Below are 972,844 nucleotides of genomic sequence, written 5' to 3'. Positions count from 1 at the left end.
TTGCATTTCTTTAAAGCTATTTTTAGCAGTACTACCTTTTAATGTATATGGAATTTGTTTGCATAAGTAATTTGGGAATATTTTTTGCTTTTGCATTAAATATTTGTACCCGAAAAACCCCACACACTGTTGGATGCCGCTTTACTTTTTAGATTCAAAGACCATGTTTTGTTTTCTTTGTAGACCTCATAATAAAACTGATGCGGGTGCTCACCGGCATCTTTTTTTGCACCTGGCATGGCTCTGCCCAGGCACACATTTGTTCTGGTCACAGGTTTTTGACACAGTTGGGGGAATAGCCAGGGAGGTGGTGCTGCCCTCGCCCATCGTGGCTTTGTTGGGTTACACAAACGAACTGCCGAAGAATGTTAGATGACAACTGGACAGTTGCATGTGAAGAGGAAGGTTGTCCATGGAATGGGGGCAGGGGTGGCCCCTGACTACAAGCAATGGAAAACTGATGTCTTATATTGTCATGATATAGAGTCGCTATGTACCCGGCGTTAAGGCCGAAGGACATCTGGGGACCTTATGTGGCCTATGCTATCAACCAGGGGTGTTGCCTCCAAAAGATCTAGTCCTCTGTCTGAAGCATAACCGTGGACAATACTGTTACCTTTCTTTGTCTTTTAATGAGCATCAACATTGTACTATGGGGGGGTGGGGAATGTGTTGCCGTTTATTTTCATTTGCTGAATTTGTGTTGCTTACAGAATATCAATAGAGTTTTTAAAAAAAGACCTCATAATAAAACTGGAACAATACCCGGGTTAACAATTTTAGTGGTTTCAAGGTCTTTGACTTTGTTTTTTTTCTGCTTCTTTCCTTACAAATCATGCCAAGAAGTCGGCTGTTCCTGCTGTTACACATGACATATTTTAGGACATACTCTAATGAAGAGTTGTACTTAATTAACTTTGTGATCTTAGTTACGCGCTCAGAACCTTTTCAATGTCATCCAATGGAAGGCACTTTCAGCACCCCAATGGGGTCGGCTTACTCCACTTCTTGTTCACCCTCTACAGGGAAACTTTAGCAGATCTAGTTGCAAGACACGCATGCATCAGTACATTGATGAGCATCATCTTTCCATCAAAGTAATGTGGAAGTGAGAAGAGCATCACTATATTTTCATCCTCTTCAAAGTGGCAGCTGAAGCATTTGTATACACTGGAGGGAGGCAAACTACAAAAGTAGCTTCTAGATGCCATTTGACTTGACTACTCTACTTCCTGTGAGAAATCAGAAGGTGTCTCTCCCACTAGTCCTCTGGGATCTTTCATCCAGGTGGCCAGGACACAGCAATCGCTTTTGGATCCAGTTCCTGGGGGTGGACAACACCGGGAGGATCTCCTGGGTGAGGGGTCTTTGGGGAGTGGGACACCGGATGGTGAAACGCGGTATCATCTTCCATGTTACATCTTTACCCCATCCTACCCGGTAGGATAGTCAGGAGCCCTCCCACCCCCCTTTTACACCACAAACACTTTCTCACTGACAGCTCGCTCTAAGGGAAAACGGAGCCATGTACCTGAAATGTCCCAATACTATGGTCAGGAGAGGTCAGCCAATTATTGACAATCACTCACACCTGGCTTCCATTACACTTCCCCACATGGCTAAAAGGCGGCGCACGAGAGCACACTCTGAGCGAGGCAAAGCACACGGGGGAACACCAGTTCCAAGATGGCAGTTTAACGAGAAGAGAATGATGGCGAAACAGAAGGGGTCGCAAGGAGGGAAGTTCCCTTGACCTTTTCGACAAGGAACCGTTACTTCCATGAAACACCAAGAGAAAGTGTAAGACCAGTAAACCAGTGTACTCAGCACTCTCCCGAGTCTGTAATCAAGGCAGGGAGAATCTCCAGCCACCGTGGTATTGTCCCTGGCTCCAAGAACAAAGCAGTTTCAGTGAAAGCAACACAGCCGGTGAGTTGGAGAGACCGATACGAGACCGGTCTGTGTTGAAGCCAAGGTTGAAAGCAGCAACATTGTATGGCGAGTGCTTGAACAAACATTGTTAAAATGCGTGTGATAAGAGACGCGAATGAAGTTAAACTGCTGATGAGTGATTGAACTCTAAAGCAAGCAACAATACCTTTGACAGAGTGGTCCGGCACCGCATGGGTGCTTAATTGAAGGTCTCTGTAAGGTACCCAGCTGAGAAGTGATAAAAGTAGATAAAGTTGGTCCGAGCCCGGCGGAGAGAGATCAATTGAATAAATGTAAATCAAAGTGGTCCTGCGACAGGTCAAGTCAAATACTGCGCACAATCGAAAGTCTTCGATTTTGATTAAGTAGAGAACATTTGGAAAAGTACATGAAATTGGTCCGAGCCTGACTGATGGAGATCAATTGAAAGCTTTGCGTTAAAGTGGGTCTGAGCCCGGCAGAGGGGGTACCGGGGTGAATCGAAAATCACCCAAGAAGTTGTACATGAGAATCCTAAGGCGAAAGAACCTTTTGACTGTTTGTCGCATCAGGCACTCTGAAGTAAGAGACTTTGAATGGCAAAGAGACTTTGACAAGGAAGGCCCTGATACATTGATTTGAACTGCATCCTTGTGCTAGAGAAGCCAGAGACGGTGCCAAGCTCGAGTGTACTGCTTTATCCCGTGCTGAAAACGTGGGGAAGGGAGGCCAACAATGCTTTCTCTGTCTCTGCAGCTGCCTTGTGGAATAGTCTTCCGCTTTTCAGCCAAAAAATTCCTAATTATTTGGAGTTTAGAAAGAAGGTGAAAACATATTTGTTTTGATTGTGCTATGCATGTGTTCTTGCTCTCCCTAGCGCCATGATGCCTTCGGGCAACCGTGCGTAACGTAACATAACGGCTTGAATATCCTGAGATATCATTTCTTGAACACCTTTCTTTTGCATAACTTTATTTCCCACACTATTTGTATTTAGAAATAAGGATTGGAAATATGTTTATTATAGGCCCTTTTATTTTGACAATACACCATTAGGACTGCGTTATTATTATTTGATGGTCGTAGCTTGCTCCTATCTTTAGATTTGGGATTACATAGGCGTTCTTCAAACCCAGTTGAAGTTAAATAAACACCCTTGCACTGTGGTCACTTGTGTCTGTTTTACTGTTTGGATACCATGCCTTCCTTACATTCCCTAATTTGAAATGCTGACAAAGGGTCCCAAGACTTCACAACATACAGTGTGGTGCAGAGGTTGCCAGAGCAAGCAACTGACAGATAACTCCTGCAAGGTTGTGCTCGGACATGAAAAAAGTATCTGCAGCATGAATATATACCAGCAGTGGTATTGGGGCACAATGCTTAAAGGCAAAGTCCACCTATGTGTTTAATTCAACCAATCATGACGACATCCACCCACACCATAAAGCGGTTTATTACAAAAAAAATTCACAGAGCTTTACGTACGTTTCGAAGGATTCATAGCTGTGAAACACCTTTTGCTATCCACCATCTTGTAATGTAATCCCAACCGGGAACTAGCTACAGTCATATGCCCCGGCTGCAATAAATCATAGCAACCGCCCCTCCACATGACCTATGTTGCAGCAGTATGTGCTGACAACAGAGATAACATTACTCTCTACGCATTTGTGCAATCGTGTTTCTCCTATGTCAGGAGTCAGAAATGTAAGCCGTTCACAAAGTTGTCATGTTTTTGGTTAAAGACTTTTATTAAACTGAAAATGGGTGGGTAAAATGGCGTTCTGAGCCTATTCTAAAGAGGGGTCTCTCTACCTTAAAATTAATAACTAAGGATCGTTTTGTGTCAGGATGTCCGAAACTTAAAAGCTGTCCTTGTGTCCAAAACGTCCTATCCTGACCCTCACACTACAAACAAAATAACAAAGTGAAAAGGGAAATGTCTTCAACGTGGTATTGGGAAAAAGTGTTTGAAAATAAAAAATAGAATGGCTACAACGTAAATGTTCTCCAAGGTGAAACGACCTTGGCTCCAGAGGGTGGTTCCCTTGCCCTGGATTCTTAAATGGGATGGCAATGTCTCTTTATTAACTGTTCTTTTTTGTCTCTCCTTGCTTCACAATACTCCTGTTAGGTAACAAGTTCTGTAGCACTCTCTCTTTAACACAGGTTTCGTGTTTGTCTAACAAACACAGTCATTCCTCAACATTTCTTATAAGTTTGCAAATTGCTGGTATACTCCCCTGCCAGGACTCTTTGTGCACTTTAAACTGCCTTGTGTGTTCTCCTACTAGGACTTTTCTTGTATTTCCAACTCTGTGGTATACTCCCCTGCCAGGACTTCTTATGGAGCTTCAACTGCTTGGTATCCTTCTCTTGCCAAGACTTCTTATGTGTTTTACAGTTCCTTTGTATCACCAAAACTGCATGTACCGTTTTTGGCTCTCATATACCGTTCTTGGCTCGGTATATCTGTCTGTTTCAATGTTTGTTGCATTTCATGCATTTATATGTTATTGGGGTTTGGATCTGTACTTTGCCTTTTCTGCTTTCAAACAATCTTCTTGTTTCCGTATGAGCAATCTCATAACATTCAAATTGCTGTTGGCACGGTCGCTGAAATGCCCCGAGGTCCCCACTTGCTTTGGGCTGACTCAGCGAATCTCAGTAGTGTCTTCGGTCTTGTTCACGCCTCCGTGTCGTGGCTCTGCCACTCGCTTCCCATGCTAGGTTGATCAGACATCCTTCTGGCTTCCTTTGCATCCCCGCTCTCACACGCTTGCTTCCCTTCATGCCCCGGTAAGGAGAATACTGCCTTTTCGAGCTGCTGAGTGCCCTCACGCGGCTTCTGGCGTCTCCACAGCCTGTCCTGCTCGCACATTTCATTGTCTCTTCTTATTTGCTGGTGAACTCCACTGCTCTGCCACACCGGCTTGTGTCTCCAGTGTTCTCAAGCATCTGCAGAAGATTCAACGTCTTCTCCTGAACCACCACACATCATAGTGCGGTTGCCATCTTTAAATTTCCCACACAGGTGGTTTCATTAAATAACTAGCATGTACATTCTGCTTGAGTCTCATGTTACTATGTACCAACTCCTTCATACTCCTCGTCATAGTACTTGGGTGGTTGTGGGAGTTGGAGTCCATCGAAGTCATTAGACCATTAGACATGCAGTATTTGGAAAGTCTCTCACAATGGTTTCCCATGAAAGAACAGCCTCACATAGAGGTGAACCAGAAGCGAAAAGATTTTTATTGGAGCTTTATTCTTCAGGTCATAGGTGGGGGTTTGGCATAGAGAATATTGGGAAGAGGTATCTTTACTTCCTCTTCTGGGGAAGCAAACAAATGGCAATGGGCCATTAGGGTAATAGGCCATTAGGGTCTTGGGTATTAGGTGTCGTCCTCATGGGTAAAGGGGGATAATGCGCCTTATCCAATGAAGCCAAGACACCTCCACGGTAGTTGTTTCCTCCCATGTTCTCCTGCCTCTTATAGCCACCCTCACGGTCAGGATCCGGTAGCGGCTACTGTCCCCTGGCCATATGGGAAGAGGTCACTGCCGCAGAATCCGTGATGACTCCATTGGATTCATCAAACCATGCAAATGTGAAGACTCAAGCAATTCATAACATTAATTTCCTTCACAACAAAATGTGTTTTCATTGATACTGTTTCAGGAATTGATTGAAGCAGTTGAGGTGGTAATATAACTCTATTGTTTGTATTGAAATTTCAATAGAGAAATACATTTTGGGTAATAAAATGGCATATGGACAGCACAATACTAAATTTCACACCATTCATCGTAACTTTGCTTTAGATACCAATGCAACATAGCTACAAATACAGAAGTCCAATTACAGAATCATTTTACTTTTTGTGCGCAAATGTTGACGTTTCTGCTTCACGCTCAGAATAGTTCACCATGATTCTTACTGCCCAAAAGTAGGCTGAATTTCCAGATGTTATCCCAAACCGAAGAGCAAGTCAAAATAATCCCTTTAGTGTATTTAGATCTGCAGCAATTGACTTGATGATCTCATATTTTCTTACAATTGAGATGCCCAAAGCCAAAACTTCATTTCATATATGTTGAATCGGTGCGTTATTTTTGATATTGGCGTAAACAAATGGGCATACCTGGACTGCAGTATCTTGACATATAACTGTAACCATTTGACCATTAGGAAGGGACAGCATCACCTGTCGGCCTTAGATCCCATTAGGCTGAATATTTGTACTGTAGTACGGACAAGTTTGACTTATGGTGCTGTTGGAGAAAGATGTGATGATTCACAGGATCTCATCACTTCTCCCCAGAGAGGAGCCCTTCCTTCAAAGGCTAGGGAGGTGAGCCTGCTATATAACAATCCCAAAGGGGTGGCTGAATGCGGCACCTCCCAGGCAGAGACTCCCTTCATGGGGACAAGGACTCCTGTTACATGATAGAACTTGCTAAACTCCTTAACTTTGAGACCATGCAATCCTTGAGGTACTCCAATTACCAACCTGAGAAGACTACTGTCTGTTATTGTAATATTCACTCCTTTTCTTATGTAAAACATACTACCAAGATGGAGATGAACACAGAGTGATAATAAGTCATCTCCCAAAAGTACTGAGAAAAGGAAGATTGAAGGAGTGATGCAAACTACTCCTTTTCCAAGTATAGACAGGACTGAGAAGAGGTGGCCTCAAGGAAGCATGAGGAATACTTCATCAATACAAAAAAGGACTCTGGCACTCTGCTGGGGAGGAGCCAGCTACAGGACATAAAAAGCAAGAAGCGACTCAATGAGAGGAGAACCCAACGTCAAACCTGTCAACCCTGGAAGATAGTGACCTTGGAATGAGGAAGTAAGCAGGATAAGTGAGTCCTCTGTCCTGAGGACGTTGTGGAAGGCTTGGAAGAACTCTCTGTTGTGAGCAGCACTATGCCCCCTGTCAAAATTATTTTAGCTATCAAGATGAGGAATCTGTGGGAGAAAAATCCATAGAAAGAACATTAATGGTAAGTCATTTCTTCTTCTATAATTGTTCCCTGGAGGGTATGTTTTCGGCAGCAGCGAAATGATATAGTGTGTTTGACTGATGATAGGGATTAACTTGGCCATGGGCAGCCAATCGGTGGCTAATCAAACAAAAAAGAAAATGACTGTGTGCCCTTCCTCACATCCGTCTACCTTATATCTCTATTGCATTGCAATATTTTTGGCTTACACCTAATAGCAAAAAATAAGGCAAGGAAGGATGTAAAGCTTTTCAATCAGTCATAAACACTGGCATTTCTCAGGTCACTCTTCCATACCACTGTTTTCAAGTAAGCCTTTCTCAGAGTGTTGTATCCATCTCTTTTTATGAATTCACTGCACTATCCCCAATTTAAATTACATTTTCCTGGTAACAACCTGATTCTCTGTTAAACATGCAGAATATATACTTTGACTGTAGTTTGCCAGGCCCTGAGTCAGTTGATGCACCTGACGCAGATAGATTTCTGCAAGCTCAAAGTCATGCCTTTGAATATTTGATTAGCAGGAAGAAATGTCCTCATACTGATATGAATAATATTGAGATTGTGCACACCCTCCTGTCATAGAGGTGGGAGAAGCAAACAAGGCTGCTAGTTGCCTTGATCCTTTCGGGAATGTTGCATGTTGTTGTATCTGCAAGGGCCACCATGTGCCCTCGATGTTGTAAGAGTGGAGAGAGGCAGGTGATAAGCATCCTGTGTGAGCCATACAGTGTTTGCTACCACCATTCCACACATAAAATCTGTATAATTTGTAAATCACAACGCCAAGCGATGGGCAAGTAAGTGCAATAACGCAACAGATGGGTTACCCATTCCTCGCTGACAGAAGGGAACAACAAGTAATATATAAATAGGGATCGTCTCAGCGGAATACAACAATGCTAAATCAATCAGGACATTACTGACAAAAGATGTGGCCTACATTAGCCTGAATGCTGTAATCTCTCCTTGACTAATTGGACACTTGGGGATTGGCGACCTTTTAGGTCCCCCGCTTTGCACATGTTGGAGCTTGCTCTTGGCTAAGTTTTTCATGGTCACAGATTTTATATGTTTACCCTTGCTTTCTTTATAGATCTAATTCATTGTGATCCACTTCTGGCATGGCCCATATATATTCTCCTGGATTAATTTACAGGGCTCTGGGACCAGCCTTTGGGTAGAGATATCGGTAATCACCATTTCTCCCTATTTATGCCTCATGACTTATTTGAACTCTGAGATTGAGAGAAGTTCCCCCAGTTTTTACCCACAGATCGCTAAGTTTTTAACTTGTTATTGATTGTGTCTGTTTCTTTTTGTCTTCTTTCTTTCCCTTGTTGCATTTGTTGTAGGAGTTGCTTTTATAATATGCAAGCCTGGATGGCTAGTTTTAATATTCCTGCAACAAAAGACACAGATGAAATGTCAAGGGACCATGATCTTTAAGGGAATGCTTCGGACGCACGGCATCCCATGATTAGCTTTTGTGTGTTTTTGATTTTTGTGTGATTGGTTTTTCTGTTTCCACCAAATACTTCGCAGGTAACTGTCGGTTCCCTTTTGAGTAATCTCCTTCACTCACTCGGGGCTCCTGCCATTGTACCTGTGAATTAGCAATTTGGATTAACTAGATGGTTTTCCACTTTTGCTTTTTCTTCAAACAAGCACTTTATGATTATGCACTTTATCTTTGTTACAGTAGGTTTATATTTAATTTGCGCTCATGACAGTTTATGTATTTTAATATTGATAAATTTAATAGTTTTTTATAAATTAATTTTTGTCTTATGTAGGGTTGATCTGCGGTTTGGACCTGGAGGTTCTTCTCATCTTCTTTTGTCAGTAATGTCCTGATTGATTGAGCATTGTTGTATTCCGCTGACACGATCCCTATTTATATAGGGCAAGTAAGTGCAACCATGCTGTTGTTCCTAACACAGATGATATTCCCCATGCAAGCCCTTGCCTAAGAAACATTGTGGGACTATATATGAGTTCCACACTATTATTTTATTCCTATTTGGAATAAAATAATAGTGACAATATGGACAGCTCCTGGAGCTGTCCATATCGTCACGTGTTTGCATACCTCTTCCACTATCATTTTGCAGTGATTGTCACTTAGTTGCTTCCTTAGATATTTCCACCCAATGCAGAGAGCTCCTCGGCTCTGCCCACAGTGGTTCTGCTCTCCGATGAACCTTTGTAGCACATCTGCATTGCTACACCAGATAAGATTTGATTTGATTATTGATTTATAGAGCGCTTTACACCAAGGCGCTGTGCAGTGGAACAACATAATACATAACAACATCAACAATGTAATAGATGAAGCAAAATTACATCATGAATCATTCGATAAACCAGTGAAAAGAGCAATTAACTGAAGGGGAGGGGTATTAGGTGGGTGGGGGAGGGGTGGTGGAGAGTTGGAAGAGGGAATAGAAGGGAGAGAGAGGAGGGTAGGAGAGGGGAGAGAGAAAATCAAGGGGAGTAATGAGGGGGGAGGGGAAGCAGAGAGGGTAGAGGGGGAGGTTTCAAGGAGGAGAGTGGAGAAGGAGGGATTTAAGGGAAGTGCGGAAAGAGGGGAAGGTCGTGGTGGAGCGGGTTGTGAGAGGGAGTGAGTTCCAGTGTAGGGTTGCAAGGAGTTGGAAGGAGCGGAAACGGGAGGAAGCACAGGGGGATGGAGGTACAGTGAGAAGGAAGTGGTCAGTGGAACGAAGGGAACGGGAGGGGGAGTAGAAGGAGAGAAGGGAGGAGAGATAAGGAGGAGCAAGACCATACAGGGATTTGAAGACAAGGCAGAGAAAGTACAATTTTAGCTGTGAGTGAAATGGTAGCCAGCCAAGGTAAGAGAGCGAGGTAGAGATGGAGTCACGGGAGGTGGGGAGACAAAGGGTACGAACAGCAGAGTGGTAGATGGATTTAAGGAGGGCAAGATGAGATGCTGGTAGTCCAAAGAGTAGAGAGGAGCAATAGAAGAGGCGAGAAAAAATGAGAGAGGAGATTAGGAGTTTGGTAGCGTGGAAAGTGAGGGAGGGATGGATTTTGCGAATATTGTATAGGTGGTATCGGCAAGTGCGAGAGGTGAGTGAAATGTGCTGGGAGAAGGAGAGAGAGAGGAGTCAAAGAGAACGCCTAAGTTACGAGCTTGGGGAGAGATGGGGAGATTGGAGGGAGGAAAATGAATGAAAGGGGGAGGAGGGGGAGGAGGAAGAGAGTTGGAGGGAAAGAAAAGGACTTCAGTGTTATCGGTGTTAAGAGAGAGAAAGCGGGAGGACATCCAGTTCTTAATGGCAGTAAGGCAGGAAGAGAGTTTTAGGTGAAGGTCAGTTGAGAAGGAGGAGAAAGAGAGAAAGAGTTGAGTGTCGTCGGCATAGAAATGGTGGGAGATGCCAAATGAGGAGATAACGGGGGCAATGAGGGAGGTGTAAAGAGAGAAGAGGAAAGGACCAAGTACAGAACCTTGGGGAACACCATATTCAAGAGGAAAGGAATGAGAGGTCCGGCCACCCCATGATACAGCAAAGGAACGGGAAGAGAGATAAGAGGATAGCCATTTGAGAACAGGGCCTTGAAACCCAAAGGAGGAAAGAGTGTGGAGAAGGAGAGGATGATCAACAGTGTCAAAGGCTGCCGAGAGATCAAGGAGAATAAGGATAGAGGATTGCTTGGCATGGCGAGCAGATAGGAGGGAGTTAAGGATAGAGGTAAGAGCTGTTTCTGTGGAATGTTTGGGACGGAAGCCAGCTTGGAAGGGACATAGGAGAGAGGAAGTATTGACAAAGGATGAGAGTTGAGAGTAGGCAAGGCGCTCGAGAAGCATGGAGAGGAATGGTAGAAGAGAGGTAGGTCTAAAGTTAGCAGTGAGAAGTGGATCAGCAGAGGGTTTCTTCAGAATAGGAATAATCGTAGCATGCTTGAACGCAGAGGGAAATGTTGATGAGGAGAGGCAGATGTTGAAGAAAGAGGCAAGGTAGGGGATAAGAAGAGGGTAGATTTTAGGGATAAGAATGTGGAATTGGATGAGGGATCAGGAGTGGGAGGACAGAGAAGATGAGTTTGGAAGATACGACGAGGGTGGGAGGCTTGAGAATGGAGAAGATTAGAGTAGTAGGAAGATTTGGCCGAGGCAAGGTAGGAATTATTTAGTGCGTGGTGAGAGGTTTGATTAGAAAGTGAGGGCGTTTTGAGCCAGAGTCTCTCCAGGCGTCGGAGAAGGCGCCGCATGGAGCGGAGATGGAGAGTAAGCCATGGTTAAGAGGGCTTCCGGGTTGGACGAAGAGAGACGGGGGGTAAAGTTGAACAAGGATAGATGGGGAAAGGGAGGATAGAGCATCATTCGCAGAGAGTAAGGCAAAGTCTTGGAGAGATGGAAGAGAAGAAAAGCAAGTATCGAAAAAGGGTAGCATCGAAGTTACGAAAGTTATGTCGAGAGTAGATTGGAGGGGAGAGATTAGCAGTAGAGGAGTGGGAGAGACGGGAAAGGGAGAATGAGAGTAAGGCATGATCAGAGAGATAAACAGGAAGAGAGGAGACAGGGGATGATGGATAGGAAGAATTGAAGATGAGGTCAAGGGTGGAGCCAGAGGAGTGAGTGGGGGAGGAAGGAAGGGGGGAGAGGAGGTAGGAGTCAAGGATGGAGAAGAGGGGAGAAGATTGAGGAGGAGAAGGAAGATGAATATTAAAGTCACCTAGTACTGATAGAGGAGAGGAGGAGGGAGAGATAAGTGAGAGGAGGTGGTTAAGGTCTTCATAGAAGGAAGAGAGAGGGCCAGAGGGATGATAGATGATCAGGAAGGAAGTAGGGTGGGGAGAGGAGAAAGACTTGTAGAGGAATTCAAAGGAAGGGAAAGAAGGGAGAGTTGGAGAGGAGGAGCAGGAGATGTATTTGGGATGGTAGAGGAGTCCAACGCCTACACCGCGGCCGGAGGGGCAGGGGGTGTGAAAGAAGGAGGAAGAGGAGGTCGTTAAAGAAGCAGGGACAGAGGTGTTATGAGGGGAAATCCATGTTTCAGTTAGGCAGAGAAAGCGAAGGTTAAGGCGAAAGAATAAGTCAAGAACGGCTGTGGTTTTATTACAGATGGATCTGGTGTTCCAGAGAGCCATGTTCATGAGGGTGGAGTGGCTTGCGGTAGGGGGGTACAGAAGATTAGGGCAGTGAGAGAAGGTAGGAGTGTGACTGGAGGAGTGGGGGCGAGCATAGTGGAGAGGAGTGGGCATTAGTAGGAAAAAGGAGAGTAGGAGGGAAAGGAGAAGGTGGAAGGGTGGAGAGAGGGTGGTGGAAAGGAGTTTTGGAAGATCACATAACAGAGGTATCAGATAAAGGACAAGTAGAGAAGGGCCGTAGCTGAAGGCGTTGGAGGTGGCGGGGACAGGACCAGTATGATAGTTACGAGAAGGGGAGTGTGCAACGGACAGACCTAAGTGAGGGATGGGGAGAGGATAGTAACAAGATAGGAGTAATGTGGGGAGGCGCCAGTCAGAGGGAGTAGGCACTCGAAACTGGAGTCGGAGGTGATCAGGTGGTTGAGACAGGAAGAATGAGGTACCAATTCTGGGCTGCTGCACCTGGTTTTGAGTAGGGGGGAGCTGCAGGTATTAGTACTTAGAAGGAATCACAGGGGTATGTGACCCGGGTGAGGGAAGTAGGAGCTGGTGACGGGCTGCTGGGCTGCAGCCCTTATTCTTGGACGGATAGGGCCAGAGTAACCATGCCCAGAAAAAGGGAGAGGGTCAGTGTGGGTGGGAGTGTCATGATGCCTACCCCCGGGGAACCAGACCAGGACCAGCAACCCCGGAAGCAGGCATCAAGTTATTTTGAGCAAGCCCAAAAACCCCTGCTAGGGGCTGTTTGGGTGCAGTCCTGGCGCCTATGGCACCAGGCTCATAGGAAGAGTCAGCCCTGGCGCCATAGGCGCCAGGCTCATAGAATAGAACTTACCTGATGCAGACCATGCTGCAAGCTTACCTGATGCAGACCATGCTTCAGAGCTCCAAGCCAAATGAAGCTTGGAAGGGACTATTTTACCTAGGGACTATTTTTTTACTCGGGTGGGGCTGGAGAGGAATACTTACCTGGGACTACTTTGGAGGCTATTTAAACCACGCCCGAAGAGCAGCACACGCTTCGCGTTATTCTGCATCCAGCAGCGTAACGCTCACCGTGTCTGCAAGCCTGCATCCAATCTTCTGCCACGCCCGCCTCGAGTCTGCAGCTCCTAGAAAAAGGGAGGAACAGAAGGAGAAAGGTTAGAATAAGAGCAAACCTTCGATCCTTACCTGAATTCCGGATCCACCGCGGCTTCGAGCTGGAAGAAAGAAGCATTTTACACGCGCTGCCTCACCTGCTGCAGTGCCGCGCTGAACTCGCCGGCCTTCGCAGCATCCTCACGATCCACTGCATCCTTCTGCACGTTCCCGCCGCACTCTGGCACCTAAGGGGAACACAAGAACAGCAAAGGTGAGCCAAGGGAATAAACAGAGGCATCTACCCCCATAGACTTACCTGATTACCGCCGAAGGTACTATTCCTCTTCACGGGTCGGTGCAGTCTCCGTTGCATCCTCGCCGTACCCCGGCCCCTAAGGCGAACAAAAGGACAACAAGATGAGACAAAGGGACAAACAAGGGGAACTCTTCTCACCACAATAGACTTACCTAATTTTACCGCCGGAGGCATTATTCCCCGAACTTCATATTTTCTCTCCACACCTGAATAAGGGAGCAAGCAACAGGTTACATTCTGGCCTTATTTTATTGTACTGTGTAGGATAAGCCAAATCCTTCCCTGAACTTCGTCAGCTACCACGAGGAACTCTTCGCTGGGGTCAAGCTGCAATCTGCAAGGAATCGGACAAGAGTGAAAGTCAGACATGTGAACTCTTACGAACTACATACCTTTCGGAGTCAATATTGTTCTGGAACTCACCAATTCCTTCGAGCCAGTGAAGCAACTGGTTATCAACACGCCACCGCGCTCAATGCAGGATGGAGAGCTCATCTTTTCAAACCATCAGGTGAGACTATAAGAGGGGACATCAAAGGTGATCTGTGGGGAGAACAGGGGGTGTGGGGGGATTTACGCTCAACTCCACAGGTGGTTCATTCCCTTTCTCCATTTGCAGAAGAATATTCCTACGGGCCAAGCAAACGAAGCTAGGTGGGCCAGTCCAGTCCGTCAACTCGGCCCTACGCGTCACATTGGTGGAGACCGCAGCTGTCCAGTTCAGATCGACGCCTCTGTGGGAGCCAGGTGAGCGTAACAGGGATTATTACAACAAAATAAGGAGGCTCAAGAGAACCGGTTAATTGGGGCGTGGCCAACTGCGAGATGCGGTAGACGTGTGCATTCGGAGCTCCCGCTGCCTCGGCTGATATCCTGAACCAAACGCCTGTTTACCGGCACCTGCCGACCCCCAAAGCACACCCTCCGGTGCGTGACGTCTTGGGGCACATCCATGTCTAAAATTAGCCCGTAACGCGCCGGGGTTGAGGGACTTGGAGCAGGTGAAGGCGGCGCCGACACCAGTCAAAAGGCAACCAGGATGGCCACCGGCGCAACGGGCGCGCTCTGAGTGAAGATCGGGGCTGCCACAAATCTAGCAGCCGGCATCCCACTAAAGTGGAACTGAAGTATTGGAGGCGGTCGGCGCCCCAGGAGCGAAGACCGACATGGCGGACGCCAGCCCACGCCAGTGGCAGAGATCCAGGTAGCAGGGACCGGAGGACTGGCAGAGGGAAGGAGCGGAGGTGGAGGCCTGCAAGATCCCAGACCGGTGGAATCGGAGACCCGGACCACCCATGCGGGTGCAGGGAGGCAGGAGGGGCCCAACCAAGAACCACCGCGGTGACCAGTTGGCGGCGGAGGCTGCCCCGCCGATGAGTGCCTGCGCCAGAGACCCCCGTGCAAAGCTTCCCCATCCGGGAGGCACCTCACGCAGAGCTGGGCTTCCCCGCTCCAGTGCGCACAGCGGAGAGAGGGAGACTCGGGGACCCAGCCTGGTTCCAACCCTGTGGATTCATCACGTTGGGAACACAACTCTCCCGAGGGAACAGCGACCTCCTGGTGGGCCAGCCGGGGCTCCCAGCCGCCAAAGGAAAAATGGGCACATTACGCATACTGGAGGCCACAGCAGTATCAAGGCCCCCTTCCCCCCACTTAAGATAACTTCGACAATGCTGGGAGAACACTGAAGAATAACAAGGACGCAACTGAGCATATAACCCACGGACGGACTAACACCCTCCTGATATAACAAATACTGCCTCCAACGGCCGTGACGGCCAAGGGACTGGTTTCACTCCGCCGCAGTAAGTAGGAAACATTAGGGTGACCCACCGCCGTTCAAAGGCTGGCTACTGGGGGCAGAATTCTTCATAACCCCCCGCCTCATTAAAACGGACACCCGGCTTCCAAAAGGAAAACGGAGTTGAAAATTAGCGCACAAGACCCCATTGAGAGCACAGACCCCCCGTACGACCAATCAACGTCTGCAGCGCGGGGCGGATAGCCCACCACAGAGCAAACACGAGTTTAACTCCAGGGTCTACCACCGCCTGGCGCCCTGCAATAAGGGAGGCGCCGCTTTGCACCTCCCCCCACCTCGGAACGAGGCGGCTCCTTAACCTGGAGGTAGTGCTATCGACCTGTGCAATAAGCCTGTGCAAGTAGCCCTTCGAACGGCCAGACAAGGTTCTGGACACAAGAGCACGCCCGCAGGGTCCAGCAGGACGTATGGGGAAGGACAAAACTAAGGGGTCCACTATGCAAAACAGGATTGACTTGTACACGATTCCCCCATCGCAACCCTTCGAACCTCAACCGCTGCCTTCTGAAGATACAGACTCTGTGCCTGTGCTCTCCCTAAGAGATGTCATTGCAGCTATAGCGGACTCCCGCTCATCAATGGAGCAGAAGATGGACGGAATAAGTCTGGATGTATCCCTCCTCCGACACAACTTACAAAAGCTGTTAGCACGAACTGGAGAGGCAGATCAGCGTATTTCTGTCACGACCCTCGCCCAAAACCCCCTCTGGCAAACCCATTAGCCAGGTGGAGTCAGGACTCGGGCCTCTAGAGCCTGGCATCCTCTTCAAAAGCCCTCATGGGGCCAGTCCTGGCGCCTATGGCGCCAGGCTCATACACCATGAAAAACAATGTGCTTGGGAACTACTTTATTGTATTGTCAGTCAACATGGAGGCATCCACATAGCTTGGTTCCTGAGAACCAAGCTATGCGGTCTAGTGTTTTGGGTGTGGTAGCCTGGGACTACTTTGCCTGGACTATTTTGTTGGGGCTATTTAAACCACACCCGAGCAAGACAACACGCTTCGCGTTACTTTGCAGCTTGCAACATGACGCTCACCGTGTCCAGCTATTCCCTCGAACCTCGGAGAAGCACAACCTGCAAGGAAACAAAAGGAACATCATTAGCAGGAGCATCTTACCTGCAGTCTTCATCTTTGAACACTTGCAGCTACTGAGAACAGCTTCCTCGAATCTGCACGCCTCCCGGACAGAACGACCTGAAAGAGGAAGATAGAGGCAACATTAAAGACAGCAGTAGAGACATTTATAAATTACGAACTGCTCAAAAGGCTTACCTGGCTGGGCGCCTCTTGGCTGGCACCACTCCGGACATTCCACTCATGCTGAAGAACACTGCGACCCACAAGGAAGGAAAACACAGGTTGGAAAAGGCAAGACTTTGCAGCACAGAGCATAGCACTTACCGCATCATAGCGCTCTTAAATGCGCCATCATTTACCAGCGGGGCTCAACCAAGCCAGTTTGCCGCGCTGAAGCTCTGCATACTTAAGGGGAAAAAAAGGGGAAAAAGAGACATTTTAAACAAAGAAAGGCATGCCGGATAACAACAAAACTAAAGAACAGCAATAAGACCTACCTGAACAATATCAAAAGGGCCGGCGTCAGTGAAGTAACTGGACCGCACTCGCCCATGAAAGACAACGCACCCCTGCAAAGAAGGCAGGACGGAGAGCACGCCTGATTCTACCACAAGGCAGAACCTTCCCCGCAGACCACATCGGGGCAAAGCTGAGAAGCATACCAGCGAGTAACCCGGCTGGGTGGCGTGCCTGTGGATACCAGGTGAGCGTAACCATTTCTAAAGCGGAAGACGGGCTGCATAATGTGCAACAACAACTCCAAGGAGTCTCAACCGAGCTCAAGATCGAAGAGTGTTACGCTCACCTGGTTCCCACAGGGGCGTAGATCGAACCCGGACAGCTGCGGCCTCCACCAGCGTGAAGCGTAGGCCAAAGATGACCGTCTGGACGAACCCCCTCAGTCTTGTAAGCTTGACTCGTGGAAATATTCTCCTGTACATGGAGAAAGGTATTTAGCCCCGTGGGTGTGAATGCAGACCCCCCTCCCTGCTCCCGATCTCCCCACTTGCCACCTCCGATATTCCCGGTCAGTGTCCTCACCTTATGTTTTTGATTGGTGAGCTCTCCATCCTGCGTGGCATGCAGGGGCGCGTAGATACCAGTTACTTCACTGGTTTTAGGTGTTGGGGATCTGGACGATTATTGAGTCCGGAGTTAGCCAAGTTTTTAAAGAGTTCAAAATGTCCAAAGTTCACTCTTACACTCCCCTGTTGATTTGCGGTGGCAAACTCTGTCTGGAGGTTGCTGGCGGCGTTCAGGTAAGAGTCTGTATTACCCAAACTATCCTGTAAAGATGCGTGAGATTAGCTCACTGTCTTTTTCCTTTTTTCCAGGATGCGGCATATTGAAGAATAAAGCCTCCGGTGATAATCAGTTAAGTCTTGTAATATAAGTGATTGTCTTTTTAGTCTCTTTAGGCTCAACTTGCTTTTTCTTGTCTTTTCCCCAGGTGTTGAAAATCACTGAAAAAGTGACAGAGGCAGCGCTGAGTCGGAGATGCTGTGGGCTGGTGAAAATGGAGCGGCGCTGCAGCTGGGATGCCAAGCGTGCCGGAAGAATGTCCCTTCAGGCTCGGAGTGATGCAGGATCCGAAATCAGGTGAGGAATCAGATTAAAGTCTATAATCTAACCTCTTCTTCTATTTTCCTTTCTCTCCTAGGGGCTCCGTGTACGAGGCGGGCGTGGCAGAAGGCTGGATGCAGGTTTGCAGACACGGTGAGCGTTATGCTGCTAAATGCAGAATAACGCAAAACGTGTGTTGATGATCGCGCGTGGTTTAAATAGCTTTGAAAGTAGTCCCAGGTAAGAAGCCCCTAGAACCACACCCGAGTGAAAAGTAGTCCTTGTGGAAAAATAGTCCCTCCAGGTCTCACGTTGGCCTGGATGCATGTGCAGCATGGTCTGCCTGAGGTAAGTGATGACTATGAGCCTGGCGCCTTAGGCGCCAGGACTGAACCCAGATGGCCCCTAGCTAGGGCTTCTGAGGTTTAAACAGATGTCCGGATGCCGGCTTCCGGGCCGGATGGACTTGGTCCAGCTGACCGGGGGTAGGCATCATGACAAAGAGGGAGAGGGAAGATCCAGGCGCAATAACATTTGAATTCTTGGCATTACCGAGAAAGCCGAAGGACCATGTATGGAACTTTTCTATAGAGAGGGCACATTGAATGCCCACAGGTAAATCTGTGCTTGGCGCTCCCCCACGAACGGTGATAGCAAAGCTGTTAAATTATCATGATCGCGACGCACTCTTACACTTAGCACGAACCAAAGGCATGATCACCTTCAATGGCTCTTGGATAGCTTTCTTCCCAGACTACACGAGGGAGATGCAGAAGGCGAGGCAATCCTTTGAACAGCTTAAAAGATAACTTCAAGCGCTAGGAGTCAAATATGGCCTGCTTTTTCCTGCCCAGTTGAAAATTTACAATAAAGGCACAACGATCCACTTTAATGATCCTAACGAAGCCTGGCGATAGGCAGAGAAGCACATTGAAGGGGACTGGTCGACACGTCGAGCTAACAGTGGCAGAAACCCCAGATCACCAGCGGACCAACGTCCGGTGCCGGATCAGCCAACCTTACCGGACCGACCAGCGGACGATGGGGGACTGACCCCTGGTTTGACCCCCAATGAAGAATCCGATCCTACCGGCAGGTGTGAAACTGAACTAAGGACGGTGCAGAGCTATGTCACAGTAACTCACATAAGGCGTTCACACTTTCATAATGCGGCCAGCGGAGGTGTACCGCCCTCGCACTTGGGGGAATATTTAAACCACCCCCCCCCCCAACTTCTTTAGTTTAATTCAATCAGACACTGTTAAGCTGACACTCTACCTCTTTTGAGTGTCAGCGATTTTGGGGCGACAGGTACTTCATGTTGGGGTGGAGTATGGGGAGGGGGAGGGAAGGGATAGTTGTGAAGAGTTCTTTTTGCCCCAGGAGCAACGCACCCTCGCAGGCTCCAGGGGTGGTTATGGTTCTTGGCTAAACGAGGCTGCAGCATGTCCAGACAGCAACACAATCACCACTTGAGGCACGTACTACAGCACATCACCATACACAGGGATCTTCCCCCCGCAAGACACCCATCCAACCCTCTAACAAGATTGATAGATGACACCCGTACAATCCCAATCGACACCGACTGAACGCCTCAAGTCCCTGAGGGTGCTCACCTGGAACGTAAACGGGATGGGCTCCTCTATTAAAAGACGCCTGGTCAAGCAGGTACTCAGTAGACACTCCCCTGACGTGGCTCTGCTATCTGAATCACACCTAGTGGGAACGCATTGCTCCCTCTTCCAGCGTACCAATTACAGGGCCGCCTTTCATGCGGGTTACACAAGGGGATCCAGGTGCACTCTCATTCTCATACATAAACGCATCCCTTTTGCCCTCCAGTATTTAGAACAAGACCCTCAGGGTTGCTACGTGCTAATCCTGGGAACGCTATGGAATGAGAAAGTTGCTTTTGCCTCAATATACTCCCCGCCTGGACTGGGGCAGGAACTACTCAATGAATTGACTCCCCTCATAGGCAAACATCAGCCTGATAAGTGGTTTCTTGGGGGAGACTTTAATGATGTTATGTGCAACACCACAGCCGCACCCATCTTAGACAGCGTAACCCAGATATCCCCACAAGGCTGTTTAACTTTGCATCTGCCTTGGGTTTCTGTGACGTGTGGCGAGAGTTACACCCGGATACGAGAGGGTACTCATTCCACTCCGTAGCCCATGGCTCTCTCTCCAGGCTTGACTATCTCTTTCTCCCTCATATAGACCTCTTCAGGGTAACGTCAGCAGATTTACTCCCCCGGGGCGTCTCAGACCACTCACCCCTGCTGGTGGAAATGCGGATATAGGGTGCATCCCCCTCTAGAAGGTGGAGACTGAATAATTACTACCTGGATTTCCCCGAGTTTATTGACCATCTTGCTGAAGTCTCCACCGAGTACTTTGAGCTTAACGACACTGAGGAACACGACCCAGTAGTGGTATGGGAGGCCTATAAGGCCGTGCTGCGAGGTGCACTGATCTCCTGGGTAGTGAACAAACGGAAAGAGAGACTCCAGAACATAGCGGAGGCGGAAGGGGAAGTGACCCAATGGGAGAACGAACACATTCTTGACCCATCCCCTCACACCCAAGTGTCCCTCAAACGAGCCATCGAGCACCTACGAAATTTATTGGTAGACAATGCCAAACAAGCCTGTTGGGACTCCAAAGCAAGAATTTTTCAGCATGGGGACAAAGCCGGCAAAATGTTAGCTTGGCTAGAGAGGCGGGATGAGGGACAACGCTGTGTCCGGGAGATCGTCACCCCACAGAGTGAGAGGTGCCAGTCGGACACTGAGATAGCAGATGCCTTTGCCCAATTCTATGCGGCACTATACCAGGCCCCAACCTCGTCGTTGGACCCAACCCTCCTAAATGGCATAACACCCCCAACTCTGTCAGCACAACAGAGGGCGGCTCTAGATGGGGACCTCTCAGAGGTCGAAGTAGCTGAAGCACTAGCACAATTGCAGACAGGGAAAAACCGGGCCCCAATGGGTTCCTGGTCGAAACTTGGCAGAAGCTGGGCGGGGACAACATAACGGCCTCCCTCCATAAAATGCTACTTAGCGTCCGTGAACAAGGCACCCTCCCACCGGACCTGTGTAAGGCTACTATCGTGGTTATCCCTAAACCTGACAAACCCCAAGAAAAATGTGCCTCTTACAGGCCAATCTTGTTAATCAATGTTGAAGCCAATGTCCTGGCTAAGCTCTTAGCCAACAGGCTGCAACCGGTTGCTGACACACTGATATACCCGGACCAATGTGGCTTTATGCCACACAAGTCAACCCGAATGAACTTGCGCTGGCTCCACCTGGCATTAGAATGGGCTCCCATCATTGAGAGTCCACTTGCCCTTCTGGCAATCGATTTTGAAAAGGCCTTCGATTCGGGCCGATGGGATAGCCTTTGGGAGATCATGAAACGCATGGGGTTTGGAGATGGGTGAAGCTGTTATACACAAATATCCAGGCGGAAGTCCGGGTGAATGGATGGACCTCTCGATCCTTTTACTTGGGCAGGGGCACGCAACAGGGATGCACCCTCTCCCCCCTTCTCTTCACCCTCGCGATTGAACCTCTCGCCCTATGGCTCCGCCAGAGTGCATCCTGGATGGGATTTAGATGGCCAGAAGGACGCAAGGACCGATTCTCCCTGTATGCGGATGACCTCCTGGTATATCTGGGAGAACCTGCCTGGACTTGCCCTATAGTAACTCAGATACTCGTTCGCTTCAGGGAATTTAGTGGACTGATAAACTAGAAGACATCCATTTTCTTCCCGGTGAAGGGAGGAGGACAGACTAGCCCACGGGAATGCCAGTACCGTACGGAACAGCATGGCTTCCGGTACCTTGGAATCTGGATAACAACAGACCTTACCAGCTATGCAGCGCAAATCTCCAACCAATCATTGACCGGTTCTCCAATGACGTCCACCAATGTAAGCTTCTCCCCCTGACCCTCATGGGTAGAGCCGCACTTTTTAAAATGATGGCCCTTCCGCGATTCCTCTACATCCTTCAGAATTTCCCACTGCACGTCCCAAACTCCGAATTCAACCGGGTGGAGGCCCTTCTCAGGGAACTTCTATGGGGTGGCGGCCCAGCACGTATGGCACTGACTACACTTCAGAGGTCGGTCTGGGAGGGTGGAATAGGAGTGCCCTGTCAGATCTATTACTGGGCCTCAGAACTCCGAGTGGTCAACGACCTGCTTCACAGGTACCGGGATCTACCCCATATTCGGGCCGATATGGGGGCCATGCAGGACACTGATTCATTACACTTACTATACTAGCTCCCCCAGAGACCCTCTCCACCAACAACGAGGGCACATATCACCACCATTTGGAGAGGCGCACACGTGTTTGTGGGGTGGAAAAATAAAATAACGGCGGCTCAACCCCTATGGCAAAACGGCAATCTGAGGGAAATTGAGAAACTAGAACCATGGCCACGCTGGGTGAGGGCAGGGATTCTGAAAGTGGAGGACATCTTGAAAGACGGGACCCTAGCCCCATTCACGGACATGCAACTCAAATTCCAACTTCCAGACACCGAGAGGTACCACTACATGCAAATGACCCACGCCCTGAGAACCCACATACCGGCAGAGGACAACATCCCAGAATATACACCAATAGAACGCAACATACTACCTGAGTACATCCCCACCAAATGCACATTCATCCTCTACAACGCCATCACATCCTTCGCTACTCCTGAATTGACCAGCTTAAAAGCCAAATGGGAAAGAGATGTAGGGGAAATCGACCTTGAGGACTGGATCCAGGTACTAATGCACCGACGGGAGGTGGCCATCTCCTCTAGGCTTAGGCTGGTGCAACTCAAAATATTACACAGAGTGTATTACCCTAGAACTGCATTGTATGGCTGGTAGAGGGAAGCAATCCCGAACTGTCTCCGATGTGGGGAGGAGGAGGGAACCTTCTTCCATATACTGTGGTCATGTCCCCGCATCCGAGACTTCTGGGATGCCTGCTGCTGGGAACTGGCCAGGGTACTCTCTAGCACGATAGAACTGGATCCTAAGGTCCTAATCTTGATTAAGCAGCCCTGATGAAGCGCAACATCGCACAAAAATGGGGCGTGCCAGAGTCCCCGACGTTGGAGCAGTGGGCACTGGACCTGGACACATGTGCTATGATCGAACGCCGGATATACAATGCGAGAGGCTGCCCCACCAAAGCTTCTAAAATATGGGGGGCGTGGGAGGAGGGAGGGCTCTGAAGGGCATGTATATTGGTGATGCAACTCGGAACACATATAAAGTGGGTCACGGATGTGATATAGGTAATTGGTGATACAAGTACTAATGCTAATGTAAGATTGGACAAGCTGGCCTCGATTGCTGTTGCTGTAGTTTACTTTTGTTTTTGGTTGTGTTGTCTGTTATATTAATTAATAAAAAATGTTTTATTAAAAAGCAAGAGAACCGGGTAATTAAGGAGGGAGGGCGGAAATAGCAAGCAAGAGCTGTTTTATCAGATCCTGGGAGGGAAGGGTCGTGGGCGGTGGTTTCGGGACGGACTGGAGGCACCAGGAAGAAGTGAGGGCGTAGGCAGCAGCAATAGGGTGCAGTATGGAGGGGTCAGCGGATGGGATCAATCAGTCAGGTGAATGGTGAAAAGCAGGGAACGTAGGCAGCTGCAACCACAATTGAACGGAGAAGGCAGTGGCACAAGGCGCAATGTGGAGGCGCCAGGGGAGGAAAACACACAGCCAGGGTATGAGGAAGAGTAGAGGGATCCTAGAAAGCTGCGGTCATGCTTGAACAAGGGGGGACGGCAGAAAATAGTTACGGGATCAGTGTAGTGGCGCCAGGAAAAATAAGATAGTCAAGTTGGAGGGCCAATGCGGTGAAGTTCTGTGACTTAGCTCACCCCTGGGTGGGGGGATTGCTGGCAGCCGTAGAAAATTGTGTGGAGGCACCGGCAGGAGGACACAAAGCAGCAGGGGTCAGAAGGCTGTAGTGGGGATCCTGGCCAGCCACGTTGGTCAAAGGCAGGGAGGCCGCGAGCAATGCGCCAGGTGGCAAGAGGAAACAAAACGCCGCTGTCACGGCCAATATGGACTTCAGGCAGGACACCTTGCAGCAAGGACAGTCAGGTAGTGGTGAGGATCCCGAACAGTCACACAAGGCAAAGGCAAGGAGTGTTGCAAGGAGTGCGCCAAGAAGATAGGCCAGAGGGCAGAAAGAATGCAGGAGGAGCCAAGCTAGAGAAGGCGTTCCTGGATGTCAGCTCTTGTTCGCAGGCGGGCACGATCGCTGTAGGGACTACAAGTGCAGCAAGGGGATGGGGCGGCCCAGAGACCACAAGGAGGCGCCCCGCAGAGCAACAATCCACCTGGACCACAACCAGCCACGTCCAACCTCGGGAGAATGCAGAGCGAGGGCAAAGGCACGTCCGAGGCCAAGAGGACGAAGAGTGGGGTCGGGACACCAGACCCAGCGCCGAGCAATCCGAGGAGACAGGAAGAGCAGTCCGCTGCCTCAATTGGTCCCAAACCGGAGGAGCAACTCAGGAGCAGGGCTGGAGCCGGTGGGTGTGCAAGGCTGGACCCGCCGCTGAGCGAAGAGGACTGCAGGAGGCAGGCTAAAGACAAGGTGGCGGATCCCAGGACCGCTGCGATCCCGCCAGGACACCAAGAGCCGATGTGGAGGCGGAGTGCACTGGAGTCAGCATGGAGGCACGCTGAGCCCCCACGTCCCCGCCGGGATACAGGATGGGTGAGAGCCGAGGGGAGGCTCCAGGAGCTGCAGCAGGTGAGTCAAAATGTTGGCTCCCCGGACCGTCGCGAATCCGCCAGGACACAAGGAGCCGGTGAGGAGGCAGAGTGCTCCGAAGGCAGTGTGGAGGCACGCAGAGCTGTCTCGTCCCCGTCGGGACCCAGGATGGGTGAGGACTGAAGCGAGGTCCCAAGATCAGCAGTAGACGATGGGCAACTCACAGAATGGGGGAAGGACTGCTGCTCTGGCCGTATTGCTGAGCGGGAAGGACACCGCCGGGGCCGGCCTGATGACACAGCAGGCGTAGGCCGCCCCAATGCTCGATCCGAAAACAATACAAGGCAGATCCGACTCCGGTTGAGAACGCTGTCAGAGGATCCCCAGCAGATGAGCAATAGGAAGGGAGTAAGGTGAGAAGCAGAATTGCAATTAAATCTGCTTTATTTCTGAATGATTCAGGCTGGGTGAAGGAGGTACCGGTTCAGGCTGCCGAGCTTCTGCGCCCCCTGATGCCCTAGCTGTTTCAAATGCCAAGATGCTTCAAATATCCATTGTTTCATCATCTGACTTCCCCACCCTCTAACATGCTCCAGTTCCCACTCCAAGCCATGCAGAACTGTCAGCGTTAAGCACCCCCACATATGTGTGGACACAACTTCTGTTCCACATTTTCACCAACCAGTGTGCAGGAGTTCGAACTACCTAAAATACTGTAAATGGAACTTTACAATCTGTATGGTCATGTCAGAAATTACTCTGATGAGACGCAAAAGTCTATAATCCAAGCATTATATTGCCACCCCCTTTGATGGCAGCGATTTAAAATAAAAAATAGTGACTGCTAAAAATTGAACTTTTTTAATATACGTACATTGAAAGCCTGTGATATGTGAACAGATCACAATTGTTGATTATGGGCACAAATAAGTTTATTAGATAGATTTTACTAAAGTGGCAATGAATTTTATAAAACGGCACTATGTACAAGAATTAACAAAGACCAATCCACTCTTTTATTTAAATTTGCTGGTTAGTTTGACGACAGTGGAAGACTTATGTGGACATTCCAGTGGTGCAATGTTTTTGGCAATTTTTCCTGCGTGTGAAAGAAAAACAGTTCTAAGACCACGTATTTCCATCGCAATTGTCAGTGAGATCTCTCATGAACTCAAATTCTTTTCTTTCGAAGATAGGGTTGGTGACCCAATCTTTTTTCTTTTTGTGAATGCCAACCCGTAACGCAGTTCGTCCGCAACACAAGCAGTTCTAGCCTGTTGCCTACTCATTGTGAGCATGCAGTGTTCGTGCTTCCATGTCGTTGATGCTTAAATGCCACCTTTTGGAACAGTATTTGTTGAACATGTTGTGGAAGACCTCCAAATCCAAAGTGTGGCAAATTCTGTGAGGCCCTTCATACCCATAGTCTGTTCTTTGTCACACACTATCTTCACATGGGCTGTATGATGAGGCAACCCATGCTCCAGACACTTTTTCCTCCTCTTCTTTTCCCCGCTCAGAGGAAAATGTGCGCAGGCATGATAGTGTGTTTGCCCCTCATGATTGTTCTCAGCATGGTAAAGTGATTGCCACTTTTCCAGCAGAATGTCTACTGAACTTTCACATTTTCCAGAATTCCACCATATATGATTACTTATGGACTGTGACCATTTCAGTAGTTCTTTGTAGCTTTTCTTTTCCTGCAATGTATATTTCTTGGTAAAATACTTTGACACATGGCAAATGTCGAATTGATGTCTGACCTTGTCACACTCACCTGTGTCTCTGCAGGAGCGATGGATGAGCCTCCCTTGACCCTGAGTCTTCACTTCCCCAGTTTCACCCGGAGGAATACCTGTCAAATACAAGGTGTACACTCAGACCTGAATTCACCCGATTCCCCTGGGCCCTTCCCTTCTCTCTACTGTGTGCTGTGATGACCCCTATGGGCTTACCTTGATCTTTAGTAGGGTGTGCACTCCATCCTGCATTTGCAGGGGCGCGATTCACTCATGTGATTGGTGCCAAAGTCTGTAGGCTGAGTTCAGATGCCAAACACTTTTTTATGCCTTCACAGCGAGGCCGAGAGTTCAAGGAGCCAGTTTCTTCACTGGCTAGAAAGTCCTTCCCACAAGTGAACGTTGCGCAGAGAATGTTGAGTGTCCACAATTGTCCGTATTGTCTTTGTTTGCCGGTATTTTTGTGGGTGAGTAGCGCTGCGTGTAGAAGCTAGCTGCTGGTAGGTTTGCGCAGCGCCTTCAGTTTGAGAGCGCCTGGTAATGTCTCTCCCTTTCCCTTGCAGGAGAAATTATGTGGTATTAGCGCCTCGAGTCCGGGATCAGCGCTGCTGGAGTCCTGGTGGTTAGGTAAGTTTGCACGGAGGCTTTTGGTAAGTATGCACCGCGTAGAGAGAGAGAGAGCGCAGTGAAAGAAGTGTCCGCGTCATTGGAGCGAGCGCAATGAATGTCTCTTCTTTCTTACAGGGGTTTGTGCGCTCGTGCAACTAACCTGGATTCCAGCGTCGCAGGAAGATTTGGTGAGTATGCGCAGCGTTACTGATGTGCGCGTGTTAATGCTGTTCTTCTTTGTTCTTACAGGTGCCGGTGTAGAAGCTGAATGATCCGGAGCGGGTAAGCAGAAGTAGGATGATCCGGAGCAGGTAAGCAGAAGCAGGATGATCCGGAGCAGGTAAGCAGAAGCAGGATGATCCGGAGCAGGTAAGCAGAAGCAGGATGATCCGGAGCAGGTAAGCAGAAACAGGATGATCCGGAGCAGGTAAGCAGAAGCAGGATGATCCGGAGCAGGTAAGCAGAAACAGGATGATCCAGAGCACGGCAAGTGTGTTGCTGATACAGCTCACAGTGAGCAACACAAAGCACTGGAAGAATCTTGGGTGTGGCTTATATAGCCAGTCACACCCAAACACTAGAGAGCTCATGAGTTATCATGCACTTCCTGTTTGGCAACAGGAAGTGGGAACCAGGAGGTTACTACAAACACTAGGAAGGAATGAAAGGAGGGATTTTTTATGGGTTCTTTGTGTGCCTATGCCAAGCCCGCCAAACCTCCACCCGGCTTGCCCCAACTACCTGCCTGATACCCATGACAGACCTGTAGGAACCTCTCCCGCATGACTTTGGCAATGCCCACATGTCTGTCAGGGGCTATTAGTTCAGTTTTTTACCCTATGGATTGAAGAAATTCTGTGGTTTTCACAAAACTCTTCTGAATGGGAACGGAGGATGTACATTTAGTCACTTGAATGTACACACACGGAGCTTACCATTTGTTTTGTTGTGTCCTAGTCCTGAAGGTGATGAGAGCAGTAGATCATGCTAGATCCAGGACTATCAAACTTTCCATCACATGCAAGCCATAGTCTTTTGCCAGATCGTGCATAGTCCAGTGATATCCATTCTATGGATCATTGATTGTAGGGAATAAGTAATGTTGCTGGTATTTCTAGTAGGAAGTATTCAAAATTAATTTCTATCCAAAAAATGTGTAGAAGCTGAAGATTTGTATGAATGTGAAGTCACTATATAAACGTGTTCAAGAACTTAGCAAATTGCCTACTGGAACATTCCCAAGAATTGGTTGAGGGGATCACCAAAGGCTGCTCTGTTCATCCTTGCAGCTTCCTTGAATGGACAGGTTTGTTCCAACTACATTTCAAATGTATCAAAGGCTTGCCACAATTGTTACCCTCGGTCAATGTGTGGCATTTCAGCATCTTTAAAATGTCAAGTAGGCAACAGCCAATGTACTAGTTCGGATATTCACTTTCTTTGGTTTCAGATGTGGTGGTGCTTTCCTCCATTGCAGTCTGGGTGTTTGTGCTTGTTTTCAGTTATTTCTGAGGTTACTTCCATGACCAATAGGGATAAGTTGGGGGCGGAGGCGGGACTCACTATCTTGCACAAAGCCCTTTATGGTGTTGTGTCACTTATTCTAAATGGAATGTCATTGCCTCATCTGTTGATATTACCAGGTGAGGGCGACATGTTGTGGAGTAACAATGATCTTTCATTCTTAAATTCTTACCCTTGTTTTTTTTTTAAGCGGTGAGTACTGAACCTGCACCTGTGTCAGTCTCATGCTATGAAATTATGATAATGCGTAATTAGACACGTTTCATTAGGATATAGCATGCTCTGTACATTGTCAACATATAGATACAACAGAATGAAAAGTTTGTTCTTGTTCACACTTGTATTCCTTTCTTTTTTAGAGAAAATATTTAGAGTTTAGAGTTTTGTAAACTGAAAACAGCAGCAAACAAAATAAAAGCAGCATTTCATACCTTTGCTTTGTATGTGGTGTTGTGTGGTCAGGGTTCACTACTCTCCATCATGGTCTACTCCTGCTGGAAAAGACATGAAAAGGCACCTTAATAAATGGTCCAATATCGAAACAAGTACAAGACATGACTTCATACATTATTTATTTATTTTGCATTTTTAAAGCGCTCACACAGCCCGCGGGCATCAAGACGCTGTTACAGGAATTGTTCGTATTTTCAGTTGTGTATTTTTTTTTTTTCTTAGTTGCATATTTATAACGTGCTTAAAACCCAGAGGTTTCTAAGCGCGGACCCGGGGATCGAACCTGTGTTGCTTAGTGTCGTCTTGCTTCCAAGGCGCACATGTTGCCGTTAAGCTATCCTGCCAGGACAATTAGAATTGGCATGCACAGAGAGCACAGACTTACAAGACTAGCCTTGGATAAATGAATGCCTGAAAAACAAAATCAATACACCTGGCATACCTGTTCTTATTCGGATGTGTCATATGGTGCTGACATAAGTTGACCAAATGTTAGCCTTCTTCAGGACAAGAAAAGAACAAATAATTGAACTAAAGGCACAATATTAATGTAATAAATAAATAAAATAAATATTAGCACAAGGAAAAGGCATGTTGATATTCATTCAAATAGGCCTATCGAGCATGAATGTATCCTAGTGACATGCTTTTTTCCACCCAGCCTGCAACACCTATTCCTGGATAGTCACCCCTCAATGAGTGCCCGCGTACCTGCTTTCCTTGGGATTCCACATCACAGTATCCTCCTTCCAGGCAAGATATGAACAGAGAAGTGAACAAAGGGCAAAATAAAAACACAGTAAAAAGGCTTTGTGCTATGCATTCCAACTAGAAGCGTAGAGAAATAACGGACGTAGTCTAGTGACAGGGTTGCCTCCACTAATCACCTTGGACACCTTGCCTCATTTAAGCAATAATAAAGAAAATCAGAAACCTACTCCCCTTTTGTGGTAATATTTTCCGGTCCTAAAAGTTAGCACAATGGTCTCCTCATCTTACAAAAAAAGAACACAGAGATGATGCAGAGAACAAGTATTTACAGACGGTATGGGCATGGTGATATACGTGAAACAATGTCAAGAGACTTTAAGGACGTACATTTGTGACATGCATAATGGTGCAATTAACCGAAAGTAAAACCCACATATAGCAAAATGCATACTCAATTGGCATTCCTGTGCCGCATAGGTCATGTCTGATGAACTAGATAATAGAGCAGATGTCACATTATCTTCCTTTTGAAATGAAGTGAAAATGGACAAGACCAGGTTAGAGATGCATTACACAAGCAAATATGATTGGCCTACATAATATGATGACAATACAGTCTTGCCTCTGGTGCACTTTGGGGCGTGACGAACAATTGCACCAACCAATGTAACAGTGATTGTGATGCAAATGTCTTTTGACAGGTGTCAGAGCTAAAAGGAAATATAGAACAAGTCGATTTCTGCAGGACATAGAATGAAATGAAAAGTTTGTCAAAGTATATTGAATAAAGCTATCAAAAGGCATGTGCAAATGCAATAAACTTTGTCCCTAAACATTAAAGACAGATATTGATGACATTGTAGCTCCCGATAATATATGCATAAATATCAATACTTGATTATCCAATGCAGGGTGCTATATCTCTGCATCCTGAGTATTTTGCGAGTATGCTTTGAAAGACAGACTTACCACTCATCTTCTGTATCATAGACGTTATACCGGACAAAAGAAAAATACACATTATTCAAATAAGCGAATTCAAGGGTGGAATACTTTTTTTCAACTGGTCACACACTCAGAAGTGAGGTTTTCGTCAATTGACACCACTCTTTTGTAATGAACAATGTAAATGTACATAGTCAGCCAACCTTGTCACTCATATATATGTAAATGGGGAAATTATTCTGGGCGTGGCTAGACAATGATGACTGTTTTCTTGGATTATAAATGGAAACAAATAAGATCAACCATGCGTGCAAGCTAATGTTAGCAGAACACCAAACCGAATACAGATGCACATTGTATAAGACACTTAGAATGCAATGATTGATAATAGAAGGAATAGGATTGATCATCTAATTGTAAGATGGCCTGCCTGACCGCAAACAAAGTGTTGGTCGATTCAGTGAAGTACTAGAACTCTGTTTGACCCTGGGACAATATACACAATGGGTCGAGAGGTAGAGTGATTGATAGTACCCCAGCATTTTTTAACACAAAGTTATCCTACAGTATAGCCACCACAAGGACAATGAAAAATGACATGCGTGTTGTCATTTGAGTGAACTTCCAACCGCAGACACTGAGCAAAATTCAAGAGGCAGTGCAGTAAACGTGAGGACCAAGAGAAGTGTCAGTTTCCATGATAGTACTTGAAAGTACTTTAAAACTCTCGCATTTGCTGTGTTTGACATGAAAGGACCCAACAAAGAAATGCACAGTTATGACAAGTACACATTTGATAGGTACTGTCATTGGTTGCCTGACCGACATCCAGCTGAATAATAGGATTTCATTTATAGAACATGATAACTGACACTGTAACTGACACTTTTTTTCAATCTTTCAGAATGAAGATGCAAAGGGATTGGTGGATAGATCTTGTGCATTGTTCAAGAAATAAAAATGTATTGAAAACAAGGCAGAATTTGAAACATAAAATGTTTAAAATGAAGGACTCATTGTGGATTGACGACATTGATCTACTTGATTTTTGGCAATGTGTATTCAGAAAGTTGCAATTAACCTCGGCCTCTTTCCGGGGCAGCCCTGCTTTGTAAATTGAGAAAACGTGTACATCTCAGCAGAAAAATGCATTACTGCAGATGCACTAGATTACCTCTATACCTGCCAAGATATCATTGGCATGGCTATCAACTTCAAACTGTATAAATCCACTGAGCAACCATTTTCAAATCAATGACACGTCCTTTGGGAAAATATGGAGCACCGTCCTGTGTCTCTTCACATCAGCAATGTTGGGACATTCCATCACAATGTGAGAAGGCATATTTTTTAAAAAAGGAAGTTCCGAAAAAAGTTCTTATAATGCCATAGAAGATCATATAAAGAAAATTCAACCATTTTGAAGAATATTGAAAAAATAAAGTTGTGACATACCTTATTAAAAATTATATTTGAGGAACGATTGAAAATAATGTTTTGGATCTAAAATTAATCAAGGGAAGGAATGTTTGACAGTAGGACTATCAACCAAAAAAGAATGAAAGACAGTAAAGCTTTGTATTGCAATGATGCTAAATTGAACTGACCTGCACACACAATACTACAAAGATTATAGTTTTTGATCTTGAAATCGACATTAGAGACAACAGATTTGTCACTAAGACCCATCGAAGAATTACAGTGGACAGAACTGTAGTGTTATTACGAATATTCCCAAAGGGGAGATGTCGGGCAAAATGCAACTTTGGGAACGCAGAAGATTTTGAAAAAGAGGTCTCGCTTATCAGCTAAAGATTTTAAAAAAACGGGGGGTTATATAGAAAAATATATTTCAGCAGCTACTCAGTAGGTAAGAGGATCTGACAGGCAGGAACAAACTTCTGACACCTGAAACTAAATCAAGGACACAAGAGAAAGATGTCAATTAATTACCAAATTGTCAGCACACAGCAATGGGGTATACAAGATGTTTAACAAACACTGGAATGTTCTACTACCAGGCAGGTACATAAAGAATTACATAAATGAAAAACCTGATGTAGTTTTGACTAAAGTATCAGCAATAGGACAAAGTGACAGCCCTAGCTTTTTGCCTACCGCACACACAGAGCTACATGACAACATGTAGGTTTCTACAAATGTGGCACTTGTAGCATGTGTAACCATGCATTGAACAGGATTACTCAATACACAGCCTACATTAACAGATTGTTCAGCATCCGAAGTTTTTTTAATTGTAAATCAACATTCGGAATTTATTTTATCATCTGTTTGTGTAGAAAATTTGATATAGGCAGCACAAAAAGAGAATTACGACTGAGGATCCGTGAACACCTGTATGCAATCCGAAAGGGGAATACACAATACCCGTTAGCGCAACATTGGTCTCTGGAGCACTCACGGTATGGCATCAAAGAAATACTATTTTTTGGATTCAAGAAATGTTCTCGAGAACCAAAATTTGACAACGGGACATTGAAAGGTCAGACTTATCTTTTAACTCAAAGCGATCAGAGACTGTGTGAATATGGACAGTGAACTCAATGTCTTCATCAATTAAACCTTTAATGCCATACATAAGAATAGTGTTCTATCTGAACGCTGGTATCTATCCATTATACAGTACACATATGACTGCCTAGCATTAAGCTTAACTGCAAATACGTGATTTTCATTAGTCCCTGTTTCCTCATTTTAATTGGCTATTTAATGTATGAGTCTAATTTAGGCTTCATGCTGTGATGCCAAACTGCCTCGGCTGGTTTTGGAGCCATAACTCTGAGCATAACAATAGAGACGGATCCAATCCATGACTGCTTTATTTTTTAAAACATCTTTTTAGTCAACATTTTCATATTATTTTACCTTTTCACATACATATAATCACAAAATCATAATTGAAGTTTCGACGATAACAGTATAAGATCATTGGTCTAAACCAGGGTCTCCAACCAGTAGATCGTGAGCTACTGGTAGCTCTCCTGGGGCTTCCCAGTAGCTCTTTGCATCAGACACCAAAATGAGCACTGTGAGTTAATTTTGGTGTCTGAAGTTCCTGGGCCTCTTCCCCTGCCGCCTCGATCTCCACTCGTTGCAAAGCAAACAGTTAAAAGCTGTATGCACGGTGAGAAGAGGGGCTGCATCAGGGCTTGAAGGGCTTGGGCAGTGTCACAATAAGGGGTTACATATCAATAACAAAAGCAAATAGGAAATGTGTGTTGTGGCCATTGTCACTAAGAGTTGCAAATGATGGGCGATTACAAAGGGAAGAGGTGCATAAATCTGCATGCCATGTGAAACAAAGCTGCTGCTGTGATAGTTTCAGTCTCACTGTGTTTCTTTAGATTTATTTCGGTTAGCATTACTTTGCATGCTAGTATTTGCAGACTTTCAATCAGAATGGGGAAAATAAAGCGACAGGTGTAATAGTTGTTTGGCGAGTGTGGATATGTGTGTGCACTTGTATGTAGAAAAAAGACAATCCGTGCCCAAGCTTGCAAGAAAAAAGGTACATCTAGCAGTAAGTGTTGATGTTTATGGTGAAACTGCGCATTCTTTTTTTTATTGAAGATACTGAAAGGCAGTAGTACCCCAACTGTATTAAAGGTTAAGATGGAATTTGCTGTGATATGGAGGAGCCCACCTCTATGCTTGTCCCAATATAGGAATTCAACCGCTAACAGCAATTTTACACTTATGTAAATGTGGAAAACTACTTGCGGACTGCATTCTGGTGCTTGCCACTACATTTATAGAAACTAAACAGGAATTTATAGTCACATGTGCCATTAATGGCCTGGACTCTCTGGTTCCAGTACACATCCTGGGTACCAGAGAGTCTGGTGTGCTGTGAATGCCTGGAACCACCGTGGTCCATGATTGGTCCACGTATGGTATGCCTGTATGTGAGCAGATTTCCCATTGGGTCCTCTTTGTTTTGCCGCGAAGGAGATTTTGGATAAGAGAAGGATCCAAACACCCATACCATGTCGATCTCTGGAGTTCTCACGCTGAGTCAAGGAACCACTGGCGACCAGCTGGAAGGTTTGGCACCCTGAGCCTGCTGTCGTCCCGCTGGACACCTCTGCATCTGATCGTCCTAGAAGTTCTGTGAAGGCGCTTCGACTCATTAGAATAGTGGGACCAACTATTCTCGGCACCTTCATCAAACCCTGCAAGTAAGCCTTCTTGGAAGTGTCCCTGGGCCAACCAGTGGGCTGACCAGCTTGCACAGGACCTTTGCTCTGATACCGCCGCAGTTTCGAGAAGGTGTAACGCTTACCTGGACTCCTCGGGAGCGTAATGCTTTCTCAGCCTGTGGACCTGTACTTGGGCACTTTTATTTTTTATTCCCTTTTTGTATAAACAATAATAACAACAATAGAACTGCTATAACATCTATTTACTGAGAAGGTACTGCATTAAATGTATACTTTTATAATCCTCCCTTCTCACCTGTGTTTATTTTTTGTGGAGCTCTCCATCCTGCCTTCTACAGGGGCGCATTGAGATGAAGATACAAATGGAGTTCGGATGCTGAGATACTCTATAGTTTCTTGCCTTGACAATGTCTATACTTTTCCAAAATTAGTCTTTAGGTTAAGTATCCTGGAGAAAATACCTTATTCTTTTATGTCTTGTAATATTTTTTTTTATTATTTGTATATAATCTTAAAGATTTTTGAAAGTAGAAACACTGAAAAAGTTGAGTAAAAAAGCTGAGTTTAAAGTTCCACATTTCTCGCCGAGTAGTAGGTTTCGTCTTCAAATCTGAAGGGTAAGCGCATGTTTATCAACCAGCAGTTTGCCTGCTAAATCGATGTGGTGCAATATTTTATAAGTAACTAACGGCCACTTCGTATTGTCACCGCCAATCAGTTTTGCCCAGTATGTTGGTTCGTCCATTCAAGCGAAGGTCGACAAAATCGGCTCCAGATATCGGGCTCTAATCTGTTGGTTACTTGGGAAGTGCAGCAAAAGAGGACGAATGGTACAAAATCGACAGCTGTTAGTGCTTGAAAGTCCTTTAACTGCCAAGATTTCATTAGTGGGAAGCAAGTTTAGGCGGGCTCTTAGTAAAAAGTCTCTTCCCTGTCTGCACGGAAATTTTTTGATGTATGGCTGTAGTTCATTTTGGTTTTTTGTGTTTGTTGGCAAGTGGATAGTCAGTTTATTTGCTGCTGCCTCTAATGTCTCTATCCGGTCTAACTGTTTCAGTTTATTTTGGATTCTCACTGGATTGTTTAAGAGCGTATCTTCATCACATTCAATAGACTCGAGAGACTTGATGTTGTTAGTTTTCCATAGGCAAAGTGACTTAATGTTGGAATTCTCCAGTTCTTGATTTATCAAGTTGTAAACCGAGGGGACTCCTGCCATCCTGCACTTTCTGTAGAGCATAAGTGTTGCGTATCTAACTGAGCCCTGGAGTGAAAATAGGCTGAGTTTGCGACGGATTGAAGCAGCCAGCGTTGAGTTCGGCAATGACAAAACCTTCCTCCAAAATGATGCTTTGAGTTTTGGCCAGGTGTTCAATGGGATGTTTGGGCATCCTAATAATTCCTACGTTGGAGAGATCTCTCTTTCTAATAATGGACTTTTTCTTGTAGGTTCTCGGAATTCGGAAAAGATTTATGGTTGCGGATGACTGCGATGTTACTTGGGATGAGGAATCATTAAACAATGTAAGTTCGTCTATATGGAGTAACAGCAGCCTTCAGGAAGATGAACAGAAACAACTGTGAGGTGATAACTTGAGGAAACCTCAGGTACGTAAAACTTATTTAAAACTTCTTCTGTTGTTTTCTATGCAGTTTGTTCGCTAATTAAATATCTTTGTTTGCAGGTCTTCGGAAAGCTGAGGAAAATACCATCAGAAGATGCTTAAGGATGCAGACGAAACTTCTGACTGAAGATACTGCGGCTATGAGCGAAAACTGCTGCTGCAAGATGCTGCGGCTGTGAGAGAAACTTCTGCGGTAATGAGTGACATGCTGACGGAAGATAATGCTGCAGAGATAACTTAAGTTCGGTAAGTATTTAATATACCTATTGTATTCTGTTGTCTTTTTCTGTAAAGCTAATGTCTTCATATTTTCTTCTTTGACAGGTTCTGTGAGGAGATATGCTGGTAGCGTTACCCGCTGTCAGCTGAGCAGACGCGAAGCGAGCGTTCCAGCGGAGGCAGGGCTTAAGTAGCTCCCTCTGCAATATGAATGAAATGTGCTGCAAGGTACAAATGGATCTTGCGGCGGCCATGTTTAGAGTATGAGACCAATGTTAACACTAGGAGAGTCTATGGAAACATGCTGTGAATGGAGTAAGTGCCATTTATGCCAGGCTAACACCCACCTTTGACCCGCTGACTGATGTAATGTTCCTTGCCTATCTGGAATGCCTGAATGGGAACTGTGCTCACCGACTGGGAACATGACAGCCCCCCCCACCCCATAAGACCCCTCCCAAGAATGGACCCTCATGGCCCTGACATAGTAGGGTGGTTGAGCTGAAACTTCTGAAATAATTTGGGGGCATGAATATTTGAGCTAGTTCCCAAGTCCTGTCCTGTGGACCAAACCCTTTCCAATCCACAAGCTAGGATCATTTGCTTCTGAAATTCTTGGAATCTAAGATTTCTTTCACTAAGAATTCTGGTTCACCTTCTTTGAGTAGTGGTTGTGGCGATGGTTGTAGTCTGGTCCCCGGATTCACTGGTTTTAACAAAGAAACATGGAATACAGGATGAATTTGCATGTGAGATGGCAGGTTCAATCTTACTGCTACAGGGTTGACAATGGTTTCCACAGAGAATGGGCCCAGAAACCTATGCTGGAATTTATGTGGACCTTTAAGTGCAATGTGTTCAGAAGACAACCAAACCTTGTCTCCCACTTTATACTCTGGAGATTGTCTTCGATGTTTATCTGCAAATTTCTTTTGGCTTTCCTTTGCTATAGTCAAATGTTTCAGGACCTCTTTCTGTACTTGGGTAATGTTCTCATGAAGGTCTGTACTGCTGGCATCTCTAAGGCTTCTATTGGATCGAAGGTAGAGGTCTGAGGATGTGAACCGTTAAGTATGTAGAAAGGGGTATAACCTGTGGAAGTGTTTTCGGAGTTATTATAAGCATACTCTGCTACACAAAGGACATCCACCCAAGAGTAATCTATCTGGTGTAGAAGACATTGCAATTATAGTTCTAGAGTTTGTTTGGTTCTTTCTGTTTGACTGTCAGTTTGTGGGTGGTGACTTGTAGATAAACGTACTTCGACTTTACCCAACGCACAACTTTTCCTCCAGACCAGAATTGGTAGACAAATTGACTCCCTCTATCAGAGATCAATGCAGATGGAATTCCATGGAGATGTACAATTTGTTCTAAGAGCACCTTTGCTAGGATTGATGAAGTAGGAAGCCCCTTGAGGGCAATGAAATGCACCATTTTGGAAAACATGTCCACCACTACAAGGATCGTATTATAACCCGAACAAGGGGGTAACTCAGTAATAAAGTCCATAGAAATGGTCTGCCATGGCACTGGTGGCACAGGTAATGGTTGAAGCAGTCCTATGGGTCTCTGATTTGAGCTTTTGTTTTGAGCACAAATACCACAAGTTTGAATGTATCTGATATCCTTGCCCCCTGTTGGCCACCAGAAATGTCTTTGGACCTTGGCCGTGGTCTTAGCAATTCCAGTGTGGCCTTCCAATGTGGCTCCATGGTAATCTGCTATAACCTTCTTTTGTAGCTACTGATTTGGTAGGAAAAGGCGACTCTGGATTTCCAAGCCTCTAACTCTGAAGTAGTCATGCTAAGGTGAATTTGTGCCTTTAGGTCTTCTTCTGAAGATCAAGTGACTCCCAGCACCTTCTCTTCTGGAATTATATTTACAGGATCTGATGTACTTTGGATCTCTTCTTTCTCTCCAATCCAAGACAAGGCATCCGCTTTACCACTACGTACTCCTGGGTGGTAAGTGATAAAATCGTATTCCACGAAGAACAACGCCTAACTGAGTTGTCGGGATGATTGAGCCTTTGCATTGCGTAAATATTGCAGGTTTCGGTCGTCTGTGAAGACTGTGACGGTATGCCGGGCCCCTAACAGATGGTGTCTCCATTCTTTGAAAGCGTGTTTTATTGCCAGCAATTCCTTATCTGTAATGCTGTAATTTAATTCTGCTGTTGAAAATGTCTTGGACCAGAAGGCCAATGGATGCAGTTGTCCGGTTTCAGTATCTTTCTGGGATAATACTGTTCCCATTGCAGCACTGGACGCGTCGGTTTCTACTACAAATGCTAGTTCCGGTTGTGGGTGTCTCAAAATGGGAGCAGTGGTAAATCTTTCTTTTAAGGTCTGGAAGGCCTCTTCTGCTTCCTTGGTCCAGGAGAATGTCTTGTGCTTTCACAGTAACAAAGTTATTGGATGGACTAGTTGGGAAAATCCTGCTACAAAGCGTCTGTAAAAATTTGCAAATCCTAAAAAACTTTGGACTCCTTTCACTGACATAGGGGAAGGCCAATTCAGAACTGCGTAAACTTTTCGGTTATCCATTTGAATCCCGATTGGTGACAGGATGAATCCCAGAAACTCCACTGAGGCCGCATGAAAGGAGCATTTATCTAGCTTGACAAATAGTTTGTGTTGCCGTAATTCTGTAAGTACTGCTCTTACATGGGTTATGTGCTCCTGAACCAAGCTGGAATAAATTAGGATATCATCAAGGTACACTATGATACAGACATCTAGCAATATACATAAGACATCATTCATAAAGTTCTGGAAAGCTGTGGGGGCGTTGCATAGGCCAAAGGGCATGACTTGGTATTCGTATAAACCGTATTTTGTGTGGAAGGCAGTTTTCCATTCATCTCCTTCTTTCATTCTCACTAACTGTCAGTCACTGGATGGGTTCCATAATCTTTTAAACGGACATAGAATGATCTAGGCTCTGATCTGGCCCGATCAGAGCGCTGTTTCTGCAGTTGATGATCCAGCTGTATAGTTCGGTCTATAAATTTGGCACAGCCTGTAGGAGGATACACTACTTGTGCTAATATGTCTGAGTTCTCCTCGTAATCCTCTATAAAAGAGTGTTGTTCTCTTCTCCTCAGGCAAACTAGTCTCTGCTACTAATTGATTAAAGGAAGCTATGTAAGCTAACAATTCTTGGTTACCTTGGCATAAAGAGAGCAGCTCATTATCCAAGGCCTGTCCCGGGCAGGATGGGCGAAGAGTTTCTCTAACTCCTGCTGAAAACCAGGGAAATTTCTTAATAATGGGTCATCTTGATTGACTGAGGTTATAGACCAGTCAGCAGCATGTACACCCAGATATGATAACACAAATGCCACCTTGGCCTGATCTGAAGGAAAGGCCCCATGCCTACACAGAAAATGTAAATTACATTGGTTCATAAAAACTACAAAACGCCTTGCATCCCCCGTAAATCTCTCTGGTGCTGTTAGTGGAATGTTCCTGGATAAAACTACCTGTAGAGGAGGACTGGGAGCGGAAATTGGACCCTGTAGGACCCCACTAGAAAGTGGTGCTTGTCCTGTTTGGGACTGTAGTAATTGGCGACCCAATTCATCGATACGTTCTCTGTTAACCACCAACTCTCTCCTGAGAGAATTGATTTCTGACCTAGCTGCGTGGACTTCTGCCCTTAACTCTCCTAAAATCTGAGATAAATTGTCACTTCTTGTGTCCTCCATTACGCTCAGGTGGAGAATTTTAAGTATGGCTTTGCGTTCTGTTACGCTTACCTGGACTCTTCGGGAGCGTAATGCCTTCTCAGCCTCTGGACCTGTACTTGGGCACTTTTTGGATTCCCTTTCTGTATAAACAATAATAACAATAGAACTGCTATAACATCTATTTACTGAGAAGGTACTGCATTAAATGTATACTTTTATAATCCTCCCTTCTCACCTGTGTTTATTTTTTGTGAAGCTCTCCATCCTGCATTCTACAGGGGCGCATTGAGATGAAGATACAAATGGAGTTCTGAATGTTGAGGTACTCTATAGTTAATTGCCTTGACAATGTCTATGCTTTTCCAAAATGGGTCTTTTGGTTAAGCATCCTGGATAAAATACCCTATTCTTGTATGTCTTGTAATAATTCCTACATTGGAGAGATCTCTCCTTCTAATAATGGGCTTTTTCTTGGAGGTTCTCAGAATTCGGAAAAGATTTATGGTTGCGGATGACTGCGATGTTACTCAGGATAAGGAAACATTAAACAATGTAAGTTCGTCTATACGGAGTAATGGCAGCCTTCAGGAAGAGCTCGAAAACAACTTTCAGGTGATAACTTGAGGAAAGTTCAGGTATGTAAAACTTATTTAAAACTTCTTCTGTTACTTTCTATTCAGTTCTTTCGCTAATTTAATACCTTTGTTCTTTTGCAGGTCTTCGGAAAGCTGAGGAAAATACCATTGGAAGATGCTGAGGCTGCGGAAGAAACTTTGACTAAAGATAATGCAGCTATGAGTGAAAACTGCTGCTGGAAGATGCTGCGGCTGTGAGAAAACTGCTGCTGGAAGATGCGGCTGTGACAGAAACATTTGACAGGATCTGCTGCGGTAACGAGTGACCACTGCTGACAGAAGATACTGCTGAAGAGATAGCTTCGGTTCGATAAGTATTTTCTATAACTATTGTATTTTGTTGTCTTTTTCTGTAAAGCTAATGCCCCTCATTATGAGTATGGCGGTCTGGGAAGTATGGTTCCAGTAAGCATGCTGGTACCGTACTTCCCAGACCGCCATACTACGGGCTCTGCTCGCAGGAACCGTTTCACCTGCCAGGTTTTTCCTGGGACGTGTAACAGCACCCGCGAGCAGAGCATGTCAGATGCTCCGGCACAACTCTGAATATGCCGGTGCATCCGAAGTCACTATCCCCATTCAGCCCTTTGGGGCAGGATGGGGATGAGGAGGCCCTCGATTCCGGCACCCGAAAATAGGCAATTACTGGGTCCGCCTAACTCGGCATGACCCGGTTCTTGCCCATTCACGGGTGCCGGAAAAAAATGCAACTCTGCCGGTAGCCGCGCTGTTTTAAACGGCACGGCTACCGCCAGAGTTGTAATGAGGGCCAATGTCTTTATATTTTCTTCTTTGACAGGTTCTGTAAGAAACGCTGGTAGCGTTACCCGATGTCAGCGGAGCAGACGCAAAGCGAGCCTTCCAGTGGAGACAGGGCTTAAGTAGCTCCCTCTGCAATATGAATGGAATGTGCTGTAAGGTACAAATGGATTTTGTGGCGGCCATCTTTAGAGTATGAGACATATGTTAACACTATGAGAGTCTATGGAAACATATGCTGTGAATGGTGTAAGTGCCATTTATGCCAGGCTAACACCCACCTTTGATGCAACTGGGAGGTTCACTGTATGGGGAAACGGGGAACAAACTGGGGCACAGCAATAACCTTTTAAATCAAATTCATTCAAACTTTAAAGTTTGAATGAATTTGATTTAAAAGGTTTGCAAAAATTATATATTTTTTTTTGCTTATTAATGTGCCCCATATTTTTCCCTGTTTCCCCATACGGTGAACCTCCCAGTTGCATCATTAGTCCAGTAAAGGTAGCACTTTACGAACTGGGAGCACCTTGAATCGAATTGACAGCAGATTAGAATTATATGATTACATCACTAGAATTGATTGACTCTAATCAGAGTGCACCTCCACAACCAGCTCTCCCTGTAACACCCACCTTTGACCCGCTGACTGATGTAATGTTCCTTGCCTATCTTGAATGTCTGAATGGGAACTGTGCTCACTGACTGGGAGCATGACAGGAGTTGGTGTTCCCAGGTCTGGAGTAAAAATCTCCAAGTGCATTGCAGCTGTGACCCTCTGTGCCCTGAAGCCTGCTACAGTGAAACTGGGCTGATCCATCCACCAGGAGCTGAGAAATGGCCACTGCCCCATTTGGGAATCAATGCTGTAACCTTGTCGCTGAAAGCCGCAGAGCCGAGAGGTTGCCGCATTTGAACCTGCAACCGAAGTGAACTCGACTGCCGAAGTTTGGTCCGGAGTGTGCCAGGGGTCGGTGAGTAATTGTAACGCTTACCAGTGGCCCTTAGTGCATACATCCAATTTTATGCATGAGTGGCCCCTGAGGGCCCTTCTCCTTTCCACAGCTAGTGCAAACCATTCCCAACTCTGCTGTTCTGCCCTTATGGGGAGACCCTCCACGAATAGTGGGTACCTATTTTGCATCACCTCACCCACCTTCCGGAGCTGCTACAGCCCCCTACAAAAGACCCTGTTTTGCCCATCTGCCCTACCGCGTGCACCAGCATTGCAAGTACATTTGAGCACTTGGCTCCTCTCATCGTAGGGACTGGACTGCCTTTCAGTTAGGATTGCAATTACTGCAGAACTGCCTAAAGACTCTTTGCACTACCTGCTTCCTTCCCTTTTCTAGGTTGTGGACCCATTTCGTGCATTAACCCGTTAGGCCCCTTGGTTTTGTATTTTAATAGGATTGTGTTGGTTTAAAAGTCTTACTGTTAATAACTATTGTGTTGAAACTCAAGGCCTTGAATGCATGGGAGTGATTTGTAAGTGTCCTTTACTCTGTGCGCTTTGATGTCCTTCAGTCACCCTCACCCATCCTGAGACCTAGTCTTTACCACCGCCAATGCTACCTTGATTGGTCTGGCTTGTCCAGAAGGTTACCCTGTTCGAAGAAAATAGGTTGGCCTTCTGAACCTCTGCCCACCAGCTCAGGGTTCAGAAATCCATTTTAACAAATTGGTGTACAGCAGTGGGATAGGACTGAAGGTATAGTGAAGGCATTTCAGATTACCCCCAACCAGGACATATAGTGGCCTAGTAGTAATAACTGTAAAGGCCATAGACCTATCTAATATAATGGAAACACGTACCTTTATGACCTTAAATGATTTTAGATCAGAAACATTGACAAAGATGTGTACTGAGAAGGTTTTACTTGCTCAAGGTACAAAACCTGAGGGCATAACCTCCTGATGAGAGTGAAGGAGGAGGAGCTGCTTCCACTGGCAGAACTGACAGTTCTGTTGCTGCCCTCATCAATGGTGCCCACGAGGACAGGGAGGATGCAATGTCCAATGTTTCCTCTGCAAGCTCTGATGCTGAGGCCATGCTGGAATTCAAGAAGCAAGAGCTTCTGTTTAAGCAGAAGGAGCTTGAATTTCACATGGCTAAGCTGAAGATAGAGCAGGCAGAAAACCAGAAGAACAGGGATCACCAGTTGGAACTGGCAAAGCTTCAAGTTTGAAATTGATCCAAGGGATCTGGACATGGGTCTGGGTCCTCCTTTCATCCAAGATTTCCTAAAGATCTGCTCAGTGTGTATTGATGACATTATGGACTGGCTGAATGCATTTGAGTATGCATGTGAAGTTCAAGAGGTTGTGAATGTTGATAAGATTGCATGGTTGCTCCAAATACTATCCCATTCTGGCTGCAGTCCTATTATGGAAATGTCAAAAGCTGAAAGAGTAGATTTTGCAATGTTGACGCAAACTCTCATCTTAAAGTTTGGGAAGACTCCTGCCCAATACTTGAAGAGGTTTAGAGAGTACAAAAAGATAGAAGGAAGTACTTGGGTGTCATATGTGACTGATTCTTTAAAAAACTTGACTGGCTGGGTTGAAGGCTATAAGGTCTCCACCTCTGAGGGTATGATATGTCTTGTCATGCTTGAACATATTTTTGCATCTTGTTCCCCTGAGATTAAGCAGCATTTGGCAGATTCAAAGGAGTTAGATCCTAAGAAGCTGGCCATAGCAGCAGATTTGTGGGTGTCACATAGTGTCCCATAAGAACAAGACTCATCCTGGTAAGCAGGAGGAGGGGGGAAAGTCCAACAATAAGGAGGGTGGGGATCTGATAAAACTCCCTCGCAAAAGAGCCACAAAAAGAAATGTGAGGGTAAGTCACAAGAGAACACACAGGGTAGTGGAGGTTATCCTCCAAAACACAACTCTGGTAAGCCTCCCTATGTCCCAAGACCCAGTGGATCTTGTGTGGCAAGTGACCATGTGAAGGGGGATCCCAGATGTAAGGTCAAAACCTTGGGGGTCCACTCTGCTAATCTGGCCTTCTCCTCCTATGAGTAAGAAGAGATTACAGGGGCATCCTTCTCCTCAGGCTCCTTCCCCAGTGGGATAGATTCTGAGGTAATTTTAGTGTTCCTGGGAGCCTAAAGTCTCAAAACCTTATGCTAGGATTCCTGATAATACCAAGCACTACTTTAAGGACAGTGCACTGATTAATGGAGTAGATACTCCTGCCCGTAGGGATAGTGGGTGCAGCAGAACTGTAGTGGATTCTACCTTGGTAGACCCAGAGGAAGTTGCCAGAGCCCCTGTGGTGCCTGCTAAGTTGGCAGATGGCCCACCTCTCAAGTTTCCAGTTATGCCTGTGAATCTTACTATACATGGTACAGTGATCAGGATTCCAGTGAACATTCAGAGAAATGTCCCAGGAAAGGTCTTGCTGTGGAATGATCTCAGAGCTTTAGGGCATGTGAGAGACACAGCAGAGAGACCCTGCACAAGGTCACAAACCAGGGCTGAACTGGCCAAGTCCAATGCCAAGCCGAAGCCAAAGGGGAAACCCAAGGCTAGAGGAGTCAAGAAAGAGAGAAGAGGGAATGAAAATATTCTGCCTAACTCACATACCACTGAGGTGGAGGTAGTTGGTCAAACACCTGAACCCGATGAGGAAGAGGTGTTACCTGAAGTATTTGATCCCAATGACCATCCTGAACTACACGGTTAGTAGAAGATGGTCCTGATAGGATTGAATTCAGTAAGGGCCAACGTGAGTGCCCATCTCTGGAAGGCCTAAGGAGACAGGCCTGCTTCCAGCTTGAGGTTGAACCTCCTGGGAAGCATAGGATTTATTGCGAAGGTGGGCTCCTCTACAGTGAGCCTACAGAATCTACAGAAAGAGACCATAGGAGTTTGGTTGTTCCCCTTGCTGTAAGACCCTTCCTCTTGCAGTTGGCACATGGAGTGCCTCTTGCTGGTCACCTTGGCATTAAGAGAACCAAGCAAAGGTTATCCATGCATTTCTCCTGGCCCAAGATGGGGGTGCAAGTAGAAAGTCACTGCAGGAGTTGTGCCACCTGCGGTGTATCTGGAAAAAGTGGCACAACAATCCAAGCTCTATTGGTACCACTCCCAGTTGTGGGTGTACCATTTGAGAGGGTAAGGATCAACATTGTTGGTCCCCTTATCCCCTAAACATCCTCAGTCAATAGGTTTGTGCTGGTTGACCATGCCACCAGGTATCCTGAGGCCATCACATTGAAGACTGACTGCCAAGTCAGTTGCAAAAGCTTTACTTGGCATATTTACTAGGTTTCTTCCCTAAAGAAGTTGTGTCTGATAGGGGAAGCAACTTTATGTCAAAGTATATGCAGGCCATGTGGAAGGAATGTGGTTTCATCTATAAGTTCTCATCCGCATACCACCAACAAACCAATGATTTTGTGGAAAGGTTTAACAGAACCTTAAAAAGCATGATTGGGGCTCTGGAAGAGCCCAAAAGAAGGAAATGGGATCTTCTATTACCATGCTTACTGTTTGCCTAAAGAGAGATACCTCAGGAGGGTGTTGGCGTCAGCCCCTTCAAACTTCTGTTTGGTCACCCTGTGAGGGGACCCTTAGCAATAGTCAAGGTGGGATGGGAGGAGCCCACTCCCCCTATCACTACCAACGTAGTAGACTATGTGCTAGGGCTCAGAAAGAGGATGGTACTCCTTTTTTATTTGCTTTTATCAAATCAATGATTTTACAAAATTGCAAATTCAATTGCAGATCCGTCTTTTGCTTTTTTGTTTTTGTTCTTGGATCCCGTTTCTAATTTCATCTTTCACTGCAGACTTGTTTTATTCTTTCCTGTGTTGTTCACTTCTCCTAGTTCCTGTTGACTTATTACTTCCTTGCATGATAGTTAGGCGAGATTAATTTAGTACATTCATCTAGAGCTGCTTTCAGAATTTTCGCTGTGGCTAAAGACCAAGAAGTTTTAACGTTGCTCAATAGGCAGCACCACCAAGCTTCTTCTCCTTCACATAGGGCACTTGATTCTAGTTGCGGCTCCGCGGCTTAAGGCAGTATTTATGGGTCCACCCACAAACAGGAACAGTAGAAAGACTCAGGAGCTCAAGCGGAGTGGACTGCGACACACTACGCTACCTTGGATTTTGTGGACCTTGGAAGGGCTGGGCAAACTCCAAAAGTGTTCCATGTGAATAGGCTTAAGGCTTTAATCCCAAGTGTTGAAGTCGCTGCACTGCTGCTGGCTTCAGATGTTGAGGAGGAGGAGTCCGAACCTCTCCCTGACCTGTTCAAGGGCAGTCTTTCAGATAGCTCCATTGAGGGTGTCAAAGTGGCCCCTTACCTGACTTCTGATCAACAAGCTGAGGTGAAAAGTTTGCTGAGTCAATTTTCCCCATTGTTCCCACAAAATCCATGTTTGACACCTTGGTGCAAACATGACATTGACACAGGAGATAGTGTACCTACTAAAAGTAGGGGATCCAGGATGTCAGACAAAGTAAGGTCTTACATTAAGACAGAGGTCAACAAAATGTTGGATCTTGGGGTGATTGAGCCCTCTAGTAGTCTTTGGTCCAGCCCTTTGGTTTTGGTTCCAAAGGCAGGCACCTCTGAGTTGAGGTTCTGTGTGGATTACAGGGCTCTGAATGCTGTCACCAAGACAGATGCACACCCCTTGCCTAGACAAATGAGCTGGTGGATACTTTGGGTGCCTCCAAATACCTCTGCACCTCACTGCAGGCTATTGGCAAATGGCTCTTGCAGAACATGCCAAGGAGAAGACCGCTTTCTCAACACCAGAGGGTCTTTACCAGTTCAGGGTAATGCCTTTTGAGTTGAGGAATGCCCCTGACACTTTCCAGAGGCTTGTGAATCATGTCCTTAATGGGTTGGATGAATTCTGTCCAGCATATCTAAATTATATAGCAGTTTTCAGTGCCACCTGGGAGTATCATGTGAAACACCTTAGGATTGTGTGGCAGGCTCTTTACAAGGCCCACTTGACCATAAAGGCCAGTAAGTGCCAGATTGGACAAGGTTCAGTGGTCTACCTTGGACATGAAGTAGGTGGAGGGAGGATACAGCCTCTACCCAGTAAAGTACAAGCAGTACAAGACTGGCCTACCTCCACTACTCAAACCCAAGTGAGAGCCTTTTTAGGACTCATTGGGTACTACAGGAATTTCATGGCAGACTACGGCAACATAACTGCCCCTCTGACTGCTCTCACAACTCCTAAGTAATCCAAGAAGGTAACTTGGTCTGAAGAGTGTGGGAAGGCCCTCAATGGCTTAAAGGACTCCTTGTGCCAGGCCCCTGTTCTCAGGGCCCCTGATTATCAAATACCTTTTATTGTGCAGACAGATGCCTCTGACACTGTGATAGGAGTTGTACTAGCACAAGTAGATGAGGAGGGTAAAGAACACCCTTATTGGCTTTATTAGTCGCCAGTTTAAGGACAGAGAGCTCAGATGGTCCACAGTAGAGAAATAATGTTTCTCTGTTGTGTGGGCCCTAAGGAAGCTGAGGCCCTACCTTTATGGGGTTCCACTTCACTGTGCAGACTGACCATAATCCCTTAAAGTGGCTAATGAACATAAAGGGAGAGAATCCAAAGTTGCTCAGGTGGTCCATTGACTTAACTATTGAGCATAGGCCAGGTGTCCAACATAGCAATGCTGATGGGTTGTCCAGAATGTTGAACCGACCTGAACTTGACTCACCCAGGGCTGGATTAATTCCCCCTGTCCTTGGTCTGGGTGGGGTGAGTGTTATGAAAGATTTCCATTTCATGTGTAATGTTCCCTCCATTTGTGTACCCCCCCAACTTTTTGCTGATGTTAAACACCATAGTTTGACTTTGCCAGATAAGCACAGCCTTCTGCTGCACTCCCCTTGGCTTTTCGCTCACTTTATTATGGGGAAACTGACATGCCCTTTAAGAAAGTCAGTACTGGGAGACTTTTGCTTCCCTTAGTCCTTGTCAATGTTGCAACTTTTCTGAAACATGTTGCAAGTGCACAATGTACCTTACAGTATAGTGCACTTAGTTCTTCCTGTCATTTCTAAAGGCCCTAGATACTCTCAAAGGATTGTTTAGGAGAAGTGCAACCCTTTCTTGCCAGGTAAACCGCGTTTGGCACGATTAGGTGGCCTGACTCCAAAATGACCATGCCACGAGGTTCTTTGTCCTGTCCTTTGGCCATCTTGCCCCTTCACCTTCCCCAGGTCGAGCTGACCAGGTGAGTCCTTATTTGGGCATGCATTCTCCCGCGAAACGCCAAGCTTTCGCAGGCTCTGCATGCCTTGTGTGTGTGCTTTCTGGATGTGGGCTGGACTGTCTAGTTCCAATACACATCCTGGGTGCCAGAGAGTCTGGTGTGCTGTGAATGCCTGGGACCACTGTGGTCCATGACTGGTCCCTCCCCTTCTCAGCTATAGGATCTGTTATCTAGGCTCTTCATCTGTGAAAACAACAATAATAACAAAAGAACTACTGTAATTTCTATTTGCTGGGAAAAAATTGTATTGCAGTGTGCCTGTGATAAATCCCTCCCTTCTCACCTGTGCTTATGTTTTGTGGAGCTCTCCATCCTGTATTCTATAGGGGCATGTTGGTTTGAAAGCTTTTAACTTGATGGGCTGCAGTGTTCAAAAGATTCTTCCAGAATAATGCCCTTGCCTTTTTATCTTGGGTGAGTTTTTGGTGAATAAGATATTGTTCGTCAAGTTCTGAGCAGTCCCTATGTTGGAGAGATTTGTCTTTCGCTCTCTTTCTAAAATGTTTCCTTTCATTTTGCAGGTTTTTGGTTCTCAGAAAAAGTTAGATGCCGCGGTATGGCTGCGGCTATAATCGGTTTGAGGAAATGTTTAATAAGCGTGAGTTCATTTTAACTGAGTAATTGCAGCCTTCAGAGACGAGCGCGGTAACAACTAAGTGAAGAAAAACTTGCTGGGACTTCAGGTAAGCAACATATGAAAAAAAGTTTTCTTTCTTATTTTACAAGTTCATTCATTAACGAAAATACCTTTGTTGTGCAGGTTTTCGGAAAGCTGTGGGTGAAATACCTTTAGGCGATGCAGAGACTGCTGAGGAAAATCTCTGAATGAAGGCACTGCGATCGCGAACGAAGACTGCTCTGAGGAAGATGCTGCGGCTGCAACGGAACTTCTGACAGAAGATGCAGAGACTTCGAAATAAACAGCTGACTGAAGAAACGCTTCGGAAATACTTCGGTTCGGTAAGTCTTTTCAACTAAAACAATGAAATTCTGTTGATTTTCAATGATAACTAATATCTCTTAACTTCGTTTTTTCTTTGACGGGTTCTGTCAGGAGATCGCTGGTAGTGTGACCCGCTGTCAGCCGAGAAGACGCAAAGTGAGCACTTCAACGGAAGCGGAGCTTAAGTAGCTCCCTCTGCAATAGGCATAGTATGTTCTGTAGGTTAACAGTGGATTTGGCGGCAGCCATGTTGAGTGTAGGAAAAACCAATGTAAGAGCTATGTGAGTCTATCGGCGCAATGCTATGAATGAGACAAATGCCATTTGTGCCAGGCTTGAAGCCACTGTTGACCCACTGATTGATATGAAGTTCCTTGCTTCCGTGGTTATTCTGAATGGGAACTGTGCTCCTTTGCTTGGATCATGACAGTCCCACCCCCCAAGACCCCTCTCAAGGATAAACCCTCTGGTCCTGGCTTAGTAGGGTGGATTTGATGAAACCTTTGAAGGAATCTGGAGGTGTGAATGTTTGAGCTAGGTTCCCAAGTCCTATCCTGTGGACCAAACCCTTCCCAATCTACGAGGTAGAACAATTTACCTTTGACAATCTTGGAATCAAAGATTTCCCTTACTATGAATTCTGGTTCACCTTCTATGATTAGGGGTTTTGGTGGTGGCTGTAATCTAGTCCCTGGACTCAGTGGTTTGATCAAAGGATCGTGAAATACTGGATGGATTTGCATGTGGATGGCAACTTTAGTCTTACTGCTGCGGGATTGACATTTGTCTCCACTGGAAATGGGCCCAGAAACCTAGGTTGGAATTTATGTGGGCCTTTGAGTGCAATGTATTTAGAAGACAACCAAACCCTCTCCCCCACCTTATACTCTGGAGATTTTCTTCGAAGTCTACCTGAAAATTTCTTTTGGTCCTCTTTTGCTGTAGCCAAATGTCATAGAATCTCTTCCTGTATTCTGGTAATGTTATCATGAAGACTCTGTACTGCTGGCATCTTTAAAAATTCTCTGGGATCAAAGGTGGAGGTCCGAGGATGTAAGCCGTTCAGTATGTAGAAGGGTGTATAGCCTGTGGAAGTATGTTCGGAGTTATTATAAGCATACTCTGCGATCCAAAGGACATCCACCAAAGAACAATCTATCTGGTGGAGCAGGCATCCAAGGTATTGTTCAAGAGTCTGATTGGATCTTTTCTGTTTGCCCGTCAGTCTGTGGGTGGTGACTGGTAGATAGACGCACCTCAATCTTAGCCAACTCACATTTTCTCCAGAATTGGGATACCCCCCTGTCAGAGATCACAGTAGATGGAAATCCATGAAGATGTACAATTTGTTCCAGGAATACCTTTGCTAAGACTGAGGAAGTAGGAAGTCCCTTAAGGGCAATGAAATGTGCCATGTTGGAAAATAGGTCCACCATGACAAGAATGGTGTTATAACCCAGACAAGGAGGTAGCTCTGTAATAAAGCTCAAAGAAATGGTATGCCATGGCGCTGGTGGGACGGGTAACGGTTGGAGCAGTCCTGCTCGTTTCTGCTTTAAGCTTTTATTCTGAGCACAAATACCATAAGTTTGAATGTAATCTATGATGTCATTGCGCCATGTTGGCCACCAGAAATGCCTCTTGATTTTCACCGCGGTTTTAGAGATTCCAGGGTGGCCTTCCAATGTGGCTCCATGGTAATCTGCCAAAACATTCTTTTGTAACTCCTGATGGGGTAGGTAAAGTTGACAAAAAACTTAGGCCCTCTTGACTCCCAAGCCTCTAATTCTGAAGTGGTCATGTTCAGTAGAAGTTGTGCCGTCAAGTCTTCTTCGGAGGATCCAGTGACTCCCAGCACCTTCTCTTCTGGAATTATGTGTACAGGTTCTGTTGTGCCTTGAATCTCTTCTCTTTCTCCAATCCTTGACAGGGCATCAATCCTTGCCATTACGTACCCCTGGGCGATAAATGATGACAAAATCGTATTCTACAAAAATATCACCCAAAGGAGTTGTCGGGATGACTGAGCTTTGGCGTTGCGCAAATATTGTAGGTTTCGGTGATCTGTAAAAACGGTAACCGTTTGCTGTGTCCCTAACAAGTGGTGTCTCCATATTCCGGAATGTTGGTCCAAGCAGCAGCAGCTTAAGCTTGTGGCTCCTGGCCTCCTCCCCTGAAAGGAATTATATATTTGATCATGAACTCGAAGAAGAAATCACAGGAGTCTGTTAATCCGATTCCCAAAAAGCAGTAACCACTTCCAGAATTAGAGGATGAAGAGGAAGAAGATCCTAGCCCTCAAACTATCTACAAGCTGCTCAGACAAGTTGCTCGAGATATGAAGGAAGTAAAGGCAACTATGGCAGATCTTAGTGTCACTGTTTCCCATTTGGATGTCTGAGTGACTTCCTTGGAGAAGACTTCTTCAGACATGGGATCAGAGATTGCTGGAAGAAAGAGATATGTACAGAAAAGGAAAGGGGCTTGGAGTTGGATTTGAAGCTAAGAGAGAAAAACATAAGGATTGTTGGAGTGGAGGAGAATGCTGACTCAGTGGGGGAAAAACTACCCATGTCAATTTTACAGATTTTAAAGGACTGCAATGGTGTGGAATCGGTCACTGAATCCAATATGGACAATGTCTATCATGTTGGCAGGCGTGGGCCTAGACTTAGACATATTCTTGCTACCTTCACCATGTCTAAAATAAAGGAGTCTGTGATGCAAACTGCCAGATCCAAAGGTCCTACTAATTTCAAGGGAAAGCCTATTTTTATTTACCCAGATTTCCCAAAAAGGAACACTTGGAGATTAGGAAATCATTCAGAGCAGTTAAAGCATTGGCAAAGGATCTTAGCATAAAAGTATTTCTCAACAAATTCAATTCTATGACATTGTGCATCCCAACAGGAGAAAGAATTACTAATGACCCAAAAGAACCGCTTTCTTGGTTGGAGAAACATCGTGATGGTGCTCGTACTGCTCCTATTGAATCATTATTTCATTTGGCTGAGCATGTTTTGAAAATATTTTTTATTTAATTTTACTTTATTTCTTTTCATTGTTGACCTTGTTTAAAATGGTGCTGTCCTAGCGCTACTGTTAACTGTTTGTTTTTTGATAAAATACTTGTTGATGCGGCGAGGGAACGTAGATGGGTTTGTGCCGATGGAGGAGCATTGAAGAAAGGACCTTTACTTTTCCAGCGATCAGCTGACATTGAACACGTTACGTGCGTTCCTCTGTGACGCTACGTTATGCTTAATGATGATACTGAAAGACGCACATTTGTTGATGTGTCGCATAGCAGGGGAACTCATTTTCGGATTTGCGGATTAATTGTTCGCTTGGATTGGTTTGTGGACACACGGCCAGGCTGTGGTAAGGAGCAAAACCTACTATGATGACCAAATCGGGGCAGATGGAATCCCTTGATTGGTATCTGAGTGCAGGTTATGACTTGCTGTAAGTTAAGGCATGTACAGGGAGTTAGAGGCGCTCAGCTGGAGCAATTTGTTTAGTTGTGGATCATCCCATCTAAGCTGTTTTCTTTAGTTTTCCCATGATTGTAGTACGCAGTGACAGCAACCCGACATGAAATCATTAGGGACACATAGGGTTAAAGTGGTAAAGTGGAAATTACTTGTGAAAGACCTCAAGTGTAGATGAGCTGATAAAGACTCTAGAAGGCCTTGGCATAGCTTTCTTCTTTTTTGGGTTGAAAAGAGTCGCTATTCTCCTTCATATGCCTATTTATGTTTCTTTAGAAATATTTTGTGGTAATACATATAACCTCTGGACAGGATGATGTTTAGTAATATGTTTGCAGTTTACTACCTGTTAAAATATAGTTACTTTTACTACATGCAGCTCTATGACATGTCTCTAACCATCTATAGTTTTTTGGCATAGGCGCACTGTGCAATCCATAGTTGTAGTTTTAATTTATTTACTATGGATTCATATATGAAGATATCTTTTAGTGTGCATATTTTGGTAATTGACTTACATGGGTACATGGAGTATTTACACTGGAGTGGGGGGATCTCAGGCAGTATGGACAGAAGAAGCAAACTCATTTGTCAGAGATTGACAGTGGTGGATAGGAAAAAGGGTAGAAGTATGTACGTATTTTGTTTACTTCAAACTTACGATGTTCTTCTAATGGAGCCGTCTTGAGAAACATTTTGTGAAGCATTAGAATCGTACATAAAATGTTTAGTGCTTTACAAAATGTCAACAAGAAAATTGAACCGAGCCTAAATAACAGAGCAGTGTAAAGTGATTTGTTGCTGTGCCAAATGTGTGTGAGTTTACGCAATAGGGTTGGGAGTCTGGTTGTAGGGTGGTGGTTGGAAGTTGCTATGGGTTGTCACTGCTTGTGAAAAGGTCATTAATATTGATATATTGTTATAGACCTGGGTGTAGTGTAAGGAATATAATTCTGTTTATGTTTGTTATTTATTTGAGGGGAGTTGTTGGGATGTAGTATCTTGAGTTCTTTTGAAATTGGGGGGGTGCTGGGAGATCTGGGCTTTCATATACTGTAGTGTTGGCTATCAGCATTCTGTCAAAACGGGTGGGTGGGGTTGTATATATTTTAGTAGTCTGTTTTTTGTTATTTTGTTTAGATTTTATGCATCTAGTATCTCCTTGATTGTGTTGAAAGAAATGTCTCCAATGAAGCAAGATCTGAAGGTGATGTCATGGAATGTTAATGGTTTGAATAACTTGAACAAACGACAGAAAATCTACAATTGTGTGTGTGAGAAGCAGTGTGACATATATTTTGTGCAAGAAACGCATTTGCTGAGTGATGAAATCCAGAGATTACAGAAGCAATGGGTTGGTGGTGCGTATGGTTCGTGCTATTCTTCCAGATCTAGAGGTATGGCGATATTGGTTCATAAAAATGCACTGATTAAAATTCTGAATTCTGAAAAAATAGACAAGGAAGGAAGGATTGTGCTCTTGTTGATTGAACTTCAAGGTTGCAAGGTGACTATGTGTAATGTTTATGCACTGTCCATTGATGACGGTTCCTTTTTTAATAAGGTTTCACAACTCATACAGGATTTTGATACACCAAATGTAATTGTAGGTGGAGACTTCAACTTGGTAATGGATCCTAAATTAGATCGAGGGGGGGTGGCTGAAAGAAGAGATCCTCATTTTAGGTCTTTTCAGTCACTTATGGCGGAGAATGATCTAAAGGACTGTTGACGCCTAACGCATTCGCAGATAAAAGAATACAGTTTTTATTCGAATTATCATTGTACCTATTCCCGCATTGATATGTTTCTCATGAGTGGCAAAATTACTGAACATATTATTTAGGGGGAAATTGGGAGTATTGTTGTGACGGATCATGCCCCTGTTTTTTAAAGATAAAACTTGATTTTGGAGTACATAGATCCTTCACTTGGCGGATGTATACCTCGATTTAACAGGATGAAGTGTTAGTTGATAAGATTAGAGAAGAAGCAGCTCATTTTGTGAGAGAAAATAGGACAGAGGGTATGAGAGTGAAAACTATATGGGAGGCATTTAAATGCACGATGAGGGGCCTAGTCTTGGGTCTGTCAAGTAGGAAGAGGAAATGTATGGAAACATTGAGCTTAGATTTGGAGAGGCGAATCAAGGAAGTGACTAATGTTTTGGTGAGCGATCCAGACAATCCAGGAAAAAGAAAGGAGTTGAGCGCTTTGAAGAATGAGATGAATGGTATGATAAATGTTAGAGCCGAGTGGCAGTTATTTCGTCTGAAGTGCTCTTATTTTGAATGTGGGGAGAAGAATGATAGTTGGCTGGCCTATCGGCTTCGTCAGCGAAATTGTGAAGGGGCCATTACATCAATTTGTGACTTGAATGGTGATATCACTTTTGATCCAATGAAAATAAATGCAGTCTTTAAGGAGTCCTATGAACAATTGTATAATGATGAGCCAGATATTACTGGGCGTGGTGAGTAATTTTTTGAGTCCCTGCAAATCCCGCAAGTGTCTGGGGAGGTTCGTGAATAACTGGAAAAATCTATAACTTTGGATGAGGTGAAAATGGCAATTCATAACTTAAATGTGGCAAAGGCCTCGCGGCCGGACGGGCTTCCGGTGGAATTTTCCAAAATTCTGCCAGAATCTGCACTGAGCTTGCTGCAAGATACTTACATTTTATCCCGCGTTGAAGGTCTTTTGCCGTCCTCTACTGTTCATGCAACAGTTTGTCTTTTCGAAGAAAGGTAAGGATGCTAATCTCCCGGCGAATTATCACCCAATAAGTTTAATTAACATTAATAATAAGATTCTGGCAAAAATATTGGCATCAAGAATTGAAGAATTGCTCCTTTGATGGGTGCTCTGATTCATGATTACCAGTCTGGTTTCATTCAGGGCCGAAGAACATCGAGTGATATACGGCAATTGTTGTTAACAATGTATAATGCTCACTCTTCTGAAGAAGACGTGGTTGCCTTTTCGCTTGATGCCGAGAAGGCATTTGACAAGATTAATTGGAGATATCTTTTCACGGTTCTTACCAGAATGAATTTCGGGGAGAGTTTTATATCCTGGATACGCCTTTTGTATACTCTTCCAACTGTTGATATTAGGACTAATGGTTTGCAATCTAATCCATTTCTTTTGCAGAGGGGTACTAGACATGGCTGCCCCTTGTCTCCGTTACTTTTTGTTTTTGCTATCGAACTTTTGGATATTGCCTTGAGACAAAGTTTAGATATTAAGGGCATTGGCTTTCAAGGGACAGGACAAAAAATGTTTTTTTGTACATGATTTGCTGTTGATTATCAGAGATTTGAATGTTTCATTATCCGGCTTATTGGGGATACTGGACCAATTTTATAAAGTGGCGGGTTACAAGATTAATCACTCTAAATCGGAAGTGATGCCGTTAACGCCTATTTGTGACAAGTCTTTTATTACAACATTAGGCTTTCAATGGTGTGAGAAGAGAATTAAGTATCTTGGTGTATGGCTCACTCCGTTAGTAGAGAACATGGTTGAGGAAAATATGAATGAGGTATGTAGAGAGTTTAAGGCAAGTTTGGAGAGGTGGTCTTTGTTAAGGCTTTCACTGTGGGGAAAAGCAAATGCTTTGAAGATGACTGCTATACCTAATTAATTACATACTGGGATGTTACAGTTGGAAATTAATTCCTCAATTTGGAGGGAACTTCACTATTTGGTTCAGTCGTTCATATGGGATAAGAAACCCCCAAGGTTACAGCTGTGGAAGCTTCAACTCCCTTTAGAAAAGGGGGGTCTGGGTTTGCCAAACTTTCGTGCTTATCATTTAGCCTATACATGTCAATTTGTTTCGTTTCTTGAGGTGGAACCGAATCATTGAACGATTGCAGAGACGGGGTTGGCAGGTCCACTGTTACCAAGGGCGGATCTGACTACGACTAGTATAGTGAGCAGGAGGACTCCCATAACTGAGTTTTTGAGGTGGAGTTGGAAACGGCTGTATGAGTTTGTAGGTTCTGATGCTCTACGCTCGCCGAATGCTTCAATATGGTTGAATTCGGCTGTTAAAGAGAAAGGAAAGATGTTGTTCTGGGTGGGATGGTTTTTGGCTGGTGTGTACTGGATTGGGGATATATGGCAGAATGGAAAGTGGCTATCAGGAAAAGAGATATGTGAGAGATGGAACATTGAACATTTTTCGGAGTATGATTATAGGTGCTTGAAAAGAAGCATTGGTAAGATGAGGTGGGAGGAGGATCTGGACATGGAATTGTTGACAGCTACGAGAAGACCAGGTGAAGGAGGAATTGCAAGCAGGGTGTATAAGCATATTGTTTCTAAATATAAAGAGAATGTGAATTTGAGGGAGGAATGGAGTCGACGGCTGGTATGTGATATTACAGAAGTGGAGTGGATGGCGATGTGTGGTAATGTGAGACTGTGAGCCTCATTACATGGAAGGCGGTAAGGGTTAACGGTCACCGGTAATGGTACCGGTGACCGTTAACCCTTACCGCCTTACTACGAGGTCCCTTTGCGGGTTGGTACTTTAACGCCTGCTTTTTAGCAGGTGTTAAAAACCAACCCGCAAATGGACCAGGGTGCTAATTACGGTGCTGCAATTTGCGGTACCGTAATTAGCACCTTCCCCATTCCCATTATGCCCTATGGGGCAAAAATGGGAATGGGGAAGGGCAATGGGGGAAGGGGGGAATTACCGCCCCGCCAACCTTGCAATAGGGCGGTAATTCCCCTTTCCTCCAAGGTGGTGCCGGTATTTTACCGGCATGGACCAAGGTGCTAATAGCACCTTGGTCCACCGCCTACCGTGTAATGAGGCCCTGTGTTCACTGAATTTAGGTGAAAGATCTAGACAGATCAAAATATTGAACAGCGTTTACTGGAGCCCGGAGAGAATGATGAGACGAGGTACGTCGGAGTCTGATGATTGTTGGAAGTGTTTAAGTGATGTTGGTACATTGGAGCACATGTTATGGCACTGCTCTAGAATTTGTGGATGATTTTGGTCTGATGTCTGTAGGATGTGCCTGTCTGTGTTAGGGACTGACATTGATCTAGATTTCAAAACATTGATTTTAGAAGGTAAGTTTGTTGAATGATCTCACACAGTCACAAAAAAAATTCTTATTCAGGGGGCATTGATTGGTAAAAAAAAAATGGTTGCTTCGCGTATGGAAATCAAAAACATTGCCGTTGTCATCTGATTGGATCTCTGAGATGCATTCTCTGGCGAATATTGAGATGGTAATCTTTTGGAGACAAAATAATCTGAAAATGTTCCAAAAAATGTGGAGGACATTTCTAGATGAATACTAGGTCTTGTGTTGTACATTATTTGTATTTCATGTGGAAATTTGTTTCATGTAATGTATTTTAGTTGACATTGTAATAATTATTGACTTTTTTTGTAAAAAGTTATGATTTGTGTATAGGTATTTTGTTTGCTGCTGAATAAAGAAATAATTCAACAAAAAAAACAAGTGGTGTCTCCATTCTTTGAACGCGTGGTTGATTGCTAGTAATTCCTTGTCTGTGTTGCTGTAGTTTAATTCGTCTGTTGAGAACTTCTTGGACCAGAAGGCCACTGGATGCAGTTGTCCCGTTTTGGTTTCTTTCTGGGATAGTACTGCTCCCATTGCAGCACTGGATGCATTGGTTTCCACTACAAATGGTAGCTCGGGTTGTGGGTGCCTCAAAACAGAGCAGTGGTATATCTTTTCTTTAATGCCTGGAAAGCTTCTTCTGCTTCTTGGGTCCAGGAGAAGGTCTTGTGCTTTCGCAGCAACAAAGTTATTGGGTGGACGGTTACCAGTCAATTGGTCGAAAACATTTGGTCGACGGGACAACTGGTCGACACCATTTGGTCGAATGCCAAATGGTCGAATCTTTATTTTTTTTTTAACCCCTTTTTTGTTTTTTTTGGGGGGGGGTCCCCCCCCAATCCCCTTTTTTTCTTTTTTTTTTCCCCACACGAAAACCCACAAAACACATATATAAATAAAAAAAAAAAAATTCGACCATTTGGCATTCGACCAAATGGTGTCGACCAGTTGTCCCGTCGACCAAATGGTGTCGACCAATTGACCGGACACCGGGTGGACTAGTTGTGAAAATCCTGCAATAAAACGTCTGTAGAAATGTGCAAATCCTAAAAAAACTTTAGACTCCTTTCACTGATGTAGGTGAAGGCCAGTTTAGAACTGTGTTGATCTTTCGGTTATCCATTTGGATTCTCATAGGCGACAATATGAATCCCAGAAACTCCACTGATGTCGTATGAAAGGAGCATTTTTCTAGTTTAACAAAGAGCTTGTGTTGTAGTTTTGAGAGTACTGCTCTTACATGGGTTGTGTGTTCTTGGACTGAGTTTGAGTAAATAAGAATGTCATCAAGGTACACTACGGTGCAGACATCAAGCAATTCACATAAAACATTGTTCATAAAATTCTGGAAGGCTGCTGGGGCGGTTACATAAGCCAAAGGGCATGACTTGATATTCGTACAATCCGTACTTCGTGCGGAAAGCAGTCTTCCATTCATCTCCTTCTTTGATTCTCACTAAGTGGTAAGCTCCTCTAAGGTCTAGCTTAGTAAAAACATTGGCATCCTTAACTTGATCCATTAACACTGGAATGATTGGAAGGGGGTACCGGTTCTTGACTGTGATCTGGTTGAGGGCACAGTAGTAGTAGTGGATGCAGGTACGAAGGTCCCCTTCTTTCTTGGGTACGAAAAACAGAGGAGATGCCATGGGGGACTTAGAGGGCCAAATGAACCCATTGGCCAGGTAATTATCTAAATAGGTCTTTAAATGACTATTTTCTTGTTCAGTTAGGGCGTAAATTCTGCTGCATGGGGTTTATGAGCCAGGGATCAAATCTATTTGGCAATCATATGGCCGATGAGGTGGCAGCACGTTCGCCTGTTCTTCTTCGAATACTTCTTGACAGTCTCGATACTCTGGTGGAATGGTTCCTATCAACCCTAAGGTGGGTTTTTTACATGAAATCTCTGGAAACTTTCTTTAGGGATCCGCCTTGATCATAGCAGGAAGTCCTGCATTCATCAGTAAAAATTATGGTGTTGGCATGCCAATAAATCTGTGGATTGTGTTTTTCTATTCACGGAATTCCTAAAATCACTTTAAACTTTGGAGCACTAATTAGGTCAAACAATATCTTCTCCCAATGTCCTTTTTGGCAAAGCAGGGTGCAAACTTCAGTACACTTCGTCACTGATCCGGATATTAGTTGAGTTCCATCTACCGTGGTGACATTTTCTACCACATCCTTTGGATGTATACAAATACCCATCTTTCCTGCTAGTTCGTAATCCATGTAGTTTCCAATCGCACCACTATCCACATATGCTTCCAGAGCATACATCTTGGAAGGTTGAAGGTCGCTACTTAGGATGATTGGAACAATGTCATGATGCATACCCCCGGGCATCCAGACCACATCCATCAGCCCCGGGAGCAGGCATCATGTTGCCTTGAGAAAACCCAGCAACTCCTGTTGGGGGCTGTCTGGGTTCAGTCTTGGTGCCTATGGCGCCAGGCTCATAGGTGCACACTTACCTGATGCAGACCATGCTGCAAGAAGATCCACACCCATGTGAGGCCTAGAAGGGACTACTTTACCTTAGGGACTATTTTGTTACTCTGGTGTGGTCGGGGAGGAATACCTACCTGGGACTACTTTGGAGGCTATTTAAACCACGCCCGAAGAGCAGCACACGCTTCGCATTATTCTGCATCCAGCAGCGTAACATTCACCGTGCCAGCAGCAGCATCCAGCCTTCTGCCATACCCGCCTCGAACCTGGAGCACCTAGAAAGAAGGAAAGAAGCAAAGGTTAGAACAAGAGTATTACCTGATTTCTTACCTGATTCCGGATTATCGCATCTTCAAAACCAGAGGAAAGACTTTGTTTTAAACGCGTCGCAGCAGCAGCGCCGCGCCATACTCACCGTTCCACGCAGCATTTCTTCGATCCGGCCCTGTCTCCATCTTTACATCGCCGAATCCCGGCACCTAAGGGGGACAAGAAACAACAAGGTGAGCAGAGAGAACAGACAGAGACAATCTCTTTAGCCGCCATATGCTTACCTGATTTTACCGCCAGAGGTATTATTCTTCAGCACGCCACATCTTCTTATGCCGCACCTGTAACAAAAGGAGAAAGCAGCAAGTTTAACCCTTGGCATTATTTACCGGACAGTGTTGGGTAACACAGACTTTTACCGGAGCGCTTTCAGCAGTCAATCTTCTTATTAGGTCAAAGTTGCAAGATAAAAGAGGAATTGGGTAGGAGTGAATTCCAGACATTTTGAACTCTTACGAACTATATACTTACGGCTCTTCGCCAGGACCTTTTGGAGTCAGGATTCGTCTACAACTCTTACAATATCTTCAGGCCAGTGAAGTAACTGGTCATCAACGTGCCCCTGCGTGCTTTCTCAGGATGGAGGGCTCATCCTTCAAAAATATAAGGTGAGATTGCTGAGAGGGCACAGAGGGGATTAGTGGGGAGGACAGTGGGGGAGCTATCACATGAATCCACAAGTGGCTAAATCCATCTCTCCACTTGTAGGAGAATATTTCTACGGGTCAAGCAGACAAGATTAGGAGGGCAGATCCAGTCAGTCATCGCTGCACTAAGCATCACGTGGGTGGAGGACGCAGCAGTCCGACGCCCCTGTGGGAGCCAGGTGAGCGTAACAAACAACTTAATGAGAGATCTGAATTTCCTTCTTTTGGCTCGAAAAGTCAACCTCTACACTTGTCGGGCGTTGGAGTTTTTCAGCTGTTCATTTTCTGTGATTTTTCTGTCCACCTTGTCTACTGCTCCAACTGGTTTCCATGGTGGTTTCACTGGACAGTTTCGTAATTGATGACCCGCCGAACCGCAATAGAGACATACGTTCTGCTGTCTTCTCTTGTCTTGTTCTTCTTTAGAGATGGGACCTCAAACAACACCCAACTGCATGGGCTCAGGGTGATTTTCAGTCATTGGACGAGTCCCGGAGTCTTTTGCATGGACATAAAATTATTTGGCCTCTGATCTGGCCCGATCAGAGCGCCGGTTCTGCAATCAGTGATCCAGCTGTATGGTCAGGTCTATGAATTTGGCACAACCCGTGGGAGGATTCACAACTTGCCCTAAAATATCCTTGAGTTCTCCTTTCAATCCTCTATGAAATAGTGTGGTTCTCTTCTCCTCAGACCAATTTGTTTCTGCTACTAATTGATTGAAAGAGGCTATTATAAGCCAATAATTCTTGGTTACCTTGGCATAAAGAGAGCAGCTCGTTGTCTAAAGACTGACTCTGAGCAGGATGAGCAAAAGATTTCTTTAACTCCTGCCGAAAACCAGGAAAATTCCTCAGTAATGGATCATCTCTGTTCACTAAGGGTTTGGACCAGTCCGCAGCATGTCCTCCCCCAAATATGACAACACAAATTACATTGGTTTATAAAAACTGCAAAACGCTGTGTGTCCCTTGTAAATCTCTCTGGGGCTGCTAGGGGAATTTTGCCAGGTAAAACTACTTGTAGAGGATGACTGGGAGTGGAAATCTGACCCTGTGAAACGCCACTAGGAAGTGGTGGTACTTGTCCTGTTTGGGACTGTAGCAATTGGTGACCCAATTCCTCAGTGCGCTCTCTCTTAACCACCAACTCTCTCCTAAAACAGTTGGTTTCCGACCCTGCTGCATGGACCTCTGCGCTTAATTCTCCCAAAAGCTGTGATAAATGATCTATTCCTGTGTCCTCCATTACATTCAGGTGGAGTAGTTTAAGTACGGCTTTGCATCCTTACCTGGGAATCCGCGGGAGCGTAATGCCTTCTCAGCAAGAGGATTTGTTATCTAGGCTCTTAGTCTGTGAAAACAACAACAATAACAACAATAGAACTACTTTAATTTCTATTTGCTGGGAAAAAACTGTACTGCAGTGTGCCTGTGATAAATCCCTCCCTTATCACCTGTGTTTATGTTTTGTGGAGCTCTCCATCCTGTATTCTACAGGGGCGCGTTGGTTTGAAAACTTTTAACTTGAGGGGCTGCGGTGTTCAAAAGATTCTTGTCAGAATAATGTTGTTGCCTTTTTTATATTGGGTGAGTTTTTGGTGAAAAAGATATCGTTCATAAAATTCTGAGCAGTCCCTACTTTGGAGAGAACTCTTTCTAAAATGTTCGCTTTTATTTTGCAGGTTCTTTGTTCTCAGAAAAGGTTAGATGCTGCTGTATGGCTGCGACTATACTCGGTTTGAGGAAACGTCTAATAAACGTGAGTTTGTCTGAACGGAGTAATTGCAGCCTTCAGAGACGAGCGCGGTAACATGTAAGCAAAGAAAAACTTGCTGGGACTTCAGGTAAGCAACATATGTAAAAACTTCTTATTTCTTATTTCACAAGTTCATTAATTAACGATAATACCTTTGTTTTGCAGGTTTTCGGAAAGCTATGGGTGAAATACCATCGGGAAATGCAGAGACTGCTGAGGAAAACGTCTGAATGAAGGCACTGCGACCGGGAACGAAGACTGCTGCGGGGAAGATGCTGTGGTTGCGACAGAACTTCTGACAGAAGATCCAGAGACTTTGAAATAAACAGCTGACTGAAGAAACATTTCGGAAATACTTTGGTTCGGTAAGTCTTTTCAACTAAAACAATGGATTTCTGTTGATTTTCTGTGGTAAGTAATATCTCTTAACTTCGTTTTTTCTTTGACAAGTTCTGTCAGGAGATCACTGGTAGCGTGACCCGCTGTCAGCAGAGAAGATGCGAAGCGAGTGCTCCAGCAGAGGCGGGGCTTATGTAGCTCCCTCTGCAATAAGTGTAGTATGTGCTGTAGGTTAACAGTGGACTTGTAGGCAGCCATGATGAGTGTAGGAAAAACCAATGTAAGTGCTATGTCAGTCTATGGGCGCAATGCTATGAACGAGACAAATCCCATTTGTGCCAGGCTTGAAGCCACCGTTGACCCACTGATTGATCTGAAGTTCCTTGCTTCCCTGGTTTTTCTGAATGGGAACTGTGCTCCTTTGCTGGGATCATGACAGTATGGTATGCCTGTATGTCAGCAGATCTCCCATTGGGTCGTCTTCGTTTTGGCACAAAGGAGATTTTGGATGAAAAGGCTTCAAACCCCCATACCATGGCGATCTCTGGAGTTCTCACTGAACGAAGGAAAGGATCCAAGTATCCTGAAACTAAGAAGCGGAGTCGAGGAACCGCTGGTTACCAGCTGGAAGTTTTGGCACCCTGAGCCTGCTGTTATCCTCCTGGAGCCCTCTGCATCTGATCGCCCTAGAAGGTCTGCGAAGGTGCTTTGACCCATTGGAATAGTGGGACCAACTATTCTCGGCACCTTCATCAAACCCTGCAAGTAAGCATTCTCATAAGTGTCCCTGGGCCAACCAATGGGCTGACCAGCTTGCGCAGGACCTTTGCTCTGATACCAAAGCCGTTTCGAGGAGGCCCTTGAAACTTGGTACATTACAAGCTCTGTGTTCATGGAACTCACACACCAAATTTCGTACACTTGGCTTTCCCAGGTCTGGAGTTAATAGAGAGCGCCCGACCCGGAGTACACACGGTTACCGTGTCGCCCAGCCGTGGTGACGAACAAGTGCATTGCAGCTGTGACCCTCTGTGCCGTAAAGCCTGCTACGTTGAAACTGGCCTGATCCATCCACCAGGAGCGGAGAAATAGTCACTGTCCCGTTTGGGAATCAACGATGTAACTTTGTCACTATAAGCCGCATTTGAACCTGCAACTGAATTGGACTCGACTGCCGAAGTTTGGTCCGCAGTGCGCCGGGAGTCGGTGAGTAATTGCAACCCTTACTGGTGGCCCCTAGCGCATCCATTTAATTTTACACACAAGTGGCCCCTGAGGGCCCCTCTCCTTTCCACAGCTAGTGCAAACTAGCAAACTATTCCCAACTCTTGGAACCTGTTCTGCCCTCACGGGGAGACCCTCCACAAATAGTGGGAACCTATTCTGCATCACCTCACCCACCTTCCTGAGCTGGTACAGCCCCTACAAAAGACCCTGTTTTGCCCATCTGCCCTACTTCGTGTGCCAGCATTGCAAGTACATTTGAGCACTAGGCTCCTCTCATCGTAGGGACTAGACTGCCTTTCAGTTAGGAGTGTGATTACTGCAGAACTGCCTAAAGACTCGTTGCACTACCTGCTTCCTTCCCTTTTCTAGGTTGTGGACCCATTTTGTGCATTAACCCGTTAAGCCCTTTGGTTTTGCATATATGTATTTTAGTGGTATTGTGTTGGTTTAAAGGTTTTACTGTTAATAACTATTGTGTTGAAACTCAAATACATGTATTTGTATTTTGAATATATATACACCTGACTGGGAGTGATTTGTAAGTGTCCTTTACTCTGTGTGCTCATTGAGGTCTTTCAGTCACCCTCACCTCTCCTGAGACCTAGTCTTGACCGCCGGCAATGCTACCTTGATTGGTCTGGCTTGTCCAGAAGGTTACCCTGTTCCAAGAAACTAGGCTGGCCTTCTGAACCTCTGCCCACCAGGTCAGAGTTCAGGAATCAATGTGCTGACACTTTAAAGAACCCCAAAATGTATGCCCCTTTTTGAAGAGCAACTATTGGATCCTATTGCTCGTATCTCTAAATCCAAAAGTCCACTTATAATTGGGAGACTTCAATTTCTGGGCAAACAACTCACTCGACAAGCAAGGTTCCACATTGTTAGACTCTCTCACATCCACTGGACTTAAACAATGGATTACAACACCTACTCAAAAGAGCGGTCACACTCTGGACTGGCTCCTCTTGCAGAATCTTGACATTTCTCAATTGACAGTGGTCCCATGTGTATGGTGTGATCATGCTCTCATTCAAGCTAGAATGACGTTAGCCGATCCACCACTTAGATTAAGTGCTTTGCCTCGCATTCGTAAATTTACTACGAATCTCAAGGATATCACTGCTGCTAATTTCTCTGCGCTGTTGTCCTCTAATCTGCGGCCTCTTGACAGTTTTTCTGATCCTTCCTCTTTGGTAGAACATCTAACCACTTCTATTAAGGAAGCCATCGATGACCTTGCCCCTATGAAAGTGAAACTGATGAAACCCGAAACTAACCAGAACACCTGGTTTTCGGAAGATGATATGGCCGCCAGACAAGCCAAAAGGGCACTAATCTGGCACAAGAATCCTAATGAATCCAGTCTGTTAGCATACAAGCAGTCTGGGTTGAAATGTATGGCGCTTATTATATCAGCTAAAGCTACCAACTATAATAAAAGAATAATCGATGCCAAGTCAAATGTAGGAAAACTTTTCAAAATTCTAGCTGAATTCCAAGACTCCCCAGCCACTAACAGTGATCTTATTAAAAGCTCAGCCTGGGGTCAAGAAGTCCACAATGGCTTCATGTCCAAAATTGCAGCCCATAAAGAAAATTTCAAAAACACTCCACTCTCGTGATTCTGTTTCATCGGAACACACATCCAACATCTCCACTAATGTTAATAACATTTCATCTTTCTCCTTTAGTCATTATACAGAAGAACAAGTGTGTAAGGTTGTTCAGGACCTTAAATCCATTAAATGCCCAGGAGAGGATTGTCCCACTAACATCTTTAAAGACTCTCATGATTTACTTGTTCCCTGGCTTACCAAGTTAATCAACCTATCTTTTGATGAGGGCATTGTTCCATCTTCCTTAAAAGCTGCTTAGGTTACACCATTGCTGAAAAAAGACAATCTGAACCCATTGATTACAGATAACTATGGGCCTATCACTAATGTGCCTTTCATTCTCAAATTCCTAGATAAATTGGCTTATATTCAACTCCAGGCACATGTTGAGGAATATAACATCTTAGGCACACAACTGTCCGGCTATCGAGCACAGCACAGCACGGTACAGAAACTGCCAGGCTTGACCTTAAATCCACTCTGGCTGGCATGGCAGATAAAGGTCATTCTGCACTGCTGATGCTCTTAGACCTCTACTCAGCCTTTGACCTTGTCGATCATGCACTATTATTGACTAGGCTCGGAGAGGTCGCCAACTGTTCTATTTTAGCATCCAACTGGATTGCATCTTTTTTGGGACCTCGCACTGTACATGTTTGTGTAGGGAATGACCACTCTTCCCCTATTACACAAACCTGTGGTGTCCCTCAAGGTTCCTGTTTATCCCCGCTCCTGTTAAATATCTACATCCGGCCTTTACTTGACTGGGAGTCCAATATACCAACTACGCTGATGATATCCCAGGTTGTTCTTCAGCTCAGCGGGCCTTACAAGCAGGACCTCTGTGCCCTCAACACCATCTACAACGCCATACAGCATTGGATGGCCTGTAACTCCCTTGCCCTCAATTGTAAGACCAAACTCATGATCGTTGCCACCAAAAATGGTTGGTGCAAGTTAACATCTGATTATTCAAGTTTTTAAATAGCGGATCATATTATTCCGGTCTCTAAGAAGGTGAAAGCCTTAGGAGTAGTCTTGGATGATGAACTGTCCATGAAGCCTCATGTATCTCACATTCGGTCTACATGCTGTTTTATCAACCAGCGCATACAATATATTCGCCCCTTTAGCACCACTGAAAATTGCGCTCTGCTTTCCACTGTTTTAATCAATTCCAGGCTTGACTATTGCAATAGCCTGTTGGCTGGTACCACTGCTCTTAAACATTTGTGTCTTTTAGGTTACGCAGAATAATGCAGTATGCACAACCTTTGCGCTCTCTCGCTGTACACATGTTTCCACATTTAGGAAAGCCCTATATTGGCTTACCATGAAACAAAGCATCTCACACAAAGTTCTTACATTGGCTCACAAGTGCTTGTCCCTTTCATGTCCTGCATACCTATCTGATCGTACAAGAGTAAGATATCCACCAGAAATCTTCGGTCATCTGCAGCACCCACACTTATCCAACCAAGATTTAAACTGGTGCATTTTGGCGCCACAAGTTTTGATGCTCAAGCTCCCCTTCTCTGGAACTCTTTTCCTGTCTCCATACGCCTTATTAACGATTATTCTTCATTTAAAGGACCCATTAAGACTCACCTTTTTAACCTTAATCCTGACTAATGCGCCACTTATTTTCTTCTGCTCATCCCTGGTCTGACTTCTTTGCTCGTTGTTTGTCTTGTTTTTTGTGCCCCCTGAGTTCTGCGGGCATGAGGCACGCTACAAAAATTCAAATAAGTAAATGATTGATTAATGGAAATGGCAATATAAACTCTTACAAGCTCTGCATTATGTTCAACCACTTAGGTAGAAAAAACAATCTGTGGGACCTCGAGGGATGAGGAATTTTGGGTACACTACATGTCACATTAGGGATTGCGTTACAGTCACGCACATGTTGACGTCCCTTTTTGAACTTTGAGAAAAAGTGCAATACTCCGCGATTACCACTAGATATCTAACTATATTCACAGCATGTGATTCAAAGCAGATTCACAAGCATCAGAAATCTTTTTACTTTCTTTGTCAGGTGGTGCCTCAGTGGAAGCTAGGGATGTGCCTGCTCACTTCCTGGTTGTGGTGGCAACTAGGGAGTAGGGTTTTAATTGACCTCTGATATACAGTGGGTCAGTTGGGGCTCACCTGAACACCTTTTCAGTGCAGGGATTGACCGCTCTAGTGAGGTTTGGTGTTAGTAGGGAAGGCTAAATACGTCTCTGTACCGACTAAAGGAGGGGAATGAATTGTGTAGCAGACTTCTTGTCTCCCAGAATGTCCTCCACAAAATCTTTGTCCTGTTGGGCCTCCTGAGTATCGATTTTAAAGTGTTGGGCGGCCTTCAGGGGCTGCCTGTTATAGTGGTGCTGATTATCTATGGGTGAGTCAGCCTCTGGCTGATCCTGATTGTCTGGGGACTGGATGACATAGATATTGATGTATTGGTCCTGGTCCAGACTACACTGGTCGCACTGGTTCTTGAGAATCTAAGGGGTCCAAATTTACAAATCCTGTGACGGATATTGGAACTGTGAGGTAACATTAATTTGGGTGGAGGTGCTGGACTAGGAAGTGTCTGTTCGTAGCACCTTAGCTGGTGGTTTACCCCCTGGCCTCCCTTTGCCCCTGTGCAGAGCCCTGAGGACTTGTTAACTGTTCTGGGTGACTGTCCATAAAGTCCACGAAACAGGATATCCTCATCACCTTGTCAAATCTTTCAGTGTCCACTCAGTGGACCTAGGAAAGACTGGAGGAGCATGAGTGTTTTGAAGGGTTGTATGTTCTTTGTTACTTAGAGCCCCGGATAGGGTGTCTTTAGAAGGAGTATAGCCACTATCCTGTGAGGGAAGGGTCTGAGATGGTATAAATGTAAATGGTTAAGTTGCTAATCCCGTAGCAAGAGCACTTTTTGGGCGGCTTATAACTTTGCTCCCCTTGGACGAATCCTCACCAAACTTTGCAAAAAAAGTATATGGCCCACTCTGAATTTTTAGCAAATTTTGGTAAGGTTTGGTCCAGGGGGGCAAAGTTATAGAGGGGGTCCCAAAACTTCTGTTTTTCCATAGACATAATGGGGAAAAAACTTTGCTCACGCCTACAGCCCAAACCGCTGGATGGATTTTCACCAAATTTGCGGCAGGAGCGGCGGCTTGGTACCGAAAGCGTGCTTTTGTTAATTTTGTCCAGTAGTTTTTTAAAAACGACCAAAACGTAAGGCAAACAAATTAGGGATATCTATGTCCGCTCCGCGGACACACTTCCCTATTCGCTCCACGGACACACTTCCCTATTCGCTCCGCGGACAAATCACGGATTGGACAAGCAGCTTGCGTCATTTCCGCGGACATGCGACGTGCTCTCTGATTGGCTGGGGTGAAGCATGAAGAGCGTCAGATTTTTGGAAACCCCCGCCATCTTGGATTCGCGTCCGGTGTCCGCTGGCATCGCGGTAAAACATATAAAAAAAACACAACATGCACTTGTCAAACTTATCAAATAATCTTTGGGGAGGTGAGGGGTGATGAGGATGGGATGGAATATGGCTGCAAGAAGCAAAAAAACGTTTTAACTAAAAAACATCCGAACATGAAGGAATCACGTAGCGGTGTAGACCACGCTCATACGTAGAAGAGTTCATGTGGTAAAGCGCATGCGCGCAACTACTTCACCCACTCTTGACGCATACCGTGCCAGTCAAAACGCACCAACACTTTCTTTTCAAACTCGCACGCGCGCTCTTAGCAGATGAATCCGAGCTCACACGCACCTCATCCGAACACGGACACACCTTGAAGAAAACACGCAGAAATGATGAGCGCGCACAGGCGTTAACGGAAAACACGTAGCAGTGAAGACCGCACACACGCGCTGTAGATAACACATAGCTGCGAAGACCACGCACACGCGTTGTAGAAAACACATAGCTGCGAAGACCGCACACACGCGCGCTAGATAACACCTAGCTGAGAAGATCGCGCACATGCATTCAAGGAAGCACGTGGTGGTGTATCTTTTTCAAACTCGCATGTGCGCTCTTAACAGATGAATCCTTGCTCACGCGCGCCTTATCCACACACGCGTTGAAGAAAAACATGCAGAAATGAGATGAAGCCGAGCTAACACGCGCCTCATCCTAACACACACATGCGCTGTAGAAAACACGTACCTGTGAAGACCGCACACACACACTGTAGATAACATGTAGCTTCAAAGACCACGCACACGTATTGTAGAAAACACATAGCTGCGAAGACCACGCACAGGCGTTGTAGAAAACACATAGCTGCGAAGACCACGCACACGTATTGTAGAAAACACATAGCTTCAAAGACCACGCACACACATTGTAGAAAACACAAAGCTGCGAAGACCGCACACACGCGCTGTAGATAACACGTTGCTGCGAAGACCACGCACATGCATTATAGAAAACATGTAGCTGCGAAGACCGCACACATGCGCTGTAGATAACACCTAGCTGCGAAAACCACACACACACGTTGTAGAAACACGTAGCTGCGAAGACCGCCCACACGCACTGTTGATAACACGTAGCTGTGAAGACCACGCACTGCAGATAACACGTAGCTGAGAAGACCGCACACACGCATTGAAGGAACCACGTGTATCTTTTTCAAACTCGCATGCGCGCTCTTAACAGATGAATCTGAGTTTGCACGCGCCTCATCCGAACACGCACACGCGTTGAAGAAAAACATGCAGAAATGATGACTGTGCACAGGCATTAACGGAAAACACATAGCAGTGAAAACCACGCACACGCGCTGTGGAAAACACATAGCTGCGAAGACCGCGCACATATGCTGTAGAAAACACATAGCTGTGAAGGACTGCATGCACATGCTGTGGAAAACACGTAGCTGTGAAGACCGTGTGCACGTGCTGTTGATAACACATAGCTGCGAAGACCACGCACACGTGTTGTGGAAAACACGTAGCTGCAAAGACCGCGCACACGTATTGAAGGAAGCACGTAGTGGTGTAGACCACGCTCACGCATAGAGTTCACGTAGCAAAGCACCCGCGCATTGAAGATTTCACGGAGCAGAGAAGTCTGTGCACACGCATTGGAGGAAACGCGTATCAGTGAAGACCGCAGCAGAGTTAGTGACACGAGCAAATGAAAACCGCGCACGCACGCAACTACTTCACTCGCTCTTGGCAAAGTTTGGTGGGATTCTGTCAAGAGGGGGAAAAACTAGAGGGGGGCAAAATTATGTAAAAGCTTATAAATGATGTGTCATTTGACGAATCTACACTTAATTTGGGAAACTGGTAATATATATAGATATAAATGATTTTGGAAGTTTGGTAGGATTTTGTCAAGAGGGGCAGAATTAGAGGGAGGCTCCCAAAATATTGTAAAGGCTTATAAATGTGTTGCCATTTGACAAATCTACACAAAGGTTTGCGAAGAAATTATAGATCCTAGGTATAAATGTTTTCGTAAAGTCTGAATGGATTTTGTCAAGTGGGGGCTAGGTTATATGACGATTGTTTGTGCATATATTTGACACTTTTGAAAAAATAAAACGTGGGTGGATTTCCAACAAACTTGTGTAAGGAGCATTGAGAAGGACCTGAAAGCATGGTTTTGCAAATGTGCCCGTGTCTTATTTTTTGACCAGTGTCATAATGTAGGTACAAAAAATAGTGATATACCTTTGGTTACTGAGGTGTAGCCTGTGGCCATGGGCAGTGGCCACATTGTCCGAGTCATGAAATAAGGTAATGATCTGGACAATTTGGCTACTGGCCATGATCATGAGGGACAAAACATGGGGTTAAAGTGGCCATGTCCTCCTGGGACTGGCTTTGTGGTAAAGTTATTCGAAATTGGGATAAATTTCAAAAGGAAGAAAAATTTGCTTGTGGTAATATGGTAATAGAGTTCTCTTTTTGCCTTCTGTAGGCTGCCATGGAAAGCGAAGAGGGGCCCTTTATGGAAACCTGCCTTCCCTTTCCATGGTGGGCATCTTGGTAAAGGATTTTCCTTCCTAAACCGGGACGCTGCAGGCGTCCCGGTATGGGAAGAAAAATCCTTTTTTTTTTTTTTTTTTTTTAGCACCCTGGGTTCCCGCTTTGGGAAGCTAGGGTGCTAATGGCCTTCATCCCTTGTTACAGGGACTGGAATGGGGTGGTAATGGTCCAGAGACCTCATTATCCACCCTCGCTTCGCTTGGGCTGGTAACTTGGTCGGAGGATGAACGCCACAATATTGCCGCTAGCATAACACAAAACACAAATGTAAATGTTGGAAAATCTTATTGAGTCTATGTACTTTACTGAGAAATATAAAGTAGATGAAGTCTAAGTTTTTTTTTTTTGTTCTATTTTTTAACTGTGTAATGTGGTTCTTAAAGGAACATTACTTTTGTTGTTTTTGGATGTTTTTTTTTTTTTTGGCAGGAGAGCCAAGAACAAAAGGTGGGGAGGGAAATGAGGGAAGAGGCACCAAACACTAATATGGAGGGGTAGGTGGACAGGGGAAAATATTGTGCGTATTATTTCTAAGGTAGGGGGCAGTGTTTCTCATGCTCCTTGATTGCAGCAGTGGTGGTGGCTCTTGGGGAGGAGGGATGGCATTAGCTGATATCATTTTAAGATAAATAGCAGTTTTGCTAAAAGTATGTACTGTGTACTAGATGGTTAATGGATAATGAGTAGGAATAGGTGTTGGAGCTGTGCAATGGAAATTTTGAAGTTGAAAGTTCTTAGATCAGTAGAAAATGCAATACCGAAATTGTCAGCGAAGCACGGATCTTATCGTGAAGTGTGGACGGGTTCTCGGACACGTCATCATGCTGCGCGCCAGCCTATGGTCATGTGGCACTGTCTGGAAGATCCGCAATGAAGTCAGATGTTCGTAGACATCTACGAATGCAAAACTAGTTGAAATAGTTGCAAAAAGTGTATAGAAGTGTTAAAAATGATTCTAGAAGGTGGGAAATGGCAGAGTTTTAAGGTGACCTGAACTTTGTAAATTGGACACCAATGTTGCTATATTGGGTACGTATATTAGTAAGTTGTAGGAAAATAGCATGCACTGGTAAAAACCCATGAAATTCACTGAAATACTGAATTTCATAGGTTTTTAGTAGTGCAACTTAACCATAACGTCCCTTTAACAAAGTTTTTTTTTCATTGAATTTCATAGGTTTTTATTAGTGCAACTAAACCATAATGTCTATGAACATCTGACTTCATTGCAGACCTTCCGGAGAGTGCCACATGACCATATGCTGGCGCGCGGCATGATGACGTGTCCGAGAACCCGTACACACTTCACGATAACATCTGTGCTTCGTGGACAGTTCGGAACTGCATTTTCTACTGATCTAGGAACTTTCAACTTCAAAATGTCCCTTGCACAGCTCCAAAACCTATTCCTACTCATCCATTAACAATCTAGTACACCGTACATACTTTTTGCAAAACTGCTATTTATCTTAAAATAGAATCAGCTAATGCCATCCCTCCTAACCAAGAGACACCACCACTGCTGGTAATCAAGGAGCATGAGAAACACTGCCCCCTACCTTAGAAATAACACACGCGCAACATTTTCCCCTGTCCATCTGCCCCTCCATGTTAGTGTTTGGTGCCTCTTCCCTCATTTCCCTCCCCACCTTTCATTCCAAGCTCTCCTGCCAAAAGAAATGCATCCAAAAACAAAATAAATGTTCCTTTAGGAACCACCTTTCACAGTTAAAAAATAGAACTAAAAAAAACGTATAGACTCCATCTACTTCATAGTTCTCAGTAAAGTACATAGACTCAATAAGATTTTCCAACATTTCCATTTGCATTTTGTGTTATGCTAATGGGAATATTGTGGCGTTCATCCTCCGTTCCAGGCACTGGAACGGTGGATACCAGCCCAGCAGCCCAAGTTATCAGCCCAAGCGAAGCAAGGGTGGATAACGAGGTCTCTGGACCATTATGCCCCCATTCCAGCCCCTGAAATGGGGATGAAGGCCATTAGCAACCTAGGTTCCCAAAACGGAAACCCGAGGTGCTAAAAAAGAGGATTTTGGTTCCTACACCGGGACGACAATGGCGTCCCGGTGTAGGAAGGAAAATCTTTTTCCAACATGGCCACCATGGAAAGAGAAGGCGAAGGTTCCATACAGGGCCCTCTTCGCTTTCCATGGCAGCCTGCAGAAGGGAAAAAGAGAACCCTATGACCATATTACCACGAAAACATTTTTCTTCCCTTTCAGATCTATCCTAATTTCAAATAACTTCACCACAAAGCCAGTCCCAAGTGGACATGACCACTTTCATCCTAGGTTTTGTCCCTTGTGGTCATGGCCAGTAGCCAGATTGTCCAGATCATGACCTTATTCCACGAACCGACAATCTGGCCACTGCCCATGGCCACAAGCTACCCCTCAGTCACTAAAGCTATACCGCTATTTTTTGTAACTACATTATGACACTTGTCAAATAATAAAACACTGGCACATATGCAAAACCATACCCGTAGATCGTTGCCAATGCGCCTTATGCAAGTTTGCTGGAAATCCACCAACGTTTTTTTTTCCCAAAAGTGTCAAATGAATGCACATACAATCGTCATATAACCTAGCCCCCACTTCACAAAATCCATTCAGACTTTACCAAAACATTTATATCTAGATCTATAATCTTTTTGCAAACCTTTGTGTAGATTTGTCAAATGGCACCACATTTATAAGCCTTTACATTATTTTGGCACCCCCGTCTAATTTTGCCCCCTCTTGACAGAATCCCACCAAACTTTGTAAACTCATTCGAAATCAGGTCAGAAATATCCCATCCCATCCTAATCACCCCTCACCTCCCCAGAGATTATTTGATAAGTTTGACAAGTGCAATGCTCAGAAAATATTATTGTCCCGAGGGTTTGGGCATGTATTTTTATACATACGTTGATCCATTGCACAAACATTTCCAATGCACCTTACCTTAGTTTTCCTCTTTTGTAAACATGCGAAATCTGGCAGCAGGGCGCGGCCATCTTGTGCTAATCTTATCCATTGCTGCATCAGCCTAAGGTAAACTGCCCTGACGTCACTAAATCATATGCCCTGCCCCTGAGCCTCACATCAGCAAACCTAGTGATATTCTCCACCTTTCTCGGTGACGTTCCTCGTCAGCGTAGCCAAACGCACCCATAATCACCTATGTGACGTGATGCAGAACCCGAAAATCAACACACATCGACTCACAACACAGCACGTCACAATTCGGAATATTAAATCGTACTTTAAAAGAAAATAACAACACTGTACAATTTGTGAAGTACTTTTATTTCACAATAAACACTCCGAGAACATCCGACTATTTCCATATTCAATCAAATTGCAAATTTGTTTCTTCTCTCGCGATCCAAAATGTTTATCGTGAGTCACACGTTGTTCTTTTTGTGTACACAAGGTGTTCGTTTTCGGTAAAAGAAGCGCTTGGGTCGCACAGTGAATTCCAGGGCTTCTGCATCAACTTGGGGCTAGACCACCGTAAAGGATGTTATGGTACTCCTAATCGCTAGTACAGCGTAAGGGCATATGGGCCCTTGGCGATCGTCCCAAAAAAGAGTCACTGTGATCCAGTTGTTCACAACTATATGCAGCTGCCAATTAAAAAAAACATCAGTTGGCATCTGGAATCTATGACAATCACAGAATGGCAGGATGTACCTGTTTCGAAAACATAACAGAAATGTGTCTCACTAGGCAATCTTTATTACAATTTATCTATTGACTTATTAATTCGGCATAGATTTTAAACTAATGATTACCACAGACTTGAAACAATCTCAACAGACAGAAAACAACGTGGAAAGTGGTACATAATTCGAGATGGTCATGCATGACATTTTAATGAAATATTAGCGTTGAACCTGGGGGAACCGATTGGTGGTATACATGCACCTTGATGCTGGACTCCCCATGTGCACGTTAGAAAGACCACTACACACAAAGGTTGTACTTGCGTTTCCTTTCAATATGCCACACAGAACAAACGAGTACAATGTAACCCACAAATAATGGTCAGATAATAATAAGTTGATGGTCATTCGAGTATAAAATCGTCGAAAATCAAACTTACATTATATTCACCATTTCCATTCTCTTCGTGTAATTCAGACCGTAACGCACACTCCGTTCGCACCAACGATTCTTCATAAACTGAATTTACATGTTCCTTAGCCCAGTTTCGGAATGCATAACCTCATCATATCTTACATTATTACAAACCTCCTTTCATTCAATTCCTTTCAGAATGGTCCCTTTCTCTAAAGGTCAAAAAACAATTGAACCTTATACTGTGTTTCCGATGCATGGGCTTCCTTAGCTCGCAAGCAAAAATTCAAAGCTGGTGACCTCCACTCAGAATCAACATACATTCTTAGTTTGCAACAACTTGCCTCACTGCATCCATGAGAACTGTTATTCTGAAACACGTGCAGGGCCGGTCTTTGCATCAGGCACTGCAGGTGGCTGCCTGAGGTGCCATGCTCTAGGGGGCGCCAGTCTGACTCCATTATTATTTTAATTACATTTTAACACAGACATCATTAGCCCTTTATTTGCCGCGCTCTGGGTGTAGCACCAGCACATCAATTTATAAACATCAAGCGTTTTAATTAAGAGTGTAAAATAACCTGAAATTGCTTCTATTTAATATGAATAAATATTGGGCAACCAATATAAACAATAGAGGAATGGGCATTTGGAATGTAGTATTACTCTGTAATACCACAAGGTAAGGTTTGGGTTGCAGACTGCAGAAGCAACAATCTATGTTTACAAGTCCACAATTCTATGATTATACATCTCCATCCCTTGAATGCCAAAATGCAATCTCTTTGGCCTGTACTTTAGGCACATATTCTGGAACACCTCCAAATCTACTGTGTGACTTTCGCGACAAAAAAACACCAGTTATTTTGTTTTATTTGATAAGTTTGACAAGTGCAATGTTGTGTTTTTTAATATGTTTTTACCGCGATATCCGCGGACACCAAACACGGATCCAAGATGGCGGGCGCATCGAAACAATCAGACGCACCTCACGCTTCATTCCAGCCAATCAGTGAACACGTTGCATGTCCGCGGACATGACACAAGCCGATTAGTCAATCGTTTAGTCAGCGGAGCGAACAGGTAAGTGTGTCAGCGGAGCGGACATAGATATCACTAATTTTTTGTGACCTACTTGTTGGTCGTTTTAAAAAATACTACTGGATGGATTTTCACCAAATTTACAAAAGCATGCTTTCGGGACCAAGCCACTGCTCCTGCCGAAAATTTTGTGACAATCCGTCCAGCGGTTTGGGCTCTAGGCGTGAGCAAAGTTTTTTCCCCATTCTATGGGAGAAAAGAATTTGGGACCCCCCTATAACTTTGCCCCCCCTGTACCAAACCTCACCAAACCTTGCAAAAAAATTCAGAGTGGGCCATCTACTTTTTTTGCAAAGTTTGGTGAGGATTCGTCCAGAGGGATCGAAGTTATACGCCGCCCAAAAAGTGCTCTCTTCCTATGGGATTAGCAACTTAACCATAACTACACAGCCACTACATATATATATATATATCAAATCAATAAATAGACACATCTTGTCCATTATTTTCTGAAACTGCTCTTTTGTCCATGTGGTGGAAGGAGAATCTCCTACTCAGAAACAAGAGGAGCACCCGTCTTTAATTCATCGGACAGTTTTTACCTTTGTGCGGCTAGACTTGCAGTCTGTACCAAAACAATTTCAGTGCTTGGAATGCTTTGCATGACACTCATCCTGGGAGTTTCATTTCAGATTTATGTTTCAGCATGGGCACTGAAACGGACGTGGAGTGTTTGTGTGGGCCACTATGTGGAGCTACTCAGAGTAAATAAATGTTGCATCCACCCCAACAACCCCTCTAGTGGGTGCTTTATGTGTTTAGCCCTTTTGTCACAAGAGGTAGCCTTGATAGCTGCACTTGACACTTAGCTTTCAGAGCTAGGGACTGGCTTGTGGGAATTCATAGATTCCCCAATGGTGGTTTCCTCGGTTTCGTTTTCAAAACAGACTGTCCTGATCAGTCTTGATCGGTTCTGCATAGGCCACCCAGAGCTTCAACAGTCTATCTTTGAGAATCATTGTTTTAAAGCGCTTGCAAGCTCAACACCTCTCCCTGTGGTGATCCAGAGGGAGACCGTAATTACACATTAGCTCTCAAGGGGAATTTTCTTATATAGGAGGTGCAAAACTGTAATGGAGTATTGTCAAAGTGGGAGGACCGGGAGTTTAGTGGGATATTATATGGAGACCTTCTACAATATGTTAATGCTTTATACAGCTGCTATTTGCATTGAATAGGTCTTATGTGATTAAACAGAAAACTCATCAACCAGTCCAAGATTTTAACATTTGCCAGAGTTCTTTGCAAAAGTTTTATGCCACTGGAAAATCACTTGTGTACTACAAAACACAAATATTGCTTGTTGTTAACGGATGTGGCCATCAAGAAATTCATACAGAATACAACATTTGCAGATGGATTAATGGCAGTTAAAAGCAATGTGTCAAACATGCTGATAGGAGTTCAAGTGCCACTTTAATGAAGTAATTCAAGGGCCAGGAGAACATGCTTCTAATAATTTGTGTAAGGATGATAATTGCATCAGAATAACTGCACCTCAGAATATGATGAGTAAATATTCCTGTGCCTTTGCTTACTATCTACATTATGTAGTCCTTTGGGTGGTGATAATACCAGCCTTACAGCTAAGAGACATATACACCATCCATTTTTACTCGCTAAAAATGAAAATGTGCCCAACAAAAACGATAAACAATGAACATTTTTTTGCTTCAACCCACAAAGCTCCACTGATATTGTTTCAAATTAGTGACCAGCAGAGCAGCAGCATAGGAAGGAACTCTAATAATATTAAAGCCTGATCTCAAAAGGTTTTTTAAGGGGAAGAACATCTTTTAATACGCAGAAAGTATCCTAGTGGCAAAGCTAATTACTTTTTTACTCCCAGAAAAAACATTTTACTCAAGTAGGGAGCAAAATCTGATTAGTGCCTTGCTTGTAATCCTGACATAGAAAGTGAAATGACAGGGAACATAATGTAGTCTATAGTTTTGCCCACCCTTCTGCAGCAGAGCCTAGACAAATTAAACAAGAGCTTTGAGGTTTATTATGGATCCCTGTGTAAGAAAATCGCATATATATGCCTTTTAAGTTAATTGCATCAAATCTCAAGAGATACAACAGATTGAGCCCCTTGTTCTGTAACTATGGATCCCTCTTCTGTAATTCTTTTATGAGTTAAATAAGATGCAGGGAGATGCTAGAGATGATACAGAGCACATGGTTACATTGAAAAGCCATCAGCAGCTGAGCATAGAAAGAAAAAGAAGGTGCTGTTGTCTACACAGGTACTAGAATGTCCTATCCTTTAGCAAACAAGCAACACATTTCCTTCAGTATACTGCCAAAATGCCTGACTTGGTTTTTGAAATGTGCTGCTTTGTTCATCACCAGCAAGGGGTGAAGACATGTGCTCTTCCACCCATACCCTTCCTCGGCCCCTATGCTAGCCTCCAATACTAGTTGATAGAGCACTGTAAAAAGTGAGGGATTGTAGCAGTAAACCCTCACTGGGATATTTGCAGACACACAATACTTTGCAAGCAAGGCATATTTATTGCTCAACATATGTGCATTTTCAGAATGTAATGACTCTGCATGTACGCAATTCTTTTGCAGTGCATACAAGATTGTTTGCAACATACCCCACCCTTATATCATGTTTAGGATTACACAGTGCGCATAGCAGCAAGTTACCATATAATGTCTGACGTCTATGCACAAAGGACCTCTGAACACTTGGAAACGAAGCAGATTGTGTGAAAAGCCTTTCCCTGTCTGAATATCCGGTGTCCTGATACTATGGACGAGTAATCCCAGGCATAGTCCATACCCATTATCCCTTGTAGACAAAGTAAATGCTATTGCAATGTTGCTCTCCACTTATAGGGTAATGTTAGTAATGCTAAAGTTGGAGATACTGAGCATCACATTTGTCTTCCCAAAATCCTTACAGGGCGAATTAATATTTGAGTTTTATAATGCGTTAACTTGCAAGGGGACTGCTTCAAAGCACTTGCGTGACATATGTACTAAGAGGAGGAAGTATGGGATAAGGTTACACATCTAGGTAGCCTGCTTACTTACAGTCAGTATCTGCTATTTTAGCTGGTAGTTCGATTGTATTGTGTGGGTGACGCTTTTGGTAAGGCACAATGAGTAACAGAAATTCTGGCACGTGTGCATTATTCATATTACAACAAACATAAAACAAGTGGATGTAGATACACGTCTGCTAACCTTTCGCAGAGCTAAGAGAGGAGTCGTCATGGTTGTCCGGTACGATCTTAATGTGTCCTGGGGCAGAAGTTAGTCATATGGTCAAAGTGTGGTAGAATCAAGCTTTGGAGTCATGGGTGGGGAGGGAATATTATTTGGTTAATGTGTGCAGGCATATCTTGGTTAGATTCTTCTGTTCATGGATCCAGTTTTTCATATTTGTTTTTGACCTCTTATGTGTGTATTTTGCTGTTAGGGATTTTAGGGTTTACGGTCACCCTTGCATAGAAGTGTAATGCAAATTAGCAGAATATCAAGACTAGTTGCTTATTTAAGGAGAAAGCCAATATTTGAATAGGTGAGAATTGTCTGTGTGCGCTGTTAACAATATTCTCAGCAGCACCCAGAAGGAAGCTTAGAGGGGAACACTGCTGCTGAGTGGGATTGGAGGAAAAGCGTAAGCCAATATCCCTGACCAATTTATCCAGTGTGTGTTCTCCAGGGACCACTTCTGTGGGCACCGGGATGCCTAATTTAGGCATTTTGTGTTTTCTTTTGTGGCGAACAGATCCACATCAGGCTGTCCCCACTGACCAAACACCTCTTTTTGGATGTTTGAATGTATTTGTTATGCTCGCCTGGCTCCCACAGGGACGTCGATCTGAACTGGACAGCTGCGGTCTCACCAATGTGACGCGTAGTGCCGAGATGACAGACTGGACTGGCCCACCTAGCTTTGTTTGCTTGGCCCGTAGGAGTATCCTTCTGCAAATGGAGAAAGGGAATTAACCACCCGTGGAGTTGAGTGTTAACCTCCACCCCCGCTGTTCTCCCCACTGATCACCTGTAATGTCCCCTCTTTTAGTCTCACCTGATGGTTTGGAAAGATGAGCTCTCCATCCTGCATTGAGCGCAGGGGCGCGTAGATAACCAGTTGCTTCACTGGTTCGAAGGAATTGGTGAGTTCCAGAACAATATTGACTCTGAGATGTCCGGCGAGACGCCGTAAGTATATAGTTCGTAAGAGTTCAAATGTCTGACTTTCACTTTTGTCCGATTCCTTGCAGGTTGCAGCTTGACCCTAGCGAAGAGTTCCTCGTGGCAATCGGTAACATTCAGGTAAGGATTTGTATTATCCAACACAGTTCGATAAAATAATGTCAGTATGAAACCTGTTGCTTTCTCCCTTATTCAGGTGCTGAGAGAAATTATGATGTTTCGGGGAATAATGCCTCTGGCGGTAAAATTAGGTAAGTCTATTGTGGTGAGAAGGATTCCCCTTGTTTGTCCCTTTGTTTCACCTTGCTGTCCTTTTGTTCCCCCTAGGGGCCGGGGTGCGGCGAAGCTGCGGTGGAGGCTGCGCCGACCTGTGAAGAGGAATAGTACCCCGGGCGGTAAAATCAGGTAAGTCTATGGGGGTAACTAATATTGCCTCTGTTTATGACCTTGGCTTACCTTGCTGTTCTTGTGTTCCCCTTAGGTGCCGGAGTGCGGCGGGAACATGCAGAAGGATGCGGTGGATAGTGAAGATGCTGCGAAGGCCGGTGAATTCAGTGCGGCGGTGCAGCAAGCGAGGCGACGCGCATAAAATAACTTCTTTCTTCCAGCTCGAAGGCGTGGTGGATCGGGAATTCAGGTAAGGATCAAAGGTATTGCTCTTGTTCTAATCTTTTCTCCTTCTTTCTCCATTTTTCTAGGAGCTCCAGACTCGAGGCGGGCGTGGCAGAAGACTGGATGCAGACTTGCAGGCACGTTGAGCGTTACGCTGCTGGATGCAGAATAATGCGAAGCGTGTGCTGCTCTTCGGGCGTGGTTTAAATAGCCACCAAAGTAGTACCAGGTAAGTATTCCTCCCCAACCCCACCCGAGTAGAAAATAGTCCCTAGATAAAGTAGTCCCTTCCAAGCCTCTTTTGGCTTGGAGCTCTTGCAGCATGGTCTGCATCAGGTAAGTTTTAATCTATGAGCCTGGCGCCTATGGCGCTAGGACTGACTCTCCATATGAGCCTGGCGCCATAGACCCCAGGACTGCACCCAAATAGCCCCTATCAGGGGTTTTTGGGCTTGCTTGGAATAACTTGATGCCTGCTTCTGGGGTTGCTGGACTTGGTCTGGATCCCCGGGGGTAGGCATCATGACAATATTTCCCATTTGTGCAGTAGGAGGCTGATTTCTACTTTGCTTCTCCCCTAGCCTATTGTCTTAGAATTGGAATATGTTGGGGGTGAAGGAAAATCCCCTCTGGAGACATTTCCAAATTGTCTGTGCTGTTTAGACAGTTTTGGTGCATATGTGCCTCGTCTTGTTTATGTAAAACATGGCTGTTGTGTTTCAATTAGCACATTATTTTGCCTCATCTTTGAAATGCTTGGAGTGCTCTGCAAATTGTTCCAGAATGTTTGTGTTGAGTTAATTGGTGAAGAGACCATGTACCTGATGCTGTGAGACCCCGACACTAAGCCCTCCACCCTGCCAGTGACACGTCTTGTGATAGAGATGGGTGTTGCCGGGCTGACCAACAGTTTGCATGTTCAGATTTGTCCACCACTTTATAGGGCCAGCAGCACAATTTGCAAATCTACCACTAGATCATCCCAATTGTCTTTTACCTGCGACCAGTGTTGTCGCTAACCATTCTTGTTTGGGGAGCATATTTAGCCTCGCCTTTAGCACGAAGAAGATGCAATCTATCCTAGAAGTCTCATCTCCTTTGACAGTTATCTGGCGCCCCGTCTTGTAACAAGGTGCATGTTCTAGCAGGTACTCTACCCTCTGGTAAGAGAGATCGATTAGAGTTTAGTCTGGATCCATTACTGCCCTAAGAAATTGCTTCCTTTGACTGGGGATTAGGCTAGACCTTTTAGTTTATAGAAAAGTGCAGATGGAGACGACAGATTGTATTTTGCGTATTCTTGTAACACTGCTCTGCCATGCCCCCATTATAGGCAGTCATCCAGATAAGGGTACATTGGGATGGAGTCTGCAAAAATGGGTTGCTACCTCAGCAAGTGCCTTTGTAGACACTCATGGGGTTGACTCTGAATGGTAATGCTGTGCTCCCCAACTGAAATCTTGGGTACTTTCGATGTGGGGGCAACATTTGAAATATGAAAGTATGCATCTTTCTTGTCTACCATAGCCAAAAACTCCCCCTTTTTGAGTAGAGGAATGACTTCTTGCAACATTGTCATTCTGAGGTTTTGTGGTTTGACATGTGTTTGCCAGCCTTAGATTGAGAAGCATTCTTTGTTTCGTCTTTCTTTGGCACAAGGAATTACACAGAATAAATTCCCTTGTTTGCCTGTGATCATGGAACTTCTTCTATGGTTCCCTTTTGTAGAAGAGTTTATATTTCCACCCGTAGTATTTCGAGATAAGCCGAGGGCATCTTTTGCTGTTTTGGTGGTCGATTGCGCCGTCCCCCTATGAACTCTATGCAATATCCCTTTTTTGACAGTGTCTAACACCCACTTGTCCGATGTAATTCCTTCCAATGCGTGGGCGGATAGAGGGAACCTGAAACATGCTCTTTCTTTGGAGGGTCTAACGGAACCTCTTGCGGTTCGGCCTCACCTCATCCAAATTGTCTTATGGAAGAGGACTCTGGTAGATAATTTTCCTATGATTACCAAACCATGAAGCGGAGCCTGCATCCCGGGAGAAAGTTTGTGCTGCAGACCTTGAATAACATTGGCCACGGAAACTACGGCAGTTTGACTGCATTTCCTCTTGGATGAAAGGCACAGTTTGTGATTTTCTTTAATGTTTTGAGCTTTTTGCTGTCCTTTTTCGTAGTCTAGTGCCTCATCATCTGCTTTACCAAACAGAGAACTAGGTACTATCAGCATATTTAGTAATGTTGCTTTAGTCTTCACTCTAAAGCCAGAGTTTGAGACAATCATGCCTTTTTATTATGGTTCCCTCAGCAATGCTCCTACCAGCCTACCAGCTCTATCCTCCATGAAAAGTTTTTTTTTTTTAACTGCATTTGCAATTTGTTTGCCCTCAGGGTTTTGAGCATTTCAGTTCAGGGGTTCTTGGACATATGTAAGCTCTTTCAGGTTGCCCCATTGGGATCTACTGAAACTAGCCATTACAGCTGTATTATTGTCGATACGCATTTGTTATGCTGCAGACGTTGCCACCTTTTACCAAGAGCATAGATGTTTGTATATTCTCAGGAGCTTCTGATGTTCCCAACGGAATTCCCACCTTCTTACGTGTTGTAGTAATGACTAGAGAGTCTGGCTTGAAATGTCCCTTGATAAACAGAAGGTCTGTAGAGGCTGGTTTTAACCTTTTTTCAACTCATGGGTTAACCACCGTTGTTAACACTGGGGTAGATCGATAGGTGTCTTGCCATCTTTCAACAGATTTAAGTAATTAAGTATTAACCAACCTGCATTTTTCATTGAGGATGTCGTGCACAACATCTGTGTCCTCAGACGCAAGAGTGTCAATTTTAAGATAATTGGCAGCTTTTTAAAACAGGTCATTGTAAAGGATGTTGTAATCTATTGGTGGTGATGAAATGGGTCATTATGTCTGCTGAGGGCACAGGAAGGTCTGCCAGGTCAGTGCCTGAATCTTCCTCCACAAAGACCCCCTCTTCATCAGTATAAAGTTCTACTTCCACTGGGTGCTCGTAAGGGATAGTGGGTTCTATCCTCAGTTTTCTTTTTTAAAAAGGTACTTTATCCCCCTGTAAGACGCAATTATGTTCTTATGGATGTATGTCCATAAACTACATGAAGGCGGCTGTAAGGGAGAATTCTCAGAAATGTGCTAATTCCCTTCTACCTTAGAGACCCCCAGCACTTTTGCTGGACTTTAGGACTTTTAATTTCTAACCTGGAGAGAGCAAGCCCTTTTTCCCCCACTCATGTATTTTTTCAGTGATTTGAACACTTTCTTTTGACTTTGGAGTCTGACAAACTCCATATGCATCTTTTTACATTGTGTTACACAGCACCTTCAGTGCAGTGACACAGGGAAGTCTTGCAGATTTCCCAAAGGTGTGCATACCTTCTCTTGGTTAAACTACTGTTTCCAAGAGCAGTGAAGTGAAATTGACGTTACTTACATTGTAACTTTCTAGACCCAGCACACACTATCTTACAATAAGGTGCTGGAGGGGTTACTTAGTATCCCTTTTGTCTATATTTGCATGTAAAAAAAAGTTACCCTTTCTACAATTAATGGCTGGTGGCAGTGGTTTACTTTTTCCTACCATTGCGTGTTTCTACCGCAGGCTGCAATTGCAGCCACAGTAAAGCACCCATGGGTCCCCATTTTGTCAAAATGGCCCTAGTCTTTTTTTGTCATTTCTTCTTGGAAAGGTCCTTCTTGAGATTTACTCTGCGCGGCAAACTAGGTTTGGTCCCTTTGTTAGTTTTGTCTTTGGCAGGTTTCACTGCTGAAGCCTACCTCTGGCTCCAGCGTGTCTGGCAGGGCAGGAAGTGAGGGATGTGCCTGAAACTCCCTGTGCTTAATCCCCTTGGTTACAGGGATGCACCCAAAGGTGATTGGCCAGCTGGCTGTCATTGACGGACAGCCACCCTGCTGTGTGACAGCTAGGCTGTGGATGAATGGGTGAAACCTGCATAAAAGGCGAGGCTTTTGTATTGGAAGGCAGAGTCGACCACTGGACAAAGGAATCCGAAGAAGAGATGATTGCTGCATCTCCTGGACCACTGGTTTGCCCGGTGAAGCCCTGCTGCATTGCTCAATCTCCGAATTCGCCTAGACTAGAGAAGCCCTGCAACGGATGACTTCTCCCCTTGGGTTTGTGGGACCAATCAAACCCAAAAGCAAACTCATATGGACATCCTCTCGGACCTGGCTTTACTTACATTGCTGATGCAGGTACCCATTGCCAGAGAGAGGAACAGCAGATAGAGTATTGTTTTTAAGTCGGATCCGAGCTCCAGGAACATCCTCTGGACTCCCATGAAGCAGGACCGACCAAGCCTGAGCTACCTCAGAGTGCTGGGCCCCAGATGCGAGGAAAGTCCATAAGATATCCGAGAAACATGGTGGTGCTGTTTGCGAGAGCCGCGAGAAGCTGAAACCGCGAAGTGCCGCTGATCTAAAGTTTGCCCATTGCTGCTGCCAACCTTCAATTCGTAGTGCAGGAGTCCCCAGGCATCCACCCTCTTGTCCCCATGACTGAGGCTCAGGAACATAGGATCTGCTGACCTACAACTGGAACAGAAGCCATCTGGAACAATTTCCTCAGACCAAAAGTACTGTAAAACTAAGGGGTTGCTTACCTCTTGTTGCGTAGCCTTGCTAGCTCTCAGTTGAGACTTGACTTGGTTCTCTTTCCAGAGTTGCTTGCAGCTTTGCCCCTCACAAGCCTCCCAGCTTGTGGCCCTACAGTGATTTCATTTTCTACAAAGATTTCTAAAATATTTTGCAAGACCTTTGACCCACCTGCAAGAAGTGCTTCAGCTCACCTAGACTTTTGTTCAACTAACATTGGTTGTCCTGGCTCCCTGAAAGACTCTTCTTACCCCTCACTTTGTGCCTTAACCATCCCTCAACAAATGTCACGCATTAGATAACTTGTGTAGCTGGGAAAGGGTTAATTTACTTTGCATTGGAGGGTTCCAAAAGTACTTACCTGCTGAAGAATATGTGTTAACCATTGTTTGATTCCCTCATCTTTTCCCGTTGACACTAATCTCAGTATTGCTCTACATGTGCCAGTGATATATCAATGTCCACAGTGTGTTAGTTATTTGTCACCTCAGGGTGTAGGACGTGCCTGTGTGCCATCCCAAATGGGTATCTGATTTATTGAAACGGATATTATTGTGTTACATATTTTGCTCCCTTCTAAAGAAGGCTTATTCAACTGACTGTTAAATTAACAAATAATTGTTTAAATTAAGAAACCTTGAGAGTGCTTATTTGGATAGTTGTCACTGTGAATCGCTGTGTGATAACCCTACAGCTCACATTGACCCCTCTTGAGGTATGACTGGCTGCTCAGTCACTCTACCAATTTGTGTAGTACATGCTTATACCAAAGGTTGGGTTAACTATTGCCAAGAGGACAAAGCTGGTGCAGTCTCCCACAGGGTACTGCATACAATCTTGCCTAACGGTGGCCATCTTGTTTATTGCGAGTTTGAATCTTTGTTTTGTCTATTCCCGATATACCTAGGTATGTACCGTGGGGGGAAAAATAGCCCCCTCTAAACCTCCGGTATCAGGTAATATCCCCACCAAAAGTATCGCCGTATATGGTCATCTGGAACGGCCATAGGCGATATTTTTAGTGGGGATAATATTTGGGGTTTTTGGGAGCAGGGGTTGCGGGGGTGTCCCCAGCTCCCTTTAAAATAATATAGGGGTTGCGGGGGTGTCCCCTGCATGCTCCATGCCTGAATATCACTGCAAAAATATGGCGATATTTTTGTATGGCTATATCTTTGCGGGGATATTAACAAATGGAACCAAACCTCCCTGTTCTTCTGTGTTTGTTTTTTCTTCTAAAGCACATCTGTTTTTGCGGAACTACTCTCTGTGTGTGGACTTTTGTTAATGCTAATGGGTCATTGTACCACACACTGTCACCACCAGAGTGGTCCCCAGGCGCTCTGGCAGATCTGAAAGGAAGGTGTGAAAATAGGGGTGTCTGGGTTTAGTAGGGTATAGTGGAAATAGAAAAGTAAAAGTTTTGGTGAACTGTAGGCAGCTTCAGTTTGTTTTTCACCATTCACAGAGCATAAGAGCGATTTCCTAGTTTGTGCTGTTGTGGCGGCTTGTGTTGTTGCAGTGTGGTGAAGTATGTGCGGATTGCTTTGCAGAGGTTGTTGTGCGAGTTTCTGTATGAGACGTGTATGTGGAAAATTGAGGTTTTAGAGTTGGGTTAGCAGGTTTCTTCTTACCTCTTTGCTTTGGGGCCCTGCGCTCAACATCTATGACCATACTCTTTTTTTAAAAAAATGTTTTATCTTGTTGGCATGCCCTTTGTGGAGTGCTATTTTCCTCTGTAGAATTCTAGTGGTATGTGAAGATGGGTGGTGGAGGAGTGTTCTCACCCTGGGGTCAGATGGTTAGGTTGGGAGATTATTACGGTCCTACTCAGGCCATTCTTTACCTACCATGGTTTCCTTCTATAAACTAATGTTGTGTGGACATGAGTGGGCTGGATCTCCTCCCCTATCCCTCCTGTTAGAGATGAATAATTTAGGGATTATGGGTTCCTCCCTGTGCTTCCTGTTTCCAGCTGGGACTGTTTCCTAGTAGTTTCCTTCTGGTTCGGGGTTCAAGAGCCATGTTTTGAGTACTTTTCTGAATTTCATGTGATCTGTGTGTTGCGTATGTTTTTTGGAAGGTTATTCTAGGTTTTTGGTGGTAGGTGAGAGAAAGATCATCCATCAAATGTAATTTTATAGTATGGTTTTGTTTCTATGGGAATGTCGTTCCTTGATCCGAGCGGTCTTGCCGGGCGGTAGATTATTTTCTCATCGCGTGGGAACCACTAAGGTGGCAATGGCGCAAAGTACAAATACCATTAACATTTAGGAACTCTGCGCCTTGCCCATGGATTTCTCTTTGCGTTATGCACATCATTTTGAACCTTATTCGCCGGTGTAGTATTTTCAGCGCTGGGGTAATGTGTTCTCTTCGTGGTCGTTTGAGCAGAAGACTGGCCGCCGTGTTACGCTGAAGTTTCTTTAATTGGCAGTCCAGCATTCATAGGTATAGGCTGTTGGCGTAGTCTACTCTGGACATGAGTGAGATAATGGTGAGTGTTTTGTGGGTGAAGGAGAGGAATGTAGTATCCTTTTTATTGTGTGCAGGAGGAAGAAACATTTATTGATTATAGCGTGTACTTGAGGCTCAAGTGTTAGTCCGTTGTCCATCAGAACCCCAACATTCTTCACAATCGGTGATGTGTCAGTGCTTATCCTAGTTCTGTCAGCTATGAAATGTAGTGGCTGTTTTGCCTGTTTTTGGATAGGACCATTATTTTGGTTTTGCCCAGGGTGAGTTTGAGGCGGTGTGTTTTCATCCAGTCGTAGAGTTCTTGTAGGCAGCCTTCCAGCGTTGTGTTTTCTTCCTGTGTGTATTGTACTTTGTAGATCTGTGTGTCGTCAGTTTAGTTGTAGCATGTAAGGCTTTGTCTTTTGATGAGCTGCATAAGCAGAGTTGGGTATGTGATGAAAAACAGTGGGGGTAAGGAGGATCGTTGTGGTACTGCACAGGTGGATTCCCTTTGAGTGGATTTGAAAGGTTTGATTCAGACAGTTTCTGTTCTATTTGTTAGGAAAGATTTAATCCAGAGTAGGGCTAGGTCAGTGATTCCTATTTCCAATCTCCGGAGGATGTCATGGTTGACTGTGTGAAATGCTCCTGCAGATCCAGGAGTATAAGCGCTGCGTTTGTGTCAGTCTGCATTGGTCTTTAGATCGCCCCAGATTGAGATCAGTGCTGTTTCCGTTCCTCTCATTGGTCTGAAGCCTACTTGTACCAGCAGTAGGTGTTCTATGTATACATGTGTTATTCTATAGGTGTAGGGGATGTTTGAGATGGGGCTGTAGTTGGAGGTTTTCCACGTTGCCTGCTGTGTCCTTGAGGAACAGCTTGATGTATGTTGATTTGAATGAACTCAGTACTTTCCCTGTTAAAAAGCGATTGGTTGAAGAGGTTTCTGTAGTATTCCACAGGTGTTCCTTATGTGAGGATTGATTTGTATGTCTGGAAGGCAGGGGTACATGGGGGAGCTAGCTTTGTTGCTGTATACCAGCTTGACGAATGTCTCTGCTGATATTTGGGGGAAGCTTCACAGTTTGTTCTGACGATCATCGGCTGGCAGGGCAGGTTCTGTGTTGTGGTTGATTGGTCTGTTCTGTATGATTTGGTGGATGGTGTTGATTGTTTTTGAAGTGTTCTGCGAGGTCATTGCATAGTTTGTGAGGGAGCCAGCATGTTGTGGGCCGGAGGGGGAGGGGGTTCCTCATTTATTTTATGTTAAACAATTGATTTTGAGTGTTGGCAGCTTTGATGATTTGGTTGTCATATTTCTTTTTGGCCTTATGGATTTCCTTATTGTACCAACAGATTAGGTTTTTGGCTGTTGTCATGGGCAGCATGATCACGAAAGGGATGATGAGGTGGTCGCTCCAAAGGATCTGTATTGGTGGCGTCATGGTGATGAGGTTTTTGTTGGCAAAGATTGGGTCTAGCGGATGTCCCGCCGTGGGACTTGCCCCTTTGACTAGCTGATGTAGTTGTTTGGCTAATGATTTTTGGGAGTTAGCGGTTTCTTCATCAAACCTGATCTTGAAGTGTCCCAAGATTATCAGGTGTTCCTGCTCGATGGCTAGGCTGGTGATGGCTTCAGTGAAGGAGTCAATGAAGGTTGCATTGTATGTTGATGGTCTGTATACCAGAACAAATCTCAGGTTTGTTATTGGGTTTGCTGTTAGCTGAAGGGTTAGGGATATGCAGTTTGATGTTTAGTGGTTCATACGTTTTGATGTTCCGGTGTTCCTTGTATGCTACTGCCAGTTGATCCTGTTGTTTTTCCTGTTTGCTTGTGAGCACTTGAAGTTGTCATGGATGCAGTTATGCAGTGTGATTTTGAAGTTGTCATCTAGCCATGTTTCAATTATGAATAAGATTTTGATACCCCCATCATAATGGGGGACCTTAAAGTTATTACGTGGAATGTCAGAGGGCTCAATAGCTACCTGAAGAGGAATAAGGTTATGATGTATTTGCACAGACAAAAAATAGACATAGCCTTGATACAAGAGACTCACCTCACGCAAGAAAGGTTAGAACTGATCTGTAAAAAATGGAAAGGGACTGTTGTAGGCGCTACATATTCAGCTTATGCTAGAGGAGCAATTACCTGTGTTGCACCGCATGTCCCGTTCCAGCTACTACAATCCATAGTGGAAGCTGATGGGAGGATGGTTATGATAAGAGGGCTGGTGGACAACACAGAAGTAAGCATTATTAATACATATGCCCCGAACAAAGACACAGCGGCATACTTTAGGACCCTCTACAGTAAACTTGACAGGTGCTTTGGGGGGTGGGGGAGAGACAGGGACTTCAACTGTGCGCTAAATCTGAAAATTGACAGATCAGATAGCAAAATAGACAGGCCCACTCCTGCGGCTAGAGCGTTGCAGACACTACTGACTGACTTCGGGTTCGAGGATGCATGGAGGGAGCACCACCGGCAGGAGAGACAATACTCACATTACTCTGCCCCACAAAAATTGTATACTAGGCTGGATTATATGTTTGTCACACAAGAGCTGATGGCGGAGATAGCACAAATGGAATACAAAGCGAGGGTCCTAGCAGACCACTCACCGCTGGTTCTGGAATGGCAATACCGACCCCCAAGAGCAAAGATAGCAACTTAGCGCCTCAGAGCGGAGGCGTTGTAAGATACAATTTTTAGGGAGGATTTGAGAGACAAAATAATAAGTTACTTCGAGATTAACACTGGTAGTGTTAAGACAGCTGGTATGCTATGGGAAGCCTTTAAAGTAGTGGTAAGTGTAACGCTCACCTGGTATCCACGGGGACATCACTCAGCCTGTTCTGACCTCTTACAACCGCAAACCCTTCCCTGGAGTCTACTCGATTGGAGACTGGGCCTTGTTTTCTTGGAAAATTTGCTCTCCGTCCTGCTTTCAGCGCAGGGGCACGTTGATTGATGCATGCTTGTTGCTGCCTAGAAACTTCACTGGCAAGAGTCTGACAGGTAAGTATAATTAGTCTTTTGAGCAGTTCTCTAACTTCGTTCCATTCCTTCCATAGATGATGGCCGGCGTCTGGGATGGCGACGTGCTGCTGAGATGAGTAGCGCTGAAGGTGAGTGAGAGCACGATGCGACCTTTCGTATTTGTATTGAACTGAGTTCTTTTTCTGTGTCTTTTAGGTGCTGCGACGTTTTCAGCGTGGATGCTGGTTATGAAGAAGAAATGCGGTGAGTAAGCGCGGTATGCGGCGCCTCTATATGTTTCCACGCTAACCTGGAGTGTCTTTTCCCTCTTGCAGATGGATGAGAAGTTCCAGAGACAGAGTTCCCCCAGAGCAGCTGGGATTCAGGTAAGCGTTTGTAGCTCGTCCAGTCTTTAAAAATAAGCAAAGATTTGCTGAATGCTTACTAATGTCTTTTTTCTGTTCTTTTCCCTTTTCCTTAGGAAGCGGCGTGCCGGGATGGGAATGACACCACCGAAGATGCCCGCAGAACAGAAGGAGCGATGAATGATGGGCAGAAGTGCTGCAAGGTAAGGCTGTTCCTAACAGTGTTCTTGCAGGAGCTGAGCGCAGAAGAAAGATGCAGGCCTACTGGAGAACGATCTGAACACGGTGAGTGTCACGCTGCAAGTGCAGAAAACACAAAGCATGTTTCTCAGCCTGGGCGTGGCTTAATTAGTCTCTGGGTAGCCCAGGTGTCTCTGGGCTGAACCACACCCAAAAGACTAGACTGCACATGCAGTTCTGGGAACCCGAAATATGTGGGGGCATCCATCTTGTCCCCATCAATGCACCACAAGTACAATCCCCAATGTTATCCTATGGGAGTGAAGGAGTCTGGTGCCACAAGCGCCAAGTGGGTCTTTGGAGGGATGCAGAGGGCCATGTAGGTGATCGTGGCCTGGCTCCAGCCTGACATCTTGCAGGGCTGGGGACATGAGGGGCAGGTATCATGCCAGTAAGGGGGATAGCCATAGCAAAGTCCAGGGGACTGCAAGGAGGGATAATGATTGAACTACAGGGAGCAGAAAAAGAATTAGAATCAGCGTTAAGAAGGGGAGGCACCACCAAGGAAGAGAATGAAACGATACTCAGGTTGCAACAAAAATGTGTTGGATGCTGGGAGAGATTGTGTAATCTAAACTATATAGAGACAGCATGCTGGAGGTGAAAAGCCCAGAAGAACTTTGGCATGGCTATATAAGAGCGAGACTCCCAGACTCACAATCAGAACAATAACGAAAGAAGACAGGTGCATAGTGGACACCCAAGAAAGCGTCAATTGAGAATTGAGAGTTCGTAGATTATTACCAAATCCTGTATGGAGATAAAGAGGGAAGCGATTGCAGGAAAATAAATGAAACACTGGTAGACTTAGGCTTTCCGCAAATTAGTGTGGAAGAGCGAGAGGAGCTAGATGCCCCGATTACCCTAGAAGAACTAGGAGGTAATAGTGCAACTACCCACCAGCAAGACCCCAGGGGCTGACGGCCTCCTGAGCGAATTTTATGAAATTTATAGAAACAAGGTGCTTCCCCCCACTTTTAGCGATGCTAAATGAAGCTTACAAAATAGGAAGGCTACCAGAGACTCTAAGAGGCGATAATCATACCGCTCCCGAAACCCAATAAGCCTGGCAAGGATTGCGGGTCATTTAGACCACTGTCAATGCTAAATCAGGATAGCAAAATACTTACAGCAGTCCTAGCGAACAGGATGAGGAAAGTCATTACCAAATTAATACACCACGACCAGACCGGGGATGTCCCTAATAGGAACATAACCAATAATAACAGACGGCTCCACCGAGTTATTGAACATGCGAATGGGGAGGCTGGCGAAATGGCAATTGTATCATTACACGCAATAAAGGCCTTTGACTTAGTCAAATGGCCTTGGCTGATTGCAGCCCTGACTAATTACGGCATAGGGCCTGGGTATCTTAAATGGGGACCAACTATTATATAGCGTACCTCTGGCTAGGGTTAAAACAGGAGCAATAATATCAGAGAGATGGCAACTTAGTAGGGGAACCAGACAGGGACGCCCGTGCACCCCAATGCTGTACATCTTAGCCCTAGAGCCCCTGGCGATCTACCCAAGGCAGCAGTACAACGTAATAGGAATCACCATAAAAGGGTATCCGCATTTAATCTCCCTGTATGCCGACGATATGCTGTTGTATTTACGTTACCCCGAGGAAAACCTCCAATATGTGCTAGAGGTGATGGAGCAATTTGCATTACTGTGCAGTATAGAAGTGAATCCCAAAAAATCATGTATATTCCTGCTGGGTAGATACAAAGGGATCCCGCTAGAACAATTACCTGTTTTACAAATACCATGGGAGGTCAACCCGTTTAGATATCTTGGGATAAATATTTACCATACAGTGGAGGCAGAGCACCTGCATAATACTGAGAAAGCGATCAAGAGCATTGAAAATAGCATGACGTTCTGGGTAAAGTTTCCCTTGGCAATGATGGGGAGAGGGGCAATGCTGAAAATGGTGGTCCGCCAAGACTACTGCACTATTTTTGCAACATACTATACCTGATACGAACGTGATTCTTTGCTTGATTACATAGCATAGGTAGGGATGTCATATGGTGTGGGACGAGAAAAGAAATCGCCCTCTGGAAGCTACAAATTCACATGATAAACGAAGCAGTAGACATTGTTTGAGTGATATAAATTGGAAATTATATATGTACTGCAAGTTTGGTTTGTGTTTGTTGGAAAATCAAAAATTGTTTTAAAAAAATGATGTTGATACCCCCGTCGCATAGTAGGTCAAAAAATCTCTGGCATATTTGGACATTGTTCTGGCATTGATTAGGTTGCAATGGATCTTTTTGACGTGGTTAGGTATGCATTTTATAACTTTTGTCTGGCAGTTTCTCCTCTTGTGGTGTTTGTTCTGTAGGTTGCAGTGTTTTTAGGGGGGTGTTGTGTTTGTGGCAATTTCTGCTGGAAGAGGGCATGTGTCCATTCGGTTTGTTCCTTGTTCCATTTGTTTTTGGCGGCATCCGTCTCGGTGTCTGAGCATCATGGGGTCTTTGGTGATAGAACAGTTTGGGGTACAGGGGCTGCAGCCCGCATGTAGGACCTTGCATGGTTTGGATGGTGTTAAGTGGTATCCTTTTGCGCTGTGATCAGTGTGTGCTTGCGTCTTTGTACATTGATGACCCAGAGCTGGTGCTATTGAGGGCTGCTGTTGTAGGTTGGCTGGGGTGTCTACGCAAGAATGAGTTGCAGATGTTGGAGGAGTTTCCAGGCTTGGGTTGTTCTAGCATGCTCATAGTTAGCTCAGGGCATCAGGGAGGTTGGCCAGGTATATAGGCTTAGGGTTCTGGTGGTCTTCCTTCCATGGGTAGGGGGTCCAACCATGGTGGTGTTGGTATACTGGGTGTTGGAGGAAGGGTATCACAGTTGGTATGATTGTAGGTTTCCAGACTAAGATGACAGGTTCGTATTTAACTGGGGCAGTGACCTAGCTGTGGGCAATTGCTTACAGCGGTTAACTGTGTGTTCCTGGATAGTGGGAGAGGCTTGGGTTTCACAAAATGGCACACCTAGATTTGAGACTCCTGTACAGTGGGAGAGCAGGGCTGGGTGTCCCAAAATGGCACACATCAGAGAAACCCACCTAGATTTGAGATTCCTGTATAGTGGGAGAAAGGCCTAGGTTTCACAGAAGGATATGAGAAGGCACACCTAGATTTGGGACTCCTGTACAGTGGAAGAGAAGGGGTAGGTGTCAAAAAATGGCCCACATCAGAGGACACAGGCAGATCTGAGAGAGCACACCTAGAATTGAGATTCCTGTAAAGTGGGAGAAAAGGGCTGGGTTTCACAATACAATCGCCATTTAAGTCAGTTTGTATTCACAGTGGATTTCCTAGAGAGTGTCACAGATGTGTGTGGTTGGTGTAATTATTACAAGTGCTGGTGGATTAGGTGAATATTAATACAGCTTTTGGCATGGGTGGACACTGTTGGGGGCTGCTTCCAGTGGTTGAATTATGCCATGTCAACAACCTAGATGAGTATAGGTGGAAGCAAGGAACATGTTGGTTACTGCTTGAGGAATAGGTAGAGTTTGCCTCTGCAATTGCGGTGCTAAATCAGTACGCTGCTCTCCTGTTCCTTGGGCTTAGAGAGTAGACCAGGCAGTGGAGCACAACAGGTTGATTTGGGTTACATATACATATATATAGATGCGACTGAGGGGCTAGGTGGTAGTTCTGGCTGGGTGTGTTAGTGGGTGGCTGCTTGGTTCCCCTGCAGAAACCTCCTGGGCTGCCTCTTTGCTGTCATGCTGCCTGGGCAAAAGGGCTGCTTCGTGTGTGACCTAAGAGGGGCACCTGGGCCAATTAGAGGTGATGGGCAGGAGTCGGAACAGCTGGGTCAAGGCAGCACAGGATGGCAAAAACAAAGTGCCTTGCAACACTAATTTAGCAACAATTTGGGCACTACAAGCACTTACCTCAAGGGCGGTGAACTAAGTGGCTATGGAGCAACACGGGTTAGACCTGCGCTGTTATTGGTGATTCCTATGGGTCGGGGGGAGAAGCAGGAGGGTGTCGAGGAAGGTGCAGAAATGACTGCTGGGTTAAGGAAGCACCAGATAGCAAAAAGGTGTCTTACAACTGATTTTCTATATGCATCAAAAAGGGGCGTCCTCGGTGCATGCAATTTGGCTTGCATTATCCTTCAATGGAGACAGTCGGCATTTACTCTGTGCGAGGTACTCGGAGCAGAGGTCCTTTTTTTCTACCGACCAGCTAGGCACCGATACTTGTTCCACTGAAGATTTAGGATATTTTGACAAAATGTTGAAAATGTCTAGGGGCAAAATGTGTATTTGGAAGCAACGTGCTTCCATTTGTTCCACGTCCCTATAAAATGTGCTGAAACAGTTCTGTGTACAGGTTTACAATGTTTAGTCCTGTCACCAGAGGAAGCCTATACAGCAGCGAGACACTTCCCATTTAGCGTAGGGGACAGGCATTCGGGAACCTTGTTTCCCCTGTCCAAAATCACTTGCTTCAGAGCCAGGGCTGCCCTGTCTCCGATTCCTCTGCATTGGTGTGGTATTTTATGGATATTCTAGCCTGCTACGTGAAGGTCTGTGTTTCAACCACTGATCTTTTAGCAGATTTAGCTTGAAGAGCTTGCACGACCGGCATTTATCTTCCTGGTTGTCTCCAGAAAGACAATTACACATCTTGTGCATGTCTTTCCATGGAACCTTGTTACACATGGGACAGAACTTGAATGGGGTATTTTCCATGGTGAAAGCTGGAGGACCGCGATAGTTAAATTATTAGTAGGACAATTTATGGAGACACCAACTATAAAAGTGCTTCTCCCCCCTCCACTCTCTGTACTGTGTAGGCAGTCTAACGCTAATCTCTGAAGCTGCTGCGTGCGATGACAGTTCTTGCAGTCATGCTCTGTGGTGAGATATTGGCAAGGACAGTCAAGTAGACTGTAAAAGAAAGCAGCAATATTGCGCTGGATCACAATCAAGAGTACTGTCATCGAATTCTGAAAAGTGCAACCAACCCCATGGCAGTTCAAAAACAACCTCATTGCATGATAGATGATGGGTACTGTACATGTCCCAACCGGGATAGTATTACAGCAAAGCCTCATCAACGTCCTATCTTCACAATCAAATTCAATACACTGCTACCACTAGATGTTGGCCTATGCGAAGCATGCTTTGCACAGGGTGACATCTAGTAGTTGGTGCAGAGCCTTACAGAACTCTTGATTTTGAAAAGGGACATTAAAAGGGCGTGTATGTAATGCTATCCCTACTGTAATGTGTACAGTACCCATGAGTCTTCACGTGCCAAGGCCCTCAGGTTGTTTCGTTTGAACTGATGGTGCATGCTTGTAGTGTATATTGAATAATATGATTGGGGGGCCAGGGGGAGCATGTGAATCCAAGCATCAGAAAGACTATTACAGGTATGTAATGTTTGTCTTCTGAGGCTTATGGATCGGCTTAGAATCACATGCGTTGCAACTACTGTATTCTAGAAAGCCCTGCATCACCTTCATAACATAGCTTACCAAGGTTTGCTAGCTAGTAATAGTCCTATAACTGCTGCACCACAACCGTAAAGTACAATTTCACTAACCAAGTCCCCATTTTAGGCAGTTATCAAATCTAGGTGTTACTGCATTCACAGTCGTACCCCTATTTTAGGCATTTCTCTATTCTGGTATCCCAAATCTAGGTGTTACTGCAATTACTGTTGTGCTGCCATTGTAGGCGTTTCTCCCTCTATCCAAATCTAGGCGTTACTGCATTCACCATGTGATCTCTGAATTAAGGCTGCACCATTCCTCCCCACAACATTGACAGCATCCCACACTGCCCAAATCAGAGCTGCACGCTGGCGCACCATTATGCTCAGTACCCACCAGCACACCCAACCCTCTCCAATGCACAGCCCGAACTCCTAACCCTACACCTCATCTTCCAGTGCCCAAACTCAATGCTATACACCCCATCTCCACCCTTGCTCAAACCCCCCCCATCCCCGCTCCTCCACACACATCTTGCTCCACACAAGCAAGAGCAGCACAATGGAGTGAGAGTTGAACACTGACCCCCTGAGCATACTGCACCCCCCAGTCAAGCCAACCCTACTACTCCATCCTTGCCCCCACCTCTCCTGAGCAACATAGCAACCCCCACCCAACTCGTGCTTCCCTTCTCTTAGTGCAGCCATGGCCTAAACCCCGACCTTGCAGTGATCAGGCCCCACACCCAGGTGGTACACGGCCAACCTCAAATCGCTAAAAACCCTCACGCATTGTCTGGAACATGCCAGGAGTACCAACCTAACCGCCCAGAACAAAACTGCCCTAGCAATACAAACAAGGGCCTACAGATTGGAAATCATAAAAACCCAGAAAGCATTCTATGGGAACAGAATCTTGAACTCTTACAACCCAAGCAAGGAACTGTAAAGAAACATTTCTGAAATCAAGTCTCTGGGCTGCTCTACTTCCTCCATCGCCTCAGCCCAACTCCCAATCCTTATGCAATGCCTTATCAGAAGACTTCCACAAAATCGCTATCCCCACACTGCCATTATCTTTAAATTAGAAAATGTCGCTGTCCATTACCCACCCACGGCCCATTCCCTGTCCAAACCCACCCCAGATATAAACCTTTGCTGCTTTCTCTCCGCTCTCAAAGCAGGAGTTCCTCTTGCTCGTAGCACAAAGCTGCCCATCAGGTGACCCTGAAACACCCTTGCCCGCCCACCCATCCTCCTCAAAAACATCCTAGCCTCAAACTGCAGAGTCAGTATCGCACGCTCAATAATTAACCACTCTAATATCGTGAACCTTTCTGGAAGCCCTAAAAACCTACACTTGACCTACCAGCCCATTTCCAACAGCAGCTTCATGGCTAAACTCATGGGCCGCACAGCATACAAGCATCTAGACCATGTCACTGACTACCCAATCTGGCTTCAGACCGCTTCAAGGAACAGAGCTCTGCCTGGTGTCCGTTTGGGACGACCTAAAAAGAACAGCCAACTCGGATGCACAGTCCCCATTCTCCTCAACCTCTCTGCCACCTTCGATACCATTGACCATACCATTCTCCTAAACAGGCTAGTCTTTAGGAATCCAAAACGCTGCCTTCACTTGAATAGCCTCTTTCATCTCCAATCGCTCGCAAATCATGCTCCTCCAACCTTTCCCCTCTACATGCCGACCAATACCAAAAGGCATCCTACAGTGACCATCCCTGTACCCCTGCTCTTCAACATCTATCTGAACCCACTCCATGCACTTATCTGCTCCCACAATCTCACCTGCTACAACTACGGAGACAATACTCAGATCATCCTTAAAATCAAAAAATCGCCAGGCTCCAACCATCCAGATCTGGCATGCCTCTTGGATATAGACTACTGGATGACGACCAACCAACTCATTGTCTGTGGGAAACCATCACTCTTTCCCCAACCTATTCCCTGCTCATACTCCCTACACACCCCAGGCAACCACCTCATTGAAAAACCTTGGATGCACAATGGACACGGCTCTATCCTCTCTCAACACATCAACTAACAAAAAGCAGCCCACCTGCTCCTTAGAACCCCCCCCGTTATCCCCCCTACGGGCCGGGGACCTCAGTCCTACACCAAGTCCTCCATTGGCTCCCTTACTGGTCAACAAACCACCTTTAAAGCCATATGCATCAACTCACCATCCCCTACACAACACCGCCCGTAAATTCCTCCAAGACAAAGCCACTACCACCCCTCAAGGATACTCTGATCTGGCACAGCAGCTCTCCTAGGTGTCCCACATTACAACCATACCAGACTGGTGGATCCTCTTTCTCTGTCCAAGCACCAACCATCTGGAACTCCCTGCACATCTGCAACATTGACAATCACTTGGCATTTAGAAAGGCCCTCAAAATCTGGCTCTTCCCTGCCTCCTCTTGAAACCTTCTCACACTACTGTCAATACACGCACAGAAACACTAGCCCACACCACACCTATTCACCCAAAACTCAATGGATGCCGCCAGCGGTACACTGTGACAAAGTAACAACACCCCACCCCCAGATTATTGTACATCACCCCAGTCTCTCCAGGCCCCCAACCTAGGGAGACCACAACTGGCAAGACCAGCCAATCACATTGGACCTAGAAAAATAACATTGAAGATTAATTCCATCTGAGTTTAAGGTATGTATACTTTGCACCACATCTGTGGAAAGGCCACAGGCAGGGTCACCCATCCATGCACTTTAGCATGCAGCGGTGGCTATGCAATTCCAGGCTAGCAGCTCAAATCGCTGTCCACACAAACCCCCCCCCCCCCCCCCACATACCTCAACACCTCTCCCATTAGTATACAACAACAACCTATGAAAAATGTTGGTCTAGCTGGGCACACAATCTCTGGCACGAGCACTCCATCCTAACCCAAAAACAGCACCAGCCCATGTGCCTGACCCCCTGGCTGCTTAATGCCAGTCCACTCAAGACCTAACCTGGAAAAAATACACAAACCTCTTGTAAATTATCTTTCAGAATCTCTGACACATGGACTACGGTCCCAGAGGGCGTTCCAACCACAAAGCACATGGAGGCCATACAAATGGGGAAAGGTCACTATATAAATGACTAAAAGAAAATTGCAAGCAGTACCAGGTGAATGGTTAGTCGAAGGCATATATTGAAATGCTTTAATACGGGTTGTCCCTCCTTACACTCAACATTACTGTGAAAGAGGTAAGTGGGCACTGAACACCATGTGGCTGCTCTACAGATAACCTTCATTGCTAACGTACCTATGGAGGCTAATGTAGCGCCTGTACTACATGTGGAGTGTGCTGTAGGTGTAAACCACAACTCCTTGTTGGAGAAAGTGCAGCACTGTTGCATGCCTCCTACTATCCACCTACCAATGGTAGCCTTGGAGAAAGGATCCCCTTTCCTCCCAGCTACTAGAGAAACAAAGAAGTGGTCTGTTTTTCTGATAGGTTTTGTTGAGGTAGTACATGACTGCCATCTGAACATCAATTGTATAGAGTGCCCGTTCACCAGAGTTCAGAGGGTGCTGGAAGAACGCTGGTAATTCAATTGATTGATGCAGAACCTGGAAATACATTTTTGGGAGAAACGTGTGTCCATTTTTTAAGTCTTTTGCGTCTGTATTGTGACAAAACATTTGGTCACAAACAAAGCCTGAAGCTCACTTACTCTTCTGATAGAAGTGATGGCTATAAGGAAAGCAACCTTCTAAGGGAAATCCCATGAGCTTACTCAAGACGCAGGGGGGTGGATTTGCAATTGAAGGAAAAAGCCTTTGAACACCCTCCATGAAGGCTTTTGACTACTGGAATCTTACACCAAGAAACCTTGCTTTGTGATGTTGTAGATGCAGACAGTGCAGCTTTATGGACTTTGTATTAAAACCTAATAAAACTGAATTAAAAAAAACAGGTAACACAAAGGGAGAAAAAAGTAAGCATTTGATTACAAGACAGAGTTGAAGATTTTACAGTTGAGAATCAAACTTCAACATAAACTTGGTATCGTTTCCAACTTCAGTCTGCAAGTCTTTAGAGTGACCGTTCCCCTCACTGTTTCCTCTACCGTCCCCCACACTCCCTAGGACTAGGCATTCATTATACAAGAAATGTGAGGTCTTACTTTTATGTGGTCACGTTCCAGGTTTTGGGGACTGCCCTGTTGGGGAACACTTCTTTGCATTTCTTTATCACATTGTGGATCATATATTAGACGGTGTCAAACAGCGGGAGGATATTACATGACAAGCCAGGTAGCAGATTCAGCTTTCAATCATATTTCTACACATTACTGTATTATTCCTGGCATGTATTTGTTCAAAATGTCCATCCACAAAGTATCACATTGCATGGACCTTCCATGTAGTGATGTTATTGTTTCCATGGTGCATATGTTTTTTGCTACATTGACCCATGCTCCCTCGGATTGTTGTGGATTTCCACTTCATAGCTAGCAGGGCCCAAGCAGCTAGCAACAGCTGTGCGACCAGACCTATAATTCTTCTCCATTCATCCTCCTCAAAACCAAACAAAATGAAGTAGGGGTCTGCCGTTCTTTGGACCCCGTCTAAGTCTCTGATCCAACCCAGGACTTCGTCCCAGTACACCATGATTCGGGGACATCCACCACCACATGTGCCAATAGTCCACAACTTCACCACATTCACGCCAACATTGTGGGCTGGCTGGCTGATACATTTTGGAGAGTCTGTGGATCATACTGCCACCAGTGTAATAGTTTGATAGCGTGTAGTTTATATTGACATGATATATTCAGGGCACCGCTAAGCACATTTTCCCCCCACATATCTGGATCAATATGATCCCCCCATGTCCTTCCGAGTTCTTTCTGAGAGGCTCCGTAGTTCCCCTACCTGCCTCGATCAATGTTTTGTACATAGCTGATATCAGACCATTCATCTGTGTCCTGGAGTTCAATAGCGTCTCAAAAGGGGGTAAGTTCTCTCCTCAGTTTATCTTTCCACTCAAATCTTGTTAGGATGCCCTTAATCTGCAGGAATTGGAATGTGGACAGTACCCCTATTCCCAAGGTCTTCACTAGCTCTGGGAGTGTGATGAAGGAATCATTTTTCAGAAGTTGGCCAACTCGCTCCAGTCCTGCTTCGTACCAAGTTTGAAATCTCTCTACATTGGGAAAATGTAAATCCAAATGGAAAGGTTACAGCAATCACTTCCCACATTCTAATGGAGATTCCATCATTTCCAAATCACTTGGTAAGAGACACCTTGCACCGTAATTTGGAATATACTGTTTCAATAGCCCCAATGAAGCGAACAATATAGAGTCTGGCAGCATCCAAAAAAGGTAGCTATGCCTAAATACTTTGGAAAATATATTGTGGGTAGCCAGCACAATCCATCATTCTCTTCACAATGAATCAAGTTCAAATCACTCATGCTTGGAAGAAAATGCATTATGTATAAGGAACAAGTTACTTACCTGTAACTGTTGTTCTCCAGCATGGGTCTGGCATGGATTCACATGCTCATGAATATTCCCCGTCGTCAGGCTGGGAATCCTCGGTAAAGAAAAAAACCAGTATCAGTTTCGTTTCTGATCTGTCTTTCTTAGTAATAACCAATCACTGGTCTCTGCGTCATACTGACCACAGCCAATGACTGCCCTCTACCTAAGCACCGCCTCTGGCAGCCATCTTCAGATTTGGAAGCACGTGAAGTGGCAGTATGACCAAGTGAAGAGCCGCAGAGGGGTAGGCGGGAGGGTTCGCATTTGAATCCATGCCAGACCCATGCTGGAGAACAACAGTTACAGGTAAGTAACTTGTTCCTTCTCCAGCATGGGGTCTGGCATGGATTCACATGCTCATGAATAAAGAATACATAGCAGTACACACATGCACAACCACGGGAGGTGGCAAAGGCTCAACATTAAGCATTACATCAAACTCAACATTAAGCATCTTACCTCCTCACCAGGCTCACCTCAGGCGAACAGGTTGCGCAGCACTGCTTGGCCGACCCTGGACTCCTCCCTGGAATCACGGTCGACGCAGTAGAATTTCGTGAAGGTGTGCGTCGACCTCCACGTAGCAGCCCTGCATATGTCCAGCAGGGGCACACCAGATAGGAACGCCGTGGTAGCTGCGATCGCTCTGGTGGAATGGGCTCTCGGACGGCCAGGCAGCGGTCGGTTTGCCAACCGGTGACAGTACATGATACAGCCTGAGAGCCATCTGGAAATGGAAGCCTTCGAGAGAGCCTTCCCCTGATTGACAGGTCCAAAGTTCACAAAGAGTTGCGACGTCTTCCGAAAACACTTCGTGCGGTCTACGTAGAACTTCAGCGCTCTAGCCACATCCAGCGAGTGCAAAGTCCTCTCAGCCGGCGACGAAGGCGACGGGAAAAACACAGGCAACACCAAGGGTTCGTTGAGATGGAAGTCCGACAGTACCTTGGGCATGAAGGAGGGGTGCGTCCTGAGCACTACCCTCGTGTCGTGAAAAGTCAAGTACGGGGCCTTGCAGGAAAGGGCCTGGATCTCTCCCACTCGTCGTGCGGAGGTGATGGCCACAAGAAACGCTGTTTTCCACGACAGAAATTTCAACGGAGCCGAGTGCAGAGGCTCGAACGGAGGTCCCATGAGCTTGGTCAGCACCACGTTGAGCTCCCACGCCGGGGCCGGAGCCTTCACCGGCGGGAACGATCTGAACAGTCCCTTCATGAACTCTTTCACCAGACGATGAGACCACAAGGACGTCCGCCCCGTGGTTCTGGTGTATCGGGAGATCGCAGCAAGATGAATCTTGATGGATGCGTGTGCCGGTCCAGCTTTGGCCAGCATCAGCAGGTACGGCAGTACTTGGGGAGCCGTAATCCGTAGAGGGTTAATCTTCTGTGCGTGGCACCAGACAGAGAACCTCTTCCATTTGTGTCCGTAGCATTTAAGAGTCGAGGACGCCCTGGCCTTTGCAAGAACCTCTCTGCAGTCGGCCAGTATGTCCTATCCTCCAAACTCTAGCGCTGTAGGAGCCAGGCCTGCAAGTTCAGCGATTTCGGGTCGTGGTGGAGGATGGCGCCTCCTTCCCTGGAGAGTAGATCCGCGTCCACCAGCAGCTTGATTGGCGGGGACGCTGACAAGTCCAGAAGGTCCGGGAACCATATCTGCCTCGGCCACGCAGGTGCGACAAGGATCATCCTGCACCGTGACCTCTTGAGCTGGTTGACGAGCCGGATTAGCAGTGGCAAAGGAGGGAACGCGTAGAGGAACAGGCCCTCCCAGGGGAACGAGAAAGCATCGCCCATGCTCCTCGCCTGGGGAAACCTGCTGGCGAACCTCAGGCACTTGGAGTTCGTCGCCGTCGCGAACAGGTCGATCTGGGGTGTGCCCCACCGTCAGAAGAGGCGTTCCACTAGATCCTGCCATAGCTCCCACTCGTGGCACGAGCGCAGCTCCCTGCTGAGCGAGTCGGCGATGGTGTTTTTTTATCCCTGCCAGATGAAACGGCACCAGAAATATCCTTTGGGCGACTGCCCAATGCCACAGGTCCTGCGCCTCCTTGGACAGTGCTGGGGACCTGGTTCCGCCCTGTTTACTGATGTAAAACATGGTGGTGTTGTCGGTGAAGATCCTCACCACCTTGCCCTTGAGGGACGGAAGGAAGGACCTGAGGGCCCAAAACACTGCACGGAGCTCCAGGACGTTGATATGTAGGGATTTCTCCGTCGGGAGCCAAAGGCCTCTTGCGTGCAGATTTTCGGTGTGCGCTCCCCACCCTTCCAAGGAGGCATCCATGGTCACTGTCTCCTGGTGGGCTGGGGTCTGGAAGTCCATGCCCGCCGTCAGATGCGCGCGGGTGCCCCACCACCGGATCGCTCGTCGGAAACTCTCGTCGAGTGTGATCCTTTCCTCGAAGCTGCCCGTCGTTTGGATCCAGCGCGTGTCCAGGAACTCCTGCAACGGGCGCATCCGGAGCCTGCACATGGGAATGAGGTAGATGCAGGAAGACATCATTCCGAGGAGGGACTTGATGGACCTCACCTTGGCCGCGTCGGCCACCAACATCCGCTGCACCTTGCCCAGGATGGTCCTGGTCCTCTCCTCCGACGGGGAGGCCAGAAGGGACACTGTGTTGAGCCTCGCTCCCAGAAACAGAGCGTCTTGCGCGGGTACCAGGTGGGATTTGGCGTAGTTCACGGAGAATCCCAAGTCCGTGAGAAGTTGGACGGTCCTTGCCGTGTGAACTACGGCGAGCTCCCTCGTCTTGGCTCGGATGAGCCAGTCGTCCAGGTAGGGGTAGACATGGATCCCTTCGCGGCGCAACTGTGCCGCCACCGGTGCAAGGCACTTGGTGAACACCCTGGGTGCCGACCGTAGTCCGAAGGGGAGGGCTTTGAACTGGTAATGATGCCCTTGGACCACAAACCTGAGCAGGTCCAGGATGGGGCGCCATCCCCCCCGTCTTCTTCCTCACGAGGAAGTATCTCGAGTAAACTCCGGAGCCCCGAAGCCTCTTTGGGACGAGTTCGATGGCGCCCTTCCTGAGCATAGCCTTTACCTCCAGGAGAAGTTGAGGGACGTGAAGTTCTTTCCTGGCCACGGGGTGGACGCGCGGACACCTTCTTTGAAACACAAGCGCGTGGCCCCGGGACAAGGCGTCCAGCGGTCGGTGGAGATGGACTCCCACACGCTGACGAAGCTCGCCAGCCGGCCTCCCACCGGGGTGCTTCGGTGGGGGCCCGACCCCACGGCCGGTTCAATCCTGCTTCGACGAGGCTTTGCCGCCTTGACCTCCTTGGCGACGACCGCCAGACTTGCCTCGTCCTCTGTAGGCCTCCTGAGACGACGAGCGGGCCGCTTGACGGTAGGTGGAGAAACCGCCGCAACCTTTGGAGGCGCCCTTGCCTCCGCTGCTCCGAAAGGGCGTCCGTCGTTGCAGAACTCCAAGGGCCCGGGCCGTCTCGGTGTCCGCTTTAATGGCCTGAAGGGAATCGTCCACTGTTTTCCCAAACAGGTTGTTCCCATCGAAGGGCATGTCCAGGACTCTGGTCTGAACGTCTTGACGGAAGTCCGTAGCCTTGAGCCATCCACGCCGCCTAAGGCAAACGCCGTTGCCCAACTGGCGGAACCCAGTGTCGGCGATGTCCGTCGCAACGGTAATGGCGTGGTCCGAAGCCACCTCGCCTTCCTGCAGGATCTCCAGGGCCTCTGCCCTCTTGTCGTCCGGCAAGAAGTCCAGTAGGGGAGCCAGTTTGTACCAGAGCTCCCTGTCGTAGCGGGCCACGATAGCCAAGGCGTTGGCCGCTTTAATCGTCGTCGCTGCAGACGAGATGACTCTGCGTCCCATAGCGTCCAATTTCTTTCCCTCGCCGTCCGGTGGGGAAGTCGATGTGGAGGCCGCACCCCCCCCCGCTTTTTTCCTGGCCGCCGCGGAGACGACGGAGTCCGGGGTAGGCTGCGCCCGGAGGCACAGGGGGGCCGTGTCCGGGACCCGGTACTTTTTCTCGTACCGGTCTCTTCTAGCTGGCGTCGTGGAAGGGTTCTTGAGGAGGGTGAGGCCCTCATCCCAAATGTCGTCCAGTAGAGGCACTGCGAGGACCGTCTTCCTCTTGGCCTCGCGCCGCTGATAAAGGAAAACTTCCTTCTTCTTCTCCTCGGGGCAGAGTTGGAAAAGCTCGGATGCCCTGGTGATCATGGAGTGGAACGATCCAATCTCGTCGGGCGGAGAAGCCCTGGTGGGAGGCGACGACGGTACATCCTCGTCGTATACCTCGTCGTCCGTACCCGTCGCTGCCGTGTCGGTCCCCGTATCATCCCCTCGGGTGGACGGGGAGGAGGGCTGGAAGGGGCGCGACGGCTGAAAAGGAGGCGGAGGGTGGATCCTTCTTTTCTTGGTAGGGGCAACACCAGAAGGTCCCGGTTCTGGGTCCCCCGACGGGAGAGGTTCCGTCGGCAACGGTAGTCTCGTCCTTATCTCTGAGCATAAGGACTGTATAGCCAACAAAATGGCCGCCGAGTTGTCTCGCGGCGCTGGCAGAGGGGAATCCGACGGGCGATCAGGGGCCCCGTCGGTACCCTCGACGATGTCGTCGTCACCTGCGTCGGGATCCATCCCGACGGGCCGGTCTTCTTCCACGCCGAGGCCGTGGCTTAAGACCTCGACCAGCTCCTCCTCCGAGGTTGAGGCCGAATCTACGACGACGCCCTGCCCCCCCTTTCTTCCCCACGGGGGATCTCACGGGGGTCCTATCGATGGGCACAAAAGAGGACTCCCTCCGAGGTGGCAGGGAGACTCTAAGCCCCGAGGTCGCCACCACTGGTGTAGCCTCCACAGGCTGAGCCAGGGCCGCCGCGACAGTTTCGATAGAGGGCTTGGCCGGATGGATTAAGGCCTTCACCACCTTAGGTGCGCTCACTGCCTTATCCTGGGGGGGGGGGGGGGGGGGGGGGGACACTGCCTCGCTCCCCCTCCGCCTTCGAGCTCAACCGGGGCCTCTCCAGGAGCCTCGCCAGGTGCTCGGCCTTCCGCTTACCCGACCCAGAGCGTTGGCTCGTGGTTGATGGTGCCGGGGAGGGTGCGCCCAGCCTGGCACCTGTAGAGCCCGACCGTTCGGCGCTCCCGGTGCCAGTGGACTCGCGGTGCTTGGCCTTATGTTGGACCCCCCGTCGCCGGGGTGTCCTCAAAGGTCTTAGAAGACCGCTCGGATTTCTTCCTCTTCTTCTCGCCGGACGGGCTCTTCCCTTCCAGCCAGTTGGCGAGACGTTGATGGCAGTCCTTCATGGTCCGCTCCGACATGTTGCCGCAAAACGCACAGTCCTTCTCCACGTGCGTCTTGTCCTCATGTAGGCAGTAAAGACAAAAAGTGTTCGTCCTCCTTGAAGACGCTCTGCAGCTGGCATCCAGGGCAGACCCTGAACAGCTTTCCGGGCGTCGAGCTTCCCTTCTCCTGGGCCATGACCGGGCCTGAGAAACTTCTGGAGTCCTCCAAAAGTGTAGCTCGACGAAATCTTCACCCTTGAGGGGCGCAGACGAATCCGACACGGGTCCCCGTTGATCGGATGGAGAGTCGGTGGAGCTTGAGGCTCTTTTGACCGAAAAAACAAAGTTTTTGAGAAAAAACGTGAAGAAAATAGCACTAACGCTCGAGAGCAATAGCACGAGGATCCCAACACATGAACGTGCGGTAAAAATCTGAAGATGGCTGCCAGAGGCGGGGCTTAGGTAGAGGGCAGTCATTGGCTGTGGTCAGTATGACGCAGAGACCAGTGATTGGTTATTACTACGAAAGACAGATCAGAAACGAAACTGATACTGGTTTTTTCTTTACAGAGGATTCCCAGCCTGACGACGGGTAATATTCATGAGCATGTGAATCCATGCCAGACCCCATGCTGGAGAACTGACATGGATCTTGATCCAAAACGCATGTGAGAGTCATACCCATGCAAGGGCAGGTACTGATGTGCTACTAATCATCAATGTTCCAATCACTGGCAGCACAAACATAAGACAAAGACCTGACAAAGTACATGCTAACACTATCCCTTGCGTGCATAATGCAGAAGCAGACAAGTGAAGACTCTACTCTTGCTGCATTGAGTTGTGTTGTTACTTCTCTTGTAAATGTGTTTGAATCTCTCAAGAGGTTCACACGTGTGTATATAGGCATCTTGATGGAGCTATCAAAACAAGCGGGCAGCTGTGAAACCTCTGAAGTCTGTTTGAATGCCGTACTAACAAAGACATGGCAGGCCTTTTAACAAACAAAAGCACATACAGATAGCCTAAAAGCTCTAAAAACAGATTTCTTCTCATTTAAAGAAACAAATGAAGTAATGTGGAATGATATCAAAGGTCTGCTGGTGGACAGCACAAAATTAAACTGAACCCTGAATTCTAAACCCATTTTCAGGTTGTGATGAAATCTACGAAGAGGATACCACTCTCTCAACATCCATCCTTGAAGAATTCATGAGACTAGCTGAAATAGTCGGAGAATGAGCTCAATAAGGGCCCACAACAAGAGAACACAGAAATCGCCAAGAATCCACCAGAAATCATTGCAGATTTACCATCTGTTGCAGAAAAAAAAACATGTTAAAGGAGACTCCCCCATTAAACAACCAAGATAGAGTAGATGCAACCCTTCCACAAAACAAATTACAGGGAAAATAAAACCACCTCCCAACCCTAGAGAAAATCCTGGAAAGTCAAATAAGACAGGAGATGAGCCCAAACTTGGGACAGAAGAAAGCAGGAAAAAGGAATTTTTTTCAAAGCTTTAAACAAGGTTACAGAATACAATCTCTGAAATTTAAAGACCAAAGCAAAGATCTCAGCTGCTGCATTTGCTCAAAAAACAAAAAAAGAACAGTGCTGATGAACGACCAGTCTGATCAAACCGACGAGGAAGAACAAGTTACTTTCTTATCTGGTAACGTTCTTTCAATGGGATGGTCCGGCGACGTATTCCATATCTATGACGGGTAATGTCCACAGCTGTGCTGCTTCGGAAAATCTTTGGCATCTGCGTCCTGCGTCGATGCGCCGTCCCCGAGGACCTCCTCTGAAGTCACCCGATATGATAAGTAGGACGCACGACGCCCATAGCCTCAGTTATAGTTTTTTCCCAGAACGTCTGCCAGTCAGACACACAAGGCCTTGCGGAACGCAAGCTGCAATCGCAAAAGAAATTCTGCAGCGGGGAAGGTAGGGAGGGAGCGATATGGAATACGTCGTCGGACCATCCCATCGAAAGAACGTTACCAGGTAAGAAAGTAACTTGTTCGAGGGGATTGGGTCCAGACGTATTCCATATCTATGACAGACTCCCAAAGCACTACCAAGCAAGGAGGTGGGAAAAAATTTAGAACACAAATTTAGCATGCCCAATCAAATTGCGGAATAGAGGACTGCCTTGCCAAAGGCTAGATCCTCCCTGATGGAATCGAGGGAGTAGTGACGTACAAAAGTATGTACTGAAGCCCAGGTGGCTGCATCACAGATGTGATGAATAGGAACGCCCCTCTGCAGGGCAGTAGACGCAGCCACTCCCCTGGTAGAATGGGCCCGCAAGCCAGCTGGAGGGTCCTTACCCGCCAAGCGGTAACACTCGGAGATAGCTAAAATAATCCAACGAGACAAAGTCTGTTTCGTCACAGCGTGTCCCAAACGCTTTCCAGCGTAACCAATGAAAAGTTGAATGTCCACTCTGACCCGGGACATGCGTGAAATAAAATAAAAGCTCAAAGCTCTCCTAGGACCAAGGCTATGGAGCCTCTCTTCTTCCTTACCAGGATGTGGAGGAGGAAAGAACGCCAGAAGAACAACCTTCTGGCTCAAATTAAATTCCAAAACCACCTTCGGAAGAAAAGAAGGACGAACTCTAAGGACAACCCTGTCCTTTTGAAGCACAGTGAAGGGTGGCTTAACTGAAAGTGCCTGTAACTCACTCACTCTGCGAACGGCAGTAACCGCAACTAAAAACAGTTTTAATAGTTAGCAGTCTCAAAGGGCAAGAATGTAAAGGCTCAAACGGAGCACAATAAGAAACTTAACAAGGTTCAAATCCCAACCAGGCAACAGAAAAGGTGACGGAGGGATCACATTAGTAAGTCCTTTCAAAAACTGAGAAATTAAAGGAATCTTAAAATAGGAACATTCTTCAGACGAGCGCTTAAAGATGGATAGCGCCGCCAGGTAACCTTTAATGGTCCCCACTTGCAAGCACCTGCGGGCCAAAGAAAGCAAAAAAGACAGAACCATGGGAATGTCACATTCAAAAGGATCCACATTCTTAACTCTGCACCAGTCGCAGAACTTTCTCCAACGGCAACAGTACAGAGACTTTGTTGCCGGCCGCCTGGCCGAGAGCAACACCTCCATCACGTCTTCTGGGAGGTCCCAATCCTTATACCTCAACCTTTCAGAAGCCAAGCGTGAAGGTTGAGGGATCTGACCTCTGGATGGAGGTCTGAATCCCCCTTTCCCGAGATGCGCTGCCACCACCACCATCATCATCATGAGCTTGGTGAAAACCCTCGGGGCGGAGGTCAATCCGAACGGCAGGACCCGAAACTGAAAGTGCGAGTCGCCAACTGCGAACCTCAGGTACTTCTTGTGCTTGGGATGGATTGGCACATGGAAGTAGGCATCCTTGAGGTCGAGAGACACCAACCAGTCCTGAAGTTGAAGGGCCTGGAGGACTTGAGTGAGAGTAACCATCTTGAACTTGTCCTTCCTGAGGAGTTTGTTCAAACCGCGCAAGTCCATGATGGGTCTCAATCCCCCATCTTTCTTCGAAATCAAAAAAATAAGGGGAATACCATCCCTTGTTCCTCTCCGCTACAGGCACCAGTTCTATGGCGCCTTTCTCCAGCAGTGCCTGAATTTCCTGCGCAAGGAGCGGATCCGGACTCTTCAAAGAGAGGTTCTCAGGTGGATTGTCGTGAGGCCTCTGCCGAAAAGGAAGACAGTAGCCGTGGGTTATGATCTCCAGAACCCACACATCTGAAGTAATGGCTTGCCACTCTACAACATGCTGCGCCAGCCTTCCCCCAACCAGCGAACCATGGGACCTGGCCTCATGACTGCCCTCAGGCCGCGGCCGCAACCACTCAAAGAGGCAACTGCCCGAGCGGCCTTGGCACCTCGAGTACCCTTGTTGCCACCTCTGGCACTCTTACAGTGGCCTCTTTGACTGCTAGCTCCTCTCGCTCTACTGAAGGACGAGTAATAGCGAAAGGAACCTCCCCTCCATTGCTGTCCCCTAGGACGAAAAGGCAGAGGTTGGCGAACTGCAGCGCCCAACGACTTTGCTGCAGCTTTGGAGGTCTGCAACCTCTCAAGGCTCTCGTCAGCCTTGCTGCCAAAAAGGCGTTCACCGTCAAAGGGCATGTTGAGGAGCCGGGACTGAGCGAACCCAGACTTCTGCAACCAAGCAAACCTGCATATTACAGTGCTCGCCGCCATGGACCGGCTGACACAATCTGCCATGTCCACACCGGACTGAACTGCCTCATACATGGCATCCTTGCCATCCTAAACCATAGCAAGGAAACCATCCCGTTCGTCCCCTTCCGGAATACGTTCAGCCGCTAATGCAACACAGTTCCACAGAGTGTGTGTGTGTGAAACGAGACAAGGCACATATCTGCCATGTCCACACCGGACTGAACTGCCTCATACATGGCATCCTTGCCATCCTAAACCACAGCAAGGAAACCATCCCGTTCGTCCCCTTCCGGAATACGTTCAGCCGCTAATGCAACACAGTTCCACAGAGTGTGTGTGTGTGTGTGAAACGAGACAAGGCACATATGGAGTTGGCCGCCTGAAGCGCCATACCCCCTGAAGAAAACAATTTCTTCGCCCAGCCGTCAAAACGTTTGTCTTTCCAATCCGGAGGGATGGTAGGATAGGACGCCTTCTTTGCCAGGGCCGTAGCTGCCTGCACCACAAACTCTCCGGAGTCGGGTGCCTGGACAAGTAGCAGGGGTCGCTACTGGCTGGACGGTATTTTCGCGACAAAGACTTGCCCACTGCCAGGAGACTCTCCGGAGCAGTCCAAGCCGCCACCACCCTTCTCTGCAGAGCCATATGACACGGCAAAACCGGGTCAGTGGGGGGGGGGGGGGGGGGGAACCAAGATCAAGGATGTCCATGAGATCAAGTGACCCCGAGACATAAGGCGCCGATATGAAGAATCGGTATGAGTGCCAGGCTCCGGCCTACAAAACTCCACCTCCGGAGAGGTGTCCAGTCCACCGGCATCATGCAGCGACTGCCTCAGGTCATCAAACTGGCTATGGCCCGAGATAAGCTCATCTGGTACCATAACCGGAACCAAGCCGTCAGAGCCTTCATCTCCCTCTGAAATGTTCTCCAGGCGGGGACGGGACGACAACTGGGGACCAAGGCAGTGCCTGACCTTAGCCAGAGCCTTTCTAGGGGCTAACCTCGTGCCACGGGGCCCCTCCAACACCACCGCCTCGAAAGGCGTCGAGGGCGCAGAATGACTCGGCACCGACAGAAACGGTGTCGAGCAAATCAGCGTCGACGTCAGCTACAGCGCCGTCAGCATCGTCCGCATCGTCCGGAGCTCCGAGCGCGTCTCGACAACCTAGGCGCCGACGGCGTCGACGACCCCCTCGGAGGCGGAGCCTCGAGAGAAATCGTCGACGACCTCGGCGCCACAGGCATCGACGTCTTCTTCAAAGACGGCACAGGCTCACGCGGTCTCAAGCGCGTCGAGGACCGGGACCTGGAACGGACATGGCAAGAACGGCTACCCTTGTCCGAGCGGGATCTCTCCCGCGAGCCGTGCCGACCACCCGAACCCGAAGGTGTACGAGCGGTGTCTCTCGACCGGTGCCGACCGACCCCACTCGGAGGCGTGGCCAGACCGGTGCCCTGCGATTCAAGAATCGCTAGCATCTGCTTCTCGAAGGAAGCCCATTCCTCCAGTGTCGCTTGCATGGAGGGACAACCGACCCGCCGACGGCGGAGTCCTCGGAAGAGGACAGGGAATGCGACCGATGCCGGCGCTTCCGGGTATGCCTCGAAGAGGCGGAGGAGTGGCGAGACCGACTCCTGGAAGGAGACCCACTGGACTTCCGAAAATGACGTAGAGAGTCGCCCCTAGAGTCATCCGTCGAAAGCCCCGCAGACCTCAACTTCCAGGGCTTAGACACCGGACCTACCGACAGCTTCTTGAGTTCCCGCAAGGCCTTTGCCGTGAGCGACTGGCAGTCGACACAGTCGTCCGTATCGTGGGCCTCCCCGAGGCACCAGAGACAGGCGTTGTGCGAGTCTGACCGACATCTTGGACCCACAGTCCCCGCATTTCTTGAAGCCCGGACGCGTGGTTGAAGACGAAGTAGACATCGCCACGAACAGGTCTTTCACAAAAAACCAAACAGGTTCAACGAACCGAGAATTGAAAACCGCAAACTCCAAAGAGTCGAGGCGTACTGAGATTCACGAAGCAAACACGTTCGCGGAAAAAACGGAACTCAGGCTATGGGCGTCGTGCGTCCTACTTATCACATCGGGTGACGTCGGCCATCAGAGGTCGTCCTCGGGGACGGCGCATCGACACAGGAGCCAAAGATTTTCTGAAGCTGCACAGCTGTGGACATTACCTGTCATAGATATGGAATACGTCGGAGGAACCAATCCCCTCGAAATAGTTGTTCTAGATCCAATCACTCCCAAAAACAAAAACTAGTATTGGGTCACAAACGGTAGAAACAATGAACAAAATAATCGTTCCACCTAAAGCTGGCTCCCATTTTCTGTAAAAAAAAAAAAGTATGTTGAAAAATTATGAAAGGAACATGTTACTTACCTGCAAGTATTGTTCTCCAGCATGGATTCACATGCTCATGAATATTCCCAGTCAGGCCAGGAATCCTCAGTAAAAGAAAAACAGTTTCACTTTCATGGTCCTGCTCCTATAAACTGAGCTCTGGGTCATACTGCCCCAGCCAATGACAGCCCTCTCCCTAAGCCCCTCTGGCAGCCATCTTCATATTTGGTAGCACGTAAGGAACAAGTTACTTACCTGTAACTGTTGTTCTCCAGCATGGGTCTGGCATGGATTCACATGCTCATGAATATTCCCCGTCAGGCTGGGAATCCTCGGTAAAGAAAAAACCAGTATCAGTTTCGTTTCTGATCTGTCTTTCTTAGTAATAACCAATCACTGGTCTCTGCATCATACTGACCACAGCCAATGACTGCCCTCTACCTAAGCACCGCCTCTGGCAGCCATCTTCAGATTTGGAAGCACGTGAAGTGGCAGTATGACCAAGTGAAGAGCCGCAGAGGGGTAGGCGGGAGGGTTCGCATGTGAATCCATGCCAGACCCATGCTGGAGAACAACAGTTACAGGTAAGTAACTTGTTCCTTCTCCAGCATGGGGTCTGGCATGGATTCACATGCTCATGAATAAAGAATACATAGCAGTACACACATGCACAACCACGGGAGGTGGCAAAGGCTCAACATTAAGCATTACATCAAATTCAACAATAAGCATCTTACCTCCTCACCAGGCTCACCTCAGGCGAACAGGTTGCGCAGCACTGCTTGGCCGACCCTGGACTCCTCCCTGGAATCCCGATCGACGCAGTAGAATTTCGTGAAGGTGTGCGTCGACCTCCACGTAGCAGCCCTGCATATGTCCAGCAGGGGCACACCAGAAAGGAACGCCGTGGTAGCTGCGATCGCTCTGGTGGAATGGGCTCTCGGACGGCCAGGCAGCGGTCGGTTTGCCAACCGATGACAGTACATGATACAGCCGGAGAGCCATCTGGAAATGGAAGCCTTCGAGAGAGCCTTCCCCTGATTGACAGGTCCAAAGTTCACAAAGAGTTGTGACGTCTTCCGAAAACACTTCGTGCGGTCCACGTAGAACTTCAGCGCTCTAGCCACATCCAGCGAGTGCAAAGTCCTCTCAGCCGGCGACGGGAAGAACACAGGCAACACCAAGGGTTCGTTGAGATGGAAGTCCGACGGTACCTTGGGCATGAAGGAGGGGTGCGTCCTGAGCACTACCCTCGTGTCGTGAAAAGTCAAGTACGGGGCCTTGCAGGAAAGGGCCTGGATCTCTCCCACCCGTCGTGCGGAGGTGATGGCCACAAGAAACGCTGTTTTCCACGACAGAAACTTCAACGGGGCCGAGTGCAGAGGCTCGAACGGAGGTCCCATGAGCTTGGTCAGCACCACGTTGAGCTCCCACGCCGGGGCCGGCGCCTTCACCGGTGGGAACGATCTGAACAGTCCCTTCATGAACTCTTTCACCAGACGATGAGACCACAGGGACGACCGGCCCGTGGTTCTGGTGTATCAGGAGATCGCAGCAAGATGAATCTTGATGGACGCGTGTGCCAGTCCAGCTTTGGCCAGCATCAGCAGGTACGGCAGTAGCTGGGGAGCCGTAATCCGTAGAGGGTTAATCTGTGCGTGGCACCAGACAGAAAACCTCTTCCATTTGTGTCCGTAGCATTTAAGAGTCGAGGACGCCCTGGCCTTTGCAAGAATCTCTCTGCAGTCGGCCAGTATGTCGTATCCTCCAAACTCTAGCGCTGCAGGAGCCAGGCCTGCAAGTTCAGCGATTTCGGGTCGTGGTGGAGGATGGCGCCTCCTTCCCTGGAGAGCAGATCCGCGTCCACCGGCAGCTTGATTGGCGGGGACGTTGACAAGTCCAGAAGGTCCGGGAACCATATCTGCCTCGGCCACGCAGGTGCGACGAGGATCATCCTGCATCGTGACCTCTTGAGCTGGTTGACGAGCCGGATTAGCAGTGGCAAAGGAGGGAACGCGTAGAGGAACAGGCCCTCCCAGGGGAACGAGAAAGCATCGCCCATGCTCCTCGCCTGGGGAAACCTGCTGGCGAACCTCCGGCACTTGGAGTTCGTCGCGAACAGGTCGATCTGGGGTGTGCCCCACCGTCGGAAGAGGCGATCCACTAGATCCTGCCGTAGCTCCCACTCGTGGCACGAGCGCAGCTCCCTGCTGAGCGAGTCGGCGATGGTGTTTTTTATCCCTGCCAGATGAAACGGCACCAGAAATATCCTTTGGGCGACGGCCCAATGCCACAGGTCCTGCGCCTCCTTGGACAGTGCTGGGGACCTGGTTCCGCCCGGTTTCCTGATGTAAAACATGGTGGTGGTGTTGTCGGTGAAGATCCTCACCACCTTGCCCTTGAGGGACGGAAGGAAGGACCTGAGGGCCCAAAACACTGCGCGGAGCTCCAGGACGTTGATATGTAGGGATTTCTCCGTCGGGAGCCAAAGGCCTCTTGCGTGCAGATTTTCGGTGTGCGCTCCCCACCCTTCCAGGGAGGCATCCGTGGTCACTGTCTCCTGGTGGGCTGGGGTCTGGAAGTCCATGCCCGCCGTCAGATGCGCACGGGTGCCCCACCACCGGATCGCTCGTCGGAAACTCTCGTCGAGTGTGATCCTTTCCTCGAAGCTGCCCGTCGTTTGGATCCAGCGCGCGTCCAGGAACTCCTGCAACGGGCGCATCCGGAGCCTGCATATGGGAATGAGGTAGATGCAGGAAGACATCATTCTGAGGAGGGACTTGATGGACCTCACCTTGGCCGCGTCGGCCACCAACATCCGCTGCACCTTGCCCAGGATTGTCCTGGTCCTCTCCTCCGACGGGGAGGCCAGAAGGGACACTGTTGAGCCTCGCTCCCAGAAACAGAGCGTCTTGCGCGGGTACCAGGAGGGATTTGGCGTAGTTCACGGAGAATCCCAAGTCCGTGAGAAGTTGGACGGTCCTTGCCGTGTGAACCACGGCGAGCTCCCTCGTCTTGGCTTGGATGAGCCAGTCGTCCAGGTAGGGGTAGACGTGGATCCCTTCGTGGCGCAGCTGCGCCGCCACCGGTGCGAGGCACTTGGTGAACACCCTGGGTGCCGACCGTAGTCCGAAGGGGAGGGCTTTGAAGACGTGCTGGAGGGTGACCATCCGGAACTTTTGCGCCTTGATGAACTTGTTCAGACGTCGCAGGTCCAGGATGGGGCGCCATCCCCCCGTCTTCTTCTTCACGAGGAAGTATCTCGAGTAAACTCCGGAGCCCCGAAGCCTCTTTGGGACGAGTTCGATGGCGCCCTTCCTGAGCATCACCTTTACCTCCAGGAGAAGTTGAGGGACGTGAAGCTCTTTCCTGGCCACTGGGGGGACGCGCGGACACCTTCTTTGGAACTCGAGCGCGTGGCCCCGGGCCAAGGCGTCCAGCACCCAACGGTCGGTGGAGATGGACTCCCACAAGCTGACGAAGCTCGCCAGCCGGCCTCCCACCGGGGTGCTTCGGTGGGGGCCCGACCCCACGGCCGGTTCAATCCTGCTTCGACGAGGCTTTGCTGCCTTGACCTCCTTGGCGACGACGGCGGGGTCCGCCAGACTTGCCTCGTCCTCTGTAGGCCTCCTGAGACGACGAGCGGGCCGCTTGACGGTAGGTGGAGAAACCGCCGCCGGAACCTTTGGAGGCGCCCTTGCCTCCGCTGCTCCGAAAGGGCGTCCGTCGTTGCAGAACTCCAAGGGCCCGGGCCGTCTCGGTGTCCGCTTTAATGGCCTGAAGGGAATCGTCCACTGTTTTCCCAAACAGGTTGTTCCCATCGAAGGGCATGTCCAGGACTCTGGTCTGAACGTCTTGACGGAACCTTGAGCCATCCACGCCGCCTAAGGCAAACGCCGTTGCCCAACTGGCGGAACCCAGTGTCGGCGATGTCCGTCGCAACGGTAATGGCGTGGTCCGAAGCCACCTCGCCTTCCTGCAGGATCTCCAGGGCCTCTGCCCTCTTGTCGTCTGGCAAGAAGTCCAGCAGGGGAGCCAGTTTGTACCAGAGCTCCCTGTCGTAGCGGGCCACGATAGCCAAGGCATTGGCCGCTTTAATCGTCGTCGCTGCAGACGAGATGACTGCGTCCCATAGCGTCCAATTTCTTTCCCTCGCCGTCCGGTGGGGAAGTCGATGTGGAGGCCGCACCCCCCCCTGCTTTTTTCCTGGCCGCCGCGGAGACGACGGAGTCCGGGGTAGGCTGCGCCCAGAGGCACAGGGGGGCCGTGTCCGGGACCCGGTACTTTTTCTCGTACCGGTCTCTTCTAGCTGACGTCGTGGAAGGGTTCTTGAGGAGGGTGAGGCCCTCATCCCAAATGTCGTCCAATAGAGGCACTGCGAGGACCGTTTTCCTCTTGGCCTCGCGCCGCTGATGAAGGAAACCTTCCTTCTTCTCCTCAGGGCAGAGTTGGAAAAGCTCGGATGCCCTGGTGATCATGGAGTGGAACGATCCAATCTCGTCGGGCGGAGAAGCCCTGGTGGGAGGCGACGACGGTACATCTTCGTCGTATACCTCGTCGTCCGTACCCGTCGCTGCCGTGTCAGTCCCCGTATCATCCCCTCGGGTGGACGGGGAGGAGGGCTGGAAGGGGCGCGACGGCTGAAAAGGAGGCGGAGGGTGGATCCTTCTTTTCTTGGTAGGGGGAACTCCAGAAGGTCCCGGTTCTGGGTCCCCCGACGGGAGAGGTTCCGTCGGCAACGGTAGTCTCGTCCTTATCTCCGAGCATAAGGACTGTATAGCCAACAAAATGGCCGCCGAGTTGTCTCGCGGCGCTGGCAGAGGGGAATCTGACGGGCGATCAGGGGCCCCGTCGGTACCCTCGACGATGTCGTCACCTGCGTCGGGATGCATCCCGACGGGCCGGTCGTCTTCCACGCCGAGGCCGTGGCTTAAGACCTCGACCAGCTCCTCCTCCGAGGTTGAGGCCGAATCTACGACGACGCCCTGCCCCCCCTTTTTCTTCCCCACGGGGGATTTCACGGGGGTCCTATCGATGGGCACAAAAGAGGACTCCCTCCGAGGTGGCAGGGAGACTGAGCCCCGAGGTCGCCACCACTGGTGTAGCCTCCACAGGCTGAGCCAGGGCCGCCGCGACAGTTTCGATAGAGGGCTTGGCCGGATGGATTAAGGCCTTCACTACCTTAGGTGCGCTCACCGCCTTATCCTTGAGGGGGGTGGACACTGCCTCGCTCCCCCTCCGCCTTCGAGCTCGACCGGGGCCTCTCCAGGAGCCTCGCCGGGTGCTCGGCCTTCCTCTTACCCGACCCAGAGCGTTGGCTCGTGGTTGATTGTGCCGAGGGGGGTGCACCCAGCCTGGCGCCCGTAGAGCCCGACCGTTCGGCGCTCCTGGTGCCAGCGGACTCGCGGTGCTTGGCCTTATGTTGGACCCCCGTCGCCGGGGCGTCCTCAAAGGTCTTAGAAGACCGCTCGGATTTCTTCCTCTTCTTCTCGCCGGACGGGCTCTTCCCTTCCAGCCAGTTGGCGAGACGTTGATGGCGGTCCTTCATGGTCCGCTCCGACATGTTGCCGCAAAACGCACAGTCCTTCTCCACGTGCGTCTTGTCCTCATGTAGGCAGTAAAGACAAAAAGGGTGTTCGTCCTCCTTGAAGACGTTCTGCAGCTGGCATCCAGGGCAGACCCTGAACAGCTTTCCGGGCGTCGAGCTTCCCTTCTCCTGGGCCATGACCGGGCCTGAGAAACTTCTGGAGTCCTCCAAAAGCGTAGCTCGATGAAATCTTCACCCTTGAGGGGCGCAGACGAATCCGACACGGGTCCCCGTTGATCGGATGGAGAGTCGGTGGAGCTTGAGGCTCTTTTGACCGAAAAAACGAAGTTTTTGAGAAAAAAAGTGAAAAAAATAGCACTAACGCTCGAGAGCAATAGCACGAAGATCCCAACACATGAACGTGCGGTAAAAATCTGAAGATGGCTGCCAGAGGCGGTGCTTAGGTAGAGGGCAGTCATTGGCTGTGGTCAGTATGACGCAGAGACCAGTGATTGGTTATTACTACGAAAGAGATCAGAAACGAAACTGATACTGGTTTTTTCTTTACCGAGGATTCCCAGCCTGACGACGGGGAATATTCATGAGCATGTGAATCCATGCCAGACCCCATGCTGGAGAAAGTGGCAGTATGACCAAGAAGAGCCACCGAGGGGCAGGGGCGGGAGGGTTCACATGTGAATCCATGCCAGACCCATGCTGGGGAACAATAGTTAGAGATAAGTAACTTGTTCCTTCTCCGGCATGGGGTCTGACATGGATTCACATACTCCTGAATACTAAATAGCAGTACAACATTACAAAACCACAGCAGGTGGCAAGGCTCAACAGAAGCAATCACTCTTACCGACAGAACAGGCTCACCTTCAAGCAAACAGGTTGCGCAGCACTGCTTGGCCGACCCTGGAATCCCTGTCAACGCAGTAGAATCTTGTGAAGGTGTGCATTGACCTCTGCAGCAGCCATGCAGATGTCCAGCAGGGGCACACCAGACAGGAACGCCGTGATTGCTCTGGTGGAATGGGCTCTTGGACGGCCAGGCAGCGGTCAGTTGCCAACCAGTGACAGAGCATGATACAGCCAGAGAGCCACCTGGAAATGAAAGCCTTGGACAAATATTTCCCAGGATCAACAGGACCAAAGTTGGCAAAAAGTTGAGATTTCTTCCGGAAACTTTGTGCGTGCCACATAGAACTTCAAGGCACGCGCCACATCCAGCGTGTGCTAAGTACGTTCAACCAGCAATGAAGTATTCAGAAAACACACAGGCAACACCAAAGGTTTGTTGATGTTGAATTCCTACGGAACCTTTGGCATGAAGGAGGGGTGCATCCGCAGCACCACAATAGTCTCCTGGAAAGAGATACAAGGCCACTTGCATGACAGGGCCTGGATCTCACCTATCCTGCTGACAGAGGTGATGGCAACGGGAAAAGCAGTCCTCCGCGAAAGTAACTTAAGAGGGGCTTGATGCATAGGCTTGAAGGGAGCCCCCATGAACCTCAGCACCACGTTGAGTTCCCACACCCAGGCAGGGGCCTTCACCGGCAGGAACTATCGAAACAGTCCTTTGAGTAACTCCTTGACTAGATGGTGAGACCAAGGAGAAGCCCGTCCTGGAGACTTGGTGTAGCTGGAGATAGCCGCCAGATGCATTTTGATAGACGCACGCGCCAGCCCCGCCTTGACCAAGGACAAAAAGTACAGAAGAATCTGCAGGGCCAAGACCCTCAGAGGGTTGTGATTCTGTGTCCAGCACCACATTACAAAATGTTTCCACTTGTACCCGTAGCACTGGGAAGTCGACAACGCTCTGGCAAGGACCTCCCTGCCATGTGCTGGTAGCTTGGACCTCCCTGCCATGCACTGGTAGCTCGGAGCTCCCTGCCATGCACCGGCAGCTCGTACCATGCTAACTCTAAGGCAGCAGGAGCCAAGTCTTCAGGTTCAGCAATCCTAGGTCGTGATGTAGGATTGCACCTTCTCTGGCAAGGCGATCAGAGACCTCTGGCAGTTTGACCGGGGGCGACACTGACATTCTGAGAAGATCCAGGTACCAAATCTGCCTCGGCAACAAGAATCATCCTGCATCGGCACGGAGTTGATTGATGACTCACAGCAGGAGAGGGAACGCGTAAAGGAACAGGCCTTCCCACGGGAAGGAAAACTCTTCCCCCACCCCCACATGCTCCTCGGCTGGTGGAACCTGCTGGCGAATCTAGCATTTGGAATTGGTCACTGCAAACAGATCTATCTGGGGTCTGCCACATTTGAGGAAGAGGCTGTCCACTTGCTCCGGTCGCAGTTCCCACTCGTGGCAAGAGCGCAGCTCCCTGCTGAGGGAGTGGGAGATGGTGTGCGCAGTTCCCCGCTGAGGGAGTCGGAGATGGTGTTCTTGACTCCCACCAGGTGAAAAGGAATGAGTAACATCTTCTGGGCGACGGCCCAGTGCCACAAGTCCTGCACCTCTGGAGAGCGCTGGGGATCTGGTACCCCTTTGCCACCATGACATTCTACATCTGGAAGCATTGCCCATGAGGACCCTCACCACTTTGCCCTTGAGGGACAGAAGGAACAACCTGAGGGCCCAGAACACTGCCCGCAGCACCAGGACATTGATGTTGAGATCCCTCTCCTTCGGTAGCCACAGGCTCTGTCGTGGAGATGTCCAGTGTGGGCTCCTCAGCCCTCCATTGAATCGTCCATGTGACTGCCTCCTGGTATGGGGGCTCTGGAAATCCGTGTCACCGGCTATGTTGGAGCACACGTCCCACCACCTTATCGCTCGACAGAACTCGTCGAGAACAATCTTGTCTGCCAAGCTTCCAGACACCTGGATGCACCAAGCTTTCAGGAATTCCTGAAGGGTCGCATCCGCAACCCACAGAGTCGGATCAGGTAAAAGTAAGACATGCCAAGCAGCGACTTGATGGTCCGCACTGTGGCGATCTTCAGTGCCATCAGCTGTTGCACCTTGCCCAGCATGGCCACTATCCTTTCTTCCAAGGGGGCTGCCAGGCAGGAGACTTGAGCCTGGCACCCAGGAAAAGCACATTCTCTGATGGTATCAAGCAGGATTTTGGATAGTTGACGGAGAACCCCAGATCCGTCAGCAGCTGGACGGGCCTCAATATTCGACGGCTACTTCTCTGGACTTGGCACGGATGAGCCAGTCGAGTTACAGGTACACATGTATATTGATATTTAATTTGTATCGCGCTCGTACACAAGTGTTTCAGTGCGCAACCAGGCAAGGGAGGGGAACAGTTTTGAACAAAAACAACGATCTTACTAGGCCCAGTGACATGGTTTGTTTATTTGTAATGCGCACCAGACCCAGGGGTAACCGGGCGCAGTGAGGAGAATATGCAAAGCTTACAATGTTACATAGAATTACAAGGTTACAAATTTACAGTGGTAGAGGGATAGGTATGTACAGACTTAGCAGGAGGCATATCTGATCAGGAGATTGGGGAATTGCTATACAGCGAGGCAATCTGTTATATACAGTGTTACTATAATTTACATTTGTGGTATATCTCTAATAATACATTCAGATGAAGTAGCTTAACACAGGTGTCTAGCAGTACATTACATATTTTTGTCATTGAGGTGTTTAATAAGATTCGATCTAAAGTGTGAGAAAGAAGGTTGGTCTGTTCTCAGATTGTGTGGCAGGGCATTCCACCATTTAGCAGCTAGTACGGGGAAACTGGTGCCGCCTATTTTACAAAGTTTAAATCTAGGGGTTACCAAGCAGTTGGGGGTTCTTGTAGGCCTACTAGAGATTTTTATTTTGTCCATCAGATAGCTGGGAGCAGCATTATTAAGGGCTTTGTACGTCAAGGAGATCATTTTTGGATGGATTTTATTGTCGGTGGAGAGCCATTTGTATTGGTGTCTGAAAGAGGAAATATGTTCCCTTTTATTTATGCCTAGAGCAGCTCTTAAGGCATTATTTTGTAAGATTTGTAGCCTTTTGGTGATAGTTTTGTTGGCACCACTATAAAGGGCATTACAGTAATCAAGTCGGGATAATATTAAGGCTCTCGCTAGGATCATGCAACTATCGTTAGATAAGGGTTTACCTGCTCTTATTAATTTACAGGTATAGGCTGTAGTGGAAGCTAAGGAGTTAACTTGTTTGGTGAAAGACCTAGTGGAACCAAGATAGAAACCTAGTGTTTTTACCTCGAGACCTTAATGCTATTGCCATCTATGTTGAACATAGAGTAGTCCTTACCTAACTTGTTGCTATTGGCCTGCGTACCCACGATGATCAGTTCAGTCTTATCACTCAGGCAGAGGCCATGGGAAGCCATCCATGCCTGAATAATGAGGTACACCCTATTCACCAACTCCCTATTTTTGCTGTGATCCCCAGAAAGCAGGAGGAGAATCTGCGTATCTGCATAATTATTGTAGGCGATACCTAGAAGGTCCAGATCATCGAAGAGGGGTTTAGTGAATATGTTGTATAAGGTTGGTGAAACAAGCGCCTTGAGGGACTCCGCATGTGATTGGTGAAGGGTCAGCTGCTGCCGAGGGGGAGAAGACTCATTGTTCTCTCGCTCAAAAAGGATTCGATCCATTTAGTGGCATGGGTGGAGAAGTGTGCAGCAATGTCTAAGTGTTTGCAAAGGACCTTGTGGTCCACTAGATCGAAAGCAGTTGAGAGATCAAGTAGAAGGAGGAGGAGTGCTGTCTTGCCTTGATCTCTCAGTTTGTCTATTTGGGTCTTTAAATCAATGAGGGCAGTTTCAGTTCCATGGAGTGGACGGAAACCAGATTGTCTAGCTCCCAATAAATTCTGTAATTCAAGGTGTCTTTGAATTTGTGTGTAGGCAACCTTGTCTAGTATTTTCAGTAAGAAATGTACCGTAGTAACAGGCCAATAGTTGGTGGGAATAAGGGGGTCTAGAGTCTGCTTCTTGAGAAGCGGTAGCACCCAAGATTGTTTTAGATTAGCCGGGATGAGAACGCGCAAGGGAAAGGGGAAAAGTGCATGGAAGGGGGAAAGTGGAAAGTGCGGAGCAGAGGAGAAAAGATAAATAAAAATAGATAATAGAGGCTACATGCATCCCTTGTAGACGCAGATGGGCCGCCACTGGCGCCAGGCACTTCGTGAACACAGTGGGCGCCGACTTCAGTCCAAAGTGAAGGGCCTTGAACTGGTAGTGCCGTCCCTGAACCACGAAGCATAGGAACTGACAACGCTTCTCATGAATGGGGACGTGGAAGTATGCATCCTCCAGATCGGACGACAAGAAGTCTCCTTCCTCCAGTTAGGCAAGCACATACTGCAGCGTGACCACCCTGAATTTTTGGAACTTGAGGTATTTGTTGAGGGCCTGCATCTCTAGACTGGGAATCTAGTCGTCTTCTTTACCAAGAAGTATCTGGAGTAGCTCTATCGTCCCTTCTTTTTATCATGGCCCGTACTTCAGTCAGGAACCGAGGGATGTGCTGCTCCTGCCGGGCCACCGGTGGTATTCGCGGGCACTTCTGCTGGACGAGAGTCCGACACCCATACATCAGATCTTTTCCCACTCGCTCACGAAGCCCGCCAGCTGACTTCCCACCAGGGTGCATGGCCAGTTAAATCTTGCTTCGGGGCCTGCGTGCCGCCTTGGGAGCGACACGGACCTCCACCGTAAGCCTTGGCGCAGCCTCTGTAGGCCTCTTGGGTCAAGGACCGGGAAGGTTGCCGAGAACACTCCACTGAACCATTGACTACCTGCCTGATTTTTTATGCCGGAGGCACAAAAGTATGGACAGTTCTGCTGAAGAGTGCCCAGGCCGTGGCCTGCAACGATTCTTCAGCGGCTTTCCCAAAGAGGTGGTCCCTATCGAAGGTCTGGACCTCTTGCTGGAAGATGGTGGCCTTCAACTAGCCACAATGACAGAGGCATTGTTCCCCATTTGTCGGAACCTGTGTATGCGATGCCCAGGGCCACAGTGATGGCATGGTCCATTGCCACCTCACCCTCCTGGAGGATCTGAAGCGCCTCGACCAGTTTGTAGTCGGGGATAAATTCCAGCCACAGGGCCATCTTACACCACAGCTGCCTGTTGTATCTGGCCAGGATCGCAAGCGCATTTGTGGTCTTGACTGCCGCCGCCGAGTAGATCACTTTCCTATCCGTGGGGTCCAACTTCTTCCCCTCGCTGCCCTGGGGCAGGAGGCCAAAGATGAGCGATTGGAAGACTTCTTCCTCGCAGCTGCCGAGACCACAGAGTCTGGGGAGGGCTGCGACAGTAGGTACGGACTCCAGCACCTAGTACTTCTATTCAAGCTTATCCCTCTTCGCTGGGGCAGAGGCTGGGTTTCTCATTAGCTCCAGGCCCTCATCCCAAACATCGGCCAGGTGTGGCACCCCCAGAATTGTCCTCTTGGCATCATCTCGTTGGTAAACAAAACCTTCCTTCTTGGTCTCTTCTGGACTCAGCTGAAAGAGCTCAGACACGCGGGCGTCCATGGTGTGGAAGGACCCCCACATCATCCAGGGAGAAGCCCTCGGCAGCAAAGCAACGCTGTCAGTCGTCGCCGTAACCCTAAGGGGGACAGGCATGTGTGGCGGTTGAGGTGGCGTAGGGTGCCGCTTCGTCTTCTTCGCCAGCAGTGGGCCCGGTGGTGCCGTCAGTATCCTCTTCTGGATATTCAAAACCAGTGTGGAGAGTTGAAAGGATGTCCAGCGATACGTCTCTGGGAGGTGAGCGGATAGGCTTTCCCAGCCCAGCACTGCCATCCATCATCCTCCCCCTCAGCATTTCCACCATCGTACTACCCCCCCACCCCCCACTGGGGAAGGTATGCTCCCTCCACCACTGTATGATTTCAGACCCTTTGGCCCCCACTCCTCACCTTGTGGTAGAATTAGGTGTGCTCTCCGTCCTGCCTTCTTTGCAGGGGCGCGTTGTCTTTCATGGGTGAGTGCGGTCCAGTTACTTCACTGACGCCGGCACGTTTGATATTGTTCAGGTAGGTCTTATTGCTGTTCTTTAGTTTTGTTGCTATCCTGCATGCCTTTCTTTGTTTAAAATGTCTCTTTTCTCCCTTAGGTATGCAGATCTTCAGCGCCGCGAACTGGCTTGGTTGAGCCCCGCTGGTAAACGTTGGAGCATTAAGAGCGCTATGATGCGGTAAGCGCTATGCGCAGCGCTGCAAAGTCTTGCCTTTGCTAACCTAGGTTTTCCTTTCTTGTAGGTCACGGTGTTCTTCAGCGCGAGTGGAATGTCCGGAGTGGTGCCAGCCGAGAAGCAACCAGCCAGGTAAGCCTTTTGAGCATTTCGTAATTTGTAAATGTATCTACTGCTTTATTTAATGTTGCCTCCATCTTCCTCTTTCAGGTCGTTCTGTTCGGGAGGCGTGCGGATTCGAGGAAGCTGTTCTCAGTAGCTGCGAGTGTTTAAAGATGAAGACTGCAGGTGTGATGATGCTGATGCGAATGATGTTCCTTTTGTCTCCATGCAGGTTCTGCTTCTCCGAAGTTCGAGGGAATAGCTGGACACGGTAAGCGTCACATGGCAAGCTGCAAAGTAATGCGAAGTGTGTTGTCTTGCTCGGGTGTGGCTTAAATAGCCCCAATAGTCCAGGAAAAGTAGTCCCTAGGCTACCACACCCAAAACACTAGACCGCATAGCTTGGTTCTTAGGAACCAAGCTATGTGGATGCCTCCATGTTGGCTGACAATAAAGTAGTTCCCAAGCACATTCTTTATTCCTGGTGTATGAGCCTGGCGCCATAGGCGCCAGGACTGGCCCCATGTGGGCTTTTGAAGAGGATGCCAGGCTCTAGAGGCCAGGGTCCTGACTCCACCTGACCAATGGGTTTGCCAGAGGGGGTTTTGAGCGAGGGTCGTGACATTGGCCTTATCTTGGGGCCCGATGGATGGGGTGCCCTCAAATGACTTAGAAGCCTGTTCCTCGAACCAGCCAGTCCTGGGTGAGGCATGCCCCTGCTTGCCGCATGGGGTAGAGTCTTTGGTGTTGAGCCATGCCGCCAGAATACTGACAATCCTTGACAGTGCGCTTGGAGAACCCCAGGCAGATTTCACAATCTGCTTCCCTGTGGTCCGGACAGCGACAATAGAGGCACTGGGAGGGTTTGTACTCCATAAAAACGTTCCTCAGTCTGCAGCTAGTGCAGAGCTTTAAGATGGATCTGCCACCCTCCAACATGGGACAGCATGCTGTGTAGACTTGATGGCCTTTTGGAATCTTCATTTATTTTTATTTAAAATGATAGTTTTTACATAAACTTTTCATTTGGGTTTCATAGACATGTTTCTCGTAGTTAAAATAAAGAGAAGCAAGGAAAAGAAAAAACACAAAGGAGATAAGGATTCAATACATCATCTATGGGTTTGATTCTTTAGTATAGTCCAAAATGTTCACAAGAAATTGAACTGTATATCAGTTTCTTGTCTTGGCCTCTTAATATCTTTAACCATCTAAAGTCACCTTGTTGGTCAGATATCTTGAATAGATCTCCAAAGGGGACTCTGTCAGTCAGAGCAGGCCATATCATGATGTTTGTGTTTCGGGTGTTTCTTTGTCCATGCAAAATTGGCAGAACTGTTGCGTCTTTGGTATTTGTCGAATATTGGCTAGTCTTTGTCTAGTCGGAAAAGTGTTTAGACGTATTTTCATAAAAGCAGTACGGATAATTGGATCTCAGAAAAGTGCCAAATAGTGCAGAAGTTTGTTCATTGCTCGAATGTCAATAGGGCATTGCAGATTCATGGAGTATCTTTCTTCTATTGTTTTGGTCCAATCATTTTGCTGCATCTTTACCTTGGCACGTTGGGGACAGTTGATTAGCATTTCTACAGTAATGTCTTCATTTGCCATTTGTTGGAATAGGGTTGCTTTCCATGTTTTCAGGAGGGTGCTATTCATGGTATGCGTGGTTACTCGTAGGATTTGAATTGCCGGTGTTATATCTTTGTTTATCAGCTTGCGCAAGAGATCCATCTGCTTGCAGAGCACAATGGAGGTGAGAGATTGTAGTGCCACTTCTAACCGTATTCTGGTTATGGGGTAATTTTTTGGCAGAATACTGAATCTCCCAAAAGGCAGCTTCCAGGATGTGCCAGTTTACCTTGGTAGAAGCAATCATAGCATCGGCCACCTAAGTAATAATGGGGATGACCTTTTGGCGCTAGTATGCCAGGATTGATTGTAAGGAGAATTTGCCATATCGCCTGGGTAGCATCACTCCTTGTCTGGCCAACATTAGGATTTTGCTTTCCAGGGAGGTCACCAAGCTGTTTCTGCTAGTTTATTAGTACACCAAGATATTTAAAAGGTGGTAACTACCTCCAGAGGTTTGTCTAAGATGAAATTTGTGAGCCTATGGCAGTTGCTTGTAGTTTGATGTTTGGTTAAGGACATTATTTGTTTTTTGACATTGATCTGGAGTTCGTTATCATTCATGTATGTCTGTCATACACAAGTTCTCTTGCAGACCTGAGGGGGTTTTATCCAACAGTACAATGTCATCAGCATACATAAGGTATGCAATCGGAAGGGAATTAATTTTCAGTGGATTGAGTATATCAGATTTGATATAGATGAGGTATTCGGCAGCATATAAATTACAGTGTTGGAACGGCCTAAAACAGGGATGTCCCCTCGTTGCAAGTTCTTATTGCGTCTGTGGTAATTCGGTCTTTTGTTAATCTGATTGTAACTTAAGTGTTGGGATATAGCAGCTTGATGGGTTCGCTGATATCCAGAGGGCATTTCCATGTTGCGAGTTTTCCAAAGTTTTTTTTATGGCGTCAAAGGCCATATGCAAGTCTATGAAAGCGGCATACACTTCGGAGTGGTTTCTTAGGGCTTTGTGTTTTATTAGGTTTAGAATCAAAAGATTCACGTTTGTACCCACATTTGGAGTAAAGCCTGTTTGTCCGCTATCAAAGTGGTTTCTTTGGCCCAAGCAGTCAGTTTTTGAAGAAGGTATGTCAAACAATTTTCCCAAGGGATCTATGACAGCAATAGGTCTAAAGTAGACGGGTCATCATCTTGTTTGTAGATCGCGATCAGTACTGCTCTAGTCCAAGTAACAGGTATCAATTTTAATTTATTGATTAAAGTTAGAATGAGGTCCATTAGATTTGGCCATGTCTCCGGTGCCTGTTTCAAGGTGCGTTGGACAGTCCATCAGGACCAGGAGCTCGTTAGGCGTTGAGATTTTTGATGAGCTCTAGGAATTGTTGTTTATCCCAACTAATGATCCATTGATTTGAAATTGGTGTTTCCGAATAATTTTTTTTCTGGAATCCGAGATTTGTAAAGGTTGGAGAAATCTGAGATCCATTTCTGTTCTGAAATGTTGGAGACCATCAGTTGTTTATGTTGGAAGTTATTTAGCAGATTCCATACATTTCTCAAGTTCTTATTTTTGAGCCTTGATAGCATGGCTTCTGCATCTGTCTGTTGGAGGGTCATTGCATACTTTTTTCCAGTTACTATAGGCTTGTTTTGCTTTTTTCCATCTTTTCAGATTTTCAGGGATGGGGTTCTTTCTCCATTTTCGAAGGTTTTACCTTAGAGATTGTTTTATTTGCTAGCTCTGGATTATAGTGGTGCAGATGGACGGGTTTCTCTTCTATGATGCCTTTTGTTTGGAAAGGGATCAATGAAACTCGACGATTCTCACCCTTGCGGGGCATTTAAAGACAACGAAAAACTGATCCCTGCTTGCCAGTCAAAGGAACGAAGAGCACACAGTTTAATTTAAAAAGCACAAACACAAAAGCCCAGAGCGAAACACGAGGACTCAACACTTGGACGTGCAGTAAAAATCTGAAAATGGCTGCCAGAGAAACGGCTTCGGGAGAGGGCAGGCATTGCTTGGGGCAGTAGGACACAGCTCAGTGATTGGTTTATAGGAGAAAGACAGTTCGAGTATTCCTGACCTGACTGGGAATATTCATGAGCATGTGAATCCATGCCAGACCCTATGCTGGAGAATAACTACTTCAGGTGAAACATCCACAGAGAATGCAGTAGCACTTTAAAGTAGTAATTATCCACAATCTACTCATGCCCAGAAAAACATTGCAACCCATGAGCCTCACTTTAGACCAGCCCAATCTATATAAATAGATTGCAGCGCCAATAGTGTGGTTCCGTCGAGTAATTGAGAAAAAAGGACCGAAAAGCTCTGAATCGAAGGCCTACACAAAAATGATCCCTGATCTTTATCTGTTTTCCAGTCACGACATCCATTGTCTTTCTTTCACCTATGAAAAATGTACTCCCATAGTGGAACACATCTTAAAAAATGCTGAATGTGTGAAAGCACTATGTGTAAGTGCTAGTGCGCAGAATAAAATAGGTGTAGAGGTTTACCACCAAGCCTCCCCTTCTAACGATCTGGATAACGGAAGGCCTTTTGCAATTGATAATACACAGAAAATACCTACACAAGTACATCTTTTGTTAAACAAAAGCTCCTGTTGCCCTAAGTTCGAACTGTGAAAAGGCAACCAAAGATCTAAATTATGGACTCTGCTCCCTGACATTGTAACCGAGGTATTCCAGAGATTAAACGTTGCAGAGGACCTGCTACAGGGAAAATAAGATCTAAATGTAATAAATTGGAACACAAGAGGGCTGTCATCATTCAGGGACATAGTTACTAACTGTGCTACTTTTAAAGACCATGATTTAATCTTCCTTCAAGGAAGAGCTGCACATTGATGGGCTCACTACATTTTCCTAACTTGCAGCTGTATCAACGGGGAGGATGGGGGCTTCTGACTGCCATTAAAAACATATAGTTGAAATATTGAATGTTCAAACCATGATATAGCAGGCATTCTTGATATTTGAGGCATCAAAGTGGGTCAACATAAGAGGCTTACTTTTGATTAACAGCTACTGGAACCCTGCAAGTAGAGCGCTATTGTCTTTTCTTGAAGAGCTCTCTCTCCCATCATTCTGACAGAAATTAATATTCGATTTCCTAATGATTTAATTCTAATAGGTGATGATTTTAATGCATACTGTTCATCCTTAGTTAGAAATTCCTCAAATGTAGGGTTAAATAAATGTAATGGTTAAGTCTGGGACAGATTGTTCCATGATTAGAACCTAACCATTATTAATGGGAATGTAAACACTGATTCTCTTCCTGCACCTACCTGGACGAATGGCAAAGTAACATCCACAATTGATTATATAGTTGTGTCTATGGAACTATTCCAGTGCTGTCAAAAGTGTAATGTTATTTCTTAGATCCCTACAAGCCAGATTTCATGTGGAACATTTTAAAACATTCCATATACCCCAACACTCCATGTCAACCCGCAAGGAAACCGAATTGTCCGTTTTGGCAAACGGGGTTTGAAGCTAAACTCCAACTTAGAGTCTATTATGAACATGATCTTGAAGTAGAAATGAAAATGTTATGCTTGCCTGGAAATTTTGTATAATTTTTATAGGCTCTTCATTCCCCGAATCCAAAAAGGGTACAAGGATAAAGAATCACCAGCATACCTTAGACAAGGAAACACATGCAGAAACAAAAGTGTCTTAATAAAATTACGTGACCTAAATAGTGTTGGTTTATCTGCACAAATGTTAGCATTGGAAAAAGAAAAAGAATTATAGACATTGGTTATGCGAACAGCGCATTCTGCGTAATATACATTGACATATGCTTCAGGCCCTCTTACCAACTCAAGCTCGAAATATTTGGTTGCTAATTAACCATAATGCACAATCTCAGGGACCACAACAATGCACTACAATATCAAATGTTATCTGGATAAAGAACTTCACTGAAACATTGGTAAAGCTACCCTTGTCGCAAGTTAAGAAAAGTTAATTGGACACTCCATACTGAAAAGTAAGAGATCGGTTTCATTAAAAAAAAAAAGTCTAAATCAGGTGTGGCTGGCCCGAATGGCCTAAAAATGTGATATTAAAACTTGATCCAATAACCTGGTGTTATTTTATTTGAGCTCTTCAAAAATATAAGAACCCAATCACTTCCAGAATCTTGGAGAATAGATATAATTCCAATATACAAAAAGGGCGAAAGAACCAATCCAACCTATCGCCCGATAACGCTCTTACGATTGTGACAGTAACATTTGCTTGCATAGTCCTCAAAGATCAATTTTATCAAAATTCCAGGCTGGTTTTAGGAAAGGCGTATCGACCTTACTGAACGTGCTAACTCTAAACATAAAAGATCAAAGCCTGCAAAAAACAGAAAAAAAAATCACCAACTTACATAGCTCTTATTGACCAGTCAAAAGCTTTTGACTTTGTCAATAGAGGAAAGCTATGGATTAAGCTAAAGAAATGCAACATCCCAGAAGATATCCTACAGATAATCATGGTCTTAGACTAACAAACACTAATCCAGATAAGACTAAATATGATGATTTAACATCAACTATATACATAAACTGGTGTAACACATGGCTGCATTCTTGCAGCAATTTTGTTTAATCTCTACCTTGCTGATTTGGCCGATTAACTAGCCCATTCCTTAGTGAGTCCATCTGTTGGCAAAAGCAGACTCCATTTCTTGGCTTACACTGATCTTGGACTAATTGATTGCACCCCAGTAGGGTTACAACATCTGATTTAAGGAATGGAATTGTATGCTCATGAAAATGACCAGGTTATTAATCAAAAATCACACATTCGGAAAGTAACCACACAAAAAACAAAATTGCACTGGATGAACCAATGTAGCTTGCCGATTGTAAACCAGGTTTAGCCGTGGAGCAAAGGCCTGGAGGAAAGGCCGAGCTCCCTCTCTGCAGCTCCGCTGCGAGGTGAGGATCAGCTGTTAACCCCATCAGCTGTGAAGGAGTGCGCAACACTGGAGTGTTGCAAGAAGCCTGCCCCGATCCATAAAACCCACGAGGAACGAATGAAGCCTAAAATGGCCGCCGCCGTGGTTGCCCCGGTGACCAGTGATCAACATAGCCCTCCCCTCCTGCTTTAAATGGAGTGGAAGTGCGCCGGCAGGCGAAGCTGTGGAGCGAAGGCATGGAGTAAAGGCTGAGCTCCCTCTCTGCTGTTCAGAGCTGCTGGATGCAGTACGCCAAACCGATTCTGAAAGTAAGGGTGTCAATGCTTCAACCCCAGTGCACACAGACACAGCGTTTCCCACCGGAATATATACCTATGTCTGCGCACCAAGAATCTAGTCCCCTGCACATATCGGCCTAGCATCTCCGTTCAGAACGCCCGCATCGGCACAAGGTAAGCGCCACGCCACACTGCACACAGACGCCCCAGCCTGCATGGGGGCAGGAGCACATCTTGCTTACTCCCAGCCACTGGATGCAACCCCGTTGCCTTCCAAGGGGGCCGCCCCCATCAGAATAGCCCTGCTTCTCTAGATGCTTTGCTGCACCATGATCCTATAACCTTACCGTCAACTTCACTAGAGCGCTTTCGTAAGCCCTGCACAAGTCTTCCCATCTATGTTATTGCGCCTCAAGGCCGCAGGGCAGAGTGACAAATGTCCAGACTGATGAAACTGCGCTACAGTACACAAACTACCCGTGTGCACCTACCCACAGACACTCAAGGTTCCACATGCCACTGCTGATGCCCCTACTGTCATGCTGGGCCTTGATGCCCCTGATGTGATGAGCCTTGCCCCTGATGCGATGATGGGCCTTTGTTTTGCTAATAGCTCATACCCCTGATGCTAGGCCACGCCTTGACACCCATGATGTTTTGCTAATAGCTCATACCCCTGATGCTATGCCAGGCCTTGACACCCCTGATGCCTTGCTAATCTCTGATGCCCCTGATGATATGCCAGGCCTTGATGCCCCTGTTGTGATGTTGGGCCCCGACAACCCTACTATTATGCCACCTTCTGACATTATGCTGGTCCCGGGTGCCCCTGACACTAATGATACCACACTGCCCTCCAGCCTCTTAGACACTCGTTAACTGCGCCTTTGTGAAAGCCTGCTCTATCCCAGCGCACACTCTTGATGTACATGACCTTATCACTAGGGTTAAGCTTGACCTGCTCTCTCTGAGATTCCTGGCTACAAGACACCCCTGGACCTGCCCTCTCACTGGCCGTCCCGGATGGCTATACCGTCTTCAGAAAGAATCGGGTAGGCGGAGGTGTGGCCATTATAGCCAAGGACACTCAACATCAGAAGAACTCAGGCTGAAATAGGACACAACTCAAAATAGCTACCCATTAAACTCAAAATCTCACCTACCTCTACCATTGCATTCCATCTTGTGTATCGCCCACCAGGCCCTCCTATTGACTCCCAAGAAGCCCTCATCCACTCTCTATCAGACAACCTGAAAAAACCACCAAAGTAGTATTACTGGGTGACCTCAACTTGGGGCTCAATGACACCAACCATGCCAACGCCTACTCCCTACAAAAGGCGCTAGCCACACTAGGGTTTGCCCAAGCTATCACCAAGCCCACACACATTAAAGGACGTACCTTAGATTCGGTAACATTTATTTATTACATTTGTAGAGCGCACTGCAGCCCATAGACATTTAAACTGCCCCATTTTCCTCCCTACCATCTCTCATATCCCTTGGTCAGACCATTTCTGTATTAACTTTCATATCGACACCTCCACAGTACCGGCCGAACCCACCATCCTTCTCCCTGCCGGACTCTAGGAGCTTCAAAAAGCTGCCCAAAGATACTCTCTCCTACCTCACATGCTTATCCCAGCTATGCAACCACCATTCCCCAATCATCCTGTCCTCTTAGCCAACACTTTTAGCCAAGTCATAACTACAACAGTAGATGCCATCACCCCCCTCACCGCCAAAAGCAAAGAAAATTAAGCACTCCAAGGTTTGGTTCTCCCAAGAACTCTTGGATCTTCGCTCAAAAAAAGGAGGGCATCACTTGCCACATGGAAAAAGAACCCTACCGATTCCAACAAAATGGCCTTTAAGTCCATCGATATAGAATATAAAACAGCTATCACACATGCTAAGGCTGAATCTTACAACAGTAGGATTAACAACACCAACTCCGGTCCTAAGGAAATCTTTGCTATATTCAGGGAACTGCAGTTGCCTTCAGCTCCTCCATCCACCCTCACCAAGGACGAGACTTGGTGCAACCAAATTCAAGCAGTCATGCTTCACAAACTCAATTCCCTACTTAATCTTAGCTCACCAAAAAGCTCTTTCTACTCTACTAGCTTGCCCTGCGGCACCACCAACCTGTGACACCAAGCCAGGTACCTACATTTGAATTCTCTGATGTGAGTGAATCTGAAGTCATTGCCCTCATAAAATCTATTAAGCCCTCCAATTGTAAGGGTGACGTCTGCCCGGCTCACATCAAAGACTGCACAAGCCTTCCCCCCCCCCCCCCATCACTGCCTTCATCAACTCGTCCTTCCAATCGTCACATGTTCCAACTTCCCTAAAAGCAGCCAGGGTCCGACCACTCCTAAAAAAAACCTCTTGACCCCTCGATCCCAGGGAACTACAGACCTATCACAACAGTCCCTTTCCTGCTAAAGATTTTGGACAAAGCAGTTTACCTTCAGGTTCAAACATTTGATAACCACCACCTTCTTGGACTACGCCAGTCCGGCTTTCGCCCTCGTCATGGTACTGAGACGGCACTACTGGACCTAAAAAAAATAATCAAATAGATGACCTAAGGACATAGGCAAACCGGCACTCCTGCTCCTAGACCTTTCTGCAGCCTTTGATTTGGTAGAGCATAAAACACTATGCCACCATCTCTCCGCCTCAGCCAACTTTTCCCCTAAGGCATGTGATTGGATAACCTCGTTCCTGCAGGAGAGTGTAATGAAGATAACTTTTCGGACTCCGCTAGTGCCATACCTAGCCATATCAAATGTGGGGTCCCACAGGGCTCATGCATAGCCTCTACATTATATAACCTCTTCACGAGACCTGTTCAGAATCCTTGACACTAGGCATCTCATACCAACTATGCAGATGATACCCGGGTACTCGTCCCTCTCTGGGGACTATCCTGCTGATATGAACACCCTGAACTGTATTTACTCCACCATTCAATCTTGGAGCAAGACAATTGGCTCAGTCTAAATAGTGGAAAAAAAAAAAACTTGCTGGTCGGGTCTCCCTCGACACTAGGCAAACTCGACAAGAAGTACCACTCTTTCACCATTGACACCCCCATCACAGTCTCTCAAACGAACAAGACACTGGGAGTGTACCTCAAACCTAGCCTTACCATGGACAGGGAGGTCAATGCTATTGCCTCCTCTGCAGCATATCACTCCGAACTGATCAATGCGGTTAGGCCTTTCTTATCCCAACAGAATTGCATCGCCAGAGCCATCATCGGACCCAGATTGGACTACTGCAATGCCCTCTTCATCAGAACCTCTCAAAAAACCTGGCCAAACTCCAGATTGCCCAGAATAATGCCTTAAGGGCTGTTACAGGCATCTCACGTAGGCAGCACATCTCTGGGGTCAGGAGGCAGGTACACTGGCTTCCCATCAAGGAAAGGGTTATCTTTAAAACTTTAGCCCTAACACAAATGTTTTCACGATCAGGCACCTAAGTACCTAGCGTAAGGATCAAACAAACAGCTTCCAGACCTTTGAGGTTGGCCTATGCCAACCGTATCACGGTTCCTCACACGCGCAGAGTGCGTGCAGGAGGCGGTAGCTTCCCAACAAGGGCAGCAACCCTATGGAACAACCTCCCTGCACTGATCAGATCCATCGACTCTCACAACCTTCTGCAAGGCCTTAAAAACCAGGCTCTTTGTTTAATGAGCTCATCCATACAAGCTCTGAACTGCATATGCTATGTATAAGAATCCTACCTGTATTGAATATGTTTCTATGTATAAGAATCCTGTGAACAACTGCAACGTAACAAACTGTATTTAAGCATTATTCTTGGGCCGCTTATTGTAACTCTCAAGCAAGCCTCCTTAAGTGTCCTTTAAGCGCCTCGATGCCTGTGGGCTGTAGTGCTCTCTACAAATCCAAAATAAAGGTTAAATATCTAGGTTTTCACTTGAATTCCACTCAATCATTGAAAAATGTAACCGAACAATTGGAGAAAAAATACTCCAATATACAAGTCAAATGCAAAAATTGTTGAACACTTTGCAGATTGTCACTTTTACCTCTCCTAAAGTTCTATACAATTAAAGTGGTACCAGCCATGTTGTATTGCCTGGAAATCAATCCCAGTGCTCGCTCTGTCAACTGGGTGCGCCTGGAAGGCCATTAGTGGAAAAAAAAAAACACTAGGTTTACCAATGTTTCTGCCTATTTCTCGGTTGCGTTACGAACTTGGTCTGCATTCATTACCATCTCACTTTAACTAGTTCTTGCGTTATACATATTAATTCTTGACTCACGCAAGAACTCTTTACGGAGACATGGAGAATCAGTGTTGCAAGAGTAATTATCTGTCAAATCTACAAGCTGAAGCCTAAAACATCTTGCAAACATGTTTATCAACTAATGCAACACTAGTGGCAAATCCCAATAAAGTGAAATTAGCACTAATGAGAGCTGATTGAATTACAACTCAAGCATCTTTGACTAAAATGAAAAATATCAGAAATGTTTGTGACTGCGAAAAATCCAGCAACTGTGAACCCCCATTTAAGAAAACATCTGAACCCAATTTGTCGTCATGAATTCATAGGTTTTCATTTAAAGCTAGTGAAACTAACAAAACGATAAGGATTTGGCAAGACCTAGATCATGCAGCAGGAGAATGGAACATGTGTGGTGAGGGTCATCTCCAAGATGTGAGACATCTTCTTACTTGTACATCCACACAAGTATTAAGAGAATCATTTCTGCAAAATGTTTACATGACATTGCATGGCTCAGTACTCAGGAATTCTCCAACGAGCTCTATGGCTCCCGTTTATAGAAGTGATTCAATTTTTATTTTTTAAGGAAGTTGAAGAACCAGCTTCATAAATCTTTTCACATTGCAGTTCTTGACCATGGGTCACTGATGCATGGCTAGAGGGCACCGGGGAGTAAGCCAGGGTTCACAGTTACTACCCTTGGTTACCCCCAAATAACAGATTTGAACGTGGACAAAGTAAAACATTAATAAATTACATAGGTGGAAAAGGAGCCTTATTTCTTAATTTATTTTCATTGGTTACATCGAGAAAGCAGAAATGCAGAGAAATCCAAATCACAAACAAAAAGCTCCCCATTTAACATGTACAACATAGGCTGGAATTTGGGCAATATTACATTAACCTATTATCTACCAAAGGCATTTTTGTACAGTGATAAGCTCAAGCAGACAGACTATGTAGGTCATGTTTTTAACACGGACAGTAGTAGCAAAGACATGACACTGACATTTTTCCACTAATTAGTCTTACAGAAAATTACAAAAATGGGGATCAATTAACAGCCTAAAAGCCTGATCCCATTAGAGTGAAGTACTACATTATGAAGCAAACAGCAAGTACATGGATAAAATATTTTGCAAACTATAGTTGGGTGTTTGCCACAAACAGAAGTGGAGCATAACTTAAATCTAAAACGAGACATTGACTTTAAAAACCTTTATTTATCAACACATCACAAGAATGCATTTATAGCCTCTTGTATTCAATATTGAAATTGCAAACATTTATGTATAAAACTAAAAGATGTGGATTTACCACAAGAAGAAAAAAACGTGCAACTGATAAAATGGCAGTACATTCATTCATTCATAATTGTCTTGCGACATCTTCCACTTTGCTTTGCCATTTCACTGTTGAATACTGCAAGATTAGTCTTCAGGCTTCCAATTAAAAAAAGGGGGCAAACCACCCCATCCCACAAACACCAATTCCTTTATTTACACATACAGAATGAATCTTAAAAGAAAAATAGGTACAAAAATATTAACACCTAAGGGTTAGTCCAACCAACCTGAAACAAATTCTCACTGAGAAAATGCCAGAATATAGGTGAACAGCCCTAGAATTTACTTCAGAAAATGCATGGCATGCACACTGAATATTGAGCGTGTAGGATAAGAAAAGTAGCATGTTGCTTCTCTTCAAAACTGGTGTGGTACATGCACAATTCACCAAATGACAAATACTGCAATACTCAATACATCTGGCAACATGTTAAACGTTCATCCTGCATTCATTAAAAATAATAATACAGAACTGGTCTAATAGTGGACAGTAAAATGTATTAAACCTTGAAAGAGGAGACTACAGCGACAGAAAAATACACAAATTCAAAGAAATCTGAGTAAACGACCATGCAAAAATCAAATGTGCAGATTACTAAAATATGCTACTTAAAAAAAGGGTTCATAAAGCAATATACAATACGCACATGCCAAAAAATATTGTCAAACTCAAATCTGCTTAAAATACAATGCTGTACCACTAGTGGTAAAACGAATGAATATACATCTGTTGCTGGTGTTGTATCTTCAGAGCTTGGGATTTCACTGGAGGTGTTACTCTGTGTTTTCAACATGAGCTCCATCACGAAATTAACTGTAAAGACAAAGCAGCATTACAATCTTGGTCTGGCACATACTATCGCATCAGTGCACAGTATGCCACAACTACCCAATAAATTAAACCCAGCAACTGTAAAAGGTTACTCTCCATCCAAGCCAACCTGCAATAAAGCAATTTTCAGAATGTGTTCGTGTTTCTGCAAAATGTACGCATCACACCATATGCTTCAGTAGGTTTTCCCTGGGCAAGTTCTACTCTGGCCTGTTTTGCCGTCATTAGATCTCGTCAGTTACTTTTGTCTTGTCTTACACCAGGTGGGCTTGGCTAGTACTTTAACAATCGAAAAGTTGTGATATTGTCTGCCATATTTCAGCTGTGTAGTGTTTTACTAATTCAAAGTCTAAAGATGTTCTCAGAATACAAGTATCTAAGCGTGCAAAAGAGGGCGACTACTGGTGTGATATGAATCACTCGAGAAGCTGGTTGCCAAACATTTGACTTTACCCAAAATCCTTCTCCTACTTTGGCACATTTTGTGCATTTCCCTTATGCTGCCTGTCATTAGAATTGCACTTCGGTCATTTACCCTTTTGTTTCGGCACTTTAAATCTCAGAATTGATTTAGGTTTTACATTTCTAATTACAAGACAGGCCCTGCTAAAAACAAGCATTTCTACTAATGTTCAGCTATGTAAAGTTACCGCCCACATGGTCTAAACTTTTCTGAGGATTGGGAACACTAAAAATGACTGACCCACTGGCATATGTGACCTTGTTCATGGAAAGCCATCAAACCCGATGAGCAAGCCATCTGGCCACATCCAAAACATTCATGCTGTATCTGGCAAGTTTCATAAGTATTTTAATGTCGAAAAAGGTTACAAAAAAGATCTTGCGTCCTTGTCTGCTTCCATGTTCGGGATTTTTGTATACACTTAGAACCCTTACTTTGAAGCTCTGTAAACCACAAAACCAATGGGAAAAACATCATGCCAAGCAAGATCTTTTAAGTACAAAAAAGAATCAAAGCGTTATCTTTACATGCAGAATATGTCAGGAGGAAAATATGCATGAATAAAACACCAATTTGTCCCTCAAACCCTGAATGTCCAGCACCTACCTGAAGCTCAACCTGGCAAATAATTTGCCTATGAAACCCTGCCACGAATGTCCAGCATTGGATGACTGACTTGAAGCTAGACGATTTGTGCCTCATCCATTACCCAGTGCAAAATCTCCCTGCTTCACTATTGACTGGCCAATCATTCTAAACAGAGCTAAAACCAGCCAATCAGCACAGTATCAGCTTCAGTTCTTCTGCAAAGTTAACTTTCATCCCAGCCTCAAGACTACAGAACAGTTTTCCAAGTCCTGGTCATCTCCCACCAGGATGGTCACAACACTACTCAGTGCCAGAGGCTACCATGGGCCATCTGAAAAGCAGCCTGGCATGCTGTAGTACACCAAACACAAGACAATTGGGCCACATCACCCCCATCCTCAAAGAGCTGGACTAGCTACCCCTTCGTGCATGCATCATGGGTAAGAAAACTTGTTACCTTACAAACAAAACTGCAGTATTATGGGATAGAGGGATAAAAGGGAAACAGGCCTTTTCCTGCTAGGCACCCAGTCTCTGGAACAAGATCACCCCTAAACCCCCATCATCCTACACTTCAGGAAGTTCATAAATACTACTCTTCAGAACATTTTGAAGATTGCTCCACAAAACCATCTCTTTCTATGGAGTTCCACCACCCCTGCCTCCAAACCCTACTTTTAACCATGTGGTTTGCACAAATGTGCCATGCTCTATAATGTAACACTAATCATAGGCCATTCGTGAGGTTGGGGAGATAGGGGAAAAAAGTCTTGATGGAATGACCATTAAATATCACTTCATGAGCATTGTAAGATACATTTTCAGAATCGTCCCTGGGGACAGATTTGAGAGGCCACCCTACTCTTAACAATAAGGACAAACACTAAGGTCTAGCCAAACTATCCGAGTGGGGAGACTGACCAGCACAGCTTGGACTTAAGAGGGCACGAGAGTGGTGAAGGGTTCAGTTCCGCACACAGCACTCTTAATGCAAGTTAAGCAGAAATTAAAGTTACTCACTGTAGTGACTAGAGTACCACTAGTCCTTAGTCCCCTTTCATCTGTCGTTGTGGGAGTCTCACAACATTGGGACGGTACCGGAACCTTTGGCAGCAGAAATAATGGAGCCTCCCCTTTAAATTTAGATTAGTGTGCGCAACTCTGGGAGCGCCCTGCCCTCAAAGCCCCACCCTATGTCCCCTTTTCAACAATTTGGATGCTTTAATACCGGCTATACTGTATGTTTGCCCCTGGCATAGAGGTGGGGGAAGGTGGGTGGGACGTATGGAGTAAAAGGGGACTGAGTACTCTAGTCACTACACTGACTAACTTTACTCATACGTCCCGTCCCCTTTACTTCATCCTTGTGAGTGATTCCAGCGAACAAGACCATAGGGTGGGGCTGTGACAACCTGCCTAATTTCTAGGACGAAGCAAAAAGGTTCTTCAGAACCACCTGACCAAACTCTGCATCTCACCTGGACCTGGTCGAATAGTACTTACAGAACACTGCAGTGGCCCAAGTAGCTGCCCTGCTGAGGACATCCCAAGAGGCATGTCTCTGAAATGAGAGCCGTGGCCTTTGCTCTGAGCGCATGGGCTTGAATCCCTTCAGGAAATGGTTTGCCCCATGGGGATACATGCCATTGAAGGGGCGATGGAAGCTTTGGAAGCCTGGGTGCCAGGAGACGTGCCCCCCCCCCCCCAAACATGATGAACAATGCCTCAGACTTCCTAAAGGAGTTTGTCAGATAAAACGAGGACTCTTGAGGTCTAAGGAATGGAAAGCCCTTTCGGCATCAGACTGCGGGTTCGGAAAGAACACCGGCAGGCAGATTTCCTGATTCAAATGTAATGAGTGACCACCTTGGGCAAAAAGTTAGAAGGAACAAGTTACTAACATGTAACTGTTCTTTAGCATGGGTCTGTCATGGATTCACATGCTCATGAAGATTCCCAGTCAGACTATGCATCCTCCGTAAAAAGAAGTCGCTTTAAGAAAAGCAAGAAACTGTCTAGCAATAACAAATCACTGTTGGCTGGGTCATACTGCTCCGATCCAATGACTAGCGCCTCCCTAAGCTCCTCCCATGGCACCCATCTTCAGTTTCAAAGCACGCAAGATGCAGTATGAACCCAAAAGTGCCACAGAAGGTGATGACGGTCACATGTGACTCCATGCCAGAAAACAGTTACAGGTAAGTAACTTGCTCCTTCTGCAGGATGTGGTCTGGCATGGATTCACATGCGCATGAATATGATTACACATCAGTACATATACACAACCACGGGAGGTGGCAAGGTTCAACAGAAGCAACACACGAACCCCTGGAACAGACTCACCTCAAGCAAACAGGTTCTCGTGAAGGTGTGTCGACCTCCACGTAGAAGCCCTGCAAATGTCCAGCAGAGGGACCCCAGAGAGAAATGCTTTTGTCGCAGCAATGTCTCTGGTGGAGTGGGCTCTAGGCCAGCCTGAAAAGGGTCTGTTGGCAAGACAGAGTGCATGATGCAACCGAAGAGCTGCCAGGATATGGAGGCTTTCGATAGAGACTTCATGATTCATAGGACCAGAATTAGCAAAACGTTGAGATGTCTTCCAGAAAGCCTTTGTGCGTTCCACAGAGCAACTTCCAGCATTTGCAGTGGCCTTTCAGCAGGCGAGGAAGGATTCGTAAAGACTGGAAGTGCCTGTCAGGGATTATTCTCATTCAATGGCTAATTTCCCTTACCTAGTGAGTCCCCCAGCAGCTTTGCTGGATCTCTGGAGTTTATTTTTTCAAATTGGTAAGAGTGTACCTCCTTTTTCCACTCTTACCTGTGTTTTGTCATGTGAATTTCATCTGTGTTTGTGGACTCTGGAGTACACCACTTCAGTAGCCCCCTTTTGTGTGTTACACAGCACCTTCAGTGCAGTGACACCGGGTTGTCTTAAGACTTCCCACCAACTCCATTTCTGAGGCCGACTACTGTCCCCCAGAAAAGGGTAAAGTTGCCATTAACTTTAGTCATTTAACCACAGATCCAGTACACCCCATCTCTCATGGAGTACTGGAAAGGGTTAAGCCTTAGCCCTTTTTATCTGTACCTCCTAGAGCATTGTTTCGCTCTTAACATTTAGACGTGGCAGTGGTATCTACCCTAACTTTTCTACTGTGATTATATTATATAAACGTGGTATTGTTTTAGGCTATTATATTGCCTCAAACTTAAACCCGCTTGACCAAATACTTTTTCTTTTGGCTCCGGTCGGGTTTATTTGCCATATCTTTTTGTTAAAGTCCTTCTTGTGTTTTACTTTGTGCAGCAAACCAGGTTTGCCTCCTTTGTTCACGGTCTTTCGGCGGGCTTCTACCAAGAAGCCCTCCTCTAGGCACCTGAGTGTCTAGGTGGGCTGAATGTGAGGGAGGGGTATAGTCACCCCCTGCACAGGGTATCCTAGGAAACCCAAGTCGCACTTTGCCATGATTGGCTGAGGTGGTTGTCTGGGCCGGACAACCCCCCCTGCTGCGTGATTGACAGCCAGGCAGTGTGCATGGGGGATTTTCGCATAAAAGGCAGGACTCTTGGACTGGAAGTCAGAGTCGCCACTGGAACTACAAGGAACCGAAAAGAAGCAGAGAAGACGTCGACTGCTGCAACTATCCTGTCCTGGTGAAGCCCTGCTGCAATCCTGAGCCATCTACCCTTCGACGACCAGAGAAGATCCAGTTCGGAGTCTTCTTCCCTTGAGCCTGGTGGGGATAAGGAACAAGTTACTTACCTGTAACTGTTCTCCAGCATGGGTCTGGCATGGATTCACATGCTCATGAATATTCCCCGTCAGGCTGGGAATCCTCGGTAAAGAAAAAATCAGTATCAGTTTCGTATCTGATCGGTCTTTCGTAGTAGTAACCAATCACTGATCTCTGCGTCATACTGACCACAGCCAATGACTGCCCTCTACCTAAGCCCCGCCTCTGGCAGCCATCTTCAGATTTGGTAGCACGTGAAGTGGCAGTATGACCAAGTGAAGAGCCGCAAAGGGGTAGGCGGGAGGGGGTCGCATGTGAATCCATGCCAGACCCATGCTGGAGAACAACAGTTACAGGTAAGTAACTAATTCCTTCTCCAGCATGGGGTCTGGCATGGATTCACATGCTCATGAATACATAGCAGTACACACATGCACAACCACGGGAGGTGGCAAAGGCTCAACATTAAGCATTACATCAAACTCAACATTAAGCAATTCTTACCTCCTCACCAGGCGCACCTTAGGCGAACAGGTTGCGCAGCACTGCTTGGCCGACCCTGGACTCCTCCCTGGAATCCCGATCGACGCAGTAGAATTTCGTGAAGGTGTGCGTCGACCTCCACGTAGCAGCCCTGCAGATGTCCAGCAAGGGCACACCAGATAGGAACGCCGTGGTAGCTGCGATCGCTCTGGTGGAATGGGCTGTCGGACAGCCAGGCAGCGGTCGGTTTGCCAACCGATGACAGTACATGATACAGCCGGAGAGCCATCTGGAAATGGAGGCCTTTGAGAGAGCCTTCCCCTGATTGACGGGTCCAAAGTTCACAAAAAGTTGTGACATCTTCCGAAGACACTTTGTGCGGTCCACGTAGAACTTCAGCGCTCTAGCCACATCCAGCGAGTGCAAAGTCCTTTCGGCCGGCGACGGGAAGAAAACAGGCAACACCAAGGGTTCCTTGAGGTGGAAGTCCGACGGCACCTTGGGCATGAAGGAGGGGTGCGTCCTGAGCACTACCCTCGTGTCATGAAAAGTCAAGTACGGGGGCTTGCAGGAAAGGGCCTGGATCTCTCCCACTCTTCGTGCGGAGGTGATGGCCACAAGAAACGCTGTTTTCCATGACAAGAACTTCAACGGAGCCGAGTGCAGAGGCTCGAACGGAGGTCCCATGAGCTTGGTCAGCACCATGTTGAGCTCCCACGCCGGGGCCGGAGCCTTCACCGGCGGGAACGATCAGAACAGTCCCTTCATGAATTCTTTCACCAGACGATGAGACCACAAAGACGTCCGCCCAGTGGTTCTGGTGTATCGGGAGATTGCAGCAAGATGAATCTTGATGGACGCGTGCGCCAGTCCAGCCTTGGCCAGCGTCAGAAGGTACGGCAGTACCTGGGGAGCCGTAATCCGTAGAGGGTTAATCATCTGTGCGTGGCACCAGACAGAGAACCTCTTCCATTTGTGTCCATAGCATTTAAGAGTTGAGGACGCCCTGGCCTTTGCAAGAACCTCTCTGCAGTCGGCCGGTATGTCGTATCCTCTAAACTCTAACGCTGCAGGAGCCAGGCCTGCAAGTTCAGCGACTTCGGTTCGTGATGGAGGATGGCGCCTCCTTCCCTGGAGAGAACATCCGCGTCCACTGGCAGCTTGATTGACGGGGACGCTGACAAGTCCAGAAGGTCCGGGAACCATATCTGCCTCGGCCACGCAGGTGCGACGAGGATCATCCTGCACCGTGACCTCTTGAGCTGGTTCATGAGCCGGATCAGCAATGGCAATGGAGGGAACGCGTATAGAAACAGGCCCTCCCAGAGGAACGAGAAAGCATCGCCCATGCTCCTCTGCTGGGGAAACCTGCTGGCGAACCTCCGGCACTTGGAGTTAGTCACCGTCGCGAACAGATCGATCTGGGGAGTGCCCCACCGTCGGAAGAGGCGGTCCACTAGATCCTGTCGTAGTTCCCACTCGTGGCACGAGCGCAGCTCTCTGCTGAGCGAGTCAGCGATGGTGTTTTTTTATCCCTGCCAGATGAAACGGCACCAGAAACATCCTTTGGGCGACGGCCCAATGCCACAGATCCTGCGCCTCCTTGGACAGGGCTGGGGATCTGGTACCGCCCTGCTTCCTGATGTAGAACATGGTGGTGTTGTCGGTGAAGATCCTCACCACCTTGCCCTTGAGGGACGGATGAAAGGACCTGTGGGCCCAAAACACTGCACGGAGCTCCAGGACGTTGATATGGAGGGACTTTTCCGTCGGAAGCCAAAGGCCTCTCGCGTGCAGATTTTCGGTGTGCGCTCCCCACCCTTCCAGGGAGGCATCTGTGGTCACGGTCTCCTGGTGGCCGGGGGTCTGGAAGTCCATGCCCGCCGTCGGATGCGCACGGGTGCCCCACCACCGGATCGCTCGTCGGAAACTCTCGTCGAGTGTGATCCTCTCCTCGAAGCTGCCCGTCGTCTGGATCCAACGCGCATCTAGGAACTCCTGCAACAGGCGCATCCGGAGCCTGCAGGCGGATGAGAAATGCAAGAAGACATCATTCCTAGGAGGGACTTGATGGACCTCACCCTGACCGCGTCCGCAGCCAGCATCCGCTGCACCTTCCCCAAGATGGCCCTCGTCCTTTCCTCCGGAGAGGCCAGAAGCGACACTGTCGAGCTTCGCTCCCAGAAACAGTGCGTCTTGCGTGGGCACCAGGTGGGACTTGGCGTAGTTTATGGAGAATACCAGGTCCGTGAGTAGTTGGACGGTCCTTGCCGTGTGCTCCATGGCGAGCTCCTTCGTCTTTGCTCGGATGAGCCAGTCGTCCAGGTAGGGATAGACGTGGATCCCCTCTCGGCGCAGCTGCGCCGCCACCGGTGCGAGGCACTTGGTGAACACCCTGGGTGACTACCTCAATCCGAAGGCAAGGGCTTTGAACTGGTAGTGACACCCTTGGACCACGAACCTGAGAAACTTTCGGTGTCCCTTTAGGATGGGAATATGGAAGTAGGCATCCTCCAAATCCAACAACGACAGGAAATCGCCCTCCTCCAGTTGACCCAGGACGTGTTGGAGGGTGACCATCCGGAACTTCTGTGCCTTGATGAATTTGTTCAGTCGTCGTAGGTCCAGGATGGGACGCCATCCTCCCGTCTTCTTCACGAGGAAGTATCTTGAGTCACCCTGTAGCCCCGAAGCCTCTTTGGGACGAGCTCGATGGCGCCCTTCTTGAGCATCGCCTTTACCTCCAAGAGAAGTTGAGGGACGTGATGTTCTTTCCTGGCCACAGGGGGGACGCGCGAGCACCTCTTTAGAAACTAGAGCGCGTGACCCTGAGCTAGGGCGTCCAGCACCCAACGGTCGGTGGAGATGGACTCCCACACGCTGACGAAGCTCGCCAGCCGGCCTCCTACTGGGCTGCTTCGGTGGGGGCCCGGCCCCACGGCCGGTTCAGTCCTGCTTCGACGAGGCTTTGCCGCCTTGTCGACGACGGCGGGGTCCGCCTGACTTGCCTCGTCCCCTGTAAGCTTCCTGTGACGGCGAACGGGCCGCTTGACGGTAGGTGGAAAATCCGCCGCTGGAACCTTTGGAGGCTCCCCGTTTGCCTCCGCCGCTCCGAAATGGCGGCCGCCGTTGCCGGAGAACCCCAAGAGCCCGGGCCGTCTCTGTGTCCGCCTTGATGGCTTGTTCCCAAGCAGGTTGTTTCTGTCGAACGGCATGTCTGGTCTGCACGTCCTGACGGAAGTCAGTAGCCTTGAGCCATCCACGCCGCCTAAGGCACACGCCGTTGCCCAACTGGCGAAATCCCATGTCAGCGATGTCCGTCGCAATCGTAATGGCGTGGTCCGACGCCACCTCTCCTTCCTGCAAGATCTGTAGGGCTTCCGCCCTCTTGTCGTCTGGCAGCAGGGGGGCAAGTTTGTACCACAGCTCCCTGTCGTAGCGGGCTACGATAGCCAAGGCGTTGGCCGCCTTAATCGTCGTCGCTGCCGACGAGATGAGACTGCCTCCCATCGTGTCTAATATCTTTCCCTCGCCGTCCGGCGGGGAGGTCGATGTAGAGGCCGCCCCCCCCCCCCGCTTTCTTCCTGGCCGCCGCGGAGACGACCGAGTCTGGGGTCGGCTGTGCCCGAAGGCACAAGGGGGCCGCATCCGGGACCCGGTACTTCTTCTCGTACCGATCCCTTCTAGCCGGCGTCGTGGATGGGTTCTTGAGGAGGGCGAGGCCCTCATCCCAAATATCGTCCAGTAGAGGTACAGCGAGGACTGTCTTCCTCTTGGCCTCGCGCCGTTGATAAAGGAAACCTTCCTTCTCTTCCGGGCAGAGCTGGAAAAGCTCGGATGCCCTGGCGATCAAGGAGTGAAACGATCCAATCTCGTCGGGCGGGGAAGCCCGGGTGGGAGGTGACGATGGGAGATCCTCGTCGTAAACCTCGTCGTCTATACCCGTCGCGGCCGTGTCAGTCCCCGTATCAGCCCCACGTGTCGTGGACGGGGAGGAGGGCTGAACAGGGCGCGATGGCTGAAAAGGAGGTGGAGGATGAATCCTTCTCTTAGGGGGAGGGCTCCCTTAAGGGCCTGGCTCCGGGTCCCCCGTCGGGAGCGGTTCCTCCGTTGGTGGTAACAGCAGTCTCGTCCTTATCTCCGAGCATAAGGACTGTATAGCCAACAAAATGGCCGCCGAGTTGTCTTGCGGCACTGGTTGAGGGGAGTCCGACGGGCGGTCAGGAGCCCCATCGACACCCTCGACGTTCTCGTCGTCTCCTACATCGGGGTCCCTCCCGGCGGGCTGGTCTTCTTCCACGCCAACGCCGTGGCTTAAGACTTCGATCAGCTCCGAGGTTGAGGCTGAATCCACGACGACCTCCTGCCCCCCTTTTTCTTCTCCGGAGGTTTCACGGGGGTCCTGTCGATGGGCATGAAAGAGGACTCCCTCCGCGGTGGCAGGGAGACTCTGGGCCCCGAGGTCGCCACCAGTGGTGTAGCCTCCACAGGCTGAGCCAGGGCCGCCGCGACTGTCTCGATAGAGGCCTTGGTCGGGTGGATTAAGGCTTTCACCACCTTAGGTGCGCTCACCGCCTTCTCCTTGGGGGGAGGGTCACCGCCTCGCTCCCCCTCCGATGGGGCCTTCGAGCTCGACCGGGGTCTCCAGGAGCTTCGCCGGGTGCTCGGCCTTCCTCTTACCCGAGCCAGAGCGTTGGCTCGTGGTTGATGGCGCTGGGGAGGATGTGCCCTGCCTGGCGCCCGTAGAGCCCGACCGTTCGGCGCTCCCGGAGCCAGCGGACTCGCGGTGCTTGGCCTTCTGTTGGACCCCCGTCGCCGGGGCGCCCTCAAAGGTCTTAGAAGACCGCTTGGACTTCTTCTCGCCTGACGGGCTCTTCCCTTCCAGCCAGTTGGTGAGACGATGGCGGACCTTCATGGTCCGCTCCGACATATTGCCGCAAAACGCACAGTCCTTCTCCACGTGCGTCTTGTCCTCATGTAGGCAGTAACGGCAAAGGGAGTGTTCGTCCTCCTTAAAGACATTCTGAAGCTGCCATCCAGGGCAGACCCTGAACAGCTTTCCGGCCGTCGAGCTTCCCTTCTCCTGGGCCATGTCTGAGATGGGCCTGAGAAACTTCTGGAGTCCTCCAAAAGCGTGGCCCGACGAAATCTTCACCCTTGAGGGGCATAGACAAATCCGACACGGGTCCCCGTTAATCGGATGAAGAAACGGTGGTGCTTGAGGCTCTTTTGACCGAAAAAAAGAGCAATTTTTCTGAGAAAAAACGTGCTCCCGGCTTCAGCCCTGTGTAGTGCAGACCCCTCCTGACGTCCTCCTTTGGATCGAAGCTCCAGGAACCGAGGGTCTGCAGGAAACTACCAGGAACTGCCGTGGCACCAGCTTCACTGAATAAGGTACTGTGTTCTGCTCGAGGAATTTGGGTGAATCCCTTCTCTTCGCCTTCAAGGCTTGCCCTCGTCTTCCCTCCCCCTTATAACTTTTGCTTCCTCTGTTGACAATATCTAAGTACTCCTGGCTACGTTGAATCGTGAACTATCCGACTGTGTGATCCTCGACAACAGGAACCCGGTTCCACTTGACAATGGCTCCGGCCTAATTGACTTGAATTTCTGTTTAAGTGTTCTCAGGTTCTGTCTGCCTTGACGAAAGTATTGCCTATAATTTTTGCCCACAACTCTCTGGGTATCTCAGGTGCCAAGTGTGTTTTTGCCCTGGTAACATTTCTTGCTGCGGATACGCTTTTCTTTAGTAAAACCAAACTATCATTACTGTCAAAAAGTGATCGCAAGTTTATTCCCGGTAACGTAGTTTGTTTCATAATACCGGTCCGCTCAAACAGAGGGTACTTACCTTGAAGTTATACCGTACAAAGTGAATTGGTTAGTTTTAGTATATTTTACATGTGGTTTTGAATTAATAGAATTGTCAGGTTTATAACAAATGGTTTAAAAATAAATGTACTTATATTTTTTTTACCTGAAACATTGAGTGTTTGCTTGAATCACAGTAATTGTGGTCCCTTTGTGTAATTTCTACTACTGCTCATATACTCTTGAGAAGCCTGGCTGCTCCGCCACTGCTACCACCAACATAGTAGCACAGGCTTGTACCAAAGGTAAAACTTGTATTGCCACCTGTAGTCTTAATCGTGTGCAGTGGTCCCTAAGGGCACTGCACAGGATTCTGCCTAACAGTGCCAAAGGTCAGTTAAAGTGGAATTCAGAAGGGACCTTTGGGATGAAGGATGGATGTGTTCTCAGCACCACCTTTGTAGCATGGAAGAATAGGTATGTATGTTCACACGATAAGGCCTGGATCTCCTCGACCCGCCTGGCCTATGTGATGCGACCAGGAAAGCTGTCCTCCATGAGAAACTTGAGAAGTTTGGGAAAGAGGACCCAAGAGCCTTGTAAGCACCAAGTTGAGTTCACAAGCCAGGGCAGGAGCCGTGACAGGTGGAAATGTTCAGAAGAGGCCCTTAAGGAAATCCTAGACTAGCCTGTGCGACCACAACAACGCTCTGCCTGGCAACCGCATGTATCCGGAAATGGCAGCCAAATGTACCTTGATGGATGCATGAGCCAGACCAGACTTGGCCAGCGATAGGCGGTATGGCAGAAGTTGTGGAGCTGTAACCTGGAGAGGAACGATCCTTTGAGCTCTGCACCATATTGTGAAGCCCTTATATTTGTGGCTGTAACACTAGAGTGCAAAAGGCGCCCTAGCCTTTGCCAGGAACTTCCAGCAGGATGTCAGTGTCCAAATTCTAAAGCTGCAGGAGCCAAGCTGTGAGGTTCAGCGACATCCGGTCATGATGCAAGATTGATAGCCCTTCTCTGTACAGGAGGTCTGGAAGAGGAGGCAACCTGACCGATGGAGCCATTGCCCTGCAGCGCAGTTCTGTGTACCAGATTTGCCACGGCCACACCAGAGCAAGGAGTATCATCCTGCTGCGGCAGCGGTTCGATCACATGTGACCGCAGTGGTAATGGGGGGGAACATGTATAGGAAGAGGCCTTCCCACGTGAACGAACGGTACTCGGCTGGGGAAACCTGCTGGCGAATTTATGGCATTTCGTATTCACTGCTGTCGCAAACATGTCGATCTGGGGTATGCCCCACATGCTGAAAAGACATGTCTGAGCTTGCTGTATTTCCATTCGTGGCAGGATCCTAGCTCCCTGTTGAGCGAGTCAGCAATTGTGTTCTTGATGCCAGCCAGGTGGAAAGGTACAAGACTCATGCCCTAAAGAATGGCCCAATGCCACAGGGCTTATGCTTCTATGGAGGGAGCAAGAGCAGGTTCCACCCTGCTTCTGGATGTAGAACATTGTGGTCGTATTGTCTGAAAATCCTCACCACTTGCCCCTGAATCGGCGTCAGGAAGGATTTTAGAGCCCAGAACACGGCCCGTAGTTCTAGGATGTGTGTGCAGATTCTTCTCTGGACACCACAGGCTCCTGGTCAGACTGGCCCGTGATCAGTCCAGGGAGGCGTCCGTGGCGACTGTCGCTTTAAACAGAGCCCCTTGGGCAGGGTGCTTGCGCACCGTGCACAACTAATGGATTGTTGGAATTCCTTGATGAGAGCAATCCTGTCTGTCCACTTGACGGACCTGGAGCCACCTGGCATCCAGGAGTACTTTTATCAGCCTCATTTGGAGCCTGCAGAACGGAATCAGGGGAAGCAGACTACATCCCTAAAAGCAACTGGATGCTACGGACTCCTGCGACCTTTGTCGCAGTCAGCCGCCAGACCATGCCCAGAATGGAGGCTACTCTCTTCCGAGGGGGAACACCAGAGATGCCACTGTGCCGAGCACACACAAGGAACAAGTTACTTACCTGTAACTGTTCTCAAGCATGCGTCTGGCATGGATTCACATGCTCATGAATATTCCCATCGTCAGGCTGGGAATCCTCTGTAAAAGAAAAATCAGTTTAATTTCTAAACTGACTGTCTCCCAACAACCAATCACTGAGCTCTGGGTCATACTGCCCCCAGCCAATGACTGCCCTCTACCTTAGCCCCTCCCCTGGCAGCAATCTTCAGATTTGGTAGCACGTAAAGAGGCAGTAGAACCAAGAGAAGAGCCGCGTAGGCGGGAGGGTTTGCATGTAAATCCATGCCCATGAATAACAAATACATAGCAGTACACATGCACAACCACGGAGGTGGCAAAGGCTCAACAGAAGCAATCTCTTACCTCCTCACCAGGCTCACCTTCAAGCAAACGGGTTGTGCAACACTGCTTGGCCGTCTTTGGACTCCTCCCTGGCATCCCTGTCGATGCAGTAGAATTTTGTGAAGGTGTGCGTCGACCTCCATGTAGCAGCCCTGCAGATGTCTAGCAGGGGCACACCAGACAGGAATGCAATAGTAGCGATTGCCCTAGTGGAATGGGCTCTCGGATTGTCAGACATCGGTTGGTTGGCCAATCGGCGACCATAAATAATACAGCACGAGAGCCAACTGGAAATGGAAGCCTTAGACAGGACCAAAGTTCACAAAAAGCTGAGCAGTCTTTTGAAAACTATGTGCAGGCTACGTAACTTGAGCACTCGAGCCACATCCAGCGAGTGCAAAGTCCTTTCAGCCGGCGACGAAAAAAACACAGGCAACACAAAGGGTTCGTTGAGGTGGAACTCCGACGGAACCTTGGGCATGAAGGAGGGGTGCGTCCACAGCACCACCCTCGTCTCGAAAAGTCAAGTAAGGCTCTTGCATGACAGGGCCTGGATCTCACCTACATGTCTTGCAGTGGTGATGGCCATGAGGAAAGCAGTCTTCCACGACAAACTTGAGCTGAGTCCATAGGTACGAATGGAGCCTCCATGACCCTAGTCAGCACCACATTTAGATGCCACACCAGGGCGGTCAACGGTGGGAACGAGCGTAACAGTCCTTTGATGAACTCCTTCACTAGATGACGGACCACAGATAAGACCGCCCCGGAGATCTGGTGTAACAGGAAATAGCCGCCACCTTAATGGAGCATGAGCCCGTCCCAATTTAGCCAACTACAGTAAATACAGAGGTACTTGAGGGGCCGTGACCCGCAGAGGGTTGATCTTCTGATAACAGCACCAAATAGTAAAACGCTTCCATTTGTGTCCGTAGCATTTTAAAGCAGAGGACGCCCTGGCCTTGGTGAGAATCTGTTTGCACTCTGCTGGAAGATAGTAGGGACCAAACTCTAATTCTGCAGGAGCCAGGCCTTCAGGTTCAGAGACCCTGGGTTGTGGTGAAAAATGGCACCTTCTCAGACAAGATCCACAACCACGGCAGCTTGACTGGTGGCGACACTGACATGCTGAGAAGGTCCGGGTACCAGATCTGCCACGGCCACGCTGGTGCAACAAGGATCATCCTGCACCGGTACCGTCTAGAGTTGATTGATGACTCGAAGCAACGGAGGGAACGCATTCAGAAACAGGACTTGCCAAGGGAATGAGAATGCATCCCCCATGGTCCCCGGCTGGAGGAACCTGCTGGCGAACCTCTGGCATTTGGGGTTTGTCGACGTCGCAAAAGGGTCAATCTGGGGGTTGCCCCATTTGAGGAAAAGGTGATCCACTTGATCCTGTCGACGCTCCCACTTGTAGCAAGAGCGAAGCTCCCTGCTGAGGGTGTCCGCTACTGTGTTCTTTACTCCTGCCAGGTGAAAAGGAACATCCCTGGGCGATGGCCCAGTGCCACAAGTCCTGCATCTATCTGGATTGCGCAGCGTATCTGGTGCACCCCGTTTCCAGGTGTAAAACGTGGTGTTCTTGTCCGTGAAGACCCTCACCACTTGGCCCTTGAGGTACAACAGAAATGACTTGAGGGCCCAAAATACCACCCGTAGTTCGAGGATGTTCATGCGCAACATCTCTGGTAACCACAGGCCTCTGGTGACAAGGCGGCCAGTGTGGAACTCCCCAAACCTTCAAGGGAAGCGTCCGTCGTGACAGTCTCCTGGTACAGGGGAGTCTGGAAATCCCCACCACCTGATGGCTCGACGTAACTCATCTAGCGCGATCCTGCCCTAGAAGTTTCCAGAAACCTGGACCCAACAGGCGTATAGGAACTCCTGCAGCGTCAAATGAGGTAAATGCATGACGACATGCCGAGAAGCGACATGATGGCCCGCACTGACGACCTACAGTGCGAACAGCTTTTGCACCTTGCCCAGGATGGCTGTAATCCTTCCCTCCGACCGTGATGCTAGGCACGACACTATATCGAGCCCGGATCCCAGGAACAGAGCATCCTGCGATGGAGTCAAGGAGGACTTTGCATACTTCACCGAGAACCCCAGAACGGTCAGCAGATGGTCCTCGCTGTGTGGTCGACAACAATGTCTCTTGATCTGGCCCAGATGAGCCAGTTGTCCAAGTAAGGGTAGACGTGGATCCCTTGCAGTCGTAGATGGGCCGGCGCCAGGCACTTAGTGAAGACACTGGGCGCAGACTTCAGCCCGAATGGAAGGGCCTTGAACTGATAATGCTTCTCCTGAACGACTAAGCAAAGAAACTTAGTGTCCTTTGTGAATGGTGATGTGGAGGTACACATCCTCCAGGTCCAACGACAGAAAGTCCCCCTCTTCCAGCTGTCCGATAACATGTTGAAGAGTGACCATTCTTAACTTCTGGGACTATGTATTTGTTCAGTCTTATGTCGAGAATGGGCCTTCAGTCCCCGGTAGTACCTGGAGTAAACTCAGGAGCCGCTTTGGAAACTATCGCCCCTTTCTTAAACATGGCCTGGGATAGGGGGTGGGGGGAGAAGGGGGGGTGTAGTTTTCCTGTCGGGCCACTGGTGGTATTCAGGGACAGTTTCGTTGGAACTCTCGTGTGTGTCTGTGGGCGAGAGCATACAGCACCCAACGGTCGGTGGAGATGGTCTTCCACACGCTAAGTTTGCCAGCCAGTCGCAGTCCCAGAGGGGTGGATGAAGCAGAAGATGTGGAGCCCGATTTCTTCCTGGCTGCTGCCGAGACAGAGTCTGCACCAAGTGCTTGCAGTCTCAATAGTTACCAGAGTCAGGCACCCTGTACTTCTCCAGCCAGTCTCTTCGCTGGGGGCTGCATCTCGTCCAGAGGAGAGGTTCTGGGCGGAGGCAACGGGAGGTCCCCCCCATCCTACCATCCTCATCCATGTCAGATTCAGTCTCCCTTAAAAGGGGGTGGTGGAGAGGGTGGCATGAGGCATGCGTCACCTCTTAGCCAGCGGTTCCCTGGTGTCAACAGGGCAATCGGCACTGGTGCTGCAGGAGGGGCAGATGGCGGGATCGCTGGTATCCTCTAACTTGGACACCAGCGAGTTGAGGGCCGAGATGATGCCCAATGAAAAGTCTTTAGGTGGCATCTGGGGCATAAGGGTAGGGCCAGGACCCCTGTTGTCCTGGGACCCATAGTCCTCACCCTAGTCGTGGGGAGAGTCCCCGGCCTCCCCGTCGTAGTCATCGCCCTCATGGACGGAACATCTCATCTGCCGAAGAAATGTCCGTTCCCTGAAGGCCTTCAATGTGCACCTCCCCATACCCCACCCACTTTGGGTCCAGAGGGGTCGGTCTTGGGCTGAGGTCTGGCATCCTCTTCTCAGGAGTGTTTTCAGCGGGCATGTTTGAAGCCTCCCTCCTGGGAGGAAGGGTCACTCTTGCTGCCTGGGCACCCTGCGGGTCCGCCCCTACAACCTTTGAAAGCAGCAACGCCACCACGCCAAGGGGGGGTGAAGGTTTCACTTGTTGTACCTGGGACTTCACGGCGAGGCCGGGCCCCCATTTCTTGCTTGGCCTTACCCTTCCCGATCCAGATGTCTTGTCCTGCTTAGCCCTCTCCTTCATGGCCGGATCTGACCTTTTGTCTCATTTGGCCTTCTGTCGCAGGTAGGTCAGACACTGCACCCTGCTTGGCCTTCTCTTCTCTGGGTTCTCCCTTAACCTGGGTTATCCGACTTTTTGGAGAAGGGACCAGAGAGTTGACTGGAGATCGATGCAGATGGGGATGATGGCCGGGCCCCGACTGTCGCTGGACCCGCAGCAGCGGCGGCCACGACGGAAGCAGACTCAGTGCTTGGTCTTGTGTTGGGCCCCCACGGGAATGATGCCCTCAAAGGACCTAGAAGCCCGCTCAGCTTTTCCAGATCTGCGAGAGACATGCCCCTGGGTACAACCTGGTGCAGAAGCCTTGGCCTGCAGCCACACTTCCAACTGTTGATGGTCCCTCAACGTGTGCTTCGACAAGCCATGACAAAACAATCTTCCTCCTTGTGTGTCGGGTGCAAGCAATACAGACATGGAATGCTTGTCATCCATGTACACATTCTGCAAACCGCAGGTCGGATCACAGCTTGACGAGGGGAGAGTTGCCCTTTTCGTCTGACATTAGCCACGCAGTGTAGGACTGAAGAATCTTCTGGAAGCGTCCAAGAACACACTTGATAACAGCCCTTGAGGGGCGTTTAAAAATCCGAAAAACTGGTCCCTGTTATTCGGAAGGATCGATGGAGCACACAGGTTCGATTGAACAAAAAATAGAGTATCTCTCAAAAAGCAAAAAACACAGCAAAGAGCTAGATGAGCAAAGCATGAGGACTACCGGCACTTGAACGTGTGGTAAAAATCTGAAGATGGCTGCCAGAGGAGGGGCTTAGGTAGAGTGCGTAGGCTATAACTGAGGACCCATGAGCCTAATAAGCACCACATTGAGCTCCCACGCGGAAGCCTTCACCGGTGGAAACAAGCAAGATAGTCCTTTGACGAACTCCTTGACCAATTGATGCAACCACAGGGATTATCGTCCAGGAGATCTGGTATAGCGGCAGATAGCTGCCAGATGAACTTTGATGGAAGCATGGGCCAGTCCAGCCTTGGCCAAGGACAGCAAATATGGCAGTACCTGCAGAGCTGGGACTCGGGCTCGATCTTTTGTGCATGGCACCAAATGTCGAACCTTTTCCATTTATGTCCGTAGCATTTAAGAGTAGACTATGCTCTGGCCTTGGCAAGCACTTCCTTGCAGTTAGCTGGGAGATCTTAGCCCCCAGGCCTGCAGGTTCAGCGATCCTGGGTCGTGGTGCAGAATTGCGCCTCCATCCCTGGCGAGAAGATCTTTGACCACCGGAAGTTTGACTGGAGGGGCCTCTGACATGTCGAGAAGGTCTGGGTACCATACCCGTTTTGGCCACGCATTTACGAAGAGGATCATCCAGCACCAGGACCGGCTAAGTTGGACTAGTCGCAGAAGCAATGGAGGGAACGCATACAGAAACAGGCTGTCCCATGAGAATGTGTCCCCTGTGCTCCCCGGCTGGGGAAACCTGCTGGTGAATCTCCGGCACTTGGTGTTCGTTGCTGTTGCAAATAGATCGATCTGGGGATTGCCCCATCTGCGGAACCAGTGACCCACTTGGTCCTGCAGAAGCTCCCACTCGTGGCGAGAGTGCAGCTTCCTGCTGAGGGAGTCAGCGACCGATCTTCACTCAAGCCAGGTGAAATGGGATGAGCAAAATCCACTGGGCGACTGCCCAGTGCCACATTTCCTGTGCTTCTTTGGAGAGCACCGGGGACTTTGTTCATCAGGAAGAAGGGGGGAACCATGTGGTGGTGTCCATGAAGACTCGCACCACCTTGCCCAGACCAAAACACTGCCTGTAGCTCTAACACGTTGACGTGCAACGCCTTCTCCTCTGGCACCCACATGCCTCTTGTGTGAAGGCTTCTTGTGTGGGCTCACCATCCTTCCAGGGAGGAGTCTGTCGTACCAGTCTCCTGGTAAGGTGGGGTCTGGAAATCTGCACTGCTGGACAGATGTGTGCAAACTGCCCACCACCGTATCGTTCCACGGAAACTCTTGTCTAGTGTGATCTTGTCCTCGAAGCTTGCCGACACTTCTATCCAACGGGCGTCAAGGAACTCCTGTAGTGGACGCATCCGCAGCCTGCACAATCGAATGCGGTATATGCATGACAACATCATGCCAAGCAGAGACTTGATGGACCTCACCCTCGCAATCTTCAGGGCCAATAGACGAACCTTGCCTAAGATGGCCGCGATTCTCTCCGACGGAGACGCCATGCACGACACTGTTGAGTCGGGCTCCCAGAAACAGAGCATCCTGCGATGGAGTCAAGCAGGACTTTGCATAGTTAATCGAGAACTTCAGATCAATCAGGAGCCAGACGGTCCTCGCCGTGTGGTCGACAGCAATGTCCTTTGAGCTTGCCCGGATTAGCCAGTCATCCGGATAAGGGTATACGTGGATCCCTCAGATGCAGCTGTGCCGCCACCAGGAACTTGGTGAAAACCCTTCGCGCCAACTTCAATCCGAAGGGAAGGGCCTTGAACTGGTAATGTTGCCCTTGAACCATGAAGCGAAGAAACTTGCAGTGCCCCTTGTGGATGGGGGATGTGAAAGTAAGCATCCTCCAGGTCCAGCAACAACAGGAAATCCCCTCTTCTAGCTGTCTCAGAACGTGTTGAAGAGTCACCATCTGGAACTTTTGGGACCTGATGTACTTGTTCAGATGACTGAGGTCTAGGATGGGCCTCCATCCGCCAGTCTTTTTTTAAACCTTTATTTTTTTTATAGGCAGACAGTAGCAGTTACACAATAAGCTTGGCACGAGCAATCACATGAATACATTACATTATAAATTAGTGGACAGTTCATGTAGTCAGAATACCCAATACGGGCCAGTTATGTGGCACGTGGGCTCAGGTTAAGCTTGCAGCACCGGAAATGCGGGTAGGTCAGGTTCTTCTTCGGCCCGTTTGTTGAGGTAGCTTCAGAAGGCAGACCATACATTTTTGGGGCGTGAGTGCGCCGAGAGAGAATTGATATATTCCTCTTTGCAGGGTTGTGTCCCGGTGAGTGCTTTTAGCCACATTATAAAAAGGTGGGAGGAGAGGGGCGTTTCCAACATTGCAAAATACAGTTCTTGGCAACCATAATGCTAACCTTCACAAACTTAGCCACTCATTTCATCACACTTCCACACCCCGAACAAAACACCAATCGGGTCTGGGTCCATGTCAGTCCCGACGATCTCAGAAAGAGCACAGAGGATCTTCCCCCAAAATTTTTGTGCAGTACAGGACCAGAACATATGCATATGATCTGCGCTCTCATAGCAGCATCTGGGGCAGGTGTATACCCGATTCCGATTGAACATGGTCAGTTTATGTGGGGTGTAGTATACTCTGTTTAATAGTTTATATTGCATACAACGGAATCTGAAATTTAATGACACTTTGTGGATGTGCAGGCCCATTCTCTTCCACAAGCCATCTGTAATCTCTAGGCCAAGTTTCTCAGCCCACGCGTTAAGTGCATTAGGGTGTTGGTCCTGAGACTCCGCCATATTCGGTATAATGATGAAACACCTCCCCTATCCCCCCCACCCCCGACTATTACTAGAGTTGGCTATGTAGTGTAGCTCGGGTGTATCTGGAGGTTCGTTCGGGTACAATGACCACTTAGCACAGATTGCGGTTTCGGAGCCTATAATACTGCAGCTTCCCCAATGTCAATCCGGAATGACCCAGGTGCCATGTCTGTGGGGTAATAAACTTCCTGTCAGGGAATAGGTCAATCGGAGCTTGGTACCCTTGTTCGAGCCAGTGCTGATCATGCGTAGGTTCAAGCCCGGGAAACTTCCAGATGGGGAGCCATTTGTAATAGGGGTACGGTTCGGATGAGAAATCTAGAAGACAGTGCCAGTCCATAAATGTGGACGCTATAGGATCAGCTGGGGCATCAATCTCATTTGCGCTAGAGGACCAGGGTCATGGCGTTTACCTCAGCTGTGGCAAGTTTTTCAAGTTGGACATGGGGTGGAGCGGTAGGGTTCTTGTACCAGTATGTGGCAAACTGGGCTTGTGCTGCGACCCAGTACAAGAACAGGTCAGGCGCCGTAAAGCCCACTCCCATAAGGTAGTCATGTGCTCACATGTTTTATGGACCGCACTGGCGTGCCGTAGAAATTGGGCACCCATCTTGTGCAGACTATCGAAGTAATGTTTCCTCGGCCAGATTGGTACATTGACAAAGACGTATAGAAGTTTAGGGACCAGGATCATCTTGACCAAGGAGTTTCCCAGCTAGCGAGAGCAGGAGGGATCACCATCTCATTTTCGACTCAAAGTACTGTGCTGCCGAGGTATATTTATCAGCTAACAAGGCCGTTCTGGATAGTGTTATTCGGACTCCCAGATATCTAATGCCACCTGGAGACCAGCGGAGAGGGTATTCGCACACCGGTTGCCGAGTTGTGCTAGTGAGGGGAGTATATCAGATTTCGAATAATTCACAGTAAAGCCAGAGAAGGTACCTATCTTAGTTACATCCTGTATGATGGGGTCAAGGTGAGTGGACGGGTCCCTAACAAAGCAGCACATCGTCTGCATATAGTGATATTATCTCGGGGGAATCCTTGAGACATGTGTGCCTTTATGGGAATGGTGTGCCCCGACATGATCCACCATTTGTTCAATGACCGGAGCAAAGAGAATGGGAGAGAACAGGCAACCTTGTTGGGTGCCCGTGCGCAATGCAAAGGGCGATGAGGCCAAGGAGTTGACCAGGACTCTGGCTGTAGGGCAGGTGTACAAACGCTTGATGTATTGGATCATGCATGGACCTACGACCATTTTCCCCAGGACCACCCACATGTATTGCCATGAGACCATGTCAAAGGCCTTTTGGGCGTCTAATGTGACCGCCACCGCCTCTGCACCCTGATCTATCCTGGACATGACATTGAAAAGCAAGCCTTCTGATTTTGAGGGCAGTCGACCGCCCTGGCACAAAAGCGCTCTGGTCCTCGTGGACGAGGTGTGGCATGATTGGGAGAAATTTGTCCGCTATTACCTTGGCGAATATCTTAGTATCTACGTTCATGAGAGAAAGGGGTCCATAGGAGCCACATTAGTCACTGGGCTTGTTGGGTTTAAGGACGACAGTTATAATTGCTTCACGCATAGAGGGGGGAGGATGGATACGCGAAGTGACTCAGACCAGACCTCCAGCAACCCATGCACCAATAGTGCTGCAAGCTCCTGGTAAAATTCTGATGCGAGTCCATCTGGCCTGGGGGCCTTCCCTCTAGGGAGGTCAGTAATGGCTTTCACTATTTCTTCCAGTGTGAGTGGGGGCGTCAAGCTGTTCCCTGGTGGCCTGGGATATACATGTCATGAATTTGGTCAAGTAGTATGTGGGTGTCCTGTACACTGTTCATGTAGAGGCGTATACAGGTTGGTATAAAATTGTGAGTATTTGTTGGTCTGATTATTCTACCAGCATTATCGCCGCATCGAAGTTACTCTTAAGGAGGCAGCCAGACACTGTCCTCCCCTCGGCTACCACTTGTGCTAACTGGGTCTTTAAAGGATATGGTGCAGAGGAGAGTAAAGCAGAAACTTTGTCCCACTTGTGGCCAATTATAACTCACCAAAAGGGTTGCACTGTTGGCTATCCTAGCTTGATAAGCCGCAGAGGAGGCGACTTTCCTACCTAGGCCATTGCTTTCTTTATCCCGGAGTGTCTGAGGACACAAGTGGGGTGCCTGCTCTCTTCCTAGTGGCGGTGACAACTAAGGAATCTGGTCTTAGTTGTCCCCCAATATATAAAGGGACAGAGGGAGCGGCACAAAATAACTTCTCAGCACGCGGATTTACTGCATGTGAGGTTAGGGGTTTGTATAGATGGCTGAAACCTGCGCTGAATTGATTTTCGTAGCGGGATGGACAGATTTACTGCCTTCTTGTCCCCCAGGATTTGCTCTGCAAAATCCTGGTCTTCCGGAACTTCCAGCATATCGATTTGGAAGTGTTCAGCAGCAACCCCTCCTTAACAAGATGTTGGCCATCGACTGAAGAATCATTTACAGGAGGGTCCTTAGGAATTGGGGAGTCTAAGGTGTAAACATCAGCTCATCTTCAGCCCCCTGTTCCTCTTCCCCATAATAAGGGTCTGCATTCAGGTCCTTAGCGAATTGAGGGTCAGGGTCTTCATGGTAAAAAACTGGGTCATAAGGCTCCACAACAAAGGGGTCCATGACTAAGCCCTGAAAGGGAGTCTCAGTGCGAGACCTCTTAGGAGGGGGGTTCAGGAGACAGGTGTGGCTTTGGAACCAGATGGAGCTGAGCTGGGAGGGGTGTTCCTATAAAACTTTGAAAATAATTTGGATCTTTCATAAAAGTTGGCCATAAAGGTCATCCTCTTCATTACTCTGTCAATATCTTCAGAGCTACGTTCCTTGGAGCTTGGTATAGTAACAGCTTGAGGGGTGAGGCCCATGTGCACATCTGTGGGAAGTGTAATCTTGCTTTTTGGGGCAGGCGGAGGCTCTTTAAGTTTTCTTGTAGCCTTGTCATCCCCATGCTTCTTTAAAGGATTTTTATGGTGTTTACCATCTCCCCATGGCCAGAAGTGGTCTTTTTGGGGCCTTCCGCCTGGTCCGACGCGGCGGGTCTATTTTCGGAGGCTGGACCCGACGCAGAGTGTCGAATTTCAGATGTGGGATTAGACGCAGAGAGTCTAGTCTCAGAAGTGGGTTGGGACACAGCATAGTCAGACGATTGTCTCAACGTTAGTTTTATGGGCAACACCTTTTCCGTCCGAGGACAGCTGTGCTCTGTCGTGAGGCGAGTGTTAACGCCCAGAGGACATGGATCCGGTGGACTGGATATCTAACAGCAAAATTGAATGTTTAGACTAACAAGACTTTCGTCAAAAAATGCAAAAATTGAAGTTTTGCACGTAGAGCAACTATAGAGGACTCCCAGCACCGAAGCATGCAATAAAAATCTGAAGATGGTTGCCAAGGGAGGGGTTTAGGGAGACAATCGTCATAGGACAGGTGCGGTATGATCCAGCCTACAGCGATTGGTTATTGCTAAAAAGGCAGTTTTGAGTTTTCCTTAAAGCAAAACCTTTTACCGAGGAGTCCCAGTCTGATAACGGGGCATATTCATGAGTATGTGAATCCAGGACAGCCCCATGCTGGAGAATGAGTGTGCAAAGTGGCCTTGCCGTTGTGAAACGTGGTGAAAGGCATGCATGGAGAGCCTGCAGCTCGGGGACCCTACACGCTGAAGTGAGAGCCACCAACTACACTGTCTTCAGTGTCACCAGCTGTCGACTGAAGCCATCGGCTCAAAGGAATTGCACTGCAAGGCCGCAAGACCCACGTTGAGGTCCCATAACGAATGAGGCCTCTGCACCAGAGGCAAAAAGAATAGACAAACCCTTGATGTGGGCCTTAACCAATGGGTTGGCCATGAAAATATGCTCTGGGGAATTCTTGTAGGCCCAATGGCTGGCAGATAGGTATGTCGGGTATCGACCAGAACGTCAGACCGAGCCAGATTTGTGGAAAAGGCCAGCATGTCGTCCAGAGAGCAGGTAAGGGGGAATCAAGCACCTTGTCACAAGCGCAGTGGCAAAATCTCATCCACTTGCTCTTGTACTGGGCCCTTGTAGACGGCCTCCTGAATGATGACCCAGTTGTAGTCAGAGAACTGAGCATGGAGTGTCAGCTGGTCAGGAACCAGGCCGCAGAGGCCAGCCTGGCCAGATCTGGGTGCTGCATCGCCTTGCCCTACTGTGTCAGAAGCCCACTGGTGGGGATCGGAAGGCGGATCACTCCCTGGGAGCACAACTGCAGTAGATCAGAGAGCCAAACAATCGACGGCCAGTGTGGGGCAATCAAAATGAGGGAAATTGCAGAGTCCCCCAGAGCAATGGTGGAGGTGGAAATGCATAACACCAGCGGCCAAGCCAGCAGAGCAAACCAGGGGCACTTGGAATTCAGAAGAGATGCAAATAAGTTCACATCCAGAAACCCCCATCTATGGAACAGGGGCAACAAGGAGTTGATGTGCAACTCCCACTCGTAGGTGTTGAACCCCAAGCGGCTGAGCTGGTCCGCTTCCATATTGCTGTCTCCTGGGAGGTGGGGCAAGGAAATCAAATCCCTGATCGCTACCACCTCCAGGCACAGGAGGGGGTAGGGTAAACAGGTGCCACCCTGCTTGTTCAGGTAAAACCGTGTCATGGAATTGTCGGTCTTGATAACAGCTGTGTCCCTGATGAGGCAGAAAAGCCTTTAGCGCCAGGCCCATCACTCTGAGTTCAAGCAGATTGATATGTAAGAGGGACTCTGCCCTGGCACATGCGCCATGAATGCAGTAATCCTCCAAAGGGGCCCACCAGCACAAAAGCAAGAAGTAGTCACCACCAAAGTTGGCTTTGGCCAGGTAAAGTGGGCTCCCTCTGCCAAATTGCTGTCTGTCTATCAACCACCAGCAATGGTCCAGGAGGAGTGCAGCTATTGGGCTCCGGTCCCAATTGGCCGCTAGGGGGAGCTGGAGGCGTCTCATCTTGAGGCAGGCGTGCTGAACCGTGAGCATGCAGGATGCCATCAACCACAGAAGGTGCTGGAACCACCATGCCGAGGTGGTAGAGTTGGCCAGAAAGTGCCCCATCGCTTTGGGGAAGGAAAGGAGCCTCTTGTGCCATGTCCCAGCGCACTCAAAGGAAATCCAGAACCTGGGCGGGAGTCAGCAGCAACTTCTGCTGATTGAGGGAAAGCCCAGCTGGTGAAGAACATCTGCTAGCCTTTGGTAGAGTGCACCGCCCTCCTCAGGCGAGGTGGCCCTGAGCAGCCAGCCATCCAGATAAAGATATGTGGTGGCCCTCCAGTTGGAGACGACCAGCCACTGCATTCCTCAGCTTTGTGAACACACAAGCCGAACTGAGGCTGAAAGGCAGCACCTTGAAGTGGTACAACAGGATCGTGATACAGACATTTCCGATGCAGCTGGTGGATCGGGAAGGTACAAATCCTTGCGGTCTAGGGAAAACATCCTGCCAGACCTCCTGTCTGACTGAGGAACCGGCTCCATCACCTGCATCTCTAAAAGAGAAAGGATATTCTGTAAAAGGGCCAGGGACCCCATTTGACGTTAAGTAGGAGAGGATGGAAGAGGAAGACTGAAGGCCATGGAGACTGAGTTAGTCACTGTAGAGACTAACTTACTCCTAAGTCCCTAGTCCCCTTTCTTCCATACTGCATGGGTGCACTTCGCTAGGGATGGAACTGGAACTATTTCACCAGAAAAATGTCCATACCCCTTTAAATGTATGCACACAGGGGCATGGCCCCAGGAGCATGTGCTCCCTTGACTCCGCCATCCAGCACCACACCTCAGTCCCCTTTGACGCATCAGCCAGATTAACCTGCCCAACTATGTATCTTATTAATGGGGGAGGATGAAGGGATGCAAGGAGGAAAGGGGACTATGGACTAGGAATACATTAGTCACTATACGGTGAGCAACTCAATTACTCCTATGTCCCTGTCCCCTTTCCGCCATACTGCATTCTGATGCTTTGGATCCTATACTTCAGACCGCTTGCCTAAATGCTGGGTCATATCCTGCACTGCCATCCAGACAATACTTGCAGAAGGCCAGTTGAGTGATCCCCCCCGCCACCCTCCTGTAGCTGCTCTGCTAATGGTTTGCCATGGCACATGCCCCCTGGAAGGCGACCGCCGTCGCTTTGGACCCAAAGTTGACTAACCACGCATCTGACTTGCAAAATCCTTTGGTCCTATATGCCGAGACAGTGTAACTCTCTGCTTCGTCCTTTAGGTTAGGAAAAAAAGAAAGTTGGCAATACGACTTCATTTAAGTGGAACGAGGATACCACCTTTGGAAGAAATGCTGGATGGGTGTGAAGCACCACCTTATCTCAATGGAACATGGTATATGGTTCTGTGGCCATCGGGGCGTGAATTTCACTCACTCTTCTCACCGAGGTATTTTGAGCTTGAACAGCTTTAGGTCTACCGATGCCAAGGGCTCAAAGGGCCTATGCGCCAGTGCTGCGAGCACCAGAGGTCCCACACCTCATGCATTATTTTGGTACGAGGATTTAGCCTCGTCTGATGTCGACTACCTGGTTGGAGGAAGAGAATTACTCTTGTCAGAATTTCTGTAAGCACCTATGGCGGCCAGGTAGGTCTGCCATGTCTCCAACCTGCACCACTGTCTAGGTTGTGTTGTAACAGACGGAGATGCTGCATGGTTACTTGCTCAGGAATCACCCTGCTGTGAGAGGAGCCTTTGATCGTGAAGCGGTAGGTTCACAGAACCCGGCACTGCTAGCCGTATGAGGTCTGAGAACCAGGGCCGTGCTGGCCACCTCTGGGCAATTAGAATCAGGATCATGTTGGAGGACTGACTTTGTTGAGCACTTTGAAGCCTTGGACACACTGACATCTCCGGTTCTGCTCTGTGGCAAACCAGTCTACATGGGGTCGGCCCCATCTCCTAAAGATGTCCGCTAGGACTTGTTCCTCTAGCTGCCACTCGTCCACCCAGAGTGTGCAGAGCCTGTCCGCCTCCAGGTCGATTCCTCTGGCAGATGACTCGCCGACAGCCATATGTGGTGTGCCGTGGCCCACTCCCATATCACTATGGTGAGCCTGCACAGGCTGGGAAATCTGGATTCCCCCGCTTGTTGATGCAGACATGCACGTGGAGCTGGCAAAGTTTGTATGCAGTACTCTCTGGGAACACTACAAACAACTGACTACAGGTATAGGCAACCCAACCTTTGGTATAAGCTTGTAATACACTGTTCTAGGCTTGAAGGGCAGTTTCCCCCTTAAACGAGAGAAACAGTGTGATGCATTTGACAATCTACCTTGAGGTAGCTGATTTAGAGACAGGATCCCCGTCACCAGCTGCACCCAAACGAAAAATTGGTTTGTTTTTCTCAGTGGTTACGTTCTTTCCACATAGAACATGACTGCCCTGCGCACAACTAATGTGTGTAGGCTTTTCGGCCATGCTAGTGGGATTGTGGAAAAAAAGGAAGGTAGTTTGATCGATTCACATGGAACTCTAGATGAATTTAGGCGCAAACCTGGGATGAGTGCGCAGAACTACCTTATCCCTGTTGTGGACTGTAACAAAAGGGTCTAGAACAGAAAGGGCCTGTAGTTGACTAACCCTTCTAATAGAAATGATAGCCACCAGGATGGCCGTCTTGCAGGTAAGGTCTTTTAGACTTGCTTTATGCATTGGCCCAAAGGGGGATCCCATGAGTCTGGTTAAAACCACATTTAGATCCCAACTAGGAGCTGGGTGTGTGAATCCTCTTGATCCCTTCCATGAAAGCTTTAATCACCAGTACTTTCCACCACAACACCTGTGTGACGTGGTGTAGGCTGAGAGAGCAGCAAGATGAACTTTTAGGGAATTGAAGACCAACCCAGAGTCTAACAAATGGGTTAGGTACAGCACAATGTGTGTGCGTGAGCAATCAATGGGATTGATGCCCTTGGCATTACACCAGGTGACAAACCGTTCCATTTGCAAGAGTGGGTTTTAGGTTTCCTAGCTTCCCTGAGAATGTCCATGCATCTGAGGGAGCTGAAAGTGACCAAACTATGACCTCAGGAACCAGGCTGCTAAGTTCAGAGTTTGAGGCATGGGCGTAGCCCCCCCCCCCCCCCCCCCACCATCCTGAGACATGTTGTACGGGCAGGGTAGTTTTACTGATGGGGAGAGGGACATTTCCATTAGATGAGCGAACCAAGGTTGACGGGCCCACATGGGGGCTACCAATATCATGGTGACTGGGGAGTCAGTGGGGAGGAAGCGTAAACAAATTTCCCTGACAATGTTATCCAGAGACCGTTCCCCTTGGAGCGGTTCTGGGGGTAGCTGGAGGCGTAGTCTTGGCATTGGGCATTCTGAGTGGCGAACGTGGTCGATCTCTGGGAAGCCCCATTCTGCGAAGACGTTGGACACGAGGTCTTCGTGCAGATGCCATTCGTATTCTATGGGCACTTGGAAATCTCTGCTGAGCACGTCTGCCAGAAGATGGGAGTTCTCCTAGAATGTGTTGGGACAACAAACATCTTGTGTTTGAGAGCCCACATCCAAATGTTTTGGGACAGCTTGGATAGCCCTGGAGCGTGTGAGCCCCCCTTGTTTGTTCAGGTAATACATGGCTGTGGTGCTGTCAGAACCAGCACCATCTTCCCATGTAGTTGCGTTTGAAAGGCTTTCAATGCCTTGAACACTGCCAATAGCTCCAGTAGATTTATATGGTTGGATGCTACTTGTGGGGACCACCCTGCATGCGCTGCCTGCTGAAGGTGGTGAGTCCCCCCCCCCAATCACCCCCCCACCCTGTGAGAGATGAGTGGCTTCCACTGCAGGGGCGGTGAAGGTTTTCCACTCAACCACCACTGCAGAGAGAACAAAGGCTGGCGAGACAACTACCAGATCTTCCCATTGTCCGCTAGCCTGACACCACTGGCTGTTGAGCCACTCTTGCATGGGATGCAGTCACGCGTGGGGAACCAAGTATATGCAGGACGCCATCATAGCTTGCAAGCACATGGCTTTGCATACCATCACCTCCTGACTGGCTACAAATTGAGGGATCTGAAAAAGCATGTTCTGAACACTCGTTCGAGGGGAAGATGAGGCAGTCCTTCATCCGAATTAGAGCCCTCACAAATTGTTTTACTTGCCTGGGGACTAGATTTTCTCTCGATGGAGAATCCCAGACTGAACAGGTGGTCTACGGTCTTCTGGGTGTTCAAAAAGCATGTGTCCCAAGAGTCCCCTGTTATGAGCCAGTAATCAAGGTAAGGGTAAACCGGGACGGACAGTCTGCGCAGATGTGCTGCCGCTACTGCCAGGACCTTTGTAAAAAAACCCTTGGCGCTGAGGCGATGCCAAAGGGGAGCACTTTGAATTGGTAATGCCTGTCCTCTATCATGAACCTTCAATATTTCCTGTGCACTGGCAACATTGAAATATGAAAGTATTCATCTTTTATGTCCAATGTTGCCATGTGGTCCCCCTGTTTCAGCAGTGGGATCACCTCCTGTAGTGTTACCATACTAAACATTTGAGGTTTTATAAATTTGCTCACTGGGCCCAGGTCTAGAACTGTGTGCATGGCAAGGTCCTTTTTGTGTACAAGGAAGTACACTGAATAAATACCCGTGTTTACCTGAAGAATGGGGACAGCTTCTATGGCGTCCTTTCCCAGCAGCGCTTCCATCTCTTGGTTCAGGATCTGCAGATGGTCCGGTGAGTGGCATGGTGGTCGGGCGAATTCCACGCAGTACCATGGCCGACTGTCGTTATGACCCACTGGCCTGAGGTTATCCCCTCCCATGGCGTGAGGAACGAGGTTAACTGCCCCTCGACTGGGGTGACATGGGAGGGGACCTGGATCTGATGGTCATTTCTGACCAGAGGCTGTGGCTCCTATGGGATTGGGGCCTCTGCCGTTGCAGCGTTGCTCACCCCTAGGTGGGTAGTAGGCAGGGCTTCCTGATTTTTGTCCAGGATTATAGTTTCCGGTGCTGTAGTTCCGACTTGCACGGGACTGCCCTCAAAAGGACCGATGAGAACCACCTCCCCTTTGCGGGGAAGGTTTCTGTTTTATTTGTTGCAAGGACTTCAGAGTCATACTCTTTCTTGGCCGTATCCAAAGCATCGTCGACCGCTTTCCTGAAGAGATTGGTCTCTATGGCTTGTACCCTGAGTTACGAAGTCAAGCGTGATGCTTCAGTAGAGTGCCCTGGGCCAGAGACCGGACTGTCTCAGCAGCGTCCAGAGTGTTGATTATATTCTGATTCACCTGCCTGCCCTCAGCCAAGATGGTGAGAAGCCTGGACCCAACGGGTTCAGGAACCTCCTAGAGACCTTGTACAAGGTTCCATTGTGCATCTGCCGAGGTAACACGCTTACCTAGGGCGTACAACTTCGTGGATTCCTTATCCGGAGGTGCCTCCCCGTAGCAAGGGGTACTCCTGCCAGTTTCCGGGTGGTAGTGACTACCAAGGAGTCGGGGGTGGCATGGGCTTTAATATATTGACGGTCTGAGGGAGCTAGCCGAAATAGTATTTTTCAACTCTTGGGCTCACTGCCCCGGGTCCGAGCTGATGTGTCCAGGGAGGGGGAGCCAATTTTTTAACAGAATTTAGGAGGGGGTTTCTCCTTGAGAATTTCCTCCAAAGTCTTGTTCGGGTACCGCCTCCCGAGTAGTGATCGGAAAGTGATCTGCTGCTTTACTTAAGATGGCATTGAAGGCCATTTGTAGTCTACAGGCGAGGCTTGGTGTGCCAGGGCGGATGGAGGAGAATCCAGGCATAGCATATCAGTGTCCTGATCTAGCGTGGTGAGCGTCATTGCTCCATTTCCACTTGCTGGGTTTCCATCCAGTTGTCCATGGCATTCGCCTGGTCCTCAGTGTAGTCCTGCAGGAAGGAAGGGTCTTCTTCGCTGTAGATGTCTTAGTAAGTGTCCATCTGGACCAAATCTTCATGGTGGAAAGAAGCTGAGGGTTGAGAGTACAGATTTTCTTGGAAACGTGAAGCTGATCTTAAAGGGTCTTCACGAGATCTCTTACGGGAAGGATGCTCAGAAAGCGAGAATCCTTTCAAGACGATCCATGGACCTTTCAAATTTCTCCCTTGTCCACTTAGAGGAACTATAAGGGCCTAAAGGTGGAAAAAGTGCTCTGCTCTTTGGCATCGAAATTTGTCTCCCAGGGTGTTGGACAGAGGCTCCCGACTATCCTCTTAGGTTTCGCGAGAATCGGTGCACCATGGCGTGTCTTTCGACTTGTCCGCGGCCTGCCCCATTCATTTCGACAGTGCCGGTACCAGCCCAACTGCCAAAGTAATTCTCGCAATACTGTCTTCAATCTCTGCCGAATCAGCGCGAGTTAATGAGTTTGAAGGCCTACCAGTAGAATTACCGCTTACCTTGGCGTTAGAGGGCCTAGCGGTTGACTTTTCGCCTGGAGGCCTAGTTGTTTTAGGCTTTGGGCCTACTGGACCGTTAGGGACCGGAGTGTTCAAAGACCGAGCATCGACATGTAAAACCGATTTAGGGCCCTTGTTTTTGGAGTGCCCAGTCGCAAGATGCTGCTGCGGATGCAGGGAAGGCTGCTGATCTACCAGATCAGAGGAATCGGCTGTAATTTGACAGCCGTGTTGGCGCTGTCACCTTTATTGATGGAACCGTCAAAATCGGTGGTGAGGTTGTGAGTATAGTGTGTTGTGGTTTTTGTACGCTCCTGTCGCTGGGTGTTGTCCCTGAAGCGAGACTTGCCTCAGGCCTTGAGGGGTCAGGGAAGGGCGTAGCGGACCTAGAAGTGTCTGCCTTCAGGTCTATAACATCAGATCCGGATGTTGTCATCGGAGGTGCCCCGGTCACTTTCAGCGGGTGTGGCGGTGGGGGAGAAGAGGGTTCAGCCCGCAACATACCGTATGCAGCCCACCGCTTTACACGGCGCACCTTAAGGGTCTTAAGACAAAGTTTACAAGCCACACACTGCTTCTTGTCATGATCTAAGTGGAGACAAGAATTAAACGTTCCGTCTCATTTTCCACGGGTATCTGACCCTACACTTTGGGCAGAACCTAAATGGAGTTTCCATAGTGAAAGGTATAAACAAAGATGACTAGACCTAGAAGGCAAAGAGGGGGCAAGAGGAAAGACATAACGAAAGATATGGCCACCCCGACCACACTCTCCCTACTGTGTAGGCCGGCCAGAGGGCCCGGCCACATGGATGCCTCAGCTGCCGGATCTTAGGAGCCGAAATCCACAGACGTAGAAACTTTGCGCAGTCTTCGCCAAAGTACTTAATCGCCGAAGTGACTTAAGGGGAAATAACCGACAGTCGGTGTAAAGATAAACAATGTCTTATGTAAGAGCTCCGCTACAGGGCGACCAGTTATCTGGGTGGAAAAAACCAATCTGAGGGACCTCAGCGTGTGAGGGATTTTGGGTACACGTCACGATAGGGATAGTTACAGACACGCTTATGCCGACGCCCCCTTTCGGTCCCCGAAAGGCAAGATGCAATACTCTGCGGCTACCACTGGATGTCAGATCATATGCACAGCATGTGATTCTAAGCAGTTTAGCAAGCATCAGAAACTTCAATACTGTACACTGAGTTTCTGAATCAGACAAGGCCCTTTTGGGATGGCCCACAGACAACCTACAACCACAGTTTACTTCAGTAACATGGGTGCTGGGGGACATTAATACCTTACTGTTGGCATTCAGAATACTCTTTAAAAAGTTAATAAAAGGCAGAGGTTATTTAGAACACAAGAATTTACAAATATTCATCAGCAGGGCAAATACTTTCAGATAGCACTTAGAAGAGTCATTCAATAGGCTAAGCCAAAGTTACAAGGCAAAAGTCTTTGTATAGGATGCAGCACTTCAGGTAAGTAAATGGAAAAGTATTTGCACAAGTTCTTAGGAGTCTTTGATGCTCTTCGCGGTACAGCAAATCGCAGTAAGCGTGATTCCTGGCTGTCAAGGTGGACTTTCCTCACATCCGAGGTCCTGCACTCGACTGAGGGGGGACAGGCTTGATCAGTCCTGCTTCGTGGGAGTCTGGAGAATCTTCCAAAAGCTTTAGGCCAGCTTACAAGCAACGCACACAATCTGGTGTCCCTCTCCCTGGATCTACATTTCCTGCAGCTGCTCGAGGAAATTCAAACAGCTCAGAGATGGGTGTCCAGGTGGCTTATTTGGGCGATGATTGGTCCCACCAACTTAAAGGGAGAAGTCGTCCTTGCAGGGCTTCTCTGTCAAAGCAAACTTGGCGATTCGGACCTGCAGCAGGACTTCACTGGCCAAACCAACGGTCCAGGAGTTGCAGCAGCCACCCTCTTCAAGCTCTTTTTCGGTTCCTTTGTCCAGTGGTCGACTGCCTTCCAAGCCAAGAGAATAGTCTTTTATTCAGTTCTCTCCCATTCATTCCAGCCTAGCCTAACTGCCACTCAGGGGGGCTGTCCTTGCCGGACAATCAGCCAGCCAACCGGCACAGAGTGCATTTGGGGCTCCTAGGAGACTAAGCACAGGGAGTTTCGGGCACCTCACTTCCTGCCTTTCCCAGACACTCTGGCGACAGAGGCTGGTTTCACTCCTGAAGCCTGCCAAAGGCGAATGAACAAAGACCAAAACTCTAGGAGGACCTTTCCACAAAGACCTGGCAAAAAAGACTGGGCACCATTTTAACAACGCTGGCTAGATGCCATTTTGAAAACGATGGGTCTCACGGTTAACGTTACCGGGTCCACCAACGGTAGCGCTAAATGCATACCTAGGTAGTTCCAAACGAAACCACTGCCACCAGCCAGTCAATTGAGTAAAGGGTAACATGTTACCTGAGCATTTAGACACGGAATACGAAGTAACCCCGCCAACACTCCATTTTAAAATCAGGTGTGCTGTTCTAGCAAGTACAATGCCAAGGAGTCAATTTCACTCTACCGCTCTGGGAAACAGTAGTTGATCCCAGAGAATGTAAACCTTGGGAAATCTAAAAGACTTCCCTGTGGCACTGCACTGAAGGTGCTGTGTGACAATTGAAAAAGATAATGCCTATGGAGTTTATTAGACTCCATGACCAAAAAGACAGGTAAAATTCACACAAAAATATATGAGTAGGAAAAAGGCTCACACTCTCCAGGTTAAAAAATCAAGTCCTCAAAATCCAGCAAAGTTGCTGGGGGTCTCTAAGGTGGAGGGAATTAGCACATTGAGAATTCTCCATAACACCATAACTATTCCCGGTCTTGTGCTCGGGTCCTCCAGTCGTTCCGGTTTGTTGAGGAGGCAAGATTGTGTGCAGTACTGTTTGGGTGCACTACAGCAACCGCGACTTGGCAATAGAAACCCAACCTTTGGTATACGTCTGTACAACACAGGTTGGTCGTGTGGCTGAGGAGCCAGGCTTGTCCCAAGAGGGGTCAATGTGAGCCGTAGGGTTGTAACAGTTTCACAGTGACAGTTATTCAAATAAAACACAAGGTTTCATGATTAAACAATTATTTTAACAGTCAGTTATATAAGCCTTCTCCAGCGTAACAATTCTAATACACTTCAAAACACTTAATTTCTCTAAGTCAGATGATACCCATTGGAGATGTCACACACTTCCTACACCCTCAGGTGACAAATAGCTAGAACACTAGACATCGATTCATCACTGGTACATTTAGAGTGATACGGAGTTGGATGCAAAAGTTAGATATGGGACTAAAACGAAGGTTAACACCACATTCATAAACTGGTAAGTACTTTTAAAACCCTCCAATGCAAAGTAAATTTACCCTTTCCTGGGGAAAGGCAAAGCACGTTGGCAGAGGTAGAAGAGTCCCTCAGAGAGCTAGGACAGCCAATGTTAGTTGAACAAAGTCTAGGGGAGCTGAAGATCTCTGCAGGCAAGTATAAGTCTTGCACAATCTATAGAAAGGTTTGTAGAAATAAGATTCACTTGAAGGGCCACAAGCTCGGAGGCATGTGAGGGGCAAAGCTGTAAGCAACTCTGCAAAGGCACACAGTTCTCAACTGAGAGCAAGTAAGGCTACACAACAAGAGGTAAGTTTAGACTTTACAGTACCTTTGGTTAGAAGAAATGGTTCCAGCTGGCTTCTGTTCCTGTAAAGCTCTGCAGATCCTGGTGTTCCTGAGCCTCCATCGTGTGGACAAAAGGGAGGACATCTGGGGACTCCTGTACTGCAATGGTAAGGTCAGTGGCAGCAATTTGCAAACTTCAATTCAGTGGCACTTGTTTCAGCTCCTTGCGTCTGACAGAAAATCACAACAGCGCAGTTCCCAAATACCACTTCAGACTTTCCTCGCATCTGGGGTCCAGCACCCTATTCAGGTGCTCAGGTTTGGTCAGTCCTGCTTCATGGAAGTTCGGGGGATCTTCCTGGCGCGCCGGTCCGACTTAAAAGCGATCCATTTGATTTGGTGTTCCTCTCACTGGCATTTTGGTTCCGCCGGCAGCAGCATCATCATCATAAGTACAGCCAGCTCCGAGAGGATGTCCAAACGAGTTCACTTTGGAGTGGATTGGTCCTTGCACGGCTTCTCTAGTCGAAACGAATTTGGAGCTTCAGCACAGAAGCAGGGCTTCACCGAGCAAACCGACGGTCCAGGAGTTGCAGCAAGCGTCTTAGGATTCCTTCGTCCAGTGGTCGACTGCCTTTCAAGCCAAAAGCCTTGCCTTTTATGCAGGTTTCTCCCATTCATTACAGCCTAGCTGTCAATTACAGCAGGGTGGCTTGTCCTTGCCAGACAACCAGCCGGCCAATCACCTTTGGGTGCATTCCTGTAACCAAGGGGATTAATTATGGAGTTTCAGGCACCTCCCTCACTTCCTGCCCCTGCCACACATACTGGAGCCAAAGGCGGGCTTCACTCGTAAATCATCCCAAAGACAAAAAACAAAGAAATGGACCAAACCTGGTTTGGCGCACAGTAAATCTCAAAGACCACTCTGACAAAAAAAAAAAGACTGAGGCCATTTTGACAAAATGGGCACCCAGGGGTGCCTTCCTGCAGCTGCGAACGCAGCCCGCAGTAAAAACACACAATGATAGTAAAAAGTAAACCACTGTCACCAGCCATTAATTGTAGAAAGGGTAAGAAAGAAATGTTAAATGAGAAACTAGACAAAGGGGGATACTAAGTAACCTCTCCAACACCCTATGTAAGAGTGTGCAGAGGCTAGAAAGTTACAAAATGTAAGTCAAGTCAATTTCACTTCACTGCTATTGGAAACAGTTTCACCAAGAGGTTATTTAAATCTTTGGGAAACCCAAGAGACCTCAGTGCCACTTCACTGAAGGTGCTGTGTGTCGATGCAAAGTGATGCCTGTGGAGTTTGTCAGACTCCAAAGTCAAAAGAAAGCAAGTCCATATGACAGAAAAAAATACAAGAGAGTGGGAAAAAAGTATCTCTCTCCAGGTTAGAAATGAAAAGTCCTAAAGTTCGGCAAAAGAGCTGGGGGTCTCTAAGGTATAGAGGATTTAGCACATTTCTGAGAATTCTCCCCAATAGTGGGGTCCTCAAAGGGATCATCTATCTACAAAAAGGGGTCCAGAGGAACCTCTTCCTGATCCGTCTGTTTCGGGAGAATTCTCTTTAAAGGCTAATTTCCCTTATCTATAGATTCCCCCAGCAGCTTTGCTGGATTTGAAGTTGTTTTTTCTCCTGTTAAGAGAGAGACTTTTTCCCACTCGGACATATTGCTGATGTGCGTTTTAGGCTATTTTTTGTGCTTACGGTCTATGGGGTTTCTCACCCTCATACGCATCTTATTTCTATGTGTTACACGGCACCCTAAGTGCAGTAACACAGGGGTGTTAGTGACCCCAAAACATATGGTCCATACCCTGGGACTGACTGTCTCCCAGGGCATGTAAAATTACCACTGACTTTACTAATCAAATCTATTGAACAGAAACAGTACAAACCATCTTATATGGAAGTACTGGAGGGGTGTTAATAATGTTTCCCCTGTGTCTGTTTTGTAGGGGACAATGTCTCGTCCCCCTTTTATCGGAGTATGGCTGGTGGCAGTGGTTCTACCACTTTGTTTTACCGTGAATAGTTTCCTATGGTATTTTCCCATTGTTCGATGCTATTTTTTTTTAAATAGTAGCCTCAAACATACCGCTGGTTTATTTAATTATTTATTCTCCGGTTTGAGTATTTTTGCCATATCTGTTAAAACTTTTCTCGCGTCTTCCTCTGTAATCCTAACCCAGGGCGGGGATTCTTTGTTCGTCCTTTTGGCGGGCTTCTACACGGAAGCCCTCCTTTTGGCGCCACTGAGTATGGGGTAGACAGGATGTGTGTGGGAGGGGGAAATAGGCACCCTGGACAGGGTTGCCTAAGCAATCCAAGTTGGGGGGGGAGGAGGGGGGGTTAATCCAGCCAGGATAACCACCCTGCGACAGCTAGGCGGGTTTATAGTCATTTTCGAAATCAATAAATCAATAATTTCAAATGCATCATTGTCGAATCAATAATGTTGAAAAAAAATTCAAATTTTTTTTAATTCTTATGGTGGGTTCCCACCCCAACCCTGTTTTTTTAATAACCCTTATTTTACCATCTAAACCACAAAAAAAATCTAAGAAAAAATAAATGACATTTTTTCCCGAATTTAATGCATTCGAAATTGATTCGACATTTTGACTGCACACCTAGCTAGGCTATATGAATGGAGGTTTTTCTGCATAAAAGCAGGGTTCTGAGGACTTGAGGACAAGATGTCGTAACTGGACCTGAGAAACCGGAAGAGGAGAGAAGCTGAAGACATCTGCAACGACTGAACCACCGGTGAAGCCCTGCTGCAGATCCTCACCACTTTTCTCCAACGACCCGAGAAAATCTTCACCTGCCAGAGTCGTCTTCCCTTGAGCTGGTAGGGCCAACCAGTTCACCAATCGCCTTCCAGGACCTGCCTTGGTCGAATCGCCAGTGCCAAGCACTTGGAGACCGGATAGCCAGGCACCCGTCCACCATGACCGCGATTTAAAAGGGAGTACCTTTTATTCCGTTTTGGCAGCACCGCGGCTGGCTTCATCCCTGGGCAGTGCAGTAATTCGAGAACCTTCCTCCACGACGAGCATCTCTTCCTCTGCTGGATTTCCCGAACTGCAGGAACTACCGCCACCGCAGGAGCCTCTTCCACTTTTAAGGAACATTGGTCCGCCAGGCCTCACGTTTCGTTGGGTACTGCTAAAGGTGTTTTAAATCCTTTACTTACCTTCTGGGCTGGCCGTCCCTGTCGTCTAACATTTTTACCTTCTGCAACCGCCTTTTCAATCGATCGTTAAACAAAGACTTGACTGCAGCTACTAGAACCGTTTGATACTGGGCACTTTGCCTTGTACCACTGACTGGCACAGTCTTATTGACTTTAGCTAAATCAGTTACAACTGCCTCGTCTAGATTGCTTTTCATCAAGAAATGTGTTGGTGCACCTAAACTCTTATAAACACCTTTTACTTCCCCTTTAAATATTGTTTAGTACCATGTTGCTCGGTTTTCACCCAAGTATTGCTTATGCTAAAGTACTGCCTTGCCTAACTTGTTCACAATCCAATTGGGAAGTGTTGCTGGTTGTTTAGGAGTCTAACCCTGTATAACTTGACCTTTCCCCCTTTCTGAAGAAATTGAGTGCCATTTCTGCTTGGTTTCACACTGCCGTTTTGCTACTCTTGCTCAAATACAAGTACAATTTGAATAGGGAGTTGTGTATACTTTTCTTGACTGTTTTAACTTACTTTAATAGTGGTGTGTTGAGTAAAATAAATATATTCTTTTTGATACAAAGCTTTGGTCAGGGTTTCCTTGTACCATAGTACTGTAGTCCTATTGTGTAAACCCTGAATACTGCTCAGCCACCGCTACCAACTCATTCTTTGTGATACGGACTGATACCAAAAGGAGATTTGGAACAAGTTACTTACCTGTAACTGTTGTTCTCCAGCATGGGTCTGGCATGGATTCACATGCTCATGAATATTCCCCGTCGTCAGGCTGGGAATCCTCGGTAAAGAAAAAACCAGTATCAGTTTTGTTTCTGATCTGTCTTTCGTAGTAACAACCAATCACTGGTTTCTGCGTCATACTGACCACAGCCAATGACTGCCCTCTACCTAAGCACCGCCTCTGGCAGCCATCTTCAGATTTGGAAGCACGTGAAGTGGCAGTATGACCAAATGAAGAGCCGCAGAGGGGTAGGCGGGAGGGTTCGCATGTGAATCCATGCCAGACCCATGCTGGAGAACAACAGTTACAGGTAAGTAACTTGTTCCTTCTCCAGCATGGGGTCTGGCATGGAATGGATTCACATGCTCATGAATAAAGAATACATAGCAGTACACACATGCACAACCACGGGAGGTGGCAAAGGCTCAACATTAAGCATTACATCAAACTCAACATTAAGCATCTTACCTCCTCACCAGGCTCACCTCAGGCGAACAGGTTGCGCAGCACTGCTTGGCCGACCCTGGACTCCTCCCTGGAATCCCGGTCGACGCAGTAGAATTTCGTGAAGGTGTGCGTCGACCTCCACGTAGCAGCCCTGCATATGTCCAGCAGGGGCACACCAGATAGCAACGCCGTGGTAGCTGTGATCGCTCTGGTGGAATGGGCTCTCGGACGGCCAGGCAGCGGTCGGTTTGCCAACCGATGACAGTACATGATACAGCCGGAGAGCCATCTGGAAATGGAAGCCTTCGAGAGAGCCTTCCCCTGATTGACAGGTCCAAAGTTCACAAAGAGTTGTGACGTCTTCCGAAAACACTTCGTGCGGTCTACGTAGAACTTCAGCGCTCTAGCCACATCCAGCGAGTGCAAAGTCCTCTCAGCCGGCGACGAAGGCGACTGGAAAAACACAGGCAACACCAAGGGTTCGTTGAGATGGAAGTCCGACGGTACCTTGGGCATGAAGGAGGGGTGCGTCCTGAGCACCACCCTCGTGTCGTGAAAAGTCAAGTACGGGGCCTTGCAGGAAAGGGCCTGGATCTCTCCCACTCGTCGTGCGGAGGTGATGGCCACAAGAAACGCTGTTTTCCACGACAGAGATTGCAACGGAGACGAGTGCAGAGGCTCGAACGGAGGTCCCATGAGCTTGGTCAGCACCACGTTGAGCTCCCACGCCGGGGCCAGAGCCTTCACCGGCGGGAACGATCTGAACAGTCCCTTCATGAACTCTTTCACCAGACGATGAGACCACAAGGACGTCCGCCCCGTGGTTCTGGTGTATCGGGAGATTGCAGCAAGATGAATCTTGATGGACGCGTGTGCCAGTCCAGCTTTGGCCAGCGTCAGCAGTTACGGCAGTACTTGGGGAGCTGTAATCCGTAGAGGGTTAATCTTCTGTGCGTGGCACCAGACAGAGAACCTCTTCCATTTGTGTCCGTAGCATTTAAGAGTCGAGGACGCCCTGGCCTTTGCAAGAACCTCTCTGCAGTCGGCCGGTATGTCGTATCCTCCAAACTCTAGCGCTGCAGGAGCCAGGCCTGCAAGTTCAGCGATTTCGGGTCGTGGTGGAGGATGGCGCCTCCTTCCCTGGAGAGTAGATCCGCGTCCACCGGCAGCTTGATTGGCGGGGACGCTGACAAGTCCAGAAGGTCCGGGAACCAGATCTGCCTCGGCCAGGCAGGTGCGACGAGGATCATCCTGCACCGTGACCTCTTGAGCTGGTTGACGAGCCGGATTAGCAGTGGCAAAGGAGGGAACGCGTAGAGGAACAGGCCCTCCCAGGGGAACGAGAAAGCATCACCCATGCTCCTCGCCTGGGGAAACCTGCTGGCGAACCTCAGGCACTTGGAGTTCGTCGCCGTCGCGAACAGGTCGATCTGGGGTGTGCCCCACCGTCGGAAGAGGCGATCCACTAGATCCTGCCGTAGCTCCCACTCGTGGCACGAGCGCAGCTCCCTGCTGAGCGAGATGGTGTTTTTTATCCCTGCCAGATGAAACGGCACCAGAAATATCCTTTGGGCGACGGCCCAATGCCACAGGTCCTGCGCCTCCTTGGACAGTGCTGGGGACCTGGTTCCGCCCTGTTTCCTGATGTAAAACATGGTGGTGGTGGTGTTGTCGGTGAAGATCCTCACCACCTTGCCCTTGAGGGACGGAAGGAAGGACCTGAGGGCCCGAAACACTGCACGGAGCTCCAGGACGTTGATATGTAGGGATTTCTCCGTCGGGAGCCAAAGGCCTCTTGCGTGCAGATTTTCGGTGTGCGCTCCCCACCCTTCCAGGGAGGCATCCGTGGTCACTGTCTCCTGGTGGGCTGGGGTCTGGAAGTCCATGCCCGCCGTCAGATGCGCGCGGGTGCCCCACCACCGGATCGCTCATCGGAAACTCTCGTCAAGTGTGATCCTTTCCTCGAAGCTGCCCGTCGTTTGGATCCAGCGCATGTCCAGGAACTCCTGCAACGGGCGCATCCGGAGCCTGCACATGGGAATGAGGTAGATGCAGGAAGACATCATTCCGAAGAGGGACTTGATGGACCTCACCTTGGCCGCGTCGGCCACCAACATCCGCTGCACCTTGCCCAGGATGGTCCTGGTCCTCTCCTCCGACGGGGAGGCCAGAAGGGACACTGTGTTGAGCCTCGCTCCCAGAAACAGAGCGTCTTGCGCGGGTACCAGGTGGGATTTGGCGTAGTTCACGGAGAATCCCAAGTCCGTGAGAAGTTGGACGGTCCTTGCCGTGTGAACCACGGCGAGCTCCCTCGTCTTGGCTCGGATGAGCCAGTCGTCCAGGTAGGGGTAGACGTGGATCCCATCGCGGGGCAGCTGCGCCGCCACCGGTGCAAGGCACTTGGTGAACACCCTGGGTGCCGACCGTAGTCCGAAGGGGAGGGCTTTGAACTGGTAATGACGCCCTTGGACCACAAACCTGAGGAATTTTCGGTGCCCCTTTAGGATGGGAATATGGAAGTAGGCATCCTCCAAATCCAACGACGACAGGAAGTCTCCTTCCTCCAGCTGACCCAGGACGTGCTGGAGGGTGACCATCCGGAACTTTTGCGCCTTGATGATCCTTCTTCTCCTCAGGGCAGAGTTGGAAAAGCTCGGATGCCCTGGTGATCATGGAGTGGAACGATCCAATCTCGTCGGGCGGAGAAGCCCTGGTGGGAGGCGACAACGGTACATCCTCGTCGTATACCTCATCGTCCGTACCCGTCGCTGCCATGTCAGTCCCCGTATCATCCCCTCGGGTGGACGGGGAGGAGGGCTGGAAGGGGCGCGACGGCTGAAAAGGAGGCGGAGGGTGGATCCTTCTTTTCTTGGTAGGGGGAACACCAGAAGGTCCCGGTTCTGGGTCCCCCGACGGGAGAGGTTCCGTCGGCAACGGTAGTCTCGTCCTTCTCTCTGAGCATAAGGACTGTATAGCCAACAAAATGGCCGCCGAGTTGTCTCGCGGCGCTGGCAGAGGGGAATCCGACGGGCGATCAGGAGCCCCGTCGGTACCCTCGACGATGTCGTCGTCACCTGCGTCGGGATCCATCCCGACGGGCCGGTCTTCTTCCACGCCGAGGCCGTGGCTTAAGACCTCGACCAGCTCCTCCGAGGTTGAGGCCGAATCTACGATGACGCCCTGCCCCCCCTTTTTCTTCCCCACGGGGGTCCTATCGATGGGCACAAAAGAGGACTCCCTCCGAGGTGGCAGGGAGACTCTAAGCCCCGAGGTCGCCACCACTGGTGTAGCCTCCACAGGCTGAGCCAGGGCCGCCGCGACAGTTTCGATAGAGGGCTTGGCCGGATGGATTAAGGCCTTCACCACCTTAGGTGCGCTCACCGCCTTATCCTTGAGGGGGGGGGGGACACTGCCTCGCTCCCCCTCCGCGCTCGACCGGGGCCTCTCCAGGAGCCTCGCCGGGTGCTCGGCCTTCCTCTTACCCGACCCAGAGCGTTGGCTCGTGGTTGATGGTGCCGGGGAGGGTGCGCCCAGCCTGGCGCCCGTAGAGCCCGACCGTTCGGCGCTCCCGGTGCCAGCGGACTCGCGGTGCTTGGCCTTATGTTGGACCCCCGTCGCCGGGGCGTCCTCAAAGGTCTTAGAAGACCGCTCGGATTTCTTCCTCTTCTTCTCGCCGGACGGGCTCTTCCCTTCCAGCCAGTTGGCGAGACGTTGATGGCGGTCCTTCATGGTCCGCTCCGACATGTTGCCGCAAAACGCACAGTCCTTCTCAACGTGCGTCTTGTCCTCATGTAGGCAGTAAAGACAAAAAGAGTGTTCATCCTCCTTGAAGACGTTCTGCAGCTGGCATCCAGGGCAGACCCTGAACAGCTTTCCGGGCGTCGAGCTTCCCTTCTCCTGGGCCATGACCGGGCCTGAGAAACTTCTGGAGTCCTCCAAAAGCGTAGCTCGACGAAATCTTCACCCTTGAGGGGCGCAGACGAATCCGACACGGGTCCCCGTTGATCGGATGGAGAGTCGGTGGAGCTTGAGGCTCTTTTGATCGAAAAAACGTGAAAAAATAGCACTAACGCTCGAGAGCAATAGCACGAGGATCCCAACACATGAACGTGCGGTAAAAATCTGAAGATGGCTGCCAGAGGCGGTGCTTAGGTAGAGGGCAGTCATTGGCTGTGGTCAGTATGACGCAGAGACCAGTGATTGGTTATTACTACGAAAGACAGATCAGAAACGACACTGATACTGGTTTTTTCTTTACCGAGGATTCCCAGCCTGACGACGGGGAATATTCATGAGCATGTGAATCCATGCCAGACCCCATGCTGGAGAAATTGCGTATACCTGTAGTCTTAATCTTCTGTAGTGCTCCTTAAGGGAACTGCATAGGATTCTGCCTAACAGTCCAATTAAACACCACTTCTGAAGTTTTGACAGTGGGGTAAAGGTCTTCCCCACAAGGCCTTTTAGGTGTAGAAAACCTTTAAAAGGCTACACATTTTGCAAGCCTATTCATACACCCCTCAAACCTCTCTGGTCCATAAGGAGGAGCCAGGGGTCTAGAGGGAGGGGAGGGGGGGTGGTCCTCCTGGGGATCTAGCTGCTTAGACAGTCCAGATTTATCTGAGAGGGTCTTAGACAGGGACTGGGGGCCCTCAGTCTCCCTGCCTTTCTCGACCTGTCTTTGGGCTTATTGGCTGCCGAAACAATCTGTGAGACTCTCGTGGATGTTCAGCGTCTCTGGGAGGGGGTTCGGCTGTTCTAGTGCTTCCCCGTAGCTTTCGACATTGCCAAACTTTGCGTCAGCGTGCTCTTAAGAGGCATCTCGACAGCCTACTGAATTTCGGTGCCGACGCCTTGGTCAGTGGAATGCCCAGGCGCATGCCGCTCATGCAGTTGTGTGGAGGGCTGTTGGCCCCATGGATAGGCGGGTTCCGTCGAAGAAATCTGCGTACCCGCTGGAATCTTGAGACCGTCCCGATGAATCTGCCAAGGCAGTAATGGGGCCGATGGCTACGGCTCAGTGTGCTAGGTCGATGGCATCTATATTGGAGCCACAGCCGTTGCTCAACTCCTAGTCACTCTCTGTGGCAGGGGAGCTACCCTTGCAGCATGCATCATGGTATAGTCTGCTCACCGTTTAACTCTATGCTCTTTAATCGTCCTAGGACACAAGAGCTGACAAGACCGGCAGGACACCTCGTGGTGATTGAGAGGGAGACACTTATTGCACCTCCGGTGTGTGTACTTCCAAGGGTACTTGCCTTTACAAGAAGGGCAACATTTAAAAAAGGCACCATGTCCATAGCTCAGGTTTATGGAGACAGCAAAACCAGAAGGCCAAAGAGAGGGGAGAAGGAAATACATTCTTGTAAAGAAATAGAAACCCCCGGAACCCACTCTCCCTACTGTACAGGCCGGCCAGAAGGCCCAGCCACACTGTCAACAGCATGAACCGGAGCACCAGCAGTCGAAGTCTGGGGTGGTCTTCCACGGTGACAGGAAAGCAGTCGATGAAGGGAACAAATATATGGTATACATTACTCACCGTAATCGTATTTCTGATGCTTGTATCTGCTTAGATTCACATGCTGTGCATAGGCCGACATCTAGTGGAAGCTGTGGAGTATTAGTTCGTTTTTCGAAACTCAAAAATGGGTGTCGACAGAGGGCGTGCCAGTAATACTATCCCTAGTGTGACGTCCACTGTACCCATGATCCCTCACGCATGTAGGACCCTCAGATTGTATTTTTTCTGACATGAGGTAGCATGAGGAGTAGCGCGAGTACAGATTATCCAAGCAGATAGATAAGACTACAAGCATCCATGCGCCTTCTCTCAGGGGAGGAAGGGCGGGCGCATGTGAATCTAAGCAGCTACAAACATCAGAAATACGATTACGGTGAGTAATGTATCCCTTCTGAGGCTTGTGGAATCTGCTTAGATCACATGCAGTGCATAGATTAGCGAGCAGTGTTAGAAGGAGGTGGGATGTGAGAAGGGCCCTGAGCAAACAGGTGTCTTCGAACCGCTTGTCCGACTCTAGTATCTGTCTTGGAATGAGTGTCAATGCAGTAGTGCAGAGTAAAAGTGTGAATAGAGCTCCAAGTAGCTGCTTTGCAAATGGTGTCAAGGGATACATTTGCAATGAAAGACAGAGTGTCCCCAGTGCCTCTTGTAGAGTGGGCTCTTGGCGTAAAAGGCAGAGTTCTTTCAGAAAGGGAGTAACATAGCTGGATACAATTGACTATCCACTTCGAGATGGCACCTTTAGAGACGCGATCTCCCTCTCTGCCTGTAGCTACAGAGACAGCAGTTGGTCTGTTTTTCTTAGCAGCCTGCTCTTGTCTAGATGTGCGAAGAGCAGTCCTCTACTATGGGGAGTGTAGTTTCACCTCACCAGAGCTTTTGGGTTCTTGGAAGAAGGCCGGAAGCTCAATGGACTGGTTAACGTGGAACTTAGAAATGGACTTAGGTGAGAACCTAGGGTGTTTGTAGAACCAGTTTATCCTTATGACCAGTAAAGAAAGGATCCTGCACTGACAGAGCCTGAATTTCACTGACCCTTCTTATGGATGTAATGGCTACTAAGAAGGCAGTTTTATAGGTCAGGTGTTGGCGACTGGCTTTATGCATGGCTTCAAAGGGTGGGCCCATGTGTTTAGCAAGCACCACATTAAGGTCCCATCCTGGAGGTGGGTTAGAAATTGGAGGGTGGAATCTCTTTACCCCTTCAATGAAGACTTTAACCACTGGTCCTTTCCACCATGGAATCTTGTTATGGGAGGTGGTGTAGGCTGATAGCGCCGCCAGGTGTACCTTAAGTGAGTTAAATACCAACCCTGCATCCAGCAGGTGGAGCATGTAGGTGACAATATTGGAAGGAGTGCAATCAACCGGGTTAATTTGCTTATTCTGGCACCAGATAACAAATCTCTTCCATTTATCAAAATAACAGTGCCTCGTGTTTGGTTTCCTAGATTCCTTTAGGATATCCATGCACCTCTGTGGTAAGTTGAGATGCCCAAACTCTGACTTCAGGAGCCATGCTGCCAAGTTCATTGAGCTGGGTTGAGGATGCACTGTTTGACCTTGGTGCTGGGATAGTAGGTTGTGCCAGCACAGGAGTCTGATGGGTCCGCACACTGCTAGTCTGCATAGGTGTGGGAACCACGGTTGCCTCACCCACATGGGAGCAACTAGGACGAGCATCATTGATTCCCTGTGCATCTTGTTGACCACCTTCCTCATGAGAGGGGTTGGTGGAAAAGCGTAGGCAAACATCCCTGACCAGTTCATCAACAGGGCGTTCCCTTTGGAGTCTGGCTGAGGGAACCTGGATGCGAATCCTGGACACTGCCCGTTTCAGCTTGTGGCGAATAGGTCTATAGTGGGGAAACCCCACTGTGAGATGACGTCTTCTACCACTTCTCTGTGTAGACACCATTCGTGTTCTTTTGGGAGGGGATCTCTGCTTAAAGCGTCTGCTAGTGAATTGAGATCCCCTGGAACATGTCTGGGTGCCCATGTCCAAATTTTCTGGGCAAGCCTAGACAGATTTGGCGAACGGGTCCCTCCCTGTTTGTTTATGTAAAACATTGCTGTCGTACTGTGTTAGGATCTGTACTGACAGCTTCAACAGGTGGTGTTCGAACGCTCGAAGCGCTCTGAAGACCGCCAGGAGTTCTAGCAGATTGATATGATTCTTGGCCACTGTGCGAGACCAGAGACCCTGAGCTGTGTGCTGGTGGTGTGCTCCCCACCCCGACAGGGACGCGTCTGTAGTGACTACAGCTTGTACCTCCGGATCGTAAAAGGGTTTCCCCTTTGACATGTTCTCTTGTTCACCAGTGAAGACTTTGTCCAAGTGTTGGCGAAACGACCACTAGATCATTCCACTGACCACTTGCCCGAGACCACTGTTTCACCAACCATTCTTGCATGGGTCGCATGCGCAGTTGGAACCAGGTAAATACATGACGCCATCTTGCCTAGCAAACGCATCGCTTTGCGCACCCTTATCTGGCGACCGGGCTGATAGAGGAATTTGCCGTAGTAGATTCCAAATGCTTTCCTCTGATGGAGGCTAACCCCTCTGAGTGTTTAGTACAGCTCCTAGGAACTGCTTGGCACCAGGCTTGATTTTTTTCTCGTTGATAGAGAAACCCAATTCGAAGGGGAGGTTGATCGTTCTTTGGATGTTTGATCTGCAAATTACTGGGGTCTCCCCCGTAATGAGCCAGTCCAGATAAGGGTACACCGGGATTGCCTCCCTGCGTAGGTGTGCTGCCGCCACTGCCAGTACCCTTGGTGAATACCCTTGAAGCCGAGGCTATACCGAAGGGCAGCCCCTTGAACTGGTAGTGCTGACTGTCCACCTTGAAGCGCAAGAATCTTCTGTGCGCTGGGAACATGGAAATATGAAAATAGGCATCTTTCATGTCCAATGTTGCCATGCAATCCCCCTTTTTAGGAGGGGGATTAGTTCTTGGAGTAGTCATGCGAAATTTTTGGGGCTTGACATACTTGTTTGCAGGGCGCAAGTCCAATACTGGGCGCATTTTTAAATCTTTTATTGGCACAAGGAAGTTGAATAAATACCCTTGTTTACCTGGTTGCCCAGGACGAGTTCTATTGCGTCCTTTGCGAGACGATCGACGATTTCCTCGAGGAGGATCTTCTGATGGTCCAGTGAATGTATCTTGACTTGGGGGTGGTTGCGGGGGCACTCTAGCAGTTCGATGCAGTATCCTGCGGACACTGGACAGCACCCATCTGTCCGAAGTGATCCCTTCCCATGCTAGGTTGAAGTTGGAAATGCATGGGAAGGGACCCTGAGCGGAACGTCACTGCTTTGCGAGAGGCGTACCGCTGCCTCTGCCGGGGCTGCCTCTACCACAGGCCCTCTTGTTACCTCTGCCGTAACTTTGGGTAGTCTGCTGGTTGCCACCCCATGATGTACCCTGTCCCTGTGAATAATTGGAGCCCCTCTGGGAATTTTGTCTGTGTGAGCGGCGAAAATTACTATTCCCTCTTTGATTAGTGGGCTTATTAGTCAACTGTCCTAGGGACTTTAAAAACTGCCAAAGACGAGTATGATACTCTAGTGCGTCCTCTACCGCTTTGTCAAACGAGACATTCGGTTCCACCAGCATGTCAATAAGTGTTGCCTGGGTCTTGGGTTTAAACCCCGACTGTCTTAGCCAAGCGTGCCTTTTAATGACAGTGCTCTCTGCTATGAGCCGGCCTGCATTATCTGCGGCATCAAAGGTTGTCTTCAGAATGCAGCCGGACACGGCTCTACACTCAAGACGCGATCTGGGCCAACTGACCCTTTAGTGGTTCCGGTGCAGAGTAAATGAGAGCAGCTACCTGCTCCCTCTGGTGGCAATTATAGCTTGCCAGCAGAGCGGTGGTGTTGGCGATCCTTCCCTGGTAAGCAGAAGTGGAGGCTCCTTTTCTTCCGAAACCGTAGATTCCTTTGCTCTCCTTTGTCTGGGGGAGCCTCCGATGATGGTGTCCCCGCTCTCTTTCTGGAGTTAGTGATTACCAAGGAGTCGTGCTTGAGTTGACCCCCTTATGTAAAGAGGGTCTGCCTGGGCGGCCCTGAACATCTCAATTCTCGGGTTCACAGCCTTAGTGAGATTAGGATTGAGAAGGGATTGATTAATTCTACGTTGGATTGAGTTGAGAATATGAATGACTTGAGCAATGGGTCTTTTGTCCCCCATTAGCTCCTCTGCAAAGTCCCTCTCTTGCTGTGTATCTATGTGGAAGTACTCTGCAGCTTTAGCCAAGACCTGATTTAGAAGGGGCTGGTTATCTATAGGTGAGCCAGAAACCTGTGGTTCCTAGTTAACCGTGGAGTCCATATTATAGACCTACGACTCGTCTTTCTCCTCATCCTGGCCCTCGTCATCTCCATAATACTTGACCCCAGTTTGGTCGTCCAGCACCAAAACGTCTGTCGTCCCCATACTGTTGGTAGGGCTGAATATGGTAAGGGTATGAAGACAGTCCCTGAGCTGGAGTATCAAGCCGAGATCTCTTATTAGGAGGCTGGGGGTTCTTGGATCTTGGAGTAGCATTGTCAGGGGTATAGCTAAGAAAATGCTGTGGATTTTTTTTCATAAAATTTAGCTAAGGAAGACATTCTCCTCATGACCCTGGCTATGTCCTCAGTGCTCCATTCTCTGGAGCTGGGGACGACCACCTCCTGTTGAGGTTCATCTTCCAATCCCATATTGTAAGGAGTGGGAGGGGTGAGCCTGGGTGTAGTGACAGGCGTCTTAGATCTGTCTTTATCTGACGACCTGTGTTTGTCCTTGTGGAACTGGGGTGCAGAAGTAGATTGTGTAGACTTTTTCTGCTGTTTGTCCCCTTTCCCGTGAGTGGAAGTGCGTTTCCCTGACGGTTTGGCCTTATCAGAATCTTTTGATGCCTGGCGTCAAGATTCGGGGGTACTCTCTCTTGAGTGCGCATGTCGGGACTCGGAGGCAGACACCGAACGGGCTGCCGGAGCAGACTTTGGGTGTGCGGCTTGGGGATGGAGGTCGGATTAGTCTTCTGACGAACGTGCCCCTGTTACTTTAGGGAGCAAGGCACTCTTGCAACTGTGGACGGTTGCTGTGTGTCGTGTGGCGATTTCGACCTGGCACGCCCAGAGGACACCGATTCGGTGGACCGCTCTCTTTGTGCCCCTTTCTTCCGTGAACTCGACACGTGTGTCGAGTCTCGGTTGGCCTTAATGTTCTTAGATGTAGAAGATTGGGTAGCGCTCGGGTCGCTGGGTGTGTTCTCCATAACTGCCCTGCCGGACAATCCTCCAAGGTCAGTGACTAGTGCTTGGGTGTCTTTCGAACCCCTGTACCCTCGCCGTCCGAATGGGCGGCGTCGCTGCCATCACTGAAGGCACCCACCGCTTCCATGGCCTCGAGCTGCCAGGCGTGGTGGGCCCAATGTTTAGTGGAGCGGTCCCTTGAGTGTTTTAGCTTTAAAAAGCCGACACGCTCTGCAGTTAGCTTCGGGGTGGTCCCTTGGCAAGCAGAGATTACAGGTGGTGTTCGTCAACCCAAGGGTACTTGCGGTTGCACTTGGGGCAAAATTTAAAGCTCTCAATGGTTGTTCTTCGGACCGGTGTCGATCTTCGATGTCTCCACGAGGGAGTCTAAGAACTGGGAAATCAATATCGATTTTTTGGCAAAATGGCTTAAAGAAGGGGAACTCCACGAAATGCTTCCGACAAGTATGGCGGAAAAAAACAATTTGAGGGTCCTACACGCGTGAGGGATCATGGGTACAGTGAACATCACACTAGGGATAGTATTACTGGCACGCCCATTTTCGAAAAAACAAACTAATACTCCGCAGCTTCCACTAGATGTCAGCCTATGTACAGCATGTGATCATATATATAAAGTGAAAAAACTTTGTCAAAGGGACGTTATGGTTCCAAGTAAAACCGAAAAACCCTTGAAATTCGCCAGTTATGGTAAGCTAAGCAACCATAACTCGCGCCACCACCGTGCACTGCTAAGACTAACACCCAGGACATCAAAGATGACATCACTGATTACATCACATGTGTATGTACTTTTCATGAAATATGTGTACAAGGGATTATTATTCTAATGTTGCGAAACAAGTGTCAAGGATCATTGCAATAAATATACCCTAATTAGTGCATTGAACGATGCATTGATATAAATAGCATTCTATTATGGGGTTCTATCTAGTATACTAAGCTACTCATACAGAAACATAACATTGTGTGCAGCGTACAAGATGAAGGTATAATGTTAATATGTTAAATAATGAAATGATAATTGTTTTTAGATGTGTACTGTGAAATATGTAATAAGTAGCTAATAAAACATGTATTACATAATTGCATTACTATAGACAAAACACAAAGACACAAGAACACATACCAATATGGGTATATACAGGGAAAGTGAAGTTAACAAAAAAGCACAAGTAGTAGCAGAAACAATTCATAAGATTATTTTCATGCAAATAAATGATTGCTCTGTTTCAAAGCTGCCATTTACCCTAGTTATATGCATCACTTGATGTGATTGGACCCTAAGGAAAGTAGTGAGTACAATGTATACAAATATGACCATATACAGGGAAAGTACAGCCATAAAAAAACAGATCAGAAAGTGCTCATAAGTCTATTGATTATCTTTATGCACAAAAAGAATTGCTGTCCTTCAAGCTTGTGTCTTCCCGTATGTATGTTTCATATGATGTGACTGGACTAAGTGAATTACTGTAAGAACCTACTTGAAGGACAAGTCTACAAATAAAATGTTTAGTTTGACTGTTACTGAAGAAAACCATGTGGCCTAGATATGTCAGCAAAAGAAAAAAAGTGAGCCAGACATGTGATGTCATCAGTGATGTCGTCAATGACATTTGTGATGTCATCTTTGATGTCCTGGGTGTTAGTCTTAGCAGTGCACGGTGGTGGCGCGAGTTATCGTTGCTTAGCTTACCATAACTGGCGAATTTCAAGGGGTTTTCGGTTTTACTTGGAACCATAACGTCCCTTTGACAAAGTTTTCACTGAATTTCATAGGTTTTTAGTAGCGTAACTTAACCATAACGTCCCTGTAACAAAGTTTTTTTCATTGAATTTTATAGGTTTTTTTAGTGCAACGTCACCATAACATCCTTTTCAATAGAAGACCAGGGAACAGGGGAGACATGGGCATGAGCGGGGGTGAGAGGGAACAGGGGAGACACGTGGGCATGAGCGGGGGTGAGAGGGAACAGGGTACAAACGGGGCATGAATAGGGGTGGGGAAAAGGAAGGAAACACGGGGCATGAGCAGGGGTGGGGGGAAGGGGAGAGACATGGGGCATGAGCGGGGGTGGGGGGAAGGGGAGAGACACGGGGCATGAGCGGTGGGGAGGGGAGAGACACGGGGCATGAGCGGGGGTGGGAACAGTAGGGAGACACTGCATGAGTGGGGGTGATTGGAAGGAGTTAGGCATGGGACATGAGCGGGGGGGAACGGGAAAAACAGCATGAGCAGGGGGTGGGAGGAACACACGGAGAATCAGCGAGGGGGGGACATGGGAGACACGGGCCATGAGCAGGGGTGGGGGGGGGGGGACAAGAGAGACGAGGGCCTGTGCCACCGCCTTTTCGTGGCAAACGCAGCCCACATCTACACTGTGCAGGCAGCAGATCCCCTCCGATAAACAAAGATGGCGGGCATCTCTGAAAATAGACGCACTGCACGCTTTACGGCAGCCAATAGAAAAGCACGTCAGATGTCCGCGGACATCACGCAAGCTGCTTGCCCAATCACCGTCCTGTCTGCGAAGCGAACACAAATATCACTAATTCTTTCTAACCTACTATTTGGTCATTTAAAAAAAAATAAATACTGGACGGATTTTCACCAAATTTGCAAAAGCACGCTTTCGGGACCAAGCCGCTGCTCCTGGTCCAAATTTGGTGAAAACCCGTCCAGCGGTTTGGGCTGTAGGGGCGAGCAATTTTTTTCCCCATTCAGTCTATGGGGGAAAAAAAAGTTTTGGGGACCCCCCCCCCCCCTATAACTTTTCCGCCCCCTGGGCGAATCCTCACCAAACTTTGCAAAAAATATCCAGAGTGGGCCATATACTTTTTTTGCAAAGTTTGGTGAGGATTCGTCCAGGTGGAGCGAAGTTATAAGCCGCCCAAAAAGTGCTCTTCCTATGGAAACACCAACTTAACCATAACTACATGGCCACTACCGTGGCCATGTAATATATATAGATATATAGAGATACCTATCTATAGAGATATAGAGTTACATACATTACATACATACACACACACACACACACACACACAGGTCGTGGCCAAAGGTTTTAACTTGCAATTGAGCTCTGCATAACAGGACCATGTAGCTGGGCGGAAAAAAGCAATCTGAGGAAGCTTGACGCACAAGGGTACACTACACGTCACGTTAGGGATAGTGTTAAAGGCATGCCCATGTCGAAGTCCCCTTACGATCCTCGAACGACAAGATGCAATACTCAGCGATTACCACTAGATGTCGGACTATATGCACAGCATGTGATTCTAAGCCTATTGACAAGCATCAGAAATAGTAAAATATTCTGAGGGTGTGGAAAAAAGGTCCCCACTCTGAGGTATTAAGGAAAAATATTCCTCTAGTAAAGCAGAAAGTTCTGGGGTTGACCCAGGACAGGAAGATTTACAATTTATGAAAGTCTTACCAATCACCCCCCCCCCTTTTTCCGAGGAGTCCGGATCGGCTCGGGAACGGCATCCGATTCTCCTGTATCCTCTCTGATGCCTCCCCTCTTGCGGCAGGGATACTCTGGGCTCTGCCAGGGCTACCTTGACTGTCAGCCCCCTCTTGCATTCAAGAGGGTGCCAGCCACCAACTATCGTAGACCACGACTTCACCTGGGTCTTCTGGGGCAGGTCTGCCATCTTTTCCTGCAGCTTTGCTGGGTTAGCCGATTTCCTCTGCGAGGAGGCGCTGGAGCGATGGCTGGAGATGGAGGCATGTGGCGAAGATTAGCGAGCCCAGTGTGTCGCGGTACCTGCTTGCGCGGCACCCCCAGCAGAAACAGACTTGCGTGCTTGGCCTAGTCTTGGGACCCCATGGCTGGAGTGCCCTCAAAGGACTACAAACCCACTCTTCGGACCGGCCGGTCCTGGGTTAGGCATGCCCCTGCTTGCTTCAAGGGGCAGAGGCCTTGGCGCTGAGCCACGCCGCCAGTCCATTGTGGCGATCCTTCATGGTTCATTTGGAGAACCAGAGGCAGATTTCGCAATCTGCTGCCCTGTGATCCGGATTGAGAGAGGCACTGGAGGAGTTTGTCCTTTACAAAAACATTCTGCAGTCGTCAGCAGGAGCAGAGCTTGAAAAGGGAGTTGCCCTCCTCAGAGTAGTCCCGATGGCCTTCTGAAAACTTTGGCGATTCTTGCCCTTAACGGGCGTTGAAATTCACAGACAAAAATGATCCCTGCTTGTCAGTCGATGTAGAGCGCACACAGGCTCCATTTGTCAAAAATCTTACTATTTACCAGAAGAGCAAACAACGAGGACTCCCAACACTTGAACGTGCGGTAAAAAATCTGAAGATCGCGGTCAGAGGGGCTTAGGGAGAGACCAGTCATTGGCTGGGGCAGTATGATCCAGAGCTCAGTGATTGTTTTAGAGGAGAAATACAGTTTGTAAGTGAAAGTGGAACTTTCTTTTACAGGCAGTTCCCGGCCTAAGACGCAATATTCAAGAGCATGTGAATCCATGCCAGACCCCATGCTGGAGAACAGTTGGATGCAGTTGACAATCCATTTAGAAATCGCTGCTTTAGATAGGGGCCCCCCCCTCTTCCAGCGATTACAGATACAAAGAATCCGTTTTTTCTGATTGACTGTCTTCTGAAGTTAGACCATGGCAGCTATAGGTACATCTAGTGTATGTAGACTGTTTGTTCGGTTCTGTAAAAACACAGGAAGCACTGTAGTTTGACATGAAATTTTGATATGAACTTGGGTGAGAAGCAAGGGTGTGTGCATAGACCCACCTTGTCTTTCTGTACAACTATGAAGGGGTCTTGTACCAACAGCTTATAGTTGGCAAATCCTTCCAATAGAGGTCACGGCTACGAGGAATGCCGTCTTGTGCGTTAGATGTTTAACACCTGTGCATAGGCTTTAAGTGGAACCCCCCCCCCCCAATGAGCCTTACAAGTACGACATTTGATGCCCCAGCTGGGAGGCGGATTAAGATGGGAGGGAACAGCTTTGCAACACACCCTCCATGAATGCCATAACTATGGGCACTTGCCACAATGTGTTATTTTGAGATGTGGTGTAAGCAGGGAAAGCCGCCAGGTGTACTTTGAGTGAGTTAAAGACAACCCCTGAGTCAAGTAGGTAAAGCAGGCACTTGACTATATTGGTCAGTGAACAGTTAGTTGGATAGAGCCTGTCCGTGCACCATAAGTGTTTCCATTTGTTAAAATAGCAGTGCCTTGTGTTAGGCCTGCGTGCTTCCTTGAGCAATTATAAGTTACTCACCGTAGTGACTAACATACTCTTAGTCCACAGTTCCCTTTCCTCAATACTGCATGGGCGTCCCTCCTAGGGATGGCAGACAACCTTTTTCACCAGGAAAAAAAATTCTTCCCCTTTACATTTAGGGGGTGCGGGACAGGGAGCATGCTCACCGACAGATTTCCCAAAGGTTTAACTACCTTCTCTGGGATAAACTACTGTTTCCCAGAGCAGTAAAGTGAAATGGACTTTGCTTACCATTGTAATTTTCTAGACCCAGCACACACTATCTTACAATAGAGTGCTGGAGGGGTTACCCAGTATCCCCTTTGTCTAGCTTCTCATGTAAACATTTTTATGTTACCCTTTTCTCACTGAATGGCTGGTGGCAGTGGTTTCGTTTGAACTACCATGGTGTGTAGTTACTGCAGGCTGCGTTTGCAGCTACAGTAAAGCACTCACGGGAGCCATCTTTGTGAAAATGGCCCCCAGTCTTTTTCGTCATTGCTTTGTGGAAAGGTCCTTACTTGAGATTTACTCTGTGCGCCAAACCAGGTTTGGTCCTTGTTCATTTTGCCTTTTGCGGGATTCACGAGTTAAGCCCGCCTCTGGCTCCAGAGTGTCTGCTGTAGGCAGGAAATGAGGGGAAGTGCCCAAAACTGTCTGCTTAGTCTCCTAGGAGACCCAAATGCACTCTGGCGTGATTGGCCGGCTGACTGTCCGGAAAGGAAAGCCACCCTGCAGGGTGACCGACAGCTGGGCTGGAATGATGGGAGAGAACTGAATAAAACGAGTCTTTTGGCTTGGAAGGCAGAGTCGACTACTGGATGAAGGAACCAAAGAAGAACTTTAAGAGGATGCCTGCTTCAACTCCTGGACTGTTGGTTTGACTGGTGAAGCCCTGCTGCAGTGCCGAAATGCCAAGTTTGCATCGACTGAAGCCCCTGCACGGATGACTTCTCCCCTTGAGTTGGTGGGACCAACCTGGACATCCATCTCGGAGCTGGTTCAATTTCCAGAGTTGCTGCGGGAAACTGTATAGCCAGGGAGAGTAACACCAGATTGTGGGTGTTGCTTTTAAGCTGGCCTAGAGCTTTGGAAGATTCTCTCGACTCCCAGGAAGCAGGACTGACCGAGCCTGAGCCCCAACAGAGTGTGTGTGTGACCCAAGAAGCAAGGAAAGTCCACCTCGACAGACAGGAACCGCAGTGTTGCTATTTGCGGTACACGCGAGGAGCTGAAACACTGAACAGCCACTGAAAGTGAAGTTTGCCGGTTGTGGGTTTTGACCGTCCCAGTGCATTGCAGGAGTCCCAACATCCTCCCTCTTGTCCCCACGACTGAGGATCAGGAACAGCGAGATATGCAGAGCTGCACAGGAGCAGAAGTCCGCTACATCTTTTTCTTCATTATTAAGGTACTGTAAAACGCCTGAGAACTTACCTCTTACTGTAGAGTGCTTACAACTCACAAGTAATCAGCTTGTGGCCCTACATTTGATTCTTCTTTTCATCAAAGACTCCTAAGAACTTGTGCAAAGACTTTTCCATTTACTTACCAGAAGTGCTTCATCCTATACAAGACTTTGGCCCATTGACTTTGGCTTAGCCTATTAAATTGTAGGACTCTTCTTGGAGGATGCAAAAGTATTTGCCTGCTTAAGAATATTTGTGGTCTCTTGTTCTAATAACCTTTTCCCTTTGCCAACTTCTAAGAGTATTCTAAATGCCGACAGTAAGATACTAATGTCCCCAGCACCCTAGTTATTGAAGTCACCTGTGGGTGTAGGTTTTGCCTGTGGGCCATCCCAAAAGAGTCTTTACTGATTAGAAAATGTATAGTATTGAAGTGCATTTGTGTTTTATTATATTGCTCCCTTATGAAGGCTTATTCTAACTGACAGATAAATTAATAATTGTGCAAGAAACCTTGAGTGTAAGTTTATTTGAATATCTGTAAATTTGTAATTCCACTGACCCCTCATGAGATAAGCCTGGCTGCTCAACACGCTACCAAAACTGTAGTACATGCTTATACCAAAGGTTGGGTTTCCTATACCTGTAGTCAGAGTTGTGTATAGTGGTCCCAGAGGATACTACATACAAACCTTGCCTATCAGCTGGCATACAAACAGTAGTGCTTGCAAAAGGCAGAGGGCGTGGCCCACATGGCCGCCCTGACGACGACCTGCCACGGGATAAGTCTCGGTAATGTGACCACTGTGGCCTTGGCCCCGATAGTGTGGGCATGCATATTTGCCGGAAGTGGCATGTGCTTGCGGCCCCCCCCCCATAGGCCTACTTCATGGCGGCATCCATCTTGCTATGGAGTCCTTGGAAGCCTGGACTTGACCCACCGAAGGTGATAGAGCCTTTGATATGCAAAAGCTCTTGGTTCTGTCCTTGTAGGCCGAACATCTAAACAGTGCATGACCCTCCAAGCATCGTCCTTGGGGTCTACAAAGAAAGTAAGGGGTACCATCTACTCCTTTAGGTGAATTGCTGAGACTACCTTAGATAAGACCGGGATGCGTTGAGGACCACTTTGTCCCTATGAAAGTTAGTGTATGGCTCAGAAGCCATTGGATCTTGCTGACAAAGTGCAGAGGTAAGACCCCACCAAAAGAGCAGTCTATGGTGACTAGTCCGAGGTCTGTGGATGCCATTGGCTCAAAGGGTTTATACGCTAAGGCACCTTACACTATGTTGAGGTCCCACACTGGGTGTGGCCTCTTGATTGGCAGGTAGAGCCTATTGGAGGCCTGTCCGATGTCTTAACCACCGGATTGGCAGACGAGAATATTCTGCCTCAGAAGGCTTTGATGGCCGCCAGATAAGTGCGGCATGCGTTTCTGCACTCGAATGTGCGAGGTGTGCTGAGAATGAAAGTACGCCGTCCAGGGCGTAAGCGAGAGGGTCGATGTTAGAATCGGCCCAGTGACAAAACCTTATCCCACTTGTTTTTGTACTGGTTTCTAGTAGCATCACTCCTAGCACCCTGAATGATCTCGAGGTTAGCCTGGGAGAGGCGCCGATGCTTGTGTGACCTGCTCAGGAACCACGCTGCAAGGGCTAACTTCTATGGGGCAGGGTGGATCACTGTGCCCCTCTGCTGCGACAGGAGATGAGCTGGGCCCTGTGGAAGGTGCACCGGGGGCTTGTCCGACAGAGTAGCAACATTCAGAATGATGCTGAGGTGTCAGGACTCCCTTATCATGCAGATCACCCTGTGTACCAGTGGAGTGGGAGGGAAGGCATAGGCGTTCATGCCTTTCCACTGTACCTGAAGTTCATCACCCAGAGAGCCTAGACCCTGACCTTGCCAGGAGGCGAATTGGGAGGCATTCCCTGATGCACCAGGTGGCAAAGAGGTCCACTGAGGATGACCCGATCTGTTGATCTCCTGAAGGAACCGATCATTCAATTGCCATTCGTAATTGTCTGCCCACAGCCTGCTGAGCCTGTCCGCCTCCAGGTTCGACTCCCCCAGGAGGGGATTGCGGTCAGGTGAATTTTGTTCGCCAGGGCCCATTCCTAGATGTTGACCGCCAGGGTGCATAGAGGGGACCTGGTGCCACCCTGCTTGTTGAGGTAGCACATGCTGGTCGAGTTGACTGAATGAGGGTCATTTTACCACTGATGAGTGGTAGGAATAACTTGAGCCAGCCAGATAGCCTTCACCTCTAGCCAATTTATATGGGCCTCCTGTTCCTGAAGGGACCAAACTCTGGACGCTGTGGTAGTCTAGGATAGCTCCCCAGCCCTCCAAGGATGAATCCGTGGTGATGGTAACCTGCGGTGCTGGTTGTCAGATTGGCCTGCCAATCCTCAGGTTGCAGTCTGCTCCACCAGACTAGGTCTGGAAGGGAGGAATGCTGACTAGTTCGTACTGCAATTCCGCGATCCCACAATGCTGAGAAGTGCAGCTGTAATATTTTGATTCTTGTGTAAGGTATTGCCAGAAGCCATGTTGCAATGATACCCAAGAGGTGCTAGTACCACCATGCTGATTTCACCCCCTCTGCTGAGAGAAATGACATGTGACCCTTCTGATGGCAGCGATCTTGTCCTCCGAGGGGATAACTCTTGGATCCCGTATCCCAGATGAGGCCCAGGAAAGTTAGGCTCTGCGTTGTTTCCAGCTGAGATTTCTGGAGATTGGAGAATTCAAAGTTGTGTAGCGTGTTCACGAGGGCGTAGGCGGTATGATGAACCACCTTCGGGTATCTTGCCCTGGAGTGTAACGCTCACTTGGTATCCACGGGGACGTCACTCAGCCTGTTCTGACCCCTTACGACCTCAAACCCTTCCCTGGAGTCTACTCGACTGGAGACTGGGCCTGAAACACAGGATTGGTAGAGTTTAACTCCCTATTGTCTGTGTGCTTGAACCCCTTCTTCCCCGTGGTCCAACCCTTCCCTTTGATCCACAGCACACCTTGTTTCCTTGGAAAGTGAGCTCTCCGTCCTGCTTTCAGCGCAGGGGCGCATTGATTGATCCGGGCTTGTTGCTGCCTAGTTACTTCACTGCCAAGAGTCCGACAGGTAAGAATGAGTCTTTTGAACAGTTCTCCAACTTGGTTCCTTTCCTTCGATGGTGGCCGGCGTCTGGGGGTGGCGACGTGCTGCTGAGATGAGTAGTGCTGAAGGTGAGTGAGATCGCGATGCAACCCTTTCGTATTGGTATTGAACAGAGTTCTTTTTCTGTGTCTTTTAGGTGCTGCGATGTTTTCAGCGTGCATGCCGGTTATGAAGAAGAAATGCGGTGAGTAAGCGCGGTATGCGGTGCCTCTATGTTTCCACGCTAACCTGGAGTGTCTTTTCCCTCTTGCAGATGGATGAGAAGGTCCGGAGACAGAGTTCCTCCAGAGCGGCTGGGATTCAGGTAAGCATTTGAAGCTCATACAGTCTTTAAAAATAAGCGAAGATTTTCTGAATGCTTACTAATGCCTTTTCTGTTCTTTTCCCTAGGAAGCAGCGTGCCGGGATGGGAATGACACCGCCGAAGATGCCCGCAGAACAGAAGTAGCGATGAATGATGGGCAGAAGCACCGCAAGTTAAGGCTGTTCCTAACAGTGTTCTTGCAGGAGCCGAGCGCAGAAGAAAGATGCAGGCCTACTGGAGACCGATCCGAACACGGAGAGTGTCACACCGCAGGTGCAGAAAACAAAGCATGTTTCTCAGCCTGTGCGTGGCTTAAATAGTCTCTGGGTATTCCAGGTGTCTCTGGGCTAAACCACACCCAAAAGACTAGACTGCACATGCAGTTCTGGGAACCGAAATATGTGGGGGTATCCATCTTGTCCCCATCAATGCACTACAAGTCCAATCCCCAATGTTATACTATGGGAGTGAGTGAGTCTGGTGCCACAAGCACCAAGTCTGACTCCAAGTGGGTCTTTGGAGGGATGGAGAGGCCGTTGAGGGCCATGTAGGTGATCGTGGCCTGGCTCCAGCCTGACATCTTGGAGGGCGGGGACATGAGGTGCAGGAGTCATGACCATGAGCCAGCCGTCTAGGTATGGATATACATGGTGACCTTGGGCCCTGAGAAAGGCTGCCATTGCATTAATAAGCGTGGTAAAGACACTGTGCTTAAATGAGGCCAAAGGGTAGAACCTTGTATTGGAAATTGAAGCCCATGATCCTGAACCACAGGAAGGATCAATGGGGCTGCCAAATCGGGACGTGTAGGTAAGTGTCCTTCCAGTCTCCCCTGCACAGTGTCTCCGCAATAAGCGCAGGGGTAAACATCCTGAACTTTTGAAGCGGGAGGGAAAGGTTCAGGGTGGAACTCTCAAGCCAGCCTTGTGGTTCTTGTGTATGGCAAAAATCCTGGAGTAGAAGCCCATACCCCACTGGTAATTCCACTGTCTGGTTCTCTACGAGCAAAATAATTTCAGCCAACAGAGTTGCTGTGCCAATCTGTGGGAGGGGAGGAGCGGGAGGAACTGTTAGGCGGTACCCCGTGGACACTACCGATGGGCTCAAGGGAACCGCAAACTTTGCACGCCAATTGTGTGTGTGGAAGGCAAGCCTGCCCCCTCCCCCCCAACGGAGACATGTGGACCCGGAGGGTAGTGTCATGCCATTTCTCCCCATGAGGCTGAGGGGGACTGAAAAAAGCCCTTCTTCCCTGCCGTTTGTGGCGGTGTTGACGCGTATAGCAGTCCGGCTGCCTGGACCGACGTTCTTGAAAGCCCCGACCCATATCGTAACGCTGGTGCATTGGACTGTAGATCTTTGGCGTGTACTTTGAGGATGGATAAGGATTTCGGAGTTTGGGAACTGTTCTTATCAAGCTCCTCATTGGTGGTGAAAGGAGAGGTCACTACTCTCGAATGGAAGGTCCACTATGGGTTCCTGGACGCGCAGGTTGAACTTGGTGGCCCGGAGCCAAGAAGTTCTTATGTCCGTGGCGAGGCAGATGGCCCGGCCTCCGGTGTCAATATGCACCACTGGACTCCATTATGTCTTGTGCCACCATCTTTGCTTCTACAAGCCCCGCCTTGAAGCGTGCCCGACTCTGCACCGGAAGTTCTGGAAGGACGTTGCCAATTTCCCACTAAAACACCTCTGGTTAACGGCCCGAGCAAGGCATCTGCATTAGACTGACTAAGGTGCAGCGAGTCTTTGGAATAGACCTTTCGATACGCCTCCAGGATCTTCTCCTTGCCTAGCAGAGCTGAGGACTAGGTGGCCAATGAAGACTGAGGCTTCGAGTATATGAAGCCGCAGCAATCACTGAGGATCGTGGTATAGGGTGCCGCCAACAAGAGTATCCCCTTCCAACTGCCTGTACTTGGCGTTGAGGCGCCCGTTGGTGGACTGTGGCGAATGGGGTTTCAGGCATCCTTTTTGGCCAAGGCGACAACTACCTTCTGCATCGGAATCCCTGTTCTAGTCGCAGGGCATAGAGTGAAGACTTCGGCCAGGACCCTCACCTCAGGTTGTTCAACCTTGAGTTGTGGAAGACCCAAGTATTCAGCCAATCCTGCAAGTTCTGGGAGCTGTGGGCTGCAGTGAAACTGCCTGAACTGTAGGAGGCAAGGGAGCCAGAATCGAAGGACCCGGTGTGGGCCGCTAGGGCTGCACAGGGGCCTGAGGCACTGGAATAGGAGGAATGACTGGGTGCTGGCGGAGGGACTGGAGGCAGCATGTCCCTGATCACATCCCAAAGGAAGGAGCCCATCTGGGTAGACCCCATTAGCATGAGGAACTGCTCAAAAACCTGTCTTCACAGGCTGGTGGGGTGGCAGGTGGTATTGACGGAGTAGCGGGCGGCTGCTGGGGCCGGAGCATACTCTGCCTTGCTAATTGCAGGGGGTATGCGGCCTGCAACACAGAAGGATCAGCGGTAGGTCACGTACCTGAGGAATGCCAGTCCCACCTGGACACTTTTCTACATGCTTCCCCCAACAGAGTCAGTGTTGGACGAGCAGCCATCTTGTTGGGACCTGTCTCCTTCTGGACTTGGCAGTGGAGCTCAAGGCCAACCCTGCACCTCAGGATGAGACCTGGCAGGCATAGTCCCCTCAGCTGAATCGCAGATAGTGCTGCATAAATGCACCCCCCTCAGACTTGTCCGGTAGTAGAGCATAGTCTATCGGGTGGACACCCAGTAAAAGAACCTTGCGGTCCCTCAGCGCTGTCCCCGGAAGGATCTAGCGGCCGGTAGCTGGATGAGCCTTGGTATCTGCTTTGGTTTGAGAGCCTTAACAGTTCCTCCCGCTTGGACTTTTCCTAGGGAAGGAGTCACCTTTGCAGGGAGCGATGAAGAGCGACCCCCGTCTTGGGCCTTGACCTGTGCTTGATGAAGTTCCTAAAGTCCTCTGGAGGCGACCCCTCGAAGAGCTCCCTCTTGCTAACCTGTTCTTCAAAGCTCACAGTAAGCGTGGCGCATGCTGTACAGCCTGCCATGGTCTGGGCCAAGGCAGTGGAGGCACAGGGCGTGGGGAAGAGCCCCTCGCAGGCTGGACATCCGCTGAAGCCCAAGGGCGTCGACATGCGCTGGGGAAGAGCGTGGCAGCAGAGGACCGAGTACCTGTTTAAAGATTAAAAGAAAGACAGTATCTGGGGAAGAGTGTGTGGAATTACAAGGCCAAAGCCAAACCCAGGAGTGTTGGTGAAAGCAGTCGGTTCCCGTCGATTCGGAAAAGAGGCCTGGTGCGAGTGGGCAGAGTCGGAGAAGCGCATGCTCTCAGGGCCGCGTGCCTCTAAATTTAAAAGGGAAGAAGATATTTTCTGGGGAAAAGGTCCAGTCTCCCGTCCCTAGGAGGAACGCCCACGCAGTATGGAGGAAAGGGGATGGGACGCAAGTATTTCCATGCACCTTTGGTTCTACAAACTCAGAGTAGCCAAGTTCAGCTTCTGAGGGCATGGGTGTAGAGTTGTTCCCTGATCCTGGGTCAACATGTCTGTGCAGGGTAATTTCATGGGAGGACAGAATTTGGTTCCATGTGTTAACCTCACAAAAATATCGCCATACAAGAATGGTGCCATATTTTTGCGGCGATATTAACCCATTAAGCCTGCGCGAGACACCCCTGCAACCCATGCTCCCATTTACCCCCAAAACTATCCCCACTAATATAGCCTATGGCCGTTCCAGGTCTGGCGTGCCCACATTGAGCCATTAGAATCAGTGTTACTTGTTCCAGGTATAGCGTGGACTATTTTGAGAAGAGGTGTTGGGGCATATGCAAAATTCCCTGACCAGTTCATCAAAAGTGCATTCCCCTTGGACCCTTTATGGGGAAACCTGGATGTGTAATCTTGGTATTGCACATTGTCCAGGGTTGTGAAAAGGTCTTTCTGGGTACCCCCAGTTTGAGGTGACATTTAGCCCATTTGTTTATTTGCGATTCATGCTCAGAGGGTAGCACTGTACTTCAGGCTATACACCAGAGTTGCCCTGAACAGTTTGTGCTACTGGTTAGGCAAGTTTGTATGCAGTACCCTTAGGGTGCACTACAGCCCCCATGACCTCCTGGCAGTAGTAACCCAACCTTTGGTATATGTCTGTACTACACAGGTTGGTAGTGTGGACGAGTAGCCAGGCTCATCTCAAGGGGTCAATGTGAGCTGTAGGGGAGTTAGAGGTTCACAGTGACAAGTATTCAAGCAGATACACATAGGGTTTCTTGATAAAACAATTTATTTACCCTCCAGTTTATACATGCCTTCTTCAGAAGGGAGCACTGTAAAACACCACACAAACATACTTCAAAATTATACACTCTTCAGTTCGGAATCAGTAAATAGCGCTTTGGGATGGCATACAGCAGAGACCTACACCCAAAGGGTCTTCAATTGCTAGGGTGCTGTTGACATCAATGTATTACTGTTGGCATTCAGATTTAGTTAAGAGCAAGCAAAAAAGGAAAAGATTAGCGCAAACAAGAAACCACAAATATTTAAGCAGGCAAATACGTTCAGATCCCCCCAATAAGAGTCATTCAGTTAAAACAGGCTAAGCCAAAGTCAATAGGTAAAAGTCTAGATGGGCTGACGCACTTTGTAGTTAAGTAGAAGAGTCTTTGCACAATGTTTCAGAAGTCTTTCAAGAAAAAGATAAATCAATGTAGGGCCACAAGCCGTTAGACTTGTGAGTAGTAGAAGATCCAAGCAATTCTACAGCAAGAGGTAAGTTCTATTATACTTAGTACAGTACCTTTAAAAAGAAGAAAAGATGCAGCAGATGACTCCTGTTCCTGTGCAGCTCTGCAGTTTTCACTGTTCCTGGGCCTCAGTAGTGGGGACAAAAGGGAAGATGTTGGGGGACTCCTGCCCTGCACTGGGACGGTCAAAACTTGCAACCGGCAAACTTCACTTTCAGTGGCTGTTCAGTGTTTCAGCTCCTCGTATCAACGGCAAATGGCAACGATGCGGTTCCTGGCTGTCGAGATGGACTTTCCTTGCTTCTAGGGTCCTGCACTCTGTTGAGGAGGCTCAGGCATGGTCAGTCCTGGTTCCAGGGAGTGCGGAGGATCTTCCTGGAGCTTTTGGCCAACTTAAAAGCAATGCAAACTGGTGTTACTCTCCCTGGCTCTATGGTTTCCAGCAGTAACTCTGGAAATTCAACCAGCTCCGAGATGGATGGCCAGGTGGCTTACTTTGGAGTGGATTGGTCCCACCAACTCAAGGGGAGAAGTTGTCCTTGCAGGGCCTTCTTTCGATGCGATCTTGGCAGGGCTTCACCAGGCAAACCAACCGTCCAGGAGTTTCTACAGGCGTCCTCTTCAAGTTCTTCGGTTCCTTCGTCCAGTGGTAGAATGCCTTCCAAGCCAAAAGACTCCTTTTATACAGTTCTTTCACATCATTCCAGCCTAGCTGTCACTCACCGAGCAGTGTGGCTCTCCTTGACGGACAGCCAGCCAATCACAACTGAGTGCATTTGGGTCTCCTGGGAGACCAAGCACAGGGAGTTCCTGTCTTCCCCAGACACCCTGGAGCCAGAGACGGGCTTCACTCACGAATCCTGCCAAATGGAAAACGTACAAAGGGACCATACCTGGTTTGGCGCGCAGCTAAATCTCAAGGACCTTTCCACAAAGAAATGGTGAAAAAAAGACTAATCCATTTTGACAAAAATGGCACCCTTGGGTGATTTACTGCAGTTGTGAACGCAGCCTGCAGTAAATGCACACGATAGAAAACAAAACCACTGCCACCAGCCAGTGAGGCAAGGCTAACAAAAATGTTACATGAGAAGTTGAACAAAACAGGATTCTAGGTAACCCCTCCAGCATCCTATTGTAAGATAGTGTGTGCTGGGTCAAGAAAGTTAAAAATGTCAGTAAAGGCAATTTCACTTTACTGCTGTGGGTAACAGTTTATCCCAGAGAAGGTATTCAAACCATGGGGAAATCTAAGACTTCCCTGTGGCACTGTGCTGTGTGCCACAATGTAAAAGATGTCGCATATGGAGTTTGTCAGACTCCACAACCAAAAGCAACCGTGTTCTGACATTACATTAAAATACATGAGAAAGGGGGGGGGGGGGGAAGGGTCTCGCTCTCTCCAGGTTAAAAAAAATCAAGTCCTCAAAATCCAGCAAAGTTGCTGGGGGTCTCCAAGGTAGAGGGAATTCGCACATTTGAGAATTCTCCCCAACAGTACTAGGAACATATTGTGATCCAGTGCCAACCACCAGATGTTCTGGGCTTGATTGGACAGTCCTGAAAATGTGTACCCCGGTTTACATAAAAAAAAAATGAGCAGTGTGATGCACAAAGTGAGCGTCCCACCCAGTCATAGATGAGTGTCGTGAGTGGCTTCCATCACTGGTGTTGAAAGGCAGTCCCTTTAACAGAGGGTCGGGTCCACCACTGTAAGGATTGAACCAGAATTTGCGAGCCAACAACTAGACCGTCACACAACCCACTTGCTTGTAACCACTGTTTCGCTAGCCACTCACGCATTGAATTAATGCGTAGCCTGGCGTGAGGCGCTAGGTAGATGCAGGAAGCCATCATCCCCAGCAGGCGCATTGCCTTTCGTACTGCCACCTGACTGGCTACATACAAGTGTTTGGAAATTATAAGTTTCTCACCCTAGTGACCAACTTACTCCTAGTCCATAATCCCCTTTCCTCCATACTGTATGGGCACCCCTTGCTAGGGTCCGGAGACAAACTTTCACCAGAAGAATCTTCCCCTTTAAATTTAGATATGCGCAGGGGCGTGGCCATGGGAGCATGCGCTCCCCTGACTCCGCCCACTGGCACCACTCAGTCCTCTTTTGTGTTGACGGGAACAGACTGCTTTCACCAGCGCTCCTGGGTTAGGCCTCCGGCCTTATAATTCCACGCGCTCTTCCCTACAGAAGTAGGATTGTCTTTTACTTTCCAATACTATGTACTACTCTGTCCTCTGGCGCCATGCTCCCCCCCGGCGCATGCCTGCGGGCTTCAGCAGGTATCCAGCCTGCGAGGGTCCCTTCCCAACGTCCAACCCCCACGCCCTCTGCCTTGGCCCAGACCGCAGCTGGGGCAGCTGTAACGTGAGACGCCCTGACTCCGAGCACGCTCAAAAACAAAACAGACTAGCCAGGTGGCAGGAGCTCTTCGGAAGATCGCCTCCAGAGGACCTTAAAGCATTTGTCAAACGTAAGAGCAGGCCCAAGGTAGGTGCCCTGTTCTCCTCCGCACCCGGCAAAGGTGAATACTTCCCAAGTACGCGCCCAAAGGGGAGGGATCTTGCAGGTCCTAAGACCAGCAAGAACACTGAGGCTGCTCCAGCTACCAGCCCCCAGGCAGAGGGGTCGAAAGATTCTACCGATGCTACCGCTGAGGGGCCAGGATTCAACTTGAGGTACAGGGAAGGCCACAACCACCACCGCTCAGCCTACTGGTGGAAGCCAGTCCCAGCTCAGCAAGTTCCAAGACGCAGGCACGTGGCAAAACAAAGCAGCTGCAGGGCCAGACGAAATGGCAGCTCAAACGCCTTTTCCCTTCGGAGACCAGACAGGTGAGCGAGCTTCCAGGTGGGATTGTTCAACTCCTGTCACTTGGTCCATATCCTAACCACCCACTCGCAGGGCAGATCCACTTCACCCTATGCAGTGAGACGAAGCATGCCCAGGACAAGGCAGCCACAGGGCCCTATGCCTATACCATCAGGCACTCCTCTGGCCAGTGCGGACAGGCACTTCGAGAAGTTCCTTGCCCTCATGAGATCACCACAGATGGGTCCAATCCTCAGGGACGCAATAAATAACATGCTCCTCCTGTACAGCCGCAAGCACCCACGGCCATACCACCCCTGGGTCCAGCGCAGCCCACGGCTCCCAGGCCTGTACCAGTCACAGCAACCCACACCCCCCTCAGCAGCCTCTGGCACTGATAATCAACATGCTACAGCTGCCTGAGCCCAGTACTCTTACGGCTCCCCCGTATCCGCAGGACACAGGAGGAAGTCCCAGACACCCTGTCGTCAGCCAAAGCTTTTCATGAGTGACTGGCAGGCCTGGCTGAATACCAAGGAATCAACCGAAGGCGGGGGTACTGGCTGAAGTTCTCACGCTACGTTGTCCTACTAGAACTGGAATTCCACTTCAAAGGGAGGTTGTATTACTTGCCAAGAAAGGTTGGGTCAAACCACACTCCACCCCACCTACCAATAGGCGTCTCAGCACCAAGTACAGGCAAACTGAAGGGGACCACCCTCCTGTTGTCAGCGCAACCCCCCTGCAAGCACTCCCCGGTGATGGCAGCAGCACCACTCCACTCAAGGCACAATCCTCAGCGGCTTCTAACTCTGCACTCCTGGGCAAGGAGCAAAAGCTTTAGGAGGCATTAGGGAAGAAAATGTATTCAAACACCACACTCCAACTGTGACAAGCCGACACCATGTTGGTGGCTGTCAACCAGAAGCTGTGGAGGCAAATTGCCGATTTCCTCTTGGAGCTCCCCACACAGCCAGGCTCGCTTCAAGGCTGGGCTGGCGAAGGCCAAAATCGTGGCATAAGACATTATGGATTCATTCAAGACCTGATGTGAAGTGGTCACAGCGCACAGGAGCTCCCTAGAAGACTATAGAAACCAGAGTAAAGGAAACACTAGCACAAGTAAAGACATCTGAAAATGCCAGAGACTTAATTCAGATAAGTGACTGTAAAAGAAAACTTGGCCTTAAAACCAAGTGAAAATTGAATTTGCTGAGGATATCTGTTAAACAGAAGTTTTTGAAGAATATTTGTATCTGTTGAACATTCATAATTTTATACACTGGAAGAACAAGTTACTTCTTACCTTGTAACGTTCTTTCGACGGGAATGTTCCTACGACGTATTCCTTATCTTTGATAATACGTTTCCAGCTTGCTGGCCTCGGAATTTTTTTCTATAGCGGGCGCTGCGTGCGGACGTCCGCCGAGTCGATGTCCCTCGATGGCCACCGTATTGGCGCTGACGTCACCATGCCCATAAAAAGCCACACACGGTGTCCGTTGCTCAGTTCCATTTTGTAGCATAATAAAAGTCATGCCTGAATTGGTTATTGAGCTTGAAGGAGCGTAAGCTGCAACCACAAGGGAAGTATTACTGCGGGGATGGATGGAGGGGCGATAAGGAATACGTCTGAGGAACATCCAGTCGAAAGAACGTTACAAGGTAAGAAGTAACTTGTTCTTCGAAGGGATTGTGTCCCTCATCTTTGATAGATTCCCATAGCAGTGGCATGTAATTGGAGGTGGGAGTAAGAATGTCATGTATCCCTTTAGGGATGGACCGAATGCAATAGCTTTGCCAAAATTCGGTCTCTTTACTAGTGGAGTAATCCAGGTTGTAAAATTTTGTGAATGTATGTGCGGACGACCATGTGGCAGCCGCACATATGTCTCTGACCGGTACCCCTCTTTGGAGAGCCCAAGAGGCTGTGATACCCCTGGTTGAATGAGCCCTAAGATTTTGGGGTGGCTCTTTCCCTGCCAGTTTGCAACATTCCAGAATGGCCAAAATAATCCACCTGGAAATGGTTGGTTTTGTTATGGGTAATCCCAACTTGTGACCCGAGTAGCCTACAAACAGTTGGTCTGCTTGCCTGATCCTAGCCATTCTGCTGATGTAAAGGCTTCGAGCTCGCCTTGGGTCCAGCCTATGTAGCCTTTCTTCCTCTTTGCCCGGATGGGGAGGAGGGAAGAACAAAGGCAAGGTAATTGAGTAATATGAAATTCAGAAACCACCTTTGGGAGGAAATTAGGCTTCACCTGTAGGACAACTTTGTCCTTGTGGAACATTGTATGTGAGGGTTTACAGGAGAGCTTGTAGCTCTTTCACCCTCCTAGCAGACGTTAGTGCTACCAATAGGACAGTTTTAAGCGTGAGAAATCCCAGCAAACAAGAGTGAAGTGTTTCGAATGGAGTGCCCATTAGGAAGTTTAAGACTAAATTTAAGTCCCATAAGGGAACTTGGAATGGTTTTGGAGGATAAACATTAGTTAATCCTTTGAGAAATTGTATCACTAGAGGTAGTTTGAAATACGATGGTTCCTCCGCAGTGCGCTTGAAGATTGAAAGTGCTGCAAGATAGCCTTTTACAGTGCCAACTTGAAGGCCTGAGTTTGCCAAGTAGAGTAGAAACGATAACCCCGTTGGTGTACCACATGAAAAAGGGTCGATATTCCCTTCTCTAGACCAGCTGCAAAATTTGTTCCAACGGCAGCGGTATAAAGACTTTGTTGCTGGCCTTCTGGCCAAAAGCAACAACTCCATGACGTCATCAGGGAGATCCCAATCCTTGTACCTTACCCTTTCAGAAGCCAAGCGTGAAGGTTGAGGGTTCTGATGTCTGGATGGAGAACCTGACCTCCCTTCTGCGAGAGAAGATTCTCTGAGTGGAAGACGGATTGGAGGGCAGATGGACATATCTAGAAGGTCCAGGTACCACGTTCTCCTGGCCCAGTCCGGGGCAATTAGGATCATGGTTTTCCGGAATCTTCTCAACCTCCTGATCATTTGAGGAATAACAGGGACTGGTGGAAACGTGTAAAGGAGTGGAAACTCCCAGTCCACTACAAACGCGTCTCCTAGAGCTCCTCTCGGGGGAAATTACCTTGAACAGAACAGATCGCACTTCCTGTTGGTGCTCTCAGCTCCAATAGGTTGATGTGTAGTCTGGACTCCGATGGAGACCAACAACCGCTGATGGTCAAGTCGTTGGCATGGGCTCCCCACCCCGTGAGTGAGGCGTCCGACTACTGTTATCTCCGGCCTTGGTTGCCAAAACAGTTCTCCTTTCAAGATGTTCTCTGGATAGGCCCACCATTGAAGGTCGCGGGCTACCTTGTCCAGAATCCAGAGGAGATCTGTCATTCTCCCTGAGAATTGCGACCACCGAGTTCAGTGCCCACTGAAGAGATCTCATTCTCAGGCGAGCCTCTGGCACAAGAAGGATGCAGGATGCCATGAGGCCTAGCAACCTCAAAAAGTCAAAGGCTGGGAGACGTTGGGCATTTTGAAACTTGTTGACCATCTGCAGAATATCTTGAGCCCTCACCTCTGCTGGCGGGGCTTTTCCCAGGGAAGTGTCCAGGACCGCTCCAATGAACTGGAGTCTCTGATGGCATCATCTGTGACTTCTGTAAATTGAGGGAGAAGCCCAGTTTGTGAAGGAAGTGGCAGACATAATCTAGCTGGGTCTGAGCTTGTTCCGAAGACAGCTCTGATCAGCCAATCGTCCAGGTAGGGGTAGACGTGGATCCCTTCCCTCCTTAGACTCACAGCCACTACCGACATTAGCTTGGTGAAGACCCTCGGCTGGAGGTCAGCCCAAATAGCAGAACTCGAAATTGAAAAGGAGAGCCGCCAATTGCGAACCTCAGGTATTTCCTGTGTTTGAGATGGATTGGCACATGGAAATAAGAATCCTGGATGTCCAGAGATACCAGCCAGTCCTGGAGCATCTGAGAGAGAGTTATCATCTTGAACTTGTCCTTCCTGAGGAACTTGTTCCATTCTCGTAAGTCCAGGATGGGTCTCAGTCCTCCGTCTTTCTTTGGTATGAGAAAGTAGGGGGAGGTAGTACCAGCCCTTGTTCCTCTCCGCTACAGGTACTGGTTCTATGGCACCTTTCTCTAGCAGGTCTACAATTTCCTGCAAGAGGAGCGGATCTGGAACTTTCAGAGAGCTGTTCCCCGGTGGATGACTGAGGGATGCGTAGAAAAGGCAGGCAGTAACCTTGGGCCCAAGCATCTGACGTAATAGCCTGCCATTCCGTCAGATGTTGAGTTAACCTGCCCCCTACTGGTGTTTTGTGAAGAGAGTCCTCAGAGCAGTTTGGAGGCGGCTGATGCAGATGCCGAGGGTAAAGAGGCACCTGCTGCTGCGGCTTGTGTTTTTACCCCGTCCACCTCGGGTGAATTTCTTCTGACCCCTTTGAACCGGCTGTCCTCTGCCCTTTCCGAATGCGGAATAGAAGCGAAAAGACTTACCTCTCCAAGAGGTTCCTGAGGGGCGATATGGTGTCCGACGGATTGCAGCTCCTACGGATTTTGCTGCTGCCTTTGATGTTTGTAGTTTTTCTAAACTGCCATCCGCCTTCTTACCAAACAAGGAAGAGCCGTCAAAGGGCATATTCAAGAGTCTGCTTTGCATATCTGGAGCAAAACCAGACTTTCGCAACCAAGCAAATCTCTGGGATGTTGTACTTGCCGCCATGGCCCTTCTGATGCGGTCAGCAGAATCGATGCCAGTTTGAAGGGATTCGCACATAGCGTCTTTACCATCCTTGATGTTTAGGAACGCTTCGCTTTCTTCTCCCTCCGGGAGGCAGTCAGCCGCTGATGAAGCACACTCCCAAAGTGTGAAACTGAACCTTGCAAGCGTACAAGTAGCATTGATGGATTTCAACGCCATGCTATATGCGGAAAAGACTATTTTGGCCATAGAGTCATATCTCTTATCATCCCTGTCCTGTGGAACAGTAGGGTAAGCCGATTTACCACCTGCTGAAGTAGCTGCCTCAACCAGACTCTCCGGAGTTGGTTGTTTGGATAAATATTCAGGGTCAGCAGAAGACAACCTATATTTAGCTGATAATTTTGTTAACCGCCGGGATTACCTCAGGTGTTTCCCAGTTTGCCAAAATTCTCCTTTGTAATGCCGCATGAAATGGCACCACAGGATCCTCCTTTGGACCTTTGACCAAGATATCTGTGAGGTAGTCTTGCTAAAAAGCAGGCGAGGGTGTAGACCATCCCATAAACTCTTATCCTTGCCATCAAGGTTCCATAAGGGGTTTCAGCATGTTCCCCTGGGTCTGGTGTGGCAAATTCCACTTCTGGGGAAGTGTCCAACCCACTTGCTTCCTGTAGGGATTCAGGGAGGTCTTTCAATCTAGCTTCCTCAGAGGTAAATTCCTCTGGTGCAGGAGTTGCAGATCCCTGCAACTCAAAAAGGTCCTTCTTGATCCGAATCCTCCTTCATAAAAAGAAGATAAGACTCTGGAGTGATCAGGACTTGAAAATGGTAGAAAACCCATTTCCAGAGCAGAAGGAGCCAAATTAGTCACGATTGGCTGAGAAAACGTTGACGTCAAAGGCTTCAAAGCCATCAAAAAAGGCGTCGAGAAAGGTGGTAGAGGCCTTGATGAACTCTAGTGTATCGGGATTCTACTCGAGGTTGTCGACAACCTTTGTGCTCGAGGCTCTGGGTATGCCACTGGCTGTGAGGTGACCGTAGGCTTATCCTTTCTCGGCGTTGACTTGACTGACTTGTGCGAAGAACCCTTTGACAACGGCGTCGACAACGCTGATCTATGTGTCGAAGGGATCTTCGACGACGAAGACGCAACTTTGCCTTTACTCGAGGGTTTGTGACGCTCTCGAATGTCTTCTTGCGCCAGGTGCTGTGAATCGCGGCTTTTTGATTTTTCGGGTCTTTCACCCAGGGTATCACCCTCAGCAGTCTTCGAGGGGGTCGAGGCCGCTTTCTCGAAGACGCTTAGCATCTTTTTCCTGAATTCCTCCCACTCAGCCTAAGAGCTATGTTTTGTGGGGCAGGAGACCCTTTTTGGGGAAACGGAAGACGAAGATGAGGAAGCGGATCTTCGACGTCTTTTTGAATGTTTAGATCTCGAAGAGTAATGGGACCTGCTTCGAGACCTAGAACGAGAATGACTTTTGCGATGGCGAGGAGACGAATGTCTCGACTCCGCTGAGGAAACTTTCGAAGAAGGTTTAACTGCCTTAGCTCTCTCGAGCTTCCCCTTCCGCTCCTTCAAGGCTTTCGCCGTCATGGACATGCAGTCCTCGCACTCCGAACAATGATGCTCGATTCCCAGGCACCATAAACAGATCCTGTTAGGATCTGTCAACAACATTCTTTCCACAGTCTCGACATTTTCTGAAGCCGGACCGTGGAGTTGTCGGTTCGGGTGAGGAAGCAATCGAGTAAGAGTCGGTATTCACGAGGAATAATGATATATTTGACTTAAGAACTGAGCAACGATATTCCGAGGTCCCACGAAGCGCGGAAAAACAGAACTGAACGGACGCTGCGCGAGTCTATTTATACACGTGATGACGTCGGCGCTGATACAGAGGCCGTCGAGGGACATCGGCTCGAGGGAAGTCGACGTGCAGCACCCTCTACTGAAAAAATAATTCCGAGGCCAACAAGCTGGGAGATCTATCAAAGATAAGGAATACGTCAGAGGACACAATCCCTTCAAACAACAAGTACTCTCTTACTTGGTAACGTTCTTTCGATGGGATGGTCCGACGACGTATTCCATATCTATGACAGTAATCGCCACAGCTGGCCGACGTCAATGGATGTTCTAAGTAGGACGCACGACGCACGTAGCCTCAGTTGTAGTTTTTTCCCAGAACCTGTGGCACCAGCCTTCTGCCAGTCTGACCACACAAAGCCTTGCAGAAACGAAAGCTGCAATTGCATAAGAAATTCTGTAGCAGGGAAGGCAGGGAGGGAGCGATATGGAATAAGTCAGACCATCCCATCGAAAGAACGTTACCAGGTAAGAGAGTAACTTGTTCTTGGAGGGTATTGGGTCCTCCGACGTATTCCATATCTATGACAGACTCCGAAAGCAGTACCAACGTAAGGAGGTGGGAAAAAGAATTTAGAAAATAGAAATTCAGACTGCCCAATCAAAGTGCAGAGTAAAGGACTGCCTTGCCAAAGGCCAGATCCTGCCCATGGATACAATCGAGGGAGTAGTGACTTACAAAAGTATGGACCGAAAGCCCAGGTGGCTGCATCACAGATGTTACGAATAGGAACACCAGTCTGCAGGGCAGTAGAGGCAACCATACCCCTGGTAGAATGGTTCCGCAAGCCTATCGGAGGGTCCTTACCCGCCAAGCGGTAACATTCAGAAATTGCCAGCATAATCCATCCATCGAGACAGTCTGCTTAGTAACAGCTTGTCCCAAACGCCTTCCAGCGAAACCAATAAAGAGTTGATCGTCCACTCTGACCCAGGACATGCGTGAAATATAAAAGCTCAAAGCTCTCCTAGGATCCAGCCTATGGAGCCTCTCCTCTTACTTACCAGGATGCGGAGGAGGACAAAATGCCGGAAGAATAACCTGGCTTAAATGAAATTCCGACACCACCTTCGGAAGAAAGGAAGGACGAACTCTAAGGACAACCATGTCCTTGTGAAACACAGTGAAGGGTGGCTCAACTGAAAGTGCCTGTAACTAACTCACTCTGCGAGCGGAAGTGACCGCCACTAAAAATACAGTTTTAAGAGTTAACAGTCTCAAAGGGCAGGAATGCAAAGGCTCAAAGGGAGCACCCATTAGAAACTTCAGAACAAGGTTCAAATCCCAACCGGGCGCCTGGAAAGGTGACGGAGGGAACACATTAGTAAGCCCTTTTAGAAACTGAGAAATTAAAGGAATTTTAGAATAGGAACACCCTTCAGACGAGCGCTTAAATATGGACAGTGCCGCCAGGCAACCATTAACGGTACCCACTTGCAAGCCCTTGTGGGCCAAAGAGCAAAAAGGGCAGAACCACAGGAATGTCACATGAAAAAGGATCCACATTTTTAACCCTGCACCAGTCGCAGAAATTTCTCCAACGGCACAGGGACTTTGTTGCCGGCCGTCTGGCTGAAAGCAACACCTCCATCACGTGTTTAGGGAGGTTCCAATCCTTATACCCGTTACGCTCACCTGGCTCCCACAGGGGCGTCGATCAGACCCGGACAGCTGCGGACTCCACCAACGTGATGCGTAGTGCAGAGATGACAGACTGGACGGGTCCTCCAAATCTCGTCTGCTTGATCCATAGAAGTATTCTCCTGCAAGTGGAGAGAGGAGTCTAGCCACTCGTGGATTCTAGTGATGGCACCCCGCTGTTCTCCCCACCAATCACTTCCAAAATTCCCTTTCAGTAATCTCACCTTATATTCTTGAAAGGAGCTCTCCATCCTGCGTGTATTGCAGGGGCACGTCGATACCAATTACTTCACTGGTTCGAAGGGGTTTGGAGAGTTCCGGATGAGTTGACTCTCAGGTTCCTGGCAAGGACCAGTAAGTATACAGTTCATAGAGTTCAATATGTCCGATGTTCACTCTTGTCCCATTCCCATCTTATCTTGCAGCAGAGTACGAGAGAAGTTGGTCTCATTGCAGCTGATAGCGTGCAGCTAAGAGTTTTTATTAACTGACGCTGTCCGGTAAAATGATGCATGTATTTGACGTGTTTTCTCTCAGTTTACAGGTGCGGCGTACGAGGATGTGGAGAGTTAAAGAATAATGCCTCCGGTGGTAAATCAGATAAGTCTACGGTGGCAAAAGAGATTGTATTTGTTGGCTCTCTCGGCTCACCTGGTTTATTTTATCCCCTAGGTGCTGGAGTTCGGCGAAGAAATGATGGAGGCAGCGCTGAATCGAAAGATGCTGTGAGGACTGGTGAGTATGGCGCTGCAGCTGGCGATGCTACGCGTGCAGAAATAACTTCCTTTCCAGGTTCAGAGACGTGATGGATTCGGAATCAGGTGAGGAACTGAATAATGTTCGTTTTCTAACCTTGCCTCCTCTTTCCTCTTCTTCTAGGAGCTCCGGATTCAAGACGGGCGTGGCTGGATGCTGACTTGCAGGCATGGTGAGCGCTACGCTGCTGAGTGCAAAATAACGTTAAGCGTGTGCTGCTGTTCGGGCGTGGTTTAAATAGCCTCCAAAGTAGTCCCAGGTAAGAAGTTCCCCAGAACCACACCAGAGTAAAAAATAGTCCCTGTAGTAAAACAGTCCCATCCAGGCCTCACGTTGGCTTGGATTCATTTGCAGCATGGTCTGCATGAGGTAAGTAATGTCCATGAGCCTGGCGCCTAAGGCGCCAGGCCTGAACCCAGACAGCCCCCAGCCGGGGCTGCTGGGGTTTTAATAAATATCTGGATGCCTGCTCCCAGGGATGATGGGCTTGATCCGGATGCCCGGGGGTAGGCATGACAATACCTCAACCTTTCAGAAGCCAAGCATCAAGGTTGAGGGATCTGACCTCTGGATGGAGAACCTGACCCCCCTCCCGTAAGAGTAGATCGTCTCGGTAGGGAAGACAACGTGGAGGGCAGATGAACAAGTCGAGAAGGTCTGGGTATCATGTCCTCCTGGCCCATGCCGGAGCAATGAGGATCATCCGGGAACCGAACCTCCGTAGCACTGGAGGAAATATGTACAGCAGTGGGAATGACCACTCCACCACGAACGCGTCTCGTAAGGCTCCTCTTGGAGGAAATTCCTGCGAGTAGAACCTCTCGCACTTCTGGTTGACACTGGAGGCGAAGAGATCCACTTGAGGGGTCCCCCAAAGGGCGAAGATCTCCAGGAGAATCTCCTGAGCAAATTCCCACTCGTGAGAGATCGCGCTCTGCCTGCTTAGAGCGTCCGTCGTCTCGTTTTCTTCTCCGGCCAGATGAACTGCCGAGACCGACATTTCCTGCTGGATTGCCCAGACCAGAGCTGCATCGCCTCCCTGCACAGAGGAAGTGACCCTGCCCCCCCCACCCATTTTCGCTGGGGTAGTGCATGGCCACTGTGTTGTCTGTCAGAATCAGGACATTCTTTCCTCGCACCGTCGGCAGAAAAGCCCTCAGGGCAAGCCCGACGGCCCTCAGCTCCAACAGACTGATATGAGTCTGGACTCCGACGGAGACCAACGACTGCTGACTCAACTCGTTGGCATGAGCTCCCCATCCTGTGAGGGATGCGTCCTTGACGATCGTTACCTCCGGCCAGGGTATCCAAAATGGAGCCCCCTTCGTCAGATTGCCTTTGACGGCCCACCACAGAAGGTCCTGGGCGACCAAGGGCGGTACCTGAACGCGGTCCGACATCCTGCCGGAGGACTCAGACCACTGGAGCTTGAATGCCCATTGCAAAGATCTCATCCGCAACCTGTCCTCTGGCACCAGAAGAATGCAGGATGATATGAGGCCGAGCAATCTCAAGAACTCAAACGCAGGGAGACTCTGGGCATGTTGGAACTTTTGCACCATCTGCTGAATGTGATGAGCCCTCACCTTGGGAGGAAAACACTGCCCCAGGGACGTGTCGAGCACTGCTCCGATGTACTGGAGCCTCCGAGTTGGCGTCAAGTGGGACTTCTTTAAGTTGAGGGAGAAGCCCAGATTGTGGAGTGAGTGGCAGACGCACGACTTGCTCGGGAGAGCGCGCCTTGATCAACCAATCGTCCAGGTAGGGGTAGACGTGAATCCCCTTTCCTGAGATGCGCTGCCACCACTACCATGACCTTGAAGACCCTCAGGGCGGAGGTCAATCCGAACCGCACAACCCGAAAAAGAAAGTGCGAGTCGCCAACCGCGAACCTCAGGTACTTGTTGTGCTTTGGATGGATCGGCACATGAAAATAAGCGTCCTTGAGGTCGAGCGACACCAACCAGTCCTGAAGTTGAAGGGCCTGGAGGACTTGAGAAAGAGTAACCATCTTGAACTTGTCCTTCCTGAGGAGTTTGTTCAAACTGCACAAGTCCATGATGGGTCTCAATCCCCAGTCTTTCTTTGAAATCAAAAAATAAGGGGAATACCATCCCTTGTTCCTCTCCGCTACAGGCACCAGTTCTAGGATGCCTTTCTCCAGCAGGGATTGAATTTCCTGCGCAAGGAGCGGATCCGGACTCTTCAAAAAGGTTCCCTGGTGGACTGTCGTGAGGCCTCTGCCGGAAAGGAAGACAGTAGCCGTGGGCTATGATCTCCAGAACCCACACATCTGAAGTAATGGCACGCCATTCGACAAGATGCTGCGCCAGCCTTCCCCCAACCGGCGGACCATGGGACACGGCCTCATGACTGAGCTGAAGCGGTGGTGCCTGAGGGCAAAGCAGCAACAGCCCAAGCGGCCTTGGCACTTCGAGTGCCTTGTTTTCCACCTCTGCCACTCCTACGGTGGCCCCTTTGACTAGCAGCTCCTTTCGCTTTACCAAAGGATGAGCAATAACGAAAGGAACCTCCCCTCCATTGCTGTCCCCTAGGACGAAAAGGCGGAGGTTGGCGAACTGCAGCGCCCAACGACTTCGCTGCAGCTTTTGAGGTCTGCAATCTCAAGGCTCTCGTCAGCCTTGCTGCCAAAAAGATGGACACCATCAAAGGGCATGTCTAAGAGCCGGGCTTGCACATGAGGAGCAAATCCCGACTTCTGCAACCACGCAAACCTGCGTATTATGGTGCTCGCCGCCATGGACCGGCTGAGGCAATCTGCCATGTCCAAACCCGACTGAACGGCCTCACAGAAAAATATGAAATATAATATGAACGTCCCGCAGTTTCTGCCGCATCCAGAGAGCTCTTTACAATACTCTGGTTGACCTGGGTTCCTTCGCCAATAGTTGTAAGCAGGCGTGTACGTAATGGTTCCGGCGCTTCTTCGGCGTCTTTGCGCAGTTTGGCCCACTGCGCGTCCGCATAGCTAGCGAGCAAAGAATTGTTGTTGGCAATTCTTGCCGAAAAGGCGGCCGAGGAGGTAACTCTTTTTGCAAGGGCATATAACCGCTTGCCCTCCTTGTCAGGTGGTGCCTCACTGGTGGAAAGTGGTACCCCTGCCCTCTTTGTGTTGGTTACTACCAGGGAATCCGGAATGGAATGTCCCCTGATGTACAGCGGGTCTGAGGGTGTAGGAGTGAAAAGTTTTTCAATTCTAGGATTGACCCCTCTGATTAGTGCGGGTGTGGACAGCGAAGGGATGATTCTTCTCTTCACCGAAGCGAGGAGGGGAATTGTCTGACTGATCGGGGGTTTCTCCTTAATTACCCTTTCTACAAAGTCTAATTCAGGGGAGAGCTCTCCAGTGTCCAGTTCGAAGTGTGCTGCTGCTCTGCGCAACAGGGCATTAAATGTGGGTTGATCGTCAATGGGAGACGTGTTTCTAACAGGCGAATTGTCAGGAGGATTTAGGTTCAGGACATCAGTGTCGGAATATATTGATGGGGATTGCCAGGGGTGAGAAGGTCCTTCTGGATTTTCTCCGAAGCCTTCTCCTACCAAGTCTGGGCTGTCTTCCAGACCTTCCTCCTGGTTCCGTCCCTCTTCCTCGTCCATAAAATCATCCTCTTCCTCAAAATAATGTTCTTCCCCAGTGAGGTCCTACACACTATGGAAGTCTGAGGCTGTGTCCTGGTGGGGATTGACTAGTCTTGGAATTTTGCCCCTGGGGTCCTCCTGAGGCCCTTCTCTTATTCTCTTTGGAGTGGGAGGGTTCTGGGTATTCATAAAACTCTCCATTCTTTCCATGCAGAGATGGAGCCTTTCCATGGTTTCATGGGGTACCCCTGAGCGGTCTAGCGGGGGAAAATTGGTGTCTTGTAGCTGAAAACGGCTCGACCTCTCCCACAACGTCGAGGAAAGTGTCCCGTCGCCCTCCGAAAAGCCTTCAGGTGTGCTGGGAATCCCTTCGACTGAAGGAGATCGTCCCTGTCTTTTCGGCGTGTCTTTCGACCTTTGCGTAGTGCTCGACGAGTCTTTCGGCGTACGCTTGCGGGTGTCGGCTACCACGATCCTCGCCAAGCTCTCAGCGACTCGTTTGTCAGCGGAGGGCTGTGGTTTCGACGTTATGGGTGTCGATCGCTCTACGGCGGCATGCACTTTCTGCTGATGCGCGCCGGCCGATGATTTGGGGCGGCGCCCTTATTTGCCGAAAGCCCAGTCGCTGGTCGCGGCTGCGAGAGGGGCTTCGAACCCGAACGGTCCGAGGAGGCCGCCGGTGAAACCTGCGTCTCCTTGGGCGCTGATGCTCTCTTCGCCTTCGACAAAGAAGAGCCATGGGTTGTGTGCTTATGTGTGGTCTTGTGTGCGTCAATGTCGCCGGGGTGTTCATCCCCATATGCAGGGCGTGAGCCGAGCCCGTCGGGGCCGGGGACAGACGACGAAGCGCGTGTGCGCTCTCTAGGGTGGTTTTCGACTTCCGTAGTGGAGGTCGTGGTATCACGTTCCTCGTCACTGTCAGAGGTAGCGACGGTGGGTGGAGCGTCGGCCTTCGACATAGCGTAGGCCGCCCACCTCTTGACCCTACGGTCTTTTAGAGTCTTCGGCTTAAGAAGCCGACAAGCCGTGCAACCTTCCTCTTTGTGATCGAGGGGCAAGCAGCGGTTACACCGTGAATGCTTGTCCTTCCAAGTAAACTTGCCCTTGCAAAGCGGGCAAAACCTAAAGGGTGTCCTCTCCATAGCCGAGGCAATAAAACGTGATAACCACCCCAAGGGAAAGGAAGGGGAAAAGGAAAGGCATTCTCAGAAAAGAACTAGAGATGTCCCACGACCCCCACTCTCCCTACTGTATTTGGCCTGCGAGGCCAGGCCACGTGTTCGGCAACGCCGAAGGATCTACTCCACTCGTCCCCTCCGTCGAAGATCTTGCTTGGCGGAGACAGCTTCACAACAGCGTCGAGGGGGGGATCGATATGTTCTATATTAATATAGGAAAACGACCAAAGGTCGAGGAGATGAAATCTGCAATGTCTCTCGAGGAGCTCCGCGTAAAGGCGACCAGTAGCTGGGCGGAAAAAAACAATCTGTGGGACCTCGACGCGTGAGGGATTGTGGGTACAACACACGTCACTATAGGGATAGTGTTACAGACACGCCTTGTCGACGTCCCCTTTTCGACTACGAAAAACAAAATGCAATACTCCGCAGTGACCACTGGATGTCGGACCTATGCACAGCATGTGATTCTAAGCAGATTAACAAACATCAGAAAGTTTCTTACCTGTAACTCCATTTGTCCAGCATTGGTATCTTTCATGGATTCACATGCTTAGAATATTCCCCGTCGTCAGACTGGGACCCTCGGTACACATATAGCCTTTTCCTAAAGGAAAAACTTCTGACACTTGTGTCCTATCTATGTCCTTTTAGGACCTGCCTACGCATGCTCCGTAGGCCGTCCCAGTATAAGAAGCCCGCCCCCGCGGCTCCTTCAGATTTCGGCCCCTCCAAAGTAGGAAGGGTTAAACTTATCACGCCAATACATTGCATTCCGGGGAGGTTGGCGGGCGCATGTGAATCCATGAAAGATACCAATGCTGGAGAAATGGAGTTACAGGTAAGAAACTATTCCCTTCTCCAGCATTGAATCTTTCATGGATTCACATACTTAGAATAGATTGTATAGCAGTAACACCTGAAACGGCGGTGAGAATGTAATGTAATATACCCTCACCATAATACACAATGCATATGTACAGCAGGAATACGTTTACTCATAACCTTACCCACAAAGCATACTGTCATCAAAAGGTAGAAAACAGATTCTCCACAGCGTGGAGCTTACCATACTGAAACAGATGGCGCAGGACAGCTCTTCCCATCTGCAACTCGTCCGCATGCTGCCTGGCAAAGCAATAGTGGCGGGTAAACGTGTGGGGCACTGACCATGCCACAGCCTGGCATATATCCGTTAGCAGAATTCCTGCCCATAATGCTGCTCAGGAGGACGTTGATCTTGTAGAATGGGCTCTAGGATGCCCTTGCAGCGGTCTTCCGGCCTTGGAGTGGCAAAACGCAATTGTCGATGAGACCCATCGAGCCAATCCTTGTTTAGAGATCGCTTTTCCCCTCGTCGACGGACCATATGCGATTAACAGTTGTCGAGTAGACCCGAGTTCCTGTGTACGATGTAGGTAAAATTTCAGAGCCCTCTTAACGTCCAAGGTATGAAGAGCTTTTTCTGCTGCCGATGATGGGGTCGCAAAGAAAGTAGGTAGAACGATGGACAAGTGTTTGTGATACACTGTCAGAACTTTTGGGACGAACGTAGGATTAGTTGCCAGGACCACCTTGTCCTTAAAGAATCTTAAGTATGGCGGGTCTACGACCAGCGCTTGCAGTTCCGAGATTCTCCTAGCTGATGTGATAGCAATTCAGAATGCCAACTTCCACGATATGAATTTCATGTCAGACGTGGCCATAGGCTCAAAGGGCGGTTTCATTAAGCCTGCCAACACTGTGTTGAGACTCCAAGTTGGAGGAAAACGTTTTACCGGGGGGAAAAGTTCGAAATAAACCCCTCATGAAGTGTTTCACAAGTCTGTCGCTGAATAGAGGAGATGACTGGCTCTTCCTCGTTAACCTCGAGATGGTCGCCAGGTGCACCTTTATCGATGTGAAGGATAAACCCCTCTCCGCCAAGAGAAGCAGGTAAGGTAGAACTTGTTCGGCGTCACCGTCAACGGTTGTAGGCCTTGCTATCCTCGACACCATTCACAGAACCTCCGCCACTTATAGGTGTAAGATTTGTTGGTAGAAGGGGCTCGAGCCGCCTGCAGAATTTTTTGACAATCCTCCGAAACGTCTAACTCACCAAACTCCGAAAAGTCAGGAGCCAGACTGCAAGGTTGAGACTGTCCGGGTCGTGATGCCAAACCGTGCCTTTGTCCCGGGATAGTAGGTTTGGGACTCTCGAAAATGCTATTGGATGTTCCAGCGACAGGTGAAGCAGGTCGGAGAACCACGGTTGCCGCGGCCAGTACGGTGCCACTAGAATTACCCGGCACCTGTATCTGCGTATCCACTGTACTGTCCTCCGTATGACGGGGAACGGAGGAAAAGCATAAAGGAACATGTCCGTCCATGGGAAGGAGAATGCCTCCCCCATGGAACCCTCCTGAGGCCATCTGCTTGCGAATTGCTCGCATTTCTTGTTGTCCTTGGTTGCGAAAGCGTCCAGAGGGGGGTGACCCCATTTCTCGAACACTCATCAGCTGAACTGTGTCCATTTCCCATTCGGGCCATGCTTCGCTGAGGGAATCTGCTTGCGAATTCCTCACTCCCGAGAGATGGTGAGCCACGATGGAAATCTTGTGCTTTAATGCTCAATGCCATGTTTTCTGGGCCTCCATGGAAAGAGTTCTTGATCGCGTCCCTCCTTGTTTTCTCAAGTAAAACATGGCCGTCGTATTGTCGGTCAGTACTCGTACTCGCGATCCCTTGATGTGTGGTAGGAATGCCTTCAAGGCCCATCGTACTGCTGAGCTCTAACACGTTTATGTGTAGGAGTGACTCAGTTGGAGACCAGCAACCTTGCGTTTGAAGAGCATCCATGTGAGCTCCCCACCCGGTCAGGGACGCATCCGTGACTATGGTTCGCTGAAACTCCTGTTCAGATTGTGGAAACTGCCACCACTGAAGGGTCCGAAGCAGTTTGCCGTCGTTGATGGTTATCTTGTCTGACCACGATCCTTGGGCCTGCGTCCATCGGTCCGCGAGGAATTCCTGGACTGGCCTCATGAATAGGCGACAGTTTGCCACTAGATGGATGCAGGATGCCATGGCCCCTAGGACCGAAACGTATTTCCTCACTGAGAGCCTGTTGGTTTGTCGTAATCGGCTCGCCAGCTGATTGAGTTTTGAGGTTCTGTCGAGAGAAGGCTTCACTAGCCCTAACTGGGTCTCGAACTGTGCCCCCAGGAACACCAATGTTCTCGATGGCCGCAGAGGATTTTTCGAAGTTTATGGCAAATCCCAGCTGTTGTAGAAGCTGCATGGTGGCTTGCAAACTTGTGTTGGTCGACGCTGGGGAGGATCCCCTTACCAGCCAGTCGTCGAGGTATGGGTATACGTGGTGGCCTTGCTTCCTTAGCCAGGCCGCTACTGGGGCCAGGCATTTTGTGAACGTTCTGGGGAGGTCTTGAGCCCAAAGGGAAGAACCGTGAACTGGTAGGGAGTCCGCCCTATTACAAATCTCAGGAATTTCCTGTGTTTCCGACACATTGGAATATAGAAGTACGCGTCCTGTACATCCAGGGACGCTAGAAAATCCCCTTCTTGAACGGCGCAGCTCACTTCCTGCAGCGTGAGCATTTTGAATTTTAGGCTCTTTAAAGACTTGAGATCACGTAAGTCTAAAATGGGACACCATTTGCCGTATGGCTTTTTTACGACGAAGTATCTTGAGTAGACTCCTTGACCTCTCTGATGTTGGAACTAATTCTATCACACCCTTTGCTAACATGAGTTCCCTCTTGTTGCAGTATCCTCAGATGGGAATGATCGGTGAACGCAGGTGGAATGTGCTGAGGGCTGTGCTTGAATTGTAGAGAGTGCCCGTTCCTTATAGTGTCCAGCACCCATGGATCCGTCGTTATTCGTTCCCATTCGTCGACATATGCTGACACTCTTCCCCCCAGAACGGTGTGTTGTCTGTCACTGCTGATCTTTATTTTGCTTGTCTCTCGACGACGGATAGGATGGTCTCTTCCTGGACGTCTGGAAGTTCCGGCGTCGGTTTGCCGTTTGAGAAGCACGCCTGTATCCCTGGGAGGGGTAAGCCGACCTGCCAAAGGATCGGTCTCCAGACGCAGAGAATCTGGAATTACCTGAAGCCCCTCTGAAGGGACGAAAAGACTTGTAGCTTCGGCCACTCTGGAGGGCACCCAATGAACGTGCCGTGTCCGAGTCCTCTTTCATTCCCTTTAGGGCCTCGCCCACCTTCTCTCCGAATAGAAGGTCTCCCTCAAAAGGCATATCTAAAACTTTGTATTGTACCTCTGGTCTGAAGTAGCTACACTTAAGCCATGACTGTCGTAATACGACCCAATTATTGACTTGCTTGAAGCCTGACTCAGCGAGGTCCACCGCGATGTTTATTGCGTGATTGGAGGCTTCCTCACCCTCTTGGACAAGTAACATCTCTGCCTTCCTATGCTCTTCCGGAAGATGATCCAGCAACGGCGCTAGCCTGTGCCACATCTCTGTCGTATCTGGCTATAATAGCCAGAGAGTTTGCGGCCTTTACTGTGGTTGCTCCCACGGAGAGCACTTTTTTGCCAAAGGCATCCTGGCGTCTTGCTTCGTTTTCAGGCGGAGTCGTGCACTTGTGCTGGGCGTTCGCCTTCCTCGCCGCTGCCGCCGACACCAACGATTGCGGCGTTGGTTGGGAGGATAAACACTTGGGGGTAGACTCTGGAGCCTTAAACATTTTCTCGAGGCGTCCTTTCACTGCCGGCTCCGAAAAGGGGTGACGCATTGTCTGCAACCCCTCCTTCCACACGTGGTCTAGTATTGGTATTGAGAACACAGACCTTCTCTTACCCATGTGGTCAAACAAAAAAGTCCTTTTTCTGTTCTTCCTGGGACAAACCAAATTCCTTACACGCCTTCTCCATCATAGAATGGAATGATGCAATGTCGTCCGGAGGGGGATGGGTGAGCTGGGCTTCTTGGGGTTTCTAACTCCACTTCTGACTCCCAGGTTGGATCCCTGGAGGGGGATGATGAGATATCCGACATGGCTCCCCTGTCAGACTCCGAATCTGGCAGCTCACCTTCCTCTTGGGGTGCCAATGCTGAGATTGGCGTGCGTAAGTGCGTCGGACGGGACGGGCCCGGCTCGTCGACGGGTGACTGTGGCAGGTTTGCCTGAGGTAGTCTCTGGTCCAACGACTGTACCAAAGACTGAAGCGTGGACAGAATTTCCAACGACAAAACAGATTGAGAAGAGGGGCAGATACCGGTATACCGGATCCCCTCGTCGACGACTTGTCAACCACTCGTAGCCCTAGGTCTGCCGGGCCAGCTATTCTCCCGCTCTCGTCCTCCCCGGAGGACAGCAACAGAGCCTGTTCTTGCAGTAAAGTATCCGGGGGGATCGGATCAAAAACTTCAGGCCTCCAGGCTTCCTGTAGAACCCCCATTGACAAGGCCACCGTCGCAGTCGTTGACGGTGGATACCACATGCGTCAGTGGCAGGGTGGCCGATGACTGGACCGCCGTCGACGACAGTGACTTAGCAGGTGGTTTAGGCGGTCCCGCCTTTTCCACACTTGGCCTGCCTTTACTCGACTGGAAGTCGATCTATGGTGATCGCCCGAGGAGGATTTCGGCCTTTCCTGGTCATACTTTTTTGATGAAGATGACTATTTTTTCGACGAGGACTCTAGCTGAATGACTCCGAGATGACACTTTTTCCGTCGGTCGAGATTTCTTCGCCGGTGGTTCCGACGAGGCAGCGCGGTGTGATGTTTTCGCCGATTGTGTGGAGCCTACCTCCGAAGGGGGGGTATGCCCCCGCTCCATCATTCAGCCATGCCACCAGCCGACGATTTCGGTCTTTGAGGGTCTTTTGAGAAAACCCTTTGCATATGTCGCAGTTATCAGCCGAATGAGGAGGGTGGAGGCCGTATATACAATCCATATGTCCGTCCCCCTCGTAAACTTTTTCAATCCGCGCATGGACGGAACAGCGCTTTTCCTGCCATGGAGGAAAAATTCCCTCGAACTCCAACTCCAGGTACACAACCTTGTACAAAATAGTAAGACGACGTGAGGAGATCCCACTACTTTGGAGACGGTTGAAATCTGAAGGGGAGCCGCGGGGGTGGGCCTCTTATACTGGGACAGCCTACGGAGCATGCGTAGGCGGGTCCTAAAAGGACGTAGATGGGACACAAAAGTGTCGGAAGTTTTTCCTATAGGAAAAGGCTATGTGTACCGAGGGTCCCAGTCTGACGGGGAATATTCTAAGCATGTGAATCCATGAAAGATCCAATGCTGGAGAAGTATGCGTCCTCCAGATCCAGCGACGACAAGAAGTATCCTTCCTCCAGTTGGCCGAGCATGTGTTGCAACGCGACCATCCTGAATTTGAGATTGGTTGAGGTGCCGCCAGGCCTCCAGATAAGGTGCGTACCTGGCCTTTTTACGCATTAAAATGTTGTAAATACGACAGCTTTATTATTTTCCTGTGTACATTTACACACAGGTTTAGAGCAAGGGCAGTGCAAAGGTCAGGTAACTTGACAGAAACCAGAAGGCTTCTTTTGATTTTTATCTACATAGATGTAATTGCAAGCCATCTCTGAAACCGAATGTGTTTCTGAAGCCTTTCAAAAATAGAAACTGCACACTGTGATAAAATGAATGGTTTCATTCCATTCAGCTTCAATACTGTGCATATTTTCCTAGAATCTTAGGATTGTATTGTTAATAAGATGGAAAACTAAGTTGCAATTTAGAATTAATATTTTGTAACAAATTATGGGTTTTTTTCTTCCCCAGTGAAAACAAACCATTATTGCACAACTGTTTTTCAGAGCTCTGGTGCTGGGTGCATAATCATGGGGAGGCAGATCATTTTTATACTTATAATTTAATTTACACTCTTATTATAAAAACAGTGTGTAAAGTGCATAATCTAGTTTACATCCATTCAACCTTGCTGTCAATGGGGTACATTACTAAAAATGGTCAGTGGCAGCAGAGTTTTAGTTCAAGGGTGAGTGATTGTCATTAGACCAGTCAGAGGTGTTCTAACCTCCCAATCTTCAAGACTACAATTAAAACATCCAAAACCTGACTCTCCAGGAAGTGCAAGCGCTGTTCAAAAACAAACAAAAGAAAGTTACATTGGTACCTTAAATAGAAACTCAGCAAAACCTGTCCTTGTGATAATCGAGATAGGTATTTAACTTTATGTAGCGCTTCATGAATGGTTTGTCCAACATATTGCTAATGTGATTATTATACCTGAGTCGATACTCAGTTAACTGACCTCTGAAGGATGTTAGCCAATAAGATAGCTCAGCCGGTTGAGCACTCGTTGTTGCAAACTGTGCGTGATCTGTAGGTTGCAGGTTTGAATCCCGGCAAGTCCAACTCAGCATTTCATCCTTTCAAGGTCGATAAAGCAGTACCAGCTTTGGTTTGGTGATAATTTTGATAAATATGTTCTATGTACAGCGCTTTGCCAAAAGCGCTATATAAATAACCATTTGACCATTAGATTAGATATGAATTCAGCATGGATTCCTTGCCTCTCTGCACTGTTGTATCATAACATTGGCATATCATTTGGTAGTAATGGTTCCAGGGAATTAGAACTTTCATTAAACATCAAAAGACAATTCTGCTATCGAACCTCAAAACACACAAAACAATTCATGTTTGCTTTGCCATGTAATTGGCTAGGTTTTTGTGATATCAACATTTATCTACAGGAGAGATCAAATGGCCAGACCTTAGAGAAATAATGAAAGTTGTATTCTGTCACAACGCAGAAAGCTGCCGCATACTAATGATTTCCAGAGGTTTTGTACACGTCGGGCTGAATGTCACAAACATTTTACTCTTGCAAAGGAGAAAAGTCATTTTTACTTTTAAAAATCACATTTACTCTCAAAGTTTAAAAATAGGGAGTAAAATACACCCACCTCAAAATCTTATCTGGAGCACTGGGTGCCGCAGGTCTAGAATGGGCCTCCAGCTCCTGGTCTTTACCAAGAAGTATCTGGAGTAGACTCTGGAGCTGCTTTGCAACCAGCTCTATTGCCCACTTTTAGCATGGCACATACTTTCTGTAGGAGCTGAGGGATGTGTGCTGCTCCTGCGGGGCCACCGGTGTTATCCGGACACTTCTGCTGGAACTCGTGTCCATGGGCGAGTGTGTCAAGCCCCCATAGGTCGGTGGAGATCTTTTCCCACTCGCTGCCTAATCCCGCCAGCTGGTAGGCACCCCCTGTCCCCCGTCTCCTGGCCAGTTCAATCTTGCTTCAGGGCCTGCATGCCACCTTGGGAGCAATGACAGCCACCTCCACCGAAAGCCTTGGTGCACATGCTGTAGGCCTCTTGGGACATGGACAGGGAGGGTTGACTGAGGAGGACCCTCCACCGAACCCCTTTAACGATCTGCCCGATTTTCTGCCGGAGCCCCATAAGGATGGACAATGCTGCTGAGGTGTGCCCAGGGCGCGGACCGTCAGTCTTAATGGCCTGCAACAATTTGTACAAGGCTTTCCCTGAAGCGCATGTCCAGCCCCCTAGGACTCTCGTCTAACTCTTAATGGAAGTTGGTGGCCTCCAACCTGCCACGACGACAGAGGCAGATAGTTCCCCACCTGTCGGAACCCAGTGTCTGCAATGTCCAGGGCCACAGTGATGGCATGTTCCGATGCCACCTCACCTTCCTGGAGGATCTCAAGCGCCTCGATTCGCTTGTCTGGTAGCAATTCCAGCAACGGGGGCCATTTTATACCACAGCTCTGGCTAGGATCACAAGTGCATTCACTGGCTTGACTGTCGTTGCTGCCGAGTAGATCACTTTCCTACCCCTGGCGTCCAACTTTTTCCCCTTGCTGACCGGGGGAACGGAGGCTGAAGGAGGGATTAGAAGACTTCTTCCTTGCTGCTGCAGAGACCACAGAGTCCAGGGAGGGCTACGACCGTAGGCACTTGCGTGTAGACTCTGGCACCTGTTACGACTCCAGCCTATCCCTCTTAGCCGGGGCATCTCATCAGCACCAGGCCCCCACCCCAAACGTCATCCAGGAGAGGTACCATCAGAATGGTCATCCTTTTGCCCTCACGTCGTTGGTAAAGGAAACCTTGCTTCTTGGTCTCTTCTGGTGTCAGCTGAAGGGGGACGCTCGGGCGACCATGATGTGGAATGACCCCACTTTGTCTGGGGGAGAAGCCCTCGGCGGTAGAGAAACGCCTTCTGGAATCTTCAATGAAACTGACGATTCTTGCCCTTGAGGGGCACTGAAATTCACTGACAAATGGATCCCTGCTTGTCGGCCGATGGAGAGAAAAAGCACACGGGCTCTGTTCGACAAATATTGGTATTTTTTAGCGAAAAAGCACAAAAAACGTAATAGCTCATGGAACAAAACGCGAGTACTACCAACAACTGAACGTGCAGTAAAAATCTGAAGATGGCTGCCAGCTGAGTGGCTTAGGTAGAGGGCAGTCATTGGCTGGGGTCAGTAGGACCCAAAATACAGGTATTGGTTTAGAGGAGAACTAGTTTAAGTGAAAGTGAAACTTTTCTTTTACAGAGGATTCCCGGCCTGACAGGGAATATTCATGAGCATGTTAATCCATGCCAGACCCCATGATGGAGAAAAGGTAAGTAAGAAATGGGTCCTCTTACTATTCTTGGGAACAGTAGTTCACACAAGAAAATGTAGTTCTACATTAAGAGAAATTCAAGGGATTTCTCAGTGGAAGTGCACAAAGGGTGCTGTGTGTCAACGCAAAAAGCAGATGCCCATGGAGTTTACCAGACCAACAGTAAGAAAAAAGTTCCACTCATGCAGGAGTTAAAATTAAAGAGGCCCAAGTCCAGCAAAAGAGCTAGGGGTCTGCAAGGTTAAAGTGAATGAGCAGAGAAATGAAAATCCTCGCCAACAAAGTTGCAACCACTCGGTGTGGACATTTTGGAAAGGGGGGAAATTTTTTAAAAAAACATTGTGAAATTAAAACCAAGGGACTGGGAGCATTCAGCCACAAGCTTACACAGAACTGAAAAGAGAAAGGTTCTGGGAAAACTAAAGCTGTTTGTGCTTGGAGAAGGAAACATTATCTAAGTAGTCAGATTAAAATAAACTGATTGAAATAAATGTAGCTTTGAGCAGTTGTTCCCTTCCTCTGCACCTCATTCAAGATTCACTCAAGCCTTACATGGCAAACCCAACGCAAATTACCTCCTTTACTGCTGCTTTGATGAAGTCTTTCCTGGAAGTTAAGTCATCGTTTGGATAGCTTTCATTGACCTGAAATCATATTGCAACAAGAAATAATATGTAAAGCTTTTTTTTTTACAACTAGTTGTCAACCACAGTAACAACTGACATTTTCAATGATTTATGGCAACGTAATTGAGAAACAGCCTTACGAAACCAACAAGGCAAAAGAAATATGTCAAACAGCATACATGTAGAATATGATCACGTATCCATGTCACCTACAAACTAAGTTTATGAATGAGCTTCACAAGTGACGCACTTAATATTAAGAAACCCATACCTAGGATACCCTAACTAAGCCAATTAGGGGGATTTTACACTCCGTTAGGTGCTGCTTGTATTAGGTAAAACTAGTCGCTGGGTTTTCATTCTCCAAATGCATCAGGCAAAGAAAAATGGTCCTATGCATATCCTGTAAGGGTGGTTTAGAAGTTAAACAAAAGTAAGGTTGGCAAGAAAGAAAATACACCTTTGTGACTGAGACCCATTTTCACCATACTTTTGCTATGTCTGGCAGGACCACAAAAGCATTGAAAATAAAAATCAGAATGTGGTGTATGCACAGATGCACTGCCTGCTCAGGGCATCCTCCATGCATGCTTCATTACCCTCAGTTTTTCAAGAGGTCATTGAAGACAAACACCATATTAGCATACATTAGGGAGCCTAACACAAGTTGCCGTCTGTAACAGAACTTGGAAAACCCCACCTTATACCAACAGGGTTACACTTCTTTGTTCAGACCTGAACCACACAAAGGTTTGGTAGAATGGCGAGCAGCCAGGCTTATTTTAAGGAGGACTGCAGTGAGGTACAGGGAACTTAATATATACACTTGGTTCAAGAAAACAGGAACACAATTAGGAGTTATATAAAACAATAGACCTACACTAAGCGAGAGGTGATAATTCACAAGTCAAGTACTTTAAAACAGTAATTATAATAGCACTTTAATATTCGGTGGATAATACACCAGTTGTAGTAACTCTAGAATATCATTGGTAGCAACAAATCACTTAGTAAAACTGTCAAAAAATATATGCAAACTGATAAAAACGTGTTAAAACTTTATTCCAACCAGCCTTAATGTGCCCAACCGTATCTAATGTGAGTTAGTGTTCAGCTGGGTCTCTGGACCACCAGTGGCCAAGCAGCAAAGGCAGGGTTAAAAAGGTTCTGTATGGCAAAGTCTCCTCTTCCCTTATTGCAGGTAAGGGAAGTTAGTTTCTCAGGCAAGGGAATCAGGAAGTTCCCTTGTAGGATTGCCCCAAGGACCTGTGTTCTAAGGCACGATTTGAGTACAATGGATGGTGCACCCAAATGTAATTATGGGATACCTGAGAGGTGCAAGATACAGCTATCTGCAGCGCCCAGGGTCAAGCAAACAAAACCACAGATAAGCTGTACCAGGGATAGGACGGTACGTTTAGTTGAATAAATGGTTGGTGCAGGACGGTTCCAGCAGTGAGGAGACAGCCGACCCGGTCAATGGTTTTTTTGGTCTTGGCGACAGAAGAAAGGGACTTAAGTGGATCTGACAACAGCTCTTGGCCAGACAGATTGCCAGCAAGGAACAAATTACTTTCCTGTAACTGTTCTCCAGCATGGATTCACATGCTCATGAATATTCCCGTCAGACTGGGAAAGTGGTAATAGAAAAAAAAACCTCAATTTTGTTTCCAAACTGTCTCACTGAGCTCTGGGTCATTCTGCCCCCACCAATGACTGCACTCTACCCAAGCCTCTCCTCTGGCAGCCATCTTCGATTTGGTAGCACCTAAAGGGGCACTAAGACCAAGAGAAGAGCCGCAGAGAGTCAGGCAGGAAGGTTCACATGTGAATTCATGCCAGACCCATGCTGGAGAACAGTTACAGGTAAGGAACAAGTTACTTGTAACTGTTGTTCTCCAGCATGGGTCTGGCATGGATTCACATGCTCATGAATATTCCCAGTCAGGCCGGGAATCCTCGGTATAGAAAAAAATTAGTATCAGTTTCGTTTCTGATCTGTCTTTCTTAGTAGTAACCAATCACTGGTCTCTGGGTCATACTGCCCCCAGCCAAGGACTGCCCTCTCCCTAAGCCCTGCCTCCGGCAGCCATCCTCAGATTTGGTAGCACGTAAAGTGGCAGTATGACCAAGTGAAGAGCTGCAAAGGGGTAGGCAGGAGGGTTCGCATGTGAATCCATGCCAGACCCATGCTGGAGAACAGTTACAGGTAAGTAACTTGTTCCTTCTCCAGCATGGGGTCTGGCATGTATTCACATGCTCATGAATAAGAATACATAGCAGTACACATGCACAACCACGGGAGGTGGCAACAGGCTCAACATTAAGCAATACAACTCAACATTAAGCAACTCTTACCTCCTCGCCAGGCTCACCTTAGGCCAACAGGTTGCGCAGCACTGATTGGCCGACCCTGGACTCCTCCCTGGAGTCCCGATCGATGCACTAGAATCTTGTGAAGGTGTGCGATGACCTCCACGTCGCAGCCCCGCAGATGTCCAGCAGGGGTACACCAGGCAGGAACGCCGTGGTAGCAGCGATCGCTCTGGTCGAATGGGCTCTCGGACGGCCGGGCAGCTGTCGGTTTGCCAACCGGTGACAGTGCATGATGCAGCCGGAGAGCCATCTGGAAATGGAAGTCTTCGAGAGAGCCTTCCCTCGATTCACAGTCCCAAAGTTCACAAACAGCTGTGACGTCTTCCGAAAACTCTTTGTGCGGTCCATGTAGAACTTCAGCGCTCTAGCTACATCGAGCAAGTGCAAAGTCCTCTCGGCCAGCGACGAAGGCGACGGGAAAAAAACTGGCAACACCAAGGGCTCGTTGAGGTGGAAGTCCGACGGCACCTTGGGCATAAAGGATGGGTGTGTCCTCAGCACCACCCTCGTGTCATGAAAAGTCAAGTATGGAGGCTTGCAAGATAGGGCCTGGATCTCTCCCACTCGTCGTGCGCAGGTGATGGCCACGAGGAAGGCGGTCTTCCATGACAGGAACTTCGAAGGCACCGAATGCATAGGCTTGAATGGGGCCCCCCCCATGAGCTTGTTCAGCACCACATTAAGCTCCCACGCCGGGGCATGAGCCTTCACCGGCGGGAGTGATCGGAATAGTCCCTTCATGAATTCTTTCACCAGGCGATGAGACCACAAGGAGGCCCGTCCCATCGTCCTGGTATATCGGGAGATTGCAGCCAGATGTATTTTGATGGAGGCGTGAGCCAGTCCAGCTTTGGCCAGCGACAGTAGGTACGGCAGTACTTGAGGGGCCGTAATCCACAGAGGGTTAATCTTCTGTGCACGGCACCGGACAGAGAACCTCTTCCATTTATGTCCGTAGCGCTTGCGAGTTGAGGACGCCCTGGCCTTTGCAAGAACCTCTTTGCAGTCAGCCGGGATGTCGTACCCTCCAAACTCTAGTGCTGCAGGAGCCAGGCCTGCAAGTTCAGCGACTCCGGGTTGTGGTGAAGAATGGCACCTACTTCTCTGGAGAGAAGGTCTGCGTCCGTCGGCAGCTTGACTGGTGGGGACATTGACAAGTCCAGAAGGTCCGGGAACCAGACCTGTCTCGGCCACGCCAGTGCGACGAGGATCATCCTGCACCGGGACCTCTTGAGCTGGTTGATGAGCCGGAGCAGCAACGGCAGCGGAGGGAACGCATAAAGAAATAGGCCGTCCCAGGGGAACGAGAAAGCATCGCCCATGCTCCTCGGCTGGGGGAACCTGCTGGCGAACCTCTGGCACTTGGAATTCGTCACCGTTGCGAAGAGATTGATTTGGGGTTCGCCCCATCGTCGGAAGAGTCGATCCACTTGATCCTGGCGCAGTTCCCACTCGTGGCACGAGCGCAGCTCCCTGCTGAGTGAGTCGGCGATCGTGTTTTTTTATTCCTGCCAGATGAAGAGGCACCAGAAACATCCCCTGGGCGACAGCCCAATGCCACAGATCTTGGGCTTCCTTGGATGGGGCCGGGGACCTGGTTCCGCCCTGCTTCCGGATGTAGAACATCGTGGTGGTGTTGTCGGTGAAGATCCTCACCACCTTGCCCTTGAGGGATGGAAGAAAAGAACTGAGGGCCAGAACACCGCGCGGAGCTCCAAGATGTTGATGTGGAGAGACTTCTCCGGGAGACAAAGGCCTCTCACGTGAAGATCTCCGGAGTGTGCTCCCCAATCTTCCAGGGAGGCGTCCGTCGTCACTGTCACCTGGTGAGCTGGGGTCTGGAAGTCCGTGCCCGCCGACAGATGGGAGCGGTACCCCACCACCGAATCGCTTGACAGAACTTCTCGTTGAGGGATCCTGTCCTCGAAGCTGCCTGTCGACTGGATCCAGCGGACGTCGAGGAACTCCTGTAAGGGTCTCATCCGAAGCCTGCAAAGGCGCATCAGATAAATGCAGGAGGACATCATCCCGAGGAGGGACTTGATAGATCTTACCCTGGCCATGTCCGTGGCCAGCAGACGCTGCACCTTGCCCAGAATGGTCCTGGTCCTTTCCTCCAACGGCGAGGCCAGCCGCGCCACTGTGTTGAGCTTGGCTCCCAGAAACAGGGCGACTTGCGACGGAACCAGGTGGGATTTTGGAAAGTTGGAGAATCCCAGGTCCGCGAGCAGCTGGACGGTCTTCGCAGTGTGCTCCACGGCGAGCTCCCTTGTCCTTGCCCGGATGAGCCAGTCGTCCAGGTAGGGGTAGACGTGGCTCCCCTGTAGGCGCAGACGCGCCGCCACCGGTGCGAGGCACTTGAACACCCTGGGTGCAGACTTCAATCCGAACGGGAGGGCCTTGAACCGGTAGTGCTGCTCTTGGACCACGAACCTGAGGAGCTTTCGGTGTCTTTTTAGAATGGGGATGTGGAAGTAGGCATCCTCCAAGTCCAACGATGACAGGAAATCGCCATCCTCCAGCTGTCCCAGCACATGCTGGAGGGTGACCATACGGAACTTCTGTGGCTTGATGTACTTGTTCAGTCGTCGTAGGTCCAGGATGGGGCGCCATCCTCCTGTCTTTTTTACGAGGAAGTACCTTGAGCAAACTCCAGAGCCCCGAAGCCTCTTTGGGACGAGCTCGATGGCACCCTTCTTGAGCATCGCCCTCATTTCCCACAGTAATTGAAGGACGTGATTTTCCTTCCTGGCCACGGGTGGAACGCGAGGGCACGCCCTTGGGCCAGGGCGTCCAGCACCCAACGGTCGGTGGAGATGGACTCCCACACGCTGACGAATCTTGCCAGCCGGCCTCCCACCGGGGTGCTTCGGCGGGGCCCGACCCCACGGTCGGTTCAATCTTGTTTGGAGGCCGCCTTGCCTCCTTGACATCGTCGATGACGACGGGCACCACCTGACCTGCCGCGCTCCCTGTAGTCTTCCGGGGATGAAGATCTTGCCGCTTGGCGTTAAGTGGAGGAGCCCCTGCCGGATCCCTTGGAGGCACCTTGTCTGCCTCCGGAGCTCCGAAAGGACGGCCGTCGTCATTGGAGCACTCCCAGTGCCCGGGCAGTCTGTGTCTGTCTTGATGGCCTGAAGGGACCCATCAACCGCCTTCCCAAACAGGTTGTTCCCGTCAAAGGGCATGTCCAAAACCTTGGTTTGTACGTCGTGGCGGAAATCCGTGGCCTTGAGCCATCCTCGCCGTCTCAAGCAAACGCTGTTGCCCAACTGACGGAAACTGGTGTCGGTGAGGTCCGTTGCCACCATGGTGGCGTGGTCCGAAGCAATCTCCCCCTCCTGTAGGATTTAAAGGGCCTCAGCCCTTTTGGCGTTCGGAAGGAAGTCTAACAGAGGGGCGATTTTGACCCACAACTCTGTCGTAGCGGGCTACGATAGCCAGGGCGTTGGCCGCCTTAATAGTCGTTGCTGCGGATGAGATGATCCGTCGTCCCATCGTGTCCAACTTTCTGCCCTCGCCGTCTGGCGGGGAAGTTGCTTTCAAGGCCGATGTCCCCCAGCTTTCTTCTTTGCCGCCGGCGAGACGACCGAATCCGGGTAGGTTGTGCCTGAAGGCACAAGGGGGCAGCGTCGGGGACCCGGTACTTCTCCTCGTACCGGTCCCTCTTTGCCGGCGCTGTGGCAGGGTTCTTGAGGAGGGCGAGCCCCTCATCCCAGATGTCATCAAGAAGCGGTACGGAGAGGACCGTCTTCCTTTTAGCCTCGCACTGTTGGTAAAGGAACCATTCTTCTTTTCTTCTGGGCAGAGCTGAAAAAGCTCGGATGCCCTGGAAATCATGGCATGAAAGGATGCAATCTCGTCAGGCGGGGATGCGGTAAAAATCTGAGGATGGCTGCCGGAGGCGGGGCTTAGGGAGAGGGCAGTCATTGGCTGGGGGTAGTATGACCCAGAGACCAGTGATTGGTTACTACTAAGCAAGACAGATCAGAAACGAAACTGATTTTTTTCTATACCGAGGATTCCCAGCCTGACGACGGGGAATATTCATGAGCATGTGAATCCATGCCAGACCCCATGCTGGAGAAGTAACTTGTCCAGCATGGGGTCTGACATAGATGCACATGAATAAAGAATACATGGCAGTAAACATGCACAACCCTGGGAGGTTGCAAAGCTCAACAGAAGAAATCTCTTACCTCCTCACCACGTTCACCTTTAAGCGAACAGGTTGAGCAGCACTGCCTGGCCAACTCTAAACTCCTCCCTGGAATCCCCGTCGATGCAGTAGAATCTTGTGAAGTTGTGCGTCAACCCCCACGTAGCAGCCGTGCAGCTGTCCAGCAGGGGCACACCAGACAGGAACAGCCTAGTAGCAGCTCTGGTAAATGGTCTCTCGGGCAACCAATGACAGTGAGTGATACAGCCAGAGAGCCACCTGAAAATGGAAGCCTTGGACAGGGCCTTCCCATGGTTCACAGGACAAGAGTTCACAAACAGCTGAGAAGTCTTCCGGAAACTCTGCAGGCCACTCAGCGCTCTAGCCATATCCAGCAAGTGCAAAGTCCTTTCAGCCAGCGACAAAGGAGTCGGAAAAACCACAGATAACACCAAGTGCTTGTTCAGATGAAAGTCTGATGGCACCTTGGGCATGAATGAGGGGTGCAGCCGCAGCACCACCACCTTTGTCTCGTGGAAAGTCAAGTAAGGTGGTTTACAGGATAGGGCCTGGCTCTCGCTCACTCGTCATGCAGAGGTGATGGCCACGAGAAAAGCGGTCTTCCACAACAGAAACTTGAATGGGACAGCATGCATTTGCTTGAACGGTGCTCCCATGAGCCTAGTAAGTACCACATTGATCTCCCACACCAGGACCCTTGATCAATTCCTTGACTAACTGGTGCGATAACAAGGAGGGTCGTCCTGGGCATCTGGTGTAGCAGGACATAGCTGCCAGATGAACGATGGAGGCATGAACCACCCCAGATTTAGCCAATAGCAAATATGGAATTATCAGAGGGGCCGTGACCCTCAGAGGGTCAATCCTCTGGGAACAGCACCAAATTGCAAATCTTACATTTGATTCCATAGAGGACGGTCTGGCCTTGGCAAGTACCTCATTGCAGTCCACTGGAAGATCGCAATCCCTGAATTCTGATGCTGCAGGAGCCAGGCCTTCAGGGGTCCCGGGTGCAGAATTGCACCTCCTTCCCAGACGAGAAGATCCACGACCACTGGCAACTTCACTGGAGGGGACGCAGACATGCTGAGAAGGTCCTGGTAGCAGATCGGCCTTGGCCATGCTGGTGCGACGAGGATCATCCTGCACCGGCAAAGCAACGGAGGGAACGCACACAGAAACAGGTCGTTCCAGGGGATTGAGAATGCTCCCCAGCTGGGGAAACCTGTGGCACTTTGTGTTCGTCGACGTCGCAAACCGATTGATCTGGGAATTGCCCCGTTTGTCAAACAGGTTGTCCACTTGGTCCTGCCAAAGCTCCCACTCGTGGCAAGAGCGTCGCTCCCTGCTGAGTCAGCGACCGTACTTTACTCCTGCCAGGTGAAATGGAATGAGGAACATCCTGTGGGCGACGGCCCAGTGCCACAAGTCCTGGAGAGCGCTGGGGGTGTGGTGCCCCCTGCTTCCGGATGTAAAACATTGTGGTGGTATTGTCCGTGAAGACAGTCACCAGTTTGCCCTTGAGGGACGGCAGAAACGACTTGAGGGTCCAAAACACTGCCCGTACTTCCAGTAAGTTTATGTATAGCGTCTTCTCTTCCAGTAGCCACAAGTCTCTGGCGTGACGATGTCCGGCGTGGGCTCCCCATCCTTCCAGAGACGCATCTGTCGTGACATTCTCCTTTGGGGCTCTGGAAATCTGTGCCTCCGGCGATATCAACAAAGTTACTCACCTTAGTGACCAATTTACTCCTAATCCACAGTACCCTTTCCTCCATACTTGTGGGACTCAGTCATGAAGTGACAGCAGCACTTACAAAAAAAAAACAGGGTACCACACGTGGCCGTAACCCCGCCCTTCTGAGCTCAGCACATCCCCTTCAGTCCTTTTCTATCGCCAGGAGCTCCCTCTACTACCAGCTGCTGGAGCAGCTCCATGCAGCCACACGCACTGTCTGAACAAAGGTAAGCCTGGAGGCTCCACCTTTTGTAATTAGGCATTGCCCTTTCATTATCCAGAAAATCGCCAGTTGCATTTCCTAATTAAGGCCCTCTCTTTGTGCTGCCTTAAAAATCATCCCAGCCCTTTGCGCTTCCCGGAATCCAAAAACGAAGCCCACTGCATCTAGATTTGAAAATGCAAAAACACAAGGTTTTTGCCACTTAAAGTTGGCCGCCGCCGCTTTTTCATACTAATTTTGCACTGTTGCAAAGCCGCAGAAGCCTGCTGCCCTGTGATTGGTTGCCTGTACCTTCTTAGCCAATTGGGGGTGCACCGGCAGGCGAAAGCCGGCCCCCGACGAAGGCAACCGAAAAAGGCTCCTTCCGACTGAGCCTGACCGAGCTTTGACTGTGCTCCAGTGTTGGAGTAACCTAGGTGAGACTCCCGTGACCACTCCCAGTCACCTGCTAATTTTGCTTACTTTTCCCTTCTCCTGTAAGCCACTACACAGTGTGCGCCATTTGTGGTCCTCCCGCCACCCCCATCAGCTAAGTGCTGCCTGCACTCGATTACGTTGACCAGCCACCCGACTCCTGCCTATTGTAAACATTCAATTTTCAGCAGCACGCAAGCCCGCTATAACACGGCTCCGGCTTGTAGTCGCTGCTATGGTGCATCATCCAACCACGAACATTCTTACTCATTGGTCCAAATGTAACATGAAACTCTTTCTTCCTTAGCGTTATCTACCACTGCTCCGGCAAACAAATGTATCCCCATGCCAACTTGCACTGCATCTAACGGCATCCTGTACATTGTACGTGTTAGCTTGCTCAATGCATGCCGCGCAAGTATCTTATGATTGTATTGTATGCCTCAACTATGCACATATAGCCTGTGCTTACATAGCCATAACTGCCTGTAATTACCCATGTTATACCTATGTTTTAGTGCTCAGGTAGTATGTGCCTAATGTCTGTCATACTGGCTGACTCCCTTATTGCCTGACTCCCTTTAACTTAGGCGCTAGCTCGCCTACACGACCAGTGGGAGGCCGGCTCCCCTAAATGTTAATGTAACTGCATTTCTCATCTGAACACCTGGATAAGCCACTGCTTCCCCATGCCCGATTGCATCATTCCTTATGCTAACTTATAATTGCCTGTATTTAAACTGCTTGATGTTCACCTGTCATTACTGCATATGTATATGTGGCCAACGTCCCTTGTGCCCTCCCTGCACAGGCTTTAATAGATGACGTGAGCCTTCACTGTTCACTATTGTGTCATGCTGGTATAACATTGCTAACGTGTGCCTAGGACCTCCATATGTCTGCCCGCCCTATTTTTATTGCTCGTGTAGGAGCACCACGCTGTTAGGGTATTGTGATTGTACGCCTATTCCTTTACATATTTAAATGAGGCTAGTGCCTCCCCTTGCTTGACTGACTTGTTCCGCTACGCTGTCTGCCTCGCTATTGCCTGGGTCTAATTTGTTTGCTGCTTAATTGCCTGATGCTCAACTGCCAGCACTGTACACTACTATGCGGCCTGCGCCCCTCTGTGCCACACCTCACCTCCAAGGATCTGCCTTGACCCAGTCTGCCCTGGGAGAGCCCAATCCCGTATCAGCCTAGGCCCCTGATTACCTATCCCAAGTGATAGGCTAACCATCTAGACATCTAAGACACACTTGCCACAACTACTTCGTATGTTCCCCTTGGTCACTAGCCAGTTCGGCTGCCACTTGCTCTTTATAAGCAGCATCTCGCTGTTCAGCATGTCACCGCACTCACCTACCACCATGTACTCATCTATACCCCCACAACAAGTCATCTAGTAGATCACTTCTAGCTATAAATGACTCACAACCAACGCCACCTTCCTATAACCCTTGCCTTACTCAAGACAGGAATTTAAGACTCAGAGCTAGATTAGCTAAAATCCATGAGCCTCCCGCCCACTCTATGCCTACTATACATAAACTAAGAACCACGACAACCTGGCCTCGCCAAACTACTCTAAAATCTAACCCACCTCAGCATTCCGACCCCAGACATCCGCATAGCCCCCCTAATCAGAGCAAACCTGAAATAACTAGCCCACAGCCCCATCACAACCACCACAAGTCCCCAGATCAAGGGAGCACTAATCAACGCCAGATCGTTAGTAGCTCACGCAACAGAAACTGCAGACTTCATCCTTAAAGACGACCTCGACCTCCTTGCCCCATCACTGAGACTTGGCTACATCTGGCAGCAGGCCCTATGCTCATGCTAGCAGCCCCAGGTAATTACTCCATCTTGAGACAAGACAGACCTAATTCCAGAGGAGGGGGTGTTGCCATTATCCACAAATGTAGTCTCACCATGAGATTAGCTCCCCTATTAAGGTCATCTCATGCGAATTACTCTGTTAAAGTTCCACTTACTAATGCCCAAACCCTCAACATCCACTTGATCTACCGTCCTCCAGGCCCAATAGGCACATCTGATGAGGACATTAATATTTTGTCCAGTAACCTCAAAAACTCCACACGAGAGTCTTCTCCACCACTGCGGCAGCAGACTCCATCCCCATCACATGTGGAGTGCCCCAGGGATCCTGTGTTTCGCCTACACTCTACAACATCTTCACTAAGCCCCTTTTCGATAATCTGGACCTTCTTGGCATCACCTACACTAATTATGCAGATGATGCCCAGATTCTCCTACCACTTACCAGTGATTACAACAAGGATTTGGCCTTGGTGAACAGAGTATCTCATCATCCAGGCATGGATGGCCACACACGGTCTATGCCTGCATGATGACAAAACTGAAATCATCATCCTGAGTACACCCTCCACCCTCAAAAAACTGGGCCCCAACTACTCCTTTAATATCGACAACAACCAAATCACAACTGCCCACGCGGTTACAACCCTGGGTTTCTACCTGGATTCCACCCTTTCTTTGAACAAGCAGGTCAATGCGATGGCTTCAACAACCGCCTACACCTGCAAATTGTTAAGAGCAGGCAAACCCTTCCTATCAAACGATAGCTGCATCACACTTGCGAGAGCGCTCGTGCTATCAAAACTGGACTACTGCAACTCACTCTACATTGGGGCTAACAAGGAAGTCATCAAAAGAATCCAAATTCTGCAGAACAACGCGCTCAGAGCAGCACTTCGCATTCCTAGGAGAGCCCACATCACCGCACTCAGACGAGCTAACTGGCTCTCTACGCAGGAGAAAATACAACTAAAAGTTGCCTCTTTGGTCCACAAATGCCTTAACGCCACACCGCAGTACCTATCTGCCAGATTCACCAAACTAAAACCAACAAGACTTACTAGATATGCTAACTCCAATAACCTTTCCATACCTAGAGTCAAACTGACTAAAGTCGGTGGCAGCAGCTTTCAGGTTAAGGCAGCTCAACTCTGGAACGCCCTACCATCCACCTTAAAGTCTGACCAACCCTACCCCACCTTCAGACACAACCTTATAACGTGGATCAAAAACGCAGACACACCTTAGATCTTCTACTGCCTGGACCTACCCAAGCCTAGGAACTCCTGTTTAGGACTGTAACTACATGCTTCTACATTCTTTACATGCTGTATATTTTTGCGTATATTTCTGTATATTTTGCATATATTCCTGTATTTTTTGTTGTATATTATTCTTGCTGCTCTATTTGACCATGTAATCCTGTAACAAAGCTTTGAGCTGTCTTATAAAATGCGTCCGGTTACCCTTTGGTCTGGTGCGCAATATAAATAATAAAAACAAACAAAACAAAGACTCACTCTTGGGGACCGTAATATGGGCTTCAATGACCCGTCAGACCAGCTTGCCAATACCACACTAAATACCCTCTCTGAATTAGGATTTACCCAAATAAGTACTGAACCCACACATACCAAAGGCAGAATACTCGATTGGGTGGCCGACTACAATTGTCTATCTAATATCACCGCCATCTCACCTCTAGCTTGGACTGACCAACTGGTATCGTTCATGCTTTCCACTATCCGACCCCCACCCCTGCCAGTCACCAGGGTATCACTGTGGCAAGACTTATCCCGAACGTACTCCCCACACTCACTGACAACTCTGATCCAGAGACTTTGGTCGAAGAATACAATAAAATGTCCCCCTCGCTGGACCTAATCGCCCACCCTCAAACTCAGATCAAGTAAGCCCAAAACGCACCTGAATAAATGGTTTACACCATTCCTTAAAAACCTAAGGCAGCAAAAAAGAAACTGAGGCCACCTGGAAAAAACTCCCTTCAGCAGCCAATAAACTCAAATAGACTGAACTCTCAGCCCTCTACAAAAAAGAAATTTGCCTAGCAAAACGAACTTCCTTCGACACCCGCATATCCCAAGCTAAATCAAATATAAAGGAATTATTCTCCATCCTCAAAGAAATAGAGACCCCTTTAGCACCACTTGACACGTGTATCAAAGATAAAAATTGGTGCTCAGAGATCCAAAATGCTCCAACAAGATTGCTACCCTACAAAACAAAATTTCCTGTAAAAGAGCCTCCTAGAATGCCCCCCTCCCATCCAAACCTACTGAGAACCAGACTATTATTGAACCCACCCGCTTTAACTTCTCCAAAGTCACCATACTTGAAGTAGAAAGAATCATTTTGTCACTGAAACCCTCCAACTGTCAGGGTGATCTGTGCCCCGCACAGCTCATTAAGGATGCTGCCCGAGACCTCTCCCCTTTCATCACGAAGTTAATCAATGCTTCCTTCTCCTCTGGCTCTATCCCTACCAATCTAAAACAATCTTGGGTACTTCAACTACTAAAGAACGCACACTTGACCAAGCCACGCCCACAAATTAGAGACCTATCACGACTACCATTTTATCCTAAAAATCGTCGACAAGGTTGCCTACGTACAAATACAGAAATACTTGGAAGCACACCACCTACTAGGAGCGAGACAATCAGGCTTCCGTCCCCAACATGGGACCGCGACTGCTCTCATTGACCTTAAGACACAGGTTGATGAGCTTAGCGACAACAGCCAAGCCACCCTACTACTCCTCCTAGACCTGTCATTTTACCTGGTCGACCATTCTGTCCCATGTACCCACCTCAACACATCGGCTCACTTCTCCGCTGAGGCCATCACTTGATGGTACAATATATTTACCAAGCCCCTTTTCGATGATCTGGATCATCTCGGTATCACCTACACCAACTACGCAGATGATCCCCAGATCCTCCTCTCGCTTTCTGGGGATTATGGAAAGGATTTGGCCTTGGTGAATAGAGTGTACACCATCCAGGCATGGATGGTCACACATGGACTATGCCTGAATGATGAAAAAAAACTGAACTTCTCATCCTGGGCACTACCTCTAGCCTAAAGAAATAAGGCCCAGTCTATTCCTCTTTCATAATTGATGGCAATAGTATCAAAGTAGGACAAGAGTTCAAAACGTTGGGCTTTTACATGGACTCAAACTTCTCTTTTAACAGACATGTGAACTCCTTAGCATCCTCCACAGCTTACACGTGTAAACTGATCCGTGCAGCGAAAACCTTTCTCTCCGAAACTAGCTGCATGACTCTTGCCAGAGCCCTTATATTGTCCCACATGGACTATTGTAATGCTCTTTATCTAGGGTCTTCCAAAGCCACCACCAGTAAAATACAAACTCTTCAAAATAATGTTCTTAGAGCGGCATTAGGCATCTCCAGAAGAGACCACATCACATCATTTAGCCAACAGAATAACTGGCTCTCTATCAAAAATAAAATTCTCCTAAAAACCGTGTCACTTACTCATAAATCTCTCAACAACGCTGCTCCTACTTATTTGGTTGACTGATTCCACAGACATACCTCCGTGAGACCCACAAGAACAGTTTACAAAGATTGCCTTTCTGTCCCTAACTTTAAACGTTCCACCATAAGGGGCAACAGCTTCCCAGTGAAAGCAGCGAACTGTGGAATTCCCTACCTCCAACTCTCAGAATGGACCTGCCTTATCAAAACTTCCATTCCAAGGTTGGATTATGGTTGAAAACGTAGGCCTTAAATGCAATCTGGTGTTAAGTCTTTCGTACTCCACCCCTCTACATATATTGTACCCACATGTGTATATTTGTATATAAGCCTGCCATTACTGTGTGTATGTATATATTCTTGTTGTAACCAAGCTTTGCATATAAATGTAACTGCTGTGCCCTGTTACCTGAGGGTATGATCGTGCATTATAAATAATAAAACAAACAGGTCGGAGACGAGACCATTTAAGCAATAATAGAGGATACAGAGGGGATGAGGGCGGCCGTATGGAGGAAGGAACAAGTTACTTACCTGTAACTATTCTCCAGCATGGGTCTGGCATGGACTCACATGCTCATGAATATTCTGTCGTCAGGCTGGGAATCCTCGGTAAAGAAAAAAATCAGTATCAGTTTCGTTTCTGATCTGTCTTTCTTAGTAGTAACCAATCACTGGTCTCTGGGTCATACTGCCCCCAGCCAATGACTGCCCTCTCCCCAAGCCCCTCCCCTGGCAGCCATCCTCAGATTTGGTAGCACGTAAAGTGGCAGTATGACCAAGTGAAGAGTCGCAGAGGGAGGGTTTGCATGTGAATCCATGCCAGACCTATGCTGGAGAACAACAGTTACAGGTAAGCAACTTGTTCCTTCTCCAGCATGGGGTCTGGCATGGATTCACATGCTCATGAATAGAAGAATACATAGCAGTACACACATGCACAACCACGGGAGGTGGCAAGGCTCAAAATTAAGCATTACATAAACTCAACATTAAGCAACTCTTACCTCCTCACCAGGCCCACCTTCAAGCGAACAGGTTGCGCAGCACTGCCTGGCCGACCCTGGACTCCTCCCTGGAATCCCGGTCGACTCAGTAGAATCTCGTAAAGATGTTCGTCAACCTCCACGTAGCAGTCCTGCAGATGTCCAGAAAGGGCACACCAGACAGTAACGCTGTAGTTTCAGTGATCGCTCTGGTCGAATAGGCTCTCGGACGGCCAGACAACGGTCGGTTTGCCAACCGGTGATGCAGCCCGAGAGCAATCTGGAAATGGAAGCCTTGGAGAGGGCCTTCCCTTGGTTCCCAGGGCCAAAGTTCACAAACAGTTGCAATGTCTTCCGAAAAACCTTTGTTCGGTCCACGTAGAACTTCAGCGCTCTAGCCACATCCAGCAAGTGCAAAGACCTCTCAGCAGGTGGCGAAGGGAAGAAAACAGGTAACACCAAGGGCTCGTTAAGATGAAAGTCCAACGGCACCTTGGACATGGAGGGGTGCGTCCCCCAGCACAACCCTCGTTTCAAGTACGGAGGCTTACAATAGAGCGCCTGGATCTCCCACTCATCGTGTCGAGGTGATGGCCACAGAGGCGCCGAATGCAGAGGCTCGAATGGTGGACCCATGAGCCTAGTCAGCACCACACAGCTCTCATGCCGGGGCGGAGCCTTCAACAGCGGGAATGAGCGGAAAAGTCCCTTCATGAACTCCTTAACCAGGTGGTGCAATCACCACCCCAGAGTTCTGGTGTTTTTGATCGAAGCATGCGCCAGCCCCGCTTTGGCCAGCAACATCAAGTATGGCAGCACTTGAGGGGCCGTAATCCGTAGAGGGTCCATCTTCTGTGCACGGCAGACTGTGAACCTCTTCCATTTATGTCCATAGCACTTAAGAGTCGAAGAAGCACTAGCCTTGGCAAATACCTTCTTGCAGTCCGCTGGGATCTCGTATCCTCCGAACTCAACACTGCAGGAGCCAGGCCTGCAGGTTCAGCGACCCGGGTCATGGACCAGAATCGTGCCCCTTCCCTGGCGAGATCTGCGTCCACTGGAAGCTTGACTGGAGGTGACACTGACATGTCCAGAAGGCCCAGGAACCATATCTGCCTCGACCACGCTGGTGCGACGAAGATCATCCTGCACCAGGACCATCTGAGTTGACTGATGAGTCGTAGGAGCAACGGTGGGAACGTATAGAGAAACAGGCCGTCCCAGGGGAAAGGGAATGCATCCCCCATGCTCCCCAGCAAGGGAAACCTGCTGGCGAACCTCCGGCACTTCGTGTTCGTCGCCACAAACAGATCGATCTGGGATCTGGGAAACAGTAGGTCCACCTTGTCCTGCCGAAGCTCCCACTCGTGGCAAGAGCGCAGGTCCCTGCTGAGTGAGTCGGCGACAGTGTTCTTCACTGCTGCCAGATGAAAGGGTAACAGGAACATCCCTTGGGCGATGCCCCAGTGCCATAGGTCCTGCGCTTTCTTGGAGAGAGCTGGGATCTGGTGTCCCCCTGCTTCTTACTGTAGAACATCATGGTGCTGTTGTCGGTGAAGACCTGCACTACCTTGCCCTTGAGGGATGAAAGGAAGGACCCAAACCATGGCCTGGAGCTACAGGACGTTTATGTGCAACGACTTCTCATCTGGGAGTCAAAGGCCTCTTGCATGGAGATTTCAGGTGTGTGCCACCCATCCCTCCAGGGAGGTGTCAGTCGGCACCCTCTCCTGATGTGCTGGGGTCTGAGCCTGCCACCAGATGTGCGCAGGCTCCCCAACATCAAATTTTGTGACGGAATGTCTCGTTGAGGGCGATCTTATTCTCGAAGCTTCCCGACACTCGTTTCCAAAGGGCATTGAGGAACTCCTGCAGCTGCACATGCACAACCTGCACAGCCAAACAAGGTAGATGCATGACATCATGCCAAGCAGGGACTTGATGGACCTCACCCTGGCAACTTCCATGGTCAACAGCCATTGTACCTTGCCCAGGATGGATTTTATCCTGTCCTGCGATGGTGAATCCAGGCACGCGTGCCACCGCGTTGAGCCTGGCTCCCAGGAACAGAGCGTCCTGCCATGGCACCAAGCAGGACTTTGCATAGTTTATCGAGAACCCCAGTCCCGCGAGCATGTGGACGGTCCTCGCTGTGCGTTCGACAGAGTTCCCTTGACTTCGCTCGGATGAGCCAATCGTCCCGATAGGGATAGACGTGGACCCCCTGCAGGTGCAGCTGCACCGCCACTGGTGCCAGGCACTTGAAGCCCCTTGAGCCGACTTCAAGCCCAAGGGAAGGGCCTTGAATTGATAGTGCTTTTCTTGGACCACGAAGCGCAGAAACCTTCGATGCCCCTTGTGTATGGGGATGTGGAAGTAAGTATCCACCAAGTCCAGCGACGACAGGAAGTCTCCTTCCGCCAGCTGGCCCAGCTCATGCTGAAGGGTGACCATCCGGAACTTCCGGGACTCGATTCTGTTGGTGGCAAATCTCTAGAATGGGTCGCCAACCGCCAGTCTTCTTTCAGACGAGGAAATACCACAAGTATACTCAAGAGCCCCGGAGCCTCTTCGGGATGAGTTCTATTGTGCCCTTTTCCAGCATCGCTCGTACCTCTAGAAGCAGTTGTAGAACATGGTCTTTCCTGGCCACAGGTGGAAACCAGGGACACTTCCTTTCGAAACTCCAGGGTGTGTCCCTGGGCCAGGGCATCCAACACCCAACGGTCGGTGGAGATGGACTTCCACACGCCGAAGTTCTCCAGTCAGCCTCCCACCGGGTTGCTTGTGTGGGTGCCAGACGTCCAGGCCAGTTCAGTCCTGCTTTGCCGAGGCCATACAACCTTGGGCCCCTTGGCGACCACCATTTCCTCCAGCCTTGCTGCGGCCTCCAGGGACAAAGAACGGGGCGCTTGACGGTACGATGAAAAGCCACCATGAACCCTTTGGAGGCACCCTGTGACTTGCCTCCGGAGGTCCAAAAGGACGGCCGTCGTTGCTGGAGTGTGCCCAAGGAACGGGCCACCTCGGTCCCCGAAAGGCATGTCCAATACCCTCGTCTGGACATCCTGACAGAAGTTTGTGGCCTTGAGCCAACCACACAGGCGAAGGCAAACGCTGTTGCCCTTCTGGCAGCAACTGGTGTTCGCTATGTCCGTGACCACCGTGATGGAATGGTCCGAAGCCACCCTGCCTTCTTGTAAGATTTCAAGGGCTTCCGCCCTCTTGTCTGGGAGGAAGTCCAGAAGAGGGGTTATTTTAAACCACAGCTCCCTGTCGAACGCCATCTAGCCTCTTTCCCTCGCCATCCGGTGGGGAAGTGGAAGTCGATGCCACCGACAGCAGATTTCTTTCTGGCCCCCGCAGAGACCAGAGTCTGGGCACGGATGCGCTCTGAGGCACTTTGGTACAGAGTCTGGAACCCAGTATTTCCACTGAACCCCCCCCAAACCCCCTTCTCAGCCAGGGGTGTTAGGCAGAAACCTGTGCAGTTCCCTTAAGGAACACTGCAAAAGATTTAAGACTACAGGTGTTGGCAGTAAACCCACTTGGTAGCAGTCTGTACCACCCAGATTTACCTGGTAGCTGTGGCTGAGCAGTCAGACTTCCCTCAAGAGAGTTAGGCAGTATGCAAAGTATACTCAATAGGCACTCAGATACAATAATACAAGCAAACACTGACCAGAGCTTTGGTATCAAAGTATATAATTATTTATTTAAAAACACGCGGTTTGAAACACTCCAGCACTCTTGTTGTAAAATATTCTAAACAGTTACTATTGTAATATGTACACCCCTTATCAGATAAGTCACAGTAAAACACCACTTATTTTCATACAGAGGTGTGCGCTTAACTAGATGGCACTCCAATAAGTTTATGAGAAAGGGAAGGAAAAAAAAAGACAGAATATGGAAAGGTACACCACTCTAAGGTTCAGGAACACTTAGCAAGGCAGAAGAGCAAAAGTCACTGGTGAACCAAAGTCCAAAGGCTGGGCCCACTCTTAGAGAGAGCAGAGCACAAATGCGCCCAAGATCACACAGTTACTCTAGGCTTAGTAAGTCTTGCAGAGAGTTCAAAAAGAGTTGAGGCTTAGGAAAGTTTAGCCAGGGTGTCCCAGGCTAACCAAGGTTCGAAACCCGGGGGCTAAATCTACCCCGTACAGTCGGTAGCAAGGGAAGCCGGGCAGGACACGGTACCTTAAGTGGGAAGGATCCTCCAGCGGTGGCAGTTGTTCCTGGCAGTGGGTGCAAGTCGTGTCGTCGTCCAAGGGAAGAGAAGATCTCGACTTGGAGGAAAGATGAAGGTTGTTGCACTACCAGGGAAGAAACCAGCCGTGGATTTTTCCGGTTAAAGGTGGTACCTTTGTTTTGCGGTAAAACGTGGTATCCCGGTTGCCGGGGTGCTTGGCACAGGCAAGGCGGCCACGAGGTACGTCGGGAAGGCGAAAGACGGTGAAACTGGTTATCCCCACCAGTCAAAGGAAGAAGACTCTCCGGCGGGAGATCTCCTCTGTCGTTGGGAAAAGTGGTGAGATGGTCCAGCAGGGCTCCACCGGTGGTGGTGTCGTGCCAGGTCGGCTCAGCTTCTCCCTCGTCGGATTCTTAGGTCCTGTGGCGACTTCTGAGGTTCCAGTCCCCAAAGCCCCGCTTTTATGCAGAAAACCCCCATTCACTCAGCCTAGCTGTCACTCAAACATTCTAAGTGGTGAGCCGGCCGGCTCACCACTTGGGCCAATCAGGACGGAGTGCGACTTGAGTTGCCTAGGCAACTCAGTCCAGGGTGCCTAAATTAAGTACCCCAGACAGAGTGGCACCACTTTGGAGGGCTTCTGTGGAGAAGCCCGCCAAAAAGTGGAACAAAGGGCTCGACTTGGGTTGAAGTCACAGAAGAGAACACAAACGCCATTTTAGAATCAAGTTTTGGCAAAATTTTTGGAGAATTAATATTAATTAAATAAACCGGTGGTACGTTCGAGGCTACCGTAAATAATTAAATAGAACAATGGGAAATCCCATAGGAAAATATTTGCGGTTGAATATAAAAAGTAGTATCCACTGCCACCAGCCAAAACTCGATCAGGGGGGACGGAGTCGTGCCCCCTCGACTAAGACCATGGGGCAATTGAATTGCCCCAGCCAGTACGTCCACAATATGATGGTTTGTACTGGTTCTGTTCAGAATTTAAGACTAGTAAAGTCAATGGTGACTTTACATGCCCTGGGAGACAGTAGTCAATCCCAGGGTAAGGAGTCTATACTGGGGGGTCACTATGACACCCCTGCGTCACTGCACTGAGGGTGCTGTGTAGCACACATCACAAAAACACATGAAGCCCTATGGAGTAAAAGACCCCATAGCCCATTAAACACCTCTAGATTCAAAGAAACACTCAAATCATGCCCAAGAGTGAGGGTAAAAGCTGCTGGGGGACTCACTAGGTTAGGAAATTCAGCCTAAACAGAGAATTCTCCCTAACACTGGGCAACAGTCTCGGGGAGATGATCAGCATCTTCACAGGAGTCTTGTCAATGGGCACGAATGACTATTCCCTCTAGGCGGGCAGGGAAACTCGTCTTGGTGGTGGTCTCCTGGGAACCTGCATCAGCGGCCTTCGCCAGGGACGCCACTCCCTCAATGGGTGCGGTGTGAGAGGGGGGGGGGGGGAATTGGGGTCAGCGTCTCACTCCCCCTTGGCTCTCTCGGTCAGAGTCGATCAGGCCTTCTCCCGAAGCTTACCCAGGTGCTCAGACCTTTTTCTTCGCCGGGCCGGAACATTGGCTCGTGTTGATGGCGTTGGCGATGCTGTGCCCAGGCTAGCTGCCGCGTAGCTTGTACCAACGGCACTCCCGGTGCCTGCGGACTCGCGGTGCTTTGCCTTCTGTTGGGCCATCGTCACCAGAGCGCCCTCAAATGTCTTGGAAGACCGCTCAGACTTCCTCTTGTGAGAAGTATGTTGCCAGGGCTCACCTGCCGCCGGGTTCTTTGTCTCCAGCCACCCAGCAAGCCGCTTGCGATGGTCCTTCATGGTGCAGGCAGACATGTCCTTGCAGAACGCACAGGCCTCCCCACGTGCAATTTGTCTGAGTGTAAGCAGTAAAGGCACCAGGAGTGCCCATCCTCCAGGAAAACGTTCCATAGTCCACATCCTGGCCAGATCCTGAACAGAGGCGTCGAGTCTCCCTCATCTTCGGCCATGTCCACGTGGGGTAGGCCAACAAGAATCTTCTGGAATCCTCCAAGAAGTGAAGTTTGATGAAAAATCACCTGTGAGGGGTCGTAGAAGCTTCAGAAAACAGGTCCCTGTTAATTGTATGATGAATCTGGAGCTGGAGGCTCAATTTGAAAAAAAAAAATAGAGAAAACTCTGGAAAAATGCAATACGCAGTAAAAGCTCAAGAGCTATAGCACGAGGACTCCAACGCTTGAACGTGCGGTTAAAATCTGAAGATGGCTGCCAGAGGAGGGGCTTAGGTAGAGGGCAGTCATTGGCTGGGGGCAGTATGACCCAGAGACCAGCGATTGTTAGTAGAAAGAGTTCAAAAACGAAACAAACTTATTTTTTCTTTACCAAGGATTCCCAGCCCAACGACTGGGAATATTCATGAGCATGTGAATCCATGCCAGACCCCATGCTGGAGGAACAGATTGATTGGTTCAAATGAAAATCGGTAACCACCTTCGGCAGGAAGGATGAGCGCTAAGTACAACCGTATCCCTGTGGAAAGTGAGGAACGGATGTTACACGGAAAGAGCTTGGAGCTCCCTCGCAGATGTTATTGGGGTCAGGAAAGCAACCTTCAAGAAAGGTACTTCAGATCAGCAGTGATCATGGATTCAAATTGCATAATGCTGCGAGGACCACAGTCAAATCCCATTTGGAATGAGGGGTGCGCACCAGTGGTAAGAGATGAAGACCCTCAAAATGTCTTTTGACGACTATTAGTCAATGAAAGGAACAGCAGTCGACAGGTAGGCCACAATAGCAGGCAAGTAAGTTCTGCATGACAGAACATGCCAGAGGCAGCAAGATGAGACAAGATCGAACTGTCGACCAAAGCTTGCCTGGGATCGAGCAGTTCAGCTAAACACCAATGGCAAAACCAGACCATTTGCTCCTGTACTGAGCACTTGTAGAAGGCTTCAGTGCCACTTGGATAATGCGCATAGTAGCTTCGGACAAATCAAACAGTCAACTATCTGAAATCCAGCACCAGGCCTTCAAGCTAAACTATTGTTGAGGAGGCGTGCCCCATCTGGTAAATGCTCTGGTGAAGCAGGTCGGGAATCTGCTGCAATCTGATCAGGGGGAGGGGGGCGGGTTACCGGCACATGCTGTAGTTCGAAAAACCATAATCTGGCTGGAGCCATGAACAGGAGAGTGCAATTCGATGAGCTTCCGAGCTTGCAGAGCAACCGATGGATCAGAGGCAATGGGGAAAAGCATAAGCTTTCATGTTCTCCCACGAGATCGCAAAGGCGTCCCGCAGGGGGGGGACACTCCGAGCCTGTTCTGGGACGCATAAATGACGTTTTCTTGTTTGAAAAAGTTGCAAAGAGGTCCACCTCTGGAGTGCCCCATTGTTGGGCAGAATCCTGTGCAGTGCCCTTAGGGACCACTACGCACAATTAAGTCTACAAGTGGTAATACAAGGTCACCTTTGGTACAAGTCTGCACTACACTGTTAAAGTGTTAGCAGTAGCGGAGCAGGCAGACATCTCAAGAGCAAATGAGCAGTAGTAGAGATTACACAAAGGACTACAATTACTGTGACTCAAGCAAACACGGACTCAAGGTTTTTGGTTAAAAAGTAAAAGTACATTTATTTCGACCATCTGTTCACAAAGCACTTCACTTCTATTAATTTAAAACCACATGTAAAATACACTACACAAAACCAATTCACTTTCTGCAGCACGATTCAAGGTAAGTACCTTTGATTTGACAGACCGGTGTTGTGAAACAACATTACCGGGGGTACAGATGCAACACTGACAGTTATGACAGTTCGGTCTTACTAAAGATACGCGTACGTACGGGAAGAAATGTTACCGGAGTTAAAAATGTACTAAAGAAATAGTGAATCAAATCCATGCTAGTAAGGTTAGCCAACCGAATACAATCAGTAACATTAAAGCTCAAGGTATTCCCAACAGCGATCCAGACACTGTTGGCTACTGGCAATGGCTCCCAATAGAGTTCAAATCCACACTGGAACAATGTTTCTGATGACACTAGCATGATGATCTCATGGAACACCAGAGGGAATCTGCACTATGAGAAAAAAGCTGGACTCCTCAATAATTAAATCTATTCCGTCTGGTCACATTGCAAGAGACATGGTTATGTGACATGTGAAATAGACGGGTGGTGTTCCTTTCAAAGTCTGGCATCCAAAGGTCCGAAAGGACGCCCAAAATGTGGACTTTTAACAGCTATCAAACACCCATGATCTGTGTCAAATCTAGCTGGTCCAATCATATGATCCCAGGAGTGACTGTTAAAACCAATAGTATCTGTCTCCCCAATTTTCTGCTTATAAATATTTACAACCCTCTGAATGGAATTAAGAATAAAGAGAACGTTGAGATGCTAACAAAAATCTTGTCAGAACATAATGCTGTGCTTCCTATCATTGCAGGAGATTTTAATGCCAAGATATTTTTACCAGTGGACCTCATGCTTGATAAGACCTCTGGCCCCATTGGAATGGAATTTTGCAATAGGTGTGGCGATGCCTGGTGTAAGCCGATTAGCCAACAGCTTACCATGCTAAATGGTCACACTAAAGGTGATGCTACCCGTGGGACAACAAGAGTAGGCTGGGGGTAGTCTATCCACAATCGACCACATCTTTGTTAATGAAAAGGCCAATAGTTTTATTATCGATATGGTAATAGGCAGCCATGAACAAAGTGACCACTTTCCACTTATTGTAATGCTGGAATACCCTAAAGAGAAGGCAGAATAACATGGCTGGGAATATAAAAATTAATGGTGCTAACCGGATTTCTTGGAATCCTACTAAACTAGAAAAAGGTACTGTTGTAGCCGTTAAAGAGCTCCTAGAACGGTGGGAGATGAGACTTTGGGCAAACTGCTACCGACAATGAACTTATTGTCACATATGAAGTAGCCATAAGTAAGATCAAAGTAGCCGGCCTCCAAAAAACGTGAGTATTCCAGCAACGGTGAGAAATGGAATCTTATTCAAGGCAAACTCCTCCTATGATCCGGCAATAAAGCAAGAAACGCCTTGAGGACAGCTATCAAACAAATTACTGAAACCAAGAGTGTTGATGCTACTACACAGATAAAATGGCTAAAAAAACATAAGTGGATGCGTTACCATAAAAAAAAAATAAGGCATGTGATATGGTTAAAGATTGCGGACCAAGCAAGAAGTAATAATCAGCAAGGGATGTGGAGAGTAATTAATTATGCAAAACAACGTAACCTCCCCATTAACAGCGTGGGAGAAAATGAGTGGCTCATGCACGCAATACATACTTTGGGCTCTGAAGTGATCATTAAAAACGTTCCATTGCCAAGACGAGCAATCTGGGTAGGCAATTTCGCCGAATCCTTTGGTCAACACGATAGTGAAATTGCATACATCTAGAGCCACTGGCCCTGACGGGACATGTAATGCACTCTTACGTTCAGCACCAGAAGTATGGGCAAAAGCTTTATACCTGCAGTTTAGATGGATCGGTATGAACGGGGCGATTCCAAAAACATGGCAAGAAAGTGTTATTCTGCCGATATACAAAAAGGGAGAATGGAAAGACCCTTGTAACTACTGCACGTTAGCGATGCTGGACATTCCGGCAAAATTATTTGCAAAAGTTTTACTCGACCTAGATATATGATAGAGAGGAATAAGATCTTGCCGATCTACCAAGGTGTTTCTAGCAAAATCTTCCACCACTCACAATATAATTAACTTAGTATCAGCAGTTGAGTATTCGTGGTATGTTCGCAAGCTACCAGTATATGTAGTGTTCATAGATTTTACTGCAGCATTTGATACTGTGATAAGAGATAAACTTTGGAACAAACTGTGGGGGATTCCAGAAGGGCTTCTGTTCATGATACAGCTACTCTATTCTGATACCTCAGTTAGGGTACGCCTAGATGGTGAAGGACGGCTCTCCCAATTAATTCCCACAACTTGTGGTGTAAAACAAGGCTGCAGCCTAGCAGCAACATTGTTTAATCTTGGCTGCAGCCTAGCAGCAACATTGTTTAATCTTTACCTAGCCGATTGTATGAACGAGGTAGACAAAAATAGTTAACCCAGTGAAGATGGGTACAATAGAGCTACCATGGCTAGGCTACGCCGATGATCTGGTCCTACTACACTATACGCCGGCAGGACTCCAACCAAGATTAAACTGTTTGCTGCATTTTTCTGAAAACAATGGGTTAAAGATTAACATTGCAAAAACAAAAGTAATGGCCTTTCTGGGCACCACGAAACAAACCTGGTCCAACAACTTTAAGTGGATGTTGAACTCAGAAAGACTTGAAAAAGTTGAATGTTATCGCTACCTATAAGCTGCTATGGAAACCCCACTGGGAAGCAACTAAACTTCTATGTTTAAATAACACTGGTGCAATTAGTAAATTCATAGGAAAGCAAGGAGGTATCTCAGTAAATACAATTTTGTTACTATACGCAAGTAAGATAAGATCCTTCTTATTATATGGTGCTGAGATTTGGGGAGGTAAATACGCTAATGAAGTGTATATTAGAAGGAAAAAATGTAAAATCATTGTTTAGGTTACCAAGTGCATCATCATGTGAATACATTTTATTAGAATGTAACTTTAGATTTGCAAAAGATATTTTGAAATACAAATCAACAATGTTATACGCAAAATTAAGTATGCTATCTACCAGTACTTTTGTGGATGAACTGATGAAAATATTCATTAAGGAGGGTCACAAAAAACAGTTCATCTTTAAGTAGATTACATGCTGTATATGAGAAATGGGCGACAGTTAATACGAAGAGTTGGCTACTCCTAAAGCAAACTAAGATTAAAAAACTATTACAAGGAGTAATATACAGCTATGCAAAGGAGCGTGACATGATTACCCTGTCCACAAAATCCACAAGTGGTTTATTTTTAGAACACTGGTCGTTAACATCTGCGAAACCCAAATATCAATATGCCTTTCCTAACGCAGCAACTGTAAGACAGTACTTTTTGTTCAAGTTTAACCGTTGTGATACGATGGAAATCCTTGGAGCTAAATTGAGACTCGAGAGAAGGAACAAGTTACTTACCTGTAACTGTTCTCCGGCATGGGTCTGGCATGGATTCACATGCTCATGAATATTCCCCGTCATCAGGCTGGGAATCCTCGGTAAAGAAAAAACCAGTATCAGTTTTGTTTCTGATCTGTCTTTCGTAGTAATAACCAATCACTGATCTCTGCGTCATACTGACCACAGCCAATGACTGCCCTCTACCTAAGCCCCGCCTCTGGCAGCCATCTTCAGATTTGGAAGCACGTGAAGTGGAAGTATGACCAAGTGAAGAGCCGCAGAGGGGTAGGCGGGAGGGTTCGCATGTGAATCCATGCCAGACCCATGCCGGAGAACAACAGTTACAGGTAAGTAACTTGTTCCTTCTCCAGCATGGGGTCTGGCATGGATTCACATGCTCATGAATAAAGAATACATAGTAGTACACATGCACAACCACGGGAGGTGGCAACGGCTCAATATTAAGCATCACATCAAACTCAACATTAAGCATCTTACCTCCTCACCAGGCTCACCTCAGGCGAACAGGTTGCGCAGCACTGCTTGGCCGACCCTGGACTCCTCCCTGGAATCCCGGTCGACGCAGTAGAATTTCGTGAAGGTGTGCGTCGACCTCCACGTAGCAGCCCTGCATATGTCCAGCAGGGGCACACCAGATAGGAACGCCGTGGTAGCTGCGATCGCTCTGGTGGAATGGGCTCTCGGACGGCCAGGCAGCGGTCGGTTTGCCAACCGGTGACAGTACATGATACAGCCGGAGAGCCATCTGGAAATGGAAGCCTTCGAGAGAGCCTTCCCCTGATTGACAGGTCCAAAGTTCACAAAGAGTTGTGACGTCTTCCGAAAACACGTCGTGCGGTCCACGTAGAACTTCAGCGCTCTGGCCACATCCAGCGAGTGCAAAGTCCTCTCAGCCGGCGACGAAGGCGACAGGAAGAACACAGGCAACACCAAGGGTTTGTTGAGATGGAAGTCCGACGGTACCTTGGGCATGAAGGAGGGGTGCGTCCTGAGCACTACCCTCGTGTCGTGAAAAGTCAAGTACGGGGTCTTGCAGGAAAGGGCCTGGATCTCTCCCACTCGTCGTGCGGAGGTGATGGCCACAAGAAACGCTGTTTTCCACGACAGGAATTTCAACGGAGCTGAGTGCAGAGGCTCGAACGGAGGTCCCATGAGCTTGGTCAGCACCACGTTGAGCTCCCACGCCGGGGCCGGAGCCTTCACCGGCGGGAACGATCTGAACAGTCCCTTCATGAACTCTTTCACCAGACGATGAGACCACAAGGATGTCCGCCCCGTGGTTCTGGTGTATCGGGAGATCGGAGCAAGATGGATCTTGATGGACACGTGTGCCAGTCCAGCTTTGGCCAGCGTCAGCAGGTACGGCAGTACTTGGGGGGCCGTAATCCGTAGAGGGTTAATCTTCTGTGCGTGGCACCAGACAGAGAACCTCTTCGATTTGTGTCCGTAGCATTTAAGAGTCGAGGACGCCATGGCCTTTGCAAGAACCTCTCTGCAGTCGGCCGGTATGTCGTATCCTCCAAACTCTAGCGCTGCAGGAGCCAGGCCTGCAGGTTCAGCGATTTCGGGTCGTGGTGGAGGATGGCGCCTCCTTCTCTGGAGAGTAGATCCGCGTCCACCGGCAGCTTGATTGGCGGGGACGCCTACAAGTCCAGAAGGTCCGGGAACCATATCTGCCTCGGCCACGCAGGAGCGACGAGGATCATCCTGCACCGTGACCTCTTGAGCTGGTTGACGAGCCGAATTAGCAGTGGCAAAGGAGGGAACGCGTAGAGGAACAGGCCCTCCCAGGGGAACGAGAAAGCATCGCCCATGCTCCTCGCCTGGGGAAACCTGCTGGCGAACCTCCGGCACTTGGAGTTCGTCGACGTCGCGAACAGGTCGATCTGGGGTGTGCCCCACCGTCGGAAGAGGCGATCCACTAGATCCTGCCGTAGCTCCCACTCGTGGCACGAGCGCAGCTCCCTGCTGAGTGAGTCGGCGATGGTGTTTTTTTATCCCTGCCAGATGAAACGGCACCAGAAATATCCTTTGGGCGATGGCCCAATGCCACAGGTCCTGCGCCTCCTTGGACAGTGCTGGGGACCTGGTTCCGCCCTGTTTCCTGATGTTAAACATGGTGGTGGTGTTGTCGGTGAAGATCCTCACCACCTTGCCCTTGAGGGACGGAAGGAAGAACCTGAGGGCCCAAAACACTGCACAAAGCTCCAGGACGTTGATATGTAGGGATTTCTCCGTCGGGAGCCAAAGGCCTCTTGCGTGCAGATTTTCGGTGTGCGCTCCCCACCCTTCCAGGGAGGCATCCGTGGTCACCGTCTCCTGGTGGGCTGGGGTCTGAAAGTCCATGCCCGCCGTCAGATGCGCGCGGGTGCCCCACCACCGGATCGCTCGTCGGAAACTCTCGTCGAGTGTGATCCTTTCCTCGAAGCTGCCCGTCGTTTGGATCCAGCGCGCGTCCAGGAACTCCTGCAATGGGCGCATCCGAAGCCTGCACATGGGGATGAGGTAGATGCAGGAAGACATCATTCCGAGGAGGGACTTGATGGACCTCACCTTGGCCGCGTCGGCCACCAACATCCGCTGCACCTTGCCCAGGATGGTCCTGGTCCTCTCCTCCGACGGGGAGGCCAGAAGGGACACTGTTGAGCCTCGCTCCCAAAAACAGAGCGTCTTGCGCGGGTACCAGGTGGGATTTTGCGTAGTTCATGGAGAATCCCAGGTCCGTGAGAAGTTGGACGGTCCTTGCCGTGTGGACCACGGCGAGTTCCCTCGTCCTGGCTCGGAGGAGCCAGCCGTCTAGGTAGGGGTAGACGTGGACCCCCTCGCGGCGCAGCTGCGCTGCCACCGGTGCGAGGCACTTGGTGAATACCCTGGGTGCCGACCGTAGTCCGAAGGGGAGGGCTTTGAACTGGTAATGACGCCCTTGGACCACAAACCTGAGGAATTTTCGGTGCCCCTTTAGGATGGGAATGTGGAAGTAGGCATCCTCCAAATCCAACGACGACAGGAAGTCTCCTTCCTCCAGCTGACCCAGGACGTGCTGGAGGGTGACCATCCGGAACTTCTGCGCCTTGATGAAGTTGAGACGTCGCAGGTCCAGGATGGGGCGCCATCCCCCCCCCCGTCTTCTTCACGAGGAAATATCTCGAGTAAACCCCGGAGCCCCGAAGCCTCTTTGGGACGAGTTCGATGGCGCCCTTCCTGAGCATCGCCTTTACCTCTAGGAGAAGTTGAGGGACGTGAAGTTCTTTCCTGGCCACGGGGGGGACGCGCGGACACCTTCTTTGAAACTCGAGCGCGTGGCCCCGGGCCAAGGCGTCCAGCACCCAACGGTCGGTGGAGATGGACTCCCACACGCTGACTAAGCTCGCCAGCCGGCCTCCCACTGGGGTGCTTCGGTGGGGGCCCGACCCCACGGCCGGTTCAATCCTGCTTCGACGAGGCTTTGCCGCCTTGACCTCCTTGGCGACGACGGCGGGGTCCGGTAGACTTGCCTCGTCCTCTGTAGGCCTCCTGAGACGACGAGCGGGCCGCTTGACGGTAGGTGGAGAAGCCGCCGCCGGAAACTTTTGGAGTCGCCCCTGCCTCCGCTGCTCCGAAAGGGCGTCCGTCGTTGCATAACTCCAAGGGCCCGGGCCGTCTCAGTGTCCGCTTTAATGGCCTGAAGGGAATCGTCCACTGTTTTCCCAAACAGGTTGTTCCCATCGAAGGGCATGTCCAGGACTCTGGTCTGAACGTCTTGACGGAAGTCCGTAGCCTTGAGCCATCCACGCCGCCTAAGGCAAACGCCGTTGCCCAACTGGCGGAACCCAGTGTCGGCGATGTCCGTCGCAACGGTAATGGCGTGGTCCGAAGCCATCTCACCTTCCTGCAGGATCTCCAGGGCCTCTGCCCTCTTGTCGTCCGGCAGGAAGTCTAATAGGGGAGCCATTTTGTACCAGAGCTCCCTGTCGTAGCGGGCCACGATAGCCAAGGCGTTGGCCGCTTTAATCGTCGTCGCTGTAGACGAGATGACTCTGCGTCCCATAGCGTCCAATTTCTTTCCCTCGCCGTCCGGTGGGGAAGTCGATGTGGAGGCCGCACCCCCCCCCGCTTTCTTCCTGGCCGCCGCGGAGACGACGGAGTCCGGGGTAGGCTGCACCCGGAGGCACAGGGGGGCCGTGTCCGGGACCCGGTGGTACTTCTCGTACCGGTCTCTTCTAGCTGGCGTCGTGGAAGGGTTCTTGAGGAGGGTGGGGCCCTCATCCCAAATTTCGTCCAATAGAGGCACTGAGAGGACCGTCTTCCTCTTGGCCTCGCGCCGTTGATAAAGGAATCCTTCCTTTTTCTTCTCCTCAGGGCAGAGTTGGAAAAGCTCGGATGCCCTGGCGATCATGGAGTGGAACGATCCAATCTCGTCGGGCGGAGAAGCCCTGGTGGGAGGTGGCGACGGCAGATCCTCGTCGTATACCTAGTCGTCCGTACCCTTCGCTGCCGTGTCAGTCCCCGTATCATCCCCTTGGGTGGACGGGGAGGAGGGCTGGACGGGGCGCGACGGCTGAAAAGGAGGTGGAGGGTGGCTCCTTCTTTTCTTGGTAGGGGGAACACCAGAAGGTCCCGGTTCTGGGTCCCCCGACGGGAGAGGTTCCTCCGTCGGCAACGGTAGTCTCGTCCTCATCTCTGAGCATAAGGACTGTATAGCCAACAAAATGGCCGCCGAGTTGTCTTGCGGCGCTGGCAGAGGGGAATCCGACGGGCGAACAGGGCCATCCCGACGGGCCGGTCTTCTTCCACGCCAAGGCCGTGGCTTAAGACCTCCACCAGCTCCTCCTCCGAGGTTGAGGCTGACTCTACGATGACGCCCTGCCCCCCCTTTTTCTTCCCCACGGGGGATTTCACGGGGGTCCTATCGATGGGCACGAAAGAAGACTCCCTCCGAGGTGGCAGGGAGGTTGAGCCCTGAAGTCGCCCCCACTGGTGTAGCCTCCACAGGCTGAGCCAGGCCGCCGCGACTGTTTCGATAGAGGGCTTGGCCGGATGGATTAAGGCCTTCACCACCTTAGGTGCGCTCACCGCCTTATCCTTGAGGGGGGGGGGGGTGGGGGGGGGAACACTGCCTCGCTCCCCCCTCCGCCTTCGAGCTCGACCGGGGCCTCTCCAGGAGCTTCGCCGGGTGCTCGGCCTTCCTCTTACCCGACCCAGAGCGTTGGCTCGTGGTTGATGGTACCGGGGAGGGAGCGCCCTGCCTGGAGACCGTAGAGCCCGACCGTTCGGCGCTCCCGGTGCCAGCGGACTCGCGGTGCTTGGCCTTATGTTGGACCCCCGTCGCCGGGGCGTCCTCAAAGGTCTTAGAAGACCGCTCGGATTTCTTCCTCTTCTTCTCGCCGGACGGGCTCTTCCCTTCTAGCCAGTTGGCGAGACGTTGATGGCGGTCCTTCATGGTCCGCTCCGACATGTTGCCGCAAAACGCACAGTCCTTCTCCACGTGCGTCTTGTCCTCATGTAGGCAGTAGAGACAAAAAGAGTGTTCGTCCTCCTTGAAGACGTTCTGCAGCTGGCATCCAGGGCAGACCCTGAACAGCTTTCCGGGCGTCGAGCTTCCCTTCTCTTGGGCCATGACCGGGCCTGAGAAACTTCTGGAATCCTCCAACAGCGTAGCTCGACGAAATCTTCACCCTTGAGGGGCGCAGACAAATCCGACACGGGTCCCCGTTGATCGGATGGAGAGTCGGTGGAGCTTGAGGCTCTTTTTGACCGAAAAAAAGAAGTTTTTGAGAAAAAACGTGAAAAAATAGCACTAACGAACGAGAGCAATAGCACGAGGATCCCAACACATGAACGTGCAGTAAAAATCTGAAGATGGCTGCCAGAGGCGGGGCTTAGGTAGAGGGCAGTCATTGGCTATGGTCAGTATGACGCAGAGATCAGTGATTGGTTATTACTACGAAAGACAGATCAGAAACGAAACTGATACTGGTTTTTTATTTACCGAGGATTCCCAGCTTGACGACGGGGAATATTCATGAGCATGTGAATCCATGCCAGACCCCATGCTGGAGAAATACAAGGCTTTGTAGATTATGTGGAATGTCTGAAATTGAAAATGCCAACACTTAATATGTTACTGTGAGAGTCTTGCATTTATCCGCAAAAAATACCTTCTACGTTACAAAAACTCCAGTATAACTGAGAATGTTGAAATCATTTGGAAAAAACTGTCGGAAGGAAATGATATTAACTTAATATATCACATGATGAAATTTTATGAACTAGTTTTAACAATTTTAAAGGATCTATCAGAGGGCATTTTTGTATGAAAACCTTTTAACATATGGATTGTGTGAATTTGTGCTTTAAACTGTTGTATGTAAATTGCTTGTATATGTAAAGCCATTTTTGGCTATGAGCATATTATAAATAAATAAAACACACTTAGCACATAAATCAACACAAGAGAGTTGGGGATAAAAATCATAGGTAATACTTTTGTCAAGGCAGATAGAATCAGAGGACACTTTCCTACAAGTGAATAAAAGTCAATAGGCCTGCGCCAGTGTCAAGTGGAACAGGGTTCCTGTTGCCGAGGATCACACAGTTAGTACAGTTCACGTTTCGAGATTGGCAGGAGTACTTGGATATTATCAAAAGAGGAAGCAAAAGTTATAAGGAAGAAAGAGAAGGACAAGCCTTTGAGAAAGGGGTTCACCCCAATTCCTCGAGGTTGGACACACTACTTTATTCAAAGTGAAGAGCTGGTGCTATGGCAGTTCCTGGTAGTTCTTGCAGACTCATGGTTCCTGTGGCTTCAGTCATGGGGACAAGGACGACATCTGGAGCGATCTGCACTACCCAGGGATGAAGCCAGCACCAGCAAAAGCAACAGTGAATAAAAAGGTGCACTCCTTTAAAACACGAGAGGCTCTTCAGGTGGCTATCCGGACCACTACAGCTGTGTGCAGCGATTTCGACCAAGAAGAGGATCCTCTGCATGTTGAAGATGAGCTGGTTGATCCTACCAGGCTCAAGGGAAAAAGACTCCAGACTAGATCTCTTGTCGTTGAAGGGTAGGCCGTTCAGGACTGCAGCAGGGCTTCACCGGGACTCGGTAGTTGCAGCAGCAGTCTTCGTCGCTTCTCTTCGGTTCCTTGCAGTTCCAGTGGCAACTGACTTCCAGCCCAAGAGTCCTGCTTTTTATGCAAAAATCCCCCATTCACACAGCCTGGCTGTCAATCACAGCAGGGGTTTGTCCAGCCCGGACAACCACGACAAAGTGCGACTTGGGTTTCCAAGGATACCCTGTGCAGGGGGTGACTACACCCCCTCCCTCACATTCAGTCCACCTAGACACCCAGACGCCAAACGAGGGCTTCTTTGGGGAAGCCTGCCAAAAGACTGAACAAAGAAGGCAATCCTGGTTTGCCGCGCAAAGTAAAACATAAGTACTTTAACAAAAAGAAATGGCGAATAAACCCGACTGGAGCCAAAGAAAGTATTTGGTCAAGCGGGTTTGTTAGAGGCTAATATAATAGCCTAAAAAAACAGTACCACGTTTATATAGTATAATCGTGGTAGAAAGGTTAGGGTAGATACCACTGCCATCAGCCAAGTGTAAATGTTAAAAGAGCAAAACAAAGCTCAGAGGCACAGACAACAAAGGGATAGGAATTACACTTTCCAGTACTCCATGTAAGATGGGGTGTACTGGGTCTGTAGTTTTTAAATGACTACATAAAGTAAATGGAAACTTTACCCGTTTCTGGGGGACAGTTGTCGGCCACAGAAGTCTCAAAGACAACTCTGTCACTGCACTGAAGGTGCTGTGCAACACATAAAAAGTGGGGCTCATGGAGTGGTGTACTCCAGAGCCCAAGATCACACAAACAGTAGAAATACACATGGCAGAACACATGTACGAGTGGGGAAAAAGGCTCACACTCTTACCAAGTGGAAAAAATTAACTCAAGAAATCCAGCAAAGCTGCAGGGGGAGTCACTAGGTGAGGGAAATTAGCCATAGAAGGGAATAGTTTCTTACCTTAACCCCATTTCTCCAGCATTGGTATCTTTCATGGATTCACATGCTTAGAATATTCCCCGTCGTCAGGCTGGGAATCCCCGGTACATTATATAGACCCTTTTCCGTAGGAAAACTTTTGACGCTTATGCGTCCTATCCACCTCGTTTTGTATCATGCGTGCCCGCGCCGTCAGGACGCCATGATATAAATACAGGACCCACCCCCGCGCTCCCTCAGATTTCGGCCCCCAAAGTAGTGGGGGAACCAGTTTGCATGGCCAGGGGAGGCAGGCGGGCACATGTGAATCCATGAAAGATACCAATGCTGGAGAAATGGAGTTAAGGTAAGAAACTATTCCCTTCTCCAGCATTGGATCTTTCATGGATTCACATGCTTAGAATAGATTACATAGCAGTACCATCCCGAAAAGAGGAGGCGTGCATGCAAACTCACATACTTTCCTCACAATGCCCGTTCCCTATGGTCGTGTACCCATCAGCAATTGTTAACATAGAAAACGAACAATATTCAATCATAATTGCAACAAGATCTAACCCCTCAACCGGGGCTTACCTTATTGGAATAGGTGTCGAAGCACCGCCTGTCCCATCCGAGCATCTTCGGCATGTAGTTGTGACAGGCAGTAATGGCGGGTAAAAGTGTGTGTGTGTGTAGCCGCCCAGGTAGCCACCATGCAGATGTCCCCCAGAGGGACTCCAGACCACAGCGCCATCGACAATGCCGCCGCTCTAGTTGAATGAGCTCTTGGGCGTCGCAGAAGAGGCTTCCCAGCCTTGGAATGGCAGTACGAAATGGTAGACGATACCCATCTTGACAGTCCTTGCTTTGAAATGGCTTTGCCTTTAGCACCCAGACCATAGGCCACGAACAATTGCCTCGTTTTCCTGAAAGGTTGCGTGCGATGAAGATAAAACTTGAGAGCCCTCTTCACGTCTAATTTGTGTAACGTGCGCTCCGCTCCCGAGCATGGCTCTGGAAAAAACGTAGGTAAGACAATAGAGGAATGTTTATGGAACACTGAAGGAGCTTTCGGTATGAACTGTGGGTTAGTGGCAAGGACCACCTTGTTCTTAAAAAATCTTAAGTATGGTGGGTCTACCATTAGAGCTTGGATTTCCGAAATACGTCGGGCTGAAGTGATGGCCACCAGGAAGGCCAATTTCCAGGACAAAAACTTTAGAGACGACGATGACATTGGTTCAAAAGGAGGTTTCATAAGAGACGCTAACACCAGATTGAGGCTCCACACCGGAGGAAATCTCTTCTCGGGAGGGAAACTCCTGAACAACCCTTTAAGGAAGTGCTTAATCAGGCGGTCGCTGAATAACGGTGCGGAATGTCGTTGACGTGTAAACCTGGAGATGGCGGCCAGGTGTACTTTTATCGACGACACCGATAAGACCTTTTGAGCTAAGAAAAGCAAGTATGGAAGGAGCTGTTCCGGCGTAATCGACTGCGGAACCAAACCTGGTTGATCCCCACACCACTGACAGAAACTCCTCCATTTGTACGAGTATGAAGTGTTTGTGGAAGGTGCTCTTGCCGCTTGCAGAATACGACGACACTCCTCCGGAATCGTTAGCTGGCCAAATTCGGCGAGGTCAGGAGCCAGGCCGTCAACTTGAGGCTGTCCGGGTCGTGATGCCAGACGATACCCTCCTGTCGAGACAGAAGGTTGGGGATATTCCTGAACCTCATTGGCTCCGCCGCCGCTAAGTGCAGCAGGTCTGAGAACCACACCTGTCTGGCCCAATACGGGGCCACCAGAATCACCCGACATGGGTACTTGAGGATCCATTGCAACGTCCTCCGGATAAGAGGAAAATGAGGGAATGCGTACAGGAATTTGTTCGTCCATGGGAAGGAGAACGCATCCCCCAGTGAGCCCTGCTGAGGCCATCTGCTTGCATACTGCGGGCATTTCGTGTTGTCCTTCGTCGCGAACAGATCGATGGATGTCCCCACTTCTTGAATACATGTTGTAGTTGCTGGTCGTTCAGCACCCATTCGTGAACTTTGTTCATTTCCCTGCTGAGGGCATCTGCCTCCACATTTCTCACACCTGGCAGGCGGAACGCCAAGATTAGCATGTTGTGTTGCAGGGCCCAATGCCAGATTTTCTGTGCCTCCGTCGACAGGGACCTGGAACGTGTTCCTCCTTGTTTCCTTAAGTAAAACATTGTAGTCATGTTGTCCGTCATGACACGCACCACAGAGTCTCTCAGTTGAGGAAGAAAAGATTTTAGAGCCCACCGCACTGCTCTCAGTTCTTGCAGGTTGATATGCAGGGAGGACTCTTGTAACGACCACCGGCCTTGTACCTGTAACGTATCCAGATGAGCTCCTCATCCACTCAGCGATGCAGCCGTCACCACCGTCTTCTGGAACTCTGGTTCGACCAGAGGCATTCCTTTCGTTAGATGAGTAGAAGCTCTTCACCAACAGAGTGCTTGTACCAGTTGTTCGTCGATGACCAGTCTGTCGGACCAGCGACCTTGGCTCTGCGCCCAACGATCCGCTAGAAATTCCTGGCAAGGCCTCATAAACAGACGGCAGTTTATCAACGGAATGCAGGATGACATGGTCCCTAGCAGGGACATGTATTTGCGCACCGACACCCTGGTACCGCATCTCCATTCCGACGCCTTGCTTTGTAGCTTCTGTATTCTTTCGCTGGATGGTCTTACAAGGCTTGTGTGCGTACGAAACTCCGCTCCTAGAAAGACCAGGGTCCTCGAAGGCTCTACGGAGGACTTGCTGAAGTTTATCGCGAAGCCCAGTTCCTGTAAGAGGGACATCGTGGCCCCCAGAATGTTTCGTGTTTGTTCCTTGGACGAGCCTCTGACCAGCCAGTCGTCTAGATAGGGATAGACATGGTGACCGTCCTTCCTTAAATGGGCCGCTATGGGGGCCAAGCACTTGGTGAACGTCCTGGGGGAGGACTTGAGACCGAACGGGAGGACCTTGAACTGAAAATGCTTTCGCCCGACGACAAACCTTAAATATCTCCTGTGTCGTGGACGTATTGGGATATGAAAATATGCGTCCTGAAGGTCTAGCGACGACAGATAATCCATGGGTTGCACTGACCTGATAACCTCCTGGAGCTTTAGCATTTTGAATTTGAGCTCTTTAGCCATTTGTTGAGTACCCTCAGGTCGAGAATGGGCCTCCATTTTCCATTTGGCTTCTTGACGACGAAGAACCGGGAATAAACCCCTTGTCCTTCCTGTGCCACAGGAACCCGTTCTACCGCTCCTTTTTGTAGCATAAACGCCACCTCTTGTCTTAGAACTCGAAGGTGGGGCTGGGCCGAAAACACTGGCGGAAGACTTGGAGGCTTGTTTTTGAATTGCAGCGCATGACCCATGCGAATCGTGTCCAGAACCCATCGATCTGTGGTGATGCATTTCCATTGGTCGATATGATGAGACTCGACCCCCCCAGGACGTTCCGAAGGCCGTCATTGGTTGCTGGTTTGCTTGTCCTTCGTCGACGAGGGACCCAAGCCTCGTTGTCTGGAGGCTTCATAATCTCTGCCTCTACGTGCCGCCTGGGATGCCCGTCTGTAACCTTGTGAGGAGTATGAGGGCCTGTTAAATCCACGGTCCCTAGAGGCTCCAAAGCGGGAGTTCCTGGAGGCACCCCTGAAGGGGCGAAAAGAGCGAAAACTTCTACCTGTCTGGAGGGCGCCAAGAGACCTAGCGGTATCCGTGTCTTCCTTCATCCCCTTCAAGGCTTCATCTACCTTGTCTCCAAACAGATGTTCTCCTTCACATGGCATGTCTAGAACTTTGTACTGGACTTCAGGTCTAAAAGTAGTACATTTGAGCCACGCTTGTCGACGAAGTACTACGCCATGATTGATTTGTTTGAACCCAGACTCTGCTAGGTCCACCGCAATATTAATTGCATGGTTCGAGGCCTCCTCGCCATCCCGTACTAGCAACATGGCTGCTTTGCGATGTTCTTCCGGCAGATGTTCTAGGATAGGGGCTATTTTATGCCACATCTCCCTATCGTAACGTGATACAATCGCCAAGGAGTTGGCTGCTCTTACCGTCGTGGCGCCGACTGAGAGCACCTTTTTCCCGAAGGGGTCCTGTCTCCTTGCCTCGCTTTCTGGTGGGGTTGAACATTTTTGCTGTACTCTGGCCTTCCTAGCCGCTGCCGCCGATACCACAGAGTCTGACAGTGGCTGTGATGTTAGACATTTTGGAGTGGACGCCGGAGCTTTAAACTTTCTCAATACGCCCCTTAATAGCCGGTTCCGAGAACGGATGACGCATCGTCTTGAGGCCTTCTTGCCATACGTGGTCCAGGATTGGGATGGCAAATACCGATTTCCTCCTTTGACCCATGTGATCAAAAAGAAAGCAATCTTTCTTTTGCTCCTCAGGAATTAAGCCGAACTCGGAACACGCTTTTCCCATCATTGCATGGAAGGCTCCCACATCATCCGGAGGAGATGGTTGTGCCTGGCTCCTCGTAGACTCTACATCCGAATTCCATGTTGGGTCTCTCGACGGTGACAGGGAGATGTCCGACCCCGAGTCACCTCGTATAGAATCGGACTCCGATAGCTCACCCTCCTCCTGCGCTCGAGGACGATCCTTCACCACCTGGGAGGCCGACGGGCTTTTGGTCGTCGAGCGAGCTGCTTGAGCTTGTTCGTCGACGGAAGGTGCAGAAAATATCGACGAAGTGCCAGGCTGAGGGATCTGCGTATCCAGACGCTGCAGGAGCTTCTGAAGTGTATTAAGCACATCCAGAGACAAAACCGTCTGGGGGGTCAGCATCGTCGAGGATAGAGGGACCACACCCCCACTCGCACTCGTCGACGTATTGGAAGGCCGTAGGCCCAAGTCCGACGGCTGCATAACCATGCCACATTCTCCTTCCACCGACGACCCCGGCAAGGCCGTGTCTTGCAGCAGGACCTCAGGGGGGCCGGGTCACAAACCTCTGGCTGCCAGGCCATAGATTGAGTCACCGAAGGAATCCCCACCGCTGCTGCCTGAATAGTAATAGGCATAGTCAGCGACACCGGGGTCGACGAGCAAGTAGCCGGCACCGAGCCTTTAGACTTCGTAGCTGATTTAGTTGCCGACTTCCCTGCTGAAGCGTCTCGACTCACGGAAGACCTAGGACGGTCCCCTGAGGAGGATTTTGATGCCGCTTGCCTCTCCGTCTTAGAGGATGAGCAGGAGGAGGACTTTGTGTGATGAGGAAGACCCAGCATGCTTCCCCGTATGCTTGTCCGCAGGGCATTTTTCGACAGGCCGCACCTTCTTCGAGGGAGGTTCCGACTTGCTCCTGGAGGCCGTGGAGCCAACTTCTGATGCCGGATAGGCACCCGCTCCGTCGTTAAGCCAGTCGACCAACCTTCTTTTCCGGTCTTCAAGGGTTTTTTGGGAGAAACCCTGGCATATCTCGCATGTATCCGCCGTGTGGTGCGGGTGGAGACAGTAGATACAATCCATGTGGGCATCACCTTCATAGACTTTTTTGAGTCCACATTTCACACAAGGACGAAATAAAGCTTTTCCGGACATTTTCTTCAGAAAATAACGTCGCCGAAGCGAAAAACCTGATTTCAATTAGCAGTAACCACGAGGATCCCACTACTTTGAAAGACGGTTGAAATCTGAGGGAGCGCGGGGGCGGGTCCTGTATTTATATCATGGCGTCCTGACGGCGCGGGCACGCATGATACAAAACGAGGTGGATAGGACGCATAAGCGTCGAAAAAGTTTTCCTACGGGAAAGGGTCTATATAATGTACCGGGGATTCCTAGCCGGACGACGGGGAATATTCTAAGCATGTGAATCTATGAAAGATCCAATGCTGGAGAATGAGAATTCTCCAGCACACCCATTAATGGAAAATGTTAAAGGACTTTGCTGTTCATCTCCCAGTCTGAACTGCTGCCGAGTGAGTGTAACTGCAGCCACATTGATGTGACCCGGAATGTGTACAGCCTCGAGCTAAACATTCTGCTGGATAGCCCAGTCTCAAATTTGTATGGCAAGATTCACAAGGAGGGGAACTTGGTGCCGCCCTGTTTGCTGATGTAAAACATGGCCCCCGAATTGTGCGTGCAAACACCAACTACAATGCTGCTGCAAGGGAGGTATTCAAAATGGCTGCCATGGTCCACGGAGGCTGGGCCGCCCTTTTGTCAACGCCTGAGGCGAACTGCATCACAGGAGCAAGTGAAGCAATAGTTTCCTCAGGGAAGTCAGGGGCCTCGTGTGCCATCTTAGCCTTGAAACAAGGAACCTCGGCAGAGCCGGTACATAGAGATTTAGGGTGTTCACTCAACACCTTAGGGACTTCCCCAGAATTAGCCTCTAGTGGAGGCTCCTCGGCAGAGCTGGTACTGCAAGGCCTGTGGTGTGTGACTGCCTTCTTTGCCCCCCCTCAACCGAACTGGTACTACCAGAGCCGTGCGCGTGGGAAGGTGTTAGGATTCTTCCTGTGCAGTTCCCTTAGGGAGCACTACAGAAGATTAAGACTACAGGTATGAGCAATAAATCCCCTTTGGTATCAGCCTGTACCACAAAGATTTAGTTGGTAGCTGTGGCTAAGCAGTCAGACTTATCTCAAGAGGGAAATGAGCAGTATTCAGGGTTTAAACAATAGGACTACAATATTTGGGTACAAGGAAAGACTGGCCTAAGCTTTGTATTAAAAAGAATATGACAATGCATTACTTACCATAAAAGCATTTCTGATGGTTGTATCTGCTTAGATTCACATGCTGTGCATAGGTCCGACATCCAGTGGTCACTGCGGAGTATTGCATTTTGTTTTTCGTAGTCGAAAAGGGGACGTCGACAAGGCGTGTCTAACACTATCCCTATAGTGACGTGCGTTGTACCCATAATCCCTCACGCGTCAAGGTCCCTCAGTTTGTATTTTTCTGCCCCGAGGGAGCCTTCTAGACGTGAGCGAGTACAGAAAAGAGATATAGAAAAGGATGTCTATGTTCCTTCCATCCGAGCAGGGAGGAAGGGTGGGCGCATGTGAATCTAAGCAGATACAACCATCAGAAATGCTTTTACGGTAAGTAATGCATTGTCTTCTGATGTTTGTTAATCTGCTTAGAATCACATGCTGTGCATAGACTAGCGAGCAGTACCCGGAGTTGGAGGTGGGTTGTGAGAAGGAACAGTAGAGAAAAGATGTCTTAATACTGCTTGTCCCACCTGGGAATCAGATCTAGAGTGGGCATCTAGACAGTGTTTTGTAAAGGTGTGTACAGAACTCCAGGTTGCCGCTTTGCAGATGGACTCAAGGTGAACATTTGCAATGAATGCTATGGATGCCCCAGTGCCTCGAGTAGAGTGTGCTCTTGGCTTGAAGGGTAGTTCTCTCTTAACAAGAGTAACAGAGTGATGCATTGTACAATCCATCTAGATATAGTGTATTTTGAAACTGCATCTCCTCTTCCTGCTGCCACCGAGACAAAGAACTGATTAGTCTCTCAGTGGACTAGTTCTTTCCATGTAAAACATGACAGCTCTGCGCACGTCAAGTGTATGCAGGCTTCTTTCTCCTAGATTTGAAGGATTTTGAAAGAACGTTGGTAGTTCTATAGACTGGTTGACATGAAATTTGGAGATGAATTTCGGTGCGAACCTTGGGTGTGTGCGTAGAACCACTTTATCCTTGTGAACTGTTACAAAGGGGTCTAAAACCGAAAGGGCCTGTAGTTCACTTACTCTCCTAATGGAGGTAATAGCAATTAGGAAAGCAGTCTTAAGAGTGCGATCTTTAAGAGTTGCCTTGTGCATGGGTTCAAAGGGTGACCCCATGAGCCTGGTGAGTACAACATTTAGATCCCAGCCAGGAGCTGGGTTTGCTATTGGAGGGTGTATTCTCTTTACCCCTTCCATGAAGGCTTTGATTACTGGGATCTTCCACCACGATACTTTGAGTTGTGAAGTGGTGTAAGCCGAAAGCGCTGCCAGGTGTACTTTAATAGAATTGAATACTAGACCCGAGTCCAGTAAATGGGTCAGGTACAGAATAATTTGTGTGGGAGAGCAGTCAACGGGGTTGATACTCTTCCTTCTACACCAGATGACAAATATTTTCCATTTGCTAGAATAGCAGTGACGAGTGTTAGGCTTTCTGGCCTCTCTGAGGATGTCCATGCACCTCGGTGGAAGTTGTAAATGTCCAAATTCTATGACCTCAGGAGCCAGGCTGCTAAGTTCAAGGTCTGAGGGCATGGGTGCAGTGTCCTGCCCCTGTCTTGTGACAGCATGTTGTACAGGCAGGGCAGTCTCACTGGAGGAGATAGAGACATCTTCAACAAGTGAGCGAACCATGGCTGTCGGGCCCACATAGGGGCCACCAGTATCATGGTAACTTGTTCCTGGTGCATCTTGTGCACTATCTTGTTGAGAAGGGGAGTCGGGGGAAAAGCGTAAACAAACTTCCCTGACCATGGAATCGATAGACCGTTCCCCTTGGACTGGTTCTGGAGGTACCTGGAGCCGTAATCTTGGCATTGAGAGTTTTCCAGAGTTGCGAACAAGTCTATTTCTGGGAAACCCCACTGTGTGAAGACGATGTCTTCTTGTAACCGCCATTCGTACTCTACGGGCAGGGGGAAGTCTCTGCTGAGTTTGTCTGCTAGCCGATTGAGTTCCCCTGGTACATGTTGTGATAGTAGGAACATGTGTTTGAGAGCCCACTTCCAGATGTTCTGGGACAGCTTGGACAGTCCTGAGAGTGAGTGCCCCCTTGCTTGTTGAGGTAGTACATGGCTGTGGTGCTGTCTGAGGACCATCACTGTCTTTCCTTGTAGGTGTTCCTGAAAGGCTTTCAGTGCTTTGAACACCGCTAGTAGTTCCAGCAGGTTTATATGCTTGGATGCTAAGCTCGGAGTCCACGCTCCGTGAGCAGTCTGATGGGATAGGTGAGCCCCCCCCATCCTGTAAGGGATGCGTCTGTGGTTAGAGTGGCTTCCACTGCGGGTGTGGCAAAAGTTTTCCCTAATAACAGGTTTTCTTTTGTCCACCACTGTAGCGAGAGAACCAAGGCCTGCGAGACCACCACTAGATCGTCCCATTGTCCGCTGGCCTGACACCACTGGCTGTTGAGCCACTCTTGCATTGGGCGCAGGCGCGCGCGAGGTACCAAATAAATACATGACGCCATCATCCCTAGCAAGCGCATTGCTTTGCGTACCGTCACCTCTCGACCTGCCACATAATGGGGGATCTGAAACAGCATGTTTTGGACCCTCTCGTTGGAGGGGAAGATGAGGCCGTCCTTTGTTTGAATTAGAGCCCCTAGGAATTGTTTGATTTGGCTGGGGTCTAAATTGGACTTCTTTTCGATGGAGAAGCCCAGTTGGAACAAAAGGTCTACAGTCTTTTGGGTATTGGAGAAGCATGTTTCGTAAGAATCCCCTGTTATGAGCCAGTCGTCAAGGTAAGGGTATACCGGGATGGATAACCTGCGCAGGTGGGCCGCTGCCACTGCCAGTACTTTCGTGAATACCCTTGGTGCAGATGCTATCCCGAAGGGTAGTACTCTGAACTGGTAGTGTTTGTTCTCCATCTTGAACCTGAGGTATTTTCTGTGCGCTGGCAACATTAAAATATGAAAGCATGCATCTTTCATGTCTAGTGTTGTCATGTAATCCCCTTGTGATAACAGTGGGATTACTTCCTGCAAGGTCACCATACGAAACTTTTGGGGTTTGACAAACTTGTTCGCTGGGCGCAGATCTAATACAGGGCGCATGGTTAAGTCCTTTTTGGGTACAAGGAAGTACACTGAATAAATACCTTCTGTTACCTGAGATAGGGGGACAGCCTCTATAGCTTCTTTTTTCAGTAGCTCTTCTACTTCTTGAAGAAGAATGGTGAGGTGTTCCGGTGTCATGCGTCGGTTCCGTGGGGGTCTACTTCGGGGAACCGTTGAATTCGATGCAGTATCCGTGGGCTATGGTGGATAACCAGCGGTCTGACGATATTCCCTCCCATGCTGAAAGGAACGATGTTAGCCGGCCCCCGACCGGTGATGTGATGGAGGGGACCCGAATCTTCGGGTCATTTGTTGGTATTGGGCGTGGAACCTTTGGGGCTGGAGCCGCGACCTCTTCCTCTGCCACGGCGTTGGCCTCTTTGACTGAACTGGGTGTTGTTACCCTGGTTAGAGGGCCAGTTGGTAACAGAGTAAAATTGCTGTTGGTTTTGCTGCTGGCGTTGGCCACGAAATGAGCGTCTATTGCCATAGCCGCGTCTGTTAGGGGGCCTAGAAATTTGGTCAAGAGTCTTGATGGTATCAAACTCCTTCGCATGTTCTAGGGCCTCATCAACTGCTTTCCCAAACAGATATTTTTGTTCTATGGGCTTATTTATCAGGGAAACCTGGGTTTCCGGCTTAAATCCCGAATTGCGCAGCCCGACATGGCGTTTGAGAAGTATTCCCTGAACCAGGGAACGGCCAGCCGTCTCTGCGGCATCTAAGGAGTTCTTTACGATGCCTTGGAGGGAACAAGAGTTCCCTCTGAGATTGTAGCTAACAGGCGTGAACGCAGGGGTTCTGTTCTGGTGCGTCCTCTGCTTCGCTGCGCAGCTTGCTACACTGCATCTGCGTAGCTAGCTAGTAGGGGATTGTCATTTACAATCCTAGTTGAAAAGGCAGCGGACGTCGTGATTCCCTTCCCAAGTGCATAGAGCTTTTTGCCCTATTTGTCAGGTGGTGCCTCACTAGTGGATAGTGGTACCCCTGCTCTTTTCCTTGTATTAGTAACTACGAGGGAGTCCGGAATAGAATGGCCTCTGATGTACAAAGGGTCAGAGGACGAAGGGCTGAAGAGCTTTTCTATCCGAGGGTTGACCCCTCGGACTAAGGCAGAATTGGAAAGGGAAGGAGTTATTCTTCTCTTTATAGAAGCCAGGAGCAGAATAGACTGACTAACAGGGGCTTTTTCTTTAATAACTTTCTCTACAAAGTCTATGTCAGGAAGAGTCTCCCCTGTGTCTGTTTCAAAATGCGCTGCTGCCTTGCGCAATAGTGCATTAAGTGAAAGTTGGTCATCTATGGGAGAGGTGTTTCCAATAGGTGAATCCTTGGGCGGAGAAGGGTGAAAGACATCAGGGTCTGAGTGCACTGATGGGGATTGCCAAGGCTGCACTGATGGGGATTGCCAGGGCTGCGAGGTAGCTGTATCTTCTTCAAAAGCTCCTGCACTAGTGTAAGGATCTTCTTCAAACCCCTCTTCCTCATGTTCTTCCTCTCCACCCAAACTCCTCATCTTCCTGGAGGTATTGCTCCTCTTCAGTGAGGTCATATACGTCTGTAGAAGGGGGAAACAGCCTAGGAATCTTGACCCTAGGGTCATCCTGGGGCCATTCTCTTGGTCCTTTGGGTGTGGGTGGGTTTTGGTTTCCCAAAAACCTTTCCATTTTCTCCATACAAGAATGGAGTCTTTCAAGGGTCTCATGGGGGACCCCTGAATAGTCTAGAGGGGGGAAATCAGTGTTTTCACCTTCAAAACGCTTAGAACGCTCCCACAATGTCGAAGAAAGGTTTTTGTCGCCCTCTGAAAAGCCCTCCGGTAGTTCAGAAGTGCCCTTAGATGAAGGGGGCAGTTCCTGGCTACTCTTGCTTTTTCGGCGTTTCCATAGCTTTTTGTGCGGTATTCGACGTTTGTTTCGTCGTCCGCTTACTTTTGTCTTCAGAAACAATTCTCGCCAGGCTCTCGACAACAAGTTGGTCAGTAGAGGACTCTGGTGTCGACGTTGCCTGCGTTACGCGTTGTTCCTCGACGGCCGCTCTATGGAGCGTTAAGTCGGATGATTTTGGGGTAGCTCCCGTGTTTGATGAAAGCCCAATCGCTGGTCGCGGCTGCGTTTGCGGGTGGGGCTTGAGACCCTTACGGTCTGAGGTAGACGCCGGAGTGCCCTGCGTCCCCTTCGGCGCCGATGGATCCTTCGTCTTCGACGAAGAGCCGTGGGTTGTGTGCTTAGGCCTATGGGGTCTGTGTGCGTCCTTGTCGCCGGGGTGTTCATCCCCATAAGCAGGGCGTGAGCCGAGCCCGTCGGGGACGGACGTCGAGGAGCGCGAGCGCTCCCTTCTGGGGGTTAATGACTTCCGTAACGGACGTCGAGTTATCACCCTCCTCGTCACTTTCTGTAACAGCGGCGGGTGAGGAAACTGACTTCGACATAGCGTAGTCCACCCACCTCTTAACTTTGCGTTCTTTAAGAGTTCTTGGTTTCAAGAGCTTACAGGCCGCGCAGCTGTCCTCCTTATGATTGAGGGGCAAGCAATGATTACAGAGCTTGTGTTTGTCCTTCCAAGTGTATTTGCCCCTACAGCGTGGGCAAAACTTAAAAGGTGTCCTCTCCATAGCTGAGGCAATAAAAACTGGTGATAACAACCCCAAGGGAAAGATAGGGGAGAAAGAAAGACATTCTCAAAGAGAAGATAAAAGTTCGAACCCCCACTCTCCCTACTGTATGTTGGCCGGCGAGGCCAGGCCACGTGTTCGGCAGCGCCGAAGGATTTCCTCCGTCTCTTCCCCTCCGTCGAAAACTTGCTCGGCGGAGAAACAGCTTCACAGCTAACGTCGAGGGGAGGGATCTTTAACAATATAATAAGTATAATTAAGGACCGAGGTCCGTAGTAAGTATTTGCAATGTCTCTAGGAGCTCCGCGTAAGGCGACCAGAAGCTGGGTGGAAAAAAACAATCTGAGGGACCTCGACGCGTGAGGGATTATGGGTACAACGCACGTCACTATAGGGATAGTGTTACAGACACGCCTTGTCGACGTCCCCTTTTAGACTACGAAAAACAAAATGCAATACTCCGCAGTGACCACTGGATGTCGGACCTATGCACAGCATGTGAATCTAAGCAGATTAACAAACATCAGAAATATATGTATTCTACACACTTCTAGTTCAACACATTAATCACAGTTATTAAAGCAAGTTAAACACAGCTCCCTAGTTAAATTGTAGACAAGCTTGAGCAAGAGTGAAAACTGAGCAAAACGGCACGGTGAAAACCCAACACAATGGCACTCTAGCATTTTCTCACAAGGGAGGGAAAACACATGTTATACAGGAATATCTTCTTACACCCCCTAGCAACACTTACCATAAGTTTGTGAACAAGTTTAGGCAAGGCAGTACTTTAGCATGTAAAGTACTTAAATGAAAACTGAGCAAAATGGCACTTCACAAGTTTTAAAAATGGGAAGAAAAAGGTGGTTATAAGAAGTAGGTGCACCAACACAGTTCTAGTTGAGAAGCAATCTAGAGAAGGCAGTTCTAACAAATTTAGCCAGAGTCAATAGGCCTGTGCCAGAGTCAGTGGTACAGCGCAAAGGGCCCAGGAGCAAAATGTTCTTGTAGCTGCAGTCAAATCTTTGGTTAACGATTCGAAAAGGTGGATGCAGAAGGTGAAAGACAATGTTGGAGGATAGGGGCAGCCAACCCAACAGGTAGGTAAAGGATTTAAAACACCTTTAGCACTACTACGCGGAAAGGGCCGCCTGGCGGAACAATGTACCTTGAAAGGGAATAGTTTCTTACCTGTAACTCCATTTCTCCAGCATTGGTATCTTTCATGGATTCACATGCTTAGAATATTCCCCGTCGTCAGACTGGGACCCCTCGGTACACATATATAGCCTTTTCCTATAGGAAAACTTCCGACACTTTTGTGTCCTATCCTCGTACTTTTAGGACACGCCTACGCATGCTCCGCAGGCCGTCCCAGTATAAGAGGCCCGCCCCCGCGGTTCCCCTTCAGATTTCGGCCCCTCCAAAGTAGGAAGGGTTAAACTTATCCATCACATACATTGCAGTCCCGGGGAGGCTTGGCGGGCGCATGTGAATCCATGAAAGATACCAATGCTGGAGAAATGGAGTTACAGGTAAGAAACTATTCCCTTCTCCAGCATTGGATCTTTCATGGATTCACATGCTTAGAATAGATTGTATAGCAGTAACACTTGAGACGGTGGTGAGAATGCAATGTAATGCACCCTCACCCTACTACTCAACACGTATGCGCAGCAGTAATAAGTTTACTCTTATAACCTTTCCCACCGAAAGGTGAATCACCCGGCAATTATATCTGCGTATCCACTGTATTGTTTTCCGTATGAGGGGAAACGGGGGGAAAAGCATAGAGGAACATGTCAGTCCATGGGAAGGAGAACGCCTCCCCCACCGAACCCTCTTGGGGCCACCTGCTTGCAAATTTCTCGCATTTCTTGTTTTCTTTGGTCGCGAAGGCGTCCAGAGGGGGGTGGCCCCATTTCTCGAACACTTTCTTCAAGTGACCCGTGTCCATTTCCCACTCGTGTATCTGGGCCATGTTTCTGCTGAGGGAGTCGGCCTGGCAGTTCCTCACTCCTGGAAGGTGATGAGCCACGAGGGAGATATCGTGCTTCGATGCCCAATGCCATGTTTCCTGGGCTTCTATGGAGAGAGTCCTTGATCGTGTCCCTCCTTGTTTCCTCAGATAAAACATGGCTGTTGTATTGTCGGTCAGTATCCGCACCCGCGACCTCTATGTGTGGTAGGAACGCCTTCAAGGCCCATCGTACCGCTGAGTTCCAGTACGTTTATGTGTAGGAGTGACTCCGTTGGCGACCAGCGACCTTGCGTTTGGAGAGCACCCATGCGCGCTCCCCATCCGGTTAGGGACGCATCCGTAACTATGGTGCTCTGGAACTCCGGCTCCTGTAGGGGTACATCTTTGTTCAGATTGTGGGAGCTCTGCCACCACTGAAGTGTCCGAAGTAGCTTGTCGTCGACGGTTATCCTGTCCGACCACGATCCCTGAGCCTGTGTCCATCGGTCTGCGAGGAATTCTTGGACTGGCCTCATGAAAAGTCGACAGTTTCTCACCAGATGGATGCAGGATGCCATGGCCCCTAGGACTGAAACATACTTTCTCACTGAGATCCTGGTGTTTCGCTGTAGCCGGGCCGCCTGTTGAATGAGTAGAGGTCCTGTTGAGAGAAGGTTTCACCAGCCCTAGCTGAGTCTCGAACTGTGCCCCCAAGAATACCAGCGTTCGATGGCCGCAGAGAGGATTTCTCGAAGTTTATGGCGAATCCTAGCCGTTGTAGAAGCTGCATGGTGGCTTGCAGACTTGTGTTGGTCAACGCTGGGGAGGATCCCCTTACCAGCCAGTCGTCGAGGTATGGGTATATATGTTGGCTTTGCTTCCTTAGCCAGGCCGCCACTGGAGCCAGGCATTTTGTGAAATTTCTGGGGGAGGTTTTGAGCTCGAAAGAACCGTGAATTGGTAGTGGGTTCGCCCTATTACAAAACGTAGGAATTTCCTGTGTTTCCGACACATTGGAATATGGAAATACGCGTCCTGTAAATCCAGGGACGCCAGGAAATCTCCCTTTTGAACTGCGCGGATCACTTCCTGCCGAGTGAGCATCTTGAATTTCAGGCTCTTTAAAGACTTGTTGAGCTTGCGTAAGTCCAGAATGGGACGCCATTTGCCGTTCGGCTTTTTTACGACGAAGTATCTTGAGTAGACTCCTTGGCCTCTCTGTGATGTTGGAACTAATTCTATCACTCCCTTCGCTAACATGAGTGTAACCTCTTGTTGCAGTGCCTTCATATGGGACTGAGCGGTGAACGCAGGTGGAATTTGCAGAGGGCTGTTTGAATTGAAGAGAGTGTCCGTGTCTTATAGTGTCTAACACCCATTGGTCTGTCGTTATCCTTTCCCATTCATCGACATACGCTGAAACTCTTGCCCCCAGAACGGGTTGTGGAACGTCACTGCTGATCTTTAGTTTGCTTGTCTCTCGCCGACGATGGGTATGATGGTCGTTTTCTGGAAGACTGGAAGTTTCGTCGACGGTTAGCCGATTGTGAGGCACGTCGGTATCCCTGGGAGGGGTAAGCCGATCTGGCAAAGGATCTGTCTCCAGAAGAGAATCTTGAATTACCTGACGCCCCTCTAAAGGGGCGAAAAGACTTGTAGCTTCTGCCACTCTGGAGGGCACCCAAAGAACGTGCCGTGTCCGAATCTTCTTTCATCCCTTTTAGGGCCTCGTCCACCTTCTCACCGAAAAGAAGGTCTCCCTCAAAGGGCATATCTAAGACCTTGTATTGTACTTCTGGTCTGAAGTAGGTACACTTCAGCCATGACTGTCGACGTAATACGACCCCATTATTGACTTGCTTGAAGCCAGACTCAGCAAGATCCACCGCGATGTTTATTGCGTGATTTGAGGCTTCCTCGCCCTCTCGGACCAGTAGCATCGCCGCCTTCCTCTGTTCCGGAAGATGGTCAAGCAGCGGAGCCAACCTGTGCCACATCTCCCTATCGTATCTGGCTACAATTGCCAGAGAGTTTGCTGCCTTTACTGTGGTCGCTCCCACGGAGAGCACTTTCTTGCCAAAGGCATCTCGCTTCATTCTCGGGTGGAGTCGTGCACTTGTGCTGTGCCTTTGTCGCTGCCGCCGCCGACACCACCGAGTCTGGTGTTGGTTGAGAGGATAGACACTTGGGTGTAGACTCTGGAGCCTTAAACTTTTTTTCTAGGCGTCCTTTCACTGCTGGTTCTGAGAATGGGTGTCTCATTGTCTGCAACCCCTCTTTCCATACATGGTCAAGTATCGGTATCGAGAACACCGACCTTCTCTTGCCCATGTGGTCGAACAAAAAAAACAGTCCTTTTTCTGTTCTTCCTGGGACAGACCAAATTCTTTGCATGCCTTCTCCATCATCGAATGGAATGACGCAATGTCGTCCGAAGGGGACGGGTGAGCTGGGCTTCTGGGGTTTTCTAACTCCGCCTCTGACTCCCAGGTAGGATCCCTGGAGGGGGATAAAGAGACCTCTGACATGGCTCCCCTGTCCGACTCCGAATCTGGCAGCTCACCTTCCTCCTGTGCCAGTGTTGAGATTGGCGTGCGTGGGTGCGGCGGTTGACGGGACGGGCCCGGCTCGTCGACGGGTGACTGTGGCAGGCTGGCCTGGGGAAGTCGCTGGTCCAACGACCGTAGCAAGGACTGAAGCGAGGACAGAATATCCAACGACAAAACCGATTGAGGAGAGGGGCAGATACCAGTGTAACGGATGCCCTCGTCGACGACTTGGCAGCCGCTCGTAGCCCTAGGTCTGCTGGGCCAGCCACTCTCTCGCTCTCCTCCTCCGAGGACAGCAACATAGCTTGCTCTTGTAGCAAAGCCTCGGGGGGGGGGGGGGGGGTAGGGTTGAAGACTTCAGGCCTCCAGGCCTCCTGTAGGACCCCCGTCGACGAGGCTCTCGTCGACGCCATTGTCGACGGACGGAGGATGCCCCTTGCGCTAGTGGCGGGGAGGCGGCCGGTGACTGGATCGCCGACGCAGGCTTCGCAGGTGGTTTTGGCGGTCCCGCCTTCTCCACAGTGCCCGCTTTTACTCGACTCTTGACTCGTGGTCGATCTGCGATGATCGCCAGAGGAGGATTTCCTTTCCTTCTCATGCTTTTTTGATGAGGATGATTTCTTTGACGAGGAGTCTGTAGTGGAGTGAGTTCCAGACGACTCTTTTTCCGACGGTCTAGATTTCTTCGCCGGTGGTTCCGACGAGGCCGCGTGGCGTGATGTTTTCGCCGACTGTGTGGAGCCTACCTCCGAGGGGGGGTATGCCCCCGCACCCTCATTCAGCCATGCCACCAGGCATCGGTTCCGGTCTTTGAGGGTTTTTTGAGAAAAACCCTTGCATATGTCGCAGGCATCCGCCGAATGGTGAGGGTGGAGGCAATATATACAATCCATATGTCCGTCCCCCTCGTAAACCTTTTTCAAGCCGCACGTCGCGCATGGACGGAACAGCGCTTTTCCTGATAGAGGACATATCGTACTCGAAATCCAATAAGGCAACCTAGTACAAAATAGTAAGACAACACGAGGAGATCCAGTACTTTGGAGACGGTTGAAATCTGAAGGGGAACCGTGGGGGCGGGCCTCTTATACTGGGACGGCCTGCGGAGCATGCGTAGGCGGGTCCTAAAAGGACGAGGATAGGACACAAAAGTGTCGGAAGTTTTCCTGTAGGAAAAGGCTATATATGTGTACCGAGGGGTCCCAGTCTGACGGGGAATATTCTAAGCATGTGAATCCATGAAAGATCCAATGCTGGAGAATGTAGAAGACGCTCCTGCGCTGGCGGCGGTTCTTGGCAGTTCCTGCAGTTCGGGAGATCCAGTAGAGGAAGAGAGATTCTTCGTGGAGGAAGGTTCGAGTTACTGCACTGCCCAGGGATGAAACCAGCCGCAGTGCTGCCCAACAAATAAAAGGTATGCTCCTTTAAATCGCGGTCCGGGTGGACAGGTGCCTGGCTATTCGACCAGGGCAGGTCCAGGAAGGCGATTGGCAAACTGGTTGGCCCAACCAGCGCAAGGGTAAGAAGTCTTACAGATGAAGATGTTCTCTCGTCGTGTGGAGAAAAGTGGTCAGACGCTGCAGCAGGGCTTCACCGGTGGTTCAGTCATTGCTGGCATCTTTGGCTTCTGAGTTCCAGTGGCGACGTCTTGCTCTTCCAGTCCTCAGGACCCTGCTTTTATGCAAAAAGATCCCCATTCATACAGCCTAGCTGTCACTCACACAGTGGAGTGGTCATCCTGGCGGGAGACCCTCCAGCCTATCAGGGCAGAGTGCGACATGGGTTGCTGAGGCAACCCTGTCCAGGGGTCCTAACCCCCTCCTCCACAATGGATCCACCCCAGACTGTGGCGCCGAAAGGAAGGCTTCTTCGCAGAAGCCCGCCAAAAGGACGAACAAAGGATCCACGACCTGGGTTAGGAGTTTAGAGAAAGACAAGAAAGACAAGAAAGAATTTATATCAAAGTTCTGGCAAATAAAACCTACCGGAGTAAAGTTAATATAAAAATAAACCAGCGGTATGTTAGAGGCTGTCAGTAAAGGTGGTAGCCTTCAACAATGGGAAAATCCCATAGAGAAATATTTGCGGTCGAATATTTTTGGTAGTAACCACTGCCACCAGCCAGACATTTTTTGAGAGTGACTGTACGGTACCCTCTCGAAAATGAACATAAGGGAAAAACTATTAACCCTTGCCAGTACCCCCATAAGTCAATGGGGACTTTACATGCCGTGGGAGACAGCATTCAGTCCCAGGGTATGGAGTCTATGTTTGAGGGTCGCTACGACACTCCTGTGTCACTGCACAGAGGGTGCTGTGTAACACATGTGGATAAGATGGTTCCTATGGGGGTGAGATAAACCCCATAGACAAACAAAAAATAGCCTAGAACAGACATAGCAAATATGCCTAAGATTGGGGAAAAAGTCACACTCTTAGCAGGAGAAAAAAAAACAAACCCTTCAAATCCAGCAGAGCTGTTGGGGGACTCTATGGTTAAGGGAAATTAGGCATAGAATGAGAATTCTCCCTAACAGAAGGCTGAGCGATATACATTACAGCCAAGACCCTCAATGAGGGACCCTTAATTCTGTTGGTGTCCGATTTCACCCCAAGAAGGGGATCCTCAAGTTTAACCCCGGTATGTATAGCCACCTCAAGAAGGGCCTCAAGCCGAGACTCAGTGCAGTTAGCTCCAGATGCGGAAGCCTCAGGGCAAACCCTGGTATCCAGAGCCAGAGAAGAACTGGGCCCATCCTTCGCCCCCAAACAGGGAACTCGAAAGATCCAGTTTCCGTAGACCCGCTGCAGGAGCCCTCAGGAGTCTGTTGCGCCACACCGAGCTGAGACCAAACTGGAGCATACAGAACTGGAAGTGTTACTCACAGGGCAAACCGCAGATATTTCTCATGCAGACTCCTTATCAGGATGTACATGTATGCGTCCTCAAGGTCAACTACACTGAGCCAGTCGCCCTTCCGCAGAGGACTTTGTTTGGCAAGGCGTCATCTTGAATTTCTCTTGGGGAAGAGAACGACTGAACTCGCAAACAAGGATAGTGCACAGGCCAGCCTGGTTGGGCACTGAACAGACAGGAGTAGAAGCCCTCCCCTTGCTCCCTGAGAGGAACAGTTTCCACCGCTCTGAGGTCCAGCAGTTTCTGAACCTCACCTCTGAGGGAGAGCGACACGATCTGCTGGAAGGGAGGGTTGAAAGGTAGGGTGGGGCAAGCAGAAAGCCTGCCCAAGCGATTGACAAAACCCACCGATCTTCGGGAATGGTCTGCCATGCCTCCAGATAAGACGAGATTCGTCCTCCCACAGAGTCTCGTGCAACGGACAATATCATTTGGAAGATTTGTCAGCAGGGAAACAACATGTCCCTGGAGAGGAGGCTGATGGCTGAGAGAAAAGCCAACCAAATTACCGTTGCTTTCGTGAGGTCCGGCAACCAGAGCTTCAGTTCGGCACACAGCAATCTTTTGAGAAGTTTGTCGCATGGAGCCACACTTGGTGGGAGATTTCGCCCAGACCATAAGGCCTTGAGCGGCTCGTGTGCCACAGCTTCCAGTAATCCTGTGCCAACACTTTGGCATCGGACAGACTGGCTTTAAAATCGTCTAACCTATCCGCAGGAATACATTCCTGGAAATTGGCTAGTTCCTTCCACAGCCTGATTGCCTGCTGCCATAATGAGCTCCGTTAGTCTGACGAAGTTGGAGGGCCGAATTGGAAAAGACTTACTTGCCAATGGCGTCAAAAAGTTTTTCTTGGAGGATTTGGGCCGTTGCAGTGGAGGATGCAGATGCCGGCTTGGACCGGAGGGTGGCTGCTGCCACCACCGTTGACAAAGGGAGTTAACAACCTGACAAGGCTCTCTTCCGAGGCATGAAGCTTGCATCAAGCGTCAATCCTCTTGTGGAGATGCAGCTGGTATGAGGTTTATCCCAGACCTTACAGGCCTCAGCCAACATCCTTCTGCAGGTACAGGCCGGTGCACTGAGGTGAAGTAAAGGCTCCAGAAAGCACCCCTTCCTGAGGAGTGGGGCCCTCGGGTACTAGAACATGAAGCAGGGCCATCATATCCAGGACCCGGTCATGTAATGCTCCAACAGAGCGGGCTGTTCATCGCGGTCGTGATCCGCTTGAGGCTCATCCAGCGAGGCAGGGACAGAAGACTAAATGCTGAGGTTCTACGCGCAGTGGAACTAAGTGTTATCCTACGCCGATGGTGTCTTCTCTATGGGAGAAAGCAGAGGCGGAAGTGATGAGGTCCAGCATGAAGAGGTGGAGGAGATAGCGCCTTCTGTCCCAGCTGTTCCTAACAGAGGTTCAGGGCACATTTCCCTGAAGACTTAAAATACGCCCTCATGGGATCAGAGTGTATGAGCATCTGAAACATCACAAAAACGTGTCCTCACGAGGATGGTCTAGGTGCCTCTCGTAAGGGGGCATACTCCCATGAACGCAATGAGGATGGTTGCCAGGAGGGCCCATCACCGGTTGGATCCACATAGATCAGTGGCGCAGAACCAGGAGGGAGTGAGCCTGTATGAGGAAACTGTGCCCGAGCATGGTTTTTGTTGTTCACATAGCATGCAAAAGGCTGCCTAGCCCCAAAAGAAATTCTCCAGCACAAGATGTCGTAAATGTTGGTGTAAGAGGTATTCAAAATGCCGCCATGGACCAAGGCGGTTGGGCTGCCATTTTGTCAACATCCGAAGAGAACTGAGTCACAGGAGAAAGTGAGGCAACTGTCTACCCAGGGAATCAGGGGACTTGAAACAAGGACCCTCGGCCGAGCGAGTGCTGGCAGATCTAGGATGTTTACTGGACATCTTAGGAACTGTTGCAGAATTAGCCTCCAGTGGCAGCACCTCGGGAGAGCCGGTACAGGAAGGCCTTTGGTGCTTGACTGCCTTCTTTGCCCCCTCGACAGGATCGGTACCACCACAACCCTGAGCGTGGGACGGTTGAGGAATGTACTGTACCGACAGGACCCTCAAAGAGTATCCCTCAACTATCGGTACTGGATTTAGCCCCAAGAGAACCTCTGATTTTAACCAGTGATGTATAGCTCCCTCAAGAGGGGCCTTGAGCCGTGACCAAGTGTGGAAAGCTCCAGAAATGGAGACCTCAGGGCGAACCAAGGTATCCAGAGCCACAGAACAACTGGCCTGAACTTTAGCACCAAACAGTGAACCTCGGAACAGTGTCCGGTTTTGGCAGGTCCAGTGTGTTAGGGAGAATTCTCATTCAATGGCTAATTTCCCTTACCTAGTGAGTCCCTCAGAAGCTTTGCTTGATTTCTGGAGTGATTTCTTTCACTTGGTAAGAGTGTGAGCTCCCCCCCCCTTACCCATGTTTTGCCATGTGCATTTCATCTGTTTTTGTGGGCTCTGGTGTACACCACTTCAGTAGCCCCCTTTTGTGTGTTACACAGCACCTTCAGTGCAGCGACACAGGGTTGTCTTTTAGACTTCCCACAGACTCCATTTCTGGGGCTGACTACTGAACCCAAGAAAAGGGTAAAGTTGCCATTAACTTTACATAGTCCTTTAACCACAGATCCAGTACACCCCCATCTTACGTGGAGTATTGGAAAGGGTTACTTCTTAGCCCTTTTTTATCTGTACCTCCTAGAGCATAGTTTTGCTCTTAACATTTAGACTTGGCTGGTGGCAGTGACATCTACCCTAACTTTTCTACCGCATTTATACTATATAAACGTGGTATTGTTTTAGGCTATTATATTAGCCTCGAACATAAACCCGCTTGACCAAATACTTTCTTTTGGCTCCGGTCGGGTTTATTCGCCATTTCTTTTTGTTAAAGTCCTTCTTGTGTTTTACTTTGCACGGCAAACTAGGTTTGCCTTCTTTGTTCACGGTCCTTTGGTAGGCTTCTGCCAAGAAGTCCTCCTCTAGGCGACTGGGTGTCTAGTTGGGCTGAAAGTGAGGGGTGCAGTTACCCCCTGCACAGGGTATCCTAGGAAACCCAAGTCGCACTTTGCCATGATTGGCTGAGGTGGTTGTCCGGGCTGGACAACCCCCCCTGTTGCGTGATTGACAGCCAGGCTGTGTAAAAGGCAGGACTCTTGGGCTGGAAGTCAGTCGCCACTGGAACTACAAGGAACCGAAAAGCAGCAGAGAAGACGGCTGCTGCAACTATCCCGTCCCGGTGAATCCCTGCTGCAGTCCTGAGCTATCTACCCTTCGATGACCAGAGAAGATCCAGTCCGGAGTCTTCTTCCCTTGAGCCAGGTCAACCAGCTCATCTTCCACAGCCAGAGGATCCTCTTTGTGGTCGAAATCGCTGCACACTGCTGTACTGGTCCGGATAGCCATCTGAAGAGCCTCTCCTGTTTTAAAGGAGCGCACCTTTTATTCACCGTCACTGCTGCCGGCTTCATCCCTGTGTGGTGCAGACCCCTCCAGACGCCCTCCTTGCCGAAGCTCCAGGAACCATGGGTCTGCAGGAAACTACCAGGAACAACTGCCTTGGCACCAGCTTCCTCCTTGAATAAGGTACTGCCTTCTGCTTCGAGGAGCTGGGGTGAATCCCTTTTCTCCTCCTCCAAGGCTTGCCCTCATCTTCCCTCCTTATAACTTTTGCTTCCTCTGTTGACAATATCCAAGTACTCCTGGCTACGTTGAATTGTTAACTGTCCGACTGATCGACAACAGGAACCCGGTTCCACTTGATACTGGCTCCGGCCTATTGACTCTTGAATTTCCCTCTATGAGTGTTCTCTGGTTCGGTCTGCCTTCACAAAATTATTGCCTAGGATTTTTGCCCCCAACTCTCTCTGGGTATCTCCGGTGCTAAGTGTGTTTTTGCCCTGGTAATATTTCTTGCCGCGCATACGTGCATCTTTTGTAAGACCGACCAAACTACAAGCCAGGACCCCTCCACCTCTGGTCGAATTCGCTATACAGAGCTACAGTGGGCCAGATACCCAGGAAGGTCGGACCCTGCTTGGGTTTTAAGGAGCGCACCTTTTATTCGTTTTGCTCTGCTGCTGGTTTCTTCCCTGGTTGGTTCAGGACCATCCAGTCTTCCTATTCGTATCAGTCCGACAGTCGCTTCAGGAACTGTGAGCCTGCAGGAACCAACAGGAATGTCCGCCTCAGCTACAACTCCCTCTCCGTTTCAAGGTACTGTGCAAATCGTTCAACTGCGGTGAAAGTATGAAATCTTTTTCAAATCCGAGGGCTTGTCCTTCTCTTCTCTTCGAACTAACTTTTCTACCAACCAACCTCGTGTGGAATCTGTGCCGCGAACTACACTGAACAGTATTATCTTGAGCAAAAGGCTTTTGAACCATTGACTTTGGCCCCAAGCCTTTTCTATTGGATTTTAACCTTGTAGTCTCTTGTTCAATTGCCCTGATTACTTACCTGATAGTGTTGCCTAATTTCTTCCTTTTAAATTGCTGGAGTGCCATTTTGCTCAGACTTCATTTTGTGAGCTTAACTTGTCTGGAATTTAAGGGAAGTGGTGTGGTGTATTTATGTATGCGATTTTTAAACTTGCTTATAATAGTGAAATGTTATACAACTGTAGAGTAAATATAAATTCTTTTACTTAGAAACCTTGAGTCAGTGTTTCCCTGAATCATAGTAATGTCTGTCCTTTGTGTAACTATTTGTACTGCTCACTTACTCTTGAAATAAGTCTGGCTGCTCCGCTACTGCTACCACTATAACCATCGTGATCAGGTGGGAGCCTGACGCCACGGCCGGTTCAATCTTGTTCCGTCGCGGCCTCGCAGACGGGATTCCCCCTATCTTGCCGCGTCCTCTGTAGGCCGCCTGCGAGGAGGAGCGGGCCACTTGGCGGTATGACGAGGAACCGCCGCCGAATCCTTTGGAGGCCCCTTGCTTGCCTCCGGAGTTGCGAAAAGACGGCTGTCGTTGAACAACCAAGTCCCGAGCTGTCTGTGTCCGCCTCGATGGCCTGTAGTGACTTGTCCACTGCCTTGCCGAACAGGTTGTTCCGTCGAAGGGCATGTCAAGAACCCTGGTCTGCACGTCCTGGTGGAAGTCGGTGGCCTTGAGCCAACTGCGCCAGCGAAGGCAAACGCTGTTGCGCATCTGGCGAAAGCCGGTGTCGGCGATGTCCGTGGCCACTGTAACGGCGTGGTCCGATGCCACTTAGTCTTCCTATGGGATTTCCAGGGCCTCAGCCCTCTTATCGTCCAGAAATCCAGCAAGGGAGCCATCTTGAACAACAGCTCCCTGTTGTAGCGTGCCACGATAGAGGGCGCTGGCCACTTTAATCGTCGTTGCCGCCGACTAGATGACTCGTCGTCCCATGGCGCCCAGCTTCTTCCCCTCATCGTCCGGTGGGGAAGTTGAAGCCATCTTTCCCACCGCTTTCTTCTTGGCCGCAGCGGAGACCACTGAATCCGGGGACAGCTGTGCCCAGAGGAACATTAGGGGCAGAGTCCGGGACTTCTCGTACCGGTCTCTTATCTTAACAGGAGCCGCGGACGGGTTCTTCAGGAGCGCCAGCCCCTCGTCCCAGATGTCGTCCAGTAACGGGACTGAGAGGACAGTCTTCCTCTTGGCCCCCCGCCGATGGAGGAAACCTTCCTTCTGTTCTTCGGGGCAGAGCTGGAAGAGCTCAAATGCCCTGGCGTGAAAGGAAGCCAATTTCCTCAGGGGCGTGGAGGTTGTGAGGGGAGGTCCATTTGTCACCACCATCGCATCCGGCCCCGTAGTTGGTCTGTTCCCATCTCATCCCTCGGAGGAGGGGATGGGGTGAAGGCTGGAAGGGGGACGAGGATGGTCTTGTCTCCGCTTGTTAGGCAGGCTCCCAGGCAGACCAGGCCCTGCTGGGTCGTCGGTAGGGGTAAGGGCGTCCTTGTCCTCATCTCTGCGAACAGGGTCTGTATAGCCATCAAGATAGCTCCTGAATGGTCCTGTGGTATGGGCACCGGCTGCAATGGACTGGCGGTTGGGGCGTGGGGTCTTCCATAGCCCTATGGTCGGCCACCCCGTTGCTCTCCTCGTCGGCCTTGTTGGGATCCTTCAAACTTCTTATCCAGGATCCTTTGGACGCTCACCAACATCCTCAGAGGTGGTATCTGTGTCCGTTATGGCTACCGCGCCTCCCCTCTTTCTCCTGCTGGGATTTCACAGGGGTCTTCTCAATAGGCAGAAAAGATTATTCCCTCCGGGGTGGCAGGGAAACCCCTGAAGTCGCCCCCACCTGTGAAGCCTCTGTAGGTTTTGCCAGGGCCGCCACGACTTCCTCAATCGAGGCCTTAGCCGGGTGAATCAGGGCCATCACGACCTTGGGCATGTCCGAGGCCTTCACCTTGGGGGGGCTCTGCTGTCTCCGTCTGGATCAACCGGGGCTTACCCGGGTTCTCTTCACCGAGCCAGAGCGTTGGCTCGTGGTTGATGGTGATAATGCGCTCTGACTGGCAGCAGAGGAGCCCGACCGATCAGCGCTCCCGGTGCCCACAGACATGCAGTGCTTTGCCTTTTGTTGGGCCCCTGTCGCCGGAGCACCCTGAAAAGGTCTTAGAAGACTGCTCAGATTTCTTCTTCTCGCCCGCTGCTGGGTTCTTCCCCTCCAGCCAGTTGGTGAGACTAAAACGACGATACTTCATTGTCCGTTTGGCCATGTTCTTACAAAACCCACAGTCGTTCTCCACGTGCGATTTGTCGTTGTGAAGGCAGTAGAGGCACCGAGAGTGCTCATCCTCCAAGACGAGCTGAAGTCTGCATTCAGGGCAGCTCCTGAACAGCTAGGACTCAACAGGCTTCATGCTTACTTTGTCCTGGGCCATGTTCATGCAGGGTAGGCCTCAGATCTTCTGGAATCCTCTGAGAAGTGGAAAACACGAAGATGCCCTTGAGGGGCGTAGAAAATTCCAAAAACTTGGTCCTATTGATCGAAAGTAGTCGGTGGAGCTTGAAAAACTTTGAAAAAACGCAAAAACAGTAAAAGCTCGAGAGCTACAGCACGAGGACTCCCAACACTTTAATGTGCAGTAAAAATCTGAAGATGGCTGCCAGAGGAGGGGCTTAGGTGGAAGGCAGTCATTGGCTAGGGGCATTATGACCCAGAAACCAGTGATTGGTTACTAGTAGAAAGACAGTTCAGAAACTGATTTTTTCTTTACCGAGGATTCCCAGCCTGACTGGGAATATTCATGAGCATGTGAATCCATGCCAGACCCCATGCTGGAGAAGCTTGCCAACCGTGGTCTGTGCCAAGGTGATGTAGGTAGACGGCGTGGGGGTCTGAAGTTGGGAAGAGCATGTTGCAGAAAAGGCGAAAAATGTAGACTGGGGCCATTTTGACAAAAATGGCACCCATGGATGCTTTACCATGGCTGCGAACGCCGCCCGTGGTAAAATCCCATAATGGTAGTAAAAAGTAAACTACTGCCACCAGCCATTCATTCATCGAGGAAAGCGTAACAAAATGGTTACATGAGAAGCTAGACAAGGAGATACTAAGTAACCCCTCCAGCACCCTATTATAAGATGGTGTGTGCTGGGTCTAGAAAGTTACATATCCACTCCATAACCAGAAGAAGCAGTTAAAAATCATTAATATACGAGAGTGCGTGGAAAGAGGGTCCCACTCTCTCCAGGTTAAAGATTCAAGTCCTCAAAATCCAGCAAAGTTGCTGGGGGTCTCCAAGGTAGAGGGAATTGGCATATTTCTGAGAGTTCTCCCTAACAGGGACCAAACCTGGTTTGGCGTGCAGAGTAACTCTTCAGGACCTTTGCAGCAAAAAAAAAAAAAATAAGCGAAAAGACGACCAGGGCCATTTTGACAAAATGGGCACCCATGGGCGCTTTACTGCAGCTACGAACGCAGCCTGTGGTAAAAAACACAATGGAAGCAAAAAGTAAACCACTGATACCAGCCATTAATTGTAGAAATGGTAAATTACATGAGAAACTAGACAAAGGTAATAAGTACCCCTCCAGCACCCTATGGTAAGTGTGTGCTGGATCTAGAAAGTTACAAATCTAAGTAAAGTCAATTTCACTTTACTGCTCTTAGAAACAGTTTATCCAAGAGAAGGTATTTAAACATTTGGTAAATCTAAGATTTCCCTGTGCCACTGCACTGAAGGTGCTGTGCGTCAATGCAAAGATGATGCTTATGGAGTGTCAGATTCCAAAACCAAAAAGAAAGTGTTTAAATCCCAGTAAAATACGAGAGGGAGTGGAAAAAAGGTTGCACTCTCCCCAGGATGAAAACTAAAAAGTCCTATAGTCCAGCAAAAGTGCTGGGGGTGTAAGGTAGAGAGGAATTAGCACATTTCTGAGAATTCTCCCTAACAGGTGGTCACTTTGTTCTAGTGTCAAACAGGCAATGTCAGGATAGGTTCTTAAGAAGCAAAGGTCAGAGTTCCTTCGGAAGACTGGGCAAACAGGTGAGTATTTCACTTTGAGTTAGGAGTATCAAGGGGCTTTGCAGAAGACACCCAAGCAGGATTCTAGATGTGGGACTGGGTGCACTGGATGAGAGGTCTCCCCATGACAGTTAACACCCCACAGCTGCACAGAAATCCTATGAGACTTACGGTAAGTACATACCCAAGTCAACACAGTACCTCAGCATTGAAGATTTTGCAGCAGGACTTCAGGATCTGCTGCCAAATTTGCATTCGGCTGCAAGGAAAATCTTGCCTAAAGCCTTCTCCATTGATCCCTGGTGCAAAGTTCCTTCTGAGGTCTTTTCAGTCACCACGACAAGGAATTCACTGACCAGGTAGTTACCTGGTCAGTGAATTCCTTGTCGTGGTGACTGAAAAGACCTCAGAAGGAACTTTGCACCAGGGATCAATGGAGAAGGCTTTAGGCAAGATTTTCCTTGCAGCCGAATGCAAATTTGGCACTTTTCAAGGAGCACAGAAGAGAGAAAATGACAGTTGAATGCTTGTTACAAAGGTCAAGCATTCTGAGGGGACATTTTGGACTTGTTTGTGTCGCACTGGGATTTGTCCCCATACAGACGAGGAAGACAAAGCTGTGGAGTTTGACTCCTCCCTCGCTTCCTGCCTTCACAGGCACTAGGGCGGGGAGCACAGAGGACTCCCACCGAAGATAAAAATCAGTCATTTCCCAGCCTGGATGTCGGGGGAAGGAACACGAAATAACAAGCAACACTAAAATGGCGTAAAAAGAAGCCGGGGGGCCATTTTGGTAAAATGAGCACCCTTGGGTGCCTTAACTGCAGCTGTGCACACAGCCCGTGGTAAAGGTGCACCAAATGAAGTTATCACTGCCACGAGCCATTGAAGGTAGGCTTGTACTGTAACAATTCTGTTACAGTTTTAGTGTGAAAGGGGCTATATTGCATCTCCCCAGCACTCCACATAAGGCAGAGTGTGCTGGTTTCACCTAACAAAATGTACAAAAGTATCCAACGATCCCTTCTACCAATGGGCACTGTAGTTCTCTCAAGGTTAGCCATAGAAAGCTTAAAAGGGGAGGCCCAAGGGCAACAGCAACAATAGGCAACTATTGCTAAAAAGTTGTTAAAGAGCATAACTTTAAAAAGACAATATGAAGAGTCAAAAAAATGACCCATAAAAATAGGAAAAGATTGTGTGGAAAAAAAAAGGTTCCCACAGAGGTATTAAGGAAAAATATCCCACTAGTAAAGCAAAAGGTTCTGGGGTTGACCCAGGTCAGGAAGATTTACCTGGTCACCAAAGGGGATGTGTTGGGCAAGCCGCCATTTTGGCTCGCCCGGTGCCCATTTTGGCGGGCTGTGTGCCACGTGCCTGCATCAGCGTAGTCACTGGTAGGATCTCGCAACCCCTCGGCCTGGGGGCCAGAAGCTGAAGCAGCCACGGTGCCTGCAAAAGGTACTATGACCCAATAGGTCCCTCCCGGTCATGCACTTCCTGGGGAAGGAGTTGCCCTTGCGGGGTGTGAATGAAAACAGTGCCCCTATCTTGGGCCTGGTCTTGTGCTTCAAATTCCTTGAAGTCCTCTGGAGGCAACCTTCTGAAAAGCTCCCGTTATAGAGAATTCTCAAAATGTGCCAATTCCTCCCACCTTTGAGCCCTCCAGCTCTTTTGCTAAACTGTGGGACTTTGAAGTTTTTAATTCTGTTTGTTTTCTGTGTTTATTTCTTTTGTTATGGAGTTTTAGACAACTCCATCCATAGGCATCTTTTCATGTGTCACACAGCACCCTCAGTGCAGTGGCACACAAACCTTGTTAGGCTTTCCCCAAGGTTTAAATACCTTCTCTGGGATAGACTACTGTTTCCCAGAGTAAGTAAAGTGAAATTGACTTTATTGTAAAATAGGGTGTGCTGGGTCTAGGAATTTAAAGACTAGTAGAGTGCTGGAGGGGTTACTTCATATCCCGTGTGTAGATACTCATGTTGCAGTCAAATGTGACCCTTTTCTCGCGAAATGGCTGGTGGCAGGGCTTTTACAACGAACTACGATGATTTTTCCCGACCGGAAACACCGGTAGCGTTAAATCGCGGAAGCCATGTTTTTCAAGATGGGGTCTGAGCCCCTCTGTAAAAACATGTCCCGCTCTTTTTTTCGCCGTTTTTGTTGAAGGTCCTTCTAGAGTTTTGCTCTGCACACCAAACCAGGTTTGATTCCTTTGTTCATTCGCCTTTGGCGGGCTTCAGGAGTGAAGACAGCCTCTGGCGCCCGAGTGTCTGGGATGGGCAGGAAGTGAGGGAGAAGCCCGAAACTCCCTGTGCATAGTCTCCTAGGAGACCCAAATGCACTCTGGAACGATTGGCTGGCTGGCCAGCCAGGACAGCCACCCTGCTGGGTGAGTGACAGCTAGGCTGGAATGAAAGGGAGAACTGAATAAAAGGCGAGTCTCTTGGCTTGGAAGGCAGAGTCGACCACTGGAACGAAAGGACCGAAGACGAGCTTGAAGAGGATGGTGCTGCAACTCCGGGACCGTTGGTTTGGCTGGCGAAGGCCTGCTGCAGGTCCAAATCGCAAAATTCATCTTGACAGAGAAGTCCTGCTAAAACGAGTTGGTGGGACCAATCAACTCGACATTAAGCCACCTGGATACCATTCTCGGAGCTGGTTGTATTTTCCTAAGAGTGCTGCAAGAAACCAAATAACCACAGAGGGAGACGCCAGCTTGTGTGCTTTACTACAGCTACCAGAATTGAAGATTTGCCAGCGCCCGCTTTTTGACCAGTCCCAGTGCAGGAGTCCTGACGTCCGCCCTCTTGTCCCCACAACTGATGCCAATGAACAGCAAGATTGGCAGGAACTGCCAGGAACAGAAGTCTTCAGCTGCATCTTTTTCTTCATTTGTAAAGTACTGTGAAATAAGACAGAGTACTTACCTTTCGCAGTGAAAGTGCTTGAAATTTTTCCAACTCGCAGGCCTAATCAGCTTGTGACCCAACATATGATTCTTCTTACTACAAACTATTCCTAAGAAGTTTTGCAGAAACTTTTACGGTTATATACCAAAACTGCTTTGTCCGATCCAAGACTTTAGCCCATTGACTTTGGCCTAGCCTATTGCATTAACTCTTCTGGTGAACTCAAAATATCTGCACTGCCTAAGAAATAATTGTATTCTTTCTATGTTCTGATAACCTATGCCTTTTTGCTCCTCCTTTAAAGAAATCTGAATGCCTCAGAAACGTACTGAAGTATATTTGTGTGCGATTATATTGCTTCCTTATGTTTTATAACTGAAAGTTAAATTAATATGTATTTAACAAAGAAACATTGAGTGCAAGTTTATTTTAACACCTGTGATTGTAGACCTCTGTGTAACATTACAGCTCACATTCCGTCTTGAGATAAGCCTGGCTGCTCAGCTACCAAAAACTGTAGTACAGACTTATACCAAAAGGTTGGTTTTGCTTACACCCGTAGTCATAGTTCTGTAGTGGTCCCAAAGGGTACTGCATACAAACTCTGCTTAACAGCTCCCTCAACCTGGTGTGGCATTATTGGTGATCCTTGTGGAGTAGGACGCAGAGGCAGTGACCCGTTTACCCAGGGCATAAAGATTTTTCGTCTTTGTCCAGATGGGCTTCCACCAAAGACAGTGGAACCCAACCCCCCCCCGCCCTCTTCGAAGTGGTAGGAATCTTGTTTAGCATGACCCCTTATTTAGAGCGGGTCGGATGGTGGAATAGTTTTTCAACCTGGGGGTTGACCGCCCGTGTGAGAGACCGGGACAGCAAGGAAGGGGCCAGGTGCCTCTTTATAGAGTTCAGTAGGGGGGGGTGACTTGACTAGTCGGAGCCTTCTCTGAGGATATTGTGATGCTGGAAATGCATCAGAGGGACAGGGCCTCTGAATCCTTGTCCTTTACTGCCTTTTATCGTGTGTTCTGTCATGTTTTCTGCCCAGGTGTCCATGTGGGACTCCTGGCAGTGCAGCTCTCTTTTGGTTTGGTGAACAGATCCATGGGATACCCTTATGGCACCCATGGGTAGGGGTACAACCCTGTGCCCCTAGTGTATGTTTTGGGCACCTGTGGGTGGCACCAGAGCAGGGTATGGGCTGGTGGCAGCTACATGCTGAATTTTACAGGTGCTCTGGGTGTCCTCCATTTTGGGATACCCAGGCCCTGCCATTGGGATCAGTTGATTCCTGATAGGAAACAAGATGGCCCCTGTGGCCTCTTGCTTTCTATTGCCTGTTATCTTGTTTTCCCAAAGTCCTGGGAAGCCCTGACTCTGTCCCTTCTCCCTGACTGGCTGTTGGGTGGAAGTTCCATATATGGTGTTGTTGTGAAGGCCCAGCTAGACTGACTGGAGCCTTCCCAGTGACTGTATGTTGTGGGTACCTCCTGTGGGTGGGACCTGGGTGAATGGAGTGTGTGACCAATATACACTCCTTGTTGTGGTTGTCTGGTTTCTGGCATGTGAGACAAAGACTGAGACAGCCCTGCCCGAAACTGGCCTGAATGCAGTGTGTAGTGTTGAATGGCTGGGTACTTGTCCCAATCCACATTCCTTGTTGTGAGTGTCTGAAAGGGAGGAGTGTGGCCTGAATGCACTGTGTGCCTGATTGGCTGACTGACTGCATGAATGCCCTTCTGTATGATTGGCTGCTGAGTGTGTGCCAGCAGTGTGGATGAGAGGCAGGATAGTATATCTGGGGACCTATCACCACTGGTACTGGGTTCAGAAGCAGCCAGAGGTTCAGGAACGTTCAGAAGCATCCTGGAGCTGAGTCTCCACTCTAAGAGTAACTGGAACTGCTGATCCTCGACGTCCAGCTGGAAGAAGAAGACTTGCTGTGGCATTTGCTTCGACCGATCCGAAGGCTGTCGAAATCGTCTAAGGCTGACCCGAGAGAGGACCTGGTAAGGCGCCCTCTTCCCGTGCTCCGAGGGACCATCGAGCACCGCTCCATCGTCGCCGAAGCACCCTGGAAGACAGCCCCTCGAAAGGCTGTCAACCCGAGATGGGACCGCCGAGGAGATCGAAGTGAAGCACCCGGACATCGCCGCCGTCGAAGTCCGACATCGCCGCCGTCGAAGTCCATTGCCGTCGACCAGGGTTCGCAGGTTTGTGTAACCGCTGGAGGCCCGTCGAAGTTGTGTTGCCCAGCCGTGGGAACCACTTGACGCCGTGCCGCCGACGACCGTAGCCGTCCGCTCCTTTGCCTAAGAACATTCGAATCGAAGGACTCCCTCGTTCGCACCGTCGATCGCTTTATCCGGCCGGAGAAAGTCGAGGACGACCAACGCGCCGAGGAGAAACCTGCCGGTGGGTTTCCCGCCACCCGAAGATCACAAAGACTCGAACGACTCGACGCCCTTACTGGGCCTCCGTCTCCACAATCTTTGCGGTCCAGAACTATTGTCACCGAGGTGCCCCGCACGCCTCTGCCTTGCAGGACGCCGATGCTCAGACGCCGACGAGCACCGCTCGGACAAAGCTGCCGCCTCATCGACGCCGTTCTACCCTGCTTGTCGACGGACGTTCGACGCCCCGTGCCTCCCGCTTGAAAGGGAAGGCATTCAAGAAGGGCCGTCGATTCCCCGTCGCCGAACGCCGAGTTTCTCGACGTCTCTCGACGATCCGTGACTCCCGCTTGAAAGGGGGTCGCTCAAGAAGGATCTGTCGACGCCTCTTCGAGGAACTCGACTCCACCAGGTCCATTGGGGGGTAAAAACATTATAGGAGGGAATAAGACTTGCAGTAAGCCGGTCAAGTGGCACAGCGAGTAGAGCGCCCGCTTTGACACCCGTGCAGAGCCTGTTAACGCAGGTTCGAATCCCGGCGGGGCCAAACTCAGCCTTTCATCCTTCCGAGGTCGATAAATGAGCACCACACACCGTGGGTAATAATAAGCAGCGCTCAGATACCTGAGGGTTTGTAGCGCTATATAAAAGCCTAATTATTATTTTATTATTTATATGGACTGGGCTTGTGCTATATTTTATTCTACAGGTTGCCCAGGTGGGGGGGGATCTCCACACAGAACTGTGTCTAGTGGTAGGGGCCAGCATTCTGCCTATTGCTCAACCAACCATCTTATTTTCTCTCCTCTCTCCATTGCTGGTTTCACTCTATTGATCTGTGTGACATTGTTACAGTATTGTTCATGCACTTTTAACGAGATCTAATACAAAGGGTGGTACCACTTTAGAATTGTATATATTTGCTATTGTTAAACTTCCTGAGTGCAAAGTGAGTTATCATGATAAGTGTACATAACCTTGAATATTGATTATATAAAGACTGTTCTAACCAATACAGTGTGTGGACATTCCTTTGTGGGGGCTTGGGGACACTGTACTTAAGAACCAGCCTGCATCACCTTCTGAGAAGCTAGGCCTTGATTTGCTCGACCATTGCTACCGTAATAGAGAATCTTGGCTGGGGTCTTCTGTGCTTCTCCTCTTCCATATAGAGAGCAGAAGTACAGACACCCCCCACCGGTCGGTTTTTCCCCTCTCTACAGATATCCTCCACGAAGTGCGAGTCTTGAGCTGCCTCATGTGTTGCAATTTGGAAATGATCGGCTGCTCTTATTAGAATAGCATTAAACATCTGGTTGTCAACCGGTGACAAATCCCTCAGAAGGAGAAGGGGGATCTAGGCAGATGACATCTGGTCAGGGGCATGCGTTGGTGTTATCCAAGGGCCCTGATCCGCCTTGTCTTGTGCAAAAGGATTAATATCTTAAGTATCCTCTTGTGTTGGGCCCTTTGGGACATCAAGCTATCTTGCTTGTGTCCCTGTGCAGAGATGGGCAATTTCGGCAGTTTGAAAGAAATGGGGCAGGAGTCCTCTTCACTGTCTTTTTGGTGTAAAGTACCTGTCCGAAAAGTCAATAAACTGGGCCATCTAGTCCATTTATAGCTCAAACCTCTCTATAGTCCATAGGGAAGAGGCAGAAAGATCTGGAGGTAGAAAAGGTTGCCCAGGAGGGGGAAGGTTTTCCCCAATAAGGCCTGGAGGCTGGGGGGGATTCAAAATACTGCTCTAGACTAGAGGGGGTGCCTTTGTGCTCTGTGGCTGCCAAAAGGATAGCCTTAAGGCATTCGCTAATTTTCGGCAGTTGTATTGGAGGTTGTCGCGCCTGACGGTGCAGTCGCTGTTGGTGACTCCACCAAGGCCTTAGGTGCTTGGTTTCCCCATTGGATGGTGTGTCGATGACAGTATGGTTTTTTTGGAGGTGAATGCCCGTTCCAGAGGGATGCCCAGTCACATGCTGCAAAAGCGGTTGCGTGGAGTGTGCTGAACAGCAAGGTGCCGTTGAAACTTTGTTGTTCTGTGCTTCGACGATTCCTTCAAAGAGGTCTTGGGGGTTGTGTGTTTTTCAATCCATGGTGCATGGGTGCCCTTACCCCATAACAGAGCCAGTGGCCTGTCCGGAATGGGCATTTGGGAGCCTGCACGGTCTGCCGAAAGATCGATAGCTTCCAATTCGGAGCCATGGCTGCTGACCGATTCCTCGTCCGAAGCGACAGCTCCAACGGGGGGAAAAAAGCTTTCAGCCTGCATAGCATAGTCCGCCCACTATTTAGCCTGCATACCCTTAAACGTTTTCGGTCGTAAGAGCTTCCAGGCCTTGCAAGAGCGCTCGCTGCGGTCTCGAGGAAGACACTGATTGCATCAGCGATGGGTGTCCTTCCAAGGAAACTTGCGGTTACACGACAGGCAACATTTAAAGGGAATCCTCTCCTTAGCAGAGGGTAGAGGCAGCCAGACCAAGAAGAGAAAGAGAGGTAAAGGAAATACATTCTTGGAGATGAATAAACCCAGGGCCCCACTCTCCCTACTGTAAGGGCCTGGCCAAGCAGTTGTTGGCGGCAGGAACCCATGAGGCAGTCGAGAAGATTAGTCAGAAGACGAGACGACCGTAGGGACCAAATTGCCAATATAAAACTTGTGCGAGCGCCGCATAGGTTACCAACTAGGTTGGCTGAAAAAACAATCTGAGAATCTCGACGCGAGCGAGATTTTGGGTACACTACACGCCACGTTAGGGAAAGTGTTAGTCACACCCATGTTGACGTCCCCTTTCGATCTTCGAAGGAAATAAGCAATACTCTGCTATTTCCACTGGATGTCGGACAATATGCACAGCATGCATGTTTCTAGACAGATTCACAAGCATCAGAATAGATAATTTTAAACTGCAAAGTGACTCCCATTTTAGCAATTGGTTGTGAGTGTTTGCCTGTCTCATATTAGCTATTGGCTGTAGGTGTTGCATTAAAGAATCGCACATTAGATTGCATAAGGACTATTAGATTTGAGGTTGAGACTATTTTCATGGGTTTTGCATGTTCTAGTTGTAATGATGCACTTTTACATGTCCAATAAAAAAAAATTTCTGTGGGGCACTATAAAACGGAGATGTGTGTCAATGGTGATGTTGGCATTTTGAGTTGGAGTAGGGTGGTCTGTGGGAGAACAAATACTTCCTTTAGCTTCACTTAATAGTGCAACCACTGGTACTGTGAAACATAATTACACCCTATCAAAATATTGTAGAGTCTGGGAAACCAGTTAACGCAAGATCAAGAATTGCTAATTATGAAGGCCTAAACAAAGTTGAAGTACACTGAAAACCCAAAGTGTTTTATATGGAAAAAACTGGATGACATCAAAAGACTTCAAAGAATTAAAGCTCGCAAGTACTTCACATCAGATGCAGTGGAGTACAACTTGTTTGCAAAATTAAGCTCACCTTCTTGCAAATCTGTTTCATTGTGACTTCTTCTAAATTTGCGCTGGCCAACAATTTTTTTACAGTTTCTTTCAATTCATCATCTGTTGGTGGCTTCTTCACCTTCTTTATAAGAGGTTCGTCATCTGAACTGTCAGTTTCACTTTCAGACTCTGGGACTTCTTCTGTAATCGGGGTAAAAAAAGCAGTTCATTTTTTGCCGCAGTCCCTTCTAGGGCTAGTAGGCTGACAGCAACTATTCCACACAAATCTAGACAATCCACCACACTAATCTAGTGAAAAATATGTACTTTAATAAAGCCATACTAGAGTACATATTTGAACGATAGCTATAATGCTAAAGTTTAAAAATACACCAAATCCATTTAAAACCGTAATGCCTATACAAGGACTCCAAGCTAAGGTCTCGCCACGGGCAAGCACCCATAATAAAAATAGGTTGGGTAATAAAAAACCAGGACACCATACAACCGAATAACCAAGCAAATACCTTGTAGCCTGCAAAACTAAGTGCATTGCTCTGAAGACGCATCTAACATGGCAGGGTTGTGGGATTAAGAGGGGAAACTATCTCCACCCAAGGAAATCATTTATAATTCCCAAGGCCTAAAACATTTCCCCACAAAGTTGGACCGCCTAACGCCTTTTAACATTAATTCCCAGTTGAACCAGAATACCACTTACAGCTACAAAGAAGGTGGGTGAAACCATAGTGGCCAAAAGCATAATCTTTCACAGCTCAAGCATTTCAAAAGCATTTACCTTCCTGGTGCACATTTTATGGAAAAAATACGACCTGCATTACTTACCGTGATGCATTTGATGATTGTATCTACTTAGATTCACATGCTGTGCATATGGTCCGACATCCAGTGGTAACCGCAGAATATTGCATGTGGTCTTTCTGGGGACCGAACAGGGACGTCGGCATAGTCGTGTGGAACAAGTTACTTACTTGTAACTGTTGTTCTCCAGCATGGGTCTGGCATGGATTCACATGCTCATGAATATTCCCCGTCGTCAGGCTGGGAATCCTCGGTAAAGAAAAAACCAGTATCAGTTTCGTTTCTGATCTGTCTTTCGTAGTAATAACCAATCACTGGTCTCTGCGTCATACTGACCACAGCCAATGACTGCCCTCTACCTAAGCACCGCCTCTGGCAGCCATCTTCAGATTTGGAAGCACGTGAAGTGGCAGTATGACCAAGTGAAGAGCCGCAGAGGGGTAGGCGGGAGGGTTCGCATGTGAATCCATGCCAGACCCATGCTGGAGAACAACAGTTACAGGTAAGTAACTGGTTCCTTCTCCAGCATGGGGTCTGGCATGGATTCACATGCTCATGAATAAAGAATACATAGCAGTACACACATGCACAACCACGGGAGGTGGCAAACGCTCAACATTAAGCATCACATAAACTCAACATTAAGCATCTTACCTCCTCACCAGGCTCACCTCAGGCGAACAGGTTGCGCAGCACTGCTTGGCCGACCCTGGACTCCTCCCTGGAATCCCGGTCGACGCAGTAGAATTTCGTGAAGGTGTGCGTCGACCTCCACGTAGCAGCCCTGCATATGTCCAGCAGGGGCACACCAGATAGGAACGCCGTGGTAGCTGCGATCGCTCTGGTGGAATGGGCTCTCGGACGGCCAGGCAGCGGTCGGTTTGCCAACCGGTGACAGCACATGATACAGCCGGAGAGCCATCTGGAGATGGAAGCCTTCGAGAGAGCCTTCCCCTGATTGACAGGTCCAAAGTTCACAAAGAGTTGTGACGTCTTCCGAAAACCCTTCGTGCGGTCCACGTAGAACTTCAGCGCTCTAGCTACATCCAGCGAGTGCAAAGTCCTCTCAGCCGGCGACGAAGGCGACGGGAAAAACACAGGTAACACCAAGGGTTCGTTGAGATGGAAGTCCGACGGTACCTTGGGCATGAAGGAGGGGTGCGTCCTGAGCACTACCCTCGTGTCGTGGAAAGTCAAGTACGGGGCCTTGCAGGAAAGGGCCTGGATCTCTCCCACTCGTCGTGCGGAGGTGATGGCCACAAGAAAAGCTGTTTTCCACGATAGAAACTTCAACGGGGCCGAATGCAGAGGCTCGAACGGAGGTCCCATGAGCTTGGTCAGCACCACGTTGAGCTCCCACGCCGGGGCCGGAGCCTTCACCGGCGGGAACGATCTGAACAGTCCCTTCATGAACTCTTTCACCAGACGATGAGACCACAAGGACGTCCGGCCCGTGGTTCTGGTGTATCGGGAGATCGCAGCAAGATGAATCTTGATGGACGCGTGTGCCAGACCAGCTTTGGCCAGCGTCAGCAGGTACGGCAGTACTTGGGGAGCCGTAATCCGTAGAGGGTTAATCTTCTGTGCGTGGCACCAGACAGAGAACCTCTTCCATTTGTGTCCGTAGCATTTAAGAGTCGAGGACGCCCTGGCCTTTGCAAGAACCTCTCTGCAATCGGCCGGTATGTCGTATCCTCCAAACTCTAGCGCTGCAGGAGCCAGGCCTGCAAGTTCAGCGACTTCGGGTCGTGGTGGAGGATGGCGCCTCCTTCCCTGGAGAGTAGATCCGCGTCCGCCGGCAGCTTGATCGGCGGGGACGCTGACAAGTCCAGAAGGTCCGGGAACCATATCTGCCTCGGCCACGCAGGTGCGATGAGGATCATCCTGCACCGTGACCTCTTGAGCTGGTTGATGAGCCGGATTAGCAGAGGCAAGGGAGGGAACGCGTAGAGGAACAGGCCCTCCCAGGGGAACGAGAAAGCATCGCCCATGCTCCTCGTCTGGGGAAACCTGCTGGCGAACCTCCGGCACTTGGTGTTCGTCGCCGTCGCGAACAGGTCGATCTGGGGTGTGCCCCACCGTCGGAAGAGGCGATCCACCAGATCCTGCCGTAGCTCCCACTGCTGAGTGAGTCGGCGATGGTGTTTATCATCCCTGCCAGATGAAACGGCACCAGAAAAATCCCTTGGGCGACGGCCCAATGCCACAGGTCCTGCGCCTCCTTGGACAGCGCCGGGGACCTGGTTCCGCCCTGTTTCCTGATGTAAAACATGGTGGTGGTGTTGTCGGTGAAGATCCTCACCACCTTGCCCTTGAGGGACGGAAGGAAGGACCTGAGGGCCCAAAACACTGCACGGAGCTCCAGGACGTTGATATGTAGGGACTTCTCCGTCGGGAGCCAGAGTCCCCTTGCGTGCAGATTTTCGGTGTGCGCTCCCCACCCTTCCAGGGAGGCATCCGTGGTCACAGTCTCCTGGTGGGCTGGGGTCTGCAAGTCCATGCCCGCCGTCAGATGCGCGCGGGTGCCCCACCACCGTATCGCTCGTCGGAAACTCTCGTCGAGCTTGATCCTTTCCTCGAAGCTGCCCGTCGTCTGGATCCAGCGCGCATCCAGGAATTCTTGCAACGGGCGCATCCGGAGCCTGCACATGGGAATGAGGTAGATGCAGGAAGACATCATCCCGAGGAGGGACTTGATGGACCTCACTTTGGCCGCGTCGGCCACCAACATCCGTTGCACCTTGCCCAAGATGGTCCTGGTCCTCTCCTCCGACGGGGAGGCCAGAAGGGACACTGTGTCGAGCCTCGCTCCCAGAAACAGTGCGACTTGCGCGGGCACCAGGTGGGATTTGGCGTAGTTCACGGAGAATCCCAGGTCCGTGAGGAGTTGGACGGTCCTTGCCGTGTGGACCACGGCGAGCTCCCTCGTCTTGGCGCGGATGAGCCAGTCGTCCAGGTAGGGGTAGACGTGAATCCCCTCGCGGCGCAGCTGCGCCGCCACCGGTGCAAGGCACTTGGTGAATACCCTGGGTGCCGACCGTAGTCCGAAGGGAAGGGCTTTGAACTGGTAATGACGCCCTTGGACCACGAATCTGAGGAATTTGCGGTGCCCCTTTAGGATGGGAATGTGGAAGTAGGCATCCTCCAAATCCAACGACGATAGGAAGTCTCCTTCCTCCAGCTGACCCAGGACGTGCTGGAGGGTGACCATCCGGAACTTCTGCGCCTTGATGAACTTGTTCAGACGTCGCAGGTCTAGGATGGGGCGCCATCCTCCCGTCTTCTTCTTCACGAGGAAGTATCTCGAGTAGACTCCGGAGCCCCGAAGCCTCTTTGGGACGAGTTCGATGGCGCCCTTTCTGAGCATCGCCTTTACCTCCAGGAGAAGTTGAGGGACGTGAAGTTCTTTCCTGGCCACGGGGGGGGACGCGCGGGCACCTTCTTTGAAACTCGAGCGCGTGGCCCCGGGCCAGGGCGTCCAGCACCCAACGGTCGGTGGAGATGGACTCCCACACGCTGACGAAGCCCGCCAGCCGGCCTCCCACCGGGGTGCTTCGGTGGGGGCCCGACCCCACGGCCGGTTCAATCCTGCTTGGACGCGGCCTTGCCGCCATGACCTCCTTGGCGACGACGGCGGGGTCCGCTAGACTTGCCTCGTCCTCTGTAGGCCTCTTGCGACGACGAGCGGGCCGCTTGACGGTAGGAAGCGAAACCGCCGCCGGAACCTTTGGAGGTGCCCTTGCCTCCGCCGCTCCGAAAGGGCGTCCGTCGTTGCAGGACTCCAAGGGCCCGGGCCGTCTCCGTATCCGCCTTGATGGCCTGAAGGGAATCGTCCACTGTCTTCCCAAACAGGTTGTTCCCGTCGAAGGGCATGTCCAGGACTCTGGTCTGGACGTCCTGCCGGAAGTCCTGCCGGAAGTCCGTAGCTTTGAGCCATCCACGACGTCGAAGGCAAACGCCGTTGCCCAGCTGGCGGAACCCAGTGTCGGCGATGTCCGTCGCCACGGTGATGGCGCGGTCCGAGGCCACCTCACCTTCCTGCAGGATCTCAAGGGCCTCCGCCCTCTTGTCGTCCGGCAGAAAATCCAGCAGGGGAGCCATCTTGTACCAGAGCTCCCTGTCGTAGCGGGCCACGATAGCCAAGGCGTTGGCCGCTTTAATCGTCGTCGCTGCCGACGAGATGACTCTACGCCCCATAGTATTCAATTTCTTTCCCTCGCCGTCCGGCGGGGAAGTCGATGTGGAGGCCGCACCCCCCCCCCCCCGCTTTCTTCCTGGCTGCCGCGGAGACGACGGAGTCCGGGGTAGGCTGCGCCCGGAGGCATAGGGGGGCCGTGTCCGGGACCCGGTACTTTTTCTCGTACCGGTCTCTTCTAGCTGGCGTCGTGGAAGGGTTCTTGAGGAGGGAAAGGCCCTCATCCCAAATGTCGTCCAACAGAGGCACTGCGAGGACCGTCTTCCTCTTGGCCTCGCGCCGCTGATAAAGGAAGCCTTCCTTTTTCTTCTCCTCAGGGCAGAGTTGGAAAAGCTCGGAAGCCCTGGAGATCATGGAGTGGAAAGATCCGATCTCGTCGGGCGGAGAGGCCCTGGTGGGAGGCGACGACGGAAAATCCTCGTCGTATGCCTCGTCGTCCGTACCCGTCGCTGCCGTGTCAGTCCCCGTATCATCCCCTCGGGTGGACGGGGAGGAGGGCTGGAAGGGGCGCGACGGTTGAAAAGGAGGTGGTGGATGGATCCTTCTTTTCTTGGTAGGGGGAACACCAGAAGGTCCCGGTTCTGGATCCCCCGACGGGAGAGGTTCCTCCGTCGGTAACGGTAGCCTCGTCCTTATCTCGGAGCATAAGGACTGTATGGCCAACAAAATGGCCGCCGAGTTGTCTTGCGGCGCTGGCAGAGGGGAATCCGACGGGCGAGCAGGGGCCCCGTCGGTATCCTCGACGATGTCGTCGTCGTCACCTGCGTCGGGGTCCATTCCGACGGGCTGGCCTTCTTCCACGCCTAGGCCGTGGCTTAAGACCTCGATCAGCTCCTCTTCTGAGGTTAAGGCCGACTCTACGACGACGCCCTGCCCCCCCTCCTTCTTCCCCACGGGGGGTTTCACGGGGGTCCTATCGATGGGCACAAAGGAAGACTCCCTCCGAGGAGGCAGGGAGATTCTGGGCCCTGAGGTCGCCACCACTGGTGCAGCCACCACAGGCTGAGCCAGGGCCGCCGCGACCGTTTCGATAGAGGGCTTGGTCGGATGGATCAAGGCCTTCACCACCTTAGGTGCGCTCACCGCCTTATCCTTGAGGGAGGGGGCACTGCCACGCTCCTCCTCTGCCTTAGAGCTCGACCGGGGCCTCTCCAGGAGCTTCGCCGGGTGCTCGGCCTTCCTCTTACCCGACCCAGAGCGTTGGCTCGTGGTTGATGGTGCCGGGGAGGGTGCGCCCTGCCTGGCGCCCGTAGAGCCCGACCGTTCGGCGCTCCCGGTGCCAGCGGACTCGCGGTGCTTGGCCTTATGTTGGGCCCCCGTCGCCGGGGCGCCCTCAAAGGTCTTAGAAGACCGCTCGGATTTCTTCTTCTTCTCGCCAGACGGGCTCTTACCCTCCAGCCAGTTGGCGAGACGTTGATGGCGGTCCTTCATGGTCCGTTCCGACATGTTGCCGCAAAACGCACAGTCCTTCTCCACGTGCGTCTTGTCCTCATGAAGGCAGTAAAGGCAGAAAGAGTGTTCGTCCTCCTTGAAGACGTTCTGCAGCTGGCATCCAGGGCAGACCCTGAACAGCTTTCCGGGTGTCGAGCTTCCCTTCTCCTGGGCCATCTCCGAGACCGGGCCTGAGAAGCTTTTGGAGTCCTCCGAAGTGTAGCTCGACGAAATCTTCACCCTTGAGGGGCACAGATGAATCCGACACGGGTCCCCGTTGATCGGATGTAGAATCGGTGGAGCTTGAGGCTCTTTTGACCGAAAGAATCGAAGTTTTTTGTAAAAAGCGCAAAAAAAAATAGCACTAACGCTCAAGAGCAATAGCACGAGGATCCCAACACATGAACGTGCGGTAAAAATCTGAAGATGGCTGCCAGAGGCGGTGCTTAGGTAGAGGGCAGTCATTGGCTGTGGTCAGTATGACGCAGAGACCAGTGATTGGTTATTACTACGAAAGACAGATCAGAAACGAAACTGATACTGGTTTTTTCTTTACCGAGGATTCCCAGCCTGACGACGGGGAATATTCATGAGCATGTGAATCCATGCCAGACCCCATGCTGGAGAACTAACACCATCCCTATCGCGACATGTAGTGTACCCAAAATCCCTCACGCGCCAAGGTCCCTCCGATTGTATTTATTTTGCCATGAGGGAGCACAAGGCTATTGTGAGTGAGTACATGAAGAGAGAAGTAGTAAGACGTCTATGTTCCTTCCACCCCGAGCCGTGAGGTAGGGAGGGCGCAAGTGAATCTAAGTAGGCAATCATCAGAAACGCTAGTACGGTAAGTAATGCATGTCTCCTGATGCTTGTTAATCTGCTTAGAATCACATGCTATGCATAGACTAGCGAGCAGTGTTGGGGAAAATTCTCATTTTATGGCTAATTTCCCTTCCCTGGACTCTGTGTAGTCGCCATTTGTACTCGAAGGGCAGCGGGAAGTCTCTGCTGAGTTCGTCAGCCAGAAGATGGAGTTGCCCTGGAACGTGTTGGGACAACAGGAACATCTTGTGTCAGAGCCCATTTCAAAATGTTCTGGGACTGTTTGGATAGCCCTGGAGAGCGAGGGCCCCTTTGCCTGTTCAGGTAGTACATGGCTGTGGTGCTGTGTGAGGATAAGGACAGTCTTCCCCTGCAACTGTGTTTGAAAGGGTTTCAGTGATTTGTATACGGCCAAGAGCTCCAACAGATTTATATGGTTGGTTGTTACCTCTGGTGACCAAAGCCTGTGCGCGGTCTGCTGAAATGGGTGAGCTGAGCCCCCACCCTATGAGCGATGCGTCTGGTGAGAGGCCTCTACTGCGGGGTGAAGGTTTTCCCCTTCAAGAGGTTCTCCCTCTACCACCACTGCAGAGGTAACAAGGGCTGCCGAGACAACCACTAGATCATCTCATTGTCCGTTGGTTGACCACTGGCTGCTGAGCCACTCTTGCATGGGATGCATGCGCAGATGCGCGAGGCACCACGTAAATGCAGGACGCCATCATACCTAGCAGTCGCATGGCCTTGCGTACCACCATAACCTCGACTGGCTACATACGGAAGGATCAGACAGCATATTGTGAACCCTCTCGGAGTGGAAGACTTAGGGAGAATTCTCATTTTATGGCTAATTTCCCTTACCTATAGTCTGCCAGCAGCTTTGCTGGATTTCAAGGGTTTGTTTTTTTCTCCTGCTAAGAGTGAGACTTTTTTTCCCCCACTCTTAGGCATTCTTGCTATGTGTGTTCTAGGCTATTTTTGTGTTTAATGTCTACAGGGTTTTTCTCACCCTCATAGGAACCATCTTTATACACGTATTACACAGCACCCTCAGTGCAGTGACACAGGGGTGTCAGCGACCCCCAAACAAACTCCATACCATGGGACTGACAACATGCCCTGGGAGACAGTAAAGTTGAGATAAGTGACTGCTTAGCCACAGCTACCAACTAAATCTTTGTGGTACAGACTGATACCAAAGGGGATTTATTGCTCATACCTGTAGTCTTAATCTTCTGTAGTGCTCCCTAAGGGAACTGCCCAACAAGCAGTACCCGGAGTTGGAGGTGGGCTGTGAGAAGAACCACTAGAGAAAAGATGTCTTACTACTGCTCATCCCACCTGAGAATCAGACCTAGAATGAGTGTCTCGGCAATAGTGTTTTGTAAAGTTGTGTACAGAACTCCAGGTTGCCGCTTTGCAAATGGACTCTAGGGGAACGTTTGCAATGAATGCTATGGAAGACCCAGTGCCTAGAGTAGCTTAACAGTGTGATGCATTTGACAATCCACCTTGAGAGAGCCGATTTAGAGACAGGATCCCCTTCTCTGCCAGCTGCCACTGAAACAAAAAAGTGGTTCGTTTTCCTCCGTGGTTTCTTTCCATGTAGAACATGACTGCCCTGTGCACATCTAGTGTGTGTAGGCTCCTTTCGGCCATGCTAGTGGGTTTCTGGAAAAAAGTAGGGAGTTCAATCGATTGGTTCACATGGAACTTCGAGATGAATTTAGGATGCATGCGCAGAACTACGTTATCCCTGTGGATTGTAACAAAAGGGTCTAGAACAGAAAGGGCCTCTAGTTTACTAACCCTTCTGATAGAAGTGATAGCCACTAGGAAGGCTGTCTTATAAGTAAAGTCTTTTAGACGTACTTTATGCGTTGGCTCAAAGGTAGACCCCAGGAGCCTGGTTAAAACCACATTTAGATCCCATCCAGGAGCTGTGTGAGAAATAGGAGGATACATTCGTTTAACCCCTTCCATAAAGCCCTCAATCACCGGTATCTTCCACCACCCCACCTTTTGTTGTGACGTAGTGTAGGCTGAAAGAGCAGCCAGGTGAACCTTCAGGGAATGGAAGACCAACCCTGTGTCCAACAAATGTGCCAGGTAAAGTACAATGTGAGTGGGTGAGCAATTGATGGGATTGACGCCCTTGGTATTACACTAGATAGCAAGACGTTTCCATTTGCTGCCATAGCAATAACAGATGTTAGGTTTCCTAGCTTCCCCGAGAATGTCCATGCACCTCTGAGGAAGCTGCATGTGTCCAAACTCTAGGACCTCAGGAGCCAGGCTGCTAAGTTCAGAGTTTGTGGGCATGGGTGTAGGGTCTCTCCCCCTGTCCTGTAACATGTTGGAAGGGTAGTTTTACTTGTGGTGAGAGGGACATTTCCATCAGATGAGCGAACCAGGGTTGGCGGGCCCACATGGGGGCCACCAGTATCATGGTAACTGGTTCCTGGTGCACTATTTTGTTGAGTAGGGGAGTCGTCGGGAGGGTCTGGGAGCGTAGACAAATTTCCCTGACCATGTTATCTAGAGACCGTTCCCCTTGGAGTGGTTCTGGGGGTACCTAGAGGCATAGTCTTGGCACTGGGCGTTCTCCTGAGTTGCGAACAGATCAATCTCTGGGAAGCCCCATTCTGCGAAGACGTTGGATACAATGTCTTCGTACAGATGCCATTCGTATTCTATGGGCAGAGGGAAATCTCTGTGGAGCACTTCTGCCAGAAGATGGAGTTCCCCTGGAACATGTTGGGACAACAGAAACATCTTGTGTTTGAGAGCCTATATCCAAATATTTTGGGACAGCTTGGATATCCCTGGAGAGTGAGCCCCCCCTCCCCTGCACCCCCACCTGTTTTTCAGGTAATACATGGCTGTAGTGCTGTCTGTTAGAATCAGCACTGTCTTCCCTTGTAGTTGCATCTGAAAAGCCTTTAATGCCTTGAACACCGCTAATCGCTCCTGTAAGTTTATATGGTTGGACGCTACTTGTGGGTGTGATGCTGAAAATGCATCGGAGGGACCGGGCCTCCGTATACTTGTCCTTTACTGCTTTTTATCGTGTGTTCTATTGTGTTTTCCGCGTAGGAGTTCATGTGGACTCCTGGCGGTGCAACTCTTCTGGTTTGGTGTACAGACCCATGGGATACCCTTACGGCACCCAGGGGTGGGGCTGCAACCTTGTGCCCCTAGTGTATGTTTTTGGGCACCTGTGTGTGACCCACAGAGCAGGGTATGGGCTGGTGGCTACTCTGAGCTGAATTGACTCGTGCTCTGAATATCCCCCATTTTGGGATGCCCAGTCCCAGTCATTGGAATCGGTAGATTCCTGATGGACAAGATGTCCCCAGTGGCCTCTTGCTTGCCATCGCCCGTTACCTAGATCTTCCTGAAGTCCCGGGAAGCCTTCACTCTCTCCCTTCCCCCTGACTGGATGTTGGGTGGAAGTTCCATATATAATAGTGTGGGGAAGTGCCGACTAGACCGGCTGGAGCCTTACCAACGACCGTATGTTGTGGGTTGGACCTGGGTGAATGGAGTGACGAATATGCACTTCATGTTGTGGATATCTGGTTTCTAGTGTTTGACACAATGACAGACAACCTTGCCCGAAACTGGTATGAATGTAGTGTGTAGTGTTGAATGGCGTGGTACTTGTCCAAATCCACATTCTGTGGTGAGTGTCTGGACGGAGAAGAATAGCCTGAATGCACCGTGCCCCTGATTGGCTGACAGATTGCTGAATGCCCTTCGTAGTGATTGGATGCTCGAATGTGACCCAGCGGAATGAATGGGAGCTCAACAGTATATCTCGGGACCTCTCACTGCCAGGAATCGTGTTTAGAGTTGAAGTCCAAACTACGAAGAGTAACTGGAGTGAAACTGACGCTTGTCCTTGAAGCCCTGCTGGAAGAGAAGAATTGCTGTTGCTCTTCGTCAATATGGAAGCGGATGTGTCTCCAAGGACCGACCCAGAGAGTACCTGGTAAGGGGCCCTCTTCCCGAGCTACGAGAGACCATCGTGCACCAGCCGATTTTTGCCAAAGCTCCCTGGTAGACAGACCTACAACCGGAGACTAGGACTGCCGCGGAATCCCGCATAGAAGCGCACGGACTGTTGTCCGCCACTGTCAACGACCGCTGTCGCCGACCGGAGCTGCGTGCTCCCGTTGCCTTAGAACTTTTGATCCAAGGAAGTTCTTGTCTGCATCATCGCCCATCTGATCCCGCTGGAGACGGCCAGGCCATCAACGCCCTTGCTGGGCCACAGTTCTTCAAACTCTCTGCAGTCCAGAACTATCGACATCGAGGTGCCCTGCACGCCTCTTACCGGCAGGACGTTTATGATTCGCAGTCGGCGAGCACTGCTAGGAAAGGTGCTGCCACTTCACCGTCGTAGTTCACCTTCCTCTTGCCGGACGTTCGACGACCCGTGGTTCCTGCCTTAAAGGGAGGGCACTCAAGAAGGGCAGTCGATTCCCCGACGAGGAACGCTACAACGCCAAGTACTTTGGGGTGGCAGAACTATTGGAAAGTCTCGTGTGAATATATGGACTGGGCTTGTGATACATCTTTATTCTACAGGTTGCCCAGGTTTTGGGGGAGTGAGGGAGATCTCCACACAACTGTGTCTGGGTAGTAGGGCCAGTATTCTGCCAATTGTTCTAACCAACTGCTTTCCTCTTATATCTATGGTTGGCTTCCTTTACAAACTGATTGGTGTGACATTTAACCATTCAGTTGATGCACTTTAATGAGATCTAATAGTAATAATAGTACCACGTAGAACTGTATATTTGCCATTATAGATAACAGTACAAACTGAGTTATCGTGATATTGTAGATAACATTATTTAAAGACTGTTTTAACAGTGTGCGGACCTTCCTTTGTGGGTGCTTGGGGACTACACTGTACTTAAGAACCAGCCCGCATCACCTGAGAAGCTAGGCCTTGATTGCTCGACCACGTACCAATAATAGAGAATCATGGCTGGGGTCCTCTGCGCCTCTCCTCTACCATATAGAGAGCAGAAGTAGACACCCCCCAGTGTTTACAGTGGGGACCACACTCCATGCACTGTCTGCTGAAGCAGGTGACCCCCCCAGCCTGTGAGATGTCTGTCGTAAGAGTGGCTTCCACTGCAGGGGTGGCGAGACAACTACCAGATCTTCCCATTGTCTGCTGGCCTGACACCACTGGCTGTTGAGCCACTCTTGCATGGAACGTATGCGCAGCGGCGCGTGGGGAACCAAGTATATGCATGAGGCCATCATCCCTAGCAAACGCATGGCTACGCGCACCGTCACCTCCCGACTGGCTACATATTGAGGGATCTGAAAAAGCATGTTCTGAACCCTCTTGCTGGAAGGGGAAGACTAGGCAGTCTTTCGTCCAGATTACAGCCCCCAGAGATTGTTTTACTTGGCTGGGGACTAGACTGGATTTTTTTTCATTAATGAGAATCCCTGACTAAACAGAAGGTCTACGGTCCTTTGGGTGTTAAAAAAACATGTGTTGTACAAGTCCCCTGTTAGGAGCCAGTCGTCGAGGTAATGGTAAACCGGGACAGAGCCTCCACAGGTGTGCTCGTGCTACTGCCAGTACCTTGGTAAACACCCATGGCGCAGAGGCGATGCTGAAGGGGAGCACTTTGAATTGGTAATGCCTGTCCTCTATCATGAAGGAACAAGTTACTTACCTGTAACTGTTCAACATGGGTCTGGCATGGATTCACATGCTCATGAATAGTCCCCGTCGTCAGGCTGGGAATCCTCGGTAAAGAAAAAATCAGTTTCGTTTCTGATCTGTCTTTCAGAGTAGTAACCAATCACTGATCTCTGGTAATACTGCCCCCAGCCAATGACTGCCCTCTCCCTAAGCCCCGCCTCTGGCAGCCATCCTCAGATTTGGTAGCACGCCAAGTGGCAGTATGACCAAGTGAAGAGCCGCAGAGGGGTAGGTGGGAGGGTTCGCATGTGAATCCATGCCAGACCCATGCTGGAGAACAGTTACAGGTAAGTAACTTGTTCCTTCTCCAGCATGGGGTCTGGCATGCATTCACATGCTCATGAATGACAATGCTTTACTTACCGTAAAAGCATTTCTGATGGTTGTATCTGCTTAGATTCACATGCTGTGCATAGGTCCGACATCCAGTGGTCACTGCAGAGTATTGCATTTTGTTTTTCGTAGTCGAAAAGGGGACGTTGACAAGGCGTGTCTTTAACACTATCCCTATAGTGACGTGCGTTGTACCCACAATCCCTCACGCGTCGAGGTCCTCTGTTTGTATTTTTTCTGCCCTGAGGGAACCTTCTATACGTGAGTGAGTACAGAAAAGAGAGAGATGTAGAAAGGTGTCTATGTTCCTTCCATCCGAGCAGGGAAGGGTGGGCGCATGTGAATCTAAGATACAACCATCAGAAATGCTTTATGGTAAGTAATGCATTGTCTTCTGATGTTTGTTAATCTGCTTAGAATCACATGCTGTGCATAGACTAGCAAGCAGTACCCGGAGTTGGCGGTGGGTTATGAGAAGGAACAGTAGAGAAAAGATGTCTTAATACTGCCTGTTCCACCTGGGAGTCAGATCTAGAGTGTGCATCTAGACAGTAGTGTTTTGTAAAGGTGTGCACAGAACTCCAGGTAGCCGCTTTGCAGATGGACTCAAGGGGAATATTTGCAATGAACGCTATGGAAGCCCCAGTGCCTCGAGTAGAATGTGCTCTTGGCTTGAAGGGTAGTTCTCTCTTAGCAAGAGTGTAACAGAGTGATGCATTGAACAATCCATCTAGATATAGTGGACTTTGAGACTGCATCTTCTCTTCCTGCTGCCACCGAGACAAAGAACTGATTAGTCTTTCTTAGTGGCCTGGTTCTTTCCATGTAGAACATGACAGCTCTGCGTACATCTAGTGTATGCAGACTTTTTTCTCCCAAGTTGGAAGGCTTTTGAAAGAACGTTGGTAGTTCTATTGACTGGTTTACATCGAATTTCGAGATGAATTTTGGTGCAAACCTTGGGTGTGTGCGTAGAACCACCTTATCCTTGTGAACTGTTACGAAGGGGTCTAGAACAGAAAGAGCCTGTAGTTCAATTACTCTCCTAATGGAGGTGATAGCTATTAGGAAAGCAGTCTCAAGAGAGGTCTTTAAGAGTTGCCTTGTGCATGGGTTCAAAAGGCGAGCCCCCCATGAGTCTAGAAAGTACCACATTTAAGTCCCATCCGGGAGCTGGGTTAGCTATCGGAGGGTGTATTCTCTTTACCCCCTCCATGAAGGCCTTGATAACTGGTATCTTCCACCACGACACTAAGTTGGGAAGTGGTGTATGCAGAAAGTGCCGCCAGGTGGACTTTAATGGAATTGAGCACTAGACGTGAATCCAGTAAATGGGTCAAGTACAGAACAATGTGTGTGGGAGAGCAGTCAAACGGGTTGATGCTCTTACCTCTACACCAGATGACAAATCTTTTCCACTTGCTAAAATACCAGTGGCGAGTATTAGGTTTTCTGACTTCCCTGAGGATGTCCATACATCTCTGCGGGAGTTGTAGATGTCAAAATTCTATGATCTCAGGAGCCAGGCTGCTAAGTTCATGGTCTGAGGGCATGGATGCAGTGTCCTGCCCTTGTCCTATGACAGCATGTTGTACGGGCAGGGAAGTTTCACTGGGGGAGATAGGGACATCTCCATCAAGTGAGCGAACCATGGCTGCCGGGCCACATTGGGGCCACTAGTATCATGGTAACTTGCTCCTGGTGCATCTTGTGCACAACTTTGTTGAGAAGGGGAGTCGGGGGAAAGGCGTAAACAAATTTCCCTGACCATTGAATCGACAGACTGTTACCCTTGGACTGGTTCTGGGGGTACCTGGAGGCGTAACTTTGGCATTATGAGTTCTCCAGAGTTGCGAACAGGTCTATTTCCGGGAATCCCCATTGCGTGAAGACGTCTGAGACGATGTCTTCGTGCAATTGCCATTCGTACTCTTCGGGCAGGGGAAAGTCTCTGCTGAGTTCGTCTGCTAGCAGATTGAGTTCCCCTGGTACATGTTGTGACAGTAGGAACATGTGTTTGAGAGCCCACTTCCATTTATTCTGGGACAGCTTGGACAGTCCTGGAGAATGGGTGCCCCCTGCGTATTGATGTAGTACATGGCTGTGGTGCTGTCTGTAAGGCCCATCACTGTCTTCCCTTGTAGGTGTTCCTGGAAGGCTTTTAGTGCTTTGAACACCGCCAGTAGCTCCAGTAGGTTTATGTGCTTGGATGCTACATTCGGAGTCCACACTCCGTGAGCAGTCTGATGGGATAGGTGAGCCCCCCATCCTGTGAGGGATGCGTCCGTGGTTAGAGTGGCCTCCATCGCGGGCAAAGGGTTTTCCTATTATCAGGTTTTCCTTTGTCCACCGTAGCGAGAGAACCAAGGCCTGTGAGACCACCACTAGTTCGTCCCATTGTCCGCTGGCCTGACACCACTGGCTGTTGAGCCACTCTTGCATTGGGCGCAGGCGCGCGCGTGAGGTACCAAATAAATACACAACGCCATCATTCCTAGCAAGAGCATCGCTTTGCGCACCGTCACCTCTCGACCTGCCATATATTGGGGGATCTGAAACAGCATGTTTTGGACCCTCTCGTTGGAGGGGGAAGACTAGGCCGTCCTTTGTTCGAATTAGAGCCCCTAGGAATTGTTTGTCTTGGCTAAGGGTCTAAGCTGGACTTCTTCTCGTTGATGGAGCCCAGTTGGAACAAAAGGTCTACCGTCTTTTGGGTGTTTGAGAAGCATGTCTCGTAAGAATCCCCTGTTATGAGCTAGTCGTCGAGGTAAGGTTATACTGGGATGGATAACCTGCGCAGGTGGGCCGCTGCCACTGCCAGTACTTTCGTGAATACCTTTGGTGCAGATGCTATGCCGAATGGTAGCACTCTGAACTGGTAGTGTTTGCCCTCTATCATGAACCTGAGGTATTTTCTGTGCGCTGGCAACATTAAAATATGAAAGTATGCATCTTTCATGTCCAGTGTTGTCATGTAATCTCCCTGTGATAGCAGTGGGATCACTTCCTGTAAGGTCACCATACGAATCTTTTGGGGTTTGACAAACTTGTTCGCTGGGCACAGATCTAATACAGGGCGCATGGTTAGATCCTTTTTGGGTACAAGGAAGTACACTGAATAAATACCTTCCATTACCCGAGATAGAGGCACGACCTCTATGGCTCCTTTTTCCAGCAGTTGGTCCACTTCTTGGAGAAGGATGGCGAGGTGTTCTGGCGTCATGCGGCGTCCCCTCGGGGGTCTGTATGTTGGGGAACTGTTGAACTCTATACAGTAGCCGCGGGCTACGGTGGAAAGTACCCAGCGGTCTGATGTTATTCCCTCGCATGCTCGAAGAAAGGATGTTAACCGGCCCCCGACCGGTGTTGCATGGGACGGGACGCGAATCTTCACGCCACTTGGTGGTGTTGTTGGCTTGGGAGCCTCTGGGGGTGGAACCCCGGCCTCTTCCCTTGCCACAGCATTGACCCCTCTGATTGTACTGGCCGCAATTACCCTGGTAGTTGCTGGCAGAATACTGTTGGTTTTGTTGCTGGCGTTTTCCACGAAAAAAAACGCTTATTACCAAATCCCCGCCTGTTAAGGGGTTTTGAAATTTGGTCCAAGGTCTTTATTGTATCAAATTCTTTCTTCGCGTTCTCCAGCGCGTCATCCACTGCTCTCCCAAAGAGGTTGGACTCCTCTATGGGTTTATTAATAAGGGACGCTTGTGTTTCCGCCTTAAATCCGGAATTGCGAAGCCAGACGTGACGCTTCAGTAAAATTCCTTGTACCAAAGTGCGGCCAGCCGTCTCTGCTGCATCGAGGGTATTTTTGACGATGCTTTGATTGACCAGAGAGCCCTCGTTAACTGTAGCCAGTAAACGAGTCCTTAGGGGTTCGGAAACTTCCTCGATGTCCTGTTTGAGCTTAGCCCATTGAGCATCGGCATAGCTTGCCAATAGGGTATTATTATTGGCGATTCTGGTAGAGAATGCTGCAGAGGTGGTGATTCTCTTGGCTAGGGCATACAGCTTCTTCCCCTCTTTATCTGGGGGTGCCTCGCTGGTAGATAGTGGGACTCCTGCCATTTTTCTAGTGTTGGTCACGACCAGGGAGTCTGGGATAGAGTGACCCTTAATATATAATGGGTCGGAATTAGAGGGAGAGAACAGTTTCTCAATCCTCGGATTGACCCCTCTCACCAATGCAGGAGTGGAAAGAAGGTGTAATATGTCTCTTAACTGAGGCGAGGATGGGTACAATCTGGCTAGTGTGGGGGGGGGGGGGGGTTTCTTTGATAGTCCTCTCCACAAAATCGGGGTCTGGGGTGACCTCCCACCGCAGTGCATTGAAGGTGGGTTCGACAGGCGAAGGGTTCCTGACTGGTGTATTTTCAGTAGACCTGATGACTATACTGCTACTGCCTGTGTCAGTCGACCTAGCCGGTGACTGCCAGGGATTTGGGTCTCCCTTGCCTGTGTCTTCCTGGAATCCCTCCTCACATAGGTTAGTTTCCTCGTGAAAACCTTCCTCTTCTTGTTGGTCTTCAACATAGGTGAACTCATCTTCCTCCTGGAAGAAGGTGTCTTCCTCAGTGGGATTGTAAGAGTATATGTCCTCCTGTATGGGATTATAAAACCTCTGGTATTTAGCCCTTGGACTCTCCAGGGGTTCCTCCCTTGGTCTCTTGGGTGCCCTGTCTTCTGGGATGGACAAGAACCCGTCTAGTTTGTCCATACAGGTCTGGAACCTTTCAAAGGTCCACTGAGGTCGGCCAGGACGGTCTGGGAAAGAAGAGTTTCTTCCTCCTGTAATTGTCTAGTTCTGTCCCATAACGTTGAAGAAAGTGAGCCTTTGCCTTCTGAGTAGCCTTCTTGCTGGCTAGGGCCTTCTGTCAGTGTCGGGAACTGGCCTGATCTGTTTTCCGGCGCTTTCGGCATATCTTTGGCCTTATGCGCGGTTTTCGGCGTCTCACTCGCCGTACGTCTCTGGCCGTCCTTAGATGCTATGCGCGCAAGGCTTTCGGCGATCATTCTCTCTTCCAAGGGATCGGTCGCCGTCGCGCTATGTAACGTCGAGCCTTTGCTTGTCGAGTCCTTGGTCGTCGAGTCCTTGGTGGCAACGTGAGCGCTCTTGCGATGCGCGTCACCGGAGGTTTTGGTGTTAGCGCACTTATTTTTAGAATGCCCAGTCGCCTGTCATGGAAGCGGTGGCGGGGAGGGCTGAGACCCTTACGGTCGGCGGAAGACGCCGGTGGGCCCGGCGTCCCCGTTGGCGCTATGGCTGCCTTCGTCTTTGACGAAAGCGTGCCGGGGGTATGTGCTTTGGTGTTTTTCCGTGTGCGTCCTTGTCGCCGGGGTGTTCATCCCCATAAGATGGGCGTGAGCCAGGCTTGTCGGGGCCGGACGACGAGCATGAACGCTCCTTTGAGAGGTCTATAGCCTCTGTTACGGGGGCCGTGTAGTCACTGTCCTCGTCACACTCGGCGGCGGGCGAGGAGTCAGGCCTAGACATGGCGTAGGCCGCCCACCTTTTGACCCTGCGGTCTTTTAGAGTTATGGGCTTTAGTAATTTACAGGCCGCACAGCTGGCCTGGTGATCGAGGGGTAAGCAACGGTTGCAGTTTGTGCTCATCCTTCCAGGAACATTTACCCTTGCAAAGCTGGCAAATCCTAAATGGCGTCCTCTCCATAGCTGAGGGTAATAAGTGTGACTACGACCTCGAAAGAGCGGGAGGGGAAAGAAAGGCATTCTTAAAAAGGAAGAAAGAAAGACCACAAAACCCCACTCTCCCTACTGTGTATGGCCGGCGAGGCCAGGCCACGTGTTCGGCAGCGCCGAAGGATCCCCTCCGCTCATCCTTCCGTCGAAGATCTTGCTCGGCAGAGAAACAGCTCTGCGTCGAGGGAGGGATCTACGTTATTGATATTAATAACCAACGACCAAAGGTCGAAGAAACTATTTGGCAATGTCTCTCGAGGAGCTCTGCATAAAGGCGACCAGTAGCTGGGAAAAACAATCTGAGGGACCTCGACGCGTGAGGGATTGTGGGTACAACGCACGTCACTATAGGGATAGTGTTAAAGATACGCCTTGCCAACGTCCCCTTTTCGACTACGAAAAACAAAATGCAATACTCAGCAGTGACCACTGGATGTCGGACCCATGCACAGCATGTGATTTTAAGCAGATTAACAAACATCAGAAAAAAGAATACATAGCAGTATACACATGCACAACCACGGGAGGTGGCAACAGGCTCAACATTAAGCATCTCTTACCTCCTCACCAGGCTCACCTTAAGCAAACAGGTTGCACACCACTGTTTGGCCGACCCTGGACTCGTCCCTGGAGTCCCGATAAACGCAGTAGAATCTTGTGAAGGTGTGCGTCGACCTCCACGTAGCCGCCCTGCAGATGTCCAGCAGGGGCACACCAGACAGGAACGCCATGGTAGCAGCGATCGCTCTGGTCGAATGGGCTCTCGGACGGCCGGGCAGCGGTCGGTTTGCCAACCGGTGACAATGCATGATGCAGCCAGAGAGCCATCTGTAGTTGGAAGTCTTCGAGAGAGCCTTCCCTTGATTCACAGACCCAAAGTTCAAACAGTTGTGACGTCTTCCGAAAACTTTGTGCGGTCCACGTAGAACTTCAGTGCTCTAGCTACATCCAGTGAGTGCAAAGTCCTCTCGGCCGGCGTCGAAGCCGACGGAAAGAAAACTGGCAACACCAAGGGCTCATTGAGGTGGAAGTCCGACGGCACCTTGGACATGGAGGGGTGCGTCCTCAGCACCACCCTCGTGTCATGAAAAGTCAAGTATGGAGGCTTGCAAGATAGGGCCTGAATCTCTCCCACTCGTCGTGCAGAGGTGATGGCCACGACGAACGCTGTCTTCCATGACAGGAACTTCAAAGACGCCGAATGCATAGGCTCGAATGCCCCCCCCCCTCCCCCATGTGCCTGGTCAGCACCACATTAAGCTCCCACGCCGGGGCAGGAGCCTTCACCGGCGGGAATGATTGGAATAGTCCATTCATAAATTCCTTCACCAGGCGATGGGACCACAAGGACGCCCGTCCAGTCGTCCTGGTATATCGGGAGATGGCAGCCAGATGTATTTTTATGCAGGCGTGAGCCAGTCCAGCCTTGGCCAGCGACAGCAGGTACGGCAGAACTTGAGGGGCCGTAATTTGCAGACAGTTAATCTTCTGTGCACGGCACCAGACAGAGAACCTCTTCCATTTATGACCGTAACAGAGTTCAGGACGCCCTGGCCTTTGCAAGAATCTCTCTGCAATCAGCCGGGATATTGTACCCTCCAAACTCGGAGCCAGGCCCGCAAGTTCAGCGACTGTGGGTCGTGGTGGAGAATGGCGCCTCCTTCTCTGGAGAGAAGATCCGCGTCCGCCGGCAGCCTGACTGGCGGGGACGTTGACAAGTCCAGAAGTTCCGGGAACCAGACCCGCCTCGGCCACGCCGGTGCGATGAGGATCATCCCGCACCTGGACTTCTTGAGCTGGTTGATGAGGCGGAGCAGCTACTGCAATGGAGGGAACGCATATAGAAACAGGCCGTCCCAAGGGAACGAGAAAGCATCGCCCATGCTCCTCAGCTGTGGGAACCTGCTGGCGAACCTCTGGCACTTCGTCGCCGTCGCGAACAGGTCGATCTGGGGTTTGCCCCATCGTTGGGAGAGTCGATCCGCTTGATCCTGGCACAATTCCCACTTGTGGCACGAGCGCAGCTCCCTGCTGAGTGAGTCGGCGATGGTGTTTTTTATTCCTGCCAGGTGGAAGGGAACCAGAAACATCCCCTGGGCGACGGCCCAGTGCCACAGATCCTGGGCCTCCTTCGATAGGGCTGGGGATCTGGTACCCCCCCTTCTTCCGTATGTAGAACATCGTGGTGGTGTTGTCGGTGAACATCCTCACCACTTTGTCCTTGAGGGACGGGAGGGACGACTTGAGCGCCAGAACACTGCTCGGAGCTCCAAGATGTTGATGTGAAGAGACCTCTCCTCCGGGAGCCAAAGGCCTCTTGCGTGGAGATCCAGTGTGTGCCCCCGAACCCTCCAGAGAGGCGTCCGTAGTCTCCTGAAACGCCCGGGTTTGAAAGTCCGTGCCCGTCGTGAGGTGAGCCCGGGTGCCCCACCATAGGATCGCCCGACGGAACTACTCGTCGAGGGGGATCCTGTCCTCGAAGCAGCCCCTCGCCTGAAACCAGCGGGTGTCGAGGAACTCCTGTAGCGGACGAATCCGAAGGCTGCAAAGGGGCACAAGGTAGATGCATGAGGACATCATCCCGAGAAGGGACTTGATGGACCTCACCCTGGCCACGTCCGTGGCTAACAGGCGCCGCACCTTGTCCAGGATGGTCTTGGTCCTCTCCTCTGAAGGGGAGGCCAATTGCTCCACTGTATCTAGCTTCGCCCCCAAAAACAGTGCTACTTGCAATGGAACCAGGTGGGATTTGGGGTAGTTGATGGCGAACCCCAGCTCCGTGAACAACAGACGGTCCTCGCCGTATGATCGACAGCGAGTTCCCTTGACCTTGCCCGGATTAGCCAGTCGTCCACGTAGGGGTAGACGTGGATCACCTGCAGGCGCAGCCGCACCGCCACTGGTGCCAGGCACTTGGTGAAAACCCTGGGTGCCGACTTTAATCCGAACAGTAGGGCTCTGAATTGGTAGTGGCGTCCCTGAACCACAAACCTGAGGAACTTCCTGTGCCTTTTTAGAATGGGGCTGTGAAAGTAAGCATCCTCCAGCTGTCCCCAGCACGTGCTGGAGGGTGACGATTCTGAATTTCTGCACCTTTATGTATTGGTTTAACCGACGCAGGTCCAGGATGGGGCGCCAACCGCCTGTCTTCTTTCTGACGAGGAAGTACCTTGAGTACACTTGAGCACCCCGGAGCCTCCTGGGGACAAGCTCGATGGCACCTTTGAGCATCGCCTTTACTTCCAACAGCAGTTGAGGGACGCGATTCTCCTTCCTGGCCATGGGAGGAATGCGAGGGCACTTCTTTATGAATTCCAGCGAGTGCCTGTTGGCCAGGGTGTCCAACACCCAACGATCGGTGGAGATGGACTCCCACACTGATGAACTTCGTCAGCCGGCCTCCCACCGGGGTGCTTCGGTGGGGGCCCAACAACCCGGCCGGGTCAGTCTTGCTTGGAAGCGGCCTTGCCGCCAACGGCGGGAACCCCCTTGCTTGCCGCGACCTCTGTAGGCCTCCTGGGAAGAGGAGCGGGCCGCCTGGCGGTAAGTGGAGGAGCCACCACTGGATCCTTTGGAGGCACCCTGTCTGCCTCCGGGGCTCCGAAAGGGCCATCGCTGCTGAAGCACCCCAAGGGCCCAGGCCGTCGCTGAGTCAGTCTTGATGGCCTGTAGAGACTCATCCACAGAATTATCAAAGAGGTTGTTGCCGTAGAACGGCATGTCCAACACTGTGGTCTGGAAGTCCTGGCGAAAGTCTGTCGCCTTGAGCCATCCTCATTGGAGGCAAACTCAGTTGCCCAGTTGGCGAAATCCGATATCGGCAATGTCAGTCGCCGCCGTTATGGTGTGATCCAACACCACCTCGCCCTCCTGCAGAATTTCTAGGGTCTCCGCCCTTTTGTCATCAGGCAGGAAATCTAGCAGGGGAGCTATCTTGAACCAGAGCTCCCTGTCGTAGCGGGCCACGATCGCTAAGGCATTGGCTGCCTTAATCGTCGTCGCCGCCGAGGTGACTCATCGTCCCATAGAGTCCAACTTCTTGCCCTCGCTGTCCGGGGGGGAAGTGGAAGTTAAACCGCCGCGCCCGCTGCCTTCTTAGCCGCTGCCGAGACCGAGTCCGGCGTGGGCTGGGCCCTGAGGCACAAGGGGCGGCATCGGGGACTAGGTACTTCTCGTACCTGTCCCTCTTGGCGGGTGTCGTGGCAGGGTTCTTGAGGACAGCAAGCACCTTGTCCCAGATGTCGAGTACAGGCACCGCAAGGACAGTCTTCCTCTTAGCCTCTCTTAATTGGTACAGAAACCCCTCCTTTTTCTGTTCTTCAGGGCAGAGCTGGAAGAGTTTGGATGCCCTGGTTGTGGCGTTGAAAGAGCCAACCTCGTCGGCTGTGGCTCCCCGGGGGGGGGGGGGTGGGGGGTGCGGTAAGGCCGGATTGTCTGCCATGTCGTCGCCTCCGTCCCCATATCCTCTCCCGGCTAGGGGGGGGGGGGGGGGTGAGGGGTCCACCGGCCTCGCAGGCACGAAGGGCGGAGAGGGGTGGACTCTCCACTTGTTCGGAGGGTTTCCCCGACGGGCCTGGTTCTGGATCCTCCGTCGGGGTCCATGGTAATCTCGGCCTTCTCAGTACATAAGGATTGGATTGCCAACAAAATGGCCGTCGAGCTATCCTGGGGCTCGGGCAATGGCTGCAACGGAATGGATGGCTGCTCCACTGGGCCCTGTTAGTCGTCCTCGTCGCTATCTTCGATCACATCAGCAGGGACCGTCCCCTGGGATCGAACCTCTCATTGAGGCCTATGTACCTTTCGTTAAGGCTCCTCTCGGTCTCCACCAGTTCCTCCTCAGTGGCTGATTCCGTGTCTGTAACGCCCACCGCCCCCCCCCCCTCTTTTTAAGCCGGGGGCTCCGCGGGGGTCTTATCGGTGGGCTGGAAAGAGGATTCCCCGCGGCGGCAGAGATACTCTGGGCCCAAAGGCCGTTTCCATTGGCGTAGTCTCAGCCGGCTCCGCCAGGGTCGCAGAGACCACTTCGGTAGAGTCCTTAGCCTCATTGGATCAAGGCCCTCACCACCTTAGGTGCGTCCTGGGCCTTCGCCTTGCGGGGTGGGTCAACGCCTCGCTCCCCCTTCGAGATCGACCGGGTCCGCTCCAGTGGCCTACCCGGGTTCTCGGACTTCCTCTTCCCTGAACCAGAGCGCTGGCTCGTTGTCTAACGTGCCAAGGAAGTAGCGCCCTGCTTGGCAACCAAAGAGCCCGACCTTTCGGCGCTCCCGGAGCCCGCGGTGCTTGGCCTTCTGTTGGGCCCCCGTCGCCAGGGCGCCCTCAAAGGACTAAGAAGCCCGCTCAGACTTCTTTGCCTTCTCACTTGCTGTGCCCTTCTCCGGCCAGGTGGCGAGGCGGGAACGACAATCTGGTTTGGTCCGTTCCAAAAGGTTCTTGCAGAACGCACAGTCCTTCTCCACGTGCGTCTTGTCCCCATGGAGGCAGTAGAGACATCGCAAATGCTCGTCCTCCTTGGAAACGTTATATAATCCGCATCCAGGGCAGTTCCTTAACAGCTTGGATCCGGGTGTCAAGCTCCCTTTGTCCTGGGTCATGTCCGTTGAGGTAGGCCGCAGATCTTCTGGAATCCTCCAAGAAGTGTAAACTCGACGAAAACTTCCCCCTTGAGGGGCGTAGAAGAATTCCGAAACGGGTGCCGGTTATCGGAAGTAGAAACAGTGGAGCTTGAGGCTCGATTAAACCGAAAAATGAGAAAATCTCCTGAAAAAGCATGAAAACGCAGTAAAAAACTCGAGAGCTAAACACGAGGACTCCCAACACTTGAGCGTGCGGTAAAAATCTGAGGATGGATGCCAGAGGCGGGGCTTAGGGAGAGGGCAGTCATTGGCTGGGGGCAGTATGACCCAGAGATCAGAGATTAGTTACTACTAAGAAAGACAGAAACGAAACTGATACTGATTTTTTCTTTACCGAGGATTCCCAGCCTGTCTGGGAATATTCATGAGCATGTGAATCCATGCCAGACCCCATGCTGGAGAACCCGCTTACCTAAAACATATAACCTCCTGGATTCTCTAACTGGAGGCGCCTCCCCTGTAGCAAGGGGTACTCCTGCCCGTTTCCGGGTGGTAGTCACTACCAGGGAATCGGGGGTGTCATGCCCTTTAATGTATGGAGGGTCTGAAGGAGCTGGCCGAAATAACTTCGGTTCACTGCCCGGTTTTGAGATGGTGACACCAAGGAGAGGGCCAATCTTCTATGAATAGCATTACAGAGGGGAATGGCCTGGCTACAGGGTGGTTTCTCCTTAAGATCTTCTACAAATTCCTTCTCAGGCACCGCCTGAGTAGTGATTTGAAAGTGATCTGCTGCCTTCCTTAACATGGCATTTAAGGCCATTTGGTAGTCTACAGGTGAGGCCTGGCAAACCAAGGTGAACAAAGGAGAATCCAGACAGGGGGGAGCATCCATGGGTCCGTTCCCACTTGGTGCGTTTCTTCCTAATTGTCCGTGGCATCCACCTGGTCCTCATTGTAGCCCTGAAGGAAGGAAGGTTCTTCATCTTCACTGTAAATGATTAGGCTCTCCGCAAGCTCTTTTCGGGGAAGGATCCCGCAGCATGCCCCATGTTTTTCGACAGAATAGGTATAAGCCCAACTGCCGAAGTAATTCTAGCGATACGTGTTCGATTTCTGCCAACTCGACATGAGATAGTGGTTCCGAAGGTCTATCGGTAGTTTTACCGCCTTGAGGCCTAGTCCTATTTGATCCCAACAGGCCTTAAGGGACAGTCGAAATTCCACGCTTTGACGTGTAAACTTGATTTAGGGGTAGCAGCCTTGGCATGCCCAGTCAAACGCTGTTGCGGATGCGGGGAAGGCATTGGATCTGAACAATCCGAGGAATCAGCCGAAATTTTGGACGCTCCTGCTGGCGCTTTCACCTTTTTCGACGTACCTGTCGAAATAGGTAGAGGTGTTGTGTGTTTAGTTTTATGTCTTTGTACGCCCCTGTCGCCGGGTGTTGCCTCTGAAGCAAGACCAGTCAGGCCTTGAAGGGATAGGAACGGGCGTGGCGGACCTAAAAGTGTCCACTTCGAAGTCCATCACATCCGCAAAGGATGTTTGGTCATCTGAGGTGCCCCAGTCACTTTCAGCGGTGGAGGAGAGGGTTCCACCCGCGACATACCGTACACGGCCCATCGCTTTACATGGCGCTCTTTAAGGGTTTTAGGCCGAAGGAGTTAAGCTTCACACCACTTGTCGTGATCCAAGGGGAGACAGTTGCAAGTCCTGTGCTAGTCCTTCCACGGGTATCCGACCCTACACTTCGGGCAGAACCTAAAAGGAGTAATTTCCATAGCAAAAGCGAAAGATGACCAGACCTATAGGGTAAAGAGAAGGCAAGAGGAAAGACATAACGGAAATATGGCCACCACGACCCCACTCCTTACTATAAAGGCCGGCCAGAGGGCCCAGCCATGTGGATGCTTCAAGCGCCGGATCTTAGATGCCGAAATCCACCGTCGTAGACAAGTCCGCTGTAGTCTTCGTCGAAGTTGTTCTTGCCGTCTAAATGACTCGAGGGGGAATAACTGACAAGTCGTTTTAGGATAAACAATGTCTCTTATGTAAGAGCTCTGCTACAGGGCGACCAGTTATCTTGGCGGGAAAAAACAATCTGAGGGACCTGAGCGCGTGAGGGATTTTGGGTACACTACACGTCATGATAGGGATAGTGTTACAGACATGCCTATCCCGACAGCCCCTTTCGGTCCCCGAAAGACAAGATGCAATACTCTGCGGTTAACACTGATGTCGGACCATATGCACAGCATGTGATTCTAAGCAGATTAAAAAGCATCAGAAACATGATTACTAGTTACTGTTGCACATAAATGTAAGGAAGGAGTTTAAAAATGGATAGAAAAATCACAGGTAAAGTCATGAATGGCGAATCTTAATCCAGAGATCACTGAACCCCTGCGCGATTCAGGAAAAAATATTCAGGGGAAGTTAAGTAACCCAGAGTCACTTTAAGGATAGCTCCAGTGGGGCAGTTCACAATTCTGTATGGTATGGGCAAAGTTAATGGCTCATTCATACTGAAAGTAAAGGTCAACCCCATCAGGTGTGGATGCTGCAACAATTAACCCCAGCAAAAGACCACAGAAGACCTCAAAGAATAGTTTAAGCTGGAATATGGACACCAGACTAAGAAGTTGCAGAACAGGAGAACCCGCAACGAGAGTCAATGGGGAAATGTGGTTAGTGTTAGGACAGCTTTTCTGAGTTACAACTAAGGGCTTGGTAAAACCATTCAACCGAGGCAGTACAAGACTCCACTCTTAGTATAAGGAGTTCAGGGCAGCGTATACAGAGCAGCGAGGCTTTTCTTAGGAGGGAGAGGGCTCGTTAGGGAGAACTCAAATGTGCTAATTCCCCTTCAACCTTAGAGAACCCCAGCTCTTTTGCTGGACTTTAGGAATGGATTCCTAACCTGGAGAGAGAGTGAGGCCCTCCCCCCTCCCCCTCCCCCACACTTTTTTTTTTTAGAGTTGGACTCAGTTTCTTTTGACTTTGGAGTCTGACAAACTCCATAGGCATCTTACCATTGTGACAGCACCTTCAGTGCAGTGGCACAGAAGTCTTTTAGATTTCCCAAAGGTTTAAATGACTTATCTTGGTGAAACAACTGTTTCCAAGAGAGGTGAAGTGAAATTGACTTACAATGTATAACTGTCTAGACACAGCTCACACAATCTTACCATAGGGTGCTGGAGGGGTTAGTTTCTCATGTAACAGTGTTACCCTTTCTACAATTAATGGCTGGTGGCAGTGGTTTACTTTTTACCACCATAGTGTGTTTTTACCATGGGCTGCGTTCGCACCTGCAGTAAGGCACCCATGGGTGCTCATTTTGTCAAAATGGCTCTGGTCTTTCTTCGCCATTTCTTGTTGGTAAGGTCCTTCTTGAGATTTATTCTGCGTGCCAAACCAGGTTTGGTTCCTTTGTTTTGTCTTTGGTGGGATTCATGAGTGAAGCCTGCCTCTGGCTCCAGTATGTCTGCCGGACGCCAGGAAGTGAGGGAGGTGCCCGAAACTCACTGTGCTTAATCCCCTTGGTTGCAGGAATTTACCCAAAGGTGATTGACCGGATGGCTGCCCTTGGAGGACAGCCACCCTGCTGTGTGACTGACAGCTAGGCTGGAATGAATGGGAGAAACCTGCATAAAAAAGGCAAGGCTTTTTGGCTTGGAAGGCAGAGTCGACTACTCGAGGAAGGAATCCGAAGAACTTGGAAGAGACGCCTGCTGCAACTTCGGGCCAGTTGGTTTGCACGGTGAAGCCCTGCTGCTGTGGTGAAACTCAGAATTCGTTTAGGCTAGAGCAGCACTGCAAGGCCACAATTCCTCCCGTTGGGTTGGTGGGACCAATTAACACGAAAGAACAGGTTACTTACCAACTGGTAACGTTCTTTCGACTGATGTTCCAACGTATTCCACATCTTTGACATGTAATGTCCATAGCTGTGCCCTTTGGAAGCCTTTTCAGCAGAGGGCGTCCTGCGTCGAGTCAATGTCCCTCAAAGGCCTCCATCGAGAGCGACATTGGGTGTTATCAGTAGGACGCACGGTGCCCATAGCCTCAGTTTAAGTTTTTTTCCCTCAGAACGTGTGGCACCAGTCTCATGCCTGCTTGACTGTATTTAGCCTTGCGGACACGGAAGCTGCAATCGCATAGGAAATTCTCCTGAGGGGCAGGTTGGGAGGGCCACGTGGAATACATTTAAGGAACATCGTCGAAAGAACGTTACCAGTTGGTAAGTAACGTTCTTCGAATGGATTGTGTCCTCCAACATATCCCACATCTTTGACAGAGTCCAAAAGCAGTACCAGTAAATGGAAGAACCGCCTTCCCAAAGGCCATATCCTGACCATGGATTGTATCCAGGGAATAATGTTTAACAAAAGGTGTGGATTGAAGTCCATCTAGCGCCATCACAAATATTCCTGATAGGAACACCCCACTGGAGGGCGGTGGAAGTAGCCACGCCCCTAGTGGAATGAGCTCGCAACCTTTCAGGAGGGTCCTTAACCACCAATCGGTAACACTCCGTAATGGTGAGGATAATCCACCTGGACAAGGTCGGTTTGGTAACAGCCTGGCCCAGTCGGGGTCCAGCATATCCCACAAAGAGTTGATCATCCACTCTGACCCTGGACATCCTAGAAAGGTAAAAGCTCAGCTCTCCTAGGATTCAACCAATGGAGTTGCTCCTCTTCCTTACCAGGATGAGGAGGGTAGAAATATGGAAGAACTACCTTTTCACTCAAATGATATTCACATACTACCTTAGGTAGAAAAGAGGGACGTACTCAGTACAACGCTGTCCTTGTGAAACACAGTAAAGGGTGGCTTAGATGAAAGTGCCTGCAATTCACACACTGCGAGGGAAAGTAACCTCAACCAAGAACAGTCTTGAAGGACTAATCTCAAATGACAAGAGTGTAAAGGTTCAAACGGAGCACCCATGAGAAATTTCAAAACCAAATTCAAATCCCAAACCGGCAACTGGAAAGGGGACGGCAGGAATGCATTAGTCAGTCCTTTAAGAAACGGAGAAATCAAAAGGAATCTTAAAGTAAAAACATTCTTCGGACGAGCGCTTAAAGATAGACAGCACTGCCATGTAAACTTTAATGGTGCTCACTGGAAGTCCCTCGTGGGCCAAAGAAAGTAAGAAAGACAAAACCATAGGAATAGAGCACTGAAAAGGATCAACATTGGGATCTCTGCACCAGTCGCAGAAATTACGCCAACCGTACAGGGATTTTGTTGCAGGCTGCCTGGCCAAAAGCAACACCTCCATCACGTAATCCGGGAGGTCCCAATCCTTATACCTCAACCTTTCAGATACCAAGCGTGAAGGTTGAGAGTCTTGACCTCTGGATGGAGAACCTGCCACAAACCAGCCCACCACCACCCCTCATGCGTGAGAGATGGAGTGCGCAGATCCTCTGTAGGGAGGACGGCGTGGAGGGCAGATGGACAGTTCTATAAGGTCCGGATACCACGCTCTCCTGGCCCAATTTGGAGCAATGACGATCATGTGGGAACCGAACCTCCGCAACACTTGAGTGACAGGGACTGGAGGAAACACGTACAACAGTGGGAATGACTAATCCACCACGAACGCGTCTATTCTCGGAGGAAATTCCCTTGAGCAGAATCTCGCGCACTTCAGGTTGACACTGGTAGCAAAGAGATCCACTTGCGGGGGTTCCCCAAAGGGCAAAGATCTACTGAATGACTTCCTGAGCCAACTCCCTCTCGTGAGAGACGTGCACTGCCGCATTTTCGTCTCCAGCCAGATGAACTGAAGAGATCGAAATTTCCTGCTGATGGCCTAGAACTGCATTGCCTCTGCACAAGCGGAGTGACCACCCCCTCTTTAAGGAAATGCATGGCCACTGTTGTCCGTCATGATCAGGACACTCTTCCCCAATACACAAGGCAGAAAAGCCTTCAGGGCTAGCCTGAAGGCCCTCCACTCTAACAGAGTTATGTGGAGTTTGGACTCCGACAAGACCAACAACTGCTGGCGGTCAATTCGTTGGCATGAGCACCGCATCCTGTGAGTTAAGCATCCGTCACTACAGTCACCTCCGGCCACGATTGCCAAAACTGTTCCATCGCCCCCCTTAATCAGGTTCCCTTTGTTGGCCCACCACCGAAGATCCTGGGAGACAGAGTGGAATCTGAACGGGATCAGACATCTTGCCAGAGAACTGACCACTGCATCTTGAAGACCCACTGCAGGGATCTCATCCGCAGCCTGGCCTCTGGCACCAGAAAAATGCAGGATGCCATGAGGCCGAGCAACCTTAAGAATCGAAAGCCGGGAGACTCTGGGCATGTTGAAACGTGTCCACCATCTGCACAATGTGATGATCCTTTACCTTGGGAGGCAAACACTGCCAAGGAAGTGTTCAAAACAGCCCCGATGTACTGGAGCAGTTGCAAAGGTGTCAGATGCGACTTTGAAATTCAGGGAGAATCCTAGCCTGTGGAGTGTGCGGCAGGTGAGACTGAGATGATCCAACGCTTGCACAGGAGAGCACGCCCGGATCAGCCAGTCGTCCAGGTAGGGGGTAGACGTGAGTCCCCCCACTCCCTCTTTGCCCGAGGTACACTGCCACCATCACCAGCTTGGTGAAGACCCTCAGGCGCAGGTCAATCCGAACGGCAGGACCCAAAGTACGAGTCGCCTGTCGCAAACCTCAGGCTTTCTGCACGGGATGGATCATCACATGAAAATAAGCATCCTTGAGGGCCAGAGAGACCAACCATCCTGAAGTTGAAGGGCCTGGAGGACTCGAGAAAGTGTGACCATCTTGAACTTGTCCTTCCGGACAAAGTTTGTTCAACCAACGCAAGTCCATTATGGGTCTCAATCCCCAGTCTTTCTTTGGGATCCGCTTCAGGCAGTTTTATAGCGCCTTTCTCCAGCAGGGGAAAGATTTCCTGCGCAAGGAGCGGATTCGGAAGCTTCAAAGCGTTTCCCCAGTGTATTGTCATGAGGCTGAAGGAAGGGAAGGCAGTAGCTGTGGGCTATGGATCCAGCACCCACGCATCTGAAGTAATGGCTCGCCACTCTGAGATGCTGAGACAGTCTGCCCCCAACTGGCGAACCATGGGACACGGCCTCACGACTGCTTGGAAGCGGCTGCGGCAGTGCCTGAAGGCAAAGAGGCAGCTGCCTGAGCAGCTTTTGCATGACTATTTCCCCGACCACCATGGGTACTCTTTCGCTGGCCCCTTTGACTGGCAGCCCCTCTTGTTCTACCAAAGGAGGAGTAGTAACGAAAAGAACCTACCCTCCATTACTGTCCCCTAGGACGAAAAGGCTGAGGTTGACGCACCGCAGTGCTTAAAGAATTTGCTGCAGCTTTTGAGGTCTGCAACCTCTCAAGGCTCTCGTCAGCCTTGCTGCCAAACAAATGTGCGCCATCAATGGGCATGTGCAGAAGACGGGCCTGCACATCCGGAGCAAACCCAGATTCCCGCAACCACGCAAATCTGCGCATAACGGTGCTCGCAGCCATGGATCTGCCAACACTGTCAGCCGTATCCAAGGCCGACTGAAGGGATTCGCACATGGCATCCTTGCCGTTCTGCATGTGAAAACGGAACCATCCCTTTCTTTCCCCTCGGGAATATGCTCAGCCACCAAAGAAAAACAATTCCACAGTGTGTGAAAACCTTGCCAAGGCACACGTGGAGTTGGCCGATTTCAAGGTCATGTTCCCAGTAGAAAATACCTTCCGGGCCCAACCGTCGAAGCGCTTGTCCCTATCCGGAGGGATGGTCGGGTAGGCCGCCTGCCTCGAGGTGGCCATAGCTGCCTGAACCACCAAACTCTCGGGAGTGGGGTGAGCAGATATAGCTGGGGTCGTTAAAGGAATGAGTCACTTACCTGTAACTGTTGTTCTCCAGCATGGGTCTAGCATGGATTCACATGCTCATGAATATTCCCAGTCAGGCTGGGAAGCCTCGGTAAAGAAAAAAAATCAGTCGTTTCTGAACCGTCTTTCTACTAGTAACCGATCACTGGTCTCTAGGTCATACTGCCCCCAGCCAATGACTGCCCTATACCTAAGATCCTCCTCTGGCAGCCATCTTCAGATTTGGTAGCACGTAAAGTGGCAGTAAGAGAATCCAAGAGAAGAGCCGCAGAGGGGTAGGGTTTGCATGTGAATCCATGCCAGACCCATGCTGGAGAGCAACAGTTACAGTTCAGTAACGTGTTCCTTCTCAGGCATGGGATCTGGCATGGATTCACATGCTCATGAATACAAGAATACATAGCAGTACACACGCACAACCACAGGAGGTGGCAAGGCTTAACGTTATGCATTTACATCAACTCAACATTAAGCATCTCTTACCCTTACCAGGCCCACCTTCAGGCGAACAGGTTGTGCAGCACTGCCTGGCCGACTCTGGACTGCTCCCTGGAATACCGGTCGACGCAGTAGAATCTCGTGAAGGTGTGAGTCGACCTCCACGTAGCAGCCCTGCAGATGTCCAGCAAGGGCACACCAGACAGGAACGCTGTGGTAGCAGCGATCGCTCTGGTTGAATGGGCTCTGGGACAGCCGGGCAGCGGTCGGTTTGCCAACCGGTGAAAGTGCATGATGCAGCCGGAGAGCAATCTGGAAATGGAAGCCTTCGAGAGGGCCTTCCCTTGGTTCACAGTCCCAAAGTTCACAAACAGCTATGTCTTGCGAAAACTCTGGTCCACGTAGAACTTGAGCGCTCTAGCCACATCCAGCGAGTGCAAAGTACGCTCAGCCAGCGACGGGAAGAAAGCTGGTAACACCAAGGGCTCGTTGAAATGGAAGTCTGACGGCACCTTGGGCATGAAGGAGTGGTGCGTCCTCAGCACCACCCTCGTCTCGTGGAATGTCAGGTAGGGTGGTTTGCAGGAGAGGGTCTGGATCTCTCCCACTCGTCATGCGGAGGTGATAGCCACACGAAACGCTGTCTCCTACAATAGGAACTTTAACAGTGCCGAATGCAGAGGCTCGAATGAGCCTGCCCAGCACCACATTGAGCTCCCACGCTGGGGCCGGAGCCTTCACCGGCGGGAATGATCGGAACAGTCCCTTCATAAACTTCACCAGGCGATGAGACCAGAGATGATCGCCCCAGAGTCCTGGTGTAGTGGGAAATCGCTGCCAGATGTATCATGCCTCCTTCTCTGGCGATGAGGTCCGCGTTCGTCGGCACTTTTTTTGTGGGGGGAGAGGGGGGGGGGGGGGGACGCTGACATGTCCAGAAGGTCCAGGAACCAGATTTGCCTCGGCCACGCCGGTGTGACGAGGATCATCCTGTACTGGGACCGTCTGAGTTGGTTGATTAGTTGCAGCAGCAATGGTGGGACCGCATCCAGGAACAGGCCGTCCCAGGGGAATGAGAATGCGTTGCCCATGCTCCTCGGCTGGGGAAACCTGCTGGCGAACCTCTGGCACTTTAAATTCGTCACGAATAGGTCTATCTGGGGATTGCCCCATTGTTGGAAAAGTAGATCCACTGGATCCGGACGCAGTTCCCACTCGTGGCACGAGCGCAGCTCCCTGTTGAGCGAGTCGTCCATGGTGTTCTTCATTCCTGCCAGATGGAAGGGTACCAGAAACATCCCCTCGGCGACTGCCCAGTGCCACAGATCCTCGGTTTCCTTGGAAGGGGTTGGGGGATCTGGTGCCTCCCTGCTTCCGGATGTAGAACATCGTGGTGGTGGTGTCGGTGAAGATCCTCACCACCTTGCCCTTGAGGGACGGGAGGATCAACCTGAGGGCCCAGAACACGGCCCGGAGCTCCAGGACATTGATGTGCTGCGACCTATCCTTCAGGAGCCAAAGGCCTCTTGCGTGGAGATCTCTGGTGTGCGCTCCCCATCCCTCCAGGGAGGCGTCCGTCACAGTCTCCTGATATGCAGGGGTCTGGAAGACCATACCCGCCACCAGATCCGCGCGGATGCCCCACCACCGATTGCTTGAAGGAAGGTCTCGTTGAGCGAGATCCTGTCTTCGAAGCTGCCCGCCGCCTGCATTCAACGGGCGCCGAGGAACTCTTGCAGCGGACGCATCCGCAACCTGCAGTCGCACGAGGTAGATGCACGAGGACATCATGCCGAGCAGGCGAGCAGGGACTTGGACCTCACCCTGGCTTTCGCACCTTGCCCAGGATGGCCTTCGTCCTTTCCTCCAATGGAGAAGCCAATCCCGCCACTGTATTGAGCCTGGTTCCCAGGAACCGGGCGACTTGCGACGGCACCAAGTGGGATTTCACGAAGTTGATCGAGAAGCCCAGATCCGTGAGCAGTTGGACAGTCTTCGATGTGTGCACGACGGAGAGTTCTCTCGTCTTTGCTCGGATGAGCCAATCGTCCATGTAGGGGTAGACGTGGATCCCTTGCAGGCACAGCCATGCTGCTACTGGTGCTAGGCACTTTGTGAATACCCTGGGCGCAGACTTCAATCCGAGGGGAAGGGCCTTGAACTGATAGTGTCGCCCTTGGACTACGAATCTCAGGAACTTCGATGTCCTTTTAGAATGGGGATATGAAACTAGGCATCCTCCAAGTCCAGCGACGATGTTAAGTCACCTTCCTCCAGCTGTTCCAGCATGTGCTGGAGGGTGACCATCCGGAACTTCAGGGACTTGATGAACTTGTTTAGATGAAGGTCCAGGAAGGGTCGCCAGCCGCCGGTCTTTCTTACGAAGAAGTATTGTGAGTACACACCAGATACCCGGAGCCTCTTGGGATGAGCCTGATGGCTCCTTTCTTCAGCATAGCCCTTACTTCCAGCAGCAGTTGAGGGACTTGATTTTCCTTCCTGGCCACGGGTGGAATGCAGGGGCACTTCCTTAGAAACTCGAGGGTGTGCCCGTGGGCCAGGGCATCCAGAACCCATCAGTCGGTGGAGATGGACTCCCACACGCTGACTAACTTCACCAGCTGGCCTCCCACCGGGGTGCTCAGGTGGGGGCCCGACGCTACGGCCGGTTCAGTCCTGCTTGGCTGCGGCCTTGGCCTCCATTGCGACGAAGACTAGATCCTCCCGACTTGCCACGTCCTCTGTAGGCCTCCTGCGACGAGGAGCGGGCCGCTTGGCGGTACGCCAAGGAGCCGCTGAATCCTTTGGAGGCCCCTTGCTTGTATCCGGAGCTCCGAAAGGGCGGCCGTCGTCGTTGCAGAACACCAAAGACCCGAGCCGTCTCAGTGTCAGCCTTGATGGCATGCAGCGACTCGTCCACTGTCTTGCCAAACAGATTGTTCCCGTTGAAGGGCATGTCCAGAACCCTGGTCTGCAAATCTTGGCGGAAATCTGTTGCCTTGAGCCAACCATGCCGGCAAAGGCAAACGATGTTGCCCATCTGGCAAAAAATGGTGTCAGCAATGTCCGTGGCCACCGTTATGGCCCGACGGCACCTCGCCCCCTCCTGTAGGATCTCCAGGGCCTCAGCCCTCTTGGCGTCCGGGAGGAAGTCCAGCAGGGGAGCGATCTTAAACCACAGCTCCCTGTCGTAGCGGGCTACAACAGTGAGGGCGTTGGCCGCTTTAATCGTCGTCGCCGACAAGATGACCAGTCGTCCCATGGCATCCAGTTTGTTCCCCTTGCCGTCTGGCGGGGAGGTCGAGGTTGAAGCCGTCGCCCCTGCCGCTTTCTTCTTGGCCACCGTGGAGACGACCAAAACCGGGGTCGGCTGCGCCCTAAGGCACATGGGGCGGAATCTGGGACCCGGTACTACTCGTACTGGTCCCCCCAGGCAGGAGTCGTGGACTGGTTATTCAGCCCCTCGTCCCAGATGTCAAGGGAATCGAGAGGACCGTCTTCCTCTTGGCCTCACGCTGTTGATAGAGGAAACCTTCCTCTTCCTGTTCCTCGGGGCAGAGATGGAAGAGCTCAGATGCCCTGGCGATCATGGCGTGGAAGGAGCCAATTTCGTCGGGCGGGGAGGCCCGAGGAGATGGTGATGGAAGGTCCATCCCGCCGTCACCACCGTCCTCCTCGTCATCCGTCCCGGCCGTGGCCGTCTCCGTTCCTGGATCATCCATTGGTGGTAAGGGCAATTTTGTCCTTATCTCCATACACAAGGCCTGGATCGCCATCAAGATTCCTCCCGAGTGGTCCCCCACAGCTGTCAGGAACGACCAGGGCTTCTCCCGAAGCTTACCTGGGTTCCCCAATTTCCTCTTTCCCGAGCCAGAGCGTTGGCTCATGGTTGATGGCGTCAGTAAAAGTGCGCCCTGCCTTGCAGCCGAGGAGCCCGACCGATCGGCACTCCTGATGCCCGCGGACTCGCAGTGCTTTGCCTTTTGTTGGGCCCCCCGTCCCTGGAGCGCCCTCAAAGGTCTTCGAGAATCGCTCGGACCTCCTTCTCACCTACCGCTGGGCTCTTCCCTTCCAGCCAGTTGGTGAGCCGGACACGCCGATCCTTCATAGTCCGTTCCGACATGTTCTTGCAAAACGCACAGTCCTTCTCCACGTGAGTTTTGTCTTCGTGAAGGCAATAGAGACATCTGGAATGTTCATCCTCGAAGACCTTCTGCAATCCGCATCCAGGGCAGCTCCTGAACAGCTTGGATCCGGGCGTCGTGTTTCCTTTGCCCTGGGGCCATCTCCACGCGGGGTAGGCCTCAAAGATCTTCTGGAATCCTCCAAGAAGTGAAACTAACGAAAACTTTTCTCCTTGAGGGGCATAGAAAATTCCGAAAACGGGTCCCCGTTGATCAGAAGTAGAAACGGTGGAGCTTGAGGCTCGATTGACCTTTAAAAAAAAAAAAATCATCGCAAAACGCAGTAAAAGCTCAAGAGCTATAGCACAAGGACTTCCAACACTTGAACGTGTGGTAAAAATTTGAAGATGGCTGTCAGAGGAGGGGCTTAAGTAGAGGACAGTCATTGGCTGGGGGCAGTATGACCAGAGACCAGTGAATGTTGACTAGTAAAGAGTTCAGAAACGAAACTGATTTTTTCTGTACCGAGGATTCCCAGCCTAACAGGGAATATTCATGAGCATGTGAATCCATGCCAGTCCCCATGCTGGAAAAAAACACATTACAGAAAAACACTATGCTTTAATGTAGATGGACTAAAGAATATAACCCAATTTGGAACACCCAACAGGAGTTCTAAGTCAAAATTATAAGTTACTCACCGTAGTGACTAATGTACTCCTAAGTCCATAGTCCTTTCCTCCAAACTGTATGGGCGTCCCTCGCTAGGGACGGGAGAGAACCTTTCACCAGAAAGAAATCTTCACCTTTAAATTTTGCACTCCACAACTGCCCACCGGCGCCACTCAATCCCCACTGACGAGTCAACAATATTACCATTGCCTAATGACACCAGTTTTGTTAGGGGGCGATGGTGTGACGCATGGAGGAAAGCGAACTATGGACTACTACGTTAGTCACTATGGTGAGTAACATCCAATTATTCCTACATACAGTCCCATTTCCTCCATACTGTATGGGAGATTAGAACAGAATGTAGCCCCAGGGTGGAGAGGTGACCCTCCTTATGAAATGAAAACAAGTTCCTAAATACTGCCTACCCAATTGCCGTGTCTGACCTGGAGGTGGCATCCAAACAGCTGTGCTTGCAGAAGGCCGAAGGGATGGCCCACGTGGTCCTGTTGACCTGCCACAGGTGGTGTCTTTGGAATGAGATTACCATTGCCTAGGCTCTGATAGTGTGTGCATGCATATTTTTAACGCTCACCTGATTCCCACGGAGGCGCCGGTCTTGGCAGGATGGGGTCTGTGACTCGAAAAGTGAAGTGCAGGACTCGATTGGCTTCCGGGGCTGAGCCTCTTCGCACTGTGTGTCTAACTCGAAGAGTGAGATATCTGCAGGTGAAAGAAGATGGGGTTAATGATCTGGGGTTGTCGGGTATCTCTCTCCCTTTCCCTTCCTCGCTTTTCCGTGGAGCCCCAAGGTCAACGTGCTCACCTTAGATAGGTGAATGCTGGACTCTCCATCTGCGTCTGGTGCAGGGTGCCGTTGCCAGTTCCTTCACTGGGTGAAACGTAGGCCTCTTGACATCAGAGGATTGCTACCATCGTTAACTGCACGAACAGTGAGTTTCCGGACACCTTTTAAGTCCTTACAGTCTTTAGGTGCGTGGGCACGTTAATGTGGAACAGGGCTCTGTATAATGCTTTTTCTATTTGTCTTGCAGGGCTCTTGAGGTAGAAGATGGTGTGAAGAAAGCCGAAGTTCGAGCCAGAGTCTTGGAATGACGCACTTGGAAATGCGTAAGTGACTGCCGGTTGCCTGCTTTTCAAAAGCTCTGTCTCTTTTCCCTTGCAGTTGTGAGTTCGGGTGTTGAAGAGACGCTGGAAACGCCAGAGTGTTTGCAGGCGCCCTATTGTGGCGGGCGCGATGGCGCGCAAGTAAAATACCTGTCTAATGTCTCTTTTGTCTTTCAGGTGCAGGATTGCAGCGTTGAAGAAAACCGGAATTCCCGGAGTGCCGGTAAGTAATTCCAAACAGGAATAACTATGCTTTTGTCTTCACAGGCGGAGGAGCAGCGTGAAGAGATGGTAGCTGCCGATGGATCAGGTGAGGAAAGCGCTGCGCGTGAAGGTTGCCGTGCTAGCCTGTTTCTTGTCTTTGCAGGTGCTACTGAAGGCTGGATACAGGAATGGTAAGCGTTTGTTCTTGCAGGTTCAGGATCGGAAAGAAGAAAACTGGAACAGACACGGTGAGCGTTCTGCTGCAGATGCAGAATAACGCGAAGCACGTTTCATCAATCGGGTGTGGTTTAAATAGCCTTGGAGTGATGAGGCGTCTTCCTCCACGGCCTCGCCTAGGTAAGAAAAGAGTTCCTGTTCCAGAAGAGTTCCAGTGTTGTATCCAGGGAGTGGAGCTTGCCCCACCCAGGTAAGAAAGTAGTCCCGGCTCACAGAGGATTCCTATGTGGCTGGTAAGTAAGCAGCATGGTCTGCTGCAGGTAAGTCCACCCAAGTATCTTCATTCAAATTATGAGCCCGGTGCAACCGGCGCCAGGACAAGGTCCAAAAGGTCCCAGTGGGGACCGGCTGGTGCCTAGGATGAAGGTTAGGGGCCTGCTTCCAAGGACGTTGGGCTGGTCCTAGCTCCTTGGAAGCAGTGATCATGACAGCTTTGCCGGAAACAGTTTGTGCTGCCCCTCATAGGCCTCCTTAATGGCTGAAACCATACACCTTGCTATGGAAGCCTCAGAAGCCAGATATCCCCAGTCTTGACCCAACAAAGGTGACAAAGAGCCCCAGATTTGCAGAAGCTCTTGCTTTGTCCAGGTAGACTGTTAGAGCACACCCAGCATTTAGATAGTGCTGCACCCATTTCTTGTCAGCAATGTCCTTCTTGAGATTTACTCTGCTTGCCAAATCAGGTTTGGCCCCTTTGTTTTGTCTTTGGCGGGATATACAAGTGAAGCACGCCTTTGGCTCCAGTATGTAAGGCAGGGGCCCAAAACTCCCTGTGCTTAACCCCCTTGGTTACAGGAATGCACTCAAAAGGTGACGTGCCGGCTGGCTGTCCGGCAAGGACAGCCACCCTACTGTGATTGACCGCTAGGCTGCGACTGAATGTGAGAAACCTGCATAAAGTGCAAGACTCTTTGCTTGGAAGACAGTCTACCACTGGATGAAGGAATCCTAAGAAAAACTCAGAAGAAACGCTTGCTGGAACTCCGGACCTCTGGTTTGCCCGGTGAAGCCCTGCTGCATTGCTGAAGGTCCGAATTTGGCTTTACTAGAGAAGCCCTGCAACGGACTACTTCTCCCCTTGGGTTGGTGGGACCAATCAACCCCAAAGTGCGCTTGTCTGGACATACTCTCTAAGCTAGCTGTACATCCATTGCTGCTGCAGGAACCAAAGTGCCAGGGAGAGGGACACCAGATCTGAGTGCATCACTTAAGTCAGACCCCGAGCTCCAGGAAGATCCTCCGGAGTCCCATGAAGCAGGACTTACCAAGCCTGAGCCACCTCAGAGTGCTGGACCCCAGATGCAAGGAAAGCACATTAAGGCATACGAGAACTGCACTGGGACTGTTCGCGAGATACTCGAGGAGCTGAAACCGTGCAGTGCTGCCGATCTGAAGTTTGCCCATTGCTGCCACTGATCTTTCATTCATAGTGCAGGAGTCTCCAGACGTCCTCCCTCTTGTCCCTACAACTGAGGCCCAAAAACACATGATCTGCAGACCTACACAAGAACAGAAGCCAGCTGGAAGCAGTTCTAACCAAAGGTACTGTAAAACAACGAGGACTTGCCTCTTGTGTAGACTTGCTAGCTCTCAATTGAGTCTTCTCACAAATGAGAAACATTTCTAAAACATTGTGCAAGGAACAAGTTACTTACCTGTAACTGTTGTTCTCCAGCATGGATTCACATGCTCATGAATATTCCCCGTCGTCAGGCTGGGAATCCTCGGTAAAGAAAAAAACCAGTATCAGTTTCGTTTCTGATCTGTCTTTCGTAGTAATAACCAATCACTGGTCTCTGCGTCATACTGACCACAGCCAATGACTGCCCTCTACCTAAGCACCGCCTCTGGCAGCCATTTCAGATTTGGAAGCACGTGAAGTGGCAGTATGACCAAGTGAAGAGCCGCAGAGGGGTAGGCGGGAGGGTTCGCATGTGAATCCATGCCAGACCCATGCTGGAGAACAACAGTTACAGGTAAGTAACTTGTTCCTTCTCCAGCATGGGGTCTGGCATGGATTCACATGCTCATGAATAAAGAATACCTAGCAGTACACACATGCACAACCACGGGAGGTGGCAAAGGCTCAACATTAAGCATTACATCAAACTCAACATCAAGCAATCTTACCTCCTCACCAGGCTCACCTCAGGCGAACAGGTTGCGCAGCACTGCTTGGCCGACCCTGGACTCCTCCCTGGAATCCCGATCGACGCAGTAGAATTTCGTGAAGGTGTGCGTCGACCTCCACGTAGCAGCCCTGCAGATGTCCAGCAGGGGCACACCAGAAAGGAATGCCGTGGTAGCTGCGATCGCTCTGGTGGAATGGGCTCTCGGACGGCCAGGCAGCGGTCGGTTTGCCAACCGATGACAGTACAGGATACAGCCGGAGAGCCATCTGGAAATGGAAGCCTTCGAGAGAGCCTTCCCCTGATTGACAGGTCCAAAGTTCACAAAGAGTTGTGACGTCTTCCGAAAACACTTTGTGCGGTCCACGTAGAACTTCAGCGCTCTAGCCACATCCAGCGAGTGCAAAGTCCTCTCAGCCGGCGACGAAGGCGACGGGAAGAACACAGGCAACACCAAGGGTTCGTTGAGATGGAAGTCCGACGGTACCTTGGGCATGAAGGAGGGGTGCGTCCTGAGCACTACCCTCGTGTCGTGAAAAGTCAAGTACGGGGCCTTGCAGGAAAGGGCCTGGATCTCTCCCACCCGTCGTGCGGAGGTGATGGCCACAAGAAACGCTGTTTTCCACGACAGAAACTTCAACGGGGCCGAGTGCAGAGGCTCGAACGGAGGTCCCATGAGCTTGGTCAGCACCACGTTGAGCTCCCACGCTGGGGCCTTCACCGGCGGGAACGATCTGAACAGTCCCTTCATGAACTCTTTCACCAGACGATGAGACCACAAGGACGTCCGGCCCGTGGTTCTGGTGTATCGGGAGATCGCAGCAAGATGAATCTTGATGGACGCGTGTGCCAGTCCAGCTTTGGCCAGCGTCAGTAGGTACGGCAGTACCTGGGGAGCCGTAATCCGTAGAGGGTTAATCTTCTGTGCGTGGCACCAGACAGAGAACCTCTCCCATTTGTGTCCGTAGCATTTAAGAGTCGAGGACGCCCTGGCCTTTGCAAGAACCTCTCTGCAGTCGACCGGTATGTCGTATCCTCCAAACTCTAGCGCTGCAGGAGCCAGGCCTGCAAGTTCAGCGATTTCGGGTCGTGGTGGAGGGTGGCGCCTCCTTCCCTGGAGAGTAGATCCGCGTCCACCGGCAGCTTGATTGGCGGGGACGCTGACAAGTCCAGAAGGTCCGGGAACCATATCTGCCTCCGCCACGCAGGTGCGACGAGGATCATCCTGCACCGTGACCTCTTGAGCTGGTTGACGAGCCGGATTAGCAGTGGCAAAGGAGGGAACGCGTAGAGGAACAGGCCCTCCCAGGGAAACGAGAAGGCATCGCCCATGCTCCTCGCCTGGGGAAACCTGCTGGCGAACCTCCGGCACTTGGAGTTTGTCGCCGTCGCGAACAGGTCGATCTGGGGTGTGCCCCACCGTCGGAAGAGGCGATCCACTAGATCCTGCCGTAGTTCCCACTCGTGGCACGAGCGCAGCTCCCTGCTGAGTGAGTCGGCGATGGTTTTTATCCCTGCCAGATGAAACGGCACCAGAAACATCCTTTGGGCGACGGCCCAATGCCACAGGTCCTGCGCCTCCTTGGACAGCGCTGGAGACCTGGTTCCGCCCTGTTTCCGGATGTAAAACATGGTGGTGGTGTTGTCGGTGAAGATCCTCACCACCTTGCCCTTGAGGGACGGAAGGAAGGACCTGAGGGCCCAGAACACTGCAAGGAGCTCCAGGACGTTGATATGGAGGCACTTCTCCGTCGGGAGCCAAAGGCCTCTCGCGTGCAGTTTTTCGGTGTGCGCTCCCCACCCTTCCAGGGAGGCATCCGTGGTCACTGTCTCGTGGTGGTCTGGGGTCTGGAAGTCCATGCCCGCCGTCAGATGCGCGCGGTTGCCCCACCACCGGACCGCTCGGCGGAAACGCTCGTCGAGTGTGATCCTCTCCTCGAAGCCGCCTGTCGTTTGGATCCAGCGCGCGTCCAGGAACTCCTGCAATGGGCGCATCCGGAGCCTGCACATGGGAATGAGGTAGATGCAAGAAGACATTCCGAGGAGGGACTTGATGGACCTCACCTTGGCCGCGTCGGAAACCAACATCCGCTGTACCTTGCCCAGGATGGACCTGGTCCTTTCCTCCGACGGGGAGGCCAGAAGGGACACTGTCGAGCTTCGCTCCCAGAAACAGTGCGTTTTGCGCGGGTACCAGGTGGGACTTGGCGTAGTTCACAGAGAATCCCAGGTCCGAGAGAAGTTGGACGGTCCTTGCCGTGTGCTCCACGGCGAGCTCCCTCGTCTTGGCTCGGATGAGCCAGTCGTCCAGGTAGGGGTAGACGTGGATCCCCTCGCGGCGCAGCTGCGCCGCCACCGGTGCAAGGCACTTGGTGAATACCCTGGGTGCCGACCGTAGTCCGAAGGGGAGGGCTTTGAACTGGTAGTGACGCCCTTGGACCACAAACCTGAGGAATTTTCGGTGCCCCTTTAGGATGGGAATATGGAAGTAGGCATCCTCAAAATCCAACGACGACAGGAAGTCTCCTTCCTCCAGCTGACCCAGGACGTGCTGGAGGGTGACCATCCGGAACTTCTGCGCCTTGATGAACTTGTTCAGCCGTCGCAGATCTAGGATGGGGCGCCATCCTCCTGTCTTCTTCACGAGGAAGTATCTCGAGTAAACTCCGGAGCCCCGAAGCCTCTTTGGGACGAGTTCGATGACGCCCTTCCTGAGCATCGCCTTTACCTCCAGGAGAAGCTGAGGGACGTGAAGCTCTTTCCTGGCCACGGGGGGGGGGGGGGGGGGGGGGGGGGACGGGGACGCGCGGGCACCTTCTTTGAAACTCGAGCGCGTGGCCCCGGGCTAAGGCGTCCAGCACCCAACGGTCGGTGGAGATGGACTCCCACACGCTGACGAAGCTCGCCAGCCGGCCTCCCACCGGGGTGCTTCGGTGGGGGCCCGACCCCACGGCTGGTTCAATCCTGTTTCAACGAGGCTTTGCCGCCTTGACCTCCTTGGCGACGACGGCGGGGTCTGCCAGACTTGCCTCGTCCTCTGTAGGCCTCCTGAGACGACGAGCGGGCCGCTTGACGGTAGGTGGAGAAACCGCTGCCGGAACCTTTGGAGGCGCCCTTGCCTCCGCTGCTCCGAAAGGGCGTCCGTCGTTGCAGAACCCCAAGGGCCCAGGCCGTCTAAGTGTCCGCTTTAATGGCCTGGAGGGAATCGTCCACTGTTTGTTCCCATCGAACGGCATGTCCAGGACTCTGGTCTGTACGTCTTGACGGAAGTCCGTAGCCTTGAGCCATCCACGCCGCCTAAGGCACACGCCGTTGCCCAACTGGCGAAACCCAGTGTCGGCGATGTCCGTCGCAATAGTGATGGCGTGGTCCGACGCCACCTCTCCTTCCTGCAAGATCTCTAGGGCATCCACCCTCTTGTCGTCCGGTAGGAAGTCCAGCAGGGGGGCCAGTTTGTACCACAGCTCCCTGTCGTAGCGGGCTACGATAGCCAAGGCGTTGGCCGCCTTAATCGTCGTCGCTGCAGACGAGATGACCCTGCGTCCCATCGTATCCAATTTCTTTCCCTCGCCGTCCGGCGGGGAAGCCGACGTCGAGGCCGCACTCCCTGCTTTCTTCCTGGCCGCCGCGGAGACGACGGAGTCCAGGGTCGGCTGTGCCCGGAGGCACAAGGGGGCCGCATCCGGGACCTGGTACTTCTCATACCGATCCCTTCTAGCCGGCGCCGTGGATGGGTTCTTGAGGAGGGCGAGGCCCTCATCCCAAATATCGTCCAGTAGAGGCACAGAGAGGACAGTCTTCCTCTTGGCCTCGCGCCGTTGATAAAGCAAACCTTCCTTCTTCTCTTCCGGGCAGAGCTGGAAGAGCTCGGATGCCCTGGCGATCATGGAGTGAAACGATCCAATCTCGTCGGGCGGGGAAGCCCGGGTGGGAGGTGACGACGGCAGATCGTCGTAAACCTCTTCGTCCGTACCCGTCGCGGCCGTGTCAGTCCCCGTATCATCCCCACGAGTCGTGGACGGGGAGGAGGGCTGAACAGGGCGCTATGGCTGAAAACGAGGTGGAGGATGAATCCTTCTCTTAGGGGGAGGGCTCCCAGAAGGGCCTGGCTCCGGGTCCCCCGTCGGGAGCGGTTCCTCCGCTGGTGGTAACGGCAGTCTCGTCCTTATCTCCGAGCATAAGGACTGTATAGCCAACAAAATGGCCGCCGAGTTGTCTTGCAGCGCTGGTTGAGGGGAGTCCGACGGGCGGTCAGGGGCCCCGTCGGCACCCTCGACGTTATTGTCGTCTCTATGTCGGGATCCCTCCCGATGGGCTAGTCTTCCACGCCAACGCCGTGGCTTAAGACCTCGATCAGCTCTTCCTCAGAGGTTGAGGCCAAATCCACGACGACCTCCTGCCCCCCCCCCCCCCCCCCTTTTCTTCTCCGGAGGTTTCACGGGGGTCCTGTCGATGGCCATAAAAAGAGGACTCCCTCCAGGGTGGCAGGGAGACTGAGCCCCGAGGTCGCCACCACTGGTGTAGCCTCCACAGGCTGAGACAGGGCCGCCGCGACACTCTCGATAGAGGCCTTGGCCGGATGGATTAAGGCTTTCACCACCTTAGGTGCGCTCACCGCCTTCTCCTTGGGGGGAGGGACACTGCCTCGCTCTCCCTCCGATTGGGCCTTCGAGCTCGACCGGGGCCTCTCCAGGAGCTTCGCCGGGTGCTCGGCCTTCCTCTTACCCGAACCAGAGCGTTGGCTCGTGGTTGATGGTGCCGGGGAGGATGCGCCCTGCCTGGCGCCCGTAGAGCCCAACCGTTCGGCGCTCCCGGTGCCAGCGGACTCGCAGTGCTTGGCCTTGTGTTGGACCCCCGTCGCCGGGGCATCCTCAAAGGTCTTAGAAGACCGCTCGGATTTCTTCTTCTCGCCTGACGGGCTCTTCCCTTCCAGCCAGTTGGCGAGACATTGATGGCGGTCCTTCATGGTCCGCTCCGACATATTGCCGCAAAACGCACAGTCCTTCTACACGTGCATCTTGTCCTCATGTAGGCAGTAAAGACAAAAGGAGTGTTCGTCCTCCTTAAAGACATTCTGAAGCTGGCATCCAGGGCAGACCCTGAACAGCTTTCCGGGCGTCAAGCTTCTTTTCTCCTGGGCCATGTCCGAGATGGGCCTGAGAAACTTCTGGAGACCTCCAAAAGCGTGGCTCGACGAAATCTTCACCCTTGAGGGGCGTAGACGAATCCGACACGGGTCCCCGTTGACCGATGAACGGAGCTTGAGGCTCTTTTTGACCGAAAAATCGAAGTTTTTGAGAAAAAACGTGAAAAAAATAGCACTAACGCTCGAGAGCAATAGCACGAGGATCCCAACACTTGAACGTGCAGTAAAAATCTGAAGATGGCTGCCAGAGGCGGGGCTTAGGTAGAGGGCAGTCATTGGCTGTGGTCAGTATGACGCAGAGATCAGTGATTGGTTACTACTACGAAAGACAGATCAGAAACGAAACTGATACTGGTTTTTTCTTTACCGAGGATTCCCAGCCTGACGTCGGGGAATATTCATGAGCATGTGAATCCATGCCAGACCCCATGCTGGAGAAGTCTTCCAGCAGGAATGCTGGCGAGAAGATTCCGGATGCAGGTAAGAAGGTTGAATAAGTTCTTGGTTTTCACCCTTCTCTTCTCTCCTTAAAGGTGTTCCAGGTTCGAGGCGGGCGTGGCTGGAGTCCAGGTGCAGGAGCAGACACGGTGAGCGTTCAGCTGCTGGGATGCAGAACAACGCAAAGCACGTGTGGCTGTCCGGGCGTGGCTTAAATAGCCTTGGAAGAAGTTCCAGGTGAGTATTCTTCCACAGCCCCACTCAAGTAACAAAATAGTTCCTTCAGAAAAATAGTCCCTCCTAAGCCTCATTTGGCTTGGTTCTTCATGCAGCATGGTCTGCATCAGGTGAGTGTCCAGCATGGTCTGCTTCAGGTAAGTGCACCAAACACTTCCCCTTATGAGCCTGGCGCCAACGGCGTCAGGACAGTCCAAAGAGCCCCTATAAAGGGCTGCTGGGCTTTTACCCGGGGGCGTGCTGCCTGCTCCCGGGGGTGCTGGGCCTGGCCTGGTGCCTCGGGGGTAGGCATGACAGCGGGTGCATGGGTGGGGGCCTGACGTCCTGGCCGGCTCAATCTTGCTTTGGTCACTACATGCCGCCTCGGGAGCGACATCGGCCGACTCCACTGAAAGCCTTGGAACGGCCTCTATTGGCCTCCTGTGTCGTGCATCGGTAAAGTTGATGGTATGAAGAGGACCCGCCGCTGAAACCCTTCGCTGCTCTGCCAGATTTTTCACCAGAGGAACGAAAGGACAGGCGGTGTTGAAGAGTGCCCAAGGCACGTGCCATCTCAGTGTCAGTCTTAATGGCCTGCAATGACTAGTCGACGGCCTTCCCAAAAAGGTTGTCCCTGAAGGGCATGTCCAGAATCTTAGTCTGTACTTCTGGATGAATGTTGGTGGCTTTCATCCTGCCGCAACGATGGAGGCAGACAGCGTACCCCAACTGTCAGAAACCTGTGTGCGCGATGTCCAGGGCCACCGTGATAGCATGGTCCATTGTCACCTCCCCTCTGGAGGATGGAAAGTGATTTGACCGCTCGTCGGGTCAGCATTCCAGCCGTGGGGCCATCTTATATCAGAGCTCCCAGTAATATCTGGCCAGGATAGCAAGGTCGCTGGCCGCCTTGACTGACACTGCAGAGTAGACTACTTTCCTCCCCATAGCATCCAACTTCTTCCCTTTGCTATCCAGAGGAACGGATGATGAAGACTAGGGGTTAGACTACTACTTCCTAGTGGCCGCCGAGACAACCGAGTCCGGGGAAGGCTGTGAGCATAGGCACTTGGGTTGGGTGTGGATTCATGCATCCACTAGTTCTCCAGCTGATCCTCGAGGCCGGGGCCGTGTTACTCAACAAAGCCAGGCCTTCCTCCAGAACGTTGTCTAGGAGAGGCACCGCCAAGATGGTCTTCCTCTTGGCCTCCCGTCTGATGTACAAACCCTTCCTTCCTGGTCTCGTCCAGTGTCAGTTGGAAGAGTTCCGATGCCCTGGCGACCATAGCATGGAAAATCACCTCACCTGGGAAGGGGGGCGAGCCCTCTGCTGCATCAAAACTCCTGCATTGCTCATGTCATCATCCGTGTCAGTCGTGTGCGTCCCCATGTCTATGGGAACGGGGGGGGGGGGGACGACATGAGGTGATGCAGCGGCGTATGGGGCTTCTTACTCTTTGCTGGAGGTTGGTTCGGGGCCATCAGTGTCGTCGGGGCCATCAGTGTCGTCGGGGCCATCAGTGTCGTCGGCATCAGATTCTGACACCAGGGTGTGCAGGGTGGAAAGGATGTTCAGCAATACATCCCTCTGGGGTCAGGCGGTTGGCCTACTGGGCCCTGCGCAGTTGGAAGGTCTACCGTTACAATGATCCCCATCGGGATTTTCACAGTCCTCATCTCGCACGTCCTCCAGGATCGTTTTGACGGATGCCTGGTGCTCCTTGTCCGAGGAAGAAATATTGTCGGAAGAAATATCCGTGCCCGGGAGTACGGTTGAGGGCCCCCTTTGTCATCCCAGGGAGTCTGGTTCAGGGATGGCATCCTCATCTCTGTTGTCCTCTCCACCGGCTTTGTTGATACCACCCGTCTCGGGGGCAAGGATACTCTGGGCACTACTGGGGTTACCGTGGCTGGGTCAGCCCCCTTGGCCTTCGAGGAGGTGGTCTGCCACCAACTCCTTTGTCAACTTCACCCGAGCCAGGTCGCTAGTCTGCTTCTTCGCCTTCTCTGGCTTTTCCGGGTTAGCAGATTCTCTTCAAAGATGAGCTGAAGCGATGGCTGGCGATGAAAGCAGATGGTAAAATGAGCGCGCTCCGCCCATCGCAGGACCCGCTTGAGAGGCACCCCCGACTGACTCATGGGGCTTGGTGTTGTCTTAGGACCCCACCAATAGAGCGCCCTCAAAGGACTAAGAAACCCACTCTGGGAACCGGCCAATCCAGGGTGAGTCATGCCCCTGCTTCCCTGACGGGATAGAGGCCCTGGCGCTGAACCTTGCCACCAGCCTACTGTGACGATCCATCACGTTTTGCTTGGAGAACCGAGGCAGATTTAGCAATTCGCTTCCTTGTGATCCGGATAGAGAGGCGTTGAAGGCGTTTGTCCTCCACAAACACGTTCCGCAGTCCGCAGCTGGAGCAGATCTTGAAAAGGGAACTTCGCTCGATCTCCTGGTCAGGAGTGAAGGGTAGCCCTGATGACCTTCTGGAATCTTCGATGAAACTGACGATTCTGTCCTTGAGAGGCGTTGAAATTCAGCAACAAACCGATCCCCGCTTTTCGGCCGATGTAGAGAAAGAATACACAGGCTCTGGCTAGACAAAACCAACTTTACCAAAGAAGCACGAAAAATGTAGATCAGCTCAGAGCAAAACACGAGGACTCCCATCACTTCAACGTGCAGTAAAAATCTGAATAGCGCTGCCAGAGGGGCTTAGCGAGAGGGCAGTCATTGGCTCGGGGCAGAATGACCCCTGAGATCAGTGATTGGTTTTGAGGAGAAAAACAGTTTGTAAGTGAAAGTTCTTTTACATAGGATTCCCAGCCCAACTATGGGTAGCATTCATGAGCATGTGAGTCCATGCCAGACCCCATGCTGGGGAGAATGCCTCAGAGAAATGAAGCAGATTATGGGCCTTCTTGGCAAGATCAGTGAAGCGAGGGGATTAAAAAGTAACAAGTTGGATGCAATTTAGGGGTAGGGCCTCCAAGATTCAAACACTATTTTAAAGCGGCAGCACAATGTGTTTGAAAATACACAGGACAGCTAACCAGGTTGGGAGAGGGGGGGGTGGGGGGACAATAAATTGGACAATGAGTAGATTGCTTCATAAACATTGGAAAAGACATGCAAACTAGTTTCTTATAAACAAACAAGTTACCTTTTTTTGAATTGGCCTGCTGATTCTTTTTTGTTGTACTGCTATCTGCTTTCTTCACATGAGCAGATTTCACATTCTTTTTGCCCTTTGGAGTTTTGGGTGTACTTTTTCGCTTTGGTTTCTCCTTCCTTGCTTTCTTTTTAGGTGGCTATTTGAAGAAACAAGAGGTTTTTGACAACAACACTTAAGCAAAAGGAATCACCTGCAGTACTCCAAAACCAGTAACTTTTTTGACAACGGCTTTGCTACAATCAGCCACAAAAAAACAAGTTCAGTAAGAAGCCCATAACAGCCCTCAACCCACTTTGAGTTGTTAGCTAGCGCCCCATAAACCCCAACCTGAGCAACATTTCATGCAGAAGGTTATTTTCCTAATCAGCCCAAAAACAAACTTACAAAATCTTAGTTTTATCATACGCCATCGATTGCCTTTCTAAAGGCATTGATCACAGGGGTGTGACTGCACAAAAACCCATGGAGTGCCCTTAGAAAGCAAGTTCGACAAGATGTGTGGGTGTAGTTTTGACTTGCCCAAGAAGGAAAATTAACATCTCTGATGCAATCAATTTTTCGTGCTACGCAGTTCCTACCCCCAGAATAGCTAAGGGAGGCACATTACTTGCCCTGGAAATAGTTCAATATACTGGTGGTAATCTGTTAGGGAGACTTCTCAAAAATGTGCTAATTCCCTTCTACCTTAGAGACCCCCAGCGCTTTTGTTTGACTTCAGGATGAAATTTCTAACCTTGAGAGAGTGAGCCTTTTACTCATGTATTTTTATTGTGATTTTGACCATGTGTTTCTTTTTAACTTTGCAGTCTGAAACTCAGGCATCTTTATATTGTGACAGCACCTTCAGTGCAGTGGCACAGGGCTATCTTAGATTTCCCAAAGGTTTAAATAACTCAGAGAAACTACGGTTTCCAAAAGCTGTGAAGTGAAATTGACTTTACTTATGTTTTGTAACTTTCTAGACCCAGCACCCACTCTTACAATAGGGTGCTGGAGGGGTTACTTGGTATCCCTGGTATAGTTTCTCATGTAACATTTTTATGTTACCCTTTCTACAATGAATGGCTGGTAGCAGTGGTTTACGTTTTACTATAATTGTGTGTTTTTACCATGGGCTGCGTTTGCAGATGCAGTAAAGCACACATGGGTACCCATTTTGTCAAAATGGCCTGGTCTTTTTTTGCAATTTCTTGTTGTAAAGGTCCTCGAGATTCTCTGCGCGCCAAACCAGGTTTGGTCCCTTTGTTCGTTTTGTCTTTGGCAGGGTGAACTGGTGAAGCCCGCCTCTGGCTCCAAAATGTCCGACAGGGGCAGGAAGTGAGGGAGGTGCCGGAAACTACCTGTGCTTAATCCCCTTGGTTACAGGAATGCACCCAAAAGGTGATTGGCCGGCTGGCCGGCCAGGACAGTCACCCTGCTGCCTGGTGTCCAGTCATTTTTTGGAATACAAAAGTTTCGAAATGCAAACGTTTGAATTTCTTTTGTCGAAAAGCCATTCTTTCGAATGACAATTTTTTTGAAAAAAAATTTTAAGTTTACCTTTCGAAACTTGGGTTATGGTTAGGCTTGGAGCGGGAGGGTGGCTGGGGGGGGGGGGGGGGGGAACCCCCTACCCCCAATATACACTAAAACCTTAAAACTTATAATGGAGCTGTCCAGTGCTGAAATTACAGCACTGGACAGCTCCATCTAACGTTTCAACGTTACCAAAAAAAAAGCATTGAAATGTTACTTTTAACATGTAAAAGTGCATTTCAATTGAAACCAATCCATGACTATTGACGGATTGGTTTTGAAAGAAATGCACTATGCATGTTAAACATAGCATGTCACAGCTTTGGTTTTCGAATCTTTTGATTTGAAACTATGACTATAAACCCTGGTGTGTGATTGACAGCTAGGCTGGCATGAATGTGAGAAACCTGCATAAAAGGCGAGGCTTTTTGGCTTTGAAGGCAGAGTCAACCACTGGACAAAGGAATCCGAAGAAGAACTTGGAAGAGACGCCTGCTGCAACTCCCGGACCGTTGGTTTGCCTGGTAAACCCCTGCTGCTGTGAAGCTCTGAATTCACCTTGATTAGAGAAGCCCTGCAAGGACGACTTCTCCCTTTGGGTTGGTGTGACCAATCAACTCCAAAGAAAGCCCGTCTGGACAGCCTCTGAGATGGCTGTACTTCCACTGCTGCTGCTGTTGGAACCGAAGTGCCAGGGAGAGAACACCAGATTGTGCGTGTTGCTTTTAAGTCGGACCCGAGCACCAGGAAGATCCTACGACTTCCCTGAAACAGGACTGACCAAGCCTGAGCCACCACAGAGTGCTGGACCCCAGATGCAAGGAAAGTCCAGAGTGGTATCCGAGAACCGCAGTGTTGCTATAAGCTGTCAAATGCAAGGAGCTGAAACACTGAAGAACCTCTGAATTGAAGTTTTTCCATTGCAGCCGCTGACCTTCCCATTGCACAGCAGGAGTCCCCAGACGTCCTGCCTCTTGTCCCCACGGCTGAGGCTCGGGATCTGCAGAGCTGTACAGGAACAGAAGCGAGCTGGAACCATTTCTTCTAACCAGAGGTACTGTGAAGTCGAAGAGAACTTACCTCTTGTTGTGCATTCTTGCTTGCTCTCAGTTGAGACCTGTCTTGGTTACCTTGCAGAGTTGCTTAAGCTTTGCCCCTCACAAGCTTCCCAGCTCGTGGCCCTTCAAGTGTTCTATTTTCTACAACCAATTCTAAAAACATTGTGCAAGACTACCTACCTGCAAATAAGATCTTCAGCTCCCCTAGACATTGTGCAATTAACAATGGCTGTCCTGGCTCCCTGAGAGACTCTTTACCTCTGACTTGGTGCTTTGGCCTCTCCCCCAGAAAAGGGTTATTACTCTTCATTGGAAGGTTTTAAAAAGTACTTTCCGGTTTGACAATAATTTGTTAACCTTTGTTTTATTCCTCTCCCATCTTTTACACTAAACTCAATATTGCTCTAAATGTCCACAGTGTCCTAGCTATTGTCACTTGAGGGTGTAGGAAGTGTTTGTGTGCCATCCCCAGTGGATATTATCTGATTTAGAGAAACTAATTGCGTTTTGAAGCATATTTTAATTGTTACATATATTGCTCCCTTCTGAAGAACGCTTATATAACTGAAATATATTGTTTTATGAAGAAACCGAGTGTTTATTTGACTAACTGCTACTGTGAAACACTCACCACATTACTGCTCACATTGACCCCTCTTGAGATAAGCCTGGCTGCACAGCCACACTAGAACCTGTGTAGTTTAGACTACCGAAGGTTGTGTCCCTATTGCCAGGAGGTCAAGGTTATTGTAGTGCACCCAACGGGTACTGAATAAAAGATCTTGCCTAACCATCTGTGTTACATCTATCAGTATCTAGGGGGGGTGCAAGAGGTAATCTACACAGTGTTAAATAAGATGGTGGTAATGAATGTGGAGAAGTAGTGGCCACGTTTTAATTATGCACAGCAATGGCAGCGTTCACCACCTGTGCCACCTTAACTTAGTTGTTGCATAATGGTGCTCAGACAGTCCGTGGCTGAACTGGGACAAACAAGGATGGGAGCTACCAAGAAGAGCAGTTTGTCGCCTCTGGCCAGCAAAGGCTGCCCAGTGGTTCTCTGATAAGAGGACAGCTTTCCCAAACAAAGCACCAATCCTGGGAAGGAGAGGCGGTAAGAAATGGGAGGAGGGTTTTCGGAGAGGGAAACGGGTATGGGACGGGTGGGGAATGAAAAAGAAAAAAGGGGAAGTAATAAACAAATGGAGGTGGGGCAGTGAAGGGGCTCTTACCTCACCGGCCAGGACAACTGGACAGGACCGGCTCTGATGGGCATGCAGATGTTAAAGCCAGTCCTGGTCTCAGTACAGAAAGCTGGTTTGGTTTTGTAGACAATTTCAGCCAATGACGGGAAGGGGAGGGAGGCAGGGAGGGAGGAAGAGGGCTGGGGAGGGTTCAGAGAGGGAAATGGGCACAGGAGCGGACGGGGAGTGAAAGAAAATATCCAACAGTACAGCAAAATGTGCTGGGGACTCAGCAGGTGAGGAAAATATCACAAGATGGAAATTCAACCCAACGCTCATTTGAAATACATCTGCACTGCTTACTGGTTTCACTTGGTTAGTTAATGTAACTGCTACCACCTCCTGCAATAAGTTTGATGCTTCACAAAGTTCTTAAGATCCACTGGAGGCGACCTCTGGAAGAGCTCCCTCCACCTTGCTTACTCTGTTCTTCAGCGCCTTTGAGGACAGTGCGTCACAGGCCGAACATGATTGCCAACCGTGGGCTGAGCTAAGGCAACATAAGCAGAGGGAACGGTGTCTGAAGTTGGGAAGAGCCTGTTGCTGAACCCTGTGGAAGTCGACATGCGCCAGAGAGGAGCGTGACGCCCGAGTACAGAGTACCTAAATGATAGAGAAAACAGAGAAAAGCGAGGAATTATCTGCGCATGGAATTACATGGCCGAAGCCAAACCCAGGAGCGTTGGTGAATTCGGCCTGCTCCTGGCACTGGAGGGCAGAGTCAGGGCAGCGCATGCTCCCTGTGCCGCGCCCCCACACGCCTCTAAATTTAAAGGGGGAAGAAGGTTTTTTTCTGGTGAAAAAGGTTCCGTCTCCCGTCCCTTGGGAGGGACACCCATACAGTATGGAGGAAAGGGGACGGGACGCAAGAGTACTTACATTGAAGTATCCATTGTGTGATGAAATCTAGGCCTTTTCTGCCACCAACTAGGAATCTCAAATCTAGGTGTATTTTCCATCACTGCCTTCCATTTTGTGAAACCTAGGTCTTTTCTCCCACTATCTAGGAATCCAAAATCCAAGCGTATTATCTTATTATCAACCACTCTGAAACCTATGCATTCTCCCCCCACTACCAAGTTCTCTAATATAGGTGTATTCTATCTTTGTCTGCAGTCATTCAATCCTAGGTCCTGCCGTTAACCAGTGTTAGGGAGAATTCTCAAAATGTGCCAATTCCTCCCACCTTAGAGCCCTCCAACTCTTTTGCTAAACCTTCGGACTTGGAACTTTTTAATTCTGTTTTGTGTTTATTTCTTTGATTATGAGTTTAAACAACTCCATAGGCATCTTTTCATTTGTGTCACACAGCACCCTCAATGCAGTGGAGCAGGGAAGCCTTTCAGGCTTTCCCAAGGTTTAAATACCTTCTTTGGGATAAACCACTGTTTCCCAGAGTAAGTAAAGTGAAATTGACTTTACTAGGCTTATCAAATTCCTAGACCCAGCACACCTTTTCTTACAATGGAGTGCTGGAGGGGTTACCCAGTATCCCCATGTCTGGAAACTCATGTAGTAGTCAAATGCTAACCTTTCCTCTCGAAATGGCTGGTGCAAGTGGTTTTACAACAAACTACCATGATTTTCCCGACCGTACACCGGTAGCGTTAAATCGCGAGCGCTATGGTTTTCAAGATGGCGTCTGAGCCCCCTTCGTTTAAACAGTTCCTGGTCTTTTTTTTTCTTTTTGGAAAGGTCCTTCTAGAGTTGGTCTCTGCGTGCCAAACCAGTTTTGGCACTTTGCCTTTGGTAGGCTTCAGGACTGAAGACCACCTCTGGTGCTCGAGTGTCTGGGGTGGGCAGGAAGTGAAGCAGGTGCCCGAACTCCCTGTACTTAGTCTCCTAGGAGACCAAAATGCACTCTGGCGTGATTGGCTGGCTGACGGTCCAGCAAGGACAGCCACCATGCTGGGTGAGTGACAGCTAGGCTGGCATGAATGGGAGAGAACTGAATAAAAGGCTAGTCTCTTGGCTTGGAAGGCAGAATTGACCACTGGAACGATAGAACCAAAGAATAGCTTGAAGAGGACGGCTGCTGCAACTCCTGGACTGTTGGTTTGCCGGTGAAGCCCTGCTTCAGGTCCGAATCGCTAAGTTCACCTCGATTGAGAAGCCCTGCAAGGACGCCTTCTCCCTTTGAGTTGGTAGGACCAATCAACTCGCCACTAAGCCATCATTCTCAGAGCTGGTTGCATTTCCCTTCAGAGTGCTGCAGGAAACCGAATATCCAGGGACAGGGACACCAGTTTGTGTGCTGGACTACAGCTACCAGAATCGAAGATTTGCCAGTCGCCAGCTTTGCGACCAGTCCCAGTGCAGGAGTCCTGACATCCACCCCCTTGTCCCCATTACGGAGGCTCAGGAACAGCGAGATCTGCAAAAACTGCCTGGAACAGAAGTCTTCAGCTGCACCTTATTCTTCATTTGTAAGGTACTGTGAAACCAGAGTACTTACCTCTCGCAGTGAAAGTGCTTGAAACTTACCCAACTTGCAGGCCGAATCAGCTTGTGACCCAACATATGATTCTCTCTTTCATGAACTACTTCTGAGAACTTTGGCAAAGACTTTTCCATTTAACTACCAGAACTGCTTTATCCTATACAAGACTCTAGCCCATTGACTTTGGCCTGACCTACTGCATTGAATTAACTCCTCTGGTGAACTAAAGTATTTGCACTAAGAGTAACTAATATTTTTTATTAAACTATGCCTTTTTGCTCCTACTTCAAAGTACTCTCAATGCCATTTTGCTCCAAGTAGTTTAAATGCCTCTACTGAAGTATATTTGTGTGTAATATAGATTGCCTCCTTCTAGTGAATGTTTTATAATCGACTATGAAATAAATGAATACGTGTTTTACCAAGAAACCTTGAGCGTACAAGTTCATTCGAATACGTGATTGTAGTAACATCATTACAGCTCACATTCCCCTCTTTAGATAAGCCTGGCTGCTCAGCACTGTACCAAAACTGTAGTACAGACTTGTACCAACGGTTGGTTTGCTTACACCTGTAGCCCTAGTTGTGTGTAGTGGCATACAAACTCTGCCTAACCTTCAGGAATATCCAGCAATCACCGAAAGCTAGGAACTAGCCAGGTCACTGCCCAAGTTAAACAGAAACCCACAGTCAACCTCCCATACTGAACTCAGCTACCCCTTACAATGCGTAGTAGCCCACATAGACAGTCCACCCATAGGTCGTTATGTTATCCTAACCCACTAAGTCGACAGCCATCCTTGAAGGGCATCCAGCTATCACAACGCAAGAGGATAAAATTCAAAATTATCCAAACACAAGGCCCTACAGGTGGGCTACTGCCCCTGTAACCTCAATACCCAAACCATCCTACTACAAAGGACAACAAAATGTGGAGACGCCAAAGAAAATAGGAACAAGGATCAATCCTAACGGATCCACAAATGCACCCCAACAAACACTACAACCAACAGAAAAAATTTTTTTTAAAAAAATCACTATACCTTGCATCCGCAGAACCTCAACACTTCAACGCCACCGACATGTCCAGACACGCGGAGCAACTATGGGAACCCCAGAGGAAGAAAAAAAAAAAGACAAGAAATGAATAGTTACTCACCGAGGTGACTAACGTACTCTTAGTCCAGAATCCTTTCCTCCATACTGCATGGGCGTCCCTCGCTAGGGACAAACCCTTTACCAGAAAAAAAAAAACTTCCCCTTTAAATTTAGAGGTGCAGGGGTGCAGCCCTGTACGCATGCACTCCACTGACGCTGTCCACCAGCGCCACTCAGTCCCCATTGACGCGTCAATATTAACATTTTCTAATGACACCTGTATTAGATTAAGGGGGAGGATGATGGGACATATGGAGTAAAGGGGACTATGAACTACAGTCACTACAGTGACTAACTTAATTACTTGCACATCCCATTTCCTCCATACTGCATGGGAGATTACAACTGAATGTAGCCCCAGTGTGGAGACCACCCTCAAGAAAAAGTTCCTTAGAACCGCCTGTCCGAAAGCCGTGTCGATCTAGAACCGGTGTCCAAACAATGCCTAAACAGAGCCAAAGGGGTGGTCCAGGTGGCTGCACAGCTGATGACCTGCACCGGAACCTGCCGCTGTAAGGCGACGGCTGTGACAGCGTGGGCGCGATTGTTAGCTGGAAGTGGATTGTGCTGCCCCTCATAGACCTCTATGAGGGGCAGCACAATCTGATTTGCCGTACCATAAACCTTGCTATAGATGCCTGATAACCGGGCCTTGACCTGCCGAATGTGACAGTGTCCCACTTGCAGACTATCCTGTCCAGATAGAATTTCAGGGCGCGCCAGACATACAGGCAGTGCAAGGTCCTTTGCTCATCGTCCTTCGGATTAGCAAAGAATGAAGGTAAGACTATCTCCTCATTTAGATGGAAAGCAGAGGCTACTTTGGGTAGGAACGTGGGGTGCTTTCTCAGGACCACCTTATCCATGTGGACGATAGTGTAGGGCTCTGAGGCTACCAGTGCCTGTATCTCGCTGACTCTGCGTGCAGAGGCTAGACCCCCACACAGAGCTGTTTTAATGGTGATCAGAAATGTACGCGGACGCTATTGGCTCGAGTGTTTGTGAGCTAGTGTGCCCAACACTATATTGAAATCCCACACTGGGTGTGGCTTCTTGCTGGGCTGGTAGAGCCTGGTGAGGCCCACCAGATGCCATTTGACCAACGGGTTGGCGACAAAGTCTCCCTTTCCCGAATTCCTGTAGGCCCGAATGGCTGGCAAGTAGCCGCGGCATGTGTCCACCGGCACGCCCAAGTAAGGTGCGTAGAAAAGGTGAGCGCGTCTAGTTTGCAATTTAAAGGGGGGGGGGCGATCTCCTTAGAGTCCGCCCAATGACAGAACCCAGTCCATTTACTCTTGTACCGGGTCCTAGTAGTCTCGCTCCTAGCATTCTGAATGATTTTCAGGTTAGCCTGAGACAGGCTCAGGTGCTTTAGTTTGAGCTGCTCAGGGACCATGCAGCAAGCACTCATTTCTGTGGAGCGCTCTGCCCCCCTGTTTTGAGAGTATGGGAGCTGTGCCCGGTGGTAGGTCTATGGGAGGTCCGTCCGAGAGGCCACGGAGCTCCGAGAACCATGGCTTGGCCAGCCACTAACAGAGCTATCAGAATGATGCAGAGGTGACATTATGTGGATCCAGTGGTGTTGGTGGGAATGCTATTTGATTGTATTTGGAGTGCGTCGCCGAGAGAACCAGGGCCCAGTCCCTGGCAGGAGGCCAACTACTGGCACTTCCTGTTGGCCCAGGAGAAGATAGCCACCCAAGCATGCACCCCCCCACCCCCCCCCCCCCATCTGCTGAGGATCCCGAGCAGAACCTGACCGTTCAATTGCCATTCGTAATTGTCTGCTCCCAGTCTGCCGAGTTTGTCCGCTTCCAGATTGCACTCCCCCGGGAGGTGGATGGCAATCGGGTAGATGCTCTCCAGGGCTGCACAGTGGAGGTGACCTGGTGCCACCCAGATTCTTGACATAATACATGCTGGTGGAGTTGTCCGTCTGGAAGAGGATGGCTGCCCCCTATGAGCGGGAGGAACGCTTTGGGAGCTAGCCACATCGCCTTCAGCTCCAGTCAATTGATGACTCCTGCTGGGAGCAGACACCATGGACAGTGGCTGTCCAGGGCTCACCTCCCCCCGCCCCCACACCCCATCCATCTTTCCAGGGATGAATCTGTGGGGATGGTGACCCGAGGGGCCAGTTGCCGAAAGGACTTGCCAGTCCTCAGGTTGCACTCTCTGGACCACCAATTGAGGTCCAGATGGAGAGAGGGAGGAATGCCGACAAGCTCCTCTTGGGAGCCCTGCTTGTTACAGAGAATTTTCCTAGGGCTAATTTCCCTTACCTTGTGAGTCCCCCAGCAGCTAGTTTATTTTTTCCACCTGGTAAGAGTGCATCCTTTCTCCACTCTTACATGTGTTTTTACTCATTGTGTGATCTTGGGCACTGGAGCACACCACTCCAGGTGCCCCTGTTCTTGTATGGGTTACACAGTACCCATAGTGTAGCAACCCAGGGTTTTCTGTAAGACTTCCCTCTGACTCAATTTCGCTGGGGCCGACTACTGTCCCACCATACCCCCCCCAGAGAAAGGTAAAGTTGCCATTTACTTTAGTCATTTTTTACCACAGACCCAGTACACCCCATCTTACATGGAGTACTGGAAAACGCTAATCTGTACCCCTTTTCTGTCTGTACCTCCTTGAGCACTGTTTCGCTCTTTTAACATTTAGACTTTGCTGGTGGCAGTGGCATCTACACTAACTTTTCTACCGCGATTATATTAGATAAACATGGTACTGTTCATGGCTATTATATTAGCCTCGAACATAAACCTGCTTGACCAAATACTTTCTTTTGGCTCCGGTTGGGTTTATTCGCCATTTCTTTTTGTTAAAGTCCTTCTTGCGTTTTTACTTTGCACGGCAAACTAGGTTCGCCTTCTTTTTTCACCATCTTGGCAGGCTTCTGCAGAGAAGCCCTCCTCTTGGCGCCAGTCTAGATAGACTGAATGTGGGGAAGGGGTGTAGTCACCCCCAGCACAGGGTATCCTAGGAAACCCAAGTCGCACTTTGCCATGATTGGCCGAGGTGGTTGTCCCGGATGGACAAACCCCCCTGCTGCGTGATTGACAGCCAGGCTGTGTGAATAGGGGTTTTGCGCATAAAAGGCAGGTCTCTTGGGCTAGAAGTCAGAGTCGCCTCTGGAACTACAAGGAACCGAAGAGAGGCAATGAGAATGACGGCTGCTGCAACTACCCCGTCCCTGTGAAGCCCTGCTGCAGTCCTGAGCTATCTTCCCTTCAACGACTAAGAGGAGATCCAGTCCAGAGACTTCTTCCCTTGAGCCTGGTGGGGATAACCAGCTCATCTTCAGCCAGAGATCTCCACCATAGTCAAAATCGCTGCACACTGCTGTAGTGGTCCGGATAGCCACCTGCTGAGCCTCTCCTGTTTTTAAGGAGCACACCTTTTTCATTGTCACTGCTGCCGGCTTCATCCCTGTGTGGTGCAGACCCCCTTCAGACGTCCTTCACAACGAAGCTCCAGGAATCGTGAGTCTGCGGGAAACCAACAGGAACAACTGCCAGGGCACAAGCTGCATCGTTGGAATAAGGTACTGTGCTTTACTCGAGGAAGCTGGGTGAATCCCTTTTCTTCATCCTCAAGGCTCGTCCTCCCTCCTTATAACTTTTGCTTCCGAACATTAACAATATCTAAGTACTTTTGGGCTACGCTGAATCGTGAACTGTCTAACCGTGTGATCTTCGGCAACAGGTCTCCGGTGTCACTTAAACCTTGCTCCGACCCTTTGACTTTTGAACTCCTGTTTGAGTGTTTCCCGATACTGTCTGCCTAACCCAAATATTGCCTGTGATTTTTGCCTCCAACTCCCTCTGGGTATCTCGGGTGCTAAGTGTGCTTTTGCCCTGGTAGCATTTCATGTCACGGATGCGCGTTTGAGTAGACCGAACTGTCAAAAAGTGATCAACCGTATCTGCGGTATTGTGTTTTGTTCATAACACCAGTTCATTCAAACACAGGGTACTTACCTTGAGACATACTGTACGAAGTGGTTAGTTGTAGTATATTTAACGTGTGGTTTTGTTTAAAGTTTAATAGAGGTGTTGTGTTTATAACTGATGGTTTAAAAATAAATGTACTTCTATTTTTTTACCTGAAACCTTGTCTCAGCGTTTGCTCGAGTCACAGTAATTGTGGTCCCTTTGTGTAATCTCTGCTACTGCTCATATACTCGAGATAGGCTTGGCTGCTCTGCTACTGCTACCACTATAACTTAGTAGTACGGGCTTGTACCGAAGGTAAACTTTTATTGCCACCTGTGGTCTTAATTGTGTGTAGTGGTCCCTAAGGGCACTGCACAGGAATCTGCCTAACACCGCTCCCATGAGGCTGTGAAGTGCAGCTGTAATCTCATCCAGAGTCTCGTGTGCAGAATGACCAGCAGAACTGACGCCATGATGCCCAAGAGATGCTGGTACTACCAGGCCGAGGTCACCTCTCGGCTGAGTAAGTGATTTGCGGCCTCCGTGATGGCCTTGATCATCTCCTCCGAGGGAAAAACTCGGAGCTCATGTCCCAGATGATGCCCAGAAAGGCTCCGAGTAGGCTGCAGCTGCAATTTCTTGTGGCTGATAGAAAATCCCAGCTCGTGAAGATTGGCCATAAGCACGGAGGAGGAATGGTGAACTTCCTTCGGAGACATTGTCCAGGTACGTGTAGACGTGGTGGTGGCCCTGGGGCCTGAGGAGGGCCTCCACTGCATTCAGTCAGGTAAATACGCTGGGGGCTGAATTGAGGTCAAAGGGTAGAACCTTGAATTGGAAATGGCAGCCCATGATCCTGAACCTCAGAAAGGCACAATGAAGCTGCCAAATAGGGACTTGTAGATAAGAGTCCTTCAAATCCAGGGAACACATCCAGTCTCCCCTGCACAGTGTCTCCGCTACGAGTGCTGGTGTAACCATCTTGAATTTTTGAAGAGGGAGGGATAGGTTGAGGGTGGAGAGGTCCAACACAACTCAGGCCAGCCTGGTTTTTTTTTGATTGGCGAAAATGTCTGGACTAGAAGCCTAAGCCTATGGGAGGTTGGGACTTCTTACACTGCCTGGCTCACGACGAGTGACTGAATTTCCGCCAACAGAGTTGCTGTCGCAATCTGTGGGAGAGGAGGGAGGAGGCAGAGGCATCGGTAGACTGTACCCTGTGGAAACCATCGAGGATCCAGGGGTCCATGAACCTCTGGACGCCAAAATTGCACATGAAGTGCAGGCCTACCTCCCCAACCCCCCCCCAGAGACCCGTGGACCCAAAGGGGCGCACCTCTGTTAGGGAGAATTCTCAGAAATGTGCCAATTCCCTCCACTTTAGAGACCCCCAGCAACTTTGCTGGATTTTGAGGACTTTCCTTTAATCTGGAGAGAGCGAGACTTTTTCCCCACCCTCATGTATTTTAATGTGATTTTAACACGGTTTCTTTTTGTTATGGAGTCTGAAACTCCATAGGCATCATCTTACATGGTGTCACAGCACCTTCAGTGCAGTGACACAGGTATTTCCCAAAGGTTTGAATACCTTTTCTTGATTAAACTACTGTTTCCAAGAGCAGTAAAGCGAAATTGACTTTACTTACATTTGTAACTGTCTAGACCCAGCACACACTACCTTACAATAGGGTGCTGGAGGGGTTACCTAGTAACCTAGTATCCCCTTTGTCTAACGTCTCATGTTACCCTTTCCTCACTGAATGGCTGCTGGCAGTGGTTTTGTGCCTTTACAGCAGGCTGCGTTCGCAGCTGCAGTAAAGCACCCAAGGTGCAATTTTTGATAAACCAGCCCTGTCTTTTTTCACAATTTCTTTGTGGAAAGGTCCTTCTTGAGATTTACTCTGCACCCCAAACCAGGTTTGGTCCCATTGTTCACTTTCCCTTTGGCTGGATTCACAAGTGAAGCCCGTCTCTGGCTCCAGAGTGTCTGGGGTAGGCAGGAAGTGAGGGAGGTGCCCGAAACTCCCTGTGCTTAGTCTTCTAGGAAACTCAAATGCACTCTGGCGTGATTAGGCGGCTGACTGTCTGGAAAGGACAGCCACCCTGCTGGGTGACTGACAGCTAAGCTGGAATGAATGGGAGAGAACTGAATAAAAGGCAAGGCTTTTGGCTTGGAAGGCAGAGTCGACCACCGGATGAAGGAACCTAAGAAGCACTTGAAGAGGACACCTGCTGCAACTCCTGGACCGTTTGTTTGCCTGGTGAAGCCCAGCTGCTATGCTGAAACTCCAAATTCGTTCATATCGACAGAAGTCCCTGCATGAACGGCTTCTACCCTTGATTTGGTGGGACCAATCAACTCCAAAGTTAGCCACCTGGACATCCATCTCGGAGCTTGTTGAATTTTCCACAGAGTTGCTGCTGGAAACCATATAGCCAGGGAGAGGAACATCAGATTGTGTGTTGCTTTTAAGCTGGCCTAGAGCTCCAGGAAGATCCTCCGGACTCCCAGGAAGCAAGATTGACTGAGCCCAAACCGAGTGTGGGACCCCAGAAGCAAGGAAAGTCCATCTCGACAGCCAGGAACCACGGTGTTACCATTTGTGGTAGACGCGAGGAGCTGAAACGCTGAACAGCCAATGAAAATTAGCCGGTTGCGAGTTTTGACCGTCCCAATGAAGTGCTCGAGTCCCCACGTCCTCACTCTTCTGCCCACGACTGAGGCCCAGGAACAGTGAGATCTGCACAGGAACAGGAGTCATCTGCTGCATCTTTTCTTCATTTTTAAAAAAGGTACTGTACAAAGTTTAAGAACGTAACTCTTGCTGTAGAATTGTTTGCAATTTCTACTATTCGCAAATCTAATCAGCTTGTGGCCCTACATTTGATGATTTTCTCCAAAGACAAACATTGTGCAAAGACTTTTCCAGTTACCTACCAGAAATGCTTCATCCTATAGAAGACTTCTGCCCATTGACGTTAGCCTCACCTATTGTACTGAATGACTTCTTGGGGGATCCAAAGGTATTTGCCTGCTTAAGAATATTTGTTGTCTCTTGTATGTTCAAAATAACCTTGTCCTTTGACTTCTATATGATCCTAAGTGCAACTGTGATATATTAATGTCCCCAGCACCCTAGCAATTTGAAGTCACCCGAGGGTGTAGGTAGTGTGTGGGCCATCCCAAAAGGGCATCTACTGATTTAGAGATATTAAGAATGTATATTTCATGAAGTGTATTTCAGTTATTATATTGCTCTCTTCTGAAGGCTTATTCCAACTGACTGATAAATTATTAATTGTTTATGCAAGAAACCTTGAGTGCAAGAGTTGATTTGAATACTTGCAACTATAAATCTCTGTACCTACACTACAGCTCACATTGATCCCTCTTCGAGATAAGCCTGGCTGCTCAACACGCTACCAAAAAAGTAGCCCAAGCTTATACCAAAGGTTGGGTTTCCTATACCTTTAGTCAGTTTTTTTGTAGTGTTCCCAGAGGGTACTGCATGCAAACTTTGCCTAACACTGGTGGCAGGCGGTGAGGATATATTGTCGAGTTGTTACACTAAGAATTTGCTTTACTTTTGTTCACTAAAAACCTTCACAAGGCTAAGCTCCACTAGAAAAAGAATTGTAACATGCCAGATCTGTATAACATCTGGCAGCAAGCCCTAATCATTTTAACAGTGGATCAACTGAAAGAAATGTGTAAGGTCAGGAATCTCCCTGTTGGAGGAAAGAAATATGAACAAATTGCAAGATTGTTGAATAATCCAAGTCCTGGACGTTGGCCTGTCACACCTATCCCAGGAAATGTGGGAAATGATAATTCAGAGTCTAATATTGTTGAAGAGTCAGGAGTCTCGGGAAGAGAGCCCCTCTTTACCTCAACAGGCCCTTTTGCCTCAACCTTTGGCCACAGGGACTCCCATAAGGTCCATCACTGAGTCCAGAATGTGTGTCTCTTGAAAAAAATGAGACTGGTGTTAGAGTTCAAAAAATTACAGATCCAAGCTGAAACCAAACATCAGGACATCAAACAAAGGGAAATGGAAATGTAACATGCCCTTAAAATAAATGGTCTCTTGAAAATATTTCTATCCGAGTCTTCTAGGTCTTCCAGTCCAAAGGAACCTTGCATGCCTAAAGAAGCAGTGAGTATGTATGATGTGAAACTTGATCTTTTGGGATTGGTTGGGTGCTTCTGAATAGAACTATGGGATTCAGGGTTTCACAGGGAATCAGTTGATTCCGTTGCTTTGGTCTAGGCTCCACCAAGTTGCAACTGATGCTGTAATGGAGGTGGGGAACTTGAGAGATTGGAGTATGAAAATGTGAAGCTAGCTTTGATAGCTAGATTTAGGAAAACTCCTTCCCGGTACCTTAAAAAAGGTGTAGGACCCTCAAAAAGAGGGTACCCTTTGGACTACCTGTGTGTGCGACTGTTTGAAAAACTTAGATGGTTGGGTTAAGGGTTACAGAATTAACTCTTGAAGGAATGAGAAATCTGTTTTTGTTGGAATCTATTTTTGATGCCTTCTCTCCTGAGCTGAAACAGCACGTGGCTGACTCAAAAGAGATTGATCCCAAGAAGCTAGCAAACGCTGCTGACTTATGGGTTGCCAACAGGGCTACTCACATGGATTCTGGGCCACTCATAAAACTGATGAGGTGAAGCAGCAAAAGAAAGACAAATAGAATTCTAAAACCTCCCATCCAAAAGAGGGCCACAAACATAAGGGTAAGCCACATGGGAAACCAGGTCAGCCTAATGAAACCTCTGGTGCCAAACCAGAGGGAGGTTAGCAGAAGCCCTCATTTTTTAAAAGATTTGGAAAATGTTATGCTTTCGGGACAGCCGACCATGTGAAAGGGGATCCCAGATGTAAGGGTAAACCTTCATGGGTCCACACCGCCTCAGCCTTCATCCCTGAGAGAGAAGTACATATGGCAAGTGCAAACTTTCTTGGAGCCTGCCAGAGCTTTAGTGTCTGGGGAACATTTGCAATGAATGCTATGAAAGCCCCAGTGCCTAGAGTAGAATCTGCTCTAGGCTTGAAGAGCAGTTCTCTTAGCAAGAGACAGTGATGCATTTGACAATCCACCTAAAGCTAGTGGATTTGGAGACCAGTTCTCCTCTATCTGCTGCCACTGAAACAAAAAACTGATTTGTCTTGACCATTTTATCCAGAGTCTGTTCCCCTTGAAACGGTTCTGGGGGTAGCTGGAGGCGTAAGATTGGCATTGAGCATTCGCCAGAGTTGCTAACAAGTCGATATCTGGAAGCCCCATTCTGCAAAAAAAGGGAGAAGATGTCTTCGTGTAATCGCTATTCGTACTCCATAGTGGGAAATCTCTGCTGAGTACGTCTGTCGGAAGATGGAGTTCCCCTGGAACATGCGACAACAGGAACATGTGTTCGAGAAACCACTTCCAAATGTTCTGGGACAGTTTGGACAGCCCTGGAGAAAGGGAGTGCCCCTTTGTTCAGATAGTACATGGCTGTGGTGCTGTCTGCTTATTAGGACCGTCTTTCCCTGCAGTTGTGTCTGGAAAGCTTTTAGAGCTTGAACAATGCTAATAGTTCCTACAGGTTTAATTGGTTGGATGCTATATCTGACGACCAAACTCTGTGCGCTGTTTGTTGAAGCAGGTGAGCGCCCCACCCTGTGAGAGAGGAGTCTGAAGTTAGAGTGGTCTCCACTGCGGGGGTGGTGAAGGATTTCCCCTCCAGGAGGTTGTCCCTCGACCACCACTGCAGTGAATAAACGAGGACTGGTGAGACAACCTCTAGATCGTCCCATCGTCCGCTGGCCTGACACCATTGGCTGTTAAGCCACTACTGCATGGACGCGTGATGAGCCAAGTAAATACATGACGCCATCATTCATAACAGTCCGATAGCCTTGCATACCAGGACCTCTCGACTGGCTAAATATGACAATCAGAAATGCTATTACGGTGAGTAATGCGTATCTGCTTAGATGCACATGCTGTGCATATGGTCCAATATCCAGTGGTAACCGCAGAGTATTGCATCTCGTCTTTCAGGGACCGAAAGGGGACGTCGACATAGGCGTGTCTAACACTATACCCATCGTGACGTGTACCCAAAATGCCTCACGCGTCGAGGTCCTTCCAATTGTATTTTTTCTGCCATGAGGGAGCCCAAGGCTATTGTGAGTAAGTACAAAAAGAGAAAGTAGTAAGGCGTCCATGTTTCTTCCACCCGAGCAGGGAGACAGGGTGGGCGCATGTGAATCTAAGCAGATACAATCATCAGAAATGCTATTATGGTGAGTAACGAACAAGTTACTTACCTGTAATTGTTCTCCAGCATGGGTCTGGCATGGATTCACATGCTCATGAATATTCCGTCGTCAGGTTGGGAATCCTCGGTAAAGAAAAAAAAAATCAGTTTCGTTTCTGATCCGTCTTTCTTAGTAGTAACCAATCACTGGTCTCTGGGTCATACTGCCCCCAGCCAATGACTGCCCTCTCCCTAAGCGCCGCACCTGGCAGCAACCCTGAGATTTGGTAGCACGTTAAGTGACATTATGACCACGTGAAGAGCCGCAGAGGGGTGGGAGGGTTCGCATGTGAATCCATGCCAGACCCATGCTGGAGAACAACAGTTAAAGGAAAGTAACTTGTTCCTTCTCCAGCATGGGATCTGGCATGGATTCACATGCTCATGAATAGAATAGATTGCAGTACACACATGCACAACCACGGGAGGTGGCAAAGGCTCAATATTAAGTATCACAAATTCAACATTAAGCAACTCTTACCTCCTCACCAGGCCCACCTTCAGGCAAACAGGTTGCGCAGCACTGCTTGGCCGACTCTGGACTCTTCCCTGGAATCCCGGTGGACGCAATAGAATCTCGTGAAGGTGTGCGTTGACAGCCCTGCAGATCTCCAGCAGGGGCGCACCAGACAAGAACGCCGTGGTAGCAGCGATCGCTCTGGTCAAATGGGCTCTCGGACGGCCAACGGTCGGTTTGCCAACCGGTGACAGTGCATGATGCAGCCGGAGAGCCAACTGGAAATGGAAGCCTTCGAGAGGGCCTTCCCTTGGTTCACAGGTCCAAAGTTCAAACAGCTGTGACGTCTTCCGAAAACTGTGCGGTCCACGTAGAACTTCAGCGCTCTAGCTACATCCAGCGAGTGCAAAGTCCTCTCGGCCGGCGACGAAGGCGATGGGAAGAAAACTGGCAACACCAAGGGCTCGTTGAGGTGGAAGTCCGACGGCACCTTGGGCATAAAGGATGGGTGTGTCCTCAGCACCACCCTCGTGTCATCAAAAGTCAAGTATGGAGGCTTGCAAGATAGGGCCTGGATCTCTCCCACTCGTTGTGCAGAGGTGATGGCCACGAGGAAAGCTGTCTTCCACGACAGGAACTTCAACAGTGCCGAATGCAGAGGCTCGAATGGCGGCCCCATGAGCCTGGTCAGCACCACTTCGAGCTCCCAGGTTGGGGCCGGAGCCTTCACCGGCGGGAACGAACGGAACAGTCCTTTCATAAATTCCTTCACCAGGCGATGAGCCCACATGGATGGCCGTCCTGTAGTTCTGGTGTATCGGGAAATCGCTGCCAGGTGTATCTTGATGGAAGCATGTGCTAGTCCCGTCTTGGCTAGCGACAGTATGTACGCTAGCACCTGAAGGGCCGTAACCCGTAAAGGGTTAATCTTCTGTGCATGGCACCAGACAGAGAACCTCTTCCACTTGTGTCCGTAGCACGAGAGTTGAGGATGCCCTGGCCTTTGCAGGAACCTCCTTGCAGTCCGCCGGGATATCGTACCCTCCAAACTCTAGTGCTGCAGGAGCCAGGCCTGCAAGTTCAGCGACTCCGGGTCGTGATGAAGGATGGCGCCTCCCTCTCTGGAGAGAAGATCTGCATCCGTCGACAGTTTGACTGATGGGGATGCCGACAAGTCCAGAAGGTCCAGGAACCAGATCGGTCTTGGCCACGGCGGTGCGACGAGGATCATCCTGCACCGGGACATCTTGAGTTGGTTGACGAGTCGGAGCAGCAACGGAGGGAACGCATACAGTAACAGGCCGTCCCAGGGGAACAAGAAAGCATCGCCCATGCTCCTCGGCTGGAGAAACCTGCTGGCACTTGGAGTTCGTCGCCATCGCGAACAGGTTGATCTGGGGTTTGCCCCATCGCTGGAAGAGTGGAAGAGTAGATCCATTTGATCCTGGCGTAGTTCCCACTCGTAGCACGAGCCAGCTCCCTGCTGAGTGAGTCGGTGATGGTGTTTATCCCTGCTAGTTGAAAGGGCACCAGAAACATCCCGTCTGCAACAGCCTAATGCCACAGATCCTGGGCTTCCCTGGATAGGCCTGGGGATCTGGTTCCTCCCCGCTTCCGGATGTAGAACATCGTGGTGGTGTTGGTGAAGATCCTCACCACCTTCTCCTTGAGGGACAGGAGGAACGACCTGAGGGCCTAGAACACTGTTCGGAGCTCCAGTATGTTGATGCGGAGCGGCCTCTCCTCTGGGAGCTAAAGGCCTCTCGCGTGAAGATCTCCGGTGTGCACTCCCCACCCCTCCAGGGAGGCATCCATCACCTGGTGTGCCGTGCCCACTGCGAGATGCGCGTGTGCCCCACCACCGGATTGCTTGGCAGAAAACTTCGTTGAGCAAGATCCTGTCCTCAAAACTTCCCGCCGCTTGCATCCAACGGGCATCGAGGAACTCCTGTAGGGAACACATCCGAAGCCTGCAAAGGCGCACCAGATCGATGCACAAGGCCATCATTCCGAGAAGGGACTTGATGGACCTCACCCTCGCCATGTCCGTGGCCAGCAGGCGCTGCACCTTGCCCAGGATGGCCTTCGTCCATTCCTCCGACGGCGAGGCCAATCGCGCTACTGTGTCAAGCTTGGCTCCCAGAAACAATGCGACCTACGACAGGACCAGGTGGGATTTGGGGAAGTTGGAGAATCCCAGGTCCGTGAGCAGCCGGACAGTCTTCTTGCTCTGATGAGTCAATCGTCCAGGTAGGGGTAGACGTGGATCCCCTGCAGGCGCAGCCGCCACCAGCGCTAGGCACGTGAATACCCTGGGTGCAGACTTCAATCCGAATGGGAGGTCTTTCAACTGGTAGTGCCCTTCCTTGGGACTACGAACCTGAGAAACTTTCGGTGTCCTTTTAGAATGGGGATGTGAAAGTACACATCCTCCAAATCCTTCCTCCAGATGGCCCAGCACGCGCTGGAGGGTGACCATCCGGAACTTCTATGCCTTGATGTATTTGTTTAGTCGACGCAGGTCCAGGATGACGAGGAAGTATCTAGAGTATACTCCGGAGCCCCGGAGCCTCCTTGGGACGAGCTCGATGGCTCCTTTCTTGGGCATCACTTACCTCTAAAAGCAGTTGAGGGACGTGGTTTTCCTTCCTGGCAACGGGAGGAATGCAGGGACACTTGCTTAAAAATTTGTGGGCCAGGGCATCCAGCACCCAACGGTTGGTGGAGATGGACTCCCACATGCTGACGAACTTAGTCAGCCGGCCTCCCACCGGGGTGCTCCGGTGGGGGCCTGACGCAACGACCGGTTTAATCTTGCTTGGCAGCGGCCTTGCTGCCTTGGCCTCCCCGACATGCCTCGTCCCCTGTAGACTTCCTGCGATGAGGAGAAGGCCACGTGACGGTATGTCGAGGAGCCGCCGCCGAATCCGTTGGAGGCACCCTGCTTGCCTCCAGAGTTCCGAAAGGGCAGCAGTCGTTGCTGCAGAACTCCCAAAGCCCGAGCCATTTCCGTGTTGGTCTTGATGGCCTTCAGTGACTTATCCACTGTCTTTCCAAACAGATTGTTCCCGTCGAAGGGCATGTCCAAAACCTTGGCTTGCACGTCTTGGCGGTAATCCCTCCCCTTGACCCTCCTCCCCTGCCCCCCCCGTCGAAGGCAAACACCGTTGCTCAACTGGCCGAAACTGGTATCGGCAATGTCTGTGGCTAAAGTTATGGCGTGGTCCGACACCACCTCACCTTCCTGTAGGATCGCCAGGGCCTCTGCCCTCTTGTCAGCCGGAAGTCCAACAGGGGGGCGATCTTGTACCACAACTCACTGTCGTAGCGGGCCACAATAGCTAGGGCCTTAATCGTCGTCGGCGAGGAGATGACTCGTCCCATGGCGTCCAGTTTCTTTCCCTCCTCGTCTGGTGGGGAAGTAGAAGCCGACTCCCGACCTGCTTTCTTCTTGGCTGCCGCCAAGACGACCGAATCCGGTTGTGCCCTAAAGCACAAGGGGGCGGCCTCAGGGACCCGGTGCTTCTTGTACCGGTCCCTCTTGGCAGGTCTTGTGGACGGGTTCTTCAGAAGAAGTCGTCCCTCGTCCCAGATGTCATCCAGCAACGGCACCACGAGGACCGTCTTCCTTTTGTTCTTCAGAGCAGAGCTGGAAAAGCTCGGATGCCCTGGCAATCATGGCATGGAAAGAGCCAATTTCGTCGGGCAGGGAGGCCCGAGGAGGTGGGGAATAGTTTTACCTGTAACTCCATTTCTCCAGCATTGGTATCTTTCATGGATTCACATGCTTAGAATATTCCCCGTCAGGCTGGGAATCCCCGGTACATTATATAGACCCTTTCCCGTAGGAAAACTTTTTCAACGCTTATGCGTCCTATCCACCTCGTTTTGTATCATGCGTGCCCGCGCCGTCAGGACGCCATGATATAAATACAGGACCCGCCCCCTCAGATTTCGGCCCCCAAAGTAGTGGGGGAACCAGTTTGCATGGCCAGGGGAGGCAGGCGGGCGCATGTGAATCCATGAAAGATACCAATGCTGGAGAAATGGAGTTACAGGTAAGAAACTATTCCCTTCTCCAGCATTGGATCTTTCATGGATTCACATGCTTAGAATAGATTACATAGCAGTACCATCCCGAAAGAGGAGGCGTGCATGCAAACTCACATACTTTCCTCACAATGCCCGTTCCCTATGGTCGTGTACCCATCAGCAATTGTCAACATAGAAAACGAACAATATTCAATCATAATTGCAACAAGATCTAACCCCTCAACCGGGGCTTACCTTATTGGAATAGGTGTCGAAGCACCTCCTGTCCCATCCGAGTAACTTCGGCATGTTGTTGTGACAGGCAGTAATGGCGGGTAAAAGTGTGTGTAGCCGCCCAGGTAGCCGCCATGCAGATGTCCCCCAGAGGGATTCCAGACCACACCGCTGTCGACGATGCCGCCGCTCTAGTTGAATGAGCTCTTGGGCGTCGCAGAAGAGGCTTTCCAGCCTTGGAATGGCAGTACGAAATGGTAGACGATACCCATCTTGACAGTCCTTGCTTTGAAATGGCTTTGCCTTTAGCACCCAGACCATAGGCCACGAACAATTGCCTCGTTTTCCTGAAAGGTTGCGTGCGATGAAGATAAAACTTGAGAGCCCTCTTCACGTCTAATGTGTGTAACGTGCGCTCCGCTCCCGAGCATGGCTCTGGAAAAAACGTAGGTAAAACAGAGGAAGGAACAAGTTACTTACCTGTAACTGTTGTTCTCCAGCATGGGTCTGGCATGGATTCACATGCTCATGAATATTCCCCGTCGTCAGGCTGGGAATCCTCGGTAAAGAAAAAACCAGTATCAGTTTCGTTTCTGATCTGTCTTTCGTAGTAATAACCAATCACTGGTCTCTGCGTCATACTGACCACAGCCAATGACTGCCCTCTACCTAAGCACCGCCTCTGGCAGCCATCTTCAGATTTGGAAGCACGTGAAGTGGCAGTATGACCAAGTGAAGAGCCGCAGAGGGGTAGGCGGGAGGGTTCGCATGTGAATCCATGCCAGACCCATGCTGGAGAACAACAGTTACAGGTAAGTAACTTGTTCCTTCTCCAGCATGGGGTCTGGCATGGATTCACATGCTCATGAATAAAGAATACATAGCAGTACACACATGCACAACCACGGGAGGTGGCAAAGGCTCAACATTAAGCATCACATCAACTCAACATTAAGCATCTTACCTCCTCACCAGGCTCACCTTAGGCGAACAGGTTGCGCAGCACTGCTTGGCCGACCCTGGACTCCTCCCTGGAATCCCGGTCGACGCAGTAGAATTTCGTGAAGGTGTGCGTCGACCTCCACGTAGCAGCCCTGCATATGTCCAGCAGGGGCACACCAGATAGGAACGCCGTGGTAGCTGCGATCGCTCTGGTGGAATGGGCTCTCGGACGGCCAGGCAGCGGTCGGTTTGCCAACCGGTGACAGCACATGATACAGCCGGAGAGCCATCTGGAGATGGAAGCCTTCGAGAGAGCCTTCCCCTGATTGACAGGTCCAAAGTTCACAAAGAGTTGTGACGTCTTCCGAAAACCCTTCGTGCGGTCCACGTAGAACTTCAGCGCTCTAGCTACATCCAGCGAGTGCAAAGTCCTCTCAGCCGGCGACGAAGGCGACGGGAAAAACACAGGTAACACCAAGGGTTCGTTGAGATGGAAGTCCGACGGTACCTTGGGCATGAAGGAGGGGTGCGTCCTGAGCACTACCCTCGTGTCGTGGAAAGTCAAGTACGGGGCCTTGCAGGAAAGGGCCTGGATCTCTCCCACTCGTCGTGCGGAGGTGATGGCCACAAGAAAAGCTGTTTTCCACGATAGAAACTTCAACGGGGCCGAGTGCAGAGGCTCGAACGGAGGTCCCATGAGCTTGGTCAGCACCACGTTGAGCTCCCACGCCGGGGCCGGAGCCTTCACCGGCGGGAACGATCTGAACAGTCCCTTCATGAACTCTTTCACCAGACGATGAGACCACAAGGACGTCCGGCCCGTGGTTCTGGTGTATCGGGAGATCGCAGCAAGATGAATCTTGATGGACGCGTGTGCCAGACCAGCTTTGGCCAGCGTCAGCAGGTACGGCAGTACTTGGGGAGCCGTAATCCGTAGAGGGTTAATCTTCTGTGCGTGGCACCAGACAGAGAACCTCTTCCATTTGTGTCCGTAGCATTTAAGAGTCGAGGACGCCCTGGCCTTTGCAAGAACCTCTCTGCAATCGGCCGGTATGTCGTATCCTCCAAACTCTAGCGCTGCAGGAGCCAGGCCTGCAAGTTCAGCGACTTCGGGTCGTGGTGGAGGATGGCGCCTCCTTCCCTGGAGAGTAGATCCGCGTCCGCCGGCAGCTTGATCGGCGGGGACGCTGACAAGTCCAGAAGGTCCGGGAACCATATCTGCCTCGGCCACGCAGGTGCGACGAGGATCATCCTGCACCGTGACCTCTTGAGCTGGTTGATGAGCCGGATTAGCAGAGGCAAGGGAGGGAACGCGTAGATGAACAGGCCCTCCCAGGGGAACGAGAAAGCATCGCCCATGCTCCTCGTCTGGGGAAACCTGCTGGCGAACCTCCGGCACTTGGTGTTCGTCGCCGTCGCGAACAGGTCGATCTGGGGTGTGCCCCACCGTCGGAAGAGGCGATCCACCAGATCCTGCCGTAGCTCCCACTCGTGGCACGAGCGCAGCTCCCTGCTGAGTGAGTCGGCGATGGTGTTTATCCCTGCCAGATGAAACGGCACCAGAAAAATCCCTTGGGCGACGGCCCAATGCCACAGGTCCTGCGCCTCCTTGGACAGCGCTGGGGACCTGGTTCCGCCCTGTTTCCTGATGTAAAACATGGTGGTGGTGTTGTCGGTGAAGATCCTCACCACCTTGCCCTTGAGGGACGGAAGGAAGGACCTGAGGGCCCAAAACACTGCACGGAGCTCCAGGACGTTGATATGTAGGGACTTCTCCGTCGGGAGCCAGAGTCCCCTTGCGTGCAGATTTTCGGTGTGCGCTCCCCACCCTTCCAGGGAGGCATCCGTGGTCACAGTCTCCTGGTGGGCTGGGGTCTGGAAGTCCATGCCCGCCGTCAGATGCGCGCGGGTGCCTCACCACTGTATCGCTCGTCGGAAACTCTCGTCGAGCTTGATCCTTTCCTCGAAGCTGCCCGTCGTCTGGATCCAGCGCGCATCCAGGAATTCTTGCAACGGGCGCATCCGGAGCCTGCACATGGGAATGAGGTAGATGCAGGAAGACATCATCCCGAGGAGGGACTTGATGGACCTCACTTTGGCCGCGTCGGCCACCAACATCCGTTGCACCTTGCCCAAGATGGTCCTGGTCCTCTCCTCCGACGGGGAGGCCAGAAGGGACACTGTCGAGCCTCGCTCCCAGAAACAGTGCGACTTGCGCGGGCACCAGGTGGGATTTGGCGTAGTTCACGGAGAATCCCAGGTCCGTGAGGAGTTGGACGGTCCTTGCCGTGTGGACCACGGCGAGCTCCCTCGTCTTGGCGCGGATGAGCCAGTCGTCCAGGTAGGGGTAGACGTGAATCCCCTCGCGGCGCAGCTGCGCCGCCACCGGTGCAAGGCACTTGGTGAATACCCTGGGTGCCGACCGTAGTCCGAAGGGAAGGGCTTTGAACTGGTAATGATGCCCTTGGACCACGAATCTGAGGAATTTGCGGTGCCCCTTTAGGATGGGAATGTGGAAGTAGGCATCCTCCAAATCCAACGACGATAGGAAGTCTCCTTCCTCCAGCTGACCCAGGACGTGCTGGAGGGTGACCATCCGGAACTTCTGCGCCTTGATGAACTTGTTCAGACGTCGCAGGTCTAGGATGGGGCGCCATCCTCCCGTCTTCTTCTTCACGAGGAAGTATCTCGAGTAGACTCCGGAGCCCCGAAGCCTCTTTGGGACGAGTTCGATGGCGCCCTTTCTGAGCATCGCCTTTACCTCCAGGAGAAGTTGAGGGACGTGAAGTTCTTTCCTGGCCACGGGGGGGACGCGCGGGCACCTTCTTTGAAACTCGAGCGCGTGGCCCCGGGCCAGGGCGTCCAGCACCCAACGGTCGGTGGAGATGGACTCCCACACGCTGACGAAGCCCGCCAGCCGGCCTCCCACCGGGTTGCTTCGGTGGGGGCCCGACCCCACGGCCGGTTCAATCCTGCTTGGACGCGGCCTTGCCGCCTTGACCTCCTTGGTGACGACGGCGGGGTCCGCTAGACTTGCCTCGTCCTCTGTAGGCCTCTTGCGACGACGAGCGGGCCGCTTGACGGTAGGAAGCGAAACCGCCGCCGGAACCTTTGGAGGCGCCCTTGCCTCCGCCGCTCCGAAAGGGCGTCCGTCGTTGCAGGACTCCAAGGGCCCGGGCCGTCTCCGTATCCGCCTTGATGGCCTGAAGGGAATCGTCCACTGTCTTCCCAAACAGGTTGTTCCCGTCGAAGGGCATGTCCAGGACTCTGGTCTGGACGTCCTGCCGGAAGTCTGTAGCTTTGAGCCATCCACGACGTCGAAGGCAAACGCTGTTGCCCAGCTGGCGGAACCCAGTGTCGGCGATGTCCGTCGCCACGGTGATGGTGTGGTCCGAGGCCACCTCACCTTCCTGCAGGATCTCAAGGGCCTCCGCCCTCTTGTCGTCCGGCAGAAAATCCAGCAGGGGAGCCATCTTGTACCAGAGCTCCCTGTCGTAGCGGGCCACGATAGCCAAGGCGTTGGCCGCTTTAATCGTAGTCGCTGCCGACGAGATGACTCTACGCCCCATAGTATCCAATTTCTTTCCCTCGCCGTCCGGCGGGGAAGTCGATGTGGAGGCCGCACCCCCCCCCGCTTTCTTCCTGGCTGCCGCGGAGACGACGGAGTCCGGGGTAGGCTGCGCCCGGAGGCATAGGGGGGCCGTGTCCGGGACCCGGTACTTTTTCTCGTACCGGTCTCTTCTAGCTGGCGTCGTGGAAGGGTTCTTGAGGAGGGAAAGGCCCTCATCCCAAATGTCGTCCAACAGAGGCACTGCGAGGACCGTCTTCCTCTTGGCCTCGCGCCGCTGATAAAGGAAGCCTTCCTTTTTCTTCTCCTCAGGGCAGAGTTGGAAAAGCTCGGAAGCCCTGGAGATCATGGAGTGGAAAGATCCGATCTCGTCGGGCGGAGAGGCCCTGGTGGGAGGCGACGACGGAAAATCCTCGTCGTATGCCTCGTCGTCCGTACCCGTCGCTGCCGTGTCAGTCCCCGTATCATCCCCTCGGGTGGACGGGGAGGAGGGCTGGAAGGGGCGCGACGGTTGAAAAGGAGGTGGTGGATGGATCCTTCTTTTCTTGGTAGGGGGAACACCAGAAGGTCCCGGTTCTGGATCCCCCGACGGGAGAGGTTCCTCCGTCGGTAACAGTAGCCTCGTCCTTATCTCGGAGCATAAGGACTGTATGGCCAACAAAATGGCCGCCGAGTTGTCTTGCGGCGCTGGCAGAGGGGAATCCGACGGGCGAGCAGGGGCCCCGTCGGTATCCTCGACGATGTCGTCGTCGTCACCTGCGTCGGGGTCCATTCAGACGGGCTGGCCTTCTTCCACGCCTAGGCCGTGGCTTAAGACCTCGATCAGCTCCTCTTCTGAGGTTGAGGCCGACTCTACGACGACGCCCTGCCCCCCCTTCTTCCCCACGGGGGGTTTCACGGGGGTCCTATCGATGGGCACAAAGGAAGACTCCCTCCGAGGAGGCAGGGAGATTCTGGGCCCTGAGGTCGCCACCACTGGTGCAGCCACCACAGGCTGAGCCAGGGCCGCCGCGACCGTTTCGATAGAGGGCTTGGTCGGATGGATCAAGGCCTTCACCACCTTAGGTGCGCTCACCGCCTTATCCTTGAGGGGGGGGGCACTGCCACGCTCCTCCTCTGCCTTAGAGCTCGACCGGGGCCTCTCCAGGAGCTTCGCCGGGTGCTCGGCCTTCCTCTTACCCGACCCAGAGCGTTGGCTCGTGGTTGATGGTGCCGGGGAGGGTGCGCCCTGCCTGGCGCCCGTAGAGCCCGACCGTTCGGCGCTCCCGGTGCCAGCGGACTCGCGGTGCTTGGCCTTATGTTGGGCCCCCGTCGCCGGGGCGCCCTCAAAGGTCTTAGAAGACCGCTCGGATTTCTTCTTCTTCTCGCCAGACGGGCTCTTACCCTCCAGCCAGTTGGCGAGACGTTGATGGCGGTCCTTCATGGTCCGTTCCGACATGTTGCCGCAAAACGCACAGTCCTTCTCCACGTGCGTCTTGTCCTCATGAAGGCAGTAAAGGCAGAAAGAGTGTTCGTCCTCCTTGAAGACGTTCTGCAGCTGGCATCCAGGGCAGACCCTGAACAGCTTTCCGGGCGTCGAGCTTCCCTTCTCCTGGGCCATCTCCGAGACCGGGCCTGAGAAGCTTCTGGAGTCCTCCGAAGTGTAGCTCGACGAAATCTTCACCCTTGAGGGGCACAGATGAATCCGACACGGGTCCCCGTTGATCGGATGTAGAATCGGTGGAGCTTGAGGCTCTTTTGACCGAAAGAATCGAAGTTTTTTGTAAAAAGCGCGAAAAAATAGCACTAATGCTCGAGAGCAATAGCACGAGGATCCCAACACATGAACGTGCGGTAAAAATCTGAAGATGGCTGCCAGAGGCGGTGCTTAGGTAGAGGGCAGTCATTGGCTGTGGTCAGTATGACGCAGAGACCAGTGATTGGTTATTACTACGAAAGACAGATCAGAAACGAAACTGATACTGGTTTTTTCTTTACCGAGGATTCCCAGCCTGACGACGGGGAATATTCATGAGCATGTGAATCCATGCCAGACCCCATGCTGGAGAATAAATGTTTATGGAACACTGAAGGAGCTTTCGGTATGAACTGTGGGTTAGTGGCAAGGACCACCTTGTTCTTAAAAAATCTTAAGTATGGTGGGTCTACCATTAGAGCTTGGATTTCCGAAATACGTCGCGCTGAAGTGATGGCCACCAGGAAGGCCAATTTCCAAGACAAAAACTTTAGAGACAACGATGACATTGGTTCAAAAGGAGGTTTCATAAGAGACGCTAACACCAGATTGAGGCTCCACACCGGAGGAAATCTCTTCTCGGGAGGAAAACTCCTGAACAGCCCTTTAAGGAAGTGCTTAATCAGGCGGTCGCTGAATAATGGTGCGGAATGTCTTTGACGTGTAAACCTGGAGATGGCGGCCAGGTGTACTTTTATCGACGACACCGATAAGCCCTTTTGAGCTAAGAACAGCCAAGTATGGAAGGAGCTGTTCCGGCGTAATCGACTGCGGAACCAAACCTGGTTGATCCCCACACCACTGACAGAAACTCCTCCATTTGTACGAGTATGAAGTATTTGTGGAAGGTGCTCTTGCCGCTTGCAGAATACGACGACACTCCTCCGGAATCGTTAGCTGGCCAAATTCGGCGAAGTCAGGAGCCAGGCCGTCAACTTGAGGCTGTCCGGGTCGTGATGCCAGACGATACCCTCCTGTCGAGACAGAAGGTTGGGGATCTTCCTGAACCTCATTGGCTCCGCCGCCGCTAAGTGCAGCAGGTCTGAGAACCACACCTGTCTGGCCCAATACGGGGCCACCAGAATCACCCGACATGGGTACTTGAGGATCCATTGCAACGTCCTCCGGATAAGAGGAAAAGGAGGGAATGCGTACAGGGAAGGAGAACGCATCCCCCAGTGAGCCCTGCTGAGGCCATCTGCTTGCATACTGCGGGCATTTCCTGTTGTCCTTCGTCGCGAACAGATCGATGGAAGGATGTCCCCACTTCTTGAATACATGTTGTAGTTGCTGGTCGTTCAGCACCCATTCGTGAACTTCGTTCATTTCCCTGCTGAGGGCATCTGCCTCCACATTTCTCACACCTGGCAGGTGGAACGCCAAGATTAGCATGTTGTGTTGCAGGGCCCAATGCCAGATTTTCTGTGCCTCCGTCGACAGGGACCTGGAACGTGTTTCTCCTTGTTTCCTTAAGTAAAACATTGTAGTCGTGTTGTCCGTCATGACACGCACCACAGAGTCTCTCAGTTGAGGAAGAAAAGATTTTAGAGGCCACCGCACTGCTCTCAGTTCTAGCAGGTTGATATGCAGGGAGGACTCTTGTAACGACCACCGGCCTTGTACCTGTAACGTATCCAGATGAGCTCCCCATCCGCTCAGCGATGCATCCGTCACCACCGTCTTCTGGAACTCCGGTTCCACCAGAGGCATTCCTTTCGTTAGACGAGTAAAAACTCTCCACCAACAGAGTGCTTGTACCAGTTGTTCGTCGATGACCAGTCTGTCGGACCAGCGACCTTGGCTCTGCGCCCAACGGTCCGCTAGAAATTACTGGCAAGGCCTCATAAATAGACGGCAGTTGTTTATCAACGGAATGCAGGATGACATGGTCCCTAGCAGGGACATGTATTTGCGCACCGACACCCTGGTACCGCATCTCCATTCCGACGCCTTGCTTTGTAGCTTCTGTATTCTTTCGCTGGATGGTCTTACATGGCTTGTGTGCGTACGAAACTCCGCTCCTAGAAAGACCAAGGTCCTCGAAGGCTCTACGGAGGACTTGCTGAAGTTTATCGCGAAGCCCAGTTCCTGTAAGAGGGACATTGTGGCCCCCAGACTGTTTCGTGTTTGTTGCATGGACGAGCCTCTGACCAGCCAGTCTTCTAGATAGGGATAGACATGGTGACCGTCCTTCCTTAAATGGGCCGCTATGGGGGCCAAGCACTTGGTGAACGTCCTGGGGGAGGACTTGAGACCGAACGGGAGGACCTTGAACTGAAAATGCTTTCGCCCGACGACGAACCTTAAATATCTCCTGTGTCGTGGACATATTGGGATATGAAAATATGCGTCCTGAAGGTCTAGCGACGACAGATAATCCATGGGTTGCACTGACCTGATAACCTCCTGGAGCTTTAGAATTTTGAGCTCTTTAGCCATTTGTTGAGTACCCTCAGGTCGAGAATGGGCCTCCATTTTCCATTTGGCTTCTTGACGACGAAGAACCGGGAATAAACCCCTTGTCCTTCCTGTGCCACAAGAACCCATTCTACCGCTCCTTTTTGTAGCATAAGCGCCACCTCTTGTCTTAGAACTCGAAGGTGGGGCTGGGCCGAAAACACTGGCGGAAGACTTGGAGGCTTGTTTTTGAATTGCAGCGCATGACCCATGCGAATCGTATCCAGAACCCATCGATCTGTGGTGATGCATTTCCATTGGTCGATATGAGACTCGACCCCCCAGGACGCTCCGAAGGCCGTCATTGGTTGCTGGTTTGCTTGTCCTTCGTCGACGAGGGACCAGAGCCTTGTCGTCTGGAGGCTTGATAATCTCTGCCTCTACGTGCCGACTGGGATGCCAGTCTGTAACCTTGTGAGGAGTATGAGGGCCTGTTAAATCCACGGTCCCTAGAGGCTCCAAAGCGGGAGTTTCCGGAGGCACCCCTGAAGGGGCGAAAAGAGCGAAAACTTCTACCTGTCTGGAGGGCGCCAAGAGACCTAGCGGTATCCGTGTCTTCCTTCATCCCCCTTGTCTCCAAACAGATGTTCTCCTTCACATGGCATGTCTAGAACTTTGTACTGGACTTCAGGTCTAAAAGTAGTACATTTGAGCCACGCTTGTCGACGAAGTACTACGCCATGATTGATTTGTTTGAACCCAGACTCTGCTAGGTCCACCGCACTATTAATTGCATGGTTCGAGGCCTCCTCGCCATCCCGTACTAGCAACATGGCTGCTTTGCGATGTTCTTCCGGCAGATGTTCTAGGATAGGGGCTATTTTATGCCACATCTCCCTATCGTAACGTGATACAATCGCCAAGGAGTTGGCTGCTCTTACCGTCGTGGCGCCGACTGAGAGCACCTTTTTCCCAAAGGCGTCCTGTCTCCTTGCCTCGCTTTCTGGAGGGGTTGAACATTTTTGCTGTACTCTGGCCTTCCTAGCCGCTGCCGCCGATACCACAGAGTCTGACAGTGGCTGTGATGTTAGACATTTTGGAGTGGACTCCGGAGCTTTAAACTTTTTCTCAATACGCCCCTTAATAGCCGGTTCCGAGAACAGATGACGCATCGTCTTGAGGCCTTCTTGCCATACGTGGTCCAGGATTGGGATGGCAAATACCGACTTCCTCCTTTGACCCATGTGATCAAAAAGAAAGCAATCTTTCTTTTGCTCCTCAGGAATTAAGCCGAACTCGGAACACGCTTTTCCCATCATTGCATGGAAGGCTCCCACATCATCCGGAGGAGATGGTTGTGCCTGGCTCCTCGTAGACTACCTCTACATCCGAATTCCATTTTGGGTCTCTCGACGGTGACAGGGAGATGTACGACCCTGAGTCACCTCGTATAGAATCGGACTCCGATAGCTCACCCTCCTCCTGCGCTCGAGGACGATCCTTCACCACCTGGGAGGCCGACGGGCTTTTGGTCGTTGAGCGAGCTGCTTGAGCTTGCTCGTCGACGGAAGGTGCAGAAAATGACGATGAAGTGCCAGGCTGAGGGATCTGCGTATCCAGACGCTGCAGGAGCTTCTGAAGTGTATTAAGCACATCCAGAGACAAAACCGTCTGGGGGGTCAGCAACGTCGAGGATAGAGGGACCACACCCCCACTCGCACTCGTCGTCGACGTATTGGAAGGCCGTAGGCCCAAGTCCGACGGCTGCATAACCATGCCACATTCTCCTTCCACCGACGACCCCGGCAAGGCCGTGTCTTGCAGCAGGACCTCAGGGGGGGCCGGGTCACAAACCTCTGGGTGCCAGGCCATAGATTGAGTCACCGTCGACGAAGGAATCCCCACCGCTGCTGCCTGAATAGTAATAGGCATCGTCAGCGACACCGGGGTCGACGAGCAAGTAGCCGGCACCGAGCCTTTAGACTTCGTAGCTGATTTCGTTGCCGACTTCCCTGCTGAAGCGTCTCGACTCACGGAAGACCTAGGACGGTCCCCTGAGGAGGATTTTTGATGCCACTTGCCTCTCCGTCTTAGAGGATGAGGAGGAGGACTTTGTGTGATGAGGAAGACCCAGCATGCTTCCCCGTATGCTTGTCCGCAGGGCATTTTTCGACAGGCCGCACCTTCTTCGAGGGGGGTTCCGACTTGCTCCTGGAGGCCGTGGAGCCAACTTCTGATGCCGGATAGGCACCCGCTCCGTCGTTAAGCCAGTCGACCAACCTTCTTTTCCGGTCTTTTAGGGTTTTTTGGGAGAAACCCTGGCATATCTCGCATGTATCCGCCGTGTGGTGCGGGTGGAGACAGATACAATCCATGTGGGCATCACCATCAGACTTTTTTGAGTCCACATGTCGCACAAGGACGAAATAAAGCTTTTCCGGACATATTTTCTTCAGAATGTAACATCGCCGAAGCGAAAATACAACCTAATTTCAATTAGCAGTAACCACGAGGATCCCACTACTTTGAAAGACGGTTGAAATCTGAGGGAGCGGGTCCTGTATTTATATCATGGCGTCCTGACGGCGCGGGCACGCATGATACAAAACGAGGTGGATAGGACGCATAAGCGTCGAAAAAGTTTTCCTACGGGAAAGGGTCTATATAATGTACCGGGGATTCCCAGCCCGACGACGGGGAATATTCTAAGGATGTGAATCCATGAAAGATCCAATGCTGGAGAAGTGGGAGATCCAGTCAGTCACCACCGTAGTCATCCGTCCCAGTCATTGCTGCATCTGTTCCCGTGTCATCCCCAGGGATACGGGAAGGATAAGGAGACAACGGCAGAGAAGGCCGTGAGGGCTGGAAGGGTAGGGGTGGATGAACTCTTGTTTGGAGCGTTCCTGAGTGGCCTGGTTCCGCTGAGTCATCCTTTGGGGGGTAGGGGCAATCTCGTCCTTATCACTGTGCATAATGTTTGGATTGCCATCAAAATGGCCAACAAGTTGTCTTGTGGCTCAGGTTGCGACGGGCACGATGGTTGCTCCTCCACGGGAGCCTCGTCGGCGCCACCGTCATGTCCCAACTCGTCGGGATTCCTCCCTTGGGACGGGCCTCCCCAAACTTCCTGTTGAGGCCCTCCACGACTTCCACCAACTCCTCGGAGGCTGTGTGTGTCGGTAACGGCCACCGCCCCTCTTTTTCCACGGGGTCTTCTCGGGGGTCCTCGATGGGCTAAAAAAAAAAAAGAGGATTCCCTCTGCGGTGACAGGGAAACTCTGGGCTCCGAGGTCGCCTCCACTGGGGTAGCCTCCACAGGCTTCGTCAGGGCTGTCGCGACTACCTCGGTAGAGGCCTTAGCCGGGTGAATCAAGGCCTTCACTACCTTTGGTGCCCTCGAGGCCTTCACCTTGGGAGGATCACCACCACGCTCCCCCTTCAGCTGGTTCCTTCGAGATCGATCGGGGCCTCTTCAGAAGCTTAGCCCGATTCTCTGACTTGTTCTTAGCCAGAGCATTGGCCCGTGGTTGATCCGCCAGTGAAGGTGCGCCCTGCCTGGCAGCCGAGGAGCCAGACCGTTCGGCGCACCCGGTGCCTGCGGACTTGTGGTGCTTTGCCTGCTGTTGGGCCCCTGTCGTCCGAGCGCCCTCACAGGACTTGGAACACCGCTAGGACTTCTTTTCACCTGCTGGGCTCTTTCCTTCCAGCCAGCAAGACTGGTCCGACGATCCCTGTGTCCGATCCGTCATGTTCATGCAAAACGCAGTCCTTCTCCACGTGCATTTTGTCTCCGTGAAGGCAGTAGAGGCATCTCGAATGCTCGTCCTCCTTGAACACATTCTGTAATCCGCATCCAGGGCAGATCCTAAACCGCTTGGATCCGGGTGTCAAGCTTCCTTTCTCCTGGGCCATGTCCACGAGGTAGGCCTCAAACATCTGGAATCCTCCGAGAAGCGTAACTCAACGAAAAGTTTGAAAATTCACAAACCGGTCCCTGTTGACCGGAAGTAAAAACGGTGGAGCTTGAGGCTCGATTGACCAGAAAAAAATAAAAAATAGGAGATAAATCTCTTGAAAAAAACAACGCAGTAAAAGCTCGAGAGCTATAGCATGAGGACTCCCAACACTTGAACGTGTGGTAAAAATCTGAGGATGGCTGCCAGGGGCGGGGCTTAGGAAGAGGGCAGTCATTGGCTGGGGGCAGTATGACCCAGAGACCAGTGATTGGTTACTAAGAAAGACAGATCAGAAACTGATACTGATTTTTCCTTTACTGAGGATTCCCAGCCTGACGATGGGGAATATTCATGAGCATGTGAATCCATGCCAGACCCCATGCTGGGGAATACATGTCTTATGATGCTTGTTAATCTGCTTAGAATCACATGCTGTGCAGAGACTAGAAAGCAGTACCCGGAGGTGGGTTATGAAAAGGAACACTAGTGAAAAGAGCTCTTAATACTGCTTGTCCCACCTGAGAATCGGATCTAGAATTAGTATCTAGGCAATAGTGTTTTGTAAAGGTGTATACAGCACTCCAGGTTGCCGCTTTGCAAATGGACCCCAGGGGAACATTTGTAATGAATGCTATGGAAGCCCCAGTGCCCCGAGTAGTGTGCTCTAGGCTTTAAGGCCAGTTCCCTCTTAGCAAAAGTATAACAGTGTGATGCATTTGACAATCCACCTTGAGATAGCCGATTTAGAGACTGGATTTCCCCTTCTCTACCAGCTGCCACTGAAAGGAAAAACTGGTTTGTCTTCCTCAGTGGTTTTGTTCTTTCCAGGTAAAACATGACTGCCCTGCGCACATCTAGTGTGTTGGCTTCTTTCGGCCATGCTAGTGGGATTCTAGAAAAAAGTGGGATTCAGATGGAACTTCTCGATTAATTTAGGCGCAAATCTGGGATGAGTGCGCAGAACCACCCTATCTCTGGACTGTAACAAAAGTATCTAGAACTGAAAATGCCTGCAGTTTGCTAACCCTTCTAATAGAAGCGATAGCCACCAGGAAGGACGTCTTACAAGTAAGGTCTTTTAGACATTCTTTATGCATTGGTTCAAACTGCGACCCCACAAGTCTGGTCAAAACCACATTTAGATCCCATGTGGGAGCTGGGTTAGAAATTGAGGGGTGTGGGGGTGAATTCTCTTAACCCCTTCCATAAAAGCATTAATTACAGGTATTTTCCAACACAACACTTTGTTGTGACATAGTGTAGGCTGATATAGCGGCTAGAGGAAGCTTTAGGGAATTAAAAACCAAACCCGAGTCTAACAAATGAGTTGGGTACAACACAATGTGGGTAGGCGAGCAGTCAAAGGGATCGACACCCCTTGGTTTTACACCAGATGACAGCCTTTCCATTTACTGAAATAGCAATAACAAGCGTTCGGTTTTCTAGCCTCCCTGAGTATGTCCATGCATCTGAGGGAGTTCAAAGTATCCAAACTATGACCTCAGGAGCCAGGCCGCTAAGTTCAGAATTTGCGGGCATGGGTGTAGTGTCTTCCCTCTGTCCTGAGGAGGAGGGGGGGGGGTCATTTCCATTAGATGAGCAAACCAGGGTTGGTGGGCCCACAAGAATCATGTTAACTAGTTCCTGGTGCATCTTGTGCACCATCTTGTTAATTAGGGGAGTTGGGGGGGTGGGGGTGAGGGAGGGGGTGTCGGGAGCATAGACAAATTTCCATGACCATGTTATCCAGTGTTCGTTCCCCTTGGAGCGGTTCTGGGGTTACCTGGAGACAGTCTTGGCATTGGGCATTCTGAGTTGCGAACAGGTCGATCTCTGGGAAGCCCCAATCTGCGAAGACGTTTGAGACGATATCTTTGTGCAGACACCATTCGTATTCTACTGGCAGTGGGAAATCTCTTGAGCATGCCCGCTAGAAGATTGAGTTCTCCTGGAACGTGTTGGGACAGTAGGAACATCCTGTTTGAGAGCCCACATCCAAATGTTCTTGTACAGCTTGGACAGCCCTGGTTTGTTTGTGCCCCCTTGTTTGTTTAGGTAATACATGGCTGTGGTGTTGTCCGTCAGGACCAGGACTGTCTTCCCCTGTAGCTGTGTCTGAAAGGCCTTCAGTGCTTTGAATACCACTACCAGTGCTAACATTTATATGGTTGGATGCTACTTGTGGGGATCACACCCTATGCACGGTCTGCTGAAGCAGATATGCCCCCCACCACACCCCGTGAGAGATGTGTTGGCCGTGAGAGTGGCTTCTATTATAGGAGTGGTGAAGGTCTTCCCTTAAAGAGGTTTTCCGTCGACCACCACTGCAGAGAGAACAAGGGCTGGCGAGACAACTACCAGATCTTCCCATTGTCCGCTGGCCTGACAACACTGGCTGTTGAGCCACTCTTGCATGGGACGCATGTGGAGCCGCGTGTGGGGAAGTAAACGCATGACGCCTTCATACCTAGCAAGCGCATGGCCTTGCGTTCTGTCCCTTACCAACTGGCTACATATTGAGGGATCTGAGTAAGCCTGTTCTGAACCCTCTCGTTGGAGAGAAAGACAAGGCCGTCCGAATTAGAGCCCCTAGAAATTGCTTGACTTGACAGGGGTCTAAGCTGGATTTCTTCTCGATGGAGAATCCCAGACTGAGGTCTATTGTCTTCCGAGTATAGAAGAAGGCATGTTTCGTAGGAGTCTGCTGTTATGAGCCAGTTGTCGAGCTAAAGTTACACCGAGACGGATAGTCTGCGCAGGTGTGCTGCCGCTACTACCAGAACCTTTGTAAACACCCTTGGAGCCGAGGCAATGCCGAAGGAGAGTACTTTGGATTGATACTGCCTGTACTCTATCATGAACCTTAGATTATTCTGTGCGCTGGCAACATTGAAATATGAAAGTATGCATCTTTCATGTCCAGTGTTGCCATGTAATCCCCGTTTCAACAGTGGGATTACTTCCTGCAGGGTTACCATACAAAACAAGGTTTGACAAATTTGTTCCCTGGGCTCAAGTCTACACAGGGTCCATGTTGAGGTCCTTTTTGGGTACAAGGAAGTACACTGAATACATACCCTAGTTTACCTGGAGAATAGGGACGGCTTCTTTAGCGTCCTTTCCTAGAAGTGCCTTTACTACTTATATTGGGATTCGCAGATGGTCTGGCGTCAGGAGTTGTGCTCTGGGCGGTCTGAAATGTTAAGGGGGGGGTCTAATTCGACAGTACCTGTGGACAACTGTTTTGAGAACCCACTGGTCTGATGTAATCCCCTCCCATGCCGAAAGGAAAGATGTTAAGCGCCCCTCTGGGTGGTTTGGGTGATTTGCTGAAGGGACTTAAGTCTTGTGCTCTTTTTTGGCAGTTTAAGCAGGGTGCCCTAAACTAGGGATCTTCCTGCCGTCTCTAGTATCCGGAGTGTTTTAGTACATTTTGGTTGACCTGCCTGCCCTCGGCCACGATGAGTAATTTCGTTCTTGCGGGTTCAGGCACCTCCTTCAGGCACATTGGAACCTTGTATAAAGGTTCCACTGTGCATCAGCATAACTGGCAAGCAATGTGTTTGCTATGCGCGTGGTAAAAGCAGTTGCCATGGTAATGCGCTTACCCAAGGCATAATCTTTGACTCCTTATCAGGATGTGCCTCTCCCGTAGCAAAGGGTACTCCGCGCGTTTCCGGGTGGTGGTAACCACTAGGGAGTTGAGGGTGGTGTGGCCTTTAATATATGTAGGGTCAGTAGGTGATGGTCGAAATAATTTCTCCACCCTTTGATCTACTGCCCTAGTCTGGGCTGGTGTGACCAGGGAAGGAGCCAATCTCCTTTTAATGGAATTCAGGAGAGGTATGGCTTGGCTGGAGGGTTTGTTTTCTTTAAGAATATCCTCCACAAAATCTTGTTCAGGTAGGGCCTCCTGGGTCGGGATTTTAAAATAATCTGCTGCCTTTCGTAAATTGGCATTGAATGCCATCTGATCGTCCACTGGGGAAGCCTGGCGGGCCAGAGTGGAGGGAGGGGAATCCAAACATGGCACATCCATGTCCTGGTCGTGAGTAGGGAGTGACCATGGTTCCGTCTCAACCTGGTGAGTCTTCCCAGCCTTCCGTGGAACCTGGTCATCCACAATGTAGTCTTGTAGGAAGGTAGTATCCTCTTCCTCATCATAAATGTCCTGATAAGTGTCCATCAGGATCTCATCTTCTGGGTGGATATAAGGAACAAGTTACTTACCTGTAACTGTTGTTCTCCAGCATGGGTCTGGCATGGATTCACATGCTCATGAATATTCCCCGTCAGGCTGGGAATCCTCGGTAAAGAAAAAACAGTATCAGTTTCGTTTCTGATCTGTCTTTCGTAGTAGTAACCAATCACTGATCTCTGCGTCATATTGACCACAGCCAATGACTGCCCTCTACCTAAGCCCCGCCTCTGGCAGCCATCTTCAGATTTGGTAGCACGTGAAGAGGCAGTATGACCAAGTGAAGAGCCGCAGAGGGGTAGGCGGGAGGGTTCGCATGTGAATCCATGCCGCTGGAGAACAGTTACAGGTAAGTAACTTGTTCCTTCTCCAGCATGGGGTCTGGCATGGATTCACATGCTCATGAATAAAGAATACATTGCAGTACACACATGCACAACCACGGGAGGTGGCAAAGGCTCAACATTAAGCATTACATCAAACTCAACATTAAGCAAATCTTACCTCCTCACCAGGCTCACCTTAGGCGAACAGGTTGCGCAGCACTGCTTGGCCGACCCTGGACTCCTCCCTGGAATCCCGATCGACGCAGTACAATTTCGTGAAGGTGTGCGTCGACCTCCATGTAGCAGCACTGCAGATGTCCAGCAAGGGCACACCAGATAGGAACGCCGTGGTAGCTGCGATCGCTCTGGTGGAATGGGCTCTCGGACGGCCAGGCAGCGGTCGGTTTGCCAACCGATGACAGTACATGATACAGCCGGAGGGCCATCTGGAAATGGAAGCCTTCGAGAGAGCCTTCCCCCGATTGACAGGTACAAAGTTCAAAGAGTTGGGACGTCTCCACGTAGAACTTCAGCGCTCTAGCCACATCCAGCGAGTGCAAAGTCCTTTCAGCCGGCGACGAAGGCGACGGGAAGAAAACAGGCAACACCAAGGGTTCGTTGAGGTGGAAGTCAGACGGCACCTTGGGCATGAAGGAGGGGTGCGTCCTGAGCACTACCCTCGTGTCGTGAAAAGTCAAGTACGGGGCCTTGCAGGAAAGGTCCTGGATCTCTCCCACCCGTCGTGCGGAGGTGATGGCCACAAGAAACGCTGTTTTCCACGACAAGAACTTCAACGGAGCCGAGTGCAGAAGCTCGAACGGAGGTCCCATGAGCTTGGTCAGCACCACGTTTAGCTCCCACGCCGGGGCCGAAGCCTTCACCGGCGGGAACGATCTGAACAGTCCCTTCATGAACTCTTTCACCAGACGATGAGACCACAGACGTCCGCCCCGTGATTCTGGTGTATCGGGAGATTGCAGCAAGATGAATCTTGGACGCGTGCGCCAGTCCAGCTTTGGCCAGCGTCAGTAGGTACGGCAGTACTTGGGGAGCCGTAATCCAGAGGGTTAATCTTCTGTGCGTGGCACCAGACAGAGAACCTCTTCCATTTGTGTCCGTAGCATTTAAGAGTTGAGGACGCCCTGGCCTTTGCAAGAACCTCTGTAGTCGGCCGGTATGTCGTATCTTCCAAACTCTAACGCTGCAGGAGCCAGGCCTGCAAGTTCAGCGACTTCGGGTCGTGATGGAGGATGGCGCCCCCTTCCCTGGAGAGCAGATCCGCGTCCACTGGCAGCTTGATTGACGCTGACAAGCCCAGAAGGTCCGGGAACCATATCTGCCTCGGCCACGCAGGTGCGACGAGGATCATCCTGCACCGTGACCTCTTGAGTTGGTTATGAGCCGGATCAGCAATGGCGGGAACGCGTATAGAAACAGGCCCTCCCAGGGGAACGAGAAACCATCGCCCATGCTCCTCGGCTGGGGAAACCTGCTGGCGAACCTCCGGCACTTGGAGTTCGTCGCCGTCGCGAACAGATCGATCTGGGATGTTCCCCACCGTCGGAAGAGGCAGTCCACTAGATCCTGTCGTAGTTCCCACTCGTGTCACGAGCGCAGCTCCCTGCTGAGTGAGTCGGCGATGGTATTTTTTTATCCCTGCCAGATGAAACTGCACCAGAAACATCCTCTGGGCGACCGCCCAAGGCCACAGATCCTGCGCCTCCCTGGACAGGGCTGGGGCCCGGTTTCCTGATGTAGAACATGGTGGTGGTGTTGTCGGTGAAGATCCTCACCACCTTGCCCTTGAGGGACGGAAGGAAGGACCCGAGGGTCCAAAACACTGCACGGAGCTCCAGGACGTTGATATGGAGGGACTTCTCCGTCGGGAGCCAAAGGCCTCTCGCGTGCAGATTTTCGGTGTGCGCTCCCCACCCTTCCAGGGAGGCATCCGTGGTCACTGTCTCCTGGTGGCCGGGGGTCTGGAAGTCCATGCCCGCCGTCAGATGTGCGCGGGTGCCCCACCACCGGATAGCTCGTCGGAAGCTCTCGAGTGTGATCCTCTCCTCGAAGCTGCCCGTCGTCTGGATCCAGCGCGCGTCCAGGAACTCCTGCAACGGGCGCATCCGGAGCATGCACAGGGGGGGGATGAGGTACATGCAAGAAGACATCATTCCGAGGAGGGACATGGACCTCACTCTGGCCGCGTCCGCAAGCAGCATCCGCTGCACCTTGCCCAGAATGGCCCTCGTCCTTTCCTCCGACGGAGAGGCCAGAAGTGACACTGTTGAGCTTTGCTCCTAGAAACAGTGCTTCTTGCGCGGGCACCAGGTGGGACTTGGCGTAGTTTATGGAGAATCCCAGGTCCGTGAGAAGTTGGACGGTCCTTGCCGTGTGCTCCACGGCGAGCTCCCTCGTCTTGGCTCGGATGAGCCAGTCGTCCAGGTAGGGGTAGACGTGGATCCCCTCTCAGCGCAGCTGCGCCGCCACCGGTGCGAGGCACTAGGTGAACACCCTGGGTGCCGACCATAGTTCGAAGGGAAGGGCTCTGAACTGATAGTGACGCCCTTGTACCACGAACCTGAGAAACTTTCGGTGTCCCTTTAGGATGGGAATATGGAAGTAGGCATCCTCCAAATCCAACGACGACAGGAAATCGCCCTCCTCCAGCTGACCCAGGACGTGTTGGAGGGTGACCATCCGGAACTTCTGTGCCTTAATGAATTTGTTCAGTCGTAGGTCCAGGATGGGACGCCATCCTCCCGTCTTCTTCACGAGGAAGTATCTTGAGTAAACTCCGGAGCCCCGAAGCCTCTTTGGGACGAGCTCGATGGCGCCCTTCCTGAGCATCGCCTTTACCTCCAAGAGAAGTTGAGGGACGTGATGTTCTTTCCTGGCCACAGGGGGGACGCGCGGGCACCTTCTTTGAAACTCAAGCGCGTGACCCTGGGCTAGGGCGTCCAGCACCCAACAGTCGGTGGAGATGGACTCCCACATGCTGACGAAGCTCGCCAGTCGGCCTCCCACCGGGGTGCTTCGGTGGGGGCCCGACCCTACGGCCGGTTCAGTCCTGCTTCGACGAGGCTTTGCCGCCTTGACCTCCTTGGCAACGACAGCGGGGTCCGCCTGACTTGCCTCGTCCCCTGTAAGCTTCCTGCGACGACAAACGGGCTGCTTCACGGTATGTGGAAAATCTGCCGCCGGAACCTTTGGAGGCACCCTGTTTGCCCCCGCCGCTCCGAAAGGGCGGCCGCCGTTGCTGGAGAACCCCAAGAGCCCGGGCCGTCTCCGTGTCTGCTTTGATGGCTTGAAGGGAATCGTCCACTGTTTTCCCAAACAGGTTGTTTCCATCGAACGGCATGTCCAAGACTCTGGTCTGCACGCCTAAGGCACACGCCGTTGCCCAGCTGCCGAAATCCAGTGTCAGCGATGTCCGTCGCAATCGTAATGGCGTGGTCCGACGCCACCTCTCCTTCCTCCAAGATCTATAGGGCATCCGCCCTCTTGTCGTCCGGTAGGAAGCAGGGGGGCCAGTTTGTACCAGAGCTCCCTGTCGTAGCGGGCTACGATAGCCAAGGCGTTGGCCGCCGTAGTCGTCGTCGCTGCAGACGAGATGACCCTGCGTCCCATCCTATCCAATTTCTTTCCCTCGCCGTCCGGCGGGGAAGTCGAGGCCGCACCCCCCCCCCCCCGCTTTCTTCCTGGCCGCCGCAGAGATGACGGAGTCTGGGGTCGGCTGTGCCTGGAGGCACAAGGGGGCCGCGTCCGGGACCCGGTACTTCTTCTCGTACCGATCCCTTCTAGCCGCCGTCGTGGATGGGTTCTTGAGGAGGGCGAGGCCCTCATCCCAAATATCGTCCAGTAGAGGCACGGAGAGGAACGTCTTCCTCTTGGCCTTGCGCCGTCGATAAAGGAAACCTTCCTTCTTCTCTTTCGGGCAGAGCTTGAAGAGCTCTAATGCCCTGGCGATCATGGAGTGAAACAATCCAATCTCGTCGGGCGGGGAAGCCCGGGTGGGAGGTGACGACGGCAGATCCTCGTCGTCCGTACCCGTCGCGGCCGTGTCAGTCCCCGTATCATCCCCACGAGTCGTGGACGGGGAGGAGGGCTGAACAGGGCGCGGTGGCTGAAAAGGAGGTGGAGGTTGAATCCTTCTCTTAGGGGGAGGGCTCCCAGAAGGGCCTGGCTCCGGGTCCCCCGTCGGGTGCGGTTCCTCCGCTGGTGGTAACGGCAGTCTCGTCCTTATCTCCGAGCAGAAGGACTGTATAGCCAACAAAATGGCCGCAGAGTTGTCTTGCGGCGCTGGTTGAGGGGAGTCCGACGGGCGGTCAGGGGCCCTGTCGGCAGCCTCGACGTTATAGTCTCCTACCTCGGGATCCCTCCCAACGGGCTGGTCTTCTTCCACGCCAACGCTGTGGCTTAAGACCTCGATCAGCTCTTCCTCAGAGGTTGAGGCCGAATCCACGACGACCTCCTGCCCCCCCCCTTTTCTTCTCAGTCGGAGGTTTCACGGGGGTCCTGTCGATGGGCATAAAAAAAAAGAGGACTCCCTCTGCGGTGGCAGGGAGACTGAGCCCCGAGGTCGCCACCACTGGTGTAGCCTCCACAGGCTGAGCCAGGGCCGCCGCGACACTCGATAGAGGCCTTGGCCGGATGGATTAAGGCTTTCACCACCTTAGGTGCGCTCACCTCCTTCTCCTTGGGGGGGAGGGGGGGGGGGGGGGGGGGGAGGGAGGGCCACTGCCTCGCTCTCCCTCCGATGGGGCCTTTGAGCTCGACCGGGGTCTCTCCAGGAGCTTCGGCCGGGTGCTCGGCCTTCCTCTTACCCGAACCAGAGCGTTGGCTCGTGGTTTATGGTGCCGGGGAGGATGCGCCCTGCCTGGCGCCCGTAGAGCCCGACCGTTCGGCGCTCCCGGTGCGAGCGGACTCGCAGTGCTTGGCCTTGTGTTGGACCCCCGCCTCCGGGGCGTCCACAAAGGTCTTAGAAGACCGCTCGGATTTCTTCTCGCCTGACGGGCTCTTCCCTTCCAGCCAGTTGGCGAGACGTTGATGGCGGTCCTTCATTGTCCGCTCCGACATATTGCCGCAAAACGCAGAGTCCTTCTCCACGTGCGTCTTGTCCTCATGTAGGCAGTAAAGACAAAAGGAGTGTTCGTCCTCCATAGACATTCTGAAGCTGGCATCCAGGGCAGACCCTGAACAGCTTTCCGGGCGTCGAGCTTCCCTTCTCCTGGGCCATGTCCGAGATGGGCCTGAGAAACTTCTGGAGTCCTCCAAAAGTGTGGCTCGACGAAATCTTCACCCTTGAGGGGCGTAGACGAATCCGACACGGGTCCCCGTTGACCGGAAGAAACAGTGGAGCTTGAGGCTCTTTTTGACCGAAAAATGTTTGAGAAAAACGTGAAAAAAATAGCACTAACGCCCGAGAGCAATAGCACGAGGATCCCAACACTTGAACGTGCGGTAAAAATCTGAAGATGGCTGCCAGAGGCGGGGCTTAGGTAGAGGGCAGTCATTGGCTGTGGTCAGTATGACACAGAGATCAGTGATTGGTTACTACTACGAAAGACAGATCAGAAATGAAACGGATACTGTTTTTTTCTTTACCGAGGATTCCCAGCCTGACGACGGGGAATATTCATGAGCATGTGAATCCATGCCAGACACCATGCTTGAGAAATAAAGCATTAAAGGGGGAAGGCCAAAAAAGCTTTTTTATCCTCCGATTAACTGCTCTTGTGAGTGCAGGTGTTGCTAACGAGGGAGCAGATGCTTTTTAATCACGTTGAGGAGAGGAATAGCCTAGCTGGCCGGCACCTTCTTTAAGAATATCCTCCACAAAGTCAGCTTCAGGAACAGCTTCATCAGTGGCGATTTTGAATTTTCTGCTGCTTTGCGCAGCGGTGTTAGGAGAGTTTCTGAATTCCAACTAAGGGCTTAGTAAAACCATTCAACTAAGGCAGTACAAGACTCGACTCTTAGTATAAGGCTGTACTACCAGAGTATATGGTAGCGTAAACAGAGCAGCCAGGCTTATTTTAGGAGGGAGAGAGGGCTGTAGAATGAAATAGTCATACAAATGATCCAGAGAACACTGAAACTATGTATTGTAAAAATTAAAAGGATTTAATTACAGGTAGGCCCAGATAAATCTAGGGGTAAGTAAGCACTAAAACATGAAATCACAGTATAAAAAAACACAACACTATACTTGAAATTTCACACACCCAAGCATAGACCTTATTTGAATTACCTAACAGTAGTTCTAGGGAAGTCAAAACCTTTTCATACACATTCAGTATATGTCAAGCCTATTCTTGGGAAGTGAAAACCAATGGTTACTTTTTACAATTACATTCCGTAATGCAAGGGCAGTAGACCCTTCCATTAGTATAATGAGTATCAATACAAATCACTTAGTCAACTGGACAATATACTTTTGGTGAATAGTGAAACACGTATTCTAGGTGCAGTAAAAACCTATAACTACTTTTGTCATAACAGTCATACTAGTTGAGCAAAACAAAGATGTAATACAATTACAGGTGCTTCTGAAATCAGGGAACCCCAGTAACTTGAGGTAAGCAGTAACTTAACTTATTTTGGATGACACACAGCTAACACAAGGTAAGCAAAACCCACATACTTGGTTTAACCACACAATGGAGGGAGGGGTTGCAGGGGGGGGTCGGGGGGGGGTAAAACCCAATGTCACACTTTACTGAATATTTCTTCTAGGTAGGCAACAACCTAACACAGACTTAAGGACAGGCTAGCAGCAAAAGACCCAGTTGGGGGACACTCCTACAATTATCCTAAGGGACTAATCCGGTGATACCAACACTTTTGCGGAGAGGCACAACCTAATCACAGCAGAGTAAAATACCTTCACATCTACTTTCTATTAGTGGCCAAGGAAGAAAAGATGTTAACCATACTTCTAAGAATAGTGCATCACACATTCAAGATCAGTAAGAACATGTGTAACTGTTCACCCTTAGAATTAGTTACCAACCAAAACACTTATTTTCTTTTATAGGCAGACGTCCCAAACCCTTGACAGTGTTTTCCTTTTTCTTGGAGCATGAGTGTTCTCAGTGGCAGAAGGGGGTCACGAGGACTAGTGACCAACAGGCAGTGTCAGAATAGTTTTAGTAGCAAAAGTCAGAGTTCCTTGGGAAAACTGGGCAAACAGCCGAGTACTTTTAGAGTTCGAAGAGGGTCCAGGGGCTTCGCAGAAGACACCCTAGCAGGATTCTAGCAGTGGGACTGGGTGCACAGGACAAGGGACCTCCCAATCACAGAAAACACCACTTAACTACACAGATATCCTAACAGGCTTAAGGTAAGTACATATACCCAAGCCAACAGTACCTCAGCATTGAAGCTTTTGCAGCAGGGGAACTTCAGGGTCTGCAGCCAAATACCCGGTCAAAGGATTCCTTGATGGAGACTGAAAACAAGACCTCAGAAGAGACTTTGCAGCAAGGATCGGTGAAGGCTCCAGGTAAGGTCTCCCCTCTCGGCTGAAAGCGGTTCTGCAGATTTGGTGCCTTTTCAAGGAGCACAGAAGACAAAATTGTGGTTGAATCCTTGTCGTTTTAAATGTCCAGCACTCGAGGGGACTTTTCGGACTCTATTCATGTCTCTGGAGATCCACCAGGATGCCCACGAAGTTTCAGCGAGATTCGGAAGACTGTGCACCGCACGATGGCTTGAGGTTCCAGGGTATTACAACAACGCAAGGTTGCAGCAACGCGGGGATGGCTCAAAATGCAGGTCTTCTTGAGTCTAGTGGGTCTCACCAGGCTCTGGGTCGGAGTGGTCGTTTTGGGAGACCCCAGGATGATTGGAAGGAAGGGCTGCAGCAGGCTCCGGTTACACAGCAGGCTCTCAGGTAGCTGGAAATGATTGCTGCCCCTTTTCCTTAGTCATCCTCTTCTGTTTATGTTCCAGTGGTCGACATATCTTCAGCTTCCAGGTTCGCAGTATTTATCAGGAATTACAGCACCACCTCTGCATTCTATCCCTGCATTTTAAAAGGGGCAGTCTGGTTGTCCAATCAGGACAGCCAGCCCCCCCCCCACTGGGCTGTGTCCCCATTCCAGCAAGGCGTAAGAAAGGGCTAGGGAGTTCTGGACTCCTCCCTCACTTCCTCCTCACAGAGACTGGGGCCTAGGCGGGGAGTCCAGGGGACTCCCGCCGAAGACAAAACTCAAAGGAATTCCCCACCCTGGATGTCAGGGGAAGGAACAAGAGAATGACAAACACTAAAATGGCAACAAAAAAAATAAAGACAGGCCAGGGTAAAAAATTGACACCCTTAGGTCCCTTTACTGCAGCTGTGAACACAGCCTGCAGTAAAGGTGCACCTAATTACTACAAGGTATCACTGCCACCATAGTATATCACTGCCACCATAGTATATCACTGCCACCAGCCATTAAGATAAGCCTGTCACTAACATAATTGTTACAGTTTTAGTGTGAAAGGGGATACATTGCATCTCACCAGCACTCCACATAAGGTCAGGTCGTGCTCGTTTTACCAAATAAAATGTAAAAGGAATCCAAAGATGCTTTCTACCCTTGGTAACTGTAGTTCACTCAAGGTTAGCACAAGAAAGTTAAGGGGAGCTCCTAGGGCAACCCAGCAACAACAGGCACTTATTGCCAATAAGTTGTTACTGAGGTATTAATGAAAAATATCCCACTAATAAAGCAAAAGTTCTGGGGTTGAACCAAGAAAGGAAGATTTACTAGTTCTGTGCAAATCTTACCTAACAAATGTCATTTGATTGTCCACTGGAGAGGGTCGTCTAGTGGGAGTAGTCTGGGGGAATCCAAACACAGGGCATCAGGATCTGGTGAAGGGTTTAGGAGTTTCTCAATGGAACTATTAGGAGTAGCGCCCTTTGAGTGTCCTGTCGCTAAGCGCATATGCGGCTGCAGGGAAGGCTGCTGATAGTGCCGGTTGGATGGTACAGCCAGAACCTCCGGTGTGCACGTTGGCAGTGTGGTCTTCGAAGACTGGCTGGGGGTTTTGTGCTTCGTGATTTGCAAATGTTAGTCTTTGTGGCCAGGGTGTATATTCCCCATAGCAGTGCCTGAGCTGTGAATGGCGGGCTGGGAGAAAGATGACTGAGTGGGAGCGCTCCATCAAAAGGTCAACGACCTCCAGATCGGAGGTATGCTCATCACTATTGCCCTTGTCGCACCCAGCGGTTGCAGCAGCTGGATATGACTCGGCCTTCGACATCCTGTAGGCCGCCCACCACTTGACACGGCGCTCCTTCAATGTTTTAGGTTGGAGGAGCTTGCAAGCCGCACAACCTTCGTTGTGATCGAGGGGCAAGTAACGGTTACACCGTCGATGCTCATCTCACCAAGGAAATGTGCCCTTGCAAATGGGGCAAACCCTAAATTGAGTCCTCTCCATAGTTGAGGATAGGGAAAGTGACGAAGACCAAAAAGGGAGGAAAGGGAAAGGCATTCTCAGATAGTACAGAAATGTCCACCCAACCTTGCTCTCCCTACTGTGTAGGCCGGCTGGAAGGCCCAGCCACGTGGTTGGAAGTGCCAACTGGATCACCGTCCATCAAAGGTTGGAGGTTTCGGCGGAGATCCAGAACAGCCATGGAAAAGAAGGACGGTTAGGGTGATCGCAAATATAATCTATTCGACCAAAGGTCGATGGGACAATTCGCAATGTCTCTGAACGAGCTCTGCTTTAAGGCAGACCAGTATGCTGGTCGGAACAAATAATCGGCGGGACCTCGACGCGTGAGGGATTTTGGGTACACTATACATCACGATAAGGATAGTGTTACAGGCACGCCCATGTCGACATCCCCTTTCGATTCTCAAAAAACAAGATGAAATACTCCGCCGTGACCACCGATGTCCGACTATAGGCACAGCATGTGATTCTAAGCAGATTAACGAGCATCAGAAAACTATTACAGATAAAAAGAATACTACAAGGACAGCCAGGAGAACCCTGCCATTAGTGACACTGGAGCCAGTATCACAGTGGTGGCTAAAACCTTTTTCAAACCCGAGACCCTATCCAGATGGTTCCAATACTACCAGCCCTCATCCAGTGCAACAATATGGCTGTAAGAATACCTGTCCGTGTACAAAGTGAGATGCCTGGGAGAGTCCTGCTGGGGAATGACTTAAAAACTCTTGGAGTTGTATCAAGCACCCCCAGGCCTCCCAGCAAAAGGAAGCAGGAGCAGACTAGGAAGGTCAGAGAACTCACTTTAAAAGACATTCAGTGGGTTGTTACAGAAGAACCTACAACACCCAAATCCACAGGAAAAGCCAACTTCTATTTCCAAGGAGACAAAGGGGAAACCCAAGGTCTCAGGAAACTCCTGTGCATCAAACCAGGTCATCCAAGGACAGTTCAAAGTCACCTGTGACTACTTCACCAGCTGAGGCTGACTGAGGTCCAACCAGGAGAGGTTGAGTAAGCTACTCAAGACACAGCTGGAAGATGACCATACCCCTCACCCCCCTATTGGAGAGCTGGATCCTAAAGACCATCCTGAGCTGCAGTCTTTACTGGCAGAAGGTGGCCCCTGTAGGGCAGACTTCAGCAGAGGTCAAAGAAGAGTGTCCTACGTCCTACTCTTGAAGGACTTCGCCAACAGACAGCTTCCCAGCTGGAAGGCCAAGAGCCAGGGAAGCACAGGTTGTACTGGGAGGATGGCCTCTACAGTGAACCTATTGAGTCTCGGGTAGTAATCGACATTGTTGGTTCCTTAGACCCTCCTACATCTTCAGGCAACCGATTTATATTGTTTGTGGTAGACCATGCTACCAGGTATCCTGAAGCCATACCTAGGAGGACTTACTGCTCAGGCCGTATTTGGTATTTTTTTTATACCAGAGTAGGTTTTCCTAATGAGGTGATCTCTAACAGGGGGTCTAATTTTATGTCCCACTACATGCAAGCCATGAGGAAAAACTGGAGTGACCTACAAGTTCAACCGACTACCATCCCCAGACCAATTGGTTGGTAGAGATAGGTGCTTTAGAAGAACCCCTTAGAAGGAAGTGGGACCTTCTACTGCCATGCCTTCTCTTTGCTTATAGAGCAGTCTCTCGGGAAGGTGTTGGATTCATTCCCTTTAAACTTCTCTATGGTCATCCAGTTAGAGGTCCATTGGCCCTAATCAAGGAGGGGTTGGAGAGTGCTCCTTCCCACAAGCCACTGAGTCACTGGCTCTTGGGTCTCTGTAGGAGAATGACATGACGACAAACGTTTCAGACAACTTGAAAGCAGGTCAGGCTCTGGTGAAGCATTGGTATGACCAGAAGACCAACCTGGTTGAGTTTACTCAAGATCAGCTAGTTCTAGTTATGGTACCTACAAGGCAGAGGGCCTTTTAGGACAAATGGATTGGACCCTTCAAGGTCGTGGGCAAACTTGGAGAGGTCAATTATCTGGTGTACTTAGTCTACCCTAAGTAGGAAGTCCGGGTCTTTTACACCAACTGCCTAAAGGCCTATGGCTCTAGACCAGACCTAGCTTTGCTTTTAGCCTCTGCTCAAGAGGAGGAGAGTCAGCCTCTACCTGACCTCAGGGGACAACCTTTAGACGGGGAGAAAGGAGTTCTGATCTGACACTGGAACCGGAGGAGTGCAAAGCTCTGTTAAATCGGTGTGCTGCTCCGTTTTCCCTATCACCAGGCTTGACCTCTTGAGGCCAGCATGAGTTTCTCACTGGTGACCGTTTACCTTTTAAAAGCAGAGGTTACAGATGGTCAGACCATGTAAGAACGCACATAAAGGAAGAGGTCAACAAGATGCTTGATCTCAGGGTAAGAGCAATCTACAAGTCCACGGTCTAGTCCAGTTGTGGTAGTACCAAAGGCAGGATTCCAAGGATTTGTATTCTGTGTGGACTATAGAGCCTTTAATGCAGTGACGACTGATGCCCATCCTTTACCTAGGACCGATGAGCTGGTAGACAAATTTGGTTCAGCCAAGTACTTCAGTATATTTGACCTAACCTCAGGCTATTGGCAAATAGCTGACAGACCATGCCAAGGAGAAAGGAACAAGTTACTTACCTGTAACTGTTGTTCTCCAGCATGGGTCTGGCATGGATTCACATGCTCATGAATATTCCCCGTCGTCAGGCTGGGAATCCTCGGTAAAGAAAAAACCAGTATCAGTTTCATTTCTGATCTGTCTTTTTCGTAGTAATAACCAATCACTGATCTCTGCGTCATACTGACCACAGCCAATGACTGCCCTCTACCTAAGCCCCGCCTCTGGCAGCCATCTTCAGATTTGGAAGCATGTGAAGTGGAAGTATGACCAAGTGAAGAGCTGCAGAGGGGTAGGCGGGAGGGTTCGCATGTGAATCCATGCCAGACCCATGCTGGAGAACAACAGTTACAGGTAAGTAACTTGTTCCTTCTCCAGCATGGGGTCTGGCATCGATTCACATGCTCATGAATAAAGAATACATAGCAGTACACATGCACAACCACGGGAGGTGGCAACGGCTCAATATTAAGCATCACATCAAACTCAACATTAAGCATCTTACCTCCTCACCAGGCTCACCTCAGGCAGCACTGCTTGGCCCACCCTGGACTCCTCCCTGGAATCCCGGTCGACGCAGTAGAATTTCATGAAGGTGTGCGTCGACCTCCACGTAGCAGCCCTGCATATGTCCAGCAGGGGCACACCAGAAAGGAACGCCGTGGTAGCTGCGATCGCTCTGGTGGAATGGGCTCTCGGACGGCCAGGCAGCGGTCGGTTTGCCAACCGGTGACAGTACATGATACAGCCGGAGAGCCATCTGGAAATGGAAGCCTTCCCCTGATTGACGGGGTCCAAAGTTCACAAAGAGTTGTGACGTCTTCCGTAAACACTTCGTGCGGTCCACGTAGAACTTCAGCGCTCTGGCCACATCCAGCGAGTGCAAAGTCCTCTCAGCCGGCGACGAAGGCGACGGGAAGAACACAGGCAACACCAAGGTTTCGTTGAGATGGAAGTCCGACGGTACCTTGGGCATGAAGGAGGGGTGCGTCCTGAGCACTACCCTCGTGTCGTGAAAAGTCAAGTACGGGGTCTTGCAGGAAAGGGCCTGGATCTCTCCCACTCGTCGTGCGGAGGTGATGGCCACAAGAAACGCTGTTTTCCACGACAGGAATTTCAACGGAGCTGAGTGCAGAGGCTCGAACGGAGGTCCCATGAGCTTGGTCAGCACCACGTTGAGCTCCCACGCCGGGGCCGGAGCCTTCACCGGCGGGAACGATCTGAACAGTCCCTTCATGAACACTTTCACCAGACGATGAGACCACAAGGACGTCCGCCCCGTGGTTCTGGTGTATCGGGAGATCGCAGCAAGATGGATCTTGATGGACGCGTGTGCCAGTCCAGCTTTGGCCAGCGTCAGCAGGTACGGCAGTACTTGGGGAGCTGTAATCCGTAGAGGGTTAATCTTCTGTGCGTGGCACCAGACAGAGAACCTCTTCCATTTGTGTCCGTAGCATTTAAGAGTCGAGGACGCCCTGGCCTTTGCAAGAACCTCTCTGCAGTCGGCCGGTATGTCGTATCCTCCAAAAACTAGCGCTGCAGGAGCCAGGCCTGCAGGTTCAGCGATTTCGGGTCGTGGTGGAGGATGGCGCCTCCTTCTCTGGAGAGTAGATCCGCATCCACCGGCAGCTTGATTGGCGGGGACGCCGACAAGGCCAGAAGGTCCGGGAACCATATCTGCCTCGGCCACGCAGGAGCGACGAGGATCATCCTGCACCGTGACCTCTTGAGCCGGTTGACGAGCGCGGATTAGCAGTGGCAAAGGAGGGAACGCGTAGAGGAACAGGCCCTCCCAGGGGAACGAGAAAGCATCGCCCATGATCCTCGCCTGGGGAAACCTGCTGGCGAACCTCCGGCACTTGGAGGTCGTCGACGTCGCGAACAGGTCGATCTGGGGTGTGCCCCACCGTCGGAAGAGGCGATCCACTAGATCCTGCCGTAGCTCCCACTCGTGGCACGAGCGCAGCTCCCTGCTGAGTGAGTCGGCGATGGTGTTTTTTATCCCTGCCAGATGAAACGGCACCAGAAATATCCTTTGGGCGATGGCCCAATGCCACAGGTCCTGCGCCTCCTTGGACAGTGCTGGGGACCTGGTTACGCCCTGTTTCCTGATGTAAAACATGGTGGTGGTGGGTGAAGATCCTCACCACCTTGCCCTTGAGGGACGGAAGGAAGGACCTGAGGGCCCAAAACACTGCACGGAGCTCCAGGACGTTGATATGTAGGGATTTCTCCGTCGGGAACCAAAGGCCTCTTGCGTGCAGATTTTCGGTGTGCGCTCCCCACCCTTCCAGGGAGGCATCTGTGGTCACTGTCTCCTGGTTGGCTGGGGTCTGAAAGTCCATGCCCGCCGTCAGATGCGCGGGTGCCCCACCACCGGATCGCTCGTCGGAAACTCTCGTCGAGTGTGATCCTTTCCTCGAAGCTGCCCGTCGTTTGGATCCAGCGCACGTCCAGGAACTCCTGCAACGGGCGCATCCGAAGCCTGCACATGGGGATGAGGTAGATGCAGGAAGACATCATTCCGAGGAGGGACTTGATGGACCTCACCTTGGCCGCGTCGGCCACCAACATCCGCTGCACCTTGCCCAGGATGGTCCTGGTCCTCTCCTCCGACGGGGAGGCCAGAAGGGACACTGTTGAGCCTCGCTCCCAAAAACAGAGCGTCTTGCGTGGGTACCAGGTGGGATTTTGCGTAGTTCACGGAGAATCCCAGGTCCGTGAGAAGTTGGACGGTCCTTGCCGTGTGGACCACGGCGAGTTCCCTCGTCCTGGCTCGGATGAGCAAGTCGTCTAGGTAGGGGTAGACGTGGACCCCCTCGCGGCGCAGCTGTGCCACCACCGGTGCGAGGCACTTGGTGAATACCCTGGGTGACGACCGTAGTCCGAAGGGGAGGGCTTTGAACTGGTAATGACACCCTTGGACCACAAACCTGAGGAATTTTCGGTGCCCCTTTAGGATGGGAATGTGGAAGTAGGCATCCTCCAAATCCAACGACGACAGGAAGTCTCCTTCCTCCAGCTGACCCAGGACGTGCTGGAGGGTGACCATCCGGAACTTCTGCGCCTTGATGAACTTGTTGAGACGTCGCAGGTCCAGGATGGGGCGCCATCCCCCCGTCTTCTTCTTACGAGGAAGTATCTCGAGTAAACCCCGGAGCCCCGAAGCCTCTTTGGGACGAGTTCGATGGCGCCCTTCCTGAGCATCGCCTTTACCTCTAGGAGAAGTTGAGGGACGTGAAGTTCTTTCCTGGCCACGGGGGGGGCACGCGGACACCTTCTTTGAAACTCGAGCGCGTGGCCCCGGGTCAAGGCGTCCAGCACCCAACGGTCGGTGGAGATGGACTCCCACACGCTGACGAAGCTCGCCAGCCGGCCTCCCACCGGGGTGCTTCGGTGGGGGCCTGACCCCACGGCCGGTTCAATCCTGCTTCCACGAGGCTTTGCCGCCTTGACCTCCTTGGTGACGACGGCGGGGTCCGGTAGACTTGTCTCGTCCTCTGTAGGCCTCCTGAGACGACGAGCGGGCCGCTTGACGGTAGGTGGAGAAGCCGCCGCCGGAAACTTTGGAGGCGCCCCTGCCTCCGCTGCTCCGAAAGGGCGTCCGTCGTTGCAGAACTCCAAGGGCCCGGGCGGTCTCAGTGTCCGCTTTAATGGCCTGAAGGGAATCGTCCACTGTTTTCCCAAACATGTTGTTCCCATCGAAGGGCATGTCCAGGACTCTGGTCTGAACGTCTTGACGGAAGTCCGTAGCCTTGAGCCATCCACGCCGCCTAAGGCACACGCCGTTGCCCAACTGGCGGAACCCAGTGTCGGCGATGTCCGTCGCAACGGTAATGGCGTGGTCCGAAGCCATCTCACCTTCCTGCAGGATCTCCAGGGCCTCTGCCCTCTGGTCGTCCGGCAGGAAGTCTAATAGGGGAGCCATTTTGTACCAGAGCTCCCTGTCGTAGCGGGCCACGATAGCCAAGGCGTTGGCCGCTTTAATAGTCGTCGCTGCAGACGAGATGACTCTGCGTCCCATAGCGTCCAATTTCTTTCCCTCGCCGTCCGGTGGGGAAGTCGATGTGGAGGCCGCACCCCCCCCCCGCTTTCTTCCTGGCCGCCGCGGAGACGACGGAGTCCGGGGTAGGCTGCGCCCGGAGGCACAGGGGGGCCGTGTCCGGGACCCGGTACTTCTTCTCGTACCGGTCTCTTCTAGCTGGCGTCGTGGAAGGGTTCTTGAGGAGGGTCAAGCCCTCATCCCAAATGTCGTCCAATAGAGGCACTGCGAGGACCGTCTTCCTCTTGGCCTCGCGCCGTTGATAAAGGAATCCTTCCTTTTTCTTCTCCTCAGGGCAGAGTTGGAAAAGCTCGGATGCCCTGGCGATCATGGAGTGGAACGATCCAATCTCGTCGGGCGGAGAAGCCCTGGTGGGAGGTGGCAACAGCAGATCCTCGTCGTATACCTCGTCGTCCGTACCCGTCGCTGCCGTTTCAGTCCCCGTATCATCCCCTCGGGTGGACGGGGAGGAGGGCTGGACGGGGCGCGACGGCTGAAAAGGAGGTGGAGGGTGGATCCTTTTCTTGGTAGGGGGAACACCAGAAGGTCCCGGTTCTGGGTCCCCCGACGGGAGAGGTTCCTCCGTCGGCAACGGTAGTCTCGTCCTTATCTCTGAGCATAAGGACTGTATAGCCAACAAAATGGCCGCCGAGTTGTCTTGCGGCGCTGGCAGAGGGGAATCCGACGGGCGAACAGGGGCCCCGTCGGAACCCTCGACGATGTCGTCGTCACCTGCGTCGGGATCCATCCCGACGGGCCGGTCTTCTTCCACGCCAAGGCCGTGGCTTAAGACCTCCACCAGCTCCTCCTCCGAGGTTGAGGCTGACTCTACGACGACGCCCTGCCCCCCCTTTTTCTTCCCCACGGGGGATTTCACGGGGGTCCTATCGATGGGCACGAAAGACGACTCCCTCCGAGGTGGCAGGGAGACTGAGCCCTGAAGTCGCCCCCACTGGTGTAGCCTCCACAGGCTGAGCCAGGGCCGCCGCGACAGTTTCGATAGAGGGCTTGGCCGGATGGATTAAGGCCTTCACCACCTTAAGTGCGCTCACCGCCTTATCCTTGAGGGGGGGGGGGTGACACTGCCTCGCTCCCCCTCCGCCTTAGAGCTCGACCGGGGCTTCTCCAGGAGCTTCGCCGGGTGCTCGGCCTTCCTCTTACCCGACCCAGAGCGTTGGCTCGTGGTTGATGGTACCGGGGAGGTTGCGCCCTGCCTGGAGACAGTAGAGCCCGACCGTTCGGCGCTCCCGGTGCCAGCGGACTCGCGGTGCTTGGCCTTATGTTGGACCCCCGTCGCCGGGGCGTCCTCAAAGGTCTTAGAAGACCGCTCGGATTTCTTCCTCTTCTTCTCGCCGGACGGGCTCTTCCCTTCTAGCCAGTTGGCGAGACGTTGATGGCGGTCCTTCATGGTCCGCTCCGACATGTTGCCGCAAAACGCACAGTCCTTCTCCACGTGCGTCTTGTCCTCATGTAGGCAGTAGAGACAAAAAGAGTGTTCGTCCTCCTTGAAGACGTTCTGCAGCTGGCATCCAGGGCAGACCCTGAACATCTTACCGGGCGTCGAGCTTCCCTTCTCTTGGGCCATGACCGGGCCTGAGAAACTTCTGGAATCCTCCAAAAGCGTAGCTCGACGAAATCTTCACCCTTGAGGGGCGCAGACGAATCCGACACGGGTCCCCGTTGATCGGATGGAGAGTCGGTGGAGCTTGAGGCTCTTTTTGACCGAAAAAAAAGAAGTTTGAGAAAAAACGTGAAAAAATAGCACTAACGCTCGAGAGCAATAGCACGAGGATCCCAACACATGAACGTGCGGTAAAAATCTGAATATGGCTGCCAGAGGCGGGGCTTAGGTAGAGGGCAGTCATTGGCTGTGGTCAGTATGACGCAGAGATCAGTGATTGGTTATTACTACGAAAGACAGATCAGAAACGAACCTGATACTGGTTTTTTCTTTACCGAGGATTCCCAGCCTGACGGGGAATATTCATGAGCATGTGAATCCATGCCAGACCCCATGCTGGAGAAACTGCATTTTCAACCCCAGGAGGCCTCTCCCAGTTTAAGGTTATGCCTGTTGGACTAAAGAATGCACCTGCTACATTCCAAAGGATGGTGAATCATGTTCCGAACGGGATGGAGGCCTTCTGCATGGCATACTTGCAGTGTTCAGCCCTACTTGGAAAGAACATATTGACCACCTGGGATATGTATTGTAGGCTCTTTAGCAGGCCAATCTGACCATAAAGGCAAGTAAATGTCTAATTCTTCAGAGTAAAGTGGTCTAACTTGTACACGAGTTAGGAGGAGGTGAAATAAGGCCAATGTCTAGCAAAGTACAGGCTGTACAAGACTGGACCACCCCTACTACTCAAACCCAAGTGAGCCTTTTTACTATAGGAACTTCATTGAGAAATATGGGTCCATAGCTTCTCCCTTGAACGTGATCTTGTTAGGCAAAGTTTCTATGTAGTACCCCTGTGGGACCACTACACACAACTGACTACAGGTATTGGAAACCCAACCTTTGGTATAAGCTAGTACCACAGTTTTGGTAGCGAATTGAGCAGCCAAGCATCTCAAGAAGGGTCAATGTGAGCTGTAGTGGAGTTACAGATTTACAGTTACAGGTATTCAAATAAATTTACACTCAAGGTTTCTTGCATAAACAATTATTAATTTGTCAGTTAGAGTAAGCCTTCAGAAGGGGGCAATAAAAAAACAAATGAAATCAAAACTACACTTAGTTTCTAAATCAGTAAAGACCCTTTTGAGATGTTCATGTTAAAGGACATTTGTACTGCGCACTATCAGCACCGTAGTGGTCCCCTGGCGGCTCTGAAAAAAGGGGAGGAGTGGGGGTGGGTTAGTGGGAATAAGCTGGAAAAGTGCAAGAGAGCAGTGATGTGATGTTGGCAGCCTCAGCCCGGTGGTTCCGTTGGCTGGGCTTGGGGCATTTTATGGTCCGTAGTCGTGTGCTGTTGTGCAAGTCTGTGTGGTTTGTTTTGCCGTTGCATTGTTGTGAAGTTTGTGCCGATTGCTGCATTTTAGGCTTGTGGTTGGTTATAGTTTGAGAGGTGTATGCAGAGGGATGGAATTGTTGGTTGGTTAGTTGGCATTGCTGCCCTTGCAATTGTGGGGATTCCATCTAGGTGCGGTACACACTAAGTCACATTTCTATCTAGATGCCGCGTAAGCTAAAGTTCAGAATTCCATACTTGAGTGGCACATGCTAACAGTCACATTTCTGTCTAGATGCGACGCAAGCTAGGGTTCAGAATTCTAAGTGTGGTGCATGCTTAGAGTCACATATGCTAACAATCACATCTCTGAAATTTCATCTAAGTGTGGCTTATGCTAGCAATCACATTTCGGTCTAGATTGGCGCAAGCGAGTCTTTGTGGTTCTCTCAGGGTATGATACTACTTAACATTATACTGCAGTGTTTGCTGTCCAGGTTTAGGCTGGTGGTCATATATCTCTCTAATCATGCATGGTGTAGGTCTGTAGCAGTCTAGGCCATTCAAAAAGGTAAGTTAGAGTGGCAGGAGCTTTCTGGAGTAGAGTAATTGCTCTACCCTCCACCCATGTCAGCACACAGTTGTGTCTGGTGGCTTCGTTGGAGCCGCCTCTGTTGGAGCCGCCTCTGTCCCCCTTGGCCTTGGGGCCCTTAGCCACAGGGGCTGCCAGGCAGAGGGCTGCCCTAGGAAGTCCAGTTAAGAGCAGCGGTCAGACCAATCAGAATGCGGGGGCGGGCAGGGAGGAGGGAGGCAAGCAGAGAGGCAGTGGGGAACGGGGCTGCAGGCAGGGCCAGGAGGCCCAAACCACGGACCAAATTCGTGGAAACAAAGGCCCAGGGGGGTCAGCAGTAGGACCAAACTCACCTGCTCCGTCTGAATAAATGATGCGAGCAGGGAGCTGCCTCGATGGTAGCATGGCAAAGGCAGCTCTTTGCAGCCCATCAGGGTCGGGCTGGGAGGCGGAAGGGAGGCCAGCAGAGAGGCAGTGGGGAACGGGGCTGCAGGCAGGACCAGGGGGCCCAAACCACTGACCAAATTTGTGGAAAGGCCCAGGGGGGTCAGCAGTAGGCCCAAACTCACCTGCTCCGTCACAGACACAAGCTACGCCCACAGGTGACTTCAATTACTGTTGGCATTTAGAAGTTGGCAAAGGGAAAAGGTCATTAGAACAAGAGACCACAAATATTCTTAAGCAGGCAAATACTTTTGGATCCTCCAAGAAGAGTCATACAATTCAAAAGGCTAAGCCAAGTCAATGAGCAAAAGTCTTTTATAGGATGAAGCACTTCTGGTTAGTAAATGGAAAAGTCGTTGCACACATTCTTAGGGGTCTGATGTAAAGAATCAAATGCAGGGCCACAAGCTGATTAGACGCGAGATGTAGAAGTTGTAAGCACTCTACAGTAAGAGGCAAGTTCTCTCAGACTTTTTACAGTACCTTAGAAATGAAGAAAAAGATGCAGCTGATTACTTCTGTTCCTGAGCCTCAGTTGTGGGACAAATGGGAGGATGTCGGGGTGGGGGTGGGTGTCTTTGGGGGGGGATGGCAAACTACTCCTGCAATGCACTTGGACAGTCAAAACTGACAACCGGCAAATTATACACAGTGGCTGTTCAGCGTGTCAGCTCCTCGCGTCTACCGCAAATAGCAACATCGTGGTTCCTGGCGGTCAAGGTGGACTTTCCTTGCTTCTGCGGTCCTGCACTCTGTTGAGGGGCTCAGGCACGGTGAGTCCTGCTTCTTCGGAGTCCTAAGGATCTTCCAAAAGCTCTAGGCCAGCTTAAAAGCAACACTATCTGGTGTTTCTCTCCCTGGCTATAAGGTTTCCTGCAGCAACTCTGGAAATTCAACCAGCTCTGAGATGGATGTCCAGGTGGCTTACTTTGGAGATGATTAATCCCACCAACTCAAGGGGAGAAGTCGTCCGTGCAGGGGCTTCTGCGTCAATGCGAACTTGGCATTTCGGCACTGCAGCAGGGCTTCACCGGGCAAACCAATGGTCCAAGGCATTGCAGCAGACGTCCACGTTCTTCAGTTCCTTCGTCCAGTGGTCGACTGCCTTCCAAGCCAAAAGACTCCTTTTATTCAGTGTTCTCCCATTCATTCGAGCCTAGCTGTCAGTCACCCAGCAGGGTGGCTGTCCTTGCCTTACAGTCATCCCTCCAATCACCAGAGTGCATTTGGGTCTCCTAGGAGACCAAGCACAGGGAGTTACGGGCACCTCCCTCACTTCCCGTCTACCCCCACTCTGGAGCCAGAGGCGGGCTTCATTCGTGAATCCTGCCAAAGGCAAAATGAACAAAGACCAAACCTGGTTTGGCGCGCAGAATAAATCTCAAGAAGGACCTTTCCACAAAGAAATATTGAAAAGGGAGAAGACCGGGGGCCATTTTGACAAAGATGGCTCCAGAAGGTGTTTTACTATAGCTGCAAGCACAGCCTGCGGTAAATGCACACTATGGTAGTTCAAACGAAACCACTGCCACCAGCCATTCAGTGAGAAAAGGCTAACAAAAAATGTTACATGAGAAGCTAGACACCCCTCCAGCACTCTATTGAAAGCTAGTGTGTGCTGGGTCAAGAAAGTTACAATGGTAAGTAAAGTCAATTTCACTTTACTGCTCTAGGAAACAGTTTATTCCAGAGAAGGTAGTTAAACCTTTGGGAAATCTGGAAGACTTCCCTGTGTCACTGCACTAGATTATGCCTATGGAGTTTGTCAGTCTTCACAACTAAAAAAAACTTTACAAAATCACATTAAGAGAGTGGGGCAAAAGGGTCACTCTCCAGGTTAAAAAAAAAAAACAAGTCCTCAAAATGCAGCAAGTGAAGCCCACCTCTGGCTCCAGGGTGTCTGGGGTAGACAGGAAGTGAGGGAGGTGCCCGAAACTCCCTATGCTTAGTCTCCTAGGAGACCCAAATGCACTGTGGTGATTGGCCATCTGACTGTCAGGCAAAGACAGCTACTCTGCTGGGTGACTGACAGCTGGGCTGGAATGAATGGGAGAAAACTGAATAAAAGAAGTCTTTTGGCTTGGAAGGTAGAGTCGACCACTGGACGAAGGAACCAAAGAAGAACTTGAAGACGCTTGTTGCAACTCCTGGACTGTTTGTTTTCCCGGTGAAGCCCTGCTGCAGTGCCGAAATGCCAAGTTTGCATCTACGGAGAAGCCCCTGAACGGACGACTTCTCCCCTTGAGTTGGTGGGATTAATCAAATCCAAATTAAGCCATCTGGACATCCATCTTGGAGCGGGTTGAATTTCCAGAGTTGCTGCTGGAAACCGTATAGCCAGGGAGAGGAACACCAGATTCTGTTTGTTGCTTTTAAGCTGGCCTGGAGCTCCAGGAAGATCCTCCGGTCTCCAAGGAAGCAGGACTCACCGCACCCGAGCCCGCAACAGAGTGCGGGACCGCAGAAGCAAGGAAAGTCCATCTCTAGAGCCAGGGTATACGCGAGGAGCTAAAACACTGAATTTAAGATTGCCGGTTGCAAGCAGTGACTGTCCATTGCAGTGCAGGAGTCCCCAGAGGTCCTCCCTCTTGTCCCCACGACTAAAGCCCAGGAACAGTGAGATCTGCAGAGCTGCACAGGAACAGATGTCATCTGCTGCACCTTTCTTCATTCTAAATGTACTGTAAAGTCTGAGAACTTACCTCTTACTGTAGAGTTGCTTGCATCTTCTACTAATCACAAGTCTAATCAGCTTGTGGCCCTACATTTGATTTTCTTCAAAGACATCTAAAACACTGTGCAAAGGCTGTCTACTTAGCTACAGAGTGCTTCAGCTCATATAGACGTTTGTCTATTGACTTTGGCTTAGACTTCCACTGAATAACTTATTGGGGGATCTGAAAGTATTTGCCTGCTTAAGAATATTTGCAGTCTGTTCTAAATAATCTTTCCTTTGATTTATTACAATAGGATTCTAAATACAGTGATATATTAATGTCCCCAGTACCATAGCAATTGAAGTCACCCGCGGGTGTATGTAGGTAGTGTCTGTGGCCCATCCCAAAAGGCTATCTACTGATTTAGAGATATTAAGAATGTATATTTCATGAAGTGTATTTGAGTGTTACTGTTATATTGCTCCCTTCTGAAGGCTTATTCTGACAGATAAATTAATAATGGTTTATTCAAGAAGCTGAGTGTAAGTTTATTTGCATACTTGTAACTGTAAATCTCTAACTTCACTACAGCTCACATTGACCCCTCTTGAGATAAGCCTGGCTGCTCAACATGGTACAAAAACTGTAGTACAAGCTTATACCAAAGGTTGGGTTTCATATACATGTAGTCAGTTGTTTGTAGTGTTCCCAGCGGGTACCGCATACAAATATTGTCTACCATGTGCAAATTCCATTGCAACAGCTCTACAGCTCACATGTACCTCCTTGAAATAGGTCTTGCAGCTCAGTCACACTACCAACTTGTGAAGTCCAGAACTACACCAAAAGGTGGGTTACCCAACACGAAGCAGATAGGTCTAGTGCAGTCTCACACAGTGTGACGGCACCAATTCTTACTCCACAGTCTTGGCTCCAATTATCTCACTAATGACTACCTTTTATCCAGTATCCATATTGAGTTGTCCCAAGCCCATCAATTCTAAAGATCTACCATTTAACAGGGGCAGTTCAGCCTCTGGCCACTCCATCTGCCTAGCATGAGACCGACACAAACGTGGACTATGTCAAGCCACCCAGTCTTCACATTGTGAACACACAGCACCATTTTCCCAGGAAAAGCTCCACCTTTGGCAGGCAAAGGACCTACCACATAGGATAAATCCAGCCACTCCTCGGCAGGCAGAATGACACCAAAACATGGCCAAAGGATAAACAAAAGAAAAATCACATCACGGCCATGGCACTCAAATTGGCATTAAGCAGTAGAATGAAAAGTGCAAAAGAATGAAAATCAAGGACACATACAATAAGACAATGCATTACTTACCGTAAAAGCATTTCTGATGGTTGTATCTGCTTAGATTCACATGCTGTGCATAGGTTCGACATCCAGTGGTCACTGCAGAGTATTGCATTTTGTTTTTCGTAGTTGAAAAAGGGGACGTCGACAAGGCGTGTCTGTAACACTATCCCTATAGTGACATGCGTTGTACCCACAATCCCTCCCGCGTCGAGGTCCCTCTGTATTTTTCTGCCCTGAGGGAGCCTTCTAGACGTGAGTGAGTACAGAAAAGAGAAATAGAAAAGGATGTCCATGTTCCTTCCATCCGAGCGGGGAGGAAGGGTGGGCGCATGCGAATCTAAGCAGATACAACCATCAGAAATGCTTTTACGGTAAGTAATGCATTGTCTTCTGAATCTGCTTAGAATCACATGCTGTGCATAGACAGAGTTGGCGGTGGGTTATGAGAAGGAACAGTAGAGAAAAGATGTCAATACTGCCTGTCCCACCTGGGAGTCGGATCTAGAGTGTGCATCTAGACAGTAGTGTTTTGTAAAGGTGTGCACAGAACTCCAGGTAGCCGCTTTGCAGATGGACTCAAGGGGAACATTTGCAATGAACGCTATGGAAGCCCCAGTGCCTCGAGTGGAATGTGCTCTTGGCTTGAAGGGTAGTTCTCTTAGCAAGAGTGTAACAGAGGGATGCATTGAACAATCCATCTAGATATAGTGGACTTTGAAACTGCATCTCCTTCTCTTCCTGCTGCCACAGAGACAAAGAACTGATTAGTCTCAGTGGTCTGGTTCTTTCCATGTAGAACATGACGGCTCTGCGTACATCTAGTGTATGCAGACTTTTTTCTCCCAAGCTGGAAGGGTTTTGAAAGAAAGTTGGTAGTTCTATTGACTGGTTTACATCGAATTTCGAGATGAATTTTGGTGCAAACCTTGGGTGTGTGCGTAGAACCACCTTATCCTTGTGAACTGTTACGAAGGGGTCTAGTACAGAAAGAGCCTGTAGTTCACTTACTCTCCTAATGGAGGTGATAGCTATTAGGAAAGCAGTCTTAAGAGTGAGGTCTTCAAGAGTTGCCTTGTGCATGGGTTCGAAAGGAGGGCCCATGAGTCTAGAAAGTACCACATTTAAGTCCCATCCGGGAGCTGGGTTAGCTATCGGAGGGTGTATTTCCTTTACTCCCTCCATGAAGGCCTTGATAACTGGTATCTTCCACCATGACACTAAGTTGGGAAGTGGTGTATGCAGAAAGTGCCGCTAGGTGGACTTTAATGGAATTGAACACTAGACCTGAATCCAGTAAATGGGTCAAGTACAGAACAATGTTCTTGGGAGAGCAGTCAACCGGGTTGATGCTTTTACCTCTACACCAGATGACAAATCTTTTCCACTTGCTAGAATAGCAGTGGCGAGTATTAGGTTTTCTGGCTTCCCTGAGGATGTCCATACATCTCTGCGGGAGTTGTAAATGTCCAAATTCTATGATCTCAGGAGCCAGGCTGCCAAGTTCATGGTCTGAGGGCATGGATGCAGTGTCCTGCCCTTGTCCTGCGACAGCATGTTGTACGGGCAGGGAAGTTTCACTGGGGGAGATAGGGACATCTCCATCAAGTGAGCGAACCATGGCTGCCGGGCCCACATTGGGGCCACTAGTATCATGGTAACCTGCTCCTGGTGCATCTTGTGCACCACTTTGTTGAGAAGGGAGTCGGGGGGGAAAGGCGTAAACAAATTTCCCTGACCATTGAATCGACAGACCGTTCCCCTTGGACTGGTTCTGGGGGTACCTGGAGGCGTAACTTTGGCATTGTGAGTTCTCCAGAGTTGCGAACAGGTCTATTTCCGGGAATCCCCATTGCGTGAAGACGTCCAAGACGATGTCTTCGTGCAATTGCCATTCGTACTCTTCGCGCAGGGGGAAGTCTCTGCTGAGTTTGTCTGCTAGCAGATTGAGTTCCCCTGGTACATGTTGTGATAGTAGGAACATGCGTTTGAGAGCCCACTTCCATATATTCTGGGACAGCTTGGACAGTCCTGGAGAGTGAGTGCCCCCTTGCTTGTTGAGGTAGTACATGGCTGTGGTGCTGTCTGTGAGGACCATCACTGTCTTTCCTTGTAGGTGTTCCTGAAAGGCTTTCAGTGCTTTGAACACCGCTAGTAGTTACAGCAGGTTTATATGCTTGGATGCTAAGCTCGGAGTCCACGCTCCGTGAGCAGTCTGATGGGATAGGTGAGCCCTTCATCCTGTAAGGGATGCGTCTTTGGTTAGAGTGGCTTCCACTACGGGTGTGGCAAAAGTTTTCCCTAATAACAGGTTTTCTTTTGTCCACCACCGTAGCGAGAGAACCAAGGCCTGCAAGACCACCACTAGATCGTCCCATTGTCCGCTGGCCTGACACCACTGGCTGTAGAGCCACTCTTCCATTGGGCGCGTGAGGTACCAAATAAATACATGACGCCATCATCCCTAGCAAGCGCATTGCTTTGCGTACCGTCACCAGTTGGGACAAAAGGTCTACAGTCTTTTGGGTATTGGAGAAGCATGTTTCGTAAGAATCCCCTGTTATGAGCCAGTCGTCGAGGTAAGGGTATACCGGGATGGATAACCTGCGCAGGTGGGCCGCTGCCACTGCCAGTACTTTCGTGAATACCCTTGGTGCAGATGCTATCCCGAAGGGTAGTACTCTGAACTGTTAGTGTTTGTTCTCCATCTTGAACCTGAGGTATTTTCTGTGCGCTGGCAACATTAAAATATGAAAGTATGCATCTTTCATGTCTAGTGTTGTCATGTAATCCCCCTTGTGATAACAGTGGGATTACTTCCTGCAAGGTCACCATACGAAACTTTTGGGGTTTGACAAACTTGTTCGCTGGGCGCAGATCTAATACAGGGCGCATGGTTAAGTCCTTTTTGGGTACAAGGAAGTACACTGAATAAATACCTTCTGTTACCTGAGATAGGGGGGACAGCCTCTCTAGCTTCTTTTTTCAGTAGCTCTTCTACTTCTTGAAGAATGGTGAGGTGTTCCGGTGTCATGCGTCGGTTCCGTGGGGGTCTGTACTTCGGGGAACCGTTGAATTCGATGCAGTATCTGTGGTCTATGGTGGATAATACCCCGCGGTCTGACTATATTCCCTCCCATGCTGAAAGGAACGATGTTAGCCGGCCCCCGACCGGTGATGCATGGGAGGGGACCCGAATCTTCGGGTCATTTGTTGGTATTGGGCGTGGAACCTTTGGGGCTGGAGCCGCGACCTCTTCCTTTGCCACGGCGCTGGCCTCTGACTGAACTGGGTGTTGTTACCCTGGTTAGAGGGCCAGTTGGTAGCAGAGTAAAATTGCTGTTGGTTTTGCTGCTGGCGTTGGCCACGAAAGGAGCGTCTATTGCCATAGCCGCGTCTGTTAGGGGACCTAGAAATTTGGTCAAGAGTCTTGATGGTATCAAAATCTTTCTTCGCATGTTCTAGGGCCTCATCAACTGCTTTCCCAAACAGATGTGTTTGTTCTATGGGCTTATTTATCAGGGAAGCCTGGGTTTCCGACTTAAATCCCGAATTGCGCAGCCAGACATGGCGTTTGAGAAGTATTCCCTGAACCAGGGAACGGCCAGCCGTCTCTGCGGCATCTAAGGAGTTCTTTACGATGCCCTGGTTTACAAGCGTTCCCTCTGAGATTATAGCTAACAGAGTGAACGCAGGGGTTCTGGTGAGTCCTCTGCTTCGCTGCGCAGCTTGCTCCACTGTGCATCTGCGTAGCTAGCTAGTAGGGAATTGTAATTTGCACTCCTAGTTGAGAAGGCGGCAGAGGTCGTGATTCTCTTCCCAAGTGCATAGAGCTTCTTGCCCTCTTTGTCAGGTGGTGCCTCACTAGTGGATAGTGGTACCCCCGCTCTTTTTCTTGTATTAGTAACTACGAGGGAGTGCGGAATAGAATGGCCTCTGATGTACAAAGGGTCAGAGGACGAAGGGCTGAAGAGCTTTTCTATCCGAGGGTTGACCCCTCTGACTAAGGCAGGATTGGAAAGGGAAGGAGTTATTCTTCTCTTTATAGAAGCCAGGAGCGGAACAGACTGACTAACAGGGGCTTTTTCTTTAATAACTTTCTCTACAAAGTCTATGTCAGGAAGAGCCTCCCCTGTGTCTATTTCAAAATTCGCTGCTGCCTTGCGCAATAGTGCATTAAGTGAAGGTTGGTCATCTATGGGAGAGGCGTTTCCAATAGGTGAATCCTTGGGACGAGAAGGGTGAAAGACATCAGGGTCTGAGTGCACTGATGGGGATTGCCAGGGCTGCGAGGTAGCTGTATCTTCTTCAAAAGCTCCTGCACTAGTGTAAGGATCTTCTTCAAACCCCTCTTCCTCATGTTCTTCCTCTCCACCCAAACACTCCTCTTCCTGGAGGTATTGCTCCTCTTCAGTGAGGTCATATACATCGGTAGAAGGGTGAAACAGCTTAGGAATCTTGACCCTATGGTCATCCTGGGGCCATTCTCTTGGTCTTTTGGGTGTGGGTGGGTTTTGGCTTCCCAAAAACCTTTCCATTTTCTCCATACAAGAATGGAGTCTTTCAAGGGTCTCATGGGGGACCCCTGAATAGTCTAGAGGGGGGAAATCAGTGTTTTCACCTTCAAAACGCTTAGAACGCTCCCACAACGAAGAAACGTTTCCGTCGCCCTCTGAAAAGCCCTCCGGTAGTTCAGAAGTGCCCTTAGATGAAGGGGGCAGTTCCTGGCTACAAGTGCTTTTTCTGTGTTTCTATAGCTTTGTGCGGTATTCGACGTTTGTTTCGTCGTCCACTTACGTTTGTCTTCGTAAACAATTCTCGGCAGGCTCTCGACAACGAGTTTGTCAGAAGAGGGCTCTGGTGTCGATGTTGCCTGCGTTACACGTTGTTCCTAGACGGCCGCTCTAAGGAGCGTTACGTCGGATGATTTTGAGGTAGCGCCCATGTTTGATGAAAGCCCAATCGCTGGTCGCAGCTGCGTTTGCAGGTGGGGCTTAAGATCCTTACGGTCTGAGGTAGACGCCGACTGCCCTGCGTCCCCTTCGGCGCTGATGGATCCTTCGTCTTCGACAAAGAAGAGCCGTGGGTTGTATGCTTAGGCCTATGGGGTCTATGTGCGTCCTTGTCACCGGGATGTTCATCCCCATAAGCAGGGCGTGAGCCGAGCCCGTCGGGGCCGGACGTCGAGGAGCGCGAGCGCTCCTTCTGGGGGTTAATGACATCCGTAACGGACGTCGAGTTATCACCCTCCTCGTCACTTTCTGTAACAGCGGCGGCGGGTGAGGAAACTGACTTCGACATAGCGTAGTCCGCCCACCTCTTAACTTTGCATTCTTTAAGAGTTCTTGGTTTCAAGAGCTTACAGGCCCCGCAGCTGTCCTCCTTATGATCGAGGGGCAAGCAATGATTACAGAGCTTGTGTTTGTCCTTCCAAGTGTATTTGCCCCTACAGCGTGGGCAAAACTTAAAAGGTGTCCTCTCCATAGCTGAGGCAATAATAACTGGTGATAACAACCCCAAGGGAAAGATAGGGGAGAAAGAAAGATTCTCAAAGAGAAGATAAAAGTTCGAACCCCCACTCTCCCTACTGTACGTTGGCCGGCGAGGCCAGGCCACGTGTTCGGCAGCGCCGAAGGATCTCCTCCGTCTCTTCCCCTACGTCGAAAACTTGCTCGGCGGAGAAACAGCTTCACAGCTAACGTCGAGGGGAGGGATCTTTAACAATAAGTATAATTAAGGACCGAGGTCCGTAGTAAGTATTTGCAATGTCTCTCTAGGAGCTCTGCGTAAGGCGACCAGAAGCTGGGCGGAAAAAAACAATCTGAGGGACCTCGACGCGGGAGGGATTGTGGGTACAACGCACGTCACTATAGGGATAGTGTTACAGACACGCCTTGTCGACGTCCCCTTTTTCGACTACGAAAAACAAAATGCAATACTCCGCAGTGACCACTGGATGTCGGACCTATGCACAGCATGTGATTCTAAGCAGATTAACAATCATCAGAAACAAAGTTACAGGGACACAATGTCCCCAACCACACTTCACATAAGGGGATCTTAACTAATGAGGGTGAAAATCCTGGTAAGGGTGGCATTTCCCCAGTAATTAAGATGCCGCCTCAGGACATCCAGAAAAGGCAGTGGATAAAAAAAATAAGGATATAAAAAAAAATCCCATGCTCAACCTTTTGCTTTGAAAAGCTACTCCAAGAAGGACATAAAGTGAAAACACCGAAATATTTTCTGAAGGAGAGTCCATCAAAAAATCATAACATGATCAGGAAAGATGACATGCAACTGCTACCCTGGTGCAACATGGAAGCTTTAAGTACCCAAACCAACTTAAAGTGTTGACCAATACTTTCCTTTTTCAATTACCGCTTGCCCCCCCCCAGCCCCTCTCCGACCGTACACACATACACACATTGCTGCCGGTGTATGAACAATGAAGATCCATGTGAGATGAGAACTTGTGTTCTAGCACTAAGTCCAAATAAACAATTAAGAGGGCTCCTGAAATTTAATTAGGACAGAAATAAATCTCTTCTGCCCTTCCTCTCGCTCCTCCACAAAAAGGATCATACCAACATTGCTGCTATGAACGGAAGTGTCAATTTCACACATTTAAGCAAAACTACCATCTGTGTACAATGACCCACTTGGGTCAGTTTAATTTGTACCTCCTCCTCTTCCTCTTCACTTTCCTTCTCTTCATCAGATGTGTCCTCTTTTTTCTCTTCCTCACTACTAGATTCATCTGACAGAATCACATTAGATTTCTTGTCTTTCGGCTGTTTCTTCTTTGAAGATCCAGAACTGCTCCTTTCCTTTTTACCACCTTTAGAAGGAGTAGTCTTTTTAGCAGACTTCGGTAGAGGCTAAAAGAAAATAAACACAATTAGCACCCGCTTGTCCAAATTGCAGTTCATTCCTTGACAGTAATAAAGCACCTCGAGTATACTGAAGCCAGACCTGCAAAATGTGCACCTATAACAACTATCACACACTCCGGTACGCCGCAAACTTGTAAAGTGAGATTATCCGAAAGCATTGTTTGAGTCACAGTGTGAACTGCAAGATAGTTAGATGCAGTGGTCGATTGTAGAGAGTTAACACCTAGTACATAGTCCCCCTTCTTCCATAACATTGCAATGCAGCGCCTGGGGAGGGACAAGCCACTTCTTACACATAGTCCATGAAAGGACAAGCCAGGGGGCATTTGGTCATCCCAAGCCACAGCCGCCCTTCCAGTCACATGGTGAAGCTCCAAATGCTAGCCCTATTCAGATCAAAACTACTCTGCAGAGTCAGTGCATCTGGAGGGTGTTCAGCAGGTTTCCCTAAAAGTCTACCAGGAGGCGAGACTTTAAAACTATCCCTTTGGTACACAAGCCACAACTTGCATAAGTCTGTACTACCCAAAGGTAGTGTGGAATAGCACAGCAGCCAGGGTTCTCTTAGAAGGATGTGCACTGTAAGGAACAAGTTACTTACCTGTAACTATTGTTCTCCAGCAAGCGTCTGGCATGGATTCACATGCTTGTGAATAAATAATATTCCCCATCAGGCCGGGAATCCTCAGTAAAAAGAGTTTCAATTACAAACTGTCTTTCTCCTATAAACCAATCACTGAGCTCTGGGTCATACTGTCCCCAGCCAATGATTGCCCTCTCCTGGCAGCCATCTTCAGATTTGTTAGCACGTAAGGAGCAGTAAGACTAAGAAGAGCAGCAGAGGGTAGGAAGGAGTGTTCACATGTGAAGCCATGCCAGACCCATGCTGGAGAATATTTACAGTTAAGTAACCTGTTCCTGCTCCAGCCTGGGGTCTGACATGGATTCACATGCTCATGAATAAAGACTACATAGCAGTACAACAGAAGCCATTACTCTTACCTCTGGAACAGGCTCACCTTCAAGCAAATAGGTTGCGTAGCACTTCTTGGCCAACTCTGGACTCTTTGGAATCCCTGTCGACGCAGTAGAATCTTATGAAGATGAGCGTGAACCTACATGTAGCAGCCCTGCAGATGTCCAGCAGGGGCACACCAGACCGGAACACGGTTGCAGCAATTACTCTGGTGGAATGGGCTCCAATGGCTGGGCAGCAGTCGGTTTGCCAACAGGTGACAGTGTGTGATGCAGCCAGAGAGCCACCTGGAGATCGAAGCCCTGGACAAGGCCTTCCCATGGCATACAGCACCAAAGTTAACCAATAGTTGAGATGTTTTCTGAAAACTGCGTGCCACATAGAACTTCAGGGCACATGGCACATGCCACATCAAACGAGTGTAGATTCCTTTCAGCCGGTGATGAAGGCGTCGGAAAACACAGGCAACAAAGGTTCATTGAGCTGGAATTCCGTAAGAACCTTTGGCATGAAGGAGGGGTGCATCCACAGCACCACCCTTGTATTGTGGATCAGGCCGCTTGCAGGACAGGGCCTGGATCTCAGCTACTCTCTTCCATGAAAGAGAGAGGGCCCCAAATGAGCCTCATCAGAACCACATTGAGTTCCCACACCAGGGTGGGCACCTTCATCAGCGGGAATTATCGAAAAGGTCCTTTAAGGAACTCCTTGACTAGACGGTGTGACCAAAGAAAACGCCCCAGAGACCTGGTGTAGCAGGAGATAGCCGGCAGATGCACTTTGATGGAGGCGTCCGCCAGCCCCCGCTTTGCCAAAGACAGCAAATACAGAAGGATCTGAGTGGCTGTGGCCCTCAGGGTTGATTTACGACCAGCACCAAGTCGTGAACAGCTTCCACTTGTGCCCATAGCACAAGTGGAAGCTGTGTAGAAGAGTAGAAGACGCTCTGGCAAGGACCTCCTTGCAGTCAGCCAGCAGTTCAAACCCACCGAACTCGAATGCTACAGGCGCCATGCCTTCAGGTTCAGCGATCCTAGGTCATGGTGCAGGTTTGCGCCTCCTTCTCTGGCAAGCATATCCGCGACCACTGGTAGATTGACTGAAGGCGACAACCTGCTGAGAAGGTCCGGGTACCAAATCTGCCTCAGCCATGCCGGGGCAACGAGGATCATCTTGCACCAGAACTGTTTGAGTTGACCGATTACTCTTAGTAAGAGGCAACAGTGGGAACGCGTACAGGAACAGACTTTCCCGCAGGAAAAAGGGCATCCCCATGCTCCCTGCTTGATGGAACCGGCTTGCGAAATCTCCAGCACTTTGTGTTCGCTGCCGCAACTAGGTCGATCAGGGGTCTGCCCCAATTGAGGAAGAGGTCATCCACTTGAACCTGCTGAAGTTCCCACCTGTGGCAAGAGCGCAGCTCCCTGCTGAGAGAGTCGGCAACTGTTTTGACTACCACCAGGTGAAATGGAATGAGAAACATCCCGTTAGCGAGAGCAAAGTGCCACAAGTCCTGCACCACCTCTGGAAAGTGCTGGGATCTGGTGCCCCCCTGCTTCTGGAGGACAAGCATTACTTAACGTAATAGCCTTTCTGATGATTGTATCTGCTTAGATTGACATGCTGTGTATATAGACAGACATCCAGAAGAGTCCTAGATCACTCACTTCTCAGGTCTTTTTGCTTTGCCACTACATGCAACTGAATTTCCTGACGGAACAAATAACAAATGGGATATAGAACTCATCCCAGAGAACATCAAAAGCAAAATCAAAAAAACTTAAGTCATCACGCGCCCCCGGCCCATATGGTCTTTCCAATATGGATCTAAAGTCAAATCCCGTTGGCTGGTCGATCAAAATCCATTCCCTTGTCCTGGAGGACTGCTAATGTGGTGCCAATATATAAAATCGGGTGAAAGAGGCGACCCTAACTTTTGCCCTATTGCACTGCTCGACAGCATTGGAAAGCTCTTTGGTTAATTTCCTTTGGACACCTTTAAGGCATGGGTTGTTTCATCGAAAGGCTGGGATCAGTTTCAAACTGGCTTTACAAAAAACGTAGGCACCACAGCCACCATATTCACGCTTAACATCTTAAAGGCCAGAGTATTGGAAGGTGCACCGCCTTTGTTTTTGGCCTTTATTGACCTGTCCAAAGCTTTCGGCACGGTCAATAGAGACAAACTCTGGAAAAAGCTAATCAATTGGAACTGTCCCCAGTCGCTGTTGGATCCCATACACAGACTCTACTCTCAGACATCTATGAGATTACAACTCAATGGTACAGGCGTACTTTCAGCAACCATCCCTACGAGTCGTGGAGTGAAGCAAGGATGCCCTTTGGCGCCAGCCCTTTATAATGCCTATACAGGAGATTACCAACACTCGGAAAAAAAACGTCAAGGCCTTTCCACCAACTTTGGGCACAGAAAAGTTCAGTAGGTTGCTCTATGTTGACATTCTGATTGACCAAACCCAGATCAGCTTCAGAGAAAATTGGACAATCTGAATGAATATCTTAAAACTAACGATCTGGAGAGCAACACGAAGACCAAAGTGATGCGACTGGTCAATTCAGTCAAACGAAAAGCCCATGGTGTTTGGTTCCTTGCAGGTGCACGACTGGAAGTGGAATGCTTTAGATATCTAGGCATTACATTCAGCAACAAAACCAAAGAGCAACCGTTGCAAGAAACACTGACCCTCAAAAATAAAACATTGTCCAACCAAATGGGGAAAAAAAAAAGTTGCTTCTCGCTCAAAGCAGTAATTAATTTTTACAAAGCAAAAGTGGTGCTGGCACTCACTTATGGAGTTGAAGCCATGCCAACCATCCCTGAAACCATCTGGCCAAAATTAGGCTTTCTTTGGAGGAAAGTACTTCGCCTACCAGCTTTGACCCCATTGGCCTTGATAAGAGAACTCAGTCTTATTTCACTTCCGGGCACAGTGGCCCTTGATAGCCCACACTCTGATCCAAGAAAAAATGGAGAAAGGTACGAACAAAATGCTCCAAGTGTGGATTAGAAAAAAAACAGACAATTCTGGAAGAGCTAGGCAGCGCAGAAGAGGAACTCCTGTGACCAATCCAATGAAGACAGCAAAAAAATTTAAACTAATGGACTGGTGTGACAGTCGAAAGCGCTGAGCTATAAGTCTGTAGCTCACTTACCACTCTTTCCGCAAAAAATAAACGAGCCCCTCGGTTACCTCCTGAAATTCCCAAACAAGAAAATCCGCTCAACTTTTCTAAGAGCAAGACTTAACATCTTGAAAACAAATGAAGTACTGGGATTTTGTGGTAAATCTGATGACAACTTCTGTTGCTTTTGTGCGACGCCTGATACAATAAAAACCTTGAAGCACCTGACTCTTGAGTGCTCAGGCTTAATCGCCAACAGAGAAATCCATCTCGGGCACTTACATTCAGAATTTTCAAGGATGGACAAAGATTACTGGACGACGTTTTTGATGAACGGGCTAAGTCGAAGACCAGTCATAGCAATGAGATTTTATGCATAGCCTCGAGCTGGACTCTCGAACCTAGAAGGTGTAACACGAAAGGACTCAGCCCTTGCAATGCGACTTAAAGACATTTTAAAGAAACAATTTTGAAAAAAAAAACGAAGAAACAAACCCAATTCATAGAACATGGCTCCATTTGTAAAAACTGCTGACAATTGAAAAAAAAAAATAGACCGACATCTGGTGGTAACCGCAGAGTATTGGTTCTCGTCTTTCGAGGATCAAAAAGGGACGTCAACAAAGGCGTGCCTGTAACACTATCCCCCAACGTGTAGTGTAGTGTACTCAAAATCTCAGGCGTAGAGGTCCCTCCAATTGTATTTTTTCTGCCGTGAGGGAGCCTTATGACTATCATGAGTACTGAAAAGAGAGAAGAAGTAGTAAGATGTCCATGTTGCTTCCATCAGAGCGGGGAAGGAAGGGTGGGCGCATGTGAATCCAAGCAGATACAATCATCAGAAATGCTATTACGGCAAGTAATGCATGTCTTCTGATGGTGGTTAATCTGCTTAGAATCACATGCTGTGCATAGAGTAGCAAGCAGTACCCGGAGTTGGAGGTGTGTTGTGAGAAGGAACAGTAGTGAAAAGATGTCTTGGTACCGCTTGTCCCACCTGAGAATCAGCCCTTGAATGAGTGTCCAGGCAATAATGCTTTGTAAAGGTGTGTACATATCTCCAGGTTGCCGCTTTGCAAATAGATTTGAGGGTAACATTTGCAATGAATGCTATGGAAGCCCCAGTAATTTTAGTAGTGCTTTAGGCTTGAAGAGCGGTTCTCTTAGCTAGAGACAAACAAAGTGTAATGCAATTGTCAATCCACCTTGAGATGGCTGATTTAGAGATGTGTCCCCTTCGCTACCAGCTGCCAATGACACCAACAACTGGTGGTCTTAGTGGTTTAGTCTTTTCCAGGTGGTACATAGTCATCTAGTCTGTGTAGGCTTCTTTCCGCCACGTTAGTGGGGTTCTGGAAGAAAGTTGGCAGTTTCATCGAATGATTCACATGGAACTTGGAAATTTGGGAGTAAATCGAGGGCCAGTGCACAGAACCACTTTACTTCTGAACTGTAACAAAAGGCTCTAGAACTGAGGGCCTGTAGTTCACCGACTCTTCTTGAAGTGATTGCCACTAGGAAGGCGGTCTTGTAGGTAATCGCTTTGAGAGTTGTGTTAGGCATAGGCTCAAAAGGAGACCCCATAAATCTAGTCAATACCACATTTGTGTTCCATCCAGGAGCAGGTTAGAAATGGGGGGGTGAATCCTTTTAACCCCTTCCATGAAAGCCTTAATGACTGGTATTTTCGACCACAACACTGTCATGACGGGTATCTAGTCAATTCATCTAAAACCATTCCATCAAAATTTGTAATCTAAAAAATGTCCATCTGATGCATTTTTTTTGGGGGTGGGGGATAGTAGGGGCAATTACCAGGTTACTCACCGTAGTGACCACCTTACTCCTAGTCCATAGTCCCCTTTCCTCCATACTTATGTGACATCTCTCCGTCCTGTGGGACGGGACTGGAGCACTTTGTAAAAAGCATCCACATTTTTTTTTAAAAGTGTCCCCCTTTCCTGCTCGGGGCCCGGCACGCGGCCATAACTCTACCCATCTTGGCTCCACCCCACGCATCGCCCATCAGTCCTTTCGTATCGCAGGGTCAAAGACCCATTAGCAATAACAGAGGAACCTTATTAGAGGGGACGGCGGGCGGGCGTATGGAGGAAAGGGGACTAAGGTGGTCACTACGGTGAGTAACCTGGTAACACTCCTACGTCCCATCCCCTTTCCTCCATACTTATGGGAGATTCCCAAGCACTCCTTACATGAACTATGGGTGGATGGAAATACCCCTTACTGAAACAGGCTCTTCAGCACAGCCTGGCCAAACTGAGCGTCAGCTCTAGAGCTCATATCGAGGCAGTAATGCTTACAGAAAGCAGATGGGGCGGCCCAAGTAGCCGCTTTAGCGATGAACTCCCAGGGAACATACTTCTGAAAAGCAACCGCAGCTGCCTTGCCCCGCACCAGGTGTGCATGGATACCTTTAGGAGGTTTCAGCTTTTGGACGGTGAAAGACTGATACAGGTGGCAATCCATCTGGAAATAGATGCCTTAGACGCCGGCCTGCCCTGAGGGTTACCAAAGGTCACAAAAAGTTGGAAAGAACTCCGAAGCTCGGAAGTCCTGTCCAGGTAGAACTGAAGAGCTCTTCAGACATTCAGGCAGTGTAGAACCCTTTCCGCCTCCGAGGCAGGGTTTGCAAAAAAAGACCAGAAGGGAAATCGACTGATTCAGATGGAATTCAGTCACTACCTTTGGTAGGAAATCTGGGTTTGTCCGAAGGACTACCTTGTCCTTGTGAAAGACCAAGAAAGGATGCTCCACCGACAATGCCTGGAGCTCACACTCTCCTCGCTGACGTAACAGCGACCAGAAAGGACACTTTCCAGAACACTTAGAGGTCAACCGTAGCCATTGGCTCAAAGGGTGTATGGCACAGCGCCTTCAGGACTACATTTAGGTCCCAAGGCGGGTGCGGACTACGAACCGGAGGGTAGATGCGTGTCAAGCCAGCAAAATGTCTCTTCACCACTGTGTTAGCTAGAGAATAAGAACACCGGTCTATAGAGAGGTAAGCAGAAACCACTGAGATATAAGTCCTGCAAGACAGAACATGAACCCCTGACTCTGCTAGGGAGGATACGAAGGACCGCACTGTCAATCGTTGCCACCCTCGGGTCCAATTCTTTCTCCAAACACCAATGACAGAACCTGAGCCATTTACTCTTGTATTGGGATCTGGTCGAGGTTTTCCTGGCTGCCTGGATAATGCGCATGTTATCCGCAGACAAGCCCAAACGCTCTAGAGACTTGAACTCGGGCACCATGCCGCCAAGTTGAGCGATTGTGGGGAGGGGTGCCACATCTGTTCCCCTTGGTGAAGAAGATCAGGAGTTACTGGTAACCTGATCGGCGGACACACCGAAAGGTGTTCTGAAAACCAAAACGTGGCCGGCCACCACAGAGCTATCAGTAGAATAGAACAGTTGACAGAGCTCTTCAACTTACAAATTGCTCGATGAACTAGGGGGAGAGGCGGGAAGGCGTAAGCTCATGTTGTGCCATGGAATCTCGAGAGCGTCCCCAAGAGAGGAGGCTCCCAGCCCCCCCTCTGGAGGCGTACTGAGGAAGCTTCTTGTTTACCGCCGTGGCGAAGAGGTCCACCTCCGGTGTGCCCCAACGCGAGAAAATCCATGAGAGGATCTCCGCCTTCAACTCCCACTCGTAGCTGACCACTGGCCGCCGGCTGAGGGCATCCGCAGTGACATTCAGCTGGCCCAGGATGTGCACTGCAAGCAGCAAGACCCCATGAAGCACGGCCCACTCCCAAATCTGGATGACAGGTCCACGAGTGGGGGAGACTTTGTTCCCCTTTGCTTGTTTTTGTAATACATTGATGCCACATTGTCCGTTCTTATGCGGAACACCTTGTTGACAATGAGCGGTCTGAACACCTTGAGCAACAAAGATCGCCAGAAGCTCCAAATGATTTATGTACAGGAGCTTGTCCTGAGGCGATCTGAGGTCCAAGACCTGAAGAAGATCTAACGTCGCACCCCACACCAAAAGGGAGGAGTCAGTCGTGATCGTCACCATGGGGGCTGGGTCCTGAAACTCTGCGCCCACTGACAGGTTGCTGAGAGATGACCACCAGTCCAGGTCCACTCATGGAATATGGAATCATTATCCGCTTGGAATCCGGGTCCACAGCCTGACACCAGGAACTCCTAAGAGCCATCTGGATCCGTCTAATTTTGAGACGAGCAAGAGGAAGAGCCAGTACACACGAAGCCATGAGGCCCAGAAGCCTCTGGAACCACCAGGCCGACATGCTCTCCGACTGCACAAACATCCGACTCGTGGCCAACAGATCCGCCATTCTGTCCCCGGTCAGATACACTCGGCAGTCGATCGTGTTCCAACAAAAACCCAGGAAAGTCAGGTCCTGTGAGACCATCATGGAGGATTTCGCCAGGTCACCGACAGCCCAAGATGGAACAGGAGCTGAAGGAGAGACTGGAGGTTGCCCGCTGCTGCCAACGGACAAGGGCTGCGTAGGAGCCAGTCGTCCAAATAGGGATACACATGGATACCCTGGAGACGAAGATAGGCCGCAATCACCGACATCTTCGTGAAGACACGCAGCGCTGAGCTGAGGCCACAAGGAAGCACCCGCAACTGGAAGTGCTCCTCTCCCAAAGAGAAGCAGAGGTATCTCCTGTGTGGATTCCAAATCAGGATATGGAACAAGTTACTTACCTAACTGTTCTCCAGCATGGATCTGGCATGGATTCACATGCTCATGAATATTCCCCGTCAGGCTGGGAATCCTCTGTAAAAAAAAATCAGTATCAGTTTGGTTACTACTACGAAAGACCGATCAGAAACGAATCACTGATCTCTGCATCATACTGACCACAGCCAATGACTGCCATCTCCCTAAACCCCAACTCTGGCAGCCATCTTCAGATTTGGTAGCACGTGAAGTGGCAGTATGACCAAGTGAAGAGCCGCAGAGGGGTAGGCGGGAGGGTTCGTATGTGAATCCATGCCAGACCCATGCTGGAGAACAGTTACAGGTAAGTAACTTGTTCCTTCTCCAGCATGGGGTCTGGCATGAAGTCACATGCTCATGAATAAGAGAATACATAGCAGTACACACATGCACAACCACGGGGGGTGGCAACAGGCTCAACATTAAGCATCTCTTACCTCCTCACCAGGCTCACCTTAAGCGAACAGGTTGCGCAGCACTGCTTGGCTGACCCTGGAATCCCGATCGACGCAGTAGAATCTCGTGAAGGTGTGCGTCAACCTCCACGTAGCAGCCCTGCAGATGTCCAGCAGGGGCACACCAGATAGGAACGCCGTAGTAGCAGCGATCGGTTAGCCAACCGGTGGCAGTGCATGATGCAGCCGGAGAGCCATCTGGAAATAGAAGACTTCGAGAGGGCCTTCCCTTGATTCACAGGTCCAAAGTTCACAAATAGCTGTGATGTCCTCCGAAAACCCTTCGTGCAGTCCACGTAGAACTTCAGCGCTCTAGCCACATCCAGCGAGTGCAAAGTCCTCTCGGCCGGCGATGAAGGAGACTGGAAGAAAACAGGCAACACCAGGGGCTCGTTAAGATGGAAGTCCGACGGCACCTTGGGCATAAAGGAGGGGTGCGTCCTAAGCACCACCCTCGAGGCATGGAAAGTCAAGTACGGTGCTTTGCAGGATAGGGCCTGGATCTCTCCCACTCGTCGTGCGGAGGTAATGGCCACCAGGAATGCAGTCTTCCACGACACAAACTTCATCGGTGCGGAGTGCATCGGCTCGAATGGGGGCCCCCATGAGCCTGGTCAGCACCACGTTAAGTTCCCACGCCGGGGCCGGGGCCTTCACCGGCGGGAACGACCGGACCAGTCCTTTCATAAACTCTTACCAGTCGATGGGACCACAGGGACGTCCGTCCTGGTATATCTGGAGATAACCGCCAGATGAATCTTAATGGAGGCATGGGAAAGCCCAGCCTTTGCCAGCGATAGCAGGTACGGCAGCACTTGAGGGGCCGTAATCCGTAGGGGATTGATCTGTGCTCAGCACCAGATAGAGAACCTCTTCCACTTGTGACCGTAGCATTTGAGAGTCGAGGACGCCCTGGCCTTTGCAAGAACCTCACTTCAGTCGGCCGGTTTATCGTACCCTCCAAACTCTAGCGCTGCAGGAGCCAAGCCTGCAGGTTCAGCGACGCCGGGTCGTGGTGGAAGATGGCGCCCCCTTCTCTGGAGAGAAGATCCGCGTCTGCCGACAGCTTGATGGGAGGGGACGTTGACAAGTCCAGAAGGTCCGGGAACCAGATCTGCCTCAGCCACGCCGGTGCGACGAGGATCATCCTGCAGCGGGACCTCTTGAGCTGGCTGATGAGTCGAAGCAGCAACGGCAACGGAGGGAACGCATACAGGTATAGGCCATCCCAGGGGAACGAGAACGCATCGCCCATGCTTCTCGGCTGGGGAAACCTGCTGGCGAACCTCTGGCACTTCTGAGTTCGTTGCTGTTGCGAACAGGTCGATTTGGGGTTTGCCCCATCGTCGGAAGAGTTGATCCACCTGATCCTGGTGCAGTTCCCACTCGTAACACGCGCGCAGCTCCCTGCTGAGCGAGTCGGCGATGGTGTTTCTTTCTCCTGCCAGGTGGAAAGGAACCAGGAAAATCCCCTGGGCGACCGCCCAGTGCCACAGATCCTGAGCCTCCTTGGATAGGGCTGGGGATCTGGTGCCTCCCTGCTTCCGTATGTAAAACATTGTGGTGTTGTCCATGAAGATCCGCACCACCTTGCCCTTGAGCGACGGGAGGAACGATTTGAGAGCCCAGAACACGGCTCGGAGTTCCAGGATGTTGATGTGCAGGAGCCTCTCCTCCGGGAGCCAGAGGCTTGCGTGGAGATCTCCGGTGTGGGCGCCCCAACCTTCCAGGGAGGCGTCCGTCGTCACCGTCTCCTGGTACGCCGGCGTCTGAACGTCCTTGCCCGCCGTGAGGTGTGCTCGAACGCCCCACCACTGAATCGCCTGCCGGAACACCTCGTTGAGGGGGACCCTGACTTTGAAGGTGCCCGTCGCCTGCATCCAAAGGGCGTCGAGAAATTCTTGAAGAGGGCGCATCCGTAGTCTGCAGAGGCGCACCAGGTAGATGCAAGAGGACATCATCCCCAGGAGGGACTTGATGGACCTCACCCTGGCCATGTCCGTGGCTAGCAGGCGCTGCACTTTGCCCAGAATGGTCTTCGTCCTTTCCTCCGACGGTGCCGCCAGGCGCCTCACTGTATCCAGCTTTGCTCCCAGAAACAGGGCCACCTGCAACGGCACCAGGTGGGACTTTGGGTAATTTATAGCGAATCCCAGGTCTGTGAGTAGCTGGACGGTCCTTGCAGTATGTTCGACGGCAAGTTCCCTCGTCCCTGGAGCGGATGAGCCAGTCGTCCAGGTAGGGGTAGACGTGAATCCCCTGCAGGCGCAGCCGCGCCGCCACAGGTGCTAGGCACTTGGTAAAGACCCTGGGGGCCGACTTCAATCCGAACGGCAGTGCTCTGAATTGGTAGTGGCGTCCCTGGACGACGAACCTGAGGAACTTTCGGTGACTTGAGGATGGGAATGTGGAAGAATGCATCTTCCAGGTCCAACGACTATAGAAAGTTGCCTTCCTCCAGCTCTCCCAGCACGTGCTGGAGGGTGACCATCCTGAACCTTTGTGACCTGATGTATTTGTTCAAACGACAAAGTTCCAGGACGGGGCGCCAGCCGCCCGTCTTCTTCCTGGCGAGGAAGAACCTTGAGTACACCCCGGAGCCTCTTCGGGACGAGCTTGATGGCGCCTTTCCTGAGCATCGCCTGTACTTCCAACAGCAGTTGCGGGACGAGACTTTCCTTCCTGGCCCCAGGTGGAACGTGAGGGCACTTCAGGAATTCGATAGTGTCCTCTTGCCAGAGTATCCAGCACCCAACGGTCGGTGGAGATGGACTTCCACACGCTGACGAAATTAGTCAGCCGGCCTCCCACCCGGGTGCTTCGGTGGGGGCCCGAGGCCACGGCCGGTTCAGTCCTGCTTGGAGGTGGTGGCCTTGCCACCCTGGCCACCTTGCCGGCGGTGAGGCGCTGCCTGCTTGCCGCGACCCCTGTAGGCCTCCTGAGACGAGGAGCGGGCCGCCTGGCGGTAGGACGAGCCACCGCTGGATCCCTTGGAGGCCCCCTGTCTGCCTCCGGAGCTCCGAAAGGGCCGTCGTTACTGAAGGGTTCCTAGGGTGCGGGCCGTCTCCGTGTCCATCTTTATGGCTTAGAGGGATTCGTCCAGCGCCTTCCCGAACAAGTTGCTGCCGTCGAACGGCATGTCCAACACCCTGGTCTGGACGTCCTGACGGAAGTCAGTCGCCCGGAGCCAACCCCGTCGTAGGCAAACTGTTGCCCAGCTGGCAAAACCCGGTATCTGCAATATCGGTAGCCACCGTTATGGCGTGGTCCGACGCCACCTCGCCTTCTTGAAGTATTTCCAGGGCCTCGGACCTCTTGTCGTCCGGTAGGAAGTCCAATATGGGGGCCAGTTTAAACCAGAGCTCCCTGTCGTAACGGGCCACGATCGCCAGGGCGTTGGCCGTTTTGATCGTCGTCGCCGCAATGACCCGTTGCCCAACTTCCTACCCTCGCCGTCCGGAGGGGAATTCGACGTTGAGGCTCCTGACACCGCCGCTTTCTTCTTCGCCGCCGCCGAGACGACCGAGTCTGGTGTTGGCTGGGCCCTGAGGCACAGGGGAGCGGTCTTGGAGACCCGGTACTTCTTCTCGTACCGGTCCCGTTTGGCTGGTGCCATGGAGGGGTTCTTGAGTACCGACAGGCCCTCCTCTCAGATGTCATCGATTAGAGGCACCGCAATGACAGTCCTCTTGGCCTCCCGGCGCTGATAGAGGAAACCTTCCTTTTTCTGCTCCTCCGGGCAGAGCTGAAACAATTAGGACGCCCTGGCGATCATGGCGTGGAATGAGCCAATCTCGTCGGGCGGAGAGGCCCGTGCGACGGGAGACCCGTTCCGTCGTCGTCGCCCTCAGAACCCGTCGTCGAGCCCACCGCACCGTCATCTCCCAACTTGTGGGAGGATGAGGAGGGAACTGTAGGCCTTACCGGGGGGGGGGGGGGGGCGAGTGGAGGAGAGGGTTCTGACCTCCGTCGTTTGTTCTGAGGACTTCCCGACGGGCCAGGTTGCGGGTCCTCTGGCCTGGGCCGTGGTAATCTCGTCCTTATCTCCGAGCATAAGGACTGGATCGCAGACAAAATGGCCGCCAAGCTATCCTGAGCCCTAGGTTCCGGCTGCGCCGGAAGGGAAGGCTGCTCTTCCTCGCCATCTTGCTCGGTTATCTCCAGAGGATCTTCCTTACGGGATCGAACCTTCTCGAATTGGACTTCAAGATTCCTCACGGCCTCGGTCAGTTCCTCCTCCGAGCTGACTCCGAGCTCAAGGAGGCTACCGTGCCTCCCCCCCCCTCGCTTCTTCCATCATGGTGGCCATGATGATGGGCTGAAAAGAGGATTCCCTCCTTGGCGGCAGGGAAACTAGTCCCGGAGGCAGTCTCCGCCGGTGGGGTCTCTGCCGGCTTGGCCAGAGTCGCCGCGATCGCCTCGATAGAGGCCTTTGCCTGCTGGGTAGGGGCAATCACCACCTTAGGTGCGTCCCGGGCCTTCTCCTTAGGGGGAGGGGGCGACACCTCGGCCTTTGCCTGCTGGGTAGGGGCAATCACCACCTTAGGTGCGTCCCGGGCCTTCTCCTTAGGGGGAGGGGCGACACCTCGCTCCCCCTCTCCCGAGATCAGACGGGGCTTCCCCCAAAGCTTACCCGGGGTCTCGGACTTCCTCTTCCCCGAACCGGAGCACTGGCTCGTGGTTGACGGTGCCGGGGAAGGTGACCCTGCCTGGCGACCGAAGAGCCCGACCTTTCAGCGCTCCCGGAGCCCGCAGACTCGTGGCGCTTGGCCTGGTGTTGGGCCCCGGTCGCCGGGTCACCCGCACATGACTTAGAAGCCCGCTCGGACCCTTTCTTCTTCTCACCCGTTGAGCCCTTCTCCAACCAGCTGGCGAGACGGGATCGACGGTCCCTCATGGTCTGCTCCGACAAGTTCTCGCAGAATTGGCAGTCCTTCTCTACATGAGTCTTGTCCCCATGAAGACAGTAGAGGCATCGCGAATGTTCGTCCTCCTTAAACACATTCTGCAGCCCGCATCCGGGGCAGCTGCGAAACAGCTTGGGTCCGGGTGACGAACTTGCGTCCTGGGCCATCTCGAAGTAGGCCGCAAATCTTCTGGAATCCTCCAAAAGGTTGATTCAACGAAATCTTCACCCTTGAGGGGCGTAGGAAAATACAGCAATGGGTACCCGTTAACGGGAGTAGAAACGGTGGAGCTTGAGGCTCGATTAACCGAAAAAATGTGAAAATTCACCTGAAAAAGCGCAAAAACGCAGCAAAAGCTCGAGAGCTAAGCACGAGGACTCCCAACACTTGAACGTGAGGTAAAAATCTGAAGATGGCTGCCAGAGGCAGGGCTTAGGGAGATGGCAGTCATTGGCTGTGGTCAGTATGATCAGTGATTGGTTACTAGGAAAGACCGATCAGAAACGAAACTGATACTGATTTTTCTTTAACCGAGGATTCCCAGCCTGACGACAGGGAATATTCATGAGCATGTGAATCCATGCCAGACCCAATGCTGGAGAAGTGTCGGAATTTTTCCTATGGAAAAGGTCTATATAACTTACCGAGGATTCCCAGCCTGACGGGGAATATTCTAAGCAAGTGAATCCATGAAAGATACAATCGCCATTTGTACTCTAAGGGCAGCAGGAAGCCTCTGCTGAGTTAGTCAGCCAGAAGATTGAGTTGCCCTGAAACGTGTTGGGACAACAGGAACATCTTGTGTCAGAGAGCCCATTTCCAAATGTTCTGGGACTGTTTGGATAGCCCTGGAGAGCGAGGGCCCCCTTGCCTGTTCAGGTAGTACATGGCTGTGGTGACTGGTGCTGTGTGAGGATCAGGACAGTCTTCCCCTGCAACTATGTTTGAAAGGGTTTCAGTGATTTGTATACGGCCAAGAGCTCCAACAGATGTATATGGTTGGTTGTTACCTCTGGTGACCAAAGCCTGTGCGCGGTCTGCTGAAACGGGTGAGCTGAGCCCCTCCCCCCCCTATGAGCGATGCGTCTGGTGAGAGGCCTCTACTGCGGGGTGGTGAAGGCTTTCCCCTTCAAGAGGTTCTCCCTCTACCACCACTGCAGAGAGGTAACGAGGGCTGCCGAGACAACTACTAGATCATCCCATTGTCCGCTGGTTGCTGAGCCACTCTTATATGGGATGCATGCGCAGATGCGCGAGGCACCACGTAAATGCAGGACGCCATCATACCTAGCAGTCGCATGGCCTTGCGTACCACCATAACCTCAACTGGCTACATACGGAGGGATCAGACACAGCATATTGTGAACCCTCTCGGAGTGGACGACTGTTAGGGAGCATTCTCATCTTCTGGCTAATTTCCCTTACCTATAGTCCCCCAGCAGCTTTGCTGGATTTCAAGGGTTTGTTTTTTTCTCCTGCTAAGAGAGACTCTTTTTCCCACTCTTAGGCATTCTTGCTATGTGTGTTCTAGGCTATTTTTGTGTTTAATGCCTATGGAGTTTCTCTTCCCTCCATAGGAACCATCTTTATTCACATGTGTTACACAGCACCCTCGGTGCAGTGAAACAGGGGTGTCGTAGCGACCCCCAAACAGACTCCATACCCTGGGACTGACTGTCTCCCAGGGCATGTAAAGTCCCCACTGACTTTACTAGTCAATTTTTGTGCACTAAACCAGTACAATCCATCTTACTATGGAAGTACTGGGAAGGGATAATAGTTTTTCCCTTAGGTTTATTTTCAAGGGGTACCGTACAGTCCCTCAAAAGTTTCTGGCTGGCAGCAGTGGTTACTGCTGTAAATATTCGACCACGCATATTTTATGATGGGATTTTCCCATTGTTCGAGGCTACAACATTTTCTGACAGCCTCTAACATACCTCCGGTGTATTTTAATATTAACTTTACTCGGTAGGTTTTATTTGCCAGAACTTTAATATAACTTCTTTCATGTGTCTTTCTCTAAACTCCTAACCCAGGTCGGGGATCCTTTGTTTGTCCTTTTGGCGGGCTTCTGCCGAGAGGCCCTCCTTTCGGCGCCACTGAGTCTGGGGTAGGTCCATTGTGTGAGAGGGGGAGTAGGACCCCTGGACAGGGTTGCCTCAGCAACCCATGTCGCACTATCCCGATAGGCTGGACGTTGGCCCACTAAGCTGACCACTCCTCTGTGTGAGTGACAGCTAGGCTGTATGAATGGGGATCTTTTTGCATTAAAGCAGGGTCCCGAAGACTGGAAGAGCAAGAAGTCACCACTGGAACTAAGAAGCCGAAGAGGAGAGAAGCCAAAGACATCTCAAACGACAAACACCGGCGAAGCCCTGCTCCAGTGTCTCACCACTTTTCTCCACACGATGAGAGAATATCCTCTGCAAGAGCCTTCTTCCCTTGAGCTGGTGGGGCAAACCAGTTTGCTAAGCGCCTTCCCGGACCAGCCTTGGTCGAATCGCCAGTACCCTGTAGTTGGAGATTGGAGGCGGATAGCGAGGCACCCGTCCTCCCGGACCACGATTTAAAGGAGCATAGCTTTTGTCAGGCAACACCACGGCTGGTTTCATCCCTGGGTAGTGCAGTAACTAACCTCCACAACGAGAGCCTCCTCCTCTGCTGGATCCCCCGAAATTCATTAACTACCAGGAACAACCACCACCGCAGGAGCCACTTCATTTTAAAGGTACATAGTTCCACCAGGCCGCCCCTTCTTCGCGGTAGCCCTAAAGGTGTTTTAAATCCTTTACCTATCTGTTGGGTTGGCCGCCCCTCTCGCAACATTGTCTTTCAACTTCTGCATCCACCTTTTCAAAATCGTGGACCAAAGCCTTGACTGCAGCTACAAGAACATTTTGCTCCTGGGCCCTTGCCCTGTACCACTGACTCTGGTGCAGGCCCTACTGATTCTGGCTACGTTTGTTAGAACTGCCTTCTGCCTTCTTTAGATTGCTTCTCAACTAGAACTGTGTTGATGCACCTACTTCTTATAACTACCCTTTTCATCCCCTTTCTAAACCTTGTGCAATGCCATTTTGCTCAGTTTTCACTTATTTCCTATACTGATGCACTGTCTTGCTTAAAATGGTTCACAAACCTATGCTAAGTGTTGCTAGGGCTTGTAAGAAGCTATTGCTATATAACTTGTGCTTTCCCTCCCTTGTGAGAAATTGCTAGAGTATCCCCTGTGATTTTCACTGCCATTTTGCTCAGTTTTCACTCTGGTTCACTTGGTCTACAATTTAACTAGGGAGTGTGTATATTTTTCTTTGACTTATTTTAACTTGCTTGATGACCGATAGATGTGTTTAACTAGAAGTGTATAAAATATGTACCTATTTTTTTAATACAACGCTTTGGTCAGTGTTTCCTTGTGCCATAGTACTGTAGGCCTATTGTGTAAACCCTGAATACTGCTCATCTCCCTCTTGAGATAAGTGACTGCTCAGCCACAGCTACCAACTAAATCTTTGTGGTACATACTGATACCAAAGGGTATTTATTGCTCTCAGTTGTAGTCCTAATCTTCTGTATTGCTCCCTAAGGGAACTGCAAAGGATTCTGCCTACCAATGACAACCAAGGCAGTCTTCTGTACGAATTAAAGCTCCCAGAAACTGCTCGACTGGATTCTAGGCCAGATTTCTCCTCATTTATGGAGAATCCCAGACTGAAGAGGTCGATCGCCTTTTGAGTATTTAACAGGCATGTTTCATGGGAGCCCTCTAATGAGCCATTTGCCGAGGTAGGGATAAACTGGAATGGCTTGCCTGCGCAGATGTGCTGCTGCAACTGCCAGTACCTTTGTAAATAGCCTTGGGGCTAAGGGAATGCTGAAGGGAAGTACTTTGAACTGATAGAGTTGGTCCTCGAACACGAACCTTAGGTATTTTCTGTGTGCTGGCAACACAAATAAGTATGCATCTTTCATGTCCAATGTAATCCCTGTGTCAGCAGAGGAATTACTTCTTGCAGTGTGACCATACGAAACTGAGGTTTGACAAATTTGTTTGCTGGGCGTTAATTCTAGCACAGGGTACATGCTGAGATCGTTTTTTGGGGCAGTACACTGAATAAATACCCTTGTTTACCTATAGAAGAGGGACAACTTCGAAAGGAACAAGTTACTTACCTGTAACTGTTGTTCTCCAGCATGGGTCTGGCATGGATTCACATGCTCATGAATATTCCCCGTCGTCAGGCTGGGAATCCTCGGTAAAGAAAAAACCAGTATCAGTTTTGTTTCTGATCTGTCTTTCGTAGTAACAACCAATCACTGGTTTCTGCGTCATACTGACCACAGCCAATGACTGCCCTCTACCTAAGCACCGCCTCTGGCAGCCATCTTCAGATTTGGAAGCACGTGAAGTGGCAGTATGACCAAGTGAAGAGCCGCAGAGGGGTAGGCGGGAGGGTTCACATGTGAATCCATGCCAGACCCATGCTGGAGAACAACAGTTACAGGTAAGTAACTTGTTCCTTCTCCAGCATGGGGTCTGGCATGGATTCACATGCTCATGAATAAAGAATACATAGCAGTACACACATGCACAACCGCGGGAGGTGGCAAAGGCTCAACATTAAGCATTGCATCAAACTCAACATTAAGCATCTTACCTCCCCACCAGGCTCACCTCAGGCGAACAGGTTGCGCAGCACTGCTTGGCCGACCCTGGACTCCTCCCTGGAATCCCGATCGACGCAGTAGAACTTCGTGAAGGTGTGCATCGACCTCCACGTAGCAGCCCTGCATATGTCCAGCAGGGGCACACCAGAAAGGAACGCCGTGGTAGCTGCGATCGCTCTGGTGGAATGGGCTCTCGGACGGCCAGGCAGCGGTCGGTTTTCCAACCGATGACAGTACATGATACAGCCGGAGAGCCATCTGGAAATGGAAGCCTTCGAGAGAGCCTTCCCCTGATTGACAGGTCCAAAGTTCACAAAGAGTTGTGACGTCTTCCGAAAACACTTCGTGCGGTCCACGTAGAACTTCAGCGCTCTAACCACATCCAGCGAGTGCAAAGTCCTCTCAGCCGGCGACAAAGGCGACAGGAAGAATACAGGCAACATCAAGGGTTCGTTGAGGTGGAAGTCCGACGGTACCTTGGGCATGAAGGAGGGGTGCGTCCTGAGCACTACCCTCGTGTCGTGAAAAGTCAAGTACGGGGCCTTGCAGGAAAGGGCCTTGATCTCTCCCACCAGTCGTGCGGAGGTGATGGCCACAAGAAACGCTGTTTTCCACAACAGAAACTTCAACTGGGCCGAGTGCAGAGGCTCGAACGGAGGTCCCATGAGCTTGGTCAGCACCACGTTGAGCTCCCACGCCGGGGCCGGCGCCTTCACCGGCGGGAACGATCTGAACAGTCCCTTCATGAACTCTTTCACCAGACGATGAGACCACAAGGACGTCCGCCCCGTGGTTCTGGTGTATCGGGAGATCGCAGCAAGATGAATCTTGATGGACGCATGTGCCAGTCCAGCTTTGGCCAGCGTCAGCAGGTACGGCAGTGCTTGGGGAGCCGTAATCCGTAGAGGGTTAATCTTCTGTGCGTGGCACCAGACAGAGAACCTCTTCCATTTGTGTCCGTAGCATTTAAGAGTCGAGGACGCCCTGGCCTTTGCAAGAACCTCTCTGCAGTCGGCCGGTATGTCGTATCCTCCAAACTCTAGCGCTGCAGGAGCCAGGCCTGCAAGTTCAGCGATTTCGAGTCGTGGTGGAGGATGGCGCCTCCTTCCCTGGAGAGCAGATCCGCGTCCACCGGCAGCTTGATTGGCGGGGACGCTGACAAGTCCAGAAGGTCCGGGAACCATATCTGCCTCGGCCACGCAGGTGCGACGAGGATCATCCTGCACCGTGACCTCTTGAGCTGGTTGACGAGCCGGATTAGCAGTGGCAAAGGAGGGAACGCGTAGAGGAACAGGCCCTCCCAGGGGAACGAGAAAGCATCGCCCATGCTCCTCGCCTGGGGAAACCTGCTTGCGAACCTCCGGCACTTGGAGTTCGTCGCCGTCGCGAACAGCTCGATCTGGGGTGTGCCCCACCGTCGGAACAGGCGATCCACTAGTTCCTGCCGTAGTTCCCACTCGTGGCACGAGCGCAGCTCCCTGCTGAGTGAGTCGGCGATGGTGTTTTTTATCCCTGCCAGATGAAACGGCACCAGAAACATCCCTTGGGCGACTGCCCAATGCCACAGGTCCTGCGCCTCCTTGGACAGTGCTGGGGACCTGGTTCCGCCCTGTTTCCTGATGTAAAACATGGTGGTGGTGTTGTCGGTGAAGATCCTCACCACCTTGCCCTTGAGGGACGGAAGGAAGGACCTGAGGGCCCAAAACACTGCATGGAGCTCCAGGACGTGCAACGGGCGCATCCGGAGCCTGCACATGGGAATGAGGTAGATGCAGGAAGACATCATTCCGAGGAGGGACTTGATGGACCTCACCTTGGCCGCGTCGGCCACCAACATCCGCTGCACCTTGTCCAGGATGGTCCTGGTCCTCTCCTCCGACGGGGAGGCCAGAAGGGACACGGTTGAGCCTCGCAACAGAAACAGCGTCTTGCGCGGGTACGAGGTGGGATTTGGCGTAGTTCACGGAGAATCCCAGGTCCGTGAGAAGTTGGACGGTCCTTGCCGTGTGAACCACGGCGAGCTCCCTTGTCTTGGCTCGGATGAGCCAGTCGTCCAGGTAGGGGTAGACGTGGATCCCTTCGCGGCGCAGCTGCGCCGCCACCGGTGCGAGGCACTTGGTGAACACCCTGGGTGCCGACCGTAGTCCGAAGGGGAGGGCTTTGAACTGGTAATGACGCCCTTGGACCACAAACCGGAGGAATTTTCGGTGCCCCTTTAGGATGGGAATATGGAAGTAGGCATCCTCCAAATCCAACGACGACAGGAAGTCTCCTTCCTCCAGCTGACCCAGGACGCGCTGGAGGGTGACCATCCAGAACTTTTGTGCCTTGATGAACTTGTTCAGACGTCGCAGGTCCAGGATGGGGCGCAATCCCCCCGTCTTCTTCACGAGGAAGTATCTCGAGTAAAATCCGGAGCCCCGAAGCCTCTTTGGGACGAGTTCGATGGCGCCCTTCCTGAGCATCGCCTTTACCTCCAGGAGAAGTTGAGGGACGTGAAGTTCTTTCCTGGCCACGGGGGGACGCGCGGACACTTTCTTTGAAACTCGAGCACGTGGCCCCGGGCCAAGGCGTCCAGCACCCAACGGTCGGTGGAGATGGACTCCCACACGCTGACGAAGCTCGCCAGCCGGCCTCCCACCGGGGTGCTTCGATGGGGGCCCGACCCCACGGCCGGTTCAATCCTGCTTCGACGAGGCTTTGCCGCCTTGTCCTTGGCGACGACGGCGGGGTCCGCCAGACTTGCCTCGTCCTCTGTAGGCCTCCTGAGACGACGAGCGGGCCGCTTGACGGTAGGAGGAGAAACCGCCGCCGGAACCTTTGGAGGCGCCCTTGCCTCCGCTGCTCCGAAAGGGCGTCCGTCGTTGTTGCAGAACTCCCAAGGGCCCGGGCCGTCTCGGTGTCCGCTTTAATGGCCTGAAGGGAATCGTCCACTGTTTTCCCAAATAGGTTGTTCCCATCGAAGGGCATGTCCAGGACTCTGGTCTGAACGTCTTGACGGAAGTCCGTAGCCTTGAGCCATCCACGCCGCCTAAGGCAAACGCTGTTGCCCAACTGGCGGAACCCAGTGTCGGCGATGTCCGTCGCAACGGTAATGGCGTGGTCCGAAGCCACCTCACCTTCCTGCAGGATCTCCAGGGCCTCTGCCCTCTTGTCGTCCGGCAAGAAGTCCAGCAGGGGAGCCAGTTTGTACCAGAGCTCCCTGTCGTATCGGGCCACGATAGCCAAGGCGTTGGCAGCTTTAATCGTCGTCGCTGCAGACGAGATGACTCTGCGTCCCATAGCGTCCAATTTCTTTCCCTCGCCGTCCGGCGGGGAAGTCGATGTGGAGGCCGCACCCCCCCCCCCCCGCTTTTTTCCTGGCCGCCGCGGAGACGACGGAGTCCGGGGTAGGCTGCGCCCAGAGGCACAGGGGGGCCGTGTCCGGGACCCGGTACTTTTTCTCGTACCGGTCTCTTCTAGCTGGCGTCGTGGAAGGGTTCTTGAGGAGGGTGAGGCCCTCATCCCAAATGTCGTCCAATAGAGGCACTGCGAGGACCGTCTTCCTCTTGGCCTCGCGCCGCTGATAAAGGAAACCTTCCTTCTTCTCCTCAGGGCAGAGTTGGAAAAGCTCGGATGCCCTGGCGATCATGGAGTGGAACGATCCAATCTCGTCGGGCGGAGAAGCCCTGGTGGGAGGAGACGACGGTACATCCTCGTCGTATACCTCGTCCGTACCCGTCGCTGCCCTGTCAGTCCCCGTATCATCCCCTCTGGTGGACGGGGAGGAGGGCTGGAAGGGGCGCGACGGCTGAAAAGGAGGAGGGTGGATCCTTCTTTTCTTGGTAGGGGGAACCCCAGAAGGTCCCGGTTCTGGGTCCCCCGACGGGAGAGGTTCCGTCGGCGACGGGAGAGGTTCCGTCGGCAACGGTAGTCTCGTCCTTATCTCTGAGCATAAGGACTGTATAGCCAACAAAATGTCTCCCGGCGCTGGCAGAGGGGAATCCCGACAGGCGATCAGGGGCCCCGTCGGTACCCTCGACGATGTCGTCGTCACCTGCGTCGGGATCCATCCCGACGGGCCGTCTTCTTCCACGCCGAGGCCGTGGCTTAAGACTTCGACCAGCTCCTCCTCCGAGGTTGAGGCCGAATCTACGACGACGCCCTGCCCCCCCCTTTTTCTTCCCCACGGGGGATTTCACGGGGGTCCTATCGATGGGCACAAAAGAGGACTCCCTCCGAGGTGGCAGGGAGACTGAGCCCCGAGGTCGCCACCACTGGCGTAGCCTCCACAGGCTGAGCCAGGGCCGCCGCGACAGACTCGATAGAGGGCTTGGCCGGATGGATTAAGGCCTTCACCACCTTAGGTGCGCTCACCGCCTTATCCTTGAGGGGGGGGGGGGGGAACAGTGCCTCGCTCCGCCTCCGAGCTCGACCGGGGCCTCTCTAGGAGCCTCGCTGGGTGCTCGGCCTTCCTCTTACCCGACCCAGAACGTTGGCTCGTGGTTAATGGTGCCGGGGAGGGTGCGCCCAGCCTGGCGCCCGTAGAACCCGACCGTTCGGCGCTCCCGGTGCCAGCGGACTCGCGGTGCTTGGCCTTATGTTGGACCCCCGTCGCCGGGGCGTCCTCAAAGGTCTTAGAAGACCGCTCGGATTTCTTCCTCTTCTTCTCGCCGGACGGGCTCTTCCCTTCCAGCCAGTTGGCGAGACGTTGATGGCGGTCCTTCATGGTCCGCTCCGACATGTTGCCGCAAAACGCACAGTCCTTCTCCACGTGCGTCTTGTCCTCATGTAGGTAGTAAAGGCAAAAAGAGTGTTCGTCCTCCTTGAAGACGTTCTGCATCTGCAGCTGGCATCCAGGGCAGACCCTGAACAGCTTTCCGGGCGTCGAGCTTCCCTTCTCCTGGGCCATGACCGGGCCTGAGAAACTTCTGGAGTCCTCCAAAAGCGTGGCTCGACGAGATCTTCACCCTTGAGGGGCGCAGACGAATCCGACACGGGCCCCCGTTGATCGGATGGAGAGTCGGTGGAGCTTGAGGCTCTTTTGACCGAAAAAGCGAAGTTTTTGAGAAAAACGTGAAAAAAAAAAATAGTACTAACGCTCGAGAGCAATAGCACGAGGATCCCAACACATGAACGTGCGGTAAAAATCTGAAGATGGCTGCCAGAGGCGGTGCTTAGGTAGCGGGCAGTCATTGGCTGTGGTCAGTATGACGCAGAGACCAGTGATTGGTTATTACTACGAAAGAGATCAGAAACGAAACTGATACTGGTTTTTTCTTTACCGAGGATTCCCAGCCTGACGACGGGGAATATTCATGAGCATGTGAATCCATGCCAGACCCCATGCTGGAGAAGCGCCATTTCCCTGCAGGAGCTCGACCTCTTGCAGCAGGAGGTGTTCTGATGTTCGGCGTCTTGATCTCGTAGGTATGAATCGAAATGGTCGGCTGAACTCTATGCAGTACCCGTGGGTGATGGTCTTGAGCACCCACTGGTCTGATGCAATACCCTCCCATGCTTGCAGGAATGATAAAAGTCCCATGACCGCGGAGGCAAGGGAGGGGACCCGGATCTGAAGTAATTTTTTACTTGAGGCTGGGGAGCCTCTGGGGATGGAATTACACCCCCTTCCCACTGTGTTGTCCACTAGGTGGGTACGTGGTGGCGGATGTAGATCCCTGACCCGAGGACCAATTGTTTCCAGAATTGTACTGGTTGTGAAGAGAGCGAGAGTAGGACTGGCCATGAAAGGAGCGACGAGAACCTCCACCTCTCTGCTGAAAAGGTATCGGAGTAATTTGGTTCAAACCTTTCAGAGGCTTGAGTTTCTTTTTTGCTGTCTCCAGTGCCTTGTCAGCCTTGCCAAACAAGTTGGCTTCCCCCACTGGCTTGTTAAGGATCCCTGGGTTTTTGGAGTTCAACCAGGTGTGCCATTTTAGTAGGGTGCTCTGGGCTAAAGTCCCTCCCGCTGTTTCTGCAGCATCCAAAGCATTCTAAAGAATGTTGCGATTCACCTGCTTGCCTTCAGATGCAAGCACAGGTTCAGGGACCTCTTGAAGGTCCTCCTGCAGTAGGTTCGACTGAACATCCGAATAGCTAGCCAACAGTGTAGTATTGTTGGCTATGCGTACGGAGTATGCTGCAGCAGTAGTAAAACCTTTTTCCCCCCCGTGCGTACAGCTTCTTACAATCTTTATCAGGTGGTGCCTCGCCTCTGGACAAAGGGACACCTGCCTTTGTTGTCTTAACCACCAACTAATCCGGAATGGCATTCCCCCTAATGTAAGTTGGTCAGTAGGGGAAGATCGAAAACAGCTTTTCCATTAGTGGATTAACGGCCCTGGTCTGAGCAGGAAGGAACAATGTGCCTTTTTATAGAATTTAACAATGGTATCCCAGGCAGGAGGCTTTTCTTTGAAAATGTCCTCCATTAAGACCAAATCTGGCACTGCCTCCTGTGTGGCAATTTGGAAGTGCTCTGCTGCTTTCTTTAAGGTAGCGTTAAATGCCACCTGGTCGTCAACAGGTGAAGACTGACGTGGAGGGAGTGAAGTGCATACACAAGCATCGGGTTGCAGAGTAGGGGACGCCCAAGGTTGATCATCAACTGGATGTTAGTCCTCCAATCCCTGATTGGGATCAGAGAGATCAGCAGGATCACCAAAGGGGGCATCATCCTGTACATATGTATCAACATAGAAATCAATGTCAAAAATGTCTTCATGTGGATCAAAAGTCCTTGAAATTTGGCCACAGGTGTATAAGGGTTCTCCTCACAAGGCCTCTTTGGAGCAAACTTTTCAGAAAATTCAACACATTTTTCTTGTCTGTTCATGTACCTCTCAAACATCTCTGGTCCATGAGGAACCAGAGGAGCCTAGGAGGAGGAAAGGGCTCTTCTGGATGTTCTTCCCTACGTCAAGATTTCTCAACTAACCCTACGTCAAGATTTCTCAACTAAAGCCTGAGATAAGGATACAGGGCTCTAATCTTTTCATCCCTGACCCTTCAACGAGTCTTTCGCCTGTTTTGTGTTTCACCGCCAAAACCATCTTCGCTAAACTATTGCCAATGCTCGGCATCACACGGAGGTTTACGGACTGTAGGTGGTTGCACAGTCGACGCAACCGGACTCTTGCATGGCGTCGACACAGGCGTTTCGGCAGCCACATGCCTTTTGATGCTGGCGGCCTTACTCTAGAACTGCCCAGACATTTGCCGCTGACCCAGTTGCAGGGAGGGCTGCCAATCACAGGAATAGGGCAGGCACAGCTGAACTGAGTGATGTACCAGTTGGCGGCTTGGAGCGCTCGGGGGTTGTGTCTTTTGTGTGGGGATCGTGCGTGTCCTTGTAGCCGGGATGTATATTCCCCATAGCGGGACTCCCGTTGTGCCCATCGGGGACGGACAACGTGGAGCGAGAACACTCCAGCATAAGGACAATGGCATCCGAAGTGGAGCCTTGGTCGTCACTTGTATCCTCTTCACACCCAGCAGCTGTGGAAGCAGGGGAGTTACTCACGGCACGTGACATCGTGTAGACCGCCCACTGCTTTAATCGACGTTCCTTCAAAGTCTTAGGACATAGGAGCTTACAGGCCCCTCAGGACGCTTTGTTGTGATTGAGGGGAAGACACGGCACCGGCGGTGCTGTTCTTTCCATGGGAATTTTGCCTTACATAAGGCCAAAACTCTAAATGTGTCCTGTCCATAGCTCAGGTTTGCAAAAGTGACGAAACCAAAGGAACAGAGATAAGTGGAAAGTAGAGACATTCTCGAAAGAATATAACACCAGGCCTAACTCTCCCTACTGTCTAGGCCGGCCAAAAGGACATGCCACATGGTCGATGATGGAAACGACCGGAGGTCGGGAAATATAAAAATATTGCAATTATTTGCATGAGCTCTGCATAAAGCGGCCAGCTAGCTATGCAGAAAAAAACAATCTGAGGGACCTCAATGCGCAAGGGATTTTGGGTACTTTGGGTACACACGTCACATTAGGGATATTGTTACAGGCACGCCCATGTCGACATCCCCTTTCAATCCTCGAAAGACAAGATGCAATACTCTGCGGTTACCACTAGATGTCGGACTATAAGCAAAGCAAGCGATTGTAAGCAGATGAAGCATCAGAAGTAAAACATTGGTGGTATTGTCAATGAAGAGCCTAACCACTTTGCCCTTGATACGCAAGGAATGACTTGAGGGCCCAAAACTGCTTGAAGTTCGAGGACGTTGGTGTAGCTCCCCCTCAGTTAGCCAGAGGCCTCTGGCATGGAGCCGTCCGGTGTGGGCTCCCCAGCCCTCCAGGAAAGCGTCTATAGTGAGCATCTCCTGGTACCAGGGGCGGGGGGTGTCTGAAAGTCTGTGCCCCCGGAAGTGTTGGAACGCACACCCCATCACCTTACTGCTAGACGGAACTCCTAGTTGAGCACAATCCTGTCCTTCAAGCTTCGGACACCGGGATCTAGCGAGCGTCCAGGAATTCATGGAGGGGTCGGTGTGGGTCGCATCTGCAACCAGCAGAGTGATCAGGGAGCTACACGACATCATGCCAAGCAGCAATATGATGGTCCTTACCGTGGTGATCTTCAGTGCACCTTGCCCGGAATGGCCGCTACTCTCTCCTCAGAGGGGGCCGCCAGGCAGGACACTTGAGCCTGGACCCCAAGAACAGCACATCCTGCGACGGAATCAAGCATGACTTTGGATAGTTTACAGAAATCCAGATCCGTCAGCAGCAGGACGGTCCTCTGTGATCAACGGCAATGTCCCTTGACTTGGGCCGGATGAGCCAGTCGAGATATGGGTACACATTTGTTCCATGCAGGCACAGATGGACCGCCTCCAGAGCCAGGTACTTCGTAAAATCTCTGGCCGTCGACTTCAATCTGAATGGGAAATGCTAGTGCTCCCCCTGTACGACGAAGCGCAGGAACTGGCAATGTTTTTCATGAATGAAGACGTGGACGTACAACTCCTCTAGATCCAGCGATGCCCGGTAGGCTCCCTTCTCCAGTTGGCCGAGCACGTGCTGCAGCATGACCATCCTGAATCTTTGGGACTTATGTACTTGGATCGGAAGATGGCTGCCAGATGGGCTTCGGGAAGTCATTGGCTGGGGGTAGTATGACCCATTGCTCTGTGATTAATTAATAGGAGATGGACAGTTTGCAAATGAAAGTGAACTCTTTTGTAACTTCCTTTATTATTGGTTTTACAAGAAAATGCATTTCACAACTCCCTTCCACCCTACCCCCTGAAGGCAGCTTCACTGTGTCCTTTATCCATTACCTCCATGGACCAGTCGCCAATGTCAGTTTTAGAACAAAGAAAAACCATTCCCCAACTTTCTCCCCACCTCCCCCCACAAGTCAGCTTAACTAGGTCCTTGACCCATCACATCCATGGACTCATCTGTTTACTGCAGGTCCAGTAATCGCAAACGCTGGGGGCGCCATCCAATCCGAAAGTCAAATACCAGTGTTTCTTCCCAATCCCTTGCAAAGGATTGCATGCTATTGTTCATGGCATACGCTGCCCACTCAAGTGCCACGATGTCCCAAAGTTTCCACAGCAAGTCCTGCAAGAGGGGAACCTCCATGCTCCTCCATCTCTGCGCTATTACTGTCATATCTTCTATTATGAGGACCACCCTTGCTTTCTCCCGGGACCTAGGCTCCCCCATTGTGGTGCCCCCTCAGACTACCAGGAGAACCTCCTCTGGTGATCTGCCATTTCCTGGCCCAAATGCCTGTTCCTGAGCCATCCGCACTTCCTGCCAAAACAGCTCGATTTTTGGGCAATCCCACCAAGTATGTTGCACCGTGCCCTCCATCCCACATCCCCTCCAGCAATTCCCAGCAGTGGTAGGATAAATCTCCTGGAGATGTACTGGCGTGTAGTGCCACCCGAACAAGATCTTGTACCACATTTCCTGTAGCTGGGATGCCTTGACCAATTTGGGAATTTTCCTCCATACCCTCTCCCACTCTTCTCACTCGATTACCCTTCCTAAAATCTGCTCCCACCTCTGCATATAGTGCTATTGACCTCTGATGTTTGCCTCATCCAAAATTCTGTAGATTAGATATTAACCCCTAGACCAGTCATTGGATAAGAGGAATTTCTCAAACTGTCTTTTCCCCTTGTTGCTGCCTGCTTGTTCACAGGATTCAAAACCCAATGCCGTAACTGCGCATATCTGAGCCTTTCCCCTTCCTTTATCCTGTACTCCCTCTTACAATCCTCGAACGAGAGAATTCTCCCACTGAAACAAATCGCCCAGCAATTTACAGCCCCCCCCTCCCTCCACTGCCTAAATGCCCCCGCCTCCAGCACAGGGGTAAAATCCCCATTGCCGAACAAGGGTGTGAAGGAAAAATTGTGATCCCTTATTTCCCACCAGTTTGTCCCAGGTCTCCGCCATCAGTTTGTTATGGTGCTCTCGTAAAGGTGCTTGGGTCTAAGCTGTTTTGGGAGCCACAATACCTTTGCCAGATTGCAGTGCACTACTGCTCGGTCCATTTTCACCCACAGTTTATCCTGCGCGGCCTCCCCTTCCAAGAGCCAATCTGATTACTCGCAGTTGCATGGCTGGCCTCATAGTACTGCTGGAAGTTCGGCAGTGCTAGTCCCCCCCCCCCCCCACCCCGTCTGGGTGCCATCATCCACTGCTTACTGACCTGCGCCTTTTTCCCTTCCCACAGAAATTCTCTGGTCAATGTTCCCAGTTCCTTAAAAAAGCCTGCAGGGATCGCTTAAGGTATTGCCTGGAAGAAATACAACAAGTGAGGAAGGGTAACCATTTTAACTCCCGCCAGCCACGATATTCTAAGGCTCCTCCATCTACGTACTCGCCTAATGTCTTTTAGCAATGGTGGGTAATTAGCTAGATACCAACCTGCCAGCTCAGTTGTGACTCCATACAAATGGGGTGGCCGCCTTCAATGACTCCCGGTTCCCCGCTTTTAAGGTCTGATTCAGCAGTTCCGATTTGCCAACATTTATCTTAAGGCCAGAAGCTTCCCCTAATTCCTCCAGCAGGGCTCAGCTTGCCCAGATGGACTCCATCAGCGCCAACAATGTAACATATCGTCAGCAAAGGGCGCCACCTTTTGTTCTACACCCCCCCCCCCCGAATGGAATGCCCTGTATCCTCTCCTCCTCCCCAATTGCCTGCAGAAGAGGCTCCAGATAAATAGCATAAAGCATTGGGGACAGGGGGCAACCCTGCTTGGTGCCCCTGCTCAATCTAAAGGGCTTTGACATAGCCCCATTCACCGCTATTCTCATGATTGGCGTCTGATAATTGGCCTGGGCCATTCGTAGAAAATCCCCGCCGATACCCATCTTCTGCATAGTCCTAAACAGGAAGGACCACTCCATGCGGTCAAATGCCTTTTCTGCGTCCAGGGATAGAACCACCGCGGGAGTGTCCGTCCTTTGAGCCTTTTCCACCAGGTGGACCACCCTCCTGATGTTGTCCGCTGTCGGCCTCTTATAAAACCGGCCTGGTACGGGTGGATCAGGTCCGGGAGAAAACCCTCCAGCCTGTCCGCCATTATTTGTAAATATTTTGGCAGCGATGTTAAACGCTATGGCCTAGAAGATGCCCTCTCTTCGGGGTCCTTCTTTGGTTTTAGAATGAGGGTCAGCCTAGCCTCCATGGACAGGGCCATTTTCCCTGTTGACCTAAATGTGTTGAAGAGGTGCGTCAGGTGCGGAATTAGTTCATGTGCGAAAGTTATGTAAAAGGCTGCAGTATAGCCGTCAGGGCCTGGCGCTTTATTGGGTGGTAAGCATCACCCTCAGTGATCTCCCTACTAAGCGATTCCAATACCTCCTTCCCGATCTTTCCCCAACTCCACCCTAAAAACTACTTGTGTGCAGGCTCGAGGCTTCTGTGACGCATACAGAGATTCGTAGAATTCTACCAACAATTACCATATCTCCCCTGCCCGTGTCACCAGTTTCCCTGATCCCGTTTTTAGGGCAGTGATCGCATTCCTAGATTGTGCTCCCCTTAATAGGCATGCGAGAAGTGCACCTGCCTTATTCACTTCAGCGTAAAATTTTTGGCGAACCTCTAACTGCCCCAATGCACTGAGGTATTCCCTAATGCAAGCCCTAGTCGGGGTTATCACTGCCTTCTGTCTCGCAGCCTCAACTTCCTCCTCCAACTGCAATTCCAACGCCTTCAGCTGCTTTTCGCTCTGTGCCGCTGCCATTAGTTCCCCCCCTCAATGTAGCTTTCAAAGCATCCCATCTCTCGTGTCCCCCCCAATGTAGCTTTCAAAGCATCCCATCTCCTCTCTCGTGTCCCCCCTCTTGTTGAGCGCAAAGAAGTTCCTAATCTTTTCTTCCATTTCTAGCCTTATTATTGGATCTCTAATGAGACCTAGGGTACTTCCAAGTCCACACCCCTCTTTCCCTATGACCTAGGTCCATCTTCATGGAGACCACTCTGGTCTGCTATGCCGATGGGGCCCGTCACCACCTCTTGGATCCGGCCCTCCAGGCTCGATGTGACCCAGATGTAGTCAATCCTAGATTGAGATTTGTGGACCCTGGATAAAAGGTGTACCCTTCCTCCCCTTTCAGCACCCGCCACATATCCCTCAGCCCTGCCTCGCCTATTCTTTCTTTAGGATCTGCCGACATCACTGCTCCACCTATTCGTGGGGCCCCCTGATCTGTTCCGTCCCCCCTCCCAAGCTATATTAAGGTCACCCAGCAGAATTATTTGCCCCCAAGCCTCATCTTCCAATATCCCCAGGACCCGCTTCAGGAATGGCTCCTGACCCGAATTTGGGGCATATACCACCGCCAGAGTATGGACTCTCTTGGTGCGTCCCCTTTGACTATAATGTACCTACCCACCCTATCCCTTATAATTTCCATGACTCTGAAGTCCTGTGTTTTGATAGCTAGGGACACCCTCCCCCCCCCCCCCCGACTTACTCTTCTCCCCCACCCCCAGTGCGTGCAGGATCTGACCGAACCCTTGCAGATTTAGGCGCCCCTGGTCTTTTTGCCCGAGATGTTTCCTGTAGTCCCAAGATATCTGGGCCCTCTTTCCGCGTCAATTGTTCTCAAGGGGGGCTTGCGGGGCGGGGGGGGGGCGTGGGGGGGTTATGTTCAGTCCTCCTGAACAGTGTCGCCTGCTCTTCCCTTTGTTTTTTGTGCCCATGTCAGTGTCAGTTGGCCCTTAAGCGCTTTTCCTCTTAGCGGTTGGAGCGACCACTCTGGGGGTCTAGGCCCCTTTCCCCTGCTGCTCCACTTCCAGCGGTTCCTTTCCCCGAATACCTAGTCAGGTGCACCCCCGCCTCCTCTGCTGGCTGAGTGCCGTGCCTTCATCACTGCAGCACCTCCTCCGACACTGGTGGGCTGCAGGCCAGCCCGCCAGGGCTCCAACAGCCCCTCGTCCCCAGACTCCAGCCCAAGTCGAGGGCAGCCACGGTAGCCGCGCAAGGCAAACCGCTGCTCGGTCCTCCGCCCGCTGTCCGAGTGCACTAGCACCCATCCCTGCCGCCTCATGTCTGCTCCCAACTATGGGGTGGCGGGCATTCCCCAGGTCTGGGACACGGGAGCTCTGCTGGCACGTCTACTCCCTGCAGGCGGCCATCTTAAAATCATTGAAAGGGAACTCTTTTACCAAGGATTATCGGCCTGACACCAGGAAATATTCATGAGCATGCCAGAACCCATCCTGGAGAATTCTTTGTACAAGTAAATGTAGGGTAAGGGGCTACTAGGTATCCCCCCCCCCCTCCAGCACAACCTAAAATAGGGTGTGCCAGACAAAAAAAAGCGAAAAGGTTAGTAGAGTTAATTTCACTTTACTATTCTTGGGAACAGCAGTTCACACAAGAAAAGATTTAAACCTTCTGAGAAATCTAAATGATTTCTGTGACACTGCATTAAAGGTGGCGCAGTGTGCCACCATATAAAGAGTAGATGCCCATGGAGTTTGTCAGACTCCAAAAACAAAGGCAATATAAAAATCAAAATCTGATCAAAACGCGAGTGACGATCTCTCTAGGGTCAAATTCAAAAAGTAAAGTCCAGCAAAAGTGCTGGGGGTCTCTAAGGTTAAAAGGAATTAGCACAGACATGAGAGTTCTCCCTAACAAACCTAATGCAGACTTATTCTGTACAGAAGGTCAGAGGAAGACCGACCCAGTTGGGAAACGTACACTCATTTTCTGAACGAAAGTTACATGAAGCCAACAGCATTACCTTTGGTGGAGATGAATAACCAATTCACAGGAGAGTAAAATTACCTCATATCTACATTTTAAACATCTTTTCTAGCCAAAATACCCAATCCTTTTAAGTCGTTCCCCTATTCTTGGAGCAGGCGGGTGCTCATTGGCAGAAAGGGGGGGGGGGGGTCAATAGGTGTCCAACATGCAGGTCAGAATAGGTAAGTAGCAAAAGTCAGCGTTCCAAAGGAAGACTGTTAGAACAAATAAATACACCCTAGGAAGATTCTGCAGGGGGCCTGGGTGAACTGGATGAGTGGCCTCCCATCACAGAAAACCAAGCTGTACAGAAGAACAAATTACTTGCCAACTGGTAACGTTCTTTCAACTGGATGTTCCTCCAACGTAGTCCACATTTGACATGTAATGTCCACAGCTGTGTACTTCGGAACCTTTTTCGGCAGAGGGCGTCCGGCGTCAATGGCATTGGGTCAATACCCCTCTAAGGCCTCTGCCGAGGACGATGTCACAGGATGTAATAAATAGGATGCACGACGCCTGTAGCCTCAGTTTAAGTTTTTTCCCTCAGAACGTATGGCACCAGTTTCATGCCTGCTTGATTGCACTTACTCTTGCGGAAACAGAAGCTGCAATCGCAAAGGACATTCTCCTGAGGGGCAGGCAGGGAGGGCGATGTGGAATACATTGGAGGAACATCCAGTCGAAAGAAAGTTACCAGTGGATAACTAACATGGATTGTGTCCTCCAACGTATTCCACATTTTTGAGACTCCCAAAGCAGTACCAGTAAATGGAGGGAAAAGAATTGAGTACCCAATTAGATTGCGGAATAAAGAACCGCCTTCCCAAAGGCCATATCCTGACCATGGATTGTAGCCAGGGAATAATGCCTTACAAAGGTGTGGATGGACGCACATGTAGCGGCATCACAAATATTCTTAATAGGAACACCCCGCTGGAGGGCAGTGGGAGTAGCCACGCCCCTAGTGGAATGAGCTCTCAACCCATCAGGAGGGTCCTTACCCGCCAATCGATAACATTCTGTAATGGTGAGGCTAAACCACCTGGACAAGGTCTGTTTTGGTAACAGCCTGGCCAATTCGGTGTCCAGCATATCCTACAAAGTCGATGGTCCACTCTGACCCTTGACATCCTAGAAATGTAAAAGTTCAGCTCTCCCAGGATCCAACCGATGGAGTTGCTCCTCTTCCTTACCAGGATGAGGCGGAGGGTAGAAAGATGGAAGAGCCACCTTTTGACTCAAATGATATTCAGAAACTACCTTAGGTAGTAAGGAGGGACGTACTCAGTACAAACCTGTCCTTGTGAAACACAGGGAAGGGTAGCTTAGATGAAAGTGCCTGCAATTCACACTCTGCGAGCAGAAGTAACCGCAACCAAGAACAGTCTTGAAGGACAGTAATCTGCAAAGGTTCAAATTAGCACCCTTGAGAACTTTCAAAACCAAATTCAAATCCCAAACTGGTGCCTGGAAAGGGGACAGCAGGAAGCATTAGACAGTCCTTTAAGAAACAGAAATCAAAAGGAATCTTAAAGAACATTCTTCAGACAAGCGCTTAAAGATACGCAGCGCCGCCAGGCATCCTTTAATGGTACCCACTTGAGCCAAAGAAAGTAAGAAAGACTAAACCATAGGAATGGAGCACTGAAAAGGATCAAGATTGTGATCTATGCACCAGACGCAGCACTTACGCCAATGGTACAGGGATTTTGTTGCAGGCCGCATGGTGGCTGAATGCAACACCTCCATCACGTCATCCAGAAGGTCCCAATCCTTATAACTCAACCTTTCAGATACCAAGCGAGAAGGTTGAGAGTCTTGACCTCTGGATGGAAAACCTGACACGCAAGAGTAGATCCTCTCGGTAGGGAAGACGGCGTGAAGGCCAGACAGACATTTCTACAAGGTCCGGGTACCACGCTCTCCTGGCCCAATCCGGAGCAATGAGGATCATGTGGGAACCGAACATCCATAACCTCCGCAACAACTGAGGAATGACGGGGACTGGAGGAAACGCGTACAGCAGTGGAATGATCAAGCCACCACAAACATGTCTCCTAAGGCTCCTCTTGGAGGAAATTCCCTTGAGCAGAATCTCTCACACTTCCAATTGACACTGGTGGCGAAGAGATCCACTTGCAGGGTTCCCCAAAGAGCAGACATCTCCTGAAGGACTTCCTGAGCCAACTCCCAGCTTGCTCTGAGTGTCCGCCGCTGCATTGTCGTCCCCGGCCAGATGAACCACCAATATCGCAATTTCCTGCTGGATGGCCCAGAACCAGAGCTGCATTGCCTCTCTACAAAATGGAAGTGACCCTACCCCCCCCCAACCCCTATTTGTTGAGGTAATGCATGGCCAATGTGTTGTCCGTCATGATCAGGACACTCGTCCCCCATACATGTACAGAGGGCAGATAAGCCTTCAGGGCTAGCCTGATAGCCCTGAGCTCTAACAGATTGATGTGGAGTCTGGACTCCGATGGAGACCAATAACCGCTGGCGGTCAATTCGTTGGCATGAGTACCCCATCCTGTGAGGGAAGCATCCATCGCTACAGTCACCTCCGGCCACGGTTGCCAAAACTGTGGCCTCTTCATCACGTTCCCTTTGTTGGCCCAACACAGAACATCCTGGGAGACAGTGGAATCTGAACTGGATCTGACATCTTGCCGGAGAACTGTGACCACTGCATCTTGAGACCACTGCAGGGATCTCATCTGCAGCTTGGCCTCTGGCACCAGAAAAATGCAGGAGGCCAAGCAACCTTAAGAATTCGAAAGCCGGGATACTCTGGGCATGTTGAAACTTGTCCATCTGCACAATGTGATGAGCCTTTACCTTGGGAGGTGAACACTTCCAAGGACGTGTCTAATACAGCCTAGATATACTGGAGCTGTTGGGAAGGTGTCAGATGCAACTTCTTGAAATTCAGGGAGAAGCCCAGCCTGTGGAGGGTGCAGCAGGCGACACCAAGATGATCCAATGCCAGTTCAGGAGAGCGTGCCCGGATCAGCCAGTCATCCAGGTAGGGGTAGACCTGAATCCCCCTCGCCTGAGATACGCTGCCACCACCACCATTAGCTTGGTGAAGACCCTCGGGGGGGATGTCTATCCCAACGGCAGGACCCGAAACGGAAAGTGCGAGTCCCCAGCAGCAAACCTCAGGTACTTCCTGTGCGCGGGATAAATGGGCACATGAAAGCAAGCATCGTTGAGGTCCAGAGACACCAACCAATCCTGAAGTTGAAGGGCCTGGTGGGCTTGAGAAAGTGACGATCGTGAACTTGTCCTTCCCGAGAAGTTTGTTCAACCAACGCAAGTCCATGATGGGTCTCAAACCCCCCGCAGTCTTTCTTTGGGATAGAAAAATAAGGGGAATACCATCCCTTGTTCCGCTGCGCTACAGGCAGCAGTTCTATAGCGCCTTTCTCCAGCGGTGCTACATTTCCTGCGCAAGGAGCTGATCCGAAAGCTTCAAAGAGTTTCCCCTGAGGATTGTCGTGAGGCCGCTGAAGGGAAGGCAGTACCCGTGGGCAATGGTATCCGAGCTGATCCGAAAGCTTCAAAGATATTCCCCTGAGGATTGTCGTGAGGCCGCTGAAGGGAAGGCAGTACCCGTGGGCAATGGTATCCAGAACCCATGCATCTGAAGTAATGGCTCGCCATTCTTAGAGATGCTGAGAGTCTGCCCCCCAGCGGCGAACCATGGGACATGGCCTCATGACTGTTTGCCTTCAGGCACTGCTGCAGCTGCATCCAAAGAGGCAGCTACCTGAGCGGCTTTGGCACTACGATCCCCCCCCCCCCCGACCACCACAGGTACTTTTTCACTGGCCCCTTTGACTGGCAGAACCTCTCATTCTACCAAAGGAGGAGTAGTAATGAAAGGAACCTCCCCTCCACTGCGGTCCTCTAGGACGAAAAGGCAGAGGGTGACGCACTGCACTGCTTAAAGATTTAGCTGCAGCTTTTGAGGTCTGCAATCCGAGGCTTTGGTCAGCCTTGCTGCCAAACAAATGTGTGCCATCTAAGAGCATGTTGAGAATACGGGCCTGCACATCCAGAGAAAACCGACTTCCACAACCACGCAAATCTGCATGTAATGGTGCTCGCAGCCATGGATCGGCTAACACGGGCAGCCGTATCCAAACCCGACCGAAGGGATTCACACAGGGGCTCCTTGCCGTCCGGCACGAGAGCAAGGAACCCATCCCCTCCCCCCTCAGGAATATGCTCAGCAGCCAAAGCAACAATTCCACAGCGTGTGAAAACCTTGCCAACGCACACGTGGAGCTGGCAGATTTCAGGGCCATGCTCCCAGCAGAAAATACCTTGCGGGCCCAACTGTCAAAGCACGTCTCTATGCGGAGGAATGCTAGGGTATGCCGCCTGCCTCTAGATGGCCATAGACGCCTGAACCACCGAAATCTCGGGAGTGGGGTGAGTAGATAAATAGCTAGGGTCGCTAACGGAAGGGCAGTATTTCTTCGTCAAAGAAATATTAACAGCCAAAAGAGATTCCGGGGACTGTCAAGCAGCTGCCACCATTTTCTGCAAGGTAAGATGAAATGGCAAAACAGGGCTGGAGGACGGACATTGATCCAAGATGTCTGTCAGATCATCCTGCACAAAGTGGAGTACTAGACAAGCCCAGATACTCCGAGACACGCACCATGAGCCTCCTATAAGACGACTCTGCATGAGCCCAAGGCTCAGGTCTACTGAATTCCACTTCAGGGGAAGTGTCCAGCCCACTGGCATCATGGAGGGTCTGCCTCAACTCCTCCGACCGACCGTTTCTGGAAAAAAGTGGATCATCAAGGTCACCAGGTTCCTCAACCTCAGACCTTTCCTCCTCTTCTTCTGGATGATATTTATGGAGTTAAGTCTGGGGACATAAGAGGGCCTGGAGGCCAAAACCGGCCTCAGACTTAGACGTAACCTTCCTTAAAGGATCCACAATATCTGGGTACTCCACCGGCAAATTGAGAAAAAAATCCCTGAAGGCTTCGACGTAGAGAGCATTGACAACCTAGACATTGTGATCGCCAAAGGTTTCGGCGTCGACATAGGTGCTGATAGCGTTGTGGGCTGATCTGACAGCAAGGCTTCGCTGTCTGAATCGGACGGACTTTGCGCCAAACTAGTCGACGCCAGCCGCAAGCCCTCAACAGGTAGCTGCATTCTTGCTGGAGACTAGGACCGAGACCTGGAGACACGCCTCTTCTGACTCTTTCAATCCTTGTCCGAACGAGTCGCGTCGTCTAACCAAGCCTGAAGGCACGCGAGCCACGGTACGAGACCGATCCTGGCTGGCTTCGTCAGACAGCACGACCAGACCCGTGCCCTGCGATTGAAAAAGCGCTAAGGAACAAGTTACTTACCTGTAACTTGTTCTCCAGCATGGGCCTGGCATGGATTCACATGCTCATGAATATTCCCCGTCAGGCTGGGAATCCTCGGTAAAAAAAAAATGTAATCGGTATCAGTTTCATTTCTGATCTGTTTTAGTATACTGCCCCCAGCCAATGACTGCCCTCTCCCTAAGCCCCGCCTTTGGCAGCCATCCTCGGATTTGGTAGCACACCAAGTGGCAGTATGACCAAGTGAAGAACCGCAGAGGGGTAGGTGGGAGGGTTTGCATGTGAATCCATGCCAGACCCATGTTGGAAAACAGTTACAGGTAAGTAACTTGTTCCTTCTCCAGCATGGGGTCTGGCATGGATTCACATGCTCATGAATAAAAGAATACATAGCAGTATACACATGCACAACCACGGGAGGTGGCAACAGGCTCAACATTAAGCATCTCTTACCTCCTCACCAGGCTCACCTTAAGCGAACAGGTTGCGCAGCACTGCTTGGCCGACCCTGGACTCCTCCCTGGAGTCCTGATCGACGCAGTAGAATCTTGTGAAGGTGTGCGTCGACCTCCATGTAGCAGCCCTGCAGATGTCCAGCAGGGGCACACCAGGCAGGAACGCCGCGGTAGCAGCGATCGCTCTGGTCGAATGGACCGACGGCCGGGCAGCGGTCGGTTTGCCAACCGATGACAATGCATGATGCAGCCGGAGAGTCATCTGGAAATGGAAGTCTTCGAGAGAGCCTTGCCTTGATTCACAGACCCAAAGTTCACAAATAGCTGTGACGTCTTCCGAAAACTCTTCGTGCGGTCCACATAGAACTTCAGCACTCTAGCTACATCCAGCGAGTGCAAAGTCCTCTCGGCCGGCGTGGAAGGCGACAGGAAGAAAACTGGTAACACCAAGGGATCGTTGAGGTGGAAGTCCGACGGCACCTTGGGCATGAAGGAGGGGTGCGTCCTAAGCACTACCCTTGTGTCATGAAAAGTAAAGTATGGAGGCTTGCAAGATAGGGCCTGAATCTCTCCCACTCGTCGTGGGGAGGTGATGGCCACGAGGAACGCTGTCTTCCATGACAGGAACTTCAAGGGCGCCGAATGCATAGGCTCAAATGGAGCTCCCATGAGCCTGGTCAGCACCACATTAAGTTCCCACGCCGGGGCAGGAGCCTTCACTGGCGGGAATGATCAGAATAGTCCCTTCATAAATTCCTTTACCAGGCGATGAGACCACAAGGACGCCTGTCCCGTAGTCCTGGTATATCGGGAGATGGCAGCCAGATGTATTTTTATGGAGGTGTGAGCCAGTCCAGCTTTGGCCAGCGACAGTAAGTACTGCAGCACTTGAGGGGCGTAATCCGCAGAGGGTTAATCTTCTGTGCACAGCACCAGACAGAGAACCTCTTCCACTTATGACCGTAACAGAGTTCAGGACGCCCTGGCCTTTGCAAGAATCTCTCTGCAATCAGCCGGGATATCGTACCCTCCAAACTCTAGCGCTGCAGGAGCCAGTCCTGCAAGTTAAACGACTGGATCGTGGTGTAGAATGGCGCCTCCTTCTCTGGAGAGAAGATCCGTGTCCGCCGGCAGCCTGACTGGCGGGGACGTTGACAAGTCCAGAAGGTCCGGGAACCAGACCTGCCTCGGCCACGCCGGTGTGACGAGGATCATCCTGCACCTGGACTTCTTTAGCTGGCTGATGAGGCGGAGCAGCAACAGCAATGGAGGAACGCGTATAGAAACAGGCCGTCCCAAGGGACCGAGAAAGCATCGCCCATGCTCCTCGGTTGTGGGAACCTGCTGGCGAACCTCTGGCACTTGCAGTTCGTTGCTGTCGCGAAAAGGTCGATTTGGGGTTTGCCCCATTGTTGGAAGAGTCGATCCACTTGATCCTGGCGCAGTTCCCACTCGTGACACAAGCGCAGCTCCCTGCTGAGTGAGTCAGCGATGGTTTTTTTATTCCTGCCAGGTGGAAGGGAACCAGAAACATCCCCTGGCAATGGCCCAGTGCCACAGATCCTGGGCCTCCTTGGATAGAGCTGGGGATCTGGTGCCCTCTGCTTCCGTATGTAGAACATCGTGGTGGTGTCGGTGAAGATCCTCACCACTTTGTCCTTGAGGGACGGGAGGAATGACTTGAGCGCCCAGAACACTGCACGGAGCTCCAAGATGCTGATGTAAAGAAACCTCTCCTCCGGGAGCCAAAGGCCTCTTGCGTGGAGATCTCTGGTGTGGGCCCCCAACCCTCCAGAGAGGCGTCCGTAGTCACTGTCTCCTGAAACGCTGGTGTTTTGAAAGTCCGTGCCCGTCGTGAGGGGAGCCCGGGTGCCCCACCATAGGATCGCCCGACGGAACTCCACGTCGAGGGGGATCCTGTCCTCGAAGCAGCCCCCAGCCTGAAACCAGCAGGCGTCGAGGAACTCCTGTAGCGGACGCATCCGAAGTCTGCAAAGGGGCACAAGGTAGATGCATGACGACAACCCGAGAAGGGACTTGATGGACCTCACCCTGGCCACGTCCGTGGCCAACAGTCGCCGTACCTTGCCCAGGATGGTTTTGGTCCTCTCCTCTGAAGGGGAGGCCAATTGATCCACTGTATCGAGCTTCGCCCCCAAAAACAGTGCTACTTGCGATGGAACCAGATGGGATTTGGGGGTAGTTGGAGAACCCCAACTACGTGAGGAAACGGACGGTCCTCGCCGTATGATCGACAACGAGTTCCCTTGACCTTGCCCGGATTAGCCAGTCGTCCAGGTAGGGGTAGACGTGGATCCCCTGCAGGCGCAGCCGCGCCACCACTGGTGCCAGGCACTTGGTGAAAACCCTGGGTGCCGACTTTAATCCGAACGGTAGGGCTCTGAATTGGTAGTGGCGTCCTTGAACCACGAACCCGAGGGACTTCCTGTGCCTTTTTAGAATGGGGATGTGGAAGCAAGCATCCTCCAGGTCCAGCGACGATAGGAAGTCGCCTTCCTCCAGCTGTCCCAGTATGTGCTGGAGGGTGACCATCCTGAATTTCTGCGCCTTGATGTATTTGTTTAACCGACGCAGGTCTAGGATGGGGCGCCAACCGTCTGTCTTCTTTCTGACGAGGAAGAACCTTGAGTATACTCCGGAGCCTCCTGGGGAAGAGCTCGATGGCACCTTTGAGCATCGCCTTTACCTCCAACAGCAGTTGAGTGACGTGATTCTCCTTCCTGGCCACGGGAGGAATGCAAGGGCACTTCTATAGGAATTCTAGCGATTGCCCGTTGGCCAGGGTGTCCAACACCCAACGATCGGTGGAGATTGACTCCCAGACCCTGACAAACTTAGACGGCCTCCCACTGGGGTGCTACAGTGGGGGCCCGACCACCCAGCCGGGTAAGTGTTCCTTGGAAGCGGCCTTGCCGACGACGGTGGGAGCCCTCTTGCTTGCCGCAACCTCTGTAGGCCACCTGGGAAGAGGAGCAGGCCGTCTGGCAGTAGGTGGAGGAGCCACCGCTGGATCCTCTGGAGGCACCCTGTCTGCCTCCAGAGCTCCGAAAGGGCCGTCTTCTGAAGCACCCAAGGGCCCGGGCCGTCTCCGAGTCGGTCTTGATGGCCTGTAGAGACTCATCCACCGCCTTACCAAAGAGGTTGTTGCCGTCGAACGGCATGTCCAACACTCTGGTCTGGACGTCCTGGCGAAAGTCTGTCGCCTTGAGCCATCGTCTTCAGAGGCAAACTGTTGCACAGTTGGCGAAATCCGTTATCGGCAATGTCCGTTGCCACCGTAATGGTGTGATCCGACACCACCTTGCCCTCCTGCAGAATATCTAGGGCCTCCGCCCTTTTGTCAGGCAGGAAATCTAGTAGGGGAGCCATCTTGTACCAGAGCAGCTGTCGTAGCAGGCCACAATCGCTAAGGCATTGGCCGCCTTAATCGTCGTCGCCGAGATGACTCGTCGTCCCATAGAGTCCAACCTCTTACCCTCACTGTCCGGCGGGGAAGTGGAAGTTAAAGCCGCCGCGCCCGCTGCCTTCTTAACCGATGCCGAGACGACCGAGTCCGGCGTGGGCTGGGCCCTGAGGCACAAGGGGGCGGCATCTGGGACTCGGTACTTCTTCTCGTACCTGTCTCCCTCTTGGCGGGTGTCATGGCAGGGTTCTTGAGGACAGCAAGCCCCCTCGTCCCAGATGTCATTGATTAAAGGCACCGCGAGAACCGTCTTCCTCTCGTCGTTGGTACAGAAATCCCTCCTTTTTCTGTTCTTCAGGGCAGAGCTGGAAGAGCTCGGAGGCCCTGGTTATCATGGCGTGGAAAGCCAACCTCGTCGGCTGGGGAGGATAGTGACGACGGACGGGATGTCTGCTGTGTCATCCCCGCCATCATCGTCCGTCCCCGTATCCTCTCCCGGCGAGGGGGATGAGGAGTCCACCGGTCTCGCAGGCACGAAGGGTGGAGCGGGGTGGACTCTCCTCCGCTTGCTCGGAGAGCTTCGCGATGGGCCTGGTTCTGGATCCTCCGTCGGGGTGCGTGGTAATCTCTTCCTCATCTCGGTACATAAGGATTGGATTGCCAACAAAATGGCTGCCGAGCTATCCTGGGGCTTGGGCAATGGCTGCGACGGACGGGATGGCCGCTCCACTGAGCCCTGTTCGTCGTCCTCATCTTCGATCACGTCAGCAGGGACCGTCCCCTGGAATCGAACCTTCTCGAACCTCTCGTGGAGGCCTATGGACCTTTCGTTAAGGCACCTCCCGGTCACCACCGGCCCCTCCTCAGAGGCTGATTGAGTCTGTATCGGCCACCGGACCACCCCCCTCCCCCATCTTTTTCAGCCAGGGGCTTCACGGGGGGGTCTTAGCGATTGGCTGGATAAAGATTCCCTCCGCTGCGGCAGGGATACTCTGGGCCCAGAGGCCGTTTCCATTGGCGTAGTCTCAGCCAGCTCCGCCAGGGTCGCAGAGACCACTTCGGTAGAGGCCTTAGCCGGGTGGATCAAGGCCCTCACCACCTTAGGTGCGTCCTAGGCCTTCGCCTTGGGGGGAGGGTCAACGCCTCGCTCCCCCTTCGAGATCGACCGGGTCCTCTCCAGCGGCCTACCCGGGTTCTCTGACTTCCTCTTCCCCGAACCAGAGCGCTGGCTCGTGGTCGAACGTGCCGGGGAAGTAGCACCCTGCTTGGCAACCCGAAGAGCCAGACCTTTCGGTGCTCCCGGAGCCCGGGGACTCGGTGCTTGGCCTTCTGTTGGGCCCCCGTTGCCGGGCCGCCCTCAAAGGACTTAGAAGCCCGCTCAGACTTCTTCACCTTCTCACTTGCTGTGCCCTTCTCCAGCCAGGTGGCGAGGCGGGAACGACGATCTTGTTTGGTCCGTTCCGAAAGGTTCTTGCAGAACGCACAGTCCTTCTCCACATGCGTCTTGTCCCCTTGGAGGCAGTGGAGACATCGCGAATGCTCGTCCTCCTTGAAAACGTAACATAATCCGCTTCCAGGGCAGTTCCTGAACAGCTTGGATCCGGGTGTCGAGCTCCCTTTGTCCTGGGCCATGTCCGTTGAGGTAGGCCGCAGATGTTCCGGAATCCTCCAAGAAGTGTAAACTCGACGAAAAACTTCACCCTTGAGGGGCGTGGAAGAATTCCGAAACGGGTCCCCGTTATTGGAAGTAGAAACAGTGGAGCTTGAGGCTCGATTAAACAGAAAAAATGAGAAAATCTCCAGAAAAAACGTGAAAACGCAGTAAAAAACTCGAGCTAAACTCGAGGACTCCAACACTTGAGCGTGCGGTAAAAATCTGAGGATGGCTGCCAGAGGCGGGGCTTAAGGAGAGGACAGTCATTGGCTGGGGCAGTATGAGCCAGAGATCAGTGATTGGTTACTACTAAAAGACAGATCAGAAACTAAACCGATACTGATTTTCTCTTTACCGAGGATTCCCAGCCTGACGACGGGGAATATTCATGAGCATGTGAATCCATGCCAGACCCCATGCTGGAGAACATGGATTGTTTAAACGCTGCCCGTTCCTCCAGAGGCGAAGACTTCGTAGGGCACGTAACGCTCGAGGCACCATCCGCCGAGGACGGGAAAGGAGACTGGTGACAGCGCTTCCTTGAGTGCCAGGACAAGGCTGGGAATCACTCTGGGACCGAGATCCCCCGACTCCTTCCGACGCAGAGAGTCACCCCTCGAGTCGTTGGTGGAAACCCCCTTGGACTTGGAAGTCCTGGACTTGAGCCCTACCTGGAGCTTCCCCTTCCACAAGGCCTTGACAGTCACAGGCGGGTATTTCGAGCAGTTGTGTCATGTGACTCGCGCAGGCACCACAAACCAATGCGGTGGGGAGGGTCGGTGAGCGACATCTTCAACTTACAGTCCCAGCAGGTCTTGAAGCCAGACCGGAGTTGAAGGGGTCGAAGACATCGTAATGAACACACGAGGCGTGCTGAGTCTTACGAAGTTAACACGTTCGTGGAAAAAACGAAACTGAGGATACAGGTGCTGTGCGTCCCATAACATCCTGCGACATCATCCTCAACAGAGGCCTTCGAGGGACATTGACCCGATGCAATCAACGCAGGACACCCTCTGCCGAAAAAGTTTCCAAAATGAACAGTTGTGGACATTACATGTCAAAGATGTGGAATACGTTGGAAGACACAAACCATTAGAAACCACAAATGCTTAAGGTAGGTAAAATACCCAAGCCAGCACAGGATTTTGCGACATGAGGACTTCAGGATCAGCAGGCAAAAACCTGGTTGTTTAATTCCTTCAATAGGAGACATGCCACTGGAAGACTTTTGCAGCAAGGATCAAAGGGAAGGCTTGAGGAAACGTTTTCCTCGCAGCTGGATGCAGTTCTTTGGATTTGGCGCCTTTTGCAGGAGCACATAAGACAGAAGATTGCTGGTTGAATTCTTGGCATTTACAAGGTCAAGCACTCTGGTGAGGGGACTTTTTGGACTGGAATCGTGCCTCTGGAGATGCAGAAGGATGCCCACGAATTTTCTGCAAGATTGGGAATTCGGAAGACTGCACCGCACAATGGCTTGAGGTCCCAGGGTACTGCTGCCCTGCCCGGAAAATCACAGCTTGGCGTGGGAAGGCTCAAAATGCAGGTCTTGAGTCTAGTGCGTCTCACCAGGCTCTGGGGCAGGGTCATTCTTTTTGGAAGTCCCCAGGTCGATACAAAGGAAGTGCAACGGCAGGCTCTCATTACAAAGCACTCTCTCCGGTCAGTGGAAATCATTTCACCTGCTTTCCGATTTTGGTTCGTGGTCTACTAACTCTTCAGCTTCCAGGTTTGTATTTTATGCAGCAACCCAGCCACTCAAACAGCCTTGTAATATTCACACAAATGAGTTTCCCACCCAGAATGTCAGTTAAAGGAACACGAAAGGACAAGGAACACAAAAATGCAGAAAAACAAGACTGGGACATTTTGGGCACCAATTGGTGCCTTTACCGGGGCTGCGCACACAACCTGGTGTAAAGGTGCACCGAATTCATAAAAGGTATCACTGCCACCAGCCATTAAAGGTAAGCTTGTCACTAACAGAATGGTTAGTTTTACTGTGAAAGGGGATACAGTGTATCTCCCCTCCCAAGCATATGATGGTAGTTGGGGGCGCTTGGCTGGTTTCACTTATATCGTAAACGGGATACAAAGATACCTTCTACCCTTGGGAACTGTAGTTCCTCCAAACTGACTCTAAAGAACTCACAAATAGTAGTGGATTGACTGCTAGAGGCGTGTGAAAAGTATTTTAAGTATTCTGTAAGATTTTCATAGCAATGATTACACTTCCTGACCTGTGTCAACCCCCGACCTTAGCCAGAGAAAATTACCGCCCGACCCGGCACCATGTGTACTGAGCACCTAGCCCCTCGGGACTGTCAAGCCTCACCCCCACCCCCAATCCTGAATCGTTTTGATGTATGCGCATGATGTAATGCCCGAATGGGAGAATGAGATTTCTGTTTTCCTGTGTATGATGTACTGTACCGGTCTTCCCTTTCTGCCAATAAACACCAAGTTTTTTAAAAAAGTGGAGCTTCTAGGATAATCCAGTAACAATTGGCACTTCTTGTCAAAGAAGATGACTTTTAAAAGACTATGGAGAGTATTAAAAATGCACCTTTATAAAGAGTAAACAATTCTGAGTGGGAACATTTTCCACACTCGCAGAGGTACAGGGAAAAATAATCCACCAGTAAAAGCAAAAGTTCGGGGGTTGACACAGGTCAGGAAGAGTAATCATTGCTATGAAAATCTTACAGAATACAAAATACATTTCACACGCCACAAGTCTCTAGCAGTCAATCCACTATTTGTGAGTTCTTTAGAGTCAGTTTGGAGGAAATGCAGTTAAGGCACAGCAGCAGATAAGGTAAAGTTCCAAAGGATCCTTTGATTATAAGTCAGAATGCTTTTGTTGGTCACAATGTCAGGGAAATAGCGAAAGCTATGTGTGAACAACCAGTAACACAGGAGTGACAAATTGGCTGGAGCAACTATTCCCCAGAGTCCCATGATACCCAAAGAATATTCAAGAGGCTGTTACTTGGTCATTTCATGATGCAACAGTGGTCGACCAGGTCTCCCGTCCCATCGTTGTGGTAACGAAAGAGGGACCCTGGAATGCATTTTGCAGCAGCCGAAAGCAAGGACGCGAAGCAAGTAATTTTGCACTCCCATTGGTCTGCAGTTTTGGTGCCTTTTTACAAGCTTCAAATCACCTGGTCAATAAACCTAGATTCTTTGGTCCTGCACTCTGGTAAGGGGACTGAGAAGGGCGATCTTGTCACCGGAAGTCCAGCTGGAGCTCAAGTTCTTGGAGGATTAGTTTACAGGAAGACTACGCACTGTAATTGGGTCAGGGTCCCCTGGTTTTGAAACCCAAGAAGGTCACAGCGAAGACTGCTCGTTCTGAAGGTCGTCTTATAGCTAGTTGGTCCCACCACCAACGGGACAGTGTTACGCTCACCTGGTATCCACAGGGACGCCACCCAGCCGGGTTACTCGCTGGTATGCTTCTCAGCTTTTCCCCGATGATGTCTGTGGGGAAGGTTCTGCCTTGTGATAGAATTAGGCGTGCTCTCCGTCCTGCCTTCTTTGGAGGGGAGCGTTGTCTTTCATGGGCGAGTGCGGTCCAGTTACTTCACCGACACCGGCCCGTTTATTGTTCAGGTAGGTCTTATTGCTGTTCTTTAGTTTTGTTGCTATCCTGCATGCCTTTTTGTTTAAAATGTCTTTTCTCCCTTAGGTATGCAGAGCTTCAGCGCAGCGAACTGGCTTGGTTGAGCCCAGCTGGTAAATGTTGACGCATTAAGAGCGCTATGATGCGGCAGTAAGTAAGCGCAGCGCTGCGAAGTCATGCCTTTGCTAACCTGTGTTTTCCTTCCTTGTAGGTCGCGATGTTCTTCGGCGCAAGTGGAATGTCTGGAGTGGTGCCAGCCGAGAGGCGACCAGCCAGGTAAGCCTTTTGGAGCAGTTTGTAATTTGTAAATGTCTCTACTGCTTTCTTTAATGTTGCCTCCATCTTCCTCTTTCAGGTCGTTCTGTCCGGGAGGTGTGCAGATTCAAGGAAGCTGTTTTCAGTAGCTGCAAGTGTTTAAACATGAAGACTGCAGGTGAGATGCTGCTGCTAATGATGTTCCTTTTGTCTCCTTGCAGGTTCTGCTTCTCCGAGGTTCGAGGGAATAGCTGGACACGGTGAGCGTCACGTTGCAAGCTGCAAAGTAACGCAAAGTGTGTTGTCTTGCTCGGGTGTGGTTTAAATAGCCCCAATAAAATTGTCCAGGAAAAGTAGTCCCTAGGCTACCACACCCAAAACACTGGACCACATAGCTTGGTTCTTAAGAACCAAGCTATGTGGATGCCTCCATGTTGGCTGACAATAAAGTAGTTCCCAAACACATTGTTTATTCATGGTGTATATGCATGGTGCCATAGGCGCCAGGACTGGCCCCATGAGGGCTTTTGAAGAGGATGCCAGGCTCTGACTCGACCTGGCCAATGGGTTTGCCAGAGGGGGGTTTTGGGCGAGGGTCGTGACATCTTCAGAGCTCCTCTGTCGATTCAAAAACAGCGTTAAGATCCTCCGGACTCCTACGAAGCAGGATGGACCAAGCCTGAGCCGCTGGACCCCAGATGCGAAGAAAGTCTGAAGTGGTATCCGAGAACTGCAGTGTTGCCATTTGCTATAGATCAAGGAGCTGAATCCGCTAAGTGCCGCTGAATTGAAGTTTGCCCATTGCTGCTGCCGACCTGCCCATTGCAATGCAGGATCCCCAGACGTCCTCCCTCTTGTCCCCACAACTGAGGCCCAGGAACAGGATCTGCAGAGCTGTACAGGAAAAGAAGCCAGCTGGAACAATTTCTTTTAACCAATGGTACTGTAAAACTAAGGGGGCTTGACTCTTGTTGTGGAGCCTTGCTTGTGCTCAGTCGAGACCAGTCTTGAATGCTTTTGCAAAGTTGCTTACAGTTTTGCCCTTCACAAGCCTCCAAGCTTGCGGACCTTCTGTGATTCTTTATTTCTACAAAGACTTATAAAGCATTGTGCAAAACATACCTACAATAAGTGCTTCAGCTCACCTAGACTTTTGCTCAATTAACATTGGCTAGCCTGGCTCCATGAAGCCTCTGACTTCGTGCTTTACCTTTTCTCCAAAAAAGGGTTAATTCACTTTGCATTGGGGGTTCTAAAGTACTTACATGATTCAGAATATATTTGTTTAACCTTTGTTTTATTCCCAAACCCTTTTCTTTGACACCAAACTCAGTATTGCTCTAAATGTACCATTGATATGGGAATAGTTTCTTACCTGTAACTCCATTTCTCCAGCATCGGTATCTTTCATGGATTCACATGCTTAGAATATTCCCCGTCGTCAGACTGGGACCCCTCGGTACACATATATAGCCTTTTCCTATAGGAAAACTTCCGACACTTTTGTGTCCTATCTACGTCCTTTTAGGACCCGCCTATGCATGCTCCGCAGGCCGTCCCAGTATAAGAGGTCCGCCCCCACGGTTCCCCTTCAGATTTCGGCCCCTCCAAAGTAGGAAGGGTTAAACTTATCCATCACATACATTGCAGTCCCGGGGAGGCTTGGCGGGCGCATGTGAATCCATGAAAGATACCAATGCTGGAGAAATGGAGTTACAGGTAAGAAACTATTCCCTTCTCCAGCATTGGATATTTCATGGATTCACATGCTTAGAATAGATTGTATAGCAGTAACACTTGAGACGGTGGTGAGAATGCAATGTAACATACCCTCACCCTACTACTCAACACATATGCGCAGCAGTAATAAGTTTACTCATATAACCTTTCCCACTGAAAGTATACTGTCAAAGGTAGAAAACACTCTCCACAACGTGGAGCTTACCTTACTGAAACAGATGGCGCAGGACAGCTCTTCCCATCTGCGCCTCATCCGCATGCTGCCTGGCAAGGCAGTAGTGGCGGGTAAACGTGTGGGGCACTGACCATGCCGCAGCTTGGCATATGTCCATCAGCGGAATACCGGCCCATAACGCTGTTGAGGATGACATTGACCTTGTAGAATGGGTTCTAGGATGTCTTTGCAGTGGCCTTCCGGCCTTAGAGTGACAAAAAGCAATCGTCGACGAGACCCATCTGGCCAATCCCTGTTTCGAGATTGCTTTACCTCTCGTCGACGGACCATATGCGACGAACAGTTGCCGAGTAGCCCTGATGTCTTGTGTGCGATGTAGGTAGAATTTCAGAGCCCTCTTAACGTCCAGGGTATGAAGAGTTTTTTCTGCTGCCGACGATGGAGTGGCGAAGAAAGTAGGCAGAACCATATACCGTCGGAACCTTAGGGACGAACGTAGGGTTAGTCGCCAGGACTACCTTGTCCTTAAAGAATCTTAGGTAGGGCGGGTCCACGACCAGCGCTTCTAGTTCCGAGATACGTCTGGCTGATGCGATAGCCATCAGGAATGCCTACTTCCACGAAATGAATTTCATGTCGGACGTGGCCATAGGCTCGAAAGGCGGTTTCATCAAACCTGCCAACACTGTTGAGGCTCCACGCCAGGGGAAAACGTTTCACCGGGGGAAAAGCTCGAAATAAACCCCGCATGAAGTGTTTCACCAGTCTGTCACTGAATAGCAGAGGCGACTGCCTCTTCCTTGTGAACCTCGAGATGGCTGCCAGGTGTACCTTTATCGATGAGGGGGACAATCCCTTTTTTTGCTAAGAGGAGCAGGTAAGGTAGAACTTGTTCCGGCGTCACCAACAATGGTTGTAGGTCCCGCTGTCTTCTACACCATTCACAGAATCTCCGCCACATAGGAGTAAGATTTGTTAGTGGAAGGGGCTCTAGCCGCCTGCAGAATTTCTTGGCACTCCTCTGAAATGTCTAAAGCCCCGAAATCCGAGAAGTCAGGAGCCAGGATGTAAGGTTGAGACTGTCCGGGTCGTGATGCCACACCGTGCCTCTGTCCCGGGATAGAAGGTACGGGACCTTCAGAAACGCTATGGGATGTTCCAGCGATAGATGGAGGTGGTCTGAGAACCACGGTTGCCTTGGCCAGTATGGTGTCACTAGAATCACCCGGCAATTGTATCTGCGTATCCACTGTATTGTTTTCCGTATGAGGGGAAACGGAGGAAAAGCATAGAGTAACATGTCCGTCCATGGGAAGGAGAACGCCTCCCCCACCGAATCCTCTTGGGGCCACCTGCTTGCAAATTTCTCGCATTTCTTGTTTTCTTTGGTCGCGAAGGCGTCCAGAGGGGGGTGGCCCCATTTCTCGAACACTTTCTTCAAGTGACCCGTGTCCATTTCCCACTCGTGTATCTGGGCCATGTTTCTGCTGAGGGAGTCGGCTTGGCAGTTCCTCACTCCTGGAAGGTGATGAGCCACGAGGGAGATTTCGTGCTTCGATGCCCAATGCCATGTTTTCTGGGCTTCTATGGAGAGAGTCCTTGATCATGTCCCACCTTGTTTCCTCAGATAAAACATGTCTGTTGTATTGTCGGTCAGTATTCGCACTCGCGACCTCTTGATGTGTGGTAGGAACGCCTTCAAGGCCCATCGTACCGCTCTGAGTTCCAGTACGTTTATGTGTAGGAGTGACTCCGTTGGAGACCAGCGACCTTGCGTTTGGAGAGCACCCATCCGGTTAGGGACGCATCCGTAACTATGGTGCTCTGGAACTCCGGCTCCTGTAGGGGCACACCTTTGTTCAGATTGTGGGAACTCTGCCACCACTGAAGGGTCCGAAGTAGCTTGTCGTCGTCGACGGTTATCTTGTCCGACCACGATCCCTGAGCCTGTGTCCATCGGTCTGCGAGGAATTCTTGGACTGGCCTCATGAAGAGTCAAGTTTCTCACCACATGGATGCAGGGTGCCATGGCCCCTAGGACCGAAACATACTTTCTCACCGAGATCCTGGTGTTTCGCTGTAGCCGGGCCGCCTGTTGAATGAGTCTCGAGGTCCTGTCGAGAGACGGTTTCACCAGCCCTAACTGAGTCTCGAACTGTGCCCCCAAGAATACCAGCGCTCGATGGCCGCAGAGAGGATTTCTCAAAGTTTATGGCGAATCCTAGCCGTTGTAGAAGCTGCATGGTGGCTTGTAGACTTGTGTTGGTCGACGCTGGGGAGGAACCCCTTACCAGCCAGTCGTCGAGGTATGGGTATATATGTTGGCTTTGCTTCCTTAGCCAGGCAGCCACTGGAGCCAGGCATTTTGTGAACGTTCTGGGGGAGGTTTTGAGTCCGAAAGGAATAACCGTGAATTGGTAGTGGGTTCGCCCTATTACAAAACGTAGGAATTTCCTGTGTTTCCGACACATTGGAATATGGAAATACGCGTCCTGTAAATCCAGGGACGCCAGGAAATCTCCCTTTTGAACTGCGCGGATCACTTCCTGCAGAGTGAGCATTTTTAATTTCAGGCTCTTTAAGGACTTATTGAGATCGCGTAAGTCTAGAATGGGACGCCATTTGCCGTTCGGGTTTTTTACGACGAAGTATCTTGAGTAGACTCCTTGGCCTCTCTGTGATGTTGGAACTAATTATATCACTCCCTTTGCTAACATGAGTGTAACCTCTTGTTGCAGTGCCTTCATATGGGACTGAGCGGTGAACGCAGGTGGAATTTGCGGAGGGCTGTGTTTGAATTGAAGAGAGTGTCCGTGTCTTATAGTGTCTAACACCCATTGGTCCGTCGTTATCCTTTCCCATTCGTCGACATATGCTGAAACTCTTGCCCCCAGAACGGGTTGTGGAACGTCACTGCTGATCTTTAGTTTGCTTTTCTCTCGCCGACGATGGGTATGATGGTCGTTTTCTGGAAGACTGGAAGTTTCGTCGACGGTTAGCCGATTGTGAGGCACGTCGTTACCCCTGGGAGGGGTAAGCCGATCTGGCAAAGGATCTGTCTCCAGAAGAGAATCTTGAATTTCCTGAAGCCCCTCTAAAAGGGGCGAAAGGACTTGTAGCTCCTGCCACTCTGGAGGGCACCCAATGAACGTGCCGTGTCTGAATCTTCTTTCATCCCTTTCAGGGCCTCGTCCACCTTCTCACCGAAGAGAAGGTCTCCCTCATAGGGCATATCTAAGACCTTGTATTGTACCTCTGGCCTGAAGTAGGTACACTTCAGCCATGACTGTCGACGTAATACGACCCCATTAGACTCAGCAAGATCCACCGCAATGTTTATTGCGTGATTTGAGGCTTCCTCACCCTCTCGGACCAGTAGCATCGCCGCCTTCCTCTGTTCTTCTGGGAGATGATCAAGCAGCAGAGCCAGCCTGTGCCACATCTCCCTATCGTATCTGGTCACAATTGCCAGAGAGTTTGCGGCCTTTACTGTGGTCGCTCCCACGGAGAGCACTTTCTTGCCAAAGGCATCTTGGCGTCTCGCTTCATTCTCGGGTGGAGTCGTGCACTTGTGCTGTGCCTTTGCCTTCCTCGCTGCCGCCGCCGACACCACCGAGTCTGGTGTTGGTTGAGAGGATAAACACTTGGGTGTAGACTCTGGAGCCTTAAACTTTTTTTCTAGGCGTCCTTTCACTGCTGGTTCTGAGAATGGGTGTCTCATTGTCTGCAACCCCTCTTTCCATACATGGTCAAGTATCGGTATCGAGAACACCGACCTTCTCTTGCCCATGTGGTCGAACAAAAAAACAGTCCTTTTTCTGTTCTTCCTGGGACAGACCAAATTCTTTGCATGCCTTCTCCATGATTCAATGGAATGACGCAATGTCGTCCGGAGGGGACGGGTGAGCTGGGCTTCTGGGGTTTTCTAACTCCACCTCCGACTCCCAGGTAGGATCCCTGGAGGGGGATAAAGAGACCCATGGCTCCCCTGTCTGACTCCGAATCTGGCAGCTCACCTTCCTCCTGCGCCAGTGTTGAGATTGGCGTGCGTGGGTGCGGCGGTTGACGGGACGGGCCCGGCTCGTCGACGGGTGACTGTGGCAGGCTGACCTGGGGAAGGTCAACGACCGTAGCAAGGAATGAAGCGAGGACAGATTAATCAACGACAAAACCGTTTGAGGATTGAGGAGAGGGGAAGATACCGGTGTAACGGATGCCCTCGTCGACGACTTGGCAGCCGCACGTAGCCCTAGGTCTGCTGGGCCAGCCACTCTCTCGCTCTCGTCCTCCGAGGACAGCAACATAGCTTGCTCTTGTAGCAAAGCCTCTGGGGGGGTAGGGTCGAGGACCCCCGTCGACGAGGCTCTCGTCGACGCCATTGTCGACGGGACGGAGGATGCCCCTTGCGCTAGTGGCGGGAAGGCGGCCGGTGACTGGATCGCAGTCGACGACGCAGGTGGTTTTGGCGGTCCCGCCTTCTCCACTGTGCCCGCTTTTACTCGACTCGTGGTCGATCTGCGATGATCGCCAGAGGAGGATTTCCTTTCCTTCTCATGCTTTTTTGATGAGGATGACTTCTTTGACGAGGAGTCTAGTGGAGTGAGTTCCAGACGACTTTTTCCGACGGTCTAGATTTCTTCGCCGGTGGTTCCGACGAGGCCGCGCGGCGTGATGTTTTCGCCGACTGTGTGGAGCCTACCTCCTAAGGGGGGGGGGGGGGGGGGGGGTATGCCCCCCGCACCCTCATTCAGCTATGCCACCAGGCGTTGGTTCCGGTCTTTGAGGGATTTTTGAGAAAACCGCTTGCATATGTCGCAGGCATCCGCCGAATGGTGAGGGTGGAGGCAATATATACAATCCACATGTCCGTCCCCCTCGTAAACCTTTTTCAAGCCGCACGTTGCGCATGGACGGAACAGCGCTTTTCCTGATACAGAGGCCATATCGTACTCGAAATCCAATAAGGCAACCTAGTACAAAATAGTAAGACAACACGAGGAGATCCCACTACTTTGGAGACGGTTTAAATCTGAAGGGGAACCGCAGGGGCGGGCCTCTTATACTGGGACGGCCTGCGGAGCATGCGTAGGCGGGTCCTAAAAGGACGTAAATAGGACACAAAAGTGTCGGAAGTTTTCCTATAGGAAAAGGCTATGTGTACCGAGGGGTACCAGTCTGACGACGGGGAATATTCTAAGCATGTGAATCCATGAAAGATCCAATGCTGGAGAAATTATTGTCCAGTGTCCTTGTTAGTTAATCAAATAAAATTCTTTAATGTGATACAGTATGAAATAAATTCAAACTTTACACATAATTTTTAGTTAATTCACTTCAGGGTGTAGGAACCATCTGTGTGCCATCCCAAATGGGTACTTGCCGATTTAGAAAAACTATGGTGTATTTTGAAGTGTAATTTTGTGTTACGTATATATTGCCCCCTTCTGGAGGCTTATTCAAATTACTTGAGTAAGAGTTTATTGAATACGTGTCACTGAATCTGTGTACAAACCCTACTGCTCATATTGACCCCTATTGAGATCAGCTTGGCTGCTCAGCCGCACTACCAGCCTGTGAAGTACAGACTTATACCAAAGGTTGGGTTAGTATTGCCAGGAGGACAAGGTCGGTGCAGTCTCTCAAAGGGTACTGCCCACAATCTTGCCTAACACAAACACTTTAAAATACTTTTCAGGAATCAATACAAAGCTAGTAGATGCTTCTTACACACTTCCTACACCCGCAGGTGCCCAACTTCACTAACTAGGACAGGAATTGCATTTATATATATCACTAGCCCCCTTTGTAGATTGAGGTTTGCAGAAAGGAAAGGTTAAAGGAAAACGGTTGACCAGGTTCTCAGAGAATGTGAACATGTTAAATCTTGCAATGAAGTCAAGATCAAAACCTTTCCCAGCAATATTCGTTTAAAACCAATGCATCACCTATGAGGGACAGTAAGAATCAAAGTCAAGTCTGCATGGAGCCAGGACAGCCAAAGTCAATTGGAGCAAGGACTATGTGTTAGGCGAATTGTATGCAGGCAGTACCCTCTGGGACCACCAAATACAATCAGGAATACAGGTGTATGCAAAACCAACCTTTGGTATTAGTCTGTACTACACAGTTTGTGGTAGCGAGCTGAGCAGTCAGGCCTCTCAAGAGGGAATGTGAGCAGTACAAGAGGTTACACAGAGGTCTTACAATCACAGTGGTTCAAGTAGACACTTCTACTCAAGGTTTCTTGGTAAAACATTTATTAATTTATTACACAATCATTTAGAAAACCTTCACTAAAAGGAGGAAACTTGATATACACAAATAAACTTCCAAACCAATAAGTTTGAGTAAATTGGGCTCCCCTGAAATAGGAGCAAAATGGCATTTGTTACTTTAAATAGGAGGGCAAAGGCACAGGTTAATAGAAAAGATTAAATACTTTCTTAGGCAGTGCAAATAGTTTTAGTTCACTAGAGGACTCGATTCAGCTCAATAAGCCTATGTCAAAGTCAATTGACTAATGTCTTGGATAACAAAGAGCAGTTTGTGTAGTAGTTCTCAGAAGTAGTTTGTACGAAAAAGAATGTTGGTCACAAGCTGATTAGGCCTGCAAGTTGGGAAAGTTCCACGAACTTTCACTGCGAGAGATGCGTTCTCTCAATCGGGTTGGCACAGTACCTTAATATGAAGCAAAAAGATGCAGCTGATGGTTAGTTCCTGCAGATCTCAATGTCCCTGGGCCTCAGTCATGGGGACAAGAGGGAGGACATCGGGGGGACTCCTGCACAGGATCGTTGGAAAACGCGGACAAAGTGGAGTTACTTCAGTTCTGGTAGCTGTAGTGAAGCACACAAGCTGGTGTCCTTCCCCCCCCTGGTTAATCCTAACCAGCTCTGAGAATTGTATCCAGGTGGCTTATGAGTTGATAGGTCCCACCAACTCAAAAGGAAGAAGTCGCCCTTGAAGGGGCTTGTGTGTCGCGATGAACTCGGCAAGTCGGACCTGCAGCAGGGCTTCACCAGACAAACCAACAGTCCAGAAGTTGCAGCAGCCGTCCTCTTCCAGCTCGTCTTCGGTTCTTTGGCTCCAGTGGTCGACTGACTTCCAAGCCAAGAGACTCTTCTTTTAAACAGTTTTCTCCCTTTCATTCCAGCCTAGCTGCCACTCACCCAGCAGGGAGTCTGTCCTTGCTGGACAGCCAGCCAATCACGCCAGAGTGCATTTTGTGTCTCATAGGAGACCAAGCACAGGGAGTTTCGGGCACCTCCCTCACTTCCTGCCCACCCCAGACACTCCAGCAGTGGCAGTCTTGTCCTGAAGCCCGCTAAAGGCATAGAAATAAAGGGACCAAACCTGGATTGGCGCACAAAGAAACATTAGAAGGACCTTTGAAAGAAAAAAAGAAAGAAAAAAAGACTGCAACCTGTTTAAACAAAGGGGCTTAAGTCGCCATAGTGAAAAACATGGCTCTGCGATTTTTAGCTACTGGTGTTCACGGTCGTGAAAAATCATGGTAGTTCATTGTAAAACCACTGCCACCAGCCATTTCTATAGAAAAGTGTAGCATTTGACTGCTACATGAGTTTCTAGACACAGGGATACTAGGTAGCCCCTCCAGGACTCTATAGGAAGATGTGTACTGGGTCTAAGACTAGTAAAGTCAATTTAACATTACATTCTCTGGGAAACAGTTTATCACAGAGAAGGTATTTAAACCTTTGGGAAGTCTAAAAAGACATCCCTGTGTCACTGCACTGAGGGTGCTGTTTAACATGGAAAGATGCCTATGGAGTCATCTTAAAACACCCTAGTCAAATAAGAATAAAACACATCAAACTACATGACTGAGATAAAATGCTCTCTTTCCAGGTTAAAAAAAAAAATCAAGTCCTCAAAATCCAGCAAAGTTGCTGGGGGTCTCTAAGGTGAAGGTAATTAGACAAATTTTAAGAATTCTCCTGAACAGCTGCCAGAGAAGGAGCTTAGGGAGAGGACCGTTATTGGCTGAGGACAGCGATTCGTTTAGAGGAGAAATAGTTGGTGAAAGTGAAGCTTTTTACCAAGGATTTGCAGCCTGAGGGGAATATTTATGAGCATTTGAATCCATAGTAGACCCCATGCTGGAGAACTGGCCCTTTATTTTGACTAAGTTAACAACTAAGTGAATGTTCATACATTGGATACATCCGAGGATCTAACTACTAGCATCACTAGTAATATTGTTTCAATGACTTATATGTATGCTTATGCTACGGTAGCTAAAGATTATGCGCTGTAGTGCACTTAAGTAGAAAAATGGGCCAGCTTTCATAAAATAAAAGTAAATTCAAAAATCCTTAATTTGCAATAGTTCACAAATAAACAATTTACTGAATTGTAGCAGCATAGTGACAAAAACTATTGTTGAACTGGCCACTCAATCTTTCCCACAAGCCACCATAAAACAATTTGCCAATCTTGCACTTTGTGCTCAAAGGTGCACACAGAGCACTGCCAGTTTGAAAAGGCTCCCAAATCTCACCTTTCCAGACGGCTTAGGTTCCATTAAGAAGCTAAGGATTCTCGTAATGAGTTCACCATTTGATCCAGATCGCTCCAAGTCAAGGACTTCACATATGATCTTCAACATTACTTTCTTACACCTAGAAAAGGAAATTAAATGTTAAAATATTAACATGCTTTTAAGACAAGCTGTCAATGTTCACTTTCCTCCATTGACCGTACTCTGGGTGGACTAAACATTGCACTGCAACAATTGCAAAAAGGTTAACGTGGCTGTATTATTCCAATGTTTGGTTATCAACTCAAAATGGAGTACCAAACCAGTCATTCACATAAATCACGATTGAAATATTAGTCATCGTTCCACCAGGCGCATGTAATCTCTTGTTGCACTAGGCATTTTTAACTTACATAGTTTTGAGTTTGTGGTGCATGCTGCACCCATCATGGACGAGCTGGTGTTATTTGGGTAGAATAAGACCAATTACAGCAATGTAGGAGCACCTCCAACATGGCTCAAAGCGCCCATTTCTATGGGATGCTTCCCAATCAGGAGTGTCAGCCACCACCTTCTTGATCACCTTTCAATGGAGAAATATCCATTTTGCCATGCTCTTCCAGTTGAGTGGATCCCACAGATTTTTATTTTTTCAGAACCTTGGGTTTAACCTCATGTTACTAAGGGTGATCCAGATGTGGAATAATTGCTTAGCACTTCGAGGCACAGCTTTACCTCACTGATGTCCACCTGGGCTGAAACATCTGGGGTTGTGGTTGGTACTCTTGCTTCGAGTACATTTGCCCAGCATTTGATTGATTGTTCTTGCAGGCAGGACTTATGTTCATTGATATTTCTGTGAAATATTCAGTGGAATGTACAAGATTTCTTCAAAAATATTTCACCTAATGGAAATTTCACAGAACCCATTTCACCCAAAAACTATCATTTTATTAATGCTGGGTTGAGACCCCTGCAGCCCCCCCCCCCCAACCCTAACCCTAACCTACACCACACCTATTATGCATTACACATACAATTTCCCCTACCATTTTCGGTGAAATCAATGTGGTCAAGTCTCATTAGGTGAAATGGTATTCAAAGAAATCTACAGCAACCGATAGTGATCTAAAACATGGCTTTAGGCAATCCTGAGTGAACCAAATCAAACATATAATTTGACAGTGTTCATTACCAATTGAGGGACTGCCATTTTTGCTAAAGACACCAACAGTATCTCTGCTTTATGTTCTGTATTTCAGAGGAAATTCGAGAATGGGGTTCAATTGGACCTAAAGTACAAAAGGGGGCTGCACATCAGGATCCCCATCTCAACTAAACTGGTCTTAGCCTCACCAGGAGCTTGTCCGGGTAGGACCTGTAGCTCAGGCAAGATCATCAGTCCTAGTAAGATTCTCGTGGTTTGCAAGGTCCAGCACTTGAGGGGCCTTTTCGGACTAGGAACGTGCCTATGGAAAGCAACCAGGATGCCCACGAAGTTTCGGCGAGATTCGGAATTCAAAAGACTGTGCATCGCAGTATATTGCAGCTCCGCAAGGTTGCAGCACGGTGTGGGATGGTACAAAATGCAGGTCTTCGAGTCTAGTGGGTCTCACCAGGCTCTATGTCGGAGTTGTCGTTTTCAAAGTACCTAGGTCAATTGGAAGGAAGAGCTACAGCAGGCTCTAGTTACACAGAAGGCACTCTGGTATCTGGAAATCGTTTCAGCTGCAAATTCATCTTCCTCTTCAGTTTTGGCTCCAGTACCTCTTCCGCTTCCAGGTTCAGATTTTATGCAGGAACCCAGCCAAACAGCTTTGCAACATTCAAACTTGGGAATGGGTTGGGGGGTGGGGAGGGAGTGTGTTTGGCAATCCTTTCAGGACAGCCAGCATTCAGTTTGAACTGTAATCTCGCACTCAGGCAAGACGACAAAGGTTTGCAGAGTTTTGGACTTGTCCCTCGCTTCCTGCCTTCACAGCCTCTGGAGCCTGGACGTGGAGTAGACAGGACTCCCGCTAAAAAATGACAAAGTAATTTATCGCCCTAGTGGTCAAGGGAAAGAAATTAATACTCACTGTAGTGACTAACGTACTCTTAGTCCATAGTCCCCTTTCCTCCATACTGCATGTGTGTCCCTCTCTAGGGACTGGAGACAACCTTTTTCACCAGAAAAAAAATGTTCTTTAAATTTAGCAGTGCCTTTATAGTGACGCATCAACAATATTTAACATTGCCTAATGACACCAGTATTAAGGGGGGGGGGGAAGGGGGGAGGATGGTGGATGTATAGGAGGAAAGGGGACTATGGACTAATTAGGATAGTCACTACGGTGACTATTAATTACTCTTACATCCCGTCCCCTTTCCTCCATACTGCATGGGCGATTACAAATGAATGTAGCCCCAGGGTGGAGAGTAGACTGTTAGGCAAAGTTTGTATGCAGTACCCCTGGGACCACTACAGAACTAGGACTACAGGTGTAAGCAAAACCAACCTTTGGTATAAGTCTGTACCACACAGTTTTTGGTAGCGAGCTGAGCAGCTAGGCATCTCAAGAGGGAATGTGAGCTTGTATAGACCTTGTTACACAGAGGTCTATAATTACAAGTATTCAGATAGACACTTATACTCAAGATTTCCTGGTAAAAAACACTTTATTTTTGTGATATTGATTGCCTCCTTTTAGTGAATATTTTCTAACTGGCTGTGTAATAAATTATACTACAGTACTTCACACTAACTGGTTCTGAAACATTTAAACTACTTTGAAGTAGGAGCAAAAAGGCATAAGTTAATAAAACGAATAATAGTTACTTTAAAAAACAGTGCAAATAGTTTGTGTTAAGAGGAGTGGATTAATGCAATAGGTAGGCCAAAGTCAAATGGACTAGTGTCTTGTATAGGTAAAAATCGTTATGGTATTTAAACGGAAAATTCTTTGCCATGGTTCTCGGAAGTAGTTAACAGAAGAAAGGTTCATATGTCGGGTCACAAGCCGACTAGGCCTTGCAAGCTGCCAAAGTTGTACACACTTTTGCAGTGAGAGGCACGCGCTCAGTCAGGTTTTCACAGTACCTTATTTTGAAGAAAAAGATGCAGCTGAAGACTTCTGTTACTGGCTGTTCCTGCAGATCTCACTACTCCTGAACCTCAGTCGTGGGGACAAGAGGGAGGACGTCGGGGGACTCCTGCACAGCATGGGGACTGGTCACAAAGCTGGCAAACTGGCAAATCTTCGATTCCGGTGCTGTCAACAAGCACACAAACTGGTGTCATCCCTGGCTATTCGGTTTCCTGCAGCACTCGAGGAAAATACAGCCAGCTCTGAGGAGGGTGTCCAGGTGGCTTACGAGTTTGACTCAAAGGTGGAAGTCTTGCTTGAAGTCCTTCTCTGGCGATTTGCACCTGCAGTAGGGCTTCACCGGGCAAAGCAACGGTCCAGGAGTTGCAGCAGCCGTCCTCTTCCAGCTAGTCTTTGGTTCTTTTGTTCCAGTGGTCGACTGCCTTTCAAGCCAAGAGACTTGCCTTTTAAACAGTTTCCCATTCATTCCAGTCTAGCTGCCACTCACCCAGCATTTGGGTCTCCTAGGAGACTAAGCACAGGGAGTTCGGGCACCTCCCTCACTTCCTGCCCACCCCAGACACTCAGGCGCCAGAGGCAGTCTTCAGTCCTGAAGCCCACCAAGGGCATAGGAACAAAGGGAAAAAAACCTGGTTTGGCACGCAGAGAACCTCTAGAAGGACCCTTCTAAAAAGAAATGGCGAGAAAAAGACTGGGGACCCGTTTAAACAAAGGGGGGCTCAGACGCCATCTTGAAAAACATGGTTCCCGTGATTTTTAGCTACCGCTGTTAGCTGTCGGGAAAAATCAATGGTAGTTCGTTGAAAAAACCACTGCCACCAGCCATTTCGATAGGAAAGAGTAGCATTTGAATGCTACGTGAGTTTCTAGACATGGGGTTACCTAGTATCCCCTCCAGCACTCCATTGGAAGATGGGGTGTGCCAGGGCTAGGAATTTAAGACTAGTAAAGCCAATTTAACTTTACATTCTCTGGGAAACAGTTTATCCCCGAGAAGGTGTTTAAACCTTTGGAGAGCCTAAAAGGCTTCCCTGTGTCACTGCACTGAGGGTGCCGTTTGACATGAAGATGCCTATGGAGTTGTCTAAAACTCCATAATCAAAGAACACAAGAGTAAACCGCACATCAAAATACACGAGAGCAGGGAAAAAAGGCTCAAGCTCTCCATGTTAAAAAAAATCAAGCCCTCAAAATCCAGCAACGTTGCTGGGGGTCTCTAATGTGAAGGGAATTAGCACATTTATGAGAATTCTCCCTAAAAGAGACCCTCCTTAAGTGAACAAGTTCCTTAGAACCGCTGCGAAAGCCGTGCCCGACTAAGCGCCAGTGCCCAAAACAATAGTGCTTACAGAAAGCCGAAGCCGAGGCCCAGGTGGCCGCCCTGCCGAGGATGTGCCTCTTGAATTAGACGACCCTGGCCTTAGCTTCCGGCAGAAGGTCCTGCATGTTAGCTGGAAGTGGTTTGTGTTGCATATCATAGGCCTCCTTGATGGCCACAACCATCCACCTTGCTATAGAGGCCTTGGATGCTTGATAACCTGGCCTTGACCCCCCCCCCCTCCACACCCACCCCTGCCGAAGGTGACATGGCATCTGACTTGCGGAAGCCCTTAGTCTTGTCCAGATAGAATTTCAGAGTGCATCTGACACACAGATAGTGCAATACCCTTTGAGCATCGTTCTCAGGGTCGGCAAAAAACATAGGTAAGACTATCTCCTCATTCAGATGGAAAGCAGAGGCTACTTTAGGTAGTAACGCGGGGAGTGTTCTCAGGACCACCTTATCCTTGTGAAAAGTAGTATAGGTTTCTTAGAGTCAGCCCAGTGACAGAACCTAGACAATTTACTCTTGTACTGGTTCCTAGTAGCCTTGCTCCTAGCACACTGAATGATTTATAAGTTAAGATGTGATAAACCCAGGTGTGTCAGCATAACCTGCTCACAAACCACGCTGCAAGGGCTAACTTCTGTGGGGCAGCGTGGATGACCCTGCCCCCCCCCCCCCCCCCTCTCCCCTGTTGCGGCAGGCTATGAGCTGGGCCCAGTGGCAGATGAATGGCAGGCCTGTCCAGGATGAGGAGCTCCGAAAACCATGGTCTTGCGGGCCACCACAGCTATCAGAATGAAGCTGAGGTGGCAAGATTCTTATCTTGCAGATCACCCTGGGGATCAGCGGTATAGGATGGAAGGCATACGCAGTCATGCCGCTCCACTGAATCTGGATGGCATCGCCAGGGAGCCGGGCCCTGCCAGGACGCAAACTGGCACTTCTTGTCCCAGCAGGCAACAAGATCCACCCGAGGATGCCCCCATCTGCTGAAGATCTCCAGCAGCACCTGATCGTTCAATTGCCACTCGTAATTGTCTGCTCCCAGTCTGCAGAGTCTGTCCGCTTCCACGTTGAACCCTCCCAGAAGGTGGATGGCCATCAGGTACATTTTTTCCAGGGCGCAGTCCCACATTCCACCAGCTAGGTTACACAGTGGAGGGGACCTGGTATCACCCTGCTTGTTGACATAGTACATGCTAGTGGAGTTGTTCGTCTGGATGAGGATGACATTGCCCCCAATGAGCGGAAGGAAAGCTTTGAAAGCTAGCCAGACTGCTTTCAGCTCCAGCAAGTTGATAACGATACTCCTGCCGGGTCCAGACTCCGTGGACACTGGTTGTCCAAAGTGGAAGCCCAACACTCTAGGGAGGAATCCTTAGTACTGACCTTCAGGCCCGGCTGCCAGAAGGGCCTGCCAGTCCATAGGTTGCAGTCTATGGACCACCATGTGATGTCCGGGTGTAGAGAAGGCGGAATGCTGATGAGCTCCGCTTGGGATCCCTGCTCCTGATTCAATGAGGCTGCAAAGTGCAGCTGCAATCTCATCTCGAGTCTCGTGTAGGGTATGGCCAGTAGGACCGTGTTGGTATGACCAGGCCAAGGTCACTTCTTGGGAGAGGAAGAGTAGTAGCCCTCGTTATGGCCGCGACCTTGTCCTCAGAGGGGAAAACTCTGAGCTTGTGTCCCATATGAGGCCCAGAAAGGTCAGGCTCTGCATGAGCTGCAGCCGAGACTTCTTGGGCTTGACTGAAAACCCCAGCTCGTGGAGCTTGATCATAAGTGTGGAGGAAGTGTGGTGAACCGCTGTTGGGGCAAATTCTCAGAAATGTGTTAATTCCCTCCACCTTAGAGACCCCAGCAATTTTTCTGGATTTTGAGGACTTGATTTATTTAACCTGTAGCGAGTGAGACCCTTTTTCCTAAATCATGTATTTTAATGCGATTTTGTACACCGCTTCTTTTGGTTGTGAGGTTGACTAACTCCATAGGCATCTTTTACATTGTCACAGCACCATCAGTGCAGTGGCACAGGGAACCCTTTCAGATTTCCTAACTGTTTAAATACCTTAGCTGGGATCAACTACAGTTTCCCAGAGCAGTAAAGTGAAATTGACTTTACTTACATTTGTTTCTTTCTAGACCCAGCACACAATATCTTACAATAGGGTGCTGGAGGGGTTACCTAGTATCCCCTTGGTCTAGCTTCTCATGTTACCCTTCTCTCAATGAATGGCTGGTGGCAGTGGTTTACTTTTAACTACCATGGTGTGCATTTAGCGTGGGCTGTGTTCGCAGCTGCAGTGAAGCACCCAAGGGGGCCATTTTTGTCAAACTGGCCTGGGCTTTTTTAGCCATTTCTTTGTGGAAAGGTCCTTCTTGAGATTTACTCTGTGCGCCAAACCAGGTTTGGTCCCATTGTTGACTTTGCCTTTGGTGGGATTTAGGAGTGAAGCCTGCCTCTGGCTCCAGGGTTTCTGGGGTAGGCAGGAAGTGAGGGAGGTGCCGAAACTCCCTGTGCTTAGTCTCCTAGGAGACCCAAATGCACTCTGTGGTGATTGGCCGGCTGACTGTCCGGAAAGGACAGCCACCCTGTTGGGTGATCACTAGGCTGGAATTAAGGGAAGGAACTGAATAAAAAGGCACGGTTTTTGGCTTGGAAGGCAGAGCCTACCACTGGACGAAGGAACCGAAGAACTTGAAGAGGATGCCTGCTGCAACTCCTGTATCATTGGTTTGCCTGGAGAAGCCCTGCTGCTGTGCTGGAAACTCCAAATCCGTATCGACAAAGAAGCCCCTGCAAGGACGACTTCTCCCTTTGAGTTGGGGGGGAGCAATCAACTCCAAAGTAAGCCACCTGACATCCATCTCGGAGCTGGTTGAATTTCCACAAGTTGCTGCTGGAAAAGTATAGCCAGGGAGAGGAACACCAGATTGTGTGCGTTGCTTTTAAGCTGGCCTACAGCTGCCGGAAGATCCTCCGGACTCCAAGGAAGCAGGCCTGACGGAGCATGAGCCCCACAGAGTGCGTGACCCCAGAAGCAATGACAGTCCATATCGACAGCCAGGAACCACAGTGCTCATAAATGCAACAGTGATATATTAATGTCCCCAGCACACTAGCAATTGAAGTCACCTGAGGGTGTAGGTAGTGTATGTGGGCCATTCCAAAATTCTATCTACTGATTTAGAGGAGTGCATTTCATGAAGTGTATTTTAGTGTTACGGATATATTTGCTCCCTTGTGAAGAAGGCTTATTCTAACAGATAATTATAAGCCTGGCTGCTTAACAGGCTACCAAAACAGTGTAGTACAAGCTTTCACCAAAGGTTGGGTTTCCTATACCTGTTGTCAGTGTTTGTAGTGCTCCCAGAGAGTACTGCATACAAACTGACTTTTTAGAGACCTCAGGTTGTTAGGCAAACTTGATTATTCCAAGATGGCTGCCGGCAGAGGTCGCGTCTGAGCCGCGCTCCTGCTGGGCCGCCAACAATGAAGCACAGAAAACAGCGAAATCCGAGTGACTCAGCATCGGATGCTCACCAGATTCTTCCAAGAAGCAGCGGGTACAAGAGCGGCGTAATTTCTCGCAACGAGTACCCCCAGGGCTGTTTTCGCTGCCGCGAGAAGCAAGTCCCCTCCCCCATCGAGGGAAAGCACAGCAGTCTCCCGGGAGAGGCCACCGGGAGGACCGCCCAGAGGCTCAGGAGGAGCGTGCAGGACCTCCAGACTTTCTACCTGTGAGAAGCGCCTACGGCGACAACACGCCGGCGACCGCGGACACCTCGCGCCCACATCGGCAAAGCAACCGCGGGCGTGGAGGGGGCATCGGGGCTAGTGTGAGGCCTCCCCCCCACTCCCCTCCCCCATGCACAGGCGGCGTGGAAGAGAAGGGTTCTCCAGTTTACGGAGCGGGATAGGCGGCTGCGGGTCCCCATCGGATCCCCGCAGGGACCACGCGCAACACAGGAGAGCCACTGCCGCTGAGGAAAGTAGCAGAAGAGATCGAAGTGAGAGCGCGAGCAAGGCCTCCCTACCAACCCCATATAAGGGCACCTGCCCCACATAAGGACACCTGCCCCCGGTCATACGCACGATATCGGCGAGACAGCTTGCCCCCTCACACCGCCCCCAGCATCGGTCAAACACCATAGCACGGAGGGAGCGGCTACAGGGGGGGGGGGGGGGCGGGGGAGAGAGAACGGTCCCCACATAGTAAATCATCGCTACAAACATTCGCTCTGCTGATCAATCCTGTAACCAGAGAGGTCACACCATAACTCAAGAGACGTCAGGAGTCTTAACTGGACCCCCAGCAACTGAAAAATGTCCAGGGCGAAAGGGAAGGGGGGCGCTTCAAGCATCGACAAGACTCCAATTTACTGCACATGTGGTTGTCGGAGGCCACGGCACGGACCTCCCCCCTCCCCCCCGAACCAGGGCAATCTCCCCCCGTCAAAAGATGACATGCATGCCTGGTTCAAGGAGTTGCAAGACAAGTTCATGTCTACAGTTCAAGACCAATTTACCTCAATGTGGAACGATATGAGACAGGCAGTCCAGGAACTGAAATTAGATGTCGCCAAATTGGAGTAAAGGACAGATGCCATTGAGAGAATAGTGCAAAATGTAGAAGACAAAGCTAGACAAAACAGTGAGACGCAGGAACATCTAGTTCGGTTAACCCATAATCTCGAAATCCAGAGTGAAGACTCGGAAAACCGATCCCGCAGATCGAATATCCGCATTAAGTACATGCCCGAGTCAGTGCTGGATAAGGACCTCAAGACGGCGGTTCAAGAAGTATTCAGAGATATATTAGAGGCGTAAGAAGCAGCTAACATTGGAATCAACAGGGTGCACCAGGTGAGGCCGCGAAGAACGGGCGCCCGCGGAGAAAGACCACGGGATGTACTCGCGGCTCTCATCTTACCCACAGAAGGAGCAGATCAAACGGAGAGCAAGGCAAATGGAGCACATTAGGATGAACGGGGCCGACAGTTATATCAGGATCTGGCATCGGTGAAACTACTGAAGAGGAGGGAGATGGCCCCACGGGTGAGGGAACTGGTAGCGAAGGAGATGAGATATAAGTGGACTTTCCCTTTTGGCCTTCTGTTCGAGTGGGAGGGCAAACAGAAAAGAGTGACCTCCAGCGAGGAAGGCCTGTGTATAATGGGCCAGCAAATGGAGGAGATGGACACGAGGGGAGCCAGAGCCAAGGAGGAGCCGTATAAGAGGCTGAGAGAATGGGACACTGCGGAAAAAAAAGAAACAGAACGGGGGTGGGCTCTCAGGGCAACCCGCTGGGGAGTAGAAGATACGCTCCGACATAAATCGTCGGCCCAATCCAAGATGGGGATAGACGGGACAAGACTAAGATTGCAATCTCGGAAGAATAGACGCACGGCGGCCTGGCGGGGGTCCAGGAAAGGACTCTATCCAGGTCTGAGGATGAAGCGGGGTTTAGGACTCCTCGCAAAGTTTCTCCCGCCCCCCCCCCTCCCCCCCCCCAGTCAAGTAAGGGCAAGGAGCGATAGGCGTAACGCCCTAGCAACCTTAGGTGCCTGTGCCCTCCTCGGGATGAAAGTTGAGTTTGTTAACTGTTAAGGGGTTGTTGGGAAGTTTGGGGGGGAATTGGGAGAGGGGAACCCCCGGAAGAGAGACGAGATCACAACTAGCAGGAAAGTCAGCAGCATTGATAGACTAAATGTGAGGGGGCTGATTTCACCGGTGAAAAGGAAAAAGGTGGAGGCCCTGCTAAGGAGGGAGAAGGCGGATGTTCTGTTACTCCAGGAGACACATAAGAGCCCAGGATAGACAGAAGGTAACCCTCAGAGGGTACACGGTCTGGGCACAGGCAAACGCCGGGGAAAAGAGCGGGAGTGATGATAGCAGTTAAAACGGGTCTTGGCCGACAACTCCCTTAGACTCAAGTAGACAGGGAAGGGAGGTACGCATTTGCAAACGTTACACTCCGGGGGGGGGGGGGAGGGTGGGGGCCTCCGGCTAACCCTAGCGTCAATATACGCACCAAACACAGGGCAAGACGGCTTCCTCCGAGACACCCTGGAGAAACTAGAGGGGTTTGCGAAAGGGGAGGTAATATTGGGAGGTGACCTAAACATGGCCTGGCAACCTAGAGTGGATAGGAGTGCGGGAGTCTCTCAAGGTCAGGGGGCCCCATCAAAACAGCTCAAACAGAAAATGGAGCAGTTGGCACTGCGAGACGCTTGGAGGGAACTGAAGAGTCAGGCAAGCGGGTTTACGTACTACTCGCATGTGCACAACACAATATCGAGAATAGATTACTTCTGGGTGTCGGTGGGACTGATAGGGAAGATACAGGGTCTGGAAACGGGCTCCATCGCATTGTCAGACCATGCCCTGCTGTGGTTGGACATTCAGACTCCCGAAAGGGAAAGAGGCCTCTGGAGGTGGAGGCTGCCGCCGGACATGCTCACGGACCAGGTGTTGGGGACAAGCAATAGGAGACAAAATCAAAGAATTCTTTAAAACGAATGACACTGGAGAAGTACCTCCTAGGACCGTTTGGGAAGCTTTCAAGGCAGTGATCAGGGGGCACTTTATAGCATTCAAGGCCACCAAGGATAAGCAGAAGCAGGACTGGGAACGAACGCTTGGAAAAGAAAATAACAGACATCCAGGAGGAGCTGGCGGTCCACCCCACCAGAAGCCTCAAAAAAGCACTGAAACATACAGGGTCAACTGGATATGCTTCGTAATAAAAAGGCTGAAAGATCCCTCCTATATCTAAAACAAAAATACTACATCAAGGCTAACCAGGCAGATAAATACCTTGCAAGACAACTCAGAGAAAAACAAAATTCAATGACTATAGTGACCATCAAAGATGCAAATGGAAAAATACAAACATGCAGTTAAGGACATGGGGGAGGACTTCAAGGATTTCTATAAAGAACTCTACACGTCAGAGCACCCAAATGAGAAACAAGACAGATTCTTACAATCTCTCCCATTCCCGAAAATATCCGAGGAAAAATTAGTGCTGGAATCACGGATAGCAGAAGTCGTCCAGAGGGCAATAGCAGATCTTCCAAACTCTAAGGCACCAGGCCCAGATGGCTTCACGGCCCCCTTCTATAAAAAATATGCAGACATCTTCACTCCAGTTATGACCAAGCTACTGAATACATTTAAGGACACTGGAAATGTTACCCCCTCCATGAATGAGGCAAAGGTCCTAGTTTTCCATAAACCAGGTAAAGACCCCACCCTCCCGGGCTCATACCGCCCCATTGCCCTGATGAATTTGGACACAAAGATTTACACCAAGGTTCTGGATGCTAGACAGTCTCCCCTCTCCTGACCCTAATAGACAGACTAATCGGGCTTCATACCTGGCAGTCAAACACATGACAATTAAGAGAATAATATACCTGGTAGAAAAAACAGGCATTACCCATACACCGGCAATACTACTGTCCTTAGACGCCGAGAAGGCATTCGACCGGGTATAGTGGTCCATTCTTTTTAAGACACTCCACCACATGGGATTCGGAGAACAATTTATAAATCTGGTCAAAGCCAACTACAAATCCCCATCCATTAGAATTGCAATTAACGGGGAGGTCACAGACAGGGTGCAGCTCTCAAGAGGAACTAAGCAGGGTTGCCCCCTCTTATAAGTCATTCTTGGAACCTCTCCTTATCAAACTAAGGGAATCAGCTGGGTAAGGGGGATAGAGATGGCGGGCAGACAACACAGTCCTCGCATACGCAGATGACATGCTCCTGGCCCTAGAGGACCCGGCTAGTTCCCTACCACAAACCCTAAAAGAACAAGGTCTTCGGAGAGATTTCAGGATTAAAAATAAACAAGAAGAAATCCGAGATACTCATTCTAGTGGGGGACAAGGGGACACTGATAGAAGAGGCGGGTTCCCTGGGACTAAAAATAGCAGAGGAGGGTATCAAGTACCTTGGGGTGACACACACAAGGTGAATGGGCTTTTTGCGAGAAACTACCCACAGCTGCTGGCTAAAGTGAAGAAAGATCTAGATAGGTGGAATCCGCTAAGGGTCTCCTGGTGGGGCAGAATACAGTAAGTGAAAATGAACATACTCCCCCGGGTGTTATATTATTTCCATGCCCTCCCAATAGCTGTCCCAAACTCCTTCTTTAAAGCTCTGTCAAAGGCCATCTCGGCCTACGTGTGGAACAGGAAACCCCCACGGGTGGCCAGAGCCATCCTTACAGCCCCAACCAAGGCAGGCGGAATGGCACTTCCACACTTCAGAAGATCAAGCAGCACAACTTTGGATCCTGAAAGAGTGGCTGGGGGATGGTCAAAGATCAACCGGGGTGACAAGATAGGGCGGTTGCCAGGACCCCCCCCGGAGGACCTACTGTGGAAGCAAAAACAGCATAGGCATCCGAACCTACGCATAAGCGAGATCATGAAAACCACCTTAGAAGCCTGGGATGAACAAACCAAGAGGGGAAGAATGACCACCACACTGGCCCCCTTCACGCCCATAAATCGAAATCCACAATTCCCTCGGGTCTTGATCCGGGGGCATTTGAAAAACAGGAAGCTGCAGGATGCAGGAATATAGGGGAAATGATCCAAAACAAAGAAATAAGATCATTTATGGACTGCAAAAAAATGTGGCACTTCACAGAAACGGATAGATACAAATATGAACAAATCGAACACTGGATCACCACACCAGAGATCTTTCAGTGTGCCTCCAGGGACCTAACCCCTTTTGAAAAATTCCTAATCACCAATCCAGGAGACAAGAAATTGGTGTCCACACTACCAATTTATCAACACACAAGACGAAGAAATCAAATGGACATACATGAAAAGATGGGAAAGCACGCTGGGGAAGAGATTTCCAAACAATGGACAGAGCTGTGGGAGCAAATCCCAAAATTCACCCGGGCAGTGCAAACCAGAGAAATGTGGCTTAAAATAATTACTCAATGGCACTACACTCCAGAGAGGCTCAAAACAATGTACCCTGCAACGTCAGATCGCTGTTGGAGGGGATGCCGGTCATCCGGCTCATGGAGACACATTTGGTGGGACTGTCAGGGTGTCAAGGGCTTCTGGAGGGAAGTGCAAGCTGAAATATCGAAAATGTTCCCAGAGGCTGACCAAATGGGGGAGCGGGTATGGCTGTGCGGCTTTAAGGACTCTCACAGACCAAGAACTACATAAAGCACAATGGAGAAGCCTCATGGGTCTAATCATTGCGGCATGGGCAACGATTGCCCAAAACTGGAAAAGACAAGATCCGCCACTAGTATGTAACCTGGTTGCAGAAGGTGTGGTAGTAAATGACTATGAAAAGATTACGCACAACCTGCAGGACCAAAAGAACTCCTTCATGACGTAATGGGGGAGGGAGTGGGGGAGTGTTTAGAATACTTGAAGTCGGACTATATGGAACAATGGTGCCCACACAATATTAAAATTTCGGACTTCTAGCACGTAAACTTTGAGGTGGATCGTGGGGGGTGCTTATGTTGGTTAAGTGTGTTGTTGGCTGATATGAAATTGATAAAAATATGTTAAAAAAAGTCAAACTTCCCACTGCACCTCTTCAGAGGTACTCCGACTTTCCTCTCCTTCCCGCAGAAGCTCACTGTCTCCCAAGCTCTGGTTCTCTCAAGGTTGGACTAATAAGCCTCTTTCTAAATCTACCTGCCTCTACTCTGTCGTCTGCAACTTATCCAGAACAGAACTGCGAGACTGGTCCTTGGCCTCAAGCCCTGGGATCCTATCTCTCCAGCCCTGAAATCTCTCCATTGGCTCCCAGTGGATGCAAGGATTAAATTCAAAACCCTCTGCCTGATCCACAAGGCTTTCTGGGGCCTGGGTCCAAAATACCTTCAGCCATCGCTCCGCAAATACCTCCCCTCTCAAGCTATTTGAAAAACGATTGACCCGGAGGGAGTTGGTGGAGCAAAGAAACGAGTTGGGGTAGATCGCCATCTTCTGCTTGGGCCTCCCTCTGGAACAGCCTCCCAGCCATTTTAAAACTTTGAGAACCATCTTGGTTCTGGAAGCACCTCAAGACCTTCCTCTTTGCTTCTGCCTTCGCTCCCCCTCTCCCCTGCTGATCTGCTCTTGGCACTGTGCACCTGGCCACCCTCTGTCCCCTCGGCCCAGGTACCTGCTCACCCAGCCACCCTCCTGCACTACCTCCTGGCCACCGCTTGCACTGGGGACTGCAGGTGTACCCATACAGCAGCCCCCCCCCACCCCTATTCTTTTTCTGCACTTATCAGACGTACCCATTCTGCTGCCTTAAACACAGCACTTGCTGGCTGCACTACCACTGATAATTGGCTGCATTTTCCATTTATTTTTATTTATTATTTATCTGCTCTCCTCTGCTCTTTCCATTCACCCCCTTACATGCACTTCCCCCCCCCCTTTTCCCTTTCCCATGCACTTGCGCGTTATCAATGTCAATGGGCCTAGTAAGATCGTTGTGTTCTACCCTGTTCCCCTCCCTTGCCTAGTCGCGCTCTGAAACACATGTACGAGCAAAATCAACCGCCACCGGAGATCTTGCCCAGATACGGCTAGACGTGGTGACCCTCCGGAGGGCTGCCACTGCATTCATGAGCCTGGTGAATACCCTGGGGGCTGGGTAGCACCTTTTATCAGAAGTGGCAGTCCATAATCCTGAAACGTAGGAAAGCGCGATGCGCTGTGAAAATCAGGGCAAATCCAGGAACAGAAGCCCAATCCTCGCTGGGACTTCCAGGGCCTGACTCTCGACAAGCGACCGACCTCACGCCAACAGAGTTGGTTTTGCAATCTGTGGGAGGGGCGGTGGAATGGATCGATAGGTGGTACCCCGTACCACCTGAGTGGATCCAGGGGTCAGTGAACCGATACCAAAACTCTGCGTGACGGGCAAGCCAGCTCCGCACTGGAGACAAGTGGACCCAAAGGGACGAGTCATGCCTTTCATGCCGAGGCCGTTGCAGAAGAGGGACTGAAAAAAGCCATTGCTCCCTTTTGTTGTTTGCGCCGGTGTTGACTCTGCGAACGGTCAGGCTGACTGGACCTCCGTTCTTGGAAGCAGCAGAACCCTCTGAATGTCTGCCCCTTTTCTGAGCATTGATGTGACGGTGTACGCCTTGGCTGTGGCCTTCGTAAGGATAACGACTACAGTTTGCGAACAGTTTTTCTTTATCTAATTCCTCACTGGTGGTGGAGTGAAAGAGGTCTCACCCCCTCGAGTGGAAGGTCCAATATGCACTCCTGGACGTCTTGGTTAAATTTAGTAGCCTGAAGCCAGGCAGTCCTCATGTCCGTGGCGATGCATATGGCCCAGCCAGAGGTGTCAATGTGCACCATGGTGGACTCATGTTTTGCGCCACCATTTTTGCCTCCCCCAGTCCCGCTTTGCAACATGACTGTCTCTGCACCGGAAGTTCTGCACCCTGTACGATTTCCAGATTAGCCTGGGAGAGGCTGAGGTGCTGCAACGTTACGTGCTTAGGTAGCACGCTGTGAGGGCTGGTTTCTGTGGCGCGGGGTGGATGACCCTGCCCCCCTGCTGCACCAGAAGATGAGCTGGGCCCATCATGAGGTGAATGAGGCATCTCAGAGGCTGAGCAGCGCTGAAAACCATGGCCTGGCAGGCCACCATGGAGCTATTAGGATGATGTTGAGCTGGCGAAACTCCTTGAACATGCAAATAACTGAATCAGCGGAGTGAGCAGGAAGGCATAAGCCTTCATGCCATTCCACTGAATCCGAAATGGGTCGCCCAGAGAGCCGGGGCCTTGTCCATACCAGGAGGCGAACTGAGGGCACTTCTTGTTGTGCTTGGTGGCAAAGAGATCCATCTGGGGATGACCCCACCTGTAGAGGATCTCCTGAATGATCGCCGTTTAGCTGCCACTTGCAATTGTCCGAACCCAACATGTCGAGCCAGTCTGCCCCCAAGTTGGCTTCCCCTGGGAGTTGGACTGCAGTGAGGTAGATGTCGTTTTCCAGGGCCCACTCCCACATGCTGATTACCAGTCTGCACAGAGGGGATCTGATGCCGCCACGCTTGTTGATGTAGTACATGCTGGTCGAGTTGTCGGTCTGGATGAGGATAACCTGGCCCCTGAGAAGTGGTAGGAATGCTCCGAGCACCAGCCAGATGGTGTTCAGCTCTAACCAATTGTGGTATTCCTGCTTCTGTCAAGTCCAGGTGCTGTGGACCAAGAGATCGTCCAGGGTGGCTGTACAGCCCTCGAACGAGGAATCTGTGGTGATGGTGGCCTGCGGAGTGGGAGGCCGAAAGGGCTCACCAGTCCATAGGTTGCAGTCCCTGGACCACCATCTTAGATCCCGGTGGTGAGATGGAGGAACGTTGATGCTCTCGGTTCGAGAGCCCAGCTCCTGGTTCCATGAGGCCGCGAAGTGCAGCTGAATCCTCCTCAGTCTCGTGTGTGGGCCAGCTAATAGGACCACTGCCAAGAGACCCAGGAGACGCTGGTACCACCAAGCCGAGGTCACCCCTCTGCTGAGGAAGTGGGCAGACATCCTCTTTATGGCAGAGTCTTGTCCTCTGATGGAAATACCTTCTGGGAGCACATGTCCCAGATGAGGCCCAAGAAGGTCAGAGGGCATGGGCTGCAGCTGCGATTTGAGATTGAGCGAGAAGCCCAGATCGTGCCGTGTGTTTGTAAGGGCATGGGAGGAGTGCAGAACCGCTTCCAGAGATAAAGCCCCAACGTGCCAGTCTAGTATGAGTAGATGTGGAGGCCCTGCGCTCTGAGGAGGGCAGCCACTGTATTCATGAGCCTGGTAAAGACCCTGGGGGCTGAGTTGAGGCCAAATGTAAGGACCTTGTATTGAAAATTATAGCCCATGATCCTGAACTGAAGGAAAGAACGATGGGATTGCCAAATCGGGATGTGTAGGTACAAGTCCTTCAGATCCAGGGAACACATCCAGTCTCCCTTGCACAATGTCTCAGCTATAAAAGCTGGCATAACTATCTTGAATTTTTTGCAGGGGTAAGGAGAGGTTGAGGGTGGAAAGGTCCAGCACAACTCTCAGGCCTGCCTGGTGGTTCTTCAGAATGGCGAAAATCTTGGAGTAAAAGCCCAAGCCTCGCTGGACTTCCTCCACTGCCTGGCTCTCTACTAGCAAGTTGCTGTCCCATCTTGCGGGAGGGGAACGGAGGAGGGAGGAGAGGCTGGAATGGGTAGGCGGTACCCCGTGGATACTACAGAGAGGATCCAGGGTTCTCCTCCCCCCCCGCACCTCCCTGCCAACTGGAGACACGTGGACCGGGGACGTGTCAAGCCTTTCCCTTGAAAGCCGTCACGGAGGAGGGGGACTGGAAAAAGCCCCCCCACTCCCTTTTGTTGCTTGCGCCGGTTCTGAGACAGCGAGTGGTCAGGCTGCCTGGATCTACGTTCCTGGAAGCCTCTGTATGTACGCCCCTGTCAGAGCGCTGCTGTGACTGGGTGCATGATGTGGGCTTTTTCAAGATGGATAAAGACTTAGCCGTTTGGGAGCAGTTTCTTCTTGTCCAGCTCTTCGTCCGTGGAGGAGTGGAAGAGCAGTTCAACCCACCCCACCCCCCCGCACGGTTGAGCTCCTGGACGTCTGGGTTGTACTTCGTTGCCCGGTGCCAGGCTGTCGTCCTCATGTACATGGCGATACAGATGGAACAGCCAGAGGCGTCAGATTCCATGAGGTCCTGCGCCACCAGCTTGGCCTATGCCAGCCCCGCCTTAAAAAAGTGATTTGGCTCTGCGTAGGGAGTTCCGGGAGGAAGTCCACAATTTCCCGCCATAATCTTTGGTTAGTGGCAGCCAGCATGGCATCAGCGCTGGCCTGACGAATATGCAAGGACGCGTTGGAATACAGCTTCTTCCCATAAGCCTCTAAGATCTTCTCCTTGCCTAGCAGTGTCGCAGAGGAGTGTGGCTGAGGGTGGCCCTATAGAGTATCCCCCTCCATCTGCCTGTACTTGGCAACCAGCTGGACCAAGTGGGGCTTGAGCCAACCCTTCTTGGACAGGGAGACTACATCAGTTTTCAGTGGAATCCCTGTGTTGGCAAAGGGGCGTCTTGTGAGGCCGGCTGTCCAACCTCGGGTTGGGGTAGGCCAAGGTACTCAGCCAGCCATGCAAGACATTTGTGGAAGCCCCCGGCTGAGGATGGTGTGTCCGGACCATCCTCCTCATCTGTATCCTGTGGATCAGGAGGATCCTGTGGGGGTGAAGGAGTAACTGGAGCCCAAGGCTGGGGTACAGTGACCGCAGCCGGAGGCTAGTACGGAGTCGCCCAAGGAATCGGCTGGGGGGCCAGAAGCAGTGGCTGCGCCAGAGGTGCTTGTGGTGCCGCTAGCATCGTATGGAGGACCTCCCTGATGGCATCGTGGAGGATACAGAGGAGACTTCATGAGCCAGAGGAACCTCTCAAAGAACCACTTCACTGGCAGGAGAGGTAGTAGGGGGTACTAACGGGGTAGCCCGGAGCTGCTGGAGCCACTGCATACCCTGCCAGTATGGACGCAGTGGGAAGCTGCCCTGCGCATAAGGATAGGCTGTAGGCCACGTACCTGGTTGAGGCCAGTCCCACCTAGACACTTGTTCTTAACTGAACTCCTGGAACGGAATCAGACGGGTGCTCGTCTGGCGCGGTGGCCATCTTGTTGATCTGCCTACCACGTGTTGCTCAGCTCGCTGGGCCCAGCCTCCTCCAAGACTCTTGCGTGTGAACTACGAGGCCTACCCTGTTCCATGGGCCTAGGCCTGGTAGGTCAGCTAACTCAACCTGGGGGTCGATAGATCTGTGTTTAGGCACCCCCTCTGACGTATTGCCGGTACTAGATCGTAGCCCCTAGCCATATTGCCTGTACAAGGGCGGAGCCCCTTGGATGATAATCCGATACATGAACCTTTCGGTCCCTCAACACTGCCACCGGCAGGATCCAAGGATCCCTCGGCCCGAAGGCCGGTAGCTGCAGCAGCTTCAGTGCACGTGCTGGTACAAGGACCCTGAACGGCCCCTCCCGCACAGGAGTCCATGGGAAGGAGTCTAATTTGCAGGGTGCAATGGAAAATAATGGCCTTACCTTGGGCCTGGCTCAGTGTTTCAAGAAGATCTTGAGTTCCTCTGGTTAGAAGAGCTCCCTCCACCTGGCTGGTCTGTTCAGCAATTTCGATGACAATCCACACGCTGTACAAGCTTGCCAACCGTGGTCTGGGCCAAGGCAACATAGGCAGAGCAGAGGGTGTGGGGGTCTGAAGATGGGACGAGCATGTTGCAGGATGGACAACTGCTGAACCCTGTGGAAGTCTACATGCGCCACGGAGGAGCATGACGCCTGAGGAAGGAGTACCTGAATGATGAGACAAAAGACAAAAGTATCCGTGCGTGGAATTACATGGGGGAAGCCTAACCCAGGAGCGCTGGTGAATTCGGCCCATTCCAGTCGACGCGGAAAAGGGGACTGAGGTGTGGTGCCAGAGGGCAGCACATGCTTTTTTGGGCCGCACCCCTGCCTGACAGGGGAAGGTTTTTTCTGTTGAAAAAGGTTCCGCCTCCCGTCCCATGGAAGGGACGCACGTGCGGTATGGAGGAAAGGGGACAGGACTGGAGTATGACCCTGAGCTCAATGATTGGTTTTTAAGAGAAGGACAGTACAGAAATGAAACTGATTTTTTCTCTTTACCGAGGATTCCAAGCTGGACCACCGGGAATAATCATGAGCATGCAAATCCAGGCCAGACCCCGTGCTGGAGAAATACCCAAGCCGGCAGATTTCGCAGCAGGATGACTTCATGATCTGCAGCCAAAAAACTGGTCGTTGTTGAATTCCTTCATCAAGAAGGGACAAGTTACTTACCTGTAACTTGCGCTCCAACATGGGTCTGGCATGTATTCACATGCTCAAGAATATCCACCCCACGTCAGGCCGGGAATCCTCTGTAAAAGAAAAACAGTTTCACTTTCGGTTATAAACTGTCTTTCTCCTATAAACCAATCACTGAGCTCTGGGTCATACTGCCAGAACAAATGACTGCCCACTCTTTAAGCTCCTCCTCTGGAAGCCATCTTCATATTTGGTAGCATGCAAAGTTTGTCTGACCAAGAAGAGCCGCAGAGGGGCAGGGAGGGTTTGCATGTGAATCCATGCCAGGCATGCTGGAGAAATTATAAGTTACTCACCCTAGTGACCAATGTACTCTTAGTCCATAGTCCCCTTCCCGCCATACTGTATGGGCATCCCTTCCTAGGGACGGGAGACAACCTTTTTCACCAAAAAATACCTTCGTCCCCTTTAAATTTAGAGGCACGCGGCCCAGGGAGCATCCGCTGCCCTGACTCCGCCCTCTGGCGCCACAGCTCAGAGTCCATTGATGCTTCGACAATAGATTCAACATTGCCTAATGACACCAGTATTAGGGGGGAGTTTGGTGGGACGTATGGAGGAAAGGGGACTATGACTAAGAGTAAGTTAGTCACTATGGTGAGTAACTTATAATTACTCTTATGTCCCGTCCACGTTTCTCCATACTGTAGGGAGGATTACAACCGATTGTAGCCCCAGGGCGGAGAGGAGACCCTGCTTAAGCAAATAGGTTCCTGAGAACCGCCTGTCCGAAAGCCGCATCAGATCTAGAGCCGGCATCCAAACAGTAATGCTTGCAAATAGCTGAAGGAGTGGCCCAAGTGGCCGCCCTGTTTATGACTTGCCAAGGGACATTACTCTGGAATGCGATGGCCGTTGCCTTGGCCCCGACTGCGCAGGCATGCATGTTGGCCGGGAGCGCCTTGTGCTGGCCCTCGTATGCTTCTTTGATGGCACAGACCATCCAGCGGTATATGGAGGCCTTCAAGGCCCGATAGCCTGGCCTCGAGCCGCCGAAAGTGACAAACAGGGCGTCCAACTTGCAGAAGCCCTTGGTTCTGTCCAAGTAGAATTTCAGGGCATGGCTAACATTCAGGCAGTGCAGCACTCTGCTTCGTCCTTGGGATCGGGAAAGAACGTCAGAAGGAATATTTCCTCATTCAAGTGAAATGCAGATGGAACCTTAGTCAGAAATGCCGGGTGCGTCCGCATAACTACCTTGTCCCTGTGAAAGGTGGTATATGGTTTTGATGCAACCAGCGCCTGAATAAGGTAAGGCCGACTAGTAAGGCCGTCTTAATGGTGACCAGCCTAATGTCCACAGATGCCATTGGCTCAAAAGGTTTGTGCGCCAGGGCACCCAAGACTATATTCAGGTCCCACACTGGGTGCGGTCTCTTGTCAGGTGGGTAGAGCCTCGCAAGACCAGTCAGGTGTTTGACAATAGGGTTGGAGGAGGAAAAAATGCCTTCCTCTGAGTTCCTGTAAGCCCCAATGGCGGCAAGGTATGTACGGCAGGTGTCGACCTGTATGCCTGAATGAGCCAGGTGCACCAAAAAAGAACACGTCGTCCAGATTGCAGGCCAGAGGGTCGATTCCCTTGGAATCTGTCCAGAGGCAGAACCTGGTCCATTTGCTCTTGTACTGGGCCCTGGTGGCTTTTCTACTGGCGCCCTGTATGATCTCCAGATTGGCCTGTGAGAGGTGCCAAAACGTTCCCTGCTCAGGCACCACGCAGTGAGGGCTAGTTTCCCTGACGCACAGTGGATGATTTTGCCCCCCTGCTGTGCCAGAAGATGCGCTGGGCCCATCAGGAGGTCTATTAACGGCACCTCCGAGAGGCCGAGGAGCTCCGAAAACCATGGTCTGGCCGGCCACCACAGAGAAATCAGAATGATGCGGAGCTGGTGCGACTCTGATCTTGCAACAAACCCTGTGGATCAGGGGAGTGGGTGGAAAGGCGTAGGCCTTCAAGTCGGTCCAGTGGAGGGGAAATGCATGGTCCAGAGAGCCGGGGCCCTGACCCTGCCAGGATGCGAACTGGGGACACTTCCTGTGCCAGGTGCAAAGAGATCGACTTTGGAGGGAACCCCACCTGTTGAATCTCCTGAACAAGGTTGTTTAGCTGCCACTCGTAATTGTCTGCTCCCAGCCTACTGAGCCTGTCCGCCTCCAGGTTGGATTCCCCAGGGAGGTGGACTGCTGAGGTGAATTTTGTTTTCCAAGGCCCAATCCCACATGCTGATCGCCAGTATGCACAGAGGAGGGGATCTGGTGCCTCCCATGACGTAGTACATGCTGGTCAAGTTGTGGAAGAATTAGGCGTGCTCTCCATCCCGCCTTCTTTGCAGGGGCGTGTTGTCTTTCATGGGCGAGTGCGGTCCAGTTACTTCACTGACGCCGGCCATTTGATATTGTTCAGGTAGGTCTTATTGCTGTTCTTTAGTTTTGTTGCTATCCAGCATGCCTTCATTTAAAATGTCTTTTCTCCCTTAGGTATGCGGAGCTTCAGCCCAGCGAACTGGCTTGGTTGAGCCCCGCTGGTAAATGATGGCGCATTAAGAGCGCTATGATGCGGTAAGTAAGCGCTATGCGCAGCGCTGCGAAGTCTTGCCTTTGCTAACCTGTGTTTTCCCTTCCTCGTAGGTCGCGGTGTTCTTCAGCGCGAGTGGAATGTCTGGAGTGGTGCCAGCCGAAAGGCGACCAGCCAGGTAAGCCTTTTGAGCAGTTCGTAATTTGTAAATGTCTCTACTGCTTTCTTTAAAGTTGCCCCGGTCTTCCTCTTTCAGGTCGTTCTGTCCGGGAGGAGTGCAGATTCGAGGAAGCTGTTCTCAGTAGCTGCGAGTGTTTAAAGATGAAGCCTGCAGGTAAGATGCTGCTGCTAATGATGTTCCTTTTGTCTCCTTGCAGGTTCTGCTTCTCCAAGGTTCGAGGTAATAGCTGGACACGGTGAGTGTCACGTTGCAAGCTGCAAAGTAACGCGAAGCGGGTTGTCTTGCTCGGGTGTGGTTTAAATAGCCCCAACAAAAAAAGTCCAGGTAAACTAGTCCCTAGGCTACCACACCTAAAACACTAGACCGCATAGCTTGGTTGTTAGGAACCAAGCTATGTGGATGCCTCCATGTTGGCTGACAATACAATAAAGTAGTTCCCAAGTACATTGTTTTTCATGGTGTATGAGCCTGTCGCCATAGGCGCCAGGACTGGCCCCATGAGGGCTTTTGAAGAGGATGCCAGGCTCTTGAGGCCAGAGTCCTGACTCCACCTGGCCAATGGGCCTGCCAGAGGGGGGTTTTGGGCAAGGGTCGTGACAATGGCCTGCAGTGATTCATTAACTGCCTTTCCAAAGATCTTGTCCCCGTCGAATGGCATGTGCAGGACCCTCGTCTGAAGATCTTGCCTAAAGTTTGTGGACTTCAGCCAGCCACGACAAAGGCACACCTTGTTTCCCCATGTGATGGAACCACGTGTCTGCTATGTCCAGGGCCACAGTGATGGCGTGGCCAGACACCACCTCACCTTCCTGAAGAATCCATCGCCTCGACCCCTTTGTCCTCGGGGAGGAAATTCAGTAGCAGGGCCACCTTGTACCATAACTCCAGGTCATACCTGGCCATGATGGCAAGAGCGTTCGCAGACTTCACTGTCATCACCGCTGACGAGATGACCTTTCTACCCACGGCGTCCAACTTCTTCCCCTCGATGTCAGAGGTAACAGGCAGATGACTTGTTGGACGACTTTATGCAGCCGCTGAGACCAGCAAGTCCGGTGATGGCTGTGACTGCAGACACTTCGGTGCAGACTCTGGCACCAGGTATTTAGTCTCCAGCCGGTCTCTCTTCGCTGGGGCTGGAGGGCCAGGCCCTCATCCCGGACGTTGTCCAAGAAGGACACCACTAGAATTGTCTTCCTTCTCGCCTTCCGGAATAAAGGAAGCCCTCCATCTCCTCGAGCCTGAGCTGGAAGAGTTCCGTTGCGCGTGCGACCATGGAGTGGAATGAGCCCACTTCTTCCGGGGGAGAAGCCCTTGGAGGCGGAGAGACGTCACCATCAGTGTCAATCATCGCTGTGGCCACGGGGCATGTGTGGCAGTTGGAGGCGTAGGGTGCAATTTTATTTTCTTCGGTGGGGCCCCAGTGTCACAAGGGTCGGCACTGGTGGTGGCGTCTGCATCCTCGTCTGTATCTCCGACACCAGTGTGCGGAGTCGCAAGAATGTCCTGAAACAAAAATCTGGGCAGTGCCGGGGGAGTAGGCTAGTTGGGCACAGCTCCTAGACGTTCCCATCCCAGTTTTCCAGGATTGTGTGGACGGAACCCATGTCCTTCATCAGAAGGAAGAAAAGTCTGTGCCGTGGAATATCTGCCCTGGAGTGCTTCCACCCGCCCACTCCCCACACCCTCCTTTGAGTCCTGGAGGGGGCAGTCAGGGTGGGGGGTGGTCACTCGGGTTTAGGGGCGGCATTCTCATCTGTTCCCCCCCCCAATGGTTTGACCGCAGCCTCCCACCTGGGAGGAGGAGCCACCCTCGCCGCCATCGGGGTACCCTGGCACAGGTCAGCCCATTTTCATCTTTGACAGGGTGGCAGCCACCAACTCGATAGTTGAGGACTTTTTGGCCTGGATCACCTGGGCCTTCACGGGCAGGTCTGCCACCTTCTGCGGTTTCTTCCGTAGCTTCCCAGGAATAGCAGATTTCCTCTTCGGCGAAGAACTGGAACAATGGCTGGAGATTGAGGCTGATGGCGACGAGGAACATGCCCTGCTAGTCATGGGACCCGCTTGCGCGGCAACACCGACTGCGTATGGCCTTGTCTTGGGGGCCCCTTTCCCCCACGGATGGAGCGCCCTCAGAGGACTTCAAAGCCCGCTCTGACTGGCTGATCCAGGTGAGGCATGCCCCTGTGAACCACAAAGGGTAGAGGCCTTGGCCTTGAGCCACGCCGGCAGTCTGATGTGCAGACCCTTAATGGTGCGCTTGGTAAAGCCACGACAGATCTCGCAATCATCGTCCTTGTGTGTCTGAAGACAAGAGCGGCACTGTGAATGCTTGTCCTCCACAAATACATTCCTCAAACCGCACCTGGTGCAGAGCCTGAAGAGGGATTCCCCCGTCCTCCTCCAACATGGTCCAGGGTGCCTGATGGCCTTCTGGAAATTTGATAGAGGAAACACTTAAAGGAATGGTTCGGTCAGAAATATTGGCCAAAAAGATGGGCAATAATAAAACATACCTAAAAAAAAAAATATTTTTTTTTAAGTCCCTATGCAAAATTTCGAGCAAATGAAGCTCAAACTTTAAAATTGCAAGCACTTGGGGGCATCCATTTTGTGAAATGGATGCTGCCTGTGCTTGCGTTTGCGGCACTAATGAAGCAAAAGCCAGCCAGCTGTATTAAACAAAAGCTACCACTGGGTGGCTTTTGCTTCATTGGTGCCGGACTCGGAGGACAGGGACCAGAGACTACAGGCGGGAAAGCTGCGGCTGCATCTCGGTAAGTGCCATTTTTTTTGTAAATAAGCACTAGCTGTGTTTTTTTCTAAGTTTTCTGGGCTGGAGGAGCCCAGAAAACTTAAAATAAAACCGTAGCTTTTAAAACGTATTTATATTTGCAGTAGCTTCAGCTTGGAGCCCTGTGGGCTCCTAGCTGAAGCTACCGCAAACAAATACAACGTTGCTGCGTTTCAAAAATGCTGTGGTTTTTCTTTCTAAGTTTCTCGCGCTCCTCCAAACCGGAGGAGCCGGAGAAACCTAGAAAGAAAAACCGCAGCGTTTGAAACACAACCGCGTTGTGTTTCTGCCTGCCGTGGCTATCACTTTGGATCTCCGGTGCTCCCCCGGAGCACCGGAGACCCAAAGTGATAGCCACGGCAGGCAGAAACGACGCGGTTGTGTTTCAAACGCTGCGGTTGTGTTTCCATGCCGCTGTGTTTCTGCCTACAGCAGCTTTCACTTTGAGGCTAAACGGGGTTGTGTTTCCGTGCCGCGGTGTTTAGAAATACGTTTTTGTATTTGTAAATGCCGCAGTATTTACAAATCCAAAAGTTATTCTGAATGCTGCAGCTTTCGCCGAGAATCTCCTGGACTTCCTCAGGGTTGGGGGAGCCCAGGAGACTCCCAGCAAAAGTTGACGCCGTCAGAACAACAACGTTGTTGTATTTGTGATTGCCGTGGTTTTCCAACCACAGCAATCACAATTATATTTTTAATTTGTGCGCCTCTGCTTTTTGCCTTTATTTTACGTTTTCTGTCCTTCCCTGGGCTTGCGGAGCACAATACGTAAAATGAAAGTGGAGGCAGCCTCCTCAGCTCTGTTTAGGCTGCAGTAAGCTTGTTTAGTGCCGCAAAGGCAGAGCCGAGGAGGCTGCCTGAAATCACAAAATGGATGCCTCCTAGTGCTTGCAATTTTAAAGTTTAAGCTTCATTTGCTCGAAACTTTGCATAGGGACTTAAAATATATATATTTTAGGTATTTGTTTTAATATTGGCCATCTTTTTGGCCAATATTTTTGACCGAACCATTCCTTTAACGATTCTGCCCTGTCGGCGTGGAAGACGCCGACAAACTGATGCCCATTTGTTGGATAAATAAATGATAAAGCACACAGGCTCAAACAAAAATAAGAGTTTCCTAGCATAAAGAACAAAAATGCAGAAAGCTCTAAGACCAAAACACAAGGACTCCAACACTTGGACGTGTGGTAAAAATATGAAGATGGCTGCAGAGAAGGGCTTAGGGAGAGGGTTGTCATTGGCTGGGGGCAGTATGACCAAGAGCTCAGGGATTGGGAGAAAGAATTAATAAGTGAACCTCTTTTACTGAGGATTCCGGGGCCTGGTGGGGGAATATTCATGAGCATGTAAATCATGCCAGACCCAATGCTGGAGAACCAGCCTGCTAGTAGCCTACACAAAAAGGTAGTAAAAAGATAACCACTGCCACCAGCCCTTCAAGCGCGTTTAACAGAAAGTTGCATGAGAAGTGAGATAAGGAGTTACTATGTGGTGGTGTGTATTGGGCCCACAAAAGAAAAAGATAAGGTAAGAAAAGCTATCGCTGTTCTTAGGGCCTGTAGTTCACACAGGAACATGCATTTAAACATTGAGAAGTCCAAAGGACAGAGGTTGCTGTGTGTCACTATGCAAAAAAGCAGATGCCTATGGAGTTTACCAGAATCCATTTAACAAAAGATCCAGTCAGAGAAAACACGAGTGGCAAAATGCTCCACACTCTAAAAATAAAAAAGATGCCAGATTCCAGCAAAAGTGCTGGGTGTCTAAGGTTAAAGGCAATTAGCACAGAAACTGAAAATTCTCCAACAGTATACACAAGTTAACATTTCTATTGTTTCACTCTTCTAGAAAGTGACCTTGGAATTATTTCCAGTGTTTTGAAAAGTAAGCTCTGAAGTGCGCTTACCTGCTTATGTGCAACCCGTAACTAAAGTATTTACTTGCTTTGAATGGGACAAGGCCATTCTGAAACTTATTGCGGAATTCTTACTAACCTTTGAATTGTTGATCCCATTCTATGCAGTAACCATAAGCTATTAAATAGTGGTGGTGTACTTATCCGTGAATTGTATTAATCGCACAAGTCTTTACAATATGTGAATGAGTGCTTGGTTTTGTATTATGGTTGCTATTTATTATAGTACTCATCTAAAGATGCATCTTTACATGTGTATATAGAATACACCATACATTTTATAGATCTAGTGTCTACGTTTCTTTATCTATGTATGCTACAAGTTCTTTGCAACCTCCTACAGCCCTCTCTCCCTCCATAAGATAAGCTTGGCTGCTCTCCCACCTACCAGTACCTTGAGCAGTAGAGGCCTATAATAAGAGTTGGGGATCTGCATTGTCCAAGTGATGTCTTTTAAAGGCTAACCACAGATAACATGGGATTCTCAAGACAGGGAAAATATTGAAAGAACATGAATCTACGTACAGGCCAACGCTGGAAAATGATGCACCAACAATCACATAATTTAACTAGAGTGCACAAGGAGGCTCCTTTTGCCATTACATTTTTCAGAAAATATTTTACTTGAAAATAAAATGAGCAGGCAGCCAATGGGAGACTGGCTACTTGCAAGATTGGCACAATACACCAGAGACCATTTACGCAAAACACAAGTGCTTTCAACAACTGAACCAACTGACCACCAAATATTTTAGGATATAGATTACAGGAAATTAACCTTCATAAATACATATTTATGAGGAAAACATACTTTTTAAGCATCTCTTCTTTCTTTTTATAGTGGTCGCTGTCTTTTTCAAATGGAAAACCACTGAACTGGGAAATGTTCTTCTTCAGAAAATGGATCTATGAAAAATGGAGAGAAAAAGGACCATTAAGCTTTCCCTGACAAATTAAAGCACCTGGACGTTTGTTACCATTTTACAAAGAAATACTTTAAAACAATATGGTAGGAGAAGGAACAAATGACTTGCCTGCAACTATTCTCCAGCATAGGTCTGGCATGGATTTACATGCTCATGAATATTCCCCCTTGTCAGGCTGGGAATCTTGGTAAAAAAAAAAACTCACCAACTGTATTTCTCCTTGAAACCAATCACTGTCCTCTGGGCCATCCTGCCCCCATCCAATGGCAGTCCTCTCTCCAAGCCCCTCCTCCGGCAGCCATCTACAGATTTGGTAAGCACGTAAAGTGGCAGTACGGCCAAGGCACAGAGGGGACAGAGGGAGGGCTTGCATGTTAATCCATGCCAGACCCATGCTGGAGAAAAGTTGTTACAGATAAGTAACTTGTTCCTTTTACAGCATGGGTTCTTGCATGGATTCATATGCTCATAATTAACGAATGCATAGCAGTACAACATTACACAAACACAGGAGGTGGCAAGGCGCAACAGAAGCAATCAACTCTTACCTCTGGAACAGACTCACCTCAAGTGAACAAGTTGTGTAGCACTGCTTGGCCCACTCTGGACTCCTCCCTACAATTCCTATCAGTGCACTACAATCTTGTGAAGGTGTGCGTGGACCTCCAAAGTAACCGCCCTGCAGATGTCCCGCAGTGGCACACCAGACAGCAACGCAGTCGAGGCGATTGCTATGGTGGCGTGGGCTCTGACAGCCGGGCAGTAGTCGGTTCGCCAACCGATGACTGAAGGCTTGAGGTGGAATTCTGATGGAACCTTGGGCATAAAAGGGGTGCATTCACCTCACCCTCAATTTGTGGAAAAGTCAGGTATGGCTGTTTCCAGGATAGGGCCTGGATCTCACCTACCCTCCTGGCAGAGGTGATGGCCACAAGGAAAGCTATTTTCCACGAATAATTTGGGAGGTCTGATGCATAGGTTTGAATGCCTGCCTGTCCCCCCCCCCCCACTTTAGACACCCCACCATCACCAACTCCTTATCGGGCAGGATCTTGTCTGCAAAGTATCCAGACAACAGTATCCAGCAAGTGTCCAAGAACTCCTGAAGGTCTCATCTGTAACTGGCAAATACGAGGTAGAAACGACTTGGTTTGCACCGTGCAGTCTTCATAGACAACAGCCGCTGCACCTGTCCTTGAATGGCCGCTACCCTCTCCTACAAGGGTGACGCCAGGATGGACACGAAATAAGAGTGGCTCCCAGGAACAGCGCGTTCTGCGATGGTGTCAAGCAGGACTTTGGATAGATGGAGAATCATAGATCCGTCAGCAGCAGGATGGTTGCCTCCATGTATCTGACAGAAAAAGCTTGTTGGCCGCCTTTATGGTGGACTCTGCGGTGCAAAACCCCTTACTTCGCTTTGTGTCCATCTTCCCAGAGCTGTCTTGAGGGACAGACGACGGGTTAGCCAACCGTTTCCTCATGACTGCCGAAACCACCAAATCTGGCGATGGTTGCAACCTCAGTCACTTAGCTGATGATTCTGGTACCCAGTCCAGCCTATCCAGTTTGACTGGAGCCGTGCAAGGGTTCTTCAAGAGGGCCAAGCCCTCCTACCACAAGTCGGCCAGAAGGGTTACTGCCATGATTGTCATCCTCTTGGCCTCGCGCCTCTGGTAAAAGAAAGCATCGTTCCTGGTTTTTCAGGCACAAGCTAGAAAAGTTCAGAGGCCCTGGCAATCATGGAATGGAACCACATCTCATCCAGTGGGACACCCTAGGCTGCTGAGACCCACCGCCCATTGCGACAATAGCCTAGTCTGTCGTGTATCCACCCCCGTGTCAGGGTCCGCTGGAGCAGTGGCTTGACGGGGAGGCTGAAATGGGGCGTCGGATGACGCTTCCTCTTCTTCGCTGGCTGTTCATCGGGGCACCATCGATACAGGGCCCTGTGACATCTTAGTCTTGATCGCCAACTCCAAGGTTTGGCTGGTCGATAAGATGTCCAGAGACTCATCCCTCCGCAGGGCTGGAGTGATTGGAACACTAGGCCCGTACAGTCCTTTTCCATGTCCTCGTGGAACGTGTGCAAGGACTGCAGGTCCTCCTCATGGCAGAAACTTCCATGGTTTGGGACACCGGCTGAGACTGATCCGGGCCTCCTCGCCCTCGATCCCCCACCGCCCAACCCCTTTTTCCACCCTGGGGGGCTGGAACCATGTCCTGAGACATGTCCCCTTCATTAGCGTGCCAGCAGACTTTGCCAAAATCACTGCAGCGGTGTCGTGCCTCAGGGGCAAGGATCCCTGCTGCACTCCGGGGGCTACCTTCCCAGGGTCAGCTCCCTTATTAACCTTGGTGAGAGCATCCACTACTAGCTCTATCGTCAACAAAGTCTTAACCTGCGGCGATTGGGCCTTCTCTGGTTTCTCCCACAGGTTAGCCGGGTTGGATGATTTATTTTGAGGAGCTTGATTGCCAGCTGGCAATGGAGGCGGAGGGTGATCTTGATCGCGGTCTGTCCACCGCATGACCTGCTTCTGCAGTGACCCCGGACTTGCAGTTCTTGGGCCCCAGCGGACAAGGCACCCTCCAGCCAGTCTTGTGCGAGGCATGACCTTGCTTGGAGCACGGGGCAGAGGCCTACGCTGTCAGTCTACTTTGCCTATACTTTGTCTTCTTGGAGAACCCGAGTCATAACTCGCATTCTCCTTCCTTGTGGTCTGGATGCACACAGAGGCATTGCAGGTGATGGTCCTCAACAAACATTCCTTAGCCCGTACTTGGTGCAGGACTTTAAGAGGGATCTTCCTTCTCTTCTGTCATTGGTCGGAGGTCGCGGTAGGCCCGATTGGCTTCTGGAATCTCAAAATTTGCCCTGAGGGGAGCTGAAATTCCCAGACAACCGATTCCCTGTTGGCAGATGGAGCACCGACTTCTTCCGAACAAAAATAAAACCCTTTTCCGTTGAAAACACGAGAAAAGGTAGAAGTAGCTCGCAGAGTGAATGCGAGGACTCCAACACTGAAGCGTGCGCTAACAATCTGAAGAGTGCTGCCAGGAGGGGCTTAGGGAAGAGGGCAGTTATTGGCGGGGGCTGTATGGCCCAGAGTTCAGTGATTTGTTTAGAGGAGAAACATTTTGTAAGTGAAACAGTTCTTTTACTGAGGATTCCCAGCCTGACAACAGGGAACATTCATGAGCCTGTGAATCCATGCCAAACCTCATGGATAAAATGAAATCTACATTTTGCAACCCTAAAAGAAAAGTCTTAAAAATCCACGCTCCCAATTAAAGTTTTGTGCAATGTTACACTAAACATTTCCTACATAGTCCAAATATAAAATGACAAGGATCTGTTGGGCTGTAGAAAGGAAATCTTTAAAGAAAAGTGCACTCATTTCATGCAGACTGTTATATTTGTGTGTGAAATCACCATCCCATGCAAGCCCCCTCAACACTTGTTACTGGACACCTATTTTTTGACATCCACCTGGGTGAATGGGAACTTTTTTTCCACACTCGCAGGATCTTTTCCTCTATGTGTCATTTGTAAGACTCGCCATAGTCTGAAAAGTTCTCATCAGCAACTGTTTGGCAATAAGTACCTATTGCTGCTGGGTTTAACTTTCTCTGGCTAACCTAGTGAGAACTAAGGTTAGAAAGGATCCTTGGACATTTCATAAGGTGAGACCAGCACCACCCCCCTCCCCCCACCTTATGTGGAGTGCTGGGGAGATGCATTTAAAATGAGAAAGGGAAACATTTATGTTAGACAAACTTACCTTTAATGGCTGAAGGCAGTGAACCTTTTCATTTATTCGGTGCACCTTTACCGCGGGATATTTGCAGAGCCAGGGTAAATGCACCCATGGGTGCTTATTTTACCAAAATGAGCCTGGTCTTTGACCATTTTAGTGTTCCTTGTCCTTTCTTGTTCCTTGCCATGACATCCCAGGTGGGAAATTCCTTTGTGCGATTTTCACCTTTGGCAGGAGTCCTGCAGACTACTGCCCACCCAGGATCCAGTGTGTCTGAAGGCAGAAAGTGAGGGAGGAGTCCAAAACTCTGCAGCCCTTGTCTAAAAGCCAGAGAGATTCCAGTTCAAACTGGGATGCTGGCTGTCCTGAAAGGATTGCCAACCCCGACCCCCCTCCTGTTGGCAGATAAAATAAGCTCCATCTGAGCTGAAGGTTCGCATAAACGGCGGTGACATCTGCCACAGGCACAGCTATCCATACACGTTAAAATGCAGCCACCCACGACTGAAATTCGTTCTACCTGGACACGCAACAGCTTCGTCTTACACCAGACTTGCCACAAAAGATCTGCCATTAGAATAAAGTGACAGCCTACACCAACAGTTTGTCTAGCTTGTCACACAACGAGTCTCTTGCACTAGCGCTCTACCATGACTTCCCTCAACACCCAGCCACATGCTTGGCTTTTGGGTTGCTTACTGACGCGTAGCATGGCCCCGTAATACCTAATCTTGGGCAAATGCACACGCACTTTAAGCCGCTTAGAATTTCCTGGACTTCGGTCACTGGGGGTGTTCCTACCAGAAGTACGTTAAGGCTATACACATGAGAAAAGACTACATGCATTTAGTCTCTAGTTTTGTGGGAAATGCAGATTGAGAATGTTTGTTTAACGGTTGCTGCTAGAGTTGAAATTCAAGGAAAAGCATAATTCTTGCCTGGAAAAATCCTCGTTAGCCAGTTGTCTAGCTATAGATAAACTAGGATTTCTTTGCGACAGAGGTGTGCAGTACAAACCACAAGCACCTTGGTGTATACACTAGCTATGGAGTCAATTCCAAACGGAAGAACTTTGAATTGCACATGTTTAATCTATTTTGAAACGGGTATTTGATGGCCTGGGAACATTGTAGAATGAAGTATGCATCTTTCATAACCAATGTCACCATGTAATCCTTTGAGGAGGGGAATGGCCTTTTGTTAAGGCCGTTTTTCAGAAGTCCAACTAAGTGCTTAACAAACTGAGACAGTACAAGACTCCACTCTTAGTATAAGGCTGTAACACCAGAGTTCATGGTAGTGTAGACAGAGCAGCCAGGCATAGCTTAGATGGGAAAGAGGGCTGTAGGAAAGTACATTGAACTTGTAGTACACCAAGATTACAACAGAAACACTGACAACCAGGAATATTATACAAAATAAAGGTTTATTATAAATATATATAGGTCAGGTCTTGGGCCAAGTACTAGTCAAACACCTTTATAAAAAAACACACCACTATGCTTGAAGGCACACAGGCCAAAGCATATAACCGTATTTGGAACACCTAAACAGGAGCTCTAGGGAAGTCACATGAATCATTACTTTTCGATCACAGAGTAATTCAAGGGTAGTAGACCCCAACAGTTGTTCAGTGATGCTCAGCAAGAAATCACAAACGACAAAATACTTTGCAGAACAGTGACACTTATTCTAAGAACAGTAAAAACTAACTTCTTTTGAGATAAGTTATACTGAAGATAAGTAAATCTTTTGGTGCAATATACCATAATAGCTTCTTTTCAGTTAAGTGACGCCCAGACAAGCAAGAACTTTCTAACTTATTGGAGATTGGCACACAGCTAACTCAAAGGTAAGCAAAACATCTATACTTTTGTAAGGAGTTACCGGCAACCTAAAAGCCAAGTATAACCTAAGCAGTCTTATTGTGTACAGGGGAAGCAATACCCAACTGGGGACACTCGTACAATTATCCTAACAGGAATAAAAGTGAAACCAACAGTATTACTTTTGGGAAGCGGGGACCCAATTCACAGGTGAGTTACTTAACCTTCAGCCTACTTTCAGCTAGAATGGCGAGCCAGTTTCTAAGGAAAACAAGACTTCGAGATTAAGTCACAGCTTATTCAATGTAAGTAAATCCTATGTATACACTTTTCAGCATGGCAGAACATAGCTAAACTAATAACTGTTAACTATTCCCTCTACGAGTTTAAAGTTGACAACTAACTTTGTTGTAAGTATACTTCAACACTTGTTTTACTGTAAAAGGCAGACCCCTTAAATTATCCAACCATTCTCAATTCGAGTACAGGCCTTCTCTCAGAAGCAGAAGATGGACCCTAGTGGTCTATGGGCCAGCAGTAGTCAGGGCTAGAAAAGGCTATGTTGCAGGTAAAGTCAAGAGTTCCAGAGGAAGACTAGACTGGGCAAACAAGTAGTTCACTTTAAAAGTTAGTTGAGAGTCCAGGGGCTTCACAGAAGACCCCCTATGAGGAGTCCAGTAGAGAGTCTGGGTGAACTGGATGGGTGGCCTCCCCAGCACACCCCCACCACAAGGATACACAAGAATCACAGGCTTAAGTGAATACCCAAGCCAGCACAGTACCTTTTCAGTGAAGATAGTTCCAGCAATAAGACTTCAGGAGTCGCAGCCAAAAACCCAGATGTTGAATTAATTTACCAAGAAGATTGACAAGACTCTGGAAGGACTTTTGCAGCAGGAATCACAGGGCAGGCTCTAAACAAGGTTTTGTTTACATGGACTACTTCGTACAGAAGAGTATGCCAAAGGAGGGACTTCAGGATCTGCAGCCAAAAACCCAGGAATGCATTCCTTGACAGGAGGACAGAAGACCAGTGTTAGGGAGAATTCTATGTAAAGACCAATTTCCCAAACCTAGTGAGTCCCCCCAGCAGCTTTGCTGGATTTTTTGGGGTTTATTTTTTTTCTCCTGCTAAGAGTGAGACTTTTACTCCCACTCTTAGACATGATTTGAGGTGTTCCTTTGTATTTCCATGTGTTTCATGGGCTATGGGGTCTTTTACTCCATAGGGCCTCAAATGTTCTTGATGTCGGTTACACAGCACCCTCCATGCCGTAACCCAGGGGTGTCGTAGCGACCCCCAAACATAGACTCCATACCCTGGGACTGACTACTGTCTCCCAGGGCATGTAAAGTCACCATTGGCTTTACTAGTCCCAAAGTATGAACAGAAACCAGTAAAAACAATCATATTGTGGACGTACTGGTCGGGGCAATTCGATTGCCCCAGGGTCTGTTCGAGGGGGCACGTCTCCATCCCCCCTGATAGAGTTTTGGCTGGTGGCAGTGGATACTACTTTTTATATTCGACTGCGAATATATCTATGGGATTTTCCCATTGTTCGAGGCTACCAACTTTATTTATTTCTTATAGCCTCGAACATACCGCTGGTTTATTTAATTAATATGAATTCACCAGTTGGTATTTTTTTGCCAGAACGATTCTAAAATGGCATTTGTGTTCTCTTCTGTGACTCCAACCCAAGTCAAGCCCTTTGTGCCACTTTTTGAATGCTTCTCCACAGAAGCCTCCAAAAGTGGTGCCACTCTGTACCACAGGGGGTGTGGGAGGGGGTTTAGGCACCCTGGACTGAGTTACCTTGGCAACTCAAGTCGCACTCGTGTGATTGGCCCAAGTGGTGAGCCGGCCGGCTCACCACTTAGCATGTTTGATTGACAGCTAGGCTGAATGAAGGGGGGTTTGCTGCATAAAAGCAGGGCTTTGGGGACTGGAACTTCAGATGTCGCCACAGGACCTAAGAATCCGAGGAGGGAGAAGCTGAGCCGACCTGCAACGACACCACCGGTGGAGCCCTGCTGAACTGTCTCACCACTTCCCGACGACAGATCTCCAGTCCGGAGAGTCTTCTTCCTTTGACTGGTGGGGGTAACCAGTTTTGCCTTTTCACCTTACTGGAGCATCTCGTGGCCGCCTTTCCCGTGCCAAGCACCCGGCAACCGGAATACCACGGCTTACCACTACCGCGAAGAGAAGGTACCTTTTAACCGAAGAACTCCGCGGCTGGTTTCTTCCCTGGCAGTGCAACAACCTTCATCTTTCCTCCATGGCGAGACCTCTTCCTCTGGACGAAACACCGACTTGCACCCGCTGCCAGGAACAACTGCCACCGCTGGAGCTTCCTTAACACTTAAGGTACTGTGTCCCGCCTGGCTTCCCTTGCGATAGATCGTTCGGGATGACAGTAAAGCCTCGACTTGCTGGCCTTGGACAACCTAGCTAACTTTTCCTGACTTTAATTTCATTCTTTGTGCGCGAACTATCTACAAGACTCTTTGGGCATAACCCCACTGTGGGAACCTGGACCCCTTCTGCTTGCTCTCTCCAAGAGTGGGCCTTGCAATTGACTTCCTTGCTCTCTAGTAGAACTCTGCCTATCCTGCCTTACTGTGGTTCTTTGTAAAAGTATTGAAATTTGTGTGCTTCCATAACTGCCTTTTTCCCCTCCCTTTTTTAATAACTTAGAGTGCCATCTTATGTTAAGCGCTCACCTCTGTCTGAAAATAAGTGGTGTTTCTCATTAAGACTTGTCTAATTAGTAATTAGGGTTGTACATATATAATAGTGACTGTGTGCTGAATTTACTTACCTCTTTGTTGCTAGTGTAATTTACAAGTGTCTTTAAATAATTATATACTTTTACACCCAAGCTCTGGTCAGTGTTTGCTTGTGCTACTGCATCTCTGTACCTATTGCGTATACTCTAAATACTGCCTAACTCTTCTTGAGGGAAGAGTGACTGCTCAGCCACAGCTACCAAGTGAATCTGTGTGGTACAGACTGCTACCAAGTGGGTTTACTGCCAAACACCTGTAGTCTTACATCTTTTGCAGTGATCCCTAACCTAAGGTAACTGCACAGGTTTCTGCCTAACAACCAGATTCTGGATGGGCTTTTTCAGCAAGGATCGACACAGAAGGCTTCATGCAAGGGTCCCGAGTGCTGATTGGTGACTGAAGTCGCTGGAGATGTCTGACGCACCCTGGTCACAACAGCGCACCCGGGGTCAGTGGACTTGCAGAGTGCTCCCTCAAAAAACATAGAAGCCTGCTCAGCATTCCCGCATCCGGAAGAGGCATGCTGCTGGGACCCCACACTCCTGGGACCCACCCAGTGCAGAATCCTAGGCCTATAGCCATTCCTTCAGTGGTCTACACTAATCCTTCATTGTGCGAGTCGAGAGCTTGCAGCAACAAAACAAAATGCACAATCTTCCTCCTTATGCGTCGGGAGCAGGCAGTAAAGGCATTGGGAATGTTTATCGTCCATATAAACATTCCCCAGACAACAGTCCGTGCAAAGCTCAAAAATAGGATTCCTCCTTTCCTTCTCGTCTGCCATGATCCACAAGGTGTAGGCCTTGAAGAATCTTCTGGAAGCCTCCATGAAGAAACTCGACGAAATTTGCCCTTGAGGTGCGCTGAAAAGTCTGAAAAACAGATCCCCATTATCAGAGTAAAACTCTTGGAGAAACAAAAACGCAGAAAAATAAAAGCTTGAGCGCGAAGCACGAGGACACCCAACACGAACGCGTGGTAAAACTCTGAAGATGGCTACCATAGGAGGGGCTTAGGTAGAGGGCAGTCATTGGCTGGGGCAGAATGACCCAGAGCTCAGTGATTGGTTGTTAGAAGAAAGACAATTCAGAAATTATATACAGTTTTTTTCCTGAGTATTCCCAGCATGACAGGGAATATTCTTGAGCATGTGAATCCATGCAAGACCCCATGCTGGAGAAGACAGGTTATTGCTGGTCAGAGTCTCACCGTTTCCAATGTCCAGCACTCAGACTTCAAGCGTGCCTCAGAATGTGCACGAAGTTTCAGCGAGATTCGGTAGACCGTGCAACGCCAGATGGCTCAAGGTCCCTGGGTATTGGGGTATTGCAGACCCGAAAGGTTGCAGCAAAACATGGGATGGCTCATAATGCAGGTCTTCTTGAATCTAGTGGGTCTCACCAGGCTCTGGGTCAGGATTGTAGATTTAGGAGTCTCTGGGTTGATTGGAAGGAAGGTTACCAGCAGGCTCCAGTTACACAGCAGGCTCTCCGGTCGCTGGAAATTGTTTCAGATGAGTTTCTCATCATCCTCTTCAGTTTTTCGTTCAGTGGTGGACTACCTCTAGAGCTTCCAGGATCAGATTTATGCAGTAACCCAGCCAAACAACCTTGCAACATTCCAACTTGGGGTTTGGCAGTCCTTTCAGGACAACCAACCTTCCAGTTTGAACTGGATTCTAACAGTCAGGCTGGAAGACAAAGGGCTGCAGAGTTTTGGACTCCTCCCTCGCTTTCTGCCTTAACCGAAAGTCTGGCGCCTGGTAGGGGAGTCCACAGGACTCCCGCCAAAGATAAATATATCAAAGTATTTTTCTGACCTGGAGGTCAGGGCAAGGAGCAAGAAAGGACAAGAAACCCTATAATGCCAAAAAGATATGGGCCATTTTGGTAAAATGAGCACCCGCGGGTGCCTTTACCTGGGCTGTGCAAACAGCGCACGGTAAAGGTGCACCAAATTAATAAAAAGGTTCACTGCCAGCAGCCATTAAAGGCAAGTTTGTCTTGCAACATAAATGTTACATTTAAAATGAGAAAGACACTCGATATCTCCACAGCACTCCACATAAGGTGGGGGTGCTGTCTCACTTAAAATGTATAGGGATCCAAAGATTCTTCCTACCCTTGGGAACTGTAGTTCTCACAAAGGTAGCCGGAGAAAGTTAAAAGGGGAGCCCAATAGGGCAACCCAGCAACAATAGGCCCTTATTGCCAAAAGGATGTCAAAGAGGATACATTTTAAAATACACTATGGAGAGTCTTAAACAGAAAAAGCACATGTTATGACACATGATGACACTGCCCAATGATCCCGACGTTCTGGCGAGGAATATGACTACGGGAGAATGGGGTTAATGGCCGAGACTTTACTATAGAAGCATGCCTCCTAGAACTATACAGTTACACGGACAAAAATAGGGCAATGAAAAGGATGTTTGCCATAGCGTGGGCACTGGCCAAACATCGGATTGCGATGTGGAAAGCCAAAGATGGACCAAACGTGGAAACCTGGTGGAAAGACCTGAAAAGGTGTACCAAGGCAGAAACAGGAGTCTGGTGTGAAGCGCTGAGAAAGGCTTGGAGAGAAAGCGCCACAGCTATCACATCACGGAACGCAATAGTTCATGAGCTATTCCCCTCACCAGACGATCAGCCCCCCTGAAATATACCACTTAACAAGCTCATCTTGAAGGTAATGATCATAAGATACCAGAGAAGCACACCACCCAAGATCCTTACCATGCTTTATCTCTGAACTCTTGACCGAAAAATCTCCAATCTTATGAACTATGACCCAGTGACAAGGAACAAGTTACTTACCTGTAACTGTTGTTCTCCAGCATGGGTCTGGCATGGATTCACATGCTCATGAATATTCCCCGTCGTCAGGCTAGGAATCCTCGGTAAAGAAAAAACCAGTATCAGTTTCGTTTCTGATCTGTCTTTCGCAGTAACAACCAATCACTGGTCTCTGCGTCATACTGACCACAGCCAATGACTGCCCTCTACCTAAGCACCGCCTCTGGCAGCCATCTTCAGATTTGGAAGCACATGAAGTGGCAGTATGACCAAGTGAAGAGCCGCAGAGGGGTAGGCGGGAGGGTTCGCATGTGAATCCATGCCAGACCCATGCTGGAGAACAACAGTTACAGGTAAGTAACTTGTTCCTTCTCCAGCATGGGGTCTGGCATGGATTCACATGCTCATGAATAAAGAATACATAGCAGTACACACATGCACAACCACGGGAGGTGGCAAAGGCTCAACATTAAGCATTACATCAAACTCAACATTAAGCATCTTACCTCCTCACCAGGCTCACCTCAGGCGAACAGGTTGCGCAGCACTGCTTGGCCGACCCTGGACTCCTCCCTGGAATCCCGGTCGACGCAGTAGAATTTCGTGAAGGTGTGCGTCGACCTCCATGTAGCAGCCCTGCATATGTCCAGCAGGGGCACACCAGAAAGGAACACCGTGGTAGCTGCTATCGCTCTGGTGGAATGGGCTCTCGGACGGCCAGGCAGCGGTCGGTTTGCCAACCGATGACAGTACATGATACAGCCGGAGAGCCATCTGGAAATGGAAGCCTTCGAGAGAGCCTTCCCCTGATTGACAGGTCCAAAGTTCACAAATAGTTGTGACGTCTTCCAAAAACACTTCGTGCGGTCCACGTAGAACTTCAGCGCTCTAGCCACATCCAGCGAGTGCAAAGTCCTCTCAGCCGGCGACGAAGGCGACGGGAAGAACACAGGCAACACCAAGGGTTCGTTGAGATGGAAGTCCGACGGTACCTTGGGCATGAAGGAGGGGTGCGTCCTGAGCACTACCCCCGTGTCGTGAAAAGTCAAGTACGGGGCCTTGCAGGAAAGGGCCTGGATCTCTCCCACCCGTCGTGCGGAGGTGATGGCCACAAGAAACGCTGTTTTCCACGACAGAAACTTCAACGTGCCGAGTGCAGAGGCTCGAACGGAGGTCCCATGAGCTTGGTCAGCACCACGTTGAGCTCCCACGCCGGGGCCGGCGCCTTCACCGGCGGGAACGATCTGAACAGTCCCTTCATGAACTCTTTCACCAGACGATGAGACCACAGGGACGACCGGCCCGTGGTTCTGGTGTATCGGGAGATCGCAGCAAGATGAATCTTGATGGACGCGTGTGCCAGTCCATCTTTGGCCAGCGTCAGCAGGTACGGCAGTACCTGGGGAGCCGTAATCCGTAGAGGGTTAATCTTCTGTGCGTGGCACCAGACAGAACCTCTTCCATTTGTGTCAATAGCATTTAAGAGTCGAGGACGCCCTGGCCTTTGCAAGAACCTCTCTGCAGTCGGCCGGTATGTCGTATCCTCCAAACTCTAGCGCTGCAGGAGCCAGGCCTGCAAGTTCAGCGATTTCGGGTCGTGGTGGAGGATGGCGCCTCCTTCCCTGGAGAGTAGATCCGCGTCCACCGGCAGCTTGATTGGCGGGGACGCTGACAAGTCCAGAAGGTCCGGGAACCATATCTGCCTCGGCCACGCAGGTGCGACGAGGATCATCCTGCACCGTGACCTCTTGAGCTGGTTGACGAGCCGGATTAACAGTGGCAAAGGAGGGAACGCGTAGAGGAACAGGCCCTCCCAGGGGAACGAGAAAGCATCGCCCATGCTCCTCGCCTGGGGAAACCTGCTGGCGAACCTCCGGCACTTGGAGTTCGTCGCCGTCGCGAACAGGTCGATCTGGGGTGTGCCCCACCGTCGGAAGAGGCGATCCACTAGATCCTGCCGTAGTTCCCACTCGTGCCACGAGCGCAGCTCCCTGCTGAGTGAGTCGGCGATGGTGTTTTTTATCCCTGCCAGATGAAACGGCACCAGAAACATCATTTGGGCGACTGCCCAATGCCACAGGTCCTGCGCCTCCTTGGACAGTGCTGGGGACCTGGTTCCGCCCTGTTTCCTGATGTAAAACATGGTGGTGTTGTCGGTGAAGATCCTCACCACCTTGCCCTTGAAAGACGGAAGGAAGGACCTGAGGGCCCAGAACACTGCACGGAGCTCCAGGACGTTGATATGGAGGGACTTCTCCGTCGGGAGCCAGAGGCCTCTCGCGTGCAGATTTTCGGTGCGCGCTCCCCACCCTTCCAGGGAGGCATCCGCGGTCACCGTTTCCTGGTGGTCTGGGGTCTGGAAGTCCATGCCCGCCGTCAGATGCGCGCGGGTGCCCCACCACCGGACCGCTCGGCGGAAACTCTCGTCGAGTGTGATCCTCTCCTCGAAGCCGCCCGTCGTTTGGATCCAGCGCGCGTCCAGGAACTCCTGCAACGGGCGCATCCGGAGCCTGCACATGGGAATGAGGTAGATGCAAGAAGACATTCCGAGGAGGGACTTGATGGACCTCACTTTGGCCGCGTCGGAAACCAACATCCGCTGTACCTTGCCCAGGATGGACCTGGTCCTTTCCTCCGACGGGGAGGCCAGAAGGGACACTGTCGAGCTTCGCTCCCAAAAACAGTGCGTTTTGCACGGGTACCAGGTGGGACTTGGCGTAGTTCACGGAGAATCCCAGGTCCGTGAGAAGTTGGACGGTCCTTGCCGTGTGAGCCACGGCGAGCTCCCTCGTCTTGGCTCGGATGAGCCAGTCGTCCAGGTAGGGGTAGACATGGATCCCCTCGCGGCGCAGCTGCGCCGCCACCGGTGCGAGGCACTTGGTGAATACCCTGGGTGCCGACCGTAGTCCGAAGGGGAGGGCTTTGAACTGGTAGTGACGCCCTTGGACCACAAACCTGAGGAATATTCAGTGCCCCTTTAGGACGGGAATGTGGAAGTAGGCATCCTCCAAATCCAACGACGACAGGAAGTCTCCTTCCTCCAGCTGCCCCAGTGTGATGCCGGAAATGCATCTGAGGGACGGGGCCTCTGAATCCTTGTCCTTTTTCTGTTTTTACCGTGTGTTCTGTCATGTTTTCTGCCCAGGAGTCCATGAGGGACTCCTGGCAGTGCAGCTCTCTTTTGGTTTGGTGAACAGACCCATGGGATACCCTTATGGCACCCATGGGTAGGGGTACAACCCTGTGCCCCTAGTGTATGTTTTTGGGCACCTGTGGGTGGCCCACAGAGCAGGGTATGGGCTGGTGGCAGCTCCATGCTGAATTTGACAGGTGCTCTGGGTGTCCTCCATTTTGGGATACCCAGGCCCTGCCATTGGAATCAGTTGATTCCTGATAGGAAACAAGATGGCCCCTGTGGCCTCTTGCTTTCTATTGCCTGTTATCTTGTTTTTCCCAAAGTCCTGGGAAGCCCTGACTCTGTCCCTTCCCCCTGACTGGCTGTTGGGTGGAAGTTCCATATATGGTGTTGTTGTGAAGGCCCAGCTAGACTGACTGGAGCCTTCCCAGTGACTATGTTGTGGGTACCTCCTGTGGGTGGGACCTGGGTGAATGGAGTGTATGACCAATATACACTCCTTGTTGTGGTTGTCTGGTTTCTGGCATGAGAGACAAAGACTGAGACAGCCCTGCCCGAAACTGGCCTGAATGCAGTGTGTAGTGTTGAATGGCTGGGTACTTGTCCCAATCCACATTCCTTGTTGTGAGTGTCTGAAAGGGAGGAGTGTGGCCTGAATGCACTGTGTGCCTGATTGGTTGACTGACTGCATGAATGCCCTTCTGTGTGATTGGCTGCTGTGTGTGTGCCAGCAGTGTGGATGAGAGACAGAATAGTATATCTGGGGACCTCTCACCACTGGAAATTGTTCAGAAGCATTCAGAAGCTGAGTCTCCACTCAAGAGTAACTGGATTTGCTGATCCTCGACGTCCAGCTGGAAGAAGAAGACTTGCTGTGGCATTTGCTTCGACGGAACTGAAGGTTGTCGAAATCGTCGAGGACTGACCCGAGAGAGGACCTGGTAAGGCGCCCTCTTCCCGTGCTCCGAGGGACCATCGAGCACCGCTGAATCTTCGCCGAAGCTCCCTGGACGCCAGACCATCGAAAGGCTGCCGACCGGAGAAGGGGACTGCCGAGGAGACCGAAGTAAAGCACCCGGACATCGACGCTGTCGAAGTCCCTTGCCGTCGACCAGGGTTCGCAGGTCTGTGCAACCGCTGGAGGCCCGTCGAAGTTGTGTTGCCCAGCCGGGGGAACCACTTGACGCCGAGCCGCCGACGACCGGAGCCGTCCGCTCCTTGCCTAAGAACATTTGACTCGAAGGACTCCCTCGTCCGCACCGTCGACCGCTTTTGCCCTGCCGGAGAAAGTCGAGGACGACCAACGCGCAGAGGAGAATCCGCCGGTGGGTTTCCCGCCACCTCACGATCCCAAAGACTCGAGCGACTCGACGCCCTTGCTGGGCTCCCGTCTCTACAATCTTTGCGGTCCAGAACTATTGTCATCGAGGTGCCCCGCACACCTCCGCCTTGCAGGACGCCGACGCCCCGACGCCGACGAGCACCGCTCGGACGAAGCTGCCGCCTCTTCGACATCGTTCTACCTCGTTTGTCGACGGACGTTCGACGCCCCGTGCCTCCCGCTTGAAAGGGAAGGCATTCAAGAAGGGCCGTCGATTCCCCGTCGCCGAACCCCGAGGTCTTCGACGTTTCTCGACGCCTCTCGACGATCCGTGACTCCTGCTTTAAAGGGGGTCATTCAAGAAGGATCTGTCGACGCCTCTTCGAAGAACTCGACTCCACCAGGTACATTGGGGGGGTAAAAACATTGTAGGAGAGAATAAGACTGTTGAACAATATATGGACTGGGCTTGTGTTATATCTCTTTATTTTACAGGTTGCCCAGGTGGGGGGATCTCCACACAGAACTGTGTCCAGTGGTAGGGGCCAGTATTCTGCCTATTGTTTCAACCCTGTTATCTCTCCTCTCTCTATTTGCTGGTTTCCTGCTTATTGATCTGCGTGCCATTGCTACAGTATTGTGAATGCACTGTTATGAGGTCTAATATTAGTGGTACCACTTTAGAATTGTAGATATTTATCATTATTGGGTTTCCTGAGCACAAAGTGCGGTGTTGTGATAAGTGTACATAACCCTTGAATATTAATTATATAAAGACTGTTTTCAGTAATACAGTGTGTGGACATTCCTTTGTGGGGGCTTGGGGATACACTGTACTTAAGAACCAGCCTGCATCACCTCCTGAGAAGCTAGGCCTTGATTGCTCGTCCATAGCTACCGTATTAGAGAATCTTGGCTGGGGTCCTCTGTGCCTCTCCTCTACCATATAGAGAGCGGAAGTACAGACCCCCCCACCGGTCTTTACACCCAGGACGTGCTGGAGGGTGACCATCCGAAACTTCTGCGCCCTGATGAACTTGTTCAGACGTCGCAGGTCTAGGATGGGGCGCCATCCTCCCGTCTTCTTCACGAGGAAGTATCTCGAGTAAACTCCGGAGCCCCAAAGCCTCTTTGGGACGAGTTCGATGACGCCCTTCCTGAGCATCGCCTTTACCTCCAGGAAAACTGAGGGACGTGAAGCTCTTTCCTGGCCACGGGGAGGGGACGCGCGGGCACCTTCTTTGAAACTCGAGCGCGTGGCCCCGGGCTAAGGCGTCAAGCACCCAACGGTCGGTGGAGATGGACTCCCACACGCTGACTAAGCTCGCCAGCCGGCCTCCCACCGGGGTGCTTCGGTGGGGGCCCGACCCCACGGCCGGTTCAATCCTGTTTCGACAAGGCTTTGCCGCCTTGACGACGGCGGGGGCCGCCAGACTTGCCTCGTCCTCTGTAGGCCTCCTGAGACGACGAGCGGGCCGCTTGACGGTAGGTGGAGAAACCGCCGCCGGAACCTTTGGAGGCGCCCTTGCCTTCGCTGCTCCGAAAGGGCGTCCGTCGTTGCTGCAGGACCCCAAGGGCCCGGGCCGTCTCAGTGTCCGTTTTAATGGCCTGAACAGGTTGTTCCCATCGAACGGCATGTCCAGTACTCTGGTCTGTACGTCTTGACGGAAGTCCGTAGCCTTAAGCCATCCACGCCGCCTAAGGCACACGCCGTTGCCCAACTGGCGAAACCCAGTGTCGGCGATGTCCGTCGCAATAGTGATGGCGTGGTCCGACGCCACCTCGCCTTCCTGTAGGATCTCTAGGGCATCCGCCCTCTTGTCGTCTGGTAGGAAGTCCAGCAGGGGAGCCAGTATGTACCATAGCTCCCTGTCGTGTACAGGGCCACGATAGCCAAGGCGTTGATGACCCTGCGTCCCATAGCGTCCAATTTGTTTCCCTCACCGTCCCGTGGGGAAGTCGATGTGGAGGCCGCACCCCCCCCCCCCTTTCTTCCTGGCCGCCGCGGAGACCGGGGTAGGCTGCGCCCGGAGGCACAGGGGGGCCGCGTCCGGGACCCGGTACTTCTCGTACCGGTCTCTTCTAGCCGGCGTCGTGGAAGGGTTCTTGAGGAGGGCGAGGCCCTCATCCCAAATGTCGTCCAGTAGAGGCACCGCGAGGACCGTCTTCCTCTTGGCCTCGCGCCGTTGATAAAGGAATCCTTCCTTTTTCTTCTCCTCAGGGCAGAGTTGGAAAAGCTCGGATGCCCTGGCTATCATGGAGTGGAACGATCCAATCTCGTCGGGCGGAGAAACCCTGGTGGGAGGTGACGACGGTAGATCCTCGTCGTATACCTCGTCGTCCGTACCCGTCGCTGCCGTGTCAGTCCCCGTATCATCCCCTCGGGTGGACGGGGAGGAGGGCTGGACGGGGCGCGACGGCTGAAAAGGAGGTAGATGGTGAATCCTTTTCTTGGGCGGGGGAGCACCAGAAGGTCCCGGTTCAGGATCCCCCGACGGGAGAGGTTCCTCCGTCGGCAACGGTAGTCTCGTCCTTCTCTCTGGACATAAGGACTGTATAGCCAACAAAATGGCCGACGAGTTGTCTTGCGGCACTGGCAGAGGGGAATCAGACGGGCGATCAGGAGCCCCGTCGGCACCCTCGACAATGTCGTCACCTGCGTCGGGATCCATCCCGACGGGCCGGTCTTCTTCCACGCCAAGGCCGTGGCTTAAGACCTCAATCAGCTCTTCCTCTGAGGTTGAGGCCGAATCTACGACGACGCCCTGCCCCCCCCCCCCTTTTTCTTCCCCGCCGGGGGTTTCATGGGGGTCCTATCGATGGGCACAAAAGAGGACTCCCTCCGAGGTGGCAGGGAGACTGAGCCCCGAGGTCGCCACCACTGGTGTAGCCTCCACAGGCTGAGCCAGGGCCGCCGCGACTGTTTCGATAGAGGGCTTGGCCGGATGGATTAAGGCCTTCACCACCTTAGGTGCGCTCACCGCCTTATCCTTGAGGGGGGGACACTGCCTCGCTCCCCCTCCGATGGGGCCTTCGAGCTCGACCGGGGCCTCTCCAGGAGCTCCGCCGGGTGCTCGCCCTTCCTCTTACCCGACCCAGAGCGTTGGCTCGTGGCTGAAGGTGCCGGGGAGGGTGCGCCCTGCCTGGCGCCCGTAGAGCCCGACCGTTCGGCGCTCCCGGTGCCAGCGGACTCGCGGTGCTTGGCCTTGTGTTGGACCCCCGTCGCCGGGGCGTCCTCAAAGGTCTTAGAAGACCGCTTGGATTTCTTCCTCCTCTTCTCGCCCGATGGGCTCTTCCCTTCCAGCCTGTTGGCGAGACGTTGATGGCGGTCCTTCATGGTCCGCTCCGACATATTGCCCCAAAACGCACAGTCCTTCTCCACGTGAGTCTTGTCCTCATGTAAGCAGTAGAGACAAAAGGAGTGTTCGTCCTCCTTAAAGACGTTCTGCAGCTGGCATCCAGGACAGATCCTGAACAGCTTTCCGGGCGTCGAGCTTCCCTTCTCCTGGGCCATGTCCGGGCCTGAGAAACTTCTGGAGTCCTCCAAAAGCGTAGCTCGACGAAATCTTCACCCTTGAGGGGCGCAGACGAATCCGACACGGGTCCCCGTTGATCGGATGGAGAGTCGGTGGGGCTTGAGGCTCTTTTGACCGAAAAAACGAAGTTTTTGAGAAAAATTAGCACTAACGCTCGAGAGCAATAGCACGAGGATCCCAACACATGAACGTGCGGTAAAAATCTGAAGATGGCTGCCAGAGGCGGTGCTTAGGTAGAGGGCAGTCATTGGCTGTGGTCAGTATGACGCAGAGACCAGTGATTGGTTGTTACTGCGAAAGACAGATCAGAAACGAAACTGATACTGGTTTTTTCTTTACCGAGGATTCCCAGCCTGACGACGGGGAATATTCATGAGCATGTGAATCCATGCCAGACCCCATGCTGGGGAAAGTCCATTAAGGCATCTGAGAACCACAGTGATGCTTTTTGCAAGAGTCGCAAGGAGCTGAAACTGCGAAGTGCTGCTGATCAGACATTTTCCCATTGCTACCGTTGACTTAACATTCGTAGTGCAGGAGTCCCCAGACGTCCTCCCTCTTGTCCCCACAACTGAGGCCCGGGAACACAGGATCTGGAGACCTATACAGAACAGAAGCCAGCTGGAAGCAGTTTTTTCTTCTAACCAAAGGTACTTTAAACTAGGACGACTTACCTCTTGTGTAGCCTTGCTTGTTCTCAGTCGAGATTGGTCTTGGTTGCTTTGCAGAGTTGCTTGCAGCTTTGCCCCTCAACCCTCCCAGCATGTGGCCCTACAGTTATTTCATTTTTAAACAAATGAAAAAACATTGTGCAAGACATTTTACCTACCTGCAAAAAGTGCTTCAGTTCACCTAGACTTTTGCTCAACACTGGCTGCCATGGCTCCCTGAAAGACTCACTTTGTTCTTTGCCATTCGCCAGGAAAGTGTCAATTTACTTTGCATTGGAGGGTTTTAAAAGTAACTGCTTAAGAATATTTGTTAACCATTGTTGTATTCCCTCAACTTCTTTTAACATCAACCTCAGTATTGATCTAAAAGTACCAGATGTCCACAGTGTCTCATATTTAGGTCACTTCAGGGTGTAGGAAGAATCTGTGCCAACCCAAATGACTATTGCTGATTTAGAGAAACTAAGTGCATTTCGAAGTATATTTGTGTGACTATATTGCTCCCTTCTAAGGCTTATTCAACTGACAAATTAATAATGGTTTAATCAAGAAACCTTGAGTAAAACAAGTTACTTACCAACTGGCAACATTCTTTCGGCTGTGTGGTCCTCCAAAGTATTAATCTATGACATGTAATGTCCACAGCTGTGCTGCTTTGGAATTTTTTCGGCATAGGGCGCCCTGCGTTCATGTCGTCAGGGCGATGTCCCTCGAAGGCTTCAGTCGAGGGTGACTTCATCAGAGGTTATAAGTAGCATGCACAGCACCCGTAGCCTCCGTTCTCGTTCCCCACCCCCGCTCCAAACCCACCTCACAACGTGTGGCACCCGTGCCTATAAAAACAGCATTGACTGCACTTAGCCTTGTTTGAACAAGAGCTGTAATGGCATGGGAAATTCGAGAGGGGTAGGCTGGGAGGGCGATGAGGAATACATTGAAGGAACATTAAGTCACATGAATGTAACCTGTTGGTAAGTGTTAGGCGAAGTTTGTATGCAGTACCCTCAGGGACCAATACACACAACTAGGACTACAGGTGTAAGCAAAACCAACCTTTGGTACAAGTCTGTACTACACAGTTTTGGTAGCAGAGAAGGGCATCCATGCTCATACGAGGAGGGAACGTGAGCTGTAATGTTACACAGAGGTCTACAATCACAAGTGTTCAAATAAATACTTATTCATTTATCTGTCGGTTATAAGACATTCATAAGGAAGCAATTATATATCACACACTTTCAGAAATACTTTTCAAGGAGTAAAAGGCAAAGATTAGAACTTGAAAGGTTACAGTTATTCTTAGACAATGCAAATATTTAGAGTTCACCAGAAGAATCAATTCAATAGTCTAGGCCAAAGTCAATGGGCTAAAGTCTTGGATAGGATAAAGCAATTCTGGTAGATAAATGGAAAAGTCTCTGCAAAAGTTCGTAGGAATAGTTTGTAGCAAGAAGAATCATGTTGGGTCACAAGTCGATTAGGCTTGTGAGTTGGGAAATTTTCAAGCACTTTCACAGCGAGAGGCTAGTGTACTCAGTCTGGTTTTACAGTGCCTTTACAAAAAAGAAAAGTATGCAGCTGATGACCTCTGTTCCTGCAGATCTCACTGTTTATGGGCCTCAGTCGTGGGGACAAGAGGATGGCGTTGGGGACTCATGCACCGAGACTGGTCAAACAGCTGGCAACTCGCAATTCAATTCCAGTGGCTGTAGTCAAGCACACAAGCTGGTGTCCAACTCCCTGGTTATTCTTTTTCCTGCAGCACGATGAGGAAAATACAACCAGCTCCGAGATTGGTATCCAGGTGGCTTAGTGTCGAGTTTATTGGTCCCACCAACTCAAGGGAGAAGTCGTCCTTGCAGGGCTTCTCCGTCAAAATGAACTTTGTGATTTGGACCTGCAGCAGGGCTTCACTGGTAAAACCAACGGTCCAGGAGTTGCAGCAGCCGTCCTCTTCAAGCTAGTCTTTGGTTCTTTCGTTCGTTCCAGTGGTCGACTGCCTTCCAAGCCAAGAGACTTGCCTTTTAGTCAGTTCTCTCCCATTCATTCCAGCCTAGCTGTCACTCACCCAGCATGGTGGCTGTCCTTGCTGGACAGTCCGCCAATCACCACAGAGTGTCTTTGGGTCTCCTAGGAGACTAAGCACAAGGAGGTTTGGGGCATCTCCTTCACTTCCTGCCCATCCTAGACACCAGGGAACCAGAGGAGGTCTTCACTTCTGAAGCCCGCCAAAGGCAAAGGAACAAAGGGACCAAACTAGGGTTGGCGTGCAGAGCAAAACTCTGCAAGGATATTTCCACAAAGAAATGGCCACAAAAGAAGACCGGGACCTGTTCAAACAAAGAAGGCTCAGACGCCATCTTGAAAAACACGAGTCCCGCGATTTAACAATCAAGTCCTCAAAATCCAGCAAAGTTGCTGGGGGTCTCCAAGGTGAAGGGAATTTGCACATTGAGAATTCTCCCCAACAGTAAATAACTTTTTCTTCGACTAGATTGTGTCCAACCTATGCCTCATCTATGACAGACTCCTAAAGCCGTATCCATGATTGGAGGAGGCAGAAGAATGTAGACATACTCAATTAAATGGCAGAGTAAAGCACTGCCTTACCAAAGGCAACATCCAGAGCATGAGCAGTATCCAGGGAATAATGCTTAACGTGTGCATGGATGACCATGTTGCAGCATCACAGGTATTTACTGGTGGAATGAGTCTGCAAGCCCTCAGGAGGGTCCTTGCTAGCCAACCTGTAGCATTCCAAATAATGAGGATCCACCTAGACAAGGTCTGCTTAGAAACGGCCTGGCCTAATATCAGTGTCCAGTATACCCCACAAAGAGCTGGTCGTCCACTCCGACCCTGGACATCCTAGTGGGTAAAAGCTCAATGCCATCCTAGGATCCAACCTATGGAGTCTCTCCTCGTCCTTACTAGGATCCAGAGGAGTATAGAAGGCAAGGAGCACCACCTTCTGACTTAAATGAAGGTCAGACACTACCTTAGGTAGGAAGGATGTAATCAATACAACCCTGTCCTTGTGGAACAAAGTAAATGGTTTTAGAAGAAAGTGCCTGCAACTCGCTCACTCTTCGAGCAGAGGTAACTGCAACCAAGAAAAAATAAATGTCAGCAATCTCAATGGCCAAGAGTGCCAAGGTTCAAACGGAGCACCAATCAGAAACTTTAAGACCAAATTAAGGTCCCAGACCAGCACCTGAAACGGCAAGAGCGGGAACACGTTTGTGAGCCCTTTCAGAAACTGAGTGATCAGCAGAATCTTAAAATAAGAGCATTCCTCGGACGAGCGCTTAAAGAGAGCGCGCTGCCAGGTAACCTTTAGTGGTTCCCAACTAAGACCCCTGTGGACCTAAGAAAGTAAGAACCTACGGAATTGAGCACTGAAAAGGATTAACATTCTTTCCTTTGCACTGTTAGGCAAAGTTTGTATGCAGTACCCTCTTGGACCACTACGATTACAGGTGTAATCAAAACCAACCTTTGGTAAAGTTTGTACCACAGTTTTTGGTAGCGAGCCGAGCAGCCAGGCTGATCTCAAGAGGGAATGTGAGCTGTAATGATGTTACACAGAGGTCTACAATCACAAGTATTCAAATAGACCCATACTCAAGGTTTCTTGGTAAAACACTTATTACACAATCAGAAATCATTAAAAGGAGGCAACCAATCACAAAAATATACTACAGTACTTCACACTATCCGATTCTGTGACGTTTAAACTACTTTGAAAATAGCAGAGCATTTGAAGTAGGAGCAAAAAGGCATAAGATAAAACTAACAGAGTTATTCTAAAACAGTGAAAATAGTTTGCGTTCACTAGAGGAGTTGGTCCAATGCAATAGGTAGGCCAAAGTCAATGGGCTAGTGTCTTGTATCAGTAAAAACGGTTCTGGTAGTTAAACGGAAAAGTCTTTGCCAGGGTTCTCAGAAGTAGTTTATAGCCGTTTTATATGTCTAGTCACAAGCTGACTAGGCCTGCAAGTTCCCAAAGTTTAACGCACTTTCGCAGTGAGGTAAATTCTCGGTCGGGTTTTCACAGTACCTTATTTTGAGGAAAAAGATGCAGCTGAAGACTGTTCCTGGCAGTTCCTGCAGATACTGCTGTTCCCGAGCCTCAGTCGTGGGGACAAGAGAGGACGTCAGGGGGGCTCCTGCACTGCGAAAGGTCACAAAGCTGGCAAAATGGCAAATCTTTGATTCCATTAGCTGTTGCCAAGCACAAACTGGTGTCCTTCTCCCCTGGCAGTTCGGTTTCCTGCAGCACTCTGAGTAAACTACAACCAGCTCCGAGAAAGGTATCCAGGGTGCTTACTAGTGGATTGGTCCGACCAATTCAAAAAAGGGAGAAGGAGAAGAAGTCCTTGAAGGCCTTCTCCGTCTATATTAACTTGGCAATTCGGACCTGCAGCAGGGCTTCACCGGACAAAACAGTCCAGGAGTTGCGGCAGACGTCCTCTTCCGGCTCGCCTTCAGTTCTTTCGTTCGTTCCAATTGTTGACTGCCTTCCAAGTCAGGAGACTCCTTTTAAACAGTTTTCTCCCATTCATTCCAGCCTAGCTGGCACTCACCCAACAGGGTGGCTGTCCTTGCCAGCTAGCCAGCCAATCATGCCAGAGTGCATTTGGGTCACTTAGGAGACCAAGCACAGGGAGTTTCAGGCACCTTCCTCACTTCTACCCACCCCAGACACTCTAGGCGGCAGAGGCGGTCTTCAGTCCTGAAGCCCGCCAAAGGCATAGGAACAAAGGGACCAAACCTAGTTTGGCGCGCAAAGAAACTCTAGAAGGACCTTTCCAAAAAGGAAAAGAAAGGCGCAAAAAAGACTGGGACATGTTTAAAGAAAGGGGCTCAGACACAATCTTGAAAAACATGGCTCCCGCAATTTAATGCTACTGGTGTTAATAGTCGGGAAAAATCATGGTAGTTCGTTGTAGAACCACTGCCACCAGCCATTTCGAGAGGAAAGGCTAGCATTTGACTGCTACATGAGTTTCTAGACATAGGGGATACCAAGTAACCCCTCCAACACTATTGTATGATCGGGTGTGCTGGGACAAGGAATTTGAAAAAGTCAATTTCACTTTACTTTCTCTGCAAAACAGTTTCCCAGAGAAGTTATTGAAATCTTGGGACAGCCTGAAAGGCCTGTCTCACTGCACAGAGGGTGCAGTGTGACATGAAAATACGATGCCTATGGAGTGGTCTAAAACTCCACAATCAAAGAACACAAGAGTAAAACACATCAAAATACGAGAGCGTGGGGAAAAAATGCACACTCCGGGTTAAAAAAAAAATCAAGTCCTCAAAATCCAGCAAAGTTGCAGGGGGGGGTCTCCAAGGTTAAGGGAATTCGCACATTTGAGAATTCTTCCTAACATGCACCAGTCGCAAAACTTACAGCTGGCCAAAAGCAACACCTCCATCATGTCATCCGGAAGGTCCCAATCCTTATATCTCAACCGTTCAGAAAACACACGAAGGTGGAGAGTCTTGACCTCTGGATGGAGAACCTGACCTTCCTCTCACAAGAGAGGATACTCTTTGGGGAAGGCATATTGGAGGACAGATTGACATGTCTAGAAGGTCCAGGTACCACGCCCGTCTGGCCCAATCCGGAGCAATGAGGATCATGCGGGTCCCTAACAGCCATAACCTCCTGAGAACTTGAGGAATGACAGGGATCGAAGGAAACGTGTACAGAAGCGGGAACAACCAATCCACGACAAACGCATCTCATAGCACTCAAGGGAATTTCTGAACAGTACCTTTCGCACTTCCAGTTGGCACCAGTCACGAACAGGTCCACCTGTTGGGTTCACCAAAGGGCAAAGATCTCTTGAAGGACTTACTGAACTAGGTCCCACTATTGGGAGACTGCGCCCTGTCTGCTCAGACCGTCTGCTGCCATTTTCTCCTCTCCGGCCAGATGAACCACTGTTGAGACTCCTTCTTGAATTGTCCAGAACCAGAGCTGCATTACCTTGCTGCACAGAGGGAAGGTGCTTACACCTCTTGTAGAGGTAATGCATGGCCGTGTTGTCATCAGGACATTCGTTCCCCCGGACAAACGGCAGGAAAGCTTTCAGTGCTAAGTGGTAAGGCAGCTGCCCACGTGTAAAACCCCGGGGACGGACTCCCAAGCGAATTTTATTAGGCATATAAAGCAGAGATTCTCCCCCACTGCTGGAAATGATTAACGAAGCATATGAAGTTGGGAGACTACCGGAATCACTGCGCGAAGTGGTTATCATACCACTCCCCAAGCCCAATAGGCCTGGTAGTGACTGCGGATCCTATAGGCCCCTATCGATGTTAAACCAAGATAGTAAGATTTTAACAGCGGTTCTAGCAAACAGACTAAAGAAGGTCATAAATAAACTAATTCACCCTGATCAAACAGGATATGTCCCAAATAGGAATATCTCAAATTATTTGAGGCGACTCCATCGAGTGGTCGAACACACTGAAGGAGACACTAGCGAAATGGTGATAGTGTCGCTGTATGCGATCAAGGCATTTGACTCGGTCAGGTGGCCTGGCTGAAGGCGACCCTAGCCAACTACGGTATGGGGTCAGGATATCGTCACTGGGTAGAACTCCTATATAGTGCGCCATTAGCGAGAGTGAAGACAAGAACTGTGATCTCTGAAAGGTGGCAACTTAGTAGAGGGACCAGACAGGGATGCCCCTGGTCCCCCATGTTGTATATTCTGGCTTTGGAGCCTCTAGCGATTTATTTAAGGCAGCAATAGGACGCAATAGATAGTCGTCGGGGAAACATCACATTTAATTTCACTAAACGCAGATGATATGTTATTGTATTAGCGCTACCCAGAGGAGAATCTGCAGTATGTGTTAGAAGTGGTGGAGCGGTTTGCTGAACTCAGGTATAGCTGTGAACCCAAGTAAATCCTGTGTGTTCCCGCTGGGCAGATATAAGGGGCTCTCGGCAGAGAATTTGCCGGTACTCCAGATACCGTGGGAGGCCACAACCTTTAGATATCTTGGGATAGACATACCATACAGTAGAAGCGAACATAGGCATAATACAGAAAGAACGATCCAGAAACTGGAAAACAGCATGAAGTTCTGGGCGAAACTCCCCTTGGCTATGATGGGGCGTGGGGCGATGCTCAAGATGGTGGCATTGCCCAGATTGTTGCATTGCTTTGCGAACATCCCATACTCCATACCCCGGCGATTCTTTAGTAGATTGGACAGCATATGCAGGGAACTCCTATGGTACGGGATGAGGAACAGGGTAGCCCTGTGGAAACTCCAAAATCCGCATGAGAAAGGGGGCATTAAATGACCAAACTGGGAAGTATATTATGTAGCGAGCCAGTTGCAACATGTAGCCAAATGGCTCTCTGCGGAGCCTACCTTAGAGCATAGGCTGCATCAAGGAGATTGCACTCCATATTTGAGAGATTGGGAACCGGTAGGAATGGAAACATTGGGGGGATTGTGTGGCAAGATATTGGAATTTGAGGAGCTGGTGGAACAAACGGGGTTGAGTGCTGGGCAATATATTACGTATCATGGGATGGTGCAAGGAATTAAAGATACCTGGTCCGAGGTGGAATTTGCAGAGGAACCGGACACCACACTAGATGAGATATATGATATAGCAGAAGGAGGGCATGAAACGTCTAGAGTGTATGAGATGACTCGAGTGGGCAAGGAAGTGGTGCAACTTAGACTGGAAGGAAGAAGTAGGGGACCAGATGAGTGACGGGATGTGGGAAAGGGCTCAGGGGTACCATAAAAAGGTATCGAGAAATGCTAGGCTGCAACAATTACAGTTGTAAATAACACAGCATATCTGACGCCTCTAAAGATAGCCAAATTTAAGAACACTGGCAGCCAAGTGTGTCCCAAATGCAATGAGGAAAACGCAGGAATGGTACATATGTTCTGGGCATGCCCACTGATTGCGAAATATTGGAGACACATAGCACAGAAAATTGAAGACCGGGGAATCTGCATGAAGGTGGATACTGTGTGGGCTTGTTTGTTGGGAGGGTTCCCCAAAACGCGGAAGCGTATCCATGTGCGTAAATTGAAAGATCTGGCATATGTTCTGGCAAATAGAAGAATTACGATGGGATGGAAAGCGCGTCACAAGCTCAAAGTGGAGATGTGGAGGGACTTGCAGAAGTGGGCGGAGGCAGAAACCGGGGCATGGCAGGAAGCGTGTTGTCAGGGGTATTGACCCACGATTGGACTATTATGCTGCAACGTTTGGTGCTGTGGGCTTAGGAAATCCAAGATGGCGGAAAAGCCCACATTGCGCCAGAATCCAGGAAAACCGCGCAGTTTTGGCGCACACCAAAATGTTCCCCTGACCTGCCACCCACCAGTGCGAGTGCCATGGGTGAAATGTGTGCCAAAGGAAAAACAGCAGTGCCGGTTAGCTCAGAAAGCGCTTTGAAATCACCTTTGTTTCGCTGAAATGCAAGCTAAAAATGCCTGTTTTAAACATTGCAAGGTATTCAAAAATCTCAATGAACACCAGCAGACATTTGGCAGAAGGTAGACTTGTGTGCATACAAAATCTGCAAAGAGAAAGAGAAAGAGCCCAAAATAATGTTCATAATGAAACTGGCTGAGCTGTGGATGTCAGCAGATGAAGTGAAATTGGACTTAAAACCACTAAAATCGAAATGTTTAAAATAAATGAGTGACCTACTGTTGAGTGTCACATAGTTTGCAACTGTTAAATGTCATAGTTTTGACCCTAGAATCAGCATTCTAGCTGCATGTGTAACATTGTAAGTTTGATTTGGATGAAGAAAAACTGGGAACAAAAGTGGCATTTAGCTGAAGCCTGGCTTAAAGAGATTGAATTCTGCCTGGCAACTACCCCCGACAGGAGTTGAAACTTGCTCAGCCACTCTTCCCATGCCTGGCCTGCATTCTCCTGCCCTCACCAAAGGGAGATGACACCTCTCTGATTGGATTAGGGTAGGAGCAGCTGGGGACTGCAGGAAACTGAACAATGAGCCTTCCTTGGCTCAGGCAAATGTTAAATTAGGGGGGGGGGGTCGTAAATGGCTTCCTCGAGAGAAACTGGGAGGAGCAGTGCCTTTGTGAGCAACCTGAGCTGGAGGAAGTGGACAAACCAGAAATCCCACCATGTGCTTTGGGAAACCACACCCCTCTGGGCCAGAGCATAATTTTAAAAAGATGGATAATTCATAGTACGGACTAATCAAAATTATATTATTCTTGTGATTTTTCTGTGCACATTTTAAGAGGTGTTAGAACTCTGTACCACGTTAAAACCCCATGAATTATGGAGATTGCAGACACGGGGTTCACGCTAGAAAAATGAAAATTTACTGGAATGTGTAGAAAGGCGGTGTACATGTGTGTAATTTCTGGTAAAAATCCAATATTGGAAAACCAACCAAAAAGCGCAAAATGTTGTCATTTCTTAATCCAAGCTCTTAGAAACATCAGAGTTGGAACAGAGACCTTATGTGATATATGATATGTACATTTAATGTCAACGACGTGTGTATCTGGGAAACCTGTTAGTTATGAAAAATTAATTTTCTGAGTAAAAGCAAAGGGGCGTTTCTTCAATAGACTAAGACTGACTCACTGCTCCCTTCTCAAATCAGGTCAAAGAGGAATCCTTGACCTATCAAATCCTGAGTGGGTTGGGCATAGAAAGTTAGCATCCACGCCCATTTTCAAAAGACATAAAAAGAGCCACTGGAAGCCAGACAGGGACATTCATATTCCAACCTTCAACTGAATTCCTGCGCAGCACGCTGACTGAGAACTCCAGTACCAGAACTCCGGAGATGCAGACTAACTCCAGAACAAAAACTCCAAAGAGCTGAACTCTTCAGCAAGCCTCAAAATCTTTTGCAAACTATTCAACCGCCGTGCTGTGCGGTTTGTTGCTTGCTAAGAGTCCTGTGTATCCAGAACCGCAGACCAGACCGCTGTGAGCAGAACCGGTGCCTGATTGACCCGCCGAGCAGAGAGAACCGCAGCTAAACTTGTTCACCAGATCCGTGAAGGCCATTCCTTTCAAATTTATAGTGCGAGTACCCAGCTAGAACTGTGCAGAACTCATCTCTTAGCTTAAAATAATCTGATTAAAAACATTTCAAACTGTCCAAAACTGCATCATAGAATCGTGTGTCCCTTCTCCGATTTTAAACCTGTAAAAGTGTAATTTGCCATTTTGATTCATTATTTCATTTCTGAAAAACTACCTTCATAAAATCGTCCGTATCTCTTGAACCGTTTGTGCTAGGGACGAGATTTAACTTTCACTGGGAAGCTAAGATTCCCAGCTTTCCAACAAGCTTTCTATTCATTATACTTATTGCGTAATCGCGCTCGACGCACTCGGAAAAAGTGCCGCGATTTGGCTCAAATTTCTTCACTTGTCAGCTTCTTGCTTTCCTTTGCTGAAATTCGTTTACAACCTAACAATCATTCATAGAGCATTGCTAAAGTGATCCTGAACTAATTTAAAGTACCTATCACCCACCCTGAATCTCTTATAGGGAAGTTAAAAATGATTTTTAGCATTTGTTTTGCTTCTTTGCAAACCACATTTAAAATATTTTGCCTGCGTTTCAAAATCATCCCTGGTGCTATAAGCTTGCTAGGGGGAACTGAATTCGTATTGTACTGTGATTGCATTCCTGAAGACTGTTACTTCCATCTCCTTAAATTGCATGGGGGGGTGAATTGTCAAAGAAAGTGATATTATCTTTTGCTGAAATCAAGTTTATTTCTGTACTGCCTTTTATTCATCTTTGCATCTCCTTGAAACCATAAAGCACTCTCAGCTACCTTATCCTCTATACTACTCCTAAGTAATTAAACCAGTGCACTAGTACAACATCATCCATTGTTGATCACTGTCATATGTCTAAGTGTGATGTCAAATATTAATTATAAAAGTGTGATATCTATTGTCTAGTTTTCCGAATAAACCTTTTTAATTTGCAAAACAAAACTACTTCTTGGCTCAGTGGGGTCAGGGGGAATTCTAAAAGAGGGGCGTTATACAAGGGTTCATCATCCAGATTATAACTTGTCATAAAAATATATATAAATAAGGGCTTCCCTTCAGCAATCCCAGACAAGGCACTTACTTAGTGGGAATGCTTGATTGGAGTCATTAACAGTGTAAAGGGGACACACGGTGAAGCTGGAGCCCTAGTGGGTTGGAGACAACTAATAGAGTTATTTGGGCCTTCGTATGATGGACCAAGTGACGATGATTCAGAGGTCTCCCCACCACAAGAGGTGGAGACTAACAATCGGAGAAAGTAGGCTCGGGAGGGGGGGGTGGGACGGGTACTACAGTGGGTGCAAAATTAACAATGTGCATTTATGAGCAAGTTATGTATCCACTGTAAGTGGAGTTTGGTTTGTTATTTGTTTGAATGAAATTAATAAAATTGTTTTAAAAAAAAGCTTTCAGTGCTAGCCCGATTGCTCTCAGCTCCAAAAGAATGTGTAGTTTGGACTCTGATGGCGACCGAGTGCCGATTGTCAGATCGTTGGCATGAGCGCCCTCATCCCGCGAGGGAAGCGTCACTCACTACCATTACCTCGGGCCACGGATGCCAAAAAGGCACCCCTTTCATGAGAAATTCCTCACTGGCCAACCACAGAAGATCCTGGGCGACCTTGACTTGAACATGAAGGAGATCCGACATCTTGCCTGAGAACTGAGACCATTGAGTCTGTGAGCCCACTGAAGGGATTGCATTCTCAGCCGGGCCTCTGGCACCAGATAAATGCAGCATGCCATAAGGCTGAGCAACCTTAAGAATTCGAAAGCTGGAAGAGTCTGGGCTTGTTGAAACTTGGAGACCATCTGAAGAATGTGTTGAGCCCTCACCTTGGGTGACTAGCACATCTCCAAGGATGTGACCAACACAGCCCCGATGTACTGGAGCTGTTGGGAAGGCGCCATATGCGACTTCTTGAAATTGAGGGAGAAGCCCAGCTTGTGAAGGGAGTGGCAGGTGATGCCGAGCTGATCCAAAGCTTGTTCGGGAGAACGTGTGCATATCAGCCAATCGTCCATGTAGGGGCTAGACATGAATTCCCCTCTCCTGAGATACGCTGCCACAACCACCATGAGCTTGGTGAAGACCCTCAGGCAGAGGTAAACCCGAATGGCAGGACCCGAAACTGAGAGCGAGCCGCCAAATGCATGCCCGTGATGGATCGGCACATGAAAATAGGCTCCTGGCGGAGCTCAGCCATCTAACAGTGGCTGCATAGTCATCTCAGCATACCAGCATTTACGATGGGTCACAGCACCCTGACAAGACCCACGAAAGGTAGGCTGCCGTCAACCAGCATCAACGGATAAGGTAGGAACAATCTATTCCCTCTTCAACATACGCTGACACAATCATACCAGCCCCTTGAACCATATTGCATTGGGGAACTCAGCCCTCTTAGGCCTCACCCACTATATAGGACTCCCCAATCTCAGTGTGCTCTGCTGTAATATATTGCACTCTGAAACCTAGGCCTCTCCACCTCATCAAAAGACCCTCAGGCCCATTTCTCTCCAACGTGCACTGTGAGAAAGATTACTCTAGGTGCCCCCACTCCATCTCTTAACTTATTCTGCAGCACTGTGAGGCCAGAGCCTCTCCCAATACCCAGACACTCCAGCCTAGGTGTAGAGTTGCCGTGTGGGTCTCCCAGCCTAGGTGTTAATTGCTGCCAGCCACTTAGACCCTTGAACTTCCTCCCGATATCTGGGCGTCAATTTGGCCTAATTACCACCCACCTCCTTTAAAGCTAAACCTCCCCTGTCACCCTGTGTTAGGAAGAATTCTCGTAAATGTGCCAATTCCCTTCACCCTTAGCAACTTTGCTGGATTTTGAGGACTTTTTTTACCTGGAAACTGAGCCTTTTTCCTCACACTGCCATGTATTTTGAGTGTGTTTTACTTGTGTTTTCTTTGGTTAGGGAGTTTGAGACAACTCCATAGGCATCTTTTCAGTTGTGTCACAGCACTCATTAAAGTGACACAGGGAAGCCTTTTAGGCTACCCCAAGGTTTAAATACCTTCTCTGGGATAAACTACCGTTTCCCAGAGAATGTAAATGAAATTTTCTAGTCTACAAATTGCTAGACCCAGCACACCCCATCTTACAATAGAGTGCTGGAGGGGTTACCTAGTATCCCCTATGTCTACAAACTCATGTAGCAGTCAAATGCTACCCTTTCCTCTCAAAATGGCTGGTGGCAGTGGTTTCTCAACGAACTACCATGATTTTTCACGCACCCGAACACTGGTAGCGTTCAATCGTGGGAGCAATGTCTTTCCAAATGGCGTCTGCGCCCCCTTTGTTTAAACAGGTGATGTTCTTTTTTCACCATTTCTTTTTGGAAAGATCCTTCTAGAGTTGGTCTCTGCATCCCAAACCAGGTTTGGTCCCTTTGTTTCTTCGCCTTTGGTGGGCTTCATGACTGAAGCCCACCTCTGGCACCAGAGTGTCTGAGGTGGGAAGGAAGTGAGGGAGGTGCGCGAAACTCCGTGCCTAGTCTCCTAACAGACCGAAATGCACTCTGGCGTGATTGGCTGGCCGACGGTCCGGCAAGGACAGCCACCCTGCTGGGTGAGTGGCAGCTAGGCTGGAATGAAGGGGAGAGAACTGTATAAAAGGTGAGTCTCTTGGCTTGGAAGGCAGAGTCGACCACTGGCACGAAGGAACCGAAGACGAGCTGGAAGAGGACGGCTGCTGCAACTCCTGGACCCTTGGTTTGCGTGGTGAAGCCCTGCTGCAGGTCTGAATCGCCAAGTTCATCTCGACAGAAGCCCTGCAAGGACGACTTCTCCCTTTGAGTTGGTGGGACCAATCAAACTCCAACAATGAGCCACCTGGATACCATTCTCGGAGCTGATTGTATTTTCCTCAGAGTGCTGCAGGACACCAAATAACTAGCGAGAGGGACACCAGTTTGTGTGCTTGACTACAGCTAACGGAATTGAAGATTTGCCAGTGCCAGCTTTTCGACCAGTCCCAGAGCAGGAGTCAGCCAACGTCCTCCCTCTTGTCCCCTCGACTGAAGCTCAGGAACAGAGATCTGCAGAAACTGCTAGGAGCAAATATTCAGCTGCATCTTTTTCTTCATTGTAAGGTACCGTGAAATCCAGACCGAGAGAACTTGCCTCTCACTGCGAAAGTGCTTGAAACTTTGGCAACTTGCAGGCCTAGTCAGCTTGTGACCCAACATATGAATCTTTCTTTTACGAACTACTTCTGAGAACTTTGGTAAATAATTTTCTGTTCAACTACCAGAACTGCTTTATCCTATACAAGACTTTAGCCCATTGACTTTGGCCTAACTTATTACATTGAAGCGACTCCTGGTGAACTCAAACTATTTGCACTGTCTAAGAATAACTAAGCTTTATTAACCTATGCCTTTTGCTCCTCCTTCAAAGTAGTTTAAAAATGCCTCAGATTTGTACCGTGTAAAGTACTGAAGTATATTTGTGTGATATAGATTACCTCCTAGTGAATGTTTTATAAGTGACTGTCAAATAGTGTTTTACCAAAAAACCGAGTGCAAGATCCTTTTGAATACTTGTGATTGTAGACCTATGTCATTCCCTCGAGAGAAGCCTGGCTGCTCAGCAACGCTACAAATGTCCAACGTGGAGCCCAGCAAAGGCACAGTCGGTCCCACAGTCAAACAATGAACTTCCGGTGCACTTCCTGGATGCAACGCTACCAAAACTGCAGTACAGACGGATACCAAAAGTCGGTTTTGCTTACACCTGTAGTCCTAGGTGTGTGTAGTGGTCCCAAAGGGTACTGCATACAAACTTTGCCTAACACCCAGGAGTCTCCAACCTGATACTTGATCACCCCTGCCATCTGCAAAGCCAAACCCTCTCCCGATAGATTTGATCAGACTGCCGTGCGGAACAGAACCTACCCACTAACGTCCAATGATCAGAATCAAACAGTTCAATCAGCTTTGGTTCCTGCCATAATCTACATCGCTTCAGACTTCTGATACCCCACACCCAAGAATACAATCTTTGTAAACCACCTGTAAAATTCTTCACTCTCCACCTCCTGTACCTTAGTCGTCCAGGTATTATTAGTAGCTGCTACTATCGATTCCTAGGAACCCGACATCCAGCAAGCACCTAAACCTGTAACTAGTACCATAACCCACTCACCCGCAGCTACCTGCAATCTTAGTTCGATCTATACGCCCACCCTCTAACGTAGAGGAACACTAAACCCAATTGACTAAATAAAGACAAACCCTCAAACTTCCCCACAAAATTTAAGAAGATTGGTCTGTCCGTGTTTTCCAAAGTCCCACTGACCCAAGACCCAACTGACCGAAAAAGACACCATCGGAAACTAGCAGACGGAACAATTGAAGATTAAAATCAATAGCCTGGCATAAGGGACCACAATTGGAAACTGCCCCTATAAACTTAACTCAGACCAACTCCTCCCAACTAAGACCAAAATGACCAGACGCAGAATACGATGCAAAGAGAAAAGGAACATGGTGCAAAATAGGATACACAAGCTCAACCGGCCCCAGTAGAATAAGTCTACGATACAGAACACACCCCGCAAAACACCATCAACAGAACAATCACCACAAGAGAGGAACAAGTTAATTACCAACTGTAACATTCTTTCGATTGCATGTTCCTCCCACGTATTCCTCATCTTATGATATTCGTATCCAGCCCTGCTGCTTCAGAAAAATTCTCACCAGACGGTGCTGTGTGCGAGGCTGCAGAGTCGAAGTCCCTCGAGGGCTGCCGTCGGGTGTCAGCGTCATCTGCTGTATAAAGGGCTCGAGCAGCCCCCGTTACCTCAGTTCTATTTTTACGGTATTCATGGTCGCATCAGCTGATCAGGTTTAAAGTCTTCAAGCTTGTAAGGAAGTTAGAGTGCAACTGGCGTGAACTGTACGGAGGGGTAGGTTGGGAGGGTCAATGAGGAATATATGGGAGGAACATCCAATCGAAAGAACGTTACAGTTGGTAAGTAACTTGTTCTTTGAATGGACTGTGTCCTCCCACGTATTCCTCATCTTATGCATCTCCCAAAGCAGTGGTTGGAGGTGGGAGTACTAGACATTTTAATTATGGACTGCATGAAGGACAGCTTTTGCAAATATTCCTCCTTGATGGGAAGTAGAGTCCAAGCAGTAATGCTTTACAAAGGTGTGCATTGACTACCCGGTGGCCGCAGCACAAATATCCTGCACCGGGACACCCCTCTGAAGAGCCGTGGAAGTTGCCATGCCTCTGGTTGAATGAGCCCTTAACCCAGCTAATTTGTAGCATTCAGAAATTGCTACAATTATCCATCTGGATAAGGTTTTAGACACTGCAAGGCCCAATTTGTGCCCAGTATACTCAACAAATAGTTGGTCACATTGTCGAAGATTTGCCAATCTGGAAATGTAGAAATGGAGCCCTTTTTGGGTCCAGTCTATGCAATCTTTCCTCTTCCTTATGCGTGAGGCGGAGGATAAAAAGGAAGGCAAGAATTTTTTGTGACAGATGAAAATCAGACACTATTTTAGGCAAGAAAGATGGGTTTGACTTTTAGAATACCCTTGTCCCTATGGAAAATGGTGAGAGGAGGATTACAAGACAGTGCCTGCAACTCACTTAACCTGCGGGCTCATGTTATAGCCACTAACGGAATTGTCATGAATTGTTTTGAAGGGGGCACAGATGACATTTTAAAACTAGATTTAAATCCCAGATGGGCACCTGATAGGTGTTGGAGGATATTTGTCAGCCCTGTCAAGAATTGAATGACTAAAGGCATTTTAAATTAGGATGCCTCTTCCGATGAGCGCTTAAAAATAGATAGCGCTGCCAAATATCCTTTTATAGTACCAACTTGGATCCCCAAATTGGCTAAATGCAAGATAAAAGAAAGTACTGTTGGAGTATTACAAAGAAATGGATCCACATTCTTATCCCTGCACCAGTTACTGAACTTGTCCCAACAACACCGATACAGGGATTTTGTTGCTGGCCTTCGGGCTGAAAGCAAAATCTCCATTACATCATCAAGGAGGCCCCAATCCTTATATCTTACCCTCTCAGAAACCATGCGTGATGGCTCAGTGTTTTGGCCTCTGGGTGGAGAACCAGACCATTGGAGGGCAGATGGACATGTTCAGAAGGTCCGGGTACCACGTCCTCCTGGCCCAATCCAGGGCAATTAGGACCATGGTTTTCCTGAACTTGCTCAACCTCCTGATTACCTGAGTAATCACGGGGACTGGAGGAAACGAAGGAGTGGAAATACCCAGTCCACCACGAACACGTCTCCTAGAGCTCCTCTTGGAGGAAATTCCCTTGAGCAGTACAGTTCACACTTCTGGTTGGCCCCGGTTCCGGTTGTGAACAGATCCACTTGAGGGGTTCCCAAAAGGACAAAGATCTCGAAGGACTTCCTGAGCTAGCTCCCATTCGTAGGAGCCTGCTGTGCCTGCTCAGATGGTCCGCCGCTGTGTTCAGCACTCCGGCTAGGCGAACTACCGATAGAGAGATTCCTTCTTGCATTGCCCAGAACCAAAGCTGCATTGCCTCTGCACAGTGGGAGTGATCCTGTGCCTCCTTTTGTTGAGGTAGTACATGGCCAATGTTGTCAGTCATTATCAGGACATTCTTTCCCTGTACAGAGGGCAGAAAGGCCTTCAGCGCTAGTCTGATTGCCCTCGGCTCCAATAGGATGATGTGTAGTTTGGACTCCGATGGAGACCAACGACCACTGATTGTCAGATCGTTGATGTGGGCTCCCCACCCCATGAGTGAGGCGTCCCGTCACTACAGTCATCTACAGCCATGGTTGCCAAAAAGGTTCCCCCTTGAGGATATTCTCCTTGCAACCCCACCTTAGGAGATCTTGAGTCACTTTCGTCGAGACTAGCAGAAGATCTGACATCTCCCCCGAAAACTGGGACCATTGAGTCCTGAGAGCCCATTGAAGGGATCTCATCCTCAATCTGGCCTTGGGCACCAGTAAACTGCAGGATGCCATGAAGCCTAGCAGATTTTGGGCATTTTGAAACTTCATTACCATCTGCAGAATGTGGGGAGCTCTCTCCTTGGGAGGCAAGGCTTTCCTTGAGGAGGTGTCCAGGATTGCTCCAATGAATTGGAGTCTTTGGCTTGGAATCATTTGCGACTTCTTGTAATTGAGGGAGAAGCCCAGACTGTAAGAAGTGGCAGGTAAAGGCCAGATGTTCCGGGGCTCGTTCGGATGAACGAGCCCCGATTAGCCAATCGTCCAGATAAGGGTAGACATGAATCCCCTTCTGATAATCTGCCACCACCGCCATCAGTTTGGTGAAAACCCTTGGGGCGGAGGTCAGCCCAAATGGTAGAACCCGTAACTGATAATGAGAACCACCAATTACAAACCTCAGGTACTCTGTGCTGGAGATGGATTGACACATGAAAGTAAGCATCCTGAAAGTCCAATGACACCAGCCAGTCCTGAAGCTGAAGAGTCTGAAGGATCAGAGAAAGGGTCACCATCTTGAACTCGTCTTTCCTGAGGAACTTGTTCAAGTTCCTTAAATCCAAGATGGGTCTCAACCCTCCGTCCTTTTTTTTAAGGATGAGAAATTAAGGGGAGTACCAATCCTTGTTCCTCTAGGCTTCAGGTACATGTTCTATTGCACCTTTCTCTAGCAGTGTGCAGCAGATCTGCACCAGGTGCAGGTGTGGAATTTTTTTTTTCAGTGTTGGCTCCTGGTGAATGATCTTGAGGTCTTTGATGAAAAGGAAAATAATAACATGGGTCACCATCTCTAGTGCACAGGCATTTGACGTAATGCCCCACCATTCGTCATGATACCGAATGATTCTGCCTCCCACCGGTGTCGTGGGTGATGACCTCAAAGTGGCTTTACAGCTGCTGCAGCAGTGACTGAGGAATTAGCCGCTGCCGTTTCTGATCTAGCACCTCTCCCTTTTCCACCACAAAAGGATTTTCTCTGTTGGCCTCTCCGATTTGCCTGCCCCCTCTCTTTTCCAAAAGAGCAATAGAAGTGAAAAGGGACACTCTTCCAGGAAGATGAGCCTGCGTAAGTGTTGAGGTTGCCTTATAGCGCCACCAAGTGATTTTGCTGCAGCTTTAGAGGTCTGCAGTTTCTCCAAGCTTTCGTTTGCCTTGCTGCCAAACAACCTCAAGCCGTCAAAGGGCATTAAGTAATCTAGATTGCACATCAGGAACAAAGCCAGACTCCCTTAGCCATGCAAACCTGCGTAGGACCATGCTAGATGCCATGGACCCGTTTACACTATCCGCAGTGTCCAGTACTGCCTGAAGGCGTTCCTCCATAGCTGCTTTACCATCTTTTACTAAAGCCAGGAAACCATCCTGTTCCTTACCTTCCGGGATGCGTTCAGCTGCTGATGATATGCAGTCCCACAGGGTATATGTAAATCTAGCTAATGTGCAAGTGACATTAGTAGGCTTAAGGGCCATACTGCCCAAAGGAAAAAAGAAACTTTCCAGGTCCAAGCATCAACTTTATCATCCTTGTCAGGTGGTATCGATGGGTAGGCTGATGGCCTAGTGGAGGCTGCAGCTTCAACCACTAAACTTTCAGGTGATGGATGTTTCGATAAATCTGGGTCTGATAAAGATGGCCTATATTTTGGTACAAGTTTCTTATTTACTGCTGCTATAGAATCAGGAGTATTCCAATTTACCATCACCCTTTTTTGCAATGCTTTATGGAATGGAAGCACAGGATCTTTTAAAGGACCTTCACCTCAGGATGTTAGGCATGTCATCCTGGTCGAAAACTGGGGAAGCAGCCTTCTAACCCATAAAATCAATGACCCTTCCCATAAGATTCCTATAACTAGGATCAGCATGATCTGTAGGGTCTGTCCTTTCAAAATCCACCTCCGGTGAAGTGTGTAAGCCCCTGGCATTTTGGAGACAGTCAAAGATCTGTTATTTTAGACTGTGGGTCCACTAGTTCTTCAGGGACCTCTAGTTCCAAACCTAACACCAGCTGAAGTAACATCCTCTTCAGGAATGTTATTCATATATAGATGACATGGATCTAAAAATTCCAATCTAGGTTGAGGGTGGAAAGTCTTCAGGTAAAGCTGGAATCGTCTTAGGTATGGGCAATGGTGTTGACTTGGGTCTTGGAATCAATGAAGGCCTCGATAAAGGCGGTGAAGGCATCGATAGAGAAGGCGCTGGCTTAGACTGTCAAAGGAGGCTTCGATGCTGTAGAAGAAGGCTTCGATACAGCCAAAGGTGTCGACGTCATTTTCGTCAGCGGTTTCGATACTATGGTTGTCGACTGTCGAGTTATAGCTTAGACTCAGATTCCGCTAGCCCAGCCCCGATTGATGCACCGGAGGCTTTGACTTAGTACGAGGCGTCGGGGAACTTTCATGCGAAGACTCGACTCCTTTTCAACTCTTGCGTGTTTAGATCTAGATTTTCCTATGTCACTTAGAGTGGGTAGAGGCATGATCACCACGCAGCAACTTCGAGGGGATCTGTGCCACTTGCGAATATTTTAAGCAGCGAAGCCCTAAAGGCCTTCCATTTTTCTGGGGAATAGTGCTTTGATGGACAAGTTACTCGCCTCTCAGAGGAGTAAGATGACCTGTGACACCACTTTTATGTCTAAGACGAGGAAGATTTCGCCGAGCGACTTTGATCTCGACCTCAACTCATGACGAGATTTGCGTTTCAAGCAAATCCTTTGTCTTTCAGAAGACATACTTCTCCCCCACTGCCAGCTTACCTCTACGTTCCCTAAGAGCCTTGTTAGACATGGCCCGACAGGACCCGCACTCGTCAACCTGATGGTCTAGGCTGAGGCACCAGAGGCAATTCCGATGGGGGTTATTGACATTTTCCGACCACACTTGACATTTTTTTTAACCCTGTCTTGGGTGTGGTGGGAGTAGATGAAGACATCGTCGAGGAAAAAACACTGATGCGCCGTTCTTAACATGTAGCAGTTGCGTCGGAAAAACGGAACTGAGGTATCGGGCGCTGCTCGAGCCTTTTATACAGCGGATGACACCAACACCGGCCCTCGAGGGACTTCAACTCTAGAGCCTCAAACACAGCGCCCTCTGGTAAAAAAAAAAAAAGTCTGAAGCAGCAGACCTGGATACGAATATCATAAGAGTAATACATGGGAGGACATAATCCATTTGAAAAATCGTTATGCCTTACACTGAACCTTGCACCAACCAAAGAACCTAGATACTCCAACACCAACATTTCCAGAAAGATAAAAAAAAGATGGAAAAAAGAAGGGGACCACAGAAGAGAATGGAACACCACCAACACCCATACTCTCTACATCAAACAGATGGGCTCCATCGATACCCACACCAAATGACGAGATTAATAGAAGTCAGCAACCCAATTATCAATCTCACAGACCGATTCAACGACGAAGCTGCCTTCACAGAAACTCTACTGCTCGGAGGCAACATAAAAGCATGCCAACCGAACACCCACAAACCAACTCTGGAAGCAAAAAATAAACCAAATGACACCAAAAAGATCCACTGCAATCTAATCAACGCAAGATCAATGTCCAAACACGCCACCGAAATCAACGACCGCCTAAGTGACTGAGGCATCAACATCCTTTTCGTAACCGAAACATGGCTAGATGGCAACTACACGATCACCCTCAACTGCCTGCCCACCACCTTCAAGTGCCTCCAAGTAAACAGGAAAACAAAACGAGGTGGTGTACCAGCAATCATCCACAAGGAACACCTGGAAATCAACGCGGAAGACCCATTAAACATCAACAAATGTGAATCCCTAATCATAAGTCTATCAACAAATCCCAGAACAAACCTGAAATTCATACTGAGACAGACCACAAACGTACGATGCGGCCTTCATAGACAACTTCGTAGAAGCTATCACCGACCTAGCTATTGAGTGTAACCAACTGTTTATCCTTGGAGACTTCAACATCTGGTTCAATGAAGAAACCACAACTTCACAAAAATCTTTTACCAGCCAACTTGCAATGGAACTACATCAGCTGGTCAAGGGAACAAACTCCGAAACTTCCCACACATATTAGTGGAGACTTTCATCAAACTCGTAAATCAAATCAACAAATCTGGCTCCCCCACGGATCCCTGCCCCCCCCCTTGACATCTACAAATCAATCCTCGCACAAGTAATACCAATTGAATACTACAGGAATGTCCTCAATCAATCAATCTCAACAGGAAGAGGGCCTCAAGCTTTAAAATCTGCATATTTATGTATTAAATTCATATAGCGTGCCAACAGCCAAGGGCATTGAGGCGCTGTTACTTGCAAGAGATTAGTTTTATAGAAGTGGTAGCAGTAGTAGGGCACATTACAAATCAGTACATAATTCCATCATTACAGTTTATGCAATGGGTCAGAGGTTAGTATTCAAGTCTGATAGAAGGTGCCTCATGTGAAGAGAATGGCTTTCATAGATTTCCAGAAAGAGATGAGGGAAGGCTCACCTCGGAGCGTGGGAGCAAGGGCATTCCAATGTGAAGGTGCGAGGTACAGGAAGCTGGATCCACCTGCTCTGGCTTTTTACTAGGGGAACACAAAGCATGTTGTTATAAGGTGATCAGGTTGGTCTTGTGGAGGAGACGGGGTGGATCCTTTGTGAGAGGTACTCAGGTGCAGTGAGATAAATGCACTGGGGGGGGGGGGTCAGTGTAAGGGCTTTGAATATGATTCTTACCTTTATTGGGAGCCAGTGAGCTAGTTTCCTGGCCTCAGATGTGTTCTCTTACCAATGCCTTGGGCTGCAAGGAGAGCACTATTCTGTAGGACTTGGAGCCTCTCCAGGTTTTTAGTAGCGGTACGTAGAAAGAGTACGTTGCAGTAGTCAAGCTTAGAGCCAGTAATGGCTCTGGCTAGGTTTGTGCAGTTCTTTTTGGAGAGAAAGGGCCAAATGCGTGGATTAGTTTAGCATGATATGCGGCAGAGGAGGCAATTGTATTGATTTGCCTGTCCATGGATACGTTGGAATCCAAATACACGCCAAGAGTTTTTACTGAGTCTGAGACCGGCATTTTGATGAGTCAATTGCGAGTCAATTTTTTTTAAGGTGTCAGGGGGAACCTACCAGGAGTTGTTCAGTCTTGTCCGAGTTGAGGCATAGTCCATTGTCTGCTGTCCAGGCTTGGATGGTGTTGTAGAGGTTATTGAGGGTCAAGGAATGTTTCATAGTTGCCATTGAGGGTGAGGAGGATCTGGGCCTCCTCTCCATAGTTGGTGTTGGAGATACCCATAGCGTTGAGGAAGAGGGGCCACGTAAAGACGTTGTAGAGAGTGGGGGAGAGGCAGGAGCCTTGGGGCGCACCACAAAGCATGACAGTGGGCGAGGCAGAGGCTAAGTCAGAGAATACTTGCATGGTTCTGTCTTGTAGGAAGGTGGTGATCCAGGCTGTGGCGTCAGGGGAGAACTTTGCAGTGGAGGAGAGGTGGTGGCAGAGAACGTCATGATCTACAAGATCGAATGCCGCAGTGATGTCAAGAAGTAGGAGAAGTGCTGGTTTGCCCATGTCTCTGGCATCGTCCATCTGGTTTTTCAGATCAAGCAGGGCGGTTTCAGTCCCGTGTCGGGGGCAGAAACCAGATTGGCAGAGTCCTAGGAGTTCATGCTCTTCATTGAAGTGCTGACTGCTTCGTCCAGTATTTTGAGGAGGAATGGGACAGTCGTGATGGGTCTATAGTTAGGGGAGGTAGGATCAAGAGTAGATTTTATTAAGAGGGCAGACCCAGGCTTCCTTGAGGGAGGCAGGGACTTACCCTGTGGCAAAGAAAGCATTAACAGAGGCAGTCACAAATGGTGCTAGAGCTTCGGTACAGTCCTCGATAGAGGCTGGGTAGGCAAAACCTTCACACAGGGTTTGATGTTCATTAAGTTGGTCTTGTTCCTGTATGGCTTTGAAGGAGAAGGGTTCTGAGGACCGAGGCTGATGGTGGGGATGTGAGTATTAGGCAGAGCTTGTTTAGTAGCTAATATTTTATTATGGAGAAGGCAGAGTTTGGTTCGCATAGCATCGCACCAGGCTTGGTCTTTGGTGAAATTCTGGGGGCGGTAGTCTCTAGCTCCCTAAAGATGGTGAAGATTTCTTTTGTGCTAGATTGGGCTTCAGAGATTCTGGATTCAAAGGATTTGGCCTTTGCTTGGGCGATTGCCTTTTTGTATTTGTTGGAGACAGCTTTGAAGATAGTCTTGTCTTTGTCAGAGTGGGACGTTTGCCACTGTGTAAGTGCAGCCTTTTTTCAGTGCAGAGGTGGTCAGGGGTGAACCAGTAGTTTGAATTGGTAGTGGGCTTGGATTTAGGAGGTTTGAGTGGGGCTATGAAATTGATGGCTGCTTTGATAATCATAGGCTGATGCAAGGGTTTCTGGGTCTGAGGAGAAAGATGGTCTGAGGGTTGGTCCTTGGAGGAAGGGTAGGAACAAGTTACTTACCTGCAACTGTTCTCCAGCATGGGTCTGGCATGGATTCACATGCTCATGAATATTCCCAGTCGTCAGGCTGGGAATCCTCGGTAAAGAAAAATCAGTATCAGTTTTGTTTCTGATCTGTCTTTCGTAGTAGTAACCAATCACTGATCTCTGCGTCATACTGACCACAGCCAATGACTGCCATCTCCCTAAGCCCCGCCTCTGGCAGCCATCTTCAGATTTGGTAGCACGTGAAGAGGCAGTATGACCAAGTGAAGAGCCGCAGAGAGGTAGGCGGGAGGGTTTGCATGTGAATCCATGCCAGACCCATGCTGGAGAACAACAGTTACAGGTAAGTAACTTGTTCCTTCTCCAGCATGGGGTCTGGCATGGATTCACATGCTCATGAATAAAAGAATACATAGCAGTACACATGCACAACCACTGGAGGTGGCAAAGGCTCAACATTAAGCATTACATCAAAAACTCAACATTAGGCAATTCTTACCTCCTCACCAGGCTCACCTTAGGCGAACAGGTTGCGCAGCACTGCTTGGCCGACCCTGGACTCCTCCCTGGAATACCGATCGACGCAGTAGAATTTAGTGAAGGTGTGCGTCGACCTCCACGTAGCAGCCCTGCAGATGTCCAGCAAGGGCACACCAGATAGGAACGCCGTGGTAGCTGCGATCGCTCTGGTGGAATGGGCTCTCGGACGGCCAGGCAGCGGTCGGTTTGCCAACCGATGACAGTACATGATACAGCCGGAGAGCCATCTGGAAATGGAAGCCTTCGAGAGAGCCTTCCCCTGATTGACAGATCCAAAGTTCACAAAAAGTTGTGACGTCTTCCGAAAACTCTTTGTGCGGTCCACGTAGAACGTCAGCGCTCTAGCCACATCCAGCGAGTGCAAAGTGCTTTCAGCCGGCGACGAAGGCGACGGGAAGAAAACAGGCAACACCAAGGGTTCGTTGAGGTGGAAGTCCGACGGCACCTTGGGCATGAAGGAGGGGTGCACCTTGCGCATGAAGGAGGGGTGCACCTTGCGCATGAAGGAGGGGTGCACCCTGAGCACTACCCTCGTGTCGAGAAAAGTCAAGTACGGGGGCTTGCAGGAAAGGGCCTGGATCTCTCCCACCCGTCGTGCAGAGGTGATGGCCACAAGAAACGCTGTTTTTTCAACAAGAACTTCAACGGAGCCGAGTGCAGTGGCTCGAACGGAGGTCCCATGAGCTTGGTCAGCACCACGTGCAGCTCCCACGCCGGGGCCTTCACCGGCGGGAACGATCTGAACAGTCCCTTCATGAATTCTTTCACCAGACGATGAGACCACAAAGACGTCCGTCCCGTGGTTCTGGTGTATCGGGAGATCGCAGCAAGATGAATCTTGACGGAAGCGTGCGCCAGTCCAGCCTTGGCCAGCGTCAGCAGGTACAGCAGTACTTGAGGAGCCGTAATCCGTAGAGGGTTAATCTTCTGTGCGTGGCACCAGACAGAACCTCTTCCATTTGTGTCCGTAGCATTTAAGAGTTGAGGACGCCCTGGCCTTTGCAAGAACCTCTCTGCAGTCGGCCGGTATGTCGTAACCTCCAAACTCTAACGCTGCAGGAGCCAGGCCTGCAAGTTCAGCGACTTTGGGTCGTGATGGAGGATGGCGCCTCCTTCCCTGGAGAGAAGATCCGTGTCCACTGGCAGTTTGACGGGGACGCTGACAAGTCCAGAAGGTCCGGGAACCATATCTGCCTGGGCCACGCAGGTGCAACGAGGATCATCCTGCAGGAACAGGCCCCCCCAGGGGAACGAGAAAGCATCGCCCATGCTCCTCGGCTGGGGACACCTGCTGGCGAACCTCCGGCACTTGGAGTTCGTCGCGAACAGGTCGATCTGGGGTGTGCCCCACCGTCGGAAGAGGCGGTCCACTAGATCCTGTCGTAGTTCCCACTCGTGGCACGAGCACAGCTCTCTGCTGAGCGAGTCGGCGATGGTATTTTTTTATTCCTACCAGATGAAACGGCACCAGAAACATCCCTTGGGCGACGGCCCAAAGCCACAGATCATGTGCCTCCTTGGACAGGGCTGGGGATCTGGTACCGCCCTGCTTCCTGATGTAGAACATGGTGGTGGTGTGGTCGGTGAAGATCCTCACCACCTTGCCCTTGAGGGACGGAAGAAAGGACCTGTGGGCCCAAAACACTGCACGGAGTTCCAGGACATTGGCTGCCGGCGGAGAGGTCCCGCCATATCCAAGACCCCTCGCGTGCAGGTTTTCGGTGTGCGCTCCCCACCCTTCCAGGGAGGCATCCGTGGTCACTGTCTTCTGGTGGCCCGGGGTCTGAAAGTCCATGCCCGCCGTCAGATGCGCGCGGGTGCCCCACCACCGGATCGCTCGTCGGAAACTCTCGTCGAGTGTGATCATGTCCTCGAAGCCGCCCGTCTGGATCCAGCGCACGTCCAGGAACTCCTGCAACGGGCGCATCCGAAGCCTACACAGGGGGATGAGATAAATGCAAGAAGAAATCATTCCGAGGAGGGACTGGATGGACCTCACCCTGGCCGCGTCCGCAACCAGCATCCGCTGCACCTTGCCCAAGATGGCCCTCGTCCTGTCCTCCGACTGAGAGGCCAGAAGCGACACTGTCTAGCTTCGCTCCCAGAAACAGTGCGTCTTGTGCCGGCAACAGGTGGGACTAGGCGTAGTTTATGGAGAATCCCAGGTCCGTGAGTAGTTGGACGGTCCTTGCCGTGTGCTCCGCGGCAAGCTCCTTCGTCTTTGCTCGGATGAGCCAGTCGTCCAGGTAGGGGTAGACGTGGATCCCCTCTAGGCGCAGCCGCGCCGCCACCGGTGTGAGGCACTTGGTGAACACCCTGGGTGCCGACCTCAATCCGAAGGGAAGGGCTCTGAACTGGTAGTGACGCCCTTGGACCACGAATCTGAGAAACTTTGTGTCCCTTTAAGATGGGGATATGAAAGTAGGCATCCTCCAAATCCAACACGACAGGAAACCGCCCTCCTCCAGTTGACCCAGGACGTGTTGAGGGTGACCATCCGGAACTTCTGTGCCTTGATGAATTTTTTCAGTCGTAGGTCCAGGATGGGACGCCATTCTCCAGTCTTCTTCACGAGGAAGTATCTTGAGTAAACTCCGGAGCCCCGAAGCCTCTTTGGGACGAGCTCGATGGCGCCCTTCTTGAGCATCGCCTTTACCTCCAAGAGAAGTTGAGGGACGTGATGTTCCTTCCTGGCCACAGGGGGGATGCGCGGGCACCTCTTTAGAAACTCGAGCGAGTGACCATGAGCCAGGGCATCCAGCACCCAACGGTTGGTGGCGATGGACTCCCACACGCTGACGAAGCTCGCCACCCGGCCTCCCACTGGGGTGCTTCGGTGGGGGCCCGACCCCACGGCCGGTTCAGTCCTGCTTCGACGAGGCTTTGCCGCCTTGTCCTCCTTGGCGACGACAGCGGGGTCCGCCTGACTTGCCTCGTCCCCTGTAGGCTTCCTGTGACGACGAATGGGGCGCTTGACGATAGATGGAAAATCCGCTGCTGGAACCTTTGGAGGCACCCTGTTTGCCTCCGTCGCTCCGAAAGGGCGGCCGTCATTGCTGGAGAACACCAAGAGCCCGGGCCGTCTCTGTCTGCCTTGATGGCTTGTAGGGAGTCATCCACTGTTTTCCCAAACAGGTTGCTCCCGTCGAACGGCATGTCCAAGACTCTGGTCTGCACGTCCTGACGGAAGTCAGTAGCCTAGAGCCATCCACGCCGCCTAAGGCACACGCCGTTGCCCAACTGGCGAAATCCAGTGTCAGCGATGTCCGTCGCTATCGTAATGGCGTGGTCCGACGCCACTTCTCCCTGCAAGATCTCTAGGGCCTCCGCCCTCTTGTCTGGTAGGATGTCCAACAGGGGGGCGAGTTTGTACCACAACTCCATCGTAGCGGGCTACGATAGCCAAGGCGTTGGCAGCCTTAATCGCCGTCGATGAGATGACTCTGCGTCCCATCGTGTCCAATTTCTTTCCCTCGCCGTCCGGCGGGGAGGTTGACGTAGAGGCCGAGCCCCCTCCCCCCCCGCCCCGCTTTCTTCCTGGCCGCCGCGGAGACGACCGAGTCTGGGGTCAGCTGTGCCCGAAGGCACAAGGGGGCCACGTCCGGGACCCGGTACTTCTCGTACCGATCCCTTCTCGCCGGCGTTGTGGATGGGTTCTTGAGGAGGGAGAGACCCTCATCCCAGATATCATCCAGTAGAGGTACAACGAGGACCGTCTTCCTCTTGGTCTCGCACCGTTGATAAAGGAAACCTTCCTTCTCTTCCTGGCAGAGCTGTAAAAGCTCAGATGCCCTGGCGATCATGGCGTGAAACGATCCAATCTCGTCGGGCGGGGAAGCTGGGGGTGGGGGGGGGGGTGTAAACGGGAGATCCTCGTCTGTACCCGTCGCGGCCATATCAGTCCCCGTATCATCCCGTGTCGTGGAGGAGTGCTGAGCAGGGCGCGATGGTTGAAAAGGAGGTGGAGGATGAATCCTTCTCTTAAGGGGAGGGCTCCCAGAAGGGCCTTGCTCCGGGTCCCCTGTCGGGAGCGGTTCCTCCGTTGGTGGTAACAGCAGTCTTGTCCTTATCTCCGAGCATAAGGACTGTATAGCCAACAAAATGGCCGCCGAGTTGTCTTGCGGCACTGGTTGAGGGGGTTCCGATGGGCGGTCAGGAGCCCCGTCGGCACCCTCGACGTTCTCGTCGTCGCCTACGTCGGGGTCGCTCCCGACAGGATGGTCTTCTTCCACGCCAGCGCCGTGGCCTAAGACTTCGATCAGTTCCTCCTCAGAGGTTGAGGCCCAATCCACGACGACCTCCTGCCCCCTCCCCTTTTTCTCCTCTGGAGGTTTCACGGGGGTCCTGTCGATGGGCATGAAAGAGGACTCCCTCCGCGGTGGCAGGGGGATTCTGGGCCCCGAGGTCGCCACCACTGGTGTAGCCTCCACAGGCTGAGCCAGGGCCGCCGCGACTGTCTCGATAGAGGCCTTGGCCGGGTGGATCAAGGCTTTCACCACCTTAGGTGCGCTCACCGCCTTCTCCCGGGGGGGGGGGGGGGGGGCGATGGGGTCACCACCTCGCTCCCCCTCCGATGGGGCCTTAGAGCACGACCGGGGTCTCTCCAGGAGCTTCGCCGGGTGCTCGGCCTTCCTCTTACCCGAGCTAGAGCGTTGGCTCGTGGTTGATGGCGCCGGGGAGGATGCGCCCTGTCTGGCGCCCATAGAGCCCGACCGTTCGGCGCTCCCAGTGCCAGCGGACTCGCGGTGCTTGGCCTTCTGTTGGACCCCCGTCGCCGGGGCTCTTCCCTTCCAGCCAGTTGGCGAGACGCAGATGGCGGTCCTTCATGGTCCGCTCCGACATATTGCCGCAAAACACAGTCCTTCTCCACGTGCGTCTTGTCCTCATGCAGGCAGTAGAGGCAAAGGGAGTGTTCGTCCTCAAAGACATTCTGAAGCTGGCATCCAGGGCAGACCCTGAACAGCTTTCCGGGCGTCAAGCTTCCCTTCTCCTGGGCCATGATCAAGATGGGCCTGAGAAACTTCTGGAGTCCTCCAAAAGCGTGGCTCGACGAACTCTTCACCCTTGAGGGGCGTAGAAGAATCCGAAACGGGTCCCCGTTGATCGGATAAAGAAACTGTGGAGCTTGAGGCTCTTTTGACCTAAAAAGAGAACATTTTCCTGAGAAAAAGCGTGAAAAAAGCACTAAAGCTCGAGAGCAATAGCACGAGGATCCCAACACTTGAACGTGCGGTAAAAATCTGAAGATGGCTGCCAGAGGCGGGGCTTAGGGAGATGGCAGTCATTGGCTGTGGTCAGTATGACGCAGAGATCAGTGATTGCGGTTACTACTAAAGACAGATCAGAAACGAAACGGATACTGATTTTTCTTTACCGAGGATTCCCAGGCTGACGGGGAATATTCATAAGCATGTGAATCCATGCCAGACCCCATGCTGGAGAAGAACAAGTTACTTCTTACCCTGTAACTTTCTTTCGACGGGATTTTCCTCCGACGTATTCCTCATCTTAGATATCTCCTTCCAGCTCTGCTGGCCTCGGAAAAATTTGTCTCTCTAGTGGGCGCTACGCGTCGACCTCCTCCGAGTCGATGTCCCTCGACAGCCGCCGTATCGACGTCGACGTCATCCTGCCTATAAAGGCCGGGCGCAGCGTCCATTGCTCAGTTCCGTTTTGTAGCCCACAATAATACTTTCTGGACTAAACTAATCACCCTGAAGGAGCGTAAGCTGCAACAACAAGGGAAGTAGAACTGCGGGGATGGATGGGAGGGTCGATGAGGAATACGTCGGAGGAACATCCCGTCGAAAGAACGTTACAAGGTAAGAAGTAACTTGTTCTTTGACGGGATTGTGTCCTCCGACGTATTCCTCATCTTAGATAGGCTCCCATAGCAGTATTCTATTATCGGAGGAGGGAGTACTGACTTCACGCTGTCTTCTATTGATGAATAGAATGCAGTACAGCCCTTCCAAACCTAGTCTCTTGACTGGAGGAGGAATCCAAATTGTAAAAACGTGTAACGGTATGGACAGACGACCATGTAGCGGCCGTACAGATGTCTTTAACCGGCACGCCTCTTTCGAGGGCCGATGAAGCTGCAATACCTCTGGTCGAATGAGCCCTAAGGTTTTGAGGGGGCTCTTTCCCTGCCAGTTTATAACATTCCAGAATGGCTAGAATGATCCATCTGCAAATGGTCTGCTTAGTTATTGGTAACCCCAGCTTGTGACCTGCGTAACCTACAAACAGCTGGTCTGCCCGTCTTATCCTGACTAGTCTACTGATGTAACAACTTAAAGCCCTCCTAGGGTCTAACCTGTGTAACCTCTCTTCCTCTTTCCCCGGGTGAGGAGGATAGAAAGATGGTAGGGTAATCTTCTGAGTGATATGGAATTCAGAAACCACCTTTGGGAGGAAATTAGGCTTCACTTGCAGGACAACTTTGTCTTTGTGAAATATTGTGTGAGGGGGTTTACAAGAAAGAGCTTGTAATTCGCTCACCCTTCTAGCAGATGTACGTGCTATTAATAAAACAGTTTTAAGGGTAAGGAATCTTAACGAACAAGAATGGAGAGGTTCGAAAGGTGTGCCCATCAGGAAAGTTAGTACTAAGTTTAAATCCCATTGGGGAACTTGGAATGGTCTTGGGGATAAACATTGGTTAACCCCTTTAGAAACTGTATTACCAAGGGTAATTTGAAATAGGATGGTTCTTCCGCAGTACGCTTAAAGATGGATAGCGCTGCGAGATAGCCCTTAATGGTGCCAACTTTAAGGCCTGAATTTGCCAAATATAGTAGGAAGGACAAAACCATTGGTGTACACCATGAAAAAGGGTCGATATTCTGTTCTCTACACCAGCTGCAAAATTTGTTCCAATGGCAGCGGTATAAAGACTTTGTTGCTGGCCTCCTTGCGAAAGCAACACCTCCATAACATCATCAGGGAGGTCCCAATCCTTCTACCTCAGCCTTTCAGAAGCCAAGCGTGAGGGTTTTGATGTCTGGATGGAGAACCTGACCTCTCTTCTGTGAGTAGGTTCTCTCTGAGTGGAAGTCGAATTGGAGGGCAGATGGACAAGTCTAGAAGGTCCGGGTGCCACGTTCTCCTGGCCCAATCCGGGGCAATTAGGATCATGGTTCGCCGGAATCTTCTCAACCTCCTGATCATTTGAGGAATGACCGGGACCGGTGGGAACGCGTACAGAAGCGGAAACTCCCAGTCCACTATGAACGCGTCTCCCAGAGCTCCTCTCGGGGGAAATTCCCTTGAGCAGAACAGGTCGCATTTCCTGTTTAGGCTGGTGGCGAACAGATCTACCTGAGGGGTTCCCCAAAGGGCAAAGATCTCTTGAAGGACTTCCTGATCTAGCTCCCACTCGTGCGAGACTGTTCTGCCTGCTCAGAGCGTCCGCTGACAAGTTCTTCTCTCCGGCTAGGTGAACTGCCGAGAGAGATTGCTTCTTGGAATGCCCAAAACCAGAGCTGCACAGGGGTAGTGATCCTACGCCTCCTCTTTTGTTGAGGTAATGCATGGCCACCGTGTTGTCCGTCATTATCAGGACGTTCTTCCCTTGTACAGCTGGCAGGAACGCCTTCAGCGCAAGTCTGATGGCTCTAAGCTCTAACAGGTTGATGTGTAGTCTGGACTCCGATGGAGACCAACGACCGCTGATGGTCAAGTCGTTGGCGTGGGCTCCCCACCCCGTGAGTGAGGCATCCGTGACTACTGTTATCTCCGGCCAGGGTTGCCAAAACTGTTCTCCTTTCAGAATGTTCTCCTGACAGGCCCAACACTGAAGGTCTCGAGCCACCCTGCCGGGAACCTGAAGATCTGTCATTCTCCCTGAGAATTGTGACCACTGAGTCCTCAGTGCCCACTGGAGGGATCTCATTCTCAGGCGAGCCTATGGCACTAGGAAAATGCAGCCATGAGGCCTAGCAACCTCAAAAAGTCGAAGGCTGGGAGACGTTGGGCATGTTGGAACTTGGTAACCATCTGTAGAATATCTTGAGCCCTCACCTCTGGTGGCGAGGCTTTTCCCAGGGAAGTGTCCAGGATCGCTCCTATGAACTGGAGTCTCTGCGATGGTATCATTTGTGACTTCTTTAAATTGAGGGAGAAGCCCAGTCTGAAGGAAGTGGCACACGTGATTTAGCTGGATCTGAGCTTGTTCCGAAGAAACAGCCCTGATCAACCAATCGTCCAGGTAGGGGTAGACGTGAATCCCTTCCCTTCTTAGACTTGCAGCCACTACCGACATTAACTTGGTGAAAACCCTCGGGGCGGAGGTCAGCCCAAATGGCGCACTCGAAATTGATAGTGAGAGTTGCCAATTGCGAACCTCAGGTATTTCCTGTGTTTGAGATGGATAGGCACATGGAAATAAGCGTCCTGAAGGTCCAGAGATACCAACCAGTCCTGAAACTGAAGGGCCTGAAGGATCTGAGAAAGAGGGACCATCTTGAATTTGTCTTTACTGAGGAATTTGTTCAATTCTCGCAAGTCCAAGATGGGTCTCAGTCCTCCGTCTTTCTTTGGAATGAGAAAGTAAGGGGAGTACCAGCTCTTGTTCCTCTCCGCTACAGGTACCGGTTCTATGGCACCTTTCTCTAGCAGGTCCAAAATTTCCTGCAAGAGGAGCGGATCTGGAGCTTTCTGAGAGCTGATCCCCGGTGGATGACTGAGGTATACGTAGGAAAGGCAGGCAGTAACCTTGGGCAACCGTTTCCAATGCCCAAGCATCTGACGCGATAGCCGGTCATACCGCCAGATGTTAAATCAACCTGACTCCTACAGGTGTCCTGTGAGGGGAGTCCTCAGAGTGGTTTTGGGGCGGCAGATGCCGATGGTAAAGAGGCACCTGCTGTTGCTGCGGCTTTTGAATATCTACCCCGTCCACCTCGGGTAGTTCTTTGTCCCCTTTGAGCCGGTCGTCCTCTACCTCTTCCGAATGCGGAGTAGAAGCGAAAGGACTTACCCCTCGCAGAGGTTCCTGTGGGACGAAAAGGAGTCTGACGGATTGCAGCTCCTAGGGATTTTGCTGCGGCTTTTGAAGTTTGCAGTTTCTCTAAACTGTCATCCGCCTTTTTCCCGAACAAAGAAGAGCCATCGAATGGCATGTTCAAGAGCCTGGCTTGCACATCTGGGGCAAAACCAGACTCTCAACCAAGCAAATCTCCTGGTTGATGTACTTGCCGCCATTGCTCTGCTGATACTGTCAGCCGAATCAATGCCCGTCTGGAGGGATTCGCACATAGCGTCTTTACCGTCCTGTATAATATTCAGGAACGCATCCCTTTCTTCTCCCTCCGGGATGCAGTCAGCCGCTGTAGAAGCACACTCCCAAAGTGTATGGCTGAACCTAGCAAGGGTGCAAGTAGCATTAACAGATTTTAACGTCATGCTACATGCTGAAAAGACTTTCTTTGCCATAGCATCATATTTTTTATCGTCCCTGTCCTGTGGGACGGTGGGATAAGCCGTCTTGACATCGGTAGAGGATGCTGCCTGTACCACCAGACTTTCTGGGGATGGGTGTTTAGACGAAAACTCCGGGTCTGTAGAAGATACCCTGTACTTTGCAGACAGTTTTTTTTTTATTTACTGCTGGTACTACCTCTGGGGTTTCCCAGTTTGTCATGATCTTCCTCTGAAGAGCTTTATGAAAAGGTACCACAGGATCCTCCTATGGGCCTTTGTCAAGAATATCCGTGAGGTCATCTTGTTGGAAAGATTCTGAAGGTGCAGACCACACCATGAACTCTGTGATCCTGGCCATTAAGACTCTATAGGGGGTTTCAGCATGCTCCCCTGGGTCTGGCCTAGCAAACTCCACCTCAGGGGAAGTGTCTAACCCCCTTGCCTCATGTAAGGAATCATGAAGATCCTTTAACGTGCGTTCTTCAGAGGAAATTTCCTCTCTAATTGGGGTTACAGGACCCTGCAACTCAAATGTGTCTTCCTGTTCAGACAATTCACCCTCTTCCAAAATTGAGGACATAGTTCTCAATTGTTCTGAACTCATAAAGGGAGTAAATCCCATTTCCAAGGCAGAGGGAGCCGAACTTGTCATTATCGGCCTCGAAAACGTCGATGTCGTCGACACCGAAGGCTTCGAGCGTGGCGTCGAAAACAAAGGCGGAGGCCTCGAAGACCTTGACAGAATTGGAATTCTACTCGACAATCTCAAAGCCATCGACGTCGAGGACCTGGGGATAGTCACTGGGTGTGTTGTAACCGTGACTTTTCTGGGCATCGACGCCGGTGTCTAAGCTGGCGTTGAGTCGACAGACCCGTGTGTCGAAGGTCTCTTCGACAACGGCGAAGACATCGACAGAACCCTCGTCGACGGAACCTTCGAGGAAGGTTTGGAGGTCATAGTCCTACTCGAGGGTTCGAGACGCGCTCGAGATGTTTCCTTCGCCGGGTACTGCGACTCGCAGCGTTTTTGACCTTCGGGTCTTTCGACCAGAGCATCGCTCTCGGCAGTCTTCGAGGGGGTCGAGGCCGCTTTCTCGAAGACGCTCATCATATTTTTGCGGAATTCCTCCCATTCAGCCCGGGAACTATGTTTCGTGGGGCAAGGGATTCTTTTTGGCGAAACAGAGGAAGAGGAAGACAGAGAAGGGGATCTTCGACGTCTCCTCTTCGAGTGCTTCGATCTCGAGGAGTGATGAGACCAACTCCGAGACCTGGAGCGCGAATGGTGACGAGGAGATGAGTGTCTCGACTTCGTCGACGAAGAAGAAGCTTTAAAAGTCTTACATTTCTCCAGCTTCCCCCTACGCTCCTTCAGGGCCTTAGCTGTCATGGACATACAGTCCTCGCATTCCGAACAATGGTTTTCAGCTCCCAAACACCACTGACAAACTCTGAGGGTCAGTCAGCGACATCTTTTTCCCACAATCTCGGCATTTTTTGAAGCCGGATCGAGGAGTTGTCGGTTCCGACGAGGAAGCCATCGAGTACGGATCGACTGACTCGAGGTAAATAGGATTAATCTGACAAGAACTGAGCAACGGTATTCCGAGGCATAGAGTAAGCGCGGAAAAACGGAACTGAGCAACGGACGCTGCGCGCGGCCTTTATAGGCAGGATGACATCGATACGGCGGCTGTCGAGGGACATCGACTCGGAGGAAGTCGACGCGCAGCGCCCTCTTGAGAAAAAATTTTCCGAGGCCAGCAGAGCTGGAAGGAGATATCTAAGATGAGGAATACGTCGGAGGACACAATCCCTCCGAAGTAGCCTTTTCTTGGTGAGCTGGCGGGAGCTTCTTGCGAGGCAGGGTGGTAGGCGTTGGGGCGATGGAATGGGCGGGCTGGTGGTGGGGATGCTAAATGTGATATGGTGGTCAGACCATAGGGTGGCAGCGTTTCCAGTAATGATGAGTGGGCAGTAATGCTGTGCGATCCAGTTGAGAGTTCTGCCGAGGGTGTGGGTGGGGCAAGAGATGGTGTTCTTGTAGCCTAGTGCTAGGAGGGCCGAATCAAGGGATTTGGCTGCTGCGTCTTTGCTGTCCAGGAGGCCTAGGTTGACATCCCCAAGGAGAATGGCTTTCTAGTTTTTAAAGTGGTCAGAGGAGGTGGGTGAGAGGTTTGAAAGTCTCCTGTGGGACCTGGGGGTGGGTGGGGGCGATAGACAATGTGGATAGCAATAGTGCAGTGGGGAGGTTGATTTTGACTGAGGTAGTCACTGTTGTGCATGGATTTCTCTACCTTTCTAGTGGAGGCAGTCTTTGGCAACGATTGCTACACCTCCACCTTTAGAGGGGCGGTCTTGTCTGGTGATGGAGTAGCTGTCAGGACCCCCACTGCCTCAGCTGTGTCCAGCGTGGGGATTAGGTCCAGCAGGAACCATAAAGTACCATATTTCAGAACACTGTTGTGTCCTTGTTGCAGAACATTGGCTGCAAATGGCAGAAAACGCCATCCGGTAGCCAGAACTACAAGTCCCAGCAAGCTCGCGTGCTCGCAAGCAGTGGAACTCCGTGGGACAACGCCCGACGGTCCGCGCATGCGCGCGACGAGCGCACGGATCCCCGCTTGCGCTAACAGACTCGGATGGGAGCGGACGTGTAAGCTGAGGGCTCCTGCAGGCAGCGACCCGCGGGGCCATTCCCCGCCTGCGATCTCTGCAGGCCCCGCGCCTCCGGCAAGATAAGTGCATTTCTCTGCTTTTACGAACCGCTGGTTCATAGACAAAAACAATAGTGCATGCAACGTTGTGGGATTCTAGCCGGTATGAGCGCCGGGCTGAGGAAAGCTCCGGTGATACTAGTTAAGGCCAAGTGGCCACCTCGTAACTCAGTTTAACTGTTTCGTTGCCGTGTGAAGCAACACGGCCTTGGCAGATTCTTGGGGCGATCGTAACCCAGTTTGCACTATTTGTTGCCGTGTGAAGCAACACGGCCCTTGCAGATTCTTGGGGGAACACATCAGCGTGTGAGAGCACGGTGACGGGCCCAGTTTGCGACCTGAGCTCACTCTTGTTTTTGATTTCCTTGTAGCGGCATCCCACTGTATCAGTGGCCAGAACCCGCTGCGCCGCCGTAGTCTAACGGCACGAACTCTGGCAGTCGCCTGGCACGCCACCCGGTACCATCAAACGAAGCTAAGTGCTCATTTGGTTACTTTTAAGGTGTTATAGATAATGCTAACCTTGTGGGTTGGTAGACGAACTGCCAACTCTATATCAGAAATTGTAGCGTGTTCATGATGTCCTTTCCCATGATGTTTCCATACTGTAAGTGAACCGTGTATGGAAGTCAGAGTTTTGGGGGGGCAAGTTAGTTGTGAGTGTGGAAGCGTGCATGGGCGGAGTACCGTCGATCTCAGGAGTCCCAGGCAGAACACCAAGGCGGACCTTTCCTAATCCCTTCTTATCCATAACCCATTCCTACCCTTCCTCCCCTTTTACCCGGTTAACCAACAACCCTCTACCTATCCAATTCAACGGACCCTAACCCTCTTTCCCCGGCGGGTCGCGGTGACCCGTGTTGTCTACCTAACCGGGTGCCAAGACCCAACGGGGAGGTAGGTGTACGTGGTGCCCCTGCGCAAGGTTGAGTTCTTGACAGTAGCGCAAGCCCAAGGATCGTCAAGCGCCTGGGTAGCACGACACCATGGAGGAGGTACTAGCGGCCCTGCGAGATTTAAAAGGGGAGTTACAGGCTACTCGCCAGGACTATGTAAATCTGGCAGGGCAGGTACACACACTTACTCTGCAAAGTACCGCTCAAGCTACCCCCTTGCCTAGGGAACCCGTGCCACCCACCCCAGTCCAAGTACATGTGTCAACGGAACCTCCTTTACCATTAGCAGCCCCAGAAAGGTATCATGGGGACCCTCAACGATTCAACCAGTTCATCATGCAGTGTCAATTGCATTTTATCACCAAGCCAAACATTTTTCGCAACGCCCAGTCTCGGACTGCATTTGTGATATCGTATCTGGGTGGAGACGCAGCGTCTTGGGCCACCCCCCTTGTGTCTAAGGATGATCTTGTACTGTATGATTGGGACGTTTTTCTTGAGGCATTTGGAAAGATCTTTAACCTCAAAGCTGCAACTCTAATCAAGGATAGGGAGTTGCTTTCTCTGCGTCAGGGTGGAAAGGATCTCGTGACTTACGTAACCACGTTTACCCGCTTAGCTGTGGAGACAGATTGGCCGGAAGAAAAACGTTTAGCCCTCTTTTATCAAGGGTTACGTGATGAGATGAAGGATCTCATTGTGCAAGTGGATCCTCAACCGGACAATTGTTCCTCAATGATTGATCTTGCGTTGCGACTGGATCAACGGCAAAGCGAAAGGAGGCAGGACAAAAGAAAATGGGATGTAAGGCCTGTGGCTAGGTTAGATCAACAACCTAAGGCATTAAGACCCGAGAAATCAATTGAAGAACCCATGCAGATAGGAACAGTACGTGGGCCTCTGACTAAAGAGGAAAAAGACAAGAGGCGCAGAGAAAAACTCTGCCTGTATTGTGGTAAGGGGGGACACTTCGTTAAAGAATGTCCAAACAAACCCAAGAAAGACTTGCCGGGAAACGAGAGAGCTCGCCAGTGAGGGTGGCCCGGGCGAGCCAACTTGAAAACACCCCGAGACTTTTGGCAAATATCCATCATGCGCTGGTAACTCATGTGACACTTTCTGGTCAGGTTAGTTGGGCAAACCAACAAGTGCCCGTAACCCTAATGGTGGACTCTCGAGCAACAGGCAATTTTATTGATCAAGACTTAGCATCAGAATTACGAATACCTCTTAGCAACAAGGAGTGTCCGGAGGAGGTCAAATCGGTGGACGGATCACCGCTCACGTCGGGTCCTATAACCAAGCAGACCAGGTGGGTACATTTAGAATGCACCTCTGGACATCATGAGGACATACGATTCGATGTAATTGCGGCACCACAATTTGGAATGATTTTAGGATTGCCCTGGTTAAGAACTCATAATCCGGAAGTGCACTGGACTCAGGGCTCAGTGCGTTTTACATCCAGTTATTGCTCAGAACATTGCTGTCGACCCTCCGCCGGAATCCCAGAAATCCAGCCAGTGTCAAACCAAGGGCATGTGGTTGGGGGCATGGAAGCCCTACCAACTGTCTATCAAGTTTACAGGGATGTTTTCAGTAAGGCCGCTGCAGAAACCCTACCACCTCATCGGACGTTTGACTGCAGAATTGATTTGGAGCCTGGAGCAGCGTTGCCATGTAGTCGGATCTATGCTTTAACGGAGGCTGAAAACGAACACCTCCGGAAATACATTGAGACTAATCTGGCTAACGGGTTTATTCGACACTCAATGTCACCGGTTTCGTCGCCCTTGTTCTTCGTCCCAAAAAAGACCGGGGACTTGAGGACTTGTATTGACTATAGGGCAATCAACAGGATAACGATCAAGAACCGGTACCCTCTGCCCTTAATACCCACTCTATTAGACCAGGTGCGGAATGCAAAGATTTACACCAAGCTCGACTTAAGAGGGGCTTACCACTTGGTGCGGGTGCGTGAGGGAGACGAATGGAAGACTGCCTTTAGAACCAAGTACGGGCTCTACGAATATCAGGTTATGCCATTCGGCCTCTGTAACGCACCCGCCGCCTTTCAGCATTTCCTGGATGAGGTTCTGCGGGGATATTTGGACATCTTTGCTATCGTCTACATCGATGATATCCTCATCTACTCTCGGAACCTGGAAGAGCATCAAGGGCATGTAAAAGCCGTACTACAACGTTTGAGGGAACACAAATTATATGCAAAACTTGAGAAATGTGTTTTTCATCAAACAACGGTGGAATTCCTAGGATTCATCCTTTCACCAGAAGGAGTAACCATGGACCAAAACAAGGTACGGGCTATAATTGATTGGCCGTCACCAACATCAGTTAAGGATGTGCAGACAGTACTGGGGTTTGCAAACTTTTATCGCCGATTTATTGATGGGTTCGCGAGTAAAGTACAACCAATCACTCGCCTGTTGAAGAAAGGAGTAGTGTTCCAATGGGATACGGCCGCAGAAACAAGTTTTCAAGCTTTAAAGAAGGCATTCACTACAGCCCCAGTGTTATCACATGTGGACCCTACCCGCCCCTATGTCATCGAAACCGACGCTTCAAGTTACGCTCTAGGAGCCATTTTGTCCCAACGGAATAACACCGGCCAGTTGCACCCAGTAGCGTATTATTCTCGTACCCTCTTACCAGCAGAACGTAACTATGTCATAGCGGACAGAGTATTACTAGCCATAAAAGCGGCGTTCAGTGAATGGCGTCACTATCTGATGGGGGCCCGACACACTATAACAATCCTGACTGATCACAGAAATCTACAATTCCTGAAATCCGCCAAGGCGCTTAGTCCCCGACAATTGCGATGGGCCATGTACTTCGCGGACTTCGATTTTGTAGTTACATTCCGCCCCGGAGTGGAGAACAGGAAGGCTGATATTTTGTCTCGCTATCCAGAACCAGACTCGAAAACCAATCAATCGGAAGAGCCAAAGCCTATCGTGCCACCAACTGGTATAATTGGATCTATAGTGGTAGATGACATGTTCTCTGGAATCAGGAAAGCATTAACCGCACAGGAGTTGGCCCAGTGGAACGACCCAAGCAAGAAGAAAACCGTGAAAGATGGGTTACCCTTTTTTGGAACAGCCTTATATCTACCCACACCAGTTATCCGTCAACAAGCCATCAGGTGGTGTCATGATTCTCCTTTTGTGGGGCACCCCCGGCAATGCAAAAACCTGTGAATTGTTAACTCGACATTTCTGGTGGCCAGGTCTCAAGCAAGATGTTCAACAGTATATACAAACATGCGAATGTTGTCTGAGGAACAAATCAGACCATCGAAAACCAGCTGGACACCTGCGCCCTTTACCCACTCCGCCAGTGCCATGGCACACCATATCATTGGATTTTATAGTGGACCTGCCATTAAGTCCGGGATACACCACTGTACTGGTGGTGGTGGATTCTTTAACCAAATTGGCTCATTTCATACCCAGCCAAGGAATCCCTACGGCTCGGGCATTGGTTCACCTTTTCCTTCAACATATTGTCCGCTTACATGGCATGCCATTACATGTTGTTTCAGATCGAGGAGCACAGTTCACTTCACGTTTTTGGCAGGCCTTTTGTGCCACTGTAGGGATGCAATTGAAATTATCCACGAGTTATCACCCCGAAACAGACGGGCAAACGGAAAGGGTGAACCAGACCTTGGAGCAGTATATCCGCTGTATGACATACAATAACGAATCCACGTGGGCGGATGTTCTTTGGCTGGCGGAACTAGCGTATAACAACGCTGTACATAGTTCTACTAGGGTGACTCCTTTTTATGGGACTTATGGTTTTCATCCCCGTTTCCAACCAGTGCCACATTTGCCCAATATTGATGTACCCGCTGTGACCCAGCTCAAAACACATTTAGAGAATATCTGGCGTGGTATCATAGTCAATTTAGACATGGCTAAAGCTTCCTATAAGAAATATGCAGATACACACAGAGAACCTGCTCCAACATATAGAGTTGGGGACAAGGTATGGTTAAACACGCATAACCTGCATTTGATAGGCCCACGCAAATTCCAACCTAGGTTTATAGGCCCGTTCCCTGTAGAAAAAAATCATTAATCCATTAGCAGTCCGTCTTACCTTACCAACACAAATGAAAATCCACCCTGTGTTCCATGTAGCACTACTCAAACCCGCCCCGGCTTCCATACGGTCCAAAAGACCTCCCCCGATTACTGTGAATGGGGCTCCTGAGTTCGAGGTGAAAGCGATTCTGGATTCTCGCTTGCATCTGGGGCAATTGTATTATCTGGTGGACTGGTTGGGTTATGGGCCCGAGGAACGCTCATGGGAGCCAGCGTTAAATGTACATGCACCCCGACTAGTGCGCTTGTTTCATAGAAACAATCCTGCAAAAGCAGGACCCGTTGGGGGGGGGGGGGGGGGGGGCGGGGGGGGGGGGATGGGGGGGGGGGGGGGGGGAGTACTGTCAGGACCCCCACTGCCTCAGCTGTGTCCAGCGTGGGGATTAGGTCCAGCAGGAACCATAAAGTACCATATTTCAGAACACTGTTGTGTCCTCGTTGCAGAACATTGGCTGCAAATGGCAGAAAACGCCATCCGGTAGCCAGAACTACAAGTCCCAGCAAGCTCGCATGCTCGCAAGCAGTGGAACTCCGTGGGACAACGCCCGACGGTCCGCGCGACGAGCGCACGGATCCCCGCTTGCGCTAACAGACTCGGATGGGAGCGGACGTGTAAGCCGAGGGCTCCTGCAGGCAGCGACCCGCGGGGCCATTCCCCGCCTGCGATCTCTGCAGGCCCCGCGCCTCCGGCAAGATAAGTGCATTTCTCTGCTTTTACGAACCGCTGGTTCATAGACAAAAACAATAGTGCATGCAACGTTGTGGGATTCTAGCCGGTATGAGCGCCGGGCTGAGGAAAGCTCCGGTGATACTAGTTAAGGCCAAGTGGCCACCTCGTAACTCAGTTTAACTGTTTCGTTGCCGTGTGAAGCAACACGGCCTTGGCAGATTCTTGGGGCGATCGTAACCGAGTTTGCACTATTTGTTGCCGTGTGAAGCAACACGGCCCTTGCAGATTCTTGGGGGAACACATCAGCGTGTGAGAGCACGGTGACGGGCCCAGTTTGCGACCTGAGCTCACTCTTGTTTTTGATTTCCTTGTAGCGGCATCCCACTGTATCAGTGGCCAGAACCCGCTGCGCCGCCGTAGTCTAACGGCACGAACTCTGGCAGTCGCCTGGCACGCCACCCGGTACCATCAAACGAAGCTAAGTGCTCATTTGGTTACTTTTAAGGTGTTATAGATAATGCTAACCTTGTGGGTTGGTAGACGAACTGCCAACTCTATATCAGAAATTGTAGCGTGTTCATGATGTCCTTTCCCATGATGTTTCCATACTGTAAGTGAACCGTGTATGGAAGTCAGAGTTTTGGGGGGGGGGGGGCAAGTTAGTTGTGAGTGTGGAAGCGTGCATGGGCGGAGTACCGTCGATCTCAGGAGTCCCAGGCAGAACACCAAGGCGGACCTTTCCTAATCCCTTCTTATCCATAACCCATTCCTACCCTTCCTCCCCTTTTACCCGGTTAACCAACAACCCTCTACCTATCCAATTCAACGGACCCTAACCCTCTTTCCCCGGCGGGTCGCGGTGACCCGTGTTGTCTACCTAACCGGGTGCCAAGACCCAACGGGGAGGTAGGTGTACGTGCTGCCCCTGCGCAAGGTTGAGTTCTTGACAGTAGCCGGGGGCAGTGCAAGGGAGAGCGCAGGGCCAGAAGCATCATGTAACCAGGTTTCCTTGATCATGAGCACAGCGAGGTCATGGGTGGTTATGAGGTCGTGGATGTCCAGAGCGTGGGCGTTGAGGGACCTAGCATTGACCATGGCGCATTTGAGATGGGATTCTGAGGAAGTTAGAGTGGGGTCTATGGGAGGATTGGGTGAGGTAGTGGGTGTGGTCGTGCTTGGAGCATTAGTACAATGAGTGGTGGCAGGTTGTATAGCAGGTTCTGCAATGGGGGCTCATTTTCAGTGGTGGTAGACAGGTAAAAATCATTTGGCACCATAACATTTGAAATGGTGGTATAAGATTTGCACATCACAGGTTTTGCAATGGGGGGGGAACTCCTTTTTAGTGGTTGTAGACACAGGTAGGCTCACATTTGATACAAAATCAGTACAATTGGTGGTGGGGTAATGTGCGTCATTGGCAGCCATCAGTGCCGTGGGGTTTGTAGTTGGGCAGATGAGACTGGGCTTGTTAACACGTATAGTGGGTGGCTAGTACGTGAACATAGCCATGCATTGCGGGTGCTCGTGGGGAGGGGCTGGAAGTTGGTGGTGGTCTCTAGAGTATGGGCACATAGTCTGAGGCTCCTGGCAGCAGGGCCTGGGTTAGGGTCGAGTTGGTAGCAGTCAGACTCCTTACCTCCAGGATGCGACAGTGTCTTGACAGGCGGGCAGCGAAGAGATACAAAGAGGAGTGCAGTCCTTGTCCTCTGGCCTTCTCCTGGTGGCTCACTACCTCTCCCTTTAAGGCAGGGGGTTTGGGGGTGCGGGTCAGTAGGAACCGGCAGGGCTGGCCGCCGAATTGGACTGGGCTGCTGGCGGGAAAGGAAGCAGATTCAGTGGCAAATTCAAAAGATGCTTCTGGGACGATCCGAGTCACGGCGACTGGGCCTTCCATGAGGGGCTCTGCTGTGTGCGCAAGGTGTGCTGCTGCTGGGGCAAGGCAACAGATACTGTGGGCAGATATTAGCTGATCAGATTGTGGCACTCGCAGCGGAGCACACATCAAACCACTGAAGGATACAACAGGAAACGGAGGACCTATCCAACTACAGACCCATCTCCAACATCCCCTACCCAGCTAGACCCCTGGAAACCCAGAACAACCCAAGATTTCATAGAAGATCATCATCTACTAAACCAGGCTTCAGACCGATGAACAGAAACAGCACCTATTCCAATCTGGGATGATCTAAAGGCTAATGCAGATTCAAACAGCACCTCTGATACTTTTTGACCTCTCTGCAGCATTCGACAGTTAACTACAACATCCTCATCATGTGACGAAGAATTCGGAATCACCGACGCCTTACTTTTGGGGTCAGACCCTTCCTAACAAACAGCACAGAAACAATATGGATGAAACCTTACAAATCAAGCCCATGAGAATCATCATGTGTAGTCCCACAAAGATCATCCTTCTCGCCACTACTATTCAACAGCTACCTGTCACAGATATTTAAAATCATTGAAAGACATCGCCTCAACTGTTACAATTATGCAGACAATCTACAAAATACAAGACTCACAAGACAATGCAACTCTAGAGAACTGCCTTCATGAAATATACAACTGTATGAACAAACTCAACCCAGGCAAAACAGAAATCACAAAAAAAAAAATGAAGACAACCTCTACATCCCATGGCCAACTAAACTTGGCGAAACCCCAGCCCCATCATCTACTGTAAAAAAAACTGGGAGTCCTGATAAACTCACTCTAAAGTCACAAGTAAACGCCTAATAAAGAAATATTTCTTCCTCCCGAGATCGATTAAAAGGTTCCTACCATTCCTCTCATTCAACAACAAAACTGCCGTCATCGGCCTCAGAATACGCCAACAGCCTGTATCTAGGCTTGCCTGAACGACTGCTAAATAAACTCCAACTCATACAAAATGCGGCAGCCAGACTGCTCCTTAAACTACAAAGAAGAGATCACCACACCAGCGCTAAAAAAAGCTACACTGGCTACCCATCAAACAGCGGATCAAGTTCAAATCAATGTGAATAACCCACAGAGCAATCCACGGCCAAGGTGCAGAGTTACTCAGAAGAAAACTAAACGTACATCACACTGCAAGGCCACTGAGATCCAGCAGCGACATCCACTTGAACCCAAATCATACGAGAGGAACCCGAGCATCCTCCTTTTCTCACCCCAAAAACCTGGAACGAACTACCCAAGAACATACGGAAAAAACAAGAGATCACCTACAATTCATGGCTCTTCACCCCATAACCAGAAAGAATACCGATAAGGCCATACAACAGAGGAACTAGGCCAAGAGAAGACCCTACCCTGACTCCCCAAATTACCCTTATAAAACAAGGACATAGATCCGTAACATATCGACTTATTAAAAACAAACCACATCAATCATAACATGGAACGCTCAGATCATTTGGGAGAGCAGGGTATGACCCAGCAATAGCACCTGGCATCCCTCAAAGGCACAGGCAGCAATGGACCGACAGTAATAGATAGGAAGGAGCGGGGTTTGATAATATAACCAATACCTAAGCAGGGATCATACTTGCCCCCTGGGTGTAATCAGGTCAAACCTAGATGGAGGACAGCCTCCACCCTGAAACTAGACAGTCAGGAAAGGGAAGAGGAGATTATAGCGCCAATGAACCAGACAGTAAATGGATAGCAAGGAGCTGGTTAATTATAATATAACACCGCTATCAAATTAGAGAACATGGGGTACTTAGTCAATCTGCTAGAACCAGCCACGGTATCAGAGAAACTAGACAATCAGTAACCAAGAGAAGAATACACTAACCCAGTATGACAACTTGATACAAACTAAACTTCAGGGATTATGAGACATACAACCCACTAACCAAACCCTCAAATTTCTGCATACTTAATTCACACAAAATCCGACACAACCACCTCTCTCATAGCAAACCACACAGACTTCACCACACCAACGATCACCACATAGATCATAACAGAACACAAGGACACGCTTCGATCCTATAGGCACACCCAAGGTCAGCGCACAGTGAAAATCGAACTGAAACTGCCAACAGTACACCACCTCTCACTTTCCTACACCCTCTTCACCCACTAAACCCCCGCCCATCTTTTTTGATTACAGATCCACATGAGATCCTGGAGACCAACTCAGTTGGTGACGGTGCGCTACATAAATACCTTTAACATTATCACGCAGGTCCAATGACCCCAACCAATTCTTAAGTCAGAAGGCTGAGAAGAGTGACCATCTTGAACTTGTCCTTCTGGAGGAACTTGTTCAAGTATCTGAAGTCCAATATGGGTCTCAGTCCTCTGTCCTTCTTGGGAAACAAAGAATATGGGAAATGTCAACCCTTGTTCCTCTCCGCCACAGGCACTGGTTCTATAGCGCCTTTCTCTAGCAGGGTCAAAATCTCCTGCACAAGTAGAGGATCCGGAACCCTCAAAGAGTGCTTCCCCAGTTGATTGTGGTGAGGCTATTTTAGAAAAGGAAGGCAGTAGCCATGGGCTATCGTTTTCAGAGCCCACGCATCTGAAGTAATGGCTTGCCAATCTCTAGATGCTGAGACAGCCTGTCTTCCCCCCAACCCCTCCGGTGAACAAAGACAAGGCCTCAGCAGTTTTGAAGCAGCACCTGATGGCAAAGAAACTGCTGCCTGAGCTTCCTTGGCACCGCTACCTCATCCACCATGAGGAAACTTATGTTGGCACCTGACTAGCCATTCCTCTTGCCCTTCCAAATGAGTAGTAGCGAAAATAACCCTTCCATTGCTGTCCCCTAGGACAAAAAGGCAGAGGTTGTCGAACAGCTGCGCCCAAAGACCTGGCAGCAGCTTTGGAGGTCTGCAACTTCAAGACTCGCCTCAGCCTTGCTGCCAAACAGATGCGACCCATCAAAGGGCATGTTGAGAAGACAAGCCTGCACATCTGGTGCAAAGCCCGACTTACACAACCACGCAAATCTCTGCATCAGGGTGCTTGTGGCCATGAAACTGCTGATGCTATCCGCAGTGTCCTACCCAGACTGAAGGGATTCACACATGGCATCCTTGCCATCCTTCACAATAGCTAGAAAGCCATCACTTTCTTCCCCTTCATGAAAATGCTCGCCCGCTAAAGAGAAATTCCCAGAGTGTGTGAAAACATTGCCAAGGCACAGGTGGAGTTGGCTGATTTCAAAACCATCTCCCAGCAGAAGACACCTTCCGAGCCCAGCCAGCCATTCATGCGCTTATCGGCCCCATCAGAAGGGATGTAGGGTACGCTGCCTGCTTAGAGGTGGCTGAAGGCAGCCACCTGAACCACCACAATCTCCGGAGTGGGGTGTGGGGCCAGGTAGCCTGGGGTCGCTACAGGATGGGCAGTATTTCTTGGTCAACAACTTGTTCACTGCCGGAATACTCTCTGGGGTGTTCCAAGTAGCAGCCACCCTCTTTCGCAATACCACATGAAATGGCAACACTGGGTCAGTGGACGGCCCCTGATCCAGAATATCTGTAAAATAATCTGGATCAAAACGGTACCGAGGCCTGGTCCAGCTCAGGCACTCACAGCTCCAACATCAATCTTCAATAAGAAGTCGGCATGATCCCCAGCTCCGGCCTACCAAATTCCATCTCGGAGGACGTGTCCCCTTCAAGGGCTTCGAGGATGTCACAGGTTTTGACAGTTCCGCTGGGGACCAAGACTGCGACCGGGAACGTCTCTGGTGAACACCCAATGCCTTGTTCAAACAGGGCCTCGAAGGCTCCCGGTGCTTATCACGCCAACCGCCCCGGCCTGAAGGTGCACGAGCATCCAGCCGAGACTGTTCCCTGACGGCTTAGTCAGAAGGCTTCGACGGAACTGTGCCCTGGGTTGTTTGAAATATTTTCAACATCTGCACCCGGAAAGCATCCCACTCCTCCGGGGTCAAGGATTTAGTGAGGCAGGTCACCTACTTCGAAGAGGCATCGTCCGAAGAGGATGAGGAAGGAGAACGGTGGCGGCGCTTCCAGGACCGCCGCAACAAAGGACGAGTGGCGCGAACCACTGCGGGACTGGGAGCACTGGACTTCTTTCCGACAAGTCGAGTCCCCTCTCTAGTCGGTCGAAATACCAGCCAATTTGGATTTAGGGGGCTGGGACACCCCTTCTACCTACAATTTCCCCCTACGTTCCCACAAGGCCTTGTCAGTCAACGACTGGCACTTTGACCAGTCATCAGTCACGTGGTCCTCGCCCAGGCACCACAGACAAATCCTATGTGGATCCGTAATAGACATCTTGGAGCCGCAGGCCCAACATTTTTGTGAAGCCAGACCGCGGGGTTGTCGGGGTAGAAGACATGATATGTTAACGCAACAGTAACCACAAGGCGCGCCGAGTTTCACAACGCAGACACGTTTGTGGAAAAAACAGAACTGAGGCTACAGGCGCTGCGAATGCTACTTACATCTGATGCAGTCACCCTCGACAGAAACCTTCGAGGGCCATCGACCTGATGCCATCGACACAGGGCGCCCTCTGCCAGAAAAATTTTTGAAGCAGTACAGCTGTGAACATTAAATGTCAAATGAGGAATACGTTGGAAGACAATCCATTTAACACGGATCCCTTACCCCACAAGATCAGATCACAGCACACAAGCATGAACATGCAAACCTACATTTGTAAAGTGTACTTACTGTTCCAAGTCTGTTGAAAAGAAGTCGGTGTAGAACACGCAGCTCTTCAGACTTCCTCTTCTTCATAAAATATTGCACCCTTTCAATATCAGCAAGCTTCACACCCTTCCCTGAAAAATAATTACAAAAATAATAAAAGGATTAACAAAGGAACATTCAAGCTCACTTTTCTGAAGTGCACTTTTAATAAGGGGCATTTCCACTGAATCGCTAGTAGGAACCCTTGAAAAGCAACATTCATCTGGACTATTTGCAACACTGTTAAATTGTATGGTGCCCCTAGTATATTGGACTCCATGTTTGATCAAGCTGAAAATTCTCTTGACTAGATCTTAAAAATTGTAATAACCCCCTACTTTTAATGTCATTAAGTTATCGCAAGCCGGTAAGCAGATGTGGCAAACCCCCACATTTGAGCGTTGGGAGAGAATCTAGTCTTATTCTCATCCGCCTACAAGCATGGCGAGTGTCGTTACCTTTCAGACCCTCTGGGCCTGTAATTTGTACCCGAATTTGCCCATCTTGGTGCCCCAGTCCCCTCCATGGCCTCACTCCCCTAGCCCTCCCCCACCCGCCCGCCTCCCACCAGCCCAGATTGGCTCACCATGCCCACAACACCGGGCCCGATTGACGCTTTCCCTAAAATAGCTGGGCCTACAAACCCATGCTACTGGCGCTACCCCCCCCCCCCACCCCCACTTCCCACCTGGTTACTATTGTAACGTTTAATTACGTTAGTGTTCCAGGCTCTGTGTGCCTACATAGTTCGCGGCATCCCCTCAGTTTTCCCCTGCCTCCCGCCCCGCCCACTGCCTCTGATTTGTTTATCCTGATCTTAACCGACACCCTCCCCCGCCACCCCCCAGGGCAGCCCTCTGCGGCTAAGGGCCTGAGGCATAGGGCAGATCCACAATGACAGCTCCAAGACGTGTCTGCAGGTATCAGCAGTGGAAGCCAGTGAAGCCAGCAAACCAACAGACACCAACAAAAACTAAGTGTGGCATGGGTGGGGTGTAGAGCAATTACTCTACTCCAGAAAGCCCCCGCCACTCTACCATTCCTTTCCATAGTGTAGACTGCCATAGACTTACACCATGCATAGAGATTTGTGACCACCAGCCTAAATCTATTCATGGCTGGACTGTAAATGTTGCCATGCATCACATACTAACACTTGCCAATGTTAACAAGTATCACACCTAGAGAGAACTGAAGATTAGCCTGCGTCACATCTAGATAGCATTATGGATGTTAGCATGTGCCGCACTTGGATGGAATTGTGAAGGCTAGCAAGTGCCAAACTTGAATAGAAGAGTAAAACTTCAGGCTGTGTCGCATCTAGACAGGATCGTGAATGTTAGCATGTGCCACACATGGATGGAATTGTGAAGGCTAGCAGATGCCACACTTTGATGTAATTGTGAATATTCGCATGCTGCCACGCTTATATGGAATTGTGACGATTACCAAGTGCAACACACTTAAATGGAATTGGGAATGTTAGCATGACCCACACTTAAAAAGAATTCTGAACGTTAGCCTGAGTCGCTTCTTGATGGGATTGTGAAGGTTGGCAGGTGCCACACTTAGACGGAATTGTAAATGTTAGCATGTTACTATCAGATAACCCACTAACAAAAGCTCAACATTTCTGCATACATCTCACTCAAAATACACACAACCATCTCTCGCACAACAACCCGCACGCACTTAACACCGCAACACATAAGCCACAACAATAGCACACGAGGACTGACATCGATCCGATACTCGCACCAAAGCTCAGCACCCGGTGTATACAGAGTTGAAGATGCCAACAGAACACCACTCCTACTATCCTACTCCCTCTTCACCTTACTAACCCATCCCACCTTCTCATTTGCAGATTCGCCAGAGCGCCTGGGGACAAACTCCATTGGTGACGGTGTGCGGTCCAAATACCGTTAACATTTAACATCATAAAGCATCTTACAGGTTCCACCCTTATGCAGGGACTTCCTCAAGCGACGTGAATCAATTTGTTTAGCACAAAATTTCTATTTATACTCTTTTTGGGAACTGTGATCAAAGTCATGCAACTTGTTCTGGAGATAATCCTCCAACTAGCTGAAATGCTAGTCGCCATTGTGGTCCTATAGAATTATAGACATCTAAATGGCTAAATATATACAAAGAGCTCATAACTCTGTTCTAACAGACAGTTCGCAATTGCAGCTCCAATTGAGTAAACATAATTGTACAATGTAGTACTGGTATATTGGTTCACTCAACCTGTAAGCCACATATTTTAATTAAAACACTACAGTGTAGTATTGAGTGTTTAACTCTATGCCATAAAAACTAAAGTACGGTGCGGCAGCAGCACCCAATTCGAACACTAAATTATTAGCGTTCAATCTCGCCCGAGTGGGCAAAAAATATTTAAAGTGACAAGTGCGGCACTGCATCCATACGATGGCTATATGATACTCACATCACCTCTAACAGAAAAGTGAACCTCAATATCAAAATCTCGCCCAAGTGGGCTCAATTATCCTTCTGTTTAAAGTGACACATGCATTATAAAGGGGGGGGGGGGTGAAGAGGGGCACAATGTGTTTGGTGAGAAATCCCGGATTTTCAAGCTCACTTGACCCACTGGATATTTTGCTGGCTTCCTTGCTCTAGCTTTTGTGACAGATGGCTCAGCTGAAGTCCCTCAGCTACTGCAACACTTTCTAGTGCAGCACCCTTAGTAGCCCATTGGCTACCAGGGCAATGTTTGTCTTTAGGCACCACATATTGGTCACCAGGGTGATTTTAACTTAAGTGTTGCAGAATAGGCTAGTGGGAACAAATGTAGGTTTAGCTTCATGAGGGGTGTCGTCATGTGTACCAAATTATTAGTCCAATGCACTAATGTGGTAGCCATTAGGGTTACTAAGGCATGCCATTTTGGACAAAGGTAAGCCTAAAATTGCCTGGGTGGACTCACACTGCATCATCTATTGTGGTGCAGACTTGTTTAAAGGTGGCAGGCTTATGTTAAAAGATATTTATACTACGCACTATCACCCCTGGAGTGGTCCCCTGGCGGATCTGTAAATTAAGAATGTAGGATAAGTTAGTAGCAGCCCTCCACATAAGGTGTGTATGGGGGCTTTTTAATGCAGTAAAATAATACAAATACACCACATTTTATTTTTGTACCATTTACGCAGGCTGGCCACAGTACTTTGTGAATTCCCCTATTCTTTCCAGTAGATGGCGCTGGAACACATTTAACAAATGCTAGCTTTGTGTGAACTGCTGTGCCATATTACTGTAATAGGACGCACACTTTTGGGCATGATGGAAAGGGCGTGTGCTTAGCACAGGAAGCACTGCATGCGGTTGCTTTTTTTAAATAAATGCTTCAAAACAAACAGGTTCTGTCTGGTGAGTTTGATTGGGGACGGGAACCAGCCTGAAACAGAAGTACCATCAATGTTATGCATGGCCCTTGATTTATTTGGCTGAATCTGAACGGGGTCATTCACTACCACTCATGTTCGATCCATGGAGAAGGGACATAACGTTTTTATTTTGGATGTGGTATGTTAATGTTGCCTCGACAAAAGCCCAATCTTTTGGGTACTCTTTAACGGGATCATCCCCCTAGCAGATATAACTCTAAAGTGTTCCTCGAGGACTTCTGCCTGATCTTCCATTTAAGGAGAAGACTAAGCAGGTTTAGAGCTATTGAATCAATGACAGGGCTCCGTCAGCTAAAGTATCCTGCGCGATTGTCCATGCCCCTCACATATTAGTGCTGACTCTAGCAGACTGAAAATATGGCTTCTGGGTGGTGGGACCCGATGTCTACAGCAAAGTGTTTAATGACTAGTGTTCAATGTAACCTTGTGTCAATTGCAGCCATTCGCATGTGACTGGCAAAGGAGTGGATTAGCAATACACATTGTGTAGTGCACACGTTTGTTTATAGTTTGTGTCATTGTTTTTTATTAATAACTTCATATTCTTTTGTAAACTGCATTTGTACCTTCTACCAGTAAAAGCAGTACAAGTATCTCCGCTGAAGGGCCCATTGAGCTGGAATACTGCAATGAGATAATCCTGCTAGCCTATGAGGATTAAACTATCAGAAATACGCATACAGAGCCCAGAAATTTTAAATGTGAATGACATAATAGATATCAAAAACATGAATGCTATGTACTATCCTCCCTTAATGTAAGAATGCTATTATGGATTAATAACAACGTACTGGGACGTGAAAGAGGTGCAGGTGTAATTTAGAAGGTTACAAGCAACAAACCATTGCATGTATAACTATAACGCTGTTAAATACTCTCCTTCATACATAGTTTACTCCCGGAATGGGTGCAGTTTCATATCTGTAAATAAATTCTTGAAGTCAACCAAGCATGCATCGCATATAGCATGCGTCACATCTAGACAGAACTGAAAAGATTAGCCTTGCATCACATCTAGACCGCATTATGAATATTAGCATGCATCACATCAAGATATTGATGCAGATTAAAAAAAATCCCCCCTCGGCATACACCTCTCAAACTGACTAAACATACCTCGAAGCACAAACAACCACATGCATTTCACTACACCGCAACCACAAAACAGACCAGTCTTCGCACAACAGCACACGACTGCTACCAAAGAAAGGCACACCTAAGCACAGCTCTTGCAGTTTTCACTCAAGCCTACTAACCCATCCTACCCTTTTTCCATTCAGATCCGCCAGAGCGACAGGGGACCACTCCATTAGTGCACAGTATAAATAGCCTTTAACATGGAGTTGAATGGGATTCATCCATCTTCAGTGATCGAAGCAGCGGTCTGGTTAAAGGCCCTAAGTGTCAACCTAGCAAACCCATTCATAGCTCTGCAACACCCTGCAATACAATTAGTCACTATCCTGTGCATTTACAGCTGACTAGTGAAGTAAATCTCTTCCAAGTTCAGCCAATTACAAAGAGTAAAACCTAGCAGCCTCACAAGTGGAATCTGCAAATCGTCCAGGTGAAGCAGACGCTTGATCAATAACAGATGGATTCAGCCACTGAGGGACGGTTTCTCCCGAAACCCACCCTTCCTACAGGAAAAGCCAATCTTCCAGTAAAGGTGTGTGAGCAGTTAACTGTTATACAGGCTCTATAGAATTGCATTATTGCTGCACTGGCCCTCCCCCAGTCCTGTAACACTGGATTTGAAAGGCATACAGTCTCACCAACCAGTCAATGCACCAGAGATGCAATTATAGCGGGCTGTTGTAGAACCAACATTATATTCTTCCCTGTTGCTCCCAGCCACTGAAGTTGCTTGGGCCGACCAGAGTACTGCCCCACACTTGCAATGTTCTGTTATGCTATGATATTGAATCTTTCATTGCACACCCTCTGCCATTTTCACACTTTCTAGGACCTTCAGGCTCTGCAAGAAGTGGATGTTTCAGACTTAAAGGAGAGAGTTAACTGATTGTAACACTGAAGATGCACTGGAAGAACAAGTTACGTACTAACTGGTAATGTTTTCTTTCGACTGGATGTTCCTCCAACGTATTACACCCCCCCTCCCCATCTTTGATATGTAATGTCCACAGGTGTGCACTATGGAAACTTTCAGCAGAGGGCGTCCTGCATCGATGACATCGGGTTGATGTCCCTCAAAGGCCTCAGTTGAAGGAGACATCACTGGATGTTATAAATAGGACACCCATAGCCTCAGTTTAAGTTTTTCCCTCAGAACGTGTGGCACCAGTCTCATGCTTGAATGCACACAGCCTTGCAGAAACTGAAGCTGCAATAGCATAGGAAATTCACCAGAGGGGCAGGCTGGGAGGGCGATGTGGAATACGTTGGAGGTACATCAAGTCAAAACGTTACCAGTTGGTAAGTAACTTGTTCTTCGAATGAATTGTGTCCTTATGTATTCCACATCTTTGACAGACTCCCAAAGCAGTACCAGTAAATGGAGGAGGGAAAAGAATTTAGAGTACACAATTAGATTGCAGAACAAAGAACCGCCTTCCCAAAGGCCATATCCTGACCATGGATTGTATCAAGTGAGAAATAAAGCCCATGTAGCGGCATCACAAATATTCCTAATGGGAACACCCCGCGGAGAGCGGTGGAAGTAGCCATGCCCCTATTGGAATGAGCTCGCTGAACTCCAGGAGGGTCCTTACCACACCAATCGGAAACACTCCGTAATGGTGAGGATAATCCACCTGGACAAGGTCTGTTTGGTAACAGCCTGGCCCAATCGGTGTCCAGCATATCCTACAAAGAGTTGATTGTCACTCTGACCCTGGACATTCTAGAAATGTAAAAGCTCAGAGCTCTTCTAGGATCCAACCGATGGAGTCGCTCCTCTTCCTTACCAGGAGTATGGAAAAATGGGAGAACCACCTTCTGACTCAAATGAAATTCAGATACTACCTTAGGCAGAAAAGGACGGACGAACCCGCAGTACAACCCTGTTCTTGTGAAACACAGTAAAGGGTGGCTTAGAGGAAAGTGCCTGCAATTCGCTCACACTGCGAGCGGAAGTAACCGTAACCAAGAAAACAGTCTTCAAGGCCAATAATCACAAATGACAAGAGTGCAAAGGTTCAAACGCAGCACCCATGCGAAATTTCAAAACCAAATTTAAATCCCAAACTGGCGCCTGGAAAGGGGACAGCGGGAATACATTAGTCCTTTAAGAAATCAAAGGACTCAAAGTAAGAACATTCTTCAGACAAGCGCTTAAAGATAGACAGCGCTGCCAGGTAACCATTAATGGTACCCACTTGAAGGCCCCTGTGGGCCAAAGAAAGTAAGAGACAAAACCATAGGAGTTGAGCACTGAAAAGTATCAACATTGTGCTCCCTGCACCAGTCGCAGAATTTACGCCAATGATACAGGGATTTTGTTGCAGGCCGCCTGACCGAAAACACCTATATCATGTCATCCGGGAGGTCCCCATCCTTATACCTCAACCTTTCAGATACAAAGCGTGAAGGTTGAGAGTCTTGACCTCTGGATGGAGAACCTGCCCGTTTCCCCCTCCCACTACACTCCCCGGGCGAGAGAGAGCAGATCCTCTCGGCATGGAGGGTAGATGGACATTTCTAGGAGGTCGTACCACGCTCTCCTGGCCCAATCCAGAGCAATGAGGATCATGTGGGAACCTAACATCCGCAACACGCGAGTAATGACGGAGACTGGCGGAAATGCGTACGGCAGCGGGAATGACCAATCCACTATGAACCCGTCTCCTCTCAGAGGAAATTCCCTTGAGCAGAATCTCTCGCACTTCCGGTTGACACTGGTGGCAAAGAGTTCCACTTGCAGGGTTCCCCAAAGGGCGAAGATCTCCTGAAGGACTTCCTGAGCCAACTCCCACTCGAGAGATCATGCTCTGCCTGCTCAGAGCATCCGCTGCCACATTGGTCTCCGGCCAGATGACTAGAGATCGAAATTCCCTGCTGGATGGCCCAGAACCAGAGCTGCATTGCCTCTTGCACAAAGGGAGTGACCCTACCCCACCCCCCCTTTTCTCATTGAGGTAATGCATGGCCACTGTGTTGTCCGTCATGATCAGGACACTTTTCCCCGCACAGATGGCAGGAAAGCCTTCAGGGATATCTGATGGCCCTCAGCTCTAAAAGATTAATGGGGAGTTTGGACTCGAGACGAACGACCACTGGCGGTCAAGTCATTGGCATGAGCGTCCCATCCTGTGAGGGAAGCAACCATCACTACAGTCACCTCTGGCCATGGTTGCCATCCACATTCATGAGATTCCCCTTGTTGGCCCACCACAGAAGATCCTGGGAGACCGAGAGTTGAATTTGAACAGGAGCCAACAACTTGCTTGAGAACTGCAACCACTGCATCTTGAGGACCCATTGCAGGGATCTCATCCTGAGCCGGGCCTCTGGCACCAGAAAAATGCTCTGCCTATGCAACTGTAAGAATTTGAAAGCCGGGACACACTGGGCATGTTGAAACTTGTCCACCATCTGCACAATGTGAAGAGCCCTCACCTTGGGAGGCAAGCACATTCAAGTACGTGTCTAACACAGCCCCGATGTACTGGAGCTGTTGGGAAGGTGTCGGTTGCAAAATCTTGAAAGTGAGGGACAAGCCCAGCTTGTGGAGGGAGCGGCAGGTGAGACCGAGATGATCCAATGCTTGCTCGGGAGCAAACACCCAGATTAGCCAGTTGACCAAGTAGGGGTAGACGTGAATCCCCTGCCCCAGCCCCCTAGCCTGAGGTACGCTGCCACCACCATTCCCTTGGTGAGGACCCTCCGGCGGAGGTCAATCCGAACGGCAGGACACAAAACTGAAAGTGCGAGTTTCCAGCCGCAAACCTCAGGTACTTTGTGCTTGGGATGAATAGGCACATGAAAGTAAGCATCCTGTAGGTCAAGAGACAACACCAATCCTGAAGTTGAAGTGCCTGGAGGACTTGAGAAAGAACAACCATCCTGAACTTGTCCTTCCCGAGAAGTTTGTTCAACCAACCAAAGTCCAGGATGGGTCTCAATCCCCAGTCGTTCTTTGGGATCAAAAAAATAAGGGGAATACCAACCGTTGTTCCTCTCCGCTACAGGCACCATTTCTATAGCACGCCTTTCTCCAGCAGGGTTAAGATTTCCTGCACAAGGAGCGGATCTGTAAGCTTCAAAGAGCGTTGCACCAGTGGATTGTCGTGAGGCCGCATTAGGAAGGAAGACAGTAGCACTGGGCGACTATCCAAAACCCACGCATCTGAAGTAATAGCTTGCCACTCTTCGAGATGCTGAGACAGTCTGCTCCCAATAGACGAACCATGGAACATGTTCTCATGACTGTTTGGAAGCGGCTATGGCAGTGCATGAAGGCAAAGAGGCAGCTGCCTGAGCAGCTTTGGCACCTCCATTTCCCCGACCACCACAGGTACTTCGCTGGCCCCTTTGACTGGAGTCCCCTCTCGTCCTACCAAAGGAGGAGTAGTAACGAAAAGAACCTCCCCTCCACTGTCCTTTTAAACCTCCGCCTTTTCGTCCTGGGACGTAGGCGGCGGCGGTTGACGCCCGGCTGCGCTTAAAGATTTTGCTGCAGCCTCCGAGGTCTGCAACCTCTCAAAGCTCTCGTCAGCCTTGTTAAACAAATGTGTGCCATCAAAGGGCATGTTCAGAAGACTGCTTTGCACCTCAGGAGCAAAACCAAACTTCCGCAACCATCGCAGCCACGAATCGGATAACACGGTCGGCCGTATCCATACCCGACTGAAGTGATTTGCACATGGCATCCTTGCACGAGACCCCGGAAGCCATCCCTTTCTTCCCACTCCGGAATATGCTCCGTGGAGTTCGCCGATTTCAATGCCATGCTCCCTGCAGAAAATACCTTCTAAGACAAACCGTGTAAGCGTTTGTCGTCCCCCATCAGGAGGGATGGAACAGGTTACTTGCCTGTAACTGTAGTTCTCCAGCATGGGTCTGGCATGGATTCACATGCTCATGAATATTCCCCCGTCAGGCTAGGAATCCTCGGTAAAGAAAAAGTATCAGTTTTGTTTCTGATCTGTCTTTCTTAGTAGTAACCAATCACTGGTCTCTGGGTCATACTGCCCCCAGCCAATGACTGCCCTCTCCCTAAGCCCCGCCCCTGGCAGCCATCCTCAGATTTGGTAGCACGTAAAGTGGCAGTATGACCAAGTGAAGAGCCGCAGAGGGGTGGGAGAGTTTGCATGTGAATCCATGCCAGACCCATGCTGGAGAACAGTTAGTTAACTTGTTCCTTCTCCAGCATGGGGTCTGACATGGATTCACATGCTCATGAATAGAATACATGGCAGTACACATGCACAACCACGGGAGGTGGCAAAGGCTCAATATTAAACATCACAAACTCAACATTAAGCAACTCTTACCTCGTCACCAGGCCGACTTTCAGGCGAACAGATGGCGCAGCACTCCTACTCTAGACTCCTCCCTGGAATCCCAGTTGACGCAGTAGAATCTCGTGAAGGTGTGTGTCGACCTCCACGTAGCAGCCCTGCAGATGTCCACCAGGGGCACACCAGACAAGAATGCTGTGGTAGCAGCGATCGCTCTGGTCGAATGGGCTCTCGGACGGCCGGGCAACTGGCGGTTTGCCAACCAGTGACAGTGCATGATGCAGCCGGAGAGCCATCTGGAAATGGAAGCCTTCGAGAGGGCCTTCCCTTGGTTCACAGGTCCAAAGTTCACAAACAGCTGTAACATCTTCCGAAAACTCTTTGTGCGGTCCACGTAGAACTTCAGGGCTCTAGCTACATCCAGTGAATGCAAAGTCGTCTCGGCCAGTGACAAAGGCGACGGGAAGAAAACTGGTAACACCAAGGGCGCTCATTGAGGTGGAAGTCCGACGGCACCTTGGGCATGAAGGAGGGGTGCGTCCTCAGCACCACCCTCGTCTCGTGAAAAGTCAAATATGGAGGCTTGCAGGATAGGGCCTGGATCTCTCCCACTCGTCGTGCAGAGGTGATGGCCACAAGAAATGCTGTCTTCCACGACAAGAACTTCAACGGTGCCGAATGCAGAGGCTCGAATGGCGGCCCCATAAGCCTGGTCAGCACCACTGAGCTCCTACGCCGGGGCAGGAGCCTTCACCGGCGGGAACGAACGTAACATTCCTTTCATAAATTCCTTCACCAGGCGATGAGATCAGAGATGGCCGTCCTGTAGTTCTGGTGCATCGGGAAATCACTGCCTGGTGTATCTTGATGGAAGCATGTGCTAGTCCCGCCTTGGCCAGCGACAGGAACGGTAGCACCTGAGGGGATGTAATCCATAGAGGGTTAATCTTCTGTGCACGGCACCAGACAGAGAACCTCTTCCACTTGTGTCCGTAGCACTTGCGAGTTGAGGACGCCCTGGCCTTTGCAAGAACCTCCTTACAGTCCGCTGGGATATCGTACCCTCCAAACTCTAGTGCTGCAGGAGCCAGGCCTGCAAGTTCAGCGACTCCGGGTCGTAATGAAGAATGGCGCATCCCTCTCTGGAGAGAAGATCTGCATCCGTCGACAGTTTGACTGGTGGGGACGCTGACAAGTCCAGAAGGTCCGGGAACCAGATCTGTCTCGGCCACGCCGGTGCAACAAGGATCATCCTGCACCAGGACCTCTTGAGTTGGTTGACGAGTCGTAGCAGCAACGGTGAGAACGCATACAGGAACAGGCCGTCCCAGGGGAACGAGAAAGCATCGGCCATGCTCCTCGGCTGTGGAAACCTGCTGGCGAACCTCTGGCACTGGAGTTCGTCCCCGTCGCGAACAAATCGATCTGGGGTTTGCCCCATCTCTGGAAGAGTAGATCCACTTGATCCTGGCATAGTTCCCACTCGTGGCAAGAGTGCAGCCCCTGAGTAGATCCACAGATCCTGGGCTTCCTTGGATAGGCCTGTGGAAAGGGGGGAGGGGGGGACTCGGTTCCTCCCTGCTTCCGGATGTAGAACATCGTGGTGGTGTTGTCGGTGAAGATCCTCACCACCACCTTGAGGGACAGGATGAACGACCTGAGGGCCCAGAACACTGCTCGGAGCTCCAGTATGTTGATGTGGAGCAGCCTCTCCTCCGGGAGCCAAAGGCCTCTCGCGTGAAGATCTCCGGTGTGCACTCCCCCCCACCCCTCCAGGGAGGCATCAGTCATCACCGTCACCGGGTGGGGTGGGAAAGTCTGCCCGCCGTGAGATGCGTGCAGGTGCCCCACCATTGGATTGCTTGGCAGAAAACCTCGTTGAGCGAGATATTGTCCTCGAAGCTGCCCGCCGCTTGCATCCAACGGGCGTCGAGGAACTCCTGTAGGGGACGCATCCAAAGCCTGCACAGGCGCACCAGATAGATGCACGAGGACATCATTCCGAGAAGGGACTTGATGGACCTCACCCTGGCCAAGTCCGTGGCCAGCAGACGTTGCACCTTGCCCAGGATGGCCTTCGTCCTTTCATCCGACGGCGAGGCCAATCGTGCTGTGTCGAGCTTGGCTCCCAGAAACAGTGCGACCTGCGAGGGGACCAGGTGGGATTTGGGGAAGTTGATGGAGAATCCCAGGTCCGTGAGCAGCCGGACAGTCTTCACTGTGTGTTCAACAGCAAGTTCCCTTGTCCTTGCTAGCCAATCGTCCAGGTAGGGGTAGACGTGGATCCCCTGCAGGCGCAGCTGCAGCTGCGCCACCGGCGCTAGGCACTTGGTGAATACCCTGGGCGCCGACTTCAATCCGAATGGGAGGGCCTTGAACTGGTAGTGCCGTCCTTGGACTACGAACCTGAGAAACTTTCGGTGTCCTTTTAGAATGGGGATGTGAAAGTCTGCATCCTCCAAATCCTGACGATAGGAAGTCTCCTTCCTCCAGCTGGCCCAGAACGTGCTGGCGGGTGACCATCCGGAACTTCTGTGCCTTGATGTATTGGTTTAGTTGCCACAGGTCCAGGACGGGACGCCATCCTCCTGTCTTCTTTCTGACGAGGAAGTATCTTGAGTATACCAGAGCCCCGGAGCCTCCTTGGGACGAGCTTGATGGCTCCTTTCTTGAGCATCGCCCTTACCTCTAACAGCAGTTGAGGGACGTGGTTTTCCTTCCTGGCCACGGGAGGAACGCGGGGACACTTCCTTAGAAATTCGAGTGCGCCCGTGGGCCAGGGCATCCAGCACCCAACGGTCGATGGAGATGGACTCCCACGCGCTGACGAACTTCGTCAACCGGCCTCCCACCGGGGTGCTCCGGTGGGGTCCGACGCAATGGCTGGTTCAATCTTGCTTGGCAGCGGCCTTGGCCACCCTGGCAACGGCGAGATCCACCTGACTTGCCTCGTCCCCTGTAGGTTTCCTGCGACGAGGAGCGGGCCGCCTGACGGTATGTCGAGGAGCTGCCACCAAATCCTTTGGAGGCACCCTGCTTGCCTCCGGAGTTCTGAAAGGGCGGCTGTCGTTGCTGCAGAACTCCCAAAGCCCGAGCCGTGGCGGTCTTGATGGCCTGCAGTGACTCATCCACCGTCTTTCCAAACAGATTGTTCCCATCGAAGGGCATGTCCAAAACCTTGGCTTGCACGTCTTGGAGGAAATCCGTCGCCTTGAGCCACCGCCGTCTAAGGCAAACGCTGTTGCCCAACTGGCGGAAACCGGTGTCTGCAATGTCCATGGCTACCGTTATGGCGTGGTCCGATGCCACCTCACCTTCTTGTAGGATCACCAGGGCCTCTGCTCTCTTGCTGTCCGGTAGGAAGGCCAACGGGGGATGCGGGGGCGATCTTGTACCACAACTCCCTGTCGTAGCAAGCCACAATAGCTAGGGCGTTGGCCGCCTTAATAGTCACCACCGCCGAAGTGACTCGTCGTCCCATGGCGTCCAGTTTCTTTCCCTCGCCGTCCGGTGGGGAAGTAGAAGCCGACCCCCCCCCCCGCTTTCCTCTTGGCTGCCGCCGAGACGACCGAATCCGGGTCGGCTGTGCCCTAAGGCACAAGGGGGTGACCTCGGGGACCCAGTACTTCTCGTACCGGTCCCTCTTGGCAGGTGTTGTGGACGGGTTCTTCAGAAGAACAAGTCCCTCGTCCCAAATGTCAACCAGCAACAGCACCGCGAGGACCGTCTTCCATTTGGCCTTGCGCTGTTGGTAGAGGAATCCTTCCTTTTGTTTTTCGGGGCAGAGCTGGAAAAGCTTGGATGCCCTGGCAATCATGGCGTGGAAGGAGCCAATTTTGTCGGGCGGGGAGGCCCGAGTAGGTGGGAGATCCGTCCCGTCGTCACCACCGTCATCATCCGTCCCAGTCATTGCTGTATCTGTTCCCGTGTCATCCCCAGGGATAGGGGAAGGAGACAATGGCCGAGAAGGCCGTGAGGGCTGAAGGGTGGGGGTGGATGAACTCTTGTTTGTAGGGCTTCGACGGGCCTGGTTCCACTGGGTCGTCTTTTGGGGTAGCAGCAATCTTGTCCTTATCACCGTGCATAAGGTTTGGATTGCCATCAAAATGGCCACCGAGTTGTCTTGTGACTCGGGTTGCGATGGGCGCGATGGTTGCTCCTCCTCCACAGGAGCCTCGTCGGCAGCACCGTCACTTTCTTCTTCCCCTCGCCGGGATTCCTCCCGTGGGGCAGGGCCTCCCCAAACTTACTGATGAGGCCCTCCACGACTTCCACCAACTCCTCCTCGGAGGCTGTGCTATAGCACGAGGACTCCCAACACTTGAACGTGCGGTAAAAATCTGATGATGGCTGCCAGGGGCGGGGATAAGGAGAGGGCAGTCATTGGCTGGGGGCAGTATGACCCAGAGACTAGTGATTGGTTACTACTAAGAAAGACAGATCACAAACAAAACTGATACTGATTTTTTCTTTACTGAGGATTCCCAGCCTGACGGGGAATATTCATGAGCAGGTAAATCCATGCAGACCCCATGCTGGAGAATATAGGGTACATCGCCTGCCTCGAGGTGGCCCTGGTCGCCTGAACCACCAAACACTCCGGAGTGGGGTGAAGGGCAGTATTTTTATTCAAAGATTTATTCACAGCCGGAAGAGATTCCAGTGACTGCCAAGCAGCCGCCACCCTTTTCTGTAAGGCGAGATGAAAATGGTTAACACTGAGTCAGAGGATGGACCTTGATCTAAGATGCCCATTAGATCATCCTGCATAAAGTCTTCAGGAGGAATGCACCAGCCCAGATACTCCGACACCCTAGCCATGAGCCTCCTGTATGAAGACTCTGCATGAGCCCCAGGCTCATGGGTAGCAAATTGCACTGCCGGAGAAGTGCCCAACCCACTGGCATCATGCAGCGTTTGCCTCAACTCCTCCAACGACCTGTCTCCAGAAAAAAAAAAGATTGGAGCCACATCCAGTTCACCAGGTCCTCAAAATCAGACCGCTCTTCATATATGCCATCCAGAGGTAATTTAAACCCTGCCCTTGGGACAGAAGAGGGCCTGGAGGCCAATACTGGCCTCACAGACTTCACCGTAGCCTTCCGAGGAGATCCCCCACATAGAGGTACCACGATGCCAAATTATGGGCAAAAAATCCCTGAAGGTGTTGACACTGGGGGCGACACGCAGTGGGCTGATAAGAATCAAAGTGCCACCGTCCAAGTCTGTCAGTCACGGCGCCAAAGCCAGATTCGAACCGTAAGTTGCTGCGGTCTCGCTTGGGACGAGGACCAAGACCTAGAAGCAAGTAACTTGCGACCTTCCAAACCTTGTCCGAACGTGACTTCGAAGGCTCCCGATGCGAGTCGCGTCCCCGAGCCCGAAGGCATGCGAGCTACGGTACGAGACAGATTCTGGCCGGCTTCGTTCAAAGGCGAGACCGGACGAGTGCCCTGCGATTGAAATAGCGCTAACATTTGCTCCTTAAAGGCAGCCCATTCCTCCAGAGTCTAGGACTTCGTTGGGCATGCCACTTTCCTCACAGTTCCATCCTCCGAGGACGGGGAAGGCAACCAGTGATGGCGCTACCGGGAATGCTGCGATGAAGAATGGCGTGAACCACAGACCGAGAACCACGGGCCTCCCACCCCGGCGGAGCATCGCCCCTCAAGTCGTTGGACACCCCTTTGGATTTTGATTTGGATTTTCAGGACTTACTGGGCTTAGAACCCCTACCTACCTGGAGCTTCCCCCTTCCGCTAGGCCTTGGCAGTTAGCAACCAGCATTTTGAACCGTCTGTCGTGACTCTCCCCCAGACACCAAACACAAATGCGATGCGGGTCGGTGATCGACATTCACATTTTCGACTTGCAGTCCCGGCAGGTCTTGAAGCCAGACCACGGAGTCAGAGGGGTCGAAGAAAAAGACATCTCAACGATGACAAACGAGGCACAGAGTTTCACGAAGCAACACGTTTGCGGAAAAAACAGAACTGAGGCTACGGGTGCCGTGCGTCCCATTTATAACATCCAGTGACGTCGCCCTCGAGGGCGATCAACCAGACGTCAGACGCCCTCTGCTGAAAAAGTTTCCGAAGTGCACAGCTGTGGACATTACAAGTCAAAGATATGGAATATGTTGGAGGACACAATCCATTCAAATAGTTTCATTACAATGAGTAATGAAGTTAGATGCCCCCGTACACAAGTAAGTTTGCCACTCCTCCACCGTCTCTGAAGTTAGTGCTCCTTCCAACATTTGAAGGGTTAGCCCCCGCCTAAATTTTAGCCTAGGTGTACCACTGGATGTGCGCACTTGCCCTTTGTTAGGCAGACGTGCAAGGGAAGGATTTCGCCGAAACTGGCAGTGTTTAAGTTTTACTGGGTTTGTTCAGAAAAATGTACTTTGAACAAATGCAGTAAAACTTTAAAGCTGTTACAAGACTACCATCTCTCTGCATATTCCACTTTAAAATATACAATTCGATAGTATGTGTTGGATACGTTTTACTCTTGCAATATCTAGAGTAAAAATTAGTTTTCTCCACTGCATTTACCCTCTAATTTGAAAAAAGTATGCATAAAATACTCCCACCTCAAAATCTTATCTGTAGCACACGTTAGTAGGGTCTAGCAGGATAAAAGGTAGTGCGAGATTTGTGATGTCCTGTTGGCAGCTTCAGTTCGGTTAGCACAGTTCGCTGATCATGGGTGTCGTTTCCGGATCTGTGGGCTCATATGTGCTGTTGTGCGAGAATATGCGTCTTTTTGTTCCAGAATAGGGGAGTGCTTCCGGTTCAGGGCAGGGTTAGTGTTTGTTTAGGGTTTGAGAAACGTGTGCCAAGAGCTGAAGTTTTAGCGGAGGGGTTAGTGGTGGCAGGGTGCTATTCTTTCGGGCATCTTTATTAGAGCGTCCGTGGGAGAGACATGAGGAGAGGGCCGCCCAGGGTTAAGGTTATGAGCGAAGGGTTATTCATGTGTTGGGAGTAGTTTCCGGAATTTTAAGTGGTCCTTTGTATTTCATGTGTCTTTCGGGAGGGTGTTCCAAGTTTTTGCTGCCAGGTGAGAGGAGGATCCCTTAGCTTTTTCCTTGTGTAAGATTTTGGTTCTAGGCAATGTCGTGCTGGTCCGTAGATCTAGAATGCGCTCCTGGGCTTCCAGGTTGAATTTTGTTGCCCAGAGCCAGGCTGTTCTTCTCATGTATGTGGCAATACAGATGGCACAGCATGAGCCACTGGATTCCATGAAGTCATGCGCCACCAGCTTGGCTTCAGCTAGCCCCACCTTAAAGCGCAATTGGCTCTGGGAGGGGAGTTCCCTGGAGGAAGTCCACAATTTCACACCATAATCTCTGGTTGGCGGCAGCCAGCATGGCGTTGGCTTGATGTAGATGTAAAAATGCGTTGGAACAGAGTTTGCCATATGCCTCCAACATCTTCTCCTTGCCTAGCAGTGACGCAGAGGAAGAGGCCGAAGACAACTGGGGCTTGCAGTATAGTGACGCCGCAGCAATCACCGAAGAGTGTGGCTGAGGATGGGCCGCAAGCAAGAGTATCCCCCTACAACTGCCTGTACTTGGCGTCCAGGTGTTGATTGACCGGCTGGGCCGAGTGGCTCCTCCTCCTCCTCCTCCTCCTCCTCCTCCTCCTCCTCCTCCTCCTCCTCCTCCTCCTCCTCCGTTGGTGCTAGAGGCTGGGGTACAGAGACTGCAGCCGGAGGCTGATGAGGCGGCAGAGGTTTCGGAGCTAGCTCTGGAGCCAGAGGCGGCCGCACCGGGGCCTGTGGGCCCGAACGAGGAGTCTGTTGCTGCTAGCATGGCGGGAAGGACTTCCCTGATGATGTCCTTGATAGCCCCCATCTGAGGTGACTTCATGAGGCCGAGTAACTTCTCGAAGAGCACCTCCTCACTGGCCAAAGAGGAGGCAGGGGGTGCCGACAGGGAGCTGCTGCGTCCCCCTGTCCATATGGACGCCACAGAAAGCAGCCCTGCGCAACTGAGGGGTTAGACTGTAGGCCACATACCTGGTTGAGGCCAGTCCCACCTTGACCCTCCTTCGCTGAATTCCTGGAATGTCAGACGGGTGCCTCCTTCTGGTGCGGCGGCCATTTTGTCGAGTTGCCTGCCACGTGCCTGTGACGTGGTGCTCCGCCTGCTGGGCCCAGCCTCAAGGCTTGTGCGTGTGAATAACGAGGCCTACCCTCCTCCATGGGTCTCTGCCTGGTAGGTGAGACACCCTTGACCCGGGAGATGTGGGGGAGATGCTTGGAGGGGGGGGGGGGGGTCGTTAGAGCTACATTTAAGCACATCCTCCCCCCAACCCCCCGGATGTGTTGCCAGAAATAGGGTGTAGCCTCTTGGACATTGCCGGAAAAAAGGGCAGAACCCGTCGGGTGTAGATCAGGTAAAAAAGAACCTTCCGGTCCCTCACTGCTCCAAGGAGGATCCCTCGACCTGAAGGCCGGTAGCTGAAGCAGCCTCGGTGCACGTGCTGGGAGAAGGACCTAGCTGGTCCATCCCGGGAGAGTCCCTGGGAGGGAGTCTCCCTTGCGGGGTGTGCTGGAAAATATCGGCCCTACCTTGGACCTGGTTCGATGCTTCACGAAGTTCTTGAGATCCTCTGGAGGCAACTTCTGGAAGAGCTCCCACCACGATGGTCTGTTCTTCAGAACCTTCGTGGACAGCGAGTCAACCGCTGAACATGATTGCCAACTGCATTCTCTGGGCCAAGTCAATGTAGGCAGAGGGTGTGGGGGTCTGACGTTTGGAAGAGCCCGTTGCAGGATGGGCACCTGCTGAACCCTGTAGAAGTCTACATGTGCCAGGGAGGAGCTTGATAGATACAAAAAAAAATAAAAAAATAAACTCAAGTATCCGCGCATGGAATTACAGGGCCGAACCCAAACCCAGGAGCGCGGGTGATTTAGATGTGGAAAAGGGGACTGAAGTGTGGCACCAGAGGGTGGAGTCAGGGCAGCATATGCTTCCTGGGACACACCCCTGCACGCGCCTCTAAATTTAAAGGGGAAGGTGGTTTTATCTGGTGAAAAAGGTAGTCTCCCGTCCCTTGGAAGGGACACCTATACAGTATGGAGTAAAGGGGACAGGACTCAAGAGTATGCGGTTTTTCCCCAGACCTTGCAGGCTTTGGCCAGGACATCCTTGTGAAGATAAAGGCTGGTGTGCTCCTGTGAAGACCGAGTAAAGGCTCCAGAAAGTACACCTTGTGGAGACGGAGTTTTGGGTATATCTAGCAATGCCATCAAATCCACAACCCAGACATGAAAGGCTCCAATAGAGAGAATGTCGCTATCCTGGTCCGCTTAATCTTCATCCAGTGCGGGTTGAACAGAATCCTGATCCATGGCACCTAAGGCCGAGTGTGCAGACCCAACTGCGTAACGGGGGTCTTTAGCACAGAAAGTGGAGGGGGGTGGGAGGGTGGAAGAAGGTGGCACTACCAGGACACAGGAATTGCCGGCGCAGGCTGCAGTTCAGGTGGCTTAAGATACATTTCCTTAAACAGATCCTTAAAGTATGCTTTCATAGGATAAGAGTGCATAAGCGTCTGAAAACACATCCTCGGAAGAAAGCCTAGGCACTGGAGTGGGTAGGCGCTGCTCTTAAGGGGCATACCCCCAGGACTGCCAAGAGGATGATTGCCAAGACGGCCCTCCACCAACTGGATCCACCTATACAAAGGGAGCAAGACTGGGGCAGTGGAAACAGTATGCCAATCCATTGGAGGGTGGAACGGATTCCTATTATCTGTAGAACGTGGAAGGAACAAGTTACTTACCTGTAACTGTTCTCCAGCATGGGTCTGACATGGATTCACATGCTCATGAATATTCCCAGTCAGGCTGGGAATCCTCGGTAAAGAAAAATCAGTATCAGTTTCGTTTCTGATCTGTCTTTCGTAGTAGTAACCAATCACTGATCTCTGCGTCATACTGACCACAGCCAATGACTGCCATCTCCCTAAACCCCGCCTCTGGCAGCCATCTTCAGATTTGGTAGCACGTGAAGTGGCAGTATGACCAAGTGAAGAGCCGCAGAGGGGAAAGGCGGGAGGGTTCGCAGGTGAATCCATGCCAGACCCATGCTGGAGAACAACAGTTACAGGTAAGTAACTTGTAACTTCTCCAGCATGGGGTCTGGCATGGATTCACATGCTCATGTATAAAGAATACAAAGCAGTACACACATGCACAACCACGGGAGGTGGCAACAGGCTCAACATTAAGCAATACAACAACTCAACATTAAGCATCTCTTACCTTCTCACCAGGCTCACCTTAGGCAAACAGGTTGCGTAGCACTGCTTGGCCGACCCTGGACTCCTCCCTGGAATCCTGGTCGACGCAGTAGAATTTCGTGAAGGTGTGCGTCGACCTCCATGTAGCAGCCCTGCAGATGTCCAGCAAGGGCACACCAGATAGGAACACCGTGGTAGCTGTGATCGCTCTGATGGAATGGGCTCTCGGACGGCCGGGCAGCGGTCGGTTTGCCAACCGATGACAGTACATGACACAGCCAGAGAGCCATCTGGAAATGGAAGTCTTTGAGAGAGCCTTCCCCTGATTGACAGGTCCAAACTTCACAAAAAGTTGTGACGTCTTCCGAAAACTCTTCGTGCGGTCCACATAGAACTTCAGCGCTCTAGCCACATCCAGCGAGTGCTAAGTCCTTTCAGCTGGCGACGAAGGCGACGGGAAGAAAACAGGCAACACCAAGGGTTCGTTGAGTTGGAAGTCCGACGGCATCTTGGGCATGAAGGAGAGGTGCGACCTGAGCACTACCCTTGTGTCGTGAAAAGTCAAGTACGGGGGCTTGCAGGAAAGGGCCTGGATCTCCCCCACTCGTCGTGCGGAGGTGATGGCCACAAGAAACACTGTTTTCCACGACAGGAACTTCAACGGAGCTGAGTGCAGAGGCTCGAACGGAGGTCCCATGAGCTTGGTCAGCACCACATTGAGCTCCCACGCCGGGGCCGAAGCCTTCAACGGCAGGAACAATCTGAACAGTCCCTTCATGAATTCTTTCAGACGATGAAACTACAAAGACGTCCATCCCGTGGTTCTGGTGTATCGGGAGATCGCAGCAAGATGATTCTTGATGGAAGCGTGCGCCAGTCCAGCCTTGGCCAGCGTCAGTAAGTACGGCAGTACTTGAGGAGCCGTAATCCGTAGAGGATTAATCATCTGTGCGTGGCACCAGACCGATAACCTCTTCCATTTGTGTCCGTAGCATTTAAGGGTTGAGGTTGCCCTGGCCTTTGCAAGAACCTCTCTGCAGTCGGCCGGTATGTTGTAGCCTCCAAACGCTAATGCTGCAGGAGCCAGGCCTGCAAGTTCAGCGACTTCGGGCCGTGATGGAGGATGGCGCCTCCTTCCCTGGAGAGAAGGATCCACGTCCACCGGCAGCTTGATTGACGGGGACGCTGACAAGTCCAGAAGGTCCAGGAACCTATCTGCCTCGGCCACGCAGGTGCGACGAGGATCATCCTGCACCGTGACCTCTTGAGCTGGTTGATGAGCCGGATCAGCAACGGCAATGGAGGGAACGCGTAAAGAAACGGGCCCTCCCAGGGAACGAGAAAGCATCGCCCATGCTCCTCGGCTGGGGAAACCTGCTGGCGAACCTCCGGCACTGGAGTTCGTCGCCGCAAACAGATCTATCTGGGGAGTGCCCCACCGTCGGAAGAGGCAGGCCACTAGATCCTGTCGTAGCTCCCACTCGTGGCACGAGCGCAGCTCTCTGCTGAGCGAGTCGGCGATGGTGTTTATTCCTGCCAGATGAAACGGCACCAGAAACATCCCTTGGGCGACGGCCCAATGCCACAGATCCTGCGCCTCCTTGGACAGGGCTGGGGATCTGGTACCGCCCTGCTTCCTGATGTAGAACATGGTGGTGGTGTCGGTGAAGATCCTCGCCACCTTGCCTTTGAGGGATGGAAGAAAGGACCTGAGGGCCCAAAACACTGCCCGGAGCTCCAGGCAGTTGATATGGAGGACTTCTCCGTCGGGAGCCAAAGGCCTCTCGCGTGCAGATTTTCGGTGTGCGCTCCCCACCCTTCCAGGGAGGCATCCGTGGTCACTGTCTTCTGGTGGCCCGGGGTCTGGAAGTCCATGCCCGCCGTCAAATGCACCACCGGATCGCTCGTCGGAAGCTCTCGTCGAGTGTGATCCTGCCCTCAAAGCTGCTCGTCATCTGAATCCAGCGAGCGTCCAGGAACTCCTGTAACGGCGCATCCGAAGCCTGCACAGGCGGATGAGATAAATGCAAGACGACATCATTCCGAGGAGGGACTTGATGGACCTCACCCTGGCCGCGTCCGCAACCAGCATCCGCTGCACCTTGCCCAAGATGGCCCTCGTCCTGTCCTCCGACGGAGAGGCCAGAAGCGACACTGTCGAGTTTAGCTCCCAGAAACAGCGCGTCTTGCGCGGGCACCAGGTGGGACTTGGCTTAGTTTATGGAGAATCCCAGGTCCGTGAGTAGTTGGACGGTCCTCGCCGTGTGCTCCGCGGCGAGTTCCCTTGTCTTTGCTTGGATGAGCCAGTCGTCCAGGTAGGGGTAGACGTGGATCCCCTCCAGGCGCAGCCGCGCCGCCACCGGTGCGAGGCACTTGGTGAACACCCTGGGTGCCGACCTCAATCCTAAGGGAAGGGCTCTGAACTGGTATTGACACCCTTGGACCACGAATCTGAGAAACTTTCGGTGTCTCTTTAGGATGGGGATATGGAAGTAAGCATCCTCCAAATCCAACGACAGGAAATCGTCCTCCTCCAGCTGACCCAGGACGTGCTGGAGGGTGACCATCCAGAACTTCTGTGCCTTGATGAATTTGTTCAGTCGTCGTAGGTCCAGGATGGGACGCCATCCTCCCGTCTTCTTCACGAGGAAGTATCGCGAGTAAACTCCGGAGCCCCGAAGCCTCTTTGGGACGAACTCGATGGCGCCCTTCCTGAGCATCGCCCTTACCTCCAAGAGAAGTTGGAGGCCATGGGGGGGGCGGGAGGGCCGCGCGCACTCTTCTTTAGAAACTCGAGCGCGTGACTCTGGGCCAGGGTGTCCAGCACCCATCGGTCGGTGGAGATGGACTCCCACACGCTGACGAAGCTCGCCAGCCGGCCTCCCACCGGGGTGCTTCGGTGGGTGCCCGACCCCACAGCCGGTTCAGTCCCGCTTCGACGAGTCTTTGCTGCATTGTCCTCCCTGGCGACGACAGCGGGGTCCGCCCGACTTGCCTCGTCCCCTGTAGGCTTCCTGTGTTGACGAACGTGCCGCTTGACGATAGGTGGAAAATCCGCCGCCGGAACCTTTGGAGGCACCCTGCTTGCCTCCGCCGCTCCGAAAGGGCGGCCATCGTTGCTGGAGAACACAAAGAGCCCGGGCCGTCTGTGTACGTCTTGATGGCTTGTAGGGGGGAGTCCACTGTTTTCCCAAACAGGTTGCTCCCGTCGAACGGCATGTCCAAGACTCTGGTCTGCACGTCCTGCCGGAAGTCCGTTGCCTTGAGCAATCCACGCCGTCTAAGGCACACGCCGTTGCACAACTGGCAAAATCCAGTGTCAGCGATGTCCGTCGCTATTGTAATGGCGTGGTCCGACGCCACTTCTCCTTCCTGCAAGATCTCTAGGGCCTCCGCCCTCTTGTCTGGTAGGAAGTCCAGCAGGGGGGCGATTTTGTACCACAACTCCCTGTCGTAGCGGGCTACGATAGCCAAGGCGTTAGCAGCCTTAATCATAGTCGCTGCCGATGAGATGACTGTCCCATCGTGTCCAATTTGTTTCCCTCGCCGTCCAGCGGGGAGGTTGACGTAGAGGCCGAGGGCCCCCCCCACTTTCTTCCTGGCCGCCGCAGAGTCGACCGAGTCCAGGGTCGGCTGTGCCCCAAGGCACAAGGGGGCCGCGTCGGGACCCGGTACTTCTTGTACCGATCCCTTCTCGCAGGCGTTGTGGATGGGTTCTTGAGGAGGGCGAGACCCTCATCCCAGATCTCATCCAGTAGAGGTACAGCGAGGACCGTCTTCCTCTTGGTCTCGTGCCGTTGATAAAGGAAACCTTCCTTCTCTTCCGGGCAGAGCTGGAAAAGCTCGGATGCCCTGGCGATCATGGCATGAAACGATCCAATCTCGTCGGGCGGGGAAGCCCGCGGAGGAGGTGATGGGAGATCCTCGTCGTAAACCTAGTCGTCGGTACCCGTCGCGGCCGTGTCCGTCCCGTATCATCCCCACGGGTCGTGGACGGGGAGGAGGGCTGAGCAGGGCGCGATGGTTGAAAAGGAGGTGGAGGATGACTCCTTCTCTAAGGAGGAGAGCTCCCAGAAGGGCCTGGCTCCGGGTCCCCCGTCGGGAGCGGTTCCTCCGTTGGTGGTTACGGCAATCTCGTCCTCATCTCCGAGCAGAAGGACTGTATAGCCAACAAAATGGCCGCCGAGTTGTCTTGCGGCACTGGTTGAGGGGATTCCGACGGGCAGTCAGGACTCAGGAGCCCCGTCGGCACCCTCAACGTTATCCTCGTCTCAGACGCCGGGTCCCTCCCAACAGGCTGGTCTTCCACGCCAACGCTGTGGCTTAAGACTTTGATCAGCTCCTCTTCAGAGGTTGAGGCCGAATCCATGACGACCTCCTGTCCCCCCCCCCTTTTCTTCTCCGTCGGAGGTTTCACGGGGGTCCTGTCGATGGGCATGAAAGAGGACTCCCTCCGCGGTGGCAGGGAGACTCTGGGCCCCGAGGTCGCCACCACTGGTGTAGCCTCCACAGGCTGAGCCAGTGCCGCCGCGACTGTCTCGATAGAGGCCTTGGCTGGGTGGATCAAGGCTTTCACCACCTTAGGTGCGCTCACCGCCTCGCTCCCCCTCCGATGGGGCCTTAGAGCTCGACCGGGTACTCTCCAGGAGCTTCGCCGGGTGCTCGGCCTTCCTCTTACCCGAGCCAGAGCGTTGGCTCGTGGTTGATGGCGCCGGGGAGGATGCGCCCTCCCTGGCACCTGTAGAGCCCGACTGTTCGGCGCTCCCGGTGCCAGCAGACTCGTGGTGCTTGGCCTTCTGTTGGGCCCCCGTCGCGCCCTCAAAGGTCTTAGAAGGCTGCTCGGACTTCTTTTTCTCACCCGACGGGCTCTTCCCTTCCAGCCAGTTGGTGAGACGCAGATGGCGGTCCTTCATGGTCCGCTCCGACATTGCCGCAAAACGCACAGTCCTTCTCCACGTGCGTCTTGTCCTCATGCAGGCAGTAGAGGCAAAGGGAGTGTTCATCCTCAAAGACATTCTGAAGCTGGCATCCAGGGCAGATCCTGAACAGCTTTCCAGGCGTCGAGCTTCCCTTCTCCTGGGCCATGTCCGAGATGGGCCTGAGAAACTTCTAGTCCTCCAAAAGCGTGGCTCGACGAAATCTTCACCTTTGAGGGGCGTAGAAGAATCCGACACAGGTCCCCGTTGATCGGATAAAGAAACGGTGGAGCTTGAGGCTCTTTTGACCGAAAAAGAGAACATTTTCCTATGAAAAAAGCGCAAAAAAAAGCACTAAAGCTCGAGAGCAATAGCACGAGGATCCCAACACTTGAACATGCGGTAAAAATCTGAAGATGGCTGCCAGAGGCGGGGCTTAGGGAGATGGCAGTCATTGGCTGTGGTCAGTATGACGCAGAGATCAGGGATTGGTTACTACTACGAAAGACAAATCAGAAACAAAACGGATACTGATTTTTCTTTACCGAGGATTCCCAGCCTGACGGGGAATATTCATGAGCATGTGAATCCATGCCAGACCCCACGCTGGAGAAAAGACTGCTCAACCCCAAAAACAGGCCCCTCGGTTTGGTGTGAGCGGTAGCCAAAATGGCTGCCGCAGACCACAAGGATTGGACCGCCATTTTGTTACTGCCTGAGATGAACTGTGTCACAGGTGTCAGTGAGGCCGTTGTCACCACACGGGTATCCGGGGACTTCTGTTCCATTTTAGCCCTGTGACAGGGAACTTCAGCAGAGCCGGTGCTAGCAGATCTAGAGCGCTTTTGTGACCCCCTCTGTAGAATTAGCTCAGTGGGAGGGGGAACCTTGCCAGAGCCGGTACTAAGGTGTTCAACTGCCTTCTGTGCCCCCCTCAACAGGATCAGTTCGAGCAAAGGCCAGAGTGTGGGGAGGCTATCGCCAGATCCATCGGAGGGGGTCCCTCAATCTTGCTGGTCTAAGATAAGGCAACTAAATGCACCAGCGTGTTTAACAGAAACTAAGACAAGCCTCGGTACACTTAGCTCCAGATTTGGAAACCTCAGGAATTACCCCAGTGAAAACAGCCCCAGAAATACTGTGCTTAACTTAAGCCCTCAGATGGGGAACCTCAGATGAAGAGCAGGTCCTAGCAGCCCCCTTTCAAGGAACGTTGGGGGGGAAACTCCAGGGTCCATATTAGGTCTCTTGGGAAACACCAGGGAGATCCCTGGTACCAGAGCCACTTGAGCTCTCCCCGCCCAGAACCAGAAGACGCCGGGTAGGAGTCCCCTGGCCAGGGTGCCCTTAAAGGAATGAACTTAGCAGCTGCTTCCTTCTACCTCCCACCCCCTTCAATGAACTGCTGTAAATGCGGAGGAGGAATCTGTTGAAGACCTCCTCCCACCTGACAAGTCGACACTGGAGTGCCCGGACGGAGAGGGAGTCGCAGTAGAAGCACAAGTCCCACTAGTGTTCCGGGCTCAAGGGAATCTGCCCTCGTGAAACGACATTCACACCAAGAACAGGACACAAATCCCAGACGCTCCGGCATAGATGGATGAAAGACGACACTTGAACCGGAGCAGGAATATGAAGGACAAGGGAACAAAAGAAAAAATATCCCCCCCAAGATGCAAGTGTGTCTGACCCGAACCGTGCAGAGAAAAGGACTGATGGGGGATGCTCGGGAGGAGCTCAGGAAGGTAGGGCTGCAGTCACATGCAGGGGCCCCGCGTAAAAATAAAAAGACAAAGTAATTTGATGCTTCAGAGGTGCTCCGGACCCACTCCGAAGGACAGAATGGCCCAGAAGTATGGAGGAAAGTGGACCGGTCGTAGAAGTAAGGGTTTTTGTCCCTTTGCTGTGGCATCCGCCCTTTTTCCTGGAGAGATTGGAGGCACATATGGCGCAAAGCAAATCACACCCCGGATGAAAGACTATCCCTTCTTTGTTGGGGCGGACGTGACTGTGCTTCGCTCGGGCCTGCTCACGCCGGCAAGTTACCGGTCATGTCCCCGCCCCTACGCAGGGGCAAACGCCACAGCTCTGCAAACTGAGGCAATTGAAAACAGGTTAGTCACAACTAATTTTTTTAATAAAGAGTCACTGCCACTTCTGAATCTCACTAAACAGCACACTTACATTTTAGCATACTAATGTTTTAAAGTGCTTAATGCTGGAAGCTTATTAAGCAACGATTCCCGTAGGAGCCAAAGGCATATAAAATCTGTTCCCTCAATGTTGTCGACAATCGATGGTTCACATTAAGAATTCTACACAGAATAAGTTTGTGGTTTGGCCATTAGCCAATGTTACCGTGATCGCTGAACTAGTTTGAAACATTACGTTTTTAAAGTCCAGACACTGCTAAGACTTCCATTGAAAGATGTAAATTTAAAGCAGTGTTATAGACGATTGCAGGTCACATAGGTCAGTGCAAAAGCAAAGTAGACCGATGTCCAGACAACTTGATCGCAATCCAATGACAAGGTAAATGTGGCTATTAAATCATGACAAGAATGCATGCTTTTGGATTTATAGTAATCGCCTTCTAAAAGTTTGCCATACAATTAAACTTAATCAGCTCACACCCAAAACCATGTTCAGCACAGAAGTCTTGAAACCCTACTCAAACAGATTTTAGCACAGTTGTGGACATCTTAAATTGGCACACCCTAGCCAAAGTCTAGAATTCAGCCCTACAGGGCAGGGGGATGCAGATTGCGTGGTAAATTTAGTCTGTAGTAGAAATAAAAGTACAAAGCATCATTTGTATAGTGCCTTTCACCTTTAGTATGTCCCAATGGGCTGTATGGTGCATGCCCTTTGGGGCCAGAGTCCAGCTACTGGAAACATTTGAGGTGCTAGTATGCGTGTACATATTGGCCAGTGCGTACAATGTTATGTTACTATGCATTTATATTGCGCCTTATGTACCAATGGTATGGTCTCAAGGCGCTGGTAGGTTGAACGCCCTCGGGAACCGAAGTTCAAGTCAGTAGAGAGAATAAAGTCAAAAGGTGCGTGTGAGCACTGTATGTGTGCAGCTGGTGTGGCATTCAATCGATAGCCGCTTCATAGCGGTAGGTGTGGTGGTTGAGAGATCAAGCATATGTGTTCGCTGCGTTAGACCCGAGGAGAACACCTATGCTGGAGGGTGTGTAACCAGCAGTGTTTAGTTGGGTGATGGGAGGTATGGGGCAAGTGATGGTATTAGAACAGTCATACCAAATGGTGTCATAGTATCGCTGTGTTTTATTTGAGTGGTGGTGTGTGATATGGTGGTTTACCTTAGGTGGTTGAGATTGCGCCCATTCCAATAGTTCCATGTACTCAGACTGTTCCATGCATTACGACCGTTTCAAGCATTTAAAAACCACTTTCAATGCACACGCCAACCATTTTATGTACTGCTCCTTTTATTCGTTTTACCCACGTTATCCTTTCTTCATGCATTCATATAGGTTCCACCCACTTTACCCCATTCTACGCCCGTTCCACCTGCACACTTCAGCCCAACCACGCTCCGCACTAGACACCCTACATCCGCTCAACACCCTAGTCTGTTATCTGCTCCACGCCCCCATCCACTAAACCGACTTCATCTGCTCCACTCACTTCGTTCATTTATTCATCTTGCATTATCGGTTGTCGCACGCACTCGATCCGTGCTCTCAATCTGTCCCATGCACTACACCCGTCTCATGAACTTGAATAGTCTATTCTGTATTTTCCATTTATACCATGCACTCATACATTCCATGCCATCTGTCTGTGCACTCATCCGTCTTCCTCCATCTTCACTTTATTCCTTTCGTCGATTGTTACTTTCATCCATTGCAAACATTTCATTAATTTCCACCACTTTACTGCTTTCGTACAATTCTTTTTATCCACTTCACTGCTTTGATCTACTTTACTCAGTTTGTCCTTTTTTAGTTTACCTTAGACGTAATAGTTTGATTTCTCGCTTGGATCTTGATGTTTTGTTACATAACATCTAGTAGTTTGGGTTAGTTGAATTGTTTTTATCCACTATTTCTCACGTCTACATTGATCCTCTTGTTCATTAAATTTGTTTTGTCGATTTCATTAATTTCAGCCACTTTACTGCTCTTGTACAGCTTATTCTTTATCTACTTCGCAGGTTTGATCCTTTACTTTATCTATTTTGTTTATCCTTTTTAGCTAACCAAGAGAGGTTATTTTCAATTTCTCGCTCGGATCATGATGCTGCATTGGTATGATCTAGCATTTGGCAAAGTCATTGAGATGCGGTTTTCCAGTTTGAGTTTGATTGAATTTGGGTCGGTTTTAGGGGAAGAGCCAGGTTTTCCGTAATTTGCGGAAACACATGAGGTCTTCAGTGAGTCGGATGTGGGAGTGCGTTCCACATCGTGGGGGCCAAAGCTGAGAAATATGATCCGCCTAACCTGACTAGTTTGTTTTTGGTACGACTAGGAGGCCGGCTGAGCTTGATCTTAGAGTACGTGCAGGGTGATAGGGTTTTAGTTTGTCTTGAAGATATTGAGGTCCGGTTTTATGCAGTGCTCGATTAGAAATGCATAAGGTTTTGAAGGTCACCCTTCGGGCAACCGGAAGCCAGTGCAGAGTTTTGAGGGCTGGGGAGATGTGGGCTCTTGGGCCAAGCCCTAGTAGTAGTTGGCTGCAGCGTTTTGCGCTCTTTATAGTTTAGTCAGTTGGTATGCGTGGACTCCGAGGTAGAGGGGGTTATCGTAGTCCAGTCTTGACATAACAATTGATTGGATCACGGAGAGTGTTGGGAAAGGAGAGGTATGGAAAAAATGCACCCAAGAGATTTAAGGTGGTGGTGGCAAGACGAGACGTTGACTTGGCGCAAGAGTGTTAGGTCAGAGTCTAGGGTGCATCCAAGGTGTTTTACTGAATTAGAGGGAGTCGGTGAGTTGCTCATGGCAGATGGCCAGGGTAGTGGGTGTGGACGAAGTTCGGTGTTGCCACATATCAAGATTTCGGTTTTGGAGGGTTTTAGCAAGAGGTTGTTTGTGGTCATCCAGAGCTCTATGTCGAGGAGTCAGGAAGTGGGGTCGGCAGTTGGGGTTGGAGTTTTAGAATCAGTTGAGTCATCAGCGTAGTTGTAGCACAAGAGGTGTCAGTGAATTATTCTTGGGAGGGTGGCCATGTAGAGGTTGAACAGGAGGGCTGATAGGCATGCTCCTTGTGGAACCCCCGTGTCGACTGGTCGGGCTTGGGAGGAATAGGTGGAGAGTAGGGTCATTTGGTTCCTATTTTTGATGAAGGATGCTATCCAATTGAGAGCGGTTCCACGAATTACTAGGGAGCGGAGGCGGTCAAGGTGGATTGAGTGGTTGTGTCGAAGGCGGCAGATCGGTCACGAAGCGCATCCCACCGAGTCTGTTTTTAATGTCATCCCAGATTGAGGTTAGGGTGGTTTCAGTTCCGTGTCAGGCTCTGAAACCTAATTGAGCGGGGTCTAGGAGATTGTTGGCTTCGACAAAGGCATTTAGTTGGGAGTAGGCGGTTCGGTCGATGAGTTTGGCAAGGAATCTGGTGTTTGAGATGGGGTGGTAGTTTTTGGGCTTGAGAGGGTCTAAAGAAGGTTTTGTTAGAGGTTTGACATGAATCGTTTTGAATGCGTCGGGGAAACATTCCTGAGGAAAGGGAGACATTTATGATGGTTCTTGCGTGTTCTCCTGCGCAAGTGGAAGCAAAAACCTCTGAGGGTTGTGGCTGGGCAAGGGTCTAGCGGAGAGCCGGATGGTTTGCGGGCAGAGTGAAGTTTGAGAAATTGGTCGGCTGATACTGGACTAAAGGAGTCGAACGTTGGTTGGGTAGTGGTCACAGGCGGTGGGTTGGCCGGTATGGAGGGTCGGTTGCCTGGTGCGTGTAAGAACTAGTTTGTTCGTTAGAGTGGTTGCTCTTTCGAGAGCTGTGGTGTAAAAGTGGAAAGAGTGAATCGCACAGCAATTAGGACGGGGTCGGGACAGTGGTGATGCACAATGGTTCAGCGATTATTTTTTAAGTTCTTTGCTGGGGTTTTTACAGTTTAGGATTCGGTGTAGTGGGCTTTTTTTGCTTTCTGGATTTCGGCCTTGTACTGATGAAGGTGCCGTGTCAAGGTGGATCTGCTCAGGGGAGTTTTGTCTTTCCGCCATTTGCGTTCAAGGTATTTATATAGTTGTTTACTGGTCTTCAATTCAGGTGGGCTGATGGTTTGCAAGAGGGTGTGAGCCGCATTAGTGAGGTGTTGAGCCATGAGTCAAAGGCGTCAGGGGTTAGTTGATTATTGGGTAGGTAGGTGGAGGAGACTGGCAGAGTGCGTCGGCTAGGTCGGGAAGGATTATTAGTTTCTTCCAGCAGTGGCGTAGGTTCAGGTTGGGAAGTGGGTTGGGTGAGAGAATGGCGAAAGAAACAATGAAGTGATCAGACCAGATGATGGGGAGGGGGAGTTTAGATGTATCCGGTTGTGGGAGCTGAAGATGGCATCAAGTGTGTGTCCTTTATAGTGGGTTGGGCCGTATGTGGGGTTTGAGGTGAACTACGTCTAGGCCATCAACCAGAGAGTGTTTCATAGGGTTGGTGGGAATGTCGAGCCATATATTGAAATCTCCTAGAAGGGTGAGGTTGGGATGATTTAGTTGGAGGGTGGCAATAGAGTCTCAGAGGTTGTTTGAGAATTGTCCATCGTAGCCAGGGGGTCTAAGAGTATTAGGAAGCTGTGGTAGAATGAAGGGGGAAATGGATAGTTTAACGAGGAGCGATTTGCAGGATGAATGGAAGGTTGGTAGTCGATGATTGAGGCGTGGAAGTGAGACTTGAAAGCGAATGCTATTCCTCCTCTAGAGGGACGGTTCAGTGGGATGAGGGAGTAGGTGGGGTGGGGGGCGTTGAGGTCAGGCTTCATTGGCGATGGGGGCAAAGTCATCAGAGAACCAGGTTTCGGTGATGAAGACCAGGTCTGATTGTCAGAGGCGAGGAGGTCAAAGATGCTGTGTCTGTTTTTCGCTACAGATCGGGCATTAAATAGGATGCAATTCACTTAGATGAGGTTGATGTCGGAGCTGCAGAGATGGGGGTTGGGGGAGAGGGTGGGGTGGTTGATGGGAAGAGTGGGCGAGCAGAACAATTGGTGGGTTTTGGGTGGGAGTGGATGGAGCTTGGGTTTGGCACGGGGGATTTGAAGGTGGTGTGTGGATGGGTAGGAATTTCAGTTGTGGTCAGTGAGAAATCTAGGGAGGGGTTTCAGGCAGGGTGAGGCGTGGGGGTAGGGTGGAAATTGGGGGGCTGAGGTGGTGGGTCGAGACAGGGGAGGCAATGAGTACTGAGAGATTGAGGGGGACCAGGTACGATTCCTCTTTAGTTTCTTTGTTGCAATTGGTGTGCGCGAGGGTGGGGGGGTCAGAGTGGGAGAGGGGATGATGCTTCTGTTCTTGCTCGTGCTAGGCGTGCGGTTCTTAGGGAGGGGAAGGTGTGTGGACGGGGGGATGATGGGAAAGTCAGGGGGGTGCATGATTGCTGGGCAGGGTGTGCCTTGGAGGCTAGTGAGGGGCGCTGGTATGATCATAGTAGGCTGATCAGTGGAGGGGTTCAGAGGAGCAGTGGTTTTAGGGTGGTTGGCTCTCCATCGTGCCCCTCTGGCTTGGTGTTTGGAAAGGGGGTGGGATGATTTGGGGAGGAGGGGACGGGCGACAGGGCTGGCAGAGGGGTTGGGGGGGGGGGGGTGTACAGTTTCCAGCAGACCTTGGTGGATTAGGCGCACTCATGGTTAGTAACCGATATAGATGGGTTGGACCATTTCGTTCACACCATCCCACTTTAGCTACAACACCGGATGTTAATTGTTCACTCTATGATTAACAGTACCAGCTATTAGGGACCGTTTCAGATGCAAATTACACTTTATATATTTGGGACTTTATAAATTCTGCTCATCACCCAGGGCTATACCACTGGGTGAGATTATTCATGGTTTCAGGGTTCAACTAAACAGGGTGATTTTATTCACTTATTCTAAGTTTTAATGTACCAATTGCAAACTAGGCTGCAGATATGCCTTTAGGCAGTTTTGAAATGTAGCTAGACTATAGAATGCGCTATTAGGCAGACTATCTAGTTGCAACTACAACCCAGTTACGCTCTTGGGTAGACCATCTTCTAGCAAGCAAGGATACAGGTACGCCATTAGGCGGTGCTTGACGTAACTTTAGGAGGGCTTTCTGAAAGCAGTTCCGACACAGATGCGCTATAGGGTAAACCTTCTAAATGCAGTTATACCACAGATATGCTATAGGGCAGCCTTTCTAGACTTTGGCACAGTGACGTTATTACGGACACGGTCTAGATTCCGCTATGCCAAAGTGATCTTATATACACTTCTAAAGTCAACTTTTGCACAGAGTGGATATTAGGCACACTTCTAAATTCAGCTTTACACAGAGGATATTAGGCACACTTCTAAGCTCAAGCAAGGCACGCTAATAAGAACACTTATAAATTCAGCCAGGGCAGGCTATTAGGCACACTTCTGAATCCAAGCAAGGCATGTTGTTATTAGGCACACTTCTAAATTCAACTTTGCAGAGGATATTAGGCAACCAAATTCAACTTTGCACAGGGATAATATTTAGGCAGACTTTCTAAATGCAAGCTAGACCGCAGATGGAAAAGTTTACAGTTTAGCTTCCGGGGTTGAGTGGTAGGGTATTATGGCGTGAAGTAATTGCTTCAGTCCCCGCCCTGGCCACACTTACTTATTGTTGGCTTCTTGCTTCTCCGGCAGATACCTGCAGATACGACCTGGAGTCATCACTGTAGGAGCTGTCCTTTGCCTCGGGTCCTTAGCTGCAGGGGCTGCACGGGTAGAGGCCTGCCCTGGGGAGGGTCGGTAATGGTCTGGGTAAGACGGTACATGGGACCAATCAGGGCACGGTGGGCGGGTCGGGAGGAAGTTGGACCAGGAAGCGGGTTGGAAAGCAAGGGTTGCCGGAGGGAAAACCAGGGTCCGGGGAGCACAGGCACGGGTCTAGGCACACAAAGTATTCAATGGCCACAATTCAAGGCAACTCACCCTCAGGAACACGCACACCTAAGGGGGTGGCCAAGTCCCTGCTATCCAACAATTTTGAGCTGGCATGTGGATGAGTTATAAGTGGACTAGAAAGAGATTGAGCTGTTTGTGCAACTACATATTGAACGTATTGTGAATACTGCGACTAAACCGCTTAGGTTCCCGTTCTATGTTAAAAAAAGCATGCAATGTACAATGCTATGTTGATCACTACTGTACCGGCTTCTACATTGACACTGCACAATAAAGACATTTTAAAATAAAAATCGAACGTGTCGTAAACGGTAGCTGCATTCTTATGGCACAAGAGTTCTGTGAAGTGTGTTCAAGTGGTGTATGACGGCAGATGTGTGCGGGTTTGCAGACATGGCTTCGGCTTGTTTACCTACGCATGGAATAAGAGGTTAATGCATGATCTACATTCAAAGCAGCGACCCAGGATAGCGGATGGCTAAACACAAAATCAACTAGCTCTAATGAAAGGCTAACATTTGAAATTCTCCTCAGATCAGCGCAAAGGTTGCCATGTGAATTCTGACATGGTAGCCCCAGTCCATTTTGCTGGCTTTTTGGGGGCTTTGGAAGGTTTCCTCACAACTGGGCTGAATCCAAAGCTGGAGAGGGGCTCCGTTTTTGGTGCTCTGCTGATTGGTAAGGTAGATGGTACCATAAAAGATAACCCATATTGTCCAGGAGGGCACTTCCTCGGTTAATGAAATGAATAGGCCAGTGGCATATTTTCTTGTGTACCTCCTTGCCCTACAAACAGCCATTCACAAAATTGCCTACAATAAATGTTTTTCAAACACTTTACAAGTACAATGTCAACGCAGCTCACATCCGCAAAACAAAAACAAAATAAAAACAGAACATGACTTGCCTTCAACCACTTCCTCCTCCTTCTTCTGAACAGACATTTCTAAACTCAGCCGTTCTACCTTTTTCTTCTCTCGCTTCCCCTCAACAATTAAGCTTTTTTCTGGAAGCAGAAAAGAAAAACATTAACACTGCAAGGAAAACCACACAATCCCCTCCCCCCACCATCCATCATACTCAAGAAACAAAGACCATGCAGATTAAGCTATGGACACTTCGCACAAGGATGCCAAGTGATCTCCAAGGCTCGTGGTGTATGGCTCAGGGGGGGCGATGCTTTTACCCGCCACATTAACACAGGCGCAAAACAAACATCTGGAACTGAGGGCAAAGCCTGTTGTAGATAGACATCCTTAATTAACCCCGAAAAAAAAGTTGTGTTTTAGGTTAGCCTTCAAGACGAACCTGGTTCTCTTTGCAGATGTGAAAAGGGCAAGGAACTAAACTGATATTTGTAAAGAGTCCCACAAAACTAATCAAAACCAACCCCTCCTCCCTTAAACAGGGCAAATTAACTTGTGCAAATGAACTGTTTTGCATGTACACTGCAATGTCTTGCTTAGAAAGCAGCAGCCATTTATAAACAAGCAGACATTAAAAAGACATAGTATAAGCATGACATTTTTGGAAGGTTGGAACAACACCAACCAAGCAGCAAACAAGGTCAAAACTATCACTTACCCTTTTCTTCTTCCTCATCATCATAACCCTCTTCATTACTTTCCTCTTCAGGAGAATCAGTTTTCATCTTCTCTTCTTCATCTGAAGAATCAGGTTGTTGCTCATCCACGGGTTCTTCCTCAGGAGCCCCTTTAACATCGGATTCTGCAACATCCTTGAGGACGTCGGTTTCAAGACTTGATGCCATGATTGAACACTAACAAAAACACAAGGCAATCACTTAACCTGTGCAAAAACTAAAACGTAGCTAGCGCACAGCATGGAGAATCATGAAATAAAGATATTGATGACTGGTCGTCGCATTCCCAAGCAACAGATTGAGCCTAGCGACGGCAAGAACTTTGTTCATCCAAGTTGCTAATTTCTAAGCAGAAGCTAAGCCCCTCCCCTTAACCATGATCAATCTATTACAAGTTAAGCCATTAAGACCATTTCAGCACAAGGAGCTCGAGATGTAAATAGAAACGCAAGTTTAATGCATAGCAAAGGTCCAGCGAGTTCTTCTGCTTCAGTTGCATGTTCCCTGCCAAATCAAGAGATCATGTTACTGTATGTGCAACACAAATGTGTAATTTAAACTACAAAACCGTCAGATATTCAAGGATTTCCTGCATGACTAACTAATTACATATATGACCTTTCTTTCAATAAGTCTGGTGCATATTATCTCAACAGTCCCGTTACTGCAATTCATGAACACAATCTTTTAAAAGACTGCATTTACCCTAGTTAAGAGTTGCTTCTTCCTCCGATTTATAAGCAGCCAACAAGGGTCGTTTCTATAGTTCTAAAATGTAAGCTGCTTAGCCACCCAAAAAGGAGGGGAGGGAAGCAAGCCAGCCAGGGAAGAAGGGGGGGGGAAGCAAGCCAGCCAGGGAAGAAGGGGGGGGGAAGCAAGCCAGCCAGGGACGGGGGGGGGGAGGGGAGCAAGCCAGCCAGGGACGAAGGGGAGGGGAGCAAGCCAGCCAGGGACGAAGGGGAGGGGAGCAAGCCAGCCAGGGACGAAGGGGAGGGGAGCAAGCCAGCCAGGGACGAAGGGGAGGGGAGCAAGCCAGCCAGGGACGAAGGGGAGGGGAGCAAGCCAGCCAGGGACGAAGGGGAGGGGAGCAAGCCAGCCAGGGACGAAGGGGAGGGGAGCAAGCCAGCCAGGGACGAAGGGGAGGGGAGCAAGCCAGCCAGGGACAAAGGGGAGGGGAGGGGAGCAAGCCAGCCAGGGACAAAGGGGAGGGGAGGGGAGCAAGCCAGCCAGGGACAAAGGGGAGGGGAGGGGAGCAAGCCAGCCAGGGACAAAGGGGAGGGGAGGGGAGCAAGCCAGCCAGGGACAAAGGGGAGGGGAGGGGAGCAAGCCAGCCAGGGACAAAGGGGAGGGGAGGGGAGCAAGCCAGCCAGGGACAAAGGGGAGGGGAGGGGAGCAAGCCAGCCAGGGACGAAGGGGAGGGGAGGGGAGCAAGCCAGCCAGGGACGAAGGGGAGGGGAGGGGAGCAAGCCAGCCAGGGACGAAGGGGAGGGGAGGGGAGCAAGCCAGCCAGGGACGAAGGGGAGGGGAGGGGAGCAAGCCAGCCAGGGACGAAGGGGAGGGGAGGGGAGCAAGCCAGCCAGGGACGAAGGGGAGGGGAGGGGAGCAAGCCAGCCAGGGACGAAGGGGAGGGGAGGGGAGCAAGCCAGCCAGGGACGAAGGGGAGGGGAGGGGAGCAAGCCAGCCAGGGACGAAGGGGAGGGGAGGGGAGCAAGCCAGCCAGGGACGAAGGGGAGGGGAGGGGAGCAAGCCAGCCAGGGACGAAGGGGAGGGGAGGGGAGCAAGCCAGCCAGGGACGAAGGGGAGGGGAGGGGAGCAAGCCAGCCAGGGACGAAGGGGAGGGGAGGGGAGCAAGCCAGCCAGGGACGAAGGGGAGGGGAGGGGAGCAAGCCAGCCAGGGACGAAGGGGAGGGGAGGGGAGCAAGCCAGCCAGGGACGAAGGGGAGGGGAGGGGAGCAAGCCAGCCAGGGACGAAGGGGAGGGGAGGGGAGCAAGCCAGCCAGGGACGAAGGGGAGGGGAGGGGAGCAAGCCAGCCAGGGACGAAGGGGAGGGGAGGGGAGCAAGCCAGCCAGGGACGAAGGGGAGGGGAGGGGAGCAAGCCAGCCAGGGACGAAGGGGAGGGGAGGGGAGCAAGCCAGCCAGGGACGAAGGGGAGGGGAGGGGAGCAAGCCAGCCAGGGACGAAGGGGAGGGGAGGGGAGCAAGCCAGCCAGGGACGAAGGGGAGGGGAGGGGAGCAAGCCAGCCAGGGACGAAGGGGAGGGGAGGGGAGCAAGCCAGCCAGGGACGAAGGGGAGGGGAGGGGAGCAAGCCAGCCAGGGACGAAGGGGAGGGGAGGGGAGCAAGCCAGCCAGGGACGAAGGGGAGGGGAGGGGAGCAAGCCAGCCAGGGACGAAGGGGAGGGGAGGGGAGCAAGCCAGCCAGGGACGAAGGGGAGGGGAGGGGAGCAAGCCAGCCAGGGACGAAGGGGAGGGGAGGGGAGCAAGCCAGCCAGGGACGAAGGGGAGGGGAGGGGAGCAAGCCAGCCAGGGACGAAGGGGAGGGGAGGGGAGCAAGCCAGCCAGGGACGAAGGGGAGGGGAGGGGAGCAAGCCAGCCAGGGACGAAGGGGAGGGGAGGGGAGCAAGCCAGCCAGGGACGAAGGGGAGGGGAGGGGAGCAAGCCAGCCAGGGACGAAGGGGAGGGGAGGGGAGCAAGCCAGCCAGGGACGAAGGGGAGGGGAGGGGAGCAAGCCAGCCAGGGACGAAGGGGAGGGGAGGGGAGCAAGCCAGCCAGGGACGAAGGGGAGGGGAGGGGAGCAAGCCAGCCAGGGACGAAGGGGAGGGGAGGGGAGCAAGCCAGCCAGGGACGAAGGGGAGGGGAGGGGAGCAAGCCAGCCAGGGACGAAGGGGAGGGGAGGGGAGCAAGCCAGCCAGGGACGAAGGGGAGGGGAGGGGAGCAAGCCAGCCAGGGACGAAGGGGAGGGGAGGGGAGCAAGCCAGCCAGGGACGAAGGGGAGGGGAGGGGAGCAAGCCAGCCAGGGACGAAGGGGAGGGGAGGGGAGCAAGCCAGCCAGGGACGAAGGGGAGGGGAGGGGAGCAAGCCAGCCAGGGACGAAGGGGAGGGGAGGGGAGCAAGCCAGCCAGGGACGAAGGGGAGGGGAGGGGAGCAAGCCAGCCAGGGACGAAGGGGAGGGGAGGGGAGCAAGCCAGCCAGGGACGAAGGGGAGGGGAGGGGAGCAAGCCAGCCAGGGACGAAGGGGAGGGGAGGGGAGCAAGCCAGCCAGGGACGAAGGGGAGGGGAGGGGAGCAAGCCAGCCAGGGACGAAGGGGAGGGGAGGGGAGCAAGCCAGCCAGGGACGAAGGGGAGGGGAGGGGAGCAAGCCAGCCAGGGACGAAGGGGAGGGGAGGGGAGCAAGCCAGCCAGGGACGAAGGGGAGGGGAGGGGAGCAAGCCAGCCAGGGACGAAGGGGAGGGGGGGAGCAAGCCAGCCAGGGACGAAGGGGAGGGGAGCAAGCCAGCCAGGGACGAAGGGGAGGGGAGCAAGCCAGCCAGGGACGAAGGGGAGGGGAGCAAGCCAGCCAGGGACGAAGGGGAGGGGAGCAAGCCAGCCAGGGACGAAGGGGAGGGGAGCAAGCCAGCCAGGGACGAAGGGGAGGGGAGCAAGCCAGCCAGGGACGAAGGGGAGGGGAGCAAGCCAGCCAGGGACGAAGGGGAGGGGAGCAAGCCAGCCAGGGACGAAGGGGAGGGGAGCAAGCCAGCCAGGGACGAAGGGGAGGGGAGCAAGCCAGCCAGGGACGAAGGGGAGGGGAGCAAGCCAGCCAGGGACGAAGGGGAGGGGAGCAAGCCAGCCAGGGACGAAGGGGAGGGGAGCAAGCCAGCCAGGGACGAAGGGGAGGGGAGCAAGCCAGCCAGGGACGAAGGGGAGGGGAGCAAGCCAGCCAGGGACGAAGGGGAGGGGAGCAAGCCAGCCAGGGACGAAGGGGAGGGGAGCAAGCCAGCCAGGGACGAAGGGGAGGGGAGCAAGCCAGCCAGGGACGAAGGGGAGGGGAGCAAGCCAGCCAGGGACGAAGGGGAGGGTGCCAACGCAACGCAGGCATGAGGAAAAATAACCAAATGCGCAAGAGGAGAGTTTTCTGTGGTACTGCACAAGGAGTAGGAAAACGCCACTGAATCTTTGTAGCTGAGATTTACAAACACTACAGCAACTGAACAAAGGCGAAAACAAATCTGTTCTAACGGATTTACCGGATTGTTCATTTTTTTGGGAATTTCCCTTTGTGACTTAAATAGTCATAAGATTTAGAAATAGAATTGCACACCATCTCCTGCAGTAGCAGGTTCCCCCCTAAATTCCGGTGTCCTGTAAATCTTTCCTTTTGAATTTGGTTTTGGTTGCCGGGGAGATTTCCCCTTACCCTACACGTCCAGCTCACCATTTTCTCCTGCTCAACTCTAATGCCCCTCTCGACAATTCTGCTCCTGGCTAGAATGCCCAGCACTGTTCCAACCCCCCGCCCCCACTACTACTACTACTACTACTTGTTCCCAACTGCCCCTTCGTAATGTCGATTAAAGACATTACACCAGAAACTAGGTTAGCAACAAAAGATCCCTCCCCCCCAATCACATCACTTGTTGCATTCTAATCGTTTTTTGAAGTGGCATTTCCAAAAGGGCACATTGACTTGCAGGACAAAGAAAAAAAAAAAAAGATATCCCACTCATTGAAAACACCCCGTGCCAAGAATAAGCAGAACCAGATCGCTATACGAGATAGGCGAGATCCCATAGTTTGATGAGTCAATACCCTCTGCTATGTGATGCCCACAAACTATCCCGTTTGAGCCATACCAGAGAAGGCACCATATCAATGTGTTAAAGGTTAAGTTTCACGCCCCCACTTGAAGAGCAATGTTTTTTTGAAGTGCCACTTAAATCTGCACAAAGGATTTACATAAACATTGACATAAGCAGGGTGTAGGGATGCAAGGATGCCTGCCAATTGTGCGAGGCGCTACCAGCCGGTGACATTGCATTTCTGAAAAAGCCCCTCCTTATGGCCCGGACGCCATGACAACCGAGGCCAAGTTTGCATCGCCTCTTCCAGGGTGCACAATTTGCACCAACCACGAGTGTGCCATTTGACTATTGGCGAGTAAGAAATAGTATACTGGGTGTATGTATAAAATTGAGGTGGACATTTTTGGCTGCCTAGCGGCATGCAACCTGAATTGTTGCCACCTGCCTTTTCCCTCTACTCCCTGTGAAAGGAAGATCAGCGAGGGTCCCACACCAAAACTAGCCATGATTAGCACAGTCTTACAACCACACGATTAGTTAAATTTCAAACACATTAATGCTAACGCCCTGCCCCCAATTGTTGTACTGACTGGGGTTCAGGACGCATGTGGAGCGTAGCCCCACACACATTAACTCAGGACTTACTCCACCCAAACAGAACTTTCTGCCAGCATCTCAAGACAGTCTTGAGCAGGACAACAGCTTTTACCATGGAATGTCCGACACTTCCACGCGACTTCCTATAGGCAGAGGGGTCATGAACATGGCAAGTGACAAAGGCAACCATGGAAGGCAAAGTACCAGAGAAAGCACACGAGATTGGGAGCAGGGACAAATACGAGCCAAGAGGGGAACGAATCAAGAAAAAAAAAAATCCATCAGGAGCATTATGGTAGAATCAAAGTAATCCAAGGAGCTATAAAAGCCAACAGTGAATGAAGCGACAGTTGTGGCCAGAAGAGGCACAGACGTTGCCAAGAGAGACAACGGAAAGTACAGAACTTTAAAATGATGAGAGAATGCCAAAAGGGATTCTCTTAGAGGGATTCATCTTAGAAGAAAAGTTGTGTGCCAAGAGTTGCAACCTGTGGCTGGTTCAGAATCCCTTCCTTACAGCCCCCCTCCCCAACCCCCGGTCAGGTCAACTGAGGAGTAGTACGTACTTGGTAGGAGTGTCAAAGTTGTTAAATGCCTAGGTCGTCTATGGCTCAAGTGGGGGCAGGAGGGGAGAATACTTGCTGATTCGAGTGTGCCAGAAGTAGTTATCACCTGCAACCTAGAAGACAACCCACAACTAGAAAGCAAGGAGAGTGATGCCAACTAGAAAAAAAAAAAAAGGATAGCGATGCCAGGAGTACCCAAAAGGACAGGGGTGTTGGGGAGTAATTGCAGTTTGTCAAAAAATAAATAAATTGAGTTAGGTGCTGTGTCTCAAAGACTGCTCGCCAGAACAATCCAGAGGTGAGTGAATAAGGGCAAACCCATCCCGATATTAAGTTCAGTCAATACATTGAATGAAAACAGACACCTTAGTTTTTGCTTTTGATTTAGTTGTAACATTAGGTCCTTTAATTTTTCAAAACATTCTGCCCGTGATCCGGGTAAGATTTTGAAGGAGTATTTTACTCCTTGTTTTAAAGTTGGAGTAATCGATTTTGTAAGCGAATAAAAAGTCCTTTTCTTAATGGGAGTATTTTTTATTTTAAAGTAAAACATTTAAAACTGAAACACGTAGCAGGAGCGTTGTGTGATTGCAGACTGCAATAACTGCTGAACTGGCTGGGTGAATAGCGCCATGGTGGAATGGCAACACCAAGATTGATTATTGCTTTGGTGTGGAGCTGCTCGACAGCTAGGGCTTGCTGGAGGAAATGCCCATAAATCCTGAGCACATCTCTAGAGTGTTGTGGAGTGTCCTGCGTCATCTAAACCTGCCCTGCAAATTCACTGGGTAATACTCCAGATTTGAAAATGAAACACTGGCCCTCCCATAAATCTACACTAAGCAGTGCCACAGATCGGTGGTCTCGAACAATAAATAAACAAGGCCCAGATTCGATCAGTATGGCCATTACCATTAAGGAAATACCCATGCAATTTAACTCTTCAAACTTACATTACAACCTTTTTTTGATACTAAAAAGGCTCCCATCTACAAGCCACCAGATTTCCATCTCCTCGGCCCAGACATCAGAACAATCACTTCCACATACCATGGACAATAATTCATTGTTAAAAGTGTGTGCTGGCTTACAGCGTGCCTCGCTCAGGGGCGAAAAGGAGCTTCCTTCACAAGACTGTATGGAAACATAATAGACATGGCTATAACTCGCCAGATCTAGCTGCATGGGTGTCTCCTTAGGCCTCTTCAGGCTTGCTTGAAACAAGCAATGAAAGGGAGGCCAAAAAGTGCTCCAATTAAGGAAGCAGAGCCCGTGACTGGCGCCAAATTGACCCATTGCGGTATAAACACAATAATATCCAAAGTGATAGCACCATCAATGTTGATTGCTATGCTAGGGTTGTGATCTACCCGAGCTGGCTGTAACTTGTGTGTGAGCATGGAGTGTTGGGTCTTTTGTAGAATGTTATGATGCAAGGCTCCTGGGGATTCCACGAGTGTTAGTTGGGATCTGAAACTTGAGCACAGGGGGGCCGGTGGATGCTTCTCTTAGTATGAACTTGTCCTAATTGTACTGTACTTACTCCCCAATGTACTTACCCGAGTCAGTGAAACCAAGTAAAGTTGTTCATGTCACTTGATGCTCCAGAGTGATCTGTCCTACCCAAAAGGCCCATCTCAGATAGCCAAGGACCTGCTATAAATTAAAGCAACTCTAGCAATACTTCAAATAAACCAACTCCTGGTGCTATTCCATTTTTAAAAGCCCCAAAAGAATAATTTAACAAAAATGCTGTATTGGTAAGCAACGGACCAATCTTGCCATAGTCCGACCTATGCCCGGTCATCTATTCCCTACAAATTGGCACTCCTAGTGGGCATGGGTTGGCACGCAATCGGGAAAATGTCCTCCAGAGTGCCTCTGGAGGTGTGAGGGCGTAGAAGAAATTAGCCCTTCTTGTCCCTCTTGTTTTCTACATGGAATTTCAGCGCGGGTGTCCGTACTGCGGCCACTGCTTGGGGTGCACTCCAGGTTTGGGGTGCTTCTATCCGGAGTAATAGCCCTGGTTGGTGTGGACAGCATGGCGGAGTGAAAGTGGCAGCCTTGCAACTGCTGGGGTTCCTGAGGAGTGCGAATATGGTGCTGCGACCCCGACTGCTGCTCTGGGTCGGGCCGCTTGTAAGCAGATTGTGGGCCAGTGCGGGCTGCTGGTGTGGCAGGGGACCGCTGAGCGAGGCCCTGCCTCGGGGGACCTGGCCGTGTTGTGGGACCTGGTGCCACAGCCCTGGCTGCCGATCCCGGTCAGGCCGCTTAAGAGGTTGTGGGTCAGCGGAGACTGCCACCGTTGCAAAGGGGACTGCAGGGAATAGCTGTGCTGTGTAAGGGAGGAGGCCCGGTGCCCCGCTGGAGAGGTTGAGGAGGCTGGCGAAGTTGCTGCCCGGATGCTTGGGCGAGCTCCTGGAATCCTGCAGAGGGTCAATTGCGACCGGAGCTGCAGGGGAGGAGCCCTGCATCCCACAGTGACGTGAAGGCGAGCAGGACTGCAGGGGAGGTCCTCCATCCCTGCGGCGAGTACTCCAGGGCGACCCGGAGAGTGGGGGCTTGCCCCCCTCCTTCCCCCCAGGGGCTGGAGATTCAGTGAGAGGATCATGGTGGCCAACCTGTGTGCTGGCTATGGACAGGATGCCGTTGCACATTTAAGTTCAGGAAAACACACGCTGCCTGGTGTGCGCTGCTCAGGTTTGAGTCTGAGGGGCATGGTGTGGAAAGGGGCCTCCCGGGACATTCAACCCTATTGGAACGCTTGTTGCCAATGGATCTCTAATCTACCTGCACCATGGGGTTTGCGGCAGGCTGCTGGGGTTCTCAGTGAGTGGGTTCTTAAACTCACCCCCAAGCTTATGGCATTCATCTGGATGCACCCCTGCGGGTCACGTGGGCTAGGGGGAAGTGGACCAGCTGGGGGAATGCAACCACCATATTAAATCTACCACCTCACCTGATAGGGGCAGGTCTACCTTCCCCCTGCTGCCTGGAGTGCCTCTTGGTGCCTTGCCTGCGGTGGGCTCTGGGGTGGTCTTGTGAAGTCTGGCTGCCTGCTCTGGAGTCCATCTGCACTTTGCCCCCAATTAAGGGGCATCCGCACTACTTGTTCGCTGGCGTGATGGCTACCTGCGTGTCCTTGTGTGGGGTGTTTTGCGCCTAACTGACAATTCTTAACAGCCTGAGGATCAGTGCCCTGCATACACCGCCATGGCCAAGACCCCAAAAAATGACAAGCGGGGGGGGGGCATCTCCACTATGCCTCAGGAGGTAGACCGGAATAAGCGCACAGAATTGGTGACTGCCCAGGTACACAACGCTGACCCTCTCCCGGCCAGGCTTACACAGCTATCCACAAAAGGCTTCCTGCGGGACCTGCTGGCAGAAATCTGCAAGGAGATTCAGAAGGTTACAGAGGAGCTCTCCCAAAAAAAAAAAAAAAAATCCTTGCATTGGATACCAGAGGTGCAGAGGCGCAACACAGGGTGTGGTAGGTGGACACTAAGCAATCCTACGCGGTGGAGGAGTGTTCCAACCGTCTGCATGGCACTGGAGGATAAGCAGGAGGGTGGGGAGCATCGCTCTCTCAGGAACATTCGTATCTGTGGAATCTCAGCTGCAGTGAGAGATCTACCTTCCTTTGTGGGTGACCAGTCGCTCCATCCTTAATCTGCCCGTGGAGCAAAACATTGAGCTTGACAGACCACACTGCACTAGATCTCGCAATGCTTCAAATCAAGATAAACGGGCGGATGTTCTATCCCAGGTTAATTTCTCCAGCTGAAGGATTGCATAATAGGTGCAGATATCATCCCTTTTTGCAATGTCCCTCTTTGTACCAGGACCTGGCAGGAACTCTAATGAAACGAAAAGCGCTGCGCCTACTATCTGAGTGGTTGCGCACAAAGGGTATACCAGATCAGTGGGGCTTTCCCACAGCCCTCCACTTCACCCACCAGGGGAGGCACTGGTTGATGCGCTCCCTTTCAGAAGCTGACGGCCCGTTGAATCCGGAGGGGCCTGGAGGGGAGGAGCCAAAGAGGGGAAGGGGGGACTCTGAGGGCAGCATGGAGGAGGCATCCACGCAAAGACGGCGTAAGGTGGGGAGGGGTGAGGCGTGTGAGGGACTGACTAAGAAAACCTGAAGGTAAAGGTGGGATGGGCGGTGGTTCCTCGAGGGCCAGGGAGGGGGGGGGGTATGAAGCATGCATCTTGCTCTGGAGGGTGTGGTGAGCACCCATCTGAAAGGAGGAAGGTTGGGGGGCTAGGGGATGAACCCCAGGGCAGGGTGGTGTCATTTGACTAACAAGGGTATTTCTCGGACCTCCAAGTCAGGCCTTTGAATTAGGTTCCGAATGTTTGGAAAATGCTCAAGTTTGAGCTTGTTTCGAGGTAAGGGGGCAGAGTATGGGGGTTATGTTTTTATGTTTTGAAATGATTGTGAGTCGGGCTAGTGTAATTAGGTGTCATTGGGAGTACGGTTTACGGCGTGGGATGGTGAGGTGGCAGCCTGTCTGAATTGGGCCATGCTTGGTGATTTAGCACACACTGAAGGGAAGGAAGATGGGCACGTGGAATGTGCAGGGCTGGAACTCCCCAGTGAAAAGGCAGTCAGTTCTGGGTAAACTAAGGGATATGGCCTTCTCCATTGCGTTTCTGCAGGAGAGGCACCTGCTCGCTCAGGATGAAAAGCGGATGAAGTGCAGGGAGTTCCTACACCAGTTCTTCGCCTCAGGGGGTTGGAAGAAACTTGGGGTTGCCATCTTGGTGGGTGGGCAAATTCCGATCAAGAAGGTTTAAGTCCTCTGAGACCCACAGGGAAGACACGCGTGTTAAGGGCTTGCGTGTTACCCTGGTGTCCCTGCAGGCTCCAAATGTCGGTCAGGATAGGTTGTTGGAGGGCTTTCTGGCGAGGTTGCATTCACGGAGGGGCTGATCCTCCTGGGTGGGAATTTTAACTTTGTTCCAATCCCGCATTAGACCAGATTCTCCCACCCACTAGGTTGGACTAAGTATTCCACAGCATTTTACCTCAATTCGGTTCAGTGGATGCATGGAGGCTGGCGCACGGGGAAGGCAGGAATTACTCCTTTTACTTGCACAGTTCCCATACATTCGAGAGGCGGAAATAGGCATATGCTCATTATCTGATCATGCTCTCTGTTAGGCAGAAACCTGTGCAATCGCCCCAGGGTCCGTTAGTCGAGGGGGCACGTCTCTGTCCCCCTTGATTGAGTTTTGGCTGGTGGCAGTGGATACTACTTTTTATATTCAACCGCAAATATTTTCTTATGGATTTCCCATTGTTTTAGGCTACTATCTTTATTTATTTACGGTAGCCTCGAACATACCGCCGGTTTATTTAATTAATATTAATTCTCCGGTTGGTATTTTTTGCCAAAACTTGATTCTAAAATGGCGTTTGTGTTCTCTTCTGACTCCAACCCAAGTCGAGCCCTTTGTTCCACTTTTTGGCGGGCTTCTCCACAGAAGCCCTCCAAAGTGGTGCCACTCTGGGGTACTTGGGAGGGGGTGGAGGGGAATTTAGGCACCCTGGACTGGCAACTCAAGTCACACTCCATTCTGATTGGCCCAAGTGGTGAGCCGGCCGGCTCACCACTTAGCATTGAGTGACAGCTAGGCTGAGTGAATGGGGGTTTGCTGCATAAAAGCAGGGCTTTGGGGACTGGAACTTCAGAAGTCGCCACAGGACCTAAGAATCCAACTAGGGAGAAGCTGAGCTGACCTGCCACGACACCACCACCGGTGGAGCCCTGCTGGACTGCCTCACCACTTTTCCCAACGACAGGAGATCTCCCGCCGGAGAGTCTTCTTCCTTTGACTGGTGGGGATAACCAGTTTCACCGTCTTTTCGCTTTCCCGACGTAACTCGTGGCCGCCTTGCCCGTGCCAAGCACCCCGGCAACCGGGATACCATGTTTTACCACGACCGCAAAACAAAGGTACCACCTTTAACCGGGAAACTCTGCGGTTGGTTTCTGCCCTGGTAGTGCAACGCCCTTCATCTTTCCTCCAAGTCGAGATCTCCTCTTCCCCTGGACGACAACGCAACTTGCACCCACTACCAGGAACTGCCACCGCTGGAGGATCCTTCCCACTTAAGGTACTGTGTCCCGCCTGGCTTCCCTTGCTACCGACTGTACGGGGTAGATTTAGCCCCTGGCTTTCGAACCTGGGTTAGTCTGGGACACCCTGGCTAAACTTTCTTAAAGCCTCTCTAAACTCTTTTTGAACCCTCTGCAAGACTTTAAGCCTAGTGTAACTATGATCTTGGGCGCATTTGTGCTCTGCTCTCTCTAAGCGTGGGCCCAGCCTTTGGACTTTGGCTCACCAGTGACTTTTTGCTCTCTGCCTTGCTAACAGTGTTCCTGAACCTTAGAGTGGTGTACCTTTCCATATTCTGTCTCTTTCCCTCCCTTTCTCACTAACTGATCGGAGTGCAATCTAGTTAAGCGCTCAACTCTGTATGAAGATAAGTGGTGTTTACTGTGACTTATCTGATAAGGAAAAAGGGGTGTATATATTACAACAGTAAATGTGTTTAGAACATTTTACAATAAGAGTGCTGGAGTGTTCAACTGTGTGTTTTTAAATAAAAAATTATATACTTTGATACCCAAGCTCTGGTCAGTGTTTGCTTGTATTATTGTATGTGAGTGCCTATTGTGTATACGTCGCATACTGCCTAACTCTTCTTGAGGGAAGTGACTGCTCAGCCACAGCTGCCAGATAAATCTGGGTGGTACAGACAGCTACCAAGTGGGTTTACTGCCAACACCTGTAGACTTAAATCTTTTGCAGTGGTCCCTAAGGGAACTGCACAGGTTTCTGCCTAACACTGGTGTACAGCGGTGGGATTTGTATCGAGTATACACTAGAGTGCTTTAGGATACCTTTGTGCAACTAACCACAAAGCTTAGCACTGAAAAAGTAATCTTTCTAACATGTCAACTATGGAAACTTATAGTCAAGAGTCCCTGGCTACAAAAACTGCTGATTGTTTAAGAGTATTATCTAAGCATAAGAACCTCCTGACTAAAGGCAAGAAAATGGAATTGATAGAAAGGTTGTTAGCTAACCAAAGTCTGGATGATGGGTCTGAGGAACCTACCATGCCAGAAAATGTAGATAACAGTATAGAAATTGATATGGATCAAAGTATTGATAATCTTGAGGAAGAGACAGAAGAGGAGGGTGAGGCTGCTGTGACTGTCCCCCCCTAGGCCTCTGTATGCTCTACCTGCTGTACCTACTGGGCCTTTGCCAAGTCCCACACTAAGTCCTCAAAATCTCGAATTAGAGAATTTGAAACTTGAACTAGAGTTCAAGAGACTGAATACTCTGGCTGAACAGAGACATCAGGAAATGAATCAAGAACTAAGGCTAAGGGAAATGGAGCTCAAGCATGAGCTAGAAATGAAGAAATTATCTGTCGAAAATGCTTCTCTCTGGCTCCTCCAGAAGTTCCAGTCCTAAAAGACCCCGGATGCCTAAAGAATTGGTTGGTATGTATGAGTCTAAATTGGATGTGTTGGATTGGTTGTCTGTTTGAATATAATCATGGGCTCCAGATCATCACAGGAAACGACTTACTCACCTGGTTGTTCTCTAGGCTTCCGCCTGTTGCAACTGATGTGGTAATGGAGTTGGGGAGGAGGATAGGAAAGAGTACGAGTGTGAGAAACTAGCTCTGATAGCTAGGTTTGGGAAGACCTCTTCCCAGTATCTGAGGTTTAGAACCCTCAAAAAGCATGATGGTACCCCTTGGGCTACCTTGGTGAGTGAAGGGTTGAAAAACTTAGAGGGATGGATTAAGGGTTACAAAGTGAACACTTATGAAGGTATGAAGAATCTTTTTATATTGGAGTCAATTTATGATGTCTGCTCTCCTGAGCTCAGACAGCACTTGGCCGATTCAAAGGAATTAGATTCCCGAAAGCTAGCTAAAGCTGCTGACTTGTGGGTTACCAACAGGGCCACTCACAAGGATTCTGAGGTAACTCAGAAAAAGGATGAGGGGAAACCGCCTAAAAAGGACTCCAAAGAGAATTCTAATACTGCAAATTCCAAAGAGGGCCCCAAACAAAACCAGAAGGGTAAGCCACCAGGGAAACCACAGCAGAATAGTGTCTCCTCTGGTGCCAAACCAGAGGGAGGTCAGAACAAGCCTCCATTCCAGAAGGCATTTGGTAAATGCTTGGTTTGTGGCTCTGACCATGTGAAAGGAGATCCCAGATGCAAGGATAAACCTTCAGGGATCCAACTTGCCTCCTTAGCCTTCGCTCCAGAAGAGGAAGTCCCAATGGCAAGTGGAAACTTTCTACTGCTGGCTGATGAACCCATTGGAGTCTCAGCCAGTGTTTTAGTCTCTCTGGGGTTGCGGGAGCAACAGAATTTAGATGTGTATAATTCTATCCCAGATAATACTAAAGAGTATTATAAAGACAGTGTCCAGGTAAATGGTCAGGAGACTCCTGCCATTAGAGACACTGGGGCCAGCATAACTGTGGTGGATGAATCATTTTTCAAGGCAGAGGATGTTGCTAAGGCACCCCAAATGCCTCACCAAGTTAGCTGGAGGGCCTGTGCAGATGTGTCCCCAGTTACCAGTTCTCATCCAGTGTAATGACATGGCTGTAAAAATACCTGTCAGTGTACAATGTGAAGTGCCAGGTAGGGTTCAGTTGGGTAATGACTTAAAAGCTCTTGGAGTTGTGTCACATACCCCCAGACCACCTAGTAAAAGGTTACAGGAGCTCACAAAACCTGCAAGAGAGAAAACCCTGCCAGGGTTATCTCAGGAGATGACAGATCACTCCTTTACCACTGCAGGAACTACCAGATCAGGATCAAAGGGGCAACCCAAGACTTATAGGAAAAAGTCAGCAGCAAGCACTCCAGTGCTTCCAACAGTTACACCTGTAATTCCACCTCCAGCTGAGGCCGAGAGGGAGGTACAACCCTGTATGGTTGAACTAGACTCTGAAGAAGAGCTAGTGGGAGGCCAAGAACTTATTGGAGATCTAGACCCTGAGGACCATCCTGAGCTGCAGTCTTTACTGGCAGAAGGTGGACCCAGCAGGGCAGCTTTCCGTAAGGGACAAAGAGAATGTCCAACTCTGGAGGGTCTCTGCCAACAGGCAGCTGCTCAGGCTGATGGGCAAGAGCCTGGGAAGTATAGGTTGCACTGGGAAGATGGCCTCTTCTACAGTGAACCAACTGAGTCTGAACCTGGAGACTACAAACGCCTTGTAGTACCTCAAGAAAACAGACAACAGTTCTTGCACTTAGCCCACAAGATTCCTTTGGCTGGTCACTTGAGTTTCAAGAAGACCAAGGAAAGGCTCTCAATATACTTCTATTTGCCAAAAATGGGGGCCGAAGTAGATAAGTTTTGCAAGAGCTGCCACACCTGCCAAACCTCTGGTAAGGTTGGCGCCAAGAATGTGGCACCCTTAGTGCCTCTCCCAGTTGTGGGAGTCCCATTTGAGAGGGTAGGGATTGACATTGTTGGTCCCCTTGATCCCCTTACCTCCTCAGGCAGCAGATTTATCCTTGTTTTAGTAGACCATGCTACTAGATACCCTGAGGCAATACCTATGAGAACTGTTACAGCTCCGGCTGTGGCTAAGGCCCTCCTTGGTATTTTTACCAGGGTTTGTTTCCTAAGGAAGTAATATCCGACAGGGGATCAAACTTTGTCCCACTACATGAAAGCCATGTGGAAAACCTGTGGAGTTACTTACAAGTTCTCAACCGCCTACCACCCCCAAACCAATGGGCTGGTAGAAAGATTTAACAGAACCATGAAGAGCATGATAGGTGCTTTAGAGGAACCTCTGAAAAGAAAGTGGCACCTTCTACTGCCATGCCTTCTCTTTGCTTATACAGAAGTCCCTCAAGAGGGAGTAGGTTATTCTCCCTTTGAACTTCTCTATGGCCATCCGGTCAGAGGTCCATTGGCCCTGATTAAGGAGGGGTTGGAAGGCGCTCCTCCCCTCAAGCCAGTCAGAGTGACTGACTATGTGATAGGTCTCCGAAGGAGAATGTCACATGATGGCAGAAGCTAGTGATAACCTGAAAGCTGGACAAGCTTTGGTCAAGCATTGGCATGATCAAAAGGCTAACATGGTTGAGTTCACTCAAGACCAGCTAGTTCTCGTTATGCTCCCAACAAGGCAGAGGGCCTTGCAAGACAAATGGATGGGACCCTTCAAAGTTGTGGGAAAACTTGGAGGTCAACTATCTGGTGGATCTGGGCAGACCCAGGGAAGCTCCTAGAGTCTTCCACACCAACCGACAAAGCATACATCTCCAGTCCTGAAGTAGGAGCCTTGCTTCTAGCTTCAGCAGCAGAGGAAGAAGAGAGTGAGTTTCTCCCTGATCTCAGAGGTGTACCTTTAGATGAAAAAATTGAAGGAGTCACTCTTCAGATCTGACACCTGAGCAACAAGAGGAGTGCAAATCTATGTTAAATCAGTTTGCCTCCCTGTTCTCTCTCACCAGGCATGACCCCTTGGGGACAGCATGAGATATTCACTGGTGACTGTCTGCCAGTCAAAAGCAGAGGATACCGAATGTCAGAAAATGTGAGAACCCATATCAAGGGGGAGGTCAAGAAGATGCTTGATCTCGGGGTAGTAGTACCCTCTACTAGTCCATGGTCTAGCCCAGTTGTGTTAGTACCAAAAGGTAGGATCCAAAGACGAGATTCTGTGTGGACTATAGAGCTCTTAATGCACTCACCAAGACTGATGCCCACCCTTTACCAAGGGCAGATGAGTTGGTGGATAAGCTTGGTGCAGCCAAGTACCTCAGCACATTTGACCTTACGTCAGGCCATTAGCAAATAGCCCTGACAGACCATGCCAAGGAGAAAACAGCATTTTCCACCCCAGTTGGCTTGTACCAGTTTAAGGTCATGCCTTTTAGATTAAAAAAATGCACCTGCTACATTCCAAATGATGGTGAACCAAGTTCTAGCTGGGATGGAGGACTTCTGCATGGCATACTTGGATGACATTGCAGTCTTCAGCCACTCCTGGGAGTATCATGTGAACCACCTAGGACATGTTTTGCAGGCTCTTGGACAAGCCAATTTGACTATCAAGGCAAGTAAATGCCAGATAGGTCAAAGTAAGGTGGTCTACCTTGGGCATGAGGTAGGAGGTGGAGAAATAAGGCCTTTGCTCGGCAAAATTGAAGCTGTGCAAAATTGGACAACACCTACTACTCAAACCCAAGTGAGAGCCTTCCTAGGCCTCACTGGGTATTACAGGAATTTCATTGAGAACTATGGGACCATAGCTTCTCCACTGAATGTAATCGCCTCTCCAAAATTCCCTAAAAAGGTCAAATGGAATGAGTGCAATCAGGCCTTTGAAAAACTGAAGAAAGCTCTTTGCCAAGCTTCAGTATTGAGAGCTCCTGACTACCACCAAACTTTCATTGTACAAACTGATGCTTCCAATGTAGGTATAGGTGCAGTTCTAAGCCAACTGGATGAGAAGGGTAGGGAGCACCCCATTTGCTTCATCAGCCGTAAGCTGAAGGATCCTAACACTGGGTGGTACAGACTGCTACCAAGTGGGTTTACTGCCAACACCTGTAGACTTAAATCTTTTGCAGTGGTCCCTAAGGGAACTGCACAGGTTTCTGCCCAACACCCCCGTGCTGGTGCCCAATACAGGGCAGACTTGCAGAGGTGAGGTGCCCATGGAAATTGTACCATCCAGTACTTTGGGATCCCGTTTTGTCTGGGGAAGATAGGACCATTTCATAGAAAACGAGGGGTCTGGTCCTTCGCTGGATTTGGTGTGGGTTGCTATGAAGGCGGTAGTGAGGGGGTGGCTCATCAGTAGGACAGCAGCATATACCAGGGCAAGAAGGGTGATATCGCAAGGGGTTGGAAAGGGAAGTGGCCCAGGCCGAGTAAGGACATAAGCAATCTGGATCCTGCAAAGCAAGGCAGGCTCTAGGGATGGCACTGAAGCACATTTGACGGACAGAACAGCACAGGAGATCTTGAAAACTAGGCCATTTTATTATGCTAAGGGGAATAGGGCTAACCAGCTGCTGGTGGCGAAACTGCGCAAACTCCAGACCCGGAATTCGGTCCAGGCCCTGCTGGACGATGTCGGGGTGATGCAATGGGAAGAGCCCATCCCATCGAAAAAAAATTACTAGATGGGAGTAGCGTTACTAAATCCTCTCAAACATCACAATTTCACTCATTCGACTCACATCTTTACCATACAGAGGAATCAGATGAATGATCCCAGCTATACCTGCAGACAGTCGGGCATCCTCAGATTTCGCAGCTAGAGCGGGATGTCCTGGAAAAAGAAATTACGGTAAGAGTAGTAAAGAAGGTTAATAAATTGCTTCCCCTGAATAAAATCTCCAGGACCAGATGGGTGTTCTCTTTTCTTTAAAACGTTCTGCAAGTTGTTAGCTCCAAGGTTAAGACATTAATTTCTATGATCAGGGTGCATCTCCTCTATGGAGGAAGCGAAGATAATATTTTCCAAAATCAGGCAAATATCCCAGGAACTGTGGGTCATATCGACCTACAGCTTTAATTTGCAACTAGGATAGAAGGCTTGCTCCCATCCATTATCTGGTCGGATCAATCTGGGTTTAGCAACAAAAAAACCAAAGAAAGACTGATACCATACGGCAAATAGGTCATGTGCTGAAAAAGTGGCTTTAACAGACTCCGGCGATCCTTCTGCCATTAAATCCCAAAAATGCTTTTGACCGCGTTGAGTGGTCGTTCCTCTTCCGGGTCATGGCTAGACAGTAGTTTCTTACCTGTAACTCCATTTCTCCAGTGTTGGTATTTTTCATGGATTCACATGCTGTGAATATTCCCAGTCAGGCTGGGAACAACGGTCATTTTAACATAGCGATTTTTATGGAAAACTTCGACACTTGTGTCCCATCGACGTAGGGTATAAATAGCCCCACCCCTGCGGCTTCCCTTCAGATTTTAACCTCTGAAGTGGAGGCAACCCAATTCAGGTTTGCATGCAAGGGCGGCGGAGGGCGCATGTGAATCCATGAAAGATACCAACGCTGGAGAAATGGAGTTACAGGAAAGAAACTACCTTCTCCAGCATTGGATCTTTCATGGATTCACACGCTGTGAATAGATTACATAGCAGTATTCATTATACATGGCGGAGGGCAAATGCAAACCCATGGAAAAAACAGACAAGAAACCCATTCAGTGATCAAGGCAAACAGCAAATAACCCGAAGCTGCAGGGCTTACCTTATTGAAACAGGCATTGCAGGACTGTGCGTCCCACCTGCACATCTTCACCATGCTACCTTTCTAGACAGTAATGCAGAGTAAAGGTATGCGGCACCGCCCAGGAGGCCGCTTGGCAGATGTCCATCAGCGGAATCCCCGACCACAATGCCGACAAAGCCATAGCCCTCGAGTTCCTCTCCAACGGCTGCCCCAGCCTTAGTGTAGCAGAATGAGATAGCAGACGATACCCAACGAGCAAGTCCTTGTTTGGATATTGCCCGTCCTCTGACAGACAGTCCATAAGCCACAAATAGCTGCTTAGAAAGTCTGAGCTGCGTACGATTCAAATAAAACTTTAACGCCCTCTTCACATCCAGCGAATGTAAGGACCGCTCTGCAGGCGTGGAGGCTAAAGCAAAGGAGGGCAACACAATAGATGTTGGTGAAAAGTTGTTGCCACTTTATCCCTAAAGTGCGGATTAGTAGCCAACACCTTGTCATTGAAGAACCTCAAGTATAGATGGTCCACAACCAAAGCTTGATGGCCACCAGAAAGGCCACCTTCCAAGACAAGAATTGCAAAGGCGTCAGCGACATTGTTTCAAACAGAGGTCTCATCAGACCGGACAGCACCACATTAAGGCTCCACACCGGAGGGAATTTCTTGACTGGAGGAACGGTCCGAAAAAATCTTGATGAGCAAAATCGCAACATAGGTGCTGTATGCCACTTCCGAGTGAATCTAGAGATTGCCAAGTGTACCTTTATGGAAGAGAATGCCAGACCCTTCTTCGCTAACAGCAGTAAGTATGGCAAAACCTGCTCCCGCAAAATGTTGAAAGGGTCCACTCCAGGTTGATCCTTACACCACACAGAATCTTTTCCATTTACACACATAGGAAGCATTCTTGGAAGGTGCTCTTGCTGCCTCCAAAAATCGTCATTAGTCACCAGAAAGCTTTAGGAGCCCAAACGCCTAAATCAGGAGTCAAGCCGCCAGGCTAAAATCCTGGTTTGTGGTGCCAGACCGCGCCCTTGTCCTATGACAGAAGGTCCGGCATCACTTCCAACCGAATCGGCTCTGCCACGGACAGATGAAGGAGATCTGAAAACCACAGCTGCCTGGCCCTGAACGGGGTCACCAGAATCACACAACATGGGTATCTCCGAATCCTCTGTAGTGTCCGTCGAATGAACTGAAACTGAGGAAATGAGCGAACCGGTCTGTCCACGGGAAAGGGAACGCATCCCCTAGAAACTCGGGATGAGCCCACCTGCTGGCGAACTCCTTGCACTGCTTGTTCTCCGCCGTTGCGCAGAGAATGAACTGTGAAAGATCTAGGATGGTGCACAGGCCAGCCTGTTTGGGCACCGTAAACATCCAGGAGTAGAAGCCCTCCCCTTACCCCCTCTGCTCTGAGGGCGACCCCAACTGCTGGAAGGGACGATTGAAGGTTGTGGGGGGGGGGGGGGGCCAAGCGGAAGCTCGCCCGAGCGACTGATAAGACCCACCGGTCCTCGGTGCTGGGCTGCCACGCCTCCCAGTGAGACGCAATTCGCCCTCCCACCAGGGCCTAGTTCGTGCAAGCGCAGAGAAACTTCATTTAGTTGGTTTATCGGTGGCAGTGCCAGCTGAACCTGAAGAGGAGGCCGAGGAACAGGATAAAAAACCGGCCCGTTGCTGCCGTCGGCGGGAATTTCCTGATGGAGTATCGACCCTACGGGACTTCCGATCCAGAAATCCCCTAAAACCAGAGGAAGACGGAGCCTGCGAAGACATTCTCTGTGCACTGAAAGGTGGTTTCACCAGGACTTGGCGGTCTGGGTGCTGTCCTTAGTCTTAGTCAGTTCAACATCTGTTGAATGAAAAAGCTCCTTACCATCAAAAGGCAGGTCCAGAACGTTATCCTGCAACTCTAGAGATTTTGGTAGCGTGCAACCAAGCATAAGGCCCCAGGCCGAGATGTTGACATGATGCGCCGCGGCCTCCAGCATATCCTGCGCCAGGACCCTGGCATCTGACAATCCAGCTTTAACATACTCCAGTTTATTAGCGGGAGTGAATTCCTCAAACTCTGACAGACCTTTCCACATTTTCATATTCGCCCCGCTAATACCAGTTCCGCGTTAGCTTGCCATAACAGCGGGGCTGAATTAGCGAAAATCTTCCTCCCCAAAGAGTCAAGAAGCTGGTCCTCTTTGGCCAGAACCTTCGTTGCCGCTGTAGAAGACGAAGCAGGACCGGACTTTAATGTAGCAGCAGCCACCACCGTGGAGGAAGGGGGCAGAAACGACGCCAAGGCCACTTCTTGCGAAGAATGGAGCCTATAACGAGCGTCAATCTTTTTGTTAACGGTCCAGAGTGTGGTTTCTCCCAGACTTTACAGACATCAGCTAAAACAAGCCGGTACGCTCCAAAGGAGACAAGGTAAACGCCCCCGAAAGCACCCCTTCCTGGGGAGCGGGTGCCTCAGGTACTGGTACATCCAAAAGACATGTCCAGCACCCAGTCGTGAAAGGCTCTAACCGAGTGGGGCTGGTCCTCACTGTCCCGATCTCTCCCCCCCCACCCTGTGCATCGTCCGACACATCCGGATCAATCTGCCCCGCATCTGGCCCTGCTGAAGATTTGTTGAGTGGAGGGCAAGGGAGGGAGAGCCGGTGGAGGCCCGGCCGGCAAAGGAGGCGCCGGCGGGATCACTGGTGCCAAAACTGGGACTGACGGCGCAGGAGGGCATATCTTCCTAAACAAACCTCGAAAATACTCCTTCATGGGGTCAGAGTGCATTAGCTTTTGAAATATACCGAAAAAAAGCATCCTCCGCCGATGTTTTAGGCACGACTGGAGGAGGCCTCTCATGAGCAGAATAATTCCAGGAGCATAAGGGAGAGGGTGGCCAAGAGGGCCCTTCTCCACTGTTATCTACATAGATCAAGGGTGGCGATGCCGCAGGAAGAAAACTCCAGTACACTTTAGGCCTAAAAGGCACCTCAGGTTAAGACCCAGTAAAACCAGCTTTTGACGCTCCTCCCAGACCGGGAAGGAGTCCCCCCGGCTGGGGTGCTCAAAAAAGTAAAGAACTCACCGGGCGTTTCTTCTCATTGTCGACGAAAGCTTTAAAGTCCCTAGGAAGGGGGAGGGGGGGGGGGTTGTGGGAGGTGCGGGGGGAGTGTGCTGAAACACCACCTCCCACCACTCAACATTGAAACGGCCGGACCGAAAGGGAATTGCAGTAAAAGCACGAGTTCCGCCGGTGGTCTGGACCCAAACATGATGGGGATCCGCCCTAGCGAAGCGTCGCTCACAAGATGAACAATTAGGAAAATCTAACTAAAACGGCATAGACGGACTACCACACGCCTGCTAAGCCGGAGCAGGAGAGAAGGACACTGGAAGGAAAAAAATATATATAATTCTCCCAAAAGATGCAAGTGCGTCCAGTCCCGATCGAGCGGAGAAAAAGGACTGATGGGTGATGCGCTGAGCGGAGCCAAGGGGGGCGGGGTTAAAGCCGCGTGCAGTAACTCATGTAAAAAAGGACACATTTTATAAAAATGTGATGCTTTTTACAAAGTGCTCCGGTCCTGTCCCACAGGACGGAGGAATGTCCCGTAAGCATGGAGGAAAGAGGACGGGCGTAGGAGTATATATATATATATGCAAGTAGCTGCCCTGGAAATAGTGATAAACAGGCAGTCACAATTCTTGACCAAGTATTGCGACAGGGAGGGCCTGCGCGAGAGTATAGAAGAGACTGGTGTGCAATTAGTTTTCATTGCAAATTAAAACTCAGTTTGTCATTCAAGCATCAAACAACTGACCAAGCTCCAAGTGGCACTTATTAAGAATGCCACTGGCCGACAATCTGAAACTCAGGATTTAATCAGAGGCCATCAAGGTGCCCAGGATTGCACAATAGTTTGAAGGGTTGTATGCCCTTCAAAGGGGCAGAAGGCAGGCTTCATAATAGGTCCTGCGTGGTTAATTGGGAGGGCGATCTGACGTGCATGCCTATGAAAGATTGGTTGGAAAAGGTCAGATGCCAGGCGGGGTGCTTAGGCGGTACAAGTACAGATTGGGGATTTTGTCAGGATGAGGAAAGCCAAGTTTGAGGCTTAGGACCTTGCTCTTTACATAATATCGAAGCCCAGTGCAAGATATGTGCTTGAATTACATGAAGCAGGAACAGGAGTTTAGTGCAGAATGAAGACAGCACAAGGGTAAATAAAGATACTCACCATAGTGACTACCTTACTCCTAGTCCTTTCCTCCATACTTTTGGGACATTCCGCCCATCAGGACGGGACTGAATACTTTTCAATCATCAAAAATAAGTCCTTTTCCGCTGGGCCACTGCACATGACCTTAACCCAGCCTTCCTGAGCTCTGCCCCGAGCTCAGTAGTGGTCATTGGTTCAAATGTCTTGGGACAACGCAGTAAGGACCACGTTCAGATCACATTTCGAGTGAGGCGGTCCGACCGGCAGAAAGAGGTGAAGACCACCTACGAAATGCCTCAAGATTGCTGGATTTGCCAGAGAAATAAAAGCAACTGTCGGTGGAAATATAAGCTGCAATGGATAGCAGATATGTTCTATAAGATGTGGATGCCAGAGGCTGCAAGGTCTGAAATAAAAGACAAGAGTCAATGGAAGCATGTCGAGGATCAAGCTGTTTAGCAAGTCAACAACAACAAAAACAAAGCCATTTACTTTTGACTGTGCCCTCATAGAAAGTTTAGGTGACGCCTGGATTATGCGCATATTATCCTCTGAAAGGTTAAACTGCGCCAAGGACCTTAACTCGGGTACCAGGGCACCAAGCTGAATGATTGTGAGGGGTGCCACACTGGGTGTTTACACTGGTGGAGGTCGGCAACCTCCGGCAAACTGTCGGGTCGCATAGGTGCTACAGCTCTGAAACCCAGAACATGGCTGGCCACCAAGGAGCTATGAAGAGGAGAGTGCAGTTGAAGGCACTCCTGAGCTTCCACAGCGACCAATGAATCAATGGCGAAGGAGAGAAGGCATAAGCCTTTGTGTTGTCCCAAGGAATCTCAAGGACATCCCAGGAAGATGATCTGAGACAGTCCCTGGAGGCATAGAGTGCTAGTTTCCTGTTGGTCAAAGTCACAAAAAGGTTCACCATTGGAGAACCCCACTGCTGGAAAAGCGTGACAAGAACATAGTTGTCAATTTCCCACTCGTAATTTGCCATAGATGGGGGACTCTGAATCTGCCATAATATTGATCTGACCCAGAATGTGCACGGCCAGTAGCCAGACATGGAATGCCCAATTCCAAATGGTGCCCCCCCCCCCCGTTTGTTGATATAAAACATGCAAATTCGCACCAACCAATTGGTTGATGATAGAACGCTGGAAAGCTTTCACTGCCAGAAAGACTGCCAAGCATTCTAGGTAACCGATATGAGAAATTCTTTGCTGGGGCATCCACAGATCGTTTGAAGAGGAGTCTGTTGTAACCGTAACCCGTGGTAAAGGGCTCATGGAAGGAGGTTCCCACTGAAAGGTTTTTATGGTTGACCACCATTGAAGATCTGCCACCATGGAGGAATATATCAGAATCATTTTTGAGTCCGGATCCACAGCTTGGGACCAGGAGCTCCGAAGCGCTACCTGTGTGCGCCTCATTTTCAGTCTTGCAAGAGGTAGGGCTAGAACACATGAAGCCATCAAGGAGTCTCTGCACCACCAAGCCGTCATGTGGAAGGAGTTCAGGAAAAGACATGGGGTTGATAAATCCTCAACTGTGTCCTCAGTTAGGTTAGGAAAACTGGCAGACTGTATCCCAACAGAATCCTAGAAGAAAAATGAAAAGAAAAATAAGATCAGGTCTTGAGCAACCGTCGGACGATTCCCACCAGTTCACCGACAGCCCCAGTCGGAACAGGGGCTGGTGGAGCAACCGAAAATTGGCTGTTGCAGCCCGTGGACGAGGAGCCAGCAGAAGCCATTGTCCAAATATGGAAGGATAGACATGATAAAAAATGAAAGCAATCCGTTAAAAGAACTAGTTACCGTGAGCCTAGTGGACAATACACAATCGTCTACCCTCTGAGTCCTTGCTGGTTATTAGCATAACTCAAGGTAAGAGGTCATTTTGCATCAATGCAGCACAATAATTTGCACTCCTTAGTAATAAATTATCCCCCCAAAATTCACTGCGCCAAAGGCAAAATATAGGGGCAGCTACCTATTTTCAATATAGACACATATGTGGCATAATCACACTAACTTGGTGAATGTGGAAAGACTAGGGTAATGTTGGGCTTTTTTTTAATAGAATGTGTTACCCACCAATACAGCTAAAATGTTTAAGCTAATTACTGTCTTCATAACAAATGTGATTTTGTTGTTAGATTTTGTTCACCATTAAGTCTATCTAAAGCACTAATATATTGTATATAATTTTCCTTTTATAGAAATTGTTTGATGAATATGTCGCCCCTGATGAAGAGTTTTTTCGACTCGAAACGCGTTGGGCACTTGAAAACACAAATAAATAACAGAATTTACTGTTGATGATCACTAATTGTCTATTGAATGTGTTTTTCCTAAATCTTCTGTATTTTGAATATAAAGAAATTCATAAACTTTCAAAATAATCTTCGGATTATCAACTCCATTAGGCCGTTCGGCCTGTTAGACAGTGTGCAGGGGACGCGGCTATCCCTCACGGATTGCTTTCATTTTTTGCATATGTTTCCAGCCTAGATACCAAGGCTGTGTATTTTCTCCCCTGCACCTTGAACTCTGTAATCATTATTTGGAACAGTCCTCATTTTACAAATTTGAATTGTTATTAATTTGGTGTGCAAGTGTATTTACCAGTTTGTGTTCAGGATAGACATGATAGACATGAACTCCCTGCAGTTTGAGGAACACTGATAACCGCCATCTTTGTGAAGATGAGCAGTGCCGAGTTGAGACCAAAATGGCAGCACTATATTGGAAGTGTTCCGTTCCCGCAGAAAGCCAAAGATATTTCTGATGTGGACCCCAGATCAGGATGTTCATGCAAGCGTCCAGAAGATCTACCCCACTAAGCCAATCAGCCTTCCGGAGAGAGGACCTCATCTGGCTGGGCGCGATCATCTTTTGGGGCAGGGAAAGATTGAAGTCCGAGAGGTCGAAGATCGTGCGCAGGCCAGCCTGGTTGGGTTTGGACACCAAGCAGGATTATTAGCCCTCCCCTTGCTCCTGCAAGGGAACAAGCCCCACCACTCCGAGGTTCAGAAGTGTCTGTACCTCGGCTCTGAGGGAGACCCAGTCTGCAGGAGAGGGTGGGATTTGAGGGAGGGGCAAGCGGAAGCCCGCTCTGGCAACCGACAAAACCCAGCGGTCTTCTGTGATGGTCTGCCATGCCTCCAGATGAGACAATTAATGTCCTGCCACCAGAATCTCGTGTGACTGATGGAAAACATAATTTGGATGGTTTATCAGCAGCCGAAGGAGGCTGATGACCGAGAGAAAAAAAAACGGCCACTTTGCCTTTGCTTCTTGAGTCTAGGTGCACCAGAGGAATCTTCTGCTTGGCATGCTAGATGCTACTGGAATCCTCTAAAACCTGAGAAGGATCTTGTCTGGGTCCCCGACCTCTGCGTTTAGGTTGCTTTAGCTGGTTCCCCCCCCCCCCCCCCCCCCCCCCAAGGACAAAGATTTAGCTGTTTGCGTGCTTGCCTTTAACTGAGTTTGTCAGTGGAGGAGTGGAACACGTACTTTGTCCTGAAACTCGAGAACTTTGTCACGTGCAGCCACGCTTGGCGGGACATGTCTACTCCAACCGCAAGGCCCCGAGCTGAAGTATCTACATGATGGGCTGCGGCCTCCAGCAGGTCCAGATCCAGCATCGGATCAGCAGTCTAAAGTCTTACAGACTGGCCTGTGGGATACACTGCTGGAATTCAGAACTCTTCCACAGCTTGAGATTCACTGCTGCAAGGAGGACTTCGGCCCCTGATGGCGTCAAGAGTTGGACAGGACCCCAGAGGCAGCCGTGGAGGTGGAGGATGGCTTAGAATGGAGCGCAGCTGCTGCCACTATGGTTGATGAAGGGAGTGGACATGCAGTCAAGATTAGGTCCTCCGATAGTGTAGCTTGTAGCAAGTGTCAATATTTACATGCTGGCCGGAATAATTTCTCCCAGAGGTTGCAGGCTTCAGCAAGCACATCCTTTTGAAGGGGCCTGTGCGCTCGTGGTGTCAGAGTAACACTCCTGAACTTACTCCTTATGGAGCCAGCGGCTTTGGTATTGGAATATCCAGCAATGCCATCATATCCAAGATCCAGTCATGAAAAGCTCGGACAGAGTGGGGTTGGTCTTCGCTATCCTGGTCCGCTTGGTCCTCGTCAGGTGTGGCAGGAACAGAACACTGATCTGCAGCACGTGATACTTGACACTCAGACACTGGGCATATATTTTTGCACAACTGGCACCTTAATCACTGGTGAAAGTGGAGGCAGTGGTGAAAGTGGAGAAGGTGGGGCCCACTGGAAGGAGGAGGCACTACCGAAATGTGCTGATGAGTAGGAGGAGCAGGCTGCGTCTCAAGAGGCTTAGGATACATTTCTTTGAATAGATCCTTAAAGGAAACCTTTAGGTCAGAGTACATGAGGGCCTGGAATGTTCTAAAGAATGCATCCTCAGAGGAAGGTCTGGGCACAGGAGTGGATAGTGCTCTGGAGGTGCATACCCCAGGAATGTAATTAGGTTGGCTGCCAAGATGGCACTCCTCCAACTGGATCTACATAAACGAAGGGAGCATACGCAGGAGGAAAGTAAGTGACAGCGGAAACCGTGCATGAAAGTACATTTGAGGAAAAAGCGATTTCCATTATCCACATTCCATGGAAAATGCTGCTCAGCTCCAAAGATAGGTACCTCTGTACCAGCCATTGAAAAAGTTGGGGCAGAGCACGCCAAAATGGTTGCCTCAGTGATTGAACAAATGGTTGAACCACCATTTTGTCACTGCCTGAATGATATGCATCACAGGTTTCAGTGAGGACATTGTCACTACAGGGATCGTAGGGCCTTTTTTTCAAATCCATTTTAGCCCTGCTACAAGGAACCTAGGCAGGGCCGGTACTTGAAGACAGGCCTTTGCCCCACTCAGGCCCTTCAATCTTGCTGGTTTTAATTGTAGACGCTGTTTGGGGATCCTCAGGGTTAACCCCGGTACCTTCAGTCACTGTACAGGAAACAGACTATGCTTGGTATGTTTAGTGCCAGACTTGGAAACCTCAAACCCAGGCGAAACAGCCCCAGAAACAGTAGGCTTAGACTTAGCCCCCAGATGGGGAACCTCGGAGTAAAGTCTTGACAGCCCCTTGACAGGGGGCCTCGTAGCAAACTCCAGAATCCAGGTTAGATCCCTTTCGGGACACATCGGGGAGAACCCTGGTAGCAGAGCCACGTGGGCCACTCCCGGAACTAGAAGACTCTGGGAAGGAGTCCCCTGGCCGGGGTGCCCTAAAAAGGAAAAACAACTTACTGGACACTTCCTTTTTTGTAAATGAACTGCTCTGAATGAGGAGGCTGTAGCCGCTGAACACCTCCTCCCACCCGACGAGGAGTGCCCGGGCAGAAAGTCGCAGTAGAAACAAGCGTCCCACCGATGTTCTGGGACCAAGCACTCCAGACAGAATGGGGATCCGCCCGTGCAAAATGACGTTCGCATAGGAACAGGACACGAACCACAAGCGCTCGGCATAGACTGAAGAGACGTCTGTGGAACCAGAGCAGAAAGATGGACACGTATGGGCAGGGGGTGGGGACAAAATTCCCTACGATGCTAGTGCATCTGACCCCATCTGTGCAGAGAAAAGTACTGAAGGCTGATTGCCAGGTGCAGTAGGCCCGGGTAAAAATGAATTACCAAAAGTAATTTTTGATGCTTCAAAAGTGCTCCGGTCCCGTCCCGAGGGACAGAATGTCCCTAAAGTACAGAGGAAACAGGACGGGAGAGTTTGCAGATTCTGCCCATGGGTGTTGTGGTGCAGCGTCTACTGCCTGTGGAAGTAATCCAGGGAACACAAGTGTTCTGCGGAGCAGCCCAAGCTCGGAAGCTGGCACAATGAGAACTGATGGAAAAACATTGGTCTTGGAGGTGAGAGGGGGGGGGGGAATTGTAAATGAGCGAATCCTGCAAATTGCACTGATAAAGTTGTAAGTTTGGTTTCATATTGTTAAAACTAACTTTTTAAAAAAAAATAAGTGTTCAGCAGAATGGTGCTGGGACAGTGGGTGCACAGATTACTTATGGAGCCAACCTTCAACTCTGTTAAAAGTGTGTGCTGCTGACCCAAATCTAAAGGCTATGCTCAAAACAGTTCTCTTAAACAAAAAGGAGACGGCTGGAAGGTTTTGAAGCAATCAACCACGTGCACAGCTCTGCACAACCCTGCAGACATTGCTTTACAGCCTGCCAAGTCCTCATAGAAGGGGTAAAAACCATATGCAATACAGGCTTGCTCCTCCCAAACTATCACACCACTTCTGCACAAAAGCAGCAGCAGACATGTCGGGCCTTAGTGGTGTGTAGCTTAGGTCCCTAGGCCCAGCAAGCTCAAGAACCACATGCCCATTCAGGGTGATTGAGAAAAACTAGAGTTGTGGCTGGAAGGTTTTCAAAAACCTATACATGACGGAGAAAAATATGCACTTGCTATGGCTAGTGATGGACTCTTGGCGAGTAAGGATGGAATGTGCTTTTATGTGTACAAGTTTTGGTGGCAAGTGACTTTTCATGGCTCGTTAGTAACTTGAAATCCCCAAAGCCCCCCACCCCCCAAGAGGGTATATGGTAATCCATAAACAGCAACTAAGACAGGTCATTGTTTACAGAAACCATGGGCATGGTCTAACTAACATGATTATTACAGACCTTGGACTGCGCCACAGTGGCTATTTATACAGGTTCACCATTAGGTATCATTAACATTGCATCCCAGGCAGAAAGAGTGGTGGTAGTCACCGAGTGGGGTGTACGTATTCATGTACTGTAGCAACTACAAAGTTTCACCAACGTTTGTACGGTGAGAAGCTGCGTTCTAAAGACCAGGAGCAGGTGCAGCGGACAAGTGTGTGGCTCTGAGCTGGTGGGGGTGAGCTGGAGTGCTCCAACACTGAGTTCCTGAAGTTTGCCTCAACTGTCCATAACAAGATTGCTGCCACGAAGGAGCTACGATGCGTTTGTGTTCACATCGAAGGTACCCACCTTTGCTGGAAACTGTTTTCCTGTTCTTGATGACTGCTTATGCCCATTTTTGTATTTCATCGAGTAAAATGGATTTGACCTTGGAAAAGTACTAGCAACCACTACACAGAGTAAGATTGGCAAACCACTAAGGAAAGCTTTCTATAGCTTATTTGATCATATCTTGTGGTTGTGTTCGTTTCGCCTGAAACCCTACTGGTCAGAGGAACTAACAGGAACAAATTAACTTTGCAGAGAATATTTAGCTTTAAAAAGGGCCATTTAGAGCGAACTCTGTTCGTTGTACTGAGAACTGAACCCAGAAATGTGTTCAACTATACAACTGCATATCCAACTGGCAGCAGTCTCAGTCTGTAGGTCCCAAAGGGGGTTTCGGGTGGTGGCGTCAGACTCTGGTCTCCCCTTGAGCCGTCAGGCATTCCCCAGGGCATACAGACTACACAAGCATCAATGGATTTGTTAAATACGTAAACTGTTCGAATTGCAAACTATCATCTAGTGTACTGTGAGAAATTATCTGCCTCATCTTCAATGTTTCGTTTCAATATGTTGGTGGGTGGACTTGTGATCGCCGTTTTTCAATTTAGCGACTATCCCAAGGCATAAAATAAGCAGTGTTGCATAACAATTGGCTATGAAATTTTGTAGGTTTGCCAATTAAATTGACATGTGTAGCAAAGCTAGCTATTAAGTTACAACAGTAACCATCTCCTCCATTCTTGGTGCCAAAGGTCAGGAAGTGCTAGACAAGACTATTTTTTCTTTAAAATTGTAAACTGGAGTGGAATGATACTTTTATTAAGCAAACTATCCTGTCTGGCAAAGACCAGTATGTGGTTAAACATTGGCTCCATGCTTTACAGTTGTGGTTAGTGTAAAGTAATCAGTCACAAAATGTAATTGAAGAGGAAGGTGCATCATATTTAAACACTTGTAATATGTACATGAACACATGGCCAGATGCTCATCATGGCAAACCTAGTTCTGTGACATGCTGGTTGCATTCTGATCAGCTTGTGCTCAAACCATAAGCGGATTGATACAATTTGGCCTCATCACCTTGTTGCTTCATACCAAATACCTTGAAAGAAATGACCGCAAACTACAATATTCCACCTAGTTTGCCCAATACTCTGCCTGCTACACCACCCACTCGGGTTTGTGCATCATCTAGAGGTTTACAGAAAGTGGTGCTCCATAGCAGTCTTCACATCTACAGATCTACTGCAATACCATACACTTTAGGTAGCCTCCACAGCTCGCTTTACATGATTGCCTTACAGTACCATCTCCTGCAGGTGAGCTGGCCAGATTGTTGTGATGCTTTATCTACTTGTGTGCCCAATCGTGCAGCTAACATTTTACAATTTTCCAGACACTCCTCCAGGGCTGGCAAAGTCTTTTCACCAACTTTCATAGTCTAGTAGAATTTATGAAGTGTGGCTACCATTTACAGGGGAGGTTTGAACTGAACATTGACTGTTTGCATTACATGTCAATTCAAAGTTCAATGTGCACCGCTGGGCTCTGGGTGGCAGCAGTGTGGTAAACATAATGGGTGTGATAATAGGCACATTTTGCCTGCTAATTTAGACTATACTTTGAGGACAACAATGAAAAATACAATATTATCCCATTTCTCGCGAGGTCCACAACAAACAATTATTTGCTCCGGAGTGAGTCCATTACCGAAGGTGGTAAATACACCAGCCCCTATGATTGATTTGGACCCTTGTGATGAAGAGCTAGTGGAACTTGCAATACCAATATCAACTAATGCATCTTATGAACTTAATGAAGTACTGGAAGAACAAGGAGACTAGGGGAAAGGAGGCAGTTCCACATGAACCAAGTAAGGGGCGGGATTCGTTTAGAAATATCCAACAAGAGGGTCAAACTGATTTAAACCCTCCGCTAATCCCTCCAACAATTAATGCTCTAAATTTTGTCCTAAGTTCACTAGTGAAAGTTTGAGTCAATTAAATTGGAGGTACAGCAACATACAGGGATACTGTTAGAAATATCAAAGGATTTGGAATTGAATGACATAATGTTAACAGCTTTGAAAACAGCCATCAATGAAGGTATGGGAGCTACCCAAAAAGACCTTTGAGAAATGGCAAGAGTCCATGCGATAAAAATGGATCAACTCTCGGTCCAATATGATCTGATGAAAATAGACTTAAGTAATCTGTTGAGGAATTCGAAGTCACCCCTAATACTGAATGATAGGGACAACTGAGCAAACACCTATAACTTCTGAACCTTTGCCAGATGATTCGCCATTGTCAGACAGTGACGGAGGAATTTATTCGGATGGCACAGGTAATAGATGTAGATGTAACATCCAGAATGCCCGAGTTGGAGTCCCCAATAAATCTGAAGGAACAGAATGTAGAGGAAAAAAAAGAATATTCCGTTGGGCAAAGTGAAAAATAACAAGCAGAAAAAAATGGCAAGGGAAGAAGTGGTAGTAATATCAGAGGAGGCGAAAGGGAAGCGTAAACAAAAAAGGAAGCATCTGCCAATGGATACTAATCGTTTTATGAAGCGTATGAAAGCAAAGGCTGGAGAGGTGGAAATAGGAGAAAAGAGGAATCCTCCAGAAAGAGAAAAGGGAAAAAAGTCAAAACAAAGAAAGGGACAAGAATCTATTAAAAGAAATGAAGGTGGATTTTAAGAAAACGACAGTGGGTATTCAAACAGATATAGTTGAACCTCCAAAGCGTATTGCGCCAATTTTTCTTCCGGCGAAGAAAAAAAAATGAAGATGGATCCAGCAATAAAGAGCCCCAATCTTTTTAAAAAAGAAAACGCAGGAGACGTCCTCGGTGGAACTGAGTTCAACGCCGGTAGCAAGTGGTGAGAGTCACAAAATAGGGATCAATGTTGGGGTACAACCTACATCCCTGGTAAATCCGGTGACTGGAGGTGGCAAAGAAGTCTTCCAAAGTGCGCTCTGTGTTGATAATGGCCCAGAGTTAAAGGAAAATATGCCAAATCAGCCTCAGAGGGAGCCCAAACAAACTATATGTAATAAAGCATTTAACCACATCTTAGAGTCTATATTTCAAGAATGACATCAAATGCCCAAGTGAGGGACCCGTTCAATCGTTCTAGGATTCTATCAGAAATGAAATATATTACAGGCCTGAAATATTTTTCATCTGATATTGATGCGGTAAAATGTCCTCTCTCTCCAGATACAAATACTGTAGAACTATTATTGAAATCGAATTTGGGTTTAGAATCCATTGTGGGGGAGGAGGAAGCCTGGGGCTTAAGGGGCTTTAAAGTCTCCAAGATATGCACGCGTTTGATAACTCAGTCTGTACAATGGCAAGGAAATTGTCCGGGTAATCAAATCCAGAAAAATAGTAACAATATGGGAACAGCATCTACGGCAACATGGGATATGGTTCCTCAGATAATTACAGAATGGGTGTTCAACAGAATGGGTGTTCAACAGAAGAGCCTCTAGCAAAAGAAGAAAATAAATTTAAAGGTATTATCATGGAATTCGAGAGGTTATAATTCCTTCATTTTAGAACCAAGAAAATCCTATATTTTTGGTTCCTACGATTTGATTTTTTTTCAGGAAACCTGATTGACTTGTGAACTAGAAATATAAGAATTTACCACGTACCATCAAATAACAGTAATGTCTGGTTGAGGGAGACCCTCGTGTTAGGGGGGGCATTTAATGATGAGCTATAAAAATAATCCTCACTATGAAATCAAATTGTTATCAAATGTGAAACAGGGGATTTTGATAGTGAGACTGGAATTGAAACCCTCAAATATGGGACAGAATTGGATTCTGGTAAATCTATATTGGAATCCGAGTCAGTTTTGCCTTTTCGATGTTTTATCACAACTTTCTGATCTTTTGGTCGAAATGTTATCCCGATTCCCGATGGACGACATTAATAGCTGGAGATTTGAACTCTCAAGGTTTAACAAAAGATCAAGCCACAGGAAAAATTAGTCAGACGCAGAATGGAATAATGTGGGCTAATTTTATGAAGTGCTGGGATCTCTGGATGCTCAATGGAAATACCAAGGGGGACATCCCGAGCAAACCAACTTGGCATAGGGGGCTCAGCATTGTAGAAAATTGATTTTTTTTTTCTTTGCCTCTGAAAATATTTATGAAAACTGTGCTAGTCTATTGGTAGAGGAAGGCAATGTTGATGACCATGCTATGCTTAAATTAATAATAGACGTCAACTTGTCCACTGCTGTCTCCATGTATACAGACCAATTGAGTAAATTTGGCCGGTAATTGTATTTGTAATTTTGAGAGAGGCGGGAAAATCCTGACTAACAAATTACAAAATATGGTAACAAATGTCTGACCTGCAAATGTACGATACTTGTAGTCCAACGAATTTCCATCTATTTTTAATGGATTTGGATCCTCAGAAACAAAATAATCAAACTTGCAAACTGTTTCATAAGCATACATTTAACGATCAGATATTGCAACAGAAGAGAGCTAGAAGATATAAGAAAACGGAGTTAAGAGCAAATCTTTACAGGAAATCGTTTGAGAGGGCGTTAATTTCCATCAATGATGAATATAGAAACTGGAAGAGATCATTCAAGTCAATTATCTTCCAGAAGATGGTGAAGTTATGTTAAGGGCAATGAGTCAGAGAAACGCAAGACATTTTTGGGCTATTTTAGGAGCTAAACCAGATCAGCAGGTGTGAAACCAATTCTCTGCAGTACAAGAAGATGCGTGGGTGGATCATTTCTCGAGGATATACGGGGCTGTAGGCTCCAATATAGATAATTGGGAATCAAACCATTGGTCACTCTCATATACCAAAGCTGATCTAGAACTTTTAATAAGGAGCGCCTCTACATCGAGAGCGGCAGGTCCAAATGGGCTGAGTAACTCGATATTGAAAATGAATCCTTTGTGGGCCCATCTGCTTAAAATACATTATAAACACAATGGCTCCCGGAGTCCTGGAAAAATTCAATCACAATTCCCATCTTTAAAAAAGGGGATAGACTCCTAGCGGTGAACTATAGGCCGATCTCGTTATTAGATGCGGATAGTAAAATCTTTGTCGGTTTAATTCTAAGGGAGCTAGAAGACTGGGCTAAATCAAACTGTATAATTCCGAAACAAACTGGTTTTAGAAAGGGACTATCTACCTCCTTGAATGGTCCGATTCTTAGCTGTCTAAATGGAGATGTGGGAAACAAACAAGGTAAACCCCCTATGGAGCGTGGATTGATCTCACCCAAGCTTTTGATAGTCAATTGTCACTTATGTGGAAGAAACTGTATGCTTGGGGAGTTCCATAACATTTGCTCTCATTTGCTCTCTATTCTAGTTGAACTTCATCAAAATACTAGAATGAGTGTAAGAATCTCAAAAAGTGGTCAATTAACAGCCCCAATACTAGTTGAGAGAGGGGTCCGCCAGGGGTGTTTGATAGCACCTCTTTTATTCATTCTCTTCATGGCTGATTTAGGAATGGACCTGAATGATAGCGGCCCAATTCCTCCACGGATAGGTTCAACTAAAATTAATTGGTTAGCCTATGCAGATGACGTGGTGGTATTGGACCACTCACAGGTCGGCCTGCAGAGATTACTTGACCTATATGCACAAAAAACAATTTTAGGATTAATCCGGAGAAATCAAGGATCCTCATATTTAAACACCCGAAGAAAATAGTCAAGAATCGCTCATGGGTATTGGAAGATAGAAAAATCGAGATAGTCTCGGAGTTAGTTTATTTAGGAGCTACAATTAAATCTTTCGTGACTAACACTCACCTCCTATAAATGATTAATCTAAAGACCCTTAAATTGGGGGCACAGATGAAAAGGATAAAAACGAAATTTTGCAAATTTTCAATACTACCATTGATAAAATTCCATATAGGAAAGGTGGTTCCTATCATTTTTTATAGTATGGACACAAATATACTGGCATTTGATGTGAATTGGGACCGGATTGAATCAAAATTTTGGAAAACAATACTATCGCTTCCAAATGCCTCTGAGGTATGAATTGGGGCTCTTTAAGATCGTGGCTGGAAGGGAAATGGATTTCCCTTTATAGGTCCCTGTTGGTTCCTATACAGGATTCTCTATAGGAGGATTTGTCCACCCTGCTCCAGGATACCAACATATTTTTGGAAAAGTTAAGGCTGAAATGTCAAGAGCTATTAAACAGCATAGACTGTACAACAGATATCTTGATTCAAAAACCAATGAGAGTGAAAGTATGAAAAGGTGGGAATTGGGTGACCACCAGAGATCGGATGAGGTTGACATAATTATCACAATCGTTTTCTATTATGGGTAGAAAAAGGTCAGGTCTTCCCCATACTTGGAAAAATATCCGGATCCTTATTCCAGGGATATTTGCTTGAGGTTTAGACTTAATCTACTACCTACTTTGGAAATTCAATCAGCCACAAATTTGATTCAAACAGGGAACTGCTGTATAAAATGTTATGCCAACGACTGTCAAACATTAAAACATCTGTTAAGTGTACTGGGACAAGGGAGATGAGAATCTTGAGACTGAAGATTCGTACACGATATTAGTTGGTTAGATAGAGGAATTTTGGTCCAGGGCTTCTGGTACTGAAACTTTCCTAACAGCCGAAATGGTTAGATTATTGAGAGATCTAAAGCTAGATAAGTAAAGGGAACCGGGATGAGAATGGTAATTTTTATAAAGTTTTTAGTATGAATATTTCTTGATATGGTTCATATGTTTTTTAGATGAAATATGTAATGTTGGTTGTGAAACATTTTATATGTAAAGAATAGTGTAAAAAAGTCATACTTTGGCTAATGCACAATAAAAAAGGCACATTTTACAGAAAACGCATTTATATTTTTAGTCATTCGTTACCATGGGTCTAGTGCATTTCTCTTCGGTTGAGTAGGTAAACTATGTTACTCTACTTGCAGGTCAAGCAGAATTTCAATTTGCAATGTCTTACGTCTGCAATAAACAGAACTTGTGTATTGTTGGTGATTGTAGGGTTGGTAATTCTAGGTCTTGGGTACAAAACCTCTGGCAACATTAAAAATGAAAATTAGGAGAGGGTTTCTCCCAGTTGAACCAAGGGGAAAGAGGAACTGTGGCATGATGTGCGCCACGACCAACCCGATGCCTAATATGGCAATCAAGCCAAACCAGGAAGTCTGGTGCGCATGCCACCTTGGAAGATCCCCGGGATGGCCAGAAGTATGCGAGATAGCCAGTGGCAAGATTTTGTCAGAGGGAACAAAATTAAAAATTATCTTTCTCCAGGAGACCTGCGCAAGAGGCAATTCATCTCCAGGGCTACACAACTTTTGAGATCCCAACAGTTAAAGGAAGATTAGGGAGACAGCGGGGGTGGGGACAGGGGGTATTTTTAATATGGAGCGAAGCCTTGATAGACACCAAAGCACAAAAGATCGACAATGTATGCAAGGAGCTATTGCAGCTTCACTTTACCACTAGTGATGGATCCGAAATATCGATGTGTACAAATGAACCAGGCTAAGAAAGAACTCAGTTTGGTCTCCTCAAGACCAGAGTTAATTTCAGGAGCTTGAAACACCCAAGTAGCCCGAAAGTATTACTTAGGATTTAAATCTCCAATATGAGCCAATGTCGCTGACTGCAAGCATTTGAGGATAGATTCTAGAACAGAGAGCCTCAGTGCTGCACTCTCCAGATGGCCAAAAAAGAATGCCATCACGATTGCAAGTATTTTCCTGTCTTTGACCAAGCAAGCCCGCATTGAGAGGTTCACCAGAATTCACCAGACTGTGGTGAGCATGGAAACATGGTCTTAGATGATGTAGTTTGTAGTGCTCAAAAGGGCAGACTGGCCAACGCCCACGGATGGCCCCCTCAATTGTTCGGCCTGATGGAAGCGATTAATGCTCTTAATAATGTAGCACTGCGGCCATCTGGAAATGCCAGGAAAGCGGTTAACTGGGCTAAAATTAAACTGAATAAGTGGCTACAATTTATGAATCTATCCTTCAAACACTAGAAAAGTGTAGACTATGGTGGGCAGCCTCCAAGTCACGTGTTATGCTTGTAGATAACAAGATCATTCAACGCCAATCCCAGACTTGCAGGAATAAAATAAAAACAAACCCCCTGGTTCGATCAAGATTGCAGGAAGGCAAAGGAGAACCTGATCAAAAGTGTGAAAGATGTTGCAGCCCGCTCCCTATAAAAAAAAAAGAAAAAATTAATAAATACTAAACAGTCAGTTGAAAGAAAGGAGGAACACTGTAGAGCAGCGGTCTTCAAAAATGTTCTGGTCCGGGCTCCCCCACCACACCCTACTCCCAGTATAGTGCCAGGGCTCCGCCACCTGCTCCCATCACTGTCTCTGGGCTCCCTCTTCCGACGCCTAGACCATGGGTTCTCCCCACCACAGAACCTGGACTTCCCCCCCACCAATGTCCCTGTGCTTCTCTCCCCCCCACCCCCCTTTGCTCCCACCACTTAACCATGGCTCCCCCACCCTGCCCTCATAACAGTCACCAAGCTCATCCCAGCACACTCCCAGGGCCAGTAGCAGCAGGTGAATAAGCAGAGGGGTATAATTGTTTCTCCTAGATATGCCACAGCAACCGAGCGTAGCGAGGGAGCTAGAGCCCATCAAGGGCAGGTTTCTCCCACCAGGAAATATTTAAATGTTAAAATGTTTAATTTTAGAGCATACTTAAAACAAAAGAAATTGGTAAAAAGCTTGCAATTGGTGCGGGGGGGCTCTTTTTTTAACAGGACAGTAAAATAAATACCATCCCTGTCCGCTGGGCTCCACACGCCTCAGATTGAGCTGATTTAGCAGGTGGGTGGGAGGGGGGGAATTGTTCAACAGCATTTTTAAATTACAACTCCCCATCCCACAGACCAACACAAACATCACACAGCAAGCAACATCATTCACATGAGCACCCATGATACACTCACCACAAGCATACTTCATCCATACTCCTAAATAACAAAATTTAATGAACAGAAACTTCACTTCTGCCCCAGTGCAGAGGTTTTTTCCCCAGCACGCCTGCATCATGAACAAGAATCGGGGAGCAAAAGCCTGCCCCGTCTGTATGTGCGAGGAGTTTCCCCTCAAACAGTTCCCCAGCCAGCATTTTCAATGAGCTACGTAAGACTGGCGAAAAGCACTCCGCCCCCCCCAGCCTCGCATGGCTCATTGACAATTCAGTTCCCCAGCCGCACATGCTCAAAGGGAAACAGTGTTTCCCCTTTGACAGTTCAACCAGCAGAGGTGCACTCCCTCAGCTGGAAAAAGCAGCTGAGGGAGCACTCAGTGTTTGGTTCTTTGGCTCCTCCATAATGGGTGGGGGGGGCACTGGGTCGATGCCCACTTGCCCATTATGTATGGGCTGCACCTGCCCAGAACTCCACAGACCAATTCCATTTACCTTCCCACTGACTTGCAGGCTGGTGCCTTGCGCCCCCCACCACAACCCTACTTCAGTGCAATATTCCAGAATCAGTCTGACATTCACACCAATCATTGTATGTTCAATGCCAGACAGATACTAGACCCACCCCCATGAATAGCTGATGGTGAGGGAGGCCTCCGCCCTCACCCCTCAACCCAACACTGGGTGAAGTCATCACTGCTCTGTACCACTCCCCGGAAGGTCTTGGCAACCTTCATATTGACACTCAACTCTCGCTCTGCTGTCAAACACTTGTCTGCCATCTCCTTGAAGAACTAGACCTTGGTCTTGCTGAGACATGGTTCACGGCCAGCTCAGTCACAAGCTTTGACACCCTCTTCCCTGACGGCTACAAGATACTCTGCACCCAGAACCCCCTGGTCGAGTGGGGGTAGCTCTGATCTTTCAAGAGTGGATTCCTGCCTCTATCATTCCTACTCAGACCTACCCCTCTTTTGAATGCCTCGTCTGTAGACTCACTCTCCTACCCATTCTCTTATTGTGGCTACCATCTACCGGCACCAGGTCAAATCACCTCATGTCTCTTGAGTGGGCAAACGTCTCTTCCTCCCTCTAGGCCTCTACCACTCAACTCATTTAGACTCTCCTTGTTCCTCCACTGTAATCTTCCGTGAACTCCGACTCCCTCTCACAGTCAATCCTCCCCTCTGGCCTGACTCACTTTGCAGGGCACGCACCAGGTTTTGATCTCCTCTGACCTCCCCCTCTCCACCCCTCCGACTACTCCCCTCTCCTGGAGGGGATCCTTCTCTCCCCCTCATCTCTCCCTCTTTTCCCCCCACCAAGCCTACCCTAACACTGCCACCTACCTTCTCAGACATCTGGCCCATGAAGCGTGTGTCAGTTGAGGCTTTCGCCGCCACCTTCTCTTCACCCTCACACCCTCCCTCTGGCTGTCTCACATCTTGACACAGCCATGTATCTGCTCTACACTTCAATGTGTGATGCTCTTGCCCCTGTAATGAGGTGCCTTTTGAAGCCCAAAGCCAAGTGCAATTCCTGGTTTGACTCCGGCCTAGCTACACTTAAACGTAGGGCGGCTCAGAGGGAATGTAGGGGTTCTTGTTCATCCTCTGACAAAATGGCCTGTCACCTGCTCCAAAGGCAATACAGACTGTCCTCACCAAGAGAGTCCACATTCAAGCTTGTGTCTCTACGGCACCTAACAACTTGGCCGAAATCATCTGCAAGGAGCTGGCCAACCCTATTGCAGTCTCTACCCTTCCTTTTGCCTCTCACTCATCTAAAAATCCCAGGACATCCTGTCCACCCTCTCCTCCCCGTCCTCTCCACTCAGTCTGTGCTTGCTGACCCCCCCCAAAATCCCCACCCCCTTCAGCCACACACCCACCCTCTTTCTCGTCCTTTCCTCCACTGAGGTCGCTAGACAAGTCCGATCTATGAAGGCCTCCTCAAAAGGTTCATCCATGTTCCTCTAAAACCATCAAGGACCACACTGACTCACTTGCTCCGGCCCTTGCAGATTTTTGCAACCACTATGTCTCAGGATCCGCTCCCTCCCCTCTGAAGCTCTCCCTTGTGTATCCTCTTCAAGAAACACACAGCTGATCCTTCTTGTCCAACTATCACCCAATTTCAATTACTCCCTTTCTGGGCAAACGCCTGGAAAAGCTGGCCATCTCTCAGCTTAACCTTCATTCCGATTCTGTTGGTTGTCTCCATGACCACCAGTCTGGCTTCAGAGCTGCCAGAAGCACGGAAACTGCTCTTAACATCTGTGAAGATCTGCTCTCCAACCTGGACTAACATTCCCTCTCTCCTCGTCCTACTATCTCTCTTCTGCCTTTGACACGGTCATCCATACCATCCTGCCGAACCGTTCCGTCATAATCTGGGTATCACAGATCAGGCTCTGGCCTGGCTGACCTCTCTGATCGACCCTCCCAGGTCCAACATGGGTCGTTCCCATCATCCATCTTCCTCTCTACCTGTGGTGTTCCCCAGGAGTCTAACCTCTCACCTTGGCTTTTCAACCAATACCTGCAACTCTCTCCCACTGAGTTGACATTTTCTGCTCAAATTTCCAGTGCTACGCTGATGACACATTTCAGGCTGCCTGCGGCTGCCGATTGCCTAACTGCCATTCAAGATTGGTGTGCCGCCAATGATCTTTGTCTGAATGCCAGCAAGACGGAGATCATCAGCACACCTTCACCATCCTTTCCCCTCACTCTCTGGCCAGCCTCCCTTGGTCCTCCTAACCCCCCTCCCCCCCACCAGCAAGGCAAAGAACCTCAGGACCATCTTTGACTCCACACTTCCTTCTCTACACACATCTCGGATGTCTCTAAAAAGTCAAACTTCCTACTGCACCGCCTCAGAGGTACTCTGCCTTTCCTCTCCTTCCCCAAGAAGCCCACCGTCTCCCAAGCACTGGTACTCTCCGACAGCCTCTTTCTAAATCTACCTGCCTCTACTCTCCGCCCGAGGCAACTAATCCAGAACTGGACTGCGAGACTGATCCTTAGCCTCAAGCCCTGGGATCTTATCTCCCAGCTCTGAAATCTATCCATTGGCTCCCAGTGGATAGAAGGATTAAATTCAAAACCCTCTGCATTGTCCACAAGGCTTTATGGGGCCTGGGTCCAAAATACCTTCAGCTATCCCTCCGCAAATACACCCCCCCCCCCCCAGCCCTCAAGCTCTTCGCTCCAACTCCCTCAGGGTCAGTCGTTTTTCAAAGAAATGAGCTGGGGGAAGACCCATCTTCGGCTGGGACCTCCCTCTGGAACAGCCTCTTTGCCACTCTAAAACTGGAGGAGAACCATCTACGGTAGCGGAAGCACCTCAAGACCTTATCCTTTGCTTCTGCCTTCGCTCCCCCTCTTGGCACTGTGCACCTTGTCACCCTCTGTCCTCCAGGCCAAGGTACCTGCTCACCCTGCCACCCTCCCACACTGCCTCCGAGCCACCCCTTGCACTAGGGTCTGTATCTGTACCCATACAGCCCCCCCCTTTTCTTCCTGCACTTATCAGACCTACCATGTCTGCTACCTTAAACCCAGAACTTGCCACTTGCTGGTTTTGTTGCCTTTATCATTTATTAATCCGTTTCTCCTTTGCTCTGCGCTTTCCACCCTTCCATGCACTTTTCCCCTCCCTCTCTTCCAAGCACTTGCACGTTTTCAATGTCGCTGGGCCTAGTAAGATCTTTTTTGTTCTGCCCTGTTCCCCTCCCTTGTCGCACTCTGAACTTGTGTGCGAGCGTGATAGAAATCAATAGTCGAAGTAACAAAAAATAAGCACACGGCCTAGATAATGTACGGGTTGATTTTATCAATTAGAACCCACAATATGGGCCCGCCTCTCACTAAGGTTTTCGATGTGTCTCTGGTAGCAAATCTTGTCACCCAGACGTGGACCCAGGTTTAAATTGTTCCATTGTAGTGCAGTAGAGAGGACCCTGGGAACTATCGCCCAATATCATTGCATTGCTTGAAGACGGGGGTCGGGAGGTATTTGTGAAGGCATTATTGGTACACCTGGAGGCCTGCATGAAAGAAAAAAATAATTATATTTTACACACCATACAGGCTGGCTTCGGGGCAACTATTCACACAGTGACCAATGCCCAAGGTTGGGTCAATTATAGGACATACGTAATCCTAAAAAAGAATAAAATTGATGTCACATTTGTTGATTTAAAAACTGCTTTTGACAAGGTACCTAGGGTGATGCTATGGAATACTTGAGATATGGGGATTCCTCTGAACTTCATAGGGCAATACAAAGTTTATACACAGGCAATGAGTCTATAGTGCTGATGGGAGGGTCACTAAGAATTCCAATTTAAATGGGTGTACGCCAAGGTGTAATGGCTGGCATATCTAAACTAATCAACTTACCGTGTGACGCACCAACCTTGGCTGGGAAACTGCCCAATTGTAATGTTTCGAATGATGCTGTACCTGACACACCCCATCCCCCCTGCACTGTTTGGAAAACTTGACCTTTGAAGAGTTGATAAAAATGGATGTATAAATGTGGGGAAAAAACTATGATCTTCAAGAGATACAGAACCATGGTGCTCAATAGACTCAGCTAACACTTGAGGAGTGTGTTGATCAAGTCAATGATCACGACTGTTAAGGCATCACAGTTTGCTCAGGACTGCGGCAATGGGGCGGTAAAGGTATTCCTGAAGCCTACTCTGCCCATGTGAGACAAGTGGCAGTATGAGCCTGAGCTGTGGGGAGAACGAATTGCGATAGTTCACAAGTGAGAATACATACATGTATCGAAATTAGTTGGGCTCCCCAGTAGCACCCCTATATTTCTGTATTTCTAGAGGTCGATTTACGGATAATTGGGCCTATATGCAAGTCAAAACCCTTACTTTTACCAATGCATTAATTAGTTTTAAAAAAATTAGCATGGTTTGCCAATTAAAATTTTTGATTAGCAAACAGACCCATTTTATTAACAATGTTGTACTAATATTGTTAATGTCCCCAAAAGCTACTTGTTCACAACACATGAAATGAGCAATGATACAGCAGTTTTGCAAAAATGTTTCCCGGTGAAGCAAGTGCGTTTAGCCCAGACCGTGCGTAGAAAAGGACTCGAGGGCTATGCGCTAAGCAGAGTTCAGGAGGGCGGGGTTACATCTGGAACTAAGTACCAAATCTCTGCTCGAGGTCCCAGTCAAGTTAACTAAACGTACCAGGGTTATCCCACCAGCCCCCAGAGGGTTCCCCTTCTTGGGGCTATTATCTAAGACCAGCAAGATTGATTGGGGGGCCCTTTGAGGGTTCTGGCTTCTGGGGGTTGGGGGGGTGACAGCCTTCCCACACTCAGACCTGGGGTGGAACAGATCCTGCCGAGGGGGCAAAGAAGCCGGTTAAACAACGCTCCGTCCCGGTTCCCTCACTTGGGGCCAATTCATCAGCAGTCTCCAAGTGGTCTCAAACACTGTTGATTTGTTAGCACCAGCTCTGCGAAGTTTCCTTGTGACAAGGCTAAAATGGAACAGAAGTCCCAATTCCCCTGTGGCGACTATGGCCTCACACCTGTAACGCAGTTCACCTCGGGCTTTGACAAAATGGCAGTCCACGGCTCTACCCCTCTTACACCAACGATCACCACGGCGGGTACTGAGGGACCCGTTTTTGGTGCCGAGCAGCCTTTTCCACGTTTTGTGGATAAGAACCTGTTCTGGCCTCCAATAGATGGTGTGCTCAGACTCTGCTGCCTCACACAGTCCCACTCCCTCCAACGTCTGCGCCTTTGATTTACGTGGATCCACTTGGTGGAGGAACATCTTGGCAGCCATCCTCTTTGCGATCCTGGTGGTATGCCCCATCCGAGCAGCCTCTACTCACTCCAGCGCCTAGACCTTCAGCTGAGGATGCGTTCTCTTTGGCAAGTTTCAGGCGCTTATGCATTCTGATCCCATGAAGGCATACTTTAAGGATTTAAGGAAATGTATCCTGCGAGGAGGGGGTGAGGTGGGGCGGGGGGGGGACGCCATCACTTTCCCCTGTGGAAAAGACTACTGTTGTAGTCAACCGTACCTTCGAGGCCTGAGGCACCACATGCAGCGGATCAGACTTCTGCTCCTGCCTCATTGGAGGAGGATCAGGCAGACCAGGACAGTGATGACACGATTTATTAGAGCCTTTCACAACCAGGCTGTGGATAAGGCGGCATTGCTAGACATCCCAATATCCGAGCCCCTGGATCCACAAGAAGGGGTACTTTCTGGAGCCTTCATCGAAGCACACCAGCCTGCTCCTTCAGAAGGACATCCTGGCCAAGGCCCGTAAGGTCTGGGAAAAACCCCATTCCGGGCAACACCTAAACAAAAACCGTGATGCGCGCTACAGGCATCTGAGGACATAGCCTTGTCTGCATGTCCATGTTCACTCCCAGACGGTGGGGCAGCAGCTACATTCCAGTCGAAGCCAGCCTCTACATCCGACACTGCAGCATCTCAACCCTTTCCAAGAGGTAAAGCTTCTTGACGCCATTAGGAAAAAGCTTCCAATTCAGCTCTTCAACTGCGGCATGCTAATAAGGAGCTTATCTTTTCAGCTGCAAATAAGTTGCGGAAGGAGCTCGCCGAGTTCCAGGATTGTATTCCTCCTAATAGGCTCAAGGACTTCAAAAGGCAGTTTATCTGATGCCAGAGTTCTGGCGCAGGATCTACTGGACGCTGCGGCCCATCATGTAGACACCTCAGCTGGGGGCTTTATAGTCAGAGTAGACATCCCCCACCAAGCGTGGCTGCATGCTACCAAGTAAGTTCAGGACAAGGTGCTTGATCTTCCCTAGGACGGTAAGGAACTGTTCCACTTCTCCACAGACTAGGCACTAACACCAAGGAGAGCACCCAAACTTAAGTCACTCCCAGTCCTTGCCAAAGCACCAGCAAAGGCCCATTATACTCAGAGGTTGGGGTCTCAAACAAGGTCCTTCTCTGGTTTTAGAAGCTTTCAGGACCGCTAAGCAGAGGCTCCCACTGGTGGCCCTCGCCATAAACAGCAAAGGTAAGGTGGCTGGTTTTTCCCCCCTCGGGCAACAGCCTCCTCTTGAGCAACAGGGGGTCTCCCCACCTAAAAACCCATCTAATGTCCGTATGATGAGACTGTGGGAGGATACATTTAGTCTCATCTGGAGGCATGACAGACCATCATAGAAGACCAATGGGTTTTGTCTGTCGCCTGGGTGGGCTTCTGCTGCCCCTACCCCGCCCCCGAGCCTCCTCTCCAGCTGACTGGGACACCCTCCCTCAGAGCTGAGGTACAGAAACTTCTAGACCTGGCAGCAGCCTTGCACTAGCAAGGGGAGGGCTACTATTTCCCTGTGTTTACAGTGCCCAAAACCCAACCAGGCTGGCCTGCCCACTATCCTCAACCTCTCCAAGTTCAATCTTTCTACCCCAAGAGAGAGGTTTACACCCAGCCAGATAAGGTCCTCTCCCCCAAAGGGCGATTGGGCTCAGCGTAGGGGACCTTCAGGATGCCTACATGCATATTCCGACCAGGAGCCTGCATCGAAAAGATCTGCGGTTCACTGTGGGAATGAAACACTCCAGTATTGTGTGCTTCAGTTTGGTCTCAGTTCAGCAACGCGTGTCTTTACGAAGATGTTGGTTACCGCAGCATTCCTGAGACTGCAGGGGAGTTGGTGTATATCCATACTTGCTCCTTTGCAGTCCTTGCCCACAGGCCGCTACAACCAATCTTCAGTCTCTCCTTCAGCTCAAGTTCCATTTTGGGCTGTCTGCGAACTGGCAGAAATAGATGGTCGCTCAAGACCCAATCTTTCTGGGTTTCCGTTGGGATACCGTCTATGCCAGAGTGTTTGACAGAGGACAGGATTGCGGCCCTTTCAACCATGTGCCAGCTATTCCTGCAGTCCTCCCATTTGTCAGCCTGGTGGTTGGAGGTTCCTGGGCCTCATAGCCTCGTGTGTTCGCTCTGCCTCTTGCACGCATGAAAATGAGGCACACTACGCTTGCTCTTCAGAGCTGCTGGTCCTAGGCTACAGAGGATTCCAGTCCCATTCTGCACGACGTCAGATCTTCAATGGTGGTCTTCTGCCAACAAACTTTCAGTGGGAACCTCTCCAGGAGCCCTGCCCACAGGCAACAGTTACAACAGACTACTCCCTCCTGGGGTGGGGAGCTACACCGCCTCACCCTGAGGTGTACGATTTGTGGACAACGCAAGACAGGCAGTCCCATATCAGTAAGCTAGAGCGCCTGGCAGTTTTTCTGGCTCTCAAGGCTTTTCAACCCTCTATCACCAACAGTGTGGTAGAGAATTGCACGGGCAATTCCGTGGCAATGTTCTACATCAACAAACGGGGGTGTGAGGGGAACCCAAGCCTCCTAGCTATCCAAATTTGGCATTGGGCTAACAATACAATATCTGGCTTCAAGCTGTGCACATTCCAGGTCACATCAATGTGGCTGCAGACTCAGCTGCCAATCTGGGGCAAGTTACAAGTGGGAGATGAACACCTATGTTCTCACCAAGATCTTCCAGCAATGGGGTTCTCCAGCGGTGGACCTTTTTGCAACCTCAAACCGTAAACCTCCTCTTTATGCTTCCAGGGACTGCTTAGAGAGTCTTCCTTGGGATTCCGTGGGACAACATGAAAGCTTACGCTTGTCCTCCTTTGCTGCTGATCGGTTGCTCTGGAAACTCACGAGTGCCTCCACTGCACTCTCCTCTTCCTACCTCCTAGGTTGCCAGCCAAGTTCAGGTTTTTGGAACTGCAGCACCTGGTGTGTGTGCTACCCGATCAGGTTGCCACAGATTCACTACCTTCACCAGAGCAACCATCAGTTGTGGCACCCATCCCCACAATCCTTCAGCTTGGCGACCTGGTGCCAGAGTTCTGATCATTAGAGCAGTTCAACCTCCGAGGATAACGTGTGTAATTCAAGCAGCATGTAAGCCCTCTGCGAGAGCTCAATACAGGAGCAAGTGGCTTTGATTCTGTCACTGGTGTCTAGACAAAGAGCTTGACACCACACAGATTTCTATTAATAGTGTCTTTTGTATCGGACCTTGCAGCCTCTGGCATCCATGTTTTATCAAGCAGGACATTTATTGCTCTTTCACTGGCTAATCCAGTCCTCAAGAGACAACTGCAGGTCTTCATCCATTTCCCCCGGTTTGGGGACGTCATCCCAAATGGGATCTGAATTTGGTCCTCGCCGCTTTAAGCCATAAGCCTTTTGAACCTATGGCCACTACACAAGTACCTTTCTTGAAAGGGAAACGTCGACTTTTTGACTACGGTAACATCTGCAAGACAAATATGTGAGCGTCAAGCTCTCCATCGAGCATCTGTTCCTAACTTTCCACAAGGATATGGTTATGCTTCGCACCCATCCTTCCTTCCTTCAGTGGTTTCTGAATTCCTTCCGAACCAGTCTTCTTCCGAACCAGAGGTTTCTACACAACCTAGAAGTCAGACAAACTCCGACGTGTTACCTCGGCAGAACAAGCGAACTCAGAAGCTCTTCACACGTTTGGTAACCCAAAAGGGAAACCAGCCTCAAAAGCATAAATTTCTAGTTGGATAGCTTCATGTATTTACGAGGCCTACAGGCTTCAATGTCTTCAACCACCAAACTGAATTCATGCACATCTGTTCCATGGCAAAGCAGCTGCTGTTGCCATCCAAAACTACATCCCTTGTTGAGTTCACTGCCAAGGCGGCTACGTGGGCCTCCCTGTCAGCTTCCTGCAGATTACTGTCTTTATCTGAGCTCCCGATCTGATGCCCAATTTGGCCAAGCAGGTGTTTCAATGCGGGAAATTTCCATTCACCCGTAATACCTATGGTCAGTGCTTGGAAATGTCCCACAAGTATGGAGGAAATGGGGGGGGGGGGGCACGTAGGAGTATGACAAAGTTACTCACTGTAGTGACTACCTTACTCCTAGTCCTTTCCTCCCATACACCCGCCGTCCCCTCTAATAAGTATCCTTTTATTTAGGTGGGGCAACAGTAATTTTTTTTATGCTCACGTGCTCTGGTCCCGTCCAAGGATGCAATGTACCACAAGTATGGAGGAAAGGAGACTATGGACTAAGAGCAAGGTAGTCACTACGGTGAGTAACTTCATTCTTCCTGCGAATGAAGGAGACTCGTTTAATCATGTGAGAGTAGTTACAAATAATATGAGTTCTCATGCTTCTCTCGTCCCCCTTACTATGGAAGTTCGCCATTATTTGGCGAACTGAGAATCATGGTCTTGGAAGTAATTAGGACAACGTACCTGGTACGGGCAAATCATTTAAATCCTTTGCTCCATCAGTTATCTTTGTTCTAATGGGTTTAGATCACTGGTGTAAATTAACTCAACAATATGCTATAATTTTGCAGCTGTACGACAGTTATTCTCACACTGATTGCAAGAAAAAAAAAATGGCAGAGCAGAACCATGTCAAAAAACACATCCATGCCCCGCCTTATAATTTACCTGGGGATGCAGGGCTCGCAAAATCTACTAACCCACTAGCTTTAGCTAGTAGTTTTTATAAAGGGAGAGTACCATTTGCATGATACTAGACCCTTATGGTGATGTGAGAAACTTCATTTACTGCAAACACTTGATTTGCAGTAAATATCAAATACAAGTTTTCACTGTGCATGCTTGACAGCACTGCATCAAAAATGCACTAGTAAATATTTGGTCACCAGTAATCTTGGGGCAAGTGTATTTCTCTTAGATAGTTTACATACTCTAAGGTACTCGCCCTGCAGGTCCAGTGGGATTTTTAAGAATTTGCCAGGCATGGTATGACTATAACAAGCGCCGGCAATGCCAATTGTTGGCGTCTGCTGCTGTGCATTTATAGGCACCAGACTGCAAGGAGGAAGAATCAGAAGTGTCAAAAGAGGGTGCCACTGTCAGGGGAAACCAAGGGAGAGGGGGAGCGGGGAAGGTGGGGGTAGAGAGTGGGAGCAGGGAGGGTGTCAGTGGGACTGAGTAGGGAGAAGGGAAGGAGGTGGTAGATGGGAGAGAGTGGGAGGGGGACCAGAGAGGAAGAGGGAGGGTGGAGTGGCAGTAGTTAAGGGCAGGAAACAAACAAAGCAGCCTTGGGATGACTCGTCAAGTGTATCCCAAACATTACCCAACCAGAACATGAAATGGGGTGGGGACCGACAAGAGTGGGAAGGGTGAGGAAAGCGTGGGTGGTAGAGAAGAAAAAAAAAAGATTGCCATCAAAAGTAGCCCAAACATAGCCTGATAATGCAAAATAGTCCAATAGGGCAAATCATTATGCAGCTGGGAAATTGAAAGCTCTGCTCACTGGCTTCTTACTAAGCTAGCAGAGCAAATCTTGTTAAGGAGTTCCCCATTGGGTAGTACAGCGGAGGAGTTCGGAAAAAGAAATGTTATTGAGTTGGCCATTTAATTCCATGGTATTGCGGGTTGCTATGCCAACCAGGCATTCTCAGTTCAGTGCGCCACAACACACTACAAGGGGCATGTGCTTCATGGAAATTATGCTAGCCAAAGAGGGTGATAATCAGTTTAAAGGAGTGCTACACCAATTAGCCATGCCATCAGGGCAAAGCACATTTGGGACGCAAATGAAAGGGTTTAGGATAAACATACATGCCTCAGACACACTGAAATCAAAAAGGTAACCCCTATGTTTGTGATTGGCTCTACAATTGTCAACTATTGGGGATGAACAAAGATTGATGAAATTGAACACTTCCATATATAGAACACAATTTTCGGTCTATGGGTAGATCCAAAACTAAACTAATTATTTCCTCCTATACATACAATTAAGGATCAGTAATCGAAACAGATTGTGCAAAGCATGGCGATTTCATAATCAAATAACGCAAAACACATTGGTCCAGGTGACTATTAAGCCTATTAAGTTTCCTCTGAAACTTAGTGAACTGGAACAAATAGCGCAGGATTTTTTAACTTTACCAATTTGATTTACCCTTTTGTAATAGGCATTAGTTCCAGTCATCTGTATAGCGCCTTTCACCATACTATTAAGTACTTTGAGTACACCCAGGGGCCTCAGTGAGCAATAGAAGAGAAAGAGTGAAGAAACATCAGGTCAAACCAAGAGAGGAGCTAGAAGACTAGTCATTAAGAGTTATCAATAGGACTATGGATTTTTTAAATGAGCAAGATCTGGGAAATTCCTACATGGGGGAAGGAATTCCACGAGCGGGGAGCCAACTGTCAAAACTAGTGCCTCCAATGCTCTCAAGCTTTTCCAGTGGTTACAACAGCTGGAGCAAAGCAAAAACACTTCATTAAATATCCAGGGGCATTATTAGTCAGACATGTGTATGTCAAGGTTAGCAATTTATGGAAAATGTGACGCGAGTCAACGCAGGGATCTACGCGCTTTGGGAACATGGTCCCTTCTTATGAGGCCACTATGGCTCTTAAAGAATTATTTTGGGCTACATGTAGGATAGCAATGTTGGTCTTAAAGTACCAGCAAAAAGGCTGTTGCAGTAACTTATTTTGGTGTTGACAAGGGTGGTGGTAGCAAGTGAGGCAACATTGATCTCAAGGCAGGGTTCAAAATTGAGGGGAGCTGGGAGCTTTTTAGCTCCTGCTTCTAGTATGGTAGGTCCTGGTTAGCTTGAAACAAACAGCTACTTTTGACTCCTAGGGCCAACTGCGACATTAACTTTGAGTATTTGAGAATGTTAATAAATAAGTAATAGAACACATCTAATACATTCACACAAAATGGTCACAAAGGAGTAGCTCTGGCAGGTGCTGGTTCCCCTGCGGTGGCTCCTGCCTACAGGATGACGCCCAACACCCAGGAGCTAGTGTTCGCTCCTGTTTGTCAAATCTCCATTTCAATCCCTGTAAGGCTTATGGTGTAAGCAGAATATGCCTTGACCTGCCTAACCTTAATGTTCAAATTGGCGTCCAAATAGACTTAGCGTTTTTACCCATGGACCCATTTTAAATTGAGAATATCTCAAGTCCAGAAAAACGTCAGGATCATACAAGCATAACCTCAGTCTTGCTACCATTAAGTGCCAGAGTATAAATATTCATCTTTCAATCAGGTCATAGGTACATGTGATAGTTTGCTTATCTGTCGTAGTTCAGTCATGCTGAAGTACACCATAGTATCGACGTAGTTGGTATAACTCATGCTGACACTTCAGGAGATCAAAAAGGGGACAATATACAAATTAAATAAGGTAGGGGAGATGCATGCTCCCCGAGGGACACCACAAGAATTCTGGAGGAGATTGAAAACGACCAGACGAGAGAAGCAATTTTGGGTCCCAAGAAGGAGGCCAGCCACAACAGTGCAGATTTGGAACAAAATAAAGACGGTGGCTAGCCTATTGAGCAGTAGTGAATAACTAAATCAAAAGCTGTCGAGAGGTCAAGTAGCAAAGTCAACTGTCCGGAGTCTAAAATTTTCATAAGATTGGCTTTCAAATAAAGCATCACAGTCTCTGCCCTACGTGTCACTGAAGACAGATTGTAAGGAACCCAGAAGATTAAATCTTAAGTCGTATTGAAAATACGCAAATCTAAAATCTAGTTGCTCATTAATGCAGGGTCAAGTGTCTCCTTCTAGTATTGGAGAAATCCAGTAGGCACTACTGAAGTAGAGTTAACAATCTTGTTAATAAGAGGAACCAGACACTCAATGGTCTCTTTAATACCAGATGGACAAATATCACAGGGTCAGGAAGGTTTTCAGATTTGACATTAAGGGAATAGTTAAACTCAGGATGTGTAATGGAGTTTACATGCAAATTGCTCTCAATTTTGAAATTACAGAAGATTCCAGTTTCGATTGATAGACTTCAATTGTTAGGCTTCGTAGTGAAGCCACGTTGGATGCAATTGTTAGGCTTCGTAGTGAAGCCACATTGGATGTCTGTACACAAGTACAATTGCTGATTAGGACCTATTTTTTCCTTCAAATTCCTTGAGAATAATTAAGAGTTCTTTCTGAGAGGATTTGGCAGATTGAATCAGATTCTCATGATTGCGTTGATATTTTATTTCTATTGCGCTCGTACACAAGTGTTTCAGAGCACGACAAAGCAAGGGAGGGGAACAGGGGAGAACAAAACAGCAATCTTACTATGCCCAGTGACATTGAGAACGCGCAAGTGCATGGGAGAGAGGGGTGGGGGGTGCATGGAAGGAGGGAGAAGTGGAAAGTGCGAAGCAGAGGAGAAACAGATAAATAACAAATAATAAAGGCAACAGTGGTAATGCAGCCAGCAATTTGCAAGTGCTAGGTTTAAGGCAGCAGACAGGGTAGGTCAAGTGCAGGAAGAAAAAGGGGGGCTGTATGGGTACAGATACAGACCCCAGTGCAAGGGGTGGCCCGGAGGCAGTGCGGGAGGGTGGCAGGGTGAGCAGGTACTTGGGCCCGAAGGACAGAGGGTGGCTAGGTGCACAGTGCCAAGAGAGAACATAGCAGGGGAGAGGGGGAGCAAAGACAGAAGAAAAGAGGAAGGTCTTGAGGTGCTTCCGGAACCGGAGATGGTTCTCCTCAAGTTTTAGAGTGGCAGGGAGGCTATTCCAGAGGGAGGCCCCAGCCGAAGACAGATCTACCTCCAGCTCGTTTCTTTGAAAAAATGACTGACCCTGAGGATGTTGAAGGTAGAGGAGCGAAGAGCTCGAGAGGGGAAGTATTTGCGGAGGGATAGCTGACGGTATTTTGGACCCAGGTCCCAGAAAGCCTGGTGGACAATGCAGAGGGTTTTGAATTCAATCCTTGCATCCACTGGGAGCCAGTGGAGAGATTTCAGAGCTGGAGAGATACGATCCCAGGGCTTGAGGCCAAGGACAAGTCTTGCAGTCCTGTTCTGGATTAGTTGCAGAGGGTCGGAGAGTAGAGGCAGGTAGATTTAGAAAGAGGCTGTTACAATAGTCCAAGCTAGAGAGTACCAGAGCTTGGGACACCATGAGCTTCTGGGTAAAGGAGAGGAAAGGTAGAGTACCTCTGAGGAGGTACAGTCGGAAATTTGACTTTAGAGACCTCAGATGCACACTGAGCAGCCATAACATAATTCTTATAATTCTCATAATTAAGGTCCCAACGTGCTGGTGGTTGAATTCCTTTGGAGGAATCACTAAAGCCAAAATATTAGAAAATTGGGAGCTGCTACTCTGTGCGCATTTCGGCCATTAAAGTTACGAGGGGGTGGCCAAGACCCTGCTATCCACCCATGGCTGAAGGGCATGTGAATTGGCAGAAAAGAGGTATACTGGGAAGCAAGGGGGGGTTGTGGTAAGTGGATATAAAAATTTGAGTAGCTACAGTTTGCATTTTTATTGCAAAAGGTAGCTCCAGTCTGATGGCAGTGGTGTTGTGCAATAGTGTTTGTTAAATGAGTGCACGTGTGTAGGAGTGACACCATGCCTTTAAGTTTCAAAGGGGCAGAAGGAATAAATGGGTTAGTTATACAAACTCTTCTACCCCCTGGATTCCATCTGGGTACAAAGAGCAGTGCTTAGTCTCACATGTGATCCAAGTGCAGTAAATAATTACCCACCCTCTGAGGGGGTCTTAAGAGTAATACATTGCCATCCCCCAGTCTGTCAAGTGTGACAATTACCACCTTACATGTCCACTTGCGGCATCAATGCCCACCCTCATACGCTTTAGAGTTACATACTGTGCTGGCGAAAGATGAAGATACAGGTGCAACTAATTATCCTCCAAATTGATCCAAGACCTTGCCCTAAGGGTGCTTTAAGTGCAATGCATTGCCACACCTCAAAGCCAGTGTGGGTGCAATACCCGGCCCATTCTCGGGATTCCTATTGTGTTCAAGTTACAAGATGCCTTCTTGAGCCCTCAGGTCGCTTTGGCAGGTGTGTGGTATTGGAGCTCAAAGATAAAATAGGGAAGTGTGAGGTAGCTGAAAGACAGACATGTGGGAGGGAGTGTGCAAGGGGGGTCCGACTGCTAGTTGAAGCTAGAGCGTGTGGGCAAGGGATGAAGGGGTTCAGGACGTGGGACGAACAGCCAGGGTTTGAAAGCCTTCCTAAAGTCAGGTGATCCTCAGAGAGAGCGAGGGGCAGAGTTACAGAAAGTGGGTTCAAGGATGGAGCAGCAGGCTCCTCCTAGTCTGGAGAACTGGAAGTGGTGGGTGGGTCCAGAAGGTGTGCAAAACCTGGTCGCAGGATTCAGTGAGTAGGTAGCATGAACGGGAAAAGCAGGACCTATCTTGTGGAGTGCACAGTGGATAATTTGCATGGTTTTTAAAGAGGCCTGTCGGCTGACAGGTAGCCAGTGACATAGCCAGAGTGCAAGGTAGAGGTGTTCTGTGAGGGAGAGTACGAAGAAAAACCTTGCTGCAGAGTTTTGGATCTGTTGGAGCCTTCAGAGTGGAGAGGCAGGTGCGCCTAGATAGAGTAGTCTAACACAAGAGGTCGATGGCCATGATTGCGGACTCTGTGGGGCTAGGGGAGATTGACAAATCCTGTTGAGAATGCAGAGGTGGAAGGTGCATGATCTAGAGACTACACTGATTGCGAGAGCGTGTCTGAGCTAAGAGTGCATCCTAGGTTGACAGAGCAAGTGTTGGGAAGCGGGGAGAAATCGTCCCAGGCCACCCCACCCCGCGAGGTGCCAGGCAGGGAAAGTAAATTTAAAGCTCAGGTTGGGAAGCACTGGAATGGCGCCGACAAGTCTGGGATCGAGTTAGGGTTTTGTAAAATAACATGACCTTGAATGTAGCCTCTGCGCACGTGTCTGCAGTACCAGGTGCACATTAGGCCTCTGTTGGGAATTTTTACGAGTTGCACACTTAATTGCCAATTATCGAGCCTGACACCTGATGCAGGGAGAAGAGCCCCACTTGGAGGAAGATGGATGGGGGAGCTGGGACCTATGACCTGGCATCCCATATGGAGCAGGCCACCTATGCAGGGTTCCCCAGGTTAACTGGTGTTGAACAAACATAACCTGAATTTAATTCTGAGTGTTGAGAAAATCTACGAACAAACACTAGAACACATCTATATGACATTTAAAAGCATAAGGGGGTCATAATGGATAAAAACTGGCTGGCTTCTCCGAGAGCCTCATATGAAGCTGACCCAGAAGCCATGCTTAAGATCCTTGTAAGCAGGAAGACCAAGGAATTCTGGGCTCTAATAAAATCAGTTAGAGCTCAAACAAATGAAAATTCGAATCCCATTTGTGAAGCCAACTGGATCCTTTACTTTGAAATATTGTACACTGCACCCGAAGCCACCATCATCACGAAGACCATTGTGCAGAAGGAGTGGAGCCCTGGGTCTTGGCGGTAAGCCCAGATGACATTAGTCAGCAAATTACAACATTAGTCCACAAACTACTCAATTAAGCAACTCCAGGGCTCCGGAACCAGATGGTCTCACAAACCACATGTTGAAAGAACATCCAGCGGAGTGGGCTACATTCATCCACACCCTCTTAATGCGGACCACATCACCCATCAAATGCCGTCATCTTGGAGTAAAGCAATTCTTGTCCCAATTTTCAAAAAAGGGGGACAAGAACAACGCAAATAACTATCGGCCCATTGCTCTTAGATGTTATCGGAAAATTATATTGTACCATCATTTCCGCAATTGGTGTGTGAACACTGGTTAATAATCCACTTCAGAATGGTTTTGTGAGGGGTGTCGAAACTGAGCCCACAGCATAAAAGCCAAAACCTACATGGCCTTCATTGATCTGGTTCAAACTTTAGACCAGATTGAACGTCAAAAGCTAGGGTCCAAATTAGAGACCAAGAACTGTCCAGGTCCCATCCTCGAAACAATCAAAGCAATGCATCGAGCTACATCATTACGAGTCAGTTTAGACAAATCTGGCTGTGGATATTTCTTCAGACAACAAACCAGAAGAATCAAGTAGGGCTGCCAAATGGCGTCTGCCCCATTTAATTTCTTCGTAGCAGACATGAAGCACATGGACGCCAATATAAGATGGTTTCCGTGAGCGGTAGGTGGAGTTCCTCTACTTCGACTTTTATACGCTGACAACATCGTCTTAGTCTGTCAAACTCCTGTGGAGTTACAGCAGCAACTAAACACCTTGCAGGTTTCATCTCCGGCAATGGACTGGAGCTCAATAAATCGAAAACAAAAATCCTGGACATTTGTGAACTCCAACAGAGGCAAACATTGCCATTCCTGGACACTTGACAACAAGCAAGTTACAACATTCAAGTACTTGGGAGTTGCAAGTTACAACATTCAAGTACTTGGGAGTTTGGTTAAGTGACACTGTGTGATAGGCGCCTACGGTCGATAGTTTTTCAGTCAGGCATGTACCTTAAACCAGATTCATGGGCGGTTTTCCATTCTACCGGTACTCACGTTCTATCGGTCAAAGGTTGCACCAATAATAACCTATGGGTCAGAGGCAATGCCATCTATTCCAGACAAGACGTGGTCTCATTAAGAAGCCAATTTTTGCAAGAAAGTCCTTGGTCTTCCGAAATCTGTGCCAATCCAATTAATTTTCTTAGAATCAATTGTGCTTTAATTTTTATATGGTTTATACAAAAACCTTTACAAAAGGTTTTCATAAAATTTCGCCTGAAAACTATCAATACATCAGCTTTCATCAGGTCAGTTGATTAGCTAAAATACTCTACATAAACAAATACAACACTAAATACTATTAAAATGTCAACACTAAATCCTACAGTCATCTAACACTAAATCCTACATACTATTAAAATGTCATCTAACATATACAGTCATAAACCTGTCATGGAAACAAACATTGGTGATCGGAATTACAAAAAGGAGTCACCTCCAATAGAAGCAAAGCAGCACTATGCCTTATATCACCTCTGGGCTCTATGGCAAATAACCCCACGACTAATAATATGACAAGAATCTAAATACTAGATTTTTGGGAGAGATTTTCTTCGATAACCTCTAGCAATTTGGTTAACCTAATTACTAGCCAATTAGTCCCCCACATGCAACTCCCATAGGCTTTCTCCGTTTATCACAGATGATTGCGATAAGTAGGCTCCAAATGTACTAGCTCTACTTAGAACTCACAAATGGTCAGATGCTTTAAGGATTCAAGAATAGTTGCCTGTGCACAAAAGCTACATCCTCCAGGTGTCGGCGTTCCATCAGAACGATTCCAGTATTGTACCCTCTCGTGAGTCATCAGCTGGTTAAACTTATAGCACATCATTTTTCTCACCCTATTGCATGGACAAATCTCAAGCTATCGGGACCTGTCCCCCCCATTTTCTGCGGAATTTAGCATATTCATAATATGCCCTGCTCTGCCCAATCTTGTCAAACATGCACCAGTAATATCTGACATTTTGTTTTGCAACTTGTGAGGCCCATAACCAGATCTTCCTTAGCAATCAATGTATCCTGCAAAATAGTTTCCATATTTCTTTTAAATTTCATAATCGACGGTACACGGCCATTCGTTATACCCGCAAAGTCTTCGTACAAGATTTAGACGGAACAAACATTGCATAATTAAGCCTACGCCATTGCCACTTTGCCGACAAAGGCAATAAACCAATTTCATGGCAAAGAAGAATGTTTGAAATTTATAACGCCAGCCCAAGCACCCGTTTCCACATTCTGCCCTGCAACATATCAAGAAAATCCTGAATGTCAACAGTACAAATATCCAATGAATTGAACACAAATAAGTTCAACTTTTTGCAGATAGAACTGGATACAGGGTAGAATTGAAAATTGACCAAACTTTTTGAAAGTTATCCGCATCTGAGAAGTCAACATCTTTACTTTCTCACTCAGTAGATTTTTCCACATGACTTAGCAAGTGTATAATCCAAATATCGAATTGACGGCATCTGTGGGATACATACCCCATTTAGACATAACTTTGTCTCTTTTTTCCAGATGGCAGGAGGGAGATCGCAATTTCGCAGGATTAATTTTGAGATTGTGTCTTTCTGCAAAGCTACGAAACAAGTTTAATTTAGTCTGAAGACCGTAGGGTGTGTGATCCATAAACAGGAGGTCGTCAGCAAACCCAATCCAATTTATCGCTAACTGTCCCAATAAAAACAACCTTCTCATTCCATCCAGCCTCCATTTCAATAAATATAGATAAAACAGGACCGCCGCCAATCTTAGTTGGAATCGGGTCAGTTACTACACCGTCTTTCGACAGCGGTACTTGATAGTTGGTATTCCCGTGTAAAAATACTATAATCGCAACCAGGTCCAATGGAAACCCTAGCCGAATCATCTTCTCCCATAGAATATCCCCAACTACCATATCAAAAGGGGCAGTCAGGTCGAGAGCTGCCATATAAATAGGACCCATTCTAGAATGTTTGTATTCATATAGATGTGCCATAACACTTGCATTTAATGGACAGCTCATCTCTTTTCTAAAAACCCACTTGAAATCGTGGTAACAAATTAAGGTTGGTAATGTGCACCTGTAATTGTTCTAAAAATCAGAAAGATTTTAGCTGCAGCATCCATCAAAGCAACATGCCCATAACTAGACAGGGCATCGCACCTACCTTTGTTATAGATGGGTACGATGATTGCCGAACCCCACAACAGTGGAATTACTTTTGAGAAAAAGATTCAGTCAACTTTGATTTTTAAAATCCTGGACCACAGCTCTGGAACCATTTTAATAAGGCACTGAGGAAGGCCATCAGGCCCTGGTGCCCTAGAGCTTTTGATCTTCACAATTGCACCCGCAATTTCCTCAGTAGACGGAGAGCGGTTCCAAGTCAAAGATTCATATCCTGTGTATCATTAAAACCATTTGGTAGGGCATTTGTTTTTAATAAAAGTTACCGAAGTGGTGGCCGGAATAGCCGTTTCTTTAACCGATCCTCCTGCACCCGTGATGTCCGAGCATGGTCCACAGACTCATTAAAGACGCAGTAGTATCTTTTGATTGTCCTTTCTATAGAGTTCATGTTTTAGCATCTTCATCTCATTACAATATACGTTTAATAGCCTTATAAATAGGCCAATCGTATTTGCCAAGCACAGAAGTCCGAGATGCTTTCTTTTTTCCTTTCCAAGCTTGTAGACTTTCATTAAAAGAATGGCGATGTTGACAAGGCTTTGGTCTGCTTTTGTAGAGTCCATTTCAAGGGAACGTGAATACGCTGCAATACCCGCCAGACCATAGCTGCTGGATCCATGACACAAAAGTTGATCCTTGCTGGGTAAGCCAAACACAGGTTTTGGTGTCACATCCAACAGATAACCTCGGTCGACCCGGTATCAAAATGGCCAAAGCGGAGTCAACACTATAGGTACCAATCAAGATGTTCAACTTCAGGGTCAACCCCAAGTGATCGCTTTGCCCAAGGTTAGTAATCAACATCCCTTCAACTAAATGGAGAAGACGGGTTGAAATAAAAAGAATCAGAAGTCGCAGACCCCTCTATGCCAGGTGTACTCATACGGGTTCCTAGTGGGGATGATAGGTTGTAGATCCCAAGCCATCAAATAGTCCTCCCATTTCTTTCCATCATTTACTGAGTGTTCAGAAGGCCCTCTAGAGGAGCGTAAATCTATACAAGTGGAATTAAAATCCCCTCTTATGATGACCGTTAAGGGTGGCCTGGGGGGGGGGGGGGGGGGGAATTACTCACTGCCGCCTGCTCCAATATCAAATTCAACAAGTCCCACATATCTGAAATTGAGCAGACGGCTCTATAGGCTCACAACCAAAATACCCCATTGGATCTGCAATTCTAAAATTAACAATGATTCATGTGAAAATATCAAGTCGGAATGAATCCTAAGTGCTTTGTCTATCAGGATCGCAAGGCCGCCAGATGGGCATCCCATTACTCCTTGTTTAGCTACCTGATAGAAAATATAACCATCCAGAAAATGTCATAACTGTCCACTACAAAACCTGTTAGATGCATAAACTCCTGCATCATAAGGACTCCCGGACACATTTGTTCCAAGGATTGAGGCCCATGATAAATTCTTAAGACCGCACGAATTCCATGATATGAAAGTCACAGGCACCAAATTGTTCTAATGGTTCTGAGTTAATTTGTGGTTGAAGGCATCGACCCCGCAAGCCCGGTAAAGGCAGATGCAAAACTCAAATTGCCTAATCAGATCTTCACTGAATTGGGGGGTGGGGGGCGGTGCATAGCCACCTACTGCGGCAGGTATCTGTTCACTCTTTATTGGAGGCGATTCCACAAACAGTTGCCTCTGAGTCAGTTAAGAACATAAAGGGAATAAGTCCAATCAATGCCAAATCTTCCCTTTGTTCCCAAATCAATTTCATAATTATGTATGAATGGTACCCAGAGATCATTTATGGCAAGTTATTGGGTGACTGCCTTACCCAGTCTATATCGTCGGATCTTATCGTTCTTAATGAAGGAATAGCCTGAAATGCCCTCAAAATAGTAGACCGATTTAGGTCTGATGGTAGAGAGTCAAAACGTAGCCTTCAAATTGCTCTCAAATTGCTCCATGAATTGTACTTCACTTTCTTCAGGCATACTAGCTCCATGCCTTGACCCAGCAAGTTAGTAGCTACTTTATCCTTTCCAAGTATCACTTCCTCATTCACCACCTTCACTCCCAAACAACTCCCCATTATTGTCGGCATCTTGTTTGTCCTTAAAGGCGGGTTAATGGCACACTGCCAATTCAACGTGTACTATTGCCCCATCGGATTGGCATTCCGCTATAGGTTTTTGGGACCTTGCATGTCTAATTTTGAAGGTATATTTGGGACGGTACCGTTAATTCTATTTGATGCCTTTGTTTTTACCAGCGTGGGATAGATTACACATTTCAAGAAATATAACCAATATTCGAAGTCATCTTCCAAAAGTAATACACCAAATACCTCCTCTGCGAGCTCAGATGCAGAATCAGAAGGAGAGACAACACCCAATACGGATACCCCAGTGAATAATCAAGGATTTATGAATCAGATCAAACAATATAAAAAAGGCAACAGAACTATCCTACAGAAACAGGTCTGTTTTCAATTACCAAGGGGGACAGGGGGGGAGAGAAACCAAGAAAACCCAATCAGCTCAGAAAATGTCAACAAGATTCACCAGAGCCAGCGCAAGAGAAACCAACACGAACAAGTAACAACAGATCTGATACTGAACTTATCTTAAAGAGTAATCACGGAAGAAGAAAGGAAACTACTTATCAAAGGCCTACATGTTGCTCCAACTGCAACATGCAACTATACTGATTTACACATTGAGTTGTACAAATGTATCCGTAAATTGAAACTGAAAAAATGATTTGCGACTCGGGCCCCTGAGATGTTGGACAAACAACCAAGTGAGACCAGCATACAGGAGATAGAAGACATACGACATACACCTCAGGTCATTGGGAGAATTGGAATCCTTCAGCATAGGAGATGTCCTAAAGGAGCTGAATATCCAACAACAAAACATGCCTATGAAAGAGTTGAAACCACGGTCCAAATTTGTTCCCCAACTACCCCCTGACAATGTTATAGGATACCTTTTATAAAGTTGTATCAGAGGACTTTTATAAATTATCGGAAAAGACAAAAACCTGTGGAGGTACAATTTAACATTTAAGGAATATAAATCCATTCGGAATATGATGGAAGATCTGTGGTGATCAAGGAGGCGGACAAAAGGAGGGAACATAGTGATTATGGAAAGAACAGGCTACCTACAGTCCAGATTGCTATAAAAAAAAAAAAAAATTCCAGCCAACCCAAAAAAAGACTTGTATCGGAACTAGGGAAAATGATCATGAAGTGGCATAAGGATGGACTCCTAACAGACGATGAAAGTAACTTCCAAACGATAAAAAAGAACCTGTAACACCCATCATGTACTTTTTGCCTAAAGTTCATAAAATGTTTTCCTACCAGAAGGCAGACCCATCCTCAATGGCATAGGTTGGGCCACGGAAAATATCCCAGAATACTTGGACCATATACTAAGACCCAGAGCGAGCAAACTCAAATCATACATCAAGGACACCACAGACGTCATTATTAAACTAAAGAATTTTCAGTGGAATGAAGAATTCAAACTGGCCAGTTTGGACGTTAAAGCCCTATACACATCTATACATCATTGGGCAATTAGAACTATTGAATACTCAAAGAAGAATCAGCATCAATGTATCTACAAATTGATAAAGAATATGACTACAATATTTTCAATTTCGACAATAACTTCTAGTCAGGGCAGAGTCTGAGGAGCTGTGGAGAGTGGAGCGGAAAGTCTGTTTGCTCTGTCTATCGTCCGCTGAGGGTGTGTCTACCTACAAAGACTCATTCCCCCCGCGGAGCGGGCGCGGAGTCAGGGCAGAGTCTGAGGAGCTGTGGAGAGTGGAGCGGAAAGTCGGTTTGCTCTGTCTATCGTTCGCTGAGGGTGTGTACCTACAAAGACACATTCCCCCCGCGGAGCGGGCGCGGAGTCAGGGCAGAGTCTGAGGAGTCAGAGGATTGGAGGAGTGGAGGGGTGTAGCCCTCTTGGTCTGACACCCATTTTGCGGTCACAGCCTCAGCGAGAGAATGCGCGAAACTCGCTCAACGAAAATTGATTTCTCCAAGAGCGACAGCAAAGACTGCTTCTGGTGATAGCCCTTGGGTCCTTGCCGGGCACGTAACGTCTTATGACGCTCGAGGTGCGGCAGCAGCCACATCACCATCACCATCAAGACTATGCTCATCTGCACGGGCTGCATCGAGGCCAGAGGTGAGTGCTTCCCAGCATAAACAATGTGCTACACACAACAACTGTAACTGTATCGGTAAAAGCATTGAGATACTTCAAACCCCCGTCACCTGTATACATCCATTGCTGCCCGCTACCTTGCTGAGGGTCGAGGAAACCGGCTGGGCTTGTGGGTCCGATGTGCGTATTGACGCTACTGACGGCGGCGCCATTGACAACGTGGATGGCGAAGCCTCCGTTGCTGCTTTGGAGGTCCCTGCCCTCGCCGGACGTCTGAAGCTGCCCGGGGTCGGAATGGTCGCCCCGCGTGAAGCAGACCTCGCTGGGTGGGCGGAGGGATCGTCCCTGCCTGTTACTAAGAGCTCTGTCTTGCGGCAGCCCTGCTTAAGCAGAGAGCTATGTGCATCTGGCGGGGTCTGCGTTTCAGACGCCGTGGCCGTTTCGAGTGACTCGCAGTTGGGTTCCAGGATTCTTCGCAACCCTCCCGGACCTTTTAGTCCAACTGACAATGGAAAGATAAACATAACTCATGAGTCACCTCGATCCGGGTTCTATAGCGCCTTGGCCTTGCCTGGAAACCCCGACATCTCCGCAGCACACATCAGCAAAGAGGCCTTTTCATTTGGAGAACCAGAAGTACTTATTAGTGAAGTCATGTGTGAGACCAAGGCGCCTGTGTGTCCTGCAGCACGACAAGTTGAAGAGAGGGGTACTGATTTAGGGCGGAATAATGTCCTGAGTGGCGCCTCGCCTCTTTTTACACCAAGCCCTGCCACTGCTAAACCCACAATAGGAGCTGAAAGAAGAAACTCAATGGAGGTAGCTAACAAACTGCTACTGGACCTTACTCGTCTAAACAAAGAAAGAGCGGTTAAAAACAATACAAATGGTGACAGTACAAACAGTAACCTGGCGGCAAAGGACCCTGCAAGAAATTATTCTGGGTCGGGGGCGTGCTCCTCTACCACGCAACCCATACTGCTCACTCTGAGGTCAAGCTCACTGCATAAACGAAGGAGGCTTGGGGGGGGGGGGGAGCAGATCCCCCAGTCTGAGTTGCTCGCAAAATAAGAAACTAAAAAGAAGTGTGACAGAGCCTAGCAACGCAATGGGATCACCAGCTACAGTCTTAACGCCAAGGCATGTTAATGAAGATACCGCTTGTACAACGGATTCCTTATCCGATCAAAGCTCAACGGATTCATCCATAATGGAACGACCATACCCCAAGATTCGACGATCGGCACACCGCGGTAGGCGAATGCCACCACTTGACTCCAGAATTACATTAAGTCCCAGAACTGTTCAGTACACTAAGGACCTACAAGCAACTATAATCTCCTCTATGGCCATCTCCATTGCACCTTTCATCAAAATGTACGAGAATCTCAACGACAACATAAAAGAGCTCTCCACGGTGGTTACTGACATGAATCACAAATTGGGGAGCATGGAAAACAAAAACCTCCACTGTAAGGAAGTGCTACAAGAGCTACACAAAAAAACAGATTGGACGCTCGAAACATTATCAGATCACGCTAAAAACGCAAATTTAGACAAAAAACTTCTAGCTGAAGTAGCTAAAGAAGCGCTGAGCATCTTTCAACAGCAAAAAAAAAAAAAAGAACACGGCTACCAGGGGGCAGGCTCCCCCAATGCTGCAATACAGGTGAATAAGTCACAAGTCATGTCAAGATCCTCATGTTGCAACAAAAGATGTACACTAACTAACCCACCTGAGAGGATCGAAGATAGAAGCGACAACACTACTGCTGCCAACATATTATGCGGGCCTGCTAACGAGCTAAAAGAGCCTACTTTAAGCAATAAGGAAACCCCAGAGTATACTGTGCCTCGTATTGCCACCACAAATTCAATAGATCTTACCCGGTCACCTGAGACAACGGAGAAACTTAGGAGACCGCCTACAAAACTGCAGGTTGCCATCACCGCGGTTGAAGAATGCCAGCCTAGAACTCCATTTGCAACTGCTCTAAAAGAGAGCCAAGCAGTTACGAATCTGGCATTACAAAATCCCCAAGAAGCATCAACCTCTAAGCTGACCTCTAATCAAGATTTGACTTGCGCACAATCGCAACCGATGGTTTCACCTTTAAGGGCAAATCATGTGAATGCAATATACGACATTTTTAAGAAACCAAGTGCAGCACAAAACCCTCCGCACCCAACAAACAAACTACAGTTAATTCACTCAAAAAAATCCAAAAACCAACCTGTAAGGAAGGCGAGAAGAGGAATCGACGCTCGAAGATTCTTACGCAACATCAAAACAGTCAACATAACCGTCAATGGAGCCACCACTAAAGACACTACTAGAAATAAGATGGTCGTAAGCTCAACAAAATCTATGCCATTAGATCTCAAAGAGACATCAATCTGTGCTAGTGATGGTTCCGACGATTTACTGAATGTATCTGTGTATGATGAGGAAGAAATTACTGTCAGAGATAGGCCTGTGGTATCGTTGCTAGATGGAGTCAAATTAGGTTCGGCTGCACCTACCCACATTGATTCAGAAGTGACTGATACTACATCCCAGGAAGAAGTCAAGAGCCCTTGTACCTCATTTTTGAAGCTTAGTCAACATGAAGTAAAGAGCCATTGTACCTCATTTTTGAAGCCTAGTCAACATAGGCCCACTAACGAGAAAGCGTTTGAAGGAATGTCGAGAAGATGCAAATTGATTAAATCAATCCCGGTGCAAAACACAGATGAGGTTCTGCAGAGCACCCGCTTTGTGACTCTGGATGAAAAAAGACGGATGCTTGATGCCAAATTCGGTACAAAGGGCCCATCTCTAGGCCCGCAGGTCGGGACTGAACCATCTACCGTGGCCAAAGCGTTGCAAACTTCTACACGCCCGACACAGGTGGCATCTATCAAGGATCATATAGTGAGCATTACTGGGTTCAAAATAACTATGACTATAGATAAAAATAAAAATCAAGCAGAGTGGGGGAACCGATCTACTAAACAACCCCAAAAACCAACGATAAAAGAGAAAACATACCAAACAGAGACGCGACAAGCATCTCACCACCTAATACTGGAACGCATAGAAACTTCTGATGACCCGATACTAAACCGATTTAACGTGTTGCGGCTGTGTCAGCTGATTCCCAGTCTTCGTGCGATAACTTCTGGAGACCTAAAAATTGTAGAATTTCCGAATGAAAAGAAAACTGACGCTGTGATTTTACATTTGCAATCTAAGATCATAGCAGATGCACTATTGGACGCCGGCCCTGTACTGATGTCCCTAGGATTCGACATAACCAACGCAGAAAATGGTGTGCTGCTTGTTAACTCCCAAGAAAAGTCCCGCAGTAGACCAATGAATAACGCGAACAAAAGATCTATTCAAGATCTGGAGAACAGAATCAACCAAAGGAAAGCCAAGTGTTTAGTCCACCGAGAACATGGGACGCAGCAGCTTATCCACATGGGTGTGATCAGATAAGAATTACAGTTAATGGAAGGATAAATTCATCAACCACACGAGACATCGAAAGGAATCCTGCCATTACAGCAAACAAATACGATGATTGGTCCTGGTTGGCCAAAACCTTAAACACTGATCCAATGGCATAACGCCAGGAACCGAGAAGTACCAATATATGTAATATAGGTTCTTGGAACACCAGAGGCTTTATGCATCTGTTTGGAACAACATGGGCCTCAGAATTGGATATCCTGTGTCTACAAGAAACATGGCTCTCTCAAAGTCCGATGTTGGAAGGATTCGAAATAGCTATCAATCCCGCTATAAAACAAACACAGGGAAGGCCAATGGCTGGACTCCTCTTGGCTGTGAGGAAAGGTGTTGGATTTCGGATCCTCAACTCAAATAACCCATCACCATTTATTCAGATCTCTGCCATTGGTGTTTACCAGAAAGAAACAAGGAAGCTTGCTTGCACATTATCAACTTATACTGGAACCACAAACACAACGAAGGGCGTAATTTTATCGATACTGTAACAACGTTGATCGATGATTTACTTATAAAGGAGCAACCGATAGATCTAATTGTATGTGGAGATCTAAATTGTGTCTGTATTCCAGATATTGCACAAACTGAGAAAAAGAGGAGAGGCAATTGCAAACGAGAACAAGCTGCAGCTCAATGGTGTATGGAACTAGACATTAGAGGCTTGCACATGCTTAATGGTCAAACTGTTGGCGATATTCCGGCATGCCCTACGTGGAGAAGAAACAATCAAAAATCGGTCATTGACTATTTATTTGTGACTGAAAATATCCACAAGAGAGCAACGAAACTGGAAGTCATTAAAATGCAACACAGTGACCACGATATGGTAAAATTATCAATTCACCATCCTTGTGTGAGCGAGCAGCTCTGCTGGCCGTTTGAGGTGTGCACCGGGACTAGTAGTATACGCCTAAATCTCTTGGATTCAGAAGTAGCAGCTATCTCTAATGCCTTTCAACACACTGTCAAATCCCTGGAATATCAAAACCTTCTGTCAAATTTTGAGGAACATAAACGCAAGCAAAAACACGCCGAGTTTCGCCCAAAACATAAATTTGACATTTCTATTTTGCAACACAAAAGAGAAATGAGACAAGAACTAAGAAAACTTAAGGTCCTTATACCGACAACATGAAAGAGTAAAAGGGTGATCAAGGCCAAATACCGAAACTGGCTTAAATCACATGCAGCAATTATGCATCAAACGACGCAGAAGAGATGCTACAAAGAATGAATGGCAAAAACTCAGCAGCATACTGGAAACTGATAAATAACTATGGCTCCACAGCAAGCTCTTCAAGCCAAAGCAGTAACTGAAGCTGAGTGGTCGACCTTCTTTAAAGAACTATTTGGCAGTGATAAACCCATACCATCTTGGGTACCTACGACGACAAACAAGTGGGACCTTGCGTTTGAGAGAAGTGACATTCTGGATATAATCAAAAATGTGCACGACTCTAGAGCGCCCGGTCCTGATGGCCTAACAAATTATACACTGAAAAAAACTCCAGCGCTATGGACAGACTTTTGTGTTACTCTGTTTGACCGAGTCATCGCGAGTCGATCAACTCCAAGGTCTTGGAAAAGCGCTGTAGTGGTCCCAATCTTTAAAAAGGGAGACCGTCTAAATCCAAAAAACTACCGGCCCATAGCACTGCTTGACGTGTTGGGAAAGATTTATGCTACCCTCTTGCAACAGAAATTGCTAAAATGGGCTAAAGATAATAACCATGTAGACCCCAGACAAGCAGGGTTCGTAAAGGGAGTTGGATGCGGCTTGAACCTGCCGATATTGAACCTCATAAAGATGGAAGCAATCAGAACACAAAGATCTATTTGGCTCTGATAGATTTGTCCCATGCGTTTGACAGCATAGATAGAGAGCTGTTATGGGAGAAACTTACTAGATGGAACTGCCCTTTAAGCCTAGTGGAAGCGATTCGCGAACTACACACGGATACCACTATCCAGATCCGATTGGACACCAAAGGCACGTTATCTGCCCCCATCAGTACACAGAAGGGAGTGAAACAAGGCTGCCCCTTGGCAGCGAGTATTTTCAACCTCTTTATATCTGATATAAATGAGGCATTCACTGGTGTAACAACATTTCCTCCGAAACTACATGGCTCGCCGATCAACTACTTGGTCTACGCTGACGATCTTATTCTAGTCGATCTGACGCCCATAGGTCTTCAGAGGAAGCTAAATTGTCTCGACAGTTATACCACAGATAACGGCCTTAGAATCAACACACAAAAATGTGAAATTCTAATTTGAGAAACTGCAAGGCCGCAGCATTCGACGAATAAAGAACAGATGGTGTCCTGGCAACGAACAGCTTCAGACTGTAAAAAACTCGACATACTTGGGTATGAAGATCAGTGCCAGTAGAAACGATGCACCTTGGGCAGAATTGGCAAAGAGCAAATGTCGACAGATGGCTTGTCAAGCGATCCTAATTAACACAAAATTTGGAAAGTTCTCCCTAAAACCAGTAATAGAATTTTACCAGCAAAAAGTGGTACCCGCCTTAATCTATGGCGGTGAAAACGCATTTGGCTGTTCAAGTGACCTGTGGAACTCACTTGAAAATATATTCTGGACGCGAGTTCTACAGCTTCCCAAAGGTACCTCAACGGTTTGTCTCCGATATGAATTGGGCCTCATTTCGATAAATGCAAGAATCAGCTGGAATCTATTGAATCTCTTTAGGAAAACAATGCTAAAAAACCCAGCGAGCCAATTTCAAATATTACACAGGCCGGACACTGCTAAAGAACATACGATTTTATTTCAATGGAATCTCCTTTGTGTAACACTTTTAAAAGGAGTTTGATATTCCTATCACAACGTTAACTGAGAATCCTGAGTTGGCAAAAACTAAAATCTGGAGAGCTGACTGGATTAAAACCTGCGACCTAAGAGTCAATTCAACTCTAATGCAAGAGGTCCCAGGAGAAGCCAAAGCATATCATCAGAGGCACACCTATCTAACCCTGTTTCCAGATCACCATGCAAGATCTTTATATATGCAGTTTAGGCTAAACATGCTAAAAACAAAAGAGCGTATGAACAGCTGGGCGAAGGGCGCGATCATCGACCTAAGGTGCAGCTTCTGTAACAAGGATAAGGAGACCTTAAAACATCCAACATTGTTCTGCCAATGTTTTCAACATCAAAGGCAAATCCACTTTGGAAAGCTGATTAATGAGCATCTACACATGACGGCTGATGACTGGTGGGCAGCGTTATTTGAGGGATCCAACAGAGCAGTTTTATTTGCACTAACAAATTTTCTTCGCGTAGTAAAAGGACGCCTGGACGACCAATATGCAAATTTGGTGCAAGTAAAGTCTTGAACTCTTTGGTAGCTGTCACAATACTATCCCTCAATATGACACGATCGAAGTGTTAAAAGAGTCGTTAAGAGGAAATGGTGGAGGGAGGGAGAGAAGCAAAACAAGAATTTACATGCGATGTCTTTTTTGTTTTTTTTTTTAAAGGTTGAACAAACCAATAAAAATAAAAAAAAAAAAAAAACAACTTCTACCAACAGCTTAAGGGCGTAGCAATGGGCACCAAATATGCCCCTGCACTGGCCAACTTATGTATGGGGCTATTTGGGGACAAAGTGGTCTATGAAGATACAGCCTACCCAAACCAACTAATCCAATGGATGAGATTTATAGATGTTGTGCTGCTGATTTGGAAAGGTACCGAGGAAGAATTCAAGGAATTTACCAATAGACTCAACAACCAATTTGGCATTCAATTCACAGGCACCTGTGATTCAAGAACAATCAATTTCTTAGACCTTACAATTTAGGTGCACAACAACAATCTTAAAACAAGAACTTTCAGGAAAGACAAAGAAGTTAATTCTACGTTGCATGCAAGCAGCTGCCACCGGCAATAGTACAATACTCAATATCCCCATGGGGGAATAGGAGAGCGAGGAGGAATTGTTGTGATCAGAACACTTTTGAAGAAGAATGTACGTTACTAAAGACCAGATTCCGAGAACGTGGATATCCAGATAAGTGTGTGACGAGAGCCTACAATAGAATACTTGGACCCAGGAACAAACACTTACCCTGAAAAACATAGCTAAGAACTTTGAGACACTGGGAAGTTGGGTTCTTAAAATATAACAAGGAAAGTCACAGGATTAATAAAATACTCCATCTTGTTTCAAAAGATGCCAATATTTGTGAACACATTAGACCCCAAGTGGGGGACAAACCGATAATCATTTTCAAGAAAGCAGACACTCTAAAGACCAAACTGAGTCCATCACTTCTACCAGAGGTCAAAAAGAGCAATACTGGGACATGGATACCAACGCCCATCAAGGGCTTTAGGAAAAGTGGCAACTGTACAATGTGCAAGTTTGCGAGTGAACCCACTGAAACATTCAAGGATCGGAACGGCAAAGAAATCAAAATCAAACAAGCCATCAACTGCCGCACCAAATATGTAGTATATGATATACTATGTGTATGCAATATGGTATATATAGGGAGTACAATTCGAGAGTTGAGAATCCGAATAAGGGAACATCTTTCAAAAATTGGAAGCCAAGGTACTTGTTTGCCCTTAGCAGCACATTGGCAGAAATGTCATCAAATGGAGAAGAAAAGTAACCTCACATTAATTGGCTTACAATACGTGCAATTGGGCAAAAGAGACAGAAAAAGCACTATGCCAGGCAGAAGCTAGAACTATTTGTGTACTTAATAGTACTATAACTGGACTAAACTCTGACAATGAGATGGTGTAATTTCTTTGAATAATGTATCCTAAATGTACGAAATTGTAAGTGTCAATTGTAAATTAACTATTGTATATACATAATGTGAACTCTGAAAACTATCCCATGCTGCAAGGAATATATGTTAAGACTAGATTCAAGCAACCTTATACACCGCAATGGGGTATAATTATAGAATTAACTAGGAGAATATTAATGATCAGTACACTTATACAATGTCATAATATAGGACGCAAGTAGTACTAACATTCCAGAATTAGGCGCAACGGCACTTTTCCAACTTGATCAGCTTTTGAGATTTGAAGTTCTGCACAAACTTAAATACGGGTCATAGTACCTTAATTATTAACTCAAATATACATTGGATTTGAACATATAACTAACTAATCATCAGTAAATATGTAAACAGGACCTATGGTTTTGAATTGAACCAAAGGGAAGAACCTTCCTAAAAGATGGCCGCCGCAGTATACCAACCACACCAGTAAACACAAAGGAAGGACACAGGCATCCACTGTTGCCCGCGCAACATCTGAATGCTCTTAAGTACTGTCCTCGCTAGAATGCGTGCTGTAGCATAGAGCCAATGCAAGGGACGCCAAAGGGCGCGATACACAGGTAAGAGAACGTCGATGTAATCAGATGAACTTTACGCAGAGCGAGAATAGGAATCCAAATTAGAAGCGCACCGCGTTTGGCACAATGGTTAAAAAAAGCCATAGGCAGATGCAATGATACACGTGAGAAACTTGTATTTGAATCGAAGAGGAAAGACAAAGGCTTTAAAGCGAGTGAGTCCCAGATACATAGAGGGAAGGACGGGCCCATCTACATTGGTTAATTTAAAAACGAGCAGCCTAAAACAAACAATGAACTGGAGTAATTGAACCACAAAAGATATGGTAATAGATTTAAAGTAACTATGGGAATACATACTGTGCATTTATTAATAATGGAATCCAATTAAGACAAAGTGCATTTTATAAAGAATACATGAGATTATAATGTAGAATTTAACTAAACAATCTGGCAACATTAAATACGAGAAATTGAATGCAATATTTGAAATTTACCTGCAGGGATCGGACCCTTGGTACAAAAACACACCAACGATTGTTACCTTAACAACGCAGCAAAGGTAACGTGGAACACCAACTATATACATTTCCATATGAGAACAATATGGATGGTCATTCTTTTATTATGTGCACTGTGGTAACTTTAACTTTACAATTTGTTGTTTGTCTTTTGTCCTTTGTACTGCCTCTCAAAACTTTCAAAGTCACCTGACAATCCGACCCTTCCCCAAATCTCTGTTTTATTATTTTGGTGCTTTTGACTTTGTGAATTTTGCAATCTCCTGGTTGTTTTTTGTGGCATTTTTCCTTTTTTTTATTTTTGGTTGTGAGCATTGTTCTTTTCACCAATTTATCCCAATGTTGTACATATGATTATGATAGTATCATTAGCCCTGATTTGAAAAAGACCTCCAGTGGCCGTAACACGTGTCATCACTATAGGGCATGAATTAAAACTTGAGTAACGAAACCACCTGAGTCTGGCGCAGTTCTTTTACTCCGAGTTTGTGGATTAAATATTTGTAAGGTGGTTGAGCCAACTCCTTTCCACCTAACTCAGACTAGACGCGACAGAATATATGAAATAGTTAGAATATATAAGCAATGGGATTAACAAAACCAAGTGTCGCCTGACAGACTACCCTCTCAAAAGGAGTTCAAGTGTTCATGTAGAATTTCAAGAGGTCCAATTGTTTGTTGATTAAATGAGAATAACCCATCAATGGATCTCTCGATCTGTTTCGGCCTGAGCTCAAACAGATTGAGCACCTACTATTTTAGTTGGCTTTTTTTGTTATTGGCTGATCCAGAGAAGCTATTAAGGGCACCTTTATATTTTCAATATAGCTTTGGATTCAGTATTAAGTTGTTCTAAGTCAATGAGCCCATCCTCATTAGATAGGTTACATACGTCCTTAATATGTGAGCTGTGTTTTTTTTTTAATTCATTTGATTTATTTAGATTAGCACTCACTGATTTATTTTTCCGGGCCCTTCGTTTTTCTGCCCTCACGGCTATTTCTTTTTGTTTTCTGGACAGTACTGGCACCGAGGTCTCCAATTGTTCCCTTTATTCCACTGCTGTAGGGGCATGATCATGTTTCCCTTGTAGGTCATCATCTAGATCAATTAGATTTGTTTGTGCCGATCGGCTATCCAGCGGTTCACTATACGATACCTCCCCTAGATCCCCCACCGCCCCTCCAGATTCAGGAGCTCCTGCTTGTCATGCACCACTTGTGGCAATCTCAATGTCCTGGACAATTTGTCTGAAAAGCTAATGAATTGGCAGTAACAACCAACCGTCACAGTTGCATTGGTTTCACTTTGGGGTAGAATTTGGAACAGCCAATTCAGCAAAAGAATTGATCAAATTCCCAATCATCCTATGATCCGCCTGCGTTTGCACGGATCCATCAACGGTCAGTATTTTGGGGTTAATTTTACATACAGTTAAGGCAGCAGCTGTGTCACATGCAAATAGGAGCCCCTCAATCCAGTTAATTTTACACAGTATTTCAAGCAGGGAGCTCTTCATATCTCACATTTCACCATGCGTATGTTCATGCCCCTTATCCAACTAATTTAAAATCCGTGTCTTGCGCTTTGGAAAAGTCTCAGCTTCTTCAGGAAATGCTCGACTGCTGCGCGACCAGAGATTCTGGATATAGTACGCAAAGAAATGACAGCATCCCAGACCAACATGCTGCAGAATTGGCATGGGAAAATGTGTTCTGCTTTGAAGAAACTTGCTGTTCAATTAAAGCACTGAGCACCAAGCAAATTAAGAGAACTTGATTGGATTTGCACCATGGAGTCTGCAGTTCGATACCAACACCAGTTTCGCATATCTGAAGGGAATCATGCAGATTGGACAGTTTATGAATTTTTTAAACGATGTTACGACAAAAAAAAAAACTGATGGACCAATTTTTGCGAATGCGACTGAATCTCCATTCGACAAACTAAGTAAATGTCACTAGTGGCCTCTGTGAAAGCACCATTTGTCGTTTTTGTAAGCATGTAGATAAGGTAGAAACCATAAAACATTGGAGTACCTCCTGTTCAGCACTGAGAGGCAAACCGTATTCTTCAATCAACTTATATGCGACTTTCAAAAAAGACGAGGTGGTGTGCCGGTAAATACTGATGCAGGAAAGAAAGCGAGTGATAATCGCAATAACAAAGTTTTGCAAGCCTTTGAGGCATAAGGATTTTCAAATTAGTTGCACTCGTAAAAGTTACCTGTATCAAGACAATGTGAACCAACGCTTAACAATGGAAAACTCAGTTTCATTTTTAAGACTATGCGTATGGTTATGGATGAGGATTGTCATCCTTTTAATTCAATTTAATGTAATTGACTTGATGTGTGTACTAAAAAAAGTTTCCATTTATATGCAAATAAAAAAATGAGGCTGTCATGTTGCATTTTATGTGGATGTTAGATGTGTGTAATGCTGTGCACTAGCTCTGCGTTCCACCGTGGTAGCTCCTGGTGCCCCGTTATTGATGGTTACCCAGGAATACTTGTGGCGCCTGCATATCCAGTCCCAATTCCGAACCCTGCTATGTATAGGGTCACACCAACCAGCTATGTGGATTTGTACCCTATGTGATCTATGTCAGTTGTGACGCTTTTCGCCCTTATAAGCTACCATCCATGTTGGTTTTGTTAGAGAGCACTGTGGCAGCAGAGTTCCTTGCCATCACGTACTTGACTTTTGTGAGAATAAAATGTGTTCTCCTTGCCAGAGGTGTGCTGGGTCTTTTTCTCTAGTGGGAAGTATTTTTTCTGGTATGAGCATTAAGGGGCTTCTCTACACAGTGCAGTTGGCGCAGGTACTAGGGAAGGGCGGCCAAGGGAAATGGGTTAGGGAAAATAGCTCGGCTATTAGGATTTTGTTTTTTTCCGGGATTGGAGAGGTAGCCGTTAGTTATCCAGCTGTCTATGTTCCAGAGGCAAGGTGCAAATCTGGGTGGGGTGAGGACAGGTATTTGGGGATCTTGAGGATGATCTGAGTCATCAGCTTAGGTGTAGCAGGGGAGCGAATAAGCACAGGGGACTGGGCGGGCGCAGAGAAATTTGGGAGCAGTCCGAGCGGAAAGAGGAGATCCATCTAGGAGCAGAGTCCCTGATGCCTAGGTCAAAGGGTGTTGAGAATGGCGTGGTTGATTGTGTCGAAGGCTGCCAAGAGGTTGAGATATTCCCTGATGGAGACAAAAGGAGGATTCAGTTCCATGGAGGGGTCTGAAGCCCGACTGGGATGGGTCCAGGAGGCCTTGAGATTCTGTCAAGAGGCTGAGCTGGGACTAGGCCGTACAATCTGAGTTTGCCTATGAAGCCATTGTTAGATGGGGCTGCAATTGTAAACAGTACTTGCTACTGCCATGTTAAATTAATTGTACAATATGAAAGTCTAAGATTTGTGAACGTGAAATACACAAATAGTATATTAGCCAAATAAAGTAAATACGTATGGTTCATTTTCACTTCACTGGGCAATGGAAATAATTGACATGTTTACCATTAGTGTTGCTAAACATTTGTGAATGTGTAAATATGCAATTTCCGGCTAGCGCTGCCTTTGACTACTAGGATGCGCATTGCCTTTTGGAGGGCTGAGAATTACCAGCTCGGTTAGCTCATAACAGTCAATTTCCCCAAATGTTCTGCTGGACAACTTCCTAGACTCGTAAATAAAAGCCCGCAAATGTTTCTAAGTGAGGGCGATAGAGCACACCAGCACTAAAAGCGTGACATGCACGCAGACATATAGCCCAACTTCGCACACAATAGTGCTCAAGCAGTTTCACGGCAGTTACAAGAAAGCTCAGTAAAAAGAAAAAAAAGGGTAGACCTCAAAGAAACTGAAAGAAAAAAGAAAGGTGGCTTACGAGTAAGCCGTTCTCTGGAGACATTCTGAAAAGCGAAAGTAGAAAAGTGAAAAGGTTTCTATATTCTGTTGCGATTCAACCTCATTCAACATACTTGCGATGTCTACCAGATGCAGCGTTACCCACCAACAAAGATGTATCATGAACAGTACATTAGCCCAATCGCCTTTAAACCGGACATCTGCTTATACTGGCCGCATTTAGAGCCAAACCCTGCACTCCCCCTAGTCGCGCCAGGAGCACAAGTACGCGGGGCACTGATAACGGTGGAGGCAAAAATATATTTCGACCCAGCCCTTCCGAGTGCGATAAACTGTCAGGGGAGGGGGCGAACTTTGGTGTCAATCATCGAATACTGTAACTATTTACGATGCATATAGGAAAAGCTTGGCAGTGTACATTTTAGAATGTGTATTAACCGACTGACAACAGAAAAAATATATATTTAACTGTATAAAAGGGAGACTGGTTTGTCACGACATGCACACAAACTAACTCCAGCCATGCCAATACAGAGCAGATCATTCACCGCAAAACAAGCGAGAAATCAATGTGTCAGGGAGGGCGGTCCGTCCTACTGTAGCTCACATTAACCCATGTGCACAGGGTTCAGCTTCCTAAATAGTACCACAAATATATATATATATATATATATATATATAAATAATTAAAAAAAACAATCACACGCGCACGATATAATGCTTCGAGTTTCTTGATTGCATGTGCCAGCGCTTCTCGATGCAAGGCTTATATTGTGAAAGACAATCTAGTTCTCACCTCCACCAGGAGACGCTACTAGACTTACATCTCCATCCCCTTGCACATGGATAATTTCACTACACAATCCGTTTGAACACCTCCACCCCCTGCGATTGAGAGCTTAAGAGGAAGACACGTTTAAAAAAAAAAAAGGCACAAAACACAGTAGAAAAGATGCACACGCAGGTACACTGGCTGTACAGAACGGGGGGGGGGGCGCCGCCGCGCGAGTGAACTGATTCCACGCGCACAGAAAATTCTAGAACACAGCGCAGCGGGTGAGCTCTGCATTGTTGTCCAGCCACTCATTGACAGACTGCGGCTCAAGGGGAGGGGGGGGCGGGTTGGATGCATGTTACAGGGGGTAGCAGCGCGACTTGGGACAGGGCGCCGCCATAACACTCTCCTACAATAGAAGCATGGCGCAGCGTTTTAGTCAATACGTTTGCGTTTATAATAGCTTCCTCGGGGATTTGTGGCTCACCTTGTCTGTTGGATGTGCCAGTACCACAGTAACGCGAGTCGGGATTCCTAATCCTCTGCGTCCCAACAAAAAACAAACAGCTTGTTGTTCGCCCGGTTTTTTTTTTTTTAATTTTAAAATGGCGGTCTCTGAGCGGAGCGGGAAAAGAGGCGTCCAATGATCAGCGCGAGGGAGGAGCCGCAGCATCCAGAGTGCTCACTCGCTGGTATTTTTTTTCTTCTTCTCCTCAACTGCGCCTTAGAGCAGCAGGACACACTGCCGGATCCCATTGGTTGAGCGAGCGAGCCTTCCTATTGGCCCTCGCTCTGGGAACCGCATGAAAGTGACAGAGAGTTAGGGCGGGTATAAAGCACCGCGCCGGAATACACTTTCAACCAGAGGAATTGAAGTATAACCCACAGACAGAAATGAGAAGGGAAAACATATGTGACTCCGCTGGAGCCGTAGCAACAGTCTGCCATGGCTTTGTTTGAGCGTGGTGATTGCTGGGGTGACCTGGGGACAGTGCCTTTGTCTTTTCAATTGAAATGGGCCACAGCAACTGCCCCCATTTTGCCAGTCCATACATGCCAACATTCTGGAGCACCTGGGAGCGACATGTTTTCAAAGAAAGCAGTAGAATTGAATTTTCCCATAGGATTGCATTGGAGGTGTATTTATTTTAGGTGGGAGAAAGTCAAAAATAATATATTTAATATAAAAATCGTGAGCCCCCCTCCTAATTCGGGAGGGTTGGCATGTATGCCAGTCAGCATTCTTATAATACCTTCTTTGACACTGCAATATATTCCTTTCTATAGTACTTTTGTTCCGAGGCTTTAAAGGTGCACTTTGCAGCACTCTTCTTACAAGCTGAGTTTGCAAAAGCCCTTCCAGCCATCATCTCCCTGAGGGTATACAGAAGTGTTATTACCTCGTTACCTTTTAACACTGGTTCCTCCACATCAGCAACTTGCTGAGAAAGAAGGATTTATAGCTTTTAAGTGGCCGTTTAGCTCCCTGCTGGCTGTTACCTGAAGGTGGTGGCTGTAGTAGGGTTTGAAGCCCATGGAGTGTTAAGAAAGTGATGGTTGTTTGGGCCCTGTTAAGAGTTAGGTCGAACTTTCAAGATGTGCACCTTCTGCATAGCGAAGTATAGCACAGCAAAAGAGGTTCAAAACCCAGATCCGTGCTTAGAAACCAAACTCAGGTACGGTAGGCGCGTCATAAAAAAACAATAAAATAAATAAATGGATATCCCTTGTTAATACTTAGCTTTGGAGACTTTCAGCGTTGCGTTAGTATAGCTTTGTTGACCTAGCACGAGGGTATTTGATGACATATGAGGGCTCATAGACAATAGGACCTGAGGGTGAGTTCTATGAAGCTATTAGAACCGATGGCCAAATCGAAACAGTGTTAATGTAAAAATATATATTTTTTAATAATATATTTTTGGGTGGGTTTTAAATATTCCATGTGGAATGTTTAAGTTTGTAAAAAAATGAAAAAGGCATGTAAAAAAGATAAGTCATAATTATTTATAGTAAACTATTCTTTTAACTAATTTAAAACAACAAACAAAAAAATGACGATGCAGCAAGCCCAGCTTCTTGAAGTTACAAATGTCAGAAACAACCCTCAAGTCCCCACCTCAGTTTTACAAAAATACTCGGCTGGTGAGGATCCGGCTCATTTTTTTGTAAATTTTGAAAGTGTGGCTCGAAATGCACAGTGGCCCGCCGAGAGATGGTGTCATTACATCGCACCATTAATGACCGGTGAAACGCAGTGTGCTTACCAGGCTGCGAACCCCGCAGGAAATACCAATTACGGGGACATGAAGAAAGTGGTGTTGCAACGAATGGGACATGATGAGGAGACGTATCACATTAAATTCAGAGATGTTAAGTTACTCGGAGAAGAGACGCCGAGACAATTGTTTTACAGAGTAAAAGAATTAGCTGAGAAGTGGCTACGGCCTAATATGTCGTCCCCGGCAGAAATAACCGAAAAAGTGATCTTAGAACAGTTAATCGAAGCACTTCCTGGTCCTGTACAAAGATGGGTTAGACAACACCATCGTCTATTACTGTCTGAAGCTGTGGATGTAGCCTCCGCTTAGCAGAAGGCCGGACAAGGCAAAGCATTGTCCTGCACAACAAATACTAGACCTCATGCTTTTGTGAGTAAAGCTATGTCACAACCGAGGTGGCCACATTCAATGCTGAGAAAACCCGAAGGAGAAATTATACGCTCCAGACCCAACAGTGAAGGTCCTATCAACTATCGTCAGTCTTCAACAGCTGTCCGAGTACCCCAGTGTTTCGATTGTGGGGAGTGGGGCCACCTTGCCAGGTTCTGCCTGAAGAAACCAAACACGAAACCAATGGATGTAGGTGTTCTTGAGTCCATAAAGGAGAGTGAAACCTGTGAACAGACACCAGGAAGACAGTCACAATATCTGTATACATGTGATGCTGAGGTAGATGGAAAGCACACCACCGCCATGGTCGATTCAGGAAGTCTACAGACGGCCGTAACAACAGAACTGGTAGGGGAAAGTTATTGGTCATCTGGGGAAATACCTATCCGATGTGTCCACGGGGACATAAAGGCCTATCCTTCAAAGAAGGTACAGATAAAGATGGCCGGGGAAGTTATGAACGTGAGAGCTGCCATATTACCTACTTTACCCAAACCCTTACTAATTGGATCGGATATACCAACATTTTCTAAATTAGTCCACGAAATTGAGAAGAGCTTGTTGGAAACGGCCCCTTTTCATGAAGAGGAAATACTTACACCACTTGTTAAGACACAGAAGAGTAAAAAGATAAAAAGGGCGTTAAAACAAGAGTGGAGAGCCAAAAATATTTGCCCTGTCGCAGTTGACTGGAGGTTAGATGATGACGGGGATAGCTTTAGGTCAGCCCAGAGCATAGATCCATTATTACAATATTCCAGAGAGAGGGCATTGGAAGACCCACCTGGGCAAGGTCCACACTTTGTAAAGGAAAATGGGTTGTTGTACAGAGTGACCAAATCTCGGAACGGGGAGGAGCTAAAGCAATTGTTAATTCCCAAGAAATTCTACAAGACTGTCCTAGAAGTCGCCCACTGTAACGCTCACCTGATTCCCACGGAGGCGCAGGTCTGGCTTCGAGTGCTGATGCTTCTTCAATGGTGAAGCGCAGGACTCTGAAGATGGACAGGAAGGGCCCTCTACTCTGGCTTCTCCGGCTCACAGGAATATTCCCCTGTGCGTGAAAAGGGAGTATTACCTACTCACTGAGTTATGCTCAAGCCTCCCACTTTCTTCCAACCCTCCACGATACCCTTCCACGATTCCCCGTGAAGTCTCACCTTAGGGTCTGAAAGGACAAGCTCTCCATCCTGCTTCTGACGCAGGGGCGCGTTGAACCCAGTTACTTCACTGGATTGAGGTTGGATGGGAGTTCAGGTAAGCTTGATTATACTGGTAAGGCGCTGTAAAAGTTCTGTTGCAAGTTCAAAAGTTCAAGCTTTAAATAATAATGTTCATTGTCTTTTTTCAGGTGATGAATGAAGATTCCTTTGGAGACTTCTTGCAACAAAGCGCTGATGTTGATGTCTTTTCCCCATAGGGGCCGGGGTTCGGAATGCCAGAAATATGGCGCCGTCCCGAAGTGAAACGTGCATTTCCAGTGATGTTTTTGCATTCGCTCATCTAATGTCTTTGTCTTTTTTCCCCATAGGGGCCGGGGTCCTGCTTGGAAGCAGCAAGACCCGAAATGAAATGGGAATGACCCAACAAGTAAGTCTTAGAAGGAAACTGGGCTTTTTCTATTCCCTTCCTTCTCTCACCTCTTATTCTTGTCTTACTCTCTAGGCTCTGGGAAGTGGCTGTGTAGCCGGATGATCGCTGCTGAAGATGGAGGAACCCAGGAAAGGTGAGTGAAATGCAGCGCTGCAGCGATCGTAACAAAATGCTTTTAAAAATGATGTCTTCCCTTTCAGGATCGTCGGTGATGTCTCCGTGGTGCAAATTGGCTGGTAGGTCTCTTGTCTCCCTTTGCAGGTGACCCAGGATGCTGACAGGCGTGGCTGAAGTCCAGATGCAGGAGCTGACACGGTGAGCGTCCAGCGTGAGTTGCTGATCGGGTGTGGTTTAAATAGCTTTGGAAGAAGTTCCAAGTGTGTATCCTTCCTCCGATCAGGTATGTATCCTTCCCCGACCACACCCGGGTGGAAAGTAGTCCCACAGGTAAAGTAGTTCCTATTCAGGCCTCAAGAGGGCCTGGATGTGGCAGCATGGTCTGCATCAGGTAAGTGCACATTAAAACACTTGAACACATGTCTAGCTTTATGAGAGGTCCAACATGAGCCTGGCGCCTAATACGCCAGGACTACGTCCAAAGGGCCCCAGCTTGGGCCTGCTGGCACTCCCCTGGGGGAAATGATGCCTGCCTCTGGGGTTGCTGAGTCGGACCTGGCTCCTTGGAGGTAGGCATCATGTGAGTACCCCCCCTCAAGGCCCCTCCCACGGTTCTTCCCTCCGGGGGTTTAGGCTTGTTGGGAAATCTCCGGTGAAACCTTTGTGCTAATCGAGGTGCGTGGACATGGTTACTAGGCTCCCACGATCTCTCCTGAGGTCCATATCCCTTCCAGTCAACAAGATAGAAGAGTTTCGACTTTACCACCTTGGAGTCTAAAATGTCTTTAACTTCGAATTCTAATTCCCCTTCAATTTGAACTGGATCTGGAGGTTTGGACAATCGGGTTCCTGGTTGTACTGGCTTCAAAAGTGATGCATGAAAAACTGGATGAATACGCATGTTGGACGGTAGATCCAGTTTAAAGGCCACTGGGTTGATTATAGCTTTGATGGGATAAGGTCCTATGAATCTGGGATTGAAGGTTCGCGGGCCCTTGAGGGGTAAATGTTTAGTTGCTAGCCATACCTGGTCTCCTACTTGGTAAGGAGGAGTTTTACTTCGCTGCAAATCAGCGTTTTCTTTATACTTTTTCTTGGCTTGCTGTAAATGAGTTGCAGCTTCTTTGAAGGCTCGGGTTATTGTGGAATGCAGATGATTTACTGCGGGCATTTCCAGGGTCAGAGGTGGATCTAGATCAGAGGTCCTAGGATGGTGACCATACAAAGTATAAACGGGGGTTTGTCCGGTTCCAGAATGCACTGAATTGTTGTATGCATATTCTGCGATCCAAAGGATGTCTTTCCAATTTAACTCGGATTGGTGTAACATGCACCGAAGATATTGCTCGAGCGTCTGATTGGTTCTCTCGGTTTGTCCGTCGGTCTGGGGGTGGTGGCTGGTGGATAACCGCACATCTATTTGTGCTAGTTGGCAACACTTCTTCCAAAAATGTGAGATAAATTGACTTCCACGATCCGAGACTAAAATGGAAGGGAAACCATGTATGCGAACTATATTCTCCAGGAATTCCTTAGCCAAGGTGGAAGCTGAAGGCAAACCCTTTAAAGGGATAAAGTGGGCCATTTTGGAGAGTAGGTCCACAATTACAAGGATTGTGTTGTAACCAGCACAAGGAGGCAGATCTGTTATAAAGTCCATTGACAGGGTGTGCCATGGTGCCGGTGGAGTATCCAAGGGTTGAAGTAGGCCGGCTGGCCTTTTCTTTTGAGCCTTGTTTTGGGCGCAAATTCCACAAGACAGTACAAAAGACTTTATGTCTTTTCTCCAAGAAGGCCACCAGAAGTGGCGTTTGATTTTTTCCTCTGTTTTAGCGATACCAGGGTGTCCTTCCATTAAAGATTCATTATGATGGGCAATAACAAGTTCTTGCAATTCTTTACTTGGCAGAAACAACCGCTCCTGGAAGTAGGGTAAGTCATCCTTAACTGTGTAATGAGGACCCTTTTGACTCCATTCCAGTAAGGTTGAAGAGTCTAGAAGTTGTTTTACTTGCGTTTGGATATCCTCAATAGATTGCAATGAAGTTAAGCCTAAGATTCTTTGCTCAGGTATGATGGGCACAGGTTCTAAGCTCGAATTAGGTTCTTCCATGCCAATCCGGGATAAGGCGTCTGCTTTTCCATTCTTGCAGCCAGGGCGATAGGTAATTACAAAATCAAATTCCGCAAAGAATAGAGCCCATCGGAGTTGTCGTGAAGATTGAGCTTTGGCCGTCTTTAAATACTGTAAGTTTCTGTGATCCGTAATTACGGTGATGGTGTGTCTTGCCCCGAGAAGGTAGTGACGCCAAGCCTTGAAAGCAGATTTGATGGCCAGTAACTCTTTATCGGTAATTGCGTAGTTGATTTCAGGAGGAGAAAATTTTCTGGACCAAAAGGCCACTGGGTGTAGTTGGTTAGTTTTTGGGTCTCTTTGTGACAGGACAGCTCCCATGGCCGAACTGGAAGCATCGGTTTCCACTATGTACGGGAGATCTGGGTGCGGGTGCATCAATACAGGTGCAGAGGTGAATTTGGTTTTCAGGTCCTGAAAGGCTTGTTCGGCCTCAAGAGTCCATTTGAAGCGTTTGTTTTTCTTTAGAAGAGCGGTGATGGGTTGGACTGTTCGGGAAAATTCCGGGATGAATCTTCGATAGAAATTGGCAAAGCTGAGCATGCTCTGAACTCCCTTCACCGAGCTTGGAGATGGCCATTTGAGGATGGCGTCCACCTTTCGCGAGTCCATTCGGACTCCTTGAGGTGTCAGGATGAATCCGAGAAACTCAACTTCTGTGGTATGAAAAACGCATTTTTCAAGTTTTGCAAATAGTCTGTGCTGGCGCAGTTTCTCAAGAACTGCCCTAACATGTTTTCTGTGATCAGATTCTGAAGAAGAGTACACCAGGATGTCGTCAATGTAAACAATGACGCAGACATCGATAAGTTCCCGAAGAACATCATTCATAAAGTACTGAAAGGCGGCAGGTGCATTGCATAAACCGAAGGGCATCACCTGATATTCGAAGAGCCCAAATTTGGTGCGGAATGCAGTCTTCCATTCGTCGCCTTCTTTTATGCGCACCAGGTGATAAGCTCCTCGGAGATCTAACTTGGTGTACACACAAGCGTCTTTCACCTGGTCGATAAGCTCAGGGATCAAGGGCAGAGGATAACGATTCTTAATCGTTATTTGATTTAGGGCGCGATAGTCTATACACGTTCTAAGGTCGCCTTCTTTTTTTGGCACGAAGAACACAGCTGAAGAGACAGGAGACTTGGACGGGCGAATAAAACCATTGGCTAGGTACTGATCTAAATACTGACGCAAAAGCAGGTTCTCAGGTTCCGTAAGAGCATAAATCCTACTACAAGGTAGTTGAGCATTGGGTACCAGATCGATCTGGCAATCATAAGACCGATGGGGAGGTAACGTGTTAGCCTGTTCTTTCTGAAAAACGTCTTGGAATTCTTGGTACTCTGACGGTAGCTGTACAGGGGTGGAAGTTGCTGTGGCTAGACCCATAGCTGGATTTCTTGGATAACAAGTTGGTTCACAATCAGGAAAACTTATCTTTTTTGCTCGCCAGTCAATTCTGGGATTATGTGTTTCTAACCAAGGAATTCCAAGAATTACTTGAAATTGTGGGGCCTTGATCACATCAAACACGATTGCTTCCCGATGTCCATCCTGACCCACCAGTGTCACTTCAAGAGTGGAATGCGTTACAGGCCCTGAGGCTATTTCGGTTCCATCTACTGTAGTAATGACATCTTGGGTTACTTTCGGGCGGAGAGGAAGCTTAATCCTGGAAGGCAATTCACGGTCTATGTAATTTCCAATAGCTCCACTGTCGATGTATGCTTTTATGGCATGCAACTGCTGAGGCTGTTTTGGGTCCACGAGCACCATTGGCATGACGAAATGCGAGGTCAAAGAGTTAGTTTTCAAGCTCGGCAAGCGGACCCCTACGCTTGCCGGGCTAGGTCGTTTCCCGAATCAGGTGTCACTAATTCGTTATCAGTAGCTCCAACCACCTTCTTAAGTGGTTTAACTGGACAATTTCGAAGAAAGTGACCGGAAGTCCCGCAATACAGACAAAGTTGCATTTGCCGCCTTCTCTCTCATTCTTTCTGTGTTAATGGTCCTTTAACACCACCGATTTGCATAGGTTCAGATACGTTGGTTATTACAATCTGATCCGGAAAATCAACTACATAACCCAAAAAGCGGGTGAATGTATAAACAAGTTTCCACCAACCTGGTCAGAACGTCGGAACCGGGACAGCAACGGCGGAAATGAAGAGCCTCCCTGAGAATCCTGAGCCCTCTACCCCTTCAGGAGGAAAGAAAACCTCAACAGGGAGAGGCAGGACCCCCAGGGAAACCCCCAAAGGAGGAAAAAACCCTGGACGCGTTGTCGGAGATCCTTGCAGAAAGATGGCTATCCAAGGCACAGAACTCCTGGCTCGATGGCGGTATCACAGGTTCTATCGGGAGAAAATAACAGGTAAATATAGGAGGAAACCGGAATAGAAGAACAGAATAATTACAGGTGAGTATGTTCTTACGGATGTTGTTGGTAGATTCTAGCGGTTGATGAGAGGTGGAGGTCTCTCGGAGAGAAAGGGAGGTAATGACTGGAGTTCTAGTTCCTTCAGAAACTTCTGTAGTAATGAGAGGAAAGATTACTAAACAGGAGCGGGAAAGAACGGGTAATTAACTAACCAGGAACGGAGAAGAAACGGAGGACCGGGGAAGGAACTAACCGAGTCAGGAAGACTTGGGATTCCGTTGTTTTCACTCTGTAATGAAGGCTTGGGATAGGATCGCGAAGCGGTTCCCGGAAATGCAGGCTGAAAGGTAGTATTAGCTGGAAGGGAGCGCTGTAGGGGAACACTAAACGGTAGGAGAAAACAAGGAATAAATAGTCACAGTCAGGATAGCTTGGATACACGAGAGTAAGGAGTAAGAAGTACCTAGAATTCGAACTTACGGAGCGTCATGTAAGACAGTAGCGACGCGAGAGGGCGAAAGCCTTCGGTTCTGAAATAGTGTCACATGACTTGTCGTAAGAGTCAGCTGGTTGCGTGGAAGAATCATGTGACCTATTCTTGACGTGCGCTGGCAACGCGGAACAACAGTACCGCTGAGACTGTTAGCATTGACAGGAATAGACAGCGCTGCCGTACAACAAAGCGCGGAACTGCACAGTCTCCACTTATGCAAATGTAAAAAGCAGCGATGACGGAAAGGTGTAACAGTATGCCCTCTCCTCCTGGGGGGTGATCCAGGCTTCCCGGGGTGTAGACGGAAAAAACTTCGAACCAAACGAGGAGAGTGAACCCCCGAAGCAGGTTCCCATGTTCTTTCAGCCGGAGAATACCCCTTCCAATCAATGAGAAATTGTAGCTTACCCCTGTGGTAGCGGGAATCACAGATACCGGCCACCTCATATTCTGTCCCGGTATCAGTGATTACCGGAGGTGGAATGGTCTTAGTAGAGCGTCGGAAACGATCGGCTACAGTAGGTTTCACTTGAGATAGATGAAAAACAGGATGAATGCGGGACCAGGTAGCTGGGAGAGCCAGTCGAACAGCTGCCGAGCCCACTTTGGATAACAACTTGAAAGGACCATAAAACTTAGGAGATAACTTAGAAGGGACTAAGTGTCTTGGAAGAAACCGAGAGGCCAACCAAACCTTGTCTCCTACTTGTAGTTCTGGAAATTTGCGTCGATGTTGGTCTGCATATCGCTTGGCTCGATCCTGGGCTTCTTGAAGAGCCAAACGAGCCTTCCTTTGGCCAGACTGGATGTTGTCTATCAGACAGTCTACCCCTGGTAGTTTAGAGGAGGAAGGAGTAGTAGTAGGAACAAAAGAGGGGTGAAATCCGTATGAACAGAAGAAGGGGCTAGTCTTAAGAGCTGTGTGTTTGGCATTATTGTAAGCAAACTCTGCCATTGATAATAGCTCAGCCCAATTATCTTGAGCTGCGGAGACGTAACAACGTAGGTATCCCTCCAACGTTTGATTAAGACGTTCCGTCTGCCCATTGGTCTGGGGATGATATCCCAAACTGAGTGCCCTCTTAATGCCTAAAAAGTGACAGACTCCCTTCCAATATTGTGAAGTATATTGGGGCCCTCTGTCAGAGACTATGACTTCAGGTAGTCCGTGTCTGGAAAACACTTCAGAAATGAAGATCCTTGCCATTTGGGCTGCCCCTGGCAATTTGCCCAAGGGAATGAAGTGTGCCATCTTGGTCAAGTAGTCTATGGTGACCATTATGGTTGTATAACCTGAGGAAGGCGGAAGATCCACTATAAAGTCGGTGGAGATGATTTGCCAAGGTTTCTCTGGTATAGGCATGCGGGTAAGTAAACCAAAAGGAGGAGTTCGTGAAGATTTAGACTGAATACATGTTGCACAAGAGTTTACATAATCATGAACATCGACCTGAAGAGTTGGCCACCAGAAATATCGTTTTATCAAATCCAGAGTAGTCTGTATTCCCCGGTGCCCTGCCGCTCTAGAGTCATGACACATCCGAAGGACCTCAGATTGAAGAACGCTGGAAGGAATTAGAACTTGTTCTGCATTGAAATATAGTCCTCGGTCTCTTGTAAGATGGTGAGTAGAAAGAAGATTTTCACATCTGGTTTGATTCTTAATTGTATCCTGCTTTAGTAAATGGAGAAAGTCGGAAATGACTGCCACAAATCTTGCTTGAGGAAACAACTTCTCTGAACAGAATTGAGAAACATGTGGTTTCTTTCGGGATAAGGCATCGGCTCTTAGGTTCTGGCTTCCTGGGAGAAAGGTGAATTCGATCCGATAAGGCAAAAAAAAATACGCCCACCGTGCTTGTCTACTATTTGTGGTTTGAGCCTGTTGTAGTACTTTCAAGTTCTGATGATCCGTTCGGACCACTATGGCATGGGGAGAGCCTAGTAGAAGATGTCTCCATTCTTCGAAGGCCTTCTTAATGGCCAATAACTCTTTTTCAAGTACCGAGTAGTGGAGTTCCGAGGAGTTAAACGTTTTTGACAAATAGGCCACCGGTCTCTCCTCCCCTGTATCTGTTGTTTGTAGAAGGACGGCTCCTAGAGCATGGTGAGAAGCGTCCGTCTCAATGATGAACTGACGAGATTGATCCGGATTAAGTAAAACCCTGGCAGAGATGAATAAACCCTTTAAAGTCTCAAAGGCTTGTTGGGCTGAAGGGTTCCAAGAGAAGGCGATCCCCTTCTTGAGTAGACGAGTAATAGGTAGGATAGTCTCAGAGTAACAGGGAATGAATTTCCGATAGAAATTTGCGAATCCGAGGAATCGCTGAACCTCCTTTACTGTGGAAGGTGCTGGCCAATCCAGCACAGCAGAAACTTTTCTTGGATCCATGGAGATCCCGTTTGCTGACAGGACAAATCCTAGGTAGGTTATCTGAGTTTGATGGAACTCACACTTCTCCGCCTTACAGTACAAATGATTCGTCTGTAAGCGACTCAGGACTAGGTTGACGTGTTGGATGTGGTCTTCAAGCGTAGGTGAGAATATCAAAATGTCATCGAGGTAGATGACGACACAGTGGAGAAGCAAATCGGCGAAAAGGTGATCCATGAACCGCTGAAACACAGCAGGCGCATTAACTAGACCAAAGGGCATGACTTGGTATTGGAAATGTCCGAAAGGTGTTCGAAAGGCCGTCTTCCATTCGTCATTAGGAGCGATTCGAATGAGGTGATAGGCCCCCCTAAGGTCCAATTTAGAGTAAAGTGCCGCTCCACGGATGGCTTCGAGAATGTCTTTAATCAATGGCATTGGATACTTGTCAGGAATAGTGATCTTATTAAGTCCTCTGTAATCGATGCACGGTCTCAATTCTTCTGTATCTTTCTTTGGAATAAAAAATAAGGAAGCTCCAGCAGGAGATTTAGATTCGGTAATGAGACCGTTCTGGAGATTAGCATGAAGGTATTCTCGAAGGGCACTCTTCTCACGTTGGGACAACACGTACATGCGTCCAAACGGAACCGGTTGATCTGGAAGCAGGTCTATATGACAATCATCTCTTCGATGAGGTGGGAGTGTTGGAAACCGGGGAGTAGAGAAAACCCTGAGAAAGTGCTGGTGACATTCGGGAATCAGCCCCAAGTGACCGATGGAAGGCAACTCGGTGGCAGGAGGAGGCTCAGATGGAATATAGATGCCTACTGAATTGTGTGAAAGACAATGAGCGACACAGTACTCCGAACCCAGAAAAAGTGTTCCTGCCTTCCAGTTTATGTAGGGGTTGTGTAACCGCAGCCAAGGCAGACCAAGAATTATGGGGAAGTGAGCCGCTCTGATTAAATCAAACACCAATGTCTCTTTATGAGAGGCGATCAAACAAGTTAGCTGCTTGGTTTGTTCTCGTATAGGTCCCGAGCTTAAGGGACTTCCATCTACTCCTAGGATGGGTGTAGTAAAGGACTTAGGAGTTCTGTCTATCCCATTCTTGGCTGCCCATTTATCGTCAATGAAGTTTCCAGCGGCTCCGCAGTCGAGCAGAGCCGGTATACCCATCAAATTCCGGTCAGGCAACAAGATGGTTAAAGAAAGTACAATCATGGAAGGGTTATGAGCCAACGGTCCAAGAGTGGACTCATCTTCGGCCGGGGAACCCTGAAGCTGGACTCCTACCGTGGTTCCCCTTACGGTAGGGGCTTGGCGTTTCCCGACGGCAAAGGTCTGGATCTGCGAGGAGGAACGACTGGACAATCTCGCAACAAATGGGAAGAAGACCCACAATACATACACAAATTTAAGGCTTTCCTTCGTTCTCTCTCTATTGCTGAAATAGGACCCCTAACTGATCCTATCTGCATGGGTTCCTCAGAAGGAATGGTCTTATGTGGAAGGGTCATGAGATCTGGGTTAAGACGAGGGCCTTTCCCCTTCTTTCTTTCTAATGAACGCTCTTGGAGACGGTAGTCTACTTGCATAGTCAAGGATATCATCTCAGCCAGGTTTGCAGGCCGTGGAATCTTGGACACCTCATCCTTCAAATCCTCAGCAAGTCCTCGTCGAAAGAGGGTGAGTAGTCCGTCATCAGGCCAACCGGTTTCGGAAGACAACTGTTTGAATTGGGTAATGTAAGACATAAGGTCCTTATTACCTTGCCTCAGATCTAAAAGCCTTTCCTGCGTGGCTACTGAAATCTCTTGCCGACCAAACATGGACCTGAGACTGTTGGAGAACGCTGGGTAGGAATCCAATATAGCGTTTCCGGAAGTGACTAACGGAGTAGCCCAAGCAAGAGCGGGGCCCGTTAGGTGTGAAATAAGAAAGCCCACTTTGTCCTTATCAGTGGGGAAGAATCGAGATTTAAACGTAAACTGGATGGTGCAACTGTCAAGGAATTCTTTTAACCTATGAGGGTCACCATCATATTTGCCCGTTGAGAGGGTAACGGGAGGGGTTTCAGAAAAGGCCCGAGCAAACTGTTGCTTCAACTGTGCATTGTCCTGTTTAAGACTCTGCATTTCATGAGACATGGACTGCATAGCAGCCATCAATTGCTGCATTTGTTGTTCCATCCCAGCACTACCGCTCCGACCAGGTTAATGAACTTTTGGGCGTCGCTAACTATTACAATCTGATCCGGAAAATCAACTACATAACCCAAAAAGCGGGTGAATGTATAAACAAGTTTCCACCAACCTGGTCAGAACGTCGGAACCGGGACAGCAACGGCGGAAATGAAGAGCCTCCCTGAGAATCCTGAGCCCTCTACCCCTTCAGGAGGAAAGAAAACCTCAACAGGGAGAGGCAGGACCCCCAGGGAAACCCCCAAAGGAGGAAAAAACCCTGGACGCGTTGTCGGAGATCCTTGCAGAAAGATGGCTATCCAAGGCACAGAACTCCTGGCTCGATGGCGGTATCACAGGTTCTATCGGGAGAAAATAACAGGTAAATATAGGAGGAAACCGGAATAGAAGAACAGAATAATTACAGGTGAGTATGTTCTTACGGATGTTGTTGGTAGATTCTAGCGGTTGATGAGAGGTGGAGGTCTCTCGGAGAGAAAGGGAGGTAATGACTGGAGTTCTAGTTCCTTCAGAAACTTCTGTAGTAATGAGAGGAAAGATTACTAAACAGGAGCGGGAAAGAACGGGTAATTAACTAACCAGGAACGGAGAAGAAACGGAGGACCGGGGAAGGAACTAACCGAGTCAGGAAGACTTGGGATTCCGTTGTTTTCACTCTGTAATGAAGGCTTGGGATAGGATCGCGAAGCGGTTCCCGGAAATGCAGGCTGAAAGGTAGTATTAGCTGGAAGGGAGCGCTGTAAGGGAACACTAAACGGTAGGAGAAAACAAGGAATAAATAGTCACAGTCAGGATAGCTTGGATACACGAGAGTAAGGAGTAAGAAGTACCTAGAATTCGAACTTACGGAGCGTCATGTAAGACAGTAGCGACGCGAGAGGGCGAAAGCCTTCGGTTCTGAAATAGTGTCACATGACTTGTCGTAAGAGTCAGCTGGTTGCGTGGAAGAATCATGTGACCTATTCTTGACGTGCGCTGGCAACGCGGAACAACAGTACCGCTGAGACTGTTAGCATTGACAGGAATAGACAGCGCTGCCGTACAACAAAGCGCGGAACTGCACAGTCTCCACTTATGCAAATGTAAAAAGCAGCGATGACGGAAAGGTGTAACATTGGTACTCTTGGAGGTAGCGTGGGTTTTGATCGGTGCTCGGTTTTCATACTCGAACCGATCTGCTTTTCTATTTTGAAGTCTGTGATCAAGTTGAACCACCAAGTCAATGTAGTCTGCGCAGACCTGGGGTGGGTTTACTATCTGAGCTAGAACATCCTTAAGCTCTCCGCGCAGGCCTCGATGAAACAATGTGATCCTTTTGCTTTCTGGCCATCCAGTTTCCACAACCAGTCTGTTAAAGGTGGCTATGTAGGATAGAAGATCCTGATTACCTTGTCGTAAGGATAGCAGTTCGTTATCAAGGGCCTGTCCTTGAGAGTGTCAAGCGAACAATCTTTCCATGCTGGCCTGGAAGCCCTGAAAATTCTGGAGAATGGGATCATCCTGATTTACCAATGGAATAGACCAATCGGCAGCACTGCCACTGAGGTAAGATAGTATAAAGGCTACCTTGGTCTGGTCGTTAGGGAAGGCTCCGGGTCTGCATAGAAAGTGTAAACGACATTGGTTCATAAAGACGGCATATTTCTTGGGATCCCCCGCAAAACCTTCAGGCGGGGCCAAAGGCATGTGTCCAGGTAGATTAATTTGTACCGGGTTACTCAAACCCATTGATGTGGAAATGTCTCCGGAATTAGGTAAAGGAGTGTGCCCTGCCTGGGCCTGTAATAACCTTTTGGCTAGGTCATCAGTTCTTTCCTTAGATAAGATCAGTTCTCTTTTGAGAGCGTTAGTCTCCTGGCGGGCTGAGTGCACCCCTGCCCGTAATTCCCCCAAAAGCTGGGCCAGCTGGTCAGTCTCGGAAGTCTCCATAGCGCCCGGGTGGGAAATTGTGGGTAGGCTTCGCGTTCTGTAACGCTCACCTGATTCCCACGGAGGTGCAGGTCTGGCTTCGAGTGCTGATGCTTCTTCAATGGTGATGCGCAGGACTCTGAAGATGGACAGGAAGGGCCCTCTACTCTGGCTTCTCCGGCTCGCAGGAATATTCCCCTGTGCGTGAAAAGGGAGTATTACCTACTGACTGAGTTATGCTCAAGCCTCCCACTTTCTTCCAACCCTCCACGATACCCTTCCACGATTCCCCGTGAAGTCTCACCTTAGGGTCTGAAAGGACAAGCTCTCCATCCTGCTTCTGACGCAGGGGCGCGTTGAACCCAGTTACTTCACTGGATTGAGGTTGGATGGGAGTTCAGGTAAGCTTGATTATACTGGTAAGGCGCTGTAAAAGTTCTGTTGCAAGTTCAAAAGTTCAAGCTTTAAATAATAATGTTCATTGTCTTTTTTCAGGTGATGAATGAAGATTCCTTTGGAGACTTCTTGCAACAAAGCGCTGATGTTGATGTCTTTTCCCCATAGGGGCCGGGGTTCGGAATGCCAGAAATATGGCGCCGACCCGAAGTGAAAAGTGCAGTTCCAGTAAAGATCTGGTAAGTCCTAGATGAGCGCTCAGGTGATGTTTTTGCATTCGCTCATCTAATGTCTTTGTCTTTTTTCCCTATAGGGGCCGGGGTCCTGCTTGGAAGCAGCAAGACCCGAAATGAAATGGGAATGACCCAACAAGTAAGTCTTAGAAGGAAACTGGGCTTTTCCTATTCCCTTCCTTCTCTCACCTCTTATTGTTGTCTTTCTCTCTAGGCTCTGGGAAGTGGCTGTGTAGCCAGATGATCGCTGCTGAAGATGGAGGAACCCAGGAAAGGTGAGTGAAATGCAGCGCTGCAGCGATCGTAACGAAATGCTTTTAAAAATGATGTCTTCCCTTTCAGGATCGTCGGTGATGTCTCAGTGGTGCAGATTGGCTGGTAGGTCTCTTGTCTCCCTTTGCAGGTGACCCAGGATGCTGACAGGTGTGGCTGAAGTCCACATGCAGGAGCTGACACGGTGAGCGTCCAGCTGCGAGGAGCAGAACAACGCGAAGCGTGAGTTGCTGATCGGGTGTGGTTTAAATAGCTTTGGAAGAAGTTCCAAGTGTGGATCCTTCCTCCGATCAGGTATGTATCCTTCCCCGACCACACCAGGGTGGAAAGTAGTCCCACAGGTAAAGTAGTTCCTATTCAGGCCTCAAGAGGGCCTGGATGTGGCAGCATGGTCTGCATCAGGTAAGTGCACATTAAAACACTTGAACACATGTCTAGCTTTATGAGCCTGGCGCCTAAGGCGCCAGGACAGAGGTCCAACATGAGCCTGGCGCCTAATGCGCCAGGACTGCGTCCAAAGGGCCCCAGCCTGGGCCCGCTGGCACTCCCCTGGGGGAAATGATGCCTGCCTCTGGGGTTGCTGGGTCGGACCTGGCTCCTTGGAGGTAGGCATCATGACACCCACATACAAATTGGAGAAGGTCATCTAGGATCGGAAAAGACTACTAAAAAAATCCTTGACAGGTTTTATTGGCCAGGAGTGTACAATCAAGTAGTTAAATTTTGTCAATCATTTGAGGGGTGCCAAAAGAAGAATAGGGCCAATGTGAAGAAGGCACAGCTACAACCTTTGCCACTCGTTCTAGAGCCCTTTAGCCGGATAGGAATCGATATCATGGGACCTTTGGAGTCAACAAAGAGAGGCCATAAATATATCCTTGTAGTAGTAGACTATGCGACCAGATATCCGGAGGCCTTTCCTTTAAAAGCTACGAATACTCAACAGATATGTGATGTGCTGATTCCCTTTATTGGACGAGTTGGAATTCCCCGAGAGATTGTCGCCGACCGTGGTTCAAATTTTATGTCCAATGTCCTTGAACAAGTGTGTGAAACGTTAAAAATTGAACACCTAAAAACAGCAGTTTAGCACCCACAGACGGATGGTTTAGTCGAACGCTACAACCAAAACATCAAACAAATGTTAAGAAAAACAACTGTTCCTGAAAATAAAGACTGGGATAGGATCTTACCATGGATACTGATGACTTTAAGGAACACCCCACAATCCTTAACAGGGTTTTCACCGTTTGAGCTACTGTTCGGAAGACCGGTTCGGACTCTGCTGGACGTACTGAAGGAAAATTGTGAGGAACAGCCAGAACGTGAAATAACCCTGACAGAGTATGCGTCTCAGATACAGGAAAGAATTGAGAAGTTACAGGCTATAGCTAGAGATAATCTTCTTCAAGCTCAAATAACCCAGGAGAGGTATTACAATCAGAAAGCACAATTAAGAACCTTCAATGTAGGAGAACAAGTGTTAGTGCTATTGCCTATGTCAGATAACAAAATGCTAGCGGCTTGGAAGGGGCCGTATGAAATACAAGAGGTCCTAGGCCTTAGACGTATAAAGTGAGACAGCCTGGGAGTAGGATACCCTGTTAAATGTATCATGTAAACTTGTTGAAAAAATTGACACCTACAGTCCAAACCGTCGCCATGATAACTTTAGATGTGCCCCCGGAAGAGCATTTTCCAAAATTCAAGGAGAGAATAGGACTAGAGGGCCTGAACGTTAACCCGGAGTTAACATCTAACCAGAAAAATTAATTATCTCACTTATTACAAGGTTGTTCGGAGATATTCTCCTCACTACCAGGGAAGACTAAGCTAACTCACCACCGGATCATTACCAAACCAGAGACCATTGTAAGACTCAGACCATATCGAATTCCGGAAACGAAGATAAAGGCCTTCAACCAAGAGGTTCAGGAGATGCTAGATTTAGGAATCATTGAGCCGTCCAATAGTGAATGGAGCTCGCCTGTAGTCCTAGTCCCGAAGCCAGATGGCAATGTAAGGTTTTGCATGGACTTCCGGAAATTAAATGAAATATCTCAATTCGACGCTTACCCCATGCCAAGGATCGAAGATTTATTAAATAATCTAGGGAAAGCCAAGTTCTTAACTACCATTGATTTAACCACAGGTTACTGGCAGATCCCATTATTACCTTCAGATAAGGAGAAGACCGCGTTTGCCGCTCCTACAGGGTTTTATCAGTTTACGGTATTACCCTTCGGTTTACATGGAGCACCAGCAACGTTTCAAAGACTAATGAACTACATCATAAGAGGTCATGAACAGTATGTCAGAGCTTATCTAGATGAAATTATAATTTACAGTAACACCTAGGCAGAACATCGGCAAAACCTAGGGAGAATACTTGAAACCTTGAGACAAGCTGGTCTACACATAAATCCCAAGAAAACCCATATGGCCACCTTTCACACTAAATACCTAGGGTACTATGCGGGTCAAGGACTAATCAACCCCAGGAGGAGAAGATAAAAGCTATTAAGCAGTTGAAGTTGCCGGAAACCCCAAAGCAAGTCAGAGCCTTTTTGGGATTTGTGGGTTATTATAGGGTGTTTATCCCACATTTTTCTACGTCGGCCGCTCCATTAACAAATTTGCTAAAGAAAACCTCTCTAACAAAAAATAATTGGCAAACCAGTGAGACCCTGCAAGCTTTCAACAAACTAAAAGAGGCACTGACCACTAAGCCTGTTCTACATTGCCCAGATTTTAAGGCCCCATTCTTCCTTCAGACGGATGCGGCAGGCACAGGCATTGGGGCAGTGCTGTTCCAAAACCAGGGAGAGGAAGAAACGCCAATACTGTTCATAAATCGGAAACTGTTACCACATGAGTTGAGCTATCCAACAATAGAAAAGGAGTGCTTGGCAGTCAAGTGGGCCATTGATGCCCTTCGCTATTACCTATTGGGAAGAGAATTTACACTAGTCACAGACCATGCATCCTTAGTCTGGCTTGCCCGTAATAAAGACTCAAACCAGAGGGTATTCAGGTGGTTCCTTTCCCTCCAGCCCTTCTCTTTTAAGACTGTTCATAAACCTGGAAAATTACTGACACAAGCTGATTTCTTATCCAGGGCTGAAACCCTCCCCGAGCGTAAGGGCTTAGTAGAGGGGGTGTGACAATGTGGATAGCTCTGTGCCTGGATATTATAGACTTCATGCCTATGATCACAAATATAGGAAGTAAATACAGGAAATCATTCATGTATGGACTTTCCTCTAATAGTGACACTTCTCTTCGTTACCTAGGGAACAAGCGTCATTGAGGGAGACCCAGAAAACAACAGTTACAGCTTGGCTTATTAGAGAGACGCTGCCCTGAAGGAGTTAAGTTACGATCCTGACGAAGCGTGATGAAGAGATTCTTGTAAACACCGAAGAACCGAGTAAACTTTAATAATATTAGGTACTGTTCTCGGGTGCCGTTCCGCTCATTGAGAGAGAGAGAGCGAGAGAAGACGGGGCGGCTGTCAACTCCAGACGATGACGAACGGCTTCCTGAAGCGAAGGAAAGTGAGTTCGGAGATAACGCTTTACTACGCGTCTGTAGCCAAAGGAAAAGATATCGTCGAGAAGGCATCGAAGGTTATGCTATAAGGTATTTCACTCCCGCTTGCTATGAGAGAAATGTGAAGCGCGGCTCAACCAAACTAGTTGCCCTGTGAAAGCAATGTATGTGACGCTGCAGCGACTTTGGGAGAAAACGAACATAATTGCTACACCGAACTGAATGAAATTGACGCAGATGCGTTGGTAAACATAACGAGGCTCACTATGAGAAAAGCGAGCGTTGTCCCTGCCGGGACCCCTTCTTAAACAGACGTCGTTGCGTCAATAGATAAGAAAGCTTGTTGTGCGAAAACGACCGTTGTCGCTGTTTGAAGTTAAATAAGGAAGCTCCGTTGCGCAGTTGATCCCATACTTTAGAAATGTGCCAGAAGCAACAGTTACTTGGAAGAAAGTAAATACCTTGAGAGACTGGCATACAGGAAAAGGTCAACTAAATAGAACCTCACCAAAAGGGTTTTGCCAATGTAGAAGCTAATCAAACGTCCTCAATGTTAGCAAAGGAAGCTGTACAAAGCTTAAAGGGACATTCATACCGAGGCTAAAAGCTTTTAGTGTGAGAGACCAAAAGGATAGATCGTACGAGGGACACTGAGTTGTTTAAGGAAAATAAAGATAGTTAATGGCACCGAAATAAAGAGGAGCAGAGAAACACCGATAGGATAGAAGGTAACAGATAGAAAGACTGTGCTAGTAACGGGAAAAACAAAGATATTAAAGGAGAAAGAAAAGAAAGAGACAATAGGGAAGAACTACAACGTTCTCTTGTTGTACTTTAAAAGAATAACAACAACACTCACCTGAACTTACCATTTGGAAATCATCTAGATCCAGGAACGAAACCAGAAGAAAAGAAGAAGACATATCCTTTTCCTGTTGACCTAAAAAGAAAAAAAAATAATAGTTAATAAAAGAAGTGGATTCTCTTGTAATCTACACCATCTACTTATTGGCTCTGTCTGTTATTTATGTTGACCCATTAAACATCATTTTCCACCAGTCATCAGCACTGTATGTTTGTTGTTTACAGATGGTTGAGCAAAGGGTCCGCGTTCATAGATTGCATAGTTTTGGGCAAAATAAAGTTAATTGCTTAAGTGTCTCAGCACTTAATTCACAAAAACGACAAGTCAGATTTTCGTCAGAGTTTTCTGCCCAGGTCTGTGTATGTTCTTTGGTGGCTAGAAGGTTAAGTCTGAACTGCATATATAAAGATCTTTATTTTTGATCAGGGAATTAGGTAAGGTAATCATTAGGTAAGATTATCATTAGGTAAGATTGCAGTCCGCCATAGGCTCTTACTTCAGTTGGGACTTCACTTAGTAGTCAGGATCTTTGATTTAGTTTGCATGTTAGTCACCAATCTGATCTCCATAATTTTACTTTGGCTAACTCAGGATTGTCCAATAGTGTTGAAACAAGGATATCGTTCTCTTTCAGAACTTCAAGGCATTGCTTGCCCCACATGGAAAAAAACGTGTACTCATTCTCTTTATCTGGGTTGTGTAGTATTTTGAACTGTGGCAAAGGAGTAGGTGCTATGTTTTTTCTGAAAAGATTTAGTAAATTCCAGCACACTCTGGCATGGATTGATATTAAGCCCAGTTCATACCTTATTCACACAGTTGAGGATCCTTTGGGTAGTTGTAATACTCTAACCCAAAAAATATTTTCCAGAGTGTTCCACAGTTCGTATGAGCATCCGAAGGCAACTTCCGCACCACAGATTAGGGCCGGAGCCACTTTTTGAAGATAAAAGGCTACCGTTGGCTTTAAGGAAAATTTCCCGTATTTTTTGTTAATGACTGAGGCTTGACATGCCATTTGTCTGCATTTGATTTTCAGTGTTTCTGCCCAAGGTGCATCATTTACATTAGCACTTATCTGCATGCCCAAATATTTAATATTGAAGGTGGTCTTCAGGCTTGATTTTTTAAGAAGTCACACATTTTTCCTGAGTTTGTTTTTTTCCGACATCAAGTTTTGAAGGGTCAGTATTTCACACTTCTGTTTCTTAATGTGCAGTCCATTGTTTGACACGTATGTTAAACGTATGTAAGCATTTATTTAATTTTTCCTTGTTTGCCATGTTTTAACTGCAGTATTTGGGGGAATAAGAGGCCAAGCTACCTGTGTTGGCACATGAAAGTTATATTTTTGTTAACAAAATTAGCATTTCTATGGTAAACTGTGCTTAACATTACTAGGGCCCACCAATTCGGCACTGGGGTGCATCATGAGAAAGTTGCATTATTGAAGTGTGAGAAACCTACAGGTGTCTCACTTACTAGTCCCCGGGGATCTGTCATCCAGGTGGACAGGACACAGCCATTGCTATTGGATCCAGTTCCTGGGGGTGGACCAGGGTCAGAGGATCACCAGGATGGGGGGGGTCCTCGGGGAGTGGAAGTGGGACACCGACAAGTGGGACGCAGTATCCCCTTTCTTCTAACACCTTTTCCCCAGCCTACCATGTAGGATTTTCAGACCCTCTACCCCCACCCCCATTTTCCAGCACAAACACTTTCGCACACCACAAAAGACAACAGACCAACACTAGAGCCGTTTACCTGATTTGTCCCAACACAAGGGTCAGGCAGAGTCAGGCAATTGACCAGAACCACACACATCCGACGGCCCTTTCTGTTCCCCATAGTGATAAAAGGTGGAGCACGAGAGCACAATACGAGCAAGGCAGACCGCACGACGAGAGAGCTATCCAATCACAGCAGTTCAAGAGGAGGAGGAAAGTGGTGAGAACCAAAGGGGCGACAAGGACAGAAACAACATTGCCATTTCTGACCCAGGCCCATGAAGCCTCTGTGGAAAGAAACATAAGACCGCGAACAATAGCCAGAGTGTGTTGCAGCAGATGTCAACGGTACACAGATCATGCCTATGCTGATAAGCAGGATAGAGAGAGATGCCTGCTACCGTGGTACCGTCCTTGACTCCACATACAAGTAAAGCCAAGCGGTTCATCACAGCCAGTGAGTCGAGGGGAGAACCAATAAGAAACCAAACTGTGTTGAATGAAAGTCCCAAAGTGGCAAATTAAGAAAAATACAAAGAACTGTGAACATTGACGGAAAACCAGCTGCAGAGGCGTCCAGCACCACGTGGGTGCTCACTCGAGAGACTCTGGTTGATCCTGTGTTTGTTGAACTACCGATACCAGAAGGCCCTTGGAGAGCCGTAAGGAAAAGGTCAAATGGGTCATACAGTGGTCTAGCAAAAACCCCTGTACAGTCAAAAATCTTTGAACTGCACGTAATTGGAAAGCTAAAGGAGGTGAATCCTGCATAGTGAATTCAAGAGAAATAATTGTGTGAAAGGAAAGAATTGGCAAAAGTGAACCCGATGGAGGGATGCCGATAGAACAGGGCAAAGCCTGAAGTCCCAATTAACAGTGTGTTGACAAAAGTGAACCCGGCAGGGGGGTGTCCACAGTGAACAGTTAAAAAAGACATTAAGATTTGTGAATGTCACAGGTGAAATTATTCAGAGAAGCTGTAGTGAAACCGACAGAGGAAGGCTGAGAGTTGAGAAGGGTCTGAGCCCGGAAGAGGGGGATGCAAGGGTAAAAAGTCATCACCCAAATATTTGTGAAAACAAAAGGAGAAAGCATGTGAATGAGAGCTGTAATTAACCCGATGGATGGGGCAAACATTTGAGAAGGGTCTGAGCCCGGAAGAGGAGGATCCAGGGGTGGAAAACCATCACCCACCGACATATGAATGCAGCAGAGAAATCTTTTGAATACAAGCCCAAGTGAACCCGATGGAGGGAGGCTGATGTTCAAGAAGGGTCTGAGCCTGGAAGAGAGGGAACCAGGGGACGAAGACTCATCACCACAAGTGCAATCCGAAAGGAGCTTTTTGTTTGTTATATTTGAACCTATCAAACCCTCAAAAGCAAGAGAATCAACCACCGAAGGTCCTGATATCAATAGGAACTGTTTGCGAATCTGAGCCAGGAAGAGGCGGATCCATGGGTGAAAAGACATCACCCAACGTACAAGCCGAAAGGAACTTTTGTTTATTATTTTGACTGCATCAGGTCCTTGGAGTACAGAGCCATTTTGTTTAATAGAAAAGAGACTGAAACACCAATGATCCTGATATCTGAGAGCGGAACGGTTGTCTTGTGCAGGGAAAGCTCAAGCGTGTGCTGTGCTCAGGAGTCAAACCTTGTCCCATGCTCAAAACATGGGGAACAGAGACCCCCGCTACCGCATCCTGACATATCATTTGTGAATACTTCTTTCTTTCTTGTGAATTTTATCCCACACTCTTTTTGTATTTAGCGTAAGGACTTGCAATAGGTTTTTCTTAGTATAGGCCCTTTAATTTGACAAGACCCCACTAGGACTGCCTTATTATTATTTGATGGTCGTAGCTTGCTTCCATCTTAGATTTAGGTTTAGAATAGGTGTTTTTCCAACCTACCTATACAGTTTAATAAACACCCTTGAATTGTGATCACTTGTGTCTGTCTTTACTGTTGCCAACATAAGTTCCTCACATATGGTGTTAGAAGTTGGATATGATTCAGCGGATAAAAATTGAAACCCATGCTAATAATTGTGGTACCACCGGAAGGGGAAAATAAAATAGTTTATCTCTTAGACACTGACCGCGTATCCACACTAAAAGAGGTGCTGTCCTCTCAATTGCTTGTTCCGCCTAGTCAACAGGATCTGTCCTTTAAAACAGAAGTGTTGCTAGACACCCTTCCTCTCTCCCATTACAACATACATCCTTGGGACCGAATAATCCTAAAAGTTTGGCCTGTGTTTTCTTCAGACCTAGTGCTCTGAATCCCCCTCCCTCTTATCCTTTTTTTCTTCATGGTACCCAGTCTTTATCCGTTGCGGGGCCATCAAGATTAAACATCAATTTACGGGGAGACCACCAGGGGGCGCAACCGATATGGCTGATTGATCCTTCATCTTCCCTGAGATCCACAAAGGAATGGCGGCGCGCTTGAGGCAACCCAGCCATAAGTGGAAATAAAAGGAGGTAAAGTAGCCGACAACCAGTGAGCCAACTCCCGGACGAAATCAGCGAGGGTGTCATGATCCCAGTCAGTGAGCATAGTCCTCATTCAGACAGTCAGGCTAGGCAGGGAACATTATATCAATCAGCAGGTCAAAGGTGGGTGTTAGCCTGGCACATATGGTATTTACACCATCCACAGCATATACTTCCATTGACTCCTATCATGTTCAACAGTAATTTCATACACTTAACATGGCCGCCGCAAGACCCATTTACAAGTAGCAGCAGGGTTCTATTCATATTTGCAGAGGAGCTACTTAAGCCCCGCCTCTGCTGGTACACGCTCTTCACATCTGCTCCACTGACAGCGAGTAACGCTACTGGTGTTTCTCCTCACAGGACCTGTGAAGAAAAGGAGATAATAGAGACATTAGTTTTATGAAAAGCTACAGAGTACCATAGTTCACAGAAGAGACTCACCCGACAGAAATATCTCCAACACTGTTATCTTCAGTTAAGAACTTTACCCGCTCGCAGTCGCAGCATCTTCAGTCAGAAGTTTTTAGCTCGCAGCTGCAGCATCTTCAGTCAGAAGTTTCTTCTGCAGCCATCGCATCTTCCGAAGGTTTTTTCCTGAGCTTTCCGAAAACCTGCAGACAACACTAGAGGTATTTAATTAAAAGACGAACTTAACAGTTTAACAGAGAAGACGTTTCATAAGCGTTTACATACCTGAAGGTTCTTCAAGTTTTCACCTCACAGTTGTTACCCCGCTCCACCCTGAAGGCTCCAGTTACTCTGTATTGGTGAAATTACGTTCTAAGACCGTTTTCTCATCCTGAGTAACTCTGCAGCCATGTGCAGCCATAATTCTTTCCCCGAATTTCTAGAACCTGCGAAAAGGAGAAAAAGAACACAAGTAATTAGAAAGAGAGATCTCTCTAATGTAGGAATCAATTCAAGCCCTTAAAGATTACAGAACCTTCACCTGCTTACTTACCCAAGACTCATTCCAAAAAGAATAGCCATTTCAAGGCAAGAAGCGATAGAGTTCATCAGCAACCCAAGTTACCATTGTTTACTCCATCTCAACGCGCCCCTGTAAAAAAGCAGGATGGAGAGCTCTACAATAATAAAACACAGGTGAGAAGGGAATTCAGCCCTAGAGTTAGGATTTAAGGGAATACGCATCTCATGTAAAATTATCTCAGTTAATAGAGATTATAGCATTCCTATTCTTCTAATTTGTTTGTTCAAACAGAAAAAGAATCCTAAAGGCTCCAAGTCATAAGGTCCACAGGCTGGGAAGGCTGGGAAGCTATTACGCTCCAGAGGAGTCCAGGTAAGTGTTACAGAACGCAATGCCGTACTTAAAATACTACACCTGAGCGTAATGGAAAACACAGAAATAGACAATTTATCCCAGATTTTGGGGGAGTTAAGGGCGCAGAAGTCAATGTAGCTAGGTCAGAAACCAATTCTCTCAGGAGAGAGTTGGTGGATAACAGAGAACGCATTGATGAATTGGGTCACCAACGATTGCAGTCCCAAGCAAGACAAGCACCACTTCGAGGTGCTGTCCCACAGGGTCAAGTGTCCGCTCCCAGTCTTCCGCTACAGGTGGTTTTACCAGGGAACATTCCACTAGCAGTCCCAGAAAAGTTTATGGGGTATCCGAAGCATTTTGAAGTCTTCATGAACCAATGTAATTTACACTTCCTGTGTAGACCTGGGGTCTTTCCTTCAGATCAGGCTAAGGTGGTGTTTGTGTTATCATATTTGGGTGGACATGCTACTGACTGGTCCATTCCCTTAGTCAATCAACCCATTATTAAGAAACTTCCCATGTTTTCGGCAGGAGTTAGAGAAACCCTTTGCCCATCATGCTCAGGGTCAGGCCTTAGATAATGAGCTGCTCTCTTTATGCCAAGGTAACCAAGAATTGTTAGCTTACATAGCTTTCTTTAATCAACTAGTAGCAGAGACTAATTGGCCTGAGGAGAAGAGAACAACACTATTGTGAGTTACGAGGAGAACTCAAGGACATATTGGCGCAAGTACTGAAGTCTCCTACCGGTTGTGCCGAATTCATTGACCTAACTATAAAACTGGATAACCGGTTGCAGGACCGGCGCACTGATCGGGCCAGATCAGAGACCAGATCACTCTATGTTCGTTCAAGAGACAGTGGAACTCATCAAGTGACTGAAAGTCACTCTGAGCCAATGCAGATAGGAGGTGTTCGGGGTCCAATTTCTAAAGAAGAAAGAGACAAAAGAAGACAGCAGAATGTCTGCCTGTATTCTGGTTCAGCCTGTCATCACCTTCGTAATTGTCCAGTGAAACCGCCGTCGAAACCAGTGGGAGCCGTAGACAAGGCAGACAGGAATATAATAAAAAATGAACTGACGGAAAACTCCAACGCCCAACAAGTGTAGAGGTCGACTTGTCAAGCCAGAAGAAGGAAATTCAGATCTCTCATTTCGTTGTTCCCGCTATCTTAAGTAGTGACCTTCAACCTTCCAAGATATATGTTCTGGGAGCATATGTGGACAGTGGTGTGATTGGGAACTACATGGATTACGAACTAGCAGGCAAGATGGTTATTGGTGTACACCCAAAGGCTGTGGTGGAAAATGTTACCTCAGTGGATGGTACTCAACTGATATCGGGACCAGTGATGAAGTGTACTGAAGTTTGCACCTTGCTTTGCCAGGAGGGCCATTGAGAAAAGATCTTGTTTGACCTAATCAGTGCTCCACAGTTTAAAGTAATCTTAGGTATTCCATGGTTAGAGAAACATAATCCACAGATTGATTGGCGTGCCAGAACCCTAGTATTTACAGAGGAATGCAAACACTCCTGCTATGTTCAAGGCGGAACCTTTGGAAAGGAAGTTCAAGCAAGTTCAAGAGAAGAACCCACTTTAGGATTATAGGAACCCTTCCACCAGAGTACCAAGACTTTCAAGAAGTTTTTCAAGAAGAACAGGCCAATGTGTTACCAAACTGGACCTTCGAGGAGCTTTCCACTTAGTGAGAATCAAAGAAGGGGATGAATGGAAAACTGCCTTCCGCACAAAATACAGCTTATACACGTATGAAGGTATGCCTTTCTGCTCATGCAACGCTCCAGCAGCTTTTCAAAACTTTATGAATTATGTTTTACGCGAATTGCTAGATATCTGTGCCATTGTGTACATCGATGACATTCTAATTTATTCAAGCTTGGCCCAAGAGCACATAATTCATGTAAGGGCAGTACTCATGAAGCTACGGCAACACAAGTTGTTTGTCAAGTTGGAGAAATGCTCATTTCATGCAACTTCAGTGGAATTCTTGGGATTCACCCTGTCACCAATGGGAATTCAAATGGATAATCGAAAAGTTGAAGCAGGTTTGAATTGGCTTTCCCCTACATCAGTGGAAGGAGTCCAACATTTTTTAGGATTCGCCGATTTTTATAAATGCTTTGTTGCAGGATTTTCCCAACTAGTCCATCCAATAACTTAGTTATTGCGAAAGCACAAGGCATTCTCCTGGACCAAGGAAGTGGAAGAGGCTTTCCAGACCTTGAAAAAACATTTTACCACCGCTCCCTTTTTGAGACATCCACAACCTGAGCTACCGTTTGTAGTAGAAACTGACGCATCCAGTGCTGGAATGGGAGATGTATTATCTCAAAAAGATACAGAAACCTGACAACTGCATCCAGTGGCCTTCTGATCAAAGACGTTTTCAGCAGCAGAATTAAATTACAGTATCACCGATAAGGAATTACTAGCAATAAAACACGCTTTCAAAGAATGGAGACACTATTTATTGGGGGCCCGAAATACCGTCACAGTTCTCACAGACCACCGAAACCTGCAATATTTACACAATGCAAAGGCTCAATAATCCCGACAACTCCGCTGGGCATTGTTTTTTTGTGGAATACGATTTTGTTATAACTTACTGCCCAGGAGTACGTAATGGTAAAGCGGATGCCTTGTCACGTATTGGAGAGAAAGATGAGGTCCAAAGTAATTTGGATCGAGCATGCATAATTCCAGAAGAAAAAGTGCTGGAAGTCACTTGATCTTCAGAAGAAGACCTAAAGTCACAGATTCTACTCAGCATGACCACTTTAGAATTAGAGGCCTGGAAGTCAAAAGGACCGAAGTGTTGCATTCAAGAAGGCTTACCTTATTTATAGAGTCGTCTTTACCTACCAAATCAGGAGCTACAACGGAAAGTCATGGCAGATTACCATGGAGCAACACTAGAATGCCACCAAAGAATCGCTAAGACAACAGCCAAGATCAAAAGACATTTTTGGTGGCCCACATGGCGCAAAGATATCATAGATTTCATCCAAACGTGCAGTATTTGTGCTCAAAACAAAAGCTCAAAGCAGAGACCAGCAGGACCTCTTCAACCATTACCTGTTCCACCAGCACCATGGTATACCATTTCTATGGAGTTTATTACTGAGTTATCCCCTTGTTTGGGTTATAATACAACCCTTGTAGTGGTGCCCTCATAGGACTTCCCACAACATCAGTTTTAGCAAAAGTGTTCCTAGAACAAATTGTATGCCTTCATGGATTTCCATCAACAGTGATCTCTGATAGGGGGAGTCAATGTGTCACCCAATTGTGGAGTAAATGTTGTGAGTTGACTAAAGTTGAAGTACGTTTATCTACTAGCCACCACCCAGAAACCGACGGTCATACTGAGAGAACCAATCAAACCTTAGAACAATACCTTCAATGTCTTCTCCACCAAATAGATTGTTCTTGGGTGGATGTCCTCTGGCTAGCAGAGTATGCTTACAATAACTCTGAACACACCTCCACAGGTTACACCCCTTTTTACATCCTTAACGGATCACATCCTTGGACCTCTACCTTCGATCCAACAGAATCCTTAGAGATGCCAGCAGTACAGAGTCTTCATGAGAACATTACCCAGGTACAGAAAGAGGTCCTGAGACATTTAACTATAGCAAAGGAAAGTCAAATGAAATTTGCAGATAAACTTAGAAGAAAATCTCCAGATTATAAGGCGGGAGACCAGGTATGGTTGTCTTCTAAACACATTGCACTTAAGGGCCCACACGTAAATTCCAGCCTAGGTTTCTGGGCCCGTTCTGTGTGGAAGCTATTGTCAACCCTGTAGCAGTAAAGTTAAGCTAACCTCTCACATGCAAATTCATCCTGTATTCCATGTTTCCTTGTTAAAACCAATGAATCCAGGGACCAGACTACAACCATCACCCAAACCCATGATTATAGAAGGATAACCAGAATTCTTAGTGAAAGAAATCTTAGACTCCAGGATTGTTAAAAGTACAAGGACATTTTTCTACTTAGTGGATCGGAAAGGGTTTGGTCCACAGGACAGAACTTGGGTACCTAGTTCAAATATTCATGCTCCCAAATTGCTTAAGAAGTTTCATAAGAATCACCCCACTAAGCTAGGGCCGGAGGGCCATCTTTGGTAGAGGTCTTGGGGGGGGGGGGGAAAGGTCATGATCCCAGTCAGTGAGCATTGTCCTCATCAGGCAGCCAGGCTAGGCAGGGGACATTACAGCAATCAGCAGGTCAAAGGTGGGTGTTCGCCTGGCACATCTGGCATTTGCACCATCCACAGCATATGCTTCCATAGACTCCCGTGATGTTCAACAGTTTGTTTGTTTGTTTGTTTGTTTGTTTGTTTGTTTGTTTGTTTATTATTTATAATGCACAACAGACCCAGGGGTAACACGGCGCAGCAGTTACAAGATAATGCGAAGCTTGGTTACATAGGGTCAAAGGTACAGTACATTATATACAAGGCAGGGTATACAGTTATTTACAAATATTACAGGCATTATGTACAAGGGATAAAGTTTATCTCAGCGGGTAATATATAGTAAGACATGAGGTGATGCAGTTTTACAGTGGCAGGAGATACAGTATTTACAATGATAAGCAGAATGTACACAAAGTAGGGGAGGGCATACTGAGGTTGGGGTAGTTAGTTGCCATTCAGTTGAGTGGGCTAAGGATTAGCAATGTGTGACTAGTAGTCATTGGATTTCAGCCACAAGATGGTGTTGGTTCTAAAATTATGGTAGTACTGGGCTGTTCTCAGAGTGGGGGGCAAGGAGGTCCATAGTTTAGCTGCTTTAACCGGGAAACTGTTGCCTCCGATTGTAGATAGTTTAAATCTAGGGATGGACAAAAGGTCCCTATTTGCAGATCTGGTGGGTCTTGTGGAAATCGGCTTGTGGAATCTCTCCGATAGGTAAGTGGGGGCAGCGTTATTGAGAGCTTCATGGGTAAGAGATAGAGTTTTTAAGAGGATTTTGTCATTAGTTCGAAGCCCGCGATTCTGTCGCCTACTCTCAGAGATGTGATTTCTTTTGGAGATGCCTAATGCCGCTCTGAGGGCATTGTTTTGTAAAATTTGGATTCTTGAAATAATGGATTTGTGGGAGCCTATGTACAAGGCGTTACAATAGTCCAGGCGGGAAAGGATGAGGGCTCTGGACAGGGTGGTACAGCTATTGTTGGAAAGATATGGCTTGCCTGTCCTTATAAGTTTGCACGTATAAGCCGTTGTGGACGCTAACGTATTGACCTGTTTAGAGAATGAAAGCGTAAAGTCAAGATAAAAACCTAATGTTTTTACCTCCTGTGCTACCTTGATACAATTACCGTCAATTATAAATGAGGAGTAATCAGGTCCCAGTTTTTTTTAAGTTGATAGGGTTGATGAGTTCTGTTTTATCATCATTCAGGCATAGACCGTGTGTGGCCATCCATGCCTGGATGATGATGTACACTCTGTTCACCAAGGCCAAATCCTTGTCATAATCCCCTGAAAGTGGGAGGAGTATCTGGGTATCATCTGCATAGTCGGTATAGGTGATAGCCAGATGGTCCAGATCATCAAAAAGGGGCTTCGTGAAGATGTTGTACAATGTGAGTGAAACGCAGGATCCCTGTGGTATGCCACAAGTGATGGGTATAGGGTCTGCGGCCGCAGAGGGCGAGAAGACTCTCATAGTTCTTCCACTTAGGAATGATCTAATCCAAGTTATGGCTTCATTGAAGAAATGTGCTGCTGTGTCGAGATGGTTGCATAATATTGTATGATCCACCAGATTGAACGCAGCTGAGAGATCTAGGAGGAGGAGCAAGGCTGATTTGCCACTGTCTCTTAGCTCGTCAACTTGGGTCTTGAGTTCAATGAGGGCAGTCTCCGTTCCGTGTTGTGGACGGAAGCCTGATTGTCTAGCACCTAGCAGGTGATTTGATTCTAGATGTTTTTGTATTTTTGTATAAGCTACCTTGTCTAATATTTTTAAGAGAAAGGGGACAGTTGTGATAGGTCTATAGTTGGTAGGTGTAGAAGGATCTAATGTTGTTTTTTTTAGGAGTGGGAGTACCCATGATTGTTTGAGGTCAGTGGGGATAGTACCAGTGGCGAAGGAAGCGTTGATGAGCTTGGCTATAAAAGGTGATATGTTTCGAGCTGCATCCTTGATGAGCTGTGCAGGGCAGATGTCGCCCTGACAGTTGAAGGGTTTGAGGGCCAGAATGATTTTTTCCACCTCAAGGATAGATACACTGGAGAAGTTAACAGGGTAATTCATAGATTTCAGCGCAGAGGCAGCGCACGCGAGCAGCGCAGAGAGGTAGCGTGCGCCAGCGTGCGCCAGCAGCGTGCGCTAAACAGCATTCTGGCGCACCGTGTATTCATGGAATATCAAAGCCATTTTGAGTGCTGGTGCAGAGAACATCCCGCAGCGCCAGTTACGCCCCCAAAAATGCCCCTTGCGCAAGGATAAGGCATTGAAATCCCCAATGCAGCGCAAAGGGCCGCGCTAACTCTGCACCAGTTGACAGGGCCGGTACAGTGCATTTGGGGGTGCGCGGGAAGTTATACACGCTATAGTCCTTGGGCGAGCGGGGTACGTGTATAACGGGGGTGCGCGGGAAGTGTAACCCTGTGATAGGCCTTGGATGAGCGGGGTACGTGTATAATGGAGGTGCGCAGGAAGTTTAACACGTGATAGGCCTTTGGCGAGCGGGGTACGTGTATTTTGGGGGTGCGCAGGAAGTAATACACGCAATAGGCCTTGTGCGAGCGGGGTACGTGTATTTTGGGGGTGCGTGGGAAGTTTCACACACGATAGGGCTTGGGCGAACGGGGTACGTGTATTTTGGGTTTGCGCAGGAAGTCTAAGACGCGATAGGTCTTGTGCGAGCGGGGTACATGTATTCTGTGGGGTGCGCGGGAAGTAATACACGCGACAGGCCTTGTGCGAGGGGGTACGTGTATACTGAGGGGTGCGCAGGAAGTTTCACACGCGATAGGCCTTGTGCGAGCGGGGTACGTGTATTCTGAGTGGTGCATGGGAAGTTGTACATGCGATAGGCCTTGTACGAGCGGGGTACGTGTATTTTGGGGGTGCGCTGAAAGTTTAACACGCGATAGGCCTTGGGCGAGTGGAGTACGTGTATTCTGAGGGGTGCGCAGGAAGTAATACATGTGACAGGCCTTGTGCGAGGGGGCATGTGTATTTCGGGGGTGCACGTGAAGTATCACACGGGATAGGCCTAGTGCGAGCGTGGTACGTGTAATCTGAGGGGTGCGCGGGGGATTTTACATGTGTTTTTGCTGCCACGGGAGGGGTATGTGTATTCTGGCGGTGTGCAGGACGTTTTACACGCAATAGGCCTTGTGTGAGTGGGGTACGTGTTTTCAGGGGTGGGTGTGAAGTATCACACGCAATAGGCCTAGTGTGAGCGGGGTACGTGTATTCTGAGCGGTGCGCGGGGAGTTTTACACGCATTTTCGCTGCCACGGGAGGGGTATGTGTATTTCGGGGGTGCACGGGACGTTTTACATGCGATACGCCTTGGCCGAGCGGGGTACGTGTATTCAGAGAGGTGCAAGGGGAGTTTTACACGTGTTTTCACTGCTGCGGGAGGGGTACGTGTATTCCTGGGGTGCCCCAACGCGAATTGCCAGTGTGTGTCCTCTCCCCCCTCCCCAAGCCCTGCAGGCAGCCCATAACACAGGGCACTACCCTGCACCCCTGGCCATGCCCCGCCGACAGCCCATCCACCCTGGCCATGCCCCCCAGCCAGCCCACATGTCACCATGCACAAGTGAGAACTGACACATGTCCCTCTGCACCCCCACCCACCCAGCAGTTACAGTCACCTGCCAGCAGGCCCCGACTCATGTCCCCTCCCAACACATCATCACGGTCCACAATCATGGGCCTTATGGCCACCCAAATCACACCCCACACCACCCCAGTCCAAACACACAACCAAGTATTACATCCACCCCACATTGAAATCCCCATCACATGATGCATCCCAAATGGCATGCACATCAGCACTTTTCCGTCACACACACACAATGGGTGCATGTGATTGAGAAAACACACATCGTGACATGCATGAAACCAAAGAGTGAATACCACACATTGAAGTATGAAATAAAAATGTATTAAACACAAAAGCAAGGGAATGAAATGAACCACACAATAATGGAAATAATTAAGAAAAAGCTGCATGTCCAAAATATAAAATAAAAAATGTGTGAAAGCAGAATCCAAATCAATCCAAAAGCACATGGGTCCAAAGTGTCTGTCCGTCAAAACAAATCCAAAGTGAAAAAATAAGACAAAACCATTGATCCATGGAACAAAAAAAAAAAAGAAGTGAAATCCAGTGTTTAACTATATACAAAGTACAAATCCAGGGTCCATGAGCCCAACCATAGAAAGGAAACCTACAAAAAAACCCTACCTAATGAACAACTATATACAAAAAGGTAGGGCATTGTCCAAGCGCCCCAAAAGAAATAAAAACAGTAAGGAAACCTAACACTAATTAACTATATACAATGGCGGCGGGCAAGTCCTACGGCTCACTCTGTGATGTTCCGGGCCAGGGCATCACCGAACTCCATGTTGATGTCCCAGAGGTGGGCCTCTCCCCTGGCCCGAGGTCTTGCAGGGATGCAGTCATCGCCTGTTCCAACTCCCTGCGAGTTGCCTCGAGGCACTCAGCCCGCCTCAACTCCCTGCGCATGGAGAACTCCGCCCTGACCATAGTGAGCCGTGCCTCTTCCGCCCGCTGCCGCTCCGCATCTATCCGCTGGCCCAACCGCTGCCACATTGAAGACACTCCCATTCCAGGGTCCTCCTGCCCTCCGGCTGATGCCTGCCCCTCTGATGTTGATGGCACCGAGCCATCATCGCTCCCACCTTGAGTCTGCTGCTGCTGTCCATGTGCCCTGCCCGATGATGCTGGCACATCCTCCATTTGCTGGTCTCCAGTTGGTGGGGTGTCCACTCCTGCTGGACCTCTGACTCCTGACTGTGGCAGGGATGTGATCTCCACCAAGCTCGGTGTGTTGGTCGGGCCAGGTCCACAGGGGGCCCTGGTGGAATCTGGGCCGTATGACGGCAGGGAGAACGACTGGCGTATAGTCTCCACAGAGGAGGAGAGGGCTGCTAGAGTGCCTCCGACCAGGGACCCTCCCAACTATGCCACGTTGCCACGCAGCTCTTCATGATGGCGTGCGTGGTCCCCCCAGGAAGCACGCACGTCGTCACGAATGTCACGCGTGCGCAACGCAACACCAATCAGGATGGAGCCCATACAGTCATGGGTCTCCTCGTCCGCAGGTAGTGGAGTGCCAAATGACGTGGGCCTCCCCCCTACCTGCAGAAGGGCCTGGGATGGGGCATCCCTGCTGGTGCATGGTGGTGCAGTCACAGGGTCAGGGACAATGTCATGCACAGGCCCCTCCATGGCAACCTGTGCTGCCTCCTGCCCCTGGCCTTGGACTGCACCACTTGCACCATTGGTACCACCCCCACCAGGCCCCATGGGCGGCTCAGTAGCGGCCTCCTCCTCCTCTGTGTAGACCACCAACCTGGATGGCTCTGCACCGTCTTCCGCCATCACAAGCCCCTGCGGGGACTCACCCGGCCCTTCCGCTGCAGCCGTAGTGGCAGACGCGGCACCAGTCCCCTCGCTCCCGGATGATGGTCGCCGGCCGGTGGAGGCATCCCTGCCGCATTGCTCCACAGCGCCGTCTCCGCCCTCTTCTTCACTCGACGCTGTGTAGAGGGAGACATAGAACACAAGCATCAGGGTACTGTACAATAGTCCCCTGGACAGGAAGCAATAGCACATGAGTGGCACTGTCAAACGTCACTTCCATCCTGTCCCCCCACAACACATGGGTCAATGCAGGCAACACACATGCATAAACAGGCACGGCGCATGCAATCAACATTAGCATCCATGTACGAGGGCCTCTATTGACATAAATGTTGTCTTTAAACTCACATGCATCATGGGTCATACTGATCCCATGCACACACATCACCGGAGGCTCATGCATCTGGCCTCGTACACCACAGACACAGTGGATACAAGGATGACTAGACTGCATCAGTGAATCAACACATCGTCACGGACATGTGTCATGCATCCATAGCATTTCAAAGTCACACACACGCTAGTCAGGCACACAGACATGTACACCATGCATGTCCATGACAGCAGCACCCATTTCTCACACGCCATCCATGTCCAAGAACAGAGACAGGCATGCATTCATGTGTGCATTCCGCATGCTGCTCCCCATGTTGCATTGTAACACATGCACCATCCATGTGGTTCACGCATGACTGGTCTCACATGCAGCACCTTGATGTCCCTGCACAAACACATCCATACATGGCCTATGTCACACATACAGGCAAGTAGCTGACTACCAGCACACTGCAACATGCCCTGTTTCACACAGCAATGCATGGCCACTTACCGCTCAACTCCAGACGGGTCTGCCTCTGAAGGATCTGGACGTGGAGCGCTGGGTTTATGCGTTCTAGGACCCTCGCCTGGATGTTGGTCAGGCTGACCCGGCACCCCTCTGCATCCTCTGCCTTCAAGAGGCGCCGGGCCTTGCTGAGGGTCCTGGTGTTAAACGAGTCTTCACGAGATCGCTGGTTACCTTTTCTTCCTGGAGACCGTGGAGTTGAGGTTGCCAGTCTGTCGGAGTATCTATTGCCGATGAATGGGTAGCGCGAGAAATTAGCCCAATACCCTCCTGACGATATATGACAGGATGGCACTGAACCAACTCCCAATGCCACGGGTGGCACTTCTCCGTATTTACGTGACGTCGGGACAGTGTTTCCACTGGCAGAGAAGGCTTAATGAAGACACCGATAATAGTGGAAGCTGAACTCCGGAACATCCAAGAAGGCAGCAAGGCACAGGTACCGGCAGGGCACAAGACAGGTAAAGGAGGAAGGTCTGCAAGGTCAAACAGAACAGACAGGGGAATCCTACTATCCTAGCAGAAGGGAAGCAAACCAAGAACCCAGACAGGACCTCCCCTTACCCTAAACCAGAAACCCAGACAGGACCTCCCCTTACCCTAAACCAGGAGGCAGGCAAGGACCAAGTAGAACTGGGAAGCAAGGGGTAGGAGGACTAAGGAGCTGGGAGAGGACAAGGAGGAAAGGCTGGATAAGGCAGGAAATGGCTGGATAAGGCAGGATAAGGCAGAGCAAGGAACTGGAGAGGCTGAACAAGGCAGGATAAGGCAGAGCAAGGAACTGGAGAGGCTGAGGCACGGACGCCAGGGCTCCAGCAGCGCATACACAGTAACAACCGTGTTGAGACGCGTTGTCCCTGTGTATGCGGTGCTCTTTAAAGCCCAGCATCAAAGCGAGGCTTGGAACGCATGTTCCGACACTGCGCATGCGCGGGAAGTCGGATACTGACGATCCGCGCATGCGCAGATCCTTGCAAGATGGCGGCGCCCACGGAGCCCATCCGGACCGCGGGTCGGCGTGGGGAAAGACGCCACCGTGGGTACAGCCTCCATGAAGGAGGAGACCGCTGCAGCCGTGGACCCGGGACCCCAGGACAGGTAAGTGGCGCCCGCGAGCGAGCGCGCGGTGTGACACCATACCCCCTCCCGGACAACCCCGGAGCACCGGGTTTCCAAGGGTAGCGGAGATAGAAGTCCTGAACCAGGCGCGGTGCATGCACGAAGGAGCGTGGTTCCCAAGTGCGGTCACAAGCAGGATAACCTTTCCAGCTGACCAGGAGTTGCAGAGCACTCCGCCAAATCTGTGAATCACATATCTCCTGCACCTCAAACTCAGGGACCCCCCGAACCAAAACCGGGGCAGGACAGGAACAGGTGCGACCCATAACATCGGGCACATAGGGCTTCAAAAGAGAGACATGAAAGACAGGATGGACCCTCCAAGAACGTGGCAGAGACAAACGAAAGGCAACAGAAGAAAACCGCCCAATGCAATCCCAATGCGAAAGGGACCAAAAAAGCGGGGAGCCAGTTTCACTGGTAAATTGCGTATCGGTAGATTCTTGGAGGACAGCCATACCCTGTCCCCAACATGAAGGACAGGCTCAGGGCTCCGTCTCTTGTCAGCCTGTTCCTTCATACGTGCTTGTGCCACTGCCAAAGTACTGGCCGCCAGGCGATGTTGATTGCGGATCAGGGATACCAGGGCATCTGCAGATGGTACGGCACTGGAAGAGGTAGGACGAACTGGCAGCAATCTGGGGTAAAGACCAGAAGAGCAGAAAAAGGGGCTGAGTCCGGTAGCAGAATGAACAGCATTGTTGTAAGCCGCTTCCGCGGTGTCCAACCATTCCGACCAGTTGTCTTGAGTGGCATTGGCATAACAACGTAGGTATTGCTCAAGGGTTTGATTGGTGCGCTCCGTCTGCCCATTGGTCTGTGGATGATAGCCGGAACTCAGGGCTCGCTGAATGTCCAAATGCCGACACAGTTGGTCCCAAAAAGATGAGATGTATTGAGATCCCCGGTCCGATAGAATTTTCTCCGGAAGACCATGAAGACGATACACCTCGTGTAGAAAACGTCGTGCCATCTGGGAGGCAGTGGGCAGTTTAGGAAAGGGCAAGAAATGAGCAGTCTTGGTGAAGCAGTCCACCACCACCATTATACACGTGAAACCACCAGACAGGGGCAGGTCAACGATGAAATCCGTGGCGATGGTATGCCAAGGGTATGGAGGCGTAGGCGTGGGGTTCAGGAGACCAAAGGGCCTTTTGCGAGGAATCTTGATCTGGGCACATACAGGGCAGGAATCCACGTAGTGCTTTACCAGCGTGGCCCATCCAGGCCACCAGTACTGCCGTGCAACCAGTTCTTGTGTTGTGCGGACTCCACGGTGACCACAAACGACAGAATCATGGCAATTCTGTAGAACGATCTTCTGGAGCTCCAAGGTGGGAACGTACAGACGATCCTTAAAGAACAACAAGCCGTCACGTTCTCTGATGTCAGAGCGTTGTAGTATCTGTGATCTTGAGGGATCTGTTCGTGTGGCTTCTATCAACTGTTGGAGCTGGGGAGTCACCATCGATAGAAAATGCTTTGACGCTATCAGAGGCTCCGGTTCCTTGGCACCTTCGACGTTGTTTTCCAGAGACCGGGACAGGGCATCAGCCTTCGTATTCTGGGAACAAGGAATGTACGTGACGGTGAAATCAAACTGCGAAAAGAAAAAGGCCCAACGAGCATGACGGGAGGTTCTGCATTGCAAAGAGCGCAGGAACTGTAGATTACGGTGATCTGTGCGAACCACCACCGGGTACCTCCCACCCAGCAAGTGATTTCGCCACTCCTCGAGAGCTGCTTTCATAGCCAGTAATTCCTTTTCAATCACCGCATAGTTTCTCTCGCTCGCTGACAATTTCCGTGAGTAGTAAGCCACCGGGTGCTCTGTTCCCGTGACTGAATCTTGCTGTAGTAAGACCGCACCAATTGCGCAGTCCGAAGCGTCTGTTTCAACCACAAACGGCTTTTCATCATCTGGATGTCTAAGAACAGGAGCCGACATGAAGGATTCTTTCAATTCCAGAAATGCCTCCTCGGCCTGCGTGTCCCAGAGAAACGGCACCTTGGTACTGGTCAGGCGGGTTAGGCTGTTGGCAAGTTGAGAAAAGCGTGGAATGAAGCGTCGATAAAAGTTGGCGAAGCCCAAGAACCTTTGAAGTGACTTCACGCCATGTGGGGGTTTCCATTCCCGTATAGCTTGCAGTTTCGCGGGATCCATCTGCACTCCCGTGCTGCTGATCACATAGCCCAGAAATTCCATGCTTTCCATATGAAATTGACACTTTTCTAATTTGGCATACAGGCCATTAGCTGTTAGTCTACGGAGAACTTCCTGAACATGCGCAACATGTGCAGTTCGAGTGTCAGAAAAAATCAGGATGTCATCAAGGTATACCCATAAAGATATTCCAATAAGGTCCGAAAAGACATCGTCCATGAACCGCTGGAAGACGTCCGGGGCGTTGCAGAGTCCAAACGGCATCACCCTGTGCTCGTAGTGACCGATAGGTGTTTTGAAGGCCGTCTTCCACTCATCTCCCTTCCTAATCCGCACCAGGTGATAGGCCCCTCTTAGATCCAGCTTGGTGAAGATTTGTGCGGATTTCAGGGATTCGATGATGTCCCAGATGAGTGGTAATGGGTACCTGTCCTTCCTCGTGATCTCATTTAGTTGACGATAGTCGATACAAGGGCGCAAAGTGCCCTCTTTCTTCTTGACGAAGAATAACAGGAATCCTGCGGGGGACTTGGACGGCACTATGTAGCCCTTGTTGAGGCAATCCTTAATGTACTCCTGTAGGACGCCTTTCTCGAGTTGAGTCAACGAATAGATCTTGCCGTGAGGAATGACCGCATCGGGCAGGATGTCAATGGAACAGTCAAAGTGCCGGTGGGGCGGTAATGGTATGTCCTCAAGTCTGGAGAACGCCTTGTGGTATCCGGCATATTCCCGAGGTACCAACTGAGTGGCACATAAATGGGCAGATACGTCAACAGGATTGAGGGACTCCAAAATTGCAGGAAAGGTTTCGTGAAGTCCACAGTCCCGAGGACAACGCGTCGAAGAGAACACCAGGAACGAGCGGTCCAGTCGCCCTGAGGATTGTGATATAACAGCCAAGGTAAGCCCAGCACCACCGGAAAAGAGGGAGACTTGATGACATCCAACGAAATCCGTTCAAGATGCCCTTCCACAGAGAGCCACAAGGGATCGGACTGTTGGCAGACTGGACCAGAAGACAAAGCAGAACCATCGATCACCTCGACCACAGTTGGTCGTTCTTTGTAATGTAAACGGATCCCATTGGCAATTGCGAACGAGGCATCGATGTAGTTGCCGGATGCTCCACAATCCAGAAGGGCCCAGGTTTTCATACACTTCCCTAGCCAGGCAACACTGATTTTCAGGATCAACAAGGGCACCGGGTTCATAGGAGGAAGGTCAGATTCAGAGAGGCGGCCCGCTGCTGCCTTCGCCTCAAACAACAGGCCTGTTAGTTTTCCTGTTTCTTCAGAGGGCGTAGCGGACAGGTGCCTAGAAAATGACCCAAACCACCGCAATACAAGCACAAGTTTTGCTGTCGTCTTCTTTTCTTTTCGGCCTCGGACAACGGGCCTCGGATGGCACCCAACTGCATGGGTTTGGGGCCCACATCGGTAGAGACAGCTGGTCCGGGGTTCTGTACCGGAAGAACCGGGTGATACCTGTCAGATCTGCGACGTTCACTCCGTCGTTCAGCTAACCTGTGGTCAATGCGTAAGACTTGTTCCACCAATGCAGGCAACGTTTCTGGCTCCGGGATGTGCAGCAATTCGTCCTTGTACTCTTCTCGTAGTCCCCGACAAACAAGGTTTTCTGAATGATTTCGGGCCATTGTGAATCGGTTGCTAATTGTCGAAACCGACTGATGTAGTGGATTATGTCACCTGGTCCTTGTTTGATCTCCATTAATTGATTCTGGGCCATGGCATCTTCAGTCAGAAGTTTCTTCTGCACCCACCGCATCTTCCGAAGGTTTTTTCCTCAGCTTTCCGAAAACCTGCAGACAACACAAGAGGTAAATTAAAAGACAAACTTAACAGTTTAACAGAGAAGATGTTTTATAAGCGTTTACGTACCTGAAGGTTCTTTAAGTTTTCACCTCACAGTTGTTACCGTGCTCCACCCTGAAGGCTGCAGTTACTCCGTATTGGCGAACTTACGTTCTAAGAACGTTTTCGCATCCTGAGTAACTCTGCAGCCATCCGCAGCCATAATTCTTTCCCCGAATTCCTAGAACCTGCGAAAAGGAGAAAAAGAACAAAGCTAATTAGAAAGAGAGATCTCTCCAACGTAGGAATCAATTCAAGCCCTTAAAGATTACAGAGCCTTCACCTGCTTACTTACCCAAGATTCATTCTAAAAAGAATAGACATTTTAAGGCAAGAAGAAATAGAGATCATCAGCAACCCAAGTTACCAATGTTTACTCCATCTCAACGTGCCCCTGTACAAAAGCAATAACAATCATTAGAAGAACTGACAGAGATGATTACCTTAGAATAATTTATAGATTCCTTACAAAAATCCATTCTTCAGTTAAATCAACCTACCCTAGCCATGGCCATTGAGACTGCACAAAGCCACTTGGATGGAGCTAAACACTTCCATGTGGCCCATCGATGGGAAGAACTGAAGGATGAAGAGCCCGTCCATTGACCTCAACGTCACGGGTTAGGTAAACAAGGGGGGTTACATAGGACCATACATAGGACCAAGAAACAGATAACCCGAGAAAGAGTAGAGATCTGGAAAATTGCCCCAAGGCTAGGTATGAAAGTAGAAAGGAGGAGTTAAAAGGAAGCAGACCACCTCCTCTGGTCTGTTTTTCCTGGAAAGAAACAGGGCATCTAGCTAGACATTATCCAAGGAATATAAAAGACGAACCTAAGGAAATAGGTGTCCACAGTGAACTGTTTAAAAAGACATTAAGACTTGTGAATGAATGTCACAGGTGAAATTGTTCTGAAAAGCCATAGTGACGAAGGGACGCTGAGATTTGAGAAGGGTCTGAGCCCGGAAGAGGGGGATGCAAGGGTAAAAAGTCATCACCCAAAGATTTGTGAAAACAAAAGAAGAAAGCATGTGAATGAGAGCCGTAGTGAACCTGACAGAGGGAGGCAAACATTTGAGAAGGGTCTGAGCCCGGAAGAGTGAGATCAAGAGGTGGACAACCATCACCCCACTGACACATGAATGCAGCAGAGAAGAGGGAGGCTGATATTCGAGAGGGGTCTGAATCCGGAAGAGGGGGACTCAAGGGGCGAAGACTCATCACCCCAAGTGCAATCCGAAAGGAGCTTTTTCTTTGTTATATTTGAACCTATCAGACCCTCGGAAGCAAGAGAGTCAGCCATTGAAGGTCCTGATATCAATAGGAAGTGTTTGTGGATCTGAGCCTGGAAAAGGGGGATCCAGGGGTGAAAAGACATCACCCAACGTACAAGCCGAAAGGAACTTTTGTTTATTATTTTGACCACATCAGGTCCTCGGAGGCCAGAGCCTTTTTTTATAGAGAAGGGACTTAACCACCAACAATCCTGATATCTGAGAGCAGAACTGTCATCTCATGCAGGGAAAGCTAGGACGAGGACTGGTCAAAAACTGTGTGTATAAACGAAAGAAAAAGTTAACAGTACTAAGGTTCAATTCTTCACAGGTCTGTATATACAATGCACAGTGACTCCTTATGTTTATAAGGGATAAACTAGAGGTATCCACAATATTGCTTCATAATGATCACAACCTCATAGTGCCAATGCTGTAAGGTATTGTATTCAATTACTGTTTTTACATACAATTATACAGACCAATAAAATTAACAAAACAGCAAGTCCTTTTAATGTAGGCCACTGGTATTTAGCCTTAGAAGGGCTAATGTAGACAGTGGTAGTTGTATCTGTCTATATTGAAGTGGTTGGAAATGATGGCCAGCAAAGGCTGATCCAAGACCAAGAGAGACTGGTCCGACGTCTAATAGAAAATAAAGAGAATTCAATGTGTTCCTTGAGTGTGGTCTTTAATCAACTTGCCACTAGGATCACCGACATTTCGATTGTTATGATTCACAATCTTCTTCTGGGGCCTTATATATGCAGGTCTCCCTTTCCCGGAAGCTGTGTGGAAGCTCCTATGCTTCCAGAGGTTTGTAGGGGTACTTGGCACAGACTGTAATCTGAAGTTTTGGTCTGTGCTTGCTCTTGCTGGCATCCATATAGGTTACAGGGTGCCTTGGTCGACTTGGAATAGCAGACCCTGTGCAGGGCTTCGTTTGGATGTAGCTCGTTCGAATTCGCCGTGAGCTGTGAGTGTGGCGAGGTCCCGTAGTGTGCTCAGGAGTCCCACCTTATCCCATGCTCAAAACGTGGGCAAGGGAGACCCCCGGCTACCGCATCCTGATTTATCATTTGTAAACACTTCTTTCTTTCTTGTGAACCTTATCCCACACTCTTTTTGTATTTAATGTAAGGACTGGGAATAGGTTTTACTTAGTTTAGGCCTTTTTATTTGACAAGACGCCACTAGGACTGCCTTATCATTATTTGATGGTTGTAACTTGCTCCCGTCTTAGATTTAGGTTTAGAGTAGGCATTTTTCCAACCTACTTATACAGTTTAATAAACACCCTTGAAATGTGATCACTTGTGTCTGTCTTTACTGTTGCCACCATGAGTTCCTTACAGAACTTACCATGAATGTGCCAAGACACCAATAACCGATGTGCAAATTATGAGCCAGTCACTAGTATTGTTAAATATTGAGCAACACCATAGAGTAAACCATGATTGGGGCTTTCTTGATTAGCCCACTACGTGGCTTAAATCACTTTTAGGGACCAATTTTGCAATCTAAGGCACAGCAAGATAAAATAATTGCTTATATGGAGGCCAGCGGCTCTGAACGTGTGGCCCAGAGCCCTTCTGGTGGCAGGTGCCGGGGCCTTGCGCTGACTCCTGCTGCGGCCTGGGGGTGCTGTTGCTTAAGGGTCCTCAGTGGGATATGCTCCACTACACTTGTTCTGCGGCAGTGGAGCAGATTTTCTGGCGGCCTTACCCTCAGAAGGTCTGGTTTCCCTCTGCATTGCTTCCGCCAGTGGTTGTGACCTGCTGCCCGGACTCCTTGCTGGCCCTACTTTCTGACTGGCTTATTGCTGTTGGCTCTTCTCCTTGGGCAAGCTCCGGCTGATTGGGCTCCCCTGGTTTGCCGGCGTATCAGTTAGCTTGACTTGGGAGGCTGGCTTGGAGGCCTGCCGTGCTTTGAGGGTGTACGCCCTTGAGCTCTACCACTGCTGCAGGTGGCTTGAAAGCTGTTCCCGAGCTGGGGCCTGAAGTTGTGCTGATGGTGGGGAGCTGCCCCCCCCCCAAAGTCCATGCTAGGACGTGCAAGAAGTGATCTAGCGTTGTGGGTCAGTGACAACATTGGCGGTGTCTTGAATAAGTGTCCTACAGCCCCGTGTTTCCCAGAGGTCTTGAATGCTCCCCCTTGGGTTTTGAAGACTTGGGGTTTCAAGCCTCATTTGTACTTTGAAGGCCTTGCTTCACATAGCCCTAGCCCACTATGGCTAAAGTCAAAACCCAGAAAGCAGGTGACATTGCTTACCTTCTGCAAATTCAAAACCGTGGAAGGAGCTTGTCACAGTTGCCCAACTACATGATGATAAGCCCCTGGTGGTGGTGTGCCCACAATGGGCCACAAAGGACAACTTGCAACAATGGATGTCGGAGATGAAGGAGCAACTCCAATCGAGCATGGCTGAGATGGCTCGCGAAATATCTTCTATTGGTAAACGCCTTTGTAAACGAGGACCGAGTGACCTTTGACGGGCCCAGAGAATCAGAACTCACCCTCGAATACCTTAAGACAAGATAGCTGCACCTTGAGGAGGTTAGGGTGCAGGATTCACATACTCCAACACAATTCAATAAGGACAACTCAAGGATTTGGCAAAGAGACTGTTAAGTTCATAGAGGTTTATTTCATGCCACTGCTGCCACAGAGCAGCCTTAGGGCTGTGGTCGAGCTCCCAGCCTCAACCACCCCCCCAGCATCACACAGAGCTCATTTTTATAGCCAAATGTGAGGGAGCAATCCGCCCCCACCATTCCTGCACAGTCTTAAGCAACTTCATCATTAGCATTAGCTCACTGGGCAATTCATTTTTAATCAAGCTAAACCTTCAAAATGAAATACGCTCTAGCATGCATTCCTGACTCTTCTTTGGTGCTCTGCTCAATTATAATTGGTGCAGCTGGATTCTTCAGATAAGGTTCCAGACAGGGCCCAATTAAGAGTCTACGTTCTGCCCATTCGTCAACTTTCTGACTGCATGCTACCCTTGAATGTTTCAACTTTAAAATTACCTCATCCTACACTCTCTGCTCATTTTAGCCACATTTTCGACTACATGCATTTTCATTAAAGGTATTTGGCCGCATTATTTTCTGTCTGTGTACAGATAATCTTATTGTCCATTCTGTGCCTTGCCACCTTACTACATCAAGATAATGACATTTTCAACATTATAACCATGATGCTTTTGACTACTTATACATACTAACATTATGAATGCCATTTTCACATGATTACAACACCACATTAGTCCATACGAATTTCTCTGCTTAGGTTTAAGTGGGGGGGGGTGCCCTCCACTTCATTCAGCTGTTGATTCAATATATCTTTAATTCGGGTCCTCCAGTACACTCCCGCGTCTTGAAAGTTTTTTGTTTGTAAAACAACACTTTGAACTGTATCCAATGTCTATTCTCCTTAATATTTATCCAAAACATCTTAACACAATCTTATAATTTGGCACATACCAACGTATTGTTATTTAAAACAATCATGTGTGTCATCTCCTTCCATGTAAGCCCTACTTCCTGTAATTGTGTGCTTTTAATCTAACTGTATGCCTTGGACGATTCACAGCCATTGTGAGACTCTAGAGGTTTGGTCAAGCTTTGAGGTAACCCATTAGCCCATTGTCTCTTCGTATGTTGCACCTTGTATGCAACTCCTACCCCAACAAAGTACAGTCTCTCCTTGATTATCTTTTCCTGCCCATGCATATCATTTTCACTTTGTCCTTAACTCTTTTCCACACTCTTTCCTTTTCTGTATCTTCCGTTTTAGTTGTCATGAGTTTGGCGTTAGTGGACCGTCTGCATCCTGTCGCCTTTTCCTTTACATTGTGCTGTTTTCACAGTCGGTCTTCCAGGTTCTTTTTATGCTTAGACCAGAAGTCCATTGTCTTTTCCTTTTCACAAGAAGTTCAGTTTTTTTCCCAGAGTGTCCCTCTTTCAAAAGGGTTCATTGTTCAATGAGTCCACAAGAGGGGACGGTTCAGCATGGAGTCTTTTGCAGGCTTTCACTGGGTTTCTCTACATCCTCCCTCTTTCCTCACGCGGTTCAACGTTAATTTCCAAAGGCATACAGGTCCCTCGACGTATACCTGTAATATAAAACGGAATGAGTTTTTTTTGTAAAATAAACAGGTCTCTACTATTTAACATATTTCCTACCAACCCATTTCCTTAAAACCTCTTTTCGCATTGGCTCTTATACCTTAATCCCCAGAAATTGCAAGACCTTCCCTCTTATTTGACACCCCTGCCTCCTAGACAAGCTACAAAACATTTTCTTTTAAACATTTCCCTTTTGTGGGTCATTTTCACACCATAACTAAAATACCCCCCATTCCTAGCTCTGTGTCAGCTGGCATAGAAAATGATTTTTGTTTTCAATAACACAAAATGCATCTCGTCCTTCATAGGACACATTTTCCCCTTCCGGGTGCCAGATGCAACCCTAAGGAGACAAATCAATTAAAGAAAGATGTCTTTTTCTTTCCTGGTCTACTAGGCACGTCCGTAGTAGATGACAGAAACATCCTTGGGGATCCCCGTTGTCTGTAGAAAGTCAAGAGTAAAGACAAAAGTCATTTGGGCATTGGCAAGGGGTCAGGCTTTCTTTCTGACTTTAACCCCCTTCCTCCTTTTCTGCTATAAAAAAATACTCTCTGGGTCATTCCCCCCTATTTGTTGGTGCACATAAACAACAATTTTCCAACCACCCCGCAAGGATACTTAGTTTCGGCTTGGTTCTTTGGTCTGTTTAGCTGCATTCTTCCAGGTTAGCAGTAAATACTTGCTGATTAGCTGCACATACTTCATCAATTTAGCAGTAAATTCTTGCTGGTTAGCTGCACATACTTCTTCAGTTTAGCAGCCATTCTTCCTATTCTTTTTTTTTCGTTAGTTGGACCATGGTCTATGCTTGTGTTTTGTGTTCATCCTAGGGAGATAAAACAGAGGTGTTTCGCTGCACACCGTCCCGGTCTAACTTGATCTAGCCTACCCCTGACTTCTAAGACTATGGCACCAATTCTTACTACGTCCCTCCACCTTTATTGTTCCCATTAATGTTTGCCTTTTCTAATGCTGCATACCTCTAGCATAACAATCCTTTTGACATTATGAACATGAAAATGATTACTTACCTTCAATTTTACTTCTGTTTTCTGTGGTTGTCTGAAATGGCCATGTTGTTATCTATTTTCGACTCTTTCCACACCTGTTGTACCTGTCTTGGGAAAAACAGCTAACTTTTGAAGACATAGGGCCTCATTACACGGTAGGCGGTAGCCATGGCGCTATTAGCGCCATGGCTACCCCCTTGCTGCATTCCGGGTCCGTGTTCCCGGAATAAGGACTTACCAGGTCATTCCGACCTTGGAAGACCGGGTAAGTCCCCATTCCGGGAACCATTCCCCATTCCTATTCGAGCCGCCATAGGGCTCAGTGGGAATGGGGATGGAGCTAATAACGGTACCGCAATTTGCGGTAACGTTATTAGCTCTGAAGTCCCTCAACGGGTCCCTTCCATAACGCCTGGTAAACCAGTCGTTGGGGACGGGACCCGCTAAGGGACCTTGTAGAAGGGCGGTAAGGGATTACCGGCACCGGTGCCCTTACCGGTGCCGGTAATCCCTTACCACGTACCGTGTAATGAGGCCCATTGTGTCTCTTACTACCTTTTTCCTGTTACTCACCTGGATCCTCTTACTTTTAGTGTTGATCGATTGTGTGTTCACCCCCTTTTGGCGTGAACTAGTACTTACCTTTTCTCTTTCTCCCTAATTTAAGGCCATGCAAGAGGTCCATAGCTTGTCTGTAAAATAAATCAAAATTGTTAGAGGCATTTACAAGTTGTTTTGCTTACTTCACCATATTTACTTAAAATGGCTTGTGCGAGTTTCCTTTGTTTAATTGACCCAAGTTTATCAGCCATACTCCTTTTCTTGGTCTTCATGGTCTCTTGATGTCTTTTATTGCCCAACGCTCCTTTTTTCTGTTGGCCAGGAAACTTCATAAGTGCTGTTTGTTTTCCACTTTTTGCTTTTTTTTCCCGCTTTATGCTTTTGAGTGTATCCCTTATCATTTTATTCATTTGCCCAATTGTTCCTATTTCTCAATTTTCCCTTTATTCATTTTTATTCAAGATAACCACTCATTTTCAGTATTTCCTGATTTATTTATTTAGTTATTTATTTATTCCTGTGACCAATCCTTTTGCGCTTCCTTGCCTCTTCTCTGACCCTACCTTCTTCATTTTCCCTTTATTTCTACGTTCATCTTTCCTTTGAACTTCCTCACCCCTTCTTTCACGTACCTTTTGCTTTTCTTCTAACCTCTACTGTTTCTGTCTGTCTCATTCATAGGCTACTCTCTGGTTTGCGATCTGGCTGCTTTTCTTGCTCTTCGTGATATAGCTGTTTCCGCCTTAGCCTGACTTTCCTTCTTATCCTTCCGTCCCTTAACTCCTTCTCTTTCTTCTTTCCTCTGTGCCTCATCTAACTTCTTTTTAGGTCTCCCATCATCACTTTCTTTCCCATCGAGTTTCAATGAGATTTGTCCTCCCATCCATTCGTCCCTTGTAAATGCTATCTCATCAATTCTGTCTTCGCTTCCTTTCCTCTTCTTTCCCCCCTCCCCTTATCGAGAGATGCACTTGTCTGTGCCTGATCCCCTCCTTTATTAACGCTTCATCGCATCTCCCCTTCTCCCTTGGGGCTAGGGATGTGAGATTCTTGTCCTTATCCTTCCCTTGATTTTTGTCACGCTACTGTATGTAGGTGACTCATAAGCAGGGTTGCTATACCCTGTGGCTGCTTTTAGCTCTCTGTAATTGGTAGAGTCCCTCAGGCTTACTTCCCTTGGTTCCTGTTTCAGGCGGGGCAGGCGTTGCTGCAGGTGTCTCACCCCCCTCAGTGCATAATTTTAGCATCCAAGCTGCTGGAGGCTCTTCCTTCTGTCCTTGTTCTTATATTTTTCACACTTGGAGAACAGCATAGCGTTTTCTGACTTTTTGCTTGAATACGCGACATGTAAGTAAGTTGCCATGCGTTGTACGATGGCTTTAGATGGGGACTCACTTTGTGGCCGTGGCATAAACATCCTGTGGGTGTTACCTTTAACCCACTCCTCCAATTGGAGTAATGTTTTCCGGGCTTAACTCTGTTTCCAACGATATCCTTATGTGAGTCCAACACTCCCATTACTACGAGCGAGCACCAAATACTGCAAGCTCCAATCCAGTCTCTTCCCGCCAAATTATTTATACCGCCAGTTTACTCAAAGAACATCAATCTGTGTGCGATTCCCTCTCAACTATAGAATCGCATAAAACCCTTACTTGATTTCAACCAACAAGGAGACAAAATTCCTTACATGTGACATACAACAGGGCATGTATAACAGACACTTGATAGACTAGACAAACACCAGCTGGACACACATTTACCTGCCTTCCAATCAATACCCCGACATGGGGTGTAAACGAACCCCTTTGATGCCGTCTTTAATCGTCACTGTAGCCTATCTTCCCCTATTATGTGGGCTCTGGGTTCACGTTTCTTCTTACCGCTGTATTAAAGCACAGGAACAAGCCGAACCCTCTTACGTTTTTCTCTTGGGTGCCCCCCTGGTAACCTTACGTTTTTCTCTCAGGTGCCCCCACACCCCCCGGAAACCTTACGTTTTTCTCTTGGGTGCCACCCCGGAAACCTTACATTTTTCTCTCGGGTGCCCCCCTGGAAACCTTACCCTTTTCTCTCGGGTGCCCCCCGGAAACCTTATGTTTTTATCTTGTGTGCCCCCCCGGAAACTTTACTTGAACCACTACTGTCCTTCATGATTCTTTTTTTTCATGCTGCGTGCTCTTTATTTATTTGCCATATTTCCCTATTTTATGGCTGCCTTTATTTTCCTGGAGGTCATCTGTTTCTACCTCGTGTCTGCAAACGTTCATAATTTGCGGCCTGTGCCTGAATTTCTATAATCCTTCTGCTCCTTTTTCGTTATTTCTTCACCAGGTCATACAGCTAGCTGTTCTTTACCATTCTGCCATGATAATGAAATATTTTAGTTTTCACCCAAACATTCTCATTGACCTTCTGCCGCTTTCATGCCTCAAAATCGTGCTTATCCCGAAATGGGGCATGTTATACATCAAAAATGCTTTCCTTGGCACTCTAAACGCTATGATCATGCTTTCACATATTGTCATTCAAACCTTTCTTCATTCATCTAAATCCTATAATACCTGAATCACAACTGCTTGTCTCAAATCACAAAAGCGTTTTCCCTATTTAATAAAAATGTTCTCCACTCTGGCCGTTGAGGCCTGAAATTATAAAATACCACCCCTGGTATGACTCCATGCAAACTGTCCTACCCCTCACGGTGGAGCTCCTAGAAAAAGCCTTTAGGAGCACCCCAAAAACCCCCTTCACTACATGTGTGCTATCCCCAAAATTCCCCAAAAGCCGGTCGCAGATGACCGAGTAACCTCCTTCAGTTTCAGGGGGCATTCTAAGTCAAAAATGATAGAACACATGAAAGGCAGTGGACCATTCAGCTACAGGGCAGTGCCTGCTCCTGCCCGCACGTTGATTTAAAACCCCATGTAAAATCGCTTGCTTCTCATCTCATGAAGTTTATCACTACCTCTTTTAATTCTAACACTACTTCTGTAGCTGTAAATTAACCTTTGCTCATGTCATGCCAGGTTACATACCACACTCTGCATTGTTGCACTTATCCTTTGAGAGCCATTTCAGGGACATCATTTGGGGTCACCAGGGGTCGTGGCTGCAATCCCTGAGGTATCCCTTGTTGCCCCGTGGTCTCCTTTGCTACCCTAAAATAAAAAATGTTTAAAACTTTTCCTACAGTGATATCATCAGAGGTCAAGGGTCATGAGATGTCACTTCCGCTACCTCTATCATTTTGGTGGAATAACGTCCCTGTGTCATTACTTCCTTTTCACTACCACATATGCTAATGCCTCTGGCCCTTTCCTTTCCCCGCCATACTTACAACACCTGCTTATTAATTTCTCGTGTCAATATCAGTGTTAAATTGTATGACTACACTGCCATTCTTTCAGGCATCTTACAAAATCTTCACAAGCTCTAGAAGTGCGGAGTGCTGCTGTACGCAACTCTCAGTATTCATTGAAAGAATACACATGATTTTGCGTCAGACGAGCTGCGCACTGGCTACCCATGGAGGAAAGGCTCATTTTTTTTAAATCACAAATGTAAGTCTTACACTGCGCTAGTATATTTAACTGATGCTGCTACTAGGGTCAGTTCAGCCCAGTGACAGCTGGTGACTTTGGAAGTTGGTGGGGCGTACATATCTTGGCGGGAATTTGGGAGCGAGCTAGGCCACCTCACACCAACCAGTGTGCCAGTGGCTTCTCCCTCTGCAAGGCATTTTGGAAAAAATGGCTTCCAAGATGTGCAATTTACTGTCCAAGCTCACAGAAATATGACTCCACAAATCCTGGCCTAATTATGAGTCGGAAACAGCCTGGAATCCACTGAAATGTTGGCAATGGTTTTTTCCAGCTCAAGGACATCTGGACTGGACTAATGTGAAGGCATTAACAAATAATGCATACATATACATTTTTCTAAAATGAAGCACCTATCAACACCATCAAAGGCAGTTCACAAAAATGGGAACACTGTGCCTCTGCCATACAACACACATACACAATAGACTTAACTAAAGGTCCACATATCAGAAATACAACGCAATATCTGTGCCAAGGTGTCTGCAAACAAAAGGTATGAAAGCCAAGTGTCCGATCAGCACACCATTGAGTGACATTTATGAGACTGGTGGCATTCACAGCTATGCACAGACACAGATTCTACCCTTTGAAGGATTTCTGCCAGCCCAGAAAGGGGTTGAGAGCGAGGAGGCAGCTAGATGGGACTCTAACCCCCATTATATAGCTCATTCAGAGCCACACATGCTATAGGGAGCAGCATTCATACACTGACTGCCATATTCCATTTGCCTAAGTTGCTGGTAGTCCTGCATGTATGCGTCACTGGGACTGCTGGCGCACTGACCCAGCCAATATATTCTGTGATGCTCAGCCAGAGTCAGGTTGCCTACCTGCACCAGGCTGCTTGCCACCCCACAATATAAAGAAATAGAAATGGAGCTAAGACCTGTTTCATTGTCATCACTGGTTCCCCTATTGGGTGCGCAGGATGGTCATACACAGCCTTGAATTCCCGCTCCCCATGCAAGGAATACAATCCCAATTTAGCAAGTCAATTATGCGCGCTCACTGTGCAAACTCAGTGTTAAAATTCACCACTACTGCTAGCATTCTGTTTCCATACAGCACTTAACAATATATATAAACACATACACACTCGTCGATGCAGTGCCTACCTAGATGAGAAGCTTTTTCGGCATGCAATACGAGAGGCAAGCACTTCTTAAATCTTGAGCTACCCCCCAGTGCTCATGCTCATGGACTCCTTGTCACCAGTTGCTGTCCCATTAACCAAAGGAGCTAATGCCACAGGGCTAAGCTCCCCCGTCTTGTCCCCGAACCCTGGAATGCTTTCTCTAGTGAACTTAGAGCGGAGCCATCCCTTCTCATTTCCCGCAAAACTCTCAACCCTACTTTGGTTACCTACCTCTATCAGTTCCCCCAGCGGTGTCTGCACTCATCCCCCTTTTGCTAAATTAACCACTATGCTGTGTTTTACTTAATATACTCTATTCAGTGTGAGCTTAACATGCAGTTCATTCATAGTAATTACAATATATATCTATTTGTTTTATAACTACAGGCGATGCTTCGTCATGCAGCCCCTGGTGTATGCCTTTTTATTGTAATCTGCAAGCCCCTTTCTTGTAATAGCACCACAATGCCTACGGGCTTCTGTGTGCTCCATGCTACTAGGAATCGCTCATTCCTTGCCAGATGACAGTAGACCCCAAAGACGTTTCTATTGGAGGGCACATGGGGTGGCTGCCCAGGGCCCCCCGCAATGCTACCTGGTCTGAAGTAAGATTCCAGTTTACATCAGGCTTAAGAAGCACATGCCAGGAAAATTTGATTGCATGCTGCTGAGGCTCCAAACCCATTGCCTGTCAGTTTTGACAAGTACATTCTGCCTTGATCAATTAAACCATGCAATGCTTTTTGTTTTCATTGTGGAATACATAGTTTGGGTAACACGACCTTTGTAGCGTTACTTCCCCTCTGTGGGAATGTTGCTGATCGTGTGCAACAGCCAAAGTTGAAATCCATATTCATCCACGGAGGTTCAGAAGTTGTCTCAGCGTGTTAAGCACTTATTGCAGGGATATATGTTCATGTGAACGATCAGAAGGGCACATCCCAGTAAGACTGGCTGAACCGTCTTTAAATTTGAAGTTCACAAACATACCTGCACATTTACTCGGGTTTGCAGCACAAGCGGCGCGATTAACAGCACTGTTCCTGCACCAGATAGGGGTTGAAATTAGTTTGCTCAGCTGGGCATTCTTAAAACCTAAGCAATCCCTTAAAAGATGTGCATAGAATATCTATCCAAGCGGCAAACAAGCATGCAAATTCGAGACTGTGCAGCCAAAGTGTTCATGCTTGTGTCCTGGCTATGCCAGCAGACGGCACATTGATCCTGGTGAGATCATACAGGATCCCTTGCATTACTGTGCTGTCTTCTGTGAGGTTTTACCTACTTGCATGCTGCAACTCCCCTTGATAATGGAGAAACTGATGCTAACATCATTCCCACATTGTGTAACCCCCTTCTGTAATATTTTGGTTTTAAAAATGGTCAGGTTTGGAAATGCGGGTTGCGTACTTTTGCAAGTCATTTTATAACATTAGATTGTTTTAGTTCATGTTAAGAGATGGAAGAGAAAGCGCTCAACTGCAGGAATTGCAATATTGGCACAACTCCCAGCTTCACCCCTTAAACACTGTGTGATCCTGGGCATCTCATTTAATCTTTTATTGCCTAACATTTCTTAATTGCCAGTCTCTAAACCTTTCAAAATCAAATCGTCAGCCCTTCAGGGTGATTTCTTTCTCAGGGTATGTTTTTCATCGAGGCACCACTCATAGTTTCACTGGCTATGGGGTTGTTTCCATTATGATAGTGAGCATTGACATATTGCATACTACAGGCACTTGTCCCCTCGATCTCTAATGGCAACGCAATTCGAAAAAACCATGTCCCACTCCTACTCTCAGTCTGCCTGGATAAAGACACCTTCCTGGCAGCTTCTAATCTGCCTATTCCTGACTGCATGTATCTTTTCACATACAGACCTACATTAATGCTGCAGGCTGCATACTTTCCCGGATGCTAAAAGGTATCTTGTTTCTATACTAGAAGAGAAGTAACTTCTTCGTAGCTTGCTAATGTTGGCCTTCAAATGCTACTTGTTTCTCATTCTGAATAGCACAGGACTGGAGAGGGTAGGGGACTGAAAAGAGGGTAAACATACTTATCTTGAATGCTGCACAGCAGCATGAGTATGTCTCACAGAGAGTAAGGCCTCTAGGCAATACTGAATATTCCCATACAGATGCCTCTCATAAGACATGAGAGAAGCGCACAGGTTATCAGTAAAATAATGCATTTCTTGTTAACCTCATTGGCAGCACACAAAAGATGTCTTTTCGTCCGCGCTCATTAATCCTTATCGGAATGAATCAATCTTGTTAGTCCTCTAGACCCTCCAGTTCACCCCAATAATATGCACCTATTCTTGAAACTCCACAAATGGGGCCTAGCTTTAGTCATCCGGCTCCTAAAAGCTGGAATGTCCGCACACCAGTGCTAAAATGAAAAAATCTTGCAGTGCTTTCCACAACAGGCCAGACGCATTAATATGCAATCAAGCCCCTTTCCTACAATTCCTGGGGCTGTTCTGCCGTGAGACACATTCATTCTGCAAGTAATGCACTCTATTTTCAAAAATAAATGCAATGTGTAAGACACATTCACTCAAGCATTCTCCAGATTACTGAAATAACCTCACAATTACAACAGCTGCTAGCGTGTCCACCATGAGTCAAAATGAAAAAATGTGGTGACCCAGCCAGATCTGAGCCCTGCGTTTACCAGCCATTCCACGGAAATATTTAGCTGCTGTTTTCATTAATAAATATCCCCTTACCGCTTGGTTAGTACATGGGTAAGCCGTAACTGTATTTGTGCATTTCTCCTATCTTTAAATGTGGGCCTTTTATTCCATAATTTGCAACAATGCTCGGAATGTTTCTTTGCATTCTGCGATCTACATTTCATACCTTGTTTCCACGTGAACTACAGCCTGTCTTTTTATAATACTCTGTGTGATTTAGACAATCTTGCAAGGCGCGCTTAGAGCGTTCGCAGTGCTATCTCAAGGGCTGCTATTTGCACATTCCTTTCGCATGATTCATTTCTCTCATGATCCTCTGACACGTTAGCTTTCGACTGTGTGTTTTTTCAGCCAGTTGCTCTAATGTTAAACCATAAAAAAATAAAAAAATACTACCTTTGATCACTACTTGTAACCTCATACAGACAGTCTACTTTAAGACACACTTCGCAGGCTCACAGTTCCTTGTTCTAACCGGACCTCCCCTATACTTCAAAGTTAAACCATTACCACATGGCGCATTCCTTTCTTCTCAGAGCGCGCTTAATGCACGAGAACAGTACTTCTATAAACCAATATAACTTTGCCATTTTTATGTGAAAATCCATCGTTCCTAGCATGATTTATCAGTTATCTTGCCTGCTACGAGGACATCACAAATTTAACTCCATAGCTGATGGCTTGAAACAAATGTGTTTGCTTAAAGTGCACCAGCTTTTTGCACTTTCCACAGGCTGTTTAACTCTTTTTGGGGTGAAATCACCACAAATTTGTGGGCCTTAAACCATAATATCTGATCACCTATTTTAATGCAATTTTTTCGCAATTTCAAAACCTTGGCTTGACGCCAATTTTTTAATTTAGCTTAAAATATCATTTTTTATACTAGTTCCAATGTTTTCGCAGTGCACACAGACATTTATGCCATAACATGCTAAATTAGACATATACATACTGTGACATGTAACAAAGTCAAACACAACTCTGGCCGCCTGCATACATGTCTGCCTCTCATTAATATTTTACTCTTGTTATTGATTTTTAAATGCTGTTACGGTTTTGGTTTGTTCCCAAATCTTGACTACCATTATTCATTTTCCCCATGTCCCAGTCTCTATCGGCTAGGGCAGTTTTCACTCACCTTTTTGTTCTCCTGACCCTCGCAATCACTGCCTTCTTCAGGTTTTCATCTGGTCAGCTGCCTGTAGGAATGGGAATGGAGAACTTTATAAGCACAAGCCCCTTCAGGTCCTGACTGCAGTCTCAATTACACTACCATTGTCTAAGGGGAGCTTCACAGTCTACTCAGCCCGAAATGGTGAAGGACTCGTGATTTTGCCGAAGACCTAGAGTTACTTTGTGTCAACGGCCATTAGGTGTCTTATTTTAATCAATAGTTGATGGTCAAAAACCATCCTCCTCGCTACCAAATATAAACGAGGACCGAGTGACCTCTGACGGGCCCATAGAATCAGAGCTCGCCCTCGAATACCTTAAGACAAGATAGCTGCACCTTGAAGAGGTTAGGGTGCAGGATTCACATACTCCAACACAATTCAATAAGGACAACTCAAGGATTTGGCAAAGGGACTGTTAAGTTCATAGAGGTTTATTTCATGCCACTGCTGCAACAGAGCAGCCTTGGTGCCGTGGTCGAGCTCCCAGCCTTAACCACCACCCCAGCATCACACAGAGCTCATTTTTATAGCCAAATGTGAGGGAGCAATCCACCCCCACCGTTCCTGCACAGTCTTAAGCAACTTCATCGTTAGCATTAGCTCACTGGGCAATTCATTTTTAATCGAGCTAAATCTTCAAAATGAAATACGCTCTAGCATGCATTCCTGACTCTTCTTCGGTGCTCTGCTCAATTATAATTGGTGCAGCTGGATTCTTCAGATAAAGTTCCAGACAGGGCTTAATTAAGAGTCTAGGTTCTGCCCATTCATCAAGTTTCTGACTGCATGCTACCCTTTGAATGTTTCAACTTTAAAATTACCTCATCCTACACTCTCTGCTCATTTTAGCCACATTTTCGATTACATGCATTTTCATTAAAGGTATTTGGCAGCATTATTTTCTGTCTGTGTACAGAAAATATCTGTGCCTTGCCACCTTACTACATCATGATAATGAAATTTCCGACATTATAGCCATGATGCTTTTGACTACTTGTATATACTAACATTATGAATACCATTTTCACATAATTACAACACCACATTAGTCCATACGAATTTCTCTGCTTAGGTTTAAGTGGGGGGTCTAAGTGGGGGGGTGCCCTCCACTTCATGTAGCTGTTGATTCAATATATCTTTAATTCGGGTCCTCCAGTACACCTTGACAAAGCTGAGTGCCGGGTAGGGGATGTAGAAACCACTCTGTGCGAGCAAGCGTATGAGGTCAGTGAATGGGCCCAATGTATTGAGGCCTTGGAAGAGAAGGTGATCTACCTTGGCACTAAGCATAAGGACTTTGTGAACCGTTCCCACCATAACAATATTCGCATCAGAGGTGTGCAGGCTGTGGTCCTAGATGGGGATTTAGAGGACTATATTACTGGCCTCTTCCGCCAGATTCCGGAAGCCGCACTGTAGGAGGCGATTGAGCTCGACAGGACACACTGGGTCTGTCCATTTGGTCCGTGTGATGCTGGAAATGCATCTGAGGGACAGGGCCTCTGAATCCTTGTCCTTTTTCTGTTTCTACCGTGTGTTCTGTCATGTTTTCTGCCCAGGAGTCCATGTGGGACTCCTGGCAGTGCAGCTCTCTCTTTTGGTTTGGTGAACAGACCCATGGGATACCCTTATGGCACCCATGGGTAGGGGTACAACCCTGTGCCCCTAGTGTATGTTTTTGGGCACCTGTGGGTGGCCCACAGAGCAGGGTATGGGCTGGTGGCAGCTCCATGCTGAATCTGCCAGGTGCTCTGAGTGTCCTCCATTTTGGGACACCCAGGCCCTGCCATTGGGATCAGTTGATTCCTGATAGAAACAAGATGGCCTCTGTGGCCTCTTGCTTTCTATTGCCTGTTGTCTTGTTTTTCCCGAAGTCCTGGGAAGCCCTGACTCTGTCCCTTCCCCCTGACTGGCTGTTGGGTGGAAGTTCCATATATGGTGTTGTTGTGAAGGCCCAGCTAGACTGACTGGAACCTTCCCATTGACTGTATGTTGTGGGTACCTCCTGTGGGTGGGACCTGGGTGAATGGAGTGGGTGACCAATATGCACTCCTTGTTGTGGTTGTCTGGTTTCTGGCATGTGAGACAAAGACTGAGACAGCCCTGCCCGAAACTGGCCTGAATGCAGTGTGTAGTGTTGAATGGCTGGGTACTTGTCCCAATCCACATTCCTTGTTGTGAGTGTCTGAAAGGGAGGAGTGTGGCCTGAATGCACTGTGTGCCTGATTGGCTGACTGACTGCATGAATGCCCTGCAGTGTGATTGGCTGCTGTGTGTGTGCCAGCAGTGTGGATGAGAGGCAGAATAGTATATCTGGGGACCTCTCACCACTGGAAAAGTGTTCAGAAGGGACCTTTGGTTGAGAAGCGACCATTGTGCTCCTAAAGCAGCCAGGGAGCTGAGTCTCCACTCTACGAGTAACTGGAACTGCTGATCCTCGACGTCCAGCTGGAAGAAGAAGACTTGCTGTGGCATTTGCTTCGACCGATCCGAAGGCTGACGAGATCGTCGAGGGCTGACCCGAGAGAGGACCTGGTAAGGCGCCCTCTTCCCGTGCTCCGAGGGACCATCGAGCACCGCTCCATCTTCGCCGAAGCGCCCTGGAAGACAGATCCTCGAAAGGCTGTCGACCCGAGACGGGACCGCCGAGGAGATCGAAGTGAAGCACCCGGACATCGACGCCGTCGAAGTCCATTGCCGTCGACCAGGGTTCGCAGGTTTGTGGAACCGCTGGAGGCCCGTCGAAGTTGTGTTGCCCAGCCGTGGGAACCACTTGACGCCATGCCGCCGACGACCGGAGCCGTCCGCTCCTTTGCCTAAGAACATCCAATCGAAGGACTCTCTCGACCGCTTCGTCGACCTCTTATCCTGCCGGAGAAAGTCGAGGATGACCAACGCGCCGAGGAGAAACCTGCCGGTGGGTTTCCCGCCACCCGACGACCTCAAAGACTCGGACGACTCGACGCCCTTGCTGGGCTCCCGTCTCTACAATCTTTGCGGTCCAGAACTATTGTCATCGAGGTGCCCCGCACACCTCCGCCTTGCAGGACGCCGACGCCCCGACGCCGACGAGCACCGCTCGGACGAAGCTGCCGCCTCTTCGACATCGTTCTACCTCGTTTGTCGACGGATGTTCGACGCCCCGTGCCTCCCGCTTGAAAGGGAAGGCATTCAAGAAGGGCCGTCGATTCCCCGTCGCCGAACAGCGAGTCCCTCGACGTTTGTCGACGCCTTTTCGAGGAACTCGACTCCACCAGGTACATTGGGGGGGTAAAAACATTATAGGGGAAAATAAGACTTGCAGAGCAATATATGGACTGGGCTTGTGCTATATCTTTCTTTACAGGTTGCCCAGGTGGGGGGATCTCCACACAGAACTGTGCCTAGTGGTAGGGGTCAGTATTCTGCCTATTGCTCAACCATCTTATTTTCTCTCCTCTCTCTATTGCTGGTTTCACTCTATTGGTCTGTGTGATATTGTACAGTATTGTTCATGCACTTCAATGAGATCTAGGGTGGTACCACTTTAGAATTGTAATATTTGTCATTGTAGATTTTGCCAGAGTACAAAGTGAGTTATCATGATAAATGTACATAACCTTAACTTTTGATTATATAAAGACTGTGTTCTAACCAATACAGAGTGTGGATATTCCTTTGTGGGGGCTTGGGGATACACTGTTCTTAAGAACCAGCCTGCATCACCTCCTGAGAAGCTAGGCCTTGATTGCTCGACCATTGCTACCGAATAGAGAATCTTGGCTGGGGTCTCCTGTGCCTCCCCTCCACCATATAGGGAGCGGAAGTACAGACACCCCCCACCGGTCGTTGAGATCCGTTCTCTCACACTGGTGGCAAGCGGTGGGATGCTTATGATTTTAAGAATCAGTGTATAACCGTGCCACTTACAAAGGATATTTGCCCTTTATTGAATTAAGGTTTAGTTGTGTACAAGGTAACTGCATTACAAACAATGGAGTCTATTGCGAATGGCAAATTAACTCGGATGAGCTTGGAGGCTCTCCAGAGTGCTTGTGAAGCTAGGGAGTTAGACTTTGTGGATAAGTCTAGGGCTGAGCTGATAGCTGCCCTGGTGGACTACCAGACTGATAGTGAAACTCTTGATGAGGGGGGGAATGCAACCAATGAGGACTCTGCCCCTGGGGTTTCAGCTGAATCTGTTTCTGGGAATGCCACCATTCCTGCTGCCTCTGTTCCAAACTCCAGCAATTCCTTAGAACTTGAGTTATTAAGGATGAAATTGGCCTTTGAATACCGCAAGTTGGAAATAGATGCTGAGCTTAAGAAAGAGGAATTGGCTCAACAAGTGGAGCTCAAGAATAGGGATCTTGAACTCAAAAATAAGGACCTTGAACTCAAGAGCCAGGACACTGAATGTCAGAGGATCCAGCTAGAGAAAGCTAGAGTGGAGACTTCAGCTAGATCCAGTGAGAGTGTCAGGTCCCCAGCCACCAAGTTTATGAAAGATTTGGTTGGTGTATTTGTGGAGGGTTCGGATATCCTCCAATGGATTGAAGCGTTTGAAATGGCTTGTGAGATTCATGATGTGGATAAAAGAGATTGGGCGAAGTGTTTGTTAAGCAGAGTGCCTCAAACCGGGTATGACTGTATTCTGAAGCTGAGTGTGGAAGAAAGGGGTCAGTACGAGTGTATGAAGTCTGCTTTGATTGCCAAGTTCGGCAAGACACCTACCCAATACCTTAGAAGGTTCAGGGATTTTAAGAAAAAGGAGAATATGTCTTGGGTTGACTGGGTGAGTGCTGCGCACATGAACGTGATGGGGTGGATCGATGGATACAAGGTTAAGACTTTTGTTGAATTGTCCCACCTCTTGTTTTTTGAGCATTTCTCTGAAGCCTGTTCACCAGAGCTGCGTCAGTATGTGGCTGACCAGAACATTTTGGACCCCTTTAAGCTGGCTAGGTTGGCTGACAAGTGGGTCTCCCACCGGGTGTCCCCTAAGGACTCCAGTGGGAAGGACAAGGATAAAGAGAAGGGGGCCTCTCAGAAAGCTGAGGAGTCCCCCAAGCAATCACAGTCGGGTAAACCAAAACCTTCCTCTCCTAAGACCCAAAAATCTAGTGGGGATAAGTCATCTGGGGGTGGGAATAAGAGTAGTGGTCCACCTGCTGCAAAGCAGGCTCCCAGTGGTTCCAGTACCGTACCCCGCACTCCTGGCGCTTGTTGGGACTGTGGGGCTCTGGATCACAAAAGGGGTGACCCCAAGTGTAAAGGTAAGGCACTTGGAGTACAGGCTGTCAGCCTGACCTACCCTTACCCCGTGTCTGAGGTGGAGGCCACTGTCCTCCCCTCCTCTGCCGGTATCACATTTGGTGCTCCGGTGGAGATTTCCTTAGTGTCCCTTGGGGCCTGGGACCAGTACGCAGAAGTACTGGCGACTATCCCACAGAACACCCGTAGATTTTTGAGAAGTGTCCTCTTGAATGGCCAGCCTTCTACTGGTTTGAGAGACACTGGGGCAAGCATGACAGTGGTGGACAGGACCCTGCTCAGGCCAGAGGACTATGAAGGTGCTCCTCTGCAAACCACCAGGTTAGCTGGTGGGCCTCCCAAATTATCCCCTGTAGCCTTAGTCACACTCATGATTGGCGACAAGACAGCGAAGCTTCCTGTCCTGGTTCAGGACAATGTCCCTGCTAACATTTTGTTAGGGAATGATCTAGTAGAGTTGGGGTTGATCTCGGATGGTCTTCCCATGACTGCTGCTGCCGTCACTAGATCACAGGTGACATCGGGTCCGGCTGTGGGTCAGATACCCGAGCCAAAGGCGAGGCCTAAGGCAAGAAGGCGGAAGACCAAGAAGGCCACCTCTGTGGAGGGAGCACCTTCTCTTCCTGCTGCACCCATTGGGATCCATGCTCAGGACGGGCTGGGTCCAGTGGAAAACCCCAACTCAATTCCTTTGGGAGAAGAGGCAGAAGACTCTCCTGTGGGAGAGGTTCTTAACCCGGAGGATCATCCCGACCTTCAATGCTTGTTAGCTGAAGGGGGACCCTCCCGGGCGGACTTCTGTAAGGGGCAGAGAGAGTGCCACTCTCTCGAGGGACTGAGGAAACAGGCCCTGGCCCAGGCACAAGGAGAGGTGCCTAGGAATTTCCGGATTTATTGGGAGGGTGAGCTCCTTGTTAGTGAGCCCACTAAGCCTGAACCTGGTGCCCGCAAGAGGTTGGTGGTACCCCAGGTTTACAGGCCCTTCCTACTGCAGTTGGCGCATGAGGTGCCCTTGGCTGGTCATCTTGGGACCAAGAAGACTAAGCAGAGGTTCTCTGCCCATTTCTACTGGCCACGGATGGGAGTAGAAGTGGAGTCCCACTGCAGGACCTGCCCAACTTGTCAGTTGTCTGGCAAGACTGGAGGCAGTGTCATTGCCCCACTGCAGCCGTTGCCAGTGGTTGGCACCCCATTTGAGAGGGTAGGCATCGACATCGTCGGTCCCCTTGACCCTCCCACTTCAGGTGGACATCGGTTCATCCTGGTCTTGGTAGATCATGCCACCAGGTACCCTGAGGCGATACCCCTTCGGAGGGTTACGGCCAAGGTGGTTGCCAGGGCTCTCCTGGGCATTTTCACCCGTGTTGGATTCCCCAAGGAAGTTGTCTCTGACAGAGGATCCAACTTCATGTCGAGTTACATGAAAACCATGTGGAAAGAGCGCGGGGTAACCTACAAGTTCTCCACCTCTTACCACCCCCAGACCAATGGTCTGGTTGAGAGATTTAACAAAACTCTCAAGGGCATGCTAGGTGCTTTGGAAGAGCCCCTAAGGAGGAAATGGGATCTCCTCCTGCCATGCCTGCTGTTTGCTTACAGAGAGGTACCTCAAGAGGGTGTTGGTTTCAGCCCCTTTGAGTTACTCTTTGGACATCCCGTGAGGGGGCCCCTCGCCTTGATCCGAGAAGGCTGGGAAGCCACCCCTCCAGGTCCCGCCAAGCAAGTGGGGGACTACGTGTTAGGCCTCAGGCGGAGGATGACACAGATGATGGGTCAGGCAACAGCAAATCTCAAGGCCAGCCAGGAATTGAATAAGTACTGGCATGACCTTAAAGCCTCGCAAGTGGATTGGACTCCGGGACAGGAAATCCTTGTGATGGAGCCTACCAAGCCTAGGGCTTTGGCAGACAAGTGGACTGGACCCTTCAGGATCATCTCCAAGATGGGCGAAGTCAACGATCTGGTTGACATGGGAGCCCCTGGGGTAGCCCCTCAGCTATTCCATGTCAACAGGCTCAAGCCTTTCCACAGGCGAGCGGAAGTCTCATGTCTCTTGCTAGCTTCTGGGCAAGAAGAGGATGAGAGTGAGCCCCTTCCTGACTTGCTGCATAGCAACCCTCAGGATGGCTCAGTGGAGGGAGTACATCTCTCTCCAGATTTGACAACAGAGCAACAGAGGGCCTGTAGGGCTTTGCTCCAACAGTACGCCTCTCTGTTTTCACTGAAGCCAGGCCTTACACCGTGGTGTAAGCACGAAATTGACACTGGTGATAGTGTGCCTGTCAAAAGCAGGTGCTACGGTATGTCAGATACCGTTAAGAACCACATCCAGGCTGAGGTCGCCAAGATGTTGGATCTGGGTGTTATTGAACCCTCAACCAGTCCCTGGTCCAGTCCAGTGGTCCTTGTCCCCAAGGCAAGTTCCCAGGCGGGCCCCAAGGATTGGAGGTTCTGTGTGGACTACCGAGGAGTCAATGCCGTCACCAAAACTGACGCGCACCCATTACCCAGGGCTGATGAGCTCGTGGACACCATCGGTGCTGCCAAGTTTGTGAGCACCTTTGACCTCACTTCAGGCTATTGGCAAATAGCTCTGACGGACCATGCCAAGGAAAAGACGGCCTTCTCAACACCTGAGGGACTCTACCAGTTTAGGGTCATGCCTTTTGGGTTGAAGAATGCCCCTGCCACCTTCCAGAGATTGGTCAATCATGCGCTCAGTGTGCTGGAAGCCTTTTGTGTGGCTTACTTAGACGACATTGCCGTCTACAGTTCCACCTGGGAAGAGCATTTGACACATCTGGATAGGGTGTTGCAGGCCTTGAAAAGGGCTAACCTCACTATCAAGGCCACCAAGTGCCAGATAGCTCAGGGGAAAGTTACCTATCTTGGTCATGAGGTAGGAGGGGGTCAAATCCAACCTCTCGCCAGTAAAGTACAGGATGTACAGAACTGGGAGACTCCCACTACTCAAACCCAGGTGAGAGCCTTTTTGGGCCTCACTGGGTACTATCGCAATTTCATGGCAGACTATGGAACCATAGCTGCACCTCTGACCGCTCTAACGTCACCCAAGCAGCCTAGGAAGGTTAATTGGACCGAAGACTGTCAGAGGGCCTTTGATGGCTTGAAAGAAAGTCTGTGTAGGGCACCTGTGTTGAGTGCGCCTGACTACAGCCGACCCTTTATCGTCCAGACGGATGCCTGCGACACCGGAATTGGAGCTGTCTTGTCCCAGTTAGATGACAAAGGGAGAGAACACCCTATCATATTCATCAGTAGACAACTCAAGGGTAGAGAACTTAGGTGGGCTACTGTTGAAAAGGAGTGTTTTAGTATAGTTTGGAGCCTTAGGCGTTTTAGGCCCTACCTTACGGGGTCTACCTTCAAGGTCCAAACAGATCATAAGCCCCTGAAGTGGCTTATGCAGATGAAGGGTGAGAACCGGAAATTGCTCAGGTGGTCCATTAGCCTGCAAGGGCTAGACTTCACCATAGAGCACAGACCAGGGAAGAGTCACGATAATGCAGATGGCCTTTCCAGAAGGTATGTTGACCGTCTGGATGAGGGTGTCTATCCCGTGGGAGATTAGACACCCTCCACCTCAGTCTGGGGGGGGGACTGTGATGCTGGAAATGCATCTGAGGGACAGGGCCTCTGAATCCTTGTCCTTTTTCTGTTTCTACCGTGTGTTCTGTCATGTTTTCTGCCCAGGAGTCCATGTGGGACTCCTGGCAGTGCAGCTCTCTCTTTTGGTTTGGTGAACAGACCCATGGGATACCCTTATGGCACCCATGGGTAGGGGTACAACCCTGTGCCCCTAGTGTATGTTTTTGGGCACCTGTGGGTGGCCCACAGAGCAGGGTATGGGCTGGTGGCAGCTCCATGCTGAATCTGCCAGGTGCTCTGAGTGTCCTCCATTTTGGGACACCCAGGCCCTGCCATTGGGATCAGTTGATTCCTGATAGAAACAAGGTGGCCCCTGTGGCCTCTTGCTTTCTATTGCCTGTTGTCTTGTTTTTCCCAAAGTCCTGGGAAGCCCTGACTCTGTCCCTTCCCCCTGACTGGCTGTTGGGTGGAAGTTCCATATATGGTGTTGTTGTGAAGGCCCAGCTAGACTGACTGGAGCCTTCCCATTGACTGTATGTTGTGGGTACCTCCTGTGGGTGGGACCTGGGTGAATGGAGTGGGTGACCAATATGCACTCCTTGTTGTGGTTGTCTGGTTTCTGGCATGTGAGACAAAGACTGAGACAGCCCTGCCCGAAACTGGCCTGAATGCAGTGTGTAGTGTTGAATGGCTGGGTACTTGTCCCAATCCACATTCCTTGTTGTGAGTGTCTGAAAGGGAGGAGTGTGGCCTGAATGCACTGTGTGCCTGATTGGCTGACTGACTGCATGAATGCCCTGCAGTGTGATTGGCTGCTGTGTGTGTGCCAGCAGTGTGGATGAGAGGCAGAATAGTATATCTGGGGACCTCTCACCACTGGAAAAGTGTTCAGAAGGGACCTTTGGTTGAGAAGCGACCATTGTGCTCCTAAAGCAGCCAGGGAGCTGAGTCTCCACTCTACGAGTAACTGGAACTGCTGATCCTCGACGTCCAGCTGGAAGAAGAAGACTTGCTGTGGCATTTGCTTCGACCGATCCGAAGGCTGACGAGATCGTCGAGGGCTGACCCGAGAGAGGACCTGGTAAGGCGCCCTCTTCCCGTGCTCCGAGGGACCATCGAGCACCGCTCCATCTTTGCCGAAGCGCCCTGGAAGACAGATCCTCGAAAGGCTGTCGACCCGAGACGGGACCGCCGAGGAGATCGAAGTGAAGCACCCGGACATCGACGCCGTCGAAGTCCATTGCCGTCGACCAGGGTTCGCAGGTTTGTGGAACCGCTGGAGGCCCGTCGAAGTTGTGTTGCCCAGCCGTGGGAACCACTTGACGCCGTGCCGCCGACGACCGGAGCCGTCCGCTCCTTTGCCTAAGAACATCCAATCGAAGGACTCTCTCGACCGCTTCGTCGACCTCTTATCCTGCCGGAGAAAGTCGAGGACGACCAACGCGCCGAGGAGAAACCTGCCGGTGGGTTTCCCGCCACCCGACGACCTCAAAGACTCGGACGACTCGACGCCCTTGCTGGGCTCCCGTCTCTACAATCTTTGCAGTCCAGAACTATTGTCATCGAGGTGCCCCGCACACCTCCGCCTTGCAGGACGCCGACGCCCCGACGCCGACGAGCACCGCTCGGACGAAGCTGCCGCCTCTTTGACATCGTTCTACCTCGTTTGTCGACGGACGTTCGATGCCCCGTGCCTCCCGCTTGAAAGGGAAGGCATTCAAGAAGGGCCGTCGATTCCCCGTCGCCGAACAGCGAGTCCCTCGACGTTTGTCGACGCCTTTTCGAGGAACTCGACTCCACCAGGTACATTGGGGGGGTAAAAACATTATAGGGGAAAATAAGACTTGCAGAGCAATATATGGACTGGGCTTGTGCTATATCTTTCTTTACAGGTTGCCCAGGTGGGGGGATCTCCACACAGAACTGTGCCTAGTGGTAGGGGTCAGTATTCTGCCTATTGCTCAACCATCTTATTTTCTTTCCTCTCTCTATTGCTGGTTTCACTCTATTGGTCTGTGTGATATTGTACAGTATTGTTCATGCACTTCAATGAGATCTAGGGTGGTACCACTTTAGAATTGTAATATTTGTCATTGTAGATTTTGCCAGAGTACAAAGTGAGTTATCATGATAAATGTACAAACCTTAACTTTTGATTATATAAAGACTGTGTTCTAACCAATACAGAGTGTGGATATTCCTTTGTGGGGGCTTGGGGATACACTGTACTTAAGAACCAGCCTGCATCACCTCCTGAGAAGCTAGGCCTTGATTGCTCGACCATTGCTACCGAATAGAGAATCTTGGCTGGGGTCTCCTGTGCCTCCCCTCCACCATATAGGGAGCGGAAGTACAGACACCCCCCACCGGTCGTTGAGATCCGTTCTCTCACAGTCCGCTGCACCAGAACGTATTCCCGGATGTCCTCACCGGAGTCCATTTCTACAAGGTCAAATAACAGATCCTGGTTGGTGCTAGACATTTCAGGGAGATTTGTTTCTGTGGCTCTGCTCTCTACCAGGACCTGGCGAGTATCACCTTCATGAAACGCAAGGCTCTCAGACCTCCCAAGGACTGGCTCAGAGAAAAGAATGTTCGCTATACGTGGGGGTTTCCCACAGCTCTCCATTTCACTTACATTAAGTGTCCCTGGACGATCAACACGATCAAGGAACCTGAGCAACTTCTTTCACCGTACCTGGTTGGATCTTCTGCAGCTACAGAACTGGGGACTGAACTGCCTGAGAGGCCTGGTGCTAGGGTGGGTTCTTGGTCCATGGTGTGAAGAGGCCGCAAGAAAAAGAAAGCCTTGGGCTCCAATGGGGTCCCTCTGTAATGAGCCTGACATTGAGGTTGACACATCTCCTGCTCTCATCGGGTAGAGCAACCCTTATAATGGACCCTGGTATGATAATTCAATGTCCTCACTTGTTGGGCCGTATGGCTGGCCTCTCAGATCTAGCCAGTGACAATTTTCCCCATATGTTATGTTATGTTATGTTATTTTATATTTATATAGCGCCTTATATACCATTGGTGTGGTCTGAAGGCGCTGGTAGGTTGAACGCCCTTGGGAACCGAAGTTCAGATCAGTAGAGAGAGTAGAGAGAGTCAAAGGTGCGTGTGAGCACCGGGTATGTGTGCAGCTGGTGCGGTATTCATGTGATAGCTGCTTCTTAGCGCTAGGTGTGGTGGTTGAGGGATCAGGAGTATGTGTTCGTTCTGGCAGGATTTATCCAGATCGAATGTGGCTGCATTAGGCCTGAGGAGAACGCCTGGCCGGGGTGTGTGTAACCAGCAGTGTTTACTTAGAATGATGGGGAGTGTGCAGCAGATGTTGGTATGAGAACAGTTATAGTGTCATAGTATCTCTGTGTTCTAGTTGAGTGGTGGTGTAAAGAGGAGAGTAAGTGTGGTGGTGTGATATGATGGGTTATATGCACTTTCAAACGTTCCCTGCACTCCAAACCATACTATATACGTCACGCAATTCTATGCGCTCCAGTGCGTTCCATGCACTCCAGTCCACTTCATGCACCCCAGTCTGCTTGACACCGTCCGATCCGCTAGATGCCCTCACCCACTCCAGTCCATCCCACGCACTCCAGCCCACCCTGCGCACTCCAGTCTGCCCCACGTTCCCCAGCCACCCCATGTACTCCAGTCTACCCCACGCACTCAGTACGCCCCACGCACTCCAGTCCGTCCCACGCACGCACTCCAGTCTGCCCCACGCACTCCTGTCTGCCCCACGCACTCCTGTCTGCCCCACGCACTCCTGTCCATCCCACGCACTCCTGTCTTGCTCCACGCACTCCTGTCCACTCCACGCACTCCTGTCCACTCCACGCACTGTCACATGCCGCCACGGCTAGCGTGTGTGGAGCCGATGGCGTTGGAGCGGCCATTAGCCCTCCCCGACACGCCTCTGCGCAACGCCCCGCGGCGGTCTAGTCTTTCTGGCGGCCGCAGGGGGAGGCCTTTTTCTGTCGCTCCAACCCAGAAGCCTGCGCGTTGCAACCTACTCGTGTCAGGCTTTCAGGTTGAAGCGCTCGTAAGTTTTCCTCTCGGCTCTCTGCAGGCCCTTTCTTTTTCTCTTTGCTCCTTTCCTCCTCGACGTTTGCCTTGCTGGATTGTGTCCTCTTGCTTGCTCCTAATAGGTTTCGGGAGATCGTGTCATACCAGGGTTTCCTCCAAAGCCTATTGCTCTTGTCTTGTCTCCTGTTACTGACTCTTCTTACTTGAAACTTACCTGTTTTTTCTCTTCTGATACAAGCTGTTGCTTAAGGCTGCTGGCCATTCCAATAAGCCTGCCTCTCATCCTTACCCGTTCTACCTATCAACACCTCGCTAAGGGAATACCACCAGACACCACCAGACAGGGTTTTTTTTATGCCTAGCGGCTTTTTCCCCAATTTGGTCTGAACCGGAGGAGGGGCCCCCAGGACCACACACTTAAGGGTCAGGGTGGCTTCCTTTCGGCGCAGATCCTACCTACCAAAAAAAAGCAGGAGGAGCTGTGGAAGAAGAGGTTCGGCGGAACCCTGGATCAAGAACCCACAAGTGAGGAGGAAGGGGTTTGGAGTGACCAAGAAGTGGGGTCTGAAAAAAGGGAACTTGATACGCACTCCTGTCCGCCCCACGCACTCAAATCCGCTCTCTTTACTCCGATCTGTTCCTTGTATTCTAAGTTGTTTTGTGCACTCCATCCACATATTTCACCCGCACCATTCTGTGTGTTCTAAGTAGTTTTATGCACTTCATCTACATATTTCACCCGTACCATCTTCATACTTCATCCTTTCCGTCGACAAATTTCACACGTTTCATCCACAAACATCACCCGATCCATCCACATACAGCACCGGATCCATCTACATACGACACCCGTTCCATCCACATACGGCACTCGTTCCATCCATATATGTGATAAATTCTATTCACATATATCACTCGTTCTATCCATATATAACACCTGTTCCATCACCTGCTGTACGCATTCACCCACTCTACACAATCACCCACTCCCCGCACTCACCAGCTCCCCGCACTCCTCCGCTCTCCACACTCATCCACTCTCTATACACATCCACTCTCCGCATTCATCCGCTTTCCGCAGTCGCTCTCCGCAGTCATCCACTCCCCGCACTCATCCTCCCCCCATGCTCATCCGCTCCCCACACTCATCCGCTACCCTGCACTCATCCATTCCCCACCCTCATCCGCTCCCTGCACTCATCCGCTCCCCGCACTCATCCGCTCCCTGCACTCATCTGCTCCCCACATTCATCCGCTCCCCGCACTTCTCCGCTCCCCGCACTCATCCGCTCTGTGCACTCATTCTTTCCACGCATTCAACTGCTATATGCACTCATCGGCCCTATAAAGTTGTTCTCTCATATGCAGTTATCCGTTCTATATACTCATCACGCTCTCTACACTCATCCGTTCTATACCCTCATCCGCTCCATACCCTCATCCGCTCTATACACTCATCCGCTCTATGTAGCTCATCTGCTCTAGGCATTTGTCTGCTTTATGCCCTTGCATGCTCTATACATTTACCTGCTCTACGCATCACTCCTACTACGCAATCACCTGCTCCCAGCACTCACCAGCTCCCTGCACTCATCCGCTCCCTGCACTCATCTGCTCCCCGCACTCATCCACTCTCTGCACTCATCTGCTGCCCACACTCATCTGCTCCCCGCACTCATCCACTCCCTGCACTCTTCTGCTCCCTGCACTCATTCGCTCCCCACACTCATCAGCTCCCCGCACTTCTCTGCTCCCCGCACTCATCCGCACTATGCACTCGTTCTTTCCACGCATTCAACTGCTATATGCACTCATCAGTCCTATAAAGTCGTTCGGCCATACGCAGTTATCCGTCCTATATACTCATCACGCTTTCTACACTCCTCCGTTCTATACCCTCATCCGCTCCATACCCTCATCCGCTCTATACACTCATCTGCACTAAACACTAATCCGCTCTAAACAGTCATCCGCTCTATACACTCATCCGCTCTATACATTCGTCAGGTCTGCACATTCATCTGTTCCAGCAATCTACACACTCTCCGCACTTCCAAACTCATCCGCTATCCGCACTCATCTGCTCTACATACTCAACCGCTCTACACACTCATCCGGTTTATGCTCATCTGTTCATCTGTTCTACGGACTCCTGCGTTCTACTCCCTTCTCTGTATTTACGCACTCATCCGCTCTACACGCTCGTCCGCTCTACACAAACAAACGCTATGCATACTCATCCGCTCAACATATTCATCCATTCTATACACTCATCTGATCAACACACTCATCAGATCTACACACTCATCCGATCTACATACTCATCTGTTCAACGCATTCTTCCACTGAGCGCATTCATCCGCTCCACACGCTTCGTCCATTCTAACTATTTCATCCACGCCATTCACTTCGTTTATTCATCATGCATTGCATCCATTTCATTAGTTTAAATCTTTTTACTGGTTCTGTATGATTTATTCTTATTATCCACTTCACCGCTTTGATCTACTTTACTCGTTTAATTCTGTTTGTCCTTTTAGTTTATATTAGGGGTTATTAGCTGTCGGCTTCTCGCATCAGGTAGATTGTTGGATTGGTATCGTTGAGATGCTGTTAGTCTGTTTGGGTTAGTTTACATACCGGTTGGTTTCAGGGGAAGAGCCAGGTTTTCAGTAGTTCGCGGAAAGACAGTAAATCCTCAGTTAGTCGGATGTGGGGTGGGAGTGAGTTCCACAACATGGGGGCCAAGGCTGAGAATGATGACCCGCCTAACCTGACTGAGCTTGTCTTAGGTATGACTAGGAGGCCGGCTGAGCTTGATTTTAGGGTGTGTGGAGGGTGATAGGGTTTTAGCTTGTCTTGAAGATATTGGGGTCCGGTTTTATCCAATGCTTGATGGGAGATGCATACGGTTTTGAAAGTCACCCTTCGGGCCACTGTAAGCCAGTGCAGCGTCTTAAGGGCTGGGGAGATGTGGACTTTTGGGCCGAGCGCAAGTAGCAGTTTGACTGCGGCATTTTGTGCCCTTTGTAGTTTATTCAGTTGGCAAGCTTGGACTCCGAGGTATAGGGGGTTTGCGTAGTCCAGTCTTGATATAACGATTGACAGGACCCCGGAGAGTCTGTTGGGTAAGGAGAGATATGGAAAGATGCACTTAAGGGTTTTAAGGTGGTAGTGGCAGAACTTTGAGACGTTGTTGACTTGGCACGAGAGTGTTAGGTCAGAGTCAAGGGCACATCCAAGATTTTTCACTGAGTTGGAGGGGGTCAGTGAGTTGCCCATGGCGGATGGCCAGGGTAGTGGGTGCGGAAGAAGTTCGGAGTTGCCACATACCATGATTTCCGTTTTGGAGGGGTTTAACAAGAGGTGGCTTTGGGTCATCCAGAGCTCTGTCAAGGAGGCAGGAGTCCAGGTCAGGTCAGGTCGGGAGTTCGGTTTAGAGTTCAGGAGTTTTAGAATTAGTTGAGTGTCATCAGCGTAGTTGTAACACAGGATGTTGTGTGAACAAATTATTGGTGGGAGGGTGATCAAGTAGAGATTGAACAGGAGGGCAGATAGGCAAGCTCCTTGTGGGACTCCCATGTCGACTGGTCGGGTTTGGGAGGAATATGTGGGGAGTATCATTTTTTGGTACCTATCTTTGAGGAATGAAGCTATCCTTTTAAGAGCGGTTCCACAAATTCCTAAGGAGTGGAGGTGGTCCAGGAGGATTGAGTGATTGATTGTGTCGAAAGCGGCGGATAGGTCAAGAAGGATTAATGCGGCACATCCTGCAGAGTCTGCTGTCATTTTAAGGTCATCCCAGATTGAGGTTAGGGTGGTTTCAGTTCCGTGACGGGCTCTGAAACCTGATTGTGCGGGATCTAGGAGATTGTTGGCTTCGACAAAGGCATTTAGTTGGGAGTAGGCGGTTCGGTCAATGAGTTTGGCAAGGAACCTGGTGTTTGAGATGGGGCGGTAGTTTTTGGGCTCGAGAGGGTCGAGGGAAGGTTTTTTTATTAGAGGTTTGACATGAACCGTTTTGAATGCGTCAGGAAAGATTCCAGAGGAAAGGGAGTCATTTATGATGGATCTTGCGTGTTCTCCTGCGCAGGTGGAAGCAAAAATTTCCTTGAGGGTTGTGGCTGGGCAAGAGTCCAGCGGAGAGCCGGATGGTTTGCGGGCAGTTAGAAGTTTGAGAAATTGGTCTGGTGATATTGGACTAAAGGATTCAAACGTTGGTTGCGTAGTGGTCGCAGGCGGTGGGTTGGCCGGTATGGGGGGAGTATTGCCTGGTGGATGTAAGAGAGCCAGTTTGGTGGCTAGAGCATTTGTTCTTTCGAGCGCCGTGGTGTAAAAGTGGAGAGAGAGTGAGTCGCACAGTGATTGAGAGTGGGTCGGGATGGTCGTGGTGCATGCCGGTTTGGTGAATTCGGAGATGATTTTGTGAAGTTCTTTGCTGGGGTTTTTGCAGTTTAGGATTTGAGAGTTGTAGTGGGCTTTTTTTGCTTTCCGGATTTCGGCCTTGTACTGATGAAGGTGTCGGGCCAAGGTGGCCCTGCTCTGCTGGGTTTTGTCTTTCTGCCATTTGCGTTGTAGGCATTTATATAGCTGTTTAGTGGTCTTCAACTCAGGAGTGAACCATTTGGGGAATAGGCCACTGCGGGTTGATGGTTTGCAAGAGGGTGTGAGCCGCATTAGTGAGGCGTTGAGCCATGAGTCAAAGACGTCATGGGTTAGTTGTTTATTGAGTTGGCAGGTAGGCGGTGGAGACTGGAGGAGTGCGTCGGCTAGGTCCGGAACGATTATTCGTTTTTTCCAGCATTTGCGTAGATTCGGAGGTTCAGATTCGAGTACAGGAAGGAGTCGGGTGAGTGAATGGTGAAAGAAACAATGAAGTGATCGGACTAGATGATGGCGGTGGGGGGTTTAAATGAATCCGGGTGTGGGAGCTAAAGATGGCATCAAGAGTGTGTCCTCTATAGGGAGTCGGGCCGTTTATGTGGGGTTGGAGGTTAACCCTTTAAGTGACAAGGGCGAGGTATCTCGTCCTTGACAGTGCACACGCAGTGCCAAGGACGAGATAGCTCGTCCTTTTCGGCACCTTGTTTTAAGCGATCCCTGGAAAGCAGGGATCGCTCAAAACTGTAATCCAACCCCCGGGCTATGTGAGGGGGAGGTCCCCCTTCACTGCCAGGGGGCTGGATTACCTTCAGTTTCATGTCGCGTGCGTAACGCACGTCGGCGTGAAACTGAAAGTAAATTCCCCGCAGCAGCCATTTTCGGCTGCTGCGGGGAAGAGAGAAGGTAAGAGACCTTATTTGTCCGCCTCGATCTCCGATCTTTCAAGCCAGAGATCGAGGCGGGTATCGTTGGAAAGGGGCGATTCTCCTCTTTCCAACGATACCCATTGTGTGGCATTGCTACCCGCGAATCGGGCGCAGGGCGCGCGATCCGTGGGCAGCAATGACACCGGATCAATACAGATCCGTTTGTGACGCAGGGGGAGGAGGGGGCTGCTTACTAGGTAAGCGCCTCTCCTCCCCCGTGGCCCCAAGGCATGGGGCCACAGCGGCAGAGACCCCTGGGGGCAGATGATCACTGCCCCCAGGGGTGAAATAAAATTAAAAAAAAATCGAGGGATGGAGGGAGGTGTGAGGGGGTTTGGGGCCCTGGGGCCCACTAGACCACCAGGGAATTTGTAAAAAATGGTGTCCTTGGAAAGGGGGGGTTCCCCCCTTTCCAAGGACACCACATATATGCGGCATTGCTGGTCACGGATCGGCGCAGAGCGCTCGATCCGTGACCAGCAACCCACTAGACCACCATGGATCCGTTTGTGAGGGGGGGAGGGGGCTGCCTCAAGTAAGCAGCCCTCTCCCCCCTCCCCGCCCCCAAAGCATGGGGGCACATGCATGAGAACCCTGGGGCAGATGGCTGACCATCTGCCCCAGGGGAATGAATAAAAAATAAATTGAAAGTATGTGGAAAGGGGGTGGGGGGAAGGGGTGGGGTTGGGGGGCCACTAGCCACCATGGATTTTTTATTGAATGAAAGGGGGGGGAGGGATGCCCCCCCCAATCGAAGTAGAAAGGGACACCCCTTGTAACCCTCCCTGGGGGCAGATATCTGCTCCTAGGAAGGGGCATCTGACCCCAGGGAGGGATGCATGAGATGGGCCCCCCCCTATCTGCCCCCAGGGTGGGTTACATGAGGTGGGGCCCTCCATTGGGGGGGGGTTGAGGGCCACCCCCCGTTGCGGTACATCATTTGCTGCCAATTTAGGGTGGCCCTCAGCCCCCCTAAAAAGCAGCCTGTGAATTTGCATTTTGTTTTTTGTTTACCCTACTTTGCTTGGTGCAGATGGCCACATTAGTGTGGCTATCTGCCCCCAGGGTGCCCAAACCCTACTGCCCCATCGGTTGGGGGTCCTGCCCCACCTTTTGGGGTAGCCCTCTCCCCGTCACACCAAATGGAGGTGGGGTGTACCTCACGCAGCCGTTTGGAGGAGGCCCAGGGAGGCCTGCATGAGGTGTGTCCCCCAGCCATTGGGGGTGGGGGGGGCACCCCAAAAGGTGGGGCAGGACCCCCAATAGAAGGGGCAGTAGGGTTTGGGCACCCTGGGGGCAGATAGCCACACTAATGGGCCCATCTGCACCAAGCGAAGTTGGGTAAACAAAAAAAAATATACAAAATCACAGGCTGCTTTTTAGGGGGGCTGAGGGCCACCCTAAATTGGCAGAGAATGATGTACCGCAACAGGGGGTGGCCCTCAACCCCCCCACCCCAAATGGAGGGCCCCACCTCATGCAACCCTCCCTGGGGGCAGATATCTGCTCCTAGGAAGGGGCATCTGACCCCAGGGAGGGATGCATGAGGTGGGGCCCTCCCTATCTGCCCCCAGGGTGGGTTGCATGCGGTGGGGCCCTCCATTTGGGGTGGGGGGGGGTTGAGGGCCACCCCCCGTTGCGGTACATCATTCGCTGCCAATTTAGGGTGGCCCTCAGCCCCCCCTAAAAAGCAGCCTATGAATTTGCATTTTGTTTTTTGTTTACGCTACTTTGCTTGGTGCAGATGGCCACATTAGTGTGGCTATCTGCCCCCAGGGTGCCGAAACCCTACTGCCCCATCTATTGGGGGTCCTGCCCCACCTTTTGGGGTGGCCCTCTCCCCCCTCACCCCAAATGGAGGTGGGGTGTACCTCACGCAGCCGTTTGGAGGAGGCCCAGGGAGGCCTGCATGAGGTGTGTCCCCCAGCCACTGGGGGTGGGGGAGCCACCCCAAAAGGTGGGGCAGGACCCCCAATAGATGGGGCAGTAGGGTTTGGGCACCCTGGGGGCAGATAGCCACACTAATGGGCCCATCTGCACCAAGCAAAGTTGGGTAAACAAAAAAAAATATACAAAATCACAGGCTGCTTTTTAGGGGTGGCTGAGGGCCACCCTAAATTGGCAGTGTTAGGGAGAATTCTCTGTTTAGGCTGAATTTCCTAACCTAGTGAGTCCCCCAGCAGCTTTTCTGGATTTTTGGGGTTTATTTTTTTCTCCTGCCAAGAGTGAGACTCTTTTACCCTCACTCTTGGACATGACTTGAGAGTGTTTCTGTGACTTGCTACGTGCTTATGGGCTATGGGGTATTTTTTCCCCATAGGCTATCATTGGGTTTTGAATGTGTGTTACACAGCACCCTCCGTGCAGTAACACAGGGGTGTCATAGTGACCCCCAAACATAGACTCCACACCCTGGGGCTGACTACTGTCTCCCTGGGTCTGTAAAGTCACCATTGACTTTACTAGTCTTAATTTAGGAACTTAACCAGTACAAACCATCTTACTGTGGAAGTACTGGTAGGGGCAATTAGATTGCCCCTAGGTCTGTTGTCGAGGGGGTACTGTCCCGTCCCCCCTCGCCGAGTTCTGGCTGGTGGCAGTGGATACCACGGAAATATTCCACTGGAATATTTCCCAATGGGATTTCCCATTGTTTTGAATGCACCACTTTTTGGTGCAATGTTAAAGATACCGCCGGTTTATTTATTTAATATAAATTCACCGGTTGGGATTTTTTGCCAGAACTCGCCGCCAAAATGGCGTCTAGGTTCACTTCAGTAACCCTGAACCCGAGTCGAGCCTTTGTTCCACTTTTGGCGGGCTTCTGCACAGAAGCCCTCCAAAGTGGTGCCATTCTGTCTGGGTACCACAGGGGGTGTGGGAGGGGGTTTAGGCACCCTGGACTGAGTTGCCTTGCCAACTCAAGTCGCACTCTGGTGTGATTGGCCCAAGTGGTGAGCCCCCCCGCTCACCACTTAGCATGTTTGAGTGACAGCTAGGCTGTATGAATGGGGGTTTGCTGCATAAAAGCAGAGTTTTTGGGACTGGTTCTTCAGAAGTCGCCACAGGACCTAAGAAGCCGAAGAGGGAGAAGCCGAGCCGACCTGCCAAGACGACACCACCGGTGGAGCCCTGCAGAACCGTCTCACCACTTTTTTTTTTTCCCGACGACAGAGGAGATCTCCCGCCGGAGAGTCTTCTTCCCTTGACTGGTGGGGACAACCAGTTTCTGCCTTATTTTCGCCGTCCCGAAGCATCTTGTGGCCGCCTGGCCTGTGCCAAGCACCCCGGCAACCGGGATACCACTTTTTACCTCAACCGCGAAAGAGGGGTAAAATCCTTTGTGACCGGAAAACTCCACGGCTGGTCTCTTCCCTGGTAGTGCAACGATCTGCAGCTTTCCTCCACGTCGGGATCACCTCTTCCCCTGGACGACGCCGCGACTTGCACCCACTACCAGGAACAACTACCACCGCTGGAGGATCCTTCCCACTTTTAAAGGTACTGTGTTCCGCCCGGCTTCCCTTGCCACCGATTGTACGGGGTAGATTTAGCCTGCGGCTCTCGAACCTGGGTAAGCCTGGGACACCCTAACTAAACTTTTCTAATCTCAGAAAAACCTTTTCTACTCACCTGTAAAGACTTGTGACATTGTGTGATCTTGGGCATATTTTCGCCTGGCTCCCCCTAAAGCGGGCCCCGAACCAATTCTCCTTGTCCCACAATTGATTGTCTTTCTAACCCTATGTGAAAAGTGTTTTACTTTGATGTTTGCATTACTCCTACCTTTTTCCCTCCCTTTTCAGTAACTTGTTGGAGTGCCATCTAACGTTAAGCGCTCACCTCTGTTTGGAAATAAGTGGTGTTAACTTAGACTTGTCCAACAAATGACTAGGATGTACATATAATTAATAGTGACTGTGTTTTGACTTACTTACCTTTTTCTGTGCTAGTGTAATTTATGAGTGTGCCTTTAAAATAAATAAGTATATACTTTTACACCTAGCTCTGGTCAGTGTTTGCTTATACTACTGTGCCTCTGTACCTATCCTGTATCCTCTATATACTGTCTAACTCTTCTTGAGGGAAGTCTGACTGCTCAGCCACAGCTACCACAGTGAATCTGTGTGGTACAGACTGCTACCAAGTGGGTTTACTGCCAACACCTGTAGACTTAAATCTTTTGCAGTGGTCCCAGAGGGAACTGCACAGGTTTCTGCCTAACAGGCAGAGAATGATGTACCGCAACGGGGGGTGGCCCTCAACCCCCCCCCACCCGAAATGGAGGGCCCCACCTCATGCAACCCTCCCTGGGGGCATATATCTGCTCCTAGGAAGGGGCATGTGGCCCCAGGGAGGGATGCATGAGGTGGCCCCCCCCCTATCTGCCCCCAGGGTGGGTTGCATGAGGTGGGGCCCTCCATTTGGGGTGGGGGGGTTGAGGGCCACCCCCCGTTGCGGTACATCATTCGCTGCCAATTTAGGGTGGCCCTCAGCCCCCCCTAAAAAGCAGCCTGTGAATTTGTATTTTGTTTTTTGTTTACCCTACTTTGCTAGGTGCAGATGGCCACATTACTGTGGCTATCTGCCCCCAGGGTGCCCAAACCATACTGCCCCATCTATTGGGGGTCCTGCCCCACCTTTTGGGGTGGCCCTCTCCCCCCTCACACCAAATGGAGGTGGGGTGTACCTCACGCAGCCGTTTGGAGGAGGCCCAGGGAGGCCTGCATGAGGTGTGTCCCCCAGCCATTGGGGGTTGGGTGGGGGGGCACCCCAAAAGGTGGGGCAGGACCCCCAATAGATGGGGCAGTAGGGTTTGGGCACCCTGGGGGCAAATAGCCACACTAATGGGCCCATCTGCACCAAGTGAAGTTGGGTAAACAAAAAAAAATATACAAAATCACAGGCTGCTTTTTAGTGGGGGCTGAGGGCCACCCTAAATTGGCAGCGAATGATGCACCGCAACGGGGGGTGGCCCTCAACCCCCCACCCCAAAAAGAGGGCCCCACCTCATGCAACCCACCCTGGGGGCAGATATCTGCTCCTAGGAAGGGGCATCTGACCCCAGGGAGGGATGCATGAGGTGGGCCCCCCCCTATCTGCCCCCAGGGAGGGTTGCATGAGGTGGGGCACTCCATTTGGGGTGGGGGGGGTTGAGGGCCACCCCCCGTTGCGGTACATCATTCGCTGCCAATTTAGGGTGGCCCTCAGCCCCCCCTAAAAAGCAGCCTATGAAGTTGTAGTTTGTTTTCTTGTTTACCCAACTTTGCTTGGTGAAGATGGCCACATTACTGTGGCTATCTGCCCCCAGGGTGCCCAAACCCTACTGCCCCATCTATTGGGGGTCCTGCCCCACCTTTTGGGGTGGCCCTCTCCCCCCTCACCCCAAATGGAGGGGGGGGTGTACCTCACGCAGCCGTTTGGAGGAGGCCCAGGGAGGCCTGCATGAGGTGTGTCCCCCAGCCATTGGGGGTGGGGTGGGGGGGGCACCCCAAAAGGTGGGGCAGGACCCCCAATAGATGGGGCAGTAGGATTTGGGCACCCTTGGGGCAGATAGCCACACTAATGGGCCCATCTGCACCAAGCGAGGTTGGGTAAACAAAAAAAAATATACAAAATCACAGGCTGCTTTTTAGGGGGGGCTGAGGGCCACCCTAAATTGGCAGCAAATGATGTACCGCAACGGGGGGTGGCCCTCACCCCCCCCCCCCCACCCCAAATGGAGGGCCCCACCTCATGCAACCCTCCCTGGGGGCAGTTATCTGCTCCTAGGAAGGGGCATCTGACCCCAGGGAGGGATGCATGAGGTGGCCCCCCCCCTATCTGCCCCCAGGGAGGGTTGCATGAGGTGGGTCACTCCATTTGAGGTGGGGGGGGGTTGAGGGCCACCCCCCTTTGCGGTACATCATTCGCTGCCAATTTAGGGTGGCCCTCAGCCCCCCCTAAAAAGCAGCCTATGAAGTTGTATTTTGTTTTTTGTTTACCCAACTTTGCTTGGTGCAGATGGCCACATTAGTGTGGCTATCTGCCCCCAGGGTCCCAAACCCTACTGCCCCATCTATTGGGGGTCCTGCCCCACCTTTTGGGGTGGCCCTCTCCCCCCTCACACCAAATGGAGGTGGGGTGTACCTCACGCAGCCGTTTGGAGGAGGCCCAGGGAGGCCTGCATGAGGTGTGTCCCCCAGCCATTGGGGGTGGGGTGGGGGGGCACCCCAAAAGGTGGGGCAGGACCCCCAATAGATGGGGCAGTAGGGTTTGGGCACCCTGGGGGCAGATAGCCACACTAATGTGCCCATCTGCACCAAGCGAAGTTGGGTAAACAAAAAAAAATATACAAAATCACAGGCTGCTTTTTAGGGGGGGCTGAGGGGCACCCTAAATTGGCAGCGAATGATGTACTGCAACGGGGGGTGGCCCTCAGCCCTCCCCGACCCCAAATGGAGGGCCCCACCTTATGCAACCCTCCCTGGCGGAAGATAGGGGGGCCCACCTCTTGCATCCCTCCCAGGGGTCAGATGCCCCTTCCTAGGAGCAGATAACAGCCCCCAGGGAGGGTTGCATGAGGTGGGGCCCTCCATTTGGGGTGGGGAGGTTGAGGGCCACCCCCCGTTGCGGTACATCATTCGCTGCGAATTTAGGGTGGCCCTCAGCCCCCCTAAAAAGCAGCCTGTGAATTTGCATTTTGTTTTTTGTTTACCCTACTTTGCTTGGTGCAGATGGCCACATTAGTGTGGCTATCTGCCCCCAGGGTGCCCAAACCCTACTGCCCCATCTATTGGGGGTCCTGCCCCACCTTTTGGGGTGGCCCTCTCCCCCCTCACACCAAATGGAGGTGGGGTGTACCTCACGCAGCCGTTTGGAGGAGGCCCAGGGAGACCTGCATGAGGTGTGTCCCCCAGCCATTTGGGGTGAGGGGGGAGAGGGCCCCCAAAAATGGTGGGACAGGCCCCCCTAGTGGGTGGGGCAGTAAGGTTTGGGCACCTCGGCGCCAGATTGGCACACCAATGTGACCCTCTGCACCAAGGGGAGTTGGGTTACCAAAGGAAAAAAATGAAAATGGTGCAACGCTTTTTAGGGGGGGTGGTGGGGCACCCCAAAGGGTCAGGGAATTTTCTAATGGGATGGGGCATTGACCCCCTCCCCCCCCACCCGCAATGAAGTGGGTGCCAAGTCATGCAGCCCTTCCTGGGACCAGATATCTGCTCCTAGGAACGGACGCCTGAGCCCAGGGAGGAGTGCAGGACAGCCCCCCCTCCCTTATCTGCCCCCGGGGAGGGCTACATTTTGCTGGTGTGACCGTAGGTAACACATGTTCTTTGTTTTGTTTACAGCTTTTTCTACCCGAGCAGCTGCAACGTTATGTGAGTACTGTTTTTTATTATTCTATGGTTAGGGCCCACTGTCAGTGGGGTGGGTGAGACTGGGGCTGGATTGTTGGTGGTGTGGGTGGGAATGGCCCGTCTGGGCAGATCACCTCCAACTGTCCTGGAGTTGCGGCTGGGATGCATTACAGCTTTTCCCTTCGGGGAGGTATTGGCACACTGCCGAGTCTCCTTGGTGGGGAGAAGCTGTAACGCAGGGCAGCCAGGGCTCCAGCAAAGTCGGCGGTAATATCCCTGGCCTTGGGCACCCTTCTCCCATGTGGGTCTTTGCTGGTGGTTCTGGGTATTACATTCTGGGCCGATTTGCGTAAGTTAGACCTCTGTGGATTCCCACGGGTGTCCTCTTTTGGGAAATGCATGGGGTTCCCTGTTTCCCTTGCTGGCTGCGACACCCTAGGCCCAAATCTGTAGGTTGCCCACATGAACAAAATGGGCAGTGGCGAATGGCTTGGGGTTCCCAGTCGGTTACCCATTTCCTTTTGCGCCCCCGGTAGGTGCACCCACACATCTGAGGTACCGTTTTCATCGGGACACGTGTGGGGACGCGGGAAGGTAGGCCACGTGTTGTTGGCGGTGTGTTTCGGTGGGTGGCCAGAGCGAAATGTCTGAGAATTGTCTTCATTTCCGGCCAATTTCAGAGACATTTCCCTGTGTCCACTCACCGAAACACGTCGCCAACAGCAGATGTCATACCTTCTCGTGTTCCCACAGGTGTCCCGACGAACAAGGTACCTTGCATGTGTGGGTGCTCCTACCGGGGGCGCAAAAGGAAAAGGGTAACCCGCTGGTAACCCCAAGCCTTTCGCCACAGCACAATTTGTTCATGTGGGCAACCTACAGATTTGGGCCTAGTGTGTTGAAGCCAGCAAGGAAAACAGGGAACCCCATGCATTTCCCAAAAGAGGACACCCGTGGGAAAGCACAGAGGTCTGATTTGCGCGAAGCGGGCCAGAATTTATTACCCAGAACCCCAGACAAAGTGAACATCGTGTTTTTTCCCCACCAAATATCACACTTTGTCGGGGATTGTGGCTAATAAAAACTGGGGCAATTTGCGCAAGGCAGACCTCTGTGGATTCCCACGGGTGTCCTCTTTTGGGAAATGCATGGGGTTCCCTGTTTCCCTTGCTGGCTGCGACACCCTAGGCCCAAATCTGTAGGTTGCCCACATGAACAAAATGGGCAGTGGCGAATGGCTTGGGGTTCCCAGTCGGTTACCCTTTTCCTTTTGCGCCCCCGGTAGGTGCACCCACACATGTGAGGTACCGTTTTCATCGGGACACGTGTGGGGACGCGGGAAGGTAGGCCACGTGTTGTTGGCGGTGTGTTTAGGTGGGTGGCCAGAGCAAAATGTCTGAGAATTGTCTTCATTTCCGGCCAATTTCAGAGACATTTCCCTGTGTCCACTCACCGAAACACGTCGCCAACAGCAGATGTCATACCTTCTCATGTTCCCACAGGTGTCCCGACGAACAAGGTACCTCCATGTGTGGGTGCACCTACCGGGGGCGCAAAAGAAAAAGGGTAACCCGCTGGTAACACCAAGCCTTTCGCCACAGCACAATTTGTTCATGTGGGCAACCTACAGATTTGGGCCTAGGGTGTCGAAGCCAGCAAGGAAAACAGGGAACCCCATGCATTTCCCAAAAGAGGACACCCGTGGGAAAGCACAGAGGTCTGATTTGCGCGAAGCGGGCCAGAATTTATTACCCAGAACCCCAGACAAAATGAACATTGTGTTTTTTCCCCACCAAATATCACACTTTGTCGGGGATTGTGGCTAATAAAAACTGGGGCAATTTGCGCAAGGCAGACCTCTGTGGATTCCCACGGGTGTCCTCTTTTGGGAAATGCATGGGGTTCCCTGTTTCCCTTGCTGGCTGCGACACCCTAGGCCCAAATCTGTAGGTTGCCCACATGAACAAATTGGGCAGTGGCGAATGGCTTGGGGTTCCCAGTCGGTTACCCTTTTCCTTTTGCGCCCCCGGTAGGTGCACCCACACATGTGAGGTAGCGTTTTCATCGGGACACGTGTGGGGACACGGCAAGGTAGGCCACGTGTTGTTGGCGGAGTGTTTCGGTGGGTGGCCAGAGCGAAATGTCTGAGAATTGTCTTCATTTCCGGCCAATTTCAGAGACATTTCCCTGTGTCCACTCACCGAAACACGTCGCCAACAGCAGATGTCATACCTTCTCGTGTTCCCACAGGTGTCCCGACGAACAAGGTACCTCGCATGTGTGGGTGCACCTACCGGGGGCGCAAAAGGAAAAGGGTAACCCGCTGGTAACCCCAAGCCTTCCGTCACAGCACAATTTGTTCATGTGGGCAACCTACAGATTTGGGCCTAGGGTGTCGAAGCCAGCAAGGAAAACAGGGAACCCCATGCATTTCCCAAAAGAGGACACCCGTGGGAAAGCACAGAGGTCTGATTTGCGCAAAGCGGGCCAGAATTTATTACCCAGAACCCCAGACAAAGTGAACATTGTGTTTTTTCCCCACCAAATATCACACTTTGTCAGGGATTGTGGCTAATAAAAACTGGGGCAATTTGCGCAAGGCAGACCTCTGTGGATTCCCACGGGTGTCCTCTTTTGGGAAATGCATGGGGTTCCCTGTTTCCCTTGCTGGCTGCGACACCATAGGCCCAAATCTGTAGGTTGCCCACATGAACAAAATGGGCAGTGGCGAATGGCTTGGGGTTCCCAGTCGGTTACCCTTTTCCTTTTGCGCCCCCGGTAGGTGCACCCACACATGTGAGGTACCGTTTTCATCGGGACACGTGTGGGGACGCGGGAAGGTAGGCCATGTGTTGTTGGCGGTGTGTTTCGGTGGGTGGCCAGAGCGAAATGTCTGGGAATTGTCTTCATTTCCGGCCAATTTCAGAGACATTTCCCGGTGTCCACTCACCGAAACACGTCGCCAACAGCAGATGTCATACCTTCTCGTGTTCCCACAGGTGTCCCGACGAAAAAGGTACCTCGCATGTGTGGATGCACCTACCGGGGGCGCAAAAGGAAAAGGGTAACCCGCTGGTAACCCCAAGCCTTTCGCCACAGCACAATTTGTTCATGTGGGCAACCTAGAGATTTGGGCCTAGGGTGTCGAAGCCAGCAAGGAAAACAGGGAACCCCATGCATTTCCCAAAAGAGGACACCCGTGGGTCCGGGGCACATTTCGGTTCCCTGTTTTCCTCGGTGGCTTGGACACCCGAGGCCCATATCTGTACGTTGTGCCGGTCGGCAGAATGTCTGAGATTTCCCTCTGAAAACAGACTTGGGGTTACTTGTGTTTTAGGCTTTCCCCTTGGTGGCCAGGTAGGTGCACCCACACATGTGAGGTACCATTTTCATCGGGACACCTGTGGGAACGCGTGGCGGTAGGCCATGTGTTGTTGGGGGCGTGGTTCGATGGGTGCGTCGAGCGAAATGTGCGGAAAAAGCATTTTTTTCCCTACATTTCGAATTTTGCAGGGGTGTCTGGGTAAAAAATATCTGGGGCGATGTGTGCAAATCACACCTCTGCGGATTGCCACGGGTGTCCTCTTTTCGAAAATGCATGGGGTTCCCTGTTTTCCTCGGTGGCTTGGACACCCGAGGCCCATATCTGTATGTTGTGCCGGTCGGCAGAATGTCTGAGATTTCCCTCTGAAAACAGACTTGGGGTTACTTGTGTTTTAGGCTTTCCCCTTGGCGGCCAGGTAGGTGCACCCACACATGTGAGGTACCGTTTTCATCGGGACACCTGTGGGAACGCGTGACGGTAGGCCATGTGTTGTTGGGGGCGTGTTTCGATCGGTGCGTCGAGCGAAATGTGCGGAAAAAGCGTTTTTTTCCCCACATTTCGGACTTTGCAGTGGTGTCTGGGTAAAAAAATCTGGGGCGATGTGCGCAAATCACACCTCTGCGGATTCCCACGGGTGTCCTCTTTTCGAAAATGCATGGGGTTCCCTGTTTTCCTCAGTGGCTTGGAAACCCGAGGCCCATATCTGTACGTTGTGCCGGTCGGCAGAATGTCTGAGATTTCCCTCTGAAAACAGATTTGGGGTTACTTGTGTTTTAGGCTTTCCCCTTGGCGGTCAGGTAGGTGCACCCACACATGTGAGGTACCGTTTTCATCGGGACACCTGTGGGAACGCGTGACGGTAGGCCATGTGTTGTTGGGGGCGTGTTTCGATGGGTGCGTCGAGCGAAATGTGCGGAAAAAGCGTTTTTTTCCCCACATTTCGGACTTTGCAGGGGTGTCTGGGTAAAAAAATCTGAGGCGATGTGCGCAAATCACACCTCTGCGGATTCCCACGGGTGTCCTCTTTTGGGAAATGCATGGGGTTCCCTGTTTCCCTTGCTGGCTGCGACACCCTAGGCCCAAATCTGTAGGTTGCCCACATGAACAAAATGGGCAGTGGCGAATGGCTTGGGGTTCCCAGTCTGTTACCCTTTTCCTTTTGCGCCCCCGGTAGGTGCACCCACACATGTGAGGTACCGTTTTCATTGGGACACGTCTGGGGACGCGGGAAGGTAGGCCACGTGTTGTTGGCGGTGTGTTTCGGTGGGTGGCCAGAGCGAAATGTCTGGGAATTGTCTTCATTTCCGGCCAATTTCAGAGACATTTCCCTGTGTCCACTCACCGAAACACGTCGCCAACAGCAGATGTCATACCTTCTCGTGTTCCCACAGGTGTCCCGACGAAAAAGGTACCTCGCATGTGTGGGTGCACCTACCGGGGGCGCAAAAGGAAAAGGGTAACCCGCTGGTAACCCCAAGCCTTTCGCCACAGCACAATTTGTTCATGTGGGCAACCTACAGATAAGGGCCTAGGGTGTCGAAGCCAGCAAGGAAAACAGGGAACCCCATGCATTTCCCAAAAGAGGACACCCGTGGGTCCGGGGCACATTTCGGTTCCCTGTTTTCCTCGGTGGCTTGGACACCCGAGGCCCATATCTTTACGTTGTGCCGGTCGGCAGAATGTCTGAGATTTCCCTCTGAAAACAGACTTGGGGTTACTTGTGTTTTAGGCTTTCCCCTTGGCGGCCAGGTAGGTGCACCCACACATGTGAGGTACCATTTTCATCGGGACACCTGTGGGAACGCGTGGCGGTAGGCCATGTGTTGTTGGGGGCGTGTTTCGATGGGTGCGTCGAGCGAAATGTGCGGAAAAAGCGTTTTTTTCCCCACATTTCGGACTTTGCAGGGGTGTCTGGGTAAAAAAATCTGGGGCGATGTGCGCAAATCACACCTCTGCGGATTGCCACGGGTGTCCTCTTTTCGAAAATGCATGGGGTTCCCTGTTTTCCTCGGTGGCTTGGACACCCGAGGCCCATATCTGTACGTTGTGCCGGTCGGCAGAATGTCTGAGATTTCCCTCTGAAAACAGACTTGGGGTTACTTGTGTTTTAGGCTTTCCCCTTGGCGGCCAGGTAGGTGCACCCACACATGTGAGGTACCGTTTTCCTCGGGACACCTGTGGGAACGCGTGACGGTAGGCCATGTGTTGCTGGGGGCGTGTTTCGATCGGTGCGTCGAGCGAAATGTGCGGAAAAAGCGTTTTTTTCCCCACATTTCAGACTTTGCAGGGGTGTCTGGGTAAAAAAATCTGGGGCGATGTGCGCAAATCACACCTCTGCGGATTCCCACGGGTGTCCTCTTTTCGAAAATGCATGGGGTTCCCTGTTTTCCTCGGTGGCTTGGACACCCGAGGCCCATATCTGTACGTTGTGCCGGTCGGCAGAATGTCTGAGATTTCCCTCTGAAAACAGACTTGGGGTTACTTGTGTTTTAGGCTTTCCCCTTGGCGGTCAGGTAGGTGCACCCACACATGTGAGGTGCCGTTTTCATCGGGACACCTGTGGGAACGAGTGACGGTAGGCCATGTGTTGTTGGGGGCGTGTTTCGATGGGTGCGTCGAGCGAAATGTGCGGAAAAAGCGTTTTTTTCCCCACATTTCGGACTTTGCAGGGATGTCTGGGTAAAAAAATCTGAGGCGATGTGCGCAAATCACACCTCTGCGGATTCCCACGGGTGTCCTCTTTTCGAAAATGCATGGGGTTCCCTGTTTTCCTCGGTGGCTTGGACACCCGAGGCCCATATCTGTACGTTGTGCCGGTCGGCAGAATGTCTGAGATTTCCCTCTGAAAACAGACTTGGGGTTACTTGTGTTTTAGGCTTTCCCCTTGGCGGCCAGGTAGGTGCACCCACACATGTGAGGTACCGTTTTCATCGGGACACCTGTGGGAACGCGTGACGGTAGGCCATGTGTTGTTGGGGGCGTGTTTCGATGGGTGCGTCGAGCGAAATGTGCGGAAAAAGCGTTTTTTTCCCCACATTTCGGACTTTGCAGGGGTGTCTGGGTAAAAAAATCTGGGGCGATGTGCGCAAATCACACCTTTGCGGATTCCCAAGGGTGTCCTCTTTTCGAAAATGCATGGGGTTCCCTGTTTTCCTCGGTGGCTTGGACACCAGAGGCCCATATCTGTACGTTGTGCCGGTCGGCAGAATGGCTGAGATTTCCCTCTGAAAACAGACTTGGGGTTACTTGTGTTTTAGGCTTTCCCCTTGGCGGCCAGGTAGGTGCACCCTCACATGTGAGGTACCGTTTTCATCGGGACACCTGTGGGAACGCGTGATGGTAGGCCATGGTATGTTGGGGGCGTGTTTCGATGGGTGCGTCGAGCGAAATGTGCGGAAAAAGCGTTTTTTTCCCCACATTTCGGACTTTGCAGGGGTGTCTGGGTAAAAAAATCTGGGGCGATGTGCGCAAATCACACCTCTGCGGATTCCCACGGGTGTCCTCTTTTCGGAAATGCATGGGGGTCCCTGTTTTCCTCGGTGGCTTGGACACCCGAGGCCCATATCTGTACGTTGTGCCGGTCGGCAGAATGTCTGAGATTTCCCTCTGAAAACAGACTTGGGGTTACTTGTGTTTTAGGCTTTCCCCTTGGCGGACAGGTAGGTGCACCCACGCATGTGAGGTACTGTTTTCATTGGGACACCTGTGGGAACGCGTGACGGTAGGCCATGTGTTGTTGGGGGCGTGTTTCGATGGGTGCGTCGAGCGAAATGTGCGGAAAAAGTGTTTTTTTCCCCACATTTCGGACCTTGCAGGGGTGTCTGGGTAAAAAAATCTGGGGCGATGTGCGCAGATCACACCTCTGCGGATTCCCACGGGTGTCCTCTTTTCGAAAATGCATGGGGTCCCTGTTTTCCTCGGTGGCTTGGACACCCGAGGCCCATATCTGTACGTTGTGCCGGTCGGCAGAATGTCTGAGATTTCCCTCTGAAAACAGACTTGGGGTTACTTGTGTTTTAGGCTTTCCCCTTGGCGGCCAGGTAGGTGCACCCACACATGTGAGGTACTGTTTTCATCGGGACACCTGTGGGAACGCGTGACGGTAGGCCATGTGTTGTTGGGGGCGTGTTTCGATGGGTGCGTCGAGCGAAATGTGCGGAAAAAGCGTTTTTTTCCCCACATTTCAGACTTTGCAGGGGTGTCTGGGTAAAAAAATCTGGGGCGATGTGCGCAAATCACACCTCTGCGGATTCCCACGGGTGTCCTATTTTCGAAAATGCATGGGGTTCCCTGTTTTCCTCGGTGGCTTGGACACCCGAGGCCCATATCTGTACGTTGTGCCGGTCGGCAGAATGTCTGAGATTTCCCTCTGAAAACAGACTTGAGTTACTTGTGTTTTAGGCTTTCCCCTTGGCGGCCAGGTAGGTGCACCCACGCATGTGAGGTACCGTTTTCATCGGGACACCTGTGGGAACGCGTGACGGTAGGCCATGAGTTGTTGGGGGCGTGTTTCGATGGGTGCGTCGGTCGAGCGAAATGTGCGGAAAAAGCGTTTTTTTCCCCACATTTCGGACTTTGCAGGGGTGTCTGGGTAAAAAAATCTGGGGCGATGTGCACAAATCACACCTCTCCGTATTCCCACGGGTGTCCTCTTTTCGAAAATGCATGGGGTTCCCTGTTTTCCTCGGTGGCTTGGACACCCGAGGCCCATATCTGTACGTTGTGCCGGTCGGCAGAATGTCTGAGATTTCCCTCTGAAAACAGACTTGGGGTTACTTGTGTTTTAGGCTTTCCCCTTGGCGGCCAGGTAGGTGCACCCACGCATGTGAGGTACCGTTTTCATCGCAACACCTGTGGGAACGCGTGACGGTAGGCCATGTGTTGTTGGGGACGTGTTTCGATGGGTGCGTCGAGCGAAATGTGCGGAAAAAGCGTTTTTTCCCCACATTTCGGACTTTGCAGGGGTGTCTGGGTAAAAAAATCTGGGGCGATGTGCGCAAATCACACCCCTGTGGATTCCCACGGGTGTCCTCTTTTCGAAAATGCATGGGGTTCCCTGTTTTCCTCCGTGGCTTGGACACCCGAGGCCCATATCTGTACGTTGTGCCGGTCGGCAGAATGTCTGAGATTTCCCTCTGAAAACACACTTGGGGTTATTTGTGTTTTAGGCTTTCCCCTTGGCGGCCAGGTAGGTGCACCCACACATGTGAGGTACCGTTTTCATCGGGACACCTGTGGGAACGCGTGACGGTAGGCCATGTGTTGTTGGGGGCGTGTTTCGATGGGTGCGTCGAGCGAAATGTGCGGAAAAAGCGTTTTTTTCCCCACATTTCGAACTTTGCTGGGGTGTCTGGGTAAAAAAATCTTGGGCGATTTGGGCATATCATACCTCTGCGGATTCCCACGGGTGTCCTCTTTTCGAAAATGTATGGGGTTCCCTGTTTTCCTCGGTGGCTTGGACACCCGAGGCCCATATCTGTACGTTGTGCCGGTCGGCAGAATGTCTGAGATTTCCCTCTGAAAACAGACTTGGGGTTACTTGTGTTTTAGGCTTTCCCCTTGGCGGCCACGTAGGTGCACCCACACATGTGAGGTACCGTTTTCATCGGGACACCTGTGGGAACGCGTGACGGTAGGCCATGTGTTGTTGGGGGCGTGTTTCGATGGGTGCGTCTAGCGAAATGTGCAGAAAAAGCGTTTCTTTCCCCACATTTCAGACTTTGCAGGGGTGTCTGGGTAAAAAAATCTGGGGCGATGTGTGCAAATCACACCTCTGCGAATCCCACGGGTGTCCTCTTTTCGGAAATGCATGGGGTTCCCTGTTTTCCTCGGTGGCTTGGACACCCGAGGCCCATATCTGTACGTTGTGCCGGTCGGCAGAATGTCTGAGATTTCCCTCTGAAAACAGACTTGGGGTTACTTGTGTTTTAGGCTTTCCCCTTGGCGGCCAGGTAGGTGCACCCACACATGTGAGGTACCGTTTTCATCGGGACACCTGTGGGAACGCGTGACGGTAGGCCATGTGTTGTTGGGGGCGTGTTTGGATGGGTGCGTCGAGCGAAATGTGCGGAAAAAGCGTTTTTTTCCCCACATTTCGGACTTTGCAGGGGTGTCTGGGTAAAAAAATCTGGGTCGATGTGTGCAAATCACACCTCTGCGGATTCCCACGGGTGTCCTCTTTTCGAAAATGTATGGGGTTCCCTGTTTTCCTCGGTGGCTTGGACACCCGAGGCCCATATCTGTACGTTGTGCCGGTCGGCAGAATGTCTGAGATTTCCCTGTGAAAACAGACTTGGGGTTACTTGTGTTTTAGGCTTTCCCCTTGGCGGCCAGGTAGGTGCACCCACACATGTGAGGTACCGTTTTCATCGGGACACCTGTGGGAACGCGTGACGGTAGGCCATGTGTTGTTGGGGGCGTGTTTCGATGGGTGCGTCGAGTGAAATGTGCGGAAAAAGCGTTTTTTTCCCCACATTTCGGACTTTGAGGGGTGCCTGGGTAAAAAAATCTGGGTCGATGTGTGCAAATCACACCTCTGCGGATTCCCACGGGTGTCCTCTTTTCAAAAATGTATGGGGTTCCCTGTTTTCCTCGGTGGCTTGGACACCCGAGGCCCATATCTGTACGTTGTGCCGGTCGGCAGAATGTCTGAGATTTCCCTCTGAAAACAGACTTGGGGTTACTTGTGTTTTAGGCTTTTCCCTTGGCGGCCAGGTAGGTGCACCCACACATGTGAGGTACCGTTTTCATCGGGACACCTGTGGGAACGCGTGACGGTAGGCCATGTGTTGTTGGGGGCGTGTTTCGATGGGTGCGTCGAGCGAAATGTGCGGAAAAAGCGTTTTTTTCCTCACATTTCGGACTTTGCAGGGGTGTCTGGGTAAAAAAATCTGGAGCGATGTGCGCAAATCACACCTCTGCGGATTCCCACGGGTGTCCTCTTTTCGAAAATGCATGGGGTTCCCTGTTTTCCTCGGTGGCTTGGACACCTGAGGCCCATATCTGTACGTTGTGCCGGTCGGCAGAATGTCTGAAATTTCCCTCTGAAAACAGACTTGGGGTTACTTGTGTTTTAGGCTTTCCCCTTGGCAGCCAGGTAGGTGCACCCACACATGTGAGGTACCGTTTTCATGGGGACACCTGTGGGAACGCGTGACGGTAGGCCATGTGTTGTTGGGGGCGTGTTTCGATGGGTGCGTCGAGCGAAATGTGTGGAAAAAGCATTTTTTTCCCCACATTTCGGACTTTGCAGGGGTGTCTGGGTAAAACAATCTGGGGCGATGTGCGCAAATCACACCTCTGCGGATTCCCACGGGTGTCCTCTTTTCGAAAATGCATGGGGTTCCCTGTTTTCCTCCGTGGCTTGGACACCCGAGGCCCATATCTGTACGTTGTGCCGGTCGGCAAAATGTCTGAGATTTCCCTCTGAAAACAGACTTTGGCTTACTTGTGTTTTAGGCTTTCCCCTTGGCGGCCAGGTAGGTGCACCCACACATGTGAGGTACCGTTTTCATCGGGACACTTGTGGGAACGCGTGACGGTAGGCCATGTGTTGTTGGGGGCGTGTTTCGATGGGTGCATTGAGCGAAATGTGCGGAAATTGCGTATTTTTTCCCACATTCCGGACTTTGCAGGGGTGTCTGGGTAATAAATTCTGGGGCAATTTGGGTATATCATACCTCTGCGGATTCCCACGGGTGTCCTCTTTTCGGAAATGCATGGGGTTCCCTGTTTTCCTCGGTGGCTTGGACACCCGAGGCCCATATCTGTATGATGTGAGAGTGTGACATTTCCGGTGTGAAAACAGACTTGGGGTTACTTGTGTTTTAGGCTTTCCCCTTGGCGGCCAGGTAGGTGCACCCACACATGTGAGGTACTGTTTTCATCGGGACACCTGTGGGAACGCGGGACAGTAGGCCATGTGTTGTTGGGGGCGTGTTTCGATGGGTGAGTCGAGCGAAATGTGCGGAAAATGCATATTTTTTCCCACATTTCGGACTTTGCGGGGGTGTCTGGGTAATAAATTCTGGGGCAATTTGGGCATATCATACCTCTGCGGATTCCCACGGGTGTCCTCTTTTCGGAAATGCATGGGGTTCCCTGTTTTCCTTGGTGGCTTGGACACCCGAGGCCCATATCTGTATGATGTGAGAGTGTGACATTTCCGGTGTGAAAACAGACTTGGGGTTACTTGTGTTTTAGGCTTTCCCCTTGGCGGCCAGCTAGGTGCACCCACACATGTGAGGTACCGTTTTCATCGGAACACCTGTGGGAACGCGTGACGGTAGGCCATGTGTTGTTGGGGGCGTGTTTCGATGGGTGTGTTGAGCGAAATGTGCAGAAAAAGCGGTTTTTTCCCGACATTTCGGACTTGCGGGGCTGTCTGGGTAAAAAATTCTGGGGCGATGTGCACAAATCATACCTCTGCGGATTCCAACGGGTGTCCTCTTTTCGGAAATGTATGGGGTTCCCTGTTTTCCTCGGTGGCTTGGACACCCGAGGCCCATATCTGTACGTTGTGCCGGCCGGCAGAATGTCTGAGATCTCTGAAAACAGACTTGGTGTTACTTGTGTTTTAGGCTTTCCCCTTGGCGGCCAGGTAGGTGCACCCACACATGTGAGGTACCGTTTTCATCAGGACACCTGTGGGAATGCGGGACGGTAGGCCATGTGTTGTTGGGGGCGTGTTTCGATGGGTGAGCCAAGCAAATAGTGCGGAAAATGCGTATTTTTTCCCACATTTCGGACTTTGCAGGGGTGTCTGGGTAATAAATTCTGGGGCGATTTGGGCATATCATACCTCTGCGGATTCCCACGGGTGTCCCCTTTTCGGAAATGCATGGGGTTCCCTGCTTTCCTTGGTGGCTTGGACACCCGAGGCCCATATCTGTATGATGTGAGAGTGTGACATTTCCGGTGTGAAAACAGACCTGGGGTTACTTGTGTTTTAGGCTTTCCCCTTGGCGGCCAGGTAGGTGCACCCACACATGTGAGGTACCGTTTTCATCGGAACACCTGTGGGAACGCGTGACGGTAGGTCATGTGTTGTTGGGGGCGTGTTTCGATGGGTGCGTCGAGCAAAATGTGCAGAAAAAGCGTTTTTTTTCCCGACATTTCGGACTTTGCGGGGCTGTCTGGGTAGAAAATTCTGGGGCGATGTGCACAAATCATACCTCTGCGGATTCCCACGGGTGTCCTCTTTTCGGAAATGTATGGGGTTCCCTGTTTTCCTCGGTGGCTTGGACACCCGAGGCCCATATCTGTACGTTGTGCCGGCCGGCAGAATGTCTGAGATTTCGCTCTGAAAACAGACTTGGGGTTACTTGTGTTTTAGGCTTTCCCCTTGGCGGCCAGGTAGGTGCACCCACACATGTGGGGTACCGTTTTCATCGGGACACCTGTGGGAACGCGGGACGGTAGGCCATGTGTTGTGTTTGTGTGGTTTTCATAACGTTTTGACCCATTTGCTGGAGCCCTTTGTCTGACAACCCTTTCTTTTCCCAAATGTGACCTACATTTAGTCGCTGCTTTAGCCGCCATACACTTTTGTAACCTGCACAAGTCACACACCCTTGAAAAGGTCTGCCTGTGCTCTTTCAAAAAATGTATGGTTGCAGTTCCTCACCACATTGGTTTTCCCAATTTACACATGCTAAGTGCGTCTGGTCAGGCCGTGAGCGTAAAACTCCTGTGTACCATGGCTCAGTGTTTGGCTTGTGGTATTGCTTGTTTTGTACAAACACTACAAAAATGGTATGCTCTCCTAACTGCAAGAGTCGGGGGAATGTAGCGGAGCATTGCTTTTCTCAAAATTCATAGAAGCCATTGCCGTACCAAGCCAACCATGTCCAACACATACCTTTTTTTTCAGTCATTTTCCCGCTTTTCCCCCATTCGATGGCAGTTTCCCCTACCTAGTTGTTGCCTGACCTATGCAAATCAACCCTTCCTAAACTTGGAATTTTGTCTACTTTTCAGAAATATATGCCTTTCTGTCCTCCAATTTGGCTTTCCTGCCCTTTTCTTCCATTCCGTTCATGCATGTCCAATTGGCAAAAATGGCAAAAATCGCCTACCTCTCACAAAACGGTTGATAACCCCATCAAAATAATTTTTTTCCATTTCCACTCAACCTGTTCCTGAAAGCCAACACATTGGGGAACTCAGCACAGCAAACCATTTGTTCCTAGCTCTTACAAGGAAAAAACCACAGGCTTCTTTGTACATCATTTTATTGGCATTTTTTGAAAAAACCCAAAATGTTCGCACTTTTTCCTTATTTTCTCTCACCCACCTACAGCAACCTGGGATTCCTGGGTGGCGTTACGACCGCCTACATGTGGGAAAAAAAGGAGCCAAATTTGGCCGAGATATCTCATGTAACAAAAAAGTTACAAGCCATTGAATGGCCACATACCAAAATCACCAAAAAAGGCTCTGGCACTGGGGAGAAATACCCATGGCACTTAAAGGGTTAATTGTGTCTAGACCATCAACCAGATTACCCCGTGACTTTTGTTTAATGTTAGGAATGACAGTTAGGCATTACTGGTTTTGGGAGGGGTGGGGGTATGTATTGTTTGGGTCATAAAACTTGGGACAGTAAATGGGCAGCTTCTCTTGGGGTTTATTTGATGACAGGTCAGGCTTTTAGTTATATAGCTTTGTTGATGCGCACTTTTGTTCCCGATGTCAGGACTTGACGATTCCACTCCTGACTGCGCACTGCCCATCCTCACATGGAATGTTCAGGACTTGAACTCGCCGGTCAAGTGTGAGTCAGTGCTTGCCGAGCTTATCAATTAAAGTAACCCATTTGCTCAAAGAGGATGAGGACAGGTTTAAGCATACATGTTTTGGGTCTAAATTCTTTACCTCCTGTGGAGTCAGGTGGCGATTCTATTCAATAAATCAACCCCCTTGTCATGACCCACAGAACGCGCCCCTTCTGGACTTCCTGGTCCTTATCGCGGCGGGGCTTGCATTCATTGTTTCTCCCAACATGGCCGTATCACGTGACACGCCTCGCACCAGCCTTCACGGCAGACGTAGTGCATCCCATAAATATGCCACGCCCCCGTGGCCCCACACGTCTCAACATTATCAACAGGTAGTGACTAGATGTGTACTTCGCAGCTTTGCGAATCCTTCTGTTATCCAAGTTCCTGGACCCTTATTCCCACTCCTTCCACCCTCTCCTTTCCACCCTGTTCCTGGAATCCACGTATCCTTGCGACCACTTCTTCCTTCCTGGACGTCCTGAACCCGTGAGTATCCTGGAACGCTGAACGCACGCTGGAGTCGGAAGAGACTCGTGCTGGCCTGTACAAAACCTGATCCGCCAGCAAGAAGAATCTTCCCGCGGATCCCTGCAAGAAGCGATCTCAGGTGAGACGGGGAGAGATTAACGACAGTTTGAGACGCCGAACGATTGATATTGAAACCGATATGGAAAAGGCTGTTCAGGATCTCATGCGTGGCATGCAAGAACTAACAACCGAGGTGCAGAACTTAAAAACGGAGAATGCCGCATTAAAGCAACTTGTTTTGTCTTGCGATTCCGCTACAAAAGAGAGTGTGTTACTGGGTGGTGTCGTAGACAAGTATGATGGGTCTGCAAAATCCCTTTGTGGATTCCTGGACTCCTGTTTGGTGCATTTTACCTTTAAGCCTTATTATTTTTCAACTTCCAGGGCAAAGGTGGGCTTTATAATCTCGCACCTCGCAGGAAATGCATTGGGCCTCATTACGACCTTGGCGCTAAGTGAAAAACGATGGCGGTAAATGGTTACCGCCATCGTTTTCCGCCAGGCACGATTATGACCCGTGACCGTTAACTATGATGCCATTAGCGCCATCGTAGTTAACGCTGCCGCTAACTGCACCAAGGGAGCGCGCACGTGACCTCCCACACCGTACTTAGCGCCATGGCGGTAAGGTACGCGAATGCCGACCCGAGCGGCCATGCACCTAACGCCATCACCCAGGCCGTTAAGTACCTTACCGCCATGGTGCTAATTACGCCATCGCGAACCAACCGTAAAGGGACATGTAAAGTGAATGCAGCTGCCACAGGTGCACAGAAACAGCACAGGTGAAGGCAATACAGACTCAGGAAGCACAAAAAGTGCACACCCCACCCCTTCCCACACCCAGTCACACTCCACAATGATACCAATACGACTAGCAATGTTGGGGCTGGAGGACCTGATAGCAATGCGAGTGCTACAACTGCAGCAACAACAACAACAACAACAACAACAACAACAGGCTGCACGGAGGAGACGCAGGAGGAGAAGGAGGGCAAGGCAGGGCCAGCTAGCCCCACCAGCACAGCCAGTGGCACCACGCAGGCAGCCCCCAATCCCACGCATCAGAGCCAGTCCATTCAACCTCACTGCAGAGCAGATCCATACCCTGTACCGTTTGGACCGGGACACCATTACCGCCATCGTAGACATGACACACAACGACATCGTCAGCATGATAGAAAGTCCAACCTCCATCCCACCCCTACTGAAGGTAGTGTCTGTACTCCACTTCCAGGCCACAGGCACCTATCAGCACACAGTGGGGCACTTGCATGGAATCTCACAACCATTATTCTCACGTACGCTCATCCAAGTGCTCGATGCCCTCCTCAAGCACACAGATGACCACATCTCATTACCACGGACTGCCCAGGAGATTGCAAACACCAAAGTGGGATTCCATGCACTAGCAGGCATACCTGGTTGCATTGGTGCCATCGACTGCACCCATGTGGAATTGGTTGTTCCACGTGCCATGGAGGTACCGTACCGCAACCGGAAACAGTACCACTCAATTAACGTGCAAATGGTCTGTGACTCCAACAAGATCATCACACATTGTTGTGCCCGATTCCCCGGATCAACCCATGACGCAATGGTCCTGAGGAACTCCACAATACCACGCTACATGGAGCGACATGCAGGCCCAAGATCCTGGCTACTCGGTGAGTCCAAAGTCATGACCATGGAAATGTGAAGTGGGTAGGTGAATGACGTACCGATGCATACTCCACCTGGCTGAAAGGGGGGGGGAATGATGCATACTCCACCTGGCTGAAAGGGGGGGGGAATGATGCATACTCCACCTGGCTGAAAGGGGGGGGGAATGATGCATACTCCACCTGGCTGTGAGTAGCAGAGAGAACAGAGATAGATGATACCCTAGAGCAACCCAGACTCCACCCAACGCCAGTAAAGCCAATACCCAATGTATGCAGCCCTCCCCTGTGAATGAGGTCGTGCCCCAACCATGACACAACCATCTGCATGTGCATTTTACCAAATCAGACCCCATTGCCAACAATGCAGAACACCTAAATGCACCCAACACCATCAACCGACAGGCCTGTCCCCCACAACTGACCACGAAGGAGGCACATGACGGACAGAAACATCAACACACCATTACACAGACAGCAGGGCCCCCAAAATGGCCCTGTCTACATCACCATCGCTCACTGGGGCCATGATGAGGCGCACAGAAATGTTGCAATGATGTGTGCATTGCCATTACAGGACATGTGCCAGGCCAACTAACCAAACGGCATGAACGGACACAGTGGATGGGCACTCACAATGCACTCCACCCCACTGCATACATTGGGTGATGGCATGCAAGACAGGCCATGGGAGACATGAGCATATACTTGTTGCATTGTGTGAATTGATCAGTGCATGTAGGAGTGATCCCAAGTAACAGTTGGATACAAGCCATGGTGGCACATCATTTTTTTTGTCATACGTCATGACTGACACATACAATCTCGCCCAAATACAGGTGATGCAGGCTATCCCCTGAAGAGGTGGCTCCTTACACCAGTCCGGAACCCGCAGAACCAGCACGAGGAGGACTTCAACCGTGCACATACACGTACCCGTGTGGTCATAGAGCAAACATTTGGCCTATTGAAGGCACGGTTCCGATGCCTCAGCAGGTCTGGTGGTGCACTCCTGTACCGCCATGAGAAGGTTGCAAAGATCGTCATGTCATGTGTCATGCTACACAATATGTGCGTCAGACGGAATGTGCCCCTGCCCCCTGACGCAGAACTGCAACCACCTGACGATGAGGATGAGGAGGGTGCTGATGGGGCGGCACCCTATGGAGGAGGCGATGCCCAGGAGGGGCGTGCAATGCGCCAAACTATCATCGACCACTGCTTCTAACACACACGGCTGGTGTGTACCACATGGAGACTGCACTTGGGCCACTGTGTGTTCCTGGGACATGCACACTGTGGACTGTACACCAATGAAGCACACATATGCAATGAAAATGTCGACACAATTCATTTTGGAGAAGCAAAAAGTGTATTTCGAAGATAACATATCGTGGCACACCCCCTCCCCCCTCCCCCCTGAATACCCCAACACACCCACTCCCCCCTCCCCCCTCCCCCCTGAATACCCCAACACACCCACTCCCCCCTCCCCCCTCCCCCCTGAATACCCCAACACACCCACTCCCCCCTCCCCCTCCCCCCTGAATACCCCAACACACCCACTCCCCCCTCCCCCCTGAATACCCCAACACACTCACTCCCCCCTCCCCCCTCCTCCCTGAATACCCCAACACCCCCTGTGATCAAGTGGCTGATGTATAATTGCACCGGGCAGGCACTATTGGCAGCCCCCTCTCCCAGACCCCGGGGCACCCCTGCCTGTGCTCCGCAGGGTCCGGCCTGATCCGCGGACGGGGCTGCTCGGGGTGGAACTGGCTTGGCTGCTCAGTTGGATGCATGTCCCGAATTGAGCGTGCAAGCTCAGACAGCACGCGCCGCATGTCAGCAAGTTCGGCACAAATGTCCTTTGTGCAGGACTGCATGTCAGCCCTCAGGGTCTCGGAGGTTTGCACCATCGCTGCCCTCAGGGTCTCGGTGCTTTGCACCATCGCTGCCCTCAGGGTCTCGGTGCAGTGTTCCATTGATGCCCTTGCACCCCCACATTCCGTGACATGCTCATTAAGGAGCGAGGAGAGTTGCTGCTGGCGAGTTATGAGCTCCTCCAGGCTCTGTTGTTCCCTCTGTGCCATGCCTATTGCCTGTGGTGTGTCCATGGGGCTGCTCCCCTCCTGCAGACTTACAACAGGGCTTGGGGGGGATGGCCAATCGTCATCATCGATTTGCACCTGTGTGGCATCCTCATGTGGGCTGCTTTGGGACAGGGTGGGGGATTGGAGGTGGGCAGTGGGGGGTCCCACATCAGTATCCTCTGCATCCCCTGCATCACTGTCTGAGCAAGCTGGTATGGCAGCAGTTTCCCCCATAGTGCTGCTTCCTGCTGAACCTGTCCCCTCTGTGGGAACCATTTGGGGGATGTTTACTGCTTCTGCTGCAGCTACCTTGCTACCTGCTGGGGTGCCGGTCAGTGGCCTGTCCTGTTGTCTGGCACCGGCTTTTGGCTGCTGTGGTGTTTTTTTTGCTGCAGCAGAGGTGGAGGGTTGTAGTGTTGGCCCTGTGGTCCTGGCCCTCTTGACAGGTGTGGTGTCAGGTGTGTCCTCATCATCGGGTTCTGAGTCTGAGCCTGTGGTGGAGCAAAGGAGGAAGAGTGTTATTGATGGGTCTGCGTACATTGCGCGTGCATCGTGATGGATGACTTCATTTGGGTTACTAGATGCGGCACATTTGAGGCAGGGGCATACAGGTTGTCTCACTTTTGCGTGGAAGTAGCATGGAGGTATGTGGGTGCCTGCAGTTAGGGTGTGCATACTGCATGCGTACTGGGTGGAGGTCAGATGTGGCTCTAGGCAGTACCCTGCTGATGTGTTGCATTTACACTATAGGGTAACATTGGGCTTCACATGAATGGACTTCAGTGACTCTAGCATGGCTTCATTTGAGGCACCTACCTGCATCGCCTGATGCCGGTGCTCCTCGCTCCATCCCTCCTACCCCTTCAATGGACTCCATCCCGATTGTTGAGGCGCATATTTCTTCCCAGGGCTGTAGTTTGATTGGGGACTCAGATCCTCCCCCGGTCGCCATGCCCATGTTGCGGTTCGCCGAGAGGATGCTCCTGACGCGGAGCCGGAGATCGTCCCAGCGCTTCCGGCACTGCCTTGCGTTGCGGGGGACGGTCCCTACCGCACTAACCCGCTGGGCAACTAAGGCCCATATGGCCTTCTTCTTCACAATAGCCGGCCGGGTCATCTGTGTGGAAAAGACCACAGCGGAATTCTCCTGTAGGGTCTCAGCAAGTATATTGAGCTCCTCCCTTGTGAACCGGTCTTGCCGCTGCCGGTCACAGGCTTTTCGGACAGATTTGGGCATTTTCGAGCTGGGAAATGGGTAGGTTTTGGTTTTTGCAGGGTCTCAGGGTCAGATGTCCAGTGGTTGCGGAGGATGCCGATGGATTGTGTTTTTCAAGATGGCCGCCGTGCTCTTTCCCGTTCCGGCGCGATGGCGCTACTTCCGGTTCCGCTTATTTACGGTGACCGTAAAGTACGCTGACCGCTAATTACGGTCACCGCTAAGTACGGTGACCGCTAAGATGGATGGCGGAAGTGTACCTAGCGCGGCGGACGACGCCGGTGAGTGCCGTTTTGGGGTCATTTCCGCCATCGCGTACTTTACATTACCGCCATGGCGTAAAGCTCGTGCCCGATGGGTCGGAATGAGCCGCACTTTACGCCATCGGGCCAAGCCGTAAACGCTATTTACGCCATGGCGGTAATGTCCGATACTTACCGCCTGGGTCGTAATGAGGCCCATTGACTTGGGCTACTGCCTTAGTCAATTCTGGAGATGCCCTCCTAGATGATTATGACGGATTCATACAGGGTCTCAAAACCATGTTCGACCACCCAGAACAGGTTTATAGTGCCCAGGAACGCCTACTTGACTTTCAGCAAGGATCCCAGGACATGCTAATGTAGGTCACAAGATTCAAACAATTGGCCAAGGAAGCAGATTGGTTCTCAGAAGCAAGTTTCACTCTCTTCCGTAGGGGCCTAAACAAGGATATAAAAGAGGAATTAGCCAGAGTAGCCCGTCCTAGCTCATTACAGGCTCTTATGGATTTAGCCATGCAGATAGACTTTCGTATTCCGGAAAGAAAGGCAGAGAGAAAAAAGACCAAGATGCCCTTCCAGAAAAGTTCTCTTGAGACTTCAGTAAAAACTGATCCTGTCCCAACCCCTGACACTGACCCGGAACCCATGCAAATAAGAGCCTTCCATGGACCCATTTCCCCACAAGGAAGGATGAGAAGGATGGTTCCCAGTCAATTGGTCGAAAACATTTGGTCGACAGGACAACTGGTCGACACCATTTGGTCGAATGCCAAATGGTCGAATTTTTTTTTTTTTTTTTAACCCCTTTTTTGGTTTTTTTTGGGGGGGTCCCCCCCCAACCCCCTTTTTTTTCTTTTTTATTTTTTTTCCCCACACGAAAACCCACAAAACACATATATATATAAAAAAAAAAATTCGACCATTTGGCATTCGACCAAATGGTGTCGACCAAATTGCAGTCGACCAGTTTGCTGTCGACCAATTGACTGGACACCGAGAAGGATCCACACAGGCTTGTGCATGTATTGTGCATCGTATAAACACCTGGTTAGAGAATGTCCTCTAGCCCCTCCACGGCGTTCGGGAAATGCCAGCTCCTGATCCTAGATGGAGTGAGGTGTCGGGAGAGAGATGTTTGCTCCACATCTATTCCATCCTTGAACTCTCCTGGACAGAACAACCTAGTGGTTCTACAAGCCTTCTTATCATTATCAAAGCAGGAGACCTACCCCATTGTGGCCTTGGTGGATTGTGGGGCTATGGGAGTATTGATTGATCAAGATTGGGTCTTTAAGCACCACATTCCATATGAAGCCCGGGGTGTAATGCAACCTGTGGAGGCAATTGATGGAAGACCCCTCAGTTCAGGACCCATATCCTTGCAGACCAAGGAAATACAACTTTCAATAAACCATCACCAGGAATTGATCAAATCAAGTTTGATATTATCAAATCAGCCCACTACCCCATGGTACTAGGCATGCCCTGGTTGCAGAAACACAACCATACATCAATTGGACAGCAGGATCCTTGTTTCTTGGTTCAGAGAATTCTCTGTCTCATTGTTTATCCCTGGATCCCTCCTCGATATCATCTGAAAGTAATCCAGCAGATCAACAAGAGGCACTCCTGGTTTCCAATATCATTCAGGTCCCAAAGGCCTATGAAAGTTATGCTGATGTGTTTTCAACTGCCATAGTTCAGGCTCTACCCCCTCACAGACCTGAAGACTACGCCATAGACACAGAGCCTTCAGCAGTGATTCCCTTTGGGAGGATGTTTATCCTATCCGAACCTGAAAAAAGGCCCTCCAAGAATACTTGGATACCAACCTTGAAAATGGCACCATAAGACCATTGAAATCCCCAGCTGGAGCCTCGCTGTTCTTTGTTCCCAAGAAGGACACCAAGGAACTTAGACCTTGCCTCGATTATCATGGATTAAATCAATGCACCCTCAAGGACCACTATCCCTTACCCTTGATCTCGGATATCCTGGAAGCGATGAGAGGAGCTGTAATCTTCACGAAACTGGATCTCAGGGGTGCCTATCATCTGATTCGTATCAAGGAAGGAGACAAATGGAAAACAGCCTTTAGAACACCTTTTGGACACTTTGAATATTTGGTCATGCCCTTTGGACTTGCTAATGCCCCTGCAGTCTTTCAATGATTCATGGATAGGGTGTTCTCTGTGCTGTTTCTCTTCGTCATTGTCTACCTGGACGATATCTTGATTTACTCCAAGGACCTTTTAAAGCATGAAGAGCATGTAAAGGCAGCCTACAACGACTACGTGAACACAGACTCCTAGCCAAACCTGAGAAATGCCTGTTTCACGTTAATTCTGTTCATTATCTAGGATTTTTCCTTAGTCCAGAAGGAATTGGTATGGATCATTCAAGGTAAAGGCCATACTATCTTGGCTGGCTCCCACTTCCGTGAAACAAGTTCAATCCTTCGTGGGGCTTGCCAATTTCTACCGAAAGTTCATACCCACCTTTTCTGAGATTGTTCAACCGATCATCGCTCTCTTGAAGAAAGACACTCCCTTTCTCTGGTCTGCACCTCAAGACAAGGCATTCCAACGCCTAAAGACAGAGTTTACTCAAGCCCCCATCCTAGCCCAATGTCATGCCTACCTCCCCATCCGGATCCGTTACTAAATCCAGGCATCCCTGTTTCCCTGCTTCCTCAGCCTTGAGAACGGCTAGACCGTTCTACACCCAATGGAAGCTGTCCGGGAGACGCTAATACAAAGGTCACATGACCAGCATACACGTATCGTCAGCGCGTCGGTCAGACGTAAGTCAGCTGACACTATTTAGCAAGACGGAAGCCTTGCAACGGCGCTTCTGATCGTTAATTGTTACCTCGCGTTCCGGAGCTTGCTTCTGCTACTTTCTCGCAGATGCTACTTTCAATTCAAGGTACGGTTGCCTTCCGCATTCCCACGCAGTTCCCGGCAACATTCAAGCTCCTCCTTGAGCTGTCTGCTAACCGCGCTCATACGCGGCTTTTCTCTCCACTTCTCCTAACGGAGTCCCGTCGTATCAAGCGACAACATTTCAGCTCCTCCTTGAACTGCCTGCTAACCGCGCTCATACGCGGCTCTTCTGTCCACATACCCAATCGGAGCCCCGTTGTATCTAGCGACGACTTCCAGGACCCTGCAGAGTCCCTCTCTGCTTCAGTTCACCACGATCCCGCAGAGTCCCGCTCTGACTCAGCCAACCTAGACTCGCAGAGTCCCGCTCTGCCTCAGCCAACCTAGACTCTCAGAGTCCCGCTCTGCCTCTCTCTCCGATCTTCCACCGCTTAAGGACTTGCTTCTCTTGGATCAGGATTCCTCTTCTCTCCTACACGTGCACTGTACTCTGGACGCTTTCCTGTGTGCACCAACCCGTCTCTAGTGCGGCCCTCGTTCCGCCCGGGTTAGATCCCTCACTACCCTTTCCTGGTCGTTGTATCCTTGGACCCCTCAGACCATCTTGAGAGACTTCCTTGTCTGCACATCCAGGTTAGTGTTTACAACATAGGTTTTTATTGTCCTTCTTATCAACCAAGCATTCTAATCAGTTTCTTCTCGTCAACAGCCTGGTGGATCTTGGTCCTCTAATGCCCTTCCCACCAATAGCTCTCTTTGACTGTTTATTTTACTAGTCAGAGAGTGACATTGATTAGAAGGTTCCCTTTGATACACTACGCCCTACCTGTCATCTTACGAAGATAAGAAGACTTCGAGTGTATCCTTTGTTTCTACCAGCCTGTATCCTTCACAAGAACCATTGATTTATTCTCCTGTGTCCATTGTGATTCGTTGCTTCAAACCATATCATAACAGAATCAGAAGCCATGTTGGAGGAGTCTGATCCCCTGTCTGTCCTCACCCAATTGGTGTCACACTTAAGACAGGAAATGATCACTGCTCAGGACACCATGCGCCACCGTATGGACGTAATGCAGGACGCCATACATGCCTCCTCACAAGGAAGGGCTGCCTCGGTTCCCGTTGCATCCGCTTCGGGTGCATCTGCACCACAAAGAGAATCCGTCCAGGTACTGATGCCAACCCAATTCCCTCTGGCTCCACCTGAAAGGTTTACGGGAGACCCAAAAAACTATCGCACGTTCGTTAATCAGTGCCGTCTCCACTTCTTGTGTAGACCCAGTTCGTTTCCGGATTTGACAACCAAAGCAGCATTTGTATTGTCGCATTTGGGGGGCACTGCTGCAGCCTGGGCAAACCCTTTGTTGGAGACCAATAGTCCTCTTTTATATGACTGCGATGCATTGCTGTCAGCTATGAGCAGGGTGTTCGACATGAGATATTCCACTCAGGCAACCGATTTGGAACTGTTGAATCTACAACAGGGTAGCCAATCATTAGTGGCCTATCTCGCTCGATTCAATCAGTTGACCGCGGAAACGCAGTGGCCAGAAGACAAGAAGACCGCAGTCTTCTATAAAGGACTGTCTGAGGAATTGAAAGACGCCTTGTTGACAGTCCCGGTTGTTCCATCAGGATACATGGAGTTGATCGATCTTGTTCTACAAATCGATGCTCAGAGAACCGCCAGAAAGGGCGAGAAGAAACCCTTTTTGTCCATACCGATTCTTCCAGGAGTTTCTCAGCCCTCTTCTGGTGAGCCCGAGCCTATGCAGATAGGTGCTATTCGGGGTCGTTTGTCCGCCGCTGAGCGAGAAAACCGCTGCAAGAATAACCTATGCATGTACTGCGGTTCAGCGGAGCATCTACTGGTTGCTTGCCCTAAAAGACCGGCAAAAAAGCCGGGAAACGCCAAAGCTCGGCAATAGCGGGAGTCCCTATGCCGGGTACCAAGACGGACTCCGCTTTGTCACTGAATGCTTCCATTGTAGTCTCGGTGTCCTTAAGTTTCAACGACATCACCGTTCAGACCCAAGCCATGATAGACTCGGGTGCAACTAATAGTTACATGGATATTGCTTTTGCCAGGCAGACAAACATTCCTATGACCACCAAAACTGTACCTGAGACCGTTAAGACAGTTGATGGATCTGTTCTGTCTTCTGGTCTGGTAACAGAGGAAATGTTACCTATCACTGTATCCTTACCTGACGGTCATACTGAGAAAATGGTTTTTGACGTAATTACGGCTCCCCAGTATCCAGTGATTCTGGGTCTGTCTTGGCTTAAACTACACAATCCTGTGATCGATTGGGTCACTGGTCATATCCAGTATCCATCGGATCATTGCAATGAAAACTGCTTCTTGGATTCCGGTGGGGTTCATGATACACCCGTCTTGGCTTTTCTCGAAGGATTGTCAAGAGTAAACGCGCTGGCGTCTCCTAGGTCACCGATACCTCAGGAATACCAACAGTTTGCTGATGTGTTCGACAAAGGCAAGGCTGATGTATTGCCGCCACATCGCCAGTACGATTGTCCAATCGAATTGGTTTCCGGAGCCAAAACACCTACCGGTCGTGTTTACTCCCTTACCATACAGGAAGACGCTGTCCTGAGGGAATACATCAATAATGCACTCCGGACTGGGTTTATTCGTCCTTCTCAGTCCCCGGCAGCGTCTCCTTTGTTTTTCGTCCCTAAGAAAGAAGGGGACTTAAGACCCTGCCGTGACTACAGGGCTCTCAATGCAATTACGGTTAAGAACCAGTACCCACTACCTTTGATCGACGTTCTGTTAGATCAGTTGGGCTCTTCAGTGGTTTTCACTAAACTGGACTTGAGGGGTGCTTACAATCTTGTAAGGATTAGGGCAAGCGATGAGTGGAAGACCGCCTTCAAAACCCGATATGGTTTATATGAGTACCTCGTCATGCCTTTCGGCCTGTGCAACGCCCTGGCAACCTTTCAGTTCTTCATGAACGATATATTCAGCGATTACATGGATCAATTCGTGGTCATATACCTGGATGACATTTTGATATATTCAGTATCCTTAGAGGAACACATACAGCATGTATCCAAGGTACTTCAAAGGCTCAAAGAGAATCATCTCTTTGTCAAAGCAGAAAAATGTGTTTTTCATTCCCGGGAGGTGGAGTTCCTGGGGTATGATATTACCAGCCATGGCATCAGAATGAGTCGATCCAAAGTCAAAGCCGTCCTGGACTGGCCAGTTCCTGTCTCTATCAAGTCCTTGCAATCGTTTTTGGGATTTGCAAACTTTTATAGGCGCTTTATCCATTCCTTTTCAAGAGTGGTGGCACCGCTGACTACACTAACCAGCCCAAATGATCCATTCCGTTGGACACCAGAGGCTCAGAGGGCATTCGATCGACTCAAAGAAGCGTTTACCACAGCTCCGGTCCTGCAGCATCCGGATCCTGATTTGCCATATATCATTGAGGCGGATGCTTCTAATCAGGCTATAGGCGCAATCCTTTCTCAGGTATGCAAGGACTCTGGGGTGGAACATCCGGCGGCGTTTTTCTCTCGCAAGCTAGCCCCATACGAAAAGAACTACACGGTGACCGAGAAGGAATTGTTGGCCGTCAAAGACGCTTTGCTCACCTGGCGTCACCACCTTCTTGGTGCTAAACACCCGGTGTCTGTCTACTCCGATCACCGGAATCTACAGGCCATCAAAACCATGAAATGCCTTACGGCTCGCCAGGCCCGTTGGCATTCGTTTTTTGCCCAGTTTGACTTCCGCATATCCTACAGACCTGCTAGAGAACATACTAAAGCCGACGCATTATCCCGTCTGCACTCTAGGGTGGACAACGAAGACAGTACCAAATCTCTTCTACTGGCAGAACATGTGATCTGTGGTTGTTCTGTTCAACCTTCATTGAAAAAGGATATCCTAGACTGGGTAACACATAACCAACGAGAGGTACATGACCTTCGTCTTGATGTCAAAAAAGGTCTTCCATTCATGAACGGGCTTCTATACCTCCCGACAGAGGAGACGCGTACCAAAGCCTTGCATTGGGGTCACGATTCCTTGGTAGCAGCTCATCCGGGTGAAAGGAAAACGCTAAAGCTTCTACGACGATGGTGCTGGTGGCCCAAAATGTCCAGAGATGTCATGGATTACGTCTCGTCATGTGCCTTATGTGCACAATGCAAAAATTCACCGAGTAAACCTATGGGATTACTACGCCCATTACCGATTCCTCACAAACCATGGTTTATGGTTTCCATGGACTTTGTAGTCGAACTGCCCTCCGTCCATGGTTACGACACAGTCTGGGTAGTAATCGACTACTTTACTAAAATGGCCTTGTTCATACCCTGCCAAGGCATTCCTACGGCTAAGATCCTAGCCGATATGTTCCTAAAAAACATCTTTCGGTTCTTTGGTTTGCCCTCAGTTATCATCACTGACAGGGGCTCGCAGTTTGCATCTCGCTTTTGGAAAGCTTTAACGTCGGCTCTGCTTATGGAGGATCGCATGTCCAGCTCTTATCAACCTCAAACCGATGGGCAGACGGAACAGGCTAACGGTACTATGGAATAATACCTACGCTGTCTGTGTCTTCAATACCAGTCTTCTTGGTTTTCGCTGTTACCGGCAGCTGAGTTCGCATACAATAATTCTTGCCATTCCTCCACGGGTATGTCCCCGTTTTATGCTCTTTATGGGCAGCATCCGCGATCCATCCCTGCGGACTTGGAGTTTACCGACACAGTACCTGAGGCAACTGACAAATTGAAAGCTCTGGCCACCCTTCATACCAGATTAAGGGGGCATCTATTGAAGGCCCAAGCCAGTGCCAAACACTATGCTGACCGGCATCGGACGGCTGCCCCACAATACTTAACTGGTATGTCTGTCTGGTTGTCTACCAAAAACCTGAAGATCCCGGGTAAAAAGAAACTACTGCCTCGTTTCATTGGGCCGTACAAAATAACGCAAGTGATTAACCCCGTTGCTATACGGCTGGACCTGCCCGCTCGCTGGCGGGTACATCCGGTGTTCCATGTGTCCTTGGTCAAGCCTTGTTCCTCAGGGACCCGGTTGCCCGTCCGACCTTTGGCAGTTTCCGTGAGGGGTACTGATGAATATGAGGTTCGTGCCATCTTAGGTATGAGAATGCGGGCCGGGATTCCTCACTATCTCATTGACTGGAAGGGTTACGGTCCGGAGGATCGATCCTCGGAACCGGTGTCGAATATCCATGCTCCTGTTTGCTACGTCGTTTTCATGCGGCAAGGGGTGTGGGGCGCCCTTTGGGGGATGGCACTGTCATGCCTACCTCCCCATCCGGATCCGTTACTAAATCCAGGCATCCCTGTTTCCCTGCTTCCTCAGCCTTGAGAACGGCTAGACCGTTCTACACCCAATGGAAGCTGTCCGGGAGACGCTAATACAAAGGTCACATGACCAGCATACACGTATCGTCAGCGCGTCGGTCAGACGTACGTCAGCTGACACTATTTAGCAAGACGGAAGCCTTGCAACGGCGCTTCTGATCGTTAATTGTTACCTCGCGTTCCGGAGCTTGCTTCTGCTACTTTCTCGCAGACGCTACTTTCAATTCAAGGTACGGTTGCCTTCCGAGTTCCCACGCAGTTCCCGGCAACATTCAAGCTCCTCCTTGAGCTGTCTGCTAACCGCGCTCATACGCGGCTTTTCTCTCCACTTATCCTAACGGAGTCCCGTCGTATCAAGCGACAATATTTCAGCTCCTCCTTGAACTGCCTGCTAACCGCGCTCATACGCGGCTCTTCTGTCCACATACCCAATCGGAGCCCCGTTGTATCTAGCGACAACTTCCAGGACCCTGCAGAGTCCCTCTCTGCTTCAGTTCACCACGATCCCGCAGAGTCCCGCTCTGCCTCAGCCAACCTAGACTCGCAGAGTCCCGCTCTGCCTCAGCCAACATAGACTCTCAGAGTCCCGCTCTGCCTCTCTCTCCGATCTTCCACCGCTTAAGGACTTGCTTCTCTTGGATCAGGATTCCTCTTCGCTCCTACACGTGCACTGTACTCTGGACGCTTTCCTGTGTGCACCAACCCGTCTCTAGTGTGGCCCTCGTTCCGCCCAGGTTAGATCCCTCACTACCCTTTCCTGGTCGTTGTATCCTTGGACCCCTCAGACCATCTTGAGAGACTTCCTTGTCTGCACATCCAGGTTAGTGTTTACAACATAGGTTTTTATTGTCCTTCTTATCAACCAAGCATTCTAATCAGTTTCCTCTCGTCAACAGCCTGGTGGATCTTGGTCCTCTAATGCCCTTCCCACCAATAGCTCTCTTTGACTGTTTATTTTACTAGTCAGAGAGTGACATTGATTAGAAGGTTCCCTTTGATACACTACGCCCTACCTGTCATCTTACGAAGATAAGAAGACTTCGAGTGTATCCTTTGTTTCTACCAGCCTGTATCCTTCACGAGAATCATTGATTTATTCTCCTGTGTCCATTGTGATTCGTTGCTTCAAACCATATCATAACACCCAACCCAACATTAATCGGCCATTCGTAGAGCTACGGAACGTGTAAATCAGACCCTGGAACAATACCTTTGTTGTTTCGCACACCAAGGTACAGGATGATTGGTCGCTCCTTATACCTGTGGCTGAATTCGCCTACAACAATTCCGATCACTCAGCAGTCAAGACCAGCCCCTTCTATTGCAGTCAAGGATTCCACCCGTCAGTTTTACCTTCTGTTCTTCCACATCCTACACCAGTACCTATCGTCGACTCCTGGATCGAAACTCTCATCAACATACACAAGGAAGCCAAAGAACATTTAGAAAAAGCCCAAACACACACTAAGCGTTATGCGGATTCCAAGAGAAGACCAGGGCCTTCTTATTCAGTCAGTGATCAAGTCTGGTTGTCCTCGAAAACTACTACCACAACATTTACTACCAAAACAAATTGACCCCCCGGTACTATGGGCCATTTTCCATAAAAGAAGTCATCAACCCAGTCTCATTCCGGCTCAAGCTACCAGACTCCTGGAAGAAAATTCACCCAGTTTTTCACACTTCTTTATTGAAACCCTACATCCAATCCTCCCGGAAATCCTGCAGACCCAGTCCCGTGGTTGTGGACGACCAACTGGAATTCTGAAGTATCCAGAATATGCGATCCCAGGTATAAACTGGTTCAACTTCAATACCTTGTTGAGTGGAAAAGATATCCTCCTAGTGAAAGAACCTGGGAACCACTTTCTAACCTGAACACCCCTCGATTGCTCCGAAGATATCATCTCATACACCCGGGCAAACCTGGTGGAACAGGTTTTCGGAGGAGGCATGCTGTCATGACCCACAGAACACGCCCCTTCTGGACTTCCTTGTCCTTATCGCGGCGGGGCTTGTATTCATTGTTTCTCCCAACATGGCCGTATCACGTGACACGCCTCGCACCAGCCTTCACGGCGGACGTAGTACGTCTCATAAATATGCCACGCCCCTGCGGCCCCGCGCGTCTCAACGCTATCAACAGGTAGTGACTAGACGTGTACTTCGCAGCTTGGCAAACCCTTCTGTTATCCAAGTTCCTGGACCCTTATTCCCACTCCTTCCACCCTCTCCTTTCCACCCTGTTCCTGGAATCCACGTATCCTTGCGACCGCTTCTTCCTTCCTGGACGTCCTGAACCCGCGAGTATCCTGGAACGCTGAATGCACGCTGGAGACTCGTGCTGGCCTGCACAAAACCCGATCCGCCCAAAAGAAGAATCTTCCCGCAGATCCCTGCAAGAAGCGATCTCAGGTGAGATGGGGGAGATTCACGACACCCCTTCGTCAAAGCAGAGATTCTCAGAGACCCTAATAGGAAATATTGTCATGCGCCGCCTGCTATGGAGCATGTGGTCCCGAATACGGCTATCATGCTGCCATTAGGGACTCCACCACGTTTTTTCGCATTGCGTGAGTGGCAGTCTAGTGTTGCGCCTGCAATGTCCAAGGACGCTTATTAGCAACGCCCTACCTGGACACTGTGCGTTGCAACCCGGTTTGGTCAGCCTTGCGGCTCCTGCTTACTTTCCCTTGTTGCCACAATGCTGTGTTTTCTCTTTCCGTTCCTATCTGCGGTCTCCTTCAGCGGGGAACCCTCTTTCCCTCTGGTTCCTTCCAAGCGGTGTGCCCCCGTGTACGCCACTTACCTGTTTCTTGCTCTACTCCAGCGGTTACTCCTGTCTCCGCTCCGCCTTCCTTCGTGGAGTGCTGCTTCCTCTCTTCAGATCCTGCTACTTCATTTCTTGCCATTCATTCTTTCTCTCTTTTTCTCGCTATGGCATACCTTAGCCTGTGTTCACTCTCGGTGCGGATCCACGCTGTGCTACATCCAATCACTTGTTGCTGTACTTGGTTACGTACTTCAGGATAATCACTTACCATCATCTCCGTGAAGCCTGCGGAGTCCATTTTCCACTCTACATCCAAATGGCCGGATTCCTGTATCTGCTTCTCGGCCATTGGGGTTTTTTGTGCCTGTTAGGCTTTTTCCCCATATTGTCCCTCTCGGGAGAGGGGTCACAGGTTGTGCTGCTTGATAGCATTTCACTGTGGCTTCCTTCCGGGAGAGAGACTTTTTCTCCAGAAAAAAAAGAAAGAAAGAAAGAAGAAGAAGGACTACATAGCCCGAAGACCCTTCGCATCTTCAACTCCAGATTCCAGGCTGTCAGGTGAGGAGGAGGAGGAGGGAAGTTAGGGACTTTGGGAAGATCATTCTCAAGGGGTTGACAGTTTGCAACACCCAGATCAAAGGATGACAACCGCTGAACAATTACAGGAGGTGGTAGCAGCCGTCCAGAACCTCTCAGTAGAGGTACGGAAGCTCTCAGTGGAGGTACAAACATTAAGGACAGAAAATAATGTGCTAAAACAGATGGTTACAGCACGGGAACCCAGACAAGTTGATTTGCCACTCATGGCACTCCCTTCTGGAAAATATGACGGTACCCCAAAAAGATTGAAGGAGTTTTTGGAGGCTTGCAGTATCCATTTCACATTTCGGCCAAATACCTTTTATACAGACCACTCTCGGGTGGGATTTATGATCTCATACATGTCAGGAAATGCCTTAGCATAGGCAACTCTGCTAGTGACCGGAGAGGATCCGGTACTCCAAGACTACAAGGCTTTTCTCACAAGGCTGAAACAGAATTTCGAAAGGCCCGAGATCACTTTTTCAGCCTGTGAAGACCTTCTGGATGTACGCCAAGGCCAGGCGGATGTTCTCACTTATATCTCTGCTTTCAAGCATTTATCCACAGAGCCAGGGTGGCCGAAGCAATCACAATTTGTTATATTCAGGCAAGGCCTCAGGGAAGACATAAAGGATGAGTTGGCTAGATCCCCTCGACCAGCATCAGTCTCTGAGCTATTGGCAGCCGCCTTACAGATTGAACATAGGCTTCAAGAGAGAAGACAAGAAAGGCGACGAGTCCGCAATCCTGCTCTTTCCACGGCTTTCCTTCCTTCTTCATCACCTGCTTCGATGAGATCAGAAGAACCCATGCAAATTGGTAAAACTCATCTATCCTTAACCCCCGAAGAACGAAAGAGACGGAGAGACTTGGGGTTATGTGCCTATAGTGGCTCCGACCAGCATCAGATACAGAATTGCACAGAAATCCCCTCTCGGAGGTCGGGAAACGAGAACCCTCGGTCCTTGGAGGGACGGGAAGCCGAGGGGTTACATCCAGTCCCTATGTTTCATTGTCGGTTGGTCCAACTAATCAGTCGGATGATTCCCGACTCATAGTACTTAAGGTTCTACTTACCCTTGATCAACGCAAGATCGAGGGTTTGGCCCTCTTGGATTGTGGCGCAGCAGGTAATTTCATCGATACGATATGGGCCGACAAGGTAGGCCTATGCAGAATTGATCGCAAGGAAGATTAGAAAGTGGAAGGCATGGATGGTAGTCCTCTTAGTTCTGGACCCATCACGCAGACTACGGAATACCTGAAGCTGTCTATACAACAACATTCTGAAGAGATCCAGTTTGATATCATCCGTGCAGCACACTTTCCACTTATACTGGGCATAACCTGGTGTTAGGCGATCCTCTGCACACCGATCCACTACACACCAGAACACTGCTCATATTTCCCCAACACCTCCCTCCAGGGTTCGAGGCTCATGTGATTCGGTTAACCCAAAGGACCGAAAGCTCTGTACCAGGTATGGTGTACGGGCTCGATTGCAACCCTTCCTGCACTGGCAATTGCCATGGAGAACATACAGCAGAAGGGGCGGCGTTACATCTCCACGCCGATCACGTGATCCAGAGTGGCGTTCCTCATGTGACCTTGGTGGACGTCACATGACCCAGAAACGTCACATGACCCAGAAACGCACAGTATATAAGGCTTGAGAGACGGAACACTCATTGCTTCTCAGCTGTCTTCAGACCCTGTTTGGCGTTACGTTTTGCTCTACTGTTTACCTTGACCTCGGAACTCTATCTTGGACTCCTTTGGATACTCCTTTGTACCTTTGCTTGGAACTGTTAACCTGTTGCTGGATTTTGGACACGACCCTGACTTGCCTTTGGATCATCCCTTGGTACCTTGTTGAACTCCTACGCCATTTCCCTCTTGGGATTCAAGTCACGCCTTCAGTACCACAGGTGGCTTATCCTGCATCCACACTATTCTGTGGTCCTCCTGTTTTAGGGACCGCCTCATCTGAGTCTCGAACCTCCCTCCTAGGTTTCCTGGGTTTTCCTAGCACCAGATAGGTAAGACTATTCAGATCCTTTGGTTAACGTGATATATTGTAATTGCCTGGTACTTAACCTCATTCTTTTTAACAGCAGCATCGGTGTTCCAGAGGTTCTGTGGATCCGGGAAGTAACATCTCCCACCTGTGGCCCAAAGGTCGCACAGCGGGTTTCTTTTAGTTCCCCTGTGCGTCACTTGAGGACGGAGGTTTCAACGGTCTACACGACACTCAAGTCAGAACACCTGGTTACACAAACAAAATCCTCGGATCGACTGGCCTACCAGCAGTCTAAGTTTTAACTCAGGGTTCTGTCAAAAATCTTGTTTGCAAGATTTGCTCTACATGGAGGCAAAGGCACACGTCATTCCACTGGTCAGTACCATTGGGGTACATTCTCTTCCATTTGATATCTTTGCCTTTGAGACTGTATTCGCAGACAAGAAACCCCTGGAGCTACCCCACACAGGCCAGAGGACTGCTCTATAGATCTCCTACCCAATGCCCTGGTTCCTTTTTGTCAGATGTTTTCTTTGTCCCAGGTGGAAAAGAATGCTCTCTGCTCTTATTTGGATGAAAATCTACAAAATGGACTTATCCGTCCATCTAAATCCTCGGCCGGGGCACCACTGTTTTTTATCCCAAAAATGGATTCCCTTGATCTTAGACCCTGTATTGATTATAGAGGGTTAAACAAAGTTACCATTCAGGATCGCTATCCCATGCCCCTCATCACAGACATCTTGGAGGCGGTGCAGGGAGCTACAATCTTCACTAAAATGGATCTTCACAGCGCTTACCATTTGTTAAGGATCCGTTCAGGTGATGAATGGAAGGCAGCATTTAGAACTCCTTTTGGCTTGTACGAATATCACGTGATGCCATTTGGGCTAGTCAATGCCCCAGCTTTGTTTCAGCGGTTTATGGACCGTCTGTTCTCAGATATCATGTTTGTGTCAGTGATTGTGTATCTGGATGATATCCTGATATTCTCCAAAGACCAACAGCAACATAAATTACATCTTACAGAGGTCCTAAATCGTCTAAAGAAACACTGGCTCCTTGCCAAAAGAGAGAAATGTCTGTTTGGGGTCAGCTCATATTTAGGGTTTATTCTATCACCACAGGGCATCCAAATGGATAAAAGCAAAGTAGAGGCGATTCTGAGCTGGCGCTCCCCCACATCCATCAAGGAGGTACAGAAGTTCCTGGGGGTGGCTAATTTCTATAGACGCTTCATCCCCTCATTTTGAGAGGTGGTATTGCCGATCACCCACCTTTTGAAGAAAACCTCTGCTCCTTTGTCTGGGATACGAGGGCAGAAGCGAGCTTTACCCATCTCAAGGATCTGTTTTGCAGTGCTCCCATTTTGTGCCATCCAGACCAAAGTAAACCTTTCACACTCGAGACTGATGCCTCTGCAGCAGCTGTGGGAGCAGTGTTATTGCAAGAACAAGATCATGAGGAACACCCCATAGCATATCTGTCACGGACACTCACCATAAGTCAAAAGAATTATTCGGTAATTGAGCGGGAACTCCTTGCTATGAGGCTGGAGTATGAAGAATGGAGACACCTATTACAAGGAAGCAGTTACCCATTTACCATAAGAACGGATCATAAGAATCTGCAAGTACTTTAAACCATGGATTGTGTAAATTCACGGCAAGCTCGGCGGGCTCACTTTTTTGCTCAGTACGATTTCCGGATCACTTTTATTCCCGGCAGCCAGAACACGCTGGCGGATGCCCTATCTCACAAAGGGGTGCCAACGGGTTCCCGTCTCCAACCTCAAGAAAGAATTTTCCTCAGAAACAAGGTGGTTGTCCAAGTTACCAGCTTCCTCCAACAAGTTAAGGAGACTACCGTTTTGACAGGGCAAGGAGAAGAAAGGGAGAGACTCGCAGAGAAAGGCAGACTTTTATTCTATGAACAACAGTTGTACATTCCCACTGATTCTCTCTGTCATCAGGTTCTGACTTGGTATCATGATCACAAGACTGCTGGCCATCGGGGTCATTCAGGCACTTTGGACCTGATCCGAAGATGTTTCTACTGGCCCGGACTTTGGCCTGATGTTAAGAAGTATGTGCAGTCCTGTAAGTTACGCAACAGCAGTAAATACCGCACCACCAAGCCTTTGGGTTTGCTTGAACAAGGTTCACTACCACTACGCCCTTGGAGCCACATCTCCACTGACTTCATTGTAGACCCTCCAGAATCTCAAACCTCTATCTGTGTCATGGTGACTATAGATACCCTTTCCAAGTTGGCACATTTTCCCCTGTCCACAGGCTGCCGACAGCTGTGGAAATGGCAGAGGTTTTCATAAAGGATACATTCCGTTTACATGGCCTCCCTGATAAGATCACCTCCAATAGAGGCAGCAATACATCTCTAAATTCTGGTCAGCCATTTGTCGTTGCTTGGGCATTGAACGAGCTTTATCTTCTGGATTTCATCCCCAGACTAATGGGAAGATTGAACGACTAAATGGCACACTCGAACAGTTTATACGCAGCTATATCAATCAAGAACAGGACAATTGGGTATCTTCTTCTGACAGCAGAATTCGTCTATAACAATTCCCGACATTCTGCATCCAATCTCACGCCATTCTTTTGTACCTACTTGTTTCATCCCCGTACCATTCTACCCATTGTCTCAGCTACCTCAAATCTACCAGCAGTGGAAAATACTTTGGCCAAGATTCAGGAGGCCAACAGGATGGCCAAACAATGCCTTTTGGAAAGTCAAAAGGCTTACAAGACTCATGCCGATCATCACCGTTTGGACATACCGGAGTGGAAGGTGGGCACCAGGGTATGGCTCTGCATGAAATTTCTGCCAAGTTGGACGCTTCCATCCAAACTATCACCTCGCTTTATTGGCCCCTATCCATTGTGGCAAAGAGTAACCCAGTTGCCCCCTAGCCTGCAACGGGTACACCCAGTTTTTCATTCCTCTTTACTTTGGGAGGGAGTGCAGGGCTCAACTCCCAGATCTATTCTGCTATGGCCCCACCTGAGTTGGAAGAGGCATATGAGGTGTCCCAAATATGTGACTCCCGCTATAAGCGGGGTCGTCTTGAATACCTGGTACATTGGAAGGGGTATTCCAGAGCAGAAGATTCATGGGAACTATCCTCACACATTAAGGCCCCTATTCTGCTTAGGAAGTTCCATAGGGCTCACCCCGGCAAACCGGGGGGCTCTCGGACTGGAGGGGGGCATAATGTAATGCGCCGCCTGCCATGGAGCGTGTGGTCCCTAATATAGCTACCACGCCGCCATTAGGGACACCACCACATTTTTTCGCGTTGCGTGAGTGGCGGTCTAGTGTTGCGACTGCAGTGTCCAGGGAGGCTTATTAGCCACGCCCTCCCTGTACACTGTGCGTTGCAACCCGGTTCGGTCAGCCTTGCGGCTGCTGCTGGTTGCTTTCCCTTGTTGCCACAACGCTGTGTTTTCTCTTTCCGTTCCTTTTGGCGGTCTCCATCCGTGGGGAACCCGCTTTCCGTCTGGTTCCTTCCGAGCGGTGCACCCCCGTGTGCGCCGCTTACCTGTTTCTCGCTCCGCTCCGCCGATTACTCCTGTCTCCGCTGTGCCTTCCTTCGCGGAGTGCTGCTTCCTCTCTTCTGATCTGTGCTACTTCATTTCTTGCCATTCATTCTTTCTCTCTTTTTCTCGCTGCGGCTTACCTTAGCCTGTGTTCACTCTCGGTGCGGATCCACGCTGTGCTACGTCCAATCACTAGTTGCTGTACTTGGTTAGGTACTTTAGGATAATCACTTACGGACGATCATCTCCGTGAAGCCTGCGGAGCCCATTTTCCACTCTACATCTAAAAGGCCGGATTCCTGTATCTGCTCCTCGACTGTTGGGGTTTTTTGTGCCTGTTATGCTTTTTCCCCATATTGTCCCTCTCGGGAGAGGGGTCACAAGTTGTGCTGCTTGATAGCATTTCACTGTGGCTATCTTCCGGGAGAGAGATGTTTTCTCCGGAAAAAAAGAAAGAAAGAAGAAGAAGGACTACAGAGCCCGAAGACCCTTGGCATCTTCAACTCCAGATTCCAGTCTGTCAGGTGAGGAGGAGGAGGGAAGTCAGGGACTTTGGGAAGTTCAGCCTCAAGGGGTTGACAGATATCTGGGGGTCAAGGGCACATATATGCGGAATGTCTTCACGTTTGTCTCAGTTTATGCCCCTAACGACGGTCAACTTCTTTTTCTCCATGATCTCCTGTGTAGACTTCAAGCTTTTGTGGAGGGCTCTGTGAGAAACCTGAAGGTGTCTCAGCTGCTAGTCCCCAGGGATCTGTCATCCAGGAGGCTGGGACACGGCCATCACTTTTGGATCCTGTTCCTGGGCGTGGACTAGTGCGGGCGGGTCACCTGAATGAGGGGTCTTCGGGAAATGGAAGTGGGATACTGGATGGCGAGACGCGGTATCCCACTCCCTGTAACACCTTTACCCCATCCTACCAAGTAGGATACTTAGGAACTCAATCCCCCCTTTCCCAACACAAACATTTCCTCACGGACAGCTCACTACCTGACATGTCCCAATACAATGGTCAGGCAGGGTCAGGCAATTACTGCTGACCATTACACACACCTGAATTCCATTACACTTCCCCACATGGATAAAAGGCAAAGCATGAAAGCATACTCTGAGCAAGGCAAAGCACACAAGGAATCAGCAGTTGCAAGATGGCAGTTTAATACAAGGTGAAAGATGGCAAAACCGAAGAGGATTGCAAGGAGAGAAGTGCCCTTGACCTTTTCAATGAAAGACTGTTACTTTCATGAACCTTCGAGAATAGGAAATGTAAGACCAGGAATCAAGGCTGAAGAATCGTGCATTGTGTGTCGGAGGTACCTGCGGCTCTCACGCATCAATTGTGAAGGTGGGGTGAATCGTTTGCCGCTGTGGTACTGTCCTTGGCTCCTACAACAAAGTAGCGCCAGTGAAGTCAGCACAGCCGGTGAGTAGGGGCGGTGAGTGGGGGAGACTGATACCATACCGTTCTGTGTTGAAGCCAAGGTTGCAAGCGGCCATATTGTGTAGTGAAAACTGAAGAGAACAGTGTATGAAGCATATGTGGCAAGCGATGCAAACACAATTAATCAATAGATGAGTGATTGAACTTTGAAGCTAAGATACAATACCGTAGACAGAGTGGGCCGGCACCACGTGGGTGCTCATTTGAAAGTCTCTTTTAGGTATCCAGCTGAAAGTTGGCAAATGTGAAGAGTGATAAAGAATTGTAAAATCAAAGTTGTCCTGCATCGGGTCAAGCAAAACCCTGTGCACATTTGAAAGTCTTCGATAGTTGATGAAAAAGTATATGAAGTTGGTCCGAGCCCGGCAGAGGGAGATCAGCTAAATGCTTTTGGTTAAATTGGAATTGTCTGAGTCCAGCAGAGGGAGACTAATTGAACATTGTGGTAAGAGGGGTCTGAGCCCGACTGAGGGGGACCTGATATCTGAGCCCGACTGAGGAGATCAATGATTTAAGCCCGACTGAGGGGGGGTCCAAGACCTGAGCCGTGCTGAGGAGGATCCGGGGTGAACTGTGAGTCACCTGAGAAAGAATATCCTACGAGAAAATGAATGCATAAATAATTTATGAACATTGTGTTGAGAGGATCTGAGCCCAGCTGAGGTGGATCCGAGATGAATAGTGAATCGGCTAAGAAATTGAGTACTTGTGAAAATTTGAAAGAGAAAAATAACCTATTGTTTGGTTGTCTGTTGCATCCGGTCTACTGAATGAGGAGACTTTGAAAGTAAATGAGACTTCGGCACGGAAGGCCCTAATGCTAATGATTCAACTGTATCCTCATGCTAGAGAAGCCAGAGACTATGCTAAGCTCGAGTGTACCACCTTGTCCCGTGCTGAAAACGGGGGGAAGGGAGGCCAACGGCCTGAACACCCTGGCATATCATTTTGTGAACACTTCTTTCTTTTTCGTAACATTGTTTCCCACACTATTTGGAGTTAGATGTAAGGATTGGCAATAGGTTTATTAGTATAGGCCCTTTTTGACAAGATACTACTAGGACTGCACTATTATTATTTGATGGTCGTAGCTTACTCCCATCTGTAGATTTAGGATTATATAGGTGTTTTTCAAACCCTTTCTTAAGTACTATAAACACCCTTGAACTGTGGTCACTTGTGGTCTGTTTTACTGTTGATACCATGCCTTCCTTAAAGCTCTCTCCTCATAGGGGGTGATTTCAATCTATCACCTGACCCTAATGTAGTTAAGACTCGGCCAGCTACTGGAAGAGACTTTCTGAACTCACTTGCCCTTATGAAGCTGCTCAGAGTACTCAATTTGGTAGAACGATGGAGACGCGGGAATCCCTCCCAAAAGCACTTCACTCACCTTTCACATGCACACAAGGGATTTTCACTCATAGATGCACTCTTGGTATCATCCTCATTGGTTCCCTCTGTCCCATACTCCACCATACATATCAGAGCCTTCTCAGATCACACCCCAGTTTTGTTACCTCTCTTGGTCCGGGAACTCTGTCCTCTGTATGGTAAACCCTGGAGGCTTTACAATCCAGTTCTCAAAGATGTGGTAATTCTACAACAGATTAAAATGGTAATCCTTAGATACTTTGATACAAACATTACGGGGGAGGTAAGCCCCCCACATGGTCTGGCATGCAATGAAGGTGGTGGTCAGAGGCACGATAATGAGCCTGACTTCATCTTACTTCAAGGTCAGAACTCAGCTGCATATAGAATTAGAAGGGGAGGTTAGAGCGAAAGAGTCAGTCCATAAACTTACAGGCAACCTTAGGGCATGGCATCAACTGAAAATCGTCATGGCCAAATTAGAGGTACACTTGGCAGAGAGGACTTCCCAGGCTCTCCTTAAAGTCAAACAGTATTATTACACCAGGGGTAACAAAGCTAATGTAATCTCAGTTTGCAAACTAACTAAACATGAAACCCGGAATAATATTGCCGCCCTCTGGGACGGTGAGGGTTCACTCCTATTTGGAGATCACGATAAAGTGGCCTGGATTCATAAGTACTATGATACCTCTGTTTTAGCGGCCTCCCCAGATAGGTCGGCCTTAGAGAACTATCTGTAGTTGTCGACCTTGTTGCCTCTCCAGCCACAGGATATTGAGCGACTAGTGCTACCTCTGCAGGTTGCTAAAATTCTCGCAGCTATTAAGATGGGTTAAGAATACCACCAGGGGACCTGGCAGGTTTACTTAAGAGTTCTATAAAACCTATTCTGACATCCTAGCGCCTCACCTAACCCAGGTATTTAATACAATTCCCAGATTTCAGTACTATCATGCCCTCAATGTTGAAAACCTCCACTATCCTTATGTGTTCTATGATGGTCCTGGCGAAGCTGGTCCACCCAGACTAGACAGGTTTTATAGCACGCAGGTGTACCCATGATAACATTAGAAAGACCCTTAATCTGGTGGAAATTGCAGAAAAATCGTCACAAGGCAGGTTTTATAGCCCTAAGTGCCCATAAAGCTTTTCATTGTCTGGACTGGTCCTAATTGAGAGAGGTTCTATTGCGATCAGGCTTAGGTCCCAGATTTCAGAAGTCATTGATGAGCATTTATTTCTCACCCTCTACCCGAGTGTTTCTTAATGGGAACTCAACACCTCTAGTTAATGTAGCTAGAGGTACACAGCAGGGCTGTCCACTGTTCACTCTCTGCCCTCTGTATGGAGTCCGAGACATCAGGGGTATACCATGTGAGCGGTAGAGGCATAAAATCTCCATGTATGCCAACAACGTTCTGGTTATGATGTCTAATGGGCTAACCACGGTGGAGGCCCTGATGGCTAAACGGGGAGAATTTTAATTCTTACACATAGACTCCACTCACTTCAGGGGAAGATTTTGGCTTTTATCTGGCAACATTTTATACCTAGAATAGCTAAAAAGGTATCACTTTAGAGGGAGCATCTGGGAGTACTTGGGGTCTTTGAGGAGTCAGAAATACACGGCGGACAAGTAGAGGTTTCTCACAAGAAGCCATTTTATTAAATAATAAGGGTGAGAAAAATGCCTCACTTAATCTAACCTAACGAGGATTTCCCTACCTGTTAAACTAAGACTAAAGGAAAACACTCTAAAAAGGTTTCTGACCCCCACACCTACACATACAACAAAATCATACAGGTATATGGCTAATCAAACAAACTCAAAAATACAATAGTTATATGCAAACATAAACTTTGTAAACATGTATCCTTGTAACCTGGATTGGTCCTCCCTGCCCAAAGATTAATCTTTCCAGATCAAAGTTCCACTCAAAGTTCATTTCAATATCCAAATTCTGCCTCAAATGCAATATAAAGTTCTCGTCATACCATACGCCTTCCACTTGGCACTTGCATAGGTTAAACAAGATGTATCACCCTGCAAATGTGATTATTCAACGTTCTAACAATTTTTATTAACTTTTACAACATCCAATCATCAAAAAACAAACCCAGCAGTGCTTGTCATGCAACTTTAAACATCATGTATAATATCGTAAAATATCCACTGCTTACCCATTATCCTCCCCCCTAAATCGAGCCTACTCCACTTCGCCCTCTGCCGTTTTATCCTCTAGGGATACATCCACCTCAGTATTCCCGAAGGTATCATGTTAGCTTGGACAGGCCTTAGTGGACCCAGACTGTGTGGCCACTAAGTGTCTCCAGGCCATCAGAGTTTCCGCTTCCTCCTCCCCTCCCCTATTGGCCGCTTCATTCCATACCGTTGTTTCCGCTTAAGCCCATTTCTGGAGATCGTTCCACCAAACCTCTGCCTTTGGTCTGTTGCATGCTTTCCAACCCATGGCAATTCTGCGCTTGGTAAGTATATAAGCAAAGTCCTTAAATTTGCTCACGTGTTTCAATTTGCGCGGTCTAGGAAAACCCCCTACCATGCATGCCCACACAGATTCCACGTCTAGCATGATCCCTTTCTCAATTAATAGGTGGGTACCTCTGAACCCTCTCCCACAACCAATCATTCATGAGTTCCCCCGCTTCCTCTTCCCAGTCGCGTTTTAGCTGGGTCACTTCCTTTCCCACCCTGGACATCAGCAGTTCGTAGATTCAGGAAACCTTGTGCCCCCCCTCTGCGACATCATAAATTGTTTCTATGGTCGTATCGGATTGATCTTCCAGCACTATTTCAGATCATGTTTCTCTCACCCACCGTACCAATCTGGTATAAGTGATATACTGCCCTAGGTGTAGACCCGTTTCTTCTACCAGCACATTAAATTCCATTACCTTCCCATCTTGCCATATATCTCCCATTGTTGCAATGCCCACCGGTTCCCAATGCCTACGAATCATCTTCCTCAGTTGCCCATCCCCTCCGGTCAATGCCACTAGCGGCACTTGTGGAGAGCACGGAGTAGGGTTCTCCATGGCCTGGCAAGCCTTACGCCACATCTTCCATCCCAGTTCCAACATCCCGGGTGCCCTTTTAGCTCTGGTTTGGGCAGCCATATCCATTCTTTCAAAAAAACCAGAGCACATTCAGACCTCAACAGTCTAGACTCCGAGGTTGAGTCTTCCGTTAACCACTTAGCCACATATTGCAATTCACTGGCCAAATGATAGATTTCAAAGTTGGGCAGTTTTATGCCCCCTTTATCATACATGTTCTGTAGTTTCCACAGGGCTATTCTATTCCTGGTATTATGCCAAATGATGCCTCTACATATGCTCTGAAGTTTAACAAAGAATCGCTTGGGTATCATGTATGGTATATTCCCAAAAAAGTGTAACAGCCTAGGCCGTACGACCATCTTCAACAGCGCCACCCTCCCCACCATGGCCAAAGGGAGCTTAGTCCAGAATCTCATGCCATTCTCAATGTTTGCTACTGCCTTCTCTATGTTATGTTTGTATTCAGCCTCCACCGTGTGATAGATATTAATCCCCAGGTATCTAAAGGTACTGGTCTCCCAGGGTATTTCTAGTACTGGTAGGCGTTCTCGCAGAATCCTTTTATATCTCCCCAGGGGGAATATGCACGACATTTTAGGATTAACTGCAATGCCAGAGAGCAACGCAAATCGCTCCATTACTTCTAAGATGTATTGCAGGTTTTCCTCCGGGTACCTCAAGTATAACAGCATATCATCGGCGTAAAATGATATTAAGTGTGGCCCCCCTTTCGTGTAGATCCCCACCTCCTCGTATTGTTGCCTCAAGTATATCGCTAGAGGTTCCAGTGCGAGAATGTACAGCATCAGGGACCAAGGGTATCCCTGTCTGGTGCCCCTACTGAGTTGCCACCTCTCTGAAATGATCGCTCACGTCTTGACTCTGGTTAGTGGTGAGCTATACAGTAATTTCACCCACATCAGGTACCCGTGCCCTATTCCATATTCTCTTAGGGCTGCTATCAGCCAAGGCCATTTGACAGAATCGAAGGCCTTCACCACATCTAATGAAACAATTGCAACTTTGTGCAAGTCTCCTTCTGTTTGCTATATGACACGGTGGCAGCTTCTGAGGTTGTCGGATATGCTTCTGTGCGGAACATATCCGGTCTGATCAGTCTGCTTATGATCTGTCTCAGTCTATTTGCCAACACAGCCATTAGTATCTTGCTGTCCTGGTTCAGCATAGAAAGCGGTCTGTACGACTCGCAGTCCATGCTCTGCATATTAGGTTTGAGAAGTGGAATGATGATCGCCTCTCTCAGGGATTCTGGCAATATCCCTGTTTCGAATGCTTCATTTAACATTGCCAATAGCGGGGGGAGCACTTCCTTCTTATACATTTTGTAAAACTCACTGGGGAGTCTGTCCTCTCCCGGGGCCTTATTGGTAGGTAATTGCTCAATCACTGCTTCTAGTTCCTCCAATGTGATTGGGGCATCTAGATTCTCTCTCTCTTCAGCACTCAATTTAGGTAGGCCAATACCCTCTAGTGTTTCCACTATCTCGCTCCATTCACCCCCTTCTACGTCTCCATACAATTGTTTATATAACTCAAGGAACCCTCCGTTCACGCCCTCTTGGGTATCAAATATTTGTCCACTCTCCCCCTGTATTGCTCTGATCGTTGGTCTGGGGGTCTCATTTTTATACAACCATGCTAGCAACCTCCCCAGCTTGTCACCACCAGTGTGCTGCCTTTCTATGTATTTCTTGTAGTTTAAGTTGCATAATCTCTCCCAGTGCCCTCCACATTCTTGCTGCAATTGGTTTATGGTTTCGCGTCCTCCTCGGAGTTACCTCCTCTACACATGACTGCCTCTAGTTTTGCCTCTACCCTCTGCAGCTCCTGCAGTAGGCCTCCTTACAGCCCTTTAGATTTAGCTATATCTGATCCCCTCACCACCACCTTAAATACTTCCCATAGAGTGCCGGCCGATTCTACACTTCCAGTGTTATTTTCGAAGTATTCTACAATTTCCTTGCTCAGGTCCCCCCTGAACACTGTGGTAATTATTCAAAGTTTCCACAAGATCCTGCTCAATAAACTAAAAAGTCTTTGGGCCTCATCACGAGTTGGGTGGTAGCCCTTAAATGTGGCAGTAACGCTATTACCACTGCATTTAAGGGTCCACCCAAACATGAGTCTGGCAGCATTTACCCCCAGCTACAAGCTGGGGGTAAATGCGCTGGAAAAATGCCCATTTTCGGGCACAATTAGCGCATGCTAATTGCGCCGAAAATGGACCATTGGGTCCAATGGACCCAATGGGGAATACCCATTACCAGCCAACCCTTGATCCAGCGCTAATATCGCCGGACCAGGTGGCGGTAACGCCATTAGCACGGGCTATATCCCGGCGGTAATACCAAGGGGATACCGCCCAACTCGTGATGAGGCCCTTTGTCTTCACACTTCTAGTCAATTTTCAATATAACTTTTCTTCTTTGTAAAACGTCCACTTTCAGATTTCTTCTTTATAAACAATAAGGGGTTGTCAGGACGATTTTACCACAGTTCAAATCATCACACATTAGTGGACTTTCCACTTTCTTTCTACCGCAATCTTCAACCACAATGCAGTACTTCAATGTCTTCTTGCTGGTCCACTAACCTGCCAGGACTAACCACCAACACTCCCTTTCCTGGGATACTTGCCTGTCAGGATAAAACTCCCACTACTACTACAAGCACTCTGTGGTGAGGTCTGCTTCAAACTTTATAACCCTTCACCCAGGTGATCCTCCCACACTGGTCCACACCCAGGAACTGAATCCAACAACATTGAGATTCATAACTTCTTTCACAAGAGCATAATACACATTAATGCAGTTTGTTCCACTGATTTCTTTGCCACACGCAATGCAGGTTAATTTCCTTCCTTGATAATTGCTACAAAGAGGGCTTCTCTCCTGCCCCGTTTGAGTTTCTTCTACTACACCAGTTATTTATTGGTAATATAAATGTTTATTTACATTTTTTTAAAATTCATTAGTTCGGTATTTAAAAGGCTTATTTCCAGTCAGTGGTCTCTAACGGAGCACCCTGCTGTCACCTAGCATAGGCCAACTCTCCGGTCTTACCCTGCGCTTCCATCCGACCTACTGCTGCTTCACCACCTTCGTCTTGCGTCGGGATTCGGACGTCTGAAAGCTCTGCTGACACTTCCAGTGCTTGCACCTTCTGTGCAGGGAGTCTATGTCACTCCTCTGCGTACTCTGGTGCTCACCAGCCACCGGAGCACGGCACAGAATTAGGAGTGCTCTCTTCCCAGTGGTACAGCCAGCATCCACACCGCTTCCTGCTGCACAATCTCTGCACTTCCAAGTCCCAACTCTTACGACTCTCTCTGCACCACAACTCGATGGAAACACAGCAGCGTTCCCAGCGTCTTCTTACTGCTTCTGCTGCTCCCACAGCTGATGATTTCATATGGCCTGCATCTGAAGGAGATTTAAATATTCAAAAGGCCCACTCAGGTGTGGGTCATTAGAGCCACTAGACTGCACACCACAGTTCTGCACCTCTGAGCCCCTCTTCCTCGTCTCAATACTTAGAGCATTCTGGGACTTGAAGTCCCTAATGTTATTGTTCCTTTTTTCAACACATTGTAGTTTTACAATAGGCCATTAAGACCGTGGGATCATTAGGGAAGTTGATTAGAGGGTTCTCCCAATTCTCCTGACCGGAGTCCCCTTCCATGTGATCCTCCCGCAGAACACCACTCCCAGGGACGGGATCAGGAAGCGTCTCCCTTTCCCTGGCCACATGAGAAGTGTAAGGAAGGCATGGGGCCTCATTACACGGATGGCGGTAGGGATTTACTGGTACGGGTAAAATACCGGTACCGGTAAATCCCTACCGCCTTACTACGAGGTCCTTTTGCAGGTTGGGGGATTTAACGCCTGCTTTTTGCAGGCGTTAAAATCCAACCCGCTAAGGGACCTCGGAGCTAATTACGGCACCGCAAAATTGCGGTGCCGTAATTAGCGCCTTCCTCATTCCCATAGAGCCCTATGGGGCAGAAATGGGAATGGGGAAGGGCAATGGCAGAAAGGGGATTTACCGCCCCTCCAACCTTGGAATGGGGCGGTAAATCCCCTTTCCGCCAAGGCGGTGCCGGTATTTTACCGGCATGAGCCATGGCGCTAATAGCGCCATGTCTCACCGCCTACCGGGTAATGAGGCCCATGGTATCAAAGTAAGACAGACATGAGTGACCCCAGTTCAAGAGTGTTTATTGAACTTTATCAAGGAGGTGGTAAACACCTATCTAAACCTAAATCTAAGATGGGAGTAAGCTACGACCATCAAAATAATAATAATGCAGTCCTAGTGGAGTCTCGTCAAAATAAAAGGGCCTATACTAAAAAACCTATTGCCAAATCCTTACTGCTAAGTTACAAATAATGTGGGGTAATGGTCATTAAAAAGAAAGAAGTGTTCACAAAATGATAAGTCAGGATGTACAGGTCGTTGGCTTCCCTTCCCCACGTTTTCAGCACGGGACAAGGCAGTACACTCAAGCATAACACACTCTTGGGGTTCTTTGGCATGAGGTCACAGCTTCTTTACAAGTATCAGGGCCTTCTATGCCCAAGTTTCTTAAGTTATTAAAACTCTCTTGCTTCAGAGGGCCTGATGTATCAAACAAACGAAAAGTTTCTTTCAAAGTATTCACATAGGGTGATTCACTCTCACCCTGGATCTGTTACACATCGCCGCAGATGGTCTTTGTGGGCACGTACCCGCTTGTGCGGTACTCTTCTTACAGGTAGTTCCAAGATGGATGCCCGTGGGATTCCCCATACTACCTGCAGCGGTCCAGTCTTTGCACATCTCTCCGACGTACGGCCAATCGCTCACGTGATCCTTTATCCGGAATCGAAGCCGACAATGCTTCGCGTCGCTACTGCTTTTGGCGTTCCGTGAGTTTGCTTCTGATACTTTCCACTTACTTACTCTAGTGCAGTCTAATTGTTCCTCTCATCTCTCCTAACCCTGTTCTTTCCCCTTATCCAGATTCATCCTTCAGTCTTCCCTGCTCATTTCTCCATCAGACCAATCCGGCAGACCAGAGTGTTTCCCGTTCCTCCTAGACTTCTGTTAGAGTAAGTTCAGTCCCTTGAGAGCGCCCCCTTCACTTCGATTAGGATTCTCACCTGTTGATTCCTTCCAGAGTCTCTCCCGCTGCTCCACTAACCATCCGATATCCAGTCCTGAATATTCTTCCTCCATCTTCGTTCCTTCGATGGTGAGAGGATTATTTTCTGTTTCCTACTATACCATTCTACTTTCTTCCCGTCTCTTACTTTCTCCTGTTTTTCTTCTCCCGTGTACCTAGAAGAAGCCTCCCGTGTGACTTCCTTGTTTTGTCATCGATCCGAGACGCTTCTACTTCAGTCTCCCGATCCGCACGAGTTTGGACTCAACCAGGGTTTTCTTCCCATTAGAGGGTTTCCCTGGCGGTCCTGTCCTCTTCCCTGGGTTATCCTATCCCGGGTCGGAGAGACCAGGGCTGTCTCAGGGGAGCTTTCACTGCTGCAGTGGTCCTCCCATTTGGATTCATCGATCTGTCAGGGTGAGCTTGTTGCAGACTTTGGCGGTAAAAGTCTGTTTGACAACAGCTTTAATAAATTCAATACTGCAGTATTAACACGATCCCCCTCAGCCGGGTTCAGATTCCTTTTGTGCCACAATCTTTTCTCGGGTGAGTCATGGTTTACCCTGTATCCCCCTCCGTTGGGCTCAGATCCCCTTTTCACAATTAGTCTCTCTCAGCTGGATTCAGACCAATTACAGTTCGTATTAGCAATCGAAGACTTTCGAATGTGCACAAGGTTTGGCTTGACCGGCTGCAGGACCACTTCGATTTCACAGTTCACAATTTCCCACTCTCAGTTGGATGCCTAACAAAGTCCTTTGAATGAGCACCCACGTGACGCCGGACCACTCTTTATATGGCTTCTACCTTGGTTTCAAAAGTTCAATCACTCCTTAGATATTCAAGTAATTTTGAAGGTGCTGTTGCACGGCTGGGAAATGGCTGCCGTCTGAAAGTGCTCCGACACAGGCTACTAACATCCTGTCTATAATCCTGCTTTGCCGGTGTATTAAATAAGAAAACAGAGACTGTTGTAAACCAGAGGCTACTGAGTAACGGTGGAGAAATTCCTGTCCCCCTGCAACATTGCCAACCAGTGAAAATTGTATCCGGTGCCCTGGGCGCGCCGCCATTGCCCTCTGCTGCGGAGGCAGGGGTCCCGCGCTTTCATCCTGGCCCGTTTGTTGGCCTCCCCTGCCCACCTTCTTGAGGGCCCGTCACCAGGGATCTCCCCCAATGAGTCGGCAACGCGGAGTGAGGCGGGAGACAGGCCGGCCCTTGCCGACACAGCCGAGGGCCTCCCAGAGGGGCCCTCCTTACAGCCGCTTTGTTCTCCGGACTTCCACCACCTGTCGTAGCGGATCGGACCCGCAGTGTTGCTGCACCCAGGGGTCGGACCCCACCCCGAACTGAAGAGCGGGCTAATTTTTTTAAAAAAATGTTATTTTTATTAAAATGATATGTTTGGTACTCCAAACTTTTCATTATATCACTTTCAAAGGGTCATTAAAATGATCGTCATGGGAAGACGTACTTGTTATTTCTCGGGGTTCTTTTCAATCTCGATCCAGAATTTGATGGCTGTTAAAATTAAGTGTTTGTCGTTGCCTTTTAGTAGTTGGTTCCACCGTTCATGTGTAGTCATCTGTTTTTTTGATGTTCTGAAGAATTCCTTAAATAGATTTCTTTTTTCTTGCAGTGCTGGGCCAATCATAATGATGTGGAATAATGTTTCTTTGGTGTCCACTGTCTGGCAAAAACGACAGTCTGAGGATTTGATTTCTGTCTGTTTAATGATACTCAGGTATTCTCGAGTCAATAAGATGTTCAATCGGAACCTTAGGAAGACATCTCGGATATGTCGATCTGGAAAACAGGTCAAGTAGGGTGGGAGTTCATGTAAGGCTCTTATGTCTATTTCACATACTTGATGGCGTTTGTATTTAGTCTGATCTTCGAGAGTTTTTATCCAGTCGTTCCTTTGTAATGCTAGTTTTGCGTGTTGTGGTCTGTTTATTAATGTTTCTTCTGTAATGCTTTCGGTTTCCATTTGTGACTTGATCTTGTTGACCCATTGTTGGAGAACCGTTGCGTTCAATGCGTTTTTTTTTGCTTTTTAGTATTTCTACAGCTGGTATTTTTTCGTGGCTGATTATTTTCCTATAGAGGTCCATTTGTTCCATGATATTATGGATTGTAGTGATTGTAACGCCAGTTCGAAGCGGATCCTTGCCATAGGAAAATGTTAGGTAATGCTAGCGTTTTCCTCCAGAATATTGCTTCGTAAAGGTGCCATTTCAGTCCTTGCCTGTTAACCATGGTTTCGCCAGCGTAGGTGCGTAGGTCAATATGGGAACAACTTTTTGTTTATAGAAGGTGATTGTTGATTTGAAAGAATATGTCCCGAATTTGCAATGATAGAACCGACCTAGTCTGGCTAATGATCTAGCTTTTTCTTCGATATACATTTTCCACTCATGTTCCGTGGATGAAGTGTTTACCATTACCCCTAGATATTTGATGACATTTGTTGTTTCAATTTCTTTGCCTTCAAGGTACAACTTTGAGATTTTTTGGTTCTTCTTTGTTTTCTGGGTTGTTAATTTCATTACTTTGGTTTTGTTTATATTGATCTGAAGTTCGTTGACTGTCGTATAGGTTACTACTTTGTCAAGAGTTTTTTGCAATCCCGATGGTGTTTTATCCATGACTGTGATGTCATCAGCGTATATTAATGATAATACTGATTTGTTGTTTAATTTCAGTGGATTAGCAAGTGGATCCTCGATTGAGTTAACAAAGTCGTAGGCGTATACATTGTAGAGACAGGCAGCTAAGGGACAGCCTTGCTTCAGACCGTTGAGAGTATTAATCGGTTGGGTAACTTTGCCGTTTTTTGTTAACCTGACTCGAACTGAAGTATTAGAGTATAATTGTTTGATTGGATTTAGGATTGCTGGTGGACATCCCCATGTTGTTAATTTGGTCCATAGTTTTGTTCTGTTTATTGAGTCGAATATCAGTTTTAGGTCAATAAAAACTGCGTATACCTGTTGATTTCTTAATGCAGCCTCGTATTTGAGAAGGCTCAGTATTATCAAATTAACGTTAGTTCCGATCTTACTTACAAATCTGGTTTGCCTTTTTTCTAGTTTCCCGTTTTTTGCTGCCCAACCGGTAAGTTTTTTCAATAGAAAGTTTGCAAATAGTTTTCCTAGCGGGTCTAGTAAGGGTATGGGTCTGTAGTTGTGTGGGTTCTTTCTGTCGCCAGTTTTGAAAATTGGGATCAAAATTGCTAAGGTCCAGCTGCGTGGAATTTGTTGGGTTCTTTCGATAATAAGGAGCAGATGGGATAAGAAGCTTGCCCAATTTTCCAGTGCGGCCTTCAAGATTGCGTTTGATAATCCGTCTGGTCCCGGTGCTCTTGATGGATTTAGAGTTCAGATGGTTTGGATGATGTCTTCAGTTTCCCATTTCAGGTTCCATGGTGGACATATGGGTTCTTGTTGGGTAGCCTCTACAGATACACTGGCGCTGTATAGGGTGTTGAAATATATAGTCCATGCTTCTGATTCGACTTCTTGAATCATATTTGTTGCTTTGTTGTTACCGTTTAGGAGTGACCATAATTGTCTGGTATTTTTCCCTCTGATTGCCGCTAGGATTGCTTCGGCGTCTGCTTGTTGCAGTAACCCTTTGGCTGATTTTATCGAATTGGAATAGTTCTGTTTTTCTTTTTTATGGCTATTTTTGCAGCTGATGTATTTAGTTTTTTCAGTAGACATATTTTTTTTAAAGAATTTTTTTTCTCTCTTTGATTTCCATGTTGAATGCGTTGTGTGGTAGTGGTATTGGTACTTTGGAAGGTCTGATAGTCTCTGAGTACCCATTCATAGCTGAGTTTTGCAGGGTCAGGACGCGATGATCTTTCAAATTTGGAGACTAAATCAGTCGTTTGATGCTGTTTGATTCTTAGTTTCGTTAGACCGTTGTTTATTTCGAGATCTGGAAGGTTAAGGCAAAAATTCTCAATTTGTTCTGCCTTCCATGTTATTGAAATTTGACAGTGATCGCTGTTAGGTTGTGCGGAGTTATCAGTAGCAATCAGATTGTTCTTTATTCCTTCAGAGATGTAAATGTAGTCGATAATCGATTTGGATTTACCACTGGACCATGTTGGAGGCATTTGACCTTGTGTGTTTAGCGGTTGTTCTGTTAGAGTTAATTTTCGGATCTCGGTCTCTTCGGTCCATTTTCTTGCTCTTGGGGATATTTTCTGGATGTCTAGTCGGAAGCCTTCAGAGTTATAAAGGTGGATATTTAGATCACCGGCGACTACAAATTCAGTTTGCGCGAAAGAGTTTGCTATTTTGTCAAACTCGTCGCAGATGGAGTCTATGAACTTATTATCATTCATTGCTGTTACGTTCCAATAGATGTTGAAGATTGTTAAGTATTTTTTATTCGGGCGTTGATTTAGTTCAGATGGTGAGGTCGAGATACAGATGACAATGTATTGGGCCCAGGGGTGGATATTTTTCTTTTTTACTATTGACCAGTTGGGATCTATCTTAGTCATGATTGTCATACCGGAAGATGGTCTGCCTTGTTGTATGGTGATCGCCGGATTCATGTAAGTAGAAAACCCATCACAAACAACTTCTGTAGATAACCAAGTCTCTTGGAGGCATATTATGGACATTTCTTTTCTGTTGGTAGCACCCTCTGAGAGGAGATGTTTAAATTCTCTCGTATTCCATGAAGATAATGTAATCTCGTTTGTTGGATTTCCAGTAGGGGTTGATTGTTATAGAAAGGTCTTCCTTTGTGTGCTTTGGTGTTTGCTTCCAGTTTGTACATTTCTGCTGTAATGTGTTGGGGAGAATCTCTCTCTTGGTACTTCTGTCATTCTATTTTTCTGGTAGGAATTTGTTTGCCTGGGCTGGTTATCATTGTCTGTTGAATACGGTTCGTTGGTCACTCGTGGTCTACTTGAAGTTTGTTGTTGGTCGAATTTGCGATGGAGCTGTCCAACTTGATATTTGATGTTAATATCCATTTTCTTTTCTTTGATGGCCATGAATCTTGTTACTTGGATTTCTTCTGTGGTGAAGCCCCATTTGGCAAGTTGGTTTTTTGAAGAAATAACTAGTTGGATCGTTTGATTATGATAAAAGTGAATGTGGGCTGTTTCCATCTGTTTCTTGTTTGGAAAATGTATGACGTTGATGTCTTGTGTAGAAATCTTCGACAACGTCGGGATAGCATTGAATAGACAAAGGATGTTTGCTCTATTCAAGATTAGTTTTTCATCCGGTTTTAAATTTGAAGCACTTAGTGATAGTCTATGTTTATAGATCCTTACGTGGATCTATAAACATAGGTCTGATTAGAGATGTGTTTGCTTTGATTGTTCTATTTTCCGTAATATCGGAAAGGGGTTCAGGGTCCGGCGAAAACCAAGATTCCTCAGTTGATATTGATGAGTAGACAAGCGACATGTTTGTTGTTGATTCGGTGATGTTTGTGTGCATGGATGTTGAAGAGATCTCGCAATATTCATCTATTATGATCATTGAATCTTCTTGGGAGTCATGTTCTCTATTGCTTATTTGGAGCGGGGACGAGATGGACGATGTGTTTTGCACACATTCTATCGTTGGTGATTTTGGCTCGACGTTGTGGCCAATTGCGTCCAATAATGCGTCTAGTGGTTCATGCTCTTCAATTGAGATCAGTTCTCCTTGTGGTTGAGATATCTTTTTTTTGTTGTTCATTGTATTTATCTTTGCCTTTTCCTTGATGGGTACATTAGTTCTCATTTCATTTTTGTTAATGGTGGATTTTTTTGTTGTTATGGAGCAGGATTGGGAAAGTCGCTCTGGGTTGAGTTGTAGTTTTCTCAGAAAAGCTTGTGAGCCTGTTTGACGTTTTTTGGTGGTTGTTTCTTTTGTTGTTGTTGGTTTGCTCCGCTGATTACGTTTTGTTAGGTTAAAAATGTCGAACGGGGTAAATGCTGGAGGTTCTGCGTTGGGAGTATTGAATTGAGTTGGTAAATTGTGGGTTTGGAGTTCATATTTGGTTGTTTGATATTTCATAGAATGGCCTTTTGTTAGATAGTGTTCCGTCTGTGGGCGCCTTATGCCTTCGTCTTGGGACGTGCTTACCTGTAGGTGTCTTTTAACTTTGTCATCCATAATTTTGTTATTAAAAGTTGCCAATGTTTCTATCAGAGTTTGCTTGTCAAGTCGATCAGTTCTTGCTATTTCAGCTAGCCGATTCTGCCATATTCTTGTGGATTCTGCTTCATAATTCAAGCGATCTTGAATTGAAGTTATGAAGCAGTCCATATTTGTTTGTTTTGTCAGGATCATTGCAAGCAGAGTGGCTTGATCTTTGGTGGCATTGACTGTTGCTTCTTGGATCTTTAAGAAGGGGACCATTGCTAGTGATAGAACGGCCACTAGTGTGTTTTGGAGATCTAGCATGGTCGTTGGAATTCGTTTGCAGGATTCTGGAGTGTTTGGTGTTTTCTCGGCTTTTTGCTGAGGGTGATCTGACTCCTGTTGGTTTAAGGCAGTCGTTGTTACATTCTGTTGGTTCTCTTCCGGAAAAGGTTTAGGAAAGAACAAATTTGCTTTATTGGGAAGTGGTGTCGATGTGCTAGATATTGTATCAATGTTGTCCTTGTGGTCATCTGTGAGGACTTTCACTTTCTTCTGCTCCTGGAAGTCCATAATGGCATCTATTTCTGTGATGTCAAGTGAAGGTCGAGATACTCGATTTGAGGTTTTAGAAATGTTGCCTTGGGAGGTGTCTGTAAGGTGGTAAGTTGATTGCCATTGTTGTTTTGCAATGAGCGCTCTTTGTCTTAATATTAGATTCAACATCGACTCTTTCGACTTTTTATTTTGAGGAGTATGGAATTGGAGGTCTAGTTGAAATGAAGAGGTAGAGCCTCTTTTTGCAGAAGCTAGTGGGGATGATTTGAAAGGAATTTCTGCTGTGTGACTAGATGTTGTTTTCTGGTTTTTCTCATCCTTCAATGTTTTTGCTGTAGTTGTGGCTTTAGGGTGCGTCGGTTCTATGTCAGCATAACTGGATACGCATGTCGAAATGTCAAGTGAAGCAATGGTTGATTTTGGGGGTGGTTCTTGATGCATAGGGATGAGGGGTAAGGATTTCTCTTTGTTGATATTGAGGATTTGTGGGGGATTGTGAAGGGTAGGAATTGGGTTGGGTGTTGAGTGGAGGTTAGCGGGTAGTGCCTGGTTTTGTTCGAGCCCTTTTTTATGTTTCTTGTCTTCTTGCTCTCTTGCGATAGTGAGTTTTGTTTTGTCTGTGGTATTGCTTGGCTCTTTTGATACGGTGGCCTGGAGGTTCAGCATTATGGTGTTTTTGGGGATATTTGCAAAGGTTTCTTCTAGCTTTTCTTGGAGGCGTGTTCTCAATTTGGTACCCTCCATTTTGTTGGATATGACGAAACATGAGTAGAGCAGGGTATTACTTACTGCGTATCCAGCGTAAACAGCGGGAAACAGCAGACAATGGCGCCCTTGTCTCCGCGGCGGGCTTAACGCCGCAAGGGCAGCTGGATGTTACTTTTGTACCAGCTTCCTGGGGGCGGGGCTTTCGCCCGCTCACGTGACTCTGATCACATGACTGTGGTCGAGGGAAGAACTCAGCGCTCGCTTCAAACTGCTTCAAACTGCCGTGCAGAGGCACAGGCTTACGCGATTCGGAGCAGGATCTTTGCAGGTAGGGAGAAAGTCAATTTCACTCTTGGTGCAGCTCAAAACTTGAAACTTGATGCATCCACTCACAGCGGGAAACAGCAGACAACGGCACCCTTATCTCTGCGGCGGTGGGCTAATGGTAAATGTGGGTAAGTGGCCTCCCACACCAGGCTTCGCCGCATGCTGAGCCCCCCAACCTAACCTGCATGGCTAGTCCCGCACCACAGGTAGTACCGGCCTGGTGGGACAATCTGGCGCCACAAGGGACCCAGATCCACTACCTCGTTCAAGGTGCTCTAGCGCCCTGGACACACTGCCCAGACTGCAGCCCCACCCAGGAAGCACTACCCATTCTACCATACACCCTGGGCCTGCAAAAGTCCTGACCAGCATTTATCTCCCTCAATCTGAGCACCCAGGTCAGGCTTTCTCCATGGGTGTGGACCCGGTCTCCCAGCACTACACATTCTCGGCCCGCATCCGGACACCCGAGTAGCCTTGTACCCTGGTGGACTCGGCCTCCTGACACCTGCCCCAAACCTGCGACATACAGTCGGACACTGATATCCAGGTGGGTATTAAAGCCCCCATGAGCAGCCTGCTCTATATTGCTGGACTCTCTGGCATTCCGGGTGCCACATTGCCTCAGGCACCAGGCACTACCTGTCGCAGCCCACAGGGCAGGCTGCACAACCAATAATTCCACAGGATCACCGCCCCCTCCGCATGGAGCTGGCCCCATTTGCTGCAGACCCCCGGCTGGCTCCAGTGTTCCTACGCCCCGATTGCCTCTTTGACTTGCTTAGTGTCCTTCTGGAGGCGGACTCTTGGCAGTGGCACCCTGGAGACTTACTGCCTCGACTAGTTGGTCCACCAGGACCACCTTATCAACAACCTGGCGGACAACGGCTTTATGCCAAGACGAGAGTGAGTGAGTGGAGGCGTTCCGGTTGGCTATTCCCCAGGCTGCCCCAGAGACCCCGTAGACCCCACACCCACCTCCCCCTGCTGGCAAACACCTGTTAAAGCCAGGAAGTGGAGATGCCCCCCCTTTTACCCGAATACCCGGTTATGCACATGCCCACAAGCCCCAGCCTGCAATTGCATTCCTGATCGTTCCGAAACAGCCAAGTTTCCTCTGGTGAGCCTGACAACCTCCTGTATCCCACCCAACCCGGTTTGCCTCTACACACTCCTTGGCCTGGGCCTGCCTCGGGACGGACACTTCAGCAATCTCTCCGGCTGCCAGTAGGCAGCAAAAAAAGGGAATAAATAAATAATAATAAAAAGAAAATACCTGTATTGAACCTGGTGCACCAGATTGTGGTCTGTACCTTGTCTTCACTGACTACCTAGGGGGAGGCAGACACACAGATCCTCAGGAGGCCGTGGTGATGTGCTCATCGCCAGAACAGCTAGGAACCTGTTTGGAAAGCCAAAAGGCCCACCAGTACCCGGCTGAAAACAAACTTGTTGATTGGTGTTCAGTGGCCTAATATGGGGAATCCCAAGCGACAGGCGAAAATGGGCCAATTCGCTAGGTCAGACCAGTTACCCCTATCCCCCTCTGACCTCCCTGTCCCAATTGGATGTCTACACACTCAGACAATACTAGCCCTGAAGGGTAGCACTGAGAACCTGGAGGCGAAAATAGAAACACTTACCTGCAAGGTAGATATCTCTGCGGTCCAGATAGACAAATTATGGTTCCATGTGATAATATCCCCGCAAAAGTTTCGCCATACAAGAAGGGTGCCGTGTTTTTGCAGCGATATTACCACATGGACACCCCTGCAACCCCCACATTTTTTTAAATGGAGCGGGGGTCACCCCCACAACCCCGACTCCCATTTACCCCATATATTATCCCCCTAAATAATGTCACCTATGCTGTTTCCCGGCGACTATATGTATGGTAACCTTATTTATGGGGATAATATTTCCTGATACCCAAATTATATGGTCGAATGTCGGAAGCGGAACAAAGACTCAGTGATGTGGAAGACAAGATAGTGACTCTCCAATGGGAGGTTGTGTCCCTTCAGCAGAACATTAAGAAAGTGATGGCCAAGAACGACAACATAGCGGGTAGGTCCAGGAGGAACAATATCCAGATAACAGGAATACCCAAATCTACCCCCATTGACAACATGGAGTCATTCACAGAAAAACTGCTTTTGGAAATCCTTGATCACCCTCCGGTCACACACATGTTTATGGTGGAGTGGGCGCATACGTCATTGGCAGCTGAACCTCCTCCGGGGGCCCTGGAGAGGGCGATAATAACCCGTATTTTCAGTTATCATGACAGGGACATTTTACTCTGTGCTGCCAGAGAGAAGAAAGAACTACACTGGGGCTCAGCTACGGTTCATCTCTTTCCCGCCTTTAGTCCGCAAGTACAGGACCAGAGGAACATTTTCCAAGCTACCAAGAATATCCATAGGAAAAAATAGGTCTGATACTCGATGGCAAGGTGATCCTTTTTTACATCTGCGGAGGCCGTGGAACGCTTTGCAAGGGACATCCCGGACACAATGGGATCAACCTGCAGATCTCCGTAACACTCAGCCTTAATGGAGACCTCCCTTGTTGTTCCCCTCAGTCACACCCTACTTCAGGATGCACACTTAAATTGTATGACTAAGGAGATAAGCGGCCCCTGCTCTCCTAGGCGGGCTATGGCAAAGGATCACATGATATGACAGGCCTATGTCGCACAGAGCATCCCCAGCTGTCGCAAGCTCCCTGTGCCTAACGGCAACCCCAGTCAGTTGTCATTTTTTGTTTATGTTGTAAAGTTTTGTGATTTTCCTTCCCAAGGTTTAGGGTATGGACAGGGTGGGGGAGGGGTTCTCGGTGCCGGTAAGTTGCAGTTTCTGGCGTGGGTGGGGGGTGGGAGGACACCGGGATGATGTTGATGTACTAGGATCATTTTTATTTTTCGTTTGGGGTGTAAGAATGTGGCAATTGACGATGTATACCTACAAAGGCTGTACTTCTAAGTGGTGGGTCTCACTCCTTCACAGCGCAAACGATTCTATACGCGCAGGGGAGAATGTGATTATATACAAGGGAAATTACTTTACTTACAATACATGCCCCCCTGAAGCACGACGTGAGTGACATGTAACAATGACAGTGTTAACCTGGAACATACAGGGGTTCACGAATGCGAAAAAGGCGCGACTTGTCGCAAACTAGGCCAAAAACCATGGGGCAAACATCCTATGCCTGCAGGAGACACACCTTGCATGCGAAGATAAACTCCCTAACCTGGCGGGGTGGGAGGTCCACAGATATGGTTTGCCCTACACGACTTATTCTCATGGTGTTACCACATATATCCATCAATCACTGGAATTCAAACTCCATACCCGGATTGGGGATGAGGACCGCCAATATCTAAAGCTAGTGGGGGGATAGCTAGTTGGAGGGTTGTTAATATCTACTTATACGCCCCAAACAATGATGACCCTGGATTTTTCTAGAGCTGTGCTGCACATCTACACACATGTCCAAACTATGAAGTACTCTGGGTGGGCGACTTCAACGTGGCCCTCTTCCGAAACATTGACAGGTCCTCACTATCTCAGCACCCTCTCTCGAAAGCAGCTCAGAAATGGGCAGCCATAACCGAGTATCATGACCTTCACGAAACCTGGAGACTTGTGCACCCCACAGCCAGGGAATACTCCTACTCCTCGAGGGTTCACATCAGCTCCTCTAGGATTGATTATGTCATGGTGTCATCTGATCTCACCCGTGACATGAGAAATGCCTGCATTACCCCCTGCTCCTTGTCCGACCATTCCCTGGTAAGTCTAAATCCGAGGCCCAGCCGTCCTCCCCGACACATGCAGTGGCGCTTCAGAGCACGCACCCCGGAGGACTCTGTCATCCGAGAAGAGATTAGACGTGACATCCAGACATTCTTCGAAGTGAACACGGGCTCAGTACCAGACCCTAGAGTGGTGTGGGAAACATTTAAGGTGTTTATCAGGGGATGTTGTATTGCGAAGGAGAGAGGGATCCTAAGGTCTATACAGAGCTCCATTTCTTCCCTCGAACAAGAGATCAAACTCCTAGAATCACAACAGGGTCGCAGGACCCCCAGGAGGTACGGTCACAACTTTGAGTGGCCAGGGCAGAGTTGTCCCTCCTTATGGGTAGCGAGGAGGGTTAGCTAGGCAACCCCATTGCGCTTGCCATGTACGCCGAGAGTGATCGTCCGAGCCGGACTCTGGCCTGGGCGATCACGTGGAAACATTAACTGGAATCTATGCTAGAAATTAAGAACTTGGAGGGTGACCTAAGCAAAGATAATGGTTCCATTTCACATTATTTAGACAGGGTGGCTCTGGGCTTGCTTGAGTAGGCTTTAGGGATGACTCTGAATGAACCCCCCTCCGATGATGAGTTCTGAAAAGCGATCCTCTCTCTTCCCAATGGTAAGGCCCCGGGCCTGGGTGGAATTACGACTGAGCTCCATAAGGCTTACGCCGATCTGCTGATTCCCCAGCTGCGTGTTATGTATGAGGTGGCCAGGTTAAGAGGGGCTCTTCCGGAGTACAACAGGACCGCCCTCATTACAGTCCTGTTGAAACCTTCCAAAGACCCAAGTAAATGCGCCCCCAATAGGCCGTTGTCGTTGATCAATACTGACAATAACATTCTCACCCCATATGCCTACACTGGTCCTCCCCGACCAAGCAGACTTTGTCCCAGGCCGCTCTACTCAGAATAATCTACGCCGCCTGTTCTCCCTCATGCACAATGTTGAATTTGAAATCCTGATAATTTTGGACACACTGGATGCCGGGAAGGTTTTTGATTCGGTTGAGTGGCCTTTTTTTTTTGAGGTTCTCTAGCGACTGGGTATAGGTTCTACATATCTTATTTGGGTCATATTGTTGTGTGCTGTTCTGAAAGCTAAAGTATATATCATTTGCATGCTTTTGGATAGCATCCACCCAACACGAGGAACACAGCAAGGGTGCCTGTTGGCCCCAATCATATTTGCATTGGCGATTGAACGTCTGGAAGGCGCCATAAGTGAGTATCATGTTCACAGAGGTGTCAAAATGTACTCCCATCCCTCCATAATCTCCCTATACGCAGATGACATACTTCTGTATGTGAAACACCCCAAACTCAATCTTGTACCCTTGGTGGAGGAGGTTACTCAATTCGGTGCCCTTTCCGGGCTGAAAATGAATTGGTCCAAATCGTAAGTTCTCCCTCTGACTCTGAGCGTGGTGCGATCAGATGTCGGCAAAGCATTTCGCTGGTGCCCCAATGGTGTTCACTATCTGGGCGTGCTGGTCATCAACAACACTGTACAGAGCAAATTATTTTTTTTAACACTCTTTATTGTTTTTACAACATTCAATAACAAACAACAAATAACACCACATACAATCTAGCCCTTCATGCTGAGATTTTCTCACATCATTATTGTTCTTGTGCATTGTCCCGGCCGTCTGTGCCTGGATCCTTGAATAGTTCCGCACAGCTATATAGTACACCTTTTGTACCAAAATTACCCGGTAAATTCTTTCTCGGCTAGTCTGATGCTTTAGTAAGGGCGCTCTTCTTGCTCTTCTGCATTTGTCTCTGCGTTACTTGTCCCTCTGGGGTCATCTGTGTTGTTTCCATTCCTCGGATCAAACAGTTCCTGCATCAATGCGTTCCATGCTAGTATCTTGTCGCTGCTCTCATTCGTCCCCCTTTGTAACGCTCCAGTCCATACTGTTGTCTCGGCCAGCGTCCATCTCTTCAGGTCGGCCCACCATGCCTCTATGTTCGGGCCTGTGTTAGATTTCCACACCATTGCAATCCGATGTTTTGCCAGAATGCTCATCAAGTCCTTCATTTTGGCTATGTGTGTTCTCTGCTTGCCAACTCTTGTGAACAGTGCCAGCAGATACAATTCCGGCGACCATGTCTGGATGTGGATTCCACCCTTTGCTGCTCTTTCTTTAATGTTGTCCCATAACTTAGTTACTGGGCAGGCCCAGAACATGTGGAGCATGTCTGCATTTTCTGTTGCACATCAAGGGCAGCTTTGGTTTGCCTTCTTCTGGGGGTGAGGTTTGCCCTGTGCCTGACATCCAGCTGTGTCTGCCTGAATCTCACGTTTCTGGAGACCTTCTTTGTATACCTTAAGACCCTTGTCCACACGGTATACAGTGATAAAATCGCAGCAAAAATGTTGTCTGTACATAACCGTGGCAAAAATGCTGTGGTTTGACCCATTAAAGGTGTACCCCGCTCCCCGTAAATGGTATAATGGGTCTGGCAGTTGCGGTGGTGTCCCGTATATCCTTTACATGGATTGCAACAGCAAAACCACTGCCTTTTTGCCACAATATTTTGTGTCCAAAGCCATTTTTGCCGTGATTTTAACACGTGGAACTGCCCACTCTTGATCAGTGAACGTTTTCTGGAGTTCCACCTCCCACTTTTCTCGTGCTTGCAGTTCCCTTAAGTTGTTGCTTTTCAGAAGCTGTTTGTAGAGTCTGGACACTGTGTTCCCTCCTTCTGACACATCGTACCCATCATCTAGATCCCCCTGTATGTTAGCATTCTCGGGTAGGCCCGGCCAGCTCTTTTTTATCCTTTGGACCATGCTGTTGTGCAGCATGGAATGGCCATTGTGTACGTCATAATCTTCTATCAGGGTTCAGAATTACACCCATTGTCGCTCTTTCCACAAATCTCCAACCTGAGCTACGCCTATTGCTTTCCAATGTTTCCGATACATTGCTAGGGCTTCGGGTCTGGTGCTAGCCAGTCCTGCGACGGGGATCTGCAAGGAGCAGGGATCCGGTGTTCCCTGGATTGTCCACGGCTTCTTCCATAGGGTCAGCCCTAGTCTGACCAGGGTGGGGAGGGCTTTGGTCCAGGACTTCTCCATCCACATTATTTCTCACAGAAAACAGTGCTGCAGTGCCGGCTGAAACAATAATGAGTCTATGGATGTGTCGTCCCCAGCCACCAAACCACAAAATTACTCAGGATAGCTCTAGCGCAGATCGCCAGTGGACCACAAATTGAAGCTGCCCTGCTAGCCAGAAGCGTTCGAAATCTGGCAATTTAATTCCCCCTGACTCATAGTCTCTTTGTAAAGTGTTTAAGGCTAACTTGTTTCTCCCTCCCCCCATAGGAATCCCCATGTGTTTAGTTGTTCAAAGAATGTTCCGGTTATGTTATGGGGTATGTTCGAGAAGTAGTATAATAGGTGGGGTAATACCGTCATTTTCAAAAGGGCTGCTCTCCATATCATTCCTATTGGTAGTGTCTTCCAAAGCTCTATGGCCTTCACCGTTTTCTCTAAGGCGACTTGTGTGTTGGCCTTGTGTGTGTCCGTGGGGTCATGGTGTATTCCTAAATAGCGGTAGGTGCAGGGTGCCCATGTGAGGCTCATGTCTGGCAATTGGTCTGTGGGGACCCATCTGAGTTCTGCTAGGGGGTACAGGGAGGATTTGTCTTTATTAATGGAGATAACCAATAGTCTAGCAAATGCGTCTATCACTTCCAGCATGTCTGGTAGGTTGACTTGTGGATTTGCGATAAATAGGAGCATATTGTCTGCGTACAATGAGACTAGGTGTATGATGTTATCTATTTCGATCCCTGTCTCCTTGTATACTGCTCTCAGGAAGACCGCCAATGGCTCTAAGGCTAGTATATAAAGCATCGGGGACAGCAGGCAGTCCTGCTTCGTGCCCCTGAATATTCTTCAAGCCTCCAAAAGATGTCTGCCCGTCTTTACTTACTAATATAGTAACTTGATCCATCTGAGAAGCCCTCCTCTATTCCGAAGTGGGCGAGTGCACTCAACAGCCAGTTCCAATTCACAGAGTCGAAGGCTTTGACAGCATCCAAGGACGCTATTGTGCATTCGCCCGGTCTATCATTAGTCTGGTCCACCAGATGGTGCAGCCTTCGCAAGTTCCAGGTGGTATTGCGCCCAGGGACGTAACCCGTTTGGTCCGGGTGCACCAGCGTGGGTATGACCCGTTTGAGCCTACCTGCCATGGCTGCTGTCAGGATTTTGCAATCCTGCTTAATCATAGAAATTGGCCTATATGAACTACAGTCTAGAGGCGATATCCCGGCTTCAGGATAGGTATTATCAGTGATTCCACCATGCTATCTGGTAATTGGCCCCTCTCTTACGCTTCTTCATATACTTCTAATAATTTAGGTGCTAGAGTGTGTTTTTACCGTTTATAGAATTCTCCTGGTAACCCGTCGGGACCTGCGGTCTTGGCTGTGCGGGAGACTAACAATTACCGCTTCTAGCTCTTCTGCTGTTAAGTGGGCCTCGAGTATTTGGTATCTGTGCCTGTTCTTCAGTTAATTTTGCCAGTTCAATTTGGGCTAGAGCGTTGGCTATGTCCGAGCCATCGGCCCCTTGATTCCGCAAATACAGTTTCTCGTAGAATTGCAAGAATGCGTGATTAATTCCCTCCTGGGTTCTCACCTCCACCCCGGTTTCATCTTTAATCGCGTTAATCAGGTCTTTCTTATTATCCTGCTTAGCTAACCAGGCTAGAAGTCTGCCTGGCTTGTCACCCTCTGCCTGTAATTTCTGTATATATTTCCCATAATTTAGATTCCCCAGCTTTTCCCAGGCGGTGTTACACTGCAAACTTAGTGCTATGAGTTTGGCTGATTCCCCCCCTTTCAAGCCCGCCCTTGTTTCCTTCCTTTCTATTGCTCATTCTATTTCCCCAAGTTCGGCCAGAATACTCCCTCTGAGTCCCGCTGTCTTCCCAAGTGCTGCTCCCCTTACCACCACCTTAAAGGCGTCCCATGCCGTCCTGGATCTGTCCACGGAACCTGTATTAAGTTCCAAGTAATCTTCTATTGTGTCCTGCAGGTGTTCTTGAAATTCCCTTTCTATCAGTGCTTCCGCCCTTAGTCGCCATGTCGGTCTTGGGGCCTTCCTATGTGTATATGTCCATCTCACTACTAGCTGGGCATGGTCTGAGAGTGTTCTGGCTCTAAGGTGTGCGCTTGTGAATTCTCCCAGTGTTTCATTACCTGTGAAAATATGCATATAAACGTTCCATGTGGGGCGCTGTAATGTGAATACCTCTGTTTTCTGCGTGTAGGCTCTTCCAGACATCATCTAGTTTCAGCTGGCTGAGTATCCTCTATAGAGCTTTAGCCGGTGGCGCTGGCTTCTTATATTTATTGTCCGACCTATCTAACAATGGGTTGAGTGTTCAGTTGAAGTCCCCTGCCCAGATGAAGGTCGCCTCCCTATATGAGGCCAGACGGGGTGCAAGATCCTTGAAGAACTTGGTCACGTTGTGATTCGGGACGTAGGTGTTTATCAGGCACACTTCTCTATTTTCCAGCATTCCGTGCACTATCACCATTCGGCCCTCCGTGTCCTGTTCCTGCGTCATCAACTGAAATGGGACATTGGGGGCAACCCATGTGAGCACTCCTCTGGCGTAGTTGAAATAGGTTGAACCAAACATTTGCACGCCCCATTTTTTAGCTATCCTAGACTGCTCTTCTTTCGTCAAGTGGGTTTCTTGCAGCATTTCTATTTTCACTTTTGATCTGTTGAGCCAGGCGTACACTCTCAACCTCTTAACATAGTCATTCAGCCCTCAGACATTCCAAGTGGCTACTGTTACTTCTTCTGGACCCATTTTACCAACTTCTGCTACAGCCCATCTGTACCCATGAGCCTGCTTGTACTCCTATGCTTGTCGTCCATCCTCTTGGCACCTTCTTATACAGTTTATGATCCTTTTTGGTGTGTTGCCCCCAATTGTCTGTACGGTCTGTTTGAGCACGTGTCCTGCCAAAATCCTTTCTTTTGAGGGCACGCCATGGAGTTCATTATTTTCTTATGCTTTAATCTCTATGCCGTTTGCGCCTTCGTAGTGTCTTTTGTGTGTAAAATGTTCTCCCCTTCTCGTGCAACCTTCCAACCAACTAACATTAACTGGTGACCATCGCCTAGTCGTTCTCCCCCTGCTTGGGCTCAGCCAACGAAACAGCAAACAAACTTTAACTGTTAACAAATGCCCAGCAACCCTCTCCCAGCTCGGGCTCTGCCGCTTTTCTTATGCCCTTGACCCTCTGCCGTTCCTGGGGGTTTGCTCGCTGTAGCGTGATGCCTATTTCACTCCCTGGGGTTCCTAGTCGTGGCATCCGTCGGGCAGCCCTCGGAATGTCTCGGCTCCCGCTTACATATCATCTGGTCTATGTCATTTTGTCCTCTTAGTGTACTCACTCTATATCTCACTGGAGTGCATTCTTGTTATTTTGATAGTTTCTGGCTCTCAATTGAGGGATTCCTTGATGGTCCATCCATTAATGGGCCCCTTCCATAGTCTCAAAAAGATATGATCTGCCGTTGTTTAGCACCTTTAATTTAGTGGGGTACAGTAGCATGTATCTCACATTTGCGGTTCTGAGGCATTCTTTTGTTTGTCCGAATATTGCTCTTTGCTTTTGCACCAGTGCTGTATAGTCCGGGTATATTGCTATCCTGGAAGCATTTCTTTTGATCACCCCTCCTTCCCTTGCGAATTTCAGCATCTTCTCTCGGTCTTTAAAGTTCATGATTTTAGCGAGCATGGGCCTTGGGTGTGCTCCTGGTGGGGGTTTTCTGGTCAGGGCTATGTGGGCTCTTTCTACCGCAATGCCTTGGAATAACACCCCAGGTCCCACTTCTTGGAGCACTAAGTTCTCTACATAGTTCATGGGGTCTCTACCTTCCTCTCCCTCCGGCAGTCCCACGATGCACACGTTATTTCGTCGGGCCCTCTCTTCTGCATCTTCCACCCTGTGCTCCAGGGTACGCATGCGATCAAGCGCATCTGCCATTTGGGATTGGGCTGCCGTGATATTCCTAGTGTTGTTCTGTACCTGTTCCTCCTCTGTGCTCACTCGGTCTGCCAGGGCACGTACGTCCTGCCGAAGGAGGCCCACATCAATGATAACTGCGTCCATTTTGTGCTCCAGTGACGTCTTCACTGCCGCTATGGCCTCGAGTATGTGACCCTCTTCCCTCCTCCCTTCTTGTTGCTTAGAGTCTGTTGTGCTCATGCTGGCATCTGTGGAGGTGGGCTGGGTCGTGTCATTTTTGCGGGCGTATGTTTCCATACTGGTCTGCTTGCCATTTCCTCCCTTTTGTTTGTCTGGCATGTTTCCACCCCTTACTTGTGGTGCACTTCTTGTTTTATTGTTTGTCCTCCATTGAGGAGCTCATGTGTTCTAGTTCTTATCACTTCAATGTTGGGGGGAGTGTCTCACGTTTTGGGTTTCTGTGCTGTCCTTTGTCTAGAGGTAACTCTACTGCTTTGTGCCCCTGACCAAGCTGAGGCTCTTCCCCCTTCGGTGAGCTCTGTCGATGGATCCCTGTGCTCTGGTTACTCGTCTTTTCCCACTTGCTCTTATACCTTTCTAGTGCTACGCAGGATTTGGCTGTTCTCCTCCGCCGTATATGGCTGTGCACTTTGTCGCTCTCCCTTGATGTCGCTGTGAGTTACTGCTGTATTGTATATGCTGGCATTTGCCTAAAAATGGTCTGCGCCGCAGTTGTGCTTCTGGGGTGGTGCTCTTGTTAGCCCCCCTCGTGTGCTGGCCCGTACCTGCTGTTAGTTGAGCTGAGGCAGTGAGTACCTAAGAGCCATGGTGGTTTGTGTCCCGTTTACCTTGATGGTCATCGGCCGGGTCCTCGTTACGGTCTGCAGCGCCGGTACTGTGGGTCAATGGGTTGTGCACTCCCACATTGCTGTTGTGCTGTCTGCAGCTACCGTTTGGGCGTTTCCTCCCTTTTTACTTGAGGGAGATGCTTGTGTTTATTCTAACGGTGGCGGATGGCGCATATCCAGGTGTGGCTCCTCTTCTGCTTCTGCACCCTCCGGGGCTATGTGTTGGTTGCTGCTGGCCTCGGAGTTCTCGCACGTGTCACCCTTGTTTCAGTGCGTTATGGTCCCTTGCCCCATGGGCTCTGCAGCGGGTATATGCGGGCCTTTAACTTCCTCTCAGCGCATCGGTTGTTTTAATGGGGGTAGTCTCCCCACCTCGCTGTGCACATAGCCCGCTCCCTCCACTGCTCTCGATATCCTGAGTTGAGCACCCAGGCCTTGTTCTTCCCGCTGCGTAATATGGTCTGGGGTCTGGTGTTATATCATTTCCCTTTTCCCCTCTCTTTTCTTACTGTGCAGCTGGTAATTGGTGCGGGGGTGTTCTGCTGCCAGCGAACCTCCACATGTCTCAGCAGAGTTTCTCCCCCGTGCGCTGGTTACCACTCGTTGGGGGTGTATTGTCGTGCCCCAACCTTGCCTATATCATATCATATCATATCATATCATATCATATCATATGCAGGATCGTAGGGTGGTCTGGAGCATGCCCTGCTTGCGTGCGTGCCAACGTGTCCACCCCCTCTCCCGGGGGCCGTTTGCAAGTCGCTGCTCCATTAGCAACCAGTTTATATTGCCGGGTCGCCACGTTTCGGACAGCCTGCGCTGTCATCTGTATTGTCTGGGCCGCAGGGCGGGGTGGCCTTGCACTCCCTCTGTGGGGCCTCTGCCCTTCTTCTGCAAGTTCCACCGCCCCGTTGCTGGCCTATCGCTCCCCTGCTAACTGCCTATCAGCTGCTTTCCTCCCCGCCTGCTTCACCGCAGTGCACTGCGTCTTCAGACCTGCTTCCTTCTTGCAGCGGTCAGGTTCCCCTTTTCATGTCCCCGGAATCCGGGAGGCTTTTGCTGTATGCGGGTGATACCGGCTGGTATCCGCCTGTGGTGTGCTCTGCTACTCCTTTCCGCATTGCTGTCTGCACCAGTTCCTCCCACCGGCTTCCTACCAAGCTCTTCCACGTTAGCTGCTCTTCAGTGAGCCGGGCAGTTTGTGCCCGCCATTCTGTTGTCGGCACTTCGGTTTCTCACGGGCCTTTCGTGTCTGTTCCTCGCCGCGTTTTTTAATGAGGTTCTCCCCAGTTGTCCTCCAGTATTCCCGACACCATTTTGTTATGTTTTTATATCATTTTTCAACAAATCAGGCCAGCTAGACCTATCTGTGTTCAGGATCGCTCCGGAGCTCCAAGGTGCTGCTACCTTTCTCATGTCCGCCAACACCCCCCCTCACTGTACAGTGGTAATTAAGTGGAAATCCTAGGGAAATTATAGCATAAGGTTGATGTGTGGTTCACCTGCCTATCTCACAAGCGGCCCGTCTGGCTCTGGCCAAAACGGTAGTCCGGTGCCCCAAACGTCTATACATTTTTAATAATGTCCCCTCTGAGCCTTGATCCAGCTTTTGGTCCCACCTCAGGAGTCTAATTATTTGTTTAGTTTGGGCAGGAGGACAGGCGAGGATCTCCTACGACACCCAGACCTTAGCGTATGAGCAGGGTGGTCTAGAGTACCCTGACCTATGGTCCTACGTCTTGGCAGCACAGATCCAATACTCAGTATGGTGGTGGGCCCCAACCCCTGACCTTCCACACATCCTTCTTGAGAAAGCCACGACCTACCCGAATGACATGAGGGGCCTACTCTGAGACTCCACTATCAGGGAGGAGAAATCCGAGATACAACCTGTGGCCATCACCCATAGTGCATGGAACAAGCTGCAGCAGGAAACCTTGTGCGAGGGATGGTTCTCTCCCGACTTGGCTATATATCAGGCTAATGGAATCCCCCTCACTCATGCAAATATTTTCTGGTTGCACTGAGAGATTGGGGATTCACACGCTGGGTGACCTTATGAAGCAGGGTAGATTTATTACCTGGGAAGCCCTGAAAGGTATGGGTGAAAGCACAGCTGTTACAATGCTATTGTACTTACACCAGAGGTGGATTCGACCCAACCGATTTCTTTCATGTTGTCTGGAGTTGCCCACAGATACGCCCCTTTTGGGATAATATTGAGAAAACCATGTCTAAAAAAATAAAATTTGAAAAACAATACACCCCAGAGCTTTGGTTACTGTCTCTATCTGACCCGGGCTCAAAGAGCGAGCTGAAATTAATGTCAATGGCCTCCGTGGTAGCCAGGTTTTTGATCACTAACGCCTGGGGGCAACGTAAGGCGCCCTGCTTATGTGAATGGATTAATTACATGAGCATGTGTGAGAAGAAGGAGACCCTGTAAGCTTCCTCGCTTCACGAGGGCAGTAAGCCGATAGATTACTGGGCCCCCTTCAAAAGCGACCTGAACCAGACACGAGAGAGCTCTCACCCAGGCTCCCCCAATGGCCTGGATTTAATGTGGTTCCCTCCCACTGGGTTATAATAGTCTGTCAAAATGGCTTTGATGGAGTGAAGGATTGACTCTGTTTCTTGTCCTATCATTGTATTTGTTATTCCCACTGCAATAATATGTTGTGTAATGGCATGTTAGTTAAGGGGGTGGGGGAATGCGCTGTACCTGTCATTCTCTTTAAATCTTTTCTTACTGGTTACTGTGCAGTGAGTGTACTTTTTACTGTGCCTGTTGGAATTTAAAAGCCAAATAAAGAAAGTTTAAAAAAAAGATATTCAAGTAATTTTGCGTCACTCATCACATATGCTTTCTACTCTGTGCTTTGCAGATTTCTTCATACAATGTTGCCACTTGCAACCTTCATTCTAACACAAACCGGCCTGCTATCAGTCTCCCCAACTCACCGGCTGTCCTGACTTTACTCAAGCAGCTTTGTCGCAGGAGCCAAGGACAGTACCACAGCAGCAATTGCTCCTCCCTGCCACAGCTATCGATGCGGGACAGCCCCGGTCACCTTCGACACACAGTGCACCTTTCTGCAGCTTTAATTTCCGGTCTTTTGTTTCCTATTATCGAGGGCTCGTGAACGTAGCGTTTTTCTTCTTCTGAAAAGGCCATGGGCAATTCCCTCCTTGCAACCCTTTCTGGTCTTGCCGCTTTCTCCTCGTGTTAAACCGCCATCTCAGAACTGCTGCTTTCGTGTGTTTTGTCTTGCTCAGGGTGTGCTTTCGTGCTCCACCTTTTATCCATGTTGGGAAGTGCTATGGAAGTCAGGTGTGTGTAATTATCGGTAATTGCCTGACCCTACCTACCCTTGTCTAGGGACATGTCAGGTTAATGGCTCTGGTGTTAGTCCGTTGTCGCTCACGATGAACTGTCTGTGAGAAAGTGTTCGTGCCTGGAAAGGGTGGGGGGTTGAGCTTCTAGGTATCCTACATAGTAGGATGGGGAAAAGGTGTTACAGGGAAGGGGATACCGCTTCTCACCCTTCGATGTCCCACTTCCACTCCCTGAAGACCCCTCCTCCAGGAGATTCTCCCACACTGGTCCACCCCCAGGAATGTGATCCAATAGCAATGGCTGTGTCCTGGCCACCTGGATTACAGTGTCATTATTCCGCTACGCTGGAGCGTATGGAATCGATGGCGTTTCAACTGCCATTAATGTTCTATCACGTTCCTCCCCGCTGTAGTATGAGCGGTCTAGTTTATTTCAAGATGATAACCGTCATCCATAACAATGCCGGCTTCCCGCAGTTCGCAGCGTTGCAACCCAGTTCTCATTTCGGGTAAGACGCTGTACCCGCGTAGCATGTTCTATCCTTGCCTTTCTGTTTTACTGAGTTTTTCCTGGCAGTTGTCTCTCTCTCTTCTACCAGCTTCCCTGACTTCTGCTTGTCCACACTCACATTCAGTCATCCAGGTTTCCTCCCGGTGACTTTTCTGTCTCCCAGTATTTCTTTGTGCCTGCTCCACCTTCATAGCCTCTTACGTCAGGGTGCTCTGGTAGGCTGTTTTGGGTGCCTCTCGTCGTCCACTCTTTTCTATGCACCTTTTTGCCCCTCTCTAAGGGCTATTCAACACTGCCTACGTCCGGATTATCTCCTGGGGATTCATATCTCTTGCTTCCCGGAGAAGGAAACGTACTGCACGGACTAACAGCCATACTGAAGGGTTTTTTGCCACCCATTTGGACTTTTTCCCTTCCACCAAAGTTTGTTTTCGGAGGGAGTCTCGTGCCTGATATACCAACCCCACAGGCATAGTGGCTTCCTGTCGAGGTGGGCCCTACCTCTACGAGGATCGCAAATCATCCCGCAAGAAAGGATCCTCACCTGTACAGGACATTTAGTCAGAGGAATACTCCAGCGAAGATTCAGGTGAGGACAACACCTCTGCTGAAGACAGACAGTTCCCTGGGAACTAATGGGTGAGACACCTTCAGGTTTCTCACATATCCTTCCACCATGCAATGTAGCCGCATCTGTTTCACAGGGGAACCGGGAGAGGAAATCTACACTCCCTTGGTCTTTACCTTTTTGGTGTTCCACAGTGAAACAGTAGGGTTGCAGGTCTAAGAACCATCGCATGACACGAGGGTTGGAGTCCTTTTGTTGGCTAATTCAAACTAGTGCGGTATGGTCCGTGACAAGTGTGAATCTTCTTCCTAGGAGGTAATATCTAAGGTGGAAAATGGCCCATTTGATGTCCTCTAATTCCACCACAGAGTAATTTGTTTCAGGTGGGAAATGTTTGCGAATCGTAAACTGGATGGAATGTTCTACTCCGTCGCAGACTTGTGATAAGACTGTTCCTAACCCTGTAAGGGAGGTATCTGTTTGCAATACAATTTTTTTTGGGAAGTCTACTACTTTTAGGATTGGGTACTGACACAGGGTTTGTTTTAGGTTGTTGTAACACATCATCCTGGTCAGTCCAATTAATGTTCTGGGGTTCGGCGTTCTTTAGTTTGTCTGTCAGCCTGGTTGTCCTGTTCAAGAAGTTTGGGATAAACCTGCGGTAATAGGTGTAGGGATATCTAAGACGGCTTTCACTTTCTCACGTTGATGTTGTACACTGCTATTCCCTACAAAGAAGCCGAGGTATTTCACAGCCGACTGGGCCAGTCTGCATTTGGATGGATTGGCAGTTAGGCCGACCTCTCTGAGGGCTCTCATAATAGTAAAAAGATGGAAAAGGTGGTCCTCCCAAGTTTTACTATAAATGATGATATCTCCAATATGAGCTCCACAGAACACAGAGCAGGGCTGTAATATTTTGTCCATAAATTGTTGGAAAAGGGCTGGAGTGCCGTGTAACCCAAAAAGGAGGACTTTGAACTGAAATAGTCCTAGCGGCGTTGAGAAAGCTGTCTATTCTTTAACAGGCCCATATACTGGGACCTGCCAGTAACCTTTCGTTAAATCTAGGGTAGATAGAAAAGTGGCGTTTCCAAGGTCATCGATGCGAACATGGGATATGCTGCTAACGATCTCTGCCTTAATGCCAGTAAAACTGAGATCCTTCTCATTGGGACCCCAGCTGCCTCCTTCCATCCTACCTTCTGGCCGCTGTAAGGAAGGCATGGTGTCAAACAGTTAGACAGATACAAGTGACCACAGTTCTAGGGTGTTTATTGAACTTCAATGGGGTTTGAAAAACACCTATCTAATCCTAAATCTAAAGATGGGAGCAAGCCACGACCATCAAATAATAAAAAGGCAGTCCTAGTCGAGTCTTTCAAAATAAAAGGGCCCCTATACTATTAAACCTATTGCAAATCCTTACTTCTAAATACAAATAGTGTGGGAACCAATGTTATACAAAAAGAAAAGTGTTCAAGAAATGATATGTCAGGATATTCAGCCATTGGCCTCCCTTGCCCACAACTTTAGCACGGAACAAAGCGGCACACTCGAGCTTAGCACAGTCTCTGGTTTCTCTAGCACAAGGATGCAGTTTAGATCTCAGTATCAGGGCCTTCTATGTCAAAGACCCTTTGCCATTCAAAGTCTCTTACTTCAGAGCACCTGATGTGACAAACAAATATTCAAAAGTTCCTTTCTCCTCAGGATTCTCATGTACAACGTCTCGGGTGATTCTCAACTCACCCCGGGCCCTCTTCTGCCGGGCCAAATCCATGTATTTTTCACTTTAACACAAAGCTTTCACTTGATCTCCCTCTGTCGGGCTCGGACCAAATCCATGTACTTTTCCAAACTTTTATTTACTTAATCGAAATCGAAGACTTTCGACTGTGTGCAGGATTTGACTTGACCCGTTGCAGGACCACTTTGATTCACATTTATTCGTTCTCTATCAATTGATCTCCCTCTGCCGGGCTCGAACCAACTTTATCTACTTTTATCACTTTTTAGCTGCTACCATAGATAGACCTTTGATTGAGCACCCATGTGGTGCCGGACCACTCTGTCAAAAGGTTTTGTAGTTTGCTTTAAAGTTCAATCACTTATCAACAGTTTAACTTTGGCATCTCTCGTTCCAGCGCTCGCCATACAATGTTGCTGCTTGCAGCCTTGGCTTCAACACAGACCGGTCTTGTATTGGTCTCCCCAACTCACCAGCTATGTTCCTTTCACCGAATCAGCTTTGTTCTAGGAGCCAAGGACAGTACCACAGTGGCAGGAGATTCTCCCTGCCATGAGTACTGACACAGAGGGCCCCGTGTACCTCAAACATACAATGCAGGATTCTTCAGCCTGGTTTCGGGGTCTTATGCTTTCTTTCGAGGTCTTGTGAAAGTAACCGTTCCTTGTCGAAAAGGTCAAGGGAACATTCCTCCTTGCGACCCCCTTCTGTTTCGCAGTCTTTTCCCTCTCATTAAACTTCCATCTTGGAACTGATGTTTCCTCATGTGCTTTACCTCGCTCAGAGTGTGCTCGTGTGCTCTGCCTTTTTATCAGTGTGAGAAAGTGTAATGGAACTCAGGTGTGTGTTATGATCAGTAATTGCCTGACCTCACCTGACCATTGTATTGGGACACGTCAGGTACACGGCTTGGGTTTTAGTCTGTTTTCCGTTAGAGCAGGATGTCAGTGAGAAAGGGTTTTTCATGTAAAGGGGGGGAGGGAAGAGATCCTAAATATCCTACTGGGTAGGATGGGGTGAAGGTGTTATAAGAAAGGGGATATTGCGTCTCACCATCCGGTGCCCGACTCCCACTACCCGAAGACCCCTCACCCAGGTGATCCTCCCACACTGGTCCACCCCCAGGGACTGGATCCAAAAGTGATGGCCGTGTCCTGGCCACGTAGAAGACAGCTCCCTGAAGACTAGTGGGTGAGACACCTTCTGGTTTCTCACACCACCCTCTGTGTGCCCCCTACCCTTACCCTCTTGTGAGGCAAAAAACCTGGGTGTCATCTTTGACTACTACCTCTCGTTCTCACCTCACATCGCTGACCTTATCAAGAAATCTCACGTTCAGCTTCACCAGCTCAGAGGCATTCTACCTTTCCACATCTTCCCACAGAAACGTAATGTCTCCACAGCTCTGGTCCTCTGTAGACTGGATTACTGCAACAGCCTCTTCTTCATTCTGCCTAAATCCTCCCTTCGCCTCCGTCAACTCATCCAGAATAGGACTGCAAGACTTATCCTTGGCCTCAAGCCCATTGACCGCATCTCTCCAGCCCTAAAATCCTTTGATTGGCTCCCAGTTGTTGCAAGAATCAAGTTCAAGGCCCTCTGCATCATACACAAGGTTTTCTTGGGCCTGGCATCGCGCTAGATCCAACCCTCTCTCCCTAAACACCTCCCTGCTAGAGCCCTTCGGTACTCTAGTTCCAAATCTGCAGATCAGATGCTTTTCCAAGCAGAGAGTGGGGGGTAGATATCTCTCTTCCTCTAAGCCTCCATCTGGAATGGCCTCCCTACCCCTCTCAGGCTTGAGCCGGATATCATTAAGTTCCTAGAAGCTTCTCCAGTCAAGACCCTCCTTTTCTCTTCTTCCTTCCCTCTCCCCCTCCCCTGCTAATGTACCCCCTTTGCCACATTTTGACTGGCCGCCTGGTCCCTTATGAGTCTTACAGGGCACCAGTCCTTCCCGCCCAATATACCCCATCACCTCTGTCGCCCCCTGCACTCCTCTATTCCGCCACTTGCCCTTCTGGCACCCTCCCCCTATTCTAGCCTGGCGGGGCCTGCACCCCTACTGAGCCCGGTCCAGCCCTGTCCTCGCACTTAGCTTGTGGACCTTCTTCCCCTCCATTCCCTGCACTGCACTCCCCTGGCACTTGTCCTCCTGGACTCCCCTAGCACTTGCTAGCCCAGGGGCCCCTTGCACCTTCCTCCTTTCCTCAGCACTTGCTTGCTCTCCACTATGACCTGCACTTCAGTTCCCACCCTAGCAATATGGCATTCCGCTCTGACCGGCACTCACCCACCCCTCCCCACTCTCCTGCACTTCTTGTTACTGCACTTGCACGATTCGAATGACACAAGGCCTAGGAGGAACGTATTATGTTATCCTTCCCTCCCTTTTTTGTCTTGCGCCGCCTTGAAACACCATTTGCTGTATAGGCGCATTATAAATACCCAATAAATAAATTAAGTGCAATAGGGTCTAAGTGGGCCGAGGGAGCAGTACAGAGATAACAGTATCTGTATTCATTTCTTGGTGGGCGGACACAGTCAGACCGGGAGTTGAACCAAGATGTGAGCTGATGAGGCTCACAGTTTGGGCATATACAATTGTGGAGACCCCAGAAGAAAGTAGGCGTCCAGTAGGGGCGATTGCGGGTGCTTATTTGGTAGAACGGCGACTCTTAAATGATGCAGGTTGGAGCGGTCACACAAACGCTTCCCATGTGGCTAGGCCGAGTCAAGCTTTAGCCGCTGGGAGGGGATGATGAGTGACGCTCCAGAGGTTGAAGTCTGTGGGCTACGGTCTTGGAAGTGGTGGTCTTGGGTGTGTCAATGTGCGATCAATGTGGTGGCAGCTCAAGGGCAAGAAGGGCTGAGCCATGGTTGTAACCCATGGTTAGAGTTGGCAAGTGACTCGCCAGTGATTCGGTTTGGGTCCCGGCATTGAGTAGTCACTTTAGCCATACCAGGTGATGAAGTGTGGCTGGGACATGATGCTGTGTCGAGCTGGTCGAATGTGCAAGCAGTTGTTTGATAGGTGGAGGAGAAGAGCTACCAGCGGTGGTGATTTCCCTCTTGTTCCAGGTTCGTTGAACAAAGAGCTTCGGCTGTTCTGGTCCTCTGGTTGCTTTGAGGTCCTTTCAGGGGGGCTCAAGGATAAGATGATTCCTGTTCAGGGTCTGCTCTCCCAGCTTATAAGTTTCAGTGCAGAGTTACTCCTGATGTGCCCTGGGAGCGGTAGGGGACAGACCTTGCATCTGTCTTGTTTGATTCCTTCTTTAGCTCAGGCTGAGGGCTTTAGAGAGTGCAACTCTTCCAAGGGTAGTCCAGTGAGCTCTTCAGAACAAATCTGTGGTCTGAAAGGATCCAAGAGGAACTGTGCAAATCTTCTGAAGGGGTGGAAGACCCTTTCTTTCAAGGGCAAAAGTCCTCAGGTGATTGGACTAAAGCTAGCTTGTTTTAGTGTTCCAATCCCTGCTCTTGACCGAAGTAGAGTTCACCCTTCTGATGTCACACCCAAAGTGCTTTTCTCCAGAGGAAGTAGAAGGGACAGGAAAGAGAGATAGAGAGTGAAATTCAGATGGTGGAAGCCTCCTTCCCTTGCCCAGAGCCCTCCTGCCTATCATGACCCGGCCCCCTTCCCTTCTCAGTGAGGACAAAGGCCTTTGGACATGCAGCACCCTGCTGTTAGGCTACTCCTTTTGAATGGGTGTGTGCTCCCTTGATGTCCAGGCCCAGGACAGCTGCCTGCTCTGCAGCTGTCTCGGGCGGAGGGTGTTATCTGCCCTCACAAAGAGATCAAAGAGGATGTCCAACCCTCCAGGTTCTTGTCCTGCCATTTGGCAGGCTTCACCCAGCTGACCAGAATACACATCACCTTCCACAGCGGAGCTGACTGACAGGAGCTGAAACATGTGCAATATCATTTGCAATGTGGCAGTTGTGATCATACGTAGCACCATGCACTATGCCTAAATGTATGCAGAACTGTTAGTTAGAGTTTACCCTGCCACCGGCATGGGCGACTCATGATCATCATAGCTTTGGGTCCAGAGGGCCATATCTTAAATGCTGCGTCTGCGCTGCAGGGCCTTGCATGTCTCTGTGGCTGTGAAGTGGGTACCTCGTGACCTTCATACCCTATATGTGCCATAATTTCTGGACGCAGTATTTCTTTTTGGTCAGTCGCAGTCCCTGTATTGCAGTTCTAGAGACTGGCCAGCTGGTCACCCTTGCCATGAAAACAAAAAGACTTACCTCAGGAAGAGCAAAAGAAGACAAGTTGCAATGGAAGTTACCACAGTGAAGCAGTGACAGGAGATCTTGAGTTGGCGAAGAAATGAACAAGCTATGCTCTGCATGGCTTCTGTTGGGACTAGGAGGTTGAAAATGCAGGAGCAGGTGTGTTGTAGTACAAGTTGAGGATCCAGGGATGCACTGTCACACGCCACAGTCTTTGGCGTTTATGGAACAAGTGGCGCTTGAGCGGCCATTGACTGTTCCGTTGCGCTTCCTGCATATCTCCCAGTGACGGTCTAGTGTTTTACGACGTGCGGCCGTGTGAAGCCTTTTCTGTGCCTCACACCCGGAAGCCTGCGTGTTGCAACCCTATCGTGTCAGGCTATGGGTGAGACGCTGCTCGAGTTTTCTCCGCTTCGCTGTGCCTTTGCTACGTTCTTTCCTGCCCGCTCTTCTTTCTGTCTTTCTTGTTACCGGCCCTCCTTTCTTTTCGGCCGGCCTCATTGTCTGCATTTCCTCTCCCCTCCTGGAGTTTATCTTTTCCTCTTCCTCTACACAGTTTCATTTTCTTTTTACTCTTTTATCTGCTTCCGGCTGGCTCTCTCTCTCTTTCTTCAGTTTATGAAGTTCTACCCACCTTCCAACCCGTGCCATCAGAGTGTTTCCTTCACCTGGGACAGAAGTTACTGCCTTCTGGACACCTCGACCAACATTGCCCAGAGAGGGGTTTTTGTGCCGACTGTTAGGGAGAATTCTCTGTTTAGGCTGAATTTCCTAAACTAGTGAGTCCCCCAGCAGCTTTGCTGGATTTCTGGGGTTTATTTTTTTCTCCTGCCAAGAGTGAGACTCTTTTACCCTCACTCTTGGGCATGATTTGAGTGTGTTTCTTTGACTCTAGATGTGTTTAATGGGCTATGGGGTCTTTTAATCCATAGGCTTCATGTGTTTTTGTGATGTGTGTTACACAGCACCCTCAGTGCAGTAACACAGGGGTGTCATAGTAACCCCCCAGAATAGACTCCATACCCTGGGACTCACAACTGTCTCCCAGGGCATGTAAAGTCACCATTGACTTTACTAGTCTTCAATTCTGAACAGTACCAGTACAAACCATCATATTGTGGACGTACTGGCTGGGGCAATTCAATTGCCCTGGGGTCTGTTAGTCGAGAGGGCACGTCTCTGTCCCCCCTGATCGAGTTTTGGCTGGTGGCAGTGGATACTACTTTTTATATTCAACCGCGAATGTTTCTCTATGGGATTTTCCCATTGTTCGAGGCTACTATCTTTATTTATTTATTTAATTACGATAGCCTCGAACATACCGCCGGTATTTATTATTAATTCTCCGGTTGGTATTTTTTGCCAAAACTCGGTTCTAAAATGGCATTTGTGTTCTCTTCTGTGACTCCAACCCAAGTCGAGCCCTTTGTTCCACTTTTTGGCGGGCTTCTCCACAGAAGCCCTCCAAAGTGGTGCCACTCTGTCTGGGGTACTTAGGAGGGGTGGAGGGGGATTTAGGCACCCTGGACTGAGTTGCCTAGGCAACTCAAGTCGCACTCCGTCCTGATTGGCCCAAGTGGTGAGCCGGCTAGCTTACCACTTAGCATGTTTGAGTGACAGCTAGGCTGAGTGAATGGGGGTTTTCTGCATAAAAGCAGGGCTTTGGGGACTGGAACTGCCACTGCTGGAGGATCCTTCCCACTTAAGGTACCGTGTCCCGCCTGGCTTCCCTTGCCACTGTCTGTACGGGGTAGATTTAGCCCCCGGCTTTTGAACCTGGGCTAGCCTGGGACACCCTGGCTAAACTTTTCTGAGCCTCTCTAAACTCTTTTAGAACTCTCTGCAAGACTTTCTAAGCCTAGTGTAACTGTGTGATCTTGGGCGCATTTGTGCTCTGCTCTCTCTAAGAGTGGGCCCGCCCTACGGACTTTGGCTCACAAGTGACTTTTGCTCTTTTGCCTTGCTAATAGTGTTCCTAAATCTTAGAGTGGTGTATCTTTCCATATTCTGTCTTTTTCCCTCCCTTCTTCATGAACTTATTGGAGTGCCATCTATAGTTAAGCGCTCACCTCTGTATGAAAATAAGTGGTGTTAACTAAGACTTATCTGATAAGGAATAAGGATTGTATATATTATAATAGTAACTGTGTTTAGAGTGTTTTACAATAAGAGTGCTGGAGTGTTTCAAACAGTGTGTTTTTAAATAAATAATTATATACTTTGATACCAAAGCTCTGGTCAGTGTTTGCTTGTATTATTGTACCTGAGTGCCTATTGTGTATACTTTGCATACTGCCTAACTCTTCTTGAGGGAAGTCTGACTGCTCAGCCACAGCTACCAGGTAAGTCTGGGTGGTACAGACTGCTACCAAGTGGGTTTACTGCTAACACCTGTAGTCCTAAATCTTTTGCAGTGTTCCCAAAGGGAACTGCACAGGTTTCTGCCTAACACTGGTGGCAGCGGTGGGATTTGTATTGAGTGTACATTTTAGAGTGCTTTAGGATACCTTAGTACAACTAACCACAAATCTTAGCACTGAAAAAGTAATCTTTCTAACATGTTAACTATGGAAAGTTATAGTCAAGAGACTCTGGCTACAAAAACTGCTGATTGTTTAAGAGTTCTCTGTAAGCATAAGAATCTCCTGACTAAAGGCAAGAAAATGGAACTAATAGAAAGGTTGTTAGCTAACCAAAGCCTGGATGATGGTTCAGAGGAACCTACCACTACAGCAACTGTGGATAACAGTATTGAGATTGAAACTGAACCAAATGTTGATGATCTTGAGGAAGAGTCAGAAGAGGAGGGTGAGGCTGCTGTGACTGTCCCCCACAGGCCTCTGTCTGCTCTACCTGCTGTACCTACTGGACCTTTACCAAGTCCCACACTTAGTCCTCAATGTCTTGAACTAGAGAAGATGAAACTTGAATTAGAGTTTAAAAAACTTAATACTCAGGCTGAACAAAGACACCAGGAACTGAATCAAGAACTAAGGCTAAGGGAAATGGAGCTCAAGCATGAGCTAGAAATGAAGCAATTGTCTGTTGAAAATACGTCTCTCTCTGGCTCCTCTGGAAGTTCCAGTCCTAAAAGACCCCGGATGCCTAAAGAATTGGTTGGTATGTATGAGCCTAAGTTGGATGTGTTGGATTGGTTGTCTCTGTTTGAATATAATCATGGGCTCCAGAACATCACAGGAAATGACTTACTCACCTGGTTGTTCTCTAGGCTTCCCCCTGTTGCAACTGATGTAGTAATGGAGTTGGGGGAGGAGGATAGGAAAGAGTATGAATGTGTGAAACTAGCTCTGATAGCTAGATTTGGGAAGACCCCTCCCAGTATCTTAAGAGGTTTAGAACCCTCAAAAAGCATGATGGTACCCCTTGGGCTACCTGGGTGAGTGAAGGGTTGAAAAACTTAGGGATGGATTAAGGGTTACAAGGTGAACACTTATGAAGGTATGAAGAATCTTTTTATGTTGGAGTCAATTTATGATGCCTGCTCTCCTGAGCTCAGACAGCACTTGGCTGATTCAAAGGAATTAGATTCCAGAAAACTAGCTAAGGCTGCTGACTTGTGGGTTGCCAACAGGGCCACTCACAAGGATTCAGGGGTCACTCAGAAAAAGGATGAGGGAAAGCAGCCACCTAAAGTGAATCCAGAGAATTCAAATACCTCCCATACCAAAGAGGGCCACAAACAACCAAATAACCAGGGTAAGCCCCAGGGTAAACCGAATCAGGCTAGTGTACCTTCTGGTCAACAACCAGAAGGAGGTCAGAACAAGCCACCCTTTCAGAGAGCATTTGGACAATGCTATATATGTAAGGCTACTGACCATATCAAAGGGGATCCCAGATGCAAGGGTAAACCTGCAGGGATCAGCACAGCCTCCTTAGCCTTCACTCCTGAGGATGAAGTACAGATGGCTAGTGCCCACTTTGAACTCTTTGCTGAAGAACCCTTGGGTCTTCAAGCAACTGTAAACTTAGAGCGTAGGGCTCTGGTTAGTCCACAGAATAGGGTTGTGTATAACTCCCTACCTGTTAACTCTAAGGTGTATTATGTGGACAGTGTTCTTGTCAATGGCCAGGATACTCCTGCCAGGAGAGACACTGGGGCCAGCAGAACAGTAGTGGACAAAAGTTTCTTTCAACCTGAGGATGTGGCAAGAGCACCCAAAGGTCCCACTAAGATGTCTGGAGGCCCTGTCCAGATGGTTCCTATTCTACCAGCCCTCATTCAGTGTAACAGCATGACAGTGAGGATCCCTGTCAGTGTTCAGACTGAGGTGCCTGGGAAAGTCCTGTTGGGGAATGACCTGAGAACTCTAGGAGTAGTGTCACATACCCCCAGGCCTCCCAGTATGGAGAACCAGAACCTAACCAAATTGGCTAGAGAGGCCACCTTAAGGGACCACTCTAAGCCTGTGGGAACCTCTACTGAGACCCCCACTACAAGCCCTGGTGTTAGTAAGTTGACCTCTAACCCAGGCACATTTCAGGCTAGTACATTAGGGAAATGGGAGCCCCAACCAAGCTCCATCATTGTTCCCCCAGTTTCAGAGTCTGTGACCCCCCCTGCTTCTGAGGAAGAGGAGGATAGACCTACTGGACCCTTACCTAGGCCTGAGAGACTGGTAATTCTCAATGCTGGTGGAGAACCAGGAAAGAAAAGTCTAAGGCCAAAACCCTTCAGACTGTTGGACCTTCTACTGAAGACTCCAACTCAAATCCTAATATTAGGGGGGAAACTCCTAAAATAGGTAAGGATAGATCTAAGAGGAAGGGGAAGCAGGTACCTTTCCTAACCCTAACCCCTCCAACCAAGAGGCCTAAGACCCAACCTGCTACCACAAGAGAGGTGGTGAGGAACCTTGGAGGCCCCTCTAGATCTAAGGGAATCCTTTATAAGGAACCCTTGAAAAAGCCTAACACAGGTTCAGAAGTTGTACCAACTTCTGAGGGACTGGTCAACCAGATCCCCTATAACTTTAAAAATACTGATGTTCCACAAAGGGTTTGTAGGTCATATAGCTTACAAAGGAAAACCTTTGATTGGACCATAGAACATAGGTCAAGGTGTCACCATCAAAATGTTGATGGACTCTCTAGGATGTATGTCATCGACTAGAGGTATGAGGTTCATCCAGAAGTGGATTAAATCCTCCTGTCCCTTGGTCTGGGGGGGGGGGGTGAGTGTTAGGGAGAATTCTCTGTTTAGGCTGAATTTCCTAACCTAGTGAGTCCCCCAGCAGCTTTGCTGGATTTTTGGGCTTTATTTTTTTCTCCTGCCAAGAGTGAGACTCTTTTACCCTCACTCTTGGGCATGATTTGAGTGTGTTTCTTTGACTCTAGATGTGTTTAATGGGCTATGGGGTCTTTTAATCCAGGCTTCATGTGTTTTTGTGATGTGTGTTACACAGCACCCTCAGTGCAGTAACACAGGGGTGTAATAGTGACCCTCCCAGTATAGACTCCATACCCTGGGACTGACTACTGTCTCCCAGGGCATGTAAAGTCACCATTGACTTTACTAGTCTTAAATTCTGAACAGAACCAGTACAAACCATCATATTGTGGACGTACTGGCTGGGGCAATTCAATTGCCCCGGGGTCTGTTAGTCGAGGGGGCACGTCTCCGTCCCCCCTGATCGAGTTTTGGCTGGTGGCAGTGGATACTACTTTTTATATTCAACCGCGAATGTTTCTCTATGGGATTTTCCCATTGTTCGAGGCTACTATCTTTATTTATTTAATTACGATAGCCTCGAACATACCACCGGTATTTAATTATTATTAATTCTCTTGGTTGGTATTTTTTGCCAAAACTCGGTTCTAAAATGGCGTTTGTGTTCTCTTCTGTGACTCCAACCCAAGTCGAGCCCTTTGTTCCACTTTTTGGCAGGCTTCTCCACAGAAGCCCTCCAAAGTGGTGCCACTCTGTCTGGGGTACTTAGGAGGGGTGGAGGGGGATTTAGGCACCCTGGACTGAGTTGCCTAGGCAACTCAAGTTGCACTCCGTCCTGATTGGCCCAAGTGGTGAGCCGGCCGGCTCACCACTTAGCATGTTTGAGTGACAGCTAGGCTGAGTGAATGGGGGTTTTCTGCATAAAAGCAGGGCTTTGGGGACTGGAACTTCAGAAGTTGCCACAGAACCTAAGAATCCGAAGAGGGAGAAGCTGAGCCGACCTGCCATGACGACACCACTGGTGGAGCCCTGCTGGACCGTCTCACTACTTTTCCCAACGACAGAGGAGATCTCCCGCCGGAGAGTCTTCTTCCTTTGACTGGTGGGGATAACCAGTTTTACCGTCTTTTCGCCTTCCTGACGCATCTCGTGGCCGCCTTGCCTGTGCCAAGCACTCCGGCAACCGGAATACCACGTTTTATCACGACCGCGAAATAAAGGGTAATACCTTTAACCAGAAAACTCTGCGGCTGGTTTCTTCCCTGCTCCCTGGCAGTGCAACGACCTTCATCTTTCCTCCAAGTCGAGATCTTCTCTTCCCCTGGACGACGATGAGACTTGCACCCGCTGCCAGGAACAACTGCCACTGCTGGAGGATCCTTCCCACTTAAGGTACCGTGTCCCGCCTGGCTTCCCTTGCCACTGACCGTACGGGGTAGATTTAGCCCCCGGCTTTCAAACCTGGGCTAGCCAGGGACACCCTGGCTAAACTTTTCTGAGCCTCTCTAAACTCTTTTCGAACTCTCTGCAAGACTTTCTAAGCCTAGTGTAACTGTGTTATCTTGGGCGCATTTGTGCTCTGCTCTCTCTAAGAGTGGGCCCAGCCTATGGACTTTGGCTCACAAGTGACTTTTGCTCTTTTGCCTTGCTAATAGTGTTCCTAAATCTTAGGGCCTCATTACACGGTAGGTGCTAAAAAATGGGATTTACCGGCATGGCGCTATTAGCGTGTCCGCCCTCACAGGAGACCGCCAATAGCGCACCATTACGAGTAAGCGGACACGCGCATAGGGCCATGCCGGTAAATGACCCTACCGCCATGCCGCAAAAGCACCTTACCGGGCCCGCCCAAAGTGCTGATAGCACCTCCGCCCTCACTGTACATGCTATTAGCGGTCACCGCTATTAGCGGTGACCGCTATTAGCATCGACCGTCAAATAGCGGAAGCGGAAATAGCGTCATCGCACCGGAACGGGAAAGAGCACGGCGGCCATCTTTAAAAACACAATCCATTGCCATCCTCTGCCCCCTGGACCATATTGGAGTAGTGAGCTGTGTGAAATCAACCGTGACACCTGCATCATGCCCAAGGCCCTGAAGAAAACCTGTGACAGGCAGCGGAAGGAAAAGTACACCAACGAGGAACTGGTCATGTTGACACAGACCCTTGCAGAGCATGCAGAGGTAGTCTTTGCAAATGATATGCGCCGCGCCACCTTGCTCAAGAAGAAAGCCATGTGGGAGGAGGTGGCAGTCAAAGTCAGTGCCGTGGGCACCAGCACGCGCACTGTGCGCGAATGCAGGAAGAGGTGGGACGACCTCAGGCTGCGGGTGAGGGGCATCCTGGCGGAGAACCACCGCATTGCCACTGCTGGCGGAGATGGCTCCCCAATACGCCTGAAGGAATGGGAGGAGACATGCGCCAACATGATTGTCACCAAGAGCATCGAGGGAGTGGGCAGCATGGAGGTCGGCGTGGCTACCACTTCCGATGCAGGTGAGTGTACACATGACAGGATGCGGTGTGAATGCACAGTCACCCCCATATGTGAGCCCAGACCCCACTCATGCATGGACACACATCCACACATGCACCCATCCATCACCATGTCAGTGTCAGACCCAAACACACACACATGCACACATCACCAGAGACAAGTCCCAAACTCAACCATGCATGGATGAGGCACTGAACTGGCACATCACCTGCATCCACAACTGCTAAGTCCCAATGTCCACAACTGCATCATTCCTGTATTTTCCATTGAGTATATTGAAATGCAACCAATGCCATCCCCCTTCTCGTCCCTGACAGTCTCACATACAGATGGGGAGGATGCTGCTGATGCATCAAAGGCACCACCTACATCAAAGAGGCCAAGGGCACAGGAGCCGGAGGAAACCCCTGCAACATCCAGGGGCAAGGGTGGAAGGCCACACCTGAAGAGTGGCAGTCTACGTCACAGTGCCACTGCCAGGGCAGCAGTAGCTGCACCACCAACTGTGGCCCCACCACCGAGGCAAACACACTGCCAACAATGCCAGACACCCAGGGCCCACCATCAGCTGCGGCAAGCTCTGCTGGTGAGGCAGCCGCCACTGGCCCCCAGTCCGATCCAGAGGACACCCTACTCCAGCACATGGAGATGCACACCCCAAGCCCCCCAGGAAGCCCAGAGCCCGTGGCATCCCAGACCCCTGGTTCTGATGGGACTTACGAGGACACCAACCCTGCAATAATGTCACCCATGCTACCATCACCTGTTGCATTGGAGCCATCTGAGGGCACGGCATCCAATGCACGGTCACCCGGCACTGATCACCAATTCACCGCCATCCTGCAGCGCCAACAGGAGCTGACCGTGCTGGTTGGGCAGCATGTCGCTGAGGCTGCAAATCTCACCGAGAAGATAGTCCAGACGGCGAGGCACTCCACTGAGCGCATGGACGCCAACACGGACAGGATATGCAATGAAATTGCAAGTCTGAGGGAGGTGCTTGTCCGCATGGCAGACACAATGGACCGCCACTTTCACCCACAAGGCCAGTCTGCCCCATCCTCGACTTCCGGGTCGACTCAAACAAGCCCCCTCAGGCGCTCGATGCGAACCACCAGGCGCACGTCTGGCAACCCTCAAGACCCTTCCAAGGACAATTGCAATTAGGGGGTTAATGGGGATACCCCGGTGTGCATTGGCCATGGCAGAAATGGCAGAGACATGAGGGACTGTTGTGGGGGGTGGTGGGAAGGGTGTTATGGGTCTGTTGTGGGGGGGGTGGGAAGGGTGTTATGGGTCTGTTGGGGTGGGGGAGGGTGGTGGGATGTTGTGGGGGGTGGGAAGGGTGTTATGGGTCTGTTGGGGGGGAGGGTGGTGGGATGTTGTGGGGGGGTGGGAAGGGTGTTATGGGTCTGTTGGGGGGGGAAGGGTGGTGGGATGTTGTGGGGCTTGCACTTCCTCACCTTTATGTTAGTCAATACACTGGTTTCTGATGAAAACACAGCCTTGGACATCTTCATTGTGTGTGTGTGTACTTCATTGGCGACAGGGTCCATTGCATGCTCTGAGACATACACCAGTGCATTCCTCCCCATATCCATGTGACAGTACGAAAACATTTTCCGCAGATTGATTGCCTGATCAGATGCTGTCTCACAGCACGTGCCTCCTGGCCATTCCCTCTTCCAACGCCTGCATCCCCTTCACCTCCGTCCACATCAACACCATCATCCTCATCATGTGCTTCTATCCCAACGTCAGGGGGCAGTGGGCTATTCCGTCTGTCACACATATTGTGCAGCATGACACATGCCATGGTGATCTTGCCCACCTTCTCATATACATACAGGAGAGCAGCACCAGACCTGGTAATGCACATTGGACGTGACTTCAAGAGTCCAAAGGTCTGCTCAGTCACGATGCGGGTACGGGTATGTGCATTATTGATTACCTCCTCGTGCCTGTTCTGTGGTCTCCGTACAGGTGTGAGGAGCCAGGTTTTCAGGGGATAGGCCGCATCACCTGTATGGGGGGATGAATGGGGTCCTGTTACTGTTCACCTCAAGCGCGGCCTGTTCACATCACACAAATTGACATAGCATTGTGATGCAAGTGCTGATATGTGCGCATACATGCAGATGGTCTGTGTGACAGCAACGTGCAAGTGTGTGGCCGACCCTGCAAGTAGAAATGGCACAATAATGCCTACAACAGTAGTTTTCACATGTCCTGGGTGTGGCCCGGTCTTAGGTGTCCCTGGGCCAGGCAAATTTTGTAGCACACTGCTTGTGTACTGACATTCTGACACCAATGTTGCCATGCTGTGAAGCATCACTTCCGTGCTGCTATAGGTGTGTGGTTCAGTGCCATGTCTAGGGGTGTTCCCTTTGCATGCATTCAAGGGTACATTGCTGGGTTGATGCTGTGATGCGCTGATTCTGTATTACCATCTTGACGCCATGTTGATGATGTGTGTAATGTGTGGCGTGGCATGATGTGCAATGGGGATGGATGTGTAATATTTTGCAGCCTGCACTGTTCTCATAGTTGTGCACCATCAAATTGCATGTGGATGCTTCTCAGGTACATCGTGGCCTTCCCTGAAGGACATTGGCGTACATCTGTATGTCCATTTTCCCTACGGACGCCAGTCAACACCCAGTTGGAGTATGTATCTTCCCCCCCATTCACACCCAGTTGGAGTATGTATCTTCCCCCCCCCCATTCACACCCAGTTGGAGTATGTATCTTCCCCTCCCCATTCACACCCAGTTGGAGTATGTATCTCCCCCCCCCCATTCACACCCAGTTGGAGTATGTATCTCCCCCCCCCCATTCACACCTAGTTGGAGTATGTATCTCTCCCCCCCAAAATCACGCTGCCATGTGCTTGCCCTGCTACTCACAAAGTAGCCACGTACGTTGTCCGGTGTGTGGCTCCATGTAGCGTGGCATACTTGAGTCCCGCAGAACCATGGAATCATGTGTTGATCCTGGGAATCTGGCACAGCAATGTGTGATTATCTTGCTGGCGTCACATACCATTTGGGCATTGATAGAGTGGAATTGCTTCCTGTTTCGGTACACTGCTTCATTGTGATGTGGGACCACCAATTCCGCATGGGTACAGTCGATGGCCCCGATGCAACTTGGAATGCCTGCCAGTGAATAGAAGCCAACTTTTGTGTTTGCAATCTCCTGGCCAGTCTGTGGCATGGATATGTGTTCAGGTGCATGCTTCAGGAGTGCATCGAGTACCTGGTTCAGCGTGAGTGAGGATACTGGTTGCGAGATGCCATGCATCTGTCCCACTGTATGCTGATGGGTGCCTGTGGGCAGGAAGTGCAGCACACTCACCACCTTCAGTAGCGGGGGGATGGCAGTTCTGATGTCTATGAGGCTCGCAATGTCGTCGTGGATCATGTCCACGATGCTGGTGATGGGAGCCCTGTCCAGATGGTACAGGGTGTGTATCTGCTCAGGGGTCAGGTTGAATGGACTGGCTCTGGTCCTGGGTACTGGTGGGTGCCTCTGTGGTATGATTAGGTGCCGTTGTGGTGCCTGCTGTGCCTGTCTTGCCCTCCTCCTCCTCCTCCACCTCCTCCTCCTGCGTCTCCTTTGTGCTGCCTGTTGTTTTGGCAGCTGCGCTGCAATGAGGTCCTCTAGGCCATGTAATGCTGCCAGTATCGGTACCATCTTGGTGTGGGGAGGGGTGTGGGAAGGGGTGTGGTGTGCTCCTTTTGAGCTGCCACAGTCTCCATTGCCTTCACCTGTGCTGATTTGGTCCACCTGTGGCAGGTGGGTACACTGCCCATTTCCCTTAACGGGTGGTCCGCGATGCCGGTATTTGCACCATGGCGGTATGGGGTTTGGGGGGATTTACCATGCCGCTATTTGCATGTGCACTGGCCTTGTGATGCTGTGCTAATAGCGGCATGGCGTAATTAACGGAATGGAGGGTCGCGCGCACGCGGCGTGTCCGCTATTAGTGGCACCGTAATTAGCGGTGCCGCTAATAGCGGTGTGCGGGGTCGTGATCCACATAGGGATTTAACATTACCGGTAAATCATTACCGGTAACGTTAAATCAATACCGCCTTCCTGTAATGAGGCCCTTAGAGTGGTGTATCTTTCCGTATTCTGTCTTTTTCCCTCCCTTCTTCATGAACTTATTGGAGTGTCATCTATAGTTAAGCGCTCACCTCTGTATGAAAATAAGTGGTGTTAACTAAGACTTATCTGATAAGGAATAAGGATTGTATATATTATAATAGTAACTGTGTTTAGAGTGTTTTACAATAAGAGTGCTGGAGTGTTTCAAACAGTGTGTTTTTAAATAAATCATTATATACTTTGATACCAAAGCTCTGGTCAGTGTTTGCTTGTATTATTGTACCTGAGTGCCTATTGTGTATACTTTGCATACTGCCTAACTCTTCTTGAGGGAAGTCTGACTGCTCAGCCACAGCTACCAGGTAAATCTGGGTGGTACAGACTGCTACCAAGTGGGTTTACTGCTAACACCTGTAGTCCTAAATCTTTTGCAGTGTTCCCAAAGGGAACTGCACAGGTTTCTGCCTAACACCGACTGGCTTTTTTCCCCTTTCTGTTTACTTCGGAAGAGGGGCCCCCCTCCTTGACCTCTTAGTCCTCGGTCAGGGTGGCTTCCTTCCGAGGTAGACCCTATCCTCTCACAAAAAAAAAGGCTCTGTGGCAGAAGAGACAGATCCAAACATCGGACACTGAGACATCAGGTGAGGAGGAGGGGGAGGGGAGAGTCCATGAACCAGGAGTATCAGCAGAGGATATTGACAGATTGCAACGCCAAAACAAACCTATGGCTACCCCAGAACAGTTCCAAGAGCTGGTATCTGCTGTACAAAGTATGAACTTGGAACTACAGAACGTTAAAGCCGAGAATGCGGCACTCAGACAATGGGTATCCTCTAGAGAAACCAGAGAGATAGATCTTCCCCCATGCCATTGTCGTCAGGCAAATACGACGGAAACCCCAAACGGTTGAAAGATTATTTGGAAGCATGTGTCATATATTTCACCTTTCGACCTCACACCTTTGCTAGTGGACACGCTAAGGTGGGATTTATGATCTCAAACCTGATGGGAAACGCTCTGGCTTGGGCCACCCCGCTAGTTACCGAAAATAGTCCCGTACTTCAGGATCATGGGGCGTTTCTAACCTTGCTGAAACAAACGTTTGAGGAACCTGAAATCACACTTGTGGCTGCAGAAGAACTACTCGACGTTCAGCGGGGAATAGCGATTTGTACACCTATATCTCCACCTTCAAACGTCTTGCATCAGAAGCCGGTTGGCCCGAGCAAGCACAATATACTATATTCCGTCGTGGACTGAAAGACGAGCTAAAGGACGAATGGCTCGTATAACTCAACCTACCACCCTTTCGGATCTGATGTCCATTGTACTACAGATAGAGTACCGTCTGAGTGAACGTCGCGCCGAAAGACGAAAGATCCGGACCCCAAACCCTCAAACCCCCACATCTCCTCCTCTCCTACCACAACCTACAAATACAAACAAGGAAGAACCCATGCAGGTTGGCTCAGCGCGGGCTCTGCTGACTCCGGAAGAAAGGAAGAGACGGCGAGATACTGGACTATGTATGTAGTGTGGAGCCAATACACACCTGCTTCGTAACTGCCCCGAAGTCCCTCCTGGACGAGTGGAAAACGACAGACCTCGGAACTAACAGGGACAAGTTCCCGAGGCATCTATTCTAGTCCCTATGTTACCATGACCATCGCCCCTCACTCTGAAGCTATGGCCTCTCGTCTTATGGTAGTCTCCATTCATTTACAAGCGCAACTCAAACAATTCACCACTTTGGCCCTTATCGACTGTGGTGCAGCAGGGGTCTTCATGGACACCGTCTGGGCAGATGAACAAGGCCTCACCATAGTGCCACGGGAAGACACTCAAAAGGTTGAGGGTGTTGATGGCTCCCCCTTATCCTCTGGGCCCATTACACATACCACAGATGTATTATCGGTAAAGGTCTTGCAACATTCGGAACTTTTGAGTTTCGATCTCATACGGGCTGTTCACTTCCCAGTGATTTTGGGTATTCCTTGGTTAAGGAAACATAACCCAGTGATCGACTGGACTCGAAACACCATGGCCTTTGAATCCGGATACTGCAGGAAGTTTTGCTTATCCCATCTACGTCAAGAAACGGTGAGAATTCTCCCCTCGGAGGATTCCACTGCTTGTGGTGTGTGTTGTATCCCCTCTGAATTTCAAGACTTTAAAGAAGTATTCGACAATAAAACCATCTTGGATTTACCTCCACATCGTCCAGAGGATTGCGCCATAGAATTGACACCAGACGCTTTGGTTCCCTTTGGGCGTATGTTCCCTCTGTCGCTTACAGAGAAAGAGGCTTTACGGAAGTACTTGGATTCCCACTTGGTGAATGGACTGATCCAACATTCAAGATCTCCCGCTGGTGCTTCATTGTTTTTCATACCCAAACGTGACTCCTCTGAATTGAGACCCTGTATAGATTATAGAGGTCTTAATAAGGTGACAATCAGAGACCGATATCCGATGCCCCTCATCTCTGACATCCTTGAGGCGGTCCAGGGTGCCACTGTCTTTTATAAGTTGGATCTGAGGAGTGCCTATCATCTCTTTCGTATACCCGAAGGGAATGAATGGAAGACCGCTTTCCGGACACCCTTCGGTCTACATGAATACAAGGTTATGCCTTTCGGCCTCGTCAATGCTCCTGCGATATTTCAACGATTTATGTAACGGCTATTCTCGGATATCCTATTTCTGAATACCATTGTTTACTTAGATGACATTTTGGTTTTCTCACAGTCACAACAAGAACATATCCAGCATCTTAGGGAGGTGCTACGTCGACTACAGAAGAATAACCTCCTAGTCATACCTGAGAAGTGTATCTTCAATGCCTCTTCAGTTCAATACCTTGGATACATCCTTTCTAAGGAGGGTATCACTATGGATCCCAAGAAAGTATCCGCCATTTTAGACTGTCCCGCTCCCACCACCTTGAAAGAAGTACAAAGATTCTTAGGTCTAGCGAACTTCTATCGGAAGTTTATTAACCGTTTTTCACAGATAGTGTTACCCATCACTGTTCTGCTTAGAAAGGAGGCCAAACCTTGTCTATGGACTGATCAAGCTAATCAAGCCTTCATTCTCTTGAAAAGGATGTTTTGTTCTGCTCCTATACTATGCCAACCAGACCAAAGCAAACCATTTGTGGTTGAAGCAGATGCCTCTGCAGATGCACTAGGGGCGTTTTTGCTGCAAGAACATGAAGGTAAAGAACATCCGATATCTTACCTCTCTAAGACCTTGTCCGCAAGCCAAAAGAACTATTCAGTGATAGAAAAGGAATTACTCTCTCTAAAAGTTGCTTGTGAGGAATGGAGACACTTATTACAAGGCTGCACTCAACCGTTCACTCTACGCACGGATCACAAGAACCTTCGGATCCTCAGAAATATGGAATGCTTCAATTCCCGTCAAGTTCGATGGGCACACTTCTTTAGTCAGTATGACTTTACCATCACTTACATTCCCGGCACGCAAAATGACCTGGCCAATGCATTATCTCGACGAGACTCTCCCGGAGTACCATATGTTCCATCAGTAGAATACTTCTTTCCTCCCAACAGAATTGTGGGCACAGTTTCCACCTTCTTGCAGGAGGTCAGATCTGTTACGACTCCTGATCTGAAATCAGAAGTGCCCCGAAACAAGCAGCATGATCTGCTATGGAAAGAGGGCTTGTTGTTGGTCGACCAGAGGCTGTTTGTACCCACTCGATCTTTGCAGTGGAAGGTGTTAAGGTGGTGTCATGACCATGCCACGGCGGGACATCGAGGTCAAAGAGGTACCTGGGAGTTGGTGTCCCGTTCTTTCTTTTGGCCTACCCTGCTTTCTGATGTGAAGAAGTACTGCAGATCCTGCCCGGTATGTGCCAAGAATAAGACTCCTACGAGCAAACCATTAGGTTTGTTGCATCAACCTGAACCTCCTAACAGACCTTGGTCCCTGATATCGACTGACTTTATTGTGGATCTCCCTGTATCCCAAGGTTTTACCTGCCTGATGGTTACAGTCGACTCTTTTTCTAAATTGGCACATTTTACCCCATTGCCGGGAGTCCCTTCAGCTTCTGAGATGGCTGACGTCTTCCTTAAAGACATTTTTCGTCTTCACGGCCTTCCTGACAAGATCATTACCGACAGGGGTAGTCAGTTTACATCTCGGTTCTGGAAGGCTTTATGCCAGCGATTTCACCTAGAGAGAGCTCTTTCTTGCTGGTTCCATCCCCAAACCAATGGCCAGACTGAGCGACTAAATGCAACTCTCGAACAGTATCTTAGATGTTACATCAACCGTCATCAAGATAACTGGGTGTCACTGTTGCCTACCGCAGAGTTCTCCTATGAAAACACAGTACACTCAGCTACTAACCTCAGTCCATTCTACTGCACATATGGGATTCATCCCAGGGGCATTTTACCAGTGTTTCGTGCCCCCTCCAATATACCCTCCATTGAACATACTTTGACAGAAATCACCACAGCCCACAAGACTGCTCATCTCAGTTTATCTGCCGCTGAGTAAAGACATAGAGTTCAAGCTAATCGACATCGTTTACCCTGTCCTTCATGGAAGGAGGGAGACCAGGTCTGGCTATCCACCAAGTATTTGCCTCGCTGGCCCCATCCCACCAAATTGTCTCCTCGCTACATTGGGCCCTTCAGAATCTCACAAAGAATCAATCCTGTTGCTTTCCGCCTTAAGCTTCCCAAATCCTTAAGCCGGATACATCCGGTATTCCACTCTTCCTTACTTCATTCTGTTGATCCTAACATGCCTAACAACAAAGGACATGGCCTACCCACCTGTCCCACTCCCATTTCGGAAGAATACAAAGTATCCCGTATATGAGATTCCAGGGTTAGAAGAGGTCGCCTAGAATACTTAATAGCCTGGAAGGGCTATCCCCGGTCTGCGGACTCTTGGGAACCAGAATCACATGTCCACGCTCCTCTTTTGACCAGGAAGTTTCATAGAGCTCATCCAGATAGACCCGGGGGTGGTCGGGATAGAAGCGGGCATACTGTCACACGCCGCAGTCTTTGGCGTTTATGGAACAGGTGGCACTTGACCGGCCATTGATTGTTCCGTCACGCTTCCTGCATATCTCCCAGTGACGGTCTAGCGTTTTATGACGTGCGGCCGTGTGAAGCCTTTTCTGTGCGTCGCACCCGGAAGCCTGCGTGTTGCAACCCTATCGCGTCAGGCTTCGGGTGAGACGCTGCTCGAGTTTTCTCCGCTTCGCTGTGCCTTCGCTACGTTCTTTCCTGCCCGCTCTTCTTTCTGTCTTTCTTGTTACCGGCCCTCCTTTCTTTTCGGCCGGCCTCATTGTCTGCATTTCCTCTCCCCTCCTGGAGTTTATTTTTTCCTCTTCCTCTACATAGTTTTGTTTTCGTTTTACTCTTTTATCTGCTTCCGGCTGGCTCTCTCTCTCTTTCTTCAGTTTATGAAGTTCTACCCACCTTCCAACCCGTGCCATCAGAGTGTTTCCTTCACCTGGGACAGAAGTTACTGCCTTCTGGACACCTCAACCAACATTGCCCAGAGAGGGGTTTTTGTGCCGACTGGCTTTTTTCCCCTTTCCGTTTACTTCGGAAGAGGGGCCCCCCTCCTTCACCTCTTAGTCCTTGGTCAGGGTGGCTTCCTTCCGAGGTAGACCCTATCCTCTCACAAAAAAAAGGCTCTGTGGCAGAAGAGACAGATCCAAACATCGGACACTGAGATATCAGGTGAGGAGGAGGGGGAGGGGAGAGTCCACGAACCAGGAGTATCGGCAGAGGATTTTGACATGCACTCAGAACAGCGACGGCTGCAGTGGGCATTGTGGTAGCCTAGTAGAGAACAGATCAGTTCATTGAATGATCCAGGGACACTTCCGTAGGTTCACCAGGCATGGATTGCCGAGCAGTAGTCAAGGCTGGTTGTTCTTACCCATCCAAGGGTCAAAGCACCAATGAGGGCCCTCTTGAGATCAGGACAGAGGGGCAGGGCTTCACCGAACTTGGCTAGAGGCAATGCTGGTCAGCTGCAACAGCTATCATTAGGTCTTCAGTGTACTGCACTTCTTCATAGGGGTCTAAGTTCCAACAATGAGATAAGGAAACCAAAAGACTTTAGTTACCGCTAAAAGGTCAGGCTAGCAGTCAAAACAAAGCAGAAAAAAAGGGTGTCTCATAGAATTCTATGGGAGGAAGGCAGCAAAACAGAAAATCCTTCCTAACAGGTATCCTTCTTTGATTTTCCTTTCAGGCATTTCTCCTGGATTCAGTCCCTTATTAAAGGGATTCCAACACCGTTTCTTCCTTTGGCTTTGGTTATCTTGAGGGCTCCATCACCTCCCGCATATTGGGTCCTGACTCCTGTCACCACCTCACTGCTCTTGTTCTGGTCCTGCTGCAGCTTGTTGCCATACAACATGCTCATTCCTGCTCCTTCGTTGGCATTGACCCTTTTCAGCAGTCTCTGTCTCCTGCCCCCTGCCTTGGGCCAAATTTGCTCTCTTGAACCTTCCTAATTTGACTAACTAGGTTGTCTCTCTATGTATTGTGATGTTCTACCATCTCCACCATCTTCTTCAATCCTCATTCCCCCTCCTCTGGAGGTTCCTCTACTATCTCTGCCTGATGTTCCTCTATTAGCTCCTCCAAGTCACCCTGCAATTTATGCTGCCTTACTTCCCCCTTTACTCGCCAACCTTCTACTCCACAGCGCTTCCCTTTCCAACCTCCACCAAATGTTTTAATTACTCTCAAAACTCCTCTAAACTCTTGCTGTCGGCTCTTATAGCAAACACACACACACTGTCCAAGTGTACCTCTGGACTTTGTGATTAATATGGTGTCAGAGTGGGATCTGGTCTAGTTGACACAAACTGGGGGGACCGTATAGTTTGCAGGATCCATCAAACAAAGCCCCAATCCGTTTGGCAATAAATCAAAGGGAGTCAACCTTCCCAATAGACCAAATGTTATCATGCAAAGGGGAACTAGGCTAATTCATAAAGATCTGACCTTACCTTATGGATAATATTCCAGCCCATAACCTTCCAGGTCATTCTTCCGAGAAGAGAAACAGTGGAAGGGAATAGTTATCAACTTATTTCCCCTCGAGAATATGTGGTTCAGGGAAGGGATAAGGTCATAGTCTTCTTAGATGTCTAGCTAAACCACTTTGTGGATTCTATCATTTATGTGGCCCCTGCTGGGAAGCCATTCCATAGAAAGCTGGTGAAGATACTACTCCTACTACCTTCTGGACAGGAGATACAATTCATCATTTTACATTTCTCATTTACATCTGTTCAGATTAGTTGGGGTGAGCTAGTGGGAGACCTAACGTATGAAACCCTATGGGAGGCCTGTAAAGAGAGAGGTAGAGATTATCCCGGTGAACCACTTAATGGGGATATAATTCCAGAGAATATTCCCCATTACCATATCTGGGAGAGCGAGCCAAACTGTGACTCTTGTGAGGAAAAAAAGTCTAGCACATCCTTGCAGAGTGCAGATTTATTAAATTCCCTAGGGCACCAGGGGTTTCCCTCACCTGGAAAAATAGAGGTTTTTGAAACACCTGAACTATTGGAAGAACAGTTTTGATTGGCTTCCCAAGTGGATAAGATAAATAGTACACCCATCAGGGAAAGAGAAAGAAACGATGAACCAGTGTCATCCTCTGTGACATCCAAAGAAAACCACTTTGTAGTTCTGATCTTTCCTTCCAGCCTTCCACTTAACCACAGTTTCCATGAGAGTTGGGAAAACAGAGATAATATAGCCCAGTCATCCTTGAGCCCCAGCATGGAGAACCAAATTAGTGAAGAAAAAAAACAGGAAAATGTCTTTTGCCCAAAGTTAGACAACCCGGGTTCCAATTCATTTCCCCAAATCGTCCTGAAGAAAAGGTTAACGCCCACACTATGGAGCCTGGAATTAACAACCCAACAGAAAATTGATTAGTCTCAAAGGCCTGCAATAGTAAGTACAATAACAGGACCCCTGCTATAGAAAGCGAGAGAGGTTATGTCTCTTCCATTCCATCAGTGATACCTTTAAGGGAACCCAAAAGAGGGTCAGATAACAATTGTCCCTTAACAGTATATAATCCACTACTTTTACCACTTGCTCAAGATACCACTCAAGGTTCGTCAGCGGCTGTGAACATTTTTCACCCATCTATATGCAGACTCGAGGGAGGGTTGAAACAGGGAGTTGTCCAACTATATTCCTCTCTTGATACCTGGGAAAAAGAAACTTTTTCTCCTGCCATCCCCCTCTGGATCTGGGATAAGAACCCTGAAAGCCCCTGTGTAATCCCAGATGGAAGAGCCACTGGCATTACGGGAAGGGTATGTGATGAATAATGAATACCTGGATGTCATCACATCTCCCCTAGGTGGAGCCCCTTCCCATGAGGCCACGGAGGTGAGGGTACTACCTGATAGTCCCCCTGGTGGCGGTACAGAGCAGGTGGGTCTCATGGGGAGGGAAGCCCCTGTGGGATTAGTGATGACCTGGGAGAACGCTGTGTCCTGGAGTCTGGGCATATGGATCTTGGTAAACTGTTTTACTGTTGTGTGAAAGAAAAGTATTTTTAAATGTGGCACTAGTTCTCTGTGAGCACCTACTCATCTGTGTTTTCGGAGGCATGAACCCCGCTCTTATAGTTCCACAGACTTGCTCTGGAAGGACCATTGAAAAAGCAAACTGCCCTTTCTGTTCTTTTTCTCTGGGCAAATATACCGAGCGAGTACCCTCGGTAAATCACTTTACTTTTGTAGCTCCAACACAACCCCTACGTAAGTCACGTCAAAGTTTTCAAAGCGGCTCTGAGTTGTGCGCAGTGCTCCCAGCCAACATTTGTATTTGAATCGATCTAGTGAGTCTGGGGTTTGTTCTCCAAAGAGTCTCCTAGTCCTGATCAGTGATCTCCTCCCCCAATGTAGCCTGCCAACGTTTATTTTATAGATGATCTCTGTTGTGGATATTCCGTCCCTCAATATTTTGTACAGATTAGAAATAAGGGGATAATTCCCTAGGTTTGATATCACATATTGTTCAAAAGCTATTAATTCCCTGGTGGCCGCCACCTTAAACGGGGAAACAAGAATCCAGTGTCTTACTAGAAAATATTGATACCTGGATTTTTCATGTAGCCCCAACTCCTGTTTGCATTGTGTAAATGATTTTTACCATTTCCCTCACAAACAGATCTCTTAGCTTCTCGCACCCAGCCGCCATCCATTCCCTGAATGCGTTTGGATCTAGGCCCGGAGAAAATTGGGGGTTGAAAAATAGAGGCGTGAAAGGATAGGGGAAAATTGTTATACTGTGTTTTTACACTGCATCATCCAAGGTGTTTTATACTGTGCGCATTATTTCGCTCAGATGTATGTTGGTTGGGCGATCGGATTTCGGTAACCATAGTGCATCATTTAATCTATGTCCCCCCACAGCTAATTCGATCTGTAGCCAGCATTTCTCTTCTGAGTCTGCTGACCATTCCTTTATCACTCTAATTTGCGCAGCGCTGTAATATGTCAAGAAATTCAGAAGACTCATCCCTCCCTTGGCTGGTGGTGACATCAATGTAGTTAGGGCTATCCGCTGGGTTTTATTTTGCCAAACGGAGATAGAGACTGCAGTGTGTATTTTACAAAAAAAGGAAAGCGGTACCTTGCCCAACCATGAGATCATGAGTGGATCCCATTTTTTACTTGAGATTCAATATATTTTAGTAGGAGGGGATAGTTGGCTGCATATAGGCCTTTAAGGGATTGAGTGATCCTTAACCCTAATAGTGTAATTCCCTCCGTTGGCAATTCGAAACATGTCTGTGCCTGCAAGTCTAAGGTTTCCGCAGAGGATAGTGGTAGGTTTAAGATTTCCGATTTATGCTTGTTTATTTTCAATCCCTTGGCTGCCCCAAATTTTTCTAGCACATATGTGGCTTCCCATATTGTGTTTGCCGGTTCAGTTGCCTTAAGCAGCATATCATCAGAGTAAGCCATTACTTTATGCTGTACGCCGCTGAACATAATGGGCCTCATTACGACCCAGGCGGTAAGGGGTTAACGGCACCGTAAAAGGTGTCGGCGCCGTTAAACCCTTACCGCTTAATTACGAGGTCCCTTTGCGGGTCCCTACCTTAACAGCTGGCTTTACCAGCCGTTAAGGATTGGACCTGCAAAGGGACCTTCGAGGTAATTACGGTACTGCAATTTGCGGTACCGTAATTACTGCCTTCCCCATTTCCATTGAGCCCTATGGGGGCAAAAATGGGAATGGGGAAGGGCCAATGGTGAATGGGGAATTACCACCCCGCCAGCCTTGGAATGGGGCGGTAATTCCGCCATTCACCATGGTGGAGTTGGTAAAATACCGGCGGCAACCATGGCGCTACTAGGGCCATGGTTACCGCCTGGGTCGTAATGAGGCCCAATGCCTTTTATTTCCTTAGTTTGTCTGATTGTGGCCAATAAAGGTTCCAAGTGTAGGGCACATAACATTGGAGAGAGAGGACATCCCTGCTTAGTGCCACGATGAAGAGAAATTAAAGAAGATAACTGGTCATTTATTGATAGCCTAGCAGAGGGATTCTGATAATTTGCCTTGATCCATTTTATATAATTCGGTCCGAAACCCATCTTCTCTAGTGTCCAGAAGAAAAAGGACCATTCTACATGGTCAAATGCCTTCTTGGCGTCTATAGAAACAAGCACTGCTGGGATCTGTTTTTTCGGAACCTTCTCCGAAATATGACATACTCTGCGTATATTGTCATATGTTTGTCTTCATTTTATAAAGCCGGTTTGTTTCATGTGTGTTAATGATGGTAAGATATCTACAATTCGGCTGGCCAGTACCTTGGTGAAGATTTTTCTATCTAGGTTGATAAGTGCAATAGGGCGGTAGGACCCACTGATTGTCGGGTCTTTACCGGGTTTTGGAAACAGAATTATTTTTGCTTCTTCCATGGTGGGTGATATTTGTTCCATGTGTATGAAAGCATTGAATAACTTAGTTAGAACGGGAGCTAAGATATTTGCATATGTTCTGTAAAATTTAGCGGGAAGGCCGTCTAGACCAGGTGATTTATTGAGTGGTAGTTCTCGAATGACCCGTTGTACCTCATCCGTCGTGATAGTTTTATCTAAGGTTTGAGCCTCAGCCGTCGTGAGTTTGGGGAGTATAACCGATTCCAAATATGTTATTTGAGTGAGGGGATCCGGCATATCAGATTTATATAAATTAGAGTAGAATGTATGAAATTGTGGGCTAATGCTTTTTTTTAACTTTATTTAACTTGCGCAGAGACATAAAACAATACTTTCCATAGAGTACATAGCACAGAGAATGAATTCAATAACATTATTGAGAGCAGCTCAATACACACTAGCTTACAGCACACTTACTTCTCCTTCTTCCTCCATACTTTTATTCATCAAATATTGTCGAAAGCCACTCCTTATATCCCTCAGTCGGCTTGCCAGAGGCACCAGGCTAGCATACAATTCCTCCTTATCATTTGCCCCGATCATGTCTTTGAGCCAGTTATCAATTTTAGGGACCCCTTTACTCTTCCATCAGTATAGCCTTTCTAGCCAACAACAAACCGATATTTACCAATTGGCGCTTTAACAGGTCCAATTTATGCACATATCTCAATATACATGTCGTATGTTCCCACGTTATGGGTTGGTCCACCATCTCTTCTAGCGCTCGACATACCTAGTCCCAATATTCTGACAATGTCCCACATGACCACAACATGTGCATTATATCAGTGTCCCCCTGCACACATCTAGGGCACTGGCCCCCCCGCCCCCTCAAAGTGGGATACATTTTCCTGAGGCGGACTGGAGTAAGGCGTACTCTATTTAAGGTCTTAAAGTATATCAACCTGTATCTGGAATTGAACGATACCTGACTCGTCAACCTACATATTTTTAACCAGTGTGATTAAGTGAAGCTGATACCCAGGACCCTCTCCCAGTGCCCCTTAATGTCCAGTGTGTGTCCCCCCCTGGACATTTGAGCTAGTTTGTATAGTGCTGAAGCAGACTTCTCCATTGTCCCTGGGGACTGGGACAGTATGTAATCGAGACTGGTGGGAAGTCAGCTCCTGCAGAAATTCTTACCACGTTGATGCCACTGCTGAGCAAAGCCGACAATATTGATGCTTCTGGAGTGGGGTTTCACCTAGATGCACCTTGATCATGTCCCAGGTTACAAATACGCCTTCATAGAACAAGTCGCCCAAATGCAATATGCCCACCCTGTGCCAATATGCCGCCAACAGTGCGTCCCTTGCCAGTCTCAGGAAGGACGCGTCCCAAATTAGCATGCCCGGGCTATATAATACAGTATTCCTGGGGCGCTTGACTACTCTCGACCATGCCTCCTGTGTGACTGACAAAGGATCCAGCTGATTACTCGCATTCCTGCGGCTAGCCTGTGCAACTGAGTTGCCTTTGTTTTCCCCTGCTTTTCCAATTCTACATAGGATGCTCGAGGACCACCTTCACCCAGTGTACTGCATAATATGCCTGAGCAGCGAGGTAATATAGCTCAAAGTATGGGGCTGCCAGCCCTCCCCGCTCATACGCCAATGTGAGGTGTTTCCAACGACCCTTATCTGCCCCTTCCATACGAACAATGAGCACGCTCCAGTAATTTTAGTAAAAAAGGCTCTGCCAGGTAACACCGGTACATTACTAAAGAGATAAAAAAAGTTTGGACAAGATAATCATTTTTATTAGTGCCACCTGTCCCATCAGAGAAATGGGGAGCTGATTCCCCTGCTTCAGTTTGGTGCACATTGCTTGGACCACCGGCCCATAATTAAGGGACTGAACCAGGGTTGCTGACCGAGCTATCTCGACCACAAGATATTCTATACGTTGATGTGTCCATCTCAATCCGAACAGGTTCCTTGGTTCAGGCGTGCTCTCCGTTAGTGTGAAGACCTCCGACTTGCTACTATTCAAATGTAATCCAGAAAATCTCCCAAACCCATGAACTGCAGGCAGTATCCTTTGCAGATATTTCCCAGGATCTCTGACATACATCATGATGTTGTCAGCATATAGCATTATGAGTTCTATCTGCCCAGCAATATTAAACCGGCGCGAGCATGCTGAGACCTCATGAGATCTGCTAGGGGCTCTATCACCAGCGCAAACAGCAAGGGGGATAGTGGACATCCCTGCCTAGTGCCTTCTGTTAGCGCTAGTAACGGTGAGAGCACCCCATTCACGCACTCTCTGACATATGGCTGTGTGTATAGAATTTGCACCCATTTTACAAAATGTGATCCGAACCCGTAGTTGTGGAGGACCCTGAACAAGAAAGGCTAGTATACTCTGTTGAATGCTTTCTGCATGTCTAGGCATGCAGCGGCCCCCTCGACATCCTGTGGTATCTGTGCCATTATATTATATAGTTGATGAATATTGGACGATGTCGATCTCCCCTGCACAAACCATGCCTGATCTTCATGCACCATGTAGGGCATTAGCGGATTGATTCTAGAAGCAAGTATTTTCATAAATACTTCTGCGTCAGTGTTAATTAGGGACAATGGACGGTACGACCCACAATCCTCGGGGGGCTTTCCCGGTTTTAGTAACAGTTTAATAACCGCATTGTGCATTGACTCCGGCAGGGTGCCGACTTCTATGCCTCCGCCCACACCAATAACAGACAGGGAGATAGTACTTCTATGATTTCTTTGTAGAACTCTGCACCAAGACCGTCCGAACCTGGGGCTTTCCCACCTGGAAGATCTTTGATTGCCACCTTAATCTCCATCAACGTTATTGGTTCCTCTAGTGCATTACGAGCTTTTGCTGACAGAAGTGTTGTGGGTATCCCAGCTAGATATTCCTCTATCTTGCCACTTGTACCCACACTGTGGGGTGAGTACAGGCTCTTATAAAAATCATAAAACACCTCAATCACTTCTTCCACTCTATTGACCACCGTTCCATCCGTCCTAGTTATGCACAGAATGTTAGTACTGCCCCTCTCGCAGCGGACTGTCTGCGCTCGGAGCTTCCCCGGTCTCTCCTGTTCCCTGTACCGGCACGCTGCTGCAGGCTTATCAAAGCAACGCAACTCCCTGTCCGCTGCATCTCGATATCCGTCTGACTGTGCTTTCATATCTTTGCTAATGTGCGGCGATGGGTTCTCAACATATTCTGCTTGCAGTTGCGCCAGTGCGTTCTCGCAACTCTTTAATTCCCTCCTGATATTGCATAATACCCCGAATTCGGTAGACATTGCAACCCCCCCACATGTACACTTTAAACGCCTGCCAGAGGGTAGCCTGCATACTCACTGATCCTTCTTTGTTTTCAAAATAGCTCTCTATGTTCTGTGCCATGCTACTCCGGAAGACAGGGTCTATCAAGGATGTGGCCTTGAAGCGCCATTATGGTCGCTGAGGTGCTCCTCCAAGAATGCTCAATGAGAGCAACACTGGGGAGTGATCGGACAGGGTTCTGGCCAGTATATGGCGCTCGGTCACCCAGTTCACTAATCTGTGTGATCCCAGTCAATAATTGATACGCGAGTGCTTTACGTGCCATGTAGTGTGCACCAAACATCGTTCAGTCCTAGAACCTCAATGTGCACATGTATAGTGCGTGCTGCATCTGTTAGAGTTTGAGGTGTGGTGGATGTGCGATCCAATTGTACATCAAGTATCATGTTGAAATAACCCCCACACATTACTAATGCGATAGGGTACTGTAAAGATTGGAGGGGGGTTTCTGCACTCCTCCCCTCTATATGGCAGAGTAGAAGCACAGAGCACCCCAGCCAAGATTCTCTATATGGTAACAAAGGTCAAGGAATCAAGGCTTAAGCTCTCAGGAGGTGATGCAGGCTGGTTCTTAAGTACAGTGTAGTCCCCAAGTCCCCACAATGGAATGTCCACACACTATTTTAGTGATAACACAGTTCTTTATATAAATGAGGTTCAGAATATATACATACACAATAACACACTTTGAGCTCAGGCAATACTATAATGATAAATATGTACAATAGCTATGTGGTACCACAGTTGACTCTTGACTCCTTTAAAATGCACCAACTGCTGACAATTGTAAATGAGATACAAGTCTAATAACAATGTGAACCAACACTAGGCACGGGAGGGAAACAAGGTGGGTTAAACAACTGGCAGAACACTTAGTCCCTACCTAAATCACAGTTCCGTGTGAGGATCCCCCCACCTGGGTAACCTGTAAATAAAGTATACTGACAAGCCCAGTCCATATGTTGTTTAGCAGTCTTTTTCCCTTCTAAAAATATTCTACTACCCCAATGTATCTGGTTTAGCAGAGTTCTTCTATGAGTCGTCAACGGATCCTTCTTGAGTGAACTCCCTTTAAGGCAGGAGCCATGGATCATCGACATTCCTCGAGGAAAAGGTGAATAATGTCGTTGAGGCAGCAGCTTCGGTCCTTGCGGTGCTCATCGACGATCGGTCGTGGACGTCCTGCAAAGATGAGGCGTGCGGTGCACCCCGATGACAGGAGTTTGTTGCTGCAAAGAGTCAATGAAGAACGTAGGCCCAGCACGGGCGTTGGGTCATCAGCTTTTGGCGTCAGCGATTGGGACTCGCCCATGGCTGGCTTTCGGATCTTCGTCAGCGTCTTTGTGGACTTCGGGTGGCGGGAAACCCATCGGCGGATTCTCCTCGGTTCATCGGCGACCTTGACTTTCTTGGGCGGGACAAAGTGGTTGACGGTGATGAGCAAGGGAGTCCTTGATTTCAAAGTGTCTTAGGCAATGGAGCGTTGCGGCTCCGGTTGACGAGGTCACAGTGGTCCTCCGAACCACGGTCGACGGTGATGGTCATCGACAGCCTTGATGTCCTGGCACTTAACTTCAGATTCCTCGGCAGTCCCCGTCTCTGGTCGGCAGCCTTTCGACGACTGGCTTCCAGGGAGCCTTGCTGAAGGTTAGCTGGTGCATGATGTTCCCTTGTAGCTCGGGAAGAGGTCTCGTAGCCAGGTCCTCTCTTGGATCAGTTCTTGGAGACACAACAGCTGTCACTCACCGGATAGAACTCCTGGTGATGCTGCAGAGACCTGACCGGATTTGATTGTAGAGCCCTGGGTTGGACCTAACCCAGGGCCTCCTCTCTGTTGAGGGAAAATAACTCTTTTCAGTGATATGCCCCCAGACCATTCAGAACAGATAGTCAAGTGAGACTGATCACTTAAAAGAGCAGGAACACACACCGCTATATTCACCAGCTGCAAAGGAATAAAACGGTTTTAGTATTAGATGATAACAACTTGTCGCATAGCATTTGGAAGGAACAAGACATACCTGAAATAACTGTTGTCTGTGACTTATCTTCCTCTAAGATAGGACTTACCCTGGAAAGAATGAAATAATAATAGACTAATTATGTGCAGGGTAAGTATTAGCGAGAGAACTAGTTCAGGCATAAATATACGAATTTCTAGTGTACCTTCCTTACCGTGTTGAATATTAGGTAGTCAATGAAGGAAAAAAGGTCAAAAAATGACTGGTATAAAATAAAGAAAAGGGAGTGTTAGTAAGGGTACTACCACAACGACACGCGGAGCGCACTGGAGTCAGGTTGGTGTACGTCCCTGCAGAGCATTCCAAGTGCACTTCTAAGAGATGGTAGTGACACATCTTGGTAATGTCAAAGAATAAATGCAGACACACAGGAATCAAGGAGGGAGGTAAAGATGACCAACACAGAAGCAATGTCTTGAGGAAAATAGTGAAATGATTATACTTACGATAGATTTGTTATGTCCGTAGTCAGGTCCACTTCCTGCGAAGCAGAATATGTTGAGCTGGAAAAACGGTATTAGTGTTCAAGCAGCCTGCGTGTGGATGGAAGGCCAGCTGCAGAAGTAACTCCAAGTTGATCCCAGCAGCAGGTGAAAGGTTCAACACACGAAAGGTATGTTAACAGGGAGGCAGAGCCAATCCAATCCATGGGGCGGGCCAGGGGTCTGTTACACAGAGAGCAACACCAAGTACAAAAGCAGAAACAAAGGCAGTCCGTGCAGCAGGCTAATGGTTCGATACACAGAAAGACAAAATCCAGGAGGGGCAAAGGGAGTCCGTGAGACAAGCAGAGGTACATTACACAGGAGGTCAGATAGAAAGAGAACTGAAGGCGAAACTTCAAAGAGGGAAAATACCAACGTAACTTCAATAGGAAGCAGGTTTCCGCATACGTCACGGAATAAAGTACTAATTATGGCGAGGCTCCGTGCATTCCATTGGATGAAGGAGAAGGAACACCCAAGGATAATGGGAAATGTAGTTCCGATATGTTACAGGTTAAAGTTGTCAGTGTAAACCCTGTTTTGAATACATCTTCCAGCATCTGTAGAACGAGGCAGCAAAACGCTGAACCTTCCGATGCAAAAGGGTGCCAGGTCTAGAAAACTGTTTCCAGGCAGCAGAACGGGTAAGTACAGACGTCCTGTGAGGGACTGGTGCCCCCTGCATCGTAACAGCATCCACCCCCAAAGGCGGTGGCAACCCGCTGCGGTCATGGAAGCAGCGCAACAATAATGGCGCATGGATGTTTTCCAGCGGCTCCCAGGTCCGATCCTCAGGACCAAACCCTTTCCAGTCAACCAGGTAGAACGGGCGGCCCCTGCGTCTTCGAAAACCCATGATATCAGCAACCTCAAACTCATCATCACCCGCCACGTCCACGGGGGAGGGAGTCATCAGGAGACGGACTGACGTTGAACAAGGTTTCAATAAAGAGACATGAAATACTGAATGTACTTTCCAGGAAGCCGGTAGACTCAGTTGCATCACAACCGGATTGATGACAGCTGAGACAGGAAATGGCCCCACAAAACGAGGAAGAAGAGAACACTTGCCTGGAATCCGAAGATTGCGAGTGGCCAACCAAACCTTAGAGCCCACCTTATAAACAGGAGAAGGAGCGCGGTGGCCGTCTGCGAATTTATTTGCGTGCACCTGAGACCGGAGCAAATGTAGACAGACGTTGCGATAAATGGCATCCATGTCCCTGAGGCATGCATGTGCTGCAGGATTATTAACAGGTAAGGCTGGATCCAGGGGCAAAGAACGTGGATGCTGCCCGTACATAGCAAAAAACAGGGAAACACCAGAGGCCGAATGGACCGAGTTATTGTAAGCGAATTCGGCAGACGGGAGAAGGGATAACCATGATTTTTGATACTGCAGACAGAGGCAGCACGGATAGTGTTCCAAGGTCGCGTTAACCCTCTCGGTCTGTCCATCAGTGTGGGGATGAAAGGCCGTACTGTATCGAGCGTCGATGTCAAGGGCACTGGTCATCGCTTTCTGAAAACAAGCTATAAACTGTGGCCGCCGGTCGGAAACAATAATAGCAGGGAGCCCAAAAAGGCGGAACACATTACACAAAAATAGGTCTGCCAGTGTGGATGCCGATGGAAGACCTCTGCATTGTATAAAAATAGCCATTTTAGTGAAGTAATCGATTACAAACAGGACGATATCCATATCACCCACCGGCGGGAGGTCCACAATGAAATCCATGGAAACCACGTACCAGAGTTTGCGGGGAACATGCAGAGGCTGTAGCAGGCTGACTGGTTTGGAGCGAGAGGGCTTGCATTGAGCACAGACCGAACAAAAAGCCAAGTAGTCAAAACTTCCCTGGACATGGTTGGCCACCAGGCCCAATGACGCAGCGAATCCAAGGTCTTCTGCTGGACGGGATGTGCAGCCAATAATGAGTCATGAGCGAAAGCTAAAGCACCAGTACGGGCTTCCCCAGGGGGAATAAACAAACACCCCTGTATATAAGGAAGGCCCTGAACAATGTTCAACTGCAGGGAAGCGCATTCCTCTGGATGGGCAGTTACCCACTGTGAGAGAATTGTACGTAGGATAGGCTGCGGAGTACAAGCGCACACCACTCTGCATGGCAACAATGGGGTAGGGTTCCCAGTCACATTATGTCTTTCCACCGTCAAATGTGACAGGGCATCTGCACAGGTGTTAAGACGAGCCGGGCGGTAAGTAATCAGGAAGTTAAACTGAGAAAAAAAAGGTGCCAGCGAGCCTGCCGAGCAGTGAGGTACTTCATGGATTTAAACGTCAGGAGGCTGCGGTGATTGGAATAGACCGTTACAGGACGATGTACCCCTAGGAGATGATGCTGCCATTCTGCAAAAGCCTCCTTAATGGCCAGCAGCTCCCTCTCAGTAATGGGATAATTCATCTCATACGGTGTGAGTTTCCGAGAGAAGAACGTCACGGGATGTATCTCACCCGAGTCGGGACACCGCTGGGAGAAAACAGCCCCAATAGCTGAACCAGACGCATCCGCTTCAACCAGATAGGGCAGGAGCGGGTTAGGGTGTTGAAGGACTGGGGCCGAGGAAAACACTGCCTTCAAAGTATCAAAAGCTGCCTGAGCCTCCGGATTCCACTGAAAATACTGTTTACAACTGGTCAACGCTGTGAGGGGAGCTGAGATTGCTGAGAAAGAATGGATGAACGTCTATAGAAATTGAAAAATCCCCAAAAAGACTGTAGCGCATTAACATACCCAGGGATCGGCCACTGGAGGACTGCCTTGACTTTAGAACGACTCATCCGTATTCCCTGATGGGAGAGATCATAACCCAAAACCTCAACTTGAGAAGAATGGAAGACACATTTCTCCGCTTTCACGAAAAGATGGTTGTCTCTCAACCTCTGAAGAACCAGACAGACATGTTCAAAGTGGGACTCAATATCTGATGAATAGATGAGAATATCGTCAAGATACACCACCATGAATATATCCAAATAATCATGGAAGATGTCATTCATAAAAGCCTGAAATGTGGCTGGGGCATTACAAAGCCCGAAGGGCATCACTAAATATTCGAACAGCCCATACTGCGTCTTGAATGCGGTTTTCCATTCATCCCCCTCCCTCATGCGCACCAGGTTATAAGCCCCGCGCAGGTCCAACTTGGTATATATAGCTGAGGAACCCAACTGATCAAGAAGAACAGAAAAGAGCGGGAGGGGATATTGATTCTTGACAGTCACTGCGTTCAGTGACCTGTAATCAATGCAGGGCGAAGCTCACCTTCTTTTTTAGGGACAAAGAACAGGGGGGAGGCAGCAGGTGACTTGGAGGGACGGATAAAGCCCATGGCGAAGGCCTTTTCAATATATTCTTTCAATACCATATCCTCAGGGATCATAAGGGAGTAGACCCTACCAGATGGAATTTTTGCCCCAGGAACCAGTTCTATAGGACAGTCATAGGGTCTGTGGTGGGGTAGGTGTTCAGCTGCCTTCTTATCGAATACATTGTGATAAGAGGAGTATTCCTTCGGGATACCAAGAGCAGACAGGGAGGTGACAGCCCCAATAAAAGCCAGAGAAGCAACCATGGCCTGTGAAGAAGAATCCAGCGAAACCACTGTATGACTGAAGCAGGATTCATTGCACACTTGTGATGGGAACTGCGTGGTACGAGTAGACCAGTCAATTGCCGGATTATGACGTTGCAACCATGGTATACCCAGAATCACTCGAAATTGAGGGGTCTTAATTAAATCAAAGGACAGCGTCTTAGCATGGCCTTCTCTTGTTTGCATATGAATAAGGGAAGTGGATTGGGTAACCAGACCGGATATCAAAGTAGTGCCATCCACCGCATGAACTGCCTCCGGCCGTTCCTTGGTAAGCACAGGCACAGCGTTGCTAATGGCGTAGTCATAATCTATATAATTGCCCGTATCGCCGGAATCAATAATGGCAACCGCCTGAAAAGTTTTCTTAGGTAAAGGAGAGAAAAACACCGGAAGACCAACCGGTGTGGTAGGCGAGACACTACCGATGGAGGAATCCAAGGAAAACACACCCGGCATAGGGAGTCCATCTACTGCCGGGTTCTTGCGTTTCCCGACTTCTTGACAGGTTTTTTAGGGCAATCTTTGAGTACATGCACAGTAGAACCGCAATACATGCAGAGGTTGTTTTTTCTTCGATGCTCCCGTTGAGCAGGCATCAAAGGGCCTCTGATAGCCCCTACCTGCATGGGTTCTGGGCCCGAGGACTGAGAACCTGTGTCCGTAGAGGGTAGGATGGGTTGAATATGCCTTTTCTCCCCTTTTCGTTCAGCCCTGTGAGCATCGCTCTGTAACACTAGATCTAGAAGCTCACCATAAACCATAGGCACAGCAGGAACAGTGGCCAAGATGTCTTTGAGCTCCTCAGAGAGCCCCCTGTAAAAAACTGCCGACTTCTTCTCTTCAGGCCAACCATAAACCATAGGCACAGCAGGAACAGTGGCCAAGATTTCTTTGAGCTCCTCAGAGAGCCCCCTGTAAAAAACTGCCGACTTCTTCTCTTCAGGCCAATCGGTTTCGGCGGCAAGTTGGTTAAAGCGGGTTAAATAGGAAAACAGTGAGGAGGAACCTCGCTGTAGATTTAAGAATTCTAGGTCAGTTGCCTGTGACTTATAGCGGGTATCAAATACCTGGTTCATTGCTGTGATAAGAGCATCGCAGTCATATAACAGGTAACTGTTGGTTTCCAACAATGGGTTCGCCCATGCAGCCGCCGTGCCCCCCAAAAGGGAGAGCACAAATGCTGCCTTAGTTGTTGAATTAGGGAATGCCGAAGGACGGCATAGAAAATGCAGTTTACACTGATTTATGAAGGTCCGGTACTGTTTTGGGTCACCCGAGAAACCTTCGGGGCAGAGCCAACAGAAACTGGGTGGCCATAATGACTTGAGTGGAATCACTCCCCGGAAAAGAAGAACCAGAGGCTGTGGCACCCGAGGGCTCAGAACCCGAGGGGCGGGCACTTGCCAAATCATGCAAAGAATCCATCCTTAGGTGCATGGGATTGTGGGCGGCTATCATGTCAGTGCATAGATCGGTCACTAATTGCGTCAGGGTGGTCAGTGGATCCCCACTCTCCATGGCTTCCTATTCTGTCACTCACCGGATAGAACTCCTGGTGATGCTGCAGAGACCTGACCGGATTTGATTGTAGAGCCCTGGGTTGGACCTAATCCAGGGCCTCCTCTCTGTTGAGGGGAAAGAACTCTTTTCAGTGAAATGCCCCAGACCGTTCAGAACAGACAGTCAAGTGAGACTGATCAATTAAAAGAGCGGGAACACACACCGCTATATTCACCCGCTGCAACAGAATAAAACGGTTTTAGTATTAGATGATCACAACTTGTCAAATACCATATGCAAGGAACAAGAAATACCTGAACTAACTGTTGTCTGTGACCTATCTTCCTCTAAGATAGGCTTACCCTGGAAAGAATGAAATAATAATAGACTAACTATGTGCAGGGTAAGTATTAGCGAAAGAAGTAGTTCAGGCAGAAATATACGAATTTCTAGTGTACCTTCCTTACCGTGTTGAATATTAGGTAGTCAATGAAGGAAAAAGGGTCCAAAAACAACTAGTATTAAAATAAAGAAAAGGGAGTGTTATTAAGGGTACTACCACGACGACACGGGGAGCGCACTGGAGTCGGGTTGGTGCACGTCCCTGCAGAGCATTCCAAGTGCACTTCTAAGAGATGGTAATGCCAAATCTTGGTAATGTCAAAGAATAAATGCAGCCACATGGGAATCAAGGAGGGAGGGAAAGATGACCAACACAGAAGCAATGTCTTGAGGAAAATAGTGAAATGATTATACTTGCGATAGATTTGTTATGTCCATAGTCAGGTCCACTTCCTGCGAAGCAGAATATGTTGAGCTAAAACGGTATTAGTGTTCAAGCAGCCTGCGTGTGGATGGAAGGCTAGCTGCAGAAGTAACTCCAAGTTGATCCCAGCAGCAGGTGAAAGGTTCAACACGAAAGTTATGTTAACAGCGAGGCAGATCCAAATCCAATCCGTGGGGCGGGCCAGGAGACTGTTACCCAGAGAGCAACACCAAGTACAAAAGCAGAACCAAAGGCAGTCTGTGCAGCAGGCTAATAGTTCGATATACAGATAGACAAAATACAGGAGGGGCCAAGGGAGTCCGTGAGACAAGCAGAGGTTCGTTACACAGGAGGTCGGATACAAAGAGTACTGAAGGCGAAACTTCAAAGAGGGAAAATACTGACGTAACTTCAATAGGTTTCCGCATACGTCACGGATTAAAGTATTAATTATGGCAAGGCTCTATGCATTCCATTGGATGAAGGAGAAGGAACACCCAAGGATGATGGGAAATGTACTTCCGCTATGTTACGGGTTAAAGTTGTCAGTGTAAACACTGAATACATCTTCCAGCATCTGTAGAACGGGGCAGCAAAACGCTGAACCTTCCAATGCAAAAGGGTGCCACGTCTAGAAACCTGTTTCCAAGCAGCAGAACGGGTAAGTACAGACGTCCTGCGAGGGACTGGTGCCCCCTGCATCATAACAACAGCGTTCGGATTGAGTTGACGGAAAGCAGCAGCAAAGCCTTCTTCTTCCAGCTAGGCTTCAAGGTTAAGCATCAAGTTTCGACTTCAGTTTCTGAATAATTCTTGTCAGTGAGAGGTCCCCAGATATACTGTTCTGTCTCTCATTCACACTGCTGAGCCAGACGCAGGCAGCCAATCATTCAGAAGGGCATTCAGCAGGCAGGCAGCCAATCAGGCTCACAGTGCATTCAGGCCATTCTTCTCCATTCAGACATGCACAACAAGGAATATGGATTGGGACAAGCACCCAGCCATTCAGCACTCCACACTGCATTCATACCAGTTTCAGGCAGGGCTGTCTCGGTCATTGTGTCACACACCAGAAACCAGACACTCATAACATAAAATGTATATTGGTCACACACTCCATTTAAGAAGGTCCCACCCCAAGGGTGTACCCACAACATACAGTCACTGGAAAGGCTCCAGCCAGTCTGGCCTGGACTCTCCTCATAATACCATATATGGAATGTCCACCTAACAGCCAGTCGGGGGAAGGGACAGAGTCAGGGATTCCCAGGACTGGGAAAACAAGGTAACAGGCAATAGAAAGCAAGAGACTACAGGGGCCATCTTGTCTCCTATCAGGAATCAACTGATTTCAATGGCAGGGTCTGGGGATCCCAAAATGGAGGATACTCAGAGCACCTGTCAAATTCAGCATGGAGCTGCCACCAGCCCATACCCTGCTCTGTGAGCCACACACAGGGGCCCCAAAACATACAGTAGGGCTACAGGGTTGTACCCCCACCCATGGGTGCCATAAGGGTATCCCAAGGGTCTGTTCACCATAACCAAAAAGAGGGAGAAATACACTGCCAGGAATCCCACGTGCACTCCTGTGCAGAAAATAACACTGAACACACATGATAAAAGGAATACAGGACAAGGATATGGAGGCCCTGTCCCTCCAGTAAATTTCCAGCATCACAGGTAGCTAGCGCACTTTTGGTACAAGTAGGCGAGAAAGGATGGGTTCTAGTTTTGGAACTCTCCTGTGCTAAACTCTGTTTGTTGGTTTTGTGGTCCTTATTCTTTGGTGCAAGGTCACAGGTTAGTAAGGGTGAACCCACACCCCTAAGAAGTTTTAGAGAAGAGAAGTCCTGGTTACCTCGCAGTTGTGGTATTGAGAACCCTTTGTACAAATTAGTTCTCACGCTAGTTGCAATGTGTTTACAGTGAATTTTTATTTTAATATAGACACATAGGGCCTCATTACACGGATGGCGGTAAGGATTTACCGGTACCGGTAAAATACCGGTACCGGTAAATCCTTACCGCCTTACTACGAGGTCCCTTTGCGGGTTGGGGGATTTAACGCCTGCTTTTTGCAGGCGTTAAAAACCAACCCGCAAAGGGAGCCAGGGAGCTAATTACGGTACCGCAATTTGCGGTACCGTAATTAGCGCCTTCCCCATTCCCATTGAGCCCTGTGGGCCAAAAATGGGAATGGGGAAGGGCAATGGTGGAAGGGGGAATTACCACCCTGCCAACCTTGGAATGGGGCGGTAATTCCCCTTTCCGCCAAGGCGGTGCCGGTATTTACCAGCATGAACCATGGCGCTAATAGCGCCATGGTTCTCCGCCATCCGTGTAATGAGGCCCATAGTCTTGTGGTGGTCAGCCACTTTTGGAACAAGGGACTGTAAAACGCTAAATCATCTACATTTGGCCCATATATATTTATCAAAAGTACTTCTGCACTGCCCATTTTCCCATGTACAATCACAAACTAGCCACAGTCATCGAACTCAGACGCATAATGAGTGAACGGCTGTGACTAGTGCACCAGGATCATGACCCCCCATGCTTGAGAAGAATATGAAGTGTAGTAACGCTGATCCCCCCTAACAAGGGGCGACCTTACGTGCCTGTTGTTCCAGCAGGTGCGTTTCTTGCAAAAACAGAAGCTCGGCCCCCTGTCTATTTACATATGCCATCACCTTACGCATCTTTATAGGACTGCTCAAACCCTGCACATTCCAGCTCAATAGCTTAACATCTGTCGGATCCTTTCTTGCCATCTGCTCCTATACTCTTCTGGACCTTCCACACAGCTCTGTGCCATCCCTTGACCAAACCATGAAATGAAATGCTGAATCTGTGCAATTTTATAACTGTTTCACCACGACTTCCCCCAAACACTCCTCCCCCTCCCTCATAGTACCCCAAACTTTGACTATGTTCAGCCCTTTACCCTTACCCTCCCCACCCAACCCTGTCCAACAAATACGTGCACTCGCATTGGGGGCGACTGCTACCATGGTGAGTGGAGACCCCTGCTTCTACATTGTTTCGCCTTGGCTATATTAGAACCATAACTATAGTCATTTAACATACGTTACCATAAACACATCTAACTCTACATAATTTGGGTGTGGTACAAAAATAGTTTCAGAATTCAAGTTGCCTCTGGTGCCTGTCCTCCCAGCAGGGGAATGTTCACCTCCACAAACGATGCTGCCTCCTCAGGGAATGTAAAGAAATAAGTTGTATTATTCTATTGTAGCTGCAGTCTAGCAGGGTACAGCATGGTGCAAGGGAGTCTGTGTTCCCTTAATAATTTAACTCCCGAAAATGAGCGTCTCTCTTGTTGTACTGCCAGTGTGTAGTCTGGGATTATACGGATCACGCTGGAGCCCATCCTCAATTCCTGTTTCTCTCGTGCTGTCTTCAAGGCCAAATCCCTGTCTCTGTAGTTCTTGAGGCGTGTGATTATTAGTTGGGGGAACCCGCCCGGTTTGGGTTTTACCATCAGCGTCCTGTGCGCACGCTCCACCACGAACATTTGAGACCAGCCGGGCTCCCCCAGCAGTTCTTTCGGCAGTTCCTCTGTTGCCGTCTCCATCGGTCCTTTCAGGGCTTCCACCAGGACCCCTATAACACGAACAGTATTGCAACTCGATCTCGCCTCCAGGTCCTCACACTTTATATTGATGCTGCCCAGGTCTTTTGTCATGGCCGTCACTGTCCCCTGCAATGCTGCTATGGCATCCTCTGCTGTGCTGATCCGTGACTCCATCTCTGTGATCCGTTGAGTGGCTTTTTCAAGCTGAGCACGGATTGTAGTGAGATTAATGGTAATACCATGTAGCTTGGTTTTAATGGAGGTGAATCCCTGCTGCATAATGGCCACGACTCCCTGCAGGTCCACGGGTACTGATGGCAGCGCTGCCTCTGCCTGCTCCGTGTTGCCCGTCCCCTCGCACACCACCTCCCCTTGTCTCGAGGTGGGTCTGGTATATTTGTCCATTGTGCCACTCTTCTTGGAGCCAGTACCTTTAGGCATAGTGCAGTACCTTTCAATCCGCCCTCCCAACCTGCAGAAGAGTGGGATAAATGTCTTTCGGGTGATTAAATTTATGGTGTGTGGACCAAAGGGGACACCAACTGTGTCACCGGGCCACAGCGCAAGAGTTCACTGAGCTTCTGCTGGTGTTCAACAGCCGTGCATGAAGCGTCTGTTTTTTTGCAGGCCACATAGGCCCAGCCCTCGAACATTATGACTCCGCTGTTATAGGTATGTTTGGCGATCTCTGGCACTCATGCCTACTAGACCCACACGGTTCTACTCTCTGAGTAAGTCCCACTGATGGCAGTGAGGGGGAGAAGGAAGCAGGCAGGCATCAAATCTCCAAGGTAGTGTTTCCCCTCTCAATCTATACAGCCAGGCCAAGGTCTACACATCTCCTGATGGATTGGGAGCATTGCACATCCATCCAGGGGGCACCGCCCTGCTCTTGATGCAACAGGACAGTAGTGTCCCCTGGCTGCGCTTTTCAATGCCCAGTGCCTAACCAACCTGCCTGTTGATGGGTTCCCATTAGAGTCAGTCTCAACCGTCTCCAGCACCCCAGCATGGGAGCAGCAGCACTCACCATCCCCAACTCCCTTGTCACAGCTACCAAGTACCTGCACAACTACTGCATTGTTATTGATAGATAGAACTGGAGGGGAGCGGGAGGCATGACTGTCAGTCCAGACTCCTCTGTGTGCAGCGATAAAAGTCTGCACTTACTTGTTCCAGTGGTCGACTGCACAATCACAATGAGGGAGTGCTCTGGGATATTGTCTAGCAGTCAGACATGCATCAAGCCGAGGCCCACTCATGCCTCCGCCCTCACTGCCTCTTTACTGGGCTAACCTCTAGAGCCCGCAACCACCGACTGCAGACGCAGCCCTCCTTGTTTCATGGCCCCAGTGGGTGCCACCGTATGACCCGGCAGCACGGATCGGGCCACCTTCCACCTAGGCGCGCCCCTCACACAGCGGAGCATCTGTAACACGGCGGGCGAAGCCCCAGCCCATTGCAGTATATCCGCAGGCCCGGGGGAAAGCCAGCAACCTCCTTCTCATCACGGAATGTCCACAACACGGCGCGCACTGGCACAGCCCGCTGCGGTATGCCTGTGGTCCCGTAGGCAGGCTACAACTCCCTCCTTCTCTCGACCTTCGCACACCATCCTGTTGCCAGGCACTCCACGAGTTAACACACTCGGCCCCCTCCGTTGGGGAGGCGGAGTGTTAGTGTGACGTGGGAGCAGGGAAGCGGGGGTTTGCTGGGAAGGCGCAGAAAGGCGCCAGTCAGTTTGTTACGTTGAGGGGAATAAAGAGGTTCCTTTCACCTCTGTGTGTGCATCCTTCTTTGTGCCGCATAACCGGCAACATTGGCGACGAGGATATTTCCCTCGCGCACCGGAGTCCTCCAGCGCCAATCCGCCGCGTCCATGCTCGCATGCTGATGATCACGCGGAGCCTCCTCCTCCTGCTCCTCCTTCCTGGTGTGGGGTGCTGAAACCTGCCAGTCCTCGCGCCTGGTGGCCGCTGATCCACCACGCCTCCTCCTCCTCCACGAACACGCCTGGTCCTCCTCCTCCTCTGCCCACAAGGCTGCTCCTCCTACGACAACGTGGGGAACTGCATCCTCCACGCCTGGCCGGCCACCAGACTCCCGGCGGTGCATGCGTGCCGGTGATCCCACCCACGCACACAGCTGCCGCTTCATCCTCCTTTCACTGAGTCACGGACCACGCCAGAGAAGCAGTTTAGGGGCCACCTCACTCCTTTAAAGGCCCAATAGCCAGTCCTGCTTCCAGACGCTTGGGTGAGTGCGTGGGTGCACGCCTGCACTTCGATATTTCCGCACACGACTGAGCCACGCAGAGGCTGTGGATCATTTAACCCCGACAACTACCCGTTTTCCCACATGGTGGCAGCTCGCTCACAGAGCCTCACCTTCCCAACACCATGAGCAACCAGGGGTCCAACCCTGGGTCCCCGCAGCCTGCTCGTGTGGCGAAATCGATACAGCTGAGGTTGCCCCCGCCATTCACCATGACGGCCCAGGTGGACTGACTGGATGGAGGATTTTCATCATTTCGTGAGGGGGTCCGGCGATGGTGACTCCCCCAACATCAGGGACATTTTTCTCAACCTTGTAGGGGGGGAAATAAAGACGGTAGTAAAAACAATCCCAGCTGCCGAACAAAACACCTTCCCTAACTTGATTAATGCCCTGGACAAGCTACTCATCATTGAAGTCAACCGAGATTATGAGAGGTATTTATTCAACAAGTGCACCCAGCTGCCACACGAGACTGTTGATGAGTTCATAACTCACCTAAGAGTGAAGGGCGCAAACTGCCAATTTGACGCATTCTCCCTAGAAGAGGCAATACGGCTGAGAGTGATAGAAGGCTGCCTCTCCCCAGCACTCAAGAAGCAACTTACCATCCCCGAAGTAAGCGAACTTGCCCGCATTCATGAGAGAGTCGATGCACAAGCCTCGTCCATGGGCAACACAAGTAACCCCAAACAAGATACCAATGAACTCATAGCTGCCATACAGCCGCCTCGCCAAGGTGACAGAGGACCACAATAGTACAGAGCATCAGGGGCGCAGGTCCCACGCCAGCAAAGACAGTGCTATCGTTGCAGGATGTCCTTCCCACACTCCGGGTCGTGCCCAGCCCTATCCCAACGTTGCACGAACTGCGGGAGGGAGGGACATTTTCACTCTGTATGCAGAGAAGGCATACCGTTTCCCCTAATGCGTCCACAAGCACCCAACAGAACGCCGTTTCGGCCGCCCCTCCCACAATACAATCAGCCGAGGCAATACCAACAAGGACAAAGCCAGAGACGATATGTCAAAGCAATCGATGAGTACTAAACACCAGGATATTACGTTCAGCCTGACCAGGCGGACCAGACCAGGTATTTCACAGATGAATACGAGAATCCACCAATGGAACAAAGGCCTGAGACATTTTACCATGAAGATCAAGATGCGCCTACAATGCGCCGTATGATCCATATGACCAGGACGAGTTCGTCAATCTCATTCTTGATAACGAAGAAGCGAGGGAAGCCCTGAAAATCCCAATCAAGATGGGAAACTGCCAATTCCAGTTCATGATCGACTCGGGCGCTACCGTGAATATCATGGGCGAACAGGACTACGGCAGGATGTCAAACCCACCGCCGCTTGACGCATCATATTCGAGAATCTTCCAGTGGGGCGCTGCAACCCCCCTGCAGACTGTGGGACAATTTACTCGACGTTTTCTCCTGAATGGACGACAAGTGGACACAACCATCCACGTTATTCGCTCGCTCGCCAGGAGCAGATGTCTACTCAGCTACCACACAGCGTCCCGCCTGGGGCTGATCGAGATCCACGTGAAAACGGGAGATACCATTACCGCAACCCCAAACAACCTGGACCTGAAAAACCCGATTGCCGCAATAGCGTGTTTCCAAAACCAGAATCTCATCACACAAGACGACGTGATGAAAAGATTTCCAAAGCTGTGTACAGGACTGGGAAAACTCAATGCCCCCCCTATCAGTCTGCACATTGACCCGCTGGTACGCCCAGTGCCACAGCACCCCAGACGTGTCGGGTTTCACCTCCAAGAGGCAGTGTCTGAGGCTCTCCAGCAATTACTCTCTGATGGCATTATTGAACCCGCGACAGGCCCGACTCCATGGGTCTCTCCCCTGGTGGTCGTTCCCAAGGAAGGTGGAAAAATTCGTCTGTGCTTGGACATGAGGGTGGCCAACACGGCTATCCAGTGGGAGAGGCACCGGGGACCATGTATAGAAGACATGATCATGCAGTTGAACAACGCCCAGATGTTTTCCAAGCTCGACCTGATTCAGGGCTACCATCAGCTGGAGTTGCACCCTGACTCCCGAGTCATCATGACATTTGCGACACACGATGGCCTTTTTAGGTATCGCAGACTAAATTTCGGGATCTCGTCCGTTCGAGGAAGCCATACGCCAAATTATTAGACCCATAAAGGGTGCTCTGAATTATAGCGACGATATACTTGTGTTCGGTGCTTCCAAGGAGTCCCATGACGCAGCGCTGCACGCCACGTGTGAGGCGCTTCAAGCCGCTGGTCTCACGCTCAACATCTCCAAATGCAGATTCAGCAAGTCAAAACTCAAATTTTTTGGCCACATCTTCTCCAGGGACCGGATGATGCCGGATCCCGACAAAGTCGACACGATCACCAACCTCGGCGACCCTCAGCAGGTTGCAGATGTCCGCTCTTTCCTTGGCATGGCGGGGTACTGGGCGAGGTACATCCCCCACTTTGCCTCCCTCACCGACCCGTTGAGAAAACTTCTGCAGAAGGAGTCGTTGTTCGAGTGGACCCCCGCATGCCAACAGGCATTCACGGCCATCAAGCAGGCCCTCATGGAAGCTCACCGCCTTGCCTACTTCAACCCTGCATGGCACACCGACGTGGTGGTGGACGCAAGCCCAGTCGGCCTCGGGGCCATTTTGGCTCAAACCAGCGGTGCGGACATCAACCCTAGGCATGTGGTCGCCTACGCGAGCAGAGCGCTGTCAACACCGGAGCTGGCCTATTCCCAGGCCGAGAAGGAGAGTTTGGCTGCGGTGTGGGCATGTGAGCATTTTCACAACTTCCTCATTGGGGAGAAGTTCACGCTGATCACTGACCACCAGGCACTTCTGTCCTTGTTCGGAAACCCACATACCAAGATGCCGCCTGTTGTGTACTGCGTACACGAGGTACGCATGCGCGAGCCTCTACGGAGCTCGCGCATGCGGGTTAGAATAATAAAGGCGGTGCCCGGCAGTTCGCGCCAGAGACCGGAGCCATCACATGTCTCCGGCGTGTGTTCTCTGCGTGCATGGGTGTTTGTGGTTGCATGCATGTGTGACGGCTGACGGCCGACCCCCGCACATACAAAATTGGCGACGAGGCGGGATCGGAGCTGTTCTTCCCGTTTTCCGACATCGGCGAAACGGAACACAACTCCGCAGTCGCGGACCCGCTCTAACAGCCAGCGGCCATTTTGAGTGCTCGTTCACTACAAAATACGAAGTGGTTGCGGCCCGCTTCGGGTGCTCGTGCGCCATCTGCCCGTTGCAAGCAGTTGCAGCAATTTTTGGACACTCCACAGCCTAGCTGGTGCAGGGCTGTGACACAGGAAGTGGCAGAAGAGCCAACAGGAAGACTCTGCCACAGTTGGGAGTCGGATCACCCATCAACCTGCCAAGACAATACTGTGAGTAGCTATTGTGATGGGTGAAGAAACAGATGATGAGGGCGCCGTTGCCCCAATACCACGCAGAGTGCGTACCACTCTGGCTCCCATACCTGAATTTGATACCACGGGGCCCCCATCGAAACTTGGCCCAAAATGGCTCATATGGGTCAAAAGACTGGAAATGATGTTCAGAGCCTCGGGGGAGACAGAAGACGAGGCAAAGATCGCCATCATGATGTACTCCGCAGGCACTGAAGTCCAGAAAATATATGACTCCCTCGACATTCCAGTGGCGACGTATGACGCTGTCAAACAAGCACTTCGGGATCACTTCCTACCCTTAGCGAATGTTGACTTCGACAGGTTTGTCATGGGGGCGGAAAAACAACGGAGCGAAGAGTCACTGGACCAGTTTTGTGCCCGTTTGAGACACCTAGCGAGCTCCTGCAGGTGGGTCAACGAAGAGGAAATGGTCTGCAACCAATTGCTGCAAGGATGCTGCTCAGGAAAACTTAGGAGGCAAGTCCTGAGGGAACCAGGGCTGACCCTCCGGCAAATCCTGGACATGGGAAGAGCATATGAGCTGGTGCAGGCCAGAGGATCGAGAATGGACGCAGCCACGCATCCCAAGAATGAGGAGGAGGCACTTGCAGTCGGACGTTTCGCACCTGGGAAGGCCAGATGGACACCGAAGAGGGGAAAAGGACCCAAGACATCAGGTACCCCTCAGTCGTGCTCTTATTGTGGATATGACCTCCCACACAGAGGTGAATGCTCAGCCAAATCACGAACATGCGGCAGGTGTGGGATACCTGGGCATTACGCCAGGATGTGTAGGGCCGCCATGCCCGTGGCAGCAAGCAGAGGACCAGAGAGGGCCGGTAGAGGTGGCCTACACATTGCCGAAGAAGAGGAAGAAGAGGAGGAAGAAATGTTCTTCATTTCCAGCATCGCAAATGGCCCTGGAACTCGACGAAGACCCATATGTACTGTAGACATTGGAGAGATTCCCACTCCAGTCCTCATCGACACGGGAGCTTCAGTCTGCGTACTGGCGGACAGACATTACAACGCACTGGCAGGCCCACCAACCCTGTCGCCCTCCAAGGCTCAGATATACGCTTTTGGTGAAGATACTCCCCTACCCATCGAAGGGGTATTCGTAGCCCCAGTGACCCATGGCCAAAACAGCATCAAAGCGAGGTTTTTTGTAACCAGCGTAAGTCCGCACTCTCTTTTAAGCTGCGCAGCATCTGAAGCACTCGACCTGGTTCATTTCACTTTTGCTGTATATCATACAGATCTGGACAGCCTGCTCACACGCTTTGAGAGGCTCTTCAGGGGCATAGGGAAACTGAAGGCTGAGCCAATAAGGCCCCACATTGATGAGTCAGTCAGACCAACGGCGCTGAAACATCGTCGCATACCGTTTCATCTGAGGGTTCAGGTGGAAAAGGAGCTGCAAGACTTAGTGGAACGAGATATCATTGAAAATGTGGAAGGGCCCACCCCGTGGGTCTTTCCAATTGTAGTGGCCCCAAAGCCCAAACAGCCTGGGGCTGTACGCAACTGCGTAGACATGAGACTTCCTAATCTGGCCATAAAAAGAGAACGTCAATTCGCTCCCACTCTGGACGACATTGTTGGAGAACTTCAGGGTGCGAAATTCTTTTCGAAACTAGACCTCAGAGCGGGTTACCACTAGTTGGAGCTCCACCCAGAGTCTAGATATATTACGACCTTTACAACACACGAAGGACTGTATCAAAATAAAAGACACCGTTTTGGAATATCCTCGGCGGCAGAAGTCTTCCAAAATGCTATCAGGGGGGCTCTGTCCGGACTAAAAGGAGTAATAAACATGTCAGACGATATCCTAGTCTTTGCCAAATCTGAAGCAGAGCATATCAAGCATCTGGAAAACACTTTTCACAGACTACACAGCCTCGGCCTGACTCTGCACCAAGAAAAGTGCGAATTCCTGAAGGACAGCCTAGAGTTTTTTTGGATTTGTCTTCCATGCGGGAGGCATATCCCCAGATCCTGAGAAGGTGAGAGACATTCGAGAGGCGTCACCTCCCATGTCCCCGGCAGAAGTCCGCAGCTTTTTAGGGATGGTGAACTACTGTGGGCGTTTTATTCGAGATTTAGCATCCCTTTCTGAACCCCTGAGAGCACTCACTAGGAATGAAGTAGCATGGACGTGGACTGGAAAGGAACAGAGAGCATTCACGGCCATCAAGGATGCTCTGTCTGAACAAGATACCATGGCGTATTTCAACCCAGCCCGGGAGTCTGAAATCATAGTGGATGCCAGTCCAGTGGGACTTGGGGCGGTTCCCGTGCAGGCGGATCAACAGGGATCCATGCGGCCCGTTGCATACGCCAGCAAGGCACTCACAGACACAGATAGAAGATATTCTCAAATTGAACGCGAAGCCCTCGCAATACTATGGGGCTGTAAACATTTTAGATTATATATCCTGGGGAAACCTGTTGTAGTGGTGACGGACACAAGCCCCTAATTCCCATTCTGGCAGGCGCTTCTTCCAAACCGCCACCTCGGATAGAGAGGTGGATGCTATCCCTCATGGAGTACGGGGTGAAGCTGGTATACTGCCCAGGTACGCACAACCCTGCAGACTATTTGTCTCGTCACCCCGGCGCAGGACAACCCAGAGACACTACGGAGGTTGCAAATTGTGTGGACACCATTCACATGGTCGTCGAGTCTGCGCTTCCCATTGCTTTAACAAGACAAGAAATTGCCAACGAATCGAACTCGGATGAGGCATTTCTGAGAGTGAAAGGTGCGGTAGCCACAGGAGCATGGCGGGAGCTCCTTTTGAACAATGCCCGGAGAAATGCAGAAACGCAAAGGGATTTGCAATTGCTCTGGGGTGCACGACATGAACTGTCAGTAACTGCTGAAGGTCTCCTGCTGAGAGGGCACCGGATTGTGATCCCCAGGTCACTCGTGCCGAAGGTCCTTCAGTTGGCACACAACGGACACCAAGGGATGACCAGAATGAAGGCACGTCTCAGACTCAAAGTCTGGTTCCCCGAATTGGAAAAGAGAGTGGAAGAGTTTGTGAGGGCATGCATCCCGTGCCAAGCCACGAGCCCGGTGGAGAAGGGACCCCCGATTCAGACCATGGCAAGGAGTGATTTACCCTGGGGGACAGTACATGCCGACTTTGGCTCTACCGGAAGAGGACTACACTTCCTAGTAGTAACTGACCAATGGTCCCGATATCCAGAGGTGGAACTTGTCGAGTCCCAGGCCACCGACCACACCACCCTGGCCATGGACAAGATATTTGCTACCCATGGGTTTCCCATCGAGTTATGTTCTGACAATGGGTCACCTTTTCAAGGACAATCGTTTGCTCGATACTGAGAAGAGAGAGGGATAAAACACTGAAAAGTCACCCCACTATGGCCAAGAGCCAATGGAGAAGTAGAGCGTTTCATGCGCACACTAAACAAGGTGTTTCGCATATCCGAAAATGGAGGTGAAGACCTCCGACGGAATTTATTCGACTTTCTCCGGGAGTATCGCACAACACCTCATCGATCAACTGGAATAGCCCCTGCGTAGGCACTTTTCAAGAGGATCCCAAGAGGACTCATACCTGAATCAGAGGGGAGACAACCAGGAGTGATCGACAATGACCAAGTACAACTAGAAAGGTCATGGAGAAACGAGAATGAAACAGCGCAGAGGACACTGCCGGAAAAACAGATTGCAGTTGAACATACCATGTTGGTACGAAACAGAAGAGCAGAAGGAAAGCTGTCGACAACTTACGAGAACCAACCACTGGGTGTAACACACGTGAAAGGTACAATGGTCACCGCAGCCAATGCCAGAGGAACCATCACCAGAAATGTGTCATTTTTCAAGCGCATCAAGGCTGCTGGTGGCGAGGCAACAGCAGAACAGGTCCCGGAACAAGGGGAAGAGACAGGGATGGAGGAAGCTACTCCAACTGCAGATCACGAGACATCGGAGGCCCCTGGTGACGCGGCACCACGATACCCGAGCAGGGCCGGACGACGACTTCCCCAGAGGTTCCGAGACTTTATCATGGACCTTGCACCATAGGCGGGGAAAGGTGTTGTTGCAAATCCGAAGAAGGAACCAGGTTGTACTTCTGCAGTCAATTGTTAATTGTTGTTTGTTTCTGCAGTTAAGTGTTAATTGTTTGTTTCCGGGGAAAAGGAGGGATGTTGTGTACTGCGTACACGAGGAACGCATGCGCGAGCCTCTACGAGCTCGCGCATGCGCATTAGAATAATAAAGGCGGTGCCCGGCAGTTCGCGCCGGAGACCGGAGCCATCACACGTCTCCGGCGTGTGTTCTCTGCGTGCATGGGTGCGTGTGGTTGCATGCATGTGTGACGGCTGACGGCCGACCCCCGCACATACAAAACCGCCAAGGATTGAGCGGTGGGACATCCGGCTACAAGAATACAACTATGACATGAATTTGCGGATTATCTGTCACGACACCCTGTTGGGCCCCCGCTAACGAGGAAGGGTGATGTAGCCTATGTGCAATACGTAGCAGATCATTCGCTGCCACCAGCGTTATCCCTTGAAAGGGTGGCCGCTGCATCTGCTGCTGACCCGACGACAGCTCTTGCTATCAGCCTGACCGTAACCAGTAAATGGAAGGACCACCACAGAGCGATGTTAGCCCATCCGGGCGTCAACAACCAGGAGATCGTACGACTGACCAGGATGCACAGTGAACTGGCTGTGAAAGACAACAACATCCTTCTACGAGGCTGCAGGATTGTCATTCCTGCCACACTACGAAGTGAGGTGGTCCGCACGGCCCATGAAGGTCACCGAGGAGCTGAGAACACAAAAAAACTGTTGAGATGCCACGTCTGGTTCCCCTTCCTGGAGGTGGCAGTCGATGAATGGGTGAGAAATTTCCATGCGTGCCAGTGCACCGCCCCGATGGAACGTCCACCCCTGCTGCAACACACACAGATACCTGATCGCCCTTGGGAACGAGTAGGCGTGGATTTCTACGGACCGACCGAAGCTGGCGAGTACCTCCTGCTACTAATCGACGAACATTCGAGATTCCCGATAGTCAAAACGGTTTCCACCACAGCGTTTCCCCAGGTGGCAGCGGTGCTAGAGGAAGTATTCACCGAGTGGGGGGTTCCCAAAACCGTCAAGTCTGACAATGGACCACCATTCTGTGGGCACGAGTTCGGGGCGCTGGCAATGCATTTGGGTTTCAAGCACATGAAAATAACCCCCCGACACCCGCAAGCGAATGGAATGGCAGAACGCTTTATGGCTTCAATCAAGAAAGCGATACAGAGAGCCAAGGTGGAGGCAGTCCACCCGCATCAGGCATTATGCCGCCTCCTGAGAGCTTACAGGAATACCCCTCATGAAGCTACGAACAAGACACCTGCTGAACTCATGTTTCGCTATGAGGTGCGGACCGGCATCCCACGTAGGCCGTCAAGCGAAGAACCACTTGACACGGACACACTCCAACGTGATGCTGAAGCAAAGGAGAAGGCGAAACGTGACACTGATGCGCGGCGCCATGCTGAAATAAAAGATTTCCAGGTAGGAGATGATGTACTTGTGCAACAACCGATAACCAGGAAGACAGATCTGCGGTTTGCCCCAAGTCCCATGAGGGTAGTCGCAGTGAAAGGCACTATGGTGACGGCTAAGGATCAGAATCGAGCTGTCACCAGGAACTGTCAACAATTTAGACATTATATCAAGAGGGAAGGCACAGAAGTGCCGCAGAGGTCTACTTCCCCAGAGCCTCGCATGCAGAGAGACGACCTCTGGACCCCTCTGGTCGGGGATCCGGGAGGGACCAGCCAGGGAGTGAACAACCCCATTGCCTTACAGCCAAGTGCTCAAGAGGAGAGGCCACGACGAGTCATCAAGAAACCAATGAGACTTGTTGAAGAGTGTTAAGTTGATGTTAGGATATAATGTTCGGGGGTAGTGTTGCCAGGCACTCCATGAGTTAACACACTCGGCCCCCTCCGTTGGGGAGGCGGAGTGTTAGTGTGACATGGGAGCAGGGAAGCGGGGGTTTGCTGAGAAGGCGCGGGAAGGCGCCAGTCAGTCTGTTACGTTGAGGGGAATAAAGAGGTTCCTTTCACCACCGTGTGTGCGTCCTTCTTCGTGCCGCATAACCGGCAACACATCCCGCAGGTGTCCGTGGCAGTGTGGGACCCACAAGCTATCCGCTGCACTTTCCACCCCAGCAAGGGGGATTCCTCTGCTGCTGCATCACTGCACACTTTCCGACTTGATTTCTTGGCAACTCTCGAATCAGTAAGCTCGCCATCGATGCCAGTTGTGCCCACACCCTTTACATAGCTGTTCAAGGGTTTCCATGCCAGGCATGCCACATTACATGCGGTAATTCTGCCAGGGATCTCGCTTCACTCATGGAGCCTACACGACGGCCGCCATCTTGCGGATCGCGTAACATTGCCCCCCATAATATGCGCTAATTCTGCTTATAGTTCCAATTCAAGTGAACTGTTTGTGTCTTTTAGCATCTGCAGCTATAAGAACTCCCCTTGTGGTGGCTTTAAACGCGTCCCAGATAATATTGAGTGAAATCTCCACTGGCGGATTTAGGTCAAAGTGTTCAGTAATATGTGCAGCAACTTCATCGCTAATGAAATGGTCTTGAAACAGGGCCCGCAGGAATTTCCAGGATCAAAGCTGTGGACGGACGGTTGAAATATCTAATGTCAATGTAATTGGGGCATGATCCGACAGGGTGATTGGATGTGTGATAATTTGTGATATAGTGCCCAGCAATGAACTGTTGGACCCAAGCATAATCTATACGTGAGAATGACCTATGTACGTGTGAATAAAAGGATTAACCTTTCTCAGCCCCCTTCAGGGCGGGCCAAATATCAACTAAAGATTGATCCGCAAATATACGTTGTAGCCTGCTTGATGGGGAGGGTGAGACCCAGTGGGCCGCCCTTCTCCTGTCTCGTACCGGGTCCCATGGCAGGTTAATGTCCCCCAATAACAATAAGTCTCCATCCCTATAAACCTCTAGCAAGCTTATCACATGTTTCAAAAAAATGCTGTGGCGTGAGTTAGGGGCTGTCATGAACCCAGTCAGTGAGCATAGTCCTCATTCAGGCAGTCATGCTAGGCAGGGAACATTATATCAATCAGCAGGTCAAAGGTGGGTGTTAGCCTGGCACATATGGCATTTACACCATTCACAACAGCAAAACAAAAGAGGTGATGGTTGGAAGGTATCGAATAAATCTTAACCTCTGGCATTGCTCTGGGCAACCCTCCAGACCATCGTTCTTCGCCTGCCAAGCCATGGCAAAAGGGGAAAGACCATATGCAAATCAGGCCTGGTCCTACCCCCAAAGGGGTAGACCAGCCCGAACTACTAGGTCACATCCCTTCTGCACGAGACCACAAGTATCCCCAGACATGTTTCAGCTTTGTTGGGTGTCATCAGTGAGGAGTAGTTTGGGTCTCTAGTCCCAGCAGGCACGGGACGCACGTCTGGGCATACCCGTCCCTCTTGGGGTGACAAAAGCAAAACAAAAGAGGTGATGATTGGAAGGTTTAGAATAAATCTTAACCTCTGGCATTGCTCTGGGAAACCCTCCAGACCACCGATCTTCGCCTGCAAAGCAATTACAAAAGGGAAAAGACCATATGCAAATCAGGCTTTGTCCCACCACCGAAGGGGTAGTCCAGTCCGAACTGCTAGGTCACATCCCTTCTGCACGAGACCACAAGCATCCCCAGACATGTTTCAGCTTTGTTGGGCGTCATCAGTGAGGAATAGCTTGGACCTTTTGGGGTGGGGCCAAGCCTGATTTGCATATGGTCTTTCCCCTTCTGTAATGGCTTGGCAGGCGAAGAACGATGGTCTGGAGGGTTGCCCAGACCAATGCAGTGGTTAAGATTCATTCTAAACCTTCCAGCCATCACCTCTTTCTTTTTGCTTTGTCACCCCGAGTGGGACGGGTATGCGCAGACGATGGTCCCGTGCCTGCTGGGCCTAGAGACCTAAGCTACTCCTCACTGATGAGGCCCAACAAGGCCAAAACATGTTTGGGGATGCTTGTGGTCTAGTGCAGAAGGGATGTGACCTAGCAGTTCGAGCTGGACTGCCCCTTTTGGGGTGGGGCCAAGCTTGATTTGCATATGGTCTTTCCCCTTCTGTATTGGCTTGGCAGGTGAAGAACAAGCGTCTGAAGGGTTGCCCAGAGCAATGCCAGTGGTTAAGATTCATTCTAAACCTTCCAGCCATCCCCTCTTTGTTTTTGCTTTGTCACCCCGAGTGGGATGGGTATGCCCAGACGTGGGTCCCGTGCCTGCTGGGCCTAGAGACCCAAGCTCTCCTCACTGATGAGGCCCAACAAGGCCGAAACATGTTTGGGGATGCTTGTGGTCTCGTGTAGAAGGGATGTGACCTAGCAGTTCGGACTGGACTGCCCCTTTTGGGGTCGGGCCCAGCCTGATTTGCATATGGTCTTTCCCCTTCTGTAATGGCTTGGCAGGTGAGGAACGATGGTCTGGAGGGTTGCCCAGAGCAATGCCAGTGGTTAAGATTAATTCTAAACCTTCCAGCCATCACCTCTTTGTTTTTGCTTTGTCACCCCGAGTGGGACGGGTATGCCCAGACGTGAGTCCCGTTCCTGCTGGGTCTAGAGACCCAAGCTACTCCTCACTGATGAGGTCCAACAAGGCCAAAACATGTTTGGGGATGCTTGTGGTCTCGTGCAGAAGGGATGTGACCTAGCAGTTCAGACTGTACTGCCCCTTTTGGAGTGGGGCCAAGCCTGATTTGCATATGGTCTTTACTCTTCTGTAATGGCTTGGCAGGCGAAGAACGATGGTCTGGAGGGTTGCCCAGAGCAACGCCAGTGCTTAAGATTCATTCTAAACCTTCCAGCCATCACCTGTTTGTTTTTGCATTTACACCATCCACAGCAGATACTTCCATAGACTCCCGTGATGTTTAACAGTAATTTCATACACTTAACATGGCCACCGCAAGACCCATTTACAATTAGCAGCAGGGTTCTATTCATATTTGCAGAGGAGCTACTTAACGCGGGCTTCGCGTCTGCTCCGTTTACAGCGGGTAACGCTAGCAGCGTTTATCCTCACAGAACCTGTGAAGAAAAGGAGATAATAGAGACATTAGTTTTACGAAAAGCTACAGAGATCCATAATTCACAGAACAGACTTACGCGACAGAAGTATCTCTGACGATGTTATCTTCAGTTAAGAACTTTACTCGCTCGCAGTCGCAGCATCTTCAGCCAGAAGTTTCATTCAGAGCTGCAGCATCTTCAGTCAGCAGTTTTTCGCTTGCAGCCGCAGCATCTTCAGTCAGAAGTTTCTTCAAAGGCAAGAAGCGATAGAGTTCATCAGCAACCCAAGTTACCATTGTTTACTCCATCTCAACGCGCCCCTGTAGAAAAGCAGGACACAGAGCTCCACAATAATAAAACACATGTGAGAAGGGAATTCAGCCCTAGAGTTAGAAGGGAGTGATTTAAGGGAATACCCATCTCAAGTATTATTATCTCAGTTAATAGAGCTTCTAGCTTTTCTATTGTTGTCATGTGTTTGTTCAAACAGAAAAAGAATCCTAAAGGGTACAAGGTATAAGGTCTACAGGCTGAGAAGGTATTATGCTCCCGAGGAGTCCAGGTAAGAGTTACAGAACGCAAGGGGATACTTAAAATACTCCACCTGAGCGTAATTGAAAATACAGAAATAGACAATTTATCCCAGATTTTGGGGGACTTAAGGGCAGAAGTCCAGGCAGCTAGGTCAGAAACCAATTCTCTCAGGAGAGAGTTGGTGGTTAATAGAGAACGCACTGATGAACTGGGTCGCCAACTATTGCAGTCCCAAGCAGGACAATCACCACTTCCATGTGGTGTCCCACAGGGTCAAGTTTGTTTCCGCTCCCAGTCATCCGCTACAGGCGGTTTACCAGGGAACATTCCACTAGCAACCCCAGAAAGGTGTATGGGGGATCTGAAGCGTTTTGCAGTCTTCATGAACCAATGTAATTTACACTTCCTATGTAGACCTGGGGTCTTTCCTTCAGATCAGGCTAAGGTGGCGGTTGTGTTATCATATTTGGGTGGACATGCTGCTGACTGGTCCATTCCTTTAGTCAATCGAGATGACCTATTATTAAGAAACTTCCCTGGTTTTCGGCAGGAGTTAGAGAAAATCTTTGGCCATCATGCTCAGGGACAGGCTTTAGATAATGAGCTGCTCTCTTTACGCCAAGGTAACCAAGAATTGTTAGCTTACATAGCTTCCTTTAATCGACTAGTAGCAGAGACTAATTGGCCTGAGGAGAAGAGTAAAACACTCCTTTATCATGGGTTACCAGGAGAACTCAAGGACATATTGGCGCAAGTAGTGAACCCTCCTACAGGTGTGCTGAATTCATTGACCTAACTATGCAACTGGATCACCAGTTGCAGGACCGGCGCACTGATGGGGCCAGATCAGAGACTAGATCACTCTATGTTCATTCAAGAGACAGTGGAACTCCTCAAGTGACTGAAAGTCCCTCTGAGCCAATGCAGATAGAAGGTGTTCGGGGTCCAATTTCTAAAGAAGAAAGAGACAGAAGAAGACAGCAGAATTGATACCTCTGTTGTGGTTCAGCCGGTCATCACCTTCGTAATTGTCTAGTGAAACCACTGTGGAAACCAGTGAGGGCCATAGACAAGGCGGACAGGAATATAATAAAAAATGAACTGACGGAAAGCTCCAACACCCGGCAAGTGTAGAGGTCGACTTGTCGAGCCACATGAAGGAAATTCAGCTCTATCATTTTGTTGTTCCCGCTATCTTAAGAAGTGATCTTCAACCTTCCAAGATATATGCTCTAGAAGCATATGTGGACAGTGCTGCGATTGGGGACTAGATGGATTACGAACCAGCAGGCAAGATGGGTATTGGCATAAACCCAAATGCTGTGGTGGAAAATATCACTGCAGTGGATGGTACACAACTGATATCCGGACCAGTGACGATGTGTATTGAAGTTTGCACCTTGCTTTGCCAGGAGGGACATTGAGAAAAGATCTCGTTTGACCTAATCAGTGCTCCACAGTTTAAAGTAATCTTAAGTATTCCATGGTTCGAGAAACATAATCCACAGATTGATTGGCGTGTCAGAACTTGTCACGACCCGTAACCCAGAACCCCACTGGCCTTGCATTATCATCATAGACTCTCCTGGAGTCAGTCCTGGCGCCTTTGGCCCCAGACTCATGTTCAGATTGGGACTTTATCTTGAAGGGACTTGAAGGGACTACTTTTCCTGTGAAGGCCTGCAGTCAACATGGAGGCACCCATACAGTCTAGTTCCTAGGAACCAGACTGTGCGGTGCAGTGTTTTAGGGTGTGGCAGCCTGGACTACTTTACCTGGGCTACTTTACAGAGGGCTATATAAACCGCACCCAAGCTACAGAACGTGCTTCGCGTTATTCTGCAGCCAGCAGCGTGACGCTCATCGTGTTCAGACACCAGCACCCGGTGATCCTTGAATAGCGGACCTGCAGAGGAGACAAAAGAACATCATTAGCAGTCTCTGCTTACCTGCAACTTTCCATCGGTCGATTTCTGCTGCTCGCGGTCTTCCATCTAGTTGGCAGCATCATCAGGACACCACGCTCGCACCGGAACGAAGCACCTGGAGGGAGCGAGAAAGAAGGACAACATTAAACAAGTTACTCATGGCATTCATGGCAGTAATCACAAAATCCTCACCTGGCTGGGCGTTTCTTGGCTGGTTCCGCTCCGGAAATCTTCACACGCCCAGAAAGACCATCGTGACCTTAAAAGGAATAAAGAATACAGTTTAGCAAGAAAAGACATTACCGCGCCGCACCTCGCGCTTAACCTACCATCCATCATACGCTCCTGCGTCCATCATCCTGGCAGGAGCCTGATACAAGTAGCGGACCCACCGAACCTCCGTGCACCTAAGGGGAAACAAACAAGAAAAGACATTATTAGCAAGAAAGGAAAGCAAGGAGATTTAAAGTCTGCTATAACCAGACTTACCTCCTTAAAGACACTTGAATGGGTTAGCACCAGTGAAGTTAACTCGGTCGCTTCAAGCCGCAGAAGACTATGCGCCCCTGCACAGAAGGCAGGATGGAGAGCACGCCAGACATCATAACAAGGTGAGGAGTGGGCCATCAGGTCGAGTCTAGGGGGCTGGTGGGAGGAAACAAAGTCTGTTCCTAAATCCAGTCCTCCTGTGTTTTCAGGCCCGACCGCCACTGAAGGCATCGTCTAGAATTGGGAATATCCAGGGTGAATCCAGCAACCAGGGCATAAGGTCGTCCCTGTGGATACCAGGTGAGCGTAACAGAACGCGAAGCCTCATAACATTATCAACCTGGGTGCCATGGAGACTTCAGAAATGGACCAACTGGCTCAGTTATTAGGACAATTACGCGCCGAAGTGCATTTGGCTAGGCAAGAGACTAATACCCTATGAAGGGAACTTGTCATCACCAAGGATCGCACCAAAGAAATTAGTAGGCAATTACTACAATCACAGGCCGGACAAGCTCCATTACCTGGGACAAATCCACCGGCACAGGCAACCACGTCGTCTGCCACTCCAGTGCAAATCACCTTACCCGGAACAATACCGGTAGCACCGCCAGAAAGGTTTTCAGGTGATCCAAGGAAGTATGCTGCATTTATGAATCAATGTCGGCTTCACTTCCTCTGCAAACCGGGCGCATTCCCTAACAATCAGGCACGAGTAGCATTTATTTTGTCATATCTGAGCGGTAGTGCAGCAGATTGGTCAGTGCCGCTTGTGAGCTATGATGATCCGTTACTACGTGACTTTGGGGGCTTTCAAAGAGAAATGGAAAAGCTCTTTGCTCGACACACCCATGAACAAGCTGTAGACAACAAACTCTTATCACTCCGGCAGGGGAATCAGGATTTATTAACATACATAGCAACCTTCAATAGGTTAGTGGCCGAAACCAGGTGACCTGAAGACAAGAGAACCACATTGTTTCAGCGAGGCCTTCGAGGGGAATTAAAGGACGTCTTGGCTCAGGTAGTTGATCCACCTATAGACTGTAGTGAATGTATCAATCTGGTGGTACAACTAGATCATCGACTACAAGATCGGAAAGCAGATCGGTCCAGATCAGACACACAGGCCGTGTATCTATGAACCAAGGATGCTACTCCGCGCACGCCAGAGAATACCACACAGCCAATGCAAATTGGGGGAATACGACCACCGTTAACAAAAGCTGAACGAGAAAAGAGAAGGCAACAGCAGTTATGTTTGTACTGCAGACAATCGGGCATTTCCTAAAAGACTGACCAATAAAACCCCCCAAGCGAATTGTGGGAGCTACAGAAAAGGATGAGAGTAAGGAGTCGGAAAACTGCCTAGCTCGACAAAAGTAGAGGCCAGTTTGTCGAGTGAGAAGAATGAGCCACCGACCTCACATTTTGCAATACCAGTGATCCTAATCAACCACCAACAACCTTCAAGGATGCATTTCGTTGAAGCTTACATAGACAGCGGAGCAGTTGGGAATTATATTGATCAAGACCTGGCCGCATGGATGGGGCTTCCCTTAAATTTTAAGCCAAACACAGAAAAGGTAACCACAGTGGATGGGACTGAAATTGCTTCTGGACCAGTAACCCAATGTACAGCAGGAACAACCCTGCTGTGCCAGGGTGGACACCGGGAATCAATTTCCTTTGATCTCATCAAGGCGCCTCCGTTTCAGCTAATATTAGGAATGCCATGGTTAGTTGCTCATAACCCTCGGATAGATTGGCGTGCAAGAAATTTTTTTTTTCCTCGTGATTGCGCTTCCACCTATTATTTCCAAGAAAACGAGTCCAGTTTCAAGGTTCCTATGAGTCCTAGAATTGGTATATCTACACTTGGGGCAACCAGTACTCTCCCTGAAGAATACCAAGACTTCCAGGATGTTTTCCAGAAGGAACAAGCTAATACACTACCACCGCATAGGTCCTATGACTGTCAGATTGACCTCATACCTGGTGCACAGATCCCTTGTGGCAGAATCTATGCGTGCACAGAACTAGAAAACCAACATCTAAAGTCCTATCTGGACCAGTACTTGGCAATTGGGTTCATTCGCCCATCCAAATCACCGCCAGCCAGTCCCCTATTCTTCGTACTAAAAAAGGAAGGGGACTTGAGAACCGGTATTGACTATCGCGCCCTGAACCAGATCACTGTGAAAAACCGTTACCCCCTGCCCCTTATTCCCGAGATGCTGGATCAAGTCAAAGATGCCCAGATTTATACCAAGTTAGACCTCAGAGGAGCGTACCACCTGGTCCGAGTTAAAAAAAGAGATGAATGGAAAACAGCCTCTCGTACTAAATATGGGTTGTTTGAGTACCAGGTAATGCCGTTCGGGCTTTGCAATGCCCCGGCGGCGTTCCAATATTTTATGAACGACGTCCTAAGGGAGTTGATCGATGTTTGCACCCTGGTCTACATAGACGACATCCTAGTTTATTCAACCTCAAAACAAGACCATGTCAAGCACGTCCGTGCTGGCCTTGCCAAACTGTGCCAACATCGACTATACGCAAAACTTGAAAAATGTTTTTTCCATGTAACCAAAGTAGAATTTCTTGGTTTCATTCTTACTCTGAAAGGCATTCGAATGGATGCACACAAGGTGGATGCCATTCTTAAATGGCCCTCTCCGACCTCATTAAAAGGAGTCCAGAGCATGCTGAGCTTTGCAAACTTCTACCGTCGCTTCATTCCAGACTTCTCTCAGATTGTGCATCCGATCAAGTTACTTCTGTGAAAAAACAATAAAAAATTCATGTGGACAGAAGATGCCGAAAAGGCCTTCCAAGAACTTCAGGAAAGGTTCACCTCAGCCCCGATTTTACGACACCCTCGTCCGGATCTCCCTTACATCATGGAAACAGATGCTTCCAGCATGGCTATGGGGGTGGTTCTTTCTCAGAAAGACCCTGAAACTGGCCAATTGCACCCCATGGCTTTCTGGTCATGAAAATTCACACCTCCTGAACTCAATTATGCCATCACCGATAAGGAACTGCTTGCTATAAAATCCGCCTTCAAGGCCTGGAGACATTATCTCTTGAGGGCCAGGCATACAGTCACTGTAATTACAGACCATCGGAACTTACAATATTTAAAAACAGCAAAAGCACAATCCTCACGCCAATTACGATGGGCCCTTTTCTTCGCCGAGTATGACTACGTAATCACTTATCAACCAGGCATAAGAAACGGGAAAGCTGACGCACTATCCCGCATGGGCATCGATGAAAAAGAATATGCAACCCCAGGTCCAGTGGCCATTGTACCTGAGGACAAGATTTTAGGCCTCACCACAGCTTTAACACAAACCGAGCTTGGAAACGTGATGCAACGTAAAATAACCCCAAACGAGTTACTGGAAAGGCATACCAAAGGAAAACAATACACCGTTAAAAATCAATTGCCATATTTTGATGAACGCCTGTACGTGCCTAAAACCAAACTACAACAATAAATAATTTCGGACTATCACGATTCTTTGATGGAGGGTCATCCCGGAATTGCCAAAATCCTAGCCAAAGTGAAATGCAATTATTGGTGGCCCACTTGGCGTCAAGACGTCATCCAATACGTTCAGTCATGTGGGGTGTGTGCACAAAACAAGTAATTGAAGCAAAAACCAGCAGGCCTCCTGCAACCATTAGAAATACCTCTGACACCATGGCACACACTTACTCTCAACTTCATTACCGATTTACCTCCCAGCCAAGGATTCAATACCATTTTAGTAGTAGTGGACTTATTTTCTAAAATGGCACACTTTATCCCTTTCAAAGGCCTTTCGGACGCATCCCATCTAGCAAAGGTGTTTTTGGAAAACATTATCAAACTGCATGGATTCCCTTCATTGCTGGTCTCTGTTCGAGGCAGCATATTGGTATCTAACTTCTGGAAAAAGTGCTGCGCTATGACTCACATCAACATCCGGCTATCCACCAGCCATCATCCCCAAACGGATGGTCAAACAGAGAGGACCAACCAGACTCTCGAACAATACCTACGATGCATGCTGCACCAAGTCGAAGGAACCTGGAGAGACCTCTTATGGATAGCCGAATATGCTTATAACAATTCATTGCATTCAGTACTGGTCGGACACCTTTCTACACCCTCTATGGCAGACATCCACGTACTTCCGAACTAGACAGCCCTGCCAGTCTAGAAATGCCGGCTGTAAAGACTCTTCATGCAAACATCACATAACCCTTTAAAAAGGCAACAGAACAGTTAATCCAAGCCAAAAATAAGCAAAAAAGGTTTGCTGACCAACATCGGAAAAACGCCCCTGACTATCAGGTAGGAGATAGAGTTTGGCTAGCCGCAAAGTACATACCACTAAAAGGAACCCAGACTTTTCGCCCTCACTATTTGGATCCTTATCCTGTTCAAGCCATCATCAACCCAGCAGCAGTTTAACTAGCATTACCAGCCAACATGCAAATTCACCCAGTATTCCACGTCTCACTGCTAAAACCAGTACAACCCAGTACACAAGTTAAACCACCACCTGAACCTATAATGATCGATGGAGGGCCCGAATTCGAAGTGAAAGAAATCCTGGATTCCAAATATACCAGATCCAAACTATACTATCTAGTCGATTGGAAGGGTTACGGCCCTCAAGACAGATCTTGAGAACCTAGTGAGAACATTCATGCACCACGTTTAATTAGAATGTTTCATCGAAACTTTCCAGACAAGCCTGGACCAGTCAGGAGAATCACCTTAGGAGGGGCCTTGGGGGGGAGTGCTGTCACGACCCGTGTCCCAGAACTCCACTGGCATGGTCACATGCCAGGTAGGGTCAGGACTCAGGGTTCATTTGAGGCCCCAAGGGCCTTGCATTATCATCATAGACTCTCCTGGAGTCAGTCCTGGCGCCAGGCTCATGTTCAGATTGGGACTTTACTTTGAAGGGACTTGAAGGGACTACTTTTCCTGTGAAGGCCTGCAGCCAACATGGAGGCACCCATACAGTCTAGTTCCTAGGAACCCGACTGTGCGGTGCAGTGTTTTAGGGTGTGCTAGCCTGGACTACTTTACCTGGACTACTTTACAGAGGGCTATATAAACCGCACCCAAGCTACAGAATGTGCTTCGCGTTATTCTGCAGCCAGCAGCGTGACGCTCATCATGTTCAGAGACCAGTACCCGGTGATCCTTGAATAGCGGACCTGCAGAGGAGACAAAAGAACATCATTAGCAGTCTCTGCTTACCTACAACTTTCCATCCGTCGATTCCTGCTGCTCGCGGTCTTCCATCCAGTTGGCAGCATCATCAGGACACCACGCTCGCACCGGAACGAAGCACCTGGAGGGAGAGAGAAAGAAGGACAATGTTAAACAGGTTACTCACGGCATTCATGGCAGTAATCACAAAATCCTCACCTGGCTGGTCATTTCTTGGCTGGTTCCGCTCCGGAAATCTTCACACGCCCAGAAAGACCATTGCGACCTGAAAAGGAATAAAGAATACAGGTTAGCAAGAGAAGACATTACCACGCCGCACCTCGCTCTTAACCTACCATCCATCATACGCTCCTGCGTCCATCATCCTGGCAGGAGACTGATCCAAGTAGTGCACCCACCGAACCTCCGTGCACCTAAGGGAATCAAATAAGAAAAGACATTATTAGCAAGAAAGCGAAGCAAGGACATTTAAAGATTGCTATAACCAGACTTACCTCCTTAAAGACACTTGAATGGGTTAGCACCAGTGAAGTTAACTCGGTCGCTTCAACCCGCAGAAGACTATGCGCCCCTGCACAGAAGGCAGGACGGAGAGCACGCCAGACATCATAACAAGGTGAGGAGTGGGCCATCAGGTTGAGTCCAGGGGGCTGGTGGGAGGAAACAAAGTATTTTCCTAAGTCCAGTCCTCCTGTGTTTTCAGGCCCGACCGCCACTGAAGGCATCGTCCAGAATTGGGAATGTCCAGGGTGAATATCGGCAACCAGGGCATAAGGGCGTCCCCGTGGATACCAGGTGAGCGTAACAGAACCTTAGAATTTACAGAGCAATGCAAACACTCCTGCTATGTTCAAGGCGGAACCTTTGGAAAGGAAGTTCAAGTGATTTCAAGAGAAGATCCCACCTTAGGATTAATAGGAACCCTTCCACCAGAGTATCAAGATTTTCAAGAAGTTTTTGAAGAAGAACAGGCCAATGTGTTGCCTCCACACCGGCCATATGATTGTCAAATTGATTTAATCCCTGGTTCCAAAACCCCATGTAGTAGAATTTATGCTTTAACTGAACAAGAAAATATTAATTTGGAGAACTACCTAGCCAATGGTTTTATTAGTCCCCTATGGCGTCTCCTCTGTTCTTCGTGCCCAAGACGGAAGGGGACCTTTGTACTTGCATAGACTATCGTGCCTTAAACCAGATCACAGTTAAGAACAGGTACCCCCTTCCACTCATTCCAGTGTTAATGGACCAAGTTAAGGATGCAAAGGTTTTCACCAAACTGCACCTTCGAGGAGCTTACCACTTAGTGAGAATCAAAGAAGGGGATGAATGGAAAACTGCCTTCCCCACAAAATACGGTTTATACGAGTATCAAGTTATGACTTTCGGCTTATGCAACACTCCAGAAGCTTTTCAGAACTTTATGAATGATGTTTTACACGAATTGCTAGATGTCTGTGCCGTTGTGTACATTGATGACATTCTAATTTATTCAAGGTCAGCCCAAGAGCACATAACTCATGTAAGGGCAGTACTCATGAAGCTACGGCAACACAAGTTATTTGTCAAGCTGGAGAAATGCTCATTTCATGCAACCTTAGTGGAATTTTTGGGATTCATCCTGTCACCAATGGGAATTTAAATGGATAATCGAAAAGTTGAAGCAATTTTGAATTGGCCTTCCCCTACGTCAGTGAAACTAGTCCAAGTTTTTCAGGATTCACCAATTTTATAGACGCTTTGTTGCACGATTTTCCCAACTAGTCCATCCAATAACTTTGTTATTGCGAAATCACAAAGCATTCTCCTGGACCAAGGAAGCAGAAGAGGCTTTCCAGACCTTGAAAAAACATTTTACATCTGCTCTCATTTTGAGACACCCACAACCTGAGCTACCGTTTGTAGTAGAACTGACGCTTCCAGTGCTGCAATGGGAGATGTATTATCCCAAAAAGATACAGAAACTGGACAACTGCATCCAGTGGCCTTCTGGTCAAAGAAGTGTTCAGAAGTAGAATTAAATTACAGTATCACAGATAGGGAATTACTAGCAATAAAACACGCTTTCAAAGAATGGAGACACCATTTATTGGAGGCCCGATATACTGTCACAGTTCTCACAGACCACCGAAACCTGCAATATTTACGCAATGCATAAGGCTCAATCATCCCGTCAACTCCACTGGGCATTGTTTTTTGTGGAATACGATTTTGTTATAACTTACCGTCCAGGAATACGTAATGGTAAAGCGGATGCCTTGTCATGTATTGGAGAGAAAGATGAGGTCCAAAGTACTCTGGATCCAGTAAGCATAATTCCAGAAGAGAAAGTGCTGGGAGTCACTCGATCTTTAGAAGAAGACCTAATGTCACAGATTCTACTCAGCATGACCACTTCAGAATTAGAGGCCTGGAGTCAAAAGGACCAAAGTGTTGCATTCAAGGAGGCTTACCTTGTTTCTAGAGTCGTCTTTACCTACCAAATCAGGAGCTACAATGGAAGGTCATGGCAGATTACCATGGAGCAACACTAGAAGGCCGCCCAGGAATCGCTAAGACAACAGCCAAGATCAAAAGACATTTTTGGTGGCCAACATGGCGCAAGGATATCATAGATTTCATCCAAACTTGCAGTATTTGTACTCAAAACAAAAGCTCAAAGCAGAGACCAGCAGGACTTCTTCATCCGTTACCTGTTCCACCAGCACAATGGCAAACCATTCTATGGACTTTATTACTGAGTTACCCACTTGTTCGTGTACTGGGGAGACCCCCGGCCGGCTCATAGAGTCGAGGTTTGCTCCAGAGTACTTTAAGACAAGATAGCTGCACTTTTGAGATGGATGGGGGTGCAGGTTTTCTACTCCAACACCTATCAATAAGGACAACTCAATGTTTTGGCAAAGGGGAGTCAGTTTAATGACAAGTACAAAAAACGGGGAAACATGGAAATCAACAGTGATGCAATAGGCCGTCTCGCTTCAACTCTCTCGAACTTCATACAAACAGTAACATTTATACTCAAAACTCGTCATCATTGAAGTGTAACACTTGAAAGCTAACATGCAATTCTATTGGTTAGGAAAAGGTAACTTTAATATAGGTGCTATATCTGTATATGGTAACGGAGTGAGAGGATTGGATAAACACTATCAGGTGGGCGTCTAAGCCCTTCCTTCTAACATTACTGTTGTAGACGTCACTAAGTGTACGCGTCCCATTGGTTCTACTATCTATAGTACCCTACATTATTTGGTCCATTGTGATTGGGTTGGCTTCACCCCCATGCATAAATCTCCACTTCACTTAGCAGCACGCAGAATGGTCAGCCACGTGCAGGATGCCCCACAATTCACCTGGCCTTCCTTCAATCAAGCATTACTTTAGTGGCTATGTGTCAATTAGTTGGATGTGGTTGGCCTAGGAACTGTATCTTCTTGCCAGGAAAAGTTATGATATCTCTGTCTGGGCGACTGCCAGGGTTAGGTGTGGACCCGTGCCTCTTCTTGCTCGGATGGTCACGTGCTACTCACACCGTGAATCTGCCTAGTTTCCCTCAATTTGTGCATTTAGTTCTTATTCGGCTTGCCACCTGCCTATTCCTCCGTATCTTGGCTTTCCTAATATAGGCTATTCTGTTCTTAAGTTTTGATTCCGCAAAGCTACTGTTCGCTCCTTCTATTGGTCTGACCTTGGCTCTTTCCAGGTGCACGTTGCCTCTGCTGAGTTTCGATTCAGCCATCTCTTCTCATTTTAGCTGGAATACAAATCCTGTCCTGTTTGGCCTCTAGTAACCTGAGTTGATTCTGCTTTTGTGTAAAGTGGACTCGCACTTATATAATGCACTTTGTTGAGGTAGATATGTATAGGTGGCGCTTGCTGCGGTCTATCTTCTAGTAAGCATAGCAAGCTGCACTGTTTTCTTAGCTTTCTTGCGGTTTCAAGCATATGTACAGGCGTTAGCTGGTTGATTGACTTCATCCTTCTTTACAGCTTAAGTTTCTTTCTATTTCAACATCGTCTCTCCTTCTAGGTTTACAATATCCTTATTCATAGCGTTTCGTCTCTTTGTGTCATTTTTTAGTTCTGCATGTTAGCCCCGGCCCTTGTGATGTCACCATTCGTCTTCCATTAAGGCCTTTTGGGTTTCTTCCGTGACAGTGTTTAGGCTATCTTCATCGCGTCTTATTTGCTGGTAGGGTTTCCTTAATGGATACCTTACTGTCCATGGTTTTCTGGGTATCGTTATTTCAACAGGTGTTGTTCTCCTGATAGGTACTGGGCAGAGCCCTACTGCGGCTCTCTGCTGCTTTATTTGCTCATCATACGTCACATATTTTGGTGTGAATGTTCCTGGTACTTCGAAATGGGCGATGGGAGTGCAAGCCTTATTTGGGACCTCCTCTACACTCCCTCCTCTGGGCGATTCATCGAACACTTCCGCTTCCTCCTTTGGATTCATCTTACTTGGTTCCTCTGTATTCATCTTCACTTCATTGTCTGGGTTCATTCCTTCTTCCTCTTCTGGGTTTGTACATGATGGTTTGAAGAAGTGTGTCTTTGGAGTCCATATTTTTATTACTCCTTTTAGGCTTCCGGCTGTTCTTACATGTTCATCTTTATTCCATATCATTAATTGGCATTGTCCATTTGGGCTGCAGTAAATCCATTTTCCCTCATAATTTCTGCGCTTTCTGGGATAAAGAAACTTTGTACCTTCTGGTGCATGCTCGCTGGCCTTCACAAAGTCTCTTATTTCATCATCAGTGAGATCTCTATGCCTCCATCCTGGCTTGACATCAATCATGATCTTCATCCCTATGGCTTTCTTTGCAGTTGTCTGGCATTGCAAGATTATTATCTTGATGACACAACATTTTTGTAATATCATCAAAAGCAGGGCTCCCAGAAACTTGAATATGTCTGCCATCCACTCTGGGACCCATGAAAACAGTGATCCAAACTAGCTGTCATCATCAACTTCGTCGGTTTCATTGATCATCTGATTCTGTAGCTTTGTCAGCATTCCTATGGCTTCCGTTAAAGTTCCATTTTCTTTGCCGTGAGAAGGTATAAATGTGCAACATGATTCTCCAATTTTTGCACAAACTCCTCCATCCATAGCTGTGATCATGTCAAGGACATATCTGTTCTGGAGATTCATCAGTCAGATTGCTCTTAACTCCTCCTTAATTGCATTGAATCCTTTTATGGTTGTGTTGATTGTCTGTAGCAATTCCCATCTGGTTATCTGCAACCCTTTAGTGTTTAGTCCAACTTGGATTCTTGGCATAAAAATCGTTGTGAATACTGATGAGGTAAGGGTGAACAGCCTGTGTTCATATGGGATTGCATGAAATGCTTCTTCTGATTTGGCAGAGAAGTAATTTTCTCTCTTCATTCGAGTTATCAGTTCCACAGATCTCTTCTTACTCAGGTGAGCGTCTGCTTTCGGGAAACTGTCAATGTTCAGGTCGCTTTTAGGGATCACTAATACTGGAATGTGGGCATTCACTATTGTGCATATGCCTCCCCAGTTTTTCGGCAGTCTGAGGTATGCCTTGGATCCGCATGCCCAATAATAATCCATAATTACTGCGGTTCCATGTACCATTCCTGGAGAGTCAAAGATTCGTCCACAGTTCTGATTCTCTTCCATCTTCCTTGTGCCATTGTTCCTAAAGCACAATTTCAGGCTTTCTAGTGGCACTAGGTGCAAGGGTCCTCCTCTGTCTTCGACCCATGTCAGCAGCTTTGCAAGTTTTGGCCATACTGGTTTGCACAGTCTTTGTGAGTTCTCAATTGCCTCCTTGCAGGCCCCAAGGTCCATCCATGCTCGGCATATCACTACTCCTTGCTCCCTTGCGTTTGGTGAAAGTACTGTTCCCCAAATCTGCATTTGGCCTCTGTTTTTTTCAAATTTGAGCCTCTTCTGGAGTTTTCCCTTAGATATTTAGTCTCGGGTTTACTTCCCATCTTATTCCTGCTCCTTTAACTTCAGGTTTCTCGTACCTGATCACATGATTCCTAGTATGAGCTCTATTTCTCGTCTTAATGTCCTGGACATAATCAACTTCATCGGGATAAGCTGTTTCAGTTGCCCATATCAATAAGGCGTAAATTCCCATGAACTGGCCTCTGGTCTTGCACATCGCTACGTGTGAGAGACAGTGTGCTGTCGGGACATCAATTTCTACAGCTACGAAGATCTTGGACTTCCCCATGCTGTACGGTAGAAGTGCACAAACAAAGCATTCTCCTTCTGAATTTCGTCTTCCAACTACTTTCATGTGCTGGTACCAAATGTTGTTTCCCAGATGTGCTGTGCTGTCCAAGTAATCGTTTCGTTCATTGTCATCTTCATGCATGCTTCTCTTGATTCTTAGTGTTTTCCTATAGTTGGCTATAACTACATCCCTGAATGCATCTCAGAAGGCATTATTAGACAAAATAGCTCGCCTTCAAACCAAAATCAACGCTAAAAAATCCTTACTACTAGCGGACGCGGACTATAAAATACCGAACAAACCATCTACCTTTAAATCAACCTGCAAACCTTTCAGCTTTTCACCCCTTGCAATCTGGGAAGTAGAAAACATCATCAGGAAACTTAAACCTTCAAACTGCCAAGGTGATGCCTGCGCTGCCCCGATAATCAAAGCGGCAGCTCACGACCTGGCACCATTCATTACCAACCTCATCAATGCCTCCTTCAAATCTGGAATAGTACCTGACAACCTTAAAGACCCTTGGGTCATTCCACTTATCAAAAAACCGACTCTTGACCCAACCAACCCGTCTAACTATAGGCCGATAACTACTGTACCGTTCTTATTAAAAATATTAGACAGAGCAGCCTATTTACAAATACAGGCCTACTTAGAATCAAACAACCTCCTAGGACTCAGGCAATCAGGCTTCCGACCAAGACACGGCACGGAAACTGCATTAATAGACCTTACTACCCAGATCCAAATCCTGAAAGACAATGGCAAACTCGCACTCCTCTTACTGCTGGACCTGTCAGCTGCTTTCGACCTGGTCAATCACCAAACACTCTGTCACCATTTGAAATCTGCAGCACACTTTTCAGACGCAGCCACGGCTTGGATTAGTTCCTTCCTGGCGAACAGAACCATGAGGGTCTTCTCTCCAACAGATTCTGCCGAACCTTCACCAGTACCCTGTGGAGTCCCGCAAGGCTCCTGCGTGTCCCCGACACTTTATAATGTATTCACAAAACCCCTGTTCAATATCCTTGATTATCTGGGTGTCACGTATACCAATTACGCTGATGACACACAGATACTCATTCCCATCACGGGTGATTACGAAACTGACAGCACCACCCTTAATGAAATCTACTCTGTAATACAAGCTTGGATGGCACACCATGGACTGTGTCTCAATGACGAAAAAAACGAGTTGATCATCTTGGGCACTCATGCCAAACTCAAAAATCTTAACCCCTCATTCAAAGCCTTTACCATTGATGGCAATCTTATCCCAGTGTCAAATGACACTAAAACCCTTGGTATCTACATCGATGCCACCTTATCCTTCTCCAAACAAACCAATGCAGTAGCATCATCAGCTGCATACACCTGCAAGCTGATCACTGCATGTAGACCGTTTATCTCCGCACCCAATTGCATTACTCTTGCCCGAGCATTAGTCCCATCCAAAATAGACTACTGTAACGCTCTTTACTTGGGCACTAGTCACAAAAATATCAACAAATTGCAAGTTGTCCAAAACAATGCCATCAGGGCTGCCCTCAACATTCCCAAAAAGGCACATATATCTGAGACCAGACGTAAACTACGCTGGCTCCCTGTCGAACACAGAATATCCATTAAAACGCTGGCCCTTATACACAAAGCCAGGGCCAACCTTGCGCCAGCATACCTTACGAACCAGCTTACACCCCACACCTCCTTAAGACCACTCAGAGCAGCACAAACTAACACCATGACCATACCGAGATTCAAACTTCATAACTCGGGTGGAGCTAGCTTCCCTGTACAAGCTTCCAAGTTATGGAACACTATCCCTGCTTCCTTGCAAGCAGAATCCTCATTCAACCTGTTCAAACACAACATTAAGTGCTGGCTTCATCATTTGGACGCTATGACAGCCTAACCTCTTGACTTTCGCTGACACACCTTGTAATTTAATGTATATCTACGCACTTGCAATACTATGTTTGTACCTATCTGTAACTGTAACGTAACCTTTGTTGAATGTGTTAATTGTAACTGTAACCAGATCTAATTTTATGCGCCCTTATGCCCCCGGGCCTGGCTGCGCTTTATAAATAAATAAATACAAATACAAATCGATATGGCTTTTTCTTGCTGGAGGATTTTCAGGTATCCCGGTCCATGGTGCAGGTCTCCTTATCTGCGCCATTTAAGTGGACAAGAGTCTGGCAGCTCTTTCCTGGTCCTCATGTATCTTTGCTCTGCTGCGTGCAAATGCCCATGCCAACCAGCCTGACGCCGGTCCGGTGTATGGCTGTATTGTAGACCTGGTACTTGTCCCTTGTGTTAGGACATGTGTGCTTGGCAATACAGTCTCTGCTGTTTTGTTCTTCATTTCCTCTTGTAGTTTCCTTGCTCTGGCTATGTGCGGGAATAATAAGTCTACTATCATTTGTGTCTTTGCAGAAAGTTTCTCCGAGTTGGCTTTTGTTCTCTCAAGAGTTTCTAATATGACTGCTTCTGTTGGTTTTTTTCTTAATTCTTCTTGTTTTCTTACAATATCTGTTGTGAAGGTTTTTGTGGCAGGCAGTCTCTGCTTCTCTACTGCTTTGGTTCGAGGTTCTGCGGTCATTGACACTAGGCGTGTTTCATGTGCATTCAGTGTTTGTGTACGTGTAGTTGTTAGTGATTTCTTTTCTTTTCATTTGTTACCTCACGTGTGTGTGCATCATTGCTAATCACATTCATTTCGAGTTCATTCACTCCACCGTCAGATCTCCTAGGGACTGGAATGACTATATAAGGTCTGGGTGCTTTTGTTGGTTTCATCCGTGTATCATCAAGTGGGTGCACTGAAATTGGAACGCCTCGTGCACCAACAAAGATTGCGGTTCTGATCGTTAATGACAGAAAAATAATGACAAATATGATGAATAAGTACATTATGGTTCTATGCTTTAGGCGACAGCATTTCCTTCCAGAGAAGCGAGGGCGCCTCTTTTCTTGTGGGAGGACCAGGTTGCTACTCTGGACCCCCATCTTAATCATTCAACAAATGTCACTGTTACTTTTTCTTTCACCCAATATCGTCTTTCGAGTTCTGTGTCAAAAGTGTCAGATACTTCACAGGTATCCCCCCTCTTGTGAGTGACAAATTGTTTCTTATTTCAGGATGCAGTTCCTTTGCTAGACTATGGGAAGAAAAAATCAAATAAAATAACGTTTCAGTGAGTTCCTTTACTGTGCATATTCAAAGTGAGTAAGCTCCCAGTCCACTCCTCGAATCTGCTTCAGTCCTGAGGACATATTCGGCACTGATCAGTATGAAGAAATAGGGAAAAAATGACAACAAATATAACAAATGAAGTTCTTGACTCTGCTCCCTCGATCTATCCCTCGGCGGAAGGCTTTCTTAGAATCTCCTCAGATAGTTTCTCTGATGGTTGGAAAGTTCCACTTGGAATATGATTCCATGCAGGAGCATTCCCATCTGTGCGACATTAACTGGATCTCTGATGAACGTGAGGACTTCAACATCGATAGGTCTCCCCACTAGCTCTGGAAAGTCAGTGACTAGGTGAAAGAGGACATTGTGTGCCAATCTGCTGTCTTCTGGTGACATGGACATCTGTCCTTTCTTGCTGGGTTCAGAATTATATGTTTCTTCCTTGATGTAAACAATGTCTGCACTGTCCGCTCTCATGGAGTGGGACCAGAATTCTGATCTTATTTAAAAGATGGCTAAATGTTCAGTGTTTGCTGGATCTCGAAGAAATGTGAGTGTGTCTGTCGTTCTTCCAATAAGAGTTGGACAGTCCTCGCTTATGCGAAAGAACAGTGTGTTGACAAGCTCATTTATTTCCGCCTGTGTTGAGAACATTTGATTCTTTCTCACTGTACTCAGGGAGTAGGATACGTTGTTCGGCAATGACAGAGAGGAGTTGTCTTATTGTCTTTTTGTTTTCAGGATCTTGTAAAAAGTCTGTGACACTGATGAGCCTCCCTACCAGTGACGGGTATGACTTCAGTACTAAGTCGAAATAGGTGACTAGGTCCTTTGTGATGTCTCTACTGTGGGACACCATAAGTGATTCCGAACTGGGTTTCAGTGCGAAACAAGTCGGGATACTGTGTTTGCTTCCACTGTAAGTGTCCTCTGTCAAAATTTGGCATATTCTTTTCTCATTTAGGCTTAAATGTGCCTCAGTTCAAAGTTCAAAGTGAACAGATTATAGTGTGGTTTATGAGTGCACGTTTCTTCTTCACCCTGCAACTAGGATGCACAGAGTGTCTGTTTGTTATGTCCTTATCCCCTTTTTTGCTTAGAAGAAGTGTCAAATGTAAGCCACAACTTGCAAAAAGTTCTTTGTCTTTACTTTGATGGTCATGCGTCCTTCTTCCTCGTCATGGATCTCGTCTGCACGTGCTGTGGTTCTTCCCCCTCGCTCGTTGATCCCTCTCCTTGGGGTGCAGGCAGGGGACCTTCTCCGATGTAGGGTTTGATATCACTGAGAAAAATCCACGGTCTCCTGCCCTGTAGCTTCACAGCAGACAGAGTGCAGTCCTCTACGATAAAAGGACCATTGAATCTGGGCTCGTCCCACCTTTCCCTTGTATGGTTCTTCACAAGGACGGTGTCTCCAGGGAAGACGAGTGGAACACGTAGACCTTGAACTGAGTTTGATGCGATGTCTCCTTCTGTGTTCTGTGCTGCGCTGCACCCTTTTCGTCGTTGCTTCAGCTGGTCTGAAATTACAGTAAGGCAAAATGTCATGCAGTTCAGATAGTTTTGCATTTCAGACCCTAAAACCTCTCCTGTTGACTGGGCATCACATCTAGCTCTATCTCGGGGTGTTAGGGGAGTTCTCATTCTTCGTCCTGTGGCTATCGCGTGTGGCGTAAAATGATGGTCGGAGCCGGGTTGGTTCCGATTTGCATTCAGTGCCAGTGGAAGGCAGTGCAACCATCCCTTTCTTAGAGTAAGCTTCAACTTGGCTATTCTCTCCTTCAACAAGCCGTTGAGCTTCTCAGAGATCCCATTACCTTGCGGATGATAAGCCGACGAGAACTTGTGCTTTATACCAAGCAGCAAGTTAATCTGTTCAAATATTGAATTAACAAAGTGAGGGCCATTATCTGATCTCATTACTTCGCACACCTCCCACCTTGGGAACACTCCCCTTACTCAAAATTTGGCTGCGCAGGTAGAGTTTGGGTGTTCACATGGACCTGCCTCTATCAATCTAGAGAATGGACACACCATAACAATTATGTATCTGTACCCGTTACATACTTGAATCATGTCAACGTAATCGACTGTAACGCTCACCTGATTCCCACGGAGGCGCAGGTCTGGCTTCGAGTGCTGATGCTTCTTCAATGGTGAAGCGCAGGACTCTGAAGATGGACAGGAAGGGCCCCTCTACTCTGGCTTCTCCGGCTCGCAGGAATATTCCCCTGTGCGTGAAAAGGGAGTATTACCTACTGACTGAGTTATGCTCAAGCCTTCCACTCTCTTCCAACCCTCCACGATACCCTTCCACGATTCCCCGTGAAGTCTCACTTTAGGGTCAGGAAGGGTGAGCTCTCCATCCTGCTTCTGATGCAGGGGCGCGTTGAAACCCAGTTACTTCACTGGTTTGAGGATTGATGGGAGTTCAGGTAAGCTTGACTAATCAGGTAAGGCTCTGTAAAAGTTCTGTTGCAAGTTCAAAAGTCCAAGCTTAATAATAATGTTCATTGTCTTTTTTCCCCTTAGGGGCCGGGGTTCGGAATGCCGGAGATATGGCGCCGACCCGAAGTGAAACGTGCAGTTCCAGTAAATGACAGGTAAGTTCTGGATGAGCGCTCGGGTAATGTCTTTGCATTCGCTCATTCAATGTCTTTGTCTTTTTTCCCCATAGGGGCCGGGGTCCGGAAAATGCCTGGAAGCGGCAAGACCCGAAATGAAATGGGAATGACCCAACAGGTAAGACTTAGAAGGAAACTGAGCTTTTCCTATTCCCTTCCTTCTCTCACCTTGTTCTTGTCTTTTTCTCTCTAGGCTCTGGGAAGTGGCTGTGGATCCGGATGATCGCTGCTGAAGATGGTGGCGTCCAGGATAGGTGAGTGAAATGCAGCGCTGCAGCGATCGTAGCGAAATGCTTTTAAAATGATGTCTTCCTTTTCAGGATCGTCGGTGTGATGTCTCCGTGGTGCTGATTTAGCAGGTAAGGTCTTTTGTCTCCCTTTGCAGGTGACCCAGGATACTGACAGGCGTGGCTGAGGTCCAGATGCAGGAGCTGACACGGTGAGCGTCCAGCTGCGAGGAGCAGAACAATGCGAAGCGTGAGTTGCTGATCGGGTGTGGTTTAAATAGCTTTGGAAGAAGTTCCAAGTGTGTATCCTTCCTCCGATCAGGTATGTATCCTTCCCCGACCACACCCGGGTGGAAAGTAGTCCGACAGGTAAAGTAGTTCCATTCAGGCCTCAAGAGGGCCTGGATGTGGCAGCATGGTCTGCGTCAGGTAAGTGCACATTAAAACACTTGAACACATGACTAGCTTTATGAGCCTGGCACCTAAGGCGCCAGGACAGAGGTCCAACATGAGCCTGGCGCCTAAGGCGCCAGGACTGCGTCCAAAGGGCCCCAGCTTGGGCCCGCTGGCACTCCCCTGGGGGAAATGATGTCTGCCTCTGGGGTTGCTGGGTCGGACCTGGCTCCTTGGAGGTAGGCATCATGACATCGACATGCAAGTGCTGAAAAGGCTCATTTGGCCTGGGGATGACTCCTCTAATAACTTTTAGTGTGTGCCAAGCGGTGAATTGCTGGCAGATTATGCAGTTCACCATAAAGAATGCAACATGCTCAGCTAAATTCGGTATGAACCAGTCTTCCACGAGCGTTGCTGCTAGATTCTCCTTTGTCATATGCGCTGGGTAATGTAACTGCTCCAGCGCTATTTTGAATAGGGCTACAGGCATTACTGGTTTACCAGTGCTGTCTTGTCACCACAAGCTGTCATAGGGGTTTAAAGAACACCCTCGACGTTTCCACCGTTTTTTCTCTTCCTGTGGTGCCTCCCCTTGCAGTTCCATTAGCTGCGTTTGCCTAAGGCTATCATAGGCTTCAGTTGTTGTTCGTGCAACCAACATCCTTTTATTGGTACAGACGACTTCCACTTCCATAATCGTCTCACTTTTGGATGCCATACGCTTGGCCTCCGTGTCTGCTGCTTGGTTTCCTCGTGAGATAAAATCTGTCCCTTTCGTGTGGGTGGAGCATTTCACGACCGCTATGCCCACTGGGAGCTCTAGTGCCTTAATCAGCCTGCCCAATAGGTAGTCCCTCCTTTTCCAGCGCGCTAAACCTGCATGTACTGTTGACGTCACATAGGCGGAGTCACTGTACACCTTTACTTCCTGGTCTGTGTGATTCTCAATGGCGAGTATCAATGCCAATAATTCTGCAGCCTGTGCTGAGTAATGGGGTGGTATTTGCACACTAATAAGTACTCGAAATTCCCTGTTTGCTATATGTTTCATTACAGCGACGCCTGTGTATCTTTGTCCATCATTTTGATCGATCCTTGAAGGCCCATCAATAAAGACGATCTCCCCTCTTGCCAAGGCATTTTCCTTTACCCTGGGGATTTCATCATAGAATTCTTCATAATTTGCACAGTCATGTATGGGCTCTCCCTCAGTGACTGGCTCTGCTATGAACATGGCTGGGTTCACTATTTTACATCGGACAATTTTTATTGAGGGATTCAATATGATCACTTCATAAGCAGAAGCTCTCTGAGATGTCAATGTGCCTTTAGGTTTCTCTAAAATAGCGAACAGCGAGTGCTCGACGTACAATGTCATTGAGCATCCCATTACAATGGTTGTCGCCTTCTCTATGGCGAACGCTGCGGCAGCTAAACTTTGTTCGCATGGGAAGTGGCCTCTCATTACTGGGTCCAGATTCCTGCTGTAATAAGCCAGGGGCTTGTAGCCCATGAGGTTCTTTGAGCAAGTACTGCCGTGATAATGCTGCCATTTGTGTGTCAAAACAGGTCAAATTCCCCTGCATAATTGGGGATCCCTAGAACTGGATCTGTGCAAATAGCTCTTTTGAGTTCAGCAAACCCTTTCTCCAAGGTCTCAGACCATTCGATCTTTTCTTTCGTCACTTGGGCCTTCTTTAGAGCCTGAAGTAAAGGCTTAGTGTAAGAGCTGTAGTCAAAGACCCATGCCCTGACATAGTTGCATAGACCTAAAAAGCTCTCTATATGCTTTATTGTGTGCGGCTTAGCCATGTTCAAAATGCCTTCAGCCCTTTCTGGGGTCTCTTTCTTTCCTTCATGTGAGATCAACTGGCCTATGTAGAGCACTTCCTGTTGACAATATTGTAACTTTTCCTTGTCAACCTTATACCCTTTCTCAGCCAGTATAGTCAGTAGCTGAACAGAATCGTGCCTGCATTGCTCTTCTCTTGTACTGCAGATTAAGATGTCATCCACATACTGCAGGACAACACGTTTTAATGCAATATTGCTTAAGTCCATCTGCAGGACTCTATTGAAAATAGAAGGAGACTCACAGTACCTCTGTGGCAGCCCCGTGCTTTTCAGACACATCTGTCTGAACGGGAATGACGTCAGATCTTGTGAGTCTCAGTGCAAGGGGATTGAGAAAAATGAATTTTTCAAGTCAATCACCATGAAATACTTTGCTTCGACGCGTATATTACATAGGATTGTAGATGGGTTAGAGGGAACTCGGCCTCAACAGTATCGTTTATTGGCCTTAGGTCATGTACTAGCCTCCATGACCCCCCTTTACTTTTTTTCACAGGATACACTGACGTATTACATGGTGTCTTTGACGTCACTAAGATACCCTGGTCCATCATGGCAGAAATTGTCTTGAAAATCCCCTCATCTGCCTCTCTGGACATGGGATATTGTCAGGCTCTTGGTAGAATTGCTCCTGGTTTCAGTTTAACCCTTACTTCTCTAACCCCCTTCAAGAGACCCACGTCATAGGGCCCTGTAGTCCACACTGAGACAGGCACCTTAGCTAAATCGTCATCAAAATATTCAGGACGTTTTAGCGCAAACATCATTCTCTGTGGTACTTCTCTTTTAATCATCTTTACCCAAAAGGTTAGACTCACTTCCACCATTGTCTCTCCCATTTCTGCTTGTTCTTCAAACAGATCGTCATTGGTGAAGTCAGTCACTTGATATCCTTCTTCAATGGCAATTATCGCGCACCATTGGCTGCTCTCGTCATCGTAACGGTCAGCCAAGACCACTTTCCCTCGTATTGCAGCAGTGTGTACCATCAAGAGAAATACTTGTCCCTTCTCCTCATGCATAGGTATTCTGGGTCTGAACAGGAACTCATCAGGGGTTCTCATGATCATGTCTGCAAGGCCTGTTAAACCGGCCATAAGCACACGCATGCCATATGCGAAGATTTCTGGCTCTAATGGTATGGCCCTCATGGCTGTGTGTCCTGCGTATGCTCTAACCATTTTGCATACATTTGAATAGTGCATTCCTGGAGTGGAACATACTGTGCCCTCCTCCGTGAACGAGATTTTCATGTTCAACTTTGTCATTAAGTCTCGACCCAAAATATTTACTGGGGTCTGTCGAGAATATAATAGAGGTACATTCATTTCGCAATCTCCTATAGAGACTTGAAGTGCCTTTGTAAAGGGAACTAGACTAGTCGCCCCTGTAAAACTCTGAGTATCTATGGCCTCGCCAGACAAGGAAAATTTGCCTTCACGTATGCACGAGCGTGTTGCACCCGTGTCAACTAGGAAGAAATATTCTTCATCCCCTATGATGACATCCACCCTGGGTTCCCTGTGAGGGTCTGGTGTCACTGATAGGATAGAACACATCAGGGTTCCCAGTGAGCTGTCCTAGCTTATATATAAATTCGGCCCACTGTGTGCTGGTGGATTTCCCCCATTCCCATCGTTACCTCCCATTCCAGGGTTCATGGTCTGTGATAGTTGCTGCAGTGCCTGTTGGGATTGTCCTTGTGGAAAATTCCCCATGGTTTCCGGTTGCACCCCTCGCTGCGCTCCTTGTGCTTGTTGTTGCACCGTGTGATTCTGTGCACCACCCTGCTGTAAAGCTGCAGGTGGATTTGTCATTCCTGCTCCTGTTCCTTGGCCGTTCTGCATCATGCCTTGACTTCTGCATGTGCGTGCCAAATGCCCTGTCATTCCACACAGCCAACAAACTGGCGGTGGTTGGATCATTTGCCCATTTGACATATCTTGGTTACCATTTTTCATATTTTGTAAGCCTCCTTGGTTGTTTTGGAAACCTCCCTGATTGCTCTGCCATCCTCTTCCCCTAAATCCTCTTCCCCTTGGATAAAATCCCGTATTGCCCTGATTATTCTGCTGCGGACTCGCCACCTGCTGCATGCTTGGTGCAGATGCGCTCGTTATCATGGCTCCCTCAAGAGCATACTTTGACAATTTATTTTGCATCAATTTCGCCTCCTCACCCTTACGAGTTGCTTCCTTTTTTTCGATTCTTTTCTTGCAACAGTCTACAATAATGTGCGATGTTCAACTGTATTTCAGCCCAAGGTTTGGCTTTGATTCCCACCAATTTCTTGAGTTGTTTCTGCACTGGCTCTGGTAGCCCTTGGCACAGGATATGGAAAAATACAGGTATAGATTTCGTCCACGATTAATGAGTCTCGAGCACCCATGTGTCTTGGAAATTCTGTATATAAATTAACGGATCTTCAGACTCCTTCATTTTTCGAGTCATTATAGCTCCCATATCAGAAGTATCTGGGTAAAGTACTCATAGCACTTTCCATACTGCGGCTCTACAATTGTTAAATGGTGCTCTGTCATGCAAAGTATTAATTGTGGTTACACCAGGGTAGCCAGCTTGTGCCCACACATCGTCTGCTCTCTCACCAAGTATGGCAATCAGGAGACCTTGGACGTACCCTATAGCTAGCGTGTTGCCTCCTGTCATTTTTTCTAACTCATGTATCCATTTTCTGGCTCCCGATGTCAGCATTGGAAGCTTGTTTTTCAAATGTTCTCGATCCATGTGTGGCCAAGGAATATGTTGTGGTCTTATTCCCCCTTCTCGAGTAACGGAAATTGGAATGTGTAACCCTCTCTCTCTTCTCTCATTGTTCTCCTGTCTATTGCAGGGGTAATATTCCTGCATCGTTGTCTACCTGGTAATGTCCTTAGTTTGTCCACATAGTGGGGTGAAGACACCCCCGATAGGAAAAAGTATCTCACAGTCAGAGGACTGTGAGATACTTTTTCCTATCGGTCAGGCTGCATGGCGGACTCTGATGTTCTCGGTATAGGTTTGCTATTGTCTGACCACCTTACTCCTTTTTCTCTTGGGAGTCGTCTTTCATTTTGCCTCCCTTCTTCATTTTCCTCACGCTCCTCCCTTTCGGAGTCGGACATTGTCTGTCCCCAATTCACACAACTTCTTGTGTCTTTATTGTTTCTACTGATTTCTAATCTATCTAGGGATAGTTCCCTATTCCCACTACTTCGGGTGACATCTTCAGTGTCATACAGCTGAGTGCTTTCCAGGCTCTCATCTTCCCCCTCCCCTTGGGGTATTTGTTCTAGCCCCATTTCATCATATATTCTATCGATCGTTTCTCCGAAGCTTCTGGTGTTGAAGTCATCTTCAATATTTGCCCTAGACGTGCCTGGTACTGGATCGTACGCAGGAAATAATTCTTCAATGTCTCCCCAATCTACTACTGGAGCGGGCTTTTTAACCTCTCTCCCCAGATATTCAAGATCGCAGGCTCTTTGTCTTCACTTACATTCTATATCGTCATCAAATTCCTTGCGCTTACTCGCCTCTTCTCTGACCCTATATTCTTCTTTTCTCTTTTCATTTCTACGTGCATCTGCTTTTCGAATTTCCTCATCTCTTCGTCTCCTTATCCTTTTTTCAAGTACCCTTTGCTCTTCTTCTAACCTTTGCTGTTTCTGTCTGTCTTGATCATAGGCTGCTCTTGGGTTGCGATCGAGCTGTCTCTCTTGCTCTTCGCGCTATAGCTGTTCTTGCCTTTGTCTGTCTTTCCTTCTTATCCTTTTGTCTCTTAACTCCCTTTGCTTCTCCTTCTTCTGTGTCCCATCTTACCTCTCCTTTTGTTTCGCGTCATCAATACCTTTCCCATCGAGTTTTAACAAAATTTGTCCTCCCATCCATTCGTCTTTTGCGAATGCTATCTCGTCAGTTCTGTCTTCGCTTCCTTTCCATCTCTTCCCTTCTCTCTCTTTGTTGAGAGATGCACTCGCCTGTGCCTGATCCTTTCTTTCATCATTGCATCTCCCCTTCTCCCTTGGGACTGTGGAGGTAATATTCTTGTCCTTATCCTTCCCTTGATTTTCGTCACTACTATGTGTAGGTGATTCATATGCGGGGTTACTGTACCCCGTGGCTGCTTTAAGTTCCCTCAACGGGCATAATCCCTCATTCTTACTTTCGCTTCGGGTGGGCAGGTGGCACGGTAGGCCTCACACCCCGCTCGGTGCATACATTAAGTATCCAATCTGTTGGTGGCTCTTCCTTCTTTCCATGTTCATACATTTTCCACAACTCGAGAACAGCAAAGCGTTTTTCTAACTTCTTGTCTGTATATGTGGCGTGCAAATATGTCATCACATGCTCTAAGACGGCTTTAGATAAAGACCCCTTTTGTGGCCATGGCATAAACATCTTGTGGGCGGTACCTTTAACCCACTCGGTACTATATTTCTTTAGTTTGGGTGCGTGCTTTGGCAACTGTTTCCTTAAGTGTGCCAATGGAGTTATGTCTTCCATGCTTAAATCTGTTCCCTTTCCTCTTATATAACACTAGGCAATGCTTTTGTATGGTTTAAACAGCTTTTAACAATATGAGCGAGCACCAAATATTGCAAGCTCCAATCCAAATTTTCTAAATTTTTTTATATCTTCTGATTTGTTCAAAAAACATCAATTCATGTGCGATTTTGTCTCAGCTATCAAATCGCACGAAATTTTTAAAACAGTTCTCTCCAAAAAATTCCAATATGTATGACGTCACAACAAAGAAACATGTAAGACAGATGCTTGACAGACTAGATGGACACCAGCTGGACACAGAAATCTCTGCCTCTAATCATTACCTCTTCATGTAGTGTAAATGTACCCCTTTCACAACGTCTTAAACGTTGTAGTAGTCTAATTGTTCCCCATTATGTGGGACTCTGGGCACACGTTTCTTCTAGCCGCTATATTTAAAGCGCAGGAATAAGGCGAATCCTCTCACTTCTCAGGTGTCTGCCCCGGTAACCTCTCTCTTCTTGGGTTTCTACCCCAGTAACTTCTCTTTTACTTTTATTACTCTCGAGTCATTATCCCCTTATATGTATACAGTCTTCTCTACTTCTAACTATATGTTGTTTTTTCCTCCTCCCTCCGTTACCTTTTCCCTTTGCTTGTTCTAAGGCATGCACTATTTGCCAAAGTATTCAATTATTTGCTTCACTCACCACTCGCATGGTTCGTCTCCGGACCCTCGGGATCACTGCCTTTGTTTCCGTCTCCTTCAGCTTTTCGCTCGCTCAGCTGCCCGTAGGAATGGGAAGGGATGTATGGGGAAAACGGGTCCCTTCAGGCCCTTTCTACAGATTCTTCTTAGGCTACCATTTTCTACGGGGAGCTTCACGGTCTACTCGGCGAATGGCAAAGGACTCGTGATATTGCCGAAGATCTAGAGTTACTTTATGTAGACGGTCAATTGGTGTCTTACTTTAGTCAATAATCGATTGTCGTGTAATCATCAAATCTCTGCTACCAAGTGTTCTGGGGAGACCCCCGGCCAGCTCATAGAGTCAGGGTTTGGTCAAGAGTACTTTAAGACAAGATAGCTGCACCTTTGAGATGGCTGGGGTGCTGGTTTTCTACTCCAACACCATTCAATAAGGACAACTCAATGGTTTGGCAAAGGGGAGTCCGTTTAATGACAAGTACAAAAAACGGGGAAACATGGAAATCAACAGTGATGCGATAGTCCATCTCGCTTCAACTCCCTCAAACTTCATACAAACAGTAACATTTATACTCAAAACTCATCATCATTGACGTGTAACACTCAAAAGTTAACATGCAATTCCATTAGTTAGGAAAAGGTACTTTAATATAGGTACTATATCTGTGTATGGTAACGGAGTGAGAGGATTGGATAAACACTATCAGGTGGGCTTCTAAGCCCTTCCTTCTAACATTATTCTTGTAGACGTCACTAAGAGTACGACGTTCCATTGGTTCTACTATCTATAGGACCCTAGATTATTTGGTCCATTGTGATTGGGTTGGCTTCAACCCCATGCATAAATCTCCACTTTACTTAGCAGTATGCAGAATGGTCAGCCAGGTGCAGGGTGCCCCACGATTCACCCGGCCTTCCTTCAATCAATCATTACTTTAGTGGCTATGTGTCAATTAGTTGGCTGTGGTTGGCCTCGAAACTGTATCTTCTTGTCAGGAAAAGTTATGATATCTCTGTCTGGGCGACTGCCAGGGGTTGGTGTGGACCCGTCCCTCTTCTTGCTCGGATGGTCACGTGCTACTCACACCGCAAATCTGCCTAGTTTCCCTCAATTTGTGCATTTAGTTCTTATTCGGCTCGCCACCAGCCTACGCCTCCTTATCTCGGCCTTCCTAAGATAGGCTATTCTGTTCTTAAGTTTCGATTCCGCAAAGCTACTGTTCGCTCCTTCTATTGGTCTGACCTTGGCTCTTTCCTGGTGCACGTTGCCTCTGCTGAGTTTCGATTCAGCCATCTCTTCTCGTTTTAGCTGGAATACGAATCCTGTCCTGTTTGGCCTCGAGTAACCTGAGTTGATTCTGCTTTTGTGTAAAGTGGACTTGCACTTATATAATGCGCTTCATTGAGGTAGATATAAATAGGTGGCACTTGCCGCGGTCTATCTTCTACTAAGCATAGCAAGCCGCACTGTTTTCTTAGCTTTCTTGCGGTTTCAACCACATGTACAGGCGTTAGCTGGTTGAATGACTTCATCCTGCTTTACAGCCTAAGTTTCTTTATATTTCAACATCGTCTCTCCTTCTAGGTTCACAATATCCTTATTCATGGCGTTTCGTGTCTGTGTGTCATTTTTTGGTTCTGCACATTAGTCCGGGCCCTCGTGACGTCACCATTCGTCTTCCATTAAGGCCTTTTAGGTTTCTTCTGGGACAGTGTTTAGGCTATCTTCATCTCGTTTTATTTGCTGGTAGGGTTTCCTCAATGGATACCTTACTGTCCATGGTTTTCTGGGTATTGGTATTTCAACAGGTGTTGTTCTCCTGATAGGTACTGGGCAGAGCCCTACTGTGGCTCTCTGCTGGTTTATTTGCTCATCATACATCATGTATTTTGGTGTGAATGTTCCTGGTACTTCGAAATGGGCGATGGGAGTGCAAGCCTTATTTGGGACCACCTCTACAGTTCGGGTTATAATACAATGCTTGTAGTGGTGGATTTGTTTTCCAAAAGGGCTCATTTCATTGCCCTCAAGGGACTTCCCACGTCATCAGTTTTACCAAAAGTTTTCCTAGAACAAATTGTATGCCTTCATGGATTTCCATCAACAGTGATCTCTGATAGGGGGAGTCAATTTGTCTCCCAATTCTGGAGGAAATGTTGTGAGTTGGCTAAAGTTGAAGTACGTTTATCTATTAGCCACCACCCACAAACTGATGGTCAAACTGAGAGAACCAATCAAACCTTAGAACAATACCTTCAATGTCTTCTCCACCAAATAGATTGTTCTTGGGTGGATGTCTGCTCGGTAGCAGGGTATGTTTACAATAACTCTGAACACACCTCCACACAGGGATGTCATTTGGGGGTCGCCAGAGGTCGCAACTGCGACCTCTGAGGTTTCCCTTGCGACCTCTGTGGTCTCCCTTGCGACCTCTGTAAAAAAAATGTAAAAAAAAAAAATCGTTTTTTTTTTCGTTTTTTGTAATGCAAGCTCCTGGAGTGACTGGCTTTCGTGTTCAGGCCCTTTAAAAAAAATAAGAAAAATAAGAACAGGAGTGCCACAAGTCTAACACTTTCAGCACTGACCCTAAATAAGAAAGAATAGGAAACCAAATAATGTGTCTTTCTGGAATTCTGTACAATAATTGCTAGACTCATTAAAGGTTTATTTCAGGCACACTTCAGGGGGTGAGTTACTGATTTAGTCTCTTCTTAAACACCTCAACTCAGCCTTTCTTCCTTCTGAGGTCAATAAATGAGTACCGACACAGGTTGGATGATATCGGGTGTATATTTTTTCTATATAAAGCGCTTAAGCGCAAGTGCTATATAGTAACACATCATTATCATTTGGTCATGGATGTCTGCTTGCATTCACAGTAATTTGATAACATGGGCCTATACACACTGATCTTAACGCTACATATGGCGATCGATTCTTTTATGAAATGTACATCACATTATAGTGATATCGTAACCATATTTTTCATAGTGTACAATGCTATGTGATGTCACTTCCTGTTTTGTCAATGGGTGAAAGGTCGTGTTCCATCGCTTCCTGCGATATCACTTCGGGGTGATGTCAAATGACATCACTTCCTATGATGTCATCAGGGGTCAAGGGTCATGTGATGTCACTTCCGCTACCCCTGGCATTTTGTTGAAATGACGTCCCTGCCTCCACAGGTAACACCCCTTTTTACATCCTTAACGGATCACATCCTCGGACCTCTACCTTCAATCCAACAGAATCCTTAGAGATGCCAGCAGTACAGAATCTTCATGAGAACATTACCCAGGTACAGAAAGAGGTCCTGATACATTTAACTATAGCAAAGGAAAGTCAAAAGAAATTTGCAGATAAACTTTCGAAGAAAATCTCCAGATTATAAGGTGGCAGACAAGGTATGGTTGTCTTCTAAACACATTTCACTTAAGGGCCCACATGTAAATTCCAGCCTAGGTTTCTGGGCCCGTTCTGTGTGGAAGCTATTGTCAACCCTGTAGCAGTAAAGTTAAGCCTACCCTCTCACATGCAAATTCATCCTGTAGTCCACCTTTCCTTGTTAAAATCAATGAATCCGGGGACCAGACTACAACCATCACCCAAACCCATGATTATAGAAGGAGAACCAGAATTCTTAGTGAAAGAAATCTTAGACGCCAAGATTGTTAAAAGGAAATAATTCTACTTAGAGGATTGGAAAGGGTTTGGTCCACAGGACAGAACTTGGGAATGTAGTTCAAATATTCATGCTCCCAAATTGCTTCAGATGTTTCATCAGAATCACCCCACTAAGCCAGGGCCGGAGGGTCCATCTTTGGGAGGGGTCTTGGGGGGGGAACTGTCATGATCCCAGTCAGTGAGCATAGTCCTCATTCCGGCAGTCAGGCTAGGAAGGGAACATTATATCAATCAGCTGGTCAAAGGTGGGTGTTAGCCTGGCATATAAGGCATTTACACCACCCACAGCATATACTTCCATAGACTCTTGTGATGTTCAATAGTAATTTCATACACTTAACATGGCCGCTGCAAGACCCATTTACAAGTAGCGGCAGGGTTCTATTCATATTTGCAGAGGAGCTACTTAAGCCCCGCCTCCGCTGGAACACGCACTTCGCGTCTTCTCCGCTGACAGCGGGTAATGCTACCAGCGTTTCTCCTCACAGAACCTGTGAAGAAATGGAGATAATAGAGACATTAGTTTTATGAAAAGCTACAGAGCACCATATTTCACAGAAGAGACTTACCCGACAGAAGTATCTCTGACGCTGTTATCTTCAGTTAAGAACTTTACTTGCTTGCAGTCGCAACATCTTCAGTCAGAAGTTTCTTTCACATCCGCCGCATCTTCAGTGAGCAGTTTTTCTCTCGCAGCCGCAGCATCTTCAGTTAGAAGTTTCTTCCGCAGCCACCGCATCTTCCGAAGGTTTTTTCCTCAGCTTTCCGAAAACCCGCAGACAACACAAGAGGTATTTAATTAAACAGTTTAACAGAGAAGACGTTTTATAAGCATTTACGTACCTGAAGGTTCTGCAAGTTTTCACCTCACAGTTGTTACCGCGATCCACCCTGAATGCTGCAGTTACTTCGTATTGGCGAACTTACATTCTAAGAATGTTTTCTCATCCTGAGTAACTCTGCAGCCACCCGCAGCCATAATTCTTTCCCCGAATTCCTAGAACCTGCAAAAAGGAGAAAAAGAACAAAAATAATTAGAAAGAGAGATCTCGCCAACGTAGGAATCAATTCAAGCCCTCAAAGATTACAGAACCTTCACCTGCTTATTTACCCAAGAATCATTCTAAAAAGAATAGACTTTTCAAGGCAAGAAGCGATAGAGTTCCTCAGCAACCAAAGTTACCATTGTTTACTCCATCTCAACGCGCCCCTGTAGAAAAGCAGGATGGAGAGCTCCACAATAATAAAAGACAGGTGAGAAGGGAATTCAGCCCTAGAGTTAGAAGGGAGTGATTTAAGGGAATACGCATCTCATGTATTATTATCTCAGTTCATAGAGGTTATAGCTTTTCTATTGTTGTCATTTGTTTGCTCAAACAGAAAAAGAATCCTAACGGCTCCAAGGTATCAGGTTCACAGGTCGGGAAGGTATTACGCTCCGGAGGAGTCCAGGTAAGCGTTACAGGGGCATATATTGTTGCCACTGTTAATTTGATGGAAAATATGCTGAGCACTGCAAAACCATATCTGCCCTCCCTGTGTGTTTTTGTGCGGATAATCTGAAGGTCGTGACTTTCTTTAACTGCTATCAATACACCTGCCGTTTTGTTCGCAGCATTTGCCTGTATTATCGCAGGGTAGTAACGTAGGCGAAGTTGGTTTGTCTGTTTTACAGATATATGTTTCTTGAAGTGCCACCAAATCGGTTGGTTCCGCCTCAAGAAGAACTCCACCTTCCTACGTTTTGTGGCATATGAAGACCCTGACCTTCCATTTCAAACGCTTGAATTTTTAATATATATGGTGTGTTGCAAAGGGCTAGAGGATTTGGACACATTGCATAAATTATACATTAGTGGACATCATACTTTGGGTCTGCGGGTGAGGTACCCCCCAAAAAGATATACCTGACAGCCCTACAACATAACTGCCATCAGGTATGCTCTACCCCCAACTCCCTAAAACACCCCCCTCCCATAAATTCACAGGTGTGAATCACAGTTCCTAAAATATTCCGGGACAAACTCACCCGGCTGCGATCCACCTTGAAATCCAGGAAAAAGTGTGTGAAGTCCTAGCTCCCCCATCTGTTTCTAAGAAACAGATAGATTCCAAAAAAGGGGGAAAATTACTCTCTGTCTTACTGCATGCCGGGATCCTAGGATCCGTGATTGCTCCATCTGGATAAAGGACCCTGTAGAGTCTTGCCAAATGTGGCCCTTAAAATGGTGGTTTAACGGTTGGACCTCTCAGTCGCGAACGCCAGTCCTCACGTTGCTGATCCTGGCGATTCTTTTTGGGTCGAGTGCCGATTTGCCATTCTCAGGATTTAGATCATGTTCCTTTTGTTGCAGCGTTTAGATGGGAGTTTTCTGATGCCGCACCAGTGGAGTCTTCTGCCAGCAGCAAGGTCAATCCAGCCTCTCTGGTCGTAATTCTTTGCTATCCAAAAGGGAAAGACCATCTATATCTTATGCCCCGAGTATGAAGGGCTCGACGGTTTTGAAGAGTGATCCTGGAAAGATTGTGATATAATTGAATTTCAGATCTGTTAAATGAGATTGTCACAGAGACCCTCGCCTCCTAGAGAATACGTTATTTTTGGGGATATAGTGCACAAGCTGCCAACACGTCCCGGGAGCGGGAGCATTGTTCAGTTATTTTCGGTCTGACCCTGTGAACCCTATCAAGCGGAATGTGAATGGTTACCTCTGCAGCTAAAAGGTTACTGAATATATGGGCTGTGGCCTCCTTTAGTTCTGTGTCCAGGATTGTTTCTGGCAGGTTCCTGATCCGAATGTTAGATTGTCGTGATCTGTCTTCTAGGTCCTCATATTGAAGTTCTAGATTCTGTGTTATTCTGGAAAGGTCTTGTAGAGCCACGTCTGTTTGTTTTCAGTCGACGTCCAAGGTTTGAATAGCTTGTTCATTTAGATGCACATATTTGGCTAGGGATGTTATTTCTTTACTAACCTCAGCAAGAGAGTTCCTTATATCAGCCGTAAATGCTGTGAATTGTGATTGAAAGTTTAAGGTGAAACAATCTTGAAATTCCTGAAAGCTTTTTGCTAAGTCCTCTTTAGATGCTGCCATGTTTGGGGGTGTGCATTGCTGCAATGGAGATGGAGAAGAGGAGTGTTTTGATGAGCTGATGGGCCCAGGAAGGGTTTGGTTACTTGCCCAAAGTTTTTCTAGTGATTGTGTTTTTTGATGAGATAAGGATTGCCCAGCTTGGCTTCGTTTGTCTCCACCCCCGACATATATTAGCCGGTGTAGTGAGTTTAGAGAGCTACACCCTAATGCCTGAATTATAGGCATACTGCTAAGTCGCTCGCGTGGGTGTTATGTCTCAACACTTTAAGCCCAAAAGAGTATGTGCTGATAAATATAAATCACGTGTAAGGTCTGGTTGCTTCAGTATCGTGCCCCCCTCAGAAATATATACTGGTGCTGATGCACTTGGTAACAGAATGCACACTTGTATTATGACACAGTATGTGGCACCGCACTGCTTATGATAAATCCTGTATAAGGGAGAGCCAGTTGGCTGAAGGCAGAGTCTAGCGCCTTTTTGAGGAAAGTATGGTTTCTTTATATATACGGGCTGTATGTGAGAAAATGTGAGTACCTCCTGAAGATAGGATCCCAGTGGGGCTGTTGTGACTGTGTGGTGCGCTAAATGTGTGTACCCGTATAGACAATATTTCGGGTAGTAGGTAGTGGCAGGCTAAAATGCACTTGTCAGCTGCCCGTGTTTGTTGTGATTCCACTGGAAAGTCTCATAACATGATCAGCAGGTTCATCAAATGTCAGCTAGTTGCTCCCAGACTCACCTTAAGTAATAGCTGCTGGCTCCCATGACTGACTTCAGGGAATCTGTTTGATCCTGATAGGTCCTAGTGGCAAAGGTTGTGATCTGTAGAAGTGTTCATGCCATGTCTGGGAGGGCTTTGCAGAGCTCTGTTCTGTGTCAGTCGTACGTGATAGAATCTAGATGCAGGGGCGGTAGCTGTTGCTGCATGCAGGTGTCCGTCTTCATCTATGGAGTACTGCTCCTAGTGAAACATGAGGGCCAATGCACTACTCGTGCCGCGTGTGTCCTCTGGGCTCGTGAGGGACAGTGTGCCTAACGAGCCATCCGGGTCCTGCCAAAGTGCCACGGCTGATCAGTCCAGTAGTGAGGTTGCAGCTCCTTGGGCTCACGGGGGTTATCAATCCTCCGTGCTACGATGCTAACTTAGCCGGTTGAAGTACGCTGCTAAAATTAGTGTCGGCGTGATGTGTTAGGGATATCAAACAACCCTTACATGAGCATCACAAATGCTGCGGATTATGCCGTTTGTTTCCGGATGGAGGTTTTCAGAAGACGAAGCGTGCTCCGGCACGTCTTCCTTACACAGCAGCCATTTTGGAATTCTTGTCACAGGGCAGGTTTGACTATGATTAGGCGTCCTACTCCTCAGTTCAAAGTAGATGTATTTGGGTGAGCCCTGCCCCTGAGCTCTCAACACTTGGCTGTGAACTCTGGCTCTCGTCTAAACTGTGAGTGTAAAAGAAAAGCGACTGTCAAAACCACAATCTGAGTGTAAAATGAAAGGTGACTTTGGACATAGTTGCACTTTACAATAAACTTTTGGCACATCATGTTTATTTTGTTCAGTTAGAAGATGACCTTTCCTCTCAATACTGTGGTTACATCCTATTTCATCCTTCTGATGTCGTGAAAGTAGCATCCAATCAAGAGGGGAACAAGAAGCCTTTGAATGCAGCAGACTCTAACCTGAATAATGCCAGGAAATCTCATGGGAACTATAAGCAGCTGGCTAGCAAGAGGCGTTGGGAGTGAGCAAGCGCTGTGAGCAGCAGAACAAGCATGGCAGCAAACAATGCCAGAGGTGCTGCTCACCCTCTGTTTCACAATAAATATCGGCCTTAACACATGATATTCCTGACACAAATTAAGTACTAAATATTCATGAGAGTTAGTTTACAATTCAGATTTTCAACACATTCGTTCCAGAAAGTCATAATTCTATTAAAGACACATAGGCGAGGGATTATGCTTCTCCTGCATTTTTACTGTTCAGCAGCAAAGTACAACCAATAAAACATGAAAACACAAATCTCAATCAAAAACTACAATAACTGGTTCCATGTGTTAATATCCCAGAAATAATATTGTCATACGAAAATATCGGCATATTTTTGCGGCGATATTAAGGCATGGAACCTGTGGGGGACACCCCCGCAACCCTTGCATTACTTTTAAAGGAGTGGGGGACACCCCCGCAACCCCTGCTCCCAATACCCCCCAAAATTACCCCCCCCCCAAAATATCGCCTATGGCCGTTCCAGACAACCAAACATACAGCAATATTTTTGGTGGGGATAATATGTAGTGATACCCAATAACCATGGTTTTTGAGTCTTTGTAGTTCTGTTCTTATTGGTCCTCAAACTGACCATGTGGTAACTTTAACCAATGATAGTGTTCCTTGTCCATAAATCCCCTGTCCTTCTACTATTCTTCCTCTTTCTTTGTCCAGCTGAGGATGCGTCCAGTGAACTTTGTAATCCCGTCCTTTCCATGCCGATAAGAGTTCAATTTCCGGATTGCTTGTTGTCCGCCACCGTACCTATAGAAACATAAAGTAAATGGTGACTATAAACCAAAAGAGGGTGGGACAATCGTAAAGTCAACCACAATTTGTCCATATCATCCTTTTGTGTATTTAACAAAACTGCACCATTTCAATGTATTCATCATGTACCATTTCAGTAATTGCAGAAACATGTAAAACATTTCAGTACTTTTACATTTCATTACAATATTATGATTGATCGGGTGGGATGGGATAATCCTTCGCCTCTGTGTGTTTAATAGAATTATGACTTTCTGGAACGATTGTGTTGAAAATCTGAATTCTATGTCAAGACTAGAGGCTCGGATTATGCTTGTTCAAAGCTTACTCACCACTAACGATATCACACTTTTCGTTGGTTTGAAATAGAAAGTTTTAAAAGTCAATTCATTCGACCAATCTGCCGACCTCATAATGTCCTCTACTCTGGCCACTATGTTGAATGCCTTGGTAGCCATTGTCCCTCTAGCTGAGTGAGCGCCATATTTCACTATGCCAATGCCTGCCTGTTCCATTACCCATCTATGCCATCTGGCTATGGTAGCCGGTGTTATGGCCTTAAAGGGTTTACAAATTGCTTTCAGTAATTGGGATACTCCTGGTGGTCTTAATTCCCTTGTCATATCATCATATGCTGCTAAGCATCTGACCTGGCATAATTTTGATTGTCCTGGAAAAGATTTGTAAGATATGGATCTCAAACCTGTCTTGGTCCTTCTCGTTATGAGAAAGGCCACTTCGTTAGGTGATACACTCTTCCTGTTGATTTCTAGTGCTCTAACGTCTGCCGATCTCTTACAAGCTAATAGACATACTAGCATGGCTAGCTTGCCTGAAATAGCTTTCTTGGATAGATCCTGATTATCTGTCCATGATAGAAATAATCTCAGAATTGTGTCTACATCCCACAATTGAGTATATTTTTCGCTAGGAGGTCTAGTCATTTTTACTCCCTTTACTAATCTACAGATCAAGGGGTGTTCGCCTATTGCTATGCCTTCTATCCTAGGGTGTCCTGCCAATATCGCGGACCTCGCCGTGTTGATAGTTCGTTATGCCTTCCCTTGGGCTGTCAACTGTGCTAAGAAATTGGCTACCTTTATTACATCCGTTCCATCGGGATGAATATTCCTCTCCAAACACCAGCTACTCCATCTAGCCCATGCAGCTTTATACGCCCTGTGTGTTCCTGGAGCCCAGGATTCGCTAATGATGTTTTCAGCCTCATTTGATAGTCCTGGCCTAATCCAGGATCTCCTGAAATTGCCTATGCAATTAGGTTGAGTCTTCCTGACCTCACTAGTGGATGGCTGAGATCCCTGGGGTCTCGAACAATGAATCTGTCGTTGGGTAGCGCCACTGGGTTGTGGTGTGATAATTACAGTAGACTGGGGAATCACACTTGCCCCCTCCAGTCCGGCGTAACTAGTACTCGGGATTCTTTCTGGTGTCTCACCTGGGCTAGCGTGCTCGCTATCATGGAGAAAGGAGGGAACACGCAGTTTGTCTGGTGGCCCCATGACTGTAGGAAAGCATCTGTCGCCTCTGCCTCTGTGTCCGGTCTCCAACTGAAGAACCGGTGTAACTGTTTATTTAGTCTCGATGCAAATAGGTTGACCTGGCATGGTCCCCATCGAGTCATTAGATTTCGAAACACTACCTCGTCCAGCTTCCAATTGCTGGCATCCCTGAGGTATCTGGAGTTCCAATCGGCCACCTCGTTCTGATGGCCTGGCAGGTACTCCGCAGTCACTGACACTTCCCTCTGAAGACAGAGTTCCCAGAAATCTTTTGCCAGTTCTGCCAGTAGGCTGGATCTTGTCTCGCTCAGTCTGTTTATGTACCTGACTGCCGAGACATTGGGCCTCATTACAACTCTGGCGGTAGCCGTGCCGTTAAAAGCGGCATGGCTGCCGCCGGAGTTGCATTTTTTCCGGCACCCGCGAATGGCCAAGAACCGGGTCATACCGAGTTCGGCGGACCCGGTAATAGCCCATTTGCGGGTGCTGGAATCAAGGGCGTCCTGATCCCCATTCTGCCCCATAGGGCTGAATGGGGATGGGGAAGTCGGATGCACCTGCACATTCAGAGTTGTGCTGGTGCATCTGACGTGCTCTGCTCGCAGGTGCCGTTACACCCGCCAGGAAAAACCTGGCGGGTGAAACAGCACTCGCGAGCAGAGCACGTAGTCTGGAGGTCTGGGAACTACAGTACCGGCATGCTTACTGGTACCGTAGTTCCCGGACCGCCATGGTTGTAATGAGGCCCATTGTCCATCTTTAGCAGGACACAACATTGTGCCCTTTCTTGAGTCCAGCATTTCATTGCGAAGGACCCTGCTAGCAACTCCAGGCAGTTGATATGGAGAGTCGTCTCCTGATCCGACCACCTGCCCCTGTTGACAGGTTCCCGCATCAGGCTCCCCAGCCCCATCTGCTGGCGTCAGATTCAATGACTAGGTCCGGCGATGAAACAAATATGGCCCTCCCGTTCCATGAATCCATGTGGTGTAGCCACCATTCCAACACACGGCACCCCGAGGACAAGGGTCCCCTCCTTCCACTGCAGGAGCAGTCCTGGAGCTGGGAGTGAAGCAGGAGCTTCCTCCTGCCTGAAGGTAGGCCACCTGGCTTTTCGACTGCGACGACCGAAAATTCCGCTCTTTTCTTTAATATATGCGGATGCATGCGCGATGCCTGCGCTCCACATGACGACCTTCGTGACACCTTCCGCGAGCCCAAGAGCTGCTGCAACCTAGATCTAACTATCCCTACCCATAGTGTTTCTACAAGAGGCCGCCATTCCAAGATGGCCGCCCGCCTCATCTAGCCTCTGCCCCTCCTTGGCCGAGTCCACGCGAGCTGCATCTCGCACACTATTGGCTGCCTGATCTCATTTCTTAACCTATCCACGACCGGCAGGCGCAAGCCGGCTGCAGCACGAAGGCGTTCACCAAGGCAGCTTCCCTGTCCATGCCTGTCACTGCCTGCTCACTGGCCACTGGCCAGGAACTCTGCCCGTGAGCCACTCCACCGGCACCCGAAGGTACTGTACAAACTGTCTCCTGACCGCCCGATTTGTCTACCCCCATTTCTTTGGCATGCACACCTCCTTATATAGCTACAACTATGAGTATATGCAAACGCTGCCCCGACCACATGTGTCCTGCAATATATCTTGCACCATATGCTCACTCAGACGTTCAAGCATAGCTCAATTTGCCCTCTAAGCTCTGTGCTAGCGCCTATGTATTTGTATACCTTGCCTTAGCCATCCCCCGTTACAACCGATTCTGCCTACTATGTACCATGGCGTCACTGTATTGTGCCTTATGGTCGCCTAGAGACCACTGTACTATTGTGTAGTGCCTTATGGTCGCCCACTGTACTATTGTGTAGTGCCTTATGGTCGCCCAGAGACCACTGTACTATTGTGTTGTGCCTTATGGTCGCCCAGAGACCACTGTACTATTGTGTTGTGCATTATGGTCGCCCAGAGACCACTGTACTATTGTGTTGTGCCTTATGGTCGCCCAGAGACCACTGTACTATTGTGTTGTGCCTTATGGTTGCCCAGAGACCACTGTGCGTTGAAAGTGCCAAATCAACTTTGCTAGTATATTCCCCATCCCTAACTGCTGAATCTAGCCCAAATATTCCTATCATTGCATTAAGCCTTATCTTTACTTAGTATTTGACTGCTGCCTTAGACAGGTATCTGCTGGCTGCACTCAGCCCAGTATCTGACCTCTGTTTTAGACTTGCATCTGATTGTCGCACTTAGCCCAGTATCTGATTGCTGCTCTTAGCCTAGTACGTGACTGCTGCATTAATCTCGCCTAGTATTTGAGAACTGTACTCAGCCCACTCTGCCCAGTATCCACCCACGGCAACTAAGTCCAGTCCCCCTAGCTCATCTAGTAGTATGTACTTCCTCATGCCTAACCCAGCTCACCTTGCACCGTTCACCAATCTGACAATTATACTTACCATCATCTACATGACCATGCCTACAGTTCTGCCTACAAAGGGCCCAGGAGCCCACATACAACTTATCTCTAAACCTTGCAACTTAGCACAAAGGAAGCTTAGACTCCGGGCTCGACTACCCAAAATATTCGAACCCATTACTAAATATAACATCAACCTAGAACACCTTCGACCCAAACTATTCCGACCATTGGTAACCACCGCCCCTCTCAGACGCCAACCCTACCATAAAATCAATAAACCTATGGCCAACCTCCCCCTCACAGCGCAGCTAGAACCCAAATTAAAAGCTGCTCTAATCAATGCCAGATCATTAGTCGCCCATGCTACTGACATAGCAGATGTCATACGGGATAATAACCTTGAATTCATCGCCATTACTGAATCTTGGCTCCACGATGCAGCAGGTCCGGCTCTCACTCTGGCAGTCCCAGAAAATTATACCATTCTCAGAGCTGACAGACCAGACGCGCGTGGTGGAGGAATAGCAATTATCGCCAAATCTGATCTCTCTATGAGAATCACACCCACACCCTCCCTCAAATCCTGTGAGCTTCTCTCTATCAAACTACCAACTGCTAACTCTCAAACACTAAATATCCACCTTCTCTATAGACCCCCTGGCCCCGTCAGCACCTTCACTGAAGATATCACCACTGTTATCTCTGAGAAGCTAAAAAACTCCTCCCAAACACTAGTGTTAGGAGACTTAAATTTAGGGCTCAACGATATCAACGACCACCATGCTACTGCCGTTGTCAATACTCTGTCAGTGCTAGGTTTCACGCAGCTCGTGAATACTCCCACACATACCAAGGGAAGAACTCTTGACTGGATTGCCAGTCACAACTGCTACCCTTCTATAACAGCCATCACCCCCCAAATATGGTCTGACCATTACCTTATCTCCTTTACCCTCAACACTAAAAGACCCATAGTCTTAACACCCATGCCAGTCATACCCACTTTAACCAGAAACAAGAAAAATATTACAGCTGATAATATTCTGCCCCACATCCTACCCAAACTAAATTCTCTACCTGACCACACTGACCCAGGCATCCTAGTGGATGAATTCAACGAGGCCATGTCCTCTGCTCTTGACAGTGTTGCTCCATTTAAATTTCGGAACAGTAAACCTAAAAAGCATTTCAACTCCTGGTTTACACCCCACCTAAAAAACTTAAGACTACAGAAGAGAAAATGCGAAACAGCTTGGAACCGGCATCCGACCGCTGAAAATAAAACTAACCTAATAAACATCTCTTCGCAATACAAAAAAGATATTATCCTGGCCAAACAAGAAACCTATAATAATAGGATCACCCAATCCAACTCCAGTATGAAGGAGCTATTCTCCATCCTAAAGGAATTGGAAACTCCTATCACAGTACAGGATGACTCCATTAAAGACAAAACCTGGTGTACAGACATACAACTGGCACTAACCAACAAAGTATCCAACCTCCAAACGAACATTGCCCTAAAGAAAGCTTCACTACCAACTCAACTTCCGCCAGTCAAAATTCCCACATCCAAACCTAAAGAATCCACCCAATTCCGTTTCTCCAAGGTCTCAGTAACTGAGGTGGAGAAGACCATTTTGACTCTTAAACCTTCTAATTGCAAAGGTGACCAATGCCCCGCACAACTGATCAAGGATGCGGCTAGAGATCTAGCCCCCTTTATCACAAAACTTATCAATGCCTCCTTTACTACGGGCACCATCCCCCGTAATCTAAAGGAATCTTGGGTACTCCCCCTTCTAAAAAAGCAAACATTGGACCCCAACATTCCCACTAACTACAGGCCCATCACCACGGTTCTCTTCTTACTAAAAATATTAGATAAGGTAGCATACACCCAAATCCAGAACTTCCTTGAGATGAACCATCTCCTTGGCACCCGCCAATCCGGTTTCCGTCCGCAACACAGCACAAAGACTGCCCTTATCGACTTAAAAGCCCAAATAGACTCACTCAGAGACGAGGGAAAATTAGCTCTCCTCCTCCTTCTAGACCTCTCAGCCGCCTTTGATCTGGTGGACCACAAAGTCCTATGTAATCACTTGGACTCGGCAGCCCACTTCTCAGGGGAGGCTATAGTCTGGATTCAGTCATTCCTTAGTGACAGGACCATGAGGGTGTTCTCCCCCGCAGCGGCAGCAGACCCTATCCCAATCACTTGTGGAGTGCCCCAGGGATCCTGCGTCTCGCCGACACTCTATAACATCTTCACCAAGCCACTCTTTGACGATCTAGATAGTCTGGGTATCACCTACACCAACTACGCAGACGATACTCAGATTCTCTTACCACTTACTGGGGATTACATTGAAGATCTGGCTCTGGTGAATAGAGTCTATAGCATCGTTCAAGCATGGATGGCCTACCATGGCCTATGCTTGAACGATGATAAAACAGTGCTCATCATCCTGGGCACGGCAGCCCGCATTTCCAAACTTAACCAAAACTACTCTGCCTTCATCATCGATGGTAACACTATCAAGGTCGCCAGAGAAGTAAAAACCCTAGGTTTTTACCTTGATGCGACACTATCTTTAACCAAACAGGTGAACTCATTGGCCTCATCCACGGCCTATACATGCAAGTTAATACGAGCTGGGAAACCATCCCTTTCAGAGGACAGCTGTCTTATCCTAGCTAGAGCCCTCATTTTATCTAAATTAGATTATTGTAACGCCCTTTACATAGGGACTACTAAACAAATCATCAACAGAATCCAAGTGCTCCAAAACAACGCACTTAGAGCGGCCCTAAGTACCCCTAGAAGAGCACATATTTCAGAAATAAGACGAAAACACAAATGGCTCTCCACCCAAGAAAAAATCAACCTTAAATCTGCTTCCCTTATCCACAAATGCCTAAACAACAAAGCCCCCCGATACCTCTCAGAACGCTTCAACAGAAAAAATCCAACTAGACTCACAAGGACAGTCAGCCCCAACTGCCTCCTAGTGCCCAAATTTAAACTAGCCACGATTGGAGGTTCCAGCTTCCCATTCAAGGCAGCACAGTTATGGAACTCCCTACCTCTTGCACTTAGATCTGACCAAACCTTTAACAACTTCAGAAAGAACACCATAAAATGGCTCACTGAGAACGCGACATAATAACCAGCCACCCCTCGCACGTCCAATTGTATGTCACTTTATACGTAATGACCTGTTATAATGCTTGTTCAGACTTGCTATACTGTTCGCTCGCTATAGATTTGACTGTTTGGCTGCGCTTTATCTGCACTTGCACTTGCCTTACCCTGCAGATTCAAGAAATGTCCACTATGCTTACCTGTAACCTGTAACCTGTAACGTCTTTTAACTAAGCTGTAAACCTCCTTGTTCTCTTGCGCCCTGCTACCCCAGGGTCCGGTGCGCACAATAAATAAATAAACAAACATAAACAAACAAACTCTTCCCTCACTTTTTGGGAGATGGTAACCTTTGTTTCGTAAGAAGCGCCCCTCCGGAGGTGTCTGATCTTTAACCTCTGGAGTGCCCTGTAATGTAGTGGTCCTGGAAAAATCGCTTGGATTGATGACGCTAGGTGGCCCACTAACCTTGCAATGTCCCTCAGTGACAGTTCTCCCTTCGCTAGAGTGTGTCTCAGCTCCTTTCTGATATCGTTCACCTTGAGAATGGGTAGACTGAGAGATCCCTGAATAGAGTCCACTATGAACCCCAGATAATCTATTGACTGATCCAGTACTATTTTGGATTTTTCCCAATTTATCAGGAACCCGAGGTCCTCTAACAATTTTATCGTAGTCTGCACCTGTACTAGTAGTGTCTCTTTCTCCTGACACATCAGACATATGTCATCTAAATATATTATGAGTCTTATTCCCCGACTCCTTAGGTGCATCACTACTGGTTTCATCATCTTGGTGAAACAGCATGGTGCGGATGCCAGGCCCAAGGGCAGACATCGAAACTCCCATGTCGCTTCTCCCCAGATGAACCTTAGGAATCTGCAGTGTTAATCTGCTATGGGTATGATTAGATATGCAGCCTTTAAATCTATTCTGGCTAGCCAATCCCCTTGAATTAAGGCATCTCTTAATAGGTGTTCCCTTCCATCATGAAGTGTCTGTACACCACGTATTCGTTTAAACCTTTCAAGTTTATAATTGGTTTTACCTTGTGTTTCCCTTTCACGAGAAACATGTTGCTTATATATCCCTTTGAGTAATCTGTTATTAGTCTTGTGGCCTTTTTGCTTTATAGCCCTCTCAGCTCTTCTTCCAGCAATAATTTGTCTTCCCTGTTTAGTTCTAAACCCCTTGGTGGGTTCTTCTGATGAGGTGTCTCTAAAAGTCTATGTGAAAACCTTTTGCGGTTTATCTTATCCAAGCATCTCCCGATATAGTGAGCCAATTTTGTATAAGCCCTGCTATTCTTCCCCCTACTGCTGGTGTAATTAAGCGTGGGTTTGTTCGCTCTCACCTGAGTTGTTTTGTTGACACTCTCCATGTCGCCAGCTTCTGCCCCTTGATGGGAAGAAGGGGTTCTGTCTTCGATCCTCCTGATCTCGCCACTGCGTTCTGTCCTGGTAGGATCTGTTAAAATAGAATCGGCCAGCCGAGCGACCCCTGCCTCTGCTGGCCTGTCCAGAAATGTGTCTCCCAAATACTCTCTTGAGAGAGGCCTGTGCCTTGTCCAGCGCCGCATAGGAGTTAGCGAACATAGTTAACTCTTTAATGAAGGAATCTTCGAAGAGTTTTCCCTTCGTGGTTGATGCTGACACCGAAGAAGCTAGCTCACTTAGCCTTGGGTCTATCTTTACCAGCAGAGACCTCCTTCTCTTCATGGTGATAGCGTGGATGGCGTTGCCCAACATACATATTGCCGTTTGGGCCCACCCGATCAGAATCGTCGGGTACACTGGCTCCCCCTTTTCTCTGGTCTCTTCGCCAATCTGTAGAATCTTAGTGAGGGGCCCTGTCATGTCCAGCATTTTGTCCTGGCATGAACGCCAGGATCTATCTAGACCTTTCCTCATGTCCTTAGTGTACTTACTCATGAACTAGATCATTTTATCATCGATCTCAGGCTTATCTGCTGCACCCTCTGGCAGGTGAGGTCTAGGGCATTCCGCCCTTAATTTATTTCTAGCCTCCTTAGATAGGGGCGCCCCCAGGCGCTTTCTTAAGTAGGCCACTATTCGTTTTAGTGGCTCCCGTTCGGAAGACCTTGGGTGGATTAGTGCTTCAGGATCAAAATCCTCATCACCAGCACCATCCTCCTCTGTCTCCTCCTTCCTCTTTTTCTTTGGCGCTTTGTGGCCTTCTCCTTATGAGGAAGATATGGAATATACCTCTTCTTCCTCTCAGTATTCTTCCTCCCAGACCTCCTCGCCATCATCAGAGGTGTCTGAGGATTTATCCTGCCCCCTGCTAGGCCCCCTCTTTACTCTTACTCTTAATATATATATTTATATATATATTGGCCGTGTAGTTATGGTTAAGTTGCTGTTTCCATAGGAAGAGCACTTTTTGGGCGGCTTATAACTCTGCTCCCTCTGGACGAATACTCACCAAACTTTGCAAAAAAAGTATTTTGGCCACTCTGAACTTTTTTGCAAAGTCACGTGATGTTTGGTCCAGGGGGGGAAAGGTTATAGGGGGGGGTTCCAAAACGTCTTTTTTTCCCATAGACTGAATGGGGGAAAAACTGTGCATGGCTACAGGTCAAACCGCTGGACGGATTTTCACGAAATTTGTGGTAGGTGTAGGGGCTTGGTCCAGAAAGCGTGCTTTTGTAAATTTGGTGACAATCCGTGCAGTATTTTTCTTTAAAATGACCAAAAAGTATGTCTCAAAAAATGTGTGATATCTATGTCCGCTCCGTGGTCAGACTTCCCTGTTCGCTCCGCGGACAAGATAAAGATTGGCTAATGGGCTCGCGTCATGACCGCGGACACGCAACGTCTCTGCCAATTGGCTGCTGTGAGACGTGTTCTGCGTCAGATTGTTTGGCTTCGCCCGACATCTTGGATCCGCCGATAGCGGAGCAACAACCAGCGTACACATGCTATATTTATAAAACTCTTTTGCTGTGTCACAGAGCGTTGGGACAGGGTCAGATAGTAAGACCTGGGTGATCAATGCATTTGTTCTAGTGGTCGGTCTTCACGATGTATTTTCTATGGCCACCTTGTACGCACAGAAAATGAGGGATGTAATAACGGTAGGATTTCAGTCTATGCAGGGCACAGGAAACTTGTTACTGTTGTAAGGAGACGCGTAGTGGTAGCGAACATTGAAATTGACAACATGCCATAATTGCAATACTTTTTCCTATGGGTATTATTATATTCATTAGTACGCCGCCATGGGTGTGACCTTCTACAGTGGTTGTGGTCAGGGCCTAGAGTCTTGGATGCATGGCCATCGGTCGAAGGCCAAAGGCCTTACTTCCAAGACTATAGGCCCTGGCTACAACCACCGCAGCATGTCACACCCATCGATACACCCGTAGTATTGCGTATCGATTGCTAAGTTGTGGGGAGTGTGTGCATTCTCATGCACCCAACAACAAAGTTGTACGTACTGGACGTGCAAGCCACTGCACACCCATCCCATGTAATATCTATGGACATACAGCTAGGAGTGAAGCCTCTGGCCAGAAGCAATGAAGGATACCACACTTATAGAAAAAACCCCACTACCACACATCACTGAGGTGGTTGTGGGGAGACCCTGCACTCTTGGGTGCATGACCGAAGGCCATGCACCCAATAACAAATGTAGAACCTCTTCATGATGTATTTTCTATGGCCAACTTGTACGCACAGAAAATAGGGGTGTAATAACGGTAGCATTTGAGTCCATGCAGTGCACAGGAAACTTGTTACTGTTGTAACGAGATGCGTAGTGGTAGCGAACATTGAAATTGACAACATGCCATAATTGCAATACTTTTTCCTATTTCATTGGCATTGGCGAACTCTAGGATGAAAATACATCATTTTATACCAGTAATTCCGGGCAAATTGTCCATCCCCAACCCACATGGGATAATTGGTTTGATATGACAAAAGCGTTTCGAATTACTATAGTGCCTCTAAAAACACTGTGTCTCTCATGAATGCACTGAAATGGGTGGTCATGCAAGTTCCAACATGGCTGCATTCTTGTTTACCACTTGTTACTTTACTTAAGTGCAAAACATTGAAAAAGGACTTATACACTTTTTTCTATAACACTACAGTCCTCTCTCTGTGTCACATACCAGACGAAGCCCGAGTAGGGTGAAACGCGTCGTTCCTTTCTTGCATCCAAGACCGTTGCTGCTTCCTTTGACTATGTATTTCAAATAATAAAGGACACTTTGACTGCACGGTACACAAGCCTTTGTGTGGATTTGTTGGAGACATCCAGTCTTTCGCTTTTATCACAGCCGGAGTGCCGATGTAATTCGGATTGGTTTCCAGTCCTTTTTTACATGTTTTCAACACGGTCTGGCCGCGTTTATCATCGAGCACCCGTGTGGACTTTATCAACTGAATCTACATTCTACAAGCTGCAGCAGGAGCGCGACACGACCCAGCCAGACACCCCTTTGGAAGTTGTAAACTTCAAGTGAACGCAGCCCTGCTCGTAAATGCAGCATTAACTCTGAAAGCTTCTGTGTGAAGGATTTCCACTGTGGTCAGAGGTCAGCAGCCTTCTGTGCTACACGAGTCGGAGGAACCGGACAACACAGGTAAGGCAGCTGTTTTCCTGACACTTTCATCAGTGTTTAGAACATCGATCATTTGTATCCTTTCTATTTTAAACACAGAACGGCATTAGCACGCCGTATATTCAGAGTTTTCTACACACGTGGCAACATTCTTTTTACACCACGGGATAGCAAATAAAAAGACTATTGACTTTTTAGTCCCATTTAAATGCAAAAAGGAAGAAAGACGTTAATTCTATCCACAGCAGCAATGTGCATGTGTTTGTTTATTCAGTAAATCAAACTCATTACTACAATACAATGGCAGACAAGGAAGGCAGCAGAGATGCAGAGGCGTCCATTTTATTTAATGAAACCTTGCAATCACTACCAAAACAGGCTGAGGAAGCAATGCCACCACAAATGAAAACGATACAACAGAAGATGTTAAAATTGGAAAAAATACATAAAAAGGAAACAAACAAATGGTGGGAAATCAAGTCCTTACAAAATTACCTGGATAATCGGTGAATACCCAGAGGCCTTAGAATTTTTACCATACCAACATATGAAGACCCAGATCTGGCAATGCTAAATGAAAGGGGGGAAGCCACCAGTGAATGTTCTTTTAAAATGTTGACAATATTGGTTAAATATGCTAAAAGTGACAGAACCAAAGCGCTCAAGGAGATTGAAATACTTGAGCAGGAGGTATACAATGGTCCAGATGCTGAAGCAGCAAGCAAAATAAAGACCCAAATGCAAACCAATATCAGCAAATATGAAGAAGAAATAAAGGAACGTAAACAAAGAAAGTTTTTAAGAGACAAGGAAGACTATGCCACAGGTCGTATTTATACATTTTCAAGAAAATATGATAATGTTCGCAAAATCATTCAAAAAAAGCAGAGTTCAATGATGAAAATGCAAGTCCGATAGAATCAGAAGTCGAAGAGGACGCTAGCACTTCCACAGATGTCTCAAACTCAAGCAGTGATGACACCCCTATTAGGTTAAAATTTTTAGAGGAAATGAGACTTTTACACCAACTGGGAAAAACAACACAAGTGCGAAATACAAAAAAAAACAAGCAATTTCAAAAAACAACATCAGCAAAAGGAGGCCAACAAGGGGGCGCCGGGGAAAGAGGAAAAAAAGGAGAGCAATCGACAGGCCGTCTGACACGCTCTGGCAAAACCAAGAAGAATATTCAGTAAAGGATACAATGCAAGTTATTAACTTATCAGACAGACCCCTAACTCAACACGAACAGGAAGTACTAGGAAAAGGTCTGACTTTTTGCCCCACAGCTAACTTCGATTACTCCCAAGCAAGAATTGATCTATACTGCTTTATCCGCAAACTAAGATTGACTAAATTTCATGCCAATTTGAACAACGTGTCAATGCCTGGACCGAACATAATTCCTTCATATCTAAACATCAGTGACATACCGGCCTTAAGAGACCTTGTAAACTTGGGAGAGAAGGAGATTATTCAGATTCCTCAACATGCAGTACAAGATGAGTGGCAAATCGAATTACCAACAGAAATAGATACCTGCATGGCAGCTCCCAGTGGCATGAAAAACAAGTCCAAATTCAATCCCTCCAATGTGTTTTGTCCTACGATAGATCTATTTGAAGATCTTGTCATAGATGATCTAAAAAAAATGACGATCAGACGAAGCACAGTCCAGAATATGACGAGATTGCAACACACAGCGATGGAAAATTTACAAGCGGACACATCGATCATTATCAGATCCTCGGACAAAGGTGGAAATGTGGTAGTTCTTAATACCAAGGACTATCAGACAGAAGCAGCTCGGCAGTTAAATGATACTAGTAATTATGTTAAACTGCTCTGTAACCCCTACCCAGAGTATAAAGTACAATATGACACCATGTTGGACTGATGGTATAGTTTGGAACTCATTACCACTAAAGAGAAACAATGGCCCTCATTACAACTGAGGTGCTAAGTGCACCAACTTTACCACCATGGTGTAAACTATGTTTACACCATGGTGGATGGCGGATTTACCGCCCCATTACAAGGTGAGTGGGGCGGTAAATCCCCATTTCCCATTTTCCCTTCCCCATTCCCATTTTTGCCCCATAGGGCATAATGGGAGTGGGGAAGGCGCTAATTACGGCACCGTAAATTACGGTGCCGTAATTAGCACCAAGGTGCCTTAGCACCATGGAACTTAACGCCTGCAAAAAGCAGGCGTTAAGGTGGGAATCAGGCGTTAAGGGTTAACGGTGGCGTTAACCCTTAACGCCTGAGTTGTAATGAGGGCCAATATCTAACCAAAAACCATCCCAAAACTCCAATCATACACTTTATACGGAAAATTCATAAATCCATGATTAGACCACCGGGAAGACCCATTGTGGCATCAATAGACTCTCTATTTGAAAATACCTCTAAATGTGTTGGCAACTTTTTGTTCCCCTTTGTGGAAACTTTACCTTCGTATACAAAAGATACCACAGCATTTTTGAACCAGATTGCACACATTCCTTGGCAATCCAACTTTCTTTTGGTCACGTTAGATGTTGTTTCCCTTTATACATGCATTACTCATTCAAAAGGTTTGCAAGCAGTCAAAAGATTCCTGTCAACCAGATCTTTGAGTTTTCGAGAGCACTCCATTATGCTCTTAGATATGCTTTCTTTCATTTTAACACACAACACTTTTATGTTTGATTCTAAATATTATAATCAAATTTGTGGCACGGCAATGGGCACAGCAGTGGCTCCTACCTTTGCTAATCTATACATGGGTGCATGGGAAGAAGACCTTTTCCATAATGACAACTACAAAGAACACACAGATAAAGTAATTATGTGGCAAAGATACATTGATGACTTATTTATTATTTGGAGTGGGACGAACACTGAATGGATAACTTTTTTTCACATTCTGAATCAAAACCAGCAGAATTTACAATTTACGGAACATCACAGTAAAACAGAAATAGTTTATTTAGACATCAAGGTGAAAGTCATTGGAAACAGCATAAGCACAGAACTGCACAGAAAAGAAACGAGTACTAACACATTATTACATGCAACCAGTGCGCACCCACAATGTCTCAAGGACAGTATTCCATACGGAGAGTTCTTACGGGTAAAAAGAAACTGTAGCGAGAATGAAATATGGGAAATAAATGCCAAAAAAACTGTGGCTAGATTCTCAATCCGAGGCTACAAGAAAACAGTTATAAACAAAGCCTACGACCAAACCTGCAAAAAAACCCGAGAGATGATTCTGGCTAAAAGAAGCACAACCAAAGATCTAACAAAGGATCAACCGTATGAAGATTGCTCACTTAGATTTACCACCATATTCAATTCTGGAGCAAAGGAAACTAAACAGATCTTAAAGAAACATTGGCATCTTCTGAAACGAGATCAGGACATCAGTCCACACTTGCCAACACATGCCACTGTGACTTATAGAAAACCACCTTCTATACAAAGTAAACTATCACCTAGTATGTTCCAATCACCTAAACAAAGTACTAACACCTGGCTACCTACCGAAATATCTGTTTTTTTACCTGTGCTAAATGTAAAGCATGTCGTCATGGAATAAACATGAAAATGTTCTCACATCCTCGAACGAAGAAAGAAGTCAAAATCAAACAAGATCTGAGATGCTTTACACAATTTGTTATCTATGTGATTACTTGTTCCTGCAATTTATGGTATGTAGGTAGCACCAAACTGGAAGCCAGGCTAAGAATATTGCAACATCTACGTGCAATTAAAAATCATGATATGTCCTACCCACTTGCCAAACACTTTGAAGAGGCAAATCAAAATGACATCAGTTCTTTTAAGTATTTCATTATTGACTCAGTAAAAATTCACCCAAGAGGAGGGGATAGACTGCGAATACTCAGACAAATAGAATCTAGATATATAGTAGATTTTAATACCAAGTATCCTGGAGGTCACAATCGTGACGAAGAATTATATGCATTTTTGGGATCTTAAACATTCCAAGACTCCAAAATTCCAATCATTGATAGACCTGAGCCTTTTCCAACTTTTCCAAATACTCCGCATTTTTGTATATTTTGTATATTTGGTGTGTCTGCACAATGAAATAAGGTTTTTAGGAAACTAAGGTTGATTTGGACGCCTCTGCATCCTTATGCGGTTTTCCCTGCAAGCACTTTTTACTTTTATTGTGTGTTTTTTTTATATCACAAACCATTTTAAAATAGTAATTTAGCCAAGGGAGAGGATGTTTTATCTTTAGTTTCATTGAGTGCTGTTTTTATCAATATGTAAAGTGCATTTATCATTCAGTTGTCAATTGCATCGCAAGTCTCCCCAAAACAACGTGTATTAATTGCAGGATTGCTTTAAATGTAACCGATGGGATTGAAGTATGGGAGAGGGCAATAATTTGAATGTTAAAAATATTATGTTCCATATCCACTAAAAACTTTAGGCATAAAACACTGGCACATGAATGTGACATCTAGTACTATGCACCTTAATCTCTAGTTGTAGGTTCCATTTTTTCATCAAATGATATATTCATACATTGTGGATTTTATTATATTTTAAATTGTTTGTACTTGAATTATAAGGTGTGATTTTAACATACAACATCAAGCACTTTAACTTCTTTCAAAATATGCCCTTATAACAATTTGAAAAGGCAACATTTATTCTTGCATTTGCATTAATTACCTTTTACCACATTGCCAAATATACAGGTTAGCACAGTTACAATATATAGGCGCCCGCAAGGGTAACATACTGCCTTTGTGTCTGTATCAGACCAACCTGTGTGTTTTATTATGAATATTTACAATATCTATTATGGACTTCATGTTTTCCTTAGTATATTTATGTACAGCGGAATCGACCGGTGTATGACAGAAACACACCATAGAGGCGCCCGCGAGGGTTACATACAGCCTCAAGTCATAGCACATGGGCGCCCGCGAGGGTAACATACTGCCCATTTGTGCTGTATTAGATCAATTTATGTGCTTTAGTATAAATATTTTTGATACTTTTGATATATATTAATGACAGTTTTATGCCCCTCTTTCCCCCCATTCCTTACCCCTTTCTGCGTATTTTAGCGTTTTTTAGCATTTTTTAGCGCTTTTCAGCGTTTCTCAGCAAATTTTTGTGGAGTTGATGCGATCTGAGTATGATAGAACATACCATAGAGGCACCCGCAAGGGTTACATACAGCCCCTAGGTGTAATTACCAACGACTTGTGATTTTGCAATATGCACTTTATATTATGCACTTTATTGATAGCACTCAGCACTTTGTCAATTAATAGTCCTTTAATGTTTACATAGCACACAGCACTTTATTACCTATGAAACATCTGCATATTTCAATTTTGATGTCTGCAACATGTATTTTGTAAACTTTTTTGACACCACATTTCAGTTCATGCTGAGACACTGTGTCGGCCCACTAGGGCTGAATTAAACAAGCCTAGTACAATAGAAGACGATGTACAATCGTTTCTCTTAATTTCGTTGGCATTGGCGAACACTAGGATGAAAATACATCATTTTATACCAGTAATTTCGGGCACATTGTCCATCCCCAACCCACATGGGATAATTGGTTTGATATGACAAAAGCGTTTCAAATTACTATAGTGCCTCTAAAAACACTGTGTCTCTCATGAATGCACTGAAATGGGTGGTCATGCAAGTTCCAACATGGCTGCATTCTTGTTTACCACTTGTTACTTTACTTAAGTGCAAAACATTGAAAAAGGATTTATACACTTTTTTCTATAACACTACAGTCTGTGTCACATACCAGACGAAGCCCGAGTAGGGTGAAACGCGTCGTTCCTTTCTTGCATCCAAGACCGTTGCTGCCTCCTTTGTCCATGTATTTCAAATAATAAAGGACACTTTGACTGCACGGTACACAAGCCTGTGTGTGGATTTGTTGGAGACATCCAGTCTTTCGCTTTTATCACAGCCGGAGTGCCGATGTAATTCGGATTGGTTTCCAGTCCTTTTTTACATATATATATATATATATATATATATATATATATATATATATATATATATATATTGGCCGTGTAGTTATGGTTAAGTTGCTGTTTCCATAGGAAGAGCACTTTTTGGGCGGTTTATAACTCTGCTCCCTCTGGACGAATCCTCACCAAACTTTGCAAAAAAAGTATTTTGGCCACTCTGAACTTTTTTGCAAAGGTACGTGATGTTTGGTCCAGGGGGAGAAAGGTTATAGGGGGGGGTTACAAAAGGTCTTTTTTTTCCCATAGACTGAATGGGGGAAAAACTGTGCACGGCTACAGGTCAAACCGCTGGACGGATTTTCACGAAATTTGTGGTAGGTGTAGTGGCTTGGTCCAGAAAGCGTGCTTTTGTAAATTTGGTGACAATCCGTGCAGTATTTTTCTTTAAAATGACTAAAAAGTATGTCTCAAAAAATTAGTGATATCTATGTCCGCTCCGCGGTCAGACTTCCCTGTTCGCTCCGCGGACAAGATAAAGATTGGCTAATGGGCTCGCGTCATGACCGCGGACACGCAACGTCTCTGCCAATTGGCTGCTGTGAGACGTGTTCTGCGTCAGATTGTTTGGCTTCGCCCGACATCTTGGATCCGACGATAGCGGAGCAACAACCAGCGTACACATGCTATATTTATAAAACTCTTTTGCTGTGTCACAGAGCGTTGGGACAGGGTCAGACAGTAAGACCTGGGTGATCAATGCATTTGTTCTGGGGGTCGGTCTTCACGATGTATTTTCTATGGCCACCTTGTACGCACAGAAAATGAGGGCTGTAATAATGGTAGGATTTCAGTCTATGCAGGGCACAGGAAACTTGTTACTGTTGTAAGGAGACGCGTAGTGGTAGCGAACATTGAAATTGACAACATGCCATAATTGCAATACTTTTTCCTATGGGTATTATTATATTCATTAATACGCCGCCATGGGTGTGACATGCTACAGTGGTTGTGGTCAGGGCCTAGAGTCTTGGATGCATGGCCGTCGGCCGAAGGCCAAAGGCCTTACTTCCAAGACTATAGGCCCTGGCTACAACCACCGCAGCATGTCACACCCATGGATACACCCGTAGTATTGCGTATCGATTGCTAAGTTGTGGGGAGTGTGTGCATTCTCATGCACCCAACAACAAAGTTGTACGTACTGGACGTGCAAGCCACTGCACACCCATCCCATGTAATATCTATGGACATACAGCTAGGAGTGAAGCCTCTGGCCAGAAGCAATGAAGGATACCACACTTATAGAAAAAAACCCACTACCACACATCACTGAGGTGGTTGTGGGGAGACCCTGCACTCTTGGGTGCATGACCGAAGGCCATGCACCCAATAACAAACGTAGAACCTCTTCATGATGTATTTTCTATGGCCAACTTGTACGCACAGAAAATGAGGGGTGTAATAACGGTAGCATTTGAGTCCATGCAGTGCACAGGAAACTTGTTACGGTTGTAACGAGATGCGTAGTGGTAGCGAACATTGAAATTGACAACATGCCATAATTGCAATACTTTTTCCTATGGGTATTATTAGTGCTCCAGATAAAATTTTGAGGTGAGAGTATTTTACGCATAGTTTTTCTAATTAGAGAGTAAATGCAATTTCAAGAGAGTAAAAATTAGTTTTCTCCTCTGCAAGAGAGTAAAACGTATCCAACATACACCCAATGCATACGTAAAATCAGACACATAAAATCGGACCCATAGACCAAAAAAGTTGTAGATCAAAGTTGTCTGGCTTGCCTTTAACCATTTTATTACACTTGTGGAAAATATTCTGCCATAAAATAACTTGTAAGTACGTGCTACATACACAGCTTCATTTTCAAAATTCTGGACCCTAGAAACTCTGTTAAGAACTACTGTAGATAGAGACTAATGTATTGCTTGCAGAGGGAGTGTGAGTAAGCAAGTGTTAGCATATGATTTACTTACAGGAACTTGCACACATAATCTCAGCAACAGTCACACCCTGCTAAGCTACCTTCGCTGCTGTCTGCTGCAGGAAATTAATGTGGATCCCCACATTGTGTACAAAACCAAAAACATGATTCTGGCAATTACAGTTGGGAAGAAATGCAGACAAGTGCATAAATTGCAGACTGGTTCCAAATCCCTGCTTCAACACTAAAGTGTGTGATTCTGGGCAACTAATGTTGCCACTGTGCCTTTTTAGCAAAAACAGAAATGTCTATAAGAAGTGATTTATTGCCAACTAGTTACTACTCAAAAAAGCCTGACTGACCCCTTTTCCACTGTTTGAACTATACCATTAATAGTAGTGACCATTTATATAATGCACATGACAAAGGGCCTAATTCATTGAGCGTTTTCCAATGGGGTGTTGCCATTATGAAAGGTTTCTGTGAATTAGGCCCAAAGTGTATATGTCTCGTGGCTTACTCCTTGCTGCTTCTTTAATATAAATTCACATGAACTCCTTGAGTATTAATAACTCGCCTGTACCTTCCCCCATCTTCTACTTCCATCGTAGGTGAGCAGTCTTGATTGCCCAATAGGTTTTTTCCAAGATAGTCAAGAATCTGCATCTCAGACATGACACGCATCACAGCGAATTTAGCCCGTAATCGCTAATCACATCAGGAGGATTAAAGAGTGGTGGAAGTTGAAAAAAAGGAACTACTGGTACTCTGGCTGCATCCAAAAAGGAGGGAGTGGGGCGGCCAGACAGATGGGGCGGGTAGGCAAGGGGGGAGTGTGGGATGGGACCAGGATCACAAACCTTGCCTGAACTGTGAAGCAGGGATTTTAATCCACTCTGCAAATTTGACCACATAGCTTCCAAGGTTTACTTGGTACAAATAATTTGGATTTCAAGGCCAACAGTAATGATGTCTTATAGAGTTTACTTACAAAAAATACAAATTGCATAATAACGCCACATGACAACATGTAAACCCTTACAGCTACGTGTTAAGTCAAGAGAATATCATTGTGGCTTTAATGTTCGTCCTGAATGGTATACTATAAGTCCCAGAATGCAAGATAATGTCAACCTGAAAGATCTAGTTAACCCCACAGTACTTTCAGTAATTTAAGACATGTAATAAAAGATGTTGTATAATAAACTCAGATATGGAGATTCTTTGCAACAAACCTCCAGCTCATTGTTATTCATGATGTTGAAAACGTTTGATTAGTGACTTAAAGCAACTTTATTTTTTTTGCGTGTCAATCTAGCAGTCATCATAGATATATAAAGCGCCCATTTAATCATGTGTTAATATAAACACATCATTAAATGGGCGCTTTGGGTTGCTCACTTTAACTATCATGCATATGAAAGGCTCTGCCACTGATAAAAGAAATGTGTTTGCTGGTGCAGATCCAAGACACCTTTTTCACTCTAGTGCCATCTAGTGGAGAAAAGTATGCCTTTTAATGAAAATAAATAAAGCGTAAACTGTACGCAGAAGAAAATGAAATGCTGCGTAATGGCCATAATTACATGTGTAAAATGGCCCTATACGGAGCTTATCTGGAGGGCTGGGTATTATTATATTCATTAGTACGCCACCATGGGCGTGACATGCTACAGTGATTGTGGTCAGTGCCTAGAGTCTTGGATGCATGCCTTACTTCCAAGAATGTAGGCCCTGGCCACAACCACCGCAGCATGTCACACCCATGGATACACCCGTAGTAATGCGTATCGATTGCCTGGTTGTGGGGAGTGTGTGCAGTCCCAACAACAAATGCCATTCTCCCAAAACCAACTTTGTATATAGTGAAATGAGAAGGCACAATGGTTCTGATATGATGTGGTGTTTCTGGCCAGGACCCACAGTCTTGACTGCATGCCCCAAGGCCATGCACCCAAAACTGAAGTCATAAGCAGTGGAGTTATAAGTGAATATGGGAGTGGTGTAATGCGCTAGTTGTGTGCACGCCGTAATGATTTGGCTGCATGGCTGCAGACGATGGTCCCAACAGTAAATTTATAAGTAGCTAATTTACAAAGACCATGGTTTCGATATGCAGCAATGGCTGTGGCTAGGAAGTATACTCTTTGTACTTTGGTCGTAAGGCGTAGGTCGTAGATTAGACACTGAAGATGCAAGGGCCAGCCTCCAGCCACTGCATCATATTACTACCATAGATTAGACGTGTAGATTTGCATGTGTAGAAAATGACTGCCAATATACTTACTCCTTACTCTGTTCAGAATCCACATATATTTTTAAATGCTTTTCGTACTTGGCAGATGTATCCCTTTTTTAATTTCGGTGATAAAAGATAAAGGTATGTTAGTCTTTGCATTTTATGAAAACTTACTACATTGCATAATAGACAGTTTACCTTTTTTTTACCCTCATATTTAGTTTACAAACCAGTGTACTGTGCATTATGCTCAGTTTCTGTGTTTGCTTTTCTAATCCTTTGGTCTGGGGGAAAAAAATCCTTGTCGGATTAAAAAAAACTTTCTTTTGCTATGGTACTAACTACTTCCTTGTTTCCTTTGAGTGTTTCCTTCATCTTTCTGATTAATGTTATGCTTGTTGCCTTCCTGCCGATATTTTTAAGAACAGTTACATACCTGTAGGCGTATTGTACCTGTGCATTTGTTCCTACAGATCTGTGATATCCATTTATTTGTGTCATTGGTATATCATCTTGGGCAGTTAGATACCTATTGGCGTATTCTAACTGTTTGTAGTCTTTCACATAATTTTTTGGCAATCTTGAAGTACACATTATTTATTAAATTTTGGCTTTAAGAAGATTTAATACGCATTTGTAAGATTAGCTGGCTATCTATGCTTTAGAGTAATGGTGCTATGATTACATTCGAACCATCCACATTTCTTTTTAATGTATGCTGTGTAGTGACTTGCATTGGTTGTAGTTCCTGCATGGTAGATTATACCTATTGTTGTAAAGGTTTTCTTTCCAAGTGACACTTGACCGTGTGTGAATCCAGTCAGTTTGCAGTTGTTTTTGGTACCATTTGTATTATAACGTAGAAGCATAAGTATTATGTAGGCACTATGTGATTGTATCAGTAAGGTGGAGCGATGCCTGACCAACAATTCCCCCTCTACCTTTCTAACCACCTCTCCCTGCATACGTCCTCCCGACCCCAAAGAACTGCCCAGCTTCATTGCCTATCCTTGCCTAGATTCAAACTCCAAACTGCTGGGGGCACAAGCTTCCCCGTTCTGGCCCCAAAGCTATGGAACTCCCTTCCATACGAGATTAGGACAGAGCCTTCTTTCAACTCCTTCAAATGAAAAACCAAAACCTGGCTTTTTGCTCAAAGCTGAGGGAGCCCCCCCTGGGATATTTGCCGGAGCCTTTTGCGACTCACAATCATATCCTACCTAATGTGTTCATATGCCAATTTCATACTGTGGGCACATGTTGTATCTTATTGTTAATTTGAGTCTGACTCTTGGCTTGTACATGCTCCAGAATATCACTGTTGTACCTTAATGTAAATTTAAGCCCGTCTATGGTCCTGTACATTCTTTGTAATATGTATGCTGTGTAATATATGTAATATGCCTGCTAAGTCTTCGCGCCCGGTTGCCCTTAGGCCTGATGCGCGTTACAAATAAATACAACACAAAAATACAGATTGTCTGAATTGCAAATAGTAC

The 972,844-nt window shown here is 49.2% G+C and overlaps 1 protein-coding gene across 2 annotated transcripts; it reads right to left on the bottom strand.

Annotated features, from left to right (window-relative positions):
* Nucleotides 1-141,103: 141,103 nt before the first annotated feature.
* Nucleotides 141,104-698,523, bottom strand: DEK (DEK proto-oncogene). 2 transcript variants are annotated; one of them, XM_069613584.1, is made up of 11 exons: nt 698,307-698,523; nt 619,645-619,840; nt 618,968-619,066; nt 583,930-584,039; nt 514,410-514,504; nt 485,896-486,016; nt 427,352-427,549; nt 357,086-357,233; nt 306,715-306,878; nt 235,011-235,079; nt 141,104-142,490 (listed from the first exon to the last, which is right to left on the bottom strand). In XM_069613584.1, exons 1-11 carry the CDS (start codon nt 698,490-698,492, stop codon nt 142,479-142,481), a joined length of 1,398 nt encoding a protein of 465 aa, XP_069469685.1. In that variant the 5' UTR covers nt 698,493-698,523; the 3' UTR covers nt 141,104-142,478. The 2 variants fall into 2 exon arrangements, with proteins under 2 accessions (XP_069469685.1, XP_069469686.1); XM_069613585.1 differs by lacking the exon at nt 698,307-698,523 and adding an exon at nt 697,841-698,140.
* Nucleotides 698,524-972,844: the final 274,321 nt, after the last annotated feature.

The sequence above is a fragment of the Ambystoma mexicanum genome, chromosome 5p, assembly GCF_040938575.1.
Source record: "Ambystoma mexicanum isolate Mex_15411 chromosome 5p, UKY_AmexF1_1, whole genome shotgun sequence".
NCBI classification, from domain to species: Eukaryota; Metazoa; Chordata; class Amphibia; order Caudata; family Ambystomatidae; genus Ambystoma; species Ambystoma mexicanum.
The sequence above is the reverse complement of the archived record's forward strand: the minus strand, read 5'-3'. Positions and strand labels throughout refer to the sequence as shown.

Excerpts from the sequence above, each read along its gene's own strand:
- DEK (XM_069613584.1), bottom strand. The coding sequence starts at position 698,492 with ATGCTGCGGCTCCTCCCTCGCGCTGATCATTGGACGCCTCTTTTCCCG. Across the intron at positions 306,879-357,085 it reads GCAGGCCAATTCAAAAAAAG|AAGAAGTCCCAGAGTCTGAA; the intron begins GTAACTTGTTTG and ends CCCCGATTACAG. Across the intron at positions 235,080-306,714 it reads TGAAACAGATTTGCAAGAAG|GTCAATGAAAGCTATCCAAA; the intron begins GTGAGCTTAATT and ends ATATGATTTCAG.